This window comes from Acinonyx jubatus, chromosome A2 (assembly GCF_027475565.1).
Source record: "Acinonyx jubatus isolate Ajub_Pintada_27869175 chromosome A2, VMU_Ajub_asm_v1.0, whole genome shotgun sequence".
Lineage (NCBI taxonomy): Eukaryota > Metazoa > Chordata > Mammalia > Carnivora > Felidae > Acinonyx > Acinonyx jubatus.
The window spans coordinates 47,742,476-48,644,611 of record NC_069383.1 but is presented as its reverse complement, the minus strand read 5'-3'; the positions used below and the strand labels follow the sequence as shown (position 1 = coordinate 48,644,611).

At 42.7% G+C, this 902,136-nt stretch overlaps 4 protein-coding genes and 5 long non-coding RNA genes across 25 annotated transcripts in view; 4 read left to right on the top strand and 5 right to left on the bottom strand.

Annotated features, from left to right (window-relative positions):
• Nucleotides 1–106,835: 106,835 nt before the first annotated feature.
• Nucleotides 106,836–591,339, top strand: CREB5 (cAMP responsive element binding protein 5). 10 transcript variants are annotated; one of them, XM_053218281.1, is made up of 14 exons: nucleotides 106,836–106,988; nucleotides 111,655–111,752; nucleotides 171,586–171,989; nucleotides 182,897–182,960; nucleotides 265,935–266,006; nucleotides 270,339–270,432; nucleotides 283,331–283,452; nucleotides 346,008–346,180; nucleotides 489,025–489,151; nucleotides 494,822–494,932; nucleotides 570,459–570,776; nucleotides 574,844–575,071; nucleotides 583,661–583,769; nucleotides 584,693–591,339. In XM_053218281.1, exons 5-14 carry the CDS (start codon nucleotides 265,953–265,955, stop codon nucleotides 584,854–584,856), a joined length of 1,500 nt encoding a protein of 499 aa, XP_053074256.1. In that variant the 5' UTR covers nucleotides 106,836–106,988; nucleotides 111,655–111,752; nucleotides 171,586–171,989; nucleotides 182,897–182,960; nucleotides 265,935–265,952; the 3' UTR covers nucleotides 584,857–591,339. The 10 variants fall into 10 exon arrangements, with proteins under 10 accessions (XP_053074256.1, XP_014941446.1, XP_026930976.1 ...); XM_053218284.1 differs by lacking the exons at nucleotides 106,836–106,988; nucleotides 111,655–111,752; nucleotides 171,586–171,989; nucleotides 182,897–182,960 and adding exons at nucleotides 197,788–199,479; nucleotides 584,353–584,381 and having other exon boundaries at nucleotides 584,693–584,804; XM_015085960.3 differs by lacking the exons at nucleotides 106,836–106,988; nucleotides 111,655–111,752; nucleotides 171,586–171,989; nucleotides 182,897–182,960 and adding an exon at nucleotides 193,496–193,578.
• On the bottom strand, nucleotides 180,981–193,401 carry LOC106987663 (uncharacterized). The gene is made up of 5 exons (XR_008296774.1): nucleotides 192,486–193,401; nucleotides 190,350–190,418; nucleotides 188,289–188,508; nucleotides 186,754–186,853; nucleotides 180,981–181,043 (listed from the first exon to the last, which is right to left on the bottom strand). It is a non-coding gene; the product is annotated as an uncharacterized LOC106987663 (long non-coding RNA).
• LOC113604083 (uncharacterized) lies at nucleotides 585,468–595,115 on the bottom strand. Its single transcript, XR_008296767.1, has 5 exons — nucleotides 595,072–595,115; nucleotides 593,322–593,425; nucleotides 590,697–590,837; nucleotides 589,784–589,944; nucleotides 585,468–585,595 (listed from the first exon to the last, which is right to left on the bottom strand). It is a non-coding gene; the product is annotated as an uncharacterized LOC113604083 (long non-coding RNA).
• Nucleotides 595,116–610,316: 15,201 nt separating this feature from the next.
• Nucleotides 610,317–620,969, bottom strand: LOC106987667 (uncharacterized). Of its 5 annotated transcripts, XR_008296770.1 has the most exons (6): nucleotides 620,473–620,969; nucleotides 620,006–620,271; nucleotides 617,733–617,919; nucleotides 613,796–614,004; nucleotides 611,856–611,967; nucleotides 610,361–610,762 (listed from the first exon to the last, which is right to left on the bottom strand). It is a non-coding gene; the product is annotated as an uncharacterized LOC106987667 (long non-coding RNA). The 5 variants fall into 5 exon arrangements; XR_008296768.1 differs by lacking the exon at nucleotides 620,006–620,271 and having other exon boundaries at nucleotides 610,369–610,762; XR_008296769.1 differs by lacking the exon at nucleotides 620,006–620,271 and having other exon boundaries at nucleotides 610,372–610,734.
• Nucleotides 620,970–707,882: 86,913 nt separating this feature from the next.
• TRIL (TLR4 interactor with leucine rich repeats) lies at nucleotides 707,883–712,201 on the bottom strand. Its single transcript, XM_027075181.2, has 2 exons — nucleotides 709,254–712,201; nucleotides 707,883–708,610 (listed from the first exon to the last, which is right to left on the bottom strand). The coding sequence occupies exon 1, from the start codon at nucleotides 711,706–711,708 to the stop codon at nucleotides 709,270–709,272; it is 2,439 nt and encodes an 812-aa protein (XP_026930982.1). The 5' UTR covers nucleotides 711,709–712,201; the 3' UTR covers nucleotides 707,883–708,610; nucleotides 709,254–709,269.
• Nucleotides 711,804–715,590, top strand: LOC128314759 (uncharacterized). The gene is made up of 2 exons (XM_053218279.1): nucleotides 711,804–712,444; nucleotides 714,285–715,590. The coding sequence occupies exon 1, from the start codon at nucleotides 711,804–711,806 to the stop codon at nucleotides 712,437–712,439; it is 636 nt and encodes a 211-aa protein (XP_053074254.1). The 3' UTR covers nucleotides 712,440–712,444; nucleotides 714,285–715,590.
• Nucleotides 715,591–724,397: 8,807 nt separating this feature from the next.
• LOC128314760 (uncharacterized) lies at nucleotides 724,398–759,651 on the top strand. 2 transcript variants are annotated; one of them, XR_008296766.1, is made up of 4 exons: nucleotides 724,398–726,116; nucleotides 727,927–728,612; nucleotides 752,828–752,969; nucleotides 754,097–759,651. It is a non-coding gene; the product is annotated as an uncharacterized LOC128314760 (long non-coding RNA). The 2 variants fall into 2 exon arrangements; XR_008296765.1 differs by having other exon boundaries at nucleotides 724,398–728,612.
• CPVL (carboxypeptidase vitellogenic like) lies at nucleotides 752,662–865,070 on the bottom strand. 3 transcript variants are annotated; one of them, XM_053218277.1, is made up of 13 exons: nucleotides 864,813–865,067; nucleotides 857,046–857,164; nucleotides 842,727–842,841; nucleotides 841,723–841,781; nucleotides 839,986–840,065; nucleotides 833,859–833,925; nucleotides 819,439–819,561; nucleotides 818,763–818,894; nucleotides 813,623–813,721; nucleotides 811,711–811,884; nucleotides 785,882–786,064; nucleotides 763,694–763,728; nucleotides 752,851–752,948 (listed from the first exon to the last, which is right to left on the bottom strand). In XM_053218277.1, the coding sequence occupies exons 1-13, from the start codon at nucleotides 864,973–864,975 to the stop codon at nucleotides 752,945–752,947; spliced, it is 1,353 nt and encodes a 450-aa protein (XP_053074252.1). In that variant the 5' UTR covers nucleotides 864,976–865,067; the 3' UTR covers nucleotides 752,851–752,944. The 3 variants fall into 3 exon arrangements, with proteins under 3 accessions (XP_053074253.1, XP_026930983.2, XP_053074252.1); XM_027075182.2 differs by lacking the exon at nucleotides 763,694–763,728 and having other exon boundaries at nucleotides 752,667–752,948; nucleotides 864,813–865,066; XM_053218278.1 differs by lacking the exons at nucleotides 763,694–763,728; nucleotides 818,763–818,894; nucleotides 819,439–819,561 and having other exon boundaries at nucleotides 752,662–752,948; nucleotides 864,813–865,070.
• Nucleotides 865,071–887,783: 22,713 nt separating this feature from the next.
• Nucleotides 887,784–902,136, top strand: part of LOC128314758 (uncharacterized) — a 14,626-nt gene continuing 273 nt past the window's right edge. The window contains exons 1-4 of the long non-coding RNA XR_008296764.1: nucleotides 887,784–887,870; nucleotides 888,563–888,649; nucleotides 890,068–890,178; nucleotides 901,633–902,136. The exon at nucleotides 901,633–902,136 is cut by the window's right edge and continues 273 nt beyond it. This is a non-coding gene — a long non-coding RNA (uncharacterized LOC128314758). The remainder of the gene's footprint in view (nucleotides 887,871–888,562; nucleotides 888,650–890,067; nucleotides 890,179–901,632) is intronic.

The window sequence follows — 902,136 nt, the reverse complement described above, 5'->3', positions numbered from 1 at the left end:
CCCTGTCTGTGTCATGACTCTAGCCACGTTGCTTTTCAGCCAATTGTTTGGCATCATCATATTTCCTGTTGCAGTTTTAGTTCCCAGAGCCGCAGAGCCAACAGCCCTGCCGACCGTCATCTCAGAGGCCTCTGCATCACAGGCCCTTCTTTTCTAGGGCTGGACCCATGCGGAGACCCCTTTTGCCTTTGAGAAAACAGACCCAGATTCCAGGAGTACCTCCAGGAAGGCTGTTTGCCTTGGTTGTGTAACTAAATTTACCTTTCTATAATTTTCATCCCATTATGCTTTTGCTGACATAAAGGATCCTTCTCTATAGCACCTCAAATATTTCTCAGCTTTTTATTTATCTTGGAAGTCTCAAACTCAGAAGCCTTAAGAGCCAGGCAGGGGAAATGATGAGAGAAGACAGCAATGTGTGAGTGCACTTGTACGCATCGTGTGAACGGTGGGGACAAGGGGAACCTGGAGAGCACTGTTCTCCTAAAACAGTGGCAGGCAAAGTCCCATCTGCAGGCCACATCTGAGCCACTAGCTGGCAACCTCCGTTTTTCCTTCCATGCCACAGTGCAAAACTTAGATTACTTTTATTGTCCCACTAGCCCAAGAGTATTGACATTAATTATTTCTAAATTTCTCACCACCGTGAGATTAGATGCAATCTAACTCTTGGTGCAAATACTTCAAAAAGGACCCTTTGCACCTTAAACAGATCTCCAGGCTGATGTCAGAGCTGCCCAGGTAATGGTCATCGTATCAAAGGGAAGAATATTTGCTAAGGGCTTTTCTCCAGGCTAGAATACTTCTCGGTTCTCCGTTGTCCTCTCATGTTTCCCAGTGCAGATGAGAGTCTTAAGAGAATTAATTTTCAACAAGCCGAGTATGTGAGTCGTCCCAATGTATCTAAAATGAGGCCTGTATATATAAAGATAATACTTAGGAGCACCTGGGTGGCTCAGCTGGTTGAGCGTCTGACTCTTGATCTCAGCTCAGATCATGACCTCAGCTCAGATGGACCTCAGATTGAACTCAGCGCCCTGAGTTCAAGCCCCGTGTTGCCTGCTGCATTGGGTATGAAGCCTACTTTAAATAGACAGATAGATAATAGTTTGTAGTGCCTGACCAGTCTCCAGCTATACTTTAAAAATAAAGAACGGGGTATCTGACTGGCTCAATCAGTAGAGCATGCAACCCTTGATCTCCAGGTTGTGAGTTCGAGCCCTACATTGGACATAGAGTTTACTTTAAAAAATAATAATAGTACCGACAAATAAAAGTAATTAACAAAACCTTTCGGTGGGTAGGTTTGGTCTTTCCAGTCCATGAGTGCCCTCAACTGGGTCTGCAGTTCAAAGGCATTTTGCCTTGAAGCTGTTAGTTGTCCTTAACAATGTGTAATCAAACATTTTAGACTACAGTTAATCTTTGGTGTCAGAGCCAATTCCTGACTCCAATTTCTTTCTCTTCCCTTTCTCCCACCACCCCTACATATACCCCCTCCCCAGTCCTACACAACACCCATCTTTCTCCACCTGCTTCCCTCACGACCCACACCCCCCAGTCGTTTGGTATGGCGTTTGAGAAAGTTGCACCAGAGAAGAGAATTTAAGAAAGAAACACAGGAAGAAGGAAATTGGGACAGAAAACCAAAAAAAGGGCAGAAGCAAACTTCGAGAACAGCTTTCTGTGTTTTGTCTCTCAGATTCGCTCAAAGTCCTGCAGCAGAGAAATGCTCCCTTCAGGCAACCCCCACTCAGTCTCCCAGCCCTCTGATCTGCAATCAAATTTGCATCTTTCTTGTCTTTCTTACTCGGTTCTCTTGTCCAAAGGACCAATCAGAGGAAATTTCCGCATCAAAAAGACCTAGATCCCAACGGTAGCTCTGTCACTTACAAGCCAATGACCTTGGCGATGACAGTTACTTCAATCTGTCTGAGATTTCTTTATCTACAAACTGGATGTAACAGCACAGATCCTACGCAGCTCCTGGAGATGGGATGAGATGCCGCCTGTGAAAACACCCTGGAAACTGTAATATGCTAATCAAAGATGAGGCGTTATCATTATTATCTCTGAATCCAGTGCTGCAGATGCTATGGTGAGCGGTCATCTTTTCGCCAAATGTCCTTAGATTTCTTGGAGAAGGGGGTGGGTGTTACAGTCTGGTACAGCAGTGAGGCAGAACTTTATGTTTTAGGAGGGGAGCTGGCATTTAAAATGGCCATATATTGCTACTTCTAAGATATCATGAGGACGTGAAATCACTTTGGAGCAGACCTACTCTGTTCTGGAATGAGCCACTTGAGTGAATCCTTTTATTTGTATAAGCACAGTAAGCGCAAGCATCCATTATTCGGGGAGAAGAGCAACAGTTGTTTTTGTTTGTTTGACTAGAGCTTGGGGCTTCAACTCTGCAGGCGGATGGGGTCTTGTTGCCAAAGTGAATGGTTCAGGAGGAGGGCAATGTGCCCAGAGGTTTCCATCAGAATTAAGCTCTGGGTTTTTATTCAGTGGTTATCTGGATGGAGGCCAGCTCTCTTCTCATTTGAACAAGGAAGCATGTGGCCCAGGTGATGCTAGCAGACATCCTCCATCCCATGAGGGGCTCTGCCTGAGGATGAAACCAACATAGAGGAATGCAGACTTGAGAGATTTTAGAGAAACTGAACTGGAGCTCTCATAGAACTGTGCCTGAAGCCCACGTTAGTCTTAAGAATTACACGAGCCAGTGACTCACCCTTGTTGTCTAAGCTAGGTTATTTGGGGCTTTATGGTACTAGATGCTGATGGCAAAGTCATCCTAAATGGCACAGAGTTTGAAGGTTTCTGGAGAAAGTGCAAACGCGTTACATAGCGTTCAGTGAGCTTACTGTAAAGAAGTTGCCAAGTCTCCTAATCTTTCCCACTGAGGTTCCCGGTTTTGAGAGTGCCTCTGGTGGGCTGAGGCACGCTGCCTAAAATAGCTGATGGGAGGGACATTGCTGGAGGGGGTGGGTGTCAACCACAAGGCCTGAATTGTTATAAGGGAAGGCAGGCTGGAGTGGCCCTAGCATATGGATATGGATAAAGCTATCACTAGGTTGATGGACATGAATAACTATGGTCCGTGATTATGCCCACGTTCAGTTTTTAGTAGATGCCACCACACCGTTTTCCAAAGCAGATTTACCAGTTTGCATATTCGGTGTCAATGTTTGCAAGTTCTCAGAGCTTTTTGCTTCGATTCTGCCCACAGGCTAATAAACGAGGTATTCTGATTTTACCAGAGCACAGCAGTTTCTAAACAGCAAACATAAAGGTTGCTGCCAGAATGAGACATACCAAAAAAGGTACACACACACACACACACACACACACAGCGAGAGAGAGAAACACACAAAAGCATAATAATTCAAGTAGCAGAGCAATTTGGGGTGATGATTTAAAGGTAAATACATTTCAATTATCTTAATTAAGTCATAAACAGTGCAAGTGTAACCCAAGTGCCTAAGGAATTGCTGATTCTAACAGTTCTCTGTGAACGGGAGGACCTCCGCCCTCCATCAGAATTTCCCTTCATAATGTATATAGTGGGCTTGGGGAAGGAGTGTGTGATGTGTGTGTGTGTGTGTGTGTGTGTGTGTGTGGTGAAGGGAGAGGAAATGGCAAGAACGGTGGTTTTCTACACAAGTAGCAGCCAGTTAAAAATATTCCATTACAGGGACGCCTGGATGGCTCAGTCGGTTGAATGTCCGACTCCTGATTTCATTCAGGTCAGGATCTCCTGGTTCGTGGGTTTGAGCCCCACATTGGGCTCTGCACTGACAGCTGTGGAGCCTGCTTGGGATTCTCTCTCTCCCCCTCTCTCTGACCCTCCTCTGCTTGACCTCGAGCTCTCTTTCTCAAAATAAATAAACATACATTAAAAAAATATTCCGTTCCATTAAATTATTTAGTAAATGCTGATGAAACAGGCACCCAGGTTCCAGAAGATCTCCACTAATACTTGGTAATTTTTTTTTGTTAATTGTTTCTTGAAAGAGTGTCTCAGTTATCTGAAAAAGTAATTACATTAGACTTAGTTAACCAGTGGCACCAGCTTGTAAAACATGAAGGGTTTACTTGAAAACAGTGGAGACAATTGATATACATTTAACTATTTAACACAATAGTCTCATTTAAATATGTATTTACTAAAAAGCAAACATTCAAACTGACACAATTCTGCATGTTCATTCAAGTAGTACCTAATTTAATACTACATTATCTTTCATGGGCTCCATCCTTGGGGTCGGGAGTGGCAACCCCATGAAATGATTTCTTCGTTCTCAACTCGATGTCTTCCACCTCCTACTGTGTAGGCTTTCAGATATGCTAGGTGAATGGTATTATTATCTGTCAGTACTATCTGCCGGCCTTCAGAAGCTAATGAACAGACCTGAGGAAATTCTGGCTGCTTCTGTGGGCTTTTTTTCTGCTCTGTATGTGGTCGTTTCCAGCAACTCACATTTTCATCCGTTCAGAGACACCTTGTGGCAGACATTCCTAGGTACCTATCCAGTGTTTATTCTTGCCTTGCTCCTGAACAGATTTTGTTAAGCGAAACAGTGTGTCCTGATTAAACCCAACATTCCCAGGCTCCCTGGAAGATAGGGGTAGCCCCGTAACTAAGTTCTTGTTATTGAGATATGAGTGAAGTCATCGGGTGGAGCTTCTGGGAAAGCCTCTTAAGAACCATACTGACTCAACCACTGGGCACCATTTTCACTTGGCCCTTCTTTATTTCTGCTTTCCAAGAACACAGTGTGATAGCTGGAACTCTAGCAGCTATCTTATGAACACGAGGATGGGGGGTCACACTCTAGCATGGTATTCTGGAACTGCCACCTCAGTCTGGACTGCCCACCTCTGGAATTCTCATTTTGTGAGACAAATTAACTCCTCCGTTATGTAAACCACTGCTTCTCTGGTTTCTATTACTCACAGTCAAGTGCGATTCTGGTATTCTAAATATTCATTCAGCATAATCCTTTATTTGATGTGTTCAACATTTTACAATTGTCTTTGAACAGAAGCCATTCAACAGAGATGGGTACAACTCATTCAGGTTCCCTGGACTGGATACTGAAAGATTAAGCTTTAAAGGCTCCACCACCAAGCTGAATTATCCACTATGAAACCAGGGACTGAGTGGAAGGACAAATCCTCTACTCCGAGGTAGTACTGGGAAGTCCACAGGGTAGAAGCAAAGGTTGAGGTCTGAGAGCTGTCACAACAGAACTCTCAGCCTGTTGTCATGGCAGCAAGGAAAGAGCCATGGCAATATGGCGGAACAAAGACGAGGCTTCCTCCTGCCTTTACACGGGGTCTTGGAGCCCTCCCTGTTTAATCAGGCCCCCCTGAATCTAAACATCAAGATCTCTTGGCAGGTGTAAATTGTTCTGTGATCAATCCATAGACCCCCCTCGGTTCATCTGCCTTTCCCACCTGGTTAAACTTGGGATGGTTTTTCTAGCTCCCCTCCCCACCCAATACCACCACCGGTAGTGAGAGGCTGTGAGAGGAACAACAGAAAAGATCACCGTGGAGGGTACCATTCCCACTCCATCTATAGACCCCTCACGCCATTTTCTCCGCCCCTCTGCTTCTATTTTGTTTCCCCATACCATCATTTGATTAATAAAAGTAGAATGTCTGTCAATAAAAAATGTTTGTAGACGCCAAAGCAGGTCAACGGCATACTGAAACATTTTTGTAAAGTACAACTTCCAGGGGCGCCTGGGTGGCTCAGTCGATGAAGCGTCTGACTCTTGACTTCAACTCAGGTCACAATGTCACGGTTCATGGGATGGAGCCCCGTGTGGGGCTCAGCCCTAACGACGCAGAGCCTGCTTGGGATTCTCTCTCCCTCTCTTCCCCTCCCCACTCCCCCCCCCCCCTTCTCGCTCTCTTTCAAAACGAATACATTTTGTTAAAAGGTAAAACTTCCAGAAGCAGTTTTATAGATGCACCACTCTAAAGCCAACTCAAGATTCAGGCAGGAAGAGAAAAAGAAGAAAGAAAGGAGTTCAAACTTAAGCAAGTCTGACCTACTAGCCTGGCAAAGAAATGAACCTACTTCCAAAACAAGAACATTTTCTACATTCTGCCAGTTATTAAGTTAATTACCTGCTCCATGCCCCTTAGCACTACTATCATTTTGGTAATGGTGTGGCTTTAAACTTTTCACTCTTTTGTGGTTTCTGAAGCTGAGCTGGAGCCAGCTTTTCAAACTACTTTTAACTCAAAGAGCCCCTTCGGCGTGTCATAGATGTCAATGCGATTGGCGGCAGGTGTTCCCCCAGGCCACCGTGCTAGGGCAGAGGCAGAGTGCTAATGAGGACAGTGGCTCCTATTCTGAGTCCCAGATCCCACATCTCTCCTCCTTTGGACCCAAACGAGACAGGGAAAGGCTGAGGGCCCTGTAATGGCTTTTCTTCCTGCCGGTTCAACATTGGCCCCCGGCAGCCTCACCCAAAGGGTCCTGTGGCTTTTGTAGAGTCTCTGCGCGGTCATGGTGCCACTCTGCTTTGGCCCCTGCCCTAGAGCGACATCGGGGTCATCCAGGCCTTTTCTACCCTGGGAGCACAGATGGGGGGGGGGTCCCAGCAACACGGAGCACCTAGGGCTGTCCCTAGACCTGTCGTCTTTCCAGACATGCTTAGGTGGTCCCTTTTCTCTGACTCCCCCCGCCATACAGGATCTGTCACTGGGGCAGATGGCCTAGTGACATTTGTCTGAATCCCTTTGGGGGGGGCACCTGAGCTCCATACCTCAGGTCGCAATAGCACAACTATTTGACCATTTGAATCACTTCATCCTTCTAAACTTCAGTTTATTTACCTGGAAGATGGGACTAAATAAGGGTAACTTGGGGTGCCTGGGTGGCTCAGTCGATTAAGCATTTGACTCTTGACTTCGGCTCAGGTCGTGACCTCTCGGTTCGTGGGTTCATGCCCCGAGTCTGGCTCTGAGCTCCCACTCTCTCCGCCCCTCCCCCGCTGGTGCTCTCGCATATAAACAAATCGTTTTTTAAGCGGTACCTTTACATTGCAGCCATTATCACAACAGCTACCTTTTTTTCCCATTTTCTACACGAGGTGTATGGCTTAAGGGGTAAGCATACAGCCGGCAACACCAAATCGCCTGTGGTAAAGTCCTGCCTCTGCTACTGAATTCGTGAACGACCTTGGCAAGTTGCCCGAGTGCTCTGTACCTCAGTTTCTCCATCTGTAAAATGGGACTAATGACAAACCTGCCTGATGGAGCTCTCCTGGAGATTAAGGGAGCTAATAACATACTGTGGAATTAACATAATGAGTGCCACAAGCTTTGACAAGCACAGTGACAAGCCGTGTTCACCTTCACCACAGAAGAATCATTATTCATTCCTATTTGCAGATAAATTGAGGTCTAGAAAGATTAAATGACTCAAATGTTAAGCACCTGCTTTTGTGTGCTTTTTGAAAAAATATTTTTAGGGGCGCCTGGGTGGCTCAGTTGGTTAAGCGGCTGACTTCGGCTCAGATCATGATCTCACATTCGTGAGTTCGAGCCCCGTGTCGGGCTCTGTGCTGACAGCTCGGAGCCTGGAGCCTGCTTCATGTTCTATGTCTCCCTCTCTCTCTGCCCCACCCCAACTCATGCTGTCTCTCTCTGTCTCTCAAAAATAAATAAACATTAAAAAAATTAAAAAAAAATATTTTTAACATTTTTTCATTTTTGAGAAACAGAGTACAAGCAGGGGAGGGGCAGAGAGAGGCAGACACAGAATCCAAAGCAGGCTCCAGGCTCCGGTGTGTCGGCACAGAGCCCGATGCGGGGCTTGAACTCACGAGCCATGAGTTCCGACCTCAGACGCTTAACCGACTGCACCACCCAGGCACCCCATACTTTTGCCAGCTTTTGAGGACCTAGGGGTTTCTCTCCTCTTCTTCCTTTGCTTTGAGAAACGCTGGATCCAAAAGGTCAGGGGTCAGCAACACCTCACTTCCCTGATGTCAGGCCTACAAGCCATTTCTTCACATGTCCAACCTAACCTGAAAATCCACCCGCTCACGTTTCCCAGAGCTGACTCCCAATGGCCCCCACAGTGAGGCTCCTTCCTCCCTGGACCACGTCCGTCGGGCGGGGGGGGGGGGGGGGGGGGCAGGCTCCTCAGGGAAATGCACTGGGCCAAGGGAGGCACCTCAGTAGAGACAGAGGAGCGCCCTCTCCGCTGAGGGAGGCCTCCCGACCAGGCACAACATCTTGCTCGCCTTGGGTGCTCACCACACCGCGGTGTGGGGGCGGCAGCGAACTGTGCCCTTTTTCTGCAGTTCACACTCAATAATTAGCTTCAGCTTCACTACCTTAGATTTCCTGGTCGAGGCTCCTGGCTCACAAAACTAAAGGCCCCTTCTGACACTTTCTTCTCAGCACTCTTCGAGAAAGCAGTGAGTTCTCCCTTCTGAATGGTCTAATTCTGGACGTGGAGTTAGTGTCTATTTTTTCCACCACGACCTTGGACTTCTTCTCCCCGCTTCCAGCTGACCTTCAAGTCTGGCTGCTCTGGAGCACGACACATTCTCGGTTCTCACACCCAGCAGCTAATCGCTCAGGGGACTTTATTTATCTACTCTTCCCCGAAGTTCAGAGGCCCACACCTGCAAAATGTCAGGAGAGCTCAGTGCTGTCTCTTCATCTTGTCCCCCAAAGAATTTGGTGGGGGAATGGATTTTCCAGCAAGTGACAGTTCTCGAAACATGTTCCACTTTGGAGACGCCGGCTGTGAAACTGACTAGCCCTTCTCGGTGGGCCCCTTCCCAGATGCAATTGCTATTAGTAAGTTTTTGTGTTGCTTTCCAGAAAAACAGGCCTGTGCACACATCCTTTGGAACCAGTGGGTACCATGATATACACGTTGTCTCGGACCTTGATTTTTTTCATTTAATAGTGAATCTTGGAGCTCTTTCCATATGAGAACATATAGATGTTTTTCCTTCTTTTTTTTTTTAATTTTTTTTTTAAACGGTTATTTATTTTTGAGACAGAGAGAGACAGAGCATGAGCAGGGGAGGGGCAGAGAGAGAGGGAGACACAGAATCTGAAACGGGCTCCAGGCTCTGAGCTGTCAGCACAGAGCCCGACGCGGGGCTCGAACTCACGGACCGTGAGATCATGACCTGAGCCCGAAGTCGGCCGCTTAACCGACTGAGCCACCCAGGCGCCCCAGGTGTTTTTTCCTTCTTTAAGGAATAGCGTTCCACTATATATGAAAGTACCTATGCTTGTTTCCTATTGTTTCTGTAACAAATTACTATAGACTTATTATTTTACAGTTTTGGAGGTCAAAAGTCCAGAATTGGTCTTGCTGGGCGAAAAGCAAGGTGTTGTCAGGACGGCGATCCTTCTGGAGACATTAGGCAGAATCCACTTTGGTGTCTTTTTCAGCTTCGTGAGGCCACCCCGTTTTTTGGCTCGTGGCCCCAGTTAGCCGTCCTGTCACTGATCTGTCATCGCATTTTGTTCTCACTCACTCTGACCCTTTTGCCTCCCTCTTGTGATTACATGAGGCCCACCTGGATAATCCAGCATCTTCTCCCCATCTCAAGATACTTAACTAAGTTACATCTGGAAAGTCCCTTTTGTATTTAAGGTAACATATTCACAGACTCCAGGGATTAGCCTATGAACATATCTGGGGGGGGGGCATTGTTCTACCTACCACAGTTTTTATTATCTGCTTGCTCCGTATGGACTTTTAATTTTTTTTAATGTTTTTATTTATTTTTGAAGGAGAGAGAGAGACAGAGCGTGAGCGGGGGAGGAGCAGAGAGAGAGAGAGGGAGACCCAGAATCCGAAGCAGGCTCCCGGCTCTAAGCTGTCAGCACAGAGCCCGATGCGGGGCTCGAACCCACAAACTGCAAGATCATGACCTGAGCCGAAGCTGGACGCTCAACCGGCTGAGCCACCCAGGCGCCCCAACCATGTGGACTTTTAGATTGTCTTTTGCTATTTTTGCAAGCCCTGCTCCAGTGACTATCCTTGTAGATAGGCCTTATAGCGTGTGGCAGAATACAAGCAATTCCTGGAAAACGAATGGCAGTTTCAAACATATTTTAAAATTTTGAGGGGCGCCTGGGTGGCTCAGTCGGTTAAGCATCCAAATTTGGCTCAGGTCATTTTCTCATGGCTTGTGGGTTGGAGCCCCGCATCGGGCTCTTTGCTGACAGCTCAGATTCTGTGTCTCCCTCTCTCTCTGCCCCTCCCCCGCTCAGGCTCTGTCTCTCTCTCTCTCAAAAAGAAATAAACATAAATAAATAAATAAATAAATAAATAAATAAATAAATAAATAAATAAAATTTTGATAGATCTTTGTCATGGTAATTTTTAAAAACTTTATTTTACTGGAGATATTCTGAATGCACAATTATCATAAAACCATTTAGGAAGCAATAATCATTTTACTCTCTTTTGAGTGAATCTATCTATGATTGCTCTCATCTATGATGGCTAAGACTGCATCCTTGACTGTGACAAAGGCTCTGAATCGCAGGCAAGGGGTTTCAGATATATGGACCTGAATTCATTTATATGGTTAAAATCTAATACTATAAAGCTGTGGCTACTGAAATGTCAAGTTAATGGAAATTAAATATAATTAAATATTCAGGTCCTCAGTCGCACCAGCCACACTTCAAGTACCCAGTAGCCACATGTGGCCAGTGGTTATCACATTAGATAGTGTAGACAGTTCCATTTGACAGAGTTACTAACAATGATCTTTTGATCCTCTGTCAAATTAGAACCTACCCCTTGCCTAGACTGCATTTAAGTCAATTCTATTAATCCAGTAACATTTATTGAATGCCTACCTTGTACAAGACACCAGAGGATGATTTTTTTTTTTACAGGTCCCTGTCTCAGGTAGGTCACAAATCAATAGAGGAAGACAGAAGCGTTTCCTGAACTTGCCTCGGGAATTCCAACTGACTGTAACAGAAAATGACCCATACAACAGTGAGTTCCAAGGCAATTGATAGGAGCAGGAAAGAACATGTAGTCTGTGAGGGGTCCTGCTCGGGTTGTTGTTTATCCCTCTACAACTGTCAACTTCGATCTTAAAGCCAAACTGCAGAACTGTAGATTGTTTGCACCAGAGAAAAAGTTATAAAAAAAATGAGCAAGAAAATAAAACACACCATACTGCTCGGAGTTCCCTTAATGCAAATTAGCTAAGAAGCTCTTCAGAAAAGCAGGAAGGATGAAGCAATTAACAGGTGGCTCCACGACACTCTGTATCACTTCTGCTCTGAGACAGATTTACCCTAAAGCTAATGACCTTTCAGGGCCCTGAAACTTGCATGGGTCCCCCTACCAAGACCCTGGGCCTCCTGCTGTACTGTTTTGTTAAAGCGCCCCCCCCCCCCCACTGTTGTATAAGCATCAAGCTCCTAGAAACCTAACATCCTCTGTTGGTGCCCTAGTAATTACTATTTTTTAAAATATTTATTTATTTACTTTGAGAGAAAGAGGTGGGGGGAGGAACGTAGACAGGGAGAGAGAGAATCCCAAGCAGGCTCCGTGCCGCCAATGCAGAGCCCGAACCAGGGCTCAAACTCAGGAACCGTGAGCGCCTGACCTGAGCTGAAACCAAGAGTCGCCGTTTAACCGACTGAGCCCCCCAGGCGCCCCAGTGCCCTAGTGATTGTTACACACGGGCCACTAACAAAGAGTTAATTGCAACGCGTTCTGGGCTGAGGGTCATTCTCTGCTTTGCTGAAGATGGTGAACTACTTGGTCCCATTGTTCATGGACTTGCTGACCCAGGGCCTGGGACTCTGCACCTCCATGAGGCAGCCCTTGTGGGCTGAGAAATCATTCCCTGAACGTCATCCCAAACTTCTTTAGAATCCTGCGGACTTGAGAAGAGCAGCTGAAGCACCAGTGAGAGAGGAGGACATTTTGGGACATTCTTCCTTTAATTCAGGGTTTCTCAACCTTGGCACTGTTGACATTTGTTGGCCAGATAATTCTTTGTTCGGGCCGGGGGCGGGGGGAGGGGGTCTGTCTTGTATATTATAGAATGTTTAGCAACATCTGTGGCTTTTATGTCATAGATGCGAGTGTCAATTCTCTCCTTCCTACCCAAGTTGGGACAACCAAAAATGTCTTCAGACATTGCCAATTGTCCCCTGGGGCAAAATCTCCTCTGCTCAGAACAGCTGCTTAATGCAACATTCCAACAAATTCCTGTAAGATGGAAACTTCCGTTTTCTCTTGAACAACATGGTGGGCATCCTGCTGTCCACTGGCAAGACTTCCTCCGATGCAACACAAGCAGGACTTTTGGCTGGTAGATTCGACATTCAAAAGCCAGCTGTTTATTCACAGATGACATGATCTCATACATACAAAACTCTAAGGAATTCATACACACAAAAAAACCTAATAGAGGAGTTCAGCAAAATTGCAGGATATAGGATCGACATCCTCAAAATCAATTGTATTTCTTCATGTTAGCAATGAATAATTGAAAATGAAGTGAAGAGAACAATTCTGTTTATAATAGCATCAAAAAGAACAAAATACTTAGGAATAAATTCAACCAAAAAACCAAGGTGTGGACACGGAAAACTATGAAATTAAACATTGTTCAACGAAATTTTAAAGCGTCTCACTAAGTGGAAAAACATCTCATTGGAAGGCTTACTATTGTGAAGGTGGAAATACTCCCCAAATCGATCTATCGCAATACTACCCAACTGGATCAGCTTAATTCCTATCAAAATCCCAGGTAGCATTCTTTTTGCAGGAACTTGCAAAATGATCCTGAAATGTATATGGAAATGTAAAGAGCCTCGCATAGTCAAAACAATCTTGAAAAGAAAAAGGAACTTGGAGGGGCCCTTGGGTGGCTCAGTGGGTTAAGCCTCCAACTCTTGATCTTAGCTCAAGTCATGATCTCACAGTTCATGGGTTTGAGCCCGTATCTGGCTCTGTACTAACAGCTTGGGGCCTGCTTAGGATTCTCTCTCTCCCTCTCTCTCTCTGCCCCTCCCCTGCTCATGCTCTCTCTCTCTCTCTCAAAATAAACATTAAGAAAAAGAAGAAGAAACTTGGAGAACTGATTCTTCCCAATTTTAAAACTTACTATGCAAATTTACATTAATCAAGCCAGTGTGGTATGGTATAAGGATACACATAGATGAGTGGAATAGAATTGAGAGCCCATATTTCTTTTTTTTTTTTTTAATTTTTTTAACGTTTTTATTTATTTTTGAGACAGGGAGAGACAGCGCATGAACAGGGGAGGGTCAGAGAGAGGGAGACACAGAATCTGAAACGGGCTCCAGGCTCTGAGCTGTCAGCACAGAGCCCGACGTGGGGCTCGAACTCACGGACCGCGAGATCGTGACCTGAGCTGAAGTCGGCCACTCAACCGACTGAGCCACCCAGGCGCCCCGAGAGCCCATATTTCTTAATAAAACTGGAGGAAAAAAAAGAAAAAGAAGAATTGAGAGTCCTAGAAATAAACCCTTACATTTGGGGTCAAGTGATTTGCAACAAGGGTGCCAAGGCAATTCGATGAGGGAAATAATAGTCTTTACAACAAATGGTGTTGGGAAGACTGCCTAATAATAGCTAGATGAAAAGCATAAATGGACTTCAACCTCACGCCATATACAAAGAGCAATACAAAATGGATTAAGTGCCTAAATATAAGAGCCCAAACTATAAACCTCATGTGAGAAACATACAAGCAAGGCCTTCATGACCTTGAATTATGCAGTGCTTTCTTGGATTTGACTCCAGGAGCACAAGCAATAGCAGAGAAAAAAAGATAAGCTGGACTTAATCAAAATTAAAACTAAAAAAAATCTGTGTACTTGAAAGGACATCACCAAGAGAAGGACTAGGGCATCCACAAAATGGGAGACAATGTGTGTAATTTGTATATCTGATAAGGGATTTGTGTCCAGAGTATATAAAAAAAATTCTTACAACTCAACAATTAACGAATGCTCCAATTTTAACAGAAGCAGAATACTGGAAGTTGTATTTCCCCAACGAAATGGCCAATAGGTACTTGAAAAGATGCTCAAAGTCATTAGGTATCAGAAACATGCAAACGAAGGGGCACTGGCTGGTTTAGTCGGTGGAGCCTACAACTTCTTAATCTTGGGATTGACTTCGAGCCCCATGTTGGGTGGAGAGATTATTTTTAAAAATATAATACCATCTTAAAAAACAAACAAACAAACAAACAAACAAAAAAACAAGACATGCAGGGGCACCTGGGGTGGCTCGGTCAGTTAGGTGGTCGACTTTGGCTCAGGTCATGATCTCACGGTTGGTGAGTTCAGGCCCGCTTTGGGCTCTTGACAGTGTGGAGCCTGCTTGGGTCCTCTGTCTTTCTCTGTCTCTGTCCCTCCCCCAAGCACAAGCTCACTCTCTCTCTCAAAAATAAATAAACATTAAAAAATTAAAAAAAAAAAAAAAACAAACCAGGCCTTAAAAAACAAAGGAACATGAAAATCAAAATCACATCACACTCAAAAAGTGTACAGCCACTTCGGAACAGCTTAACAGTTCCTCGAAATGTGAAACATGGAGTTACAGTGACCCTGCCACTCTACTCCTAAGTGTTGAATTGAAATATGAGCATGAACGGTGAGAAGGATGAATGAAAATTGAACATACATGCCCTACAAAAACTGTACGTGAAGGTTCACTGCAGCATTACTCGTAATGGACAAAAAGTGTAAGGAACCCAAATGTCCATCAACTGATGAATGGGTAAACACAATGTGGTATGTCCATATAATAGAATGTTATTCAGTGATCAAAAGGAATGAATTATTAGTACACGCCACAACAATGATGAGCCTTGAACACATCATGCCAAAAGAAAGAAGTCTCCCCCAAATGGCCGCATATAGTATGACTCCCTTAAATTAAATGTGCATAATAGCTAAATCTATTGGGTTTTGTTTGTTTGTTTGATTCTTAAAAAAATTTTTTTTTTCAACGTTTATTTATTTTTGGGACAGAGAGAGAGCATGAAAGGGGAAGGGGCAGAGAGAGAGGGAGACACAGAATCGGAAACAGGCTCCAGGCTCCGAGCCATCAGCCCAGAGCCCGACGCGGGGCTCGAACTCACAGACCGCGAGATCGTGACCTGGCTGAAGTCGGACGCTTAACCGACTGCGCCACCCAGGCGCCCCAGTAGCTAAATCTATTGTGACAGAAAGTAGATTAATGGTGGTCCGGGACTGGAGGAAGGAGGCAATGGGAATGCTGATGGTTTACTGTGGGGATAATAAAAATATTCTGGAAATAGTGGTGATGGTTGCACAACTTGGTGAATGTACTAAAAACTGCATTGTATACTTAAAAAATAAACTAAAAAAACGACTGAGCAATTAGGATGTAAAAAAAAAAAGGGGGGGGGGAATCATTTGGAGAGAAACATGATCGCTATAGGAACTTCATCAGAGAGGGCCTTAAGGAGAGCGGAAGGCTGTGGGAGACAATAATCTGGCACATCTTGGTGGGAGTCAGAGAAGTGCCTTCACATCTTATGACAACAGCTGCATTAAGTCTACCAGAGGGAATAGGGCTGCTGGATGATCGGCCTCCTCCCTCTCTCCCCATGCTGTCTGGCCTCTGAGTTCGTCTGCTAAAACCTTAATATAGCACAGGAAGGAGTCACTGATACAACCCACAGAGAAAGAGCCAGAAAAATACAAACTTGCTTATAAAGTCTATACCGGGTGTCAGGAGGACAGGTACAAAGGGTTACATGCCTCCTTCATTCCCCTAATGAAGACGAGGCTCCCATCCAGGAACTGGAAACAGACTTTTTTTTTTTTTAATTAATTAATTAGTTTTGTGAGAGAGATAGAGAGAGAGAGTTTGCGCTCAAGAGAGAGCAAGGCAGGGGCAGAGAGAGAAGGAGAGAAAATCCCAAGCTGGCTCCATGCTGTCAGCACAGAGCCTGACTTTAAATAAGATTATGACCTGAACCAAAACCAAGAGTCAGACACTGAACCAGCTGAGCCACCCAGAATGCTATAGACTGAGCGGCTTTTTTTTTTTTTAATTTTTATTTAGTTTTGAGAGAGAAAGAAAGAAGGAGTGTGAGTGGGGGAGGGGCAGAGAGAGAGGGAGACACACAATTGTCTCCAGGCTCTGAGCTGTCAGCACAGAGCCTGATGCGGGGCTCGAACTCATGAACCATGCGATCATGACCTGAGCAGAAGTCAGACGCTTAACTGACTGAGCCACCCAGGAGCCCCAGACTGGGTGTCTTTGAAACAGAAATTTATTTCTTGCAGAGAAGTCCAAGATCACGGCCCTGGACGATTCAGTGGTTCATAGATGGTGCCTTCTCATGTGTCCTCACAGGGCAGATGAAAGAGCTCTCTCAGGCCTCTCTCTCCTTTTTTTAATGCTTATTTGTTTTTGAGAGAGCACGAGTCGGGGAGAGGCAGAGAGACAGAGCGCAGGCTTTGCGCTCAAGGCAGCAAGCCCAATGCCGGGCTCACACTCATGAACCGTGAGATTATGACCTTAGCGAAAATCAGATGCTCAATGGACTGAGCCACCCAGATACCCCCTGAGGTCTCTTTCACAATGGCACTGATCCCACAATTGGGGCTCCACCCTCATGACTTAACCTCCCGAAGACCCCCACCTCCAGACACCATTGCCCTGGGGGTTTGATTTCAACACGAATTTTGACGGGCACAAAATTTCAGTCTAAAGCACAGATCTTATTCCTGCTTTGTACACGTTGTAGGAATTTAACTGCCTTTGTGGTTTGCCCCCATTAATTACATTATACTTGGGACTGCCCTCTGTGTGGTTGATTTAAAATAGAGACAAGCAGGGGCGCCTGGGTGGCTCAGTCGGTTAAGCGGCCGACTTGGGCACAGGTCATGATCTCGCGGTCCGTGGGTTCGAGCCCCGCGTCGGGCTCTGTGCTGACCACTCAGAGCCCGGAGCCTGTTTCGGATTCTGTGTCTCCCTCTTTCTCTGACCCTCCCCTGTTCATGCTCTCTCTCTGTCTCAAAAATAAATAAATGTTAAAATAAATAAATAAATAAAATAGAGAAAAGCAAAAAAAAAAAAAAAGCCACTGGAGATACAATACAGATCTCCACCCAGGGGAACTTACATTCTAGAGATTAAATGACAAGCTGTTTCCTGGGGTTTACATACTCTCATTAACTTTTTGTGATAGCCTTATGAGATCACAACTATTATCATGAGGAAAGTTAAAGCTCAGGGAGGCATCACTACCTGTCTAAGCTCCCGCTGTAAAGGAAGGGCTGCAACTTGAACCCCAGCAACTAACTCTGGGCACTGAACACTTAACCACAAGTCCCACAACAGTTCTCGAACCGTGTGCCTAGGTGCTCCAGAGAGGCATAGTAAAGGCCACTACAGAATCACTTTCATTCTTTCTTTTTTTTTTTTTTTAATGTTTATTCATTTATTTTGAGAGAGAAAGAGAGCTGGGGCGGGGCAGAGATAGAGAGAGGGAGGGAGAAGATCCCAAGCAGGCTCCGCGCTGTCAGCCCAGAGCTTGATACGGGGTTTGAGCTCACGAACCGTGAGATCATGACCTGAGCTGAAATCAGGGGTTGGATGCTTAACCGGCTGAGCCACCCAGGCACCCCGAATCCTTTTCATACTTGAGGTAAACCAAAGACATATACACTACATGAACTACTGCTATTAAATTGTTTGGAACTAAACTAATAAGTAAAACCATTAGCTATTTCTTTGGATACAGGGACACTGTGAAATATTACTAATATTATTAGCATAAGATTAGGCTGAAGGCACTGTGAACTGAGAGAGTTTAGGAATTTCTGCATTCTGATATTTACACGTCTGGTACTCCCTCTGGACTGCAAGTTCTTGAAGGCACCTTAGTGCATAGTAACCACACCAAAAATGTCTGTTGAATGAATGAATGAAGAGGAGACTAGAACTAAAGGACAGGTGTATAAGCGACTTAGAGCCAAGATATAAATAACAGGGGCAACAGAAAGAAGAAATGGCAGAAGGGGATGCACATTGGGGGAACAGAAATTATGTGGGGAGCATAGTAGCCAAAGGCAGTGTAGTTCAGTAGATAAGCATGAATTCTCTGAAGTCAGGCTACCAGGGTTCGAGTCTCAGCTCCACTCCATACTAGTGCCGCAATCTTGGGCAGGCAGCTTACCTTCCCTGGGTCTCGGTGTTCTCATCAATAAAACGGAGTTAAAATAAAATTGCTGTCACAAGCTAAACGAGGCTGCTTAGGAGAATGTTTGCATGTGGCCATTATTTCTTACAGGGCTGTTTGAGATTTTTGGCTTCTATTCAGCCAGGTTTATTTTTTCACGAGTTAAAAAAATTTTTTTTTTCTTAACGTTTATTTTCATTTTTGAGAGACGGCACGCGAGCAGGGGAGGGGCAGAGAAAGAGGGAGACACACGATCTGAGGCAGGCTTCAGGATATGGGCTGTTAGCACCGAGCCCAACGAGGGGCATGAACTCACGAGTCGTGAGATCGCCACCTGCGCCAAAGTCAGATGCTTAACTGACTGAGCCACCCAGGCGCCCCATATGTTTGCATGAATTTGAAATCATCTTGACAGTAGGAGGAGAGAACAGCCACGCTGGTGGCAGCGAGGGTGGCCCATTGCACCAGTTTTCCTGGACTAACATTAGAGATGAGGTGTTTGGTGTCCACACTGCGATAGCCCTGAGCAAACTGGGACACCCTAGTTGGTCACCCTGGTGGCAGCTCATCTCAATTTCTGCAGGGAATTCGACTGTAGGCTTATTCCTGGCTCTGGAGGGGTCACTTCACTGGTAGGCCCAGCAGAGGCAACAGGGAGGGATTCAGGTTGTTTGTGGCAAAGCGACAGGAGGGAGTAAGTGCGCAACTGAAGGCAGGAAGGCATAAATGGTTTAGATTTATGTCAGCACTCTAAGAACACAGGAGAGTATCCCTCTACGAGGCACCATGTTGTTCAGACGGTCTAAGTCTTTAAGAGTTTTCAGAGAAGGGGAAACAATAGTTTTAATTAAATTTTATAGATAACTCAAATATTATTAAAAAAATTCTTTTTAATGTTTATTTATTTCCGAGAGAGTGCGAGTGGGGGAGGTGTAGAGGGGGAGACACAGAATCCGAAGCAGGCTCCAGGCTCTGAACGGTCAGCACAGAGTCCAATGCAGGGCTCGAACCCACAGATCACGAGATCATGACCCGAGCCGAAGTCGGACGCTCAACCGACTGAGCCACCCAGGTGCCCCTAGATAACTCAAAGATTATTGAACCACGTGAATATATATACCAAAAAGTATTCCTTTACTCCTATCCCTTAGCCAATTGGTTCCCAACACACGAAGTCACCCTTCCAGAGTTCCTTTAGCCATATAGAAAACCTGCAAATAGGCATTCCCATTTCACCTTAATTCTGGCATCAGATGACCTTAAAAGTGGGTGCAGGCATTCTGGTCAGTGGAGAAGATATTCTTCAATAAATGGGCAGCTAAGAGCCAATCTCAAAAAGACTTCACTTCAGGATCTACCGACAAATTGGAGTTTGGGACCGCAGAACTGAGACCAAATGGAGATAAAGGTGACATCTGTATCTCTTCACCCTCTTATTTTCGTTTAAGCACTGCAGTTTTTTGCTTATTTGTTGTCCAGATTGACAACCACTTTTCTATAGGTTGGTTCTGTTCTTTTCAATAGTGTTCTTGGAGTTCATTTCATTTTCATTCCCTTTGTCACATTATGAGCTCAGGATGTTTGACAACCACCCCCTCCCGTGCCTACAAAGTGACATCACTGTCCCCTGTTATCTCAGTTTCTCATTGGTGGTTTCCCTTGTGTCATAACGGATTCTAGATTTAGGCACTTGTTAATTCCGCTCCAAAAGTTGTGTGGCAGAGAAAGAAGATGCTGTAGGCGTAGGCTACATTTACCCAAACGTTTTTCCAACCTCCTTATTCCATCACTCCTCCCCATCTTCTGCTTGCCATTCTTATGTCCTCTCTCTCTCTCTTTCTCTCTCTCTTTTTTTATGTTTATCTCCTTCTGACATCTCAAACCTTCCATCTGAGTTCACTTACATTCTGACTGCAGTACCTTCTTTAGAATTACTCTGAATGAGAGTCAACTGGTAATAAATTATCTGTATTTGTTACTTTAGAAAGTCTTTATGGAAAGCTATTTTCGCTGGGAAAGAAATAAAATATATTGGCAGCGATTTTCTCTCAGCACGTGGAAAATATAATTTCTGGGGCACCTGGCTGGCTCAGTCAGTAGAGCCTGCGACTCTTGATCTCAGGGTTGTGAGTTCAAGCCCCAGGTTAGGTGTAGAGATTACTTAATAATCTAAAAAGAAAGGAAAAGAAAAGAAAAGGAAAGGAAAGGAAAGGAAAGGAAAGGAAAGGAAAGGAAAGGAAAGGAAAAAGAAAAGAGAAAAGAAAAGAAAAGAAAAGAAAAGAAAAGAAAAGAAAAGAAAAGAAAAGAAAAGAAAAGAAAAAAGAAAATAGGGGTGCCTGGCTGGCTCAGTCAGTTAAGCATCCTACTCTTGGTTTCAGCTCAGGTCATGATCTCATAGTTTCATGGTTTCATGGTTTCATGGGTTCAAGCCCCATATAAGGCTCTGTGCTGACAGAGCTCTCTCTACCCCTTCTCCACTCACACTGTCTCTGTCTCTCTCAAAATAAATCAATAAACGTAAAAAATATAATTTCTATTAAATATATATTAGACCTTACCACTCTATATTCCATGACTTTTAATCTTTTCCATTTTTCCCCACCTGTTTTCTTTTGCTATGTTCCAGATACTTTCTTCTGTCTAAAGCTTCTGTTAACCTTATCTATTGCATTTTTAACTTGAGTTACTAGTTTTATTTCTAGACATTCAATTTAGTTCACTTCTAAATATGCTAGATCACTTTGTATGGTTTCTATATCTGCAGACATTATCAAGCTTGTCTCTAATAATTCCAATACCTCAGTTATTTGTGGGTCTGTTTCTACTTTCTGTTATTTCTGCTGTTCTTGCTCATGATTGCCTAATTTCCTTGTGTACTTGGTTATTTTTCATGTGTGCTTCTTATTGCCTTTGAAAAGTGATATGTGGGGGTTCTTTAAGGCTGAGAACAAAGGTGCTGCTTCTAGAGAGTATTACCTTTGTTATTGCCACATGAATGACTGTGTTGTCCCTCTAGGAACACTCCGCTAAATTTACCACTCACGGTTCTTTTGGACCACCCACGTGATGTGAATATGAAGTAAAAATCTTTGTGAGGGCCACTTGGTGGTTAGAAAAAGAAAATCTTCAGGGGCGCCTGGGTGGCTTAGCCAGCTAAGCATCCGACTCTTGGTTTTGGTTCAGGTCATGATCTCCGTGAGTTTAAGCCCAACATTGGGCCCTGTGCAGACAGTGTCAGCCTGCTTGGGATTCTCTCTCTCTCTCTCTCTGTGTCTGCCTCTTCCCCACTCATGCTCCCTTGCTCTCTCTCTCTCCCTCTCTCTCAAAAATAAATAAATAAACTTAAAAAAACCCTGAGGGTGGGGTTTCCCCCCCACTGCTCAGCCCCGTATGAAGGCGACTTCCCCTGCATTCCCCTGGGGTTGGGGTTAGTGTCAGTCTTATTTCTGGTTCCATCTTACCCCGTGGCCCCTTCTTATTGTGGGGGTTTTCTGTTACAGTCTCCACATGGGGTGGGCTTGGGGCTTTGATTTCTTTTTCACTCCAACAAGTATAAATTCAAAGCTGCTGGGATTGACAAATTATCTCTGGACATAAGAGGCTACTGCAGACTTATCTAATTCTTTGCTTTTGCTTAGATAGCTTTCTCATTTGTCAGATCTTCCTTGTCTTAAGGGATATGTATTTTTTAATGTTTTATCTAGCATTTTTAATTGCTTTCAGTGGGAGGGTTGATCTGAGTAACCTAGCTAGCCATGATAAAAAAAAAAGATGGTAGTATAGGGGAGCCTGGCTGGCTCAGTCAGTAGAGCATGTGACTCTTGATCTCTTGGTCTCAAATTCAAGCCCCAAAACCAACTTAAAAAAAAAAAGCAGTATACACGTCTATTTTTTAACCAGCTACATACTTCTCCTATTGTATGCATATGTCAAAGTAATTTAACTACCCTCTTATGATGGACATTTGTTTCTCGTCTTTTGAAATTATAGGCATTACTGTAATGAATGAATTTCTACATCCACTATAGCACTATCTATATAAAATCTCAGATATATACATACATTTGTTTTTCTGTAGGAAAAGTACTCAGAAGTAGATTTCAGAATCAAAAGATATTATACATTTTGACTTTTTAAAGAAATGTTTGCATTTATTTTTATTTTTTGAGAGAGAGAGATTGAGAGAGAGCGAGCAGGGGAGGGACAGAGGGAGAGGCAGGGAAAGAATCATAAGCAGGCTCCAAGCTCAGTGTGGAGCTCTATGTGGAGCTCAGCCACAAAATCGTGACCTGAGCTGAAATCAGGAGTTGGACACTTCACTGACAGCCACCCAGGCTCTCCACATTTTTACTTTTGAGAGCTATTGTTAAGTTTCACTTCAGTGCACCAGCAAATGTGTAAGAGTTTCACCATAACCTTCCTAACTGAGTGTTACAACGCTGGGTTTTGGAAAAAGCAATCCTTAAAGCTATGCTCTCAAATGCTATCTTGGCTCGTCTGGAAATTGTGGCCATGAGATTGTGATCGTGGTGGGAACTTGCTTCATTTGGACCAAAACTGCGCTGAAAATCGCCCTAAGGTGTGGGGCTCCTGGGTGGCTCAGTCGGTTGAGCGTCCAACGTCAGCTCAGGTCGTGATCTCACAGTCCGTGAGTTCGAGCCCTGCGTTGGGCTCTGCTGACAGCCTGGAGCCTGCTTCGGATTCTGTGTTGTGTCTCTCTCTGCCTCTCCCCTGCTCATGCTCTGTCTCTCTCTCTCTCAAAAATAAATAAACATTAAACAAAAATTAAAAAAAAAAATCACCCTAAGGGGAGTAGTAACGGAGGGCCCAATCGTATCTTCAAGCCCCATAGTATCTTGACTTAAAGAAAACAAACTCTAAGTCCACAGAGCATGGAGATCAAGTTGGAATTTAATGGCAATGCCAATTTCCCAAAGACCTAGTACAGAGAGACTTGAGCCAGATCTGAGCTAGTGGGCAAGGAAATGTGACTTCATCACTGAAGTTGTCAAGATAACCCTGACACTATGGGATGAGCTTTGTCTCTTTTGAAAAATGTGTGGTTTTTGCCTAATCCAGGCAACAAAAGATAATTATTAGGCAGTATCTAGTGTTATGGGCTGTAATGTGTCCTCCAAATTCATATGTTGAAGTCCTAACCCTGTTACCTCAGAATGTATTTGGAGATAGGACCTTAAAAGAGCTAACTAAGATTAAAGAAGGCCATTGGGGTGACCCTATCCCTTTTAGTGTCCTTGTAAGAAGAGATTAGGACACAGACACACACAGAAGAAACACCCTGGAAAGAGACAGGGAGGAGAAGATGGCCATCAACAAGCCAAACAGACCCCAGAAGAAAGCAATCCTGCTGATAACCTGGGTGTTGGACTTCTAGCCCCTAGAACTATCGTTAGTCATTCAGTGTGCAGTACTTTGTTATAGCAGCCCTAGCCAATAAATAAATGAGGGATGGCCAAGGAATTGTTTACGACATCTGATTTTAAGTTGCCTAAAGCTTTGAGTTAAAGAAAATATGGGAGTGGAAATTTATTTGATGGCTTACTTGCCCGTCTCTACTCTATTCATTTTATTTTATCAAAAAAAATTTTTTTTAATGTTTACTTATTTTTGAGAGAGACAGAATGTGAGCGGGGGGAGGGGCAGAGAGAGAGGGAGGCAGAGAATCGGAAGCAGGCTCCAGGCTCTGAGCTGTCAGCACAGAGCTCGACGTGGGGCTTGAACTCACAAGCTGTGAGATCATGACCTGAGCTGAAGTTGGACGCTCAACAGACTGAGCCACCCATGCACCTCTATTTTATTTTTTAAATAAAGTTAATTTATTTATTTTGAGAGAGAGAGAGAGCACCGGAGGGGCAGAGAGAGAGGAAGAGAGAGAGAATTGCAAGCAGGCTCCCCACGGTCAAGGCATAGCCTGACACGGGCTTGATCTCACGAACTGTGAGATCATGACCTGAGCCAAAATCAAGAGTTGGATGCTTAACCGACTGAGCCACCCAAGTGCCCTCTATTCATTTTAATATACTTCTAAGGAATCCATAAAGTCATTCACTATTGAGATAATTGAAAAAATTTTTTGAAGCTTTCGGAACTGTGACACTTTCTTATCTTTGCTTTTTATGAAATCAGTATGATATTAAGTGGCATGGCAGATATATTGTAACTAATACTTTTTCAATATGGTGGTAGGTTACACAGAGGCAGGGCTTCCTCCTTTCTATGCTCTGTGCTCCCCCATAATGGAGTGTAGTATCCAGAGTGGCTCTTGTCCCTGCCACAGATAGACATTCAACGTGAATCCCTCGCTACGTGACTGGTGGTGACAGTGGGTAGATTGTACATGCCTCTGTGGTTGAAGGCAATCTGAGATTCGAACCTGGTCTCTGAAAGCTCTCTGGGAGACCAGTGCCTAGACTCGGTAAGCCAAGAGTTTTGAACTCCCTGACGTGCCTCTTTCAGGAAATGGGTAGAATTTGGCCCAAAAGGCAGCGATAGGAGATGTACCCTGGGATTGTCAACAGGATACCTGTTTACCGGTAAGTTGAAGAACACCCCTTTTTGGCACAAATTCCAAACTATTTACATATACTTATTGAGGTAGAAAAATAATGTATTTGCTTATTAAAATTTTCTCTTGTTTGTTTTACAGGCTGCTTATGCTAAGAAAGAAAATAATGTTTTACATTTCTTTGAGGAGGATTTTCAAAAATCTTTATTTGATATTCTTCTGGCCAAAGGAATTTACTTGTGTGAAGCATGGAGAAAAGGCTCAATGCTTGGCATCTGTTTTTCCTTTATATTTTGAATTTAATGGCCTCTTGAGTCACTCCGTTGGCATATTCTTTTGACATGTGCTCTGGATATCCATTCAAATTACTAAAGACCTGGATGAAAATAATTTCTTGGTAAATCACTCATATTATACACTGACCTAGTTGCCATACCCATGATTCCCCAGAACCCATCATAGTTCTGAGAGCATTTAGTGATTGTGCATATTTAAATGTAGAAAACAAACTTAAATAAGGACAAACTTTGAGAAATTAAGATCCCTAACTTCAGGTACTTCATTAAAGAAGAAAGGAAACAAAGAAGAGGAGGGGTACCTGGCTGGCTCTCTAAATCTCAGGGTTGTGAGTTCAAGCCCCATGCTGGGTATAAAGATTATTTTTAAAAAGGAGAGAGAGGGGTGCCTGGGTGGCTCAGTGGGTTAAGCGTCCAATTCCTGATATCAGCTCAGGTTATGATCTCACGTTTTGTGGGACTGTGCCCCATGTTGGGCACCATGCTGATGGCGTGGAGCCTGATTGGAGTTCTCTCTCTCTCTCTCTCTCTCTCTCTCTCTCTCACTCTGCCCCTCCCTTGATCGTGCTCTTTCTTTCTCTCTCAAAATAAATAAACATTTAAAAAGAGAGAGAGAGAAAGAGAAAACACACCATAATTGCACCAAATAATTTGAGATTCCTCTCAAACTTCCACCATTGTTTCACCTTCGTTCATGTAAACCTGAAGGAAAAGTCTGTAAGAAATATTTTACATTGCAACAATATTAATACTTTTTATTTTTGAAATGATTTCAAAATTCCAGAAAAGCTTCAGGAACAGTTTAAAGAACTCCTTTATATCCATTCATCAGAGAGCCTAATCAGGAATCATCAGTTTTTCTAGTAACATCCGTCACAGCAAAATGGCAATACAGTATCAATATGGTGCCATGTCCTGCCTTTAGTTGTCATACCTCTTCAGTCTCTGTCAGTCCAGAACTATTCCATGATCCTTCCTTGATTTTCATGATTATAACATTTTTTTAAATGTTTATTTTTCTTGAGAGAGAGAGAGAGAGAGAGAGAGAGAGAGAGACAGAGTGCAAGCAGGGAAGGGGTAGAGAGGGAGACACAGAATCCCAAGCAGGCTCCAGGCTCTGAGCAGTCAGCACAGAGCCCCAGGCGGGGCTCAAACTCACCATAAGATCATGACCTGAGCCAAGGTCAGAAGCTTAACCGACTGAGCCATCCAGGCGTGCCCGTGACTCTAACATTTTTTAAGACGACAGGCAAAATATTTTGTTGACTATTCCTCATTTAGGGTTGTCTGATGTTTCCTTATAATTAGATTCTGGTTATGCATGCATTTTTGGCAGAAATATCATGAAAGCAATGTTAACTTTCCCTTGCATCCTATCGGGTGACACATAATTTCAATCTTGTGATGTTATAGTTGATGTTATACTTGAATAAAGTGTCTGCCAGTTTACTTCACCGGAAAGCCATTCTTTGCCCCTTTCTAAATGTCTTTGGTGGAGAGATATTTTGCAATTATGTAAATATTCCATTTGCATCTAACTTTCACCCACAAGTTTTGGCATTCATTGACATTTCTCGTCTGAATTAATTATTACTAAGAGTGTTGCTTCCTGCTCATGCTCTGTCTCTCTCTCTGTCTCTCAAAAATAAATAACTATTTTTTTTAAATTAAAAAAAATAAGAGTGTTGCCTAAAGGTGATTTTCTATTTTTTTTTTTATTTCTTCTACATTTAATAGTTGGCATTCTGCTATGAAAGAGCCTTTTCTTCTCCCTGTTTATTTATTCATTTGTTTGTTTAAATCTGTATAGACTCCAGGATATTTATTCGATGGATTATAATCGGGTCTTGTAACTATTTATTTATTTTTATTTTTATTTTTTAAAGTTTACTTATTTATGTTGAGAGTGGCAGAGACAGTGCATGTGGGGGAGGGGCAGAGAGAGAGGGAGAGAGAGAGAATCCCAAGCAGGTTCCACACTGCCGGTGCAGAATCCGATGTGGGGCTCGAACCCATGAACCATGAGTTCATGACCTGAGCAGAAACCAAGAGTCAGATGCTAACTGACTGAGCCACCCAGGCGCCCCAGTATAACTATTGATTTTGATGTTCAAATTGTTCCAGATTCACCTAGTGGTTGGCCCTTCAAACTGGCTTCCAAGTCTTTTTTGACGTACTCCTCTTGTTTTTTGAGTACTTCGTTACTTCCTGACATTAAATTATTCTTCATGTTCATCTTGTAATTTTGCTGCCCCAGCCCTGAAATCAGTCATTTTTTCTAAGACCTCTTCTAACTATTTATGAAAAACGGTCTTTAGAAATCAAGATCTGTTAGGTATGCTTACTGATAGGGGCTACTGATGCCTCCGGGATCTCTCACTACAGAACTATGATAGAACATAGGTGTATCTATATTCATTTTTCTTTCAGCTATGTATCTTGTAGAGAGAGGCGGGTATATATCTACAGGTATATCTACAGGTATATATAGGTGTCTCCATTTCTATGTATATAAACGATGAGTTCACAGTAGTACCTCCACTTGAGTTCAAACTCAATACCATAGTGTTCATTATCCTTCTTCTATCTTTTTTTTTTTTTAACGTTTTATTTATTTTTGAGACAGGGAGAGACGGAGCATGAACACGGGAGGGTCAGAGAGAGGGAGACACAGAATCTGAAACAGGCTCCAGGCTCTGAGCTGTCAGCACAGAGCCCGACACGGGGCTCGAACTCACGGACCGCGAGATCATGACCTGAGCCAAAGTCGGCCGCCCACTTTGGGTGACTGAGCCACCCAGGCGCCCCATCTTTTTTTTTTTTTTTTTTTTTAAGATTTTATTTTTAAGTAATCTCTATGCCTAACATGGGGCTTGAATTCACAACCCCTAGATCTGGAGTCACACATCCCACCAGCTGAGCCAGATGGGCAACCCTCTTCTTCCATCTTATATTTATAATTCCCTTTTCTGGTAGCAAGAAATCTGGCTCCATAATCATCAATAGATCTACCTCTTTGCTCAATTCATCTTTATGAAAATAATCCTCTAACCTGCTGTACCAGCATCTAGTCAACTACTTTCTGGCTGTCCTTCCTTGGACCCATCTAATAGCTTTTTAAATTAACATTAAGGAGGGGAAGGAGGGAAAGAAGGAAGGAGAGAAGGAAGGAAGAAGGAAGGAAGGAAGGAAGGAAGGAAGGAAGGAAGGAAGGAAGGAAGAAAAGAAAAAAGAAAATACTGGTACACACAGGGATAGTTTTCTCCCAACTGTTAAGAAAAGCCAGCAATATTCAGACTATTCAGATTCATCTTTTTTTTTTTTTTTTTTGTAAAGGAGATTTATTATCTCCCTAAAGCCATACATATTTTTGAACTCCAAGATAATTAAGCTAAAAGCCACATTATAGTGACTAAAAAATCATTTTTAGATGATTTACTTCCAAATTTACACAGGACTGAAATCTGAATTTTTTTTTTTTAATTTTTTTTTCAACGTTTTTTATTTATTTTTGGGGCAGAGAGAGACAGAGCATGAACGGGGGAGGGGCAGAGAGAGAGGGAGACACAGAATCGGAAACAGGCTCCAGGCTCCGAGCCATCAGCCCAGAGCCTGACGCGGGGCTGGAACTCACGGACCACGAGATCGTGACCTGGCTGACGTCGGACGCTTAACCGACTGCGCCACCCAGGCGCCCCTGAAATCTGAATTTAGAGAGGGTTCATGTAGTTGGTGAAGTTTCCACTCTGAAAAACTTTTCAGCAATTAAGTCAGCAATTCTCAAACCTGGTTGTGCGTCAGAGTCACCTTGGGAGGTTTATAAACATAATTTGCTGACCCTGACTTGTAGAGATGCAGATCAAACCGAGCTGGGGTGGGGTCTGGACAGCACTAGTTTCAAAAACTCCCTAGGTGAGTCCAACCCAAAGCCAGGATTAGAATCCACATGGTAGTCCACAGCTCCTTCAGCCTGCACACCACCTCCCCAGGAAACCTCCCCAACCCTAGGTCTAGGTTATGTGCTCCTATATCCCTCTGTATTCTCTTCGTATCCTTGTATTGTATCCTTTATCCTTTTGCACTATATTTGCCTGGATGCTTAGTATCTAGCTGTAAACTCTATAAAGATAAGGACCTGCCATTTCACTCATTGAGTTCAGCTCCTGGCATGATGCCTAACACATAGTAGGTGCTGAATTAATGTGTGTTGGAGACATTAATAAATGAGTACATAAAATTGGACTTAGAACTTTCCGTCATATTGTTTTCTGTTCCAGTGTAAAGGCTATAGGTACAGACATCGAGTTACGAAATTGGTTTATTTGTATCCTTTGTGAATGACTGACATTGACCTCTTGTGAAAAGATCCTAGTCTAACTGCACAGTGAACATCCGTAAAACTGGCTAAAAAAACAGCAAGTAAGATATTTGATGTTTAATGTGATTATTTGGTCTTATTTTGAGGGTTAGACATACTCAAGAACTTTTCTTTAGGAGAAGCAGAGATGGCTCATCTATTTGCCTAAGCAGAGTGTGAATCTGGAAGGATCTGACTAAGATAGTAAGTAACAATCATACTGCCTGCAGGGTAAAGCATAAACGTATCTATTGTCCAGGGACCTTCACAGTCTCTTCCCAGCAAGCCTAACTTCTCCCAGTTGACTGTGGGTGGAAAAAGTAGTCAGACATTTTGAATCCAGAAACCTCAGAGTTAAATGGCTGTATCAGAATATTCTGAGAATCTCGGGTTGGCTTCGTAACGTCTCTGGGCCTCAGTTTCCTCACCTGTAAAACCGGGGAGAGAGGATCTCTCATGGCTGATTTGAGAGTTAAGTAAGATACTGCACAAGACCGTGCTTTGTACACTGGAAAAGCTTTGTACATGCAAATGCTGCTTGTTTTTAGCTGCCAAAGAGAGCTACCGATAGATGCCACACTCACCTAGTTGCCCCATCTTGTACATCCCTTAGCCTAGAAGGCTCTTTCTTCTCATTTCTGTCTATCCAGACATTATGCTCAGCAATTGTTAGTGTCCTTCCCTTCCCTCTTGAGTTGTGATTTCTAACTAAGTCTGGGCAGTGGAACCCAAGCAGTGACTGGGGAAGGATGCAACGTGGATTACCGGGCTCTGTAAGTGGAGAACAACAGGGGAGAAAGGAAAGAGCCATCCCCGCCCCCTCCCCCAACATTTGCTCACTAATTTCAAATGTGCCGTTTACTTTTAATTATTCTCACAGTACTTCAAAGCATATTCTGTAAAATTAATAAAGTCTGAGTAATTTGAAACCTCTCCCAGTTAGCCTGCCAATACATCTTTGCTGAGAAATGCTGGAAGTGGAATTCTGAGAGAATGATTTGATCTATGGTTCAGGGACAGAAGGATTACTGAGGAATTTTATATGTTCTCAGAGTGCCTTTCTATTTCAGGAGGAAAAGAAGACAAATTCCATTTCACAGAAGCGAGTGGAGCTGTACCAGAGGGTTGCTTATGGAGCGAAGAAGTGAATTTTCACTCTAAACCACGCTGGCTGTGTTCATAAATATTGAAGGTGGAATGAAAACGATTTAGAAAGCAGAAACAATGTTTGCGATCGAATTCTAAGAAACTGATGCAGACACGTGATTGAAAATATTTCAGCTGTGTGAAGGCCTATATTAATTTCTGCATGATAACATTTGTTTCCAGAGTTTCCTGCCGAGATTAGAGACTTAGTCCAGCACGTACCAGCATAATGTCATAGAAGATTGACTCTGTGCGATGCTCTGTGACGAAAGGTCTCAAGATTAAACCAGCTTGGTAAGCCATGCACGCTCTTGTTTCCTTCTTAGAGATTCACAATGCCTGTCTGCCTATTAAAACTCTGAGCACTTCAGCAGTAAAGATCCTGTTTAATTTTGTTTAACTCCGTCATCCCCAAATTTCTTTGACTGTGAAACCTTTTAAAAAGTAATTATTATTGCACACTCTTACCAACAGCTAAAAACCTCATGTCCTCCGGGGGTACCCGCAGGGCAATTCTCTATTAACATGCATGGGTTAAATATATTCATTTGCCCAGCTAGTGCCCAGAGTGTCCTTTCTGGAATGGAGTTGCAACAAGAATTACATACATTTTTGCCTAAAGCATAAAGCAATTAGCCATAAAGGATTTGTTGTGCTGGTGGGGTTTTTTTTGTTTGCTTTTTTTTTTTTTTGGTAACAGCTTTTTGAGATACATAATTCACACACACAACTCGTTCATCTAAAGGGTACAATTCGGTGCCTCGTGGATGTTCCGAGTTGGGCAACCATCACCGTAGTCAGTCTTAGATTATTTTTATTTGCTTCATGTCCTTCATTACTTCATTATTTCATGTCCTTTGGCCGTGGTCCCTCGTCTCCTCCCCCTCACCTCAGCCTTGAGTAATCACAAAGCGACTTCCTATTTCTATAGATAGTCTATGTATATAAACGGAATCACACAATATGTGGCTTGTACTGGTTTCATTCACATGGCATGATGTTTTCAAGGTTCATCCGTGTTGGGGCGTGTGTCAGCACTTCGTTACTTTGCTTGTTGCTACCGTAATGGAGATCAGCAGAAGACCAGGAACGCAAAGTAATTGATGGGTGGGATTGGTGAATTCTCATGCTGAGGATGAGAGTTTCTCCTGAGGCCGCCAGGATGAGCAAGCACCCTGGCTAGGTTAGAAAATGCCCTAGGGCGCCTGGGTGGCTCAGTCGGTTAAGCCTAAGCGTCCAATTTTGACTCAGGTCTTGAGTCGCGGTTCCTGGGTTCGAGTCCCGCCTCCGGGCTGACAGGTCAGGGCCTGGAGCCTGCTTCGGATCCTATCTCCCTCTCTCTCTGCCCCTCCTTTGAGCTCTCTCTCTCTCTGTCTCTCTCAAAAATAAATAAACATTGGGGCACCTGGGTAGCTCAGTCGGCTCAGCGTCCGACTTTGGCTCAGGTCACCATCTAACAGCTCATGAGTTCAAGCCCCGCATGGGGCTCTGTGCTGACAGCTCAGAGCCTGGAGCCTGTTTCAGATTCTGTGTCTCCCTCTCTCTCTGCCCCAACCCACTCACCCTCTGTCTCTCTCAAGAATAAATAAACATAAAAAAAATTTTTTTAATAAGTAAATAAATAAACATTAAGAAAAATTTAAAAAAGAGAGAGAGAAAGGAAGGAAGGAAGAAAGAAAGACAATGCCTTGCCAGGGGAAGGAGTGCCATAGTCTTTCCTTCTTTCCCTATCTTCTCATGCTTTTGGCTTCAAATCTTTTCACACATGTTGGATTTGCCTCCTCTGCAAAATCTGTTTCCTGAAATTTTTAAAGAACAGCGACGCTGTTCTTTGATATGCGGGGCTTGAGGCCTGTACCTATTTCTTGAAATGAGTATCCGAAGTCAGAGAAGCTAGTTTCTTGCTTGTTCACTGACTTCGGAGGGAATTTCCACGAGGACTTGCATGGAGCTTCAGCTAATCCTTTAAAAATGTAAAAATAGTCAGGAGAGAGAACGCTGCTTCTCTCCTGAGGCAGCTGCTAGAATCACTACAGGGATGTTATATTTTGCAAAGTGTCTCACAGCAACTTTCAGTAATTAGCTCCTGAGAGCTCTGGGGGTGAGAGGAGTTCTTTTCCTTAACCAAGCAGGTAAAGCAGGACCTGGGCTCAGAATTTACAACCCCGACCCCATTGTGCTCTCCCCAAGAAGAGAAGAAGCAAAAGAAAAGAGGCGGGTGGGGGCGGGGGCGGGGGGGGGGGGAGCGGGAATTTTGATCTTCCCTGAGCACCCGGGATTTAGATAGATTTTATGCAGGTTGCTTCTATTTTCTTATATTGTGACTGTCACTTGCATCCATTGCCTGCCATTTATTCTTGATGCTTGACTATAATGGCCCTTTTTTTTAGATTGTAAAGCTCAAGGACCCCAAATAACTAGAGGGGAGGGGTTTTGGAGGTGGTCCTGTCACTGGCTTAAGGAGATCCTAAGATAGATCTGACTGGTCACTTCACTATAATGGTCTATACTTAGGCTTGGTTACATTCAGGGGAGTACTGATTCTGAGGTGCGGGGCCATGGAACTTACATGCTTTATTCATTCATTCAGCCTCTGAATGCTTTAATGCTTACAGTTTCTAGACAATAAAGACAGCAGCTGCCCTCACGGAATTTATAATCCTGCTCACGTTCTAATAAATCATAGTTGTCTCATGTCTCTTGTGGATTCCACGAAACAACCAATGATGTCTCAAATTAGCTCCTTTCTGACCTGAGCTCTTAAAAGAGATCCCAGATGAGCAAAGAAATTGAGGCTCAGCAAGGTTTACTGGGAGACAGACCAGGACTGACTCTCAGACTCTCTGATTCCACATCCCACTCTCTTTCAATAAATCAGTGCTCTCCAAAAGACTGAGAAACTTTGGCGTTGACCACAGTCTGGGGGATGCCCAAAGGAACATTAACAGGTGACAAGAAGAGTGTGCTAAATTCAGCCATACTGACAAAGGCATTTTTGTGCCTTGAATCTTGTGGCGTGGTGGAAAGCGTGCGGGCTCTCATAAATCCGTGAGGATTAGATTCGTTTCAGAGTATTTGAAATTCTAAAAATAGTGGCTGAAAAATTAAAAGTATATTCGCTTTTCATGTCAAAGGATGGTATAAGCTGCTTGGTCTGAGGTGAGGGGACCTTTCAGCTTTCTGCTGCTTCTTCCTCATTGTGCAAAGTGGCTGTTAGAGGCTCCAGATATCACATCCTAGTTCCAGGCATCGGGAGGAAAGAAAGGCTAAAAAGGATGTGGTCCCTTCCCGCTGGGAAGATTGATTAGCTGTTCTGCATAATATTTTCACTTTCATCTCATTGGTCAGAACTTAGTCACATGACCAACTGCTGCAAGGGAGAGTGGGAAGTGTGGTCTTTTCGCTGGATGACAGTGTGCCCCAATGTGAATTAAGCTTCTGTTACCAAGAAGAGGAGTATGAATATCAGAAGATAACCAGCACTCTTTGTTCTAATATATCCCACCTTCATTTTATTATGTGATAGACTCTTAGCTATAGCCTATTAACTGAATTGATTACAGTTTTTCATTCATTCAGCAAATACAAATTGATACCTACTGTTAAGTGCTAGGGATACAAAGACCAATAAGACACAGTTTAACCTGGACTTCATTAAAACCCCAAATTTTGTGCATTAAAGGACACCATTCTGAAAGTGATTCCTAAGGAAAAGGAATTTTTTTTCCTTGCAGATAATAACCTGCTAAAGGAAGAGTAACAAAACTATACATATCGAACTCTTGCAGCTCACTATTGAAAAGACAAACAACCCAATTAAAAGGTGGGCCAAGGATCTGAGTAGACATTTCTCCAAAGAAGTTATATGAACGATCAAAACACAAATAAAAACTGCTCACCATCGTTAATCCATTAGGGAAATGCAAACCACAACTACAATAAGAAACCACCTGACATTAGAAATGCTATCCTGAAAAAGACAAGGGTTGGTGAGAAGACGGAGAAACTGGAAATGGCATATACACTGCTGTTAAGGAATGTAAAATTCTACAGCTGCCTTGGAAAACAGTCTGGCAGGTCCTCAAAGAGTTAAACATAGAATTTCTCTGTGACCCAGCAATTCCCCTCCTAGGAATTGCCCAAGAGAAATGAAAACACATATTCACACAAAAATGTGTACACGGTCACAGCAGCATTCTGTGTAATCACCCCAACACAAAAACAACCCAAACGTCCATCAACTGATGAATGGATAAACGACATGTGGTGCATCCTTACAACAGAATATTATTCAGCGATAAAAAGAAATAAAGTGCTGACACGTGCAAGAACTTAGATGTACCTTGAAAACATCACGCTAAGTGAAAGAAGCCAGTTACAAAGGACCACCTGCTGCATGATTCCACTTACACGAAACGTCTAGAGTAGTAGGTAAATCTGTAGAGGCAGAAAATAGACTCATGGTGGCTTAGGTCCCGGGTGGTGTTTACAAAAATTGGGGGTGATGGCTAAGGGATGCAGTGTCTCCTTCACAATTCTGTAATTGATTGTGGTAACGTATACACAACTCTGTGACTGTAGTAAAAGTGACTGAACTGTACTTACGTGGGTGAATTGTATGGTATGTGTATTACATCTCACTAAAGCTGTTAAAAAAAAAAAGGTACAATTTGTGTCAGATCGTGAAGGATCCTGTATGCCAGTGATGAGAGGTTTGGTGTCACTGTGGAGAAGAAACAGAGCCGTGGCACCCCTTCTGGCCCCAAATATCCTCTGCCAGATAAAATCCACTGCTGCTCATCGGGCTAATCGATGAGTCACTGCTCTGGCCAGGACTACATACCCCTCTGTCTATCCTATAAAACAAGTGTCTGTGTTGGTCCCAGGCATCTCAGTCTCTCGGGCCTCTCTGCTCAAACCTCGTCTTTGGTCCCTGTAGCCACACCATCAGCAGAGAAGGTGGTTGGGGTAGGGAGAGGGGTGCCCATGAACATTGCATAATCCGTGCTTCAGATGGTAAGATCGTTCCCTCCACCTTGCTCACCACCTTTCCTAAATATGTTAGACTATCCCATCCCTTTCCCTTGGTTTCTTGCTGGGTATTTTAAATTGATTTAATAAATGATGTGATTTGCACATGTTAATTTGGTCTCTGAGCCTTTCTGGTACAGTACGTTTTGGGTAGCTTACCTGGTAGTGTACTTAGGTAGTGTACTTAGAGTACTTAGTATACTCCATCTTAGAGGCAAGTGTACTTGCCTCTGCTGTGAGTCCCAGCTACGGAGTGTGACGCAGCCATTGGCAGCTCGCAGATCTCGCAGCCTTTTCAGGGAGTTCACCCGTCTGGTTCCTTCTTTGGAACACCCATCGGTGTCTAAATAGCTTTCTTCCGCCTCCTCCATCAGTTTGAAAGGTATCTCCTTTGGGAAGCGGTCTTTTTCAAATCTATTGATACCAGTACAAACTTTAAGGAACCTGCTTTGATGCTGCTACTCCAGCCTTCTGAAACTCAGAAATTCTTTACCTCACGCTACCAAGTCTGGCTTCAAAAGTTTCTTTTGAAAGCCAATGTATCTTTTCTATCTGCATTTCTTTCGTTGGCAGCCGTATCTGAGGGTACACACGCCCGCACGCACAGACGCACACAGATACACGCACACGTACACGCACCGTGCACACAGCCTCTCTGCTGTCGGAATGGGAGGAAGGACCAGAATGGAATACTAGGGAGAGAAGCAGCATAGGTATTTCATAATGCTGCTCTTCCCCATTTGCGAGGGACCTCACATAGCTATCACTGGGGCGTTAGTAAAAGAAGTCCAAGAAGTGTTTGACCCCAGGTGTCAGATGATTTCTCCCTCTCTGTGTCTTTGTCCACTCTTCTACTTGTCCCCACACAACAGCAAGTTGGCTGCTAGCAGTTCCAAGACAACATTGTCAGTAGAGTACAAAGGTGCTATGACATGTGGTTCTGGAAAGATCTTTCTTACCCCCTGTCTAATTTTAATGTCTCATAACTTTGGTTCTTCAAGGGAATAGAGAGAACATTTATTGATTGCCTTCCACATGCTGGGCACTGCTTCCCAAGAGTTCCCTTTTAAAAATGGAAATTCCCTCTGTCAGGGAAAACCCCCTTAAGCCCTCATTATCTAACCCCTAGAATTAACTTATTAGAAGCATTTCCATCTGGTATAGCCAGCTGTGATCAAGGCCACTGGAGACTGGAGTTGGGCTAGTCACCCGGGGGTGGGCATGAGGTAAAGAGCCCGGAGAAGGAAGAATAGGGCAAGGGAGGTGGACTGCCAAAGTTTGCCAGCCCTGCCCTCCCCTCCCCTCCCCGAAATTCACCCCGTGGTAGCCCTGCAGTCATTGATGTGCTAATTAAAATCCCCGTGGATTCATTAAAGTAGTCCTGAAAGAAAATCTCTGTCTTGCACTGAGGGTAGCTAGTAGTTTGAGTATAAATATGGAAGTTATGAAATTCATTCCTTAAAAAAAATTCTCTCATTTTGCCTTTTTCTATCAGTCCAGATGACGGAGTTTAAACATCCTTTTAATGCTTAGAAACGCAAAATATTGATAATTCGCTGGGAGAAGAAGTATAGTTCATATAAACAGGCTGGCTTGTGTTTTACAATTTATATTTTCAGACTGATCACAAGTGGTCCATCGGCATGCATAAATTAAAATGACCTAGTCATACAATAGAATACTATTCGGTGATGAGTGGCCAATCGGCATGCATCGCTTTGAATGACCTACTCATACAATGGAATACCATTCAGTGATGAAGAGGAAGGAATGACTGATATATGCAACTACATGGATGAATTTCAAAAACTTACCCCTTTAGGGGTGCCCGGCTGACTCAGCGGGAAGACCATGCGACTCTTGATCTTGGGGTCATGAGTTTGAGCCCCATGTTGGGTGTAGACATTACTTAAATAAATAGCACAAACCCTAAAAAATTTACGAGCAAAAGAAGCTAGACACCAAAGACTCTATTACTGCACGATTCCATTTTCTATGTTTTCAGGTGTGTGCATTTTACTGTATGTAAATTATACCACAATGAAAAATATTTCAAAAATATCCCCTGGTCTTCTGGTAGGCTTATCCTTCCTCAGAATTGACTGGCTGCATGTCGGCTGGTGATCTGAAGTAACGGGCAATACAGATATACCTAGTGTAAAACTATCAGGGTAAATTATGCAGCATGCAAACTGCTGTATGCTGAGGTGCTGTACATTTAGGGTTGACCATATGTCAGGTTACTAATCACTTTACTATATAACACTAGTTCTAAAATACAGGCAATACAAGTACACCCCCTTGATACTGTTTTGGATTTTGGATATATCTAGAATGCGCCTTTTTTTTTTTTTAAGATTTTATTTTTAACCAATCTCTACACCCAACATGGGGGCTCGAACTCACAACCCCAAGATTAAGAGTCTCATTCTCCACCAACTGAGCCGGCCAGAAGCCCCTACAGTGCTTTTTCATAGGAAAAGTGCTGACCAAATTGATCCCTGCTTCATTGAAACAAAGTCTTCAAATGGCTTACTCTCTTCTACCCTACTCCCCATGAATTTCTAGCAAAATAAAATAAAAAAATAAAGTAGCTCAGCTCTAGTCCTGTAGAGTACATATACCTATATTTTTTCTTTCTTTTTTTTTTTTGTAATGTTTATTTTTGAGAGAGAGAGAGAGAGAGAGGAGAGCATAAGCAGGGGAGGGGCAGAGAGAGAGACACACATAATCCAAAGCAGGTTCCAGGCTCTGAGCTGTCAGCACAGAGCCCGACGCGGGCCTCGAACTCACGAACCATGAGACAGGGACCCGAGCCAAAGTCAGACACTGAACCAACTGAGCCACCAGGCGTCCCTCATTTCTTTTTTCTTAATGCTTATTTATTTATTTCGAGAGAGAGTGGGTGCCCGCCTGCACGTGCCTGCGCATGTGAAGGGGGAGGGGCAGAGAGAGAGAGAGAGAGAGGGAGAGAGAGAGAGAGGGAGAGAGAATCTCAAGCAGGCTCCTCGCTGTTGGTGCAGAGCCTGATGTGAGGCTCAATCTCACCAACGTTGAGATCACGACCTGAGCCCAAACCAAGAGCCAAACACCAGCCAACTGAGCCACCCAGGTGCCCCCCATGTTCTTTTCAACACACAATAGATTAAAGTGTTATGGTGACTTTATCAGGCTTCCCTTCACCCCCAGCTCTTTTATGCAGGTGGTGGTCTATTGTACAGGAGTAACCACCTCTTTGAGTAACTGAGGTCTCCTGGAAAATCGAGCTGCGGTGGTTGGTGGCTTGAAGACAGAAACAATTCTGAAAGGCTCACGGCACCCTTTCTCATCCTCATATTTCTCCTATTCTTTCTGAGAACGCAAATCCTTATTATTTTCATTATTCATCTGCTCCTGTTGTTTATTCCTTTCCTGAAATCATAATCCTCTTTTTGAGACATCCCGGTTGGTTGCTATGGAAATGATTATTTTGCTGCAAACACGGAATCATGACTTTTACAGTGGAGAATAAGCGGCAGAAGCAAATGAACTCTTGGAAAAGCCTTAGTCCTGTTAAAGCCAAAGTAAGACTGAAAACTGCGAAAACTGTGAAGAGAAGTTGTCCAAAGTTTTTCATGAGGCAGTAAGTTAACTGGACATTTTCTCAAATAATTATTTGATCCCATTGAGGAAGAATTTACGGCTTGGACACATTTAGGGGCACTGATACCTGCGGACATTACAGTCCGTCCACAGTTTTGAACCTAACAGTTGGCAGTAGTCAGTGATTTAATATTAGTACTATCATTTAATGCTTTTCTGGTCATACCCCCAAAGTATAGTTATAACTCTATTTCAAACTTGGCCATTTAAACATTGTTGTTTTTAAGTTTACTTATTTATTTTGAAAGAGACACAGAGAGAGCGTGGGGGGAGGGATAGAGAGAGAAGGGGAGAGAGAATTTCAAGCAGGTTCCATGCTGACAGCTGGGATGCAGGGCTCAAACCCGTGAGCCCTGAGATCGTGACCTGAGCTGAAATCAAGAGTCAGATGCCCAACCGAATGAGCCCCCCTGAAGCCCGCAAACTCAGCCATTTAAATTTCTGTGCTGTCATGTTTGACTTTATATAATTTTGTGTCATGTCTTCTTTTCCTTTTATTCCTTTCCATAGTTCTATATCGTCTTAGTATTCTCTCTCTATCTATCTGTCTGCCTATCTATCTATCTATCTATCTATCTATCTATTTTTGTAATCTCTATGCCCAACCTGGAGCTCAAACTCACAACACCGAGACCAAGAGTTGCATACCCCACCAACTAAGCCAGCTAGGCACCCCAATATTTACAATTTTTTAATTACATTTAAGAAACGACTTATTCTGGGGGCACCTGGGTGGCTCAGTTGGTTAAGCGGCCGACTTCGGCTCAGGTCACGATCTCGCGGTCCATGAGTTCGAGCCCCGCGTCGGGCTCTGTGCTGACAGCGCAGAGCCTGGAGCCTGTTTCAGATTCTGTGTCTCCCTCTCTCTGACCCTCCCCCGTTCGTGCTCTGTCTCTCTCGGTCTCAAAAATAAACGTTAAAAAAAATTTATTTTTTTAAATAAAAAAAATAAAAAAGAAACGACTTATTCTGGTTTCTTGAATATGTATGTCGTATCACATTTTTTCACCATTGTACAGGAAACTGCTATAAATACCTTGACGGCAGGTCTTGAAAGAAATTCTCTACAATCCACTCTGGGAAGCTGAGGCTTAGGGCAAAGAGTGTGACGATTTGATGTAGCACACTGCCCTACATACACATCCTCATGATATGTTTGTTAAAGGAGTGGCTCTCACCACATACGTTTACTTTAGGGTAGGTAATAGGTGTGGCCCTTACACATCAGGGAAACCAGGCCAAGAGAAGGTGCCAAGGAATTTTGGGGAAGAAAACAAGACTTCTAGAGCCTGAGAAATGCGGGGAAGCTAAGCGACTTGGTTCAGGCTTCGCTTGTGAGGAGGGCACTTTCAGAGGCTGGGGTTCCTCTTTCCCCTTCGTTCTTTCCCCTGCCCGAACTGTGCTTCTCAAGGAGCTTGCAGAGTCCTGAGAAGACTCCGAGGGAACGTTGTGTGTTTCTGACTCCGTATAGTTTGTTAACGTTTGTGTACTTTCTCTTCCAAAAATGACTTCAGGCAGAGTATAGAGAGACACAAAATACAAGAGAATAATGCCAAGATAAAAAAGCTAATCAGGTCAAAGACAAAGTATGAACAAGCAAAGTTACTCCCAAAATGTATACCGGAGGTCATTTGGAGTTGGAAAAGATGTTGACCCTAATATTACCCTGAGGTTCTTCAAGGCCGGAGGAAAGGGGAATAAAAACCAGCATAGAATAGGAGCTCCTGGGTGGCTCGGTCGGTTGAGCATCCAACCCTTCGTTTCGGCTGGGGTCATGATCTCATGGCTCAGGAGTTCCAGCCCCACGTGGGGCTCTGAGCTGACAGTGCGGAGCTTGCTTGGGATTCCCTCTCCCTGTCTCTCTGCCCCTCCCCCACTCATGCTTCTTGCTCTCAAAATAAATAAGCTTTAAAAAAGAAAAAAGCCAGCATGTGATAAACCAGTTGCCCAAGAGAAGAGCAGCATTGTCCATCGCTGAACCCATGTCTTAATGGCCCTCAGCCTCCAAGAAGTAGCCAAGTCATACTTTCATTCCAGCGATGTAGCTTTTAAGCTTCCGTGTTGGGACAAGTACCGTCACTGATGTAGGCTGGATTTATAAAGCCTGGCCCCCCAAGCACCTCCTACTTGATGAGGGCACTGTGATGATGCCCATCAGGTGGGGAATAATACAGGATTCTTGGGGAGAATTTAAGCATAAGTACTAGGGAGTCTGAGAGCAGTTTATCCTACTTGAATTTGATTTTAAGTACTTCTTTTCTGATTATGGAAGTAATATATAATACAGCCTTCTTGAAGAAAACGGAAAAAGTATGAAAAAGAAATAAATGTCAGTATAGATCTACTGCATATAGGATTTTTTAAACCTTTAGGTATATTTCTTTCCATAGCGAGGGTTTTATATGTATGTGTGCATATACGTGCGTCTGCACATGTCTGTATCTATAATCAATACACATATGTGGAAACCACAGACAAAGCAAATGGGAAAGAGGTAGGGTGAAAAGATCTGCTGAGGCCCTGCAAGGTAACAGTTCAGATTCCAAAATCTCTTTGGTCTCATCAGGGGTAGAAAGTGAATCTGGTTAAAGAAAGTGTCACATGTTAGTCCCTCCATTTTCCTAAGACTCACATCCCAGTAACATTTTGCAGTTTTTTGTATATGGGTCCCACACATTTTGTGGTGAGTTTAACGTAATTATATGTGTGCTTTTTAAATTTTTTTTTTTTTTACACTTATTTACTTTTGAGAGACAGAGAGAGACAGAGTGTGAGCAGGGGAGGGGCAGAGAGAGAGGAAGACACAGACCGAAGCAGGCTCCAGGCTCCGAGCTGTCAGCACAGAGCCCGATGTGGGGCTCAAACCCACGAACTGTGAGATCATGACCTGAGCTGAAGCCGGAAGCTCAACCCACTGAGCCACCCAGGCGCCCCTCACTTTCATTACCCTTAAATCAATGCCTATATGTGATCTTTGGCGGGATTAAAGAAAAGGTAAGCCAACAGAGAAATAAAGAAAATTTACCTTTTCCATTAACTCTTGTTTTCCTGGTCACATGCTTTTTCCTTTCCCCTTCCTATGGATCAGTCTTATGTCTTACGTCTGCATTATTGGAGGACAGGACCAGCAGGCATGGAGAATAACAAATGTGAGGCTACAAAGCAGCTAAATCTTCCTAAATTATATAATGTTTCTAATTTACCAGGGTCCCTATTTTGACATATGGAATTAACTCGCAATGTTAAATACACCTAATTTCCTTTAAATTACATAAGACGCATATCTGATGCAAGAAATCGAGGACATTAATAAGCACAAATTAAAAAAAAATCCAAATTACCCAGAATTATTGCACTGACAGTGTGGAGCCTGCCTGGGATTTCTCTTTCCCTCTCTCTCATCCCCTTTCTGGCTTGCTGTCTCTCTAAAAGAGTAAATAAATAAACATTAAAAAAAAAAGTGTTTGTAGATTATTAGATATACCATAAAGTACTTTGCTAATCTCCCACTCTTGCACATGTAGGCTGTTTCCAATTCCGTGCTATCATACATAGGGATATGATATACATATTTTACATCTTTATACACATTTCTGATAAATTTCTTGAAGTAGAATTCCTGAGTCAGAAGGCATGCGTAGTTTTAAAACCTTTTGCCATCGTACATAGCCCATAATATGTGTATCAACAAAGCCTATACCTTATGATCTCTTGAAACCTTTTCTAACTTTGTTATTCAATAATTTTCTTTTCTAAAGTTTGTTTATTTGTTTGTTTGTTTATTTATTTATTTATGTAATCTCTACACTCAACGTGGGGCTTGAACTCACAACCCCAAGAGCAAGAGTTGTAAGCTCTTCCTACTGAGCCAGCCATATACCCCATTGTTCTATAAATTTCTTAATCTAATATGGGAGTATCATGGTTCTTGTAGGATTAGCATAAACCACATAAGTACATAGATTCCTTATTGACTCTATATCTTTTTATTTTAAATGTTTATTTATTGACTTTTGAGAGAGAGAGCACAAGTCGGGAAGGACATAGAGAGGGAGACACAGAATCCAAAGCAGGCTTCAGCCTCTGAGCCATCAGCACAGAGCCTGACACGGGGCTCAAACCCAGGAACCATGAGATCATGACTTGAGCTGAAGTCAGAAGTTTAACCGACTGAGCCACCCAGGTGCCCCAACTCTGTATCTAGTAGCCCTGAAAACTTCACACTTTTGAAAACAAAACAAAGCCCTTTTAGTTTTGTTTTTTTTGTTTTTTTTTTTAGTTTATTTATTTATTTTGAGAGAGAGAGAGAGAGCATGCTTGGGAAGGGTAGAGAGAGAATCCCAAGCAGGCTGTCAGCACAGAGCCCAAGATGGGGCTCAGTCTCGCAAACTGAGAGATCATGACCTGAGGCAAAATCAAGAGTTGGATGCCTAACTGCCTGAGCCACCCAGGGGCCCCAAGAGCTAGATCTAAATAAATAATATATTTTTCCATACTTAATGATCCATAGGGACAAACTTGTAGAGATTGATTTTGTTTTAGATTTTAAAACTTATAACTGCTATTAATCACCAGTCTTAACATATTATTCTAGCATGCCTTTAGACTCAAGAAGGCTTTTGTCTATAAATCCACCCTACATAGCTATTTTATTTGGAAGAGAGGATAATGCAGATGACAAATGACTCATTGTTCCTGGAGCAAAGTAACATCATTCTGGAACAAAAGGAAAAAGAAAAATAGTAACAAACGTTGCTGTAATACTTTTGAATTTGGATTTATTTGATTCCTCAACACTGTTCTAACTTTCTGTTTTATTCCATTCCTCTAGACACATCTTTAACGATAAAAAAGAATGTTTGAAATCTTACATATGGGCTCAGATATTTAACAACTTAAGACCTTGTGACTGCATTCAATTATACTGCTCTGTAAGAGATTAGAAAATATGAAATCGCCATGACACGGTTCCCATAGGGTTTTCTGCAAAGTTTCAAATTCCACATCCATCATAATGTGTATTGATTACCTTCTCTGTGCTGCTTGTGGTGCTAGGTGTCAGAGATAATGCAGTGAACCAGACACTGTCCCTGACCTCATAGAGCATAGAGCTCGCAATTAAAAACCATATAGACTCCAACGGAAATAACGGAATTAAGAAGCAAATACCCAGGAGCCAGGGTGGCTCAGTGGGTTGAGCATCCGACCTTTAATTCCGGCTCAGGTCATGATCTCGCAGCTCATAAGACTGAGCCCCACGTTAGGCTCTGTGCTGCAAGCGTGGAGCCTGCTTGGGATTCTCTCTCCCTCTCTCTGTGCCCCTCCTCCTCCCCTCAAAATAAAGAAAAATAATAAACATTTTTTAAAAAGGAGAAAATACCCAAATTTCTATGTGATCTCCGCCCCCCCCCCCCCCCATCTGTGATAACCCCAGCCTCCGTATCCTTCTCAGATGTTAAACAACCTCTCTGAGATCCTTTCCCTTTTGAACAGTAAAGGGCCCGGTACTGGCCGAACTTTCAAGAAAGCTCAAAAAGGTGATTTGCCAGATTGAATCACAACTGAAATGCATCCATTTTTTATAGCAGAAAACAGAAGAAGCATGAATAACAAACATACTTCCTTTAACTGATATCAACTGTATTCTTAGTCGCTCTCCAGGTGGTTAACACCTCCCCCTTTTCATACATACACACAGAAATCGTCTGAAAAGCTCAGCTATTAGCAAACAGGACTGTTGTCAGTGACCGTGGCCCCCCGAGAGGTCAGCAGAGGCTTCCAGGGCAAGCTGGTCCCCATTAGACTGTGAGGGCGGCAGTCACCTATCCCTGGGCCCCGCAGCGCAGCAAGGGCCCCATCACCCCCTACATCCAACCTCTTCCACCTTGCTACCTTTTCCTCCCCAAAAGGTTTTCTGCAACCAATCTGATACTAATGTTGCCCAGGAAGTAATAAAATGTGAACTTTAGCAGAAAACAAAGCCTGAAGTTAAAGGGATAGCTCTAAATGAGCAACCTAAGGCACTGGTGAGCATATAGAACGTTTGAGCAGAACAAAAGGAAACTAGTAACAAACATTTCCCGGGGTGGGTGCAGGCATCAGGCCACAGCAGGGAGAGCCGGGATTTTGGATGACAAAGCACACCTGGGTTCAAATATTTCCTGAGCATCAGTTTCCTCAAGTACAAAATGGGAATTATGGCATCTGTTTTATGAGAACAACTATTTTATCTCAATGGAGTGGGGATGAGGTATGATAACGTCTGCAAAGGACAGGAGCACTGTAAGTGCTCAGTAAATATTGGCTATCTGTTAAGTCCTTGAAGTCACAGAGCAGAGGTGGTCGTGAATCCTGCACGTAGACCCTCGCTCACTCACTTTCCCCTTCTGTAAAATGGGTTACTCACGACAGAGTTCTCAGGCTGAGTCTGAACTCCAGCTATCTGGAATATAAATGGGAGAACTGGGAGGAAGCATGGGAAAAGCACACGGATTTTTTTGTTTAACTTCAGTTTATTTTTATAGAGTAAAACAGTGGTTCCGAAGCTTTGAATTTGCATTAGAATCACCCAGAAAGCTCCCCCTTTATATGTTAATTTATTCAGCAAGTATTAACTGTAAACACACTGTGAACCACATACATTCTTTCCTCAGGAATCTATCTATCTATCTATTTATTGTTTTCAGAGAGAGAGAATCCTAAGCAGGTTCTATGGAGCCTGAAGCAGGGCTCCATCCCAAGACCCTGGGATCATGACCAGAGCTGAAATCAAGACTCGATGCTCAACCTACCGAGGCACCCAGGTGTCCCAGGAAACTTGTTTTTAAATGCAAAGTCTGGGGCCCATTCCTAAGAAATTCTGATTCAGAAGATCTTGGGCAGGGATCTGCACAGGGAATCTGTAGTTTTGAAAGCACCCTGGCCATTCTGAGTCAGGACAGCTGTGGGCAAACTCTGAGAAAGTTGGCTGGAGAAAGTGTGCCTAGGTTTCCGCTCTGAGAATACGTTGTTTGGGGAAAATCTCTTTAATGGGCCTTTCGGTGATTCAAGGGAAAAGCAAACCTCCTTTAGAAAAAGAAGTTTGTTTATTTTGAGACAGAGAGAAACAGAGCCCGGGAGGGGCAGAAAGAGAAGGAGAGAGAGAGTCTCAAGCAGGCTCTGTGCTGTCAGCACAGAGCCCAACTCAGGGCTCAAACCCACAAACCGTGAGATCGTGACCTGAATCAAAGTCAAGTGTTGGATGCTTAACCGACTGAGCCACCCAGGTGCCCCTCAAACCTCCTTTTCAGAAGTGGAAAGACTTAAGACAAAGCTAAATCGATCAGCAAAGTAAAATAAAAGGCCATTTCATCGTGAGTGAGATGACATCTTGGCAGATTGTTTCTTTCAGGAAACGCTCCTTTGTTCTTAATATAGATTTAGACTACTATAAATTTGGACATAATTTTGCTTCCCAAAGAGTTACTAGTTACGCTGGGAGAGCTGGTGCAGAGGTGGGCAAGAGAAGCAAGACCAAGGAGTCTAGATTTTCTTTGCAGATGGAAAGCCAGCAAAGGGGTGGGACCAGAAGTATCAAAGCCCGGGGCTTTCGGTTTGATACGTGCCTCTCTTTGGTGTTACTTCAGACCAAACTGAAAGAGGACTTCAACTACCTTCCTTTTTTTAAAAGCAGGCTCCACGCCCAACGTGGGGCTCAAACTCCCGAGCCCAAGATCAAGAGTCACATGCTCCACTGACTGAGCCAGCCAGGCAACCCTTAACTACCTCCATTTTGACCTCAAACTTTCTAATGAAGTTCTTTCTTTCCAGCTTGTCTCTTAACTCGGGCAAAAGACGCCGTGGGCAAAGCCTACCCTGATAGGAACCAAGTCACCCTCTCAAGCAATAAGGACTGTCCTTGAGCCACCAAGACCCTGGGACTGCCTCCAAGACAACGATGGACTTGACCATCACTGCTTACCTGCACTACACACTGACCTTTGGCCCACATCATCTTTATATAAACAGGGAAGTATTTTGGGCACTTTGGAGACAGGCTTTGAGATGCCAGTCCGCTGCCTTCCTGGTTGGCCTCACTGAAATAAATTCCTTTCTTGTTTTACCTCCCCTCGTCTCTCTGCCTTTGGATTTTGTCAGTGGCGAGAGGCCAAACTTGGTCTGTTTGGGCCCCCTGGAGCCGGGTGGTCTTGTACCCGTGTCTGGCTACAAATGAGGGGGTTTACACGAAAGGCCAGCGCTCCTTCCCAGCACCTGGCAGGATTTGCTTTGGACCCGGAAAGAGCTGATGGTTTAATCCCTCTTGAGGGCACAGCTGATGGTCTGTCCCCCTTCTCCCCATAGAAATTCCCTTTTTTATGTTGGAGTGGCTCGGTACAAATTTTTAATAGTCCTCTTGAAGAGCTTATGTGAGCAGTTTGAACTCTAAGATTTTTTTTTTTTAACATTTATGTATTATTGAGAGACAGAGAGACAAAGAGCGTGAGCAGGGGAGGGGTAGAGAGAGGGGGAGACACAGAATCTGAAGTAGGCTCCAGGCTCTGAGCTGTCGGCACAGAGCCCGATGCGGGGCTCGAACTCACAAACTGTGAGATCATGACCTGAGCCAAAGTCGGTCGCTTAACCGACTGAGCCACCCAGGCGCCCCAGATGTTATTTTTTAAAATTCTGCTTTTTCCAGCTAAAAACATTGGCTTCGCCAAAAGTCTAAGTAGAAATCGCCTGATCAGTTTTGATGAACATGAGAATTGTTTATAGTAGCGATTACTTGTTTGGCATCCATATAGCAATCTGCTTGCACTCGTTAAGCAAGCTCAAGCCCCTCACCATCTTATTTTAATTTAAGAAAAAAAAAAATTCTATTATAGATGTAATACCTGCTCCTAATGAAAATTTAGAAAGTAACGTTAGGATAAATAAAGACGTTATAAATAAATACCGTTAGGGTAAAAAAAATCGTCAATAGTCTCACAAATACATTGTGATGTATTTTCCTTTCAATGTATACGTTCTTACATCGTGGCAATTACATGGTCTACATAAAATTGCATATACTGATTTCTTAAAAATCTGTTTTTAAAATATCTGCTGACTCTATGAAGCAGGAAAAAAGTATCACTTAGAGGTTTACTGACCAGACATACTATCCCTCACCGTAATCTCTGGGTGCATTTCCTTATAATTCTTCTCCATACATTTTTTTTTTCTTAAGCATAATTGCAATTATGTTGGGCTAAAGATTTGTTAACGAGGAAATGTCACAGATCCTGTGCTAAAGAGGGTAAACAGATCAGATCTGCTACTTGGTGGCCTCGCAGTCTTTCCCAATTAAACCTCAATGACTCAGGACTCTCAGTGTGACTTTTAAAGGTATAGGAAAATCATTATTCATGTTCCAAGGCAGAAAGGCAGAAAAAAAAAAAAGAAGAAAATAGGGCCATTATGTTGCACTATGCCGTTCTGCTTGGGTGTGGGGGAAGCATCTTTGAAAAATAATTCTCCTGGTTCAGGTTCTTAACAGAGAGCCCAGTATAGCCATTGTCGGCAACTGCTTGAAGAGAACCCTATTCGTTACCGTTGTCAGTGGCCGTGAAACAGGCCGAAGATTTCCTCACAAGGATATGGCTCCGTAAGCCCATTTCTTGGCACAGGGAAGTGGACAGGGGAGCCACAGGAGAGGCTGTGGGGGAGAAAGTGTGGTAGGACCCCCAGCTGGAGCCCTTGAATTCAGGTCCTGACTTGAGTAGATGAGGGATCCTCAGGCCTTTTAGCTACAACTTCCTCTTTCCGGAGTTCTTAACTTTCATCTATAACGTGGTCATCTGAATTTACTTTTTAGAATGTACTGAGGTGGGATACAGGGATTCCTCACGTTCTGAGAGGTCACATACTTGAGAATGATATATATATATAATTTCATATATGAGGTAGGAAACAAAGGCAAAAGAAAAAAATTAATTTCCTTACCACTTATGGCCCATTGGCAAGTCCTTGAAACAGGCAGAGTGACCTTCCTTGTGGAACCCAGCTCCCTGGATGTTAATACTTTGCTAAGAGCAAAAGGCAACCTTAGCTTAATGTTATCCTGACTTCCAGGATCCTGTAAGTCTACTTTAATGTATAAAAATTCCTTCAGGAAGTTCTTTTATCCCTACCTCCCCCCGCCCAAGATATATGTTGGCAATCATCTTCTAAGCATACATCTAAAGGGTCTCATGATTAAGGTTTTATTAGACAGTGATAAATGACCATTTCTCGACAACAGCTAGCCCCCTCAAGGTCCTGGAGACCTTGCCTCCGAAATTCCTTAGAGGCTTAACGCTATCCCTGACCCTCTCTTGATTCCCCCCTCTCCCCCCACCCCCGCCCTGCCAAACTGGAAAGTATATAATCAGTCACCAGTCACAACCCCAGGGTAGCTCTTTCTATCCACGGGTCTTGTCCCTGTGCTTTAATAAAAACAGCTTTTTGCACCAAAGACGTCTCAAGAATTCTTTCTTGACCATTTGCTCCGAACCCCACCATTTCCACCTCAATATATATATATGAAATTCTGGCATCATGATCCTTTTCCTAAAGTCTATAGACACATCTTCCTTGTCTTCTAGAATTACTATTATACGGGTCAAGTTTAACGTAAGCCTGATTTGTATCTTTTTGTAGGTAACCTTTTGTTGTCTCTGCTGGGATTGCTCTTTACTTTTAATTTAATAATTTTTTCTAGAATATGTATGAGAGAGGTCTATTTTTGTAAAGCCCGCAGATATATTTCCCCTTTGTGTCATCCAGTTTGGGTTTTTTTTTCCCCCTTTCTCCTGTAGTCCTTCCACCATTGCTGGACGGTGGGTCCTATTGCCCAGGGAGGGAGCGGCCAGGATTAGAGAAGTTTCTAGAGTACAGGAGAAGATGCTGTTGGCAGAAACAAGTGGGTCTTGACTAATTTGAAAGAACGTAGTAGAAGCTACTCCACGGCCTGGAGGTGGAGACCGATGCACATACACACACTGAGAATGCTCTCCCCCAAACACCTGCATGGCTCACTTCCTCACTTCCTTCAGGACTCTGCTCACATGTCACCTCCTCAGAGAGGCCCCCTCCCTCCCTGCAGTCAGATTAATCTGTCCCCACTGTTCCCTCTTGCCCTGCATTTCCGTCCCCCTTACCTTGCTTTGTCTTTCTCCACAGCACCTAGCCCACCTGCCATACTTCTATGCTGTCTCGAAGCCTCTTTTCTAGTTCTGCCTTGCTGGGCCGCACTAGAGACATTTCTTGCGTGTTTGTCACTCTGAACGGACAGAACGCAAGAAAAACTTGAGACTTCCCTGTTCCCTCTCTAGCACTTTCTTGTGGGGGCCACCCCTCCCAAGGTGCCCTGTCACTCTCATCTCTCTTAACCTCTTGCTGAGTTGCTCTCTCGGAGTCTCTAAGGGGACATGAAACCGATCTACTGTCCACAACAAGAGCTTATTTTTGCTCACTCCAGTTCCCCTCGTTTCTAGAACAGTCCTTGGCATGGCACATAACAGGCACACAATACAGAACTGTCAAGTAAATATATGAATATATCTCACGGGCAAGTTTGAAAGAAGAGAGTTCGTTTGGAAATGGGATACTTTAAGAGAGACGGTTCCCAAAAGCCGTGGTTGTAAAAAAGGAGAGAGTTCCTTTAGTTCTGCTTGGCCTATGACTTGTATTTGTGGGCTGGGTGGTGGTGAAGGTCTGGGTGCATTTCTACCTGGAGGGACGACCTCTAGAAAGGGACAACTTTCTAGAGGCACAGACTGGGAAGACCTACCAGGTTCTGGCAGTCTTTGTTTTCGGCATAAATTTCATTCAGTATGGATTTTTGTCTCCTGCGTCTTCATGTGAATTTTAGCCGGAAAGCGGACAAAACTGTTTCAGGGTTAATACCCAGATTTGCCATCTCAAACTGGCCACGTAGTTACACTTTCAATTTACGTAACATGCACTTCATAGAAAATGTAAAACTAAACTACAGATAGCTTATTTCATCCCCTAAAGGGCAGGCAAGAGACCGTAGAATAGCTTAAAAGAGTATATTGTTACTGTTTCCAAGTACAAATACTTTTTGCTAATTTGTATTGGCCACATTCACTGTTCTCATTTGCTGTACATTAGTGAGTTTTTACTGTTTTAAAGAAGCCTAAATGATGAAAACATTTGGACACAGGCTGTTCATAGGTTTTATCCATTCATAAAAGGCAAGGAGTAAAGATTAAAAGAAAAGTAACATCAAAACCCACAGAAACAAGTAAAATGTACTTAATTGAATCTTTGGCAGTTTATTGATGCTGAGACTTCCCCCCCCCCCTTGAAAATATATAACATTTCCCTTTTATCTTCTCTCAAGCATGCCAGAATAAATTAGTGACTGCATAATTAATATCCAGGTATTTTGTGATATTTTGATAATGGGCTCCCCCTCTTCTAATCTCATTTTATATTTCAGACCACACACTCTCAGTTTGTTGATAATGCATTTGGTTGCAGCCGGAGATATTTCCAGGTCTAAAGCCAGGTTCACATTTTTGCTTTGAAGAGACAGAAATTCCAAACAAATACAGATGGTCAGACCATAAACTTAATTAAAATTTCTGCTTTGCTGGATGTTACATTAAATATGGCCATAATGCCAAGAGAAATACACGAAAAATCCATTTGTATCCACATGCTGCTGCTTCTACGTCGTATAAAATAACAGAATGCTAAGAAGTATGTGTTTGTGTATACGTGTGTGAGAGCATGTGTGTGTTAATCCTGTTCTCTCTTTTGGCTTGGCCGTCATGCTAGTCATGTTTTGACCAATAAAAGATGGGTTTTAATTAAAATCTGGGATTGGCCAGCTGTACATCTGTTAACTTTTCTTCTATAAATTCTCAAGCACTAATTTAGATACTTTCTGAAGTACTTTGACCTTTTTTTTTTTTATGCAAATCCAGAACATTTGCATCTTTCCTATTTATTTATTTAGAGGTATATAGAGATAATTACTTTATTGGTGAGTGTGATCCCGGACGGGGGCAGAGATGCAAACTGGGGAATAAGGATATGTTTCAAACTGGCCACCACGATGGTCAACTGGCTCCTCTATCCCATGGGATCTTCTGCGGAGTCTCATGAAATGCATCTTAGGAACTTCCATTATGGGCTGAATTGTGTCCTCCTCAAATTCAGGGGTCGAAGGCCTACCTCCAGCATTTCAGAATGTGGCTGCCTTTGAGAGAGGGTCATTAAAGAAGCGATTATGTTGAAAGGAGTCTGTTAGGGTGGGCCTTAATCCAGTCTGACCGGCGTCCTTTCAAGAGTTAATTTGGACACACAGAGAGCTATCAGGGATGCGCACACATAGAGGAAAGGCCATGTGAGGACACAGCGAGAAGGTGGCCGTCCACAAACCAAGGAAGGAGGTCGCCGAAGAAACCAATCCTTCCTACACCTTGATTTTGGCCTTCTGTCCTTTGGAGTCGTGAAACAATAAATTCTGTTGTTCAAGCCACTCAGTCAGCGGTGCTTTGTCATGGCAACCCTAGCGGAGGAAAATATCCTCTGACAAGGGAGAAGAAAGGGTCAAAGTTTTGACTGTTGGAGGGTCCCGTGCCAGCCCTTCTGGGTTGCATACGCTTAGCTAGGTGCCAAGCAGCTTCCCTTGGAGTCTCAGGCACTGGGGGCAGCAGAGATGACCTTAGGGGAGGTGTGACAGGGGCACAGGTGGGTTTAAGGCCAGGCCTTGGTAGATAGCAGATGTGAGAAGCAGGTTGGAGCCTGCGCGGGACTGGGCCGCAGGGTGTGCAAGGGAAGGATGGGAGGGTGGCCAGAAGGAGAGCTGGATGAGGCTGAGAGGAGGGAAGGCAGAGCTGAAGTGATGTGTGATACAGGGGGTGTGATGCCAATGATGAGGGACAATGAGGACGGGCACCGGGCCCCCTATACCTTCTGACATCTCACATGACATATGTACTTCACATCAACTATCTCGCCTGAAACCAGCACCCCTCCCGGATGTAAGCAACGTTTTTAACCCTATTTTACAGATGAAGAAACTGAGGCAGACAGAGGCGCAGGAACTTGTCATGAGAGCTGCTAGCCACTAGTGGAGCTCAAGGTCAACTGAACCTGGCTCCCAAGCTTACGTTCTCGCTCGTGTCTCTCGGCTTTCTCTTCTTGATGCTCTGATTGCAACTGTTTCAGAAAAGAGAAATTTGAACAGATGTTTTAGTTTGTCTGAATTTCATGCAGAAGTTATTTCTTTGAGAACCTATAAGGTATTCTATGCAGAACATGACCACGAGGAGGTCAGGGTAGCCCAGTGGTTACACAGTCAGACTACAGAGCCAAAAGGCACATGTTCACATCCCAGCTCTTCTACCCGCCAGCTGGGCGACTTTGGGAAAGTCACTCAACCTCTCTGTGCCTTACTTTAAACGCATCAGTGATTAAACACAGCACCCACCTCCTGAAGTTGTTGGAAGGATTATTTGATACACATAAAGTGCTTCATGTCCTATGTTTTTTTTATTATTATAATGTTTAAAAATGTTCACCAGATAGGACTTCTTGCAGTAACTCTTGTCCGTGAAAATTATTGAACATCACACGCGCATCTCTGAATTTTCGCAACACGTCAGTTGCTCTGTAACCTAAGGGACAGATTTTTAAGAAGCAGTCGAGTGTCAGCTGTGCAACATCACATTGCCAGCATCATAAATGAAGTCACCATTTGGCACGTAATTCCTTGGCAGGGGCGGTTCTCACCAACAGGGAAAATGAAAAAATAAAATTAAATAAAATCCCCACCGTGATCTGTCAAGCATTTCAGACACATGGCTCAGCGGCTTTTCCAGCTGCAAAGTTCGTTTTCCACCCATCTTAGAACTCGGAGGGCCCAGCTACGCAGAGGAGGTGACCTGTTCAGTAAATCCTGTTTTGTTTGTTTGTTTTTTTCTGTGGCTGTCCTTTCTCTGCAGGTGAGGCTGTTTTCCACGGGGAGAAGACAACCACGTTACTCGAACGCAGACACGGTCTCTGGCTTAGAGGCCGTTCATTTCTTATCTGGTTGCTTTAACTTAATGTGGGGAACCCGGCTGAATGATTGCGATGGTTGTTCTTATCTCATTTCCTCTCTTTCGAGGGTGGAGAGAGCAAGTTTCCTCATCTGTGAAATGAAGGGGTTGGACCAGATATCCTCCAAGGTCCTTTTGGCTCTGGCACTTTTTTGTGGCTTTGGGTTCGCTTCTTCTTGGGTATTGTTCTTTGTTTTCCAGTGCACTGAATAAGGCCCACACAGCTCTCCATGCTTACTGCAGTCGGGGCTGCTGGGAAAGCAAAAGGCAAGGTCTTACATTTCAGCAAGGCCTTACAATTTATTTATTTTTTTAAGTTTCTGTATTTGTTTTTGAGAGAGAGCATGCACAGGCAGGGGAGGGGCAGAGAGAGAGAGGGGGAGAGAGAATCCCAAGCAGGCCCCGCACTGACAGCGTGGAGTCCACCATGGGGCTTGAACCCATGACCCATGAGATCATGACACGAGAGGAGAAATCAAGAGGCAGACGCTTAACCAACTGACCCACTCAGGTGCCCGGCAAGGCCCTACAATTTATAACATGCCTTCACATATGCGTCCTTTATAAAATCTTTGCAGAAATCAGAAAGGACTTTTGGATGAGGCTGAGACCCGGGGGAAGTTAAATGACTTGTCCAAGGTCACATAGCTTGTAGGAAGCAGGGCCTTGCAACAAGCCTTTCTGTCAGCTCAACGGTGTCCACAGTCTGCCACAGTGCCTCACAACCCAAGAGGACACGATGACATTCTAAGGATTCTCAGTTCCTTTAGAGTGGACTCTGTTTGTTGTGCTTAGCTCGTGTGTATGGCCCTGAACCAGTCATTATGGCCAGGGGAGAGGAAAGCTTCTGATTTGCCCAAACCTGGTCATAGCATCTTAGAAGCTGGGAAGGAATCAGCTCCCCGGAACCGCTGAAAATGGGAGTTGGCAAATCAAGGGAGCCAGTCAGCAGATGAAGACAGAATACGTGGCACACAGAAAAATACGAAAATCCCTCTTGTCTGCGGAGAAAGCATTTCCCCTAAGAATAGGCTTCAAAAATAAGTTCAGGAACGTTTCATTTTCTATTTTGTCTTAATTGAATTTAATTTTCGCCAAAGCAGTTTGCCCTTGAACTGATATTGGCTCACCGAAGACTAACTCTCGGGTGGTTGAGGAAACGTAACAGCAAAAGCTCAGTCATCTCAAGTACCGGGATTTCTGGAAATCCATATCCAGTTAGTGTGTTTGGATCCCAGCTCAAATGAGACAAACTCATTCTCCTCTGGGACATGCAATAAGAATTTGGAGCTCTCCCCATCGGGTCAAACCAACAAACATTTCTGGGATGTCTTACACACAGGGGGCCCAAGGCATAGAGAGGTGATTTGGGCAGCCATGTTTCCTGCTTTTTCAATCTGACCCCATCATCTAGTTTTCTGTTTCTTGCCCTGTGATTTCCAGATTTTCCACCTGCGAGACCTTGTGATTTTGGGGTGTATGTCATTCAAGTCCCCTTTGACTTCAAGGAGGTGCTCAAAGGGTTGTTTTTTAAAAAACTGCTTTCGGATTATATTCTGTTGACCAAAACGGTCCCCTCGGTTGTCATGGTAACTTTCATATTGCAAGAGGCTACATGTTAGCCTAGAGGTTGGACAAGCAGATGACTTCCAGACAGGAGCTGATTTAGGACTTCTGGGCTGAGACACAGGGCTTTTACTGTCCTAGAAACTAGTTTACATGATTTGTAAATCATTTGGATTCAAATAAGCTAACCTCTGAATGAAGTATGAACTGTCCCTTCAAGGTACTACTCAACTTGTTCATTTATATTCTTCAAGTTTCAACTAGTAGCTGACTAGTTAGCCCTTGGATGCAAGGAAAGGAAAAGTTGTCATGTGTGTAAAGTTGCACGTTTTGCAATATTGAACAATTTTCACAAATGCATGGAGTTTGATACAAATTATTTGTATTGGCAGCTGGATGAATATCAAACACTAGAATTGCAAAATTGCTATTTTTATGAAAATATTTTAGAAGCTTTCGTCAAGGGCACCTGGGTGGCTGAGTTGGTTGAGCATCCGACTCGATTTCGCCTCAGGTCATGATCCCAGGGGTGAGGGATCAATCCCCATGGCAGGCTACACGCTGAGCAGGGGGCCTGCTTAAGATTCTCTCTTTCTCTCCCTCTGCCCCTCTCTCCTGCTCACTCTCTCTCTCTAAAAATAAATGAATGGGGGCGCCTGGGTGGCGCAGTCGGTTAAGCGTCCGACTTCAGCCAGATCACGATCTCGCGGTCCGTGAGTTCAAGCCCCGCGTCGGGCTCTGGGCTGATGGCTCAGAGCCTGGAGCCTGCTTCCGATTCTGTGACTCCCTCTCTCTCTGCCCCTCCCCCGTTCATGCTCTGTCTCTCTCTGTCCCAAAAATAAATAAACGTTGAAAAAAAAATTTAAAAGCACCTACAAAGTTCTGCTAAAGTCATGCTTCTCAGGTGACTGGCATGGCAAGGAACCCGTTCCTGTAAGATGGAGACTCCTTGATGGGTAACCTTGGCTCCTCACTGGTCCGGCTAAAACTTTCTTAGAACTGTACTGCAGTCCAAGGCTCCTCCTACTCACCCCTGCTTCCTCCCCCTTCTTTTTCCCTAGTGCCAGACCTGCATCATGGTCCCTTCCAGGCATTTCCCGAATACATTTCTTGAATGTTTAACCCCATCCTGGATTCTTAGAGGTAACGCAATCATAAAAACAAGAGTTTATAAAACACACATATACGCCTTATATAATAATAAAAATGTGTGAATCTGCCATCCAGGCTAAGGAATAGAAAATTACCTGTAACCCTCCTTCCTCTCCTTCACTACAAAGCGAACCACTGTCCTAAATTTTGTGTAATCATTCCTTCCCTTTTCTTTATTGTTTAATCAATGATCTACGTATTCCCAAGCACGTCGTTGTTAATTTTTTTCTATTCTGGAATTCTATATAAAAGGAATTCAACTTCAGGTATTCTCTGACTTTATTACTCAACAGTCCATCAACACAACATTCAGGTGTGTACAACCATAAAGTCAGGTGACTTTGGTATTTGTCTGGTTTCGACTGTATGTTTTATTCCTTTGTAGTAGTAAGTTACATATTCTTGACACTAATCTTTTGCCAATCATATGTGTTGCAAATATCTTATCATTTGGGGCTTGACTTTTCACTTTCTTTGTGATATGGTTTGATGAACAGAAGTAATCACAGATACCTATCTTTTCCTATACTGTGTTTTATTTAATAGATTCTTTCCTATTTTAAGACCTTAAAAGATATTCCTCTGTATTGGCTATGAAAAATTGTATTTTGCCTTTTATAATTTGCCTTTTATATTTTAATCTTTTATGTACTGAAATTGATTTTTAATATGGCATGAAATAGAAATCCAATTTCACTGGTTTTTTTTTTTCTTTTTTTGAGAGAGAGAGGGAGAGTGTGAGTGGGGAAGGGGCAGAGAGTGTGAAAGAGAGAAAATCCCAAGCAGGCTCCGCACAGACCGTGGGACTCACGAACTCGTGAGATCCTGTCCTGAGCTGAAACAAAGAATCTGAGGCTTAACCGACTGAGCCACCCAGGCGCCCCCTAATTTCATTTTTTTAATTGAAATATAATTTAGATCAGTAAAATTCACCTTTTACAGTCCTATGAGTTTTGATAAATGCAATTGTATAACCATCACACTTTCAAGCTATAGAACTATTCCTTCACCCCCAGAAAGTCCCTTTATAAAGCCCATCTGTAATCAACCTCTTCCTCTATCTCAATTCCTGGAAACCACTGATCTATTTTCTGTCCCTATAGTTTTACCTTTTTCTATTAGGTCTTATAAATGGAATCACACAGTATATAGCTTTTTTTTTAAGCTTATTTATTTTGAGAGAGAGAGACAGAGGGGAGGGGCAGAGAGAAAGGGAGAGAGAGAATCCCAAGCAGGCTCCATGCTGTCAGCGCAGAGCCCAACGTGGGGCTCAATGTCACTAACCATGAGATCATGACCTGAGCCGAAATCAAGAGTTGGAGGCTTAACCAACTGAGCCACGCAGGTGCCCCAGTATGTGGCATTTTGAGTATGGCTTCCTCCACTCTGTAAAATGCATTTGAGACTCATCCGTGTTGTGTGAATCAGTAACTCCTTTCTTTATTGCCGAATAGTGTTTCAATGATTGGTTGTACCATTGTGTGTCTACCCTTCATCCATTAAAAGATATTCGGGTTGTTTCCAGTTTTTGCTGATTTCCACCAGCAGTATAGGAAGACTGTGTGTTCTGCCTCCTCACCAGCTTACCAGCTGATATTGTCTTTCAAAAAACCATTCTAATGTGTGTTTGTGTGTTTAGCGTATCTCATAGTGGTTTTGATCTGTGTTTCCCTTAGGACTCAGGATGGTAAGCACCTTTTCATGTGCTTATTTCCCATCTGTGTCTCTTCTGGGAAGGAATGTTTGCGGTTTAACCCTTGAGTTGCTTGTATTATTATTGGATTGTAACAGTTCTTTACATATTCTTAAGGTCCTTTATGAGAAGGTGGTTTACAAATACTTTTTCCCCGTGTGTGCCTCACATTTTCATTTTCTTAATCGTATTATTTGAAGAGATGTTTCTAATTTCATAAAGTCTATTGGATTATGTTTTTTTTTAAGGATCATGCTTTTTGCACCCTAAGAATTCTTTGCCTAATCTGAAGTTACAAAATTTCCCCCCCTTCTATAAGTTTTAAAGTCTTAGCTTTTACTTTAGGTCTATGATTCATTAAACAGCTTAACTTTTTTATATGCTAAAAGGTTAAACAAGTTATTATTATTTAAATTTTGTTAATGTTTATTTATTTTTGAGAGAGAGAGAGAGAGAGAGAGAGCATGAATAGGGGAGGGGCAGAGAGAGAGGGAGGCACAGAATCTGAAGCAGGCACCGGGCTCCGAGCTGTCAGCACAGAGCCCGACACGGGGCTCGAACTCACTAACTGCAAGATCATGACCTGAACCAAAGTTGGACGCTTAACAGACTGAGCCACCCAGGCACCCCTCAAACAAATTATTTTTAACAATAAAATATTACCATTCTGATGTTTCCATCTCATAGAAAATTACATGGTTACATTTCAGCTCCTTGATTCAAGCTTCTTCCATGTTGGTATTTTTTTTTTTAATGTTTATTTTTGAAAGAGAGAGAGAGAGACACAGAGTACGAGCAGGGGAGGGGCAGAGAGAGAGGGAGACACAGAATCCGAAGCAGGCTCCAGGCTCTGAGCTGTTAGCACAGAGCCCCAGGCAGGTCTTGAACCCATGAACCATGAGCTCATGACCTGAAGTCGGACGCTTAACGACTAAGTCACCCCAATGTTGGTATTTTCTCCCACTTGCCATTATGAACTTCTTTTCTTTTTTTTTTTTTTTTTAAAGTAAGGTGTACACCTAACATAGGGCTTTAACACATGACCCTGACACCAAGAGGGGCGCCTGGGTGGCTCAGTTGGTGGAGCATCCAACTCCTGATTTCAGCTTAGGTCAAGATCCCGGAGTCGTGGGATCAAGCCCTACGTTGGGCTACACAATGAGTGTGGAGCCTGCTTAAGATTCTCTCTCTCCCTCTGCCTCTGCCCCTCTCCCCCACTCCTCATACTCTCTCTCTCTCAAAAAAAAAAAAAAAGGAGTCACATGCTTTACCAACTGAGCCCATCAGCACCCCTTAACTTTCTTTTTTAAACAGAATATATGAAGCCCAAATCAAACAATCTACCCTTGAGCCAATTTCCTTGGGGCATGCAAACTATCAGATAGGGTATTTCTACGTGCAGAGAAAATCTCGATTCTAAACATAAAAACACTTGATGTTATTAAGTTGAAAATACGAATCTCAAAACTACCTAATAAGACAGACTTTCTTTACTTTAAAATTTTTTTTTAATTTTTCAAAATATTTATTTCTTTTTTAAATTAAAAAAACCTTTTTTTAACTTTTTTTATTTATTTTTGAGACAGGGAGAGACAGAGCATGAACAGGGGAGGGTCAGAGAGAGGGAGACACAGAATCTGAAACAGGCTCCAGGCTCTGAGCTGTCAGCACAGAGCCCGGCGCGGGGCTCGAACTCACGGTCTGCGAGATCATGACCTGAGCCGAAGTCGGCCGCTTAACCGACTGAGCCACCCAGGCGCCCAAAATATTTATTTTTTGAGAGAGAGGGAGAGACAGAGCGTGAGCAGAGGAGGATGAGAGAGAGGGAGACACAGAATCCGAAGCAGGCTCCAGGCTCGGAGCTGTCAGCACAGAGCCTGATGCTGGGTTTGAACTCACGGACTGTGAGATCATGACCTGAGCCGAAGTCGGACGCTTAACCGACTGAGCCACGCTGGCACCCCTACTTTTTAAATTTCAGTGGAAATATTGTTTTAGCTACTTCCTCTTCCTTAAAATTGCTGTTCACTCAATAAGTGCATTAAAAAAAATAAACCCCCAAGAGAGGTACTTCGTGATCAGATTCATTTTGATATAGGCTCAGAAAGGAATTTCCATCTTCAGCAATGTCTGCCTGCTGGTTTGCCCATGGCGAGGCCAACAGACATCGCAGCGGACTGCCCATAAGCCTTCTCTTTTCCTACCACCCCTCATCTTTTGAAGACGATTCTGTTTGCATGTGCACACATGTGTGTCTACCTATGTGTGCCTGAAGAGACCTGATGGAAATGAGATCGCGGTCTCTTTCTCTTTAGCCATGTGGGGAGCCAGCCCTATGATGAGTGACCGTGGTTGAAGAGGCTGCTATCTAAAAGGGCTCTTGCTGCTTAGGATACCGCCTCTTGGTCTCCTGGTTGGCCTGGAGCCTTTGTCTACACAGCAGCTCCGTGGAGCACTGCTAAAGCTGTACCTCTGGTGAGCCTTTCCTGGGAAGTTTCTTCAAAGTATAGTGTGATTTACAGTCTGAAATGATAACCCTTGCAGGAGGCGAGCAGCACTCAACGTGCTTTTTGCCGAATCCCACAAATAAACATTCCCGTGGCAAAGTGATCTTTTCTACCTTTGCGTATTAGATTTAATAAGGGGTTAACGTCAAAGTCACACACAGAACAGAGAGAAGGATGTTACCGAATGCTCAGCATGGTCTCTACAAAAGTTGTCTGCTGAATGCAGCACATTTCCTTTTCAGGGTTGATAAAAAGCCCGAATGGGCAGGATGCTGATATGAAGGGGAAACCAACGTACTCAACATTTTGGGTTTGGGCCTGACTCTCTTTAAACTAGGTCTTCTTGGGGCACCTGGGTGGCTCAGTCGGTGAAGCGTCCGACTTTGGCTCAGGTCACGACCTCATGGTTCATGGGTTCGAGCCCCGCGGTGGGCTCCGTGCTGACAGCTCAGAGCCTGGAGCCTGCTTCGGATTCTGTGTGTGTGTCTCTCTCTCTGCCTCCCTTCCCCACTTGCGTTCTGTTTCTGTCCATCTCACTCTCAAAAATAAACCTTAAAAAAATAAAAAGAAATAAACTAGGTCTTCTTTTTTAAGTCACAGGGCTCATACATGGGGTACTGTTGACATCTCGCACTTCTACCTGTGTGAGCTTACCTAGTGACCAGAAAGTCGTGAAAAGAAAAGACTCACTTTGAAATTCTACCAATACCGTTGCCAGGGAAAGAATGGCTAGGATTTTCATGTCTTTGAAAAACGAAATCGAAGAAGAATCTTTGTGTTCAGCTGTGTAATCTAGTTATTACATCAAAGCTAACTGCCATCCTAAAAAAACTAGATGGGATTAAGAAAGCTTCTCCCTTCTCAATTTGGTTGGTTAGTATGTCCCTGGGTGTTTCGAGGTGAATACCTTTATTAGTCCCTGATTTCTGTGTGTAATAAATTACAGTCTCCCCAGTCCTATAGGTAGAAGCCTGCCTCATTTGTAGCAGAGTGAACTTGAGGCCACACCCCAGGTTTGTGCTGATAACTGACTGGCATAAGTGAATGGATGCCTTTAAAATAACAAGGTTAGGGGCGCCTGGGTGGCTCAGTCAGTTGAGCGTCCAACTTCCGCTCAGGTCATGATCTCACGGTTCGTGAGTTCAAGCCCCGCGTCGGGCTCTGTGCTGACAGCTCAGAGACTAGAGGCTGCTTGGGATTCTGTGTCTCCCCTCTCTCTGTCCCTCCCACACTCTCACTCTGTCTCTTTCTCAAAAAAAATAAACATTAAAAAAAATTAAAAATAAAATAAAATAAAATAATAAGGTTACAGGGACACCTGTCTGACTCAGGCAGTGGAACATGCAACCCTTTTTGATCTTGGGGTTTTAAATTCAAGCCCCATGTTGGGTGTACAGATTACTTAAAAATAAAGTATTTTTAAAAATAGGATAAGATACAATAAGATAAGATAAGATAAGATAAAATAAAATAAAATAAAATAAAATAAAATAACAAGGTTACAGAAAAGTTCCAGAAGGACCAACGGCTATCAGGAGAGTGTATCTTTTTTTTTTTTTTTTTTTTGGTAACTTCTACCTCCAACTTGAAGCTTGAACTCATGACCCCGAGACTGAGAGTCACATACTCTACCCACTGAGCCAGCCAGGCACCCCTGTTTCTGTTTTTTGAGTGCTTAAAATTTCAGCTGTTGATGACTAATATTTTCTAGAAATTGTTGCAATACATAATTTTGGTAGCTATTACATTAACTGAATTGGAGAAATATATATATATATATATACACACACACACTCATGACACAAAATACAATATTTTGCATAAATTTATTTATGGATGCCAACTTTTTTTTAGAGTTGAAGATTCTAAAGGAAAAAGTTTAACAGATACCAGTTGTCTTGCATTGACTAGAAAGTCCTGTAGGTAAATTTTTTAAGTTATTAAATATATATATTGCAATAGGACAAATGTGGATTCTTTTAACTAACCCACCTTTTAAAATAATCTTTAATTTAAAAATTACACTATTAAACTTTTAGAGATTTTTAAGGGACATAATTCAAAAGAAGGAAAAGCAATATGCACTTAGATTGTCACAGGTGGTTTATTTACAATAGGAAAAAAGAAAGAAAAAGAAATGTCTCATGAAACATAAATAGTTAACTGTTTAAAACCCGATGGATTATTATGTAGTTGCTAAAATGCCATTTGTTATTTCTACTTATAGGTATATAAAATACATGTGATTCAATATTAATTGAAAAGGCAAAAGGGTGTGTATCGTATGACTGAAACTGATTGAGATATATACATAGGAAAAGAGAACGGAATGTTTTTAAAAATCGTAGAAGATTTATTGGGTGTCTGGGTGGCTCAGACAATTAAGCATCCGACTTTGACTCAGGTCATGATCTCATGGTTTGTGGGATCGAGCCCCACTTCTGGTTCTGTGTTAACAGCTCAGAGCCTGGAGCCTGCTTTGGATTCTGTCTCCCTCCCTCTCTCTGCTCCTCCTCCACTCATGCTCTGTCTCGCTCTCTTTCTCAGAAATAAATAAACATTAAGAAAAATTGTAGAAGATTTGTGAAATATTGAATTACTTTTTAGCAACATTTGAGCAATGAGCATTTTTAAATTACTAAGCCACGAAAACTATTTCAAATTTACATAATCTTAAACTCTTCTTCAATATTCTTCATATATTTCTGGAAAACCAAAACCAGAATAGATTTCATAAGGAATAAGGGAATCAATTGTATCACTAAATATACTGTTTAGTTCAGCTTTTTCTTCCTTTGGCGGGGAGGGGATCTTAAATCTTTCTTGATAAAGTAGTACTTTGATGTACATTCTGGCACAAATTTCTAACCTTGCCTCAGATAACACCCCGAGTAGCTCCATTTTAGCCACGCCCACCTGCTACTTCTCAAGTATGACAACCTCTTTCTGTCTCACACTTAACTGTTTCTTTTGCCTGGAATGTTCTTACCATTCCTGATTCCTTTACAACCCTTAGGTCTCAGTTCAAATGTTATCATTTGAGAAAGGCTTTTGTTAACCTACCCTAACTAAGGTTGTACCATGAAATCCCGTTTTCCTCTCTCTGGATTTCTTCAGCAGGCTTTCCGACATTTGTTTGTGATTTTGCAGGTGGAATTGTGGGTGATTTTTTTGCTAGGACAGTGATATGCTCAGGTTGTATTCCAGGTGGGACAAGGGCAAGAGCAGGAATGGTCCTAGAAAGTCAAGTTACTTGATGGTAACCAACGTGTGGGAAGAAATCTGTGTCTTTCATTTGCAATAGGAAGATGCCAAAGATCTCACAATGCATCTGGGAAAGGACACAGGATAGGGCATCTGCCAAAGGAAATGGGCTGAGACAAGTAACCCCAGGGCCTCTTTCCTTTCTAATCCCAATCAATGATCTGCATTATTATCATCTGGCTTGCAAAATGGCTGACCACCTTTGTTATGTATGTGTCAAGAAGTCCTGGATGGAATGGTGGTGGCTGTGATTTTGCAAAAACAAAACAGAACAAAACAAAAACAAACAGCACCAAAAAACCAAAACACTCCCCCCCACTCCAGTCATGTAAAAAAGAGTCATAATTCTAAGTAGGTTTATTCTCGGTTCATCTTTCTTTTCTGCACTGAACAAAATTCTAACACATTCTCTTGGTTGCAGAGAGACTGTTGCTCTGGGAATTGCCTGAGCACCCACCTGTTCTCCCAGACTTTCCTCGCCTTCTTAGTCACTCAAAACCTGACCTCTTTTACAGAGAAGCAGAGACAAACCTTCCCAGGTTTCAGGGGCTACCGGATACCCAGCTTTGACCCTAGAATGAGGCAGGGCCTCAGACATTCCACAGAGTAGGGAGAGTCCCTGACAGAGCTTTTCAAACTTTCTGAATCCATAACCCTCTTACTCTGTTTTTGGTTAATTACAAGATACTAATAAAGAAATTGGTATTTGTAAGAGCCAGTAAACTGGCTAGCCAGAAAGTCTGGGGAAAAAAAAGCCATAATTAAACATCGAGAGTAGAAGTTGTGGGGTTTATAGTAAAATCTGTCTACTTACTATGTTCCTTATCTAGGCCAAAATATGACAAATGCAGTGGACATTGAATCGACTGGTGCAATGTGCTTGTTGGTGTAGTTCTTTGCTATACTCGGGCATAAATGCACTGCTATGGGATGACGATAGTATCATTTGGAGATGGAAGAAAGAAATTGCCTCAGAAATAGGCTCATTGAATCTTGAAACCAATAGATCCAAAAACTCAAGTAACAGCTCTTCCAAATGTCCCAAGGAATTGAGGTAAGTTTCGGAAGACATGAGTGTCACGATCCTACATTTGATAGGATTCTGATATTTGCCTGTTACAGATTCACTGACTTGACAGAATTAGAATTCTTTAGTATCCAGGGGCCCCTGGCTGGCTCGGTTGTTAGACTACGCAACTCTTGATCTTGGGGTCGTGAGTTCGAGCCCCATGTTGGGGCTTGACAAATCGGGTAAAACTCTGAAAAAAAATTCTTCAATATTCAAATTTGGGGGGTTAAAAAAACTGGGTGGTTTCGTTGTTTTGGGTTTTTTTGCATAGAAGTCTTCTTTTTAAAAATTTTTATTTATTTATTTTGAGAGAGAGAGCACGAGCAGGTGAGGGGCAGAGAGAGAGAGAGAGAGAGAGAGAGGGGGGAGTGAGAATCCCAAGCACGCTCTGTGCTCTCAGTGCAGAGCTGGGAGCTTGATCTCAGGAACCATGAGATCATAACCTGAGTGGAAATCAAGAGACGGAAACTTAACCTACTGAGCCACTCAGGAGCCCCGCCTAGAAATCTCCCTTCATTAGATTTTTTTTTTTAAGGTTTTGGCCCCAAGATAGTCTAGCAGCTGGGAATAGGCCCACGTAACCTGAGTTCAAATGTCGACAGTCACATACTCAGTTTATTTTACCTCAGCCTAAATGAGCTCATCAACGTAAACCACTAAGAACAACACCTGGCACATAGTCAAGTCTTTAAATCGTGTCTACTCTTGGTATTTTAAACCTAGTAGATCAAAGCATTAGGTTAGGCAAAGGTGGTAAAACACTTTGCTGAATTGGATGAATATTCTTACATTTCTTAATATGGATGCATCGCCTAGGTAGGTCCAAAATTTAAATAAGCAAATCTTGTTTGTAATCAGCTGTGTTGATCAGTGTTTCTAGTGTTTCACAAAATAAACTCTAAAACACTAGTTCTCTTTTTTTAAAAAAAATTTTTTAGAAGTGCTTATTTTTCAGAGAGAGAGAGAGAGAGAGAGAGAGAGAGAGAGAGACAGAGCACAAGTGGGGGTGGGGGCAGAGAGACAGGGAGACACAGAATCTGAAGCAGGCTCCAGGCTCTGAGCTGTCAGCATGGAGCCCGACACAGGGCTCGACCTCATGAACTGCGAGATCATGACCTGAGCCAAAGTCGGACGCTTAACCGACTGAGCCACCCAGGCGCCCCTAAAGTAGTGGTTCTCACACTGAAGCTTGCATGAATCATCTGGAGGGCTTATTAAAATGCAAGTTGCAGGACCTCTCTGCAGTTTATAATTCACCAGCTCTGGAGTGCGGCCTTAGTGTTTTCCTTCTAACAAGCTCTCAGGGCGTGCTGGTGCTGCTGGTCTCTGGACCGCACTTTGAAAACCACTTCTCTAATGGCTGGTGCAGTTCATGGTAATTACATGGAGGAAGAGTCCTCCCCTCCTCCTTCCTTTTTCTGCAAGGAACACTGCCGTCCTGTGGTTTCCTGGGAACTACAGTGTTCTTTACAAACAACTTGATCTCTTTAATCGAATTAAAGTCTCCATTTACTCCTTTTCTTCATCTCTGCAAGTACTTCCCAGACAGTTCTCTAGTCTAAGGCATCGGTGTTTTGCTTTTGTTTTTTAAAATTTGGTTAGGAACATTAACTTTGCATGAGAACATTAGCTTAAAATTTGGTGAGGAACATTAACATTTAACTTTCTGCTTCCAGATGGTGGTTACACCAGTTACCAGTATGATCTTGGGCAAGTTTCCTAATCTATCTTTGGATCCCTCATCTGCAAGGAGGGCATCGCCTCTCCTTGCACAAGGGGGTGGGGAGAGTTGAATGAAATCCTAAAAGCAAGTCCTCAGTGTAGTGCCTGGCCCAGAGCAATGGCCCGGTAAACGTGAGCTATTAGTGATCAATAAGCTAAACAGGAAGCCAAGATCTTGTACTAAAGAGCAAAGAGTAATTGAAAAGCAATAGACAAGAAAATAATGTCATTTTTAAAGAACAGGCATGGGAGTGGGAAGGATTTGAATTTTGATCAGATTAAGGACGCTGAGTTACTAGTTACTTCACTTGAGCACCTAATAATATCACGCATGAGTTAAGGCCAATTTGCTGGAGTATTTTGACTTGTTTCAACTTGAGAGACTAGAAACATCTTGCTGGGAGTTACCGTCCTGTTGCTGGAGGAGTTTTACAGTCTTTCTCTTCTAGATCAGTGCTCTTTATATATAATCTCTGGTTACAGGAACCACTAATTCGTCTTACAGCTTTTCATACTGTGAATGCAATGCTTTCCCTTTAACTTAGTTCATTCTCTTGGAGCACACATTTTCCAAACATTTCAGAAAATCAGAACTTAACATAATTTGGCAGCAGCTACAGCAGGATAACTCACTTTTGCAAACATTTGGGATTCTTTGGAAGACATTTCTAGACTCACTTGTGCCTGACTTTATTAAGTTTATTCTTTTCATACATTCATATTCATCTTTCTGGAAGCACCAGCCCTTGTAAGGTCGTGTCTACAAAAGTGGATCTTTGCGGTAGATACGTTACAATTCTAAATAAGTCTCTGAAAACTTCCTCTTAGCGTAAAACAAAAGAGGCCATTATTGTGGATATTGGTCTTTTTTGCAAAACAACTTCTGAATTTATTTTGTATAGGAGGCACCGCAGAAAGAAAGGAAGTTTGAGGAGAATCTTTGGTGGACAGGATTGGTTTTTTTTAATATAAGAACCTGTCTTTGAGAGGGAGGCAATCTGAAGCATACATCTTCAATCAAATAAGTAAAATAATAACTTTTGGCTCTGCTGTAACATATGAGCTCAAGGGTTTTCCTTCTCCTTTTCAGCTTACACATTTTAAATGTGCGCACAGTTCCCAATTTATAAACATCTATAAATGACTCACCAAACAGATAACTTTGTTCTGCCTCCTCATACTTTCATCACCAGAGCCCATTCATGGGAAATTTTCAGGGGAAACGTCTAAAAAAGAAACAAGCAAAAAAATACATCTAATTGGAACATTTAGAACAAGGGTCTCTTCTGACTTCAGCCTGCATCAGAAGTAACTGCAGGGCTTGTCAAAACACAAATGTCTATCATGGGTGAATGGATAAACAAATTTGGTAGACACACACACACAGACACACACGCGCGCGAATATAATTCAGACTTGAAAAGGAAGGAAATTATGTTATATGCCATGACATGGATGAACCCTGGGACATTATGCGAAGTGAAATAAGCCGGTTACAAAAGGACAAATATTGCATGATCCCACTTATGTGAGGTAGGGAGAGTAGCCAAAGTCATAGAGACAGAGAATGGTGGCTGCCAGGGGCTGGGGGAGAGGAGGAACGGGGGCTTATTTCATGAGCACTGGGTAAGAGTTTCAGTTTGGGGTGATGAAAAAGTTCCGGAGATTGGCTGCACAATATACCGTGGATGTGAGTCCTACTGCAAGACGGCAGGCTTAAAAATGGTTGGGATGGTAAATACTGTGCGCATTTATCACATTTAAAAATTAAAAAAATAAAAAGAGAACGGGGTTAGAGAAATTGGAGACAGCAATGTGAACGTGTCAAGGAGTTTTTCTACGATGGAAAGGTGAAAATGGGGCACAGCTGGACGGAGAAGTGAGGTCAAGTGTTTTGCTCACACAGTGTGATCCTAGTTGTCTGTTCCTATTTATGAAGAAGAATTATGTTCATTGACATAAGAAAGCTTATATAGACTTCCTGTTTTTCAGTGGGAAGCTTGCAAGAGAGTAGGGTGTGCAGGCCAGCAGGACTGAGTTGAGGAATGTCCCGGTGAGAAATAATAAACCTCAATTTTTTATTTATAAAAAAATAAATAAATTTTATTTATTTATAAATAATAAATACTATCTATTTGCCAAATGATTTATTTGCAAAATGCAAAAATGCATTTGTTAGAAAGGGACTGGGGTGCCTGGGTGGCTCAGTCGGTTGAGTGTCCGACTCTTGATTTTGTCTCAGATCATGATCTCGGGGTTTGTGAGTTTGATCGGGCTCTGCACTGACAGTGTGGAGCCTGCTTGGGATTCTCTCTCTCCCTCTCTCTCTCTGCCCTTCCCCTGATCTCATGCACACACTCTCTCTTTCAAAATAAATAAATAAACTTTAAAAAGAAAAGAGAAAAGAAAAGAAAAGAAGAATCACAGGTCAGTCTGAGCCCAATATGGACGCTCTTAAAAAAAAAAAAGACTAATAGTATTATCTACACCCAAGTTTATGGTGAATATTAAAAACCATGCGAAAAGTACATGGCATAACATGTGGCATGCGATGTTGAGCAAGCCTTAGATACAGTTATGGCTTATTAGTTGTTCTTTCAAAAAGGCAAAACTTGAATTTTTTGTCTCTTTTACATTTGTGAATTACTTAGTATTTTAGAAAAACTCAAGTTTTCTACCTGTGGTTTCCTTTACTCCTGACACAGGACCATGCATTTCTGGTCACCAAATGTGTGGGAGGTCCCCCGCTGCCCCGCAGCAGGCAATTCTCCACGACATCCACCAGACATCTTGGACTTCAACTTAGAGCCGACACTATCCGGGGAGAATGCTGGGTCCCACAGGTTAAGAGCTCGATCCTACAAGGCTGCCCCGCCCCCTTCCTCAAACGCCAATCACAAGCCCACTGTGTTATCACCTGTGTTTCTGACCAGCTGTGGATGAGAGGTCCCCAGGACCCTTTCCTTGGGTTCCATTAATTTGCTAGGGCAGCTCACAGAACTCAGACATTTTACTTACTAGATCACCAGTTTATTATAAAAGGATATAACTCAGGAACAGCCAGATGTAAGAGTTGTGGAGGGCAAGGTGAGCCTCCTTGCCTCTCTGGGTCCACCGCTCTCCCATATCGCCACACGTTCACTGACCAGGAAGCTCTCCAAACCTAGGCCCTTGACGTTTTTATGGAGGCTTCGTTACATAGGCAAGCTTGATGGAATCATTGGCAATTGGTGATTGATTCCACCTCTAGCCTCTTTCCCCCTTACCCAAGGTCTGTGGGTAGGACTGAAATTTCTAACCCTCTAAACGTGTGGTTGGTTCTGCTGGTAAGCAGCCCCCATCTTCTTCCTTTTTTTTAATTTAATTTTTTAAAATTTACATCCAAATTAGTTAGCATACAGTGTGAAAATGATTTCAGGAGTAGATTCCTTAAGCCCCTTACCCATTTAGCCCATCCCCCCTCCCACACCCCCTCCAGTAACCGTTTGTTCTCCATATTTATGAGTCTCTTGTGTTTTGTCCCCCTCCCTGTTTTTATATTATTTTTGTTTCCCTTCCCTTAAGTTCATCTGTTTTGTCTCTTAAAGTCCTCATATGAGTGAAGTCATATGATATTTGTCTTTCTCTGACAGACTCATTTCACTTAGCATAATACCCTCCAGTTCCATCCACATAGTTGCAAATGGCAAGATTTCATTCTTTTTGATTGCCGAGTAATACTCCATTGTGTGTGTGTGTGTGTGTGTGTGTGTGTGTGTGTGTGTGTACCACATCTTCTTTATCCATTCATTCATCGATGGGCATTTGGGCTCTTTCCATACTTTGGCTATTGTCAATAGTGCTGCTATAAACATTGGGGTGCATGTGTCCCTTCGAAACAGCACCCCTGTATCCCTTGGATAAATACCTAGTAGTGCAATTGCTGGGTGTAGGGTAGTTCTATTTTTAGTTTTTTTGAGGAGCCTCCATACTGTTTTCCAGAGTGGCTGCACCAGCTTGCATTCCCAAGCCCCCACCTACTGGTGAGATCCAAAAGTCACCTAATTAACAAAGACACCTTTACTGCTCTCATCTCTTAGGAAATTCCCAGGGTTTTAGGAGCTCTGTGCCAGCAATGGGGACCAAGACCAAATATGTATATTCTTATTATAAACCACAATATCATATTTAGGATATTTTATTAGAATAACATATATGGTTAAACAAATTTAGTTGTGGTTCTTTTGTCTATATTCCTTGTACTTTTCCATTTGGTTCCTGGATTTTTTTTTTTTTTAACAGGGGGAGTTGGAAATCTCCCCCCTTAAATTTGACATTGTTGTTTTTGCTACATATGAAAAATTTTTTGTGTGTGTAAAGTAACGGTTGCTTGTGAGCTAGAACACATCTCACTGGGAAGGAAACTGTAAAATTTCCAGAACCTTTACCTTGGACCATAAGGGAAAAAAAAAAACAAACAATTTGCCTTGGCCTTTTTGAAAGATCCTAGTTATCTAGGCTCCAAGAAAAAGGCACAATCAATTTTGTGAATTACCATTTCATGTGAACAAAACCAAGTCTTTATGGTATTCTTAATGTGGTTTCTGAAAGGGATTTAGATAATTGGGGCAATTTACAAAAGAGTATGTTCTCCCTGGGGCCAACCCTGCTTTTTCTGTGGTTCTGCAGGTTCTCTGCCCCCTTGTGGCCTTCTGCAGGTTTTTTTTTTTTTTTTTAATTTTTTTACAGTGTGTCACATTTCCGGGCTTCGAGAGTAGCGACTGCCTGGTTCCCTGAACACCAGATGCAATTGCTAATCACATTTGCTCAGACGGGGGAGGAGGCCCCTCATCTCAGCCTACAGGTCTTAATTTCAGAAATTTGCTTTCGGCGCGCAGAGAGAGGGAGAGGATTGCTTTCCAAATTGAAGGGAATTATGTTACAGGCATTTGATTGTATGAGGAGGCAGAATCCCAGAACAGGAAGGAAATCTTCAGAAGTTTTTTAATTCGATGTGGACTCTAGAAGACATTCAGGACAGATGGGCAGGAGGCTAATCTCCGTGTTATATCTTTCTGTCTCCTTGAGACAGTGAAATCATTGTTTTAAAAACATTATTTATTAGAATATATGTTTATTGTTAACATTTTGGAAAATGCTGAAGAATAAAATGAAGAAAATAAAAATCGCCTATAACCCTCTCACCCAGACATGGTCACTTTTCAGTCTGATTTAACCTCTCCTAGTATTTTTTTGAGAGAAATTATGTATACACTTTTGCATTGTATATGTAACAAAATAAGGGTTTTCAGATAGGACAGAGTAGGAGTTGTATGGCCTGGAGGTCAAATCCAGTCCACAGTCTCTTTCTATATGGTCTGATTGAGAATGGTTTTACATTTTTTGGAGTGCCTGGGTGGTTCAGTCAGTTAAACAACTGACTTTGACTCAGGTCGTGATCTCACAGTTCGTGAGTTCGAGCCCCATGTTGGGCTCTGTGCTGACAGCTTAGAGCCTGGAGCCTGCTTTGGATTCTGTGTCTTCCTCTCTCTCTGCCCCTCCCCTGCTCTCTCTCTCTCTCTCTCTCTCTCGAAGATAAATAAACAATACCAAAAAAAGAGAATGGTTTTACATTTTTAAATGGTTGAAAGAATCAAAAGAATAACATTTTGTGACATGTTAATATTATATGCAATTCAAATTTCCGTGTTCATAATAAGGTTTTATTGGAACATAGCTGCATATATTCACTTTATGTATTGTTGATGGTTGGTTTTGCACCACAGTGGTAGAACTGAGTAGTTATAGCAGGGACTATAGCTCTGTAAATTCTAAAATATTTACCATCCAGTCCTTTACAGAAACACTTTGGCAATCCCTGTTACAAAGTAAGCATTCCAATACCTTTAAATATTTTTCAAAAATCAAACAACAAAATTATTGTTTATATAATTTGGTGGAGATGGGTGCTACTTTCTTTTCCCTCATTCTCCTGCTCTTAAAAATATTTTCTCAGGGTGCTTGACTGGTTCAGTTGATGGAGCATGCAATTCTTGACCTTGGGGTTGTGAGTGCAAGCCCACACTGGGTGTAGAGATTGCTTAAATAAATAAAGTGAAAAAAAAATACACATATAGTTTTTTCACAGTGATATTTTAAAAATATTTATTATAAAAAATTTAAATATACACAAAAGTAGAGTACAATGCTGCCATATGCCTATCACCTGGATTCAGTAATTATCAAGATTTTGCCGTATAGCCTTATTTTTTCCCTTTATTCTTTGCTGAACTATTTTATTTTATTTTTGAGAGACCATATGCGCGTGTGGGTAAGTGCGAGGAAGAGCAGAGAGAGGAGTGAGACTCTTAAGTAGTATCTAAGCCCAGCATGGAGCCTGATACGGGCTTGATCTCACAACCATGAGATCACGACCTGGGCAGAAATCAAGAGTTAGACGCTTGACCGCCTGAGCCACCCAGACACCCCTGAACTATTTTAATTTTTTTTTCAACGTTTTTTATTTATTTTTTTGGGGACAGAGAGAGACAGAGCATGAACGGGGGAGGGGCAGAGAGAGAGGGAGACACAGAATCGGAAACAGGCTCCAGGCTCCGAGCCATCAGCCCAGAGCCTGACGCGGGGCTCGAACTCACGGACCGCGAGATTGTGACCTGGCTGAAGTCGGACGCTTAACCGACTGCGCCACCCAGGCGCCCCACCCCTGAACTATTTTAGAGAAAATTATTGGGATCATGTAATTTCATCCCAAAAAACTTGGGCAGTGTTTTTTAGCTATAAAAATAGTACCTGCTCATGATGAATACTAAAGTAAATTAAAACCATATAGATTTATGTAAATACATGAAGTAAAAAGTGGAAATTTCTTTTTTACCTCTCTGCATGCCTTCCCCTGCCAGTTTAGTGGGCATCCTTTCATGCATTTATTTATTGAAGCAGTGTTTTTATTTATTTAAGCAATTTATTTACACAGTGTTGGGCTTGAATTCACGACCTCGAGATCAAGAGTCACATGCTCTCCCAACTGAGCCAGTCAGGCGCCCCTCATCCATTTTTTTTTTTTTTTTGTAGATAGAAATAAAATTTTTTATTATCTGGATTATCCACAAAAGTAATTTTGGAATAAAGAAATGAGAGAAGAGGGGCGCCCGGGTGGCTCAGTCAGTTAAGCCTCCAACTTCGGCTTGGGTCAGGATCTCTCACGGTTCTTGTGTTTGAGCCCCACGTCGGGCTCTGTGCTGACAGCTTAGAGCCTGAAGCCTGCTTCGGATTCTGTGTCTCCCTCTCTCGCTCTCTGCCCCTCCCCTGCTCGCACTCTCTCAAAAAAGTAAATAAACATTAAATTTTTTTTTAAATAAAGAAATGAGAGAAGAAACCCAAATGAAAACATATATGGAAACACTGCAAACTGATATCTTGACCAGCCAACAGTGAGGAGTGGGACCCTTTTAAGTTATTGGTCGGGGGGGATAAGTTTACTCCTTCCCCTGTCATCCGTCACCAAGAAGCCCACATCATAAACCAAGAACATGAAGGTGGTATGTTGGGGATGCCTTACTGCCCTTTGCCACCACCCCATCTAATTTTTCAGGTAACAGGTAAATGCACATAGTCAATTTTAGGGGCCTTCCGTGAGGCTCCCCGAATGGAAGTTGCTTATTACTTTAATCTGCCTTATTATTTTTTTAACTGTTTACTTTGAAAACAAAACTGAAATTTAGAGAAAACGTCCACGCACTGTGCAATGAACTACCGTATACCCTTAACCCAGACTCACCAGTTATCGCCATGATTGTTTTCTCTCTGTCTGTATTTATGCTTATTATTATGAGTGCTAAGCAATTTGAGAAAAACCTGTAGGTATCACGACTCTTTATTCCGAAATCTTTCAGTATGTAAGTGCGCTTTTTTGGAAACTTCACTTGAGAGTGTGGAGCGAAGCCTCGTGCAAGACCCTTTAGAGTTTGCTCAACACAATGTCCTTCTATTGAGGATTCACTGGAATAGGTTGTTTGTGGAGTTACCCAATCACTGTTGAACTATAAATCGACAATTACACATCCTCTTCGGTTTTTTTCATTTTTTGGAAGAAACAAAAGACAGAAACCATTTACACTGGGATTTTTGAGTGTTAGGATTTAGAGTAGATTTTTCCATTGTGTTCTTTCCTCCATGAAATGGACATACGTTTTTTTTTTATTTTTTAAGAAAATGTTTACTTTTGAGACAGAAAGAACACGAGCAGAGGAAGGGCAGAGAGAGAGGGGGACAGAGGATCCAAAGAAGCTCTGCCCGACAGCAGTGAGCCTGATGCGGGACTCAAACTCATGAACCATCTGAGCCAAAGTCAGATGCTGAGCCAACTGAGCCATCCAAGCGCCCCAAAATGGACACACAGTTTTTTAAAAAATAATAACTTTACCGAGATATTCACATAGCATAAAATTCACCTCTGTAAAGTCTACAGTTGAGTGGTTTTTAGTTGATTCACACAGTTGTGCAGTTATCACCACTACCTGATTACATACATTTCATCATCTCAAAAAGAACTTGTACCCATTAGCACCTTTCCACATGCCCCTCTCTAGCCTCTGGCAACAACTAAATGGACATTTCATAAAAATGGAATCATATACTATGTGGCTTTTTGGGTCTAGTTTCCTGCACTTAACAGGTTTGCAAGGTTCATCTTGGTAACATGTGCTACCATGTATGAATCTTGTTCATTTCTATGGTTACATTTTGTGTGTCAACTTCTCAGTTGATGGATAGGTAGGTTGTTTTCATTTCTCAGATATCATGAGCAATGCTGCTATGAACATTTGTGTGCAAGTTTTGTGTGGAAATAAATTTCAGTTCTCTTGGGTATCTACCTAGGAGTGGAATGGGTCATGTGGTAGGTAACTCTATGTTTAACCTTTTGAGGAACATTTTTGATGCGTTACCAAACTGTTTTTTCAAGTCGCTGTGCCATTTTACAAGCCCACTAGCGTTATGTGAGGGTTTCTGTTTTTTCACATCCTTGCCAAGTGTGCTTGTCATTATCCATTTTTTTATTACAATCCTAGTGCACATTCTCATTGTATCTCATTGTAGTTTTCATTTGCACTTTTCTTTTCTTTTTTTTTTAAATAGGCTTCATACCCAGGGTGGAGCCCAATACAGAGCTTGAACTTATGACCTTGAGATCAAGACTTGAGCTGAGATCAAGTTGGATGCTCAACCGACTGAGCCACCCGGGTGCCCCTGGTTTGCACTTTTCTAATAATTAATGACAGTGAGCAGCTTCTCATGTGCTTGTTGGACATTTGTATATCTTCCTTGGAGAAATACCCAGTTAAATTCTTTGCCCATTTTTTAGTTGGGTTACTTGTCTTCTTATTGCATTGTAAGAGTTCTTTATATATTCTGGATACAAGCCCCTCATCAGATACATGATTTGAAATATTTTCTCCCTTCCTGTAGGTTATCTTTCCATATTCTTGAAGCTCTTTTCACTGTCCTCTGAAGCACAACTATTTTTAATTTTAATGAAGTCCAAGTAATTTTTTCTTTTGTTACTTCTGTTTTGGGATCATCTCTAAGAACCATTGCCTAATCTAAGATAAAGATTTATGTCTATGTTTTCTTCTGGGAAAGTTTTATAGTTTTAACTCTTACCTTTAGATCTATGATCTACATTGAGTTAATTTTTGTATTAACTATGTGATAGGGGCATACGTTATTTTTTTTAAGTTTATTTATTTAAGTAATTTTCTACGCCTGATATGGGACTCGAATTCACCACTCCAAGATCAAGAGTCATTTGCTCCTGAGTGGGCCAGCCAGGTGCCCTGGGCATATGTTATTTTTAATAATAAAAATTATAGGGGCGCCTGGGTGGCTCAGTCGGTTAGGTGCCGACTTCGGCTCAGGTCATGATCTTGCGATCCGTGAGTTCGAGCCCCGCATCGGGCTCCGTGCTGACAGCTCAGAGCCTGGAGCCTGTTTCGGATTCTATATCTCCCTCTCTCTGACCCTCCCTGTTTATGCTCTGTCTCTCTCTGTCTCAAAAATAAATAAACATTAATAATAATAATAATAATAATAATAAAAATTATAAAGTATTTTTTCTTTATTTTTTAAAAAGCATTAATTTTTTTAATGTTTATTTATTTATTTTGAGAGAGAGAGAGAGAACACGAGTGGGGTAGGGGCAGAGAGAGAGGGAGAGAGAATTCCAAGCAGGCTCCGTGCTGACACGGTGCAGAACCAACTCAGGGCTTGAAGCCATGAACAGTGAGATCATGACCTGAAATGAAATCAAGAGTCAGACGCTTAACCAACTGAGCCACCCAGGTACCCCTTTTGAAAATTATATTAAAAATAAGTTTGTACTCACAATGAACAAACAGCTTTCAAACTCCTAAAACTTGTTGCTTCAAAATTTGTAGCACATAGCTAGACATTTAAACCTTTATTAGACTGCATATTATTCACTAATATTAGACTGAATATTATTAGATCTTTATTAGACTGAATTGGAAAAAGAAACATGAAAACAAAGTGAGCTTTTTCATGCATTCATTCATTCATTTTAGAGGGGGAGAGAGAGCATGCAAGCAGGGGAGAGGGGCAGAGGGAAAGAATCTTAATCAGGCTCTATGCTCAGCACAGAGCCCAATGCGGGGCTTGATCTCATGACCATGAGATCATGACCTAGGCTAAAATCAAGAGTCAGATACTTAACCCACTGAGTCACCCAGGCATCCTGAGCTTTTAAAGATCTGTGATGAGGCTGTCAGATGGGTGCTGCCTATGACATTCTGCCTGGCAAAGCATTCCATATCCCCATTATTCCATTAACTATGTTTTATTTTTATGTTTTCGTTTTTGGGTTGTTCTTTTTTTTTTTTTTTTTGTCTCACATAGAAATCTCATTTAATGATAAGAAAGCCAAAAATAGCCATAAAGTTCTAGGTTATACATTTTAAACAAAGAGGCAACTCAAAAATCACAGACGTTTGAAATGTCCAACTAAAAGCATATTCAAAATGACCCATCAACCCCAAAATAATGTTTATACACATTATGTGAAGATGAATGGATTTTAAAGTTCCTAGGTCCCATTTTCAGGTCACAAAATATTTAACGGTTTCTCCTAGATGTATTTTCCCAGCTACTTATTTATATATTAAATTTTAAGTTCTTGAATACAGGCACCGTGCCTTCATGGCCTTTACCTCCCCCAGGCTCCTGGGCGGTTGTATGCGCGAGTAGGGATTGTGTCGAGACTCTCAAGACTGCCTGCAATTGAGCCGTGCCCCGTCTGCCCAACTGTGCCCGGAAGTCCTGACCCACACAACAAATTGCAGGCAGCAAATCTTAACATTTATCTGTTGAGTTGAAGTGAAATCGCCTAAGTTCTCCCTAAAATCAGCAGCCGTTCTTGGTGAGTAGGCTGCCTACTCGGCAGGTGGTAAAAAGTGACCTGGATGATTGTTTGCATTGAACGCCTCTGTTACATCTTTCAGGGTTTATTAAGACGGACTCTGGTCTTTGTTCTACTAAAACCCATGACTGAGTTAAGCAAAGGAAGAGGCTGCGTGGGCAGCAGCGCGCTCCCTGCAGAATGCCAGGCGGCTGACTTCATACACACCGCATGCGTCCTAAGGCACATTTTCTATCCGGGCGCTGTGATATCTGACACTTGTGTCCTGGTCATCCACCTTGTGTGCCTTCCTTTTCATCACAGAGTTGAACGTGGCTTCCAAGTAAACAATGCTGGGTTTCGAGTGACCCAGCAGCTGCTAGCTTTGGTGAGAGCGTTCTCCTTCTCCCCGCCCCCCTCCCCCCTTCTCGTTTCCTTTTGCTCTCCCATCCCTTTCTCCTCTACCCCCCACCTCCTCCTGCCTATTCTACCCAATTACCACACCAGAAACAACTTCTGTCTCTCTCCTTTCCCAAAGAGACACTTCCTTTATTCCACTGCTTAAACAAATAAAGCAAAGTTTCCCTTCTCCCTGAACCACCTGCTCAAAATACAAGCGGGAGACCAATTATAACCAGGGAGACAAATCCCCTTTGAACAGCTGATCCAGGGCATGGATTTGGAGGCTTATCTTCGGTCTGAATCACAGGGTCATGCCAGGGTCACCCGTAGAGCAAATCGTCCCCTTGGCTTCCACTGAGCTTACCCTGAAATGTGCAAACTGGGTCTCTTTTCCCATGGATTATGGAGCTCTTTGGTGAAGGCTGCTCATTTGATGTACTAATCACCGTCTTGACATGACACAGGGGAAGAGTTTAAAAGTTTGCCTTTGTATGGCAGGGCTTCCAGCGTAGTTTCTAATTATGTCCTTACAATTGCAGATACAGGCCTGTGACTGCAAACCGGAAGAATAACCTCCAGAGAACAGGGCAGAGAGTCACAAACTTTCACGTCCACAAATCTTCCAGGAATGTCATTTGAATGCAGATTTTGATTCAGTAAGACTCGGGTGGTGCCTGGGATTCTGCATTTATTTATTAATTTTTTAAAAGATACTTATTTATTTTGAAAGACACACACACAGAGGGAGAATGTGAGCATCAGCAGGGGAGGGGCAGAGAGAGAGGGAGAGAATCCCAAGCAGCCTCTGCGTTGTCAGCACAGAACCCAACGCAGGGCTTGCATTCACGAACCATGAGAGCATGGCCTGAGCCGAAATCAAGAGTCAGATGCTTAGGTGACTGAGCCACCCAAGCACCCCGAGATTCTGCATTTTTCAACAGCTTCCAGGTGATGTTGATGCTGTGGTCCATGGGGCACACTTTGAGTAGCCTACTTTATGCAGCTGGCTGGGAGCCTTTCTATTTGAGACATAGTTAGTAAAATGTGGTATTCCTTAACTACTACCCAAGGACCGCCTTTGTGCAGGTTTTCCCAACCTCCCAAACTCAGCTGGATGTTTCCTCATTTTGGCCACTCTCTGTTTAGTTTAAATCTTTATTCCTGCAGTGATCATACTGAATTATAGATGCTTACATGTCTACCTCCCAGACCATGCGCACATAGGGGTAATTCATCATTCATCTTTGAATCAAGGGCATCTAGAACCTCATCGGGTAAACAGTAGGCACTCAACAGATATTTACTGAATAAAAAAAATTGATAGATTAAATTCATACAACGTAAACCACCTGTATCAGTCCCAAACTTCGTAAATAAGATAAACAGGCAAATGGCAAGCTGAGACAAAGATTTGCAGCATATGAAGATATCTTATGAGTTGTTATTGTGTCCCCCAGAAAGACGTATGGAAGTCCTAACGTCCAGTACCTCAGAATGTGATGTTATTTGGAAATAGGGCCACTGCAGCTGTAATTGGTTAAGATGAGGTCCTATTGGAATAGGGTGGGCACTAAATTTACTCCAACTGCTGTCCCCACAGGGAGGAGATGACAGATACACCAAGAGAACCTTGTGATCACAGAGGCAGTGATTAAAGCGATACATCGACAAGCCAAGGAACACATGGGCAACCAGAAGCTGGAAGACACAAGGAAGGATCTCCTTCTAGAGGGTTCAGAAGGACGACAGTCATGTCAACACCTTGATTTTGGACTTCAGCCTCTACAACTGTGATACAATGAATTTGTTGTCTTAAGCCGCTGAGTTGGTAGTATTTCGTTACGGCGGCCCTCGGAAACTAATACACACACAAGAAGAAAAAGAACGATTTAGTAGCAAAGGAGGCAAAGAACCCTATAGGCAGGGTTTGAAAGAATAAATGCAAATTGCCAAAAGCAAGTGAAAAATGATCAAGGGCTAATAATAAATACAAATGGAAGCAACATTAAAATTATATTTTAATTATTTATTATTACTGTATTTATTATTTCAGTTATTTTATTACTGTTTTGAGCAGTCATTTTAATTATTTTTGATAAAAAAAATAGTACCATGGGGTTCAGGAGAACTGTCCCTCTTCTGTGCTTGAGCCACTGTCGTCTGTTGATTTGACCTCCAATGCATCTTAAATCTTTGCATGGTTTCTGCAACTGCCTCCTTCCAAGACACCGTCATTGACCTTCTGGGCAACTAATTAATCTCCTAAATGGTCCTGTTACTTATGTTGCTTTATAGCAGCCTGAGGGCATCATTTATTTATTTAGGTTAAAAAAAATTTGTTTTAATGTTGCGTTATTTTTGAGAGAGAGAGAGTAAGCACAAGCAGGAGAGGAGCAGGGAGAGAGGGAGACACAGAATCCGAAGCAGGCTCCAGGCTCTGAGCTGTCAGCACAGAGCCCGACGCGGGGCTCAAACTCCTGAACTGTGAGATCATGACCTGAGCCAGAGTCCAATGCTTAACTGACCGAGTCACCTAGGCACCCCTATTTATTTAGATTTTTTTTCCAGAGGGAATCTTTTAAAAAATATAAAGCAGGCCATGTGACTCTTCTGCTTAAAACCCTTCAATGACAGCTTTCATTACAGTTATTGTGGCCCTGCCTGAGCTCTCTGGCTCCCAGTCACCGTTGTCCAGCCCCGTGGCTTCTTCCAGTTCCTTTACGGAGTTCTCTTGGGCCTGCGCACTTTGCTAGTCCCTCTCTCAGAGTGCTTGTCCCTCCTCACTTTACTTTATGGTCTCAGCTGCAATGTGTCAGTGTAACTTCCTTGGTCTTCCTCCACCTACCTTAGGTCTCATCTCGGGTGACTTATTACAGGTGGGCGTTTGCTTAATGTCTCTCTGTGCCTAAATTGGAAATTCTGCAAAGGTAAGCATTGTATCAATTTTACTCCCTACTGTAACCCAGACTTTGGTATGGGAGACATAGCAGGCACTCAATGTATATTTGCTGACTGAAGAAATGGAGACAAATTTGGGAAAGTAAGGCCAAAGTTCTTAGAAATATGTATATCCTTTCGATCAGCAACGCCACTGACCGAAGTAAGTATAATTGAATATCAGTGATATGTATAATCGAATATATAATATGTAATTGGATAGGTTATATATAATTGAACATATAATTGAATATGTTGTATATAATTGAACATAGTTGGCACACAATGTTACATTAGTTTCAGGTGTACAACATAGTGATTATGTTGTATTATGCTATGCCCACCCTAAGCGTAGCTACCATCTGTCCCCTTACAACGCAATTACAATATCTTTGACCATGTTCCCTATGCTATGCCTTTCAAGACAGGAATATATTTAAAAAAATTTTTTTTAACGTTTATTTATTTTTGAGACAGCGAGAGACAGAGCATGAACGGGGGAGGGGCAGAGAGAGAGGGAGACACAGAATCGGAAACAGGCTCCAGGCTCTGAGCCGTCAGCCCAGAGCCCGACGCGGGGCTTGAACTCACGGACCGCGAGATCGTGACCTGAGCCGAAGTCGGACGCTTAACCGACTGAGCCCCCCAGGCGCCCCACAGGAATATATTTTAAGAAAATAATTAGGGATCTGTTTTGAATCTGTTTTAAGACTAGTTACACTATAACTTAAATAAATAATAGCAAAGTAAGTAATAGCACTAAAGTGGGAAGAAATACATGTCAAAAATGACGAGTGTCATAAATTATGGTTTGTACATTAAAATAATATTATGCAGGTACTCAGGTTGATGTTGCAGAGATACATGAACTGACATAATTTCTGTGATCATATGTTTTTGTAAAAATAAAATATATGTGATATATGTGATATATGTGATATATGTGATATATATATATATATATATATATATATATATATGTATGTATTTTTAAATATTTATTTAAGTAATCTCTACACCCAACATGGGACTCAAACTCATGACCCCAATATCAAAGGTCCCATACTTCTCTGGCTGAGCCAGCCAGGCACCCAGGTATATGATTTATTTTTATATCATTGATGATATAAGAACACAGAAGAACGTTTGGAAAACTACATAGTAAAATGTTGGAGCACCTGGGTGGCTCAGTTCATCAAGTGTCCGACTCTTGATTTTGGCTCAGGTCATGATGTCACGGTTTGTGAGATTGAGCCCCATGTCAGGCTCTGCACCGACAGTATGGAACCTGCTTGGGATTCTCTCTTTCTCCCTCTCTGCCCCTCCCCTGCTTATGCATACTCTCTCCTCTCTCAAAATAAATAAATAAACATTAAAAAATGTTAATCCTGATTATCTTTTCGGTTTGTTTTGATTTAAAAAAATTTCTTTAAATATTTATTCATTTTTGAGAGAGAGAGAGAGAGAGAGAGAGAGAGAGACAGAGAATGAGCAGGGGAGTGGCAGAGAGAGAGGGAGACCGAATCTGAAACAGGCTCCAGGCTCTGAGCTGTCAGCACAGAGCCTGATGCGGGGCTTGAACTCATGAACCACGAGATCATGACTTGAGCTGAAGTTGGACATTTAACTGACTGAGTCACCCAGGTTCCCCCAATTTGTTTTGATTTTTTAAATTCCTTATATGTATGTTTAAAACATAATCATATTTCTTATAAAATTAAAATTAAAGTAATTAAAATTTTTACTGAGTGAATGAGTGAGACTTCCCTGGTTTGAATTTGGCACTTTTGTTTCGACAAAAAGATGAAATAAGTTGTATAATCAGAAACAGCATTCTAAGATTCCATTTAGATCCCAGACATGGTTGCTCACTTCCACACAAGCTTGTGCTGTAAAGGGAAGATGTCCCCATCTGAGGGTAAGTCCCAGACCGTCACTGTTTTTCATGGTTGAAAGGTTATCCTGCAGCTTTTGTTGGCCAAACTCCTTTTTATTTTAGTTTTAAATTTATTTTTATTTTTTTAAAGTTTATTTATTTTGAGAGAGAGAGAGAGAGAGAGAGAGAATGTGCTTATGCACAAAGAGCGAAGGAGGGCAGAGAGAGAGAGAGAGAGAGGGAGAGAGAGAATCCCAAGCAGGCTCTGCACTGTCAGCACAGAGGCTGATCTGGGGCTCAAGCTCATGAACCATGAGATCATGACCTGAGTAGAAATCAAGAGTCGGACGATTAACCAACAGAGTCACCCAGGTGCCCCGTGAACCCCTTCTTTATATTATGGGAGTTTTATTCTGTTTTGACTTTAGGTAAGAATTGAACGCAGAAACCTACAATTTCTCCTGTCGAAGGAATCCCAATACTTTGGTTGGATCCAAAAATAAATTCTACTGTGTAGATCAAATATTGTGTAGAAAAAAATGGGGTCTGGATCAAGTTTATAAAAAAAAACACATGAATACATTTTATCGTTTGAAACTTTTCACAGATAAAATTATATGGAATCTTAGAACTGTATTTCCTGAACTATCTTTCCATCAGGAGCTCAGTGACCTTAGATGCTCTGGAGACCCTTGTTCTAACCCTGCAGAGATGAGCTGAGTTACTCCTCTATTTTTCCCTTTGGCATGGCTCTTTGGTTAGATTCAGAGGGAGCCTCTTTCATATTTATGGATGAGCACAAGATTGGTTTGTTTCACGTCCCTCAAAGTCTCTAGATTTGGCTGTGTAACACTGTTTTCACCAGAAAGAACAGGTTAAAGAAACACACTACTTTGTGTATTTATGTGTGTGTAAAACACAAATGTACATATTCATAATGAACCAATAACAATATAAAATAGGGACTTTTTAAAATTTATTTTTATTTATTTTTTTAACGTTTATTTATTTTTGAGACAGAGAGAGACAGAGCATGAACGGGGGAGGGTCAGAGAGGGAGACACAGAATCCGAAACAGGCTCCAGGCTCCGAGCAGTCAGCACAGAGCCTGACGTGGGGCTCGAACTCACGGACCGCGAGACCATGACCTGAGCCGAAGTCGGATGCTTAACCAACTGAGCCACCCAGGCGCCCCAGGGGGACTTTTTTTTTTAAAGCTTATTTATTTGTTCTGAGAGAGAGATTTTTGAGAGAGAGAGAGCACACGTGGGGCAGCAGCAGAGAGAAAGAGAGAGACAGGGAGAGACAGCGAGAGAGAGATCGAGAATCCCAAGCAGTTTCCCTGCTGTCAGCACAGAGCCCAGTGCAGGGCTCCATCCCACAAACAGTGAGATCATGACCTGAGCTGAAATCAACAGTCAGATGCTTGCTTAACCGACTGAGCCACCAGGTGCCCCACTTTGGTGCGATTTAAATGAGATAAGGCATAACGTGGCATGGTGACGAGTAGATATTAATAACTGACACGTTTTGTGCTCTATGTCCGTTTTCATCAGGGTTTTATTCCCCTTTGCATCCTCCTGGATACGTAGAGAAGTGATCAGATCCTTGAAGTTGCTCACTGAGTGTACAATTGAAAAGAAATGCATCAAGCTCTCTTTTCACTAACATGTATTCTAATTCAGGCTAACTCTCTAGGAAGTCCAACCATTTCTTAATTCTCACTTAACATATTTTGGAGTGTGGGTGAATGTAAAAATTAGTACCCTCTACCTTTTTTGTTGGGATTCCTTTCATCATTTAAATAACGGAAAGCATTTTAATGTTTGTGCATTTTGATTTCAATTCTTCACTATTCATGTGTCTCTTTAGCTATTAGCCCCCGATTCTACTTATTTTGATAATATCAATTGTCTCAGATTTTCTGGTTTAAATATTTAGTTTCTTTCCATCTACTTCATTTATTTATTTATTTATTTATTTATATTTTTTCAAAAACACAGCCAGCCCTGGACATGCCTGGAAGGATTCACAAGAGACAGGTAACTGGGATGACACCTAGGGAAGGGATCCAGATTAGGGATAGGGAACAGGGTGGAAGGAGATGTACCCTATTCTGTATACCCTTTTGTATCTTTTGAACTTTGTATAATACGTATGTATCACTGTTCAAAAATAACAATAAAGAAGCAGCCAGTTTATTTGGACTTCTTAGCGTCTACCCAGTCTTTACAAGAATTTGTACCTTGTTTCTTTAGTCAGTCAACAAATACCTTCTAAAAATTCCTTTTGAACAAATCACTGGCTTCCTCTGACCTTTTTCTTGAAACGCCTCAGCCCATTATTGCTTTCTTTGAGAGCAACTTTCACCTTTAGCCAAATATATAACTTGTTCATGTCCATACGCAATAGCGCACCACCTCGGGCCTTCAAACACACACACACACACACACACACACACACACACACACACACACAAAAGAACACAGTGACTTTGGGAAGGAAAACACTGAAACATTGCATACTGCCTTGGCCTCCCAGTGAGTGGCCAGTTTTTACAAAGCTCTCCCCACTGCTAAATTGTTCCTACGTTTGACAGTCTGGACAAGATGTTCTTTGAAGGCCATTCTATTCCTTCCTCTTTAGTCCTTAGCAAGACTCTAATTTTAACCTGGAGAGGTTGTCTGGTTCCTGTCTTCTGGACTATTGCCCCCAGCTGAATAGAGATTAGTGTCTGGGAGGGGGAAGCCATTATCATATTAGTGAAGTAGAATTCAGATTTTTGGTAAAGGCAAATCTTTGTAAGCTTAGAGGTTTGAAACATACTTGCAGAAATTCAAGCACATCCAAAGGAGACTGATGACAGATATAAAGGCAAACGCATTCAGTTTTTTAAAACTCCGGAATAATTGAGGATAACGCAGAATTAAGTAATGTTCTTACTTAAAAAAATAAAATTAAGTAATATTCTTAAGGAATCATTTTGCTAATAATAATAAGTATTCTCTCTTCAGGGCCAATTATATAAATGCTAGGCCCTGTGCAAAATGGGAACGCATGGTCCCTTATGCAAAATTGTTAAGAATTTCAAGGCTGTGATGGCAGAGCTTTAAAGCAAGTGTGGGTCCTTCTGAGCCCAGGGCCTCGTGCGCCACACAAGTCGTATGCCTATAAAGTAGGTCCGTGAAGCGGGTTCTGTCCCTAGTAAGAAATTGGCATAGTGGTTGAGAGTGTAGATTCTAGAGCCAGGAGATCTGGATTTAAATTGATGTTTGTTACTTACTAGCTAGGAGACCAAGGGCAAGTTATTTATTTTTTCTGGGCTTTAGTTTCCTTACCTGTGTAACGGGGAAACTATCACCAAAACTCACAGGATCCTGGAAGCACTGAATGAGCAAATACATTTACAGTGCTGTGAATGATTCCTGGCGTTAGTATGTGCTCAAACTATGTTAGCTCTGAATACACACACACACACACACACACACACACACACACAAAATAGTGTTCCTCTATTGCCTTCTTGCCTGGAGGGGTAGCATCACATCTTTGAAGTCCAACACCACACCACACCCTTTTTTCTTTTCCCTTCTATGTATCGAAACAATGTCTACATGTCCAGAGTAGAGTTTTTCTGCTCTTTTTAAAAAAATATTTTGTTATGCATGTATTTATTTATTTATTTATTTATTTATTTTGTGGTTTTCTTTCTTTCTTTCTCCTTTCTTTTCTTTCTTATTTTCTTTCTTGCTTTCTTTCTTCTTTCTTTCTTTCTTTCTTTCTTTCTTTCTTTCTTTCTTTCTTCCTTTTCCAGAGAGAGTGTGAGTGGGGATAGAGGCAGAGAGAGAGAGAGAGAAAGAGAGAGAGAGAGAGAGAATCTCAAGCAGGCTCCATGCTCAATGTGGAGCCCAATGTGGGGCTTGATCCCACAATCCTGGGATCATGTCCTGAGCTGAAATCAAGAGTCACACGCTCAACTGACTCAGCTGCCCAGGTGCGCTAAGATTTTATTTTTAAATAATCTCTATACCCAACATGGGGCTCGAGCTCACAGCCCCGAGATCAAGAACTGCATGCTCTACCAACTGAGCCAGCCGGGCACCCCTCTGCTCTTTTCTAATCCAAAGAATTTATTTATTTATTTACTTATTTATTTATTTTAATGTTTATTTATTTATTGGGAGACAGAGAGACAGTGGGGGAGGGGCAGAGAGAGAGGGAGACACAGAATCCGAAGCAGGCTCCAGGCTCTGAGCCATCAGCCCAGAGCCCGACGTGGGGCTCGAACTCATGAAGCACGGGATCATGACCTGGGCCAAAGTTGGACGCTCAAGTGACTGAGCCACCCAGGCGCCCCTTAATCCAAAGAATTTTAAACGTTGAGTAAAATCTTCATAATTTGCAACCTCAAGTAAAAGTCAAAAGCTTTCATTTGCCTGCGTCCTGCAGGTGGCACAGAGCACATGCTAAAGACAACAGAATGGGGTCAGCCTGGTTTCTATTTCTTGCTCCGTTACTCGTCTGTGTGGCCTCTGATAAAGCATTTCTCTATGCTTTCTTTCCACTGCACAATTAATGCCATTAGTGGAGGGCGAAGCCAAAAGCAAACATTTCTACACCCTGCTCCACTTTGATATATTTATTTAGTCATAGGTGCCATAGAAACAACAGCTAGATCAAAGCAGTAATCATGTCTCCAAACAGTGGGTCAGTGGTACAAGAGGAGGTCTGGCCAGCTTCCAAACTGAACTCATCTTGGGAAGCATTTTCCCGAAGGGAGAAATGGCCCGTGCTCACTGAGTGAGCACAGAAACTACTGCTTGGAGCCATAGCTGGCGATGCAGAGACCAGAGCCTGGAGAGGAGCCTGAGCTGGGGGTGGAATCCACACCAGTTAGCAGCTGGTTGACCAAGTCCCAACCCTGGGCCTTTTCTCATCACCTAAGATGTCGGGACACTATTCTCTACCTCAGAGGGTTGTTGTAGGGATTGAGAAGACCTATGGGAAGAGGTTTTGTACATCTCTTTGTATCTCCTCTCTGTCAAAATTCAAGTGAACGGCTGAGGAAGATGCGTCTGGATGGTGACCGGGAGCCAGTGCTTACCATGCTCCTTCTTCCTTCAGTAGTTCCAGAGTCTAGAAATTTCCATTTAAGGAAAAGGAACCGTTCTGTGATGTCGGATATTTATACAAAGAAACAAAAGCTGGTCATTGGCAGTCACACAGTCCCGGATTCTGGACCCAGCCTGGCGGCTTACCCACTGGGTAACTTTGTGTAAATTACATAAAACCTCTGAGCCTCCGCTTTCTGTCCTGTAAAATGGGACTAAAAGCAATGCCTCAGAGGGTTGTAGGGTTGCTATTTTACGACCAAATGAGGTAACGCCAGGTGAGGAACTTGGTAGTATACCGTGGCTGTTTAAGGATCACATTCTGAGTAGAAGGGACCAAGTTACAGTGGCAGGGGCAAGCCTGTCCTTCAAGACCTGCCCAGTAGACATGTTGCCAGGAATAGTTAGAAGGGTCCGTCACTTGCAGAACACTTGCCTTGGCTCAGAGACTCAGAGAATTCTCCAACTTTCTTCCCTCCCAAAACAAATGGAATCGGTAGCCACGGACCATTTCCAAGAGGGCCTTTGAACACTTTCTGAAAAAGTGCTCTGTTTGGCATGGTTTTTAGGCAACATTATGCAAGTTCTAGCTGAACTGTGCCCTATAAAAACCCACTTAGGAATCTAAGGATTCTTGCGTTCAAAGTACCGTATATACATTTCGAAAATGACTGGGGTCCAAAGTAGCGCTTCTAATTTTCTCGGACCGTTACTAAGCCCTGGATTATCAGAGCACATCGTGGCTGTGAAAGCGGGGGTGTCAAACAGTTTATTCTAAAACCAGCCAAGCTCAGTCTCTACGACCATGGCCTTGAAGCTGTTGAAAGAGTTCTCTTCTGATAGATGGCGCTGTGATAGTCCCCTTCAGGACTGGGAGCTCCCGCTCATGATGCTAGAGGCACGGCTCACGGCGGAGTTCTCTTGGGGAACCACCCTCTGTGCCAGGGAGCCTTGACAAGGTCACGTCCTATGCAGTGACCAGGACAAGGGAGGACTCAGCCCCTTGCCTGGATTTGGGACAACCCCACAATGCTCCAGAGCTTTCCGAGGGGTCTGTTGACATCTTTATTGGAACTGCATCTCTGTTCAGCATTTCCTCAAGTGAAAGAGAAAGAGAAAGTTGATAGAACCACGGCCTTGTGCTCCCAGTCTCTTGAGTTTCCTTTTTTCTGCGTCACGCCCTCATGAGCAGAGGTGCTAGAAGGGCAAAGGGACAGATCATGGGCGCAGGGCACTTCACATCTCTGAGCCTGTTTAAGTGAGAGTTTTTGACCAGAGGATCTTGAAGGCGTCCTCCAACGCCAGCGTTGTAGAGTTCTGAAGTGGTTCCATTTCACTGGCCAGCGGTGAAAAGCAGCATGCCGACCGGTTGTCTGATCAATGCGGTCAAAGCCACGCATTTCTTCTACTTGAATTTGCCTTAAACAGAGGGGGAAATGTAGGCTGCGCTATTCCTAGCATGTTGGAAGCTCAGTCTGAGATTCTTAGAATTGCAAGGTACATTTATTCCTTGCTAATGATCCCTGAAGCTGATTTTGGTTTTAATCGCGTGAGACTAGCAAAGCATAGACACTCAGGTTGGTCATAACGACTCTGTGAAATCAATACGGAGAAACCTTGGGTTATATGAGACTGCTACCGCTCAGTGAATCATACTATGCAATATTTCCTAAAAGGTAATGGATTTCAAAACCAAACATAAATCTTCAGTGACATGTTGGCTATTTGTCATGTTTCCTGGCGGTGGAATTACAGCAGCTTCAATAAAATCCACTTGGTGGTTGAGTCGTAGATTAATATCTGATACAATCGTGGTCTTAGACCACAAGAAGTAAAGTGTGGGGGTGGGGTGGGGGAGGACTGCAAGTTTGCAATTACTGTAGGGTTTTAGTGAACCTAATGCCAAACCTTGGGCCAGAAATTGCCCAAAGATTGCAAAAAAGCAATATCATGTGGGCTTTTGAATATTGAGCACTGTAAAGTGATACTATATTCTTGAAATGGTAAACATGACTTCCATATGTGGCTAAGTGTGCTCAACACTGCCAACTGTAATGCAAAGCAAATTGATTTGCATCTGTTTTGTTCACCCCAGCGTTAACTCCTGGCTCCCCATTTGAGTCCTTGACACAGTGTAATCGCCTCTGTGCATTTCTCGACTTAGCAGAAATATTTTCCCTCTGACAAGGAAAATGAAATTGATTTTCTGATTAAATGACTTCAGTTGGTCCTTCCGAGTTAATAATGGTTCTCTGTGACAGATGAGTCAGCAACATTTATTGAGCCCCCCCCCCCCCACTGGGCAAGAAGTATTTACAAGGTGTTACATGAATCTATAAGAACAATAACTTTGCGGCCTTCCTAACCCGACCATGCTTGGAATTAAGCAGCTATTTCTGTCCAGATACCAGGTTAACACCTAATTCTCTCAATGTTGTGGAGAAAGGGAAGGTTGTCTTGACAACAGTTTGGAGAAAGTCAACTGGAAAAACTAAAACTGCCGTCTTTGCAATTGAATGGAATATGGATGCAAATTCTGCTTGTAACTTAAGTCAGTATCTCAAGAGATACTTCTTTAAAAGAGTGCATTAAAAAAATAGGTAATACATGGGGCACCTGGCTGGCTCAGTGGTTGGAGTGTATGACTCTTGATCTTCGGGTCGTGAGTTGGAGCCCCACATTGGATGTGGAGATTACTTACAATCTTTAAAAAAATAGAGAAATAGATAAAAATAGATAATACAATCATATGTTGCAAAAGCTACAAAAGTACAAAGGGTGCACAGAAAGGTGTCTCCCTCACACTTCGGTCCATTGGGTACCACTTGCAGCCCCCAGAGGTCTCCATGGTCTCGTTTCTTGTATGTCCTTCCAGAGATAATAAATGTATAGAAAAGCGAAAACATATGTATCCTTTGTTTTCTCTCTCTTTTAAAAAACATAAATGACGGCACATTTATTGTTCTGAGTGTATTTTTCAACTGATACTGTTTCTGGAAGATCCTTGCATATGAGAACAAAGAGAAATGCTACCCCTCATTCTTTCTTTTTTTTAAAAATTGAGATATAAATGACACATGACGCTGTATTAGTCCAAGGTGTACCACATATGACTTGATATACGTATATATTGCAAAAATGATTATAACTAGAAGCTTGGACCTTTTGACCCTTTTCACCCATTTCCCCCTTCTACCCAGCTTCTGCTGACCACCAGTCTATTTTCTGTATCTATGGATCAGATTTTAAAAGATTCCACATATAAATGAGACCATGCCCATTTTTTTCTGATGACTCCCTCATATTCCATTGTGTAGGATATACAGTAATTTATTTAACCAGTTTTCTATTGATAGATTTATTTCCTATCTATATCACTAGAAACAACATGCAATGGATAAATTTGCATAAATGTCACTTTTTTTGTGGTCTAGTATATTGAGAAGTTATGGGCATTGGGATCACTGAGCCGCAAAGTAGGGTAATTTTTATATTTATATTTTTTTATTAAAATTTTTTTAATGTTTATTTATTTTTGAAGGAAAGAGAGACAGAGCACGAGCAGGGGAGGGGCAGAGAGAGAGAGGGAGACACAAAGCAGGTTCAGGGCTCTGAGCTGTCAGCACAGAGCCCAATGTGGGGCTCGAACTCATGAACCCTGAGATCACGACCTGAGCTGTAGTCGGATGCTTAACTGACTGGGCCACCCAGGCGTCCGGAACACGTGCCTCTTGATCTCAGGGTTGTGAGTTCAAACCCCAAGTTGGGTGTGGAGCTTAAAAAAAAGGTAACTTTGAGTAAATCAAATGTATGTAATTTGACTTCTGGGTATATACTTTAAAGAATTGAAAGCAAGAATTTGAACAGATACTTGTACACCATGTTCAAGGCAGCACTATTTACAATAGTTAAAAGGTAGAAGCAACCCAAGTGTTCACTGACAGAAGAATGGATAAGCAAAATGTGTTATATGCATATGACGGATATTATTCAGCCTCAACAAGGAAGGGAATACGGACACAAGCTGCCATGTGGGTGAAACTTGAGGACATTTATACTAAGTGGTTAGAAGCCAGTCACAAAAAGACAAATACTGCATGATTCCACTTATATGAGATATCTAGAGTAGTTAAATTCACGGAGACAGAAAGCGGAAGGGTGGTTGCCAGGGGCTGGGAGGAGGGAGAAATGGAGAGTTATTGTTTAATTGGTACAGGGTTTTGTGTTGGGAACGTGCAAAAGTTCTGGAGATGGCTAGGGGTGATGGTTGCCCAACTATGTGAATGTACTTTATGCCCCCGGACTGTTCATTTAACAATGGTTAAAGGGGTAGATTTTATGTAATGTATATTTTACCACAGTTAAAAAGAGTAGATACTGAGACTTATCAAACACCTTTTCAGCATCTATAAAAAGGATCCTATACATTTTCCCTTTCGGTCTAAAAATATGTTGAATTAGGTTAATAGATCACCTAACAGTGGTTTCTCAAATCAACCCCTTTTAAATTATGGTGTAATTCTTTCAAAATGCTGTTGGGTTCTTTGTTGATTTTATTTTGTTGACTGTAGTAAATTTCACATAACATGAAATTTACCGTCTTAACCATTTTCAAGTGTATTGTTTGGTGGCATTAAATACATTTATAACGTCGTGTAACCATCACCACCAGCCATCTCCAGAACTCTTTTCATTTTGTAAAGCTGAAACTCTGCACTCATGACTTCCCACTCCCTGCCTACCACCTCAGCCCCTGGAGACCACCATTCTGCTTTCTGTCTCCATGATTTCAGCTACCTTAAATGTCTCATATGAGTGGAGTCACACAGTGTTTGTCTTTTTGTGACTGGCTTGTTTTACTTAGCATTATGTCCTCCAAATTCATCCATGTTGTAGCATGTGGAAGAACTTCCTTCCTTTTTAAGACAGAATAACACTCCATTGTAGGTATGTACCCCATTTTGCGTATGATGGACACTCATGTTGTTTCTACCTTTTGGCCATGGTGAATCGCGGTGCTATGAACATGGTTGTACAAATATCTTGTTGAGACCCTGACTTCAATGATTTTGAGTATATACCCAGAAGCGGAATTGCTAGATCATATAATAATTCATTTTTAATTTTTTTGTGGAACTGACTTACTATTTTCCATAGTGATTGTACCATTTTACGTTCCCACCAACAGGGCACAAGGGTTCCAATTACTCTACATCCCCGCCAACACGGTTATTTTCTATGCTTTTTTTTTTTTTTAAGTTTATTTATTTGAAAGAGAGAGGGAGGGAGCAGAGGAGAGGCAGAGAGAGAGAATATCCCAAGCAGGCTCAGAGCTTTCAGTGCAGAGCCCGATGTGGGGCTCGAACTCATGAACAGTGAGATAATGACCTGAGCCGAAAATGAGAGTGAGACACTTCACCATTGAGCCACCCAGGTCTTCTACATTTTTGATAGTAGCCATCATAATGGGTATGAGGTAGTATCTCATTGTAGTTTGGCTTGCAATTTCCTTGATGATTGGTGATGTTGAGCATCTTTTCATGTGCTTCTTGGTCCTTTGTAATCTTTTTGGAGAAATGTCTATTCTGGTCCTGTGCCCATTTTTCAACTTTTAATCAAGTTTTTATTTTGTTGTGGTTGTTAGTTTTAGGGCTTCTGTTTGTATTCTTGATACTAATCTGTTACCAGTTATATAATTTGCAAGTATTTTCTCACATTCTGTGGATTACCTTTTTACTCTGTGGATAGTGTCTTTTGATGCACAAAATGTTTAAGTTTTCATAAAGTTCATTTTGTCTATTTTTCCTTTTATTGCCTGTGTCTTTGGTGTCATATCCAAGAGGTCATTGTCAAATTCAATGTCGTGAAGGCTATGCCCCATTTTCTTCTAAGAATTTTTTAGTTTTAGGGGCACCTGGGTGGCTCAGTCAGTTAAGTGTCCGACTTTGACTCAGGTCATGATCTCATGGTTCGTGGTTTCGAGCCCCGCGTCAGTCTCCGTGCTGACAGCTCAGAGCCTGGATCCTTCAGATTCTGTCTGTCTGTCTTTCTCTCTGTCCCTTCCCCACTCATGCCCTGTCTCTCTGCATCTCTCAAAAATGAGTAAACTTTTGGGGCGCCTGGGTGGCTCAGTCGGTTAAACATCCGACTTCAGCTCAGGTCACGATCTCGCGGTCCGTGAGTTTGAGCCCCGCATCGGGCTCTGGGCTGAGGGCTCAGAACCTGGAGGCTGCTTCTGATTCTGTGTCTCTCTCTCTCTCTCTGCCCCTCCCCCATTCATGCTTTGTCTCTCTCTGTCTCAAAAATAAATAAACGTTAAAAAAATTAAAAAAAAATGAATAAACTTTAAAAAAAATCTATAAGAATTTTATAGTTTTATCGTTTTAAGTGTTACATTTAGGCCCTTGATCCAGTTTGAGTTAATTTTTGTACATGGTGTTAGACAAGGGTTCCACTTCATTCTTCTGCATGTGGGTATCTGGTTTTCCCAGCACCATTTGTCAATGGGACTGCAATTTCCTCATTGAATGGTCTCGGCCCCAAAAACCATTTGACCATATATGTGAGGGCTTATTTCTAGGTTCTCTCTTTTATTCCATTTATTTATTTACTTATTTATTTTATTTTTAAGAGTAATCTCTAGGGGTGCCTGGGTGGTTTAGTCGGTTAAGTGTCTCACTTTTAAAAAAAATTTTTTTTTTTTTTACATTTATTCATTTTTGAGAGACAGAGAGAGACAGAGCACAAGTCGGGGAGGGGCAGAGAGAGAGGGAGACACAGAATCCGAAGCAGCCTCCAGGCTCCGAGCTCTCAGCACAGAGCCCGAGGCGGGGCTCGAACCCACAAACTGCGAGATCATGATCTGAGCTGAAGTTGGACGCTCAACTGACTGAGCCACCCAGGTGCCCCAAGTGTCTCACTCTTGATTCTGGCTCAGGTCTTGATCTCATGGTTCGTGAGTTTGAGCCCTGTGTCCAGCACTGTGCTGACAGCAGGGAGCCTGCTTGGGATTCTCTCTCTCTGCCCCTCCTCCTCCCCTCTCTCAAAATAAATAAACTTTAAAAAAAAAAAAAAGAGTAATCTCTAGGCCAAACATGGGGCTAAAACTCATGACCCCAAGATCAAGGGTCACATGCTGTACCAAAAGGACCAGCCAAGTGCTCCTACTCCATTTCCTTATATGCCTGTCTTTTTTTTTTTAACGTTTATTTATTTTTGAGACAGGGAGAGACAGAGCATGAACGGGGAAGGGTCAGAGAGAGAGGGAGACACAGAATCCGAAACAGGCTCCAGGCTCTGAGCTGTCAGCACAGAGCCCTATGCGGGGCTTGAACTCACGGACCACGAGATCATGACCTGAGCGAAAGTCAGACACAACTGACTGAGCCACCTAGGCGCCCCTTATATGTCTGTCTTTATACCAGGACCATACTTTTTTGTTTACTGTGGCTTTGTAGTAAAATTTGAAGGACAGAAGTGTGAGTCCTCCAGCTTTGTTCTTAAAAGAGCTGCTGGATTCTATTTGTTAATATTATATCAGGCTTTTAAAAAACTGAAATTCATAAATGATATTGTCCTGCTTTTCTCCCCTTCCTCCTTCTCTCTTTTCCTTCCTCTCTTCCTCTCTCCCTTCTTTTCTTTTGTGCTGGGTCTTGTATGTTTTTCTCATGAATTCTCCTTAATAGTTGCATTGTTTTTCTCTAATTTAGCTACATCAACATCACCAGAATATTCCAGTTGCATTTCCACTTATTCACAAAATTATGAATATTTTATACTGTTTACAAAGTAAATGTATTCTGAATAAAAATATATATCCTAAGGGAAGACAGTGAGATTTTCAAATGATGCTGACATTTGAGAGTCCAGGTGACAGGGCCTTATATAACATTAAAAACGTTTTTTTTTTTTTTTAATTTTGATGTTTATTTTTGAGAGACAGAGAGAGACAGACAGAGACAGAACGTGGGCGGAAGAGGGGCAGAGGGAGAGGGACACACAGAATCCGAAGCAGGCTCCAGGCTGTAAGCTGTCAGCACAGAGCCTGACGCGGGGCTCGAACCCACAAACCAAGAGATCATGACCTGAGCCGAAGTCAGACGCTTAACTGACTGAGCCACCCAGGCTCCCAATATTAATACATTTAATAAACATTTGTTCGTCACCTATGCATCAGGGACTATCTTAGATCTTGGGAATAAGATAAAAATATTATCAAGATAAAACTTTGGTGGAGACAGAGGAGTAAGTTAGTAATCACTAGACTGTAAGACAGTGCTTTGAAAAAAAATTGCCCAATGTGCACACTAAGGGACACATGGGGGGGGGGCGGGTCTCAGGGAAGACCTCACTGCTGAATTCCCTACTTAATTCTTGGTTATTGTACTATATACCTCTTTACCTGAACTCAAAATTGGCATACAGCCTTCCGTCTGGCAAAATCTCCCTTTTCTGCTTAAGTGTCGTCCCAGGATCCAAAGAGCTTTGTGTGGTAGTTTGTACCTTCTGCGGAGGCATGAACTAGGCATAAGACAGTCTGATGAAAACTTCAGGTCTGCTTAGACTCTAAGCGGCCTGCCCAAAGCCACACAGATACTAAGTGGCAGAGGCATCTAAGGATTGATTCATCGTGTGAAGAAACAAATTTGCTGAGGACCCCTGTGTGTAAACACTGGGAGATTCTGGAGAATCTGAAGTAGAGCCCTTCTGAGGAGGACTCAGAAATCCTTAAGAGGAAACAAATGCCTTTGCCTTAATTATGTGGTGCAAATCTGAGTACACAATGTGGCTCTTTACTCTCCACACTGGAAGTCTTCTAAGGTTTCCCATATTTAGCCAGTCTTTATCTTTCTGCTAAAACTGCCAACGAAAATGTCAATTCATGCTAACTGGGCCAATGTTAAATTCATGTTATTTTCATGTTTATGCTCACTCTTGCTTTGCATTTGTTCCAGGGAAGATTTGCAAGCTTCTGTCACTTTACAATGTCTCCTGGAGGGGCGCCTGGGTGACTTAGTCTGCTAAGTCTCCGACTCTTGATTTCAGCCATAGTCATGATCTCCCGGCTCGTGAGTTCGAGCCCTGCATCAGGCTCTGTGCTGACAGCTCAGAGCCTGGAGCCTGCTTCAGATTCTGTGTCTCCCTCTCTCTCTGCCCCTCCCCTGCTCATATTCTCTCTCTCTCTCTCTCTCAAAAAAATAAATAAACATTAAAAAAATTAAACATCAAATACAATGTCCCCTGTAGTTATATTTTGTGAGATCTTGGACTCCAGCATGATTCTTTGCCAAACTTAGCACAAACTTGAGCCCTCTGGAGTCATGAAAACCAGGGTGCACCTTCTGCCTACCTGACAATGACAACGAATGTTGTATGGTTCTGATTATTTTGACTTACTCTAAATTTTTCCTCTTTAGATCTTTGCTTCTTGGAATTTACATCTATGAGGAATTTCCCTGCATTTCATATTGAGCATTTTTTTTCCCATTTGGAGGAATTCTAAATTGAAAAATACCCAACTAATCCTACACTCAATTCTGTAACAGTGTCTTCTAGGTAAAAATGCAGTACTAGAATGTCATTCAAATTCTTTACCAGAGGATTAGCTACAATAGCCAGAGACTAATGTGGCTTTTGGAATACTTCAGTTTCAAGTAATTATAAATGTACATAAGCTGATGATTCATGAACTCTCAAATTATACATCTGCGTTTAATTTTATGTTGAAGTGTTTTTAAATCCTTGGAAAAAGATGTTACCAAAAGTTTCTGGCTCACTGAGTGTTCTATTTTTAAAAATTCTTAATCAAAGGCAAAAACCCATCCAATACCTTCGTATAATATTTGACGAGTGGGAAATAAATTTCTCGTAATGTAAATACTTTGGGCTGAAGGAATTCAGGAAAATCTTCTTGAGTCTGTAACACAACGATTATTGCTATTTTTCATTTCTTAAGAAAGGCTGCGGAACAAAGCATTGATCGACTTAGGATGGAAATAAACTGTCAAAATTAGGGTGCAAATGGATAGGGTAGGTCACCTATGCCATTGTCATCCCCCATCTCAGCCTGCACCACTTAGCGTCCTGACTATATAGGATTCTTCGCCAGCCGGAAAAGATCCTGTTGGAGTCAGAAATTCAACCAAGCGCTATTGCCACTGGGTGGCACAATTGGAAGTCTATAAAGAGATCCGGGCTTGAAAAAAGCCCTTTCCCTCCCTCCTAAGGACTGAGATTTATAAACACAAAAGCTGCTGCCCGCTGTGATTGCTTTTTTTGGGGACTGTTTATGAAAGCGAGGAAGTCTGTGGCCTTGCAAAGAGTGTGGATTTCACGTTGAAAGTCTTGGTGTTCTTATCCTTTATGAAATTAACTGGAGTATTTTGTGGGTTTGTCTTCTTTTTGATCTGGTGGATGCCGGGAGTGAAGGCACAGCAGATTTTGGACAAGGTTACAGGTTTGTTTGCAGAGAGAAGTGGCTATAACTTTTATGCCCTGGCGTTGTTCTCTGTACCCAGATGTCAGTGTGGTAGGTTCCGATTGTGTGTTTAAGCTTAAATTCAAATTCATTAAAATGGAATAAATAAAAAATTCAGGTCCTCGGTCACACCAGCCACATTTCAGTCACTCAATAGGCTCATGTGACTAGTAGCCACCATCTTCTATAGAAAAATAGAACACCCAGAATGTTCTGTTGGACAGGGCTGTTAATATCCTTTTCTCACTGTCCTTAAAAGAATACAGAAATAATGGATGTTTTTTGCTCATGCAACCTAAAATCCTTGGGAAGTGTTATTCACCAGCATTGATTGGGCAGTTTGAACCAACACACATTTGCCTAACATTTATTCAATGTTCAATAGATATATTTTGTAATCCTGCAAAATTATGTTACTAAAGTTTAGGAGTTAAGGCAGATTAATATAGGCGTTAGATGATATATTTGATTTACTCAAAGTTATCTTTTTTTTAAGCTCCACATCCAACTTGGGGTTTGAGCTCACAACGCTGAGATCAAGAGGCACATGCTCCGGGTGGCTGGGTGGCCCAGTCAGTTAAGCATCCGACTACAGCTCAGGTCGTAATCCCAGCGTTCGTGAGTTCATGCCCTGCGTCGGGCCCTGTGCTGACAGCTCAGAGCCTGGAGCCTGCTTCGGATTCTGTGTCTCCCTCTCTTTCCGCCCCTCCCCTGCTCACGCTCTGTCTCTCAAAAATAAACGTTAAAAAAATATTAAAAAAAAGAAAGAAAGAGGTACAGGTTCTACGGACTGAATTAGCCAGGTGCCTCCAAAGTTACCTTAAGATTGAATTTGCGTGGTGCATCTTCTAAGCATCAGCTCACAATTTTTATATCACTAAGATGTTGACAGTTACATGTAATACTCCATGGGTCCTAATCTCCCCACGTTCATTTTTACGTGACGTGTGGTTTTTGAAAGGTGTCGTCTTTTTTATTTCTGTCGTATCTACTGGCCGTTTTGCTGTTGCTGCTGCTGCTGCTGCTTTTTCAACCTTAGGTGTTTCATTTCAGTCATGCCGGGAGAGTTGCTCACCCCCCTCACCCTTTGACCCTCCATTCCGTCCAAGGGGACTGCTTAAACTAAGCTCCCACCTTCCCCCCCGTGACACTGGTTCTCAAGCTCTGGCCCCCACTGAGGATATCAGATTTACGTGCTGACTGAACGGGCTGTGAGAAGATAATTTGCTTGTCGGATATTTGTGGCGACGTTCAGAAGTTTTGATTGCATTTATATGCTGTCAGGCAGCTTGGTGGAAAATGAAAATTTCGGGCCATTGTGCCCCTTTCTGGACAGAGTGCGTGCTCGTCTCCAGGTGGTTGATGCTGGGGGTTGGTAGATAGATTCAATTCTATAAGCAGCGACTGAACATGTGGGGTTTGTTTGTTTGTTTTGTTTTGTTTTTGGGGGGGCTGGGCCCTGTGCTTGCTACCTCCCAGTAAAAGATGTGTTAAATGTGCAGCCCTTACTTTTGGGAGGTTCACATAATAGTGGTGAACAGACAGACACACATTAGAAAAGAAAACACTGGACGGGGCGCCTGGGTGGCTCAGTCGGTTAAGCATCCGACTTCAGCTCAGGTCATGATCTCACAGTTCGTGAGTTTGAGCCCTGCATTGGGGTCTGTGCTGAGAGCTCAGAGCCTGGAGCCTGCTTCGGATTGTGTGTTTCCCTCTCTCTCTGCTCTTCCCCTGTTGCACGCTCTCTCTCTCCCCCTCTCTCTCTCTCTCTCTCTCAAATAAACGTTAAAAAAATTAACAAACAAAAAGACACTTTGCATTTCATTTTGCCAAAGAGTTTTGAAACCGTGGACAGTCTGTGCCGAAATTGGTTGGTTGAGTGTTAGTGTATGTGATGAAACAGGTTTCACAAGACGTATGGAAACCAATTTTATTTTCTTTTAAATTTTTTTAGAGTTCATTATTTATTTTTGAGAGAGAGAGAGACAGAGTGCGAACAGGGGAGGGGCAGAGAGAGAGGGAGACATAGAATCTGGAGCAGCTCCAGGCTCCGAGCTGTCAGCACAGAGCCTGATGCAGGGCTCGAACCCATGAACCGCGAGATCATGACCTGAGCTGAAGTCGGAAGCTTAGACAACTGAGCCAGCCAGGCGCCCCTCAATCTTATTTTTTAATGCTCACGTCATCTTTCTCTAGGACAGTGGTTATCAAACTTGACTGCACATTAGAATCTCTTGAAGACCTATTATTTTTAAAAAATGTTTATTTATTTATTTTGAGAAAGAGAGGATGTGCGCACTGGGGAGGGGCAGAGAGAGGGAGAGAGAGAATCCCAGGCCCCAGCGTGGGGCTCGATCTCACAAACGGTGAGATCATGACCTGAACCGAAATCAAGAATTGGACACTTAACCTACTGAGCCACCCAGGCGTCCCTCTTGAGAAGCTTTTAAAAAATACTGTTACTTGGGGCAGCGGTTCTAAGTGTGGTCCAAAGCCAAACAGCATCAGCAGAATTTGGGAACCTGTTATAAATGCAGATTCCCATGCCCTACCCCAGACCGACTTAATCAGAGACCTGGTTTGGGGCCTAGCCATCCGCGTTTTAACAAGCCTTTCAGTGATTCAGATGCTTGTGAAATTTCAGAACCACTGGCTCTAGAGATTCTGGTTTAATTGGTGAGGGGTCTGGTCTAAGTTCTGGTCTTTTTAAAAGGCTCTCCAGGTGATTTTCAGGTGTGGACAGATTTCAGAACCACTGCTCTTGGGGAAAAGTTGCTCAGTCTTCCCTTTTGATTGGGAACTCTTCAGGTTGGCACGGCAGCAGAGAAACAGCTGTTTCAGCTGTCCTTGGACGGTGCCCACACTGTCAGGAAGGGATTTTTGTGCTTATAAAGTGCGTGAGGGCAAGAATGAACTCACTTTACCCTCGGGTCTAGACAAAATTTAGACTTGTGGGAGCAAGATGGAGAATTGACCAAAACCCATGGGGAAATAATCCCCAAACTGAGGCAGACCGGTGTTCCCCCAATGTCCACACAGATCCCCTGGGGATCTTGTGAAATGCAGATGCTGGGTCAGTAGGTCTGGAGCAAGGGCCTGAGAATCTGCATCCCCATCAAACTCCAGTCATGCTGCTGCTGCTGGCCTGGTGGCTTTCAGTGATCAGTTAGAAATTATGACTGAGGTCCAACCCCAAATCTATTGAACCAATCAACATCTTAGTAAGATCCATTTTGCTCAAAAGTACTCTGTACTCAAAGGGAAAAAAGTAAAAAAAAACAACAACGGGAAAGCATTCTAATCTCTGGAAGATACAGCCTTGAGATGAATTTTGTTGCACTTGGATTTGTTTTGTATCCCTTAGAAGAGGAAGATGCATGGGGTGTAGTGATATGATTGGGGTCTTGGAGTTGTTGCCTAATGTGACAGAGATAATTGCTAAGAAACAATTTCTTTCTTTCTTTTTTAATTTTTTTTTTAACGTTTATTTATTTTGGGGACAGAGAGAGACAGAGCATGAACGGGGGAGGGGCAGAGAGAGAGGGAGACACAGAATCGGAAGCAGGCTCCAGGCTCTGAGCCATCAGCCCAGAGCCTGACGCGGGGCTCAAACTCACAGACTGCGAGAACGTGACCTGAGCTGAAGTCGGATGCTTAACCGACTGAGCCACCCAGTCGCCCCTCTTTCTTTCTTTTTTAATGTTTATTTATTTTTAAGAGAGAGAGAGAGAGAGCGGGAGCAGGGGAGGGGCAGAGAGAGAGATACAGAATCTGAAGCAGGCTCCAGGCTCTGAGCTGTCAGTGCAGAGCCCGATGCAGGGCTCGAACCCACAAACCGTGAGATCATGACCTGAGCCCAAGTTGGATGCTTAACCGATTAAGCCACGCAGGTGCCCCAAGAAACAATTTCTTAAAAAAAAAATGAGGCAACTATGTGAACTATATACAGTGATAAATGTGCTAATCATCTTGACCTTGATAATCAGTCTACAAGGTGTGTATATCAAATCATCATGTTTACCCTTTAAGTATACATAATTATATTTGGCAATCACTCCTCAACAAGATTTAAAAAATATTTTTTGCATCTGTTGTTTACTTTTAAAACAATTTACCTTGGGACAAAAAAAATCCCTTGGAGGTTTGCTAACTAGGAAAAGTGACTAAATGGAGTTAGATCTTTGATGTAACGTTTTTTTGAAATTGCTTTAGAAAACAATAATGGGACTAGGTAGGAAATTTAATAAATGGATCAACTCAGAGAATATTTGAATTTAGAAATATTTTAGAATATTTGAATTTTAGAAAATTTAATTTCTTTTATAATAAATGTGGTATATTATTTAAGCTAAAATGTGATATGTTAAGATGAAAATTATCTAAGCTAAATGAAGTGAGAAATTTCAGTACTCCTTAATACCACATTAAAATATTAATACTCCAGTTTTGAAGTGGCAAATTTAAAAAGATGCTTATTTCACATTACATTAAGCATTTCATTAATAATTTGAGGGTTTGGGGGGTTAATTTCTAGCTTCTACTGTGAAGAAATACTAACGTCAAATTATTAAAAAAAATTTTTTTTAATGTTTATTTATTTTTGAGACAGAGAAAGACAGAGCATGAACGGGGGAGGGTCAGAGAGAGGGAGACACAGAATCTGAAGCAGGCTCCAGGCTCCGAGCTGTCAGCACAGAGCCTGACGCGGGGCTCCAACTCATGGACTGTGAGATCACGACCTGAGCCGAAGTCGGATGCTTAACCGATTGAGCCACCCAGGCGCCCCAATTTTAGAAACACATATGTCATGTATGATTCTCTTTACTGAATATCACAGGTTAAAAATCTGTCTTCCTTTGAGTAATTCATACATATTAAGGCTAAAATGTACAATGAACTTAATGCATTTTTGTTCTGTTTACTTAAAAAAATCCAAGTATAATTATTGAAACCGTGGGATTTTAATATAACAACTTCACAGCATTTAGAGTTGGCAGAGATCTTAGATGTTGAATCCAATCGCCTTATTTTATGGATGAAGAAACTGAGAGCCAGAAAATTTTCATGCATCTTCCAAAGTCTCATATAGCTGGGAATTACGTGGAGAGGGCTAAGACAGAGACAAGGGAAGGGCCTTGAATGTCCTGCTAAAGAGTCTGTTGGGCCCCTGGGGCACAACCTCTCACTGCTATGGACAGCCAGCCCTCTCTTCAGCATAGAAATCAGGTTCTGAAGCACTACCTTTAAAGACCAATGTGGAAAATCACATTAAGAGAACAGAAAGCCACATCTGTTTGGCTTTGGACCCACAAGAATTATAGAGACCACCTCTTCCTTGCCCGCCAATTATGGTGATTAAATTACTATAAAAATCAAACTTGAAAGACAGGGAATGTTGTTATGCTGTTTCATGGATGATGGCAGAATATAGAGCTGTTCTCCACCTTCTCTTACCGATTTAAAAAAAAAACCCAAAAAACAAAAAAACTCAGAGCAGAGGTCTAATTTGCTAGTCCTAATGTTGTACTATTTACAGCCTGTCTAATTCCAAATGTTTGTACAATATATGTTTAGTAAGCAGACCTATATGAACCTTATTTATTTGGGTAAGTGCTGTTGGCCCTTGAAAATGCAATGGTTGATCTGTCCAATTCATAGGCATAATTTTTGAGGTCAGTTGAGAACTTGGGCCCTCACTTACATCTTGGCACAGTTAACTAAAACCCAATAGAAAAACAAAGTAACGTATGATTACAGTTTCATTTTACTACAAGAAAGAAGTAATAAAACATTCTTTAAAAATGCTATAACAATAAATCAAGAGGAGGAATGATTCAGCCTTTATCAAGTTAACGCTCAAGCATTTTAATGTAGAGGGACTGTTCTCTTTGGTTTCCTAACTTTGCCGTATGTAAAAATATACGAACACCTAATAAATGTATATGTGCCTTCTGATTAGGCTGTTTAAACACAAATATTTGCATCGTTGTTGAAGATGAATAGGAATTGTATATCGTGTTGGAACTTCTATGAGTCAGTAAAAGAATAGGATTGATATAAATAACCAGTTTTGTCTCCCTGTGGCCAATTTCTCGCTTTCTAAAACGTTATGGAAACAATCCAAAATACACACACACACATATATATACATATTTAAGTTAATGCTATTGCAAATAAGAATTTGAGAAATGTGGACCTGATTAATGTTAACTGGATTTTATACTATTTTATGCACAAGTGTTCAAAAATAAAGTTTAAATAAATGCAAAGAAAAATACCCATTTAATTTACATTGGCAATAAAAGTGAAATAAAATAAATATAGTTTTAATATAAAATCAGGCAATCTTGTTAATAAGAGAATAAATAGCTCAAAAGAACAGCTGCTTTTTAATAAGTCCAATACTGGCATTCAAAATGCTATAATTCAGCTCAAATGTACAAATTAAACATTGTTATTAAAGTACCTAAGGATAGCAAGAATAAACACAGGTCTTCATCCTGTTTTCTTTATCTAAAAGTCTTCTATTAAAGATGTGATCCCAGTGTCAGCCTAAATAAAGAGGTAAACTGAGGAAAGTCTGAATTACCGGAAAATGGGTTTGTTCTCAAATAGCAGAAGAATTGCAATTCAGAAAATGCAAGCTGGAGCAAGCTACAGACGACTCCGCTGAGGCTGTATTTGTCGAACAAGGAGTGCAAAGAGGGCGGAGGCGTCCAGCTAGAGGCCAAGTAGTAAGTCCATTGGTTTGAGGACTGGGAGAGATTGTTGGCAGAGGTTCATTGGTCTGGAGGTAGATTTTGGTTTTCTGTTAAGTCACGCATTTACGGGAAATCAGTCTCTTCAGTTCTTAAGTGTTGTGTTCCGGAGGGTGCGTGCGTGAGATTCTCAATTTCATATCCTCCGGTACCATTTTGAAATTCTTTCATACCAGTTTTAGGGAAAGAAAAAAGGTGGGGGGGGGTTGGTCTAATAATTTTGTTTTGTCACCAGAGCATAGACGGTCATGGCTTAACCATTGTCAACAGAAATAGAGAAATAATAGGACAAGTTTGAACGACCAGAAATGTCACTGATTCAGGAAGAGCAGAGGAATTGACACGCAAGTTGTAGCAAGCTCCTGCCAGGCACTGAGGGTTTGGAGTGGCTCTTTTTCCGCGTCAGGAGCTCAAAGACGTGCAAGTCCCGCCACAGCCCAGGCAAGAAGTTCATTGGCTAGAGGACTGGGAAAGATCGGACGTTCATTGGCCAGGAGATAAGTCCCAGTCTTCCGTAAATCACGCGGAAATCTGTCTCTGTTAAGTTCGCTCCTGTGGAGGACGCATGCGTGGGATTCTCCACGCTTTAGTCTTTGGTTGCGTTTTAGGCAGAAACCGTTTCCCACCACGCATGAAACTGTCTGTCCGAAGCATACGCTCACAGGACTAGAGGACTTGCGAGAATCCATGTCATGACCAGTATGTGGAAAAATGCTCAACTGCACGAGTAAGCAAAGAAATGATTGTGTAAACAAGTTAACTTCTCCCCCGCCCTCCCAGTAAATTGCTCCGCTTCTCCTCCGTCCCATTCCTCCTTCCTGCCAGTTCTGGGGAGTGTGGAAAGATGGAAGGACAGCAGTTTCCTACTCTACTGGTAGGAGCGTCTGTTGGTTCTTTTCAGAAGTGCAGCCTGGCAATGGTTATGGAAAACTGCAAATTTGTTCATGTCGCTTTCACTTAGGAGATCTCTAAGAAAAGGAGAGGCCTGGGGCACCTGGGGAGCTCCGTCGGTTAAGCATCCCAATTCGGCTCAGGTCATGATCCCCGGGTTTGTGGGTTCCAGCCCCTGGTCAGGCTCTGCGCAGACAGCTCAGAGCCTGGAGCCTGCTTCGGATTCTGCGTCTCCCTCTCTCTGCCCCTCTCCAGCTCTTGCTCTGTCTCTCTCTCTCTCTCTCTCTCTCAAAAATAAATAAACATTAACAAGAGTAAAAAAAAAGAAAATGAGAGGCATGAGCAAATATTAATGTTATTTATAAATTAAAAAAAACAATATAAATGTCCAATAATGGGAGGGGCTAGTGGATAAATTATAATACACCCATACCATGGAATATTGTATAGTTATTAAAACTCACATCGTGGAAGCTTCCTTTGAATGGAAAAAATTTCCAGATATACTACTAAGTGCAGAAAAAAACCAGGCTGTAAGACCGTAAATACTGTGCGATTTTGTTTTCGTGGTAAAAACATGTAATATTTGTAGAAATAAAAGGCTGAAAGCGTATGCACCCAGGTGTGCACCGTGATTATTTCGGAGCATATTTATGCATGAGTTTCTTCACTGAGACTTTTTCATATTTCCCAAACTTGTAACATGCTTGTCAAATTACATAATTAGGAAAAAAGACAGCTTTTAAAAAAAGTTTCTCTTTGCCAGTCCTATTCTAAGTTACAGAGCTGTGAGCTGCCAATCTCATCCTAAATTATAAGCTGGAATATTTAGCATCATTCTTGCAGTGAAGTTCAAGTCGACTTCTCTTATAATTCACTCTCCTAGCCTCTCCTGCTCTTCTTCGTGTTGGAACGCAATTCTGAAGTGACACTGTGGTCTTCTGATCCCCGGGCTCTTTGGCATCTCTTCAGGCTTTTGCTCTTTCTTTCTTCTTCTCTGAGTCTCCTTAGACAACATCCCGGGAAAACCTGCTTCCCACTACTGACCAAGGTCTGGAGGACGACCTTTTATTTCCCTCAACATCAGGACAACTGTCAGAATTACAGGTTTCTCCCTGGGGACTTTCTCCAAACCCTGGGGACTTTCTCCTTCGCTCTGCCCCGGCAGTTGGGACAGTGCTGTCTTCCCTTTGGGCTTTCCTGGTGTGACACAGTGAGGGGTGTGCCCACAGGAGGGAATGTGCTGACACTTTGAGGACTCCTGAGGTGGCTTCATTGAATTGAATGGATGGTGACTCATCCATTTAGATCTCCAGTAGCAAGCAATGCTTTCCCAGCCTGTCTTGGCTTCCTTAGCATTAACCTTTATGGTGACTATCAACTGTCTGCTTGACTTATTTTACACAACTTAATTATTTTATGTTAGCTGACTTTTTTATGTGATACTGTGATTTTTAAGAAATACACACCTGTTTCTGGCTAAAACTTTTGGAGTTTCTTAAATGATGAAAGTGATCCAAATGTCTTTTGTTATGTTAATTTGGGAAACTCCTTAGGTCGCCTAAGGATGGGGTCTGGTTGCCAGGGGGCCAACCTCGTAGTTAGAGGTTTAGATTGAATTCAGTCACCAATGGCCAATGATTTAATCAATGCCTGCTTAGGTGATAAAGCTTCCATAAAACCCAAGCGGATGGGGTTCTGAGAAGTTCCAGGTGGATGAACTCATGCAGATTTGGGGAGGATGGCGTGCTTAGAGCATGGAAACTCAGTGCCCTTCCCCCGTACCTTGCGCTGTGTATCTCTTCTCCCTGGCTCTTCCTGAGTCGTATCCTCTTATAATAAACTGGGAATCTAGTAAGTAAAATGTTTCTTTAAGTTCTGTGAGTCACTCTAAGAGAGTGATTAAATTCAAGGAGAGGCATTGTTGGAACCTTTGCTCTATAGCCAGTGGGTCAGAAGTACCTGTAACAACCTGGATTTGCTATTGTCATGTGAAAGGGGAGGGGCAGTCTTGTGGGACGGAGTCCTTAACCTGTGGGATCTGATAGTATCTCCAGGCTGATAGTGTCAGAATTGAGTTGAATTGTAGGACACCCAGCTGGTATCAGAGAATTGCTTGCAGGTGTGGGAAAACTACCCCCACGCACTGGAGCTGGGGACAGAACCATTATTCATTGGTTCCTTCCTTCATGTACTTATTGGTTGATTGATTGATAATGTATTGCCTTGTCAACTAATTCAAATGATAACAGAAGTATGTGATGCTTCCCCAAAAGTCGCAATTATTGTTATGTTATATGGGAATCCATTTAGGTATTTGTCTACACATCCAACACATTGTGTGTGTGTGTGTGTGTGTGTGTGTGTGTGTGTGTGTGTGTAAGTGGACATGACATGCCCAGATTTGATTTTTTTTTAAAAACGGGATCATTCTTTTCTATCATGTGCTTTTATTTAGTCATTCCGGTGCTCATGGCAGTGTAGGTAATTGCCGGTTTTTCATTTCTGCAGCCAGTGCTGCGGTGACTGTTCCTATATGATGTCTTCGTGCCTCCTGTTTTAGAGAGCCAGACTCTCTCCTGCCTCTGGCTGCAGGCAGCCAAAGCGTCATTAATCGTAACCGTTGCTGTTTATGTCCACAATCAGCAGAAACCCAACTGTCAAGCTGAATATGAGCTGTAATAGTTATCATTTACTGATATAGCTCATTCCTGAGTGAGTTGGTGTCCCCCGGGGCAAACTCCCAAATCAGAAGTCTTTCTTGCTCCCCAGTGGCACACGATTCTAAAAGGGAGGTGAAAGAAAATTGGTGTCAGTACATGCAGATGGAATTTTATAGTCACGCAAAGGGATTTGTGAATACCACGCGTTGTGAGAACGATGATTGAAATTGGCATCTGATAGATGGCAATATTTTGGCTTCCTTGTTCTTGTGGTATAAATGTAGCTCTGAAGGTTTGCCTCTTCAGATCTGAGCCACCCTTGTACTTTCTCTTTAAACTTTATTGTTTACTATTAAACCCAAAGCGGTGTTGCATGAGGTAGAAAGTCTTTGCAGATAAAGAGGTGGATGTCGGATGCCCTTGCTTGTCCCCCAGACCCCCTCAGTCATGGCGGACGTTTCACAGTTAGCTATGATGTGATGTAACTTCAGAGTCCTTCTCAGCCTGGTGTTTCAGGGCTGCTACACATCAGGTGGACTTGGCTGAAAGCTGAAATCTGTCATCTCCAGATTTATTAAAGTCTCTTCACGTATTCGTTGAGCCCTGTGTGCCTGGCACGGTGCCGGGTCCCCAGGGTTCAGCTGTGAATGATACAAACCTAGTCCCTGATCTTATGGAGAAAGACAGTGATTGAGCACCTGATTCCAAATATATCAGCTAGCACACAGAGGAAAGCAGGCCTATGAGAGCGCATGATGGAGGAGTTAACTTAGTGTTAGGGGTACTTTTCCTTAAACTGAGCCCCCAATGATGGGTGGGAGTTGGCCAGTAAGCTGGACGGGGCCCAAAGGGGGCTGTTCCAGGCAGAGGGAAGATCCCTGTAGTGGTGCTGACGGCAGTTCAGGGAGCCTAGAGAAACCTGGTATGATTGGAGCCTGAGGATCCTGGAGGAGAGAGACAGGAGGTGAGTAGATAGACACATGCCCAGGGCAAATCAGGCAGGCCTTAGTGGCCTTGGAAGGGATTTGGGTCTGTTTCCTAAGGTAACTGGAAATCGTAGAAGGGTCTTAATTAGGTAACGTAAGTAGATTTGCCTTTTTAAAAACATGGGACTGACGTGTGAGAATCTTTACATGGTTTAGTTCCTCTTTATTTTTTATTGTATTAAAAAAATGTTTATTTGCTTATTTTTGAGAGAGTGAGAGTAGGCGAGGGGCAGAGAGAGAGGGGAACAGAGGACCCAGAGAGAGCTCTGCACTGACAGCAGAGAGCCCGATGCAGGGCTTGAACTCACAGAACCGCAAGATCGTGACCTGAGCTGAAGTCGCACGCTCAACCGCCTGAGTCACCCAGGCGCCCCTGAGTTCCTTCTTTTAAAAATCTTTTAATTTTATTTTTAAGTGAGCTCTCTACGCCCGGCATGGGGCTTGGACCCTGAGATCAAGAGTCACATGCTCTAATGACTGGGCCAGCCAGGCACTCCTAGTTCCTTCTTATTTTGCACTCTTTGAAGAAAACCATTACAATTGGAAGTTTCTGAAGTACCTATGAGGTAGAACACAATATAGAAGCTGCTGTGGTGCTTGCAAATAATACTGGTAACCAGCCGGGCTTTACACGTATTTTTGTGCTTTACAAATATTTAACTCACTGAATTCAGGTATCACCTAATTTGATTTAGGTATTCCTGCTGTCCCCATTTTACAGAGGAGAAGCCTGAGGTACCGAGAGGTGAAGAAACTGGTCTGAACTACTTAGTGGTGGAGCTGGCGGGTGGCACCACGCTTCCTGCTGGCCCCTCTCTTCGAAGAGCTTACAAAACTGTCTGTTCCTTGCCAGGTACCAGCACAGCCCCATCTGGCTCCCCCCTACCAGCTTCTGGGCCAGTTCTCTCCTGACCGTGGCGGAAGTCTATCGGGACCTGCATCATCATCCAGGTATGAGGCCTTTTGCTAGTCTTCTAGTTCCTGCAGGTGGTTGAGACTTTTTCTGTTGACCACTTGCGATGCCTAATTTTGTGTGTCGTCTTGGGTATGCCATCGGACACTTGGCCAAACATTACTCTGAGTGTTTCTTTGAGGGTGTTTTTTTAGGTGAGATTAACATTTAAATCCGTGGACTTTGAGCAAAACAAATTGCCCACCGTAGTTGGAGGGGTGGGCCTCAACTAATCAGTTGAAGGCCCGAATAGAACCACAACAATAGAACTCTGAGCAAGAGAGGGTCACAGCAGACTGCCTTTACCCTCAAGTTGGAATATCAGTTCTCTTGAGTCACCAGCCTGCCGGCCTCACCCTGGACACTTGAGATTTACCAACCTCCATAGTTGTGTGAACCTATCTATTTATTAAAAAAAATTTAAGTTTATTTATTTACTTTTGAGAGACAGAGAGAGCAAGTGGGGGAGGGGCCGAGAGAGAGAGAGAGAGAGAGAGAGAGAGAGAGAGAGAGAATCCCAAGCAGGCTCCATACGTCAGCACAGAGCCCGATGCGGGGCTTGAACTCAGAAACTGTGAGATCGTGACCTGAGCCAAAATCAAGAGTCGGATACTTAACTGACGGAGCCACCTGGGTGCCCCTGAGCCAATTTCTTATAGTAAATCTCTCTCTGTCTCTCTGTCTCTGTCTCTCTCTGTATACACACACACACACACACACACACACAGACATCCTGTTGGTTCTGTTTCTCTGGAGAACACTGACTAATATACCCCTGTATACCTAGCATTTGGCTCAGCATATGTGCTCAATAAATACGAGCAGCATTAATAAGCCCGGGACTCCAGCCCATAGAGCCTTAGCCTCCAGGCATCCTCTTTTCTCCTGATCCCACCACACATGTCCAGCTGGTTTGCCTGGTTTTCTGGCTTGTGCCCTTGGTACATGCCTATTTTCCTCTGCTGGGGGACAGGCTTATCCTCGATCCCAGGCCTTGGCTGACATCTTGCTTAACCTTCACCAGCTTCCCAGTTTGAGGCCCTGGGTGGTGTTGCCTTGCCATCAAATTATTGAGCTGTCTGATTGATTTTGCCAATGTCAGGAGAGGCCACCAGCCCCGAGGTTGGGTCCTTTTAAATCCTGCTTCTCCCAGCCAGGAAAAGCATAGGCTTCCTTCATACCCACTGAAAAGCACATTGGGATTTTGGCTCAAAACTTTACCTCTCTCCCTCATTTCCAGAGCCAGCCATATCCCTGGTGACAGCTTCTGGCTCTATATTGGGCCTCTTTGGTCCTGGTTCCCTATTTTCCCTGCTAATTCTGCCACTGCAGTCTCCATATGCAGACCATTGAAAGAGTAGGATGTACATGTGCCTAATCCCAAAGGAGGAAGGTGACAAGGGCCGTACAGAGGCTGAGGCTAAGGGCTGGCAGTGTCCAGAGATGGGAGAGAGAGACTTCATGGAGATAGCTGAATTTGTCTGGGCTTTGAAACTAAGCCACATTTCGGCAGAAAGAGCTAACATTGGAGGGTGGACACAGATGTCTCAACATGTAGCTTGAGCTCCAAAGCAGCAAAGGATGCAAAGAGGCTGGACTATGGGGGAGGAGGCTGGGGGATGGGAAAAGAATGGAAGAGAGAGTGGTGGGGGGCAAGCTGGAGAGAATGGAAGAGAATCATTTTATGCAGAAATATACTTGGAATGAGCAAAGGAGGTGTTCCTTTGTTCCTTGACCAGATTCACTTCTACAAAATAATCAGTGAGGTACCTTGGCTGAGAGTTTATAATACAAGCAATATGTTTACACTTTTTGGTGGCTGTTGGGCATAGGAGCTCTGGTCCGAGGGTCTAGAGAACCAACCTTGTCTCGGCTGAACCACTAAAGAGCTGGGAGAGCTTTGCGGGGGGTCTCATATCCCTCATCTGGGAAACAGGAACTATGGAATGAACTGGATAGGATCTAATATTCTTTTAAGATATGAAACTTTAAAAGGTTGACATAAATTTTGCTCTCAGGAGTAATTGCAAGAGCAGATATATATGTATATATATCTGTGTATATACAGATATATATGTATATATAGTGTGTGTGTATATATATATATGTATACACACACACAGACACACGCGTATATATGTTTGTATAAGGAGTTTTTAGTTATAAAATTTCAAACATACACAAAAGTGTGTTTACCCAGTTGTTAAAATCTTACCACATTAACTTCATCTATTCCTTCCCCCCTCCTCTCTTTTTGGTTGAATTATTTTAAAAACACTGACATCATGTCTTTTACCTCTGCATACTTCAATGTTCTGAAATATATGAACAGTTAAAAAGAAAAAAAAGAATTACCATGCCGTTAATACGTTAAAAAAAAAAAAGAGCTTTATGTCATCTAAAATTCAGACCATAGTACAATTTTCCCAATCATCTCAAAAACACCTGTTCAGTATTGTTTTGTTTCAGTTAGGATCCACGTGTGACATTCGGTTGTTTCTTTAATCTCTTTTAAAGAATGGATTATTTATTTATTTGTTTGTTTATCATTTATTTTTAAAGTTTTATTTACGTGTAATCTCTACATCGAAGTGGGGCTTGAACTCATGACCCTGAGATCAGGAGTCCCATGTTCTTCCGACCGAGCCAGCCAGGCGCTCCAAGAACAGATTTTTTAAATGCAGACAAAAAGGGTTCTTTTGAGACCAGATACGGTGAGTCTGGGCAGCATTTAAGAGGACAGTGCAGATAGCAGTTGTGACCAGGCACCCCTCAGCTGGCTTCCCACCTCAGGAAGGCAGGTACCGTTTCTCTCTCTCAGGTCCTTTTTCATGGACTCTTGGGCCAGGAGGATCTGTTTTCAAAGAAGTAGGCAGTTTTAGCTGTGGCCACATCATTGAAACCAAAGGGAACTGAGCTGTTAAAGTCGTGTTCGGTGCTTTGAAAACACATCCCCATTGTCCCCTGGTCACCTGTTTTGTGGAACAGTGATCAGAAACAGACCCTTGGAGCTGTCTTCCTTTTGCCTTTAAGAAAACTTGGGTCACATAGAATGTACTTTATATTTCACTCCAGCAAATTAGTGTAGCCACTGATGTAACTGGTGTCTCTCTCCCTAATTTTCCTCAGTTTCTCACTGACTTTGCTTTCGCCCCCCGTTCAGGCACATTCCTTGAGAAAAGCAGGAAGTCAGGGAGCCGGGGAGCTGGTGCTGGCTCTCCCGATGCCTGGCCAGTGTGATCTTGGGCAAGTTATGTCACCTCTCTGGACTTTGGTTGTTTGCAATGAAAGGCTCTGACTAACACAAACCAGAACGTGGAGTAACTGACCGGGACCTCAGCGAAGTCCTCAGGCGGTGGGCGCGGTCTGTGCGGTCCTCATCCTGCCCTTTTCAGTGATAGTTTCTCTGCTCGTGTGGCCTTGTCTCTCAGGCCCCTTGTACTTCCCAACGGCTCTTAGCCATTACCTTTGTCTTCCTACCTCCTTCAAAGTCCTCCTTGGAAGGGCCCTGTGCTCTGCGCCCCTTTGCTCCTCTCCTTAACAGAGAGGCCCTCTTTAGAGCTGGGAAATACCTGATTGGTGAATTCAGACTCTAGGATTCTCACTGGCTGTTACCAACTTAACGTGCTCCTTGCGTAAGGTCATTTTCATTTCCGTGAATGAAAATATTTAGCGAATTCATAGAAGGGTAGAGTTTTAGTCACCAGTTCCCAGCTGGCTTCTGGTTGCCCTCATAGCCCAGCTCAAAGGTAGCTTCTGGTTTTGCTCAGGAGGGTGGGTTTGCAGGCGGCAACGGCCAACGGAAAGCAACTTTGTGAGAGAAGACCACACCCACTGCCAAGATTTCACAAGATTTCATAGAGCCGGAGGGCTGCTGTCACCAGACCTGCCACCAGGGGGGAGCACAGCGGCTTGGGGAGCCATGCACCCAGAAAGTCTCAGACATGGAAAGGAGAAGGAAAGTGGGTGGAGGAGAACGAACACGGATCTTGAGACTTGGGTTTGAATCTCACTTCAGGCATTTCCTGGCTCCGTGAACTTGGATGAGTCAGTCACTCAACCACCGTAAGCCTCAGGTTCCATGTGTAAAACTGGGGATGGCAGTTAATACCCATCTCATAAGATTGTTGTGAAGATAGGATTATTGTGGAGACTAAGAGAGATACTTGATGTGAAAGCACCTGGTAAAAAGTAGGCCTAGGACCCCATCTCCAGAGACTCTGGGTGGCCAGGTATTGGTATTATTTTTTCAAGCTCTTCAGGAGATTTGAGTGTCAGGATTTACAACAGTTGTGATAATTTATTTTGGTTTCTTTACATAATTCAGAGTGTTGCCCAGGGGTGAAGCCTAAGTAAGTGTTGATAGGCCATTGATTCCTTATTTCCAAAAAGGAAATAATTCAGGCCAAAGAACCTTATTAGACTACCAGAACTCCAGGGTTGACTGGTCATCCAGTCCAATTACTCATCTGTTGGTTGAATCTTCTTTGCGTGATCCTTGCCAAGCGGTGTGTTAGCCAGTGTTTCTCCAGTTTTAGCAGGCATCAAAATCCCCTGGAGGGCTTGTTAAAACCCAGACTGTTGAATCTTAGCCCTGGCGTTTCTGAATATGTGGCTCTGCGGTGGGGCCTGAGAATTTTCATTTCCAGCAAGTACCCAGGTGATGGTGATGCTACTGGTGTGGGGACCCCACCTGGAGAACCACTGATCTGGACAATGCTTGGCTACCTCCAGAAACAGAACTTCCTGCCTCGCGAGCGTGTTCAGCCATCTTCCGGAGTGTGCAACACTGACACCATCTGTGGGAAAGATCTTTCTGGTGTTAATCTGAAATCTGTCTTCCTACCCCTTCTACCCATAGGCTCTTTGTCTTGCCTCTTTGACGGTAGAGTTAAACATTATTCATCCTTGCCTTAACAAAAAGTACTTTTATTAGCTTTGGCTTGTGACTCACGCTTCTGAGGGTAAAAACCTGACTGTGCTGGTCCTCTGGACATATGGTAAAAACCTTAAACCATGCTAAGGGGAAAAAATTTTGATCTTCTGTTGCTGGGATAACAAGTCAGGTTGGACAAATCTATTTTGAGTGCCCGGCGTGTTTGAAGAGTGGGAGATACCCAGGTGAGTGGCCATCTCACGAATTCCTTTGGCAGGCCGAAATGGCCACTTCCAACCTGATGGATATGGATTTTTAGTGACGGACAACTCGGTGCTCCTCTGTGGTTCTACCACAGCTTTGTGGACTTAGGACCGTTCTAGCAATGAAATGCATATTTTGGCACACATGCAACTTGCTCAAGAAATAAAAACTTAATAGACATATATCTGAAAGTTTCTAGCACTTCAGGGAGATTTCGAGATTTATTCTAGCATACCATACAATGAGTTTTATTGGGAACTGCAAAAATATATAATTTTAATAGGAATAGGTAAGCACAAAACCTTGACACCACTGAAAAAATACTGGCTCTGCCAAAGCAACCCCCATAAAAGTTTGCAGAATGTTTCAGAAAAGAATTATTAGGGGCTGATTTTTTAGTGGAGCTTCAGCCCTAGCTGAAGCTTTTTAAGAAAATATATTTATTGACGTTTCCAAGGAAAGAGCAGATATTTGCTGCCTTTGAAGAGAGGCTATCCTGCTGATCTTAGAGCTTTATGAGGAAAGATCACACATGTTGTTTTGTGCGTATTTGGTGAAAAAATCCTAATTAATAATTAGATGTACAACAGCCTTATTAAGTCAGACATATTTTAGGAAAAACACAGTAAGGTGAGACTACAGTGCTCTTTTGCATTCAAAAGATGGAGATGTATTAGGCAACTGGATGTTTTTCCCTTCGAGATGGTGCTGTCCTCCTTACCTGGCTTCCTTCACACTTTGCCTAAGCTAAGAAAGTTGATTTCTTACTGTTGACTGTAGGATGCGACTCTTGGTCCTTCTAGGTATGGAGCTTTATTTTTTTCTTTTTCAAGTTTTTACTTCGGTTCCAGTTGGTTCGCATACAGTGTAATGTTGGTTTCAGGTATAGAATGTAGTGATTCATCACTTACACACAGCATCCAGTGCTCATCACAAGTGCCCTCCTTAGTACCCATCACCCATTTAACGCACCCCTAGGTAGGGAGCTTTAAAGCACCACTCCTTTGTGACCTTGACATCTCTGATTTTCACTGCCCATCAAAAACGGGAGAGCAATACCCACCCCACCGATTGTCGTGAGATATAATAGGATGTTATCTATGGCACACTCGTCATACTCAGGCTGGCGCCCAACAAAGGCCTCCCTAAGAGTTCATACATTTTGGGGTAAGGGTCAGTGAGTAGTGGCACCCCTACCCCAGGGAAAAGAAAGCCAGAAGGTCCGTTCCTGACGAGGGATATTGCGCCGGGTCCCCATCATCTCTTGATAGAGAGTGGTAACGGTTCTTCCCAAACTATGTGTCCCGCATCACTGGTGTCCAATTAGATCTTAAGAAGTGCATCGTGTTAAAAGGGCTCTATGGTCAGTACATTTGGCAAATCTTGCTAAGGGCTGGGAAGAGCCCAACAGTAATGAATCTTGTTCAGCTTTGTTTCAGGAAGCATTTTCTAAGCTTATTCCAGTGATAGGAACTTATTTTCATAACAAGACTATTAACACCTTGTGAGACCTTGGTACCCCTCAGGGCAGTTTGAGAACTGCTGATCAGAGACCTTTAAAAATCAGTGGGAGAGACTTTGCCCTTGGTGCTTAGTGTGGTCCCGCCCGTTGTAGGTATGGGTATATGTGTAAGTCAGTATCCTGATGATTCTTGCCCAAACAGTGACTTCCTGGATGCACGATTTGTTTGCACTGTCACCACGAGCAGGGAATCTGGCCCAAATCTTTCTCCCATAAGCCTCTTTCCTACTGCGCTGCCTGGTAAAAGAACTTCAAGGAACAGACTTTGGAGCAGCCAGGGTCTTGGTCTGACCAGTCTTTCTGGAGATTTGGATACCCCACGTATCCAAAGCAGAGGTGGCTGCCTTGTGTGAATCGCTCCCCGAGGTCAGACCTGAGCAATGGCCAGGTGCCAGAAGAATCCTGAGGAAGATGCTTCCAGCAGGCTCTGCAGAGAACTTGTTCACAAAGGCAGGCAGGAGACACGGAATAAAGGGTTCTGTTCTCCAACAGCAGCAGATTTCATCATTGCACGGTTCCCACGGACTGTGTTTCTATTTTGTCTCCCTGCAGTTTCAATCCTCTTTCCTCTCAGAAAGGAATCTTTTGTGTTTGGCCTCCTCCTCGGGCTTTGGTAAACTTCCTGCCTGCACCAGCTCCCGATCCCCTTCGTGTGCCGACTTGCCGTGGCGAGGGCGCACTCACAAGTTTCCTTCCCCAGGCTCCGCGCTTGGCCCGCCCGGCTACACATCTTCAAACGCGTTCCCTTCAGTGGAGAAATGAGCTGTTGCCGGAGTCGGGTTCTGTGACACGGAGGACTGGCTAATTGGCTGGCTGCCCCGAGTGATAATCTGGAAGCGATCAGTGGAGGAAAAAGATAACACAGCTGTGATTTTCAAGGAGACAGGTCCCGGTTTTTCTACCTGCCAACCACGTTTCCTCTGTGGAGTTTTTCCGCAAGAGCTGTAAAAGAGACCTTTTAATCTTGTTTCAAAAGCCTGGAGGCCCGCGTCTTTCCAGATCTTGGGAAGAAAGCAGGCCAGGGAAACGTGCGTTGCTGAGGAGCCCAGGGTTTGTAAGGAAATGCAGTGGAGGGGGAGGGCAGGCAGGCGGGATGCCATTGCAATTCCGTGTCTGAGCTTTGCATGTACTTGAGAGGACCCGGTGCACTTGGCCTCCAAGTACTTTCACCCACACGTATGATAGGATTTGGGGGTGGGGGCGGAGGGTGTTTCAGAGATTGACGAACGTAAATCTGTCAGTGGGTGATTTTCAGACATCTGCCTGGAGCGGTTGCAGACAAACATGGAAGTTATTGGAGCCACAGATACGCCTGACAACGCCTGGGAAAACCTGAGCCAGAGGATCTCCTGGGAGACTGCTGGGCAGCGGGGGGTGGGGGGTGGTGGGAAAGGTTGTGTCAGTAATAAATAGTTTATCATTTAGCTTTGGATCTAAAAAGAGCGGAAAAAAAAAAAAAAAAAGAGAAAAATCAGAATCGGGAGTTCCGGAGTTAGGTATTGTTTTTGTCAGGAGTCGATGAATGCTCTAGAAACACACAGAGCCTGACATGTGTCTGTGTGCACTGGGCGTCTTGAGTCACTGCTGCCACCAGGCTGGCTGTAGTTTGGCGACAAGGCCTGGGAAGTCCCCAGGATGTGGTTTGAGATTTACTCAAATGGGGTATTTCATCTTTCTTAGTATGTAACCGGCAGAGCTACTTACTGTTTTATAGCAGACATTTCTGCTGCTTGGTATGGCGCAGTGGCTTCAACAGCTGGTGCTATGGTAACATTTAAAAATACTTCAGAATCGCTTGTTGATTCACAGTGTAGGATGCATGTGGTAGAAGGCAGCTGGGCGCCTGGGGCTTCTCCAAGCCTCAATATCCTGATCCGTAAAATGGGGATAATAATACTTGCCTTGCCAAGTTGTTAAAAGAGCTGGCCCCCAGTTACGCCAACGATCGATATGACAAAATGCCAACTTTTTCTTCTGAAGATAAGTCATGATTTAAGAGGCTGGCATACTTAAGGGAAGGACATCCACGTAGGTATCTGCCGGGAACAAAACGAGAGCGGCGTCTTAGAAGATCCATTCCATCTCTTCCCCTGACGATTATCTGCTTTCTGTTGCCTGTGGCTCTGCTTCATTTTCTCCCTGTCTCACGGCGCTAAACTGGCATCCCCTGGGAAGAGGTTGAGAAATGCTGTGTACAGGGTTCACCTTGCCCTGTGAGAGTGTGACGTGGAGAAATCCCCACCAACGTGAGACTAGAGTCGGCACGGCCACGACAGCCTTCGAATCAGAGGTGGACTTGTGGCTGTTGTTTCCTATGTGCCAAAGAGCAAACAGCTGATTCCTCTCTTATTCCACCTGGGACATCCCATAAAGTTCAAATTTTCAAAACCCAAAACTTCCAGTCACTTTGGTGGGCAAGGGGAAGAGGCATCTTCTCAAGACCTTTGACTTCCTGCATCTCTGAATCCCTGAGCGCCAATAGCTGATGCTGTGCTCTGTGCATTTGAAGGCAGGAGAGCACCGCTAAAGCAACAGCTTTGGGGTGCCCGGGTGGCTCAGTTGGTTGAGTGTCTGACTTTGGCTCAGGTCACGATCTCATGGCTCATGAGTTCGAGGCCTGCATCGGGCTCACTGCTCTCTGTGCAGAGCCTGCTTCGGATCCTCCGTCCCCCCTTCTCTCTGTCCCATCTCTCTCTCTCTCTCTCTCTCAAAAATAAATAAAACTTAAAGAAAAAATAAAAGCAACAGCTCTGTGCTTTTTCAGACACACATGGTTTGAAGGCCTGCTTCACAATCTACTTCAGTATCCTCTTTCATTGTCTTATTGCAAGGATTACACTAGGTGATGTGTGTTAAGTATTTTGCATGGTTTATTGCACATTGGTAAGTCTTCAATATGTGTTTATTAATAACGTACAGTATGTTTTAGATTATTGTTCCATATGTGTCACACTAATCTCTTCAGTTTTAAGTACCGTGAGGAGGACTGGGTCTCATATTTCTTGAGTCCCACGTGGGGTCACCACAGAATGGACCGAACAAACACGCAGGGTGAACGGTCATTCAGCATTTGAAACACTGGTCTCCAATGACAAGGCAAAGTCAACCATTAGCAGAGGAAGGTTGGAACCAGAATCTACTTACGACTCTGTAAGCCAGTTTCTAAAAGTTTCAGATACATTTCTGGAATTTGCCCGTTATGCCACAACAGTGGCATTTTCTAATAAATTCGTAATATTTCTAGACAACTGTTTCCAGATAAATGAAGTTATCTAGTTTCAAAACCTGCCAAACATTCCTAGTATTTATCCCTAGGATTTTTTTTTTTTAGAGTTTGGAATGGTTCCAATTTACCACAGCCTGTGTTTCTTTTTTGTAAATTCTCTGATACTAAGCTCCTTCCCTCAGTTGAGATCACCACAGAGGGATTCAATACGATACATGAATGTTGTATTATTGATATAGCCAATCTGCAATTGTTGGTTTCAAGAGCAGGTGGCAATAATGATGCTTTAGCAAACAAGATGCAGATGTTCTGGAAATATCCCTTCCAGTAAAAAAGTGTGTTGCAGAAATGAATAGGTGCTATTTGTAAGAGTATGTGGAATTCTCTTCTAAGTTTCCAAATAGATTTACTGCACACCTTGAGCAATTAGTGGGTTAAATTGAAAGTGTAGTAGTATTTTTTTTCAAAAAAATGTATAATTAACAATATAAATATTTTCAACCTGATTCGCTTTCCACAGGGCCTCATTTTCCCCCCCACAATGCCTCCTTCTCAGACTTGCTTGGAAGAAGACGTGGCTTGACCTAAGGGGCAGGTTCAGGCTGGGAAAGACGGAGAGGCAGGACCAGTTCCTGGTCCAGGGATTGTGCCAAAAATGCCCTGCATTTAATTGTACAGAGTTAAATACTGAATTCTTAGAAGAGGCACATGATACCATTCTAAGTTCTAAGCTGCTATACTGGAGAGGAAAACATTCCACGGTTCATGAAAATCTAATTGCTTAGGCTTTTGCAGATAATATAATACCTTGAAATGATTATGTGGGGAAGAAAAATGGAAGGTGTCGAAAGAGTCCTCCCAAACATCATTATTCAAGAGATTCCAAATCTGGACTGACATTCTTATCTGTGGCATTTCAACCAATTTAAACTGAAGGAAGCTAGCTTATTCTATATGTAAAATGTGCTAATTCGGTTGGTGGATGGGCACGTGAGTTAGTTCCTGCCCTCTTTTCTAGTTTCTTTGCCAGGGGCTGGAGCATACTTCCAGGGGGGCTCTAGCTTGGGAAGGGCAAGGAGCCATAGGGTAAGACCTTAGGGGAGGAAAAGGAAGAAAATGGCCTCCATTATTAGGTCTTCTGTGTTGCCTGGTCCATATAGAAGGCCTGTGGGTCAAAAGACAACTGAACAACCCATTGGTGAGGCCAGAAAAGGCTGTGTGTCTTACATATCATCCCTGCATGCCTCATTTATTCTTTACTCATGCCACTCATTTACACAGGATACCTTTACCCATAACTTGGAGTATTTTCAGCCCTCAGTGTTGGTAAGTTGTAGAACAGTATTGGGTAAAGGAGTGAAAGTGTGTTCATTCTGTGATTCTCAAGATTCCTAATGGAAGGTGAGTAGCATTTTCTTTATCATTCTCTGAACAAAGGATAAGGAGGAAGCTGGACCTTCTGGTCTTCCTGAAAACGCCACTTCTAGCGCTCAGTCTACATGTGGGCTCCTGGGTGTATGTTTTTTAAAAAAGATTTTGTTCTAAGTCATCTCTACACCCAGTGTGGGGCTCGAACTCACAACCCCGAGAGCAGGAGTCACATTCTCCACCGACTGAGCCAGCCAGGCGCCCCCTGGGTGTACGTTTTGAGTTGATGCAGACGGGTATAGTTGAACCCTCCGTCTCACCGCACCCTTCACTATTGCACAAGCCACCTTACTCAGGGGGGCCTCATCATTTCCCCGTCAAATGCAGGATTAGCACCATAAAGGTAGAAATGATCACCTCTGGTGTTTGCTTCTTCACTTACTTACACAGTCTGTTTCGAGTGCTTTCCCATGTGTTCAGAGACGGCGTTAATTGATAACAGTTGTTGGGTGGCAGGGGTCTGGCAAAGTAGCTACACTTTTTAATATTTATTCTCATGGAAATAATTCCCCTTTCTAGATCTTCTTACTGCAAACTGGCTTTCTTTCTTGAATGTAATCTCAGTGTAACACCAACCCCACGTCTCCAGCCTAGATTATAAAGGGTATAGATGAATAATAAGGAAATGATTCTCTTCTCAAAAAGGGTAAAATTCCCTAACGGGGAATCCAGGGACTTGAACACAGAGGATCCTGTCCAGGGAAGCTGGTGATTGTAGAGATAAAAGCCAGAAGTTTGGAATGAAACTTATGCAGGAACATTGGCCACGTAGGAGTCTAGCTCCCTAGGCTTCCTTGTCAGCCTTCCTTTCCGCTCTGCAGTGTTACAGCTCTGGGTCCCGCCTGAGTCCTAATGGCCTGTTTTGCATAAAGACTATGTCTCGCATAAATACCTAGTTCCAGCGTTCAGGAAATACAATGAAGAATATTCTATATTAAGGTTTCAGGCCAAGTGCAGGCCCATATCCTCAGCCGACATAATTATTGGTGAGTGAATACATTATGCTTGCCTATTGCTCGTTGTCTACTTAAGCAAAGATAACATTTGAAACATCAGAATTCTCACTTCCCACTACCAAGTCAAGATTAATCAACGCTTCCATTGGGGGTGGGTTACTAAAGCAGAAGACCGTCCTTAAATTAAGCAATAAAGAAAGTTTTATGAGCAGGAGGGCAAATATCAGTAAACTGAATTTATATTCTGGAGGTTCTTTATAAAAATAACATCCTTCAAAATTAGTAGAGGCAGGTGTCAGTGTGTATCATTGAAGTATGATCCAGAGCGGGGGAAATGGGAAAGTTGTGGCAAGTTATAGACTCTGGAGGGAGACGACCCGAGTTTGAATCGTGGCACTGCCGTTTACCACCTGGGCGACCCCAGGCCAGTTACTTAACCTCTCTGGGCATAGCTCTCTCCTCAGCTGTAAAATGGAGCCATCAGAGTACTTATCTCAAAGGATTGCTGAGAGGATTAAATAAGTTAAAATGTACGAAGCGCTTGAAACACTGCACGAACTTAGTAAGTGCTATGAAAGTATGAGCTTTTGGATAAAAGCGTTCCTTTTGGTCTCCCTTCTCTTTTTTCTTATCAATTTGCTATCATCGTCACCATCATCATCCATAATAAATGGCCAGGGCTCGTTACTCACCATTTGCAGGCACGATACAAAACGAAATTACAGGTCCTTTTGTCCAAAAATCAGGAATAAAGCTTTTTTCTTTCTTTTGTGGTCTTTCTGTCTCTCAACCAACTGTGGCGTTCTCTGTTTGCTATCTAACAACACACCTTCAGACACAGGGAAGGCCAGTGGTCAGCGTAAACCCTCACGAATGTTTGGGCATCCTCCCTGTAACTCAGTGCACTCTAAGTGCTCCTCTGGCTTTCACTCTCCCTGTGTTTGTATCTAGCTTCCTTCTGGGGGCGGGGGTTAGCAGAGATCACTGGGTAGGGGTGGAGGAGCAGGATGGTGGGGGCAGTTTCTGGGGAGGCATGGAGGTGGTGGGAGGAGGGACTGAACACGAACAGAGGCTCCAAACCCTGGTGATGCTTCGTTGTTTAATTAGACTTACAAAAACACGTTCAAAGAGAAAATTATTGAGAACTTTCAAAACACCGATCACAGAGCATTAAAGCCCCAAGTGTGGGTCCCTTTCCGGGCCCTTGTGTCACACGTCTGTGAAGCCGGCCCTGAAAATCGCTGAATAGTTATGACGTTCCTTAGCAGTCAGTGGAAACCCTATTTTGATTATCGAGTGATTCTTTGGTTTCAGATGTAGAAACTAGATTTTGTTCTCCATTTTGGTGAGGCCAACACAAACTGGGTAAATCATTCTAACTGTGAAATTCAGGGGAAAAAAAATAGCAGGTCTGTTTCAACCAACTGGTCAATCCAAAGGATATAAAATAATTTCTGCAAAGATCTTTGTGCTCTCCTAACCAAAAGCCGTAGATCACCATTTTCCAATGTGTGTTACTCGAGAAAAGGGTTCTGTAGGGAAACTCTGGGTTACTGGGTAAAACAAAATTAACAGATTAAAAAAATTCAGGACTGCTTACCTAATAGGACTAAATTTTTTTCTGATAATTTGCCTGTGTCGCATTCTTTTTTTATTATTCATTTTAGACTTTGGAAGGAGTGGGGAAACTTGGAAAAAGAGGGTCCATTCAGCAAACTGAAATATTATCAAATTTCAAAATGAATTTATCTTATAACTAAAGTTGGTCTCATGGTTCTTCAACCCCTCACCTCCCATGATCTGTTCTTTTGCTTCTTTGGCTGTCCTCCCCCGGGACGCATTCTTGACCCCCTCCGTCCACCCTTTAGCTCATGTATTCTACCACTTACTGGAAGTTTGTTGACCTTATTGAGGTCTCCAAATCATTGACCATCACTTGCAGTCATCTTCTCCCATGCCCTTATTTCCCTCCATCTCTGGTTTAACTGCTGCATTTCATCATTGCGGACATCGTTAATTGTCCTTTAATTCTGAATTCTCGTACACTCATCCCCACTGGACTTGGCTGGCCGAGCCCCAGTCCTGGTTAAAACTGTAACTACCTACTCGTGCTGGCACTTGGCTGGAGAAAAACATGTGTGCTGACTGTTCTCACTTTGAACTCTTGGTCTCACATCTCAAGTGGACGTTCAACATAGCAGCAATCATATTTCCTTCACTTTTCTGCTCCTCAGAATTGCTGTGCTGGACCTTCTCCTCACCCCCTCCCTGCTCTTGTCTTGTGACCCTGTTGTGACCCTGTCTCAGTCTTCATTAGGAAAATAGAAGCAGCCAGGTAGTAATTCTCTTACTGTTTTTGCATCAGTTAATCTCCTTCTGCTACCGTGTTCCTTTCCTTCCCTCCTTATATCATAATAAATTGTCCTTGCTTTCAACCTATCAAAAGACTTATTTGTACCCTGTATCTGCCTCCTTATTTTTCAGCTCATTAACTCTTGCAGCTATCTCCTCTCCTGCATCACTGCTTCACAAATGTCCCTACTCTGTCTAGAGGATACGTATCTAGAGCAAAAGATGGGCCCCAATATCTCTTTCCTAACAGACAAAAAAAAAAAAAAAAGCCAAACCTTCCTTGATTCTACTTACCCTTCCAGCTTCCACTCCATTCTTCTACTCCCCTTTATAGCAGACCTGAAAGACTTGCCTACACTTCCTTGTTTCACATTCACTGGTTGGATTAATTAACTCATTCTGGTTGGATTTCTGTCCTCACTGCTGTTGAGACTGCGCCTGTCAAGGGCGCCATTTCCTCCATGTTACCAAACTCGGCGGTCTCATATTATGTGACACTCGTTCATGTTTGCAGTCCTTTAGAAAAAATAAATCTCGACTTTCATGATGCCACATGTCTTGCTCCTACCTCACTAGCTGTCTCCTTTGCTGGCTTCTCCTCCCTGCTAGATCTCTAAATGCTAGAGGTTTCTGGAGAACATCCCTAAGCTCTTTCTTAATCTCAAGCAGTATTTTTTCCCATGGGTGATCTCATCTAACTTTATGGTCTTCAATATAACCTACACACCAATGACTCCCAAATCTGTGTCTCTAGCTCTGACCTTTACTTGGAGCTTCAGATTTTCTGTAGGCAACTGTTTATCTGCATCATCACATGGATGTTTGGTAGGAAGTTCAGATTTGTCATGGCTGTTAGAACAGAGCTGTCGATATTTTCCTTACCCCCAAAATCTGCTTCTCTCCCTATCATCCAGTCTCAGTAAGCAGCTCCCTCATCCACTTAACTGCTGAAGCCAAAAAACTGGGCATTATTTTGATTTTCTCTTTACCATTCTATGTCTATCATCAAGATCTGTCAGTGCTTCCTTCAGAATACATTCCTAATCTGCCCACTTTTTCAACCTCCAACACCACACTTTGCTATGGTCTGTTATCCTCTCTAGCCTGAGCAACTGCAATAACTTCCCCATTAATGTCTTTGCTTACACTCTTGTACTATTATGTTTCCTCTATACAGCAGCCAGAGAAATGTTTAAAACATGTGAATCACAGCATGCTTAAAACATTCCAAGGGCTTCCTATGACACGGAATAAAATCCAACCTCCTGTGATGGTTGTAAACTCTACCTGGTCTGGACCCAGTCAGCTTCTCCAATTATCTTCTGTGACTCTCTGTGCCCATTCTGCATGCTTCAGCCACACCAGCCTTCTCTATTCTTTAGACATGCCAACATCATCTTAGCCAAGGAATCCTTGCAGTAGTTGTCATGATTCTTCTCATTCAGTGGCTTATTATTCATACTTTGGCTTAAATATCACCCTTGTTATTTATACCACTGTGGAATCATGAGTTCCTATTTTATTCATTGTGTTATAACCAAGTACTAGCATAATTCATTTTGTGATTAAATTGTTCCCAACTCAGCTATCAGGAGTCCCTTCATGCTGGCTCTTGTGTCCTTTTGTGCTGTCTCTGTTTTTCTTTGAGTAGTTTGGAATGTTCTGGCACAAAAAGATGTTTTGGGCTCATTTATACTTTCTTTGGAACCAGCCATTTCTTCAAGGAGCTTTGATTCCTTTTAGTGGAGTGTGGTATTTAGTAACCAAGATATGGGATCGGGATGTGCTCATTGTTACTGGAGTGTCATTGTTTTAGGACTTCTCAGCAGATAGAATGAGGACACACACACACACACACACACACACACACACAAGTCTGTGTATCCATCTATCTAAAACAACCGGGTTCATACTGCTACCCACAGTTTCAACCTAACAACTACACACTTTATTCTAACCAATTCTCTTTCTATATTGGTAGTTCTTTCTTCCGACAGTGAGAAGCCTGGCTCCCATTATCCTTGCTGTATTTATTTGCTCAATCCTTCCACATGTAGCCAATCTCTTGGCCACACAGACTTATTCCTTGGCTGTAGCATGACTGATTCACACAAGCCCATGCCAATTGAGAATCCATGCTTCTAGCCCTAGTAGTGTTCCAAATTAACCACTTAAAATTTTCTGGTAGGTATTCATTCATTTATTCATTCAGTCAGTCATTCTTTCCTTTGTTCATCTAGCAGGTGTTCCCTGAGCATGTAGCCTGTGTCAGGCACAATGGCAAATGCTATGGATACACACACCAATGACCATGACAGCCAGAATATCTGACTTCATGGATTTTCCCCTAGACCATGTATCTCTGCTCTGAATATATTTGTCTTATTAAACTTTAAAGTTTGTTGTACGTGAGTACACTTATATACCTATGTTGTGTGTAATGCTTATTATAGAATTAGGGCTCAGTCATTTCTCACATGCCCCTTTGCAGTCTACACGCAGTCCCAAGTTAAAGAATGTGCTGGGTAGGTAGAGGTGGATAAACATACAGACGTCTTATTTGGTAGACTTTATCTGACTCTGATTCTGGAAGACAGAGTAGACATAACCAAGTAAATGATGCTTATTTCTCCCTGGTATGTGTTAACCATACCTAAGAGTTATAAATTTTGGTTCTAAGAAATGCTTCAAATCTGTGACTGCATTTTGTCGTGTATCTTAGAGTGAATTAATGGTCTGATTCATACATTGTAAGAAAATACAATAGGATCTTATAAAAAGGAATGGCACTTAAATATACAGCTCAATACTCATCTACAAGTCAGCAGTGTTCCTGGCACATGGTAGATGTCTGATAAAAATTGGTTATTTGAGTTAAAATTTGTTATGTATATAATTTAGATGCTGCTGTAATATGTGTTGATTAAGACATTTATTAGCAGTATTCCTCTTTTGTCTCTATCTTCCCCACTTCTCCCACAGTTTGGCATTTCTGTTGCCTTTGTAATCCAACCCTTTGAGAGCTTTTAATTTGTTTTTCTTTTTTTTTTAATTAAAAAAAATTAGTTTTAATGTTTATTTATTTTTGAGAGAGAGAGGGAGATAGAGTGTGAGTGGGGGAGGGGCAGAGAGAGAGGGAGACACAAAATCCAAAGCAGGCTCTGGGCTCTGAGCTGTCAGCACAGAGCCCGACGCGGGGCTCGAACTCACAGACCGTGAGATCATGACCTGAGCCGAAGTCAGATGCCTAGCTGACTGAGCCACCCAGGTGCCCCTGTTTTTCATTTTTCTATTTACTGTGGCCACACGTCCTGCTCAAGAGTCTTGGCCAAAACTTTCTTCCAGTTCTTAACATCTGTAAATAAAAGGTTTTGAGAACATCACTGTAATAAATTTTACACTTCCCTCTGAGAGAGAAAATGCTAACCCACATATTAGCAATTGTTTATGAGGCTTGATTTGTGGTAGATAAGATGGCTTCTTAGAGGCTTGATTGGGGGATAAATGAGTTACTTCATATTCCATTTCCTTTTTCAGAAAAACAAGTCTGGTTTTGTTCAGACCCCTTATTACATTTAGCTTCTGTTCTCATAATCCATCAAAATTACTAGCTGAAAGATCAAAAAATAAAAATAAGCATTCCTGTTTTGAAGCATACTGTTTAAATAATGGCAGCACCCCCCAAGCATGTGGGCCTATCTCCTATTTGCTTCTAGGATTCCCTGCAAACCAGAGTTCAGCTGTCTGCTTTGCTCAGTGAACTCTGAAGAACGGATGAGAACATTTTTTTTGGGTGGCAACTTTCTGTAACTGTTTTCAGTCTAAGCCTGAAGTCCTCATTTGGTTTCAGCCTCCCTTTTTGGTAAAAGTCAGTTTATAAATTTTATTTTCATTGTATGTCATACCCATGGTTGGCCGCAAGAAAGGAACTAAAAAACACAGAACAGTTGAGACAGACACAAGTTTATGACTGTGTCTGCATTGTCATTTTTGGTGAGGTACAGTCTTCACTTTCAGACAGTTTCAAATATTTTTGGCAAGAGAAAAGCCTTCCAACAAGGTGTATGAGTGGCTGAGTGCCGTGTATTTTTAAGGCGTTGTCAGGTTTCTACATGGCTTTTCTTCTTTTCCATTAAGATGCCCTAACTGCCAAAAGGCTCTTTTTTTTTTTTTTTTTAAATTGCTTTTTCTTTTTTTCTAAGTAATCTCAATGCCCAACACGGGGCTCAAACTCAGGACCCTGAGATCAAGGGTTGCGTTCTCCACTGACTGAGCCAGCCAGGTGCCCTTGCCAAAAGGCTCTTGAATGCTCATTCTGCTTGGAGGTAATAGTAAGAATCAGATTTGCTGAGCACTTACTGTCGGCACAGATTTTTTTCTGAGTTGAGACAGTCCATCTAAATGTATCACTGTTTACTGCCGGCAGGTGCTCTGCTTTGGGGAAGTGGTTCTCAAACTCTATCAACATTAATCACTTGGGAGAGTGTTTAAAAATGCAGATCCAGGGGATGCCTGGGGGGTTCAGTTGGTTAAGCATCTGACTTTTGATTTTTGCTCAGGTCATGATCTCACAGTTCAGTTCACCAGTTTGAGCCCCGCATCTGGCCCTGTGCTGGCAGCTTGGAGCCTGCTTGGGATTCTCTCTCTCCTTCTCCCTCTGCCCCTCTCTTGCTCTCTTTCTCTCAAAATAAATAAAGTTAAACAAACAAACAAATAAATAAATAAGTGCAGATCCAGGCCATCTTCAGAGATTCGACTTGCGTGTTTAAGGATGGGGCTTGGGAATTTGAGTTTTTCACAAGTTCCAGGTATAATTCAGCCGTGATGAATTATACCTTGAAAAACATCGTTTAGGGTATTGAGGGGACTCTTGGCTGCTACCATATCCATCTTTAACGGGCAGATGACATTCCTGGAAAGCTATATGCAAATACCTTCTTAGTGAAGTCAGTTGAATTTTGTCTGTGACTGTCACTATCCTTTCTTTCTGAGAGGTATTTCGGATCAATGTAACCAGGGAAGCTCTCCATTCAGAGGAGTCTCTTGGTGGTTCATTTTGTAAAGCCAAGAATTCATTTCTTATGTGAGTAATCTTCTAATAGATTAATATGGGTTAATATACAGGAAGATTTCTTGCAGACAGGCAGCAACCATTCTCATATCACAGAACAATGACAATTGTTGAATTTACTAGCTGAAATCATTTATGTCCCCCTTTCCTGCATTATTTTCTCTTCTTCGGTGTAGACATGGTTCTATAGTTGTGCTGTTCATGGGTCAGAGGCTGGAGTGGAGGCTGAGTTTGTGATTGTGTTTCCAGAAGCCTTAGTCTACGGGGAGTTCACCCTTACTCTGGCCTTGCAGCTACAGAATGGGGAGACACTGGGGAGAAGAGTCTGAATGGGGGCCGTTGCCTCTCAGGCTGGCTCTGGGCCCAAGGCTCCTGCACTCAGAAAACAAAAACCCAGATTCAAATTTTAAACATTCATAAAAATCAGAATGGTGATATTTTTGACCAGCTGCCAACTTGTTTAACTTTCTTTCTTAAACTTTGTCTTTCTCTCCCTTCCTTCCTTCCTTCCTTCCTTCCTTCCTTCCTTCCTTCCTTCCTTCCTTCCTTCCTTTCTTTCTTTCTTTCTTTCTTTCTTTCTTTCTTTCTTTCTTTCTTTCTTTCTTTCTTTCCCTTCCTCCCTTCCTCCCTTCTTCTTTTTTTTAAAAAAATCAAACTGCTGGATTATGGTGTGTGAGATTTTAAAGCCAACACCCCCTGCCTCCCCCCCCCCCCCCCCCCCGCGTCTGGACCCCACTGGAAAGAAGTTTCCCAGAGTGAGAAATTTTGTGTTCGCTTTTAGCCACGGAAGGGTACAGCCCTCTGTCAGTGATCAAGCTGTGGTTCTCCTCACCTAATGAGACGATTTATGCCCCTGGCATCTTAAGGGGGTAACAGGGCTGAGGGGTATAAATTCACCTCATGCTAAGGCAGGAGGAGACTCCCCAACTCTGGCTGTGCCGTCCCACGTGGCTGTGGTCGGAGAAGAAAGCTAAGCCAGTAAGAGCAGATGCTTAAGTAGTTTTTAAACCGATGGCTTCGTGGAGCTGTTTTCGCTTAAGGAAGGAATAATTTGAAGCACCTTTCCCCCCAGTTCATCCGCTCGGGCAGTGGCTACGCAGCTCCAGGGGCCCCTCCTGCCCGGTGCCCGGAGGGTTAGGTCCAGTGAAGGGCAAGCGTGGCCCAAGCCGCCCTCCCTTGGCCACAGGTTTCCGAAGACATCTGCAAATCATTGTGCAAACCCGAAAAGTACAAATTCACCACAGCTCCACTCTCTGGAGTTGAGTCTGATATTTCCTGTTTTGAAGGTTTCCTTGGTATCCCACACATCGGCTGTGAAACACCAGCTGCTCGAAGTGACTCAGATTTATCGACTCTTTGATCAATTAGCTTACCCAATTTCTGGATAATTGAGAGGAGGGTTAAACCATCCCCTTGCGTAAATATAAGCCTTACGTTTTAAAAAAATCCAGGCCTTTAGCAAGTGCTAGAGGCAGAGCCTTGCCTTTGTTTCCCACAGTTAATTTGCTTTAGGAGTGGGATCCTTTCTCCTTCGTGTCATTGAATCATCTGGTGCTTTGCAGCTAAGCCAAAAGGGAAATACAGTCAATGACAGATTGAAAGTAATAGCGTGCCTTATCTCAGAATCTCACTCCTTGCTAATTCGTTTAATTTGTAGTATCTTCGCAAAACAGAATAGCCGAAGCAAAAACAAAACAATCACAGACGCTGGGCTAGGTGTCCTAGCTGAAAGCAGGTTGAAAGCAACAGTTTCAATAGGGTGTTGTTTTTCCATCTTGGTAGAAAGTCTAAAGTCATGGTTAGGGCTTACGTATGGTTCTAGACATTCAGACTTGCAATAATTGGACTCGGTTTGTCTGAAAGCCAAAGCAGCTGAACAAATACCCAACGGGATTCATGGTATTGTGACATTCATGTGTCATGGGCTGATGAAGCTTAACAAATATTTCTGTACGAGTCCTGACATTTTTCAAATGGAAACCCTCATTTAGCCTCCGCTTGAATACTTCCAAGGACAGGGTGCTTACTACCTTGTGGGGGCAGGTACAATTCACTATCAGCTCTGTTTGTAGAACTCCTCCTTTGGCCAAATTGGTCTCCCTGAAGCTTCATCCATCAATTAAACTAGTGAATTCATAGTTACTGAGCACTTTGCTTACACATGGATGACTATGAGATGGTCTTTGGTTTTGTGGAGGTCCTGGCCTACTTCAGTGTTCCTTAACCTGATTTTCATTATTATTCCCTCAAGGGGAACTTTAAGACATTTTTCCCCCTAAATGCCCCTACTTGATGAAATTTTAATACCACAGATATACTGTATATATTTGTGTACTATATCTATGCCTTTATAATAAAGAATATGTTTTTTGTGGTTGTTGTGGTTTGTTGTGGGGTTTTTGTTTGTTTTTTGGTTTTTTGCTTTAGAAGAACCAATTTCCACTCTTTGAGGGGATAGCATCCCTACTGAGAATTCGGTCTAGTGGGGATGATAGACATGTGAGCAAATAGCTAAATCCTGATATATACACCACAGTATCCTCTCCTCTACCCTTATTCTCTGCTCTCTCTTGCTTCCAGTCGTTTATAGTGGATTGAATGATATCCCCATACCCCAAGATATGTCTACCAGGAACCTATGAAGGTAACCTTGTTTGGAAAAAAGAATCTCACAATAAATTTCATTTATAAAAAAAAAATTTTAAAAAAGGAAAAAAGAATCTCTGCAGATGTAATTAAGTTAAGAGATCATCCTGGATTATTCAGATGGGCCTTAAATCTAATGGCAGGTGTCCTTCTATGGGAAAGGTCAGGGGGATTTGAAACAGACACAGAGGAGAAGGCCATGTGACATGGAGACAGAGATTTCAGTGACGTGGCCACAAGCCGAGGAGTAACGGCGGCCACCAGAAGCTGGATGGGGTCTTCCCCTCGAGCCTCTGCAGGGAGTGTGGGCTGGCTGAAATCTTGCCTTCAGACTTCTGGGTTTCAGAACTGTGAGGGAGTAAATTTTTGTAATTTGAAGCCTCCGATTTGTTACAACAGCTAAAGGAAACAAATGCCCCATCTCTCCTCCGCTCTCCTGTGGCCTCCTAAAGGCACAGTATCTCGTTCATCTGTATGTTCCTAGTGGGAAGCCTGATGAGTGACATACAGCAGGTGTTCAGTTTACATCCACACAGTATGAGCAGCGAGTGGGAAGTGACATTGTTACAGCCTCCTGTGCCAGATGGGCTTACCTGACAGCTATGACCCTTCTCTCTGCTCTCCAGCAATCCTCACCTGTGCAGGATAAACAGTCCCGTATCTTATACCTTCATGTTTAGAAACATGCGTTTTAAAAATGTAAAAATGTTACAAAATAGAGACAAGCGTAACCTTGTATAAACTGGTTAATATTATATAGGCTATTCTGTAACTTGCTTGTTTCTTCCCCTCATTCAAAAGTGTGCCATGGACATCTCTTCTTTTCAATAAAAGTAGCTGCACATCGTCGTTTTAATGGCTACCTGGTCTCTATTGTGTGGATTATCATAATTTATTTAACCGATCTCCTATTGATGGACGCTAATGTCCCTCTTAAAAGGGAATGGCCATTTCAGTATAAGATCCTGTAAATCTGGCCACGCCAGTATCGTGGAGCTATTACTGCTTCTTCTGACTCCAACGCGACACTTACTTTAACGTGGCAGACGACTTCATTAGCTTTGTGAAATAGTTACTATCTTCTTTTGATGGCAGACAGCTATCTTCTTTTGACCCTGTGATTGACTAAAATTTGTTCTTCTAACCTGAATGGTTATTAAGTGGAGTGCTGCTTCAAACTGTGTTTGAGCTACTGTTTACATTTCTTTTAAAATCATTCATGTGGGAGTTTTTTATACAATTGTAATCATAACTTAGGTACAGTCTTGTTTCTGCTTTTAAACTGAACTCTGTATCCTAAACATTTTTTTTTTCTTACACTATTGGTTTTCCTTTGGCTTAAACTGGGAAGATTTTACATTTACCCTTGCTTCATATGGGGGAAAGTGCATTTTCTCCTATCTTTTCAACCCACTGAGATAATTTTGGAATTATACTTTGTACTCTGTCAGGCCAGTCATTAAGACCCAAGAAGCAGGTGCTTTATTTTTTCTTCTGTGTAAAGGATTGCAGTGTTGACTAGGACAAGGTGAGAAATGGAACTCTGTCACCTCACGGTGCTTCCCTCCTGGTTGATATGAAACTTCTTATGGACATCTTGTCTTCCATTATTCACCTCCAATACAACGCCTTCATCAGATTGTACTGGCTTTTGTCTTGGCCCATTTAGGACAGCGCTCGCACCTCATTTTGTCTTGAATCCCCTTCATACTTGGTACAGTGCCTGACCTGTACCATAGGAGGTACCCAGTAAACAGTTGCTTTAAATCGAATTGTCCCCAAGAATATAATAACTTGTATATGGTGCATCCACATAACTTCTCAGCCATCAGCACTTTCTCTTGCCCTTGCTCACCAATTAGCTCTTCAGCAGGCCATTCTGGAATTCCCAAGGGATTGACACCAAGTTCATTGGATTATGTCCACCTTTCCACCTTTCTTGAAAGTCAGGAACCGGGACAACTGTATGCCTGAGGTGGGACTTCGAGTTGGTGTTGATGGAGAGGTGTGATTTGAGTAGGGGAAAGGGCTACTCATTTGGCTACTCCAAATGGAGAGGCCATTTGGAAACCAGAGTCTCCTCATAGTAAATGTGGCTGGAAGACGGAATTGTTCACAGACACGGAGAATAGTTTCACGTTAGTGCACCAGGACAGCCTTGAAGAAGGAATGTGGTATCGGAAGCAGATATTGGACTCTGCCCCACCCCCGGCGGGAAGACCGGCCATTCTCTGCTCCCTCCACCACATTCTTTTTTCCCGGCTGTCTTCGTGTTTGCTTAACTGAGATTTCACAGATTCCACAGTCTTTAAATGTTAAGACCTCAAGTATGTAAGACTAGATTTATTAGCACCATTCTAATCACTTATTTTCTGCCTGGATGTGGCTATCATACTCTGCCATAGTGTGGAGGGATGGGTTGTGGGGGGGTGGGGGCGGGCGGTGAGTAAGAAGACAGAAGTGGTACACAGGCCCCTTCTTGTCATGAGCTGGGAATGGCTAAGAAAGTGACTATATAAGATGTAAACCTCATTGATTCAGACTAATTTAATTAGTAATGATATAAGTAGAAGTGCAAAGTCTGAATTACCGAACACTTAGGAAAAGAAAGGAGAGTTGTAGACGTTCGGTAACTCAAACTGAATGAGCAAATGCTTGCAGCTGCCATGTTCCGTATACCGCAGCATTGTGGTTGCTGAGTTAAAATGGCAAAGAGGTCACAAAATTTAAGATTTACTGAGTTTGAAACTCCTATAAAGTTACAAGGGCCAAAAAAAGAGCCCCTTGGGGCGCCTGGGTGGCTCGGTTGGGGAAGCGTCCGACTTCAGCTCAGGTCACGATCTCGCGGTTCGGGAGTTCGAGCCGCACGTCGGGTTCTGTGCTGACCGCTCAGAGCCTGGAGCCTGCTGCGGATTCTGTGTCTCCCTCTCTCTCTGCCCCTCTCCTGCTTGTGCTGTGTCTCTCTCTCTCTCTGAAAAATAAACATTAAAAAAAAAAAAAAGAGCTCCCTATTACTTTCAGTGTCACCTCATCTGCATTTGCAGTCTCTCCCTCTGCCCTGTGAGGCCTTGGACGTCACAGGTTACAGGAAGAACAATAATATCTGAGCTTCAGTTGTCGTTTTTGAGATCCCACTGAGCCACCTATTACGTTTGTTGCATAAGAGAGTTTGATCTGATGGGAGCCAAGAGGTATGGGGTGGGGGTAGGCTTGGTCCCAATTTACCCTTTAGGGCAGGGTGGGCCCTTTGCGCAGGGAGGTGCTGGGAGGGGGCCTCCTGTTCATTGCAGAGGCTCAGCTCAGTGGGTGAAGCAGGCCCACTCTTCCAGGGGGCATGAGGTGGCAGTATCTTGTCTCAGCCTGTCAGATGCTCAGCATGGGGCCAGCGGGGATCTGAAGGGATTCCCTCCTGGGAGGTTGGGAACCGCTGACCCTCGGCTACCAGCCACGGTCTAGTGCGGCTGTGGTGCGGCTTGACGTTCAGCGGGAGGCAGACCATCTCAGCCAGGTGTTGCAAGCAGAACCCAGCCCTCTAACTGTAGGGATGGGGAAGGAAGTGGTGGGGATGGAATAAGGGGGGGGGGTCTTTGTTCAGGCTCAGGATTCAGATACAGACACCACATCACCAGAAGAGGGACAGCCGTAGGAAGGGGGGAAAGTCACAGGTTGGGTGCCCCAGGAAGTCGAGCCTGAGATACAAATCAGTATGCAGGAGATCTATTTGGTAATGCTCTTGGGATCAACATCTGTGGAAGGAAGAGATGGCAAATGAGATTGAGCTGAGAAGTTAGCTGAGGCGGTTCCCCAACAAAGGCCTTAGCTGACCCCGTTGGGAACTTGGGAGAACCCTGCAGAATTGTCCTAAACTGGAGGGAGAGGCCTGTGTCTGGGGGGGGGGGGGTGTCAGGCCTTTATGCCCCCTCCCCCCCGCACTGAGTAGTCATTGGATTGGGCTGCACTGGAGACTGGAGGAAGGCATGACTTTGGGTCAGAATTTTTCTTTCAGGGAAGCAAGTCTCAAAGATGGCTAACAGCTGAGGGCCATCTTCTGGCTGTGCTCCCAGCAGCTGGGGAAAGAAGTCCCTCCCTCCTGAAAAGGGATCTGGGGAACACATCACGATATCCACCACAGCGTTATGACTTGGAGAACATGAGTGCCCAATGGCCATGAATGATAGGTCTGGGACATTAGAACTTTGATCAAAATGAAAGGGAAGACTTGATATTATATTCGGTCCCACTGGATGGACCTTGATGGGAGGGGAAGGAAAGTGAGGGAGGGAGGGAGTAGGAGAGACGGTGTGCATACCTCTCCTCTCTGAACCCAACTGCTCTGGACCCTGGTGCGAAGGGGTGGGGGTGGGAGGCGATGGTGACTAAGTCTAATTAGGTTAGGGCATCAGTGAGCCTGGCTATGAGAAGCTGAGGAAACAGAGATAAGGAAATAAAAAGACCCCTGTGGATATCTGTGGGACATTTCTCCTGTCATTCTAGCAAATCTTGTACATCCTGAGGCTTTAATGCCTTAAAAATGCTTAGTCAAATCTACTCATCATGTGCAAACATGCAATATTAATTTTAAAAAGTGTTTGTTGAGGCATTAATGCAATTTTGTTCCATAGGCCTAAGTTAATAGTCTTTTATTGTGAGATTATCAGTGTGCATTTCTAGCCATTTTGTGTTTTAAGACTAGGGCAGGGGATATATTATTTTTTATTCATTAATTTATTTTTAGAGATGCTTGTCCTCTCTCTGCACAGCTCAAAGTGGTCTTTGATTTAATCCCACTTGGAGGACAGGAAGGAGGGAAAAAATTGTTTCGCTTGAGTCCAAGAATAGAAAATTCTTACACCAAAAAAACTTTCCACTTATAAAATGAAGTGAGTAAGCTGTGGGGAACTCATCCTAGAGCATGTTTCGATGTCAGCATTTAATGTGTCACAACATGTGGCTCATCTTGGCAAAATGTGAGATTTTTCTAATTCCTAAAGTGTCGTTAAACAGCTGTTGTTTTATTTTCTAAATAATATTAACTCTGCCCCTGTCCCCAACCCAGACAGTCTAGGTTTCGATAGCTTGAATTTTCGTGGGCAATGGCTCGTTTCGATTTGGAATCTTTGCACAGATCATGGGTGTCCACTTCTCGTGTGGGGGTGTGACTCCTCCGCATGAAATGGGTCAGGAGTCTGCTGCTCATGAAAAGGCTCAGCTGTAGCGGCATCTGGACAACATACTTTCAAAACAGGGCCATTTCATAATTGCACTGACTCTGTCCAAGAGGAGAGAACACATTCAAATTCCCTGTAATTCAAATCATTTGTTAGCAGAGCCCTCCCTCCCGAGCTGGGGAGGACCAGTGTCCTTGAGAGACTGTTGTGTTCCAAAGCAGCCACGTTCACCTGGTTTGAAACCCTCGTTCCGGACTCGGTGCTCCTTCCACCGGGAAGCTGTGGGAAGAGGGCCTTCTCAGGTGAGCATAGTGAAATGCTGCCCTGGGTCAGGCGCAGGCTGTGTCCCGTGTTCACATCCCTGTGCGTTCATCCAAACGCTCCCACTGGTCACTCCAGAGGTCTCATGTGCATGGGATCACCAGTTCTTTGTTTGGCTTCTTCCTGCACATGGATGGAAGCAGGGCATGGCAGGAGACAGTGGGACTCGGAGAAATGTGAGGGCCGCCGGCCCGTTGCTAGCCTGTAGCAAGTCACGTAACTTCTCTGAACGTCAGGTTCCTTGTTTGTAAAATGATCGGGCCCGTGCAGGCAAGTACACACACATGCCCTCATTTGGCTTGGTAGTGGTCAGAATCGAAGATAATACATCTGAAATGCTCAGCCTGTTAGCTGGCCCACGGTAGACCGTCAATAACATGGAAGTTGTTATTACTGTTAGCTATTACTTAAGTCTACAAAAAGGGTTTTTCTGTATAATCCGAATCCCCAAACACTTACCTTACGCCCAATCTGGCGGCAAAAATGGCTCGCGGACAGCATGCATCTTTCCATTCACAAGTCACATGAAATATATGGCCTTTTTCCTAATGGGTTCCCAAAGGTCTGCTGGGTTTCCTGGCAACGAGACAGCAATTCAGGCTGGTCCAGGTACAGGACAAAGTTGTGCCAATAGCCACATTCCATGCACAGAACACTCTCCAACTGGGCCATACATGGGGCGGCTGTTTGTGCCAGCCTCTCGGGCCTGGCTTACCAGGCAGCTGCATAAATCACTTTGAACATGAGGTTATTTATGGCATAACCCACCATGACTTTGGCGTAGCTCTCGTTCCTGTTTCTTAAATGATAGTATTAGCGCTGTAGTGATGGAGGAAACTGAATTCCACAGACAAATGTTGCCGGGTGCAGGCTTACCAACGCAGTGGTCCTGGACCTTGTCGGGTTATCGTCAGCTCCATAATTCCAGGCTCTGGGTGGCAGTGACAGCCTTAAGTGAAGACAGACCATAGCATGTCGGCGATGGCTAGGCGGAGAGCAACAGTTTGATTTTTCAGTAGTTTTGAATTTGTGCAAGCTCTCAGCAGAGTATTCTGACAGTGGTTATAGTTTTAAAAGTAAAGTCAGAAGAAAATACGTGTAAAAGAGTGCCGATGAGTATTTCCAATATTTGGAAATACTGCCCTTCATCTGAAGCAGCTTAGGTAGGGAAAACGAGCTTTTATTCTTAGCTTTTTCTAATTTTCAAGTCAAATAACATGTTGGAACCACACTTACAATGTAATGGATTTTGCAGATAGTTTTTTGATCCAAAGTCTCCCCATCCCTAGTCAATCCAGTGTCCTTTTGTGGTGGGAAAAAGGAAAGAGGGGTGTAAGCTTTGGCATTGACTTTAGGAGAAAGGGCCAATAGGAGAGGTGTGAACTTTTATAATTTTGCTTTTGCTCCAAGTTCTTACACCCTATGAACCAACTGAGAAAGGAGGCCCAGAATGGGCCCAGTGGGACTTAAATATTTTAAGGCCATGTCAGTGTGAATGGTCATCTGCTTGATCAGAGACCTTAGTTCCAGTGATGGAGGGATGCCAGGAGATGAGGTATGGCTTGGGCTTATGACCATGTCTCTTTTTACTTTGATGCCTGTGTTTGTACCCTATTCGACCATTCATTCAATTAGAGGAATATTTGCTCAAATATTTATTCCCCTTCAACTCTGTGACCCACAGTGTGCTCAACACTGGAGAAATAGCTGTGACTTTCGGGGAGAAGTTACAGTGATGTCCACCAAAAAGTCATCAATTCTTGTTTTATTTGCAGGTAAATTACTGAATGAGATTACTGATGTCTATTCTAGTCAAGGCCTCTTAGGTAATAGCCTGGATGTCATACAGAGGCTGTCAGAAAGGAAAGTTAACACCTTGAATTTCCCCTGCGGACACAGGCATTCAGCCATCATTAGTTGATGCAGGACAGGGTACTACTGACTTCCAGAGTCACAAAGGGGAACGTTAACTTCAGGAGTATCCTAAGGAAATAGATGTCCACCCGCGCCCGTATGCATATGTATATCTGTATCTATTTAAAGATAGCTCATTGTTTTCTCATCTGACCCCCTCCAGAGTGTTCTCTTTCATGGTATCTCTGAGATGGAGACGAGTGGCCACTTGTGGAGCGTAAACTATGAGTAGAGGCAGTGTTCTTACTTGCTGCTCAGCCCATGTTGCTTCTCCTCTTGTTTACAGTCCTTGGGAAATCTCCCTTCCTCCATTTTTCTTGTGTGATGTGGGTGGAATTTAACTCCCTTAAAATTTCATGGGAGAGTCACAATTTGCTTAAGCCAATACTATTATTTGTTTCCTCTGGCTACATATTTGTTCAGGGAGAGGCCATTCATTCAGTAATATTTACTGAGAAGAAAACCTTTGCTAGGGTTTCTGCAAAGAGATCTTTTTGTTTTTTCCCTCTCTTCCATGGAACCTACTAGATTGCATGGGTTGAGCATGAGAATGGAGACAGACATTTGTTTTTGTGGTCCCAGAGACAGTTCTCAGCTTCGGATTGAGGCAGGGAGAAGAGGGCATTGTGGAGAGCTTGAGGATAAAGCCAAACTGCAGAAGGAAGAGCAGAGATATGGAGAGAAGCCAGGTCATTGGTGATACTGTTTGAGCTGCTGGATCAAACATCACCTGAAGTCTAGCATATCTCCGGACTTTCCAATCACATGAACCAAGACATTCCTTGTTTTTGCTTGAACCAGTTTGAGCTGAATTTTGTGTCAGTTATGACAAAAAGAATCCTAATGGGTACCCCGGATTTTGAGCTTTTCCTTCATTGCCATCAGACAGCCTTATGTACTGACAGAAGTAAAATTCGTTCCAAAGATACTCATAAATGGAATCTAAAGGTGGATTCTATACGTCCCTGCTCCAACAAATTAAGAGCTGACTGTGATGACTGGTTAGAGTGGCAGGGAGAAGTGGGAACTAAATCTATGCATGAGTGCAAAAGGCATTTGAGATTTTTTTTTTGTATAACATACGATTTTCTGGAATAGTTTCCACCCTCCTGAATATTTTCATGAAACACATCTCCTAGAAGAACACTCTTCGGACCATACAGTTACTTATATTAGGTTTTCCAGTGTGCTCCGTGTTTTCTTTTTCCACTCAGAGGGATTATTTCCTATTCAGAACACACATCCAGTGGTTACAGGTCCACACTGCTGGGCTGCATGAAAGAGGAAGAAAGAGGTTTGTGAAGGAGCCAGGAAGAAGGCAGGTTGCCTGCACCAGAAACGGAGTGTCTTTTATGTTCTTTGATAACTGTGAGATTTCCCTTTCCTATTCCTTTCTCCTCATCTATTAATGAGGATGAACTACATCCTGGCCTTTAATCATTGATATCATTTCATATACACTTTTTCATTATCCTCATCTCTTTTTCTGCTCTATGAACATCTGCTTCCCAGACCCACTCTTTGGAATCGAGTGTATACATGGCCGCTTTCCCCATCTCTGAGCCACGGAGCTAAATTTCCTATGCACCTTCAAGCATTAAATTGAAAATTAAGCTAAATGTACCATATTCTGTTATAATTGCAGTTTAGAAAAAAAAATCCTTGTTAATTAGGTATCCAAGAAAGTTATGTGGTCCATATGCTATGGAGGAATTTATAGTCCACAGTAATAAAGTTTGGTAATAAAAGGATAGTGATGAGTGAAAGGGACAAATATAAATTAACATCCCCCCAATAAATCAAAGTTTAGAAACCTGGGCCATTCATGGTAACCACATGCAACTAGTTACAATTATGTTTTATAGTGTCTGATGTTAGTTTCTTTAAAATTAAAAAAACCCAAATAGGCATGCGTTGAAGCTTAGTATCCTGGTATCATTTGATAGTCCTAAGACTGCTGAGACTGCCATATTATAATAAAAAATTATTCAAATTATTCTTCATTGAGTCTTTGGCATGGGTCTGGGTGGTGATGGAAATTCATGAGTTTTAGACAGACAAGGTCCCTTCCTTTGAGGAGTTTATCCTCTACAACTATCTATACTCGCCTGAGTTGCATTGGGAATAATTTCTCTTCATTGAACAGAAGAGTGTCCTGGTTGATACTGATGACTGATGTCGTGTTCCAAGGATTTTCTCTGGGTCAGGTCCAGCACTGAGCTCTTTATATGCATTACTTCTTTTCATCCTCACCGTCTTCAGAGGGAATGTATTACCTAAGATTTTTGTCAGTTGTGAGTATGGAAAATACCAACTAGAAATGACTTAAGTGATAATGAATTGTCTCCAGGAATAAAAGATCTGTAGGTAGTAGGACAGCTTCAAGATTGGTGAATTTATCACCTGGCCCTGTTAAGAGCTTGGATTCTTTCTGTCCTGTTGTTTGGCTGTTGGACTTTGTCTTTGGGTTGATTCCCTTCAGTGTCCCAAGATGGTGCCACAATTTCTGGGGTTGCATTGTCCATGTCAACCCCTGAGGGAGTAGAGGGAACTCACTTGCTTCTCATTTTATTAAGAGCCAGCTTCTTCTGTCTTTTGTAGAAGACTGTTGGTAGGTGGGGTATAGATGTTGAGTAGGCAACCAGTCATATCTACATAGGTAGATGCTATTATTATCTCCACTTTACAGATTTTACAGATAGGGAAACTGAAAGTGAGAAAGGCTGAGTAATGTGCCTAGCATCTCTCTGCTAATAAGTGGTGAAGCTCGGGTTTGAACTGAAGCAGTTGGTCTTTACAGTAGATGTTCTTATCCACGGCACTCAACTGTTTGGCCATGGCAAATATCTTCCTAACTCTGAACAGGGACTTGGAGTCAGTTTAGATTAAAGAAATGCCCCAAAATTGGTTTTGATTTTTCTCATCTTCATTCTTTCCATTAGAAGTGCTTTTTTTTTTTTCTCCCCATGGTCCTGTCCTGGATCCCACACACTGATAGGGAAGTACAGGATTCTAGGAGAGTCAATGGGAGGGGCAATGAACTTGGTCTTAGAGTGAGGGGTAGCTTTGCAGAGGAAGTGAGTTATATTATCTCTACGGAGATCTGAAGAATGAGAAAGATTAGCCATATAAAATAAATGTCATGGGGATGTAATGCACAGCCTGGTGACTATAGTTAATAATACTGTATGATTTATTTATTTTCACTATATTGTACATTTAAAAGTTGCTACGAGAGTAGATTTTAAAAGTTCTCATTACAAGACAAAAAACTTTGTGTGGTGATGCATGTTTGCTAGACTTAAGGTGGTGATCATTTTGCAATCTATACACATATCAAATCATTTTATGTTGTTCACCTGAAACCAATATAATGTTATATGTCAGTTATATCTCAATTTAAAAAAAAAGAAAGATTAGCCAGGTAGAATTGTGTGTGTGTGTGTGTGTATGTGTGTGTATGTGTAGGATAAAGAATTTCAAGTAGAGGAAGCACCATAAAAAAGTGGAGAATGGGGTGCAGTTGGAAAACTGAAAGTAGTTCAGAATAATCTGGATCAAGTGCAAAGTGTAGTACGGTTGTGAGATAAGATTCTAGAGGTAAAAAGAAGTGAAGCCTTAAAGACAATTAAGCACATGAAGGAGTTTGAACTGTGTCCTGAGATCAGCGGAGAATGATTAAGAATTTTTAGAAGAGGGGCACCTGGGTGGCTTAGTTGGTTAAGTGTCCTACTTCAGTTCAGGTCATGACCTCGTGTTTCTTGAGCTTGAGCCCCGCGTCGGTCCCTCCACTCTCAGCACAGAGCCTGCTTCCTCCGTCTCCCTGTCTCTTTGCCCCTCACCTGCGTGCTTGTGCACATGCACTCTCTCTCTCTCTCTCAAAAATAAATAAACTTGAAAAAAAATGCTTTTTAATTAAATAAAAAAGAATTTATAGGAGGAGAGGGACTTGATCAGGATAAAATTTTAGCCATTTCTCTCCGCTGCGTGGCACAGAGTGGATTTCTGCAGTATTAAGGTTGTGTTTATAAGTTCAAGTTAAGTGGGAGAGGGAGGCCACTATCTGGGTATTCAGGAGTTCCCCTCGTGGCGTTACCTGGGGCCTGCCTGTGGCAGACCTCAACCATTTCCAATTCTTTTCTCCTTTGTCTAGATCCCACTTCAGAGATGGAAAAATTCAGATAGTTGCTTTCCCAGCCGTTCATGTGGGGTGGTCACGTAACCCAGTTTGGTTCTGGGTTTCTGGGAAAGAGTCTAATTTCTTTTTTTTTCAGTTTTATTTATTTAAGTAATCTCGACACCCAGCCTGAGGCTCAAACTCATGACCCTGAGATCAAGAGTTACACGCTTTTCCAAATGAGCCAGTCAGGGGCCCCTTAACTTCTGGATAATGTCCTAGGAGGTCACCTGATGCCTGAGCCATCTTTTGACCCTCCAGTACCATACATACCTGAGAAGGAATGCTTCCAAGGAGCAGAAGGATGGAAGGGGCCTGCATCCCCGATGATATGCCAAATTCTCCAAACCAATGGACCTGAAGACCTGACTTCAAATGTATCGTTCAGCATGTAATAAATATACCTCTGGTTTAAGTTGGTATGGTTTAGTGTTGGTGACCTCTTCTGTTACCCACAAGAGAAAGCATCTCTAGAAAAGTGGCATGCATTGGGGCGCCTGGGTGGCTCAGTCGGTTGAGCATCCGACTTCAGCTCAGGTCATGATCTCGCTGTCCGTGAGTTCGAGCCCCGCGTCGGGCTCTGTGCTGACAGCTCAGAGCCTGGAGCCTGCTTCGGATTCTGTGTCTCCCTCTCTCTGACCCTCCCCCATTCACGCTCTGTCTCTCTCTGTCTCAAAAATAAATAAACATTAAAAAAATTAAAAAAAAAGTGGCATGCATTAATCCAGTTCAAGAAATTTTCAATTCTCACTTTCATTTTGACTGCGTATGCACTGTTGGAATCCTTCAAGCAAGAGAAGTTTCTATAGTGCACTCATTACCCAGGCAGGTTGGAGGAGACAGCTCTGTGAAGCTTCTGTTCCATTTGGGATAAAATGTGTATGTGCAATGCACTACCTACTCTGTTCAGCACCGAGAAGGACTGGTGAATTCCTTCCGCCATGGCTCCATTTCTTGCTGCCCACCATTGACATGACACTGGAATGAAGTCCATTTGGCCTGTGACTAGATCTGAGGCGCCAAAAGTAGTAGTAGGATCATGACAATTTTTTTCAAAAGGACCTTGAAGTTGTGATAAGGCTTCGTGTTTGAAGAAAAATATTACTTATAACATGCTTTTCCTTCAAGCAATCTATGTTAATAGGCAAGTGTCCTAAAGAAAAATTAAACACAGCAGTGGGCATGTTCTATTTTTCTCAAATAGACACGGCACTTTTATTGGAATTCTAATGAAATATGTACCCATAAAAACGCTTTCCCCGCCTCCTGCCCCCACCACTTAAACATGGCCAACGGTAGTCACATGTATAACATACCCAAGCCAGCACCCACTGATTAACGTGTCGTCTGAGGTCCACCATCACCTGACAGGATAAAGCTAATCCGAATCGACTACGTGCCACGTTTTTGTGACACGGAGCTCTTGAAATGTACAGGAATAATTAACTGGAAATGTAATAGAGGAAGCTCTTTCTGAGCTTGGGCTGTCCCAGAGTATAACACCTGATATGGCTTCCCTGAGCACCAGGCCAACTGCAATAACACTTTTCATGCTACTTTCTGAAGAGATGGGTGACTCAGGTTGTCCATCAGCGCAATTCATTCTGAAGAGAGCATGACAGCTGTGGCAGGTACAAAACAGAGGTGCCTTGTTCCGCTGAGTGACACTAATTATGGGTAAGGGCTTTGTAAACACGCCCCTCTGTTCAAGGGAAGCGAGCAACATATAGCAAAGCACCAGCATAACCAAAATGACGTCTATAAATAAATAGAAAATAACGGCACTTTTCTAACTGAATGCAGATAGGTAAATAAATCAGGGGGCACTGAGACCTGTTGCAGATACAATGAGGCATTTTCTACTCCTTGACAAAGTGAAAAGGCAACTGGCTGTTGGCGTTTACCCAGATGTGGTGTGCTGGAAAGAAGGCTTTCCACCTATACAGCTGCTATCTCAATGAAAAGTGTGTATATATTATGACACACACGTGGGTGCACACACGGGTGTGTGTGCAAGGCTCTCAACTTAGACATAGGTTTTATTTTATGACATCATTTTAGGCAGTAGTTTGACACTCTGGCATTTAGCTAGAGAAGAAGTTAAACCCGGCGCCTGTGTACCCAGGCTGGCCCGCCAAGTGTGAGCTGAACCAGGGCACAGATGAACCCACGGGCAATCGATAGGCTGGCGGGGTGAACCTAAGGGCCTACACTCAACTGTTGTACTAACTAGGCTTGCATTCAGCCGGAAGTGAGAGAAGACCCAGAATAACAGCCTGGACAAGATAGAAGTTAGTTCCTTTCTGTCTCCTGGAAAAGTACAAGTAGTTGGTTCAGGGCAGCTGCAGTGCTCACAGGGTCCAGAGCCAGGCTGTGCTCATCACCTTGGATGGTCCGCGCTCACCGCGGTGAGTACTGTGTTTCGGTGATGGGATGGACAAGACATGACAAGGGAGGGCCTTCACTGCATCTTGGTTAGGTTCCCGGAGGCTGCCACATGATACTTCTCACGGGCCAGAGCTAAGTCACACGGCCATGCCTCGCTGCAAGGGGGCTAATGACACGTCTCTCTTCCGGGAGGTAAAGGATGTTCTTACCGTAGAGAGTGGGAGCAGAGATACTGAGAGGACTGCCACAAAGCTCTTCATACTTGTTCCTATTGAGGAAGAAAGCTGTTTTGCGGCGCGTAATGAGACAAAACCCCCTTGGGCCCTGGACCATCCCCGTTCCTCATTCTTCTTTCCCTAAATCCCTCACTAAAACCACACAGGAACTTGATGTAGGCCAAAAAAGCAAATCCCAAATGGAAGAATATTTCTCACTCTCCAGGGAGGGTTCTTTCTTCCTAAATCTCACTGCTGATGTCCAAATTCCGTGGCACATCTTTCTTCAGCATGAGTCTAGATTCTTGCTTGAAAAGCAACTTCTTCTAGAAATCACTTTCAAATGTCTCTCCTTTTTTTTTTTTCCCCACTTGAATTTGAATGTGTTTCTGAGTCTCCAACTTGAGAGCAGAAGTCTTTACTGGAGAAAAATGAGACTGCCCATCTAATTTGTTGGAGACGAAGGTAAGGATGGTGAATTAGGTATTTCAGTATTTGCAGGAATTATTTAGGATTTTGCTGTTAAGAATCCTATTAGCCTGGATTAAAGAAATTCCCATTTTCCCTCTTGGGATCTTTTTTTTTTTTTTAATTTAAGCAATTAAAAAAATAAAAAAATATTACCCCATATACTTCTTTTCACTTCCTGCTAAGTCTTTATCTCTCTAGTTTAGAGGTATTATGCATGAGCATGAATGTATGTCAGTTAGAAAATACCCTTGGAGGGCATGGAGTGTATGTACTGGAATTATTCTGTGTAGGAAAAGAACTAAGTAAATGCAGCTTTGTGCCAGGAGCTCATTGTGGAAGCAATTGCTTGGAATAGCATTTAGTGCCACTCTATCCAAGTCAGAGCTTTCATTGAAGAATTCTCGGAAGTGGCTATGGCTCACGGAAGGAAGGAAAGATCCCCAAAGGTAAAGGAGAGGGCGTTTGGGGGCATGATGAGCCGAGCAGGGTGGGGAAGCAGAATTTACACTCAGGTCACGGCTTTCAGTATGTGCTGACTGAGAGCAGAGGGCAAAGCCAACGAGGAGGGAAGAGCCTGGGTTTTGGGGTTCTATAAGGACCCTATAAGGAAAGGAGCTAATAGCCTTTCTTGAGCACCTATTGTATGCCACTCTTTCTCCTAGGTGTCCTGTATGCACAGCTTTCTGTAGTCCTCACAACCCTGGGCAACAAGTACAGTTGTCTAGTCCTACAGACGAAGAAACTGACATCGAGAGGAATTGAAGCTTGAGAGTCAGAGCCTGGGGCTGGCATATGGTCTGTTAATTTCCCAGACCTTTTGCTCCACGGCACTGGGTTAGGATGGAAGGGAGGCGGGAAGGAAGAGCCCTCGCATCTGCCACTCCTCGCTCCCACCCAACACTCACACCTCACCAGGGAGAGGGCGCAGCTGCTGTGTCTTCCGGACTTGACATGGCTCCTCACGGCCGGGGAGGCCGGTGATGAGGATTGTTAGTGGTTCCCGGGTATCGCTGCCGGTCACCACTTCCAGCACTCGGGACAAGGCCTGGGAGCTCTAGTGGTTAACCACGGCCTGTTGTTTTCCTTTTAGGCATTATCTTGGTTTCTAATTAGCCAGGAGGTTTGTTTGGCTTTTAAGTCACGAACATCCCAGCTGTGAAAGTCTTTCTTTCCCAAACATCTGCAGCCATTCTGCCTTGGGCCCTGAACTCATCTGCTCTCTTACTTCAAGCTGCCTCACATTTGACCTGGTCTTGGCCATGAGACCTTCAACGAAAGGCTAAGTGGTAAAGTGGTATTTGTGAGTCAGTCCTCCCTCTGAGTCAGAAATAAAACAGTGCCTCAGCATGTTGGAGGAAGGATGGGGCCATTCTGTGGTGAAATCCTAAGGGCTCTTAGTTGTCAGATGCAAAGCAACTGGCGATGGCTATGGGGAGGTAGGTGATTTGGTGATTTTTCCTTTCTTCCCTCCCTTCGTCCTTCCTTTCCTTCCTTTATTCTTTTTGACTCGTTCCTTCTTTCAGAGTACTAAAACTAGTAAAACCTAACCATTCAAAGAGAATTTCTGTTTCTGCCTAACACTTTGATCAAGAAACTTATTCTTGTCATTAATCCTGTTGTTTAAGTAAAACTGGCAGAGTGGAAAAAAATACTGGGTTGGAAGCAAACTAAAAGCAAACAAGACAAAAAAAAAAAAAAAAAAACAAAAAAAAACAAAACCAAACCAACTAAAAGCTAAGCAGACCAAAAAAAAGGCTTTTGAGCGGTGGCTCAACACATTGAGGACTGAGAGATCTTAGGTGAGTGACAGACTCTGTGAGGCTCCGTTGTTTCAAAGGAAATACGAAGACAACCACACTTGCCTTCCTTCCCCCACAAGAGTGTTATCAGACACCAGTGAAAAAAATCCACGCGAAAGTGCTCTGTAGACTGGAGTGTGTGTCACAAACATGGCTGGTAGGTCGGGTTCTGGTCTCAGACGGGTTTGGGAATAGCCCCTCTGTGGTGTGCCTTTATCTCAGTGATTCTCAACTGGGTGCGATTTTGTCCCGCCCTGGGGATATTTGGCAATGTCGGAGGACATTTTTGATTGTCACAACTGAGAGGTAGGGTGCTAGCAGCACCTAGAGTGTAGAGGCCAGGAACGCTGTTGGACATCCTACAACACACAGGACATCCCCCTGCAGTGAATGATTATCTGGCTCCAGTGTCAATAGGGCTGAGGGTAAAAAAAAAAAATCCTGCTTTATCTTAATCAACCTCAGTGTTTTTCATCTTGAGGTAAAACAGAAATAATAGCAATAGTATTGATTGCCGGAGTTGCACGGAGTTGCGTGTAGGTAGAAAAAAGTAATGCAACTAAATCATTGCCCCGTATCTGCCGTATGTTAAGGTTCACGGAAGCCAATCCACGCTCAGCGTTCCTATAGCTGCTTTCCCCAGAATCCTTATTACTTGTTTGCAATCCTTAATTATCCACCCTTCCTAAACTTACGTAAGTAAATATTCATATAGTTTTGGCTGCCGACTATTCATTCCCCCTCTTCAAGAGTATACCGGTTTCCTTTTTGAGAATTTCTTTTCCCCCGTTATGTGATGCCTAAGTGGGAACATAAATCCACACATCTCTCTTTAGGGAAGTGAAAGGGGCCATGTCTTTCCTTTTCCTGCCCCTGCACTGCTGGGGAGTGGTCCTGTGACCTGACCTTGGCCCACTGAACAGTCTCTTCCAGGACGTGACCCTTGAGTATAAGAGGAAGTGATGAAAACACGCAGCAGCAGGAACCGTGGGGTCCCTGCTGCCACGAGCGTGTCTGCTTCCCCACTCCACAGAGCCCTTTGGTTCCTGTCCTCTTCAGTGCCTGTTCTGTGGCCTCTGGTGGAGCCAGTAGGTTCCCACAGCCTTCCAGTACGTTTCCAGAGTTGGTTCTGTTGGATCAGCCAAACTCTCGGCCGATCCCTTCCCCACCAGTAACCCAATGAATAGAACCATAGGACTATATGTGTCATGTCCACTGGGAGAGGAGATGGGGATAGAGGCGTGGATTTATAGCCTAGATGGAGGCAAAAACAGGGAAGATCTTCTAACTGGATTTTTCCCAGTGGCACTGCAGCAATATTCAGTTCCAAGGACTAGAGCTCCCATTCTTTATCAAAGTAAAAGCCGAATCTTCCTCCTCCAGCCAAGTCCTCATCAATAAACATAAATTAGCAAAGTGCTTTAGCCCTGTCCTGCAGTGAACCCTTTACATTTGGTTAATAGAATTGGGCAACAGTATGACTTAAAATATTGATTTAGGCAAATTCTCAGAAGTACATGGTATATTTATTGTAAAATACACATTTGAAGCCATCCTTTCTCCGCCCCCCCCACCCCGCCACTTCATCTTTCGTGTTTGCCAGACCCTATTTTAATATCTGCATAGAATAGAAATTTATATTCTGTGTCCATTTGGGAATAGTTCAGTCAAGCAATGACACTGGCCAGTGAGCAATTAACACATTCATTAACTGTTATTCTTTAGCTTTTAGTTTTAGGTTGTCTCTCTGGACCAGAAGTGGGACTGTTTGGGGAAAAAAAATTCTGATGAGCTTCACTTTCTGTTTGGAAATAAGGAGCTTACTACCAAATCACATTTGTTTGGTGCTTTGAAGTTTGTCAGGCATTTTTAAGTTTACAAAGAATATTGTGCGTAATATTTTCTCATTATAAATATAACCTGTGAAATTCAAACGTATGAGAAATTTAAGCAACTTTTATTTTCTAAGGGTACAAAAGGACAGTCTTTGAAACAGAAAATTCAGAGTTGCAATTTTTGAAATTTTCAATTATCCTCAGTATACAGCACTAACAGTTATTACCAGTTTAGGTTGTATAGCAGAAGCCGTAATTAATATGGATTTGTAAAGTCAAAGTATGTATTTATACATGTCCACGGTGGTATTTATCATCTGCATGATCATTGAGTGGAGGCATAAAAAAGAAAAATGAATAGGGGTGCCTGGGTAGCTCAGTGGGTTAAGCCTTCAGGGTCCGTTTTGGGCTCCGCTTAGGGCGTGAAGCCTGCTTAAAAACAAATAAACAAAAAACACTGAATAAACAAGCCTTGCAAATATTTTTTTAAAGTGTATTTATTTATTTATTTTGAGAGAGAGAGAGAGAGAGAGAGAGTGCGTGCATGCATGAGTTGGGGAGGGGCAGAGAGAGGGAGAGAGGGAGAATCCCAAGCAGGCTCTGCACTGTCAGCACAGAACCCAGGAAGGGGCTTGAACTCAGGAACTGTGAGATCATGACCTGAGCCGAGATCAAGAGTTGGATGCCTAACCAACTGAGCCACCTGGGTGCCCCACAAATATATGTATTTTTTAATTAAAAAAATTTTTTTTAATGTTTATTTATTTTTGAGAGAGACAGAGTGTGAGCAGGGGAGGGGAGAGAGAGCAGGAAGCACAGAATCCGAAGCAAACTCCAGGCTCTGAGCTGTGAACACAGAGCCCGATGGGAGGGGGCAGTTCGAACTCATGAACCTCTAGATCATGACTGGAGCTGAAGTCGGATGCCTAACTGATGAGTCACCCCTGCAACTATTTTTTTAAACATTAAGTCTCTGATAAAGCCAGTTAGAAGTTCAACACCTCTGAGGCTCAGTTTTCTCATCTCTAAGGTGGGGATAATAATAGTAATTATTTCATCTGGTTGTTTGGACAATTAAATGAGACCACGTGTGTATAGAGTTTAAAATCATTTTGTACAGTTTTGGTTATACACAAGGATTTTATAGTTTCTAATGCTGGGAGGAGAAAGCATTTTGTCAGAATTCTTTGCTAAGGATAAACTCAGCTAAGCACTAGAAACAGCCACTGTGTATCACTGTGGGTCAATTAAAAGAGGAAAAGTGTCTGGGGCGCATCTGACTCCATTGATAGAGCAGGTGACTGTTGATCTCAGGATTTTAAGTTCGAGTCCCACATTGCGTGTAGAGATTACTTAAAAAACAATAAAATCTTAAGAAAAATAGAAGAGGAAATGTGTCATGAGTGACATTTCTGGAGTAGTCACATATTTCAGAGGAAATCCTAGGAAGGGAGAAACATGATATTTTCCATTACTGTGACATCATGAAGACCTCTAACTCCCTCCGTTTCTCTCTCCCATTTTCCCTCTCCCCAATATGGCAACGAAACAGATGTTTTGGTCTTGGGACATGAAGAAGGCAAACACATTAATTTTCCTTTGACCAACTTGGATTCAGTCGAAGGAAATTGGCTAGTGAACTAAGCTTGGGCTGCTGAGCCCAAAAGGTATGTGAAGTGTCTGGAGACTGAGCCCCATGGCTGTGAATGTATTTTCCCCCTGCTAATCTCTTGTCCATTCCTTGAAGCTCATCCCAGGTAGCCTTCTCTTCCATGTATCTTTTCTGATCCTCCAACTAGCTTTGATCTCATCTACAAGAGAATGAGTTTGGACTTCTCTTATGGAACTTATGGTGTGTCTGAACCCCTACTAGGTTATAAGTACCTTAAGGGTTATACTTATTTTTTCACCCTCTCTAGTCTCCATATAACGGGTCCCCTAGAGTAGCACTGTAGCATCAAAGGAGTACAGACTTTGGAGGCCAATAGAGCCGGATTCAATCCTGACTTCCTACCACCTGGCCATGTAACCCCAGAATGCTACTTAATCTCTCTGAAGCCCCTTTTCTCTCATCTGTGAAATGGAGGGCATAATGCTGATCAGGCAGGATTTGAGGTTGGGTGTTATGGGTCTCAGATACTAGTTTCCTCTTTTATAGTCCTATGAAATGCCTTATTTCTGATTTAACTGAACTAGCATGCACAAAAAGGTTTTGACTCCATATTTAGAAGAACGGGGTTTGTAGTAAAGGCATATTCTAGTTAACAACTGTGAACCAAATTAGGCTTAGATCTAAAGTTGAGGTTAGTTGAAATAGAAAAGTAAAAATCTGCCTGACTGCTTATTTCTCTAAAATTTGCTCTCAGTCTCATCTGTGAACGGTTTAATGTTTGGTATTTTCAGTTTGTCTCATAATGAATTTATGTGTCCTCAGTTGGGTGTTAAAACCTTTGTTGGAAAATGCTGAAGCTTGAAGCAGAAAGATTCTGGAATAAAAGAAAAAACTGCCAGCCTTAACATCACATGACTGTTGTACCTCTGCTCCCTGGTGGTGGTATACCCAAATTGCAGGAATAGTAAGAAACAAACCCAACCCTTTGAGGATGAGTTACACAAAGACAGTTCACAAGTATAGTTTCTCTTTGACCAATTCTCCTACATCTATTGCTTTTCCTATTGGTGAAAAATGAAGAGACTGAATGTATACTTGCCCACTAATCTTCTAGCTAAATCCTCTGGATTTTTTATTTCTTATTTTGTTTATTATTATTATTATTTTTTTAGAGAGAGAGAGTGAGTGGGGGAGAGGGGCAGAGGGAGAGAGAGAGAATCCCAAGCAGGCTCTGTGTCCAGCACAGAGCCCTAGGCGAGGCCCCATTCCATGACTTTGGGATCATGACCTGCATTGAAATTAAGAGTCGGAACCTCAACCAACCGTGCCACCCGGGTGCCCCTAAATCCTCTGGATTTTAGAATGCACTGATGGCACATCTTGCTCGTAGGGTAAATTCCATCATAACTGATGTCACTAGCAGAAGCAGAAGTCTCCTGGGCCACCCATGATCATCTAGACTCCCTCCTGTGTCTTTCCATGTTGCACACTCATGCTCTCAGTCTGTCAGAAAATTCCCTTGAAGCTTCAACCTTTTCTGTGAACTGCTCTTGATCCTTCGTTCCACCTACACCCCGCACCCCCCCCCCCAATATTTGTCCTAGGTGGTGGCTGCTTTTTCTCTCATGCTCCATATACCTCAAGGCATTGACATTGGATAGATGTCCTTCTGGCTACCTATTACCTACTAGAAACTATTTGTCTTCCTTATCTTTCAGAAACGCTGGTCCTTTTAAAGGGCACAACATCCTAGTGCCCCACCCACACTTCTCTCAGAGTCGTCCTCTCCCAGCCTCCCAGTTGTGTCCCTTTATTTATAAGATTGGTATCTGGTTCACTGCCTTTTTCCTTCTACTCCCATTACTGTTCTGGTGACTTCAACATCCATGTGAGTAATCCATCCAATACCCTGCGCCCTCAACTCCTTAACTTCATCACCTCCAAGTATTTTTTCCTCCATTCCACCTCACCACCAATTCCCTTGATCAAACCAATAATTGCATCTCCTTTAAAATATTAGTTTGATGGGGTGCCTCAGTGGCCAAGTCAGTTGAGTGTTCTATTCCATTTAGTTATTTACTTATTTATTTTGTTTTTAAGAGTAATCTCTAGGGGTGCCTGGGTGGTTTAGTCGGTTAAGTGTCTCACTCTTGATTTTGGCTCAGGTCATCATCCCAGGATTGTGGGATCGAGCCCCATGTCGGGCTCTGTGCTGAGTGTGGAGCCTGCTTGAGATTCTCTCCCTCTTTCCCTCTGCCCTTCTCCCCTGCTTGCTCTCTCTCTCTCTCTCTCTCTCTCTCTCTCTCTCTACAAAAGTAAAGTAATAAAATATGTTTGAACATCCTTCTCCTTGATAACTTTCTATTCTTGTATCTCATTTATTCTGTTATCTTCATTCCAATATTTTTTTGATCTTATCAAGACCTCCAGTCCCTTGACCACCCTATATTTTTCACTATCCATCACCTGTATTTTCTATAAACCTAGTAGTACTGGCCTCTCTACCCACATCTGTGCCTTCTTTCCTGTGACAATGGAAGGTAAGTCCATGCTTCCCTTGTACTTTGAATTCTAGCCCTCACCTTTGCTCCTGAATTTCCCCCATCTCACATGCATCATTGGTTTCTTCTTCTCTACTTTTCACTCAGCATACAAGTGGGTTCTAGTATCTTCTTTATCTATCTTCCCTTTTTTAAAAATATTAAAAAAAATTTTTTAGGGAGAGAGCACACAAGCAGGGGAGAGGAGCAGATGGAGCGGGGGGGGGGCGGGGAGAGAGAGAGAGAGAGAGAGAGAGAGAGAGAGAGAGAGAGAATCTTAAGCATGCTGCATGCTCAGATCAGTGCAAAGCGCAACACGGAGCTGGATCCCACGACCCTGGGATCATGACCTGAGCTGAAATCAAGAGTCAGATGCTTGGGGCACCTGGGTGGGTCAGTTGGTTGAGCATCTGACTTCGGCTCACATCACAATCTCGCGGTTCGTGAGTTCAAGTCCCATGTCAGGCTCGCTGCTATCAGCACGGAGCCCTCTTGGGATCCTCTGTCTTCCTCTGTCTGCCCCTCCCCCACTTGCACGCTCTCAAAAATAAAATAAAACATTAAGAAAAGAGAGAGAGTAGGACACTCCACCGACGGACCCACCCAGGCCCCCTTTATCTACCTTCTCTCGATCCCTCCTATCCTGCCAGCTATCACTCCCTTTTTCTGTTCCCCTTCACTGCAGAATTTATCAACAGTTGTCTTACTTGGGGGCCTCGACATCCTCATCTCTCGTTCTTTCTTCAGCTTCTTCCACCTGGGTTTCCAGCCCCTTCACTGTACTGAAACTGCTCGAATCAAGGTGGTCAGTGACCTGCCTGTTGCCAGTCCAGTTGTATTCCCATTTTACTCTCAGCAGCATTTGACAAATTGACCACTCTCCATTTGAAGCCTTTCTCTTGGCTTACATATGTTGTTTTCAAACACTTTTGTTCCTATAGCCCCTGAAAGAATTTTGTAACATTTTGTAGACCCTTGCACATTTTTAGAGATGACATCTAGATTTTTCATCGTTTGGTTTAAGTAGTGTGAGGGATAAAATTTTTAGTGTGTTATATATATTGACATCTTAAAATAAAAATGTTGTATCACTCTTTTTTAATGTGCCCAGTGGAATCCAAACATGGTAGAAATGTGATTCTTACCATCAACCATTTAGAAAATACACAGACTCCTTTAACAGTTTGACGTTTTAATTTTACATTGTTCCTTTTTCCCCCTAAATTTATATTTTCATTCAACTTTCTGCACAAAATTTTTTCCCAGTGTAATATATTTTAGGGCTCTGTGTCAGCGTCTCTGCAACTAAATGATGCGTATGAATTGGAAATAAAGCTTTACAATTTTTCTATGAAAATAAAGCTCTCCAAATTAAAACAGTTATTTCAGATTCAGTTATCACTACATTTAATTAATAATTTATACCCTTGATAAAAGTATAACATAGATTCTGTGTATTACAAATTTTGATGAGAAATTATGAAACTAAAAAGAAAATTTTATTATAAATAAATTCCTCTGAGTTGGCTAGAGCTTATATTTTTTTGCCGGTTAGTTCATATATCCGTGGATACTACTACTTACTGTTATGGTAAGACAGAATCTAGCATCAATTCTTTGCCTGTTGTTTTCTTTTTAAAAAGGGTAAGCTTTGAGAAAACATGTTTATATAAATCAGATAGAAATATTGTTTTAGAAGTGCTATTCGGTTCCTTGAACTCCTGGTTATATGCCAAAACTCATAGAGTAATTTATCACAAAGCAATGTTTTAATGATCCGCCATTTCTCAGCTCAAGTAGGCTCTCCTCCAATTTTATGGGAAGCAAAACATTTGACATCACCTGACCTGGACAAGGCGTGGTTAGGTAGAGATTGCAGTTACGAACTTCATCAAACTAACATCTGTATTTCTAATTGTGTCTTTTTGTGCCCAGGACATTTTCACACTACTGGGCACATACTAGAGTGAGATTTGAGACAGAAGAAGATGGGAGACACGTGTCTGTGAAAGGCAGTGGGGATGGAGAACCTCTTACTCACACTAGGCACCTTCTCAGGCAGTTAAGTTTCTGCAGAGTGGATGTGAAGTTGAGGATCTAGAAATCACTTTCCTTGGAACTGTCTGTGCCCGCATTCTCCTTGGAAAATCTTTGCATACTCTGAAGACCTCTGCTTTTCTCCTAACTCGAGAGATTTTTCCTTCGCAGTGCCTTAACTAGCGATTCCTTCTCTGCCTACCTTTAGGTGTTGAGTCCCTAGACATAAGTCCCGGGCCCCTTCATTCCCCTTTGCGGTCATCTCCTCCTTAGGTGATCTTAGTCCCATTGCTTCAAATGTTGTCAATAAGCTGAGGCTCCCAGATTTCCGTCTTCGCTATGACCTGTCTTCACAAGCGCAGATTCACACATCTAGCTTCTGACTTGATTTTTCTGTGTGAATGTTTAATTGGCATGCCACATGGCCATGCCTAAAGAAGAACTCATGATTCTCTAGCACCACTTCTAGCTAACCTATTTCTCTAAAGCCTTCCAAACGTGAGAAAATGGCAACTCTGGTTGCTAAATCCAAAAACTTGGAAGTTACTCTTCAATAATGAACTACTAGGACTTCACCAAGATAAAAAGCTTCTGTACAGCAAAGAGAACAATAAAATTAAAAGGCAGCCTACAGAGTGGGAGAAGATATTTGTAAATGACATATTGGATAAAGGGTTAGTTACCAAAATCTCTGAAGAACTTATCAAACTCAACACCCAAAATACAAATAATCCAGTTAAGTAAAGGGCAGAAAACACGAATAGGCATTTTTCCAAAGAAGACATTCAGATGGCTAACAGCCACAAGAAAAGATGCGCAACATCACTGATCATCAGGGAAATACAAATGAAAACCACAGTGAGATTTTACCTCACACCTGTCAGAATCAACAACACAAGAAGCAATAGGTGTTGGCCAGGATGTAGAGAAAGGGGAACCCTCTTGAACTGTTGGTGGGAATGCAAACTGCTGCAGCCACTCTGGAGGACAGTATGGAGGTTCCTCAAAGAGTTCAAAATAGAACTACCCTACAATCTGGCAATTGCACTGCCAGGTATTTACCCAAAGGATAGAAAAATACAGATTCAAAGGGGTGCATGCACCCTGATGTTTATAGCAGCATCATCAACTATAGTCAAAGTATGGAGAGAGCCCAATGAATGGATAAAGAAGATGTGATACACACACACACACACACACACACACACACACACACACACACACTGGAATTGTACTCAGCCATCAAAAAGAATGAAATCTTGCCATTTGCAACAAATGGATGGAGCTAGAGTGTATTATGCTAAGTGAGATAAGTGAGTCAGAGAAAGACAAATACCATATGATTTCACTCATATGTGCAATTTAAGAAACAAAACAGATGAACATATGGCAAGGGGGAAAAAACAAGGAGAGGGGAAACAAACCATAAGAGACTCTTAAAGATAGAGAACAAGCTGAGGGTTGATGGAGGGAGGTGGGTGGGGGATGGGCTAGATGAGTGATGGGTACTAAGGAGAACACTTGTTGTGATGAGCCCCGGGTGTTGTATGTAAGTGATGAATCGCTGAAGTCTACTCCTAAAACCAGTATTGTAACCATTGTATGTTAACTAACTAGAATTTACATAAAAATTTGAAGGAAAAAAAAGGAGTTATTCTTGATTTTTGTCTCCATCAGTTCCTATAGCAAACTCTGTCAGTGCTACCTATAAAGCATACCTCATATCCATTCACTTCTCTCTCTTATGGTCGCTACTTACTCCAGAGACACCCTCATCAGGGTTTACCTAGAGGACTGGATACATCTTTGCTGGTCTCCCTGCTTTCCCTCTGTTACCCCCTATCCAAATGATCCACTCTCCACAGTGTAGTCAGTGTCTTTCAAGAATGTCAATCAGGTCATATCACTCTGTTGTCTATAACATTAGATGAAAAAGAATCCCAGTTCCTTATCTGGGTCTACAAGGGCCAAGTGGTCAAGACCCTGCCAACCTTCCTGACCTCAGTTTCATGTCTGTGCTTCCCTTGCTCGCTGAACTCCAGCCACACAGACCTTCTTATTCCTAAATACAACAAGCTTCCCCCTCCCCCAACCCCTCGCCTTCAGGGCCTTGTACTTGCTGTGTTCTTAGTCTGGAATTTTCTGCCTTCAGCCCATCTCATTGCTATCTCATTTTTTCCCTTCAGACTCCGCCCACATAACATCCCCTTTTGGAGGCCTTCTCTGGCTAATTTCTTTTCTATCCCATTATCCTATGTTTTAAAATAGCACATATCCTATTAGATGGATTGTTTCTGTGGTTATGTATATAAGCTCCCTGAAAACAGAGATCTTTCCTGTCTTAATCTAGTTCCAGTGTCAAAAGGCTGTGAAACACATAGTAGGTGCTGAGTATATATTTATTGAATGGATGCAGACATTTTCATTGTGTTTGCTGTGGTTTTTGTTTTGTTGCTGTTGTTTCTTTTTAAGTACCGGTCACGTCTTAGTGGCGTTTTGGACGGAAGAATAAGTTAGTAACGCAGGCCTAGCTAGTGCTGCCTGGCCGTCTCACCATTGAGCATTGACAGAACTGGAGCTGGTGTTACAGAGTAGCAAACAATCATGGGTTTTGGAGTGGAATAAGGATTTATATGGATTTAACCCCAGAACTGCCAATGTCCAGGTCTATTCCCTCAAACAAATCACATCATTCTTTATATATCAGTTTTTTATTAATAACTTGCAGAATTGCTCTAAGAATTGGAAATAATACAGGTAAGTGACTATCACATGGTAGGCATTCAACCAATGATAGTTGTGGAATTAGTGTTATTATCATTAAATTATTATTGTTATTGCCCGATCCGGTTCCCCTAGAGTCTCTTCTACTGGCCTGTCCAATGGCCCGTGGCAGACTGCAGTGGGGTTATAAAATCCTGCTCCTTTGCCTCAAGGCAGGGCACACGCTGGGGAGCCCCAGAACAGTGGGGGCAGCACTTCTGTATCTGCAAACCTACCTGCAAGTTCAGGCACCAGACGTCACCTTTCCCCCTCTGTGTCCTGATTTCTTCACTCCTCATCAGTTTCTCCTGCGTGTGATGCCTCAATAGATGAGGTGTGTGTGAATCCCCGCTCAGGCTCTGCTTCTGCAAAACCTGACTGCGGCAGTGGTTATCACCTTTTGTTCTGCTAGAAAATATTTATAGGGTTTATAACCCTGGCAGCTGTTTTTTTTTTCTTTTCTGGTAATGTCAAGTCACTAGTTATTTGCTCACAGTAAGAGCCTTATTTGAAACGAGAATTATCATGACGTCTTTGCATTAGTGTAACAGTGATTGGAGGGCCACTTAATACCAAAGAAGAAAGAATGGAAAGGAGAGTAATTACATTTCTCATTTGAGGAATATGGGACGAGGCCCTAGAGCCAAAACGCCAAGGCCTTACTGTCTTCTCATGTCATATAAGGTAGCGGTGGGACGTGCCTCAGCCATCTTGCATTCAAGTGGCCACTGCCACTCACAGCTAAGCCATGGGGCTTGGGATGAATTACGCAACCTCTCTGCCTCGTTTTTTGTCAAATGCAAAAGAAGAACAAATAATACAGAGCCGTTGAGAGAAGTAAGTGAAATCTTGTATGTGAAAGAGCTTGGCAAGTATAAAACACATCACAAAAGCAAGGCGTTTGAGATGTAAAAGGGAAATTCTGGTTAGTTCAGGAATTGGAAGGGAAGGCATTAAGTAAGCTATTGCCCACAAGTGTGAGCCTCTTTATGCAGAAATGGGGAAAGTTGTGTTAGAGTCCTATGCATTGTGTTTTAAAGAAATGACTTTTGTAGAAAGCATATTTTTCATACTTGAATAAACACAGAGTAAGGTAGAAGTACTTTGTAAATAATAAAACGTATATATATATATATATATATATATATATATATATATATCTGTAAATGTATGTGTGTGTGTGTGTGTGTGTGTGTGTGTGTGTGTATATTTACAGCAGCTCCAATGACTTCTGAGAACTATTTAGGGAAGTTAAAGTAACAGTATTTCATAGGATTTATTGGCCATAAAATGTCCCCCAGAGCTGCCTACATAAGGCTTTAATTATTCAAAGATTGTACTTTGGCACCTCAAACGTTGCCAAACCCAGAAATAAGAAAAATGAACGCTTTTTCTCATGGCAAAGAGAGACATTCTGTGCGGGAAGCAGCAATGAAAATGGGAACCCCAAAGTTTGAGGAACCCACAACTCAAAGGTAACTTAGACGCCTGGGAATGAGTTATTTCCTAGAGGAAAGGAAAGAAGCACTTCCGAAGGATTGGGACAAAGCCAAGAAGCAAAACATAAATGACAGGAGACAGAAAAGAGAGGACAGGGCAGAAGAAAGCAGGAGCAGAAGGGTTAAGCAAGTGGCTGGTGGCGATAGCCGGGGAAGCCAGAAGAGCCAAAGGGCTCCGTGGAACCACAGAACATTCAGGCAGAACCAAGTGGTGCCAGGAGGTGGTGCCTGAAGCTGGGACCTGTCCACAGGCCCCCAGAACCACACCCTCCCTAGGGCCCCCTGCAGGCCACACCCACCCTCTCCAGGTACCACACATGGAAATAACCGTGTTTCTCTGTTTTCCTCCGAGAAAACAATAGGTTTACTGTTACTACTTGTCCTCTGGGACTTGGTGCACCCTCCCCAGGCGTCCCGTCTCCAACATTCAAGACAAAGGCTGCTATTTCAAATGCCTTTTTGGTTCTCGAGATAAAACCACGAGTTCTTCTCGGCTTCTGCACTTGTCTCCTTACGCTTGTCCTCAGACATCACTCACATGTGTTCCCCCAGGATTCATCTGTGAGCTCTCTGGGGGCAGGCCATCTTCACAGCCTCAGTGATTATGACTTGGCCTGGCACACACACGCATGCTGCCAAACAGTGGTTAGTTAGCACCTGCTGAAGAAGGTAGGGAGAATCTTCTTCCAAAACTGCACTCGGTACTTCTGTGGTTAAGACACCAGATTTTCCAAGGGCCCATGTTTCCACCTCTGTTTGAGGGTTCCAGACTCTGTTCTGGGCAGTGACGTGCATTTAAAGTTGATAATAAAGATGATAATAATGGGTAACATCAGGTCACTCTTGGTCTGTGTCTGGAGCTGTGCTAAGTTGCCTTATATATACTATTAGTTAATCCTTATAGCAAACGCCAACCTCGAGAAGGTTGATCAATTATTTAATGAGAGAGGCAGATAAATACATTATGAATCAACAAATAATTTAGAATACAACACAGCAGGTAATGTAAAAGCATGGGCACTAGGGACTGAGGGTGACCAATTTTGTTTCCCTGCATCTGGTGAGGAGTGACTAGGTGATAATGGAGGTAACCCTGTAACTTCAAAGTTATTTATTTCTTAAGAAGACAGATAGTCCAGATAGACCAGGAAAAGTCCTTCTTTGAGTGTTAGACTCGCAAAAAACAAAACAAAACTCGGCAATATATTTCATCCCGTTGGAAAGCAAAAGCCCCACATTACAATCTTAAGTTTTGGGAAGGATATATGAATTGCTTAAAGGTGCAAATATTATTTATGATGCTTATATTTAACTGGGATGATAGCAGGTATTATTAGTCTTATGTCCCCTGTTTCCTATAGATTGGTATTAAGGTATAACTCTAAAACTCTTGGAATAAACATTTTAAATGCCTGGTGATTTGAGTGTTCGTGTTAATTAAGGGGATATTTTGCACATGGCAAAGAGAATTCTTTTGAGCTTTTTCTTCGGAAAGACAACCTTATCAAGTGCCCTTTGTCGAATAAATGACCTTCCTGTCATCAAGCTACCATGCAACTTTAAAAAAAAAATATATAGTTAGGCATTTGATTTCGACCTTAAAATATAGAGCTGCCTGGCAGAAAGCGGGCTCCAAATTAGCTCGAATGTGTGAGGTTGAGTCATGCCGTACAAAGGAGTGTGGTGAGGTGGGAGGGTGCTCATGTGGGGTACAACACACCGGCTCTAGGTCGTGCTGGGTGGTTGTAGGAAAGTCACTTTGGCTCTCTGAGCTTCACTTTCCTCCCCTGTGAAATGCAAGACCGGGACTCTTACAGCCTTTTATCTGCTACTAAGTCCTTACCTAGGACCCTCCCGAATGGGACATTATGATAGCAGGAGTCCATCCCGGCTGCCATGGTCAGGATAGTAGAAGAGGCATGACATCAGAGATTTCAATAAGAGAGTTACTCTTTGTGACCTTGGAACTTTGAAGGGTATTAGAAATTGGTGTTCCTTAAAAAAAAATTGATGTTTCTAAAAAATGACGCACGTTATATTAAAAAAAATGTACAGAAGTGACAAAATGTCAAAAAGCGGCTTGCTCTGGGTGGGAGGGTCATTTAAACTTTATTCTTAACGCTTTCATAGATTTTCCAAATTTTCTGTAATGAATGTATATCATATGCATATACCTATTCCTATACATATATTCAGGAAAAAAATAAAAGCACTTTTAGAAAAAGGACTGTCAGTTATGTTCATAGAGTGTCATCAATGAACCCAGCGCTTGTATCTTACTTCGTGTATGGCTTTTGGTTTTATAAACACTGAAATGACTGGCAGGGGCAGATTAGTCTCTCAGGTGAAAAGCATGAATTAGAGGAACTGCTGGTCACTTGTCCAAGTCCCATAGCTGCTGAGAGCACAGGTGAGGCTTGAACTCAGGGACTCTGCCTCCAGAGCACATCTTTCCTACCAACCCTTTTCCAGCTCCACCAGACAGCAGTTGTCTGTGGATTACAAAAACCTTGGGGCTGGTTCCTCAAACACTGGTCGCTTATCCAATACGGTTCAGACTGACCATATACTGATGCAGTCATCAGCTGTTGCAGACCATGAGGGCTGGGACCGTGGGTGGTTAACCACAAGCCAGCGGTCTTCTTTGTGGATGGTTTTCCATTTTGAATAGCACTTCCCTTTAGAGAAGTACCTTTATGGTCTTACCATAGCTAAGCACTTAATTTTCTATTAATGAGCTTAATGCAAAACTGGAACTAAGGGTGAGCTGGCTGGCTGAGTGCAAGAATTAAATGTGTATGTCAGACACATGTTTTAGGTGGGTTATTTCCAGACTGAGCTTAGCTCAGTGATGCGATAATAGTCCCTCTTCAGCCTCCTGTCAGAGCTTGAGCCAAAGCATATGGATTGTCTTCACGGGCAACTTAGGCTGGGTTCTACCACAGAAGGGCAGGGGCACCTGCCGTGTATTTGCATAACCAGATTGGCAAGATCTTCCAAGGAGAGACTGGCTGGCCACTTGTCCCAGAATATCATGAAGTTGGTGGTTGAAACAACTTTGATTCCCAAACCTGACAGTCAAAGCATTATATCGTCAGCATGAGACTGGACTTTCGTATTCTCTACCCCAGTGCCAAGCCTATACGGAAATGCTTAAATAATCCTTGACGTGCAGTCACCGGGCCTAAATTAGAACATATCCCATGACAGAGACCTTATTACTCCGTAAGGGGACTTGTTCCATTTTGGGGAAGCTCTGTTAGAAATTTGTCTGTCTCTGATATCTCTTAATTGGCTTTCTTCATCCTGGGAAGCTAAAGAGCTGTGGTGTCCAGCTAGCCACATGTGGTGACACTGGCCACATGTGGCTGGAGAGCACTTAAAATGCCTCTAGTCCTAATTGAGATGTATTTTAAAAGTAAAACTTATATCAGATTTCAAAAACTCAATACGAAAAAGTTTTACACTGATTGCACGTTGAAATGATACTATTTTTCGTCCGTGGGGTTAAATACAATATATTAAATTTAATTTCGCCTGTTTCTTTTCGCCCTTAAATATGCTGGTTAGAAAGTTTTAAGTGACACACGTGACTAGCATTGCATTTCTACTGGATCATGGTGCTATAGATCATGCATGCTCTTACAAATGGTAGCCTTCAGATTTTAGAACCCTGCTATTGTGTTTCTCCTGTGTTTTTTAAGAGTGAATGTCTCAGATTCCATCAAATGGTCTTTATTTAACATAATTTTTAGACGCTGCACCATTAATTTTATTCCGATTTTTTCAGTCTCTACATTTAGCTGAATACTGTAAACTGAAGACTGTAATTAAGATGTATCAAGCCCTTTGGACTGTTATCTCCATTGTTTTGATATTACACTTTTGTGCTTTAACAACACTTGATGTCGTTTTTATGGTGGCTTAAATATACTATTTAAGAGTTCTTAGCTTGGAATCTGTGAACTCTGGTGGTCATTCATGGGCTCCAGCTGAAATTGTAAACAAAATTTTATGACTATGCACATTTGTCTATGAGGTAGTCTTTAGCTTTCAAAGATTTTCACAGGTATCTGAGACCCACTAGATTGTATTGAGACTGTAGTCACTTAAAACTCCTTGGGATTTTTTTCTCACGAAACCATTTTTAATCGCAATCTCCCTTACTCCCCTACTTTGGCATTTGATTTTTAAAAATGGATACTTTTACGTTTATCCTTATTAAGTTTGTTCTTAGTCATGTCAGCCTGTTGTTTTAGTTTGCGGAGACTGTTTGCCTCTCTTGGTTCTTTTGACATTTAATGAATTAGGCTTCTCTCCCAGCTTTGTCACACCTCCGGCTTTGATAAGCATGTCTTCTGTGTCCTCATCCATCATTAACTGAGATTTTAGACTGGATGAACCATAGATAGCACTTGGGAGTCTGCCATTGTGACTGCCCTTTGGGGAGGCAGTGATTCATCAAGCGGTCGACATTCCTTGGGTAGCTACAATTACCAGCTACGACTCTCTTCAGGTGTACTGTCATTTATGTCATTCTTATCCACAGGATGGCAAATTCCTTGCTGAAATCAAGATGTATTTTTGTCTATGATGTGCCCCTGATCTTCCTGACCTGTAAACCTGTCGAAAAGGGAAATGCAAGTGGTTTGGCGAACGACTGATTTGGGGAACGTATACTCGCTCTCAGCGATCACTGCTCACTGATTTTGAAATAGTTTGTTTCAGAGTGTTACTAGAGGTTTGACAGAGAACCCACAGGACCGTTGCTTTTTGGATCTACTTCCCCCATTCTCTAAGATCTTTCTGAAATTTGGCACAAATGTCTCCGTAGAGCCTGGTTCAAAATTAAGTTTACATTGGATTGAAAGTGGGAAACATCAAGCTTTTTTAAAAAAAAGTTTATTTATTTATTTTGAGAGAGGGCCAGAGTGTTGCGAGTGGGGGAGGGGCAGAGAGAATCCCGAGCAGACTTTGTGCTGTCAGCGCAGAGCTCTACAGGGGGGCTTGATCTCACGAGGTGTTAGATATGACCTGAGCCAAAATCAGAAGTCAGATGCTTTACTGACTGAGCCGCCCACGCGCCCCTGAAATATCAGGCTTTTAAGTTAGCTAAGCCACAGGGATCAAAGGTGATGATGAATAACGATACTTAAGTAAAACGATAAAGTTACGTGACCGCAGGGACTTGGATAAACACACCATCCCACTCTTAACATGTTCTGTCCAGCAATGTAAGTCATTTGCTCTCCCAAGGCAATTCCATTTGTTTATCACAATTTGTTCTCTGCTGATTTTTCATGTTTTTTAAGGTTCTGGAAGCTATTGTCTTTGAGATATCCGTAGTTTATTTTGTTTTCAAGTCTAGAACAGCTAAAGGTTTTTCCACTAAAAGTCATAAACACTTTCTCCTCTGTCAGGCAAAGTAGATGTCAGGAGTTATCTAGCACAGGGCTCTTAGCAGTTATGGAGGACAGGGCTTGCTTCTCAAAGATCCAGGGCCAGTGGTTTCCACGTTGGAATCACTAGTTTTAAAATCCTGGTGTCCATTTGTTCAATTTCCCATAGGTTAGCCTAGGTCACATCCCCAGAAGTTTAGATTATTGGCTTGGGTATGGATGCCAGTGTCTTTTAAAGCTCTCCAGGGGGGGGATTCTAATATGTGGCCAATGTCAAGAACACTGATCTAGGTGAATAGTTCCCACAGTGGAGTTCTGTACCAGCAGCATCACCAGGAACTTGGTAGAAATGGAAATTTTCAAGCTTCCACTTCTGATCTACCGAATTGGAAACTCTAGAGGAGGAGCTCAGGAAAATGTGTTTTAACAAGCCCTCCAGGTGATTTTGAAGCATACCAAGGTTTGAAAGCCAGCGCTCTATATAGGCTTTCCTTTCCCCTGGAAAAAAGAGTTGCCTGGCCACATGCTACTGACCCTGAAGATGTCTGGTCTGAGGCTAGTTAAAACTCTCTAAGGCCACAGGCGTTGGCAAGTAAGCCAAAGAAAAAGCGTTGAGTGCTCTAATTTCCCTGGCAGCCAGTGAGCTGGCCCGAAGCGTACAATGACTGCTTTCACCTCGTGCTCGCACGCGACTGTCCCATCCACAGCTGAAGATGCTCACCTGAGTCTGCTGATCACTCTGCTGTGCCTTTCCTTTCTGCCTTTTATTTCAGCTTTTAGTGAATGCTCTTGAGCCACAACCGCAGATACAAGTCTACCTGTGGCCGTGCTAGGTTGCTACGAAGAAAAGAGGAAGAATACCACCCTGGATGTTAACACACAAACGTTGCAGCTATTTCAGGCACTTGGAGGAAACCACGTAAACAGGCCATCAGAAATTGGTGGAAGATCTTTGGTATTGTGCCTGGGGGATAGACGTTTTGGAAGAAACCTGGGCCCCACACTGGCTCTGTCTGTGACTGCAGAACCACCTGGTGTAGAAGCGGCTGGCACTGGAGGAGCCTGTAGCCATTTGGGGCGGTTTTTCTTTCTGGTACTGTGACCTTGCATGGCTTGCTTAATTTCTTTGAACCCCAGTTACCTCATGTATAAAAACAAGGAGTGATGAGACCTGCCTCGCGGGGTTGTTATGGGGATTAATTGAGATAATACTTGTGAAAATGCCCAGCACGGCACTCGTAAGTGGTAGTTGTTCAACAAGCCTCTTGTGCACCAGCCGTCAAATTATAGTGTTGTCTTTAGCTAGTTTTTCAGAACGAGGGCTTGGTAAAACCATGGAGTAGAAGGTTTATCCATAGAGCCTCATCAGGTGCTGTTTCCAGAAACTTCCTTTTCCCCTCTTGGCATTCTTTCTCCTCCTCAAGCTGGGACCTTGGTCTCTTTTCAGCCTTCGGAAATTCACTTTCACATACCAATCCGCTGGAAGAGAGCTGGTGTGCTAATCAAGTAGGGTACATGACTCGGAACTACTCAGGGTGTTCATGTTTTCAGAGTTAGATGCAGTTGAACAGTATTTAAATGTCTTTTAGCCCTACAGAGGGAAGTGCCTGCCTCAGAATATGCCGTTCGCTTTTTGTATTTATGCTCACATAATCCTCAGAAGAGGTGCTGCTTTCATCTCCATTTTGAAGGTGAGGAAACCAATGATAGTGGAATTTAAGAAACCCATTCAGACTGTTTTCCCAGAGCCCCTCAAAATATCATAGAGAGTGCCAGACTTCGATTTCCCATAGGGTTAGCATAGGTTATAGGCAGAAACCAACAGAAAAAAGTTTGCTTTCAAATCCATGCTGTATCTGTGGCTCATTGCAGGGCAATACAAAACTATTGGGAACATTCCCTTACTCTCACAGTGGAATAAAACCAAGTATACTCCAGCAGAATGAGTTATATGGGTTCTACTGTTTGACTTTTTCTGAATCACTGAGGTCACAATTCTTCCTAAGTATAAAATAGAACTGTATCGAAGGAGATATTTTCTCCCAGGGTGGAAATTACTAGTGGTTGAGTTTTGCTTATCTCTTTCTCCATTATCTTTAAAAACATTTTGTTTAATGTTTATTTATTTTTGAAAGAGAGACAGAATCCAAAGCAGGCTCCAGGCTCTGAGCTGTCAGCACAGAGCCAGACGCGAGGCTTGAGCTCATGAACCATGAGGTCATGATCTGAGCTGAAGTTGGATGCCTAACCGACTGAGCCACCCAGGCGCCCTCTTTTTCCATTATCTGATGAGCATTAGTAGAGTCTACTGTTTATTGCAGAATGTTCCAAAACAATCACTTCTCAAAAGGACGACTCCTCTTTCTATCACCTCCTCCTCTCCAAAGCCTTTCCTACCCTGCCGTCTCCTGAAGAATTGATCCCTCGGCCCTCGTTGGTGTTGTCACCACAAGGCTCTTTATAACAGAGCCTAAAATGCTCATTAACTTATTTGTCTGTCCTCCCCCACCCCATCAAACTACATACTTGTCAAAGAGAGGGGTCAATGTCTTACTCAGCTTTGTCTTTTTCTCCTGAGTTACCAGGAGAGAGAAAAGTAAATTTCATGAGCAGAGTAAGTGGCCTGGTTGTCTGAAAGAGGGAAGGCATGTTGAGAGGAGCGGAGAACAAGACTGAGAAGATGGCTAGACCTTGAAAGCCAAGCAGAAGGATTTGTACGTAAGGTCAAAGCAGCAGGGAGCCACCGTGGAGTGTGGAGAGAATGGTGTGGGATGACGGCAGAAAGAGGCATATGTTGTATAGAATGAACCCAAGAGGCAGAGACCAGGGAGCGTGCCACTGGATACAGACGTGGGACACCCGAGTTGTATTTGATGTTTGCATGCTAATGGTGAGAAAGGAGAGTCAGAGAAAGAGGACCAGGTGGGAGCTTTCCAAAGGGCTGATCAGAGGGAGAAAAAAAAAAAATTACTCCAAAGCTTCAAGAGCAGAAAATTAGAAGAATGGAAAAGTTAGTTGGAAAGGGTAGCTAATGTTGGGAGTAAGAAGCTAGGGGAGGAAGTTAGGATACATTTCATTAGTTGGATTTCTATTGTTTTGAAGTGTCAGGTGGGCATACGGATCTCTTAAGATTTAAGTTTCGCTTTTTCCTAAAAGCCTAACGAAAAGGTGAAGTAACCTCATCACTTTTTACATGTTAAAGAGTCCTTATTTTATATGCTATCGATGGAGGCTTTAAGTCTCTTTGGGAAATGAATACTTTTCTGGGTCCTGTGGGAGCCGTTCCTTGTGGTATTTGCACAGATGACCATCTGAGCTGAGTGCTTATTAGGTCGGATGAAATATCGTTTCAGGTTAGCAGCGAGACATCACAGGCCACCCACTGGACACCCTGGGAATGAAAAAGAGGCCAAAGGTCTGGTGTCTTTAACTGGAAGAGTACGATTGCAAGATTAACAACGGCGACCCCAGTGTGCATTACTGCTAGTGGAAACAAGCATATGATATCACAACAGAGGAAGAAAAGGCAGCAAATCTGCTTTCAAAGCCCACAGTGTGACAGCTTTACAGTCGTCTTTTGAACGGTATCAATATTGGTTTCCTATTGCTACTGTAACAGACTACCCCGAATTTCGTTGCTTCAGATTATTCTGCCTGTCCCAGCACTGCAGCCTTATGCTTCCAGTGAGAGTTCCCGTCCTTGCCCCTCAGATAACCAGGCACGGACACGCATTTAGGTCTTCATATTTGAAAACAGGTAATTTCATTTTAACAAGAACCTTAACTATTTAAGTAGTTACTTCTCTTAACCTAAAAGACAAAAGATAGAGGATTTGTTTCATTACTGTCTTGGGAGCATGTGAATAGACATACGTCCTGTTTGCTAGCCGCAGTCTGACAAGGAGCTAAGTTTGGCACAGTAGTGTAATAATCAGAGCGCCGACAGCATACTTGGTGCAAACAGAAAAAGAGGACATCAGGGGCACCTGGGTGGCTCAGTCGGTTAAGCGTCCGACGTCGGCTCGGGTCATGATCTCATAGTTCATGAGTTTGAGCCCCGCGTCGTCTGGCTCTGTGCTGACAGCTCGGAGCCTGGGGCCTGCTCTGGATTCTGTGTCTCCCTCTCTCTCTGCCCCTAACCCACTCTCACCTTGTCTCACTCTGTCTCTCAAAAATAAATAAATGTAAAAAAATTTTTTTTCTAGAAAAAGGGGACATCAAAACAAGGTCACTGAGGACGTATTCTCCAGTTTTTATTTTTCCCCTACTGACGTAAATCAGGAGAGTTAATCTGAGTTCCTGTGAAACCCTTTGCCATGAAATGTTATAATCAATTTAAACTCGAATTAGTAAATATTTCCTTGTCATTAAAGCTAAAATAATTATATATGAAAGATTCAAACTGTACCTCTCTTTTTCTTAACCTAGAGATCTTTAATGTTTCAAACTCACTGAAATAGACCAAACCAGGGCTTGTATAATTAAGATTTCCCTCTTTAAAACACAATGAAAGTATAACATACCAATGATATCGTGATAGCATCGTATGGTGACAGCTGGCCGATGCACAGTTGTGGTGAGCATAGCGGAAAGTATAGACCTGTTGAATCACTGAAACCAATGTAACATCGTGTGTCAGCCATACTTAAGTAACAGAAGACCGCAAATTAATAAGCCCTTGCCAAGAACTCTTTTTTAAAAAAAATTTTTTTTAACGTTTATTTATTTTTGAGACAGGGAGAGACAGAACATGAACGGGGGAGGGGCAGAGAGAGAGGGGGAGACAGAATCAGAAGCAGGCTCCAGGCTCTGAGCCATCAGCCCAGAGCCCGACGCGGGGCTCGAACTCACGGACCGCGAGATCGTGACCCGGGCTGAAGTCGGACGCTTAACCGACTGAGCCACCCAGGTGCCCCAAAGAACTCTTAAAAAAAAGGATATGGCTTTCTATAATCATTGTTTAAAATAAAAATATGAATATTATAAAAACAAAGTAACAGATACAGACTGTTAGTGTTATGAATTTTCCTAGGTAAACTGCAGTCTAGTGAGTTTTCAGCTCATTTAGAGCCCTGTGGCTTCATGGTCATAGCTCCCGGATGAACCAAAGCTGGTTGGAATCTCCTGCCCTCACTTCTACCAGAATAGCTCCATTGTATCTGATTTATGTATTTATAATGAGTACATTTCTGTATCTGTACATATGCTTACTCTGATCACTTCCCTTGCATCTTACATAATACTGTTGTCCACTATTTGAGGGCCACTTTTTTCTACTGTTCTTGCTATAAACATTAATGTTGTTGTTTTATATGGTCAGTGTTTGTTTAGATTCACCCACTTACTTGCATTTTCGTTGTCTGTCTTCCTTTCGGGCACCTCATCTCCCTTCTCTACAACTGTTCTTTCTGAAGTATGTTCTTCAAATTCGAAGGTCTTCTGGCAGTAAACCACATGGCTTTTAGTTTTTGTGAAATGCCTTTATTTCACCCTTGTACTTTTGCTATATGTGAAATTCTAGGTTGGTCATTTCTCTGAACATTTTGTAGATTTTATTCCGCTACAAGTCTGGCATTTGTTGCTGCTTTTGAGACGTCTGCTGCCGGTTTAACTCTCCTTTTATGGATAATCTGTCTTTTCTCCTTCAGATGCTTTCCATATTGTCTTTATGTCTTTGGTGTTTTGCAGCTTTACCGTGATGGGTCTTGGCGCGAGCTTCTTACTACACATCTTCCTTGGGACTTGGCTTTCGGAACCTGAACATTTATATCTTCCATCTCTTCTCAAAAATTTTATGCCAGGGGCACCTGGGTAGGCTCATTTGGTTAAGCATCCGACTTCAGCTCAGGTCATGATCTTGTGGTTTGTAAGTTCGAGCCCCGCGTCAGGCTCTGTGCTGACCGCTCAGAGCCTGGAGCCTGCTTCGGATTCTGTGTCTCCCTCTCTCTCTGCCCCTCCCCTGCTCGTGCTCTGTCTGTCTCTGTCTCAAAAATAAATAAATTAAAAAAAAATTAAAAAAAATTCTATGCCAGTGTTACTGGTATTTCACTAAAAGCATCTTTTTGAACTCCAGTTAGACATTTATTAAGTGTCTCATTCTGTTTCTCATAAGTATTCTTTCGCACTTACCGTTTCTTTGTTTCTCTGTCCTGTGTTTTGGTTAATTTCTTGAGCGTTACCTTCCATTCTACCAATTCTTTCTTCAACTGTGACTAATCTATTAAGCTATCCATTGTGCTTTTCAATTATACATTTCAGTTTTTAAAATATTTGGTCCCTTTTCAAGCCCTTTTCTGGTGTTTTGAAAGTATTTTATTACTTTCTCTGGTTTTTTATTCAATATTTGTTTTATTAACATTTTCTGTCTGGTTATTTTATATTCTGTATGATCCATTCCAATATTCAAAATTCTTGGCAGTCTAATTCAGCTGTTATTGTTTCTGCCGGCCCTCACTCCTGGGACCTGTTTCCTCATGTACTTCATAATTTTGGATTTTTAGTTCCTATTTGGAGGTATCTGTAGGAATCCTCTAAGACCCGAGTCGAGGGCCAGTCCCTCAGAGAGAATCTTGGTTTCCTTCTGCCAGGCCGTGCAGGTCACTACCCATCTGGGTCCACACTGGGTTAATTTCTTGGCTTGAGGTTTCCTAGATTGTGAGTAGTATCAATTTAACCACAAACCTTCACAGGACAGGCCTGTGGTTATAAATTTTCAGGGAAGATGTAATGTTCCAACCCAGAGCCTAGGCTGAGATTTTCTTGTTATTTCCCTTTACATGGTTTATGTGGAAGGCACGCTCTTTCATTACTTGGGCTTTATAAGAAGTCTCAGTTCCAAGTCCTCATCATCTTGCTTAGGACCCAGTGTGGCCATTAAAATTCAAGCCTCTTGATTATAAAGATTGGTAAATGCCTATAGGATAGCCAGAGATTCAGCTAACACCTGTTTTTTAGCCTTATGAGCTCAGTGATTTGTTTATCCTTCCTTTTTTATATAGCTCAACTATTTAAAAATATGTTTATATGTTAAACCAGGTATCTAGTTCAAAATATTCTGCCAAACAGAATTTTTTAATTATTTTTTTTCTGATGAAGAAACTAAGGCCCGGGAAAAGTTAATTGACTGTAAAAAGGTGCAACAAAGTGGAAGAGTAAAACAGCCTCTGAATTGCCTGTTCACTTTGTAGATCACCCAAAATAATAACGTTTCAGCTCTTAGATTGACATTTATTGTGTCACTTTGTAGATAACTGAAATCAGAAGTTGATTTCCCCCAAATTGTGATAACTTGCTAAAATAAGGTGAGATTAAATCATTGTCACAAGGTCATTGGATGTATTATAGTTGAGATAAGAAGTCTGCCTCTCGGCCTTCCAAGGCTGTAGTGACATGAGTAGACAATTTAGTCCTGACAATTCCTTCAAGCAGATTCTGCCTTCTGAATCTGGATTTGCAACCACTGATCATGGAGAGCAACTATCTGTATTTATTAAACAGCCGCATTTTTAAGGACTCATACAGACATATCTTATCAGCATCAGGATTTCCTCACATGCAAACGCCTCCAGTTAAGAATCTTTACTGAATATTAGGAAAATAGACATAATTTGAAATGTAAATGCATTAGTCATTTATGTGTTTTCAAAAAAGTCAACTCTGGTTGCATCTTAAAAGGAATCTGAGTAATACACTACAATATTGCAACTAGCAAATCTTAGAAGAGGGAAAGCTAATATGTTTTTGAGATTCCAATGTAAAGGAAAAAAAAGACATTGTGAACTTCGATGTCCTTCTCTCAAATGGCTGAGTGTTAACAAACAAACCACCACCACCACCACCAACAAAAATAATGCATATACACACACAAACGGAATACCCTAGGGCTACCAGCTGTGGTTTTGTTTTGCTTCATTCCAAATTCCTAAATTTCCACATAAGATAGAGGCATCGTCAACATTTCAGATTTTTCTTCAATTTTGTCAATTTCATTCCATTTTTCACCTGTGTCAGATAGTGTTCACCCTACTTATTACTTACTACTTCCCTTAAAACTGAAGAAAACTGAAGTTGTGGGTTTGAAACTTCCTGTAGAGGGCGCTATTGATATTGTCAACTATAGCAAACATTTAAAAAATACACGGTTCATAAACTGTAGTCGCTGCTGAGAAGTCATTAGGTTGATATTTGGGAGAGCTGAATGAAACCAAAATCCTAAACAGACTAATAATTCTTAAGCTGTTTAATGCTTGTGAAACCAGCGTGCCTCCACTGCTGGCTTCTTGAACGCTGAAGTCTGAGTGTTCCCTCCCCTCCCCCCTTTTATTACTTAATGAACAATTCCTCTTCTGGTCTGTATTAACAATGGTGCTTGGAACTCAGCATCGATAACACACTGCGTGCCCTGTTGTGCTGCATGTTGAATGATTTGTGTGTCTTTGAGAAAGTCCAGCTTCTCCTCTTAATCTGGTATCCTGGAGGCTCTGTAATTTACTCCCACAGTTCCCTGCCATAACATATTTCATGTCAAGTGGGAGGGTTTAAGGTAAAAAAAAAAAAACAAAAAAAACAACCTCTTAATAGAGATATTTTCAAACAAAGACAGAGGGCAAAGAGGATCTTCTTAGGATATTAAATGAGAACATAACCAAAGCTTATTTTTCTTTTGCATTATTATGAAGCAATTGATGATTGCCTGGGGCTTTGGGGATGAATCAGACTTTTAATAAGTTTCAGTGAGAACAGTGTTCACGGAGATAAGTTAATTAATTGCTGTGCTGTGTGAAAGCTCATGTAGATAGTGTTTTATTCTACTGTGTAGACTTCGTAAAAAGGCACACAATTCTTTGCCACACTAATGCTTATCGACAGACCTTCACCGAAAATACTACTTTGCTCTTTTCTGTAAGAAAACTGTTAATAACCTGATTAAGCCAGAAATGAAATACATTACCGATCACTCTCCAAAAGTGGCACTAAAAACAATATTTTCCTTTTCGAAGCTCTGTCTTGCATCTATTGTTTGCACAACTCTTCTAGATGCTGACAGACATCTCTCTTATTACTTTTAATCTTGAGGTTTTGGCAAAGCGCTTCTTTTTCCTCTGCATCATTTGGTTGATTTCAAACTAGAAGAATTCTCTGTCCCATCTTTTACCCTGTCGGTGTGGCAGCATTGTAAAGGACGGAAAGAAAATGACCTTGAAAGCATCACTTGTTAGTACAGAGAGTTTTTCTCCTGATGGCTACAATTTACATGCCACGGGCCCTATAAGCCTTCCAGCTTTTTCTTGATGCTAGGAAGAAAAAAAAAAAAATCAAACAGTTTCTTAGAGTCTGGAATGCTTTCCCTGCAATTGACAACAGAGTTCAAGTCAAGTTTATGATTTGGACTTAAAGTTAGACTTTCCTTACACATTTTTAACTCGTTGAAAGATGGGTTGAATATAATATGTCTTACAGATCTCCTGCTATGTTTATTTCATTGTTGATTGAATTTTTGAAAGTCTTTGTTGATAACTTTTTTAGATTTTGTTTTTAGAATAGAGAAAACAATCCATTCAGCCTCACATATCACCTTAATGCATCAGCCGTTAATTTTTTTCAGTTAAAAATTGCTCATAGGATGAAACGATTATAGTTGTATGCTTGACTTTCTGTACTATTTCAAATTTAGTATTCGGTCATAATTTTATCAAACACATTTTTCCTCCATATGTATTGGTATGGTCTTCAGCCCATGTAAATATTTCAGCAACTTATATAGATATTCTTGAGAATTAGAAATTGTCCTTATGTGTAAGAAGTGTGTTATCCTACGTCTCATAAAGGGTGATATAAGGACCAAATGACCCATCTGAATCACCTAGCACCGTGCCTGGCACATAAGCACTCGACAGATGTTTTTCGTTTGTCTCTCTCCTTCTTTCCGTGATCTTAATTGGATTTCATTTGTCATTACTAATAGGCTCTTGCAGGCTGTAGAATGAATCTTTTTGGAAAGCAGTTATATGAGCAAATAAAACGTATGCTTAAAATATTTTCATGCCTTCCCATATAGCTAAAACATGAAATAAATGAAATCAGATTAACTGGCCGTGGGAGAATTGGCTTCCACAAAGACTCCATGCCACCATAAGTTTCACTGAGGTATGAGATCTGCTCCAGTTCCGACGGGCGGTCAGTGGCCCTCAGTGCTCCCTCTTTTGGCTCACCCTAAGTGTCTCTACATCTATGACTTTGCTCTAGCAGCCCAGGATTATGTGGGACTGCACCTCATGGGTTATACAGTATTTCTCTTGTAGGCTTTTACCCTTGTGTCTTTCCAGTTCATTCCTGCTCTTGACCAGTGATAGATCGATATTTCTATCGCAGACGTACCTGACATTGAATCTTAGGAATTCAGAACAGAATGATCTTGTAGTTTATCTAGTCAAATCCCTGCTTTCAAAGGTGTGGGGAAGGAGGCTGGGAGAATGAAGGGATCTTCCAGGTACAGATGACACCTCAGTCCCATAATTCAGACCTTGTCTGTCTTGTGACCCACTCCCAGCATTAGTGAGTTCAGGCTTAATGCTGCCTCTCTGTTTACTCATTGGCCTTTTTTTTTTTTTTTTAATTTTTTAAAAATATTTGTTTATTTTTGAGAGACAGAGTGAGACAAAGTGAGACTGGGGGAGGGGCAGAGAGAGAGGGAGACACAGGATTGGAAACAGGCTCCAGGCTCTGAGCTGTCAGCACAGAGCCTGACGCGGGGCTCGAACCCACAGACTGTGAGATCATGACCTGAGCCGAAGTCGGATGCTCAACCGACTGAGCCACCCAGGCGCCCCACATTTGTCCTTTTTAAGTATAGCCATCTTTCTCAGTCCACAAAGTAGTGATGCTTTTTAGCAAAGAAACATTAGATATTTCTATTGGACCTGACTCACTTCTCAGAAACGTTTCCTCAGACTCTGTGTCTCGCAAAGAAAGCAACACGCTTAAAGCTTTAGATTTTCAAACATCTTTCTTCCTAGTCCCTTCTCTCTGCTACATTTCCACCCATCTCCCCATTTATTTCAACTTTTCTTGGTTACTTTGATATTCTGATGATTGATTATGGATTCTGGTCTCATTACAGTTTCTGCTAGATCTTAATTAGCCTTTCTCTGATCTCTCCTGGTCTCACTGTGATGTAAATTAAGGTTGACTTTGGGGGGGGGTTCCCAGTCCAATATGTAAAGAGTTTAGAAGTCATCAATCCCATTCTCACAGCTGAAAATCAACAACTATCTAACAGAAAACAGTTTGTTCAGATTAATAACAGCAATAATGTACTGGGCGATGATAGTTTATGAATAAGAGAAAGGAAAGCAAAGTTATAAGGGATGAGAGGGAAAACTTGGGAATTCTCTGTTATAATGCACCTGGATTACCTGTGACATGGTGTAGAAGCAGGCCTGGATCAAGATGCAAATGTATATTATAAATTCTAGGGAGAGCAGTGAACTATTTTTAAAAAGAAGTATAATTGATGTCTTAAGGGGAAAGAAATGAAATTGTATAAAATGGCAATTAAAAGCAGGAAGTCAGAAAAAGAAAAGACAACAAAAGAAAACAAAAAACCCAAAGAACAAGGGCAACAAATATGACATATTTACAAATATTGTAGATATAAACCCAGCTATGTCAATAATCACTTTATTTTTAATTTTTAAATTATATATATATATATATATTTTTTTTTTAAGTAGGCTCCATGCCCAGTGTGGGGCTTGAAATCATGATCTTGAAATCAAGAGTCATGTGCTTTACCAACTGAGCCAGCCAGGCACTCCCATGAATACTCACTTTAAAATGTGAACGGTCTAGATATACCAATTAAAAAAGAGACTGTCAGAGTGGATAAAAGAGACAAGACCCATCCATATGTTGTCTACAAGAAATGTACTTTAAATGCAAAGACACATGTAGATTAAAAGTAAAGAGATGTTGAAAGATATACCATGCTAACATTAATCAAAAGAAAGCTGAGTAGCTCTATTTATTTCAGATAAATTCATCCTTAACATAAGTAACCTAGTCCTGTGGAGAGCCAAGTGTTCTTTAGATGCCCCTGCTTTATTCTCATATAATTCATATTAAGAGAAAATCCCGCATTTTTCAGCATTCGGCACAAACTTCACCCACATTTGACTCTGCGCCCACCATAATTCAGTGATAACGGCGTTCCTGTTGAGTGTTGGATCTGATTTGATGTCACCCAGGATAGAACAATGTTGCTTAAAACTTTGTCGTGAAAAGAAGCCTGTTTGCAAATTCGTCTTCTAACCCTTGCATTTCTGTTTATTTTTGTAAAGGAAGAGTAAAGAGATTGTACCATACTTTCCTATTTTGCTTTAGCACATCTGTCGGTCTTACGCCTTCTTTGAATTGGAGTGACTTTTTTTTTTTTTTTTAAATGTAACTTATTGTCAAGGTAGCTAACATACAGTGTATACAGTGTGCTCTTGGCTTCAGGAGTAGATTCCCGTGGTTCATTGCTTACATACAACACCCAGTGCTCATCCCAACAAGTGCCCTCCTCCATGCCCATCCCCCATTTTCCCCTCTGCTATGCACCCCCCATCCACCCTCAGTTTGTTCTCTCTATTTAAGAGTCTCTTAGGGTTGGCCTCCCTCTCTGTTTGAAACTATTTTTTCCCCCTTCCCTTCTCCCATGGTCCTCTGTTAAGTTTCTCAAATTGAGTTGGAGTGACTTTTATAAATTTGGAAGTCTTCATCAAAATTATCTTCCACCCTACTTAGAAAGAATACGGCTTATTTCTCTTCCCTGAAAGAGGAAAAGAACTATTGTTACTTCCCGTAGAGGTTTTAGGGGGAAACTATTTGGAGGTTTTTAGATGAGATTCACTATATGCCTGAGAATGTTATCTAAATTTTCATTGGAAAAAGACCTATGTTAGGCTGTTCTCACGGAAGATGAAAACTCTTTTAAATGCTGCCTGTTAATTTCATCATACTCTTAGATTCTAAGATTCAACTAGCTTGGGGTACTTACCTACTCTCGAGGGGAACAAGCCCATTCCAAAGCAGGATATAGCCATTTCCATTAGTGGTCAAGGGCAGTTTCTCTCCACACTGGCTTTGCAATATGAACTTCCCTTTTACACAAGCTTCATTCAAGCGATATGATTTAGAGTGGTTGAGGATGAACATTTGTTAGGAACAAAGTAAAGGAAGAAAGAAAGACCCTGCCTTCTCAGTGATCTTCCTGATGCTTCTGTTTTCAATTTTCCTTCATGCTATAGCCTTGGTGCGTGTCAGGACAAGGTTGGTGTTAACCCAGGTTCCCCCCACCCTTTTCTTTTTCCGACTGGCTCTGTTGGGTAGCAAATATCTGACTTGCACTATTCTCCAGGTTGTAACAGGTTGGTCTGCATTGTGTACTACATGTCGTGGGGTGTACTCCAATTACAGAGAACATCCTAAACAGGTCTCCATTTTGATAAAAGCATAAAATGCCTTTTCCCTAATGGGGCTAAGAATCTTAAGCCAAAGGAGGTATTCTGTGAAATGGTCTGAAAGGAGGGCAAGGAGTACCTTCCCCATTTTTTTTTTTCCTGTAGCAACTCTAGGCAAATTCCTCAGAAATCAGATTGGCAAGGGCAAAGAAGGGGTGGGCTGGAACTCTGGAATTTGGGCTTGCTGAATGCATGCCATTCCCTTGCCACGTAGCCCAAATCGGTGCCAACTGCAGAAAATAAAGATCTAAGTCAGAAGTGCAGTGCAGGCACAAGGCAATCATCAGCTCAATTAAACCGGTTATTCCACAAATAACCTAGAAACAGCAGGATTGCCAAACAATCTCCAGCCCCTGAAACATTTGCAAATGAGCATGACAACTGAGATGTTCTTTCTTTGCAGCCATATACTGTCACATTTTAATGATGGATTATAGACATGGGCTCTTGGCTGCAGACTGTAGCATACATGATTCTACACTTATTTTCTTTTAATCAGAAGATACAAAGGCTTATACATCTATGGCACTCTGCCCAAGAAAGAGTTAGATAAAGCTCTAGAAAGAAGAACGTGGGAGAATGGGAATATATATATATATATATATATATATATATATATATATATATTTATTTATATATTGGAATATATATATTTATATATTTATATATTGGAATATATATATATATTTATATATTTATATATACACCCCTCCACACACACGCGCGTGCACACACACACACATACATACATACATACACACTTTCCCTTCTTTTTGGATGTGGGGCAGATATGCTTTTATTGTCCAAAGATACATTTTGTTTTCTTTTGTTTTGTCAACATGTTGGGGATGTTGATAACAAAATATAAAACTGGCTGGTATAGCATATGTATCTAATTCTATAACATATACTAATTTACATCAGTGTCATTTAAAAATTACAAATTAACCATATATTTTCATAGACTAGTAATATAATCTCTTGATGTCATAAATATGAGAGTAACATGTTATTTCCACAGTCATGATGTCAGGAAGATACTATTTAAGTATTTAATGGGATCAGAGGCTTAGTGCACAGGAAATATATTTTTTTTCTATATGTTTCCCGTGTCTGTTTTACTTAGTTTAATCATTTTAATTGCAATTTCTTTTTGTTTTAGGACAGGACCATAACTCTTGGATGCTATTACTTCTTTTTCTTTTTGGCAAGTTGAAGAATACCAGGTAACTGTAAGAATGAAGAAACTGTAACTTCTGTATTCGTCTGCATTGTCCCTCTCTTGGTCTGTATCTGTCTCCTTTGGCTGCTTTCCCCCTTGTCCTCTTTATATTCTGGATTGCTAAGCCTTTATTCACTTCACTTGTCTGTGAGTATAAAAAGAAGAAAAAATCTAGGTCTCTTTCTATTAAGACAGATGACTTTATAATACATTTTAAACACCCTGAAAATACACAGACATTTTCTTAAGGTGTTTTGTTGTCGTACCTTGGATTGGAGTGTTAAATGATATGTGGAACCTGATTTCTCAAGAAGAATTTATTCTAAAACAGCAGTGTAATAAGTTTAAAATACAGAGAAAAAAAATCCAATATGTGGATTGGAAAAAAAATCCATAGCTCTGGTTTAGGTCCCATATGTGTGGATACGTGACATCCATCAGTGGGATAAACAGCACCTGGTGGCTGATTTACAGAGTGGTATTCCTCCAAAAAGGCAGCCATTCACCCCCTGACAACTGAATGAGTGATGGCAGCTGTATTCCAGAAGGCTCTATTTGGGAAAGCAAAATTTAGGATAGGGTGGGATCAACATAAAAAGATAAGGAGACGTAAGGATCCCATCTGTCTGGGTCTCTTGGGTTAGAGCCAGCCCCTTGAGGATACAGCGTCTCCCTCTTCTTCTAGACTGGGGGATATTGAAGATTTGCATTGAGGCGATCCATACATGCCACAGCTGCCCCTTGGTCAGTTCGTTTGGATTAGTGAATCAGGATAAAAATGGTTTCTGCTTTAAAAAACAAACAACAAACAAACAAACAAACTGATTCATCAGCCTAACACAATACCTTGGCCTTCATGTTTAACAATTAGAACTACCACAGGCAAGTTCAGGAATGGTAAGTCAGCAATGCTAAGGCTTGACTGGTGCCCTGACAGTCCCACCTTTGCCACAAAACCTCCCATTATTCTGGAAGTATTCTATGGCTGCTCTTCCTGTACCACACAAGGCCCTACTCATGAAAAGAAAGCACTAAGACCTGACTTTAATTCGGATGCACAATGAAAGAGAAAATGGGAGAGCCATTCAAAGCAGTAGATCCTGAAATTTAACTCTTGAGCTTTAACCTCAGGCTTCATGAGCTCAAATCTCAGTTCCAGCGGGAGAGGAAATGTGGAGTTACTGCTTAGTGGGTACAGAGTTTCTGTTTGAGATGGTGAAAGCATTCTGGAATACATAATGGGTGGTGATCATTACACAGCAGTATGGAGTACTTAATGCTACCAAATTGTTACTTCGAAATGGCTAAAAAGGTGAATTTTACGTTACATATATTTACCACAATAAAAAAAATGAAGGTAAGAATTCCAGTGCTGCTTCTTACTAGCCATATTGGCGAGTTACTGTATCTTTAATTCTGTTCCTTCAGCTGTAGAGTATACGAGGAGGGTAATAATGATACTAGCCACTTCACAGCGTTGTCCTCATTGAATGAGATACATGGGACAGACATACTGATTCAGAATAATCAAGATTAGCTGTGGTTGTGATGATTTACGAAGGTGAATTCTGTGGTTAATATCCCTTACGTTTGTCGTGCGGTCCTCCATTTGTAGAACTCTTCATAGAAGTCACCAATTTCAGTTTTGCCTACAAGATAGACTTTCATCTTTTTGATATCTCGTGTCAGACTTTAATTGCTCTAAAAGATGCACCCTATTGATCAGGGTATTGCAGGTTGGACAGTCCCTTGGGAGAGGGCTATCAAGCCCTTAAATGTAACAACATTTAAGACATGCATAGCCTGTGACCCTGCAGTGCCATTTCTATGAAAAGTAGTCACATATGTATGTACAAGTACCTGAACAGACGTCCACTGTGGTACTGATTATAAAAGCAACAAATTGGAAACTACGTCAGTATCCATTCTGGTGACTTGATTAAACCCAAACAGTGGAATCTTATGTAACCATAAAAAAGGATGATGCCAAATTACAGTATTTCCATGGACAGAGGTCCACTACAAATCGTGCAGTGAAAAGAAAAGGCAGTCTGGGAACAGAATATACAGTTTGATCGTACTCATGCATTTTATGTTTAGATGTATAATATAATTTGCGGAAGGCTTTTCCTCAAACTTAATAGTGGGTATCTCTGGATGGGATTATAAGGAGGAATTTAGTTTCTGTGTTAAACACTTCTTTGTTACTTGGGGTCTTTACAAGCATGTATTACTTTTTATAATCTGCAGAAACAATAAAAATGTTTCCATTAAAAAATGAAAGAGAGATCATAAAGGGTCTCTGGCTATGGAGAAGAGCAAGCCGTTGTATTTCTCAAGGTGTTATTCTAACTTAAACCGTATATTTATGTAGCATCATGGATCTGAGTCCATAAAAGGGAAATGGATGAATGACTATTGCAATGAAAGAAAGAAATAGGATTCCAGCAGTCTTAAGTATCTTTGCATCTGTCTTCTTCTGGCAAATTCAGCCAGTGTTTTGAGTATCCCTCCAGCCTACATACCAGTAACCTCCACCTTCTCTGCCTCTGCTGATTTGTCTTATCAGTGAGGCTGAAGTCAAAACTATGTTCGTAATACGCTCACCGGAAGTGCTCTGGGCAGCTGCTGTGCTCCAGACCACAGTCCCCCCAACACAAGCAGGGCTACGGAATGCCTGGATTACCAATCACAGCCAAGATCTTGCTATGGCACAGTCCTCTGCTCATCATCTAATAGGTCTACTAATTCCCTCCACAAACACAGGACTATAGAGGGATACAACTCCCAACAAAATGATCACTGAGAGACACAGCAGAGACCTTTGCCTCTATATATACATATAGATAGATGGCTTGACCATCTATATATAGATGGCGCGCACACACACACACACACACACACACACACACACACGGGTGGGCTGCTCAACAAAACGATAAAATGTTAATGCAGAGGCAGTGAAAGGAGAGATGGAGTGGATTCTGGGGTCAGAACTAGGTTTGGAACCCAGCTGCCCTATCTATTAACTGTGTGACCTTGGTCAAATTACTTAGCCTCTCTGAGCTTCAATATTCCCATCAATGAAACAGGAGTAACAACATCTTCCACCCCGAGTTGTTAGGATTAAACGAGATAAAATATATAATGGGTTTGAACCAGAGGTGGTGCACACAGATAATAGGGTTCTTTCCTTCTTCTCAGACTTTGGCATAGCATTAAATAGCCATGGCAGTCTTGAAAATAGATGTTTTTTTTTTTTTCCTCCAAACAGCACAATGTCCCAGTGTACTGTTTGTACTGCATTCTCTTTAAGCGTCAAGTAAGGGCACTGTTGTGAAAGCTATAGACAGAATATTTTAAAGTCAGGCTGGGGGAGGAGAATGGAGGGAGGAATACGGACGCTTTATGTTTTCTAACTCTTTCAGTGGATCATTTCCATGGTTCAAATGAGCCTGAGAGTAACTTTCCAGGTTTTAAATATTCTAGATCATGTAAGAATGAGGAGGAACCGCTGATCAATTAGGTTTAAAAGCTACTGAAATTCTCAAGCATCATTTAAATAAGGTACTTAGGAGTGCCCCTAAAGAGACGAGAGTAACCTTCCACGTCAGCAGGTACACGAGTTAAACATGTGGTTAACGATGATATAAAAAGAGGTGGTATGTGAAGTATCAGTTCATGTGAGGTGACGCTCAATATTAATTTATGGGATATCAATAATGTTTTAGTCTAAATGAACCTTCCGTATATATAAAACACTCCTAATTATTGTACAACCGTGACTTTCCACTTACCATTGATCTTGAGGAAATGACTAAAATTTTGGAGTGTGCTGACACAGCACTGTTATTCCGGGTCATTATTCAGAGCAGGTGTCAATCTCTTTCACTTAATCTCAAGGCAGAAAAAAAAAAAAAAAGAGCAGTTTTTCATTTAATCAAGTCTCGCAAAAGAAAAAAAAAGAATGGAACACATTAAGATAAGTGTAACTTTTATAGGGATGTTAACACTCTAATACTCTTTTGGGATAGGTGAAGCTTTTGATTTTCAGCCAGGTTCAAAAGAAAACATTAACTTTTTATAAGGTGGTGGATACAGTAATTCCCTATAGGAATAGGTCAAGCCATCAGCAACCGGTGACCTTTCAGCTGAGGTTCCCCAAGCTTGAGTCAAGTGACCAGGCTGTCCTTGTTAAACAACATTTCAGAGTTGGTATGCACCCTCACGTCCAATGCAAGAGTGTGGCACTTTCAAGCTATACCTGCTGCAATTTTAAGAAATTATTTTAGAAAATCTAAACCACACAAGAGTTAATATAATTACAACTGCCGGTGAAAACAGCAGGTGTAGGTCAAGACTAGAAGGGAAGATTCTGATCATTTCAACTAGAACATCAGCTTGTAGAAAACTGCTCTGCTGCGCACGAGCTCAGGGCAGATTTGCTCATGTAACTGTACCTTCTTCAAATACAAGTGGCTTATACTAAGGCCCTTAATTTGAGGACTAATTGGATTGCTTCTTCCATTTTCATCCAAAGAACTTCAGTATTACAGCTTCCATGCAATTTTACGTAACATTTACTGAGCACATTCTAAATGCTACATAGTGCTAAGCACTTGACCTAGATTATTTTATTAAAATCTCCCCAACACCTTATCAGGCATGACCGCATCTAACATTGTTTTCAGTAATTATGGCGTACCAGGCATTGCTTTAGGCACTTTACATATATTAACTCATTCAATCCTTGTAAAATCCTGGGAGGTGTCTTAGCTCCATTTTACAGATGAAGAATCTAAAGTTCAGAGAGGTTAAAAGACTGGCCATGGTCACACACTCAATAAGTGACAAAGCTGAGGCTGTTAGACCTCTTGCTCTGCTTGCCTTTGCTCTCAGCAAAGTGAGCGTGGATCTGGGGGCACGATGAATCTCATTAGTCTTTTGTCTGTAGTTGGAGCTGGGTACAGAATTCTTGGACTCAGGGCTAACGAAACATGCAAGGCCCCTTGTTCAAAAGACGAGGAAGGTGTCATTAAAGATATTAAATAGGAAGATTTGCCTTGCTTTCATAGCTTAGTCTCTCAACATGTCTTGGTGTTTTTAATTTGCCATTTAACGTGTCATTCTAAGTAACACAGAATTTAAATATTCAATGATGAGCATTCATTTTACCATTAATTTTTATATTGTGCAATGCCAGTATAAGTGTAACTATAAGTTAACTTGTGTGTGGAATCACTGAATTCACACAAGTTGTATTTCGTGGCTCCTATATGCATATGTTTTGTTCGTACCAGACAAGTGGAAACACTGCACAAAATGAACTCACCTGTCTTTATTTCAGTTCTAGATGTGCACACATTCTGCCAGAACTCTGCCTTCTGTTTACTCACGAGTAAGGAAAGACTGAAAGGAAAAGGAAGTGAGGGCTACCCCATCTTCAGTGTCATTTGCAGTGTGTGTGATTGGTTGGCCAGCCCATCGATGTAACCTGAGTAAGACAGGTTTTCTTATTCCTTTGTTCTTCGGATGCCATGGTCTTTTCTCCCCTGTGTTCCAAGAAACTTCTGGTTTGAAAGGAAAGCATGGCTTCTCTCCCATCCCACTCAACCTTAGATGAAACAAGCTTACTTCGCGCTCCCGGTCTCACTGACCACAGAAGCAGCATCAGGAACACTACATGCAAATGAGGTGGGAGGGAACAGCTGGCACACTGCAGAATCTCTGCATCTACCCATGCTCCGTGCCCCATCAGGCTTCCAGCACGTGCTGGGATTGGTACCAGTGATCTGGGTGTCTCTCCCACCTCGGCCATGCTCTAGACGTGCAATCCTGGGCAAGTTATTCACTGCTCTAAGACTATCTTCTCTTCACAAAACGAGAATGGTATCAGACACCTCATAGGGTTATTTTGAGGAATAACTGAAAGGATACACATAAAAGACTTAGCCTAGGGCATGGCACGTAGTAAATGCTTCGGAAATGTTAGCTAGCCATGTTGTGGTTGTTGCCGTCTTCTGGATGCATTTTGCAGTCCCACTTGTTTGAAAATCTTTATCCTTTCAAATAAGATAATGAAGAAACCTGGTGAAGATTCATCTTAGAGGAGAGAGAAACTTCCGGTGGAGCACAGCCAGGGGTTTAACCACACACCTAGCATCCTTTCCACTACTGCTGTTAACTGTTCAGTTAAGAAAAGCCTCGAATGGAAAAATAAATGGAAAAGGTCCCTCTCAATGGATACTTGTGGAAGGGATGAGGAGAAGCCTTCTCTAGGAGTATATGTGTCTTTATGGGAAGCAGCTAGAGGACTGATCTTAAGTATATGATCCCTGGGTCATAAATAAATAAATAAATAAATACATACATACATACATACACACACACACACACATATATATATATGAATATATACATATATATATATATACATGCACACACATATATGAATATATATATGTATATATATATTTAGTGTTGTGGGTAGCAGACTCTTCTGTTCCTTCCCCAGCTTTCTCCTGGGTCACTGCCCATCTATGAATTTACTAAACGAGAGTCACTCAAAGTGGGGTCGCCAAGCACTTGCATCAGAATCACAAATGCAGAATCCTGAGCTCAGTGCCAGAGCTTTGAACTGAAATCCCTGGGGGAAGTCTGACCCAAAAAAATTGCCTAACAAGTTGCCCAAGTGCTTCTTATGTTGCTAGGTTTGATAACTTCTGTGGGAGCCTAGAAACTGGGAAGACCTTTTTCTTTTTTTAATCCCCAGCACCTGGTAGACCTGCCACCCTTTGTCGAATGTTGGAGAAATGACAGAATCCAAAGCACAAGGCTAAAGGATTCTTCCTCATCTGAGGACCCTTGGGATGGTTCTATTCAGGCCTAATATTCAGTGGGTAAGCACTGGTAAGGCTGTAAATATATTAAAATATGAAAATTCTTCCATAGGGGTTAGTAATTACCCACTACTCTAGGCTCTGTGCTATCCCACTGGCCCAAGGCTCCCTTGGACTGCCCTCTAGCCCACTAACTAAAGGGTTAACCCTTTGTCTAGCATGGGGTCTCATCTATTCTCACTGGCCAATAAAGGTGCCAGTCAGCCCCTCATAGGTGTAACCAGCGTGATACCTTACCAGTGGGCTTGTGCCCTGCATGTGCCCCTACCCTTTCGGGGGGGTGGGATTGGGAAGGAGGACCTTGGGTGGGTGGTACCCCAGGCAGTTTACTTTGACTCTGTTATCAAGATCCCCATCTCCATGTGTCCGTGAGGCCATAATGGATGGAGTCCCAGTGGGTGAGATGAGATTCCTGGAGGTGAGAATTTTCCAGTAGTAGAATTTTCCTACTGGAAAATTCTCAGGTTATGGCCACCACCAGCCAAAGTACCTACCCCTAGAGATGCTCTTCATGGCTGCTTCTGGGAACTTCAGTTTCCATGGGACTTTGGCTCTGAGGGATCCTGGAGGAGAGTAGGTGAATATGAGCCATACAGGAATTTGAGTCTACAAACATGAGGGCTCTATGGGTATGATTTGACAGATGAGAGCCTCTTTTGTACAGATGGTGCATACAGAGGTTAGTGTTGGGGTTGGGAGAAATATGGAGAAACAGGTTCTCTTTTCATTTATTTGCCCAACTTTGTTAAAATCACCAAATGCCCTACTATCACGACATCAGCCACATTACTTTCATTAATACAAAATGAGAATGAGGACAAATACTTATATAGTATTTGTCCTGTGCCAAGCACAGCTCTTAACTTATTTGAGTTCCTATAATTATCACCTTATTACGTAGATGAGGAATTGGAGACCCAGAGGTTAGTTAAAACTCAAGTAGCAAAGCCATGGTTTGAACTCAGGCAGCCTGACATTAGAGACCAAAGTCAGAGAGACTATGTCTCTTCCTTAATTTACATTCAAAAAGTTTGTGTGCATGACTTAGATGGCAACAAAGATTTGAGATATATATACATACCCTATAATACAATGGATGGGTATTTTGAATGAAATTGCTATCAGTTCAGCAGATGCTGTGTTCACCATGAACAATATTATGAACAATATTGCTGATATTATGAGAAATTCTCTACCTACTGAGACCCAATATAGCCTAATGATTATCAAGGTATTGGGGAAGTTACTGGAAAAGCTACCTGCGTATTCCTTTGTCAATCATGGCTCAGACAGGAGCATTGTTTACCTAGTGGAAGCATGTCAAACATACAAGACCAGCAACCATTGTTAAAGATGAACAAATGATTTGGATAGTATTAGAAATTGATGAACTACTTGCATTAAAACTCATATGTATACGTGTGTGTGTGTGTGTGTGTGTGTATATGTGTGTGTGTGTGTGTGTGTGTGTGTATATGCTTTTGTTTAGAGAATACTGAGAATTAAATGTTTTAAATTTATACGTTGATTAACTGCTTACAGGGGTTTAAGTATTTTATCACTTCATTTTTGTTTATTCAGTTCTCCATTTTATTCCTTTGGTCAACGGGGAAAAAAGATTAGCTCTCTGACTGAGCTCTGATATATTAAGCTTTTCAAGCTTTGGTCTCAGGTTTGTTCCTTGTTTGGCTCACACGTCTTTGCTAGAGAAGTAGGTAGACTACCTGCTTTGGGTGGAAAAGGCTATCCTCATTATTGAGTGGGAAGGCAGGCAAGAAGGCTGTTCCTCAGTAGGCTATTTCTTTCTTCTGTAAACCCAGTGAATTGAGCTGTCATATTTAAACCTTTATTGGTGAAGATTTCAAGTTAGGACTAGAGCCCTTCTTTTGCAGTTCCTTTGGGGTTACATGTGGAAAAGAACAAATAGAAAACTCAGTGATGAACTTTGAATAAGGCTGTAAGAAACAAAGAGTCGCTAGTCCCTATGGTCTCAAGGAACACTGAAGGGCAGGGAGTAGTTTAAACACTTAAAAGCAGAAAGGAAATACAGACTCTTCGATTTAGGATACCAAAACCAGCTCAGAAAGTACTATGTGATGATCCGGGCAAAGCATCACAGTTTCTAGCCAGTCCAGTCATGATTCTCTGGCAAACTGCACAGTCATGGTTATGATGCACTGGGATAAGAGGCACTATGTAAATGTTAGATGTTACATAAATGTCAGAAATGATTATTGTTTGTTAATGGGGGCTAAACTGTTCCTAAGCAAAACTCTGACTCCCAGCCAACACGTCCGTAGCAGAGATTCTAACTACCAAATAACCCATGAGAACGGAATGCTCCCATCCTGGTTCTAGAAGGGAGCCCAGCTGGGATCTGGGGTTTGAAAACAGGGGTTGTGGTGCCATTACTTACCCAACTAACTTCGGGCCAGGTACCTAGCTTCCTGGAGCCTGCCTTAGCTCACCTGTAAAATGGGGGATATGAACACCTGTCCTACTTCTGCTTCCTGTGCTCAGTCCTTGTGAGAAGCAGGGGCGTTCGCATGGGTGCGAGTGCTTTGTGAAGGTGAGCCCCTGCAAGGATGACAGTGGTCATCTAGGATCGCTGGAATTTAGCCTATACTTACCTTTGAGTCCTGGTCACAAGGAGAAATCCGAATGGAAATTAAGCTGGAGATGGGGATGGTGACTGTCCACTGCTGAAAACGTCAGGCTCCCTCCCTCAACGGAGCTGTCAGGAAGATACTGCAGATCAGACGCCCGGATCCTGCATTCTGGCTCCGGCTCTGCCACTTGCCAGCCTGTGAGCTTGGGCGAGTTACAGAGGAGGCTCTGGAAGTGTTCGCCAAGGGCCCTTCCGGCTCTGACGTTGAGTCTAAATCAGGCTCATCACTTGGCTCTAGCTGTGATTCACCTTTCGCCTCCTGGAGAAACTATCTCCCCTCCAGCTTCTCAGACACACGAAGCAGGGGGCTTGGAAAGGGTGGGGGCTGTGTATTCCTTGTGAGGGTGCACAGTAAAGAAGTTAATTCCCTTGGAGGTCAGGCGGCGTAGGGGATGGTGAAAAGGGGTGCCGAGTGAGTGTTCTGGGAAGCCAGGATTCAGGGAACACTCTAATGAGGTCACGACTGTCGCAGGCAAAAAGGAGGTGGACATCTGCTGGTGGGGGAAGGGGGCAGCGTTCTGCATTTGTGTTTGTAGAAAGTCTCTTCCCCGCACCCTTTGGCACCCCCTCAGCCCCCCACCCCCCTGTCCCATCCCCACATCTTTCAAACGCTACCAGGCCCTCCTTGGAGAGCCTGTGTCCGTGCCTCCTCCGTGGTCCTGTCTGAAACCGTGAGGATTGTTTCCAAGCTGACTCACACCACTAATGTCAGGGAGCCGTGTCACACGGCGCTGGGCTCTGCAAGCTGTTGCTTGCGCGGTCGCCGCCGCGGCCGCCGCTCCCCGGCGGGTGCACCAGGGTCCGCTCTTGGGGGGGCGGGGGGGGGAGGGCGGGGGCGAGGCGGGGCCGGGGCGGGGCCCACCCCCTTGGCGCGCCGGCCCCGCCCCTCCTCTCCCTCCCCCGCGGACCGCAATGATTTAGAAGTTCAGGAATCCCACGTGACGTCACCGGGGGGGTGATGTAATGCACTCTAAATAGAATGTATTGTAATCTTTGCTCAGTCCAACGTGGTCCCTTCACCCGGGCTCCGCTCTTGCCTTCTCCACACTTGTTTGGTAAGTTCCTAAAAATACGGCTCGGCCACTTCTGGGGCTTTTGCATTTAGCTACTTTTGTTGCACTTGCCGCGGGAGCCATCTCGGGAGCGTACTTGGTTTGCAGGGGTTGGTTCTCGGCAGCAGCCGCGAGATTACTTGGTCCAGTGGGCAGGTCACAGGGCAAGGCGTAGGGAAGATGCGATGCATTTTTTTTTTTTTTTTTTGGAGGGTGATCTGTGTTTGTAAACACTTTGGCGGACCAGAGGGAAGTCCGGCCCCAAATGCTGGTGGACTGTGGAATTCTGTTGTGTCCTGAGGCCACCCCAGAGACCCCACGCCGTGTCGGTTCTGGAGCGCGTCTCAGTGGCCGCCGCGCCGTGCGACTGGAGGGATGCTAACGTGAAGCGAGCGCCGTGTCTTCCCCGGCGTGGTGCGTGTGTGGGAACGCGCGTGTGTTTCCCTGACACGGGGAACAGTTATGAATCGGGGGTGTGTGTTTGCCTCCAGAGACCTGGCAAGGTGCGGAACCCTCCAGAAGTGCGGTCGAGCGGAGGCAGCGGCGGTGGCAGCGGAGACGGCGAGCCAGGAACCTCCCCCCGCGTCCCCAACTTCCCGGTGATGCGGCGGAACCCCCGGAGAAAGTTTGCAAACTTCCAGCGGGCGCGGCGAGGACGCCGGGTCACCTAGGGGGCGGGCGGGCGCGCGGGGCGCTCGCTCCCTCCCGGTGCCGAGCCTGCTGCTGCCACCTCTCCCGCAGGGCGGCCCGCCGCAGCTGGTGGGCGCGCGCGCCCGGGGAGGGGACGTGGCCCTTGAAGGGCACTTGGCTTTCGCCCCAGGCGCGGAAGGCTCGAGAGTGGCGCGGCTCTGTTCGCTTTCACTCCAGCAGTCGTCTCCTGCCTCCGTCCGGTTCTCGCTGGCATCATTACCTCTTCCCCGCCGCTGCCCCAAATGACAGCTCCGGGTTTTGCCGCGGCAGCGCGGTGGCAGTTCCCAGGACCCGGCGGCGGAGCCTTCCTCTCCTGCAGATTTCTCCACGCAACCACTTAAACTTTTCATGAAGTTCTTAGAGGGGCAAAGAGGCGCGAAGGAACCAAGGACACGTTTTCTCCCGGCAGCTGCATCCCGCTTCTTCTTTGCCATAGAATTACTTCCTGGGGGAGGGAGTATCCGGTAGATAAAGCCCCAGACCTTGTCCACCCCCTCCCCAACTTTCCCTGAACGGGTGCCACCCCCCACTTGATGCTCGTTCAAGGCCAGGAACTGGAGTGGGTTGCTTGTAGGTTGCGTTGTCAGAGTCCTCAGAGTGTGTTCGATTTTTATTTTTCCCTCCCTCTCTGACATGTGTCAAGGAATAAAGGCTGGATACAGGTCCATTACGTCATTCTGCAGGCCAGTAAGTGTTTGATTAACAGCTTCAGATACTCGAGAGTTCGGGGTTTAGAAATGCTGACAAAGCAACTCTGCTTTTCCAACCACCCCCCCCCCCCACCTCCCCCAGCAGACTCGTACAGTCGCCCATTCCCTGGGCATCTTTATTGCCCTCTCCTCCGGTACCCCTCCTTCTCTACCCCCTCCCCCGCCCACACCGTTATCACTCTGGCTCCGCCTCTGCCTTCTACTGCTTTCCCCGGGGCGATCACTGTCCCCAGAGTGCGGTAAGAGCTTCTGGGGTCTGAAGGGAGCACAGTACCTGATCGCCGCACACGCAATCTGCCCCTTTCTATTATTTAAGGAAGGCACCAGCGAGCCCTCTTCCCCAAGGCGCAACTGCTCTGTCCGGATAGAAAAGGCATCTCAAGAAATGTTTAGAGTCGTTAGGATAATACTACATCCCTGTGGTGACTTAGGAAAACCACACACCCACTGCAAATAAAGTACTTAATTTTACGTAGCGCCTTCCTCCAACCGTTTAGCGGAAGAGGGAAGGCCAAGAAGTGAGGGTGCTGACTAAATCAAATTTAGCTGAACGAATCAAGAGTTAAACGTTTCGTTTACAAAGCGAGGGAATGTGAGTCACTGAACCCGAAGTACCTCACAATAAATTGGTGGATGCTTTTCTTTCTCTTAACCTTAAGTTTCTATATTTGAAGAGGAAATCTAAATACATAAGTCACCGAATTGAGTCAGAATCTTAGTATCTGGCAGTTGAAGTGAAAACACTGCGTGTGACCCGTTTAAGGGATAAAAGTAAAAAGAACTGGTGGTGGGGGAGGGTGTGTGTGTGTGTGTGTGTGTGTGTGTGTGTGTGTAAGCAGCAGAAATCAAATAAAAAGATCTCCTGACAGAGTTTTGGATTGAGCGGGGCAGAGGATCTGGGTGCTCTCTGATTTGAAGTTGGCGGAAGCTAAATTGAGGAACATTTATATTCCGAGTATGTGGGAATTTCTTGATGAACACACATGTTTTATTATAATCAGATCTACTTTCTTCAAGCAGCCATGCTGCGGGGAAGGCAGTTGTGAAACTTGTGTCTGGGGTCTAATTGACATCCTTCCCCAAGTTTGCGGTCGTATTTATTATTTATTCACCTCTAGAGATGCAATAGTATAACCCCTGCAGAATACATGTGCATCTAAAATGTGAAACTTCTTGTTTGTGATGTATAGACCTCAAGGAAAAAATGGCCCGGGTCACCAGCACTGGAGAGTGTGATTAATGATCAGTGATTTAGTGATCAGTGATTAGTGGTTTTATTCAAACTGTTACCTCTGACCAGAAGCACACATCAGAGGATTAACAGGCTCTTTAGATAAATGCTCATTAGTGGAAGGGGAAAAGCAAAGATAATAGGCATGCACCCAGGGACAACTTTCGAAGAAAATCATTCCCCGTCTTCAGAATAATAAGCTCTATTAACAGAAAGCCCTTTTAATTTAAAACTTGCTTTTATCTTGTAAATCAAAGTTAGATGTAAAAGTTTGTAGTGCCATTATAACCTAAATTTTCCCATATCCACTCGATGTGGATTATCTCAGTAGCGATATTTTTTTTTTATTTAAATAAACAATTGGACCTTCAGAGCAGCTGAACCCTGACAAGTTCTTAACTCCCAGGGTTTGAAGGTGTCCGTCCCCCCTTCTAGAATGGAGAGTGCAACTTGCTAGCTAGATGGCGCACTGTTATTTGGTGTTGTGTGCGGTGGAGTGCAGGAGTCCCAAGGAGCAAGTAGCTGCTTGCGAGGGGTTCTTCCACACTTCCAACAAAGTTGATTCTGTGTAGGCTTGGAGGCTAGACAGTTCTACAAGTTTTTAGTCACATTTTCCATGTCAGTCAAATCGGGGGAGTTCAAGGCTACTGGAAAAATTAGTCTCATTACTAAAAGAAACTTAGCGAACGAGGGAGGAAAGGAGGTACTGGAGGCCAGGAGGTACCCCTGGATTGCAGAAGTGATTGTAAAATAGCAGACCTGCTTCTCCTCCTCCTCTTCCTCCTCCTCCTCCTCCTCCTCTTCTTCTTCTTTTTGACTAAGAGCTAGTTTCACAATCTGTGGTCTGATATTCTGAGGCAAATCCTCAAAGCTTTATTTTCTTCCTAATCTTGCTGGTGAAAAAGAAGTTACTAGAAAGAAAGGAAGAAAAAAACCTGATTTGGTGACTGCAGGAAGCAACACGTTGCTGATTTTATTCTACAGATAATGGTAAGATGATGTTTCTTATGCTTATGAAGCAGAAAGGAACTTTGCAGTTGGTTAAATGAGGCCGGTCCTGTATCTTCGTAGATGAAATTCAGAAATGGAATTCTTACTTCACACTGAATTTTAATATTGCCTTTGTCAGTTTCCTGGGACTTGGTATAGCATTTTGTGTGGAAGGTGTGTGTGTGTGTGTGTGTGCGTGCGTGTGCATGTGTGTGTGTGTGTGTGAATAAGACCATTATTTCCTGGGTAAAATAATGTTCATGAGCATGTGAACTGCAGTAGGTTCTAACTGCTATGAAGCATGTTAAATAATGTGTCAGGTAAAAATTCCTTTTTCCATGGGCCTTCATGAATCACTTTAATAAGTACTTAAGTTTTAATAAGGAAGGCGTTTTTAAAAAAGAAACCTAAAAATGGAAATAAAACAAAAAAAACCATTTCCCACATACAAACCTAGATATGTATTCCCTTTGAAATAGGATGCTGTTGATTGAATATCAGCTATTACGCTATTACTTTAGTTTTAAAACTTAAAAAGAAAATAATAGAACTCGCTTGTGCTTCCCTGTAAATGTCCTCATTTTCCTTCCCTATAAATGTCCTCATTTTCCTTTGCTTGTAGCATTTCATATAAACCTGTTATTTTAAAATCCTAACTGATGCGTAACAACTTGTATTTTTCAACTTGACTGAGGATAAGCATGTTTGCTCAATTGATATATCTTCAAGCTGTTTCTGAATGTAAATTGCTGATATCCATAAACTGCCTGTCAATAAGAAGTCAGTTGTGACCCTATATAGTTTCTACATAAGTAGAGAGTTTATTAGAGCGTTCCCATAAAAGCATGGAAACTCCTCTGTGACATTGCAGCTTTTATTTGAATAGGAGGTTAATTGAATGGTAGTTTGCCAGAGAGACTTTTCCTGTATAGCTTTTCAATTACAGTAGATTGAAGATTTTCATACAACTAACTGTCAGGTTCCCACACCTGCAGATTCAAAACCAATTAATCATGGACTTTCCTTGCTATTTGTACCAATGTCAAGTTCCTGGTCTCCTGATTTCTTACTAATTTGCCTTTTAGCAACGGTACATCACTGTCCTATAGTATTTCCTTAGCATTGGAGTTAATTTCTTATTAAGCTGAAAATTGTTCTGTGGGAAGGTGATGTTTGCTCTATCCTCAAGACGTGAACTTTGTAGTTGGTTTTCTTCTGCTTGCGTGGTTAGATTAAAATTGGGGATCTGAGTGGACTTATTATGTTTGTCATCTTTTTTTCTCCTTCTTCACTTCAAAGCAGTGCTGTTAGTCACAAAATTAATGTGATCATGGCTGGTGTTTCCCATCTATGCGCTTCTTTTGCTTCTTACAAATTGGATTTCTACAGCAATTTAAGATCTTTTTTTAGAGGCAGCTTTCTTGGATGAAGATGGAACAATGATCTCAGTCAATTCATTATCTTGTCCAGTTTGACTACCAGCTGTATTATGGGAAACTACCAATGCTTTTTATAAATTAGTGTTTAAAAATTTAAATCTAGTACTATCTCTCTGAATGCTATTTAAGAACATTATGCAGTTGAGATAAGGTAATAAACTGGGAGGCAATAGCCTTAAACATTTAAGTGTGAGAAAGAAGCACTTTTGGATATGCTAAGCAGACTTAAAGAACCTTTGTGTATCGCTATTTGTAAACTAAATAAGCTATCTGTTTTGTGACATTGCTTTAAATAGAAACTCTGACACTTTAAAAGTGCCATCATGTTTAATGTTTTCCCTAAAAAGTTCTTACACTTTATAATTAGGAAAAGATCGGCAATTCGTGATTTTGAGGATCCATTAGTATTCCATTGTTGGGAATCACAAATCATGGATTTAACATAAGAGAAAAAGAGAGAGGGGGGGCTTTTATAAATTTTCAGGTAGTGATAACAGTACGCCAGAAACGAGAGTAGAATTTTTGAAGCTCATCTTGAGGCTCTGGGACTTTGAAAATAAAATTTAGAAAGTTTGGGTAAATGTCTGAATGCATGTTATTTTGGCATTCTTGTGTTTCTTTCCTTGAAGCTCACACTGTTGCTTCTTTCTGTGTTCTGAGAAATTGATCAGAATCAACTTAACACTTTAAAAACACATATTGTAGTCGCTTCCTTCTCTTTCTTCAAGGTTTACATTTCTAATCTCCACCCAAAAATGAACCAGGATTGAAAACTACCATGTTGGCATTTGGCTTGAACTAACCTTGGAGAGTAAGAATGCCTTCTGGACCAAGGATGCTGATGGTGAGATAGAAAGGCTTGTTGTGGCATATAGAGAGCTGGAGCTGGAGCTGGGGAGGCCTTCTCACTGACAGACCAACCTCATCACTCCTCGGGGGAGAACCTAAGGCCTGGTCCCTGGCTCACCGAAGCCCAGAGCTCGAGAGTACCAAACCGAGCCTAAAAGCGGAGTCCCTGCCTCCGGGCCGAGTTCTCTTTCCATGAGCCAGGCCGCCATAAATACCCTGGTCATGAATGAAACATTACCTATGGCTTTGGATACTGTGCTCTTTTTAAGCCTTTTGATCCGTAACCTTTCAAAGACAACTTTTTTTTTTTTTATCAGATATTTTGAATGAGTGCCCTGACTGTAAAAACTGTAGTTTCTATTCTGTTTATTCTGATAGATCTGTAACGTTAGTTTTTTTTTCACATTGACCTCCTTATTGGAAAACCATTCTTCTCATTTCACCGTTATTATTAGACATGCCCTGTTAAACTGTACCCTCCCGATTTGATTTGAGACTAAAAACCAGGCAGAACTTAAAGATGGTCCAAAAGACCATTTTAGAATAAGGCAGTCACTTTTGCCACTTCCTTTTTTTCTTTATCACCTTTGAAGAAGGGATCCGAGCAATTATTTAAAGTTAAATAATCGGGGCGCCTGGGTGGCACAGTCGGTTGAGCGTCCGACTTCAGCTCAGGTCACGATCTCGCGGTCCGTGGGTTCGAGCCCCGCGTCGGGCTCTGGGCGGACGGCTCGGAGCCTGGAGCCTGTTTCCGATTCTGTGTCTCCCTCTCTCTCTGCCCCTCCCCCGTTCATGCTCTGTCTCTCTCTGTCCCAAAAATAAATAAACGTTGAAAAAAAAATTTAAAAAAAAAAGTTAAATAATCTTTCTTTCTGTCGAATAGAGCCATGAGTGCTATTTTCATTCTGCCAGATGTACTTTTGCCCAGAACCTCTGTCTAATATATTATCTTCCCAGGTTGGTATATACGAGAGTATTTGGAGATGAATATTACATCAGAAGTGAGTTGCATCTAGAAGTATGCTCTTTGAGGTTTGACTGGCAAAACTTGACGAATCACAGCTAATAGAAATCACGCATGCAACATAGGGGGCTCCAGAGCACCACACATCTGATTTAAGATGACATTTAGGTTATGCTGTGTTTAGGATGGGGAACAAGAATATCTCAATAGAAATCTTGAATGCATCTACTGGATGTGTTATTTGGCTTGACCCGTAGGTTTCCTTTCCAGCTCTTTGCATGAACACTTTATATCAGAATTCAGGTCTCTTTTATTCTTTTATTACACTGAGGAGCCCCTGTGTTGCATGATTCCTCAAATACAACGCTTTTCAGCCAATTTTATGCAATTCTCTCTGCTGGCTTCCCAAGGGGGAAAACCACATGCAACAAAAAACATCTTTGTTTTTGCTTGAATTAGCTGATTATAAGAAGAAATACATTTAGCTCCATTTGCCAGGCCTGGTAGGGGCCTATCACTTTATCAAAACAAGATCTTCTTCTCTTAAGTAAGCGACGATGCTGTTTGGCCTCTGAATGACCAGGTACTGATCTGTGCACCAGAGGATAGAAGGCATTGAGGATCAAATCTGTTTCCACCAGGGTACCTAGGTATGCTGTGGCATACCATTATGAACAGCCTGATTTGCCTTCCTGCAATGACAGCCTTGTCCAGAAAAACACTGCCTTCTGGGAGGAAAGACAATATGCTCAATTCTCAAACTGCTCACTTCTGAGCAGGGACTGCCGGCCGTGTTGAAGATGGCTTTCAGAATGCCGGTTATTTATTAAACTACCACATGGTAATGGTAAGACATTCCCAAGCTAGAGCTCAACTATCTACATCTTAAAAGCCTTAATGGTCCATTCTCTGCATTTTTCTTATGCTAATGTTTTTCTAGATTTATTTTTGAGTATCCGTTCTGGTGACTCTGCTTCCAGAGTAACCCTGCAATACCAGGTCACAAGTGTGTGTAGAATGGGAGAGGGAACATTTTTCCATAAGGGAAGTAGATTTTCATATCAAATCTTAGAAGAAATGATTAGCAAGACAAAAGCGAGAAAGATTTGAAATCCAATGGATGGCTCAAAGGCCCTGCCATAACTCTGCCAAACAGTACGGTTTATGGCAACAGGAAAAGCCTGACACTGGAAGAGGGAATCCCCTAAGTGCTGCCTTCAATTCATTATGCTTCTCTGCCTCAGTTTCTCTGTTTGTGAGAAAAGAGTATTAGTTTTGACCAGCTCTGTCCAACAGTGGGAACCATAAATACAAGCCACCTATGTAATTAAAATGTTCTAGTAGCCACATTAAAGAGGCAAAAAGAAACAGGGAATTTTAAAAAATTCATTTATATATTTTGAGAGAGAGTGCACACACACATGCGCAGGGGAGGCTGTGTGGGGGGCGGGGGTGGGGGCAGAGCTAAGCAGGCTCCACGCTGAGCACAGAGCCCTACTTTGGCTAGATCTCACCACTGCGATATCACGACCTGAGCTGATATCAAAGAGTTGGCCCTTTAACCGACTGAGCCACCCAGGCGCCCCAAGCAACAGTTAATTTTTTTAATAACATTTAATTTAATCCAGTATATCTGAGATATTATCATTTCAGCGTATAATCAATATGAAAATGTTGATGAGATATTTTGCGCTTTTGTTGTTGCTATTGGTACTGAATCTTTGAAATCTGGTTATTGGTCACACATCTCAGTTCAGACCAGTCACAGTTCAAGTGCTCTGCAGGCACATGTCACCAAGTGACAATGGTGTCAGGCAATGCGAATCTGGACTCTGCTTCAATGGTTCTTCATCTGGCAGCCCAACAGAACCACCCGTGGAGTTTATAAAAAAAAAAATGCCGATACCTATTCCCCACCCCCGATTCTGATTTGATCGGTTTTTGGGTGGGGGCCTGGGCCTTTGTATTTTTTAAAAGCTCCCAAAGTGTTTCTAAAGTGTGGCCAGGTTTGGGACCTGCAATTCTATCTGATCTCCACGGTGTCTTTTGTTCTCATATTCTATGATCTATTGACGGAAAGGGACTGCAGTAAAGCATTCAGAGTTTGAGATTAACCGGTAGTTGTTGTAGGCACGCGCCAAAACATATTTAAGGAGATATAATCAATAAAAATTAAAACGTCCAGGGGCGCCTGGCTGGCTCAGTCAGTTGGGCGTCCGACTTCGGCTCAGGTTGTGGTCTCACAGCTCCTGAGTTTGAACCCTGCATCGGGCTCTGTGCTGACAGCTCAGAGCCTGGAGCCTGTTTTGGATTCTCTGTCTCTGTCTCTCTCTCCCCCTCCCCAACTCATGCTCTGTCTCTGTCTCTCTCTCTCTCAAAAATAAACATTAAAATGTACAGATTGAATAATTTAGAAGAGGATTCTTTGAGCCACAGATGAACTCAGTTTTGTAGGAGTTTCAAATATCTTAAATGGTTATCTTTCCCCAAAATATTACGATTGGGTTTGCATGCAGCCTCTTAGAAATCCTCCATTTTGGAGAAGGCCAAGATCACCACATTTCAGTGGTTTTGCTAGCTTACTTCTTTGCCTCAGCTACTATTCTCCTTTAGCTCTTTCTGGAGGGAGAATCTTACTTCGTTTGAGACAGCTGGGTCCCCTTGTGTTTTCCTCTAAGCTTTTAAATAAGCTTTGTGTCATTGCAGAGACCAAACTTGCCCTTTGCTCACGTCAAGAAGTTAGTAACAGTTCTTTCTAGTTGCCATCCTTTAAAGTATTAGAAGAATCAGTATTTCCTAAGGCACATCAGCGTGTTCTCTTTTGATAAATGTTTAACGGCGTGTCAGTTTGTGCGTTCACTAAGGGACGCAAAGAACCCAAAATTAAAAACAATGATTTCCACACTCCTCACCCATCTTCTTTCCAAGTCAACAACGAGTATTGTTTGTGGAGGGGAGGAGAGATCTCAGGGACGGTCTCTTGTGACTTGGTGCTGCTGAAAACCTCTGCATTCCCGAATTCGTGAGTCATTCCACCCCAAACCTCTCTTCTTATCCCCTGCATAGCAGTGTGTTTCCAAGTACGTGTCTATGTGGCCACGTGCTTTCTAAACACGACTTACAACCATTTTTGGTACAAACTGGCATGTTTCCTCTACATTTTGTGATGATAGTATTTGTGTTTTCTGTCAGGTCATTCCATTCATCAGGAAAATTTTACCCTCCTTTCATTAGAAGAAACTGAAGGATTGACAAGGCGGGACATCGTGTTCATTCATTAGAAGGGGGTGAGGCAAGCACTCCCATTTATTAGTACCTAAAGATAAGCACTGTTCTGGGTGGTTTCCAGGTGGCGATTTGCCAATTGTGTGTATGATTGCATTTGTCTTTGAGTTTACAAGTAACTTTTTTTTTTCCTGATGCTTTTGCATGCGTTACTTGTACTTAAATGATGTCTCTGCTAATAACTTTTGCTTCCCAGCTCCAGGCTGCATGTACCTGGACTGATTAACAAATACATTTGGGTATATCAGCCTCTTCACATGAGACCTATTCTGAAAGTTGCACGGAGACATCTGTTACAAACCCGTGTTTTCAGTGGTATCTAGGGAAACTTTCCTCTAAGGCTAATTTGTGATTGACTTTCGAGGACTTTGTGGAAGGAGGGTGAGATTAAAGATGTCAGTTGTTCAACTCTTTTGGGGATTGAAAGTAAAGGGTTTTGGGTATTCATTCACTAAGCAAGACAGATAGCTCCTGAATTATCTTGAGTAAAACATTTTAGCTCTTGTTTTACCAATGTACTGTCTTCACACTTGGCCTGAGTCATCTGCTTTTGGGTATTTGGCATTTGTTTTCTCCCAGTAATGACTGGGGTTGGACTTAGCCATGTGCAGTTTCTGTCTGCACCTCTAGGTCTTTCATGCATGAGATACAAGCCGTGATTAATAGTGCAATCTGTGACTAGTGCCAGGGAGGGGTTATTTTGGATCTTTTTCTAGGCATTCTACTAACGTGAAAACAACTCTAATATCCACACATATATGTGGTTATGGTGGTCAAGCTTGTATATAAATAAAAACCTCTGCCAGGGCGGACCAGGAGGTGATTATCGTCTTTCTTGGGATGCCCACGGATAAATTGTTCCCCTTTTGAGCAAGTATCTATGGGTCACATTGATTTAGACACACGCATTGTTGATTAAAAGGTATTGCGAGGTTAAAAAAAAAAAATTGAAACCATATTTAAGACACTCCTCTTTTCTAATATGGCCTGTCCCAGCACACGCTGTTTACAATTTCATCTTCCAGCTTTTGCAAAGCCAGATGACTAACGACCACCATTCTTAATGCCGTGCCGGTGGACGTCATCGCAGATGACGGTGCGCAGAGTTTTGGCACCATGAAGAAGCATGTAATTTGAAATTGCGCTTTTTGTTAAATACCCATGCTAATCTCCCAACCATTCAAAACATTAAAAAAACAAAACAAAACAAAACAGTGATGTCTGCTCATTGAATGGAGGCAGCACTGGCAAAGATGTACCTTTTTCTTTTTTTTTTTTTTTCATGTGCCTTAGAAGCACTCACAGAAATCAGGGAGAAAAAACTGCATGTCATTATTTGACATGCCCTTTGGAAGGGACATCCTTAAGACAGACAGGTTAACCCTTTAACCCAAGGGTCATTTTTACCCTTTCGAGGAAATGTGCCTTCCCCCCCCCCCCCCCCGTAAAGCACAACAACTACAGTATCTTTAAAAGGAAGGTTGCACATGGGATGCTGTATCTTTATTTAACATTTAGCAGATATTTTAGGAGGGTCTGTGTAGGAAGTCTTATGTTCCTTTACATGGTTTTTAGTTATTTAATGTTTGTTTCAAAAAAAGAGGGGATTCTGGGGATTGGTTGCATAACAGTGTAAGTATTACTGCCACTACGGAAGGATACACTTAAAAATAGTTAATAGTAAATTCTTTGTCGTGTGTACTTTAACACAATTAAAAGAAAGGGGGGGGAGGGAGAGGGTTTGCATGTTACCCATTCTCCAGATGGAGAAATAGAACGCGTGGACCAGTTTTTCAAAGTTAGGTGTAGCAGCTTTAGTGCCTCAGTGGGAAGAGCAAACATTTAAAGAGGACTCGTGTGTTTCTGATCGCTGCAGAGAGGTGACAGGTGTGTAATGCGATTCTAATACATAGGATAATCCAGGGAAGACAACAGCTAGTCGCGTAGCCCTAAATGCCTTTTTTTTTTTGGAGACTGGCTTGCATCTTGATGGGCCCTATGTATAGAAAGCCGTGTCATTTCTATACATGGTGTGAAAACCACACCATTTGGGATTATCTGTTTGTATTGACTTGGTTGCCTTTCTCAGTGCAAGGATCTGCCCAAATGAAAAGAGATGGACTTGTAGTTTATGTACTTCCCTCCCTCTGTCCCTGGCTTCCTTCCTCCCTTCCTCTCTCTTTCCATTTTACCCTTCCTTTATTAGATATTTACCGAGCACCCGTTACGCACCAAGAACTGGGGATACGTGATCAAAACCAGAGTCCCTCTCCTCCCAGAACTTACCAGTAGGACAGACACCAAAAAGGTCTCTGCGATAGAGTATTGTGAGCATGCAAGCCTGGAGGCAGGAAGCCCAGTCAGGGGGTTAGTGTGGTTGTCCAGGCAAGAGGTGATGGTGGCTTAGCTACAATGGTGCCAGATTTAAAAACCATTGAAGAGATGGTTTTTATCAATATGACTAGGGGATTGATTTCTGGAAGATGAGGGGAGGGAAGAGTCCCTACTCGTCCTAAGGAGAGAGGGAGCCTGGCGGGATAAGATTGACCCGGTATGGAAGCCTGGATTGTCCTTTGTGGCAGTAGAGGACTGGAGGGTTTCTGCCTTGGACTTGAGTCCGAGTCCTTGATGGAGAGCAGAAAATAGCTGTGACTAGACATTCCAAGAGCAACTGTAACTACAAACGGTGGCACAGTTGGTCATTGGGTTATAGGCAGTGCAGTTTTGATAATTTATATCAGAGAGTAGCCTCTCCGAAGAGAGAGGCAGCCACCTCCCAAAGCAACCACAGCTGAGGCCCCAGCAGGGTCCAGTGCACAACTACACATATTCGTTTCCTACGGCCGCTGTTAACAAAGCACCACAGCCCGAGTGGCTTTCAGAAATTTATTTTCGAGAATTCCAAAGTCACGGTGTCAGTAGGATTGGTTCCTTTTGAGGGCTGTGAGGGGAAATGTTTCTAAGTGTCTCAGTTTGGCTCATAGATGGATGTGTTCTTTTTTGTATCTCTTCACATCATCTTCCTCCTGTGCCCTTCTGTCTCTGTGTGTGAATTTCTCCTTTTTATAAGGACACTAGTCCTATTGGATTAGGGCCCACTCTAAGGACCTCATTTTAACTTGATTACCACTGTAAAGAGTTTGTTTCCAAATAAGATCACATTTCAGGGTACTGGAGATTTGGGGGGAGCACAGCTCAACCTGTAATAGTAGGTAAACCTATCAAGAAGGCAGCACCCAGGGCAGGTAGTAGTGGGACCCTACGGGAGCCGGTAGGTTTGGAGTGACATGGCTCATAACCAGACATTTTTTTAGCACATGTTAAGCATAAACTTCTGATGGATCCCCAGAAAAGCTTGGAACAAGTCTTTAGAGTTGAGGGTACATACATTACCAGGTGTGGACAAAGCCAGCAAAACAAGGCTATGCTTTGAAATAGATATATACATATTGCCCCGATTACTGAATTCGCTAATACAGGCATTGTCCTTGGTTTGGCCTTGAATTTGTCTTCCCAGCTTGTGAAAGAGCAACACCAAGTTTTAACATTGAAAACAAAGAATTAAATATAATTAGTTTGTCACCCTGACAGGTTTAACAATCATTGTTTTGATGTGGTAACATTTACTTATAAGAACAATAGCCACCAGTTCCCATACACAACACACACACAGACACACACACACAGACACACACACACACACACACACACACACCACAGGTTGAACATAGATGTTTCCATGCAGGACAAAAGAAATTAAGCTTTTATAGTTGTTGATGAATAATTTATGCCTATGTGCTACCTCTGCTTTACGCAGCGAAAGCACAAAAGACAAAATTCTGTGTTTTAAAAATATATCATAATAAATAACAATCCAGTTAAAATGGGCAAAGGGTCTGAATTAGCCGTTCTACAAAGAAGATATGCAGATGACCAGTAAGCATACAAAAGGGATGTTCAACATCACTAGTTACTAGAAAATGCAAATCAAGACCCTAGTGAGTTGCCTCTTCCTACGCTGCAGGAGAACGATAATAAAAAAGGCGCACAATAACAAGTTTTGATTAGGAAGTGGAGACATTGGAACTTCCATACATTGTTGGTGGGATTGTCTAATGGCATAGCCACTTTGGAAGACAATTTGGCAGTTCCTTAGAAAGTTGAACATGAGCCTGTGACCCAGCACTTCCATTCCTAGGTCTACACCTAAGAGAAATTAAAATAGATGTCCATACAATAACTTGTACGTGAATGTTCACAGCACTGCTATTCACAATAGCCCAAATATGGAAATAACCCAAAGTCCATCAACTGACGAGTGAATAAATAAGTTGGTCTATGCGTATATTGGCAAACTATGTTTATAAGAAGAAATACTGACCTTTGCTACGGCATTCATGAACCTTAAAAACATTATGCTAAGAAAAAGTGTCGGACAGAAAGGACTGCATGTTGTATGATTCCACATATATGAAAGGTCCAGAATAGCCAAATCCAGGGAGGGAGAAGGTAGATTAGTGGTTGCTAGGGCTGAAGGTGGGGCTGGGGACTTGGGAACCACTGAGGGATGTGTGGTTTCTTCCTGAGATGATGAAAATGTTTTAAAATTGACTGTGGTGCTTTTTGCACAAATCTGTGAATATGCTCAGGCTATTGGAATTGTACGCTTCAAGCGGGCGAATCACGTGGTATAGAAATGGTATGTCAAGAAAACTGTTAAAAAATGTCACACATCATAGAGAAAAATATAGGATGCTAAATTTAATTAGGTTATATGCCAAATAGAATATTTTGATCTAATAACTTCTCTACATTTTTGGGATGAACATACCAAGCGGGGCAGTGGAGAAAGGTTGATATGAGCATTGCAGATCTTCGAAGTAGGAATGGTCAACGACTGAAAAGCTTACAGCATACTCCATGTGTCTCCAGCCCATACCTCTCTTCTGGGCCAGGAGCCCTAATTTCTAGGTTCACCCTGGCCATTTCCTCCTAGATGGACTGCTCCTGCTCCTTAAGTTTCTGATTGGTCCAACAGGAACTAATCTTCGTCGCGTTTCTTCTTCTGACGCATCCATTTCAGCAGAGGCCACTGTTGTCCTCTGGGTCCTCAGCTTGAACCTTCATGACAGTTGCTGACTTCTCCTTTTCCCTTGGCCATCACAAACATGTCATTGCCAAGTCTTCCAGACCCCATTGAACAATGTCCTGTGATTTTTGTTGTTCTGCCTGTCTCTTTCTCATTCACTTCCTTCTAGGAACCAAGAATTAAGGGGAACAGAATTATTTATCGAGTCTCTATTGAGCCTGCTGTTTTGACCTACTATGTCAGCCTTCATAACAAAGCTACCCAGGAGCCGGACTTACCCCTTTTTATAGATAAGGAAAGTGAGGCTCAGAGGATAAGGGACAAACCAATCAACATGATAAAGGAAATGTGACCTATAAATGGAGGAATTGGGGTTTAGAACTGTTTTATCTCGTCCCTGAGCTCAGACTCTTTCCGTTGTGACTATGAAATAAATCTTTCTACCCTATGGCTCTGAATGTGTCATTTCTCTGCTCAAGAGCCTTCACCTTCTGTTTTAGCTGCCCCCGCCTGCCAGGCCAACCCCAGCCAGCATCCCTGTATGTATATCCCATATTAAAACCAGATCCATAATAAACTCTCATTTGTGTTAAGTGCCTCTCTGCCATGTTGAGACTCTCCCCTTCCCTGGAACATCCGTACTTATCCAGCACACCCCTTCCCTGCAACACCTCACCTGTTGCCTATGCAAATACTCATCTCCCGATCTCCCCAAATAAAAAGTAAATGCATAATAAGTTCCGTAGTATTTTCTTAAAATGTTTCTTATGATTAAAAAATATCTTCTATTGTAGTTATTTTCATATTTGTCATAGATTCCTTCTCTTGGCTTATAAGCTCCATAACAGCAAGAATTGACTCTTGATCAGTTTGGTTTCCCTCATTGAACCTAGCATATAGTCCTTACGCAGAGTAGATAATTAATCTTGAGTGAATTCATTATAGGGATACTAGAATATTGTTCTTTTTTGTGAATTTCCTATGACCAGAGGGAGGTATTTGTTTGTTGTTGTTGTTGTTGTTGCTTTGATGCACAGAGAGAGAGAGACAGAGAGAGCACAAGCAGGGGAGGGGAAGAGGGTGGGGTAAAGAGAATCTTAAGCAGACTCCAAGCCCGGCATGCAGTTCAAGGTGGAGCTTGATCTCATGTGAGATGAACACAAATCAAGAGGCGGATGTTCAACCAACTGAGCCACCCAGGTGCCCCAGAGGGAGATATATGATGTCTGGTGAGGTGAGTGTTCCTGGGAAGACCAGCCTAGGGAGCTTCTTTAGGTATATGGATAGATGTCCCTACAGCATAAAAAACTGTTGTCATAATATTTCAGAACTTCCAAAATGGAGTGAGATGAGTAAATCACAGAGAATGTCACAACCCTAAGGAATCATTGGTTTTTCATTTTTACATTCCTTTCCATACCTGGTCCAGATAACAATTTTTAAATAGTTTTAATCAGAACATAGACACGTTTTAAAACGCTGCTTCCTTCACTTAAAACTATACCACAGGCATTCCTTCATATTGCTACATAGTTTTCAAAACGATGACTATGTGTCATATTCCATTGAGTTGCTATACCATAATTTCTTAACCATCCCCTATTGTTTGCCATTTAAGTTTGTTGTGGATTTTTTATTATTATTACAAAAAAAAAAACCACATGCCGTGTCTTTTGGCAAGAGAAATATATACTCTGAAGACCTTAATCTCCTTCGTCTTGTGCTGGCTGAAAAAAACCCTTCCTTTAGGCTTGAGTTTGGACAAAAATGTGTTGGAGCTGAAGCCGGTCTTGGACACCCTCACCCTCACTTCTATCCCTCTTATTTCTGCCCCTCTTCCTCTTAGCACATTCTGTTCCACTGCAGTGCCTGTCACAGGAACTCAGGCCTTCCCTCCTCCCCAGACACTGATCTGTCTTCCACAAACACTGCCCTTCTTGTCCCTCTGCCTAGCCACATTCTCTCTTCTTCTCTTGCTTCTCAAATCTTGGTAAGATGTGAACCTATTTCCTGGGAATTTGTCATTTTATTACAAAATGACTTCTGGAGATGACCATGTGGTAGCCCAACAAAGTGCATCATTAAAAGTGTGCCTTTGCTCTCTTTAGCTAGAACTCTTCCAACAGACAAAATGTCTATACAAGTAGGTATATATTATAAATATATAATGCATTATATAGTAGTAGTAAGTGCTAAAAGGAAAGATTAGACTGGGTGGGTGGTACTCTGTTCTCTTTTCTCCTTCAGGTGGGGTAGTCAGGGAAGGCCTTTCTGAGAAGGTGACATGTGAGTAGAGGGGCTGGAGGGAGGGGTCCTTCCTGCAGAGGTCCGGGACAGGCGCTTTGCACACAAAGGGATCTGCTCGTGCAAGGGGCCTGGTGTGTTCCAGGGGCTGCAAGGAAGGATGCAGACATGAAGATGGTGAGGAAGGAGTGGGATGTGATGGGTGGGCTTGCAGACCATGCTGTGAACATTGGATGCTAATCTTAGCGACGAAGGAAGCCACTGGGGAGTTTTGAGAAGAGAATCCATCACTTCTAAAGACCTCCTCTGTAGCTGAAGAGTGGACTTGTAGAGGGTAGGGTGGCAGCCGAGACGTGTTAGGAGGCAAGAGACCATAGCGGCTTGGACTAGATGATCGTGGGCGCTGAGAAGGCATTTGGCTTAGTTTGGAGGTAAAGCTGAAAGGGCTTGCTGACAGATTGGGGGTGGGGGTCAGGGAGCTATCAGGGAGGATGCTAAAATTCTTGACCTGAGGCATTGGGAGGATGGAGTTGCATCAGCTGAGATGGGGAAGATGGCCTGTGGAACAGGTTTGGTGGTGAGAAGTGGAACTCAACAGGGAGCCTGTTATGTGTGAGATCTCCAAATAATACGGGATGTGGAGTCTGGTGTTCCGGGAAGGAGGTTGGGCTACAGCTCTAGAGTCAGGAGCACAGTCTTGGCATCAGATAGGCCTGCCTCATCTCACAGCACACAGCCCCTCACTCAGTGGGCCCCAACCACCCTGAAGTTTCAGATCCTCGAAAGCACTAAGCCCTTCTCAGCTACAGGGCCTTTGCATATGCTGTCCTTTTGCCTAGACCATTCCTGCCAAGATGACAGTTGCTTTTCCTTGGCTCCCTAATCTATATTAGGGTTCCCTTGTAAATATTCCTGCTACCCTGAACCTTTCCTTCCTAGCATTTATAAATTTTCAGATTTATCTTTCTGTAAGTGATTTTTAATTTTTTTAAATTGGGAAATCCATTATGTCCCACTAGAATCTGGATTCTTCTCATGCATGTTTAGTTTATTACCATTTTCCCAACATCTAGCCCTGGCACATAGCAGACACTTCTTCGATATTTGCTGAATGAATGGATGTCTGTTATTAATTTATTACTTTATACATGATATATTGTAGTTCCTCTATTTGTAAACATACAATTTCATGAGTAATCACACCTAATGATTTTCTTATCTTCTTAAAACATAGCTAATTGGTTATTTAATGGCTCCCTGTTTTTTTTTTGTTTGTTTGTTTGTTTGTTTTGGGTGTGTGTGTGTGTGTGTGTGTGAAAACACTTAGTAGATAATAGGAAGGAGTAGGCTGTGGTTAGATTGAATGATCGGTGGCCTGTGAAACTTTCAAAAGAAGAGGAATTTAAGGCTTATATAAACTTCCTAATCAAAATCCCTCTACCTCCCGTTTCCCTGTCAGCAGCTCTGTTGCATTTCTGTGGACACCTGTATCTAACATTGCCTGAGGTTATTTTATAGTGACCTTTGACAAGACCTATTACTTCCTACTTGCCATGTGCATCGCCATGTTTATGGGGTGGGGGCAGACAAGGGTGGCAGGGGAGGGGTGGGAATGTGGTGGGGGATGAGAGGATCTGAGCTGGCTGATGACCTCCTTTGATGACTTAGAAAAGGTCTGTTGTCTCCAGCCTCCTTGGGAAGATTATAGGAAATGATATGTGAGGGCAGCGATTTGATTTCCTGAGAAAGGGTTGTTTGGTCATAAAAGAGCTTTAGGTCTTTGTCTTTGACAGTATAGAACTGTATGGAAAACAGGATTAAATTAGAGAATGATCTCTTTACTGTCTTTGAGAAAAGGTGCTCATGTTGTTTGAGAAACACATATACCGGTTCCATAAATACATATGTGTGTTACGCTGGTCTATATAGAAATTGATTGAGGGATGCCTGGGTGGTTCAGTCAGTTAAGTGTCCGACTTTGCCTCAGGTCATGATCTCATGGCTGGTGAGTTTGAGCCTTGCATCAGGCTCAGTGCTGGACAGCTCAGAGCCTGGAGCCTGCTTCGGATTCTGTGTCCCCCTCTTCTCTCTGCCCGTCCCCTGCTCATGCTGTCTCTCTCAAAAATAAAAATAAGCATTAAAAAATTAAAAGAAATTAATTAATTGATGTGTGTGTCATTTGGGGAACTTCATGAAACAAGGTCACCATCTGTAGAGATAACATTGTGAAGCATTTGCTCAACAAATATGTGTTGAAGATTTGCAGTGCTTCCTATTATCTATATGGAGTGAGGCCCTGGGGAAGCATGGTGAACAAGAGAGAGAGGTCTTTGCCTTCGTGGAGGTCATAAAATCCTCTGAATCTCAGTTCCCTCATCTGTAAGATGGAGATTGTAATAATACTTTCTTCATAGCCTTTGCGAGAGGAGTAAATGGCCATGAATGTGAAAACACAATTAGATTTAAAAATGGTATGTAGGGGCGCCTGGGTGGCGCAGTCGGTTAAGCGTCCGACTTCAGCCAGGTCACGATCTCGCGGTCCGGGAGTTTGAGCCCCGCGTCAGGCTCTGGGCTGATGGCTCAGAGCCTGGAGCCTGTTTCCGATTCTGTGTCTCCCTCTCTCTCTGCCCCTCCCCCGTTCATGCTCTGTCTCTCTCTGTCCCAAAAATAAATAAATGTTGAAAAAAAAAATTTAAAAAAAATGGTATGTAAACTATGAACGGCTATTATGATCGATGTCCCGAATATAGTTATTATTTCCTCTGGGACTAAATCCTGAGTAATTATTTCTAGTTTTGAATATCCTCCAACCCTACACAACCTAAGATTTTATTCTCACAATTTAGGGAGCTACAATTTTCTTTCACTATAGTCCTAACAAAAAGAAAGACAATGTGAGGTATGTAGTTTGGGTTATAAACAGTTGTGTTAGTTAGCTATTTCTGTGTAACAAATTGGGGCCCCTCCTCAGCATATATTTATTAACTCAGAGTTTCTATGGGTCAGGAATCTGGTTATTCCTTAGCTGCGTCTCCTGGCTCAGAGTTTCTCTCAAGGCTGTAACCAAGATGTTGGCCAGAGCCACAGTCACCTTGAGCCTCATCTCGGAGAAGATCTGTTTCTAAACTCACATGGCTCTTGCAGGTCTCAGAAGTTCCACACCAAGCTCATTACATGGCTATTGGCTGCTTATCTGGCCAAGAGTAAGCAAGGGTTCTAAGAGGGAGAAAGTGAGAAGTGACAGTCTTTCTTTCTCATCTTATCTCAGAAGTGGCATCCCATCACATTTGCCATATTCTGTTCATTAGAAGCAAATCACTAGGCCCAGCCTGGACTCAGGAGAGGAGATTACACACGTGTATATTAGAAGACTGGGATCATTAGGGGACACGTCAGAGACTGCCTCCTCCACAGTACTTGTAAATGACACTTTGAGTTAATGCTGTATTTATGGCATCGATAATGTTACACCATTTGAAATGAAAGACATAGAGGAAAAAAGCACCACCATCCCCCTAAGAAACAATAGTTAGGGCAGACGAGGGAAGGTGATGTTAGAGCCTTCTAGATTTTGACTTGGAACCAATAAAGAATCCTGGTTCGTTCTTTTGCTTTTGGCACTGGCTCAGGCTTGGATATTTAGAACCTCTCAGTTTTTCGGGAAAGCATTTGAAAGGCGCTTTCCAAATATTGGTGGTAAACCAAGATCAGTCTTTCCTAAGCAAGAGTACCAAATTAAAAATACGTTAATTTAAATTCGTCATTTCACAGGATTGGTATCTCATCCATTCACTTGATTACCCTTAACCTACACTTGGAAAACAAAGCTGATTCCATCATTTGGAGATTGAGGGGGAGGGCATTACAGGTATAGAGGAAACCTAGTGTTATGGGAATAAGCTTGCCATGGTTGAGAAAAAGGAAAAAAGATCAGTGTAGCCCAAGTGTAGCGGGCAAGGGGGCAAATGCTATGCGATGACATTGGACGTGAGGTGTGGCGAGCCAGGTTAGGGGTTTCAATTTCATCTAAATGCAATGGAGGGAGAGTCATTGCACAGTTTACGTGACTACAAACAGTGACGAGTTATTATTATTTTTTTTTAGTGATTCTAATTCCAAGTTACTGCATCTAGTTGTTTTGGGGAGAGATATTCTGGAATCTGTTAGCTAAAACGGTGCTTGGGCAAAGATGAAACAAACACCGAAACTTTGTGAAAGGATGTTATAATTATGTAATGTGTTTAATGGAGTTGAAGACTTGTGTATTTCTACCAGCCAATGGCAAAGGCAGTGTGGTGGATGCATTTGGAATGAGGTCCTCAAAGCATAGGGATTCCTAGTATTACGTTAGTTCATGCGACAGGACTTAAATTCATTCAGAAAAACATCCAGTGTAGGAGTCTTTTTGGCATATTCTGTGCATATTTTCTCAAACAAGCAGCCATCATTTTTCTGTTGTGTCATTTATGGCTGTTGCCTCTATGCAGTCCTATGGCTCTTTTCTAAGCCAGCAAGCGCCCAGGCAACTTGGCAGTGTCTTCTAGGATTTTAATATTAGAGCACACCATTTAAAATAGTGGTCTTGGTAACTTCTCTTTCCTCTAAATTCCCCCTGAAAGCTGACCTTGCGAGAAAAACACCCCAGAGAGGAACACAGGAGAATCTATTTTTCCTGAAAGAGTAGCTAGGAAGGGAAGGTTCCAGAGTTTTAACATGGGGAATCAACCAGTCCTAAAATCTCCTTGCTGGTATGTTCCTCTCTGAGTCAAGATGAATTTTAGCTGGCTTGCACAAACATGTTTAAGAAAATGTTAATTATATCTCGTTAAGGATTCCCTTACTTTTCTTTTTAAAAATTTGAAAGAGAACTTTATTGTTTCCTCATCTTTAAAACTCGTAGAAAATACAGAAGCATATAAAGAAGGAAATTCTAACCAAAGATAATCACTGTTGGTGATTTGATGTATAGTCTTTTGTAATTTATGTCTTTATCCATCCATATCATCTAGTTATAATTCATAGAGTATTTGCAGATTTGTGTTTTTTTCCGTTTAACTTATTTTGTGAACATTTCCCCGAGGTCATGGTTTATTTTTTGAAAATATGATTTTAATGATGGTATAATCTTCTCTTTGTTTTAATTTACTTAAGCTATTCTGCTTATGATTAGATGCAGTCTGTTTTGAAATTTTCCCTGGAAATAAATAATATTGTGGTGAACCTTCCCACACACAAACCTTTGTCTGCATCTCTCATTTTTCCAGGGGAATTATTCCAACAAATGGCTTTTGATACAGCCTATTAAATTGCTTTCAAAGCTTGTCCCAATCGCCTCATCATCATCAAGACTATGCAGAGAGCCTATCAAACTTGACCTTTAACCAAGATTTGGATAGTCATTAAAAAAGAAATATTTGCCAATTTACTAGGCAAAAATTATTTTAATTTGCTTTTATTTGATTAAAAGGAACATCGAACATTATTTCCATTTATTTGCAGGCAATTTGTCAATTGCCTGTTCATGTCTGTCTGTGCCTTTGGGCATTTATCTTTCAGAGTATTAATGTTTAAGATGCTGAAATTTACACGTTTTAATAGGGGAAGGATATGCACCCTTTATCCTTAAAACTTAGAGGCGCAAACATAGCATCCAGCCATATGCTTTTAGGGTAAAAGGTTCAAAACAGCATTTTTTTTTTCCCTGTGGGTCTTAACTTCTGATATAGTAGTTTATATATGAGTTTGCAAATGTGTAAACACATTACTTTCAGAGTCATGTCACTTCTGCCTGTTACAGGTTCAATTATCCCAATCTTCCTTATATTCTTCTGTCCATGTCTCCCTTTCATCTACTGTAATAAAATTTTTAAAAGATCCAGACTTCTCCTTATCCCACTTTATTCAACTACACTTTCAGGTGGCAGCCTGCCAAGGAAACCACAGTCTGAAAAAAAGCCTCATGTGAGAACCCAAGGGGTCCATAGCTCTAGTGGAGAGGAATAGTTGACAGAGAAAAAAAGACAGCTTCTTGTCGTTTGTCGATGCCCTGTGAGGAATGAACTTCCCCACTGCCTGCTGGGAGGGCGCAGGCTTAGTGATCGGGACGGCCTAGGGGCTCAGGAATTTCAGGTATCTGACAGTCCTTTCTCTTGTTCTGCCTTTGGCCAGAGGCAACTCCTTCATCTCCGCTGCTGCCTCTTTTTATAATGGACGTAATAATACCTCAAAGGTATGCTCTAATTAATTACTCTTAGAGACTCCGAAAATATAATTGCTAATTATTATAACTGCTAGATCATTAGTTCTTCGCTCCTTTTTATAGAATTTTAATCATACGCCGAAATTTGACACGCAGGTCCCGGGATTTGTGGAGATTTTGTTGCCTGTTATTTTCATAGCTTCTTGACGTTGACCTTACCCCGTGCTAGGTGAATTCCTCCAAATGTAAAAACTTGAAAGTGTGTTGAAAGTGTGTAGAAATTTTGGGGTTCCAAGAAGAGGGGCTGCCAAAGAAATTATAAAATTTTAGGGAGATAAAGAAAGAAAATGCTTGATTTCTACCCTCAAAAAAAGAAATGATAAAACTTTATATCTCCATAGGTCATTGTAACTCAATAGTAAAATAACTAAATGTTTGAAACCGTTGGTTTTAAAACCACGTTCGCTTCTTTTTCCTCCAATGTGAGCCATATAATCTGGTCACTGGTAAATGATTATACCTAAGACTAGGTATTAAAGTTTACCTAAATATTCAGCAGGAGGGTCATGTGGGCACCAATAACTTAACAAATGGTGTATTCTGAATAGTGGCGCTGGCTTTCATTGTGCAGTTTTAAGTTTGCAACTGTGTTAATATTATTTTTTTAATTTTTAAATTTTATTTAAATCCAACTTAGTTAACATATAGTGTAATAATGCTTTCAGGAGTCGAATTTAGCGATTCATCACTTACACATGACTGCATGTTAACTTCTTAGGCATCTTTTTGTCAATTTGTAAGTTCATAAAATTAATGTGGCTGTGAGCTGAAAATAGTGAAAAGAATGGACATTGAACAGTGGTGATTTTTTCCTCAACGGCATTGTTTAATTTAGTGGGTGAGCGTCTTATTTTTGTAATTAGGTCCTAAGAACCTGAAGAGTAGAAACCATGTGTTGTCATTCCTCTAGAAACAGAGAGAGTCAACAAATGCTGGAATTATCACCTAGACCATCTGGTTTCTTTACCATGACTCAATCTAGAACCAACTGTGAGTCTTTGGTTACTTGGGTAACTACATGCTGCCTCAGTTTCCCAACCCATAAATGGGAAAAATGATATCTTCTCAAATTTACAAGACTGTTGTGAAGCTTAAATGATGGGTCATTCATAGTTGGTAGATTAAAAGCTTCATGTGGACTGGTAAAAATTCAGTGTCATTTTGTAAGCTATTTTTTTATTTTTTAATTTTTAGATGTTTTATTTTCAGATGCATGACTGTCGGTGGAGATGTGCATTTTGACCTCTTCGCCTCCACTTTTGCCAGGGAGATTTTGCGTACTGATAAGAGGTAACGGTTGATTTAGAAGGAGTTATTATCAGATGTTTTTAGCTCCCGGGGCCTCTGGCTTCTCCTGGGCTGGCCTTAATATGAACGAGGGCCATGTAACAGTCTCTTCAATTTAAGTGTCAGCTACATCATCTTCATCAGGAAGAAAATTTCAAACATTTATTTTCTTTGCAAAAGGCAAGTTTTAGTGGTGGAGTCGGTTTACTTCTGAACCGATCTCATTTACCTGAACGAGGAGCGCATATTTATTTTCAGGGTAAGTGGTGAGGTGGTATAATTCTCATGTGACAGATGAAGCAAACACTCCGCTGTAAATTACATATGGCTGGAAGGAGATGTTCTGGTATGAAACCACATTTCTGCCTTGCTTACTGGCTCTTCTTGGTTTGGGGCTGAGAGATGGAGGACTGGTGACTCTTGGACTTACCTGGAAAATGAAAATCTCTCTTTAGAGAAACCAGAAAGGGGTGAGTAATACCATGTCTATGTACTCATGTAAAGAGGAGGATCTGGGGATGTGACCTGGGTCCAGCATCTCTCTAGTCTGGAGACTGGAAGCGTCACAGAAAATGTCAGAGTGGCTTGGGGCATTACATTTTATTTTCAAAGGGCGTGTGATAATGCAATTAAGCTTTTCTCTTCGTTTTACGTAACCTTACGGGCTACATTAATGTGTCACAAAGTGGGATTTTTGTTGTTGTTGTTTCTGTGAGCCTTCAGTCTCATAAAAATTAAATGTGTGCATTCCTGTAACCTGATATGTCCTCTCCAGTAAAAATCAATGCTTCTTGCCCTTGCCGTGTGAGCTGCAGAGGTCTTATTATGTAGCCTGTGTGCATTGTGTGCATATGGCCTTTGGTCTCCCGTGTTTTCTGATGTTTCTGAAACATATGAGACCTCAGCCCCACTACAAACAATCTGTTGGCTTGTGACTAGTCTTCCTGTGTGCCTGCGAGAGAGCAGTTAGAGGGTGTCTGTCCCCCCCCCCCCCACCCAATGTTACAATGTTTGCCTTGGGAAGTGGGCACAGAACATGGTCAGCTTATTACTTATCTGTGTATTATTCCTTTGGTTGAAGGGGACAAGAACATCTGAAGAATATGGATATCTGCATAATTTTAATGATATCCATAATATGGATATCAGCAAAATTTTAAATCATTTAGTTCCTTCCAGACTTGAATCACACTATCTTAAAGATGTGCCAAGTACGCAGAGTTTGACTCTTGGTGGCCAATTATTTGCCCGAGCTTAGATGCAATGATTTTTCCTAACCAAGTGGAATTTCCATCAGTTTTCTCCTAGCAGATAGCCAAATGTTGAATTTTAGGATTAGGTTCCAAAGTAGAGGAAAGACTCTGAGATCCTCTAAGATTCTGCCTGAACTGATCATGGCCTCTAATAAATGAGACCAACCCAGCCCTTGAGAGCATACGCTTGTGAGATTTAAAGATGTGTTACCGAGATGATGGAGGTTGTAGGAGCAGGTTGCGTCTATTCTGCTACATAAAATTCCAAAAATGGAATTGTGTACTATGCTCTTGAGGTAATTCCAAGGTTGTGTTAGTGCAAATGATGAACTATCCCTAATTGTCCTTGACCCAGTTTCAGAAGGAGGGAAAGCATGTCAAGGTCAGAGGTTTGGTGCAGTCCAGGCATGATTTTGTCTCTGCTTGGGCGATGTCACTGAGTCAGTAGGACAGCATCCCTCGGTGAGCTCAGATCTTACTCACAAGGCCCCATTTACGTGATCAGCAGAAAGGATTCTCCCAACCTGAATGACATAGATGAGCACCTGTTAAGGGGCGTGGCTAAAGACTTCCTATCACTGCCTGTTCACGAGGAGGAAATAGACTAATAAATTAATTTGATTAATGCCTACTATATGCCAGGCACCATGTTAAATACTTTATTTACATTGCTTTAGTTAGGAGATGTTATGGTCTTTTTTTCTGACGGGGAAACTGACATTCAGAGAGGCTGAAGATTTTACCTAAAATCACGTAGTTAATTAAGTGGCAGAGCCAACCTTTCTGTCATGGGTGCCTCCTTTCCTTGTGCTGCTAATTATTGTATTATACACATATTTTTGAAAAACTTGCCAAGAGAAACCACCACACCATCTTCTTCAATAAAGATATATGTACTGAGAAAATACCATGGACCTCTTGGTTCCATAACTGCTGCCAATACGAGATGTGTTTGTTTTTTTTTTAGTTTTATCTGTCACCAGATATTTTACTGAGTGCCTACGAAATCCTAATTTTTAGAGCCATTGACTTCAAGAAGTACAATAAAAGCATAGGTCATTTCTATATTTCTAACAATAGAAAGCTGAAGGTGTAGTTGGCAATACAACTAAATGGAATTGTAACTGCTGTTGCTGTGTTTAGAGATACAATCCTGTTAACTGTAAACAATGTTATTTCACCCTACTTCTTGAATGCAGTCACTCAAGGATTAACGTGTTCGTATTCTTTGTATGATTGTGTTTGGAATTATTGTACTAATTCTGTCCTGGAACACAAAAGAGAATAGACATTTGCAAGATTAGAATCTGATAACTTTCAGGCCCAGGGTGAATTTACAAACACTGGCATTCATCCCTGCGTGATATTTTCCAGTTATCCAAAAAGGCTTTTATTCAGGATCCATTTGTGGTTGGGATACATTGTGATGCATCATTTATGCAGTGCCTTTAAGTGTTTACTGGGAAGGGTGTGCAAGAGACAAAGCCCAAGAACCTGTCCTAAAGGCCTTACTATCTAGAGACACATTTACTGTTATGTAATAGAATTTCAACTAAGAGCACATATTGCTTAACTCATCCATTTCTTGAGAGCTGATGTTCAGGGTTTCCTTTGACATTTAGATAACCCCAAACGTGCTGATTTGTATTTTCACTTCCAATAGACATTCACAGTAAGGAGTAGGTCTTACACTTTAAAAATGGGCAGGAGGTGGGATCGGAATGAAGGTATAGACTCTACCATCAAGTTATTGCTAAAGGAGGATTTTGGGGGAGGCTGCGGACGATAGACTGATTCCTACCTTTACACCATAAAGGACCTCTTTGGTTTCCCTTACTTTTACATTTGAAGCATTTTTTTTTCTACTAGATAACTATTAATTAACTCGTTTTCTTTTTAAGTTAAAGGCATTCATAATTGTCCGTCAGAAATTGTGATAAACGTGAGGTGACTGATGTTACCATATCGAATCAGAAAAGCCCAGTAAAAGTAGAGAAAGTTGACATTTTACTTGGCATGTGAAAGCTCTTTTGTGACTAACTAAATGTTTAAATATATGGTAAGCTTTTAGAAGTACTGAAAATAGAACTGATCTCTGTTATTGCTTTCACAGACTGTCTAGGAATCCAGAGACCCCCAAGTGGGGAACAACTGGATCTAGCAATTGCCATAAATTTCCTTCGGCTTCTAAACATTCTGTGATTTGTGAACACCCGTAAAGCTAATAAAATCGACTGGTTGCAAATGCATTTCCAACTGTGAGTTTTGAAATCCCGGTCCAGCGTTTTGTGGGTTGGGGGAAGAGGCAAATTTAGGTACCCCCCCAAATTTGGAGAGTGGTGTAAGGATATGGGAATAGTTGTGCTTTGGGTGTGCCCCACAATTTTCCTTGGTGAGCAACTAAAAGTAGCAGTGTCTGCCTTGTCATCCTTGACCACAGATAGTTTTACTCGTGATAAAAAAAAAAAAAAAATCAGACCCTTTATGTGATGCTTTATCTCCACATCTGGCATGGACCTTACTTACCCCACCCTCTAGTCTGGGCCTCACATTACAGGCAGAATGTTGTAGAAGACCAAAGCTGACTATATCAAATCTTTGTTGGGTCTGTACTGCCCATGGGCCAAAATCTAACCTCCTTGGCTGAATGTCCAAGGTCTCTAACAATATGACCCTACACTAAACCTGATTCTTCTCCGTGTATACATTATGAACCTGCTACACGGACTTTTGCATCATACTTGCAATTACTGGACCTTTCATGAATCCCACTCTTTATACATGCTATTCTGCTAACTGGAACTTTTCTCTCTGCACAGTCTTTGTTGGGTAAATTCCTATAATCTCTGGCTAAGCTAGTAGCACTTATTATGTACCAGGCACTCATTTAATCTTTATGGTTGAAGTGGTTGCCATTATCAGTCCCATGTTGCGGAGGAGGAACCTGGTCCAGAGAGGTTAAGTAAACTTTGCCGACTCATATAGCCAATAACCAGTGGAGTCAGGATTTGAACCTGTGCGGTCTGTCCCTTTAGGACCTATGCTCTGAACCCCCTACACTGCCTCTCCCCTACAGGCAGAGGCTCTCTTAAATCCTTCAAATGGATTTAGCTCTTTCTTAGGATTCCCAAAGTGCTTCTTAAAGTATCCTTGTAATGGCGTTTAGCAAGCTGCATTATTATTTCTGTCTTTCCACGCCTGTGTGATTTGTGAGTAATTTTGAGCATCATTCAGCTTCATGTGCCCGGGACCTTGCAAAATGCCTGCCACTGGGTAAATACTTAGTAAATATTTCTTGAATAAGGGAATAAATGAGCAGATGAACAAACACAGAAGCTCTTGTCTGAACCCCGATGGGTTGGGGTCATCCTTCCTTCTTTGACATCCTTCTGGGATATCAGTTGAAAAACCCTTCCTTCCAGTAGGTAGACTTGACCTGTCTCAAGGGTGCAGAGCATCCCAACAGGAAAACTTAGAGCTCTCCGTTGTCATCTTCGCGTGACAGCAAATCGTTTCCAAATCTTGCAAAGATGCCCGTGAATTGTGCTGAATATCCATGTAGTATTTCAGTCCGACAATGCTGATTTATTTAAGTATAGGTTTGGTGCTCTGTGAGATCTCGCCATCTGTGTAAGTTGTGTTTACTTTAAGTACCAGTCAGCATTTTCCTGACGAGTTATAGAAAAATGGTAGTTGAACTTAATTTTTAAGCAAAGTCTGTTTAAGAGTAATTTGTTAATTACTAGTTGGTTGATTTTGTTTCCTTAAATTAAGGGCTTCAGTTAATATCACATGCTTATTATTCTAGTTTGCAGGAAGCGGCTGCAGTGGGGCCCACAGTTTCAAACCTATTGTAGTCCTGTTCTATGCCAGCCCCTGCTTGGGCTTCTAAGTTCATCTTAAGCTATTTTACAAGCCTGGAAAGTAATCTGATGGGTTACCAGCTTTAGGGTTGCAAGTTGGAAGCTTAATTTAATAGCCACTTATAAAACCATTTAGGCAAAAATTGGTTATGAGGCCTTTGATGGGATGGGGTGCCCAGAGCCATTTGACTGAGGCTGATCCTTCCAAATACTGAGAATTGGAGCCAGTGTCATTCGGGCTGAAGGTGTTTCGTCAACTGTATGCAAGATAGGATCCAAACCTTGCTGGGGGGTGGCTTGGAGTCCAGTGATGTTTTGGCAAGAAAGGATATGTTTAGCAGCCTCCAAGGAGGCTTGCCATAGCCTCCAGAAGAGAACACACCGAGGCTGGGTGAATCTGGATGTGTAACGGTTTTGTAAATGTTTTGGTTTTAATAAAATCCCAAATGTGTTTTATCAATGCATTTTTCCCCTTAATATTGAGACCCTTGTGTATTTCAAGGGAAATTTAGTCCATATGTTTTTGATTCATTTATACTTAACTCATCAAAATGTTGTTTTCTAAGAGTCATTTGGTCCAAGAAGACTTTAGAGCTTGATTTAAATACCTTCCAATGTTCCTTTCCCTTCCTTTTTAAAAATAGAAAGCCATCTACTCTTGGCAAAACCTAAACGCAAGCACACCAAAAGTTTGGTTGAAAGCTTCAAGCCCATAAGGCCGTTAAGCTGGACCGAATGCATTCGCCAGCTCCTGGTAATGTGCGAGCTCTATTACTCAAAAGCACAAGGAGATCTTTACCTTTTGACAGTCTCTAGTGGCTGTGCACGTGGAAAGAAACTCCAAAAAAGAAAATGTCTGCTATTTGCTAGATCTGTGATCTTGAGAAAGCCACTTAACCTTTCTTAGCTTCAGTTTTCCCATCTGTAAAGTGGGACCCCTGTTTGTCTTGCCTACTTCCCAGAGTTACTGAGAGGGTTAAAAGGGCTAATGTGAAAGTACTCTGGAAAATACAAAGAGCTCTGTATAGAATCACATCTCTTTTCTTGATGTTGCTGTTCTTTGAATAAAATAGTAAGTGGACATTTGTTATGTGCCACGCATTATGGGAAACATTTTACGCGTCCCTATCTTGTTTAGTCCTCGTAGTATGTGGCGAAGGGTCGATACTTTTAATTTCTACATTTTGGAAGATAAAACGCCTCTGCATAATTTACCCAAGGTCTTATAGTTTGTGAGTGGAAGAACCAGAATATGAAACCAGCTCTATGGGTTTTAACCACGAAGTTATGTAGTGTTCCTTGGAAGCCATATTAATCACTGTACTCAAAGTTTATCTTGAGTCGTAACCGAGTCTCTCCATATTTTTGTGACCACTTCCTTGTATTTTTTATTACATTCTCTTATTGAACATTTAGAGCGAGTGCATGTATGATGATGTGCTGTTTGAATATACACATATTAAAAGATCATTCATTGCATAGGATGGTAATAGAAGCTATATATATTTATTTACTTATTTTATTTTTATTTATTTATTTATTTATTTATTTATTTAATATATGAAATTTATTGTCAAATTGGTTTCCATACAACACCCAGTGCTCATCCCAAAAGATGCCCTCTTCAATACCCATCATATTTACTTATTTTAAATGTTTATTTTGAGACAATTCACAAGTCGGGGAGGGGTAGAGAGAAGGAGAGAGGGAATCCCAAGCAGGCTCCACGCTGTCAGTGCAGAGCCTGATGCGGGGCTCAAACCCACGAACCGTGAGATCATGACCTAAGCTGAAATCAAGAGTCAGATGCTTAACTGACTGAGCCACGCAGGCACCCCATAGAAGCTACTTTTAATTGAGTACTTACTTTGGACCAGACACTGCAGAGCTTGTTATGTGCTTGTCTTATTTAAGATGCATGATTCTGGGGCACCTGGGTGGCTCAGTCGGTTAAGCGTCCCACTTTGGCTCAGGTCATGATCTCGCGGTCCGTGAGTTCGAGCCCTGTGTTGGGCTCTGTGCTGACAGCTCAGAGCCTGGAGCCTGCATCAGATTCTGTGTCTCCCTCTCTCTCTGCTCCTCCCCGACTCATGCTCTATCTCTGTCTCTCAAAAATAAATAAATGTTAAAAAAAAAACATTAAAAAAAAGATGCACGACTCTGTGAGGTAGAGACCGTTGTGAAGAACTATGAAGATCTGGGATTTTGCCCTACTCACAAACTAAGAGATTAGCGTGTAAGTTTCCTAGGGGCTGGTAGAATATGAGATTTCTGGGTCAGAAACAAAGTTCTTTATTACTTAGGGCAGGCAAGTAGCAATGGCTCCAACTTCACATCAGTTTTCCTGGCCCCAAGTCCGACAAGGGTGACATGGAGTGGCCCAGGTGGATGCTGAGGATGCCGTGGGTTGTGTTATGGCTGAGGCACTCTGAGTTTAGAAATCCCACCCTATTTTCATGCTGTGGAAAGCAACCTTGCCTGACCTTTGCCCCTTTGGGGGACATTTTAATATGCTGCCTTCTGCCTCAGAGGGACACGCTAAGTCTACCTTCTGAGACTGTTCTCTATACAGATGTGTCTGAGAAGATTCTGGACCAAAGATTTTTGCACGTACATAATAGCAAGAGATCCATGGAGACTTCTCTCCCAACAGTTATTATCTCTGTTTTACAGACAAGGAACCTGGGCTTAGAGAAGTTAAGTCATTCACCCACTCCAGAAATGTTTACTGAGCATGTATATACGTTGAGGTCACATAGCTGAAAAATAGAAGAGAGGTGAGTCAACACAGTCTCTAAGCCTTTAACTTGTACCCTTCACCTCTTCCACCCTGACCTCCTCAGCCACTATCCGTCTTGCCTCTTCACCTGATGACCGATCATACAGAACAGAAATTAACTGAAGATTATAATGACCTTTTGGGACAAGTGCTTCTTCGGCCATCAGGTTCTCAGTCCGCAACTTTGACCCCACCCTCTATACCCAAACTCAGTAAGGTTGTTGCGATGCAGGAGTGGTATTGGCAGATCCCGAGAGAAGTCAGAATGTTATTTTGAGATCATATTTAGCAGCAGGCAGGAGACAATGGTGCTAAGTGATTGAATGTGAATTAGATTCAATATGAATAATTTTGTTCTGGAAAACATAATTTCGTAACTTGGAAGTAATTTGGTTTCTGTTCAAAATCCAGAAGGTTCTTTTTCCTTGTTGCCCCCTCCACCAGTCAATCAGCATCCTTTTATGTTTATATAATGATACCATTAAAAGACTTGTGGAAGGTTCTCGTAGTGCCTATGCCAGCTTGTGAGATTCCTCTTGACGTGTGCTTGAATCTATCTATCAGGAAATATTCAGCGATTATGAAGTTGGAACTGGGGTAGAAGAAAATGTCTTGGCAACAATATGACTAGAAGTATCTTTTCAAAACAAAGAGGTCTTCTCCACCCTAGATAAGGGCCTCCCAGGCTACGAATTCTCTCCTCTCTCAGCACAGGCCCTTGAGGGAGCTAGTTTGCCAGTTTGCTGGGGGAGATGATAAAGGAGCAAATGGAATGATGACAAGGATTGGTAACCAGCTTTGAACTATGCTGTGGAAACAAAACGAATCGTAGCTGGTCAACCTTGGTCCCTTTCAACCAAGTGTCTTCAGGGGAAACATTCTTCTACTGACATCTCTCTGTCAGAGGAGAAGCTGTACCTTAAAAAAAGTGAAGGAAAGAAGCCTGACTTGAGCTCATTTAGTCCTGCCACCGTGTTCATGGATTAGCATAGCGCGGTGAGAAATTCTCTCCTGTTGGCCTACTCCTCAGCCCCTGAAGCAATTGGCCCTGTTTCCTGAGCTTCTTTCAACTCCCTTTGATGCCAGAGAAAATCTAATTAGTGAAGAATTTGAAAGAAAGAATTTTAGGGGGAACTCTGCCACCCCAAACCCACAGCAGAGTGGGGACATGATTCTTCCCTGTGAGGCTATCGCTGTCAAGGGTGTTTTGTTTTGTTTTGTTTTGTTTCCTTTCCCTAATCTTAAATGTTAGACAAGAAAGGTTATGCATAAACTCCCTGTGATGGAGACAGGCCTCTTTCACAGCAGATGATTCTAGAGTCCTTTATCTCGCAAAAGAATTCTCTCTTCAGACAGGCTCTGTCTACCTGATTCTAGACTAGGCAGCAGAAAGAGGAAATTAGTTTGTGTACCTTAACAGCAAAGCCAAGAAGCAAAGAAGGAAAGGAGAATCTTTGGGACCAGGTTTTACTTAAGACTGAAAGCAGGCTTCCGAAGCCGGTATGTTCTCCCGGTACACTTAATCGGGTGAGGTTGCTGCTTGGCTCTGAATATCCGGGGCTTCTGCGTGGCAGTGGCGAAACAATCTCAACAAAAACCCGCCAACAACACGTGAAGCATTGCTTTCGTCATTCCTCGGTTCTGCCTCTTTCCCTTGATTGGATTTCCCTTGACTGGTTGATTAGAGCAGCCCGGCACCCTTCCTTGAGTGGATGGTGCGTGGTGCTCACACACACATGTGGCTCCCACAGAACCTTCCGTGCAGACCATCTTCCCCTCCCATTTTGTCCCTCTTGAGGGTTCTGCGCGCAGTTTTCCTTGTTGTGGTTGTTGTTGGATCTGTTTGTTGTGGGTCCCCCTCCCTCCCCCGGCTCAAGGAAGCTGTACACACACTGGAGCATCTGGGGCTGACCTGGCAGGATCGTGTGGCTGCCGGCAGCTTCCAGAATATGACACCAGTGAAAATATGAACCAAATGTTCCTCGTATGCTAGGGTGTGAAGTCTTCATTGCGCCTCTCTGAGGACAGAGAGCACGAAAGAACCAGACACTTTTGGGTCTTGGTTTCTGATATGCCTCCTAATAGCTGGGTGACACCTCTGAACCCAGTTCTTTGTCAATAGCAGTCGTTTTTCCCACCACATAAGGGTGCCACCGGAGTTGAGCAAAGTCATTTATGGAGGGCCTGCTACATGCCAGATAGTATGTGCTGAAGTAGCTCCTCTGCTGAAGCATGGGTACCTCAAGGGCAAGGTCCTGTCGTATTCCCACACGGGCCAGACCGTTGAGTCTGACCCGCCGGGCTTGGATCTCGATTCTGTTCCTTGCTAGCTCTGTGACCTTGGGGAGGTTTAACCTTTCACCTGGAAAGTGGAGATCACAACACTACTCACCTCATGGCGTTCTGGGAATTAAATAAGAAAATACATTTTGCCCAGGGCTTGGAAGTCACTCGTGTCAGCAATGGTTATTTCTGAACTTACAAGCCCAGTGCCTGGCACATACCTGTGTTTTGAAATACAGTATGCAGTAAATGCTCAACAAAATTTCCATTTTCTATAATCCGTCTTTGACAAGTCCTCCTATTCACACAGGAGAAGTCAGAATGGTATGTTCCACTGGGACTGATTCTCAGAAAGGAAGGCAATGGTCTTCCGGCAGGAGTTTTACCTCTGAACGTTCCCGTCATACATGTTTGTTCTTTTCACTGCTGTAAACCTACGAGAGGAGAGATGTGGACCAACCAACTCATTGCCTGGGGACATTCATCCTCTCAGTGCAGCCGTTTGCTTCAGTGGGGCCCAACTTCAGTGATCCTTTGCCGGGTTTGAGGTGGGAGAGAAAGCAGTGCCCAAGAATGTTCGCTCAGCATGTCCCTGGAACGTGGACCCCACACACGCACCTGCCTGGGGTGGGGAGTAGGTGGCGCATGTTTGTGTGTGTTTGCAAGGCGGCGGGGGGTGGGGGTGGGTCACAGCTGGGAGAGCAAATAAAGAAGTTGATGACTCAAGGGTCTTTTATTTTCCCTGGCATTTCCAAAAGGTGGCTTCTGATTACACAACCATCTCACATTCCTAGCCGACCTCAGGTATACCTCAGGCCTTCTCTTCTTCCCATTGGCTTCTTCCCTTGACTTGGAGAAGGTATTTATAAAGATTGGAATCTACTAAAGAAAGAGACAAGAAGCAGCAAGAAGCCATTCAGTGAGTGAACTTTTGGGGTGGGGGGGTGGGGAGCGGTGTATGTGTGGTTTCATTTTTCTTGCTTCCAACTGTTTTTCAGATCTGCTTAATTTATTGTTGGACACCTCAGAGTTTATTTGGCTCTCACAAGCTCCCTGGCCCCGAGGCACTTCATTCTCCAGACTAGACTTCCCATCTGGGCCCAGGAACTTTGTTAGTGTTATGGAGCTGGTGGGTTTAGCTGTGGGATTTTGCCACTTCCTTCGTGTGTCTTCTGGAGGACTTTTCAGATACGGAAGTGGGCCTTTAGCCTCGTAAATCTTTGGATGGCTTGACCGGTTGCCATTTGTGACTTCCACAACATGAGAGCCCCGAATCTTTTAGTTTATGGGGGGTTGATTGAGCTGGGGGCGGGGATTAGAGGATTTGATAAATCAGAAGAGTTTGTCGTTGCGTTTGCACTCCAATCCTGGAACAAAAACAAATAAACAAAATCCATCGAACAGTGCGTGAAGTGTTACTTTCAAAACTACTTGCTTCTGTTTTCAGAATTTGAAAGTGAACCCAGGAATGTGGGTCCTGGGACCTGGTGGCATTAGCGATGATTTAGTCCAGTCTTTTCATTTTACAAATGTGGACACTGAGGCCCAGAGGAGTTAAATAACATGCTCATGGTCACGCTGCTAGGACCGGAGCCATGGCTGGGACACAGGCCCTGTGATCCCTTCTTTGGGGTTCTTTCTGCTATTCTCTGCTCACACACCTATCAAGGCAGAAATGAAAGTCTGGCTTCTTAATCAATTTTTCACCATTCCCCAACGCCTCTTACCTTCTTTAAAATGGCATTTTCCTGCTCTCCACCTTGGCTGAATTTCTTCTTCTTCTCATATTCCTTGTAATATGTGCACATGGAACCAAAGTAAAAGAACTTAAGTTAAAAATTATTATGTCTGTCCACTCAGTTTTTTTCTGGAAGGGACTGCCAGACTCTAATACACTTAGATCTATGTTTCTTTCTTAATTTGTTAAATTCTTTTTTAATGTTTGAGAAGGGGGGCAGGTGGAGGGGCAGAGACTGAGACACAGAATCTGAAGCAGGCTCCAGGCTCTGAGCTGTCAGCACAGAGCCCGACGCGGGGCTCGAACTCACCAACTGCATGATCATGACCTTGGCCGAAGTCGGCTGCTTAACCGACCTAGCCACCCAGGCCCCCTCTGTGTTTCTTTATCACCTTTTTACAATGTCTATTAAGTCTCTGCTTTGAAAATGGAGATTTAGCTCAGTTGCCCTCATTCTTCTCTACCTCCTGCCTTCTCTCAATGTTCCATTATTACTTTTACTCCTTCTATTGGTTCCCTCTGCCTTTAAATTATAACTTGCATTGTGATGCATGCTGGGTGTTGTTTGTAAGTGATGAATCACTAAATCCTATACCTGAAACTAGGATTACACTGTATGTCAGCTAATGGAATTTAAATAAAAACTTGGGGGAAAAATTATAACTTGCATGTTCACTTTGTGTACCATTAACTTTCAGTCAGTTTTTTAAGTTGAAGCTCTGAGTCCTCTGAGGACCCTTTTCTTATCCTACTCCCTTCCACATTCCACTCTTTGTCAGTGCCATAGTTACTTTCACATTGCGTGGGTGATTTGCCTTTCCATTCTGTCTTGCAAGCACCGCTCTGTCTTCTGTGTTTTTGGTTATTGTTAAAAGTTAAAACCAATGAATAGCATATATATATGTATATATATATTTGCTACAAAAACTGTAGTCATTATATATATATATATATGAATGACTGTATATTTAAAAATATATGACCACAATTTTTGTTTGTTGCTTGGTCAAATTATGTGTTAGGTTCCTTCTCGAGAGGACTTAATGTCATTACTCGAGGGTCTTTCAAACAGGAGTATTCCTAACACCAGGTCATGCTTGGCTTTTTTTATGTTTCATTAGTTGCTTAAATTGTTTGACCTAGGTTAGTAACTCTTGTCAGTTTCTCCAGAGAATGTCCCCGTCGGCCTTTCCTCTGTTTTCTTCCCCCCCCACCCCCCCTACCTTCTTTCTCCTTTCTTGTTCTAATACTTCACAGTGAAATACTGTTCAGTTTTCTTAGACTTCAGAACTGTCAGAATTTAAAAATCTAGTTTGTGAGGTAAAGCTCAGCCAATGATGAGATGGAATCTTTGGTCTTCCTTTGGACCCCTGGAATTATATGTGGCCTGCAATAATAAAAGAAGCTGTTATTTTGGAGAGTCAATTGATATTGCTGATGAGTTTAATATTATTCATCTATTTATTTATTTTTGGTCTTTTCGTCCCAAAGGAGGATGCCAGTATAATACATGCTGTTTGTCTGATGGATCCTGTTGTGATTAATAATAGTGATTCTGATGCTTTCGGTTGGACCAAGATAATAAAAAGCCCAAGGGTATTTGTAATGTGCCCAACTGGGTTTTAAATCAATTAGTGGGTATCCGAGGGCTTTATATGATACGTCACCAGAAACAGCTACTTAAGGAAGAGCCTGGAAAATCTCAAAAATTATCCCAGTTCCAAAGTGTGATGCCTGCTGTTCCAAGCTGCTAGCCTGATACTCGAATTGTATGTTATGTGAAATATTGAAATAGATAATTTACCAAGCTCACAATTTCTCATGCTGAAGAAAATATGCAATTAGGAAATGCCTAACACAGATTAGAAAAGGGTATTTGCAACAACCGAAATGGTTGATGTTAAACCATAATTTTCCCCAGATAATGGATTGCCACGGGAGCTGAATCTGCTTGGCCAGATGCTTCACCTCATCGTAGCTTTGCAGCCCCTTCTCTCTGTCTGTTTGTGGATCTTAGATGAGAGGAGAGAAACATGGGGAGCAGGAGAGGAAAACTGGCTCTCTCAATTTGTCTCAAGTCCTGGCAACGTGTTGAAAATGGGTTATAACACATATTCTCTGGATTAATCAGTCCTTTTGAAACAGTGATTTGCTGTTTGATGTGATGGTGTATTTGGAGTCATTGATGATGAAGCAGATGCATATCCCCAAGGTGTTACAAACCTGGGAGCGAGAGAGCTCCTGCTATGTGGTGAGTATCCACCATTTGTAGGTATCCATTATTTGAGTTGCCATTGTATAGGGAATGCCAGGTCTATAAGGGATAACCAAGCGCCCTCTCTGTGCCTCTCATCAAGGTGATTTGGACAAAAAAGTAATTGATTCTCCTATTATGCTTTCCAAGTGCTAGTAGTAGCTGTGGTCTGGACAGCTTTATAGGGGGCTGTGGCATGGCTGTGTCGAATGGGTGTGGGGTGCACAAAAGGGAGTGGAGGAAATAATACAGTTGGGAGGGTCCTTGCCTGGGAATCCTTCTCCTGAGGGAACTGCCCCTTAATTTGTGCATTTATTCAATATATATTTATTGGAAAGTAGCTGGCCTGTATTATGGCTGGCATCTAACGTTCCTCAGTCTTAAAGTTATACCAGCAGTATTAAGCTTTCTGTAAGCCTTTCTGTGGTTTGGGCATAAACAAGTAGGGCCCAGGCTGTTCTGGTCTTTTACAATGGACCTGGATTCCAGCCACTTTCCTGGGATGCCATTCTCTTTTCTTGCCAGAATGTGTGTGTGTGTGTACGCACACACGCATATAGTGCGGCTATACCATGAGGGGGGACGAAGGAGGTCAAGGTTGTGTGTGCATGGGACTATGGTGTTCCTACAGGAGCATTCCTATTCAGGTACCACTCTCTAGAGAATGTTGCTAACTTGGTCTTTCCATCCTCGGTCCTGGGAACTTGAATGTAAATAAGGATTGAGTTTATATACAATTCAGTTACCTTACTTTAAAAAGAGCTGAGAGGGGAGTGCCTGGTGCCTCATTCAGTTAAGTGTCTGACTTCAGCTCAGGTGGTGATCTCGTGGCTTGTGGGTTCGAGCCCGCGTCGACTCTGTGCTGACAGCTCGGAGCCTGGAGTCTGCTTAAGATTCTGTATCTCCCTCTCTCTCTGCCCCTCCCCTGCTCATTATCTGTCTGTCTCTCTCTCAAAAGTAAATAAACAGTCATTTTTTCTTAAAAAGAGCTGATGGGTTTTATGAGGATCCCTGAGCTGACATTCTTGATTAACCTCCATAGGGTATCCCATAACAGATCATGTATTTTGAAATACACACATATGTAAGTATACACACTTACAGCAATTCCAAGTTGTATGCAAATGTCATTGCTACATGTTCTGGTGTTAGCTGCCAGTTCCTCTTGACAAGGAAATCCGTCTCTGCCCCCACCTCCTGCTTTCCTTGCATCATCTGTTGGTCTACTTCTGAGTCACTCCAGCCCATCTTGGACTGGTGATTTGTTTCTAACATGGGTGGTAGCATTCCTACACAGTCTCAGCTCTTTGCCTGCTGCTGCTCAGTCGTGATTCCTTCTTCTGTGTCTTCCTTATCTCCAACTCTATCAGATCTACGGGATTCCTCTTTAGACAAATATTTTATAATAAACTGTTCTAATCTTGCAGTGAATCTTATAGATAAACATGCCCTAAATATAATGAAACATAAAGTAAATGCATTTTTAATAAAACAGTATGTATTTATAGCATGCAGGATCCTAACAGGAAGGAGGTAGTACAGTAAAAAGCGTTTAACCGATGGAACACCCGGGTGGCTCAGTGGGTTAAGTGTCTGACTTTGGCTCAGGTCATGATCTCACGGTTTGTGAGTTCGAGCCCCACATCAGGCTCTCTGCTGTCAGCACAGAGCTGCTTTAGATCCTCTGCACCCCCCCCCTCTCCCTACCTCTCTTCTGCTTGTTCTCTCTCTCAAAAATAAATATTAAAAAAAGGAGTTTAACCAAAAAGACTTGGATGAAAGTGAGGGCAGGATTATGGGAACCAGCCAAAAATAGTGAGGGACAAAGAGACTGGGAACAGCTAGAAGATGTTGTCACCCCCAAGCTGCAGGAACCCTGTGAGCTGGAGCTGGAAGATGGGAGGAAGCAACACCAAGACTTTAGGGTTAGGAGGGAAGGGAGCCGGGAATGTATATTCTCTCCTCTCATCCTCTGATCTCCTGACACTTCCTCTCATTGCCTGAATGCTGGAAGCCAGAGAGCAAGGGAGCCTGGGGGATGCAGTACATAGAGTTCAGCCTCCTGATGCCAAAAACAGGACAGAGAAGGGCAGGCAATGGATCAAGGAGGCCGGTGCAGATGGAGAAAAGCAGCACAGCACCAGTATGCACATGCTAGGTGCTACTACCCTAGTAGACTTCATTAATGAAGGGTCAAGTTCATTACTCCAAGGGCCTTGTAGGATTTCCCTGTCAATACAGGAATGTGACAAATGTTTTGCCTTGTGTTGGCAACTCTAAGGTTCTCAGATGGTTGAACAACTTACGGTAAAAATTCCAAATTAAAACAAATACAGTCTTCTCTTACCAGGTTGCATTTCTAAAAATTTCAGCATATCTTAAAATCATGCAGAAGTGTATTTAGTTTATACATATAAAATTGAGTTAGTTTCTCATATAACTTTGTCTTTTTCTCACACAAATGGCACTTGAGAGTTGGGTGTGTGTGTGTGTGTGTGTGTGTGTGCAGGACAAGAGTGTCCTATCTGTTATAGGGCGGTTGATAGCCCTGATCTCCATCCAGTAAATGCCCACAGCATCCCTCTAATCACGGTAAAAAACAAAATGAAGCACCCAGCAGTTTTCAAAATGCTCTTGGGATAGGGCCTATCCTGCTATGAGCCGTTGCCCTAGTTATTTCTGGTGCCATTTACTACATCATCACCCATGAAATTGCTAGAGGTTCAGGTTTCCTCCAGTGCAGTTGGGGTAAAACACAAGAAAAATCTCTGTAAATGAAAATGCTGCCCTCTTCACCTTGCTGGGTTGAGCAGGTTTTTGTAAACCTGTAAACCTTCTCGCTGGGAAGAGGATCTGGTCCAAGCTAGTTGCTAACCGAGAGACTCTCCTCCCATTCCTGTTCACGTAGAAGCTTCCAGATCACCTCTCTTCTAACGTGTTCTCATCCAACAGGTCCTCCCCCTGTGGTTGTATCTCAAGCGGCCCTGCCGTCGCTTCTGGGGCAAAAGACCAGCCTGAAGGTGGGCTCCCGAGGCGCTTGTGATGACAGGCACCGCCACTGGAGTCCCCGCAGCTCTGTCATTATTAGCAGTCCGCAGTCCTCTCCCACAACTGCTCTCTGCCCTTCTCCCTCCTCATCTGTGTGGGCCGCGTTGCCTCCCACTGCCATCTCACCACGTCTGTGGCAACCACATCTCCACCTGAGCCTGAAATGCTAAGCCAGTTTATGTCGTGATCGGGTGTATGTCATGCTCAGTCTGCCCGGGGCTCCACCCTCCCCTCATTGCTGCGACGCCCACTTGTCAGTGTCTGTATCTCAGGGCCCCCCATCCCGCTGGGGTGACTGTTATTCCTGAGGCATGCTGTCAAGCACAGAAGGTTCCCTTCTGAAGGACTGAGATGCCAATATGGCATAGGTTGAAAGAGCTGGGATGCCACCTCAGCGGTGTCTTCATCACTCAGAGGACCTGGCCTGTCATACGGAAATGTGTTTGGACATAGGGTGGGTCAGCCAGGGAGGGCCGAGGATACTGGCCCACGCTTGCACACCCTTTCTTCGTGGGTGCTGAGGGATGCCCTTCAGCACACCACCTCACCGGTCCTCGAATGGGGCTCCCGTGTCATTGTGCGGTGGCACCTGCCCACCCCACTACCACGCGTTTAGACGGTCCTTCTACTGTCTTTAGTTCTTCTCACCAGACAGCGAACAGCAGCTTTAAGTGTGGCATTTGACAGAGGAGACGGGCAGGAGGTAACGCTGTTTCCTGAAACCTGTCTCGGGTCGTCCGTGCCACGTGTTGAGGCATCACAGTTGCTCACTTAACCGGTAGGCGTATGTCAATCCCCAGACGTATTTGGAAATGCTTACTGCGTGGAATGTTCCGGGCTAAAACTCCACGGAGCCACAGAGATGGACGGGAATGAAAGTGCCCCCTGAGGGGGGAATCAGGTGGGCAGATGGCACACTTCGTTACGATTTGGGAGTGGACGAGGTGGGGCGCGGGGAGTAGAGGTTTTCTTACGGTGACATTTGCGCCAAGGTTGTCATCAACACAGAAGTGAGAAGAGGGTGCCGCTTACTCGCATGAGAGAAATGCTGTTTGTAAATTAAATGCTGAATGTGTGTGACGGGAGATTCAGGATTGCAGATACGTAGGGGGTAAAGGTCGGCTGGACAGCGGAGCGCCTTGACTGCCCCGTTGAAGACCTCGGACTAGCTTTGGGGCTTTGATGCTTCAGGGGGGCATCGAAGAGGGGGAGAAACAGTAAAGCCAGGGTTCTAGGAATATTGCCCTGGGGCAGTGTGAAGTAGGGATTGGGAAGGTAAACAGACAGGAAGGCTAACAGGCCGTTGGAATGGCTCTGGCTAAGAGGATACGGGCTTGTGTCAGATACTGGAGAACTGTGAACATTTTGCTTCTCGGTAACAACGGAGGGATGACCAGCACCTCCGTAAGGAGCGTTACTCAGCGGGTCAACTTTCAGCCTCCCCGGTCTCAGCGAGGCCGGGCTGCAGAGGGACCACCACATTTCCTCGGCACTCTCACTGGTATCGGGGAACAGAATGGGACATATAATCCGTAGAGTAAACTCATAAATGGAATTCAGATTATTCTTAGGCAGTCTGCTGCCTTAATGTTCTTAAGCGACAGCTAGAGTTTACATCCCCATCCCGAGGAGTTAAAAAAAAAAAAAAAAAAAGTTCTCTCTGAGGCATGTACTCAAGAGAAAGGCTGAGAGGATTGATTTTTTTCCAAAGAATCCATAAATATTTACATAAGTGCAAGTTACAAATCTGTGGCTTTGAGATTATCGAATTTCACTGCTTTTACACCCACAGCATATAAATTTCCAGCCGGCATTTGCTGGTTGTGAATGTTCGGTCTTTGGAGAGTTGTCTCCTAGTTTGTTTCCTTCGCTCTCGGAAAACAAATGTCTCATGTGCTGTTTTAATGCTCTCACTTACGGTTACGGATTGGTCACTGGCAGCCATGTGACGATGGTCCTTGGCAGAGGGAGCTTCGCTGTGATGGAGTGCCTGCTCATGGGGGCACCGCTCCCCGAGCCAAGAGGCTGCTTTTAAAGACCCTTTTGGTAACATAATCAATCTCCCCAGCAGAGAGCCCTAGATGGTGGTATAGTTTCAAAGTCTTCGTGGGGTTCTTAGGTAAAGGGGAAAAACTCTGAAGATCATGTCCTTTTAGCAGAGAGGCAGTTAATACGCCTTTGCGGAATCGGGGACTAGTTGGCCTGAGCGCAGTTTCTATCTGTCTTGTGCCAGAAAACCTGTTTTGAGATTTGAGAAGGTGCTACACAAAAAGTAAACGAAACAAATGAAAAATTCCTGTCACGGATCACGCTGGGAATTGGATTTGATGCTGATATGCTTGGGTCTGTTAGATACATGCAGAAAAACTTGTTTGTAGAAGACTGGCTTTCACATAGAGAAACAAAGGGACCATTTCTTCTGGTCCTGGGACTCAGCCAGTTGCAACCCGGTCACCTGCAAAGGTGGGATTGGTGGTAAGTGGGCTTAGAACCGGGTTTGCCTCCTGCCTCAGAACAGAATCTCTGGCCAGCCTGGTTGAGCGACGAGGTAGCCTGGCACCCCTGGCAGTAACTGATCACTGTCCTCGTGAGAGATTTGCAATGGTTTCCCAACAAGTAGGCACACTAAGACCGCAGACGAGATGGTGGCTGTCTCATCAGATTTTGTGCCATTGGATAGGACTCCAGGCCAGGAAAGAAGGGGCAGAAGAGCATGGCAGACCCTATTCTTAAGAAGAAGCTGTGTTACTCATCAGATGACTAGTACAGGGAGACAAGACCTAGAGAAGAAACGTAGAGTTGGAGGTCTTGCTTTCTGGGCACGCCGACGCCAAGGTATTTAAACTGGGGTGTAAGATTAGGACACGTGAGCAGTGAGACAAATGAGCCATGCTTGTGATTCAGGGGCTGTAGCTCCTTAAAGAACCCTTGCAGGGGGTTGGGCTTAGTTTTGGGTCTTGGGGGGGTAGGCCTGAGACGGTCTTATTTATTGCGTATCCTCTAGTATCTCGCAAGATGCCTGACCGTGTAGTACTCACTTGGTGAGTATTGACTGCCATGTGGGCGGCACGATGGTGTTTTGAAAATTAGAAAAGCAATGAAAGGTTACGTGAAGCTGGATTTAAATTTATAGGAGCATTATATATATTTAAAAAAAAAAAAAAAGCTTTGCGCGTCTGTTGAGATTCTATAATCCCTGACATAGGCAGCCAGGCAGACAGGAAAGAGTAGTGTCGAGAGAGGGGTCCTGAACTTATTTTGGAGACTGTGTAGGCTGGTGGAAAAAACACATGGGCTGTGGTCTCAGAGTGGCCTGGATTTGCATCTCAACGTTGCTAAGACTAACTGTGTGATCACGGACAATGACTTCACTTGTCTGAGCTCAACCCAGTCATTAGTAAAATATGGATGCTATTGCATTCCTGGAAGGGACGTTGTAGAAATTCAATGAGTTAACGTACGTGCAATACTTAGGTGGTGCCTGGGACCTAGTGGCCATGGGAATGGCAATTCCCATAGAAAGGCCCAAAGGAACCATGCACGAGAGAGGCAAGAGGCTTTTAATGCCTTGCTGTGGGATTTGATGACCCCGGTGGGCCTGGTCCTTATGCTCCCCGAGTGATGCGATTCTTGCTGATGTAATGGGCTGGGTCGATGTCATGCAGATCTGATGACAGGACACCCACACCCTGTCACCCTCCCTGCCAAGATGGGCTGCGCTCATTCGAGCCTCCACTCCCTCTCTGACTGCTCCACATGAACGCCCCAGTGGAACTGGGCTTTATTGGCGTCCTGGAAAAATCAGCATGGGTGCCTCGCCGTGGTCACGTTCTCAGAGAGGGAGTCCCTCCTCGGAGCTGGCATTCAGCCACCTCTGCAAACCCTACCCCTCTCATCTCTTGTCCCAGAGTCCAGTTTTCCTATTTCGCCAGTCAGAATTTGAGCTTGCTTCCTGGCGATCCTTTTGTCTGGTTTGGGAGAGTGATAAAGCACTGAAAATAAGAATGAGGAAAAGGGGACTTTGTTTCCTTCTTGCCAAAGCCCTCAAAAAAGTGAGACTAGTTGTTGGATCAGAGGTATGTAGTGCTGGTGTTTCTCATTAAGTCGCCCGTAAAGTCAGGGCCCATGGGCCATTTTAGGTCCTGACACCTAGTCGTCATGGGTTGCATTAAATAGCCTCTTCTATGCTCCTGTCTCTCCATCCCCTGCTTTTTTTCTTCTAGGAAAAGCAGAGGGCAGGCAGGATACAATTTATGGATGAGCTGATTGATGTATCATGCTGAAAACATGGCCAGGCTGTGTTCACGTGGGAGGGTGAGCTGTGATGGCGGGAAGTGGATAGTCCAACTTGGCTTTGTGCTTGGCCTCCCCTTTGACCAGCTCAGTGACCTTGTCCTTGTGGGGTCCTGTTGTCATTAAGTAATATTTACTGAGTGTTCAGTAGGTTCCTGGCACTGAACAGATACTTTATATATGTTATTTTGCATAAACCCCATTGCAGTCTTCTAAAGTATGTGTCGTCATCCCCATTCGGCAGATGAGGAAGATGAGGCTCGGCGAAGCAAAGTAAGTGACTCAAATAGGACTTTGATAATAATGATTTTTCTATAGCTGGAGATACTTTCACTGGTATTGTGTCTTCCATTGAGGTAGCTCTTACTAAAGCTCACTACACGCTAATTACAGTGGTTCTACATTCATGTGACACGTAGAAACGTGTGAGCTCTCTATAAAATCATTTCTTCTGCCCGTTTCATGGAATTGCTTTGAGGATGAAGAATTTTGAAAAAGATGAAACATTTTACGAATGCAAGGAAACCGCACTAATATCATGAAATTTATACGCAGAGAATGAAAGTTTGGAGGAATAGCAGAGACAGGAATAAAAAAAGGGTAAGAGGGTAAAAAGGAAAAGTTTTACCTATTAACATGCACGTGCTTACCATATCTAATTGTTTCACATGTGTTATTTCATTTAAACTTCCTAACACCTCAATGAGGTATATGCTTGTGCTGTTATTACCCCTAATTTACAGTTGAGGAAACCAAGGCACAAAGAGGTTAAGAATATTGCTCACGGGCACCTGGGTGGCTCAGTCGGTTGAGTGTCCGACTTTGGCACAGGTCATGATCTCATAGTTCGTGGGTTCGAGCCCCGCATCAGGCTCTGTGCTGACAGCTCAGAGCCTGGAGCCTGCTTGGGATCCTGTGTCTCCCTCTCTTTCCCCCTCCCTGCTTGGGCTCTGTCTCTCAAAAATGAGTAAACGTTAAAAAAACTTTTTTAAAAAGAATCTTGCCCAAAGTCACCTCGTTGGTAAGTGGCAGAACTGGAATTGAAGACCAGCAGTTGGAGCCTGCACTTTAAAAAAAAAATTTTTTTTTCTAATGTTTATTTATTTTTGAAAGACAGAATGCGAGCTGGGGAAGGGGAGGGAGAGAGGGAGACCCAGAATCCGAAGCAGGAGCCCGCACTTTTAACTCTGATGATTTGCTGTTCTGCCTTCTAAGGGCTTCCACTTGGGGGGGCTAGGGAACCCGGGAGAGGATTTTTTTTTTTTTAACTCATTCTTTCAGGTGGAGCATCTACCACGGAGGAGGTGACAGCTAAGGTGATTTCCCAAGGACTCATGGGAATTGGTAATAAATAAGACGGGAGGGTTAAGGAAGAACGTCATCAGGCAGAACCTTATGAAGAGTTCATACTTCACCCCGGAGGGCAATGAAGGGTTGTACCCAGTGCAGTGCTGCTCTCGGCTCTGAGGTTTCGGGGAGTCACGTTGGCAGCCATGTTGGCCACGTGGCAGGGCTGGGGCAGGATGGTGAGATGGGTGGCGCTGACTGCCATGGAGTCCCACACACTCAGCTGTCAGCTCAGGAGGACAGGAGACCTAGCCTGTCTGAGTCTTGATTCTTTTTCACTTTCTCTTAAGTTTATTTATTTATTTTGAGAGAGAGAGAGAGAGAGAGAGAGAGAGAGAGAGAGGCAGAGGGAGAGAGAGAAGGAGTCCCAAGCAGGCTCTCGTGCTGTCAGTGCGGAGCCCAATGCGGGGCTCTATCTCACCAACCATGAGATCATGACCTTAGCCGAAATCAAGAGTTCGATGCTTAACCAACTGAGCCACCCAGGCGCCCCTGAGTCTTGATTTTAAGATGGAGACTAGTGATAACCCCTACCTCGTAGAGTTACCCTGAAGACGAAATGAGAGCTGTTTGGCACAGTAGACGCCTCATACGGGTCAGCTCTTCCTACTGCGAGCTGGTCCAAAACAGTTAAACGGATGATGGTTTTGTCTGAGGGGGTGTCTCAGTGGGTGTGGAAAAAAGTGGACAGATTTAAGAGATGTGGAATTGAGAGGATTTGATCGTGAATCAGATGGGGGTGGGGAGAGGAGAGAAAGAGAGAGCTGGAGAGAGAGGATAGCGGCAGAGAAAGGAGAAGACGGCACAGAAGGGGAGGGAGGGGTATTAGGGAGATGCAGGTCCTATAAAAATACTGAGTGTTAGCAGAGGTGTAATCACAGGAGAAGATGTACAAAGGAAAGACATAAACAAGAGGGAAAACTTAGCATTTGGTGAGGGAAAAAAAATCCACATATTCATTCAACCAGTGTTGACGGAACACCTATTATATTAGACAGCAATCAGCAAAACAAGATGGTCTGGTTACTGCGTGTTTTGGATGGATATTTGCTCTAGCCTTGGTGCTTGGGAAATGTTCATACTCTGAGTTTAGTGTACAAAATAGGTGATATTTATTTTTCTGCAAAACACCTTTTTGGTAGTCACAATTTTCCACTAACTCATCATGGCTAGGGTCTAGAAATTAGTGTGTTTTTTGAGTAGTGAAATATGTATATTTCATGTGGACTGATGATTGACACATATGAGCCCATACCTCTAGGATTTTCTGTGAGAGCTCCAATTTTGTGTCATTGTAACATATTCCCAACAGATTTGTAAAACAGCTCACTGTGGTTGAATATGTAGACCTTTTCATTTAAATAAATGAAAAAGCAGAGACCTCTCGTGTCAGAATGTGTCCTGATTTTGTTTCAGAAGACACGGGCCTTAGAAAGCTTAACTTGTAAATCCATTGCCATTTTTTGAACTGAAACTGGCCTAAAATGTAGAACCCAGTAGTAGACTTTATATATAAAAGAACTTTATTGTGATATAATTCACCTACTATAAATTCTTTTTGAAGTGTACAATTCAGAATTTTCATAATATATTCACAGAATTGTGTAACCATTACCACTATCTAACTTTACTTATTTATTTATTTTAAATGTTTCCTTATTTCTTTTGAGAGAGAGATAGAGAGTGAGCAGGGGAGGGGCAGAGTGAGAAGGAGACAGAATCACAGGCAGGCTCCACGCTGTCAGCACAGAGCCCAACGCAGGGCTTGAACCCACGAACTGTGAGATCATGAAATGAGCTGAAATCAAGAGTCAGATGCTTAACCCACTGAGCCACCCAGGCACCTCTGCCACTATTTAACTTTAGAACATATTCATCACCCCCAGAAGAAACCCTGTATCCATTAGCAGTCACTGCATTCTGCCTTCTCCCCAGCCCCTGGCAACCGTGATTCTCTACGTCTCAATGGATTTGCCTATTGTGGATATTTCACGGAAGTAGAATCATACAATACATGGCCTTTAGTATCTACGTTCTTTCACTTCGTATAACGTTTTTAAGTTTCATTCACATCAATTAATTGATGGGCATTTTGGTTGTTTCCACTTTTTGGCAACTATGAATAATGCTGCCATGAACACTCAGGTACAAGTTTTTGTGTGGACGCATGTTTTCGTTTCTCTTAGGTGTAGACCCAGGAGTCGAATTGCTGGATCATCTGGTAACTCCATGTTGAATATTTTGAGGAACTACCAAACGGTTCTCCAGAGTGGCTGGTTCATTTTACATTCGCACCAGCCATGTGTGAGGGGCTGTAATTTCTCCACCTTATCAACACTTGTTGTGTGTCTTTTTAATTTTAGCCATTCTAGTGGGTATGATGTGACATCTCACCGTGCTTTTGGTTTGCATGTCCCTAGTGACCAATAATATTGAACATCTTTTCATGTGCTTTTTGGCCATCTGGATATCTCCTTTAGAGACCTGTGTATTCAAATCATTTGTCATCTTGCTAATGAGGTTATTTGTTTAATTTTTATTGTTGAGTTGTAAGAGTTCTTTATATATTCTGGAGACTAGATCTTTGTCAAAGATATGATTTGCAAATGTTTCCTCCTATGGTGTGGTTGTCTTTTCACTTTCTTGATGGTGTTTCTTGAAGGGTGAAAATTTTAAATTTTGATGAAGCCCAATTTATCTATTTCTTTTTTGCTTCTACTTTTGATGTCGTATCTCAGAATCTGTTGCCAAGTCCAAGGTCACAAAGATTTATGCCTATGTTTTCTGCCAAGAGTTCTATAGTTTTAACTCTTCTATTTAGTTCTATGATTCATTTTGAGTTAACTTTTATAAATGGTGGGAAGTAGAGATTTATCTTCATTCTTTTGCATGTGGTTGTCCAAGTTGTCCCAGCACTATTTGTGGAAAAGACTGTTTGTTTGTGTGTGTGTGTGTGTGTGTGTGTGTGTGTGTGTGTGTGTGTGTTTTTGGTCCATTGTAAGGTTCTGGCATTTTTCTTGATTAGAAAGAAATCTATGACCATTATGGTCAATGGATCATAAATGTAAGGGTTTATTTCTGACTCTTAACTCTATTACATTAATCCGTGTATCTAGTTATATGTCTTAAGCTATGTGTCTTAATTACTACTGCTTTGTAGTAAATTTTGAAGTTAGGACATGTGATTCCTCCAACTGTGTTCTTTTTTTTTTTTTTTTTTTTTTTTTTTTAGATTATTTTGGCTATTCTGGGCCCTTTGCATTTATGTATGAATTTTAGGATCAGTTTGTCAGTTTATGCAAAAAAGGCATCTGGGATTATGATTGGGATTGTATTGAATCTAAAGATCAAGGGGTGCCTGGGCGGCTCAGTCGGTTAAACATCCAACTTCGGCTCAGGTCATGATCTCACGGTTCACGAGTTTGAGCCTCGCATCATCGGGCTCAATGCTGACAGGCTGGAGCCAGGAGCCTGCTTCGGATTCTGTGTCTCCCCTTCTCTCTGCCCCTTCCCTGCTTGTGGTCTGTCTCTCTCTCTCTCTCTCAAAAATAAATAAACATTAACAAAACAAATAATAAATAAATAAAGATCAACTTGGCTAGTGTAGCCTTTTAATAATATTAATCCTTGCAGTTTACAAAATCTTTCCGTATATTTAGATATTCTTTCATTCTTTAATTGCACTGGGGATATTGCACAGAGGGTTTTGCAGCTTGATTTGGGGCAGAAAGTGCTGGAACAGCACTTGATGTAGTTTCTTCAGCCTCCAAGGAGAGAGGACGACATGTACCACATCTCTGGAAACACCCCATGGGGCCTAGGGCCTTCTAGAACAATACTTGTGTATTGTGTCATCGGTGTATTATTAGGACTCACTGGCATTTGGATTAATTCCCCCAGGTGTAGAACATCCTAGAGCACTGGCAAATTGGTTGCTGTGTTTTGTTCTAAGAATATCCCAGTGTTCAGGGGCAGGGGGCCCAGATTCGAGTCCTTGCTCTGCTTTTCACGAGTGGTGTGACCTCAGACATGTTACTTTCCTGCCCTAAATCTCGGATTCGTCATCTGCAAAAATGAGGGGGGAAAAGAAAACACATCCATCTCATAAATCATTCTAAGAACCAAATTAAATTAATGTATGGAAAACGACTTTGTAAACTGTTAAACTCTACAAAGGTTAACAAATAGCTCTTTTTTTCCCCTCCCCATTTGGAAAAAGCCACTGAATGAATAATCTCTTGCATGAGTGTCCATTTATGTCAGCCTGCTGAGGTCATATGGTGTGGCTTTGAAGTGGAGAAAGTGTGACTGTCAGGTTTTAAAAAGGAAGCAGAGAGACCGTATTTCTCTTCCCCCCGCAATGAAGCAGGCACAGCTGTAAAGGCAATGATTTCACAGAGCCCGCCGCACTCGCTGGGGCAGAAGCAGTCAGAATAAGGAGAGCTGAGAAACCAGACTCGGGCAAGTTGAAGAAATGAAATAAAAACAGACCTGAAGGGCATAATAGTACCTTCATTTATAAAAAGCATCATTAAAAGAAATAGGTCCTTATGTTTCTTTTGTGGTCTTCCTGGTAAATTCCATCTACTTATTACCTAACCGATCAGTCTTATCTTGAATATATGACCGGAAAAAAAAAAAAACAAAACAACAACAACCCACAAGTTTTAGGTACCTCCTGAAAATCGAGAGTGATCCTGTTTCTCAAGGTACGGTCATATCTGTCATGGATTATTAGGGAATTTCCCCTGATTATTTCGGGAACGTTTCAGTCAGGCTTGAAAGAAGAGCCTGGTCAGGGTTCTGGAAGACTGCGGGCATCGGGGTTGGCAGATATGGATTTGGTCCCTGGCTCCCCTTATTCCAGCTGGGTCCTTGGGAAAGTTGTTTACCTCAGGTTTTCTCATCTGTAAACTAGGGGTAATAAAATACCTTTTCGGTAGGGTTTTGATGAGGGCCAAATAAACAGCAGTAAATCTCTGTTGCCTTCCTTGGCTTCTTCTTGGTTCAGCTTTTCGTATCATAAGACCAACATCACTTAGTTAGGAAACATTCGCAAACAAGTCCTTCCACCTCCTTCCAAATATGCCCTGAAGGGTCTGATTTTTCTTTGTCCGGATTCCGAATGGCATCTCTCCGTTCTGTTGACTCCCCTAGAGAATTCTGAGGCCCTAGGTCAAGGCCTTGAAAATCTGGTCATATGGACATGATTAAAGGTTTCTCAAACAGAGACTGCTGTGTTAGGGTCCCCGTAGGAGCAGATGGTACCCTCTAAGGAATAAGGGAAGACAGTGTAATGAAGGAACTACTTCAGAGTTGTGGGCAGGCCAACTAGGGTCTAGCCGTCACAGAGAGCCTGGAGGGTCCAGGGGGCTGAGGGGAAGACCCCACGGAGAGGACTTCGCCATTGTGGGGGGCTGCCTGCCCTATGTGGAGACACATAGCCGATGCCACCCAAACCCCAACAGACAGGCAGTACAGGCAATGGACACCTGCCTTCTCCCCTCTTCCACCTTCCAGTCAAGGGAATCTGGAGGCAGCCTCCTAGGACATAGGGAAGCAGGGAATAGATCTGGAGGAGCAGAAGGAGACCATCCAGCAGAATTGTCCTCTCAGTGAGAGAAGGTCATCAGGACAGGCCGTGGCATTATGGGGACTAACTCCAGTCCTTGGAACCATAGGGCAGGAGCATTACACACAAACACAACTGTTTTGTCCCTACCCTTTCATTTTTTTTTTTCTGTCCTTCGGCACCTCTAGAAAGGAGAAAGATTCAATAATACATCCCGGATTGGGTTCAGAGAAGTTGTATTTACTGTTTGCTGTGCATTCTGGGGCACAGCTCCGGCGGTACATATTTCAGGAGATAGCACTTGTTCGCAAGACCCCACCGAAGATTTACGAAAATGGGTTGTGGCTCCTGGTCCTGGTGACATTTGCAATTCTCTACTTTCCTTCTGTAGATAGATTAAGAGTTGGTCTTGCGGGGTGATATGAGGTGTGCAGAAGTCACCCCAGCTCACATCAGCCTGCCCGTTTGTCAGAGTTTCCCCACATTGCTTTCTCCTTGGGGCTCCTGTGTCGAAGCTGTTGTGCAGATGCAGATGTCCCCTAGGGTGCGTGGCAGGGAAAAGCCATCATCAGCCTGATACCCATATCAAGTTGGCACCCTAGGAGAGAGAGCTTCCCAAGAGAAGCAACAGAAAAGACTTGGAGCTGTTGAAGAGGAGTGGGAGTGGTGAGCAGCTTTGGGCTGCCTACGGGTATGTGAAACCCTGCACGTTAAGGAAAGATTATACCTTGTCAGGATGGCCTCTGGGATGGGCATGAACCCAGTGCCTGCAAGTTACAGGGACATGGGTGTAGTTCCCTGTGAAGGGGAAGTTTTTAAGCGCTGAATGCAAATGGAGATGAGCAAGTGGCCCTGGAAGTCACTGGGTGCTTCTGCGAGGGGCAGTGTAATTCAGGGGTCAGAACTCAAGAAGCTGTGGGAACAGAGTGTGAGGCAGTGTCCGGTGCCCCGAGCATAAGTCACGAGTTGCTGATCAGAAGAGCTTACCTGCAGAATAGAAAGGAGCCTCTGAGCCACTGTGGCAGGCAAACAAACGATGGGCATGAGGTGCTGGGCTCATTTCTGGAACGGACGCCCATCTCTGGGCTCATTTCTGCTCCTAAGGCCTGGGCCAGCGCCTGTCTGCTAACGCTGCGGGGCATCCCAAAGGCGGTGCCCAGGCTCTCACAGGGCGGGTTCGCCATCACTTCAGGTCTTCCAGCCGCACCTGGATGGTGAGTTCTTTGGGGTTGGATGGTGTTGTTGAATATCAAGCACCAGAGGTGTGGTTGAACAAGATAACCACGACCATCTCATTTAATGACGATCAGAGTAACCTTTGATTGGGCCTGGCTCTAGAGGCACGGAGGCAGGAGCCTGAGACAGGAGCACATCCGCTCAACCAAGGATCATAGGCGATGGGTTGGACAGACACCAGAGCGGGGAACAGAAGATGCTAAGAATACTAGCTTAATTCCGTTTTCCTAAACCGTGACTCCTACAGGCAAATTGAACCACTTCCTGCTTTGTGCTCGCACAGTCTTCCTTGAAACTTGACCTTGCTCTCACATACACCTGTACTTAACAGCTTGTGTCTGTCTCCTTTGAGACCATATAGCAACAGTTAACTTGCTGAGAACTTAACCATGTGCTCAATGATTTATAGGCAGCCTCTCCTCCAATCTTTACAACACGCCGATAAGGTAGTTCTTGTTACTTATTCCTATTTTGCAGGTGAGGGAACTGAAGTTCAGAGAAATTAACTAGTGTGCCCAAGGACATTGAGCTATCAATGGTGAAGAGAAAAAGGACAGGGGAAGGGTCCAAGTCAGTGCAGCGTTACTCTGAATTTTGGCCACTATGTTACTGCCTGCGGCTCCTTTTTTTCATCTAGGTCTCCCCAGTATCTAGCATGGTTCCAGGCAGGACAAGCTTCCACTAAAATTTGTGTTAGATAAGTAAGTGGACAGCCTGTGCCCCTCTTGTATGCCTGCCACACCGTGTGATTACGTTCTCTAACAAATATGCATACAGACTTCCTGAGTCCTCTGCTATGCTGGAGGAGTGACATAAAGACAGGGTGATGGCGAGGAAAATGCTCATTGGGGAAATTAGCTCAGGCAATTAAGAGCATGCTGAGTAGTCCTGAAATTATAGCTTATGTATAAATATATGGAAACAAATAAAAAATTAGGACCTTGATTTTTTTTGACACATAAACATAACAAGTTCATACATGAATAAAAATTAGTGTCTCTGCCAATGAATGATACTAAAATGCCATGCTACTCTTGCTTGTTATTTTTGTCACCATAAAGTAAACCATATTTACATGATTGTGTAACCATATGCTTTTCAGAAGTTTTAGGTTCAGATTTCAGAATAGTAATAGGAACTGGCAGTTACATAGCACTTACCATGTGCCAGGCACTGTTCTAAATTGTTTACATATGTTAACTGCTTTAATCCTCATATCCTCTTATACCCTTCTGAGGTCAATGCCATTATCGTATGATAGGAAGAAACTGAGGCACAGAGAGGTCAAGCGACTTATCCCAGGCCATACAGCTAATTAATGAAAGAATCAAGACTTGAACTCAGATGCTCTTAAAAGACTGCATAGGCCTGTGAGCTGTGATTTATGGAATATTCACTGTATGTCTCCTTCAGTCTTTACCACAACCCCACATAAAAAGGACTGTTTCGTCCATTTCCCCGATGAGGAAACTCAACTCCAAAGAGGTTTAGAAGTTTGCCCAAGATGGAACAGATAGCTTCAAAGGGCCAGGCAAGCCCACAGACTCTTATAGGATCTTTGCCATCATCACATGCTTCCAGATATATTACTTTTTGATTTATCTTGTACACGGCCAGTGTTCACCATAGAAAATTATATGTAGATGTACAAAAAATGCTTCACAAACATCGGCAGCTGCAAGCACTGCTAATCTGTTAATGTTTTAGCATATGACCTCCGAGATATCCTTTATGTATAAAAATCACAACTTGAGATAAAACATGATTTGTCAATTGCCATCGTTTTCTTGACCAGTTTTCAATGGATAACCTGAGTCTTTATATTTAAAATAATTACTCATCTCTGTGAAACCAAATTCAACCAAAACAAATCTAACCTACTGAGAGAGAAAAATGACATTTGATGCACTTTCTCCACCCCAGTGAAAATGTTCTTTTAACCACCAAATTCAAAGTATGGTATTTCGTAGTCAAACCAAAAAAAAAAAGTAATTGAGAATGTCCTAAATTTGGTTATACGGGATTGAAAAGGCCTTGGTGTCTTGTTTGAAAGACAAATCAGAGTCTCTTCTGGTAGACAAAAAGTAATTATTAATACAGTTTTAGCTAATATGTGTTGTGTGTTCACTATATACCAGGAATTATTCTATTTCCATATAGAACAAGACATTATTACATATTTAAAAAAATTTTAACGTTTATTTATTTTTGAGAGATAGAGAGAGACAGAGCCTGAGCAGGGGAGGGGCAGAGAGAGGGAGTCACCGAATCTGAAGCAGGCTCCAGCCTCTGAGCTGTCAGCACAGAGCCTGACGCGGGGCTCAAACTCATGAGCAGTGAGATCGTGACCTGAGCTGAAGTCGACCGCTTAACGACTGAGCCACCCAGGCGCCCCGACATTATTACATATTTATATTATATCTATATATAAATCTTTAAAACAAGCCAATGAAATAGGTAATATTATCTCCGTTCATAGGTGAGGAAACATGCACAGAGAAGTTAAGTTACTCCCCCAAGGTCACACAGCCATTGTTTGAAACCAGGCAGTGTGACCTCAAGCTTCAAGTAAAGTGGTGACTGGAAAGAATTAATCCCAAAGTGGGGCTCTTTATTTTTTCTTGTTTTCTCTCTACCTCTCACTCCTGGGACCACATTCTTATTTTGGGTGGGGGGAGTCTACGTCTTTCCTTATGCTTGAGCCGGGCTGCGCCTGTAGTTTATGAGAAGCTGAGTGTCTACACTGTCTGTTTCAGCCTCTGCCTTGTCCCCTTCGGTGGAATTCTTCAGTGGTTTTCTTTAACTCTTAGAATAAATCCTACCTTTGGAGGATTTGAGGCCCGTCTGCTTCTCAGTGGCTCTGGGCCTCTCTCTTCCTCACCCGCCACCCTCCAGCGTCCGGCCTTTTTCCAGTCCCTCAGACCCGCCGAGGTCTTTGCTTTTGCCATCCCCTCTACCTGGCACTCCCCTCTTCTCTCTCCAGGCTGCTCTTTGGCATTCGTCAGCCCCGAGGTCTGGGAGGTGGACCTGATCTCCCCACTGGAAAGCTTCTTCTGTCCACCTTTGTCTCTATCAAATCACCTTCTCTGTCTCTTTCAGTGGATTTTCCAAAATGTGCAGCTGTTTTTCTTGTTCACTTACTTGATTTGTGTGCTTGTGGTTTTTGCTTACTTTTGCTCTGTGAGCCCAGGGACCTCCTCTGGCTCCCTTCCCACTCTTCCTCCACCCACACACCTAACGAGGTCCCCCAGAGGCATTTGCTGGAAGACTGACAAGTCTCCTGGAGGAAGACGGTGGGGGGCTGGGGGTGGGAAATAAGGAAAGAAGTGGCTCTTCCAGCTGCCTTAAATCCCTAACCCTGCACCGGGCTCGGGTGAGCGAGGTGCGTGCTCTGCGGTCTGCATGAAGCAGCCAGACCCAGGACGAGAATCTGGGGTCAGCTGATGAGTAAAGACAGAGGCCGCTGTCCATTGTCTGGAGGGCCCAGTGCTGGTTTATTAGGCCAGATGTTCTTGGGAGTGTCTCATTGTCACCTTTCGGTCCATGACCCTGCCCCACCTTTCGGTCCATGACCCTGCCCCGTGGCAGGGGAGCCTCCCTTGCACTTTGAAGATTTCCGACGAGTGCTTCGGGGTGTGCTTTTAAGTGGCTTATGTGCACTGTGGAATTTGGCTCCCGACAGCCTCCTTTTTAAGGGACTATCTGAAGCCTGCTTTTGCTGTCCATTTTTGCTTTCTTTTCCCCACCTTAGCTCACTGAATCACTTGTTTCAGGGACACTGAGACATCCAGGTTGACTCGCTGCCTTAGCACTGACATTGTGCGAATTCTCTCATTCTGCGAAGTCCCCACTGGCTGTTCGGTGGCTGGGGGTTAGAGGCTCTGTGGAGAGCTTCCTCTCTCATGCTGCTACTCCTTTTTGAGCTTTCTTTTAGTATTTTGGGTAGGAGAGGCGTTGCAGGGATAGCTTGGATGTGAGTGCTGGTTTGTGTAGGAAAGCTCGGGAAGAAATGAGCTTGGACGTTAGGGCGCATGCCAGCGAATCCTGACCTCAGTGTCCGCGGGCGTTGACGGGTAACTATTGGTTTCCAATGAGAGAGGGGAGCCTTAATCTCACGATGTGTGGGATGTGCCCCGTGGGGCTATGTTTTGTAGGCAGTGAAGTTAAGGCTTGCCCAGAAAAATAACATGTTTTCCTTGCCTGGTGCTTGAGCTGTTTGCCTGGTGACTGGCTGATTGGCGGTTTGGGAAGGAGGGAGATGTTGGTTAACTTGGGTGTCCAGAGGATTGTGTGTGTGTGTGTGTGTGTGTGTGTGTGTGTGTGTGTAAGAGGTTGTTTCTGTTTCTTTGGGAACAGTAGAGGGCAGAGGAAGAAATAATGATACTATTTTAACTTGTGTTCAAGGTCTCTGAGGCATGTTACAAACATGAGCTTGGTGTCACTATTTAAATAATGCCCCCATTTCAAGAATACCGGAAATCCTTTGAAGTACGTATCACAGAGGTGGATGGGAAAACTGAAGGTTTGGGAAATAACTGGGAATTTTGCCATCCTGACTCATATGCAAACTGCTTTACCCAGCTATGTTCCCTACAGAGGTGCTCAGTGGAGAAGATAAATCAAAGCTGTATCCAATCAAGGCTTTCTTTCAACCTTGATGGAAAATGCTTTTTGGAGATGAAAAATGCCCGACCCATAGGATGTAGTGGTACACGGAAGAGATGTTTTCGTTAAATAAAAATTTGACCATTCCCAAGCATTGAGCACCTGAAAATCTGTTAGGTTTCCTACTCATACAGACCTCTGTGCATTATGGGAGGGAGGGGTGGCCTGCTTTCAGGGACAGAGGTCTCAGGCTATTCCTCCGGAAGCCTCCAGTGTCCTAAGGTTAGGAAATGTTGCTGTAATGGAGGTATCATGTCTCCACGTTTCCAGCTGGTTGAGACATCCAGATATTTGTGCTCTGTCGTCCCTTTTTTCCACAGCTAACTATTTCTTCTTGCCTTTCTCAAGGTATTTCTTTTAATTACTACATGGAGTATTTGGGGAATGAAAAGGAGAAGAATGAAAAAAAAATAGGGAAGAGTGGGACTGAGAATACGCAATTGCAAAAAAAATGTATATATAATTTGCTAAAGAAAATGTGATAGCAAAAGGAAGATTTGGTTTCTTCTTTTAATAGACCAAGTGGAGAGTGGATGGATGAAAATGTCATGTCTACTGGTCTTATTTATGATGACTCTAGGTAAGCCTGCAAGCCCCTACTGATAAGAAGGTGCTGAGTTTCCTGGCTTACCCTGGGTGCCCTCCAAACTCTACTGTTCCCTGCCTTCAGTGTGAATGGAGGCTGGCCTACAAGGACAGCATAGCCAGGCACAGACGAGCGGGTGGGCTTGCCCAGCCAAGGCCTTTACCTGCATTTCTCTGGTCGGGAGCGATGCTCCAGGAAGGTAAACAAATTCACATGCAGTGTGGCTCTGGCTCTTCGAAGTCCAGGGCAAGGTGTCTGAGGGTTTGCCCAGCCAGCAACAGCCAAATTTATCCCAGGGTCAAGTGACCCTTGCCCAAGCTTACAGGTCAGCTGGTCTGTCACAGAGCTAGGGTTTGAACACAGACCAGACTACAAAGCATTTCTCGACATCGTGTTTCAATTAGAAGACCAAGAAAATAATCCTACCTGGGAGCTTTCCAGTAAAAGGCTAGTAGATAAAAGTTTTGCTTGCTAATTGCTAGATTGTCAGAGAATCGTAGAAGGTGAGGCTGTCTTTAAAGATCATCACCCTCAACACCCATCAGAATCTTCAGTCTCTTTACACGTGCTGTCAAGTATCAGTATAACTCTTTGCACCATCCAGGACCTCTGCGGCTCCACGTGCTTACTGTAAGGTGACTGCGTAATAAAGACAGTGACCAACACTGCACGGCATTTTTCAGTTTATTAAGTGCTTTCCCAAAAATCATCCATTTGATCCTCCCAGTATCTCTGTGAGGCAGATAATGCTGATATTGTCTGTAGTCTCTTTTTATAGTGAGGAGATAATGTTCAGATATTAGATATTCAGAATGATGTTAAATAACTTCGTTGGCTCCATAGCTTAGGGGTTAGAGCCCTGGTCTTGTACTGTTAAATAACTTGCCCAAGATCACACAGCTGGTGAGCAACAGAACTGAAATTTAATTAGCAGCTTAAAAAAAATTTTTTTTTAATGTTTATTTATTTTTGAGAGAGAGAGAGAGAGACAGAGACAGAGACAGAGTGTGAGCAGGGGAGGGGCAGAGAGAGAGGGAGACACAGAATCCGAAGCAGGCTCCAGGCTCTGAGCTGTTGGCATAGAGCCCGACGTGGGGCTCAAACCCATGAGCTGTGAGATGATGACCTGAGCCGAAGTCGGACGCTTAACCGACTGAACCACCCAGGCGCCCCATAATTAGCAACTTTCTAATGTAAAAGCTGGTCCCCTGACCACATTGTTAGGTTTACCACAAAGAATGCCATCTTATTTATCAAGGGTAAAAGCAAAAGAAAGCCTAAGTTTAAAAAACCTTCCTTCTAGTACAGTTAAGAGATTTCTCCAAGCTGTGTGTGTGTGTGTGTGTGTGTGTGTGAATGCACATGCACTTTACATTGGCATTCTATTATGAGAAATATTTGGCTGTGAAAGGAGAGTATATGGTGTTCGACGTAGTGATTGAAATAGCCTTGCTTTCTCACAGCCTCAGAACTCTCAGCACTTTGCTCAAACTACTTTCTGGCCTTTAAAATTTTACCTTCCACTACAGACATCTGTGTGGGCCTCACCTCCCTATTGGACAGTCAGGGCTCAGCAGGCAGAAGTTATTTTGTTCCTAGCTTGGGGCTTAGGGAATAGTAGGTGCTCAGCGACTGTGTGAGGAAAGAACGAATGAATGAGACCAGTGTCCTCGGCATTCTGATCCTACCCCCAGTGCGTGCCAAGCTTGAATCACTTCTGAACAAATTCTCTGAGACAGGTAATCAATCACTGTCCACAGACCACTTTCCCTGAAGCAGCCTGTGAACAATGCTCTGTGAAGATCCCTGAATTCCCTCCTGGAGCCACTGCAGTTTACCCTGCGGATTTGGGGACTTGCCCCTCCCCCTCCCCTTTACCCAGCCTTTCAATGGAAATGTCTGATAGGCATGCCTCCAGATCCCCTCTGGGTACCGCCTGTACCCTTTTCCCCTTTTTCTCTTGGAAAAGTCAGGTTCAGGGTATTTCCTAGGCCCTGACCTATACCCCCTGAGCAAAGAAACCACATTCATGCTTAGGGAGGGGTCCTATATTTTGGAGAGCAGGGGCATTAAGAAATCCTCTTTCCCTTTCTGTGCTGATGTGGAGTGTTGACCGAAAAATGGTGCTGTTGTCTGGGGGCCTAGCCCTGGGGGATAGAAGGAGCTGGCCCCTGCGTTTGTTTGTGAATGGCTCGGACCTTTTGATGAATTGGGAGTCTGGTACAGCGTAACCTCTCGTGGGTGGTGGTTCAAGGAAAAGGCCTTTTCTTTCCGTGTCCTTTTTCCAGGGTGTTTTAGTGGATTTGTAGGCTTTAGTGAGTGAGTCTTTTGTTTAATAGGAAGTTGAGAAAGGCATTAAGGACTTTTCTAGCCCATGGAAACAATTTAGTGATCCTCAAAAATACAGCTTATTTCTGTACTTTTAAAATACAAGTTTAATGGTCCTTAACTGTGGTGACCTTGTGCTGAGAGGCGGACTTGAGTTTTCTTACTCTGCCCCCTTGTGAGCTCAGTATTCTCCTCTGGGTTACATTAGGAACTAGGCATCAGTTTTGAGTGTTTGAACTAGTTTATGGGGATGAAATCATCTCTGTAATGTGTGTATGAATATGTACGTATAAGCACACACACCCCAACTTCTTAGTAAGAAAACAGGCCAAGAGAAAAAAAGTGTGTGTGTGTGTGTGTGTGTGTGTGTGTGTGTGTGTGTGTGTGTGTGTATTTGGGCTATTAACACATTTTCTTATTGAAAACTTTTTTTGAGGAGGCCAGTATTCCCTAGTAAGTGTTCTGTGAGCTGATGGCTGATGGTCCCGGCACATGAAAACAGAATTTAGAAGCTTGTGGTGTTCTCTACTTAAATTTTAAAAAGAAAAAAAAAAAACACGCTCTTTTTGATGGGACTATCCTCAGCATTAATATAAAACCAACAGGCAATTATCAGGAGTGAAAAGGCATCTGAGAAAGAGCCATATTTCCACCGTGGGCCAATGCTTTATTTTGCTTCTGTTGAGTCAACACTGCTTAAAACGGTGTGGTAAGTTAACTGGAGAGTGGGGACTGTAGGTAGCCAAACCAGGTAATTTATTTAAAAAAAAAAAAAAATCTAGGTAGCTTATACAAGCTTACTCATCTGTCTCCTCTGTGGATTGAACCTGAAAGGGTATGCTTATGCTTAGTTAAAATTTTGGCAACTGTCCCCACCCCTGCTCCACTAGGAGAGGGAGTGATAATTTCACACGCTTTCTTGAATATTCATAAAGTTTTCATTGGCATTGAATTTAGCCTCATCCTAAGCTTAACTGGGTTAAGTTTTTCAGAGCTCTTTGAAACGTAGAGAGAGGTGGATATGCCTTCAGTCCCTTATTTTCATTTCCTCTATTGTGTGCGGGCTTTGTTTTACGGTCTCACTCTTACTGTCCTCTTATCTGCTTTTTATCTGGGAACCAGGAGGCAAGGGCCAGGGGGCAGTGGTGCTCCTGCTATTATCACCCTTGCAAAAGCTGCACTGTGGGGTGTTGGATCAGGAGACTTCGGTACCACACTGTGCCCGTCGTTCTGCAATTTGCAGAATGTTTCACAGCCCTGCCCTCCACCTGTTAACTGCCAACGGGGATCCCAGGAACAGAGGCACCTAACAATTGGCTTCACATATTTCCGCATCCCCTTTCCGGACCAGGCAAAGAAAGTATGCCTTCCCTAGGAAGGCAGAGGAAGACGTGCCTTTTGCTAGTATTCAGAGAGCGAACCCTACTAGAATGACGGCAGCATCTTCAGATGACATAAGGGTTTTGCCTTCACATGGCCTTTAAGTGACCCGCTAGGACCGTCCAATGTTCACATGCTTGACATTTGAAGCATAGTGTGTCAGGAATCCGAATCAAGTCTTTGAGTGTATTTTTACCTTGTGTCCAACTGACGCCGTGAGGTGTAACAGGCTCTGAACACAAAACTGCCGGCTGCTTTACATGGAACTGGGAAATGCCCAGCTTTCTGTTGGAGTCCAGGGGAAAAGTACCTAGTTCCATATGATCATTTGCAAATGTCTTTGAATAGTAAGTCAGTAATAGTAATCTTAAAATGAAATAATCTCTTACCAGGCCTTGCAGAAAGTAGTGAGGTCTGGCATGATCACCACTGTGTTTATATACACTCTTAAATTTTGTAGTTCAGATTCACGCACAAGAAGAAAACTCACATGTAAAGTATTATTGCAGCCCTTAGGTGGACTAAACGTATTGTGTTGCTTGGGGATACAAGGATATTTATATAGAATGGAGATACAAAGAAAACGACTCTCCCCGATAAAAATTATTTGAATGTGTGAAAAGAAAACCAACTAGAATGTTGTGATTTTCCAGACCATTTAAAAATATGCATTGTTTATAAACACAGTTTTAAAAGCCAATATACCCAAACATCTCAAAAATTATCCAGAGGCAGAGCAGAATTATTTGGGATGTGTTGTAATTCTAAAAAAGGCAGCTTTTACTGTAGTAGAGCAAAAAGGGAGAAGAAAGAATGTACTGCTGACTTTTTCCTGATTTTCTAAACAGGCTGCTTTTGACTTGTAGAAAAATATATACCCAGTTTTGCAGTCAGTCTCTTTGCCGTTAGAGTTTTTCCTTTCAGGATTTTAGGGGGCAGTTGTTTTAAATTGCAGTGGAAGAGGGGGCGCCTGGGTGGCCCATTTGGTTGGGCATCCGACTTCAGCTCAGATCATGATCTCACGTTTTGTGGGTTCGAGCCCCGCGTCGGGCTCTGTGCTGACAGCTCAGAGCCTGGAGCCTGCTTCGGATTCTGTGTCTCCTTCTCTCTCTGCCTCTCCTCCACTTGTGCTCTGTCTCTCTCTGTCTCTCAAAAATAAATGAATGAAAAAAAATTTTTTTTAAATTGCAGTGGAAGACTTTCTGGAAAGGTAAAGATGACCATGTCAACGAAACCCCGGATCCCTTCTTATTCCAATTTAACTTTTCTCTTCTCTTCTCTTCTCTTCTCTTCTCTTCTCTTCTCTTCTCTTCTCTTCTCTTCTCTTCTCTTCTCTTTTCTTTTCTTTTCTTTTCTTTTCTTTTCTCCTTTCATTGCTTTTCTCTTCAGTGTGTTCTTACTGGGAGCAGGTAAAAAGGCAGAGTTTGCTGCCTTCAGCATGTCTTCTGAGGTTGTCCTCAGTTAGAAATAAGTCAGCTGATTTGGTTCCATTTAATACTTCCTGAGAATCTCTGTCCTAGCGCTTTGTTAACCACATGCATGCCAAATACACTTTTTTTTTTTAGAGATAGAGTGTGCCCTGCAAAAAAAGAAACAAAAATATCATGCTCCATGGGAGCAAGAAGAGGAGGACCTGAATACACACTCTCAGGCACAGACACACACGCTGTGGTGACTTTTTCAGCGCTCACCTCGAGTGCCCAACACTGATGCTTTTAGCAAATACGTTCTGAACTATTGAACCCGTCGATAGGAAAGCTGTAAGGCAGGACTGTGCAAAACATAAGTAGAAATTAGCCAGCAACTTTGAAAAGAGGCCTCGTATCCAAAGAAACATATGGAAAACTTAAAAAAAAAAAAAGAGGAATCTAACATATGAAAACCCAGTCCCACTGGAATGTTTTTTCATACACAGTATAAACGCCACATAAATAAAACCGCAAAGCTCTGCAGGCGTACATGAGTGGACGTGAGCCCCCAGCACCCTCCTGTTCGGGCCTCCGATGGGGAGTAAAGCCTGGGTGAGTTTCCAGAGACAAAAACTGTTTGGAAATCCTTCCTCCTGGGAACGGGGGCCCTGGTTCCAAGGAGACTTTGGCCAGTCCCTTAGCGTAGCCTGACGCAGTGTGCGAAACAGTCCTCCTTAAGTCTGTGGTTCAGGTTGTAAGACTCTGAACTTTGGGGATACCGGTGGATGGCGAACATGTTTTAAGGACAAAGATTTTCCGGTTTGAGCAGAAGAGTAAGAAGTAACTGTAGCGGTACGTGTAAAGTTTAGGACTTCCGGGGGAAGAGTACTGGCCGTTCACTGCCCAGCAGCACACCCCCTTCTCGCCACGTCCTGGTGAAATTTTCACTTAGGAGGTACGGTCCCACTGTTGGTCTTGTTCCCTGTGTAAATCTCTGGTTCGAAAACTTTGCGGCATTCAAGGCGTGTCAAGCTTGAGGGCTGAAATGTCACTTTAAAAGCAGGGGTTAAAAAGGTCACACAGCTGCAAATAATAATAGCCCAATGAAATTCAGATTCTAGCTGCAGCCCACTTTAAGAATAACACTGAGACAGGAAACAAGCCTACTAGATATTTTTTCCCAGTAAGGCTAGGAAGAATACAGCTGATCAAATGTGTGTATGCACACATGGTCATGTGTGTGTGTGTGTGTGCGTGTGTGTATGAGACAGAGAGACAGACACACAAAGAGAGATGGAGAAAGACATATAAGACAAGCCAGAGACACAGAGAAATAGGCACACAAAGAGAAAGACTTTTAGACAGCGAAGATACAGGAAAAAAAGAGAGACCTACACAGAAAGGCAGAAAGGGATACAAGGACACACTCACAAAATAACTGATTTTCTTGGACTTAAATTCAAGGGTGTTTATTTTTCTATTTGACCGTATGATATTAAGGTTAGAAAACTAGAGGTATATTGGAAATAATTAACTTCCACGAATTGTTTTTTCATGTGGTATCTCTTTGAATGGTCTGATTTTACAATGTTTTCCTAAATGGTCATGTTTTATAGATGAGCAAAGGAGATAGTGAAAGGTACAATATCCTTCACAAAGAAAGAAAGTCTTAGCCCCACACTGGATATAAAATTCTCTTCCAGGAGCTAGCCATGTGTTGGGAAAACCATCCTACCTCCTTGAATTTCTGTTGGGTTATTATTATATGTGGCTCTTTGCCTTTCTGACCAATATGTTGAGAGAAATACTTGTTTTTTTCAGAAGCATGAAGTACATATTGGCTATGCACTTAACTAATGTAGTTAATGAGCAACTTTTGTTTCCAGAAACAAAGACTGATCTGCTCTCACACAGCTTGACTAACTCAAGATGCTCCTGTTTGTTAGCTGTCCTCAGCACTGTAGGAAGGACCTATTTTCCCCTCTAGAACCTTTTTGGCAATCTTGTAAGCTCAGCAAGGTAGCGAGGTCTCTTTCACATGAGTCCTGTCCAGAAGGCTCTTTCCACACTCGCAGTAGGCCAATAAATGTCGACAGATGTTATTAACTTCATATTAAAATTCCAGCCCCCCCTTCAGATCTATAATCCATTCATGGTCAGATTAACAATGTCAGAGCTGATGGGGACATATCAATATTGTCATTAGTGCTCATTTGTATGTACAACTTCAGTTTGCATTTTTGAAGCTCCCATAACTTTCGGCGTTGATAAAAGTGCATACAGATTTTCAGATGAAAACAACGTTGTTAGTGTCCTGATATTTCAAATCCTGTGTCACTGTATGAATCTGTCTGCTGTTACTGGAAGAAATTTGTTCCATTCTAAGATTAGAGACCTGAGATTGGAGTTTGGTGTTAAGGATCAGTATCAGCTTCCTATGATTCAGACAGGGAAGCATCACTCTTGGCTGATTATAGCAAACTTCGTTGATGTAGGTTTTTTCCCTTTGAGCTCGGTTGTTGCCCTTGCTTAAAATACATATTTATAGAAATTTGTGTAGACTGTCCAAGTTTTTGGTAACATTTGTTTTTTTGCAATATTTGCCTTTCATGAAATGGTAATTCCAAGTATATCTCTAAATGCCTGGCAAAGCATTTGAATGGATTGCATCAGCCATTGTGGAAGATTTCCCATTTTAGACCAGGAGGAATTTGTGGGGTCAAACACTGAACAATGAAAGAGATTCTTGCTCATTTCAAGGCTGAGGAATCCAGTGGCAGTTGAGGGTTTGAATTGTAAATCAAGCCTGTCATCTCCTTGTCAACTGGGAAAAACCTCTACTCACTTTATGTACTATTAGGGTTTGTTATTAGGGTTTTGTGTTGTTTTCCAAAAATTTGAAGGGAAATTAGACTCATAAGGCATTTGTTCTAAGTGAACATTGAATCTGAACTTTGGAGAAGAGGAACAAAAAATAGAGCTGTTTAGAAACTCCTAAATGATTAGATAGTGTCTGCCACAATTATGACTGTATCTAACCAAATTTATGGGGTCACTCAGTGTTTCTCAACGGGTGCTCTGTAGGGATCATAAGTAGCCAGCACATGGCTAAGAGACTGGTCTTCAGTGGCCTCACTGTCTATGGCAATATTAACAGACCGAACTTAGAGTGAATTAAGACGCTTACATGTGAAGTTTAATGGAAACTAGCCTCATCTCAGTGTTTTCACCAAAAGCAACTTTGACATCTTTTTTCATGAAGTCTGGTGAACTGTCTTCCCTGGCCATAACTGAGAACGAGTGGAACAAGGGGTCTGCACAACCTCTCGCCTTGCTGAAAATTTGGTTCTGGGCCCAAAAGTTTGAGAACCACTGCCTTAGGAGTAGAGAAAAGGCAAGCTGTTTGGGGTGGTTTATGATGATGATTCAGGATTCATTATCCATTCCACAAATATTTATTGAACGCCTACCATGTCAACTCTACACAGTGGAGCCTGGGGTATGGCGACTGCCAAACAAAACTGGATTCATTAAAATGTCCCAGCTGGTAAAACAGCAGAATGGGAAATAAGAGGTTGAGGCATGACTTCGGAGGCCCTAATGCAGAGCAAGCTGGCTAAAATCATGTCTGAGTGATTTGCCCCACTCAGTGGATGATAAGAAGAAAAAGATTTGCGGGGCTTTCGAAGGAGTCCGTTGGAGAGAATAGTGATCACACTCTTTGCTGGAAGAGAACCATAATAATAGACCATAAAAAGAGACCTGGTTCTTCACTAATACATCAGACCAGATCGTACTAGTTGATAAAAGTAATGAAGCCCGTGTGGCAGAGCGGTACCATTTAGTAAAACCATCACAAACACCCACACAGCAAGCAATGAGCAAGGGCGTGCTGTTTGCCGAGGGTTGAATGTGGGAACTGCAGTGCGTCAAAATAAAGCAGTTGAGGTTCACACACTTCTGTATACACACCCACTCACCGTAGACTTTATTAATCACTTCAGCCTATTTTATTTTAGCAACTGCCATTTTACCCTAGGACTTTCATTCCGGCACCGTGTTGCCAAAACATTTGGGCCGTGGGATCCGTAGCATATGATAAATTAGTACAGCTTCATTCATGTTTAAAACATAGAATGATAAAATGACAGTAGCAACTCAGTTGAATATACTGCTGACTGACATCTAAACTATTTGAAGGCAACCTGTATTTCTCTGATTAATCATATGGCTGTAAACGTAACATCCATACCATGATGGCTCAATAAGACAGAGTAAATCTCTACGGCTGGGGCCTATTCCGCCTTCAAGCATCCACACCATAGTCTAAGTCCGTGGCATCTGCTGCAGCTCCTATGCACGTTACCCATTGGTTATGGCACATTGTAGCCAACAATTAAGATAAAATAGCTCATGCTGATACCAGCCAGAATTGCTAGATTATTCCCATTGTAGGCTTGAACTTACGGAGAAAGTCGGCATTTTGGTGAACCAGCGTGTGGGGTAGAGTTGTGATTATGGTAGAAAAATACTTTCTTCTCATACTTACCTGGCGGGGCTTGGCCCATCTCTCTCCTCACTTTGGCTTTTTAGTGAATCTCTTTCAACCTTCAGTAGTGGCACTTCCAATCTTGACCACTGCTATTAGTTGGACATTAATCTAATTATTATCACTAATTACTACTTCTGGACGTATGCCGTAAATGCGTTTATATGGAGCTTTCCCTTTTTACTGTCAGATAATCTTAGTATTGGTTTTCTTTTGTTGTATTGGCATTCTTTTGTTACCTTAGCGACTAAAAGTCTTAGGTGGCATCCAAGGAAGACTCACCTTATAGCAGATTCTCCTTTATAAATAGAGAATAGTTAACGTTATGGTGAGGATTAAGTAACACTTGTCCACAGAACCTCCCCCACCAGCCACCTCCAAACACACACACACACACACACACACACACACACACACACACACACCACACACACCCTTAAATACAGAGAACTTTCGGGGCGCCTGGGTGGCGCAGTCAGTTGGGCGTCCGACTTCAGCCAGGTCACGATCTCGCGGTCCGTGAGTTCGAGCCCCGCGTCGGGCTCTGGGCTGATGGCTCAGAGCCTGGAGCCTGTTTCTGATTTTGTGTCTCCCACTCTCTCTGCCCCTCCCCCGTTCATGCTCTGTCTCTCTCTGTCCCAAAAATAAATAAAAAAACGTTGAAAAAAAAAATAAATACAGAGACCTTTCTCCATAATTTGGGCATGTCTTACAGGCCTCCTCACTGATCAGTGTGATACAGGAATGAAGGAGCCGAAGATTATGTTCATAGCCTTATTGTAAAGAGGGGGTATTGAGGCCTGAAGCAATTAAATGACCCAGCCCAGTTAGGCAGATCATGGTCACAGAGACAGAAAAGTTCCAGGAAGGCATTTAAAAATTTACTAGAAAGACAAAGCATATTTAATTAATGGATAACTCAATTACTCTGTTGTTTTTTTCTATCTTGGATCAAAACCACTTTCTCACCCTTTATTTTGAGGCTTAGAAGTAAATCAGCATTCACAGGGGACAGAAGGGATGCTCTGTGATAAGTGATTTGAGAAGTCATTTTAATTGCTCATGACTTTCCTCAGACGGGGACAAGTGGAAAGCTCCTAAAGATACTTGTTTTTTTTACTTCTCATTCCACATATAATAGAGTAAAATCATTTAAGCAATACATCTGACCCAGGAAAGCTATAAAATGATGCTAAGTTGCCGCGTTGGTAAGTGACCAGTGGGCAGTCAATCCAGACACAGATCGGAAAGGGTATTTACTGAGTGAAAATTGTATGAAGAGGAAGCAGTGTGAAGAAGAATTTGCATTTGTAAATTTGTTTTGTTTTTTAATATCTGACCAGGAGTGTTGCCTAAGGCAAGTCTTTTCGCTTGGTATTTCAGAAAAGTGAAAGCGTGCACCTGTTTCCCAAAGAACAGATATGAAGTCTGTTAGTGTTTGGGGCAAGGGTATAGTGACAGACAGATTAGCGTTGGGTTTTTTTGCAAGATAATAAAGCTTCCTTGGACAAAGGGTAACTATTTCTTGAGTAGAAGCAGAGTTCCCTCTTTCAAGGGTGAAGGTAACTTGGGCCTCCTTTGGTATCACCTGCAGGTACCATTTTAAGGAAGCAAGTTCCTTCCTGTGCTTCAGAGATAAAGCAATAGGCTTTAGTCCATGAGTCCCTGAGAGAGCCACGTCCCGCCAGCAGCACACGTAGCTTATTTAAACTCAACTCTAAAATTGGCAAGAAAGAAAAGTGTGACTTAGAAGACGGTTTAATTGTGAAACTTAAATTTGCATAGTACTTCACGATGTCTAAAAAATTTTTATGTTGCTGTATAGATCGGTAACCACAAAACCACGTGTATGTACTTTTATCGGGTTGGGGGAGGATTTGTCAAGGTGATTTTGATTATGCTCAAGTTTTGCCTCATAAGCTTACCTCAGAACCTCACCCCTACATAAGAAAAGACCCACACTCGAATTTAACCTATGCCTGAGACCGTAACGTAAGATTTCTCCCCACAAAGCTACCTTACGCCAGATAACAGCTGCAGATCAGATGGGCGATGGCCTTAATGTAATATTGATTTCAAATCAGCCTGTACAACCAAAATAACAAAATATCCCAGGTGACGTTTTCCGTCTTGTCTTATTTCTGTTTCTCCCTGCATAACTCGGGTACTTTTTGTTGAGGCATCCGTGAATCCCTGAGATGAAAGGGAATTTAAAATCATGGCTCACCACTGGGGTCATTTGCTGAGCTGGCTGCAGGGCTATTTTGCATCCTGTGGCTGTCCTGAAGCTTGGTGGGGCGATCATGGGTGAATTATGTGACTGCTGCTCAGGGTTGGTCACCACACTGGTGACAACCCCATTCGCTTCCTCCTCTCCCGCCGACTCCAAAGGGCAGGTGTGAACTTTACTTTGGAATCTTCTTGCGCAGGTGCGGTCTTACCAGGCAATAACATAGTCCAGGTGGTTTTCCAGAGGCAGAATCTCTGCTGCACAGCCCCATGGCATTTTTCTTCAAAGTACAATAAATACGCACTCAAGCGAACAATAGGAAGGCAGACTGCAGGAAGCCTAATGAACTTCAGCGGGACCTGTGCTCACGTTAACGTTTATCTTGTCTAATTTGGGGATTGGCATTGCAAGGGGCTCCGAGCAATCGCCTTTCTCATGTTTCTTAGGTAGAAGCAGGAGATATTCATGGCTTTCTGTTTTCCTTCCTCCCTCTCCCCGTGACCCTTCAGATTTATGAGGAATCCAAGATGAATTTGGAGCAGGAGAGGCCGTTTGTCTGCAGTGCCCCAGGCTGTTCGCAGGTGAGTGTGAGAATCCTTTGGTCTGTTTTGCCAGAGACTACCTGCCTTCTGACAGGAAAGCAGCTCTCACTTGCCAATCATGCCTGCTGTGGGTTTGCTTTCTTCACCAAGATGTCGTCAAAGCCCCCGTCACCATCCCCACCCCCCATCATCTTCCTCATCATTACTATTTTCTACTTTGAATAGTTTGAACTACTTCCCTCAAAGCCCCGTGAAATACATCAGCATTGGCCTCTTCCATCCTTAACTTTCCCCCTGGAAGTAAGCCAGACGCATCCTGCCCACCAGATGTTCAGGACTGTTATTTCAGAAAGGGGAGGGAGGACGCTGCTTTTACAATAGTCACTTGATATGGGGCCTTTGGATTACTGGTGGAATAGCTCACCATCAGAGCTGAATTCTGTTTTGTTTTGTTTTCCTCTTTGAGTAAAACAAACCCCCTATAACTCTTCTAGAACCCACAGTGTTTCCACTTATCTAAACCTCAAGAGGGGAGATTAAACATCAAACCTCTTTGCCTCCAATGGCTCCCATCAGGCAGAATCGTTGTGAGGATTAGATGAGATACTGCATGTAGAGTATTTAGTATAGGGCCTGCACATAATAGGTGCTCTATTAATGTTCACCGTTGTTGCTACTACTGCTGTTGTAATTACGGACCGTGTGGCAGGATTTCCCAAGCTTGGCACTATTAGCACTTGGGGCTGAATGATTCTTCGTTGTGAGGGCTGTCCTGTGCGTGACAGGATGTTCGGCAGCCTCCCTGACCTCTCCCTTGGGGGCGAGGTCCCCTTGGGAGCCACCATGGCCCCCGGTTGAGAATGACTGCCCGATGGTTTGCGTTTTTGGCTTTAGCTTTGTTTCTTTTTGGACCTCTTCCCTTTCGGGTGTCCCCTGATTCTCGCTGATGCTCTCCCAGCCCGTTTTATGTGTTGCTATGAGCCGTCTTTTCTCCTTTTTGGAATCAGGCAGGGTATAAATAAATAATGCCACAGACGTGTGGTCACCGGTGTCAGACGCTGCTAGAGCCGGGGCAGTGAGAGGCTGAGCAGAGGCTGTTGGGTTTGGCTATTGGGTTCTGGCGGGTGACCTATGAAAGAGGAGTCCGGGCGGGGACCAGGTTGGAAGGGATTAACGAGTGAGTGGGTGGTGAGGCAGTGGAGGTGGCCAGCATAGAGGACTCTTTCAAGAGCACCAGGGCATGACGGGAAACAGAGTGATATAATGGTAGCCTGAGAAGGAAGCAGCCTGAGAGAGGTTCTTTTTAAGCGAGAGGCTAGCCAGGCGGGGTTTAGTCTAGGACGCTGGTAGTGAAGGTTGAAGAGGTGAATTTCCAATGACCTTGAACTCAGTGAAGGAGCAGCCTTCTCCCCTGAGAAGGCTGAGTGGACCGGTTGGACAAAATGAGGCTTGAGGATTTCCATAGTTTCTAGGTTGCCCGGTGAAACTCCAAGCCTTCCCCCTCAACCCCTTGCCAAAGTTAAACGTAAAGATGCATCTGAAACTTGATGTTTTTATTTAATGTGTTTCTTTCTCTTGATAGGCTGTTTAAAAAAAAAAAATATGCGCAGCTTTCAGCTGAAGACGTGTTAGAATTGAGGAAATGTCATAGTTCCCTAGTGGTTCCAAGGGTCTCCCGGCGGAGTGTTAGCCAATCACGGTCAAGTCAATTGTTGTGATCATGGCATTTACGGTAATGACCGTCCAGAGCCTGGGAACCTGCATAGAGAAGAAAGGATGGCCGGGGATTGGAAAGGGGAGAGTAAATATGAGTTACCAGTGCTTGTGCTGCATTGGGGGTGATGTTTCCCCCTTTTCCCTCAATGGAAAGAAACTTTGCTGCATTAGGAATGGTCTACAGTACCTGGGAGGTTTTTTGTGTTACGGCTCCGTATACATTAGCTTTGTCCCAGAAGTCAAGAGAAACAAGCTTCTTTTGCTCTTTCTGATCTCACAGATTCCATTGTTAATTTCACTGCCCCTTTGCCCTCAGCATGAACATGTTTTGAGTTCCAGTGGCTTCTCTCAGCTGTGTACCTGTTGTAGACTCTACATTTTGGTTATTTACAATTTGCTGCTATATTCCTGGTAAATTAAAAAAAAAAACCCACGATGCCCTGTATTGTCTCTTTGGGGAGGGGTTTATAGTTAACATGGCATACTATGGAGATTATTGTCACTTAATAAGTATTGTGGTTAATATTCTATTATGGGCTGTTATTTTATGGAGCCAAAAAATGGCTTACAAATACGAAGTAAAGGCTATTGCCATGTTGTTTGTTGATTATATATATCACAGTAAAAATTAAAGTAAGGATTTTAGCAGAAAGACTAAGAAGTTTACCCTGTCTATAAACCACACATGGTAGTGTCCCATATTGTAAGGTGTTATAAAGGACCAAGAAAATAGATGAAACTTGATCAAAAACCCCTGTTGTTACAAATCAAACTTCTATGTAGTTAGAAATCTGACATAATTACCATGCTTTGCTGATTCTAAATGCGCCAATATATATGATACAAATAACAAATAAAGAAATGATTTGTATTCCCCAAACTACTTTTATTCCAAAGGATTTAGTGCAGTGAATTCCCTCATTCATATGAACCCAAATCTATACACGTTGCAAAGAAGATGCCTACCACGGTATGCAATAGTGATCGAAACTTAAAATGACTATCCCAAGGGACTGGGAAGCTCCAAGAGATTTTCTAAATTGTCAAAGATTCGGAAATGTTCAGCAGAGTTTATTGCCTTTGGTTGTATTTTCATTTGACTTTGGTAAAGCAGACACTTTGTTAAGTTCAGTTATCAAAAACATACCAGTCTGAGTCAGGGGAGGCTAGGATCTGCTCCAATAACAAATTATCCCGAAGCTTCAATGGCTTAAACCAACAATCGCTAATTTCAATTGCGCAAGCATCCATTTCTATCGGAGCTTGGCAGGACATTCTTCATAATCTTTTAGAATTCAAAAATGCTCTTCATATTCCTGCAGAGATTTAGGAAGATTGAGGAGCCACTATTTCTTATATTGTAAGTTGCCAGACTAAAGGGGAGATGGTCTTGCACCACGAATTAGTTGCTGACATATGAGTAATGTGTCATTTCCATTCATGACTCCATGGGCAGAACGAGTCACATGGCCCCACCCAACCACAAGAGGGCCAGGAAATCCAGTCCCACTATATGACTAGAAGCCAGACAGCTGAAAACATTTGAGAGCTACATTTTTGATAACCATAACATCATTCTTTGAAAATTAATAATAAAGTGTTGGTTTACGATACTGTACAGAGTATAGAATCCTAAAAATGATTTTCCATGTTACTATAAGTCATATACATATACTTATAAAAGATCATATAATGAGTGTGCAAGGTCGTCATCAACAGAAACGTTCCAAACAAATGGCATGTGCACATTTGTAGGTGTATGTATCAAATAGTTGAGCATGACGTGGAATTCCTTCCCAATGTCTGACATGAATCAAAATTCTTTTCCTACTTCATGCATTTCTCCTACTTTTGGTTAATCTATAGATAATGTGTAGCATACTTATTATGCCTTAGACTTAATTTTAGACAAAAGTTCCAAATAGTTTTGCGAAACTCCGGGGCTACTTAGGTCTAAATTCATTTTTTTTTTCTACTTTGGACATGTTTTTCTCCCACGTAGAGGTAGAAATGAGAGAATTTTACTTGGCTTCTTTGGGAACATAAATAAACATTGAACATTCATTCAAACACTCGAATTCTTTGAAGGTATAGCATATTTCTATTGTATATATTACTTGAATACTTTCAATATTGTTCATTTCTTCTTTCTCATTGATTCTTTAAACACAAAGTTAGGGTCTTCCTTCAGATGCAAACCTCTAGTTCCTAAGGAAATACCTAATTTACTGATGAGTCATGATAGTTGACTATATTCGAAGACTATCTAGGAAGTAGAGGTTTTTAAAAGGAATTCCCAGAGGAGGAACGGGGAGCCAGAGATGATGGCAGGCAAAGGTCTCTATTTCTTATTACTCTTAAGCCAGATTTTGCTGCAACCTAGTTAAGCCCCCGGTAAACTATAATGGCAATAATGATGCATATATTTGGGTGCAATTCAAAGGAACATCTCTGCCCATTTGCTTGCAAAAAATAATTTGTCATTTAACTTAGCATGCTTTCACACTTTTTCAGAACTAATTTTTTGTTTTGCCTGTCACATACGCAATGCTGAATACATCTCTTTCTCTGTGATGGCAAATATATGTTATAAAACTAAATGGCTCCTCTCCCCTCTTCCCACCCCCCCCCCTTTTTTTTCTATTTGTCTGACAGCGCTTCCCAACAGAGGACCATCTGATGATTCATAGGCACAAGCATGAAATGACTTTGAAGTTTCCCTCAATAAAAACAGACAGTATGTTATCAGGTAAGGAGCCATCAAGCAAAAAGGCTTTGGGTGAACAGCATCAGCCGCACGGGAGATACTTGTTCAACTTATGATAGGATAGTTTCCAATGGCAAATGCCGTGCCTTGAAGACATATATTTCTAAGGTACAGCAGAGACTTAAAATAATGGTAAGCAAAAATGTAATCAGCTAATGTGGTGTTCACTCAAATAACTGGAGAGCTGGGACTTCTCATTTTCAGGAACGCAAAATGTTTATTACTATGAAAGTTGGCTCCATCTAAGTATTTTAAAAATCACATGCCTGTAATCAGTCAAGCAAAACACCTTCACTGAGCATTTGTGATGCACACTAAGCTGTCCTGAGCGCCATGGGAAGTGCAAAGATTGATACGATTTCCGTTCCTGAGGATGTCACAATGTCGTGGACGTGTGAAAATTTAGCCGCGAGGACTATGTTTCAGATGAGTGTTTGGAAAATGCCATGTGACTTTAGCAGAAGGAACTTCCTCTCTTTCTCTCTCTCTCCCTCTCTCTCTCTCTCCTTTGCATTGTGGTGGTCAGTGAAAACTTTTTTAAAGAAACAGAGCCTGCCTCCTAAGTGGAAGATTAAATGAGATGATAATGCAGAGGAACGTAGCCAGTGTTCAGCAAATGTGAGCAGAAATAATAATAGCAATCCATCAAGTAATTGCTATTCCTTCCTATTTTTGATAGGTGGTGGCGGTAAGTTAAAACAGAGTGCAGGGCCAGGAGTGGGCAAACTTGAACTCTAGCATGGGCTCTGACTCCACCGGCCAGATAACCCTGAGCCACATCAGTGAACCCTTTTGGGCCTCAGTTTCTTTCCACATAGAATGGGAATGATTTTATCTGCCCAGTCTATTTCACAGGCTTATTGTGAAGATCCAGTGAAAGAATGTCAGCGAAAGTGTTTCACAAACCCTGGCAGGGTAATCGAAGTGTTTCCTGTTACCCTTTTAGGCTAGAAATATTTCACCGAAGCCACTGTCTTCTTGGCATCATGAAAGAGATAATATGCCCATAAACATGCTTTAAATGATATCAGAAGAGAAACGGACTGCCCTGGCAGGCCTGGCTCATATAATTTCGCATTTCTATGGCACTTAAATTTTACGAGTATTTTATTATCCCTATTATTAGTAAATCCTCCAAGAGTTTTGTCAGACAGGTTATTATTACAAGTCATATTTTACTGATAGAGAAGAAGGGGCATAGGGACATGGAGAAGCTCGCCCAGGCTTACCGCCGGGGGCAAAGACAAGGGTCCTTCGTTCTGCAGTCCTAGCCCGCAGACTGGCATGGCCGCTGCATTGTCGGGCTTCAGCGGTTTGTATCAACAACCAGACAATCCTGGCGCCAGGGCCATCCACACGTCTCACAAACCCGCCAGTGACTCTTTAGTAGTGTGGATGTGCTGTGATTTCGAAGAATCTCGAGTCCAAAGGCAGTGTCTTTCCTTGCCTCCGCCACCACCCGTCACCTCTCAGCCTCTTCGTTTGGATCGAACTAGTTGGCTCTTCAGAACTCGTTTCATCTTCCCTTACGTCTAGAAGCAGAGTTGCAGAAGCGTAGATCTGCAAGAATTATAAAAGCCCAGAAGTGTTAGGAGGGGTCGTCTGTTCTTTTGTTTTTTTATCGTTTCTTCTGTTCTGTCAGTCGTCTGTCATTCCCATTATGAAGCGGTGTGACTTTATCGTTGAACGATGAGCATATATATATATATGCAAGTAGCAGGGCTGGAGATGTTGCAATTCCCAATATTTAAATTTATCGGTTCTCCTCTGATTTTTCCCAAGTGGAAGCCCTCAAATAGGCTTCTTAGTGTTAGGACAGGGGGAGGTGTGTGTTAAGGAGTAGAAATGATGTGCAGATACTGCGGCTTAGTGGTAAGGACCAGGTAGTATCTTTCAGGTATACTGCTGGAATGGCCCTACGAGGAGCCCCATCCGAAGGTCCGAAAAAAAGGAACTAAGGATGTGTGAACACATATATTGCCTGTAAACAGATTTTATTTATTTATTTATTTATTTATTTATTTATTTATTTGGAGAGGGGAAGAAAGAGAGAGCGAGATCACGAGCTAGGGAGAGGGGCAGAGGGGAGAGAGAGAATCTTAAGCAGGCTCCATGGTCAGCACAGAGCCAGATGCAGGGCTCGATCCTACCACCCTGGGATCGTGACCTGAGCCGAAATCAAGAGTTGGATGCTCAACCAACTGAGATGCTCGGGTGCCCCTGGGGGCCACTTTTTTTTCTGTTGTTGCAATATCCAATTACACAAAATTTCATTTCAGATGAAGTGGAGCTTGACATAGAAAGAGAAAGTAGGGTATATATGTTTATCACTAATTTCAGAATATCTGGTTAACTTGTATTTTGGAAAATCACCTCCTCCTTCGTTAATTGCAAATACTATAGTTAGAGACATTAGTGAGATGCCACAGATAGGCTTTTTGAAGGTAAGTGTCCAAAGCGTTGTCAGATCTGAAATAATTTCCTGGCTTTGTCATAAAGTCCATTTTATTCAGGCCAGGTACAACTTACTACTCAAGATGATTGTAAATGATCTGCGCCATGCCATAAGGCAGAGTAGTAAAAGTGACAGTCATGATGTTTTATTAGCATGAGTGCTCTTATGGATAGACAGTAAACATAAAACCTCAGTTTAAAGAGACAGTACCAGTTGGTACATGAATGGGGTGGTGGTGGTGGATTCTGAGCCAAAAACTTCTAGACCCTCCCACCTTGGCCCTCCCATCCTTATTTGATTCATGTGGTACATTTCCAGAGTCCCGATATGATGATGGACTTGAGTCTTTCCCTTTAGCTGTTCTTGTTGTGAGTGCAGATAATTTCATGGTGAGAGAGGTTGTGATATCAGAGATTTTTAGGGGCCAAGGCAGAAATGGGAGCCGACTGAGAACATTATACTGTCACATACAGGTTGTAAAATCACCAGCTATTATGCGACAAAAGATGTGTTTGGTTTGAAAATTATGATCAAGTTTTAGTATTAGAGCTAAAAGAGTATGGCGTTTGGGTCTATTTTAATGGTATTGTGATTACGCATTCAGGAATTCCTAAATCTCGCCCTGTCAGAAGCCCCAAACCCCACTTATTTACAGAGTTCCCAGGTCCTGTACAGGAAAAAGCCAAAATGGGAATCAAAGTGCAACTTTATTTATAGCCAGACAAGCAAATAATATTCCACATGAGAAGTGCGTGCATGCGTGTGTGTGTGTGTGTGTGTGTGTGTGTGTGTGTGCGCATATTGGGAGAGTATGGTGGAAATATTGACCTAGAAGATGACAGATTTTGCTTCCTGAAAAGATAGAGTTTGCTTCATGAAATTTAAGAGTGTTGCAGACCTTTTCTCAAAAGGTAAAACCCAATCAACATCTCATCTGAGAAAGAGATACGCAAAACCACACCTTTAAACGCCTCCATGCAAGACATCATAGCCCAATTAATGCTGGAGGCAACTGGTGTGTGTACTTGGAAGGAAATTGGAACAGGCATCTGCTGAGGTGTGGAAAGAGGGGCTAAAGTTGTCTCTCCACCGTCACTTATTCATTCATTCAACAAACACTGAGTGACTGCAAAGATCCTATTGTGCTAGGTGCTGGGGATGTGGCACTGAACACGACAGATGAGGCCCCACTTCTGTGGAACTTACTATACTCTACCGGGGGTGGGGAGGAAGAGAGGTAATTGATGACACCCCTCCCCCCAGATTAATAAATAATGAGTTAGTGACAAGTGTGAAGATGAACCATGACAATGTGAAGTAAGTGTCTAACCGGCTGCTAAAGGAGGTCAGGAAAGGCCCCTCCACATTAGTGGCATTTCAACTAAGACCCGATGCTCAGCACTGTCGGCTCCAGTGTCCTTTCTCTTTGTCTTCTGAATATGTGGGGCTGAAAGTGGTGACCCCACAACACCAGATATGGTGCAGCCGAAACACACGGAAGAGAGGTGAGAGAGACTGGCTTCCTCATTCCGCCTTCCTTATTCCCATTCAATGCAGAGATCTACTGTAAATGACAGTAGAGTCCCTCAGAACCCCATTGGGTCCCTGGATTAAGTCTAGCATGAGGGACTATCTCTAATTCCAGGCTCTACACCTAATTCTCACCATGGAGAAAGCAAGAAATTCAGTGAAGTAGAACATGAGATTGATTATGATTAACTGGATGATCTCAGAACCCAAATCCATTGCTCATGGCCATTTGCTACAAACCTACATAATAATCCATGGGCATTTTAAAGGGAAAGTCAGAGAAAAGGTGACCATCTCATTGCAAATTCTTTTTGGAATGAACTAGGGTCTTAAAAAAAAGACTGAATAAGTAAATCTCTCCCTCTCTCTCTCTCTCTCTCTGTCTCTCATGTGGGTGCGCACACGCGTGCGTGCACACACACACACACACACACACACACACACACACACACGGACCATACTTACCTCCTCTTCCATTGATGATGAAGGTACATAGTGACTTCCCACTACTGAAATTCATCAGATCTCTATGGAACAGAGGGTGGCGGAAATGGCTTTGCATTGAAGGGCAGCATGATAATAACAATAGTTACCATTTATTGCCTTGCCTTATACCTATAATTGTGCCTCCTGCTTTATGTACATTATGTTATTTAATCCTGGCCACTTTTTTCACACAAAGAAATAAGATCAGGAGGGTAAGCAGTTTGTCCAAAGTTCCTGTCTATAATTTTCTCATTGTACATCTAGATTTGCTGAGCTACATGCACTAAGAACATGGTTTGGTGTTACATTATTGGCTTACTGCTTCATCATATGGAGAAAACAGTCAAAAGTTTTTAGAAAGAGATTATGTTAACACACTAGCATTTACAGGAACAAAGAGTGCGTTTTAAATCAGATTTTCTTCTCCATTATGACAAGTGGCAATGGGCATGAATAGGAGTTGTCAGCCTGTCATTCATGTTTCCAGCTGGTCAAGCAAAATTAATTTTGAATGATTCACCTGATTACCTCGGAGGCCTTGATCTGCAGTACTCTTTATATATGAAAAACTGGCTTCCAGTCTATTCCAACTGGAAACTAACATCTTTGACAAAGAGTGTAGGAGAACTCTGGCAGCTGGTGACTGAGTGGAAATCTGAAGCTTTAGCTTCCATGGTTCAGGGCAGGGCTTGATCAGAGGGTCACTTTGGATCCCTCAGTTCACCTGGCCTGCGGAGACATGATCTCCTGGTGTTCATAACCCTCTTCACCAGCTCAGCTCCTCTCACATGAATTAAAACTATGGCTTGAGCTGCCTGGGCAGCTCAGTCGGTTAAGCATCCGACTCTTGATTTGGGCTCAGGTCATGGTCCCAGGGTTGTGGGATCGAGCCCCTCATCAGCCTCTGTGCTGAGCATGGAGCCTGCTTAAGATTCTCTCTTTCCCTGTGTCCTTCTCTCTGCTTCACTCTCTCTCGCTCTAAAAATCAATAAATCAATAAATCAAATATTAAAATAAATAATACAATAATAAAGATATAATATATACAAACTTATAAATATTTATATATATAATTTGGATGCTATAAATAATAAAATAAAAAATAAAATAAACAAATAAAAAATAAATAAAATAAAATAAAAATAAATAACATTGTGGCTTGATTGCTGTGAACACTTTGGCTAGGCCATGGCTGACCGTGAGTAGGTGTGGATTATATACTTGATTAATTTAAATCTGAATCTGGGGGCGCCTGGGTGGCGCAGTCGGTTAAGCGTCCGGCTTCAGCCAGGTCACGATCTCGCGGTCCGTGAGTTCGAGCCCCGCGTCAGGCTCTGGGCTGATGGCTCAGAGCCTGGAGCCTGTTTCTGATTCTGTGTCTCCCTCTCTCTCTGCCCCTCCCCCGTTCATGCTCTGTCTCTCTCTGTCCCAAAAATAAATAAACATTGAAAAAAAAAATTAAATCTGAAGCTTCTGGAGCTTCTGGAGCCCTATGTCATATGAGTTGCCCTTGTCAGAGCATTTTCTAGTTGATTCAAGGCCCTCCCAAGGGCCTCTAGTCCACCAGCTCTCCACCTAGACAGTAAATGGATTGCAGCATTCGATCCAGGAGTCTGCCTGTGTCTCATCTCTCGCTGACCTCTGGTGTGGGTATCACCCACACCATGGCCAACGCTTAAACATCCCACCGCTGTTGTTTAAAAACCAGAGTTGCCTTGGTTTGTCCCATGGAAGCACTGCCTCTTGGGACAGATGCAGGGAAAGAGTAACATCAGTGTTGCAGAGAGGACCCTATTGCTCCTATTGTATATTCACACTCAATAAAAGGCACATTTATTGTATAAAGGAGCCTGTCTAAAATTCCGTGGAATTCTGTCAGTTGTTACTGATTATTGCTTTTATAAAGGATTGTGTTATTTTAAAATTCATTTAGGGGCGCCTGGGTGGCTCACTTGGTTGAGCATCCGACTTCAGCTCAGGTCATGATCTCGCGGTCTGTGAGTTCGAGGTCCGCCTCGGGCTCTGTGCGGACAGCTCAGAGCCTGGAGCCTGCTTTGGATTCTGTGTCTCCCTCTCTCTCTGCCCCTCTCCCGCTCATGCTGTGTCTCTCTCTCTCTCTGTCAAAAATAAATAAACATTTAAAAATTTTTGAGAAAAAAATTCATTTAATGTAAACCCTCTTAATTAAGACATTATGAAAACTCAGGGATAGGGATGAAGTAAGAAATTTTCAAGAAAGCACTTGCTGAAAAATTCACGGGATAAATATAACTATAAAAAGAATATCAAAACTAAGAAAAATGCCTTTTCTGACAACCCCAACTCTTACTAAAATAGATATGCTAATTCCAATCCTTTTCTCTATTGATTTGAGCAGCATTCTGCAGGAGTTCCATTAAGCTACGTTTTGTTGGTTGAATCTGAGTCATGCAAATAGTAAAAATGCATTACCTTTTAAAAAATACCCTATAATTAGAATGGTCACTAATTCAAACTGATCTTTCTTATAAGTGGTTTGAATTAGTGGGGCTTTTATAGTGTTCCTAGCCACCATCAATTTAATACGAAATGATGTAAAATTACTTCACATAGTCCTTTAGTGAGACCATAGTTGAGACTATTAGACCAGTGGGTAAGACAATTTTGCTTAGGAAGTTTGCATTCTTCTTCTCTGATATGTTATGGGAACTCTGCTTTTACTGTTTTTTTTTTTTTTTATCACTTGTCTCCTTGCCTTTTTATCATTGAGGAAAATGAAACATAGACAAACGTACAACTCAAATGCAGCTCTGAAACCCAATGAGGTAGCAGCCTATTATTAAATGTAGAGCAGACTAAACACTTTTGAAAAGAAGAATCGGGTTTCAGGCTTTAGCTTTGTGCTTGTCATTTAGACTTTGGAGTAATCATACTTGCTGGGGCTGAAGCATTTGATGCTAGGCAGACTATGGACTGATTGGAAAACTTAGTGAGTTTTTTTCCCCTAATAGTTGTAGCCATGTACTTGTCGTCCTTCCCTGATGTACTGGGGTACAGAATTTCCTATCGTATAACGGAGGGGTGAATTTCTAAATCATATGTCAAGCACTATGGCACTCTTTCAGGTATACAAGAAGGGTCTCTGTATGGCAAGAATCCTCTACCTAGCTGTTTCCAGAGGCAGCGATTCTATGAAAAGGTGCTCCTTTTTCAAGGAACAGACTAACCGTTCCAAGAAGGGAACCTGAAACTGAAATATGACAAACTTTACAAAGGATTTTTTTTTATACCTTTTGGTGCCAATTTTTCTTGTCTGGATGGTAAAGAAATCCCAAGGACATGTAAGGCAGGTAGAATTGGGTAACATACCTTACTTTCCCTGGTCCCGGCTGTCTGGGTCTTCTGAGAAGCTGGTGTGCTCTTTGTGAACTCCCTGCGAGAAAGCAATGTGTAGGTGCTTATGCAGTGCCAATTCAGATTTGCAAAGGTAAGAACGACAAACTACTTTCAACTCAAGGAAAGCCCAAACTCAAAAGTTACTACCTTTTTTTTTTTTTTCAATATATGAAATTTATTGTCAAATTGGTTTCCATACAACACCCAGTGCTCATCCCAAAAGGTGCCCTCCACAATACCCATCACCCACCCTCCTCTCCCTCCCACCCCCCATCAACCCTCAGTTTGTTCTCAGTTTTTAAGAGTCTCTTATGCTTTGGCTCTCTCCCACTCTAACCTCTTTTTTTTTTTTTTTTTTTCCTTCCCCTCCTCCATGGGTTTCTGTTAAGTTTCTCAGGATCCACAGAAGAGTGAAAACATAAAAAGTTACTACCTTTTAGGTTAGTTTGATGGGGTGCCTGAGTGGCTCAGTCGGTTAAGCGTCCGACTTCAGCTCAGGTCATGATCTCACGGTTCGTGAGTTCGAGCCCCACGTCGGGCTCTGTGCTGACAGTTCGGAGCCCGGAGCCTGCTTCGGATTCTGTGTCTCCCTCTCTCTCTGCCCATCCCCCACTCATGCTCTGTCTCTCTCTATTAAACAAATGAATAAACATTAAAAAAAAATCTTTTAGGCTCGTTTGACATTTGGAGTCATTTCTTTCTCTCAGTCAGATGATCCTCACTGAAGTGGAAACACTAAAAGAAAGGTGAGCAGAAGGCCTGCAGTGATCATCTCAGCTCTGAGTTCCCACCGGAACCAGTTCCTGTAAGTCCTTGGAGTGTGGCCTGTTATGACTGAACACACCTTAGACATTACCCACCAATGGGGCATCAGCCACCGTTATTCATGAACTGCTGCTACCATAGCTGATGCATGCTCTTGGTTCTAAATAAGGTGTGGCTTATAAGAATTTTAATTTACGGCCATGGATATTGCTCACCTACTTTAGATCTAATTTCAGCCGGCATAGTCATTTGACAAGGCATTCATGTGGCTGAGAAACTCTGACTCTTTTATGTAAGCTGCTGATAGATTTAGCTGTCCTCTTTTTGAAGATTTGCACATTTCCTGGCTTACTTGGAACTGGTACCATGTGGGATCAAAGACCGCTAGAGACCCTGTATTAATTCTAATAAATGTTAAAATAAAAGTTAAGCTCCATTTTCTGGTTCCTGTTGTAACTGGAAAGAATAGCTCATTCACAAGAAGAAAATGAATTAAAAATTAGGAACAGTGTGCCTTATCTCTTCCAAATGTGGGTACAGATATCTGTTTTGCTTTTCCCTTAGTATATCATACAGCAAAGAAAGTCACATTCAGTAACAACTCTATGGCCTCCATCTGGGTCTTCTGCTCTAGGGGTAGGAGGGAACCAACTCCCTTTAGGGTTCAAAGCTCCCCTTGCTTCAGACCTTTTGTTTCCTTGTTGCTGCCGAGAGGCTCGTGATGGCGGCCATTGCCTTTACTATCCCTGTGTCGTGTTCCTTCCACCTCCTTTTCTGATGTATGTGTGTGCGTGTGCGGGCACTGGAATCTGGGAATAATTTTGCTGAGAGAAGACAGAACACATTTCTCAAGCTTGCTTGAGGTTTGGCCTCCAAATGCCAGTGTGAATTTGATTTCATGGCCCATCTCATGAACTCATCTTAGGGTTCAGGACTCATATGGATCCTTCTAGGATTACTGTTCCCTCTACCTGGAATCATGGCTCTCAGCTTGTAAATCTCCAACAGAGAAATATAGAGGAGCAGAAGAAAAATTAAAACCTGGCAAACTAAATTCCTACTGATGACAAGTGGTCTAGTATTTCAGTTCTGTTGTGTGTTGTTTTCGAAGGCTTTTTTGTCACAAAATGACCTGAAAGATAGTAGAGAGTCTGTGGGATTATAATATGGTTCTGTTACATGAGGGATATGAATGATCCCAAGAAATTAAATTTTTTTTTTAACATTTATTTATTTTTGAGAGAGGGAGAGACAGAGCACGAACGGGGGAGGGTCAGAGAGAGAGGGAAACACAGAATCCGAAACAGGCTCCAGGCTCCGAGCTGCCAGCACAGAGCCCGATGCGGGGCTCGAACTCACGGACGGCGAGATCATGACCTAAGCCAAAGTCGGACGCTTAACCTATTGAGCCACCCAGGCACCCCGATTCCAAGATATTTTAAAAGAACCAAGGATGGTTAGGATTGTCAGTTACCAATACAATTATGTGACTCAATTTCTAAACGGGCCTGTGGTGAGTTTCAGTTTCCTTACAAGTAAAAGGGGGAAGATGATTTCTACTGAACATGGTTGGTGTGAAAATTAATGAGATGATGTGTCATACAAAGCACTTAACACTATGCCTGACATGGAATAAGCACTCAATAAATGGAAGAATATGTACACACACACACACACGCACACACACCCTTTATTTTCACTGTCAGGTCTTGTCTATTTGTACCTTCTGTTCCGGAACCTTCTTTTTTTCTCTAGCCTTTACCTCTGGCCTAACTTCTAGTGTCTAGCCAGCTGTTCCTGATGCTTCCATTAAACTGTCCTTTAAATGGTTATGTTCCTTTGACCTGCTGACAGTGACTTTTGAAGGGAACCCAGTACGGTGGTGATTTTAGGACTCATAGAACCATGTGACTTTAGAACTTTACTTGAAAGATAAGGAATATGAGGTCCAGAGAATGTAGGGAATTTCTCCCAAATCATACAGTTTTCAATTCTGGATTTCTGGGTTGCCAACATTGTCTTTTACACATGTAACAGAGTTCTTCAGACCCAGAGGAGAGTCCCGGCAAAGCACAGGATTTAGGTTGAGAAGGGATTATGTCTGAAAGTAAAAGAGGACTGATAAAATGGTTACAAATTGTGACCTTGTGTAAGGTACTTATCTCTCCATTTCTAAAATAATAGGTACCTACTTACCTCATAGGATCTTGTGAGATCTAGATTCTAGACAATGTGGGTGAAAATGTTTGTAAACTGCAAAATGCTTCATAAATACTAATTTTATCTTTTTTATGCTATTTTATCACACCATATACATATGTGTATATACATATACATATACATGTTAGATGTATATTGGGACATAAATGTGTATATGTGACTCTTAGTAGATTAGTGTGCTAATAAAACCATTTTCAATCAAACCCAACTTTTTTCTGGCTTTTATCTGTAGTGTCCAATTTGTGATCATCTGTGGTAGGCTCTCTGTGTACTGCAAAGAGAGCTCAGGATCTTGGAGGCTGGGCTAAGAATGGGAAAGGATGCAGAAGGGGATTTTTGCTGCATTGAAATCCAGGTCAACCAGTTGGGTGCTTAACAGGTGAAAAAGCCCCTTGCCATAAGGAATCAGGAGATCTTGCCTTGGAAGGGCTGAATATATGGGGATCTCAAACTACTTTCATCTTCATGAATATTAAGCTATTTCCTTGAGTCTCAACGGATGATTTACTGGGATTAACTGCTCTGTGTGTGACTTAGAAAAGTAAACGTGATTCTAGTTTCTTATCATCCAGGAAAGTGTAAAGAGCGGGCAGAAATGGCAAATTCGTGTCCACTTGTGGGCACTCTTGGGTTGAATGGTAGTGATGTGTTAGAGAACCGTGCAGAAGGAGATTTGGGGACTGAGGATAGGTCAAGTTGGACAAGTGCCGTAAGTAACCTAGCAGTGTGTACTGTGGGCTCAGGTGGGAATAATATATGTACATATTGGAGATAGCGCCAGGGCCTTGGTTATAGTCCTGGTGTCATCCATCACATCCACCTGGGAGACCTTAAACAAGACTCTTCATCACTCAGGACTTCAGTTTTCCTCATTTGCAAAATAATTAGCATGGCCATTTTGCATGGCCATCTTCTGTTTAGAACACAGGGACAGTTTACAATTTTCTTCATGTCAACTCCAGTATACCTTTACCAAGGAAGATGACCATCCTTAGTGATTACAAAGGTATAATTCTACCTTTATTGACCTTATAGGATCTTGTGTGATCTAGATGATATAGAACATGTGTGAAAACATTTTGTAAACTGCAAACGTTGCGTAAATGTGGAGCCACAAATAGTGGCTTCAGACCCTCCAGTTTTCTAAGTTATATTCTCTCTAGACAGTCAAGAATATGAAAGAAATTCCTTTTAAAGAGTTTTCTCAGAACATTCTTTTGGCTATAGCAAAGGAAAATGAAATTAATAATTATATTTTTAATGGATGAAAGCTGAATGTGTTTGACTTGGAACCTTTCATCATCCTCTATGACTCTCAAAAATGAGAGACAGAATTGCTATATTTTCCTTTTCCATTAAGAAAAAGGAATTGGGGCGCCTGGGTGGCTCAGTCAGTTGAGTGCCCGTCTCTTGATTTTTGACTCAGGTCATGATCTCACGGTTGGTGGGTTCAAGCCCTGCATTGGGCTCTCTGGGCTGACAGTGCAGAACCTGCTTGGGATTTTCTTTCTCCCTCTCTCTCTGCCCCTCCCGTTTGTTCTCCCTCTCTCAAAATAAACAAATAAACTTTAAAAAAAAAAAGAAAAAGAATTAATATGCTTGTTTGTTTCTTTTTGTTTGATACACACTTTTACAAAATCTGTTTCCCCCCTAAAATCAAGCTTATCTTTGTCTCAGAAGATTTTTTTTGGCCTGATTTTAGCTAAATCATTTTTTTTTCCAGTTAAAAAAAGGTCATTCCGCACTTTGCAATGTTTTTTCAAGTGATAGGGACCCCAGAAAGTTGACAGTGGGATCTCTGGAGGTTGTCTGGAGGAAGTTTGGAAAACCCTCACATACGCAGCCTGCTACACGTTGTATTCCTTCTGTGAGATTTGTGGTTTTATTTTCTTCCATATTGTCATTTTATTCAAAAGGGTGGAAGATTATGGATGACTAATTGGCATTTTAATTAAGGCAAGGGGAGGGGATTAGTGAATTTTAGCTCATGCTTGCTACTGGCTTTTGAGGAAAAGATCCCATGTATGATCCCTCGGTCTCTGTTTTCAGATCAGACTCCGACCCCAACGAGATTCCTGAAGAACTGTGAGGAGGTGGGGCTCTTCAATGAGCTGGACTGCTCCCTTGAGCATGAGTTCAGGAAGGCTCAGGAGGAGGAGAGCAGCAAGCGGGTAGGTTTGCTTGAATGGACACCTCGACAGGTGCCTCCTCTCACCCCCATTAGAATCTTCTGTGTGGAAACTTAGGTGGCACCGCAGATTGTGCTGATGTGGCCCTACAACAGCATTTTATGCATTTGCAAGTATTTGTCTCATGTTTTTTAAAAAAAAGGATGAAGCCCTGATTGTGGTAGAATCCCTCAAGGGGAAAACAGACATGAAATGTGAAATTCAAGCAAAAAAAAATGTACCTGATTCTTGAACGTTGAGTTGGACAAACTCAGACTTCTTCTATTCAAAACTAGTTGATTTAGTTTGCTAAATATTTAGTAGCAAGTCTTACATGGGCGTTGCATGCAGAAGACGAAAGTCAAAGAGACAATAGGCAAATAATCATAGCAGGAGCAGAGAGGGGTTTCATTTGATTTTGACAACCTGGGGTAAAATCTTCCCAGTAGAACTCCACCAGCATGACAGTTACTTTCCAGTTGTATTATTGAACAGCTGTTAGTGTTGAGACAAATGATTTAAATGTATGTGTGGATTATTTGTTCTTAATAATGTAGAAAATCGACTTTATGAATGCCCCCACAATATATTCAGTTTATTGTAATGTTGTGCTTGTCTTTTAAAATCACAATAAAGGAAAGGAAACGGGGTCACAAGTAAATGTGATAATTAGCATTTTTCCCATCGTTACGATAGAGCATTATTGAATGCCCACGATGTACTAAACAACAAATTAGACACGTTCCATGAACAGAGACTTAAAATGTGGAAGTTGGTTGAAAGGAAGGGCTGGCTAAGTTGTCACGGATTCTGAAGTTCCAGCTGTTCCATCCGGAGGAGACATTTTAAAAGGCTCTGATATTTCAAAACCTTCGAATCCTCCTGTATGTGAAATTATAATAATCCCTCGACCAGACTTTTCATGTCACATTCTTACATCCAGAGAGTCAAGGGCTTGCACTGAGTCTGTACCGCTTTAGGAAACATCATGATAATTGGTGAAGGAGACAAGAGAGGTATGAAATCTCAATCAACTCATTTTATTTGTATATGGTTACTTTGTCATGCGTACCTGATACAGCCACTTCCCTCACCCTCCAAGTGACATGAAAGGCTCCCCCGCCCCTTTTAAACAAATACTTACTTAGCACTTGTTAGCCAGGCGCTGTTCTGAGCACTTAAAAATTCAAGTCAAGAAAAATAGAAGGCATATGTTCTATAATTCACTGCACTAGAAACGTATTTTTTAAAAATGAAAATAACAAGGGCAAAGAAGAACCCAAAAGTCTAGTAAATTTCCTCTGGTTGAATAATAAATTTAGCTCTCCTGGTAGACAGGGCATGTGTGAAAGACCAAGGGATTAATAAATTCATTCATTCCTCAAGAGAGTCAATGTTGGCTTCTTAGATTAAAACTGAACTATAAGAAAGATGTGTACTGGTTCATTTTGGTTCGTATTATTTTCATTTCCGGTAGAATGCTTTTAACCAAAGTATGTGCCCTTGATTTTCTTACAGACATTTACCGAGGACAGCGTTAGGAAGCCCATGGTAGGGGTGTGGTTTTAGATGTTCTCCTTTGCGTAGTACTCATGATCTTCTATATGAAGCCCCATGGGAGGAAATTCTTGCAGGTCTGAATTCCAGGAAATACTTTGCTTCCCCCAAAGGAACTGAAATATTTTGTCCTCATGGACATGAGAATCCTGTAACTGGTTCTGTTTCTCTTTTTGCTTTGACTGCTCGGTTAACAGAAAGCCAAGTTTACTGCTTAACTTTGAGAACTTTTTAGAACACTATGATGAACATATTTTACTTCTCCCCAGACTAGACTTTCAGTTCTAGTTTATATTTCCTCTGGTCCTGATTTTTAATTTAAAAAGCATTTCTATGCTATACATTTTTTTTTTTTTTGGCGAATTGCTTTTGAGTCCTTGTGGGTTGAGAATGAGTATAAATAATTAAACTTTAAAAAATTCAAGTAATTTGGCAAGCAAAGTTGAGAAAAAGAAGACTATTGTAGTTGTAGAAGTACATATTTTAAACACATCCTTAAAACATTTTTAAAAAGTGTCTTTTGAATGTTGCTTTTAGCCATGTGCTGGTTTTGTGATGGGTGTTTGGCTGAGGGTAGTCAGTTTCCCTCATGGTTTTGGGGTGGGCGTCTCAAACCCCAACTTTACTTGTACACCAGGAAAGCTGGACAGCATTCAGGCTGTTGAGCTGTCCTCTCCCCTTGCCTCTTTCAAATCAGAGGGGCCAAATCCAGCCTTGGGTGGCCTTGGCTTCTCGAGACCTAATGCACAATGACTTATCCAGCAGCCAAGTGGGCTGGGTTGGTGGCTTCTGCGTGGCATTTCTTTGGAAGCCTCAGGTAGATAAACGAAAGGTAGGGGATTGTCTCCAATCTAGCAGCATTGGTTTGTGCCACCTTTGACCCCACTTCTCTAACTACCAACATCTCTGGCACACTGCCACCCACAGCCCCTGCTTCATTTCTTCATCCCTTGCTTGAAAAGGAGGAATACAAGCTCTTTATTCAAAGCAAACCTTATTGTTATATATTATATTTTGTATGCAATGCTATCTTCTACTTCCTTCCTTCTGCTTCACATTCAGATAATTATTTCTTTTCAATTGTACATCTCCAACCTTCTTCTGGTTTCTTTTCCTCTGGGTATAAGTACTTTATACAAAAATATCGGAAGATTTAGGCTGGTCCTTGCCTCCACCTCTAACTTTCTAGCTGCAGTTTTATCTAGAACATTCTGTTCAAGAGCAAATAGAGAATTGATCCTTGCTTATTAGCCCATTTGGCCATCCATTGGGCAAAATCCTGTTCTAGGGACTATCTCTAATCCTGACAGCCTTCTCCAAAAACGTATCAATGTATGTATAGAATGAGGACAGGCTAGAGGCAGGTCATGACAATGGAAAAAGCCCTAATATCTGTATCTGTATCACATGTAGAAAGCAACACATTCCACAGTTAGCCAATCTTCCACATAAGTATAAGCTCACGGTTTCAAAACTCTTTAATAAGAGATGTTTTTCCCTTGAAAAAGCATCCATCACTAGCAGGCGTCACAAATCTCAGTTTGCCTGTGGCTTAGAAGTCAGGGTCGTCTATGTCCTGAAACAGTTGAGAAACTTGTGCTCATCATGTATTCATTCAGTAAATCTTTTTGAGTGCTCATCACGTGCCAGGCACTGTCTGAGCCTTGATGAATATTACCCAGGGACTAAAGCTAATTAAAAACAAAACCCTGCCTTCAGGCAGGTTGCTTCTCATGGGTAAGACAGATAATAAGTAAAAACAGTAGAGCATATAACGTGTCAAAAGGTGATAAGTGTTACAGCAGGAAAGGGGCAGAATGAGTGTCAGGGGTGGTCACCGGGTTGCCGGTAAGTGGACACATGCGGCAGAGACCCGAAGGAGGAGAGTGGAGCTTTGCTTCAGAGCAGGTGTGTGTTGAGGAGAAGAATGTTCCAAGTGGAGAGAGCAATGAGTCAAAGCTCTAAGGCTGGAGGACGCTCTGTGGGTTGGAGGAATCGCAAAGAGGAGAGTATATAGTAAGCTAAAGAGTGGGCACCAGGAGGGCAGATTCCAGAAGGTCTGCGGCCTCCAGATTTTTCTCCCGGTGAGATGGGGAACCGTAAAGAGTTTCAAGCAGAGGAGTGATAGGATCTGACTTATATATTAGAAAGTTCACTTCAGCTGCTGAGTTGAAAGTAAACTGTTGCAGGACAAGAGCTGGGAGAGAGCAGTTAAGGAGACTAAAGGAAGACTCTAGATTAAAGGTGATGTTGGATTGGTCCAAGGTGGAGACGGAGGAAGTGGTTCCATTCTGGGTCTATTTTGAAGATACAGTCAACAGGATTTGCTGATGATCTGGGGAGTAATAGCAAGGATGGAATCAAAAGTGAACCAGGTTTTTGGCCTAAGCAACTGGAAGTATGGGGAGTTGCCTGTGGGAAGAGCCAGTTTGAGGGGAAGACCGTGGAGACTGTTTTTTTTTTTGACTTCAGTGGAGATATGGAACCGGCACGTGGGTATAGTGGTCTGTAATTCAGAAAGAGGCAATTCGCCTTGAGATATGAATTTGGGAGTCACTGGCCTGTAGATGGGGTTTAAATACATGAGACTTGATGGAATCGCCTGAGCCAGGAATCCATGGCGATGAAGTGGAGAAGGTCTCAGCATGGAACTTGGCGGACTCCTCCCGAACCTCCAGGAAAGAGTATTCAACTCTCCTCAGTGGCCAGGGCTGACACAGACGACCCTGAGGCGTGAAGAATCAAGTCAAGTACAGAACCCTACCGGTAATACTGAATAGACTCTAGTAACGGTTGGCAGTTAGCATGCTGATTTCATTTTCCGTGTCAGAGGCGAAAAAAACAGAAACAAAAACAAAAAAGATTTTTAAAAAGAGAAAAATAAAGAGGAAGGTGAGTTGACCTAATTTTAAATTTGATTTTTAAAAGACAGATGGAATAATGCATGCGTAGGAAGCGGGATATAGCTTCATCATATGATAATAATTGGGAGTGCGTGCGTGCGTGCGTGTGTGCGTGTGTGTGTGTGTGTGAGTGTGTGTAAGGGGAGTTGAGAGGACTAGAAATGAACTCCTTTGTCTTGCTGAGAGAAATATAACATTACAGCCTCACGTGGTGAAGGACCCTGGAGATGAAAAGCACGGTGTGTAAGTGCTAAGTGTTGCTCTCCTCCCATAGGACCTAAATTTGACTCATCATGCTGATGCAGCAATAGCAAATTAGGGCATTTCCATGCTCTAGAATTCCTACCCAAATGATGAAAAGTGCAGTCTATTCCCAGAGGGGATTGACTGTTTAACACATGGGAACAAGGGACAAGCTACAATCTTAAGATCTTGGATCCCAGCTCAACAGGAGTCACGGAACAGGGCACGGCCAGGTCAGCCTCAGCTCGGAAAAGTAGGCGGCTCAATCTGATTAAATTCTGTACCTGGAAATCATGTTACTCGACACCACCAGTTACTTGGGGGAGAGAGGGTGCAGAGAGGAGGCCCTCTGCCTTCGTCCACACTCTCTTGCTCTGTCAACCCCTGGCTGGCACTGCTGCCCTCTGGGGAAGGTAGGATTGGTGCCGAATGGAAACGAAAAGAAACCCAGTTGAGCAAACTTACAGCAGCTGCTCTGTTAACACGTTGCTTCTACGATATTTGTGTAAAACGGTCCCTCCTTGCAGATGTCTGGAGAAAAAGAATATTCTGAAACTTAAACTTGGTTTTACTCTGGTTTTGAAAATGTCGTCATGCTTGCTAAATCCTAGGAGATGAAACCATGAAACTGGTTTTGATCTTCTCGTGTTTTGTTTTGTTTTGTTTTGTTTTGAATCAGCATGACTGAAAGGAAACCCCCACTAGCAATGCTCTAAGACATAACAACCTATTTCTTCCCCCATGCCAGTGATTGGAAAACCTAACCTTTATCTTGTAAGGATTCTTTTGGTCCTCCCATGTCAGTACACTACAAATGTAAAACCTTTCAGCTTTCTCCTTATTGGTTTACATTATGCCCTCAGCTTGAGTGGACTTTGACACTGGAAGAGAGGTTGGCTTGGCCTTTGCATCCCACTCAGGGGAGCGACTAAACCCGTGGAAAAGACCGGAAGCTATTTCATGTGTTTCAGCTTCCTGGGATTTAGGGTTAATGCGTATAGTCTTTACCAGAGATTATTAAGAGTTGGCATCCACTGCCCCATATGTCAGCGAATCAAGATGTGATTTGAGGCTCTGCCTCAATTTTAGAATGGGGTGGGAAATAAAAACTCAAAGTAGAGTATTTTTTATTTAAAAAAAAATTTTGGCAGGGGCGCCTGGGTGGCTCAGTTGGTTAAGCTTCCGACTCCAGCTCAGGCCATGATCTCCTGGTTCGTGAGTTCGAGCCCCACATCAGGCTCTGTGCTGAGACCTCAGAGCCTGGAGCCTGCTTTAGATTCTGTGTCTCCCTCTCTCTCCCTGCCCCTCCCCTGCTTGCACTCTGTCTCCCTCATAGATAAATAAACATTAAAACAAATTTAAAAATAAATAAGTTTTTGGCAGAAAGTCAGGGCAACCTCAAAGTGGCAAAATGCATTGTCTGTTGCCTTGCAAAGAACAAGAACTTGATATCAAGTATATTTGATATGGATGGTAGGGGAAGGCCCACGGTTTGGGGGAATACCGACCGAGAGGCGTGCTTGGTATTTGGCCATCTCCTCCCTTGAAGACTTTGTATATTTGGATAATTTGGACTAAAATGGATGAATCCTCACAACGTAACTTGCACACTGAGGAAAAAATATGTTTATCTCTTGAAACTGAGGATCTAATCTCTGATGCTAAATTATTTGGCAGTTCCTGGCTCCGCCTTCAGCCAGTGTTCTAATCTGAATTAAAAGGGGGTGGTGGCTGGGGGGTGGGACTTGCGGATAAATGTCTGAGCCTATGAGTGGCAGGTTTGATTGTTCTCTGAGTTCAGTATTAAGCCTGTAAGTTTTTGGTCCTGGGTCCTGTTGATATTTGCTAGCCCACGACACGTGTCCCACCAAGACGGAGGTCTCGGCCTGATGTCTTTGGGGAGAGTTGATCGCCAGGCTTCCAGAGGCTAAAGTCTGAATGAGAAACAGTTTGCATTCATCCCGTGCTGTGACGGGTGGCCTCGCACGAGGCACTTATGTTTCCACTTGAAGCTGTGCAGTGGAAGAGAATGGGAGGCTCAGACCCTGTTTAGGGTGTAACCGGAAGATTCCAAGAGGGAACCGGGTATTGACTTTGAGAACCGCTTTTTGTGTTGGAATATCACAGAATAAATTAGTATTTTCTTGCACCAGTATTTCCTGTTCAGTTGTGACAGGGAACAGCAATGATCAAAGTACTTAGGTACTCCCGAAGCGTATTCAGGCCCACGTATGCCACTTTGAACATGTTGTTAATAATTTGATTTTGGTCCCTCTAGTTCACAGGGAATAACTATAGGTGATTATACCGGTACTGTGTTCCCCATTTAAATGCAGAGGAATGAACTATCAAGAGAGACAGAGCGTTGATAGGCCTTCCCCACGGAGGGCCGGTGGTAAGGCTCTTCTCTCTGCTTTGTCTCTGCCTCCTTGTCTTTTGGCTGTATTCCCTCCCAGGTGGTTTCTGCTTACACCTCTTCTTCAGAAAACTCATAAATTCTCACAGCGTAACAATCAGCTCCACCAGACAATTCCTTCAACTCTACATCTAGTCTTCAGACTTGAATATTAGCCTCCAGTCTGCAGCTGCTACCCACATTCCCATCGAACACCCCGCTGCTACTCCCAACTGCCCTCAAAGTGTACTCAGAGCCTCCTCGTGCAAACTCACTGCCTTGTCAGAGGCATGTGTCCCCCCGCCGCAGGAGTCCGTTTTGCCTTCCAAGCCTCCTTTGCCCCAGCAACTTTCTTAGGAAAGAGACCTCCTCTCTTCCCTTTAGTTTTCGTTTCTGTCACCTCAAGTCTAGACCGTCATCACTGCCTACCGGGTTATCGCTGTGAATTCCAAGAAAGTTTCTGACCGCTAACCTAACTTGAAAGAAATACCTCGTGTTAAGCCTTGCAAAATTGAATGCATTTTTTAAGCAATAAAGAAACTAACCGAAGTGTTTACAAGTTAAAAAAAAAAACACAGTTGCAAACATTTAGAAAAAAATTGTATTTTACTTCTGACTTGTGGTTAAGTTCAAAGTTCCTCCAGGCACTGTGATTGTTAAAAGGTAGAGGGGTTGGTGTGGGATGTCATAGGTATTAAAAGGAGTTATGTTGGGAGCTGTTGAGCATAGGCTTGATTCTATGACATTCTATGCATGGAATGCACCTAAAAGGAACAGAGCAGGGATGGGCGGGCATGGAAGTATACTGAAGAAAGTACTCCAAAAATAGCCCCAAACACAGTGGATCCCTGGAGCTCCTTGGGCACCAGCATCAACCCAGACTTGGGCTGTGAGGACCACTCATTTGGCCTGCCTTCCCATCAGGTGGCCTTACTGTAGCTGAAAATCAGCCCAATTGAATTACTTGTCTGGAAGCTCCTCACTAAAACAATTATGATGCTTCGCTTTAAGGGCGCCGAAAAGGACGGCTTTTCCCAGGAGGACACTTTCTCAACAGGGTGATTTTTCTACTCCAGGTTGGGTTGGGTCCTCAGCTAGTTAAAGAATCGTTTCTTACCTGTCCCGAGGCAGGCAGGCGAGCCAGGCTGGGATTTCAAGGTATTAGCCCAAATGGAATCACCACAGAGAATTGATGCTCTCCTCCGAAGGAGTCAGTTTCCAGCTGTGAGTAATTCAGGACTCGAAACCCGCCAGACAGGCATGGGGAGGCGGGTGTGTACCTGGGCATGGGAGGCCTTTGCATCTGCAGAGGAAGCTTACGCTGTCCTCTGTGAGGCCCCCTGCATTAATGCTCCCAAAGGCAAGCAGGAAAACAGATCTGTTTTCAGGACCGGATTAAAAACGAAATGACTTAAAGATGAAGCTTCCGTTCTAGGCAGAAAACAGCACTCACGTTTGGAAAATTGGCCAAATGTTCGACTCCTCGTGCATCTGTAGCGAAGAATCACTTACCTGGGCCCCTCGCAGAGATGTGAGAAAAAAAAAATTGACATTGTAAAAAGAGAATAGGAAAATAATATAATGGTTGCAAGAGTCTCTGCCCCCATCATCTCATAAATCCAGGTGAACATTAAGTATGGTCCAGAGCAGGTATGGGAGTGATTTACTCCGGGAACCCTGCTTCAGCATTTGTGTGTTGTTAAGTTATTTCCATATTGATAAGGCTGAGGCCAGGAACTGGGATTCCGAGCATTCCTCCTGTCCATATTGCCAGCATGTTGGTTATCGACTCAAACCTGCAGCGCAATTACTGTTTTTAGCCTCGGAACACTACTCGGACATTTTCCTTGTTTTTTTTGTTTTTGTTTTTTTTGGTTGTTTGTTTTGTACCCAAAGATCGCCAAAGCCCAAGGGCCTAGGAAATAGTGTTGTTTTTCCCCCCCTTGAATTACGTGTACCACGTTCTTACACTTTGGGGAACTAGCTGTTGTGGTGACCTGGGAGGGGGTTGTTCACAGGCTGGTTGGATGGGAGATGCAGTCAGGCCATCCTCGTGGGTAGCCACACGCAACCTGCTTCTTGATATTCGGCTGGAACGAGCCTCACACCCCAAATATGACGGGATATCAGCGGCAGGGTTTCCAGAACATTGCTGGACTTCACTTTGTTTTTTTGCTTTCCGGGATATTAAAGGCTATTTTTAGCCCGTGTGAACCTGTGACTCTTCTGTGTGATGAGGCCAAATTCTCTCATCTGGCTCTAGAGTGAGATGGGTTGCCGAAAGACTTTACCCTCCGCATCTCCTCTAAGCATGTGCTTTCTAACAAAACGTTCTAGCGTTGGCGAAACCAGACTGTTGTGTAGGTGGATGGTATTTTGACCTTTGACCTGAAGGCGAATGCGAGCTGTTTCATTTCACAGTGTTGGAGCTAGAAGAAGGGAGAGACCCACCTGCAAGCTCTCCCTTCATTGTCTGGCACCGTGGGGGGGTCCCCAGTTCCCTCTGTGGAGTGGGGTGAACCCCACATTTTGCATTTAGGGTGGCTGCAGTCTCAGCCATCCCTGGGATCTGAGTTATGTGCAGGGCACGCCATCTGCTACATGGAAACTTTGAAAGTTGATCACGGTGCTTGTCTGCACCCTTAGCCTGAGTCGGTGCCAGGCACCGCCCTTTTCTGTGGCTTTATGTCTGGGTGGGGGCTTGCTTGGGCTCTGCGAGCAGTCATGTCCCCAAAGAAGAAAAGCAGTCATGTTCCGTGTGGATGTCAGGTTGATTGGCTGCAGATGATGCAGCACTGGGCCTTGTGAATCACTGTCATTCCCAAAGAACCCATCCCCTTTTTGGCTTCTCCTCACATGATTTGTTATGCACAGAGCTTAGGAACTTTCCCAGAGGATTTATGAACGTGAGGCTTTTGTTGGATTTGTTGGCACGGTGGGCCCGGGCGTTCCTGTTCTTTGCAGGGGAAGCCTGGAATCTGTAGTGCTCTAGAATGGAGAGCACAGGCGAGCCCCACCCTTGTAGCCCCACCTGATTGGTCCCCAAGTGGCAGAAGAAGCCATTCCGGAATTCTGGCGGCCCCTTTGCAGGATGATGTGCCAAAGCGTGATGTGCAGTGTGGGCGCCCCGTGCTGCCGGTCCACCTGAAAATGGCCTTGCAACACTTCTGGTGCTATTGGTAACAGCCCAGGCGCGAGTTGTGGAGAAGTAACGAATTCAGGACGGGGTTGGCAAGAAATCCCGACCCCACTCCGTCATGTTCTAAACGCACGACTTTATTGTCTACACCGGGCCTTTTGACAACCTTGGGATTACACACATACATAGTTCAAATATATCGAGAGCTGGAGAATAAAAAAATAAAGCTCATTCTCAGGTAGATGGTGTTAGATGCACACGTCGCCGCAGCCTCTCACCTTGAACATTCTTTCCGATGTTGACTGAAATTAAGTGGTCGAAGAAGGGTCCTGGGGACACAACCTCAAACTCCGTATTCACAGAGATAATACCGCAGTGGTGACATTGCTGCCTGAAGGAGCATCTCTTTTCCCGCACAGTGGGGTGGGGAGGATAGTTTTTGTCCTAGATCTCTGCTAGATTTTTTTTTTTTTTGCCTTCATTTGTATCACAATAATGCACACCTACCTGCGTACCTGTTTTAGGCAAAGTGGGAAATCCAGGCTTTGTGAATAATTCCTCATCGTGCTGACCGCTACCTAGAATTGCCTCCAGTGTCCAACACCAGCTTTAACAGACACTTAATGTCAAGAGCATAGCTACCTGCTGCCCTGCCTCGTGAAGATGCCACAACCGATTTGCCCACCAAGCGTGAGCTTACGAGTCGACTGACCGTTAGTGGTGATAGATTCGCACGGCTCCAAACGCACGTGCCCTCCCTCAGACCCCCTGGTAGCCGGAGGCACATATTGCCAGACAGCTGGCCAGGGCCAGGGGTGCAGTCTGATCGCGGGGGAGAGGAGCCGCTTTGACCTCATTAGCGCTGTTCTAATGGAGTGCTACAGGCACAGACTAGAGCTACCAAGGCCGCACTCTTAATACAACGGGCTGGTGCATTTTACAGAAAAAAAAAAACAAAAAACCCCAAACAGTCAGCTTACCACACCGATGGAATAGCCCAAGCATCCTTCTCTTTTCTGCGATTTTAGATTTTGCCCTCCCTGGACTCTGTTGCCATTTGACAAAATCTCACGATGCCACAGCCAACCTGCCTGAGTCACGTGGCGGTGGTTCGTTGTAAAAAGTATCGAGAGTCTCACGTCTGTGCTTCAGTCGCCCTGCAAACGGCCATGTCGAGAAATGCCTGGGAAGCCCAGATAGGACAGGGGGCAGATGTGTCTGTGATGTCCGCGTCTGGGGTGCTGTGAGAAGGGAGGGCACGAATGGTGCTTTGTGTGTATGCGAGGAGTGGCTCAAAAGGGACTTAGCCCCTAGAACACTTTGCTGGGGTGCTTTGTGGGATTTATTCAGCTCATCCTCCTGGACTTACTGGCGTTTTATCAAAGAGTAAATACCACTCCAACAGAGGCATGCCCTGCGAGTATAGAACGGTTGGCTCAGAGCAGTGCTCAAACATCCGTTTATGACTTACTGCGCTCACATGCTTTTATCCAGTTCCCCCTGCGTTTCGAAGTCACGGCACTTACTTCCTCATCCCCTGCTCGGGGTGTCTGTGAAGGCTTTTTCTTTCAAGTCTGCCGCTGAGACCATTTGACATATTAGCCAGTCGGAGAATGAGGTGGGAACCAAGCTGACTAATATTTGCATTTGCGTTTCCTACCCGTGGAAGAGTAGAAGGAGACGGAGTCGGATTTGTAAAGTGGTCCCCATTTTCCACAAGCCCTTGGCAGAGGTGACCTACACCGAGTGCCAGATGCCTTTCCCAACAGCTGTTTGGTGATTCCGTGTCACCGGGCTCACTGTAAAATCAGGCATATCCTTTTAATTACCTGTTCATATTTCAGCGATGCCGAGCTCTGTGGCACGGGGAGAGGGGATAAACCTTCATTGTAATGGATTTTTAGTAAGACTATCTCTGAGATAAGAGTCCTAAATCTTGGCAGTCTCTTTAGAGCACACACTTTGTGATTGCACACAAATTCTTGGTTCCCCAGAGCCGTGTTGTAAATGGAGTGCACTGTACAGGGCTGGGTAATAAGATACTGCAGATACATTTGAGAGCAAGGTGCACTTTTGCTTTATTTATGAAGATAGACATGCTGGTTGAGGGCTTAATCACAGCTGATAAATCATTTTAAGAAAGCCTATTAGAACCATATGCTGATTTTTTTGCATTAATATAGTGTGTCTGTTTCCAGTCTAATAAGACAGGGTTTGCTCTCATGCTCTCCGTGTCTCTCCAGTGTGGACTATTTATCTGTTTAAGTGGTATCACTTGTGTGGGAGCATTTATCTCTTTAAGAGGTACCATTAATAAAAGAAGGTGAAAGGAAAGGGGGAAGGAAAAATGACTGAAGGCGCCCTTCGCACAATGCCTGGGTGCGCGCACACGTGCACGTGCGGGTATATGTGTGTGTGTGTGTGTGTGTGTGTGTGTGTGTGTGTTTATGGTATTACAAAGGAAAGAGTCAAAAAGCTGAGAACAGGAAACATCTCAATTAGAGTTTCGGAAGACCATGGATTGATTGGTCTTCAGTTGGCATAAGGTAGTCATTTCAGCCCAGGTGGTTATAATACCATAGTAAAAGATTATCTGAATACGGGTGTGTGGGTGTGTGTGTGTGTGTGTGCGTGCGCATGTGTGCGCGCACACACTGACATTTTGCTTACCTCACTTCTCCCCAAGCTAGCCGAGGTCTGCCCCAGGAATAGGTCCCAAGGCTCTTTAATGAGAGCCATATTGGGGCTCCAACTCTGAGCCAAGTTCTGTTTATCACTAATTGCAGGGGTGCCTTGCAGATCTTTTCTATTATTTCCTGATTATACCCCTGCTCTTTTTATTATCTTGCCAAAATTCAAACAGTCATAATTGCATGATTTATTGTTTATTTATAATCCCTTCTACTGCATCAGTCGCTGTATTTAATAGATTTTAAAACAGCAATGGCTTTTACTAAATGACCGGATTTCTTTTACCTTCCACGGAGAAGTCATGTATTTGTGAATCTCACTTGGCATTCTTTAAAGCGCGTCCACATACTCCTCCAGAATCCTGTTTCTGACCGTATAAATAAGGGTTGTTTTTTGGTGCACGGAGAGAGCGTGTGTGCCAGGAAGATGTTTTAGGAAAGGATGTTAATTTATCCTTAGGATTATATCCAGGTTGGATTATATGACTTCTAAGTTTCTTTCCAACTCACAGTTCCCATGATTCTGTGAACACAGAGTTTAGACACAGAGATAAGTGAAAATCCTATTTTATACAAATTTAGACATAGTGGGGAAATATGACACCAAAGTATGAAAAATGGAGATCCGAAACTGGCAATAATCAAAAATCAACTACCATTCAATGGGTACCTACTATTTGTCGGGCACAGTGCCAGAAGTTTTGAATACATAATTCCAGTTCTGAACCAGGCACCATCTCTGGGATGGTGTGAGCAACGTCCTCTTGCTGTGGGACATTTCCTTCCAGGCCTGGTCCAAGTGAGCACTGCTTTCCTGGAGTAAAACGAACATTTGTCGCATGGCAATGTATTTGGAGCTGACATCGATTTTAATAGACTAATACCTGCTTGAACAACTGCCTCTGAGGAGAGCACGCTCAGAATGCTGCTGTGGTCTCCCAGGACATTGCCTTGAGATTCAGGGGTTGCTCTGCCATTATTTCTGATGTCATAGGAGTTTTGGCTGTAGGATGAAAAGTGATTGCTGGTATATAGGCTGTGGTCAATATTGTATACTTAAATGTTGGATTTTAAAGGACAGCATTGCTGTGCACCTTCTCTTCACCCCTGACTTCCACCACTGGAAATGTTTCTCTTATGTCCTCCCAGTTCAATCCAACAAACTTTTATTGAGGGCTTAATGTGTCCCAGGTGCTGTGCTAGGTGGGCCAGACGCCAAGGCTACATTCTAGTGGGGGAGCTGCTGGTCATGGGGTATGGGGGAGCGTTTGGCTTTCTCGATGGGTTCTAAGCTCCTCTGGGATCGTATGTACGTAGAAACAGCAAGGACTGTGGCTACTCAGTTTCGCTGCATATTCTTCATGATCTGACTCTGACTTAATTTACCAGTTTTCTCTTTTGTGTCATTTTTTCCTCTTGTGTCTTTTCTGCTTCAGGAAAATGGAGTAAGTCTCCCTTCCCTAACCCTGTCTGTGGTTTCCCCACCTCATTGTGCTTGCCCATGCAGTTGTCTCTGCCTGGAAGGTTTCCTGCCAGGAAGGTCTCTTCTTGTTCCCCTCTTTTTTTTTTTTTTTTTGAGAGAGAGAGAGAGCATGCACATGAGTGGGGGAGGGGCAGAGGGGGGTGGAGAGAGAGAGAGAGAGAGAGAGAGAGCGAGCGAGAATCTTAAGTAGGCTCCACTCCCAGCATGGAGCCTAACATGGGACTCAATCCCATGACCCTCGGATCATGACTTGAGCTGAAATCAAGAGTCGGACGCTCAACTGACTGAACCACCCAGCCGCCCCCCTCCCCCTTCTTTGACCAAATCTAATCCATCCATGAAAGCCTATGTGGAATGCTACCACCCCTGTGAAGCATTCTCTCTGCTTTCCCCTCACCTGATGCAACCTTGGCCTCCGTTGAATTCCCACATTGCTTTTGAAGCATTTCTTATGGCACTTTCAACTGCCTCTCTTGTGCTCTGGCGTTTGCTGTGTTTTCCTGTCTCCCCCTAGACGGTAAGCCATGCTGTCGCAAGGCTCTGCCTGCCCCTTTCTGTAACTCCCAGCCCCGTCACCTTATACACAGAAGAAGCCCCGTGAAGACTTGTTGGAGTGGGTGAATGAATGAGCGTGAATGAGTGAGTGGATGTCCTTACACAGTAAGGTTACATTGCCTGGTTTCCCGGAAGCAAGGAGAATGGAAGTACCTTCTACCTCCAAGGAGAATAAGAGTTTCACTATCCACGTTCTTTTCAAGAAATTTGTTAATTCATGATGACTAAGCATGCAAAGTGTCCAATAACACAGTTATCGGTTAATAGCCATATTGTGCAGAGAATCTTGCATTGAAAGCAAGAAGGCTTTGAATGAGAAATTATTCATTCAACAAAATTTTATATGGGTCAGCCATTGGGATACAATAAGATATCAGTCAAACTGCCAGCACTTACAATGAAGTGTAACAAATATGTTGTACCATAATAGTGTAATAGGGATAAACTAAGGATTTCCTAACCCATTATTGTGTGTGTGTGTGTGTGTGTGTGTGTGTGTGTGTGTGTGTGTATGGTGGGGAGAGTAGTAGGTATCAGTGATGGGTCTTGGTTAAGTAACCTAATCTATGAGCCTTGGTCTTCCTGTCTGTAAAATGGTGATAAAACCCAATGTGTAGGGTGTCGTTGATGATAAATGAAGCCTTTGTAAATCACTTAATGTATACGCAGCAGTGCTCGGTAATTCTTGTCCTCTCCCCCTCATGATACATGTACCAAAGGATCAGAGGCTGCTGAAACTTTGATGCCAAGGTGGGATGGGATATTAAGCAAATACTCTACGCCCATACTTTTTCCTGGATTTTAGGTGGTAGTTGTGAGTCAGAAGTCCCTTGCGCCACTGCAGTGGGCCAAGAGACTGAAACCTTCCAAAGGCTTTAGTCAAAACTCAGAGGTGGGTTTAGGGTCTACAGCCCATACCCAGCAGGAGATAGTCTTTCTGTTGTTACAGGTGATTCTTATATAAATCAAAAGTCTCAGGGCTTCCCCAGTGTTTCCTTTCACAGCCCAGGTAATGCAGTATACCCACTATTTATTTTTAGGAAGATTTGGCAGATGTTGGCTAGGCCGACTTCCAGGTCAGAAAAAACGTCCAGGAATGATTTCTTCAGAGCGATATAATAGAAGTTCCCGTGGGACAAAGAGAAATTCAACCTTAACATCTTTAGAGCACACTTACCTCTTCCTCAGTTACTTATCCTGCTGATACCATCTCATTTTGCCTTCTTTGGCATGTGAATCACTTCCTGGAAAGATGTGCTTCTTCCAGGGTCTGGGGGTGTTTAGGACTACCAGAGTTTTGGTAACTTCAGAACATTGTTGGGAAAGAAAAACTCTCTCTTTGGGCAGATCCACCATCAAGGCTGAGTTCATGGTTTAGGCAAGCTTGGCCTGAGTTTAGAAAACAGTCTGTGCAGCCACGTTGGCTGGCCACGCTGGGAATTTCAAGGCCGGGCACGCATAAAAGAGGTGCCGTCTGCCTGTTGGTCCTGGTCCCTCTGGGGTAGGGATCTAGGAGAGAATACAAGTCCGTGCATAGGTCTATGTTAGCTTGGAGCATGGGTCCTGAACCATACAGTTCATTAATTCTTGTTTTCTTTTTGTTGTTGTTGCAAATGTCGCAGACTTCGTGAGGCCCTCTGTTCTGTACTTGTGGTGTCTAATTCATCCGTATCTTATGATACCTCTAACGGCAGGTGCTTGACATCTGGACACACACCCTGCACCCCTTGCCCTGAATGGGAAAATTGTGAAATACTGAATCTGCGATAGTGGCAGAATACTGACTTTTTCACTTTGTATCAGAGGAGGGCAACTCATCAGGAAGTCAGAGCTGAATGTCACACACCCTGCCCTTTTGTGAAAATCTGATTCGTCGCGGGGAGGCATGCCTACATGGGTCTTCCCAGTTTTCAAGAATGGGTTTGAGACCATTACAACCACAGCTACGATTATCCCTTCCTGAGCTAGAGCTGAAAGGCTCATTTTCTGCCCCAGTAAAAGCCTGTCCTCCTGTCTTTCCTCTTGCTACTGGAACCAAATATCCAAAGGTCAGTGCCACACAAGCACTTCTGTTTCAGTGTTTACCAAAATGACTTCTTTGGAAAATTTCTTCTGAGAAATATGCTGCCTCAGGATCACCAGCATCATCTGGAAACTGGCTAAAAATACGAGTTCTGGGCCCCACTTGAGACCAATCCACTAAATCTGGGTATAGCAAGTTCCAAAGTGATACTGATGCTGCTGGGTTGGGGACCACACTTTGAAAACGACTGTTCTAAGAAAACCTCTGCTGTAAGAATTCCCTTGTCAAATATGTTCACTGTTTGTTTAACACTGTCCTTCTCTTGGGGACCCACAATATCCATGGACATTTTAAAGGCTTGAAGAAATTTTTCGAGAAAGAGACCTTGTTCAACCCATTATTTTTCTAAATTATTATTTGAACCCAGAACCCGTTTCTTTCTGCAGAACAGCCATTAATGCCCCACAGAGCCATAACCCATTGGAACCCACTCTGCAGGACTGTAATGGAAAGAGCTTGAGATTTCCAGACTTATGGGTCACATGCCCTTACGAGGTTACTTAGCTTTTCTAAGCCTCCATTTCTGTCCGCCTTGCAAAGTTGCAGTGGGGTTGAGGCCTAATTACACATAAAGGGTCTAGCACTTGGAATGTATTTAATAAAGGGAAGGTATGCTTTGTTTAGTTCCAGTCAGAGCTCTGCTGACATTTGCCCCACACACTCTCTTTGAATGTACTGACACTTTAGGACATTTTTAATGTGTCCAAAGATTTCTTGAAACTTGAGGTATATAGTTTTGGTCTGTCTTCAAGTGAGAAGATCTTCACGGTGAATGAGTCAGCATCATTTGTTCTACAATTATTAAGGGGAGTATTTTCATGATGAAGAAAAACGACCAGCAGGGTAGTTTTTGAGGATGCCATGACATCAAGAGTGTTTAGCATTTCGATTCTAAATTATGTGAAAGTAGCTTATAAGCTTCAATGTGGCATAAAAATGAGTGATTGATTATCATTATTATTGCCTTAAGAATGTTTTAGGTTTAACAAAAAGGCTTGTCCTTGCAGAGTAGGGTGTTTCTCACCTTTCCAGGAAGAATATAGTATTTCTTTCCATTCTTTGGTCATCCTCTGGCCGTTATCCTTCTCAGAATTTCTTTGGGAGGGGCCTCCATAACTTTAGGGCTGTTCTGAGCCTGTTACTTCAAGGTTGGACCCCAGAGAGGCAATGAGAGAGTAAAGCATCAAATGACTTTGCAATAAGTCCCCCAAATCAAGGAAGAAGTCCATTTCTTCCAAGGCAACAAACCTGGAATCAGGGAATGCGATTTATGTGGAAAGGCAACGGATTCCTGGTGAGGAACAGAGACACATGGGAGTGACCCTGAAGCCATGGTCTGGAGCACGCAGCTGGCTTCTATAACTTAGTTGTATGACCAGCTAGCCACCACCCCCCCCCCCCCCCAGAAGGAGATTTCCACCCCTGAATACCGGGAAGGCGTGAACAGACCGTGAAGCTCAGTGAAGCCAGCGGCCCAGGGAGTAGATGCTGGGCTGGGAAGGGAGCCTTCTCAGCATGGCTCCCTGCAGGGATCCCTGTTGGCAGGAAGAAAAGGGTGGATCAGGAAAGTAGGGAAGAAGTGAGGCAAGGGGGAGAAAAAAGTCACAGATGTCCCAAGTTTCCACAATTTTATCAAAAAATTTTCCATGACTCATCTTGTGACTTTTCCCCAAATTTAATATGATAAAACCACTACTCCAAGTATAATTAAGCTGCAGTTACCCAAGAGGAAGAGGGTGGTGTATTTTAATCAACTTCTTCATTCCCTTAACCACCCAGTCCAAGGTGGAAAAAATAAAGAACAAAAATTGTCTCTTTTCCTTCTTCCACCCTGACTCCTCTTGCTCCGTGGCCCTCTAAAGGTATGTGTGTGGGGGTGCAAAACAGAAACATTCCAGAATAATTGCTTCCCACTCAAAAATAGTGAGGGGCGCCTGGGTGGCTCAGTTGCTTAAGCATCCGACTGTAGCTCAGGTCATAATCTCGCAGTTCGTGAGTTCGAGCCCTGCGTCGGGCTCTGTGCTGGCAGTGCAGAGCCTGCTTGGGATTCTCTCTCTCTCCCTTTCTCTCTGCGCCTCTCCCACCTGTGCATGTGCGTGCTCTCTCAAAATAAATAAATAAACTTACTTTTTAAAAAGTAGTGAAATAAAGTGAGAACTGCATAGAGGGAGCTGTGGTTTGTTAACTCCACCCATCTTCAAGATACGTTTGGCTCCCACACACTTTGGATACCTTTTCATCTGCCAGTCCCGTTTCCTTGATGGTGAGGATATTTGGAACACTGATAATAACCACTGCTTACTGAGCACCTAGTATGTGCCAGGTGTCTCGCAAACATGATCTCTTATCCTGATAAGAGGTCCACAAGCGGGTGTTATCACCTACAGTTTTACTGATAAGAAATGAAGCTCAGAAATTCAGTTATTTGTTCTTGGTCTCCCAATGAGCAGGGATCTAAAATCAAGACCGTCCAATTCCCAGAGTCCCCTCTGATGCTGGAAGGAGCAGTGGAGAATGTAACAGGAACAAAAGCAGTCCAGATTTGCTATTACTGCTTTTGAATGCCTACAGACTGCTTGTCACAAGCTCCCAATCCACCAACTCTGTTTTCCTCACCACACTGGATAAGAAGGGTCATGCTTGACCTGGAAGGTGTTGAAAGACCTGCCGCTGCGTGCAGCTCATCGAAGGGGACAAGGTTCACCATTGCTGTGACCTGGGAAGGTGCTGTGGTCCAGCTGGACCCCTCTCTGGCCACTCAGGGGTAGCTCGGGCTGCTGTCCAGAGTGCACTAAGCCATAGCCAATGTCAAGGGCTCCTAACGTCCAAGCAGGAAACTGTGACTGAAAAGCTGAAAAAACATATGATCCCATAAAAAGCCGCCTCTGGGGAAACAAGCCATTAGTCAGCCTTATTTATTTATTTTTCCTTCTTGCTGCAAAGTTCAATACATACGAAGGAGCTGTGATTATCATATAAAAGGCTATGTAAAATCACCCTCCCTGTATGATGCTGGAGGAAACTTTACCCTGGCCCCTGGCCATGTTAGCTTTGTTTGTGTTCCTCAGATTCTGAATGCTTTGACCACAGTTGTGTTGGAGCACGAGTGTGTCTCAAAATAAATAAGCAGAGTGGAACTCTCTAGAGCCCCCTCTCATCTCCACCCGCATTTCTGCCTTTTATCCCTGTCTGATGACAGAGGCTGGAGGAACAGGGTGGCAGTGGCCTTATTAAGACAAGATCTTCTGCAGGAAAAAAATGTGCTTAATGAGCTTAGGAAATACCTTGTGGTCATGAAAGAGTAATAAAATTTCCGCTTTCTTGGGCGAGATCAGGAAACCTTGACTGTCCACTCAGTTTTTGCCAATTTTACTTGAGAATGTACTTTTGGAAGATCGTGTGTGTGTGTGTGTGCGCGCGCGCCTGTGTGCATGTGCGCGCGTGTGTGTGTTTTAATGCGTGGCAGGAAAGAACAATATAATCTTTTGAGGAAAGCTCCATGGTCCATCCATGGATGCAAGATAACCATGCCTCCTGTCTTTTAGAGATCTCTTGGTATTGGACATGTCTGGTGTTTTTCTCTTGCCATCTGTGTGAGTTTTCTAAGCCTACTGCAACAAAGTACCACAAACTAGGTGGCTTAGAACAATGGAAATTTATTGTCTCACAGTCCTGAAGGCTGAAGGTCCAAGGTCAAGCTATCAGTAGCGTTGATTCCTTCTGAGGGTTGTGAGGGAGAACCTGCTGCATGCCTCTCTCCTAGCTTCTGGTAGTTTGCTCCACTCTTGGGATGCTCCTTGGCCTGTAGATGCATCACCCCAATTTCTGCCTTCATTTTCATATGGGTTCTCCTTGTGGGTGAGTGTCCAAATATCCCCTATTTGTAAGAAACTAATCTTATTGAATTAGGGGTCTACCCTATTCTGTCTTAATGATTACATCTGCAGTGACCCTATTTCCAAATAAAGTCACATTCTGAGAGACTGGGGGCTGGGGCTTCAACAAATGAATTTGGGGATGGACATAATTTAACCTGACAGACTTATCCAAGGTGTCTTTTACATAGGAATTCTGAAAGTAGGCCAATAAAGAGGGGTGTGTGGACCCTAACTAAAAACTGAGGTTAAAATTTTATTGGTAGAGCGGCGCCTGGCTGGCTCAGTCGGGGAAAGGTGTGACTCTTGATCTGGAGGTTGTGAGTTCAAGCCCCACATTGGGTGTAGAGATTACTTACATAAATAAATAAAAAATTTAGAAAATAAAACCCTTAAGGGCACCTGGGTGGCTCAGTTGGTGAAATGCCTGACTCTTGATTTTGGCTCAGGTCATGATCTCATTCATGAATTTGAGCCCCACATTGGGCTCTGCATTGATGGCACAGAGCCTGCTTGGGATTCTGTCTCTCCCTCTCTCTGTCCCTCCCCCACTTGTTCTCTCTCTCTCTCTCTCTGTGTCTCTCTCTTTCTCTCTCAAAATAAATAAACTTAAAAAAAAATTTATTGGCCAAAACCTACTGGTTTAGTTTGAGACTTCAGTGTTTGCTTGTGAAGCAGGGCTTTGTAGGGCTTGGGAGCAGGTAGTACCACATCATGAGGACAGTCAGATAGTCCTGAGAAAAGATCCCTGTGGTCAGACACTGAGGCCTTCTGCCAACACAGCTGTATAAGTGACCCATCTTGGAAACATCTTCCAGCTCCAGTCAAACCTTCAGATGAGTGCAGCCCCAGCCAATGTCTTGAGTGTAATCTCATGAAAGATTGTGAGCCAGAAGCACTCAGCTACATCACTAGTGAGTTCCTGACCTAGAGAAACTCTGAGGTCATAAATATTTATTGTCTTAAAAAACTAAAAAGTTTGGGGGCAATTTGTTATGCAGCAGTGGAGGTTTAATGCAGCACCTGCTACCCCACCCCTGGAAAAACAAAACTGTATTTACTTTGTGAGCGGTAACTTGAGCAGAAGGATCATATAAGGACAAGAGCACAGGGTTCTGAGCCAAGCTATCTCTGTACACATTGTAGCATCTTCCAGCTGTGTGGTTTGGGGGAAGTTACTGTACCTCCCAGCTTTAGTTTTCTTATCTGTAAAATGGAATGATAATAATAGTACCCACCCCATAGGAAATAGTTCATATAAACAGTAATTGAGAACTGCGTTTGCACATAGTAAGATTAATTCCCTGTTTTTGAGAACACAGGGCTGGGAAAACAATACTTAAGCCATGAAATGTCTTATAGTTGAATTAGGGTGCATGTTGGAAGAGGCAACCTTTCAGAACTTGTGTAAGGTAAGACTGATTTCATAACCGGTCTTCTTCAACCTTTGCAAATGTATGAACCTATGAAACATTAGGAGAAAAAGTAACTGGCCCTCATTACAGAGGAGATCTTGAGACTAGATAGCTTGGTCGGGGGCATTACACACGAGAAAACAGTCATTGCTGTTGCTGTCCCAACAAAGTGTCTGTCCTTCTCTCCTTTCATTGATACCTGTACTTTACATGGAGATGGTGACCCAAGTCATACTGTTAAGAATTCCTATCAGAAAGTGCCACATGGGGGACGCTTGGGTGGCTCAACCTGTTAAGCATCTGACTCTTGATTTCCACCCAGGTCATGATTTCATGGTTTGTGGGTTTGATCTCCACACTGGGCTCTGTGCTGACAGCGTGGAGCCTGCTTGGGATTCTCTCTTCCTCTCTCTCTCTCTCTGCCCCTTCCCTACTTGCATGTGCTCTCTCTCTCCCTCTCTCTCTCAAAATAAATAAGTAAATATTTAAAAGAAAGAAAGTGCCACAGGGATTTCCTGAAGATCAAGGTGTTTTAAACTCTACTTGATAAAGAAGTTTCCCATTCATAATTTCTAAAAGGCTAAAGGATATTTTTATAGGATTTTGAGCCCTGCATTTCACATGACATTTTCTAAGAAGCCTTCAATGGGCTTAGTTCTTTCTTTACTGTGCAGAGACAAACTCCTCTTCTGTTTTACAGGACATTGAAATTCCCACTCCTATTTTTACTTCTTGGTACAATAATGAAACCTGAGCATATTGTGGGGTGCCCATCCCGAGCCAAAGCCCCAAGAGGTTTGTCTTCATCATCTCCCTCCCCTCTCCCGTTCCCCTCCTCCCTCTCCCCCTCTTCTCCTTCCTCTCTTCTCTCTTTACTTACTCTCCTCTCCCCCTCCTCCCCTTCCTCCTCCTTCTCTTCCTCTTTCTCCTAAATGATGCTTCTATATAGGCTGGATCAATACCTCTTAAACAAAACAAAACAAGTAAACCTTTATGAGTCACAATGACCGGTCAAACCTGGGACTCTAACATTTGCTTTTGACACAGGGTTTCCCAGTTAAGTTCTGGGGACCCAGATCCTGTCACTCAACCCTGGAGAAACAAATCTGTATCTGCTTTGTGAACAGCATTATCCTGACAACCTCTGGTGAAAAGATTCCTAGACCAACAGTGCCTTGGGTCAGGGATAGGCATTTCTAGAAGAAAAAAAGAAAAAGAAAAAGACATTTTGAATCAGTTGCCCTTCATAGTACTGTCTCCCTGTCCAACTTGCTAGAGAATTTCCCACTGGCTCTTGGCTTGTTCTCAAATTGGAGTGCAGTCTTTCAGAGATTACTCTGTATGCTAAAAGACAAGGAATATTCTTTATTAAACAGAATGGGGAGGTCCTAGCTTCTAGGAAGGGCTGATGGGTGCTCTGGCCTCTGTGTCCCAGCCCTGCCCTGCTCCTCCCTCCAGAGCCCTCTTCATGGCCCTCCCTCTCCTACTGGAGGGGAAGGACTGTGTGGACCCCTTTGCTTGGGGTGAAGTGAAAATAGTATTCTAAGCTAAGTAGAAGTTAAGGCAATCCCTCCCCTAATGAGGGGCCTCTCACAGAGATATTATTGCAGTGAGATGACATTTCAGGTCAGGCATTCGAGTATAAGGTGTATGTGGGTACTCCTTCTTTCCCCACTTTTCCCCGAATATGAGAATTCTCAAGCAAGGGGAGAATTCTCAGGTATTTTCTTCTCTTCATGTCTACTTCCTTATCTTGCTTTCCTTCACTTAGTGGTTTTTTGTTTTTGTTTTTGTTTTTTTGTGTGAGCATGAGAGGGGGAGACAGGCAGAGGGAGAGAGAGAGAGAGAGACAGAAAAAGAGAGAGAATATATTTTTTTTAATGTTTGTTTCTTTTTGAGAGCAAGAGAGACAGAGCATGAGCAGGGGAGGGGCAGAGAGACAGAGGGAGATACAGAATGCCAAAATCATGACCTGAGCTGAAGTCAGACGCTTAAGCGACTGAGCCACCCAGGCACCCCAAGAGACAGAGAGAATCTGAAGCAGGTTCCATACTCAGTGTGATGTGGGACCTGATCCCATGAACCTGGGATCATGACCTGAGCCAAAATCAAGAGTCGCGCACACTTAACCAGCTGAGCCACCCACGCGCTCCCCTCTTCACTTAACGCTTATCTAAGAAGCCTGGGTTTTCCAACACCATTGTCATTATCATCACGATAACCATTTATATAGTGCTTCCATATTAATTCCTTTAATCCTCCCCAAAACCCTATGTAGTAGGTATTCCTGTTTCCCCCATTTTTGGCGATCGGAAAACAGAGCTATAGAGAGACAAAATCATTTTCCTAGGGTCACGCAGCTCCTAAGTGGCAAAATCTGGATTTGAACCCAACTGGTCTGATGCCGGAGTCTGACTTCTCAAGCCCCTGATGTCCTGCTGCCCTTTAGTTTTGCTATTTGTTTCTTTTTAGAAATTCGTTCTTTGCTAACGGTTGGTTTCTTCCGGAAGGGCTTATGTGCTGCAACTCCTGTTTCAGGTTCCTCCCAGGCCTGGGTGAATTAGCAGTGAGATAAGGTGAAGAAGCCTTTGCCGGCAGCGTGATCCCCCGTCTATGCTACCCCCATAGTCACGCAGGGGCATCCCTGCTAGGAATGCTAGGTTGGTCTGATTTGATAACAAACTCACATCTTTCTGTGGGAATACTCGTACTCGTGGGCTAAACGGTGTAGGCTTTGTCCCTGCTGGCTGGAAATATCGAAGTCCTCCATAGTTAAGCTGTTTTCTTGAGGAAAGGAGAGAAAGAAAGGAAGGACAAAGGATGGAAGGAAGAGAGACAGGGAGGAAGGAAAACCTAAGGGAGAAAGAGAAGGAAGGAAGAGAAAAGAAGGAGAAGGGAGAGAAACAAGGGGGGAACAAGGGAAGGAAGTAGCAGAAAGGAGGAGAGAGGGAAGAAAGGAAGAATGTTCGCTGACTTGGTGACCGTAACTTTCTTAGGAAAGATATTCTTTCTGCCTTCCTATGCCTGATGGTTTCTGTCACCTGCTTCTCTTTCTCTTTGGTCGGGCCATACTAACTTTTGTCCCACCGAGATTTTACATTTGGAAGCCTGGCTATGTTCTTTAGATTTCCTATCTAAAAAGAAGGAATGAGGGGAAAAAATGTTGAAACACATCAGATCAAACCAAGGTTCCAAGCCTGGAGCCGTAAATGGGTCCCTCCAACATCCTGAGTCTTTCTTGTGGGAGCCAAAGTGTTTATTGTCGCGATTCACCGCTCATACAACGTCTTGATTCGCCATCTGTGTTAACATGCAGCCTGCCCGAGAAACCAGCAGGCCCGGGCTGGAAAAGCACCTGGAGCTTATGGGGGCCCTCTTTTTAGTTTCCCTCTTTCTGTCTGGAAGGCATAGAATAGTTTCAAGAGCACAGTGGGGAATGCATGCCTGTAGACTTCGCAGGGGCCATCCGTAATGGCGTCTGTATTTCTTGATCCCCTCTCGGCGCCTGCTTCCCCTTCCTGGGCTGCTCTTCTACTCCGTCGTGGGGGAGCATCTCTCTGGCAGGTTGTCTGTGCCGCCAGCCTCTGCCGGGTACCGGATTCCCTTCCGGCTCTGAAACCCGGGAATTCTAGTGGTGGGAACTCTGTGTCTCCTGTTCCCAGGCCTGATCCAGCTCAGACCCCACGTTCCTTGCAACAGGATTTGACAGCTTCACAAGGCCGCAGTGTGCTAGCCTGACCCGCCTGAGGTTTGTGGAATCACTTAATGAATAAGGGTTGACGTCCGGCATTCCGGTGCAGAGACGGTTTCTGACCGCTGGCGTCTGACCGCTCACCAGGTGCTGAGTGCATACGCATCGCTTGAGTAGGGTTTAGCCATGAAAGCTTACTTAGTTTCCACGTCATCTTCACATAGTCCTAAAAGCTGGCGATTTTATGCCCGTTTTGCAGATGAGGCTGAAGCTCAGGGCGGTTAAGCCACTTGCTTGCAGTCGGTCCACCCGCAAGGAGAGAAATCCGAAGTCCAACTACTAACCCTGGTTTGTTCTTCTCTGAGGCCAGCAGTACTGCTCACCTGTGTCACTGTGCCCTCCCCCCCCACCTCCCCCGCAATACTAGCTGCACGTGTTAAGCACGTGCCGTGTATCACGACTGTGCTGGAAGTTTAACACGGGCTGTGTGATTTAATCCTCAGAATCACCTTGCAAGTTGGGAGACTTAGCTCCAGTTTTCAGGCGAGGAAGCGGAGGCTCAGAGAGGCTGAAAATGACCACTCTAGTATATTCACTGAAGCCCAACAAATGCTTAGAAGCACTCTGAATTTCACCACCAAAACGCACAAGGAGTTTCTATAACATGCATTTAAAGTGGCCGTTGGAAATTATACCCTGAGACAGCCTCCCGGTTGTGGATGCCTCAGAACGGATGCAGAGAAGGTGCAGACCGCTGGGATTAGTGGAGGGGGGTGAAACACCGTGTAAATGTGACGGGGGGCGGGGGGGTTGCTAATGGAGGCAGAACCGGGGATGCTTGATGCTTAATGCTCCCGTCCGTGAAAAAGAGGGAAAGATTAGTGAGAGAAACATGAACTCACAGCAGAAGGGCTCTGTTTACAAATCCTGAGCATTCACAGCTCACTTGCTAGAGGCCAGAAGTAAGAACAGGGGCCTGTCCTGAGGAAGGAGAACTGAATGTCAATTTCAAACCTCTTCCATCGTACTCCGTACATTCACATCCTTCTGTTTCTCATTCAATCTTTGCTTCATTGTAAGCAGTTTGGGTTTCTAACCGTGCATCCCTTACCTGGATGTACAGGTTTAGACCTTTCACTAGTAAATCTCTGTAAATGGATGTGATCAAGTTCAAGATAAACATTTTAAAATGTCACTTAAAAAATACTGGGGGGGGGGGAATCTATATGTCGCCTCCATGGTTTCTTAACTCATTTCAGCTAGGCACATGGACCCTGTCCCTTGCTGCAGTCTCTCACATCGCCGTTTCCTGAAAGTATTTGTAATGGAGCTAACATCATTTGCTCAGCTGTAAATCCTCTATTCTGGGCACTGTGCAAGTATTCAGAGGGACATTTTGGTTCAAACGCCAATGTTTTGCTTTAAAGAACAGTGAGCAAAAATAGACTTGGTTTTTATAATTTAAAGCCAAGATAAAGTCAGAGGTGATGATGGACTGGAAAAAGAAAGATGCCTGACAGGTATATCTTGTTTTTATGGAGAGCTCAACTGTGTGCCAGTGAATGTTCTGAGTGCTTTTGTGTTACTTCGCGTAAAAGAGAAAGAGAAAACCAACAACAGAGAATGCCTGTAAAACAGATGCTCCTGTCATCCCCATTTTACAGATGAGGAAACTGAAGAAGAGAAAGACTCAGCAGCATGCTCAGAGTCACATAGGGGGTCGGTGGTAGAGGTGGGATTTGAGCTCAGGTGAGCCTTACTCCACACCAGACACTGGCTTTATATTATACTGTGCAGGAAAGAAGACCCTTGTGTCATTCCGGGCCACCCTTCACTGAAGAAAATTTTATTTTGCAAGAAACCCATCGGCAACAACAGTCCTGAGGACCAGTTTCCCTCAGCCTCAGCTGACCCGTGGCTATGTCTGCATCAGTTTTCTAAAACACTTCGTGCTGATACAAATTCATAGAATAATCTAGCTTTTGGCTAATGGAACCTTGGACAAATCACTTAAATGGTTAAGCACCAATAAAATGGGCAACGGTAATTTCTGTGCGCTTCACAGGGTTGCCATGAAATGAAACGAAAACTCTTCTTTGTCAAGAGTTTTCTCTTTAAACTCTCCTATAGTCTACAGAGATTGAGGGAAAAGAGTCAAGTCCCACATCATCATAGTTCTGAGACCTTATAAACTTTGGATTGATGGGGCCTAGATGCCATGTCTTTCCTTGGCATTTGTGGAGAGAACTTAAAACTAATTTATACTCATTGGAACTAAGGAGAAAAGTTGACTTTGGATTTTTGTTTCCTTTTAAGTAAAATCCAGGTATTCAAAGCTAGATTTTGCCACAGACAGTCACATTGAAAGTCTTATGTCTGCCTAAAAATGCTTGCAGCTACTTCAAATAATGATTCCATAATTATATTTTAGCAGTGGTCAGGTATATTTATACCCCTCCTTTGCAAAACAGCATCTTAAAACTCGGGGGAAGAATATAGCTTCTGTCTCCATCTATCAAGATTTTCTATTACTTTTGGTGTCAATTTTATAAATTGGGATTATCTAGGAACTTGTCCTTTTACATAAAATCTCAAATTTATTGGCATGAAGTTTTAGAAAATATCCTCTCTCTTTTTGTTGTCTGTGGCATATATAAGTGATGTCCCCTTTGTTATTCTTGATATAATTTATACCTGTTTTTCCCCCTTGAATAGTCTTGTTAGAGGGTGATCAATTTTGTCAGTGTTTTCCAAGAAAAAAACTGTGGCTCAGTTTTCTAAATTGTATATTTATTTCGTATTTCATGAAGTTCTACTTTTATTTGCATTACATTTCTTCTACTTCCTTTGAGTGTAATTTGTCTTTTATGGGTAACTTCTTGAGATGGATACTTAGATCATTGAGGCTTTAGCCATTCTTCCTTTCTAATTAAATAGTTAAAAATATACATAATATACATTTCCTTCTAAGCGTATCTGTAGCTATGTCTCATGAGTCTCGATATATTTTTATTAATATTCAATTAAAAATATTTTCTAGTTTTCATTGTGATTTTATCTTTAACCCATGAGTTATTTACACACATGTTATTTCAAATTTCAAATGCTTGGGAATTCTCTATTCGTCTCTCTGCTACTGATTCTTGCTTGATTTCATTATGATCAGAGAACATATTCTGTATACTTTTAATTCTCTGAAATTTGCAGATGCTTGCTTTATGTAGCTCAAAATTAATAACCTGCTATTGTATTTTACTTTAACAGCTTTACTTTGCCATCTTTTAGTATCCCCACTGGAAATGTTGCTGTATACCCCACTGACAAGTTCTTAACCTCTCGGTGCCTCAGTTTCCTTGTCTATAAAATGGAGATAATAGTAGTGTTTTCTGGGACATGTGGGTGACTCAGTTGGTTTGGTGTCTGACTTCAGCTCCGGTCATGATCTCATGGTATGTGGGTTTGAACTTCACATTGGGCTCTGCACTGATAGCACAGAGTCCGCTTGGGATTCTCTCTCTCGCTGTCTCTCTCTCTCTTCTCCTGCCCCACTCTCTCTCTCTCAAAATAAATCAATAAAAACTTTTAAAAAATGGTAGTATTTTACTCAATGAGGTTTGACATTAAATTTGGTAATACATTAAAAGTTTTTATGGGTGCCTGGGTGGCTGAGTCGATTAAGTGTCCAAATCTGGATTTTGGTTCAGGTCGTGGTCTCACAGTTCATGAGTTCGAGCCCAAAATTGGGCTCTGTGCTGACAGCATGGAGTCTGCTTCAGATTCTCTGTCTCCTTTTCCCTCTGCCCCTCCCCTGCTTGTGCTCTCTCACTCTCAAAAAATAAATAAGCATTTAAAAAAATTCTTTTAAAAAGGAAAAGTTTTTAGAACAGTATTGGGTACATAGTCAGTAAAAACAATAATTAATTAATTAATTAATATTATTACTGGTTATTGTGTTGGATCTAATATAAATATCCCCTGTGTGTCTGCAATGTGCTGAGCCTGGCTGCTGTCATTTGCTGCTAAACTGTAAGGCATGTGTTTTAATTTTATTTAAGTCTCACAGCGTTCTGGAGAGCTAGGTACTGTTCTTATAGGTACTGTTATTATCTGTGTTTTGCCAAGAAGAGGATTAAGTGCAAACGAGGTAAGAAACTTGAATGGAAGTCTCTGTTTCTCAAGATATTAGCATCAGCCTGTTCTCTAATTCACATCTATATTATTAGCTCCTATTTTATTACATACCAATAAAAGAAGTCATCAACTTTGCAATCAAGTGTTTTCGTGATTGATATCTTTGTCAGTTGCTCCCCATGGATGTCTAAATCCTTCACGCCAGGGGACTTCTCTTCCCCAATTGGTAGGTTAGCCTCAACTCAGCCACTCAATTTTCGTCTGAGAAAGGCAGGGTCCTGGTGAGCTGAAAATAGGTCCAGGTTCCCAGCCCTTAACATCTTCCAAAGACAAAATCCGCCGTCATCAGCTTGTGGGAACTCAACAAATGGTGGTTGATGGACCGTCATGGTATCAGTTCTGAAAATAAGCACAGACATTTTTGGTTACCAGCCCACCATCACCCAAGTCGTAAAGCAAGTGAAATCGACATTCTTTCCCATTCATTGGGCATAAATTGTTATGGCTGTTTCCAAGGATGCATGGTACACGTGTAATGTGGGGGTCTTTCGGGGAAATTTGACATCAAGCCGAGTCCTGAGAGGCCAGTTTGTATTTTCAAGGAACATTGAAGGCTTTAACATATTTTATAAAGGGCATTTCCAAAATCATATTGGTGCCAGTTTCTTAACCTGTTTCATAATAAGGAGCACCTAGTTTCTTTACTTAGGGTGACTTCAAGGGGGCTGGCATCATTCTTCTGAGGATCCTAAATCTCCTTGGATGCCCCATCGTTGCATAATTTTCTTCCTTTAACATGTCATCTCGATACTTTGTTTATTGGTTCTAATGGACAATCCCTTGGGAAAGATAACATTAAATTTCATTAATTGTTCATATTGTGGGTGAATGAGTTTTAGATTGGCTCCTCAGAGCGTGTTTTGGTTCAGATTGAGAAGGGGAAGGGGCAAAGGGGAGGATATAGGTATAATGGGCATCTCTGGGTTTGGAAGGGCTAGGGGCAAGAGTTCCTGTAGTTATGAGGCTGGGCATGTGAAAGCAGAGGAGGCTTCATGTTTTGCCTGGAGCTGCCACTGCCCACATCCTACCACCCATCCAAATGCCATTTAGTTAGACGATTGTCGTCAGCCTTTAGCAGTAACGTTATGATTGTCATGTGTTTCTATGACAAATTGCTCTTTTTCTGGTTCTTTGGTTGCACATAGGTATTCCTTCTTGGCTTTAGATAGCTCTTAGGGTTCTTGGCTTTAGATAGCTCTTAAGGTTGTCTCTGGTGTTAATGGCAAAGAAGAGTTGAGAACAGGAGAGTAAGGTGGGATTTTTGGAGTGTCAGCAAGAGGGGCGCCTGGGTGGCTCAGTTGGTTCTGACTTCGGCTCAGGTCATGATCTCGCGGTTTGTGAGTTTGAGCCCCACATGGGGCTCGCTGCTCTCAGTGCAGAGCCTGCTTCGGATCCTTTGTCTCCCTCTCTCTGCTCCTCCCCTGCTAAAACAAATCTGCTGATGTCCATGGCACCTTGAATGCTTGCAACTGTCAGCTCTTTAGTGTGCATACCAACTATCAGTTGTATTTATTTTCAAACTGTCAGTGCTGGTTGTACCTATTTTGGTAATGCCAGAACTTAATTAAATAATGTACACATGAATAAAGTATGAGCATGAAAGGAAAGACCTCATTGGAATGCTTGCAAAGAATACAGGAGCATCTCTTACAAACACTATCAAATTGAGCATCGGCAAAAACTGTAAGAGATCGTGAATGTATTTGTGGAAATACAGACAGGTCCTGCACTCAGATGGTTTCTCAGTGGTCTTTGAGTTCTTGTGGCACTGTTAGAGGTCTAAAGCTAGACATCATTGGCTGTAAATTCAGGGTGTGGTTTATGCAAGAAAGAATAGGCAGAACTTGGGGCGCCTGGGTGGTTCAGTCGGTTAAGCGTCCGACTTCGGCTCAGGTCATGATCTCGCGGTCCGTGAGTTCGAGCCCCGCGTCGGGCTCAGTGCTGACAGCTCAGAGCCTGGAGCCTGTTTCGGAATCTGTGCCTCCCTCTCTCTCTGACCCTTCCCCGTTCATGCTCTCTCTGTCTCAAATAAATAAATAAATAAATAAATAAATAAATAAATAAAGTTAAAAAAAAAAAAAAGAATAGGCAGAACTCAACCAGCAGAGCCACATTCCAAAAAGGCATTGGCCCTCCGCTGGAAGATTGGTGGGGTTTATGTGTTGATACGTTTTAAGTTAACAAGATGTTTAAAGCATACGCCTATCACTTTTATGGTCCTTCTCCCTCTATTCAACTTTTTAGTTAATCAACTACTACTCTCAAGGGCCTCTACTGTAGTTTAAAAGCTCCTTGCTGTTCTCTTTATGTTGAACTCAAAGGTTGGTGTCATCTTGACCATTCTTTCTAGTTTCTCCTGAGAGTCCTACGGTACAACCATGGTCCTTAACTTCTTAGTGTCTCTCTTAAGGCTACTTACAGTTTTAGCCTGGATGATCAAAGATGATAAATACAGATGATAATGCTGCTGACACTATAATTGTAGTAACATGTGGTAAGGGCTTCATTTGTAGCTACACTGTACACGAAGCGTTCAACTAATATTACCTTACTCAGTCCTCACAACAACCAAAGAGTAGGTTTCATTACGATTTCCATTTACTAGGCAATTGAGCACAGAAAGGGAAATAGATTGCCTAAAGTAGCACAATGAGTAGATGGTAGAACCAGATTCTAACCCAGACTGAATCCATACCCTGTGCTCATAACTATCGCACTCTTTATTTTGAAATATCTTAAGTCATTTTTGCTGCTTTTTATGTTCACGGCTCCTTTGGGGGAGGCAGGGATGCTGGGGAGCAAAGCTGACCACCCACCAATGTTCTTTTATGTCCAGAAGGTGATAGAACACTGGTTGCTTTCAGACACTGTGTTACCTGTGAACAATTCTGTTAAATCTTGTGAAAGAGACAGTGTAGAATATGCAGCATTTTGCACTTAGACCAATAATGATTAATGCAGATGGTCATTAGTGCATGCTCGTGTGTGCGTGTGTGTGTGTGTGCATGTGTATGCAAGCACATGTGCATATATGTGTCCCCTTTCCCTGCTGCTAATGAGGAAGTGGCATTTTAGTGCCCTTTTGTGCCACTGTGCTTTTAACTGCTGTTAAGATAAGGAGTAATGTCTCTCCAGCTGTACATAATAGTGTTGTAATTCCGTCAAGGGGCTTGGATAACTTCATAAACCCTGACAGAAAAGCTTGAGTGGATTTTCATGTCACCATAACACCAAGATGGAATTACAGCCTTAATTTACTGGGTGTACATTTTGGGGGGTACATTACTTAATGTTTAATCCCGTTAAAAACAAATCAGCTGATGCCATCTGGCTATTTCCATTTCATAGCGCATCCCAGCCTCCTCCCCACAATTTTGGATCTTTGTTCTCCTTCACCCTGCCTCTTCTGATTATGATTTTCCTCATCATCCTCATTACCCTGACCATCACCGTGATGAGTGTCTTGTATCCATACAACTTTCTTTTTAGTTTACAGGCCAGTTCCTCATACACGATCCTGTGAGCCTCATAAAACCCTCAATACTTGCTTTTTTCTTTCCCCTGGAACATCTGAAATTTAGTTGTGTGTGTTATATGGAACAAATGTCTGTGGGCTGCTTTTTCAGAATAAAAGCAATGTGTGCACATTGAAACTTTCAGACAGCGCAGGAAGGCATAAAATGAAAAGTAAAGTTTCCTTTCCCTCTGCCTTCCTAGAATGCCTCTCCCCACAGGTGATCCCTGTTAACAGTCTCCTTTTATATCATTCCAAAAATAATTATTCATGTACCATAATTTATAGCATCTCAGAAAAAATACTATGCATTTGTTTGTCTGTCTACTCATTTATCTCTCTTTCTCTCCTTTTTGTCTTTATCCAAAGGAGATCATTTGCCCCTTGCCATTTAAAAATACTTAATTATGTACCCTAGGCATCATTCCATATCATCACAAGTAGCCTCCCATCATTCTTTGTAGCGACCACATAACAGTGTCAGTCATCCAAAAGTCTGTTTTTCAGATATTATTTTAGGTCATGAAATATGTGAGTAAAGGATGCCTAAGTTTGAAGAGATGGGCTTTCATGAGCCCCATCTTGTCAGGACCGATCTCAATCCGATCCACTGGAGGAAAAGGAAATTGATGTTTTGTGTTGAAAAGGACTGCCTGCGTTTTGTGTTTAATATAAAAGTGGAGCGTTCTGAAAATGTCATGCAATGCCACGTTCCTATGTGGCTAGTGGCACATATTTTGACTTCTGGCTCCATCGGTGATTCGCCATGTTGGGCAAGTTACTTAACCCATCAGGGCTCAGTTTTCTCACCTGTAAAGTGGGATTAATCATATCTACCTCATGTGGGGGCGGTGGTCATTAAATAGGGTGATTATTTTTGCCTTGATAAATGGTGAGTTTTCTGAGTACTCTAAGGCTGCTTCACCATCTTCAGCTGATGGAGTAACTTTCTTTGGAAGTGGCAAGATTTTTAACGGCTATTATCTTTTCAGGACTTAGTATTTATCGTTGTCCCATAGACTTCAAACTTCTAATATAAAGGAATTGACTTTGAATGGTGACTTACAGGAACCAGTCTCATTGTTTTATAGTTACATATTGCTCCTTATTTTCTCTCTCACATCCTGGCACATGGTGGGTGCTTTTTTTTATAATCCTGGTTGATCCAGAGATCTATGAGCTTTGGATGTTGTGTCGGAATACTTGTTACAGAAGGCCTTCAGTGCATTCATTCTTAACTCTGGGAGAAAGGTCTACAACCTCAGATGTGTGTTCCAACCCGCCTTCCAAAGCTCTAGTACTTTCTTTCTTTTTTTTTTTTTTAACAGAATAGCAGTCCAGCACAGATTTCCTAGCATGCATGACTTTTTAATTTAACTTTTGCCCTAATAGACTTCCTGTGAGGTGATGCATACTCCATAAAACACAGAAGCTTCAGCAAACGGACACACACTTGCCTAGTACTTTGCAGTATGTTAAAAAAAAAAGGGGGGCCATATATTTTCTTAGGAAAACAAGTTTCTTCCGAGCACAGGTCTCCTAAGATAAACAGTGCGCTCTGGGGAGATGTACAGGATAATGCCCAGGCTCGCCTCTGCACAGCCCCAAGCCTGCAGAACTGTCATTTGGAAAGTACACTGTTGCCTCCAGAAGATATGGCCCTGAGCTTGAAGCAGAGGAGGGAGTGTGGGGGCGGGGCAGAAAGATCCATTAGCCTAGCTGGTGTGCAGAGGCGGCAAGACACAATATAAATCTAGGAGCGGCTCTGTGTGGTGAATGCCCCTGCCGGAGTTAGAGCAACAGACAAATTAGCATAATGTAATTGGTTGGCAGGGTCAGCCCCTCTCTGTGAGCATTAGCCATGCGGATGGTAGGAAGAAGCAGATAAAAGATTGGGGGGGGCAGCATTTTGTCTGTCACCGTGAAGAAGGAGCTTTCATTTCAGCACTACATAGATCAATTATTGCAATTCTGGAGACAGCCTTCTCTTCAAGTTAGTAAAGTTCGCATTTTTGAAAACTTCCTTCCTTAAAAACAGAATCTAAAAGGTCCACTTCACTCCTGCTGTCAAAGCCAAAACCCCAACCAAACAAAATCAAACAATATACGTTTAAAAAAAAAATAGAAGGAAGGTTTTTTCTTTCCTTTTTTTTTTTTCCTTCTTCTACTAACCTACTCACTCCACTGATTTTTGGCAGCTCTTTCTGGAACTTCGAGGACAACGTGTTATCTTTTGACTGGTATGTCTCCGGGTGATTAATTTGTTTAAATTGCTTCACTCGTTGCCTACTTGGTCTGTAAGCACTACCTTATCCTTTCGGAGGGACGCTAAGATATATTTCCTTGCTTCTGACCTAAGCATTAATTACAGGAGCCTATGCAGAAGAAGAGGCAGAAACACTTCGTTGTTCCCACAGTGGTGTTATACCTGGGCCATTCAGCTGCTCGTGTGATTTTCAGCAATGTTCTGAAGGCCATCCTGAAAAAACATAGACCATTCCCTGCTGCCGGCGTATATTTTTAAAATTCTCTTTTACTTCCTTTAGCTTAAAGTTTCTTTCAAACTTCAGGTGCCGACTTGAGCTAATCAACACTGTGCAGTAATTTCTCAGATCAGAGTACTTTGTCATCACCGGTTTGGGAAAACCTCCCCTTCGTTTCTCTCCCGGGTCTTCAGTTCCCACACCCATGCACCTCTCCTTCCGTAGCCACCTACTCCAAAATATTCATCGTGTGTTCTTCCATCTGCACGCATCCTTATAAAAACATCGTTGTGTGTGCTGTTGAATATCAACGCGCTATTCTGCCGTTAGTTTTCTCACGCGACACTGTTGTAAAGGTCTGTTCTTGTTGCACACTTCTTTGTTGTTGCTGACGGCTATATGGCATAACACATTTTGCTTTCCGTTTATCAGTTGGTGGCCTTTTGGGTTGTTTCCACTTTTCAGCTATTAGGAATCGTGTTGCTGTGAACACTTGGGTACACATTTTTGTATGGATATAGTCTTTGTTCCTCTTGGGAATGTACCTTGGCATGGAACTTCTGGGTCCTGTGGCAGCTCGATGTTTAGGGTTCTGAAGAACGGCCAGACTATTTTCCAAAGTGGCTGCGCCATTTACAAGCCTAACAGTTTGAGGGTTCCAACTAGGGTCCATTATTGCAAGGCCCGTCTATATCACTGGCCTCATATGGGGTCAGTGATCAAGACCTGGCGATTGGTGGGAGAGGGGATCTGCATGGAGCTTGTAGATGTGGGCTTCAGTCTCTATGACAATGGTTCTCAGCTAGGATCACCTTACCCCATCTCAATAGCTCAATTTTAGGGTTATTTTACAGGTAGTTGTCTGACCAATTTTGTCCACTGAAAATAACTGAGCTGGGCGGGATTGGGTGTCGAGAAACCTGAATTCAAGCCCTGATTTTGCCACTTATTCTGTGATATTGAGTAAATTGTCTGTCTTGGCTTCTTCATTTGTAAATTGCATGCGTATGGGGACCACCCTAGGTGCAGACAGAGCTGTGGGTGGGGAGAAAAGAGGGGCAGGTTGGGGGCCAGAGCTAGAGGCTAAAGATAGAGCCCTAAGGAGTTGAGGTTTGTTAATTAATTTAAACCTGACCTTCCAGGCCGTTGTGATTGTGCATTTGTCGAGGTAGGAGGCGACATCTTTATGAACTGATTTGTGACTATAAACAATTCAGTCATGTGGTATATAGACCTTCATCTGTATTCTTGTCTTGCACCCCCCAAAATAGAAGGGGGCTGGGTTGTAACCATGATCTTTGTGTAGACCTGCATGAGAATATAAGGACATATAGCCTATGCATATTTAATTTCCCTGAATTGATCCTGGTTGTTTTTCAGAATGACCACAGAATGACTATGATAGCATGTGATTCCTAATTCCCCATATCAACACCAACACTAATAATAATCCACATTTCTGTTTTATGCTGTTCTCATTTTAATTTGCATTTCCCTGATTACTACTAGTAAATTTGAACATCTCTCCATATATGTTTATTTGGACTTTCTTTTTTTTAAATTCCTATTCATATTTTGTATTCATTTTCTACTGGGTGTGCTATCTCTTTCTTGTTTATTCTTGGGATAAACAACATGTTGTGGGAGGGGGAGCCAATGATTTTTAAATTGTAATGGAGTCAGAAAAAACAGGAGCTTCTTAAGAAGTCAGCATTACTCTCTCTCTCTATGATATATATATCATATATACATATATATGTGTATATATGAATATATGATATATGATATATATGTATTTGAGATATACATCTATATGAGGAGAGAAAAGAGAAGTATATAGTGAATCATCTCCAACGTAGATTCCAAGCAGTCTACTCTTTATAATTACGTAGATTCAGAATGTGTCTTTCTAGACTGCTGCCTTTCAGTTAAGATCATGTCCTGTTGAGATCAGTCTTGCCTTAAACCCATGTGAGTGTGGAAGAGATCTCCCCTTCGCTCTCTCCTCTTTGCCCCTGCTCTCAGGAAACAATGTTTGCAAGAAGTGGCAAAGATGCTATTGGATATTGTGGGGCATTGCTTTGTTTGAATTGGGGGCAGGGAAGTGAAGGCCAAATCATTCACAATAATTTCTTCTGACGTCTCAAAGTTCTATGTTTGGCCAACATGACTTCCTCAGTCTCCCCTTTTGGAATAATATCTACTTGTAGTGTTTGTCTCTCCTATTTTATCTTTCTCTCTAGGTCAGGGGGCCACATTTTCCTTTAGTTTATATTGCCTCGTCCCTTAACAGTGAGTACACCAGTGATTCTCATCCCACGGAAGTACTACCTGCTCTGAAAGACTCATCTTTAGTTACTTGTTGAAGGGCTCCCTGACTGCACCAATCAACAGTCACCTTTTTATCCTCAGTTTCAGTCGGGACTTCCAGAGAAATAAAATCCATAGGAGATATTTGTCTGCCTCTCTATCTCTATCTCTGGACAGAGAGAGGAGAGAGGACGTAGAGATGGAGGAGAGGAGGGCCTAGGAAGTTGGAAGCTTATAAAGCAGGCTGGCAGACTGGAAATTCAGGGAAGAGTTGATTTTGTATTCTTGAGTCCAAGATCTGTAGGCAGGAAATGCAGATAGGGTTTCTGTTTTGCAGTCTTGAGGCCAAATTCCTTCTTTGAGAAACTTCAGTCCTTGTTCTTAAGACCTTCAACTGACTGAATCAGGCCCACTCACATTATGCAGGATGATATGCATTATTCAAAGTCTATTGATTTGGGGGCACCTGGTTGCTCAGTCAGTTAAGGGTCTGACTCTTGATTTCGGCTCAAGTCATGATCTCAACAGTTCGTGAGATCGAGCCCCGCCTTGGGCTCTGCATTGACAGCACGGAGCCTGCTTGGGAGTCTCTCTCTCCTCTCTCTCTCTCTCCCCCCTTCCCCTTCTCGCACTCTCTCTCAAAATAAATAAACTTAAAAACAATGTTTATTGATTTTGAAGTTAGTAAAATTTTAAAAATGCCTTCATAGCAGCATCTAGACTGGTGTTTGACCAAACAACTGGTCACGATTGTCTAGCCAAGTTGACACATAAAATTTACCATAATCCCTCAGGACTCTTGAACCACTCATTTAGCCTATAATTGTGTGCAGGCTAGTAACATCTCTTGCATTGTCTGCTTTTGGCATTTAACTTTGTAAGCATATAAGGATTGTCTTGCCAACTTCTTGAAGATAGGGATCATATCTTATACTTCGTATGGGTTTCCCAGAGTACCTAGTGGGATGGTACGCATGTCGGGTCCAAACAACTTAATAAGTATAAAATCATCTCAGTAGTTGTTTGAGATAAATAATATATGGATATCGAAATATAAAAGAATGCTTTTGTTTTATTTAAAAATAACCATAATCACTTGCTAATAGGCTGTGTGCACCTGTTGGACGCTCCACACTTCCCAAACTGTAGAGTCTGATTAGACAGAACCACCCTTGTTTTCTGTTCCACATTTGTTTTTGCATGGTATTTACTCTTTATCACAGCAACCACCAAAAATCCAGCTTTGCAAAGTTGTGATATACTCCAAAGGAATGTAGCGTGATCTAATGTTGAAACACTGACAACCTCGGGTTGTGCAGTATCCAATGGAGGTCAAGTATTGCCATGTTTCCCTCAAACTTGAGAAGCTCAGTGCAGCATCTGAGGCAGCTAGGCACACAGTTTGGGAACTGCAACTGTAGACATTAAATGTGAATTATTAGATCAAATGTTATAATCTATCAAATCTAGGAGGAGTGGGAATTTCTGATTTGTACTTAAGACTGAAATTTCTCGGGGCACCTGGGTGGCTCAGTCGGTTAAACGTCCAACTTCAGCTCAGGTCATGATCTCGCGGTTTGTGAGTTTGAGCCCCGCGTCGGGCTCTGGGCTGATGGCTCGGAGCCTGAAGCCTGCTTTGGGCTCTGTGTCTCCCTCTCTCTCTGCCCCTCCCCTGCTCATGCTCTGTCTCTCTCCGTCTCTCAAAAATAAATAAATGTTAAAAAAAGAAATTAAAAAAAAAAGACCGAAATTTCTCTTTGAGGGATCACATGCTAGGATTTATACTTGTACACCTGGCTGTTCTTCACTTCCGTAGGAAACTATATGCCTGTATTCAGGATAGCATTTGTCCCCTCTTCTCATTCCTGTCTTTTGAAATACATACAAGTTGCTATTTCTTTTGGTGGTTCCTCGCCAACGACTGTATTTGCCAAAACAGCCTGGTGAACAGCGTTGTTTACGCCATTGGATGCCTTTTGTTTTTGCAATGTCAACTGCCTGTTTTATTTTGGTCATTAACTATTATTAAGTATCCCGAGCATGAGAAACCTCATGTAGTGCAGCACCTACGTATGGGAAAGAGAAAGTGCTGTTGTCTCATGGAGGTTATACACCGTGGTACTTGTCATTTCTGATGGTTTGCTTCCGACCTTCAGCCACCTGTGAGCCAGCCAAGGGTCACACGAATTAAGACCCCAGAGGTATCAGCCACTTGGTTGGTTTCTCATGCCTGTTCTCTAGCCTCTGCAGTGGATTTTTAATACCTTGGCCTTGGGTTGCTTTTCTGAAGAAGTCTCATGACATCACTGAGCTTCAGGTCTGATGATATTTTAGTCCTACTTTATGTCTCTTTTTTTCTTATAAAGATTTTACTCCTGCTGCTTCTACTGTTGTTGTTGCTGCCCTTGATTCTCCTTCTTCTTCTCGTCCTCCTTCTTCTCTCTCCTTCTTCCTCCCGCTCCTCTTCTCCTTTCTTTACCACCACCTTCTCCTTCCCTTTGTTTTACTTATTAACACATCCACTCTTTTCCTTGCAATACTTTAGCCCTGAAGAGATTAAAAACACCAAGCCGTTGAATAAATGGTTATAGCAACTGGAGTCAGTCTCCCAGGTCCCTGGATCTAGAACATTTCTTCCAAAGGACGGGGAGATCAGGAATAGGAGCACTGGTTGTGGAGGTGGCTTACATCAATGTCCGAATCAAGATGGCCATCGTTGGCAATTTTTTTTTTTTTTTTGCTTTCCATCTTAATGAATGACTCTGTCAGATGCTGACCCTACTCGCTCACTTCTGTCCCTTCTGCCTTCCCTAACTCCTTTCCCGGAAGGGCCACCCCATTCCATCTCTCCCACCAGCGCCGTACCACCTTGACTTCTCCACTTGAATTTTGCATTCCACTTTTGACTCCAGCCCGTAAAATGTTCTTGTCGCCGTCCCCAGTCAGGTGGATGCTGCCATAACTCCTGTGTGATATCAATAACCCACGCCAGTGAAGCCAATGAGGTAATTTTCCCTGAAGCTCTAAATATAATTTAACAAGTTAAACACTGTAACATTGTGGTGAATGTGCTATTAAGGGACTGTAAATTGCTTACAAAGCATCAATAAACACAGTGCCCTAAAGCGAGGGGCTGTTAAGACTTTATAATCTAAAGCAGCACTTGGAGTATCACCCTGAGGCTTTAGCTTCACGTCAGATAAAACCAAAGCGGCTGAAGTCTTTAGTTGATGCCAAATGTACGTAGGAACACAACAAGCTTTAGGGGGTAATTACTTTTCAAGTGCTTGATGTGGATTTGCTGGGAAACACATCTGTTATCAAATTTGCCGATGATTAATATGATTCTTCCATTTCCACAGAAAACAGGGGAAGTCAAGTTGATGGTTACAAGTACCAAGCCAATTGGTATGTGGCCCTTATAGATTCATGCTGTGTCATTTTCTTGGGATAAGAACAAAAGTTTCAGTATAATCTACTGTCATACCTTGGGTTGTACCCTATAGGATTATGTGTGTCGAAAACTATTTTGTTTGGAATTAAATTATCTTCGGTATTGTTGAAAGGGTGCAGGGTTTTAAAAGCTAATGGCCTCTGTTGCAGGTGAAATAATTCATATTCTAGATTTTGCAAGGCCTAAAGCTTCTTTCTCCTTCCTTCCCCTTTCCCTGATGTGCACCCGACCATGGTCAAATCCTTTCACAGGACACACTCCTTCTGCAATTCCTTCCCAGGTTCATATCCTCAGCCAACTGGTGACTAACCCTTTTTGTGTTTTAACTGTTGTCCAGAGTATTTGGCCTAAAGTATTTGCATTTGAGTTCTGGAAAGCTCTTAGCATTTTACAAATGTTACCTCATTAATCACACAGCCATCAGACTGACAGTGTTTGCCTTATATTAAAAGTGGTGGAAAAAAGAAAGTTCCGAGTGGCCCAGAGACCTGACCAAGCTTGCATGGTGAGTTGGGGGTGAGAGAGAGAGAGAGAGAGAGAGAGAGAGAGAGAGAACTTATCATCTCAGGCACTCTTCCATCCCCGAGCCCTCACACCCTGTCACCGCCCAACACCATTCTCTGAGGGTAGGGCCTTTGGGTCTGCGGGATTTCAGGGTTACCTTTGTGATTTGGAATCGTTCTGTTCTTTACTTCGGACTAGCCGGCTGAGTTGTATTTTAAGGCTGAACAAAAAGCCCTTTCTTTTCTTCCTTCATAGTCGGGACCATCCCAAGACTATAGGGAGTTTCTATTTTGTGCTCTTGGGCTCTAGTATGAGATACTAATTCCCTGATGACAGACAGTAACTGTAAGGGAAGGACGCATCACCGGGGTTGACAACAACACGCAGGATGCTCTCTGTCCATCTACCACTGTTGCTAGGTAGCAACTCAGCTCTCAGCTGCGCAGGCTTGAGACTGTCCCTCTACCTTTCCAGCCTCCTCCTTCAAGCTGCATTCCGAGTTGTCCCGGGGCTTTGTCTGCTCATCGGGATGCACCAGGGTTTCTGCCGCCTGGGCGCGTGAGCAAAAAGGTGTTGGGAAGATGGTGGAAGGAGGGAGACGATGCAGGAATATTTGATCTGGGCTTCACAGCCCACTCGGGATGGCTTCGGTCCTGGGGCTCCAGGAATTCATTCTCTGTGGTAAAGTGTAAGGTGGACAAGAGCCAGGGAATCCCTCTTACACGAGGATTACTAACCCTGTTTCCAGCTGGGAAGCAGGTCACTGTCCAGGAGATGTTTCCATCGATGCTAGTCATCCAGGCTTGCTCGTTCTATGTCTCTAAGCACTGTGGGCACGATTCAGTTTTCTTTCCTGGATTTCCTCATACCAATAGGAGGCACTCCAAGTGGGCTACTTACGTCTCGATGACAAATGATAAAAACACTAAGACCAAGCAGTTTTCGAAACACGAACCGCTTCATCTTACTTGCGAGTGGCTGTAGTTAATTTCCAAATTCTGTAGCAGTGTGGGACACCCCCCTTCTCACCCGTCCCTAATTTATTTCTTAAAACCCGGTCCAAATATATCATGGGAGATGCACCATGACTTGCCTTTCTTTCAAGTAATGCATTTTTGTGTAAACATGTTGTTTATGAAAGAACCTTTTACGGATGCTTGGTGTTGCCTTTGCTCAAGAAAATACATTTTAAAAGAATTCTCCCCAGCCTGGCATGTAATGTTTCATTAGCCAACATAACCTTGTTTATTTGCTTTTTAAAATTTTATTTGGGAAAGGAAATCAATTTGCACCCCTGACATGCTGCCAGGTTCCTGTTTATAAGCACACAATAGGCAGCTCGGAGGGGGCAAAAATATATAGTTTATGATTTCAGCATTAAGTATGACGCAATCTGTGTACGAAACCATAGAAGCAATAGTGTTTTCCTGTCCCTGCAGCCATGCTCTGGAGTTTCAACTTTTTATCAGAGTGTTATCCAAGTGTGCACAGAATAAATGGTCCTAATTGGGCTGGGCACTTTAAGTGTGAGGGAGAATTGTCAGGACAAAGGGAGCTCTTTGCCGGGTTTTGTTTTTGTTTTTGTTGAGAAAGTACTTTGAGCAACTGGCGGGGACCCAGCCTTATAACTGTGCCGTGCTGGGCTTTCAGGAGGCTCCATGTGTTCCTTCCATGCAGTTCCGAATGACCTCAGAACTTCTGCTCTCAGAGATTCTGACCGGCCGCAGGGAGGCTGGTAGGGCCTGAGGGCCAGTGTGTCCATCGTCAAGGAGAATCCCTTCCCCTTCACTCCAGATCCCTAATGGTCATTCCGAGGAGATGGGCATCCCTGGACTTGACCCTAACTCTTGCCTCTTTTGAGTGCCTGCCAGTTTTTTGCGGCCCCAAGATGAAATAATTCATTACCTTATTAGTCCAATATATTGAGGTCTGAAGTGAACATGAAATAAAGTCACTTTTTCCACTTTACAGGGGTGAGCTCTAAAATCATTCATCGTAGCCAGAAGAGCACTGAATGAGGAATCAAAAGATCTAGCCTCTTGTCCTATTTCTTTGTCCACTTAGATGTGAACTACTGGTCTGGTCACATCCTCTCCTCTGGCCTCCGTTTTCTTTTCTGTTGAGTCAGGGAGTGGGATTAAAGGCTGTTGATGGGGACAGATTCTTTCAAATCTAAAGTTCTGAGAGCGGGTTCTTAGAGGTTTCATTTAAAAAAAATCTTTTCCTTGAGGTTGGAATTTCTTTTTGCCTGTTTTCCCAGCCTGCATCCAAGCTGGATCTCCTGTTTCGGGTTTATCCGTCCAAAGTCAAGGGACTCTATTCCTAATGAAGGTAGAGACATCATCCCTCCTTTTTCCTGCCCCAGTTGCCACTGTTTCCGTAATTATCTTAACTTCGGTAGATCTGCTTTTCTTTTGTTCCTTTTCACATTCCTATATTACCACTGAAACCTGACCATTAAATCCTGTACATTAAAGAGTTTGTAGCTCCGCTGGCCAACATCTCTTTGGTTACAGACACCGTACCTGGAGGCGGGACAGGGTCCCTTTCTATCCCTCCCTGCCATTCACAGCACCAGCCTGTAACCTTGGCCTCTTACTGAAGCCCTGGAGGGTTGTTTCCAGTTTTTTTTTTTTTTCAACGTTTATTTATTTTTTTGGGGACAGAGAGAGACAGAGCATGAACGGGGGAGGGGCAGAGAGAGAGGGAGACACAGAATCGGAAACAGGCTCCAGGCTCTGAGCCATCAGCCCAGAGCCTGACGCGGGGCTCGAACTCACGGACCGTGCGATCGTGACCTGGCTGAAGTCGGACGCTTAACTGACTGCGCCACCCAGGCGCCCCATGTTTCCAGTTTTTAAAGTGACTCTTTATTTGGCTGAGCATGCCATGAGCTCTAGATATGCTCTGTATTTGAATCTAGAATGTTCACATGAGTGAACCAGGGAGGGAGGGTGACTTGAGGGAGAGCTTGAATACAAGGGTAATCTTTCATTATTCATCTCTGCTAGTAATTAGAAGGCACTACTAAATAGATGTAATTGGATTGTGTCACAAAAATTAAGATAAAAGGCCATAAGCAATTCAACCTCTTTCTACCACTGGCCGAGCATTCCTCCCCCTTCTCAGCCTCCACTTGAATTTTGTTCAGCCAGTGGTAAGTAGCATTGTGTGTGTGTGTGTGTGTGTAGAAAGTTTCCCCAAATGTGGTCACCATGTGCCAGAAAGGTAAGTTTTCTGGATTCCCTCTACACAAAGTTACAAACTAGGGATGAAATAGGTCTTTTCTCTCTGCTGCCTCTGGAAGAGCATGAAAAAGGCCTTCAACAAGAAGAGTTCTTGATTTTAATGCCAGTCAATGGAAGGGAGGAGAGGAAGGCGAAAGAGGTTTGTTTTAACCTTGTCATCCCTTCTTCAGACATGGAGCCTCAACCTTCATCAAAAGTAGAGATATGACAGAATTTTAGAATCAGTCACCTGGGTGGCTCAGTCTGTTAAGCATCCAACTTCTGCTCAGGTCATGATCTCACAGTTCATGAGTTCGAACCCCACATTGGGCTCCGTGATGGTGGCATTGAGCCTGCTTGGGATTCTCTCTCTCTGCCCCTCCCCCACAATCACTGTCTCTGTCTCTGTCTCTCTCTCTCTCTCTCTCTCTCTCTCTCTCAAAATAAATGAATAAACTTTTAAAAATGCTTTAAAAAAAGAATAAATGGGGTAAAATATAAGACAAGGCGTCTATAAGGACCCTGAGGCTTTGGGGACTGGTTTTTCCTATGGCAGCAGAAGGGAGATCAGATTTATGCCTAAACATTGTCATTTCTTCTTTTTTTTTTTAAATGTGTATTTATTTATTTTGAGAGACAGCACAGTGGAGGAGGGACAGAGTGAGAGACACAGAATCCAAAGCAGGCTCCAGGCTCTGAGCTGTCAGCACAGAGCCTGATGTGGGGCTCGAACTCAGGAACCACAAGGTCATGACTTGAGCTGAAGTTGGATGCTCAACTGACTGAGCCACCCGGGTGCCCCATTGTCATTGTTTCTTAAAAAGGGAATGGAGAGTTAATTAGCTACCCACAGAAGTCAGTATTATGTGTAATTGCAGAACTAACTTATGGGCAAAGATGTTTAATCAAAGTGAAGATAAGAGATTCAAATATTTTGTGTTTCATCTTTTGCCCTGAACATGCCTTTTACCAATGGTTACAAACCTTTAAAATGGCTCTTCATTCTCAGATTCTATTTGACTTTTAAGAGCAGATTTAAATTTCTTTAATTTCATCTATAGCAGTTGGAAACTATTTCATAAAGCGATACTAAACTATATACGTGTGAAAAGACATCTGAGAAACATTTCTTTATACATGGGCTATCTGCAGTTAGACTTTTTAAAAAGTAACCAGACAACATTCAGATATTTAAAAAACAAAAACTTGGGGCGCCTGGGTGGCTCAGTTGGTTAAGCGTCTGACTCTTGATTTTGGCTCAGGTCATGATCTCTCGGTTCGTGAGTTTGAGCCCCGAGTCGGGCTGTGTGCGCGGACAGCATGGAGCCTGTTTGGGATTATTTCTCTCCCTCTCTCTCTGCTCCCACACTCCCCCAAATAAATAAATAAACTTCAAAATGAAATAAAAAAACTTACCTGGGGAGCAAAAATAAACACACATATATATTATCAGCTTAAGGACATATCAACACAAAGGGAAAGACATGAAGCCTGTCGTCCAAGGACTGACTTACTAAAGGCTCCAGCAGTGTGGGTGTGGTTCTTGCGTGGGTACCTGACTCTCCTGGAATCTCATCTTTATTTTAGATTTAGAAATATTATTTCTTAGTCTATCAAATAATCAGTGATTTGTCCCACCTTGAGGTTGTCAATAGAGCACAAGAGGATGAAAATGAAGATGGAAATACACAGGATGTCCAAGTGATCAAAGAGCAGGGACCCATAGATTTGGTGTTCTAATACAAGAGTGACAAGTTGCTGGGGGAGGTCATCTAGGTATAGACGTTTCATTGGCATTAGTGCTTCTATTTAGCCAGCCAACCCATAAATTCTGACTGTCTAGAGTAGAAAGCTGCACCTTCTACGTGTCCTCACTTTCCTGCCATGCAGTAACTTCGGTGGAAAAGAGACTTGAACTCCGCGCTGTCATGGCCCTATGGTACGGAGATAGCAGGTGCCAATTTCTTCCCTCTGTGACTCCCACATACCAAGTTGTTCTTCTTCCAAGCTCAGTTGTTTCACCAGGAGGAACGTAGACACATTGGAAGCTGTGGCCTAAAAGTGAGACCTTGTTTTGAGGGTGTGTAACTGGGTTCAGAGGAGCCGTGCCTGCCCCAGCTCATCTTTGTGGGGTGGAGCTGGGTTACTTGGGTGCACTGTGGGACAGGCTTCACTCTGCCTTGTATTGTTTTTATCAGTCCCATCATGATTTGTTAAGCACACGGATAAATGCAGAGCCAGTTCAGCTAGTGACAGTCCTGTCCTTATATGGTTTAAATTAGAGAGGAAATAAAGATACAGATAACATTTCTTTTTTTTTTTCAGTCATGGTAGGTGGGGTGGAATGCAAACTGTGTTACTGCGTCCTAGTGGGGTTTCTGATCTTTTGGATCTCTCGCATATCATAATGTGTGTGTGTGTGTGCGCGCGTGCGCGTGTGCGAACATGGTGTGTATACATATATAGAGAGAAAATATCTGGAGAGGTGTAGTAAACTATTAGCTTTTTTTTTCTGTATGTTGGGATGATGGGTGATTTTGTTCCTTCCCATGTATTGTTTTTCCTCACAAATTTTCTCTGATAAGCAAGTATATTGCTTGTGAAATAAAATAAATTTAATCAAACATACTTGTGCTAGATATTTTCTCAGTGTCCATCTGGGCCCATTTTCCCCCTATTCCACCCTGCTGTCTACCCTGAAAGGCTGACCTTTAACCTGTGTTTTCCTGTTGGATTTGGGCCAGTGGCCATGATGAACTACCACAGTAGGTTCCAGAAAGGGAGAAAAGGGGACCTGGGTGTCTATTCTCCCAGCTGCCTCAGTTAGTTGTCTTCTTTGACCAAAGGTCCCAGGTCCTGCCAGATGCCCTGTCCACACAGCTCTCTCCTCCCTGGTCTCCTGCTAACCTGTCTCTCTCCTGAGGTCTGGTAGCCTCTCCCTTCTCTCAACTCCTATAGGCCTAGGAACGCTTATTGGCCCCAGGGTACTGCAATGTGGCTGTGGCTTCCCTGCACTCTGCCCACACCTTTGCAAATAGTTTCTTGATTAATCAGTCCTCAAGTTACACAATTTCAGTGTGCTGTCTGTTTCCTTTTGGCATCCCAAGTGATATAGTAGTCAAATTTTCTAATTGCAGTTATACATTTATCTGCAGCAAGTCTGCCCAGAAAAACTAAAGCATCAGTTTCTTGGGGCGCCTGGGTGGCTCAGTCGGTTAGGCGTCCGACTTCAGTTCAGGTCACGATCTCACGGTGCGTGTCTCCCTCTCTCTCTGCCCCTTACCCACTCCCTCTCTCTCTCTCTCTCTCTCTCATTCTCTCAAAGATGAAACAACATTAAAAAAATTGTTTTAAATAAAAAAATAAAGCATCAGTTTCTTTCTGGGCTTAGAATTTTATCAATGCTGTGAAACAGTAGTGTCTGATGGTACAATAGAGTGAGATGAGATTTTAGAAATTAAGAAATGTGAAGGCTTCAAGACTGGTACAGAAAAATGAATTCATGACTTTTATTTTATTACTTTTTAAATTTTTAAAAATGTTTTTATTTAGTTTTGAAGGAGAGAGAGAGAGAGAGGCAGAGCATGAGCGGGGGAGGAGCAGAGAGAAAGGGAGACACAGAAGCCAAAGCAGGTTCCAGGCTCTGAGCTGTCAGCACAGAGCCCAACGCGGGGCTCGAACTCACGGACCTGAGCCAAAGCTGGACACTCAACCGGCTGAGCCACCCAGGCGCCCATGAATTCATGACTTTTAAAGAAGTATTTTCAAAACATGGCATCCACGGAGAAAGAGATAAGAGAGATTTCTAGTGGTTCAAAAAGAATAGTCATTGGATTTTGTGTCTTTTTTTTTTTTCTTTTCTTGCATATTGTCTTAAGAATAGGGATCAGAAGTAGTTTGGTGCTTTTGGATTGGAGTAAGTGAGGAAGGAATGGATGTCATGATGGGAAAGGATGAACTAAGTAAGGGAAATGTGGATTCAAGAAGTTGAGTTGTCACTTTAGAGTGGCCAGCCTCAGACATAAGGCTCATTGGGAGGTAACGTTTGAGCAGACATTCGGAATTGGTGGCAGAAGGAGATGTGAGAAGGAGAAGGAACCTTTTCAGGGGGTGGGGTGGGGAGGGGGGAGCAGCCAGTGCCATGGCTATTGTATGTCTGCAGAACATTGAGAAGGCCAGTATGTGTCTAGAGCAGAGCGAGTAAGGTTAGGAGTAGTAGGAAGTGATGAGGTCAGAATGGTAATAAGTGGTATAATGTAGGCTTGGGAATGTACATTGTATGTGCTGTAAACATAGAAACCGTCTATCTCATTGACCCCCATTGCACTTCTCTGGACTCCTAAGGACCCAGAGAACCCAAATGACTGGTAAGAACTCTTATTTTAAAATTTGCTCTTGGGGCACCTGGGTGGCTCAGTCGGTTAAGCGTCTGACTTTGGCTCAGGTCATGATCTCACGGTTTGTGAGTTCGAGCCCCACGTCGGGCTCTGTGCTGACAGCTCAGAGCCTGGAGCCTACTTCGGATTCTGTGTTTCCTCCTTTCTCTGCCCCTCCCATGCTCATGCTCTGTCTCTCCCTGTCTCTCAATAAATAAAGGTTAAAAATTGTTTTTTGAAAATTCGCTCTCAATATTCAGGAGATTTCCAGAGGCTTCTTTTGAGGACTGTTGCATCCAGTCGTGGCCAGTGCCCCGATGCACACAACAAGTGAATTTCATTTGGTATGGTCAAGGTAAAAATGTTATCTCTTTCTATTAGGATTTCATCAAATAAGACAGACTCAGTCTCTCATTGATTTCCTGTGTTGCATTATATCATTTGGGTTTTGGTCGAAGACTTAACAAACACCAGTCGCTGTGATTCAGTTTGCTTGGTAGCAATGGCAGGTGGAGGGTACTTGTCTTCTAATAAAACATCCACTTCCCTGAGTTAATATTGATCACTAGCGCAGCAGAGCAGTAACTTACGTTTGTGAAGGTACTGAACAATTTACAAAGCAAGGCCATTCATGGCAAGCCACCTGACGGGTTCCACCAGAAGTGAAACGAAGTGCAGGCACTCTTATTCTCTATTGTTTCGGAGGAGGAAGTCTATCTTGTAGCACATTTTCCTTCCCACTGAAGATCACATTTCTATTTCATGTTAAGAACGAGGCTGTTGCCAAATATTCAGGAATGCAGATACTCCACCAATGCTCCAGGCAGGGGAGTTTTCAAGCAGATTCATCTTAGCAGCCAGCCCTACCCTCCAGCTCTTTTGGCCAGGAGAGAAGAGCCGAGGAAGGGGGGGCTTTGGGAGAGGGAAAGGCAAAGTCTCTTCTCAGAACTATAGTAGATCATGAGCAGCACTGAAGAGAGCGCTACATTGGTATTTCTGGTCATTCAGCATAAGTATTTGATTCTCTTTGAAATGCTGAGGAAACAGACCATCAGCATCCTTGTGGTAGTTTTATATTCACCCTTACTTTTGGTAATTTCACACGTTCTGGTAAGGAAGGAAGGGAAATACGCTTAGTTAATTCTAGCATGGGCCATTTGCCCCGGGTGTGGCCATACCAGGTTCTTAGTGTGTCTCCTCAGCATTTCCCTGTGTGCTCAGTGCCTCTTTCAGGATATTCGCGAACCTTTTCTTCCCCCACGCTGTACAGAAGCGGGAGCCTGGCAATGCCATTGGTGCCATTCGCTTCCCTTCCCCATATACACCCCAGGACCCTAGTTTCTTGCTTGTTTGTAATCATTTCACTTTGTCTTCTCCTGTATGTTTTCCAGTTGCTTAGGGGGGGCCTGTCTTGCCTTACTTCAACCAGTGATTTGAATTGACCAAACGCATGGCAATTTGAGGAGACTGTTAATCTGTGTCTGGCCTCTGTTGATATGACTTATGAGGATTCAAGTCAGCAAATGTTATCTCTCTGTATCTCAGGCTGAAGACGACCGTGTGCCCAATGGGAGGAAATTGTAAATTGGTTGCTCTTTATTATATCATCACCTCAGAAATCCTAATTCATTTGTCCATTCGGTCACTGGTTGTCTAGTTCTGTGTCAGCACTGAGCTGGGCACTAGCAATAGAAGAGAAAATAAGACGGGCGCTTTCCCTTCCAGGAATTTATAATAGGTAACTGGAAATAATAATGATAAAAGTATAGGGACGCCTGGGTGGCTCAGTCGGTTGAGCGTCCGACTCTAGCCCAGGTCATGATCTCACGGCCTGTGAGTTCGAGCCCCGCATCGGGCTCTGTGCTGATAGCTCAGGGCTTGGAACCTGCTTCGGATTCTGTGTCTCCCTCTCTCTCTGCCCCTCCCCCGCTCATGCTCTGTCTCTCTGTCAAAAATAAACATTAAAAAAAATTTTTTTAAATAAAAAAAATAATGATAAAAGTATATATAACTGGAAATAGTAATGATAAAATAATAATAAAATGATAGTGATAATATATAACTGGAAATGATAATGAGAAAAATCACACCTTATGACACATGCTATAAAGGAAAGGTTCGGGGTACTGAGGTAGAAAATAGTAGGAGGGTTTTTTTTTTAGTTAGAGAGGTAACATTGAAAAGGTGATATTTAAGATGAACCAGAGGTTGAACAGAGGAAAGCGGTCTTTCCAAGAATGAGGGGATGTCAGAGGAGAGGAGAGCAAGGGTGGCAGGATAATACGTATGTTATTAAAGCTCTTTTCAAGTCATTCTGTACCTTAACTTCATAGTTCAAAGGAAGCCAGGGAATACTATCCTCATTTGTACTAGAGGATAGGATTTAGCTAAGCAGAGAGGAAATTCCAGGCCTGGGGAATGTACCTGCCAAGGTGTGAAGGGGAGAATTTGAACTCATGCGTTGCGCAGTGAGTAGAGAAGGGTGGTCGGAGCGGAGGGCTGGCACAGGGGGCAGGGGTAAGAGATGGGGCTGGATAAAAGAGCCTTTGAAGGCAAGGCTCAGAGTGGGCTTTCACGGTGTAAGCACTGGGGAGCCCTGGGAGGTTTTAGCGTTAAGGTATGACATTGGGAAAGTGCTGATTCATACCAATTAATTGGACTCTGCGGTCTCGAGTGGCCTGGGAGGGACCAGAAGGGTTGAAAGCCAGGAGAACAGTAAGAAGTTATGGCGTGGTCAGGGTGGAGGGTTATCAAACTGGAGCTCGTGGGATAGCAAAGAAAAGACAGATGTGGGAATCAGTATGAAGGCAAAATCAACAGACTAATAAGTCAAGCAAGATCATGTGCTTAATGGTGGAGCTCACATGGAGGTGCAGACCCATTGGCTAGCCCGTCACCCTTTAGGCCAGCGCCTAATCAGCTCTAGAGGGTGGGTCTCTGTTTCTGTTGCCTGTGTGAGTGAAGGTGTTTTTCAGATTCGTTTGGTTTTTATCCCTCTGTCTCCTTAGATTTCCATATTGCCTCTGAACTGTAGGTCTTCTGGGAAAGTTGGTTCTTTTTCTTTTCTCTTTTTTGGGAGCACTATAGTTGCACTCCCTACACGTTCATTCAGCAAACCTCCATGTGGCAGGTATTGTTTTAAGCCCTGGGGACAGCCACGTGAAATCAGAAACTGTTCCTGTTGTCAGAGTCTTCACAGCTAGAAGGGGAAGACCGATCTTAAAAATAAACAAATACACCAATGTGTTATCAGAGCCTTGAAAGAGGTATTTATGGGATAAAATGGAGGACCAAAGAGTGGTTAATTGCGTATAGAGGTGGCGTTACCATTGTTAATGATAACAGTAATGATAATTAAAGTAATGGTTACTAAAAAGTGTTGGGCATTTAATACGCCCAACATTGTACTAAGCTCTGCATTGGCATTACTTAACTAAATATTTATGAAAACCTTACCAGGTATGGTTGTTCCTGTTTAACAAGTGAGGAAAGTAAAGCAAAGAGACGCAATACACTTGCAGAAAATCGCCACCATTCATGCATTCACTGAAAAATTGAATTTATTGCATGTCTGCAAGGTGCATATCAAGGAGCAGACACTGGCTGTTCTCAGGTGAACCTGGCATATTCCCTGGTCCAAGTTTGCTGGAGGAAGTGCTTGTGGAAATCAGCCAGGCTCTTTAATGGCAATATGGAAAAGGTACCATGAGAGCACAAAACAGGGAGCAACTAATGGGGCCAGAAGCAGTGGGAGAAGGCTCCACAGAGGAGAAAGGTGCTGGATCTTGGATTGACTGCAAAGGTCAATCATGTGCAAAGGTGAAAAAGAGACATGAAATGGAATGAATAGTCAAGAAGCATTGAGGTCTGTGTGTGTGAATGAGAGGGAAAAGGGTAGAGAGGATGAGTTGCCAGGAGATGTTATGGAAAAGATTGATTGGAATGAAATGATAAAAGCTCAGGTCATATGTCAGAGGTATGGCCGGCAGAAGTGTTCAAGTAGGCTGGTGCCACGGTTTCTTGGGGAAGACTCTTGAGAACTTTACCAGGGAGCAGTGAGCACAATATCATTTTCAGGGGCATTAGAGGAGTCTCTGACTTCCAAGATATCTGTGGATGCATCAACCACAGAGATTTGCTCAACTAAAAGTCTAGTAACCTGAACGAAGTGGCATCATTTCCTTCCTTTTAACCCATATGATTATATTTAGCGGAATTAACCGAGACACTAAAGCAGGAGGTGAGAGCAGAGGCACAGACACTCTACGGCACTGAGAGAATCTGAACAGGAAGGAGCAGGATCTTTGAGAGACACCTGAAAACTGTTTCTCACAGTCGAGGGTGGCACCTGAGAAGACATTTATTGTCTTGAGCATTTTACTATGGTATTAAATGAATAGCTATAAAATGCTTACAGGGATGGTTCAGGGCTCTTTTGTCTAAACCCAGTATTAGAAAGGATGACAGAGGTCTGGAGTTGGAGGAGAGCACAGTCCAGTCAGATGGACCTTGCTGGTCCGTATCTTGCAGACTCAAGTCTAGAACCTCACTCGGGCCAGGCCTTCCACTTCCTGGGAACGGGTGAGTGTGCTAAAGGCCACTGAGGGTCATATCCATGTGTGAGCTGCTTTTCTACCCGCTGTAAGGGAAGTTGCCTTGGAAATTGAACTTGATCCAAACATCAAAGAAATTACCTCTTTCTCAGCCTTTTGCTTAACTCGTGGAACTATTGAGGAAGCTGAACTTCATCAGAGAATGAGTGAGTGACAGTTGGTTGGTTGTTTTGGTAGTTTGGTAGGAGTATCGTTCAACAGTTTTTGAAGTACAGCTTTCCTCCCTAATCTTAATCTGCCCTGTTCCTTGTAAACCAGTCTCAAAAGACCTGTGCAGGCAATATGACATTAAGACAAGGGTCACGAGTCAACAACTTAGAAATGAATTAATGGTGTATCTCAGTCTTTTCTAGGTATGAAAATGGTGGTGATGACATTGCCCCAAGTTAGTGGTAAGACAGATATATTGTAATTCTCAGGATCCCATACCAGCATCAATTAACCATTTCTTTTAATGTCCCTAGAAAGGATAGCAGGTATACTTTATTTTTTGCCTTGTCATTTTCCACTAGAAAATATTTTTACAGCAAGACTATACAGGCAGTATGGCTTAGTAGGTAAGAATCTGGACTCTGAAGCCAAAGGGCTTAGGTCTGAGCTCCTTCACTTATCAGTTGGATGACTTTGAGCAAGTTACTTAACCTCTCTGTGCTTCAGTTTCCTCCTCTGTAAAATGAGGATTAATAATCCTATGTGCCTCATAGACTAATAAGGACTAAATGAGTTTTCTGCCATATGGTAATGCTGTATAAGTGCTAGCTATTATTAGTAATATTTCTGTTAAAATCAGTCATGGGGAGTAGCCACCCAGAATGAACCACTACTCTCTGAGCCTCACGTTCGGAACTATACTAAAAGAGAAGAAGTACACGTATGCTGTCAGCACTGTGCTGGAACATCCATCCTCTCATGTGGGGCTCACTACAACCCTGTTCATTAGATGATTATCTCTATTTTAAAGATGAGGAAGGTATGGCTCAGAGAACTTAACATGCCCAGGCACTATTGAGCTGATCTGAACTTGAGCCCTATATTCCAGTGCTCATGTTTTTGTTCCCCTTAGAAGTCTTCTGGGATAAGTAGCATACTCTGAAAAAGCAGAATTTAAATGTGCATGTCAAAGCTGGAATTTTCACAGGGCTCTGTGCTCTCCTCTCCCTTTCCCTGATGCAAAGTTGCCTGAGATGGATTCTTTCTTATGTTCATCTTTCACAGTGTGGCTACACTAAGGAGAACATTATGGAGAGAGAGGCAGCTGGCATGGCCCCTGGTGTCCTCCCCAACCCCACTATGTCCCCTCTGTCACGGAGCAGCCTACTCTCTTAGTAGAATTCAAAATACTCACTCTGGTATTCCAGCTCCTGAGAGCATCAGAAAGAAGGAGTTAGGACCTTCTAGAATCCTTCCTAAACCTCCAGAGAGCTTAGTCTCTTCTAACACAAGGTTAGAACTTGTGTTATCCTGTGAATGTCTCAGACATCTTTTGGATGCAATTCATGGATGTTTACATCGGGGAAGTTCTGAAAGTCTTCATAACTGCCCGGGCCTCATTAAGATGCAGGCAATTCCAAGATTGCACAACTTGACTTGTAAACGCGTGTCGGGATGACCCTGGCTCTTTATAGAGAAACCCATAAAGTCTCCACACCTTGGCAGTTGGACAGAATATAGATTTGAAGATAGCATTTTGGGACCTTATGGGAATCAACAACCTTCTCCCTGTATGCTCCAACTTTTACTTTCATCTGTGGTCCACTGCCCTTCATCCTTCATGACCACGCCCTGAAATTATAGGTATTTATAAGAACATGGACATATATTCATATACATTGCGTTGTTTTTTTTGCATATTGTATTCCAAGCCCATGCATGCAGATAGACAATTACCACTCTACCTCAAACTCACTGAGTATGCAATCAAGACTCATTATGCCCTGATTCTCATTCCATTCACACCCTTTGTGTCTCAGAACAACACTGAATGGAGAGCAAGGTATATTGAAGGATATGAAGGGAAGAAGAAGTCAAAGGAACATGTGGAGAAATTGGAACCCCAGAGTGAGTGATTTAGGTGAAAATAATTTGTGAAATTTTCGTCTTTGAAGTTTGAGAAATTTTACTTTGTGTTGGATCCGTTTCTTGAATCATGATCCCTTGGGTCTGGCATAAAGCTATAATTTTTAGGAGACTCATCTCCAAAAGCTTATGGTTATGGAGAAAAAAAAATCAATGTTTGTAGTCCCGTGAATCAGAATCTAAAAAGTGTGTTTGGATATTTAATGTCTCATAAAATGTAACATACAAAGAGACTTGTGGAGTATCAGAGCCAGAAATAATTATGGAAACCAGGTAGTCCAACCCCCTGCTTTTAGCAATGGGGCTATGGAGCTGAGGGGGGTTGGATGATTTATCCAGGTTACATGGCTGCAAGGAGGGGTAGAGAGCCTGGACTAGAATAGACCTCCTAACTCCTAAGCCAGTGTATTTCCAATGTTATCACAGATTACTAATCATTTGGAAGCATTGGGCCGAAGTATGAACCATGTATCGTAAGTGAGGGAATCTTAGCAATAGAAGAGACCTTAGAGGTCATGCAGCACTTTCTCCCTCCTGATGCAGAAATCCTCTTGGTGACATCCTTGACAGGGGGCCACTAGTCTGTACTGGCTTAACTCCAATGCCAGAAAGCTCAGTACGTGACAAGGCAGCTCGTTTAGTCTTTGGACAAAAGATCAAATTTGTATTTTTAGAGCATCAGTCCAGAAAGAGTGTGGATGACTAGAAGAGAATGGCATAGTATTAGTAATGGTAGGAATTTTACTCTTTTTATTGTTTTAAAACAAGGCTAATAACGCTGACCCTGTAATGCCATTGTGAAGGTTAGAGATGCAGTTTATAAAGCATCTAGCATAGTGGTTGTCTCAAAATAAGAACTCAAATTGTAGTCATCATTGGCTTTTATCAACATGATCCCATTTTTTGGAAGGTATGCCCTCTGGAGTAATATAGACTGTATCTAATCCCACAAATATTTGAAGGCAGTTAGCATGACCCTCTAAATCTTTTCTTCTTCAGACTAAATATTCCCTGATTCCTCTACAGTTCTTCCTGTGATGCATTTTGGATGCCTTCATTGCTTTCATTCCCTCCTATTTGTCAATTTCCCCCTTAAAATGTGGTGGCCAAATGTGGTCAGTTCAGCGCGCTGTACAGTGGAGTAATTACTTCCCTTGAGCTGGACATCGCACTTCTTCTACAGCAACCTAGATTTATGTTAGCATTTTTGGAGGCCAGATCACACAGTTGGCTCAAGTAAAACCTGATTCTACTACCCAGAACATAAGCTCTGCCTCCCAACACTGTGTCAACTGCAGATTTGACAGGCGCAATTTTTACATCTTCATCCAAGCTGTTGGTACAAATGCGGAACAAGAAAAGGCCAAAGGCTGAGCCTCGAGGAACACCTCTGATTGTTCCATGCGTATTGACACCCATCCACTGGCTTGATGACACTATTGTACCAGTTCCAAATCTATGCACCTATACTAGCAAAAGTAACTCAGCAAGATGTAGTCACTCGTGTTTTTGAAATTGGATATTTAATTTACCCAGAGGTAAAATGCCATTCTTTTATCAATGAAGACAGGTTTTGAACCCATAATTGGGAAAATGTGAACTCAGAAAATAATTTCATGTTTGAGTTACTACGTAATGCTTAAAGGAAAAAAAAAGATCTTCTCTTAATGTGAAATGATAATGTTTGCCTAATTGTTTATTTTTCCAAAATGTTTTGAAATTACTCCCTCGGTCTGGGGGAAGGAGTGTGGAGAATTTGCAGATTTCATGTGTGGTGGAGAAAAGAGATTATTGAAGAATTAGAATATAACACTTAGGAGCCTTTTCCATCTCTGGTTGGGGTCACAGAGACAAAGAGATGTCTTAAATGTTGGTGGGAGAAGGTGTGAGGTATATTCCTGGATAGTTTTTAAAATTCATTTTCTTTCTTTCTCTTTCTTTCTTTCTTTCTTTCTTTCTTTCTTTCTTTCTTATTTCCTTCCTTCCTTCCTTCCTTCCTTCCTTCCTTCCTTCCTTCCTTCCTTTCCTTTCCTTTTCTTTTCTTTTCTTTTTTTTTTGAGAGAGAGAGAGAGAGACAGAGAGAGCAGGGGAGGGGCAGAGAGAGAGAGGAGTACAGAGGATCCAAAGCAGACTTCACACTGACAGCAAGGAGCCTGATGTGGAGCTCAAACTCAAGGAACCATGAGATCATGATCTGAGCTGAAGTTGGACACTCAACCGACTGAGTCACCTGGGTGTCCCTTAAAATTCTTCTTAGTGATTCTCATTAAAGAAGTAGTTCTTTCTTTCACTTAACATGCTTCCCTCTGAAGAAATCATTTTCTTTGTGCTGCAGCACGGATCAGTTTTTCCTGGTTTTCATGGTGGAGGTGAAGAATGGTTGTTGCCATACTTTGAGCCAAAGTGCTCAAAGATTCAGAGCTCGCCTTTTGGCATCTTCTTCCAAGGGCTCATTTAATATTTTCTCAAAGGCTTTCCTTCTTGTGTACGTCCCATGTTTGTGGCTTTCATCTTAACACTGGTCTTTTCTCTTTCTCTAGCCCATAATTGAACAAATACCTTAATATCTAAAGCTCTAATACCATAAGCATGTTCTGAGATCCCGGTAGATGGACAAAAAGTTAGCACTCTCAAAAACTGGCCAGGGAATAAAAGGCTTCCTCATACTGAATATTTTAGGAATATCATTTTATAGTTTACTCACTCATTCAGTGTTTATTGAGCACTTATTATATGCAGGCACTGATCTAGGCAACAGAGACAATGGGGAGTAAAGTCGAATTTAGTCTCTTCTCACATTGCGCTTATGGCCTTAAGGAAGAAACATGTTAGTCAAATAATCAAAACAATTGTGAACTTGTAACAAGTACTGCAAAGAAGAGGGAGAGGGTGCCCATCACTGGAGAGGTCAGGGAAGTCTTCCTCGCGTGATGCTTAATCTGAGATTTGAAGGTGGAATCAGGGGAAGGGCACAGGTAGCAGAAAAAAACATATTCCCAAGGCCCTGTGCTGAAAGGGAGCATGGGCAGTATGAGGACAGGAACATGCCAATAAGGTGGAGTGAAGAACACAAAGCAAGAGTGAGAGTAGTGTGAGATGAACTGAGAGGTAGGAAGGGTCTCCTACAGGCTTTGGAGATGACACAAAGAGTGCTGTCAATGTCTTCTGAACCATGGAAGCCATCTAAGAAGCTTGTGGGGGTGGTGGCTGGAGGTGGGGCAGTGCAGTTGGGCGGGGAGAATTGTGGGCCATGATCAGTTTTGGTTTTTGAAAAGATCACCATGCCAGGTGCCTGGGTGGCTCAGTTGGTTAAGCCTATGACTCTTGATTTCAGCTCAGGTCATGATCTCACAGTTTGGAAGATCTCTAGGGCCATATTGTGCGTACCCTCCCCTAGTCTGCCTCCGTGCTCACAGCATAGGCTTGCTTGGAATTCTTTCTCTCCTCTCTCTCTCTACCCCTCCTTCCACTTGCGCACTCATGCGCTTGCTCTCTCTCTCTCTCTCAAAACAAGCAAACAAACTGAAAAAAAATCACTGTGACCGTATATGGGCAAAAGGAGAAAGGGAAGGCAAAGTAAGTGACAGACCAGTTAAGAGACCTCTTTCCAGTCCAGGAAAGGAGATGGAGGTGGTTGGGTGTAGGTTGGCAGGAGGAGAGATAGAAGGATAGAAACAGATCAAAGATGCGTCGGTTGACTCTGCAGTACTTGGGGACTGCATAGGGGGGTGCCGCGGGTAACCCAAGGAAGGCCCGTACATTTTATATTCTTCTTTGTCAATTGAAAGATTGTTATTTTAAATTCTAGACTGTGCAGCTCTACTCATAATTTTTGATAGTACAGCGCAACAGAAAATAATTCTAAAAAGAGCCAGAAAGCTTTCGGTGCCTCAGATCTATTATTGGCAAAGTAGGTGACTGTGAGCAAGACAAAAAACTTGGGAGTCTCTCTGAGGATCCCAACAATGGAGGAAAAAAATCTTTTTAACTGTTGACTTCCTCGAGACCTCATTGAGACCCAGGGAGGTATGTTTGTTAAGGTTCACTTTTTAAAGAAGTAACCCAGTTATTTTATTTTATTTTACTGTCATTTGAGCTCAATTCGCTACGTCTCTAGACCCTATCAAAAGAACTTAAGCATAGCCCTGCACTGCTACTCCAAATCGCCATTTCCTTTCATCTTGCTTTAACCAACCACAATGTTTTCCCACGTCAGAAAAACCTTCCAGTGTAAAAGAGGAGCCTTTGGACCGCGTGTGTGTATAGACGACTGTTCATGCCTTTGGGATCCCGCGATAACACAGTCGGCTCACAGTCTAAGCCAGGTGCCCAGTTTGCATCTGGACTCCTGACAAACTGTGTGGTCAGGATTTAGAAATCAGAAATCTGGGAAAGGTGCAACGCGATGGACACAACCACCCCAAATACCATATATGTTATCACCATCATTTAACACGTAGTGCAGGAAATCCTGTTCTTTGCAGAAGAACTTCAAAGAACCACTTCTGGTTCTCCTGAGTAACATTTATTTTTTTCTTTGCTAACCCCAAAGCGCAGACAGATATATATTTTCCCTCCAGTAAATTGCTAGTGACACTCCATTTCTTTTCTGCCATCCTCAACCCATTGTCCAGCTGACCTCTCGAATTTCACTACCCTTCTAAGCTGAAGAGCTGTGCCTAGCTGTTTACAGAGACCCACTTACTTACTTGGCTTTACCCTGCACTTTCCCTTTCTTTTCTAGACTCTGAATTTCTCACCTTTTGGCTCCACCACATTGGTAAGACTTCTGCTCCAGTGTGAATCCTCTTTTGTTTGTCCCAGTGACTTTCTTTTTTTCAAGAAGAACTGTCTTTTAAGACAGCTTTACCTTTCGTGTGTTACCTTACTTTTGAATTTTAAACAAGGAAACCTTCATTCAAGTCATCAGAAATAAGCACAGGCTGTTAGTTCCCTTAAGTGACTCAGATGTCACATTTTGCCTTCACTGGTTTATTCATGCAATGCATGTTTACCTGAGTGCCTACAATGTTCCAAGTGCCGTGAGAGAGAGTTATGAACACAAATGTTCTTCATTCTAGAGGACAAGACAGTGAAAAAGTAAATGAACAAGCAAGCATTGTTCTATATTCCGTTATTCCATAAAAATTGTTAGAGATTGATTTTATGGAGATACAGCCGAAAGTTGCAACTTTGGCTCTTGGCATTGGATTCCAGACACCCTGTCATCTCTGCCAGTCATCTATCCTCACTCTCCAGGTTGTTGAGCTTGGGTCATGAGTACCTAGATTATGATTGGGAAAGGTAGTAGTTTCCTGGGAGGGAAAAAAAGTAGGTGGTTGGCCACTCTCATGCGACTGAAAAAGAAACAATAACCTGGTGTGCATGTCATTCAAAGCAGGATGCTGAACAGCTCTTCACTAAATCATAGTATCGTGCACTCACCATGGAAATTATTTTCAAACACGGTATATATCACACCAAGTCAGAGAAGACATGCATCAAATGTCCCTGATAGACACACCTTACATCAGGAAGGCGGCAGAGTGATTAGTAAATTTCAGGGTGTTTTCTTATGTGTGTTACTCTTAGGGTAAATAGTTGTTTCTCATCTGCTCATAGCTGTAAGTTATAACAAGATGGATGGACCCATGGCTTGCCAGAAGCCATAACTCTTTATTTAGTTGACATGACCAGATTCCCAATTTTGTCCTCTGAGAGCTTGAGAGTAGCATAAAACATTGACTTCTTCTGACCTTCCCCTCTGTCTTCTCTGGGCAGAATATCTCGATGCATAACACAGTTGGTGGGGCCTTGGCGGGGCCCGGAGCTCACCAGCTTGGCAGCACCCGGATGCCCAACCATGACACCAGCGTTGTGATTCAGCAAGCCATGCCGTCGCCCCAGTCCAGCTCTGTCATCACACAGGCACCTTCCACCAACCGCCAGATCGGGTAAGGAGACTTCCTCGGTTGTCTCTGGGTCCTGGCTGGAGCTCAGAGAATGTTCTAGACTTTCTCCTTGTTTCTGGTGCTCGGATTGGGTGAGACAGAAGTTGGTGTTCCTGGCTGGTGTGGTACCACCTGGCCCTTAGAGTGATGCTTTTAATGGGAGAAGGGTGGGGAGTCCCCATTTGGTGGACACTTTTGATCCTGGACTTTGCGGGGCAAAGCAAGGCATTCGGTGTCATCGTTTCTTTAGACAAGAGTTGTGAACTTCAAGATGACGGGAGAAAACCCCTTGGGTGTGACAGAGAGCAGAGCATACTTTCAGGACAAATGCTTAAGGATGGTAGAGGGAGGTTTCACCAGCCCACCTGCCTCCCCAACAGAGTGTGTCCCTTTTTTCCTAGGATCTGCTGAGCCCAGCCCCTGTGTCTTCCATGTATTTCCAGTCTTGCGTCCCTCTGATTATTCTTCTTTGCTTCCTTTCCTTGTTAATACCTCTTTATTAGTTCTCCCCTTCCTCTGTGTTGGCCCAGGCTCATTCCTGGAGTAGAAAAAGCAAAACAGCAAGCCCTTTCCCCCTGGCTTATGTAAAAAAGACAGTACTGCGGTTATTGAGAGAAGTTGGTAGAAAGGTCGGTTTCGTCAGAATCCCAGACACTCTGTTTATGGGTTGGAAAGAGTTTTCACTTCTGAGTTTCATATGACAGTGCTATCCCCTGCCTACTTGGAGTGTGGTCTGAGGACCAGCAGCCTGGGCATTACCCGCGAGCTTCTCAGAAATAACAGACTCTCTGGCCTGCTTCCTTATCTTCAGGATGATGGTTATGTGTCTTCTTTCCACCCTCGCAGGAGTAGAGTGAAGAGGAAATAGAATATTTAAGAGTAGTCAAGTTCCTAGGAAGAAAAAGTAGTAACTTAGGCCAAAGAGCTCTGATAAATTTATATTGTTGAAAGCTGAGAACTGCTTGCTGTATGTTCCCACAGTCCTCTGTTTAAAATAGGATAGGGAGCTTGCTGTATTTGGTATGTGCATCAGAATTCAGTGTGAATATTCAGCTGAATATTGGATATGGTGATTTAAAACAACAACAACAACCCAAAGCAGACCTGCAATGTGCCAATGTGTCTTGCCCCCTTTGTTTTTTAAAAGATTTTATTTTTTAAATTGTTTTTTTAATATGAAATTTATTGTCAAGTTGGTTTCCATACAACACCCAGTGCTCATCCCGACAGGTGCCCTCCTCAATACCCATCACCCACTTTCCCCTCCCTCCTAACCCCCCATCAACCCTTAGTTTATTCTCAGTTTTTACGAGTCTCTCAAAGGCTTTATTTTTAAGTAGTCTCTACACCCAATGTGGGCTCCAACTTAAAACCCCCAGATCCAGAGTCACATGCTCCACGGACTGAGCCAGCCAGGCGCTTTCCCCTTTGTTTTTCATGTTTGTAGGAATTTCAGATCAAGAGTGAGCATGGGGAACAACATCAGCTTATTCCTCTTTAGAATGCTTTAGAAGGGGGTGGCTTGTCTCCCACATTTCTCAACCTATCAGATGGGTTGTGATTTGTGAAGACCCATCTTAACAAATGAGAGCTGTGGGCAGTGATGGTTTCGTGAGCTTGCCATGGGTACATTTGGTCTCCCATTTAAAAAAAAGAATATTAATCTGGCCATTTGAATGCTTGACTTTGTTGGAACAAGCCAATGCTAAATTAGCTAGTAGCCCTGTTAAATATTTCTTTTCTTTTCAAATGACCGTGGGAGCAAATACTGCCACCATCTAAAGCAAGAACCTATAATATACTACGAGGGTGGAGTGGGTTCTTTAAAGACAGCATCTAAATCTCAAGGCACTCCTTCACTCTAGTGGTTTGGCTTTGGGCAGACAATTCACAGTTAGGCCAGCTAATCATAATTATTTTATTTTTCTTTCAAGGGGAAAAAACATAAAATGTGTTAGAGTTTACTAGCAGTTTTATAACATTCCTTCCCCCCTGGAGTTCTGCCTCCCCCCTCACCCCCACCCCAGCTACCCTCTTGGAGGCCCTTAGCATTCGGCCATTGTTAGTACAATGCTGGTTTTTGTGAAACAATCTTTTAAGGGTTAGCACTGAATTCTAAGATGCGTGTTGACTCTGTCAGTAATTTACCCGGCTGGCCCAGGGCTGTACAGTTGGGTGACATTTCTAGGCTGTGTCACTGTGCCTGGGTGGGTGGGAGTGTTCCTCTGGTACATGCGACCTCCCAGCCCACTCCGTCTTCTCATTTACTCCTGCATGTCTCTCCTGGTGCGTTCTAGGAGATAATTGTCACTTTTAGGACTCTGTCTCATTGCCAGGCTTGAGGGAGGCTGTTCCTTTTCTTCAGATCCTTCCCTGTCGTGCTTACCATGTTGATTCCAACCCACACATCCTGTCATCTCCATTTTCTCCATGTGACCCATCTAAAACCTTGCCCGGATGGCCGTGGGGGCTCAGCAAGGAACAACCCAACCCATCTCACCAGTGGATTCAGAATGAAACTCTAGGTGGTAACATTTGGGGATGGTTGACTCTTTTATTTCTCGCAGCAAAGAGGAAATGAGTACTTATTTTAAAACATGAGTTCCCTCTGGAGACTGTGTCTTTAAATGAGCATTTGAAATTGCAGATAGTTTTTTTTTTTTCCTTGAGACTGCACAGAACCATATTGTAGTAATATTCTGATTTTTATCACAACCTCAAATATTTAAGTGTCAAAATCTGGCCAAGCCACCTGCAAATGTTTGCCATGGCTACTGGCCAACAAAAACAGCAAACAGCAATGAAAGTCTTCATTCAGGCTCAGCGCTTAAGCTGCATCCAGGCAGGGAGGCTGGGACCCACCTGTGCCCACGCACAGTGCTTTTTTGCTGCGGCCAGTGGGTGTGTTCACGACTGGAACTTTGTGGGAGAGGGAGGGGGCCGCCTGTCTCCTGCCCCCTCTTTTTCCTTCCCTTCTCCCGGTGCTTGGCTTCTGCTGCCAACCTTACTTTTGCTTTCTTTTCTGCACCTTCTTTCATGCTATATTTAAGCATAAAGGCTCGAATATATTAGGGGTGATATTGACAATGAAGGAGTTGGAAATGGGAACAGCACGGCAGTCCAGAGAAGATTTTGAGGGGCAAAGTGTATGCATCTTTGTAAGCATCGGATTTTCATACTTTTTGAGCAGGCACTGAGCCAATCTAGACCAAAGTGGGTGGAAATGCAAAAATCCAAAGAAATAAATTTATAAGTAGGTAGATAAGCGACACAGGCAACTTCTGTGCCATCCCATATCACACCCCCCCCCCCCCCGCACCATGCCCTATGCCCAGTTCTGTCAAAGTAATGCTGTTATCCCAGTAGAAACTGGAGGTAAGTATAAATATCCCAAATTGTACTCGTGCGGTTAGGCAAGCTAGAAAAACACACGGTGCTAGAGAGTGTGGGAGGCATCCCCAAACTAGTGACTACTTGTGCTTAGTCAGACTGGCAGACGCTCTCTCAGGAAGAGTGTCTTTGGCTGATTGATGGTAGCATTTTAGGAGATAAGTTTTCCAGATGGGGAAAAAAAAAAAAAGAGTTGAGCCATGGGCTGTGGGGGAGACAAGTGAGACAGAAAACAAGCATGTGTTAAATATAGATGAAATCGATTCAGCCTTGGAGCAAATATGTGGCAGATTCCAAGCAGTATCTCTGCTGCAGTCGTTTTTATTAGATATCATGTAACAGGCTCATTAATTCAGGATTAAGTCAGCAGAACCTGGGAAAAATGGTAGATGAGCATGTAGTGGTCATGTAAATTCCCTTTCTCTGTCTCTTACTCTGTCTTTGTCTCTCTCTGTCTCTCTTTGCATGAGATACTTTTGTAGGAGCCGGTAAGCAATTGAGGAGGTGGCTATAATCTTAATAGATCCCAGCTTTCCTGAAGGAGTCTAGTTCTCTTTATGATGTAAGCGTGAGCAGTGAATTCATGCCCAGTGATTCTTCAGGAGAGTAGTGAAGGTGGTATGGAATGTGGCATTCTCCACCAATGGACCTCAGTACAGGATTCTGATAGGTCGTGGGCGACACTGCCACTCTACTCCACCCGTTTTCTTCCTGTATTCCGTTTTCATTCAAAATGTTCTACAAATTGAATCCTCTGTAGGGATTTGGGCAAACACGTGAGCTTGTTAGACGATTGGTGAAAAGTACAAGGGGCGCCTGGGTGGCCCAGTCGGTTAAGCGTCCGAATTCAGCTCAGGTCACGATCTCGCGGTCCGTGAGTTCGAGCCCCGCGTCGAGCTCTGGGCTGATGGCTCAGAGCCCGGAGCCTGTTTCCGATTCTGTGTCTCCCTCCCTCTCTGCCCCTCCCCCGTTCATGCTCTGTCTCTCTCTGTCCCAAAAATAAATAAACGTTGAAAAAAAAAAAGTACTTGATGGTCATAGTTTACGACATAGAAGTGTTCTGTGTCTAACATCAAGATACACAAATGTTCCTACGAAAGCTCGTGTCTTGAACAGAAGATATCTGGCTCGTTGGGGAACATTCTGGTTAAGATGTCAGGAACCGTGAAAATATGGTCAACCGCATGCATATTTGAAGCCATTAATGTATGAAATTCCTCCTTCGTTTTGTACTACTTTGAATCCTGGCACATCAGTGTCCATGTGATGTGTAACTATGTTAGCAATTTGGTCCTAACCCCTATTTGCATGGGGTTGTGGTTGAACAGTTTAGGCCTGATACTTAGCCAGAAATTGATATAAGATGCCGTAGAAGCAAACCTTGTTTTATGTAAAAATAAAGAGAAGCCAGTATGCGTCATAAATTGTACCTCCTCTTGCCCTTTCCGCACTTCTTTTCTGTTTGCAATCTCTGACACTATGTATTATACAGAGTATTAGGTGTGGCTAATACTTGGTCCTTGACGTGACCGGTAGTCATAGTAATAAAGCTTGTTCTGCCTCAGAACATGTTGGTGTTAAAAGCATGCTACCTTTTCTACCAGAGTCATGCGGCTTCGTTGTATAAGTTGGTGTTGCTGTTTGAGGTGTTCATTGAGATGGGAATGGTAATTGATTTGAGGATTTTTGTGTCGCCGTTGCTCAGAAATTAAGGGAGAGAGGTTGGCTAATGGCGCTGCCACAGAAAAGCAACATTTAAAGAGGACTTAAGATAAATAAAGCAGCTGACAATTTGGGAGTGTGCTTGCTCTGTAAATGCATAGGTGTGTAAAACCACTATCCAGAGTTTTCTTTAACTTCACAAGCCAAACTGAGCATGAGTAAGACCATCACTGCCCACCCCAGGCTGATGCTAGTGACATCCAGACCAGCCTTCTTCCTGCTGGAGGCAACAGACCAGCAGGTCCCAGGGTGTCACTGGCCCACGGCCCTTTGCCAGGACAGCTTGAAGACCCCTTTGAGTAATTCAGAATAGAAGCCATTACTTCCTGCTTTGTGTTTTGCTGAGTATCGTGGCTGTGAACATTGCTTTATTGTTAGAAAGTTGCTGGATCTTTCACAGCCCTGAGAACATTTACGAGGGCCCTTCAGGGGGATGCTTTCTGGGAGGGTTGACGGACTTAACCATATGGCTCCCGTTAAATCCCATGCAGAGCCTTGAGAAATTACCTCTGACAAGGGGGCCAGCAGCCTTTCCACTCACAGAGTTTTATGTGTGGAACGAAAAATTAAGTACTGATACTTGAGGAAATATAAGGTTTCTTAACATTCAGAAGTTGTAATACCACATGGTATTGTGGCCAGATGAAGGGGGCAGAGCCAGAACACCAGAGCACATGGCTGCATATTCCAAGAGGCGGAAAAATAACCCTGCTCTTGTCTCTGAATCTGGCTCTTGCCTTGGATTCCTCAGGCGAGCTTTGTGTGCCTTGCTCCGCCAGCTCCTCACCTGGAACACAGCAAGGCTGGTATCTTCATCCCTTTACAGCGATATAAGAAAATACCACAGACCCAGTGGCTTAAATAGCAGACCTTCATTTCTCACAGTTCTGGAGACTTGAAAGTACAAGGTCAAGGACCTTGGTCAGAAGATTTGGTTCTCAGTGACGACCCTTTTCCTGTCTTAGAGACGACTGCCATTTTGTTGTGCGCTCACCTACCTCTTCTTTGTGCTTGGTGGGGTAAGGGTGGGGAATGTCAGTAAATGCTGGTATTTCTTCTTCTTAGGAGGACGCTAATCCCATCCCACCCTTATGACCTCATCTAAACGCGATTGTTTCCCAAGTCCCTACCTCCTAATACTATCCCATGGGGAGTGAGGGATTCAACATATGAATGTGGGGAGTACACAAACATTTAGTCCATAAACAGCCAGTTGGGAGAGAAACTTGGAGGTCACCCCACAATGGCTCAAGCTTTTTGTTAGACAAGCCCTCTATTGGTAATGAAGACAAGGAAGTTGACATTTATCCAACATCTACTATGTGTCAGGCCCTGATCTAGCATTGCGTGTTGTTTCCTATAATTGTCCAAGAGCCCAGGGAGGCAGGCATTATTTACTCCAGTTTCATTGCTCAAAGAAGAGAAGTAACTCGTCCAACATCGTTCAGCCAGTGAGATGAGCAGAGTTTTGAATGGAGGTCTGTTGGACTCCAAAGCACATGCTTTCCCTATACTCCGATGCATAGCAATCCCAGTGCTGTGGAAGACACATGAGCTTGTCTGGCCGTTTGGGAGAATCCAGTGTGAAGAGCCTCTGTGCTGTGCAGGATGGTCAAGGGCAGAGGTAGACGCATTGAGTGGCTAGCAGCCGCTCCAGTCCTGCAGGGGAAATATATAGGAGATCGGAGACTGTTTTGCACATGGGGAAGCAGAGTTGGTCTGTACCTGGGAGCTCTGGCCAAATTTCCCCTTTTGTAAGAAAACCAAAGTCACTGCAGAGAGTGACTGCTTCCTTCAGCCATTTGGTTGCTCTGCCCTGGGCTTCTTGGTCTCAAGGAAGACCCCCCCCCCCCCCCCAGCCTTTGCCCAGATGAACTATGTACTTCCAGATTTATTCTGATCTCTGCTGTGGATAAGTGAATTTGCCTGTGACCTCCTCTCCAAGGAGGATTTCATTTCTGGACCTTATGAACAGAAGCCCTGCTCACAAAGTTTCAGTAGCTTCCATATAGGTTACTCTGTGTGAATCTGCCCCCGACCCCATTTTTAGAAACAGATAGGCGCAGATGAGGGTCTGCTTCTAGAGCAAATAGCCCAGAATCATTCACTCCGTGTCCGTCGTAAATCTAGACAATTGCTCTTTTCTGCAACATATTGAAGAGATATGCCTGGAGAACCAGAAAGAGTTTGCTCAGAGCTAAACTATGTTGGGTCAGAGGAGAGCCTTGGAAAAGTATTGGCCATGAGTTCAAAGGTGATAGGTTTAGGATAGTCCGAGCTCTGCCATTTAAAAGGTTTTCAACTCTGGCCAAGTGCTCAACTTCCCTGGGCCTCAGTTCCTTCATCTCTATATGAAAAGGTTAACCAACTGATTTCAAGTCAGTCCTAGTTTCAGAATTCTCAGACAGTGCTTTTTCTGTCTCAAATTTATTTTCCCTCTTGGCTTGTTTTCTTCCGAGAGTTGAATTTGGTGAGAGCTCTAGATGATGTGTTTACGGATGTGTTCAGGTACTACAGTGGACAAGAACAGATTAAGGCTTGGGAGTGCTTGGAAAGAGGAGGCTGGTGCAGTCAAACAGAGGGGTCCCAACATATGAAGCCAGAGAGATCTGATTTCCAGAGTCAACTCCTAGGTGAATAACTACAAATTTATAAGTCTGTTCCATGGGAATGAGCATACCCATTTTACATTTGAGTAAAGTGAGGTTCAGAGATTATGTGACTTGCCCCAAGTCATACTAATAATGGCAAGAGCCAGAACCAGAAGCAAGGCCACCTACGCTGCACTGTTCTGTGGGTCTGAATGAACTTGACTCCCCCAAGTTTTGGTTTCATTGCCTGTCAAACGGAGAGGTATCACTAGAAAATCCTCAAAGTCCTATTCACTAAAAAAAAAAAAAAAAAAAAAAAAAAAAAAAAAAAAAAAAGTAGTGATTTTCATAACAAGTTTAATTTTGAAAACGACCTGACATGGTACGTTCTTTGAAGGCACAGTACTACATGCATGGCTATGTGTAGTTTCCTCCTTTGCACTAATCTTATCAATAAATTGTTCTTTTATTGTCACTTTGCTAAAAGTATCTCATCTCATTGTTGGAGATCTCACAAGAAAAACGTAAAAGCAACAGCATACTAGTGAAAGATATAAAGCAAGTCCGATGCAAGAAACCTGGACAACGATCTTGCCAGAGGCAGCTCTTTTGGAAAATGCTGTCCACTGTCTTCTTTTCTGGCATTTTTGTCATTTTTGGGTTTACTTCGTGGAAGATTTGAAACATAGGGCTTTAGTTTACGTCAATATTGAGTGTCTTCCTAGAAAAGTAAACCTTGGATAAGGTGCCGAGTAACTAGACATTGGGGGTTAGGATATATGTTTCCCATAATACAAAATGCAATAATTAACTACCTTTCTGTACTTGTCATAGTTTCTACACGGGGATTGGCTCAGTATTTCCTGCTTTCAGGACCGGAAACATGGATGCCTAGCTGCCTCATGGCAGCTCCTGATGTGTGGTTTAAAGAGAGTCCCAGGACTAAGTGTAATCATTCCTTGGTGAATGCCAAAAGGGGTATTAACACGGGCAAGTGATCAGTGTGTGCAGTGCTCTGCAAGGCAAGCATCTTAGGAGAAATGAACCTGATAAAGCAGATCTGGTCCTTTGTAACTGGAGGGCACTTTGCTCTTTTGAAGACTGAGCAAATAACATGGCAGTGTCTCAGTGGGCATTTCTGGTCATTTGTAGCTTTCATATTCTTAAGTACTGTATGTCTCATAAAGTGTGAATAACTCCGCCATCTGAACTGACTGACAGGTATTTTCTGAGTTAAGAGACGGCTGTTCTAGGAATTTGCAGATAGTTCATGGTACCCATTGCATGTATCATGTATGTATGTAATTGGACATCTTGGGATTCAAAAGATAAATGATTCAATAGGTTCTCTCATATGTATTTTTCAATAATACTATTTCAATCCTTATTAGATCGCATGGATTTTCTGTACCATCATTTTTTATAACTTTTCTGATGAGGATTTGGTCAAAGATTATACAAATTCTATGGGCATTTACTTTTGGTGGGGTGAGAATTACACATTTTAATAAACATCCAGTTTGGTCTTGGATCTTGGATATAAAGGGGATCCTTGATATTAAGTTTCAGTTACATCCAGATGGAATTCAGTTTCAATGAAGCACAACGCAAAGCCATTGTTGGGGACTGAAAGCCATAGCTGGTGGTTTTGACTGTACTACTCCCAAGTTCTTTACACAGACCCCCTTGATCTCGCTGGGCCCTACTTTTCCATCTCATGAAAAGAAATAATGAAACTAGATTATGTAATAAGTGCCCTCTTGTAGCTCTTAGGAACAAGTTTGTTTGTTTACCACAACTAACACTCTACCACAACACTGCTTGGCTGATATGGATCGTGGAAGAAGAAATTCCATAAAATCGATACGTTCAAATTTAGTAGGCAATCTAGTCATCTATTTGCCTTGTATGCTGTGCTTTTGGTAAATATCAACGTAAAATTCCTGTGGAGTAATAAACATTCTTAATGGTACCAGACATGTTTAAAAGAATTTGGAGTTTTATAGTTTCACCCCCTTTGGCAAAGTGCATTTTGGCTGGTGAATAGTCTGGTACAGTCTGTAAAATGATAGGACCCTTGTGAGTGTGGGGTAGAGACATGTCGGCATGTGCTTGGGTTGCTTTTGCAGGATTGCAGAACTTTGCAGAGAACAGATGGCCCCAAACATCTTTGAAATGCCAGAAATGACTTCCCCAATAACCACAGGCCCATCGTATACTGGTTCCGATACGGTCATTCACAAACCAAATGCACAGCACTTCACAGCTGACCTCTAATCTATTATTTTCACCTCTTTCCATAATCCTATGCTGAGTCAGAGTATATTTTTAATGACAAAACTAAGCAAAAATGCAACTTTATAGATACATATTCCAAACGATAGCCTCTCTAAAACATTGGGAGAAGGAATTTGAAAATAGGGGCACCTGGCTGGCTCAGTCGGTGGGGCATGTGACTCTTGATCTCAGAGTTGTGAGTTTGTGTCCCATGTGGGGTGTAGCGATTACTTAAAATAAAATCTTTTTTAAAATGTTTATTTATTTTTGAGAAAGAGAGAGAGAGGGAGAGGGAGAGGGAGAGGGCCAGAAAGAGAGGGAGACACAGAATTTGAAGCAGGGTCTAGGCTCTGAGCTGTCAGCAGAGAGCCCGACATGGGGCTCGAACTCACGAACCGCAAGATCGTGACCTGAGCTGAAGTCAGACGCTTAACCAGCTGAGCCACCCAGGCACCCCTTAAAAATAAAGTCTTAAAAAAATAATCCCAAGTAAACTGTGTACACTGTTATAGGAGACCAGGGAATTTTAAAGCCAGTTATATCCAAATGGAAATTGTGTGTGTGTGTGTGTGTGTGTGTGTGTGTGTGTGTATACATTTCATAATATTTTGCTCTACTGGAAAATAATTTAGGCCATTTGACATGTATGTTACCTTATTCAAAGCCCTTGAAGAATTCTTGGTATATTCTGTATATTCTAAATAGCATGGTTATTCATGATGCCCTGAATATCCCTTATAATCTCCCTCTTACATGACAATAAACTATACCAGCACCTTGGAACCACTTTTAAAGAATAGCCACTTGGGCGCCTGGCTGGCTCAGTTGGTAATGCGTGCAACATTTGATCTCGGGCCATGAGTTCGAGCTCCACATTGGGTATAGAGGTTACTTAGATAAATAAAACTTAAAAAAAAGTTTAAATTAAGTTGAAGAATAGCCACAGTGACTGACAAGCATAATAAGATTAAACAAGAAAAAACTCACGTAGATTCACATGAGCCCCTTTACCTAATTTTCAGAAAATTGAAACAATTTCCTCATTATCTAGAAAATGACCATTTGGTTGATGGATTATGTTTTCAGGAGAAGCCACTTTTTATTTCTCTGACACCTTGACATCATTGGCATGTGGGATGATATACTTAGGTGCTAATGCTAACATCCCTGGAGGGTGGTGACAGCCAAATCTTAGAGCAGGGGAGGGAGAGTCAGCTCAGGTGGTGATTCCCTTCCTGTGAGGAGGAGGGCAAATATTTCAGAGAAAATTGGCTGTGATGCTAATCATGGGCTTGGGGCTTCACCAAAGAGGGCTTTGATTTACCCGGAGATTCTAATTTATAATACACAGTAGAGTGGGGGTGGGAGGGCACTCATCTGGAATCCTGACTCTCTCGCCTTTCTCTGTCCCTCGCTTCCTCCCTCCTTTCTTGCCATTTCCCCTGGAAAGAAAGGAGGAATACATCAAATTATTTATGTCTGTCATTTGGCCATGGCTCTGGCTAAAAGTCTGGATTTGGAGAGAGTTTAAAACTTTTAACTAAAAAGAAAATGAGGTTGTGTGTGTGTGTGTGTGTGTGTGTGTGCGTGCGTGCGTGCGCGCACGTCTGTGTGCAGTGTCAATTACTAGACATGTCCCAATCCACCCTCATTGTGTGGATAGCTGCTATTTATTTAATTTAACTCCGTAGTCAAGCACTTTGCAGGAAACTAGAGGAGTGAGTTTGTCCAGATCTCTTTTGGCAAATGTGTGTGTGTCTGTGTTTGTGTGTGGGAAAGAAAAAGACAGAGAGAGGGAGGGAGGGTGGAAGGGAGAGGGAGACAGGGAGAGAAAGAGAGATGGAAAGAGAGAAAGAGAGAGAGAGAGAGGAGAGAGAGAGAGAGAGAGAGAGCGAGCGACAGAGACAGAGGGACAGAGAGATTTTTATAAAAAGAGTGTGTGAAACTTTGGCTGCCCCACCGAAGCCACATACAACCAACGTTATATTGGGTCCACCGCGTTCCATAATTATTATTGCCATTAGGAATAATTATTATTTGCTTCATTGAGTTGGCAGTTTGGAGCCTGCCTGAGACAGAGGCTTTTCACAGGAGCTGTAGAGCACAAAGAACCGAGCAATCACCCACAAGTGCTTCAACATGTTTGGACGACGTCCTTCTCTTGGTTCACTTCATTGGGTTTCGTACACATTGAGCTTCAAATTGAATGAAAAGTTCATCAGATACAAAACCAGCATGAATGAGCGCCCACACTCAGAAAGCTTTTTCTTTTCTTTTCTTTTCTTTTCTTTTCTTTTCTTTTCTTTTCTTTTCTTTTCTTCTTCTTCTTCTTCTTCTTCTTTTTTTTTTTTTTTTTTTTGATTAAATGCTGAATTCCTGATGTTTCTCAAGTCTGGAGATGAGAGTTCTCTTCATGAAGCTGTGTTCCTTGAATTAAAAATAGAAAAATAAATAATAAGTTGAGTCTTCAGTTAGAGGCTGGGTTTGAAATGGTATGAGAGGAAAATGTACAAGGACAGGAGGAACACCCAACGGAAAAGTAGCATGCTTACTTAGGAGGCAGAATATTTACAACCTTGACTTTGGTTGTTTTGTTTTTTTTTTCCCTGATTTGTTTTCACTCCTGGAAACTCTCCAGATTCCAGATTCTGTATTGTTTCCTTCGCTTCTCATCCTGAAATACCTGTGCCATGGGCATCCCACACACCTTCCTTAGGGATCTCAGGTAGAGTGGGGCCAGGTATTTTCACCGAGTGGATTGCTCCCAACAGAATCTGTGCCTGGCAAAAGGCTCACCAAGTCATGAAAGTAAGAAGAGCACGACAAGATGTTCTTCCAGACGTTATTTTTCCCATAAGACGTTCCTGGCTTCTTGCCAATGTCTGTACCAGTCACAGGCCTGCGGGCACTTAAAGGGAACAGCACACGCCCTCAAGTGTGGGGTGTCTGTCCCTTCTTCCCCTTAACCTCTTCCTCTCACCATGGGTGTTTGTAGCCAAAGCTGCTGAATCAGACCCCTCAAGAGCCTCCTAAAAACTGCTGAATCAGAAGAAGAAGAAAATCCCCGACAGCTTCCATTTGACGCGTCAGAGCCCACACAACTGAGTGAATGTCAGCTTTGTGTCTATAGATACCCAGTCTGTCCTCCGTCCCAAAGCCAACCAAGATTGCTAGACAGTGTCAGGGAAGACCAGGGGGACCTCGCCAGGCGTGGGGGAGACACCATGTCTGTGGTGGGAGACACCCCCCTTAGCAGGTCAGGAATGGAAGCCACTGTGTACACACCTTCTCCCGGACGTTGTGCTCCAGTGGGGTGAGTGACGGGAACTGCTCCCCACCCCCCACCCCACCACCCCCTGAATAGTGACTTCTTCTATTATTATATGTCATTAAACGGATTCCTTGGGTGAACGCCGCTGTGTGAATAAGAAGCAAATGAAAGTTTCACTGTGGTGATTTCCAGGGATTTGTGATCCTGGCCATCATATGTAGGAAAACTGTTTAGAGGGAAAATATTCCAAGGGAGTATTCCTGTCTGGGTTTTTATAAAAGATGGCAGAACGGTACTTTAAAGGAAAAGAAATCTAGCGCTTTCCCCGTGGTAGTAAAGCTTGTCTTCAGCTAAGGTTGCTTGCAGGTTCAGAATCGCTGCCTTTTCATCTGTGATTTGTTTTAGGGATTTAGGGGAGGGAAAGGCCAGGGAAATGGCCTGCATCAGCATGGAGTTTAATAAAGATGGAACCCTAATTTGTTCCTTGTCAGTGGTAACCATCACAAGGAACTACGTCTTTACAAAGCTGTGTGCAGTGTATTGTTTCTATCAGTCCTCAATAGAAGTCCCATTGTTACATTCTCATTCAAAGATCCTGTTGTACCAAGTCTTACCATGGGAAGTGCTTCTTTTAAGGGTGTTTCTATAGAAAGCATTTGATCCCTCGTGTTTTAGTGATGGATTTCTCTGGAAGGCTGGGAGTTCTTCAAAGTCTCGTGATACTGGTTTTTATAGTGATGTGCCTGATGTTTCTTCTGCTGAGCTCTGTCTCTCCATTAACTGACTTAATTTTAGTTTCTTTTCTACAGTCAAGCAATGAAAAGAGCTTGCAAGTTTTGGTAATTGTTCCGGAACGGGGTGTGTGGTGAGTTTTGGGGGAGCTTCCAAATAGAACTATGCCCTGTCAGAGATTAGGGAGGTGGAGATTGGCCAGGTGGACAGGCACCCCATCTCCCAGGTACCCCTTTGCCCAGAGAAGCTCCACATTTTTTCACCCAGTTGAGTTTCTACCTAATCATTTCTTTGAATACAGGCTTCTACAGAGAGAAAAAGGTTTGAAAACTACCGAATGAGGAGAGTCTTTTCTCTGTAGGTACCACGAGAGAAAAAGTGAATTTGGGGGCATGCTTATATAGGCACCATGATGAAGACCGGTTTCCTGGAAAAGTAGTGATGCCATCACCATTGTGGAAAGTACATGGGATCGGAGAAACAAGCTGTGGTTTCCAAAGTGATGGGGAAAAGGAAAACATGAAAGAACTTTTAGCAGCTGGTTGGGAAGGGAGAAACTGGTTAAACGGAAAACATAAAGACTTCGTGGGAATTTGTACATTTTAATCTCTCAGGAAAAGGTAGAGCAACAACAAAGGAAGTTGTGCTGTTTTAATTCACCGTTTCAGCGAGATACATTAGCACTTGGGATCACAAGATGTGCGGCACTGAGACCCCGGCCACCCAAAGAGGCCGTGTTCGTGGACTGAGGGCCCCAGACGCCTGGGCCTCACCTGCCACCCTCCATCTGCAGACTGTCTCTCTTTCACCATTGCGGTTGGGCTCTCTAGGATTTCACTATCATTTTGAAAAAAAAATGTTATTTATGTATTTTGAGAGCGAGAGACAGGCAGAGAGAGAGGGAGCCAGAGGATCCAAAGCGGGCTCCACACTGCCAGCACAGAGCGTGAGGCGGGGCTCGATCCCGTGAACCGTGGGATCATGACCTGAGCTAAAGCCGGACGCTTGACTGACTGAGCCACCCAGGCATCCCACGGGATTTCACTTTTTTTTTTTTTTTTGTCTCTTCACAACCTCACCTTTCCCACAGTCCAGCCTGAACTCAGCCTCTTGGCATCCCTAGTAGGACAGTCCCTGACTTCCTCCCCCTTCACAGGCTCAGCAGGTCCTATCTCAGAGGCACGACTCCGTTATTTCTACCTTTGACTACCATATGTGTGTTGTTGCAAGTCACATTGTGTCCCCCAAAAGATGTGTTGAAGTCTTAACCCCCGTACCTCTGAATGTGACCTTATATGGAAACAGGATCTTTGCAGATAGAATCAAGTTAAGAGGAGGTCGCACTGAATTAGAGTAGGCCCTAAACCCCACGACTGGTGTCCTTAGGAGAAGGTCACGTGAAGACGCAGGGAGAAGGTCCTGCGACAACCGAGGCAGAGATTGGAGTGATGCATTGGAAAACCAGGGAAAGACGAGGTTTGCCAGCAACAGGTAGGGGCGCCATGGAACACATTTTCCCTCAGAGTCTCCAGAAGGTACCAACCCTGCTGACACCTCAGTTTCAGACTTTTAACCTCCAGAACTCTGAGGGAGTGAATTTCTGTTGTTTTAAAATCACCCGGTTTATGGTAATTTGCGACAACAGCCCTATGAAACTGACACACATGTCTTCATGTAATTATGGACCTGTTTGCCTTGCCAAAAGAATTGTGGTAAAAAAAAAAAAAAAAAAAAGTCTGTCACTCTATTCTTTCATTCAGCTGGACCAGATGTGCCGATAAAAACATTAAGAGAAAAAATGCTAACTGAGAATAAAAATGAAACTACTCTGGAGAACTGGTATCTTGGAGTTGGGACCCGTTTGGTGGGATACCTCCAATTCTCCATTTGTACGGACAGAGAATGAAGATCAAACTCTAGATCAAACAGAGCCACCATTGATATCTGCTGATGAAAAATGTTATCAAAGATGCATTTTACCTGGGCTGCAAACCTACACTGCCATAGAAATCCACTTTGAGGTGAACGGGGGAGAGTGGGATTTTTCTTTCACCATGCTTACTCTGCTCAGTGGTATTTGCTGGATTCTGAAGGATGCACCTTTTGTTGATTAAGCCTGTCTACCCCGTAATCTGCAGTGAATGGAAGATCAGCATTGCACATGGGTCTGGGGGCTTTTAGACTCAGCCTGCTAGAAGTTTTTTGGCAGCCGAGGACATTCTCTGAACATTGAGGGCAAAGATACCAGCAACTGGTCTGAGGAAGGACTGCCCAGGGTGATGGGTTTTGTGTGTGTGTGCGTGCGTGTGCGTGTGTGGATCCTCAGACACTGAGCTTAATCACCAAGAGATTTCCTTTAGGGGGTGCCTGATTCCTTTCAGCCCCCCCGCCCCAGCCTGCAGGCTGGTGCTCATTTTCATGACTGATCAGGGTTTGAGCTGCTGTTCTCCTAATACACGTTTTTGAAAAAGGAAGTAGCTAGGGGCGCCTGGGTGGTGCAGTCGGTTAAGCGTCCGACTTCAGCCAGGTCACGATCTCGCGGTCCGTGAGTTTGAGCCCCGCGTCAGGCTCTGGGCTGATGGCTCGGAGCCTGGAGCCTGTTTCCAATTCTGTGTCTCCCTCTCTCTCTGCCCCTCCCCCGTTCATGCTCTGTCTCTCTCTGTCCCAAAAATAAATTAAAAAAAAACGTTGAAAAAAAAATTTAAAAAAGAAAAAGGAAGTAGCTTATGTGGCAGCACTGGTCTTTTGATCTGTTAGCTTTTCTTAATTCTTTTTGAAGCATCCTTCTGACTCCTTCTCTGGCTCTGGGTGATTTAAAGGAAAAATCCTGGAGTTTATATGCTCCAAGAAACCTAATGCTCCGAGAAATCCAATAAAGCTCACCACCAGAATTGTGTTGGATGATGAGGGGGTATGAGATGACCACCCAGAGCAAGAGTCCAAGTGGGAGGGTGTTCAAGGCAAGTAGACATATACCTTTGTGAAGCTGCCATTGAAGAGGGGTCTGCAGGCTGCCGACACCTGTACGAGTGGGACCAGACTAACACTTTGAATGTTGGAAAATTCCATATTTTCTATCAGAGAAGTCTGTTTACCCCTCAGTATAATAGATACTTCCTGCCCCCCCCACCCCCCCCCGACCACCCCCCACCCCCCAGCCCTTAGTAGCTTTTTGTTCAAATTCTCACCTCTTAGGAACTTGGTGCTTTTGGATCCAGAGTGATTCAGGGTTTTCCTTTTCCTAATGGTCTCATCAAATCACAATGCCACCTTGATTTCTTCAGTGTTTTTAATAAACCAGAAAACCGAAGCCATTCCCCTGGCCCAACCACTGAACTGATGTGAAGTGACACCTCCCGAAGCTCCCGCTCTTTTGTGGTCTTCATCCTTACTGGTCAGAACTCCGGCTGGGTGTTTTCCAAGCACATGTTTCTCTCCGAGTCCTGATGAAAACCCCACAGGTGAGCATGGTGGCTGTATGGCAGGCAGAGAAGAGGAGGAAGCATTGTTCCCCAGAGCAGCTCAGGACTCTGGGAGGGATCCAGGATACTCTTCCAATTTTCATAAAATAATAATAGCCGCAAAGAAGCTTCTTGCAGTTCAGCCCAGTAAAAGCATCAGGCTAATCATCCCTGCCAGCCCTCTGACAGGGCCCCGCTTCTCCCAGGCTGAGATCTTACGCCGAACCCTTCCCGTGGCTTATTCTGTCCTTTCGTAGCTTCATCAGTTTGCTAAGAAGTAGAGAACGACAAGGGTGAAGAAACATGGTCAGGATAATCGAATCCTGTTCCCCAGGCAAGTGTTTTCCTTTGGGATGATAAAGAGAAGTTGGAGCCATCATGGATCTCAGATTTGAGATGACTAAAAAAAAAAAAAAAAAAAAAAAAAATTGCAGTCTAATTACGAAATAAGTTTTAATTTTGGAAGGCTTCAAAAAAGTGGCTTATAAGCCCGCTCCAGTCATAGTCACGTTCTGGCTGGGAGCAGCAAGTGGGAAAGAATGGGACACCCCAGCGTGGCCTCAGGGCATGCTTGTCCATCCCACAAAACTGCCTTCTGGTTTGGCATCGCTTTTCCCACCTGGCAACCGCCTGGTGCAGAAGGGCTTCCATCTAGAGTGCCTGGCAGAAGCACCCCACAGGGCATTCCTGATGGTGTAAGACCAGACCTGAAGTGGACAGAGTAGTCCAGCCATTGCTTCCGGCAGTGAGCCTCTTGCCATGTGACCAGCCTTGAGGACATAAGATCACCTCAAACGTCATTGGAAAAGGAGGATCGTTAAATTCATAGGGCTCTGGAAACTCAGTTATTTATCTACATTTGGCTTTATCCGCCCCCCCTCCCCCCGCCCGAAAAAGTCATTTGAGGCATCTTGCGGAAAATACAACAAATTTAAAAATAAGAAAACGTTTGGGAGAAAGGAAAGCAGCACGAGAGAATGCTTGACAAGACTGAAGGACAACGGGGTGGTTTGCCGCTGATGACATTTGTCATGATTGCTGCCATCTTTTTTTTTTTTTTAAATGTTTTTATTTATTTTTGAGACAGAGAGAGAGCATGAGCAGGGGAGGGGCAGAGAGAGAGGGAGACACAGAATCCGAAGCAGGCTCCAGGCTCTGAGCTGTCAGCACAGAGCCCGATGCGGGGCTCGAACACATGGACTGTGAGATCATGACCTGAGCCGAAGTCGGACGCTTAACCAAGTGAGCCACCCAGGTGCCCCGTTTGCTGCCATCTTTTAAAGAAAGTCAGTGTCTGAGTCTGTCGGCACAGAGCGCTTCTTGCACGAGTCACAAACTAGGGAGGGAGAAATAAAGCTTGCCTTGGTCCTGTAGTGGGTTTTTTAGGTATATGTTCAGCCTCACTTGACCGTTGGTAGTGTGTGTGTCATCAGCGTAGCGTTTTGGGCCACGTGTTAATGAGCACTGAAAGAGCAGGCCAATGGTAGCAGGATTCTTTGGGAGTTAAAAAAAAAAAATCAGTTTTGTAAAACTAAGCAGGCCATTGTGGAGGTGGATGGGGGGGGGGGTGGGAGGGAAGGGCAGACTCATATTAAAATCCCGATATAAAGTTCTAAGTGACGAATAAGAGGCTTAAATACATAAAGAGCGAGGCTAAATTTGGACCAATTTCCTGTGAAATCTCTTGTGTAATATTTTCAATTTGTGCTTGTTTAATGTGGTTTATTTTCCGAAGGTTCACGGTATAGGTTTTAAATTCAGCCTTGACTACACACATGTGTCGAGAGGTTATAAAACAAGAGCCAGCTCAGACCAGTCTCCAACTGGATACCCTGTGGTGGAAAACATTACCTCCTTTTCAATTCCTAAAATTTCTTCACAGGCACTGAGTTAGTCTTTTCCCCATCCAGCTCCCCAACCAGTTTCCCCGTCACCTGGTTTTACCAACACGTGTCTGGTTACGTTAGTTAGTGCACCTAAGGATGCTTCAAGGCGCCTTCAATCCAGATCAGAACTCCAGGGCTATTTAGGGGAGGCCTCCTGACCCCTCTGTGAAATCTCAAATTCTTGACACAAAAGGAAAATACCACACTTCTGATCAAAATAGAGAAACCACCTTAGGCTCTCCAGATGGCTCTGATTTACAGTTCAGAGTTCGAGTTTTGGCCTCTGATGTCCTGGATCACACCTTCTCTAGGATGGGGCCATTTCCTGTAGATCGCAGTAGTGTTTTCTGATGGCTTGAATGTAGTATGCAGGACTCGTATTGTAAAAGTCAGACCTTAGCAAAACTATGTGAGATCTCTTGTTCATGGCACTCACTCTTTCCCACCTGGTATTATACCTACTCGGTGTTCATCTGCTTCTCTAGGCTTTAAGTCCTCAAAACAAAAATGGTGGTTTATTCATTCCTATATCTCCTCCAACACCCAGCACTTTACACAATACGGAGGACTCTACGCTAAAAGTGCATTTATACATATGGCTATAGAAGAGTTGAAAAGAGGCATCGTGTATATGCAGAGTCCCTACGTTTAAGGAGTGGGAGATCAAAAGAGAGATAAGGAGGTGCATAAGTGTTTGTATCTTCTTTGCGACCATTCAACAAAATATTTATCATTCATTCAGTCAGTTTTTCATTGGGAAAACACTGACTAAGGGCCTGTTTTTGTTTTTTTTTTTTTCCTGAGGATCTACAAACCTTCCAAGTCTAGGTTGCAGAACCGAAAAAGACCGCTTACAGCTCCCACCCCCATTTCCAGGTCTGCCTGGGCCACTCTTTGCCTCCATGATGTATTTGTTCCCTCTTGGCATGACAGTCTTTCTCGAGATTGGGGATCCGGGCTAGAAGTAGTCAAGGAGTTGTTCTCCAAGCCTCTCTTTTTCCCGGAAGGGACATATAATTATTGGCCCCTGCTGGCTTTCTTACCAAGGATGTAGTTTCTGTCTTCTTACCAGCCTGCCCAGCTTCTAAAACTCAAGTGTGGCGCCAGGAAACCAGCAGTCCAGAAATGTGAGCCTCACTCTACGGTCACCTGGCCCCTTGATGTTCTATCATGAAAATTTTCAAATATAAGAAGCTTAAAGAATTGTTTGCCTCCTAGATTCTACTATTCCACCTAAGTATATGTGCTTTTTCATATATTTATACATTTATCTGTCCCTGCATTCATACATCGATCCATCTTACCTTTTGATGTATTTCAAAGTAAATGGTAAGACACCCGTAACCTCGCCCCTAACCCCTTCAGCATCGGTATCACTAAAAGGCTCACGATAAGTTTATGGCTCTTTTTTGTTGTTGAAGTTGACAAAGAGTAAATGTATAAATCCCAGGTATGTTTATGGCCACTTTTAATGTAGGATGTCACTTTCCTTCCTGGCTTTTCTCATTATCAGCAGCTAATCATCAAAATGAAAAATATTGTGTGATATCTAAAGTTAGCACATTTAGGTGATGCGTATTCACCTCCCATTTTTCCTCTACCTTACCATATTTGTTCTAGTTAGGAAGGAGCCATGAGAGCAAGGCAGTGTGTGAGGCTTGCATGTTAAAGGCCTCACTTTGCAAACAGACTGCGTCAGCTCCTTCTACTGTCTCTGTGTTCACCTCCTTTGTCTTAAGTCCCCTGTTGCTGCAACAATAGGAGAGGAAGTATATGTGGTGGTGAGGGACACGAGTTTTGACATCATAGGACCTAAATTCAAACTCAAGTCACATTGAGCTTGGGCAAGTTATATCACTCAGTGCCTCTCTTCTCTCATCTCTTAAAATGGGGATGATATTGTCACTTAAGGTTGTGATGATTCAGTAAGATAATGGGTGAAAATTATCTGGCACATAGTGTAGACTCAATGGCATTAACTATTATCATTATTGCCATCCAAACACCAGCGCCATGAGTGGTTAGAGGCAAGTGTACATGCTTGCATAGTTAATTTAGAAAGACTTTAACATTTTTCAGGTGGCCAAAGCCAATCTTTTGTGTGATCAATGAACTTTTGAGGAAATACTGAACCATGTATTTTTCCCCACACTGTTTTAGTGGAAATGAGCACTGTTTAACCTCAACTGAGATGTCTACTTTTACCTCAGACAGGATAACCATTGGATTTTCCTCACAATGTCTCTGTCCTGTGTCCCCAGAGTCATGCCTTAGTCAGGGAAGAGGAATGACCAAAGGACATCGTGTTTCCATCACATGGTTCCCAGGGTTTCCTTTGAGGCTTGAAGTCACAAGGTGGTTTCTCTTTTGTTCAAGTGTAATACCATTCCTTCAAACGGCCAGGCCTAAAACTCAGGAGACTTCTTGGCTTCTCTTCTCCATTGCCTTCCATCTTAGATCAGCCACATGTTCGATTGATTTTTCTCTCTCCTTTCCCCCCAAGCCTCACCTTTCACGGTGGCTCGTATGGTACCCTGCTTGTAATACTCAGAAAACATTTGTAGATTTGCTTAGGTCATGTGATTATTTCTTAGTCACCTTTATGGGGGAAGTCCGCTCTCCCAAGGAACTAAATGAGTTACTTCTTGCTTCCACTTGCCTTCAGAAACGATAAGGGGAAAAGTTAGAGGCTGTGGAAGCTATTCCAGAAGGTGGACAGTGTCCAAGGAAGACTGGCTATAAAGTACCATCAAAAGGGACCCAAAGAGGGCCAACCTGAGCCTAAAGCCCTCTTTCTATTGAGGGCAGATAGTAGGCATAATTGGTTGTGGGGTGTAGGGGAGGGAGAAAAGTGACAACTCTTTTAGGTCACTAATACCATATTAGCAATTTCCCAGCACTTTGTGCATGAGATCTGTGTGCTCTGTTGTGTGCCAGGTACTAGTGAGGTTAGCAAATAAAGAAGCCCTGAGAGAGTGTGCCGCGATTTCCACTGAGTTGAGTTCAAGTTCAGATGGTCACAAATGGGTTGGAGGGTGGGGTGGGGTGGGTTGGGCAGCGCTGGTCCTGAAACTAGAGTTGGAGCAGTTAGGATCCCTCAGCCCCTTTAGGTTAGCCTTATCAGATCAGGCCGTCACGGAGCAGATAGACAGGTAAGTCTCGTGGACCTCTGAACCCAATTAAAGTTATACCACAAAGAAATCAAACTCATGTGGTTTGCATTTCAGAAAGCTACATTTGGTCGGCTGTTCCTGTTTTAATTCGGTAACCTAATGCAGACCATGTGAACATTTGAAACGCTTTTAACAGTTAAACCAGCTCAAATAACACAAAACCAGAGCAGCAATAAAGAATGAATTAAAACTGATTGCAACTGTGGCCAACACAATTTTTTTTCTTGCAAAGAACTTGGGGGGAATAGAGTGCAGGACCAGTGGGGGAAGAGACCAGTACCCCCACTTTCAACTTTTGAGTAAAGCAGCGGGCACTTTGACTTCTTTCGCTTCTTATGCAAATGTTTGAGACAGATTGACCTAGAAGGTATACTTAAATCTTGGAGGGATTTGGGGTGAAGGAACAAAGAGGGTTGACATCCTTTAGCTTGGTCGTTAGTAGCCCTGTCTAAGACAGTTAGCTCGGTGGGCAAGGGCGCGGGGCTAAACCTACAGAGGTCAAGGGTTCAATCCTGCATGGCTCACTTAGCCTCATACTGAAGGAGGTGGAGCCACAAACCCGTTTGAGTGCCACCGCCTGAACTTCCCATGGGCTTGTGAAGGGTGACCGAAGCATGAGAAGCAGAGGCAACAATAGTGTGGTCTGTGTTCCAGGCAGTGTTCTAGGTGTACTCCATGTACTGAGTTCCACGTACCTAACCTAGTTACTGAATCTCTAGGTGCCTCAGTTTTCTCATCCTTACGATGGGGATACAATTAGGATCCCTACTGCATAGATGAGGAGACTGAGGCACAGGTCAATTACTTCTCCGAGGTCACATAGCTAATAAATGGCAGGGCCAGCATTCCAACGCAAGTAGTCTGCTATGCAGAACAGCAACACAACCGCAGAATCTCAGCAAGTTACCACATCTCAGAGACAAATCCGGTTGCTGATCATGAGAGCAAACGGCATAAGCCTCCACCCAAGCTCTCTGCCTCTCACCAAAGGAGGCTTGACATCAAGGCTAACGCTTTCAGACTTAACCACCGTGCACAGCTCCAGTATGCTCCAATCATTGCCCTGTTTGCGTTGGTTGAATTGCATTTTGTGCACACACCGAAGATGCCTCCAGAAGAATGCTCAGGATGGTCAACCCATGCCTGGAGACACTTCTGTGAATAAAATCTAAAAGTGACGGTGAACGTGCAAGGGGATTTGCTTCCATGTAATTCCACTTGGAATTGATGGGAGAGCCACGGGTTGTGACAAATGCAGCTTGCTGAGATGTGCCACAGGTGACAGCTAACCACCTGCCCCGTTTCCCGGAATGTGCTGACTTTGTCAGAGATCCAAAGAAATAAAGGAGGAAGGACCCATCAATTTCAGATCCATTAGCAACAAGAAGCCTGCCAAGTGTGAAAGAGTTTCTTCTCCACGAAGAAACTTTATTCGAAAACTCCTGGGAGGTTATCACCAGCCGCAGGGAGCCGAGTAACCACCGGTGGGTGAAGGGGCTCCCCTGAGCCCCTGAAAGCGGGTTCCTTCTGGAGCAGTGGGAAGCCAGTTTGTCGATCTCTTCCGCAGGCAATGCCAAGCTCATCTGCCTGACTGTCGCAAACACTCCTCCCCAGAGGAGGAGAAAGCTGCCACCTTTCTCCTAATACAATAAAACTGGTATCAGTGTTGCCTGCTTGAAACCCCAAGCAATATTTAAAATTATAAAGTATAAGTAAAAAGGTAAAGCTTATCACTGGTTTCTTTTTCTTAACCTCATAGGTAGGGTCAAATGGTTCATTAAAGTATCTTAGACTAGGTAACTATTTTCATAGCCCTGTTCTGTTATTAGAGGGGAGAAGTGGATTCAGACACTCAATGAATATGATGCCTGTTTGACTTGAAGGTAAGGGAAAATCTAGTTACCTCCCTCTACAACTCTGGTTACAAGGATTACAGCCCACTTAACTCTCTTTAAGGCCTGGGTAAACATAGACTGCCTAGTCTCCAAAACATTCCTCAGGTTATTAGTCTAGGTACAGTGAACTTTCTAGAAAAGTTGTCAGGTTCTTCTGATTTCCCCAGGCCAACTCTGCCCTCTTTCTGTAGCATGCCTGTGTGACTTTCGTCACTTACCCAGCTAGATTGGGCACATTGTGTACCTGGAGCTCAGTAGACAATAAGTAATAAGATAATAAGGTAATTATTGAAGAGTACCTGGTGAGTAGAGCAAGGCAGAATAGAACCCTGATTCACATTAAGGATAAAAATCCATTTTCTGTCTAATAACAATTTTTTTTAGTATCAGAGTCGATGTCAGCATCTCCTTTCAGACAACCCAATCATTGTCAAGATCCTTCATATGTATGAGGCCCGGCTAACCAAATCCTTGACTTACAAAGAGTTTGAAGTCTTCCTTCTTATTCTGTTTTCTCTGCTAGAATTTAAAATTTCTGTTCAGCAGCCTCTACAAGCCACTCTGGTTACATAAAGGTACCACATTCTCTGAACTTCATATGGTTCAGGGGCATGAGCTGCCAAAGGTCTCCTTACACCCTACTTCAGGCCTTGAACATCCTTCAGCTTCTTAAACTCATCATTCAAATATCTCTGGAGCACGCCTACCCTCTATCCCCCCCCATCCAATATCTGTGTTCTCTATGAAAAGATATATTTTATATATTAAACATATCTATTTTCATATATGTTTCATATGGTTTTATAGATGTGAATAAATGATTTGTATATTTATTTCATATTATGCGTGAGACCATGTGCAGGGCTCTGTGGAACATAATGGAGAGAACAATAAATCGACATGATCAAGGAATACACGGTCCAGTGAGGGTGACGGGCATTAGCTGGGTATTTGTACAAATACCTTGAAACTGTAACCCTCTAAAGTACAAATGCATGTTATGAAAGCATCTACTAGGGGAGGCTGACTCTGCCAGGAAGATCCGGGAACATTTTTTGGAAACTTTTTGGAAGTTTGGGAGTATCACTATCCCATGGTAAGCTCACTCAAACTTTAAGGATTGGGTTGGAGAGCATCTGTCTGTCTGCCTAAATGGATGCATGACCAATCAGTGATCTAATTTAAAATAAAGTTTTAAATATTCAACATTTCTTACCGCTTCTACCTCAAGTCCCAGGGTGTACCTACTTGCTTTGGTGGGTTCTGTTTATGTGTCACACTGTATATAGCGAGCACCCAGCTGTGCAAAAATGATAAATCACTTTTAACTCTAGCCAAAGTCTGAACAAAAAGCGGTCTCCTCTTTCTGCTTCTCAGTCCTTCCCACCAACGTGGTCTTAATTTCAAAGCTGGTGGTGAAGACTGAACATGGAAAAAGGTCTGGCTTGTGGCTCTTTCTTTTGGCAGCGACAACCTTGGGAATAATTTAGAGATCACATTTCAGACCTATTTTGCACACCATCAAAGCAAAGGGGATAGGAACTGATGCTTTTGAAATTGGAGGGGCCAGGCCAGTTTTCATGTTACTCCAGTTGAAGTTCTCTGGCGTCACAAGTTCAGCAGACGGATATCATACGCCCACCTCTGGTATGGTGTTCTGGGTTCCTTGGGAAATATGATCCTTGGCCTCACTTTCATCATGCCTACCACAGCGTTTAGGCCAAGACCTCCTAAATCACAACGTCATGCATCTCCCTCTACCCAGTGCACCTAAGTGTTGCGATTTCAACGACCCCTCCCAGAGGGGCCACACTGTCTAACTGGAAGATTCTTCTCAGAGACAATATGGTACCATTTTTATGAGACTTTGAGGTGTGCAGCAGCTCCATGGAATATGGTGGGAGAATATTCCCCCAAATCAAACATGATGAGTGAGTAATCCCCCCAAATTGCTTTAACTAAATATTTGGGGCTCCAGGCCAAAGGAAGCAAGATAAAGGTGATCACTTCAAAGTCAGAGATGCTCTAAATAAAACAAATGGAAATTTTACTCTTTCCAGAGGACAAAGAAAGGAGCCAACCACCCTGCATATTTCAGCACTGAATTTCTTGCATTGCATATATTATAAGAAAAGTATGATCCACACTGCAACTTATTTCCATAACAGCCCTCTGGAATCCAAAAGAAGTGAGTCACAGACACTCAGAAGCATCTCAATTGCTCACTTTGAACAGTCCATATTAAATTATTGAAAGGAAGATGCACTAATGTTGTTTCTTCCTATTTCCCTGTCCAGCTAAAACAAGTTCCTTTAGCCACATGTGTAGTCTTTTGAATGGGATAAGAGCATGAACTTGTAGTGGTGTGGACCTAAGCCTAAGCCCTGGCCTTACCCAATAACTAGTATGTGACCTTGGACATGCTTACCTTCTCCATGCCTCAGTTATATCATCCCTAACGTGTGGATGACAGCAATCAACTTATGTAGCTATCATTAGAAATACATGAGATAATACATATGTAAAGTATTTAGCATTATGTCCATTACAAGGATGCAACAGTATTTGCTATTATTATTGTTACTACTACTACTTCCGTTATTAGCACACGATGGTGATTTTCAATAGCGAGAAGGATCCCAGTTTATCTAATGACTTGTAAGTCTTGGAGCCAAGATAGCACCATATGATGTTGATTCCTGCCTACTCCTTGGTGAAATTTGCCCTGGGACCAAGCCCATGATTTCATATGAAACCTGAAATGCATGATGTTCTAGCCTGAATTCAAGAATGTGGCGAATGGAGAGTTGAACTTTCCTAAGGCAAACTCGGAAATTACGGGATCCAGTGTCCCCTTGTCAGGATAAGTGGTGCAGCTCTTTTCCTTTCCCAGTTACGAAGTGCATGTTGAAGGGACAGTCCTGGAGCCTAAGGGTTGGATGAGAATGAGTTGCATGAGGGCTTCCTTTTGACCCTCTGTTACTGCTTTCCGATGACACGTAGACGTTAGGCCACCAGGAGCAGGCGTTCTCTCAGGAGCGATACCAGAGAAGAGCACACCTCTTTGCAAATGGAAGGCCAATCTCTTGGTCCTGCTTACTCTATCACGATAGTTTTCAACTGTCCACTAGGGACTCCGAAGCATATGTCGTTTCCAGCACATTCTCTACCAATAAAGTGTGATAACAATACCTTTGGGAGTGTTTAGAGAGACTTGATGCCAGATGGGGAAAGATAGAGTGGACCTGGAGGGTCTGGCCTATATACAGGTCATGTTTCATGCAAATAATTTTTGGAAGAATCCAACTTGGATTTGGATGTTTCTTTTAATTTGATGTCTCACCAGATCAACAGGGAGTGAATAGCCTGTCCCTAGTTCCATCCTAGGACCACCTCAATCCCTACCTCAGCTTGAGAGCCTCCTCAGTCTCCTGACTTTAGGACCCTGATGAGCCACAACGTAGCTGTACCTTTCTGGCTCTGCTTGCGGGGGGGATCCCCAGCCTGTGTGGGAGTAAGGATGGACTCCAAAGCATAGGAGAGCTAAAGAGCAAGGAGAGAGACAACATGCCTCATGGGACTGCCTTCCCGTGGAGGGAAAGGCAAATGCACTACATTTGAATTCTAAAAAGGTGGGATAATGAACCTCGAATTGTACTTCTTCGGCAGACTGATGTCGACTTCCCTCCAAAGGAAAAGGCAGGACAGAGAGCTAGAACTAAGGTTTATTTATTTATGAACTTGCACTTTAATGAATCATGTCATTTAAGAGATGTGTAAAAAGGACGGGTAATCATTTTGAGGGTTAGTAGACCCTTTTGTGTGTGGCAAAATGTTTTTAAAGCTCCCCTTGGGCCATCATCAGACACTTGGCCTATGAATTATTTCTGTGGTCATTAGACTTAATTGAAGAATTATCACAACTTCTCGTGATGCGTTCGGCCACTCCTTGTCCCAGGTTAGTTAGCAGTGGCGAGTCCATTAAACTAGTGCAAGGTGACTCACCCCTAATACAAAACTTACAGTTGAGCATCTTGTGGGCCAAACCCCTTCTCCGTCTCACTGTCCATCATGACCTTATCTGAACATTGATCCCTCTGCTGAGTTGGCTTTGCCTAGTTTGCATTATGTGGGGTGACCTGAGAGCATTAAGAAGGGCAACGTAGGTACAACTGGTGAGTTTTCCGTACTGAGTTTAAAGGGGGTCTTGGTGACAAGTAGGGCAGGATTATTTTTATGCTCCATGGTATACTTTAATGGAAAGAAGTATCTTCATTTGTTTAATAAGTGAGGGTTAAATCACATTATTATTATTTGTATCTTAAGCGACTTAGAAAAGGCAAATGAGACTCCTAGCTTTGCTGACTCAGTACAGTCTGACACGCAACCTCAATGCTCCTCCTCTTCTGTGGACTGACCGATTTCGATGAGAATTTTCTGTATGCAAAAGATGCTTGCTCTTGTACAGTAAATTACGTGAGATTAGAACCATTCCCTTTTCTTCAAGCTGTGTTGGCAATTTGATCTGTAGGAGGCGATTGAAGCCCCTGCTTTGAACTAAATTACTACAGCTCAAGTCTGTCTCTTTAAGCTTCATTTTGAGTTTATTTGAAGTGTATACAGGAAAGATGAGAGGAGAGTGGTTGAAACAGATATGCTGTATTATCTCACATTTTATTTCGGATATTCTTCCTCAAATAATGCTAATTTTAAGAAATGTGAAAATAAACTCATAAATATGTATTCTTGGGTTTTATGCTTACCCACTAATGAAAACTCCATCCACGAGGATGTCTGGAAATATTAAGGTAATTTTACAAGATGATATTTGCAAGCATTTTGGTCTGATGTTAGCAAGAGACTGTATGTTAGGGAGATGGGGGGGATGCATTTGGAAGGTCTTTTATGGATACTTCATCCAGCCAAAGTACATACCCCATTTCACAGCATAGCCTCTGTAAAGATGAGTCCTTAAGTGTATAGAGAAAGAGCTCCGTGGCTCTGCACTATTGCAAATTAATAAAATTCTACAGTCTATTTCTATCTTATCAATAAGGAGCTTCTTAAAGTCCCAGGGCAGGCTCAGTTTTTCTGTATGTAGGACTCTAGTGACAACTCCTTTTTTTTTTTGGATCAGCATATTGTCCTTGTAAGCCATCTAACACGTCAGGAATATTGAGTCAACACCTGGATATGAGAATCATTCCACAATGATCTATTGTCTGTCCTTTTGTGATATGACCTGCCTCTGTAGAAATGCCACCTGTGATTTAATTTCTGCTTCCTGTGATGATCACAGGGAATCAATAATTGAGTTATTAAAAGGGGCCATGCCACATTGAGAGGGTGGGACCGAGGTGTTGGTGGTGAGGAGCTTATGTGTAGGAGTGGGGGATTCTGAAGGTTGGAGGTAGTCTTTACATGGTAGAGATGTCTGCTTCCTCCCTTCCTTTCCTCCCACCTGCAGTTCTATACCCCACCCTTTATGTCTCTGTGACCCTACAACTGCCTTGGGTCCTCTCTCTCCCTTGCCACTGCCTCTCCTTCAGTTCCCTAGTGTGCCTTGGCTTGGAGAGAAAATGCTATTTGAATCCAGGCGTTGCTGAACCGGAAGTAGAGAAGCAGGGCAAAACTACCCTGACATATACTTGGCGTACCCGGCCGAGCATCCGGGCCCAAGACTTAGCACCGATCCAAGCAGCCTTGTGAAGATGAGACAGTGGGCCTCTGGAGTAATTTCATAGAGGCAGTCTTTGTAGCATGTTTTCCTGAGAATCCCTTTGTGATAAAACTCACTGTAGCAGGCAAATGCCTGTGTTTGTTAAATGTAATTATACGAGGACCAAGGATGATAGGGAGGGGATGGAAAAGAGAAGCTGCTGGCTAATGCACAGCTTTCGTGAGAGAGACAAATTTTGCAGGCCAGACAATCTTTTGAAGCTTTTTCTTTGTTTCAAGATTCGGTGCAAGGCAAAGGCACACTCTTTGTATTTATATTCTATCACAAATAAAAGGTAAAATGTGAAAAAGTTGTGGACACTAGCACTGTCCAGATTGTACGAAAGCCAAATGGGTGAGAGACAGGCATGGAAGCTATTGAAAAAAATACCTTCAATACATGTCTTAAGGTCTTTAAATATGTGTCTCCTCTAGAGGAGTTGAGGGACTCACTAACACACACATAAATAAACAACTCAACCCAAATTAACAAGTTTCAGCTAAGAGTTTCAACAGCCTCTCTGCCTCTCCCCGCTCCACCCCCTGCCCCACCCCCCACCCCACCCCCGCCACTCTAGAGTTTTTGTAAAGGGTCATTTTCACCAACAGGAGCTTCACATTGTTTTTTCCTTTTTCCCTGTAAACTTTCTTCTTGGGTGTATTCAGTCCAAAATGAGGTAACCAAAGAACCAAAGGAAGGAAACATATAAAATCTCCAAGACAGGATTATCTCCCTTCAAATAATCACCATGTTGGTCTTCATCTTGGAGGATCCTTAGACCTTCTCTCATCTCTCTTTTATTTAGGGTGGAGGGGAGGTGATGCCCGGATCTACATAGTGAACTTTAATAGACACTCTCTGTTTTAGTGTATGGGAGTGTGTAATATAGGAATTGTTCTAGAGACATAGAAGATAACAATAAGAAAAGAAAAATCATGCGAGTAAGAGCAATATGAAACAAAAATGGGAGGAATGGTTGGGGAAAAAAGGGGCATCGTTTGGCAAACTGAACAAACAGGGACATACTCTGAAATTGTCAAAATAGTGGGAGCACAGTGTCAAAGCTACAGGTGCTAGAATCAGTCCCCTTGGGTTTGAATCCTAAATCCATCATTTGCTAGATATGCAACCAGGAGAAAGGTACCTCACCTCCCTCCGGGGCTCAGTTTCTTCATCTGTGAAATGGAAATAATGATAGAGGCAGTTTGCAAGGGTATTTATAATGTATGGAGTTAATCCACAAGCACTGGGCACATGGTAAGTGCTCATATGTGTGGTGTCTTAAGGGCCTAAAATGACAGAAAAGGGAAGACAAGTCTACACTTGGAGCTGCTAGTTACAGTGGGGATATTTCAGGGTACAAAATGGCTGAAAAGTTAAGCAAGGCAGATCAAGACTACTCAATTCTCTTAGAGAATGTTAATTCAGTTCTTCCGTACCTCTTCAAATTCTGGACTCTATGGAGCCCGGAAAGTTTTTGCTAGAGGTTTTTGTTTTGTTTTGTTTTGCTTTGCTTTGCTTTTTGTTTTTAAGTACAATAAAATTAGGACGTATTATTGAGAACTTCAAATGGGCACCAAAGGTAAAAGCCATAACATGAGTGCATTATATTCTTGTATAATCAGGGATAGATCTGTGAATAGATTATGGCGTGACATATTTTTTTTTTCTCCATTAAAGATAAATACTTGCTTTATACTACTAATCTGATCTGTTTCAGAATTCATAAATTTGGACTATTTTAAAATAAGGGTGTGTTTCCAAATGTCCTTCAGCGGGTCAGTAGTAAACCAAACTGTGGTACATCCATACCATGGAATATTATTCAGCAATAAAAGGTAATAGACTGTGAATACATACAACAACTTGGATCTCGGAAGTATAGTTAGTGAAAGAAGCTAGCCTCAAAAGATTACAAACTAAATGATTCCATTCATATGACATTCTAGAAATGACACAGTTGTAAAGATGGAGAGCCAGTTAGTGGTTGCCAAGAGTTAGGGTTGGTGGGAGGGCTGGCGGTGGCTATAAAGGGGTATCACGAATAGTGTTTATGATAATAGAATAGCTCTTGATTGTGGCGACAACTACACATGTGTTAAATTTCACATAACTAAACACACACACATACATTCGCACACACAACGCGTGCATGTAAAACTGGAGAGACAAATTCTGTGGATTGTACTCATGTCAATTTCATGGTTTTGATGTTGCACCATAATCGTGCAAGGTGTTACCACTGGAAGACACTCCCTGTACATTTTATGCAACTTTCTGTGAATCTGTAATGATTTCAAAATCAAAAGTTCAAAAATCAAAGGTATATTTATTCCTAATTTGATTTTTAACTTTGCTGATTTCCACCATACTACCGCGACAAGATAAGGTAATCACTTAAAATACCGACTGACGGACAGCTCTTTGAATAGGAGCATCTTAGGGCCAGCAGCTGTATACTAGTCCAAATTTCATAAAGTTGCTATTTTCCGTTGCTTCCAGACGAAGATTCAGTGACAGAAACCTTTATGGGTAATTAGGCGGACTCTAAAAAACATGCAGAATAACTTTTCCACAGCCTTTGAGAACTCAGCCAATATGACCCAATATATTTTGTTTTGATCACAGCCTATCTATGGGGGCCTTTTGATCACATTTTAAGAGGAATCGGGCAGTCGCTCATCTGAATCCTTGTTCCATGCAATACCAGCTCCCTTATCACTATTCCTGTAAGCTTCCTATCTCAACCAGATGGCAAAACAGGGAGGAGATGCGTTTGGCACGCAGTAGACTCTTCAGAATTTGGGCTCCCCAACCAGGTGGAAGTTGTCTCAAAGAAGGTCTTTGTTGGCAGTGACCGCTAATGAGCAGTGACTGCAGTCTGAATGTGTGTGACATCCTGGTGTGGGAGTGTGTATTTAGCTTGTAGATCTTCCAAGGAGTGTGATGTTTTTGAGGAATAATAGCTGATTTGTCTGGCCTTATTTTGGATTTGGATTTTGGATTTTTTTTTTTTTTCCATTCTGGTTCAAAACCTGGTAAGCTTACTGAACATGCTGATTTATGTCCCCTACTTTTTAGTTAGTTGGTTAGTCTGTCAGTTGGCTGGTAAGTTACAGCCAGATGTGCTTTTAGTTTCGCTAACAGAGTATGGAAGGTTTTGCTGTGGGTTTAGGGGTAAATGTACTCACAGAGGTCTAACCATTGTTGATGTAAGGAGGAATGTGTCCGCAGGAGATCTGTGGCTGAGGGCTGGGTTGTTTTGCAAGTTTAAGGGCAGTGCTTTCCTCAGACTGCAGGTAGCTGACGGCATTTATAGAGAGGTGTGCATGAAATGTTGCTAAGCGTCTGCATTTGTGTGACACTTAAGAAGTTTTAAAACCATTTCATGTGAATCTTTTTGTTATCTGCATCCAGGTAGGGCAGGTATGACACCCTCCACCTACTTTTTGTTGTTGTTGTTGTTGTTAACAGATACAAAACGAAAGACTGGAGGGGTCATGATTTATTCACGGTCACCAGCTCAGGAAGTGAGGAATCAAGGACTAGTTATACATTTTTAAATTTGGTGCTCTTTTCACCAGAACCTTCTGCCTCTGCACATACCCAGATACCAAAGAAATATGCTAAGTTCTGGTTTCTTTTTATTGGCTTTAGGTATCTTAGAGAATCTATGTTTATGGTGAGATCTGGGTTTATTTTCTGCCATCAGATGCTTATGTGGGTGAGAGATTGGACTTGAGAAATGTCAGTGAAGAAATCATTTTTATGGCCATTGATCTTTTGAGTATATGTTTCCCTATAGAACTAGATAATAGAAGGCAAGATTGCCTATTAAGTAGTGCTTGATGCTGACTTACCATTCAGAGAAATCAAAACTTTTTTCTTTTAACCATTCATTCTGGTTTAGTGGTTTGATTAACCTACTTTTTGACTCTTTCATTGGTCAGGTAATCTGTCCAATTAAGGAACTATTACTCTGTATAGGGCATGAAGTCCACAGATAATTTGGCACTAAATAATAACTAATAAATATTAAGTGAGTAAATAAATAATAAAATAAAATAGGAAGATAATGAAAGTCATGAGTACAGCCCTCTCTGCAGTTCTACTCAAGATAAATCATGTTGGCTGTTTTACGTTTTGTGCCTTTGTTTTTTCATCTATTATAGCATCCTTGATTAAAATAATGCTATCACTGGGATAAAAATTATTTTATTTGAAGTAGAGGGTTTCTTAATGACAACTATTACTCCTAAATAAACCATTTTGTAACTAATCTGTCCCACTGCTTTATTTTTAAAATGATATAAACTGATTTATCACTTGCATTATACCCCAGGACCATGGAAGAATTAATATATTCTCTTCCAATCATTATGTGACAGCAGCTTGAGGGAGTGTAGAACCCAGGAGCTGATGTTTATGTAAAGACTTAGGACACAAAAATGTATACCTTTTCTCATTAAGAAAACAGTTGAGTCACACAGGAAAGTTTTGAAAGACATCAGGAAAAAGACTAGCCTAATAATTTTGATAATCTGTACCTTTCTAAAGTTGGGATGGTTTATAGAGTATCAGGTTCATACAGAACTGGATATCATACACAACCCAAATCACCCTATGTGGTCCTAATGAGAAAAAGAAATTATTCATGTTTGGTGCTAAGTGTTGGCAAATGAAAATTTCTACTTTATAAGCCCAGGAAAATTCTACCTTAAGTGAGAAGAACATTGGTAGATTTGAAAAAAAGTAATCCATAATTGCTTTGTACTTTTGTATTTTGTCCAAATTCTTCTAGATATTGTGAGAACCACCCCCCCCCCCCCACCCCCTGGTTTCATCTTAAAGCATTTACTTGCATCTGTTTGGTCAAAGATACAACACTTGAAGGCGTGTATGGGAAAGAGCATCCAAAGGGTCTTCTTTTCTATTTTTGGCCTTCATGCTTGGAATTCCCTTATTCCAAAAATATCTTTTTGGGGAAACCCAAACAATGTGCTAAAATTAATACCCCAAAAGGAAATGAACTAGAATTGACCTTTGCTGCTTCCTGCCCCTTGTTTCCTGCTATTTTAGCAACTTTCTCAAAAGTGGCATCCGTCCATCTCTAGTCTTGTTATCAGAGTCAAAGCTGATTTCCTGACCGTGAGTCGCAGGACTGAGGGGCATGGGACTTTTAGCAAAATAGTGGGTTTGGCAAATGGAGATTAGAAATGCCAGACACAGAAGAATGCATTTGGTATGATTCTCCTTCCATGAAATTCAGGAGTTGGCTGGCAGGAACGTTCCAGGAGAGAACTTTCGGGGTGACAAAACTGTCGTATCTTGATCGTGTTTATGGTGACATATGGGTAGACACTTGCTGAAAGTCAACAACCATACACCTGAAATGCATTTTAAATAAATTTAAATTTAATAAAAGTAAATCAATTTAATAAAAATTAAATAAAATTCAAATATATTTTCAAAATGAAATAAACTTGATTATAAGTAATTTATATCTCAATAAAGTTGATTTTTTAAAAATTGTGAGTAGAATGCAATTTGAGGGGTGCTTGGATAGCTCGGTTGGTTGAGCTTCCTACTCTTGATTTTGGCTCATAATCCCAGGGTCATGGGATCAAGCCCCATGTGGAGCTCTGGGCTCAATGTGGAGCCTGCTTAAGATTCTCTGTCTCTCTCTCTCTCTGCCCCTCTCTTGCTACTCATGCTCTTGTGCTCACTCGCTGTCTCTGAAAAAAAAAAAAGAATGCAATTTGAAAAGCATTACTGCCAACTCCTTACGTATCCTTTAATTTTGTCTTTAGTACAGAGGACATGACAGTATTCCAGGACAATATTTTGATAGCAACCACCACTTTGCATGTTTTATAAGGTTAAGACGTCCATGCAGTACCACTGAAAGATAACTTATCTCACAAAACAGGATTGTTCCACTTGCTTAGAGACGTTTACGTTTTATTCCTCAAGATAATCTCATGCCTGCGAGTAGAACCGTAACTTTGACTTAAAAAAATGTTTACATATTAATTTCATTATTGTCTTGCTAAGAGTGAATAATTACCTAACAAATCCTTTCGTGCAAATTGCACACCTTTGTAGGACCTTCCTGGAAGACATATTGGGTGTACCTGCTCACCTTTGGTATAAGAATAGCTACTCAGCCTTGGAAAAGGGTTCTCAGCAAGCAGACTTGGCTCATACTCATTTGCCCCCAGCTGCTCCATTACAAAATGTTCCCAGTCAGAACTGGTTCTTTTTAAGTCTTTGCAAACTTTGTTGGATGGAGTGTGGCTTTTCATTGTCTGTGTGCCCACTTTTCTCTTTTCTTTTGTCTCCAGAATACCATCTTATGTTAATCGCATACAGTAGTCAGAAATAGTCATTTATTTTGTGACAAATTTAATGATCCTTTTGAAAAACTAGATTCTGATTTCTCTAGTTAGGCTTTAGAGGCAACTATAAAAGTGATTTTTCTGATTGTCTTGCTGGACCCATTTCAGGGACATTCTAGCTAAATGACAGCCCTTTAACTAAGACAAGGAAACAACGTCCATCAGTGGATGAATGGATAAAGACACGCATACACACACACAGACACACACAAACACACACACACACACACAGAGAGAAGAATATTATTTAGGCATAACAAAGAAGGAAATCTTGCCATTTGTGCCAACGTGAATGGATCTTGAGGACAACTGAAATAAGCCAGACAGAGAAGGACAAATACTTTGTGTTCTTGCTTAAATGTAGCATCTAAGGAGAAAAACCAAACTCACAGATAACAGAGAACAGATTGGTGATTGCCAGAGGCAGGGGTAAGGGTTGATGGGTGAGGGGGCCAAAATAGATGAAAATTAGTTAAAAGATAGCCCCCCAAAAGAATCTTGAGGATAAAACTAATCTAGAAATATATAAAATATGGGGACACAAGACAGAATTAAGGGGAAACAGGAAGAAGAGAGACCTTACACGGCATGTCCTTTGAGTGGGAGCAAAGCAGTGTGTACCTACAAGTCCTGGGGGCATATGAGGCCTTCCAGGGACTTCCAGGGACTTCCAGGGGAAGTACAAATGCCAGGAAGATCCATTCCATAATATGAGACTGGATTTACTTTCCGCGAAAATTATACTCGTTTCATCTGTTGCCTTATGGATCTGGAAACCTTAAACCAGGTAGGATCTCAGAGTTTTAATGAAGTACACAACTCTGAGTTACTTGCAGGCTGAAACTTTGGAAGTCTGCTGCATTGGAAGGGAAGTGGCTTAATGCCTTTTTATTTGCCAAACCACGAAATGATAAAGACCACTGACTTACACAAAGGAAGACCAGTGCCTATAGGTTTTTCTTTATGATGTGCATACTTGAAAAGTAAATAATACAAAATAAAAAAGCCAGACTTGGGATTTGGCTTGCTTTTAGAGCTCACAGCAGTACAGTTAAAATGAATTTCTCTTCCTCCCTCCTACTTCCTTTGTTTTTCTCCAGACTTTGCCCTTTGAAACAAACACTGAACAGCACAGGACATGGTATTTCCTGGGTAATGTCATTGGCTGTGAGCTTTGTTTATTAATCATGACATTAAGGCATTGAGAGATCTTACATGGCTTCCTCTTGTACCATACAGGCTTCTCTCTCTCTCTCTCTCTCTCTCTCTCTCTCCGTCTCTGTCTCTGTCTCTCTCTCTTTCTCTCTCTCTCTCTCTCACACACACACACACACACACACACACACACACACACACATATGCACACATGCATACGCACACACACGCACATGCTCAAACTCCTTTTGCCCTTTGTTTTGCTTTGTGTCTTTCCCTCATTCTTTAAGAGAAGACAGGATAAGGAGTGTTTTTTCCCTATACTTCTCTGTTTTTTTCTCTTTTCTTCTTGTTGTGATTTTTTTTTGATAGTGGTAGTATCAGCAGTAAAATGCCAGAAAGATCCTTTTGACAATAACATAAATATTATGTTATTATTATTATTTTTTAAACAACGATTGGGGTGGGGGGGCAGGGAATGTTAAAGGGGAAAAAGTATATAATTAAAACTGCTAACTAGCCTATGGTCAGAGCCAGGTTAGAATTTAAGGATGCTTCTCTGAAACTTCATATTATATCAACACCTGTCTTCCTGCTTTCCTGGCCCCTAACTTTTCTCCTTCCCTGCAGCACGGCACATCGAACATGCTACAATCCTGGGTGTAAACACTTATATCCATGACCCTAAAACTATTTTAGATAATCATATTTCATTGTTCACTCCTTCGGAAGTCATTACTACTTTTCTTTAAACCACGGCTCTGAAATTTCTCAGAGCATGGGGCAACGCGATGGTGTGACATGTGTTGATATATGAGTAATCCATAGGTCAGGAAAGGTTAATGATAGGGACTGTTGGTTATATGTAAGCTTAAGTAGTGCCTGGCTCATATATGAGAAGAATAGGATCTCTGCATTTCTTCTTAAATTAACCTAATTTAAAAGGGGAGATTTCGTAACGTTTGGCATAAATATTAATTAATAACAATAGTCATCAGTATTCATTCCTAATCGGTGACCTACTTGTATATCATGCTATATGTGTGGTTATGTTGAGAAAGTCAAATAACTCCTCTTGGAGTTTACCATCTAAAGCGGGATGTCAGAGGTATGACTTTAGGTAGCCTTGCAGATACATTTTTTCGAAAAATGTAGACCTGAGACGGTTTTGCAGCCACCGTCAGTGGTTAGCAGCAAAAATTTTAATTAACACAGTAGGTCTTGAGTAGTAAATTGTATGCCTAATCTTTGAGAAATGTGTGCTCTTCTGACTCATGCATTTTAGATATGGCTTAGTTTGGTTTTCTTTAGGTCCTAGGTATGTGGGACAGTATGTCTTATGCTTTGAAGCCATTTGTGCTGGGCTGCTTGTAGTTTCTGTCTTGTTGAATTTCTAACTCTTGACCTCACCTGCTCTAGGCTCCTTAACTCCAGGAGCTCATTTTCAGCAGAATTTGCTTTGGATGGTGGTTGAGTCTAAAATGCTTTCTCTCTCCTTTTTATGGCAATGGGATGGGCTTACGCACGCTAAGAGCCCAGGTATTGCTGTTACATTTAGCACGTGCCCATTTAGAATGATATTTATTAAATAAATGTGATGCCTGGGAGGGATTAGAAATATTTCACTATTCCTTAGCCTAGTGGAAAAGGTAGTTTTTAGAACAATCCTTTTGTGTGTATTTTTGCTTTATATGCTTTTGTTTTTAGCTTAGGGAGAGTTGTATGGTGGATTTTTTCCCCTTTCCTCCTGCCACGACTTAGTTCAAGGAGCGAGTTTTCTCCTTTTGTTTCCGGTCTGTCAGGAACGAAGGCCAGCTTGTTGAGTCTGGTGCCCTAGGAGCGTGTGGTTGCAGTCTGGTCTCCTGCGGCAGCGATATCTACCGAGGTGCGAAGGCCCCGTGCATGTTGGCCGAAGCCCACAGCTGTCGTGCACCCCGGCCTGTGGTTGACTGGGCTCTGATCTAAGTGCCAGGAAGGGAGATGACAGAGAGGTGGGCACGTGAGGTCAGAGAAGGAAGGGAGGAAGGTCGGCTAACGGACTCTAGATTGCCTGAAGTTAACCATTGCGAGGGGCACTTGGGCGGGGAGCTGGGGTCTGTGCCCCTGATGTCAGACAGTGTTGATTCCAATGGCTAAATGTGCACATTGTTCTCAACCAAGAGTTGGAAGCATTCCAAGGGTGCCTTAGAAGACCTTTGTTGTCCCCCTTTTCATGAGCAGCTTCTCCTTCCCTGGCCTCGAGAGCATGTGAGGCGTGTCCTAGGGTCTTCGCGTGTCTTTTCAGATCCTGCACCCACTCTTTCGTGGCACATGTGTAAAGGCTGTAGCCGTGGCTGCTGGTGGTTTGTCTTGGGTTTCTTTCTGTGTCCCACTCTGCCAGCCGGGTAAGTGGGGGGAGCTGGCAGCAAGGGGAAGGGGCCGGAGGGAAGGTGGTGAAAGGCGCGCTCAGGGGTATCTGGCTTTGGGTTTTTACAGAAGTTGATAGCATTCGGCTTAGTGACCACAATTCAATTATAAGCACCGCACCGCCATCCTGAGTGACTCTGTCCTTGCCAAAAACTGCTGTGTAAAGGCGGCTGCATTTTTGTTAGCCTTGCCTGATGGATTTTTAAGTATATTAACCACATACATTCACACAAAGGGGAAAATTTACTGCCTAAACAGAGGGACCTAAATCCCCCAGGCTAAATAAACCCAATGAAAACACAAGAACTGCATTTACAGGCCTCCCGAAGATAAGAATTCAACCTTTAAAAAGGTTCCTTCAAATGAAAAATGGATGGCTGAGCTGCTAATGGCCCAGTAACCTAGGAATTTAACTCTTCCCTAATGTGCAGGGACCTCGGATCAGTTCCAACTTCTCGGGATGGGGGATTTTCATCCCGGGCTTCTGGGCCTGGAAGGTCTAGTCGTGGCCTTAGAGGTTTAATGACCACCTTGGAGGACAGACTGTCTTGGCAGTTTTTGTGTTACCTTTGTTTCCCGCGCGCGCGCGTGTGTGTGTGTGTGTGTGTGTGTGTGTGTGTGCGCGCGCGTGCGCACAGGCACACGTGTATGCATGCATGCGTGTATGTGTAAAAGAGAGAGAATCGTATACGTGTGTGTCTGTGGGGAGAGAGGTAGGAGCCAAGGTCAGGGAGAGAGTGTATGTGCCCCAGCTTTTCTCAGTTAGCATTTATTTGGTCGAGGAGAGAAGCCGAGGGGAACTTAGTCTTCAGTTAAAGTTAGGGGAAGAGCTGGGGGGCTAAGAATTTACATAGGGGCATTATCCTGCATGCGTTTCTCTACAGAAACAGGTTATCCATTAGGGTACATGTCAGGCAACAGGTCTCCCCCAAATGTTCTTGATCTTCCAGTGCTATTGAGGGTCTCTGAATCTCATTACCATTAAATCCTGCCACTATGTTAAGAATAAGTATAAGGATGACCATGAATGGACCTGCAGGTGAATTCATGCCTCTGTAGTAAGTTATCTGAGTATTATTTTAAAATACACGTGGTGGGTGGGAGAGGGGTTAACTACAAAGGGGGCGAGGGAACTTTTTGAGGTGATGAAACTGTTCTGTATTGATTGTAGTGATATTTTATGACTGTCTGCATTTGTCAAATCCCATAGAACTGCATGTTAAAAAGGGTGAATTTTACTATCTGTAAATTATAGCTCAATAAACATGACCTCCCTGAAATAACAAATGAATAAGTAAATAAGTTGTGAATGAACAAATGAGTATTCCTTTCACTTGTCCCCTGGCTGCTTTGCCAGCCAGTGAGCCATTTAGATAATGCTTCCCTTTCAAAGGAAGGACACCACATAGTCAACTCCGGCCTATGAGCTCATGATGCCAGTAAAGCAGTTCCAGAAAAAGCAGAGATGGTGTGTGTTTCCTCCTGGGGGCAGATGACCTAACCCTCCAGGTAGCAATGCCCTTGTATGGTTAGCACAGGTAGCGAAATACCTGCCTCATGCTGACTCACCAGGTAAAAAATCATTTCTCTGAATGAGTCAGAATCAAAAGTGTGCTCTGAAAAGTCTTATATGTCCTGCATCGTGAAAGACTGAAAGCACCAATTAGGGTACCTGCTTGTAGGGTCTCACTGGCCCTATATGGATAATAAGCACAGCCTGCAGCTCTTATTTCCAGGCGTGATCACATTAAATTCTAGCTCACTCAATCGTATACTCAAGTACAGGAGAAACTTCTTAAGTATGTGCTGTAATAATGTTGCTTATTCAGTTGTAAGTAAACCTAATAACGGTAGAACACATTGTTTCGATGTTAAGTGTATACCTGGACTCTGTGTGTGTGTGTGTGTGTGTGTGTGTGTGTGTGTGTGTGTGTGGTGTGTGCGTGTTAAGGATACAGAGTTAAAGCAGACTTGGGCAATGTAAAATACCACAGAAAGTAGGGGTTTCCAAGGAAAACATGGGGGAACTCTGTATGAGAATCTAATGTATGCTATAGCTTTTAAAAGGAAACATTAATAGTGAAACACGCCCTCAAAGGGCTAGCCAGTAATAAATTTTGTGTCAGAAATTACCTGTCAGTAGGATTATGTTAAATAATGTTGAATTGTTATTAGTTGGAGGGGAAAGGGGAGAGTAACTTTCTCAAAAACGTTCAAAGAGTGTAATGTTTCATACACAAATCCCATTATTGTTTAACGGGATTTTTGTGCTTAACCCTTCTCAAAGATGTATTGAAAATGTTGACCGTTTTAGTTCATCCCCCAAATGCAACCATTAAAGGAGAAGAAGCCAAACTCTTTCTCTGCAGGAATTTGGAATTACCCTGAGGACCAGTGTATCTTATTAGACATTCATTGCAGAGCATCGTGATTGGTAAATGTGTACCACTCGCTGGGATGACAAAGGAAACTGTCTCTACTTCTACGCCTTAGCAAAGCAGTAATGAAATAATGAGAGCCCCACTATTCCAACATTTTGAGCGTTTTTCTCAATTTGGCCAAGCAACTAAATATATGTGTTTCCCCTTTAGAAAAATCTCATTGTAAATGTGTGACTGCCTAAGAATTTTTAAGGTTTGTTGCAATATATTGGGTTTGAAAATGAGGACACTCACTAAGCCAGGGCCTAGAATGCCATCCTGGAAGCAATGAAGAATGGAGACTGATGGGAACAGTGTGTGAGGCACACTGAGGTTTCAATATGAACTAACGCGTTGTCACGGGGCCCTTCACAAAGGGCCACTTGTGACTCATAGGTGTCAAATCATCGTCACTACTTTCAGAATAAAAGATCATTTTGACTTTATGTGAACTGAATGGAAAATGATTACTGCATCGGATTGGGTTTTTGAAGGACGAAATCAGAGGTAAACTTTGGGATCCCTCCATGTGCTTTCATTTGACCCGTTGATTATTGGTCATTACCTGCCTTGGGTCCCTTTAGGAAATTGTCATATTTGATGACATATTTGATTTCATGACATTCGGACAAGACCTTGCCATCAAGTGTGTGCATAAGCACCTTAGCCATTTGTGGGAATACTTATTTCTTTAGGTTGTCAAATACCAGTTTTAGTAAATGACCCCAGCAGTAATTTCCAAATGGTCTTGGGGTGGTTTAGTGTCACAGGCGACCTTTTAAAAGTGCAAGCCAGTGCATCCTTTCAGGGGCAACTTGTAATCTGGAGAGGCTTCTTGCCAGCCTGAAGCATTTGGATTTGCTTTAGGAGAGCTCTATCATGGTGGTAAGGACGATGATATTTTAAAGCTCACTCAAGATGGCAGGCATTGGTGCCCTCCATTTGGGTTTTGATCTTGCGGTTATGGAATGATCTTTTAATTACATGACAAAATACATGGTTTCACGCTGTCCTGTTTTGAGTTAGTTAAAGCATACAGAGGCCAGGCTTACTGTTGTCACTCATAATGTAGTGAACCTGAGACTAAGTCAGTGAAACCATACTTTTGCCTTGAGATACCACCTTCACCACCAGCAGGTCCCCTGTCCTTGTCTAGTCTAGCTTCAATCAAAACAGATTGGATATTCCTGTTAGCCCTTGTGAGAGATTCTTCATGCCCCACTCATAATGAAGGTTCCCTGTATTTCCAAAAGCTTCTTAACTTCCTGTGAAATTCCTTCCTGCCTTTCGGGTTTGTTTTTCTTTTAACAACTGAGCAAAACCAGCTTTCTGTTATGATTCTGAACAAAACACCTTTGAAATTTCTTTATTATGGAAAATTTCAAGCCTGTTGTAAGTACAAAGATGAGGATAATGACCCCACAGACCTGTTGCTCTACTTAAACAGTTCTTGAGTCATGTTTCGTTGGTGTCTCTGCCCACGTCCAGCACGAAGCATATCTCAGATATCATAGCATTTCATCCCTAAGCAGTTCGGCATGTAAGTATAAAAAGTGTGTATTCTTCAAAGAAGAGTAAACACAATGCCATTTTTTCACCTAAAAAGTTACCCATGGTTTGTTAGTATTTTAAGATATCTTTCAAATTTCCTTGATTGTCTCATAGATTTTTGCCCTTTATTTTTATTTGTTTGTTTATTTGTTTGTTTGTTTGTTTGTTTTTGTATAAAACCACTACAGAGGTAGCCACAGCTGCGACCTGGGTCCTCTGTGGGAAGATTCTAGTGTGATTCTGTAGGTCATCGAATTCCCGGTAGGGAGATTTGATGAACACAGACTTTTTCCAGAAGTCAGGGGTGAAGTAGCTGTAGGTCTTGGATATGGCATCAAAGATGGCCTTGGCATAGTCGCCAAGGGTGGCAGTGCAGCCCCTGGCTAAGGTGTGACAGTCATCCATACTGGCCATTAGCAGCAGCTTCTTGGGCACAGAGGCAGAGATGATGCTGGTGACTCTGGGGGTAGGATGAGGCTCTCAGCGTGGAGGCAGGCACCTTTCAGGGACAGTGTGGGACTTGCCTGTCTCATTCCTCTAGTAGCCTTGTCACATGGGGACAATTGGCCGAGGTGATGGCCCCAAGCACAGCAGCGGCTACCTCCTTGGAGCCCTTAACGCCCAGACCAACATGGCCATATAGTCCCAGATGGGGACAAATGCCTTGAACTTGGGCCACTGAGCAATGCACATCTGCTCTCGTGTGGCCTTATCCAAGGCTTATCCTTATCCTTGTGTTCAAAACCTTATCCTTGAGGCACATCCCCAGGAAAAAGTCAATGATTTATGACTCCTTGATGGGCAAGAAGAAAAGAGTGATATCCCCTAGGGATTTGATCTTAAGGCTCTTGACCAGGTGACCTAACTTCGTGTTGCTTCCTCAAGCTCTATCATCTGGGTCAAGCTGCCACTGCCTCCTACTCCAAGGCCCCAGCAGCACTGGTGTATTTCCACCGTTTGGTGTTTTCTTAGAGAAAAAGTGCCCTTTATTTTAATCAGAACTGGAATAAGGTCCATACATTGAAACTGGTTGACATGTCCCCTGACACACTTTTAAATCACAGATCCACGTCTCCCTCTTCTTGATTTTCCTTGCATCTGACTTGCTGGAGAGCCTGTAGACTTTGTACACTCTGAATATTGTTGATTCCACTTTCATGGTGTCAGTTTAACAAGTTTTTTTTTCTTGTATTTCTTGTTAAGTTGGTAATTTATGGCTTTCTAGACTTGCCTTAGAGTCAAGCTCAATTTTTTTTTTTTTTTGGCAAGGGTAATTCATGGCCAATGTGGAGTACTTCTGTCAGGAGGTACCAATTCTCTGTGTGTCTTTGGGGTATTGTCAGAGATTGAGAGTCTGTGCCTGGACCCATTATTTCTCTAGGGATTGCAAAATGGTGAAGTCTAATTCTATCATTCCTTCTTCATTTATTAGCTATAATATTTCCATAAAGAGAACCTACCCTCAAATCTGTGCCTACCCTCAAGTCTGGTTCAAAACTTCTTAAAGCCTGTGTCCCATTAATTTTAGTGTCAGAGAGATGTCCTTTTACCTAATAAGTCCCCATAAACAACTCTTAACTCATAAGGGAAGGTATCGTGTGGGAGAAGACACCAGGCTGGTGTCTCGGCAGTCTTGGTTCTGCCTCTGAGATCTGTATGATGTTGGGCAAACCTTATAATTGATTCCTCAGAGCTGGTGGTCTCCAGGCCCTTACCTACATGTCAGTCAGAGAAGCAGGTTTTTTCTAAGGGCATTTGAACAAATCAGGCCACGACTTTCAAGAATTGTGTTATCAAGAGTCTACACTAAAGTCTCTTTCAGGTGAAGCATTTTATGATTTTTAATTTAGGATAAAAAATGATGTACGTCCATGTCAGGGTGTTTAGGAATCAAATGACCACGAAGAACTAAAACGTTGTCTCTAACAAGGCATTATCTGATGTGTTTATTCATTAATTCATTAGCTTATGCATTTATTCTTTAAACAAGTGTTTATGCTATCCAAGCCCCTATAAAGTCTAAAGCTTGAGAGTAGGCATTGTGCACAGTTATCATTTTGGGATCTCCTGGAAGTACCATTCCTGAAACTTTAGCCTGAATTTCAGGGAGCTGAGAAAAGGATGTTGGGACGCTTGGAAGTCTACTAAAATCATCCATAAGAATGATTCCGTGTAAGCGGGAGCCAAATTTGGAATTTTCCCCATGGAAAGAATGATTCCACGTACTTGAGAGCTAAATTTGGAATTTTCCCCATGGAAAGTGTCTTTGCTATGCAGAGCCAGCATAGGGGATATTTAATAACATCCCCGAGAAGGAAAGGCAATTTAGAAGAACATCTGGAGAACTCTCATTAGTTGCTTATATGATAATGTGGATCTCAAGTTGTAGAGGAGATGCAATCAGTGATCCCACCTCTAAATGTTTCCTCCACCTTCTGCTTTCACCCGTACAACTACTGAATGCATGCAGGTTAGAAGCATGCATGAAGTCTACTGACAGCACAGTCCCAGGTTCCAAATTAGAAATATGGACTCTGGTTTCTCATTGATGTGCCTTATATTCCACATAGGATGGGTTGTAGAAGTGGCCCAGGTGGAGGGGATACTCAGGGGAAGGAAAGCAAACCCACCACTGGGATCACGCTGGCTTATGGCAGAAGCAGAACGAAAATAGAGTCAACAGCACTCGCCTCAGAAACGAGGAGCAAATGGGGGCTTCCCTTCATCACTGTTTGACCCAGTACTTAATCACAGAAGGTGCCGCTGCTCCCCTGGCACTTAATCATTTAATAATAGAAGCTGTTCCTGGCAGGAAATGTTATGAAACAGCCTTCAGAGTGATAGGAGGAGAAGAGAGCAATGCTCCATTAAAAGATGCAGAGTCTTTCTTGGAGGCCATGAAGTTCTCTCATTCAATTTAATTATCACCAACAAATATTTATTTTTTCACTTGATGAATATTTATTGAGTGGCTCATTTGAGCAGCGTGCGGCATAGGTGTCACCGTGACACAGAGATGGCAAGAAGCAGTTCCTTACAAGCCAGTAGGGCAGAGGCAGTTTGCACAACTCATTACGAAACAAGGCGAACTTGGACAGCACGGCATTAAAGGTGCACAAATGACAGTTTTATGAGGACACAGTAGGAAGAGATTAGTTCTAGAGGGAGGATTGAGAGGCAACTTAGTGAAGGAGATGGGCACTGAAGGAGTAAGACAGGAAAGGGCACAGAGAACAACCGTGCCTACTTGGCATCCCATCTTCCTTAAAGACGTTAGGGCTTGGAGTCCACGTGTGTGTCACTGGGTGAGACCGTGACGCTGAACAAAAAGGATGAGATATTTTAAAAGTGTCCCCTCATTTGTATCAACTGCAGTGCTCCTGATCTTGCCCGAAATAGCATGTCATGTCAAACTGCTGTCATCGTGAGCCTTCCCTTGGGACATGCAGGCCCACCCGGGCCTCGGGTAAGCACTACCCCTGGCCAGACACCTGCCTAACAAGCTCCCAACGGGGTTGGCCTGGAGATTAGAATATTCGTGATTTTCTCAATTTGATGCAACAGGAGGGTGGGTGGAGCTCAGACATTGCACCTTTCTCTTCAAGACAATAGCAGGCATTCTCTAGACGCACAGAGCATTTTATGACTGACAAAGAACTTTCAAGGACGGGATCTGTTTTGATTCTTGTCACATGGTTTTTCATTATTCTTACTTTATACAGAAAGATATTGAGGGGCTTGTTTTTTCAGATAATAAAAATAACTGCTCTCGTTGAGCACACTGCCAAGTCCCATCCTGGCACTTTACATTCATCTCACAGAAGCCCTGAGGTAGACCATTCGTGTCCCCCTTTAGAAGACAGGCACAGAGAAGTTATATAACTTGCTTAAAGGCCCGCAGGTAGTAAATTGTAGATGTGAGATCTGAATTCAGCCAGCATGGCTCCAAAGTTGCACTAGATGACCCAGGTCTGGAAGAGAAATATTGTTCAAATTTACCATTTACCCAGCCGAGAGGATGCCTGGATATCACAGGGAACGTTCCCCAATGGCAAATATTTCTGCTGGACAAATGCCTTCTCACTCATTGGTCTACTATACTGGGTGGATTTCAAGAAAGCTGTTAAGGAGAAAATTGTTTGGTGCCTATTTATTTTCCCCTGTCATTCTACATTGAGACAAACACTATCCTCTTCAGTAAGAAAACCATACGTCTAATCCCACCTCTGTTCCTCCAGGATGGCAGGGAAGCAAACCTTGGGGACAGAGGGCTTTTCCAGGTTTTATGGGGAGCAGAGGCTCATGGGGAAGCAGCAGTGAGCACAGTGCTAGAAGACGTGGATTGTGGTCACGTGCTAAAAGTTGTGATGTTGGGCTACTTGTTGTACCCCTCCTGAGCCTCCACTGTATCAAATAATGACTCTTCTGCCTATCTCGTGAAAAAAAATTATAAAAATCAGTGTTATCTGTAGAACATCATACAAATGCAATGGGTATTATCCCTTACAGTTTCTAGCAAGTGATTACTTTTCTCAGAGCTCATCTCGTGCCTCAATGCAGGGGCCTTTTTAAAAAATGAGATTTGAGAGCAGCTTGTAAACTTCTGCACAATTTAGGCACATTACAATAAAATGGGCTTGATTTAATGAAGGTAGTAAAAACAATAACTTCTTAAATGGCACAGTAGTTCATCCCTTATAGTTTGAGCTAGGGATATATTTCATCGGTATAGATAAGAGAAACAATTTTTGCAATCCTCTCATAGCTTTTTCTAGAAAATTCAGAATAAGTTACCTTTTTGATAGCTTTATATTTGCAGAGATTTGCACTTGAGGAGATTAAATCTTGTTGGATGGAAGCGATATTATGTGGTAGTGAAGAAGGTGGGCTTCAGAGACAAGCAGAATTTCCCTACGATCAGGAGAGATCGGCATGAGTCCTGGCTCTACCACTTACTGCTCTGAGACCCTAGGCAGCTGAGTGAGTTGCTCTTAGCCTTGTTTTCTCACCTGGAAAATGGGCACGTAATATTAATTACCTTTATAGGTGTTTATGAGGATTAAATGAAATAAGGTGTTTGAAGCATTTAGCATGGTCGGTGCTCATGTTCTTTTCTGAAAAGAACATGGCTCGGTTGTTGCAGAATGCAGAATTAACTTCTTTTTTTAAGGTTGAGTAGTATTCCATTGAATACCACATTTTCTTTATCCATTCATCTCTCCATGGACATTTAGGTTGTTTCCACATCCTTGCTACTGGGAATAGTACTACAATGAACATAGGAGTCCTAATATATCTCTTTGAGATTCTGATTTCCATCCTTTTGAACAAATACCCAGAAGTGGGATTCTGAATCATAGAGTAATTCTATTTTTTTTTTTTTTTGAGGAAACTTCGTACTATTTTCTATAGTAGCTGCACCATTTTGCATTCCCACTGACAATGTGCAAGGGTTCCTATCTCTCCACAGCTTTGCCAACACTTGCTGTCTGGTTTTTGTCTTTTGTTTTTGTTTTTGTTTTTTGTTTTATTTTGTTTTTTGTTTTTGTTTTTGTTTTTTTGATAATAACCATCATGACAGGTGTGAGGTGATAGCTTGTTGTGGTTCGGCTTTGCATTTCCTTGATGGTTAATGACATTGAGCTTTTTTTATTTTTTCATATACTTCTTGGCCATGAAAACATTATGCTAGGTGAAAAAAGCCAGTCACAGGAAGACAAATACTGCTGATTCTACTTACATGAGGTATTTAAAATGGTCCCGTTCATAACATTAAAAAGTGGACTTGGGGGGGCGGAGAAAAGGGGAATTATTAATCAATGAGCATAAATTGTCAGTTAAACAAGATGAATGAATGAGCTCTAGAGAACTGTTGTACATCGTACCTATAGTCTACAATAATGTGTAATGGGAAGTAATAATAATATATAATAATGCGTAATAGAGTATAGTACACTTGAAGGTGTATTAAGAAGGTAGATTTCACGTGAAATGTTCGTACAGCAATAAAAAAAATTTAAATGGTTCTGAACATTGGGAAGGTCTGACCCTGATTCTAAATATAAGGAAAAAAAATATGTTCCAATGTGGTTATACGTATCATCCTCACAGAATTGGTCATTTCTTAAGTCTGACGTGACATAAGCCTAATAGTACATTTTTAAATTAGACGCACCATTGGCTAGTGACCTTTTGATAATGTTTAAATAAGAGGTCAAACAAAAGAAATAATTAGGAAGACAAAAGGCATTAACATGGTACATTATTTTGTGCAAATTTATCAATAACAGGACCCCGGTACCTTACTAGGGAAGTACCCAAATAGTTGGTCTTCCAATATCAATTGTAGGATAAGATATTCTCATTAAACCTCAGACTTGGATCTCTGGTAACCCTCCATCTTAAACTAAATCTTACTCAATAGCAAACAGATTTTGATATAACATCTTAAACTGATGGGTTTGCTTAAATTATTGTTTGATTTAAACAATAAATAAAAGGTTGTCTCCATCAAACGTACAGTTGGAACCCAATCAGCAAAAGACTTAAAAATTAATAGCTCAATGGAATAGTCAATGCCAAGTCTCTGATTTATTCTCTATTATTGAGATAGCAGAAATGGAATGAAACTACTCTTTGGAAATGCCAAAAAAGAACTATCCCAGAGCCCTCTGTGCTGATCTTGTTGGGGTCTTTGTTTGGGAGTCATCTGATGAGAAAAGCTGCATTGTAAGGGATTCCTTTTATTTCTTCAATAACTAAATCCACTTGGAAGAGGTGTTCCCATTTATAACGAGCGTCTCAGTGACTAGTGCTACAAGAGAACTCTTACTAAAGGGAACATTATAGAGTCTGCTTTTCCTGTGAAAAAGGACACCCTCCAGGGCCATGTCTTGGTATCTCCAGATCTTCACACAGGCTTGGTGCCTAATGAAAGATCATCATTGTCTCTGGAAAGAATCTTCTTAAGTGATAAAGTTGTTCATAGTGTAACATTTCTAGATAAAAGTTGTTATTTGGCCTTATAGAGATACTAGGAAGCAAATATTCAGACAATGCCTACTTACTTTTCCATACTTAGCCCTAGGCTTTTCTCATTTTTGACCCTCTTATTGGCATCCAGAGCCATCCTCATGAAGGGAAAGGGGGCCACAGATTGACCTGAATTCAATAATAAGCCTATCCAGCCAATCACTTTAGAGTTTGGAAGTGTTTGCATATAGTGCCATGCCCCCTGCCATAGAAATGCTATTACCAAAGGGAGAAGCAAATAAAAAACAGAACACAGCCTAGGATCCAGTTGGTATTGAACATGAAAGAGTGCTTGCTGCCATTAACAGTTTTCAAAACCAACGAGAAGTCCCTAAAATGAATTCCACCAAAACTTAGTCCCAAATTTGGAGTTGAATGCTAATTTAAAAAGTTATGTTAAATCTCTACTTCCAAAATAATTTCAGAATGACATGAACATTTCCCTGTGCCTAATATGGCAGTATCTTCCGAGGGCCTCCAGAACTGAGTGGCCTTGGAATTACGTAGTGAGACTGGGGAAGCCCCGAGGGATTTCCAGAGTAAGACCATTCATGAGGTGCAGTCCAGGGTTGGCTAGCCCTGGGGATTCAGAAGGGTCACAGGGAATCCTGCCTCTTTGGTAGAATAATGTTTGCCTGGTCGGGTGGTGTGTAAAATATTACTGGAATGCAGGGTTACTAAAAAATATTTAGTGCCAGAAAGCTTGGGTTATGATAGTTACAAACAAAGGAAAGTATCTACAATATCCCTTTTGCCCCAAAATAGATTTTAGCCACTATACAGCTACAATGGAATGTGTCCATTCATTTCTAAACGGGTCGTCTCCTACCTCCATGCTTAGGTCATAGTTATTTCTAGACTTTCATGTGACAAGACCTTCACACACCAAATTCAACAGTGTCACCTTCTGAGCAAAGTAGCTGCGTGTGCTGTGTTTTTCCCTTGTTTATTCTGTCTTGTTTTGTTTTACCCAGCGTGTATCACTAGCCTCCTGATCAAGGTCAGTAGATTGAATTCAACCCCATTCGTTTAAAAGAGCGATAAATTCATGCCAGCGCCATGATCTCACCCCCCCTGAGTAGCAGAGTGTGTCTGTGGTGTGCTGTGAATTCAACTTTCCAGATGCAAGTGTTCTTGTGACCCTGAAACCACACCTGAAAGACAGGATGGTGTCGTCATACCAGCATGCATTCTGACTGCAACTTAATGTATTAAGGGCAACATGTATCCAGAGGAGAAAAGAACGTGAAAATGACTGATTTATTGTTTTACTTGAGGAAGACCCTGTAATCCAAAGAAACCGTATCAATGGAAAGGGCTCATCCAAACACCAGTGTGCAGTTTCCTAACAGTTTCCTGCCAATTCGCTATCGAGTAGATGTTTAGGAAGTCTCCGGTGGATTCTAATTGTACAAGGGCCAAAAGAGATCTTATTGCCAAGGCGGAGGTCAGTGATTAACTCTATGATATGAAGTCATAGTCCCTGCAGTGCAGCTCTTTGTAGTGTGCCAGGTTTGAGATCTGTGTGCAGGCAATGTTGACACGTGTGCCTGTGAGTGAAAGTCAGGTGAAGAGGGTGGTAAATTTCATGTCCCAACATGAATTCTTACACACAGATTCTCTCTTCCTCCCTCCCTCCCTCCCTTCATCTCTCTGTCTCTCTCTCTTACACACACACACACATGCACACACACATACACACACACACACACACACACACACTTCTTCCCTCCAATCATATATCCCTTAAAGATGTTCATTACATCAGCCATCCATGAAGTAGGGGTAAGAAAACCTTAGTAACCTGTAGCCATCAGACATGCCTCCTAAGGCATGCTATTGACAAGACTATGAAGACGTGCTCTAGCAATCAAAGAGCACCCAAAGAAGCGGGAAACCATACCATCCTATCACTGCCAGGGCTGAAGAGAGCAGAATCGTAGCTGACATTTCTTAAAATTTTATTACGTGTACTGAGTGCTTTATGTGCATTATTACTTCATTTAATCGTCACATCAGTCTCCTGAGGTAGGGACTATATTCATTTCCATTTTACAGATGAAAACGAGACTCAGACATGTTAAATGACTTATTTATGGTTACACCGATGGACTCTAAACCATTGTGCAATGCAAGTCAAAATGCTCCCACCTGCTTCTCTATCGGAGCATGCATGGGAGGACAGCTTGTTACTCGGTACCAAATACGGTCTCTACCTACATGCATGTGAACATGGATAGATCTATAGTGGGCGTGGGCCTGAGTGTGCACTTATGGGTGGACACTGCTGTCCATGCAAGCTGCTTGGCCTTATAGCAGCCTCTGGTCATATTCTAATATAATCAAAGAATCCTCGTATTTCAGAATAGCCTTACCGATCAAACTCTGCCCAATCTGAAATGCCTTTTCTCTGTTTGGTGAGAGTCGAAGGAGTGTCTCAGGCCAATGCTTAGTTCACATTCTATAAATGGCTCTTATTCCTTGATCTGACTCACTGTATGTATTACAGCAAAGTCACTTACAGATCAGTTTATTTTTAGAATCTTAAAGAAACAGATTCTGCAGGGAGTGTTTGTTTCTGACCACAGGCTAGTACGAATGAAAACCCATCTCGGTGAGGAACTTTCGTTTCGTTTGATTCCCCCGCCCCCAGCCCTCTGTTAGTGATAAGTCTTTGCATTTTGTGTTAAAATGTCCTGAATTATTTAGAGCAGAATGGCAGACTTTTATGCCAGCCTCTTACCTAGTAAAGGAGTTTTGTGGTGCGCAAGTGGGAGAAGAGCCTTTTGGGGTTTACACAAAATAATAAGTCAGAAAAAATGAACACAATTAATACTCAGGAAAAAAAAGATTATATGCCTATTTCCTACTTTGCGACTTTGCAATAGATATTTTCCCTAAGATCAAAACCCAGGAATTGGATAAGAACAATGATGATGATGGTGGTGGTGGTGGTGGTGGTGATGGTGATGACAACTACCACCACCATTAGTAGAGATTCTGGATCCATCTATTAAATAAATATGGCATACTGCCCTCTACAGGTATACAATCTAAATCGGATAGTATTAAATTCATACCACTGGAGAAAGCATCCTCAAATACACAGGCCAATGCAGCAATGCAAATGGAATATTGAGGCCAGTGAAATAACTAAAACCTTTATGCTCTGCAGGTCTGATTTGTGCAAATTCTGAAGCCAGAAAAGAAGGAGGTACTTAGGGGTGCCTGGGTGGCTCAGTCAGTTAAGCATCCGACTCTAGATTTCAGCTTAGGTTATGATCTCATGGTTCGTGAGTTCGAGCTTTGTGTCGAGCTCCGTGCTGACGGCGGGGATCCTGCTTGGGATTCTCCCTGTCAAGAACAAATAAATAATTTTTTTTAAAAAGGAGACATTTAGTAACACATTATTTTAATTTACTCTTTGAAAATTTTTGAGTATGTATATTTGGTATCGGTATCAGGAAAGAACAACTGGGAATTCGTGAGCTAGGTTTTTGTTTACACTTGAAAAAGCTAGTTATTATTGGTTTGGCTAAGCCCTATTGTTTTGTTGTGTTGTGGTTTTTTTGTCGTTGTTGTTTGTTTGCTAACAGATCTTTAATGAACAATAGCGGGTTTGGAAATCTCAAGTTTTTTGCAGTTCACAATGGTTGGATTTTATACTGCATTTTACCAACATTTTAAGATACTAAACTAACAGACCTTGTCTTCTTTTTTTTAAGTTTATTATTTATTCTGAGGGAGGGAGGAGCAGAGGGAGAAGGAGAGAGAGAATCCCAAGGACCCTCATGCAGGGCTTGATCCCCTGAACCATGAAATCATGACCTGAGCCAAAATCAAGAGTCGGATGCTTAACTGACTGAACCATAAACTAACAGGCGCCCCATTAACTAACAGGCTTTGTACAAAAAGAGAGTCTGCCTGGCTCCTTCTTTACCCCTCTACCCATGCCTTATCCCAGTCAATACTCTTGTAAGTTTAGTGTCAAAGTTGAACATTTCTCTCAATTTATTCTTTGCTCAATTTATTCCTTGGGGATATGAACCAACAGAGGAAAAACCGCCGGGCCAAGAGTCTGAAGAACTGATTTCCTGGAGTACCTTCGCTTCCACCTCGGGTTCAGTTTGGAATAATTTGGCCTGAGTACCAAACAGCTCTTAATTTTATTCCTCTCCTATTAAAGGAAGGGCTGGCTCAGATGGTCTGGAGTCCACAAGTCCTAACTTTCTGGGATTTTGTGATACAGGCCAGGGAGTGCATGGTACAGTGGTAATAAGCACCAACTTTGGAGTAATCCTGGACCCATGCCTCACTTCCTCCGCTTACCTGCTAGGTGACTGTGGGCCAGTTTATAATGTCTCTGAGCTTTGGTTTCCCATCAGCAAAATGAGGACAGTAGTATCTGTCTCCGAGGATTTAAGGATACAGTGTAGTATAGGATAAAGTATTTTATAAACCATCTCGTTTAATTCCTTTGCCTTGTAAAGAAGAGACTGTTATTACCCCTGTTTCACAGATGAGGAAAGGAGGCTTGGGAGAGTCAACCACTGAACCCAAGTTATAGGGTTAGTAGGTGTGGAGCTGGATCCAAGCCCAGGCCGAGGCCATACTTCGACCAGTAGGTCATTCTTTACCTATCTCTGTCCGTTTTCCCCACCCATGCTGGCCAAACAGTGAAAAGGATGACCTTCACTCCACTCTTTGAGATGCCCCTTCTCCCATCATTCTGATTTTTGGCCAGGCTTTGGTACCTCCAACTGCAGGAGGTATAGAGGACAAGAGAGTCGGTCTGTGCTTCCTACGCTCTCAGTGCTTGGTAGACCTGGAAAGACTACGAAAACATTCACACTGCCCTGCGGTTCTCGGAGTTGACTTATATAGTCAAAAAGAAGGGGATCCTTGTTAGTGGCTGGAGTTAAAATCCCAAAGCACAGTCGGCCAAAACCTCATCCAGATGCAAGTGTGTGGTCACTGGTCATGCATTTCTGTTTGCTGAATTCCATACAGCCAAGGCAACTGCCTTGCCTCGCTGAAGATCCACAGGGGAAAAAAGTTATGTGCTCTAGTACAAAAAAATACGCAAGTGGAGTTCTCCCTCATCGTCAGGAATGTTTGATACAGCAATGTTTATTCCGTGGCCTCCATCCATGGAAAATGTGCCATCAGTCTTCATGTGGGGAAAACCGACCCCGGGCTTCCTTATTGGCCTCTCATTTTGTTAAAATGATGTAGCATCATAGAGGATAATCTATTCCAATCAAAACAATTTTGTGGAATTATAAAAGTACATGCATTTTAGTGAAATAACTACTGTTAGAGTCTTCTTGGCTGTTGCCAGAGTAAAAATGTATATAAGTTGTCATTACCATGTGTTCCTTTTCTTCACCTAATTTCTTATTTCCTCTGGGGGAGAGTTTATGATAATGATATCCTAACAGATTATTGTCTTTCTTCTTTACGGTATGCTCATTTTAGTTCATTCTTTGGGGACGCATTATCTTATATTTAACATATATACTAGCCATTTTATGATAGTGTAATTCATTATTTTCTGTATATTCTTATTACAGATCACTAGAATAAGTAACATTTGTTACATGTGAGAAATGGCACTCATTTCTGCCTTAAAATATCATTTCTTGTCAGGCACTCCATTGGCTTTACCATTCTACTATTTGAGTTGTATGGTTTTTAATATAAAATTTTTGGAATGATTGAAGTATGGAAGGGTTCGAATTTCAATAAAAATTTCCTGGTATTCCCTTTGATAATTGCATTAGCTAATACTCATTGACTGCTTACTCTATGGGAGTCATGGTTCCTAGCTTTATCTGTCTCAGTCCATCAGTCTACACAACCATCCTGTGAGGTGCATTACCATTATTATGCCCATTTTACAAACAGGAAAACCAAGGCATGAGAGGCTAAGTAACCTGCCCATGGTAACACAGTGCTGTTTCTGGGATTTAAACCCAAGGAGTTGGGCTCAGGATCTGCTCTCGTAACCCCTCTCCTTTTGTACCACTTTAAACTATGGGGTGATAGAATAGAATCGATTTTATTGCTTTTTAATGACGTTTACTACTCTTTTAAATGAGTACAAATAGATTGTCATCTTAGGCAGAGACACAAGGAAGAGCCCGTTAAGGGATCTAAACAATAAGCAAGAATTCGTTCTTTCTCACGTTCTATCAGGAGGCCTGGTGAAGGAGGCTGCATGTGTCTTACTCCCCCTGGTGTTCAGAAAGGGAGCCTGTGGGGGCCCTTAATTAGATTTGGGGAAAGGAGCCCCAGGAAGACTTCATTTCCTTTCTGTTCCTAAGCTTGAGAAATGAAAAGCAGCCAGAATGTGATACAAGAGTTTCTTTCCTCATCTGTTTTTGCTCTCAAGGCTTGCAATAAGTTAGAAACAATTCAGCATCCAATAGCAACCCTTGACGGTCAAAGTTATTAAAATTTCTAATTTCCTAAAATTTTTCCTGTTCCCCACCCCTCTCCATTCAGCCACGCCCTTGGCCTTCTGCCAGAGTGTCTGGTTTTCCCTAATTAGCGTGGTGGTTCATATAATCTTTCTTTCCCTGTCTTTTTCCCGGGCTGCTGGGCATTTGTTCCAAGATCTCCATCGTAGTTGCCTTGTTATTGTCAGCTTGGGGTTTCTGAGAGCCAGCATTCAATGGAGAAAAATGGATCATCCTGAATTTTCAAGTCAACTTGAGCTTCAATTCTTTGTATTAGATAAGATGGCACTCGGGCCATTTTAAAGAGTGGCTCAGCCTTGGCTACCTGAGGCTTTCACTTGAGGAGCTTGAAAAAAATACCAGTGCTTGGGCCCCACCCCCAGAAAATTTGAATCATTTCTTCTGGGGTGGAGTCCAGGCATCAGCTTTTTTTTTTTTTTTTTTTTTTAAATGTGAGGTCATGGTTGAGAAATACTGGGCTAAATTAATCTTTTGGCTTAAATCTGAATACCAAGACCCTGAAAGGTCTTGGCTCAGAAATACATAAAATTCATGTAAATGGCCAATTGTAATTCCCATGACCTGTCTCTTGAAATGCGAAAAGGGCTTTTTTTCTCTACAGTTCTGGTCATCCCAGATTAAAGGGAAAGGATGAAGTTCATGGCACCTTTAAAGTGCTCCTCAGAAGACCTTCTCTGGCCACAGCCTTTCCAAGAGGTCAGTGTTTGGTGGCTAAGATGTTCTGGCTCATCTTTAGCCCGAGACAAACCAGGGCAGTCACCAGAAGTCATTTTCACAACAATGCCTGCTGCATACTAGATGTTTAAGAAATCAAAATTTGTATGTGGCTTGGTATAAAATGCAGGGGCTACTGTACCGTGTGTCTGGAGATGAGTCTAGTTTCTTATCTGTAAAGTAGATGTGCTGATACTTACCTTCCTGGATTGTTTGACTAATTAAATTCCGTAAGTGAAAACTCCTGATCTACCTGCCACCATGCAGCGGTAAGTCCTTTCTTATTCCTTCCTTCCAGAATGGTGTAGAAACTTCCCAGTTCAGAGAAGGGAATCTCTCTCATTCTAAATATCACTACTGTGATCTCGGCCAACATCGTCAACTCGTCTTTCAAGGTGCCAGTGAGGAGCGGTTCTGATATATCGCATCTGTAAGACCCCAGATAGAGAGAGCCATCAGGGACTTGTGGTTGTGGTCTGAGCTTACAGCGCATATGAAAAGACTGTGCAGGTTTCCTGAACTTACTTCTGTTTATTTACCAAAACCTATTACTGCTAAGGCTGCCACAGCAACCCGCTGTGCCTGCTCATTGTCCATCTCCTGTCTGGTCACCTCTCATAGTTCTGATTTGCCCCAGCAGGCTTAGCATCTGTCAATCTTCTTTGCCCTCAAACTCTTCCAGGAGGTGTTTCAGCAACCACAGGAAATAAACAGCCTCCTCCGGAGCCCAGGGGACATGGCCAGGAAATCAAGGGGTAAGAGAAGGAGGAGACAACTAATAGAGACAGGACTGGACAGAGGAAATTTGAATTCAGAGAACACTGTGTCCTGCGGGAAGGTGGCTAGGTAGCATGGAAATCAGGGGACATGGCGGCCAAGTGATAGACTCGTGAGTCAGACAGTAGCACCTCAGGAATTAGAGATGATATGGTGCATGCTAGTGCTTTCAGTACACTATTTCTCTGACTTTTCTAGGAAAATCCTCTTAGACATTTCCTCTGCTGTGTTCATTCATTCAGCAAACATTGACCAAGTGCCTGTCATTGGCCAAGCACTCTACTAATAGTTGAGAAACAAGAAGGGCAGCCCTGACTCATGAAGTACAGTCTGGTGGGAAACACCAGATCATTAAACAGGCATTGAACATTGATAGAGTTAACTACATTAAAAAGAAGCAAATTTAAACAACAACAACCATACGGCAAACTTCTTCTCACTCATGTCCTGCTTTTCCTATCCAATGAGTAGATAGCGGTTAAGAGCCCAGGCTTCTAAATCAGGCTATCTGTTGAAACAGTGGGTCCACCATTTACAACTGTGTGATCTTGGGCTAAGTGATACCTCAGTTTACTGCTCTGAAAATCGACATAATAAAAATACTTATTTACAAGTTGCTAGATTAAGTTGAGATTGAGAAATCCATAAAGGGGATTAAACGAGATAATACACGCAAAATCCTTAGAGAAGTATTTAGCACATATAAGCACTCAACAAAGGTTGGATTACTGGGATTAATCCACTGAAGTATGGGAAGAAAGAGGTGAGGATAGACACACAGAGGAAGTCCCTGTAGGGAAGTCCAAATGACTAATTTATTGCCCCATCCTCCTCCTTTCACCTCCGCCCTTCCCTTGGAGAGTTGTTCTGGAATCACGGACTCAGTGTACAGGTCAGCCAAGCTGTTCAGCTGCTGCCGGTTCCTGAACTCTTTTTTTTCTGGCTTCTGTAGACAGAGCAGAGAGGCTTTGAGGCAGCCCACGAACATCTCTGTACCATAGTTGAATGGGCAGCTAACAAGCAGGGAGTTTCCTTGCTCCAGAGGATAGTAGGACAGCCAGGGGCTGAAGGGTCTGTGCTGCTTTAAGAAAATTCATTGGCCTTCTAGAGTTAGGAAGGACCCCTTAAACATCAGGCCACAACATCCTCCTTCTCAGATAACCTTTGCTTAAGGGTCACAGGTCTTCTCGTCGTTGTGACCGTCCTTGATTCAGATATTCTGAATAGTGTTCTCAGCTTTGTATAAGGGATGGTGTCTATTAATTGCAAAAGCTAGCTTTTGTTTACGAGAGATATCATTAACATATAAAGGTTCTTTGCTATGTTGAGTTTCCACCATTAGTCAGAGGAGCTTCAGTATTGATTATGCATCTATAAACATAGAACTTTTGACCAATGATGGACCAAAGAGCATACTTGGAAGGATGGACTTCTGTGATGCATTTAGAAAACATGGGCTCCCAAGGTTGGGAGGAACCACAGAGGTCGCATACCCAAAGCCACCCTTACCCTTCCTTCCAAACAGCCCTGACATGTGGCTGCCCAGTTTCTGGCCAAGCCATTCTGTGATGCTCTGTGCTCATTGGCTCCTTTAGCACTCTGCACCTGTAATGGCCACTGGGATAGCTTTAATTATTATCCAAGTACTACTTCCATGGAGCCAATTACAGTCATACTTTGGAGATTTTGTGGGTTTGGTTCCAGACCACCACAGTAAAGCCTATCACAGTGAAGTGAGTCAAGTGTATTCTTTTGTTTCCCGGTGCACATACAGGTTATGTTTACACTATACTGTAGTCTATTAAGTGTGCAATAGCATTATGTCTAAAAAAAAAAAGTATATGCCTTAATGACACAATTCTTTATTGTTAAAAAATGCTAACCATCATCTAAGCCTTCAGCAAGTCATAATCACTGATCACAGATCACCATGGCAAGTATAATAATAACGAAAACGTTTAAAATACTGTGAGCATTACCAAAATGTGACAGAGAGACATGAAGTGAACAGATGCTGTTGGAAAATCGGCGCCGATGGCCTTGTTCAATACAGGACTGCCACAAACCTTCAATTTGCAAAAAAACACAATATCCACGAAGTACAATAAAATGAGGTACAGTAAAATGAGGTCTGCTGTATGTTTTTTTCCGGGATTTCTACCCATAGAACTGAGTTTTCCTTGTTTGACCTAACACTAAGCCCGTTTATCCCTTTTCCCAAATGATAGCTGTCTTATTTCTCTTGAACTTTCTTTTTTTCAGACTAAACAACCCCGCTTGATATTTTTAAAAATTTGTCATGATTCCATAGTACCAACTAATCTGTGAAAGTAACAAATACTGTTCACTTCTAATACCGTCTGATTCATTACTTACTCCTAATAGCAACTTCGGGAACAACGGGAAACTACATTTTGGTCCACTCTGTTTGAAAATCTTATTCTCCAATCTGTGTTTTTTGGAAAACCAAGAATACTTGAAACCAAGTGCTGAAAAAACATGTGTTTTTCATTTTCACCTGACATATTGCATCTTAAGGCATCATGCTGGGTGTGCAGCAGCTGAAAAAAGTTTTTAAAAATGTGGCTGCTCGAAACTATAGTGATACAGGGACATATGGTAAAGCAAAATGGTCAATGCAGAAAGCAGTTTGGTTTATGGCTTGGGGCTTGTAATCATTCTGATTAAATAGATTACCATATAAAAGGACAAGAGCATGGTTAAGAGTCAAAAAATTACCCATACATCTTCCACCATTTTCACCTTAAGCACCACCCTGCTAGCTAAGAGATTGACTTTTTACACACAGAAGAGATACGTCTGTAGGTTCCATCAGTATTGACTCAACATTTATTCAGTACTTCCTTTGTATTCTAAGCAGAGTCTATGTGTTATCAACAATGTGGGGTATGCATGACTATCTTCCGCATGTTACAGAAGAAGAAACTAGGCACATGGACAGTGAACATGAATAACTTACCCAAAGTTAGGAAGTGGTCTCCCTGGGGTTAGAACCAGAGACGCGATTGCAAGGTTCATGGTCTCCAGTGCCGCCTGAGACCGACAGTGGGTCTTGGAGATGTATGGAAAACTTTCAATCCTGAGCTGCTGAGTGTATCTTGGGCAGGACTGTTGGTTCCTCTCCGTGGTAAGGATATTTGCATCCGGATTCCAAAGTGTTATCTGCTTTAATCTGCTTCTAAACATTCTGCACCCCAATTCCAATGTGTGGGGCTTTCCCCTGTGCATCCGAAGCAATTCTCTAACACCTGCCGGGTGTCCTACAAGTCAACTAGATTCTGATACTCTCTACCCAGAGGTGGCACCAGATTCCACAGGTTAAGGGCTCAGCCCCACAAGACTGCTCCCTCCCCCGCCACTTCGGACCCCAGTCGCAAGTCCAGGTTGTCACCTGTGCTTCTGACTGACCATCTATAGACTGGAGGTTCCACTGACCCCCTCCTTGGATTTGATTAGTTTGCTAGAGCAGGTCACAGAACTCAGAGATACATTTTGCTTACTAGACGACCAGTTTATTATAAAAGGATGTAACTCAGGAATGGACAGATGGCACGGATGCCTAGGGCAAGGTGTGGGGAGAGGTCATGGAGCTTCCATGCCCTCTCCAGGTATGCCACTTTTCCCAAGTCTCCATGTGATCGCCAACCTGGAAGCATTCTGAAACCCGTCCTTTTGGGTTTTTATGGAGGCTCCAATACATAAGCATGATTGATTAAATCATTAGCCATTGGTGATTGATTCAACCTCCAGCTCCTCACCCCTCCCTGGAAGTCAGGGGTGGTGGGGTGAGGTGGGGACTGAAAGTTCCAACTGGCTAATGACAAATGTTGATTCTCTGCGAAGCCAGGCAGGTCCATCTGTAAGTGGGGTCAAAAAGCCACCTAATTAACATAACAAAACGCAGCCTGGGCAATTCCAAGGGTTTTAGGAGCTCTGTGCCAGAAACAAGGAGGAAGACCAAATATATATTTCTTATTATAAGTCTCGATATCTCAGCCTCTCATTGGAATATCTGGAAGCCACATGGGTTTTTTTAGTGCCCTTGACAGTCATTTGTGAATTGATTTCTGTATGATGTGTGGCAAAAAGAGCCCTCCAACCAAAAGTTAGAACCTCTGAGTTAGAGTCTCAGCTCCATCAGATATGAGCTGTGTGACCCTGGGGCAAAGTACTCAATCCTCTGGGATTCAGTTTCTTCATTTGTGAAAATGTCCACTTCTTAGGTTTGTGGTATAGATTCTTCTATTCAACAAATATTGAGCATCTCATACGTGTCAAGCATTCGGTAGAGCTTTGGGTATGTGATGGTAGATCAAATAGACGTAAGTGCTACCTTTTTGTAGAGCCTGCAGTCAAGGGAGGAATCTAGACAAAAAGAAGTAAGCAAACACATGCATAATTACACCTTTGGTTAAGAGTTCCAAAGGAAATGAAAGATTCTGGCATTGGGAAATTGAGTGTGTGGGATCACTTTTGAGATAAGGTGGCTGGGCATAGTTTTCTGAGGAGGATGTGTCCAGAAGGTGAGGAGGCCATCTCCCAAGGGAAGGGCAAGGAGTACTGCAGGCCTAGGAATGGCATTTTTAAGGGCTCTGAGCTGGGAAAAAGGATTAAATTAAAAGTGATCATATATGTGTTATAAGGATACTTCGCAAACGAAAATAGACTAAACACATAGAAAAAAACTTCTGTCGCAAATGAAAGATAGCAGTGGGCACTTGCAAAATATAGCTGGGACCACGTTCTTCCCATAAGAGTCAAGACTAACATTCCAACCCAGTGAAGTTTGTTCCATTTCCACAAGATAACAGCCTTTATCCCCCCACACCAAAATTTTAGGTGCCTGGACTGAACAAACACAAGCAGTAATGTTTTCCTTGATTTCCATCATCTACCAAGGAGCAGAACTTCCTCTCTCTCTCACTCTTCCATTTCCTCTACCTCCTGTCCTTGCAGATTGGGCAACAATTTCTAAAACTTTCCTGCAGTTGACTGATGACAGGACGTGGGTGTCTGGAATCTGGACTGCCTGAGCAGAGCAGGATGAGGTGGAAGAAAAGGAGCAGTGAGGGTCCCTCTCTATTCTTTGCTTTCTGTCTCCTGTTGGCGCCTTCAGTTGGGGTGACTGTCAGTAGGACTGAACCCCTACTTTTCTTTTCAGATGTATTTGTCTTTTAAATGTTCTGTTCACGCCCTTAAATGTACCTGTGCCATGTAAAGAACATTGGCAATGCTAGAGCTGGAAGGACCTACTGTAATGGATCCTTAGGGGAATGGAGAATACCACGACCTGCTTCTGGTTAGTGTTTCTTTTCTTTTCTTTTTTTTAATGTTTATTTATTTTGAGACAGAAAGAGAGAGTCAGAGAAGAAGAGAGAGAAAGAGAATCCCAAGTGGGCTCTGTGCTGATAGCATGGGGCTCGATCTCACAAAACCTGAGATTGTGACCTGATCTGAAGTCAACAGTTGGACGCATAACCGACTGAGCCACCCGGGCACCTCTGGTTAGTGTTTCTTACACAGGAGAGGTGGCTGAGGTTCTTAGCAATACTTTCACGAAGAGAGGATATTCTGCCTACCCGCTTGAAGGTTAGCCAGTGCCTGACCCCAGTCGGCCTCTATGACATCACCCACTGGCATTTTCTTCATAGTGTCCATCATTCTCTAAAATAGTGTTGTATATCCATTTATTTTGTTTATTATCTGCTTCCCCCACTACAATGTAAGCACCATAAGTCAAGGTGCTCATCTGTCCTGTTTACCCCGTGTCCCCAGTTTTTAGAATAGTACCTATCATATAATGGATACTCCATGGCTGAATGACGAATGTGGCAAGAGATCAAATTATAATAATGAGAGCTAATACTTCTATACGTCTCATCAGGTTCTAGGCACTTCTCCAAGCACTTTAAGGATATTAATTCCCTTAATCTTTAGAATAAACACGCAGGGCAGGCATTATTGTTATTATTATTCCCGTTGGCAGATGGGTAAATTAAGTCACAGAGAAGTGAAGTCATTCACTCAAGGTCACACAACCAATAAGTCCTAAAAGTAGGATCCAAACTCTGACCACCTGGCTCTAGAATCTGCCAGAATCTAGAATTTTACCCACCACACTGACATTCTATTGAACGTGTTGCTCTTCCACGAGAATATTGATGATACTGATATGAAACAAGAAAAACTCTTTCACAACAAAATTATTTCTCGCAAATGAGAAGCTCGATCAGTTTAACACAAGGAGGACTCAGTCATGTGTGCGTGCATATGTGCGTGTGTGTGGAGAGAAAAGAAAGGTAGAAAATTCAGCGCCGTAAATATTCCTTTAGCTTTAACTCCTAGGTTATCTGGAGTTGCTTTTGCTTCTGTCTACATCCACATCTAGAAAAATACTTGGGGAGAACATTTGGAGAGAAGATAAAGAGAGCATCCCTTCTATAAACAAATATCACTTCTACCCTGTGTAAGGTGCTCACACGGTGGTTAAGGCCGGGCTGACAGTGATGAATCTGAAACTTACTAGTGTTCTTTTAATTTGCTGGCCATGCTGCGTATGAATCTAACAGTGATGGCAGCGATGGTGGGGGTTCATAGTAGAGGGAGCAGGGAAAGTAGATTATGAACGTATGGGCTTTATGAGCTCGCCCAAAGAAATAAATATAGAGGCAGTGGCCCTGAGTCTCACGTTGGGTCCCCTTAGTCCTGCATCTTCAAGTCTAAAAGATAATAATCTAGCCTGTCTCCAGTTATTGGACAGCACAACTTCTGTGCTGCCTATAAAATGAGACCAAATCTCTAAATCACTGTTATCTGAAGCCAGGAGTCTGGCTCTTAAACAAAAGGGTGAAAAGAAAATCGATGAGCCTGAAATCTTAGCCTGCCTTCGTGGCTCTCCGATCAGTCAAGATTCCCAGAATAAAAAGTAAAATGAAGGTAATTGATAACAATTTTGAGCCTCATCTATTTCTCAGAGTTTGATAAGTGTGATCTTGGTGTTTCCCATTATAGCCGTCTAACATGGCAGGCGTATTTCCGCACGCATTTCGTCTGAGCTTTAATCTACCCATCCCGCCTGTCTCTGAACAGCGACTGGCAGCTCTTGGCTCCAGAAGGAGCTTCTTTTTAAAAACCTATTTTCACCCAAAGCTTTAATCATGTCCTTTCCCTTTCAGACCAGTGGAACAGATAAATGCATGCTCACGGATTAAAGTAAACTGATATTTTATCATGGGGAGGGCAAACATATTTAAATCTCCTCATGCTTCCCTCTCTTCTTAAGGAAACATATTTTAAAGTACATATTGTTACATCACCTTGACAATTTTTCCTTAAGAATTATTACGAGCTATGCATTGGGAAAGTCCATTTTCATCCACTGCTCAAAAATTTTAAATGGCCTGACTTCTAGGGACCTTGCAGGCCCTCCGCTGTGTATCTTTCCTTATTGCCTCAGTGGTCAAAGTGGTTCTCCTTCGTGACTCAGGCCTAGCTCTTTAATTATGTGGTTCCTCTCTCTTTTTTCCACGAACCCAAATCCTACTACTCGTCCTTCAAGCTCTGTCTTACTACTCCTTCTCTGGCCTCCTAAGTGGTCTCTCAGACCCAGCCTCCACACTCCTGCAGCTAGAAATGCACAATGCACATTCTCAAATGCACATTGGATCACACGATGCTTCCTAGCTTAGAATGTCGCCAGCTGCCGCGGCGCCCCCTATAACTTTCATTCATTCAAGCTTCCACTCCAGAAATAGTTCCTGAGAGGCTATCATTTGCTAGGCGCTGTATGAGGGACTTCCTATGTAGAGGTTGCTAGAATAGTTTACTCTCAAGGAACTTACAGACAAGTGAGGAAGATTAATAATAAGTATAAAGTGTGTGTGTGTGCATGCGTGTGTGTGTGTGTGTGTGTGTGTGTGTGATAAAAATTTGTGATGACTACCAGGCATCACAGAGCGGTATAGAATAGAGTAAGGGAGGAAGGAGAGAAAGATGATTTCGATGGGTTAGGTAGGAAACGCTTATCTGAAATGTGACATTACACATAAGATCCAAGGATCATAAAGAGCTGGCCGTGTGAAAATGCAGAGGTGAGAGAGAGAGAGAAAGAGAGTGTGAGCGGGGAAGGGGCAGAGAGAGGGAGATACAGAATCTGCCACAGGCTCCAGGCTCAGAGCCTGATGCGGGGCTCAAACTTGTGAACCGGAAGGTCATGACCTGAGCTGAGGTCAGACACTTGACCGCCTGAGCCACCCAGGCGCCCCAAGAACTTATGCTTAAATGTAAAGCATTGAGTGATTTACAGTTTTCATTTTTACTTTTCCTGGGTCACTGTAATTTTCCAACAATGCTTGGAGAATGGTTTGACCGGAGAAGATTAACAGATACTAGGTTTGGAAATGAAAAGGATTTCAGACAGCTCAGTGTTTGAAACTGCATGGCTTTATCAAATTGCAGATAGGCATATCTTTTTTTGCTAACTTAATAGGTGTCTCTTGGAATCTTCATTATTAGCCTCATTAGCCGCAGGATCTCTTTCCCTGGCAGAACATTGTAAACATTGATTTACAACATTTAATGAATGGTCTTTCCTGGATTTTCCCAATGTTTATCAACTGTCTGGGCTTGTGAATGCTGGATGCAGGGTTCTTGTGAGGTCTGTCAGCAAAGACATGGGCTAAGAACCTGTAATATGTATCACTGTAGTGCTGGTCAAGAATATCTTGGTCCTGGGGGCTCCTGGGTGGCTCAGTCAGTTAAGCATCTGACTTCGGCTCACATCATGATCTCACAGTCTGTGGGTTCAAGTCCCACATCAGGCTCCGTGCTGACAGCCTGGAGCCTGCTTCAGATTTTGTGTCTCCCCCTCTCTCTGCCCCTCCCCGGCTTGCACTCTGTCCCTGTGTCTCTCAAAAATAAATAAACGTTAACAAAATACATTTTTTTAAAGAATATCTTCGTCCAGACTTCCTTCAACTTAATCTTAAAGAAAGAGATCAAACATATACAGACTCAACTCAGATACACTATAAGTTCAGTTCCAGACCACGGCAATGAAGCGGGTCAGATGAATGTTTTGGTTTCTGAGCGCATATAAAAGTTATGTTTACACTATACTGTAGCCCATTAAGTGTGCAGTGTCATTAGGTCTAAAAAAACCAATGTGCATACACTTTAATTTAAAAATACTTCATCGCTGAAACAAGCTAACCATTATCTGAGCTTTCAGGGAGCTGTAATCACTGATCACAGGTCACCATAACAAATATAATACCGATGGAAAAGCTTGCAATATTGCAAGAATTACCGAAAATGTGACACAGAGACATGAAGTAAGCAAATGCTATTAGAAAAATGATGGCAGTAGACCTGTCCGACGCAGGGTTGCCACAAACCTTCAATTTGTAAAAACGCTCTATCTGTGAATTACAATAAAGTGAAACACAATAACAAGGTATGCCTGGATGTGTCACACAGAGTTGGTTGTTACTAGAGTATATATACTCTTTCTCTCTTACTCTTCAATGAGAGAAAATACAGCAATGCAACTAATCTTATTACAACTTGTATTAATAATATACTCCACACAGCCTTCTGATATTCGTTTACTTTATTTTATTTCATTTTATTTTATTTTATTTTATTTTATTTTATTTTATTTTATTTTAATGTTTGTTTTTGAGAGAGAGAGAGAGTATGTGTGTATGTGAGCAGGGGAGGGGCAGAAAGAGACAGGGAGACACAGAATCCGAAACAGGCTCCAGGCTCCAAGCTGTCAGCACAGAGCCCGACGCAGGGCTCGAACTCACAAACTGTGAGATCATGACCTGAGCCGAAGTCGGACACTTAACCGACTCAGCCACCCAGACGCCCCACTCCCAGTAATTTTCAACTCACATAGCAAATGCGACAGCAAAACCCGGACATTTTGTCCCCTCTGAAGAAGAGGTTAGGTTATAAGTAGAGAATATTTTGCATACTCCTTCTAAATTCCAAAGAAGTAAAATGTCTGTATCCATTTTTTTCTCTGATTATGTATTGCATGAGAGGGAAAGTAGCACATCTACTTATTTGAAATACATTTTGAGAAAATTTCGGAATGGGCTATATTGAGCTGGGAACGTGTTAATGCCCACCTCCAGCCCAGTAGCCTTCATGCTATGCTTCACGAATGCCGCATACCATTTGTTCCTCTGGACCAACTGAATAATAATGGCTCTGCATAATGATTCCAATTTCCTCTGGTACTCAGTGAGGGTCAGGTAAGTTTCTTTGCCTTAGTCTTATTTCTGTTTGGCCTTAAGCATTTTCTAGAATATGTCCAGTATTCTGATACAAGCAGGAGTCTCTTCTTAAAATCAATCAGAATGTATGAGGCGCCTGGGTGACTCGGTCGGTTAAGCATCCTACTCTTGATTTTGGCTCGGGTCATGATCTCAATGGTTCGTGAGTTCAAGCCCTGCATCCGGCTCTGCACTGACAGTGCAGAGCCTGCTTGGGATTCTCTCTGTCTCTCTGTCTCTCTCTGTCTCTCTCTCTCTGCCCTCCCCCCTCAAAATAAAGAAATAAAAAACAAAAACACATCAGAATGTAACCAAACAAAAATTCCTGAAAAAAAAAATGTGCTGTATTAAAATGTCAACTGACACTTTGCTCTAGAGAAGAGTAAGTATCTTGGTAGGTTTCATTTTTGTGTCTCAAGAGATATAAACTAAGAGACAGAAATATGGATTTTTTAATAAAAACAAGGAGGGGAATAAAACAGACTCTTAAATACAGAGAACAAACTGAGGGTGGCCAGAGGGGTTGTGGGTGGAGGGATGGGCTAAATGGGCAAGGGGCATTAAGGAAGACACTTGTTGGGATGGGCACTGGGTGTTATTTGAATCACTGGAATCTACTCCTGAAATCATTATTGCACTATATTATATGCTGACTAACTTGGATGTAAATTAAAACATAAAATTAAAAAGAGAAAAAAATAATAACACATATTTGAAAAAAGAAATATGGATTTTTGTGGCATTTATTATGTTTTACCTCAAAAGTACATTTTTTATTTCTAAAAGTGAGAAATGAACATGTATCCAAATTCAATACAAGGAATCCGTATTTCAATTTTTCATAGCGTGTGAGCGAACTGAAAACAAAGCATCCATCATTTCTTGCTGCCTGGCTTCTCACTGGACGTTGAATAATGCAAGGTGGTCATGAAATGTGGACCAAAGACTACACTAAGCCTTATCTGATGCTCATCCAAAGCCAACAAGGAATCTTCAGTGTCCTGCCTTATCTGCTGTGTAGGAGGACCCAGTTCTCCACTGTGCTTGAACTGCGACGGGCAAGAGTTTGTTATGAATGGGATTCCTTTGACGTTTAAAAGCATTTCAACCCTGAGGCCAGCAGCCGTGCTGTGGAATCAAAATAGACACCTCTCAGTCCCGACAGAGACCACAGGAACTCACAACTGGCCATGTTTGTGGTCTTCCACAAACACTGGAAAGCGGGCGTGTGTGTGCGCACGCACCAATCAGTTGGATATAAAAGAGAAATAGAATCCCCCTTTATTTCATACTCTTCTCCACTCTGGGTAAAACTTGGGCCCCGCAGTCTCAGGTCTGGGAAGAATTTGTTTGAAAATGTTAACCTCCGTGATTACCTGGGCTAGAGCCTCATAGGTGAGTGAGCGTGACGCTCTGTTGTGTCACCACAGCCCCAAACGGTGGCGTTCTAAACAGTAAACCAAGAGCCTGAGCCACAGAGCCCGACTGCACTCTCTACCCAGGCTGCTCACACCAAGCAAGTGGGATGGCAACCTTCACCAGGCCAACACTACTTAGAAATTTCCATTTTTGCCACATGAACTCCGCGACAGTGTCTGCGGGGCATTTTGACTTTGGTCACATCTGGACTAAAAGAAAGCCCAAACCACAGTGATATGAGTCAAAAGCTTACCAAACATCTTTCAAAACAACAATAGGGCAGAAATCACAATTTCAACAACTACCCCAAACTACAGGTGCTTGGCTTTTCATGTTACCATTTGGGGGAAAAAATGCTCTTTTTATGTTATTTCTATCAAATGACTATTGGTAACAAAATTGGATTAAGAAAAATTAGACTAGGGACATTTTTTAATTTTATGGTGACCATAAGGAAGAACTATGGAAGTAACTTTCATATGATAAGCTCCATAATTAAAAGAGATTACAAAATAAATATGAGCTGGCCACACGCTGGAAGACTATGAGCCTTGAAATTGGGAATGCGACAGGACAGCATTTTAAAATTCTATACCTCCTGTAAATGCATGAAACTCATGTCTCCCCTTCTTCGAGCTGTTAATTCTTACCTCCTCCCCAGGGCAAGACCCTGGAGGAAATTATTTGTCCCAGGTAATTTCCATAGAACCCAGCAGCTGATGGTGAATAAGTTCTATGGGAACAATCCAGAAGCTGGGTGTGAAGGACCATGACAAATCATCCCATCAGGTGATGGGGAGAGGGACCATCCTTGGATTATGGAAGATGGGTCTAAAATTTCAAAGAAGAAAGCATGGAATCAAGAAATATCGGACCCAGACAGTCCTCTTGGGTTGTCCTTTTGTTCAGATAAAGAAACTGGGACTAAAGGAGTTTAGTGATTTGCCAGAATCCACATAGCAAATTTGTGGTAGGCTGGACCAGCACTTGGGTCAGGCTGGACCAGCACATGGGTCTCTCGATTTCCAAACCATCCCTTTCCATTCTTCCAGAAGGGACTTGTCCTCTGGCATGGTAAGGGTAGAGGAGTAGCAACATTTATTTCTGGGGGGCAAAACATACTTGGGGTCTTCCCACATTTCTAGCTACATTGTTTTCTCTAGGAGAAATGAAATGGTGAGTTAGATAGACTCACAGAAGAAAAGATTTTATAAATCCAGCTTAGCAAGGAGTGTTGTCATGTTCTTGTTCTTGTCCCAGATAAAATATTAAATACTCTAAGTCTTTCAGGATTTCTCTTTTGTTCTTTATTTTTTCTTCTCTGACCTCCACTCCCTATCTCATTAGTTTTTATGGATGGATCATGGAAAGCAAAAATGCACACACAGCAAACACATCTGCCCATTGGGTAAAAAGAAAAGCATGTGTGTGCATGTGTGTGTATGTGTTCGTGTGTGTGCATGCCATAATGTGAAGCAAGTTCAAGAGAAGCACCAAAATTAATGAGTTCTCCCACAAATAGCTGGGTGCAAGATGGCCTTTATTCAACCCAGCAATTGTGTTGGAACCCCAAATTAGAGTCTTCATTGTTCTTTGTTGCCTTTGTTTTAAGCTCAACACCAACTTTTTTTTGGCTATAAAAAAATAAATCTGAAAACAATAAGTCTTGTTCATTGACATAAACCGGCTGTCGGTTCCTTGTGGGACCTAGGCTGATAAAAACCAGGGAAAAACTATTTTATTTGCAATGTAAAGAATTTTAGCCTGTGGAGATTTTTCAGTTCAACAGCAGTAAAGGTAGGGACAGCAACCAAATAAGCTGTTAAAATCTGTATCCCCCGCCCTCACCCTTCTCTCAGTCCCAAGAGACATAATTAAAACTCCAGAAAGTGAGAAGCTGTTACTAATACCAACATAACTATTTAGTGCGACAGAATCAAGCATTTACCAACTTCATTTTTTTAAATAGTTCAAGCTGAACTTTATTTTGCTCTTTCACATACAAAGGCCTTTTCTCCATGTAAGTGCTTTAATGTGATCTGCCAATCAGCTTGTTAATATTTGTCAAAGAGTAGACATGTTGACCCACTATGGGACAATACTTAGTAGGGCCACTGTGGACACTTCAGATGTGAACTTCACTCCTTTTGCTGGAAATGTTCTAATTGATGGCTCATAGATTAACCTCATCCCAGTTCTGTTAAGAGAGATTTGTAGCTCTAGCTGACTAAACTGTCCTTTGTGAGTTTTTGCATGCAACCAGGATAGAGGTGGGAACAGATAGAAAAGTGCATATATAATAACTCGCATTTTTGTTGAAGTGATTGAAAACAATCATGCCTTAACCTTGGCCCAGCGTATACACAGATCTTATTCAACATTTTCCAGAAAGAAAAGAGAACGGATTTTAACCCTTATTTTTCATGTTGGGGCACTACCTTTGAGAGATCAACTTCCTCCTTCTTACACACACACACACACACACACACACACACACACACACACACACCCTGGCCTGGCTGGCCCCCAAAGTTCTAGACACCTTATGAGGAAGCCTGTTGTCTCAAGATTCAACTCTCAATTGACAGGTTCTGGAGGTTTGCAGTAGCAACTGGATTCGACTTTTAGACTTTATGAGCTTTTACTCTCACTTAATTTATGTAATAAAGTGAGTATATCTAAGAATCCAAAAGGTAACAGATCTGCCCTTTTAGCCAGCTTTCTTAGGTATTTCTAAACACACGTGCAAATCCCCAAAGGAATCTTCCAGCTAATTTTAGGGCATATTTGTCCAAGGTCACTAAAAAGGCTGGAGTTGAATTTCAAGGTGTTTTGTGATTTGGTACTCCTATTCTATTCCAAGTGACTGGAATAGAACATTTAATTCTCCATTCACTTGGAGTGCCCACCTCATTCCCATAGTGACCTTCAGCCACCCCCTACACACACATACACACACACATACACACACACACACACACACACACACACACACTTTCAGACACACATCCTCTCAAACTTGAGTGGGATGGTAATGGCCTTAGAAGAGTTAAGTCCTTTCTATGTTTATTGATCTGTAATGGGGATAAAAAAAGTATCTCTTTCCAGAGGTGTTATGACACCAGATGAAATAATACAAGTAAGGAGGCTGGAAAGTACCTAGCACATAGTAAGATTCAAGAGGTGTCAGCTTTTACCACCACCGTCGTCATCACTATGTTGAGCTAGAGGCAAATGTTTACAAGAAAGCAGTCCGTATAATGCAATATACTGTCTTGGGATGAGTGTTATTGGTGTATTGGTAGATATGCTTCGCACACAAGCTTTGGGCTGACTGATGCCTGATCATCTTTCTTCATGAATGCCTTTCCCTCAAACTTTCCAGAATAGCATCAGAAAAACATGCTTACAGTTTACCAGTGGGACTTCCAGATTATTCAGATGTGAACCCATTTTGGGGGGACTAGACTATCAATGAAATCGATTTCCATTATGGCAAAAATAAAACTCTATCTAGAAACTTGAGCCTTTCTTGAGGCTCACAGTGTCCCACCCTCCTGCAAAGTAGGGAACAAAGAACATTATACACGAATGAACCTGGAGAGAGGGATGGGGAGTGTGTCAAGGGATTCACAATTAGGATCCAATTTCAAATTCTAGTGGCAGATACCACTGATACTTGAAAAGAAAAGAAAAGAAAAGAAAAAGAAAAGCCAGAAGGATTCTAGTGCATCTATCTGCATTTAAATTGTTTGCCTGTTAAGATTAAGAATGCCTGCTGATGCTCAATATTCGATTATTTTTTTCAAAAACTAGTTAGATTTGTAGTCCCACCAGTACTACTTTATACTGGGTTTTTCCAGATTGCTCTTCCTGTGAATGATGACCATTGAGCATAGCATGCAAAATCCAGGGAGCGCTGGCACCTATTAGAGCACAGACACATGAAGAGACATGGGAGAAACTCTCTGGCAGACCATGGCCAACTCTTTGTTTTTAGATGGAAGATCTCCAGTGCCACTTTCAAGATAGGAATATCCAGGTCAAGTTCGGCTTCTACCCCAGTTGGTGCCCCTTTTGAATTCTGCAGTTGAGTTTTGGCTCAGCCTTTGGATGAGTAATAAAGAGTAAGCCCTAGAAGGAGTTGAAGCCATGGAGAGGTGGGTGGCTTTAGGAATAATTTTCTCACCTTATCCTAAAAACTGTGCATCTCTTCATATTATCAGTACTGCCATGATAAAATCCTATTTACCTTTGAATCTTCATAAAGGAGAACCAAGTGGCCAAAGATGTGATCTCTCTGGATGCTAGCATAAAACTATAGATGTTCTATAGATGGTGATTTTTACCTTCTTTCTAAGGGAGGAGGAAGTGGAGGCAGGGAAGATAGTGGGGGAGAACATTTACTCTTTATGCTATGATTGTTTAGAGATTTTTGTCTTTCTTAATGGCCACAGGAAGAATTGAAAGGGCACACCATCAGTTGGTGGTATGTACCAGGAGGTACGTTGATGTTCAAATGAGGCTGCTTCTGTTTAGAGAAGAATCTCTTTGCCAGGCAGTTAGAAGAACTTGAAACTCCCTCTTCAAGGAGAAATCTTCCCAACCTTGTTTTTCCATGAGCAATGTTTCAGTCCAGAGATCTCAAGAAAACTGAGAGGATGTAGGAAAGAGAAACATCAGTCACACCTTTCTGTGGAGGCCCAATGCTGTCATCTCCTGAAGTATTTTGAAGTAACCATTGGAAGTGATACACGCTTTATCTTTCAAAGCCATCCCCACTTGCACAGACTGGGGTATGGCTGTGTTAACAGTGCAAAAGGCTATCCCCTAGGTGCCTTCAGAGCAGGATTATTGCATGTGTTTTGAAGAGAGATAGTGCCAGTTGCCACGATAGCATTAACCAAGGATAACAGAGAACAAAGCTTTTAAACTTAGAAGAAAGAAATCTTTCAGAGAGGGAAGAATGTTTCTGACACAGAAACCCAGAGGGCAGGTTGGAAGTACACAAAGAATTCGAGATGCGTTTTCTTTAGGTTCTCCCATCTTTGTTTGTAGGCCGAAGTAACCCTTTGGCAAGGGAGATTTTTTTTTTCCAATTGGGCCTCTACATTATTTATTTTGCAATTAATAGTGACCACAAATTTTCTAAAAAGCCGCCCCTGGCATAACAACAGTGGCAATAACAACAGAATCCTTTGCATCTGAACTTACTTCTTTGGATGAAAACCAGATTAAAATGACACAGTTGCTAATAGAATGTGGAAATAACCCAGGAGGTGACCTGGGTGGTGTATCAGTAGAGGTGCTTGGTGGTTAAGAGGAAAAAACACACTCCTGTTACCTGAAGATGAAAAAGGGAATATATTCAAAGGATGTTTGGTTTCCCAGAATTAGCCAGAGGCTGGAGGGGTTCAACCTTGTAAACGAGGCAGAGGCCAGAGCAGCTCCAGATGGCCTAGAAAGCTTGCAGCAGAAACAGCCTGGCCACCATATCACTGCTGCTGCCCCTGGGCAGTCCCCACCACCACCGTTAGACATCGTCACAAACATGGCACCAATGGTCCATCTGCGCTCTCTTGACCTCACTTGCCCAGGATTGTAGGCTCAGGTGGAACATTTGGTTGACCGAGCCTGCATATCACGTGTTCCACTAAGACCTTTTTCAACAGGAATTCCCCCCAAAAGAGGCAGGTAGACTGGGTGCTGGATAACTCCTTAAAAGGGCATTTGTTGACCATGGGTGTGTGGTTAAAATTACTTCGCTAATTCCTAACATTGAACATGGAAGATAGAAGGCTGAAAGAGAAAAGCATCCTAGCCTATGACTGGAGGGTGGAGCTTTCTCATACTAACACATTGTTCGTAATTGTACTTTAAAAAATGAATTTTATTCCGGAGAAATAAAGAATTAAATCGGTCAGGATAACTCCGAGCTGACGTAAATAAATCAGGAAGGTTGACCATCATACCTACTGTCTTCCTACTTTTTCACCTAGATCAGCATGGTCAAGTAGCACTTTCTGCAGTGATGGAAAAATGACTGTCAGGCACTTGAAATACAGCTACTGCAACTGGGAAACTGAGTTGTTAATTTTATTTAATATCACCTAGTTTAAACTTAAAACCGAATAGCCATCTAGAGCTAGCAAATACTGTACCTTATGAAAAATCACAGGTTCATCGTATAGAACCGGAGGGAATATTTGAGATTCCTATAGATCATTAAAAGTTTGCTATTTTTAATGTAAAGTATGTTGGCTACAAGATGGTGAGGTTTCCACCTGGCAAGAGGGGACGATATAAAGACTGTCGTTCTAGGTGGTAAGATAAAAGATAATCAGGATCACAAGGAATTCATGTTGAGAAGGGACCACAGATTAGCACCAGCATGTGTGGTTTCTCTTGGTAATATTTCATTTGAAGAGGAGATAGAAGGACAATGGGCTATGATCTTAGAAAAGGAGTATTCAACTCAATTCACAAACCAGAACACTGGGATGGGGACAGTGAACAAGGCATATGGCTCTCAAACCTGGACCACATGAAGTATAAGAGGAATAATAAGATGATAGCTTTGGAAAACTGCTATTAAATATTTGGTTATCAAGAGTTACTAAAATATTCCTTTGAGTTTCCATAACATACTCGAAGATCCTTTTATTTGAAAAGAAACAAAACAGGAAGCCTGCGCTTTTCTGAAGCTTCTCTTCTTTTGCTCTTTCTTTTTTTTTTTTTCAACGTTTATTTATTTTTTTTGGGACAGAGAGAGACAGAGCATGAACGGGGGAGGGGCAGAGAGAGAGGGAGACACAGAATCGGAAACAGGCTCCAGGTTCCGAGCCGTCAGCCCAGGGCCTGACGCGGGGCTCGAACTCACGGACCGCGAGATCGTGACCTGGCTGAAGTCGGACGCTTAACCGACTGCGCCACCCAGGCGCCCCTCTTTTGCTCTTTCTAATTAGAGCTATGCCTTGAATATTTTTGATGTACCAGTAAAGTATTTGTGCTTTGGGAGTCTAAACGGAACACTACCACCAGTGCCAGCCCCTGGAGGGAAAGGGACTGGTTTTCGGTAGGTGTGCAGAAAGCCCCCAGTGCTTTCCTGGAAGGCGTGGATTATAAGGATGCCTTCCCGTATGTGGCCAAAGGTGAACGATACACAAAGCAGTGGATTGAAGTTCCTGTGATTCCTGGCTACCAGCAAGATTTCCCCAAGAAAGGAAGCCCCCAAAATGCCTTCCTTCAAACTAAGATAGGGGTTTGTAAACCACAGCCCTTGGTCCAAGTTCAGCCTGCCATCTGTGTTCATGATGGCTCATGAACTAAAAATAGTATTTATTCTTTTAAATGACTTGAAAAATTAAAAGAGGAATGACTTTTGATAACATGCAAAGATTTACATGAAATTCAAACTTCAGCATCTACAAATAAAGTTTTATTGGGAATACAGCTCTGCCCAGCCACTGACCTATTATCTATTGCTACAATGTAGAGGAGTCACAGTAGAGACAGAATGGCCATATTGGTGGCAAAGATTGCACTTTACAGAAAAAGTTTGCCAGCCTCTGACACATGGTCCAAAGTACGGGTGATCGGCTAAGCTAGCAGAGAGTATTCAACCCACTTGGCATTTTTTGACTTGGCACCGAGAAGGATAGTGTTGCCTTTTCATTCAAGACTTTTCCCCCACCAACCTCCCAGTAAACTATAACTTTTTTTGAGCAAGAGACCATGAGCTATCTTCTCTTGTATCTTCTGTAGTGCCGTACAAGTAAATAGGAGGTAATCAATAGTTATTTATTGAATGAATGGGTAGATAGATAAATAGGAAGATAGATAGATAGATAGATAGATAGATAGATAGATAGATAGATAGATGCTAGATAGAGTATAGAGTTTTGGAACAAATTATTTACCTTTGCTTTATTGCCATATATAAATATCAGAATTATAATAGTCTCTACGCAATGAGCTGACTAGCCAGCTGATTACCAGAAAACAGGACAATATCAAGAACTGTGAAGTGGAACAGAAGTTCTGCTAATTGAAAACCATTCCCTTTTAAAACGTGTTGATTAATGCCTATGTCCCACAAACTGTGCAAAGCCGGTATGTAACTTTCTTGGGCTCCCATTTGAGTTGAGTTGTGTACATGCTAATTGTCTCCAATATTTGTTTATGGTGATTGTACTTGGTACTAAAATGCAAAATCCAATGAAATACTAGAAAAATTCTATGACCAGAATAAAGTAGGGGGGGCAAGTAAAATTTGTTAAATACCTTCTCTTAGCCAGGTGCTGACTTGGGCATTTCACATACACCTACCTAAAAACCCAGTTTCTCTGGGGCAAGGTTTTCTGTTGTACACATTCTTTGTAAATTGTATCCACTTGCAGCCACTGAGTGGGACCATAGCCCAGCTGATCGGCTTGTTTTTTTCTGTCTTCTTAAGGAGTATTGATTGCCTCGGTCAAATCCATTGTGTGGCCATTTCCATTTACACATCATTTAGCTGCCTGAACTGATTGCTTCTGCCAGGCCACAATTACGCTGTTTCAATCATGTAGATCCAGGTTGTCTCAAACCCTCCAAGTGGAACGCTGAAACATCAAAACACCAGGCTCTGAAGAATTAATTTAGCATATTTTTTTCCATAGGAAATTAACGTTAAGATTAGTAGGAAACAAATCATCAGAAGGTTATGTTGTTCAATAACACAAAGTAAATCAGAAATTTCTGGAGCACATATTCCTTCGTAACAAGGAAAAAGAATATCCAAACGAAGTGTGCATTCACCTAGACTGGAAGACACCTTTGGTAGCAGATGGCTCTTTAGATCTCAAATTCAATTACCTTTTTGGAAAAGAGAAAACAAATGGTGATTTTAATCACCTTTGATTATTGGATGTTGGCATATTGGACTGGAGTTTTCTGACGTGTTTACTGCATTCCCATAAAGATGGCAAGGGTTTGTGGCCTGGAAAAACAAAGTACCATGCTGAATGGGAACAAAACCCCTTTTGCAGGTTATTTTCAGTTGTGGCAGTAATCCAGAGCTGGCAGTGGTGGTAAAAGGGAGAATGAGAATATAAAGACAGCTCATGGCTGGAGGATACGATTTTGCTTTGACCATTTTTTTTTTAATTTTTAATTAGTAGGAAAAGCAGGTTGACACCTCCTGGCAAATTAACCTGTAAAACAAATATATGGTTTCACAAATCTACTTCAGCATGGGCCAGGTAGATTTTATTTGAAAATCACAGTAGTGACTAGAGGCTGTCTTAGAATACTACCGTTGCTGTCTTTTTAGAATGTGGTGAAGGCTATGCTAAAAATAACACAAAGGGCTCTAACTGCATTCTTGAGGGAAGGGGCAAATGGAGAGAAAGAGTGTTTCTCAGTGCATACATTCAAAAAGTGGCCTCTGGAGATGCTTTATTAATGTTGTCGCAGGGTATGTGTGGCAATCTATAGAACAAGCCCCAAATGAACTTGAAACACGGGTTTAGGAAGACTTCTGGGCCTTTCTATTTCTGTTTCAACTTTTTTCCGGTCCTGTTTCATCCACCAGGCACTGGGTACCAACCTGTGCCAGACCTAACATTTTGCTTAACTTTCTTTCCTGCCATCCAAACTATTCAAGGTGCTGTTTGCATTATGAACTCCACAGGTTATATTTTGAGCCAGAATTCATTCTTTCTTTATCAGAAGTGCTACGCTTACTTCTTGTGTTTTCACTCTTCTTTTATAAGCTAACTGTTCTGTGTCATATGACAGGGAAAGCGCTAGAGAGGATCATAAGAGCTGACTATCATTTCTGGCTGTGCTACTTTATACAGACATACCTCAGAGATATGGCGGGTTTGGTTCCAGACCACCACAATGAAGTGAATATTGAAATGAACTGAGTCAGGGGCTCCTGGGTGGCTCAGTCAGTTAAGCATCTGACTCGATATTGGCTCAGGGTGTGATCTTGTGGTCGTGAGATTGAGCCCCACATTGGGGCTCCATGCTGAGTGTGAGGCCTGCTTAGAATTCTCTCTCTCCCTCTTCTCTCTGCCCCTCCCCCGCTCACGCTCTGTCTCTCTCTCTCTCTGTCAAAAATAAATAAACATTAAAAAAAATTAAAAATAAATAAATAAAAATTTAAAAAGCTGTATCTGTAGAGAACAATAAAGAGAAGCATAATAAAATGAGGTATGCCCGTGTCCGTCTGAGCCTCAACTCCTCATTTGTAAAATAGAATCAGTAACATTTAACTTACTTGCTTTTTGTGGTTAAAGTAAAAGGCATTCACATTATTATTAGGCAAAATGGTAAAAATCACCAAACTATGTATGTTGGCTGTGGAGTAATCGCTCACTCCCAAAATAATTAATCGACAAGTTTGTCTTAAAGGTAAATGTATATAGCAAACCATATTTCAAATTTGATATTAATTTCTCATACCTAGTAAGTAACAACTTGTTACTATCACTCTTGGCTGTTACAGCTAGAACAACTGGATGGCATTTCATAATTTGTAATTCTGCTCCTTGAAAGTCCCCATTTTCCAATTGCTTTAAAGCTATGGTGGAAATTTTTTCACATTATGGCTTCAAAGAAATTTATTCCAGTAATCTAAACTCTTAGTGGTCCTAATTTTATCAATGTCAGACATATGACCTTCTAGAAAGCAGATAGGGAAGGGAGATGATCATTCAGGGGTCTAGTCAAGATGGCACTGTGTTGAGGGAGGTGGCATAGTGAAAAGAGACTGAATTCTGTCTCCTATACTTTTGGTGTCGTCCCTCTACATTCTTGGAGTCTGAATTTCCCCATCTATAAAATGGGAATAATAGTATCTTGTAGTCATGTTGTAAGAGTTGGAGAAAATGCACGCAAGCAGCTTTGTACACAGCTCAGATGCTCAATAAACTTTTATGACATAACTATCCCCTGCCCCCATCCATCTGGCAAGGAACTCTCTCAGGCTTAGGTGCCCCCCGGCGAAGGGGATGATCGTAATGGACTACTGTGACACCCCCCAAGTATATAGTTTCACTGCAGGCTGTCATGTAAATACAGGGAAGATCTGATTTAATAAATGATTGGTGTTCAGCTGCCTTTGCACACGTGCCCAAAAAGTGAAAAATGTGGTGATGGGCATTCCAAATTGAATCTTGTTTCTACTATCTATGAAAATCCTTTCCAGCGAGACTGGGTATGGCATTGAGCCCTGTACCCCCAGACAGGAGTGAAACAAAAATTAAGAAGCAACTAAAATTAGAAAGAAACTAAAATTAGGAAAATAAGTAACCCAATGTGTTTCATTTGGCAGGGAGCTGGGGTAATTACCTTGGATAATTTCCATGCAAAATGTTGACATGGACCAGAAAATATTTCTTGTAATCAAAAGATGTGAAGTTACCACTTTAACAGCAACTTTGATTCTGGAAGAGCCACCCATAAATAATAAAATTAGAGTGACCATTTGAAAAGTAGAAGTGGGCGTTTTCACTAAACTTCTATGAACATGTGCCGTTTTTCCCTTCGAGGCACTTTGGGCCGATGGGATTTTTGAGGTGCTGGAGATTTTCTCGGGAACAGAAGTAATTCTGTAACTTGTCAATGTGTTGACACGGCGTGCCCTTTCAGATTTCCAGCGTGAAGGCAAGTAGTGTTTGATTGAGGCTGACTGAATGTGGGTGAAAATATTCACTATACATTTATTTTATTTCTTTAGAAGTAGCTATTTCCATGATAGCCATTTCCTGATTCACACTTTGGGAAAATGGGAGTTTTCCATTCATCCAGGAGAACACGATGTCTATCCATCCCCTTACATTACTTGCCAGCCAGGTACAAAGATGTTTTTCCATAACAACTATCTGTGAATGGATCTGTGAGCCGTTCAAAAGACTCTTTTCAGGATCCAGGAAACATTAGGTTCAAGCACAAACCCCACCACCCCAGGGATGTGACGAAGCAGTGGTGGGTTGGCAAACCACTTGCTGCAGGGGAAAGTCCTGATCTGTAGGATTTACCGATCTTCGCGCTCCCACCATGGTCCATTTCTGCCTCCCAACCGTTTAAGGACCGTTACAGGGTTCCTGAATATTTAGCAATTGGCTCTCACAAATCTGGTGCAACAGGCTTTAACACACCACAGCCTTTAGAGTGAGTTTTTAAATCTCAAGTCCTGACCTTGGGAGTTTCTTTTGGCTCCACGGGCATGTTAAGGAGACTGACAGGTGCCTGTCACTTGAGGCTGCATATAGGAGCGTGTGGCTTTTTCCCATTAACTTGCCTTTAGTGTGTTGTTTAAAGCTTTCATTTCCAGTAGCCAATACGCTTTACACGTGTGGAATTTCCAACACAGCAGACCTCTGAGGAACACATTGATTTATACGAATAAAAGATTCTCTCTATCCAAACAGTTAAAAATCTAAGATACGCTATAGTGCGTATTCCCTCAGCAATTAGCCAAGGCTTGCTGCTTACAGGAGTCGATGTGACTCACTCACTTCTGGTTCTCAGCTTGCTGTGGAGTTTTGCTGACACCGCTCTAGGAGCCCGGGCTTCTAACTACTGCTTGTCAGTGGCTGGCGGAGTGATTGGATTCCTTTATGTATGTAATACAGTAAAGCGCTCTGAGGCTTGCAAGTGGCACTGTTTAAATCAATACATAATGATTTATTACATATTGTGGAGCACTTATAAATATATTATGAATCCCTAGAGCACAACAGCATCATAGGCTAGTAGTGGGAGGCAAGGGTGGGAGCACTCCATGTGGTGTTTTCTGCTACTGAGATGACGCGTGACCCTGGATAATTCATTTGCCTTTGCGGAACTCTGTTTTTTGTGTTTGGAGAATAAGGTCACCAGGGATGAGCTTGCAAATGGTTTAGAGGCATGGGGTGCCATATGGGCAATATTTTTACAAACTAAAGAAGTACTGTGTTTTAATATCTCCTACATGACCAAGCGTCACGGTGGAAACCAACGGGGCCTCCTGGCTGAAAAGCGAGAGTTTCAAAAGTACACATGCATGTAGCAAAAGTATACAGACAGGCATAGAAATGATAATCCCCCAATTCAAGACACCGTGATCCCTATAGCTGGTGGAGGGGGAGTGACGAAGACCCAGAGGAGGTTACAGGTGAACATCTATCTGTAATATTTTATTTCTTAGTTTCAGTGGGGGCTACTTAGGTTTTAATTGTATTACTCTTTCAATTTTTGCCTGCCTTTAAAGTTACACCAAAAAGTCTTTAAATAAAATGAAATTTAAAAGGCTTCTGTTAGTCATGATACGCGTGAGTTTAGCTTTCATAATGGCGTCGTATTTGCAAATGAATGAACAGAAGGTTTTGCCTGTGTCCTTGATTTACCCCACAATGCAATTTGGGATGGTCAGTGTCCTGAGTCAACTGAGCTGTGTGGAAAGAGTTTAACAGGAATAACAGCCGGGGTTTAATTAATCCCCGTCAAGGCCAACAGTTCACTAACACATTATAAAACTTTTTTTTTTTTAATGGAGGAAACTGAGCCTATTGAATAATATTTCTATTGATTAAAAGAAAAAAAATGGAGGTATATTTAGGTACTTTTCTAAAATTCAGCCCAGCTGTGCTCCTCTGTAGCTCAGTCATATAAAAATATCATGACAATAACAGTGAGGCATTATCAACAAGAACTGAACTCTAATTAGACACAAATTTATCCTTTTAAGGTAGTTCAACTGAAATTAAAAAAAAATTATGATGCTGAGGTTCGTTGAGGAGACCCTTACTGAGATACTCTGCCTAAAACAACTAAATCAATACAGCATTTCTCAGTCCCAGAGTCAGTATGGTGGAGCTTAGGCTCTTGAGTGATACCACTGCATGCAACCTTCCAAAAAAAAAATCACTCTCATGTATTTGCACCTAATAACTACTTCCTTTGCTATAAAAAAAGCAATATTCGGAGTTAAAATCAAATGATGTTCACAGCAGCATGGTGTATAAACAATCCAAATTTTGTAAAATGGGGCACATCAATGTGCCAAACAGGCTAACTGGGCACAGCCTTGGATTTGTACTGCATACATATACCGTCAGTGGTTGTCGGTAGGATCTCCTGGACTCATCCTGGAAGAAAGGATTGTGGGGTAAAGAAACAGACGAGACCTTCCGAAGAAAGTACATCTCTGCTCAGGCACACTTTCACTCATGCTAGAAACTGACCAGCATTTTATTCCAGGGCACTTTGTTCTTAATGTGCTCCTCCTTGATTATGAGAAGCCAGGTTTGTATCCAAGAAGATTTTAACTCTTTCAGTATCTTCGTTTTTTTGAAAAATATTGCAAGACAGCCAGATCATAAGACAACACATGAGACTATTTATTGTGGAAAGAAGAAAAATAGGGGAAAAGGAGCTTTTCAAGAGACTTGTAAACAATGGGATGCATGGAATATGTTTCTATGCAGATATGATCCCAAGCACACATAATCCCTTCTGAAAATACACCTGCCCCATCTGTAAGGCACCAGCCCCATTACCCACACCTGCCATACTCACAAAGGGTCTTAAGCATATAGTGGATGTTTTGTAAAAAAGTTTTTCGTGCCATGCATTAGAGAAGTAGGTAACCAATTCAAAGTTTGAAGGGGATGTCTCTGGACAATTGGTTTCTAAATATAACCTGTCAGGTCAAGAGGAATTCAGGAATGAAGCCAGAGCCTGCTTTGACAACTCTGTCTGGTGGCATTAGTGCTGCATTGAATCCCCTTTGTCTCTGCAATTCTACTCCTCACCAACCCCCTCCCCACCCCTTGGCTTACAATTAAAAAAAAAATTGTTCCAAAGCTCTCTATTCTAGTCATTGTGTCTCCTTTGTAAAGTGGTGGAACCAATCAGCTATCCTAAGCCAGCTGCTTAGATATATGCCGGCATGGCTCATTAGAGTGCAGTCATAAACTCATTCATAGAAATATTCTGAAGGATGTTTTTATTGCTTTATTGTGTGTATAAATCTCTTTGTTTGCACACAGAGAACACTGATTGAACAAAATGATGAACTGCTGGGTTCCATTTCTTGTCTGCTCACTGAGCAGGCACATTATAGTCTATCTTATGTTACTCTTGCGTAAACAGTATATTAGCGACTGTGAGCATCATTTACTCCACACCTTTGTCCTCCTTAATGCAGAGCATGCAGTATAAATAAATGCACTGATGAGGGTGGAGCATGGCTTGCACACCAGGGATAATTACGGGTCCAGACAAATGATAGGATGAGTTGTTAATTGCTTTTGGGGGCCATTTCTCCCGTGCATGCCCCAGACTTTTGTTTTCCAAAGAATGAGGGTAAAATTTCCAAAGCCAAGGAGTAAAATTCATTTCGTGCCAACTCTGTGGTTGTGTGAACCCAGAAAGAAACAACATTATCGGTCAAGACGATAGCTCCTATCTACCTCTGCCGGTGAACCCACTTGGGTGTTTATTTTGTTTTGAAGACTTGTTAGATTGACTTTGGTTTGCAATTTCACACAGGCTAGAGATGCTTAACACTGGTGGAGGAGGCAAGAGTTTCTGTTCTGTGCATACAGCAATTATCTTCCTTGCAAGAGAAGTCAGTCCTTACAGCTGCACTGGGGAGCTCAGGCATCCTTGAACAAAGCACGTCTGCACTCTTGCACACAGAAACGTGAGAGACACTATCAAATAGACAGCTCACTGAGGTCTGGCCAAGTAGCCCACCAGCAGCTCATGGAGTTCCCAGGAGGATGCAGCCTGGCTTTCTCAGACTCCAAGCTGATTAAAGTCAGGGGTGATGGGAAGGCTATGTTGAGTCTCCAGTTTGGGGAGGGGGATAAGAAAAGGGCTGACAGCTGCGGCACAACTGGAAACAAACACTGGTAGAGATAACAGCCTCCTGTCGTAGGAAAAAAAACCACACGCGGCACTGAGATATGCTATAGACCATTTGCAGTAAATGAATGCTTTCTCTATAGTCCTCTATTGACTGGCTCTCTAAGCTTTAAGTCATTGAACTAAATATAATACACAGGTCATAATTTATAATAAGTCTTCATGTTGAGGGACCTCCAAATCAAGAATGAACATTTGATTTGGTTGTCTGCCTCGGAACACTGACCTACTGACTCACTGCTTTCACAAATGAGCAAGAAGGTCAATGTTTTAAACAATCTCCTCAATAAGTGTACTGGGCAGGCGGGATTTTTCCTGTTTATTAGACACGCATGAGGAAAGCCATTGCAGGCAATTATTTAGTATCTGGAAAGTCCCCTTAGCAGCTGGAGTCAGTTCCTGTGGCACTTCAGAAGATGGAAATGGTGTTCAGAGTTAAATGCCTGATAGGATGTTGGATATTTTAAGCCAAGGAGGGTAAACTGGGCTCCAAAAGAGGCAACAAGGCACTGTTTCCACTAAGGAGGAAGTTTAAGGTGTCAGCTGCAAAATGCTTTTCCTAAACCCATTTCTGAAGCTGCTTTATTCTTCTTTCAGTATGCTGTGATGCTGTCCTATAGCCAGATATGACTTGCATGCAAAGAGCCTAAAGCCTTGGACCAACATTTTATTGTTGATCCTGTGGTATCCTTTGGCAGAAAGAGCTACAAAGCAACTTATAAATACACAGCATTTTGTGACAGCACATTCTGCAGTTCTTTTTAGTTTTTAGCCTGCTTCCTAATTTACACACATAAGAAATCTATTTCCATATGGATCAGATAAAATTGAATTAAATTTCATTATAATTTTGATATCTCTAGTAAACGTTTAAAATGAAAAAAAATGAAATACATATACATGGTTCAAGATGACAAAACAAGCGCATATAAGCTGCCTCCCTTGAAATTATCTACCTATAAATATATATATGTATATATATATATATATATAAATAAAATGAAACTCATATATATGAATAAAACTATAATACCACTGAGAAATGACAAAGTGCACCATCACTGGATCCAAAATTTTGAGGATTTTCTAGAAGATGTTATCAGAACAGAGGAGAAAAAGTAGAGAAAACTGCTGCCCAAGACACCAGGAGCAAATAGGTTTTTCCCCAGGTCCCTCAGCCCTGCTCCAAACTTTAAGTCAGTAACTCCAAAGAGCAGGAATGGCATTAGAACAAAAGAACTGCATTCAAATAAATTGATTTTACTGGGACTCTTCCTTCTCCCCTGTCAATAATGTTTATCCTTTGTGCACCTGGTTGGCTCAGTTGGTTAAGTGTCTGACTTTGGCTCAGGTCATCATCTCACGGTTTGTGAGTTCAAGCCCCGCGTTAGGCTCTCTGCTGTCAGCACAGAGCCTGGAGCCTGCTTAGGATTCTGTGTCTCCTTCTCTCTCTCTTCCCCTGCCCTGCTTACACTATGTCTTTGTCTCTCAAAAGTGAATAAACATTTTTTTTAAAAATTTTTAATAAAAAATAATGTTTATCCTTATGCTAATGTCAAGACTATGTTATGTATAGAATAACATAGCTATTGTGGCTTATAGCTTATCAATAAAAGTTAAAAGAAAATTTTATAAGCTTTTAAAGGAAGGAAAAAAGGCCCTCCTTACCAATAAAAGAATAGGATTCAGAATGGCCTCAAACTACTCATCAGAAACATTAGTTACTAGAAAACAAGTACAGTCGTAAAAAAAAAAAAAAAGGGAAATTTACTTTGAACCTAGAATTCTATACCCAGCCAAACTATCATTTATTCATTCAACAATTTTTTGAGCATCTACTATGTGTTAGATATTCTGTTATTCACAAGAGATATAATGGTGAGAAAAACCAGAGTTAGTCCTTGTCCTGCTGGAGTTGCTAATCTTATTGGGGGAAATAGAGATAAATAATTACTCAAACAAATGCATAATTGCAACAGATATAAGTTCCACCATCTAGTACTGCCCACACTGACTTGGAGAAAAAAATACTATTCTATTAAAAATTGAGAAATCATGCCATAAAATGCCTGGATAATTTTGTTTAACCAAATGTTTCCTAAACTTATTTAAATGTGGAATTATGTCTCCTGCTCCTTTTCTACTCCCTACCCCTTCTTCTTCCCATTTGTATTCTTAAATTAATATTCTGTGGAACCAGTGTTCCCCCAAAACACATCGTGAGAAATGCTGGATTCCAGAGGAAAAAGCCATTCTTCTTGGCACTACCTACAAAGCTTTTTCACAATCTGACCTCAGCTTACTTTCCTCCCTTTCTCTGTCTCCACAAACCTTGCCCTTAGCCATTCTCCATTACTTGCCAGGCCCTGAACATGCCAACCACTCTGGCAGCAACTTGCCTTCTTGTGTGCTGTTTTCTCTGTGTGAATGTTTTTCAACACTCATTCATCCAGCACCAGTTGAACTCTTGCTATAGGCTGAACCACGTGTATGGGAGGGGTGCTGCTGGGGTGTGAAAGATGAAAACATGGCTCTTCCTTCAAGGGTCTGATATCTCCTGCTTCTGCTGTGTTTCTCTCTGGCTTCCAAACCCCAGTTCAAATGTTTCCTTCTCAGTAAAGCCTTCTTCAGTTGCGTTATGCCTCCTCATCCTCCATTCCCAGTGGCCAATCTCCTGACACATCCTACTGTGGTCCCATAGCATTTATTATACCATAATTGTTAATGACTTATTTGTATAATTTTTGCTGGATGCTCAATGTTTTTTGAATGAATATACTAATGGGGATAAAGATTGTCCCATACCTATTGTCCTTTCTTTACCACCCAGCCCCCCAGCTTCCATGGAACCCAGTCTCTATGTCATTGGAACTGCCTCTCCCTCTTTCTGCGTGAAAGTAAAAGTTTCTCAAGTCATTATCTCTTCTCTCTTGGCTATTTGCATATCTGCCAGCATAAATTACTTGCTAGGTTTAGAGAGACCTAACTTCATAAATAAAACTCCCTGTCTTTATTGAAAGAGACACAAAATTCATTAAAGCTTTGGTTTATTCCGAGTGTTATTTTTCTTTTAAGTAAGCAACAGTTGATTGGTTTTTCAACTTCCTCCTGATTCTTTCTAGCTTCAAAGCACGTTCATTCACCTGTCCTTGTAGTGAGGATCCTGTTTGGGTGACTACTCTTCCCTTGCATTTATACCAAGTTTGAAATCTAATACATTATTTTTAAGGGGAAGGTAATGAGGACTTAATATGAAAGTTGCAGGCAAATTGTAAGCATTATAAATGGCTACTGCTTGTCCTGTAACAATAGGCACACACGCCAGCTGTGAAGGAAACTGACATGCTGTACTCGGGCAGAAACACCGCGTGATAGGGAAACACAGTTCTTTGTTTGGATCCATTTCCTATGAGTGCGTTTCATATTAAATCTGCTCATGCCAGCCCCCAGGGACAATGTGCTTGCCCCTTAGTGAACGGCAGGAAAATATGCTGCTCTTCCAGCTGCACAGACCTCCTGATCATCAAGAGAACATATTAAGATCATTACCAGGAACCAAAAGGGAGCAAACAGAAGAAAAGCCTGGCTCCATCCTCTGATGATGGTCTAGTGAGTTGAAATGGTGCCTTACTGCTGTGGGTCAGTCACCAACCTTGACTGAAAAGGTGAGAGAAGAAAAAAAAAGAAAAGAAAAAAAAAGAGCAACAACAAAAAGACAACCTAAGATGGTTTGGACACGATATTCAAGGGACCTGGCCTTTTATGAGGCAGAGACCTCCTGAGTGCCTAAAAAGCTCTACTGGTGAGTAACTTCACCAGGTGGCTTTGCCACAGCTCAGTATTTTATGCCACCGAGAGGAGTTCCAAACACAATGTGGGTTAAGTGCGCTCTCGTGCTTGCCTCAGCAGGAAATGGCGGTGGTTAAACTTGGCCCGCTGAAGCCTGCGCTGCCCAGGGTTGTTGATTTTTGCTCCCCACAGCAAGTCTTTGGGGGCCAAACCATAAAGCTGACTTGTCATCTCGCTCTGAAGTTTGATTTAAACACTTACCTGCAAACGATGACCCTGCACGCGCACAGGCGCACAGCACACACTCACACACGAGCACACGCGCATGGCACAACAGGGTGGATGGGCTGACCGGTGAATGTGCTGTGAGAGGTACGAGGGAACTTATCTGGAGCCTCCTGCCCTGGGCAAGCTCTGTCTCTGTTTCCCTCAAGGAAGATAAGAAGGGATGAGAGAGCCTTTGGTTTATGTGTTAGCCCCTGTCTGCCTATTTTGCCTATCGGGTTTACTATTTAATTCTCATTGACAGATGTGGAGGCGGATATAGGTGAAGCCTCAATATCATTGAAAGATCACCATTTCCTCTATTATGGAATATTCCACTGCTCATGTGTGTCAATGGGGGGGGGGGGATATGATACTACCTGGAGAAATATGTCTCCCCTTGTGTGTGAAGCCTGAAGGAGTCTCCCCAAGGCAAGATGGGACCATAAACCTGTGGTTTAAAATTCCATTTTTATATTTTCCGGTTGAAACTATCTCTAGTTTCTAGACTGAGCTGTCAGAGACGGAAAGCTTATTCTCACGTGGTGATTTGATTTCTCTCCCGCATATGTGTTTGTATGTGTATTCATTTATTCTTTTCTCTTCTCTCATTTGCTCACAATAAATGTGTTCTTCTACACCTTGTCTTATATTCTTTCATGTACTTTAATAATACTGCTATTTCATTGAGGGCTTGGTAATTACCGTTCCTTCCCAAGTGCAGGCTAAAATCTTTTGGGGGAAGAATGTTTACAGTGCTTCTCAAAGTTAGCCTGCAGAAGAATTACCTGGAAGGCAATTACACAGATTCCTGGTCCCCACCCTCAGAGGTTTTGATTTGCACGTCTGGAGTGGGGCCCAAGAATTTACATTTCTAACAAGTTCCCAGGTGATGCTGATGCTGCTGGTCCCAGGACCTCAATTAAGAGCCGTACTGCCCTAGAAACCCATCATACAGGACTTTTCTGCTTACTTAGCTTCTACTATTTTTCCTCCCGAGAGCTCTCGAACTAGTCATGAAAAACAAGCTGAACTAGTCATCTTGTTGATAGAGGTGGAATTAACATTCTTGTCTCTGAGCTATGTATCAAATCAAGGACTATCGAGCTAATTCAACACTTCGAGTATGATTTGATATTTCAGATTCCAAATCTTTGCCAGTTTCAAATCGTTATAGGACTTTTACAATACGTTTTTGTCTATGGAAAGATGAAAAAGATTACCAGTCATTTACTTTCTTCCTCCCTCCCTCCTTTCCTTCCTCCATCCCTCTCTCCCCTTTTCTTTTTCTTTCCTACCTTCCTTCCTTTCTTCCTTCCTTCCTCTCTCCCTCCCTCCATCCCTGCCTCCTCCCATTTTCTCTTTCTTTCTTTCTTCCTTTCTTTTTTTCTTTCCTTCCTTCCTTCCTTCCTTCCTTCCTTCCTTCCTTCCTTCCTTCCTCTGAGGGTGTGGGCTTGAGTAAATGAATTTCCTGTTTCATTCTTTTGATTCCTGTAGTGCCTGTCATTTTTCCATCACCCTTGTTCCCATGTTCTTAGGGAAAGAGTGGCAATTGAGTTGAAAGGCTTGATACCTGTGTATTTAATGTTTTCCCCAATGAGATAATTGATGATTTTCCTGAATCTGGCTACAGAAAGCCATTTCAGCATGCAGTTTGTTTTTATGTTCCAGAGACTCACCAAGAGGCACCAAAGATTAGGGGAACAGAATTCTTATAGTCTTCATTAATGCTTTTCTGTGACAAAATGGACAGCTCTTTCAGGTGGATGGGTGAGGGGTGGGGATGATTAATACCATGGAGAGCAAAAAGGAAAGGAAAAGAGAGTTTTAGAGATAGTATATTCTCTCTAGAAGTCATAGAACATGTACAAATAATGAGAGTTCTGAAAGAGGGACAGACCTGGCTAAGTATTGTGTCAGGGAAGTCTGTGATCTCAGGCTATTAAATATTACCCAGCTCTTTCTGGCTGTCATAATTCAAAACTACAGTGACACCATGGTAGCTGCAAGTGGTAATCCTGCCTTTGCAGAAAAGACTGAGAAGAAGACAAAAGCTGGGAAAGATCAGAGAGCATAGTGGGTTGAGATAAAGAGGTTATCTCACTTTTCTATGAAGCTTCATGAAATACTCAGCTTGACCTCTGCTGTTAGATAATGAATTTCAGGGAAGGAAAATGGGGGAGTGTGGAGGTAAGGGGGGTAGTGGGTGGAGGAGAATGGGGGCCAGTGGTCAACATTTCCTGGATCTCCTGGAGCCCAGCTAAAAGGACTGGGCAGAGTTGCATTAAACCTGATTGGGAAACTCTGCTTAATACATTAAAGAAACAACTTGCAGAAACATCTACCTCCCTTCCTTCCTCCCCCAAACAGTAATGAGTCCAAATTGCTAATAAAACATAAAAACTCAAAGATGTTGTGCATGGGCCATTTTTCTGAGCTGGTTATTTTTTATGTCAGTTTTCCCACAGCTGTGAGCATGCTATAACTATCAACTTACCAAATGCCCCAGTTTAAATGAAACTTAAAAAGAATGTATTTAGGAACTTTATAAAGAAGGTAGGGAGAAAAACAGACAGGCAAGCTCTATCAAAAAAAATTTTTTTTCTCTTTGTAAGTAAGAGGAATTGGGAAGGATATGGGGTGGGGAATGGCTTGAACTGATAAGTCTCAGCTACTAGCGGTTGAGATAAAAGATAGAAGATTTATTCTTCTCCTTGCAAAGCCATTATTCAAATTGCGTTCAGCCTGAATGGTGTCTGATATAGTCTCACACATGTTACTGTGTGATCCAACTTCTGAGGTTAACTTACCCAAGTAGAATTAAGGGGCAAGTCTAAAGCACAAAGAAGAACAAAGAGTGTTTCTTATACCTTAAGCAAATACAAAATCCCAAATAAAGGTCACTCCACCCATGATGGCTTGAATGGCCTTAACTGTCTAAGGAAATGTACTTTTTGCTGTCTTTTTCATTGCCACCTCTCAAAAAATAACAAACAGTCCTATCTGGAAACGCAGGAACGTTGTTACAAGGAGCGATTGCCAAAAACTTAGGAAATAAACATGAAACGCATATGGTGGAGATGAAACTTGCATGTTATACCCAGAATTAGGAATTGAGTTCCATCATTCTGGGGCTCCGCAGCATCATTCAAGCTACAAAACACCTTAGGGATATTTAATGTTCTGTGCCCACTCCTTATAAGTGTATATGACTCAATATCCCCAATGAGTAATATGGCTGGTGGCCATACCACCTTCAGCTAAGCTCCAATAAGCTGAACCAGGCTGGGCTGGGTCCGTGTTCTTATGGGAGACCTCCAAGGAAACCCTGGAGGTGTCAGCGATGATTCAGTGGGTAGTTCCCCGCCTTGAGCCAGTCCCAAATCACATTTCTTTCCTGCTGTTAACGGGTCCTTTATATATGCAGGTGCAGCTTTTTTTTGAGAATCAGCCCCAAACCTATTCGGTTAAAAGAAAAAAAAAAGATTTTAAAAATATAAAAGGGTAGGGTGGCCCCCAAAAAAGGGAGAAGGAAAAAGGAAGGGAGCAGCAGAAGCAGGGGAGAAGTGATCCATTGCAGGCCACATACCCTTTCAAGAAACTCAGTGGTGCCCCTCATTTGACTGTATCGGGGCACGCTGGTCACAAATTGTGCTTCAACTGAGTGGGGGGTCATCAGGGACGAGATTTGGGGATCTGCTTTGAGGTGGAGTGTGAAGCAAGCATAGATGCTCTTGGGGTCCTACGGAAAGTTCTGACTTGCCCATGAATGACCCACTCAACACAAATCCAGAAGATTTTCATAACCTCATTCAAAGGTCTCAGAGGCATGCTGTCCCTGGGTGGACCGGCTCAGTCCCAGGGCAAGCGCTGCATTGCCAGTCAGAGCCATCAAGGATACATGGTCTGCAGCGTGTCTTCTGGTAAACACTTACCCTGCCCTTCTCATGGCTTGAAACTGCCACCGAGTTTTGTTGTTGGCAATTAAAATGCTACTATGTCCCTTTCTAGAAGCTGTTTTGAAGGTGTTTAAGTTCTTATCAAATGTTTTGAGGGTTTTGGAGTAAAAAGCACTTGTTAATATGCAAGAGGAACTGTGAATATATTTCCTTTCTTCAATTAAATACACTCAGGCAGCTTCTATCTATATTAAACCCAAGGATATGAGGGGCACCTGGGTGGCTCAGTCGGTTAGGCGTCCGACTTCGGGTCAGGTCATGATCTCACGGTCCGTGAGTTCGAGCCCCGCGTCGGGCTCTGTGCTGACAGCTCAGAGCCTGGAGCCCATTTCAGATTCTGTGTCTCCCTCTCTCTCTGCCCCTCCCCTGTTCATGCTCTGTCTCTCCCTGTCTCAAAAATAAATAAACGTTAAAAAAAAATTTTTTTAAGCCCCAAGGATATGAATAAATCTGCCTAAATATTTTCTTTGGGATTGAAATCATTTTCTAAGTAAATCCCATTGGATGATGTAAAAAAAATAAAAGAACAAAGATGAAACAGTAAAAAAAAAAAAAAAAAAAGAAATCTTTTCAGTATTACAAAAGAGAAAATTTTGTTTAGTTTATTTGTAAACTTGCAAAATATTTCTACGTTTGCAAATAAAATAAACAGTTTTCTATACAATTGTTTTTGAAGTCACATCCAGCCTGTCTCCCGAAAATGACAAAGCCCAGGAAACAAAAACAAATATCTCTTCAATAGACTTGAAATTAGCCCACATTTATATTTTTATTTGAGGGATGTGTTCGATTTTTAAAACACTGCAAGCAGGAAACATTCAATTCTTATTAACAGAATTTTCTAAGAGTTTGCTTTGCCTTTCAGAAGAAAAACAGTTACAGAGTGCAAGATAATTAAAGGTTTAAAAACTGCACGTCTGCTTTGTACTCACATGAAGTTAATCATACGTCTTCTTGAATGATCTCCCCAGCCTTGAATATTGCATAGTCATATACACAAATCAGACTTTTCCGCAAAATGCCCTATCATCAGGTTATATCACATTGTATCGCATTCACAAGGTGTCCCTTCCTAGGTCTAATGCCTGATCTCACTTTATACTGTTCGGTTTGGGTTAAATTTATTTGCTCACTTCATGCTAAGAGATGTATAAGGAAACTAACAAAAAGCATATCACATCTTTTCATTTGCAGAAAAGAAAAATAAGGGTTCTACATTCTAATAGGAGAGGTCACATCATACATTCTTTTTACATTGTCTGGGTTTTGAAAACATCTCAGGATATGTCAAGCTTTATTTCTTGTTTAGTGATCATTTTTATTATATATCTGTAACTATACAAAATTCTACCATAATGATGCCAATATGAAGGCAGAATTATAAAAATACAAAACAATCACAATAATCAGGGTACATTCGTGTTTTCCCCTGAGGTGTGGCTACAAAAGAAAAAGTATATTTACGATATAATCTTTAATAGACTAGCAAAAGGAGGACAAAATATAAAAACCTAAACAAAAAGGTTTACAAAGCGTGAGGTTTTCCTCTACACAGAGGTTGGGTGAAAACAGGCTTTATTCCCGCTAAAGTAATGGAATGTGAGAGTTAGGAAATATCCTGCTCTTTTTATTTTATGATATGATTTCAATCTATAGGAGAATCAAATTATATTGTTAGGCCTTAAGCCCTCTGAGGAATTGGGTTCTACCAGCGGTTGAGGATGTGGAGGGGCTCTGCAAATTCGCTGAAGTGCCTACATCCAGGGACCCCTGTTACCTTTCCTCTTTCAGGGGTCAGGGCCTTCTTTCTTACTGACCCTCAGCAGCTCAGGCCTTGGCCTCCACCCTGCCCTGCTCTGATGTCTCATTTGGTGGTACCCTTACCAACGTGCAACACAAGAAACGCACCAAAATGGCACACCGGAGCTTTTTTAGGCCAGAAAGAACACACCAGGCTTGAGGAACTGGGAACATTTTCTTGAAGGGGAAAGCACTTGATTTGAGCCTTAAAGGGGATTTAGTGGGGCGCCTGGGTGGCTCAGTCGGTTAAGTGGCCGACTTCGGCTCAGGTCGTGATCTTGCCGTCTGTGAGTTCGGCTCAGGTCATGATCTCGCTGTCTGTGAGTTCGAGCCCCGCGTCAGGCTCTGCGCTGATAGCTCGGAGCCTGGAGCCTGGAGCCTGCTTCTGTTTCTGTGTCTCCCTCTCTCTCTGCCCCTCCCCCATTCGTGCTGTGTCTCTCTCTGCCTTTCAAAAATGAATAAATGTTTTTTTTTGTTTTTTGTTTTTTTTTAAAAGAAGGTTTAGAACCCTGAGCCCTGGAAAATGTTTCAGGTAGAGGGACGAGTGTGAGCACACTTGTGGGTGTAGGAAAGGTCAGGATATACGGAGAGAAAGCAAACATGCCCAGTTTGGCTCTAGCCAAACCTTACAGGATACACGTTGGTGTATCCTATAATAGTGGTGATGATTCTAAAAATACAGGAAGCAACCAAATCACTGAAGAACATTTACTTCGATTTGCAATTGAAAGCTTGTTTTTTTTTTTTAATATTTATTTATTTATTTTGCAAGAGAGAGAGAGTTAAGTGAGCAAGGGAAGGGCAGAGAGCGAGAAAGGGAGAGAGAATCCCAAGCAGGCTCTGCACTGTCAGCTCAGAACCTGACATGGGGCTCGATCTCACGCACCGCCAGATCATGACCTGAGCTGAAATCAGGAGTCAGAGGCTTCACCGACTGAGCGCCCCCCAGCCGCCCCTGAGAGCTTGATTTTGAACAAGGGAATAAAATTATTAAAGCCCTGTTATGGTGGTATCCTGGAAAAGGAAAAGAGGACTGATGAAGTCTGTAGTTTAGTTACTAGCATTACACCAGTGTGGGCTTCTAGGTTTTTTTGTAAACGTGCCAGGGTTAATGAAGAAATTAACACGAGGGGAAGCTCGGTGCAACTCTTCTGAAAATCAGAAATCATTTCAAAATAGAAAGAAACAACAACAAAACATCACTATGGGACTTCATCTCCAGCACAGGACCTTCACGTTAGGGGCGTCAGGGGACCGCTTGGCTGTGGCCACAAGCCAAGCTCCTGGAACAGAGTAAAGCATTTGTTGTTTTGCTGTAAGCTCTGGAGGTCTGTTTCCTGTGTCAAGAATCTTTGTTTCTGTGATTTCATCTGCTCTTAGGGTCTGCTTCTTCCTGTGCCCTGCCATAAGGGTGTAGTTCTCAGCTGGGAGCCAGGCACTGCCCTGAGGACCCATGCACTGGGCGCGATGCAGAGCCCCAGCTCCCTGGGTCTTCTTCTCATGCTCTTTGTACCACCAGTTCTTCCCCCATCCGCCATCCTCTTGATGGCATCGTGAGTGTTCCCTGCCACGTGCGATAGTCAGTAAAATGTTTTGGGGGCGCCTGGGTGGCTCAGTCGGTTGAGTATCCCACTCTTGATTTCAGCTCAGTCATGATCTCAAGGAGCCCCGTGTCGGGCCCTGCACTGGCAGTGGGGAGCCTGCTTGGGATTCTCTCTCCCTCTCTGTCTGCCCTTTGCCTACTAGGGCCTGTGCGTGCACTCTCTCTCAAAGTTAATAGATAAAACTTTAAAAAAAAGAAGAAGAAAGCAAAATGTGTTTAAGACCATTCGGCCCATCTATTGAAGAGTGTTTGAGTTCATTGGCTTTTAATAGGTGATTTTAAGTGTTATCTGTCCATTAAGACTGTCTGCCTGATTCTGGGATTCTAAGTGCTGCTGTGTGTCTGTCATTGGAAATATTTTCTGCGGTGATGAATGCAGACTAAGAGAAGCTGACGGTTTACCCAAAAATAATATAAATGTGTTTCATCCATGAATGCTTACTTGTATACAAAGAGTAGGGCACGAAGACACATGCAGCTTTTATGAGGTAATTGTCCAAAGTTTCTTTTTAATTCTCTGTATCTCCCACGTGCTGTATAAAAACCTGAGGATACACATCAGTACGAGTCAAAATAGCAGAAGTTCACTGGTATAGAAATACACAAGTGTGTACGTATTTTTACGGTGTGTGTGTATTTTTTCCACCAGTCCATAAGAAGCCTGCTTTTTTGGATGAAGTTATAACTACATTTCCTGTAACCCGTTTTGGATAACCTGTTATCCAAAAGTGTGTACTAGATCGCTTGAGTTACTTAGTGACATTTATTGCGAAATGAATTCAGACACTTCCTATTTAGAAACATGTTTCCTGCTTTTCCATCCTCTCTTCTCAAAAAACATGAGGTTCTCTTACAGTTTGCTTTAGCATAAGCATAATTTGGATACCCTGGGCCAGTCTTTGATGTTGCTAGCTTCAACTAGAAAAGAGTGATCCTGATTGTTCAGATTGTCAGAGGAGAAGCAAGAGACTTTTGGCCTTTTTTCCTGTCTCAAGTACTTCTCAAATTCTGGTAGCGCTTGGGTTGCTCTGTTGCCAATCAACATGTGAGGGTCCAAACCAGGCAGAGAAGCCAAGAAAGAAGAATTGGGCCTTTCAGTTCTTCTTTGTTTTGTTTAACAGCAGCCCCCGAGGAAAAGCAACAAGGTGTGATGCATTAGAGTGTGAACGCGTCAATCAACTGCCTGGGTGTGTGACTTGAAGGCCAGGGCCCGCTGTGTGACCTTGGACAAATTACTTAACCTCTCTGAACTTGTGTTTCTTCATCTGTAGGAAAAAAAGGATACGAACTGCAGCCAGGTTTGCTTGTAGAATTTAGTGAGATATTGAAGGTTAACTCTTTGCACATTGCTCGGCATTTAGTAAGGACCTATTAACTTTTATTTTTATAATACTTCTTACACTTCTTTGTTCTTTCTTACCTCAAAAGTTCACCTATACCGCTGAACTGTACATTTGAAAAAGGTGAAAATTGTAAATTTTATGTTATGTACATTTTACTACAGTTAAACAAAAAAAAAAAAAAAAAAAGGAGAAGAGTTCCAGCCACCCCCGCCAACCAAATACAAAAATCACCTTCCAAAATAAAACAACATGCATCCAGGAGACCCAACAAGAAGAAAAGTTATGTGATAGAAAGGACACCAGACTAAGATTCAGAAGACCTGGGATCTAGTTAACTCTGTGTTCTTGACCAAGTTATTATACCTTTCTGGCCTCAGCTTTCCCCTTGGGAAAAGTTCTGGGGGGATCAAATGAGGTAACAGATTGCTTTACGACACGTATAAGTTGGCATTCTTGTGGCCACAGTCACTACTGCTTTTTATCCACTCCTAAGAACAGATCCAGGATGTTGTAGAGAAACGCAGGAAAAGGGTCCTGTTCATAATGCATTTATTTGGTTACAAAAACATCAGGGCATTTAATAATGGAGTATGAAATAGGCTCTGACAAATTCTGGCCGACAGAGTCTGGCCATCTTGACTCAGTTAAGGGGACATGCCCTGGACCCCAGCTGTTGTTTCCATGGGCCATTTCCAGTGCCCCTCGACTGACCTTGTTCAGGGCACAACTGCCACTCCCAAGAGCCCAAAGCCAAGAACAAATTCAGGGAATTAAATCAAGGAGAACCTCCCCGCCACCCAGGCCTCCCGGGGCTGCAATAAAGGGAATTCAGACTTGGGCATCAGACTCCTGGGGTGCATTTTTCTGCGGTCCCCCCAAACTTAAAATAATGATTGCAGCGCTTGGGGTCACAGACTATGCGGTTACCTGCACCCCCATGATTTCCCCCATTGCTCTTTAGAAGTCAGTATAGGTCATCTTCAGGGAAGGGACAGATTTATGTAGAGCCAATGCCACTGCTTTGTAGGGAGGTTTGGATTTACCCGGAATATAAGGATCCTCATAAAAACACCCACAATTTGACTTTTACATTTTAAAATACATTATTAAGTTTTTGAAATTTGAGTGGTAAATTTCTCAAGTCTTTCTCTGTCTCTCCCCTCTCCGCCCCCTCTCGAATCCAGGGCCTCCTGGGCCCAATATAATCGATATCATCACACATTCCAAAAGGACCTCCCATTTTAAGCTTGTCCCCCGATACCTGTGCTCTCTCGACAGTGGCTATTGGAAAGCAGCTCTTACAACCTACTGAGCAGCCCACATTCCGATCTGAAAGTGAGAAAAGCCCTCGAGCTATTAAAATCACATACATTAGTCAAGTTTATTGTTTAAAAACATGTTTCTGAATTTTCTTTTTCGTCTTCTCCCTGGCCTCTGAGACAAAAGAAGGTTTCCATCTAAGGTCCACGGGTAATTTCAATTGTATCATTTCTGCTAAATCTCAAAATTGGTAATGAATAAAGCAGAACCCCTTGTTGACAGGAAGGTTATCTCTTGCTAATAAAAACTGCATATATTTATCTGGGTGTTAGAACCGTGTTTCAAGTCCCCCATGAATAGCGACTGTAAAAGGCAAAGGTATCCAGGCAGAGAGTACCTGAAAGATTGTGGCCCCCAAAATCTGGGTGGCCCAGTTGGTGTAGCGTCCAACTCTTGATTTCAGCTCAGGTCATGGTCTCAGGGTTCATGGGATTGAGCCCTGCATCAGGCTCTGTGCTGACAGTGCAGAGCCTGCTTGGGATTCTCTCTCTCCCTCTCCCTCTCCCTCTCTCTCCCTCTCTCTCTCCCTCTCTCTCTCTCTCTCTCTCTCTCTCTCTCTGCCCCTCTCCCCCCAAAATAAATAAATAAACAAAAAAAAGAGTTTGGCCCCAGATAGAATTTTTTCTGAAACTCCTTATCTTTTGTTGCTGGCAAGTAAAATCTTCCAATGTTCTGCATTACAATAATTTCTGTCTTGGTATTTACAACTAGAGGGAAGAAGGAGGAGTGTTAGCAGGAAGGTAGTAGGGTATAAGAGGAACTATTCTCTCATTCAGCTGACTCTCTATGTTGCCTTCTAATCTTTTTCTAGGCAGAACACAGCCAGAACCCTGATTAGGTGATTTTTAACAAACGTGTAGTTCTTGGTCCTCTGAAGTGACTGTTGTACTTACACTGACTTCCAGGAATCTCCACTGCCTTCTTCCTGCTTTTTTCTCCCACCTCACCAGCTACCCCTCCTCTGCCCAGCACTTACTGTAAGACTGTCCCGCATGACTCAGCTCTGAGACTCACCCAGTCTGTGGCTTTAAAGACAGTCAATCAGAATTGATTCCCAAGGGACATCTTCACTCCTGACCGCCTGCTGAGCTCAGACAGTCCCACCTCTTTGCCTTCCTGATTTCTCCATCTGTGTGTCACTAGATACCTCAAATTTAACTTGTGCAAAGCAAAACTCTTGACCCTTCTCGAGCCGTATGCAATACCAGGCTTCTTCATCACGGTTAATAGCAACAGCATTTACTCATTTGATGGGATTGAAAATACAGTCATCCCACATTCCTCGTCTTCCGCGCTCCTGTGGCCAACTCAGGTAGAGCTACTGGCTGTCCCTCAATCTGTCCTAGCTCTGCCCTCCTCCACCGTGTTGTCTGCTGTCAGCCTGGTGCCAGCCTTCATCACCACTGGCCCAGACAATTGCAAAATCCCTTCCCTATTCCCCAAACTTGAATTCTTACTCTCTGACAATCCATTTTCCATGTAGCAACTAATGCCATTTCTTTAAAATAAAAATCAGATCATGTCAGTCCTTCCTTTAGACTTCCCAATGGCTTTTCTCTGCCTTAAAATGAAATAGAAACGCTGTTGTGGCCAGCAAGACCCCTCCCTACTTCTTCCAGGTTATCTCTTTCCCCTTTCCTCTTCCCGGTAACGGCCTCCTTTCTGAGTAGGGAACACCCCAAGTCTTTTCCCGCCTCGGCAGTTATCCAGGTTGTTCTATCTGTACACCTCTTCCTCCGTATCCACGCCCACACCTCCATGTTTCAGTATTCAATTCTCAGGCAAAATGCCATCCCTTTAGAGAGGACTTCCCTGAACACCTTACCTAAAAGACTTCACCATACCAACATCCCTTCTCATCACCATGTTATATTTTCTTTGGAGCCATTTTCACCATCTATAATTTTTTTTTTATTTAATACACACACACACACACACACACATACATATATATTTTTAAGTTTTTTTGTTTATTCTGAGAGAGACAAAGACAGTGCAAGTCGGGGAGGGGCAGAGAGAGATGGAGAGAGAATCCTAAGCAGGTTCTGCACTGCAAGAGCAGAGCCCAACGCGGGGCTCGGACCCATGAAACCAAAGATTCAGCAGCATCCTTATACCAAGACAGTCCCCTCCCATCTTCTCGCCTGGTGTCTCCAGTGCCACCATAACTTATGATTTTGCATTTCCTTGAATCGTCAGCATATACAATGGAGCACATTTGCCTTTATCAGCTAAAATCTTTTGTAAGATGAGTGGAAGCCCGTAAAGAACAAAAGGGCATCGGGAAATGCAAAGAGAGGTGTTGAAAGGGGAAACGAGATAGAAACCAAAGGGTCCCAGTTTTGCTGTGGTTTGGCCAGGTCGAGATACCGGGTAACGCCATATAGCCTTTGTTAAAATACCAGAAACTCTGACAGATTAAAACGGAGCTGGCCCAGACTAAGTTATGAGGCCTTCTAGGCTCAAAACCATCTGACCCTGTGGAATTGTGCCACCTTACAATACCATGCATCATGGAGACTGTTTCGGTTTGGGAGAAGGTATACATACACTCACGCACCCAGCAGCATCTCGGATTTGAGACGAAGAAGACTGTGGGTTCAACTATGAGAGGTCAACAAGAAGGACATTTTTTTTTTTTAAACCTAATGGAAAGGGCAATTCGCTGGCAACTATAGATTATCTATTTCTGAAAATATCCAGAACTTTCAAGAGGATTAGTACCCCAAGATTCTTTTATTCAAAGATGAGAATCATGAACAATGACCAATATCCCTTTATTACCCAAACTTGGAGGCTTTCCTCTTCTACCAACACAAAGCTCCTCTGAGTCAATGGGTGTAAAATTTCACCAAGTATCAGAACGAAATGGGCGCGATGGCCTCTGGCTTAGAGGGTCGTAAGTGACCAAAGAAACGCCTAAGTGTCCTCTTTCGTCTTGTCATCTCTGTCATTATTTTTCATGTTCACTGCCCTTGGTGTCCTGGAACCTCCATACCTCCTTGGAAGCATTATTTTCCCAGACATTCAGCACCTACCAAGGTTTTTTCTTTTGTCTGTTCCTTGGAATTGTGTGTGGTGTCTGTTTTAATAGTTGTTTCAGTGCCACCGTGACCATATTGATATGACAGAGAGTTGGTCAAACAAATTATACAAGGACTATCATTGTAATTCAGACACTTAATTCCTACTTAGCACTGGATGCAGTCCTTGATGACTCACAGGTCATGATCCTCATTCCCCTTCATCCATCATTCGAATTTTTGCGTCTGAGGAGGGACTGGCACTTTCACATCTCAAGTGCTCCTGGCACTTGACAAGGATAAAAATAGAAGACTTCTGAAAAACTTTAAAACATCCTTTGGAGAAAGGGAGGGGTAAAGAACCCTTGAGAAGGGGACCCTGTGCAGACTTCCGCACCATTCTGTAGTACACAGAACCGACACGACTCTTGGATGTTCAACTAAAGTTCTAGAAGATAACCCAGTTATGCCAAAGGTGTGGCGGGCTTGTACCGTGCAACGCACTCTTCAGCGACTACTGATATTTCTTTCCCTTCCCCAAAGCACCCTCCCTGTGATTGCCACATCAGGAGACTGGGAATATTGCAAAGTAAACATCTGGAAGCATTGATAGTAAACATAGGAGAGAAATGCCTTGCTAAAACCAGCTACAGGTCAGGAAACTCTAATCTTATCAGGGGTTCTGGGACCATAATCCCATAGACCGTTTAAACGGTGTTATGTCGCTGTGAATATGTGTTTTATTTCCATCCATCGGAGGCATCCTGTTTTGGAAAAGCCACTATAGCCGATTTTTATAGGCCTGATGATTTTAGAGCAGATTACTATGCTTTTTACCTTAAAAAATAAGATGTGAAAGAGGACCGCAGCCCCTTTATAGCCTGAATTATAGGGAAAATATACCCATATTTATTTGTGTTTTCTTTTACCTATTAATTCATTTGTTTGTAAAATTTCTGTGACCACAGGATGACCAGCTAGAATTCAGTCTTTCGTGAAGTGTGGTCCATGGATCACTAGCATCAAACTCTCAAGAGTGTTTTGCTTTAAAATGCATATGCTTGGGGTCCTCCTTGACGGTTACAATCTTTGAGGTAGTACCTGGAAATCCGCATCGTAATCTGTTCTCCAGAGATTCTGAGGTCCAGCAAATCTGAGAACCAGTGAGCTAGAAAAACAACCTAGGTCAGCAGATTATAGTGCCAGGACCGGGGTCAGCCTTGCAAAGCATCGAGATTTCGCTGCCTGCGCCTGCTTTTCTTGACCTGTAAAAGAGCCTCGCTTGAAATTGCGTACAAAGACAGCATGCTTTGTTTTCTTGGGGACTTTAAACCTGGGCTCCATGGTTAAACGGAGAGTTCGCAGTTTTCGTTAGCATCTCAAGGAGGCTTGTTGCCCAAGAAAGATATGTTCCAACACTGGCTTAAAAGCTTGCTTTCCAGTTTGGGTGAGGACTAAGCAAAAGGAATTGGGCACTCCCATTGGCCCAGATGGTGCCTGGATCTCACATTCCTTCCCATTTCTATTAATGTCAGAGGAATTCTGAAGTTTATGAAGAATGAGAAGGTTTGGCTCTTTTACTCCCAAACGTAAAGACCGTTTGGACATCACAATATTCAGTTTTCCTCTCATAGGAATGGAGAGGACAAGACCAAGCTGTTTATGAATCCCACAGTACAATACTTCTAGAAAGACAGACACCCATACCAGTGTGTATGAAAATGTCCTGTGATCCTTCTCTTAAAATTCAAAGCTAAATTTCAGCACGCACGGCAAGACTGACTGCACTTCTCTGCTTGAGAGTCTGGTGTCAGGACAGACCCCGCAGTCGTGCCTGAGCCTATGAGGGGCCATAGAACCTGGACGTGGGCTTGGAAACCAAAATATAACGTCAGCAGTTTTCTCTTTCATTTATTCCCTCTTATCAAAACCAACTTTGTAACTCAGGGACTCTGTTCATAAAAACATAGATAATTTCATTTGGAAGGCCCAAGAGCTTCATGCTTGGGGTTCAAAAAAAAATTCTTCTTATCCCCTCCGGGCACAAATGTCGGAGGGCTTGCACTCCTTGCAAACCCTCCGAGTAAATCAGTGCTGGGGAGCCTCTCTGCTCAGAGGACCGGGAGGTCAGTTACTAAATACACACAGAGCCCTGCAGCAGGAGTCTCTGGGAAGAAAAACACAACCGCAAATACAACTCCTGACTTTAAGCCTTCCCTTTTATTTTTAATATGCTCAAAACCTCTTCAAATTCATTCTTACTTTTGTAGGTTTTTTTTGAAAATTTATTTAAAGATGTCTAATAATGAAAATCACCAGTAGAGTGTATTTTCAGGGGTATCATCCAAACAAGTATAATTTTTTTTCAGAAAGCCCTTTTGTGCAACTGCAAAGTATTTGGGGGCAGCTATTCAGAATGAAGACACTCCAATACTTTGAATTTATAATATGCAAGGGAATACCATTGTTCACTGAGTGTGAAAGTCCCCACGGACTGCTTTTCCAGACGTGAATACTCGGCAAAAGAGGCTCGGGTTCTGGCAGGCACACGGTTTCCCCCACGTGAAATGAGGAGACCCACCAAGAAGCAAGGACCCTGGCCGCCAGCAGCGTGCGGTCGCCGGGAGACCAACAGGTATTCACTTTGCAGCGTGAGTTCAGCATGGCCCCTGATGAGATTTCACGAAGGTGCTGGAGCCCAGGTGATTGGTGAGAGGCAGGCAACACCATCCTCTCACCCGAGAGGGGTGACCACCTGCATTTCTAACTCTTTGAGGTGATGCCATAAAAATGCTTCGTTCTTCTCTGCCTCTACTCCAGGCCTCCTCCTTCGGTAAATCTCTCTGATCAGAATCCTGAAGCTGGAAAGACCCCCCCCCCCCTTTCCCATCCTGATCACCAGGACCCAGCATGCTGCTTCCTTCTGCCCACACGGATTAGCCAGCTCATGAGGAACATCTGGGTCGTGGAAGGTGTTAGTGCACTGAGGGGTCACAGTCACATCCCTGACTTTGGCATCAGGCAACTTTTAGCTTAATTCTCAGCTCCACTGGGGTTTGTAGACAGGTTACTAAATCCTGAGTCAGTTTCTTCCTAATATGGGGATAATGGGAGTGCCTCCTTCATAGTGCATAGTGGGTATGGAGAGGATGAAAAGAACTCACGTCTGTGGGACATCTAACATAATGCACGGCACAGAATGTGCTCCATGAATGTTGGCTGATGATGAATAATATGTATGCATATATTCACATGTATGTGAGTTTCTATGTATGTATCCATGCATGTATGTATAATATAGAAGTGTGTATACTCATGTGTCTACACTCATGTATCATATGCACATATACATATGTCAGTAAGACATATATGATAGCTACAGAACGAGGAAAAATGTATCAATTTCCATAAATTCTAACAGAATGGATAGAGAAGGTCGTAATCTTCACATTTCACGCAGAAAACAAATAGAGTGGGGGAAGACTAGAACAGCAAGCTAAAGGGCAGGACATTGAGAAGGAAAGACTGGCGACAGGTGACACTTCCAAGGAAAAGCCCAGTCCGTTGCAGGCACCACCTCTCTTCCCCACAGCTGGCCAGATAGACCTAGAGTTTCCCCCCCCTTATCATTTCCCTAGTCCTCCCGATGCTCAGGAAGGACGCGGAGTAGTAAATTTCACCCCTGAGGCCCAGACGAGGAGAGGCAAGTGGGGCCCCTACAGCTCAACATCTGAGCAAGGGTCGTAATGCTGACCCGCACGTGCACAGCCCCAAGAGGAAGCACCTCCTTAAATTCTGAACCCTGTGCACCGTACCAGCTTCACCCTACACTGGCCCGGTCACCACACCTTGTCCAAGGGACCGGGGGGAATTTGGTAGATTACCTTTCTGAACCAAGGTTATCCACAGAGCCCGTGGCAGAGGCCTCTTTCTGTCACTTCCTTTGCTGGTCCACGTCTCCCAAGCGGGACTGCTCCTCAGCCAGTCCTGTTCTGCTATTATGTGCCGTATCCCAGCCGCACTCAACACCCAACATGAATTCACTGCAGTGTGGCAACACCGGCAGGCTCTGATCCTGTCTATACCTTTACCTACAAATTTCTGACCTCCTGTCCTCCGCCACTCTTTGGTGTGTGCCTTGACTTGTAGGGACTGCTGGTTAAAGCCGACACCACCATTGCTTTGGAGATGAATGAGTCCTGGTGGAAGCCTCCCTTTCCTGAGGGCACTTCAGTGCCCTGACCTCTGGGAGAATATTCGGTCCCCTTACCTGAAGTTTCAGTTCCCCTGGATGCTTCACGTAAGAAACTGGAGAAAACAGTCATAGCGTCAGCTGTTCCGGTACAAAACTTCAGGGTACCCATGCTGGCATCGCGGCCATGTGGATCCAGGAAAAGGGGAGCAAAAAGGATCTAGGCCCTTCAAGAAGGAATGGCATAGTGCAGGGATAGAGAAAGGCAACCAGAACATTTCCTAGGATTTTTCTTATGATTCTAGGTTTTCCAGTTTCCAGATCTCCAGGAAGCCACAGAAAAAGATCTAAGGATGCAAAAGGGAAAGAGGACTTTGGGGGAGGGGAGATATTCAGGGAAGACAGAACAGCCTATGCTGCCAACACACTCCTAGGCCAGTCACATTTCCTGAGGACCTACTATGTGTGAGTCAGGCACTTGCTAGGTGCTCGGGATGCTGGGATGGGTAAGGCCAGTTCCTGCCCTGAAGAAGCTAGTGTCTCGTGAGGAAGACAGGCATGGAAATAGGTACTTTCCATAACTGGCTTGTGGCTGGAATAGAATATCGTCCAGGATGCCATGGGAAACTAGAGAAACGGACAGTCCTACCCCAGTGTGATAGTCTGGCAAGGTGTTCGTGGAGAAAGTAATGCCTGAGCCGAGGAGCATATTCATTCATTCACCATTCATTCATTCAACAAATATTCATTGGGCATCAATGGCCTTTCAGACGCTGTGGTAAGTTTGAATGATACAAATGACATATACTGTTGGGGTTTTTTATTTTATTTTTTTAATTTTTTTTTAACGTTTATTTATTTTTGAGACAGAGAGAGACAGAGCATGAATGGGGGAGGGTCAGAGACAGGGAGACACAGAATCCGAAACAGGCTCCAGGCTCTGAGCTGTCAGCACAGAGCCCGACGCGGGGCTTGAACTCACGGACCGCGAGATGACGACCTGAGCCGAAGTCGGCCGCCTAACCGACTGAGCCACCCAGGCGCCCCTGTTGGGTTTTTTTTAAATGACATATACGTTTTAAAGATGGAGAAGTTAGGGGAAACTGCTATGAGTAGGCAGCATCAGTGATAATACTTGAGAGCTGATCGAAGGGCTCTCATAATCTCTCCATACCCACCCCTAAGTTCCTGATGCCTCCACCATTAGAAATGCATTCCTTTGTCCGAGCCACGTTTAACATTGCCACTTCAGAACTTTACAAGTAGGTCTGGCCACAGCAAAGGGCAGCAACTTGCCTGAGAGGACTTGGTGCCGGGCCTGGGTTGCAGGGGTTGCAGTAGGTACAAGACAAAAGTAACCAAGGGTGGCCCAGTCTCTTTTTCTTCCAGGGAGTGCCAGGAGCTGGCTTAGCAGGCCCAGCCATCTAAACCAGCCGATCCAGCTAGCACAGAGTTAGGATGCCTGCTTCACAGGTTCACCCAGACAGCCCCTCAGCCTCTGTCCACTGTGAAAACACGGGACACCCAAGTTGAAGGGAATGCTGAATGACACCACGTGGGTGTGCAGTGGTCTGTGACCGGAAGGTTCGCTGGAAGCAATTTGCAAAGGAGGCCTTAGAAAACCACCTGGATGGTTATTGTAAATTAAAAAAGGAAGAGATGCCACTTTTTTCTGAATAATTTTTAATACTAGGTTTATGGCTGGGTACATGTGATAGTCATTACAGCTTATTTAACTCTGAAATTATCTGGCCCCTCAAACTCCCCTGGGACCGAAGGAATCATGGGTCAAATTTTAAAAACAACGTCTGAAAGAAGATGATATGCCTTTCCTTAAGGAGAATGAATTCAAACCTATAAGAGAAAAAAAAAAAAATAAAGTCCGCTCTCTCTAGGAAGGATCTCTATCGTTTCTTATGTTTGCTGTGTGTTTTCAGGCGTTTGAGCTCAGAAATTCACCCAGGCACACAGTTTACTTTAGTCGGCCCTTGTGCCCTTCAGTCCTGCCATCCAAGCTGCGCCTTTTCTAGTGGGGTTGTTTTGGAGATGGTCCAAATGCATTCTGAACCCTGAGCTCAAATCTCAGAGGCTTCTACTTCTTTGGAGCCGAACATTTCATCAGGAGCTGGGAGTATGGGAGTGAGTTACACAGAACAGCTGCGCGGTACCCACCACCCTCTCCCCAAGGATGACAAGGAAAGGAGGGTGTTGCAAGCATTCCTGAGCAAGCCAGCTAATCTGGAGGCCGAGCCTGCTGGCCGGGAGCTACTTTCAAGAAGGCTCCCGCTGGAATTACAGCATCTCACAAGTCCTATCTGCAAAGTCCTCCTTCTTCGGATGAGTGGCTAGGACATGGAGGGGGCTGCGGGGCGGGTGGGGGGGCGGGGAGGGAGAGTCAACGAGAGGGCCAGATGGGTGAAAAAGGAAGCTCTGGAGTTGGGGGGAATTTCCTTTTGGGAACAGGATATTCTCTATCATTAGCTGCTCACAGGAAGGAAAATGGGAAAGAAGGGTTTCTTTTCAAGTGGGGAGAAACCCAGCAGCCAGTGAACATGCCTGATTTGGAATGGCAGGGCCGGGTACTTACGTTTGGACCGGCAAGTGCAAATGTAAATACTCAGACCCCTTTGAACTCTGAAACTGTTTGCAGCTCAGGCCAGCACTCCAGCGAAGTTTTATTGGAATGCCATTGTGTCCTGGCACCTTATTGCTGTAGAGGCATCGTCGTCAGGTACAGGGCTCTCAGAGTCTGGCTGGGTTATAGAAGCTCTGAACCCCTTGGTCGCACCACTCACTGATCAGAGGCACACTCACCGTCTTGGAACCTCCCAGCCAGCCCCTTCCTCCTCTTGGCAGAAGCGAAGATGCTGTGTTTCAGAAGTCTGTGCCTGGCTTTGGCCAAAGCTGTCATTCCCTTTGTTACTTACACAGAAAATGTATTCCCTTTATGTCATCTTTACCTAGAGCGCAGGGTCCCTTTTACCTATTTCACTGGAAAAAAAAAAAAAAAAAAAGGACAGGGACCCTCTTTCTAGCAGCTTCACCCTGCCCCCCATGATGTTGTCTAAGAAAGATCCTGGACGGAGCATTTTCCCATTGAGGTTACAGGAAGACGGCAGTTTGGAAAACTTCTACCGCATATCCATTTTGAGGTGTCTCAAATAATAACGTAAAGAAAACATTTAAATACAAAAGCTAAGGTGAGGATGGCGGGGGGGGGGGGGGGGGCGGGGGGAGAAGGCAAAAGCAGACTCCTTAGCTTTATATTAACCATCATGGTCAATGGCTCCTGTGAAAGGGAGACGGTAGTTTATATAAAATCTTGTCAACCTACCTCGAAGTGGAAAGAAAGGCTCATAGGAGTGATTGAAGAGTTTGTTTTATTTATTCCCTGCATCAGAAGAAAAATCAAGAGCTGCTTGGCAAGTCAGACGTAAATGAGTTATACAGGCCACTGACATGGTGGACCAAACTTTATAACAACCACATTTGCCGCTGTCAGGCCACAGGCTTCAGTGGCGCCAGCTGTAATTACGGCTGATCACCTTTAATTCAGAGCTGCCTGCCTTGATAAAGGTGTCACAGCAGCAACTGTGGCATCAGCATCAATTGGGGATGTCATGCTCCAGGCAGACGGCTGGAGAAAGCTCTTCCCCACCCCAGCCCCCAGGGTCAGGCAGACGGCTGGGCAAACCTTGCTTTTTAACTCTTCGCCCTGAGTGCGGCAATATTCCCTGAAGCTGTGATTTAAATTCCAAGGGACTCAGATTAACAGCCCTGTCCCCAGCAGCAGAGATCTTTAATAAACGGAGAGATTTCTCTGAACTGTGGAGTTTAGGAGTTGGGATCCTCTCCGCTTGGCAACAGGAGACGATACAAATGTTTGTAGCACCTATTCAGTTCATGGGTCACAAAACCAATGAGAGGCAATAGACTTTGGCAAAAGCTATGATTATTTTTGAAAAAAAACCCAAAAAACAAAAAACACAACCCCCAAACCAAAAAAAACAAAAACAAAAACAAAAACAAACCTTGCAACCCCACGCCTTTCTTCTGCTTTTGTGGTATTTAAAAAAAATTCTAGTGAACTTCCCATTTTTTCAAAATCACATTTTTTTCTCCCTTTTTTTAAGGAGGCATTGAAGGGTGAGAGGAAGATTGAAGGGAGAGAAGGTAGGGTGAAAAAGTTGTGCTAACAAAGCAGCGAGTCTCTGGACTGTTCTAGGTAAAGTCCTGGGCAGAAGTGTGAAGTGAAGGATAGAATCTGCAGTTAAAAGGGCTTCACTGCTGTTAGTGATGTTTGACTCCCCCCCACCCCCACCACCCCAGGCTGGTTTATCCTCACTCTGTAATTAAAGGAGAGACACACATACTGTTTGTTCTCCCTGTATCCTTTTAAACTCACAGACAGCCCCACCTGCACTGGTCCCCCCCCCCATCCCACCCCACCCCCAGCAGGTAGAGGAACGGATAGCTTGTCTTTCATTTTGAGGATGGACGTGTTTTAATTCCCTCTTCCTTGGACAGCTCACCTGAGAGTGGGGTGCTAATCTCAGAAAGACAAGCTTTGTGTTTTGCGACCAGGGAGGGGGGCCTTTTCCCTTCTGCCCAGCACAGGCCGGGGGAGAAGCCACTATGATTTCCCAGTTCTTGATGGCTTCAGACGCAGGCGCGTGTTTGGCCCCAAAGTGGGGCTGCCCTTGCTGACAGGGAGGTCAGATGTGAGAAATCTCTGGAGGGCCGGTGGTTGGCATCCAGTGACAGAAAATCCCATCCAGCTCCAGGAAAAAAAAAAAAAAAAAAAAGGAGCCTTGAGCAATGGAAACCGTGCCACCTGAAGGAAAGCTTGGGCTGGGGACCTGTCTTGGTTGGTCAAGCCCTGTCCTTCCAACCTGATGGTTCACCCACTGGGACTCCACCTCTGCTGGTGTCTCCACTCCTGTTTCCAAACGCGGGGCCTTTTTTTTTCTTCTTCTTTTTTTTTTTTGTAACCAGCATATTGTGTTTAAATCGGAACCAGTGGACCACAGAACCCCCGGTCCCTCTCTGAGTACGAGGCAGCTGTTGGGCCCTCCCCAGGCGGCACTGTTTCCCCCTCTGTTTACTCGTTTCTAAGGGCAATTGCACCACGAAGGCTCCCTGAGTCTGGAACTCGGCCTGGGGCTGTTTTGGTTACATTGAAGTTTTTGCTTCAGTTCTGCCAGATTTAAATGGTGACTTCACCAGCACTGAGCTAAAAAGGAGAAGGGGGAGGAGGGCGAGCCCAGGAGAAAGAGCGAGCAAGTGAGCGAGCCGGAGGGAGAGAGCCAGAGCTAGGCGCAAGAGAAGGGCCAGCGCATTACATCATCGCTTGGCCTGGAATCAAGTGGGAAGGATATGACTCACTCAGGCTAGTTAAGCTTTGGCTCAAATTCTACACACACTCATTCCAGAGCTCTCATGTTCTGCACCTCAGGAGGGAATTCAGCCTCAGTGATGTCCATGAGGTTTGTTTTTAATTTTATTTTCTTTTTTCCCGATTTTATAGAATTTTTTTTGCCCCTACCACCTTCTTTTCTCCAGTCTTCGTTCCCCCTCCTTCTCTTCTTTTTCTTCCCCTTCTCCCCTTTCTGCCCGTCTTTGTTTCTCCTCTTCTTCCTTCTCCTCTTTCCCCAGCCCCTCCGCTCCTCTTCGTGTCCCGAAGAGGCATTTCTTTTCACTTTGATAAGAGTTTTTGTTCTAGCACAGCGACCTGAATGAGTTGAACCGAGGCCGGGGTTGGGCAAAAAAAAAAAAAAAAAAAAAAAAGGCAGAGCAAGCCAGAGCGACAGGAGCAAAGAGGCCACAAATAAAAAGCGAAGCGAGAAAGAGCAAACTCGGGCGAAGTTTCTTTGCGGCGGTGTCGCTCCTAATCGGAGGAGACAGGGAGAGAGTTAAAACGCAGGAACCAATCGCTTCAATGGTGATGTAATGCAAGAACCGCAGGGTAGTTAAGTAATGTGAGAGCAAGGGGGTCAGGGATGCAAAGCATTTACCTGCTCTCAAGGGGTTTTCAGTTTATTATCAATTGCAGTGACTGTAACTAGCTTCAGACTGCAATCTCTAATTATTCACAGACGCCCCTTTTTTATCTTTTATTATTAAAAGTGAAACTATATTATGGTATTTAAAAAAACATGATATTATCACAGCTGTGTATTATTTTCCACCAGGATATTCTCCCTCTCTCTCTCTCTCTCTCTCTCTCTCTCTCTCTCTCTGTGTGTTTCTTAAATGGCTCAAAACGGTTGTCTTTTCAGAAGGTCGAAGTGAAGTGATGGCGTGGGGGGGGGGGTTGTGCTTTCTGAGTGTAACTGGTGAATTGCAAATGCCTGGGAAAGGATTCGGTGTGGGGTGCTATTGCATTTATTATTAAGAATAGACTGTAGGCTTTTACAGGAATAGATGCCGAACGGCCGAGGTAGCGGCTGTCTTTTGCCCATTATTTCAGCTCCTGTGAACAGCGCCTGTGCCTTTGCCTGAGGATTTTAACTTTCTGTTGTTTTATGTGACAACTTAAGCCAGTGCTATCGCTGGGACTTCTGTGTTCTTGAATTAATTTTAAGGTGATATGCCGGGGTTGTGGGAGAGATGATGAAAACTTCCTGATTGATTTGTCTGGACCCAGCCAGTTAATGTTGGCGAGTCAGGAATTAACACTAAATAAATGGAGAGAAGGGCAGACGATGCTGTTCTTAATGCTTCCAGGATCTTGTGTACCCAGAGAGAGAGGCTTATATTTTGAAAATTACTACCACATTTCTGTGTGTGTCATAAAATATATTTAATGCTGTGTTGCACTGCTCAGGCTGAGAACTTTCTGAAACCATCCGGCATCATTATATAGTTACCAACTGAAGCCCTCTACAACTAGAGACCCGGCCCCCCTGAGAGCAGTCCTGACTCCTGGCTACTCCAAAACTTCTCTTTGCTCATTTCACTGTGATCATCATACAGTGAGATGCATAATGAGGCCTGGGGCATGTATCAGAGAGGTGTTTACGTTTATTTGCTGACTGCATGTTTTGCATATAATTGATCGTGACTTTTTAAGGATCTTCTTCCCTCTCTCCTTTTTTGGGCAGTGATGGAAGGGGCAGGGAAGGTAGAGGTAATTTTTGGAAGCAACAGCATGGTGTGGTGGAGGTCAAGAAGCCTGAGTGCAAATCCTGATGACCTTGAGCAAATCACTTAAAGCATCTGGGCTTCATTTTGAAATGAGGGAGCAGACAAGGTGGGCTGTAAGCCCCTCCCCCACGTGTGGAACCAATCTGAGATGGTCTCCGAAGTCCCTTACAGCTGGAAAGTTCTGTGTCTGTGTCTGTGTCCGTGGTCTGTAAAAGTTTTGCTAAAAGGTATTTGGCATAACCTTTCAGAGGAAAGTACATTTGAATTCAAGATGCATTCGTGCCTTCAATGAATGGAGGAGGGTGAGGAGAAACATGTCTTTCTCCACTTTGAAGATCGTTTTTTTGTTTTTGCTTTTTGGCATGATGATTCCTCTTGCGAAAGCCTGGGTTTTCAGATGCTACCTGCAAGGGGTCCTCAAAGAGAGATGATTATGTAGGTGAGTCTGTCAGAAAGAGTGGCAGAATAGCGAGGGAGAATTCACTGATCCTGCAAGTTTCCCAGATGCATAAAATGATGCTGAAAGTGCAGCAGACATGTATGTTTCATTCACTCATAGTGATACAGAACAGTATTTGTAATGAATTTATTCCCCCCAAAAGATTACATGATTCTTTGATATGTTTCAGTAATTTTATTTAAAAACATTTTTTTAAGTCTTTACTTATTTATTTTGAGAGAGAGAGAAAGAGAGAGAGAGAAGGAGCGGGCAGAGGGGCAGGGAGAGAGAGAGAGAGAGAGAGAGAGAGAGAGAGAGAATCCCAAGCAGGTTCTGTGCTGTCAGCCCAGAGCCCAATGGAGGTGGGGGCTTGATCTCATGAACTGTGAGATCATGACCTGAGCTGAAATCAAGTGTCAGATGCTTAACCGACTGAGCCATCCAGGCTCCCCAGGTTCAGTCATTTTAACACAAACTCAAGTTTTTCGTTGAGATTACAGGCTACATTTTAAAACTTCAGAGAATATGAAAAGCAAAATTTTGTGCTTCTTAGAAAGATGATTTTCCCAAACAATATCCCCATTCTTCAGCCAAATTCCAGGGCCGTGGCCTTATTGTAAAGTATTTCTGGACCAGGCTTAATTGTGCATAGGGAGAAGGGCCACAACTATGCCTATCTGGGGGGAAGAATTATCCGGAGCTGAAACAAAACCACCGGTGAAGGTTATTAGTCATTGTGCAAAGTTTGATGAGTGCCAAATGTGTGCTTGAGACTCTTCAGGAATAAAGAGGGCATGATTTCTTTTTTTAGAGCATTACAATCTCTGTTGACTTGGCTCTGAGTTGTTCACCCATAATCAGAAATGTCCTGCTTACAACTGACAGGGAGGCAGGGCAAGGAGCGTGAGCCCAGCCATGCTCTTGGGTGAGAGGAATATTGTCTCACTTTATCCCCAGGGTGGCCCGAAAGGGTAAGAATCAAAGAATCGTCAGCTCCACTGTCTGGAGATTGTTTTGTTTGAAGTTTTTGGTTTGAGTATTGTTTTTGTAATTGGCATTTTTATTGAGAGAACTGTTGACTTGTGTGCATTTGTGAGAAGTAATAGTGATCCCACGTACCTTTAGCCGGTTGCCCCCAGCGGTGACATCTTACAAAACGATAGTAAATATCACAGCCAGAATATGGACATTGCTGTGATCCACGGCCCTTATTCAGTTTTTCTGGCTTTATTTGTTTATGTGTGTGTTGTTTTTATCGGTGTGCAAACTGAGGGCCAGACAAGCTCTGACCCCTTGAGTTCACGCCACACTAGGTCTATCTCATCATCACTGGCAAACTTTCCACCACCATCACGACTGTTGGGGGCCTCGGGTCAGCACTTGTCAGTGGGGAATCTTGGTGACATTGTCTATGTTTCACCTTCTTTTGGGGCATGGCCTGAATGGCCCCTTTGCTCTCCATAGGGGTCCCCGGGACCATGCCTCACATGTTAGCAGGTGAAGGGGGAGGCAAGGCAAGGCTCTGATGGCACAACAGAAGAGGCACAGATGTGTTCCCTCTGTATGCAGGCACGGAGCTGAGAAATGCCAACTGTCCATGCCTGAGCTTAACCACAGCCAGTGCTAAACACCGCATTCTTCCTCTTGCCCTCTCATCTTTGCCCTGCTGGATACATCTCTGGCACCAGGGGTTAAGCATCTATTGATCAGAGAAATAGTGTAGGGTTTCCTGAAAAGAGCATGGCCTTTGGGGTCAAAAGGTGCCTGTGTTCAAATCACTTTTCCACTTACCAGTTGTGTGACTTTGGCAAGCCACTTAAAACCTCACTGTGCCATAGTTTCTATCTTCTGTGTAAAATGAGGGTAACCATGCCTACCATGGGAGTTGGGAGGGGTGGAGATCTCTTTTAAGATCTCACTCACAGCGTGCAGTGGGATCACAGGAAGTCAAGTCTTAGCTCCTACTACAATGAGAATAGCCGTAAAGGCTTCTCTGGGAGAAGGCTCTGTGCAGGTAACCAACTTCAGACTCTAACTGGGCCGCTTGTTCACACATCACTCAGCCTTCTTCCTTCGCTTGCCTGTCTTCCCTTATGCTCCTTTTTATCCACAAACGCAAGCAGGTCTGAGATCATATCAGGTACGAGAGAAGCAAAGGCACCATTCGCATTAAAGCGAGGTGAGGACTGACAAATTGCCAGCACCCCGAGCGGAGGGAGAGATGAAAACGGGGGAGGTTGGGGAGAAGACTTACGTCCTCATTCATGCTCAGCTGTGGCTTCGTGAATGGGAAATGAAGTGTAATGGAGGTGAGTGATTTCGCTCCTGAGAACTGGATTCCATTCCTGGCTTGAATACGGGGTTTAGACCTGAGTGCCGTATGGGCGCAATGTGTATCTTGAGAGTTGGGTGAGGCTGCTTAAGCTTGCTGCCTCCCCTCATGTATCTTCTCTGGTGGTCAAATGGTGTTTGGGGACCGAAGAGAAGGGGATTTCAAAGGTGGCAAGTGGAAAAGTACTGTGATGGCGAGGTTCGTGGAATCATGTAGCGGTAATGGGGCTCAAAACGTTACCTCCGGGGCTCCATTCAAGGATCCCCGAGTCTATGCTGGGAAATGGGCCCCAGGCCGCTTCAAGTTGTGTGATAAAAATGTCTTCTCGCATTTTATTTAGTTAAGTGTTGGTCAGGAAGGCCAGGTCATTAAGAGGCAGAGATTAGTATGGACTGATGAGAGAGAATGAGCACTGTCATGTGCCTGATAGAAAGTGGGATAGTCAAATCTGGAACTGCACTTAAAACAAAAACAAAAAAAGAAGCGGGGTCCCTGGGTGGCTCAGTGGGGTAAGCATCCAAATTCGGCTCAGGTCCTGATCTCGTGGTCCGCGAATTCGAGCCCCGCGTCGGGATCTGTGCTGACAGCTCAGAGCCTGGAGCCTGCTTTAGATTCTCTGTCTCCCTTTCACTCTGTCCACCCCCCCACCTACCCACGCTCTGTCTCTCTCTCTCTCTCTCTCTCTCAAAAATAAATAAACATAAAAAAAAAAAAAAGAAGCAGTGGTTTGAACACTGGCTTCTGTTTTCTGCTCCCTTTTTGTCTGGTTTACATGGGCCTTTGACCTTTGGAGGGGACTCCTTTGCACTGGACTGCAGAAAGGTGTGAGTGCAAGTACCTGAATGAGTGATCATAGTCCAGGGATGTGGGGAATAGCTGACAGGAGGGAGGAAAATGAGTGGCATTGATAAGGGTGGGTGAAGCCAATCAAAATTCTGTGGTCTAAATTTGTGTGTGATTTGTAAACAGTCTTTCCTAGTCTTCTTAGAGAGTACCACCAGTGCTTAGAGATTTATGTATTTCATGAGTCTCCGTTGCAACAAACCGGGTTCCCTAGCTACTTACATCCCTGAAAACTGAAATTGACCTGCCTTAGAACTCCAAAGCCCACTACATAGTACATATACACTTTATAACAAGTCCATACATCTTTCTTGTTGCACTTACGCTGGCAAGAAAGCTTATTTAATGACTGATGAAGCAACACTGTCCCCAAGAAGAATTAATCAATAGTCCGCAGTCATTATGGAGAGCGCGACAGTAGTTCTACAACAGACGAAGCCCATCCAGCTATCAGCAAAGTCTTCCTTTCCTCCACAGAATACCAAAAGTTGAATTCTACCTTATGTATGATTTCTTTCTTTGGCGTCTGAATGACTGCAATAGAACTGGATGTGTCCAAAAAAACAAAGCCTGGAAAAAATAATAATAAGGCTCCAAATGAATGCCAAGGTATCTGTTAATGCACAGACTCAATCACTCATCTTAATGGGAGATGGAAATGAGGCCAACGGGCTGTGTTACATAAGCTGGAATGCCTACCATGAGTTGCTGTGTTTTAGGAGCCCGTGGACTTTTTTTTTCCTTTTAAATCAAAGATCTTTGAAGAATTGAAGTCCTATTGAGCTGGACATGTGCTGATATGGCAGAGAGGCCAGCTTGGCCTCGTCTAGCCTGTGGACCTCTTGGCGGCCCCCCTGGCTTTGCCACTCTGCCCTCGGTGGGGTCCATGTTACTGCTAAGGGAAGGTCTGTGAAGCAAGCTCTTGTCAGAGGTGGAACCCGTTGATTCGAAATCTGATACGGCCCATGTGATTGTGCCCTATGAATTGTGTTGGAGTCAGATCTGTGTTCCAACTCTGGCTTTGCCACTTGCTACCTATGTGACTGTTGACAGTCTGTTGAAAGTTTTGAGCCACATTTACTTCATCTACGAGACAGGGTCCATGAAATGGTGACTATAAAGCACTCAGCATAGTAGATGTTCAGTAAATGTTAGTTATTTAATAATGGGACCAAATGGGACCAGTTGACATTTTTGGAAGTCTGGATGATGATACATTTGGGGCATCAGTAAGGTAAAGAGAAATGCTGTCATTCAGCAGTTCCTTCCCTGACAGGTAAACTGAGTCACAGAAGGCGGGTGAGACTGTGAGCAGTAGGAGAGGGGAGAGGAGAGTCCTATTGTGGACCCTGTTCTGTGTCACCAGACCTCTTCACTGGCCAGAAAATGAGGTCTCAGATCTCTCTGTAAAGCAGTTTATTTCAGTGCCAAGAAGAGGCAGGTCTTACCCACTCCCCCCGCCCCCAACCCCCACCTCTATCTAGTTAAGTAGTAGGTTTCTTTTTTAGATGGCATAAAGCAGGTTTCCTTTTGCATCTGTGTCTTCTTAACCTTCTTATTTGTTTGAATACTTCAGTCAGCTCAGCCGCAGCGCAATAAAAGGCTGATCTTCTTTAATTCCTCGGGAATTAATCATAATAACAGCAATTATGATAAACCCATTTAGTGTAAATGTAGATGTAAATTACTCTCGCGTTGCATTTTCGCCTTCACTTTGCTCTCAGGCAGTATCCACCCTTACACGATTGCACAGTGTCCTCTCTCTAGCCACACCATTTTTCTGAATTCCCTTCTTGACCTAGCTTGGAACATGGCTGCTTTCTGGCCTCTTCCTTCCATCCTGGGCAACGAGGAAGCTTCAGTGTACAGGTCACAGGGGACGTCAGCTCGTTAGGCTTCCCTCTCACCATCCAGAACTTCTTAGCGGTAGAATAATAATCCCATAATTCTAAATGCATCGATAAGGCAGGAACCCTAGAGATCCTTCAGCGGAACCGTTCATTTTATAGATTCAGAAATCGAGGCCACCTGAAGATGTGGTGAATTATCCAGTATCCATACAGCAGAGAGATGAATTATCGTAAAGCTATTTGGTGGCAGGGCCAGGGCCTGGCTCGGATGCAGTGAGAAACACATGTCTGCCCCGCCAGGCTATTGGGTTTCCCAGTGCCAAGAGCTCCATCTTCTTGCTCAAGCGTATGCTTTTTCGGGCCTCTTTTGAGTTCTGGCTCCTGGGGAGGATGTGGTGGGAGAGAGCAAAGAAAGACTCAGATGAGCAGGGGCACAGGGGAGACCGACCAGCTGGCTTCGAGAAGCTCAGAGTCATTCAGGCACCTAGCAGTACAGTGACTCCACCCTCCGGTCTGGAGGGAGGGACGGGGAAATAAATGGACAAGATAGCTCGCTTTCCACCTCCGGCCAAAAGCTCCCTGGTGTCTCGTTAGTGGGTGGGGCGTGCTGTCCCTGGGCCATAAATGAGATGGGGTAACCATCCAGGAGTCTGGCTCTCTGCTTCCCACCACTCTCGCCTTCCTCCCTCTCCCTGCACCAGCCCTCACTGTACTGAGTGCGTGTCTGATGAGGACAGAGTTTGGAATCCGCCCCAGAACCAGCACCCACCCACCTGCAGGATGTGACCTCTGGGCTCTGAAACTCGCTGCTTCCTCCCTCTTCCTGCCCACCTAGGGACCGGTTTTAGACCACAATTCCCAACACAACCCACTTCGCACTTTAATCCCAAAGAGACTCAGGCACTCTGTGACCACAGAAAACTTGTCACTTCATTACGATTCTGAAAAAGAAAAAAGAGAGAGAGAGAGAGCAAAGGGTAATTCATCGTTGTTTTAATGACTTTGCATCCTTTCCCATGGAGGCAGCTTTCAGCTGTTAGGCACAAAGGATGCCAGCTCTGACATCTCACAGTGTGACGGGGGCAGCGTTTTTCATAATGCTTTATCACAAGATTCTTCACAGCCAGTTAACCCAATTAATCTTCCCACAGTAATTATCCAGGTGCTGTACAATTCGGCTTCCCTGAAGTCTCCAAAGCTCTGCTGTGTGAAGATGAACTATTATGCCTCCCGACCTTGAAAAGATGTTTCTAACTAATTAATGATTGTTAAGTGCTTGGAAAATGCACTTTGGAAATATGCTGGTGCTAATATGTCTGAAGCTCCCCCTGTGCTGTTGCACAGGATGCAAGTTGGAAATCATTCCTGTCATTTGTAAATCATATCAGGAAGAAGATGACCCTTTCTTTTCTCGGCTAGGTATCTGGCCCCCCTCCCTTCCTGCCGCCACCACACATTTGTTCTTTGTCCATTTCTCCTCATCTGTGAAATAACCATCTTTGGTGTAATAGGCTAGTGATTCATAGGATTTCCTCCGTGAGGTGAGAAGTATCATTCTGGGTCTGTTTAACCGTGTGGTCTTTAATGAGGCAAACTGAAAACTGCTAATGGCTGAACTACGAGTAAAAGAAACATGTTTTTTGTTTTGTCTTGTTTTGCAGGTGGTAAAGTGGCTTTGAAACTTTTTTGATATGAACGACAGTAAGAAATATTTTATCTTGTAGCCCAGTATCCTCACATGTGTGTGTTTACGCGTGTGTGTGTGTGTGTGTGTGTGTGTGTGTGTGTGTGTGTAGTTTGATGAAACAGTACTTAATTTTTACTGCGTATGACGTTCTTGGATATCTGATATTCTATTCATTTTTCTGAGATACTAGTCACGTCAGATTGAACTGATTTTACCAATTCCTCACCAACTGACCCACTAATGAACTACGTTCAGAGTTGGAAAAGCATTGACATGGTAGACACGTCACAAGAATGATGGACAATGGTCAGGAGACCCGGGGCATGTTGCCAGTTCTGTCCCAACACTCCAGGATTCCTTCCCCAAACCTTGGGGTCCTCATATAAAATTAAGGTATTTGTTTTTAAACAAATTTTAAACTGGATTTACTCTCCAAGTACTTTCTGGAAAATCCTCTCATTTGGAAGCCAAGCATGGAAGACAGAGCCCCCACTGGCCCACAGCTGCTCCCTTAACTCACGTCTGCGCCTCTTCTCAGGAGCCCTTGAGACTCCAAATTTCATAAGTCTCTTCTAGTGCTGGAATTCAATGACCATTTTATCTCCTAGGTAATAGATTCATCTCACGGAATACACCAGGTTTTACTTCTGTTGATTCTGAGCTGGGATTCTCTATTGGGGATCTTCGGAACCCATGGGAATTTTTGCTCTAGGACCATAGTTGTACCCCGAGTCAGTTTTTAGCTTGTTCTTAGGCCCCACGGTCTAGGCTTCTCCAGGGAAGAAGGAGTCCGAAAGGTCTTTGGCAGATGCATGAGCAGGCAGACATGTGAGGACCTTTATTTATGCATCGTGTCCACAATTTTTTTTTTTTGCCTCCTAAATTCAGCAGGTTCCTGCTTTTTAACACAGCTCAAATCATTTGGCTTACAGCTGGTAAAATACAATTTTCTGGTTCTCAGAAAGAAAGACTTTTCAGACTTATAAAAAGAGAAGCTCATAAGACTTCTTGAACATCAAATAGCTCTTACAAAACACCATTTTGATGAGTTAAGTGTAAATGAATCAGAAACATACGGATTAAATTTCCCTTGAAAGACACATGGGTTTAAGAATTAAGGGGGGAAAGTGCTTGGCAAGATGGATTTCAGGTTTTTGCCAAACCTCAAAATGTTTGAAAAATGGTTTGAGACATTTTTACTGAACGCAAAATGCCACGGAGTTCACCCATCCCAGACATAATAGCGAATCTTTTTGACAACAACTTTATGACAAGAAAAAAGGCCTGTGGGGCTTAGCCATTTTCTTAGTTCTCCTTCAATAACCTCTTCTTCCCCCTCACCACCCCTGCCCCCTGAAAAAAAAACCCTTTATAAGGCTAAGAGAACTGTCTGATTGACAAACTAAAGTTTCAAGTTGGGCAATTACCAGAAAATAACCCTACAACTCAAAAATACTTGGATTTTTTCCCCCTACACTACCCAAAGTCAATTATACCATTTTCTAAGTGGAATAATACACTCTAGGGATATGCACCATTTGATATATTTTATTCATCGGTGTCTAGAGCAATGCACAGTTATTCTAGTCATTTGTCTGACAGCATAATTCCAGCTTCTTTGGAGAGGGGAAGAAAGCCCACTAAAAGCAAACAGATTGGAGCGAAATATCCATTGGCTTATTAAAACAGCCACAGTGTGGAAATGCTATATATTATAGAGGCAGGGCATGGGTTGAGGTTTTCAAGTTGCTGGGAATGGTCTTGGAAACTTGAATTCTGTTATAGCTTCTCGATCTGATAAGCTGGTTTAGAGCTTCTCCACACTTCAGAATTCTTACCGGCCTGAGGAAACTCAGGAGCAACAGATTAAGGACCCAGGGATTGATCGGTTGAGAGCCGTACATCTTATGGATGAAATGGCTTCCAATTAGCTTTTACTAGCTATTCCTACTAGCTAGTCAAAAGGCGGCTGACACTTTTACAACCTCATTTTTCATATGCAAAAGCACAGAAGGAGTGGGTTTTGAGTGAGAGCTGCAAGCAAGTGAAAGAGTCTGGATGGGAAGGCGTGGGCTCGAAGCTACCTTGTCTCATGCCGTCTTGTTTCCTTTTCATAGTTAAGCTGGGATCACCAAGGTTTGCTTCCTTCCTTCCTTCCTTCCTTCCTTCCTTCCTTCCTTCCTTCCTTCCTTCCTTCCTTTGAAAGAAAGGGTGCATTCAGTGACTGCCAATATTGATTTAGAAACGAGGGGACAACAACCTACTTTTCAAAAGGTTTCAAGTCATATAGACCAAAAGAAAAAAAAAACAAGTAAAATACACAAAAAAAACCCCAAACCCAAAACAAACACACAAACAAAAAACTCCTATCTTTAAATCTGTATGTTTTAACTCTGTGCTAGAAATAATGGGGAAATCCGTTATTATGGATTATTTTGTTAGTGGAGCATTTGACACAGTGCTTTGAGCTAGGACCTTCCTCCCTAGGAACTGAAATTAATTTGTTGCAAAAGCAGCATCCAAAAGGGAGAGTAAAAGTCACAAGAAACACAGAAAACTACTTTCGGGCACCTCCAATGAAAATGCTGCATAAAAGTGATGGTTAAAATATATACCCACCCCTAACTCATACCCATCTAGCTTTATGGAGCTCAAAGTAAGAAATGGAAACTAGAAATCTGGGAGAGAAAACTCCAGTTATACCAACTTTCTGTCTTGGAAAAGGCTTCAGAATCAGTAAAAGTTGGGCCAAATTCTCGCTGCATTTTTACCCTTTCCAGTGCAATTTAATATAGGGATAATAGGGCCAAGAAGGGCTTCTTTGATTCTGAAAAATGCTGAGCCCCTGCCTGGAGCTCCCAGCACCTCCCTGCTCCCACTTACCCCAAATCTCTTCCTTTATTCCACTGCCCCCTGATTCAAAAATGATCAAATAGTGCAGAATAGCCATCAAATGGTTCTCGTAGTTTGTAACTCAGCCATCTACAGAAAATACTGGAATATCAGTTTTAAAAATTCTAAATATATGCATTTCTCAACTTGGCGTCTACAAGGGGATCAGCCTGAGTGAACGCACAGCAGAGAACCTGTATTTCTAGGTAGGGATTGGTACCATCCAAAGAGATTGTTTTCACCTCACGTGAAGCTATGAACATCAGTAATTATTTAATATACTTTTGGCCTATGTTGATGTACTTTAACAACCCGCCTTGCACAGATGGTTAACTCAGATCGGAGCCCCTACTACCAATATTCCCTCTCCCTTACTCTCTCACACACACATACATGGACACACACACGTGTGTGTGTGTGCACACACATGCAGTGCAGAGCTAACATCTCTTCTTTCCCGGAGCAGTTCCTTCGTTTCTTCTTCTAGGACCCTTTCCCCCAAACCCCCATGGTGTTAGATATCATTGTGGCTGGGGTGGGGGGGTTCTCCCATTACACCCATTATACTTACTTGCCTTGTGTAGTTCTCTTAATAGATGATGAGTTCCTTCCTTCCTTCCTTCCTTCCTTCCTTCCTTCCTTCCTTCCTTCCTTCCTTCCTTCCTTCCTTCCTTCCTGATGAATTTCTTAAGGGCCAGGATGATCTTTTATTCACTCCCAGCCCCCGTTCCTGAAACATAGCAGGAACTGAGTTAAAAAAGCAAACTTAAAAAATAATTTTAGTTGTGTTTCTGTTGGATCGCATTTTTTATTGAAGCCACAGAAAGTAGGTGGGACTGAAATTGCTCCTTTGCAAGCCCTCTGGGTCCTCAGTTCTTGTAGAAAATGCAAGGAGTAAAAAAAATGTGGTGTAGTTTTTGCTCAGATGATGAGCTCCCTGCCTGATTTCTCCCCTAACCTATGTTTATCTTGATGGTCTTATTTATATCTATTTCCTTTTGACAAAAATAGCAGCTCCAAAAAGTGAATTTACCACACAAGGGATGATGCTTTTGACTTGTGTCTGAGTTCACAGAGGTAGTTAAGATGCTGTCCCTGCGTGTGGATATCCAGCTAAATACTCATTTTCTGAGTCATCTGACTTCTGAGTTTTCACTTTTTTAAGAGTATAATTAAGATAGGTTCCCAGGGATTAAAAACGCACACACACACACACAACAATCCATGAGTAAAGCAGACAGTCTATATGTTGAGACCCATCCATATAAGGAGATCTGTGGGCATCTGACCAAATTGAGAGAAGCATTAAGAGCTATTCAAAACCTACTGAAATGTCAACACACTTGTGAAAAGGGTCCATTAGAGATGCAAATGTGTGGTTCCCTGATTATGATAAGCACGGGAAAGAAAACAGTGAAACCCATTAGGAGGTTTTGAGAACTGGGTTTTGAAGAGTGTGAGGAAGGCAACTCTAGTTTCTGCTGAGGGCTGGGCTTCATGTTTTCCCCTCAGTCCTCCTCTGCGTTTTGAACCATGGTTCTCATGAATGAAAGGACCCTAAAAATTCCTCCATTTTTGGATAAACCCCATTAACTCATCTGTAAATAGGCCAACATTGAAATTCCCTCTATGCCAGATAAAATTCATTTTAATAAGATTCAGTTTCTGGATTGCAAACCACTTGTTTGTGTAAAGGATCTGACATCAGACACTCAGGTCAGGCTTTTGATGTCTTCTGATTTGTTCTTACGGGGATTTTTCTTATAAAAGGTTAATTGCAATTTAAAAATCTGTAATTCTTACGACATAGTTTTCTACAAATCAACTCACACTAGGGGTGTATTTCTATTTAATAACCATTAGGGCTTTTCTGTGAAAGTAACTGATTCATCTAATCGGAAAGATGCCTTTAATTCTGGCTGTCTTGTGTTGTTCACACATGACGTCAAATGATATTCATAGTAATGGATAAATTGGGGCATAATTTTTGTATAATCACTCCCAGTGTAAAAAAAAAAAAAAGTAATTGATTTTTCCATCTTCCTTGATCTGGAAGGAATTGTATCAATTTCCAGGACGTCATAAAACAAAATATTTAAAGTATGTTTCAAATAATAATAAAAAAAGAAATACTTAACTTAATAAAGATGTGGAATTCATTTATGAAGAAAAACACTGGCTGTGAACCAATAGGCCAAAAAGTTTGCCAGAAGCCTGCAGCAGACCATCATTCCTGGATGTCCGCTCTCTCCCCATCACTCCTGAGCCCACACCATATTAAGGAAATGAATTTTCTCAGCCACACTGGACTTTGACATCACTGATTTTGTTTACTTTGTTTTTGAGTAAAAAACCCAGAAGATCTTTTTTCAGTGTTCTACCTTATAAGGAAAGCAGTCCAAGGCACATGTAACTATAGTTCTTCATGCCCTATTTTAACTGAAGAGGTTTTCTTGGCATATATATTAAACGCTTGGGAACCTTACATAAAAGTTATGGGTTTTGACCCATCTGGAGAGCCTCAACAATTGAAACCATTGGCAAAAATGGAAAACACTTAACTGTCATAAGAACAGTTGAGTGCTTCAACATTGACCTAAAGCAAAAATTATAAGCCCTGGAATGGACATTTCCATTTGGCATTTTTGCTTTTGTGTTTCTCAAAAGAAATAGCCCCCAGCTTCAGAAAGGTGGAAAGATCAATTACTAATAGCATGTAGGCAAATACTGTGGTATACACTTATGTTAGATCAATCCTCTTAACTTCTAGAATTCTATAGCTAGAAAGCTATATTATGGTATTTTTCCTCCTGTATCCAAATGGGGTAGAATATTCCAGTAAGTAAGCACAGATTTTCCCAGTGGTTAAAGGAAATCAGAATGATTTTACCTCTGGCAGTCAAAAGATATATAGCCCTGCCATCAGGGAGGTAGAAGTGTAATGGTAAAGACAGAAACTAAATAAATAATCATACCTATAAACATATTATTAGACATTGCACGAAGGAAAAACATACAGAGCTATGAGACACTCTAAATAAGAGGCACCTTTAGTTTGGGGGTCAGAGAAAAGTTTAAGAAAGTGATATTTCAACTGAGACCTAAAGGACGAATAAGAACTGGTCAACAGAAGAGCAAATGGCTAGCCTTTCTAGGCAAAGGCAATAGGATGTATTAAGGCCCTGGGGTAGGAAAGAGCTTGGCATATCCTAGGGATTGAATGAAAGCCAGGATGGGTAAAACACATCAAGTCAGGTTGGAAAGTAGTACTATAGACATCAAGAGGTACACCATGTAAAGGATGATTTTATTAAATCCCAAATGCTGAGGGAAGCCATGGAAAAACGTTGAATAGGAAAAGTCATGATTAGATCATTGGTTCATGGAGATCATTCTGGCTGTAGTGCAGAGGACTAGGGTCTTGGTAATGGACATGGAACCAAGTGGATGGATTCCAGGTCTATCTGGGGGGTAGAGTAGATAAAACATAGTGAATGATTGGAAGTAGAGGATGAGGGATGTCAGAGTTAATGCCTAGATTCCACTAATTCATTGCATCCAATATATTTAAAGAAATATGGGACACTTCCTAGAGAAAAGAGCCTAAAGATGAGCACTGTGTTACTCAGGGTTCTGCAGAGAAAAAATAACCAATAGGATATGGAATACATATATAATAAAATTTGCTACATATATAATCACTTATATATAATTTATTATACGATCATATTATATATGATTTATTGTAAGGAATTGGCTTATGCCAATTCTGGAAGCTTAGAAGTCCTACTATCTGCTGTCTGCTAGCTGGAGTCCTAGGAAAGCCAGTGGTACAAATTTCAGTCCAAGTCCAAAAGCCTGAGAACCAAGAGAACTGATGTGTAAGTATCCATTCCAGGGCAGGAGAAGGCTGATGTCATAGCTCAATCAATCAGGCAGAAAGAGGGAGGGTGGGAGGAAAGGAGGGAGAGAGAGAGACAGAGAGACATAGAGACAGAGAGAGACAGAGAGATAATTCAACTTTTCTCCTTTATTAAAATTCCATTTAGAACCTCAGTAGTTTGGATGATGCCCACATCACCTTGGATGATGCCCACTCACCCCTTGGAGGGAGAATCTGGTTTATTCAGTTCACCCCTTCAAATGCTAATCTCTTCTAGAAACACCTTCACAGACACACCCAGAAATAATGTGTAACCAGCCATCTGTGTAGCCCATGGCCCAGTCAAGTAGACCCACAAAATTAACCATCCCAGGCACCATGGACAAGATTATCCATAGGGCTCAACATAGGCACTTAGGGAATGCTATCTTAGCTCTTTAGTAGGTAGGTCAAGCTAGTGTTTACTACTCAGTTTTCCCGACAACTGTCAGACTTGGAAGACTTTTGTCATTCTCAGAATGCCCATTTTTTCCCCAATCCCATTGGGGCCTGATGGCACCACATTGAACAGACAGAATCGCTTATTTAAGGGCCTGTCCTACCTCTCCTAAAGAATGGTATTCTGCTTAATAATATGTGACTAACTCTGATGTACAAAAGAGTGAAACCTTTATTTCACATGCTAATTAAAAGGATCCTTGTTCACATGTGAGAAGAAACCTCCCTCCTCTCCTACCCTTCAGCACCCCTGGTTTCTGCCTTACTCTGCTAAATATGACCTGTACTCAGTGATCTTTGGAACCTGCCTTTTGTTCAAGGATAGGGAATGTCCAAGAGAGGCCAGTGACAAGTTACTCATTTGTCCCACCTTTGAGGAAAGCCCATCCCCTACTGACGTGCTGCTTCTCCAAAATAAATAGTTTTGAGCTTCTCCACGAGGCAGGTTACCCACCCTTGATCATACCCGATTACATAACTTTCGAGTTGAAAAGGTCCTTGAAGATTATTGGTTCAGCCACCTTATTGTATACATGAAGAAATAGAAACTCTGAGGAGATCTTGAGGACACAGCCCAGGATCACCCGGCTGACACAGTGACGTGTCGCTGGGGTATTCGGATTCAAAGCTATATCATGGAGGGCTTGGTTACTTCACTGTACCTTTTTCTGGTCTACAGATTGGCACATTCTCTTCCGATGAGTGACTGACAGTCAGAGCCCTGAGGAGAAACCAGACTTTCATTACAGATCAGTGAAAGGATTTCTTAGGGAATAGTCAACTCCTATGGGCAAGCATAATGTGGCACACGTCCTGTAAATGTACTGTCATTCACTTACAATTTCTCTTTCTAGTAGGGCTTATTGTCGATAGCTAAAATTGACATTTACTGTGACCATAACCCTACCACAAATTAAAATCAGACCCCAAGTCCCTCTGGGGAAGATGTTTATTAAGCTGTAGGAAGACATCTGAAATGATACCAAATTACATTCTAAACTTGAAACCCCAAATACCACATTTGTTTGGAAGTAGGAATAGGGCTGTCTGGGGAATAATATGGGAAACTGAGCAAGTCACTGTCGTTGGCAAATGCAAGGCCACCAAGGAAGGGAAAAGTGCCTTAGAAGCGACGCCTTATATACAAACTCCTGTATGTTTAAGCCTAAACAAAATTTCCTTCAGAATGAACTTAAAGGAAAAATAAGCCCTTTAACACTTCATGCCTTTAAAGAACAGACATGGAATTTCCAGTTTATATCTACAAATACAGCAAGAACGAGGTTGGAAGAAATATCCTAATAAAACAAGTGTATCAAAATACAAATCTGCGTTTCGAGGTTTGACCCAGCTAATACAGATAAGAGTGCATTTGGGGCCAGTCGTCTTTTTATCACTTTTGCCTCTTAGCACGTAGATGTCTGGGGGTGTTTGTGGGCAGTGGGTGTGTTTATGCACATAGTATGGCCACAGTCTCAATCTCAGAACCTAATGATAGGATCAACTGTGTCCACAGGGAAGCTATGCACAATGGCTTCTTTGCTTGTGTGTCCAGCCCATGACTAGATCCTTTGAGATCCTTAGATGCAAAGTGCCAAGTGTCATTATTATGAACTCTATTGCTGTTATTTTATTAAGTGTTTGAGATTAATATCAATTTAGCTCATGATAAGTGCTCCTGCAAAGTGGGAGAACTTGAAACGTAGCTCAGGAAAGGTTGCTTACGGAGGATACCAGTTTCTTAGAAACTCTGCCCCTCCCCCAATCCCCTTGTTCAAGTCAATGATAAGCTGACTGTTCTTTCATGATAATGTGTCAAGTTATCGTGACCCTTAAGAAGAAGACTGTCATGGATGTGTCATGGAGGTACTGCTGCTAGGAAATGAAAGACCATGTACAGTTAGGTAACATCGTTCATCAAACCTCTACAAGGCTCCTACTGTGTGCCAAGATTTGTGCTTTTTTTTTTTTTAACGTTTCATTTTGTCAAGCGACAGAGAGAGACAGAGTGTGAGTAGAGGAGGGGCAGAGAGAAAGGGAGACACAGAATCCGAAGCAGGGTCCAGGGTCTGAGCTGTCAAGCACAGAGCCCGATGCGGGGCTCAAACCCATGAACCATGAGACCATGACCTGAGCCAAAGTCAAACACTCAACTGAGTGAGCCACCCAGGCGCCCCTAGCTTTGTGCTTTGCGATACTCTCTCTCCAGTCTAGTGAAGAGACTGGTACATGCTGTGCGAACACAGAGTAGGGATCAGCCTGGCCTGGAAAAAACCAGAATAGGTTTCCCCAAGATGCTGATACACCAGGAGATACCAGGTCTCATAGTGACAGAAAAGTACAGTCAGATCCCTCGAAGAGGCTGGAAGTTTCTGGTCTTTTTTCCAAACCACTTCACCCTGAAATTTAGAACAATATAGTTTTCCTTTGTATTTTAAAATGACATTAGCAATAATTTTATTTTCTAAACCAGATCAGTCATCTGTTGAATAGAATATACATCGATCATCTTCCAAAGGACAAACCCATACAAAATATCATCTCATATGTGATTATCAAAGCTTCCTCACACCATACTTATGAAGTGGGTAGTATAGCCCTACTTTTGCCGATGAGGAAACGGAGAAGTTAAATGACTTGTGCAGATCACACACTCATGGGCCATGACAGGGCCAGCGGGTGGCCCAAAGCCTGTGCCTTGTCAGCCACACAAGGCTGCTTTATTCGATTTACTGGTTAATGATGGCAGCCAGCATTATCTCTATCATTTCTGTCAGCCACTCTGACTGGAATCAGTGAAAATAATAGACCTAATTTAGGACTCTGAGAAGTCTGCCAGTTCCTCGTCCTCCTCCCTAGAAACCATGCCAGACGGGGACGAATCTCTTTTTTAAGAGCCTAATAAGAGGAAATTCCAAAACTTCAGTAAGCCATTTAATTGTTTTACACTGTTCGTTCTTGGGAGATACTCTTTCTTCTAACGTAAATCCCATGTGCTGCTGTTTTATTATAGTTATTATTCTGCTTTGGTTGGCTTTGAAAGTAGCTGGTCACCATTCTCTGAATATAGTAATTTGGAAACTTGAAGGCCGTTATCGTCATCTCCCGGTCTTGTTCCTTTTACTTTTCCATTTAGGTCTTCCCTTCTGGCCTTTCAGTATTTCTCTGTGGGCCTTTGGAACCTTCTCCAAGTTCCCCCCCCCCCCGCCCCCCCCTTCCCTCCCCGCCACCCTCATGATGTTCAGCTCTGTCTGACAAGGATTTCTCTAGGCTCTCACACCCTCTCCTATGGTTTCTGGTTATTTGATTACAGCCATTGTTTAGACTTTGCGGCTGTCTGTCAGGATGTAACCTACTGAGGAGTTGGCTAAGCCTCGAGGCAGTGCCCCTGTCTTTGTCTGTGCTTCCTTGGAGGACAAGCTGCCCTCTCAGCACTTCTGTTACTTTATCATTAAGAACAGAACTTGAGGAATCAGGCTTTTAGCAGCCTGCGTTTATGCATGTCCTCATAGCCAGCCTAAGCCCCTCCTCCTGCATCACTGACGTATCTCCCCTCCTGCCAGTATAGCTGTGGAGCTAATCGTCTCTAGCGCCTTCTCCTAAGGAGCTGAAATAATCCTGGCAAGTGGCTGGGTGGAGGGTGTTATAAATTTGGTCTCCCAGGAGAGGTACTTGAAAACTGTCTACGAGAACCTGCCTTGAGATTCAGGAAGAGGTTAGGTTAAAGGCATTAGTGGGGGCGACCTAGTGGGGAGAACTTGCAAAGTGCAAGGATGAGTAAAGGTTGTCCAGATGATGTTTCCTAGAGCTCGTCTGTTTTTGCTGAAGTCTTTCGCAGTTGGTGCTTCTGTCGTTTAGCTGCAAAATGACACTATCTATTTGGATCATAGGTATGGGGCGACTGTACAGGGTGTGGCGTCCGCCACAAATTACTCATTAAAATATGATAACTGACAAGCTGAGAGTCCAGAGGAAACCAAAACAGGATCGCCTACTTAAGAGTTGTGGGGTGGGGGCGTTTGTCAGCTCGGGGAGCTCTCTGCCTCTACAGAACATCCAGGCAAGTGTGTCACTGGATGTCTCCATGAATAATTCATTGATGGTGAATGAATGCAAGCAGCAATCACATGTAAATGACAAGGCTCATAATCAGAGGGCTACTTATTTGTCCTTATGAAGCAAGGAGAAAGCTTATTAACAACTTAGAAACAGTAAGAAATTTTACTTAGAGATACGTCTCTCTAAAGAAAAAATTTCCCCAGGCAGCCAGATGTATATCATTTATTTGAGCCTGCATTCAAAATCGTCTTTTATTTCATGTCTTTGGATCTGCATTTACTTGCCTTTTCTAAGTGTAACTTTATGAATAATTGAAGCAACCGGGAAGTTATTGGCTAATTGAAAAGCCATCTCTTCGTGTCTTTAAGCCCGACCCATGGCGAAAGCCAGACTGTCCAGGCATTTAGGGGTCTTTTATAAAAGGGTCTTTTAAAAGAGCCTTTAGCTCTTTACAAGGAAAAAATATCAGATTTTGAAAACGTGTTTTTTTTTTTTCCTGTGGTGACACTAGTACATCAGAAACCAATCCAACCGTGTTTTTGGTTAACTTAAATGAATCAGGCTGACTGCATGACTAATTCAGATTAATGGTGCAGAAATCAGTCATTAAAGAAAAAAAAAAGAGATTGATTTAATAGTCTTAACAGAATGGCCATAAATTTACATCTCCCTTTCTATTCCTGCTCTCTCTGTTTAAAACACTTGAAAGCACTAGTAAACATCTCCTCTGCCTGAGTAGATACAGCATTTATGCTATAAAACCCAGCAAAGGCTCCAGTAGGGTGCAGCTCTGTTAGCTGTATTGCATTTTATGACTACCATTGGCTCTCTCGCAGCCGGGCTTGTATTTAAAGAAAAAGAGGTTACATTTCCAAGATATCAGATACTACATCTATAAAATAAAGGCAGCAGTAGTACAAAATTGATAAAAAAGGAGGCCCAAATTTATCTTGCGTGGTAAATTTAATTTCCGACACCCCTGGTGATAATGATTACAAAAGTGTTCTTGTCAATACCGATAAGTCAGTGCAAAGCAGAAACGAGATGTTTAGTTGACCGTGGTGTGGGTGTAACTGGTACCTCCGAGCCCAGAGCTCTGAGCAGTATAAAGTGCAGCCTTATTACAGGGCAGGCATCCAATTTTTAAAACATTACATAGATTGGAGACAGATGAGTGTGGCTGAATTATTCTTGGCCTTTTCTTATGAAATGCCTAGAATATAATTTCAAATGGAAATGAATTTAATTGATGCAAAAACAAATGGGTCTAGAACTCGTCTGAAGGCTTGAGCTTAATCTAAGGGGCACTGATAAAAAGTACAGATTACCTTGGGGGTAACCACTTATGCTTTTCAAGAACAGAAATGGGTTACATGAGGCTGTTAATGTAAATTGGAGTTTCACTCATGACTTGTAAATCAATGAAGTTCTTCTCGTTAGCTAGCAAAGATAATTTATTGAGCCCTGTGCTTGCAACATCTATTGCTAGTTGAAGAGATCCTTAATATCTGTATTCTTACTAACCCAAGAAGTATTTATTAACACCTCCTAGGTACCATGCACTTGCTTAGGTTTCTGAAGGATCTGCATTAGTAAAAATAGAGCAGGCACAACCTCTTGTGAAGTTTATGGTCTGGTTTGGAACAGACACATTTTTAAAAATCACTCAAAATCACTGAAGAATTATAACTGGGGAGCTGAGGTGGTAAACTCCAAGAGACCATGACACGCATCTCTTTTGTTTTTCAACATGTGACCACAGATTGTGAATTTATAAATGAATTGTTAGGCAAATGACCTAACTTGCCAAGCTAGTGTTCCACTCTGAAATGAGCGTGTACAGGGCCCGCTTTGTGTTAGATGCTTAATTTGATTTTTGATTGATTCGTTGACTGACTCATTCATGTATTCATTGATTGGTGATAAATGTTACTAGGGAAAAGTGCAGGGTGAGGGCACTCCAAAAACAGGCCCTGACCTGCTATGGATGTCCAGAGAAGGTGGTGAAGGTTACTTACGTTCAAGGCTGTGGCAGGAAGGAAGGTGGCACTTACATGAAACCGGAAGGAAGTCACTATGTCACTGGTGTGGAGCCCAGGGCCACGTGCTGGGGAGGCAGTGAGTGGCCACATGGTGCAATGGCCTTGGAGTCATATCAAGTTCTGTCACAAGAAGCCAAGCGTACCGGTGTCTCTTAAGGAGCTGGGGAATTTGCTGTTTTTCATTGGGCTGTTTTGCTAGCTTTTTAGGAAAGATGGTGGCTAGGATACAGATAAAAAGGCAAAATTATCTGCCTAGACACCCAAATGCCTGTGTCACCAAAGGAGAGGAAAGGTGGCACTGGGTGGGGGGGGGGGGTGGGGGGGGGGAGGGGAGAGGGGAGAAGGGGAGAGGTACAAATCTTGGAGAGAGGTTCCAGATCTTTACCAGAGGTCCTTCCTTGAGTCTAAGAAAGCTTTGAAATGGAAACTACATATTTTAATTGAATTCTGCTGATATTTTGGTGCCTCTTCTCAGGCCAAATATTTCTACTTCTTTGTCTCAAATTCCTCATTTGTTAAAAGGGGAAATGTTGTATTTGCCATCCAACTTTAGGAGCTTGGCAGTGAGACTTGGTGCGGAGCATGAGCTCATTCAAAAAAAGATATGGGTAAAATGATGTCTTTTAAAATATGGGCCAGATAGCTGTCTTGTTTTCCCAATTATTGCTTCTGTTGGATTTTTGTCATTGTTTTCAGGAAAAACAAGATACTGAGAACCGATCTCTGGGGAACTAGTTTGGTTCCATTTTGAGGAAATATTTTCAAAGATCCTTTCTGAGAAATAGTGTGAATCATTTTGAAATTCTGTAAAACTGTGGGTGAGAGGAGTCCATTTGCCTCCGCAGAAGGGTTTGGAAATCTCGAGTTGATGGATATTTAAAGATATCTTATAAAGGCAGCAAGTTTGGGACCTTTTTATAGGCATTTTGTTAGGCTGCTGTGGTTCTTTAATTAAAGCTAAGGATTGGTGCCAACTTTAAGATCCCAGCCTGAAGCCCCAGTTCCTTTATTGGAATACAGTGATTAATCTATAGTTTGGTCTGTGTTTTGGAAGAATAAAAACAAAACAACTAATTTTACTGAGCATCTTCAACATACAGTTGACCCTTGACCAACGCGGGTTTGAACTATGCAGGTCCACTTATATGAGGATGTTTTTCCATCAATACAGTATGGTGCTATAAATGATATCTCTCCCTTATGATTTTCTTAACATTTTCTTTTTCTCTAGGTTACATTATTGCAAGAACATGGTATATAATACATATAGCATACAAAATATGTGCTAATAGATTGTTCGTGTTATCATTAAGGCTGTTAGCATTAGTAGTTCATGTTCTCACATAGGCTATTCGTAGTTAATTGTGGGGGGAATCACAGTTACATGTGGAGTTTTGACTACATGAGGAGTTGGGGTTTCTAATGCCTGTTTTGTTCAAGAGTCAACTGTATTTAATATGTGGTGACTCATTTAATGCCATGAGGTGAATATCTCTGTCCTCCCATTTTATAGTTGAGGGAACTGAGGCACACAGAGGCCAAGCGACTTACCCAAGGTCACACAGCTAGTAAGTGGCAGAGCTGGGATTCCAACCTAGACAGATGATCTTCTGAGGCATTGCTCTTTACTCCCGTTTTCCAATGTAATTATTACATGTAAATTACATGTAAATTCTTCATGGAAGAAATGAACTGTATTGTCTTTCCATTTCACATTCTACTTGATTTTCCGGCAATTTGTTTTCTTTACAAAAATAGGAATTTTTAAACTCCACTTGGGAGAAGAATGGTAGAAGAAGTATTTCTCATTACAAACGGCCGTCTCTTAAGATTTAAGAGTTTGTATTCACCCTGTTTAGCTTTTCAGTCTCCCCATCCTAGACAGCAAGTAGTTTGCCAAGATAGGCCACAATACTTGATTTAAGGTGAAAAGAAAGCATGTATCTTTTTATAAGCAAATACAGCGATAATGGGCAATACTCTCTCTCAAGTCTGTGTGTGAAATTACGTTACCTTTAAATGAGGACGAAATGTGGACCCCCCTGGAATGTATCCAGTTCTTTTTAGCAATTTCTCTTGCTGTTTAGAGACACATTCTTTTCGTGGTTTGTCCATATTTCAAATGTATTTTTGACATTAGGAACTAAGTGCTATCCTGACTCCGTTCCATTTAGTACAGACACTGACCACCTACTATATAATAAAATATATAGTCTCTAGAGATTAAGAACATCTCATTTTCAAAATCTAGAATCTGAATTTTATTTTTTTTAATTTTTTAAAAATGTTTGTTAACTTTTGAGAGAGAGAGAGAGAGCATGCACGTGCAAGTGAGTGGGGGAGGGGTAGAGAGACAGAGGGAGACAGAGGATCCAAAGGGGGCTCCACATTGACAGCGGAGAGCCGGACACGGTGCTTGAACTCACCCACCGTGAGATCATGACCTCAGCCAAAGTCGGATGAGTAACCAACTGAGCCGCCCAGGTGCCCCTAGAATCAAAATTTTAGAGCTTCAGGCCATTCCCAGATGGCCTATAGTCTGATCCCTTCATTAAATAGATGATGAAATGGAGAGCCCCGAAGTGGAGAAAGACTCTCCCCCAAAGTCAAAAACTCTAATGGCAGTGGCTTTCTGGATCTTCTGCTTCCTGCCCACTCTTCTTTCCATTTCATTGCCTTGAAGCTTCTGATTCTGCACACGCCCGTCCTTCCAAGTGGTTATTTATTATCTCCTCATGATTCTCTTAGATGTCTATGGTCTCATTTTGATGCTAATATGATCTTCCAATTCTTTAACCTTATGTTTTTGGTTTTTTTTTCATGGCTTGCTTCTTCCCTTTGCCTGACCACACACCTGATAGATTTGTCTCTCCTGAGTTTCATAGACAATTCGGGAGTGCCACGTATCTTTTGAAGACCTGGGAAAGGAAAGCAGTCTACAGCAACCCTCCTGAGACCTTCCCCCCAAAAAGTACTGGCCCTTAGCTCCTTAAAGATAGTTGGGCTTGTCCAAGGACAAAGGCTGGAGACCCAGACCTTGCTTTTCAGACACCCCCAGACTGGAAAACATCCTTTGGGGGTAAAAATGAGGACATGAAATCACTTGCTGTGGTACCTTTCATTCTGTTAAGGACACTGAAAACACAGTCTGTCATCCTTGACATTTTAATTGAAAGAAAAGCTTACATAGATTTCAGCCGTAAGCAGTATGTTTATACAAGTGTATAAAGAGGAATAATCTGTCAAGTTGGAAAACTCTTAATGCTACGGGACTCAGTTTAGTAATTGAACAATCCAACATGAGCTCACACATCTTACCTTGTTCCATGCCTCAATAATTTTTAGTAGAAATACTTTACCTAGAGGCATATGGTTATTAAAAAGGAGGCTCGGCTTGCTCAAAGTCTGGAATTATTAGCTCATGGCAACAAGCCCGCACTGGAGAAAGACTGTTGGGTCTTTGTTTTCACAACTTTACTGCGATTTGCCATCTTATTTTCAGAGTCTAACTGATGTGTTGTTTGGGAAGTTTCTTTTTTTTTTTTTTAAAGGAAGAAAACATAATTTCACATGGATGAGTGACTTCTCATGTTAGCAGTACTGCAGAATGTTACTACTTCGTTGCAAAGTCCAGGGAGCAGTGTGAATATCAAAGGAAATAGACCGTGAATTTATTTTAGTGTAAAAAATCAATAATAACTTAGTTATGGGAGCCATCAAGGTGTGATGGGGGAAGCCCTGTGTTGCAAGTTGAATAGAAGTCCTGCTTCTTTTCAGGACCCGTGTGACCTTGGGCACATTTAAATGTTTCTGAATTTAGCTTACTCCAAGTAAAATAGGGGTAATCTGACCTACCTACCACATGGCATTGTTTCAAGTCGCATGAAGGTGAAAATATTTTGAAAAATATGAAACTATATAAGTGCAACATAAAAAGTTTCATGCAAGTGCAATGTGTTAGTAATTATTTCTGTATACACAAGGGGAATTAGATAATTTATGTAATTATTCCGATACCACTCTTGCTTCAGTGATCAGAATATTCTGGACAAATGATTATTTATTGGGCCAAGCTACATAATTACTTCAGTCTAGTCCTTTGTATGCCCAGTGATGGGTAGAATGGATTTTTTTTTTCTTTCAGTGTTTGTAGTTTTAAAAGCCCAAGCAAGAAGCCTAGAAAATGACGCAGTTTTGTACATGGGTTGGGAAAATTGTTTGTAGAATCTGTGTAAAATAGTAATTCAGAATTCTTCAGAGCCCAAACATACAGCGTTCTCAAATAGCCATTTCTATTTCAAGTATATATTGTTAGCTGGTTTGACTGCTGCCATTAGGCAATTATTATTATAATTCCAAGGGAGTTCAGTACCCTGAAAGGCTTTCTTAATTAACGAGGGAATGCTTGTTATTTAAAAATCTAGTACATCTATGCATGGTGTGGAAGCAACTGATCTAATAAGAACATTGATTAAATGAAACATACCATTCCCCAGCTACTCCAACTGGGAGTTTTCCATAGTTTTGTGAAGCATGAAAACTCATTTTAAATTTAATTACTTTTGCATCTCCATTCACATCAGCGCTGTTTAATTGATTTCTTTTTTCATAATAGCTCATCAATAAACACTGATCACCGAGGTCATCATTAATATGCCATGTTGGAAACAAAATGTCAATGACGATACTGTGCCACTCTTCCTTTCTGAGGATGATATGGCATATCAACATAATAAAATGTTCTCAGTTATCTCTTTTTGCTTGTCCCTGTCTATACCCAAAGCATTCCTCCTGGTGACTAGGGAAACAGACATATGGTAGAAGGCTTAGATGTACCTATATGTATGTGTACATGTATGTGTGTACATCTATCCGTCTGCCTGGATATCTATAGGCGAATGGATGGATAGATGATTACCTATCTGTAGAGATGCTCTCAGTGAGTCTTTCTCATTATAAAACAGGGCAGTTCAGATTACTAACTTTGCACCTAGAGGAACTGACCATTACTGTACAGCTACTTTCTTTCCAGAAAAGGTCACAAACAAAACATTAAGACTGGAGCATATAAGGCAAACCTTGCCTGTTGATAGAGCCACATTTATACTTATGTGATTTGAGCTATCCACCTCTGAGTGAGATGAGCTCTAGGACCCAGTGAAATTACAGCCTACTATAGAATTTTGGAGCAATGGACGTCAGCAGTTTCCTAGAACTCTGAAATGTGAAGGACCTTCAAAGACCCTACTAATCCTCTTGTTAATCTATACTCCGGAAATCCCCAGGGCACATGTCAAAAAAATACCCATAATACTCATTTGCTTTTCTGAAAACACTCATTTTACTGTTACAGGCTACTTACATTGGCCTATCCGTGTAACCACTCATGTACATGTTCTGTTAATAAAGCTGGGTGCCATTTGTGTACCTTGACATGGAGTCCGTGTAAAGGTTTTATATTCTTTTATATTTTCATGTATGTAACTTCTTTTTGTAATTTTTTTTGATGTTTACTTTTGGGAGAGACAGAGTGTGAGCAGGGGAGGAGCAGAGAGAGAGAGAGAGAGGGAGACACAGAATCCGAAGCAGGCTCCAGGCCCTGAGCTGTCAGCACAGAGCCCGATGGACGCAGGGCTTCAACTCATGAACCATGAGATTATGACCTGAGCTGAAGTCGGACGCCTAACCGACTGAGCCACCCAGGCGCCCCTCATGTATATAACTTCTTAAACATATAAATATTGACTAATTTATGACTAATCCTTCCAAGATGCATGTGCCTGTGATAGCTAGCTATATACCCAAGGGAGCTATTAGGCAAAAGGAGTAGAAAACCTAATCTTCTTTGGAATTTCAACAGCAATGCAAAAGAAGAACATGTTGGCATTGTTTCCCCTGTCTCAATCTCCCACTTCGCCCTAAGTCAGCCACGGGAGGCGAGGCACATGAGCTCCAAAGAGGCTTCTCACAGTACTCTGGACGGGACTGTCCTCCCCTGAAGCATAGAGAGGCACCCAGCCACACCAAACACCTCCATCTGCAGTCTTTACCCAGCGCTTAGCAGGAGGGAATCTTTTTTTCTTTTTAAGAAAATGCATCAATTCTGGAAGCAGAAGCTTCTTTCGTGGCATTCAGGATAAGGTGTCTTAACATGGGGGCCTCAGAGGTCCTCGGGGCGGAGGGGAGGGGTGTTTGTTTATGTATTTGTTTTGTTTTATTTGTTAAATCTTTAATTTAACTGTTTGACATTTATAGAGCTCCCTGGGGCAAAAGTATCAGGAGATTGAGAATTTAGCTGAGGAGGTCACTTATTTGCCATTTTTCATAAACACAAATAATCTCCTTTTTCCCTCAGCCACACATTCCCTGGCTCATTAAATCAATTTGAGTTCCTGAAAAAATTTTGTTCTCAGGCAAATTGAAGCAAAAGCTCAAACTGTGTACTCCCCCGAGGAATGCTTACCCGAGTTCTGCGGGTCAGGCCAAAATCAGTTTCTGTCAAACAGCCTAACACCTCCAGTTATTATAAAATGAAGGATTGGTAATTGGGGGCTGGGCTCAGGCCTTGCCCGAAAAAGGCCAGCTATAGTGGCATGAACCTCAGTCTTGTTCCTCTGGTTCCTTGGTCCTGGCTTTGTTTTTTGTTTTTTGTTTTTTTTTGTTTTTTCCACCCACGCTGGAGAATTACGAAAAAGTCAACACAGATTTCTATTGGGAGTTCATGACTAACGTTGGCTATTCAAATCCAGACGGTGCAAGTATGTTCCGTACAAAGCCGGGAGGGCTTTCAGGCAGAGGCTTAAGAGAGTGTGGATAAAACAAACTCACACAGATCTCAGGGTCTTAATTCCTCCCAAAGGGCAGAGAATTCTGAGCAAAACACAGGATTTTGCCCCCAAGTCCCTTCCCTAAGAAGCAGGGGTTGTAGGAGATTTACCGACTTGTTGACTATTGAACATGAGTTAGATAACAGAGGTCAGGAAATGAAGTGGAATTTGATGTATTAACTAGGAAGCAGCAGAGGAAGCCAGGCTTGTGTTTTATTTGTTATTATTTCCCTAATATCCTCAATTATGTGGTTCCCATCAGAGGATCTGATCTGTTGCTCATGTAATGGTGTTGTCCCCGCTGGTTCTAGACACAGGCAGCGAATCCCCTGCCCCAAGGCATCAGGAATAATGTCTGCTTTTTGTCTGTGTTACCAGGCCTGTCCCAGGCTCTCTATCTTCTCTGCTACATCTCCACAACAGACAGAGACAGCCCATGCCAGCCTCCATGCCTGGGACCCTGCCCAACCCAACAATGCCGGGATCTTCTGCCGTCTCGATGCCAGTAAGTGCTTCTTGCTTCCACCGAATCCTGCTCTTTTGAAGGCACTAAAGAAAAGCTGAGCTCTAAACTGGGAAGAGAGTGGCTGCTTCTGGATGAAGAGTTGAGCTGTGTGCTACTTTGGGTAGAGTGCCCAGTTGTCTGTTGCTAGGTGTCTTGCTGGCTTTCCTGTCCTTCAGGGCTCTCCTAGTGAGGCCTGGCCCCAACTTCCTGCGGGCGAGCGAGCTTGCCACACCCAGGGAATGGAATTTGTTCAAGGGCACAGTGTTTTATGACTCGCCCAAAGCCTGTATAGCGTGGGCTATATACAGAGTGTCTCTAACTCACCAGGGAGTGGTCTAGCCAGGACTCAGAGTAACAATTATCATGATAAAAGTAATAATGATGGTACATAATGCCTGCTAATATGTAGTCCTGGGCATCATGTTCTACTAAGCATGCTCACAGCATTTATCGGGTGCTTACCGTGTGTTAGTCCCCCCGTAAGCATTTCATCAACACATGGAACAATCCCGTCAGGTACGTACTATTTCTATTCCCCTTTGTTCAAATGAGAAGAGTAAGGCAGGTAGCTTGCTTGGCTGAGAGGCAGCATCGCTGAGTTTTAAACCCACCCCGTCACCTCCTGCATGATATGTACATTCTCTGCTTTCACCGTCACAACAAACCCGCGAGGGATACCTTGTTATTACCTCCATTTTACAGACGAGAAAACTGAGGCACTGGCCGAAGGTCACAGTTAGTAAGTGATGGAGCGTCTGGATTTAAATCCAGGCGGTATGACTCTAGAGTCTACACTTAATCATTATATTATACCCCCCACCTCTGAAAACAACGCATTCGCCTAGAAGGGACATACAGACTATTCCAGAGCAAACCTTGCTCTCCTTCCACGGGATCCCCTCCCTGTCTTTCTTCATCCTCCCTGGCTTTGTAATTCGGGGAGCATGGTTGGTGTCGTTATTCCTGGGGCCACAGGAGTTTTTCAGAGCCCTAGAGGTGATATGACAACTCAACGAAAACCCTTCCGCACCAGTATCAACAATGCCTGGCAGAGCATTTGGGCATTTTTAAGAAATTGTCTGCATTTGTCACTTCACGTTGCTGGCATCGCCATCCTGTGGGAATGGGGTCGCGGTAGTTATTGACGTGCTCATCTTACAGGCGAAAAGCTAAAGGGTAAGAAGTTGAAGGCAGCCGCCTAATGTCACACAGCTGTGACAAACCCCATCGCAACTTGTGCCGAGCAGCTCAGATTCTCGAAGGCTGAGCAGTTGGCTGGTTTATCTAGGTGGAGGCGGGGGGGGGGGGGGGGTGCGGGGAGGCAGGAGAGTGGAGGACCAAATTCAGAGAAATGGACCTGCCTACGACAAGTATTGGATGGTCCTGGCTAGAAAGAGTCTTTGCAAAACCGGGCCAGAAGGAACAGATGAGTTGACACACTTTACCTGCGTTGCTCACCGTAAGCATCTTTAGGGGGAGGGACAACAGTGCCACCAAGGCCATTATCCCAGGTTTTATTCAACCCAGCCAGCTGCGCCAAGACCCCCACCATAAGCTGTCTTCGTGTAGACTGTAAATCCCTCTTGTCCAACGTTAGTTTCCTTTCATAAATTCCATCCATTAACTAGAAAAAGGCCACTGCGGTGACCTTTTTGTCCCACTTGAGTAAACCGTACCATTTCCAGGGACAAAGGTGGGACACGGGCTCAGGGAGCACAGAGAACAGGCGTCTCGCACTGGTTCCCCCACGTCACGTCATTATACACCGTGACCTCCTGTTGGTGCTTCAGAATACAAGTAAAAGATCAGGTGCGTGATCAAGAGCCAGTGTAGACAGCAAGTCAGGGATGCTATCCCCACACGAGTTCCCAAGCCCTTGTCACTGACGCGGACAGCTGCCATGACAATAGTATCAGTCTAGAGCACTGATTCTCAACTGGGGGCGGTTGTCTCCCGCAGGGGATATTTGGAAATGTCTGGAGATCCTGCTGCTCCATCACAACTGGGGAAAGGGTGCTACTGGGGTCTGTAGGGAGAGGCCAGGGATGATGTTGAACATTCTACCAGGCACAGGACGGCCCCCACAAAAAAATTATTTATTTGGGCCCAATAGGTCAACAGCGCTGAGGCTGAGAAACCTTGGTTTTAGAGTGACACTAATGTAACTAATAAAAACGATCATAAAATCGCTAAGAAAAGATACTTTATGAGTCCCTGGTTCTAGAAATCTAGGCCTACTCTTCCTTGTTATCAAGTCTCCTGCTCCTGTCCTAAGATTTTGGCATTTTTTTAAAAAATGCTTATTTATTTTTCAAGGAGAGAGAGACAGAGCATGAGCAGGGGAAGAGCAGCGAGAGAGGGAGACACAGAATCCGATGCAGGCTCCAGGCTCCGAGCTGTCAGCACAGAGCCCAACACGGGGCTTGAACTCACGAACCGTGACATCATGATCTGAGTTGAAGTCAGACACTTAACCGACTGAGCTGCCCAGGCGCCCCAAGATTTTGGCACTTGAAAGCATAGTCTTCCTCTAGAGTTCCTGCCCTGGGAAACCACGATTCCCTTGGTATAAAAGATCAGCCTGTCTGTCGGTGAAGGTTAAGATTCTGAACTCATGTGAAGTACACACTGCCAGACCCCACATCTCACAAGGTCCTCGGTCAGAAGCAAAATGATGCCTCTGTTCAGGGATTGATTCACTCGTTCCCCAGACTTTTGCTGACACCTGCTGTGGGTCAAGGGCTGTACTAGATCCTGGGGATGTGGTGAACAACAAGGCAGGATTTCATTGTATTGTGAATTCCTACCTTGAACATCAAATGTTGACATAATTTGGGAAGAGGAACCCTCCTGTGTCATTACAAAAGCCCAGTGACCTGTGGACATTTGAGCTCCCATTTTCTGATTTGTTTCAGGGGGAAAGGAGAAGCCTGCCCCCCCCAAAAAAGGTAAAAACCTTTATCTGGATATTTTACCTGCAGTGCTAAATGTTGCTTAGTATTCAGCAAACCACTCCCATCTTCCGACTTCTTGATTCTAGTCGCCTCACCCGAGCACACTTGTGAGGCAGAGCCTTATTAGTATAAGCACCAAATAGTTGTCTCGAAGAGGCTCTTGCTGAGCCCTTATAATCACTAAGGTGGAAAAATGCAGTTTTTGTGTTTTTTTTTTAGGTAGAGAAATCAGCCTGTTTTCAACATGCTGTTGAATTTGTGAGTCATGGAGTAGAAATAGTCACAGACTGTAACTTTTCCACAAAGAGGGAAACCCGAGGCTACAAGTAAGCTGCCCTCACGTCCTCGTAGTGCCTGATGGCTAGTAGCTTGGAAACTTTCGGATAATCATTTGTACTTCTCCATGACCTTCCTTCTGGGAAACTGAAAGCAAAAGCTCATTTGGACTTGATGTCCCTCCAGGTGAAGGTCCCCCATTGGAATTGTCAAGTGCCTTTCCAAGTCTTCTATCCTCCAGCCTCTGGAAGGGGCGGTTATAAGGAATAAGCATTTTGTGGAGCAATCTTCATGAGTTACTGGTCAGAGTACACGGATGTACTTAATAGCACTGAACTGCACGCTTAAACATAGTTAAAATGGTAAATTTTATGATACACGTATTTTACCAGAATTACAAAAACAATCATAAAAAAATAAAATACCCAGGCTACCTGGAGACTCAGGGCGTATGTGAGAGTGAACATGTTATTTTACTGAATCGCTAAGGCCTCAGAAGTTTTTGCTGGCATGCTCTAGAATGTATAGAAAATTCTTCACCAGATAGCTCCTTTTGAAGCAGTTTCACACCACCGTCCACTGCCAGATAACTGGTCTGTTTTGTCAGGCTCAGGTGCAGCTAATGGTGCTTTGCTGGGACAGGGACAGTCCACCCGTCACTCATGTCATTTAGTGAGCACCTCCGTTACTCCACACATTAATGTTGTAAGTACAGTCCTGCGCCTCGGCAGACCCAGCAGAGATTGAAGGGATGGAACTCAAGGATGGCAGGGACCCAAAGGGGGCATTTACCTCAACTTTGACTCTCCACTCTTGTCTGTGAGGTTTCTGTCCTCCACTCTTGGAAGAGTTCCAGTGATAAAGAACTCTGTATTTTCCAAGACTACCCCAGCTGACTTTGAGCAGAAACCAGATTCTCTGAAATTCTTTTTTTAATTTTTTATTTATTTGTTTTATGTGTGTGTGTGTGTGTGTGTGTGTGAGAGAGAGAGAGAGAGAGAGAGAGAGAGAAAGTAGGGGAGAGGAGCAGAAGGAGAGAGAGGATCTTAAGTAAGCCCGACACTCAGCACGGAGCCTGACGTGAGGCTCCATCCCACAACCCTGGGATCATGACCTGAGCTGAAATCAAGAGTTGGATCCTCGGGGCGCCTGGGTGGCTCAGTCGGTTAAGCGGCCGACTTCGGCTCAGGTCATGATCTCGCGGTCCGTGAGTTCGAGCTCGCGTCGGGCTCTGTGCTGACAGCTCAGAGCCTGGACCCTGTTTCAGATTCTGTGTGTCCCTCTCTCTGACCCTCCCCCATTCATGCTCTGTCTCTCTCTGTCTCAAAAATAAATAAACGTTAAAAAAAAAAAAAAAGAGTTGGACCCTCAACTGACTGAGCCATCCAGGTGACACTGGGTTTCCTGAAATTTCTGACCGTTGTTTTCTATCCATCCTTTGACAAGTGGAAGAATTTTGCATTGAAGAATTTGTTTCTTCCTCTTGAGGAAACTCTATTCTATGTGTGATTTGAGTATTAAGTGTACTTGCTTTACTCGAGTTCTTTGAAAAGTGCTAAATTTCTACTACACAGAAAAAAAAAATCAATCAGACACACCCTTTCCCAACTGAAAGAGAGATCTGGTTGTATTTACTCTTTAACAGGGACACCCTGGAGACAAAAATGCCACAACTCATACAGGTACTTGAACGACGTTAATTGTAGACCCGATGGCAGACCGGGGGGACAAGGTTGGAGGGGTCAATCACGTGTCATAGCGTGCCCTCAGCTGCTTTCTTCACCCACCCCAGGCCCTAGCCCTGCTGTAAGGCCAGAAGCTGCTGCTATGTAGGGTCGTGACTAGATTTACAGGGAAGGGGAGTTGTGCCCGGACAGCAGCTCAAATACCTGTTAGTCATCTTAATCGTGCTTACGAGTTACGGGGCCAGGAAGACCCACCTTTTTTGGGAGCATTACTTTTTAAATTAATTTAGTGTTTTTCTTATTGCTAAAATGACACATGTTTTTGCATAAAACTGAAGGAGGCGGGGGGGGGGGGAAGCCATGGATAACCTGAGATAACCATGTGGTGGGTATCTTTCCAGTGCTTTTCTGTGCATACATTATTCTTCCCAGTTATAAAAAGAAGCATGACTAGTGGCAGTTGGAGGGTTTGCAAAAGTGGAAATAGTCCATACTTTTATTTGTAAACGTACCATGATGACATGGTTCTGGTTGGCATGGGGCATCTCCGATAGAAGGCCTGGCTTTGGATTAGTTCTTTGATGTCCTTGAGTTTGAGGCTCAGAAGTGCGTTGCTTACCTTCCCCAAACCACAGTCTCTCTCCAGAGTTATTCACAGAGCTTCTAAATGACCCACTTGAAAGAGAAATGCAGCTTTGTCTGTGACCTAGACTGCTTTTCTCAGACTCTGATTCTGTTGCTTTCCTTTCTCTTAGATGGAGAGACAAATGTCAGTGAACTCCAACCTCCTGGGAATGCAAGGTCCAAATCTCAGCAACCCCTGTGCTTCTCCCCAAGTCCAGCCAATGCATTCAGAAGCCAAAATGGTAAATAACAATTATCATCATCCTTCTGTTGTTTCGCGGCTTTGTTTTTGACTTCTACTCTGACTTCCACATTTCAGTTAAGTTAGATAGATGGCTCCGTCGTCGTTTTTGGTGAAAAGGTCTTTTCTGTGGAAAAGCAGGACAGAGCTTGGCTCACTCTTTGAGGATATTTGTTATTAAAGCTTGGCATCAGGTGACCATGGAACAAGCATTGAATCGGCTCATGGCCTTAGTGAAAAGGACATTTAGAAGTTTGGGGAGATCCATAGGAGTTGAGGTGGGATACACCCAAGTATATGTATGTTTTCTCATAATGTGAAATTAACGAAAACAATCCAGAGTTTCTCTTCTTCAAGGTGGTCACAGTTTCAGTGCCACTCTTCCTGTCCCCACATCCGTGAAAACAGACATGTGATTTTTCAGCACACACTGGTACGGAAATATTTTTCATTTTTTATTATAGTTGTCAGATGTGACGTTAACTCAGAGGACCACAGCCTTGTTTTCCTGCAGGGTAACTGCGCCTCTTACTGAAATACATGATTTCGGGTGACAACCTCCAGTGGCTTTTAACAGATGAGATTTATGTGCAGTAAGGTCAGTCTTTCCAATCACAGGGAAAGATTTATGCATGGTATTCTATTAAATATTAATAAAAGCAATGCATGTCTGTCTTTGCACCATAAGGTAAATTTGCTGGTTGTACAGATACTTGAAGTAGGTCATTCAGTTTTCATGTAGTTAAACTCTGACTCCACAATTAGGAGGCTATCAGAGGGCAACAAAATACACTGTAGCAAAGTTTTTAGTGTCTGATATTGGATAAGAATAGCTTTGCTACAAGTTAGAGATTTATTTGGTTTCCTGAATGATAGTGTTGGAGACTGTGTCTGATGGCTGGTATGAAGATGTTATTGACAGTTCTGAAAATCAGCCATCAAAACCTACTGGCTTCATTTTCAATGGCAGCAAGGTATTTTTCTGTTGTTGTTGTTTTTTTTTTGTTTTTTTTTTTTTTAATGCCTGCTTTGGTCACTTTTCTCTTGGAAATTTTACTCATTTGTCTTTCGGCTTCTTGATTCAAGGAAGCGCCTGAATCCCCAGCGTTGGCTACCTTGGGCAAATAAAATCTGTGGTTAAGAGAGTTCTCTTTGCCGTGCCACAGCCCCGGTGACATGCCAAATGGCACCGGCATCTTCAGCAAAGCTCATTAAATCTTTTTGGAATCGGCAAATATTTTTTCAGCTCCAGCCCTGCGGTGCCAAACCAAATACTTGCTGGCAGAGTAAAGTTCAAACTGGCATCTGTTTTGGAGACCGGAGTAATGCCATTTACTTTTTTTTTTTTTTAAGGAAAATAAAAAATGAACTGTGAAGGTACTTAAGAAAAGAACAAAATTCACTTATTCATATGTATGAATAAGTGTTCTAGGTCTGAGCATCCGATGCTATTCCCCCAGCTGGATTACTTCTGAATCATCTTGTTTGGTTCAGGGTCTGTAACCCTTTTGAGGGACCTCCCAGACAAACTTTAGGTGGATTCTTACACACAGTTCCAAACCAAATTTCCCTGCCAATTGATTTTCACTGGATTATATGCCACCACTTGACTCAGAAATGTCCTACCCTTCTCTTCTTACTGGCAAAGAAGGAGAATGCTTCCAGAGGGAGTACGGGTTGATAATCGTATATACGTATGAAATAAGAACATATGATATGGCCAATTATTGTGAATAATATCAGCCAGGGACAAAAGGAAATTGGTCTGTACCTATAAAAGAGTGTTAGCCCACAAATGTTTGTCGAGTTAAATTTACTAAGCAAGCACACAACTCTGCTGATTCATGCTCTAAGTGGATGAATATTTCCAGATCCATGATGTCTGGCCTAATGAATTCCATCATGGAGTTAGGGCTTAGGGAGCATGGTTTTTTTTTCTCTCTGTCCTAACCTCCCAGCCCTAACGCCATTATCACCGATCCATTATTCCAAAGGGGGAAATGGTAGCCACTTATATTTGGGGGAATAGCATTTACTTAGTAGCCTGGAAAAGTGTTTAGTAATTGGCTTTTAATGCATTACTCAGCATCTCTATTCTTATTCTGCCTTCTTTATTCACTGGAGAAGCCAGTTATTGCCGTCTACTAACCATACAGTATTTTCTAGCAGCTTTGGGCTGCTCAGATGAAAAGCTTTTACGAAAGACAAAGTAATGGAGAAAAAAAAAAAAAAAAAACTTCCACGATTTTAATGTCAGCCAGAGCCTCCCCAGGTTTCTCTGAACTATGGGCTTTGTTGTTCTATGCCTAATTTTCTTCCTGTGTAAGACGGGAATGGATTAGATTTCAACTCAGACTCCTGTTTCACTGTTTTCAAGGACTTTTCCAAAGGTCACACATGGGCTATTGTGATGAATGCACTCTGCGGGGTGTGTTCTCGGAACACATGAGAAACCAGAGAGCTGCGAGGGAGCCGTCGTCCACACCACAACACTGCATGCCTATTCTCCGGGGGACGGCAGTGTCACAGTGTCTATTTCACATTCTCTATTGGCCACTGACAAAAGCCATCACCCTGCATCTCTGGTGATGCTTGGAGGTCCTGGTGGTGGACAAAAGATTAAGACAGGATTGCTTTAACGATACAGCTTTGTTGGAAGCTGTCCGACTAGTGATTGCTCAGTAAACTGGCCATTTTTATTGTGGAAGAGAGCAATACAGGTGTCCCCAACAAGCTGTAGAGTGTGTTAATCTGGGACATCCAAATCAAGAAGTACAGTGCCCTTCTTTTCATTTAATGTATATTGGTCTCAAGCTCTGGACTTCAGTGTACTGAAGTCACATCTGTCCAAGATGGTTTTGTCATAATCTGGCAGATTATAATTGAGTTTTATGGATTCTTTTGCTAAAGAATTAAGCCAACAAACAAGTGAATACATGCATATTGGATTTTGTTTTGGGGATCAGAGCAGACTCAAAGCTGTGAGAGCTTTCCATCTTTCCAGCCACCCAAACAACAGGTTCTTAGATCCCTGAGATCTGTGGGTGTCTTCCATGAAAATGAGGTCTTCTAGAAAGGAAATCCACTGGATACCTGATGGACTTTTTTGACATTTGTAGGGGGAAGGGAGAAAATGAGGGGGTTAAGCAGATAGAAATGGAAAAGGGGAGAAAGAAGGAGACAGAAAGGGTAGGGGGCATTTAAACCAGACAGGGACACATTTCCAGACTCTTCTGGGTGTGACTGATTCTGTCGTGGTGTGAATATGGTGTTCTTAGAGTTATGTAGATTTGTGTTCATTTCTATTTGTGAGAATGAGACCAATCCTATCTAGCTTTAAAAGAGGTTTGCTTGCTTGCTTTCTTTCTTTCTTTCTTTCTTTCCACCAATAATGAGACTGGAAGCTAAATAAGGGGGTGGGGGGAAGTTGTCCATATGCCTGTCCTGTGTCTCAGTAATGTTGAGATGATTACCATACTGAAACCAACTAAAATGAAGGGTGACATAGAAACCCTCTGGAGAGGGCTGTGGCCACTCTGTCTGGAATTCACCTTCAGTTTGAACAGGGTTAGGGAAGTCCAGGGAGTGTTGATACTAAGGAAAAGGTATGTAGGTACAGCTGTGATCGGATTTTGCCCTCAGGACACCACCATGACCGGGCTGTTGTCCCCATTTCCTAGTTGAGATAACTGAAGCTCCAAGTGGTTAAAAAACTGGCCCAACAACACAGCACATAGTGAAGGCTAACACCTCAGGCTCCAAAGACAAAGCTTCTTCATCGCAATATTGACCCTTTAGATAAGAATATCATACAGGGGGTGCCTGGGTAGCCCAGTCGGTTAAGCATCTAACTTCTGATTCAGCTCACGTCATGATCTTACAGTTTTGTGAGTTCAAGCCCTGCATCGGGCTCTGCGCTGACCCTACAGAGCCTGCTTGAGATTCTCTCTCTCCTCTCTCTCTGCCCCTCCCCTGCTTGTGCTCTCTCTGTCTCTCTCAAAATAAATAAACTTAAAAATGTTAAATAAAAAAAAGAATATCATACAGCTTCCAGATCATACAGCTTCCAGATAACAGTAACCAGCAGATGACATCAAATTCATTGGGGTTAATTTATGTTTACGTACAAATGGGAGATAAGGATGCCAAGGATAGTGTAGACGTCCAGATTACCTGGGAAAGGTGAGGAGTGGTTGGTAGTTTGGGATGTGCCCCTTTGTTTAACCAGAGCTCTGTGGTCTCGCTGACTGGTTCAGCTTCCCTGCCTCTTTCTCCAAACACATTTTTTAATTTATTTTATTTAATGTTTATTTATTTTGAGAGACAGAGAGAGACAGAACACGTGCGGGTGAGAGGCAGAGAAGGAGACACACAGAATCCAAATCAGTCTCCAGGCTCTGAGCTTTCAGCACAGAGCCCCATGCGGGGCTAGAACTCACAAACTGTGAGATCATGACCTGAGCTGAAGTTGGACACGTAACCGACTAAGCCACCCAGGTGCCCCTTTAAAAAAATTTTTTAATGTCCTCCAAACACATTTTTTATCTTGATGTTTCTTACTTTACATGTGTGTCCCCCGACTACTCAACTAGTTGGGATCTCCTTGAGGATAATCTTTGCATCGTGTAAGCTCCTTGTACTGAGAAAGGCCCCATGAGTGAGACCTGAATTTAACTAGTTGAGTTGAGTTGAGTTGAATTAACATAATGAGAAGGAACCAAACAGTAGCAGTGGAAATGGAGGTGGAATGAGGTGGCTAAGGGGCAAGGGTGGGGCTCAGGAGAGGGTAAAACAAGGAAAATGCTAAGCAAAGTAAGAAGCTGATAAAGAGTACTTGACTACATTTGACTTCTTCGAAGGACAGCTGGAAACAACGTCTGGCTTTTTTTTTTTTTTCCCTTGAGAGAAAAGCAGTATGTCTGTTACTGAGAAAATAGAAGTTAGATTAGCATCGCCCTCTTAGGAATTGAGAAGGGTCAATACTAAATGCTAGTTCTTCCATGGTGATAGACTAGCTATGCTGTATTTTGGTGGTCGACTTGTCAATACATCATCTCTAGTTAGGTTTACAATTTATTAAATGGATACATAAATCTATGCATCAACGAATGAATGAAACAAACAAAAAAAAAATAAAGGTGGAAAGTCAGAGCCTTTCAGCGGCAGAGGGTACTTAGTGAAGATCTTGCCCAACTTCCTCGTCTCACAAGTGAGGATGCCAAAAGCAAATAAAAGCTCAGGGAAATCAAGCCATCATTTAAACACAGAGATGGGCCTCCCCGTGCAGACCTTCACGTTTCTACCCAGCGTAATGCTTTTTTCGTCAGCTGTGCTGATAAATGACTAACAGTGTTTCTCTTCTTGGCCCATAGTTTCCTCCTGGCAGATTGGCAGGCAAGAGCTAGGGCGGTATAGTGAGCAATCCATGGTCAAATCTCCACTTTGTTTTGAATGTCAACCTGGGTGTGTTTGTGTTTGCCTTTCCCCTCCCTAATTATCGAGCTGGATAACTGTTCGCCTACGGTGCCCCTTGACCACCCACTGTCCAACAGATAAATCACAGAGAAGCCTGCCTCCCTATGGAGTTGCCTGGAAAGTTTATCCACGTGAAAAGACAGTCTCCAGGTAACATCTCTCTGGCACTCTTGAGAAATGCCGCTTTTCGATTTGCCTATTTGCTTTAATCACCCCCAGTTTCACTTCCTAAAAGTCCAGGAATTAAAAAAAAAAAAAATCAGTGAATGAATAGGCTGTCTGCTTCTCAGAAGCTTTGTGGTGAGGCAGGAAATGCTGTTTGACTTTAAAGAAACTCTCATTAACTTTTGAATCATGCCACAAGCCATGTGTCCCTGTAGCTGGGGATCAAAACATGATGATGGCCTGAGCCAAGGTGGCCCCTTTTTTCAGAATCCTCCTCCCTCGCTGCTGTGAAAAAACTGTCCAGTATGCAGATGAGTAGGAATTATGTAAGATTCCATGACAACAAAAACAGCAACAGAAATCTATGCTATCACTAATATGAGTGATGGATCTCATTTTAAAAGCAATTTGCTTTCTTAAAATAACCTGGTAGCAAATAGTAACTAGTTAACATTAATTAAGCACTTGTATATATGGCAGAAACTATGGTAAGCATCTTATGTTTTCTCATTTGATCCTCATATCAGTCTGATGAGGGAGATACTATTCCATTTTTTTTTAGATTTAATGTTTATTTATCTTAGAGAGAGAGAGAGTGTGTGTGTAAGCAGGGAAGGGGCAGAGAGAGAAAGAGACACGGAATCCAAAGCAGGCTCCAGGCTCTGGGCTGTCAGCACAGAGCTCAATACAGGGCTTGAACTCACAAACTGTGAGATCATGACCTGAGCCGAAGTCGGACACTTAACCGACTAAGCCACCCAGGCGCCCCAGGGAGATACCATTCTTACTCTCCTTTACTAATAAACTGAGAGGTTAGGTAACTGGGGAAGAACATAGAAGCTGGTAAAATGTGCTGGGATGTGAACCCTGGCTTTGGGCCCTTGGTCCTGGCTCTAAACCATTATGATTTGCCAGCCGGGGAATGATCATCCTATGAGTTTCTGTTAGTGGGGCACTTTCCAAATTGCAAAGACTTCTGTATACAGATATCATTGGAGCCTCGTAGCAACCCTGTAAGGTAAACATGGGAATATTACCATCTTCGTTTTATAGACAGAGAAGTTGAGTGGCCTTTCCAGCATCATCCAGTGGCATAACCACACCCTGCACCCAATATTCTGTGGTTTTTGTCCTGTTTCTACTTTATCACGCTGTCTCTGGTGTCCCTATGGTAACTCATCCTGAATAGAAGCAAGCTCTTACCAAAACAAAACTCAGGGGTAAAAGTAAGAGGAGGCTCAAATTAATAGCTCAGGCCCAGCTACCTATTAGCTTATGCCTATTAGAGTCTCTGTTCCTCATCAACTAAACACAGCAAAGAAGGCTGATCCATATTTCTGTCTGGCCAGGACAAATGCTGAATATGAGCTTAGTTATGGTTATTAAAGAATTGAAAGCAGGAATATTTCTCTAAGAGTGTACAGAAACCCCAACTCTTTTCTGTTGGCTGAAAGTATACCCCATTCATATGTGATTGCCACTTTGCCCTTTTAAACTATAGAAAGTTGAATTTAGGAATTTATCATGCCATTTTTTTTTTTGTAAAAAGTAAATGATCCGATTATGGGATCCTTGATAAGAGCTAGCAACCATTTATTTATATTTCTACAGAACAGAATACATTTCTACAGGATTACATTCCATGTACTGATCCAAACTTCAAATACATGGGATTACACATTTGATTATATTTGTTTTGAAAATAAGAATTTGAGAGATTATCAATTGCCTATGAATCACCAAATTCCAAAGAAGGAAAGGAGCTCAGGAATCATTTAAGCAAAATCCTTTCCCTTTAAGAAACAAAGGCTTGAAGGTCAAGTTAATAGCTTGTCCAAGGTCACATAGCTAATTCCCAGAAAGAAGGGGAATTAGAACTCAATTTCTGGATTTTCAAGTTTCTAGAACTTTGCTCTTCATGTGCTAGGCGGGAATTGACAGGGCAAGCCATCTGCTAGTTGCTGTGATAGTGAATTCTCTAAGGGGAGTGTTTCCTGACGTGTTTTCTGCAGTCTGGCTAGCAAGGCAAAGTCCCTGGGGAGAAGAGGGTCAATCAGCTTTTCCCTTTCGCATCATGTCAACTGGGAATTGAAGGTAACCATCAGACTGCCCAAAGAAATGGGCCCACTTCTCCACAATCCTTCTTGAGACGGGCGGTTCTTGACATGATACCACTGAGCTCATTCTTATTCACCATCCAGCGTGTGGATACACACTGAGTATTTCATCTCTTGGCACTTAGGACAAACTGCCTTGATCTTGTCTGCCACCAAGCAAAACTAAACTTCCCACGTCTCCTCTGTTTTCCTTGGGTTCGTGGACCTTCTAGGGGCTTTCGGAGGTCTGTACTGTGCTGACGCAGAGCATTGGCCCGGCTCGCCGCTCACACAACACAAAGGGGTATTGAAAGACCCTTTCCGTCTGATCTCGTCTCTTGGCTCCCCCCCTCCACCCTCACCAGCAGCTCCTCATACACACATTCAGACACTCTCCTCTAGGACTCATTGTCTTCCCAGTTTTATTTCTTTCTCTTTCTGTCAGTATCCACCCTGTTTTGGTAACCATGGCAATAGGTGAAACACAATCCCAATATTTGCTCCCTGCCTCTGTCATCCAGCCCAGCACGCGTATTGCCGGGTCTTGTTTTTGTGTTTGTTTAATGTTCCCAAGCCTGAAGTCAGATGCATCTGGGCAAGAGCACTGCACATGGTCCGGTTCGGAACACCCCCTCTCAGAAAGTTTTCAGGCACGTCTTCTTTGTGTTCTGTGTACGTGTGCATGTGCGTGTGTCCCTGTCTGCTTTGGAACATTGTGCACGTAAGCTCAGCTTGTGTCAGAATAGGCAGGGGGGGCCAAAAAAGGAAATTTTACAAATCTTGTTAGGGGGAAGTTCTGCTTTGTAGAGATATATTTGGGTCTTTTTCTTGGAATTTGTGTATCTTTCCAAGATTTTTGCCAGCACAACTAATAACGAAAGTTTGCTTTGCACTTTGGGATGATGCCTCTGCCTTGATTTGGCTTTTTATGTGGCAGCTACAGAAAATCTGTCAGAAAATGTGTGCCTTGAGGGGGATGGAAGGTGAGACATGGGGGTGGATGGAAGGGGTAATGTTTTCCTAACATTTTGGGATTTTTCTTTTCTAAAAAATTAAAGAGAGAACTTAATCTTTGAGGGAAAAACAAACAAGCAGTGTATTTTCCCTCCTGGCATCCTTTTAAGATTGCCTTTTTATCCCCCTGCTAGTGTGAAAATGTAGCTGTACTATGGTACTATAGTATTCTATGATTGTTGTGTTTGCCTTGGTATAAATGTGATGAATCGCTAGGTTCTCAGACTGGCTAAGCCCCACACAATAACAAATGTCAAGTATTTTTGTTTTGAAATGGTGTTTGCAGTCACCAGAACAGAAGATGTGTTTAAGGAAGATGAGATTTTCGTCCAACTGTGGCCTTGGATCCTAAAAGTGCAACCAGAGAGGCAGGGCAATAACGTGATTCCAGTAGCCAGCCAGGATCTGAAGTATAAGAGGGAGCAGGAACACACTCGGGTAGAATTTCAGAGTTGGCAGGTGTTTCCCTTGCACCCTTTCCGGGAACATCCTTCTCCCTTCTGGCACCTCACGTGGGAATGCACCCGTGTTTCCATGGTACCCAAGGGCTCGGTCTGGTCCTGTGTCCCTCCCAGCCTCTCCTGCTCTACTCAGCCCTGCACACCGTGGTCTCTCTCTGAGCCTGGCAATTTCCTAAAGGCTTCTTGCTCTCTCTGGCTGCCTTGTTTGTCCTACTGTAGTTCCTTCGCCTCTGCAAACTCCCCCCCCCTTTTTTTTTTCAAGACTCCACTCAAATGCACCTTTCCTGTGAAGTCTTCTCAACTTCCTCAGGTAGAGAGCAGTCTTGCCTTCTCTAAGGGTAGACTGCATTTGCACCTTGTTTATTTCTTCCTTGTGGAGCTTTATGATGTATCATTGTCCGTGTACTTGCCTTACCTCGCCTGTGAACACTTAGAGAACAGGCTAATTTGATTCCCCTCCAAGTCCCCGGGTTGGCATCTCTCCTGCATGTTCTAGGTGCCCAGTAGATGTTTGTTGATAGAATGAATGAGGAAAAGTTTGATAAACTAATTTAGATGGGGATGGTACTGTGACTTAAGATGTCACCCCACACTGTGGGCTTTTTAATTTTTTTTTTTTTTTTTTAAGTTCCAGGGATAAGGTAGGACTTAACTTAGATGATTGATTCACAAGTGATAGAATTTCAGGACCCATCACAAGTGGATGGGAGAGATATTTGAGCAGGTGAGAATCCTTCCTACAATTTCCTAAATCCTTGCATCAGTCTGTACCTGGGGTTCTGCCAGCCACAGGCAAGGGCACCTCTCCAGAGAAGCCCGAGGAGAGCCCTCTGGGCCCATTGTATGGTACCTCCTACGGGTGAGATGGCTTTATATTAAGGCACTGTGATACTTCAGTATTGAAATCCCCTCGGTGCAGGCCCAAGATTCTAGTACCTTTTTTAATACATAAATTCGTGAATTCCAATGGACTTTTGGTCAAAAATTAATACATGGCGACAAATTTTTGGAGATATGTTAAAATGAAAATATTTTTTTCGTGTTTCCCTGTTCGTATATGTAATATATCAAAATTAGCTCACACTGGATGTATACTTTATATCCTGTTTTTTTAAAAATTTCACATATTATGAGCGTTTTCCCGTATCAAGTATCTTTTGAAAACATTTTATAATCGTATGATTTATCCTATGGGTGTCACATAAAAATTTTAAGTGGTTAAAATTTTTATTTTATTTTTGGTTTTTCTCTACTCAAAAAAACCCCCTTTGATTATAAAAATAAATTTAAAAAATTGATCTGAAATTATCGAATTACCTTTTTGATTATTTCCATAGGATAAATTCCAAGAATTAGGATTACCAGGTCAAAGAGATTGAAACATTTTTAAATCTTTGTGTATATATTGCCAAATCTTTGTATGTATATGGTATATATATTGCCAATTTTTTAAAATCTATACTAATTTTCATTCCTGTCTGTAATACAGGAGGATATCTACCTTACGGCATTTACACAAGTGTTAAGTATTATCATTTTTTAACAAAATCTTTGCCACTTTCTGTTTGCATTTGTTATGTTATGAGTCATGTTACGTCTTTTTCTATATTTGTTGGCTACTTGCGTTTCCTCTTTGATACATTTCTGTACTTTCTGCAGCAATTTTTCTTAATTAGGGCTAGTATTGGAGTCCAAGGGGGAAAATGACGGAGCAGACTGTCCTCTTCCTACTGCATTTTTCAAATTCTTATTAACTAGCTGGCTTTCTGACCTTACTTTACCCATTACACATTTGTTTGTAAGACCTTAAAATACATACCTTTAAAATATGTTTAGTAGTTGTTTTGGTTGTGTCACTTGGTTTACCCGATTTTGCTTAGAAGCACAGTGTTTTGAGAATTTGAAAAAAAATTCTCCGAACGTTTTCTGGTTTTTATAGTTACTCACCTTATTCATTACAAACATGTTGACTTATCTAGGGATATAAATGTGGCTCTGCCACATTTTCTGTGTTTATCTAGCCCAGCCTTTGTCTATTTAAATATATATCTGAGTATCTTAAATAAACTGAAGATACGTCTGTGTCTTTCACATTTGCCTGAGGCAGGATTATGTGGATCCTGCTTTTATCCCATTTATGAGAAATCAACCTCTGACCGTTTTATTTCACCGGTCACTATGTAAGTAGATGGGTCTATATTGATTAAACTTTATCATCATGACTGGATGGTTAAATGTCGCTGATTCCTTTCTCCAGTAAGAAAGTTAAACAGAAAATATAAAACAGCTTAAGTCCTGTGGGGTGATATTAATGGAGAATTATTTTAAGGTTGAGTGAGTCTTCTGGTGACCAGACTGTAACCTCCTTACTAGTGCATAGGCTCCCCAAAGGGAGGGATCTGAACACCTAGCACATATTTGACACAAATTATCTCTGTATCAGATGAATGAATGTGAGTAACTAATTATATAATAATAATATGAGACACATTGAGCACAGGCCATATTACTGTGTGATTTCCACGTAGTAAAGATTTAGGGAGGCACTGTACATAAAGTCCTATAGACTTGGCACTTACATGTATTATCTGACTTAATTCTCACAACTATCCTATAAATAGTGTATCCCTGTTTTTACAGGCAAATGACTTGATGTATAGTGTCCAAGATTATTCAAGCAGCAAATGGCAGACCAAGGATTTAAACCCCACTCTGGGATCTGACCTTTCCATGCTAGGTCTTTGCTTTGGCAACCTAAAAATGACATGGTGACTGGATTCTAGTAGGGATGGAAGCATGGAATCAGCCAGAGTCAATTGGCAAATATTCATTATTAGTGTCAACTGTGTATTAGGCCTCCTTTTTTTTTTTTTTTAACAGTATGCCCCTGACATTCCTCAGGGCTTTGCCTGGCATTATTTTGAATCTCCAAACACACGCATGTGGTGCATCATTTCCTGCACCCAGGGCAACAAGCAGAGAACAAAACCAAATTGTAATTCTGATCCTGAGTGGAGGGCCAAACTGACTGTCAAATCCCCACTCAGAGCTGTAGCCAATGCAGTTCAAGTCTGTGCCCCGGCAGAAGTTCAACTTACTGTAGGTCATGGAATTTGAGGGTTCTTTTTTTAATACTTGAAACCTTGAATGTAAATTGGAGAATACCAAGTCTCTATATCTTTAGCAATAATGTTAATAATGACTTCTATTTCGTGTTTTAAGATCTGCAGAACATTTTCACACCTTCCACATAGACCAGCACGCTAGTCTCTCAAGGGAGCCACAGCTCTCAACTGGAATTAACAATAAGGTGTTTTCAAATTTGTTTTCTCTTTGAGTAACAGAATGAAGCGTTAAGAGCAAAGACCTGACAATCAGACTGCTGAGAATGAAATCCTAGCTGCATGACCTGGTTGCTTGACCTTTTTGTTCTGCATTTACTCATCTATAAAATGGGGATAATGGTAGGGCCTCTCCTAGAGATTGAGGGTTAAATGAGATGATACAGGGAAATTATTTGGCATAGTACTTGGCATGTAGTATTCCTTCTCTTTATATATATTTCTTTCCCTTTTCCCTGCTTCAAAGGGTACTTCTTTTTATTTTATTGGTTTAATTCATGATGGCTAAAACATACTTGTGCAAAGTCCATAGTCTCGTAGAGAGCTGAAGCTAAGAGAGATGAAGTGCCTCGCCGATTAGGTACCTCACCTTTGATCACTCAGCAAAGTGGTGGTGAGCTCAGTTGTAGAATTTAACTCCCAGTTTTGATTAATGCACTAAATTACTGTGTTCTTTATAGATACTGGACTAGAGAAACCCCATGGGAGTTATACAGCTATTGCTTTGAATTCGCCAATTAATTGAAACACGTAAAAATAAAGATGACTTTTAGAAATGCTTTTAAATAGTTAAAATTATTTTACAGTTCAGTGCAGCATATTTTCAACTTTCAAACACATGGTATTGTTTTATGGTTTGCTAGTTCCCCAAACATATGAATATGAAAACATTTTATAACATTCAAATATCAGAGCCGAAGTTACACAAAGGACCAAAGCTCACCAACAAATATATGTTAAATTCCATGGCCTAAAATAGACTTTTGCTGTGTCTGTACAAATTACTTCAGATTATCCAAATGTTTGGAATACGTCTAGCCACGAGACCCAGCTATGTCCCTTAAAATGACATGAGTCGTGGCATGCCAATTTGGGGCATTTAATTTTTTCCAAAACACCTAGAATCATTATTGGTTTGCGTGAGAGCATCCCTCATGCTCTGCAAATGGGTTTGGAAGAAATGCTAGTGAGGCAGAGGAAGAGTCCCTCAGTCCCGTGAATGGCGGTAGTTGAGTCTCTGGGACACGGATAAGAAGGCTCTTTGCCAACGTGCCCTTTGGAACAACCATAGCCGTGATAACAGAGTGTGAAGACCTGATTATTTTCCAATCTGGTGAATGAGTCCAGCTGTTCCGCAGGCCAGTATGGGGTATGTGAGAACATGGGATCACAGCAAAAGCGCGTTTATCTCACTCCATCATTGCAGCGAACTTTATCTCCTGGGAATGTTCTCAAAGAGCAAGTCTGGACAGAGTCATGGCTTAATGACCAGGGGCTCTACAAGAGGGTTGTTCCTGAGTTCCAGTTACGCAAAGACAGGGCCTGCATTTGTAAGGAAAGATAAGCTAAAGAGCCGTGCGTGTTCCTCAGACAAAGATAATTTGTCACATCGCCACCATTAATCTCTTAGTTCCCGGCTCACTTGGTTCCAAGAGATCTGTTTTATAGATTTATTACATATAAAGCAATGTCTTTACCAGTCCACTGAGCGATCAGCTCATTTGTTCCGCTTTTCATTCAAAAATCCTTATTGAGCACCTCTAATATGCCAATATTATACTAGGTTTTGGGGGATCAAACTGCAAATAAGACAGAACTCAAGCCTTTAGGAACTTACGAGTATGTTGTGATAAATATTATGATGAAGGCAAGTACAAAGCTTGTGCCTCATTTGCCTTCGTGGCAGTGGTGGTGAGGCTTCTGGGGATGCCCTCCAGGAAGACCCCTCGGATGAATTTTGCTCCTGCATTCTCCAATAAAGTGGCCACTGCCCACATGTGACCATTTAAATGTTAAGCTCATGAAAATAAAATAAAATTTAAAATGCAGTTCTGAGTTGCGATAACCACATTTTGAGTGTTCAATAGCCACACGTAGCCTGTGGCTACCATATTGTACTACAGAGATAAGGAACATTTCTGTCATCACAGAAATTTCTATTCAACAGCAGTGGTCTAAGCTGATTGGCTGGATGGGAGAGGGAGGGTTTTCCAGGAAGAATAAATGGGGTGAGTCCAAGCCTGGAGACGCTGAGGAAGAAATGACATTTAAAAAAAGTAGCTATTAAAAAAAATTATTATAAAAATTTTAGATGTGCGTATGTATTGATTCAAGAAGCATTTATTATGTTACAGCTATGGATTTTGCAAAGATGCATAAGACAAAGTGTCAGCCTCTGAATAACTTACATACATATGGGTGAGGTAGGAACCATAAAAAATGACCATGGGGCGCCTGGGTGGCTCAGTCGGTTAAGCGTCCGACTTCGGCTCAGGTCATGATCTTGCGGTTCGTGAGTTCAAGCCCCGCATCAGGCTCTGTGCTGATGGCTCAGAGCCTGGAGCCTGTTTCAGATTCTGTGTCTCCCTCTCTCTCTCTGACCCTCCCCCGTTCATGCTCTGTCTCTCTCTGTCTCAAAAATAAATAAACGTTAAAAAAAATTTTAAAAAAAAATGACCAAAAACCTATATCTTGAGTTCAGAAGAGACTGATTACTGGGTGTTAGGAAGGAGAATTGGAAGATCGGGCCAGTCTTCAAATCTTCATGAAGTTGTTGCTTTTGATCTGGGTCTTGAAGAGGTCTGTGAGGATTCAGACAGGGAGGTGGAGTTAAATTCCTACCTTGGATCAAGAAACATTCAAATTTCGCACAGTTATTCCGGTGTTAGGGTTCAGCAAGCAACTGAGAAGCTGAGGGCTCTCCCCACTGGCATATTCATTAATGTCTTTCTACTAAGACTGCCATTTATACAATGGGGAGCTTATTCGGCTGTGCCAACTTACACGGAATAGTCTCCCTTCTAAATGGTGTTAGCATGGATTAGTTTAGGGAAGCTTGAGCCAGATCTTGTTTGCATTAGGTGGCTGAAAAAAGGATGGGGGTGTGTGGGGGGGTGGGTATTAAGGATTATGCAAATCACTGGCAATATGTAGCCTGTAAACTGGAGACTTCTGTAAAAGCAGCTTTTATATGCCAGTAGGTGAGGGAACTTGGAAGCAGTTGTGAGGCATATTATGGGGCAGATGGCTTAGGCAGATCCAATGAAAATATCAGTAAATGCTTATGTACATATATAAATTCTAGTCTCTGAATTGTACAATCGGATCTCATGAAACTCCTCCCTGGCTATTTGTTCCCTGAAGTTACAATGACCACTTCCTTTCTGTGTTTGGTATTCTTCCTCCGCTGTAAGAACATATGAAGTGCAGCTGAGGTCTTCCTTATCACAAAACCCACTTGTCCTTCCATTTCTAGGATTCTGATGTACTTTGTTGTTTGGGAAACGCCAGTCATAGGACCGTACACGAAGGAAAACTTCCAGCCATCCAGAAAGAGAAGGATTCGAGAGGGTGACAGAGAACGGTCTCCTTAACAAAAACTATTCTGATGTGTGCTAAGATTCAGGTTGAGATCAGGTCTTTAGAAACTGTGTATGAAATAAAGTGAAAAACAGTTTTGCAGATCCCTATTTAAAATCTCCTTTAAAACAGGATAATACAAGCTCTCTCCTCTGTCCTTTGCCAGGAGAAAACCCTTCCAGAATGTCTAACACATTAGAAAACAAAAAGACAACTGGAAGTATGGCATGAATAGTTTGGGGGGAAAGGAAAAATTTTTTCCCCATTATCCCTTAATATGTAATTTCTGAAATTTATTTAAAAGTTGTTTGAGGGGCGCCTGGGTGGCGCAGTCGGTTAAGCGTCCGACTTCAGCCAGGTCACGATCTCGCGGTCCGTGAGTTCGAGCCCCGCGTCAGGCTCTGGGCTGATGGCTCGGAGCCTGGAGCCTGTTTCCGATTCTGTGTCTCCCTCTCTCTCTGCCCCTCCCCCGTTCATGCTCTGTCTCTCTCTGTCCCCCCAAAAAAATAAATAAACGTTGAAAAAAAAATTTTAAAGTTGTTTGATATCAACGCAGGAAAAAGAAATTCAAAATAACAATATTCTGTCTGGACTTTATACCTTGAACTTCTCAAGACCAAGAAGACATCATGAACACCTTACTTGGCTGCACAGTGGATTTTCTACACACTTGTTCAATCAACTGATTTCTATTTGACTGAAGGTTGTTGAGTCACCAAAAGTGCCGCGGGGTTGAGCAGATTTCAGTGCCGCCTTTGGAACCCCAAGGTGGATCTTCGGCAAATAATTCCACTAAAGGCAGGCCTGACTCTCACACAGGAGTGGTGTTCCCAAAGTGAGTTTAAAAGTCAGTCATTCAGAACTCAAAACACAGATTTCCTCATGAGAAATGTCAGAGATGGTTACTTTCCCAGGACTGCCCACAAAAGCCTTTTATTCTATCATGTATCTGAGACTGTCTCCATGTGTTGAGAAAAGAATGGAGTAGTATGGGACAGGACCCCCCACCCCCAACCCCATCCCGAGGGACAGCACTTGTTATTTGCCATGGAGACAGCCACCAGGACTTCAGGGAGAAAGAAAGGGAACACGTTTATCTCCCTGAGGGGAGCCTATCTCTGAAATTATCCCTGGTACAGCCTTTTGCAGAGTGAACCTTTATCACTCACATTGTATTACTTTTTTTAAATGACAGCTCAATACTTCTGGAATTAGGTGTGTTTTGAACTCTCTCTTCTTTTATTATTGTGAGCTCCATGATGACTGTTCCACACATTGCTAGATTCAGAAACCAGGGGAGTGATGACCATATGACCATGGAAATCGATGTCCCTGGGATTCGTCATTAGCAAAGGCACGCAATCTCCTACCGACTTATTGACATTTTCCTAGCTCTTAAAAATAGCCGCAGTGTGCCATTCTCACATGTGATTGATACATTGTGACTTTTTGATGTCTGAGCAATTGATTGGTTGATTCTTTTTAGCATCAAAACCAAAGACAAGAGTGATGGAGATGACCTAGAGAAAGGTGAAATCTCTCCCCTCTGAGGGTTGAGCTAATTGAAGCAATTCTATATGCTTGCTTCATCTTAGAGGATAAGCCTTTCAAGTCCTCTTCATCACTAATGACGCCAACATTTTCTAATATTTTTTGCCCACCTAGAAAGTATATCCGTGATACTTTAAAATGTAAGTTATTACCCCTGCAACCTTAATTCACCGCTAATGATATACTCGGGACATTTTCAGCCAGTATCACAGACTGTTTCTTTTTCTTCTTTTGCTTTCACTCTAGGAGAGTTGAGTCTTGGATGGCGAAGTAGACCCTAGTGTACTGTGGCTACTTGTCCATAGCAATCAAAGATATTTTTGAAGAAAGAAAAAGACAGAGAAGTGGACCTTAGAACACTTAGGAAACTGATTCGTTTCTGTATTGGTTTGTTAGAGTTGCCCCAACAAAGCACCACAGACTGGGTGGCTTAAACAGCAGAAATTTACGGTCTCACAGTTCTGGCGACTAGAAGTTCAAGATCAAGGTGTCAGAGGAATCTGTTGGTTCCTCTGGGCTGGGGGACGGCCTTATACCAGGTCACTCACCTTGGCTCATATAAATGGCCACCTTGTGTGTCTTCACAGGATCTTCCTCTGTATGTCTGTGTCCTGATCTCCTCTTCTTATAAGGACACCAGTCATATTGGATTAGAGCTCACCCATATGACTTCATTTTACCTTAATTACCTCTTTAAAGGTCCCATCTCCAAATCTGGCTATATGCAGAAGTACTCTGGGTTAGAACTTCAACATATGAATTGAGGAGCAAGGGAAGGACACACGAATTCAGCCCATAACAGTCTCCAAAAGTAATCCGAAGGCTACCTAAATCTTAAAATCTTAAGCAGAACGCTGACCAACACTCCATGATTCTCCTTTGCAAAATCAGATCTCTAATTCCAGGGAAGTTCTGTGGGAATAGTAAAGCCTGACAGTGCTGTGTTGGCCTCTACAATAAAGAGCTCTTCCTTGATAAGCATAGCTTGCAGATGGACCCATTTCTGAAGCTTAAAAGCAGAGCTAGGAAAAAGAGGCAAGAGAGGTGCCCAGGGTACAATTTAAGAAGGCACTCACTCTCGGTGCCGTGCAGTGACTTTGCACCGAAGCATTTGCAGGAGTTTGAGAGCGAGTATCCCCTTAAACTTTTGCCCTGGCATCTCTCTGGGCTCATCCTAGTCCCAGCACTTCCTGAGAGGAAGGCGAAAGCTGTCCGTGTGTCATTCACACAGCTCTTTCAACCATGTTCCGGCAAACACGTAGTATTTTAGTAGTATTAACTAGTATTTCAGAAGTAGACGGAAAGTGTAATGGTTAACAGGGGTGGAGGGAGGAAATATGGGTCCTGAGTCCTTCCCTCGTGGCTAGCAACAGCCACTGAACCAGGAATAGGTTTTGGAGTTCCTGTGCTTTATCTCTACATTCCTAACTCAACGGGTTACTCGCTCTTCATTGGCCATATTCTCAGCCATGTGCTTGATGGTCTAGGGAAAAGCATGGAATTTGGCAAGTGGGTCAGTGCCCCTCCGTATGAGTCTGTGCTCAGGCTCAGAATATGCTGAGGTCGACCTGCTTGGATCAGTGCTGTGATCCTCCCTGAAGAGGCCAGCTGTACTCTGAGAGCTGAGAAGGAGCACACGCATGCCTACCTCTGCCTGTGGCTGTTGCCTCTGCTGTGAACTTGAGAAACCTGTTTCTGCGGCGGCAGAGCAGAGCCCCGAGGCCCAGGGTAGATGTGTGCACACTGCTGGAGCACGCTGCTGCCGTGGCATTGGCTTGGAGCTGTCTAGACAGGAGAGAGATTTCCTTCTCCCCCCTACCCCGCTCCCCCCCTCCACCGCAGCCATTGATCTGACCACTGAAGCAGTGCTGATGTTTTTCTTCAGAAGTGGCATGATTAGCGGGGCAGTGAATGCTGCTGTTTTCTAAGAGGCCAGGGAGGACAGCTCAGCCCAGTGCTTTCAGGATTAACATTTTCCTGTTTCAGGACACCTTGGCTCTCCGCTTTTGCCCAAGAACGCATACTTCTTCTGAGAGCCTGCATAAGTGCTCCTACGAAGTCCAGCCCCTTGCCAGCTCAGTGCCTTAGTGTGAGTCTGTCCAGCCTTCCTAATATTTCCTATTCCAAGGGGAAAATGAAAGCTATCTCTGCCCTTCCTTCCGACTATCAAAAATGTTGCTGTAGAGGGGCGCCTGGGTGACTCAGTCGGTTGAGCGTCGCACTTCGGCTCAGGTTAGGATCTCAAGGTTCGTGAGTTCGGGCCCCGCGTCGGGCTCTGGGCCGACAGCTCGGAGCCTGGAGCCTGCTTCCGATTCTGGGTCTCTCCCTCTCTCTCTGCCCCTCCCCCCACTTGCGCTCTGTCTCTCTCTGCCTCTCAAACACAAAGAAAAATCATTTAAAAAAAAATGTTGCTGTAGAATGTCCTTTGGAAGTTGGTCTCTGAGGAGCTTCAAAGCTAATTTCACAACAGCCCCCCCCCCGTTTTTTTAGTGTTATGGGTAACTTTCACCAGTAATATTAGCAAAGATAAATTCGCTAGTGACTTGAGGGAAAAGAAATTTCTCTTAGAAGGAAAGTCTGCCCATAATTTTCTCCTTCTGTCACGCCACAGAGGGCAACAAGGAAACTTATGTTCAGTGTGGCATCCGTCTGGAGCGGCCCATTTTAACACCACGAAGGCTACTTGAGCTGTGTCGTGTGGCAAAATTATATAATCTGAGACGTTGCTGTTCAAAGTGGGAGCCCTCAACCTGCAGCCTGAGTGTCACCTGGGAGCTTGTTGGAGATGCAGGATCTTTGGCCCCACATCAGACTTACTAAATGCAAACCTCCATTTTCATAAAATCCTCAGGTGGGTCGGAGGCACATTAAGTTGTGAGGAGCCCCTGATATATAGGAAACACTGAACCTGAGGAGATTCTGGCCCAAGGCAGGAATGTTTGAATGACCCACTCTACTACCCAAAAGCTGCAAAGGAACATTAGCAGTTGTGTCCCAGAAGATGGTTTTTTCCTGTCTGGTCCTTTTGTGATTGTCCCTTGGCTTATCCAATCTTTTTAAGACTCCTTTCAGTTTCTAATAAAGCTTAATTGATGAGCTCTGTTTGTGAAAAGCCCAGGCCCTAGTAAGTACCCACTCCCCCTGGGTACACAACTAAATAGTTTATGAGGTAATTCGTATTTTAATGTCTTTACTAATGAGCTCTTTCAGTAATGAAATCTCCTGAGAAATTGTTAGTGGTTCACAGACATTTCTTAGGATTCGAGGGCAAGGAAGCTGATAAAGCCGGAAGGTTTAGGCTCCACTGTAGAATATAGTTCCAGTTCAAAAGAACTCCGATTCTTCCTCAAAAAAAAAAAAAAAAAAAAAAAAAAAAAAATCACAGGTTTTTCTTTTAATACCTTATTTGCTAAGCTTCTATCTTCATCATTTTTCATGTTAGAAATAAGAATTTCTTTTCCTGCGGCAGTTCTGGAACTCCTTACTTGTGCTGTAGGTAGGTAATATGAGGGCTGCTGATGTGTATAATCTTATATGAACAAGAAGGTCAGATGGAGAGGAAGAGAAAAAGGGACACACACACACACACACACACACACAGGCAAGCGCACACAGCAACACCCGGTCTGAGATTCAATGGCCTTTCATCACCTGTATTTTAAATTTATCAGCAGCATCATTTCTATAACAGATGATGACTTCATCAATCACTCCTCATTAAAAGTAAAGCCAAAATGAACCCCGTAATGAGAAGGAAGCATTTAGAGATGCAAAGTAACTGGCCAGCAAAACCGTTATCCACAGCATGGCAGAATTCTGTCCTAAGGGAGTTACACCCAATTCCCTTTAAGTGAGGGAACGACGCAATGTCATATGGGATGGCTGGCAGCTGTCTAGAATCTGTAATGGTGGAGGGACTCACCTTTCTGCTTCCAGAGCTGAGCAGAGAGAAGACACTCACACATTCTTGAACCCTAACTTGAAGCCAGACACCTAGGCAAGGACCACGAGGCTTTTTTTGTTTCCAGTTTCTCCCTCTGAGGAAGGTTCAAGACATTGTGCTGGGCAGCTGACACATTGCCTGTGGCCTGTGCTCTAAATGACGGTGAGGCATGGCTTGATCCTACTTGGCATGACACAAAGATTAAAGCCTCCCAGCATGTAATGGATCATGAAAAACAGCCTTTGTTTACCAGTTTCGCCCTTTAATTTGTTAACAGCATCCCTCCCTGAAGGAACAAGCGCTCTCAACTGGATGCAGGAGGTGGATAAGATCCTGTAAGGTGTCAGGAGAGCCCCTCTAGAGTCACTGCTCACAGCGGTGGATGGTGTCTGTCTCCGTAGGGGAAAGGCCAGAAAAATATGACAGAGTCCGTGAATGTATTCCAGTTGGGCCGGTGGCCATGTGGCTGGCTTCAGATTATGTTTTGTTACCTGATTGCTTTGGATAAGCACGTTCAAAAATAATGACTTAATAGGCCATGTTTTAATAACATGTCTGTAGGTCGCTTGGAACAAGGACAGTGAGGAGCTGAAGTGTAATGTTTTGTTTTGTTTTCCTACAGGCAAGGCCTGTGGCGCTCTCATGGTAGTCTTTGCAAATCCAGACCTATACAAGCCAAATTTAGTGATAAATCTCTAGATCTGTGGGCATCTTGGATTTCTATGAATGAGGCAAGCAAAGAGATGCATAAGACTCCTTTGAAATCCAAGTTATAACTCTGCTTGTCATCGTGAGGAAGAACACTTGTGGATAGGGGAAATCTCTTTCCTCAAAACCAGAGTTGGCGATTTTGAGGGCAGAGACTGCGTCTGAGCATGACCCTTTGAAACTAGAGAGAATGTGTCCCAGCCAAGGAGGGCAAGGTGCTAGCGCTTAGTGTTGTGACACAAGAAGAATCTCGGACTTCTGGAGAAGACTCTCTAAATGCCTTGAGCAGGCTTTGGAGTCGACTTCATTCTTGAGGAGTGAGATTTTATTATCCGCGGAACAAATGAAGCTAGAACTTGGCATTGGAGCATATTGCTGAGCAAGGAAGTCTCTACTCAAACGGACTTGACTTACTACAACATGCCAGTGAGGAAGAGAAGCCTGCCCATGCCCCAGCATGCAATTAGGATTTCAGAGTGGTTCGTAGGTCTTGGCCCTCCAGACATCATGAGCTTGGGTGTCTCTGGGTGATGCTGCCTGGAAAGCAGCAACATGAAAGAGAGGAAGAAAATCTCAGTGCCATTTTTCTTCCAGGGTCGTAGCTGCTGTTGGGCAGGGGCAAAGAGAGCAACCAAAGAGCTGGTGGCTGTGATGTTTTTGAACAGTCAGTGAGCATTTAAAGGTCTTGAGAGTTCATGCTTCTACTGAAGCCTGTTGCGGCCATCCTTGAGGAAGAAGACTGGGAAGGGGATTTTGTAAGCAGAATCTAAGTCTGGTCTTATAAGCCCCGTATTCTCTGGGTGTTTCAGCATCTATGAAAACCAAGGCCTCCACACAGAGTGGTAATTTCAGTAACTTCTCCAAACAGTGATCTGGGTGAGACAAGTCAGCTCTTCCCATTTACTTATGAGTTAACTGGCATTTAAACTCAAGTCTCCAGGCCAATGATTTATTTTAATAATATGTTAGCCCCATGGCAGGCCCATGACTTCATGACTGCAGCCGTGGAGAAAGGGGCACACCGCCCTGATGGATGTCTCAGTGCTGCATGTGGCTGATTTACAAGGCACTCCTCTGATCTGACTCACTCTTGCCTCCTCTGCTTCAAGCCCTACTGGGTGGTACCCAGTTGTTAGGGGGTCCACCTGCTTAAAGGCACAGTAGGAAGAAGTGGGCTGAACACAACTAACTTGGAGGAAATTATTCTTGGACAAGAAATCATGGGATACTGTAAAGTGTGAGGCAGTTTGTGCACTGGTCAAATCTGATCGGTTTTCGCATGCTTGTTGCATGCTGTCTCTGTTAAAACAAAAGACCAGAGATGCTGGTATTAAACAGACTTTAAATTATTGTTTTGAGTTCTGTCAAATGTCATCTGTATTTTCCAGGTCTCATTACAAGTGTCCGTAATGATGGAATCAGTTGATTTTTCAAGGCAATCTTTAAGGTTCTTTTGTGTTTATTAGGTTGCTAGGGGTACCTAATACATCAGTATGAGTAGAAGTGTTTAATGCAGTTGCCAGATTTTTGTGCAAGATAAATAGTTTTACATGTCTCAGAAGTAGAATCCAATTGGCCAAGAAGTTGGCTAAAAGATGAAATTTGACATCATTCTTGGCAACTAATCGCTTTTTTTGGTAACATGCACAGTATAAAAAAGTACACTATATCTTTTCTAGGTATATTAGACCCAAAATATAACTTTTAATAATAAATCAATGTGCGGGGCGCCTGGGTGGTTCAGTCAGTTGGGCCTCCGACTTCGGCTCAGGTCACGATCTCGTGGTTTATGGGTTTGAGCCCCGCATCGGGCTCTGTGCTGACAGCTCAGAGCCTGGAGCCTGCTTCGGATTCTGTGTCTCCCTCTCTCACTGCCCCTCCCCCCTCATGCTCTGTCTCTCTCTCCTTCGAAAATAAATAAACATCAAAAAAAATTTTTTATAAATCAATGTGTGCAAATGATCAAGTATATTTCCTAACTGTTGGTCATAGCGATAGACAGCATTTCAAATGGAAATAAGCTTTTTTCCTCTCATATTTCTAAAATGAGAATATATGTCATGCATATGTGTGTTATAAAGCACAATGGTGTAACAAATACCTGTGAATCTATCCCCCAGCCCCAGAACTAGAACACCTGCCATTTCTAACAACCTGTGTGCTCTTCCATACTCAATGCTCCTTCCTACCTCACTCTGGAGATCACCACTATCCCGAAATCTGTGCTCATCATTCCTCAGCATCTAAAACATAGTTTCATCATGCATATATGAGTTTCTTAAAAACGGTATCATTTAAGTTTGCTGATTTTAAGCTTTATATGAAATGGTATCTTGTATGGAATTGTCAGGACTTGCTTTTTCACTCAGTGCAAATTCTGACAAGAAAACTCATGAATTTTATTTAAGGAAGAGGATGACTGTATGTTGATCACTTTAAATCTATACCATAGGTGTCTGCTACACAAAAAAATATAAGAAATACATTTTGAGCCTGAATCTGAGATATGTAACTCTTTCTTATTGGACTTAAGGATGCTTGTAGTTCTCATACTTATTATGTTTTAATTAGTAAATGATTAAAATACATGAATTAAATCTTATTTTGATGTTTCTGCAATGTGGTAATTAAACCCAGAGAAGATATATTTTCCATGATACACTTATACATAATTAGCATGTAATAATTATCAAATTAAATATTCATTCTAAACGTGTAATTGAGTGTCATGAGTTGAAATCTAATTTTTATGGAATGAATTTATCAGATAATGAAATTTCAGGTTTCCATCAGCTTTCAGAACTGTGCTAAGCATAGGCCTAATTATCCCTATGGAATCCTTCAACCATCCATTGGGTTGAGTGCAGATTTAAAAATGTTTAAGGGTAGAAATGGAATAGTTGATACTCTCATCAGGAATTAAATAACATATTCCTGGATGAAACGTTTTGGATTAGGTTCTCTAGGCTTCTTCCAGATATCAAGGCGATTTTGTGCCTTCTTCACTAGCCAACACAGGAAGCCATTTGGTCGCCCACAAGTCTGGGAAGTATCAGGTAGCACAAGTGGACTGAGCATGAGCCAGTGGGGACAGAGAGGAGAGGGGACACGCTTCTTCTCCGTGTATGTTTATTAACCAAGATGCTGTTCTCAGCATTCTAAGAAAGCCATGACTCCCTTTGAAGGGATTGCCATGACAATCATTTTGTCAGAAAAGAGAACAAGCATATTTGGAATTTACATGTTGGCCATGTGAAGACCCAATGGATTTTGTCTATAACATGTTGTCAGATTTCAGTAGACAGGTTAAATTAGCCATTTCAGATGGACAGTGATTTTCTGCTCAGTCATGGAGTAACTTGTGGTTTGCAAATATCTGAAAGGATCCAGTGCCTTCCAGATAGGACTTGCCTCCTTATGTGAGATTTTGGTGTCTTTTAGGTGCATCGTGTTTTTTCTTTTCATTATTAATGTCTTAATTGCTAATTTTTAAATTTTTTATTTTGAAATAATTTTAGACTTACAGCAAAGTTGAGAAAAATAGTACCAAGTTCTCACATATTCTCCAGCAAGGTTTCCCTAATGTTAACAACATATATAGCTATAGTATAGTTTTCAAAACCGGGAAATTAACATTGGTGCAATGCTATTAGCTCAAGTACAGACTTTATTCCAATTTCCCCACTTTTCACACTAATGTCTTGTTTCTATTCCAGCACCCAACCTCACGTCTTTTTTCTGTTCTAACACCAAATTCAGGATCTCACAGTGCATTTAGTTGCGATTTGTACTTGGTCTCTCTGACCTGTGACAGTTTCTCAGTCTTTTCTCAATCTTGTATGAACTTGGCATTAAAAAAATTTGTTTAATGTTTATTTATTTTTGAGAGAGAGAGAGAGAGAGAGAGAGAGAGAGAGAGAGAGAGAGAGAGATTGCGAGAGCAAGCCAGGAAGGGGCAGAGAGAGAGGGAGACACAGAATCTGGAGTAGGCTGTAGGATCTGAGCTCTCTGCACAGAGCCCAATGCAGGGCTGGAACCCATGAACCATGAGATCATGACCTGAGCCAAAGTTGGATGCTCAACTGACTGCCACCCGTGTGCCCCTGAACTTGGCATTTTTAAGAGCCAGTTATTTTATAGAATGTCCCCAGTTTGTGTTTGTCTGATGTTTTCTCATAATTATTGACATTATGCATGTTTTAGAATACCTCAGAGGTGATGTTGTACCCTTTTGGTGTATCACATCAGGGGTACATGACAATGATAAATCTTCTTACTGGTGATATTAACCTTGCTCATTCAGTTCAAGTGATACCTTTAACCAGTCTAGTTTCTCCACTCTCAAGTTACTGTTTTTCCCTTGTAATTAATTATCTCAAGAGAATATTTTGAGACTTAGGTACTCCCTCTTTTGAGAAAAATCTTCACATAGAAATCTGAACTTGTGAAATAAATACCGATATAATTTCCTGCATGAAGAAAGGATTCTTCACCTTTCCAAAGAATTCACCACAGGATTTCATTTTAAATAGCAATCTCAGCTGTAGGACATTTAAAATATGGCGTGCCTAATAAATGTTGATAGTTATACAGCTTTTTGAGGCAATGTCTGCTACAATGTGTTCTTTGAGGATAATGCATGCTCTCTTAAATAATGCATGAATATATTCTCCTCCCCATATATAATTAAAACAATAAGTAGAGTTTCTCATACTTGGTAGGTCACTGAAAGAAGAAACTAGAGTTTATCTCGCACTCTTTGTCCTTTTTTTTTTAAAGGGAAACCTTTTTTCTATTGTCAGAAATAGTTAGAGGTTAGGAAAATATATATATTTTTGGTGGGAAATATTTTAAGAGAGGCTGTTCTATCTATAACCTACTTAACACCAAAGTAGATAGGCCAAGAGGATGTCAATTATATGCCATATACATGATTCCACTCTCTGGACAACAATCTGGCAAGACGTACCGAGTCCTTTGAAGGTATTAGCCTTGAGGATGTCTGTTCCACCTGAAAGACTCAGTTCTAAGAAAATAATGGCAGACCTACTGAGAGATTTATGATCAAAGATATTCAATGCAGTGCTATTCTCAGGTGTTGGGGAGTGGTTTGGGAAATGGAAAACAAGGTAAATGCCCAATAATAAGGAAAGAGTGGAGAGGTATACAGCAATTAAAATCATGTTTTTGAAACACAAATAATGTCAGAAGAAAATGCTCAGGAGATCACAGTAATATACTATGTGGAAAAAAATAGAAATAATTATGTCTACACAATATGTCCCTCCTCTCTCTCTCTCTCTCTCTCTCTCTCTCTCTCTCTCTCTCTCTCACACACACACACACACACACACACACACACACACACACACAATTGGAAGGAGTATATCAGAAAGTTCTCTTTAGGTGTTAGAATCATGAGTGATATTTATGTTGTTCTTTATACTTACTTGTTTCCCAACTCTTCCTTTCTAGTCTTCTTCTAAGAACAACAAGAAGGAATTTTTGAGAAGTTAAAATTAGCAATAATTTCACGGGTGTCCTTTCAGGGGGTGGATTCTTTGAAACCTCTTCCCAGGTCTTCTCTTCAGCTCCGTGTAGATTATGACCTTGAAAGCAATCAATGGCATGCACTTTCTGAGTTTGTTCTCAGAAATATTTATGTGTATGCATATGCACACATACACATTCAGAGAGTCATAATGAACCGCTTGGTTAAATAAAATGAATACGATTTGAAAAATTAAATCTGTATTTCGAGAAACAGACTTGATGTCTGTATTTTTTATGGTTGACTTTATAACAGTGAATAGAAAATTCTATGGGATTTAAGGACTATGATACAAGAAAGGATGAAGGCAGGGTAACCCTACCAGGGAACAGTTTTTCAGAAAAAAAAAAAAAAAGGTGGGGAGGATATGTTTTTCCTATTGTTCTTTTCAAGGTTGGTCTTTAAAATTAAACTTATTTAAAAAAAAAAACCCTCATTCAGCCCCATCAAATTGCAGAAAGTCAAACATCTAGCTTTCATTTTTAATCAAACAGGCTAAATCTTCATGTTTATGTGACTAAATGAAACTTTTGTATGCCGTGGTCCATTCCATCTGCATGAATAGTAGCATTGTGGCAGGGTGAGGTCACTGCAGAAGGGAAAGTGAGGTAAGAACACAGCTGAATCTACAGGCTTTCCTGCTGCAGGGCGCACCAGCTTTCTTAAAGCCACAGAACTGCCATTCTCACACCAAAGGCCCTCCGTGTGTTTGGGCCGGGCGGCAGCCCGACTCGCCTGTGGGTAGCGATGCCCCACGTGTCATGAATAATTCAAGTGTTCCCAGACAGAGCCAGAGGTACAAGGAGTGACATGTGGCCAGAACCACAGTAGCGTAGAGTGTCTTCTCCTTGGGACATACACCTTGGCCACCTGTTCTCAGAGGAAAAGACGGTCCCTCCCGTTTTCTACTGCTCAGTCACAAGATCCAGGAAGGATCTCTGCTGTAGGTATGGAAATTCCACTGCTCTGTGTGCCCTTCCCAAGCAGGGGCAGGCTCACGTCTCAGAGCTAAGTCACCAGAAGATGGGATCAGGAAGCATGTCAGTTCATATTTCCCCTACAGGACCTACTAACTTGAAGGAATAAGTGAGTTACCAACAGCAGGCTGGCAAACAGCCCTTCTCCGATACCATCTTTACTGAGCTGGGAGAACTTGGAAAAAACTCTCCCCCCCTCCCCCGCCGCCCCAACAAGTTCTCCAAGCTTTTAACCTCCTGCTTTACAGTGGAGAGGGATCCTTCACTCTCCGCGTGACAGCAAGCAGCATCCCATTTAAATAAGATATTTTAAAGATAGTGGACACTATGCCTTTGCTTGCATCTGCCTCGGTAGGCACCATCACCCCTAGAAGAACAACAGCTTTCTAACAGCTCTCCATGAAAACTGTCTCACCTGAGGGCTTAGCTTATAAGCCCCCATTGCATAAAAAGCCCTCCCGAAACTAAACTCCAAGAATAGGTAAGCCTGGTTCTTTAAGATGACCGTATCCTATATATATTGCATTTCAGGAATCGGTACGGGGGGTAAATGAAGGCTTAAGTTTGACCAGGTTAAGGCTAGGCATTATGGGAGTTATCTGATCCATGCCCTTGAGAAGCTTATAGCTCTGCTGAAGTCGGGGTGGGGGGGGGCAGGAAGTTGAATAATGCAAAGCAGTTTATGACCAGTGGGGCACAGGCATGCTATAGAAGTTCAGCGGAGGAAAATGTGCTTCTGGACTTGGTGGACATAGAGAGAAGACCCAGTAAGGGAGGCAGGAAATGAACAGGTCATTGAAGGAGGAACAAGCTTTGGCTCCTTCAGTTGAGGAAAATGGGATGAAGAGGGAGAGATGGTGATGTCTTATTTATAACAGCTGCTCAAGATACAGATTTTCAACTAGACGAATCAACTGACAGATGACCAAACCTGTCTGTGTTTGGGGATCAGTGGCAGACGTGTTGACCTGAGAGATCCCATCCATGTGAGAGAGATGGGAGGTCCAGTTGGAAAAGTGCGCTGGGTGCCAGCCAGACCATGGAAGCTCTGGAATGCCCACTTAAGGAAACGGCCATTATCTTTTAGGCAATAATGAGTCATTTTTTCTGGGAGGTGAATCTGGCAGTGATGTGCACGAAGCACATAGCAGCCAATAACAAGGAGGGAAGAACCTCACCAAGTGAGGAATATTTCAAGTTCCACTTTGGGCAGTGTTAAACAATGATTAAACCACGAACTTGGCTCATGTCTGTGGAAGGCTGCGGAACACGGATCCTGACAGCTGCTCACTATGAAAACAATGAAATGGATGCGGCCAGCCAACGACCCGCCCGATATGCAGGTAGCCTTTCACATCCCTATGTCTCCGAGGCTAAAGTATGATCTCAAAGTGTTTCAAAGATCTTCAATTCCATTCATTCATTCATTCATTCATTCATGTAGCAAATATTTATTCAAACCTGCCATGTGCTGGGCACCATGACAGCCCCTGGAGCTATAAAGTGAAACGAAACACATTTCTGTCTTCTCAAAAAAACGTATATGTAACTGCTATAGATTTTCCCCTACAGATCATAGGAAGGTGCAGAAGCCCAGAATTTTTAGCATATATGGTACCAGTATATGCAGACCTTCCTACGTTGAGAAACTCACCTGCTTGTTGGCCACTTCCTGGCCTTGCTGAGGGTCAGTTACTTGGTGGCCCTGCCCATAAGAGAGAAGTATAATGGAAGACGAGTAACGGTCAGAAGAAGGGTCTAGCATCTCCCTGTCTCGGTAAAAAATAAGCTGCATCTAAGGAGCCCTGGCATTTTAGTGGGTTGGATACCTGTTTATTCTGTACTTAGAAATGACTCTTTTCCAGAAATGTTAATTGAGAACCCCGAACTTCCCTAACCAACGTGACTACCACTGGTGCCCTCCAAAATGGCCCCTCCTCAAGGACCACATTGTTGATTAGTATCTGCCACAACCATATACTTCAAACTGTGTAACTGATCCTTAGAGATATTTCTTGGGAGTTGACAGCAGTTTCCAGAGGTGGGGGGCGGGGAGGGATGGTCAGCTGGCTGTTCTCGCATCGTGCTTAAATTGCTGGTCACGACAGTTTGGTGGTTTTATGGATCATTGGTTCAGGCACTCACCTTTTCAAGATTGTGTGACCAACCATTAGTAAATGAATTTTGGCAGTCTGCAATATGGTGTATATAGGCACCAAGTTAAACACAGCTAATGCCCATCATGTTACGTTATTGCCAGTTATCAACTACCCGTGCTAATTTTTCCAGCATAATGTCATATAGTGTTTTCTCTGAGCCAGACGCTGTTCTAAATACTTTATAAATATTGTGACTCCTTAGAACAATCTTATGACATATTTCCTAATACCATCCTTACTTTATAAAGGAGGAAACTGAGGCCCAGAAAGATTAGCCTGTTCAAAGTTACACAGTTAGTAAGTAAACAGAATGGACTCTTAAACCTAGGAGTCTCGCTGTTACCGTTCTTGCCTCTAACTACTATGCCAACGTAACCGTAGACAGCAAGATGAGAATAGAAATGTATGGAGTAATAGTATCTTTTTAAACTCTTTTTAACATGTGTTCATTGTTGAGAGACAGAGTGCGAGCAGGGGAGGGGCAGAGAGAGAGGGAGACACGGAATCTGAAGCAGGCTCCAGGCTCCGAGCTCTCAGCACAGAGCCTAAGGCAGAACTCGAACCCACGAGCCATGAGGAGTAGGGGTGTTAGTAGTACGGCAGTCATCATTGTCTCTTGTCCTTGTCATTGTATTTCCTTTGAGAGACGAGGATATTGAGGCTTAGAAAGGACTAATAACTAGCAAGCGTCGGGATAGGGTTTGCGCCCACATGTATCTGCATCCTTTGTCATCTCTGGGGATGAACAGGTAAGAAAGAAGCAGCAGCCTGTAGAAGTCTCTGCCCCGATGCATTTGTGCCAAGGACAGCATGGCCGTTGGTTTAGCAGGGCCGCCATACCCCGTGTGCTGCTCCGATCGTGTTGTGGTGCTTGTTATCCTTGGTTGAATAACTGTCATCGTCACGTGACCAGTTGGGGCAGCCGGGAAGTGTGAGGGGTGGTATGTGAAGGGAAGGAAGTCCACTGGGCAAAGCCAGTCAAGTTAGCTGTGACTGAACTAACTTGTCAATGTGGTGAGACAGTTCAGCCTAGTAGCCTCAGGTAGACGCTGCTGGGGTCTCTAGGTCACTGACTCAGGCCCCTGTGAAATCCCCCTGCCACTTAGAGCAGTAAAGCCTGATTAAACATGTTTATACGTAATTTGAAAATGGTTCTTTCAGGAAATGTGTGGTTCTTTAAAGTCACTTTAAAACCTGAGATTTTACTTCAGTTTATTTACATTCTAGCCAAAAAAAAAAAAAAGGCCCAAAGTCGAGCACCAAGTCCCATGATGTATGGAGTCCTCTAGGAGAATTGTCAGAGCTGTTTTATATATTTTTACTCTATCAATATAGCCTTTCACAGTTCCTAATTAGTTTTGTTAGTTGACTTACAGAAAAGTGTATTTAAAGTGAGGCGTCAGTAATTCCACTGAGGGAATGGCATTAATGAAAAGCACACACTGTCAAGAGGCCAATGGAAGAGCAATGGTTCAGTCCTGAGCACCCCTAATTTGTACTGGGGTGATTAGCTCAACTGCTGCCCCTGTTAGAAAACACTTCAGTAGAAGCCTCTAGAGATTATACACACAGTGGATATGTGTGTGTGTGTGTGTGTGTGTGTGTGTGGAGAGAGAGAGAGAGTGTATGGGCCCACTCATGCGCGTGGACATTTTTTCCCTTAAAACAGGTAAATCAGAATTAATTGAGCTTTTAGAGTACCTATCCAGCATACTTCTGTTAACACATATGCCACAGAGATTGTATTGGAAACTCAACTGAGTTTGGGCTAAGGTACTGTATAACTTGCCAAGTAGAAAGGAAATAGCTCCAAAATAAAGAGAAGGAGCAATAAAATATAAGTTTACCCAATTTTGACATTTACTTTTGCCAGATATGTGAAGTCTGACTTTGGTTATTTATACTTACATGGGATTTCTTAGAATAATGTATTTGAAGAATGCCGTCTCAGAATTTCAATAGCTAGAGCAGATGTGCAGTGCACTTTTGTGGTTTTTACAGTAGATATGTGCAGTCTGTCGGAAATTATAGATGCACAATTAGATTTTTACAATGTACACATTCATGCAGTTCAAACCATGTTCCTTAAATGAGGGCTTCGTTTTCTTTATTTCCTGCTGAGTTTACCAAGTGGAGAATTGGCTGCCAGCATTTCTAGCTAAGAAGTTTGTGGCAAAACCATTGCCATTCATTTGTGCTCACGCCCGGATGGAGGGTCACTTGCCTTTGTAGGGAGGCTGCAAACTAGGAGGGTCCTGTGTCATCACTCCCCCCTTGTCTCTGCTTCTGCAGCTTTGGCAATGAGACCTGCCTGGCATGCAAGTACCACGCAACTTTGCAGAATGCACGACGTGCTCAGGTTTATGTTTGTCTGTGGTGTGCCAGGGTTGTTTATTATGTGGAAGAAACGGAAAGCTTGCCAATCCACATCACTAATGCAAGTTTGACTAATGACATCAGCAGGAGACTAGAATTTAGCTTCTAACCACATACGAATGGGTCTCAGGCTGCTGGTTATGCTATGATGTCAACCCTGATGCCCCCTTCATTAGCTGATGTGCTTTTCAAGGTAGATGCCAAGAGAAAGAATTTGGTTTTGTTTTCCTAATGCACCAAACATGTTTTGAACAATAGAAATACTTCTCTATCAACAGTTTTCTGGCGTGTTGATTTCCCAACTCTGTTAATTACACCCTGAGTCTGTATTTCCAGGTCTTTATTGGAACACAACATTACCTACAGGAGCGTTGATTTCTAAATCAGATTGAGTTTCCACACATACCTCTCTCTCCTCTCCCTGGAGACTCCATTGGGTATCTACATGTGGCAGCGAAACCAGACCAACCAAATTATTCCACATTTCTGATGCATCACGGCAGGTTAAGACAGTAGCCTAACCAGCGGGGAAAGATGTTTACAAGGTCCTACTGACGATACCACCTTGAAGATCCGAGGGAATGATTCAGACCCGCCGAAGGTTTTGCTTCAACCAATGCTGCCTCTGCCTGTTTGCCTTCATCTGATGGGCAGTCTTGCCCTAACTTAGGTCAGGCATATAGTATCATTTGTGGCTGTCTCTTTGTGAATCAGCATTTGCCTTGTCAGTATACCGTTCGGCCACGTACAACAAAACTCTTGATTAAAAGGCATTTCGCTCCAAAATACAGCATTGACTTATGAATGTGCGCCCATTTAGGGCAGATCTGTGTAGAAGAGGTGATAAATGAATAATTCTTTTGCAAAAGAAGCAGAAGCAAAACAGACCTGTGACTCGCTCTCGTATTAAGGCATCTCTGAGCCCACACAGCTATATTTTTGGCACAGAAACAAATACAAATGAAATTGTTGCTGAATATATAAGGGAGAAATTTAATTAGGTGTAATAATAGCACTGTTCATTTTCAAAGCGCTTTACAAATGCTAACTAATTAATCATCCATAATATTTCCCAGTGGTAGGGACGTATATTCTCCTCCTTGTACTGAGGGTAGCATGTGAAGGGTGTTCACCTCACAGGAAGACCCTTGAGGACTCTGTCTACATACACTTCCTCCTGCTTCCTACACGTTAAACCAAAGTGAATGTCGTCAGGTGGGGGTACTGTGACACGGCAAGATTGACTGGGTTAGAAAGAGACACAAAGGAAGTGGATTCTAATATCCAGTGGTTCTGAAAAAATTAGCCGAAGCCTGATGAGTCCAAGGGCAAGAGGAGAAACAAATTAAGAGGGAAAGAAATATATTTTTATATATAGCTGTTTCCTTAGGTGTGAAACGTGTTCCTTAGAGTGAGGGAAGATCGTATTTGCTGCTAACCAGTGGTGGGCCCTGGGGCAAGTTAGTAATGTTCTGAACTTCAGTTTCCTCTTCTATAAAATTGTGGGTGTCAGACAAGATCTTTAAGGTCCCTTTTGTTCTCAAATTCGCGGGGCCTTGCCTCAAGGCAAATGGTGAGTCAACAGGCATGTCTCCCTTCCTCAAAGAGGTCTCGGCAGAATGTTTTCTGAGTGGGTTACCTCTTGAGCTGCTGAGCAGAGATGTGGCATAAATCTCCACACAGTACATTTATAGAATTAAATTTCGACTCCAGCCTTAATTAAAGATTTCCCTGCGACGGGGGGGGGGGGGTACCAATATCACAAATGCAAATAGAATAGGGCCTTTCTCAGCCGGAGAAAGTCATATAGCTGACGTTTTGTATGACTGGGCAAGGCTCCAATTTCCTTTCTATCTGTAGTCACTTTCAACGGGTGGGGGGACGGGTGTATGTGTGTGAGTTTATCATTTGCCTGGTGGAAATATTTGTATGGGAGGTAAAAGTGAGCATTCAAGAAAATAAACCAACTATACGTGCCAAGACTTCAGAAGGTTTCGATGACTCCTTAAATATTTAAACCATTTTTTGTTACCGTGTGATTCTGGTCGCTTTTGGAGGCAGGATACTTTTTTAGAAATGAATTTGTGACCTAAAGGTAAACTAGTGTGAATCTAAACTCACATAACTAGCTGAGGATACAGCTTACTTCATTCTCAAACTTCTGGAGGCAGAAAGTTTGCAGTGAGGAGGAAGGTAAACTTACCAGCAAGTCATTGAAATGAAAGCTTTATGTCCGTGCTTTGCAATGATGCAGCCCGCGTTGGTGTCTTAAACACCGTTTCCACATTTGGACTATTCTTTTGACTGTCAGTTGGGGTCAGTTGACTGAAGACACCTCACGCTTCACAGAAAACCCGAATATCAAATGAAAACTAGTTCGCAAAAGCGAATTTTCTGTGGCCAGAACTTCGCGGGTTTAGGTGTCTGAACGATGTGCTCAAATCTTCAAGTCACGCAGAGTAAGTTACTTGTAATTTTAAAAGAAATTTTTAATATATTGTATTTGGTTTGAATTCGGGGACAAATATTTATTACCTTTTTTTGTTGTCCTTATTGACGTTGACAAGGATTTGGAATTGTACACTCACTAGTGAAATTGCATGTATCCCTGCTGAAGTACAAGTGATGATCCGGAATTTAAAGCAACATAAGGCTTTGACATCATTTCAGTGGTCATCTTATAAGTGTTTGTATTACCATATCACTGTGCCCCTAGAACTGAGAACATCATGTGCCTTGAGCCCTCCCTCCTACACAGCACAAAAGCAAATACAACAGACACTTGGTAAATGTAAGTAGATTTTTCTTTCCCTCAGCAAAATAGTTATCTTTCGTAGACACTTGGCATTTTTTTTCCCTTTGTGAGCCTCTCAAGTCACCTCTAGATGGTATGAAACAGGGAGACCGCACAATTCTTTTCATCCATTTATTTTTCTATATCTTTAGTGCTTCATTTTGCTTTAGAGCTGAGAGACACAGTAAACCTGTTGGAGATTCTTGATTTGAATCCTGGATTAGTATAAACACACAGTCCCAGAGATTTTATGTATGAAAGCATTCAACTTACACGTGGGGCTTGTTTCATACCTTTGCTGAGTTTACCCAGGGATGATATAGATCGTCAGGAACTTAGAAAAAGGGAGGGGGGAATCGTAACAGGCAGAGGCCTATCCTTGCTTAAAGCAGGGATATGTGTTCATATGTGTTCATCAGTATCGGAGCTTCTCAAGGGTGATCAGATATCAGAAATTCTCTCGTTTGTCCTGTGAGCCTTTCCCGGTGATCTGTTCTGCTCTTTAGTATAAAAACATGCTGGTGCTCACAACCATGAAAATCCCTTACATAGACCTTAGTAACATACATCCTTAGTAACTTATTGACAGGTATTCAAGTTCTGGGTGTGCATGTATTGTATAAACATATTGATCTCTTTTCGTAGGGCTGTAAGTGCAATTTCAAAGGGAATCCCCTTTTCTTTTTATAATTTGCTTTTCAAGACAGGCCACTCTTTCTTAGGAGCTTGAGGATGGGAAGAAAATTTTAGTTTTCAGGAGTATGAACCTCTTGGGCTTGTTGCTTTAATATGGTCAAGAAATTGTGAAGTCCCCCATTCATTTCAACACCCTTTACTCCCAAACTCTCCACTATTCTCCCGCACTTTAGCCTTTAGGAGCTAGGCCTGCTGCAAGACACTTTTCCTGTGCCTAGATAGACCCTTTGGAGCATGGACCTGACCACAAGAAGGGCCTTTGAACACATTTTCAGTAGATTCTTAATATTCCTATAAATTATCCTGCTCCAATTGTGGGGCTTGGTGATTGATCACAGATATGTCCGTTGGAAAGGTTTCTTGAATTTTTCTTAGTATTCATAAGATTTGAAAACATGGGAGAATCGGGAGTGTGGGATTATTTTACTTGATGAGGGTAGTGCAGAAATACATTTCACGGTACAGGAGAAGTGTCCTTCAGTGACCACTCAGTCGGATATAAAAATCATTTTTCTGTTGACCTGAGCTTGTTCCTATGTTCTCTATCATTTTCGTATGTCACTTGTTATTTTTAAAAATTTCAACCCGGCAATAAATGATACAACGGTAACGTTATAAAAATGACGTGGTGTTACAAGCCAGAGCTGAAATTCAGGGAAGGCCCCGGTTTTCATTTAAGAAGACTGACCTAAAAGTTTACCCTTTCAATCTACCATTAGCCATCTGGGTTTTAGATGGCAAACACAACACTTTGCCAAGCTGTAAAATTCATGATGTTTAAGAGAAAGATCAAAACTAAAACGAGAGGGTTTATATGTACAAATATTTGCTTAGCGCAAATATTCCTGTTGGACGGTCTTAGCCCATTTGATTCCGGTGGGTTAAAAGAAAGTCTGAGCTATAATTTATTTGATTTCCATTTGTATAGTATGCTTTCCCACTTTTTAAAACTCTTTGCAAATTACTACTGATTTATAAAGCTGCTATCTTCCTGTGAGAAATACAACCCTTCTTCATATATCTCTTGCATTTTTAGTTACACAGATTTTCAGAAGTGAGAATTTCTTTCTTTCTTTTTTTTTTAATGTCTGAGTATAAATGTTAATGGCAATTTCTATTTCCCTTCTTGTGAAGAACCTCTTTCTGAGGATAATGAGCTTTAGAAGAGTCGCTTACACTCTGTTGATGTCGCATAAATCATTTTTAGTCACTTCAGTGTCTTATCTGGCCAAACACAATTTTGCTTTTATAGTCAGATTCTCTGCTTATATAGCCATGAACTATAATCTAAAATGTTGGTCATCAAAACGGTAACAAGGATGAGCTGAGTATCTCTGGTATTTAGTTGAATGGCATTTTTTATTATTTTGAATCATAAAGTATTGGATATGGTCCCAAAGTGGACTTTATTGCAAATTAGCCTTTGAATATTTCACCTGTTGTTGTCACTTGTGTCATGATGGAATCTGTAAAGAGCAGAGACAATAGTGGGCATATTTGAACACAATCTGAGTTTTTTGTTAAAGGTCAGTGACATAAGACTCTGTATGTCTCGCCGTTTTAGTATTGTACAAATCCAACACCTTAAAATGTGAAAATATTTATCCAAGATTCTCTGTCAACATTTCATTCAAAGATTTAGGATATAAATGCATATTAGGTGTGCAATTCGATATTTGGCTGTGTTCCTTTGGCATTCTTCTCTCAAGTAAGGCAAGTACCACAAAATCACATTTGCCGTACCCGTATCTTTGCATATACCTCTATTTTTATCTTTCTCGTAGAGCCATGACATAACCTAGACAGGAAAGAAGAAAGAAAGAAAAAAAAAAGAATGAAAAACAAAACAAAAACAACTGGAAAAGAAAGTCAGCACTGGCAATGAAAAGAGAGGATAATGTTGCTGAAGACATGAATGGCTGAAAAGAAGGAATCTCTTCTTAGCCTGTTTGTATTTACAGCAGAAAATCTGTTTCTCATACATTGCACCAGATCTCAGACCCAGCACTATTAATGATGGGCACACAGTAATGTGCCCTCAGAGAGTAAACGGAGCAAAGCGTAGAGCATGTTTCCAAATATGGCCACCCCCCTGCTTCAAGCCCCCTCTGTCTCCCCAGTGATGGCAGATTGCTAAAGCTAATGCTTATGTGCAGGTCAGTGTGGAAATCAACCACAAATCATCACTGACTCCAACCTCAGAAGTTTTCTTTGGGTGGTATAGCGGGAAAAAGCAAGGGCTTTGAAGTCAGACTAATGTGAGTTTACCACCTTGGACAAGTCACTTAGACTTGGAGCTACAGTTTTCCAAAGTGTAAACTATAAGTCTTAATACACACCAAATAAAAAAATACATGAGATAATATTTGTACATTCCTTAGCCTATGTCTAGTGCATTATAAGATCTCGTGAAATATTATTTGTCGGTTTAGCCACTAGACTTATTTTCTTTATGTTGTACACCAGCTCTGCAAAGTTACTTAAAAATCATTTGGTTAAATAAATAAGAAATAAAACATAGTCTGTGAAAAGAAGAAAAAAATGATGCTTCATGCCCCAGGATTTTTGTTAAATAGGTTACTTGGTTCTTGATAAAGGGTTTTTAAAAATTTTTTTAATGTTTATTTATTTTTGACAGAGAGAGAGAGAGAGAGAGAGAGAGAGAGAGAGAGAGACAGAGAATGAGTGGGGGAGGGACAGAGAGAGAGGGAGCCGCAGAATCCGAAGCAGGCTCCAGGCTCTGCGCCGTCAGCACGGAGCCCGACGCGGGGCTCGAACCCACAGACCATGAGATCATGACCTGAGCCCATGGTTGAGATGGAGACCTGAGCAGCTTTTATGAATAATTAAGCCTTGGGGGGAATGATGAAGAATCCTTTTCCTCAGGCTCTAGGTCAGGAAGTCTTGGTAAATCTAGATTTTTGGATCTCCTTGCCTGAATCTTCACTGGAAAATGCAGGGACAAACTTGCCTCCTCCGCAAGGTTTCATTTCTAAGATAACTCTGGGGGTCAGGGTAAGATCAACCTTTGAATCTCAAGAAAGTATGAAGTACAAGTCATTTGTGCACCAGTTCGAACCCAGAGCCTGACAGTATTTCTACCCTAATGTGTAGTTCTGCTTCTTTTGTTTGTGTGTTGGTTTTAACAAAGAGTGACGCACACTTGGTTTTAACCTGCATGCTAGGAGGCAAGTTCTGGAAGGAGAGTTGCTCAGGAACCTATGTTCCGTCTTCACGTCATGACTTAATTTTGAAAAATCAAAATGACTTCATTCGGGATTTATGTACCCAAGTAACTTAGCCCATTTAAAAGTTCTCACTGCCCATCTTCAATCCCATGTATGAATATATTTTAATTCTGATTATGTGTATCAGACTTAGCTATAGGCAGTATGTCACTGGCAAGTCAGAAAACATGAGAGGGAGTGAGGGAGAAAGGGAGAGAAAGAGAGGGAGAGAGAGAGAGAAGAGAGAGAGAGAGAGAGAGAGAGAACGAGAAAATGAATGGAAATTGTAAGATGGGTCAGCCAGGCTCTCTGGTTGCTATATTCACAACATTGTTTTCTTCGTTTGAGCTTTGCTCTGTCCTTTCAGGAATCTTCCTATTAGTAAATATCTTAACAAACCTGGGTTCATTTGGCTTGGCAATGGTTCTGATTAGAGATGTTGCAAAACAACCGTTCAGCCTAACATGGCCCTGAAGACTCAAAGTTTCCAAGATGAATCAGGACAGACATGGCATAGACTGATGAGCATTTTTAACCTTTAACCTGAGGGGGTGGGGAGGGGAGGCCTACTGTGAATTGGCAAACACGCTTCCTACTGCCCTCAATTTTCTTTATGTGGCTTTTTCCATATAAGAGCGAGTTGCTTTCAAATTATGAAGTTGCAAAGCATCTGTATTCATCCAGCCACTGGTTCAAAGCTCCCAACTAGGGGACAGAAGCAGCCCATTTTGCCTAAAGCCTCTTCAACCTAAAGCTGTTCCTTAAAGATCAGTCCTTTCATGGCCCATCCAAAAATCTAATTTCTGTGTAAGGGATGTTGTATCCATTCAGGTGGTTTACAATATATTAACCTCATTGTAAAAAAAAAAAAGTAAAATTTGATGAAAGTTCCTTTAGAAAAATCATCCAAGTGTCCTTAAAATATTTGAAAGTTGGTCAATTGAAAAAGATCCCCATAAGGATAGAAAACAGTACTATCGTTTATAAAGCCGTGGGATTTTGCACATGTTGGACTTAGCTGGTAAAAATGCAGAACTGAGTTTGAGTTGCGTGTATCATGAAATGGAGGAGTGGGGGGTGGGGAGGAAAGAGTCTGAGGCGGCAGGTTCTGCAGTGTATTGTGGGCCTGTAGTGCCCGTGTAGAAGGAAGGGACACTTCCTCCCTTTCCTCAGAAGAAAGACTCTTGAGGGAATTAAGAGGGTGGGAGATGGAGAAGACTCAAGGAGGTAACCAGTGGCTACTGGAGGCACTCGCATCCCAGGCTTTAGTCTTCACCTGAATGTAGAATTGAGGTAAAGTCCTTGGGGGGAACTTCTACCTCACCCAAATTGGTAAAGAATCTGAAAACCTTGTAACACACAGAAACAGTGAAGGAATTCCAGTATCGAATCTAAGTTGTCATAAGTGTGGCGAAGGAGTTAGAGTTTCAGAAAGACAGATCTTACGTCAGAGTGGGATAAGTTGCTCTGTAGTCAGTGAGCTTTCCCTTTCTGGATCAGAGAATAAAATGGCATCCTTCTGAGGATATCGTGTATGTGTTTGGAGAAAAGGGATTCCTGCATAAAGTCTCTTCTAGCTCTGCTTCTTAACTTCCGCTTCACTTAAAGTTAAGGCTTTAAGTATTCACTTCTGGACAAGTATCAAGAAAGTCCTGCAAACACTGAAATTTGATCACGAGCTCCCATCTAGTCTCGCCATTTATGATGCTATGTAGAGAATTCCTCCCACCCATATGAGTTAACCATGTTGGCCATCTTCCCACAAGGAGACAGTTTCACCCCGTTGATAGGATCTGAGTTAAGCAGCATTCACTGAGGGTAGCCTTCAGTCTGTCTCACCCTCTCTCCTTCTCAGGCTGCCTTGTGGGCAAAGCAAGACCTTTCCCATTCTTCCAGAGTATTCAAATTCTGTCCTATAAATGACCGAGTGTTGACCTCTACTCGTGAGCTTGGGTGTAAATTCAGTCCTCTGATACTCTAAAAAAAAAAAAAAAACAATCTATCTTTGTTCTCAATGATGAAGTATTAACATGCAAAGGGTTAGGAAGGTAGCGAAAAATGACATTTATCTTCTCTTCTTTCCCCTTTTCTGAAACTCAAACAGGTAAATTAGTTCTGTTTTGAGCAGGCCCATAGCTGTAACCTCATTCAGTGGGTGCCTTGTTTGCTTATGAACCTCCCATGCATGTAAAGGACATGTCTTAGAGCCTCAAAGCATTTGTCCTGTGGCAGCTATGAAGTAATTAACTGTACATTCAAGTGGGTGCAATTAGGTTTCAAAGTTAACTCCTTATTAAGGAGGACTGGGGAAAGCTCCTCGGGTACCTGATTGAAATGTAATTCCTTGGACCCCATGGGGTCAATTGGAGTATCACCATGACCAAAATAAAGAGATCCATTACTTGGTTCAGTAGGACCATCCAGGAAGCTGAAAATTGGGGTCAGAGTTAAAAGGTGAATAGGATTTTAGGAGAGTTCTTCCAGCTTTAAAGTCAGGCATTTCCATTACAACAAAAAGGAGGGCTGTTGCCAGTGGAGAGACGGGGCCAATTACTGGCAGGAGGCCCCGTCATTCTATACAACCATGTGCAGAGTGAGCTACTACTGGCCGGTGACAGGTATGGAAGCCAAGCTCAGACTGGGGCAGGGTCTCCGACAGCAACTTCTCCCAACAGCTGCATTCTAACTTCTAACAGAAAAAGTCCCATAAGAGATGAGTTGTGAAAAGTGAGCCGTGAGGAAGGGGAACCAGTGGAGAGAAGTGGAGAGATTAAACGCGTGCACACAATAGGGCTTCAGCCACACCAGTCTGTTGTCCTGCCTCTGAGAGCAGCATTGTGGCCATTTTGAGGCACACGCTGGTTGCAAACTTTCTTGGGAATCTCTGGAAGCCCTTTGCCTGGTGACCTGAAGCATCTGCTTTTAGTTGCGAGTAAGCTTAGCCCCACCACCAAAGTCGGGAGTAGGGAAAGAGAAACATAACAAAACCCAGAGCAATTACACATTCTCTTGCGGTGCTGCCAAGACATCTTCTTCATTAGCCAACCTTCCTGAATAAAGGACGAGGTGAAAGAGTGGAATGCTTTTTGTTGGATGTGAGGGGGTACATTGCAGACCTTTTGTCATGATCCTTTCGTTCACTGCTTAGTCCACTTACTGTTTTGGTTTTCATAACCAGAAAAATAACTCAGAAGAATGAGGAAAAAGCCCAAGTATGGGAAAGGCAGTCACATGAATGATGATACTATGATGGTTTTGTAAACAAAATGTAGGCGACTTAAATTTTGAGTCTCGACCTCAGTGGTACTTTTTTTTCTTTTTCTTACTAACTGAGGTGTTCTCTCTTAACATAAAAACATACGAAACAGTAGCGGGGTCAAAAAGAAGAGCTTTGTTGCTAATTAGTTTCTGTCTTTGAGTAAATCATCCTACATCTCCAAACCTCAATTTCATTCTTTGCTCTGTGACAGGGTTTAGATGAACTGATCTCTAAGGCCCCAGTGGTTCTGTAAACAGAAATGAAAAAATGTTTTTGCCTTTAGGGGAGAAAGACAAGGCTTGAAATTCCATGGTCACAATTCCCAGGAATTTTCCAGGGAAATATTCAGTCAGTGTTGCTTTGTCAAGGAAGCCATCTTGGAATAGGGGGATTCTACTCACAAGTGAGCCTGGGCAAGTTCCTCCTCCTGTTAGGGCCCCTCTTCATCTTTAATAGGAAGATAATGACACCCACCTCGGGCTCCTAGCACATGTTAGAAACAGGACATCCCTTCTCCCATCATGCTCTCCCTATGTGGGCATTTCATCTATAGCCATACCCCTTCCAGAAGTTTCCAAGTACATTTTTAAAAGGCAAGTGCCTAAAACAAAAAAGTATCTGTATTGAGGCCCAGACCTGGCACTTCATAATGTTTAAAACATTGGCTGCCAATTTGCTGTGCCGGTAATATCTGATTTACAGTTCCCTGTGGGTAGGTGGGTGGGTGGGTGGATGGGTGGGGTCCAATCTCTCAGGAGAAGACATTTTCCTTGCTTGTAACTTTTTTCTTTGGTCATTGAAAAGAAGGTTGAGTGACTGTGCTCCATGGAGTCGGAGAACATCCCATCCCTCCTTTGCAGGGCTCGTGTGTGAGTCCGTATTTTCCCCTGGCAGTCAACTTTTCATGAGGGGCAAGTCGCCATTTTCTTTCTGGCCTGCTAAAAACCAGATGGCAAAGGGTAGTTTTCATTCTGAAACTCACCCACTTTCTGGGGCCGCCACCTACCTTGGCTGCCCAGCCTGGACTTTAAGGAACATGGAGTTGTTTGACTTATAAAATCTGCTTCCTCAGACAGCAGACACTGGTGGAGTTTCCTGAATTCTCTCTAAAGAGAGATTCTACTTCAGACTGCCAGACACTGGAACCTGTGGGTTCAGGTTTAGATAATGCTCAGGTTAACACAGAGTTTTGGATGCTGGAGCAAAAGAGCAATGGGGGAAGCAGGGTGATCTGGGCAGGCTGAAGGGGGCTACTGCTTTGGGTAAGATCTAATGGGGAACAGGGCACCTATGAGGGCCAAGGGAGGTGAGAAGCCAAACCCACCAAAAGAGGCTGTGAGCTCAGGATCACCTGAAACTTGACTCCCAGGGTCAGCAGACGGTGAAGAGAGGTACGGGCAGGTGTGTCCACCACAGAACTCACCCCATACAAAAAAAAAAAAACTACCAATTCACCTTGGCAAATAATTGAAAAGAAAGAAGCAAGAATTGTTATGAATAAAGGAAACACAGGAAGGTAAATTCTCTTTTAAAGATGTTTTCCGACCAACTATAGTTTGTATAACATAGTTTGTATGGTACCATCAGTCGTTGTTTTAAATGAGTTCACTGGTAGCTGAAGAAACTAAAAGACTTGTCCAAGCTCACTGAGGTTTAAGATTAGAGAGCTCAGTTTTCCTAAGCAAAACCTCTTTCTGTGGTTCCCTGCATTGCAGTGGAGAATGGAAGGCATTTAGCTTTGAAGGTGACCCTTGTGATCTGGCTCGGGTCTACCATTTTGCTAGTCAAGTGATTATAGGCAGCTTTCGAAACCTCGTTGATTTCAAGTTCACCACTATAAGATGGACTGGGTGATATCTAATGTCTGGGTTATTGTAAGGATTAAATGACTTATTACAAGGCAATGTGTTAAAGAGCTTTAGAAATGGTTACTATTATTTGCAAGCACGTACATTCCTCCTTTAAGCCCTTATTCCAGCATTTCCTTTTTAATTTCTTCATTAATACTCTCTTAAATAGCTTGGTTTTCTTTTTTTTTTTTTCAACGTTTATTTATTTTTGGGACAGAGAGAGACAGAGCATGAACGGGCGAGGGGCAGAGAGAGAGGGAGACACAGAGGGAGACACAGAATCCGAGCCATCAGCCCAGAGCCTGACGCGGGGCTCGAACTCACTGACCGCGAGATCGTGACCTGGCTGAAGTTGGACGCTCAACCGACTGCGCCACCCAGGCGCCCCTTAAATAGCTTGGTTTTCAAAAAGGAATCATCTTAAGACTACTTGATTGTGTTGAACTCGACCTACTTTTATTGTCATTCTTTTGTGAAGAGCAAAAAAAAAATTAGGACCTCATTTCAAATATTATAGCTTAATTGAATATATATATACATATATATATATATATATGTATATATATATATTTACCCTTAATTAGGGAAGTAAAAAAAAAAAAGGACCCAGAGAAGTAGCTTTTTACTCTAAAGCTTAAGCATAACTACCTAAAGGTTGTGCCCAGTTGAATAGGAATTCTTATAAATTATTACTCTAAAAACTTTTTAACCATGGAAGCTATTCCAGATAACTGGTAAACTAAAGCAAAGGTAGGCAAAGTGTTTCTCAAAAGGGCCAGATAATCAATATTTTTGCTGTGTGGGCCATATGATGCTTGTACCTGCCCAAGACCACCATTATACCTCAAAAGCAGCCGTAGACAATACAAGAATGACTGGGCATGGCTGTGTCCCAATAAAACTTTATTTACAGAATCACACCGATGGCCAGATTTGGCCCAGGAGCCAAGGCCTGTCTTAAAGAAAGCCATATCCTTTCCTGATTTTCCTGTTTGGAATGGTTTTAATTGACGCCCCTGTCCCCCGAGCTCACACAACTTCACCTAGTATGGCTCCACCCAGGTGAGTGGTTTGAGGAACTTACGGAACACTTAAATTCAGAGCTAATTTTTAATGAGGAAGTCAGCCTGTAAAAGCCTTAGTCTCCTAATCTTTTCCTAACATCTTTTATTTCAGTTCCCATGCCAGGGCTTTACAATAGAGAGGTGGATGAGGAGTTGTTTTCCAACATGCAGATTTAAGCTGGAGGATTGCCCGGGTCATTTCTCTCATATTTCCCTCTACTCCGAGGTTGTTCATTAACTGATAGACTTCGAGGGGAGAGTTTTATATTCTTGACTACTGAGGAATTCTTTCATCTTTCTTTTTTTTTTTTTAACTGAAAGGTCTCCAGTATGATAGACTTGTTGTTGTTGTTGCGTTTTGAACGTTGACTGAGTTTCCATTTCGTGGTTGCTGTGAATATGTGGAGAGTTTTCTGACTTCTATCAATGAGTAGCTTTAACGCTTTCAGAATTTTAACCGATAGGTAAAATCCTTGGCTACAGCAAGTAGTAGTTGAGAGTGAGCTCAAACAATAAATAACTCTCGCTGTCCCCCCCCCCCCTTTTTTGGCATTCATTTTGTTAGGCCTATGTCACCTCTCTTACTCACGTCTGTAAACAGTATTATCAGCGGCCAAATATCATTCACAAAAGTGACTCTGGGTCCTTTTAAAAGGCAACTTTTCCCCTCAGCTCCTCTTCAGAGACCCTGAGTGTTCTTCCCAGAATTCTGCATTTACAGTATGGGCATTTGTTATTCTGAGACTGACTCTTGCCATACGGTATTACATAATTATTTTCCCTTTAGGTATAATTACCGAATTGCCAACCCCGCGACTCTGTTTTGCATTATTTCACACGTATTTTCTAGTTTTGATTTAGGTCTCTGCGTGGTGTGCCATAAATCAGCAGAGTGGGGGTGGGTAACGAAAGGACATCAAAACACAGCCCCCACTGCTATAGAATGTTACTCAAATGACACTCCATAATTCAAATACTGTGAACCACAGGGTAGCCAAAGCAGGGCAGTGCGACAGTATGAGTTGTTTTTGTTAATAGAGATGAAATTATGGGTGTAACTAGCTGGCAGTCGTCAAACAGACTTCGGCAAACTGTTTACTCAGCTGTCCTCAGGCAACAACTTAATACTTGTGGATAAAATTATTCTCCCACCATCTCCCAAGTGGTATATTCCAGGCATCCCAATTTGTTCTCACTGTTAAGAAGAAAGAACGAGTTTGCAACTCTCCAAACACAGTTTGAGATTCTGGTTATGCTTTGTTTTTCATGTATCATGCTTTTCGGCACTATGATTCATAAAAATCTCCTTGTTCTTTGTGCTTCGCAGCTCAAAACTCCGTAAGAACCTGAGTTCTAAATTGCTTTGTGTGGCTTTAAGAAACCTTGTGGTCTCTAATGCGAAAACCTTGTGATTTTAATTTGTTTATACTATTCCCTTCAACCACAATGCCTTCCCTTTCTCACTGTGGAAATCATGCATCCCTTTTGGTCTAGCTCAGGCACCACCTTCTGGAAGTCTTCCCTTATCCCCTGGCATCCCTCCACAGAAACTGACCTGTGACTTTTTCTCTAATGTAATATTTTTAAATTATCATGCAGCGTTTAAGATACACAAAACTGTACAAGAAATAATATAACAATCGCCAATCTGCTCACCATCTACGGTGCAGAAGCCCCTGAATACTAGAAGAACCACTATCTGATTTTGGTATTTATCATTCCCATGGATATCCTCATATAATATATATAATTTATATATTATATGTGAAGTTAAGGTTATGTATATATAACATAAGGGATTTTACAGTATTAATAACATATAGTATTTTAGATTTATGTAAACGTTTTTATGCTCTATGTGTTTTTCTAAAACTTGATTATATAGCTCACATTGATGTTTATCAGCTTTATCATGTTGATTCTCATAGTTGGTCCATTTCTACTGTTATATGGTATCCATCGCCAAAACTTATTTATCATTCTGTTGGTACACACTTAAGGCGTTTTCATCTGAGCTCAAAAAAGTTTTCAAATCATTATTATGACATCATTATTGTATCCTAAGATCTATTTTTACCCTCTATGAGATTAAATGTTTCTTTTCTTTCATTTTTTTTTATTGATGTTTATTCATTTTTGAGAGAGAGACAGAGCACGAGCAGGGGAGGGGCAGAGAGAGAGAGAGGGAGACAGAATCCAAAGCAGGCTCCAGGCTTCGAGCTGTCAAAATAGCCATACGCAGGGCTTGAACTCATGAGCCGAAGTCGGACCCTTAACCGACTGAGCCACCCAGGCGCCCCAGATTAAATGTTTCCTGAGGGCAGAGACTACACTTTATTCATCTTCGTATTTGCCACAATGCCTGCTACAATCCGGTGAGCCCAGTAGGTGATTCATACATGTTTGTTCTTTTGAATTCAATCCCTGCAAAGAGTCAGCGGTACTATCACCTTTTGACAAGTGAGGAAACTGATATTATGTTACTGTCCCACGAGCACAGCTTAGAAGCTAGATTTTGTAATTCCCTTGGCTGGAAACTTAAGCAAGGCTGTTTTAAAAGCCATAAGAGTTTACTAGAGAAGACTAAGAAATTTTTTATTCTCTATGTTTCTATCTAAATATAGTCAACAAAACTGACGTCTTTAGCCCAGAACCTGAAAATTCTTTGAAAAAAACTTAAAAATCATATTATTTCTGCCTTTCGTTTGGAGGAACTGCATCTCATACTACAAAGGCCAATGATAGAGGTAAAAACAAATTTTAAAAATGAGATGGAATTGATATACCGTAAAATTTACCTTTTAAAATGCACAATTCGGTAGGTTTTAGTGTATTTACAGAGTTGCGCAATCATCAACACTAATTTCAAACCTTTTCATTAACCCCCAAAGAAATCCTTTACCCATTAGTAGTCACTCCTTCCCCCTCCCCGGCCCCTGGCGGCCACTAATTTTCCTTCCGTCTGTATAGATTTGCCTCTTTGGGATTTCTCCTATCACTGGAATTATACAGCATGTGGTCTTTGGTGGTGGGCTTCTTTCACTTACCTAATGTTTCCAAGGGCCATCCAAGTTAGAGCATGATGAAGTGTCAGCACTTCATCCCTTTTTATTGTCAGATAATATTCCATCGTACGGCTATACCACATTCATCAACTGTCGGACATTTAGCTTGTTTGCGCGTTTGGGCTGTTACGAATAGCGTGGCTTTGAACATCCGTGTACAAGTTTCTGTGTAGAGGTATGTTTTCAGTTCTCTTGGGTGTATACCCATGAGTAGGAGTGCTGGGTCATATGGTAATCCGATGTGTCATTTTTCGAAGAACTGACAAACTGTTTCCCAAAGCAGCAGCACCATTTTACCCAGCACATTCTCCTAAGGAGCTCAACACTCCAAAGACATTCCCAGCTTCATTGTTATCATTGGACCCCAGCTTACGTTCCAAATTTTAAAACAGTGTCTGAACTCGCTGTGTGATTCTGTGTCAGGACATACATCACTACACATCACGACATTGTTTCTCTAATAGCTTTATACTTGCCCTTCCATTTTTGAATGAAATCGTCTCATTCCAGGTTGCATCCCTACTTAACCTCAATCTGATACAGTTTCACTGTAGTGAAAAATCTGTACGGTTATTTCCCTCTTAATTTATTTTATCTTCCAAACATAAATGGCTCTGATAGAAAAAGATTATCAGAAAAAGACACACACCCCCACCCTAAAAATATAGAACTTTTCATGTAACTCATTGCAGTAACAATGCAGGTGATTCATATTTGAATGAAAAGAAAAAAAAATAAGACAGTGGGAAGTGTGAAGTTCTCCAAGCCCCACTGCAAAACAATCTGAACAAGGACAAAGTAATCTGCTGTCCAGATGTTTGCCCACCGAAAGTTCTGGGACTTGTGAATCATCTCTATTTTGGAGGCTTTTTTTTATTGCACAAATATAAGCCTTCACACCATTTCTTTCAAGTTTTTTTTATGCTTGGTGAACTTTATAAATTGTTCTTATTTTTTTCCTGATTGAAAGATACCTGTTAATCGCAAAGACAATTTTTTGGGAAATGCAGCAAAAAGATAGAAGAAGATAAAAATAAATAAAGGAAAACAGCCTGTAACCCAGTTACTCAGAGATGACTACTGTCGACAGAATATTTTCTTTCGGTCCTTTGTCTGTGCATAAATAATTCTTTGAAAACATGATTTCCTTGGTTGAATGACATGTCTACATATGAATGTGCTGTGATTTATGGGACCATCCCCCTGATGGAGAACAGTTTATTGGTCTTTTCTGTATCGTTTGTTGATGTTTCCATATGGAATTGTGAATACCTTTAACTTGTTTTCACATTATGGTGGGAAAGATGGCCCAGGCATACACAGCCTACCCACTCTTCCCATGAAAAGAATAGCAAACAAGAACATTTCATGAGAAAATACTGGGAACTTGTAGGAACCAGATACACATCTTCAGGTAAAGAGTTTTATGGTTGTACTTTGTAATGTAATGTGCAATTAATAAAAAGTTGTGTAATACTTAAGTCTGATAGTGACAAGGCAGTAAGTTTTGACTTGAAAGTACAGGATTACAATAACTGTGCAGAGAAGGGCCAAATAACACTTTAAAAAATTTTGACACATTACATATGTAAGGATAGGGAATTACCCCTTCCCGCCTTTGAAGATTTGACTATCAGTTATCATTAAAACTGATTATTGTTATAAATCCATGCTTCCTGATCATGTTGGAGATACAAAACTAGTGAGATTTAATAAATATCTTCATGCCTTTCCTTATGAAATCCATTTACGGGTATACAGACTACTTTCATGGGCACATAAATAATAAGGAATATGAGTATAAAATGAACTCACATTGCATTTATCATTATCATTTTTGGGAACCCCTTAAGGAAATGGGAAATGTTGTAGTATATTGCCAAAAATAACAAAATATGACTGGGCGTAGAGAGTAAAGATCACTATTAAAATTAATAATTATGATCCAGAATAATAAATATTGCTTAGGCAATTAAGTAAGACTGAAAAAGAAACTTAACAAAATAAACTTATTTCAAAATACTGACTACTTTTTTCCTTCAATTCTTCCTCATGACTAAGACATATCAAATATATTTTGACTTTATGTTAGGATTTAATAGCATATTTTTATAGATTTTAAAACTCATTCATTCTAAACTGAGGAAACCCATCATTTTTACCGCTGTTGTGAAACACCAGCCATGCCAAGACAGATTTCTTCCTTCTCAATGCATTTGCAATCTTATAAAGAGCTTCTGGTGACTCAGAAAATCCCATGCATCAATTTTCCAAATTGGATTTTATGTGATTAAAAATAAATTTAAATCAAACAGAGACTTTGGTGTGCTTCTGAGAATTCCCATGTCAGGAGTTGGCAAGCGTCAACTATGTGTAGGTGTATGTGTGCTCACTAATACTGTATGAGCATTTAGGACCTTATTTGAAAAGTTCTTTCCTGGAAGAAGAGTAAAGGGTACTGTTTTGGAACATAGCCTGCCATACCCAGCTCGCTTCAGAGGAAAAGAGAGGGGGGCGGGTAGACACGATGAAAGTCCAAAAAGTTTAAAAATTAAAGAAATGGGCTCACTGGACTTGTTACCCTGGGATATTTATTAACTCGAATTATTTGTTTCTGCATAGCCCTTGGTAGGTAAAGGAGAAGGGAGGAAAATGAGTATTCTTACAGCACAAATAATGCATTTTTCTAAATTACGCTCACTCCCTCATCAAGGCCTGCTCACCCCAACTGCACTTAATTGGTGGCCGTGACCATGTTTTTCTGTTTATAGACGAAATTGGAGGAACAAAGGCATCGTGGAAGAGAAGGGTAGACAGAGATAGGTAATAAACATCTGAGGTCACTTTAAAGTAAATAAGGAGCCTTGGCAGTGAACGGAGGAAGAGGAGACTTCTTCCAGGAAGCTCATACTGTTATCTAGATGAGGTCTCCAAGCTTTGTTAGAAACCTGGAATCTGTCCCCTTCAAATCGTCCTGTAAGACGTCTGGCCATGACTCACCTTCCTGGCCACCCCAGATGCTGTCAGACTCTGTCTCCTCTGAAACTCATCCCTTCCACGAATTTGACTGTTTGGCCTTGGGGTGTACGCTTTTTATTCCTCCAACTAGACGGTAAGAGTCTTGAGGGTGGGAGCAAGTCTTCTGCGTTTCTATACTCCCTGCCAACTCCCACAAGCCTATTTGGTGGGTTTCTGTGTTTGGGGCAAGGAAATTGCAGCCTGCAGCATGACGCTGATGCCTTTATACTTCGGAGATACAGAAGTTGGATGTCAACTGAACTGTCCAAACGGACAATCCCCCAATGAAATCTGTGTGCTCTACACCACAGAAGACACCATTTTCTCCTTCTAAATGGAGAAAATGGCCTTCACCTAAGTAATGGAAAAGACATTTCACAGCTCAAAGCATACTCAATGCTATCTTAAAATGATTCAAAATCAAGCCTGTAGAGATCACACCCATACTTTGGTTCTAGTGGTTCTTTCAACTCTGTTCCTTGAAATACACTGAAGTCTATACCCGGAAAACGCTTTTCTTCTTTCAGCATTCAGTAGCTACAGCCCATCCCCCACCTTTTGCACCGTGGTTCGTATTTATGAGGGCAAAATAGTGAAATATGTTCAAACTGTCTTAGCCAAAATAGTGCTAGATTCTGAATGCCTTTTAAATTGGAACTTGCGAAATAGAATTATGTTATTTCTGTAATACTGAACTCCAAGGGGAGAAATATTCATTCCAGTCAATGTTTCTCCAAACATTGTACGTCCTAAAGGAGGTGTGGACCGGCTGTGTTCTAACGTATGGGAGGCCAGAGTGTAGCTGAAGTGACCTTCCTAGGGGAAGATGCCCTGGAGGATCCAGAGACAGTAATGAATGAAGCCATTTGGAGAGATCAGTGCCCTTCGATTATCCTGCATTCAGCAAAGCAGATGGGATACCCATTCTCGGGGGAAAACATGAAGAGAAGTCCTGAAATATCCTTAATTTTCCTGATTTATATGGAAATTATAAGTCTTATTTGCACAGAGCTGTTCTATAGGCTGTAATGGGAAAATTAAGAATTGCTAGCATGTTAATACGCGGTCTTACAAATCTACACGAGTGAAATTATCTGGAGTGTTTCCATTTTTAAAGGAATTGGGTTCAAAATGTAAAATTTGTGTTCGGTCATAAGAATCTTCTGGAAGGAAACTCCAGAAGTCAATCTGAGAAATACCTTCATGGGCCAAGCAAAGCTCTGGGGAAATCATCCACAGCCTTTCCTACCGAATGTGAGAAGCCAAACCTTCAGTGTGTATGAGGTTTCTATACAAAACAAAGATATTTACCTCCTTTTCTATATTTCTCTCACTTTTTAAATGTGTGCTGTGCCATTTGGAATAAACTGAGAAGCCAGACAAGATAGTTACAAAGAAAAGCTAGGAATTCTTCTGTGAAATCTCCTATCAAGCAAATGGTCTATTGTTTTGTACAAGAATTTACTTTTTTTTTTCCTGGGAATATTATATCTAGTGCTTAGACTGTGCTGGAGCAGAGGGTTTGTGCTATTATATTTTTTAAAAATAGAAAATAAACTTTAGAAGCTGAAACTTAGTAGAGATATTGCTGAATCCAAAAATACGTTAGGTTTCAACAATGTAAAACTTTAAACTGAGCAGTTTTTCCTACATAGAAATCAACTGCTCAACCAAAAATAGATGTATATGCATACCCATGCATCTGTCTGTCATTTTGGTGGAAAAACAGTAAGAATGTTTTTTATCCAAGACTGCTGAATAAATTTTTTAAAGACTTACCCAGAATCCTTTAGGGTATAAAAAGTTCAAAAAGTACGTGGATGATCATTCTGTTGTTGGCTTTTGCCATCTCCACATATAATTGTCACACAAATTGTGTGAAGTCCCATTTGATATATCATCAGCAACAGAAAATGGAAGCAGCATGTGTAACTGGGAAATTTGAACACATGTGAAAAATAGGGGAATACCCAAAGTTAGGTAAAATGTACCAGTTTAAAATTATTTTCTTTTTGCTTAAGTTGATCTGAAAATAAAAAGAAGAAGCGAAAGAAATACTAGTACATCGCCACCTAAAACTTTCTTCCCATTTTTGAAAGCGGAAACTCCCAACCCAGTCACTCCTGATGAGGCGAAAGATGTTAATGGGAAGAGGGGATTTAATTCCTGAATTTTACTCAACTCAAGAGACATTTTTTAAAAGATATTGTAGGCAAGTGTTGGAAATATTATCAGGAAGAGGTCATGTTACGGGCATGGTATTTCTCAGGGGCGTTTTAGAAATCAGCAAATTGTCAAGGGAGAAGCAACTCAGAAGGAGTCAAAGACAGAGTTAGCCAACAGTGAAGGAAAGAGGGACAATATAGGCTTGTAGGGAGCAGACAGGCCAAAGGAGTCACGTTGAGGTGGTACTGTTGTGAGTACACCTGTGCACCTGAAGTTTTGTTTCACTCTCCAATTTGGTATTGCATGAATGGGAGAAGAAAGGAGGAAAGAAAGGGAGGGAGACAGGCAGAGAGGGAGGGAGGGAAGGAAGGAAGAGAGGAAAAATAAAGATGGCATGACATTTCCAGAAGTTGGGGAAAGGCTCTTGCCCCCCTATGATTAGTGATGGATATGGAACAGTGGAGAGGTTTAACTCTTAGCATGATATAGAGAAGCTAGCATAATATATTCCCCAAATCCTAACATTCAGTAGAACACACAGGTATCTTGTTCATCTCTCCCTAGATTCAGTCCTGGTGTAGGCTCACAAATTTCCCCTTAATATGCAATGTCCCCACTAAAATGGCCATCTTGGTCCTATTACTGGCACCACGGTCATGTCCCATTTGCTGCCTGATTAACCAGCGGATTAACCAGAATATTTATCACATTCTTATATCATGATTCCTCTCCCCTATTTTTTTTTAATCCGGAATATCACTTCTTCCAAATTACATGTGAAAATTAGTATACGTATGTATCAGTCCAAAAGTCATCCTTCTTCAAGTTTTTAAAGCACTTCAGTTGTCAGGCTAATGAGGGACACTGTTATATTCTGAATAAAACCAAAATCAAATGTATACAGTAGAACCATTTCTCATGATGAGGTTATTTTGAAACAAAACAATAAAACTGTAGACATTTTCTCTCTTTTCTCTCTTCTTTCTTACTCACCACCCCAGGATCAGCAGAAAATGTATAGTCTGGGTCACCAAGGAGACTTTTGGCTTAGACCCGCCAAAAGCACGGTCTTAGGCACAGCTGCAGTGAAATGAGGGGGCCTTCAGGGACATCTCATTTCAGACCCTTGGGGAGGCATTGGTTGAATCAACTAAAATTTCTACCTTAGCTGACTTGTGGTAAGATAGGCACATCTTACCCACCACACGAGGACCCGGTAGATCTGGTAACGTCAGTAAAAGCGTTATCAACAGAGCTCAGCACAAAGCAGCGGTTAATAAAAATTTGTGGATTTTCTTTATTTGACGAGCCATTTACTGAATGAATGATTTCTATGATCCTGAGCAGTGGTGGTCTGGACAAACTGCTATACACTGGCAACCTTTTGTGCTAATAATCACCAATGAGTGAAGAAGAAGAAGAAGAAGAAGAAGAAGAAGAAGAGGAGGAGGAGGAGGAGGAGGAGGAGGAGGAGGAAGAAGAAGAAGAAGAAGAGGAGGAGGAGGAGGAGGAGGAGGAAGAAGAAGAAGAAGAAGAAGAAGAAGAAGAAGAAGAAGAAGCAGCAGCCACAACCAAAATGAGCCCGGAAAGGACGCTGCATTTTCTCTGAAAGTGGCCGCTGAGTGGGTGGTAAACACTGATGGCTGTCATCACTCAGACGACTTTTGTCCTGTTCTGAGTAACTTCCCACCCTAGTATTTCATTACAATTGATGGGCTTTCTTGTCGCGCACCAAGTGTTCAGGGTAAACACAGCTAGCACGACGCTCCAAATCCTGGGGGGTAGGAACGCATGTCTCCACTTGCCTGCAGGGCCTGCAAGCGACAGCTTGACACGGGCATCCTTTGGCCTTCTCGCCGCCCCTGCTAACCTAGCCCTGATAAATAAGCCAGCTAATTGAATTAATAAACAACTCTTTCTTATTTTTTTTTTTTTTACGGCCAGCTGGCGTGCAACCAAAATGTGTGATAAATTATCTGTCACTGCTTTAACCACAGCAGGGGAAAGTGGAAAAATTAGCCACTTGAACCCTTTCTCACTGCTTCCAACCCTCCTGCTCAGTTCACTTAGTTATAGGATTTTCCCCCGCCCTGGTCTTGTCACTTTGGCTGAGGTCCAGGCGAGAGTGGCTCTGGGTGGAGAAACGTATTTGGCTGCCCCGATGATGGATCCCTAAGCCCAGGGTGGTGGGATGCCGAAAAGTCCGCGCCGGCCTGTGGGAACGCTTGAGTTGTCGGCGGCCCTGGCAGGGAACGTTCGGTTAGGAGTCTGTGGTTTAAGCCCACAAGATTTTCGTTAAGGGAGGGGAGTGTGATGTGGTTCACGAGCGAAGTGTTGTGATGTCTGCTTTCTCTTGCTCCACCTCTAATGCCAAACAGCTTTGGGCCTTTCTGGAGTGAAGGCTCCCCAGAGTCTTAGGGGATATCAGCCTGCGTGCACTCTGCCACTTTTCGCCCATGTTTGCACTTTACAACTTTCTTTGGTGTCTCCTTCCTCTCTTTTCTCCGTATCTTAAGACCCGATTTCAAGTCACTGTTGTGAAAGGTAGTGATTTTTGTAAGCTGTTCTTTAGTGCTGTTCACCAGAATCATGAAACCTCTCAAGAGGTTCTGTCCAATTTAAGGAGACTTTTCTTCCTTCATTTTTCTGCTGCTCCCGAGGGCGGTTTCTCAAAGTCAGAAAAATAAACAGTCACCATCAGGCTAGATGCCTGCGTAGACATCATTAGGCTCCTCTGTGTTGTCTCATTCCGTCGTGCGGAGACCTCCTGGGGTTGACCCAAGATGGGAAGCATCTGGGTTGTATATCCCAGTTTAACACCCTAATTCCTAGAGGTGCTTTCATTTCAGAATACTGCCTTGCATAGTAATATACAAATCATCTGCAGAGGATGATCGGGAACTGACAACAGATATAGGCTGGGCGAATGCAGGGGTTCTTGATCTCTTTGGTTCATGGACTTCCAAACACTTGCATTTCCGAGGAAGTTTTCTGGAGCCTGTGTGCTTTATTGTCCAGATAGAGTACAGCCTTTATCCTCTACACTTAGGTAGGGCTTGGAGATGGGATAAAGTGATGGCTATTTTTTTTTTCTATCTTTTAGGAAAATAGAGCTCTTTGAGCAAACCTCATGCAGTTGCTTAAGGCAGACTTTGACCATTCCAAGCAAAAATCAGGACCATGCTCCTTGTTACTATTTGACTGCATTCTTACACTGGAACACTAACTGCAGGTCCTTTTGTGGCTTTCATTGGGCTTTTCAGTCCTGGCTGAGCTAGGCCTGTCTGTGGATCTAGCAGCTTCTTAATGGGGATGGGGGTGGGGTGGTGGAAAGAGGAATTAAAGTAATTCTGAACCAACAATGTGAAGTATTGTGCTTGTAGAACTCCGGGACATTCACACCTCTGTGGAACAGTCACTGGCCGCCCCCGAAGAATGCACTTGAAACTCCACGGGACAGAATCCAAAACTTCCAACAAGGATCCTGTTTAAAGGTCCATAGGAAAATCTCAGAGCAGACTTGAGCATTATTTCTGGGGCCTGGTTATATGCCATGGTACCTTCCTCCTCCCCTGTCCCCCTTCCTTCATCTGACACGCAGGCGCTTACACGCACATGCACGCTCACACTCTGCTCATTTCCCACGCTTTGTTCATTTCCTTGGTCATGAGGCAGATCCAATAGTGTAGGGGACAGATGGTGATCGTTTCAAGGAGAATATTAGTGGTAGTGTCAGTAGGGTGACAGGGGAGACAGCCAACTTGTATGAAACTTCATGACCACCCATTTTACATGCCTTTCCCCCAAGAAAATGAGCAACACAACACAAAATTCAAACTTTACCGTTGCTTTGAAATACCCTATATTTATTTTACAGAAATATCTGAGAGGAGAAACGAAGTAAGGAAGAGTCACGCAGATACTTTGATGTCCATATTTCTAGGCTCCTCTTGAAATTCTTTATAGATAGAAGGTAGGGTAAGGGTGGGAGGGAGGACCTCCTCCCCACCTTTATTGACTAAATAAATGTTGAGTCTGTCTACTAAAAAGGTTTACAAGAATGTGCATTGGAATCTCTGGATTGGGTTTGATTATTTGAAAGTAGAATTGTTAAGTTCACTACCTAACTCAGAGCCCACTCTTACTGCTTTTTGGTAGACAAATGGACCATATACCTCTTCTCCCATTGTACAGGCCGTATCCACACACAAAACTAATAAATTACTAAGAGGAGACTATCAAGCCTGAAGCTTTGCGTACTTCTCTTTAAAGATCTTCACAGGGGGCTGGAATTACTTGGAAGGTAAAAATACAATCCAGTAATCATTTTAGGAAGTCAGAGGAAGAAACCGGAGAGAAGTACCCCAGCCGCCACTGGTGAAGGAGAGTATGTTTATGCTCTCGATAACACTCCCTAAAAGTTCTTAGGATCTGCCCTGGCAGATTCTACCAGGAGAGTGCTCGTCTCCAGCGGAGGAGATGCACATGTCTGTGGGTTTAACAGATGCCACCTCCTGGTTCCTTCATGGCACAATGGCTGATGCTGTCACTGTGGCTCCTACAAGAAGTAGCCCAGCTTCAGAACACATTGATCCAATGCCATGGAAAATACACAGCACATGGGCTAGTTCACATTTTCAGATGTCATTTCTGTTTCTTATTTAATGTTCAAGATGCAGCTGAGCCCCAGATTAGTCTCCAGGGGAGCAGAGGAGACCGGGACTGGAGGTCAGGAGGCCTGGGCTCTAATTTGCCTCCAACCTTGAACCTGTCATGCGATCACCATGGCCTCTAATCTCTCTGACTCTCAGCTTTTTGATCTGTGAAGTATATCTTAATCAATAAATAAATTTTAATGTGTGTTTCAGTCCAGGTGGGCTCTAAAACTCTTCCAGTCTTTAGAGCCTATGGTTAGGAAAACTAAATCCTCTGTATTGTTATTATCACTGCCGTTCATGAACCAGAGTGAGGTGGTGAATTTCATGAAGGACAGAGAGGAAATGTCACACAGAAGATGTTTTGTTATTACTTGGATTTTGATGCAAGCCTATTTTAATACCCACATCACAGTGGTCCTGTGGTGTACCCTTCAGAGTAATAAAATAAATAATTGGTTGATAAGTGCCATTTAGTCATGGTTTGGTTAACCTGGCAATCAGGTTAAGGCAGGGTTTCTCAACCTTGGCATTAGTGACAGTTTGGTCTAGATTGTTCTTTGTTGTGAAGGACTTTCCTGTGCATTACAGAATGTTTAGCAACATTTCCAGGTGCTACCCCACCCCCCAAGTTGTGACAATCAAAAATGTCTCCAGATATTGCCACATGTTGCCAGGGGCAGGGGCAAAATCACCCTTGGTTGAGAACCACTGGGTTCATCCATGACTAAAAGTCCAGGTTTAGGCCAGGGTTCACTACATATGTTTGATATGCTACAATTTAAAAAATGTTAGCCCCAGAGCACACAAACCATATCTGTTTAATTTAGGTGATAGTACTTTAACCCTGATCTAAAAATCTCACTAGAAATAGCCCATTTAGGGGCACCTGAGTGATTCAGTCGGTTAAGCGTCTGACTCTTGATTTCAGCTCAGGTCATGATCTCACGGTCATGGGACTGAGCCCTGAGTCGGGACTCTCTCCCTCTCCCTCTCCCCTCCCCCTGAAAATAAACAAACAAACAAACAAAAAAGAAATGACCCATTTAATCTGTAATGTCATGGTACCTCCCAGGCAATGGAATCTACTAGATTTCAAGCTTTTTATGGAAACGAACAGTATCATTTTTGTTTTCGTATTTCTTATTGTGCACAGAGTAAATGCTCATTAAATGTGTGTTGAAAGAATAAGCGGTTCCCCCCGCCCCCCAAACACCAGTGGAGGGCAGAATGAGGAGCTGCAAGGCTCAGCCAGCCATTCTGCATGATCTTTAGTCTACAGGAGGAAATGAAGCAAGTGTTTGCCAGTTGGAAGGGTAGAAGGAATCTTTGGGAGGGAGGCTGCCATCACCCTAGCTGAAGGAGAGCCAGGTTAAACCTCTTCTGGTTTAAAAAAAAAAAAAAAAATGTCATGGAACATTTAATGACCAGCCTTAGCGCATCAGAGCTCAGGCTGTTCACATCACCCATGTTCCCCAAGAGCATATAAGAGTGAAAGATTCAATTACTTTAAGTCTTCCATATTCCTAAATTGGCATCTATTTTGGCAACACGGGATGTGGAAATCTCCGATGTGCATCTGACGTGTTAATCTCCCTAAAATGGTAGGCTCACTGTTTTTCTAGTGTACTACAGAGTATGACTTTAAATTGCATTTGAAATGTCTCAGTCAGTTGTCCTGACAACCTTATTTTCTCAAAATAAACAGAATCCACCTATATCTGTTGCTGGAGACGCAAGTACTGCACTGAGTTTGTTTGCATGTTTGATGTTTTGTAGGTGTTCTTTGAGCCAGACTTGAAACTCACGACGGTATTAAATCGAAATCGAAATCATGCCTGATTCATGATATTTGTAACCATCAAGTTCTGAAATGATCACAATTTACTTAACCTGAGATGTTTGCCCCTTTCCTGGGTAGTTATGGTCATGTAGAAGGAAATCAACTAGGCTGATGCTACAACCCTATCATCCAGCCTCATCACCACACTTCATGAGAGGTGTCTCGATTTTAAAATAGGTCAATCTTACCAACAGATCCATTCACTGAGTTCAAATGGTCTGTGCTTTGGAAACACCACACCTTATAAGGACTAGGTGAAAGGTTTTCTGTTGTGGTGCCCTTTTGATAATGTACTTAATTAATTGGCAGCTGATATTACGAAGATCTGAATTCTGAGATCAAAACCAAGCCAAGAGCAATAGAATGGAAAGAGTGCTTCTATCTCTGCATAGGAAACAAGGCCTAAAATTAGGATTCAAAGAGAAGTCAGTTATTTCAAAAGATAGATTAAAATAATAATAAGTACGGGTGTAATCAGCAGGGATCATGAATACATACTCCTGGAGTTCCTGATTTTTGTCCTGTGATATACACTCTAAATTAAAAACCGAAACTGGTTAAAAATTTTTAATCTGGGAGGCAAGAAGAAACATTTAAAAGAATGAAGGCACGCTCCTTTTCCATCCACTTTCCCTCTGTCCATGTCTCTCCACTCTTCCATCCAAAATCACCAAGCACTGTTGCAAATGGAACTGGAGGGTATTATGCTAAGTGAAAGAAGTCGGTCAGAGAAAGACAGATATCATATGTTTTCACCCATAAGTGGAACTTGAGAAACTGAACAGAACCCTAAGGGTGAAGGGAAAGGGAAAAATAGTTTCAAACAGAGAGGGAGGCAAACCCATAAGAGACTCTTAAATACAGACAACAAACTGAGGGTTGATGAGGGGGTGGGGTCAGGGGAAGGGGGAAAGTGGATGATGGACATCGAGGAGGGCGCTTGCTGGGATGAGCACTGGGTGTTGTATATAAGCGATGAATCTACTCCTGAAACCACAAGTACACTGTATACACTGTATGTTAGCTAGCTTGATGTAAATTATATTAAAAAAATAATTAAAAAAATTTCTTAGACCTTCAAAAGCAAAACAAAACAAAATCACCAAGTAGAGGAATGTTGTGTACCCAGACTGAGTTTAAGATTTTGAAAGAAACAACCAAAGCAGTTAGATTATTTACTCTTGTTGGATTCCGATTTAAAGACTTGTTTTGTCCTTAGGAGAAATAGTTGGGGTTGGTCACGGAAGAGGATAATATTTATTTCGTTCTTTGTTTACATTGGATTTTAGTACATATTCCTCCTACTTCTAGAAAGAATTTTGCACTACTAAATAATACAAATAAATGCAGTGCCTTAAAAAAAATAGACCTCCTCTAAATAGCAAATTTTACCCAACTCTAAGAAGTTTAGTGTTTAACTACGGACAGTTGTCCTCTTTGGCGAAACATACAGTATTTGGTGTCCCACCAAGGAAGCTTAATAATGATATACTTCCCGTAGTGAATGGATTTTGGAAGGAAATCAAAGGATACTTTGGAGCAGAAGAAAAGAAAAAAAAAAAAAAAAAGAGGAAAAAGTAGCAGGCACTGAAATGGTACCAAGAATAACAATCGATCTCCTACTTTAAAAAGATTCCCACTTGATGGGTTTGGTCCCATCAGTTAGTCAGACCAGAGCTAAGTGGTGAGCTCACTTAATGTGGACACACTGGAGAAAACGTCTCAATTCCTACCCAGAGCTGCAACAGCTGCTTTGAAGAAGCACTCTATAAATGCAGACGGCCCTTCCCCTGGTCAGCTGGGCTTCACGCATGTGAAGACAGCAGCCCCAAACATGCTCCTCAAACATGACACCATTCTGAAAGTCAGGCTGGATGTTGGGTGGAATGTGTCCCGGAAATGGGAGAACAACTCCCAGTGCTTGAACTGCCATCACTGTTTCCACTTGGCTTAGCGGTTGACACGTTTGGTTAACCATTTTGTTAGCCTCTGGTTAACCACGTATGGTTTGAAAAGCTTACAGAAGTGGGGAAGTGTCTATCTATGATTTTCTCCACGTAAAAAACAACCCTACAAGATGTGATTCCTGCCTTATCTGCCACGTTAAATCCAGACTGTCTCTTGCTAGCGTGTGCGAAAAGAAGAAACCACTTGATAATACCCTTTGGTGATGAATTTATCTGGAAATGAGGGTGAAATGGACAATTCTGTAAAAAAGGGAACTGAGCTTGTTTTGAGTTTGGGACAGTTTGCCTTAATCTCGTATCCACTTCTCTTTTAGAATTATTCTGCCTTATCATTGTAAATTAATAAATACAAATATTAGAGCACTTGGGTGGAGTGTGTTTTCCACTTCCAACTAGAGCTGACTTCCTTTCTCTCTTTTTACTCTTCTCTAGGTCTACTTCCCTTCCCTCTATGCTTTTGCTTCTTTCCTTCCTTTCTGACTTCTCCGCCAAGCTCTTTATTATCCATAAGATTTCTTCTAACCAGACGAGCTGTCAGGTTGCACCACAAAGAACATCAGGTTCAAATCCCTTCTCTGTTTACAAAAAAACAAAAACAAAAACACCAATTCAAAGGGATACATGCACCCCCATGGTTATAGCAGCATTATTTACAACAACCAAATTATGGAAGCAGACCAAGTATCCATCTAATGATGAATGGGTAGAGAAGATACACAATGGAATATTATTCAGCCATAAAAAAGAATGAAATATTGCCATTTGCAATGACATGGATGGAGCTGCAGTATAATGCTAAGTGAAATAAGTCAATCAGAGAAAGACAAATACCATATGATTTCACTCATGTGGAATTTGAGAAACAAAACGAGCAAAGAGGAAATGAGAGAGAGACTGGAGACAAGCCAAGAAACAGACTCTTAAGTATTTAGAACAAACTGATGGTTTACCAGAGGGGCGGTGGGTGAGGGATGTCTGAAATAGGTGATGGGGATTAAGGAGTGCCCTTGTCCTGATGAGCACCCAGTGATGCATAAATTGTTGAATCACTGTATTGTACCCTTGAAACTATCAATATATGTTAACTATACTGGAATTAAGAAGAGCTTCTAACATCTACAAAAATGAAAACAAAGGAAAATAAAATGATCTCAAAAACAAAACAGGGGCGCCTTGGTGGCTCAGTCGGTTAAGCGTCCAACTTCAGCTCAGGCCATCATCTCACAGTTTATGAGTTCGAGCCCCACATCGGGCTCTGTGCTGACAGCTCAGAGCCTGGAGCCTGCTTCGGATCCTGTGTCTCCCTCTCTCTCTGTCTCTGCCCCTTCCCTGCTCACACTCTGTCTCTCTCTCTCAAAAATAAATAGACATTAAAAAAATATTTAAAAAAATAAAACCAAAATCCTTTCTCTGCACTAGCTTCCAAGCAGATGACTTAACATTTCTTCACAAGAATTTCCTACATCTCCAGAACATGGGGAGTGATCTTTGTTACCTACCGCAGAGGATTACTATCTGCAAAGTGTTTCGCTCTCTCTAGAAGGAAGGTACTGATTTAGGGCAAGCTACTATATTATTGTTAGTTCCTGGTGAGCAGTTGCTGAAGAGAAATTTGGAGACAGAAATGAAGTTATTTGAGCTGGAAAGAAGACAGATCACGAAAATGATATTTTAAGTTTGTTGGGATCAATTCTTAGGTCATTTGCAATTAATAAATCAACGAGAACACTTTCTGTTTGGCGTTTTTAGAATGATACTCAGTTGTGACAATGTGATTTAAAGAGATGGTTCCACATTCTCCCCTCTCCAACCCCCCCATTACTTGTGTTTAGACAGTAAAATAGTGGATATAGATCTCTGGTTCGTTGAATTGTATACCACAGAGACAATAGAAACAAAGCCATAAAAAGGTAGCTTAGCAAGGGCCTATAATTCCACTCTCAAAAAAATGCCCACTAGTTCACGGATCCTGTTGATCAGACCTCCTGAAACAAAAAAAAGAAAAACTTCAGAGAAAACTCTAAACCTAGAGAAGAGCACAGAATACTTGATATTTGTCCATACCTGGTTACGAAGGGAATGTAAAAAATGCGTGTGAGCACCAACATGATTTGGATGCACCTCAGCTCAGAAGGAAGTTGTTTGTTATTCGCTTTTGGGTTGGAAGTGTTCTCTCCACACCATCATCTTCTCAAGGCCAAATTCACAAACTCTCCCTAGGCTTAACTTTCTATACATACACCAGTGGCTACATTCTCCGTGAATTATAAATGGCTCCTCTTGGAAATGCCTTAAATGTAGACACACGGGGGTTAGAGAGGAAAGTTGATGTTTTGTTGTGGCTTCCCGAAGCCCAACTTTATTCTCTCTGGTGTGGTTTACCTAAAGTACCAAAGGTTGTGCTGTGAGAGCTTTTGTTAGTGAGGATGCATCTTCGTTCTGAGTCTCTTACAGGTTTCTCCTGGTCCTCCCCTCTCCGCTCAGTGAGACCAGGAAGCTCCTAAGTGGCGTCAAGGATTCTCGATGTGCTCAGAGCCTGGGGGCTGTTTATAGACGCGCTGTTGTGTTGTCCAAGGGCCACTGAGCTGAGCACCCTATAATCCAGATCATTCAGAGACAGACCTGGAACTCTTCTTGGTATAGTAGAACCATCACAACTGGTTGATTCAGTTGTTGGTCCAGTGACTCTAGACCACTAACACTTGCAAAGTCCCCAGTGGAGGCTAAGCAGCACTTTGGGAATCAGAGTTTATTGCAATCTCTCTCTCCCTCCCCCCCCACCCCCTCCCTCTTCCCCTCTTCCCATGTCAGTGTTAACACACTTTAGGGAACTCAGGCAGGGATCAGATCTAGAGGGAATGGAGACATGAAGGACTAGAAGGTACCATTACCACTTTACCAAGGAGAAAGACAGAATTGAACACACACAGAACATGCTAGACAGACTTGGGAATAGATACCAAGGGACAGGACACCTTATATTTCATACAACCTGCTACCCGTAATTAGAGAGAAATACCTAGAGACTTCTTCTTACTATGATAAGTTTGTGGTCCCCTTGGCCAGACACCTTATGTCTCCGACAGACAGTAGCACACATCTTGCCATCTTCCAACAACTGCAATGAAGCTGGAGGACGACACTGTAGAACAGCTCTCTTGGACAAGTCTCCTCAGGACCAGGCAGAGATGTGTCCAAGAAGGCCCGTCTAATCCCCTGGGGGGCCTTGTCGTCAGACTTTCAGACTCGGGAGTTCAAGTATCTGCATTACTAAGAGATATCCTCTGGCAATAGAGCAAGGATGAGGGGGACAGTGCCCACGCCACATAGCTGTCCTTGGAAGGGCATGGGGCACCATCTGCTGGGGAACCCGGTGACATGGTGGTTACTTGGCGGCTCTACCTGAGAGGCACATTGACAAGACCTGGACGTCCTACCTCTGGCATCACGGTGACATTGTTCACCATGATGGTCACCAAAGACTGCCGTACGTTATCAAGGGCACGAGTTATGTAGCTGAAGTCGACCACTGTCCCTCTTGGTTGGGATGATAGGAAGTGTCACAGTGAGGAGAAATCCTTTCTAGCGCTCTTCATTGCACTACGTTTTGCCAAATAATTAGGTCACCCCATTCAGGAAGCGTCCTGGGATGCACATGTGGAGTGAAGCCTGCTGTGGGAACTTGAACTCTGAATTCTCTGACTCCTGTGCAATTAAAACCCCAAACTTAATGTTGCATTAGCATGGATTTTCCATAGCGAGTTACAAATGCAAAGTTCTATGTTTCATATATATTTTTCTAACATATGTTACTGCCTATGTTTCTGATTAAAAGCTCGTCCAAAATAAAATAACAAAGGATTACTTTTTTCCAATAGAACTTTCTTCTTCCATAAAAGCTGGAAATAAGCCCTCACCTAAAATTACCCAGGCTTGCAGGTGCTGGGTTTTTGGGGGGTGAGGAGTGTTTGCTAGTGAGACAAAGGGCATTATTCTCCCTGCAACCACCACCAGAAGGTTTTCTTTCTGTAGAGAAAATTATAGGCCAGCGCTTCAAAGACATTGCATGGTTAGGCACCACTCCTGGAGACTGGCAGGCGGCAGGCAGGCAGGCAATCAACAAATATTTATTCTAAGCCCACTGTGGATTCAGCACCTTTAAAATTGCCAGGGAAACCAGCCAGGAGACTGTAAGATCTGCTAGAACTAAGTCAGTACCCAAGGTCATCCCGTAGTGCTTAACGAGCTCGGTGACCCCAAAGTGGCAGGGACCCCTAGAACTATATAATAAGGCAGTCTCTCACTTCGGTACGGGGGTATCGATAGAATACGAAAATGAGACCCGAGAAAAGGCTCTTTAACTAAAGCTGATACTCGACAGGTGTCCGCACCCCCTCTCCTTTTAGCTCTCTCTTAACAGACACCCAGCCCCCGTTCACACACGACTACCACTGCCATCAGCACTGTCACCTCTGCCTAGAAGCTGAACCCAACTGGATTGATCAGATCATCAGATGTACGTTAAAACAAACACTTTTTCAAAATAGGGTGTTCATCACAGTGCTATTACAGAGCGGGGGAGAGGCACGTATGTCCGCCAGCTGAGAACTGGGATATTCCCCTGGAGAAGATGCAACACCTAGTAGGTGTGATGCCAAGATCTCCGAGAGAGGGGGCAGGAATACAGGGGACATGGACTTGTATGGCACACCTCACGGCCCGTGCGGAGGTGGACGAACGGGATTCTCACTCTCTTGCGTTCAGTCCTGATCCAGTTTTATCGATGCAGCCGAGAGTCACATCAGCTGCTTCGATGTGTGCCTTGCATCATGGTGCTTTACAAATTCACATGAGATTCCTGCGACCTCCGTTATTCCACCGATTCCACCGCCTTGGGACAGTCGTGGGGTTTTGCGTGTTTTGTTTTGTTTTGTTTTCTTCTGTTTTTGTTAAGCAAGCGTAAGATGTTACCCGATCCCTGTTAAATTTCTCTCTTTAGACGCCTTGATGGCTTCTGTGTTTTCTCTGTAGTTTTTTTTTATCTGAATCATTTTATTAATGTGCCACACATAGCTTATGGCACATCATGTAGAAAGATAAAGTAATATAAATAAGAATTCTAATACTTTAAAATTTTTAATTACTTAATTTTTGTATATACAATCTATTGTCAAATTGGTTTCCATACAACACGTAGTGCTCATCCCAACAGATGCCTTCCTTAATGCCCATCACCCACTTTCCCCTCTCCCCCACCCCCCTCATCAACCCTGGAGGCAAACTTCTCTGTAGTTTTGAGCCAGCTAGAAGATGACAAGAGTTCCAGGGAAAAGAGGGTACCAACGTCTTGCAGAGGAGTCAAAGTCCCTGAGACAGGGACTAAAAATGTGGCAGTGAAGGTAGCCATTCTAGGGCAAAATATCTTTTTGGCTTTTATTACTCATAATGCAGTGTTTTACTTCAGGTGGCATCAAATTGAAGATTAGTAATTCTCAGATGAAATCAAGAATTTCTGTTGACACCCTGTTGAGAGATTCTTATTTTGCTTTATTTTTAAAATAGTTTTAATTGACGTACAGACCATATGCAATCATGTAATCATGAGACCGCAAAATGTACATTTCGGTGGCATTTACTACATTCAAAATATTGTACGGAGTCATCACCTTTATCTAGTTCCTGAACATTCTCGTGACCCCCAAAGAAAACTCTGTACCTATTAAGCTGTCGCTTTTCATTCTCCCCTCCCCTCCTGCCTGGGCAACCACTAATCTGTTTTCTCTGTGAATTTACCTATTCTAGATATTTTGTTTCAAATGAATCACACAAGATAAGACTTTTTGTGTCTGTCGTCTTTTATTAAACAGAATGTTTGTGGGATCCCTCCATGCTGTAGCATGTCCTTCACTCCTTCATTCCTTCCTTTTAATGGGTGATGAATATTCCATTGTGCTTTATTATCAATTTTAAAAATCAAAAGTAAAACGTATATTTTAATGCCGAGAAAAAAAGTGTTTTTTAATAGCACATTTTCTTATTTTTCATCAGAAACTGGTTTAACCGCCCAGAAAACAACTCCACCCTGTTCCACTAATTATTCTGTATATGCTTATGGTTTATATGACTTTCTTTCTTTAATTGTAGACATGCCTACAACTGACTTCTCCAGTAGATTCCCACCTCTTAGCTGACTTGAACTCAGATCCTTTCTCTCTGATTCTGCCCTCATGTGTTAGGCAGATTAAGGCACCAGAGCCGAAGAGGTTTACTTACCTAAGGACTGAAAGCCGTCTTATCGCAGAATTTAAGACTGGCTCCTGCTGTCAGAACGTCAGTTTGTTCTGAAATTCACTAAAATGTACATCCCCTTAAAACACTCACCATCCTGCTGAACTTATAAAAGGCAGCCACAGGGGCGCCTGGGTGGCCCAGTCGGTTAAGCGTCTGACTTCGGCTCAGGTCACCATCTCGAGGTCCGTGAGTTCGAGCCCCGCGTCGGGCTCTGGGCTGACGGCTCAGAGCCTGGAGCCTGTTTCCGATTCTGTGGCTCCCTCTCTCTCTCTGCCCCTCCCCCGTTCATGCTCTGTCTCTCTCTGTCTCAAAAATAAATAAAAAACATTAAGAAAATTTTTTTAAAAAAATAAAATAAAATAAAAGGCAGCCACAGAGTCCAAGAGATGGCGGGGAGGTGGTAGGTATCTGAAATGAAATAATTCTCTAAGCGTGCATTAATTAATTTCATTTAACAAGAATTTTCGAAGGCTCGCTTTTGCAAAACTGTAATTAATATATGATTTGGATATTAATGGGAAAAAGGCTGGCAGGGAAATTGCTAAGGGGGTTGTTTGGCTTTTTAACCACCACAGTTTAACGTCTCATCTAGCACTTAGGTCTGCTTTACCTCATTTTAGAAGTTGTATCCACAAGTGGAAAATGGGAGACTGAAATCAAACACCAAATCTTTTCCTCGCTTTTATTAAAACTGCTGGAGTTCTGCTTTTCTCATTCTTGTGAAATTCCCTTGCATCGTTTTCCCGTGTACTAGAGTAATGATTTATAATACTTTTTCTTTGTGTTTTTTACTAATTACATGGTCTCTAATATTTTCAGAGTTAATGCTTTTCAATGACAACATGACAGAGACTATGAATATTCTTTCCTGCTAGACTTTATAGCATCTTGCCCTTCGCAGGTAATCTCTCCTTCCAACCTGGGAGCCTTATTTGAATTGTACTCACCAAACCACACCAAAAGCAGAAATACTTAAATTATGAAACCATCAGAGCTGAGTTACATTGTGAAAGTTTTGAAAGAAGCATATTTTATTCCAAGCGATTAAGCCAGGCATAATTTTAGCTTATTATCTTAACGGAGATCCTGAAATAAATGTGCATTTTAAGATCCAGTAAGCGATTAGAGTTATACAGTCATTTTCAGTGGACATCTTGAAGCCCAGATGTGAATCTGGACATCAAAACTATTTCTATCTTGGCAAAATAAAGCTCAAAGTTTATGTTACTGACCCACGGCACTATGTGACAGGTCTCTTTCTGCCCATCCCTATCCCTTCTCAAGTTTGGGAAGCATTTTGGAATCCAAACTGGCCACATGTAGTCATAAAATTCAGTGGAGAAATAGCGGGTTTTGTTTTTTTGATTTTTTGGTGTTTTTGTTTGTTTGTTTTTTACTAATTCAGAGACCTAAAATCAGAAATCCTTGATACTTAGAGTAAGTCAGTAGTCATTGATATTTCAAGTACACCTCCGGCTAAGGTTTCCAGTCTCACATCAGTGACCATTTGGACCTTTCAGAAGCCTGTGTTGACCCATCTCATCTGATCAGTGATGTTTGGGGAAGAGAAAGAAAGAAGAAATTATGTACATTTCAAGCCATACCTTGGGGGAGGCCACTGATGGCAATTATCCTGTATTGGAAAGGAAATACGAACAGGGATTTTGCCCTGTTTTTATGTAGACAGCCTCTTACTTGTGGTCAACTCAGCAACACTACATTTTGATGTTATCACATTCTTTTCTGGAACAAAACCCAACAGCCGTTTTTAATGAAAACCTTTCTCCAAAGAATGCTCCAACCTTCCCCCCACCCCCACCCAGCTGAATTTCAAATAATGTTTAATTCGGCTTGGCTTTCAGAGTCTGTAAAACATAAGCAATCAGCTGCGCCTTAGATGGAGAAGAAATGTTTTTACGGTTCCACAAATGTTTCTAATTGGCAAGAGCGAGTTGTTAATGGGAGATAAATTGCCTGCGGTGGGTGTGGGTGGGTGTGTCACGTGCGTGTGTGCTCACGCAGGCCCACAGGCAGGCACCCATGTGGCGGTAATGACGTGCGCGCCTACCTGGGCTTCACAAGGTGCCGCGCTGTGCAACCGCCCGGAGCTGGCCCTGGAAAAGGGGGCGTGGCTGAGCCCTGGTGGCCGAGCGCAGGACGGGACCAGGTAGATGGCTCCTTACTTACCAGGACTCAGATTCCGGGCAACAGGCCCACCACTCTCCCATCGGGAACAGTGAGCAAGGATCTTGTAAAATACACAGACTGAAGGAAAATGACCCTTATTGACTGAAACCAGCTGTGTCCGGCTTCTCCTTGTCTCTCCCGATTTGCTCTCTCAAATAAATGGATGTGGTGGAGGATGATAATACAGAGTAAACAGAATCATTTTTTTTCTTTCTTTCTTGCAGTCACACCTCAGCAAGAGCCCTGGTTTTTACAGGGGGAAAATATATGTTTATTTGCTCCTCAATTTTCCTCTCTCTCCCTTGCCTTTTCTTGGCATCGGGTGGAATGTTATTTAAAGCAAGACACAGTTCGGCTTCAAAAAGAAAAATCATTCTGGGACATACAGCTTGGACTCATTTAATGGTGATTTATCATCCCGAAAAGAGTGGGGTACAAATATCTATATTTGGTATATTTTAATGGTTTACAGTGTAGTGATTCGTGTTGGTACCAGGACGCAGGGAAGCAGTAGGCTCTAAAACTTCGAGAAGTGCCCCAATAATTATTTCTCGGCACTGCTTTCCTTCAAAAATGACACAGGCTGGTGCTTGGAGGGTGGTCTCAACCCCAAGGCCTGTGGGTCTCTAAGGGGTGCTCTCACGTCTTCATTTCCTTGCTGAATTGTGTGTGCTTTTCTCTCCAGAGCTTTGAAAAAGTTTTGTTGTTTGCGTCTCCCGTTTCCTTCAGGTAGGGGGCAAACAATGATGTGCCTAAGACGGTGCCTGGCACACAGTAGAAGCTCCATAAATATTTGTTGAGGAAAGACTAGTTAAATGGAATATTGTAAGCCTCACTAGTATTGTTGTCTTGGCGTGAAACATGCAAGAATAGACTTGAGGCCATCGAGTAATTTCCCTTAACAGGACAAGCTAATTATTTGAGAGATGAAGATCTGGCGGATAGTATTTATTTGTCAGGCTCCATTTGCTCCTGATGAAAGGTGGAAAAGCTGTGTGTAGCACTGAAGGGATAACATAGTGAACCACCGCTAAACAGCCGTTCAGTTTTCCATCCTACTTTTTCAGGGAAAATGTATCCAGAGAGGGTTAATAGACCCTCCTTTTGTGAAAATTTTGCGAGGAGAAGCCAGGAGCTGAGAACGGGAAAGAGCATTTCAGGCAAAAAGACTATCAAATGCAAAGGCCTTTGGGACCTGTGTCGGAAGCGCAAGGGCTGATGGGAAGGCATGGCCACACTCCTCGGTGTCTGTGCATACCCCGTATCATCCTCTGAACATTAGAAAGACAAAAGGGTCATAACCTTTAGCGCTAGGAAGTGGGGCAGAAAAGAAGGACACGTACTTTTTCAGATGTGTGTGTCTGGGGCACAGGGCAGGGAGGAGACGAGTATCCCTTTTTCAACAAAGGTAGCAAGGGAGATGATCGTGCTAATTCCATGATTCTTTGCTGCACTGGAGCTTCCTAGAAATTCTTACCATTCGCCCTTCCATCTGCCAAGCTTCAGGAAGAGTATATCCCAGATCTGCAGTTGTGTGCTGAGACCATGCAGCAATGGCACCTTGCCTTGTCGTTTGATTGTTGGCCTGTCTCTTCTTTCTGCCTTTCTTTTGTTGATAAGGAGGTGGCATAACACAGTTTATAACGAGGTCTTTGGCAAGTGTGCATGGTATGCCTTCCGGCACTTTCTTTCTCGGTTTAGAAAACAGGCTCTGGGGTAAGCACACCTCTACACCTCTGCGGCGGTGGCTTGAGCTTGGGCAGCTGGCTTGGCCTTTCTTTTAGCCTTGCAGGACTGTTCTGAGGATGAGGTGAGTTAATGCTTGTAAAACGTAGAATGGGGAGTGCCATGAAATGAGTGCTCAATTAATGCCTGCCATTGTTATTAGCCATTTGTCATGATAGAGAAAGGTGTCGAAGATACACTGTTAAAGAGAACAAAGGCAAGTTACTTGGGACTGGAGCTTAGAGGGGAAAGGGTAGGCAGGTGTCTTTTAGTTTTTCACCTCATATTCTTATAGTAGTTGATTTTTTTTTACTACATAGCTGTATGTTGTTGTAATAATGAAACTGCAAAGAATAGTTGAGAAGGTCTATCAAGACTGCCTAACATGTCAATTTCTAAACGTACAAAAGAAAACAAAACACTGTGATTTCAATATAATCTTCTTCATAATCTTCTTCACCCTTAAGTTCGGAGATGTCATTTAGAAACATTTCTTGGGATAAAGAAACATGCATCTGAAGTCCAGGAATTCATTTTAGTTTTTACTTCGTATGCTAATGTTACACTGTGATGACATTATTCTACTTATTCCTCTGTCTCCCCATATGCATATAGAGAGTTGTCTGGAATGCCATTCACCCACCAAATGCAAAGAACGCATTTGGGCCATTGGTTGCGGACTTCATTGTACTTGCGGGCATTGCTTAAATGTTTTATAATGAGCATTGTTATAAAAATAATGAAATCATTTCTAAAAATTAGAGATGAGGAGTATTAGTTCGCTTTTCCGTTTAGTAATAATAAACACAATACCCTGCGTCTAATCTTTCCCAGGGATCCAGGAAGTTTAACTTCTGCAGGATTAATATGATGGAGGTCAGTAGCTGGTACTCAGGAAAGAGGAAGCAGGTAGGCTTAGTGGTTACTGAGACTGGATGCAGGAAATGTTTTCAGTGATTATCTGATAATAAGATCTAGTCCGTCACATACTCCCCTCCCTTTTATTTTTCTTTTACAAGTGGGGGGCTCTTTGCGTTTGTTTACCTAAAGATTTTGATGAATTCAGTTGGCATTTATCAACAACGGACTCTAACCAGTTGAGAAATGCTAATATTAAACAGGGCTGGAACATGGTTGCTTTGACCCTCATTCAAATCCAACTCTTCCTTTTCACAGTGACTGCGCACCACCATCATTAATCAGATAAAATCACAAATCAGGGGAGAACTTGAGTCCTATAGCAAATACTTCGTGAAGCCAGTGTGAGCTTGTCAACCAGACTATCATCCCTGCAGAAGATACATTTACAAGGAATAACTATATTATACAGTGCTTAGCACATTGTGCCCCTCAGGATATGATGATAATTGCCTGTGTACAAGAAAAGGCAATTTTGAAGAAACTGTGACTAAGCTGATTACCAACTAACCGATTCTTTAAATCAGGGCCAGCAAACCATGGCCCGTGGGCCAAATCTGGCCCAGTGCCTCATTTTGCACAGCACATGAGCTAAAAAATGGTTTTTACATTTTGAAATGATGAAAAGTCAAAAGTTGAAGAGCATGTGAAAATTACACGGAATTCAACTTCCTCGCCCTAAATAAGTTGTATTAGAACACAGCATGCTCACTCCTCTATACACCATCTGTTGCTGCTTTGGGGGCAAAATTGAGTAGCTGCAACCGAGACTGTAAGGCATGTGGTGGTGAAAATATTTACTGTCCGATTCTTTATAGAAGCATTTTGCTGATCCCTGCTTTTAGATTCAGGTAGACGATATTTGTGTACATGACTGTTTGCTTGTGAATGGACAATGCTTTGGGGTTAGAAATACGACTGTTGATGTGGCCACCAAAGAAGCTATAGAATGCAATACTCCAAATGTTTCCACTTTCCTCCCGTCTTTCCCAAAGACCGGAAGAAAGTTATTGTGTGAGAAAAATTAGGTGATCGGGAGGGACTATGAGAAATATCATGGTAACAAATGGAGAAAACCTGCATATTGCCTTCAAAAGTTATAGATCATGAATTTCATTTGGAGCCCTAAAAGGGCTCCATACCATTCCCATATTCTGAAATTTGAAATCGTTTCCTCTTTGTATTTGAGAAATATTTTGAGAGGAAGAAATCTCTTATTCTTGTGACCCTTACAAAACACAGCGCCCTGTCAGTTGAGCCCTTGGTTCGGTGGCATTGTTGTATTGATTGGTTTTATTTGGTTTACTCTTCCATTCAGCTGCCAATAGGATACGATGAATAATCGATAGCGGGAAATCAGTAGGAAATGCCTCTGGGTAGACTGTCTAACTCTTGACAGGGTGTCCTCCTCATTTGCTGTGACAGTTGAATTAACGTGTACAGCTGACATATACAATATACATGAAAATTGGAAATTCCCATAAGCCATACTGCCAACCAATAAAAAATTGTTAACAGTAGTACCATGATGCATCATAGAATTGAGAATATGAGTCATCGTTTCAAAATTCCTATTCTGTCCATGACTGACCTCAGTTGTCCCCTCTTGTTTTGTTCTGTTTCAGAGGTTGAAGGCCGCGTTGACTCACCACCCCGCTGCCATGTCAAATGGGAATATGAACACCATGGGACACATGATGGAAATGATGGGCTCCCGGCAGGACCAGACGCCACACCATCACATGCACTCGCACCCACATCAGCACCAGACGCTGCCAGCCCATCACCCCTACCCGCACCAGCACCAGCACCCAGCCCACCATCCTCACCCTCAACCCCATCACCAGCAGAACCACCCACATCATCACTCCCACCTTCACGCACACCCTGCACATCACCAGACCTCGCCACACCCACCCCTGCACTCCGGCAACCAAGCACAGGTAGACCCTTTTCATGATCTCTTTCCCCCTTGTTGTTATCAGTGCAAGCTCTAACGCGGGGGCTCATTGGCAGCAACCTTGTGTGACGAGCTTGGGTGCTCTTTGTGACACTCTGGGAAGCTCTGTTCGTTTCCTGGGAGGTAATGATAACCTGCAAGACCTTCCCAGACCATAGTTTCTAGAAATAATATGGTAAATATCAGGCCTGGTCCCCGGGGGCAAATGTGAACCTCATGTCACGAAGTTAACTCTAAAAAAGGCGATACTGATGGGACGATTAGGAAGAATTTCAGCGTGTAAAGAGATTTGAATAGAGAGTGAGAAAAATAAGTTAATTCTGGCCATGGTTTTGGCTGCAGTGCTTTAGAACATAGGCACTCAATTTTGTCACGTGTCAAATGGAAGTTAAATACCACGGACAGTCTTCCGAATAGCACCAAGTGTTAAAAATCTAAAGAGTAACAATTCCAGACAAAGAAGCTCGGTAATGGATGTTAGGGCATAAGGTGCTGTGTAAATGATGAAGAGAGGTGACTCATCCCACCTAATGTGAAATGCGTTGGAGGGAGTAGTGAGAGAGCCAAGCTCAGTAGATGATTGGTTCTAGAGAAAGGCCAAATCCCAGGGGGGGAGAGTCACCAGAAGTGGCTCGAAAGAAAGCCAGCTTTTAGACTCAACTGAAAGAGGGTTGGGGGACCAGGCAGACATTATGTCACCCAGCCCAAGAAGAGAGGCGGGTCCGTGTACCCGGGTAAGTTTTGGTAAGTGGACAAAGGGCATGTCTAGGAGAATGGCTAGCCTTAGACACTTTGGATCTTCAAGCAGGATGACCTTTGTCAGTCCCCTCCACCCATTCCACACTGCCGGGTTCTAACCAGCTGGGTCAGAGTGGTGTTGGGAACTTGGGTTCGCCAAATATAACACTTATTCACCGTCTCTTCCATCGTCTGCCTCTGGACCTCACACTGGGCAGTTTTTGAGCTCTTGAACCCCCTCCTCTTACACACACCAAACTTGGACAGCCATCTGCAAAATGGGTCATTCACAAGCAACTCTCTGATCTATTCAATAGATGAGCTTATTCATTAGGTAAGCTTACATTTGCAAACGTAGTTAGAGGAATTCTATATAGCAAGTAAGAGTGCTGGCTTTGGAGTGAGAAATCTGTCATTCTTTCCTCACCTTATATGCTGTGTGACTCTGGTCAGTCAGCTAAACTCCCTAAGCCTCCGTTGTCCCATCTGCAAAATGGGGTAATAATAGACGAAACTCGTAGACCCCTAGGAGTATTAAGAGAATGTCTGTAAAGCCCTCGGCACAGTTTTCAATACATACTAGCCATGATTAACTCCAAACGGAAGTAATATGATAGACGTTTACAAGTGGTTTAGCAATAAAATGCTGTCCAAACCACCTTTTTAGTCAAATGCAATAGTACAGCATGGAGACATCAGAAGGGAGAAGGAAAACTACAAGTTCAAAGATAGGCAAATAAATTCACATAAATGTGTACTTATACTTTATAGCATTAAATTTTGGTTGCCTTTGTCGGCGAGTTACTTCACAGACAAGTTTAACAGTTAATATTTAACAGACAGTATTTAACAAGTTGAACATAAAAGCCATTCATTAGCTAATTACCAATTAGCCAATTGCCCTCCCTTTCAAGTCAGTAAGTGGCCAACTGTATATGCAATTAGTTAATTGCTATTATAATTAGCTGCACAAACAGTTGCTTTTTAATCCCATACTAAAGAGAAAGGGTACAGGTTGGTGGTGTTAAAATTTGAACAAGATCATTTAGACAGTATTCAAAATGCCACTCTTAAATTGTGTTAACTTGGCTGATTTACTGAGATCTTGTCCTATTGCTCAATCGTATGATTATTAGAGCATTAGGAACAGAAGTATAGTAAGGTCCTTCTGACTCTGAGATTCTAATATGACTTGGGATAAATTTGTCTTTATGAAATAACAATACATCATTTTTTATGAAAAGTTTCAGAGCATCTACGCCAACAGAATTCTATTTAAAAAGAAAATAAGCGACAATAATTAGATGGGACGTAAATTCTGGGCTCAGGGTTGCATTTGCAATTTCTCTTGGCTCCTTAGGATTCTCTTGCATATAAAGATGTGATTTCAGAGTCCTGGTGTCACGCCTCAGTCACCAGGAATTTCTCTTGTCCAAACTACACTTTAAACCTTGAACTTGGACTGAGCCTAAAACCACCACATGGCTCACCCTTTTGGGTAAAGGCACAGGAAGAGTGTCGGAGATAAAGGTTGGTTGAAGTTGGGGTAGGAGAATACAAGACCAGATGAGAGGTCTCGGCAGTGGAGATTCAAACCCAGTTTGGCCTACTTGAGAATCTTGTCCAGGGCTGACAATTAGACATCGGGAATTCATAAAAAAAAAGAAATGGTGCAGGTCAAAATAGCCAAGTTTAGTGAGTTCCTTCCTAATGCTTTGCTTTGAGGTGGTCAGCTTAGCTTAGCAGTCAGCATCTGAAATGACAAGGCTAAACCTTTGCCAATAACGAGGATTACATCTTCACCGACCACTCTGGTGAGTAAGACCCTAGACAGTTAATTTGTGTTGTTATTTCTCTGTGATTGGGAGGAAAGGGATCGCCGATAAGCACTTTTAGAAAATGTCTATGGGTTAGATAAAATTACTGAGATGCAGTCCAGCTTCAGCCGTGAGCCCGATTCTTTTACAGTGCGTCATATAAGATTTGATAGAGGTTTAAGGCGAAAATATATCACTTTCAGTCAGCTGATGTCAACCGGTAGCCATTATTAGCGCAATTACAGTCATTCAGATTGGTTCCAATCGCAGAACTGGAATGTGGTAGAAAACATTGCTGCGCTTCCTTTTGAAAACTTTTTTTGCATGTTATTTCCGTAGGTTAAATGTCTCTTGTAAAACAACTTTATAGATATTACAGCCGTGAGCCTGAGTGACTGAGAATGAGAAGGGCGGTGGGGAGCGGCGGGGGGGGGGGGGAGGGAACACCCTTTATGGAGAACGAAGAAAGGGGGGAAGGAGTGGATTGCATTAGGGAAAGCATTAGGTGTCCAGACACATAAAGACTCCGTGGTGGAAATTTCACTCAGTGCTGTGTGTCTACCTCATGAAGGAAAATGAACCTGTATGGGCAGTAGGTCTCCAAAACTTTAGATACTGCTGAGCCCCATGCAGATCTTAGGAGGAATCTATAAGTATAGTCAAAGTTTTTAATGAAGTGCTTTGCTACTTCCAGGGTTTTCTTACAATGTGAATATATGGTGATTCTTAGCCTTCTGTCCCTCTTGCACAGACGGCTGGGGCTCAGCACTGCTCTGGGCATCCACTGCATAAGCCCTGCTTCCAGTCACCTGGAAAAGCCTGTCTGAGGCAGAGCTCCAAGGAACAGGTGGACCCATCTGGAGTTTGCCAGTCCAGCGAGGCCTTGGCATTGAGAGCTCTGAAATAGTGAAAATAGGATTTCATCTGCTTTCTGGGACTCACAGGGTTCTTTTGATAGGGAGTCGCAGCGGTGGTGACGTCCCAGCACTGAGTTCTAGGAACACGGTTTTAACACCAGGAGAAAGAACGGAGCTCACAACTTGCCCGGAAGGAGTTTTCTGCAGATGATAGAAGACTCATCAATATGGTGACAATAACCATGACCTCCCTGTTGTCACCTGTAGCCCTGCGTTGGCATTTTACTCTTTTAAAACACACCTTAAATAAGACATGTGTGACATCTGAAGGAGAGGGAAAAAAAAAAGTGTTTCCCCTGACATGATTCAGCCAAATGCCTGTCAGGGAAAAATCTATTTAACTCTCTCTCCCAAGTCGTTTCTACGTCTTGCCAAAATATCACAGCAGATAGTTCCGCAGTGCTTTTTCTTTTCACGAGCGTGATTTCAGTGTTTACTTCGTTCTTAGAAAACAAGTTCAATATGCTCGCTAAAGCAGTCGACTCTGTGCTTTGCATTTCAACACCAGCTTGGGTTTCTTCTCTCACCCAGCGTGTTCCTTCTCTTTCCCCATCGCCCCTCCCTCTCATGCCCAACAGGTTTCACCAGCGACACAACAGATGCAGCCGACCCAGACAATACAGCCGCCCCAGCCCACAGGGGGGCGCCGGCGAAGGGTGGTGGATGAGGATCCCGACGAGAGGCGGAGGAAATTTCTGGAACGGAACCGGGCCGCTGCCACCCGCTGCAGACAGAAGAGGAAGGTCTGGGTGATGTCACTGGAAAAGAAAGCAGAAGAACTCACCCAGACAAACATGCAGCTTCAGGTGCAGGCCACTGTCTCTTTCCTCAGGACTCAAAGGCCCTGTGTACAGTTGGCATTTCCTGCCCCAGCAGGCGCTTGTTGACCTAAGCAGTAATACCACACATTAGCTCACAGAGCGACTGCAGCCTTCCTCCTCAAGCTTTATTAATTCTGGGACACTGGACAAAACAAAGTAACCGTTTAGTTGGGTTTTCTTTAATGATGGTTTTTAAAAATTTTTTTTTAATTTTTTTTTAACATTTATTTATTTTTGGGACAGAGAGAGACAGAGCATGAACGGGGGAGGGGCAGAGAGAGAGGGAGACACAGAATCTGAAGCGGGCTCCAAGCTCCGAGCCATCAGCCCAAAGCCCGACGCGGGGCTCGAACTCACGAACCGGGAGATCGTGACCTGAGCTGAAGTCGGACTTTTAACCAACTGAGCCACCCAGGCGCCCCTAAATTTTTTTTTTTAAGTTTATTTCTTTCTTTTTTAGAGACATAGAGCACAAGCAGGGGAGGGGCAGAGAGAGGGGGAGAGAGAAAGAGAGAGAGAGAGAATCCTAAGCAGGCTCTGCACTGTCAGCGCAGAACCTGATGCAGGGCTTGAACTCACAAACAGTGAGATCATGACCTGAGCTAAAATCAAGAGTCAGACATTTAACCGACTGAGCCACGCGGGCGCCCCAATAACCATTCGGTTTTAAATCAAGCTCTGAGGAGAGAGAAGCTGCCCAACTGAGTTACAGAGCTAAGAGCACAGGCTTTGGTCAGACGGAGGTTCGCACTCTTGTTCAGCAAGTAGCTGTGCTTAACCTCTCTGGCCCTCAGTGTCCTCATCCGTAAAATGGGAAGAATAACCTCATGGAGTCATTGGGAGTAATAAGTGAACTAATGTCTGCCAAGCAGTTTTCCCGGTGCCTAGCACATAATAAATCTTCAACTATAAGGCAGTTCTTTATATTCACCAGTGAGGGGGTTGCTTTGACTTACACTAGATTATCTATGTTTTTTTGTTTAATGGAGGAAAGGAATATTTACGGTTATTATTTTGCTCTATGGGAAAAGCCATGTTCCCATCTCATTTTCAAACTTGACATGTTTTGAATCTTACAGGATTTTTGCTTTTCATCAGTGGCTCAACTGGGGACGGTTTCTAACTAGGCCATTTCTGGGAGAGAAGGGGGAGGGAACTCTAGTGCCCAGGGCTTCTCCAGCAGACTTCCTGCTGTACAGATGATGCGTTCAGGGTATCTGTTTCCGCACAAAAAAGAATGCCCTCTCCACCAGCAGCAAGAGAGAGCGGCCTACTAGATTATGTGACAAGCAGTGCCGGGGTAGCAGTGAGAGTCGTGGATTATAGCCCAGTGCTTCTAGGAGCATAAAAAATGGCGGAAGAGTGGAGGGAAGGGGGAAAAGATTGCCTCAGATGGGGAGACTCTGTATCTTAATAGTTCATAGGTAACTTTCACCTTCCCCCACCTGGTTCTCTGTGCATCCTTAGAAACCAACAATAAGGCTGCCAAATCCCCAAAGCCTTTGCGTGTTCAAGCCATTAAATGGAAATGACCTCGGAGCATCCAATGTATACATTGAAAATGTATAAAGAAAGTTTGGGTTATATGTGGACTGCATACGTATGTTCACCTTTTCCCCTAAATTTCTCATCCTTTTTTGTGATAGACATGAGAAAGAAAATAGGAAACATACACATCAGATGCGGGGGAAATAAAGTAATAATTCTTCCCAGTGGCTTAGAGCTGCATGTGCATGAGGTGGGGGGCTTGTGTCTTACCTTATTGCCCTCTCCCCCTGCTCTCTACCCCCTATTTCTAGTATAGTGGCAAGCTAACATGGTGAGCTCCTGAGTGTCTGCTCTCAATATCTGCTTGTTGAATCAATGAGCGAGTTTCCCACCTCTGGAGTGTCCAAGAACTGGCAGCCTGACCACTTGGCAAGGATGTGATTGAAGGGAGTCAAGCCACAGTGGGATGGCTGGACTCAACACCTCACAAGTTACACCAGCTTGAAAGTCTGTAGTTCTAGAATCCAACAGCCACAGTCGTATGTGAGAAGCTTCTAGGTAGAAGATGGACAAGCACTTTTAACATTCATAGTAATCATGGGTTTGTTTTTAGGTGTATTGAAAAAATGTAATTAGGGCATCAAACCTTCAATTTCACAGATACTCTTAGTAAGGACGAGGCTAAATTATTAAATAAGGAGTTAATTTGTACAAACATGTTGAGTAAATAAAAATTCTGGTGCATGCGGGCCTGGCAAATGTTCCAGCCAGTGGTTCTGCAATGACGGAGGTGTGGGAATCCCTGGAATTTGCTACCAGTTCTGAGGTTTGCAAGAGGACCATGAAAACGGGCATGATTCCTCAGTCTTGGCACTATTCGATTTGCGACTTGATAGTTCTTTGTTGTATTCTGTTCCTCGCAGGTATTTAGCAGTACCCTTGACCTCTACCCACTCAATATGAGTAGCATCCTCTACCTCACCCCCAAGTTGTGACAACCAAAAAGTCTCCATACGTTGTCAGATATCCCCTGTGGGGGCAAAATCACCCAGGGATTGAGAACCACTGCCTTAGATGAAGGAGCCATGAACAGCCAGCTGGCACATAACACTGCCAACAAATGTTTAAATCAGTTTTAACAAAAATGAGCCCTTGCAGAATTACTTGGGCATACTGACTGTGGTCCTGGAGCTTGAAAACGGAGAGAGAGAGAGAGAGAAGAGGGGAGAGACTAGCAGAGATCCTGGAAAAGTGAAGATGCTGGTTTTCCTTTGCGGTCAGATATGTTCATGACTTGGTATACGCCTGTATATTACTGCTTTTACAAAAGACATAAGGTAAATTTCCCCTTTACGAGACCCTACTCCATGAATTTGCACCATGTACAACCATACTGGCAAAAGAAAAAAAAGATACTAGCATTCTAGCCCCTGAAAACCAGGAAAAAAAAGTTCTGTTTGGGCCAATCAACAGGCACCAATATTTCTGGTTGTTAACGCAGCGCCCAAGGAAGGGACAGTCTCTGAAAAAACTAAATTATCGGTGTTTTCCAACCGCTGCTTAGCTTCCGAGGGACAGAAACCACAGCCATGCTGTGTTTTCTGTGACGCAGAGCACTCCACATCTTGCCTTGTGATGCTGGAGAGGATATGCAGATTCTGCTACCTTTGAATGACCCTTTCCGTCTTGTCTTGCTGGACCTTTGTCAAAAGAAAAAGGTGTCTCTCTTGAGGCTGGTCCAGTGAGCCAAATTTTAAGTAAACAGAAATGGAAGGTGCTAAGCAAACAAACTCCAGCCAAACGGAATATCCAAGGTCTCGGATGGCCCGCTGCCACTTTTGAGTTGTTTTCCAGCATAGAACCTTCTGGTTGGGCTGCAGAGTTTCAGATTGGAAAAATCAGACCTAAGAAAACAAAATCAAACTCCCAGACTTCAATTTCCTTGTCTCACAACAAATTTGTACCCAAGAGGTCAACACAGGTATAAGATTTGAGGGAAATATTCGAAACTGCCCTATCTGACATGTTATGTGGGGAGAAACAGGAGGCGTCTTCCCAAAAGTCAGAATCAGCAAGTGGTGGATGATGACCCAAGCAAGTCTTCCCTTGACCTAACCCACTGCTCTGGGATCTTTCACTGTAGAAAATTCTGAAGCGAAAGGAACCCACGTTCTTTTCTCCGACAGCATGGCTTAGATCAGCTCTGAATTAATTCATCAACTACTGCCGTGGTGCTCAGTGGATTGTTTGTGTGCAGTAGATGATATGGAAATCATCTGGTCACCCACGGAAATAATTGCTTTTCTTTTTTAGTGCAAAGACACATGGTCTAAGTCGCTGCTGAAATTTTAGACACATAAGCCCAGGTTTGGGACTTGGCAAGAGAATAGGCCAGATGGGAACTGTTGCCTTACAAATTGAAAGTCCTTTGTTTTAGAGTGAAACAAACCTGGCCTCAGCCTTAATCTACCAAAAAAAAAAAAAAAAAAAAAAAAAAAGTGGGGAGGGGCTCTACTGTAGGGCCCATTTTGATAATTATTTTCTTGGCACTGACTAATGCTTGCACCAAAAAGCATTCTGGGTTTATCGTATTAACAAAGTGGTATCCCCAAAGCCCCAAACTGCTAATGTAGCTATTAGGGACTTCTTGGGGTACCTGTTTAAAGGCTATTATGGTATTGAATGTCTCTATAGGGGTTCTCTTTCATCCCCAGACAACCTTATGGGTTAAAGAACAGATAATCCAGCTGCCCCTAGCCTCTTCCAGTCCGTCTCTAAACGGCCAACTGCTTTAGAGTCGTAGCGAACCCAAACTCGCTTCGAAAAAATGAAGGGATGATTTCAGCAGGAGAGTTGACACTGATTATTCATACTTTGCTTTAGCAGAGTACTTTTATGTGAAGACCTAGAACGATTTTTATCACCCGCACAGGGGAGAAAAAAAAAAAAAAATTGGTGACTTGCCTCAATTCATAAAGCAAGGTAATTCAGAGTAAGAAACTGCCTCCGGAAGGCCTGGTTTTTATTTCCCTACTAGAGCTGCAGGCAACATTTTATTTCTTTCGTGCGTTCTGGAACATTTGCTATCTGGTGGTTCTCTTCCAAAATGAATTCAAGGTGATTCTACTTAATGTTCCATTGAAAAAGATTTTTGTTTAAAAATATAGTCTAGCATTTCCTCTATCAGTCTGTATGGAGACTCTACGATGATTATGCATGTGGACAGCACACGGTTCACACTGCTTTCTCTAGGGCAGTGATTGTCCACCTTTCTTAATCCAGAGGCTTCCTCTGGGATCTGATGAAGGCGCTGCAGACTCTCTCAACAGTATGGACACATCCACGGACACGAAGTTTTGCACTAAAATGCAACTGTGGATATCGCTTTGGAATCTGCCCTAAGACTTGGAAGCCCAGGAGGTGCAAGAACTGTCTCCCTCAGGGAATATGAGACCTGAAATATAAGCGTATTTGAGCATACCAAATACTAATACTGATGCCAATACCAAAGTAATTAATGAATAAAAAAATCAAGATCAAGCCCTTCATTAGACTATTAGGTAATTAGCTTTCTCAACAGAAGGCAAAGCAGAAACATTCAAAGGCTAACCAACTGTTTTGCTGGAGGGAACTAGAGAACTAATTCAACCGTCTTGTTTTACAGTAGGTTGGTGTAGCGGTTTGGGAGGCCAAACCCTATTATTCTGAAATCCCTGTTGAGAACTCTTTTTCCTGCTGGAAAGCTGTCCCATGAATTTCTAGTGCCTCTGTGGCCATTAGACTTTGAATTTGCCCTTATAAGCCCCGTAATTACGTGTTTCTGATCTAAACAAGAGGCTGGTTTTTCTTCTTTATGGAGAATATTAATTGGCGTTCATTTTCCAACCATAACCTATCTAAATAACATAATTGCTAACACATCACTTGAAGAAATATGTCATTATTCACCTATTATCTTTAAAGGATGATCAGTTATCATGGCAGTCTTCAGGTTCCTACATTTTTACCGACCCTCAACCTCCCAGGGTCTCAGTTTCTATACTTACGACGTATTCGTTTACTAATGAAGTGCTTTGCTATTCATAGACAAAGAGGGCCACTTAAGTTATCTATTTTGTATGGGGCTTTGGTTAGAGGCTAAGACACCACATACACTGTGCTGTTTTATTGTGGCCTCTCGTGGAAGCAAAAGGTTTATTGTGGAATGATTTGGGGTGTGCCAAGTATTGTAGCCAGTTAGCTCCTTGTGATTGTAGAAACCCAAAGAACGGAATTCAAAGTGCTTTTTTAAGGAAGGGGCAATGAACACTTTGTGCCTGGGAGATCGAACACTGCCTAGAAAAGGTGGGACTGAGGACATAGCTGGGGAAGAAGCAGAGGCTAAGGTCAACCTCTCCAAGATGGCCACCAGGTGGGATTTTTTTTTTTCTTCTAGAAGTGTAAGAAAGCAAGAGAATCTTGTTTTATTTTTTTTATATATTTTTTAACATTTATTTATTTTTGAGGGACAGAGCACGAGCAGGGTAGGCACAGAACGAGAGAGGGACACAGAATCCGAAGCAGGCTCCAGGCTCTGAGAGGCCAGCACAGAACCCGAAGCGGCGCTCGAACTCACAAACCGCGAGATCATGACCTGAGCCGAAGTCAGACGCTTAAGCAGCTGAGCCACCCAGGCGCCCGTTGTTTTGTTTTAAATACTTTCCTTATTTGTTGTTTCCTAGATCACAGGAGAAAAGTGTGGCAGGATTTACTACCAATTGGAGCTTGACTCCATTTTCTACGAGCAATTGTCTGCATTAACTGAAGCTGAGAGTTTCTCCTTAGGGTACACAAGTGTCTTAGCAGTTGTGATTCTAGAAAAGTGCTATGTCTATAATCCAAATGTGAATAAGATGACATTTCATTTTGAGACCAAATACACACACACACACACACACACACACACATCTTAGTTTTCTTTTTCTCCTTTTTTTCGTTTTGTTTTGTTTGGTTGGTTGGTTTTTAACCAGGGGTTGCCTTCTATTTAATGGTCTAAAAGTAACTTTCTCTTACACAGGCTATTTTAAGCAAAGGGAATCTGGGAAAAGCAAGGAAGGCTGTCTGAATTTAAATGGGCATAAAATAAGAGAGGAAAGAATTAGTACTTAAGGCTAAAATAAATTGTCCTCTAAATAAAGTTATCCGTCCCACTGACAAGGGTCACTTTTGGCTTTGATCGGGCCCCTTTACCAACCACACTTCTTTAGAGGTGGAAGATGCAATTTTCACATTTAAGTGATGTATTCATCATTAATGCTAATTTCTCAGGCATTTTTATTTTGTAAAATTTGGAGAAGAAAGAGAAAAGCTTTTGTAGATGAGATTCTTACTATTTTGTTCCTTATGTTACTCAACATTTGGTTACTTATAATGTATTTTGCAAATGAATTTGGAAATGGGAGGTATTCTTTAAAACATGTTTCAAAAAAAATTTCTTTACATTAACTTCTAGAATCCCAAACTTACTTTTTTAGGTGATAAATACAAGCCCGGAAAGCCAAGTTCATATTGAAAGTGTAGATGCAACGTAATGACAGCAATGTTAGAGCACCCTTTTCTGTGTGCATGGTGTTTTGTTTTGTTTTGTTTTGTTTTGTTTTGTTTTAGTCTCCACATGTGGAGTACAATGCCTGGAAGCCACAAACGAACATTAGCCAGAGAGAGGGTATTATTTATCACAACTGTAAAATGGCTTATTTGAGATAGTGCTACGTTTACAATTTACTTTTATCAAGTGGAAGCACCTTAGAATCAACCATCTATTCTGCATCTACATTTGTAGACAGTGGTGCCAAGCACATTATTCTCCAAAGCCATGAATCTGTCTTTGTGAACTACTCCATAAAGCGGAGATTTGAGGCACTGATCTAAGTAAAGAAGAAACACGCGCACATACACACACACAATCCGTAACACCCCGATATTGATGGCAGAGTTCATAGGCTGAAATTAGCCAAACTAGTTAATGAACCAATCACATTCATTTAATCATGGCCAAGACTTCATTGCCCCTCCCTTCCTGGGCTGACCTCACCCCACTAGTAGAGGATCAACAATTTGTTCTATGTGCTTCCATGCCTTCCACTAAGCAGGTATCCGGCAGGGATGTGCTCTGTTGAACTACAGCCTGTTTGGAAATTCTTTTGGGAAATCTGATGGTAGATGAGTTGGCTTATTCTGAGGACATTTCAATATGAAGCCACTAATTCTGCCACTCAGTTCTTCCCAATGCATGTGTCACATTCACTCTTCTCATACTGAATATTGGCCCGAGCTTACCAGACAGTGTGAAGATGATTATTATGAACAGCTAGATTCGCTAAATTCAATGATTGCTTAGTGTTGTGCTAGGTAATATTCAGAGCATTTTACATATATTACCTCATTCAATCCTCACAACTCAAAAAACTTTATATTGGTTTTTTACCGCCCCCCCCCCCCAGTTATATACAAGATTGCTGAATCTCAGCTCTCTTATGTTTCCTGCCTAGGGTCCCCCAGTAAGTGTGGAATGGAGATTCTCACCCATGTAACCTGGCTCCAGAGTTGGCCACCTAAAGGGGGTGCTCTGGACTTTTAATAGGATTCAGCTCTTGAGTTACAAGTCTGGTCTTTTCAGAAAGTCCCTGGTAAATGTGATGGCCAAGTTAAAGGCAAGGTACACGTTTTCAGGCGAATCTCATTGAATATCATCCTCAGTGTCTTTTGGACACAACAGGAAAGTTTGCCAATATCACTTAAGAATGCATGGAGACATGGGGCGCCTGGGCGGCGCAGTCGGTTAAGCGTCCGACTTTAGCCAGGTCACGATCTCGCGGTCCGTGAGTTTGAGCCCTGCGTCAGGCTCTGGGCTGATGGCTCAGAGCCTGGAGCCTGTTTCCGATTCTGTGTCTCCCTCTCTCTCTGCCCCTTCCCCGTTCATGCTCTGTCTCTCTCTGTCCCAAAAATAAATAAATGTTGAAAAAAAAAATTTTTTTTAAAAAAAGAATGCATGGAGACTTGTATTCTCTGGTCTTTCCAACATGGCTTTGATATGTCTCTTTCCAGAATGAAGTGTCCATGTTGAAAAATGAGGTGGCCCAGCTGAAACAGTTGTTGTTAACACATAAAGACTGTCCAATAACAGCCATGCAGAAAGAATCACAAGGATATCTAAGTAAGTCATTGACTTTTTTTTTTCTTTTCTCAGTGTCCAGTTTTTTTTTTTTTTTCGCCACTAATTTTGCATTGGATTTTATTGAAAGAGCAAAAGTAAAGTGTAGATTGCACACCCCGGCAGAAATCATACTAGAATTCTTCAGTGGCTGCCAGACTGTTGCACCAGGGACATCCCCCTTTTCTGACCCCTGCCCATCACCATGCCCCTCCTGATAATTTCTGGCTAGACTTTCCCTGCCATTTCACATTGTAAAAGTGTACCGAATTCCAATTCTGCAGCCAGTAGAAAAATCACTTGCTGGAGCCCACCTACCAGTGGGCTAGCCGCCTTCCAGAGAAATCCAGGGGCTGGGGTACAGGCATTGGGTGAATCGCATCCAATGCCGTAAGGTATATAAGCTGCTGGGCTGAAAAGTGAGTGACCTTATCTCGGTGTTCCAATAAGTAAAGTGGACCCCTTTCTCTAGACCCCAGTTTCTGCATCTGGAATGTCAAGAAGTTAAATGCTAGTTGAGTGGGGGATGGTGGGAGGAGCAAGGATTCATGGCTGAAGGTCAATTCATTTTCAAATAATTTTTTAGATTGAGCAACACAGATTCTCCCACCACATGTGAGTATGTTTCCACAGTTGATATGCGGATGGCTACTTGAAAATACAAAAATGGGGACGTTCACACACCAAGACTCCAACACGTGAAATCATTCTGCTGGTGTAGAAAGCATGGCTTTGCTTGTAGCTATAAAGTGGGAGGGCATAGCTGGTGACAACAGCTTAAAATAAAGTTTTGAAATTAACGTCCAGGAGAACACGTGTGAAACTCTTCCATTTCTGGTAAACGTCTAGTAATGTTTTCCCGAGTAGGCCGCAGGTCCGCCCAAGAGGAGCTATATTGGTGTGTGCGTGTGTGTGCTTTTTCCTAGGTCCGGAGAGCAGTCCTCCTGCAAGCCCCGTCCCAGCTTGCTCTCAGCACCAGGTCATCCAACATAATACCGTCACCACTTCCTCTGCAGTGAGCGAGGTGGTGGGAAGCTCCACCCTCAGTCAGCTCACCACTCACAGAACAGACCTGAATCCCATCCTTTAAAATCCACCACTGGGTCAGACCTTGCCTCCAAGAAGAGCTGTCGCATATCATGCGTCCTTTCCTTTAAGGGCATTTTTAGAATTAACTCAGACCTGGAAGACTCCTCAGCCCTTCAGAGACTGGCTTTCATTTTTATAGTTATTATGGAAATGTCGTCTTTTATACTTAGTTCTATAAGAAAAAAGGGAGTTATGCAATTAATTAATCTATCAGCTTGGGAAATGCTTTGGTGCTTTTCTCCAATTTTCTGGTACCAGTGAACTTGTTTATAAACTGAACTCCTTCTGTATATAGACATGGTTTCATTCTTATCGGTCCAACCCTTTGCCTGAAACATTGCATCTTGTTAAACCGCAGCTTTTAGCCAAAATGAGGCATGCCCACATGTCACGTAAACGGATGCAAGGTAACTGGGTGGTGAGTCTGATGATGTCGTAACACATGTTGAGTTTGTGCTGTGATGTCGCCAGAATTCCAGATGAACACAGAGCCTTTTCCATATTTGTCTTCCTCTTATTATAAAAAAAGGATGAGATCCACTGATGTCCAAATAAAACCACCAAGCATCTCCCCACCTCTCCTCCTCCTCTTGGTCCACCTCCTTGAATTGCCCTCCAATTTTCTCCACTCTCCCTCTCCTTTTCCACCTTTTCCTGGGCCGCCTGTGTACTCTTCATTTTTACTTTCTTCTGTTTTATTTTTCCACCTTTAGCATTGCAGGTAAAGAAGAAAACAATGCCTAAAGGGAAAAAAAACACAAGTAAATCTAAAAAAATACGGATCTAGCCATTGCTTCCCTTGCCTGTGACCCACAGCTGGAGTTCATTCATCTCTTGCTTTTTATAAAATGGTAAGCAAGAGAGGTTTAATGTGCCTGATTTAATGTTTTTAATAATCAGAACAAATAAAAGGTGGCTTAGCCATAGGTGAAACACTGTTGAATGCCAGCTGTGGAGACACCAGGGAAGGGAGCCTATAAGCCTTGATTGTGAAGGTCCAAATTATGTTGTGGGCTGTAACATCACACCCTCGAATTACAACCGGCTTTATATGGCCTGTCTATAAGGCTAAAAATCCATAGACTATATAATAATTCAGAAGGGCTCTATTCACTACACAGATTACAATGGTCAATCATCAGCTGCTAATAGACTAAGATTTATTAATTATTTTTTTCTCTTAAGCCTATGGAACTGGCTTTGCTATTCTGGTGGGTGAAAGTACACGCTCTACTGGAGGAACAAAGAGAGAAAGAAAACCTGATGTTCCCGTAGGGGTGCTTTCAGCTCCCCCCCCTTCCCCCCGCCGCCCCCAGAACAGCCAAAGCCTTTTTTGGCTGCTGCAAGAATCCCGTGGATATGGCTACTCTACTCTTCTGAATAATTCTGATTTATATTTTCAACAACTTTCATCAGCTTGCCCGTTATAAAAACCAGATAGTCCCGAACCACGGTTGTGCCTCCTTGAAACAAGCCATTCTACTGTGCTAATGTGTGCTAATATCACATCTCACAAGTAACGGGCTAATGTTTCTCTCTAGCAGTGTAGACAGGTGCTGGTGTTTCATCTCCATTTGAATGCTTGACGTCCTAACATGAGTGTGTGTGTGTGTGTGTGTGTGTGTTCATGGGATTTAAATAATAGTATTTTACAAAAGGTGTCGCTTTTATAAGAGTTCAAAAAAGGGAAAGATACATGTGTGGATGTGGGTGTGTGTATATGTGTTTATCTCTCCCTGTAGCATAAGAATCTATTTTGGAGAAAAAAGAAAATATGAGAGTCGTGAAGCATGATTTTTATAACTAGTTTCAGTTTTATCTAATAACTTACTTTTTAAATCAGTATTTATCAACCTTTTTTTTTTCATGTATGCAGTGCTTTCAAAAGAAAGTTTTGAGTGTCCAGGGAAACTCATGACTAGATATATGGTCTAAAAATCAAAACAGAAGCAAAAGCAAAACAAAAAATAAACACACACACACACACCAAAAAAAAAAAAAAAAAAAAAACCAAAAAAAAATTTTTAAAATGTTAAAAAGAAAGAGAAAAAAGAAATGCAAATTAAAAGGATTTTCTATTATATTTTAGACAAACATATCTTTTTTTTAAGTATTTTAAATACTGAATTCATAGTTGTTTTGTTTTGAATCCCAGCCTTAACCGCTGAATGGTTGAACCTAACTGGCTTCCTAAGAAATATTTAAGATATATCTCTATTCTGAAATTAAATTTAATTTTTTCAAAACTCCTTTCTAGGACCGTCTATGTGTCTCTCTAAAAAAAAAAAAAAGAAAAGAAAAAAAAAGAGCTCATTGAAATGTTTGCTTGGATTAAAAAAAATTTTTTTAGTTTTATTTTATTTCTTGCTTTAAGTGAACGATAACTTTTTTTTTTCTTTACTGCATGCATAGCACTTAACGAAATGGATTTTTTAAAAATCCACTGGTAATATCAGAATGTCCAGAAAGTGGGCTGTCACTAAAATTATGGTTTACTTTACTTCTGCTCCGCCTCTTGATTGAATATTTAGTTGTTAAACTGAAAGCCTCTGTAGTGAAGAACTTGCCTGAGTTTTCTTAATTCAGCAACTTGACAGTTTGACTGATGTGCATTATATAGAGCTCAATTATGTCTGTTTTTTATGCTAAGTAGGCAAACCAACCACACACACGCGTTAGCAAACGGGCCTCAACGTATAATTAGAATAAACCGTCTTCTTATTATGCTCGAGGCCTTTAGGTATGTTCATTAGCAGTGTGGAAATACAGTAAATGGAAGATGCCAGCTAGTTGTCAAGGCTTCTTGAAACCCTGAACAGAAAGGCTCCTTGGTCAAATCCAACACTCGGCTTATCAGGAGAAGTACTTCACCAGAAGGTCCAGCCTTCACCAGACCGTAGAATAATCAGTCTGCCTGAAAATCCCTCCTTGCCCTACATTTTTTGCCAATGTGGGAAAACATCTTTTTGCTGCCCCATTCTCCTCTCCCACTCGATCTAGATATGGGTCATGCACCCATATCTTCACAAATCCGTTGTAGTGACCTTCAGAGCACCCATGCGGAGGAGGGAAGGGTCCTGCAACACTGCCTCTCCTCATTCACCTGCGTTTTTTGGTTTTGGGTTGTTTTTTTTTATATTGGCAGCGTCTGCCTTTGAAGTCCCTGCCAGCCTACCTGGACGTTTCTGCGGCGCTTCCCCTGCCTTACGTGATGGGACGTGGCAGCTTAGATAGGGGCACCCGGTGGCATTTCTACCAGGTGACCCTAAATTGAGGCATCCACATCTTAAGGGTTCCTTCTGAAGACATTTCCCAGAACACGATGCCAGGGCGGGTATAGGGAAACCCTGGCCATGGGCGAACATACTCATTTGAAAGCCTGTGTGGAGCTGATGTTTTCCCTTCGATACCCCCACCCATCTCTCTCCTCCCTCCGTGTCAGCGTGTGCGAGTCCCAGTGGTTAACGCGGCCTGTGAGAGACAGCAGTTTGCGAGGTATCACCGCACGAACTGTTACAATCAGGGTGACTGACTTGGAGCAAATGCTCTTTGGAACCTATCCCGTCAAAGGAACCAAATGCAGCACATGTTCTGAACAGAGGGGCGTCAACGGCGAATGTGCAGGCGGTTTTTGTTGCCCGTTAAGTAAACTTCAGCGTCTCAGTTGAGTTTGCCGTTAAAATCTGAAACCAGCTGCGGTGAAAGACCAGCCTTTGGCTGGGGAGTTTTAAGCATCGGTAACTGCTCTCAAACTAGCCATCCAGTTAGGATAGAATGTGCTTCTTTCTGGTTAATAAAAACCATCTAAGAAAATATATATGTATGTATGCGTGTATACAGTGGAATTCAAGGACCAAAGCAAAATTTGAACAGGAATCTATTAATTTAGAATTTTATAAGATATTTATTAATAAATGTTATTTTAAAACATTCCATTTGAACAGTATTCTTCCGTAGGATCTACTTGTTTTTAAAGTGTTAGTTCATAATAAACTTCTCTACTTGTGTATATCTTCATTTTTCAGGGTTTCAAACGGCTCTTCTCCATCATTTGGTGGAAATGTTTCGCTTAGCTCTGTGCATAGAAATTTCAAGGATTTTGTTATTGCTCTGTGAGTTATTTTTTTAATCTATGTTCTGAATAGTGTTGTTTTTCACATTTCTTTCTCTCTCTCTTTTTTTATTTTTTTCTTAATGTTTAAAGTAAGCTCGTTCCTTTAGGAAGCGGAGTTCAGCTAAAGGGAATCAGTAACCACGACTGGAACAACTTTCTTGTAAAAGTGTAAAAACAACTTCATCTCTGCTTCTCTCCACCCCACCCCAATTTCCTAGAATGCCTTGCGCTATTCAGCTTCCTTCGTGCTCTTTTTGCCCTTTGCCAAACAATGGGCCCTAGCTTTAAGCCATTCAAGTTCCATTATGCAGTATATCTGAGAAGGAAAAGGAAACAACCCATTTAAATTTGAATAAAACTGTGCCTCTGCGAGCAGTAGCAATTTAGAGTCTCTCTTCTGCTTTTAAGATAATTTATATTTTAAAATTGCACTTTAGCTTTCTTGATCCCTTTCTGTTTCTCTTGTTCTCCCTCAGACCCCCTCGGAGCCCTTAAACCTGCCTCTGCTCCCCACTTTCCAACTCCCCCACCCCCTCCCCCTAAGGCTCTGAGCTGCACCGTTTAAAATACTTTACAGAATATTTGTACCAGGTACATTTGCGTAAAGTCGGGTTCCTCACATCAGCCTAGACGAATCCTGCTACGGAAATACCAAGAAGAGCCAGTTTATATTCTTTACCCCTTTATTCATAGCATGTTTTTTTTTTTTAATGTTATCTTATGCAACAGATGTGAGGCAGCAGCTAAGCTACACTTAAGAATTTTCTATCTCATTCTCCAAACCAAAGTGTCCTGAATGAGCCAGGAGACTTACTCTTTTGTGCATCGTGGTGCACGTGGACTGTTGTCCCAGCCATTGTCTCTCTGAGGCTGCTGAAATAACAGTGGCCCTGTCTGTGTCATTCCTAGGTCTCAAAAATACAATGTTGCCTTGTGACGTCATTAGGGACAGCACCTCTGTTTTACAATGATAATCTAAGAAAGGACAAGAAGACACTGAAGCAATAAACGTCCAAGTAAAATTCAATACCAAAACAAAGAAAAAAAAAAAAAACAGAACAGAAAACCCTAGGCTCATCATGTCGTGAAAACGAAAAAGTGTATGTCCAACTCAAAATATTTTACTATTTCTTGTGGAGTTTTTCAGTGATGTAATGCTTATAGCCAAATTGCTTAAAGAGTGTTTATATATTTTTTTCCTTATAAATTGTCTATTTTTAAAAAAAAGAAACTATTTACCACAAGTTGAAGGGGGGGGGGGGTAAGGCCAAATTGCCAGCATTTGTTAAAAGATTAATATTCTTACGTGGCACACTCTGATACCTTTCCAAGCTTATCATCAGAGGGGAATCAGTAATGATCAGCTATTACATTTCAGCCAACTTACAATATCTAGCTCATTAGAAGCCAGGATGTAGAAAGCTCTTCTTAGGGCATTTAGGATTTCTTACATTGAGTTTCATGCTATAGAACTTTCTAGGATTTTTTTTTTAAAAACAGAATCATTTTAGCCTCAGGACTGAGAATGTGGAACCTGAATAAATTAGCTTTAAGTATATCATTAAAATCTTATGCACAATAAGCTCATTAGATTCTAGTTGTCTCCTTAGAATACCAATGTCACGGACAGGAGATCATGGAAGGTATCAGCAGTGCTGTAGGGGAGGGCATTTCAGAGAAGGAACCCCTCCTAACCAGCCAGCCAGTAGAAGAGAAGACCTACTCACCCTCTTTTCTTCTACGTTCTGCTAAATCACACCTGCCTCATGGAGAGAGGAGTTCTGCCTTTGAGGTTTGTCTTGGAGAAATGATAAGCTTGAAATGTTCTCCCTGGAGAGGACATAGGGTTTGGGATCTTCTGAAAAGGCCTGGAAAAAAATGGCTCAGTTCAAACACCATGTTCTAGGATAATTGGAACATAAATATTGTCCAAAATATGGAACTTAAAAAAAAAAGTCTAGCATTATGCAAAGTGCTAATTAAGGAAGTCCCAAAAAAAAAAGGTGCTGTCACTTTAAGTTCTGGACTGGGGGGGGGGGGTTGTTTGTAATTGTAAACAGCAAAGCATTTATGTTTGTCTGTCTATTTGTAAAGCAACCACCTTCCTTACTGGAAGGAGAAAAAAAATTGGGGGTACATACGTGTAAATACTTGCTGCAGCATTTAATATGTTCAATTTTATGTTAAGCTTTTTGTTGCATTGTGAACACATTTATTGTTATCAATGGACAATGAGTTCATTAAGACTGTTCAACTAGGTCAGATTTTTACATCTCTTTGGAGCAAGAAGAGACAAGATTTTGTGCATTTGTACAAATGTTAATAATATCACTGCAATTCCAATATAATAAAGCACTCAAATGCAAATAACACATGTAACTTTCGTATGATGAAATTCGGGCTTGGGGATAACGGTATCTATTCTGCACGTGGTCTCATTCATGCCTTGTAAACCAAAGCTTACTCTTTCGGGGTCGTGATTATCTAGGGACAAAAGGAGGTGAGCTTTTCTCCTTCGCAGACCACCACTACCCTCTCACTGCCTCTTCCATCCAACTTCCCACCTGAGGCCACCAGTCTAACACACTCACAGTGGGTTGGGCACACGACTCAACTTCTCGTGGGGGTCAACAGATTTTAATAATCAAGAAATATCGCCAGCATAAATTTACATTCAGGATTTCTAGGAACCAAGAAGCACATACTGGCCACTCAGGCAGTCAACTCCTGGAGTTTTTTGCTTGGCTTCCAGAGAAGTCCTAAGGCTAAAGTCTTAGCCCCTTTCGATGTCTTCCAGATATCAACCCTGCCCCCCTTCCTTCCCTTCTACTTTCTTTCCCTGTACTTCTTTCGTTAATTTTTTAGTCACTCTCCTCTTTCTCTTCTATTCAATGTCTGATCCATCGGCATGGCCAGAATCCAACCATCATGTTGGATTTGCCATTACAGCTCTGTCCAAATTACCAGCACCTCTCACCCGGATCCCTGCAATATTCTCCTGACTGGCAGCCAGAGTGAAACTTTGAAAATGGAAGTCAGACCATGTCCCTCCACTGCTCAAAATTCTTTAAGGACTTCTCCCCTCATTCAAAGCAAAAGCCAAATTCCTTACTACTAAGTTCTGTAAAGGCCCTCCATGACCTGCCCCTCCATTAATTCCCCGGCCCATGTCCTACCATTTTTCTTCCCCCTCACACCTCTCCAGTTCCACTGATATTTTTGAAGTTCCTCAAACATCGCTTGAGCCATCCACCTGAGAGTCTTTTCACACGCTCTTCCTTCCCTCTACGCAGAATGTTTTCTCCCAAATAGCGGCATCACCTCCTCATCTGCCTCCCTACTACGTAAGCCTTTCCTGACCATCCTCTATAAAATTATGTCACCCTCACTCTTCATTCTCTCCTGCCTTGCGCAGACTGTATTTTCTGTAGCATTTACCAGTATCTAACAGACTTTGGTCAATTTTATGTAGTTGTGTTTTTATTGTCTGTCTCCTCTAAGTAGGATGTAAACCCCGCAAGCACAAGGGCATTTTGTTTCGCTCACCCTCGTGACCCAAGATGTAGAGCGGTCCTACACGATGGGCACACAATAAACACCTGTCGAGTGGATACTCTTCTGTTTCCTTTCTGTCTTCTTTCTTGATCTCAGAACACTTCAACCCAACCACTTGGTCCTGTGACCACAGCAGTCCTAGTTTAAAACCAAGAACCCGGATGTGTCGTCTTCCACGTAGCCTGCCAGGATATTGGAAACTGGGGCAGAAAAACAATTTGGGTGGGGAGGATGATTGCTGTTCTAATGGAAATCCCATCTGTTACATTTACATTTAGACCACTCACTACACTCAGTTCCCAAGAGAGTCTTTCTAATGCCCATCCCACCCGTGTTTGCAATTTCAAAGCCATTACTATTGGTTAAAAAAAAAATGTTAAGATCCCACATTTATACTTTGAAGATGGACAGCTCTAATCTCCATTCTATGTTTCATGCCTCTGTCCCTGGAGCTTCATAACATCCTTTTTTCTTATACTTGCTCTTGTGGTTGGTTACTGGTTGGTTGCTGGATCACGTTTTAATTTTGCATTACGTATTTTCTTATCCAACAAAAACAAGGTTTTATCAAAACAACCTGCCTTGTGGTTTGGAACCTAAGTATCTTCACTATGAGATCATAAGACTCTGGAGCACGATGAGCCCCCCCCCTTTTAAAGCAATTGAAAACAAGACACTTGGTGAGATCTGTTCTCATGGCAGTAATGTGGATTTTATCAAAACAAGCATGAAAATTAGGCCACAAAAGAGAAAAAAAGTACTGATTTTAAACATACAGAATCTGGGTTTAGACTCACACACTTTAGAAGCACTTCGTTTGGCAACGAGAGATGGCTTTTCAAAATGGCTGAAAGGATGGATAAATTATTGCATCTGAAAAATAGTCTTCTAGATAGTAGACCTGAAAAACATAATAATCATATTGAAAATGGTCATATTTAAACCTGAAAATTAAGTCATGAATCTTTTAGTAACCACTGAGTTTCATCTACTATGTTGCCAGGTACTGTGTCTTTGCTTATATCACGTTTCTTTGTACCAGTGGGAGGCTGAATCGTAGCAATTGTCAGCCATCTTCCATAAATCCACATAGACCCGATGGGCTAGAAAAGGTCCCCTGTAAGTGACTTGCTCTTTCTCAGAAAGAGATCTGCCCATGGGTTTGTTTTTTTTTTTTAATGAATTAAAAAGGAAGATCTTATTTTCACCACACATTTCTAACTCCTTACTAATCTTACAGCAAGAAAATTGTTCTGAGTATCTAAGCTTGATTGTATTGTATTTACACGGATAAGTCCATGATCTACTGTTACTATGTTTACGTCTTATTAAATGAGTACTCTCTACTTAAATTGGCTTGCTTATATGGGTCAATCTTAGAGTAAATCTACTTAAAGAAAGAGAAACCCTGTTAAGGAGGCTTGAGCGAAGGTGGATTTCTTGTTAGGACCTAAGAGGTAGCTCATGGGGTCCCTCCTGGTACTGTAGCAACTATCCCAACAACTCCGAAAAGTCACTAAATAACTAATCTCTCTGGCTTGTCTGTCTCTTGGGCCATATCATTCCGGATTCTGCTTTTGTCTTTCCCTCCCTTTCTGTCTCTGCAAACTGGTTTGTACACTCACTTAATTGTTTCTGTGTGGGCCCATCATTTCTCCTCCAAAATGACAGCCTCAGCCTCCAGCAGATCTTTGGTCTTCTAGTTCAAACACCCAACATCAATTCAGTCTCCCATCTTTCTATTCCAATTTCCCAGGAGAGAGAATCTGATTGACCATATGGGGTCAGGCATTTAATCCTAGTACAATCAACTATGTCTAGGGAAGCAGGGCTATATGTATTGAAAGCTCTTACTTCTAGGGGCAAAACTGGCTTTCCAAAAAGGAAGTGCGAAGATGATTTCAAAGGGAAGTAGTTATTTTTAAAACAATCTATAGAAATGTAGTCATTTACCCTTAAGACATACCAAGAGGAAAAAGTACAGTGAGATTAATGCAAAGTTGGGCATAGAGTAGATGTCAACAAATGTTGATTGAATGAATGAATGGTCGATGAGTTATTGTTTTATTGAAAGCTTGAAATTGAAACAGAGTATTCATTAAAGATCAGATAAAACTAATTTTACAAAGCTAAGAAATTTTCTGGATATTATGGCTCAGTTTGTAAGCCATAATATCCAAAATATAAAAATTAACCATCAAAAAGAGTGAGAAAGGGGCACCTGGGTGGCTCAGTCAGATCAGCGTCATGCTTTGGCTCAGGTCATGATCTTGTGGTCTGTGAGTTCGAGCCCCGCGTCGGGCTCTATGCTGACAGGTCAGAGTCTGGAACCTGCTTCAGATTCTGTGTCTCCCTCTCTCTACCCTCCCCTGCTCACACTCTGTCTCTCTTTCACAAATAAATAAGCATTAAACAAAAAGAGTAAGACAGACTAGTTTGTCATGTTTACCATGATTTCCCATGCTCTTGCTTAACCTGACTGATTACAGTTACACTTTCCAAGAAAGATCATGGCTATATATATATATATATATATAATCTCCATACCTGATTCCAATGTGTTTCTGTTTGTAAGGAGGTCAGGGTGAGGTTAAGAAACATTCTTGTCTTAAAGCTCCCTCCAGGTACTGTAAGAACGAAAGAAGGCTTTGTGACAAGGAAACAGGGCAGCTTTTATCAATAAGCCTCCACGAAAACCGTAAGAATTGCTACCAAGAAGACTAGAACAAGACCCCAGAAGAATATGACAACCTGGAGTAAGAATTAATAGTTTTTCATTTTAATACCAAATTGTCCATTGATTTCCTATATGGCTTTCAACAAACACAGATTTCTGTTCCTCACTTGTCTCCTTTGTCAGTATAAACACACATGGAGTGAAGTGGGAATTATTTCCGTGGTGACTAGCTACAGAACTTAGCCACTAACATACCTTTTTCTGGAAATTTCTCTTCCCCCCCCACTCCATCATCTGGCTCCTCCAGGAGACTCCACGGTCCAAGCCTCTGGCCATAGCTTCTTAGTCTAATACTCTGCCTCTAACTCACAATGGAATAGGAGCCCCAACAGCTAGATACTGGGATAGGGGGCCTAGAGAGTCAGCCTCTCTCTCTGTCTCTCTCTCTCATAGCTTGGAATCAAAAAGATATAAAACTTAGGACCTACCAGGATCCAGGTTTCTGCCAGGTAAGGGAACTCAGTCTATAGCAAGAAAGAGAAATAAAGCGGAAAACAGCAGAAGCAGAGAGAGAGCTCTGGAAATGGTCATTTCCTATTGAAATAGTTCTTAATGGCTCACTGCAACCACGACCCTCCTCATGGCATATTTTTATCATAAGATAGCCCAAGGTCCATCTGATAAATCTCTCCTTTTGCTTAAGCTAATTTAGGAGGGTTTCTTAGAAGCCACAAAGGTCTAATTGATGCTCTATTCCTAGAACTACCATGAGAAACCACCAGAAGAGCTTCTTCAGCCTTTTGAGCGTCTGCCATACTGATAGAGGAAAGGAGATGGAATGTCACTGCAAACAGATGTAGCCCATTCTCATTCCACACACATGAACATGCATTAGAGGTGGTTCCCTAGACCTAGACTGACAAGCTACATGTACTGAAGGATAGTCACGCTACGTTTCTTCTTAAGGAATGTTCACCAAGTTAGCATTATACTTGCCTAGAAATGGAACTGTTTTATTTACTTTTATTTGTTTCATGTTTTTATTTATTTTTGAGAGAGAGAGCAAGGGAGGGGCAGAGAGAGAGGGAGGCCGAGGATCTGAAGCAGGCTCTGTGCTGACAGAAGAGAGCCTCATGCGGGGCTTGAACTCACAAAACATGAGATCATGACCCGAGCCCACGTCAGATGCTTCACCAACGGAACCACCCAGGCTCCCTGAATTGGAACTGTTTTAAATACTCTGATGAATGGATAAAGAACTCTAATACCTTTCATTCTGTACATGTCCTAAGGTACATAATAAAATGTGTAAGTCGCACTTTTGACTGAAAATAATGGACAACTTGACTTCCAGGGGCTATAACAAACAGGGGTTTATCTTTCTGACGTAATAGGAAATCTAGAGGTAGGGTGCTTGGCACTGATCTGGAAATGACATGATGTCAGCACCAACAGCTTATAGCCCTCTTGGCCTCCCATTCATGGTTCTCCCCTCCTGATCACAAGATGACTACTGAACCTCTAGAGCACATCCCCAGTCAAGGAAGAAAGGAGGCAGAAGGATCAATACCAGGCACGTTCCCTGCTGTGTTTTAATCTGGAGAACAAAAACTATCCCAGAACTACCCCTACCCCTGGCCAACCCAGTTGTGTTTTCCTGGCCAATATTAGGTCACCAGGCCACTCTCCGCTTAAAAAGAGGCTGCAATAGTGGGAAACAGGATCATCATGCTTGTTTAGACCCAAGCTTCCCAACTAGCGTGCTGTGTTGCATAAGGCCAGTGGGTTACAGTTAAGCCACATAAAACGGTCATTTCTTGGTATAGCAAGGCCTTTCTGGCTGATGGCCTCTGGCTAGGCACATGGGGCCTTCCAGAACACCTCGTGGAGTGGTCTGAGAGGAGTGGTGTCCAGTGACATACTCTGAGGTCCCATCGGGTGGTAAGCATCTGGCACTTGCTGGCAACATGGTGAGGCTGGCCACGGAGGTACGCACTGGAGCCCGGCTGCGGGGTCTGCCATGGTGCATAAGGACAGTGGTCTGGGGCCTGCTGGAGAGGTTTTTATACCAGGTATTCAAGAAAGAGATTGCACAGTGTGGTCATTAGGGGCTAGGAGTCAGGGAAGTCTAATAGGGGCTCCTGGCAGGACAACTCTGGTGGACTACCCTCAATTTCAGCCCTCCCCTGTACCAGAAACTTCTGTCCATGTGCAGTTGATGTCCCATTTTAGGAACAGCCAACCTACATGAGCCACATGCAACATGTTGTGGTCCAACATTTTCCTGTTCACAAAGTGCTTTCACACATTCCCATTTGTGTGTCCTGAAAATTACAGCTTCATCAGGATTTTTACATACTTGGTGTGAACGGTTGAGATTTAAAATACCTTCACGTTATTAGATAAAACTTCAATATTGTATTTGTCAAAAGAATGTCAGGCTTAACAAGTCATTTCAACTATGACAAATTTTGAATTGTTAGAAATATGTTTCTAGGTTGTGTTGAGTCGCCAATTTGAGCAACATTGTGATGGCTTTCACGAATTTGAAGAGATTGTCAAAAAAGAAAAAAGACGCTGGGTGAGAAATCGTATTTAATCATTCCAGCCCTAAAATCTGATCATTAAAATTTAGGTTTGTGGTGGGGCGCCTGGGTGGCTCAGTTAAGCGTCTGACTTCGGCTCAGGTCATGATCTCATGGTCCGTGAGTTCGAGCCCTGCGTCGGGCTCTGTGCTGACAGCTCAGAGCCTGGAGCCTGTTTTGGATTCTGTGTCTCCACCCCCCCACCCCACCTCTCTCTCTCTCTCTCTCTCTCTCTCTCTGCCCCTCCCCCACTTGAACTCTGTGTCTGTCTCAAAATAAATGAACATTAAAAAAAATTTTTTTTTTGGTTTGTGGAAGTAAGCTTGAGTTTCTCATCTTAAAACACTAGAAAATATTTTATTTGGAAGTTTTAACTAAATTTAAGAATTCATATCTTTCTAAATATTTTTATTTTTTTATCACAATTATATGATACAAAGAGAATGTAATAGATTCATTCTCTCCAAGCCCCATGATGCCTCCAAATCCCCTCCAGGTTAGCACAGAGTTCTGTGCAAATTTAATCATTTTCCATGTGTCAAGTCATGAAAAATGTTTGGAAGCACTGGCTGAGACCCCACCATCCATCCCCAGAGGTGGACAGGCCACCACCCTAAAGGCACGGAGGTCCTTTTTCGCATAGAAGCCTGGGAGCCCAGCGGCATCTGCCACAATGTAAGTTTCCATTGTATTCGTTTCAAGACATTGAGTAATTGTGTGCTTATTTCCTTAGCTCTCCTTTGAAGGTATGCTAAGACTTGGCCCCCAGTACAAAGTAATTAAGTGAAGCCTCTCCAGGCGGGGCTCCCTTCTCCAGATGTCTTGTGGTATGGTTCAATTACCTTAATAACAACATTACCAAATAACTCCATTTTGAACAGATTTTTTTTTTTTTTTTTTTGGCCAGGCATAAGCCAAGCATTCTAGCTGAACTGGGGTGGCCACACTGTTTCCTATCGTTCCTTTGCCATCTCCAGCCTCTGAGAATAAAGACTTTCAAGAGGAACATGTCTTGTGCAAACCATTCTTTCTGCCCTTTCCTGGGGGGGGGACCCGAGTCTGCCTTGATCCCCTCAAATTTGGTATTATCTACGGTTCTCCCTTCCTCTTACTTTTCTACCTTTGATTTAATTTGTCAAGGATCGATTTAGCACTGACTGTGCCGTAGTATGGAGAGGACAGAGGTGACTTAACCTAGTGCTGGCCCAGGATACCCAAGGTTGATGTACTGAAACTGGACAGACAAAAGGCCGACAATATTTGGATTACATTCTGGGAAGGTGATCTGTCTAGTGTGGCAGGGAAAAAAAAGAGGAGGGAAGATAGAGACTGAGAGGCAAGTTGCTGAAGGACTAAACAATTTAAACTGTAAGCAAGAGACAACAGGAAGCCTTCAAAGACTTTGAGGCCAAGTGTGGTTTGAGAAAGCAATACGCCGTGTTATAATGCTTCCCAGCTTACAAAGTGCCTTCATACATCCCCATTCATGAGTTCCTTAATTTTCAGCAAATTAATTATGAGCGAGTATGAAGAAAGTTACTGCTAGAGGAACGTTGTCACAGTCAGGCACAAGCTCTCAGAAGAGCAAGACTGAGTACGGGCTCTGGTGTCAAACAGCCTGGATTTGCAGCTGGCTCTACTGCCTTCTAGCTCTCCGAACCTCTTAACCTCTCTGTGCCTCAGTTTCCTAATACGCAAAATAAAAATAATAACAGCATCCACTTCTGCGAGTTACCGTGAAGATTAAATGACAGAATACATAAATACGCACACAAAGTCTTGAGAATGATGTTTTGTGTACACGTTCTAAAAAAACTTATCTATCATTACCTTCTGATACTATTTTCAATCCCCGGATTAATAACATTCTACATATATATTGCATATATACGTAGTTTACACACACACACACACATGCACATATAATATCCCCGACTAGAGGGGTGCCTGGGTGGCTCAGTCGGTGGAGCATCCGACTTCGGGTCAGGTCATGATCTCACGGTTCGTGCGTTCGAGCCCCACGACAGGCTCTGTGCTGACAGCTTAGAGCCTGGAGCCTGTTTCAGATTCTGTGTCTCCCTCTCTCTCTGGCCTTCCCGTGCTCATTCTCTGTCTCTCTCTCTCAAAAATAAATAAACGTTAAAAAAAATTAAAAAAAAAATTTCCCTGGCTAGTTTTAAAATTCATAAGAAGAGAATGGTCTGTCATGTTCCAATGTTAACTATAGCACTTGACATATACTGGCCTCTCAATTAATATTTGTTTAACGAATAAAATGTGGATGAGACAATGTTATGCATTCACCCAACTTTTTGTATTTTATCCTGGGCAGTTACAGGGGACCATGTTTCTTGCAGAAGCAAGAAGTAAACTTCCATTTTGTTAATCCACTAAGATTGTTTTCTAATAGCAGTTAACCTAGTTTGACTAATGCAAAAGGAAGAAAGGAAGGGAAGAAGGAAGGGAGGGAGGGAGGCACATTCACTTTCATGCTTTTGTCTAATAGGAATAAGCAATACTCGCAAAGCAGGACTCAGAACTAGAAGAAGCTTTCAGAGAACAGCTAGGTTAACTTCCTCATTGTGCAATAAGGAATCAGAGGCCAGATGTGGTAAAATGACTCATTCAAGGTCACAAACCTGAAAGTGGACACCAGACTCCTGATTTCCAGACCAGTGTTTTGTTTTATCTTGTTTTGTTTTTCCTATTGGCCCTATTGGTTTCTTATGCCATTTTTCCTAGGAAGTGACTATATTTTTGTCCCCCAAACTGAGTCCATATGAACAACAAAATAAGGAAATTCTCTTTTAAAAATGAAACAGGAAAGGGAGAGAAGGTGACATTTAACTAGAAGTCAAAGGTAAATTAATACTGATTACCTGTTGATTTTTTTTTAGTTCATTCAAATGAAAACCTTCCAACATTGTCCCAGCTATGCAGCCTGATCTGTGTGCCTGGGTAAGCTGCCTGCCTCTCAAATTCCAGGCACTTTGGACCAGGAGGTCCAGTTACTACAATAATAGTCTCTAAATCCAAACACTGTGCATTAAACATTAATGATGGCATGATAATACTTAATTGTGCCTGAGCCACTTCTTGACTAAATCATAATAGCATTAACTAATAAGAGATTAAAATATTTAGATTTTGGCTAGAGAGTTTCCAAAACCAATCCCCCAAAGTCACTTAGTTTTATTTATTTTTAAAACAATTCTAAAGCTCTTCTGAACAGTAAAGTACAGAGCAAATACATCAGGGACAATAAAAATAAAAATTGCAAATGAATAAAGCTTCGAGGAACATTTTTTTAAGTGCACAAATCCCACGAGCCAGTACAATGGACTTGAAGTCAGCATTTCTAGGCCTGGACTCTGCTTCTGTCATTGACTGTTTAACCTGGCAAATCAACCTCTCAAGGCCTCGGTTCCTGCATCTATAAAATCAGGACAATTTATATCTCATGAGGTGTTTATGAGACGCTACAAGAAGGCCAACACAGTGCTTAGGAAATATTTGTTTTCCAAAAGTGAGGAAAAGACTTCAGACGAAGAAACTTGAACTTGGCCTATACTAGCCGCAAAACCTAATTACCGAATATGGTGACTGGAGGAAAAGCTCGTGAAAGTTGCAAATTTCATGAAAGCGGCCAGATCTATTTTTGCCTAACATGGATGGGGGGATTCTGACGGAATCAGATGGAAGAAAGCTTAATCTGATCATCCTGATTCTTGCCACACCATCGCCATTATACCAGCAATATTTCTTCATTTGCTCATTCACTGGCCAATAGAACACTCTCTTTCAGGCTTCACCTAAACAAATTCCGCTTGCCTCTGAGGTTTTCTCCTGGGTTATGGCCAACCTGAGAACCTAGCTAGATTGGTATCCTCATTGGGGCCTAAATGCATACAGTGCTCAATAAAAATTTTTTCAACTGTCCTGCCCAGCAACTCACTGGGGTTGGATATACCTCAGGTATTGAAAAGGATGGAACTTAGGTAAATGAAGAAAGCTGAGTGCCATGTAAAAAGAACCACCCGGTATTATCCATTCCCTAGGCTAGAGGCCACTGGTGAATCAAAGACAGCCATGGGGTTCACCACCTGCTTCGTCCTATTTCAGCTGTGGCCCAGAATCAAGGGGAAGGCCCAAAAACCCAGAGTCGATTCCAAAACCCAGAAACCAGTTATGCCAAGATTCATTTGAAAAGTGAAGTCAAACGAACACTTTAGCGCAGGAAGATGATGCCTGTCTTAGAGAGAGATGTGAAAATGAACAAAGGAGAGCGTTTGCTCAACAGTCTCCAGCTGTGAACTAGGCAGTACCGGGATCGCTTAAACAAAGGGAGAAAAACATAACTCCACTGGCTTAGCATGTAGTTGTAGTTACGCAAGCCAACCAAACGCCGATGGCAGGGCTATAAGGTAAGAGGAAAAATCAGAAAAAAGCAACCTGCTGCTTTAAGGCTTTGCCCTTCATGACTGGACTGGTGCAAGGCCGTGAAGCCCGCCCTGGTGAACGCCCACATTGGTATCACCTGGGAACTGATTAGAAATGCAGACTTTCAGGGCCCACCCCAGCCCTAATGAACCAGAATCTGCATTGTAACAAGACACCCGGGTCACTGATGATCGGTTAGAGTTCGAAAAATGCTCTTATACATAGGTTTTGTCCACCAGGTAGCCTCAGTGTGGAGACCTTGGTCATGAAAGTAATGGGAAAGGAACCAAAGGGTCTAAGAAGACCACATGTATTCACTAGTGCAGGTAAAGGTTTCATTCACACAGAGCCCCCACTGCTCATTTCTAATTCAGCCTTGCTCTGCTCCTTTTCTACTCTGCACCTGAACGCTCGCGTCAGACCTCCCTTTCATCCAAGAACGCTGCTTGGTTCTAACTTTGGCCTCCCATCTACATCAGGGGAAATATCATCCATCCCGAATGCCTACTTTACATTTGTAAAGCAGCAAATTCATTCTGCTGATAGATAAAACTCACAAATAGGAATTTCAACAGTCAAGCCCTTTTCCCAGGAATAGAATCCAATGTTTGAAGTTACATCACTCCACCATGTTTTCTTTATTATTTCTTTATTTTTAACTGAGATGTATTTGATTTATACTATTGTGAAATTCAAATTTTTTAAAACATTTATTTCTGAGAGAGACAGAGACAGAGCACGAATAGGAGAGAGCCAGACAAAGAGGCAGGCACAGAATCCGAAGCAGGCTCCAGGCTCTGAGCTGTCAGCACGGAGCCCGATGAGGGGCTCGAACCCACGAACTGTGAGATCGTGACCTGAGCCAAAGCTGGACGCTGAACCAACTGAGCCACCCAGGGGCGCCCCCACCGTTGTGTAAATTTAATGTGGGCAGCATGTGGATTTGACACATTTAAATATTGTAATACGGTTGCCGTTGTAGCACCTCCATCAGGTCACATAATTATCTTTTCGTTTTAGTGGTGGGGGTAATTAAGATCCAGTCTCTTAGCAAGTTTGATGACAATAGTCTGTATTCACCATGCTGTGCATTAGATCTCCAGGACTTACTAACACACTAGTTGAGTGTTTGAACCCTTAAACTACATCTTCCCTCTGTCCCCCACCACCCAGCCCCTCATAACCACCATTCTATTCTGTTTTCAGAGGAGCCTGGCTTGGTTAGATTCCACATATAAGTAACATCATACGGTATTCGTCTTCCTCTGTCTGACCGATCTCACGTCCCATAATGTCCTCAAGGTTTATCCATGTTGTTGCAAATACTCTATCTCTACTCTGCTTAAAGGCACTAGTGAAGAGTCTCCTTTCTCATAGAAATCAAGTAGTTTTTTGATTAATTGAAAACTGGAAGAGGTTGCATTATTTTGAGTCCATCAGTTATCCTGACAGAAAAGCTTCCATTCAGCCCGTTGGACTAACATTGCTAAGAGATCTTAGCAGCAAGCAGTACCTGAAAATCTACAAGAAATGCAAAATCTCAGGCCCCATCCTAGACTTTTTAACCCAGACACTCTGGGAGTAAAGTCCAGCAATCTGTGTCTTAACAAGCCTTCAAGGTGACTTGGATGCCCACTCAGATTTACAAATTACTGATTTGGGGAGCGCCCAGGTGGCTCAGTTGGTTAAGCGTCCAACTCTAGATTTCTCACGGTTCATCAGTTCGAGACCCATGTTGGGCTCTGTGCTGACAGTGCGGAGCCTGCTTGGTATTCTCTCTCTGTCCCTCTCTCTCTCTGTGCTCCTTCCCTGCTCTCTCTCTCTCTCTCTGTCTCTCAAAATAAATAAATAAACTTTAAAAATATTTTTAGGGGTGCCTGGGTGGTGCAGTCGGTTAAGCGTCCGACTTCAGCTCAGGTCACGATCTCGTGGTCCATGAGTTCGAGCCCCTCGTCGGGCTCTGGGCTGATGGCTCAGAGCCTGGAGCCTGTTTCCGATTCTGTGTCTCCCTCTCTCTCTGACCCTCCCCCGTTCATGCTCTGTCTCTCTCTGTCTCAAAAATAAATAAACGTTAAAAAAAATTAAAAAAAAATATTTAAAAAAAATTACTGATTTGGGGCACCTGGGTGACTCAGTTAAGCATCCAACTGGCTCAGGTCATGATCTTGCAGTCCGTGGGTTCCAACAGCTCAGAGCCTGGGCCCCGCTTCGATTCTGTGTCTCCCTTTCTCTGGCCCTGCCCCTCTCATGATCTGTCTCTCTCTCTCTCAAAAGTAAATACACACTTAAAAATTAAAATAAATAAATAAACAACCATTAAAACATTTAAAAATTACTGATTTAAGGACAGATTGACCGATCAGGAAGACAGTTTAGGCCAAGAGAGCCAAGGAGCTTCCATAGGAAAATCTAAAACATATTTATGGCAAGTATTTCCAATAGGATCATGAGACTCAGAGCCAGTCAGTCAAAGGCAAAACTTGAGGATCTCGTTGTTTAAAGAGTCAATTAGAAATATTGTTTCTTAGGATAATTATAATTGGTTGGAAACACTGAAATATTTATATGAGAACGTTTTTAAAGCAGACACTGTTTTTAAATCAGCTGGCAGGCTAGAAAAAAACCTAAAAGGAGCCTGACAATTGCTCTGGTGGTGCTGCTTCTCTTCTTTAAAGATTTTAGAAAAACGTTCTGCTCCTGGGTCATTTCATTTTATTCTTGTTAACTTATAGCTTCAGATTACAAAACACTTAATAATCAAATAGAGAGGCTCTTTTTCATCCTATAGTGCCTTCTGCCTTTCAGCTAATGGATAAATTTCCACTCTGCTTCCAAGCGTTCACTTATTATAAGAAGCACTTGAACTCCATTTTGGTATGCAAACAGCCAAATCATGCAATTAGCCCATGCCTGGTTCTCCAGAACCAGCGGGCTGCATAGACACAGGTCAGGACCGTGTGGTTTTATGTTCAGGAGTCAATTATACTAGCTAAGGGAGATGCACTTAAGTAAAGTGCACTAGGGCTTTAATAGCTATCTTTACGATACAGGGAAAGCCACTGTCTTTATACCTGCAGTCTTGTTATCAACTTAATCAAATTTTTAATATCAGAATGTGGATTACAGTTATGTCACTTAGTACAGGCCAAGACCCTTCCCTCCTCCCTCCTCAGTAGGTTCCGCAGGCCACACAATGCCATGTTATGAAAACTACCCTTTAAACCTGATAAAATATTTAAGACATGTGTTCTGATAGTGTTATGTAAGCAAATACCAAGAAGAATCCAGTTGTTGGTGAACCTGATCAGGCCAGTCTCCAAGGACCGGGAAAATAATCTAGCCATGGCTGCAGTGCTGATATGCAAGGAGAGATTCCCAAGGTGTGGATTCCTGCAATATCAGAGCCCAAATACCCTACACACTTCTTGAAAAGTGATTCCTTAATTGTCGCTTATTACTTTAACTAGGTTCAAGAGTCACTGAATCTGGGGACTTCAGTTAAGAAAGATTAAGTATTTGAAATCATAGGAAAAGGCAAAGGACAGGTGATCTTGAATGCAGGACAAAGACTATACGTATACATGTAATATACATATAATATACATATACATATACATATACAAGTAATGTACAAGTAATATACAAGTATATGTACATATACATATAACATACAAGTATGTGTTCAGTAACAATTTGCTGCACATGCTAATAAATGCTAATAAATGGATGCATGGTTGGCACAAGAACAGACAGTCAGATCAATGGAACAGAATAGAGAACCCAGAAATGGACCCACAAACGTATGGCCAACTCATCTTCGGCAAAGCAGGAAAGAATATCCAATGGAATAAAGACAGTCTCTTCAGCAAGTGGTGCTGGGAAAACCGGACAGCGACATGCAGAAGAATGAACCTGGACCACTTTCTTACACCATACACAAAAATAAACTCAAAATGGATGAAAGTTCTCAATGTAAGACAGGAAGCCATCAAAATCCTCGAGGAGAAAGCAGGCAAAACCTTCTTTGATCTTGGCCGCAGCAACTTCTTACTCAACACGTCTCTGGAGGCAAGGGAAACCAAAGCAAAAAATGAACTACTGGGACCTCATCAAAATAAAAAGCTTCTGCACAGTGAAGGAAACAATCAGCAAAACTAAAAGGCAAGTGACAGAATGGGAGAAGATATTTGCAAATGACATATCAGATAAAGGGTGAGTATCCAAAATCTATAAAGAACTTATCCAACTCAACACCCAAAAAACAAATGATCCAGTGAAGAAATGGGCAAAAGACATGAATAGACACTTTTCCAAAGAAGACATCCAGATGGCCAACCAACACATGAAAAAATGCTCCACGTCACTCATCATCAGGGAAACACACATCAAAACCACCATGAGATACCGCCTCACACCTGTCAGAATGGCTAACATGAACAACTCTGGCAATGACAGATGCTGGTGAGGATGTGGAGAAAGAGGATCTCTTTTGCATTGTTGGTGGCAATGCAAGCTGGTGTAGCCACTCTGGAAAACAGTATGGAGGTTCTTCAAAAAACTAAAAATAGAACTACCCTACGGCCCACCAATTGCACTACTAGGCACTTATTCATGGGATACAGGTGTGCTGTTTCGAAGGGACCCATGCACCCCCATGTTTATAGCAGCACTACCAACAATAGCCAAAATATGGAAAGAGCCCAAATGTCCATCGATGGATGAATGGATAAAGAAGATGTGGTATATATATACAATGGAGTATTACTTGGCAATCAAAAAGAATGAAATCTTGCCATTTGCAACTACGTGGATGGAACTGGAGGGTATTATGCTAAGCAAAATTAGTCAGAGAAAGACAAATATCATATGATTTCATTCATATGAGGACTTTAAGAGACAAAACAGATGAACATAAGGGAAGGGAAATTAAAATAAGATAAAAACAGGGAGGGGGACAAAGCAGAAGAGACTCATAAATATGGAGAACAAACTGAGGGTTACTGGAGGGGTTGTGGGAGGGGGGATGGGCTAAATGGGTAAGGGGCATTAAGGAATCTACTCCTGAAATCATTGCTTCACGATATGCTAACTAATTTGGATATAAATTTTAAAAAATGAAAAATAAATTTAAAAAAAAAAGAAAAAAGAAAAATAAATAAATGAATGCATGGATGTTCACACTTTTTACTCCTGATTGTCCATCTCAGCCCGGCTTGGTGCCGTGGGGCCCCTGTACAGGTCTTCTATGCCTTCACCCCCCGGTTCTAATTAGCAAACCCTGGCAATTTTGCCTTCATAGTAAACCTTGAATCTGCTTCCTCTTTGCTATGCTCTCTTCCTTTTTGTAGAATCTCAGTATCTCTGGGCTGAGTTACTACAATACCCTGCTCACTGGTCTCCCCTGCTTGCCCCTTCCAAAGCAGGGGACCCCTCACATCCTCCCTCCTTGCCCTGCCTACCCCCCCCCTCCCCGGCGTGCACACACATGCCCACACACACACTCCTGCCCCAAGTCATACATCTTCAGTGGCCCTTCATTACATGCCAGGCAAAGTCCAGATTTAGTAACTCGGTGCCTGCAGATGTGATCGCACAGTGTCACCGGAACTACCTTTCCTTCTCTCGCTCTTCACTCTCTATAGCCTCTTCCCCACCCTCACCCTCTGCCCCCACACCATCCTAGTGATGCTGCTCCACACACAGGGCCTGCACCTTCTCCCTGGACGGCTGTTCATACAGTTCCCTCTGCCGGGAATCCTGCCACTGGCTCCCTTGCCCCAAGGGAGCCTGCCAAACTCACTCATCCTCCGAGCCTGGGCCCGCTGCCCATACTTCCAGAAAGCCTTTCCGAGATATTGCCAACTAAAATGCATCCACCCATCTACTCTACTTGCACAGTGCTTTATCTTGTCCTATTGTAGCACATTTCACAGCCTGCTTCATATCAATATTTATATGTGTGTTTCTCTCTCCCACCAGATTGTGGCATTTATGAGATCAGTGTCGCACCTTACTCGTTTCTATGATCCCTTACAACTTAGCGTACAGCTTAGCACTGAGAAAGAGCTCAGAAATGTTTTCGAATATATGTCATTAATTTCTGTGTCAGAGCTATACATATTCTCTCTCCTCTCTCTCCCTCTCTCTCTTTCCCTCTCTCTCTCTCTCTCTCACACACACACACACAGCTGCCCCAGCTCAAAATGAAAATCTTACCTAAGGACCCTGAGACCCACATACAAGAATATTTTGTCTAACTGTGCACAGTCTATGGCCTTCACTCTTGTCATATAGCTTCTCTGGCATGTGATGAACACGTAAGGTGCAAGCTCCCTGGAAAGCACGTGTGTATGAGAATGCACAGCACAGCTGCACAGCTCCTGGCCGTCTCCTTGATGACGGCACCGACTTGGCACTGGGAGAGCCATCCCTCCAGGAGCCCAGCAGAGCTCTCTGCCCCCAAACCACAGGGATGTGGTCCTTCAGGCAGTCGAACAGGGCTCCCTGTTTGTGCCACCATCCCTTTGATTAGGTGGGGCCACTTTCTCCCAAATCTGACATTTTCTGACTCACACGCAATGGGTGGCCCTAGAGCTGACAGTCTTTGCCAGGTAAGCCTTCAGATAAGCTGAAGTTGAAAGGAGCTTCCTGAGTCTCCTATTGGATTGGATCCACTTGTGACGCCACAGATGCTCTGCTCAGAGCGGATTGCCAACGTGCCCTTGGGATCCGGCCATTCTAATCTCTTTCCCAACCAGGGAGCACAAACTTTGTCTACATTTGCCCCTAATTTAGCAAGTAAGCTATTCATTCTAGACAGTAGGCAAGTCTCAAAGCTGATAAACAAAGAAAAAGGTGATAAATGCGATTAAGACATCAAAAATTACATTAGAATTCTCTGAGCAAAAAAAACATCATTCAACCAAAAGGGAGGGGAGTCATTGGAGCGCTGAGCATGGAATTTTAAAATTACTAAATACAAGACCAAAAATATTTGTTTCCATATTTTCCCTACTCCTGTTTTGAGGTGGAGAAAATTTTTTCTCTTCCAGATCATTTCCTCCTGAGAGGTTGTACTTGGGAGGCAGAGTGGTTCTAATTCTTTGATGGGTAAGAACTGTTGAAGAGAGTGTTTAATCAAATCCTATTTTCTGGAAATAAATAGGCTAGTTAGCTGCTATTCACCACTCATCCACTTCTCTCTTTTTTTTTTAATTTTTTTTAACGTTTATTTATTTTTGAGACAGAGAGAGACAGAGCATGAACAGGGGAGGGGCAGAGAGAGGGAGACACAGAATCTGAAACGGGCTCCAGGCTCTGAGCTGTCAGCACAGAGCCCGACGCAGGGCTCGAACTCATGGACCGCGAGATCATGACCTGAGCCGAAGTCGGACGCCTAACCGACTGAGCCACCCAGGCGCCCCCGTCCACTTCTCTCTTATCAGTGGTATTATCAGTTGAAGAAGATGTGGGTTTGGTTCACCCCCAATTCCAAGTAGGCAAATCTTCCTGGCATTATCCTTGGGTTTTTCTTGCATTGGTAAAATGTATTCGGAAAAAAAATTTTATAAATAAAATACTCCATAATATGACCTAGATTTAAGGAGGGTTAGAGTAGTTCTATTTTCCTGCAACAAAGCTGTAATGTTTATTATTATTATCAAAGTAATACTTTAAGCAGTTTTTCTATCTTTCTGTCTCTGTCTCACTCTTGATAGATAGATGATAGAGGATAGATAGATGATAGATATGATAGATAGATAGATAGATAGACAGATAGATGATAGATTGATATGATAGACAGATGGATAGATAGATACATACATACATACAGGAAAGATAGAGATATACATACACACACAAATACATATATGTCATTACATTTAAGTCCCCAGAGGTTTCAGAAGCAAAAAATTTTTACTCTGGATCCACTCAAGAGGTTTGGGGGATCCACATATGCCAATGGTCTGAATAATAGAAGGAACCCATTTGGGGCCATCCTCACTGCAGCCATATTCATGAATGAGCTGTCCCCAGGAGCCAATGTAGTAAAAATGAAGGTGAAAGATGGCCAGCTGAAGCTGGTTCTCCCTGCTTTAATAGCTTCTACATCCCCACCTCTGCATCGGAAAACACAGGTTCTCCATGCTGCTCCTACAAAATAAAACACTCCTATTAGGCAAACCGTGCTTCCATTTCTAGTCTATACTCTCTCCTGAACCGACATGAATGAACTTCCGGGGCCAAGCTCCTGGAGTCAGGGTGACATTTATTCACTTAATAAGTCAATCAATAGAATTCACGCAAGCTAAAATTCGAAAAGAACACTCAGTTCTCAATTATGGTGATAAATAAGACACAACTTCTGCCTCAATTCACAGTCCATCAGTGAGGATGGACAGGTAGCACCAGAGCAGGTTGACAGGTGATGTAATGGAAGTGACATCAGTGCTGGAGCCCTGAAGGAGGCATGGCAGACTGCCCGGTGGGCTTCAGAGAGGAGGTGACCTGCATGGAGATTCCCAATGGACACAGACTGAAAATTTAAGAAAGAAATGCATCCTTGGATATCAGAGTAGAAAACGAAGACTTCATAGGTGATATGTTTACAGCAAAACTTTCTTTAAACATTTTTTAAATGTTTATTTATTTTTGAGAGAGAGACAGGGTGCAAGCAGGGGAGGGACAGAGAGAGAGGGAGACCCAGACTCCAAAGCAGGCTCCAGGCTCTGAGCTGTCAGCACAGAGCCCGATGCGGGATTTGAGCCCATGAACCGTGAGATCACGCCCTGAGCCAAAGGTGGACGCTTAACCAATTAGCCACCCAGGCACCCCTACAATAAAATTTTCTTCAGCAGAGCTGTCAGAGTTTTGTTTCTTACTGTTACATAGTTTCTAAAAATGACGGTATCCCACATACCCTTCTGCAGTGTGACCTTGTCCATCTCCCATTAAGAGAAGGGGTCCGTGTCTTCAGCCCTTAAATGTGAGTGGGCCCTGTGACTGCTTTCACCAGTCAACTTCTCGTGGGCGTAGCAGTGAAATCATCGGAGGTCTTCCCTAGTCTGGCTGCTTTCCCTTCTTGCCTCTTGGAAGCCAATCCCCAAGTAAGGAGGGTGCCTACTCTGAGACCACCATACCGGGAAGAGGTCAAGCCACATGGAGAAGGCTTAGCAGAAGAGATGTCAATGCGTAGGGGGAGAGAGAGAAAACAAGAAGGAAAAGAAGGAGGAGAGGGAGAAGGGGAAGAAAGAGGAGGAGGAGAAAAAGAAGAAAAAGGGTGGTGGAGGAGAGGGAAGAGGAGGAGGAGGAGGAAGGAGAGGGAGGAGAACGGAGGGGGAGGAGGAGAGAGGCTGAGAAGCACAGAGGTACAAGATACACGGATGTAGTCACCTTGGAAAGGGTCTCCAGTCCCAGCAGGCCCAGCTGACTTCTGTGAATCAGAGAGGAACTGCCCAGCCTATGCCTTCCTGCATGCCTGACCCACAAAATTGTGAACAAAATAAAATGGTTGGTTTAAGCCACTAAGTTTGGGGACAGTTTGTTGGTGCAGCGGAACGCTTACCAAAACACAGAGGTCCCACAGTGGTACGCGATGCTAAGGGAAATAGAATCCTAACATGACTTACGATGTCATTTCACTAGCCCGTGTGTATTGAGATAAAAAGGAAACCGAAGTCCCTTCGTGTTCTCTTCTGTTTTGTGCGTACTTCTATTGCTGGGCTGGGACTGATCTTCTCCCTTTATAGAAGTCAAAGGCAAACAATAGGGCAATTCATAATATTCCTTCCTAATGCTTAAGAGATCTTTTGTGGAAGCTGTGGAAGCTCCCAGGGTGTTGTCTTCCCTACATAAGGAAACCGACCTCTAAGTAAGGAGCTGTTTAAGTATTAGCCTGTCACACAATGGAGAAAACACTCTTTGTCCATTTTTCCTCTTTTCTATAAACTCCAAAGGTATACTCACACAAAGATTAATAGAGACTTTGGTCTTCATCACTCATGGACCTCAGAACATGATTACCTGCTTTGAAGGCTTTTAAAATCTCCCAGAAAACAATGTAACATTTCACTGCACTGCAGGAAAAGACTCACTCAAGTTTTTATTCATGGTTAATATGAAAGAGGAGGAAAAAAAAAATCTGCCAAGGGCATTGAGTTTTACATTAAAAAGGGAATACTTAGTCTTAGAAATACCATAATAGGCTAGAATCACTTGCTTTGTGACTAGGGGTCCACACCTCCCACCAAAAACTGAGGGGCCACACAGAGCTTTCCAAAATACAATGAACCCACTCAAACATTATGAATGCAGTAAGGTATATCCAATAGTTCAGCCTTATTGCTTCTCTCCCTGTTCCCAGCCACCCCCAGCCCCAGCTTTGAGCCTTGGATTCATGGACTCTGATTTCATTCCACTTGGAAATTAGCAAATGGTGAGACTGATCAAAAAACTTGTCATCAGGCAGGACCTTTGTGAAATGGCTCTTTAATTAGCCATTTCATATTTTGTTATTTCTTTAGCGATTCATGTTAAAAATATGTTCCATGGATGCCAGCCTGCAGGAACGCAAAGCGCCCTTGTCACTCAGCAGTAATTCAGTGAAATAATAAATAATCGCATCAGCAGCCCTGGCCTCCAGCATTAGTTCGTCCCCCCATACCCCCCGAGGCCATGTGGCCAGGCTCTCCACCCCAGACATCAAGCTCTGTGGTAAGCACGGAGTGGTCACCACAAACAAGAGAGGGATTTTGCATCCCACCCCCCCCCCCAGCAGGAGGCTTCTCTCCACAAAGAGAGAAGGACTGTGGGTATGTCTCCTGAATCTGAGGTCACCCAGGGTCTGGGTGTAAAAGGCTGACTTCTTTGACACGTTGTTATCACAAGCAGCATATCTCTTGAGTGAAATTTCAGGAATGGAAGTTCCTCAGGGAAAGATGCCATTTCATCCACTAAGCCAGATCAGCTGGAACTGGAAGGCAATGGCTTACGTCTGCGGAACAGCTTGGACCAGGACCTTGTGTTCTGTCAGCTTTTAGGTGGGGTCCACCCACTGGCTCTCGCCAAGATTTCAGCCGGGTCCTAGCCCCACCCTGGCCCAATGGATTCTCCTCACGGAGCATCTCAAGAAAGAAACAGTAACTTCCCCTAAGTGGCTCACCCCTCCTCATCTATGTTAGAAAAAGAGTAGGGATCTATCAAAATATGACAGAGGAAGATGTTATTCAGGCAACCCTAGGCTATAATCATAATGTTCATGAGAGTAAGCCAAATGTGGCTTTACATACGAGGCAGTCTGTTGGCAGGAGATGATGGAGATAAAAAGCAGCAAGGCAGAGATTCTGGCCTCCTCCTCAACCATGCAGAAGGCCAGGTTTTCATTTAGGACTGAGGGTTTTAATTCAGTCTATAAATGGAGATGACAAAGAAATAAGAAAAATCTACAGCAGCATTAGAATCTATGTTCACTCAGGAACACTCAGAAACACTCCTGTTCATTCTAGAACCTTCTAGAACAATGAACAGAGAACCCTGATTAGAGATTCCCACTCCACCCCCACACACACACCTTTTTTTCTACCCTCCTTTTTCTGCCCCCAGGGAATGGGTCTTGGATGTTTTTTACTTCACAGATTTCTAGATAACGTCAGTCCCTTGATCTAGCAGCCATATGTGAATTAAAATGGAGACCACCACTGAAAAATCACATCTTGGGTGACAGGAAATGAGCAGAAAGGATAGAGCTGAGGAACGCAGTTCTGTTTTTCCTTCAAGGTTCTGGGGGATGAAATAAAGAATATAGGCAGTTAGTGAAATGTTCTAGTCATTTACTTTTCTTTTTGCTTTCTTGATTCCTTAAGCAATAATCTTGTGCTTTGGACATCTAAAAAACATCCATCCTTTTTAAAAGTCCACTGTATCAATTAGGTACCATTTCTAAAGAGACAGTAGGTTTTTCTTAACTTCTCTTAAACTTGGTCAGTGCTGCCTATGTAACAAAGTAATTGATTTTAGAAATAGATTTTTTTTTCTCATAGCAATATGAAGTCATCGAAATTTTAAATTGACAGTATTTTTTTTGATTATTCGGTATAAGTGTGCTGAAAGCCATTGCTTTACTACACAGGGAAAATGTCTTATTTCCAGACTCATAAGGAATACAAGCAGAATCCACATGTTCTATGATTTTTCTTCCTGATGCTCTGAACATTAAAGAAACAAAATTCACTTCACAAGTATACATCTTAGGGAGCAGATCCTTAGAAACATCTAGGAAAGCAGAATCAGGATGTGACCACAAATGGCCTCTTGATTGTGTATATGGGGTATTTAAAACTAGTTCTTTCTAAGGAGATACAAAAAACACAGTCACTTTTTAAATTGTATTTCAGGGGCGCCTGGGTGGCTCAGTCAGTTAAGTGTTTGACTTCAGGTCAGGTCATGATCTCGCGGTTCCTGAACTTGAGTCTCTGTGCTGATGGCTCGGCGGCTAGAACCTGCTTCAGATTCTGTGTCTCCCTCTTTCTCTGTCCCTCCTCTGCTACACTCTGGCTCTCTCTCTCAAATAAAAATAAAAAATAAAATAAAATAAAATAAAATAAAATAAAATAAAATAAATGTTTTTTAATTGTATTTCATACATAGCAGCCAACCAGCAATCTAACAAACCCTGAAAAGAACATAAATGGTTAATGACAGAAAGTTGATTGGATTAATTTTGTTATATTTACACGGTGTAATGCTTTAAAGTGCATTCAGAATAGTGATGGCTTCTGTACTTATCTGTATCAAAAGATGCTCATGATATATTGCTAAGTGAAAAAGTCGGTTAGATTGTATAGCATAAATGCACATTTTGGGTTTTATGTTTTTAACTTTTATTTATTTTTGAGAGACAGAGCATGAGCGGAGGAAGGGCAGAGAGAGAGAAGGAGACACGGAATCTGAGGCAGGCTCTGGGATGTCAGCACAGAGCCCAACACGGGGCTTGATCTCACAGACTGTGAGATCATGATCTGAGCTGAAGTCAGACACTTAACTGACTGAGCCACCCAGGCACCCCACACATTTTGGTTTTTAAAAGGTATATGAATATCCATAGAAAAATATCTGGACAAACATGTCAAAATAGTGAATACGTCAAAATGGTACCCATGCTGATTTCTGAGTGTTTGACAGAATTACAATGGACTTTTATTTTCTTCTTTAAACTTTCCTTTATGGTATGACTTTATTTTAATTTAGAACATCTATTACTTTGTATTAAAATGATATTTTCAATTAAAATTTTTTTTCTTAAAAGGTGGACTTTTAGCACAATTTTAAACTGTGTTAGCTCATGCTGTCATTTAATGCTGAAGATCCTGAGCTATCTATAAAGCTGTCTGCCCTCAAAGACACTTGTAAAGGGGAAGACAGTGCAAAACAACTGGTAAAGGTGATGAAGTCAGGTTCAAGATATAAAGCTGGCATAAAAGAATGGCTAGACCACATATCCGGGATGTTTTAAAATTCTCAACCTAAACAGTTTTGGAAATGTTTTAGAAATGTTTCATTAATTCAAACGCCACAAATTTGGAATTTGTAAAAAGTAGTTTGTCACTCAGTAGATTATCTTTTGAGGGGCACCTGGGTGACTCAGTCGGTTAAGCATCCAACTCTTGGTTTCAGCTCAGGTCGTGCATGATCTCAGTTTGTGGGTTTGAGCCCCACGTTGGGCTCTGAACTGACAGTGCAGAGCCTGCTTGGGATTCTCTGTCTCCCTCTCTCTGCTCCTCCCTGGCTTCTGATCTCTCTCTCTCTCTCTCTCAAAATAAATAAATAAATAAATTAATTAATTAATTAACTCTAAGAAAAAAAAAAAAGAAGTTATCTTTTGAGAGTTATTTACTAAGAAAGACTTATTAAACAAGTAAATTGGATCATGTGAAAACTTGGTTAATTGGTTAATTTTTCTAAATGAGCCACTGGACTGTGCCTTCTAGGGGACAAACTGCATCTTTCTTGTTCCCTGTGTAAGCCCACTGTGTGCAGCTCTAAACACAGCACAGGTTCATAATTAAAGGGCTTTTATTATTATATTGTTATATTATACATTACTATATTATATTATATTATATTATATTAATGCACATAATAGTACATTCCTTACACGCAAATAAAGCTCTTAGAAATGGAAGCTGTCATTCAGATTCTGTGTCTCCCTCTCTCTCTGCCCCTCCCCTGTTCATGCTCTCTCTCTGTCTCAAAAGTAAATAAACATTAAAAAAAAATTAATAAAAAAAAGGGGGCGCCTGGGTGGCTCAGTCGGTTAGGCGTCTGACTTCGGCTCAGGTCATGAAATCATGGTCCGTGAGTTCGAGCCCCGCGTCGGGCTCTGTACTGACAGCTCAGAGCCTGGAGCCCGTTTCAGATTCTGTGTCTCCCTCTCTCTCTGCCCCTCCCCTGTTCATGCTCTGTCTCTCTCTGTCTCAAAAATAAATAAATGTTAAAAAAAATTTAATAAAAAAAGAAATGGAAGCTATCAGTCATTCAGTTAAACCTGCTTGGAAGTAACACGAAGAAGCATTCTTTATACCAAAAGTAACACAATTGCATTCTATTCAGGCTTTGAACTAAAATTTTTTCTTTGAATAACTTACAAGGTTAACAGGTTATGTAATTTTTTACTTAATTAATGAAATTTACACTGGCAGAATGTTAAATGAGTAGTAATCAAATACAGTACATTTCCTCTGAAAATTGAGATCCTTTTACATATTTTGCTTTTGACTGCTTACTATTTGATTTGATTTGAATACACTAACATTTTCTTTTCACCACAATCAAATCAAACAATTCCAACACGAAATGTCCTTTTTCTGCAAAGTAGTCTTATGGTATAACATCCTTCTCGTGCATAGCATTGTGATTAGCGTTGTTTGCTGCTGTCATTAAATTACATTCATTACAGAGAGGTATCAATTTCACAAAGAAAGAACATCAGGATGCAACAAAGAATGAGATGTTATACCCAATTTCATTGTCAGCCAACAGTGATGAGGTTTAAAGAGCAGAAAACTTGTGTGCGTGTATCATGCACAAAAAGTAAACCAGAGAATAGAAACATCACATCTGAACAGTCGTGAGACAGAGTAGATCATCTGCTATAACTGTGACCAATTTTAAGAAAGAAGGAAAGGGAGATTTACTTCCTTAAATAATGTTATTCTTCTTTAAATTCATTGTGAATAAGATAGTAGAAAAGGAGGACGTGTAATATCCCAAAGCAGAGGCTTTCTGTGTCCCTGATTCTTCCTCTCTGTTTGCCCCCACCCCACTGCTCTTGTGCCCCCAATTCCAAACGCGTATGCACACACACACACACACACACACACACACACACACAGCATTATAGTAGCTAGGAATCTGCCCAAATATAACGCTAGTATACAAATGAAGATATTCACTGCACTTAACTCTAAGAATAGGCTGAAACTATGTACTAGAAAAGTCTGGATTCAGACCTCTGGCTCCAGTACATGGGGCTTTTCCACGCTTCAGTGTGTGAAATCAGAGGTCTGCCGTCTATGAAACACAGAACACTGACTTGTTACTTAGGAAACAGCCGGTGGGACAATGTGCTCCCATCTTGATTCCAGATTTAAGCATACAATTGGAGAGAAACACAGCCCTTCTTGAATCGGATAATCGCTGTTGGGGAAAGGGGAACAAAAAAATACCCTTTCAAACCTGAATCTTATTTTTACTTTTCTTTGTTAACTGGTAAAGCCCAAACTGATAGCTAAATGTCAGATGAAGGTTAATCAAAATTCTGAGCATTGAAAATTGTTTACATTTGAATTTTGGTTAGAAGTATTCCTATTTTTCTCTTTTGTTTTCTTGTATTTATATAAAAAAATTTTTAGCACAGTCAAGTGAAGAAATCCCAGCATAAACTCTCATCTTCCCGAAACATTTCATTAGAGTAAAACACCCTTTCTTTGTATCTGAGTTCACTTTGTTTGGATAGAGGAAGACAGGGTAAGATTCTGATGTAAGAGAATGGCAATGAAAGATGTTTTCTGCCACGTTGTAGGGCAGTTTACTTTAGAATGTACGTGGGAGAGGTTTTCGCGACTCTACCTTTCCACACCTAATAACTCAACCTTCAAGCCTCCATGCCCATACTTATCAAGGTTGGGAACAATTTCTTTTCGGTCATTTAAAAGTCTTCACTGCAGTAACTTCCTCTGAAACAGACCACCTCTTTCATTAGGAATATTTATGGGAAATAATATATTTGTACAGTTGAAAGCGTCACCTGTTTTGCTAAGTCCGTTCTTGTCTGAATGCAAATAGACTGTTAGAGAGTTTACTCAACAACACTTGCTCATGGAAAGTACTAATCAAAACTTTGCTACAGCAGTAAATTTTTATATTTTTTAACCACTGGATTCCAATTAAATGTATTCAATATAGCATGCTTTGATTAAAAATTTTTTTAAAGAGATTATGTATACAGCACTGTGTAAAACAAGGCCGGTTAGGTATGCAAGCACTTGTACGTTCTTAATAGAAGTCTTTACCTGAAGGTAAAACCCAATAAAATGGAACCTATAACGTGCTATGGACTCGATGTTGATTTACCTGGGTTACCCCATCAGCAGAAACCAACTTTACCAGGGACACACTATCCTTATATATTTAGTGCATATAAAAATGCATATAAAGAAGGACTGAATTCATTAGGGCACATTTTTTCTTTAAAAAGTTCTTTGTTAACCCTGGATTATACTGATTGCAAATAAAGGAAGTTATTGCACTGCGCTGATGCTTATAAAGGGAGAGAAAATCCTTAATGTGAGCCTACGACTTCAATGAAAAAAGCATAAATAATAAAAGGTTTGGCCTTACTCAAATACACACATCTTTCAAAGAATCTTCTTGCTTTCACTGATATACAAATATTTTCCAAAAAAGACGTCATTGTATTTCATTGAAGTCTAGGAGGGCAGGTCTGAGACTAGATGGCTAAAAATCATGGTGTCTTTTTTCTTTTCTTTTCTTTTTTTGGCGGGGGTGTGTATCTCGATTTTTCCTCATCGGAGGATATTTAAACACAACGTTTTTGCACATTTCCTATAAAAATTTCACACAACTTTCCTATGTGGGATTCCTTCCACCATGTTTCAGTTGCGGGATTAGCTGCAGTCTTAAAAAAATATTTGATTCTCTTTGCTCTGTGACATGGCTTAACGAACGTAGGTTGAGTTTCTTGAGGAAATGTAAGAACTTCTTGACAACGGAGAAGTCTCCCAGACACTCATTCCTGCCAGAGTTTTCCAAAACCACACATAAGCTGAGGCCACGAGGTGCCTACATCAGACAAGAAAAGAAGAACACGGCTTCCCTCCCTGACCTCCATTATATCTCAGTGAGCAATGTGTTTATTGCTCAGTTTTGCTGAGTGTTTAAATGTCCCTACTGTGCAAATTATGAGTGCAGCAGCCATTCTTTATAATTTCTAACTGTCTGATCTACTCTACTTGTCCTTAGTAGCCATCCACCTTTGAGAATTGCAAAAAGCCATGCCCATGATTATTTTTAATAAGGCCCTTGCATTAAACCTTGGTGGGAATCCTCTAGTGATTTTTCTTTCCCTCAATATCTATATTGCCTTTAAAAGCATTTCATTAAGACTCTGCACTTTTAAGGAGGGAAGAGGATAGGACAGATGGATGATATTAGCTGCAATAACATTCTTTTTAATCCCAAGATTAAAAGTAATAATACTAACCTACAGAAAAGACCTGACTGTTTGCTTTGGGCCCTTGATTTTTAGGGTGTGGGGCTGCTGATGAGAGGGGCGGCTGAGTGGGAGACAAGGCAGACCTGCCCGCAAACTTCAGCAGCCGGGGTGCAGGGCACCCACGGGTGGTCTCAGGGGCGGACGATGGGATTGGGTGTGGACGCCAGGTGCCTTTCTCCCGGGACAGCGGGCCTTCCTACACTCTCAGCACGAAGACAAGTTGCCCACGGATTTCAGGAGTAGAAGGTAGGAGCCTATGATTTGACAGGTGAGGCAAGAGATAGTCCCATCTCTTCTCTCTTGTGCTGGGGCCACGACCTCCCTCCGCAGCAAACGCCCCGTCCCACCCCTTACGAAGGAAAGCGAATCTGCTAGCTCTTTGCTCCCGTCTGCTCATCCCTGAAACGGGCACATAAAAGGTGGGCATAAGAGAGGTCCCTGGGAAGGGGCCATACCGGAGCCAGGGAGGTCTGGGTCGCCGGCGTGGTAGCACCTGCTTGGGTCCTCTTGGCGTCCCGAGGCCTTTCCCTCAGTTCGGGCGCCCTCTGGTGCCGCTATGGAGAAATTCACCTGGCGCGGGGAGCCCCGGAGGAAAATACAGAGCCGCGCTGTGTGTTTGAAAGAAGTAAGGGGGGGCTGCTGGTTCTGGTGGCCCATCGCCTACCTAAAACATCAGACTGGGTTCTTCCTCCATGTGTTAAGGCTATAGAACCTCATGGTTTCCCTGAGCAATATGTTAGATACCAATGACCTTCCCCCAAACAGGCTTTTGTGAGATTCCAGATTCCAAAGGGAGAACAAGGAGGTCCCCCAACTTCCAGAACCAGCTTCGTCTCTCTCTCTCTCTCTCTCTCTCCCTCTCTCTCTCTGACCACACACAAACTTATTTTCTCTTTCATCTACAAGGTCTCTAACACATTATTCTTAAACACCCGTGTTGGTCTTTTTGATGTCAATTTCGCTAAGCTAAAGCCCCCAGTTATTACATTAGACCCTAATCTAGATGTGACTGTTGAGGGGGCTCTGCAGGTGTCATTAAAATCACTAATCCGGTTGACTGTAAATAAGGGAGATTATACTGGATAGTCTGGGCGGGCCTGACTTAATCAGTTGGGAGCTCTTAAAAGCCTGGCTGAGACTTCCCAGAGAAACGGAGACAGAGGAGAAAGTGTACCTGGGGACAACAGCTTCAGCCATGCCCACCGGGCTCCACTCTGCTTGTGACCTTGTCTTCCTGATTGCCTGCCCTACGAATTTTGCGCCTGCTTAGCCAGCTCCCACAATCGTATGAGCCAATTCCTTGTAATAAACCTCTTACTTTATATGTATGTATTCGTTCTATGTCTCTGGTTGAACCATAGCTGATGTAACTCCCATGGCTGAGATCAGAAAAAGCATGAAGGAAGTTCAGAGTGCCAGAAGATTCCACCCAAATTCCTCCCAGCTGTCATTCAGTATTTTCTGATTGTCTCCCAGTTGGTAGGGGTAATGCAGGGTGTTCCGGAGATGCAACCAGAAACAGAGCTGACACGATTTCTTCCCTCATCTGGGCTTCAGTACCTGCTACTAAGTTGGGTGGGTAAATGGGAGAGGCGATGGCTGTGATCGTTTGTGAACCTCGCTCGTACATACACCCAGCTCCATGGGGCAACTTTGGGCTGTTCAAACCTGGTCCAGAAGCTAGCTTTAATTAATGGTTTATTGTGGGTGTTACTGGTGGTGTGCTCGGAGCTATACAAGAGTATAGTAGGAGGAGGAACGATGAGGAGAACCAGACAGCAGTCTTTTCCTTGAGGGCCCTCAATCTACCACCACTAAAGGTAAAATGCTTATTTATCCCTTTGCCAAACACCCTGAGTCATCCGCCCCCACAGTGCATTTTCCTTGCTTGCTGTTTCTATATATGGCTAATGGGTGACACTTACTGATAATGGATCAGAGCTGCAGAATGTTGGCAAAAATGTTGGCAAGTTCAACCAGGCTAGGAAAAGGCAGTCTCCCCTCTAGATTCGTCAGCAGAACCACTGTTCCTGGGCCAGACCGAGAAGCCCCATAAAAGACCTCATTCCTTCTCCAACATCTCCTACCCCTGCCTGGAGGCTCAAGGCTTATTCCATGATGGCAATAACCCAGTGCATTTGCAATCCAACAACCATTTAATGAGCACCTTTCATGCTACAAGTTCCCCTCTATAGCCTGGCGTCCTGAAATGGCTTTTGTAATCACCATTGGCGTGCAAATAAATTGCTATATTTAGTAATACCTTTCGTGGGTATTCCGTCGACTTCTCCATGGTTTTTTACCTTTTCGGTTATTTTCCACTTGGTAGTCACACCTTCCCTTGGGCATGGTCAGAACTCTTTCCTGATCTCACTTGCTATCAGTCCATTTGCTTCTTCTCAGCCCTCTTTGGAAAAATTTTCTTCTCATCCCAATCCTCGTGATTATAAAGCAGGTGTGTTCAAAGGCCCTTTATGGGTCATCCTGTTGTGTGAATGTATTCTGTTTCCTCAAGAGATGAACTGGATGTACACCATGGTCCCATACCTACATCTCAGGCTTGGACCTCTCTCCTGAGCCCATGTATTCTATTGATGTGGACACTTAGATGTACAAGCACCATTCGCCGAATGAACTTTCTCTCGCTTCTAGTCCATTGCTCATCCTGAAAGCCTTAGCTGAGTTATTTATGCCAAGAACTATGTCTGCCCAAAAGCCCATCCCGGGAATGCAAGAGGAATTCCAGAACTCCTCTTGCTTACTTCGCACGTCCAATTGCATCTGTATCTGAATTTATCGGCTCACAGCAGGACATCTCTGGTCTCCACTCCTCCTCCCCATCCTTACTGTAGGTGCCTTAGTCTAGCCAGGCCTTACACATTTCACATGAGGGCCAAATGGTCTTCTAATGATACCTCCAGCTCCATATCTCTGCTTTCTCCCCCTTGTTCTTGCTAAGATGCAAATCCTCTTGTGACACCTTCCTATTTTGTAAGTGTCAATGATTTTTTTAAATGTTTATTTTTGAGAGAGAGACAGACAGAGTGTGAGTGGGGGAGAGTCAGAGAGAGAGGGAGACACAGAATCTGAAGCCGGCTCCAGGCTCTGAGCCGTCAGCACAGAGCCTGACACGGGGCTCGAACTCACAAACGGTGAGATCATGACCGGAGCCAAAGTTGGTCACTTAACCGACAGGCCACCCAGGCACCCCGTCAATGATTTCTTGAAAGCTTTCTTGACCCTCCCCCCAACCCTCCTACACTCACTCTGGGTGGCCCTCCTCTTCTTCGTTCTCACTGCTTCCTAATCTTACCCCATCATAGCACTTAGGTAAGCACTTAGCACCTAAGTTCTATGTTAATGTGGCATTATCTTCTTTGATGAAATATTCCAAACAAGGAGAAGTGTACAAAAAAGGAAAGTCTAAAATGCCCACATCCTTGCCAGCCAAATTGAAGAAATCTTTGATGTTTTGATATCAGTGTTTCCTTTTAAAAGAAATTAGCCATGGGGCCCCTGGGTGGCTCAGTCATGAGCGTGCGGCTTCAGCTCAGGTCATGATCTTGCAGTTTGTGGGTTCAAGCCCCACGTTGGGCTCCAGGCTGGCAGTGTGGAGTTTGCTTGAGATTCTCTCTCTCCCTCTTTCTCTGCCCCTCTCCCACTTGCACATGCTCTCGCTCTCTCTCTCTCAAAATAAATAAACTTAAAAAAATTAATAACAAATAAAACAAATTAGCCATGATAAAAATTGCTGAGATCCCTTTGTGATCCATTTTTTTATTGAAGCCACTGCCATTCACATTTGGGATTGGTCTTATCGCTTGGCTCTGTACTTGACTGTTAACTCCCCAAGAACGACTTCTCGGTCTTGTTCAGAGGATTGAGTGAAAGACTTATGGAACAACTGTATAAATGAATGATCCACACCCATGACTCCTACGGACCATTCTTCGTCACATCACTGAAAATTTGGCCAGTGTGAAATGCTTTTAGAGGCATTTTATTTTATTTTATTTTATTCTATTATTTTATATTATTTTATTATTTTTTGAGGCATTTGATTCTAATAAATCATCCTTGTTCCCCAGAAGCCCTTAAGCAGGGCTTCTCTACATTGACTGCACACTGGAATCAACAAGGGAGATATTAGAGTACTGATATCTGGATCCTGCTCCCCGCAATTCTGATTTACTGGGCGAGGTGCCTCCCAGGCATTGAGTTGTTGAAAGCTCCCAGGCGCTTACAATGCACAGAGAAGGCTGAGAAGCTTTATTACCTCCTACATGGCCCCATTACCACCAGCATCATCATTATCGCCAACACTAACACTTGCTCAGCACTAATTCTACGTTAGGTACGTGCATTATCTTATTTATTCCTCTTCACAATCTAAGTATTTTTATTGTCCCCATTTTACAGAGAAAGAAAGTGACACTCGAAGGGGTCAAGCCACTTGGCCCTGGTCCCTACCGTTCTCACTATACCACCCGTTTCTACCATGACCATGGTCCCATCCCTTAATTTGGCTAAGGTTCTTGCAAAGCCCAGGATTGATAGAATTTCAAATCCCCCTAAAGAAAGTCATTGAAGCCTGGCATTACCAGTGCTCTCTAAGACCCTGAGCTTTAACTGCTAACCCTGCTTCTTTCTTGAGTCACTTGCTGAAGCTTGCCATAAACTCCTTGCCTGAGCAGCCTGGGAGACTCAAAAAGGCGGAGTCCTTCCTGCCTTCGCCCACCACACCCTCCTCGGCTATAGGAATTATTCTTCTCAATTACATTCTTTAGCAATCTGTTCCTCCCTCCCTTATCACACGAGATTGCCTTTTCCGCTGCTCCCTGTCTCTTGTTCTCCTTTTCCCGGATTGACATGGTACCATCCCACCAAAACTATGGAAGACTTACAACTTCAGATCACAGTACTCCCTCCTTCTTATCCCGCTCTTTGTAAGCACACGCAAGAGGAAAATGTACTTCAATATTATTCTGTATCCTGATTTATTTATGGGTGTAATGCACATGCTTAACAATAGCGTTCTAGCAACAGGATTTTACTATAGGATGAAGCAAACGGCATCATTTTAGAATCATAGGACATTTAAAGGGATCTTGGAGATCGCCCAGTCCACGGGTGCTGCAATAACAGAAGTACTCAGGATTAAAATATGCAGCACTGCCTGGGTGGTTAGGCAGTGGGCAGTGTGGAAACTAATGTCCAATTTTGGGAAAATAGTACTTCATATTGTGCAGTCTGTCGCCGGTAATGGAGGAGATCACAGGATTGTGAGCTCATGGCTTCAGGGGACGGGATTGCTGTAGATTATGTGTCCTAAAGTGTGAGAAGAAAGAGATGAGCTCAAAAAGGAACTGACTCTTTTACAAGAAGAAAAGAAGGAAGATACATTCTAGAAACTTGACACCTGATACATTTATTCAAGGGACCACTTCATGATTCCTAATCATACTGAGAAAACATTTGGCCCAAAGAAACTCCGGGAAAAGAATTAGACGAATGGTGTGGTGCTCCATAGAATCTTCCTGTTGGATAAAAAGACTCAGGATAAAATCTTATGGAAGGAGTGATGATACCACCTAAGTGGACAGTATCATGAAGTTGAGACATGGAGGGCAGTGGAGGCAAGAAAGCAAGGAAATAAACATTAAATCCTTTATCTGAAACAATTAAAAAAAAAAAGGATGGGTGTCATTGCTGGCTCATAGAATTGACTGGAAGCAGATAGATGAGAAAATTGCTGTTGGTTTGAAAGAGACTATTTGAGATTTAATACTTTACAAGCAAGAAATGGGCTGAGAAAGGCATGTATATCTCTAGGAGAGTGTGTTCCCCAAAACTCACTTCCTATTTGACCAAGGAAAATAACGAGAAAGGAAGAAACTTCCAGAGGTGGAACTAAAGGCCATGTTGAAGTCTGGGCCCTGTTACTGACCAGAGACCACTCTATACCTCACAATCTTCTCTTTTCCAAAAGGGAGTGTGTGTTGTGGTTGCCCTTCCCTATGACACTATTGTGTGTTGGGTATGGGAGAAGGTAGATAAAGTCACTTTAGGTCACAGGTCTCCGGACCAGAGTAAGCTGCATCCTGCCCTGATGGAGATGTCACATCTGGCATATCCCCCCAAGATTCTGGACCAAGAGCTAGATGCTATGACTAGATGGGACTTTAGATAAGCCCCCTTGGAGAGGTGTTTGTAGTTTTACGTGTTCAAGGGTGGACTGTTGTGGAGACATTTTCCACTCACCAAATAGACATGTATGCCTCCATATTGCAAGCCCCCTGGCAATCACTCAGTCTCACAGGCAGGTCTGGCTAATGGGCTGTGGTCAGACATAGTGTTTGTCACTTCTGGGCCAAAGCATTCAGAAGCTGGTGTGAGAACTGTCAGCGTTCTCTTTGCCTGCTGCGAGACCAGGAAGCCATTTATTGTGATGAGAGCATCGTAACATGGTCTAGACTCCTGCATTGCCACATAGAGAAGAAGTGCCCTAGAGAGTGACCCAGCCTGCACTGAGGTTTGGAGGGTGTTCGTTACTGCAGCTTCGCCTAACCTCACCTATCCAAAAAAATGTTTCTTTGACTTCTGCCGTGTCATTTTGTGATCCTCATGACCGCTTTAGTGATCTTACCAGACAGACAGACCCAATAACTGGCTGACCCTGAAGTGCCACTCTGAAAATCACTCACCAGGCAATAGGAATGGATTTTCATTATGGCTGAGAGCCCAACAGGTAAATGTTCATGTGTGATCCTTCTTTTGCTCGTTCACTCAACAGTATTTACGGAGCTGCTACTGTGGACCAAACGTTTACAGGCGCTAGAGATAATGGTGACCAAGAGAGGTAAGGTCTCTAGTCTCAGGGAGCTGATGTTCTAATTGAAGATAAGCAAGGGAACAAAAAGGACAATAAGATCATTTCAGAATGGACAACTGCGCCTAAGAAAATAACTGGAGCAAGGTGGCAGAGAGCAAGTGGGCAGTCAGGAACGGTCTCCAGGAGGAGGTGACAGTTAAGCCCGTAACATGAAACGGCCACACGAAGATCTGGAGGTGGAACTTACAGGCAGAGGGAACAGTAGCTGCAAAGCCCTGAGGTGGATGAGTTCTTATTTGGAGGGCCTGAGTTTTCAGTTTGCCAGAAGTCTGGTTGGGCTGGAACGTCATAAATGGAGAATAGAGAGAAGGAAGACAGAGATGATAGGGGATCATCTAGAGCCTTTTGAACCATCACGGTGTGGCTGGATTGCAGTTTAAGGGCAACGGGAAGCTGTGAGATGATTCGAAAGAGAATAATTGCAAGATCTGATGGAGACTGATTAGCAGGAAGCCGGGGTGACAGCCTCGGTGAGAAAGGATGCGACCTCAAAGGAGTTGGATGACAACGAGTACGTTTTGGAGAAACAACCCTGGCAGATGGTTTGGATGTTACAAATGAGAGTAAGAGAAAAAGGCATAAAGAACAACTTCTAGGTTTTCAGCTTGAGTAAAAACTGAATAACAGTACTGCCATTTATAGAGATAGGAAGGCTTTGGAGAAGCCCGGACTGGGGGCCTTAGGGAGGGCGCAATGTTAAGAATTCTCAGTTAGAGATGCCATTAGACATTCACATGACCATGGGAAGGAAGCAGGTGGAGTTTCAGGGCAAGGTTTGGCCTGAAGATATAAATTTGGGGCCCATCAGTTTATAAATGTTATTTAAAGCCACAGAACAGGATGAGATCACTTCAGGAGAGAGTATAAATACAGAAGAGGTCCCAAGACTGGGGACCCGGATCCAACATCTATCTAGAGGTCAAGGGGAGGAGGGGCCATTCTTCCAGAATACTGAGACCTTTTCCACTCCAAAGGGCTGTTTGCTTTTTAAAAGATGTCCTAAGACATATAGATTTTTCCACATATCTTAGCAATAAATGTTACATCAGAGTCTCCTGTGAGTTTTAAGTCACACGTGTCACTGTGGGGAAGCAGCTGTGGTAGAGCAGAAAATGCGTGCCGCTAAGGGTCAGAAAACCCTGGAAGCTTTCATCCACTTTGCTACTCGCGAGTGATGTGACAAGAGTAAGTCACACGTTCTCTGGGCCTCAATTTCCCTCACCATAACTTGGGAGTCATAATGGCTCTTCGTTGGGTTGGTGTCAGAATTAAAGAAGATAATGGATGTGAATGTGTTTTGCACGCTCCGTGGCTGCACGGTCCCTTACGGGAGCCACTGGCCACATGTGGCCACTTAAACTTAAATTTAATCAAATTAAATATTCACGTCTTTAAGGCTTTGAAAACAATGGAGGATCCTGGGTTGGATCCTAAAACAGAACAAAAGGGTAATAGTTGAAAAATGGGTGAAATCTGAATGAAGCATGTAGATTAGTTAACAGTTTTGTACCAAGGTTGATTTCTTCATTTTGACAAATGCAGTGGGGTTATGTGAGTGGTCAACATCACAAGGAATCTGGGAGAAGGATATAGGTGAACTCTCTGTACTTGCACAACAAAAAGTTAAGGAAAATTCAGTTTCTCAGTCACACAGGCCCATGAGTCACATCATCAGTGCTGATATGGACTATTTCCATCACTGGAGAAAGTTCTGTTGGACAGTGTTGCCTACAGCATCAAGCAAATACACGGTTTTACCAGGTAAGGCACTGACCACAGAACCATGCCTTAAGATGATTCCTGTGGGAGAAATTCAATGGTTTCAGTGAAAGGATTGAAGTCATGTCTAGAAATAAAATTCTTGTCTCCTTTCCCACACCCAAATTACCTGTGTTCTTTTAGACTAACTTCTGTTCTCTCCTCCAGTATATGACAGGTTTAAACCAAATGATCTCTAAAGTAGCTTTTACATCGAACATTCTATGGATCCTGGACAAATAACACTAGGAGGAAATGGCCCATTATCTCAGTAGTCCCTGGAAAAGGTGCTCTTGTGGCAAAATTTAAGTATGTGGGGAGGGAGGGGGCAGAAATTTCCTGCCACCACTGGAACTGCCTGGGTGCCAAGTTTTAATGAGTAGATAGTGGAGGAGAATAAATAGAAGATCATTTTTTTTTTTTAATGATAGATCTCTCCCTGCCTCCCTCCCTGCCTCTCTCTGCCCCTCCCTGCTCATGCACTTTCTCTCCCTCTCAAAAATGAATAAATAAACATTCGAAAAAAGGTGGTGGGTTGGGGGCGCCTGGGTGGCTCGGTTGGTTAAGCGTCCAACTCTTGATTTTGGCTCAGGTCATGACCTCACGGTTCGTGGGATTGATCTTGGCGTGGGCCTCTGTGCTGACAACGCAGACCCTGCTTGGGATTCTCTCTCTCCCTCTCTCTCGCTGCCCCACTTGTGCTCTCTCTCTCTCTCAAAAACGAATAACCATTTGAAAAAATATTAAACATTGAAAAAAATGTTAGAAACATCCTACTGTATGCTGTTTTCTTGCTCATCACTCTCACTTTTAAAAAAAATGAAGTAACTCCGGTCAGACTACATAGGGATTTAGAAAACACTATTGAGTATTGATTTTTCTCCTCTTCATACCCCAGTGAGCAGTCAGTAATAATAATCTGCTGTTCTAACGAAGCACCCTTCGTCCAAAGACATTTAAAATGAAGCACGACTATTAACCCGCTTACTTCACCGTGTTCGTTGATGTCAAGATATGGCATTTTCCTATCTGCTATTTATGGAGAAGAAACAAGAGAATATGTTACTGTTGAGAGGAAGATAATGTGATGCCTAATTCGAATGTGTATAAATGCAAAGTTCCTTTCCCATTGGATCATTTTGGAATACCAACCAAAAAGATTTTTTTTTTAGTTTTTTATCAGATTAACAGTTATTAAATATACCTCAAATGCTGACCACTATTTATTTATTTATTTATTTATTTATTTATTTTCCTTGTTCCTCATAAAGGGTACATCAGTTAAGATTCTTGGCTAAAAGCAAAAGAAATTTTTTTTCTGACAAATTTAAGCCAAGGGGATGTTTACACCACACATCTTCTGGGAGACTGGCCTTGGGATTTCATAATTCTCCCAAAGGGAATTGGAATGCTAATAGAAAAGGGCAGCCAGACATGAAGGAAGGGCCACCACAAAATTCAACCCATCTATATTTTTGTGCACATTCATTCATTTTATAAATTATGGTAAGTATAACCTGAATGCATTAGTGTGGAACTTCTATTATTTAAATTACCAGCATCCGTATGTACTCTATCTATATTTGTATGTGTTCATCAGAAAAGGTACGTGCAGTCATGGATATTCATCATTGCCTTCAGTTAAGCAACAAATAAAGACCCACTTAAAGGCTCTTAATCTCTACGCACTATACTTTCAACAGGACAAACTAGACATATGAACAAAGGAATAGATATCGGTATAATGTACCATTTTGCTTAATGAATATTGGTTTGATGTGTCAGTAAGTCCTGTAGCAGAAACTGTTGTTCATACAACCACCTGTTAGGTTGAACAAACATTAAAAGAGGCACTTTCTATCGATAACCCGATAACTAATTGTCACTAAGCATGGAACATGTGCTATTGATAGCAGGAAGGTCATGAGAGGCCTCACCTGTTGCTTTTCTTGAATGTACTATTGGATCCTATATGTATCTGGAATCCAAGTTCTCGCTGGTAATTTCATAGTTGATCCTTATAAACTGGATCTTGTAAAAACTTCTAAAAGTTCTAAAGAGTTCCTTCTGTCTTATCCAAGCTCAGAAGAAGGCGATACTATTTCTCCTTGTTACAATATTTGAGTTTACTTTAGCAGCATGTTAGGGCAAAAATATTACTTTCTCCACTACACCATTGTCACAATATTTTCCACCAGCCTCTAGAAATGTGTAGTGGCATTTGTTAAAAACCAAGCTTCCATGAAACTGAATGTTATTTTATCTGTCTCGAGATTAGCAGTGTCTTCCTAAGAGAAATACAAACATTTGTCATGCTTCAGAGGAAAGACAGAAACCAGCCAAGGAGATTCCAGGATTATTCCTGAGCATTAAGATATGTTTCTGAGGGAAGGGTGGTGTTGTTTGTCTTCCATATCCTTTTCTACAGGTGTATCATCCAGAACAGACCCAGGGAGCCATTGATGGCATGAATTCCCTCCCCCAGGAGATACAAAACTGCCAATGACATTGCTAATCACGTCCAATGTTCTGATAAGGTAGAGACTATGTCAGGGACATATTAGGTAGAATCAACCACTTCTCTTGCATTATAACATCTTCTACCTCCTTTTAAGGAAGCATGCTTTTGGAAATTACTTGGTATATTTTTTTAAAGTTTATTTATCTATTTTGAGACCGACAAAGAGCCTAAGTGTGGGAGGGAGAAAGAATGGGAGAGAGAGAATCCCAAGCAGGCTCTGCACTGTCAGTGCCCAACACGGTGCTTGATCTCATGAACCTTGAGAGCATGACCTGAGCTGAAATCAAAAGTGGGACGCTTAACCCACTGAGCCACTTAGGCACCCCTGGAAATTACTTGGTATTTTTGACATTGAAGTTTCTTCTGGAAGGCTACCACTGAAAATCTACCAGATAATGCCTTGGCAAGGATTGCTGATGGCTAACCCATGCTGGTTCTACTCCAAGAACCTAGTGAAGTCTGAAGTAGCAGCTCTGAGAAGGGGTGAGTACCATGGAGAGCCTGATCCCAGGTCCAGTCAACCTAGCCGCCTTGGGTTGAGTGTCACAGTCAAGAGATAGCAAGGACACTCTCGGCAGTCAGGCATAAAGGGCAAGATGAAGACAGTCAAAAGAGAAAGGTAGATGGCCAATAAGTCAGGGTTAAGACAGAATCAGGTGCAAGACTCCTCAAATCTCCTGGTTGCTGGACACTTTTGCAAATTAACTGAGATTCCTCATGGCTGAAAGGAGCACAGCCTTCCCCCACCAGGCCCAAGAGAACTTACCCAGAGAAGGCCGAAGAAGAGCACCAATGCATGAGCAGTAAGATTTAAAAACCCCACATCTGAAGAAGGCATTTGCATTCCTAACTGTGCCTCTACCAAGCACACTACTGCCTCAGGGCCTTTGAACTTGCTCTGATTTCAGACCAACGCTACTGTTCCACCATCTACAAATCTCCTTCCTGGTCTCACTCCAGTCTCTGCCCCATTAAAGAGGCTCTTTCTGACCACCCTGTTAGCACCTTCTATACTGTCTTCTCATCCTGCTTTATTTTTCTATGGAGCTCCACCACCAGCTATATATTAAATATTTATTTGCAAATATAGAGCTCAAGCTCACTGAGAGCAGGAACTTACAGTGTTGTATCCATTCCTGTGGCCCTGACAGTGAGCATAGTTCTTGGTTGGTGCTCAAGAAACATTTTTTTTCTTTTTGAATGAATGAACAGCAAAATTGACCCTGCATATTTACATGGGTTTGGTTTATATGGTACAGTTTGGGGATATAATTACATGATCCTTTTTTGCTTTTGTAAAATATTTAAATATACCATATAGTCCCTCTCTCTCTCTCTCTCTCTCTCTCTCTCTCTCTCTCTGCTTTTCCCATACTCCCTTCCTTCTCTCTCCTACCCATGCCCAAACTTGGCCAGCAATAAAATATTTCTGCATGATGCAGTCACGAAACTATTCAACATTTATTGGACACTCACTACACTCTGGGCACAATGCTAAGTGCTGCAGATTTAATGGCAAAGCAAGAAAAAAGAAACCATTGCTTCCACCAAGAAAGTTATGGTTGAATGAAGAAGCCAGGAATTAATTTTTAAAAGCTCACAAATAGATGGAAATTACTACTTGATGGGGGCTGCTAAGAGAGGTATATGCTCTGAGTACCGTTCATGGGGGATCAGCTGGTCAAGGGGCTCAGGAAAGACTCCCATGAGGACATGATGAGGCCTTCCACGGCAATGAGGGGCTTGAGGGGGTCAAGAAAGGCAAGAGGTCAGTGTGGCTGCAGAAGTAGGTAGGAACACATCATGCAGGGCTTGGAAAGTGACACTGGGGACCTTAACCATTATCCTGAGATCTGAAGAGCCAGGGGAATCCTCTGAAGGGTCTGGTAAATAAGTGGAACAGGAAAAGAAGGTATGAGAGAGAAACATGGTCACATTTGGTGGAAATTCAGGAGGTCCAGCTTCAATGTTGGAATTCATTCTTCTAAAAGATAAAAAGATAAATGATCCCTGTCCTCAGAGGCCTGAAGTTCCGAATGCTCCATTTGTTAGGTGAAAGAAGAAAATAAACATAAATGAGTCCTGGCCGAGGTCTCCAAAAGAATTGTTTATTCAGCAAAGATCCTTGTTGATCTATCTTTCTGGCCACAATCAGTAGATTCCCTAGATGATCACCAGCCAAGCTCTTCAACCCTGCTATTTTCAAATAATAAGAAAACAATATCTTCAAAGATTAATAGTTAAGTTTTCTGTGATTCTAACATGGCAGATGGAGGGAAAAAAACTCATCTTCCATTTGCCTCTTCTTGGCGTCAGCTTCTGCCTCTTGAGGTTTTGTAATGAAAGGCTCTGGGTTTGGTTGATCTGGTCAAGTTCATTGCTAGCATTAACAATAATAAATGAAGCCATCAGTTTTACTACAGGAGCACCAGGGCACTTAGTGCCTTCTGGAAGGATATTATCCCTCTGTGAAATAGCTTGGGAAAATAAAAAAATGTTATTTTATGTCAGATTCATGTAATGTGTATTCATTTATTTGACTTTAAAGCTATTTAAGGGATAAAGGGGCTCATCCTTAATTTTCCTCCAGAGTGGTAGAGCATTACTAAATAAATCTGAAACAGACAATAGGGGTGGAAGACAAAGAGGCAGAATTAAGAAGTGAAAAGAGGGAAGGATCGCGGAACACTACAAACATTTAAAAACTGGTTCCTTAATATTATCTTAGACATGCTGGTGGTCAACATGGCTACAATTTTTTTCTCAAAAGCAAAACTGAATGAAACAAACAAAAGGGCTGACTGTGGAGTTATGGAAGCATGGGCAAAGGGAGACAAGATAATACAGGGGGGAGTCTTTCTCTGCCCCCCTGAAGTCCTTTACACAAACTGAAGATACAAAGAACATGAAAACCATAGTCCCAGGGCACGTGAGTGGCTCAGTTGATTAAGCGTCTGATTTCAGCTCAGGTCATGATGTCACGGTTCCGTTCATGAGGGCAGGCCCCCTGTCTCAGACTCTCGGCTGTCAGCAGAGCCCCCTTCAGATCCTCTGTCCCCCTCTCTTTCTGCCCCTCCCACCGTCTTGAAAAATAAATAAACGTTAAAAAAAAGAAAGAAAAGAAAACCATAGTCCCAACCACCACCAGAGTGGCATGTGTTTTCTGCAACATCTGACTTCATTTTAGTTAGTATTTAATATTTTCTTAATCTGGACTGCCTTGTATCTGACATCCTGGAACATTTCCCTGTAACTTCTTTATTATTTCCTTCTCGACTAATGATATTTCTGGAACTGAAGTATGCTCTTGAAATGGGTTCTCTTCATTAACAGAGGGAGCACTGGGTTTGATTTATATGCAAAACCCTGGGGATGACTTTTGTGCTTAGATGTCAAAGAAATTCTCCATCTCCTTCTAAACCATTAATTTTATCATTATGGAAATAGCTTCCATAATTGATAAAACATTGTCAACTGAGTTTGACAGACTATTAAAACACTTCTGAAGATTTGTAATCTCAAGCTCCTGTCTCTTGGGGCTTGCTTAAAACACGCACACCCATATTTATATTCTCTCTTAAATGTCAATGGAAAAAATCTTCACGATAAGGTCATTGTAATGCACACAGACAGTGATCAAGAATAATTTCCCTCCTGTCCTGGCCAAGTCATGTTATTATTAATAAAACAGGGTAAGCCATTCATCTTTTCCCACTAGCTGAGTAAGTTAAAGCTCTGCCACAGATAGGAGAAGGACCACCCTGTAAAAGACATAGCCACTTGTGAAGTCTGGAACATCTACTTTTTTATTGGAGATAATTGCAGATTGACATCGGTTGTACAAATTATAGAGATCCTATGAGCCCTGTGCCCAGTTGCCCCCAAGGATAACATCCTACAAAAACTATAGAACAATCTCTCAACCAGATTATTGACATGGATATTATTCAGATTTCCTGTTTTACTTGTGGTCATCTGTGTGTGTGTGTGTGTGTGTGTGTGTGTGTGTGTGTTCGTATAAGTTCCATGCAATTTTATCATATGTGTCTATTTGTGTATTCACCACCATGGTCAAGAGCAGAATAGTCCCAACACTGCAAGGGAATTCTTTCATACTCATACCCACCAACCCCCCTCTCTTTTCCCCCAGAGAGTATCTACTTTTCTCAGAGCTTTTTTGAATTTTTATGCATAGTAAAGAGAAACCAAATTAGTGAAAATTATTTGCCGTCAGTGAAAGCATCTGAGCTTTTAGAAAAAGGCGTCTCCTTGTAATGGATGCAGCCAGAGCTTGATTTCTAAACATGGGTTTCAGTCCCTACCCATCTACCTGGATAGGCACCTTTGTGCAAGGTGCAGCCTTCACAAATATATGCTTTGGCTTTGTGTTTAAGGCAATAGCAGTTAAGATAAGAAAGGAGAGGGCCTCCTGGGTGGCTCAGGTCATGATCTCGCGGTACCTGAGTTTGAGCCCCGCCTTGGGATCTCTGTTGTCAGCACAGAGCCCACTTCAGATCCTCTGTCCCCCTCTCTCTCTGCCCCTCCCCCACTTGTTCTCTCTCTCTCTCTCTCTCTCTCTCTTTCTCAAAATTAAACACTTAAAAAGAAAAAAAAAGAAAGGAGGCATTATGTGTTAGTAAGCTTCATTTTTTGCAAAACTTCATTTATAATATTCCATTGAAATGATGAATTTTCAGATAAATCAAGAAGTTGTTTCCAATTTCCCAATTTCAAGAGTTTCTTGGAAAGTTGTAAGTGATAGCATCCAAAATCCATGATCAGCTTCTAATTGGGACTAGGACAGTATCACTCTCTGGAATTTTATACTTACATGAATATGGACTATGAGAATAGCCAAAATTCTTTTTAAAAAATATGGAAAGTCAGCTCTAGTTTCTATCCTTTGTTGCAAGCTGATTATATATATATGTTTATACACACACACACACACACACACACACACTCTCTCAGGCTGACACTTCCCATCTGCAACTGTCGGCATTTTTGCCCATCTGATATAAAATGCCAGAAAGTAGTCCTCAAATCCAGCTCAATGGCTCAATAAAATATGGTCTTCTTGTCACCCCTAGTGCTTAAATCATTTGTTGTCAAACTGGGTGGCTTTCAGAGTTGACATTTACTGCTGTTTGTGCAAAAGAGATTGTAGCCTCAAAGAGAGGGCCAGAACTGTCATTAAGCACTGCCAACTATGAGAACAAAGGCCTTGCCTAATTTTTTTGTGATTCTGTTGCTGCCCTATGGTTCTTAAGACAGCCAGTTTTTAAATGATGGATTTCCAGTGAGACACTCATGAAGTGTTTACCCATTGGTCCCAATGGCCTTATGCACCCACAGACATTCAAGCCCATACAAAGAAATCTTAAAAGATCCTTTATCTTCCCTCTCTCTACTCCACCCCCACCTCTCCCTCTCTTTCACTTACTTTGTTTTCCAGAGTCTCTAGGTTAGATCCAACAGAGACAGGCCACCTATATATGAGGAATTCATATCAATAGTAGGAATGAATTTAAAGAAACTTTCAAAGATTCAAGTCAGCAAAGATGTATCGAGTGACTGATGTGTTCATGGCACTCTGAGAATTGCTTTTCGGTTGACACCAAAATGAGTCTCTTCGCTCAAAAGGGAAGAAACTAACACTTGATCAGTTTCCATGAGCCAAGCACTTGCATTTGCCATTTTGTGGGGGTTTTGTGGCGACTCATGATACGATGCTACTATGATTTTCTGCACCAAGAAACAGGAGCCCAGTCAGGTTCAGGTGTTTGCCCAGGGCCACGCAGCTAATATGAGGCAAAGCTGAGCTTCAAGCCAGGTATATCTGACTTGGAAGTCCATGCTCCTTCCATACTGTCTCCTTTACCCCCAAAGAAGAGAAAAATGGAAATAGAAATATGGAAATGCAAGTGTACCCAAAACTGTAGTACAGAGCCGATTATACTAATTTGTGTGAGAAATTCCAAATCCAAGAGTCCCAAAGAAATTCAAAATACGTGTGAGGTGGTGGACGCTGATGATCCCCTTTCAATTAAGTGCTCATTGTCCCCACTGCTGGGAGTGCTGGGGACATACAACCTTCAATTATTAGGGACTGTCTCATCTACAGAGAACCACCTTGTCCAAAGTCATACCCCTTCCTGAGAAGCCCATATCCACTCACTGCCTGAAAGGGAAGTAAAAACTTGGCCATCTTGGTTCAACTTGGGATACCTCTTAAGGGCAATTCTGGCTCCAGAGCTCCCCATGTGTTGACTGATCTTTTGTTGGGCCTTCACAGTGACATCTGCTTCACCCCCTCCCTTCCACTGGTGTCAACCCCAAGGACTCCTTAATAAACATCTGCATGCATAGCTCAGCTCAGAGATTGCTTCCCAGAGAATCCAACCCCTAACAGTTGGGTAGATCAGATAATTCTTCACAGGAAACTTGGTGAAGGTGATAGGCCTTGGGTGACAACCATGATTCCAACAGGAGGACAACCATGCAGTTATTGTTGAAAAGGCAATTGTGACTCTGCTGTGGAAGGTCTTGAGGACAAAATAAGGAGCCTGTACCCAGCTGAGAAATAGAAAGCAATGAAGGCTTTGAGCAGAGGCAGGGTGTAACTTAGAAAAATGATATGGTCATTTACAAGGCCAAATGTTGAAGACGGAGGCAGAAGACAGCAACCCAGTGATCTAGACAATTTCTATGAATAGAGCATTAGAATTTCTGGCATAAAGCAGGTTTGAATCCTGGCTCTGCCACTTATCTCTGGGACTTGTAGAAGTTTCTTAATCCCTCCAAACTCAATTTCTTCCTCTGCCAACTAAGACAATGTTTGCAGTGTGGACTGACTGGGAGTTTGCAAAGCATTACACGCACATACACATGTGAAAACCAGCCTATAAATCCCTAAACAAATTCAAATTTTAACTGTGAAGATGAAGAAGGTTGGCCTGGAGCAGGAGCTAGCAAACTACATCTCTCCACCCTATTCAGGCAGAACGGTTTTGTAAATAAAGTGTTACTGGAACACAGCTGTGCCTTTTCATTTAGATACTGTCTATGCCTTCCTTCAAGCTACAATGGCAGAGATGCATAGTAGTTGTGATAGAGACCACATGACCCTGCAAAACCTAAAATTTCTACCATCTGGCCCTGTGCATAAAAAGTTTGCCACCCCTGACCCCGAGTATCAGAAGTAAAAAGGAAGTGACTGGAGGGGATCACATTTATAACAGCCAGTAACTGCGTGGTCTTAGAAAAAGCAAGCAAAACAAAGGACCAATAACTCTGAGATTTCAAGCCCAGGGCCCAGCGACAGAGGCACTGTCATTACAGTGAAGAAACCAGGAAGAGCCATTCCCCTTGATGGCTGGCTTAACTGTGGGCATTCTGACTTTCAAGTGCTGGTGAAAACGTTCAGCCAGAGAATAGAAAATATGAGTCTACCGGCCCCTGGGTGGCTCAGTCAGTTAAGCGTTTGACTTCAGCTCATGTCATGATCTCACGGCTTGTGAGTTCAAGCCCGGCATCAGGCTCTGTGCTAACAACTCAGAGCCTGGAGCCTGCTTCTGATTTTGTGTCTCCTTCTCTCTCTGTCCCTTCTCCACTCACACTCTGTCTCTTTCTCCTTCAAAAATAAATACATATTAAAAAATTAAAAGCAAATATGAATCTGGTACTTTGGCAAGGGCTTAGAGATGATGTTTTGGCTTTGAGGAACAGTGTGCATGGACCCCCCCCCCCCAAAAAGAGGGAAAATTGGTAATTCTGTAGGCAGTATAATTTTGACTCCAAACTTCTACTTTTAAATGGATTGAGCTCTGCTTGTATTTGAGGAGTTACCCAAAGACTTAATGCTTACAACTGGAGAGTTAAAGTGAGGCTTTGTTGACAGTGAGGGGCAGAGAGAAAGGTAGACACAGAATCCGAAGCAGGCTCCAGGCTTTGAGCTGTCAGCACAGAGCCCGACATGGGGCTTGAACTCATGACCTGAGCTGAAGTCGGACGCTCAACTGACTGAGCCACCCACGCACCCCTTAAATGCTTTTCTGAAAACAAAAAGATTTCATGGTAAAACAACTTTGGGGAAAACCAACTTAAAGAAATTTAAAGCTTTCTTTATTATAGAACTTCTCAGAGTTTTTAACAGGTGAGTAAGCACTAGGAATCCCCAAGAGGTAGGCAGTGAGTAGATAAGAAAATTTGGGCTTAAAGTAGAAACCTGCCCAGGATTACAGAGCCATTAGGAAGCAGAGCCGGGAGCAATTATTATTGCCTTCCTAATGATAACGATGATAAGGGATGATGGTGGTGGTGGTGAAAAGTGTCATTACTGCCGAGTGGTCCCTTTGGTACTTGATATCCCTTGGAAGGCTATGTAATCCTTCAACGAGTGTATCAGTCACCTGAGGACAATACAACGCTGTGTCAACCACTCAAAACTCGGTGGCATACAACCATAAACACGTGTTCTATCACGCACACCTACAGGTTGGCTGGGGCAACTTTGCTGATCTCACTGGGGTTTGGCTCCAGCCTGCGGGTTCCAACCAGGTCTGCTCTCATCTGTCTGGGAGGAGCCGGCTGTCACCAGCGTAGTCCTCTCTCCCTGTGCGTCTCCACATCACAGGGCTGTACCCTAGTCAAGGGGCAGGGGGTTCCCCTCCATCTCTAGCAGGAAGAACTACAAAGGCACATGGGAAACGCCGTGGATACAGAGAAGAGTAAAGAAATAGAACCAATTATTCAATCTCCCACGACCCAGGTGTAAAATTCAGCTTAGGAGCATGCAATAAAAAATGTAATCTGTCTGTTCAAATAATCCACAGAAGCCTGGCACCGTGAATTCAAGTTCAGTCAAGGCACTATGCGAGCATAAAATGTTACTAATCTTATCCCTACTTGCTCAGAATCTGCCCGAGCCTGGGCTACGTAAGGTGTACCCTCTCGGAAGAGCCCTAAGGGCTGACTAAATAGAGTACAAAATGGTCTGTAAGTCTCCTTCGTATTCCCTTTGCCCGGGCATCAGAACTGTTCACCTGCCGTCTCCACAAAGACTTCTCTGGGTCCTGCACTGCTTGGGGCCCACCGTCCAACCTCCTCTCCCAAGCCAGTGGGACTTGAGCCTTGATCTAAGGCTGAGGTCTTGGGAGAACTGGTTCTGGCTAGCTTGCATGTTTATGAGTGTCCCTGAACCTGTGAGGACCACCTAGGCTGAGAGTCCAAGGGGTGGTTGGAGAGAAGAATGGGCAATAGGACACTGGCCAGTGAATGGGGGAATACACGTGTTCTAAAGGTGGAGCCACTGAGAAAAATTAATAGGAGTAAGCTTTTGGGGAGGGTCTTGTGGCCTAGCCCTCAAAAAGGGAAGGAAGCTGGGCACCATATCTCTAAAGTTTGTATGATTCTTTGATGAAGATGCTGCTGCTTCTGCTGATAATGAAATAATTGATACATGAAGGAGAATATATGTCAGGTATATAAACTTGGCAACATGATCATAAAATGACCCCCGGGGTGCCTGGGTAGCTCAGTCGGTTGAGCATCCAACTTCAGCTCTGGTGATGATCTCAAGGTTCGTGAGTTCAAGCCCTGCATCGGGCTCTCTGCCGTCAACACAGAGCCCGCATGGGATCCTCTGTCCCTCTCTCTCTGCCCCTCCCCTACTCACACTCTCTCCCTCAAAAATAAATAAACATTTATTTATTTATTTTTTTAACGTTTATTTATTTTTGGGACAGAGAGAGACAGAGCATGAATGGGGGAGGGGCAGAGAGAGAGGGAGACACAGAATTGGAAACAGGCTCCAGGCTCTGAGCCATCAGCCCAGAGCCCGACGCGGGGCTTGAACTCACGGACCGTGAGATCGTGACCTGAGCTAAAGTCGGACGCCCAACCGACTGAGCCACCCAGGCGCCCCAATAAACATTTAAATAAACTGCCACCCATGACCTCACCACTCAACTTAAAAACCAGTGTATGAGGGCATCCACTGCTATCGCAATGCTGTGTTTATCATTCTCTTACTTTTAAAAAAGATGGTTACACGCGCTGTGTGAATTCTGGAACAAACAGGATACATTTCTGAGGTTTCTTCCTCTTTGAGTTTTACAAAAATGGTGTCACATTGCATGTAATCTCCTGTACCTTGTCACTATCATGTTCCTGAAATTCTTTCATGCTTCGGAGTTCACTATAGTTCATTCATTTTCACTGATCCACAATAAACTTTATTAGAAATATACCACAGCTTACTTATTCATTCTCTTGTTCATAAACATTTCAGACGGTTCCATTTCTGCTGTTATGAACAATTCCATTCTCAGTGAATTTGTATGTGTCTCCAGGTACACGTGTCCAAGAGTTTCTCTGGGATATGTAACTCAGAGTGGAATTTCTGGTTTATAAGCTTTTCAAATGTTTTTTGGGCTTTTTTTTTCCTTGGCAATTTAATTCCAAAAAGGTTGTATCAGTTTATAAGTCACTAGTGGGGTATGGTATTTGCACCAATAGCATATTGTCAGGCTTCTACATTTTTGCCAATTAAGCAGATAGAAAACAAATCACGTTACAGTTTTAATTTGTGTTTCCCTGATTAATGATGAGGTTGAACACTTTTTTACAATTGAATTTACCATGTATGTTTCCCCGTCAGCAAAGTGCTTATTTATTCCCTTTGCTTATTTTCTTATTTCTGTTAGTTTCTGATTTATTATAGCTCATTATAAATACTCAATGTTAATCTCTTGCCAATTATGTGAAGTGCAAAGTCTTTTCCAATTGTGTGGCTTGTCTTTTCGCTTTTGTGGGTTCTTTTGACAAATTCTCAGCTTTGGAAGTAGTTAAGCGTATTGAACTTTTCATTGTGTCTTCATTAAGAGATCTATACGCACCCTACCTTCATCAAGATAGTCTCTTCACTGGCCTCCTAAGCCAGAGTCTTAAAGTTTTGCTTTGAACATTTAAATAATTTTTAACCCATTTTTTTTTTTGCCTGTGGTATGAGGTTGGGATCCCCCCATCCACCTCCTTACCCATCTGCAAGACCACCTCTTCCAAATAGGAAGATTGCCTCATGCACGTGGGACACTGATGGGCCCTCTACTCTGTTGCCTTGATCAACATGTCTTCTCCTGTACCAAAGTTGCACCATCTCAATTACTCTGACTTTATAAATCTTGGGAACTGATAGGCCTTCCTGGTTAGTTAAGTTACAACTAGAATTTTAGGGGAGAAATGAGCTTCAAACATTTTAAGCAAAAAAAAATAAGAGAAAAGATGTTAATTGTTTATTTAAAAATAGTATCTCTTCTCTAGCTTCCTCTCCTGAGGGCTAAGGTTACCAGTATTGGAAATTCTTGTTGGTTATTCTAGATGCCACATACATTCCATTATCAGGAGAGTGAACTATTGTTGCTTTAAACACAAGTAATTCAGATTTCCAAGTGATTCTGATGCAGTTGGTGACATGTGACTTTACTTTTCCATTTTTTGCTTCAAGGCATCAGTTGAGATATGTTGCACACAAACGATTTACCCTTTCTGCTCCCTTTAGAAAATAAAGTCACATTAAAATGTTACTTTTGTGTTTATTCTGAAGCAGCTCTAATGCCAACATGTCTTCGCATTTCTTCAGTGTTATTTATACAGGGTTTCATGTTTATAAAGCTAAGACAAGGTGATTGGATGAGCTTGAAGTTTTCTGGGTGGGGGCAGGGGTCTTAGGCACTCTGCTATAAATATAAACTCTCCACTCTCTATGGACCACACATTTTATAACTCACTCTGTAAAAACAGCACAAATCTTTTGAGCATTTTCCATCCAGTGAATGTTGAATAAATTCTTTTCAATGGTGACATTGACTCCTTAGGCTGTTTATTCGGCCTTCTTTGCTGGAGATATAGTTATACAAATCGAAAACTCTTTTAAATGTTGTACCTAGGATGTATTGTAAGTCATGTTTATGAATGGAGTTTTATGTTCTTTACGTAGGTGCAGAAAGAGAGAGAACAGAGTACACACAGGACTCGCAGTTCAGTCCGGTATGTGATAGAGCACATAAAAGGAGTCCTGAACTTGTTAAATGTGTGCCTAACTAAGGGTATATTTCAAAAAATTTTTGAAAATTGGTTTACAAAGAAATAATACATGTGCAAAGAACTGGCAACATACACTTACACATCACCTGCTAGAGAGAATATGCTCATGGTTCGTGAGCTGGAATCAACTGGAAAAATGGCTAGAAATCAGAAAAAGGAAATAGAGACAGGAAATATATTCAGGGAGCGAAATAACAGAGATGAGAAGAAGAGAACTGAAACCAATAATCAAAATCCTCTACCATAACAAATGTCAGCGTTAAAATGATAGGGAAATGGTTTTTCAGTAATTTTGGCTTGAGCAAGAAAACAGTGGGTCTTCTATCGAAGAGTACTTTTAACGTGTGCCAAGGTGGAAAAACAGTCACAATTAATGAGCTTCGGTGGGGGTGGGGGAAAACAATAAAAGGAAGTTTGATTTTTGCTATGGTTACAAATTAAGTGTAGCTCAGGGACACCAGGGTGGCTCATTTGGTTAAGTACCCGAGTCTTGATTTTGGCTCAGGTCGTGATCCCAGAGTTGTGGGATCAAGCCCCACACTGGGCTCCACTCCTACACTGAGAGTAGGGCCAAGCTGAGCATGGATCCTGCTTAAGATTCTCTCTCTCTCCCTCTGTCCCTCTCTCCTGCTCTCACACCCTCCTTCCCTGTCTCCCTCTCTCTGTTTCTCTCTGTCAAATGAAAATTACAAAAATTCAGTGTAGCTCAGAATCCAGTCTCTAAAGCTCGTGTTGGGTGCTCCCAGCTTTCCACCTTCCTCTCTTCTCTACCATCTATGGTCCCATAGCTCCTGTAAACCCTGCTTTCTCTCCACTTATTTTTTAAATATATTTATTTATTTTTGACAGAGAGAGAGAGAGAGAGAGAACAAGCAGGGGAGGGGCAGAGAGAGTGGGAGACACAGAATCCAAAGCAGGCTCCAGGCTCTGAGCTGTCAGCACAGAGTCCAATGTGAGGCTTGAACTCATAAACCAGGAGATCATGACCTGAGCCAAAGTCAGACACTTAACCAACTGAGCCACCCAGGCGCCCCTCTCTCCACTTATAAAACCTATTTTCAGTCACACTTCTCTTGGTGCCCTACAATCTAGGAAAATCTTTTCACCCAGCAGCCTACTAGCAACATAAACTGTTTATTAAGAAGCACCTTGGCCCCGGTGAATTAGAAAAAATTTTATCAAGAGAAAATAAGTATAATTTAAAATTTTTTACAGCTGTATTTATATCTACCAAAATGCAAATGACCACTGCCATGCACAAATGATGGTGATGTTATAGTAAAAACTCTTGTGTATCATTTACAATTCTTACATTGATAGGGTTGCAAGACTTAGCAAATAAAAATACAGGATGTCCAGTTAAACAAATTACATATAAGCGACTAATTGTCCTTTTGGTATAAGTTTATTCTGTTAAATGAAGTAAATAAGGAGCCATTAAACTGTGGTTCTAATGCTATTGTAGGCCGTGGAAGCAAGCCGAAATTTAAGCCTGTCAATACCTCAAGGTGACAAAATTGAAACACTACGAATAACCAATCACGACAGCCAACTAAGCGCTAAGATTATAGCTAATCAATCATTTCCTTGTTTTGCCTCTTTCTCTTCTCCATGAACATCTGTCCCCATGGTCGTGTTGGTGAAGGGCTACCAACCACTTCCGGTTGGGCGATGCCCTATTCTAACCATTTTTTTTGCTCAGGTAAACTCTTAAAAATTCTAATATGTCTCAGCTTATCTTTTAACAGTCCCATACAATATTGGGGACATACTAACACTAAAACAAAGTATTTATTGTTTATCTGAAACTCAAATTTACCTGGGCATCCTGGGTTTCATTTGGCAACCCTAATTAGAGGATATTCTGTAAGAAGTTTGAATAAAACTTGGTATGTTTGCCCTCCCCCCAAACTATTTCAGCAAGCTTTGAAGAATAATATATAATAGGTCTTCACTGGAGTTCTCTTTCTAAAAATCCCCTTTACCATTTCCTCTCTGCAGATTCTACTTACCTTGGCTTCTTCCCAGATCGCTGTCCTCTATCCTGACCAAACACAAAGCCAGACTTCCGGATTCCGGGTTCCGTTCATATGTTCTGCTGTCCTCTCTTTAACCCTCTTCCAACCAATCCTGGCCACCTCTCCACCCAGCCCCAGGTTGCTGCAGTACCCTCTTACATGTGCTAACCAGCCCTTTCCTCTTAGAGAACAACAAAGACCTGGAAATCTAGCAGGACAAACAAATATGCCTCTTAAAAGTTGAGGAGGAATAGGGGCACCTGGATGGCTCAGTCAGTTGAGCATCCAACTTCAGCTCAGGTCACGATCTCACAGTTCATGGGTTCTGCTTGTCAGTGCAGATACCTCTTCAGATCTTCTGTGTCCCCCCCCCCCCATCTCTCTCCACCTTGCCACTCGCATGTGCTCTTTCTCTCAAAAATGAAAAATAAACATTAAAAAAAAGAGAAGAGTTGAGGAAGAATTAATACTGTAAATAAGTATACTGAAATATTTTTATGACTCTCCCACCCACTCAGATCCTTCAAAAGTGTCCTCAGTTCTCTGAGAGGCTTCACTATGCTCCTCTTACCTTCTCTCTCCCCACATTCAGGAGGTCCCCAAGGCTTCATGTCCTTCCTCAATGTTCTCAGAGATCCTGTAAGACTCCTCCTCATGTCTGTCAGTGCGACTACTCTGAGACCACAGTCCTGTCTAGAAATAAGCTGCTTGATTTGGGATTCTCCTCTTCAAAGGGCTAACCTTTTCCTGAGGTTCAGTTGCCCTGGAGTTGGTCATGGCTGGACGTCCCAGTTCAATGTTGAATAGAAGCCATGACAGTAGATGTTTTTGTCTCATTTGCCATCTCACAGGAAAACTTTCAATGTTTCCACACTAAATTGGAGGCAGATTTTTTTTGCGGGGGGAGATACTCTCCAAAATTTGGTAGAATAGTGAAAGTCCCCCTCAATTCCTAGTTTGCCAAGACTTTTTGTCACAAATTGGGATTCATCCTACCTAATAGTTTTCTGCAGCTATTGAGATTATTATCTGAGTGTTCTTTATTCTGACAATGTGATGAATTCCGTAGATGTTCAAATGTTAAACCAGCCTTGTATTCCCAGAAGAAATGCAAAGCAGTCATAAGGATCACGCTTTTTCCATCTTGTTAGACACTTTCTAACTATTTTGTTGGATGTTTTCAAAATTCAGTTCTCCGGAGGAATTTCTATAAAATTAATACCATTTCTTCCTTACACACTCGAGGTCTTCTGTAGAAATGCCCATTCTTCGTGTTGGTAATCTCTCACTTCTCTTGGTTTCTCAAATAGGGTTACCTACAAAAGGGGCTGGTCTTTTCAATGAGCCAACTTTTGGCTTTGATTATTTTTCTCTAGTACATATTTATCTTTTACTATAGTAGTTCTCCTTTTATCTTTATTGTTTCCTTCTATTGTCTTTGACATTAATTTGCTTTGACATTAATTACAGCTTTAGCTGCATCCCATAGGTTGTTATGTGTCATATTTTCACTCTCTTTTGGTCCAACTTATAATTTTTAAGTTTTTCACTGTAATTGTATATTTACCCATGGGTTATTCAGATGTGTATCACTTCATTTCCAAACATCCGGGGAGTTTTCCATAGTGGTTATTTATGGTTTTTTATTTCAAGTTTAATTCCATCGTATTCAGAGAGCCTATTTCCATCCTTGGAGATTTGGCAAGACTTGCTTTACAGCTAAGTATTGAGTTCTTTTGGTAAATGTCTCATGTGTATTGGAAAAGAATGTTTATTTTACAGATGCTGGGTGCAGAGTTCCTTCCATGGAAATTTGGTAAAGTTATTCTGGCTTTTTGAATTTCCTATGTATTAACCGAAACTTTATTCATTTATTCTATTATGAGAGAGGTTTGATAAAAAGTACAACTAGGATTGTGCAGATGGCTATTTCTACTTTTACTTCTATCAGTCCTTGCTTTATAGAATGTGATACTATGTTATGTATTGGATAAAAATTCCTGATTGTTGTATCTTTTATCTTTATAAAATATCCCTCTTTACCTCTAGTAATATTGCTTGTGTTGAAGTCCGATGTTTGTCACAGAAAGATAACTACATTAGCTTCCATTATCTTAATGTGTGCATTTTATATCCTTTTCTAATCTTTGGTTTTCAGTATTTCTGTATCCTTTATATTTAATGGGAGTCTCTTGTAAATAACATATACTTGAATTTTGTTTTATTATTCATTAACAAAGTTTGTCTTTTATTTGGAGTTTTAAATCCATTTGTATTTAGTTACCAATACATTCAAGTTTGAATTTGCCATCTTGCCATTTGTTTGCTGTGTCCCTCTTGTTATTTGTGCCGCTTATTATTTTCTTCTTGCCATGTTTTGGGTTAATTTTTAATTCTTTCTTTCCTCCCTTCTAGTAGCTTGTAAGTAACAGATTGTTTTATTATCTTCCACAGTCCTCCAGACAAACTCTCAAGATCAGTCTGTTAAAGAATGTTTAAATGTATCTCTTTAGCATTTTATCAATGATGCTTTTAAAAGGGCAAACCAAGAGCTCTAAATGATTCACACCAGAAAATATTTAGCCATGAAATATGAGCTCATTTCAGACTTCAGATGGAAAAAGAAAAGTCCTTCCATTAAATGTTGAGCTATAGAGGCTTGTATTCCTTTCTCTGGGCAATCATTATAAATGTTGTTGCAAATTTATAATTAAGATCTATTATAGCTAAACAAAAATCCAGTGTAAGGGACCAATCGCTGAAGTCCTCTAGGAAAACAAGCAGACAAACCAATGTATAAAAAGTGAAAGACTTGCGTTTTCCAGGAAGGAGGGAGGATCGTAAAGTTGGAATTTACTAGGAAACTGAAGTGCGTCTGGAGACCACTGAAGCCCTGGTCGCTCCATGTCCCGCTTGACCGTGGACCCCAAACCTGCTCTGTCACTGGGGAGGTTGGTGCATATCCCAGTCCTCCTCCTGTGCTCCCTGGGGGACCGAGAAGCAAATGTTCTATGTGAGTCCTTAGCTCTCCGTGAGTATAAATGGGCACATGGCAAGTGTGCCATTAGAAAACATAAAACGCCCAAAGAAGTCAGATTTTGGAGCAAAGATGCTTCTCCATGGCCTCTGGCTCTTTTTCCCACTTGTACAAGGGAAGTGCCTGCCTAAGAAGCAAAGCCCTGCCTAAGTGTAAAGTTCACAGAAAGTCTTGCCAGAAGCTGGAAAGGCCTTGAGATGAGGTGTGATTCTTGTGTCATTGAGACCCCTCGCGGACTTCCTTTGGGTGTGTCACACATTGCAGAGGGAGGCCCACAAGAACGTTTTATGACCTCTAAGGGAGGAACATGAACTAACCTATCTATACAGTTCGTGTAGTATGTTTTTGTTTTTCTCCATATATCCCCTTTCCTCCCTCCCTCGCTTCCTTTTTTCCTTCCTTCTTTTCTTCTTTCCTACCTTCTTTTCTTTTTTCTTACCCTTTCATTCTCTCATCCTTAAACTAGGATTGTGTGTGTGTGTGTGTGCGTGTGTGTGCGTGTGCGTGTGTGTGTGTTCGGCTGACCTAAATCTTTTAGCCTTTCAAACCAAGCCTCACCTTGGCTCATGGCACATATAGAGTAAACATGATTTTTCCTTTGGACAGTTTTCCTATTCCGACACTTCGGTATTTGAACAGTCCTCTGGAGCCTATTCTCCATTCTCTATGCTGATGTGGTTCTCATTATCTTCTGTCCAGGTGTCTTCCTATTTTTATTCCCCTGATGGGTCAGTTTTCTTCCCCACTTTGTGCATCCAGAGAACAGGGAGGAATATATTCAGTGTCACCCAGCTGGTTATCTCATTAAATTCTCAGGGCTTGTTCCGTATTAGCTGAAGAAAAATATTAACATCCTGTGGCTGGATTGCTAGCTAGTGTCGATTACCGTATATTGGTTGCAGAAATGAAGTTTGCAATGGAAAGAGATTCTAATTGGGAATCATAAAGCATGATGAAAAACATTTTCGCTGTGTCATTAGTATTGTAATTTATTCATTGATGCCTGGTTTGTTACTGATGCACTCACAAGTACCTGTTTGGTCTATCTGTCCCCCACTCTGAGAATTTGACGAGGAGAAACTTCAAATTGTCTTCAGAAAAGCGTGGATAACATCAATTTGGAATGGATGGTGTATTAGGGTAATAAAGGCTAAGCTGCCATAACAAAAAGCGCACCCCACCCTTGGGAAAGGGAAAGAGAGAAAATAGAAAGCAAATAATTTTCCTTCACAAAAGTGAGGTGGAAATTGTTCACATCACAGCAGTTTACATTCCATCGGCCAAACACAGCCGTATCGTTATTCCTAACTGCAAAGGAGCCTGGGAAATTTAGTTTCCAGCTGGGAAGCCATGTTTCCAAGAAGAAAAAGAGGATGAACTTAAAGAGACAAGCAGTGGTCTGTGCCAGGTACTTTGAATATCAAATTTGAAACCAATTCTAATTATCATTAGCCCTTTAAGGCATGACAATATAATGGTTAAAGTCTCTAATTCTGGAGACAGAAAGCCATGAGTTCTAGTTTCAGCTCTACTACTTACTAGTGGTATAGCCATGAGCATGTTCATTAACTTCCTTAAAACCTCAGTTTCTTCAACTGTAAAGTGGGAAACATAATAATAGAACTTGTGTTAAAGATCATATGAAATCTACAAGTGCTCACATGGTAAGTGTTCAATAAATATTTCCTTGACTTAGTTTCCTGAAAGGAGGAATTGACCTCTGGTTAATAATAAGACTTCCAGGCCAATGGAAGTCATCCAATAAAGAGCTTCTTTGTTTCAGCAAAATTGATTTAATAAGAGTCTACTTCATAGAAGGTACTGAGATAGTCACTATTCATTTATCCACCTCAAATGACATGGATATAGCAATGTCTTTCTCATTGAATTTGAAGGGATAAATGAGATATGATTTTCCAGAGCTTAACTCCCTCTAGCATATAGTAAGCTCTCAGTATATTTTAACTCATAATATTATATAAGATAAATGCTAAATACTGTTACAAGTCATGCTATGGGATATAAAGGAAGAACAATTCTGACTTGAAGGAATAGGAATGTTTTGAGGAGGTGACGGCACTTTAGCTAGGTTTAAAAATGAGAGGATTTCAAAAATTTGAAACGGTTGTTTTTATCAGAGAAAACAACATCAGTTAAAGTATAAAGGTGAATGTCTAGATAAGAGATTCATGAAATAAGAATGGGGAGAGGTTGTAGAAGAGAATATAATGTGAGATCAGATCACGAATGCCACACTTTCATATTAGGACTTTGCTCACAAAGCAGTGGTGAGGTTTTTGAGGAGCTTTGCATACTCTGAGCTGTGTATTAGATTGACCACCTCTGATAGCAGCCTACAGTGTAGATTAGAAGGGAGATAGATAGGTGAAATGAGAGCCTGGGAATCTAGATAGGTGACCTACAACAGTCCAGGAAACGAATGATAAGGTCTGAATCAGGGCATTATCATTGACAATGGAAAGTGAAAAATAGAGAAGAGTCACTGATGAGGTAAAAGCAATAGATCTTCAAGGCATTTTTACTAAGATAAGGAACAAAGCAAGGATGACCACTGTCTCTTCTACTTAACCGTTGTACTAGAGTCATTAGCCAATGCAATTAGATAAGAGAAATCAATTAGAGGTATAAGAATGGGTGAAGGAGTAAAATGAAGTGTAATGATCAATCTCTATTTGGAGATAATATGATAGTATACTAGGAAATCCCCAGAGAAGCGGGGGTGAAACAAACTCAAACAATAAAACAATTCAGGAAGGTAGCAGGGTATAAAATTAATATTAAAAATCAATAGTTTTCATACACAGAAACAATGAAAAGTTAGAAGATATAGTGGTAGAAAAAAACTTCATTTATACTAGCATCAAAAATACATAAGATTAAATTTAATAGAAAATACTTCTAATAAACCCCTGAAACACTAAAAAGTGGTTTTGAACAAGTGGAAAGACATTTTCTGTCCTTGAACAAAATAGGTCAACATTATACAGATGTGAGTTTTCCCTGAGATAATTTACACATGCATTGCAATCCCAATTAAAATGCCAACAAGCTCTTTTATAGAGTTAAGTTGATACCAAAGTTTACATGGAAAAACAAACATGCAGGAATAACCAAGAATCACTGAAAAAGAATATTTATGAGGGGGAACCAGCAGACACTAAAACATACTATAAAGTCTCTATAATTAAAACAGTGTGGTACTGACACAGGCAATAGAATAGACTAAAAAAATCCAGGAATAAATTCAAACACATATAAAAGTGTAGTATATGACAAGGGTGTCATTTGAAACTACTGAAGTAAAGATGAACTTTTAAAATAAATTATGTTGGAAAACTGAAGAGCTATTTGGGACAAGATAACATTAAATCCAATGTCTCACACTACACATAGGAATAAACTTCAAATAGTCTGGGGATAGAAAATAATAAAAAAATAAAAATAATAAAATAATAAGGTACTAGAAATTTATATGGGTGAATTGTTCTGTAGTCTCAATATAGGAAAGTCTTCCTAATAGTGACTTTAAAATCCAGAGCCAGTCTGAGAAGACATGGGAGAGAAATTTAACTAATAAAAACTAAAAGGTTTTCTTTGACAAAAACAAACAAAATACCATTTTTAAAAAAGCCAAAAGACAACTGATTAACAGGGAGAAAATATTTGCAACATGTATCTTAGACAAAGGGCTAATAACCCTAATACATGAAGAATGCATAAAATTGTAAATAAAGGTATTGCCATTTCACAATACATTACTGATTGCATTCATCAATTTCTCTTAACGCTTTTAAGGTGGGTGGCCATTTCATGTATGATACTTTCATATGAAAAAAAAGAGGCATAAATACTAGAAGATCAGTATAAGCCCCACAGAAGGCTAAAGAACTTTCTATCAGAAGCCCTGGTCCTCCCCAACTGACACCTCTCTATGTGCACATCCTTCTCACTGGCCATGCTCTCAAACCCCACATCTTTGTTTGACCTTCCCTACAGCAGAAGCAACCTCCCTCTTTCATGACTGCTGGCCACTCCCACCATGTCCCAGAAATCACAGTTCAAATCTTACCCCCTTTAGACAGCTCCACAATCACAACCTGCTTATCCACAATGATGCATTCTTTAAAATGTTGGTTGCAAATTGATTTATCTTGTGAGAATTTTCATGTATGTTGACAGTCAAACCTTTTCTTCCCATCCATATGCCTCCGTGTGGCAGTTTCTTTCTTTTTTTTAATGTTTATTTATTTTTGAGAGAGAGAAAGCACAAGTGGGGGAGGGACAGAGACAGAGAGGGAGACATAGAATCCAAAGCAAGCTCCAGGCTCCAAGCTGTCAGCACAGACCCAGACACAGGGCTAGAACCCACGATTGTGAGATCATGACCTGAGCCGTGGTTGGATGCTCAACTGACTGAGCCACCCCGGTGCCATCCCCACTCCCTCCATGGCAGTTTCTATGGGACAGAAACTGGAATTAGAAAAACATAAATCTTAGCTGAGTAGGTGGTGGCCTTAAAAGCCACCCTCAATACAACAGCCAATCATTTATTTTTGCTCTTATTTAAACTCTGACATGTCTAATAATGACTGAGTGTTATACTGGGATCTAAGTTTTTTAAGGGCAATGGCACACATTCAGGCATGTCGATTATAGTTTTGCCAGGCTAGGGTTTCCAGTCCACCACGTTACTTTCGTGCTGAGCTCCAGCACAGAACTTCTGGACCAGTGCGGCTTCATCCCCAGCCGATTCTGAGGATTTAGCTCCAGGACCAGCTGCTGCCCCGAACTCTTCATTGATAGCTCCTAGGATCCCAGGACAGAGGGAGGTCAAGAGTATCCAGAAGGACAGCAGTTCCAGGGCATCTGTGTGACTCAGTGGGTTAAGCGTCCGACTCTTGATTTCGACTCAGGTCGTGATCTCACTGTTGTGGGATGGAGTCTACGCCGAGCGGAGCCTACTTGGGATTCCCTCTCTCCCTCTCTCTCTGCCCCTTCCCTGCTCATTCTCTCCCTCTAACACACACTCTCTCTCTCTCAAAATAAATAAAAAATAAACTTAAAAAAAAAAAAGACCTCGGTTCTCTTTCTCTCATCAGAGCCTAGCCTTGCTAGCACTCCTTCTCTGCTACCATTTTCTTGGCGATGCCTCCTTAGAGAAAGCCGGAAGACGTTCTCTCTAGCTCCTCCTTTGAATCTTACACTTTTTTTTTTTTAATTTTTTTTTTCAGCATTTATTTTTGGGACAGAGAGAGACAGAGCATGAACGGGGGAGGGGCAGAGAGAGAGGGAGACACAGAATTGGAAACAGGCTCCAGGCTCTGAGTCATCAGCCCAGAGCCTGACGCGGGGCTCGAACTCACGGACCGCGAGATTGTGACCTGGCTGAAGTCGGACGCTTAACCGACTGCGCCACCCAGGCGCCCCCCCTTTTTTTTTTTTTTTTTTAATTTTTTTTTTCAACATTTATTTTTGGGACAGAGAGAGACAGAGCATGAACGGGGGAGGGGCAGAGAGAGAGGGAGACACAGAATCGGAAACAGGCTCCAGGCTCTGAGCCATCAGCCCAGAGCCTGGAATCTTACACTTTGACATCGCTCTGCCAGTTGACCAGGGCATCAGTTCACATACCTTATGGTAGAAAACAGCAGAGAAGAGAGACTTCGAGTTAGGGCTGCTCTGGACTCTGTTGGAGAGTGGAATTTGGGGTGTCAAGGGTGTTGAATAGTTATCAATTCTGTTTTGCTCAACTCCAAACTCCAAATTTCCTTTTCTGTATGTGCATGTGCCACTTTATTATGAAGTTGTTAAGCATGTTAGTAAGTAAGGTATTCAGGTAATTTAAGAATTCATTCCCATTGTAAAATATTCAAGTAAATCGAAATACATAGAAAAACATGAAATTCATCCTTTATCTGCTATGCTTCCCTCCGCCCTAGCCACATTTCCACTTCCTTCCCCAAGCAAAGGCAGCCATTCCCAATGCTTCAGTGTATTTCCTTTTAATTCTCTGTCTCAAACTATACATTGATATGTGCACTCATATCAATTTCTCTGTCTTCTTTTTACATTAGTGGAATCATACTATACACATACACTGTGACTCCTTTTTCATTTAACAATATTTTGAAAATCTTTCATAAGTCAACTTCATTCAGTGCAGACTGAATGTACCGTAACCATTTTCCTATTTTGTATTTAAGAGTGTTTTCAACTGTTATAGCTGAATTGTGTCTCGTCAAAAGTCACATGTTGAAGTCCTAGCCTCCAGTACCTCAGAATGTGACTGTATTTGGAGGGCCTTTATTTGTATAGGGCCTGTATTTGTATTATTTGTATCGGGACTGTATTTGTATGGGGCCTTTAAATTTTTTTTTTAAACATTTATTTATTTTTGAGACAGAGAGAGACAGGGCATGAACGGGGGAGGGTCAGAGAGAGAGGGAGACACAGAATCAGAAACAGGCTCCAGGCTCTGAGCTGTCAGCACAGAGCCTGACGCAGGGCTTGAACTCACGAACCGCAAGATCATGACCTGAGCCGAAGTCGGACGCTTAACCGACTGAGCCACCCAGGCTCCCCTGTATGGGGCCTTCAAAGATGTCATTAGGTTAAATAAGGTCACTGGGGAGAGTCCTACACCAGTGTGATTGGTGTCCATAAAAGAAAAGATTAAGATACAGACACACACAAAAAAAAGACCATATAAATGACACAGAGCGAGGACGGCCATCTGCAAGAAGAGAGGCCTCAGAAAAAAAACAACCCTACCAACACTTGGAACTTGGACTATAGCTCCCAGAACCATGAAGAAATAAATCACCTGTTCTGTGGTACTTTGTCATGGCAGTACCAACAAACTAATTAAATAATATACCAATTATTTGTAGCTACATAGACCACTCTGGTGACTTGTACGTACATATTTGTGCACATGTGTGAGTATTTCTTTAGGCTAGATTACTAGAAGAGGAATCCCCAGTTAAAGCATATGATGAATTTTTAATTTTGACAGATATTGTCAAATTGCCTTTCAAGAAGTAGTCACTACCATTTTCTCTATCTTTGCCAATCCTTGACATATAAATCCTTCCAATTTTTACCAGTGGTAACAGAATTTGGTATTTCATTGTTTTACTTGATTACTAATGAGGCTCAGAATTCTGAAGTTTACTGACCTCTTATGGTACATCTTGCTGTGAATTAACTATTTGTTTCCTGTGTCCTTATGGGGATAGCTTTTTGGTCATTTCTTATTAATTAGTAGGCATGCTTCATAAATTTTTCTTATTGATCCTTTACCTGTTATATAACTATTTCTTCCAAGCTTGTTGCATGATTTTTTATTTTATTTATGATATATTTGTGGTATCATACACATTTTTTGTTTTGTTCTGTTTTAGTTAGGGATCTGAGTCTTGTGTCTTTAAGGCCTTCCCTGCCTCAAGGTTACGGTGAAAAGTATCTCCTATATTTTCATCAGGTAGTTCTTTGGGTTTGTTTTTAAGCTATCTGAAATCTAAATTCCTGGTGTTAAGTGGGAGTCTAGCTGTACTGTTCTCCAGTGGCAAGTCAACTGTCCCAACATCATTTATTAAATAGACACTGTTTAGCTATTCATTGGAAAGACTAGGAGCTCCTGGGTGGCTCAGTTTGTTAAGCGTCGGACTTTGGCTCAGGTCATGATCTCGGAGTCCATGAGTTTGAGCCCCGTGTCGGGTTCTGTGCTGACAGCTCAGAGCCTGGAGCCTGCTTCAGCTTCTGTGTCTCCCTCTCTCTCTGGCCCTTCCCTGCTCACACTCTGTCTTCTCTCTGTCTCTCAAAAATAAATAAATGTTAAAAAAAAATTTTAAAAAGAAAGACTATAATAAGCACATGAATGCTTTCTATTCTGTTCCTTTGATCTAGTCCTAAATGAATACCCATCAATTTGTTTACTATATCTTTAAGGTATATTGATAGATAATAGGAAAATATTCTCCCCTGTCTTCTAATTTTAAAAAAAAAAACTTTCTTATGAAATGTTAATAGTTTCTCTTATAAATTTTTAGACCCTTTCTACTAAGCCTTAGGAAAAAATCTTGACAGGAGGAACTTCACTGTAATTGCACTGGAATTTTTGATTAATTTGGGGGCAGAATTGTCATTTTTATAATTAATTTTTCCTATTCAGGAACATGGTATATTTTTGTTTGCTTAAGCCTTTTTAATGTCTTTCAGTAAAATTTTATCATGTTTAAGTCTTGTGTATTTTCAGTTGCATTTATATTTAGGTGTTTATTTTATGTTGCAAGTTGGTATTTTGAATGGGACCTCTTTTCTCCCTGGTGCAATAGTGTATAAAAGCACAACTGATTTTTATATGTTGATCATTTTCTGGCTACTTTATTGAGCTTATTTGATTCAGTTGCATTTTGAAACAGGTATTTGTATCAGTTTGCCAGGTTTGCCATAATAACAAACACCACAGACTGGGTGGTTTAACCACCCAGATTTATTTTCTCACAGTTTTTGAGGCTAGAAGTCCAAGATCAAGTGTTTGTCAGGCTTCGATTTTTTTTTAACGTTTATTTATTTTTGAGACACAGAGAGAAACAGAGCGTGAGTGAGGGAGGGGCAGAGAGAGAGGGAGACACAGAATCCAAAGCAGGCTCCAGGCTCTGAACTGTCAGCACAGAGCCCAACAGGGGGGCTTGAACTCACAAACAGCGAGATCATGACCCGAGCTGAAGCCCAACGTTTAACTGACTCAGCCACCCAGGCACCCCAGGCTTGGATTTTTTGAGGCCTGTTTCCTTGGCTTGCAAATGGCCACTTCTCATTTGTGTTCCCCCAATGGTCACACTTCTGAGTGCACATGTTTCTGGTGTCTCTATGTGTCCAAGTTTTCTGTTCTTAAAGGATCCCAGTGATATTGGATTAGACCCCACCCTAAATATCCTCATTTTAACTTACTCACCTTTTTAAAACCCTATCTCCAAACATGATTACATTCTGAAGGTTAGAATTGCAACATATACATTTTGGGAGACACAATTCAGCCCATAATAACAATCATATTGGCAATAGTGACAGTTTTATTTCTTCCTCTTATTCTATTTATACTTCTAATTTCTTCTTGTCTTATGACATTGGCAAACTCTCAAATACAGTGTTGAATTACGCAGTGATTAAAAACATCCTTTTCTTTTTTCCATTTTTAATACTTCTAATATTTTGCTATTCAGTATGATGTTTGCTCTTGTTTTCTGGTAAGTAATCCTTATTAGGTTGACGATTTTTTTTTCTCTTGTAAGTTACTAAAGGTTTGGTGTGTTTTTGTTTATTTGGTTGGTTGTTTCTTTCATTGTTTTTATTTTGTTTTGCAGAGCTGGTGTTTGGTCCTAGTTTAGTTTGACTTTTCTCCCACTACTACACTCTGATTTCAATTAAGCCTTAAAAAAAATTGCAAATACCAGTTGGAGGTATGTGGAAAACAGATTTTGGGTGACATTAAGGTTTCTTTTCAATCCAACACTCTTTTCAGTTTTAGCCTCAACAAATAATTACATCTCTACATGAAGTGGAATTTTTTCCAAAGCTGTGTTGTATAAATGCAGTGTTTTATACAACCTAGAAGGTAGGCAATAACATTGCAAACAGTGAACGCCAGACCGCAAATATTCTTGAGACAATGAAGTAGAAAACATTTCTTTGTACTCTCCCTGCCTCAATCTTCACCATGTCCCCTATTCACCTCTTGTCTGTTGGCTTCTCTAAAAGGCACATAGGAAGTCCTGCATTTAATATACGACTACCTTTTCCCATAGAAGTGGAAAAGCCTAAAGAGAAACCTAGGCTCTTCAGCCCTCCAGCAGTGATCACTGAATACCTGGAGATAATGCTAAAAATTCCCACTCACTGGGGACCTCTCTGGTCCCATGCTGTTCAGAGCGCCAGGGAGCTAACAATGGGTAAGATACAAAGGGCTCACAGGCCAACGTTTGAATCAATCTGTTAATGCAAGTTGGTTATATTTTCCCACAGATTCTGTTTAATTGTTGGCAGTGCTTGGGTTAGGCGAGATAGCACTTAATTGCAAACAATTCTGGAGCTTCTTAGCAATGCAGAACTGCTTGAAATGAGAGAAAAGCAAGGATACTATATGATGAATAATATTAGGACCCAGAGGGCATGTAGAAGATGGAAAAAAGGAGTGGGTTAATTTTGAACCATTTTCAATTGCCATACCAGTCATTACCCACATTAGTGGATTTATTATGTTCTTTTTCTTCCCCTAATAAGAGCCTTGTAAAATTCAGCATATCATCAGGCAACCTAATAATTACTGTATTTAGGGGCAAATGTTAGATCCTAGACAGAGACCATTTATTATGTTCCATTCCCTAAAGTTTGACTGAATGGTCATTTTTCTGCTTCCTCATTAATAATTATAATAAGTAAACTGCAAGAAAGAGGAGGAAAGAACTCAGCAAATCAAAACTTAGAAAACTGGAAAGGTCAGAGCCATAAAGCATCCTGCCATTACTCACAGGCTGTGTGAGATATTAGAGTTATGATTCTTAATTTTCATGACCAAAATTCTAAAGGGAACAAAAATGGCACCAAATGAATCCATTCAATTAAATGTGGAAGCCCAGATGGAAAAAGAGCAAAATAAATAATTCCCTGAATCTGCCTTTTATCAGCTCAAGTCCAAAATTGTAGGCCTCCCCGGAGCCTAAGAATCACAAAACAAAAGCTTAATGTGCCCGGTAATTTAAGTGTTTGCTAACCTTTTGTCCTTCAAGCTCTGTAGAACAACCAGAAAAAACATTACGTGATAAAGCTGCCCTGGTTGGATGTACACTGGCTAATGGCATCAATCTTCCAATATTCCTGATCCGGGATCTGAGATACAGAAAGGACTCCACCCCGAACATGTTTTCAGAAAGTTCTTTTGTTTCTTTGGATCACACTCAAAGAGTTTTCTTGCTAATTTTCCAAAAGCACATTATTCGTTTACCAAGCTTACTCCCTTGCTTTATCGCGAAAGCTGTTACAGATATCTAAACTGTAACGCAATGCCATTACATGTGAAGGAGATACTTGTGAGCTACCAATTTTTTGGTTATCCATTGCTTGGCTTTGCATTTGCAAATGCTTTCTGCACAAACATGAAGGTCTGCTTTGGAAGATTTTGCACTTTATTTATTTATTTATTTATTTATTTATTTATCGCCTTTCTGTTTTCTTCTCCAAACATGGAACCAATAGCATTGTTCCCATTATGGTTTCCTTTCCCTCCTCTGAAAATCTGGGCACTTTGTGTGGGTGTTTAAAGACACCTTCTTAAAGCATTCCCTGAGGCTAAAGCGGCAAGAATTCACTCTCTGTTTTTGAAAAGCCAGAGCATTTGGAAACTTTTGAACAACCACTTAGTGCCAATGCTGCCCCTTGATCTTCTCTTTACAGTACATGGGGTTTACATTTTGTGAGCCAGATTCAATCCCAGTGGACCGCTGCTGGAGAACACAGGAAGAAATCTCCCCACATGTCTGCAGGGAGCATTTTCCGGCCAGAATGCATAAACCATTGAGAATATCTCCCATGGAGTCACTGACAGGAAGATAATCCATTCCCCTGCAGGCATTTGGCTGGTGTAGGAAGGACTAGGGAGCCCCACCTCTGGTGATAATAATGGGAGTTACACTTGAAAATGTCTCAAAAGCCAGATCCCCAAATACAGTTTTCTCCTCACAGGTTTTGCATTTCTCAGAAAGCAGCACAAGGAGAGATGGAGAACCAGAATGTAAATCATGACCTTTAAGAAAACATATAAATCAAAAGAATGGATAAATACATTCTATTTGCATAGCCTCTCTGAAGACTTGCATTAGCGAGATCAGGACAACCCCGTGTGCCCCCGTTTCATGAAGCCTTCTCGCATTGGCCAAATAAAAGCAGCCTGTCCGAGTGACCCTCAGCTTTAACACTTCAAAGTGAAGCACAGAATTACTTTTATTATTACCACAGCACTTGACCGCAATCCAGAGAAAGTCAATGAAAACCAGGACCAGATAGAGTTAATGCTTTCATAGAAACAAAATGCCGTCTGTGGATGCTGAGTGCCAGCACATCATTAAGCGAAAGATAGGAGTAAGGCCTTCTTAAGAGCTGACATTAAAAATTGAAATCCATTCTGTAAAAGACAGGCCTTGTGTATTTTTTTAAAGCCCAAAGCCATAGCAGCTGAAGGGTAATAAAAATTGTATATAAGAACATTATGGCGGTTAGATTGTTCCCAAGAACACTTGATTCAGGATTTGGTATATATCTGTATAAATTTGGAATATATCTATGTAAAAATTCCACCCCAAGCTGGTAGAACTTTTAATTTCAGAGTGAGGACAGCCAACAATCTGATAGAAAAATGGGCAAGTAATCTGAAAGCCTGCTGTTCACTGAAAATGGAATATAAGTGGAATCCAAATATTTGAAAAGTTATTTGACCATAATCATAATGAAAGAAAATCAACTTAGAAAAAAAGAACGTTTTCATCTGTGAGAGAAGTGACACTGTTTTGGTGACACACAAGTTAATGAAGTAGGGAAATGGCATGTTCATTTTCCGTGGATGGAAGTATGAATTGGCTATATTTGGAGATACTTTGAGTAGAAAGATACTCAATTAGCTTGGCAATATTTATCATAGTTTTCCAATGATATTTCCTTTGTTTCAGCAATTCTACTTCTAGGGGTTTACAAACAGATACACTTGCACTCACACACAAAGGCAAGAATGTTCACAGCAGCGAGTTTTTAATAACAGAAAGCAGCCTACGTGTTTAGCACTGGCTACATTAAATATGGTACCCCCATTAGTGGAATACTTGGGGGCATTGCTGGAGATAATGAAGCAGATCAACAAATAAGTACTGACTTGGAAAGATCTTCAAAGTATAGTGTTAAATTGTTTTTTTTTTCAAATGTGATAATACTCTCCCCTTTGTGTAAAAAGAAAGAAAGAGAGAAGAACATGCATGCAAATTTTTATATGTTTGCATATCATAGAAAAATTCTTGGAGGATATATAAGAAATCATTAATAATGGTTGCCCCCGGAAATGAGATTATAATGTGCGCTTGACTGTATGCCTTTTTGTAAAGTTTGAAATATTTATCATATCATATCACATTATGTATATTATATACATATTATATATACATATTATATACATTATATATACATACAGTATATACATATATAGAGTATTATATATGTACATATTATATACATACATATTATATATATGTGTGTATATATATATATATATGTATGCACACAAAGAAAAGTACAGAGATGGTCAGGTGGGTATGAAGGTGGAATTATGATCATTATCATGGTTTTCTTGTTTGAGGGGCTAGAAAATAATAAAAGACTCCTGATGGACAGCTCAGACATGGAAGGAGTCCTCAAGAGGCCGCCATAGGCAAATTCAATCATACATACTCTATACTGCAGGCAAGTCTTCCATAGGAGAAACTGTCTTAAACCTCACTTTATTTCTTTTAAACTATAGTCACCATGCGGTACATCACATCCCCAGAACTGGTTTATGTTATAACTGGAAGGTTGTACATTTGGCCACCTTCACCCATTTTGCCCTCTACCCATCCCCCATCTCTGGCAGACACCGATTTATTTTCTGTGTCTATGAATACACGGTTTTTTTTTTTAATTCCACATATAAGTGAGATCATACAGTATTTGTCTTTCTTTGTCTGACCTCACTTTTAATTGATGCCCTGGGCATACACAAGTGATTTCCATGTTGAGGACTCTGTTTAAAGTAGTGAGTATATTGATTCAAACAAAGTAAATATTTTTACCAGGTTTTGTTTCTCAGTGAAAGCATTCAACAGATTTTTTTTTTAACCAAACAAATGCTTGCTTTGCAGACAATATTTCCATGAGTTTCAATAAATATCTCACATGCTTGCTGCCTTTAAGTAGTCAATTTAATCAAGTTCTTTTTTTTTTTTTCAACGTTTATTTATTTTTTTTTTGGGGACAGAGAGAGACAGAGCATGAACGGGGGAGGGGCCGAGAGACAGAGAGACACAGAATCGGAAACAGGCTCCAGGCTCTGAGCCATCAGCACAGAGCCTGATGCGGGGCTTGAACTCACAGACGGCGAATTCGTGACCTGGCTGAAGTCGGACGCTTAACCGACTGCGCCACCCAGGCGCCCCTTAATCAAGTTCTAAAAATGTCTACTATGTGTTTAATTTGGAAGTATCTGGTATGAGTGTTAAATGAGACAGCGGAACCGACAACTAATAGACAGTGATGTCTCAGATTTTCGTTTTTAAGCAAGCATTTAATGAAACACTGGACTATCATTTTCCATTGAAATCTGTTGTCAATACTGTATCAGGAAATAACCCAATCTGCATCTGGAAATTTTAAAAATGAGATGAAATAAAAGAGCTGAAGAACAACTGAACTGTCGCAAAACCTTGAAGGAGGCAAGGTGAATTTCATATTTGTTCATTAAATTAACAGAAAAAGGAATGAGAAGTGACAACAAGGAGAGGCAATACAAAACCATTAAGAAGCTCTTCCAGCTTCTAGGGGTGCCTGGGTGGCTCAGTCGGTTCACTGGCCAACTTCTGCTCAGGTCACGATCTCATAGTTTGTGGGTTCAAGCCCTGCATTGGGCTCTCTGCTGTCAGCATACAGCCCACTTCTGATCCTCTGTCTCCCTCTATGCTCCTCCCCTGCTTATGCTCTCTCTCCTTCTCTCAAAAATAAACAGAAAGAAAGAAAGAAAGAAAGAAAGAAAGAAAGAAAGAAAGGGCTCCTGGGAGCTCAGTTGGTTAAGCAGCCAACTCTTGATTTTGGCTCAGGTCATGATCTCAGGGTTCCTGAGTTCGAGTCCCACATTGGGCACCACACAGACCCTGTGGATCCTGCTTAGGATTCTCTCTCTCTCTCTCTCTCTCTCTCTCCCTCTCAAAATAAGTAAATAAAACTTTAAAAATTTTTTTAAAGAAAAAGAAACCCTTTGGGCTTCTAATGACCCTTAATTTCATTAAAAGGCTCCCAGAGAAGCCAAGTCAGATGCAGGACGGGGGCGGTTATCTGTCTGCAGATCCATAGCCCCACCGAAGGTCAGGGTTGATTCCACCTCTCTCCCCTTCCTCATCATTCAAGTTTGGGCTTCCTAATTGGATGAGGATTTTTCTTGCATTTGCATGTAAGTAGAGGGGCTATACGGTCAGGTTTACCAGGGCTGGCCCTGGTTTACTCTTGTAATTTTTAATGTCATACCAACCCCTTTCACTCCACAAAGTGCCCTCATTTGGTTGATAAATTATATGCTCACCCTAATATAAGTGGGTTAAAGTGGAGAGTGAGGAGACAGGGCCCCTTGAATTATGACTGCTATACTGAAAACATTTTTAAATCACTTCCCTTAAAATTGTAAGTCATTGGTGGGATATTAAAAAATTATTAACAAAAATCAACTGGATTTCTCTGCAGATACCACTCTACATGGCTCAGAAAAGGGGAATGCATTCTTTTTTGTTATGTACCTAAAGTATGTTGCCTGCAGGGTGGAAAGCACACTGTAGTATATTTTAAGTCTTACCATTTACTCTGCATAGTAGGAGAATGTCTAAAATAATCCCCACCTCCTGGTATGTACACTCTTATATAATCCTCTCCCCTTGAGTGCCCTCATAAAATCCCCTCTCCTTGGCTGGACCAAGTGACTTGCTTCTAACCAAAAGAATTCGGGAAAAGGTGACGGTGGTCACTTTGTGATTAGGTTACAAAAGACAGTGACTTCCATTTTGCCAGCAGACTTCTTGTCGTCCTGGTTTTGATGAAATAAAGTGCATCTCCAAGAGGCCCAAGCGACAAGGGACCAGGGAAAGCCTCCAGCCAACAACTAATGAGAAATCAAAGTCCAAAGTCCAACAACCTTAAGATCTGAATTCTGCCAACAGCGACATGCATGAGCCTGGCAAGGGGGACTCTTCCTCAGGTGAACCTTCAGATGAGACCTCAGCCCTGGCTCACACCTCGGTTGCAGCCTTTGTGAGGAGACCCTGAAGCAGAGGACCCAGCCAAGCTGTGCTTGGTTCTTGATCCACAGAAACCATAAGCTATTAAGTGGTTTAGGCAGCTAAATTTGGGGGGCATTTGGGACCTACCTAGATAAGTATTAGATGCGGTGTGATGCTGGGAAAACCACTGATTTCTACACCTCAGTTCTCTGCCTGGTGCATAGTAGGACTGAATACGCACTTGTGGCCTGGATAACTGGGGCACCGAGTTTGGGTCGGATAATCCCTAAGATTGCTCCTCATGCAAATAATCCACAAGGCTTTGCTGAGAAAGTGATGACTCTCATGGGACAGATTTTAAATACCAATTGTACTCCTTTGCCTCCAATGCTACATGTTTTTGGTTATTTTTCAATTGCTTTACAATTTCATTCGCCTCTAGAAGAACCTCAAAACGGAAGCCTCTTGTTTGCAAACTCTCCTCACCAACTTTTCTTGTTTTAAAAATATTCTGACCCATGGGTGTCTGGGCAACCTGGCTGAGGATCACTGCAGACCCCAAGGCTGCCTTTGATGTCAATGGTTATGCGCCCTGCAACTTTCAAGTAGATATGTGTGGATTTTATGACCACTGTGTCACCTGGCCCCAGAACAACACCTGCCTCTCATTTAAGATGCGAGGCGACTAGAGGCTGGCCGGGGTGTTGGACATATTTCATTTTGCCTCCCTCTGAATTCACCAGTGGAGCCTTTTTAAAAAATCTTACAGGTCATTACCGAGAATGCCTGGTACTAAAATACCACTGGTCTGTGCTAACCTTGCTTTCCCAAGGATTAAAGTTTGCTTCATTGTGGATGAAAGTGGCGTTTTACGGGCTGGAAACGATGTCTTTGATGCTAAAACCATTCCCGCGATGGACTCTAAAAAGCTTTTTGGAGGAAACAACTCGAAATCTTTACCCAAACCTCTTTGGACATTTAAAACAATTATTTCATCTCATAGAGAGTCGTTTAAATGGTGAAAGAGAGAAGCCGCCACCCCAGTGCCATCTTGCATGTGTGTCCCCATGCCCACATTCCACGCACACAGTTCCAGAGAGTCAGAGAGAGAAACACCGATTCTGCAGCTGTCCCAAAGGCCAGATTCAGCAGTATGGAGATAAAATATTCAGACTTGGAGTTTATTTTCCTTTGTTCACATCTTGGATACTTCTGTAATGACCCATCAGATGACCCATCAGATTATTTTTATGGTGGCATTCTACAAAAGGACCTGATTTTGGTTTCAATAAGCAAACAAAACACTACATAGATATATCTCCCTTCTTGGATAGAATAGTAGGAAAAACTGTGACAATTTATGCACGTGAAAGAGAATATAAGTCATAACTTCAAGTTTTCTAGAGTTGCTGATGTCTCATTATCTTTTACCTTTCCAGAGGGTTTAAAGGATTTCCCTTACCCCTACTGTAGGATCTTTCTTATCCTCAAAGAGTGGATTAATATGTCAGCCATGCACTGTTTCCATAGAAGCCTTGTGAGGAGGCAACTTCAAAGCTCTAATAAACAAGTGTACCTAGTGGGGACCCAGTAACCCAGTAATCCTATCCAACAAAAAGAGGCAGAGCAGGTGTATTTTGGTTACGAACAAGCCCTTCGCTGCTACAGTGCCAGTGGCTTCTGGGCAAGTCAACTAAAGAAGGTGTTAGGAAGGACACATTATTATTGCCAAGAACTATGATTTCTGCAAGCTGGTTTTGTTCGGTGATCACTGTCATCTCAATTAAAAAAAATTAGGAATGACCGTTTGTGGCATTTCACAGAAGCGTGGTGTTTCAAACTGTAAGAAATCAGAGAGTATAATTCAGGCACCTCATTGTTTGGATTAAGGAAGCCAAGATCATCAGCAGTTGAATGACTCAGGCAAGAACGTATATCTATCGGAAGAAGCAAGCCTCGGTCTCATAAAGGAGGCTGCTCCAAGGGAGAGTGAATGAATGGCACTGACCGTGAGTCAGGATTACTGAAGAGCCAAGGTTGAAAGATTGCTGAAACGTGAAACCTCTAAGTAGAGAGTAATGACTATTTAAAACTGTATTTTGTATTTGTAAGAAGCTAGAAAGATACAGTCTATACGATGCTGGAGGGAGAGGTTCCAGTACCTCTAGCTGTTAGCAGTGGAGGAAATCTCTCTCCGTGTTCTACTATATCTATCCCACTCCACACATAATATAAATATCACAGTAAGAAAAACTAAGAGTCAAGTTATGGCCATAACTCGGGAAGATTTTTAGGAACTTACAGAGATTGTGGAGCTGGACTGAAAATATGAGACCACTAAAGCCCAGAGTTTGCCAGGAATGCAGAACCAACCTGCCAAACCAAAAAAAAAAAAAAAAAAAAAAAAAGGGTAGAAATAGGCTCTCTTGCTTCCTGTACGGTCTGATCCCTGGCTCAGAGACTGAGAGACAGGCCAAATTACTAAAAAATGAAAATTACAATAGCAAAAATAAAATTAACAGTGAAATGACCAAGAGTAAAAATGATGGTTTAGGACAACAAATCAATGAGGTGGAGAAATCTTGTAAAAGATCAGGAGAAAAGGGGCACCTGGGTGGCTCAGTCGATTGAGCATCTGATTTCAGCTCAGGTCATGATCTTACGGTTTGGGAGTTAAGAGACCCGCATTGGGCTCTGTGCTGACAGCTGGGACCTGGAGCCTGCTTTGGATTCTGTGTCTCCTTCTGTCTTTCTGCCCCTCCCCCACTCGCACTCTGTGTGTGTGTGTGTGTGTGTGTGTGTGTGTGTGTCTTTCTCTCTCAAAAATAAATAAACATTAAAAAAATTAAAAGATCAGGAGAAAGGACAAAATGAGGAACCAAGGAGAGGTGACAGTTATGGAGACAAACTGTCCATAAAAGACTGATCTATAAAGGACAGGGATATCAACCCATAAAGTGCAGGAAACCGAAGGAAAGTTGCAACAGAGCAGAGACCAAAGATGACCGAGAAGAAGCTAATACTTGTACACTTACTGATTTTAACAGGTAAACTTATTTCATTTTCAGGTGTTTTTAAAAGAAGATGAAATGTGAAATCATCAAAACAGAAAATGAGGCCAAAAGTATCAACTATAACAATAAAGATAAATGTTTCATAAAACCCCTTTTTCAAAAGACATTACTTCCAAGGTGGGTTTAGAGAACCTAAATCTAATTATAAGCTGCTAATAAGGGGTGTGCCTAAACCAAAAAGACACAGACAAGTTAAAGATAAATTATAGACAACTAAGACAGTGTAGTAATAGCATAGGGATAAACCAATAGACCAGGGAACAGAACGGAGAATCCAGAAACACCCTTACCTTGTTGCTTGATTCTTGACAGAGATGACACCACAGGGCAGTGGGGAAGCACAGACTTTTCAGCAAATGGTGCCGGGCTAGTCGGATAACCATACAGGGGTTGGGGGTGGGGGAGGGAAGGGACCTCACCCCTTACCTCACACCATACACAAAAACAATTCAGATAAATGATAACCTCAAGTATCAAACATAAAGCAATAAAGCACTCTGGAAAAGAACTTAGGAGAATATCTTCATGACCTTGGGGACAGGCAAAGATTTCTGAAACACGTCGCAAAGAAACACTACCTATGGGGGGCGGGGAATAAGTGTATAGCACTGAAATTAAGAACTTCTGTTCATTAGAAGACACCATTATGAGGGTGAAAAGGCAGATTACAAGGGAGGAGAAGACATCTGCAATGGACATATTCACAAAAGACTTACATGGAGAATATATAAAGACTTTCTACAAACTAAAAAGAAAAAGACAGACTGCCCAATAGAAAAATGGGCCAAGCCTCAAAAAGGCCCTTCATTTAGAGGATATTCAACTGACAAATAAGCATATATAACGGTGTTTCATATCATCAGACATCAGGGAAATTCAAATGGAAACCATACTGAGGTACCACTGCGTATCCACTGGAATGACCAGAAGTGAAAGGACTGACAATACCAAGTGTTGTGGGGCACCTTCAGCTCTGATCCACTGCTGGGGAGCTGAACTTGGTGTGGCCACTGTAGCAAATGATTTGGCATGGTCTACTAAATCCAACATTGCCATGCCCCATTACCCAGTGTGACAATCTGGTTTTATATCAAACTGAAACATCTATATATGTGTCCACCCAAGACAAGTCTAAGAATATACAATCACCCCAAACTGGAAACAACCCAGATGTACATTACCATAAAATATATAAATGGTGATATATTCATAGAATGGATTTCTACTCAGAAAAGAGAATGAATGTGCTATTTCTACATGCAAGCACTTGAAGGACCATCATGAGCATGATGAATGAAAGAAGTCAAACACAAAATGGTGCAAGCTGCATGATCTCATTTTTAGAAGGTACAAAAAAACAGGTAAAACTAATATTTGGTGTTAGAAGTCAGGTTAACGTGGGGCCCTGGTGGATTCAGTCAGTAGAGCAGGCAACTCCTGATCTTGGGGTTGTGGGTTTGAGCCCTACATTGGGTATAGAGATTACTTAAAAAAAATCTTTGGGGCACCTGTGTGCCTCAGTCAATTGAGCATCCAATTCTTGATTTTGGCTCAGGTTATGATCTCAGGGTCATGGGATTGAGCCCCACATCTGGCTCTGTGCTTGGTGTGGAGTCTGCTTGGGATTCTCTCTCTTTGTCTCTCTGTCTCTCTGTCTCTCTCTCTCTCCCTCTCCCTCGGCCCCTCTCCTGGTTACTCTCTAAATCAATCAATCAATCAATAAAATATTTTTAAAAAGTCAGGTTAATATTTATCTTGGAAGTGGGGTTGTATCAGGGAGGGGATTTGAGGAAACCCCTGGGATGCTGGTGGTGTTCCATTTCTTGACTCGGGAACTGGTTACACTGGGGTGTTCACTGTGGAAAATTCATTGAGTTATACATTCTCATTTTTGTGTCTACGCTATACTTCCTTACAGTTTTATTTTAAAAGCAAATTATAGGCATTTTCAAGCAAATATAAACTAAAAGCAAATAAGATTAAAATGCCATTTTTACACTGACAGATCAATCCACCGTAAAGGTAATCAGTTGCAAACCTCTGCGCCTCAAATCAACTAGCATTGAATTCTATTAAGCAAAATACTTGAACGATAAAACATTTGCCAAAAGCATCGTTAGGGTATACATTGAGCCTCTACCATGCGCATGCCCATTTATAAACACATACATAATAATGGATGATGACAGGGACAGAGTCTACAACTTGAACTTCCTCTCACTTAGGTGAATTGCACCATTGCCACCTCCTTGGTCACAAAACCTGTGACCTAATACAGCTCTGTTCCTCGTGAGGACCAAACAGCTCTTTGATGGCAGGTCCAATTCATGGACCTCCTCTGGAAGAGGCATGCCAGTTCTTCCTCACTATACAGTACATTCCAGGGGTGGGAGGGCAACGTGGCGAGACATGAAGGCTGCATCAGATGGGCCAAGGTGGGATGAGATGTTTCTGGGCTCCTGGCAGCACTGATCCCTCCCCAAGACATCAGTGATCTTGGTCTGTGGGTGCCCACATCATAAAGTTGGTTGCTCTTAGACCTTGATCATCCGCTCATGACCAAAAATAACTAAGGGAACACTGGTCCTAAAGAGAGTCTCTGGCTTCTTGGATTGACCCATCCATTACCTAGTGTATGTAACTTGATGGACTCACCACCACTTTCCTGCCTTCTATGAAGGAAAACTGCAGAAGCAAAGAATATCAGTACCTACACTTTTATGGGCATTCGGCCTAATTGCCTGGTGCTGTCTGGGAAAGGAAATCTGGAGGGTTCCACCTATACCAACTCACAACTTTGTTTATTTTCCTTTCAAGTCTGCTTCTTAGGCCAAGACGTTGGTGAGATGAATAGTCCATTTATTGCCCTGGGTTAGGGCATCACAGTCTGTCATTGCACAATGTGTTTTTTTATGTGTGAACTTGGATGCTAAATGAACACTTCAAGCGGGAGAGGGGGAGGGGATGACAAACAGCCAGTGGGAATGAGTGGACTCCTTACAAGGTTTCAAGACTGATTTAGAAGATGATGGGGTCATAGTAGACCCTAACCTGATTATCAGCGGGTGATGGCTGTAAGAAAAATAAACAATTCTAGAATAAAATATGTGGAAGATAGAACCAGGATGTATTAAATAAAGTTGACATAATTTAATCCGTTAGCGTTCACTTGTGATCTCCACAGCCAAAGGAGAATTTGTAAATACAGGAAAGAGTCAGAGGAGATGCTAACCCGTGTGTCACCAAGTGAAGTGGAAACGTTGTTATGAAGAATGAAGAATGACTCCCACCTACCCAGCTGCCATTCTAACAAAAAATAAATCCAAATGCCTGAAGGGGGAGGGGGCACACTTGTATTCTAAATCACTTATGCATGACTATGGAGTCTTCCAGAACCATTCCATGGAGCACAGTCTGACTGGGAAGAAATGGAGAAAGCATAGAGCCCCCCCCTCCCCGTCCCAGGGACAGGGTGGGGTTGCGGACAAGATTCGGCAAAGCACACGGAGACCACTAAAAATGGGCAGTGAAAACCTCTGAGGGATTGAAGACTAACAGTCAGTCTCGCCTCAAGCCCAGGATAAAGGCATGTTCTAGCACACGTATCCCATCTTCTTCTGTAATGGATGAACAACATCGTATGTTTCTAGAAGCCAGCCGAGCAGGGGCAGATTTTTTTCTTGTTTTAATAGCCCAGAAGCTGTTGTTTCTCTGTAACTACTGATTAGTTTGTGTCTCATGGGCCTGTGACTCCTGGAACTTTTCATATTTCTTCCTTGTTTCAGTTGTTGGCAAAGTCCAAACTGAATTTAGGATTCACCCTTACCAAAAACTCTACGGATCTTCATTTTCACTCATGTGCTTTTACTTGTTTCAAATGTGGTTCTTTTTATGTCCTTACCCTTTTCTCCTTTCTCCTTATCCCTCATGCTTATTTTTATTTTGTTATTTGGTATTCTATATAGATTTCAAAACCAAAAAAACCCACCTTAAATATTTTGGCACATAAATAAATGGCATCAGAGTTACTTTTAATGCGGTCTATAAAACATTATTTGCCTTTCGTGTCAGTTTTGTAAAGTAGAAACTTTTTAAAAAGACCAACAAACACGGAAATAGTGAAATTGTGACTTAAAAGAAGGATTCCAGATTTCCTGTCCTAACTGCTTCACAGCAGGTAATGAAAATATTTTAGATCTATGGTTAGGTAAACTCCATTTCATCTTAAGGAACAAGCAAAATACTAGGGAATTCATACAAATTTCACCAAAACTAATACATACGGTTATACATTTTAAATTTCTAAAATAGTAAAATAACTTATAACATCTCTGTTTCAGGGCATGTTCTATTTCAAAGGGCATAAGTTTGTTTTTGTTTTTTTAAATCTGTTTCTTTCCCTTAAGATTGTCTTACGATGAAAGAAATACAAGTTTGTGTTAACGAACGAATGACAAAGTAAAAAGCAAGTTTTCATTCTCCTGTCCTCATACTCATCCCCAGAGGTCACACTTATTAACAATTTTATGTGTATCCTTTTGCAATTTCCCATGTGCACGCACGCACACACACACACGCACACATGCATATAAATGTGTTGTGTAGTGCAAAAATCACCTTTCAATTTTAAATGAATCAAATGAATACACCACAGTTTGTTTACCCTTTTGATGATTTACTTAGCATTCTCAATGCTTGCTCCCACTTGATTTAACAGCTAAAATAGGAAAACAGACAGTGGCCGTGTCAGCCCATTGTTAACGCCCATCATTTTATAGGTTGTAACTCCACATTCCATATTGAATCCTAACACATCAGTGGATCTGAATGCACTTACTATCTCTTTCATCTACAGTAGGGATTTAATGAGAATAAAGATGGTTGTACGTCACTGGCCACACACCGGTGGCTTCAGTGTCCTTGGACAGGACTCTGCACTCACCAACAGGTGTCCTGGTATGTTCATTACTTGTTAAATTTCAGGGTTAAGAGGAGCCAAGATGGTGGAACAGCATGGAAGTTTTTTGTGTGTCTCACGTCCCTGAACTACAGCCAGACCAACACTAAACCATCCTACACACCTAGAAAACTGATTGGAGGATTAACACAACAATCTGCACAACCTGAACCACGGAATTTAGCAGGTACGCGGCACGGAGAGGTGAATTTGGGGAGCAAGAAGCCGCAGAGGGTAGAGAACCGCTTTTGCGGGCGGAGAGAGGTTGGAGATTAGGGAGGGGGAGAGGATATGGGAAAAGCACCCCTCCCCAAAAGCAGCTGGAGAGAAAGTGGAAAACTGGAAATAGCCACAGGGACTAAACTTAAAAGGGAGAAGGGAGAAAAGAGAAAGAAGAGGGTTTAAATTCCATTAAGACTGTAAACAAGGGGAGCACAAAGGCTGCAACTCTGCAGCTCAATACCTGGCAGTGCTCTGGTGGGAAGGGCGAATCCCCAGGAACAGACTGGAGTCCGGAGGGTCTCAGGCCACACGGGGAAAAGCGGTTCCACTGCTGGAAGGGCATTTGGTAGAGACTGTTGAAGCCACCTGGTCCCAGCAGACCCCAGAGAATGGCCACATTCGCTGGTGCTGGAACAAGGTCGTTAAGGGTAAAGCCTGGTGCCAGATGTGTGTTGTGATTTTCCATAATCCCTGAAACGCTGCTGCTACACTGTCTCGTGAACTTCCTCTGGGGCGGGCTGGCACCTGGCTGTAGTCTCGGGGCACCAGCAGCAGCAGGGTCCAGAAAGCGTTCCTGGGTGCAGCTGACATTCGGCCATCGTTCGGCCATTGCTCGGTGACACCCTCCTGCAGAGGGGCGGAACGGGTCAAAGCCTCAGTCCTTAGGAAGTACAGGGCCGGGGAAAACAGCCGCAAGTGAGACAAAACTCGGGAGAGAGGTACTGCCTGGGGCCTGGTCACGGAGAGTGAAAAAGCAGGGAGTGGACGAGAGCTGAAGACAGAGGATGGGTGCGCGATTGCTGATCCGGGAGAACAGACTGGGTTCCTGGGTGGCTCCATTTTCACCGGTCCCGCACATGCGCATACGCACACGCACCTACGAGTGCCGCAACAATCCACCCCAGTAGGCTAGCAGCGCCATCTAGTGGAGAGCGGAGCCATTACACTGAGCCCCGCCCAACTGGGCCAACTTCACTCTTCAAGAACACAAGTCTCACCGCCGGCTTAGTTTATGACTCTAAAACACTACATAGACTGACTTCTAGAGGAAAATGAAATAATTTCAGTCCTACTTGAATCTGTTAGCAGGACCATCTATTCAATTTTCTTTCTTTTCTTTTTTCTTTTTCTCTTTTACACTTCTTTTTCTTGAATACAGAAAGAGAAAAAATTCATTTTATTTTCAATTTTTATTAAAAATGTTTTTCTTTGATTTTTATTACTATATTTTTTTGCTTTTATGTAAATTTTTTCAAATTCTGTTTTACTTCCATCATTTTATTTTAGTCTACTTCAGTGTCCTCACCTTTTCAAATTTTCAATTTTCTTTTTTTCCTTTTTCTTTCTTTTTCTTTTTTCTCTTTTTAGTTTCCTTTGTTTTTCTTGAATGCAGAAAGAGAAAAACTTCATTTTTACTTTCAATTTCTATTAAAATATTTTTCTTTAGTTTTTATTACTATATTTTTTGATTTTATGTAAATTTTTTCAAATTCTTTTTTACTTCCATCATTTTATTTTAGTCTACTACGGTGTATTCACCTTTTCAAATTTTCAAACTATTTCCTTTTTTTTTCTTTTTTTTTCTTTTTTCTCTTTTTTGTTTCTTTTCTTTTTTCTTGAATACAGTAAAAGAAAAAATTCATATTTATTTTTAATTTTTATTAATAATATTTTTCTTTAATTTTTTTCTACTATATTCTTTACTTTTGTGTATATTTTTTCAAATTCTATTTTACCCCCATCATCTCATTTTAATCTACTTCAGCATATTCATTTTTCAAATTCTCAAATGATTTCCTTTTTTTTCTCCCCCCCCCCCTTTTTTTTCTCTAATCTGTCAAGCCACTTTCAACACCCAGACCAAAACACACCTAGGATCTAGCATCATCTATTTGATTTGTGTGTGTGTGTGTGTGTGTGTGTGTGTGTGTGTTTAATTTTTAATTTTAACATTTTTTTAATTTTAATTTTTTTATTTCAATTTTTCTACTTCATGAATTCCTCTTCTCCCTTCAAAATGACAAAACGAAGGAATTAATCCCAAAAGAAAGAGCACAACGAAACGACAGCCAGGGATTTAACCAACACAGATACAAGCAAGATGTCTGAACCAGAATTTAGAATCACAATAATAAAAATACTAGCTGGAGTTGAAAATAGATTAGAATCCCTTTCTGCAGAGATAAAAGAAGTAAAAAATAGCCAGAATGAAATTTAAAATGCTATAACTGAGCTGCAATCACGGATGGATGCAGTGGCGGCAAAGATGGGTGAGACAGAACAGAGAATCAGAGATATAGAGGACATAGAGAATAACAAAGCGGAAAAAAAGAGAGAGATTAAGACAAAAGAGCACAATTTAAGAATTAGAGAAATCAGTGACTCATTAAAAAGGAACAACATCAGAATCATAGGGGTCCCAGAGGAGGAATAGAGAGCAATAGGGGTAGAAGGGTTATGTGAGCAAATCATAGCAGAAAACTTTCCTAACCTGGGGAAAGACACAGACATCAAAATCCAGAAAGCACAGAGGACCCCCATTAGATTCAACAAATACCAACCATCAACAAGGCATAGCATAGTCAAATTCACAAAATTCTCAGGCAAGGAGAGAATCATGAAAGCAGCAAGGGGAAAAAAGTCCTTTACCTACGAGGGAAGACAGATCAGGGTTGCAGCAGACCCATCCACAGAAACTTGGCAGGCCAGAAGGGAGTGGTGGGATATATTCAGTGTGCTGAATCAGAAAAATATGCAGCCAAGAATTCTTTACCCAGCAAGGCTGTCATTCAAAATAGAAGGAGAGAGAAAATGTTTTCCAGACAAAGAAAAATTAAAGGAGTTTGTGACCACTAAACCAGCCCTGCAAGAAATTTTAAGGGGGACTCTCTGAGGGGAGAAAAGATGGAAAAAAAAAATATATATATATATATGTACCAAAAGCAACAAAGATTAGAAAGGACCAGAGAACACCACCAGAAACTGCAACTCTACAAGCATCATAATGGCAATAAATTCGTATCTTTCAGTACTCAATCTAAACGTCAGTGGACTCAATGCTCCAATCAAAAGACATAGGGTAACAGAATGGATAAGAAAACAAGATCCATCTATATGCTGTTTACAAGAGACACGACCAAGTGGGATTATACCTGGGATGCAGGGCTGATTCAGTATCTGCAAAACAATTAATGTGATTCATCACATCAACAAAAGAAAGGACAAGAACCATATGATCCTCTCAATAGATGCAGAGAAAGCGTTTGACAAAATACAGCATCCTTTCTTGATAAAAACCCTCAAGGAAGTAGGGATAGAAGGAACATACCTCAAGATCATAAAAGCCATATACGAATGACCCAACGCTAATATCATCCTCAATGGGGCAAAACTGAGAGCTTTCCCCCAAGGTCAGGAACAAGACAGGGATGTCCACTCTTGCCACTGTTATTCAACATAGCATTGGAAGTCTTAGCCTCTGCAATCAGACAACACAAAGAAATAAAAGGCATCCAAATCAGCCAGGAGGAGGTCAAACTTTCACTCTTTGCAGATGACATGATACTCTATATGGAAAACCCAAAAGCTTCCACCAAAAAACTGCTAGAATTGATTCATGAATTCAGCAAAGTTGCAGGATATAAAATCAATGCAAAGAAATCAGTTGCATTCGTATACACCAACAATGAAGCAACAGAGAAATCAAGGAATCGATCCCATTCATAGTTGCACAAAAACCCATAAAAAACCTAGGAATAAATCTAACAAAAGAGATGAAAAAATCTACACACTGGAAACCATTGAAAGCTTATGAAAGAAATTGAAGAAGACACAAAAAAATGGAAAAAGATTCCATACTCCTGGATAGGAAGAACAAATATTGTTAAAATGTCGATACTACCCAAAGCAATCTACATATTCAATGCAATCCCTATCAAAGTAACACCAGCATTCTTCACAGAGCTAGGACAAATAATCCTAAAATTTGTATGGAACCAGAAAAGACCCCGAATAATCTTGAAAAAGAAAACCAAAGCAGGAGGCATCACAATCCCAGACTTCAAGCTATACTACAAAGCTGTAATCATCAAGACAGTATGGTCCTGGCACAAGAACAGACACTCAGATCAATGGAACAGAATAGAGAACCCAGAAATGGACCCACAAACGTATGGCCAACTCATCTTTGACAAAGCAGGAAAGAATATCCAATGGAATAAAGACAGTCTCTTCAGCAAGTGGTGCTGGGAAAACTGGACAGCGACATGCAGAAGAATGAACCTGGACCACTTTCTTACACCATACACAAAAATAAACTCAAAACGGATGAAAGTTCTCAATGTAAGACAGGAAGTGATCAAAATCCTTGAGGAGAAAGCAGGCAAAAACCTCTTTGACCTTGGCCGCAGCAACTTCTTACTCAACACGTCTCTGGAGGCAAGGAAAACAAAAGCAAAATGAACTACTGGGACCTCATCAAAATAAAAAGCTTCTGCACAGCGAAGGAAACAATCAGCAAAACTAAAAGGCAAGTGACAGAATGGGAGAAGATATTTGCAAATGACATATCAGATAAAGGGTTAGTATCCAAAATCTACAAAGAATGTATTAAACTCAACACCCAAAAAACAAATAATCCAGTGAAAAAATGGGCAAAAGACATGAATAGACACTTCTCCAAAGAAGACATCCAGACAGCCAACTGACACATGAAAAAACGCTCAACGTCACTCATCATCAGGGAAATACAAATCAAAACCACAATAAGATACCACCTCATACCTGTCAGGATGGCTAACATTAACAACTCAGGCAACAACAGATGTTGGCGAGGATGCGGAGAAAGAGAATCTCTTTTGCATTGTTGGGTGGGGATGCAAGCTGGTGTAGCCACTCTGGAAAACAGTACGGAGGTTCCTCAAAAAACTGAAAATAGAACTACCCAACAACCCAGCAATTGCACTACTAGGCATTTATCCACGGGATACAGGTGTGCTGTTTCGAAGGGACACATGCACCCCCATGTTTATAGCAGCACTATCGACAATAGTCAAAGTATGGAAAGAGCCCAAATGTCCATCAATGGATGAATAGATAAAGAAGATGTGGTATATATATATACAATGGAGTATTTCTTGGCAATCAAAAAGAATGAAATCTTGGCATTTGCAACTACCTGGATGGAACTGGAGGGTATTATGCTAAGTGAAAAGAGTCAGTCAGAGAAAGACAAAAATCATATGACTTCACTCATATGAGGACTTTAAGAGACAAAACAGATGAACATAAGGGAAGGGCGACAAAAATAATATAAAAACAGGGAGGGGGACAAAACATAAGAGACTCTTAAATATGGAGAACAAACAGAGGGTTACTGGAGGGGTTATGGGAGGGGGGATGGGCTAAGTGGGTAAGGGGCATTAAGGAATCTACTCCTGAAATCATTGTTGCACTGTATGCTAACTAATTTGGATGTAAATTTTAAAAAATTAAAATTAAAATTAAAAAAAGAAGATAATAGAGATAGCCACTAGGACAAAAAAAAAGAATTTGGGCAGGATAGAGCAGAAATGTATTTTTGCCACATTGTTAAGAGGTAAGAATTTGTCACAGGGATAGGAATAACCTCCATGTTTGACAAAGAAGCTGGTCAGAGATTAATAGGAAAGCCTATGAACAAGCTCAAAATGGTATTGGGGCCTGGGAAACAGCAAAATAAAAGTACATTCTTGAATTTAAAAAAAAATTTTTTTTCAGGGTTAAATTTGTAAATTCCCTTAATGGCCACGAGAGGGCATCAGCCGCCCAGAGCATTAACTACCGAATACCCAGAACTTCAGGCAAATGCTCCGCTTCTAGCTTGAAGATGTTTCTGCTTACATTGGCTAGTTTTTTTTTCTTTTTAAATTCCATTAAAATTTTCTAAAGGGTCATGATTGAACTCCTCCATACTTACCAAATTTAACAATGCCTTGCTAAATATTTAGTGAGTTATTGTTATTGTCATTCATACGCCACTGAAAAAATTAGCCAATCCTCCCTGTGGTATTCTCGCTGACAAATACAACCTTACTCCGGTTTTTCCATTTACTATCAGTCCAATCCAGGGCTATCACATCATTTTCAAAAGTGCTTCAGCCTTAAGTTGCTTAATTCAAGCATAGGTGAATGCGTCTTAATTGTAAACACATCACAACTTTTTTATTCTTATATTTTTTGTTAAATATGTATTACCATATAGACCCCCTAATAAAAAGTATTTTTGTGAAATATACACATTATATATAATTTTTAATTGAATTGAGGGAGATATCCTGGAAAAGGTATATTTCCATAGTTATCATCATCACAGAGGCAGAATTGTGGCGGATATTAGGTTTGTTATCACTCACAAACGTTCGAGTATGTTCGTGCCAAGAACGAGTGGATAACTTTCTCTACCGAGTAGTTCACAAATGCAGCTGAGGGGGGGTTGCATTGAATTTCCTTAAATTTCCGTGAATTCTATGCATCTTACAGGTAAATATATAAAAATTACTTTTATTTAAACAGGAAATAGGCTTTCTGATATTTATTTCCTAAGCCGTATTTATGAAAATTCAAAGACAAAGGAGTAGTGAAGGGCATTACGTCCTTATGCCACACGGTGGCGCTATTTCATCGATCTGAGAAATGTTTTAGCGACCTGTTCCAGACAACCACGCTGAAAACAAAACTATGTATATGAATCGCCTTCTCTGTATTACTCCAATTTGAGAGAATCCAGTATTTAGCATTTAGAATTCATTTTCATAGCCTATCTATGCAATAAAGCAGCACCAGGATGCCAATGCAAGAAGTATGTGGAAGCCATTGCTGAAATGTGGGTTGTCTGTGAAATTATGCACATAATGGTAATTAATGCTATTGACTTTCATAGTAATATTTCATCGCTCTCCCCGAATGTAGAAGGCATTTTCACTTTCATTATACATTTGTTCTCCACGTGATCCGGTGAAACAGGTAAGGGAGATTTTATCCCCCATTTTACGCCTAAGGAAGCTAGAATGTTAAGAAGTTAAGTAGCTGCTCTTAGCATCCAAAGACCGTAAAATCTTCTGCAGCGCTGAGGAGTTTTTGGGGTCCTAACACCTAACTGATGCCTAGGAGAGAGTTTAACGCCCGCAGGGACTTCACCTAAGCCACACGCACACTCTGACTCTGGAAGGCTCCCCACCCCACCCAGGAGGATACGGCTGTACCCTAAGGTCTCCATTCATTCCCCATTGGCCAGCGCAGACTGGCATCCAAAATGCTGATCGCGAAGAGAGCACAGCTTCCACAGCCACACAATCCCCAAGGAGACTGTCTTCCATCCCGGAAATATGAAATGATTTATTATCTGTACCCTCCCTGCAGCCATGGAGCTAAAACTTTAGTCCTGTATCTAGTCTCTCATGATAGGGCAACTGCAGCAAACAAAATACCGTCCTCTCATTCCTTATTCATAGAGAAGGCAATGTATAATATGATTACATGCGTGATGGATTGGATCCGACAGACAGTATAAAAGGCAAGCCGGAGAACATGAACTAGGGAATGGATTTTTCACTGATAGTCAACGTCTCCTGCAGTCAACAGTGAAGGGAGGTGGGGGTGAAGCAAATTCAGAGAGACGCACAAATAACTTTCACGATCAAACCCTAAAATAAATTCCTCCATCAGGCGAAGGCTCATTGTGTGTTCGCTCTACGCCCGGCACTTGGCCCTGTGCACTATAAACTTCATCTTCTTTGATTACCCTTGTTTTACAGACATGAAAAAAGAGGTTCCAAAGGGGCGCCTGAGCGACTCAATCGGTTGGGCGTCTGACTTTGGCTCAGGTCACTATCTCAAGGTTTGTGGGTTCGAGCCCCGTGTCGGGCTCTGTGCTGACAGCATGGCACTTGCTGCTGCCTCTCTCTCTGCCCTTCCCCTGCTTGCTCTCTCTCTCAAAATAAATAAATAAACTAAAATAAATAAGTAAATAAATAAAAGAAGCGACCTTCTCAATACACGTCTCTTCTCTGAGGAGAGTTCTCGCACAGAGAGTGGCTTCGATAAGATAGCCGATAATAAGCCAAAAGGGTAACATTGCCACAGGCACCGTATGGCTAGAGACAGCATCTAGACTTTACTGCTATCATTTTTTTGACATTTGGCTAACATGAATCAACCGATTCTATTAACCCCTGATGACCAGTCATGTATTATTTTGCCTCATCCAGCTCCTCCATTGCAGGGATTAAACATTCCTGAACAATTCTACTGCCGGTCATGGAAGTTTCCAGCAGCCTCTGTCTTCTTTGTCACACAGTAGCCCCCTCCAGTCATCTTGGGGGCCGTATCTATAGAGCCGTAAGTGCAGATGAGATCCGTGGATCTGAAGATGGGTAATTCGCCTGCCAGGCGGAACTTGTTGGCCCAGACTGAATTCACCATTTGTCCCATCGACCAATTCCTTCTTGCTCATACTGTCAGGTTCACATCTACCTCCACAGAGATCATCTTTCCTTTTAGGTAGTATCTATCACCAGACTATTGGGGCTCAGGCTCCTGTTACCTTGGGGTCTTGGGGTCAAACCGATTCAAGTGACAAGAAATAAAGAAGGTGAAGCGGGGCACCTGGGTGGCTCGGTTGGTTAAGCTTCCGACTAGTCTCAGGTCATGATCTTGCGGTGAGTTCGAGCCCCGCGTCGAGCCCTGCGTCCAGCCCCGCGTCCAGCCCCGTGTGGGGCTCTGTGCTGACAGCTCGGAGCCTGGAGCCTGCTTCGGATTCTGTGTCTCCCCCCCTCTCTCTGCCCCTCCCCTGCTCATGCTCTGCCTCTCAATAATAAACGTTAAAAAAAAATGTTTTTTAAAAGCTTTATAGGATTGCTAATCACACAATGTCACCTATTGAGTGAAAGCCATTCGAGTAGTCTCTAGTTCCCTGAAATTTCACTCGGCTTACCAAAGCTCTTGAGGCGACACGTACATGCATTTACAGGGCGGCCTGTCACATCCCGTTAACTAAAAGGTCCGGAGCTGGGTGAGAAGAAAAGACGGGCACCTGCAAAGTAGCACACTCTCCACTTGGGAGGAAAGACATTCCTGGGAAGTTTTTGAGGCCAACTCGGAAACAGCACCAACAAATCATCCATATTTTTTCCGCTGAATCATTTCTAGTTTTCACGTGGCAGCTCTCTTCTGGGCATTCATAAAACGCTTCTTGTCAGATGTTTCTAGTGACAGGATGCTCTTTCTATTCCAAATGGAAACAGCTTTGAATTCCCTCCTCAAAGAAGAGGCCTAGTCTGCTGGCAGGAAAGACCCAGGGGTCATGGGTGCCGGAATGTGCGGGAGTGGGGTTGCAGGAAGACGGGTGGGGCTCGGGGAGGAGTGGGGCGCCGCTCTCGGGGGGGGGGGGGGGGGGGCGTGGCGAAGCCGGAGGGTCACCATTCGGCTAAGCCAGAAGCTGCAGTTGTCCTATGAACCCCACCCACCTCCCCAGCAAGTCCCCCGCTTGACTTCGGTCTTAAAAAGCCATTTTATTAGAGCCTTTCTTCTGTGTGCTACGAAACAAAGTGCCCGCTAGGGGGCAGTATGCTGCAAGACATGAACTCCGCCCGTTAGGAGGTGAAATAACAAAGTAAAACCGTATTGTAAAGTGCGCTGAGTATGCTTTCCAAGCTCTGTTCACCATAGCCATACACTCCCCGAAATATCAAAAATTAACTGGATGAGGGGCGTGTGGGTGGCTCCGTCGGTTAAGCCACGGATTCTTAATTTGGCTCTGGTCATGATCCCAGGGTCTTGGCATCCAGCCCCTTCCTCCCTCAACCCTCCCCACCCCAGACCCCCCCCCAACGTCTGGCTCTGCGCGGTAGTATGCAGCCTGCTTGGGATTCTCTCTTCTCTCTCTCTCTCTCTGCTGTGCTCTCTCTCCCTCTCTCTCTCTCTCTCTCTCTCTCAAAATAAATAAGCACTTAAAAATGAAATGAAGCCTGGAGCCTGCTTAGGATTCTGTGTCTCCTCCTCTCTGCTGTGCTGAGCAACTCCATACATAAAGTACTGTATGCAAATCCCTTTTTTTTTTTTTTTAGGTTCTGAGACTTGGAAGAAATTTTAGGGATACTGGGGGAACAATTCAGGTGAGGAACCCTGGTCCAGAGCGACTGTGGCTTGTAGATGATTTACCACAAAACAAGGGTATAATCTAGTCCTGCGGCACTTAAGACCAGACACTCTTCTTGTCGCTAGGCGTCCCCTATGCACAGGGTGTCTTTGCCAGAAACAGACCCGTCAGGTTGATTGGACTATGTTAAGGCGGCTGCATCTCTCTTTCTTACGCCTGTCAGCACAGCGTCCTGTCCAAACAGGAGACCCGTTTACCCCAAGGCATTGGCCCTAAGACGTCTGAACTCAGGACGCCCTTCATGTCCCCAGCAAAGGTGTCACCAGCTGCCCCGTCACCACACTCAGACCCATGGTTCCTCGACCGACAGATGTGGATTCCCTATCCCTGCCCTTGCTGGTGTCCAGGCAGTGGTCTGGGGCACCAGCTCCGCCCGAAGGCACTTGGGTCTTTGGGGGACCTCGTGTCCACCACTTACCAGCTGTATGACCTGGGCTGGGGGTGGTAATGGCTCTACCTCCTGAGGCTGCTGGGAGGAGCAAAGGTGTTCATGTGCCTAAAGCCTGGTAGGTCCATAACAATATGAGGCATTTCCCCTTCTCCCACACTGTGTGATCCATGCTGTTTCTTCTCTAAAAGGACTCCACTCCGGTACATGTGCAACGTCTGTCATTGTCTCATGTTTTTTAATCTTCAAAAAACTACTTGTTTGGTAGGCCTCACTATGACATTCCTCATCTGTTTATTAGCACTTGTAACTCCCTTGCCTAGAGACACTGCAAGGTAGTGACTGCAAGATCTGGACCCAGACTGCCTGGGACTGAACACCTGCCTGCGTCTTTCTAGATACCGGATACCGAAGAACGCATTCAACCCCCCTGTGCCTCAGTTTTCCCATCTCTAAAATGGGCATGATAACGGTACTCATTTTTTGTGTGTGTGTCAGTTATTCCTTTTTTTTTTTATTTTTTTTTAGCGTTTATTTATTTTTGAGACAGAGAGAGACAGAGCATGAATAGGGGAGGGGCAGAGAGAGAGGGAGACACAGAATCTGAAACAGGCTCCAGGTTCTGAGCTGTCAGCATGGAGCCCGACGCGGGGCTCGAACTCACAGACTATGAGATCATGACCTGAGCCAAAGTCGGACGCTTAACCGACTGAGCCACCCAGGTGCCCCACGGTACTCATTTTTAAAAGATGAAGTTAATTAATACTGCTAAAGCCCCTGGCACACAGTAAGTATGAAGTAAATGGAAGCAGCAGTGATGAGGTTAATACTATTTTCCCCAAATGCGCTAGAGTAACAAATGAGGGGATGGCTGTGGCTAAACATAGAGTCCAGGAACTCCGAGGTCATCTGTCCCCTGTGGGCAGGCTTGATGAGAGAGCTCCCTTTGCATCTATGAACATTGAGAGTTCAGGAACTGCACATTTCGTCCAATTCTCTGAGTTTCCCAAGAAGAAAACTTGCTCACAAGGCACTCGGTGCTACATGCCACGGAGCACCAGGACCTGGGGCTGGACCCAGGGCTTGCCGCCTTTCCCCTCCATTCAGTGAGTTGAGTCGGTAACGGCTGTATTGATTGTATTGATTGTTATGAGCCTTCTCCACAACTTGCAATCCGGCTTCTCCACATCCTGAAACGGCCTTATGTTTCTTATCAACGTGGCCCCCTGAGTACGTCTCACGCCTCAAGACACACTAGATTGAAAGTACCTAGAAAACATTAGCTGGGGTTTTTTCCCCTTCTACCCGTGGGTTTTACCTTAAATAGAATACCATCGACATCACCGAAAGAAAAATTTAAAGGAAGCAAAATCAAACAGTGAACACAAACCAACGAGGACGTGACAGAATTTTTCTGGGAAAATCAGCGGTCGTTCAGGGATTACTGCAATAACACCTCGGGGTTCCCAAATGCGTTGTGTGCGTTGGATTGGAGCTGTTGGTTTATTTCTCGGTCTCTCCATTCTCTGAGATCTTCGGGGTGGGGGTGGGGGTGGTAATCATCATCTCTGTGCTCTTCGCACCAGGCACACCGCACAGCTCATATTTATTCCTGCCTTGGAGAGTGATGTTGACCCAGTCCAATGAGGGCAGCGTGTCCCAGAGCATGGCAGGTGGACGCCTGGTGTCCACTGGGAGTTTTTGGGTGGAAAGAGAGATGATTGTAGACAGCGCACGGCAAGGTGTTAAGCAAAACCTGCACTCCTATAATGAGAAAGTTATTCCCGCTTCAGTGATCCTGCAATCTTTCTGATGCCTTCGGAAATCAGAGAGGGTTCTCCATGTGGTGCGAATATGCCTTCAACACCTGTATCTCTCGCTGTCTCCCCCCTGCACCTCCAACATCTCTTGCGCAAGTGAATCAATGTAAGAATCAGAGTGTTCAGCAGACAAAAATACCCTCGTAGAATGTACCACGTTGTTCTCGTTACCTCTATTTATGACCATCTCTTCTTCACAGCAAGCGATAACACCAGCTTTCCATTTCTGTCCCACTGGCGGGGCGTTGTGCTAAGCAAATACCTTACGTGCCTCACGCCCACTTCCACGCCCCTTTGCAGCTAGGCGGGGCCGCGGGACAGCTCATCACCAGCAAAACGCGAGCAGAAACAACTGACCTCCCTTCTGGGCTCAGAACTCCTAAGCCAGTGTGCAGGCCTTCTGCCTCTCTCTCTCTCTCCTGCCTCCGTGACCCTGGATGCCACAGTCGGGGAGGAAAGACGTTCCCTCCGCCCTCCTTGGTTCAATAGCTGAGTCTACAAAGTAAACTGACAGCAGGCAGATGAACGGAAGTAAAGGCATACACATGTGTTCATTTTAAATAGTACGTGCACGGGGCATCACAAGAAAAAACATGAATACCCCCGCCTCAATGAGAGCTCATGTGTCATCTTAAGAGGGGAAGCGGGGGACGGGCAACTCAGGGGAGAGTCAATGATTTTTAGGAAAGATGAATGGGCCTTTGGAAGAACTTATGGGAGACGTGATCGTTTGTGACCCAGTTTGCCTGGGTGTGGTGTTCGCATCCAGTCTCCTCTCCTGCGATTAGAATCGAGCTTTCCTGGCTCTCGGGAAGGAGGGTTAGGATAATTGAGTCCTTCTGGAACCTAGGTCGTTAGGCAAATAGAATTCAGAGTAAGCCTTGTCTCTCCCCGCATTTGCTGTTTTTCAAAGGTCTTCAACTCAAAATCAATATACCAAAGCGGCACATGGTGGGGTAGCATGTCCTGAATGTCTTCACCACGTCTTGAGGCGGTGGCATTACAAAATGGAGGGAGCCTGGATGTCAGGGCCATTGGCTAAGACTCCCCTTCAAGGAAAGCGGCCCTGCACAGTCGGCCGACTCACGTTGGATGTCACGCAAATGAAAAATAAACCTTTGCTGTGCGAAAGCCATTGAGATACCAGGGTTTATTATTTCAGCAAAGCCCATCCTCTCCTGGCTCACACAACAATTGAAAAAAGTTTTTAATCATAAAAGGAAGGCACTCAAAGAAAATGTCGACTACATAATGGTCGAGGGTGTAACAAAAATTGGAAAAGTGTTATTCAAATGCCACATTAGTGTTGTGTGGTCTTCGAGCTGATCTTCCAGAAGAGGAGAAAGCCAAGGCTTGGGGGCTCTCACTAGGTCCCCCTGAGAGACCAGGACCAGGCTGCGGTCAAGTGCAGCCTCGGGCTGCGAAACACAACTAAGGGAAGGAGTTTCAGGCATCACATCTGAGCCTCCCGAGTCCTTGGAAGCTGGCTGGATTCACCACCTTTAACAAGAGGAAGTAGCATAATTAGAATTAGGGGCTGAGAGATAAGACTTAACATTATCTGCTTTTTCAGGAATAGCGTTATGTGCTCTTCCTTTTCTTTTACGAAGCTTGGCTTCCCTAAGCTCTATGCGTAGTATGAATTGCAGGTGTGAGTCAGTACCATGTACTTCAAGGCCAAATTTACCCTTTCCAGCCCTCGTGGTCTGACTCGAAGCCCAAACCATCTGTTCATTCTCATTATACCAGCTATGGAAATGGATGCACGCATATTTTCATCTTGGGGAGGATTTACTGTATTGATCAAATACTATACTTCAAATACTATACTGTTTCGAAGTTGGAAACAAAGCCTATGGGGTTGATTGCTTCCAAATAAATTCCCTTCCCCAAAGAAGGGTCCGGGTGGGATTGATCTTAAGCCTCAGATAGGTCTGGGACCCAGTGACAACATAAAACACAAAACTAGTCCCACTCCAATACTAGTTTAGCTGTTTGTCTTTGAGCAAGTTGCTTTACCTCTCTGTCCCGTGTTTTCCACACCCCAAATGGAAATATTAATGGTTACCTCCACGAGGTAACTAACACTGTTGTGAAAGCAGACGCGGGACGTGGCAGTGCTGTGCAAATTGCATCAGTATCAGCTAATACATTGTGAGTTCTCACTACATAACAGACACTATACTGAGCCCTCGACACGCTTTAAGTAATTTAACCTTCAGAAGAGGCAAATGCTGCAACCATTATGTTATTCCCTTTCACAGACGAGAAGACCATGGCTTAGTTGGAAAGAGTGAGTAACTTCCCAGAAGTTACTACGGTCACTCCATTACTGAGTGCCGGGATCCGAACTCAAAGCCAGCTGTGTGTGGGCTCAGAACCCTCAGCCATCACACTTCCTCGACCCCAGAGAGGATACAGTGCTAGGGAACGCAAAGCGTAGATTGTCATTGGCCCCCTGATGTGATCCTTTGGACTGTCACCCAACCCCAGGTTTTTAATCTATGTCACAGAGGGTTAATGTGAATAATCGGAATAGGGCGGGAGTGGACAGGCGACAGCAAGCACTGCCAGAGAGCACCAGGCTGCTTAGCAACGAGAGAAAACAAGCTGTGCTCTAGAAGGAAGGGAAATGAGCTTCAGGGGTGGGTGGGAGGAAGGAGGGAAAGAGGGGGAGGAATTGGGTCCTGCCAAATCTGGGAGGGTGTGAGCGGCGACGGGGCGTTGGCCCTTGGAAGCGGCCAGAGAATCTTCTGGGGAGGACCTGCCCATGGTCAAGTTCTTTCTGGTGAGGCAAGAGAGGCTCTGCCAGGCGGTTCCCATCCTGGGGTCTCTTTAGCTCTCTCTCCCCAGCCCTGTGGATCCCATAGAGGTGATACCAGGATTTTTGAAAGTTTAAACTTAAATATTAATTCACTTAACTAATCCGAATACCTTCTCTTTATTGTTGCCTGGTCACTATGCTTATGAAATGGAAAGGCCAAGAAAATGAAAGGGTGTTTAGACTGCCGGTAGGTGGTGAACAGAGAGGCCAGCTTTAAAGGGCCTGGACAGTGTAAGCATGGCCTGGGGATGGGCCCCAGAGAGAATGCAGCTCTCCTAAGCCAGCATTTACTGAGACCCTAAGAGGAGAAAATTCTAGATTCTTAACAAAGTTCCAGTGAAGCTCCACTCATCCAGGAAAAGAAGTCTGGGCCGTTTCAGACTTCCATCTACAATTTCTGAGAAGGTAAAATGGATACACGCAGGCCTCTTCCTTCAGTGGGGTTTATTTCTGTTCTGTTATACACTTAGAGAGTACAGAGAAGCTCTACCCACCCCCTCCAAACACCTCTGTGAAAATTTTATCGCATTTTTAAGTAATTATTATTGTTAATTTGTTAGGGGTGGTTATGTTAAAAAAAGGGGGGGGCATTTTGAAGAACGATAAAACGATATGCCGTCTCTGGAATATGCTTCAAAATAATTCAACAAAGAATAATAAAGAAAAAGGAAATGTTGCAAGTCATTAATAATTGTTAAGCTGAGTGATGAATCTACGAGGCTTGTATTATTCCTACTAACGTACTGGTCCTGTTATTTTTATGTGTGTTTGAGATTTTTCATGAAAAAGAAAATGTGTTCATGGAACGGACTCCAAAAACCTTGCAAATGTGCCCAGGATGTTATTCCTTCGGTGTAAGTAACTTCAAAACATCTGTAAATTCCAGCCAACTCTTCATGCCCCAGATCTCTCTGTGCTTTAACACTTTGTGAAAATTAATCAATCGGATGACATTGCGATTCAATGTGAGGAATTAGGACGACGAATTAAGGAAGCGTTTGTTTTTGGAAGACAGCATACAGGCTGGGTACCAGGAAGCTGACACTTGTAGACGTGCGGAAACTACACGGTGGGTTTGGGGGAAGTTGGTGAGAAGGGCTTCTCGGCGGCATTCTCTGATGGAAATAACAAAGTGCCATGTATGGAAGACCAGGATATCTGGGCACTAGCCTGGTCCCTGCCACTAACTAGCCGTGTGTCTTTGGATAGCTCATTTACGTATACATTCCTCAAACATCGAAAGCACCAGGATAGGGGAAAAGACACAAGTGGCACTATCTGGTGTTGCTTAGTATTTCTTGGGGGGAGGCTGCGGACTATAGAAGCCCTGTTCAGCGCGGCTCAGTATCGAGTGTGCACCGCGGGAAGGTATTACGGAGTTGTAGAGGCTCCAGGAGGATGCAGACAGAGAGAGAAGAGCCGGGCACAGGTAGAAAGGGGAGGGAGGGACCACACGTGCAAATTTGGGGAGGTGTGCATCATACATCTGCGCGCAGGGGTTTTTTAAGGATGTGGCATGGAGAGAAGTAGGCTTGACTGTTGCACTTGACAGTTCATTCAACAAATAATGATCCAGCCCTTAGCACATACTGGGCAACATGTAAGGGACCGGGACACAGCCGGGAACAAGGTAGAGAAAGTCCCCACCTTGGCAGAAATCACATGGGTGTAGGGGAAGGAAAAAACAATAAAGAGGACAGCTGAAGACGGAGTATGGGAACAAGAGGTGTAGAGAACTGGGGGTTGGGAGAAGCCAAGTGAGAGGCCTGTTGGGGAGGGGAAGGGAGAGGAACCCCCTGCTCTGATTTCCACAGAGGGAAGAGCTCTGGGCTGTGCATGTTTGAGTGGGCCTCCTACTAACTGCGCTTGGTGCTTGATCGCGAGTCTTACCGCTGGGTGACACAGGACAAGCCCATGCCCAGGGCTGCCAGTGGTCACCTTGACACATGAAGCGTCATTCCTCATGCTTGTGGCTGGAGTCTCTTTCCATGTGTCCCAGCAGCGTGGCTTCACTCCACCGGGGAGGACAGACCTCACATCACCAGCTGGAGATCCTTCTTATTTTATTTTATTTTATTTTATTTTTCAACATTTATTCATTTTTGAGAGACAGAGAGAGACAGAGCGTGAGTAGGGGAGGGGCAGAGAGAGAAGGGGACACGGAATCCAAAGCAGGCTCCAGGCTCTGAGCGGGTCAGCACAGAGCCCGACGCGGGGCTCGAACCCACAGACCACGAGATCACGACCTGAGCCGAATGCTCAACCGACTGAGCCACCCAGGCGCCGCCCCACCCCACCCCACCCCCGCTTCTTATTTTAAAAGAAGCACCTGATCCTAAAAGACACATCGCAAAAAAATTTCACAGTGGAAGAGAGAGCCATCGTGTCCTTTAATTAGCCAAAGAGCCATGTTCTGTTTCCTGGTGCAGGTTGGTTGTACAGCATTTGTAGCTGTTCTGCTCCATTAGCCTAATTTGTTTTCAGATATAAATTAAAGCTGCTGTCCCAAACCCACCGCGCTGCCTTTTCACAGAAACACCCCATTCTGTGTTTAATGAGTTAGCAGGCTTTGGAGACGCGGAGGATATTTCTTTGATTTAATAGTCGAGCTAAAAAGGAAGAACTGCCCACTGGAGCACAAAAATAATTAAGCAGTGTTATACAGAGTGTCACATGCAAAAGCCACAGGCCTGGGGCAGGTCAAGTGTTTAACTGCTTCTTGATGCGGCATTTGCCATTGCACACTCTGCATCAGAGAGCACTGGGCCACTGGGTACGTCCAACCAGGATCCCACTGCCCCGGGTCATATCTAGGAGTGCTAAAATATCAGGAATCACCCTGAGGTGCCAATAGCCACCTGGGCTGGTGCATGTGGGAGACTAAACCCCCTCCGTTGCTGTTATTGCCAAGGATGGCAGAAAGTCCCCTTCTCCTGACACGTCTTTCTACTTGTCTGTCTGGCTGCCACAATCACCACCATTTTCTGATGGTGGTGATTGTTGAGTTAGGACAATGCCTCTTGACTAGGGATCAGCTGGACTGACTACATAATTTGTGGGACCCAGTACAAAATGAAAATGTGGAGCCCCTGGTCCAAAAAGTAGGGGAAAAGTGCAGTTATGGAACTGAAGTATAAAGTTTTTTTTTCCCCGTCTTCCCCAGTCTCTCCCTCAACGAGTCACGGTATTTTTTATTTGCTCTGTAATGCCTTGCCAAGCAAAGGAAACAAAATTTTTAATTGTTAGTGTGAATTTTGCAATGCCAGTTCTAAAGGCAAATAGAAGCGTATTTAACTCAGGGCACCTGGGTGGCTCAGTCGGCCAAGCCTCTGACTCCTGATTTCAGCTCAGGGCTTGATCTCATGGTTCGTGCTGACAGTGCAGAGCCTGCTTGGGATTCCCTGTCTCCCTCTCTCTCTGTCCCTCCCCTTGCATCTCTCTCTCTCTCTCTGTCTGTCTCTCAAAAACAAATAAATAAGCATTAGAAAAAAAAGAACTCTAGAATATAAAATAAAAACGAAGTGTATTTAACTCATCTATGAAATCACCGAAGTTACATAATTTGCATTTCATAGCCTGTGCATGCATATGTATTTTGTTCTTACCAGAAGAGTGTAAATCCTGTGGGAAATAAACTCAGTTTGCTGCTTCTTTTTTTTTTTTTTATTGGTTTAAGAAAAAGCTCCAAATCAATACAGCTTTTATTGCATCTTTAAAATATCACAAATAAGTCTGAAAACTCATCTGGCATCTTGTTATTTCTGTAGCTGGACAACTTAGATCTTATCCATCAGTCTGCTGAACTGTTCCTTTTTCAGAAACATACAAACCATCCCCAAATTTTCCTTGTTTTTTACTGTTGTGGCTTGCTGAATCAAAGCAGCTGAGTTTGCTACAGTTTCAATGTCATTTCCTTCAAGAATTAACTCATCTGTCTGGGCTTGAGATGCTGAACAAACAACACCTGGCCTCAGCCAGGTCTCTGGATGTATTTTTTTAATGTTTATTTTATTTTATTTTTTTTTAATTTTTTTTTCAACATTTATTTATTTTTTTGGGACAGAGAGAGACAGAGCATGAACGGGGGAGGGGCAGAGAGAGAGGGAGACACAGAATCGGAAACAGGCTCCAGGCTCTGAGCCATCAGCCCAGAGCCTGACGCGGGGCTCGAACTCACGGACCGCGAGATCGTGACCTGGCTGAAGTCGGACGCTTAACCGACTGCGGCACCCAGGCGCCCCTAATGTTTATTTTTGAGGGAGAAAAAGAGAGCACTGCAAGCGTGAGTGGGGGAGGGGCAGAGAGAGAGAGCCAGGACAGAGGATCCCAAGCAGGCTTTGTGCTGACAGCAGAGAGCCCCACGAGAGGCTCAGACTCACAAACCCTGAGATCATGACCTGAGCCAAAGTCTGATGCTTAACAAACTGAGGCACCCAGACGCCCCGATTTTTACCCAAGAAATTCTGGATTTCAACAAGAGAACCATTCTCCTGAGTAATGACATTAACAGGGAGACGAGCATACACAGACCTCATCTGGTAAAGGAAGCCCAATGTAGAGTCCTTGACCATGGCCTGTAGGTGACCACAGATAGTGAGAACAGTAGACAGTTCTTTTCCATTTCCACCATTTGTCAACTCAGAGCCTCTTCTTTTTCTTTCCGAGGAGACTGACTTCTACTGAGGAACCCTCCACAGGGTTCTTCCGGGGCCCTTCACAGTAATCGTGGGTCCCTTCAGAGTGCTGTTGACATTTTGTGGAAGGTCAACAGTCTGATTGCTGAGAAGGGACTTCATTCCTGCAATAGATACAGCAAAGAGCTAAACTCAACTTGCTTCTTAATCACGCACCTTCTACCAACGCTGTGTGCCTTCAGCTCACTGAGGAATAGGAAAAAAAAAGGGACTCGGGGCTGGCCTGTCTTTCCTTTCCTTCCGTGTCCAAGACAAGTGATTCCTAACACAGTCAACAGTAATTTGTCAGTGTTAGTTTCTTAGTTTTGACAAATGGACCATGGTTGTGTAACATCTTCACATTAGGTGGAAATAGATGGGAGAAAGTATACGGGCTCTCTCTTTATCATCTTTACGACTTCCAGGCATATCTAAAGTTATTCCAAAATAAAAAGCTTATTAAAAAGAGAAGACATTTTTCGACACACCTTGCCAAGAATTACTAGGTTAAAAAGAAATTAAGGCATTTTAGCAGTGTTTACCTAACTTGCTAGGTCAGATTCACCTAGGGTGAATTCCTGTCCCCATTTCTAGGAGACTCTGGCTTATTAGATCTGCAGCGGGATTGGACCCAGGAGTGGAGATTTTTTTTTTTCTTTTTTAATTGTTTTTTTAAATGTTTATTTATTTTTGAAGGAGAGAGACAGAGACAGAGTGTGAGTGAGGGAGGGGTAAAGGGAGAGGGAGACACAGAATCCAAAGCAGGCCCCAGGCTCTGAGTTGTCAGCACAGAGCCCGACTCGGGGCTCGAACCCATGAACCACGAGATCACGACCTGAGCCAAAGTCAGATGCTCAACTGACTGAGCCACCAGGCACTCCTTAAAAAAAAAAAAAAAAAAAATTAATGTTTATTTTTTGAAGGAGAGAGACAGAGAGTGAGAGGGGGAGGGGCAGAAAGCGAGAGAGTGGAGTTTCAACAAGCACTCACACTGAGGAGTCTTACCAGACAAATTTGGGAAATATTGCATTAGAGTGCAATGGAATAAAGATGGGTTTAAGGGTAAGGTAAATTCAAGACCACATTCCAGCTATGTGACCTTTTTTTTTTTTTTTTTACCAGATTTTTCACTTAAAAGCTTTTCTACTTACCGGTTGTGTGGCCTTTGAGGCACCCACTCAAACTTCTTAGACAATTCATAGTGATGTGGTCATACTATAGAACTACTGTGACATTTAAATAAGGTACCTGTAAAACCCCCACACAGAGCTTGGCATGCCTAGGTTTGTGTTATATTGGCCCAAACACCTTATATTCTGATTTTTTTTTTCATCCAAAGAACATAAGAGGTTAATAAACTGTGACCATAGTTCTTAACATAGTTACCAAGACCCATGACCTCTTTGCAGAATATTACTAACACCTAGGGAATAGGAAATATGATCTCCTGTTTAAGTCTCCCTTGATTTAGAGATTGTGTTTGCTCATTCATTTTCCAGTAGATAATGGAGAGATATTTGCCCTTCATTGTGCCAAACGAGAGGCGTCAGACTGGATGTTTCCACAGGCTTCTGCCCGAGGGAAGGTCCCTTGATTGCTCACACAGAGGCCCCAGGCGTAGCTGGCATGAGAGTAAAACCTGTGTGTCCCCCCCTTCCAACCCGGCCATCCCAGCGCAGGCCCCAGAACAGCTGGGGCATTGGATCAAGTCCCTCCTTTGGCAGAGGACAGGAAGCAGTGTGGGGAAAATATGAACACCGCTTAGGGTTGTATTTCACGGGAAATAAAGGGACAGCAAAATCCTTTGGCTGCTTTTTTGTCTCTTGATGTCCTGAAACTTCCGTCTCTTTGTGATGGAAAGAATCACCCTTGATTTTGACAAGTCCTCAGATAGTGTGCCACAGATTGCTAGTTCTCTTGCCTCTGATCAAATAATATATTAAAATTTTATACTCTGTGGGTATATTGGAAAAAAAAAATGTCAAGGCCCTGAGAGGAACATGTAACAGGCATTGGCCACGAGGCTAATTAGATTGAGAGATAATGAAGGGTTGAGGCTTAAGAGGCAGCGTTAGGTACAAGGTCTTACAGAGAGAACATGGTCAGGAAGGAGTTGGGGGGAGGCCATAGGGAGGGTCATCCTTTATCAAAGGACTGCATGACTATGGCCTGCTTCTCTTAACATCTCTGATTCGTGGCAAAACTTACTCCACCCCCTCGCTTTCTTGCTTTCTGTACACATGGCTGAAAATGAAGGCCCCAAACTCCAGGGCTCTAGCCTTTCCAAGTTCCCACACGTTCCAGGTCCTAGAGCAAGATTCTGTTGTGTCCAGCTTGGGTCCTGACTCAGCCGGCCTCATGGAGTCATGTAAAGTAAGCATGACCGACGTCCACGGGCCTTCCGTGGTGGTGGGGAGGGAGGAACAGTTCTCCAACCAAGGGGCTTGGTCTCAGAGCTGCCCCCAAAGGTATTTTCTACAGGTGGAAAATGACCTGCTGCTAATTCGGAGTACTTTTTTAGCACCTTGGTTATCTTCTTCCTATCTCGTCTGCTCATCATTTCAACAATTCTGCATTATACACTTGAAGGTTGGAATCTGGATGAGAAAGGAAACAAAGCGAGGCAAGATAGCAATTTTAGCTCTAAGATTATCTGCAGAATAGAGTCTGCAGACACATCCAGACTGCCGCGAATGTTCTTTCTCCATCCGTGTGCTTGACCTTCACGTTGGAGAAGAGACACACAAGTCCTGTTTGTGGCATGGAGGAGCGCAAAGGCACCTCTTCCCCCTCAAGAGTGGCCTTGTAGCACACAACTCACAGACGGAAGGCACAAACGGGAGAGGCTATAAACTGTGCGCAAAGGAAGGAAGGCAGGGTGGAAAGGTTAGACATGAAAAAGGATCTGAGAGCAGGAAAGCTGGTTCAAATTAATGAGACAATGCGAGCCTTGACATACTTGATGGATGTCAGTGGTTAAGTGCTAGCTGGACCTTCTGAGATTACAACCTCCATTCAAACCTCAGCCCTGGATGGCAACCTGAAACCCAAGGCCATGGGCGGCTGCGAGCATCTGCGGGCCCAGCATGGATTAGTGCCGCGGCCTTGGGGGACCCTGGCAGGCAGCTACTTCCTCCCCTTGTACCAGTTACCCTGAAGCCAGGTGGGCTCTGGGGGGGCGACAACAATACCAAGTAATTAAGATAGAATGTCCTTGGCTGTGTCTAAGGCACGTTCTTTTATGACAAGAACAAAGGGTTCGTTGATGAACTAATTTTTGGTGGGGAAACTGCAGCATCTATTATTAAATGAATGCTTGCGATTTTTGTTTGTTTGTTTTTCAATAGCCCCATTATAATTTCAGTTCAGATACTCCAAAGCTCATGTTCCCTAATTTATTATCGCTTGCTGCGGTCCTCTGGGATACAGTAATTGAATTTTACTGGCGTCATTACCATATCCACAAACAAGCGAGCGTTCTGAGCTAAATCAGTCAAAGCCTGTTCGCGGGCCCACAGGAGATGTGCCCAGAGCGGAAGTCGATCTCAGCCTGGAACGGCGGGCGTGTGTCCCTGGCCCAGGGAGCTTGGCCACTGCTTCGTGCAAACCAGGCTTCATGCAGTCAGTTCCAAGGGAGCAGTAGAAGCACAGGGGTACTTAAAGAAGAGAAAACAAAAATGTGAGGCTCCAAAGAGATTGCCCCCCCCCCCCCAAATAACCCGATTGTAATCGCACTGCAGTCAAAAATAGACAGGCTTCTGAGGGATGGGACCTACATACTTGGTTGAGAACCAGGAAATTCCACAAGGAGATGTTAAAATTCCATCTTTAAAAAAAACCAAACAAACAACAACAACAAAAAAAACCCAGATGGACAGTCTACATCCTCGTCTTCTTACGTCCAAAACAGGAAAATAAAATCATAATTTTAGACGCATGTTAGGGCTACACGGATGCACAGAGATCCTCTGAATCCAGTCTCCCCATTTTACACCAGAGGCTCAAAGGAGTAAAATGAATTCTTACGTCCATGTGATATTTAGTATCTTTAAAAAAATTCACATTCTCCAAAGATGTACCCTCAAATACTTAGGGAAGCAGCAAGGCAGAGTGAAAAGAATACAGAGGGCATACACATGGGGTCATGCAGGATTCCTGTGAGCCCCCGGGGAAAAGTCACTGAACTCTGAGCCTTGACTGCTGCACCTAGAAAATGGGAATAATAATATGGGCTTCTGTGAGGACTGAGATAACATATACCAGTATCTAACAAGGCACTTGGCACCCAGTCTTAACTGAATTTCATCCTACCTTGGCATTTGTCAAGGAAATAGATAACGTGCTTTGACCTATTGCAGACAATTAGGCAGCTAAGTGGCTGAAATGGTGGGATGCTTCTGCAGCAGCTGCTCCTTCTCTGATAGTTCCCACCATATTTGAGAAAATACAAAAGGAGAAAGGCCCCTCCGGTAAGCCCACCTGTATTTCTGAAGGCATTAGGCCAAGGACTTTGGGTAGTTTTTTCTGGGCAGCTAAATTTCCCATACCACCGGGAGTTTGCAAAAGCTTTGGGGACTTAGGTCCTCTTTGACCCATAGATCAGATTTCAACTCAGATACTGCCAGTGTCCTCAAAAAGATGACTGTCCCCACACACGATGAAGAAATCCTACCACCTTGCCCCCCAGGCTTCACTTTCCCATGCCTTGATTCTTTGCTAGAAAAAAATGAGCTGTTCTACCATTTCTTCTCTTGGTTTCATGTCCTTTCCTGTTTCCTTGAATTAATAAGAAGATTCCCCCAACTGAATCAACTGGATTCTGAATTCCATTATGGGCTGAACTGTGTTGTCTCCCCATTGTACAAACTCAGATGTCGAAGTCGTAAATCCCAGTACCTCGGAATGTGGCATTATTTGGAAATAAGGCCATTGCAGATGGAATTATTGTTACATGGGGTCATCACAAAGTGGGTCCCTGCTCCAGGATAACTGGTGTCCTCACACAAGGGGGAAATCTGGACACACATGGGTGCACAGGGAGAGCACCGCAAAAAGATGAAGGCAGAGTTGGGGCCGATGGGTCTATAAACCAAGGAATGTCAAAGATGGCCAGAAAACCACAAGAAGCTAGGAGAGAGGCATGGAGCCTGCTGACACCTTGACCTTGGACTTCTAGCCGCCAGAACTGTGAGACCTACATTTCTGCTTGAGCCAATTCCTGCTACTCTGCCCCAGCAGCCTGAGCAAACTAAATGGCAACCACTTCTTTCTGGAAACAAAGCCTCTCTCATCTTCTTAACCTTGTCCCAGGATTGCTGTGGACAGAGCCGTTGGCCCCTCCCTCTTGCACCGCCCTCCCCACAACAGCTTCCACGGGGGCTCTGCTTCACAATCATCTAAGCAGGCTTGATGCTCTCTGTGAACTCAGGTCCCAAAATTTGCCTGGAAACTCCAGTCCAGAGAGCAGTTAGCACCATGCTGGGGTGGGGGGTTGGGCAGAAGACAGCAGAAGCATCATCCAAGGTCACATCCCTCACCTCTGGCCTCCCCTAATCTGACAGCAATCATAGCCTGGGAGATGATAAGACAGATTGTCTTTGTTTTTCAGCCTTATTCAGCTCCCTTATAAGGAAAAACTATGCCCCTTGAAGTCTTGCAGATCAGGGTGCTGTTACAAATCTGAGCTCACAGATGAGAGACTGAGGTCATCTTCCCTTCTCAGTATAAATAGAACGAAGTTAAAAGTGGAAAGAAAATGTAAGAAATGAAACATTCTTGCTCTCTCTCTCTCTTTCTCTGTCTCTGTCTCTCTGTCTCTCTCTCTCTCCCTCTCTCATACACACACACACACACACACACACACACACACCACCTATAAACACAAATTCTTTTCCACTGGATTGGGCCTCCTTTTATGGATGGATATTCACAAGAATAGATGTATTGGTTTCTGTCCCCTGGGGTAATGATGATAAATACGCCAAGGTCAGTGGCTTCATCAGCCATTGAGACTGCCTACTCTGGCAATGGCAGATAATCATTTACCTGGTGGGTCTAGTTGCCTATACTTCAATTCATGCCTCACAGTGTCACTGAAATGTTTCTTATCTCTCCAAAACACTTGTCTTATTGTGTCTTTCTGGTACAGAAAGAAATTCATAAATTATTGCTGTGCCTGGGGTTTAAAAAAAAAAATCTTGGTCACGGCTCTGTGGGGGAAGAAGTTACTAAAGAATGGAGATGAGGTGGAAAATAAAGTTACCAGCGTGTATACAACAATATTCTGTTCCATGTCCTAGAAAGTAAAAACTCAAGTTTTGGTAGATCCAAAAGATCTGTGATGAAAAATTCTTCCTATTGTAATGCTCTTCCTAATAGTACTAATGCTTAATTAAAAAAAAAAAAATCTATGGGGCGCCTGGGTGGCTCAGTCGGTTAAGTGTCCGACTTCGGCTCAGGTCATGATCTCAGAATTCGTGGGTTCGAGCCTGGCGTCGGGCTCTGTGCTGACAGCTTAGAGTCTGGAGCCTCCTTTGGATTCTGCCCCCCCCCCCCCCGTCTCTCTCTCTCTCTCTCTCTCTCTCTCTCTCAAAATAAACAAACGTTTAAAAAAAAGTTTAAAAAAATCTACTAGCATTTATTGAGAACCTACTATGTGAAATGCCCTATGCTAGGTGATAGGACTACCGTCATAAATGATACATAATTCTAGATTTATTCTCAGCAACATGAAATCTATAAAGAGTACCTGAGGGGAAAAATACGTTTACTTTCCCAAACGTTCACTTTTTGAGAAGCGTATTCCTAGAACAGAGATAGAAAAAGTGGAGTCATGTCATACCTCCTTCTTACATCAGTTTCCCACTGTTGTTCTGTAAATGGATATTGGAGTGGAATTATATTAAATGAATTGCCCCAATACACAGGTTCATATCGCTTATGTGAACAGAGTCTAGCGTGCGTGTCTGGGTGGGAAAAGGTTGAACAGCTGTCTTGCAGCATTCACCAATAAGCAGGTAGCCAGGGACTCAACCGTAAGCTAGCCGGTCCCTGTGGAAACACAAGGAGAAATACCAGCGGAGATTCTTGTCCTAAGGGAGCTTGTAAACCATTGGAAAGGACTGACCCCGGAGCACACCACAGTGACCCAAGACAGAGTGAAGCGTTTGTGTCTGTGGGACGGACTGCCAGTGGCTCATCAAATATTTAAAGATGAATGGATATTGCATATTGATGTATGCCCCCAACACAGGTTGAGAAAAACAGGCCAAAAAAAAAGGCCAAACTACTTCGAGATGATTTTTAAAGTGTGGTATCGGGGGAAAAAAAGAGAAATATTCACAAGCACAAGCCCCTGATGTTTTTACCAGTCGTCATGTGTGTGCACACGAGGCCGGCGGGGGGGGCGGGGCCAGGATGGTCAGCAAGGGCTCTGGAGCCGGCACCCACTCTAACACCTCCCCATTGGGGAATCTGGGTCAAAGATCACAGCTTCTCTGTGCCTCAGTTTCCTTGGCTCTAATGGGGGGATAGTAACAGGACCTACTTCAGAGGGTTATTATGAGGACTGAAGACTTCGTGTGAGGAGTGCTCCTAAAGTAGTGCCTGACACAAAATACGTGCTTGTAAGAATCTGTTAAATTAACTAAATTAAACACCCTGTGTCCCCAAATACTCAATACTTGGGTCTTACATACTCATTTCATGTCATGCCACTTTAAGTCTTTACATAAATTAAATTATATATATATAAAAATATAGTCTCCAATACAGCATCTCCCTCCTCTAAGTTGTTTCATGTTGCCAGTTAATAATACCTTTGATGTAGGCAATATGAACATTAAGTATTTTTATCTTCTCGGTGGCCATGAGCTATTTTTTGTCTCCAAAATTGTGAGACCTGGTGATTATTATACAGTTTTGGGTTTGCACAGTCTTTCCCAGGAGCAAGGCATCGTTCTACAAAACACAAATCCTACTGTAGATAATTCCCTGTGCTCCTCTTCCACCAGTTTGGTTGCAGATTGAGCATTTGTTTCCAGTTCAACATGAACAATAGAAGGTCATCGCCTTTTACAAGAGAGAGTTCCTTTCTAAGCAAATGCAGTGTAGAGAAAGCTGTCTAATTGAGAATTCATGATACCATGATTGGTGATGTTCTCACGCTGACGCTAAGAGCCCCAATCACAGGACTTTAAAAAGTGTACGTTTCTGGGGAGCTTGGGTGGCTCCGTGGGTTAGGCGTCCGACTTTGGCTCAGGTCATGATCTCACGGTTGGTGAGTTTGAGCGCCTAGTCAGGCTCTGTGCTGACAGCTCAGAGCCTGGGGCCTGCTTTGGATTCTGTGTCTCCCTCTCTCTCTGCCCCTCCCTGCTTGCGCTCTGTTCCTCTCTCTCTCTTGAAAAATAAATAAACATTAAAAAAAAAAAGTACACAGTTCTGTAACCTGCTTCACTTGAACTCTTTCAGATGTCACCTAAATGTAATCTATTCACAAAGCTGTTCATTACAGATGAAGTCTCTCATTAATTTTATTTGGATAGGGGTCGCTGTGTTTTACACCATGTTGAAGAGAAAAGAGTTAAGTAAAAAGCGAATGGGTGCTCATTTGCACATGCATTAGCATAAACTATTACACAAATTTAACTTGAGAACATCTGTCTATGTGTGCAAAAGCTCCAAAAACAAGTCTGTTGAATCAAGAGAACTTCTTACTTACTATGCATAATAAATGCTTCTGAAAAGAAATAATTTTAAACATTAAGGTTAAACATACTATTTGGCACATCAATGTATGACCTACAAACCTTACAAGACAAAGAGGCACACAAAAGAAACAACCTATTGTTTAAAGATAAAGCAATCAATAAAACTAGACTCAGAGATGATGAAGATGTAACTATTAGAAAGGGATTTTAATTCAATGAATGATAATATATTAAAAGATCTAGTGGAAAGCTACACATCATGCATGAACAGATATAGAATATCAACAGAGAGTTATACATGTTTTTAAAAAGAAATGGAAGAAATGCTAGGGAAAAAAAACCATATTAGAGACGAGAAATTCTTTAAAGGGATAATTAGCAGATGGAACCAGTTGGGAAAATGTCAGTAAATATAAAGATAGGTCAATATAAGTCATCTAAGCTGAATTACAAAGATTTTTAAAGTGTCAAAGAAAAACAGAGGGAGGCACAGCATCCAAAGCAGGCTCCAGGCTCTGAGCTGTCAGCACAGAGCCCAACGCCAGGCTCGAACTCACCAACCAGGAGATCATAACCTGAGCTGAAGTCGGATACTTAACTGCCTGAGCCACCCAGGTGGCCCATGGGACAGTTGATATATTTTAAATATGGATTGTGGATTGGAAAATAGCATTTTGTTGGTGCTAAAATTTTTCCTTGATAATTGCACTAGGTTTATTTAAGAGAATGTCCTTGTTCTTAGGAGGTATAAGTGAAATATTTAGGGGCAAAGAAACATGATGGCTGCAGTTTACTCTCAAATAGTTGAGAGAGACAAAAATAGAGCAAATGGGGCAAAATATTAACAATTAGTAAAGCTGGTTAAAGGGTACACAGAAATCTTTTGAAAGAGTCTGGCAACCTTTTTTAAGTTGAAAATTAGAAGTTATTTAAGACATATTTTTTAGTTATCCCACTTTGGGTTTCTTTTTTTTTCCATCATGACAAATGTACTCTTTAATCTCCACCCCCTATTTCAACCATCCCCCCTGCTCTCTTTCCTCCTTTTTCCCCCTTTGCTCAGTTTCATTTCTTAAATTCCACATGTGAATCAAATCATATGGTATTTGTCTTTCTCTGACTTACTTCACTTAGCATTATACCCTCTAGTTTCATCCATGTTGTTGCAAATGGCAAGATTTCATTCATCTTTTTGGCTGAGTAATAGTCCGTTGAATGTATAAACCACAGCTTCTTTATCCATTCGTCTGTGATGGACACTTGGGCTGCTTCCATGATTTCGCTTTTGTAGATAATGTTGCAATAAACATGGGTGTGCATGCCTCGCTTTGAATTAGTGTTTTCGTATTTTGGGGGTAAATACCCAGTAGTGTGATTACTGGATTGTAGGGTAGTTCTATTTTTAACTTTTTGAGGAAACTGCATACCGTTTTCCACACTGGCTGCACCACTTTGCATTTCTAAGAACAATGCAAGAGGGTTTCTTTTTCTCCACATCCTCACCAACACTAGTTTCTTGTGTTTTAAATTTTAACCGTCTGACAGTTGTGAAGTGACACCTCATTGTAGTTTTGCTTTGCGTATCACTCTGATGATAGGTGATGTTGAGCATCTTTTCAAGTATCTGTTGGCCTTACATAAAATTGTAAGTTTTGGTTATAGAACCAAGTAAGAGAGAAGGTAATAATGAGCGACACAACACGATACAAGGAGAAATACCTGAGTAGAATTGAGCATAAGGCAAAAACAAAAAAGCTATGTTTGTGTGTGTATTCAGCAGTCGAAATAAAAATAGGAAGATAATATGACTCAATGAGGCATGTGAAGGCAGTAAGAGTACATAAATAAGAACTTCCAAGAACTAAACCATATTCTCAGGGCAAGCCATGTTTTTCTTTAGCACACGGAAGAATGCCGTAGAGTCTAAGTGTACCAGAGAGTCTTTCACAGTAAAAGAAGGGAAGAGAGGCTGACGTCTCCTGAAGTGAGCCCAGAGCAGATGGGGATCAGGGGTTATACTCAGTCCAGGGAGATACTGAGTTTACAGATAGACTTAGCCATTTCTTCGTTGTGGAGCCCTTCCTGAGAAAGCAGGAGTAGTAAGTGGGCAGAGGTAAGACACCCACATAGGTTTATTTTTAATATATGGTATGTTCTCCCAAGGAAGAAATAGAAACTGTACCTATGTAGCATGGGAGCGAACACCACTCTGAATAGCCAGAAAATCTCAAACTAAAATTGTTAAAAACAAAACAAAACAAAACAAACTTCGGCACACCTTCACCTTTAACCAGGCAAAGCCACGGTAGCCAACAATACAAATGGAATGTTAGGTGTGGTCACCAACTGAAAGGACCAAACGTTGCCCCAGGGATAAAGTGGGTAATTTATGGCACTGAGAAAGGGGGTGGGGTCCCAGGAGGCGGATCTGGGCAGATAAAGAGCACGGTTGATCTCTATTATTTGCAGATTGTTATTTGTGAAAGCTCCTACTCGCCAACGTTAATTTGTGAGCCCAGAATCAATACTCTGCAGTATGTTCCTGGCCATTTGGGGAGACAGGCAGCGCCATGGAAAATTTGAGTTACCCAGGCATTCCCCCTGCTGAGGCTGAATGAGGCAATGTTTCACCTGCTTGTTTCAGCTTTCCCACTGTAAACAAGTGTGCTTTTCACAGTCTGTTTAGTGCCACATTTCTCACACTTTCTTACTTTGTGTGTGTGTGTGATTTTGCTGTTTAAAAGAGCCCCCAAACATAGCGCTGAAATGCTGTCTAGAGTTCCTCAGTGAAGGACGGCAGTGATGTGTCTAAGAAAGCATGTGTGTTAGGTAAACTTCATTCAGGCATGAGTTACAGGGCTGTTGGCCGTGAATTCAATGTTCACGAATCAACCATATATATTAAATAAGGTGTCTTTATATGTTTAAAGTGTATTTATTTGAGTGAGAGAGCATCTGAGAGCAGGAGCAGGGTAGGGGCAGAGAAGACAGGGAGGTCGAATCCCAAGCAGGTTCCTCCGTGATGTCAGCACAGAGCCTGATGTGGGGCTCGATCCCACAAATGGGGGGATCATGACCTGAGCAAAAACCAAGAGTCGGACGCTTAACCGACAGAGCCACCCAGGCGTTTTTAAACTGAAATGAGCCTCAAATAAGGTTCTGTATTGAGAAGTTGAGGAAAACGTGACCAGATGCTTACAGGAACCCAAATGTGAATTTCCCCCAGAGCAAGGGTTCCGTATTTGTTCTTTCCAGGTTTGCTGTGACCTTATACAACACAACTTGTGTGAGTAAGAATTGACTGTTAGAAGGAAACACATCCTACTCACAGTGGTAGTTGGTTTTGAGGACCTGAAAGGGCGGGCCTACGCCGGTGACTCCATCCTGTTCTGTGTCCTTCACCTTGACCACACCTCCTCCCCTTGAGTAAACCCCCCTCACCTGCCTAACAGGACTCGGACCCTTCCCCAGGACCCTTCCCCAGCCAATCGGCTGAGGCCATAGCCATTACCTCACCAACTGCCCCCAGGCCCCAATAAAACCTTTGTCCTTTTGAAACTTGCTCTCTTTCCCTGGTATCTCACCGCTGTGTCGGTGCAGGTAGGGGATTGAGCTCGAGCTAGCTCGAATAAAGGCTCTTTGCTTTTGCATCGGACTCGGCTCCCTAGTGGTCTTTGGGGATCATGAATTCTGGGCATAACAGACTGAGTAGGGGAAGGAGCTAGCACTATGAAGCTTTGGTCAATTTGAAAAAAAATGTTACGGATTTAGAGTCACAAGACGCTGTTGTTGGAAATGCTGGCGCATGACTATTTATTTCCGTCTGGCACCTGATGCCATGTCACAGCCAGATTATAAAGCCACATTTCTGTGCCAGTAAGGAGTGACCACCTGTAGCTTAAAATCCCTCAAATGGATGTAATGAGATATTTAGCTATTCTGCCCCAAGACAAAGCAACCAGGTTAACAGGAAGCTGTATTTCCCCCCTAATGATTTCAACAATAATGTAAGTATAATCTCCAAATCCCTCAGTCTCCCATGTAAGATGAGTAGTATTTGCCACATGATAAGGATGAAGTGACCTGAAATCCCTAAGGGGGGGGGGGGAGGGAAGCATTTGTTCATGCAAAGTATTCTTTTAAGTAAACTAAGTAAAAGGACACTGGGAGATGCTGTCATTCAGTTAATGAGAAGCAACGCCATTTACACAGCCGTAGCTCCGGTCTAAAAGATGAATGAACTTACGCCAAGAGTTTAATAAATATACAAAAGTTTGCTCAAATACTAGTATATTCACCTTTTTTTTTAATAATGAGAAAGAAAAAAATAATGAAATAATGAAAACTATTTCAAGAGCTGTCCTTCCATATTAAATTACAGAAGAGCCTCGACGAACCAGAACAAAGGGAAGGGTCACGGAATTTCATCATCTACAGTTTCTGATTGGTTAGGGCTTAAGCAGAAATGCCTTGTCCGGCAGTGACATTCCTACAATGTATCGTACAATACTTGGTTGCCCGGGCATAAAATGCTGCTACTAATAATCCATCTAATATTTTTGAACATCCGCCTTAGAACTGGTGCTGTCCAATGCTTTTTTACTCACTTATTCCTCAAAGTGGCAAAGTGAAGTCAGGACTCTGGACTCAGGACCCATTTTCACTGACGCAGAAACGGAGGCACAAAGAGATGACGTAGAACAAATGCAGTCCCAGGTGACTGAAATGCTTTCAACGCTTTCTAAAATCATACTGAACTTCAATGATGCTATAATTCTCTGGGACAGTGAAGGTACAACAGTGAGTTGAAATCTGTTTCCATCCTGGGTCATGGTGTCGACTTTAGTAAATTTCTGGCATTAGAATGCTTCATCGTCATTTGTTTCCAAGTTTCAGAGGAAGATTGGGAAGTGGCTAAGTACCAATACCAAGTAATACCAGTTATCTCTTTTAATGGTTTCTTACTATGGGATAGCTGCCCACATTGCTGTACTTCCGGTAAAAACCAGGCCTTTGCAAATTAGGGGAGAGGGCTTTGATCTCGTGTCACTTATTACCGGGCAGTGTATGGCACAATGATCTGCCTTATGAAAGTAATATGCTTACAGGTTGGGCTGAGGGTCCAACCACATTCCAGACGGCTTCAATGGCTCTTTAAATGAACACTCCTACCTCATGCGAAGTTTAGTCTTTTTTCTTTAGGAAGCTTACCTTTTCATAAACTTTGTAATGACAAAAATGACCTCCAGTTCAAGATAGCTCCTTCTTATCATTGACCATGGGAGTCAAAGGGCTTGACTTTTAATTCCAATTCCTTTAAACAGCTGAGGCCTGCTGAGACCCAATCATCTTGCTGTCACTGGTATATTAACAGCGTTTTCATATCATAGCTCACCATTGCTTTTACAGTCATCTTATTGTTTCTCTGGGCACCAAGTCACCTACCTATTCCTGAAAAATAGAGTTTGTACGCTACCGTAGAAATGGCAATTAAAAACCACTGAACGAGGACAGATAGACTTCAAGCTCATGTTTCATTGTCATCGATCACAACTGCTGTAGAAAACCACAGCGGATCATTATGAAAGCGTATAAAATATTTGGAAACTCCGACCATAAAACATCTCCATTAGCAAGTGGGTTTATTGACATAACTGAACATAACAACATATAACATTTATTCATTTCCCACCGAAAGACTTTCCAGTCGAACTGTTTTCACATAGCTTTTACTGTTTTTCCGTGAAGTGTTTTCAGTGATGTTCTGCTACGAAAGGGTGGGTGGTGGGAAGGTCCAGAGGTCTTTTCCAGACTTTCAGTGGGGCTCAATATTTCACTGCTGTGCAAAGGAACAGCTAAAAGATGCCATCACTGTACAAATGAACAAAACTAGGGGCACCAGGGGTGCAAAATAGCCCAGAGGTTGCAAAACAGAGTGAATGACTCCTCTCCTGCGTACTAATAGGCTCGGGATCGGTCACAAGCCTCGGCAGCAGAGTCAGAATGACAGCCTCTTTCCTGTGGTTGGTCAAGTTTGGGCCCCACAGATACGACTATCAGAGAAGCAGCTGTACTTTAAGTGGTCTGGACATTCACTCATCTGAACATGAACACAGATCATTTAGATGATCATCATTTAGATGATCAGTTCATTTAGATGCCTGGGTCCCTGCTCAGCTGCTGGGCCAAGGGCAGGTTTGGCTCAATGGACCAAACATAAAAGGAGAGCCCTGGGGAAGGACCCCCGGTCTAGGATAGATTCCCTGAGTCATCAGGACCATCAGGGGCGTAAGGCCCTAAATAGAAGATTCGCTGTTAGCCTTAGCACCATTGTAGTCGCCTCCACGGCACCCCACTGCCAATAAATCCATAATCATGGACAGTATAACCGTGCAGATCTTCTCTGGGACCGCTTTTTTAGACCACACACAAAACTGCTAATGTAAACCAAAGCACTATGGTTAGCGATAAACATGTACTTCATAAATATCAGGGGACCAAAGTGTCCCAAATAGTTGAAAACGACGGAGGAGCAAATAAAGGAGCCTAATCCTAAATTTAAAGCAAAACAACATTTTAAAAGAAATACTGCAATTAGTAACTAAACGATAAGATTTAATAACATGGTACAACACTGGGTAGTGGAGGGATTAACTCGCAAAATATATAATTATTTCACAGTGAGGTTTAAGTACTCCTAACAACCTTCTGGCTTTAGTAGAAACAGACAACCACTGATGTATACTTTTTCACATTTTTCCCGATAATTTCTTCCTCTCTATTTTATATAGAGTAAGACATTGCTGGGATTGAACGTCACACTATCAATTGACCATCACCTTTTGCTTCCTTGCTATTAGGAAATTACCTTTATCACTTAACTGTGCAACCCCAGAGAAGCAGGGCACCCTCAACTGCGTGTCACTGATAAAAACACAAGAAGTACCACATCGTATTCATTCCAATCTGGACACGCTGTCAGAGATGCGGTTAAGTGAACTAGAAGGCTGCCCTTCCCTGCGGGGTCATTGGTTACGCACGCGTTAGTTAACATTCTTTTATCAAGTTCTGGCACTGAAATTTCCTTCTGCATATACAGGTTCAGAAAAACAAAATTAAAAAGCCACAGGAGCAACCCTGACAGAGAAGTCTTGCGCGCAGCCTTCTCCTGAGAAAGTAGGTCACCTTAGTTAACCCCAAGGTCAGCGAATGTTCTTGCGGTGTTAATGTTAAAAAGAAAATACTAGTTGAACCACTCAGCTCAACTAAAACAGTCCTTGAGTTTATTGTCAGTTTGTTACATGGCAGAGATCTTCACATTCCTGAAAGAAAAAAAAATAGCATCTCTGATTATTTAAACATTAAATTATCCTGAATGTTCTATTAACCAACATGAAAGAGTTCCTTGGTGAGTGTGTTAAACTTTACCACCTGTTTACAACATCACCTTCTTGGCTGAGACCGCCAGACCAGTGCAGTCAAGTTGCCAAGCCTCCTTTGTAATACTAAATAAGTTCCTTTTTTCCTTAAATAGAACAAAACTCTCGTTTCACATTGAACAAACAAAGAGCATGCACCCAAATCTCTTTCTGGCCACACTGGGGGCAAAAGCACCCTTTTCTACCCCAAAGGGGGACAGGCTCTTGTATCACAGTGCTACAAAGGCCATTGCCACAGCTGTGCCAAGGTCTCCCTGTAGAAGAAGGCTTCCCCCCCTTCTGAGCTCCATCATCCATTTGTCCCCTACTCTTGGCCTTGACCAAGTACCACCCATTCACTTCATGAGCGGGTACTGGGAACTGGGGGTGGCGAGGGGTTGCCGAATCGGCTTTCCCTTTGACTCGTCTGGCAAATGCACAAAAGGGGGAAAGGAGAAACTCTGATAAAATGAGATCTCCCCTTGAGGCGGGTTGAGGGGTTCCATGGAAAGTGGCTCCTCAAGGCCAAAGAGAAGGTTTCCACAACCTCGGAGGCTCTGGATCTAGTCAGCAAATCGCTGCAGAAGATGATCTTCCCGTCTCAAGCTGCCACCTGTGCCGCCGCCGCCGCTGTCCATGAAGCGGTCGCAGGGGAACTCGATGAGGTCCGCCTCGCTGAGAGCACACACGGTGGTGCGCGGACGGTGGGACTGGAATCCAGAGAAGTCGGCGGACACCCCGGTGCCCATAGAGCGCAGGGGACGTCGGGTGGAATACATGTGTCTAACATGCACAGGGGCCCCACCCTTCCGCCTAGCCCGCAGCTTCCTCCGCAGCCAGCGTGACGCCCAGGCCGCCAAGGCCAGGAGCACCAGCAGTGCGTTGACGGCCAGCAAGACCAAGGTCAGCAGCTGGTAATCTACGCTGCTCCGGCTCCCAGGCTCTGGCAGGGTGACCAGCCCAGCGCAATGGTCACGGGGGGCCACCGGGCAGACCCGACCCCCGAGGACTCCCTCGACGCACACCAGGTAGGGTGTGTCTCCGCGCAGCTCGCGCAATGTGGCCGAGTCGCTGCGCTCTGGCAGGTAGACAAAGCGGTGGAACTTAGGCTGCTGGCCAAAGCGGTCGAAGAGCAGACGAAAGCGCGCGCCGCCCAGCGGCGGGGGGCTGCGGTGCTGGCGCACCGCCCAGCGCACCGAGGCGCTGTCGGCGCCCACCGCCTCCACCGTCAGGTTGCAAAGGATGAACTTGTTGAAGTCGCACGGGTCAGACACCAGCGGCGGCAGGCCGACCCCGCCGTCGGACTGGGCGGTGCTCTCCTGCTGCTGCGCTGCCAGACGCTGCTTTGCCGCGCGTTGCCAGGGGTCGCCAGCGGACGATGGCGCAGAGACGGGTGCGGCCGTCGGGGTGGGCTCCGCATGGGCAGCATCTGCAGGAGTCGGAGGTCCCCGTTCGGGCTTCTGAAGCAGGTCCAGAGGGTGTGGCGCCGGGTCCGCGGCAGCAGCGGCGGAGGGGCCCGGCTGCTGGAGGCCCGGGCCCCGTCGGCTCAGCCTCAGAGCGCTGCGGTTGCCCAAAAGCTCCCTGGCGGCCCCATCCCAGACCACCCCAGGCAGAAATCGCCCGCGCTGCTGTGGCTGCGGCTGCGGCGGCAGCTCCTCCGCGAGGCCACCTGCAGGGGGCGCCACCTCCTCCCCGGCGGCTGTGGGCAAGGGCCTCCGCAGCCCTTCCGCGGTCGGGGAAACTGAGGACGAGGGACTCGCACAAGACCCGTTCTGCAGCTGCTGGTCATCCAGGTAATCCAGGTACTTGCCCCGCAAGGCCGGGGGGTGGCGACACTGCACGAAGACCGTGAGAAGACGGCCTTGTGAGTGCCAGTCGCCCATCCAGCGCTTCAGGCCCCGCAGACGGCAGTCGCAGGTCCAGCCATTGCCGTCTAGATCCAGCCGGTAGAGGGCCGGGCTGGCAGCGAAGATGTCCCCGGAGAGAGCGCTGAGCGCGTTGTCGCGCAGGCTGAGCTCGCGCAGCCGGCCCAGGTGGCCAAAGGTAGTGGGGTGCAGAGCTGACAGCGCGTTCCCGCTAAGGTCCAGCGCCTCCAGGCTGTGCAGAGGCTCCAGCAGCTCCACGGGCAGTTGGCTCAGCCGATTCCCCTCCAGGCGCAGCTCGCGTAGGGCCTCCAACCCCCAAAAGGCCTCCGGCGCGAGGTGTGAGAGCTGGTTGCCCCTGAGGGAGAGTAGGCCGAGACGAGGCAGGTGCTGGAAGACGCGCGGCCCGAGGTGCTGGAGGCTGTTGGCCGAGAGGATGAGGGTGGAGAGGGAGCGCAGCGGTGCGAAGGTGGCTGCATGGCGCAGGGAGGGCTGCAGCTCGTTGGCAGAGAGGTTGAGGAAGCGCAGTTTGCCCAACTGGGCAAAGGCGTTCTTGCCCAGAAAGCGGATCCGGTTGGACTCCAGATGTAGGTAAAGCAAGTTGCCCAAGGGGGCGAAGACCGCGTCCGGCAGCGCCCCCAGGGCGTTCCCGTCCAGCCTCAGCTTGACCAGACTCTCCAGGCCCTCGAAGGAGCCACGGCTTAGGCGGCCGATCTCGTTCCCGTTGGCGTAGAGGATGCGCAGCTTGCGCAGCGGGGCCAGAGTGCCCGGGATGAGCGCCTGAAGGAGGTTGTTCCCCAGGTAGAGCTCCTCCAGCCGCGAGAGCTTCTCGAAAGTCTTGGGGTGCAGAGCGCGGATCTGATTGTACTGCAGGTCCAGCCGTCTGAGCTGCCCCAGGCGGTGGAAGTCGAAGGCCGTGATGTTGGTTATGAAGTTGCCGCCGAGGCTGTAGGTGAGCACGTCCTGGGGGCTCGGCAGCGAGCTGGTCTTGGGCACTGCGCGGAGCCCCCTATTGGTGCACAGGAGGTGCTGGGGGTGCTGGCAGTCGCACCGCTCTGGGCACACGGGCTGGGCCCGCGGCGGGAGCGCGAGGCAGCCGTACACCACGAGTAGGAAGCGCACGGCGCGGGCAGCCTCCATCGCCGCCCGTCCTGCGTGCTGCGGCCGGATCGTCCTCTTGGCCCGCCTGCTCTATGTCTCCTCTGCATTCCCCTTGGCCTGGCCAGAGTCGCTAAATGGCCTCTTTCGGACTCCGCAGCGCGGTCCAGCCCCTCCTCCGCCCTTTGTCCGGTGGCTGGCCCGGGTCTCTGCAGGCGGGTTCCCCCAGCCAAGTCAGGCGGCGCGGGGCGCTCCGGGAGCTCCGGGTGCTACTTGTTGCATTTCTGCACAAAACTGTTTCTCCGGGTGTGCGTCGGGGGGCGGAGGGAGGGAGGGAGTCAGACCTGAGCTTTTTGTTTGCAGCTGAGTCCGGAGAGCTGGATTCCCTGGCACGGATTCTCCCCGCCGAGCGGATTCCCCAGCTGCAGGCGGGAGCCCTTCCAAGAGCTCCTCGGGGCGCGGCTTGGCTGCTGTGTCCCGGCGGCTCCGGCCCCCGCAGCTCGCGCCTCCTGGCTCTCGGTCCCGGACCAGGAGCGCGGCCTCGGTGGAACAGCCGGGGGAGGAGCCGGGGGTGCGCAGGCTGCGTCCGGAAGGGACCCAAGTCGGCGAGTGGCGGGCAAACCGGGCGGAAATTCGTTCTTCCCACACTCTGCCCCCCGGGGATGCAGGCGGAGAAAGAGGAGACGGCGGAGGGAGGACAGACCCCGACAGGGGGAGGAGGAAACGCTAAGTGGCTCCGCGTCTGGTCAGCCCAAGCCGGGGACGCCGAGTGAGAAAAGTAGGGATTAAAAACAGCTGTACGGGTCGGCCCTGGACGCAGGGCTGGGGGCGGGGGTGGATTACCGGGCCAACAAACGGAATTTGCAGACAGAGACCTTTTTATTTTAGATGAGTACACCAGGCATTTCGGAGCATTGGGAGCACGGATGCTCTTACTCGTTTTTAAGTCCCTTGCTCTTCCAGGTGCCACCCTGCGGGAAGTTCAGGCAGCACGGACTGGGCAAACATTCTGTAAGACGTTTAGGGCAGCACCCCGTTGGCTACAAAGAGCTGTCGGTGGGCTAGAAGAGGCCAGGTCAGCCCCTTCTGAATGTTGGGTGTTTGGATTTTTGACGTGGCTGTCCAGGTAGCCCAGGAGAGGCATCGCCTCCTTTAGGGATCTGAACCGAGTATTCGCTTGGCCCTGCTGTAGGTAAGAGCCTGGAGAGTCTCAGAACTGGTTCTACCGCTGTGGAAGTGTTTCTGTCAGATTTTGGTGATTTAGTCCCATTAATCCTCCTCCAGTCGTACAGGCCTTGGGGTAGGCTCTGCACGTGTGCATATATATATGTATAAAACCTTCATTGACCCTCTGGTAACTGCTGCCTGCGGGGGTGGGGCCCAACCCCTTGATGCCTGGGACTTCTAGTGATCTTCAAAATCTTTAGACCCCAGAAGTTCTTAGGCCTGGCTTAGTGGCGGGATGGGGGGCGGGGGGAGGGCGGGGAATCTTAGCACTTATCAATATAGAATGGAGCATTTGTCACTAGCTCCTTTGAGGGCAGCCCCTGCTGAGAATGAGGGTGGGCAAGGAATAGCTGTTGTAGTATTTGTTCATGCAAACTGCCTTGCTAAAAATAAAGGCCTCTTCTCTCCCCCTCCCTGCCCCAAATGTTCAGAAAATGTGACTTTAAGGACCTACTGCGTGAAAAATTAAAGGAGACATATCCTCACCTCAAGAGGCTGACTAGTAGGGAGAGCATAGAAAGGTTGAGTAATAATAGAAGGCAGTAGTAAGAGAAAGCCGTTGAGGTGCAAGGTGATTTTTAGTAATGCCGGTGTTTGGCAGTGACTGAATGCCTCATTTAGCCTCGTGTAGGCAATTGATAGAGACAAGTCCTGAATTTAAGGAAAGAGATCACTGGCTGCATGGTCAGCGAAGACTTCTGGGGAAGCAGGGTCCAGGGAGATGGGTGGAGGAGAGCTAGGGGGTGGTCAGTATGAAATGCCGCTTCGGGGCACAATGAACAGACCAAGTTTGTGCTGTGCTTTGAGTTTTCAAATAAAGGATGAATGTGGGAAACCAAGTTTCTGTCTTAACAAGATAAACCATAGATTGGTTTTTAGTTCTCGTTGTGAGAAACTTCTGAAACCTTTTTAGGTCTTGACTCTAGGCCTCTTTAGGAAGGTATGGCGGCCCTAGCGGGTGAAACCCAGGCTGGCACAGTGTAGCATATGCCTTCCTGTGTTGGGCCCCAGAAGCTGTTAGGAGGACTTTCAGAAGTCCTTGCTGGCAACCGAGGTTATCCCGTTGTTTCAGAGGATAGCATGGTAAGAAGCTACTGGCTTTCAAAGGGAACCACTGCATCTAGCTGGGATGGAGCCATGACAGCATTTGCTTTGAGTCTATGGTGTGAGGACTGCACACACAGCCATCAGAGCAGAGAAGAGGTTGGAAGCTGAGAGAGGTGTAACACAGAAGAGGGAGATGCAGAGATTAGACCCCATCCCTTTGCATAAGCTTCCTCTCCTCCTGCATCTGCAGAAAACTTGCAGAATGAGGGCAGGCAGCGTCCCATCAGAGGACCTCTATAGTTGGACTAATCAGTCACTCCACTTGAAGTGTCTTTCCTTTATAGGTGCCTCTAAGGAAGATTTACAAAGTCATCAGATCGCTGCAGATGTTCAGTATTTCTCAGTGTCTTTGGTGTTATTGCCCGGCGTTTAACACTCCTTCCGGTAGTGCTGGACTGCAGGTAGAAATAATATCGTACGTGGTTTCTGTCAAAAGACAATTTCTTTTCCATAACGTTCCATTTTCTTGAAGTAATCCACCTGCTACCTATAGTTAACCTTGCTTAAAATAGATATAGTGTGCCATACTTCAAATAAGTATACACAGCTTTTGATAGGTGTTGCTTGTGCCCTCAGTCAGTTTCAGTAAGACTTTGAAATCTACAGATGAAGTGGTAACATATATGGGGGCTCAGTGCAGATTAATGCTTTCTGAAAAAGCGTGGTTACTGTCTTTTTAACAAATGTTTCCCTTTCTAGAGGCATGTAACTTGAGGTCATCTTTAAAAATGAATGACATTTAAATCCTTCAGAGTACATTTATGCCATGTTCCTATGCGCCCCCCCCCCCCGCTTGGTCTCCATTTCTGTAATGCTACACGGTTCAGGTGTTTGATTTATTTTTAGACCATCTCTCTCTTCCAGGAGTTAAAACAGTGTTTTGCTTGAATTCGGCAGTACCTAGAGTCCCTGGTAGTGAAGAGCTATCATAGCAACTCCAAAACTGCATTTGCTTTGAATGCTGGTTGATCAGGCAGGAAGAATTTAGTGAGACTCTACCAAGTGCCAAATCCCAGGGTGCGACAGCTCAGTGGGGAGGCTGATGGGCAAGGAGCGGGTGTAGCACCGAGTGAGAAGCATTGTGGGAGTTGGGGGCGGGGGTAGCTATAGGAGTCCTGAGAGGGCACCTGGCCTGGACTGAGAGCTTGAGGAAGGTTTCCAGAGGAGGAAAGTGCTGGGAGCCTGCAGATCCATGCGAGAGAGGCCCTTAGGAACCTCCAGATCTTCTGTCTTTGTTGATGAGATTTTTTTGACATCTGGTTTTTTTTTTTTTTTTAACAGTATCACACAACTTCACTCATACAAGGACTTCCAAATAAATACTCCCTTACTCCTTTTTAAGCACTTCTGCAGGTAAGGACTTCTACCTAAGACACTGATTTCATCGTATTTGTACTGCAGCATCAAGAGGCATCTCTGCTAAATAAAGCAGGTGCTCTCCAGAGAAAATGTTATCTGTCTGGTTCCTGCCTTCTAGAACCTTGAAATCTGTGACAGTGGGTTTGTGTGGAATGCGGGTGTGCAGTTGATAGAACATCCAGACCAAGGTGTTCACTTACATGAAATATACATAGGTATAGATACAATGTATAGATACTCTTGGTAGTCCTGTAGGGTTTGCCCCCCTTGGATCCCGCACTTTAGAGGGCTTTGTTCCAGTCCTCCTCTGGTTGTGTCCCTCTCCAGAAGAGCAGGATTCCAGGCTTCCAAAGGTATGTGCCCACCCACAACCCATATCCCCACTCCTGCTCAGGGTTCCTGGGACCCTGGAATTTCCTACTCAACTGCCTAAGGCTGTGAAGACCTTTTATCCATCTCGGGGGCTGATGATGCCACAAGTGGGTATATGCCTCGGGCCAAGTGAAGGCCAAAAGACAGCTGTGCAAAAAGAATCTGGAGGTGTGAGCTGGGATTTCCCGTGGCATGCCTGGGAGGCCACTGAGAGACTGGGTAATGCAGGAGCCAGAGCTGAGAGGAGGAGCTGGGGACCAGGGATCTCCTCTCACACTCTAACCCTGGGCTTCTCGAATATTAGAGACAGGCCCATCCATATGTAGCTTTTGGGGAGGGAAAAAGTACATATACTTGGATTTACAAAGAAAAAGGAGAAAAATAACAGGAGTTTGAAGAAAAGCGTTTTCTAAAATGTAAATTCTACTTTATTGCAACATAACCTATACCCAGTTTTCTATAAAAAACAATACTTTTTAGCAAAAGCAAGGACATTGTTGTCTCCGTTGAAATGCCTATCTCTTAACTATGTAATGCCTTTGTTTATGGATGGATCCAGGCTTGATCATGTTCCGGGGGATTCAAGTATTAATTATGCTTAAATGTAGAATTTGGATAATCGCAGAAGGGATTGCTGTGGATAATCCACAGAAGGAACAGAAGGGGATGCTGTTCATGAGAGAAACAAGAGCTTTGTCGTTTCGCTTTTGGAGAGCTTGCCCTTTAAATCTCAGGCGCACCGCTGGGTGTTTGCAGGGGTCAGAAGCATAAGCAAGTCTGGGCTGGCTCCATGACATGTATGTATGGTGTAAGCGTTCTTGGGCGTTCTTGCCCAGGCCTGGGATCTTCTTGGGCTTGCCAGGGATGTGCAGTGCTTTCTTCCCAAGCAATCTGTGGTTCCCTTGACCTTCAGCTGTAGAGGCAAGAAGGATTCCAGGCCGTGTCTTCAGTAGCCCCTGGACCTGGTGCCAGTTGACCCAGGCTGTTCTGGGGTGGGAAGGGTTAGGGGGAGGAGAGCTGTGGCCGAGCTCCCTGCTGCGGGGAGAGATAGACCGGCCAAGTTCTGCTGGAGCAGTCTCCCAGAGCTTGCTCAAGGCAGCCTGCAGAGAAGACAGCTGTTGCCTCACCCCGGCTCAGCCAGCCCGAGACAGGCAGCAGGGCCCCTGACATGGATAAAGTAGGAAACCAAGAATCCCCAGTGATTCTTTTTTTTAAGTTTATTTATTTATTGAGAGAGAGAGAGAGAGAGAAAGTGAGCGTGCGCTCAGAGAAAGTGAGGGGCAGAGAGGGAGGGAGGAAGAGAGAGAATCCCAAGCTGACTCCATGCTATCAGCACAGGGCCCTACTGGGGGGCTCCATCCCATGAGAGATCATGTGAGATCAGGACCTGAGCCAAAACCAAGAGTCCCACACTTAACCTGCAGGGCCATCCAGGCACCCCTTGCAGTGGTTTTTTGCATTTTATCAAACAGCCCCCCAACTCTCTTTCTCTGTCTGAGTGAGCCTCATCTTAGCTCCAGTCTGAGAGGCAAGTTTCTTTGCCTTGGGGATTAGGAATGTGAAGAAGAGGACCAATCGGTTACAGTATATCTGCTGGGTTCTCCACGGCCCCCAACCTTAAGCAAATAGGAAGGCAGATTCCTGACTAGGTATCGGCTTTACTAAATCAGCATCTCCAGGGGCAGAGCCCCCAGGTGATTTTTGTGCACACTTAAGTTTGAGAAAACCAATAGACGGTATTTCTAAGATACCTGCTTATGAATGGTATTATGATAACATCAGTAACGATGACCGGCACTCATATAGTGCTGGCTGAGTGCCACGCGGTGGTGTAACGTAGCTTATTTATTTCCACAGCTACCTTGCGAGGTAGGAACTATTGTTAACCCATTCTACAGAGGAGGAAACTGAGGGGCTTAGTAAAAATACAGGATCCTAGGCCCACCCGCAGAGGCTGATTCAGAACCTCCAGAATAGGGCCTAGGGATCTTTAGTTAGCACATTCCCACGTACTTTCTTAGGTATTGTCACTGAAGGAGAATTCTTACGGGCTTTTTCAGACATTTCCGTGTCTCCTCTGCTAGGAACCCAGGGGTAGAAAGATGAGGGAGACCTCTTTCTCTCCCTTCTGAGAGCTCAGCACGGCTGGAGAGTTGAATGTATATAGGTGATAATCCGGGAAGGTGGTGTCTTCATAGATGAGTATGATGAGCACCATTTGCTGGAATGGCAATTACCTTTTGCGAGGAAAATAATAAAGAACTGAAGCCTTTGTAGAAGATACCAGCCCACGTAAAATTGTATGTGTAAGGCCATTTGCAAGTGACTGCTTCCAGCACACTAGATTTTATGTTCAAGGAAAATCCTCATCCATCAGTTCAAAGATGCCAAAGTGTTTGAAACTGACATGCATAAACAGATTGCTTTGCTACAAGAACTACAGTCAACTGTAGGCACTTCTGGCAAGTTAAAAAAGGAAAGGCGGTTGTTGGCTGTTTGCTTAAGAAATAAGGCAAATCCACATACCGTTTATGGCGGCAGGATAGAGTTTGTTTTTGTGTAACTGAAATTTTAGAGCGGTAATCCAATGATGTCCTCCCTTGGATAGAATGGAGTCAGTAGCCTAAGGAAATGCTTTAGGTATAAAAGTGTCTCTTAATTCCTAAATACCAAAATATTTGTCATCTCGAGGAACCAGACTTATAATTGTATTTTATGGTACAGCTTTCCAATATTCTCTTATTTGGGTTTCTTCACACTACAGTAATAACATTTATTTAGCAATTTGTGTCCCCACCCAGCTGGGAAGACAGCAGCCTTATTTTGCTTCATTTTTGTGGTACTCAGCAGCTGTTGTTGACTTATCAGAGAGTTTTCACAAAAAATCTAGAAGAAAAAAAATTTTAGTATTAATAGCTGTTGTCTCTATGTGGTAAGAAAACGAATAATTGTTTACATTCTGTTTTTTTTGGCATTTCCTGAATGATGTATGATCATCATGTGTTGCTTTGAAATTAGTTAAAAAATACTTTGAAAACAAAATTGTAAAAAACAAACCTAATATCTGGTTTTGACCTCAACGTAAGTCTCCTGAGGCAGTCAGGTGAGGATATGAATATATCCCAGTTTGGAGGAGAGCGTGCTAAGAACTAGAGAAGTTAGCTAACTTCTGGAATGATCTAGCACTATAATAATAGAGTGCAGACCACAGTCTAAGCCGTTGGCTTCTGACCTCAGGTTTTTATAGTTGGACCTTGCTAGGCTCCCTGTTGATACATGCCTGTAAGTACAACGAATGAAGCCAGTTCAGGGTGATATTCAAACACTTAGCAGCTGGTACAGTAAGAGCACCAGCCAGACAGGTTTGGCACAGCCCCAGTCAGGACAGAAGGATGCCATGAGCAACCAGCCCAGCATGCCAGTGCCCACCAGCTGAAAGGAGACTTGCCTGTACTTGATTAAAGTTTTTGAATGGTGCTTTAGACCTCCATCCCTCTCTCTCTTTTTTTCCCTTAATAACTACATTATTAAAAATGATCTGCTTAAGGCTTAGGCACAATATAATCAGTAACCATGAGAAACAACACACAAAGCCTTCCTGGGTCCAAGTTCTTCCAAATTGCAAACTTGCCTGGAGCCCGTTTCTTTGGGCTCCAGTCTTCACAGAACATTGGCGAGAGGGTGAAGTCATTGATTTTCACAAAACCTGAGTTTTGTTTTCAACGTATAATTCAGAATTTCTCTCCCCTTCTCTTCAGTAAGTTGATGGACACATTTGAAGGGAATTCAGTTCAGAAAAAAAGTACTATTTTTCTCACAACTTGATCTGAACAGTTATAAATAACGGCTTACAAATATTTGTGGGCGGGGGGGGGGGCACTTCTTTTGAAGAGTATCAACTTCAAGGATTAGTAACCCATCCCGTCAGTTATCAGTGATTTATTTTCAAAGCCTGGATGCACACATGTCAAGCCCCCGCCCCCCATCTGTCCCTGAGCTGCAGGTGTCTCCTTATTCTAATGTCACGTATTGGGTCAAAATAAGGGAGGCAACTTCATAGCCATGCCGCTGAAAACTGTGGCTCTATCCTGGCAAGAAACAGTCTGTCAATCTCAGCAATGGAAATAATCTTGGACAGTCAAATAATTGACTATATACAGTGTAAATACCCTCAAAGTGTTTGCAGATTTCATCAAAAGACCAGATGTGTTTTACTCAAGACCCGGAACATGGCAGTAAAGGAAATTAGAGGAAGGGAGTACCCATCCCCTTTTTGGAGTCTCTGTAATTTTCTATAAAGATTTGCACTTTGATTATGCTTAGTAGCACCATATGCTGGAGTGAGATGCAAGAACAAAGGTTCCAGCCACAGTACTGGAGCCTTGCTGTAGGCAGGATCACATATTTCTGTTGATAGAAAGCTAATGGATACATAGGACACTCCTCCAACTCCCATGCCTCCCTATTTGATTTCTGAAATATAATTAATAACATTGCTAATGTGAACCTTCTGAGCATCCTTTTCATTGTCTGCTATAATACATTGTGGGTTGAAAAAGTGGTGGTTACCACTGAAAGATATGTAGAACTACAGAATTTCCAAAAGCTTACTGTACATTGTCAAGTTTTATAGTGTGTATGACCTTAAAATTTGGGGGAGTGAGGGGTTGCTGAACGCCGCTTTTCTTTGGCTGGTAAGAGGACAGATTTTTTTTCACGCTCTACTTTATGATCACAGTGTTCTACAGTGAGCCTTTGTTTTTGCAGTTAAAAATCTTCCTAAAAATGCACATGATACCATATTCGGTCTTGCTTTTCCCATTGTCCTGACATGTCCTTCCTCCTTCCTTGTGACAAACGTTTTTGCTTCTAAACCTCTTTAAAAAAAATCAATCTTGGTAATGGAAATAATCTTGGATAGTCAAATAATTTACTGTATACAGTGTAAAAACCCCTAAAGCGTTTGCAGATGTCATAAAAAAGCCAAACATTTGTCATAAACTACCCATGTGATGTGTACAGGGTGAGCAGAAGACGGAGTCCACTGGCTGGGTCTCTGACCTTGAGCCACCTCAGTCTTTCTGATCAGTGGTTCATTTTCTCATCTATATGAAGGGACAGATCATACTTGCTCAATGTACGCGTTTGGGGAAATGTATGGGAAAGTGCTTAGTAACTACCAGAGTTAGGAAAACAAGATTCTTGCTAACATTTCAACCTCATGCAAGTCTTCTCTGTGAGAATCTGTGGCCCTCCAGGGCAGGACCGTGTCTTTTGCATGGCTTTTCGGTGTTGCAACGCTCAATGGGGCCTTTTCTTAAATGTTTTTTTTTTTTTTTTTTAATGTTTATTTATTTTTGAGAGAGAGAGAGAGAGCATGAGTGGGGGAGGAACAGAGACAGAGGGAGACACAGAATCTGAAGCAGGCTCCAGGCTTTGACCCATCAGTACGGAGCCCGATGCAGGGCTTGAACTCCCCAACCGTGAGATCATGACCTGAGCAGAAGTCAGACACTTCACTGACTGAGCCACCCAGGTGCCCCAAATGGGGCCTTTTCTTAAATTGCGAGTCTCTAATAAATGTTCAGTTGAGCCAAAAAGTAAGGAGGAGGAGGGCACATTCCAGGTAACCGTTCTTCTATGTTTCCTGGTAAGCTCGGTTTCTGTCTTTTCATTGTTTCCTTGCTCTACCCCAGGCTGCCTGGGCTCAGAGCACTCCGTCTTCAGCCTCAGGTTCTTCCCGAATAGCTGTATGGACAGGCCTAGATTCTGGGCCATCAGTTAGCTCACACGGTGAATCACTTGACCACTGTGGGTGTCATGCTTTATGAAGTGTGGTTATAACACATCAGCGTTTGCCCGGAAGGTTGTATCATCAGTAGTAGCCTTTGTGAAGTTAAAGGATTATGGGGGGGGAAAAAAAAGGAGTTCTGCGGTCAGCATGGACCATAAACCATGTCTCCGTCTTGGAGAGTCACGGTGCAAGATAGCATGTTCAAGGCTTTGGGAAATACTAGAGAAAACAAGGAAATGGGGGTTGGCAGGTAGGACTATTAACCTACAGTGAGAAACACTGGATTAAAATGATCACTAAAATCTCCTCCAGCTTGAAACATTAAGGAACCCATGGACCATTATTCAATATTACTAGAATGTGTTAAAGGTAAAGTTCTTTGAATGTGATGTTCTATGTTGAGCTTGACTGATCTCGACAACTCATGGTATCCGATTGGTTTAATAGGACTCCACGGTAGGCAGGATAACATATACCGAAGTTGTCTCCCGTCTCTCACAGTCCTGGAAAACTTGTTTGCTTTGCCCCCATGTTGTCAGACTAGGAAATTATTAGACATTTGTTTCCATCAGGATACGAGCGGTAGAAACCCATAGTTGTAAGTACCATTTGGCGTATTGACAGTTCTGGGCTTAAAAAGCTGTTGATGCTTCAAAAATATTGGTTAGCCACTGTGCTAACGCTGATGGGATGTTTCCTGGAAGCCTAGCCATTTGGTGAAAATTCCAATAGTGAAATCCTCAGGCTAATTCCTCTAGTATCCTTGGGTGTCAGAAACTCATTGATGATCAGTACATGACTCTTGTGATTCCCCTAAGTAATGGGATATAAGTACCAGCTTAACTAAAATTCCAGAGTGGTTTTCCATCTGAAACAGGTGGCTACAAACATCTGCCAGAATCATAGCCATTACCGACTGGCATTTACAGAGTGTTTATTGTGTGCCAGGCACAGTTCTAAGCCCTGCACAAGTTCAATAATGTAATCCTGCAACAACCCCACGAGGAAAGTGGAAGCAGAGAGAGTTTAAATAACTGGCACAGGTCACACAGCTAGTTAGTGACAGAGTTAGGACTTGAGCTCATGTTTTATGAAAATTGTTGTTCGTACTTTACACATGTATCTTTGACCGTGGTGTCCTCGTCATCCCTAGAGTCATTTTTTGGATACATAACATTTTCCAGAATATAGCTAATGGTGTCATTTCTCCTACGTTTATTAGCCACTACTCCTTAGTGAAGAAGAGCTCTCTCTAATTACATTAGATCTATTTCGTTGCCCTGAAAAACACTTCAAACCGGGGAAGCAGGAGAAATGCCTCTTCCTTGGCCAATTCTCAAAGGGAAAAATTGGTTAATAACAGCCTCAGTGATGACCACTGATTTCTGCTTGTCTCTTTTCGAGTAGCATTATGAACTCCTAGATTTTCATGAGATCAGTGTGTTTCCACAATTTTTCTGTGTGATTATGGTACTAATTTGATACATGTTCAGGTTTGCTTTTTAGTTCTAGGATTTTTTTGGTTGTGAATTTTTTTAGAGTTTAATAAAATACAGCAAACTTATTTCAATTGAATACCTTAGTTGTAATTTTTTAATGGTAATGCATTTATACAATTCAAAGTCAAAACTCTCTGGAAAAATATTCACAAAGAAGTCCTATTTCGGGGCGCCTGGGTGGCTTAGTCAGTTAAGCGTTCAAGTTCGGCTCAGGTCATGACCTCAAGGTTCATAGGTTCGAGTCCCGCGTTGGGCTCTGTGCTGAGTGCTCAGAGCCTGGAGCCTGTTTTGGATTCTGTATCTCCCTCTGTCTCTCTGCCCCTCCCCTGCTAGTGTTCTGTCTCTCAAAAATAAATAAATAAACATTTTTAAAAAGTCTATTTCTACCCCTGCTCCCTCTACTTTGTTTTTCTGTTCTACACATGACCATATTTTATTAGTTCCTTATTTATATGTCCATTCTTACAGTTTTTTTTTTGCATATGTGTGTGTGTGTGTGTGTGTGTTGATATATAGCTTTAATTTAATCCTTCCCTTCTTTGTACACATACCCTTGCTTTTTAAAAGTATTTTCCACTTAATGATATATATTCCGGAGATCTCTTTATATCAGTACATACAATCCTTCCTCATTCTTTCTTTACAACTTCTGAGAACTCCATTGTGTTGGTATACTGTGGTTTATTTCAACTAGTTCCCTGTTACTGGATATTTGCATTCTTTCTAACCTTTTATTATTGCAAACAGTGCTGCAGGGAATAAACTTGTGCCTTTATCTCTTACAGTTGAGCAGATAAAAATGTTGGCAGATTCCTAGAAGTGGGATTGCTTGTTCAAAGGGTTATTACATCTCTTTCTTTGTATTTCTAGATTATCCTCCAAGTACTCAATGCTTTTTTTTTTAAATCTTTTTTCTTTTTTTAAAAAAATTTTTATTTATTTATTTTTGAGAGAGAGAGAAAGTGCATGCACGCAGGGGAAGGGCGGGGTGGGAGGGTAATCCCAAGCAGGCTCCACACTGTCAGCAGAGCTGGACATGGGGCTCGAACTCATGAACCAAGAGATCATTACCTGAACCCCAATCAGGAGTAGGACGCTTAAAGGACTGAGCCACCCGGGCGCCCCAAGGGCTCCATTCTACTTTGCTAAATTGCTTCTCAAAAGTCTTGGTCTTGTCACACAGGTGAGCAGATTTTAGAAAATGCTGACAACACTAAGGTGAGTAAATGGAGCAACCAGAACTCATGCACGTTGCTGGTGGGCGCATAAAATTACACATTCGTTTTGGGGAACCGTTTGGCAATTCATTTATAAAGTTAAATGTACATTTATCCCATAGCCTGAAAAGGTATTTACCCTAGAGAAATGGAAATATGTTTTTTTAAAAAAACATTAGGAAGAACATTCACAGTAGCTTTATTTCTAATAGCCCTACACTGGAAACAACTGAAAGGTCCAGCAACAGTTAGGAAGGTAGGCACATTGTTATGTATCTATGCCATGGAATATCATTCAGCCATAAAAGGAGATTACACATATTGATGCATGTAATGATGTGGATAAATCTCAAAATGATTATGTTGAGGAAAGGAAGCCAGACACAAAAATGTATATACCGTGGGTTCCATTTATATGAAATTATAAACCAGACCATGCTAATTTACGGTGATGGAAATCGGAATGGTGTTTGCCTCTGTGAATGGTGGGAATTGACTGGACAGGATTCCAATGAACTTTCTAGGGTGATGGCAGTGTTCTATATTTTGATTGAGGTAATGAGTACACCCAGTGTATACAATGATCAAAGTCATAACAATGCCTAATGTCTGTGCAGCCCTTTTATTGTAAAATGTAAATTATACCTTCAGTCTTAAAAATGTTTTCCTCAGCAGGACTCTTGAAGAAGTGATGGCCTTCTTCCCTCATCATCTCCACCCTGGGTACACTCTTGTTCTGAATCTCTTAATACTCTACCTTTCTGGCCCGCACTTACACTTGAGTACCAATGACTTTTATAGGCTCATGTCTTAGCTCCCCAGTAGGTGAAAGCATCCTACAACAAAGTTATGATTGTATTACTTCACTATTCTTTACAACAATGGTTGTCAACCTAGGCTGCATAATGTTGGACTCTCCCTGTGCCTTGGCTTGGGTCGCCATAACAAAATGCCATAAACGAGGTGGCTGAAACAACAGAGATTTATTTTCTTACAGTTCTAGGAGCTGGAAGTCTGGGATCAGGGTGTCAGCCTATCTGGGTTCCTCTTGTTGGCTTGCAGATGGCCATCTTCTCACTGTGTCTCACAGCTCTCTGGTATCTGTTCTTACAAGGATACTAGTCCCATCATGAGGGCTCTGCCCTCATGACGTCATTTAAATCTAATTACCTCCCAAAAGCCTTGTCTCCAGATACCATCACATAAGGGATGAGGGTTTTAACATATGAATTTGGGGGAACACATTCAGTCCTTACCACTTGGGAAACATTAAAAAATCATCTCCAGAAGTTCTCATACAGTTGATGTGAATTGGAACCTGGACACGTATATTTCTCTGAGGTTCCTCTATAATGTGCACCCAGGATTGGTGACCGTTGCTTTCTACCTTCCTGTTCAAGGTGAGGTCTAGGAAATAGCAGCGTCAGCATCACCTGGGACCTTCTTAAAAATGCAAGATCTCTGGTCCCATCCCAGGCCTGTGAATCCGACTCTGCATGGTAACAGTATCCCCTGCTGATTCGTATGCACCGTAAAGTCTGAAAAACACTGGTCTGCAGCCCCTTGCATCGACTTGCATACAGGTATGAGAATGCTCCATCAATCATTTCCTGTTTGAATTCAAGATGAACATTTTGCCAGCGAACCGAATTTCACCTTTTTTCATCTCGGAAGCCTGTCAAGTTGTGGATCTTGCCTACAAATAATTGCACCGCCGTGTAAAGATTTCATATATAGCCTATATATCATTGTCTATTAGCAAACAAAAAAGCAGCAAAATAGACCCAACATTAAAAACAAAATCTTAATGTTTTTGAAAATACACGACCATCCCAGCGATTCCATCACAATGAATGATGACCTCCTTAGCTTCAGGTGAGCTTTAAATTGATAATGAAATTGAATATGTACTTGTGTTCCAGCCGCAGAAGAGAAGTGGCACTTAACACAGAGCATGAATCCTGTGTAACTAATAAATAATTCAGTAAACCAGGGAAAGAAAAAACACACAAGCTTAAATAAATAGCAGAGAATCCCTGATGCTTAAGGTTGAGAAACAAGAGGATTATTATATATGATGCTATTAGGTAGCACAGAGTGCTGGTTTTCAAAAGAGTTGATTACGATAAGTATGCTTACTACTAAAAACATAGGAAGGAATGTAGTCTTACTCGGTATTTCAGAAGGCAGTTCAAGGTCTTGTCATCCATCAAAAGCTTCGATGTGGTCTTCAATATGAATGTGGCTCATGAAAGTACCAAACAAGAGATTCCATGCTGACAGACACTAAAAATGATGAATTTCTACTTTTCCTGTTCAGAAGCACCTAATGGGCACAGTTCTTTATTTTTAAGGACTTTTCATTTGAGTACCTTTATGTTTAAAATACCCTCTTAATTCAGTATGGGTGCGTTCTCAGACTCCAGTCTCAGGAATGATTTCTGCTTCTGGAAATTGGTCTTCTCCTCATTTTATTTTCCATCCCTACTTGATAACTTCTTCTCTTTCAAAAATTTGTTTTTTTAGTATTTATTTTTGAGAGAGAGAGAGGGAGCTCGAGTAGGGGAGGGGCAGAGAGAGAGGGAGACACAGAATCCGAAGCAGGCTCCAGGCTTCGAGCTGTCAGCACAGAACCCGACGCGGGGCTGACTGAGCCACCCAGGTGTCCCGCTACTTGATAACTTTTTCATTGTTAATGATATGATGAAATAGTTTGCTAAATTATATCAAGATGGCCATTTGGTTTAGTTCATAGCCCCCTTATATTCTGTGCAGTAAACTGAGAATAAAAAGAACAGATGCTAATCTGTAGTAAGCACACATACAGACATACATACCTACAAACTTTCAAAGAAGGGAACTTCAATGATGTTTTGTATTTCAATTCCATTTCCCACATGCTTCGGGCTGACATTCATCTAATTACCAACCTGATTCAACCCAACATGTTTTTATTGGATGCCTATTGTATGTCCCACAGAAATACACTCTGAAATTAAAAATCTTTTAAGTTGCATGTACATAATGAAAGTTTATGTTCCAGTGTTGCAAATTATTGAATAAAGACATTGCTGGTTCAGTAAAAATCCGTTTAGAAGAGGTTTTCCCCCCTTCTACTTTCTAGAACAGTCTAGAAGAGAATGGCATTTCTCCCTTAAATGTTATAGAAGAAAGTGTCCTTTATGTTCATAAAATAATGCACAGCCAGAATTGTTAAATTTGCTTTTTTTCTTTCTAGCAAAAGATATTTTTCTCTTTGTAGTAATCTTGTTAAAAATAAAAAAAATTTTTTAGCATTTATTCATTTTTGAGAGTCAGAGAGAGACAGAACATGAGCTGGGGAGGGGGGAGAGAGGGGGAGACACAGAATCCGAAGCAGGCTCCAGGCTCTGAGCTGTCAGCACAGAGCCCGAGGCAGGGCTCAGACTCACAGACTGCGAGATCATGACCTGAGCCGAAGTCCGACGCTTAACCAACTGAGCCACCAGTTGCCCCTTTCTTTGTAGTAATCTTTAGTGAAAAATAATAAATATACTTCTTAAAAATAATTGAAACCTTAGAGAAGGATATCCAATGGAAAGTAAATCCTCATCTCTCAGAAATGTTCTATGTACATACACATATGTTTTATGTATAACTGTATCTTTCTGTTAATAATCACCTTATTCCCTGCTTTTTTTCACAGGTGGAAGCAAATCAAGTACTTTCTTGTACCTTGATATTTTTCACTTAGGTAACCCCAGAACGGAACATAGAGGTCCGCTTTAGTTTTAGTGCTGCATAGTATTTCAGGTATGGATTTACCATGCGCTATCAATATAAATGTAAGGTTTTCCAGGCTTTGGTATTATATACAGTGTTCTAATAAATAAGGTTGATCCGTCTTTGCACACAGATGCTAGCTTATCTGCAGAATCGAATCTTGGAAATAAAGTTGTTGGGTTCAAGGATACCTGCATCCATAATTTTGATATATAATGCCAAATTTCCCTTTGAAAACCTTGAACCAGTATACAGCTTCCCTGCAGTGTTTGAGAGTGCCCGTATGCCTGCCCATACATTATTTTGACACTTCTTCCTTTCCCTATTACATCGCCAGTGTCTCCTCTCTACCGGACCACTCCAGCCTGAATCCGACGTACTGTCGTTTCTTGCATCTTAAAAGAAAGGAAAAAAAAGCTACTCATTGATTCCGCTGGTCCTCTCCCTCACTACCCCATTTGTCTGTTCCCTTTTGTAGCCAAACTCCCAGAAAAATGATGTCTACGGTCTCTAACACTTCTGCTCATCTTCTAGAAAGTTCTCCAGTGAGGACTTTCGGCCCCACCGCTCTGCCAAAACTGCTCTTGGCAAGTCACCAGGTATCCAGTGGTGAGTTCTTGGTCGTCTTCTTGCTTTGCAGCCGCTCTTGTCAGCAGCTGAGCTGATCAATCCGTTCTTCTTGGACCACTGTCTTCTCTTGGCTTCGGTGATCCCATACTCTCTCTTCCGACCATATACGCTGTTCCTTCTTGCTCTCTTTTGCTGGTTTCTTTCCATCTCCATGATGCCTTGATGTTGGGATGCCCCAGGTCCCAGTCTTTAGATCTCACCACTGTCTCTGCCCCCTCCTTTGGTGATCTAATCGAATCATAAGATATTAGATACTGTGTCTGTCTTAAAGGCCCCAAGTTGTCCCTGGCCTGGATCTCTCTGGAAAACGTAAGACTCATGTATCGGACATCTCTCCTTAAATATCAGAGATCTTTCACGTTAAACATGTCTAGAATTTGGTCTTTTCCTAAAACCTGTGCCCCCCACACTCTATCTCACTTTAGGCCGTAGTCATTCCATCCTTCCCGTTACTCAGACAAGAACCTTGACCTCACTCTTGTTCACACTTCACATCCAATCCATTAGGGAACTTGCTGGCCCGACCCTCAGAATATACCCAGATTCTCACCGTCTCATCACTTCCACCACCAGTACCCTGGTCCAGGAAGCTGTCATCTCTCACCTGGATTATTTCAATAACTTCCTGCTTCCACTCATGCGCCCCACAGCCTGTTCTCCACAGAACACAGCAGCCAGATTCATCCTGTTAACACCTACCCGATCACTTCACCCTCTGCTCACAAGCCTGCAGTGGCTCACTCGGAGTTTAAAGGCCAAACAGGAGTCTCCTCCCACCCCTGAGAATATTCCTCTCTGACCTGTCCTATTTTTCTTCTCCCCTCTGATATTTCACTCCAGCCCCACCGGCCTTTTCGCTCTTCTGGTGCCAGCGTGAGCCTAGGCTAATGCGTCTAAGGAAGAGAACAGAATACAGAAACAGACTTCTCCATATATGTGAATGCCTTACTTAAAACGCTTATTTTATCATCTGCCAAAATGAGAGGAAATGATATACTTTCCAAAGAATGGTTCGGGGACATTCAGGAATGAAACTCAGGCATACCTAAAGTCTGAGCCTCCTGCAGGATACTCCTGTGAGATTGTCTTTCATTTCACTCAGTCTCCTGTGTGGGCATGAGTGTGTGGGCACATTAGCAGAGTCCCTCGAGCAGTCAGGTGAGGGGGAGAGCCAGGAGGGTATAGAAGCCCACGAGTGTGCTTCTAGGCCATGGCGGAATCCTCATTGCTCGTGATGGTGCCATTCACAGCCGCCTGTCTCTGAGGTCCCTTGGGAATCTGGGAAGCCTTGGCTGTGTTTGGGAGCATGCTCTTTTATCTTCTGCCTTCTCTATGGAGATTGCAACCACCTCTGTGTGTTTCCACATCATTTGCCATTGTAGCAGGTACATTGAACACACGGGTCGTAGAGGGTCCAGTTACGAAGCAACCTTACTTGTCTTTCCCAGGGTCTTTTATAAGCCACCCCGTGGAGGTTTCTTTACTACCACCTGGATGGAAACTTAGGGAGACACCTGAGTTCTCTGGTCACTATCAAAGTAGTTAGACGCATGGATCTCCAGTCACTTCAAGTCACAAAATATACTCTTATTTTAGTAATTAAATTTCATGTAACCATCAAAATCTTGCTTTGCAGATAAGCCCCCTTCTTGTCCCTTAAGCAAGTGAGAAGCCTTCAGTAGGGATGGGGTTGTGATCAGTTTCTTCTCTCTTAGCCCATTCACTGCTTCTACCCTATGACCCCTCCCTCCCCCCCACCACCATGTTAGCCACGGTTTCTGGTCCTTCCAGGATGGGACTTGGGGAGACAGAGTGGTAACCAAGGGGAAAGATCTTTCTCAATTGGTATTATTGTTGTCAAGCTTCTCCAGACCTGGCAGAGGCTTTGAGCTCTCTTTCTTGCCCAGGGGTTCTTAAGAGACCCACTAATGGGAGAAGACGTCTCCATTACAATAAACTTCTTGATTTCAGTGGATGACAGGCTTCTGCAGGGCCAGAGCCAAGTGGCAGCCCGTAACAGCTAGAAGCGAGGTGGGTGCTGTTATTGTGACGGGCATAGTGCCTGAGGCAGCAAGCAGAGTATTTGAGCACCCAGGGATCTTTAGCATTGGCTCATTGTTCTCAGTGGCCCTGGGGCCGAAATAGATGGGCAGTCGGCTAAGAATGGCTTGATGTATGTAATTAGGAAATCTCCAGGTCTAATGAACAGAAACTAAGTTGTTCGATGGAGAGTCATTGTTTATCACCCAAGTCCCAGACCTGAGTCAGTTCAGAGATACAGAAATCCGGAGATCACTGATTCTCAAACTGTGGCCAAGGAGCAGCAGCAGCATCACTTGGGAATTTGTGATACGTGCAAGGTTTTCAGGCCCTACCCAGTCCTACTGACACACACACTCTGACGGTGGGTCCCACAGTCTGCATTCCGGCAAGCCCTTCCACTCATTCTGATGCATGATCAGGTTTGAGAACTCTAACCATAGACAAAGAAAGGGCTGGATAGCATTTTGTAAGCTTCTAGCATAAATCTTCCTTTAAAGTCTTTCCAAAAGACCTGCAGCCATTCACTGGGTGACTGTGCACTGACGAGGGGAGAATAGCCAGCCAGACCTTGAGGGGATTTCTGGACATTGATTCTGAGTCAGCGCTAACCTCCAGAGGCCCAAAATGCCTCTGGAGCACCGGGGGTGGGTGTCACTTATGGTTATCTAGGGATAAATGAAATTTTGGCCTGTGGCTGCCTCACAGGATTCCAGTGGGTCCGTTGATCCGCATATGGTTATTTTCCCACTCCTGAATACAGTTGTAATAGGTATCCAGCAACTCGAAGTACCCCATTTTGATTCCCTAACCTGAGCAGTGAGCCTTAGGATAGGAGGCATGGCCTTGCAGAAGCTTCCTGGAATCTGCCGTTCCTAAATTGGAGTAAACCGAAAGCAATACCGTATCCCTGGGGGGCACTTCAGAGACCACGGTTTCCATCTAACCCTTGAACAAACAGGGTTCGTTCTGTCATACCCTGATTTAATTCATCTGTCTGGCACGTGCAACAGTGAGAAGGTTATTGGGGAGGGCCTGTGGGTTCCTGTAAAATTATTCGGGGACTGGACCCAATGTAGTCTCTTTACTGGATGACACAGCAGCGCGCCTGGCACTTTGTATGCAGCCATTGATCTGGCAGATGGTTTTCTTCCTCATTACCAAATTAGCAAAGATTACCAGCAGGAGCTTGCTTTCAAACTAGCAGGATCAGCAAAACACCCTCACTGTCCTATGTCGACTCATCTGCTCTCTGATAAGAGCTGATCTGCAGGCACCTCGATCACCCTGATGGTCCCCAGAAGAGCATGCTGATATATTATGTTATTGACATGGTGATTAGGACATAGCACATACCCTAGATACCTTAATGAGACACATGTATGCCAGACGGTGGGAAATAACCCCCCAGAAAAATCAGAGGCTTACTTCCTAGTGGCGTTTCCAGTAGTCTGGAAAATTTGGCATTTACTCTCCAAAGTGAAAGGTGAATTGCTATAGTTTGTACCACCTACCACTGAGAAAGAGCTACAATGTTTTGTACCTCTTTTGATTTTTGTAAACAAAAATTTTAACGTTTATTTATTTTTGAGACAGAGCATGAATGGGGGAGGAGCAGAAAGAGAGAGAGACGCAGAATCTGAAGCAGGCTCCAGGCTCCGAGCTCTCAGCACAGAGTCTGATGGGGGGCTCGAACTCATGAGCCGTGAGATCGTGACCTGAGCCGAGGTCAGATGCCCAACCGACTGAGCCACCCAGGCTCCCCTGTACCTCTCTTGATTTTTAAGATAGCATGTACCTTTTGAGTGTATTGTTCATGGCAACGTTTTGTGTAACACGCAAGGCGGCCAGTTTTGCGTTGGGGCCAGAGCAAAAGAAGGCTCACTAGTGGAGTTTCTTAGCCCTCTTGACGTTTTGGGGACAGATCGTTCTTTCATGTGGGAGGCTATCCTGAGAATTATAGAATGTTCATCAGCATCCCTGGTCTCTACCCACGAGATTCCAGGAGGACTACTACCCAGTTATGACAACCGAAAATGTCTACAGATTGCCTAATATGCTTGGGGGAGCAAAATCGCTCCCATTTGAAAACCCCTGGTCTACCGCATGTCTAGTTAAGGTTGAGGTGACTTTAGCACTCGCTGACAGCTTGACTTCAGCCTTGCAAGAGACCCTGAGCCAGGTCTTCCCAGCTAAGCTGTTCCCAGGTTCCTGACTCCCAGAAATCATGTGAGATAACAAGTGCATGTCGCTAAGTTTTAGGGTAATTTCTCACGTAGCAATAGATAACTAATACACTGAGCCCCCAGGCTGTAAGATTGGGCATACGCACAGCCACAATCCATCATCCATTGTCAATAGTGTATTACCAGATTGGGGTTGAACTGTGTCCTTCTGGAACTGACTGTTGACACAGGAAGAAAACATTTGGGCCAGGTTCACAGATGGTCCCTTGTAATTTGAAGGCACCAGGTGGATTTGGGCTGTCGAAACATTGTAGCTCACATCAGGAAGGTGGTAAGGGAAGTTCTCTCAAGGCCAACACATCCACTATTTACTTTGTCTGCATGGAGAGCTGGCCAGAGGTAGGGATTTACACAATTCATGGGTGACTAATGGTTTGATTGGCATATTGGTGACAGGGGGGTCTGAGGAAGAGGTTTGCTGATGGGCACTGTCCTATGTGAATGCTTACCATGGGGTATTCGCTGATGAGACTTACTAATCAATTGGACAGGACGGTCCATTCTGTGGATGTCGTTCAGCCCTTTTCTTGGCCACTTGAGGAGTATTCAGTAGACTCATGCAGACCATAGCTATTGGGGCAGGGATGGAAGCTAGATGTGGGCTCAGTAATATGGGCTTACCCTTCCCAAGGTGGATCTGGCTACTGTCACTGCTGACTGCCTTATCTGCTGACAGCAGAGACCAGTATTGAACCCTGATGTGGCATTCTTCCCCAGGGGGACCACTGAGCCACCTGGTAGCAAGTTTATTACATTGAACTCGTTCCAGTCCCACCGTCTGTTAATTTTCATAATGCTTTATCTAATGACATGATGTCCTACACAACATTGCTTATGACCAAAGAACTGATTTTACAGCAAAGAAAGCATAGAATTGGGCTCATGCCCTTAGGACTCACTGGTTTACAAATATGCTCCATGACCCAAGGCAGTTACCATTATAAAGTATAGGAGTAGATCATTGAAGTTTCAAAAATGGCACCGTTGGGAGACAACTCTCTGCAGTTTGGGTGGCTTTCTTGCAGAATGTGGATTAGACTTTGGATCAGCAGCAAAAAAGTAGTGCTGTGTCTCTTATGGTCAGGATACACGGATCTGGGAATCAAGGGGAGAAAAATGGGAGCGTTTCCCCTCACTCTCCCATGCAGCACATCACTCAGAATATTTGCCTGCCTTCTTTGCAGCATGGATCAGCTGGTTTATAGGTCTTTATTCTAAGAAGAGAATGCTTCCTCTAGGGACATACAGTTGTTCCAGTGAACAGGAAGTAGGTAGTGCCATCTGCCCGTTTCAAGTTGCCTACACCACTGAATTGACAGGCAAAGAAGAGGGTTACTGTTCTGGCTGGGGTGATTGGTCAGAATTCCCAAGAGGAATTGGGTTGCTGTGACACAGTGGTGGTAGGAAAGACTATGTCTGGAGCCCAGGAAATTCTCTTGGGTGCTTCTTAGCCCATCGATGTGCTAAGAGTTACTGGAGTAATATTGCAAACTGCCAGACTACTGAAAACTCAGGCCGTTCTGGGGTGCCTGGGTGGCTCAGTTGGTTGAGCATCCAACTTCAGCTCAGGTCATGATCTCACAGCTTGTGAGTTCGAGTCCCACGTCGAGCTCTGTGCTGAGAGCTCAGAGCCTGGAGCCTGCTTCGGATTCTGTGTCTCCCTCTTTTTCTGTCCTCCTCCCACTCTCTCTCTCTCTCTCTCTCTCTCTCTCTCTCTCTCTCAAATAAACATTAATTTTTTTTTCTGAAAAAAACTCAGGCCTTTCAAAAATGAAGGTTGAGATCATCCTGCGAAGTAAAGAACCCCAAACAACTGAGGTTTGGGTTCGAGGCGAAGGGAACATGGGATGGACATTGGAAGAAGCCCATCATCAATTATTATTCAACTCTTATCACCGTCAACCAACCAGTTTTGTTACCAGTTACCAGAACAGAAAAGAAGCAACTATGCGTCTTTTCTTCTTTGCTTGTGATGTGTAACATTGAGTATTGGTGGTGGCTAACTTTGCAGTTTGGACTTCAGGTTGCAGAATATCCAGGGTGCAATGGTGATGAGAAGAGAAGAGAAACTGCCATCACTGAGAGCTGATTACAGTAGCTGAGGCTGCCCCTTCACATGGTCCCACTCTGTGTTCCCCTCTTTTGGGGGGAGAGCGTGAGCCTGCGTTCCTCTGCGTGAGGAATAGGGTTGCGTTCTTTTGGGTGGAAGCACAATATAGTTGTTGAATGGGTGCAAGGGAATGTGTGGATCTGAGTAGCAAAAGGGTGCACGGGCCAGAGTGTGTCTTTCGGCAGTTGGGTCCAAGTTCATCCTTCGATGTACCCGCCGTCCCCTTTTCCAGACACGCTCCTCTGGCCGATTTCATGTTAGGTTCTTACAAGGGGAGGCACTGGTGTTAGATTCCAGCGCGGGAGGAAGAAATGAGCCATTCTCCCTGCTATAGGCAGCAGCAGGGACATAACTGGGCTTGACTGCTTGCGCGACAGACCCCAGCAGCCTTGGGGGGGTAGTTGCAGCAACATCAGCAGTGAGTGTCCACTCACAAGATCCAACTAAGGAACAGTGGCAGCTTCTGTCTTTAGGCAAGAGCCCCCTCTTTCTTTGCTCCCTAGCCTTTCCAGCAGTTTTTTTTTTTTAACCAGTTTCCTACATTGCATCCTTCTCTGCTTGAAATATAGAATATAGAATGGTTCCTACTTTCCTGTTTGCACACTGAGGGACACAGGAATTTTTCCGTATCAGCACAGAGCAAGCTTCCTCATTCTCCAGTTCAAAACAAACAAACAAAAAACCGGAATGCATCATGTTTTCATAAGAAGGCTCAGATAGTGAATATTTGTGTTGCCCTCCATCTTTTAATCAGTAAAAGCATTAAGGACATTTCCATTTTAGGAAAATATTGTCACGCCATATATTTGGCCATGTTCGTGTCTTTTTCCGTTTGGAATTACACCTGCCGATGCTCTTGTGCAGACTTCTAAATGGCTGAAATGGGATTAAACTAGACTCTGGAATCCAGCAGCTGGCTACTTACTGCTTAATAAGTATTCTAAAATACTGTCCCTGTGTGTCTTAGCCTTATCTTTTCCAAGTGAATGGGAAGCACCTTGAGGCTTGGTATTATGTTGCCTTTTGAATATGCAAAAATGGTGTGTGTTGGGGGACAGCTTCGCAGCACCCCTCCCCTTTTTGATGAATGCCATCTGAACGCGTCATCTGGCGGCCAGGAAAGAGCCCCGCGTTCCTTCCTGTGAACAGGCTCAGGCTTTCTCTTGAGGAAGGAACTGATGACACAGCCAACGCTGCCCCATAGGTTAGTGGTTCAAATCGAGGTCCTGGTCATTTTACTATTGGTCTCATTCCAGATCCTTTCATGGTGCCAGTGCTGCTTCAAAGCCATTTTTCCTTCATCATGAAACATTGTAAATGATTTGTGGGCGGTGATCTCCTTCAGCCTGTGCAGCCAGGCCCCTTGGTTCAGCCTGGGGCTGGAGGGCTGCCCAGACCAGCACAATGGCCTCAGCCCCAAGAGGCTGCCTCGGGCCACATCTCAGCCACCTGACTCTCGGTTCCGCTGGCCTAAAGAATGGGAGGCCTTTGCTGCTCTTTGCTCACACCACCCCACAGCTCTGTTTCCCGATTTTATCTTCTTTAGTTAATCAACCAGCACTTTTGCTCCCTTCTCATCTTTTGGGGGAGTTCTGACAATTCTACTTCCAGCTGTAAGACGCGTTCGAATTTTCTAAAACGGGAAAGGTTGGGTCCTGTTTACACTTGCCACGCCAACCCCCCTTCAGGCTTTTCTAGGAGGATTTTTCTTCAGCTGCTCCACACTTTTGCAGCAACTCAGAGTGTGACCAGAATCCTCAAACCTTCGAGCATCTTGGCCCATAGGGACACAGGACTGCAGTCCTAAAATGAATATCCAGTCCTGCTCCACGAGGCTTCCACTGCCCTAATCTTCAGCATAATCCCCTTAAAGCACGACGCCCTGGTAAATCCAGGCTGCTCCGGGATGAAAATTCTCATTAAGGGCAAAACCCAAAGCTGCTTTTGGTGGTCATGCTGTTCTCCCGTCAACCTCAATTGTCAGCCAAATTAACGAAATACATTTCTAATAAGCCGGCTAATACTGGTAAGGAGTCAATAACCAAATCCATTTGAACTCTCAGAAGCTTAAACGCTGTTAAATCCCATTTCCTGTTTGTGGGGCCGAGTGCTAGAAGATGTGCCTGGGTTACATTTCCGAACAGGTGAAAGAAAACATGAGGCCGCGTGGAAAGGAACGTTTTTTACTTTTTCTATCTCAGTAATAGTCACGACACGCAACGAAATGGCTATTGCATGTACTGTTCCGTTACGAACAGACACGACCGTTGTTTCAGTCACTCCTGATACCGTTGACAAAATCGTTTGTGTTGAACAAAGCAGCAGTTAGCTGAGATGAGTGGGACGGTGATTTGCTCGTTCACCAGACAGCCACATTCACGGGTTACGTCCACAACTGGATGGTACATGGATTTCACGGTCATTGATTGTAAAACTATCAAAACAGGAAGAACATGGAAATTCCACCCCCAACTCCTCGACAGCACATAGGAGATCTCTTAATGCACATGCTTTTCTTTTCCCTGGGATTCCACACCCGGGTTGGGAAGTGGGAGGCAAGCTTAGAAGCTGCACGTCTGACATCATCACAAATTAGTTTTACCTCTTGTTGGTGCATACTCCCTACGCTCAGATTCAAAGGAAACCCAGGAAACTCGTAAGTCTCCCTCTGAATTTCAGTCAAAGGATTCAGCCCTACGTCTTTCGTCCCAGCCGGTTTCCCTGTTGGGAGTACGGCCGGCTTTCTCTTTAGCCGTCAACATGTTCGGAATAGACTTTTCTCTGTGGGAAAAGATTCGATATAGCAGCCTGGGTTTTAGGATATAATTTCATTAAAAGTAAGACAGACTTCTAAAAACTCACTTCAGAACCATGCTGTGATTTGGCCATCGGGGATTTGGCCAACAGTTGTGGGAGTTCTATTAAATCAGCTGTGTGTGTGTGTGTGTGTGTGTGTGTGTGTGTTTCTAACTGTGAAAAGCGGAGTTTGGAATTTTCTATTTTCTTCAATCCTCGACCACTAGCTCAAATAGCTAGGGATGATTAAGAATAACGCGATATGGAGTATTTTCAGAATTATACATTCACTTTTGCTGTGTTTACCCAAACGTGAGGAGAACTGACAGAATTTCATCTTGGCGTATCGAATGTAAAGTATAGCCCTTGTACCAGAGTCCAGAATCATCTTCTGCATAAGGTAGGGGAACAATCCGTTACTACTGGTGGGACTTAACTTGTAACTGACAAAGGAGTAGTGCTTGACATGAAATCGGATTTTTATTTGGAATGGAAGAAAGGGTTGACTTTCTAAATACCTAGTGGTGGTTTGCAAATTTAAAGTAAGCTAGGTTAAACATGTTTTAAGAGTCTCATTGCTTGCTAAGAGTGAAACTAGGTCAGAATTTTCCTTCTTAACTCCAAGATAGATAAACACTTCTGTTTCACACAAAACACCACAAAATTTAAAAGGTGGGCGGACTTCCATTTCCCATTAGAAAATACCTCAGTTATTCAACAATAAATATTAATGAACACTTACAAAGTGCCGGGTACTCTACCAAGAGCTGTAAATACAGGGTTGAACATAATAGAGCAAAATCTCTGTCTTTACAGAGTTCACGTAGCTCCTCGTATGGGCCTCTGGAATGAACTGAAACATTAACAAAGTGTTGATATGAACAAACTAATGTTCTTCACCAAATGGGTGAAGTGGCAAATGTGATAAAAACTATAAATAAAAAAATACTGCACAAAGGACTTCCGTGACATTATTTTCCTTTAATGGAGCACTAGGATCCTTGAGTTTCTTCAGTATTGTGTCGATTGTAATCAACAGGACTTTTAGATTCATTTGTCCTATGGAAACGGTTGTTTTCTGGAAACCATCTTGCTAAAGAAACACACACACACACACACACACACACACATCTTTCCTGGGGAGATTCAGAACATGAAGCCGTAAAAGATTCTGGCAGGATGAGTGCTGAAGGGAAAGGATGTCGGCAATTGGAAAATGACTTAGTTGCCAGAGGCTATGTATGATGACATTAGGAGGCACAAGATGGAATTAGACTGAGGACATGTGCAGGTCTGGTTAAACTCAAAGCATCCAACAACCCACCGTGAACTGATTACGGGACAGCCCTAGAGGCAGCCAAATGCAACTTTTCCTATCTCTGGATGGGAGTCTGATTTTGAAATCCAGAGTCTGGGGAAAATGATGAGGAATCATGACTCCCCTCCTTGGCGCTTTGCTCTGTTCCATCCACCCCACTCCTGAGTTTTGGTGTGAGCCCGGTCACAATGTGCCTTTCCGTTTGGAAGAGTGCCAACCTAGAACATCCCCATGGCTACAGGGAAAGAGAAAGGAGGTAGAGATGTAGGAGGGGGAGAAAGAGGAAGAAAGGAAATGCTTCTCTGCTTTGCAAGTGGTATGAACTTACGGGTTGTGCTGGCTAACGTACAGCTGCTTCTGTCCTTAGACACGTCCCCCCCTCCCCCGGTCTGGGCACCTGGGCCCCCCCCTCCATCTGGCACTAATTATCTCAGCCAAAACAGGGTTGTTTGTTGGTGGTGGTGGGTTGTGTTTCTTCCTAAAATTTCCCGTTAATTTTGTCCTGCCTTAGGTTTGTTTTCCTTTCAGCAATGCAAGACGAATAAATTCATTGGTTGCTCAGGGGCAAAAGCAGCTTTAACAACCAGCCAAAAACATCATTCGGCTGTAACAACAACGGTGGTTCACTGGTAAAATCTGCATTACTCAGACAACACCCAGTGGGCTTTCCCCCTTGGCCATGAACACACCTGTCTCCTTCTCTGGGCTCTAAGAGCACACCTCAGCACGGGCCCCATGGCTCTTCCAGAAAGAGCCCTCCCAAAGCATATGCGAGAATAGGAGGCCACGTCGGAAAGTGCTTAGGCTTGCTGCCTGATTTCTAGTAAGTCCTCTCTGATTTTGTTTGTTTTTACCCAGACACATGTTTATTTTCATGACCGAAGAGCTTATAATCCTGGACATGGAACATAAATAGATGTTATGTTTTCCAGTTTATGGTTGTGCTCGTCAGTGGTTTTGCTACCTTGATTTGGGCTACGTGTCATTGTGCTACAAAATGGTCTGGCTCCTTTAAGAAGCCACACATTGTAGACACAGAATCAAGCTGAGTCATTCACCAGGGGGAGAGAATTAGGAACAGCTGGGGGCAGCTACTGGAGGTAAAAGCAGAGACAGAAAGGGAACAGACTGCCTCTCTAGGAAATGTTCCAATGCCTCGAGCCCAAATGTGGAGGGGAAAGTTTCGCAGGCATCGTCTTGCTAATGACGACAAATCCTATGCACCGCGAGGCAAGGACGTCCCCTGTGTTAGGGAGGAGACAGGCATCCCTCAGCCGGCGGCCAGCCGGGGCCATGCGGGCCAGCATGTTGTCACTCCATCTCAGTCTACAAGGTTTGTGGTCTGAGCATCCCCTTCCTCGTAAAAGTCAGTGGTCACCGAGCACCTCCGTTGGCCCTTGGAGGAGTGAGTTGCCTTATAACCACGTTGCCCAAGGGACTGGGTCCGGTTAGAGATGCACACTGAATCTCGGTGAATTAAAGGATATTAAAACTTACAAACTGATTAAGTGAAGAAAATAGGACACAGTATTGTCTCAAATGTGAAACAAAGAATAAATAATAAAAGACTAGAAGGACGAGTATTAATGTTTAAAATTTATATTTGGTTATGTCTTGGCCGTGGGCGTATGGGTCATTTTGGGGGTTCTATGTATTTGTTCATATTTTTATGTTATCTTTTACTTCTCAGTGTGGCACACAGAGCCATACTCGGTCCGTCCTTTAGTCAATAAATACTTCCCGTGTTTGACGCCCTATGGGGGAAGCAAAGCTAGGCAGGTCCCAAGTCTTTAGCTTGATCTGCCATCTCCCATGGGTCTGATGTCACCAGCCCTTCTTCCGGGATCGGATCGCTGAGCTTTGATTCCCCTCTCAGGACCAGAACCCCTTGCTTTTCCTGCAGCGTCGGTAATGTGTCCTCTCAAATGCAAGCAAGACTCCTGCCTGCCCTTCCTTCAGACCCCGCTCAGATGTCAGCACGTCAGGAAGGCTGTTTCTAACCACCCGATACAATCATGCCCTCATCTGCTTTGATTTTCTTTATGACACTTGTCAATATATATCTTCAGAGATACGTCTGTAGTTGAACACTGATCTCCCACCGAAATGTACTGGCTTTGAGGAGGGGTCTTCAGTCTTGTTCTTTGCTAGATCTCTACCATCTAGACCAGTTCCTGGCACATAGTGGGCCCTCGATAAATATTGTTCTCTTCCTCAATGGAAAAGTTATGATAGGCGTTTTCCGTATATCAAGAATATCAGTGCACAAGTTCAGGCATTCAGAAATATGTTGTCTTTGTTTTTTACAATATTCTTAAAATTCGGACCCCAACACCATTGCACCAGTAGGAACTTTCATTTCAGTTAATAACTGAATTCTTCCCTCCCTACCCCTTCTCAGGGGGTGGAGGGTGTCAAGATTCTAAGAGTCTAGTGCACTGACAAGGGCTTTGAGGAAGGGACACTGCTAATCGACCTAACCACATTTTGTCCCCATGGCCCCTTCATGCCTGATGGCCATCTGCCGTTTCTGGGCAAGGCTGAAAACGTCAGTGCCTATAGCCTCAGCTCCCCAGATGCTTCCACCCAAAGGCTCTTCCTCTCTGGGGGCTTGCCCCAACATGGCCTCTGCCAGGAACCCACAGAACTTGCTCCTCCCCATAACTGGGGGGATTTCTTTTTCATCTGTTGTTTCCCCACTGTGTTTCTAAACCACTAAGCTTTTCTCAAACTCTGCCCTCCCCTTGGGCCTCTGGCTTTTAGAGAAAGAACAAAAGCCAGAATCCTTCTGCTTCTCATCCTGCCACTTACCTCCCTGAGGCAAAGGATGTGGAGTCTGCTACCTGCTCCAGTGGGGAACCGAAAGGGAGAACTTCAGACAACTCGGACACAAGACAGAAATGCAGGTTGCAGGAGTGGGACAGATAATGCAGAGAAGAACATGATTCCATTGAGACCGGGGTGGAAAGAGTGAGACCCAGGAAAAAGGAAGACTTAAGGCATCTTGCCCTTGTGACGGAGCCTGGAAGGCTGGGCAGTATTTCATTTCATGCAGTGTGGGGGACAGAGAGAGAAGCATAAGCAAAAGGGAAACGGGTTGTGTATAGCCGACGGAAAATGATCCCGTCCGACCAGATGTGTTTGAGCAGTGGGAAAAGAAGTGCCCCCAAAGGTAGGTTGGAGTCATGGCGTGACAGGCCCTCAAAGTCAGGGTGTTTTGATGTTAACTTGAAAGTTACTGGGCAGCCACTGGGTCATAGAGCGAGAAGATGAGAAGGGTGTGTTAGAAAATGAAACGGCAACACTACCGAGGACGGATTGATGGTCGGCGCTGGTGATTGGGAAGGCCAAAGCAGGGAGAGCATTCCTGTCATCTAGGAGGCAGAAGGAGAAGAGAGATGCAAAACATATGGAGGGCATAGCACAGGCAGGGGTGACCACTGGTTCAATGTCAAAGGCACCGGAAGGATGGTGATGGCAGGAATGGAGGTGTTCTCTGCAGATGAGGAAAAACCAAGAGCAGCTGCTGGCTCGCGAGGGAAAGGTAACGGGCTGCTCATGTGGAATCAGTTTCCACCGGGAAAGTTGGCGCTGGGGGCGGGACGCTCAGAAGAGCGGTCTTTCCCGTGATGGGAAGGGGATGTGGGTAAGGATGCTGCAGGCCTTTGCTGGGGTTGGGGACGAAAACCAAGGGACCCGGTGTCGGCATTGCTTTGATTGTCTCAGTATAGAAGGAGGCAGGGCTGTTTGCTGAGAGTAAGGGGAGCTGTCCCTGGGTCACACTGGAGCTTGAATGTGGACACCGTGTGAAACAGCTGCACCGGGGAACATAAAATGAGTCTGTTCCCAGGAAACAAAAGGGCAGACCCACGCAGCGTCAAGTTTTCTCTCCATAAATACAGAATCCTGGTGGTTTTATGAAATCTGTCCGATCAGACACAAGAAGAAATGGCCTTTAAATCATATATCTAGCTTGAGGCATATTTTAATTATACCATTCTCCGTGTTTTCTGCTCTCTTCCTTATACGTTGTAGACCACCCATTAGAGATTGCTTTTTTAGGAATCTATCAAGATGCCAGAATCCCCCAGCATAATAAACCTGGAAAAGTAGCACCTACTCACGGCCAGCATTCCCGACTCCCGTGCTCTCTTGCCCAGTGTTGAACTTCTTTTCCCAGAGAAGGTCATCTTCGCCTGCTCTCAGGCAGATGGCAGGGGTGGGATGGGGTGGGGAGAGCTCATCACAAAGACCCGTGGTACTTCGGGCTTCAAGGTCACTGTTGCATCTGCAACCGAAGCAGGTGAGAAAGGGGAAGCTGAAAATCCACTTCACGCTGGGGTGGGCACTGCGTGCTGCCCTCTGGTGGTTCAGGAAGCCATCTCTCTGTTTACCCCCTTTTGTCTTTTCCACGCCTCCCTGTCTCTCTAGATCTGATCTTTGTTTTTATGTGGTGGTACCTCTATTGGGGATTTAGGGACTTGTATGAAGTGAGATGTAGGAAAGAACAACGCAGACCTCTCCGCATTCTTAGCCTTACTGATATGGTCTTCACTAAAAAGACGATCCCGTGAGAACTATGGGACTAGTATTAAAACACCCGATTTCAACTTTCATACCTGGGCATATCCTAATAACATAGGATTATTGCATCCTTTTTCTCATCTTTGTAGTATTTCCAAGTTGGATATGTGGCTATCAACTCTTTTTACTCTGCTCCAGCCCAAGGGGGATAAAAAAATCCACTGAAGAGCTGGAAATCACAGAACATTTGCAATCACATGCTCCCTGGGCTGGAGCTTTTTTTTTTTTTTTTTTCTTCTCTCTGACTACCCGGGAAGGGAAGAAATGATCTAGAACCAATGCTATGTGGAGCTTGGTTTACTTATGAGGCCAAAAGAGAATTGCATTTCTCATTACGTAAGAAACTAGAACTTAAGGACCCATTCTTAGGTTCTAGCCCAACAAATGTGATGATTTTTTTCAGGGGCAGACAGGACATATTTGAGGGAGCTGTGCCTTAGTAGAGTTCCCTTTTCCTCTGTCCCTCACAGCCCAGGAAAGTACATGCTGGTGAAATTTCACCCTGAACAAACTACCTCATTTGACCAAACGAGATCTTTGTCCACTACTCCCTCCAGCTTGTCCAAGGTCCGCTTCAATTTTCTAGTGCAACATCACTCCAAGCCTTTTTTTTTTTTTTTAAATAGAATCGGCATATTTGTTCACTTTTGTTTATTTTTGCTCCAAAGCCTTTGGCATTTCCCTCCAGTGAGTCACACTACGGGACCATTTCAAAATCATCTCCGTACAGGATATGTCTCTTCTCAGGGGAGACGGGAAATGGGTAAATGACAGCCTGTCCCAAGATGTTACTGTATAGTGTGCGGGGATTTTCTTTTCTTTTTATTTATTTTGAAGTTTATTTATTTTGAGAGAGAGAGCTCAAGGAGTGGAAGGGCAGAGAGACCGGGAGAGAGAATCCCAAGCAGGCTTCTCACTGTCAGTGTAGGACCCGCAACGGGGCTCGAACTTGCAAATCACGAGATCATGACCTAAGTCAAAATCAAGAGTCAGATGCTTAAGTGACCGAGCCACCCAGGTGCCTTATTTATTGATTGATTGATTGATTTTAGCAGGCTCCATGGGGTTGGAGCCTAACATGGGGCTTGAACTCACAACCCTAAGATTAAGGCCTGAGCTGAGATCAAGAGTCAGCCACTTAACTGACTGAGAGACCCAGGCACCCCTGTGTGTGGGGATTTTAATAAAGTAGTGTCCTCTCGCTTGCCGCCAAAGCCACGTGACAAGTGGGCTTGTAAGGAACAGTCTTCTAGGTCTTTCCCTGATTCCATAGAGACAAGATGGGAAAACTATAGCATGGTTGTTAGGGGGTTATTCCTATCAGTTGATTATGGGAATCAGCCCGTTTACTTCCTCCATTACAAGAGTTTAGATAGTTGAGAATTTGGATTTTGCAACAAAATACAGGATACAGGTAAGAGGAGAGAAGGCAGAAGCAGGGACTGCTTGGACTCTCACCATTCCTGGGGCACCTAACTTCTTCTTCAGGCCTTCGTTGGTGCTACTTACCCTTTGCCTCTGGAAAGCCTCCAGCCTTCCTCCCCACTCCTCAGTTTGGAAAACTCCTTCTTCCCAGAAGTCTTTAGTCACTCTATATTCTTTGCTCTCAAAGAGCTTTGTACTTTCCTCTAGTAGAGTACTTGGCACTCTGGGATTATGGTCATTTATGCAGTGGCCGCCCATCTTCCCTTCACATGGCCCCCTGTCCCCCAGTTCGAGGGGGCAGAGGAGTGGGCCAAATATGTCTCCGTATCTTCACCACCCAGAAAAGGTCCTGTTGTATAGAAGGTTTAATATGATACACCCTAATATAAGATGGCAAGCATGTATGGGCCAGGGATTCAGGGGGAATTTCTGTTCGTAATGCTGGCGTGGGTAATCTGGGTTTTCCTAATCTCTTCTCCTGTCCTCATTTCTCTTAGCCTCTTATTTCCCTTTTCTCCTTCGATTCATGTAAGAAAATATAAAGTATCAGCAAAAGTTAATAGATGTACATGTAAATGTTGATTATAAATAGGCATTGGGATAGTGGGAAAATTACCACCCTGTATTCCCACTACACGTCAAAATGTAGAGGCTGGCTTTAATCTTGCTGCTGAGCTTTGACTTCTGCATGTGGTGGACATTTTTTGGCTCTTGGCTTCCCAGCATCCAGGCCCCCTATCTTCCAGTAACAACACCCTGGGTTGTTTTGGGGGGGGGGCATGTAATTGTCTACCCCCATTGGGTGTGGCCGTGGTGGTACTGAGTTCGAGGTGGCCCGCTCTCCTTTGGCCTGGGAAGAGTTACCAGTAGTCCTCACTGTGTAGTGTGGGGTTGGGGACAGGATGCTGTTACTTAATTTTTGCAATGAGCAATGTGAAAACGAAAGACTTAAGAAAAGTAATTGTTTGCCCCCAAGATCTGGCCAGATGCAATGAATTCTCCTGTTAAATCCATTTGAACAGCAACCACAGCCCTGGTCTCTCCTACTCAAATGCACAGGGCCCAGGGGAATACGCAGAGAGCACAGCATCACACTCCTCAAGTTGCCAAAAATCCCTTTAAAATGATTGAACAGATGTCTTTTCTTGGGGTCGAACGGATATCCATCACAAACGGCCTGCTTTCCATTCCAGGCTGGTCGTCTTAGGGGCAACAAAATCAATCACTCTCAGGTTTGTTTCCTGGATGTTTCTTAAACCTTTGGAATTATACTAGCAATAACCATTACAGGATGCAGGAAAACTAAACGCATCTGTGCAGGTCGCTGTATTTCATCCCAGGGTACAAACTTCCTGTGTGATGGTGGTGTGGAGGCAAGCCTCCCTCCACTGGGCATCCTTGCAGCCGGGGCTCAGCATGGAGTAGCTTCTGAGCTTAGAACCAGAAGATTAAATGGCATGAAGACCGACACAGCCGTGGCTCATATATCATCAGCAGTAAAAGGAGGTGGGGGGTGGGGGAGTCTTGTCAGAATGCACGAGAAGAAAGGAAGAGGACATTGGACTTTCCAAAATAAATCGGGGCTCAAGTCAAGTAGTCTGTCACGGGATCTGTGCTTGGTTTCTGGCCTTATCTGCCACGTTTCTGGTGGCAAGAGGAAAGATGATTTAAGCACTGCACATAAATAAATAATTATTTGTAATTTATTATTTATTAAAGCTCTTAGTACTTTTCAAAGAATTGTAATTCAAGAGTCCATGAATTCCTCGTGGGTGGAGCAGATACCGTATCTAAACGTTTCCAAGAATCTGGCTTACGCAACTTTCAAAATAAAGCGCATTTTTAACGAAGGCACACACCGCTTGACCCCACATGGGTCACTGACACTTACCTGTCCCTATCATCAGGTGCGAAAGCACTTGGGGATCAGGAGGCAGCGTGTCTCCTCCGTGGAGAGATGATGGGGTTGGAGGAGAGACACCCGGGTTTGAACCTGGGCTGGCCCTGCCACGGGTTGTAGCAAGGCGGCAAGTCTCTTTGTATCAATGAGGGGCCATGACCTCATCTGTGGAATGGGAAAACCATCTCCCTGGTGATATCTTGTGAGCATCTGGTGCATTTTAAGGGCTTAGACAGGATAGCTGTTATTATTACCTCTGATTTCACAGAATTAGGTATGTCCAGCTAGAGCAAACCCCTCTTGTGCCATGTGGGAACAACTCCTCGGTGGTCAAGGCTGAGCCTTGCAGACCTGCCCGTGGGCTTCCTCAAAGGCAAGCCCACTGCAGCAGAAGTGCCTCTCTGCCTCCTGACAATGGCAGTCCAAGGTCACATCAACTCACTCCCACTCCGCCCCTCAGCACAGGGCAGCAATAGCTTTCAGCAAGCATTCCTGGCCCCAACCCCACTGCTTTCTGCACCGTGGGGGCGGGGAGGGCAGTGCTGAATCGGTTCCTAATTCCAGGCTCTGTAGAATTCCAACTCCCTCTGATCTCAGCCAACACATGGCCAGTCTCCCTCTTTTGCTTCCTCTAACCCCTCCTTCTGACGAATTTCTGGCACCCTCATCATCCCACTGTCAGGTTGTCCGGGAAACACCCCTGGGATTTTGCTGAGCAGATTTAGTCCATCAGGGCCTATCCCAGGGCTCTGCCTCCATAGCAAAATGAACCAGAGGGGAGTTCTTTCTGAGATTCTGGGGCCAGTTATACACACACACATACTATATATTTTATATGTATATAAATTCTATAATGTGTATATAGTATATATACACATACATCATAAGCAGAAAACTGTATAAAAATCCTAAGTCTTCCTCCCCGCCACCACCAACACCCAGTCCTTCCTTCATTAATGCTACTAGTCTCTTATTTATCTTCCCACAGACACCAATCCTTTACAAAACTTCTGTTTCTTTCCCTCCCTTCCTCTTTCTCTTATTTGTTTATTTAGTTTCCCTTCCTTTCTTATAAATGAAAGCATAGTGTATTGTTACATGCTTTGCTTTTTTAATTTAACAAAATAGGTATGGGGCGCCGGGGTGGCTCAGCACGTGAAGCGTCCGACTCTTGATTTTGGCTCGGGTCCTGATCTCACGGTTAGATTCCTGGGTTTGAGCTCCGCCTTGGGCTCTGAGCTGATAGCGGAGCCGGCCTGGGATTCTCTCTTTTGCGCGCGTGCGCTCTCTCTCTCAAAATAAATACATAAACTTCCAAAAAAATCGGTACATAGTTTAACACACTTTGTTACATGTGGACTCTCTCTGTCCTCTCAAACAGTGCTCTTCCAAAGATACATAAGGATGTGTCACTCCATCATTTAAAAGTTGCTGAAGGCATAGCAAAAAAATAATTATTCATTCATTTATAGTCATGCCACGACTGTAATAACATTTACCTTATAAAATCGTAATCAACATAGAAACATTAAAATGATAAAGATGAAATTTTACATCCTTCATTTTTAAAAACCGTATTTGATTTTTAGTAGCACGAGTATATTTACTTTCTAAAATATCACTGCTAATATATTTTTAAATAGGATCAATGTGTTGAATATGCTTTGTCATATTTGAAAAATCTAGGGTCACCCTTTTGTGATACAGCAATTCAAAGTCTGGTTATATGTTCAGTTTACTTTGACACTTGGTTTCAAAGTCCATCAGAGCTGAAGGAGACACTTTACAAATGGAGACACATAGATCCAGATGCAAGAAATGCCTCATTAGATAAACTTTATTAGCTCCCCAAACTCATTTTTCAATTCTACCTATCCTTTATTCAAAGATGTTTGTTGAAATTTTCTTTGATATAAGGGTTTTTTTTTCCTTGTAATGTGCCACACAAAGTAAATGGAAACATTTCCAAACATCTGTTTTCAAAACGCTCTTGCCATAGTTTGACTTTCTTTGGAAAAGAAATGACTTTCTCGGGGCGCCTGGGTGGCTCAGTTGGTTGAGCGTCCGACTTCGGCTCCGGTCATGATCTCACAGTTCGTGGGTCAAAGCCCAACAACGGGCTCTGTGCTGACAGCTCAGAGCCTGGAGCCTGCTTCAGATTCTGTGTCTCCCTCTCTCTCTGCCCCTCCCCTGCTCATGCATGATCTCTCTCTCTCTTGTTCTCTCTGTCTCAAAAATAAATAAACATTTAAAAAAATTAAAAAAAAAAAAGAAATGACTTTCTCAGTAATTGTTGATATGTCACTTCTACCATGAAAAGACAGATTGTATGTTTACTATTTATTGATTTGTGTGTGTGTTGACTTTAAAAAAATATCTGCTAGACGACATACTAACAATAGCCACTTGCCATGACAGAAAATGACAGCTAGTCTATGACACTTGCCTGTTTGTCAAAGAAAGAATGCACAACTCATTCCCAGGTCCTACAGCTCTTTAAATACACTGCCATGAGATTACCAGTAGGGTATGAGAGGCCTACTGGGCCATTCCCCATCGAATGGCAAAGCCCTATAAAGATCCCACTCTTTGAAGGCTTTGTTTTTATGAAATGAATCCCATGGATAGTATCATATCAGCATGGAACTTGTAATTGGCAATACGCTGGACCCAGCACCACGAGAAGGTCCCTCACCTCTCCTCCCTATAGCTCCCTCTCTGTGTGGAAGTTGCTCAAAGTAATGGCAGCCATGTGGGACATCAGACTGTCTCATGTTTGGACCAAGAGGGGGCATCTTAATGGATTGTCTTGAATGTCCCACGGAGAGTGTGTACCCCACCCAAAGGTTCTCTTACACAAAGGACTCTCTCCAAGTGAATTCAAAACCTTGTTTTCCTTTAGTCTCTGAACTACTCTTCTCTCCCTTCTTTTAAACTAAAATACCTGCCAGATTTAGTCTCTATAATACTGTACCCTCAGGGGAGTTGGCTCAGGTTGCTCTGGGAAGACCTGGCAGGTCGTCCCCCAGTACTCCCCACTATCCTATGCCTGGGGCAGGGAGACACTAAAAACGACTGCACCTACAACTTCTATTTATTGAGCTATTATTTTGTGTTGGTCCCTCTGCTGTTCTAGAAATGCTGTCGATTCTCTTTGTTCACTCTAGTTATCTTCTATAACATCTCCCCAGATACTGAATTAGTGAATTCTAAATCATTGAACCAGGGGGACATACAGGAAGCATGTGGCTCCTACTAGCCTCTGGTCCCATTTCTGTCAACCAATTAATCCACAACCTTGTTTTACGTGTGTTTCTGTTGAAAGAAACCTCATAAAATAGATATTCTTGCTTGATTAATATTGAACTCATGGCCAACAGCACTATAAGTCATGATTGAATGAAGAATACCTAACAGATGTACTTTCTCCACAAGGCGCACCACAGCCTTCCTGCACCGAGGGAATACTACACGGTATTTCAGTACTGTGTGTAGGAACCCTTTTGAATGGCAAAAGCACCAACAAAAAGCACAAAAGTGCAAAAAAAAAAAAAAAACAAACAACAAGGAAAACAAAAAACACATGGCACTAAATAGACTACAAAAAGAGCACCTGTTTGGCTGCAGCTGAGAACATGCACGTTGGGCAACTCAAATTGTTCATTGCTTGGTACGTGTTCGTGAATGACCACAAAAGTGAGCAACTATTGGTTTTGGGGTTACAGATACATTTTAGTGAACAGGTCATATGAACGTGGCATCTATGAATAATGAAGATTCACTATATCATCTCATGGTACCCTTGTGAAATGGAAACTAGTACAATGACGTATGAACTGAAAGGAACCTCAGCAGTCTCTTCGGGCTGCCTCCTTTGGGAGTTGGCAAAGCGAGGACAGTGAGGTGACATACCCAGAAATGTCCACTGCAGGTGTGACACACATGGCATTTTCCCAGCCACAGTTGGTACCTTTTCCACTGCATATTTTTGGGACCAAATGCAGCAATGTAAATGGCAGGTGGGGCCACATGCAAAACTAGTTTATTCTCTGCAATAATTAAAATCTGTTTTTGATCAGAATGTTTGATTTGACGACTCCTCCTACATGGGCACAAGGAAATATATATATATATTTTTAATTTTTTTTAATGTTCATTTCTGACAGAGAGACAGAGCATGAGTGGGGGAGGGGCAGAGAGACACACACACACACACATACACACAGAATCCAAAGCAGGCTCCAGGCTCTGAGCTGTCAGCACAGAGCCCGACGCGGGGCTCAAACTCACAGACCTCGAGATCATGACCTGAGCTGAAGCCGGACGCTCAACTGACTGAGCCACCCAGACACCCCGGAAATATATCTATTAAAAAAAAAAAAAAGGAAGATCACAAACCTGAATGAAATCAGGCACAAAATGAGAAGTTGAAAAGACCCCAAATATTTGCAGCAAGAATAAGTTTTGACTTTTTAAATTCAGTTCTCCAGTGAGCCAATTCATAAATGGGTAATATGAGAGGGAAATGATGTTGAAAAAGCCAAACATGCTGTAGAAAATTAGAGATGAGAGCACATGATGCATAAATAGGAGAGATGTGCCAAGATGTGATATTTTAGCTGGAAAATTACTAATGTGTGCATATTTATAAATGTATATATTTTGATGCCCAGAGTATCTCAAATTTTTTTGAGATTCCAACAATTACACAAAATTAGTTCGTTCTCTATGTGGCTACAAGAAGCACAGAATTTAAAATCCAAATTGAAAACGGCTCATAACTAATGCGGCCTGCAGGCTGTTTGGTAAATGGGTACACTTGAACCAACAAACTAAAAACCCCCAAAAAGCAAAAAAAAAAAAAAAAAAAAAAAAACAAAGAAAAGAAAAGACACAGATTCAGTGTGTCCTTTGAATATGATCCTCTACGTATTGCCAGTTGGTGCATTGTTACTTTTATATGTAAAATTTCTATTTCAAAGAATTCCAAGCTACCTTTCTTGCTAAGACTGTCCACATTCCAAAGTCTTGTCCACCACCATCATGATGGCACCCATTCCTTTGGAATGACAATGAGATGCTCTTACCCAATACTACTTCTGAAATACTTCCAGGTACATACTATGACAAACTCTATTGTTACTTACAGAACAAAATGTTGTGACAACTTTACTCCCCTACTGCACTTTGCACACACTCTTAGAAGGAATTTAAAATTCCTATTCAAGACCTCCGCCTTCCGTTTATCTGTTTCCATCTGAAACAGTGTCTCTGAATCCATTCTTCCCATCCTTTCAGTTACAAGATACCATTCCTAATCACGGGTAGCATTTTCTTTAAAAAAATTTTTTTGGTTTATTTTTGAGAGAGAGAGAGAGAGACAGACAGAGACACAGCATGAGCAGGGGGAGGGCAGAGAGAGACAGAGAGACACAGAATCTGAAGCAGACTCCAGGTTCTGAGCTGTCAGCACAGAGCCCGACGTGGGGCTCGAACTCATGAACTGCGAGATCATGACCTGAGCAGAGGTCGGACGCTTAACCGACCGAGCCACCCAGGCGCCCCCGCATAGCATTTTCTTACAGTTAATTTTGTAAGGAGCCATCTCTCACCCAAAACAGAACCTTACTTGTTTCAAGGATAATTTTTATTGATGAGAAACATTTTAAAGCTATAAAAAGCTATAAAAAGGTACTTTTCTCATTTATACGACATTTTCAGGTTTGGAAGTTTTCTTCTCAAAGATTAAGTCCTCTGACCTTTTTTTTTTTTTAGGACAGCAGCTTATCCATCAATAAGGATCCCATCCTCTCTCGAAAACAAATCGATTGATCATGTCAAAAGATCTCAGCGGCTGGTCGTAAGGTAAAATGTGCCCTCCACCTCGAACAATTACCTTGGAGAAGAAACGTAAAAGGTAAAAAAATGTTAGAGAAACGGATGTTCTACATGAAGGGAAAATTTTAGTTCAGATTAAAGTATTTTTAAAGCTTGCATGAAATACGGAACATATTCTAACAATCCAGGCCTTTGGGGCATGCTGATTGTCTTAGATTTGATAGCTTTCATAACAGGTACGTTAAGGTAGGATAAGGTCTACAAGTGTGTGGTTAGCTACTTTAATTTTTTTTTTTTACATTTTTATTTTATTTTTGAGAAACAGAGTGAGACAAAGCGTGAGCGGGGGAGGGGCAGAGAGAGAAGGAGACAGAATCTGAAGCAGGCTCCAGGCTCTGAGCAAGCAGTCAGCACAGAGCCTGATGCGGGCCCGAACCCACAAACTGTGAGATCATGACCTGAGCCGAAGTCGGACGCTCAACCGACTGAGCCACCCAGGCGCCCCGTGGTTAGCTACTTTAACACAAAGTTGTGTTCATCTTTCACATGCATGAAGCGTGAGAATTGTCTTTCTCCTCTTGGGAGGGAGTCGTCTGCTGTCCCATGGTCGGTTATTCTTACCTGGTGAGGACTACCCCGGGGCCAGGTCGGTCCACAACCAGCTGGAGGGATGCACCCAATTCCCCCCCTTCAGTCTGATGACCCATGTGGCCCTCACCCTGCACTCTCTACCTGGCATCTCAGCGTTTGCCATTAATACAGGGGATATTTGGATTCTCCAAAAAATTAAAACGACAATAAATGGAAGTCCTTGACACCTGAAATGTTAAAAGGCCATCTTTTTGAGTAGCACAGAGTACTACTTCCCCCCCCCCCCACCTTTTATTGTGAAAACTATTCAAACATACAGCACATCTGAAAGAATTTCATAGACTTACCACTTAGGTTCTCTCGTTAACGCCCACGGTACTCATTTTCTCACTGTCCATCTATTAATCCATCTTATCTTTTTTGACACGTTTCAAAGTAAAATGCAGGCATCAGTACACTTCCTCCAGATTTTATGTAAAATTAACACACCCTGAAATGCACTTGTGTTTAATACGGACTCACTGAGTTTGGATGGCATGGTTACCTGTGTCACCTAACAAGATGTAGAACGCATTCTTTTTTTTTTTTTAATGTTTTTATTTATTTTTCAGACAGAGAGAGACAGAGCGTGAGCAGGGGAGGAGCAGAGAGAGAGGGAGACACAGAATCGGAAGCAGGCTCCAGGCTCCGAGCTGTCAGCCCAGAGCCCGCCGCGGGGCTCGAACTCACAGACCGCGAGATCGTGACCTGAGCTGAAGTCGGATGCCCAACTGACGGAGCCACCCAGGCGTCCCGATGTACAACACATTCTTAAACACCTATAGTTAAGGTGAATTCAGACCCTAGTGCTAGGTGCCATACTAATTTAAGAAAGGGGTGGGGTCAGGGTGGGGTACTGGTCTTTGTACTCAGAAAGACTGTAGGCTCAGCAGCAAGTGCCCCAAGTAGAGGACCAGGAGAGGCCTTCATGATTCAGTACCAAAAGGGAAAGAACTGACAGTGGGTGTTGGCAGGCCTCCCGCATGGGGGAGTCATTGTAGCCTGAGATATTCTATGGCACATGTGGCAACCGGACAGCGGCCAGTAGTGGATGGAGTGAGGGATCCCATTCAGCGCGTTCTAGCTGCTAAGTCACAATCGGCAAGTAAGGACCACTTTGACGAGGCCCTTCGTAGCGTGTTTTACCTGTCTCAATTAAGAAGGGAACGGAGGCAGAAAAAGAGTACAGATATATTTCCGTAGTGCATTTATTATATTACAAATCCACCCCCAGCCCCCAGCATCTTACAACCTTGCCATGCGGCCAGTGGGGTCAACATCAGTAGATGAGTTTTGCTTTGCAGCTCACAGCTAGCCCAGGTGTGCAGAGAGATGGTAGAGATCACCATTCACACCAGCCTCGGTGACGGAGTGATACGGAGCTCTTCGGAGGCTTGCCCAAGTCACACAATCGTAACTGAGAGAATAAGCTAGAACCTGGCTTCTGATGCAGGCACCAGCGTTTTTATTCAAGTCGCGGTATTTGTACAACCATTCTTCACATTTGAGCCAAACTTTGCAGCTTAGTCACAGAACACTTCACCCATCTCTCAACAGCCCTCTGAGGCAGGTAAGGGAAGCAGACCGCCATTAAGTGAGCTAGGACTTAACCCTCACATGCGATTGGAAACACCTGCCTCATGCAACACTCCATCAATGGCCGTTTGTCCCTTGCTGCAACGACAGTGGAGCCCATCTACCATTTGTGTTCAAGCTTGCATCTGGGAACCCAACATGTCTTGCTTCGTCACAGACTGAAAGTGAACATACGTGTGACATGAGTCCCTGTAGGTGACTCTGGAGGAAAACTTTTGCTGCCCCCACAATCCCAGGCTAGAATTCTCTCCTGTAGATTCCCATCCAAATCTCCAGCCTTGGCAGAAATCTGATGAGTGATTTTGTGCAACTTCAGCTCAGCTGAGGACACTTAAGAAAGTCATGTTTGTGACAAAACCCAGCCGCTGCTTCGACTGGAAATGAATTTGGCAGCAATGGTCCGGAACGGTGGTATGCTGAATCCAAGAGCTAAAAGGTCAGTCTGCCTCCAGGACCAGAGCTGCAGCTAATTGGGGGGGGGGGGGGGGAGCCTTTATGGCGTGGCTTGGAGTCAGTGTGCAGGAGCAAGACTTGAGGCACAGCAAGCTGTGTGACACTGGACAAGTAATTTACCTGCTCTGAGCCTCAGTTTCCTTAACTGTACAAGAGAGAAGAAAGTATTACCTCTTGGGATAGTTGGGAATTACATGAGAAATTAATGGAGTAATGTTCATGGAACACTTAGCACGGTGTCTGGACTGGGATGGAACTCAATAAATATTAGCCATTGTCATTATTTTTCCAATGATCCTCCCTATTCAAAAGCCAGGATCAAAATGCTTGCATCAAACTACCCTAAAGCCTTGCATTCCTACACTAGCATCAAGAAATCTGGGTTTGAGGGGGTTGCTGAAAACAGTGGCTCTCAAACGTGACTGTGCCCCAAGATGCTTGAGCTTCTTAAGACAGATTGCTGAGCCCCAACCCCTAGACTTTCCAGCTCTGAAGGTCCAGGGCAGGGCCTGACGCTTCTAACAATTCCAAGGTAATGCTGATGCTGTTGGTCCAAAGACTACTCTTTGAGAACCACTGTTTAGAAAACCTTTTACAATTCTGTGGCAAACCGGGCAATTCTCTATTTATATCAATAGAGAACGCAAACAGAAATTAACACCTAGTCATGATCTCATCTTAGTGTATTTCTTCCTCATCATCTGCCCTCTTGGTATTTACACACACATACACACACACACACACGTGCATGTGCGCACACATACACACACACGCACACACACTTCCATGACCATGATAATCAAGTGGTGAAGAAGAGATTGGGTTGGGTGTTAACAATTCTTATTCTCAGTAACCTGCATGGCCCCCCAGCCTAGGACCAAATCACATCAAAAACGGTGCCATGAAGATTGGAAGGAAAAACTCATTTAGGAACAAGGTCGTTTTCGCATGTCACAAAATTTTCAAAGTATATTCCCTAGCAGATTAATATAGAGCATTTTACTGATGTTAACTTCAAAAATAAATTTACGAGTGCCAGAAAAAAAACCAAAAGATAAATTTTTGAGTGCTGAAAAAAATCACTCTGTTGTTTATAGCCAAGCTGCTCACCACTCACAAATCAAGGGCACAAACCACCGCACGGTTTTTAGAGGTGTGTAACAAAATGCGACAGGGCCATGATTCCATATTTAAATGCGACAAGATTAATCCCAAGGCTCCCTGGGTAGAATTGGTCTCAGCAACAGAAACTGCGTATGTTGGGTGTTTCCACACGAGAGCTGAAACCTCTAAACTCATGTATTCCAGATGTTCCAGGGGGTCACAAATGTGTCATGAATCTTAAAAGGGTTATGCAAACACTTTCAAGCTTCATTCCACTTTAATTTTTAGAGAAGGATATAATTCTCCCTGGAACCAGAAACGTGGACCTGGCTGTAAAGGTTTCCCGGTTGTGCTTTTATAGGCGACAAGATATCGTGGGAAATTCACACTGGGCTTGTTGATGTGGGTGTATCAGGGGAGACTTCGTGGGAGCCTTGGAGGAGCAGATATCTGGACAGACGATGCTGGCTGGGGTGGGGGAGGGACCACACCCAGAGGAAACTGCCCTTGCAAACACAGAGGAGTGCGAAAGTGCACAGACACCCCACAGCCCTCGAGCGGTTCCGCACATGAACTGTCAGTACAGAGCCCGATGCGGGGCTCGGGCTCACAAACCACAAGATCATGACCTGAGCTGAGGTCTGACACCCGACCAACGGAGCCACCCAGGCGCCCCACCCTTCTAACCATTTTTAAATGGACAGTAGCATTTAGTGCATTCACAATGTTGTGCAACCGTCACCACTATCTTGTTGCAGAATGTTTTCATCACCCCAAAGGGAACCTGATATCCATTAGCTATCTCTTCCCATTCTCCTCTCCCTGCCAGCCCCTGGCAATCACTAGGCTGCCTTCTGTCTCTATGGAGTTGCCTCTTCTGGACATGTCTTAAAGGGTTTTAAGCAGGGTAGTGAGTGATATGCTCAGATTTGCATTATAGAAAGATGACTTCTTGCGTATTGAGGGGGCTGATTTAGAAGGAAATGATACTGAGGCAGGGAGGCAAATTTGGAGACCAGCTGTCCAGGTGAGAGAGGATGTGGGTACACGGGAGAAATGGGGAGGAGGGGAAGGAGAAGAGGAATGTCGGGCTGGAACCAACAAAATCAGTGACTAATCAGACATAAAGGTAAAGTGAAAGCATCCCCCAGCACATACACACATCACCCCATTTCAGGCTTCTGTCCCAGCTTTGCAAGGGGAGAGGCTATTAACCAAGAAAGAAGAAAAAGAGGTGAGTTTGGGAAGCAAGCAATGTGGGATAGATTTATAAATCTCTTTTTTCACTACAGGACGATGCAAACCTGGAAGAGAATCTTGCTTGTTATGGTTTCTGATTTATACTAGAGTTGTTTTATTATTTTTACCTTATTTCATATTTACAAAATCTTAACCTTTTCGTTTGCAGACCGTAACCATGAGCAGAAACGGAATAAATAGGCCCTGAAAGAAAAAAATATACTAAAAACAAAAGGTACTTGGGAATGAGAATAAAAAAACAAGCCACAGCTTGTTATCAAAACCAACAACGATAACCCTTCCCCTAAAAAAAAAAAAAAAAAAAAAAAAAAAGCAGAGGTCAAAGTTAAGAGCTGCTCCCAAAACACTCCGGGAAAACTTGAGATTTACCAGTGTATGTGTCTAGCGTAGCAATGGATTATTGAACACAACGGGGAAAGGTGCTTTAGCTGACCGAAATGTAGCCATCACAATGGAACACATCCTTGTATCCAATACGTAGCTTTGATGCTATTGACAGTTCCCTAAGGGCCTCCTAGATATACCATCTCACTTAATCAGTTACAACAATATCATAATTTAGGATTTCCACTTAAAAAAAAATTTTTTTTAATGTTTATTTATTCTTGAGGTGGAAGGAAGGAGCAGAGAGAGAAGGAGACACAGAATCCAAAGCAGGCTCCAGGCTCCAAGCTGTCAGCACGGAGCCTGACGCGGGGCTCAAACCCACAAGCCGTGAGATCATGACCTGAGCCGAAGTCAGATGCTTAACCAACTGAGCCACCCAGGCGCCCCAAGATGTCCACTCTTGACCATGATGCAATAGCATGTGTCAAACCAACCCCACCCCACAAGAACACCAAAGGCCGAATTAAAAAGAAAAGAATGCTGGGGCGCCTGGGTGGCTCAGTCGGTTAAGTTTCCGACTTCGGCTCAGGTCATGATCTCACAGTTCGTGGATTCAAGCCCCGCGTCGGGCTCTGTGCTGACAGCTCAGAGCCTGGAGCCTGTCTTCGGATTCTGTGTCTCCCTCTCTGTCTCTGTCCCTCCCGTTGTTTCTCTCTCTCTTAAAAATAAATAAAACATTAAAAAAAAAAGTTAAAAAAAAACCCCAAAAACGCTGTTTGAAAAGTATCAGAAAGCAACGAGGGCCTGAGAGGCCAAGACCATGGAGAAAAGAGAATCGCAGAGAAGTGAACCTAACATTTTGTGCTGCTTTTCTCTCTGAGAAACTCACCAATGCCTAAGCTTCTCTTGCCAAGAAGCCAAAAAAAAAAAAAAAAAAAAAAAAGTGACAGATAAAAGGATGAAAAGCGAAGCAAGGCTTAGGGTGTCTGGGAGACCAAAAAATAGAAAGAAAGAAAACCCCAAAGAAACAAAAGATGCAATTTGAAATTGCAGGCTTGTCATGGAGGTGAACATCACAGGCTTTCTGTTAGACCCATCAAAGACAAGGTTAGCCCTCCAAAACCTGACCTCTAGCACCCAGTCACCATGTGAGCCCCTGACTGAAGCCAGATGATCCGCCCCTATACTAACTGGCTTTCAGGGAAAAAAAAAAAAAGCCTTTTTTGAAGAAAGATAACATCATTTTTCATACATTTTGTCCAGCATTCAAGAAAACGTAGTAGGCATGCCAAAAGATAAGATCAAAGGTCCGGAGACCAAGGGAAAAAGCAGACAACAGAAAGAGACCACAGGGGTCCAGATACTGGAGCTGTCAGGGATAGATTTTAAAATAACCATGACCAAATTATTTAAGAAGTTATGGAAAACACGGAGGAAAGAAAAAAAAAGACATGAGATGACAAAATATTTAACTGTGTTTAACTGGAGTCCTGGAATAAGAAGAGAAGGAAGGAACAGTACAAAAGAAATAGTAAAGTTTAGAGACCGTGAGTAAAAAACTCTCCAAAATTGGCAAAAGTCAACACGCCACAGCTTTGAGGAGCTCTATGAAACTACGTGGGAAAAATCCAAAGAAAACTGACCACATCTGGGCACACAACGGTAAACTGTTAACACCAAAGACAGAGAGAAAATCTTAAAAGTTGCCAGAAAAAGAAATCGCACTTTCAATAACTTCAAAGAAACAAGAAAGCTGACTCGTTAACGGAAACGATGGGAGCTAGAAGACTGTGAAATCCTATCTTTCAAGTTAGAAAAGAAAACAGCTACAACCTAGAATGTCCATGTAAATGACCGCATACAGATATTTTTCAAGGAAAGAAAAAACTGGAGAAAGGTCTTGCCGGCAGGTGTGTAAAGAAAGGTTTGAAGATTGTTCTTCAGACAGAAGGGTAATGGTCCCTAATGGAAACATGCAAACACGGAGGAGAATGAAAAGCAACTGAGAATCTACATGTGCACATAAAAATAAATGGATGGCAATAATAATAATGTCTTGTGGAGTACAAACCACATAGACGTTAAAAAAAAAAACAAAACAAAAAAGACAACAGTTGCACAAAAGGTGGCACAGAGTTAAGGTATTTTCAGGTATTTGCATATCTGGCAAATGATACATGCACTGATTCAAAGCCAACTTTCTGTTTGTTTTTTTTAAATTATTTATTTATTTATTTATTTATTTATTTATTATTTTAATGTTTTATTTATTTTTGAGAGAGAGAGAGAGACAGAACGTGAACAGGGAAGGGGCAGAGAGAGAGGGAGACACAGACTTTGAAGCAGGCTCCAGGCTCTGAGCTGTCAGCACAGAGCCGGATGCAGGGCTCAACTCACAAACCGCGAGATCATGATCTGAGCCAAAGTCGGACACTTAACTGACTAAGCCCCTTTTTATAATTTTTTTAAAATTTAAATCCAAGTTAGTTAACATCCACTGTAATAATTGTCTCAGGAATAGAATTTAGTAAACACCCAGTGCTCATCTCCAAAGTGCCCTCATTAATACCCATCACCTATCTAGCTCATCACACTACCCAACTCCCCTCCAGCAACCCTCAGTTTGTTCTCTGTATTTAAGAGTCTCTTGGGGCACCTGGGTGGCACAGTCGGTTAAGCGTCCGACTTCAGCCAGGTCACGATCTCGCGGTCCGTGAGTTCGAACCCCGCGTCGGGCTCTGGGCTGACGGCTCAGAGCCTGGAGCCTGTTTCCGATTCTGTGTCTCCCTCTCTCTCTGCCCCTCGCCCGTTCATGCTCTGTCTCTCTCTGTCCCAAAAATAAATAAACGTTGAAAAAAAAATTAAAAAAAAAGAGTCTCTTATGGTTTGCCTCCATCTCTGTTTTTATCTTATTTTTCCTTCCCTTCCCCTATGTTCATCTGTTTTGTTTTTGAAAGACCACATGTGAGTGAAATCATATGATATCAAAGTCAACTTTCTTAAATCCGCACGTGTGTTGTAATCTCTAAGGACATGGTCAAAGGATGGATAATATCCCTACATTTATTGCAGCATTATCTACAATAGCCAAGTGATGGAAATAGCTCAAGTGTCCATCGACAGACGAATGGATAAAGAAAATGTGGTATATATATGCAGTGGAATATTACTCAGCCATGAAGAAAGAATGAAATTTTGCCATTTGCAATGACATGGAGGGAGCTAGAGACTATAATGTTAAAGTAAAATAAGTTAGAGAAAGACAAATACCATACGATTTCACTCATATATGGAATTTAGGAAACAAAACATATGAACAAAGAAAAAAGAGAGAGAGAGAGAGAGAGAGAAACCAAGAAAGAGACTCTTAACTATAGAAAACAAACTGATGGTAACAGAGGGGACATGGGTGGGGGGATGGGTGAAATAGGTGAAAGGGATTAAAAGTACACTTATCATGATGAGCTCTGAGTGATGGATAGAATTGTTGAATCATTACATTGTACACCTGAAGCTAATATAATATTATACGTTAACTATACTAGAATTAAAATTTAAAAATTAACACAAAATAAAATTAAAGGAGAGATGATAAAACAAGGTATTATTAACAAGGTAATAGTGGTTTTTTAAAAAAGACATTTTGTCTCCAAAGGAAAAGACAAGATAGACGGATGAGAATAAATGGCAGAGACCTTTCTGTGTAACATGAAAAACAGACTCCTGACAATCAGGGAGCCTTTAAATGAGAAGAAATCTGGTGATCAAGTCATATCCCCCATCTTTTTGGAGAGACACAAAATGAATGCCTCAGAGATGAAGGCCCTTCAATCACATCTCTTAGCCTAATCTCACCAAATCAAATCGGTTAGATGTTTCAATGTGCTATGAATGTCTCTGATTAAAAAAAAAAAAAAGTCATGGAAATTCTCTTTAAATCAGCTCCAAGAATTTCTATGTTAATTTCAGCAATGTCGGTATGAATGACTAAGGTTAGAACCTTCTCCTCCTTGATCATTTTTGCCAGTGGAAAACTAAAGCACAGGACAGTGTCGTAGGAAGCAATTCGGCTTAGTGGTCAAAAGCATGAACTCAGGATTCAGCATGTCTGGATTTGAGTCCAGCCCCTTGACTTTGGCACAGGGACTTAACTGCTTCAATTTTCTCATCTGTAAAAATGAAGGTAAAAATTAGGGTGACCAGTTGTCCCAGTCTGCCCTGACCGGAGGGATTCCTGGGAATATGGGATCTTCAAAGTGCTAAAGTTGAAAAAGGGTCAGGCAAACTAGGATAGTTTGTTACTCTAAGAATATCTAACTTTTTGTACGGATTCAAAGAGATGCATATTAAACACTGCACAGCACTCAGTTGGTAAATACATAGTAAGCTTGTACCGTGTGCCGTACAGACATATATCAACACTCAAGCAATGGTCATCAGACTATTATCTCCTTTTTTATCGTCAGAGGAGTAAGTTTTCCCTTTAAGAGTGGAGAAAGATCAGAAGTTACAACACTAATAAATATAAAATGTAGTACTACACTTGTTCAGAAGAAGAATTATATTGTTCAGGAGGGACAAAAATTCTCTTCCAGGCTTTCTTTATTTCCATGCTATGAATCCTTCCTTCCCACGGGAAAGGTCCCAATTAAAGTAAGAAAGCAGATTGAATGTGAGCTCAAACTTCTGTCAATATGCTTGACTTAACTGTCTAGAGTGAATTTTATCCCTTAAACCTGCCAACATCATGATCCGTCCTATCCTTTCCCTCCACCCCCTTTTACCACTTGCAATGCCAAACACCCTCTTCTCCCCACATAGAAATGTCAAGCAAGCAAGACCTCACTTGTCTTAGCAGAATGGCAAAAAGCCATTCTGTCTGCTTTTATCCCCTTTGAAGAACTCACTTTACAACCTAGGATTTGATGCAGTTAAAAAAAGCAATCGAAACTTCACTTCCTCCATGTCCAGTTTTATATGTGAAATCCACAAGAGGGTAAAGAGCACAAAATCCAGTTCATTAATTACTCGTACTCAATATCTAGCTTTATGATCTGTTTGTAGTTTTCTTTGGGAGGAGAGAAGGGGGGAGCCAGGGAGCAGAGGGCAGACGTTACGGCAGCAAATGCTCTCTGCTGGGGGTGCATCGAGTACGTAGAGCCCGACTCGCTGCCTTCTGGGGAACAGGGAGACAAGAGCCAGCCATCCCGCTGAAGGTTGACCTCCTACAAACATCAGTGCAGGGAGGCTCTAGCATTGTGTGCTGGAGCTCTGGCACTGGCTCAGGACAGCCGATTGTGTCTATTGCTGCCCAACTCCACGTTCAGTGGTGTTATGTTGGTAGCCTGAAATCAACCACAGTGGAATATTTACACCGCGAAAATGGGCAAACACTACAGATCAATGTCTCCCCCCTCTCCCAAGCCAGTTTACCTTCCGACCACTGGTTCTCTGACATCTTGGCTCTCCTGGGGAAAGATGAAACATTAGAGCATTCTTCCTCTGTCCCAAAATAAATAAAAGAAATATCTACTCAAATCAATAAATTATGAGGTCTAAAACGTCTCTGAGATCTTGGCTTAGGAAATCAGATGGGCAGGGTTTCAAATATTTGCAGAAAGATGAGAAGGTCCTGCTGCCTGCTTCCAGTCCTGCCTACCCCCACTGAGTTCTGGTATAATAGGCAATAAGAGTTTCAAGACCACACCACAGCATTCATGGATGCTTCTGTTTGTAGGAGAGCCCTTGCGACACCCCAAAGCTGGTCCATTTGGGACAACTACTGACTAGAAAGGGTACCTAGATTCTACTATGCTCCTGACCCACAGCCTAAGGGGACCCCAGACCCAAAAATGTCCCCAGGAATTGAGGATATGGGACACGCCAATGATCACAACATTTTCATGATGTTATTGGTTGAAATAAAACAAGGCACATGGTTTTCACTAGCAAAGCAAAGACTGTCCAAGGCACAGGTAGTGTCTTTGGTCCAGTTGATGATGTGGCGGTTTCTTAACACAACTTTATTTCATTCTTGCCCTTTTCTCGGCCCCACTCCACCCTCCACCTTGTTTATTTTTTGGCTCTGTTTAACATTTCCACAAGCAATTTTGTGGATCTGGTTACACTTCAAATTGAAACACAAAATGTTGCCGTTTAAAAAGCAACCCCAGTTCCCTTTGCTCCTCAAATATCATTAAGTTTTAAAACCTATTCTCCATGTGTGGATAATACTTTAAACGTTAGTCTTCTTAGTATTTATTCACTTCTCATAATGAAATGGTTCTCTGTTAAATTTCAATAGATATTAAAAACCACTCAACAGCTAAGAGAAAATTATGCATCATTGCCTAGCTGTTATACCTCAGTAAATAGATTTGCTACCCAATTTATATTTTAAATAATACAATAAATTAGCTCCCTGAGTATTAACTAACTGCATATTTGGGTAGCTTAATTTAGAAGCATTCTTTTTATGCTAATCAGCCCTCTCTAATGAAATAGAACCACATGAACTAAGATGACTCTTGGCAAATTATCAGAGTAAAATTGGGAGTCGCTATTGTTTATTATTTCCTTTGTTTTCAGGAAGGAAGCTGTGTGGTTTTTTTTTTGTTTTGTTTTTCTTTTTTTTTTAGGAAAAAAAACCCAAACACCAAAAACTCAATTTTTTTAAAGGACAGGACATTCTAGTCAGCCACTGAGATAATGAAACTTCTCCAACTCCTCCCATACATTTATTTCCCAGAATATTTCTCCTTTCTTCTCCTGTGTAACACAGAAAGGAAATCGTCTTCAGCTGACATGAACAGGGCATCCTTTCGTTTGAAGGGAATTGCTTTGAACCATTCATGATCTTAGCACACCTAGTCTATTTCCTAGAAGACACTTTGGTACATGCAATTGGTAAGCAACCACAGCACTCCTTGAGAATTGCATTTTTCACACACACACACACACACACACACACGCACACACGAATGGGCGTGAATATAAGGTAGCGCCCAGTTTGATTTTCATTCACTGGACATTTACTGGGTGCTGGGAACGGTGCTAAGGGGTTTGCTACAGAGATAAATGATATCATATTCTTGTCTTCAAGGAGCTCAGTGTCAAGGAGGGGAGGAAGGCAATTAAGGAGGTAAACTAAAGAGAAACCCCAGTGAGGTACATGCACTAGAAGATGTACATAGAGATGTAGAGCAGGAGGTATTCTGGGAGAAGGAGGGCTTCCTAGAGGTCAATTTATTTATTTATTTACTTATTTATTTGTAATCTCTATGTTCGAATGGGGCTCAAACTCATGACAAGATCAAGAGTGGCATACTCTACTGACCGAGCCCCCTAGGGGTAGTTCTCATCCCTGAAAGGCAAATGGGGGTTTTCTGGGCAGCCAGAGGAGCAGAAAGGGCCTTTCCATGGGGATTGCTGACTAATAAAACAGCAAGGTGGGTCTGGGGAATTATAAGGTGTTTTGTTTCGTTCTTTAGGATTCTAATGGAGAAGGAGGGAGGGTGAGAATTCAGGTGGGGGGAAGAAAGCCCAGGCCAGACTAACCTCTTTACTACTCTATGGAGAGACTTCAGGCTTTATTCTACAGGTAGCAGGGATTCCGTGAGGAGGTTTGAATAAGGGAAAACATGATCAGACTGGCATTTGAAAAAAGGACCGAGAGACGAGTAGAGTGGAGAGGAGGACCACTCTAGCTGGAAGACCAGCTATTGTCAAAGGAAAAAAAAAATTTAAACCACAACTTAAAACACAGAGTGTTCTTGAATAGCATCTTCTAAAGCCTGTGCCTTTTCTTAAAACACCACAAAGCAAACACAGTTTCGTTTTCGAATATGTAAAGTAAGGGAACCATCTTTTTAAAAATGTGCCCAAAAGGCTATACGGTGTTTTTTTTTTTTAATTGTGTTATATAAAATCAGTGTCTTTCTCGTTAAATAGTTCTTTGTGGTTTCTGTGTCAAGCACTAGGATATGAATCAAGTCAGGCTGCTGAGAGGGATCTATAAAGCAGATGTGGCGAATGCTAGTAATATTTACCAATTACTATTCTTCTTAATTTTCTGGCAAGACACATAGCAAAGCAACTGGCTAAGTCACTTCACCTCCTTCTTGTCTCAGTGGGAAAGTAATGGAAGTGGGGGTATTTTTGATGTGCTGGGAAAAGATTCAGACTCTCCTCCCAATGGTCTAGGTCTTGCCTGCAAATCTGTGGCGTACATTAAAATCTGTTTGCTTTTTAAAAATTTATTACACTTTTTTTAACGTTTATTTGAGAATGACTGGGACAGAGCAGGAGCGGGAGAGGGGCAGAGAGAGAAGGAGAGAAGAATCCAAAGCAGGCTCCAGGCTCTGAGCCATCAGTATGGAGCCTGACACAGGGCTTGAACTCACCAGCTGTGAGATCATGACCTGAGCCGAAGTCGGATGCTTAATCGACTGAGCCACCCAGGTGCCCACGTCTACTTTTTTCAGTTGCTTCTTATATTGAGTCACTGCTGGTGAGTTGAAGTGAAAAGGGGCTGAGGAACTTTCTAAAAAAAATTTTTCTTATTTTTTTTTAAGCTGGATATTTTGGTAGCCAACCTTAGCCCTAGACATCCAGAGAGAAAAATGCATCTGCCTAACCAGAGCAGTGACAAGACTTGGACACGATGTGTTCACTTCAGCCTTTCACCGTGTGTGGAAGCCTTTCCATTTGATGATAGCCAGAGAAGACGGGAAAGACAGCAAGAGTGAAAGAAGACAAACTGAATGGCAGACGTGAGAAAGGGCATTAAGCCCCCCTTCAACCAAACAAGCCCACAGGAGAGAGGACTAAGAGGAAGTCCAAGAGTTGGTGAGAAAGTGAAATAATCATATCTCTTATACATTACTGGCAAGAATATAATCCGTTTAGAAAACAGTTTGGCGTTATCTGAGGAAGCTGCAGATGCTCAAACCCTGTGAACTCATCAGTGACACTTTTAGGCATTATTCTTAGAAAGAAGTTCTTGCACACAGGCACAAGGACATATGTTCAAGAACGTTCACAGCAGCAATGTTTGTAGTAGCAGAAAAACTGGCAACAACCCATGTGTCCAGCAGCAGAGGAATGGATGAGTGGTATAATCATGCCGTGGAATACTATGCAGCAATGAAAAAGAAACAAAGCACAACCGAACCTATTGACATGGATGAATCTCAGAAAGCACTGAACAGCATAAGCATGTTATTGCAAAATACATATAGAATAAGTCCTTTTATATAAAATTAAACATGAAAAGAAAAATATTGTTTATGGAGATGCATATCTGTAGTATATGCATCTTTCCTTTATAAAAGGAAAAGGATGGGGTGGGGGTGGTGCCTGGGTGGCTCAGTCGGTTGAGCACCCGACTCTTGATTTCAGCTCAGGTCATGATCTCATAGTTCATGGGTTCGAACCCCACGTCAGGCTCTGTGTTAGCATGAAGCCTGCTTGGCTTGCTCCCTCTCTCTCTGCCCCCATCCTGCTTATGCTCACTCTCTCTCTCTCAAAAATAAATAAATAAGCTTTAAAAATCTAATAAAAAAGGAAACGGATGATAAAATCAAAATCCAGGACGGTGGTTTACCTCCAGAGGCAATGAGGGAAGGGAGTGGGATTGGGGAAGGTAAGTTCTTGGTAATGCTGCATTTCTTAAACTGGCTGGTAAGTACAAAGGTGTTCATTCATCATTATTTGTTTTATCTCACACAAGTGTTATATGTACTCTTTGGTTACTATTCAATTTTTAATTAAAAAAAAAGTAAAGCAAAACCACCTACAGATGCTGCCAAAGTCACAAAAAGGAATCTTTAAAAAATTTAACATGTTCTCTGTCATGCTCTTCTCATCTGTCCAACACAGACCTGATGAGATGGGCCATGTGTCTAAAACAGCAAGTGGGGAGGATATAGAGAAGCAATTAAATGGAAACCAAAGCAAAAATGGGAAGTGCCCCTCTGGCGAGCGGCTCTGAGAAGACCGGGCTGGTGCCAGAATCTAAACCTTGGGACTCTGGTTGCCGCAGAAGAAAATAAATATTAGGAACAAAAATAAACACCCATATACTCCAGGCAGGACAGCAGAAGAGCAGAAAGGAGGCCAGATAATTGGAGGTTTTGTTTTGCTAGACATTTTTTCCCTCTTTAAATCTAAATTCCTATAGTCCCCTGCTTCCCTGGTTCCATATGTTAGAGGCTCAGTACACATGGCACAGAAAAAAGACAAAAACAAAAAGGCTGGACGCTTCATTTATTGTCAACAGGGATGTTTCAGATTATTGTTGAACTAGAAGGGACTCAATGCTTTAGAAACATCTCGTTACTCAGTGTATTTTTATTTATTATTATTAGACTGCCATGTGGCAAAATGTGGACTATGTCCCCAGCCCCTCTATTTCTTCTACCTCTCACCGAAATTGTTGAGTAAAGTTACAACAGGATACAGCTGCTGTAGTTTCAAGCCTTCCTGATAAATAACATTTAGTTGAGCCTTTAAAACATAGTATCTATTTAGGACCCTATTACACTGGGAAGAGAGCTTCTTGCCCTGTGAAAACAGATTAACGCTAGGAGAGGCAGTAGGAATATTTATTCCACGCTTACTAGGTGCCAGGTAAGTGTCAAGTGATATATGAAATATATATGACATATATTCAATATAGTCAAGTGAAATATATACATATATATATATATATTTCTACACACACACATAGATACACGCATTATCTCATTGAATCCTAGCAACTAATCTTTTCATGAGAGAGAGAGAGAGATTAATGTTATCCCCACTTCATTGATGAAGAACCTCTTGGAGAGGTTAAGTAACTTGCCCAAGGTCACACAGATAGTAAGTGGTGGAACAGGGTCTAGAGCTGTATCCAATCTTTTAATCTCTGCGCTATGTCACTTGAGTATGGCGATAGCAGTAGTTAGAATTGCCAAGGTCATGAACTCGAAATACACTTCAAGGCTACTTGAGAGCTAAACTCATAACTCATAACTCACTCTCCAAAGGTGGTCTATGGTTGGGGGTGGGGAGGATCTAGAAATTATTCAATAAATCAAATAGTCTAATGCATGGATTCTTGGTCATTTTGTGTCATGTGTCCATGGGTCTACTGTGGCCTGTGGACACTTCTCTGAATAATGTTTTAAAATACATTTTATATGGGGGCGCCTGGGTGGCTCAGTCGGTCGAGCATCCGACTTCGGCCCAGGTCATGATCTCACAGTTTGTGAGTTCAAGCCCCGCATCGGGCTTTGTGCTGACAGCTCAGAGCCTGGAGCCTGCTTCAAATTCTGTGTCTCCCTCTCTCTCTGCTCCTCCCCTGCTCATGCTCTGTCTCTCTCTCTCTCTCCTTCAAAAATAAATAAAATAAAAAATATTTAAAAGACATTTTACATATATGTACATATATAACAGATTACAAATGAACCCATTATATTGAAATTAACAACGTAGTAAAAAATAAATTTGCAGTATAGCATTATGTGTACTTCCATATGAACACATTCAACAAGAGCGACTAGTGGGTCTGGTAACTACCGTAATTAAAAAAAATTTTTTTAAACATTTATTCATTATTTGAGAGAGAGAGAGAGAGAGAAAGAGAGACAGCATGAGCAGGGGAGGGGAAGGGAGATAAAGAGAGGATGCAGAATCTGAAGCAGGCTCAAGGTTCTGAGCTGTCAGCACAGAGCCCAACATGGGGCTCGAACTCATGAACCATGAGATCATGACCTGAGCCAAAGTCAGACACTAAACCGACTGAGCCACCCGGGCGCCCCCAATAACCACTGTTAATTTTAAAGTAGTAGTGATGTTGATAAATGTTGTTTCAAGGTATTTGAAACAGTATGTGTATTTGATATGAAAGTATTTCTGCTTTCTATTGGTGACAGAGTCAAAGGTACTGCTAAGGCCTCTGCGGTTTGTTGCCTACATTCATAATGGGAGGAAATGCTAAATTTCGTAATTCATAATGGAAGGAAATGCTATTTAAGTTTGAAGTCAGTGAACATAAAATGCATTTTTTTCCCTTCTAAGTTCACTGACCCTTTGAATACTAACCACAGATGCTTGCCCTAGGTTAAGAACTCTTACTAAAGAACTGAACGATCACCTAATAAAAATGTTACGTTTACTCCTGATAAAGTTTCAGTTGAAATCATTGCATTTTTATTTTTGCTTTGACATGACGTTAATTGTATCTAATCACCATAGTATTTTACCAATGATTAATATCCAGAAATAAATTCAAGGTGCCTGGTGGACACCCATCTTTGCCAAGAATCGATCTGGATGACGTTTACAGCAGTCGATCTGGTTGTCTCATTTTTGACAAGTAGCAAAGACATGGTACTATCTAAAGACTTTGCACAGAAGACCATGGCATTTCAGTACAGCACAAAAGTCTGCTGGGAGAAGGAAGCTAATGTTTTGAGTAAATAACAGAGGCTTCCTACGAGTCCAAATTACTAATGGTCTATCAGTATTTTGAGAGAACAAAGACCACTTGTGAAATCTACAATGCACAGCAGGGACTGAGGTCTAAAATTTAGCTTAAGGTTTTGTCTCAGGATTTCAGAGAATCAGAGCCCCACAAGTAGACACTGTTGGCTATAGGACACTTTTCTAAAAAGTGAGGTTTCAGATCAATGGCTGGTTTGTTAAGAGTGAAACTATGTTCTCAGGTTTCTGGTTGACCTGTGTAAGGAAGTAAAATCGGTCAGGATTTAGAGCAGCCTGTAGGCATCAGAATGGAACTTTATCCAAACATAAGCCACATGGGATTCCTGCAAGAGGAGGACATTTGGGCATCAGTAGAAGGACAAAAGACATCACAATTTAGGGTTCCCCCAAACAGGATGCATTAGAATTCTCTAACAAGCTTATATACTGATTCTCCGGTCCTACCCCAGACAAAGTCAGAATATTTGGAGATAGGGCCTGGGAATCTATATTTGCAAGCGTTGGCAAAATGCAGCGGATTAACAATGGTCCCACATTCTTTGCCATTCTTCCCATTAAGAGGAATCTAGGCCTCTTCTGTGATTTGCTTTGACCAAGAGAATGCAGTGGAAATAATTTTCTGGAACTTTTGAACCCTGGGCTTAAAAGGACCGACATCTTTGGCTTCTAAATTTGGGAAGCCACCTGCCATGTTGTGAAGCTAGGTCGGGACACTGCATGGTTAGGGGCCGTATGGAAAGAGCACTGGAGAAGAAGAGGCCACCTTGGATGTCTCAGCTTTTGCCAGACTCACAGCTGAATGCAGCTGCCTGGGTGGTCTCAGGCTATCTCAGGTGAGTCAGAAGAACCATCGAGCTGAGCCCATTCCACCCACATAATGAGAAATAATAAATTGCTTCTGTGTTAAGCCACTGACTTTTGGAGTGATCGATTATTCTGTTAATAAATAACTGAAAGAGGGAAATATTTGCTGACAATTCTTTATTCTTTTTCCTGAAAAAAATCTATTCTTCGCTTGGAATCTTGCTAGGAGTTGAAGAGCAAGGCTGGATCCATCTTTCTAATGCAGATAGACTAATTACACTGAGCGCTTAGGGGAAGTCTGATATTATGCAAAGACCTATATCTCATGTGGCATCAGGCAAACCACCAGCCTCTGATGCCATCCCCACTCCCCCTGCCAACCCTGAGAGCTCACAACTACATTATCTGGGTGGCCTTTGTGGCACCCTCAGATCCCCCTTCGAAGATGGACCAGCTCCCAGCCTCCAGCCATCAGCACCTTCAGGTCTGCCTCAGCTGCAGACAGCAGCCTTTCCCAAGATGATGCCCTTCCGAGGGCAGCCCGCATTTGGTGACTGAGTGAGGTGGGGGGTTAAAGGCTTGGCCATTTTGGCCCAATGTCGGACGTGGATGGAAGAAGACTCTCTCCAGAGCTCCCTTGCTGGGTTGGCCAAGGTTTCTCAGGCATGCGTCACTGTCTGATTTCCTCTTCTGTCAATTCTGCTTCCTCCCCCTTTTTTTTTCACAGGTGTTGATCCCTAATACGCATCTTATACCCCAACCTTGGCCCAAATGCCTGATTCTGGAGAACTTAGCCCGTGACTACCATGGAGCTCTCTGATGATAGCAAGCCATCGCCATCGCCATCACCGTCATCGTGGTTTGACCACTATGTTCTGGTTTTCTGCTCACCACCTGATTCCCATGCGTGGACAGAACTTTTCCCAGATCTAGTGATGGAGACAAAGAACCTATGAATCAGGACAGCGCTCTTTGTAGAAAGCGACAGAGCTGGGAGAGAGAGGAAGACTCTGGGTAACAATTTCTGTAACAAAGCCAAAACATGTGCCCAGGGAATTAGCTGCATTTGGTAATCATCATCTCAAATCTGTTTAACAGTTACTTTCTTCCATTAAATACTGTTTTAACTTCATCGCCTCCCTTCTCAACTAGTCAAACACACACAAAAAATCACATTTGTTGCTCTTTGCTTACTCTGATTTTGTCAGGGGCACCAAGGACTTGATGAAGCCCCTTCTGGAACTGTTGGTTCTTTGGGGAATAGTTCTTAATGCTCCCTAGGGTGTTTAAAACTCCAAAAAACCCCACAAAACAAAACAAAAAACAAAACAACAACAGTTGTCAGGAGGAAGTCCAAGAGACGCAAATGGCCAGCTCTCTGTCACTCCCTCTGTGGATTATCTATGGAAAGGTTCCAATCCCAGCCTGGCCTCCCTTTGGACTCAAAGGACTGTGGTTATTCTTGGCTCCGTTTGACAGTTGTGTGTAGTCAAAGAAATAAAACAAAGTGAATGTTAGTTTTAGAAGGGCACACCTGGGAAGCTGGGGTTCTTACTGCTTTCTGTCTGCACATCATGCTTTCCGTCTCCTCCTCCCTCTTGTAAGCACCCTGCTTTCCTTTAGGAAACGGATTTTTCCACGTGGACCGGATGCACTGCCAAGTATACCGGCCATCGGCCCCACCTCTGTCACCACCACCACATACGCACCCCGAGGCCAGACGTGTAGACTAGTCCAGCCAACAGGAGTATCCCATCCCTTCCCCCGACACTGCCCTCACTGCCGTACTTAGAGGCATGGTGGCGCAAGGGAAAGGTTGAGATTTGGGTCGTCAAATCTCAGATATTACTACTCTTTGACCCTGTCAAATATCAGACGCTGCCATGATTTGATATTGTCAGATCTCAAATACCACTACCACGATTAAGCAAGTTGCGTAGGTGAAACTTGTGTTTCCTCCTTTGTAAACCAGTAAGTACGATCACGTAATTTACAGGGAAGCGATTAGCATTCCGTAAAACGGTGGCTAAAAAGTGTGTGACAGGCCGCGGGCCCGAGCGCCGACAAATGTGGAAGAACTGGTGGCCGTCATTAGCCATTCCCTTGGGCCCTCCCGGCACCCTTCTCACTCAGAGTTTACAGCACCAGAAGGGGCCCCCAGCCAGTGAGTGGCAAGAAATTCACACGAGGTTTGTCTAGCTCCAGAGTCTACCTTCCTCTCCTGACACCAGACCACCTTCCATTGGTCACGAGTCTCCAAAACAGTGAGGGGCGAGGGGGGCTCCTTGCCTTTGGTTTCTCTGTACATAACCTCCAGCAGAAGGTCTCATTCCTGTTGGAAACTCAGGGAGAAGCCCTTGGGGAGAGTATGGCAGCCCACCGGCCTGAGGTCTCTCACAAGACACACTCAGGTCAGGGTCAAGGTGCAATTGTGGCTCAGGGCTTGTGCTTTAGGGGGCTGGTGGTGCTTATTGTGGCTGCCCAAGGAGAACACTAGAATGACACCAGCATGTAGGCTCTCCCTGTGGATACTTAGCTTTTAAGTCGGTGTGACCACAGAGTAAACACCACTTCTCAAACAGCAATCGGTCCTCACAACATTCCAAAGCTTATCCCCACAGCCTCCATTTCAGGACCTCAGAATCAAGCACTGGGCTCAGGAAATAGGTGAAGAAGCTTCTTCCAATAGAGCTCCTTACAAGACTCCTTATTTCCCAGGATCCCCTTCCCTGACCTCTCTCCACCCTGAATTCATCCGACTGCTGCCATTTTAAACTTCCCAAAGGACAGCTTTGCAAACGTGCTTAACCACCTTCCATGGTGACAAACATTGTATGTTTCCATTTATTAGAGATACTTAGAGCCGTCCAGTTCACAGAGACAGGAAGTAGAATGTGTAGGACAGCGGTTGGCCAGGGGCTGGGGTTGGGGAGTGGGGAGGTAATGTTCAATAGCTTCAGTTTCAGCTGAGGAGATGAAAAGAGCCATGGAGATGGACGGTGGTGATGGATGCACGATATCATGAAAGCTTTTAATACCACTGAATAACACACTTAAAAATGGGTAGGGTTATGGGGGAATAGCTGGCTCAGTTGACTCTTGATCTCAGGGTCATGAGTTTAAGCCCCATGTTGGCTGTGGAGCCTACTTAAAAGGAAATAATTAATTAAATGAAATTTAAAAATGGTTAAGATGATAAATTTTATGGTATTAGTATTTGACACTTTAAAAAACTGGAGGGGAACCTGGGTAGCTAAGTTGGTTAAGTGTCCAGCTCTCGGTTTCAGCTGAGGTCATGCTCTCATGGTTCATGAGTTCGAGCCCCATGTTGGGCTCCATGCTGATGGTGTGGAGCCTGCTTGGGATTCTCTCTCTCCCTCTCTCTGCCCCTTCCATGTTCATTCTCTCTCTCTCTCTCTCAAAAAAAAAAAAAAAAAACAAAACTTTAAACAAATTGAAAAAAAATTTTAAAAAGAAAAGCCACCTTCAATGGCTCCCACTACTTCAACAATGGAGCACTCACCATTTTCCAACCATTGAGGGCATAGGACCTTTCCCAGTCTCTCTCCTGGTTTTCATTCTCCAGGCTCCAGACTGGAAACCAGTAAGCTGTGTGCTCTGCTGGTGGCCTGCTCTTCAGGCACCCACCTTGAGGCTCTGCCTACCATGTTTTCTCTGCTCATTTTAGCTAATTTCAGCATCTGTTCTTTTGTCAATATCAGAAGTTCCCAGATGAAGCCATAACTCTTCTTAACATTGGGTGAGCCTGACCTCACCTCCTACTAAGCTCTAGTACCTGTTAAAAACCCTGATGCTCTGTCCATAGGAAGTGGGCACACGCATGTGACTTCACAGCTAACATCAGATGTGAAAACATCAGATGTGAGATTTCCCAGGCCTTCTCGAATTATGGCAGACAGGTATGCAGGTGGCAGTTTTCACTGTGCTAGCATGCAGCTGCTAATGCATCATTCCAGAGGTGTGTACCCTTGTGAAGTAGAAAACCACTGGGCTGGAAGCCAGGAGGCCTGGAATCTAATCCCAGCTCAGTCGTTAAATGGGTAGGAGACTTTGGACAGTCACTTAACCCCTGGGCTTCAGTTTTCCCACCTGGAAAATGAGATCTAAAATTTGCTTCGGCTGTAAAATGCTACCTAGCTGAGACCATCCATCCTGTAATTATTAAATAACCTGAATTGATATTGATAACGAAAATACGAAATAAAAATAACAATGACTCAAATTGCAGTCAGGAAAAATAGGCTTGTTTGAAATTCTGCAAAACTCATGTTAGCAGAAACTTATGCCCAGTAAGATTTGATAAGAATGAAAACGGACCGGTGACTCAACCCTTTCTTTCAATGTGTACATGGAAAATAATTAGTCTCAATAAAATATTTTCAGTGAAATAAAGATGGAAACATTTGAAATGGTTGCAGTGCTTTCTTCAGAAACTTTAGCCTCATGAAATTTATTTTTATTTTCTTTAATGTTTATTTTTGAGAGAGAGAGAGAGAAAGCAAGCGAGCGGGAGAGGGGCAGAGAGAGAGGGAGACACAGAATCCGAAGCAGGCTCCAGGCTCTGAGCTGTTAGCACAGAGCCGGATGCGAGGCTTGAACTCAAGGACTGAGAGATCGTGATCTGAGCCAAAGTAGGACGCTTAACCAACGGAGCCACCCAGGCACCCCTTTGAAGTTTATTTTAGAAAGATATTCTTAAAGAAATTCACCAGTGTTATTCTGCTTAAAATTTTATATTTCTAAATGTGGAGTCAAAACTTCCTTAGGGTGAAAATGACAATTCAATGGTATAAAAACAAAATAGCGTAATAACAAAATAGCCCGCATTTCAAAAGCAGTGACAGCATGCTCACAGATCATGAACAGTAACTGACTTTTGGAGAAGGGTGGAGAAAGACCCCAAAAGGAGCAACAGGTGGCCATGGGTTGTCACCAGCCAAGGAGAAAGAAGATTAGACCTTTGGTCTACACTGTAACACTATTAAGTCCACACACACACACACACACACACACTGAAGGTCACTGTACTATTCTATGTTGCTTGCTAACTGAGCCCTTCTAGGCATTAATGAAAAATAGGTATTTCAGATCTTTCTTAGATATCTTACAGATAACTCAGTCCAAACCTTGCATTTTACAGATGAACAAACTGAGAGAAGCCCACTGCCCCAGATGATGTAATACGGCTGTCTCCAATTCTCAGAATCGCGTAGATACCAAAGGCGTGCTGCCTTCTAGGGAACGAGTAGGAGGCAACAACCAGCCCTCCTTCTTCACCTGATCTCCGCAGGCTGGCTGGAGCTGCCTTTGGTTTTCCCAGGCATCGCCTGACGGGAACACGTGGGCAGAATGGCACTCTCTCCACCCTGTTGCTCCCCAGGGACAGCTGTCATCCTCTGAAGCGGACATTTTAGGCAACCATCCGGAGACAAGTCTACTTTAGTTTCGATTTTTAAATTAAGAGCTGTGGAGTCTGGCAAAGAGTGAGGTTTCTTTCTTGGCAGACACATTTACACGCTGCTGTTGCTGAAAAGCAAGTCCGTGGCTCAGGCCCGTTTTTTTCATTATCAGACGCTTGACATTTGGGCGGTATTCTCATCCGAAGGCTCACAGAGAATGCCTTTGTTAGCCCCGGAGCTCATTTCCCTCCTTAATTCCCCTCGTCTCCGCGCACCACCCCCAATCCTACACTGAAGCATAAGGGGGCGGGAGTTCTGCCAACATTTTAAAATCACCTACATAAAATGCGGATCCCTGGCCGTGTGGTAAAACACTCCCTATCACAAACACATGTGGGCCTTGCTTCTTTTGTTACCACTTTTTGGCAGCCAGAGGAGGGCCATTTCATCGCTCAATGTGCTTCGCATTCACAAGAAGAGTCAGTGGGGTTTAGTGGGGTATTTGTCACAAGTTCCTGAGTGGCGGCCAATCCCTTTTCCCACCTCTGTGGTGCACACTGCCCCGTAGCCTCCCAAGCTAGATACTCTATGCACCGAGCCAAGCCGGTCACATGGGCACTGCCAAGTGCTGGCGTGGTCCACGAGGCTGGTTGAGGGACACAGAGACACAGGTGGGCGGAAGCAGCCATCAAGGATCTGGAGGACGTGTTGAGTGTGCCCGGTGGGATTGTCATCATAAAGCAGTGCAGCAGGCGAGGACAAGGGACACGTCCATCGCTCCCTAGCAGTCCCACTTTCATGTTTGCCCTTAATAGCCTAAATCTTAATATTTAAACTTTCCCTGGGGCGCCTGGGTGGCTCAGTCGGTTAAGCGTCCGACTTCGGCTCAGGTCATGATCTCGCGGTCCGTGGGTTCGAGCCCCGCTGACAGCACAGAGCCTGGAGCCTGTTTCGGATTCTGTGTCTCCCTCTCTCTGACCCTCCCCTGTTCATGCTCTGTCTCTCCCTGTCTCAGAAATAAATAAAATGTTAAAAAAATAAAAAATAAAATAAACTTTCCCCAAGGGTTGATTTTCAATCAAACACTTTCCCTGATCTTGACTTACTATTTACAATTTACCTTTTGTTATGTAGATTCTTATATGTGATTTGGGATAATAATAATAAGCATTTACTATGAAAAGGTTCTGCTCTATGCTAATCACTTGTTGAATTCCCTTAATAATTCTATAAGGATAACATAGAATGTTCTTTTTTAAATTTTTTTAAGTTTATTTATTTATTTTGAGAGAGACAGAGAGAGAGCACAGGCAGGGGAGGGGCAGATAGAGAGGGGGGACAGAGGATCCAAAGCAGGCTATGTGCACATAGCAGACAGCCTGATGTGGGGCTTGAACTCATGGACCATGAGATCACGACCTGAGCCAAAGTCAGATGCTTAACCGACTGAGCCACCCAGGCACCCCACAGACTGTCGTTCTTAGACAAGAGAAATTTATTTCTTATAGTTCTGGAGCTGAGACAAAGTGCTGGCTGTTTTGGTTTCTGGTGTAAGCTCTATTTCTGGCTTGTAGAGGGCTGCCTTCTTGCTGTGTCTTTATGTGGCAGAGAGAGGGAGAGCAAGTGAGCTCTCTGGTGTCTTGTGTTTTGTTTTTTCTTTTTTTTTTAATGTTTATTTATTGTGAGAGACAGACAGACCAAGTGTGAGTGAGGGAGGGGCAGAAAGACAGGGAGACACAGAATCCAAAGCAGGCTCCAGGCTCTGAGCCATCAGCACAGAGCCCGACCTCACAAGCCGTGAGAACATGACCTGAGCCAAAGTCGGATGTTCAACTGACTGAGCCACCCAGGCGCCCCTGGTGTCTTTTCTTATAAGGACACTAACCCCATAGAATCAGGGCCTTGCCCTTACAACCTCATTTAACTTTAACGACTTCCTTATAGGTCTTATCTCCAAATATCATCACATTGTAGGTTAGGTCTTCAACATATGAATCAGGAGACACACAATTTAGTCCACAGCAGGTAACTATTATTATTATCCCTATTTTTTAGAACATTGTGCTCAAATATTGCTGGAGGTAACTTCAGAACCTAATGAGTTTCAGTAAGTAACTCTTTTATATTGCACCTAAAGAAAGCTTAACAAATACCTTTCAAGCACATGAAAAAATTACATAAAGGAGTCTTTTTTTGTCCTGAGAACCTCCCTTCTACTGAGCTAACATTCCCCACCCGACTGGCAATTAAATATCAGAGGCAATATGACAGACATTGGCAAACGCGCTATGGGAACAAAATGAATAAAGTTTGAATCCCCTTCCTGTCATTGGATGATACAGGGTTGCTAACCTTCTCAGGGTCTGTTTCCTCATATGTAAAATGGAAATGACACTGTATGATTTGCAAGGATGTTCTGGTAATATCCACGAAGTGCCAATCACAATGTCCAGCACACGTGCTCAAGAAGCAAAGCTACTTTATCATTACTGAACATAAATGATGAACCCACCCTTATAACTCCTGTCTTTGGTTGGTATATCTTCTGTTCCTTCCTATCTTTTGTTATTTTGCACACACAAAAAAATTATAGTGTGTTTTTCGACTGATCAGAACTACTGAAACACATATTTGTTAGAAAATAACAATAATAATAACAACAACAACAAACAATCTTAAAAGGCCAACAAGAAGAGGATTGTTTGGAAAATTAATTACATCCATTCAACGGAATATTACTTAAAGATAAGAATTTATGCCATAACTCTGAAAATGTGAGATATTTGATATAAAATCTGATACATTAAAAGAAGAGAGCAACAACTGCCACTTCTTGTCTTGGCAAAAAAATTTGTTGCTCTCAATCCTCCTGCTAAAAAACCAAAACCAACGATAAAAACTAGAAAAGCTGGACAAACGCCCATTTAAAAGTCATGGTGATCTACCAAGGCAGCCAGGATGTGAGGCGTGTGTGAGTTTCCCATTGTTGCTGTGACAAATTACCACATATTCAGTGCCTTTGTAACAACACACATTTCTTGTAATCCTGAAGGTTAGAAGTCCAAAATGGTCTTGATGGACTAAAATCAAGATGTTGGCAGAGTTCTGTTCCTTCTGGAGGCTCTAGAGGATAGAGCCTCTATCAATGTCTTTTTTTTTTTTTTCCAGCTTCTATAGGCTGCTTGAACTCCTTGGCTCATGGTTGCTTTTGCTCTTTTCAAGGTCAGCGGTGTATCATCCTCAAATCTCTGGCTCTGACTCATCAGCCTCTCACTTGTACTTAAAAAAATTTTTTTAACGTTTATTTACTTTTCAGAGAGAGAGAGAGAGAGAGAGAGAGAGAGAGTGAGAGACACAGTGTGAGCAGGCAAGGGGCAGAGAGAGGAAGACACAGAATCTGAAGCAGTCTCCAGGCCCTGAGCTGTCAGCATAGAGCCTGACACGGGGCTCGAACTCATGAACTGCGAGATCATGACCTGAGCTGAGGTCGAATGCTTAACTGACTAAGCCACCCAGGCACCCCTCACTTATTTTTTTGTAAGTAAACTATATCCCCAACATGGGGCTCAAACTCATGACCCTAAGATTAAGAGTCTCATGCTCTACCAACTAAGGCAGCCAGGTGCCTCCTCCCTCATTCTCTTACAAGGATCTTTGTAATTGCATTGGGTCCATCTGGATAATCCAGAATAATTTTCCCATCTCTGGGTCAGAGGATTAGCAACCTTATTTCCACATGTAGCCTTAATTCCTTCTTCCATATGATATAACATATTGACAGGTTCCAGAGATTAGAAGGGCTACTTTGGGGAACCATTATTCTGACTACCATAAGGGGCCAGGCTTACAAAGTAGAGAGGAGGGCAAAAAGCTAATCGGATATCCTGTGGTCCTTTCACCATAAAAGCAATGGTTGATTCAGGGCCAAGAGGCTACAAAACCTTTATTAAAGGAATAGATAAGAGGCTGGAAACCTGCTTGGAACTTTGGGGAGACAAAAATTGGTGTTCATAGGCTGCCAAAGAGCAGAGGCCCTGGTTAACACTACAAATGTCAATTTAGGACCATGGAAATAGACCAGCTAACATACAGATTTAAATATAATCAATTCCAGACTTGATCAAAGTGCTTGACCCCTATTCTAACTGCCTAACAGAAGCAAAGTAAAATCTCTTTGATGGAAAGTATCATCAGCCACAAACTCAAACTATCTCTATAATTCTACCTGCATAATGCCTGACATTCACTTGAAAACTTGTAGGCATACCAGAGAAAAGGATCCGGTTACCATGAAAAAATAGAGTCAGGCTAATTGGTGATACAAATCTAAAATTTATCAGCAATGGGCATCAAACTAAGTGGATTAATGTGTTCCCGAAAAATAGATAACAAGGTGAGGAATAGATAATAATGTGAAAGTTGAGATCTATACAAAAGAATAAAACTAAAATTCCAGAACTATAAAAAAACCAATTGCCATGATTAAAAAATAAATGGGCTAAATAATATATCCGGAATAGCAGCAGAGAAGAACAGAAAACTAGAGAGAATTGAAAATATCAAAACTGAAGAATGGAAAGAAGAAAGAACAGAAATAAAGCTATATGGGATGAAATGAAAAGGTCTAATGTTCGCATAATTAGGTCTTCATGGGAGAGGAAAGAGAGAACAGAGAACAAGCAGGATTTGAAGAGATAATGACAAATATGACAAAAGATATCAAGTTATAGTTTCAAAAAGCTTAAGCAACCCGTATAACACACACACACACACACACACACACACACACACACACACCACACTTAAAATCACAGCTATATACCCATAGTCAAATCTTTTGAAAACCAAAAACTGAGAAAATCCTAAAAGTAGTCAGGTGGAAAAAGAAACCACCTCCAAAGGAGCAGTAATAAAATGGACAGCTTCTGATCAGAAGTGATACAAGTCAGAGGACAACAGAGTAATATCTTTTATGTGCTGAAAGACAATAACTGCCTAGCTAAAATTCAATTCCATGAAAAATGTACTTCTCAATTAAAGGTGACACAAAGACATTTCAGACAACCAACAATAGAAATGGCTGCCAACACAACTTTACTAAAGTAAATAATAAAGAGATTTTTTTTTTAAGCAAGGAAAAATAATTCCAGTCTGAAGCATGGAAATGCAAGAAACGCTAAGGGGCAACTGAATGGGTAAATTTATGGGTAAGTCACAGTGACACTGGTTATGTAACATGATGCAAATAACGGTTTGTGGTGTTTGAATTACATGTAGAATATTTTTTGCTTTTTAATTTTTTTAATGTTTTATTTATTTTTGAGAGAGAGAGACAGAGTATGAGTGGCAGAGGGCCAGAGAGAGGGAGACAGAATCCAAAGCAAGCTCCAGGCTCTGAGCTGTCAGCACAGAGCCCAATGCAGGGTTCCAACTCACAAACCGCAAGGTCATGACCTGAGCCGGTCAGACGCTTAACCATCTAAGCCACCCAGGCGCCACCCTCCCTTTTCGTACTGTTTTTAATGATAACACAAAAAGGAGGAGAGTTGGCAAGGAAGATCTAAGGTTCTTGCATTTATCTGGAAAGTGGTAAAATTCTAATTTATATTAGGATTGAATAAGTCTAGAATTTACATTTTACCCTTGAGTATAATCATTAAACAAGATTACAGAATGTATACCCTGACAAGCTTATAGAATAGGGAAAGAAATGATGATATAAAACATTTGAGTAATATTAAAGGACACAATGAGGAAGAGAACATTGAAATACAAATAAGACAAATAGGAAATAAACAGTAAAGTAGTAGATTTAAACACAAATATATCAGTAATTACACTAAATGTAAATGGACTATCTCATTTAAAAAATATTGTCAGGCTCCATTAAAGAAAAACAAAACCCAATTATACACTACTTAAAAGAGATACATCTTAAATATAAGCATTCAGAAAGATTAAAATCAAAGCATTGAAAAAGATATCTCATGCAAATATTAATCAAAAAGAAGTTGGCATTGTTACCCTAGTATCACCAAATTAGATTTTAGGGCAAGAAGCATCACTAGACATAAAATGGGACATTTCATAAGAATAAAAGATTTAATTTGCCAAGAAAGTTTAACAGTTCTGAAGTTATATGCACTTAATAACAAAATAAATAAAGTAAAAATGGATGAAAAAGGAGAATAGAAAAATCATATGTTAAATATATATTACTTATAAATAATAATCATATTATATCATATAATATTACATATTATAATAATATAAAAATATATATTAGAACACTGTACCACAATGAAAATAAAGTGGCAACTGCTACATGCAAAAGAATAAGTAAATGTCATTAATATAAAGTCAAGCAAAAATGCCACACAGAAAGGGCATATAGAGAATATGTCCATTTGTCAAAATTCAAAATCTAGCAAAAGTAACCTCGGATATTAGAACTCAGGACAGTGGATACTCTGGGAAGAAGGGGGAATAGTGACCACAGTGGGGACATTGCTCTATTCTATTTCTTTATCTAGGTGATGGTTACATTTACCTATACATTTGCTCTGTGAAAATTCATTTACCTATACATTTGTGACTTGTGAATGTTTTCTATATTATGCTGTAACTCAATAAATAATTTTATTATAAGAAAGAAACACGGCAGAATCAATCTTATATAACATTGTTAAAATTACATAAAATTTATGTAAAATTGTGTACATGGGCATCAATTAAAATGCAATTTCAGACGTTGAAACGTTGACTTTTTCTTTTCTCTTTTAAAAAAAAGTATTTGAATTGCTATAGAACCTGTTATTTAAAGACAGACAAATAAATACCAAAAATGAAGTCCAGATTACTTTCTGCAAATGGAGAGCCTCCACTTGTCCCGGAATTCCAATCTTTTGGAATCAGTCTTCAGAGTTAACTTGCTATTGTGGTTCCCAAGTCAATATCCAGTCCAAGACTGCCTGTGCTCCAGTTTACAGAAGCACACAGGACAGACACAGCTCTCACCGTCTTATCTCCAAATCCCTCTGCAGGTCAACAGACCCTCCACTCTTCATCCTTCCCGCCCCCCGCCCCCCGCCCCCCCTCGGTTTCAAACCTCACATGCATTCCGCCGGAACTATTTCTACTCTGACTCATTCCGTTTGCTACGGCACTGGTTTTTAATTCTTTGGTGTAATTTATCTTGATCTAGAAACTATAATGTTATAAATTTTCCAACATAGTTTCCCTTTACGTGAGCCCAGAAATATGTCTCTCTACCATTTCCTTTGTCCCAGGTAGTCAACGTTACAAGATATTTAAATTTCTTACGTTATTCAATGGCTAGAATGACTGGGGCGGGGGAAGGAAGAGTACCTTTATACATTAGACTACCAGTAATTTCTACTTGATCTATCATTCCTTCCAACACAAATGTATATCATAACCCAGTGACCCTTATGAAATTCTTTTTTACTATCCCAAAGTACCCAGTAAGCCTCTGAGATTAATTTTTTTTAATGTTTGTTTATTATTTTTGAGAGAGAGAGACAGAGCACGAGCAGGAGAGAGGCAGAGAGAGGGAGACACAGAATCCAAAGCAAGCTCCAGGCAACAAGTTGTCAGCACAGAGCTGGATGTGGGGCTTAAACTCACCAACCGTGACATTATGACCTGAGCCGAAGTTGGATGCTTAACCAACTGAGCCACCCAGGCACTCCTCTGAGATTAATTTTTATTTGGAGCATGGATTTGCCTAGTGGTAAGCTCGGGTACTTGGAAAGCTGTAATTCCAAATATTCAAACCTATAGAATTGAGGTCCCATTGTTGCCTCAAATAAAAAATTGAGGAAAGGGGCACCTGGGTGGCTCAGTCGTTAAGCATCGGTCTCTTGGTTTCGGCTGAGGTCATGATCTCGTAGTTTGTAAGATACAGTCCCGGGTTGGGCTCTGTGCTGACAGTGTGGAACTGCCTTAGGAGTCTTTCTCTCTTCCTCTCCCCCACTCACACATGCACTCTCTCTCTCTCTCTCTCTCTCTCAAAATAAATAAACTTTAGAAGAAAATTGTGAAGGGGTGCCTGGGTGGCTTAGTCCATTAAGCGTCTGACATGCTCTGTCATGATCTCACAGTTTTGTGAGTGAGTTCGAGCCCCACATAGGGTGCCGCGCTCACAGTGTAGAGCCTGCTTGGGATTCTCCATCTCCCTCTGTATCTGCCCCTCCCCTACTCACGCTGTCTCTATCTCTCTCTCTCAAAAAAAAAATCAAACTAGTTTGGAAGATTTAAATTTCTTCTCTTGACTAACTAAGCAAAAGCTTACTAGGGGACATTCTTAATTTCTCCGAAAACTTTCTGGAGGTAAATAGTGTAATCATCACATAGTCACCAAAGGAGCCCTGCTGATCCTTGAGAAGCTGAGACCTGCAAACTAGAGGCACAGTAGATGGGCTTCACCAGGAGCAACATCTGACCTCTAAAGTGGAGGTCACGCTAGGGGCATCAGATAGACAGATTTTGTCCTGGGGCTCCATGTGTAAGACACAAATGTGAGCACAGAATTGCCAGAAGAGATTACGCTGAATCTAACTCAGGTTGTTTGTTCAAGCTCTCCTTTGTTCCCAAATAGGCTAAATCTCTCATTAACGATTTGCCTTTTGGGGCTGAGTATGGTCTTTTTGATCGTCACCTTGTCTCTTGAACAATATCTACACTTTCCTCTTGTTTTGCATGAGGCACCGTGTACTTGAATGAACTCATACCACCCTGCTCTCTGGAAAGTAGGGCTGCAGAAGGCACACTTTGGCTACTGCGTGACGCTGTGTAGGGTCAGCCATACCTTATTGGTACTCAGGCTTTAGTTCCAATCCGCCCATCCCATTCCTCACAGCTTACAGGTCCCAAAGTGTTTCCATACCTGACAGAAGTCATCCACTTGCCGCACATAACCGGCCACTTCGTTATCGGATTTAAAGATCTTCCAGACTTTTCTTTCTGCCTGCTTGTATTTCTGGGATCCTTTCCACTTCATGGCCATCAAAGAGCGCTCTGTCAGGGAGGCTGCCACAATGATGTCCAGTTGGCCATTGTAGATCAGTACCTGAAATGAAATGGATCCGGGGGCAAATGCGGGATTCAGCAGAAGGCAGCAAATCTATCTACATATAGATAGTGTGTGCACAAGAAGAAAGGTAATGTGAGAGAGGCCAGTCCAGCAGGGGAGCAGGGTCATTTTTTTCCAGTTGGCCACACACCCCAACAACCTGAAATAAACTCAAGCCTGGTCTCAGCCACTGCAATTCTTCCAAAAGTTTGAACCTTCATAGGAATCTGCACAAAGGCTTCTCTCAGTAGCTGAGCATTCTCTCGGGAGCTGAGAATCCATATTATTCTCCCCTCTGACATTGACTTTACAGGGGCAACTATGATTTTTTGAGGCTGACAGATAGACGCAGGTGTCTCAGATTTGTTACACGTTGGAGGCAAATATGTTTGCCATGCAACTTCTAAGACCTCCTTTTCTTAAACATGATAGCCACTTGTCGACAATGAGGAATGTCTTTTTTTCCTAGAATACATTTGTGTGTGTGTGCGTGATAAGTTGGTGGATATTATAGGAGAACCAACTCTGAAGCAAGGTCTTGTCTTTTCTCCAAAACTAATATTCATTTGGCTTGAAAAAGAATTCATATACTATCCAATGCCGAGGAAGTGTAAAAATGGCACCACACTTGAGGAAAGCAATGATCCATTTTTTTTTAAATTTTTTTTTCAACGTTTATTTATTTTTGGGACAGAGAGACAGAGCATGAACGGGGGAGGGGCAGAGAGAGAGGGAGACACAGAATCGGAAACAGGCTCCAGGCTCTGAGCCATCAGCCCAGAGCCTGACGCGGGGCTCGAACTCACGGACCGCGAGATCGTGACCTGGCTGAAGTCGGACGCTCAACCGACTGCGCCACCCAGGCGCCCCAGCAATGATCCATTTTTAACAAAAAGATTTTAACATGTTGAGGCTCGCTGTCCCCGTAACCCCAGATTGTGAAAGGAATTCTATGAAAATAAGCCCAAAGAAATATCTATATATATAGCGCCCCGTTTATCACGTCTTATAATGAAAAACTTGAACACAGTCTACAAGTTCCATAATTAGTGACTGGTTACATAAACTATGGTACAGATTTTCTATCGGATAGTGCAAAACCATTTAAAATGTTTCATTGAACCGTATGGCAATGCGATAAGCAATACTTATCACACACGGTTAAGTATGAAAGCTGAAAGTCAAATATATTTCACAATTATGAGCGTATAAAATAGGTATACATATTTACATATATGGTATGCACCTTTAAAGAAAAGGAATACGGTTGGTTAATTTAGGTGGCACAAAGCTGAGTAATTTTCTCCTTTGTTTTCCACTCTTCTTAGGTTGTTTTTATGCAACTAACATGACCTTAATTCTCCTAAGGCATTGTCACTCAACCCCCAACAAAGAGGTTTTCCTCAACTCCACGCTACCCTTTGATCTACTTGGAAGTTCTGGTTTTGCTCAAGTGAAGACCTTTGGTCGAATCCTCAAATTGGATAGAAAATGTTTCACTGCATATGTTTCCATCTCTGCCCTCCTGGTGCAGGCTTCTTAAAAGGCTTGCACATAATTAAACAGCCCAGGACTTTTACACACTCCAAATCCTCAAGCAGCAGTGGGCCAGGATTCAGCCTAAGATGAAAGGGCCCTGGGCCTCTCATGTTACTCCGTCACCACCACCACCTCCGCTCTCCTGAGCAGAAACCCAAAGGGAAAACTCCTGATCGATTTAAAGCCTCTTTAAAAAACTCAACTCAACTATAGCCATAAAAATGTGCGTTGTTTATACAAAGACATTGCCTCAAAGACCTTGGGTACTTACGGTGCATGCAAAACTCCTACAGCTGTCTTGCCAACAGTATGGAAGCAATTACACATGATCTGTACGAAGGAACAAGGCTTAAATACTCCATCATCCTAGGAAGGCCTGATTAACAAAGATAATTATCTATAAAGTAGTTCCTCTTCCAGAATTCAATGAAAAGATGCTGATTAACTAGCAAATACACAAGTGCATCTGGCTGGTTTCCACTCTGTGGCTACTAAATGAAGCCTGCCTCTTTCTGAGGGTCTCTTGCAGCTATCTCACTATCATCAGTGTATTTTGAAATTGATTTGAATGTGTTCTCTTTTGGGGATGCAAATCCACAGGTCACGGCAAAAAAGCAGGCTTATTTGTACAGCATTAGAGCACAGGTTTGTTGGACTGAATTGAAATGAAGTCCGTGCCTGAGCTGTACCCTTTGCTATTCAAGACTCAACACAAACGAGAGCACTAACTCTCTGGAACGAGGCAGTGAAGGGCTGAACTGCCTAATTTTGTGCATGTGATGGGTAGAAGGCCCACTTCGGGGGGAGGGTGGGCAATGGAAATCTTCTTTTTAAAGCAAGGAAAACATTTTTAACTTCTAAAGGGCACATAAGTCAAATGCAACAACAAAAAAAATTAAAGATTAATGATCAAGCAAAATGATTTCAAAGCTGGCATTTAAGGCTGCCAGCATTAAATATAAGAATTCCAGAGCTTTTATTTTTATCTAAATGTCACATTTACTCTCATCAGCCCTGACAGGAATATTTCAGTTGCCTTTAGGGCTGGATGAGTGGGGAGATATCCCAGGATCCAGTAAGCCAAGAGGCTGGGGGGAGGGGGGAGCGTGGAGCATGGGGGGGGGGGGGTCCTGAAGCCCAAGGGCACACGTTGGCACACATTTGTTCCACTCCTTCCTCTAGGGTGACCAACAGCCCCGGGTTTGCCCTGGCCTGAGGCGTTTTCCAGGACGCTGGGCTTTCAAGCTAACCCTGGGACAGTCTGGGGCAAGCTTCTCCCCAAGGCTTGATGGTATTTTAAGCAACGAGATCTAAAGACAGAGAGAAGGAGACAGAAATGAAGGCGGCTTTCAGCTACTCTTGTCTTCTCAGTAGTGACTGTAACAAAACCAGGCACAGGAGGATCACTGGCTGCAGCTGGCCTCCAGTGACACGCGAGGCAGCACCCCTAAACACTTTCCTTCCTGTTTCCTCGCTTTCCTTCCTGGACAGCTGCGAAGCCTCCTTTCAACGGCAAAGGCACTCCCTTTGGAAAATTTTCTTTTCTTTTACTCGAGGTCTGACCAGTTAGCGCAGTGAAATGGATGGTTTTGCAAAGACGTGAAAAAATACTTCTTATTAAAACATCAGCGAAGACTATGATTCTTTGTACTCTATGATTGTGACATTGTTTTTTTTAAAAGATGCTTCATCGGGGCTTCCGGGTGGCTCAGTCGGTCGAGCGTCCGACTTCGGCTCCGGTCATGATCGCATGGTTCGTGAGTCCGAGCCCCAAGTCGGGCTCCGTGCAGACAGCTCGGAGCCTGGAACCTGCTCCGGATTCTGGGTCTCCCTCTCTCTCTGCCCCTCTCCCGCTCGCACTCTGTCTCTCTCTCTCTCTCTCTCAAAAATAAAAAAATAACCATTAAAAAGGTTTAAAAGATGCTTCAAGCTTGGGAAAAGAATACATCAAAATACCAACAGTTAAGGTAGCTGCAGTGTGGGTAATTTGTTCTAACTTGACTGTTTTCTAGGTGGGTTTTTTGTTGTTGTTGCTGTTGTTTTGGTTTGCTCTGTTTTTGAAAATGTGACTAGGGTGTTTTTATAATGAAAAAATAGTAAAACAAACAATAACACTAAGTTCGGGGAACCATGGGTGGCAAAAATGGGTCTTTATTAAGGAATAATTTGTATTGACCCAAATAGTACCGGCTCTCAATTTTTTATGACAACTAGGCAAACAGCATAACTAGTTTGTTTGTAGATGATCTTAAAAATCCATTCCAGAATTCAGGCATTTATAAGAAATGGTAGAAGGTGGTTTCGATTTTAAGCATCTTGTTTGTTTGTTTGTTTGGTAGAGGCAAAGGCAGAGATGAGAAAAGCATTTTTATTATGTTCTTTACCTCCCAAAGTGCTTTCACGTACATATAACTTTATTCTCACGCTGTTTCTTGAGGTCAGGACAAGAGGAATTACAACGTCTGCCTCCACCTTACTGTTAAGGAAATTGTGACACAGCGAGGGGTCAGAACATGTCTGAGATCCCAGACTTCCAAACTTCTACCCAGAACTCCTTAAGAAAGGAGCCAAGTTCCTTCAAACCAACAGGCATTTACTGACTCCCCGTAGCTAAATGTTTTGTGCTACCGAAAGCCTCTGGCAAGGGAGAGTTGGTTGAGCGTGAGACACAGTTCACGTCTCCAGTTCAGAAATAACGTTGGTCTGTTGGTCCAAGTCTGGTGACATCTCTCAGTCATTTCTCACTTTGGCTCCATGGACAATGATGTGTGCAAGGATGTTATCCAGCTGGCAACAGACGTCTCACTTCTGTGGAAGGGAGTACCACTGATGAAGCAGCTGTGGCAGAGCTTGGGCTCCTTGAGAACGAGGCTCTCCTGGCTCCATAGCCCTTGCTCAGTGCTGGGCATCCCAGAAAAAGTATTGACACTGGGAAGAGTCGATTGCATTCTCTAAAGGTTTTCTATAATGCTGTACATCGATCGTCTGTTGCTTTGGCCTGCCTAGGTCCACTGTCTCTTCCCCTGGTTCCTGGACTCCCACACCCCCCCCAAATGGATCCAGCCTTGGTGGAGGCTGTCAATCACAATATCCTGCCTCCTCTGTGCAAGGGATGAGCATGTGACCCAAGCTAAGGCACTCAAATGCTCTTTTCATAAAATGTGAATTGTGGGCAGAGTGACATAGGCTTCCCTGATGAGTCTGCCCACTAGCTTTCCGTCCTAGATCCCCAGAATTTTCCTTAGTCTCAATCCAGTGCTTCAATCAATTTTTTTTTTCTGGGAATTCTGTGACCTATCATGTCATCTGATTAATTTCTTTTATGCTTCAAGCAAGCACAGTTGTTTCTGTTGCTGAAAGCATGAAATCCAAACTCATACACCAATGGACCAGTGCCCCCCATGCCCCAGTATACAATAACTGGGAACCCCTGGACGTGTGGCTTAACCTCCATGGGCTTCATTCCCTTTTCTGGATATGAATATGGTTAAGACCTACATCTCATGGTAGTGACAGTAAATGAGATAATGTGCACAGAGCTGCTAGCACAGTGCCTGACACAAATTAGTTCAATGAGTGTGAGGTCCTCCTCCTTTTCAGGGGGGTTGATACTTGGATAAGGACTTGAAAGACTCAATGAAGCATTTCTTCTAAAATAAGCCTTCAGAATATGCGTATGGTCCTTCTGAGTCAAACACTTAGTTGCCAATCTCACCCTTCCAGAAAAGGCCTACAGTAGGAGGAAGTCCTGCTGGGATAAACCTGAACTCCATCTATTCAAACGCCTGAAATAACATGCCTTTCACTATTAATTTTACACACATTGGCCGCGATACCTCAGCAGTCTTTTTTTGGTAGTCGGAGCCATGAGTTTATAAATTACTCTTTTAAAAGGAGTTTCAGTTTTGAAGCATAGGGTTCAAGACGGCAAGGAATTTGCCCATAATTCACGGCTAGAAAAGTATGGTAAAGAGCATAGCTTTTAAACGGACAGTTTGGAATCAGAGTAGAACTTTCTCATTCCTCTTATGTTGGGGAAGCTGTGCTAAGCATTTTGCATCCATGATTTCACAGCACCCCCAGAAAGCCGATGTTATTTATCCCATTTTAGGGACAAGGAGACAGAGGTACAGGGAGAGGAGGCAAACTGGGGACAGAGCCTCAAGTTCAGATCTGCTTGAGTCCCAAATGTGTGCTTCTTAGCCCTCTTCTGTACTGCCTCACTGTCTAAATCACTGCCCCCAAAGGAGCACGTTGAATAGGTAGTTTATCCTATATTTGTAATTCCACAGGCAGGAAGCAAACCTAAAGATAAGCATGGAATGAAGGATGCATGTTTATAGTTAAGAGCACAGGCTTCGTGGCCGGGTTTGAAATCCTAACTCTGCCTCTTACTAGCAAGATCATCTTAAGTGACTCAATCCATCTAGAGTTCCGTCTCCTCATCTGTAAAATGGGTGGAAGAGAAACATACATGACAGAGGGTCACTGGGAGAATTACATAACGTAATGCAAGTAAAGCTCCCTGCACTCTGGGCACACAGTGAATATTCAATTAAGCTAATTATTATTATCACCACATTTGAATAGCTCCACATAGCTAGTCAAAGAGCTCCACGGTTTCCAAGTGAGACGTTATCTGTGGATTACAATCAGGGTTTAGGATGTAAGAGTTAAAATTCTAATACAACCGCCCTAGGTCATCAGTTTAACAAAACAAACAGCAGGGGCGTAGAAAAAGTAGTAGGATGCGTGCAGACAGAAGGCTTGAGCTCCAGCCCCAGCGCAGCCTCCCAAGGCCTGGGCAAAAGAAGCGACCTTGGGTATGTCATCGACCCACTCCGAGCCTTAATTTTCTCCTCTGTGAAGGGGAATATTTATGTTCTAGGATTGCTGGGAGGGTCAGATGGGATGTGAGATGCAAAACGTATCCTGTAGCCTGAAGAGCAGCGTTTTAGCAATGTTGTTGTCACTCCCGTTCAAAAATTAACCTGAAAAGTTAAGTTTCTATAGTGGAGCGCATAACTTTTAAGTGGGCTGCCTGAAGTCGGCATTCAGCTTGCAGATAAACACTCGCGTAGTCTACACAGTGTTGCAATTAGATGCCGGCGTCTAATTACTGGGAGATCTGGCCATACCGTGCCTGTATTTCCACTCACCCACAACGAGCTAACACTGTATCCACCCCTTCCTCAGTGTCCCCCCCCGCCCCCCGCCCCGACCCCCCGCAAGGGTGCAAGAGTACCTGTCGTCTATTCAACGCTTATGCCACTGTTTTTCTTAGAAGAGGAAAATATTTCTCTGTATCTGTGTCTTTGTCATCGGTAAAAAAGAAAGATCAGTAGGTCTCGATCCAACTCTCTTCATTTATTTCCTTCCCTTCCAGGATTCACGGGCAGCTGAGTTTCACTTCCATTGAAAATGGAAGGGAAGTGACCTTTTGTCTGAGTTGGAGGAAAGAATGCATGCTCAGTTATACATGGAGTGTGTTTTGTTTGTTTGTTTGTTGAATCTGCTCACGTGAAATCTCCACTTATTCGATAGTAAATATTGGTGGGGAGCCTGAGGACGAGACACCCAGGGAACAGGTATCAAAAGATGTGACCCCCTCTCCTCCTAATGCTCCATATTTTTTAACTTTCTAAAAACCAGCGAATAATTAGAAGAGGAGAGGCAAATTTACTCTTTCATGTCTAAGTTTTCCTTAAAAGAGGGGTCAACAGGGGCGCCTGGGTGGCTCAGTTGGTTGAGCGTCCCACTTCGGCTCAGGTCATGATCTCACGGTTCGTGAGTTCGAGCACCACATCGGGCTCTGTGCTGACGGTCGGAGCCTGGCGCCTGCTTTGGATTCTGTGTCTCCCTCTCTCTCTGCCCCTTTCTTGCTCCTGCTCTGTCTCTCTCTGTGTCTCAAAAATGAATAAACATTAAAAAAAAATTAAAAAAAAAAGAGGGGTCAACAAAAAAGTCAGTTCCACTTAAATCTTTCTAAAGTCTAGTCATTTCAACACTTCAAACCATAAACCTTTCAAGGTTCTGGATGTATATAAATCAGGGTGTTTTTTTTTTTAATTCTTTATTTATTATTTTTGAGACAGAGAGCACGAGACAGGGTGCAAGTAGGGGAGGAACAGAGAGAGGGAGACACAGAATCCAAAGCGGGATCCAGGCTCTGAGCTCCCGACGCGGGGCTTGAATCGTGAACCACGAGATCATGACCTGAGCCGAAGTCAGATGCTTAACTGACAGAGCCACCCAGGCACCCCTAAATCAGTTTTTTTCATGGATTTAAGTCTCTCAGCAAGAAAACCCCTCCTTTGTAAAGATCTGACGAACAGAATCAGATAATTAACCTTATTTTACACAGTGTATACTCCTGAAGGGTAAATATTTTCCAGGCAGATAAAAAGCAACCAACTGTTAGCCAAAGATAGCTGCAGACCAGTTTACCTGCAGAGTCCAGTAAAAAGACCCCATGCCTTCTGAAATCAGATTTTGACTTCAAGTTGTGAGGTCCCACGTGATACTCACAGGTGGAAAAAGACCTCTGTGCTTTTTCATGGTGGCTACACAACTGAATACTTGAAAGAAGAGATTTGGGGAAGAAATGTATATGAATGTGATTTTGATATATTTTCATCGTCACCGGTAGAAAAGCGCAAGACTGAAAATAAATCACGTGAGGGCCCCTTACTGATCTAAACGATAGCTTCTTTTTTAAAAACCCAAACTGAAACACACGTGTCACCCACAGAGAACACAAAGGTTTTCTCTCTGTTTCCCCCACTTTGCTCCTCCACTTATTAGGACGATTTCTGAAATGCTGCCGAAGGGGCGGCAGCAGTATGACAGGAAAGCAAACTGTGCTTTGCGAGAAGGCTGGATTTTTATTGTTGCATTTTTAGACGAAAGATTTATGCTTATATTTTGGCCCATTTACAATCCATCATAATACTTTGCAGACAAAGTTATGCTCTTTTCCCAATGATCTAGTGACCTTAATCTCTAACATTTTGTGGTTTCCTGTTTGGGGAAATGATTGAACAGCAGCCTAAGCTATTCCAGGCTGCACAGCATTCCCAGTTGGCCGCTATCTGTCTTAGTTTTGAATGTTCTCCTGTTCACTAATAAAAAAAAATTTTTTTTTAAGAGAAGCTTTCCCTACAGATGCTAAATCAATGAAACTCCTACAAAGCAGCCCTCCACACTTCCTCTCCTGGCCGCCTTACTTATCATTTTTCTATTACAAACTCCAATGTAGCTGGGAGTTCTTTTCTGCCTGAAGCAATTAGCATGACCCGCCAGTGCCTTTCTCCTGAACAGAAGAGAATTAACTTCACTAATATCCACTTCGACACAGGGTAATTCCCGAGGGTTTCCCAAAAACGCAACTGCAAAAGAAAAACTAAATTTCAGCTGCGGAGTATAACGTTCAAGAAATGCTCCCGACTGGAGGCAGAGTTGTTATCCTTTCGTGGACGATGCCTCAACCCTACCTACCCACCGTTTGTGCTTTTGGCCCTACTTCTTCCTGGGGATTCTGTGGGGATATAGGACTGCCATGCTCAGGAAGCCTGCCTAGAGAGGACTGGTGGAAAATTGTGCAACGATCGAATGAAACAGTAGTCACTTCTGCAACCAAGCTGTTCTTCAAAAGGGATGTAATTTGCTTCCAGGTTTATGGAAAAGGGAAGACAAAGACAGAGGGGGAAATGAACTTAGAATAAACACCCCCATGTGCCTGCCATTCCCCTACCAGCTGGTTTTGCCAAGACGAGTAAAGAAAAACGAAAGGGGAGAAACAAGTTTGAGTGAGTGTCCGGCGATTATACAAATAATGTCTTTTGGCCAAAGAAAATGATTCCTGCTTTCTTACAACTTAACTAAATAATTCAGTTGCTTTGCGAGGGGAACAAGAAAGCAAAGCCAACTTGAAAGGGATCCAGCAAGCCATCACTGCGACCCTGAGCTCTTTGAAAGAAAACTTAACTACCTAGAATAGCACACTTAAAATTACTTCTAATAATGACCCAGAATAATGCATTTCCTCCGGTTTGAATAGAAAAGTCATGGGGGCCCACTTGAGGGGATTCTTTACTCGGCTTCTTCTTCAGGGTCTGCTCTCGGAGCCTTTTCCTGATTTCCTAACCTCTTAAGAGTCGTCTCTGACCCTCATTACAGTAACTGGATTAACGAACTGAAATTGCTCCCGGAGCAGGACTGTCCATTCCCCCAGACAAGCCTCTCGAGAGAGGAATTGTCTTCCTGGTCATCAGAATGTCAGCTTCAAGATCACACCAAGGGTCATCTCCAAAGACTGTCTCATGTTTGCCAATGTTATTATTCTACTGAAAGGTAGGCCAAGGAGCCAAATCTTTCCTTTTTCCCCATTATTAAATGGACTTCATTAATGAGTACACATTTGCACTCAACCCAAGCAACAAGAAACAGCCCCATGGAACAAATAAAAAACGCTATAATTTATAATAATTAAGTCCACAGATATTGACCTACACTAATCAATACAGTGGCCACCAGCTACATGTGGCTGAAACATGGCTAGTCTAAATTGAGATGTGCTATAAGTCTAAGATACACACTGGAACTGTGATGGCTTAGTACAAAGACAAGAATGTAAAATATCTCAATAATTTCTTTTTTAATGTTTATTTATTTATTTCGGGAGAGATCATGCGCGAGCAAGCACATATGCAAGCCGGGGAGGGGCAGAGAAAGGGGGAGAGAGAAAATCCCAAGCAGGCTCCCTCTGTCAGCACAGAGCTTAACGCAGGGCTCGAGCTCACCAACTATGAGATCGTGACCCGAGTTAAAATCAAGAGTCGGAGGCTTAACCGACTGAGCCACTCAGGCGCCTCTCTCAATAATTTCTTAATATTGATTGCGTGTTGATAACATTTTGGGCATATTGAGTTAAAGAAATGTTATTAAAATTAATTTCACCTATGTCTTTATATATTTTTAATGTTTCTTCTCGAAAAATTTAAAATTACATATGTGGCTTGCGTTATATTTCTATTGGACAGCCGCCATTATACCTTGGGTTTGGCATACCCTGTGAAGAAAATCTGTCCCTTTGTCAACAGCTGCCAAAGGACAGGCACAACTTCCAAGGACAGCCACTCTTGGAGGAGCAATCAGCAGTTCATTGAGCGGGACTAAGGAAACTGGAAAAGAGTTCATGGGCGGGAGTAGAAGTCGTTCCTACAGCCTCAGTTTTTACAGGAAGACAGGAGCTACAGGAAACCTCCGAGTCCCCTTCCAGCTCCCGGCTCCTCCACATCGTGGTCACTCAAGTTCAAAAGCAAATAGCACTGCCACAAAATTGAGTGGGTCCACCAAGGTCTTTGAGAGGACAAAACAGGGAAGTGGAGCCCCTGCTACCGTGCAATGTCACCGTTGCCTGCTCTCCCTTCTGCCTGGGCAGGGCAGAGAAATGACCTCCTGCTGAAGCTATCCCAAAGACTAACAGAAAGCAGGGTGGTCTTGTCACAGGAGAAGTACCAAATGACCTTAACGGGCCTCAGTTCAGAAGTGCTCAGACACTCCCAAAGGGAATACGGACAGTGGCAAGGCAAGCCCTCCACTACCCCGTGAGTAGAACACTCAGCAAAGTGCGGTCCACTTCGGATTCCGGCTGGCCTTTGACACGTGTCAACCCGTCCACATTCCCTTCTCCCAGCACAAACTTCCCTTCCAGCCTGAGAAAGTTCCAGTTCCCTGCAAATGAGGATTACTTTGCCTTCATATTAGAAGAGGACAAGAGCAAGTAGGCACTCATCCAAAGAGCCAGAAAAGCCACTCCTATGAGTCTAATTCCCAGAGGCTGCGAATATGGTTTCCTCAGGCCGCAGGAAGGGCGCGAACACTGCGTCCCCTTTTGAACCAACAGACAAGGTCCACTGCCACTGAATTCAGTCACATTCTGGTGGCAGAAGAGGAAACTCACGTGGAAAAAAGCACTAAACCCGGAGTCAGATCCTGGAGGCAAATGGGCTCAAGTGATGACGGCGAAGGTTAGAAAAACCAAAACACTGGCTCTGTATTCTGGCTCCATCACAGCTGCTAGGTGACTCTGTAACATACAGACCACATAAGTGCCCAGTGCCCATCCACCTACTAAACATTAGCAGAGCTTATTTTTTTTTATTTCCTTTTTTTAAAATTAAAAAAAAAAATTAAAGCTTTCCTATTTTCCTCCCACACCGGTTTCCGACGGTCCGGTGTTTTACAACATTTCTGTCATTGTTTTTGCATCTTCTCCTATTATACTATGGCATGAGGACTACAGATGGGGAAGCTATTGCCGTGTGGTGACATTTATTGCACAAGAGATACTCCTCACTGTATCCAGAAAGGACTACTCTCCTCACTCTTTCCCTGTTTATCTTTTCAAAGTAAAGTCAACTGATATAATTGCCTTTATGTCACAGCAGTTGGATTTCCTGGCAACTGGATTTAAATATGCATTTCTTTGCTTATTGATTTTTAGATCCCTGGAGCCTACCTAGCAAATGGTATCGTCATTTATTATCTTTCTCCTCATACCACCCTCCCCCTGCCGTATTTGGTTAACTCCAGATTAAATTCTACTTTTCCTATCGCCATAAATCACAAATGTGCCTTCTAATGTTTTGAGCATGAGGTACCTTCACACAACAAAATAAAGCCCTTGCAACACGATTACGGTGCTTACCAGGCAAAGCAACGGAAAACAAACCAATTTACGTGGCATGTATTTTCACACAACTTAAAGAAGTAAGAAAATAAAAATATGTGTTGGTTGTCATTTAAACATTTCATCCCAACATAAATTTAATTTTTTAATGTTCATTTATTTTTGAGAGAGAGAGAGAGAGAGAGAGAGAGAGAGAAACAGAGTGTGAGCAGGGGAGGGACAGAGAAAGAAGGAGACACAGAATCTGAAGCAGGCTCCAGGCTCTGAGCCGGGGCTTAAACCCACGAACCATGAGATCATGACCTGAGCTGAGGTCAGACGCTTAACCGACTAAGCCACCAAGGCGCCCCTGGTCCCAACATAAATTTAAAGGACAAACAAGAAAAGGTATCAAAAGCATGACAAGTTTGGGTGAAATCAAAGTCTGTTTCATAATTTATGAGTATTCTCTTCCCTTTTATTCATTGAAATGCTTAAAAATTAAAGGAGCCCAGAAGTTCGGCTCATAAAAACATTAGTACTACTCTTGCACTTGGATTATAACTGAAACAAGAAAAATGAATACATAATTAACTCTGCAGTATAAATTGATTTTCAAATGTATGCTATTTTTATTTGTCTGTAAAGTGGTGGTTGCTTGTCTCTAGGCTATGATTACATAAAACAAATGTCCCAGGATTAGCTTCCCTCTCTTTAGTTGTATTTCACTGGGAGCTACTTCCTCCTTCCAGAAGCTTTTCATAGAACGGGCGCTGGTATCCCTTCATTGTCTTCAAAGGGTTTGGAAGAAAAGTGATCACAGCGGCTTACAGTCAACAAAGGCTGACCTTTCCCATCATGCTTTGTGGAAGCTTAGAGTCCAACTAAGAAGTTGAAGAATCAGACCCATTTAAGTGTTAAAGTTTTCTTGGACGCTAGACATTTATCAAATCTAGTTTTCTGGCCACTGTTGCCATAGCCATTTTGCCATCAGAAGATGTCATTAAGGAAAATATCACAAGCAATTAGAATGACCACTAAAATGAGTTAGATTTGCTAGAAATATCTCCCTTTCAAATTTCTAACTCACATTCACTAATCAGGACCTGCCCATTTCTAAACGAAGATCTTTTGATAGCCTAGGATAAGTAAATAGAACTCTAATGACCTGGGTGTTAAGATTTTTCATCTGGTGGTAAAGCTGAGAAACATTAAGGTCCTGAATTCTGAAGATGCAATTAGTTGAAACTTAATGAGCTGCAGAATGATAAATGACAGGGAAATGTAACTTTATATTTACAATTTCCTGACAAGATGAACTTTCAAACACAGCAAACTGAGCCCTACCCCAGGGCAATTTAACCTTTAAAAATACAAGCATGTGGAGGTAAGAAGTGCCATTTGGAGATGCACTTCAAAACTGCAGTGGTCTTCCAATTTAGCAACAGAAGCAACTTCAAATCCAAGGTCACTGCTTTGATTTGGATCCAAATGACCCTTAGGTATAGAGCTGGAACTCCCGTTCATTGAAATAATGGTTTCACACAGGAAATCCACCCCCGCCCCCACCGCCACACACACACTCCCCCTCACATTCTCTCTCTCGTGCACATTTAGTCTTTGAAAATATAGCTTATATATTTTGTGGAAGGCAAGAACTATAACCAGACAGAGAAAGGGAGGTTAAAAACATATTCAGATTTTTCTTTAAAAAAAATATTTTTGGGGGGCGCCTGGGTGGCTCAGTCGGTTAAGCGTCCGACTTCGGCTCAGGTCATGATCTCGCTGTTCGTGAGTTCAAGCCCCGCGTCGGGCTCTGTGCTGACAGCTCGGAGCCTGGAGCCTGTTTCAGATTCTGTGTCTCCCTCTCTCTCTCTGACCCTCCCCGTTCATGCACTGTCTCTCTCTCAAAAATAAGTAAACGTTAAAAAAAAATTATTAAAAAAATAAAAAATATTTTTTTAATGTTTTTATTTATTTTTGAGACAGAGAGAGACAGAGCCTGAGCAGGGGAGGGGCAGAGAGAGAGGGAGACACAGAATCTGAAGCAGGCCCCAGTCTCCGAGCTGTCAGCATAGAGCCCGACGCGGGGCTCGAACTCAAGGACTGTGAGATCACGACCTGAAGTTGGACGCTTAACCGACTGAGCCACTCAGGCGCCCCAAACATATTCAGATTTTTAAAGAATCATCACAAGAACAGTGTAATTTCTTTATCAGAAAGGCCTAGGGACCAGGGCACAGGGTTCTACAAAGAGCAAGGTATTCAGAGCCAATAGCTCTTATAGAGTACGGGCTGCATTTCCTAGATTCTAGAGATACCCTCCACACCCTACCACATTTTATTAGTTTAAAAATCAAGATACATCTTACAGTCAAAGTATGAGAGTATATTTGTGTGTGTGTGTGTGTGTGTGTGTGTGTGTGTGTGTGTGTGTGATTCTGCTTAAAGAGGAAGGAACATAATACACATAATATAATCAATGGCAATCAGACCGGTGAATTATCTGCAGTTACTAAAATCAAATAGGAGCTCATTGTAAAGACCTATTATGATATAAATGAACAAACCACCTGTCTTGTTTCTGTGATTTTGTCCTTTTTCCTGCCTTTCCTTCCAAGTTTATTGCACACTATGTGGTAGTTGCTATACTAGGCAACTAAATCAGAACATTTGGTGGAGTGGGCCATGATTAGGGTTTTTGTTTTGTTTTGTTTGAGGCTCCCCAGGTGTTTCTTTTTTTTTTTAATATTTATTTATTTTTGAGAGAGAGACAGAGTGTGAGCAGGGGAGGAGTGGAGAGAGAGGCAGACACAGAATCCTACTCAGACTCCAGGCCCTGAGCTGTCAGCACAGAGCCCGGCGCGGGGCTCGAGCTCACGAACCGTGAGATCATGACCTGAGCCGAAGTTGGACGCTCAACCGACTGAGCCACTCAGGCACCCCAAGCCTCGCCAGGTGCTTCTAAAGCAAAAGGAGCGATGTACCCCATAACCAACAAGGAAGTGCAGTTTCACAATGGTAAGAGAAGGGCAAATTAAAGGAAGTAAAATGTATGAAGCAACATCTACTCTGTGCCAAGCCTTTTGACCTTACTTCCTTTTTCCCATGACAATTCTTTCATCATCAAAGTTTACTGAGTGCCAGCTATATGTCAGACACAGTGCTAGGTCTTGTATAGAGTGGTGAACAAGAAGGTAAGATGACTGCCCTAATTATGCTTATTGTCGATGAGATAAATAGAGTTTTACAGATTTGGAAGTGAAAGGGAAAATTTAAATTCTGACACTGAACATACCTGGATACCACTATCAGGGAGCTGGACTAGAATATGATTTGTAAGGTAAATTTGTTGCCCACCAATAGGCCTATAGGGCCAGGTAGGAAAAGATTATTTTGATGACCTGCTATTTCAGATTATGTCACCAATGTCTACCCGTGAGGAAGAGTGATGGAAGTCTCTGAGAGTAGATGGGTGTCTGTCTTTGCCTCCACGATAATGTCTTGCAAATCTCTGTCATATGCTGAAGGAGTTTAAAGGCATGGCCATACTAAGCAGTCCACATGCTCAAAACATGGTCAATTAAACCTCTGCAAAGCACTAATCACAGTCTGGCTCCTTCAAAATTTTATTATGAATACTATATATATATATATATATATATATATAAAAGAATATATTATACTGTATCTGAGGTTAGGAAGCGTAATAATAAACAGATATCCACAAATGCACCGGCCATCCTAAGAACTGGTATGTTACCAATACCATTGAATGTACCCAGAGCACTTCTCTGTGCCAACCCTCTGTCTACCCCCCAGAGAGAACCACTGTCCTGAAGTTGAGGTTTAGAATTTCCTTACTTTTGAAAAAAGTTTTGCTACATATATTCGTATCTCCAAATAATATATTATTTATTTTGGCTTGTGTTCATGGTTCGTTCTGTATGTATTCTTCCGTAGCTATGAGTCCTTATGTTGTTGCATTCATCTGTGGTTTATTAATTTCCTTTAATGACAAAAAATAGCCAAAACTATAAAACCCAAAAGAAAACATAGGAATAAATCTTTGTTACCTCGAGTTAGGCACTGGTTTCTTAGATATACTAGCAAAAGCATAAGTGACAAAAGAAAACAGAGACAAATTGGACTTCATCAGAATTGAAAACTTTGGGGCTTCAATGGACACCACCAAGAAAATGAAAAGACAGTCCACAGAATGGGAGACAATATTTCCAAATCCTACACTGATGAAGGACGAATTAATATTCAGAATACATCAAGAACTCCCACAACTCAACAATAAAAAGGCAAATAACTCAATTAATAAATGGGTAAAGGACTTGAAGAGACATTTCTCCCAAGAATTTACAAAAATGAACAATGAAAAGCACATGGAAAGATGTTCCACATCATTAGTCATTAGAGACACGGCAGTCAAAACCACAAAGGGATAGTTCATACTAAAAATCTCAAAGTGTTGATAAAGATGTGGAGAAATTCAAACTCTCATCCATTGCTGGGGATATTGAAAAATGGCGCAGCCACTTTGGAAAGTTTGGCAGTTTTTCAAAATGTTAGATGTAGAGTTACCATATGACCCAGAAATTCCATTCCTATGGATATGGCCAAGAGAATTGAGAGAGAATTGAAAATACATGTCCACACAAAAACTTGCACATGAATGCTCATAGCAGCATTAGTCATCATAATCAAAAAGTGGGAACAACTGATGAATGGATGAATAAAATGGGGCATATCCATGCAACGGAATATTATTTGGCAATAAAAATGAATGAAATACTGACACAAGCTACGTGGATGAACCTGTAAGTATTATGCTAAGTGAACGAGGCCAGTCACAAAAGGCTTCCATTTATAGAACAATGTCTAAAATAGGCGAATCCATAGAAAGGGTAGAGTAATAGTTGCTGGGAGCTGAAGAGAGGGAGAATGTGGGCGTTACTGCTAAAAGATGAGGGATTTTTTGGGACATGACGAAAATGTTCTGAAATTAAATAGTGGTAATATCCTAAAAACCACAGATCTGAACATTTTAAATGGGTAAATTCTGCAGTATGTGAAGTGTATCCTCAATAAAGCTGTTATATAGTACAAAGAATTTCTGTGTACCCTTTATGTAGCCTTCAAATTATTAACATCTAACATAATCACCATGAACTCATTAAGGCCAGAAAATTAATATTGACATAAACCATTTCCTATTCTACAGATTTTATTCAAAATTTTCCATTTGTCACCTAATAAGCTTTTTAGAGTCCTAGATCCAATAAAAGGTCATGCATTGTATGTATTTAGGTTTCAAGTCTCCTTAGTCCCTCAGGTTGGGTTTTGTCTTCTTTTCTTCTTTCTCTCTTCCTTCCTTCCTTCCTTCCTTCTCTCTCCTCCTTCTTCTTTCTCAACCTTCTTCCTCTTCTTTCTCTTCATCCTCTTCCTCTTCTCCTTCTTCGTCTTTGGTTTTTCGTGACCTTTTGACCAGTACTAGCAATTATTTTGTGAAATGTCCCCCAATTTTAGTTTGCCTGATGTTTCCTCATGATCAAATTCCTCTTAGACATTTTTTGAAAGAATATCACATTAGTGTTATTGTGTCTTCTTAGTACAATACATCGGAGGCATATAATATTGATCTGTCTCATTAATGGTAATGTTAACTGAGATCATTTGGTTCCTACATGCCAGGTTTCTCTACTGTAAAGTTACTAATTTTTTCCTTTCATCATAAATATTTTGAAGGGGAATACTTTGAGACGACATTGATACCCTGTTTCTCATCATAGTTTCACTCACTGAATTTAGCATCCATTAGTGATTCTTGCCTGAAACAACTATTACTGTACTATTTGCCAAATAATGATTCCATTATTCCTTATACATTTAGTAATGGGAATATCCCTCCATTCATTTTTTAATTCATTTGTTCATACCATAATGGACTCTGATTCTAAAGCAATGTGTATTCTGTTTTATGAAACAGAATAATCCTTATTGGAGGCTTTTGGTAGATTTTTTATCAAGTCAAGGAAGTCTCATACTGTGCTAAGCTGAATAATCGCCCTTTCTCAAACATACTCAATCCTAATCCCTGGTACCTGTAAATGTTACTTTATGTAGCAAATAAAAAAGGAAGAAAGGAGCGGAGGAACAAAGGAGGAAGACACACTTTGTAGATGTGACTAAATTAAGCATTTCGGGAGATTATCCTGAATTATCCAGAATGTCCCTAAATGCAGTCCCTAAAATGCCTCCTTATAAGAGGGAGGCAGAAGGATATTTGACCATAGACCAGAAGAAGTCAATGTGACCACAGAGACAGAGATTAGAATGATGTGGCCACCAGCCAAGGAATGCTAAGAGCCACCAGAAACTGGAAGTGACAAGGAATGTGTTATCCCACAGAGCCTCTAAAGGGAATGGGTCCTTGCTGACACTTTGATTTCTATTCTCCAGAACTATGAGAAAATAAATTTCTGTAGTTTATGCCATCAAGTCTGTGGTAATGGTATTATAGTAGCCATAGGAAACTAATACAGATATTGTTACTAGTTTGCCAAAAATCTTATCGTAAGTGCATTTTAATTCTATCAAATCCACTTTTCGCATCTATTTAGATGAAACAAAAATGTTTTTCTTTTTTAAAATTTTAGTGTGGTGGGGCAGCCGGGTGGCTCAGTCCGTTAAGTGTCCAACTTCAGCTCAGGTCATGATCTTGCAGTTTGTGAGTTTGAGCCGCATCTCAGGCTCTGTGCCGCCAGCTCAGAGCCTGAACCGTGATCCGGATTCTGTGTCTGCCTCTCTCTCTGCCCCTCTCCTGCTTGCACTCTGTCTCTGTCTCTCTCAAAACTAAACATTTAAAAATTAAAATTTTAGTGTGGTGAATTTTATGATAGAATTTCTTTTCTTTTTTTTAAATTTTCAATGTACTCAGTTTTGAGAGACAGAGACAGAGTGTGAGCGGGGGTGGGGGCGGGTAGCAGAGATAGAGGGAGACACAGAATCCAAAGCAGGCTCCAGGCTCTGAGCTGTCAGCACAGAGCCCGATGTGGGGCTCGAACCCATGGACCTTGAGATCATAACCTGAGCTGAAGTGGGCCACTTAACCGACTGAGCCACCCAGGTGTCCCTATGATAGAATTTCTAATACAAAAGTGTCCTTGTATACACGGGATCAACTAAACTTGACCTTTTTTATTCATTGGTAGATCAGGTTGCTTTAATATCCTGTTTAGGATTTTTACATACATGCCCGTAAGTGAGATTGTTCTAGAGTTTTCCATCTTCTTCCTTAAATGTTTTTGGTAACAACATGATAGTGCCCTAGAACAATTTGAGTAGTATTTTCTTTTTTTCTGTTCTCTATAAAAAAGTCTGTATAAAATTGGATTAATCTAGTTCATGAAAGGCAGAATTTACATATACAACCCTGTTGGTATGGTGTTTTTTTGTGGTGCAATTTTCACCTATTGACTCAATTTATTCAATGGTTAAGGACCATTACGGTTTTCTATTTCTCCTTGAATCAGTGTTTGTAAATTCTATTTTCCAAGAATTCTGCCCATTTTATCTGCTTAAAATTTGTTGCCATAAGTTTTTTTTCTAGTGATACTGCATTACCTTTCAAATCACTATACATGTAGTTTTCATCCTTTTTTGAACGTTACATTTTTGATACCTAAGTGACACAGATTTACATTTTCATTTGTATTTTTTGACATTTTAACGTATACTGTTATTTTTGATTTTTAAACTAATTGTATATGGGCAGAGAATATGGGCTGTATGATGCAAATTCTTTAAAATATTTGAGACTTGCTGATTATGACGTTTAGAGATTTATATACATTCATTAAATCGAGCTCACTAATCATATCGTTCAACTCTTCTCTGTCTTACTGTGTTCCATTTTGGTTAATTTCTTCTAACCCGTGAATCTTACTGGCAGCAATGTCTAATCTGTTCTTTATCGCGAGCACTGGGCTTTAAATACAACAACTGTATTTTTCATTTGTAACAGCTCTTACTGGTTCTCCTGCAAATTGGCCTAGCCCTACTTGATGGTTCCTTGTTCATTGCTTATTTTCAACTCCATTTCTATGCGTGTAAATCTTTCATGCCTAGTTATTCTCTATTCTGTGCCTCATATTTCCTACATCGAGGTGCCTTGGATAGCTCCACATTTTATAACTGCTTCCGCTTATCCTCAGCAATGGGTAGCCTGTTTCCCAGCATACTGGGTGATTTTTGATTATGAGATTACATTTGTGTCAAACTTAGCTAACAAAAATCTGAAATATTTTGTTTTTCTTTTCTGGTTTTTTTTTTTCTGTTTTGTTTTGTTTTGTTTTTCGCTTTGAGGTCTCCTTCGGTTAAAAGCATCGCAATCACGTTTGTTGTAATTTGCTCTGAATTTAGTTGTATTTCAACGAAGGGGTCTTTCAGTGTCTACTTTATCATTGTGCTGGAAGCAGAAAATGAGTCTACCTTTTATCAACTCTACTGGTAACTATCTTTTTCACTAGGCAATCAAGTCTTTTCTCTTTTTAACTCGTAAGCTTTCCTTCTTAGAGCAGTTTCGGCATACAGCAAAATAGAACAGACAAATCCATTACATCCCCTGTCCCCACGTACGCACAAACTCCCCCACCATCGACTTCCCCCACCACAGTGGTACATTCGTTACAACACATGAACCTACACTAATACATCATTATCACTCAAAGCCCCTAGTTTTCATTAGGGTTCACTTGCGGTATTGTGTATTTTATGGATTTTGACGAATGTATAATGACATGTCTCCATCACTGTAAGATCATACAGAATAGTTTCACTGCCCTAAAGATCTTCTACACCCTGCCTATTCACCTCACCCTCCTCCCTAACCCCTGGCAAGAAGTGAACCCGTTACTGCCTCCATACTTTTGTCCTTTTCAGAATCTCATATAGTTGGAACATACCGTATGTAGCTTTCTCATACTGACTTCTTTCATTTAAGTTTCCTCTATGTCTTTTCATGGCTTGATAGCTCATTCTTTTTAGCGCTGAGTAATACTGTTCATTGTCTACACTACAGGTCACCTGCTCACCTACTAAAGGGCATCTTGTTGCTTCTAAGTTTTGGCAATCATGAATAACGCTGCTACAAACATCTGCATGAAGGGTTTTGTGTGGACATGAGTTTTCAACTCACTTGGATAAATACCCAAGAGTATTATTAGTGCATCATACGGTAAGAGTTGTTTAGTTTTACAACAAACACACAAATGGACTGCCAAGGTTCTGTACAAATTTGCATTCCCACCAGCAATGAATAAGAGTTCCTATTACTCCATATCCTCCCTAGCACTTGGTGTTGTCAGTGTTTTGGATTTGGGTCATTCTAATAGGTATGTAGTGGTATCTTATGGTTTAAATTTGCAATTCCCTAATGGCATATATCATGTTGAACATCTCTGCATATGCATCCATCCCACCTGCATATCTTCTTGAGTGAGGTGAAGGTCTTAAGACTGGGCCTGGTGGCTCAGTTGGTTAAGCACTGGACTTTGGTTCAGGTCATGATCTCATGGTTCATGGATTTGAGGATTTGAGCCCCGTATCGGGCTCTGTGCTGACAGCTCAGAGCCTGAGGCCTGCTTCAGATTCTGTGTCTCCCTCTCTCTCTGCCTCTCCCCCACTCAAGCCCTCTCTCTGACTCTCAAAAATGCATAAACATTAAAAAAATTTTTTTAATTAAAAAACAAAAAGACTTGGGTCCGTTAAAGTCTTTGACTCTTTTTTTTTAATGGGGTTGTTCACTTTCTTATTGTAAAAACTTACAGTGCAGGCTTTCCTACCCTGGCATTGGTTCCTATGGAAGTTTCTGCTTGGATTAAGTTGTGGTATTGGCCTCTTTCTAATTTGTGGAGAAGTGGTTTGCCCTCTGACCTCACTTCTCTCACAGATCTAAGAAGAGTTGTTGACTTTTCAGTTTGTTTAACTTTTTACTTGTTCTTGGGATCGAGTGGTAACTTCCAAGCTCCTTACATGCTGGACTAGAAACCAAAAGTCTGTTAAGTCTTTCTTATTTTTGTGTTTTCCAGGGTTTCCTATATAACTTTTATATATAGCACATGCTTAAGGACTTTTGCTAAAATTTGTTGAACATCATTGATAATAGCTTATATTTTCAAGTACTTTCTAACCATCAGTCACTGTTCTAAGTGCTTTCACATACGTAATCTATTTACGTTCTCACAAGAACTCACCTACAAGTGCTATGATTATTCTCCTTTTATGGATGAGAAAGCTGAAGAACAGAGAGTTTAAGTATCTTCCTCCAAGGGGACACAGCCAGTGAATGGGGAACCAGAATTCAAACTCAAAATATTTGAGAACCCATGCTCATAACCACCATTCTCTACAACACAGCTGACTCCTAAAATTCCTGATAATATTGTGACTTCGATTTAATCACGAAGAATTCCAATAGTCCAAGAGATTATTTCTCTTCCTAGTTATTTTGAAAACTGCTAATATATTTCAATTTACTGCCCAAAGATCTGAAGTTAATGAAAGAGAATGACTTTGAATACACATTCCCTGTAAGGCATTGCCAGAAAATGATTATATGTTTATGCAGTCCACACAGAAACTGATGTGGCCAGGAGTTCTATTAGTTCCCAGAAACTGTCGAAGGTCTCCTCAGTCCATCAGAGATACTTCGTGTTGCCTAAAGTGAATCTAATACTGGAAAAAGACCTCCAAGTTCCTATGAATAGAAACATGTGCACTGTTTTCTATGACAAATTAGCACTGAGACTTGCATAAATATAACTTTGAGGGTACTAATGTTTTAAGCCAACGTAGGTTGTTCTGATTCTATTGCATATACATTGAGGTTCACCACCATTAACAGACAAGCCAAAGTGCATCGTTGCCCTGGAGGCAACCTCAGCTGTAGCAAAATACATAGTCTGCTTTAGAAGCGCCATTTTGTAGTCTGCACTCGGACTGACGGCACATTTTGTTCTCTTTCTTTTTTTTTTTATCTTTAAAAAAAAATTTTTTTTCAACGCTTATTTACTTTTGAGACAGAGAGAGACAGAGCATGAACAGGGGAGGAGCAGAGAGACAGGAAGACACAGAATCCGAAACAGGCTCCAGGCTCTGAGCTGTCAGCACAGAGTCCGACGCGGGGCTCGAACTCACGGACCGTGAGATCGTGACCCGAGCCGAAGTCGGACGCTTAACCGACCAAGCCACCCAGGCGCCCCTTGTTCTCTTTCTTTATGGAAACATGGTTTATCTGTACCACTAATCTACTCTCTTTTTTATCTAACAACTGATTCAGAGCTTCAAGTCTCAGAAATATTCTGATTTCATTAAAATTCATATTGTTTGGTTTAAGACACATGGGAAACAAGGACAGAGAAGTCTACATATCAAAATATTGGGTTGTTTTTAGTCAATATAGTCTTTATCAGTTAAGATAAATGGATACTCCACGGATACTCTATGGCAATTAGCCAATATCAGGAGAGTTTATATTCTCAGGGGAGATGCACAGTCCACCCTATCCTCACGTGGTTGAGAAATGAACCACATTCTAGTTAAATGTATACAGTGAGAAAATGTATCTCCCAAGGGCACAAAAAATGTACAAACTTCCTTATTTGCTCTCCCCTCAAAAAAACCCACTTTGCATTCTTGTTATATTATAGTCTATTGTTTATGCCTTGAAAACACAAGTGTTCAGCTCTTTATGGCCTAATAAATTTGTAGATAAAATCTAATGATTTATGGAAAAGTTCATAAGATATATTTTCGATGTATCACTAATTTATGGAACTTATTTTTCATTCATTCATTCATTCATTCATTCATTCATTCTTTAGATCTGCTCCAGTGCTGGAAATGACAGCCTGTAATGGCAGTCCAGTGCTCTAAGTGTGCCCATAGTTGTAGAGACAACATGGTCTGAGAGCTTGCAGAAGAGGATGACCAGCTAAGTGCTTTAAACAGGTGTCCAGAGAAGTCTCCAACTGGCAAGCATGAAGGACCCCCCAAAAGAACCAAACACAAGGATGGTTGAAATTCTGACCTCATCCAGCCAGACCCTTTCTTTCCTAGAAAGCATTTCATAAAGTTCTGCAAATTTGTAATGGATTTGTAGACTGCATGGCATCGGCCTTAGATTATTTTCAGTAAAGGCTGTATGTATGTCTAGGGACTCAAATCATCAAAAAAAAAATGGGGCCTCCTAGGTCTGGCATATTTCAAAACATAATCTAGTAAGAGTACGTGTGGTGATGGACTCCCTTACACGGTAATGACAACTGTAGCCTGAGTAATCCTGAGGGAAAGTATTCCTAATAGAGACATCGTAGACCTGTGTATTCCTCATGCAGAGAATGGTAGTAAAGGGTTTGGCTCAAATTAAAGCAATATATTTGGAGAATTTTTTGACCAGTGGAACTAAAGTATCCTGAGGTGAGGTTGCCTTTTTTCTAATTTATACAATTTGTGCTGGAGACCAGCTGCCCTGTTTTTGGTTCATCTCAAACATTACTCTTGCCTCTGCCAGGAAATAGAGAGGAAGTGGATCACCTCGGGTGGTGATCTCGATCATGAGCACACTTACCCTGCAGAGCTGGCCCATATACCATGCCTGGGACAGATGATAAGAGCCCAAGAAGAGCAGAGAAGGAAGTGAGAATAAAGGAGCAGCAAAGAAATTCACAGGATGACTCTTTCCTCCATCACTTGCTCTTGGTGCCCATCCCTCACTTTGAGAATTCTAGGATCCATGACCCCTTTGCCTGAATTTTCAGGGCTTCACGCTTTCACTTTCCTTTGGTACATCCAGCACCAAATCAGGCAGAACATCTCAGACAACGAAGTACTTGAATTTACCCTCCTCAAGACAGAGACTCTTTCTCATTCATTGTTTCAACTTGACAGCCTAGCACGCTCTTGGGCTTAACGTAGATACTGAAAAAATGGTGGCTAAGCAATGGGAATGAATACAATTATTAGGTAAAATGCATCTTTTGGAATAACCAGTTGGCTGCATTTATTCCTGACTTCGTGGGGATTAATATTATAAAGCAGGCAATAAGGCAAAACCGGCTTCCACAGGCCAATCAACTTCTTGGCTCTGCTGTACTTCTTTTCTCAAGAAATGATGAGAGGTGGCATGTGCCAAAGAGAATTCCATTTTAAGGAACTATCAGGGGACAGTGATTTAATTAGAAGGAAAAAAAAACCTTAGTTCAACGAAATCAAACAGTAGGGGAGCTGTTATTTACATTTGTAAAATATCTTAAAGATAAAAACATGGCGGACGTCAAATTACAAACAAAAGAAAGTCACCTCTGCTTTAGATAATCTAAAAAGTTCTTGAAATCAACAGTAAAAGAAGTAACCCTCTTACCTTGTAATTATCCATGATTTCAGCTAACCATAGCTTAACGGACTTTACTGTATCTTCTCGCATGTACTTTTCAACTTCGGATCCATCACTAAAAGTCCGGTTTCCCACGTGGATGGCTTGTCTCACTTGTGGGAGGGACAAAAATTTCCCATAGTAATTTTGGTCCTCGGGTTCCTGGCGGGAGGAGACATCAGAAAAATATCAGAGAACATGACTTGGCGACAGGAACAACGTGCTGGGAAAGCTTCAAATTTCTCAGAACATAAACCATCATGAACAAGATGAGACATGGCTGTTAACTCTGGTCTCCACCCTGACATTTTCAATTTGGGGGTTGTGAGGTAATTTAAATGTTACTGACAATAAAACTGGATGATCTGATACCTTCAGAGCCTAATAGCCAATTTGCAAATGCTCGATTTTCCTTTCTCAGTAACGAAACTTCTGCAGTCTATGACTCCAATCAACAGCCCCGCTTGAGGCCAAGACCGGAAAAACGGAAGAGGTGAGATTATCAAAAGCCATTTGCTTCTTGTCGGAGGCTCTTCGGGAGGAGGGTCAAATAGACCACAGGAGCCGGGGTGGTGGCATGGCGGACTAAAAGCTGGGCATTCTTTTGCATGTTCTTCTGTTTATTAAAACCATACATAGAAAATTATCAGCTAACCATAATTGAAAGGGGGAAATATACCAAGTGTAAAAACAGATGATACCTTATGAAGGACATCAGACAAAAGAAAAGTCGCCCACGATCCCTATTTAAAAAAAAATATATATTGCATAAAAGTCTGTGGTATTGAAAAGTCTGTGATATTCATCATACTAAAAGACAAAGGAGTAAGTGCTATTTTAAAAAATGACAAAAATCATAAAAAAACTTAGAGTTTGAGATCAATAATTTTGTGCATCATCAATTTATGCTAATTTGTTGAATACGTTAGTTTGTAAGGAAAAAAGAAATGTAATTACATTCTGTTTCTCTCTTGCCTACCATATGTTTTCCTCTTGGTAGACTGTAGATCCAAAACCACAGGGTTAGCAAATTCTATTGAAATTAGCTTTGTATTTTATTTATGAAATAGTTAATAAATAAGGCAATTTTAAAAACAAGATACATTGTCATATACACTAGACAAAGATCGTACAAATCCAAATCCCCACTTTGGCTCCCTTGGTTATATTTGATTAATTCTTCACAAAAGACATCAACTTTGGCCTGCTTTTATGAAACAAACTACTTGAATACTTTAAGAAATATTCCAGAGAGCTTGAAGTGAGGGCCATACTAAGCGCACAAACCTTCTTAAGTTAAAAGTAAGACAAAGCAAATATTTTCATAAAGGCTTTGGCAGTTTTGATTATCCAAGCTGCCTTAAGTACAGAACAAATAATGTGGACACTTTCAAGAAATTCACTACAGTCTTGGCGTTCTGGAACCTAATACCCAGAACTGCAATCCTGGCCTATCCTTGACAAAAGAACTTTTGTATCACAAGTTCTACTGGGGGGAAACTGTGTTAATCAGAGATTGTTCTGAGTTATCTGGAATATCATACATTCTTGATGGTCAGATTATAACATGTACAACATCAGTGGGGGAAAAAAATCCTACAGATTAGTAGACCAAATAATGCACTACAGTTAGGACATGTTTATCTAGTATAAAGTCAGCTATAGTATTTCTCTCTCTCTCTCTCTCTCTTTTTTAATATATGAAATTTATTGTCAGATTGGTTTCCATACAACACCCACTGCTCATCCCAAAAGATGCCCTCTTCAATACCCATCACCTACCCCCCCTCCCTCCCACCCCCCATCCCAGCTATAGTATTTCTCAAGTCGAAGGACGTTTGGTGTTACCAAAAGGTTTAAGCAAACACTAGTATAGTTTGTAAACTGTTGCACTCATTACCTTGCACTGTAACAGGTTATAGTAACTAGGACATCCTGTGACATTCTGGAAGTAAGAAGGGCTGTTTGTTAAGTCACCATCTAGTAGTTTATCCAGTACCTAGGTCGGGAGAGAGGGAAGAAAGAAACAAGGAAAACATCAGGGTAGGTAAAAACATACAGAGATTTGTCATTGCGTTGACACTCCTCCATTGTTTTGTTCAACAACCTTTTATCGCACATCTTCTCTGTGCTAGACACTGTCTCAGGCATTGGGGACATGGCCCTGTGAACACGACAGAGCAAAAGTCCTCCCTAATGTAGCTTATATTCTAGAGGAGGACAATAAGCAAGCACTCATAGGAAAAACACGCAGTAAGGTAAGCGTGAGAAGTCCTAAGGAGACAAGTAAAGAGAAGAAGAGTAGGGAATGTCATGGGGGTGTGTGGGCATGTGTGTGTGTGTGTGTGTGTGTGTGTGAGCACGGATGCCGCGGGGAGGAGGAAACAGAGGTCTCACTGAGAAAGTGGCATTTGAGTAAACACCTGTTGGAAGGAAGGAAGTGGACCATGGAGACATCTAGGGAAATAACATTCCAGGCAGGGGAAACAGTGAGCCCAAAGGCCCGACTGTGGGAGTGAGCTTGTCGGGAAGGACAGCCGTAACACGGATGGCTGACCACTCACCCACAGTTTGAGGAGAGAGGGCAGAGGGTATGGACAAATGCGCAGGTGCTTGGAGTTGGCGGAAGTTCCCTTTGGACTCCTGACCTTAAAAAGTGGTCATCAGCGGAGGTGAGAGCAGTGGTTGCGTGCTCTTCTCCAGTCACGTGCAGCTGCACAGAGGCAGGCGTGGGGTGCTAGAGTGGCACTTGTAGCCAGGATGGCGGTCCAGCCAAAGGAGGTGGACTGACCTTGAATTTCAGTCGGGTAATTAGAGAAGCTAAGATTTAGAGGGGTTAAGGATCATGAAACTGTAGTTGGATCAATGGACCGGAAGACAGTGGGGTTGTAGGACGGTTATTTGAGTTTGTATATTCAGAAAAGTGAGCTGGCACAATGGGAATCTGAGATCGTGGAGTGATTTTCAGATTTGTTTTTGGGAGGGGGACTGAACAGCTAAGGTAAAGAGGAGAACAAGATCACTAAAAGAGAGGAAGCTAAAGAACTAAGGGGCCAGGTATTAAAAGGGTCATTCATGCAGATACTGTGATCACTAGAAACAATGGCAAGCATGATACCCTTGAGAGAAGGACAGTGAGGCAGGAGCTACAATACTCAGAGGATGAGAAGGAGAAAGCCAGAGGGTTGTAGGTAACTACAACAAGAAGTGGTGGGTGGTGGGGCGCCTGGGTGGCTCAGTCGGTTGAGTGTCCGACTTTAGTTCAGGTCATGATCTCGTGGTCCGGGAGTCTGAGCCCCGCGTCGGGCTCTGTGCTGACAGCTCAGAGCCTGGAGCCTGCTGTGGATTCTGTGTCTCCCCTACTCTCTCTCTGCTCCTCCCCCACCTCTCAAAAATAAACATTAAAAAAACAAAGTGGTGGGTGGTATCATGTGAGGATATGAGAGTCAACACTCAGAGCTTCCAGAAGGATATGATCTGGAAGTAGCACTGAGGAGCAAGGACACCCCCTCTAACCTCCTAACCAAGTGCCTTACAGAGTAGGTAAGAAAGAACCCAGCTCCTGCGTGGGGGGGGGGGGGGGGGGGGAGTGGAGGGGGGGGAGAGAGCGGCAGCAGCAGGGCTGAAGCAGGCTGTGGGGTAGGGCAAGAAGATGAAAGGGATTGTCATAAAAGAGATTGAGAACACTGGGATGTTTTGGGATGAGGAAATTGAGTCTGTAAGGAGCTCTTATAAAAGGATGAATTCAGCACATTTTCAAAATCGACGATCAGGTGCGATTTTAGGTTTTCTTACAAGGTAAGAATATAGGTTACCAGTATCCTAGTTCTACAGGGGAGGAAACAGGCACACAGACATTAAGCCACTTGCCAAGGATGCCTTACTAATAACGTCAGACTTGAGATTCAAGCCCAGGCCACGCCTCTTCAGCCCATGTGTTCTACCACACGCACCCTAGCTCCCCAAGGGTCACACTGAGGTCTCTCTTAGTCTTCAATTCTTTCTGGCCATGCTCTTGGGTTTAATACAAAATTTTATTATTGTATTCGATTAGTTTTCTGTATCAAAGTTAATTAATCCAAGTTACTAGGGCCACAGGCCTAGGGACCATGTATGAAAAGGATCATCGCTGTAGAAAGGAGAGGAGGCAGTAAGTATGCTCCAGCAATGCCACGGTCGCTCAGGACCACTGGCTCTGGCTGTGCAGATTGTGCACGTCATGGGGATGCCTGGTGGAGGGGTGAGAAGGGCCTGAGAACCAGCCAAAGTTCTACTTGCCAAGCTGGATAACTAGGTTTGGGCTGCATTTGGAGAAACAGCCATTGTGTGAGCCATCTCATGGCTCATGTATGAGATAGCTCATACAATGGTGGTGTCCACTTGCCAAGCCCTGAATCCATAGGACTATGTCAGCCCAGAGGGAGACGCCTTTTTCTAAATTGTCCACCCAGAGGGAACACTGTAGGCCAGCAGTAGTCCTGAATGGATGCAGCATTTGGGGTATTTATCTTTAGAAATTATCAACGCCAACGGAAGATGAATTCAATCCTTAAGCATGGATCTGATTTCAGAGTAAAAAATCATTTGTTATCAAACAAATAAAGAAGGTGGGTGGTCCAAACCTGTGAAATCCAGTTTCTGGTTGAAACTTGCTTCACAAAAAGAACTCTGTGATCCAGAACATTGTCATGATAAGGGAGACAATACAGGACCAGAGACGGTCCACTGTGCACCTTGCAGAATGTCTAAATGTCCCAGGATTTTTATTTTTATCTTTTTATTTAAAAAAAATTTTTTTAATGTTTACTCATCGTTGAGAGAGAAAGAGCATGAGCAGGGGAGGGGCAGTGAGAGAGGGAGACACACAGAATCTGAAGCAGACTCTAGGCTCCACACTGTCAGCACAGAGCCCGGCATGGGGCTCAAACTCACAGACCACGAGATCATGAGACCTGAGCCGAAGTCAGTGCTTAACCAATTGAGCCACCCAGGTGCCCCTGTCCCAGGATTTTTATAGACTGCCTGAAAGTTAACCACAGGAGAAATACTGGGGTGGGAATGGTGTCGGGGCGGGGGTGGATTCTAGCTCCAGGCCTTCCAGAATCTATTAAGTGGCTTCTGGCAATTGAAGGCAGGCCCTCTGGGCCTTAGCCTCCTCCCCAAGGAAGTGTGGACGTGTGTGTGTGTGTGTGTGTGTGTGTGTGTGTGCGCGTGTGTGTGTATTGTGTGTGTGTGTAAGGGCAGAGGATGATCTATAAAGTTCCCTCCAGCTCTGAGTTACTGCTCTTTGATTAACTAAATCATTTTAAGGGACCAGAGCATCAAACAGGCTCTATTATTTAGGCCTGTGATTTTGACATTTGTAGTCTCTCGGGTCTCAGGATTTCTTGGGAGACTTCTATTGCATATACTGAAACACATTTGATGAGTACTTGCTTACTTTCCCAAGTGCCATTTTAGCTATTTCCCTTGAAAAAAACAAAGGTTTTTTTTGTTAATTCATCACTCCAAATATTGGACCGATGGTCACAGAGACATTGCATACCTTCAAAGATTTCAGGTTTTGTTGTTGTTTTTGTTTTTGTTTTGTTTTGTACTGTATTTTGGTGTCTTTCTGCATTTTTTTTTCCTGATGAATCTAGTTTGGCAGAAACTCTAACCTTACAGGGCATCTCCTCATTACCTCCAAATGCAAAGAATAACCTGAACTTGTCAACTGTTTCACTAAACCTGTGGGTGCTCAGGCTACCGCATCATGCATCATGGACATCTTTTCTGCTTTCCTTATCCCTCAGGGCCAATCAGATGTTTTTCCTCTTAACATCGATAATTCTTGAATGCTTCCTCACAAACACATCAAATATCTCACTTGCTTATTGGTCTCACATGATGTAAAATTTGATATTAATTTTAAATTCTAACGGTTCAATCCTTTCACCCTTTCCGCTTACTACAACAGACAGCCTAACACTAGACTGAAAATAGTCATCGCAAGTTGAAAGACAACCCTCCCTGTCCCCGTAAGATCCCTCTTCCTTGGCATTTACAATTGCACAGGAGATTCTGAATCCACACTCTGTAGCCACACCAGGCGCCCTTACTTATAAAATGGAGCATTTTATATTTGTTACCCCCTTCTAAGTTTGTATGTCTCTCGTTTTGATCTGAACCAGCTGCAGTGCCTAGAAGACTGCTAACACCAGGCCTCAGCATTAATGGTACAGGATGTGCTCCCAATAACAAAAAAAACCGAAGTCCTCAAAATGCAATCCTTGCCTCATTTACTCGTGTAGAAAACATGATGGCTCTATGGCAAAAGCAGCAAAACAAAACAAAACAAAACAAAACAAAACAAAAACCCTTCAGGAAGACTGTGGATACACGGTCTTTGTGTGCACTGGCAAAACCAAATCAAACCCAAACAAAACCCTGAATGTCTTACTATCTAGTATATAGTCTCAGATTTGAAATAACTCTCCCCCCAACAAAAAGGGTGAGGAATATACCCATATTATTTGATCCTCAAATTCAGCTTTGGGGAAGTAATGTGACAATATTTACAAACACCAGTGGCCCTCTGTAAAAGGTGCTGGTTTCTATACTTCATAACCTTTGTTCCTGACACACAGGAACGTGTGACATTTGTTACACACTGGGGCCACTTCTCCAGCTGAAACACTGTGTGTGGATAGAGCATATGTTGAAGCACATGCACCCACTTTCTGGGTAGCCTTTCTTCTGATTTCCTTGTGATAGGGTATGCCTTTAGGGCTACACAGCAGTTAAAGAAATCAAAGAAATCAAAACACAGATAAACACTCCAAGGTGATCGAAGGTTTAAAATACAGCCCAAGTAAATTCAAAGAGGCCAGGACAGTTCTTTTCTCCATTTCCAGCCCACACATCTGCCTCCTGAGCTCAGACAGCATCCCAGATAGACCTTCTCTAACAACCACAAAATGCCTGAGTGCCACGGGGATTCTAGGACCCTCCTCAGATGGTTCTCATTGCTCCAGGGCAACGCAGGCCCCAGAACTCACTTCAAAGGCTTGAAACCACCTCTCCTCCCTGATGTATTTCACGCAGTCATCACACTGCTTCTGGAAGTACTTTCTCTGCTTCTCATCCAATAAGCCAATTTGGTACAGGAATGTTGCATAGCCCCCTATGATCTGAGGAGAGAAGAGAAACACAAATGCCACACGGAGAGAAAGAGAGAAGTTAGGGACCCACTTGCTTGATGAAATAACCCTTTGTAATTCATTGAGTGCGTGCTGAAATTAGCCAAGCAAGACAATTACACACACACACACACACACACACACACACACTCACACTCACACACACAGATCTCACAGAACACACAAACACGTACACAACACGTACAAACATACACAATACACGTACCACACACACAATGCCCACACATACCACAAGCATACACACACAACCCACATGTGCACAGAATTCACACAAATGTATCACACACACATGCGTGCCCCACATTCGCACTCACACCCAATCTAGGCTGACATAGGGAGTTGACAGCTTAAAACATTTTGTAAAAATTGGAAGATTTCAATCATTAGAAAATCAACTGGGCAACATTATTTCCTTCTACCAAGTTAGGTCTCTAAGGTAAGAGGAGCCTCCATTTGACTAAAGGGGATTTAATCTTTTCAGGGACAGAACAGAAAAGAAAAAGGAGACACCTACTGATTCGGGATCAGAATACGCATCCCCAATAGCAACTCCTTTCAGGTTGATTTTCGTTGTCATCACGGGGTTCAATGTATGGATATAGTGTGCAAAGGCTGGCACGTACTTCCCTGCGTAAGACTGAGAAGGGCGGGTGTTAAAATGAACCATCACAAATTGGTGCTATAAAAATTATGTGTTTATGGGGCGCCTGGGTGGTTCAGTCAGTTAAGCATCCGACTTCAGCTCGGGTCACGATCTCGCGGTTCGTGAGTTCCAGCCCCGCGTCGGGCTCTGGGCTGATGGCTCAGAGCCTGGAGCCTGTTTCCGATTCTGTGTCTCCCTCTCTCTCTGCCCCTCCCCAGCTCACACCCTGTCTGTCTGTCTCTCAAAAATAAACAAACATTAAAAAAAGGTATAAAATTATGTATTTAAGCTAATTAAAGAAAGACAGCAGTATTTCCACATGAGACATACCATATATTTTCTTTCACTTATGCTGTAAATTCCACAATAGCACAGAGCTCTGTCTGTCACTTCTTTTGCCATTCCAAATAGCACCCGTGACATGCAAGTCATGGGTGAGGTGCACAAAAAATGACAAGTGGATGTGTAATAGGCGAAGTCTAATTTCCTTCCAAAATAACATGGGCCAGTGAATACAATTCCGCCACCCACAGAACCTTTCTTACCAGAAAGCTCCATTGAAAACTTCATTTACAAAGAAAAAGAAACCCCCAAGGCCAAAATTAAGATTTCAAAATACTTATGATGATGCAGCTTGAAAGCAACATGTATTAAAGCAAGAGGAAAAGGAAAGTAGTATTTATTGGCTACTGAAATTGTCACTTGACAACTATCTCTGTTTCAACCTTTCCAAGTACAAAGTTCTTTTCCAATTTTAAAATATTTTGTGGATGCAAACATTATAATTCTGCTTTTAGATTATGCTGACAAAAGCTACTATTCAGGGAGATTTAAAAAATCGTCTTGTATTTTTTACATTAAAAAGCTTCCTTTTGGACCATCACCTTCATGTCTAATATCAAACTTCATATGTTCAAAATGAAGCTCTAATCCCCAAGCCTTCCAACAGCCTCTCTATTATTAACTCTGTTCTAACTGCTTAGACCAAAAATCTTGGTGCCATTCTTTCGCCCCGCCCCCGCCACACACACTCTCTCTCTCTCCCCACAAAAGTTCATCAGCGAGCCTTGTCAATTGCACCTATTCTGTCAAAATAGGCCCAGGATCCGGTGTTTTCACATACCCATATTTCATCACCTTGCTCCAGGTTTGCTCCACTTTTGCCTGGATTATTGCAGTGGCCTAACCACCGCCCCCTGCCCCCGCTGTTGTCCTTCCCCTCATCCAGTCTATTTTCAAAATGGTGGTCTACTAGAACATAAATCTGAACCCTCTGATGACTTCTCATCTCCTTCAAAGTAAAAGCAAAAGTGCTTTTTTGGAGGCATAAGGATTGGCATGATCTAGTCACTTCATTAACACTATCCCCTGCTACCTTTTTGCTCATTCCTCTCCAGCCCGTCTTGGACCATAATCATGATTGTGATCCATACTGGCCCCTTCCACCAGGGCCTTTGCATTAGTTGTTCCCGCCACCCGGAATGCTCTTCCCTCAGTGTCCTTATGGTTAACTCCCCTACTTCCTTCAGTGAAGCCTTCTAGGGATGCTTTTCCTCTAAAATTTGGACACCCCCTTTTTTTGACATTTTATATTTCTTTTCTCTATGTTTTCATTGAATCCTATTCACTTTCCTACACACTTCAACTAATTCATCTTGTGCATCGTTATTCTCCCACCCACACTAGAACCAAAGATCCACGAACACAGGGCTCCATGTCTGTTTTGTGGGTTAGTATGTCCCCTGTGCCTGATGCTGTTTATCTGTTAGTGCTCAGTAAACAGTCATTGAATGAATGGTCTTGAATTAACTTACTTGCATTTGAAAAACGCGAATGCATGTGTGTTCAAAATAGACTAAAGGCATCATGTGGGTACTTATGAGTCTGCAGACCCTTTGTAATATTTCCAAGGCTCTGCAGGGGTCTGTAGTTCAAAGGCTGGGAGCCCCCGAGAGCTCTATTAATTCTACACCATAATCGCATGCTGGAGATGCCATTACTCCCATTTCAATACGAGGGCATTGAGGCTCAGAGATGTTAAGTGGCAGAATCAGAATCAAACCTGCCCTGACCTACTCCCAAACTGACACTCCTTCCAAGGTATGATACAATTACGTAATCTGCGTAATTTATACAAGATCTCCTCACTGATGCAGACCTCTGTGGAGTAGTAATTATTTAGGCAAAGTATTGACTCAACACAACATATCCATTCATAACCATGAGCACATTTTAGAGTCCTTGTGGTAATAAGAAGGCATGTGTTTGCATGCCTGAAATGCAGTTTGCTGCCCAAAAGTGCTATATTCTCTTGTGAGGAACAATAAGTGAACATTTATCAAATATAATTTCTGTAAGGTGAACAAAAGAGGCCAAATTTCCTTGAGAAATCATTTCAGTGGTAAACCTGTATTGTACAGTTTTCATTCAGTAATGGTTTATTAGGCAACTCTTCTGTCAAAGGCATCACAGCAGATATTTGAGAAGGCACGAAAATGAATACAACACAAAACTCGTAAAGCTAATGCTTTCTTTTTGAAAAAATATTACAGAAAACTTGACTCAAATGTGATAGGGCAAGGGCGCCTGGGTGACTCAGTTGGTTAAGCGTCCGACTTCGACTCGGGTCATGCCCTCCCAGTTTGTGAGTTCGAGCCCTGCGTTGGGCTCTGTGCTGACAGCTCAGAGCCTGGAGCCTGCTTCGGATTCTGTGTCTCCTCCTCTCTGCCCCTCCCATGCTCATGCTCTGTCTCTCTCTGTCTCTGTCTGTCTCTCAATAATAAATAAATGTTAAAAAAATTTTTTTTTAATGTGATAGGGTAAAGTCTACCATTTCATGGATTATTATTCTCACAAGGTGTACCTTGCCCAGCACATAGTAGGACCATGAAGACACATTTGAGAAATGAATGACTAATCTGTCATTACTGCTAAACATTTTTTTCTCTATTGGAGGTCATCCCTTAAGTTGTCTTGTTATAAGACCTAGCGATAGGACATCTCTTTGGCTCTTTCTGAGATGGAAGGGTGTGTACTTTAAATTACTCTATTGAAGGTGATGACAAATTTAGGCGAAAACAGCCACATTTTTATGGCACCTTTCCTCCCCCCCCCCACCCGGTGACCATCATGTGTATCTGGGATATATCCAGGCAGGAAATTAAGAAGGAACATCCACTCAATTTCTGAGCATCTACTATGATCTACTATGAACAGGCTACTTCCCCCACTTTAATTTGAGCCACCTGACAGTTAACATTATCTTCCTATGTTTTAAAACGATGAAAGCAAGGGTCTATGCATTTCAATCACGTGCCTGGCTGGGATTTCATCTAGGCTTGGCTGCCTCCACATCTCCCATCTCTCATATCAAATCACATTTCAGTCAAGGGTCCTAGAATAGACTACGAGTCTATGGTCTCCCAAGCTGGGGCTCAGCCCTGGGTTCATCCCCTACAAGCTTGCTAAGTTGGCCATTCAAAGAAAACACGGGTAGTTCTACAACCATGTCCAAAACAGATTCCTCACTGTTCAGTCCACATCTGCTCTCCTAACGATGATGTTTATCTCATTTTTGCTTTCTAATGACTATCACACACTTCCGTGCCCTGTGTCAGTGTGACAAATCCTTCACTGCTGTTTTCATTAATCATTCCATTGGTTGAGTGGCTCAGGCTGTCACACAGTAGACAATTATGGGATTATTTTATGGAAAACAGACACTGAAACATTATAATGAAATTTCAATTATTTTCACTCTCCTTGTGGAGGCATTTATTTATTTATTTTCTTTGCAAGATCGGGTTAGTTTATTCTTCCCAAATCATTTATTTCTCAATTTAACGATCTCTGACCACCACAGCACTTTCAAAGACAACCAGACAATAAATCAAATGTTTTATTTACCCAGCTTTCTCTTTTCTGGATGTATTTTAAATAGAATAGAGACGTATATTTTGGGGAGAGACTTTAGGTTTGTTCACCTATTAGAAGTGATCTCTATGGCCCTTAGGACTTCCAGTCGCAATCCTGTAATTTTATGAACTCTTGTTTCTTTTGTTCTGAGTCCTGCCTATAACAACGATGGGAACAACAACCAGCACAACTATCAGTCCTGTGGTTTCTCCGATCTCTTGCTGGTGTTCATCAATGTGGGCAGCAGCTGGCCGGCGAAGCTCCTAAAGCCTGTGAATTAGCACTAACCTTCTACCAGCAGATCAGACCCTGGCCTCATAAAAGCTCGAAACAGCATCAAAGCAATTATGAAAGAAGAAAAGAGGAAAAGCGTGGCCACTAACTATCTGAACATATATTGTTTCAGAATTCAGCAGTGACCCTCAAATGAGGACCTCAGCCAGACAAAGGTATTTTTCTAACACAATCACTCAAAGTAGGTTAGCCATCGACACGTTAGGATTTTAGTCTGCCCTTATTATTCCTTCCTAATATTTAAAGAAGCTTCAAGCTGCAGTTTCCAGCACCGTTGTTGTGTGGCTCACGTTTTCCCATGGTGACCATATTTTGAGCTCGGCTCTGACAAGGAGGACCAGAGATATTAAGGTGTGTTTGTATATGCTTGTATTCCTGGGGCTTAAAAAAGCAATAAGCCTCCAGTTTTCCTCTTACATCGGAAGGATCTCGGAATTCAGCTCTCAGTCTTGTATTTCCCCCCACGAGAGGAAAAGGTCTCAACATCACAGCTGAACAGTGGTTTTCAATCTCAGTCTGCAATCTTTCTGAGTTCTTAAAGGATGTTTGGAACAGCCTAATGGAAATCACGTTGGGAGCATATTGTACTTGTAAAAATAGTCTAGAGAGAATGTAATGCTTGGTTAATTATCCAGATGTGTAAAAGCACAATGAACTAGGGACTTAAAGAAACTTGTAATTGCGTATTCCGTCGCAGCCCTCCCTTCTTACATGTTCCCGCAACATTCACAGCGGGCTTCCTGTACCCCTGCCACCCGGTTACTCTTAAAGGAGGAAAAAAGATTTCATATCTAAAGTCAGCTCCCCTAGAAGAAAAAAAATCGTGTCAGAGAATAATACTATAATGGAAACAATGTCCTCTTGCAGAAATTTCACATATGTTAGCAGTTACTATTGTTTAAGCTGCTCTGCGTTTCTCGTCTGCATTTCTTACTAAAGTTTAGGTAAAAAAAAAAAAAAATAGGTGCAGCTATACTCATTCTCTGCCTTGCTTCTAGGTATACGTTTTATGGTAAAACATGTGGAACCTTCACCCAGGATAATGAGCAATCGCCTTGGAAATGAGACACACTGAAGCCTGGACACAAAGCGTCACTGTCCACGGGTCCTAGTTCCTAAGCCCTGCCTAGAAGTGGAAAAGGCGGAGTTGTCAGCCTCAGGACTGGTATATTGAGCACCCCCTGCTCTGCTCTGCCCCTGCTCCCCCAGCCACTCCACCTGGAATGAACATCTCTTTGAAGAACTCACCTGTGGGCTGGTCATAACTCCTTCGTGTCCCCAGAAGGACACAGGGCGGGCTACCCTTCTGGAAGGAGTCATAGCAGTGCTGTATCCTCTAGCATATCACCAACCACAGACTGTTGGTGGAACCACCCCCACTTTTGGAGGCGATCAAAGAGAATAAGGGGATATGCCTTGAAGAGAGCTTTATACACACATTGAAAAACCTCAAAAACGGGGGAAGAGCCCAAGTGTAATGGAGTAACAGATGATACAGCAGCCCAGAAGACAGGACTGAGTGAGAGGGACCTTGACTTCATCTGGCCTCAGGGTAGACTCTTATTTCACTGGGGACCATTATTTTCTCTGAGAGAAGACGTGTGTCCTTAAAATGGCCAGTTGAGAAAATTAATGAATGGGGAAAGCTGGAACTTCGGTATTGTGGTAATCTGTACAACTTCTTAGACACTTCTAGACCATGTGTCATCTAATTTCCAGACCACACTGCTGCAATTAAAAAAAAAAAAGAGGGGCGCCTGGGTGGCTCTGTCGGTTAAGTGTCCGACTTCGGCTCAGGTCATGATCTCACAGTCCGTGAGTTCAAGCTCCGCTCGGCCTCTGTGCTGACAGCTCAGAGCCTGGAGCCTGTTTCAGATTCTGTGTCTCCCTCTCTCTCTGCCCCTCCCCTGTTCATGCTCTGTCTCTCTCTGTCTCAAAAATAAATAAACGTTAAAAAAAAACTTAAAAAAAAAAGGGCAAAAAGAATAAAAGAAGGCTCCCAACAAAAGCATGACTTTATCTAAACATCTATTGTTCTGCAAAATGAGCTTAAAAGAAATGTAGAATCTCTAGGAATAGACACATAAGAAAAACATCTTGATCTGTATCTCTTGGTCACATATTTATGCAAAGGTACACGCTATGCGGCCTTCCAAATGATATATCCTTATTTTGTATTCAAAGGATGCTTCTCTAAAAAAAAAAAAAAAAGAATCCAGCACAGCCAGTATGGAAAACAGTATGGAGGTGCCTCAAAGAATGAAAAAAAGAACTACCATATGATTCAGCAATTCTAGTTCTGGAAAATATATCCAAAGAAAACCAAAACACTAATTTGAAAAGATAGCTGTGCCCTCCCATGTTCACTGCAGCATTATCTACAACAGCCAAGACATGGAAACAACCTAAGTGTCCATCGATAGATGAATGGAGAAAGTAGTTGTGGTACATACATACAATGGAATATTATCCAGCCATGAAAACTGGGGAAGCCAACTATTTATGACAACATGGATGGAACTTGAAAGCATTATGCTAAGTGAAATAAGTCAGACAAGGAAGACAGTGTATGATCTCACTTACATGTAGAATCAAAACACACACACACACACACACACACACACACACACACAAAACAAAGAAAAAGAGATTAGACTTGTGGTCACCAGAAGCAGAGGATTTGGGGGAGGGGGAATTGGGGGAAGGAGGCCAAAAGGTACAAACTTCCAGTTCTAAGTCACAAATTCATTTTCAATTCTAAAAGAAATACTGGCAGGTCACATGACCAAAACTGAAACTAGACATTTGTCATGAGCTCAAGAGTTAAAGCGGCTTGGGGGCGCCTGGGTGGCACAGTCGGTTAAGCGTCCGACTTCAGCCAGGTCACGATCTCGCGGTCCATGAGTTCGAGCCCCGCGTCAGGCTCTGGGCTGATGGCTCAGAGCCTGGAGCCTGTTTCCGATTCTGTGTCTCCCTCTCTCTCTGCCCCTCCCCCGTTCATGCTCTGTCTCTCTCTGTCCCAAAAATAAATAAACGTTGAAAAAAAAATTAAAAAAAAAAAAAGAGTTAAAGTGGCTTGGATGTCATCTAATAAAATTCAGCAAGTTCTAAGCTTTAATAAATAATTGCATTCCATGGACTTCAAGCCTTTATATCACTTGAAACTTTCATTTACTCCATAAAACTTTATGATCAAAGCTAAGTCTTTACGATTAAAACTCAGCCTTCGCCAGAAAGACAGAAACGTGCAAAAGGACAAGGAACTTCTTTTATGTTTGTATAAGGTTGATAACCCTTAGAGATTCTGCACGAAACAGGGAAGGGATGTTGACTCCCCTCTAAGCACAGTGCACCTGCTTTCTGGAAGAGGCAGGTCTTAGAGATGGAGGTTTTGAGGCTCCAGACAGCATCTACACAAGCAGGGTTCCAATCTTTAGCCAGTTTCTTGTCTACAGTCTTTGGGCTCCGGAATCCAGCTGCTTAGTCCCAATCCTCGCTGAGTGACCTTGGTAAGACCTACCTCGCTCTCCAAGCCTCAGTCATCTCAACTGTATGATGGGGACGATAAGAATAGTGCCAGCTTCAGAGGGTTGCTATGACATACATAAAACAGTGCTTAGCCCCATGCCTGCCCTACAATCCACTCTCAGTCTTCTCAAATAAGAGCTACAAATAAAACTAGTGAACTATAGACTCTTGAAGGCCTCCTTCTAGCTGCCAGATTCAAGCCTAGGCTAAAAGGATACTGGTGTGGGCCTGCAGAATAGTTCTCTCCTGCTTCTTGCTTGTATATCAGTGCTGGAAAATTCCCGATTACAACTATGCCTTCTATTCAAATACAAGCATGTTGAGAGTAAGTTTAATTTATCAGATCCTTTCTAATGGACAGTGCGCTGATGGCAAGTCAGAAAGGGGGAGAGGAACAAAATAGTCATGATGGAGAAACAGGACCTGAGCACAATATAGCCAAGGAAAGAAAGGGAGGCTGGGGGTGGGAGTTAGGGTACTGGATGGACCTGGAAAATAAAGAAGTAGAAAGGAGGGTTCTCAGGGCCTGGGACACAGAGCAGGGAGACAGGGGCGATGGAAGGGAGATGAAAAGAAACTGGTGAGAAACATCATCAATATTTTTATTTTGTCCAGCAACAACCTTGCACAAGGCTGCTCTGTAACATTCAACAAACACTTTGCTTAGTAGTGTAGGACACACATTACACAAACATGGCTCTCACCTACTGGGAGCCTGCAACCCGAACCCAGTGGACCATGATGATTCCAGTAAATGTTGTCAGACTCCATGATCCCAGCAGGACTTCACTCATGCAGATGAAGATAAAGTATCCTATTAAGCTCACTAATTTTTAAATAGCTTCAAAGCTTTGCCTTTATTTGGCCCTCACATTAACCATGGTTGCAAAATTGCCTCTGAGGCAACTTGGCCCCTTCCTCCCGATCAGGGAGAGATGCTCAGTTGTAACCACATATTCTGCCATTTTGGACACGCTCCCCATTCATTGCCACAACCACCCATAGGCACGGAATCTTTCCGGGGAGAGGACGCAAAGCCACACGCTCAGAGAACAATGGGCAGCTCCCCTTCCTCCCGCCACCACCTTCCTGCCTTCCAGTGAGGGCTGTTTTGCTTTAACTTCTAGCTGGGCCCACGTACACTTGAGAGGATTCTCAAGTGAGTCTGTACCTCAAGAACAAGAGCAATCTCACTAATAGTTACTGGCTCAGAAAGGATAACCCTTATAAAGAAAGTTAATTATGTGAATTAAATGCAGCTTGTTTCTCTTTTTGAAGTACATTTTTTTCATGCCTTGAGGAGGGTGATTTACAGACACATTTGTCTCTCTTTAGAGAAAATTAATTCCAGTTGGCGTTCTGTGCCGAAATGGAGAGAAGGAGGGAAGGAGACAAGGCGGTTCTTCCTTCTGGATCGTACCGCCTGCAGATCCCACAGTATGCCTGGTTGTGGGCTCGCCAGGGTCCACACGGCAGTGGCAGGGGGCCTGGGTCGGTCCCGGCACGTTTTGCTACTATCCCAAACTTTCAAATATCATCTTCTAAGCCCCACCATCGTTGTTTAGACAAAGCAAACTATTTCTTTTGAAGATGATTTCAAAATAACAGGAGAGACAATGCCACTTCCCAGAAAGACGTGAGCAGAACTTTTAAAATATCTCAGGCCCTGTCTACATACATTAGGTCATATGCTTTGGAGCCATAATGTATTAATCCAGCTTTTCACCATGAATGGTAATAACAGTCATCGTGTCTTCGGTACTCACCACAGCCATCACATCATTAAATATTTGAGGAGGATTATCTAATTAGATGCTCAAAACAATCCTATTCAGTAGGTATTGTTATTACTTCCAGACTCTCTTGCACCAAATTCAGGGTGCTGAACAGCTGCTCCAGACCTTTTGAGATCAGGCTATACCCTTCACTCACAGTACACAAATGGAAAGGATATTTAGGTCCAGTACATTTGCACTGAAAAGGAGAAAACCATTTCTTTTCTTTTTTTTTTAAGTTTATCTATTTTAAGAGAGAGAGAAAGAGAGAGTAGGGGAGGGGAAGAGAGAGAAAGGCAGAGAGAGAATCCCAAGCAGGCTCTGTGCTGTCAGGGTGGAGCCTGACACGGGGCTCGAACCCACGAGCCATAAGATTATGACCTGACTCAAAAACCAAGAGTCAGACGCTTAACCAACTGAGCCACCCAGGAGCCCCAGAGAAGCATTTCTGAGTTTACTCATTTATTTTTCAACCACGATTCTGCTACTTTAGTGGCATTGTTTGTTCAGCCTCCGGAACAGTGTGAGGAAATTAAAAGTTCTGAACAGATAGGATTTCCCTTTCTTGAAAAATCTATCACAATGGTTTTTTTTTTGGGGGGGGGTGGAGAGAAGGAGGGTGGGTATTACATTAAAATTGCAATTGTATACAGATGCTATAAGAGTACATCTAGGTAACTACGGTTGAACATCTAGTAAAGCAAAATATCCCTGAAAGTGATCTAATTGAAAAGCCAAGCCCTCCGACTGTAAGATGAAAAGCAGAGGCCAGGAGAGGTTAAAGAACTCGCTTGGAATCACCCAGAGAGGCAAAGCCAGCAATGAATCTCAGGTCCCCTGATTATTAACCCAGAACTACTTTTCCATTCTGCCTCCTAACCTTAAAACAGAAGACCAGATGGAACAAACTAGACTGGAAAAACACAGCATTCTAATAAAACAAACCACCAAGGTGTTATTATTTAGTGCTCTTCCCTCTAGAAAGAGATGTGGCCCTGGATTTAACATATCCCGTGTAGCCCCTATGAAAATGCTGCTGTCTGGTGACTGCATCTCATCCCAGCTCCTGCCTGCCCTCGTTCACATCTTCCTTCATCACTCGAAAGGCACAGGTTTCCTTAAAAGTATTCATCCTGGCAGCCAAGAGTGTAAAAAAGAAAACTGTCCTTTCCTACACACATTCAGTTACATGCATGAAACCACCGGGCAGACATGAAATGGACAAATTTCTCATCCAGAATTGGGCAGCTTTGCTGAAAGTCCAACTTCATGGTTAATAGCATCACCACATTATTTGCAAGGCAGGAATTACACAGTAAGCAGATCGCTCCTCTGGCGGAGGTGGAGACTGGGAATTTTTCAGGGCGGCTTCCAAAATGACAGAGGCATCACTTCCTGCCCCTTTGCCCCACTTGCCTCTGAAATGGGTTAAAAGTCAAGGACCAGCAGGGAATTACTGGTAGAGATCCTAAATAATCCTGACCAGATAGCTGGCTTAAAAAAGATGTAAGTGGAGTAAGCCAAACAGTTAGAATATCCTTTCCAAATAGAGAAGAACGCAAGCAGAAGATGAGGAAGTTCCTGGTTCCGTTAACTTGCCATTTCCTTGGAAAAACTGAGACTGTTTTCACCTTGTCTCCCTTACGGTGGACCTCTGTGGTTTGAGCTTATCCAGCATCCTTCCAGCCCTTCCTCTAGTATCGTCACAGGGGTCTTCCCTGGTGCACCACCCATCTCCCACTCCCAGGCCTTGTGATTCAGAGGCGGAGGGCCTCACTATGATCCCACCCTTCCCAGGGCACTGGGTGGGCCTCAGGCACCATTATGGCCAACCTCTATGTCCATCCCCTTGACCCCAGTTAGTAGTTCTAGAACAGGCATGGGATCCAAATGGGTCACATGAGATTCAGGAATATAGTGGAATTATTGGGGAAGAGAAGTTGAGCTGATAGGTTATACTTAGAACATTAGGATGGGGTAGAGGTGCAAGGCTACCAGTGAAAAAAACATAGCTTAGAATGAAACTAGTGCAGTACAAAGTCAAGTGAATAGATCAAGAGAGAAATTCCTGATGACAACGTTTTGAGCACCCAGACACAGCCATGACCCCCTGTTTTACTTAAGCCATTTTGAACAGGGTTTCTGTCACTTATAAGCAAAAGATCCTTGACTAACCCACCCCTACGCATCTTTCAAAATCCGGTTTAATTGTCACCTCTACTGTCCGGCCTTTCCTGAGGATCCCATACTGAGAGAAGTAAGCTATTTGCACTCTCCTTGTGCTATCTGTCTTTCCAGTCACTTCTCTAACCGTCCTTTTCATTCAGTATTTTACCTATTGCCAGGCTTTCAGATTAAGGGTAGGCTCAATGTCTTATTAATGGCTGAATTTCCAATACGTGTCCAATGCCTCAGCCACCGTAGTCACTCGATATAGGAGTGCTGAATTGAATCGAATTTGATTCTAACTACTCTTTCAGCAAACACTGCACCCCTCAACGATTTCCCATCACCCTTGGGATAAAGTCCAAAATCTTCCATGGGCCTACGTGATCTGTCTGCCTCTCCCATCTCAGCTCCTTCTACAGTGGCCCCGTGCTATTCCTTGAGCACACCAAGCCTGTCCCCACCTCAGAGTCTTGGCATTTGCTATCCCTCCTTCCAGGAGAGTTCTTCTCTAAGATAACCGCAGCTATCACTCTACTAGCCTCATCTACTAGTCTGCATCTACTAGTCTCGGCACTCTGCCCAGTTGTGTCCTTACCGGAGAGCCTTTCTAGTATCCAGGATAGCACCTGCACCACTCTGCAACCCTCACCTGCTTCATCTTTCTTCATGACACTCATCACCGCCTGACGCATAGCGCATATGTATTTCTTCGCTTATCACTGTCTTCGCCTCTACAATGTATGAAGGCAGGAAATTGTTCTGTTTGTTCACAGTGGTGCTCCTAGCACCTTGGGATTCCTGGGCTCTCAAAGTATTGGCTGCTATACGTGTTTAAAATAACCTTAAATTTAACTGGATGGAAAAAAAAAAGCAAACCCTAAAACTGAAGCCAACCTAGGCAAGTGAACTTAACTGTATGTTAAATTGTAGCATATAGTGGCTCAGTCGGTTGAGCATCCAACTTCGGCTCAGGTCATGATCTCATGGTTCGTGGGTTCGAGATCTGCGTCAGGCTCAATGCTGACGGCTCAGAGCCTGGAGCCTGCTTCGGATTCTGTGTCTCCCTCTCTCTCTGCCCCTTCCCCGCTTGTGCTCTGTCTCTCTCTGTCTCTCAAAAATGAATAAATGTAAAAAAAAATTTTTTTTTAATTGTAACATAGAGGGGCCTGGGTAGCTTAGTCGGTTGAGCGTCTGACTTCGGCTCAGGCTATGATATCCCTTCTAGTGATTTCGAGCCCTGAATCAGGCTCTGTGCTGACATCTCGGAGCTTGGAACCTGCTTCACATCCTGTCTCCGTCTCTCTGTCCCTCCCCTGCTTGCACTCTGTCTCTTTCAAATATAAAATAAAACATAAAAAAAAAATTAAAAAACTTGTAACATAATCAGCCTAGGGAAAAAATAGAGTTAATTATTAGAACTTTGAAATATGGTACTTTTAAACCTGTAGTGAAATATAGTCTAAGGACAAAAGTAATTGTAGCAAAAAATATTGAATGTAACTTGGAGGTTTCTTTGTTGGTAGCGGTACTGATGTCACCTTCTAAGATCATTTTGCACATATTGTTAGGATCCAGCAAAGGAATAAATACACTGATGCTGCTGGTAAACACGGTCCACAGCGTGGGAGAAGGGGTATACAAACACAGAATGGGGAAAGGAAAAAAGAACCTTGTGATGCTGAATTAGAATTAAGGGTCAGTATGAAGTCATTCAGTTCCCTGGTTCTGCTTACAAAGAAAGCCTGAAGGAAATGGCATCCCAGGAGCAATGGGCACGCCTAGTGCTCAGACGTTGAGAAAAGAAGAAAAGGGGAAGATCTTCTCTGTAGAAGACTACTAGATGACATCTATAGGAAGATAGACCCCCCCCCCCAAAAAAATCACCATTTACAACCCCCCAGTGGAATGACGGATTCAGGCAGGAATCATCAATGAATGCGGAAGCTACGGGGTGACAGATCTGGAGGGAACAGATTTCCACATGGTCTCATGCTACTTATTAATTTCAAGAGAAAAAGGTGCCTTTCCTATGGTGAGATCTGGGAGAGACCACCTGGGCCAAGTGACCAAGTGTAGCATCGCCAATAATGAGACAAACTGATATTACGAGCCTCCTGACGTGATAAGATAGGAGGCACACGCATCACCCATGTCATGTTCTTGCCGAAATGTTTTCACTGAATCTACGCGTTGAGGAAAGGATCAGCCAAATTCAGAAATGGGACATGCCACAGGGCACCTGGTCTACACTCTTCAAAATCATCATCATGAGACAACCACAACAATATGTCAGGGGACTGAGACCATCGTGATATACAAAACTTTACTGAGCCCTATATTTATTTTTTAAAAAAAGGGTTCTAGAGAACATTTGGGGGATAGAGAATTCTGAATACGGGCTGAATTAATGTTAATATATTATATATTAATTAATATATTTAATTAATTAATAATATATTAATTAATATATTTATTTAATATAATATACTTAATTAATATAATTAATATATTAATATTTGTGTACGTGTATGTACATACTGAATGCATGAGTCACCATACTTCAGTCCCGAGGATATTGGAAGCACACAAGAACACAGGACTTCAACTTACCTCCCCCGTGGCATAAAAGTCATTGTTTTTATATTCAGGGAACAACAGGAAAAAGTGAGTTAGTGCACTGCGAAAAGAAGAACAACAACAATAAAAAAATCACATGGAATCAAAAAAGCTTAATGCTATGCTACCAAAACTAACCTTTTGACGCTAAGTTTCACATTTGAAGGAAGAGGCCATTAGGCTGTGAGCTCCTGTAAGCGTTATTTTCAAAATGTCACATATGTAACATTCCACACTGTGGATGGTTAGAAAATAATTGTGGGCTTACTTTAGGATACTAAGAGGTTGAGACAAGGGGACATCAACACTCTGGGCAGGTTTCCAAATCTCTGGGTTACCAACCTAGGTCTTCTAGCTGTTGAGGGTACCCTTGAGCAAAGTGATACAGGCTTTCACCTATTATTACAGCAATTCCTTAAAAAAAATTTAATGTTTATTTATTTTTGAGACAGAGAGAGAGAGAGAGAGAGAGAGAGAGACCGAGCATGAGCAGGGGAGGGGCTGAGAGAAAGGGAGACACAGAATCCGAAGCGGACTCCCGGCTCTGAGCTGTCTGCAGGGTTTGAACTCACAAGCTGTGAGATCGTGACCTGAGCTGAAGTCGGTCATTTAACCGACTGAACCACCCAGGTCCCCCTACAGCAATTCCTAGAGGTAGTTCTGCAAGCCTTATGACCCCATTAACCTGGGTTTCTGGTGAAGTAATGAGAATGTTACTTGCTTACCAACATCTTCCTGTGAGGAACCCTGAACATTTCTATTGGGGGGGGGGTCCCAAAATTTCAGTATTTTAATAACCAAAGAACAAAAAGGCTGTAAAATGACCATAATTTAAAAGAAAACCACCAAATGGCCAGATATAGAACTAACAGTACAGTGGCATCTAAGCTCCAAAAAAATCACACTTATTAAAGAATGCCAATAGCCACTTCAATGAGTTTTCCTGAAATAGATTTCAACAGACTCCAGAAATTGTTTCATAATAAGCAAGAAAAGGGTAGATTATTGAATGATTCTCTACTTGACCAAATCTTTCAAAAAGGAAACAAAACTTGTGGAATTCAGAAGCTCTATCAGTGTTTTGACCCAGATTGCATTGTCTGAGAAGTCAGGCAGAGCTTTGTTCCAGCTTCCTGCTGAGGGACTAAAAGCCATGAACCATCCAGTGAAGATGAAAGGCAAGGAAGGAGGCCCTGCAAAACCAGGAGGAGGAGAAAGTTCAAGGGTTACAGAGAGGCAAAACTGGGTCATTATGATCACTGCTCACTGCCGGGTCTGGCTGCACTTAATTTGCAAAGGCTCCATAAAAATCCATCATGAAAGACCACTGTAGAGTTTTGGTGTATTTCTGTATTTATTATTGACAGTAAGTAAAGCCTTTGTAGCAACTAAATCTGGGAAGCTGCACTATATAGCTTCCATGTTTGTTCTGGCAATAAGATGGCTTTAGCGTAGAGATAAAAATAGGAGTTTATTTTCTACCCTTCCCTCGCCAACCTTCAGGCTAAAAACTATTTCTCATCTCTCTTCCTGCTAGTTGGAATGGCAATAGACAGTTTAACATAGTAAATCTCAATTAAGCCTCGTGCTTTGGCTTAAAGTTTATTTCCTTGGAGAATCTGTTAAAGTTGTTAGGGTTGCCAGATTTAGCAAATAAAAATACAAGACGTCCAATTAAACTTGAATTTCAGATAAACGACAAATAATGTGTTAGCATAACTATGACCCAAATATTACATAGGACATACTTAGATTTATAAAAATTATTCATTATTTATCTGAAATTAAAATTTAACTAGGCATTCTGTATTTCATCTGGCAATCTTAATTCAAGGAGCTAACCTTCCAGGTTACTTCTAGCTTGAAAATGCCAGGATTCTCTAGCTGAAGTTTCCAAGTTCTCCACTTGAGGAAGTTACAGTTTTAATATCACAAGAGGATCAGAACAAAAATTTGGCTAATCCAAGCCTTTGGTAGGTCTTTTTTTTTTTTAAAGCTTATTTATTTTTGAGAGACAGATCATGAGCAGGAGAGGGGCAGAGAGAGAAGACACAAAATCTGAAGCAGGCTCCAGGCTCTGAGCTGTCAGCACAGAGCCCAACGCAGGGCTCGAACCCACGAACCGTGGGATCACGACCTGGGCTGAAGTCATACGCTTAACTGACTGAGCCACCCAGGCGCCCTGGTAGATCTTTCTTAAATGGGAGTGAAGGAAGAAAAAAGTAAATTTAGTAAGTTAGATTTACATATGCCATTTGCTTGTTTAACTGTGTCTTAGTCAACTATATGTAATTCTTATTCCACGGTGAGGGGTTGCTCAAAAATACAATCTAGAATCACGCCTACATAAAATTTCAAATTTAGAAGCAGAATTGCTAAAATATATAATACATGATAGACACACATTTGCACGCATGCGTGTATGTGCATAGTCACACGAGCTCGCTGTCCACGCACAGTCACAAGAGCTCGCTGTCGCAGGAAGCTTGCCTCTGCCAGACGATGCCATTTGGCAACATTGCTAGCATTGTGCCAGGGGCTTTTGCTAACAGCTAGAATTTTAGTCAAAGGCCATCTGGTGGTAGAAAGTTACACTGAAGGACAAGAAGAAGAAATCTACCTCGCAGGGGAAAATGACTAGGAAGAAATTATTCCTCAGATACATTTTGTAAAAAGGGAAGCTGGTAGGTTCGGGGCACAGCAAGTAGATGGAAATGATAATGCACTAGAGAATTTGGAGAGGTCTAATGGAGTCAGAGGCATAATGAACACAAGACGTTAAAAAGAAGTTAAAACAATCTAAGCAAAAGTTCCATGCCAACAAAGGCCAGACAAGGGGGAGCTTTTGTCAGTAACAGTGTGACTGAAATAAGCACAGTGCCAAGAAGCTTGGCAGTTTTGTTCAGCAGTGGCACACGGGCAGCCATCCTTCGCATTCATTCCACCCCCACTGTGGCCGGGCCACGATCTGCTCCGTCCAGTGTTCTCATTTAATATGTGAAACCAGTTTCATAGTCACATGGTTATGAAACACGTTTTAGCAATTGATATTATTTCCCATACAAAGCGGCAGGTGGAATAGAATGATAGTAGCGTTTCCATCTGGCTGCTAAGAAACTAACTTCAGGCACGCTCAAGATGGGTAAGCACCAGACCAAGGACTAGGGGAGCTTGTTGACTACTCTATTACCAGCATCAGGGACAATGTCTGGCACGTAGCAGGCAATCGATAAACAGTGGTAGAAGGGGAATGGTACCAGACCATACACTCCAGATCAAAGTTAGTAAATTTGTTATTCTTTAGTATATTTAGTTATTTATTTTACCTAAATCAGAGGGGCATTGTGGCTCAATAGCATGTTCCAAATTAAAAAAAAAATCGAATATTTAAATGTCTGGTTAGTAAAAAGCCTTTGCTTCCAAACAAACACACACAAGGGCAGCCTAAGTGTGAATGTCAAATGCCTCTTTAGGAGTCTACTCCTTATAGGCACGGACTATTAATAGTCAAAAGGAATGGGTTTTTCAGTGGAAAAAAAAAAAAAGATGGTTTTCAAAAGGAGAAAAAGAAGGTCTACTCTTTAAACCTACGTTTATGGGTTTCAAAGCGACCTTCTTATTCCAAACACCCATCTGGAGAGCTGGAGAGAAGAATGTAGTCACAAAGGGAAACAAATAGTGTAAACTATAAAGGAAACAGCTGAAATCAGTTTTCTGCACTACCCTTGATTAGCTATTTTCCAGTTCTAAGAGCCTGAAGCAAAAAGAACTAAAACAGCTATAAACAATGGATGCTTTGAAATAGGTTCTCTTTACATGTCATCTAAGAGGAGATGTACCACATGTCAGCAGTATACATCCACATGGAGGGTCAACTGGAAGCTGTAACCATCTTTGGGGGAGGGGAAGAAGAGACAGAAAAAGAATGGCGGGTTGCATGCCCTGGCTTAGAGGGGATTGATGCATTTCTTCACCACAGAACCTCCGCCCTCTGGGTGTTTGCTAGTTAAACAACTGAGCTTGTTTGGATTTAAACCAAAAGAGGGTCAGAGAGGGCAGGGAGGAATAAGGGGAGAAGTAGGTGTTCTATCTGAAAAATGAGAGCACACAGTCACTGCTCATGGCACTTGAGTAAACTTGTAAGGACAGCCATCATGATTATGTGTCTATAGGGAAAGAGGAGGTGCCTGAGCTACGGGCAGAGGAGGGGGAATCCTGTGGAAATCTGGCTAATCTGCTCCTAGGACCCAATGTACCTGGAAGCAGAAGTGTGGGGTCCTAGCCATGCCCCTGGACACAGAATGGAAGCGACAAAATAATGGGACAAATGACAAATGAAAGTGTAGAAAACAGGGGTGCCAGAGTGGCTCTGTCGGGTAAGTGTCTGACTTCGGCTCAGGTTATGATCTCATGGTTCGTGAGTTTGAGCCCCATATCAGGCTCTGTGCTGACAGCTTGGAGCCTGGAGCCTGCTTCAGATTCTGTGACTCCCTCTCTCTCTGCCCCTCCCCCGCTCGCACTGTCTCTGTCTCAAAAATAAATAAAATGTTAAAAAAATTTTTTTTAATAAAAAATAAAAAAAAGAGAAAGAAAGTGTAGAAAACAACAGCCATATTTGTTTTCTGGGTCCGCAGAGAAGACAGAAAGAAATGTCTCAGGAACAAAGGCCAGAAGTTACTCTTTCCTCCGTTCCCTAGCCATCTGCCTTGGGTAGAAAGAATAAAATGGAAAACTTTTGTCAGAGATCAGAAAACTCTGATTTGTTATTAGATTTACTTTCACTTTAGCAATTGGTTGGGTTTGCTCACCAAGTAATCAGCAGAATGAGTGTGTGGTACAATTAGGAAATAGGGGAGTTGGTTATCTCATTCTGGCCACTAGGGTTCTGTGAGTAAATGATTATAGGGCATAAGGTGGTACCCTACTGATCTGAAAGAATTCAGGACTTGACCTCTAGTGACAATTTACAGACTGGAAAAATGTGACCAAATAAGAACGGTCACTTACTTGAAAAAAAAACAAAAAGTACTAAAAATAGCCATAGCAAATATGAGTACGAAAAAAGGAGAAATTCTATGTGCAGTGTTTGACCAGGCTTACAACTTTACATCTTCTTTCCATTTTTTTCTTTTTTTTAAGTAAAAGAATAGTTGTGGAAGATGAAGGAAAAAGTCAGAGACTAGCTAACAAGCTAAGCTTTCAGCCTGGGGGTCATGAAGGAGAAGCAAGAGAGGGGAAAATTGCATCTGAAGGCCACAGAAAGAGGAGCCCCGAGAAAAAAGAGAAACGAGCAAGAAGATGTTGTTTCTGGGCAAATGCAAAGTTCAAATACAATGTTGGGAAGCACACAACATCCTCTCAGGCACCTAGCTGAAAGGCTTGAAAATAATCTTTGGTCGGATATTCTGCTCCGTTTCTGTGGTCTCTGAAAGGATATTTTTACAAAATCACAATCGTGCCTTAGGATTTCAGCCCTCCTTGTTATTTTCTTGCTGAACATTTGTTGTTGTTTGTTGTTGTTTTTTTTAATTTATTTAAATTCGAGCATAGTGCAGGGGAGCCTGGGTGGCGCAGTCGGTTAAGCGTCCGACTTCAGCCAGGTCACGATCTCGCGGTCCGTGAGTTCGAGCCCCGCGTCGGGCTCTGGGCTGACGGCTCGGAGCCTGGAGCCTGTTTCCGGTTCTGTGTCTCCCTCTCTCTCTCTGCCCCTCCCCCGTTCATGCTCTGTCTCTCTCTGTCCCAAAAATAAATAAACGTTGAAAAAAAAATAATAAATTCAAGTATAGTGCAGTATTGGTTTCAGGAGTAGAATTTAGCAATTCATCGCTTACAGATGACACCCAGTGCTCATCCCAACAAGTCTGCCGGCCGTTTTCACAGTTATCAGTGATAAAGTAACAAAGCAAAAAGCAGACTGTGTGTATGCACATGTGCACACACGCACACGTGTGTGTGTGTGTGTGTGTGTGTGAGCTCCTCACGTAGAAGTATTCTTAATATGTCTTTAAGAATTAGTCCATGAGGATCCATTAGTACTACTGACACCATTGGGTGAATTTTCGTATCGAAATAGAAAAACGTTTGGTCTGAAGAAGGTCAAGAGACAGCCAAGACCTTTTACCTGTATAAATTCCGTGCCACATCATCCTCATTGACTGTGTATCCCTGGGGGTCGTCAGTAAAACTGAACCCTGTGCCCACCTGAGGATGAAATAAATAAGCAGGTATAAACACCGAGAAACACATGCCTCAGAGCCCTCAGGGAGATACCACACGGGAAGGAAATCGACCTTATTCCAAAGGCCAAGCCTCTGAGCTGGGATTTCTGCCACACTACCCCATGTGCCTTTACCCATCCCCATGGTGAGGGCAATGCTGCATTTCACCTTTTGCCTCTCCCCTCCACCAACCCCAAATAAAAGAACAGCACAAAGCTCTGCCCTGGGGTCAGTGGCTGAGCTGTCCTGATTCCACAATGTGGACCCTGCCAGATATTGATTTAAAGGGGAGCCATTCACCTTTCCTGCCCCCCCCCCCCCCCCCCCACCGCTGCACTATCAAAAGACCCAAAGTTGTCCTCTCTCTGAAACCTGGAGGGTGCATTGCTCTGTCCTGCTAAGAAGGAACTCTCTGGGCTGGAGATGAACGATAGTTTGTGTGTGTGTGTGTGTTTTCATTTTTTTTATTTGTGAGAAATATGGCCACTACGCCCCTTCACCTTCAGTAGAGAAGTTTTAAAATAAAGATTAGTTTGAAACTAACACTTCCTTACACCTAGAAGCGCATAGACAACCAAGCTGTAAATCCAGAAGAAGCTGCCACTTATTTTGTGTCAAAAATCTGCATAAAGGATGCACCTCAACTAGGTGTAAACATTTTTGTTTTTGCTTTCCCTAAACACACAAGGGAACAGGACATTTCATTCAACTTCTTTTGAAACACACAATTGTAGACGAGGAAAGAGGATGGCTGACAAAACTTGGTGGGAAAAGAGGGAACAAGTATGTTGGACTTTTTTTTTTTCTCCCTGTTTATCTGTTTTCTCTGAACCATCTGGGGCATGAGAGAAATCAGAGAAATCAGTTAGGGGGCAACGACACTCCTGATCTGCAGAAGCTAACTCTAAAGTTACTCTCCTATTTTTCTGTTTATTGGACTCAATTTCAGAAGAACTTCCAAAGGAGAACCCCACGTTTTGCTCCTAGATGGGGCTCACTGTGATAAATGAAGGAGACTAGCTTTGACTTTTGAAATCTACAACTCTGCTAGAAATGTTAGGAATTCCAATACTATACAATAACCCATGATGTGGGGAAGCCGGATCATCAGTTGAAAGAAACCAATCCCTTATCCTGGATGATATAATTCAGTGAACAGGACATTTCATAAGATTAAAAATGAGAGGAGAGAAAGTAGCAAGTAAAATTCCTCCAAACTCAGATTTAATGATATATGCTGGAAAAACGCCATCTCAGATGGTGTTTAAGAGATTAAATTCTGTTTTATAAAGAAAACCCTAAACCTGTGTCTTTTCCCTATTTTTTTAAATGTTTTTTAAACGTTTATTTTTATTTTTGAGAGAGACAGAAACAGAGACAGAGTGTGAATGGGGGAGGGGCAGAGAGCAAGGGAGACACAGAATCCGAAACAGGCTCCAGGCTCCGAGCTGTCAGCACAGAGCCCGACGCGGGGCTTGAACTCACGAACAGCAAGATCATGACCTAGGCTGAAGGGGGTCGCTTAATCAACTGAGCCACCCAGGCACCCCTCTTTTCCCTTATTTTTTAAATGTACCTTATATAAAGGAAAAAGACAAGAGAGGCCCACTTGGCATTTCATAGGACCATCGGATACTCACTGGATTATCAATGTAAAGCATGGAAAATGTGGTGATCCAAGAAAACTCTCTAGGACGCACTAGTAAAACAGAGAAGAGGTTTGAGACTGGGTCGTTAACCAACCAGCCCACCTACGGCCTGGCTCTGGTCAGCAGCCCAGCAACCCCACCTGTCCCCATCGTGTCAATGAACTCCTGGGGTCCCTTTAACACTGCTTCAGCCTCGTACCGTAGGGAACAGACACCAGCACCTTTTTTCTTCTCCCCTCTTCTCTACTTTTCCCGGACCTAGAGAAACCCCCAGAGCGTTTCTCCATCTAGGAAAAAGTTTGGAACTGTTTCACTTAGAAAAAAACCCATAAACCTCCTATCTGTCTGATCCAATCAACCATTCTTAAAGTCTGGTCCTTCTAAAGCCTCTTCTTCCTTTCTAATGCCAAAGAGAACAACTCTTTTATACCTGAGTGACAAAGTCGTTCGCCCTCCAAATTCTGTCCCAGGGAAAGTAAACAATCTTCCCCAACCCCCAAAATGAGATGGAGGTGACCCAGGGTTACAACCAGATGTGGTTCCTCCGCCCCTTCCTTCACCCCTGTCTCTACCCACAGCATCTTGCTTCCAGGGTATCTGACCATTTATGCTGCTGAACCATACGGTGTTCTGTTGATGTGAATAATTAGGGATACAATTCCACCCATTAGGCTCATGCAAAAGAGTTTTCCCAAATAGTAATAAATACCAACTGCTTTCATAAGCCCAGATTGCTTAAGTCAGCAGCAGATTGCAAGAAAATAGCTTAGAACCTTTCACTCAGATTTCAAGGGAGAAAGCAGCCCAGCCAGGACACTCAGCCTGGTGGCTCCTCCTTCTTGGACAGACATGGTCAGAAAGCTATGTTTTTATAACCTGAAACTATCAAGCTATTCCTAGTGGTTCTGTGTATACTTTAATTTTTTTTTATGCAGCAGATACAAGTTTCAGGTGAAAACCTCTCCATGGGAAAACAGAGTCCAAGTAATACTTACCAGTCATGTTACTTGTGACAATATAAGGTCCGTGCTCCACAAAAAGTCCAAACATGGATGAACCTCCTGGCCCACCCTGCAGCCAGAGAACTACTGGAGCAGCCATGGGCTGTACCTAAGGGGGACAAAGAAGTCGATGACCACACGGAGCACTAAGCAAAAGAATACACCGAAGCAAACATATCCAAACCCTGTGTTTTTCACTGCCTCGACTAAATCTCATAAAGCCTGCCCAGACCCCGGTGTCTGCTCTCCATTACAAGCACAGTGCTGGTTATCTCTTGTTTTAAGTTAGTATTTGCCTCATCATGCTGGTATCTATCTTGCTCAGTTCAGTCTTTTCCTGCCAATAGCCAGAAAACCCACTGAAGATAGAAGCTTTGCCTCTGTAGGCCCCTAGAGACCCAGACATTGCCTAGGGCGTGGCTATATTTTTTAAATCTGTTTAAACTTGCGTTTGGCCAACATGTTCCCAAAGAGGCACAACAAAGAACCCGTCCTCCTCGGTGACAGTTCACCTGCTTCACTGGAGCCCAAACTGCCTTTCTGATTTCATTCATTGAGAGGGTGCCCACAAGGACAACAGCATCTTTATTCAACATGAGGGAACTGTGGGGCGCCTGGGTGGCTCAGTCGGTTAAGCATCCGACTTCGGCTGAGGTCATGGTCTCACACTTCATGAGTTCAAGCCCCACGTCGGGCTCTGTGCTAACAGCTCAGAGCCTGGAACCTGCTTCAGATTCTGTGTCTCCCTCTCTGTCTGCCCTTCCCCTGCTTGCATTCTGTCTGTCTCTCTTTCTCAAAAATAAATAAACATTAAAAAAAACCACGAGGGAACTGAGAAGAAGTGCATAGGCCCAGAATCACTTAGTAACAAAACCCCAAACAAGGTACAAATTGATTTAGGAGACAGGGAAGAGGTAAATAAGAAAAGGTCATTGGCAGAGTGGGGATGATGAAAAATGAGTTTCTGGCAGTAGAGAAAAAGAAAAAGACTTATTCTCTTTTGCTTCTATTTTCATGTGACACAGAGACTATAAAGAATAAACCCAATGATTAAAGAGTGTGAAGAGGCAATAAAGGCGATGTTAAGAGAGTGGGTGAAGGCAGAAAAGAATGGTGTTTCCTTTAAACACAGGTGATCAAGGAAAGACTGAGTGAAATCTTGAGTTGAAGGAGATCTGAATTCTAGATGGACCCAGCCATGAGAGGAGCCAGGGAACAAAGCCACAGACAGAGGGAAATGGCGGAGGAAAATTGTCAACACAGAAAAGAGCTAGATGTGAGAGTGGTGAACGAGAGGTCACCAGGTCCTACGTGAATCCTCCAGAGCAATCTGAAAGGAGCTCAAAGTGGCTTCAGGGAGGCTCACAGTTGGATGTGACAGTGAGTGTTGGCTGGAAGTCATGGCTCATTTGATGTTCAGTCAGCCAGGCTTAGCAAGCAAGATCTCATTGCTTTAGCTCAGAACGAAATCTACAACCTCTTACTTAGCCCAGTCACGTAGAGAGCAGTGTTTCATTTGCACATTTGAGCGGACTGGTTCCATCTACCCGGATGATGTGAGAAGGCTGTGGGCAGAGGCAAGACTAACGCAAGGGGAGGAGATCTGGGCACCACAGCCAAGAACCTAGAAGCAGAGCTGACCACAGGGTTCTAACCATAAAGACAGATGTGAGACAGGGATTTTTCCTCTCCAGTCACCAGGAGTCTGACAAAGTCAGCCTTGCAAAAAGGGAGGTGGTGGTAAGAACAGCCGTAAGCTGGGCAAGAGCCTCTCTAGGAGGGTCTACCCTGAGGTCCCTTCTCCCGCATCAAGGAATTAAATGAGGTAAGATTTGTAAAGCTTTTGGAAGAATGCCTAACGTGTGATAAAGGTATAATAAGTACAAACAATCACTGTGGTTAAAGAAACAAGTAGAAAAGGTAGGAGCCCAGAGTCAGACTGGGAAACTTGGGTCAGCAGGACTGTAGGGCTGTATACAGGGCTAAAAATCAGCCCAGTATAATGCAAGTCCGTGAGCTCTTACCCCTCACTGGATTCAGACCTGGGCTTACCTATCTACTAGCTGTGTGACCTTAAGCAAGATGCCCAAGCTCTCTGAACCTCAGTTTCCCCATCTGTAAAATGGGGATCAGTAATAGTACCTATGTCATGTGGTTGGTGTGAGGGCTAAAATTAATCTTCGAAAAGCTCAGTGAGTGGGATATATAATACGTGTTCTGCACACGTTAGCGATTGATGTGAGAAAGAAACACTAGGAGTTATAGATGGTTTTAAGATAAACTCTGTATAAATGAGAGGACCGGAAAAGTGGCTTGTTTGGTGTTTTCCCTTGCACCTTTGGCCAATACTTTCCCTGGTCAGTTTTTCACTAGTTAGTCCCCTTGCAAATGTCCATAAAGAATTGAAAAGAATTAGGGATTTCTCTTATAAGTTGAGCTAGGAAATATTAAAATCAAAGACGGCTTTCTGAGGCTGCTGTGGGGAAGTGGGGCATTGGTATACCAACTGGAATTGGAAGCCCGGCAGATTCTGGTTCTACTTGGCCACAAAACAGCTGTGTGATCCTGACCCTCAGAATCTTCCAGCCCTCGGCTTCCCAGTCCATCAAATGGCAATAATGCCCACCTCACAGGCGTGAGAAAATGGATCATGAAATGATATTGCAAACTCTGCTGGGCCAGATAAACAGAACCATCTGTATCCTAACCTGCCTGGCCCTGACTGTGTGTGCTTGGTCTGAATAAGTGATTTTTAGCTCCCGGCCCACGCTCTAACGTGCTGTTCAACACCACTTACCGGGACCACCTTCCACTTGTACTCACTCAGCAAGGGAGCGTATTAGAAATGGAGAAGCAATGGATCTCAGTGGATGCAGGTCCAGCCTCCCTGGGAATGGGAGGTACTGTGCGCCCACCCATTCCAGTGGACGCCCAGCCCCCACTTCTTTCCGAATGTGCACAAGAGCTTCCAGAAGCCACAGTATGCTACATGTGAGCCAGTGGTTCTCAACCTTGGCCACCCATTAAAATACCTTCTTGAAACGTTAGTGCCTAGGCCCAAATCCCAGTGATACCAAATCAATTGGTCTGGGGTGAGGCAGCCATCAGACTTTTTCAAAGCTCTTGGGTGGTTCTGATGTGGAGGCAGGGCTGAGAAGCTGCAAGGGTAAAGGAAGTTTGTCCTCTCGGGTGCACTGGCCCTCTGGTCTTTGCCCTCCCCTCCCCTCCCCTCCCCTCCCTTTTCATGTCCCTTCCTGTGACCTGGCACAATGATGGGACCTCTGGGCTCTCAGAAAAATAGCCTGACCCTGAGAGGCCACACTACAAAGTCAAGTCAAACACATCGGTGCCAAACATCTTTATTATGCAACTTTGAAGCACAGGACACTGCATTCTTGGAATGCTTCAATAATAAGAGATCAGCATACACACCTCCAACCTCAGCCGACCTTGCTCCTCGAATGTACTTTCCTGAAGGAGGTAAATGAGCTCAATACCCCTTGAGGAAGCCCGTTTTTAAAGAAAACTCCATATTACTCGGCAATCAAAAAGAATGAGATCTTGCCATTTGCAACTACGCAGGTGGAACTAGGGGGTATTACACCAAGTGAAATTAGGCAGAGAAAGACAAATATCATATGACTTCACTCATATGAGGACTTTAAGAGACAAAACAGATGAACGTAAGGAAAGGGAAGCAAAATAATAAAAAACAGGGAGGAGGACAAAAACATAAGAGACTCTTAAATATGGAGCACAGACAGAAGGTTACTGGAGGGGTTGCGGGGGGGGCGGGTGGTATGGGCTAAATGGGTCAGAGGCATTAAGGAATCTACTCCTGAAGTCACTGTTGCACTATATGTTAACTAACTTGGATGTAAATTAAAAAAATAAATTAAATAAAAATTAAAAAAAAAGAAAAAAGAAAACTCCACGCACACATCTTTCTATGACACTCCAACCAACCTATGAGCTAATACTAGCCTCATCTGTAATGAAATGCAAAACTCAGATGCTGGAAAATCAAGGTTTACGTATTCAGTGCTAAAGCCCCAAGAGTTAGTTATATCACAGCACACAGACTTTTGTAATCTGATATGGCATCCTAATGACATGGCCTGCAACAATAATTACATCAAGAATAATGGCATAAAGCTGTAATGTGATCATTCCTAGGGTGACATATTTAGCTCTCAGTTGTGAGAATGCAGCCCTCTCCCCCTCTGCACCCCCGACTTAGGAAAGAATAAAAGTAAACAAAGACATCCTGAACAAAAACCCACATTGAAAAACTTAAAAGAAGCAAATGCTTTAATTCACTTAAGACTTAACAAAGTTCAGGGCTTTTAAAGTACTTATTATTTTGAAGCGATGATTCAAGAGCATATGGAACACGAGAAATAGTACATTTATTTTTCTGAAAAGTTCTAGAAAATTTCCTTAAAATTTTTTATGTTACAAAGAAAGCACTTACTCTTCATTAATTTGTATTCAAGAGGGTATTAAAAAAATCTCCCTTATCCCACCAGTTGTAGTCCCCAGAGATGATCATGGAGATGGTTAGTTTTCCAGGTTTTTCTCTATGCACCCCCCATACACACACATATAAATATATTTTGTAGACGTTATATATGCTATGTGTGTAAATACTTTTTTCCAAAAATAGAATCAGGCTATATAAAATATTCTGTATTTACTGTATTCACTTAACATGTTGTGAAAATCTTTTCGCAATAGTGCATATCATCTTTTGGCTAAACCATATGGCATTCTGGATTTACCACAATGTATTAACCCATTTAACATACAACACTGACAGGCATTGTTCTAAGGTTTGGACAGTAGGATACTTAATGTTTAAGAGCATGTATTTTGGCACAAGACTAGCAAGGTCTGAATTCCAACTATCTTATTTTATAGCTGTGTGCTCTTGGGCAAGTTACTTACCTTCTCTGTGTCTTAGTGTCCTCTGCTTAAAAATAATAATAATAATGCCTATCTTATATGGTTGCGATATAGATTCAAAGAATTAGTATATGCACAGCACTTAGAACAGTGTCTGGCTATTAATAGCCAAACATCTATTTAAATGTTAGCTCTGCTTATTTTTCTGGGGAGGTAAGAAGACAGGAAATAAATAAGTAATTAAATAAACGGGTGATATGAGAGAGTAATAGAAAGCCATTAGATTGACTACTTAAAGAAGGCGTCTGGTGGGGGGCTAACATTCGAGCTAAGACCTTAAAAGTAAGTAATCCTCTACTAATAAGCATTTATATGTTTAATTATAAAGAAAATAAGATCTCTATTAATGTTGTGTAGGTCCAAGTAGTGTAGCAAGAACTGATGATCACGAAGAAGGGACGAAGAAATTATAAATATGAGAAGGGACACAGGAATAGTAAATGTTTGAGCGAGAAGCCTCTCCACTGGAGAAGAGTGTGAGCACACAGGTCCCACAAACCTGCACCTTTTGTTGGTGAGCAAGAAACCAGGGCTTTGCTTCAGAAGCCCTTCAAATTCTTCTGGTGACCCCTGGTGGCCAATTCATGAACTTGGACACTCCTTTCTCAGGGTTTGTTCGCAAATGAAAAGCCCAGAAGGAAGCAGGTTATTTATTTAGTGTTTTAGAACCTCTACACACAGAAGTTTCACCATGTCTCACATTAGCGCATCCCAATACTTATTCATAACGATGGTGAACAAATCTACCCGACGTCTTAATAGATCATCATTCCAATAAGTGACACTCATTCATTCGGTTTGACATTCTGTACATAAAAGGATACTTGGAAACACCCAGTTTCTCCCTTTCTCCTTGCTTCTAAGCGAGCACAGAGGAACACAGGTAGACACTGATGAAACCAAGCCCTCCTGCCCTTTGCTCCCCACGTGGACGTGCCCTCTATAGAAGGCATCCCCTTGTGCTCTGAGCCTTCCTTGTCACCCTGCTCCCCGTCAAACCATACCCACCTTCTTTTCTGTCCTCTGAAGCCCTCTTCTGTATTCCATGGTAAAGATAACCTTCTACTCAGGCCTCACACATATCACTGAAGCAGGAAGTTCATATATCTGGGGGTGGGAGTGGCACTAAAGTCTTGCCAATCTTGGTACTCGGAAGTCACTTGATTGCATTTTATACAGAAGACCAGGAAATTTGCCACCAGGAAATCTTAGGTATCTAAGCAAGTATTAGGGCAACATTGTCCGCCAATGCCCAGGGCTGGGTACATACTGTAGCTACCCTCTTCCTCCCACCCACCCCACAAAGGGCACCATACTTTGTAAGAGAAAACAGCAACCAAACCACCAACAGGCCCAAATCAGTGGTACCGCTTAAGATGAGACGTGCAATTAGTAAATTAATTAAAGCTCCCTTCACACTTCTATATGCAGAGGCTGATCATTTGCTTGGTTTAAGTAATGTGTTCTATCTTAATTGAAGTCATTAGTACCCCAAGTAAATGTCTTGAAATTCCCCCAAGTATGTTTGAATGGACTCCCATTTTGCCACACAGATCCCAGTTCCGCTGATACTTCAGCTGCTGCATTAATGGTTTAATCAAGGCAGCGAGTTTTATTTAACGCAATTGGTTTTGTGACTAGAATCACTAACTAGCTAACTAGTAACATTTTAATTCTACACACCCACTCCCAATACGTATAAACAACTTGCTTACGACATTTTGTGCTTTGGGGAAGAATTTTTACTTACAGTGGTTGCTGTTGACCTCTAGCTAAATCTTCCTTTACTACGATTGTTGCCATTGCCCCATCATCGGGAAAACTAACTAACTTCCTCAAACGTATTTTGGTTTTTCTGTTTGCTTGTTTGTTTGTTTGTTTTCTGTTTTGAGGCCTCTTGACATAACTACCAAGCTCCCACTGACTCTCATGGAGCTTTGAGTCATCTCATTAATTTGAGCCAACTTACACACCACTAGAATCTTCTTTACCTTTCTCCTTCTTAACCTTTGTACTTGGCTCTCATTCCTTCATGAGGCAGTTATGGCTTCTCTGTTGGTGCCTCATGCCATAAAGTTGGAATTTAGAATGAATGGCGGTAGGCGGGGTGGTGCTGGAGAGAGGCGTGTCTTTCCCATTCTTGTTGCAAACAAAGAAATGGTTGAACAAGTTAGTCGCCTTCTTCTCCATGTTAAATCAGGCACACAACGGTTTCTACATTTTGAATATGTCTATGGACGGAATGATCTGTAATTTATCACTTTTAGCTGCTTTCTCCTTGTTTTGTCTCACCTACCTTCTCTTCCTCCAGATCTCCAGTGCCGTTATTATAATAATAGCAAAGAAGATAAACAGTGCAAGTCTGAGGACAAATATCTACGACCTCCGAATCTTGGTCGTATGACTAATGGATTTGCGGCCATCTGTGGTAGACATAGTTTCCAGAGATCTGTTCTATCCACAACCCCTTCTCTAGGAACTGACTCTCCATTTACCAAAAGAAAGGGCCCATTAGTCATGCTTACATCACACGAAACGGCACCTCAGCTTTAGCTGACTGGACCGAGAAAGAACACCTGACCCAGAGTGGGCCAATCACATCTGCCCCTAGCAGAAGTGCTAGTGAATCTTTGGTGATTGCATAGTTCAAGAACAGGTAAAGGGAGAAACTGTAGGGCAGCCATCTTCTGCCAGATACCTGGAGAAACAAAGCATGTTGATCTGCCAAGAGAGAGGAATGAGGCACAGATAAGTGATCAGGTGGCCTTGGTCAGAATAAGGCTGAGACAGAAAGACTGGCTGTCCCAGCTCTTGTTGCCTTTCCAGTTGACCATACTTTCTGCCCTTGGTGTCTCGGGGCAGGAGAGAAGGATTTGGAATGGGGTGGATATATTAGTTAGGGTCCAATCAGAAGACAGAAACTATGTAGCAATTTTAATTTTTAAATTTTCCCATTTTAAAGTTATTGTTACTTTTCATATGGAAATATTGACCTTTAGTTCTGTTACAGGTTCCAGTGTTTGCTCTGGTCCCCATCCACCATGGGTATCACACCCACCGACCGGTGGGCAGAAGTGGGGAATGTAATGCCGGGGGGGGTCTGCTCCCCCAAGAAGCACATCCTCAGCGTTGGCCAAATATCAGCATGCTGGACAGGCTTCCTGGGTCCACCAAGGAACAGGGAAATTTTAAAGAGATATTCATTATAATGGGGGATAACCATAAATATGTGAGGAGAACTCCAAAGAGTACTCTGGGCTGAGGGAAAGTGCCCATGGATGGACAAACTCATATGGTAGGGATGGGGCTCTTCCCAAGGCTTACACCCTAAGGTGTAAGTCCCAAGACTATGGTCTAGAATTCCTTGGAGAAGGTATGGTTATACCCACTGGGTAGCTGAGAAGTTCACTGGGTTGCCTGGCTCAAAACTGGCCAGGAATCCAGGGGCAAGGAGGAAAGGCCTCCAGGGAAAAGTGGTCTGTGGCTGGTGGGAGCAGGTACAGAGCAAGTCAAAATGTTGGGAGTCCACTTGTGTGAAAGTGGCACACAACCTGGAGTGCACGGGGTCCCCGCTGGGAAGGCAATGGGAAACCAGCCTCGGGTACAGGTGGCCAAGGCTGCTGAGAGTTGGCTTAGGGAACCTGCTCGCTGGCATGGCCTAGGATGTTATGGTGTCTGTGTTGAAGGAGCTGCAGCCAGGTGGTCACTGGGACAGAGCCAGGATTATAAGGTTGTTGAGGGTCTTTGCGGTCTGGGCGCCCAGGTAGAGCAGAGGGCTACTGGATGTTCCCACACACGCCTTGCTGACAGACTGGACAGCAGGGCCAGGAGAAAGTGAAATGCAGGACAAGGGAACAGGAAGAGAAGCCAACTTCCTCCTGCAATGTCTCTCCAGCACCCTCTACTGACAAAGCCTAATATCATGTTCACTGCCCAGGAAAAATGTTGATAGCTCTATTACTGTGGAGCAAGTAAAAGGACAGAACTGGAACGAGTTCTAGTTGTCATAAGATATCGTAGTCACAGCCCAAAGAGTATAGGACGCGAGGCTATATTAGTCATCTAATGCTGTATAACAGGCATCCAAAACCTGGTGGCCTAAGATAACAATAATCGTTTATTATCTCTCGTGCTTTCTGTGGACCAGGAATTTGGGGACGTCTGACTGGACAGTTCTGGCTCAAGATCTCTCATGAAGTGACAGCCAAGATATCAGCCAGGGCTACAGTCATCTGACTTGGGCTGGATGAAGATCATCTAATGTTGGTGCTGACTGGTGGGTGGAACACTCACTTCCTCTCCAAACAGGTTTATCCATATGGTTGTTTTAGTGTCCTCCCAATGGCATCTGGCTTCCCTCAGGGTGAGTGATCCAAGAGATCAAGGCGGAAGCAGCACTGCCCTTAATAGGAGCCTTGTAAGTCACACACCATCACTTCTGCTATAGTGTATTGGTCACGAAGGCCAGCCTTAATTCAATATGGCAGGTGACTACACAGGAGCATGGACATCAAGAAACTAAAGATCGCTCTTGGGAGGCTGGCTACCTCACTCTATTCCAACCTTGCTGACTCCTCAATATGATACTGAACTTTCTCAGTCACCAGATACTCAGATTCTAGGAATCCCAGCAACTCCCTGTGGCCAGAGGAGCAAGATGGGGTCTAGTAAAGGGGCTTAGGCCTAAGTCTAAATGCCTCGGGTTTGGGCTCCATCACATTTGATGCAAATAATTCAACAAATTACCTATATTCCTATATCTGTAAGACAAAGTCAAATACTGGGTATCTTTCTCCAATGGGAAGAATTCTAATTTTAAAAATAATAATCTTCTGCCTTTTTATCTTCTTAAATGTGGAAAACCCAGTTTCGCTTTGTAATGTATTAAACTCCCCCCCCCAACAAATAATTTGCATTCTTCGCTGGCATTCAGGGACTTCCAATTTGGAATGGCCCATTTCCTGTCTTCTTTAACATCCCGCATTGTGACTGGCTTAAGAACTAAGCTTCATTATACTTTTTATATACAGTATTTGTGTTAATAATAGGAAAACTAATGATACTGATGATAATACTGATGATAATTATGAAATAATAAGAATAGCAACACTACTTCCTATGTATCAGGCACCAATCTAAGGTTTTCCCACATTCTCTCATTTGTCTCAAAATCATCATCAAGTAGGTACTGTGATCCTCACATCTGGCATAAGTAGTGGAGCCAAGATTTTATGCAAGCTTGACTAACTCAAGAGCTATAATGCTAATGACCACAGTCTAGCACCTTCCATGGCTAGTTGATTCTCAGGACCAACACACAGCGATCAAGAGCAAAGATTTCTCTATCAGAGACCTAGTTTTAAATTCAAGTTCTGCCAATCTCTAGTTGGTCAACTTGGGGCTAATTATTTACCCTGTAATTCTCTTCATCTATTAAACAAGGATAACAATTCCTTCCCCATGTGGTGCTCGTAAGGATTAAATAAGAATATGCACGGTGTTTTGTACCTAGTTAATGTTCAATTAACAAAAGCCATTACAATTGTTACACTTTTATTGGCTTCATTATACTTTTTATCCCACGGAAAATGCCTATTATTTCTCTTGCAGATTGCCTCCCGGCTACACAACAAAAAATTTCCAGCTCTGGAATCCATTATGCACTGATTTGTATACAATAACAGGGGAGTCTCACAGAAATAACAGGAAAACAAAACTAATTTGAGAAACGGCATCCCCCCCAAAGAAAAAAATACTCAGAGGATATTACAAGTGCAGCATCCTTCCTGAGTGTCTTATTTTCTCCACCTTCAATTTTTGTAAAGGGTCATTTCTCTCCTGATGAGTATCGGCTGCCTCCCCGTGACAGGCAATGAACGGATATTTCTGCCAAATGAGAGGAACTCTCCCCCATCTCGGTGACCACCGCTTCTCCTTCTCACATGCTTTATCTTCTACACCCAAGAAGGAGATATGGCCTGTTCCATAATTTACAGCCTGACTGGCTTGGCAAGAATGGTTGCTTGGGGGCCTCAGATGCCAGCTCTGCATGTGGCCTCCCTGGGTAAGGAGGTCTCAGAAAAATCTATCCTGGCTGCCACATGGTGACAATTGTCAGCCTTTCATCCCTGCCTGTTTCCCCCCTGAAGCTGAGCCTATCACTTCCAATAGAACACGCTGTGCTCTAACATCTTTTTCCTGTGTGGCGGCCTCGAGTTTATGTCTTTTGGGCTCATCTAAGAATGTGTTGAGGGCTACAGTCCTGGGCCCAAAAGAGCATAATCTGGCCAGCGGATGCATCGCTAGGTCTTCATTGAATTAAGGGGGGCCCCTAACAGCCCCGTCACTGTTTAATGCAGCGGGGGTTCAGATCTCGGTCTGGCAACCAGGAGAGGATGCAGGGTCTAGGCCCATTTCCCTGACTGGCTTTCCAGTCCTGGAGCACCACCTCTATTCTAGATAATTCTGTACACCTGCTCAGAGGCCACCTCAGAAAGAAATGACTGAGTCTTTGTTTTGTTTTCATTGGACCACTTCTCTCCCCCCCACCCCATTAATTCCTGTTTTCACAAATCTGGATTATTACTATTGGAGACTCAACATGCAGATGTCAGTGGGGAACTTACTGCTATCAGAAACAGCCACCCAAGCAGAAGAGAAAGTAGGAAATGGGGTTTCTCGGAGCTAAAGGAGGCAGAGAGCGCAGAGGGGGAGGTGGAGCCCCCCCCCCCCCCGCAGGCCTCAGAGGAACACTGAGGGGGATTAGGAAAGGTGACCCCATAGGCTACACTCGCGTCTTCAGGCCCCCATTCCAGTCCTCCCCCAAGTGGGTACGTGGGGCAACACTACACCTCCGTCCACACCATTTTAGCTGTGCAAGGTGTTTCTTTCTGGTAAAAGGACAATGGCTCTCAAAGGTATCCACATCCATATCCCTAGATCCTGTAAATAGGTTAAGCCACATGGTAACAGGGAATTAAGGTAGCTGATGGGATTAGGTTGCCAGTCAACTGGCTTTAAATTTTTTTTTTTTCAACGTTTATTTATTTTTGGGACAGAGAGAGACAGAGCATGAACGGGGGAGGGGCAGAGAGAGAGGGAGACACAGAATCGGAAACAGGCTCCAGGCTCTGAGCCATCAGCCCAGAGCCTGACGCGGGGCTGGAACTCACGGACCGCGAGATCGTGACCTGGCTGAAGTCGGACGCTTAACCGACTGCGCCACCCAGGCGCCCCTCAACTGGCTTTAAAATGGGGGAAATCATCCTGGGTTATCCCGTGGGCCCAATGCAATCACAAGGGTCCTTAAATGTAAAAGAGGGCAGCAGAAGACAAGAGTCAAAGACGGTCATGTGACCATGGAGTAGGCCAGAGTGATGCAACGTGAGAAGGATTCAGCCCACTGACACAGGCTGTAAAGATGGAAGAAGGAGCCATGAGGCAAGGAATGTGAGCAGCCTCCAGAAAATGCAAAAGGCAGGGAAAGAGATCCCCCCTGAGAGCCTCCAGAAGGATCACAGCCCCGCTGACACCTTGATTTTAGCCAGTGAGACCTATGTCAGACTTCTGACCTACAGACCTGTGAACTAATAATCTGTGTTGTTTAAACCACTAAGTTTGTGGTAATTTGTACAAGAGCAATAGAGAACTAATACAAAGGGGTTCATGATAAATGCCTCCATTCAAGGATATTGAAAGGTGTGATATCAAAACTGCACATGTATCGTATGGTTTCCGGAAGGCATAAAGTTGAAGAGATTTCCAAGAACACGAGAAAAATGTCCACCTGTTAGAATTAGGTCTTATTGGTAGGCTTAATGTACACCAATTCTCTTTAGGACAGTTGTATTGAGTATTTGGATGTTTTCCTCATTGCTTCTCTATTGCATTCTCTACTCTGTTCTGTGCCCTGGTAGACAGACCTCTAGAACTGGACTCCCCCACCCCTCACCTCTGGTTTCCAGTTGGATTCCACCAACGGGAGGTGGCAGCAGGAGTCTGGGGGACACTTGGGTGCCAGCATGGCACCTATATAACCCTGAGGGCAAGTCTCTCCTTCAATTTTGTGCAGTAAGCACCCCATCTGCGCACTCAACAATAACATCAAGGAAGAACTAAGAAACTCTCCAGGGTTCGGGAAAGTCTTCCTGGAGTAGGCGACAGTCTGAACACTACTATGAGCCCAACCAAAAAGCATCTGGAATTCTTCACCAATTCTAATATGTTTCCTCCCATTCACACAGTTGGCTATGCGGCCAACTATGTCAGAAGCCATGGTTGGGAAGGCAGAAATGAGAAGTCAAGAAAAGCCAACCCAACAGTACCAACAAAGGCAATTTGATTTGAAAACTATCCGAGATTAAACAATTTTCTAGATGCAACGCAACGATATGCAAATCACATGCAAATATAAATACAACCCTCCGCAGGGATAGCTTTTTCTTTGTTTTCTCTGGCTTCTAAACCAAATCCAATTTGGAAAATGAAAATAGAAAATTATCCTGGGGTGGGATACAATTTATTTATGCAGCTCAGCACCTCTACCAATGCTGCCTAACAGTACCCGTAAGGCAAAAGTGGTTTGTTCATGCTGAAGAGCTGTGTGACATGCATGTACATGTGTGCGTGCACCTGGGTGCGCTAAGTCAAGACTGGTAAAGTACAAGAAGGTATCCAGCTGTGTGTATGGACCTGAGAAGGTAAGTGATTTGCCTTCTGGAAGCCATCCTAGATTAGCACTGCTTTCCCACTGCCCCCCCAAAGCCCCATCATAAGTTTAGTTCTCTCTTCCATGTTCCCATGGAGTAGCACTCAGTTAATTGATACCGGATGCATGAAGGAGGCGGTGCAAAAATAAGAGCTGGCACTGCAAAGCCCACGGGGACAGAGGACAGAGCAGCCACAGAAGTCCACAATCAACTACCTTTCGACATGTATCACGCCTGTATATTTCGGGAATCTCCCCATCCCTTATCGTTCTTCGGCTCCCCACCGCCCAGCCTTGCCCAGGGTATTTTTAGAACAAAACAACGACAGAATGATTTAAGAAGACGGTGGCAGGAAGAAGGTGGTAATATTAATATTCTGAATAAGGCTGCAAGGAATTTAAGAGCTGGACCTTGCCTGCAAACATTTGTTTCCTGCACATAAACAGGAACACCACACGGAGTCACTGGCGCTTATTTTTAGAAAAAAAATCTAAAAGATGCAAAAAAAAAAAAAAAGTTGTTTTTTTTTGTTTTTTTTTTTTGTTTTAAAGTATGGTTTCCTAGGCTAACATTTCTGCACTAGGGAGCATGCTCAGCTCCTGAGGGTTAGTGTCCTGATAGAGCGCTCTCGCAGGCCTACCTGAGCTGGAAAGAACCAGAAGAAAATGTTGCTGTTGTAGGTCTTATTGACAGTGATGTAGCCAGCGTAACTCTTCACATTCGATCCAGGGAAAGGAGGAACCAAACTCTGTTTTTTTGCTGGTGGAAAAAAAGAATGTCCCGGAGGATTAGAGAAATAATATCGAGTTAGCTATCTCTGCCTCATCTCTGGTCTTCTCCCTCTCATGGGCCAGGTCTGGGATGGAGCCAACAGAAAAGCTACCAGGAGACTCGCATAAAGGTACGGACTATAGCAAATTCCAGCTTGCCCTGGCCAGTTCCACATATTCCACATTTACAATGTAGCCAAGGGGCACTTTTAACCTTTTTTTCTTTGGTCCCCAAATATATTTATGAGCTATAATAAGATTTCTTTTTAAGAAAAAAGAAAGAAAATCACTTATCCTCAGCTCCACTCTAAAAAGGAAACCAAAGTGGGGGCACCTGGGTGGCTCAGTTGATTAAGCGCCCGACTTTGACTCAGGTCATGATCTCACAGTTCAGGGGTTCGAGCCCAGCTCAGAGCCTGGAGCCTGCTTCGGATTCTGTGTCTACCTCTCTCTCTTTCTCTCTCTCTCTGCCCCTCCCCTGCTCACGCTCTGTCACTGTCTCTCTCAGAAATAAACATTAAGAAATAATAATAATAAAATAGAAATAAATAAAAACGGCCAGGGCAGAGGTCACCAAGTCCCAAAAGGTGAGGCGGGTACAAGGAAAACAACATAGCTAAGCAGCTCTCAGCCTCCGGAAAGCCTATATTCTCCACACTCTCCTTATCATGAAAGCAAGGGGCCTGCCACTTCCATTAAGGGAAATAAGCTGACGCATGTGGGGAGTGGGGATGGCTGGGAGGGTAGGGAGAGGCAGGCAGTGAGACGAGGGGTGACCTCATGGCCTCATAGCTACTCACAGGAAACCAAATAAGACAAGAGGATAGTTGTAGAGGGCAGAGGTCTGGCTTTTTTATGGCACCAAAGGGACAGGGACAGGGAGGGGGAAAGAGGGACTGCTCAGATAGCGTGAGGACACCCAGGAGTAAATAATACTAAGAGGGGCTAACACTTTAAAGGCTACAGTACCGAGGGCTTTCCATTATGCAGTAGGTGTAATTATTATCCCCACTTTACAGATGAGCTGAAGCTCAGAGAGGGTGAGTAACTTGCCCAAGGTCACACAGCTAGTAAAGGAGAGCTGGGATTCAAACCTAGCAGTCAGACTGCAGAGTTTGCTCCTTCCCTGACCCTGCTACACTGCTTCTCAACCAGAGAGTTAGTCCCAAAGTAGGGGTGGCACAGGGGGGAAGGGAGAGCAAGCAGTGATTAGGAAAACAGTGGAGGAGAAATGGGACATGGATGGGTAGGGGGAACTGAAGCGGAGTTTAGGTGAAGAAAGATTCCTTAATGCTGACAAAGCAAGTGTCCCCAGTAAAAACTAATGATTGAAGAAAAGCTATTTATGTCTGACACATATTAAGTAGGAGACTGGTTAGAGAGAAGAGCAGGTCAGGAAGCTTAGTCCTTCATACACACCACCCACTAAAGATGCCTTCAGCAGGGTGCTGGAGCCCATAGGCTCTCAAGCTCTTAGCATCTCTTCCCACCTTAGCATTAGCAACATCACCACTAGCAGGCAACAAGCCATGGTAAGAACGTCTATATGCGCAGATCAGTGTGCAAATCAGGACCCCGGCCCCACAGAACTGCTTGTGACACTTACCAGCACACCATGGCATCGGGGCTGCAAGTTCCTCTTTTAAAATGAACCTGCCTCCTGGAACGGAAACTCTCATCTAGACAGCACTGTTCCCTTTCCTTCGTACTTTGCTGATCCTTACGCTGCTACTGACGGTCTCTGTGGTCCCTGGGCAGTCACTTGACCTGTCTGTGCTTCAGTTTCTCATCTACGGAAGGTGGGTGGATGACTTCACATGTCAATGAGAATAAGGGTCCATGCATGTACAACCTTTAGAAAAGAAGCTGGCTCGTAGGGAGCACAGCTATTGTTACCTGTGAAATGCACCTGCTGATTAGGAACAAGTAGCATCTGGGAGCAGAGGAGATGGTGGGATAAAGGCAGGGTCTCAAGAGCAGTTTCTGAAGGGTCCTGCTAGGCTAGTACCATAGGAAGAACATGGGTAGACCCAGGTTTGTGATTCTGACCAGGCCCCCTGGCAAGTTGCCTTATCTCTCTGAGCCTCTCTTTCCTCTTGTGCAAGATGTGGATACCGATTCCCCCACCCTGGGCTTTCTGTGGGGATCAAACTCAGCACACGGAGTTGCATCTAAAATAAGGGCTCGGGCAAAGGAAGCGAAGATCATCACTGGCTTGTGGGCCACCCCACGTGCTGTCTAGAAAACTCTGCCTTTTTCTGGCGGCGTCTGGTTCCCCCAGGGAAGATTGCTTAACTCAATCCAGCTTCTCTAGCTCTTCCCATGCTCTTCTCAAAAAGACCTATCCCTTGCTGCCAGAAAAAAAAAAAAGAAAGGGAGAGGAGCATCTCAAGCAAAGGAAAAGGGGGATGTTTAGGGAAAGTGGTGATTGCCAGCCTACACCCTTCCCTCCAGCAGCCTTGCCTCCACCCCACCCCACTTTGCTTCCGCTCTCAATTAGCCCAAAGAAGGCTGACCCTCCAGGGCTGGGCAGCCTTTCAAAACTTTTTTTTTTTCTGTTTAAAAAGTTGAGATATATTGGACAAGGAACATTATATGAGTTTCAGATGTACAACCTAACAATTCAATGTTTGCATATACTGCAAAATGGTCACCACAACATCTAGGAAACACCCATCACCGTACGTAGTTACAATTTTTTCTTCTGGTGATGAGAACTTTCAAGATCTATTCTCTTAGCAACTTTCAAATATGCAATATGATATTACTAACTGTAGTCACTATGCTATATATCATATCCCCAGACTTCTTTTGTAACTGGAATGTGGTACCGAAAACACTTCTGACATATTTTCCCCCAAACTATCAATCTTCTCAGAATCAGAGAACCCCCAAAAAGGTGGATAGAGACCTCAAGGTAGAAGGGTTAGGAATAAATGAGATGTGACTCACAGAGAGGTATGTGAGCAGCAGGCATTCGAGAAAGAAGACAGAGAAAAATGAGAAAGGTCAAAGAAGAATGAGAAAAGAAAATATGTAATAGAAAGGAGCTGGAGGGAATGGAATATGGGAGAGAGATGATTGAATCAATCTATCTCTCTGAGGCCAGCACAGCACAAGGTCTGCTGGCCTGCTCTGACAATGACTCCGATGTTCCCCCAGCCCTCCTTTTCTGAAGTTCCAAAGTTGTTTCTCTGCTACCTTCTACCTCCCCAGGTACATTTCCTGCCTTGCCTTGAAGATCAGGGGCTACTGGAAAGCAGGGAAATTGTCTTGTCTTCGTACCCACAGGTACAGCTGATTTACGCACTGGCAATGCACTAGGATTAGCATATTTCTACAAAATCCTCCTAAAGAAGGCAGGCCTTATTAAGGTCTTAAGAATTTAGAAGGACTTTTTCTGGCTCACTAAAAAGTGTTTCACCCTATTTCAATTCTTAAATTTCCTTTAACGAAGTCACGGTAAAATAATTAAAAGCTCTTTCAACTAAAATGATATTTTGTATTTTCAAATGTTCGGTTCATCCTTCCAGAGTCTACCAATGGAATGTGGAAAATAAACTCCCAAGATGTAGGGGTTTCTTACTTCCTGGAACCATGACTCACAATTCAAATGTTCAAAACAGTTTAAAAAAAAAGGAAAAGGTTTTCTTTGAAGTGATTTCACTTCCTCCTTATTATTCACTGCAGTTACCAATGTTTATGATATTAACACTTTGAAAAAGATTGGATTGTGACCAAAGAAGGACTTGAAGCAGCTAATCAGGGTGCGTTTCACATTTACAAAGTCTTCAGTCATCAACAGTACTGCAGAAGACACGGCCAGACTGTAAGTGATAATAAAGTGACACCTAATAACAAAATAGTCTTTAAAGTTCGTGAAAAGGCAGTGTTTGTAAATATTTAAAAATTTGCCTCCTTTATTCGTTTTGTTTCAAGGGTTTATTCTAGCTGCAGAGAAAGTAAACGTGCAATTACAATTACACAAAACTAAGCCAGCTAATTGGGAGATTAAAAAATAAAAACGCCCTTGTCTTTTTGTGAATTACTGTTTATCTCAAGAACTTCCATTGCGATACTAAGACTCATGCGCCTAAGGTTTTGACAGACTCAATAAACAAAAGGGATTTAGGGGAATGAGCTGACCATCTGTCCAGAGCTTCCTGAACTTTCAGTAAAGCGGATGAATAAAATTATCCTTAATTATGTTATCAGGGCTGTATGTGAATACCCAGATGTACCAGAATTTGGATCAGCCACTCAAAATTCCATTCAAAGATTTTGACTGCGTAACAGAACTTTAGAAAGTGACATTACATCAGTTTTACTACTAGGGCAGAAGATGAAAACTACCTCCCTCAGAAACCTTCCTTGCTACTGCTGATGACCGCAACAGTGAAATGTTTGTAAACAAGGAATACAGGAGTGGTAGGGACGTGGACAGCCTCTCAGATGGATTTCTCTGTGTTTTCACTTGGTTCCTCCAAGATGTATGAAACAGACACACCACCACACGTCGCTTGCACTAAATGCCTTTGTTGAAACTGTTTTCCTCACTCAGTATACACAGATCCTTTCCTAGTTTGGATCTAGTCACATAGCACAGTGGTTCATACCTTGGGTTCTGGAGCCAGCAAAGATAGGTTTTAATGCCACCTCTGCCACTTACTATCATTAAATGGCTCTGAGCAAGATACTTAATTCCTCTGGGCCTCAGTTTCCTGATCTATAAAATGTGAACAATAATTATGCATTCTTCATTACCATTGCTCTGAGAGTTAAATAAGCTAATGTGTGTGTAAAACCCATGTCTGGCATATATTCAGGCTTAAAATTTAAATTCTGCAAGTATTTATTATATATGCCTATTACATATAGAAACTGTGCTATGTGTTGGGAATATAGTTATTAAATATTAGGATTTGTTATTTTTCTTACTACACTATTGCTATTTTCTGGACTCTACCAACCGATAGGATAGCTTCCTTCTCAAAATTTCCAACATGCCTACCTCAAATGTGACACTTTAGTATTTTAGTATTCACTGCCTTATTCCTTAATTGGTTTCATGTGTGTGCATCTGGTCACTCCAGAAGAGCACCAGGTTCTAAAACAAAGGGAAACAAATTAGAGCAGGCAGATCCCAGAGCAGAAGTCAGAAAATCTGGGTCTTAAATACATCTCTGGTCCTATTACCTGCATATCCTTGGGCAAGTCATGTAACATTTTGGGAGTCTCAAATTCCTTCTGTGTGGATTGGTAGGGTTGGTTATGAGTATTCAATGCCATTTCAGCTCTAACTAAGTGATTTGGTTTGATTTATTGTTAATGAAGTTCAGGTCACGATCTCATGATTCGTGACTTTGAGCCCCACATCAGGCTCTGCGCTGATGATGCGTAGCCTGCTCGGGATTCTCACTCTCCCTCTCTTTCTCTGTCCCTTCCTGGCTCTCTCTCTCTCTCTCTCTCTCTCTCTCAAAATAAATTAATAAATTCTAAGAAAATGTACACTAATATACACTGACGACATTATCCAAGTTTTCCACCTCTTCTCAGTTAAGAGATGGTAAAACATGGAGTCGACGTGTACGTCAGAAAAAAGACACATGACCAGGACTCCAGTGCACCCCCAAGATACAAGAACGTTTTGGTTTTAAACCAAACAAAACCCAAAACAATAATACCCTGTTAGCTATGAGAGTATTTTGAATGAAGAAGCATTGATTTTTAACCTTCTTTGTGGAGTACATAGATTTATTTTTGATCTTGAAAATGATTATTTCCCTCAAATTTCCAGCATCACTTCCACATCCCCCTGCTGTCTACCAACCTAGCAGCCTCACAGCCATGAACTTGGTTGTCCCGCCTGTGATTCGAGAGCAGTCAGTCCTCCAAAGCAAACACCAACGTCTCCATCTATGGGCCAGCTTCCCCATCTTTCATCTAAAGAGAGTGCTCCTGAAATAGTCCCCCATCCCAATCAACTGTCCCCTCTTCCCAATCATTTCCATCAGCAAATACATGGTCTCCTGCTCGCTCTCTCTCTCTTTTTTTTAAAATATGAAATTTATTGTTAAATTGGTTTCCATACCACACCCAGTGCTCATCCCAATAGGTGCCCTCCTCAATGCCCATCACCCACTTTCCCCTCCCTCCCACCCCCCATCAACCCTCAGTTTATTCTCAGTTTTTAAGAGTCTCTTATGGTTTAAAGACCCCTCCTGGTCCCACAGCTCCCTCCAGCCACTACCCCATTTCTCTGATTCCTTTTACAAACAACACCTGAAAACAGCTGCCTATATACTATTTTATAGTTCAGGAACCCACTGATGTCCAGAAAGATTAAGTAGTGTTATCTACCCAGTGATTTACCTAAACAGAAGGAAGCATTAAGAACAGAGGCAGGTCATAAATTCTAGTCTCCGATGATGCCCAATAACACCTTTTTCCTATTAATAATAATTATTGGAAACCCCACAATTTCCAAATAAAAAGTGATTTACAAACACTAATATTTAGAGAGCAACGTACAGGTTATAGAGCTTTCATGTGCATTTTCTCATCTGATTCTTATAACATCCCTGTGACTTAAGTGGTTGTGACTCCATGTTGTTAATGAGGACACCGAGGTCTAGAATGTTTGAGTAACTTGCCGTGCAGAGGGGCCCAACAGTATGCCTGTGGTCATAGACTCCGGAGGGAGGCTGTCTGGGTGTGAATCCTGCACCTACCAGCTGTGACTCTCCAAGTAACTTTAAAAAAGTTTATTTATCTATTTTTTAATTTTTTTAAATGTTTTTATTTATTTTTGAGAGAGAGAGAGAGAGAGAGAGAGAGAGACAGAGTGAGTGGGGGAGGAGTGGAGAGAGAGAGGGAGACACAGAAGCCAAAGCAGGGTCCAGGCTCTGAACTGTCAGCACAGAGCCCAGCACAGGGCTCGAACTCACGAACTGTGAGATCATGACCTGAGCTGAAGTCAGACGCCTAACTGACTGAGTTACCCAGGCGCCCCTATTTATCTATTTTGAGACAGAGAGAGAGAGAGACAGAGCAAGCAAACAAGAGAGGGCTAGACAGAGGCAGAGAGAGAGAATACCAAGCAGGCTCTGTGTTGTCAGTGCAGAGCCTGATGTGGGGCTCGAACTCACAAACAGTGAGGTCATGGCCTGAGCCTCAATTAAGAGTCGGATGCTTAACTGAAGAAGCCACCCAGGTGCCCCCAACTCTGGCAAGTAACTCGTTCTGCTTTAGTGTTCTTAGATGTGAAATGGGTACACCTGCCTGGGTTGTTAAGATGCTGACGTGAGTTTACGTAGAATCCTCGGAACCAGTATGTGTAGTAAGTTCTAAGGTTAGTATTTATTATTGCCCAGCTGGGGACAGCCACTACGCTAGTTTTATAAATAGAAATGTAGGTACTCGACCACCAGATAATCTGTCCCTCCCAAACTCTCATTTTAGCTGAAAACTCTGATAATACATGACATCAAATCGTTAATATTTGAAATAAAACAGCTGGGTTAAAAAATACCAGAATGTATTTTGAATCCTATAAAATAACTGCTAAAAAACAAAATGAAACAAAACCCCAAACTGTTGAAAATACCCCAGTGGTTTTCTGATTTTATTAAACTTACCTTCTTCAAGTTTCCCAGCTTCAATATAGGGAGTAAGAAATAATGGCTCTCCTACGTTTCCCTTATGTGGTATGGAAACCCGAACATTTTTGTATAAGGAGTGAAAGATCCCGCCACCAGGGCTGAACATGAACACGACCACCAAAACAATCGTCTTCCACATGGCACCAACCGGTCTCTCTAGGCCTAGGATGAAAACAAATGAATCCAAAGAGTAAATATTTACCCAGCCCTTTTACATACAAGACCTTCATTTATTTCATTAAAAAAAAAAAATGTATATTGTAAAATAAATGAATAAATATTCTGTGTAAAGGCCCGGGGCTATTCAAGGATTCACAATCTAACTAGAGAAACAATTTATATTTCTAAAACTGTGGTCTGAAAAGTAAACTCAATGCAGGATCAGATAAAACTTCAAGACAACAAGGACTCTGTAACTTATCACCAAATGTGTGGTAGAGATGCTTACCTACCACGGGAAGGCACAGGACTGAGAACATATCTCTGGCCAAGAGAACCTAGGAAGGCCTTAACAAGATTAGGTGTGAAGGAAGGGTGGGTGGAACCCAGATGGGCAGGAGAAACGAAGAAAGCATCACTTATGGGGGACAGCTTGAGCAAAAGTGAGACTTCAGCTGTCCATGGGCACTTGGGCAGAGAAATTTAAAATAAAATAAAAATATAAAATAAAATAAATAATAAAATAATATATAAAATAATAATAATAAAAGAAAACATAAAAATAAAATAAACCAAGTGGATTTCTGCTTACCTCTTCTGTCTCTTACAAATCACAAACTTTGCATTCAAGAACAAAAAAGAAAGAAGAAAGGGAAGGTCCTACAACTATCTTCAGGTCCCTGCCCTTATTGCTAGCTGATAAACTTAAGAGCTATGCCTCAACCTTTGTGAACAGTTTTTCAAAGGTCTTCAAATCTGATGCTTGCTTAGACTAGTCACCTCGGCTGATAATAGTAGTGACTTAAAGTTGGCGATTTCCCTAAATTTGTAAATAAATATGTAATTTGTGTTTTCAGTGGGCTTCCCCATGTATTTTTAGCTGATTTGAATATCCTAATAACTCAACCAGGAAATCAAAGATTAATGGCACTAATGTTAGATAAGGAAATGTTGATTCCTTGGATAAGGAATGCCGCAGCCAAGAACATGGTAAACCCAGTCAAGGCCAAGACCCGGCACAAGGTGAGTCAGGGGCAGATGCAGGGTCAGATCTCATCTTTTTCTAAAATTGTGATGTTTTGTTCATCGTGGATTTTCTTGCATTAATTTTTATTTTTTCCCAGATGTTGCATTAAAATACTATTTATCATGATTATCAAGTTTTTTGGCACTCTCTTACATTTTATACCCTAGTCAAGTGCCTCACTTACTTCACCTTAATCTTTAACGCTAAGAATTAGGATCTTCCATCAGTGCTGTTACATTACTCGGCACCTACTACCATTTAAGCAAGATCCGAATTCTTAGCTCTAAAGTCTAAATAGAGTACATGAAACTAATAAATACTTTACTCACTTAGGTTTCTGGATGTAAAAATAAATATACAATTATGCAAATATAATGCCTGCTTCGGACTGTTCAGTGCCTTAAAATACCACGCCATTAAAACATCTTAAAAACATGAAATGTATAAAAATCTATTACCACAGGCTTGTCGCAACCCAAGTTAGCATAAAATGAAAATACTGTTTGTAGCAAATTTTAGAAGCTTTTCAGACACATTTCCCCAATAAGATAAACATTTATAATTATAATGTGATCAAATATATAATTCTTGTCAAGTCTTTCATGGTTAACTGAATAGAATTCCCCATGCTTCATGTAAACAAGCCCAACCAAATACAATATGCAGCTAAAAACTGGCCTTGCCTATTATGGACTATCATAAGGAACAAAACGAATTTAAAAACTGAAGTTAGTCCCAAGAAGCCCAAGGTACTGACCACTATGGCACTAAATTAATTATGTGAACTTGTTTTAATACTGTAGCTACTTTCAAGGAATACTTGAAATCAACAATCTTACTCTCCAACTGGTTCGGGGGAAAAAAAAAAGAAGATCTGTGGAATTAAAAAAAATACTGGAAAAAGCTCTTCCAGTAAGAGGTTTTTTTCCTGGCGGCAGAAATAAGGAACTAATCACACCATCTAATTTCTCAATCTTCCTGCTGCAAACTTCCAGCTCCCTTTAATGGAAGTCATTAATATTTAAATAACCAGGGTAGTTACAACACCTCCCTTGAAAGCAGATGTTGACTCAGAGATGTTAAAAAAGGAAAGAGGTAAAACTCATCTTGTTTTAATTGACATAAATCTAATACATAAAAGTAAGAGTTCGGTCAATTTAGTAGATCTCATTAACATTTAATCAAATAACTATTAGAGTCATGGTTTCTCATGGAGGTGAATTAAAGCAACAACATACTTCATTGCATAATTCTCATTTAACTGCCAGAATTCCTGAACTCTGCTTGGCTGTCATGTCTCCTAATGAAAATGAAGGCTATTATCACGAATAAGGAAGTGTTGTTTTCTTCTGAAATCCTTCTCAAATGTTTTTGTTTATACTAAATTAGCCTGAATCTTTTAATGTATTGAACATCTACTGAGTACTTTCTAAACAAAACATCCTCTACTTGAAGCAATTGCCTAAAGAACTGGAGGGCGGGGGCGGTGGGGGGGGGGGTGGGGAGGGAGTATTCACCATACAATTTATCATATCTATTTGGAATAATATGAAAACATTGGTGCTATTTCCAGTTCAAATATATCATATTGAAGGATTCAGACAAACTGTTACTCTTAATGTTTAGAAACATAAAATCTAAGTAAATACAAAGCAATATCGGCAGAATCAAGTAAGCTAAAGGTCAAAGGTATATGATTTGCTAAAATTGTCTCACTAATCCTTAAATATTACAGCTGGGAGCCATATGTTCAGCATACAATTTTTAAAATATAAACACAGATATTTATCACTGTGTTCCTTAGAATAATAAAAACTATCAATAATATAAACAATTTACAATAAGTCAGTTATTATACAACAAAAAGATGGAATTATACACAGCAATTAAAATGACAAGAATGGGAAAAGGAAAAGCAGGCTATTATATTGGATAGAGGGTAGTTTCTCCTTATTTAATACTTCTTTAAAACTTCTAAATTTTCTACAATAATTAATCTTATCATCAGAAAAAAATAGTTTTCGGCTTTGCTTTTTTGATAAGAGAAAGTGAAACAGCTGATAGATGTGGCAAAAAGAAAAAAAAATGCTTGTTCCTCATTCTTTGGTACTACCTGGTTATGACCTCTTGTGTTTCCCAGGAATAAGTGTTCTGTTTGCTCTTCTGGAATGCACTCTTCTTTCTCTAACATTCTATGGAGGTCTGTCTTGATCTCCTAGAACCACAGAACCTCAAGACTCAAAGTAAACTTTCTCTTTGGTAAATTAGAAGGCTCTGCATAAATGTGAGGGGCTGTTATAATAATAATTACAATTATTATATAGTATTTAATGCCCCCCGGGATAGAATCCATAACAAATGTGCATGCGATTGGTATCAGCAAATATTTGTTGAAGTGATGTGTCTAAATAATGAGTCATGGTATTTTAGACAGATGTGAGATATTAGATATTCGTGTGGACCAATTCTTTCATCTTGGAGACTAGAAAACTGGAGCCAGAGAAGTACATAAGTGACCTCCTTAAGATTACACCACTGGTGAGTAGTAGGGCCAAGACTTAAAGCTAGGATTTATTTGTGGCTCTACATCCAACCTGTTTTCCACACTTCCAAACTTGGTTACAAATATATTCAGATATTCTGTTCTTGTCTCAATAGACAATTCATAGCCTGTAACAGTCGTAAAAAAAATAACAAACGAACAAACAGAAACATAAATAAGTGAATCTTCCTAGAGAAATTTGATTTTTAGAAAAACTGACACATCCAGCTTCTGCCAACTCATTCACTGACCATTTGGCAAGACAGTGACTTCTCTGGGCCCCAGTCGCTATGTTAAAACCAATGGTTACCTTTCCAGGAACTTTGAGAGCTAGTTGTTCAACAAAGGCATTGTTAAAGATTAAACTATGAAAACTTACCATTAAATAGGTTTTATTGAAAGATGTAATAAATACTCAAAACACTGCATAACTATTGACTACATTTTACCATGACTCGGGGTTATGGTTTTTGTATTTGGTGGACGGATTACATAACGGTTGGTTATAGTGCATTTCTTTCCAGCTCTGTGTTCAGGAACATCTTGTTGGTATCGTGAAATCAGCCATAGTGGGAGTATTTACACCACAGAAATCAGCAAACAGCACAAATCAGGGCTTTACCCCCACTCCCCCAGAAATCCAGTCGTTAAGCATTTACCCACACGTGTTGGTCTCATGTTCCTAATTTGAAAAATGAGCTGGAAACTACTTTCCATCAACTCACGCTCCAATTCCAATCGAAGTGATTGGCAGAAGGGGCGCCTGGGTGGTTCAGTCAGGTGAGCATACGACTTTGGCTCAGGTGGTAATCTCGAGGTTGGTGAGTTCAAGCCCCACATTGGGCTTGCTGTGGTCAGTCTGTCAGCGCAGAGCCTGTTTTGAATACTCTGTCCCCCTCTCTCTGCCCCTCCCCTGCTTATGTTCACCCAAAAATAAATAAACAAAAGAAAAAAAAAAAAAGAAATGATCAACAGAAGAGACAAAAGGGAAAAATCCTGCCAAGTTTTCCTCTATGTTTGGAAGCAACCACTAACACGGTCAGATATGCAAGGCTTCTAGAAAAGAAATCTGAAAAAAACATTGGAAACTGTGTGTTCTACCAATGGAAAAAGAATCAAAAACAAAAACTCCAGAATGAGGACAAAGAAAGCAAATGTGCCAGGCAGCCCTCTACTCTCTTCTCTCCTTCCTGAGTCCCTCTTTTGATATGTAGATTATTCTAATCAAAGGATGGAAATAAATGGTATAGCTCCAATAGACCAGCTGTTTAGATTCCCCTTACCTATTTAACTGGCTCCCAACATAATAAAAACATTCCCTAAAACAAACTAATAAAACAGGCCACCTAGTGACAGACATTTCCATGAAATCTGTAGTAAAAAAAGGGTATACAAGAAAGTGGTTCCTCTACTTTAAAAAGATTTTTTTTTTAATGTTTATTATTTGTGTGGGAGAGAGAGAGAGAGACAGAGCATGAGCTGGGCAGGGGCAGAGAGAGAGCAGGCTCCGGGCTCTGAGCTATCAGCACGGAGCCCGACACGGGGGCTCAGACTCACAAACCGCGAGTGAGATCATGACCTGAGCCAAAGTTGGAGACTTAACCAACTGAGCCACTCAGACGCCCCTCTACTTTAAAAAGATTTAAGCACATCTCAAGATTATTCAAGCATATCCAAAGCACCTGAATCCCGTAACAAAGAGTTCTTGTGCAACCCTCAACTTAAATACCAAACCAAATCCCAAATCTAGCTCTTTTGCTAAAGGATTTCCATGCAAACAAATGGTTTATGTGTATAAACAAACAAACCTTTATCTAAATAAACAAACTTTTTAATAAATAAACCTTTATTTTTAGCGATCCACTCCTCACTTTCCTCAAGACATCATTTTAATTTCTAAAATTGATATTTGAAGCTCTCTTTTCCCAGAAAAGACATAGCACACGGCACGCAAGGTGAGAGGTGATAGGCAACTTTCTGTTGAGGGGACACTGAGAACATGCCTATCTTCTTTTCACAGCACCCCACCCCCACCCCCACCCCCAGGGCATCAGACAGGAGCGTCTCCTCTTGCTAATGACTTAGTCATTCCCATCTCTGCCATCATACATTTGGACTCACAAGAAAGGAAGATAAATTTGAGTTATGTGGCAGGTGGAGGATGAAAAGAATGAGGAAGAGGAGAAAATCATATCTGACACAATAGAAAGGAGCTTTACCGTGAAGTCTCGCTCCAGCCAGAAGGAAAATTTGAGTGGGGGTGGCAAGTAAGAAAGCAGACATGTCCCAAAATGTTAATAACAGTTTTGAAATAGAAAGACATCCTCATGATCAAAGGCCTCATCATAACAAAACCAATCATAGCTACCAATCATTGGACATTCTCTATGTACAAGCAGATGTGCTAATTGCTTTATATTTTTATTTCTCACCTTTGGGGGGCAGGTACTATTATCATCCTGTTTTAGAGATGAGAAACTGATCCTTAGAGAATTTAAGTTATTGGCCCAAGTTCACACCACTAAGTGGTAAATAAAGGAGTTAAGTCCAATCCCAATTAGTTGGTAAAGACTATGCTATAGTCACAACACCAGCATCTCGTAAGATGTGCTATGTGGGCCAGAGTCCCTCCTCCCTTTTCAGGTAAATTTGGAAATATGACATAATATATCCCTGCAGAATAAAATTATTATGTTTCTAAGAATTTGTGGTGTAAATAAATCTGTTAAATCTTAGCCCAGTATTTCCCAAACCAACCAATTTTTGATCAGGAAATCCTTTTTATTTGGGGGCAATATCTTTAAAAAAATTATGTAACACACTCTGTGGTCTTTATTCAACAAAACATGATAGAGGAACAACAATATCTTAGGCGCTTCCTGCTCCAAATGACCTCAGAAAAGCGTTTGGGCTAACACTTCAGTTATGGTTAGGAAACATCTCTGGGTGGAACCAGCCTTGAGGAAACAGTGCAAAGGCCCTGAGGTGCAAATAAGTCTGTTTGTTGTTTGTTGATGGGAGTACAGTGAATGAAGGAGAAAGTGGCAAGCACAAGATGAGTTCAGAGGGCGGTCAGGGCCAAAATATGTAGAGTTTTAGCCGTATTCATATTCATTAACATTAGGGAGTAATATGGTCTAATCAGAATTGCGAAACATGAAATGATCACTCTGGCTGCCACCTAGCAAGTGGACGATAGGAGAAAAAGGGTGGAACCAGGATACCAATTAGGAGGCTCATGTAATACCCCAGGAGAGATGGGAGAGGCTGGGGCCAGAGAGTAGCGGTGGCCGTGGTGAAAAATGTGAGCTGCATTTTGTAAGGAAATCCACTGCCATTTATGAATAGACTAGATAAAGTGGCCGAGGGAAAGAAAAGAAGCAAGGATGACTCCTAAGCTCTTCTGCCCAGAGCAATTTCATGGATTGTTACCGGTTGAATTTTGTTCCCCCAAAAGATATGTTGAAGTGCTAATAACCCCCAGCACCTCAGAATGTGACCTTATTTGAAAAAAGCGTCTTTGCAGATGTAATCAGTTAAATTAGAATGAGCTCATACCGGATTAGGGGTAGATTTTAATGCAATGTAACTGATGTTTAGCAGAGAAACACAGAGAGGAGAGTGCCATGCAAATACATACATACATACATACATACATACATACATACATACATAAATAAGCCAGAGAAGACAGCTATGTGACAGTGGGGTGGGGGCAGAGACTGGAGTGATGCATCCACAAGCCAAGAATCACCAAGGCTTTTGCTGGCAAACACCAAAAGCAAGAGTCAGGGAAGGGTCCCCCCTTCCCCTCCCCTTCTACAAGTTTCAGAGAGAACATGGCCCCAGACTGATTTTGGACGTCTGTATGAAACAATAAATTCTGATGGTGCAAGCCCCACGATTTGTGGTATTTTTTTTATAGAAGCCCTAAGAAACTAGTACGTGGAGAGTGGGACCAATATCCCACTGGAGGCTGGGAAAACTGTGGAAGGAGTCGTGATGGAGAGGGGTAAAATGTGAGTCATCAACAATACAATGGGAAAGAGAAGCTACATTGATTTCTTATTAAGATATGTGTGACATTATTATAAGCCAGGGTTTCCCATAGGATCCTAGTTCAGTAAAGTATCAATAGATTTTAAAAGGACAAAAAGTTTGGGAAGGTTTGGGTTAAACGAGCTTAAATAGGCTTCCTGGTTCCAGAACATCTCAGAGCCTTTCACTTACTAATGGGCAGCATGTGTTTGACTGTGACACTATTCTTAGAAAGGCGCTGAATCCAGAGGTTTACATAAGACATACCCAGATGGGACACTAAGTACTAGGTTGAATAATTTTTCAAGCCCCCACTTAGCTATTATCAAACAGGAAAGCTGGAATTTGAAGCCAGATTTAAGTGATCTCAAAGTCCATGTATTTTCCATATGTCACTGTGTAAATCACACAATATAAGAAAACCTGCTTCAGTGTAGCTTTTGATGAAAGCAGAATTCTGGGTAAACTGGATTATCTTGGCATTTATAAAACTTATAGGTGCTAAAATTGCAAGTGATTTAAGGGCATGTTTATCTGTGAAGAAGAAATGGAAGAAGAAATGCTTCCCTCAGTTTTGAAAGTAATTTTGTAGTGGTGGCTGAAGCCCTCAGTCCTTTAGGACTCATGGCTAAAGCACTGTCTTCCAATGAGAAATTCTTGATTTTTCTGATGTAAATTAGACCTATTCCTCTTGGAATCAGTCTCCTTTTTGCTACCTACTGTGACTAAATTTCTCAACTAAAAACTTAAGATACACAGCGTGGCAAATACAAGGTAAGACTGGACACGGTGGATGAGAACATTTTATGTGACGATGGTCCTGGGACATTCTGCAATGTCGCCACCTTCACCAGCACTCCCTGAGGTGGCAAGAAACTCCTCCCTGATTCCAAAAGAGAGACGATTATTATAGAGAATAACCGCCATGTAATACTCCCTTAGTTGAGTCTACTATTTTTCTCATCTCTTTTCCACACATCGTTTCATTCGGTTTTCAAAGGAGTCAGTGGCTCTTCAACAGAGGCCCACGTTGATAAAGCCATCAGTCAGTAGCAGAGCTGAGGCAGACTCCCAAGTTCACGGGGCCATCCAATCATTCAACAAAGACATACAGTTGACCCTTGAACACCATGAAGGTCATGAGTGTGACCCTTGCACAGCTTAAAACCCGCGCATAATATGGACTCCCTCCATACTCTAATGACTGATAGCCTACTGTCGACTGGAAGCCTCACTAATAACACCAACAGTCAAGTGACACATATTTTGCATGTTGTATGTATTGTAAATTGTGTTATTATAATAAAGAAAGCTAGAGAGAAGAAAATACGAAGGAAAGCATAAGGAAGAGAAAACGCATTTATGTTACTTTACTTATCAAAAAAATCTGCATCCAAGTGGACCAGTGCAGCTCAAACTGCATATCTTTAGCTCCTACTATGTGTTAGACTCTAATGGAGGCACAGAGAACCAGGGACAAAGCGTCTGCCTTCACAAAGCTTACTTTACGGTGAGAAAGAGCACAAAGGGAGCTATTAAGTCCATCAACTGATGAATGGATAAAGAAGATGTGGTATATATCTATATAACAGAATACTACTCGGCGATCAAAAAGAATGAAATTTTGCCATTTGCAGCATCGCAGATGGAACTAGAATGTGTTAGGCTGAGCAAAATAAGTCAGCCATAGAAAGACAAACATATGATTTCACTCATATGCGCAATTTGAGAAGCACAACAGGTGAACGTAAGGGAAGGGAAGGAAAAATAAGATAAAAGCAGGGAGGGAGACAAACCATAAGAGACTCTTAAATACAGAGAACGAACTGAGGCTCGCTGGAGGGGAGGTGGGAGGGGATGGGCAAATGGGCGATGGGCATTCAGGAGGGCACTTGTCGGGACGAGCACTGGGTGTTCTACGTAAGTGATGAATCACTGGGTTCTGCTTCGGAAACCAATACCACGCTGTATGTTAACTAACTTGAATTTAAATAAATATTTTTTAAAAAAGAAAAGAAAATGAAAGCAGGGTAAAAGTTTCGGGAGTGATGGGTGGAGGAGTGGTATTATTTTATATCGGATGGTCAGGGAGGGCCCCTGTGAGGAGGTGACCTGTGAGCAGATCTGAAGGACATGAGTGACTTCTGGGTGAAGATCCGGGGAGAAGAGAGTTCCTGGCTGGAGATCAGTGATTACAAGGGCCCTATAACAGGAGGCCAGGAGGCCAGAAACTAGTATGGCTGGAATCTGGCGAGTGAAGGGGAAAGGACAAAGCGGGGCCAGGTATCCGATCATTCGGGGTGCTGAAGCCAATATGTGTTTCAGAGGCTCAGTTCTCCCCAGCCCTGAGGCTTCCACCAGTGGTGAGACCGGTCTCATGCCCGCCTCTTGTTCATTCCCAGGACGGCGGGGCGAGAGGTGGAAAGGTTTATCTGATGGATAAATATGGGTAGTAAACTGGGCATGCTGGGCTCAACTCCCGATGTCCTCACAGGGAACTGTGTTCTTCTCTCTGCACCCAGTCTGGACTTGTAAATTGTTGGGCAAATCTGCTCAACCCTGGGCTTCAGCAGTAGGAGGTTTATTTGCCCAGAACTAAGAGTTCCAACCCAACCCAGTTTCGGTAATAAAAATGCTATTTCACTCTCCACCTGCCTTGCTCTTTTGTCTTCTCCATTTCTCCAGAACTCAGGTGAGGGAAAGGAGTTTGCCATTCTGAGCGCTCCCTCAGAGACCCCAGGAGAATGGAAGTTGGGCTTTCTTCTAAGTGTAACAGGCTGGAATTTTTTTCCCACTACACCCCACTGCGAACTTTCCATCATATATATAATTGGAGCAAGGCATCCTTAACAGTATGAGCTTCACACACATATTCAGAATCTGAAGTCACATACACTCTGGCTTGCCCACACCAGCCCTGGAAAGGTATGGGAATTGATCAATAGAAATGATTTTTAAAACTCAAACCAGCCCACGTACCTGCATACAGGTAACCAAAGGGCAACAAAGTCATGGACTATAGCAAGAACAAATAAATACAGAACTAAACCTCCTCATTAAGTATTTTAAAATCAAATGTGCATAGTATCCAAAGTGGACACCCTAGAAAAAGCCCACAGATTTGTTCGTCTGGTCCTTGAGCCATGGAAACACCCTCTATAATTACCCCTATAGTTTCTGAAGGAAAAACAAAAAAAACACAACAACCAAAAAACAAAGACAAAAAAACAACAACGTATTTTCACCCTTTTACTTGCTGCTTTCTCACTTTTTTCCACACCATCTTACCCCAGGCATTAATGATCTCCATATACCCAATTCAAAGGTCTTTGTCTCAGTTGCTTTCTCTGACACATTTGTCATTACCACCTTGGTAAATTTGCCATGGCCTTGCCTTTTGTGATGTGTGTTTCAGGGATCTTCTAGAATATTTTCCTTTATGTTTCCCTCTTCCTCTGCCTTGCCCCTAAACGTTAGGTTTCCCAGGAGTGTATCCTTGGTCCACGGCTTATCTTCCTCCACACGTTCTCTCCAGGGTGGGCCCATCACTCCAAGTAGACCTTCCATTGACCCCACTCAAATAAGCACTCTTCTCCAAAGCTGCAGACTCACCCACCCAGCTGTCTGCTGAACATTTTCAACTGATGCCCCATGGGCATATTAAACTCAACTTGTCAAAATGGAACCTAACCCTTCTGGGAAGGCACAGTGAATTGAGCACATGTGTTTATTTCTGCTCCCTCATTAAACCACTCTAAAGTGAAAGTGAAGACATTTTTTTTAAAGGTATACATCCCATGGCTGAAGAAAAGAGCAAATATGGCTGATCAAAATTTTGTTGTTGCTGTTAGATGGAAAGTGAACAGATAGTCTGCAGAGAGAGAAAGCAGAATATCAATGAGAAACAAGCTAATTCATGTCACAAAACCACAGAAAGGCAAAGGGCAGGTGCCTTCTGTAGAAGGCAAAGCGGGGGGGGGGGGGGGTTGGTGTGGCGCTGAAAACGGAGGGATAGATGAAAATCTGTCACAGTGGGTAGAGCCTCAGATCCCTTGCAGAGGAAGAGACTCATGCTGCAGAATTTATTTATTTGTTCTTTGAGATTTATTCTTTGAGCGATTAAACCATAGAAACTCTGGATTTGAGAATATGAAATACAGTCAAAGCTGGGGAAGAGGTATCCAATTGAAAAATAAGAGAAAATCTACACACGGATATGCCTCTGGTCCTTCAAACACTCATCTTTAAGAAAGCTGGCAGCCAGCACTATATGCCTCTATCCCTTACTCTATTTAGGAGACTAAAGGATTCTTCTCTGGAATACCTGAATCCACCGAAAGATAGATATATATATATATACACACACACACACACACATACTAACATGTCCTCCAATAAAATCTCCTGGACCTCATCAATCAATACCAAGGAACCAGTGGACGGCTGACAAATCCCTTCAACACAACAGAGCTTCCAACCAACAACTTGGTTTCTCCCACTTAATATGAAACTAGAATCAAAGAAGCACTGGAAATTGGAAGAAAGCCTTTGATTTGAAAGAAAAAGCAAAAGAAATTACTTGAAGGAAAAACAAATTACAAGAAACAAAAACACAAAGAGTAGAATGAATAATGCTTCAATATCTATCTATCCATCTATCTATCTATCTATCTATCTATCTATCTATCTAGATATACATCTATCTATCTATCTATCTATCTATCTATTGAAGCATTATATTGATACATCTATCTATCTATACACATATACATCTTTAAGAAGATAAGAGAAGATCTTCCGTTCATTAAATAACAGAATACTGCCTTAAAAAGAAATGAAGGACAAGAACATGTTCCTGAAAACCAAAAAGGTGGTAGCAATTTTAAGATTTTGATGAAAGAGTGGGACAATAAAGACACATAAGTCTCCTAGAAAATACCACTAAAAGAGAAAAGGGGGTTAAAAATAGGAGGAAAAAAAGATAATTAAGAGATTGATTCTGGAAGACCAAAAGCCGACTAATGGGAGTTCCAGAAAAAGAAGTAAGACACAATACAGGGGAGGAAATTATGGAAGAGATAACACAAAAATATTTAGCAGAGATATAGACATGCCTCCCAGATATAAAGGGACCCACCAAGTTCCTGGATCAAAGAATGAGAAGACACAGAACACACTCCAGAAATAAAGAGGCTGTCATTAAGCTTCCAGAGAGAGAGAAAGAGATACCACAACAGAGAACCAGGAACCAAGATGGCACTGAGCTTTTCAATGGCAGCTAAAAGATGCTGGGGAAACGTGCCTCCAAAATACGAAGAGGAAAATGATCTTCACATTAGGACTGCACACTCAGCCAAACTATCAAACAAATATAAGGATAAATTAAGAAAATCTTCAGGTGGATATAAGGTTTCCAAAAATGATTCTTAACATACCACTACTCAGGAAGCTACTGGTAGATGGGTTCCACCGAAAGAAGGAAGAAAACCAAGAAAGAGAAAGATGTAAGGTCTCACTCGTAGGGGAGCTAATGCAGAAGAGAAAACCCAGGAGGACAGCTATGCCTGAAGAGCCACCAGTCCACCAGTGCAGTTTGGAACAGTAAGACCAGTGTTTTGGTTGGTTTTTTCACCTACATACATGAACTATGTGGACAGAAATCATTAGGAACTCAAAAACTACACTTAGTATCGTCTCTAAACATGTCCCTACTTCCCTATTTTTCTGTCTTGGTTAGAAGTACTTTCAAAGTGCTAATGTCTTACATTTTAACCATATACATCAGTTAAGCTGAAAGCCTGATCAAAAGGGGGGGATTGTTAAAAAGAAAACTACAGGCCCACAAGGGCTTCACTTAGGCCAAGTCCCCAAACCAAGGCTTAATACATAGTCTCACTTCGGTTCCAACCTCCCCCAGAAACGCAGTCTTAACCAGTCAGTCAGGTATTTTCTGATGAGTAGCTGTGAGTCTGCCACATGGGAGGGGCCCTCTCTGTCCCCCTTGGGAAGATGAGGTCATCTGCATGATAAGACCCCTTGCTGTACCCCCTACAAGAAAGGTGAAAGATCCTTTTCTTTTGCTAATAACTTTCTTTTTACAACTTCTCAGAAATCCCCTCCACTTTCTAGATGGAATGCTAACCAATTCACAACTTAATAAAGCCAATTAGATCTTTCAAAAAAAATTGTTTAGGTTTATTTATTTATTTGGGGGGCAGAGGGGCAGAGAGAGAGAGGGAGAGAGAGAATCCCAAGCAGGTTCTGCACTGTCAGGACAGAGCCCAACGTGGGGCTCACACTCATGAACTGTGAGATCATGACCTGAACCAAAATCAAGACTTGGTTGCTCAACTGACTGAGCCACCCAGGTGCCCCAGAGCCAATTCTATCTTTAAAAAAAAAAAAAAAAAAAAAAAAAAGGAAAGAAAAGAAAAAAATACTCTCAAAGCACTGAAGCTAGAAACCCCAGCTTCTTTCTGGATTTATCTGTCTCCTCGCTGCCTTCTCACAGCCAATCAATCGCCAACTGAATCCCTTAGCTGTTTTTCAAATTTGCCCTCTCCTCATCAGTGCTACTCCCATGTCTTAATCTAGGTCCTTAACATGACTTGCCTGGACCATTGTAAATCTCCACGCTGATTCCTGACCCTGACCTTAACTCCGAGTCTGGTGAATTTCCCACACTCTTCATTTGCGTTTGTCTTTCTTATTTTGCTGGGCCAAGGGTTTTTACACCTTTTCAAACTATATTGCATGGCAATAGATAATGAACACATAGGCAAGATCTCAGCATAAAGTAGGAAGTGGGTAAACAGCAGGATGGAGGAGAAGTCAACAGAGAGCAATTGCAGACAGCCTGGAAGATGTGTTCAGAGCCTCCGTCTTCTAGTGACCAGGTACGGAGGGCTCTACATTTTGAAAAGAATATTATGGCCACAGAGTGAGGATGGATTTAAATGAAAAGACAGAAGGCACAGATACAAGTGAATACACTTTACTGTAATCCAGAGTTAAGATGATGGAGCCTAAACAGGTAAGGGCAGTGGTAATAGTGTGGACAGGGCCAACTTAAACATAATTAGAAGGTAAAATTAGCAGGAGCTTGGGAGAGATGAAATATTATATGTTGAAATAGAACAGAATCTAGGATGATTCCCAGATCTGACTTAAATGGCTGGGCAGATGGTGGTGTCATTAACTAAGAGCTCTCACTACTTGATTCTGCCATGAATTTAACTAGCATTAGTGCATTAATGTGCATGTGTGTGTGTGTGTGTGTGTATGTGTGTGTAGGGATGAGTGGAAGATCAGACCCCTGAGAAATTGAAAATCAGCCCTGCTGGTAATCACATTACGATGCTCCCAACACAACAGTGACAATGTTTCTGCATGCCCAAGGCCATACTGCAGCTGTAAAATGACTGTCAATCCTTTCTTCTGGGTAGTTACTGCTCTCTTAGCCCTGTGTCCCCCAGCCCCGCTTTGTTCCTCCACCTCCTGAACCAAGACCTCTGAGACAGTCATTTGCTGAACTGCCTTGAATGCCTCCCACCCCCGCTTCCCTGATCCCTCCCTTGCCTCACTCGGCCCAAGGCCAAACCTTTCAGAAGCCTCTCCCTCTATCCCAACCTCTTCGTGATCCGTTCTCCTTTGCTGCAGGTAAGCAAATACAACTAATTTTGTGTCCTTATAAATGAAGTTAGAGAAACCATAAAATCGAGAAGGAAGAGACCATAAAGGTAGAACCTAAGCGGGCAGCTGAGGGCTCTGTATATTATTCTGTGACAAGAAAGCAAGCATCTGCCACAATTCCTGAATATACAATGTTCGATTATGAAATTTTTCAGAAAAGCTGAAACAATTTTACAACTTTAGGTAGGTGTACCCTACCTAAATTCTGTTGTCATTCAACTGGTATTGATTTAATGCCTTCTATTTGCCTGGAGCTATGCTTACCTGTAAAGACATAAAAGCCAGAGTAACGTTAGGGAACAAGGAAGGGTTTGATTTGACCGGAGCAGAGTGTGTGAAGGGGTCAGGTGACTTTGGTCTGCGCGGTTACGTTGGGAGTCACATGGAGGACACTGAATTTCATGGCAGGAAGTTTATACTTCATCCTGGCTGCAGTCAGGAGCCATTGAAGGCATTTAAGGAGGGGAGTGTCTTGTGCTTTAGAAAGCTCATTCTAGGGGCACTTGGGTGGCTCAGCTGGTTGAGCATCCAACTCTAGATCTAGGCTCAGGTCTTGACCTCAGGGTTGTGAGTTTGAGTTCTGAGTTGAGCCCCACATTGAGCTCCGCACTGGGTGCGGAGTCTACTTAAAAAAAAAAAAAAAGAGCTCATTCTAGCATCAGTGTTAGGCTGGAGTGGAGAGGACCTAAAGTCTGAGAGCTAAGTTAAAGGTCTTCACACATGTCCTGGGACAAGTAAAGTCGTTAAACTGTGAACAGAATGGATTGCGGAGAGAGAAAAAGGAGAATCAAACCATATAATTACACAAAGATACGTCTAGGCGTCTTTTTGAAAGATAAGTAATAGGATATTGAATCCCAAAAGGGAAAGGTCCAGGATACCTACATACATCTTTTGGCCTGGAAATAACCCCAATAATTTGAAAGCAGCCACAAATTAGAATCGGACTATGGAGAAAAGGTTAAGAGATAAGACCCAAGGATATTGGAAATATGCTAAGAATTTGCTTTTTCAGGCCAATAGATCTAAGGACCTAAAAAGTTATCCCCTCCCCTCCTTATCTTATTCCCCAGGTTCTGGTTTAAAGCAATGAAAGAAAAGCATGTGGTTTCACATACAATGCTATACCTGCAGTATCTCCAAGGGAGAGGAATCTCAGTAATCTGGGTTCAGTTCAGTTACGCTTAGCATTTGGGCCTTATGACAAAGCACTTGATCACTGTCTTGATGAATTCAATCCGTTATGGCTTAAATCTTTGAACTTGCAAATATATAGCATAAAAGTATAAACTCCATTCCTGGTTCTGGCCAAGAAGGTACAGTTTTCAGCATTCTGTCCAGCTTACCCTCTCCCAAGTCTATATAGATATTAATGAGTCATTTTTCCAAAAGTACCTTCCTAATTATGAGAAACCTCCCTACATCAGTTCTTTTAAATGGTCTTAGTTCTGTCCATGAAAACCCCACATTATTAAACCCCTGGGAATGCTAAACTGAAATAATCATGTTTGCTCTTTAAAATGAACTTACATTTGGGGCACCTAGGCGGCTCAGTCAGGTAAGCGTCTGACTTTTGTTTTCAGCTCAGGTCCTGATCTCACGGTTGGTGGGTTTGAGCACTGTGTTGGGCTCTACGCTGATAGAGTGAAGCCTATCTGGGATTCTCTCTCTCCCTCTCTCTCTCTCTCTCTCTCTGTCCTTCCCTTGCTCGTGCACACACACACACACTCTCAAAATAAATCATTAAACTTTTAAAAAATGAACTATACTTCTTATTAAGAATGGGCCATTTCCTTGGGAATTTCGGTGCTAATAAAGGAGTATCCAATGTTATCTGAGGCAGTAACTAAGCTCTCCTCTTACTATCTTGATTCGGTGCATACCAGGGTGGTATTCAACACTCAGTCTTCCCTCTGACAAATCATATGCCTTCCGAAACAAAAACAAAGTCATTAGCAAATACTGTCATGCTGTTTGCTTCTTGTTTTTCTTTTCTCAAGGGGAGTGAACTGGTAAGCCCTGCGGACTTTCCAGATAACTCTTCTAAGTCATTTGAAGTACCTGTCAGTCAAAACCCACTTATTTCTCGGACTATAAAGTCAGTGCAGGAGAACCCCCCACTATAAACTGGTTTATAAGATGGACTCATATATATTGTGAGACCAATTTTGCCCCTCCAAAAAAAAAAAAAAAAGAATGCAACAGCTTCTTGCTAAGAACACTTTCATTACAATACAAAGGGTTTCCACTGGACTTAGATTAACCTGGAGTACAAATCTAGAAAGCCCCATCAGCCAAAGGGTCTTGACAACTGTACAGACTTTCACATGCCAACAAAGCCAGCGTGATCCACTTTACCAAAAGTGTAAAAGTTCCTATTTGGAACAACTTTCTTTCTTAAAAGTTATTTTTCAAGTTAGCAAAATACATTCTGGTTAGATGGTTTTTTTCTTCTTCTTTACATCTCTTTTTACTCATCTCATACCCAAAATAGTAAAAAGTTAGTTGTACATTTAAGTGGAGGAGAAAAAAATAAGTGTCTTTAAAATGGGGAGACTGAGGCTTAATAAACTTAAAACCTCTGCTCAAGGTCACCAACTAACAAAACGCATCGGTGGGATTAAATCCAAAATTTACCAAAGCCTATTTTTTCCCATGAAGAGAAGCTGTCCTCAAAGGTACTGGATGCTTCCCACTGGCTTCTAGGAACTTCCCTGCAAGCACTGAATGCACTTGGCCAGGAGCTCGTCCAGCTGTCCTATGCCCCTGGTTTTCTCCTAATCCTATAGTCCATGTCTTTCCCCTGCTTTCCTTCCATCAGGCTAAATCTCCTTTTGTGGGATGCTCAGATCAAAGGCATTTCCCTCTTCCAAAGCACCCACAAAATCAAAACATCCCAAAGAGACGTCTTGAGGGAGGCAAGGATGTGCCCCCACTTTGCGCCAAGAGTGTCCCACACCTTCGCGCGTCCCTGGGAGGCTCCTCAACTGGGAGGTTTCCTGGCCTGGAAGAGGCCTGCGTGCAAAGGCCTCGGTGGTGCCAGGGGCCTTCTGGAATGTTCCCCGGGGGCCGGGCGCACCCAGAGCCAAGTGCAAGGCATCTCCAGTTCACCAACCTGGAAACTCCGGAAACTCCAAGCCAGCCAAGATGATGCTACCTCCCTTCTTGAGCACAGGGCTCCTGAGATACCTGCCCTGCGCTCCCTGAGTCCCTGGGACACTGCGAGGACCCGCTGCACCTCGCCATAGTCACCGGAGCCAGCAGGCCCCCCGCAGCGGTGCGGAAGCGGGGAGAAGTGAGGCACCCCGCCCCTCGCCCCTGCAGTCAGGACTACCTTGCGGGACGCCAGCTGCTGGGCGCTCCTCTCGGCGGCCCACGTGATCTAGAACTTTGGCGCCAAAGGTAGGTCCCCACCCCCTCCTACCTCCCCCGGCCTCCACGACCTGGCGGCACCGGGGAGCTCTCCATCCTGGAAGAAGCAAGCACCCCCAGACTGGAATCCGGAAAGGTAACAGAGAAAGGTCGGCTGCGGTGCAGCTCTGGTGTGTTTCTTCCTTTGTGTGTTTTGATTTTCCCGCCTACTGTTTTAAAGCTGCTATCAGAATTTAAACACTGTATTTAGAAATTATTCCCCACCCTGGTGCTTGCAACCCCGGCGCTTGCAAGCCCGGTGCTTGCATCTGGAAACCAAGTGGTGTTTTACTGCCACTGTTTAAAAAGTCCACTTGCATTCATCCGTGGTCCGCATTCCAGTCACACTGATTCTAGGAGCTCTCAGAACACCAACATGGAGTCAGGTGGTTTTCTGCGGTGTGGGGTCGGAATCTTACGGCAACCTGATGAGTTCTGTACTAAGATTATCCCCATTTTGCAAGCGGGAAGTGGAGACTCAAGAGAAGTCAGGTATCCTGTTCAGGGTCACATCTCCTGTAAGTGACATCAGTAGGTATTTTTAACCCACTCCGCCCCAGGTACTGGGCACTGAGCCAGACACTGGGGGAAGAGAGAGAGAGAGAGAGAGACTAAATCGGTAAGGAGATTACAAGAACAAGGTAAGACAAAATACAGGAATGTCATCGTTCCCACATCAGAGTGTCCCCAAATGCCCTGTGGTTCAGAGATGGTTATTTAGAGCACCCCAGCAGGCCACCTGGCTTTGAATTCTGGCTCTGCTACTTAGCTACTAGTTCTGATCCATTGATTGATGGATTGATTGATTGATTATCAAGTTAGCTAACATACAGTATATACAGTGTAGTCTTGGCTTTGGGAGTAGAGTCCCACGATTTATCACTTCCATACAACACCCAGTGCTCATCCCAACAAGTGCCCTCCTCGACGCCCATCACCCATTTTTCCCACCCCCTCAACACCTCCGCCATCAACCTTCAGTCTGTTCTCTGAATTTAAGAGTCTCTCATGGTTTACCTCCCTCCCTGGAACTCAGTTTTCCTTCCCTTATCCCATGGTCTTCTGTTAAGTTTCTCAAATTCCACATATGAGTGAAACATATGACATCTTTCTCTGACTGACTTATTTCACTTGCACCAAACAAAGCCACCACACTCCTTTGTGAGGTGATGTGTCCCTTCTTCCCATCAGGAGGTGGAGTCTGTTTTCCATCATCCCATTTAATCGGGGCTGGCTTTGTGCCTAGTTTTGGCCATTAGAGGGTGGGCAAATGCTGTTTGCTTCTCAGAAATCGAAGCACCTTGCAGCTTCTGCTCTGAGGCTGCTGCCTTGGGACCACCAGGCCAAGAAGCCAGTGTGGCTCCTGGAGAGTGAGAGGTCACGTAGAGGAGAATTGAAGGATTCCAGAGGTTTGGGGAGGTATGGATTTGGGGTAGGAGACACACAGTGGACTTAATCCCATGGACGCCTCACTCTATGTGGAGAAGTACAGCCAGTCGAGGGCCAGAAGGGGGCCTTCTAAACTGTGGGCCTTAGGATATAAGGACAGCTCCTGGCCAAGGAATACCTTTGCCCAAAATGGAACCACTTAAATGAAAACCAAGCTGAATTTTACGGTAAATAGAAAAATGAATCACACTCAAGCATAGTTATTCAAAATCAGGGTGTCGCCAAAGTGTTACTGGAGTTTTAACGACCTCAGAGGTATAAATTGCCACAACTTACAAAAGCATCATTTCAAAGTTTAACTGAATGTATTTTACACTTATTTAGTTTTGTGAATTTTGAGTAACACGGGGTTTTTTTTTTTTTTCGGTTTTAATTTTTGTTTCAGTTCCCCTGAGTGAAAAATGGCATACATTGATTCAAAGGGGGAAAAATGACATCTATTAAAAATGATTAAAAGCCAAATAATAGAGTCAAAAGAAGTAAACTTCCAAATGACAGTTTTGTAAGTTTGTGGCATTTACACTTCTGAAGCTATTAAAGTTTAAAACTGCACTAACATATTTGAAGCACCCCGTATCTGGGGTGTGTAAGGTTTTGTACTAGGTACCGAAGCTTAGATTAAACAAAAAGGGGGGGAGGGGAATAAAGAAGTGGTCTTCTTTAAGAAACTCAGAGTTTAGTTGGAGGGAGGAACCAGTTAAATTGATCCCATAATACAGTATGATAAGGGCTGTAATTGGGGCCTCTAAATAGCATTGTAGGTGCAGAGAACAAGGACCAAGTGACTCTGCCTAAGGGGCCAGGGATATCATTCCAGAGGAGGTGCAATGAAGCTGGGCATGAACAATGAACGGACATTGTGGGGAGAGGGTACCACGTGTGAATCGATGCTGTGTTCTGGGAATGATTGACTATTCAGGGTCAAATACTGGATGTATTCGGGATGGGTCAGCAGTTGGCTAAAACAGACGTAAGGAAATCAGAGTGGGAAAAGCTTGAATGTCGATCTACAAAGACTGATGTCATTCATATTTGAGGCGACTTTCTTAATGAAATCAACGTAACGAAATAGGTTAGAATAGAATAGAATGGGTTTATTAGTTTCCTCGGGCTGCTATAGCAAAGTACTAAATAACCGCGTGGTTATAAAGAATGGAAATTTATCGTTTCATGGTTCTGAGGACTGGAAGTCTGAGCAAAGGTGTCTGCAGGGCCATGACCCCTCTGAAACCTGTAGGGGAAGGATTTTTCTTCTCTCTTCCAGCTTCTAATAGCACCGGGATTTATGGCAGAATAATTCCCGCCAGAGGCATCTCTTCATCCGTCTTCAGGGATGTCCTCCTATGTCTCTTTACATTATCTTTCTCTTATGTGCGTCTTTCTCTGTGTCCCAACTTCCCCCTTATATAAGGACACCATCATATTGGATTAGGACCCACCCTAATGACCTTATTTTAATTTCATTACCTCTGTGAAGACCCTATCTCCAAATAAGGCTACATTCTGAGGTATGGGAAAGGGGGGGGGGGGTGAGGACCTCAGTGTATCTTTTTTGGAGGACACAATTCAATCCAGGAAAATAGGAAAGAAAATAGAGTAAGTCATGCTTTGTGAAACTTTCTTTTTCGGGTACATGTGTGTGTGTGTGTGTGTGTATGTTAGGTCATTGTATTAGTTTCCTTTTGGTAGCACAACAAATTACCACAGAATTAGTGGCTGAAAACAACACATTTATTCCCTTATGGTTCTGAAGTCAGAAGTCTAAAATCAAGGTGGCAGCGGGACCGCATTCCTTCTGGAGGCTTCGGGGAAGAATCTGATTCCCTTCCCTATCTTTTTCATCTTCTAGAAGCTGCCCACATTCTTTGTCTCCTGGCCGCTTACTTACATCACTCCAGCCTCTTGCTTCTGTCCTCGTATCTCCTCCTCATTCTGATTTTCCTGGTTCTCTCTTATAAAGATGGTTGTAACCACATTTGCCCCACCAGATAATCCAGGATAATCTTCTCATCTCAAAATCCTTAACCTAGTCACATTTGCAAAGTCCATCTTGCCATGCAAGTAATATATTCATAGGTTCTGGGGTTTGGGACATGGACATGTTTGGGGAGTATTCAGCCTACAATAGTCATAATGCAAGCTTTATTTATTATATGAGATATCATCAAAATAGCTTGAAAGCCACTGCACTGGAAGTCTAAATTTTGATTAAGATATATTGCTTATTTTCTTATTATGAGCATAATACATGATCACTATAGAAATATGAGGATATACAAAAAGGTCATATAAAATTTTGTTGTGACTCCTTAGAGATAACCAAATGATGTGTTATTTTTGTCTAATCTTTTATCTATGCAAGTATGTTTAAAACAAAACTGGAATGGTATCATATGGTGTTATTTATCGTGCTTTTAGCAGTTAGCATTACATCCCAATTATTTTCACATGCCGTTAATTCGAAAACATAATATCAGTGGCTGTATAATGTTCAATCATACGAATCTACCCTAATTTATTCAACCGTTTCCAACATTTGGTCATTTGAGTTGTTTCCAATTTTTCCTTATTATTAATTCACTAAGAAATAGTCTCATATAAATAATTATGTGCATCTAATCATTTCCTTAGGAAAGAAATCTGGAAAGCAGAATTACTGAGTCAGAGGGTCTTTGGAAGGTTATCCAAGTACAAAGAAGAGAACTCTGTTGGCAAAGTAAAGTACATTGCAGGACGGGGGTGTGGATGGAGGTGACAGCCACGGGACCAGACGAATTGGGAGAGAATAGTACAAATGATCCCTGTAAAAGATGATGAGCCCTGGGGCCAAACTGTGTGTGGTAGTCTCTGTATGAGTTTTCTAGAACCGCCATAACAAATTATCACAAACTGGGTGGCTTAGAACAATACACATTTATTCTCTCACAGTGCAGGAGAAGTCTGAAATTAAGCTTCTGGCCCGACTGCTCTCCCTCCAGACGCGGGGGAAAATTTGCTGTGGGGGAAAATCTCCTGCCTCTTCCAGCTCCCAGAAATCCTTGATGTTCCTTACCTGGAACCTGCATCTCTCCAATGTCTGCCTCCATCATTATGTGGCTGTTTCTCTGTGTTTCTGCATGTCCTCTCCTTTTCTTATAAGGACACCAGTCATTGGATTTAGGGATTTACCTCAATACAAGGGCTCTTTCGAAATAAGGTCATGGTCTGAGGTTCTGGGTGGGCATACATTTTGAAGAGAACACCATTCAACCCACTAGAATCCCTATGGAAAGGAGGGTACAACGGTGAGAGGTATTTAGATGAACTGAGGATATGAGCACAGCTAAACCTGGGATGGGCAACATGGATGAGTCTGTATATTTTCATTAAATAGTACCTACCCTGTCTTTCTTGATATCCATTCTTCAGCGGAGTGTCGCGTCTGGTGAATCTATGCACAGATTCTGTTCGGAAGCCGCCCTGCAACAGAGGAGATCATCTGTCCAGGCTGTGCAGGTACAGTCATCAGCAGCATGGCAGAGATGATTTTAGTGCATGTCTTTCCTTAGAGACAAGTGTATTCCTTCTCTTCACTACTCACTAGCATATCTTGGCATAATTGGCCCAATGCTTCTTATCTTTTTTTTTTTGTTAATGTTTATTTATTTTTGACAGAGAGACAGACAGACAGACAGAGCATGAGTGGGGGAGGAGCAGAGAGAGAGGGAGACACAGAATCCAAAGCGGGCTCCAGGCTCCAAGCTGGCAGCACAGAGCCCGATGCGGGGCTCAAACTCACGGACCGCGAGATCATGACCTGAGCCGAAGTCAGATGCTCAACCGACTGAGCCACCCAGGCACCCCTTCTTATCCTTTGAGGAGTGTTTCTGTACATTTCTCCCCAAATGACCATAATTGTAATCAGCTTAACAATTGAAGAATCAAAATATGTAACTTGCAGAGGAGAATCAAAGTGCTGAAAATAATATTTTTAGCCCTTGTATTGAGTACTCAAAAGTGGGCAAAAGAATGGCTTTACAAAGAAATTGGTTAAACCATCTTCTCTGATTGTCTTTTCTGAAAGCAGAGATTTAAAGTTGTCAGGTTGGTTGGGGCACCTGGGTGGCTCAGTCGGTTAAGCGTCTGACTTCGGCCCAGGTCGTGATCTCACGGTTCATGGGTTCAAGCCCTGCATCAGGCTCTGTGCTGACAGCTCAGAGCCTGGAGCCTGGAGCCTGCTTTGGATTCTGTGTCTCCCTGTCTCTCTATCCCTCCACCGCTCACGCTCTGTCTCTCTGTCTCTCTCAAAAATAAATGAACATTAAAAATAATAATAAATAAAATTGTCAGGTTGGGGCATCTGGTTGGCTCAGTTGGTAGAGCATGTGACTCTTGATCTTGGGGTTGTGAGTTCAAGCCCCACTTTGGATGTAGATATTATTTAAAAAGTAAAATCTTAAAAAAATAAAATAAATGTCTTCGTTTTGAACTTAAAATCATTAAAAAAAAAAAAAAGAAAAAAATAATAAAATAAAATTGGCAGGTTGATCAGACCAGGTGGTTTCAGGGTTCCCCCAAGCACTTGTGTTCTCCCCAACCACATATTCTGAGGAGACTCCGGTTTCTTAGGCCCTGATGGAACATGAGTTGGACCCAGGTTCAAATTTAGAACCTGCCATCTGGTGACCTAAGCAAGTGACTTCGTCTCAGTTTTCTCATCCCTACATGGCAAAAATAATATTAGCTACCTCAGTGTTTTTAAGAGGGTGGAGTGAGATAGTGTATGTCAGTACTTGTCATATAGAATGGGCTCGATAAATGGTACCTATGGCAATAATAATTATGGTGACGCAGGCTTATAACTCATTCTTTTCAACTGTCTCACCCAAGATAATGAATTGTATTCTCTCCCCCACTGGTTTTCATTGCATCAGGACACCACAGAAAGGCGTGCCCCTCCCTGACCTCTGGCCACAGCATTGCGGTGTTCCTTATATTCTAATTAAGAAGACCCAGAGAAGAGCCCATTTACACATCTCTGGCAGGTAAATATAATTCCAATTGTCTAGCTTCGGAGCTTTGATTTCACATTAATAGCTGCTGCCTCCAAGATAAATGTGGACCTGTAATGAAAACAAGGGGAATTGATTAATCTTGTAGACAACCATGCCCCTCTTGGAAATGTCTGTGTCTCTCCCCGCACCTGTCAAGGCTTCTGCCGTCGTTCCTTTTAAGTGTTGTTACATATCTTCGACGGACGCCTCACGGCTTTGGAAACACAGCTCAGAGGCACACCAGGAAGAAGAATGTCACGGCCCGCGCGGTGTATTAACTTGTCCAATAAACCATAAACCACGCTGCTTAAGAAAAGAAGTCAGATGTGTCACATTCACAGACTCGCAAAAATGTCATTGTGCTATTAAAAAGGAGGTGCAGCTGAAATGACCTCACAGCTGTGCTGCACCTTGGCCGTAGCCTTGAGAAGTAGCCCCAGATGGTGGTGATCCCCCTGTAAGACACAGATGCGTGTCCTGAGAAATTTACAGAAGCGCATCAGTCTCCTTGCACTTGGTAAGGAAGGGCCACCTCCAAAGACGGGCCGCAGGCTACAGACTCAAGGAAGTTGTGGCTAATTACTTGGTAATTATTTATAACAAGTGCTTCTGCTCCCAGCATGATTATCCTTCCCTGGGTTGCTTGCCTCCTTGTGCCTGGTTTATGTAGGGAAACAATGTCCAAATTAATCTAAGTCTTTTGTAGATGAATCTGTTCTCTGATGATGCACCACCCTTCCACAGCAGGTGTTAAGCCTTGCTAACAAAAGACTTATTTTCGGTTTCCCTTTGGCTACGCTGAAAACCAGGCAAACAAGACTTTGGTGGATTAAGGATGAATTATGGGATTAATATAGACTTGGCCACCAAGGACAGTAGAGCTAGCCCTGTGGAAAACCATGAGAAATAATCACCGGGAGCTTTTGCAGGGTTTCATGGTTTGCCTAGCACTTTTCACATATGTCATGTCTTTAATTTGTACAACAGTCCTGAAATGCTTATGTTGATATTATGATGAAGCTGCCCATGTGCTCAGTACAACGTCTGATTAAGGGCACCGTGAGGCTTTAGGACTAAACTGGTAGGGATTTGAATTCCAGCTCAACCACTCATTAGCTGTGTGACCTTTGCCATATTAATTAACCTCTCTAAGCCTTAGCCTTCTCATATATGGAAAGAGGACAGTCCTACAGGGCTGATCTGAGGATTTAATGAAATTGCGTATAGAGCTGTTAGCACAATGCCTGGCCCATAGCGAGTAGGCCATTCATTTGTTGAAGGCAAAAATTTTGCAGAGGATAACCAGAGATCAAAGGGAGTAGGGGAGATAGCATGTGGCATCGCTTCTTTTTTCTTTTATTCAGATTTTATTTTATTTTCCTCTAATGCAGACAGTGGTTAGCCCAGGTGCTCTACTTACTAATAAAATATTGTGCCTATGATTGATTGCATGATTCAAAGCAGTTGACCTAGAAAAGTGCCTTTTCTGGTTCTATAGCCTCTTGAGGGCTGTCGAGAACTTCAAGAACTAAGTAATATCACCAAATAAAGGAATACAGGTAAAACAGGTGAAGGATAGTCCTCGGTAGGAAGACTTCGGCAATTGCCTAAAACCATTTGTTATGTTTTATGTGTGGCAGTTGAGGCTAAACTGCTGAGAACCTCCTGCTTGGCTGGCTTCTGTGGATTTAAAGGACTCTCCCTTGACTTTGAGATGGCTACCCCATAGGAGCACACAGCAGCTGGGGAGAGAGAACACACGGGAGGACCAGTTCTCTCTTCCTTCTCTATTCTCTGTCCCTGGCTACAGCCTTTCTCTTAACCTTGGTTTTCTCATCGGAAAATGGAGGCTGTAACAATTGTCTTACCCCATCCACCCTAACCACCTTCCTGTCCCCAGAGGCTGGTGAATCCTAGGTGAGATGAGGGGTATGAGTGCAGAGGCTGACAGCACTATGCGTGTCCTGTGCAGCACAGTGGTCCCCAGTGCCATGTAAATTGCCTGTGTTTAATGTATTCCCCTCCACCCTACCCGGAGATCTATCAGTAAAACGTTCTTTCTTAGAAGAACTCAACACTGAATTCTTAAATTCTGGGCTTCTTTGCACCATGATGGTTGGAAGAATTACAACCTCACCTTTCCTGTTTCTGTGCACCTGTTGTTAATTTCTCCCAGGAAATTTTTGACAAAAATGAGCGAGCAAAATAAAATACAGTCCATCCTCTTACTTGTGGATTCTGTATTTGCAAATTTGTTTCCATGGTTTGGATAACAGGGTCCCTCAGAATTCCTCACCCAAATGACCACACGCCTGCTGCCAGAGCCTGCATGGATGCATTCTGCCCCTGGGGGGTGGCCAAGAGGCATACTTACAGAGTTGGATGTGCAGGCTGGACTGTGCAGGCGGAGGACAGGCTAAAATGCTATCGAACTTTATACAACTGTGTTCCAGACCATAACTTTAAGCAGTCTCAGAATTCTAAATTCAAATCCAGTTTCCCAGGTTGTTATAATGACATATTTTTTGAGCTAAGAAGGTAGAGCGTGTTTCTTTTCTTGGTTTGTTACCTTCATTTATAACGTTTAAATATTTAGACACATGGCATGTGGGCCTCCATTTATACTCTTATGCCAGGCCCCCCAAGAAAGAGGCAGGCTTGGAAAGAAATACACTTCTGTGGATTTAAGCTGCTAATATTTGGGGCCTCTTTGTTACCACATCATAACCTAGCTTATTCTGACTGTTGTTATACGTCGGAAGGAGGGGGTGGGTTTTTCAGGTACAGAAGCTCTAAAGCCATATATTCTGGCATAGGAACGTCAACATGGGTACCAGGAGGGGCTCAACCCAACAAGGAGTCCTAGGAGCCTCTGTGAACATTCCTGTGATCTGTGATGTGGACTACATGAGGAGTGTCTACGTAATCTGCCTGGGGCAGGATGCCAACAGGCAAATGAGGGGCACTAGTCAGCTGCACTGAGTAAGTGAAGGAACAGTAAGGACAGGGAATCTTGAGAATCGGGCCTCTTCCCATTTGTATATAAGGAATAAGCCCCTAAAGTGTTTGTCAGATCTAAAAGAGAAAGGGATACCCTACCCTCCGAACTGATCGATCTTGGACTTCTTCCCAGACTCACCAAATGTGAGCTCACATTGGATTCATTTTCAAAAAACTAAAAAGATATGGCATTTCTTATACTCCAGTATCACAGAACAGCACACACTTGACCAATATCTAAAGTGCTATTGTTATTACCTAAACTTGGTTTACACCATTTCAGAGAAAACAAATGCATTTTAATAGCCTAAGGGAAGCAGCAACTATCAAAAAAGTAAATCTCTTTCCAAAGCCAGAAGGAAAGACACGGTAGGGCACCCTGTCAAGGTCTGCACTCTGGATGATGAGCCCTGAACTAATGGGTCCAGAGGAGGCCACATGCTCCCACAGAGTGGACCAAGCATTCACCCTTTGGCTATTGGTTAGAAAAGTTATTTTTGCATTCAACCTGTTTTTCTTCCCTTAAATCTCAAGAGGCCCAAGGGTTGTAGAACAACAAAGCCGGGTGAGATGGAGGAAAGTTTAGATAATGTGTACAAGATTATTCCTAGACCTCAGAGGGAAGCAATTTGAAAATCATCTTGCGTACTTCGAGTTTCTTTTTTTTTTTTTTTTTTTACTTTGAGATCTTTTCTATCTTTCCCTGTGCCCCTGGTCTAGTCTGTATTTTCCTCTAGCAAAGTAATCACATCTCAGTATTAGGTTCCATGTTCTAGAAACGTCAGAACAAATCTCAATGATCAAATGCCGTGAATTAAGCTTGTTACTTACTTGTCTAAAATTGATATGAAAGATACATTTTAATTAGAAAATTATAAATCTAAGCTGCCATACCACCAAGCCACCTCCAAAATCTGTATGAAGTTCTAATTCTGAAAAAAAAAAAAAGTTAAATCCTATCTAAAGACAATGATCGTATTCAATAAATGGGGCTCAGCTTATTTCATTTGGGTTGAAATTTTGCCCTGAGGCATGTGAGGGTAAGCTATCTCCTGTAAAGGTCATCTATGAGAAAACCTTTGAATTTTTTTTCTTTGGATGTCTATAAGCTCTAATTAAATATGCATTTATTGGTGTGATTTTGACTAGGGAGCTCTTCATTAGTATGGAAGTGACTGCTCTGGCATAGCTTACACAGAACGTTACACTAAGTTTTCAGATCTTTCTGTGCTGCAGAGCTAAAGACAAAATCCAAGAAGCCATAATTCTTTATCAAAACTGACAGTTGTGTCATGCATCGGGGGATTTGTCTAGAGAACACTGCTCTGCGTTTTCAGCATTCAAATCCTATGGCTGCCCCTAGCCCCATACATTTAATTTTAACGCAAGAAAGGATGTCTAGCAAACATCAAAACAAAAGCCACCCTTCAAGCTTAATTTTCTTTTTCACACATTTGGCCACCATACCCCCCCCCCCCCCCCGCCCCGTGATGTCAGCAGGAAGTAATCTCACCTATGGAAAAGAAGCCAGCACCCCTAACTGTGCTGACAAATTGTAGGGAAGTGAAAGGCTTGATGATTGCTGAATTTTATCCCTTTATATTCCCAAAAGAAGAATAATGTAGTTTTCTTTCCTCCCACTTACCATTCTAATCGCCCGTGTCCGCAGTTCACACCGTGGCTCCCCACACTTCTGCATGGGAAGATAAAAAAAAGAATGAGATGTGACCCCTCCCCCACCCTGCCACACCCATTGGAACCTGTCGCTAGCGCATCCTTAATCAATCCCCAAAATCACTGTGGGACTATACAGTCCTCCCCCATTCCATGCCCAGCTCCTGCTGGTATAGGAACTACACAGCTTGTGGTAAACTGCTATCCATTATTCCTCTATATTTAGAGCTTCTCCAGAGAATTTCGCATTATCTCAGCCACGAAGCTGAAAGCTGCTTAAAGTTAGTTTTTCACAGTTGTTTATTCAGTCTGCTTCATTTACCTTGCATTAAAAAAAAAAATCAGATCGATGTCCAACTACAGAAATGCAAACTATTGAAATATCACCTCGTAGAAAATTGACTATGATTTGCATTCCGCTAATGTTGGAGTAGGTCAAAATGTTATTTCCCTCTCTCTTCTCACTAATGTTTCATTGAAGGTAAATTCTACTCCCTTCCACCAGTGAAAAGCCACTCAATGACCTGAATAAGATCTGGTGATAGGAAACATATTTTCAGTAATGCTGAAGTCATTTTTCTGCCAGAACAAATTAGTCAGTAGCTATGGAGTATGTCACAGAGGTTTTCAAGAGGCACTTAGGAGGATGCTAAAAAAAATATTCTTCTATGTAGATTATTAGAAATGTCACAGTGCTAATGTAAAAACGCTGTGGTAATCTTTCTGTTTCACTCTTCCCTACAAAAATCCTGCCTCTTGCTTGTAATTCTGCTCCTAAAAAAGAAAATGTCGTTTGAAAATTATTGCAAAGAGAACCAGAAAGGAAATTTTATAATTTAACCTGGAAAAGGCAAGATGGAGGGGTAATCAGATAACGTAGGCAAAGACACAATTGAGCTATTTCTCTGAGTTCCCATCTCTACTGAGAACTGAGTAAGAAAAGGGGACTTGGGCTGGATTTATAGGAAGCTTTCCGTAGAAGAAAGTGTGTCAAAAATAGAATGAGTTCCTGAATAAATGGATGAATAAATAAATGTATGCATGAATGAATGGATGGGTAAATGAATGAATTAACTGAATGAATGGAGGGTTATCGTCAAGGACCATCTTCTTTCAGTGCGCTTTGGCATTTGAAGGAAGGCAGTTTATAGCACACACATAATACCTTGGGACCTCAGTTTCTATCATCATATAATAGAACAAACAACTGCTACTTTTCTGAGCCATTGAGAAGTTTGCATAAGATAATGTGAACAAAGCATCTAAAGGTACGTCTGGTTCATAATCATAGAAAACTAGAGTAAGATGTAAGGCTATGATGGATGTGTGTGGGGTAGGGGGTAGCTAAATCCTGAAGACTCAGGCAGAGGGGCTGACTTTATTTTATGGGGTAGCCTGGTCTTTACGTGATAGCACTACTATCAAAAGTTGCCAAAGAGGGAAAAGGGACTCCTGAGCATCCTCTCTCCATGATCCATTTTCTCATGTTGACTCTATGCTATACGGACGATGTATGCATTTCTCCCAATTCTGTTGCTATTTGATATTAGACATGACCATAGAGTTAACAGTTTAATGTCAAAGTGTTCTCTGGAATTCTCCCGGTTCCTTTTGGCTTCTATTCGAACTCAAAAGAGATTATTAGTAGTAGTATTTGTGACTTTACCATTTTAAATGTTACAGATGTTTACCTCTTAGAGGGAGACTTTGACATTCCAACAGATTTAAACTCAAAGTGTAAACATTCCTTTGGGGACTTTCATTTTGTTCTGGTAGTAAAAACTTCTGAGGAATGTGACTTACACCTGATTTTCCAAATGAGTTCTCCTCCAGCAATTGAAATATCCTATGTGCTTATTATCCCACTGGTTATTACACTTTACCCTAGGGAATGTGCTATAAGTGAAAATTAAAATCTAGCTGCCCATATGAAAGCTCGTGAAGTCATTGGGTGGCTCTTCAGTATTTGTGAGCTTGGTTCTCCTGCTGGGCTGCAGGGCACAGGGAGCCCTCCCGGAGCTGGTTGAGAAGGGCCTCCTGCAGCCTCCTGTAAACAGATCTCTTTATCCAGGAATCACAGAATTGAGACCTGCAACAGATATTGGGCATCATTCTCTTCAGTTCCCTCAATCCACAGAAGAGGAAACGGATCACACAAGAGAATCAATGGTTTTTCTAAGATCCCCAGCTGGTTAAAGAAAGAGTCAGAATTAACACCCAATCCCTGCAGTATTCTGAAATCACAGAACCCACCTGGTCTTGAAAGAAGGAATTGTTCTAGACAGATATGCTTTGGATGGTGGAATTGGGAAACTGTCCATGTTGATGGTGGCTTCAGATGGAATAAAATTTGCTTTTTTTAAAGTAGAGCATTTTACTTTGTAACATATAATGTTCTATCATTGACCGGGTCCATGGTGCTGTGATGTACATTTCATGTGTATTTCATATTTTTAAAGAAGTACCATTGACCACTACCTTAAGACTAACAGTTTGGAAAGCATGGTATTTCAAAATTATTGATGCAACTCTTTCAAAAATGCAATTTGGACTGTAATAAAGGTCTCCAAAGAAGCAGAAAGTGGAATCTGTGCATGGCTTAATGGAACTATTTATTTATTTAATTTATTTGTTAGAAACATTTTTTTAATGTGTATTGGAGAGAGAGAGCACGAGCCAGGGAGAGGCAGAGAGAGAGGGAGACACAGGATTCAAGCTGTCCGCACAGAGCCTGATGCAGGGCTCGAACCCATGATCCGTGAGATTGTGACCTGAGCTGACGTCGGATGCCCAATGCACTGAGCCACCCAGGCACCCCTTGATGGAACTACTTAGAGTCAAAGGATCTTAGAGCTGGAAGAGATCACACATACCAGCCAGCCCAGCCCTTCATTTTACAGAAAATAAAACTAAGGCCCACTGAGTTTACCAAAGTCATACGAACCAATAAGTGGCATAACTGTGACGTATAATGTTCTAACAAGACTGTTTTCCTTTCCTATTTGACTGAAAAGTCTCACTTAGAGCAGGGTATAATCATGATGACTTCATAAATGTTTTCTAAATTTGTACAGAATTTATAACTTAAATCTTAAGTATAGTGCATTGATCCAGCTTATGAGTTAAGGACAGATCATCCTCATGGCATTGTCCCGATTACAGTTCTCACAAATGGACATTAACTAGAAAAGACCTATTAATGTGATAATAACCAGCAACAATAAAATTAAGGAGATTCATTCTTAATGACTGAAATACAAGTGCTACATTTCGGTTTCAAGTGTGAAATGACAGTGAAATATCAAAACTCATACCAATGGGAACATTGCAAATAGGCCTACAGAGGTCCCCAAATTTGTTTCAAAGAGAAGCAATGGCTCACTTCCCTGAAATATAGAGATATCTCAAGGAAGGTTTGGGAGACCCATCTTTCTAGAAGGCTAGAGGCAGGGAAGGTACCAATAATAAAGTCTCTATGTAGAGTGGGAAAATGGGCTGTCTAGTGTTAGGAAGACTCTTCCTAAAAGTGTTCCCAAGGCTCTCCTTCACCTCCTTCAAGATTTTGCTTAAGATATCCCTGACCACCATATTTAACCTATCCCACAGCACCCAAGTGGCGATTCCTTTTGGCCTACTCTATTTATTTCCCCTAGCATTTACCATTTGCTCATTCGTATGTAATTCACTCATTATTATGCTAAAACATAAGCTCCTGAGAGCAGGAAATTTTTGTTGTTTTTGCTCACTAATGTAATGGAAGTGCCTAGAATAGTGCCTGACTTCTAATAGGTTCTCAGTAAATATTCATGGAAGGAGTTAATGAATTGTCCCCAAATGGTATGCTTTGGACTGTCAAAGGTACATCACTTTTTCTTCTTCTGATCAGTGGTCACCTTCTTCTTACTGGACACAGCTGGTGACGGTGGGCATGAGGGATACACTGTGGATTCAGTAGACTAGTTAACGTTGCATAAAGCTCCCCTAATTTCCTGATATTCTCCCAGTCAATTCTATCGTACTTCTCTGTGGCAGACAAGATTACTACTTGCTTGTTCATCAGTCATGCTTCCTGTTTGCTATCTCCATTTAGTTTGGGCAACAATGTGCCCAGGAGATGAATCACACTTGGCCTTAGTCATGGCAACCACTTTCCTTTCTGTCAGTGATTGTTCTACAAGTGGGTACATAGCCCAGTCTTGGTCAGTGAGATGTAATGAGAATTCCAGTGGAGGACTTGGGAAAGATTTTTCTCTTAAAGACTAATTGTCGATAAAATGTTCATTAGGAGAAGGTCAATAAGAAATTGTGATACACATCCAGTAACGTGATCGTCCATGGTATACACTGGAAAAAAGAATACCTTTTTATAGGCAACATGACTCAGGTGAAGTGACAACTTGAACCTTTCTGTTAAAAGACAGACTGAACATCAGTATTTTTAAAAAACACACCTTGCAGATGTATTTGAGTGGCTGTTTGCACTTTGTAGAGTTGTGTGCCCCTAGACCAGGGTGGAACAGGAGGAGACATTCAAGGTTCTCCAGGTGGGTAAAATCAGGGTGAGTGACTGAGATTTCTGAAGAGTCTTTGGAATTTCCTGCTGTCAAGGAAAATCTCAGGGCTGCTTGAGATGGAGGTGTGAGTGGTGTTTTGGTTGTGCCATGAATATGTAAGCAAATTAAACATTAGAGCTGGAAGAATTTCCAGGGGGGCATCTGGCCCTGTTCATGGTATATGAAATATCCCATTGTTGTTTTAATTCGCCTTTTCCTGCTTACTTAATAAGACTAACCACCTTTGGATATTTTGTTCACCACTTTTTATTCTTTTCATAAATTGCCCATTGTAGCTTTTATCCATTTTTTAATTGGTTTCTTTGTCTTTCTTTTTTTTTTTTTAATTTTTTTTCAACGTTTTATTTATTTTTGGGACAGAGAGAGACAGAGCATGAGCGGGGGAGGGGCAGAGAGAGAGGGAGACACAGAATCGGAAACAGGCTCCAGGCTCTGAGCCATCAGCCCAGAGCCCGACGCGGGGCTCGAACTCACGGACCGCGAGATCGTGACCTGGCTGAAGTCGGACGCTCAACCGACTGCGCCACCCAGGCGCCCCTCTTTGTCTTTCTTTTATTAATTTATAGAAGTTCTTAAAACATTTTGGATCCTCACCTTTTGTCAGTTTCATTCGAAATGTCTTTCCCTAATTTATGGTTTTTCTTTGAATCCTATGGGTCTTAAAAAACCTTTGCATTTTAGAGAATTTCAAGGATATGTAAAAATAGAGAGACTAATATAATGAACCCCCATGCAGCCATTACCCAGTTTTCACAATTATCGACTCATAGCCAGTCTTGTTTCATCTGTGATCCCCACTCATTTCTCTTACCTGTGGATTATTTTGAAGAAACTGCGACATTATGTAATGTCATCACATGTCTCTGAAGATAAGAACTCTTTGCTACTTGAAGACACAGCTCTGTGTTCTGATCTACTTGATAAAAATCAAAGTCCTGGTGATTGTTAGAGGAGAATGAACTCAAATTGTGAGGAGAATGAACTCAAATTGTGGCTTGATTTTCATAGATAATTCTATTGGCTGTAAGAAGAAACGTATCTCATAGGGAATAAAATGTGGGCTTTTTCCTGTTCAGCTCACTTCCTGTTCAGCTCATTTCTTGTTTTCTTTCTTTAATACCTAGTCTAGGTGGTCTCTGCATTGTATGTTCAGCACTGTTGTATTTTAAAGGTACTTAAGTCAAAATACATGGTTGTGCTATGGTAAAGGCACTGCACTCATGTTACAATTATAGAAGAATCTGGAAAGAGCATTCCACCATTCAGTCCCTGCAAATGTATCATCTTATCAAATTACCTCTTGTAAATTATTCATGTACAGGGTGCTTTGTCACTCAGAGTTTCACAATTTCATTTGCATACCTCTCGAAAATGGTGTTTGTAATTGTTATTTTAAGCAACACTTCATTAGTGATTTCTGTTTTTATAAAAATGTCTAAATACAATGATTTTCTGTATATTGAAAAAATACACACAACTGTTTTATTGTTATACTATCTTTCACTTAAACAGAAGGAAGAGAATATTAAGTAGCTGACAGTGTATTGAAAAGTAACTAAGACTAGCACATGACCACTGGCTTTTTCTGCCTTTTCTCCTTTGGTTTTGTGTCCTTTAAGGGGCTGTGCTTATTTGCAGCTCTGTTTCTTTTCCTCAGGGCCTGCTTGACACATTTGATCCCGAAAAGCTCCTCCCTTCCCTCTGATGCTGCTTGCACGCTTGCTGTGTTTATAGCTCGCCTTGTCCTTATTCCATAGTTGTCTGGCAGGGATAAGAATTGTGTCCTTTTGATCCTTGTATTTGACCTTGATTAATCTGGCACTTCCAGACTTCCAGCTGAAGCCCGTTCTCTGTAGTTGTACTGCAAGGAAGCTTATGGAGTAGGGGGGCTTCTCTGAGCTCTTGGACCTTGGTCATTTGGTGCTTTCTCGGCCACTTTATGTTTGGCAATTGATTGCTGCTGATCTAATGAAACTCTTCTCTTATTCCAATATCTTGACACATGTCTTTCCAATCTTCATTACCAGAGCAACTCTAGGGAACAGGGAATCCTCAAACAAGATTTTAATATGCCTTCTGTATTAGTCAGGGTCCTTCAGAGAAAGAAAAACCAATAGGATCTATATAGAGATTTGTTAGGAAGAATCAGCCTATGCAGTTATGGAGGCTGAGAAGTTCCATGATCTGCTGTCTGCAGGTTAGAGATCCAAGAAAGCTGGTGGTGGAATTCAGCCCGAGTCCAAAGGCCTGAAAACCAGGGAAGGTGATGGTGCATATCCCAGTCCAAGGGCAGAAGAAGGTGAGATTCTCCGGTTCAGCAGTGAGATGCGTAAAAAGGGGCAAGTTTCTTCTGCCTCCCCCTTTTGTTCTGTTCAGGCCCTCAGTGGTTTGGATGATGCCCAATCACACTGAGGAGGGCAGTCTTCTTTACTGGATTCTCCAGGTCAAATGCTAATCTCATCAAAAGCACCTGACAGAGACACCCAGGAACAACGTTTAATCTGCACACCCAGAGCTCACTCAAATTGACACACAAAATTAAGCATCACACCTCCCTTCAGATGTCTATCCCTTATAAAACATTTGTTCTATTTGATCCCAGAGACTTGCCCTTCCTTTAATTAATTTTGGATGTTATAAATATTAGTCCCCCTCCACCATGCATTGTTTATATTTTCTCCAATTATTCATCTGATGGCTC

Excerpts from the sequence above, each read along its gene's own strand:
- CPVL (XM_027075182.2), bottom strand. The coding sequence starts at position 864,975 with ATGTGGAAGACGATTGTTTTGGTGGTCGTGTTCATGTTCAGCCCTGGT. Across the intron at positions 857,165-864,812 it reads AGCTGGGAAACTTGAAGAAG|CAAAAAAACAGAGTTTGGTT; the intron begins GTAAGTTTAATA and ends TTTTTCCACCAG. Across the intron at positions 833,926-839,985 it reads GTGGCACGGAATTTATACAG|TGCACTAACTCACTTTTTCC; the intron begins GTAAAAGGTCTT and ends TTCTTTTCGCAG.
- CREB5 (XM_053218280.1), top strand. The coding sequence starts at position 199,453 with ATGCCTTCTGGACCAAGGATGCTGATG. Across the intron at positions 266,007-270,338 it reads GTGCCCCAGGCTGTTCGCAG|CGCTTCCCAACAGAGGACCA; the intron begins GTGAGTGTGAGA and ends TTTGTCTGACAG. Across the intron at positions 570,777-574,843 it reads ACTCCGGCAACCAAGCACAG|GTTTCACCAGCGACACAACA; the intron begins GTAGACCCTTTT and ends CATGCCCAACAG.
- LOC128314759 (XM_053218279.1), top strand. The coding sequence starts at position 711,804 with ATGGCCTCTTTCGGACTCCGCAGCGCGGTCCAGCCCCTCCTCCGCCCT.
- TRIL (XM_027075181.2), bottom strand. The coding sequence starts at position 711,708 with ATGGAGGCTGCCCGCGCCGTGCGCTTCCTACTCGTGGTGTACGGCTGC.